Source organism: Hyperoodon ampullatus (assembly GCF_949752795.1).
Source record: "Hyperoodon ampullatus genome assembly, chromosome: 9".
Classification (NCBI taxonomy): Eukaryota; Metazoa; Chordata; class Mammalia; order Artiodactyla; family Ziphiidae; genus Hyperoodon; species Hyperoodon ampullatus.
In genome coordinates, this window is record NC_136922.1 from 36674707 (window position 1) to 37828139 (window position 1153433).

At 36.9% G+C, this 1153433-nt stretch overlaps 3 protein-coding genes across 16 annotated transcripts; 2 read left to right on the plus strand and 1 right to left on the minus strand.

The window, feature by feature from the left end:
• Positions 1-148381: 148381 nt before the first annotated feature.
• On the plus strand, positions 148382-148873 carry FERD3L (Fer3 like bHLH transcription factor; the record flags this gene model as incomplete). The annotated part of the gene is made up of 1 exon (XM_079711655.1): positions 148382-148873. One exon carries the CDS (start codon positions 148382-148384, stop codon positions 148871-148873), a length of 492 nt encoding a protein of 163 aa, XP_079567781.1.
• Positions 148874-184710: 35837 nt separating this feature from the next.
• TWIST1 (twist family bHLH transcription factor 1) lies at positions 184711-186545 on the plus strand (the record flags this gene model as incomplete). The annotated part of the gene is made up of 2 exons (XM_079711648.1): positions 184711-185361; positions 185893-186545. The coding sequence occupies one exon, from the start codon at positions 184711-184713 to the stop codon at positions 185317-185319; it is 609 nt and encodes a 202-aa protein (XP_079567774.1). The 3' UTR covers positions 185320-185361; positions 185893-186545.
• Positions 186546-285209: 98664 nt separating this feature from the next.
• On the minus strand, positions 285210-854153 carry HDAC9 (histone deacetylase 9; the record flags this gene model as incomplete). Of its 14 annotated transcripts, XM_079710903.1 has the most annotated exons (25): positions 854093-854153; positions 761408-761649; positions 756622-756772; positions 755494-755620; positions 753113-753234; positions 706271-706402; positions 700973-701088; positions 691007-691129; positions 687986-688196; positions 687336-687553; positions 670045-670308; positions 605545-605722; positions 590996-591129; positions 579752-579872; positions 574678-574727; positions 536197-536304; positions 491109-491164; positions 490777-490864; positions 484631-484750; positions 484222-484319; positions 429603-429721; positions 361259-361392; positions 336928-337012; positions 311916-312063; positions 285210-285249 (listed from the first exon to the last, which is right to left on the minus strand). In XM_079710903.1, exons 1-25 carry the CDS (start codon positions 854112-854114, stop codon positions 285210-285212), a joined length of 3207 nt encoding a protein of 1068 aa, XP_079567029.1. In that variant the 5' UTR covers positions 854115-854153. The 14 variants fall into 14 exon arrangements, with proteins under 14 accessions (XP_079567029.1, XP_079567036.1, XP_079567035.1 ...); XM_079710910.1 differs by lacking the exon at positions 706271-706402 and having other exon boundaries at positions 756622-756763; positions 854093-854150; XM_079710909.1 differs by lacking the exon at positions 854093-854153 and having other exon boundaries at positions 756622-756763; positions 761408-761644.
• Between the last annotated feature and the right edge of the window lie 299280 nt (positions 854154-1153433).

The following is a 1153433-nucleotide window of genomic DNA, read 5'->3' on the forward strand; positions in this document are numbered from 1 at the left end:
TATTACTGACATTAGTGCAGATATTTCTGACAAGTGGAAAATCTCCTTGTAATTAAATTTCTGTTATACTTTAATGCTTGTTCCTTAAAGAAAGTCCCTGTCAACAGATTTCAAGCTGTGATAATAATATTTTCTTCCTGTGTTATCAGAAGTTGTAATCTATTTTCTTTCCTAGACAGCATTCAAAATAGCAGTAAGATTTAAGAAAACTGGAAAAGATATTTTTTTCAATGTTAGGGTGAATTGTTCTTGAATGTCAACTTAAAGTTTCAATAAAATGAAGAACACTAGCAAGCCAATAATAACTTGATTTGGAAATTCAAGTCTCAGCAAATGTTACTGTCTTGAAACTGCTGACTTTGCAGAGGTAGATGGGGATGTAGGGATGGAGGTACATTAAAGGAATGGAGGGCTTCCCTGGTGGTGCAGTGGTTGAGAATCTGCCTGCAAATGCAGGGGACACGGGTTCGAGGCCTGGTCTGGAAAGATCCCACATGCCACGGAGCAACTAGGCCCGTGAGCCACAACTACCGAGCCTGCGCGTCTGGAGCCTGTGCTCCGCAACAAGAGAGGCCGCGATAGTGAGAGGCCCGCACACTGCGATGAAGAGTGGCCCCCGCTTGCCGCAACTAGAGAAAGCCCTCACACAGAAACGAAGATCAAACACAGCCAAAAATAAATAAATAAGTAAATAAACAAAAAAATTTTTTAAAAAAGGAATGGAATTTATATGTGCTTTTTAGAGCTGTAGCTTTTGTTAATTGTTATAACTTTTGAATATGATACAAACAAATCCTGATAATCTTATTAAGCTCATCTCCTTTTTTTTTGGTTTTTGACTTATTTACTTAAGCCTATCTTAGCTTAAATTTGAAATAACTAATAGATTTGGGAAAATAAAATTTCGGCTCCCCAAGATAATTACCTTTAAGCAAACTATGATACCAAATTCCTTCATAAATAAGACTAAGTTTAAGACAGACAGAAGTTAGTGTTTTAAATCTTTAAATTTGTTATTCTCATACACCTATTTTGAGCTTTTTATTACTTTCAATTGTTTTTTAAAAGGAGCCTCTCAAATAAAACCACTTTTTTAAAAAAACAAATGAAAATAACTGCCCCAGAGAAATTAAAAGACTTAATTAAGGCATTAGGCTACCTTGACATTACCCTAGAACAACTTAATTAAGGCTGTTGACTCCCATACTGTTGAGGTCTCATGCTAGAACATTTTTATTCATAGATGTTTTACAGCTATGTGAATGGAGAATCCACATTTCCCAGATGGAAATCAGATTTTTTTAAGTATTGGCAATTCTTTCTTCTACCTCTGCAAAACTTAATCGTGGCCCCTGCAGAGATAAGCTATCAACTCACTGTGGACGTCAGGAAAATGTATCTCTAGAACATTTGATGAAAAGAGGATTTATAGTTTATCACAAGCCACTTAAATGGCCAAGAGGTAGGATAGTTGAGAGACTTCTGGCTTTCATTAATAGATAAAGTTAGAAAACTTGCTCCCATTTCAAAGATGAATTGCCTATTTGTAATCCTTAAAACAAATAAAAATAACTATTAGAAAGACTCAGAGCTTCAACAGACTTCAAATGGACTTGTTTGGGTTATTAGTACTTTAGGTAACAGATACTTCCTTCAATGAAGACAGAAAATTATCATCATGGGAGGTTCCTGATAAAGGTAAAGGTGAAACAAGAATCAGCACAGTCTTTACCACAAATGTCTGACAAATTTTAATTTTGCTACAATTATTAATAATCAATTTATCAAGGAAATATTGACAGGTATCACCACTAACATTTTACTCTGCTAGTTCTCATTCTAGGCAGTTAGTGATTCTCTTTTTAAAGCAACAACTTAAATTCCCGATCTGCTAATGCCATCAGAGAAAGACCGAGTCCTTTCCTAAAAAAGACTTCAGTGTGCCCCCGACAAGTTAATTCCAATCAGAAATCCCAACTCCTAAATCATCACATTGAATGATGACCTAAGCCCAAAGACTCGTTTCTGGTACCATATACTTTCTTCCCTAGAGCTTTAAAGGAATAATTCCCAGGGCAAGGAGATCATATTCAGGAGTATTCTGCATCCCCCAGTCTTGTGAAAAATTCACTTCCTCTAAAATCCTTTCTCCCTTATCCATCCTACACACACACACACACACACACACACACGTTGGTTAGTCTTTATCAAATTTGGAAAAGATGAGGGACAACTGGTATTCAGTGAATTCCAACGGCAGAAAATTAATCTCTCCGTGGCAGAATTAACCAAGAAAGCTGCAGGCCATCAATACTACAGCTTCATGCCAGATACATGAAAATTACTTGCTTCCTGAGTGGTTTGTTTTACAAGAATGTGGAGCTCAAGGTTTTTAATTACAGTCATATCACTTACAATGTAACTTCAGGCTAGTTATTTAAGTTTTGTACCTCATTTTACTGATCAGTAAAATGGGGATAAAAATAGTTCCTACCTTTATAAAGTTATTATATGAGCAAATTGAGATTATATATATTTACTGTTTAACACAGTGCTCAGTAAATAGCATTTTCATTAGATCCCTTTTATTTTTTAAAAAAATTCTAACAATATTGAAAATATTGTATTTGGGAACACATTTACAAATCAGACCCAAGAAAAGTAAAACTATGTGGCTCTCTAAATCACGCTATTCAGAATGCATGTTCTTTATGTGGTAGACAAGCAGTCTTATAAAGAGTATAAGTTTACGGTATTAAATATGCAGTTACATATACAAATCTGTACAGAACAGTATCCAGAAATATATAATGTAACTAAAGTTAAGAGTAAGGAATAGTTTTAGGGAAAAAATTAATATATGAAAAGAAAGCCTTAAGTCTTGTAAACATTTTAGAAGTGAGCTATATATTTGGCTCTGAGTTTTCTAGCAGCCAACACAAAGGTAATGTTATTATTACATGAACCACAATGTTTACATAATAGAAACACAACAGATATTGAGGCTAGGAAAAGTGATTTAAACACTAGTGATTACTGTAACTCTAATAATGCATTGAATCCTGATGAAAAACTGTAAAACTGTCTAAGGATAGCAACAAATAATGTAAAAGGAATTTACTCAGGGATGAATGAGACAATATTTAGGAAAAGAAAAGATATTATATTATTCAATTTGATAAAGCAACTCACAGTATTTCTCAGCACTATTAACTAATATATATTTAAATCTAATACTAAAGTGGTTGTATAGTACTGTAGTATTTTGATGACTGTGTATCTTCATTTCTTATAATTAATGTCTAATATTTAACTCATATGCATTCAATCAGAAAATCGAAGCAAGGATTCTAACATTTTGTAAATCCTGGTTTTAGTCTAGGCATACCATATTATGTCATCTTCCTCAGAAAGCACTTTCTAAAATAGCAACTTCTGAGAAGTGAATGATTTAGGGATATCCTTGGGAAAAATCTACTCTTAAATTCTCTATCTCACTCTAGTTTTCAAGTTAAAAATGTGCTCTAAAATCTAGAGTTGCCTGTTGATGCATAAATGTTGAAGATGGTTACTAAAACCTTTAGGAATCCTGCTGGCTTTATACTATCAAACAATATAATGATTATAACCACATGATGACTTAGCATTAAATATATTTTAATATAATACTTTACATATAAAGAACTAAGCTAAAAAAAGCAAGTTATATATATATATATATACTGAGAGTTTCTATCATAGATAAGTTGATCAATAAAACAACCTGTAAATATCTTTCTCTGTGGCTGAGGTGGAGAAATAAAGAAGTAAAAATAAATTTTCCACATCATTTTAAATCTAAATTCACATGACCAACTGTCAATATATGTGAGTTACTTCAACTAAATTCTCTGTTACCTTAAATAGAACATAACACTGGAGATGTTTACTGAGAATTCATCTTTTCATCATGTAGCTCCTTCTTTAATGCTTGTTTAGCTTTTGACCAATCAGGATAACTTTAGGACATCTCAGAATAGAGACACTGTTCCTTGATCTTTTACTGCCCAAACGCTCCTTTTATTTACTTATTTTGAGTGAGGGGTTTGGAGAAAAGGACTAATCATTCCTAATGAATTTGGTGCTGGTGAAAAATGCCAGATGGGCAGTCACAGAGACTGAAGTTCTTTTATTCACAGACTAAAGCAGAACATTTTCCCCTGCACTTTGCTTTCAGATGCAACCTGGAGTACAAAGCTATCTTGCATTCCCAGACCTGTCCAATCTCTTCTTCATTAATCAGCATTTTCACATTTCATCAAGTATCATTTCTGATAGGCATATTCCAGATACACAGAAATCACCATTTCTCATTACTCATTTCTCAGACAGCTTTGTAAATATAGACGTTTCACATTAGCAATGTCTTTTGACAGAAGGGTTATATAGTGTTGAAGGAAAATTAACTTAGGGAAAACAAAATAATATATATGACGATCTTCTTTGTTCTTTCAGTCATCTAGTTTAGAACAGATTTATGCCAAACCAATAGATGATTTTATACATATTGAGCTGAACTGCCCACCTTAGAGCATTCCTGATTTAAAAAAAAAAAAAGAAAATTCATATTGGCTCATGATGGTGTTCCTTATTATGCCAAGAAAAATGTTCAATTAGAATGAAATAACAAGGAGATGCCACAATTAATTTTTTATAATTGTTATTTCTGCAGAATAATTAACATTTTAACTGTGTCTACAAAGTGCTGGCCCCAAAATTCTAAAAGACAGATTTTTATTTTTAAAAATGTGAAGAGGGACTTCCCTGGTGGTCCAGTGGTTAAGACTCCATGCTCCCAATGCAGGGGGCCTGGGTTCCATCCCGGTCAGGGAACTAGATCCCGCATGCTGCAATTAAGAGCCCCCATGCCGCAACTAAAGACCCCGCATGCCACAATGAAAATCCTGCACATGGCAACGAAGATCCCGCGTGCCGCAACTAAGACACGGTGCAGCTAAATAAATACATACATACATATATAAATACATAAATAAATATTTTTTTAAATGGGAAGATCCCAAAGGACTTAGGTAACTTGCCTGAGGTCACCTAGATAATCAATGAAAAGGATCACAGTAAACCCTGAGTTTGTATGAACATAAAAATCTATGCCATACTATTTCTCCATTGCCAGACCTACATCTCCAGACCAGAACTCTAGTCTCGTGTCCAACTGTCTCTGAAATATTTTCAACTTCTATCACTATGTCCAAAATTGAATTTTAATATTCACTCACTAACCAGCTCCCATTCTATTATTTGTGCCACTGTTACAAATTCTTTTTGGAGCCGCACTTAATTTTTCTATCATTTATATGTCCAGTATTCAGGTATTCAATTTTCCCTTTTTTCTTCAAAATTTCTTTTGGTTCTTAGCAATAATGAGAACTTTAAATATATATATACACTACTACAAGAAAAAATTTTAATTATATACCTCTTTGAATACCGTTAATGTCAACATACACATAACCATCAAGACTGGGAGGGCATACTTTAAAATGAAAATTACTGTATTTGAGTAGAACAGTTAAAAGTGATAGTTCTTTTTTCAAAATAACCTTTAATATGATTTCATCACAAAAATATGGAATAGAAAAAATGGTGCCACAAAAAGGTGTATTTTCTCCTTCTATTGCCAGTACCCTTATGGCACTAACTCCTCAGGCACTTGTCATTCAAGTTTGCCACATACTGTATTCCCGACCCAAGCCATCCTGCAAAACTTTATGCAATTGATCTTCTTCAAAACAAGCATTTTAAGAATAGCTCCTATCTAAAATACTCTAGCAATTTGTTCCAAGTCTAAAACACTGGAGGGAAATTAAAGACTCTCCATAACCTTAGCTTACTTTCTATTTCCAGTATCACTTCTCTAAAATGAGCACTTCACTCCTGCTAGTCATCACACATTCCTACTTCCATCCTTTATACCTAAAAAGCAGTTGCCACAGGGGCTTCCCTGGTGGCGCAGTGGTTGAGAGTCCGCCTGCCGATGCAGGGGATACGGGTTCGTGCCCCGGTCTGGGAAGATCCCACATGCCGCGGAGCGGCTGGGCCCGTGAGCCATGGCCGCTGAGCCTGCGCGTCCGGAGCCTGTGCTCTGCAACGGGAGTGGCCACAACAGTGAGAGGCCCGCGTACCGCAAAAAAAAAAAAAAAAAAAAAAAGCAGTTGCCACCTTTCCTTAAATATTACCTTTTGCTGAGCATTTAGTTAACATGCCAGTTCCTTTATAAACCCTTCTCAAGCCTTACTTTTTGCCTCCTCTGTGTCTTCGGAATAAAGTATCTACCACATATTTAAACACTTGTTTACTTAATGCTATGTTATATTAGTCCCTTTTTTTCGTTTTTGGGGTTTTTTGTACTTGTTTTCTTGAAACCGAGAAGTGGGTCTTATCACCCTTCTCTTGAGCATTCAAGAGCATAAAATGTTAATTCAGTAAGTAGAAAAGGATTAATAAATTCTGGTTGACTTACTGATTGGGATTAATGCTACCTTCTACAGCAGACATTTAAAACACAAGAAGTTGACTTTTCAAAGATTTTATGAATTTTGTCTCAATTCAAATATTACCATATTAGAAAATTTAAAAGACACTCAGGAATGAATAAACAGTGAGTTCCTAACCTTGATAAGTTAGGTTTTGGATTGGTAAACATATACAGTAATTTCCTATCCAGACAACTTCTATGGTTAAAAAGAATTATATTTATATTTTAAATTCTGCATTCTTAATAAAACAAAACCTCAGTAATTAGCTGGTGTTTGGATGGTGCTTAAACCAAACCTGAAATCCTATCATTAAATTATCCCAGAATCATACACTCTTAGAAACTTTATGTTACCATTTAAAGTAACTGTTAAAGATATTCACTGCATAATAAAGGCAAATGCTGTTCTTATATATTTAATTCTACTTAAGTTATTACAAACTACTATTACAAAATTTAAGCATTTATTGCCAAATATTGGCATGCTATAGATATATATACATTGCAAAGTTTGCAAAACTATAAGAAAAGGAAATGAGTGTGTGAAAATATAAATACATGAAAAATGAGCAAGAACAACTCTAGCTTTTCACAAATGTTACCAAAACCAACAAAACTTTATAACTTATTACCTGACTTTCTATTCTAGAGTACAAATATTTTAATGGAATAATATATAAAACAATGAAATAAATACCTAGCATTTATACAAGCAGATAGTTCAAATCTAATTTTACTGTTAATAGGTATGTACCTTGGACAAGTTCATTAACGTCACTGAATTTACAGTTTCTTCTTCATCTGAAAAAAACTGAATAATAATTTTTATTTGTAATTAAGATGAGAAATAAATGTGACAATGTATGTAAACTGGAATAGTGAATTGATGCACATGAATCATTAATCTTTTTACTGCCTTTACCTGATCAATGAGATTCTGGAATAACCAGTGACCCAGAACTGAGGTTGACTTTTAACTCCTCAGTCTTCTCTTTCATATATTTTTATACACTTCCCTGACCTTATTGTTCCACTCTGGATGCTTACCTAGGCCCCACAAGAAGCATGAATATTATTTCTCAGTGGTAAGAACACGGCCTCTGTTTCCAGGTTATCCTTCATCTGTCTAAGTCGACCTTCTTGCTTATTAGTATGGCTTCCTCGCCCACTACCTCCTTACTAGCCCCTGGGTTCTTCAGTGCTTAACTCTTCTGTTTCCTCAAACTCTATTTGTTTGTTTGTATTTGTTTTCTCAGTAGTTGTGGCTCACGGGCTGTAGAGCGCAGGCTCAGCAGTTGTGGCTCACCTGCTTAATTGCTCCGCGGCATGTGGGATCATCCCAGACCAGGGCTCAAACCCGTGTCCCCTGAATTGGTAGGCAGATTCTTAACCACTGCACCACCAGGGAAGCCCTTTTTTTTTTTTTTTTAATTTATTTTTGGCTGCGTTGGGTCTTTGTCGTTGGGTCAATACAGGATAAGGCATCTCCCTGTATCCCCACTTGGATTCCTTAGAACCAGAACCCAACTTGACCTTTATCCACAGAATACTTTATCCACACAAATACCAAGTTTTATGATCTGCACTGCAATTCACCCCTTTTTAAGTGACCAGTTCAATATAATTTAGAGCTCCTTTTCTCTCTTATCTACCATGGCATGGCTGCAGGGATTAACAGGCAAAATAAGAGTGACCAAATTCTATAGGTATCTAGGAGGTTGAATACGTTATTTATGCCTTAGAGGTACAATTGTTCTCATCTCTGTTCTACTTAGAAACTACACAGTCACTTCAGTATAAGAAATATCACTTTAACGACTAGAATAGATAAAAGAATCTAAACCATATCACAGTGAACATTAGATTCACCTAGGGACATTTTATAAAATGCTTCTGCTTGATCCTAGCCCAAATCAGTTAAATAAGAATGAGTTGGGACCCAGTGTTCTAAATAACACACGAACATGTGCATTTGCTCACTGAGGCTTTCATGCACTCTTACCGACATGGCCACCTGCCTGGCTTCCATCTGAGCAGACTAAGGTTTCAGGTCCTTGGTATCTTAACAGACTTAAAAGTTCCTGGGCAATGCCATTATATACGCCTGTTTTCTGTGCTATGAAGAAAACTTGGCAATGGCTGTGCCAGATGCTAGGACAACAGATAATGTAAAACTCTGCAAGTTTGACTTTTATTTCAAGACAAAGTGACTCAAGAAAATGCATTTTGGAAGATAAATCCATGTTTTTGTTCACTGTGATAATAAAACTTTATCTGAGAATTGCTGTGAAACTTTTGTGGGTCCCTCTGACCATTTTGAAACTTCAGTAAAGTAGAAAATGACACCGCTTATTTACCAAAGTGATAAAACATGCAGGTTTCACATGTAGTCTCTATATAGTTTTTTAAGGTGCAATTTAAGGAACTGATATCAATTCACGTTACTTGAGCTGTGTTTACATTAAGATTTAGTTTCCTTTCTTAAGTACTTTAAACATAGTAGGTTCAGTGATGCTCAGTGCATCCAGACACTCAATAAATGCTTTTTGATGATGATAATGATGAAGTTGATTTTAACATGGGTGTTCTTTCCCTTTACTTAACACTGAATGTCTTACTGAAGTTCAGACCACAGGTTGTCTTATCAAATGTTTTTCCTTAAAATTATGTAATGTGGTTGGTATGTAAGTCTTTTTCCTCTTGGCTTCATTTTCTTAATGTAATTTTTTTTTTTTTTTTTTACTAAAAAAAGACTGTATTTTCTTAAACCAAGCTGGGGTCTTCTATAAGTAAAACAGGTAATACAGAGAAACTTCACCATGCCGTTTTATGTTCTATGCCTTGTTTTTCTTTGCCTCACTCCCCTCATTTTCCTAAATAGTTGCTCTTCTAGTTGAGACAGTGTTCCCACAGGTAGTGCTATGAAGTGAGAGTTTAGGATCAGAGGTCAACAGGCTTGCTTTCATGTATGTAGCTCTAACTGTAACCCAATGCATCCCTTTCCCCTGAGCAAAGCATTTGTCTTCTCAGCATGAATTGTCTACATGCAGAGCAGGGTAGGACCCTGCAGACTGTTTGAGGATGGACTTTTGGAGAGTTAAAACTCACACTTGAGGTTTAATTGTAATACAGTTGATGAGAAAACAAATATTGAACCAAAGCTCACACCTCATTATACTTTGAAAATCTGAAAATACTAACTGTCTTAATTTCCCAAAAGTAGATCTCAAACATCTTACTTGCATGAGAGAACGAGTCATGCAAAGCCATTTGTTGCAGTGGCTTCCCTATAAAACAAAGAATAGCCAAAAACACTACACAGACCCCTTCCAATCAAAGAGTCTGAGCTTTAAAAGTTAACTTTACTGCCTGATTCTGAAGTTTTCATTTTCCTTGCCAGACAGGTTCAAAAAGAATGTCTGTTTTCATTTCATCAAGCTTAATCCATACATAACATCCTTTCCCACTATTTACTAGACTACGGCTATCAAATGAAGATATGATGTCTGTGTTTGGGTTAGTTACTTTAAATTCTAATGACCATGATGTAATCACTGTAATCAAGAAAAGCTTGTCTGTCTTTAGATTTAGGTCCTTTGCCATTGGCCTGGCACACTTTCGAGTCTTTTCATTAAGCTAACCACAATTCTGCCTAATTCGTAATTATCAGTGAGTCAGCTTTACACAGTCTTGCGGTCCCAATTAAAGCTTATTCCATTGGTTTTTGTTGTGGTGGTTGTTATTATTCTGGCAGAACAGTTTACAAATATTTGGATAAGAAAATTTTATCAGCAATACATTTTTTACTCTACTGATGTGTTTGTGGATTTGAGTGTTTTTTTTCATATTATGCATTTTTTACATTTATATCTAGAGATTCTCCTCTGCCCTAGTAAATGTTTAGAGAAACTTGGAAGTTTAGAAAGAATTAAGTTTAAAAAAAAAAGAGGAAAATTGTAAGGAGTATACATGATACATGCAGATGTAAAATGTTTCTCTTAAAATCTTAATTTCTGGGCTTCCCTGGTGGCGCAGTGGTTGAGAGTCCGCCTGCCGATGCAGGGGACACGGGTTCGTGCCCCGGTCTGGGAGGATCCCACATGCCGCGGAGCGGCTGGGCCCGTGAGCCATGGCCACTGAGCCTGTGCTCCGGAGCCTGTGCTCCGCAAGGGGAGAGGCCACAACAGTGAGAGGCCCGCCTAACCGCAAAAAAAAAAAAAAAAAAAAAAAAAAAAAAAAAAAAAAAATCTTAATTTCTTTGTGTTTTGTAAACAATAAAAGTTTTCATAAATAAAATGGAAATCATACACATTTTCCTTGTTTGAGTTAAGTTTAGCTCTTGTAAAAAAATCCCACTATGTTCCTATTCTAGGTAACAAACTTTTAAGAATTTCAGGATTATCCTTTTTAGTTGTTCACTAAAAAGTAACAAGATTCTCTTTGTCTTTTTTCCCAGGGAAATATACTTTCTAATGAGTTTGGAAATCAAGGACCATTAAATAAATAATTTTTATAAAAATTACCATTCCAATTGATAGAATTTTGCTACTAAAACTCACTTAATGCCCATTTCATCACAGTTACCCTGGGTAGCATTCAAATTTAGCTACTCTCCTGACATGTCCCTAAACCTATGAAAATCTTCTGAATCTGGATGTCCCTATGCTTAATATGCACAATGAGATAATTTTTTTCAGTCTTTCAGGTTGCAAGGTGAGTAGACCAAAGGGGGAAGGAGTGAATGATTTAGTTGCTAAGCAACAGACTGGTAAGGATCAGGGATTTTTCAGCTAAGGTCTGATAAGCTTTCAGTAGTGTCTTGGGAAAGTGATAGAGAAAGGGAGCATTCTTGAACTCCTTCTGCCTATTTTTTCCACTTCTTTTAAACTGAGAGAGATGGTCTATTCAGATATGAACATGAATAGCCTTTGCTTCCCAGTGTGTAAATATGACTGTGGAAGACTCTAAACCTTCCAGTTCCTGGTAATGCCTTTATTCCTTTGCCTCAGCAATGGCAGACGTGTAGATGGATGGTCATAATTAACCCCCAGAGGATAGCTTCCAGTAAGATTAATTAATTAACCGACATTAATTATTCATTAGGTTGGCCGAAATAAATGGATTGTCATGTATACTTTAGTACAATAATCTTTTGGTAGATGCTCTTTCATTTTCACCAATTAAAGTAATTCGTTAAGACCAATAAAAAGATATCAGTTAATTCCACTTAAATAAAACTCTCTTTATATCTTATTACATGTAATTTTAATTAAATAATAATTTAAATGCCTGCTGTGATTATGATCAATAGAAAGAACTAATTTCAGAATGACAATAGTGACTTAGTTCCAGGAATTTAAGGGAACAACAATTTTCTTAGGTGGGAATGGTGGAAAATGGAATAAAATACAACCAAATATGACATATAATAGGGTGTTTAGGCTAATAGGTATAATGCATGTCTATTTTAAAAAGTTGTTGTTGAAGCCATGCCTGTTAACCTTTAACCCTAGAGCCTTATTTAGCAGTTAACTTGCTTACCAGCAGGATATCTTTGCAATTTCTTTAACTAGGTCTAAGCATAGAGAAGTAAGTCCTGACAGTGTGACAGGAAGAAAACAATTCCTCATGTTTCCTAGAAGAACATATTCCTCATATTTCTTTTAGGAGAATTTTGATATATTGAGGAAAAAAAATCATGATTTTAACTTTAAAACGTGATAAGAAAACTATATCTGTTTTAATGTTACCAAGTTTTAAAATGCAAAAGTTTTGAAGAACTATTGACCAAAAAATTCAAAGAACCATGAAATTTACATGCATGCTTTTAATCTTTATTAACTTCTAGTAAATGTTCATTATGCATTTTTATGTGCGTATACATTCATGAAACTGCGGTGGAAATTGATGTTAATTGCTTTAGTTCTTAGATTTTGTTTTCAATTTAAATGAATAATTTTTTAAATTGAGATTTTAGTGATACCCTTGAAATTAATGGAGTTACTCTCCCATGACACAAAACTAGGATTCTAATTCTATATCCTAAAGAGATGAGATGATGTGGGCAACTCATACAGATTTCAGTGGCACCACCGGTTATACTGTTACATCATATCTCTTATAACATTCTAGTGATCTGTTATTTAATGCTCCATATATTTAACTTAATTTTTATGTGTTTATGTGTTATATGCCCAAAGATACTATATTGTCCTTATGGGACTGTATCGCAGCAGCATTCAACACAATGCCGCACATACAGTAGCATCTTAAGTAAATGTCTGTGGTCTTGGTTTGACTTAACTCTTTTACTCAGAAGGTTCAATTAGGCTAAAAAGAGACAGGGAGAGAGAGAGGGAGTGTCGGCAGCAGGGAGGGGTAGGGCTCAAACATCATGAGGAAGGGAATGGGGTAAGGCAAACACAAGTGAAGAATTAGCAGCTGTGTTTGAAGAAGAGGAGACTTATAAGGAGATAATGAAAGGTGAGGCAGAATACAGGTTCAGTGACCACTGTGGCGGAGCTTGGGTATAGGATGAAAGCACACATTTATCCTTTGGATGCATCAGTCACGAAACCAATGTGAAAGAGTTCCAGGGAGCAAAAGGTCATAAGTTAAGCTCACCTGGTGGAGACAGTAGAGCAGAGGCAAAGTGGAGCACATGGTCCATGAAACGGGCACGCCAATACTCAGCTCTAGCAATGAGTGACATTTAGGAATCCAGGCACCGTGCTGTCAGACGTTCAAATCTTTTCAATAGTAGCCACAAATCTATTATTTTCTGAAATATCCTAATTTTAATTATAACCTTTATTGACAAAAAACATTGTATAGGTCAAATAAAACATATATACAAGCTTGACATGACCCACAAACCATCAGTTTGTGACTTCTAGTACTTGCAAAGAGGAGTTATGGAAGATTTTATTATTTTGTTTTTTAAAAGCACAAGAAGTGACATTTTTACTGCTGCTTTCCTATATAGTAAAAGACGTGATATGACATCACATGACACACTTGGGAATTCAGAAGTGGTGATGCTGGCTCAATGAACAACCAGCAATTTTAGCAATTTGTACAGAGCATTGCTCAAACTATAGGTGGGTCAGTAATCCTTGAATATGCTGAGAAAATGTAGCTCCTTTATTCAGCCTATAATTAAGCTGATTCTCTTCTTAAACTCCTACCTAACAGGTGGCTGGGAGGGACGGGGAGATTAAACTCTGGCTTTATCCAGTTTAAAACTCAGTCTGATGCACACATGTAAACAGTCTCTAGGCAGTAGAGTATCCTACCTTATATGACTCCTTGGCACGGCCCCTCCCAGCCCCTATGCCAACCCTCTCCCTAAACTGACATCCATACACACACTGGCTATACCTACTTGTTCCTAGTATAATGCCCCCAATCCACCTGGCTTCTGGGCACCCTACTGGCTTCTGTTTCTGAACTCCACAGCTGACTAGCTCATTGCCCATTCTTCGGGCCAAGGGGATTTCCCCAGAACATGCGGGGCCCCCTGATCTTTGCTGACCTTCCCCTCAGCTATAAAAGGTTACATACTAAGGTCTCTGTGGGTCTCCAGCTGGCCCCTGGCTTGATGGTCCACTTCAGCCTCTGCTCTGGCTCACCCCACCCCACCCAAAAGGCTCACTGGATCTCACCTCAGCAACCAGACCCACGGGTGGCTGGGAGGCACAGGTGGACCAGCAGAACTGTCTATGTTGCACTGCCCTCTTAAGACCAAGTTGCCCCATGCTGGTGTGTCTCTTGCCCAGTGATCTCTTCAAAAAGGGGAACTGGGTGACAGCCTACTGTTCTCAGTGTCCCAGCCCAATTATACAACACAACTCCTCTTCGGTCAGCAGACAGGTGAATTAGGGGCACATATCTGACTACTTTTCTCTTCTCATTTTCCTCCATCTCCAATCCTTTCCACATTTCCCCGAGGCCAGAGGATATTTTCTTCTGCTCTCTACAAGTCATATCTGTTTCCTATCAGGAAAGTGCCTTGCTTGGACAAGCAGAAGGGACATCCTATCTACACCAAGGCCCAACTCTATGCATGGGTCCTCCAGGCTGGATCTTTGACATCTTAATGTTGAAATGGAGCAGAATACTACAGTCCTTACCACCTCCTTGCCCCCATCCTCAGCCTGACTTCTGTCTGTGGAAAAACTTTAGTCAAAGAACAGCTGAATCAGAGAAATGAGAAAATGCACAAACAAAGGAAAACAGTCCAACAAGACTAAATAATAATAGTTTAGTCCTTAAACTAAAGTCAAGGACCTTTATTTCCTCTTCAAGGGCTATAGATAATATTCTGAGCCATATCCTGTGAGCTGTCTTATAGATACTGAAACCCTCACAGGTTTCAGAAGTTAACTACATGATGACCAGACTGTAGCCATGACATAAGCTGCCACAATTCTGAAAATTAGCCTCAAAGAAATGCAAACAAAGAGACCCTGGAAGTGACGACTAACTGTACCTAAAACAATCAAGATGAAGCTGGTCAGACCACCACACAACCAATTTCAAGATGACTGTCAGAGCTGACTGTGCTGTTTCTACATGTAGCCCCCTCCCTCCGTCTATAAAAGCTCTTGCTCTCTGGTTGTCAGTGGGGGGAGTCGACCTTTGGACAGCAGTCTGTACTCCCTGCGCCCCCTCCCCAACTGGCTGCCGACATCTGAAGTAAAACAAACTTTCCTTTCCACCAACCTTGCCTCTTTAATGGCTTTTGAGCAGAGAGCAGCCGGACCCACACTTTTGGTTACAATGTGAGCTAAAGAAATCGGGACAATCTTCTTTTCCCCCCAAACTCGGCTCTCAAGCGTGTTATCTTCTTGCAAAAGTGTAGCTAAATATTGCTTAAAGTCTCTCTCTCTCTTTAGAAATCTGTCTAACTACATACCACCCTCCACCTCAAGCCCAATCTCCAGAGACAGAGAAATGCTCAAATGTAATATGCATAAAAGTCCTATATCCAGAAATACAAAAGGGAAAACCATATCAGAAATTTTAAAACATGACCTGTGTTACCTAACTTTTGTGGAGAACAACAGAAATCAAAATTAAGTGAAGCTACATTATCTTCATCCCAAATTTACTAAACCTCTTTTGCAAATCCTGTTTCTCCACTTTAATTCCAAGGCAACTTTTATTAAACACTCAAGGCTTACACATTGCAGGTCTGATATAAATATGCCATGAACTTTTTCTGATTCGAGGAACATAGATTCTGAGGCTTTTAGACATATTGAACAATTTATCTTTTCACTCTAACTAATTTCTACTCTCTGAATCTAGAAGGCCCTCAAAACACGAAATGATTTAATACAAATGATGTAATGCCATATATATATTTTAGGCTTTTCCTTGCCAAAGTTCCATTTAGAAAAAAAGGAAGAAGAAAGAAAAAGAAATTATTCTCAGAAGACACTGCACATGATGAAAGCTATTTATATCCCTCCACTCCTCCACTGCTCACAATGAAAACCTCCTCTTAAAAGCTTGTCAACAAATCTTTCAGTATGGTATAGTAAAGAATCCTTGTTTTTCATGTGTCACAGTTAATAACAATGCTTGAATTTATTGCCTCCATAAAAAACAAATATTCTTTGCTTATGTAAACAAAATCAACATTTGAACCCCAGTGTTTTTATGTTGTCTCAGAAATATACTAGCAAACCAAGATTACATGTTGAAGGATTTGAAGTTTATGTACTTCATTCAAGTCCATTCACGTATAGATATTGATTAGGTAGAGTAATTAGTGTATAATCTATACTAATTTAAAGATGTAATTTATCTTCACAGTGCTATGTAAAATCAATTTTATTTTTAAAGGAGAAAAGAAAACACAATTTCTCTCAATATTCATCCCCCCAAACTTAACAAACTGTTGTTGAAATGAAAACTGTGATGTTATGAAGAACTGTAACTACTGAATGAACATAAAAATAGAAAATAGCAATGTTTAAGACGTTTGCTGTTCTTATTTTAGAAGATGACTACACAAAGCCAGCCTAAAGAGGGGGATAAGATTTCACATTTTATTGGCGTTTAGGGAAACTTTATACCCTGTCTCTGGAAAAATCAGAAAGGGAAGTGGTTATAAGGAATCCACATAATAACGTATGGGAAAGCCAACTAGAATTTACAAGGGAGGGGACTCTGCTGGTGAATCAAAGAGCTGCCAAGTCACATGTTGCACAATTTATTAATCATGAGCTGCTCCACCAGCCAGCAGTTTTCTCCATGTTCTCCTCATTTATGACTCTATTCCCACTAAGCCACTAAATTATTTTTGGTGCAAAATATGTGTTATGAGTGAAAACACAACACAGGACAAAATGAGAAGAAAGTAAACATTTGGCAGCTTTCGAAAGCAGGTGGAATGGGTCCAGATTGTACATTGTCTACATTTTGAGACTTCGATTTTGTCCAGGGAGTATTATTTTGTTAAATGCTACACAAGTCTCAGTTTGGTCTTCAAGGAACATGGACTCAGCACCGTTTGAAGTCCAATTACTGGGGATCCACTGGCACTAAGAAATGGTATGTGCCCTTGACCCTGCTCCAGGTTCCCAGCTGTGACTCCAAGTAAAGGAAGTTTTGGTAGTCACTGACAGAAAGGAATTTTCTAAAAGAGCTCTTAAAGACTTTACTCACTTTGAAAAAGGCTAAATGTTATATATTCTACCTGTGCATGAATTTCTAATTTTAAAAAGTATATAAAGTTACCTATACAATCTTCATCTTTGAGAAAAAAATATCTTTATATATGGCCAATATTTTAAGATATTTAATCTCTTAAATGCATGAGAGTCTATAAATCTGGATAACAGAAGAGGTTTCGCTTGGGGTGTCTCACCCTGCATGTTAAGATGCTGCTGACTATGGTAATTTGGGCTAAGCTGATGGCGGTGAGGAAAATCCTAATAACTTATCTATACCTGTTCCTCTAAATGAAATGCAACGGATCAAAGAAACATCATCTTCCTTCCAAGCGATATCAAACACCTTTTGCCCCATGACAAGCCTGCATGCCACTGTGTTCTTCAGTCTTAGTGAAGAGAGCTATGGAAAGAGATGTCCATCTATCCCTACACTCACCAGAAAGAGTATTTTTTAAACATTCTGAATTATCACTGTCTGCCTAAGTAAACACAGAATATAGAGAGTTCATGCAGGCAAAGACAAATGTAGACACAAAGTAATCTATGCCCTCACTGCTGCTTGGCAATTTTCAATGCATCTCTTGCCATCACATTCCTGAGCAGTACTTACAGATGTTATTCAGACCCCTCTAGTTCCCTCTCCATGTCCCTTCATTCCCAGAAAAGAAACCTCACTTGTTAGTTTACTGCAGTGTCTGAGCCCAATCAAATATACTACCTCAAATACCTTCTAAAACCCTCCTTATCTTTATCCATCTTCTCTTTCCTCACTGCTAATTACCATGCCAACCTACCATAGCAAATGTTCCCATCTCTGGCTTAGCTTGCATCCCTTCCTCCGTCTGGAGGAGTCCTGAACCATCTTCACTTCTGTTTTACTTCATCACTATCTCTACTTCTGCTGACCAATGCCCTTTATTCACAAATGTAATCAAGCCATCTTTGTACACAACACCTCTATATACCCACTCCCTAATCTCTTGAGTTTTTAAGATTCATAGAATCTTAGACTTCAAGAACATTAGAGTTGGAAAGAAACTTGAAAATATGTGTTCTTAACTAAATCATGTTACAAGTAAAGGGAAAATCTCATGTCTTTTTTCAGTCTTTCCTCTATGCCCACAATTTTAATATATCCATTCATTCAAAGGTAATGAATGACTCAATTATTTTTTCTTAGTCTTTTATCTTTTCTGGCTTTGCTATTTTGGATAACTATTCCTTCTCAGAGAAGTTATTTCCTCCCAATCACCTACAGCCATAAACTCATTCCAACATACAGACATCTAGGAACATCCCAGATCCACACAGCCTTCCCATCAAGGGCTTAACCCAAACTCCTAGAACTATCCTTGATTCCGTCCTTCCTTTCATTTCTACTTTAAAAACAACCTGAAATTACCTACGTCTTCTCCCTTTTTTCTATTGCCCCTTTGTGGCTTTCATTTTCTCTTCGTGAATTGCTGTAATAGGCTCCAAAACAGGATCCTCAGTCATTTTTTATCCTCCCCAGTGAAATTCTGATATGGTCAGTTCACCCTTAAAACCATTCTTAAGCTTACAGCTCCAATCCCTAATGCAGTTGCCAACCAAATAAACTACAATGCCTAGCATTCAAACCACCTTGGAATCTGGTCCCAATCTTTATTTCAAGTTCATCATTCACTACTCTTCTTTGGAACCCTATATTGTAGTCAAAATGAGGGCTGGGATGCTCTCTAAATATATTCCATGCTTCCTGCCTGTATACCATGCCACACTTTGTTACGTTCATCTCTAGTTTCCTATACTTCCCTCCTTCACCAACATCTCTGTCAACTAAAAGACTCATGATCTAGCAAGGTGAACCTCAAGGAACATCTCACTCATGCAGTCCATCCTGATCAAACAGAATAGGATTTCTCTTATTCACTGTGTATTCTTGTTCAATGTCACCTAGGATATTCTGTCTCACCTTAGAGAGTCTTCAATCCTTGTATCATTCCTTCCTTGAGAGTAAAAATTTTGAGGCTCAGAAATGTTTAATTTTGATTCTTTCAGAACTCTTACCATAGTGGCTTTTTTTTAAGGTATTCAGCTATAGATTTAGGTGCTGTCTTACAGGTTCCAGAAAACTCAACATGTTTTAGACTAAACTCTCCCCCTATGCCCCACCCCAACTCAGTCCTTTCTCTATACAAAAAATTCCCTACACTGGGCTAATGGTCCAACTAGTGACTCAGTAATCTAATCCAAAAAGCTGCAAGTCTTAAATTTCTCACCTTTCAGTATAGTTCCCACAATCATTTACACTGGTAAACAAGTCTTACTGATGTTCTCTTCAAAATTCCTTATTTATCTGTCACTTCTTTCCATCAACTTGCCTCTGTCTCTCCTCCACATTTCTTACCTGGACCACTGCCATAGCCTGGAAACTATGTCTGACTTCTTTGTAACCTGTCCTCCACACTGCTACCAGAGTAATTTCTTGGCTGTGTTGGGTCTTGGTTTCTGTGCGAGGGCTTTCTCTAGTTGTGGCGAGCGGGGGCCACTCTTCATCGCGGTGTGCGGGCCTCTCACTATCACGGCCTCTTGTTGCGGAGCACAGGCTCCAGACGCGCAGGCTCAGTAGTTGTGGCTCACGGGCCTAGTTGCTCCACAGCACGTGGGATCTTCCCAGACCAGGGCTCGAACCCGTGTCCCCTGCATTAGCAGGCAGATTCTCAACCACTGCGCCACCAGGAAAGCCCTCTCCTTCTTCTTCTTTAAATCTTCCCAGACTCCCTAACCTACAGAGGCCCTAACCTACAGAGGAGTGTCCAAACTCTTTCTATGGCTTGCAAAGCCTTTCAAAATCTGGCCTCTAACTTCGTTTCCACATTCATTTTATGCCACCAGTATACATAAATCACACAAACATAGAAAAAGCTTTGAATGCCATTCCCACTTGCTTAAGTAAAGCCTGTTCATTCTTCAAGGTTCAATTCAATCCCCCTCCTAGTACATATCATAAGGCATTTGGTGTCCTTTCTCTGTCAAATTATATAGTAACTATGAGTTTTTCTATTTTCACCAAAGAATGAGAAATCCCCCCCCAAACTGAAATACTGTTAGATTTTGATTCAAATTCAGAGTCTAATGAACTACATGGAATAATATAATTGTAGAATTAAAAATACATGAATTAATTACAAGCATACAATAATTTAGCTCTGATTTATATCAAAACACATGGTACTTACAATATTCCTTTTATAAATCCAAAAACGAATAAAGCTAAATAATATACTATTTAGGCTTACATATTTAAAAGTAAAAAATAAACAAGGATACATTAAACACAAATGTAAAGATAACTATCATTTCTGGTGGGAGGACCAGGAGAGATGGGATAGAGGAGCAACACAGAAGCAGATATAACATATTGTTAACCTGCTTCTTTGGCTGCATAGTAAGTTTACCAGTAAGGCTACTGATGTTCATTTCATATTGATTAATTATGCTTTTTAAAATGTGGCCATTCATAAATCAAGAGTGTCATTAACCAAGGATTGTGATTAATCTAATTTAATGGAGTATCCAGAAACCACACTGGGCCTGATATTTATCTGGCTACTAATTAACAACAACAAAACCTGCAATTGTTATTATTTAGATCTTAGTAATCATACTTTTATAAAAAGAGACAGGCAGCTGGATCTTTCCACTATATTCTTTTTGATCTATAGCGCCATGGGGAAAAATATAAAAATATGACGAAACATACAGACCACTACAAATGTGAACAAGTAGGCAAATACCCTAATATTCAAATTTGTATGTGGAGCTTTAATTACAAAATGGATCACTTCCCTGAGGAAAAATAACTGCAGTAGAGAGAATAATCACAGAATACTCATTCTCCTTGATACACTGATAAGATACACTCATTCAGTCATCAAGCATTTATAGAGAAACAACTTTATTCCAGGGTACACCAGACACGAGGGATACAAAGATAAGTAAAACAAGGCTCCTGACAACAAAAAACATACAGAGGCCAAGGCTTCCTCCTTGTGTCACAGTTACACTTTGGAAAACTGACTTATCAGCAACTTGATAGAGTGCAATTCACAGAAATAATTTACTCCTGAATCCAGTTCAAGGGGAATTGTGGAAAATTTCAGAAATATTTCTTTATATCAATTTTTTAAATGTATTGCTTATGACACCTTAATTCCCACGAGATGAAATTTTTTTTATTCTCTAACACAGAGTTTGATCATTTTTAATCTATAGGTTAATTTCTTGGAAAATGAATACTAATTGCAATAGTAGCAAGTAGATTTTTAAAGCCTTATTATTCGGTAATTTATAAATGGGGTATTATATAATTTTATTTAAAATGGAATAATAACTTTGGTCCATTGTATAGTAATTTGGCAAATACTGTTTAATATCATGTGAATCAAACTGTAAGTACTTACTCTTTGTTTCTGTAATTTTATAGTAAATATTTATAGACCTTTTAGAGATATGCACTTTACACATCAATTAAGTGTTTATGGATCATACAGAAGAAACAAAAACAATTCAGATGACAGTGGCATAAAATATATCTACTTTTGAAGATCAGAAATGTGAAAAAGTATAAATAAAACTCATTATAGCTTTTATACAGAGCAATATTACCACTGGGTAATATGCATGTGGGACATGTTGTAAGTTGTGTCTAGTATACTGAAGATTCAGCTCAGCATTGTTTTATGGTAAGTAAAGAAATTGAAGGATACAGTGACAAAGTAGAAAGGTGAGACTAACATATATTTAAAATGCTGAGTCTTTTTACTTTCATTTTACTAGTATTCAACACATATTTCACAATTACCATATGATTCACAGGTGACATGTTTGGAGGGGGAAATCCATGCTTAACAGATGAAAAACTTCTATATATATATAATATTACAAAATCTACTTATATATAACATTACTCTTCAAAGTGGCAAGTGTAGTCAAAGTCATCTAAGTCATCAAAACTTCATAGAAGGAAAAGAAAAATAAAAAGAGGAAAGAAGGGAATGATAGTTTTGTTGTAAGGATAAGCCTATGAAATTTTAGTGATTTATCATAATGGAAAGGCAGTAAGTAAAGAGAGGAAAATGAGAGCTTTAGCAGAAAGTACTCAACATAAAACTTCAAAGAAACTTTCCATAATGTCTGTTATCCTACTTATAAAGAAAAAAGAACAGAAAATATCCATCCACTTAAATCTAAAACAAATGGTCATTTATATGGCATAGGTACCCTTCATCCAGGCAGGAGGGTCAAACCTCACAAAAGAAAGAGGATAACAATTTCCTCTTTAGGACGCAAGGAAAACTAGATTTCATGGTTACATTTTCTAATGTTAAAAATATAATATCTGGGCTTCACTATTCTAAATTCTTTGAATTCTCAGTTTTGAGAACTGAACAAGCCAAATCTATACACATCCTTATGATTTACATTTATATATTTGTTTCTATTCCCAACCATAATGTATCGTTATTTCTTAAAACAATGGGAGGTAGTAAGAAAGGACAATTGTGTTTTCCCTCAATATCTTGATGGGTTTATGACCATGAAAAGCGACCTGTGATGATTTATAAGGAGTTGAATACTATTTTTTAAGAGACACTCACTTTAAAATGTTTACTTGTTATTTATTGTTAGTATATATCTTGACTGAGGTGATGGTTACAAGAGAGTGAATATTTTTTGAAGATCATCAAATCTGTATTTTCACTTTCAGATATGGTAGAATAACATGTTTGTTCATTTGCCTTAAACACTCAATAATTCAGGTAAAATATAAGAAACATAATTTCCAGACTTGGACCAAATGTAGCATAAATTAATGATTACTGAGAAGACAAAATAAATAAGCACAGGAACGCAAATAGAGCCTGGCAGCCTCCCTAAATTGGTAATATACAATTTAAAATTTGAGGTAGCCAAGGCATCTATAATTCATAGGGCAGAGTACTGAAGAGAAGTAAGCTACATAAAGACAGAGATCTGGGGCTTCCCTGATGGCACAGTGGTTAAGAATCTGCCTGCCAGTGCAGGGGACACGGGTTCGAGCCCTGGCCCAGGAAGATCCCACATGCCGCGGAGCAACTAAGCCCGTGCGCCACAACTACTGAGCCTGAGCTCTAGAGCCCACAAGCCACAACTACTGAGCCCACGTGCCACAACTACTGAAGCTTGCGCGCCTAGAACCCATGCTCCACAACAAGAGAAGCCACGACAATGAGAAGCCCGTGCACCGCAATGAAGAGTAGCTCCTGCTCCCGCTACTGGAGAAAGTCCATGTGCAGCAACGAAGACCCGACACAGCCAATAAATATATTTTTTAAAAAAAAGATAGAGATCTGGAAATCCACAGAGCATTTCCCTTGAGTCTTCACCTGTACAGGGATCAATGATGGACACAGGGTAGCCATCCAATGTCAGGAAAAGAAGCACAAAACAAAGAGCAGCAGTAAAATCAATAGGGACACCACAGGGCCAACTATAATTTATGTTCTCATTAGCCAGAGTGGAAATACCTTCTCAACATATGGAGTAACAAGTAGAGTGCTTTAAAAGGAACAGCCTCAAAAATGGGGCCACATATATGTGTTGGCATACAGTATTTGTTTTTCTCTTTCTAACTTACTTCACTCTGTATGACAGACTCTAGGTCCTTCCACCTCACTACAAATAACTCAATTTCATTTCTTTTTATGGCTGAGTAATATTCCATTGCATATATGTGCCACAACGTCTTTATCCATTCATCTGTCGATGGACACTTGGGGTGCTTCCATGTCCTGGGTATTGTAAATAGTGCTGCAATGAACTCTGTGGTACACGTCTCTTTTTGAATTATGGTTTTCTCAGGGTAAATGCCCAGTAGTGGGATTGCTGGGTCATATGGTAGTTCTATTTTTAGTTTTTTAAGGAAACTCCATACTGTTCTCCATAGTGGGCAGGACAGGAATAAAGATGCAGATGTAGGGATGGACTTGAGGACACGGGGAGGGGGAAGGGTAAGCTGGGACGAAGTAAGAGAGTGGCATGGACATATATACACCACAAATGGAAAACAGATAGCTAGTGTGAAGCAGCTGCATAGCACAGGGAGATCAGCTCAGTGCTCTGTGACCACCTAAAGGGTGAGGTAGGGAGGGTGGGAGGAAGATGCAAGAGGGAGGGGATATAGGGATATATGTATACATATATCTGATTATAGCTGTACAGCTGATGTATACATATAGCTTTGTTATACAGCAGAAACTAACACAACATTGTAAAGCAATTATACTCCAAAAAAGATGTTAAAAGAAAATAATTAAGCATACACTTATCATATGACTCAGCCATCCCCCTACTAGATATTTTTACTCAAGAGACATGAAAATATATGTGTATTCTAAACTTGTACACAGATATTTACAGCAGTTTTATTCATAATCATTAAACACTGGAAACAACCCAGATGTCCTTCAACTGGTGAATGTATAAACTGTGGTATATTCATGCAATGGAATACAACTCAGCAATAAAAAGGAACAAACTACTGATGCACATGTTGACCTGAGTGAAAAAAGCCAAATTCAAGAAGCTACATATTATATGGACCATTAATAAGATATTTCAGAAAAGGCAAAACTATAGGACAGAAAACAGAGCAGTAGTTGCCAATGGTTAAGGGTGGGGAGAGGGTTGCCTACAATGCAGTACAAGGGAACTTTCTGGGAGGCAGAAATGTTCTATATCTTGATTGTGGTGGGGGTTACATGACTGTATGTGTTTGTCAAGACACAGACCTGTATACTTCAGTGAATGTTAATGTATATAAATTGTATGTCAATAAACCTGACTTTTATATTTAGAAAAATAAAAGGGGCCAAATTCACTATAGATTAAAGGCTGCTCTGGTCCTGCCTAACAAATCTTAAACTCAATCCTTTGGAATATCAAATTGTTTCTAAGTTCCTTGAATCCCAGAACCAAGCCCATACATATTTTTAAAAATATTAAAAAAACAAAATTAGGCTCCAATATAAAAGTATCAAAAATATAATGACTAGCATCCAATCAAAAATTTCTAAGCATTCTGATAAGCAGAAAAATATGACCAACAATAAGGAGAAAACCGGTCAATAGTGGTAGATCAAGAAATGACAGAGATGATGGAATTAGCAGATAAGGATATTAAAACAGATGTTACAAATACATTCCATATATTTAAGAAATTATAGTAGAGGAAAGCAAGAGCCTGATAAGGAAAGGTATGGACAATATAAAAATACCCAAATCAAACTTCTAGAGATAAAAATACAATGCCTCAGAAGAAAAACACACTGGATGGCATTAATAAAAGATTAAGGGCTTCCCTGGTGGCGCAGTGGTTGAGAGTCTGCCTGCCGATGAAGGGGGACACGGGTTCGTGCCCCGGTCCGGGAAGATCCCACATGCCGCGGAGCAGCTAGGCCCGTGAGCCATGGCCGCTAAGCCTGCGTGTCCAGAGCCTGTGCTCTGCAACGGGAGAGGCCACAACAGTGAGAGGCCCGCATACCACAAAAAAATAAAAAAATAAAAAAATAAAAAATAAAAGATTAAGTACTGTGCAAGAAAATGATAGTAAACTTGGAATTACAGTAGAAATACTAGAATCTATCAAGATACATTTTATCTTATTTACTTCTCTTCGTGGGGAGGAATAAATTAGGAATTTGGGATTAATAAATACATACTACTATACATAAAACAGAAAAACAACAAGGACGTACTATAGAACAGGGAACTATACTCAATATCTTGTAATAACCTATAATGGAAAAGAACCTAAAAAATAATATATATACATATACACACACACACACACACATATATATGCATGTATAATTGAATCATTTTGCTGCACAGCTGAAACACTGTAAATCAACTATACTTCAATAAAAATTAAAAAAAGAATTGAATATTATTTTAAATGTGAATTGGGCATTTTATGCATTACTATTGCACCTTATTTTGCCAAAGCATATTATGCATATCAACTCATTTGATCATCTTGACAATGCAGTGATGTGTTTTGTTATATTACAAATAAAAGCACAATGACAAAAACATTAAATAACTGACCTAAGAACCCAAACATGTCAGAGACAGAGCCTCTTCAATCCTACTGAAGGTCTTCTAACTGTTATTTTAAATCTTTTTTAAGAAATTAACTATGCTGGTTTATGGAAGCTTAAGCTTTTGGAATCAGTAGACCCAAAAGTGTATGGTCATGTGGAAGCCAGAATCTGAGCATCCCCACTTGCCACATTTTGAAAAGGCAATAAAGTGTCTCCCATTACCATCAGGGAGAATTCAGATGAATTCATTCAGACTTTCATTACTAACACAGGAGACTTGCCTTGGGAGGTCACCTCTATCTTCATCTTGTGATTCAGTGTCATGTAACATCCAGGTCAACCTCTTAGTATTTGTGTTCTCCCTCATGCTAGCATCAGATGATCACACAACTACATAAATTATGCAGACAGTACATACTGACTATGGAAAGATGAAAATCAAAATAGATCAATCATGATGCTTAGAATATACAGCTGACCTTTGAACAACATGGGGGTTAGGGGCACTGACCCTCCACACTGTTGAAAAACTGAGTATAACTTTACAATCAGTCCCAACCTTAGATCCTGTTGTCCTGTAATACTGTGGTACGTATCTAATGAAAAAAATCCATGTATTAAGTGGACTAGCCAGTTCAGACCTGTGTTGTTCAAGGATCAACTGTACCTTGAAAACTTCACCATAAGCAATGTGGTATAATGTGCAAGTATTACTTAAGCCAACTTCCAAGTGCCCACCAAGAAAGCATTTGTGAAAAGTGGTCAACCGACATGCTAATCAAGAATACCCAGTCAAACTATAAAACTCTTAGAGGAAAACAAAGGCAGAACAGTCTATAACATCAATCACAGCAAGATCTTTTTGGACCCACTTACTAGAGAAATGGAAGTAAAAACAATAAACAAATGGGACCTAATGAAACTTTAAAGCTTTTGCACAGCAAAGGAAACCATAAACAAGACAAAAAGACAACCCTCAGAATGGGAGAAAATATTTGCAAATGAAGCTACTGACAAAGGATTAATCTCCAAAATATACAAGCAGCTCATGCAGCTCAATATCAAAAAAACAAACAACCCAATCCAAAAATGGGCAGAAGACCTAAATAGACATCTCTCCAAAGAAGATATACAGATTGCCAACAAACACATGAAAGTATGCTCACCATCACTAATCATTACAGAAACGCAAATCAAAACTACAATGAGAGGGCTTCCCTGGTGTTGCAGTGGTAGTGAGTCCCCCTGCCGATGCAGGGGACACAGGTTCATGCCCCGGTCTGGGAAGATCCCACATGCCGTGGAGTGGCTAGGCCCGTGAGCCATGGCCTCTGAGTCAGTGCATCTGGAGCCTGTGCTCTGCAATGGGAGAAGCCACAACAGTGAGAGGCCCGCGTACGGAAAAAAAAAAAAAAAAAAAACCTACAATGAGGTATCACCTCACACCAGTCAGAATGGCCATCATCAAAATATCTACAAATAATAAATGCTGGAGAGGGTGTTGAGAAAAGGGAACCCTCTTGCACTGTTGGTGGGAATGTAAATTGGTACAGCTACTATGGAGAACAGTATGGAGGTTACTTAAAAAACTAAAAATGTAACTACCATACGACCCAGCAATCCCACTACTGGGCATATACCCTGAGAAAACCATAATTCAAAAAGAGTCATGCACCACAATGTTCACTGCAGCTCTATTAACAATAGCCAGGACATGGAAGCGACCTAAGTGTCCATCAACAGATGGATGGATAAAGAAGATGTGGCACATATATACAGTGGAATATTACTCAGCCATAAAAATAAATGAAATTGAGTTATTTGTAGTGAGGTGGATGGACCTAGAGTCTGTCATACAGAGTGAAGTAAGTCAGAAAGAGAAAAACAAATACTGTATTCTAACACATATATATATGGAATCTTAAAAAAACAAATGGTTCTGGGGCTTCCCTGGTGGCGCAGTGGTTGAGAGTCCGCCTGCCGATGCAGGGGACACGGGTTCGTGCCCCGGTCTGGGAGGATCCCACATGCCGCGGAGCGGCTTGGCCCATGAGCCATGGCCATTGAGCCTGCGTGTCCGGAGCCTGTGCTCCGCAACGGGAGAGGCCACAACAGTGAGAGGCCCACATACCGCAAAAAAAAAAAAAAAAAAAAAAATGGTTCTGAAGAACCTAGGGGCAGGACAGGAATAAAGACGCAGACATAGAGAATGGACTTGAGGACACGGTTGGGGGAAGGGTAAGCTGGGACGAAGTGAGAGAGTGGCATGGACATATATACACTACCAAATGTAAAACAGATAGCTAGTGGGAAGCAGCCGCATAACACAGGGAGATCAGCTCTGTGCTCTGTGACCACCTAGAGGGGTGGGATAGGGAGGGTGGGAGGGAGACGCAAGAGGGAGGGGATATGGGGACATATGTATATGTATAGCTGATTCACTTTGTTATAAAGAAGAAACTAATACACCATTGTAAAGCAATTATATTCCAATAAAGATGTTAAAAAAAAAAAAAAGAATACCCAGTCTAAATGCCTCAAAGATGCAGCATACTATCAGAATGGGCTAAACTTGAGAGGTGGCTACACAGCCTTCCTACAATTTCTGTCTCTGATCAGTAGCCACCATTTCACTAATTAGGTTACTGGATATTGAAAATGGGTTTTTTTTGTTTTGTTTGTTTGGTTTTTTGCGGTACGCGTGCCTCTCACTGTTGTGGCCTCTCCCGTTGAGGAGCACAGGCTCCGGACGCGCAGGCTCAGCAGCCATGGCTCACTGGCCCAGCCGCTCCGCGGCACGTGGGATCTTCCCAGACCGGGGCACGAACCTGTGTCCCCTGCATCGGCAGGTGTACTCTCAACCACTGCGCCACCAGGGAAGCCCTGAAAATGGGTTTTTATTGTTGAAACTAGTGACATAGCTTATTAATTTGATAAAATGAGCACTCACTGCTAAAATCAGGGGTAATCAAGGTGTGTGAAGGTAAAAAAAAAGATGTATGGATACCGTAAAATAATTTACACCTTTGAGTAGCAAAGGTGTAAATTATTTTAGGGTCCAGCAACATCAACATCACCCAGAGGCTTATCAAAAATGTAAAATCAAGAGAGTGGTATGGACATATATACACTACCAAACTTAACGTAGATAGCTAGTGGGAAGCAGCCGCATAGCACGGGGAGATCAGCTCGGTGCTTTTTGACCACCTAGCGGGGTGGGATAGGGAGGGTGGGAGGGAGGGAGACCCAAGAGGGAAGAGATATGGGAACATATGTATATGTATAACTGATTCACTTTGTTATAAAGCAGAAAATAACACACCATTGTAAAGCAATTTTACTCCAATAAAGATGTAAAAAAAAAAAAAAAAAAAAGTAAAATCTCAGGCTCCACTCCAGGCCTGCCATATCAGAATCTGCATTTTAACAAGATCTTCACGTGATTCCCATGCACTACTTTAAAAACATTCCCCACTCTTTATGATCAAGTTAAAAAGAACTCTAGCAAGGCCTGTAATTTATACCTTTAGGAATACTGTCTCAGGCTCAACTCTGTGGGTTCTGTCCAATCACAACTTTGGACTCTGTTGGCCAAAAGAATAACATAACGCTGCTCTGGAATTTTGCCTTTGCCTTAAGTAAATCTTTCATTCAAAATGCTGAACAGAGTATATAACAGGGCAAAAAGTTTTGATTATCCATCCAGGGCAGCCTTACTTTATGTCGACTGTCCCAGTGTAATTACTAATAATGCACCACTTCACTCTCAAAGGTGATAACTTATATGGTCACTCTAAGAACAGGTCATGTGAATTTTCACTTTTGTGCTTGCTTGCTTGCTAATAATAAACTTCCACATTGATAGTTTTTATAAGGATAAGAGATGGGGAACTTTTCCTTTTGGGAACCTCTAACATCTATGATGTCTCAAGGTTACCAGCTTATTCTGTCATCTTGATATTTCATCCTATCTAAAATAACTATCAAAAACGGTGAAAACAGTATTTGTGGATTAAGAGATACAGGAGAAATCAAATGACTTTCAAACTTACAGTCTGCTACCCATTACTCTTTAAGTCAGTTCCTCTACAAAATGTTTTGTAATTTAAAAAATAAGGTACGACAGAAGATACTCCAGTTCTAAACAAAGTATTGTTGATGTGGAAATAAATCAATATTAAATTTTAGAATGCCTTAAACCAAAAACTTAATCCAAAAAATCTTAATCCCCCAAAATCCAAAACACCTCGTCTTTAACCAGTCACATCTATGCAAGTATTAAATCAAACACCAGAATCATATACATTTTAGCCAATATTAAATCTTAATGTTTTGAATCCCATCACAATTTTTTACACAATGAAAGTTAAAATGAGGGAATTTTAATGCTTTCTAAGTGCCAAAAATTGAACCGTATCATCTAAACCAAAATGCATTTGTAACAACACAATTCAAGGCCATCATTCAGTTCTAAGTTACTGTTTTCTAAAAGTAAATAAAATGGTTTGGAGCTCTCATTTAAATAGCTTCTAGATCTGTGGTACAGTTTTGGCAATGATGAGTTTTCTTGGTACATCAATGTTACTACCGTAATAGTTACGGAACTGATGAACATAGCATTTGTGGTAACCAGTTTACAATTGAGAATTGAAAGATGCATTTTCAGGATCATAAATAAAGCTAAATACCCTCTTATTCAAGAGAAGGAATATCCAAACCTGACCAATTGTACAAGGATTCCAATTAACTAAGACATTTCTTACTAGTGTGCAGGCCAGTGTGTGATTACCCTACAATTATGGAAGAGGATCACTGTGGACTTACTGTCTTAGACAATACCCTTTAAATCACAGGGAGTTTCAACTATTCGTGCTTTAAACGTGGCAAATCACTTGAACAGTAAGAAATAACATATAAATTTACTTATCAGGCAAGTCCAAGAACAAAATGTTAAACTGATTGAACTATTGGATTGACTGATCACAGAAGTTTATCAAAAAGATGGTAGTTTCTGAGAGGCTAAGTAATTATATTTTTCAATTCTTTATTGTCCATATTCCTTTCTTCCTACATTTTGGTATGACTTCTGAGTTGCTTAGATGGGTTATTTTTGCAGTGTTTCATGGCCAAAAGTTTCTTTGCCTTCCCAGGAATTAAAGCACAGTTTAAGAGTTTAAAAATGCAAGTATACTCCAATAAAGATGTTAAAAAAAAGAATGACAATTTAATTCTCACCATTCCCATCATAACAGCCATATCAAATATGTTGAAGATTAAGTTGCTAGGTAGGAGTGCCTTCCAAATCCCAAATCTGTGAAGTGCAAATGCTTTTTCTTTCCATTTAGCAAAATGAAAGTAATGGACATCAACAACCTATATGTGGTATCCACAATAAATTAATACCCTGTAAAGAGCACTGAATCAGGAGTTAGGAGACATCATAGGAGTCTCATCTCTATTTAACTATTCTTGTTTTATTCTTAACCAGTGAGAGCCCAGGATCTGAATATGTTCATATCCTAATTCAGCCACTTACTGGTCATGGTGAACTTGGGCAAGTTACTCACCCTTCCCTCTCCCACAGACTGCTCATCAGTTATATGGACATAACTTGTAATAGTTTTATTTTGAATATTAGGCATGTTCATTCATTCAAAGAGATTTAAAACAGTGTCTGGCACAGAAAGTATCCCATAAATACTTCAAGTGTATTTTTACAAAGATATTAAGGCAAGTGCTTTTATAACAAGTTCTAGACTAAGTTTTCCCTTTCCCCTACATCCTCACTTGAATAGATTTGATGATTTCTAGGGTCCTTAGACTTCTAAGAATGTGTACATTCTCCAAACTTCTAAAAAATATGAATAACATGGCAGTCATCTTCAAACTTTTTATCTTAATATTGCATTGCTCAAGCAATCAAAAAGTACTCTTATCTAAACTTGTATTTTTCAAACAGGATATGTATCTATAAGGAAATACCAAGGGAATATATAAAGCCACAAAATAGCTGTCACACATCTATCTAAAAGTATAATCATAGAAAAAATTGAGGAGAAATGGAAAACCAAATGAATAATTAAACAATTTGAACAGAGTTATGAAGTAGAAAGCAGAAGTCACTACATTTTATTTTTTCAACCTCTTTTTAAAAAATTTTTATTGGAGTATAGTTGCTTTACAATGTTTTTGTTAGTTTCTGCTGTACAGTAAAGTGAATCAGCTATATATATACATACATCCCCTGCTTTTTGGATTTCCTTCCCATTTAGGTCACCACAGAGTATTTAGTAGAGTTCCCTGTGCTATACAGTAGGTTCTCATCAGTTATCTATTTTATACATAGTACTGTATATATGTCAGTCCCAGTCTCCCAATTCATCACACACACTTCACCGCTTGGTGTCCATACGTTTGTTCTCTACATCTGTGTCTCCATTTCTGCTTTGCAAATAGGTTCATCTGTACCATTTTTCTAGATTCTACATATGTGTTAATATGCTATACTTGTTTTTCTCTTTCTGGCTTAACTTCACTCTGTATGACAGACTCAAGGGTCCATCCACATCTCTGCAAGTGGCACAATTTTGTTCCTTCTTATGGCTGAGTAATATTCCACTGTGTATATATACCACATCTTCTTTATCCATGCATCTGTAGATGGACATTTAGGTTGTTTCCATGTCCTGGCTATTGCAAATAGTGCTGACACTGGGGTGCATGTGTCTTTTTGAATTATGGTTTTCTCAGGGTATATGCCCAGGAGTGGGATTGCTGGGTCATATGGTAGTTCTATTTTTATTTTTTTAAGGAACCCCCATACTGTTCTCCATAGTGGCTGTATCAGTTTACATTCCCACCAACAATGTAAGGGGTTCCCTTTTCTCCACACCCTGTCCAGCATTTATTGTTTGTAGATTTTTTGATGATGGCCATTCTGACCAGTGTGAGGTGATACCTCATTGTAGTTTTGATTTGCATTTCTCTAATAATTAGTGATGTTGAGCTTGGCCATCTGTACGTCTTCTTTGGAGAAATGTCTATTTAGGTCTTCCTCCCATTTTTTGACTGGGCTGTTTGGTTTTTTGATACTGAGCTGCATTGTATATTTTTGTTTGTATATTTTGGAGATTAACCCCTTGTCAGCTGCCTTGTTTGCAAATATTTTCTCCTATTCTGAGGGTTGTCACTACATTTTAAAGTAAAGCATGAGAGAGATACTTCTGTAGAATAATTTGAGAATCTCTGCTCAAAAAGATAAAGAAGTGTGCCTTTTTAAACATTTATATCTCTATGATTTGTGCAAATAAACTTAGACTATGGAGTCTACCACTGACATGGCTGTTGACTTGATTTCAGCAACTCTGCCACTGGAGGCTGAGAAATTCCAGCTGTCATTCTTGACAAACTGCTTCTTTTGTTGACAGGTTCTTCTTTAAGGTTGCCTTTAGATACCGAAGACATACCAATTTATTATGACCAAAGACTCAAGCACACAGGTTTCTATAAAGCCATCTGAAAGCTGCATTTATAAGCTTTATTTTTGTGAAAAAATTACTACTAAAACTATGTATTTTTATAAGTGCAGGGTGGTTCAAGGGAAAACACTGTTTTTGTCACCACACTGAAAGCAAAAGTACCTTTAAAAAAACTTGAAACAAAAAGTCATCCATCAAATTCACCTCACTTATACAGAAACCAGAGATAGTTGTCTGGCAGGGTGAAAGCCTGAACACAGATGAGCTTTTTTCATGCTATAACACATAAGAATTTTGTATAAAATATAATCATATTAAAACAAACACATGGTGGGCCTTTAAAAAAAAAAGGGAAATCCTGGTTTCCAGAATTATAGAGATAAATCAAACCTAGAGTGGTAAGCAGAAGAGAGAGCTCATGGGAGTTTCAACCCATGTGTAGGTTCAAGGGTGTGATGCTTGGGATCCTATTGCTTATATGGATACAGGAGATGAGAAACATGGCAAGCAGAGCATCTTTAATGGAGTCTGAAAATGTACTTTCTCCTTGAAAAGGAAACACAATCATTGACCCACAGCTAGGGAGGGATTCTAAAAACTAAACTAAACTAAAATAAAAAACAGGGAAATCAAAATTCCAGGAAGGAGTCGAACAATTATAAAAGAATAGCAAATAACAGGGACAAATACTAAGCCACTTCAAAAGCAAAGACTCTGGAACATGCAGAACAGTTCCACATAAATCAAAAAGAACACTAAAGTCAAGTTAATTTGTTATTTTCTACAAGGTTATTAAGATGACACAAAGCAGACAAAACTTTTCAGCATGATAAATCACTCACATGATTTTATTAACAATAAAAGCAAAAAATCCCCCTTATATATATATATATATATATATATATATACATATATATATTTACTTACTTATATTTATGTACATGCATTTGAGTCAGAGTTGGTTTCTTTTAATCACCCTTGTAAACTCAGAGCAGATATGTCTATCATTTGCCTATGTGTATTCATAAATATTTGCTGAATGAAAAAATAAATACTTGCTATAACTTTTAAAAATAAGTAAATATAAGGGGGAACTAATATACTTGACAAAAATAATGGGAAAAATAAGATTGAGGAAAGCAGAGTTAAGGCATTCTTGAGTTATTTTACAGTTCCAGAGAAGGATCAAAAGGGTAATTAGGGGCTTCCCTGGTGGCGCAGTGGTTGAGAGTCCGCCTGCCAATGCAGGGGACACGGGTTCATGCCCCGGTCCGGGAAGATCCCACATGCCGCGGAGTGGCTAGGCCCATGAGCCATGGCCGCTGAGCCTGCGCGTCCGGAGCCTGTGCTCCGCAACGGGAGAGGCCACAAGAGTGAGAGGCCCGCGTACCAAAAAAAAAAAAAAAAAAAAAAAAGGGTAAATTAAATTTAGGCTTCTTAATTCAAATACAAATGCTTAACTCCCATACCACTAGAGAGAAATTAAAGGCAGGAAGACATGACAAGAGGGGCAGGAAAATAGAGACTGCAAAATAAAATGGTTGAAACTATTCCAAATACATCAGTAATTAAAATAAGTATTAAAAAAATCAATCATACCTATTGAAATATACATAGTTTCAGCCTGGATTTCAAAAAAAAAGTAAAATACACACATATCATGTTGAATAGAGTATTCCAAAAATGAATAGGAAACACTCATAATTAAACTAGGGCAACGAAATTAAATAGAAACTATAAGAAAATGGAAAAGAGAAAACTATATTGTTACTTTGCATAGAAAATAATTTTCTGAATAAATAATGCATAGCTATCTACACAAAAGAGCAAAGTTAACCAAGAAAGGCAAAAATAGCCAAGAAAAGTTTAAAGAAGTAAAATAAGAGTGACTTGCCCTATCAAGTAGCAAATCTCATCCCTAAGAAAAGTAAAATTTAAAAGCATGGTAATAATTCATGTTTTCAACAAACAGGTCAGAACAGGGAATGCAGAAAGATACATATACATTCATAAGAACTTGTTATATCACAGAGGTAGCATTATAAATCAGCCAGGAAATGACAGGATAGAAAATAAATAACAGTGGGGAAGTTAACTAACTATAGGGAAAAAAGTTGGATCCCTACTGCATACCATCCATAAAAGTAAACTCCAGAGGATCTAAATACAAATGTAAATATGAAACATAGAACATTATTTTTAAGAAAATGTAAGAGAATACATTTATTACCTCAGTATGGGAAGTATTTAATGCCACAAAAACTAAAATTCATAAAGAAATATTTTGAAAATTATAACATCTAATATATAGTGGGCACCTTCTCCATACTGCTATACCAAAACCTTTGAAGTAGGTGTTATTGTTATCCCCACTGTACAAATGAGGCCCAGGGAGGCTAACTGAGTTGCCCAAGGTCTTAGAACTTACATGTAACCAGGACTTGATCCAAAGCCTATGTTCTTGACAATCATTTTATTTTCCTCATTCAACTCCATAAAATGAACATCTTTAGTGTGTACCACAAACTGAATCTAAACACAATCCAGAAACTGAGAAAATACTGTCAGCCCCAACCCACGTATGATTATTTTTGAAAAACACTAAAAATCAATTGAAAAAAAAACTCCTGTAAAGGTAGTAAGATAACAGCAACAGTAAACAAAGACACGAGAATTAAAGCTATAACGATATACCCATTTACATCCACTGGATTGGCAAAAATTTTAAAGTATGCAAACCTAAGCATTTGTGAAGAAGTAAAGAAACAGACACTTTTAAAATTCCATTTTCAATGTGTGACTGTGGAATAATGATTTTATCCTTCTCTGAAATAATCTATATGCCTAAATTATTTCATACTTAATTTAGTTTTTTGTTTCTGGGGTGTTTTCAACTTTTTCTTTTATACTGGAGTATAGTTGATTAACAATGTTGTGTGGGGACTTCCCTGGTGGCAAAGTGGTTGGGAATCCGCCTGTCAATGCAGGGGAAAGAGGTTCGAGCAAAAAAACAAAAACAATGTTGTGTTAGTTTCAGGTGTACAGTAAAGTGATTCAGTTATATATATACATGTATCTATTCTTTTTCAAATTCTTTTCCCATTTAGGTTGTTACATCATATTGAGCAGAGTTCCCGGTGCTATCCAGCAGATCCTTGTTGGTTACCCATTTTAAATATAGCAGTGTGTACATGTCAATCCCAAACTCGCAATTTAGTTTTAAAAGGAAAAGTCAGAAAGAAAAAGAGAAAACAGTAAGCTCCAGTAAGAGGGAATAAAATTGAAGCAACTCTTCTGAAGTAATGTGGCATGTAGTAACAGTGAAGATCCAGCTATTTACAGCCTTCAGAAATTTAGGGTATTTCTTACTCAAGGAGATGTATACAAGGATTTTTATTAGATCACTAATAATATCAAAAATTTTGTGAGTTAAAAGTCCATCAACACAAGAAAAGATTAAAAAGTTGGTTTATTACACAATGGATTATTACACAATGGAATGCTATATATATGACAGTTTAAAAAAATGCATAGGGGCCTCCCAGGTGGCTCAGTGGTTGAGAGTCCGCCTGCCGATGCAGGGGACGCGGGTTTGTGCCCCGGTCCAGGAAGATCCCACATGACGCGGAGCGGCTAGGCCCGTGAGCCATGGCCACTAAGCCTGCGCGTCCAGAGCCTGCGCTCCGCAACGGGAGAGGCCACAACAGTGAGAGGCCCACGTACCGCAAAAAAAAAAAAAAAAAAAGAATGCATAATTTGTCAACATAAGTTCATCTAGAGCATATAACGTTGAGTGAAAAGACTGCAGGAAAACAAGTACAGTATATCTGCATTAGTTTTTTGTAAAAATTAAAATACACTAAATATACTCCATATTTGTAAATACACACCTTTATGATAAAAAATATAAAAACTAAAGACACGGTTGGGAGAAAGACAAGCAACTTCAGGATGGTCATTACATCTGAGAGGATAGGGCAAGACATGGGTCCAGGACTCCTACTTTATCTCTGATGCTTCATCCTTTAAGCACAAAAGGTCTGAAGCAAATATGACCCACAATGTTAGCATTTAAGAAATGTCTAGTAGTGGAATAATGATCTTGTCATTCTCTGAAATGTCTAAACTATTTCACAATTAATTAAACTTAGTTTTCAAAAAAAAGAGGTACAGAAGGGAAAAGAGAAAATAGTAAGCGCCAATAAGAGCGCTGTATGAAATGATTTTTAAAAGTCACAAGAGGGCTCCCCTGGTGGCGCAGTGGTTGAGAGTCCGCCTGCCGATGCAGGGGACAAGGGTTCGTGCCCCGGTCCGGGAAGATCCCACATGCCGCGGAGCGGTTAGGCCCGTGAGCCATGGCTGCTGAGCCTGCGCGTCCGGAGCCTGTGCCCCGCAACGGGAGAGGCCACAACAGTGAGAGGCCCACGTACCGCACAAAAAAAGAGACCAAAAACAACAGTCACAAGAAAGAGACATTTAAACCACCTAGGAAGTTAGTAAAGGAGAATGAACAAATGGCATGTCCTTCAGGTAGTTCTCCATAAATGTAAGTTTTATTTTTCTTGAAAGGGAGCTTTTGATTAATCTTAGACATCAGGAATCCCAAAGTTTTACTTTCTGACAAATAAGTATAGATGTTGCCAGTTAAAGGGAGATTCCTAATCTTTAAAGGAGATCAAGTTGATATTCTCTCATAAAATAAAGAATAAAAGTTATATAGCCTTCCATCCTCATCAAAGATAACAGTCTCGGAAAATAATCTGAAGTTAATTTTAAGCCATGGAACAATGGAGAATAAAGTATCCAATGTTTTATCCCACAAAATATAGATACATTAATTTTAGCATATATAATTCCATAACTCCATAGAAATCAATGTTATCAAACTATCATTGTAGCCATTCTTTTAAATTAGCAATCTTAATAAAATTTCATTAAAGAAATCTGAAAGTAATAATTACTTTAAAATATTTTTTAAATATGGGAACAGAATTAGTATTTTATTCTAGAATATCTGCCTTTAAACAATTTTAAGTCCTCAGATACTCCTTCACACAAATTAACTGTAAAAATATGTTCTTAGATATAAAAAATATCTAGTGAGTCTATTAGATAGTAGCCAATTAATTTTTTAAGGATATATACTATGATGGTTTAGGTTTATGTTTTAGAAAAGCTGATCTTAAGGTATCATTAAAGTAATTTATTTTTTAAGTTACTCCAGGTTCATGTTAATAAATACTTGTTATCACTGTATATTAGGAAAAGTCCCTCTTGGCTTCTAAACAGTGGAAAAGGAAGAGAGGAGGAAAGCTTGCATTCAGTTCAACTGCAAGCTGGAGCAAGTCACTTAGGCAAAAGAGAAGTGCAACTACAACACAGACATGTTTTATCCCACTGGAAAATACTGCCTTGTTCATCAAAGGACCCTTCCAATCTATATTGCCAATCACTGCAGCAGGATGGTGCAGGTTATTTTAAGAATCACTAACCATTGTCTGTAAAGCTCAGAAAGTCTAGCTTAGTGTTTCTCAAAGTGTCCTAGGACCACGAGCACCAGAAAGATCTGGGGAGCTTGTCAAAAATGCTGATTCTTTGGCATAACACCAAATCTACTGAATAAGAATCTCTACAGACCTTGGGGGAATCTGCACTTTTAATATGCCTTTCAAATGAGTGTTATGGAAAAAAAGTCACACCAGAATTTACAAAATGATTCTAATCTGTAATCAGTATCTTTTTTTTATAGGAATTCTATGTTTTATTCTTGTAATTTTTTTTATTAGTCTTTGCTTTACAACAAAGTGAATCAGTCATACATATACATCTGTTCCCACATCCCCTCCCTCCTGCGTCTCCCTCCCTCCCACCCTCCCCATCCCACCCCTCCAGGCGGCCACAAAGCACCGAGCGGATCCCCCCGCGCCACGCGGCCACACCCCACCAACCATCCACCCCACGCCCGGCAGTGTATACACGTCCATGCCTCTCCCCCGCCCCGTCACAGCCCCCCCTCCCCATATCCCCAAGCCCACCCCCAGGAGGTCTGTGTCTCTATTCCTGTTTTACCCCTAAGTTCTTCATGACATTTTTTTTTCTTAAATTCCATATATATGTGTTAGCATACAGTATTTGTCTTTCTCTTTCTGACTTACTTCACTCTGTATGAGAGACTCTAGGTCTATCCACCTCATTACAAATAGCTCAGTTTCGTTTCTTTTTATGGTTGAGTAATATTCCATTGTATATATGTGCCACAATAAATGCTGGAGAGGGTGTGGAGAAAAGGGAACACTCTTGCACTGCTGGTGGGAATGTGAATTGGTACAGCCAATATGGAAAACAATATGGAGGTTCCTTAAAAACTAAAAATCAGTATCTTTTAAAATTCGACATTCACTACATTAATCAAAGTCTTCAAAGTAAAGTAAGACAGAGTCTGTTAGGAGGACAGAGATTTTTCCATTTAAGAAACACTTAATTTATTAAAGTACTGTTGCTTTTGTCTGAGGAATAAAGGTATTTTTCTATGTGTAAATATAAGCATATTTTAAAAAACAAAATACTTTATATTTGCAACTATGAAACCATTCCTCTAGGGTCCTATAAGATGACTATTTTGTAATCGTGAAGAGTATTTTGTATTATCACTTCTGTAATAATACAAGATAATTATTTTTACATTATGTGTCCTGACATAATTTATATATTAGCATCACAGGCTTCTAAGAGAAGAAAGAAGTTATTAAGGTCTAGGCCAGTTATCTAAATCAGATTAGTAAAAGCAAAAGAAAAATGAAAGACAAAATTGCAGATCTGGACCCCTAAATTTGACCTGTGTCTTGAAAATACACTTCCCTGGTTGAAAAGTGATTTGGAAGAAGCCTGAATGGCTCAATATAAATACCAAGAAGTAAACTCAAACTGCACACTAGGCTAAAAGAATAATGTAAGTATTAAAATTCAGTCTAGGAAAGAAAGTTATCAGAAACAGGACAGAATTTTTATCAAAATGAGCTAAAAATCATTAGCCTTTAAGATGTGAAGCTGTAGCACATGGAATTGCACATGATCAGAGTGGTATAAAAGTAACGACATTTATTTTCTAAACAAACATTTATTTTCAAAACAAACATTTATTTTCAAACAACAAAACAAACCCTGCATATGTTTTTTGAACTTACTGAAATAATTCAACGACTATTCACAATGCTATTCTTCATATTTTGCATTTAGCAAACAATGGAATTTCATTCAAAGGCAAAGTACCTTCAGATATAGGCAGAAAATAGAAACAGGAAGAGATACTTTTATTAAAAGAAAAATTTTCATGGAACATCTCCCAACCTCATTATAAGAAAAGGGGACAAACATAAAGATGGGAAATATGGAAGGAAATATGTATCCACAGAAAACAGAACAAAGAAAAGAGTAATACATCAAAGTAACGAGTAATAAAAAATTAGTAAATAGGAGGTTATAAAGACACAGCATATCTTCTTTCTATCACTTTATATTTAAGGAAGTTTCTCTGGGAAAAGCATATAGTTGTGTCTTGCTATATTATCCAATTTGGCAATCTCTGTCTTAAATGTAATACTTAGAATATTTACATTTAGTGCATTTATGGCTTTGTTTGGAATACTACTATTTGTTTTGTATTTGTCCCACCTACTCTTTGTTCTTCTTTTCCTTCTTTTCCTGTATTCTTCTGGATTAACTGAAATTTTTAGGTGTGATTCCATTTTATCATCACCATTTGTTTACTATCTAAATTATTTTTTTTATTGGTTGCTTTAATGATTACATCATGCACATTTAACTTGTCAAAGTCTTTCATTAAAAAATATAACACTTCACAACATTAAAAGAACCTTAAAACAATATACTTCATTTACTTCCTCCCATTCTTTGTGCTATTACTGCTATATATTTCACTTTTACATGTTATAATTTTTAAACTATATTATTACTAGTTTTGCTTTAAGGAGTTATATTTTAAAGACTTTTTAAAATATGTAGCCAAAATCTTTTATATTTAATGACTCATTTATCATTTCCAGTGATCCTTAGTCCTATATGATGATCCAAATTTCAATCTGTTATCATATTTTGTCTGAAGAACTGCCTTAAACATCTCGTATAGTGCAGGACTGCCGACAATGACTTCCCTCTTTTTTTATTTGACTGAGTTTTTATTTTTTCTTATTTTTTGGAAGATATTTTGCTGTATATACAATTCTAAGATAACAGAGGTTTTTTCTTCATTCAATGCCTTAAGATGTTGCTCTACTGTCTTCTCAATTGCATAGTTCATGACAAGAAGTCCGCTGTCATATTGATATATATATATATATTTAACAACTTTATTGGAGTATAATTGCTTTACAATGGTTAGTTTCTGCTTTATAACAAAGTGAATCAGCTATACATATACATATATCCCCCTATCTTTTCCCTCTTGCATTTCCCTCCCAAACCCCCTATCCCACGCCTCTAGGGAGTCACAAAGCACCGAGCTGATCTCCCTGTGCTATGCGGCTGCTTCCCACTAGCTATCTATTTGACATTTGGCAGTGTATATATGTCCATGCCGCTCTCTCACTTCGTCCCACCTTACCCTTCTCCCTCCCTGTGTCCTCAAGTCCATTCTCTATGTCTGCATCTTTATTCCTGTCCTGCCCCTAGGTTCTTCAGAACCTTTTTTTTTTTTTTTTTAGATTCCATATATATGTGTTAGCATGCGGTATTAGTTTTCTCTTTCTGACTTACTTCACTCTGTATGACAGACTCTAGGTCCATCCACCTCACTACAAATAACTCAATTTTGTTTCTTTTTATGGCTAAGTAATATTCCATTGCACGTATGTGCCACATCATCTTTATCCATTCATCTGTCAATCGACAGTTAGGTTGCCTCCATGTCCTGGCTATTGTAAACAGAGCTGCAATGAACATTGTGGTACATGACTCATTTTGAACCCTGGTTTTCTCAGGGTATATGACCAGTAGTAGGACTGCTGGGTTGTATGGTAGTTCTATTTTTAGTTTCTTAAGGAAACTCCATACTGTTCTCCATAGTGGCTGTATCAATTTACATTCCCACCAACAGTGCAAGAGGGTTCCCTTTTCTCAACACCCTCTCCAGCATTTACTGTTTGCAGATTTTTTGATGATGGCCATTCTGACTGGTGTGAGGTGATACCTCATTGTAGTTTTGATTTGCATTTCTCTAATGATTAGTGATGTTGAGCATCCTTTCATGTGTTTGTTGGCAATCTGTATATCTTCTTTGAAGAAATGTCTATTTACGTCTTCTGCCCATTTTTGGATTGGGTTGTTTGTTATTTTGATATTGAGTTGCGTGAGCTGCTTGTAAATTCTGGAGATAAATCCTTTATCCATTGATTCATTTGCAAATATTTTCTCCCATTCTGAGGGTTGCCTTTTCGTCTTATTTATGGTTTCCTTTGCTGTGCAAAAGCTTTTAAGTTTCATTAGGTCCCATTTGTTTATTTTTATTTCCATTTCTCTAGGAGGTGGGTCAAAAAGGATCTTGCTGTGATTTATGTCACAGAGTGTTCTACCTATGTTTTCCTCTAAGAGTTTTATAGTGTCTGACCTTACATTAAGTCTTTAATCCACTTTGAGTTTATGTTTGTGAATGGTGTTAGGCAGTGTTCTACTTTCATTCTTTTACATGTAGCTGTCCAGTTTTCCCAGCACCACTTACTGAGGAAGCTGTCGTTTCTCCATTGTATATTCTTGCTTCCTTTATCAAAAATAAGGTGACCATATGTGCGTGAGTTTATCTCTGGGCTTTCTATGTGTTCCATTGATCTATATTTCTGTTTTTGTACCAGTACCATACTGTCTTGATTACTGTAGCTTTGTAGTACAGTCTGAAATCAGGGAGCCTGATTCCTCCAGCTCCGTTTTTCTTTCTCAAGATTGCTTTGGCTATTCGGGGTCTTTTGTGTTTCCATACAAAAATTGTGGAATATTTTCTAGTTCTGTGAAAAATGCCATTGGTAGTTTGATAGGGATTGCATTGAATCTGTAGATTGCTTTGGGTAGTAGAGTCATTTTCACAATGTTGATTCTTCCAATCCAAGAACATGGTATATCTCTCCATCTGTTTCATTCATCTTTAATTTCTTTCATCAATGTCTTACAGTTTTCAGCATACAGGTTTTTGTCTCCTTAGGTAGATTTATTCCTAGGTATTTTATTGTTTTTGTTGCAATGGTAAATGGGAGTGTTTCCTTAACTTCTCTTTCAGATTTTTCATCATTAGTGTATAGGAATGCAAGAGATTTCTGTGCATTAATTTTGTATCCTGCTACTTTACCAAATTCATTGATTAGCTCTAGTTGTTTGCTGGTAGTATCTTTAGGATTCTCTATCTATAGTATCATGTCATCCGCAAACAGTGACAGCTTTACTTCTTCTTTTCCGATTTGGATTGCTTTTATTTCTTTTTCTTCTCTGATTGCTGTTGCTAAAAGTTCCAAAACTTTGTTGAACAACAGTGGTGAGAATGGACCACCTTGTCTTGTTCCTGATTTTAGAGGAAATGCTTTCAGTTTTTCACCATTGAGAACGATGCTGGCTGTGGGTTTGTCATATATGGCCTTTATTTTGTTGAGGGAAGTTCCCTCTCTGCCTACTTTCTGGAGTGTTTTTATCATAAATGGGTGTTGAATACTGTCGAAAACTTTTTCTGCATCTATTCAGATGATCATATGGTTTTTCTCCTTCAATTTGTTAATATGGTTTATCACACTGATTTGCATATATTGAAGAATCTTTGCATTCCTGGGATAAACCCCACTTGATCATGCTGTATGAACCTTTTAATGTGCTGTTGGATTCTGTTTGCTAGTATTTTGTTGAGGATTTTTGCATCTATGTTCATCAGAGATATTGGCCTGTAGTTTTCTTTCTTTGTGACATCTTCGTCTGGTTTTGGTATATGAGTGATGGTGGCCTTGTAGAATGAGTTTGGGAGTGTTCCTCCCTCTGCTATATTTTGGAAGGTGAGAAGGATAGGTGTTAGCACTCCTCTAAATGTTTGACAGGATTTGCCTGTGAAGCCATCTGGTCCTGGGCTTTTGTTTGTTGGAAGATTTTTAATCACAGTCTCAATTTCAGTGCTTGTGATTGGTCTGTTTATATCTTCTATTTATTCCTGGTTCAGTCTCAGAAGGTTGTGCTTTTCTAAGAATTTGTCCATTTCTTCCAACTTGTCCATTTAAATATTGGCATAAAGTTGCTTGTAGTAACCTCTCATGATCCTTTGTATTTCTGCAGTGTCAGTTGTTACTTCTCCCTTTCATATCTAATTCTATTGATTTGAGTCTTCTCCCCTTTTTTCTTGATGAGTCTGCTAATGGTTTATCAATTTTGTTTACCTTCTCAAAGAACCAGCTTTTAGTTTTATTGATCTTTGCTATCATTTCCTTCATTTCTTTTTATTTCTGATCTGATCATGATTTCTATCCTTCTGCTAACTTTGGGGGTTTTTTGCTCTTCATTCTCTAATTGCTTTAGGTGTTAGGTTAGGTTGTTTGAGATGTTTCTTGTTTCTTGAGGTAGGCTTGTATTGCTATAAACTTCCCTCTTAGAACTGCTTTTGCTGCATCCCATAGGTTTTGAGTCGTCGTGTTTTCATTGTCATTTGTTTCTAGGTAATTTTTGATTTCCTCTTTGATTTCTTCAGTGATCTCTTGGTTATTAAGTAGTGTATTGTTTAGCCTCCATGTGTTTGTATTTTTTACAGATTTCTTCCTGTAATTGATATCTACTCTCATAGGGCTGTGGTTGGAAAAGATACTTGATATGATTTCAATTTTCTTAAATTTGCCAAGGCTTGATTTGTGACCCAAGATATGATCTATCCTGCAGAATGTTCCATGAGCACTTGAGAATAAAGTGTATTCTTTTGTTTTTGGATGGAATGTCCTATAAATATCAATTAAGTCCATCTTGTTTAATGTATCATTTAAAGCTTGTGTTTCCTTATTTATTTTCATTTTGGATGATCTGTCCATTGGTGAAAGTGGGGTGTTAAAGTCCCCTACTATGATTGTGTTACTATCGATTTTCCCTTTTATGGCTGTTAGCATTTCCCTTATGTACTGAGGTGCTCCTATGTTGGGTATATAAATATTTACAATTATTATATCTTCTTCTTGGATTGATCCCTTGATCATTATGTAGTGTCCTTCTTTATCTCTTGTAATAGTCTTTATTTTAAAGTCTATTTTGTCTAATATGAGAATTGCTACTCCAGCTTTCCTTTGATTTCCATTTGCATGGAATATCTTTTTCCATCCCCTCACTTTCAGTCTGTATGTGTCCCTAGGTCTGAAGTGGGTCTCTTGCAGAAAGCATATATACAGGTCTTGTTTCTGTATCCATTCAGCCAGTCTATGTCTTTTGGTGGGAGCATTTAATTCATTTATATTTAAGGTAATTATTGATATGTATGTTCCTGTTACCATTTTCTTAATTGTTTTGGGTTTATTTTTGTAGGTCTTTTCCTTCTCTTGTGTTTCCCGCCTAGAGAAGTTCCTTTAGCATGTGTTGTAAAGCTGGTTTGGTGGTGCTGAATTCTCTTAGCTTTTGCTTGTCTGTAAAGGTTTTAATTTCTCTGTCGAATCTGAATGAGATCCTTGCTGGGTAGAGTAGTCTTAGTTGTAGGTTTTTCCCTTTCATCACTTTAAATATGTCTTGCCACTCCCTTCTTGCTTGCAGAGTTTCCGCTGAAAGATCAGCTGTTAACCTTATGGGGATTCCCTTGTATGTTATTTTTTGTTTTTCCCTTGCAGCTTTTAATATTTTTTCTTTGTTTTTAATTTTTGATAGTTTGATTAATATGTGTCTTGATGTGTTTCTCCTTGGATTTATCCTGTATGGGACTCTCTGTGCTTCCTGGACTTGATTAACTATTTCCTTTCCCATATTAGGGAATTTTTCAACTATAATCACTTCAAATATTTTCTCAGTCCCTTTCTTCTCCTCTTCTTCTGGGACTCCTATAATTCGAATGTTAGTGCATTTAATATTGTCCCAGAGGTCTCTAAGACTGTCCTAAATTCTTTTCATTTTTTTTTCTTTATTCTGCTCTGCAGTAGTTATTTCCACTATTTTATCTTCCAGTCACTTAACCATTCCTCTGCCTCAGTTATTCTGCTATTGATTCCTTCTAGAGAATTTTTAATTTCACTTATTGTGTGGTTCATCATTGTTTGTTTGCTCTTTAGTTCTTCTAGGTCCTTGTTAAAAGTTTCTTGTATTTTCTCCATTCTATTTCCAAGATTTTGGATCATCTTTACTATCATTACTCTGAATTCTTTTTTAGGTAGACTACTTATTTCCTCTTCATTTGTTTGGTGTGGTGGGTCTTTACCTTGCTCCTTCATCTGCTGTGCTTCTCTGTCATCTCATTTTGCTTAACTTACTGTGTTTGGGGTCTCCTTTTCACAGCCTGCAGGTTCGTAGTTCCCGTTGTTTTTGGTGTCTGCCCCCAGTGGCTAAGGTTGGTTCAGTGGGTTGTGTAGGCTTCCTGGTGGAGGGGACTTGTGCCTGTGTTCTGGTGGATGAGGCTGGATCTTGTCTTTCTGGTGGGCAGGACCGCCTCTGGTGGTGTGTTTTGGGCTGTCTGTGGCCTTATTATGATTTTAGGCAGGCTCTCTGCTAATGGGTGGGGTTGTGTTCCTGTCTTGCTAGTTGTTTGGTATTGTTTTCCCAGCACTGTAGCTTGCTGGTTGTTGAGTGGAGCTGGGTCTTAGAGTTGAGTTGGAAATCTCTGGGAGAGCTTTCACCATTTGACGTTACATGGAGCCAGGAGGCCTCTGGTGGACCAATGTCCTGAACTCGGCTCTCCCACCTCAGAGGCACAGGCCTGACACCCAGCTGGAGCACAAATACCCTGTCAGCCACACGGCTGTTATATCAAAGGCAACATGGGAGTGCCTCAGAGTCCGATATTTTTTCTGTAAGCTTCTTTGCCATGCCATATTTATATTTGTTTCATGTGTATAACACCTTTTTTTCTTCTGCCTATTCATAAATTTTTCTCTTTATCACTGCTTTTTAGATATGTTTATAATATGATTTGGTGTGGTTTTCTTCATATGTTTTCTTCTTGGAGTTCATTGAGCTTTTTGGATCTATGGTTTTATAGTTTTCAACAGGTTTGGAAAATTTTTGGCCATTATTTATTCCATTATCATTTATGTTCCCCTACTACTTCTTTCTGGGCCTTTAATAACACATGTATTGAAACACTTTTAATACTACCCCCCAAGTCAATTTGTACTATTTTTTTCAGGTTTTTTCTTCTTGTAATTTATTTTATGTATTTTCCATTCCTATATCTTCAATTTGAAAGGACTTTTCTGCAATGTTGAACCAGTTATTCATTAAGGCATTTGAGGGTATTTTTTTTCAAATATAGTCTTCATCTCTAGAAATTCATTTCAGTCTTTTTCATTTCTTTGCTCCTTAATGTTTATTTTTCCTTCATCTTCTTGAATGTATGGAATATATAATAGCTCTTTTTACATCCTTTTCTGCAATTTCTGTCACCTGGGTCATTTCTGGGTCTATTTCTATTGATCAGCTCTTCTAATTCTTATGGACCATATTTCCCAGTTTATTTGCATACCTATTTTTTATTGGGTTCCAGGAATTATGGATTTTATTTATTGGGAATTTGTTGTATTTCTTTAAATATTATGTGGCTTTATTTGGGGATGCAGCTAACTTCAATAGAATTCTATCTTTTGAGGCTTGCTTTTCATCTTTTTTTAGGAACAAGTACAGTAAAGCCTTTTATTGAGTATAATTTTGTTCTACCACTAAGGCAATATACTTTTGAGGATTCTACTCAATGTCCTATACATTAGATGTTTCCACTTTGGCTGGTGCCAACGTGGATTATACCTAGCCTCATGTGAGCTCCAGAAATTGCTCTACCTACTCTTTTCTGTTGGTTCATTTCTTACTTTCATATACTTTTCTTATATGTATGTACAGAGCAGTACTCACCTAGGGCCTCAAGTGGATTCCTTGCAGATATTTAGAGCTCCATGTCCGTGCTGTGCCCTCATATCCGGAATTTTGCTCTCAAATATAGGTGACTTGGTCTCCTCAAACTCTGTCTTCTCAACTTCACAAGGCCTCTGAGCATTGCTGAGGTTTCTCTTAACTACACCACCTCTTGGAAACTCCAGGCCACGAGCTGGGGCAGTTGTAGGAATCACATACTTTGTTTTCCTTCTCTCATGGATAAATGCTCTGTGTTACCTTTTGGCCATTGCCTGAAATCTGGTGTTTCACAAATATCTTGTCTGGTTTTCTAGTTGTTTAATGTGAGACAGTAAATCTGGTTTCACTATTTTTCCATCATAGTGAAAAAAGGCAGTCTACACTGTTTCTTTTTCTATGAAGGTTACTGGAAGTTTGTCAAAAGTTTAACCTTACATTTTAATTACTTTAATTCTATTTTAAATTCCTTTAATATACAATGAATTTTCAAATAAAATTTGCTAGAAAAATAAGTGTATTTTGAAGGTTGTTGTCATTGTATATTTTCATCTTGTCTTAATATGTAATCAAATTGCTACATAAAATTAGTTTTCTTTTGGAGTCAAAAGTGTTAAGTTCAATCGCATTTTTCATTTCTGATGAAAATGAAAAATTCCAAAGATATTTTCAATAATTTTCTTTTCGTAAAAAGCAAGTAGAATTGGACATCATGCAGACTTTTACAAAAGGACTCCTCCATGTAGAATTACATTTTAAAAATTCCATAACTACTGGGGACTCTTCAAAGGTTTCATATTTGTTATTTCATTAATTATAGGACTTAAATAAACATGCAATGACTCTATGTTGTGTCTCTCTGCTGTTGGTTCTTCATAAATAAGGGATAAAATAGTTTTCCATTCATCTCAGGGCTTGGGAGAAATACAAGTTGAATGCCATGAAACGCAAGCCATAGCTTCAAAGGAGATGCTTTTGTGAAAACAGGTTTATTTCCAAATAAAACTATACATCTGTTTGGGACTTCTCTGTCAATAACCAGTGAGACTAAAGAGACAGCAACAGAATTTCCAATTTCTTTCAACAGAATACAAAATCAAAGCTACTTGTGGTATCCTATTCAAAAGAGGATCATCTAATCATGCTTGCTTATTTCATTTTTTTGTTTTCATTTTGGGTTTTTTTTTTTTTAAACAAGCATGAAAGATTTTCTTTGTCCAGAAAACTGGAATGAATCCACTGAGTCATCCAAAAAAGAACTGAACTGAGGTAGACCCAAGATGATTGATCCCTGGATTTTAAATCCCCACAGCTCAATCTAGGTCAGCTAAGCCTTAATCTTTCATTTACAGAGTAAGTGCTTTTGAAACACATGTACTAAGAAAAGATTCTCTGGCAAAGAATGGCGTGTTCAGTGGTTGGGTAATATGCTATAATGACATTCTGATTGTGTGCTACACAAAACTGTTATGTCATTATGAAAACACTAAGTAACATTTGTCAAATCTAAGAGAAGCAGAAATTTCAAAGTTGCACCTATAATTAGCGTAGCGTGAATTTTAAAATACTTTCATTTTTACTACCAGAACCAGATTTTAGAAGTGGACAGAGTGTCTCTTCCAAGGTTTTGAATGAAATTACAGGGCACAAACATTTTTTTTCTTTCTCTTTAAATGAGAGAAAAGGGAACAACTTCTCAATTAGGACAGACCGTAGATATCAACTATTGACAACAGCTCCAAAACTGTTATTTATTACTCTCAGTGATTATCAAATCCCTTGATATGGGTCTTAACTAAAATTATAGTATGCTCATGGCATTTGAGTAATTGACATTTTCAATTTAAACTATTACTAAGAAATCTTAAAAACAATTCCTAAAATTCTATGTAACTAAAGTATATTTTTCTGAGTTACAAATTTGAATCATGTGGATTTAGAGGTTGGTATAGTAGAGACTTGCTGTCCACCCAAAGTATCCATAGCTCACTTCAATGTGCTAACTTCAAAGTTTTGTTTGTCTCCTTCCCCCAATGTTTTAAATAAGTCTTGGGAAGTGAATAAAACATTGTCCCTGTGGAAAATCCCAAAGAATGCCAAGAGCTAGCCTTGTTGATAGAAATGAAAAGAAAATGGAACAGTTTTAAAAAGCAACAGTTCCTCAGTCAGAAAATAAAAGTTATAGATAAATTAGAGCACATAAATCAAATGTGATGGTTGTATAAATGAGTTCACCATACATTATGTACAAAAATAAGAAAATTTAATTAAGGAAACTACTTAGGCAATTACTTCTAGTACAAGAAGTGATTATTAAATTAGATAAAATGTTAAAACTCATGGTGTGAGGTTATACATAGGCCACACATAATTCTAAATGTAAATGTAATTGAGGAAAAAGCCAGAAGCCCATATAAGCACCCTATATAATAACAGGTGCCACAGGCACTTCTATATTTCAGAGATAAAGAATTGAAGCCTGTTCAGTAAAGTCAAGATTAGCTGATGTAGAAATAAAATGTCTTTGCCACATGAATCTCTCCAGTGCTTCATCCATGAACCATCAACACCATTCAGAGTTACTGTCTAATTATGCACATTCAGGTACATTCATGGTTAATGTTTCATCATAAATGATGCAGTATGGGGTCTATTTTACTGACATTTATTATAAAAGCATTTATAAATGACTTCAGTACTTTATTTATAGAATCTTTATGCATGTGAGGAGGATCCTTATATTTTTCAGCTTTATTTTGCTACTTTTTATGGAGGCAGTTATATACTAGAGTGATACTTTCAGATTTTTATTTCCTAAGGATGATGGGATAAGTTTTGTAGAAATAGCTGTCTTATGGCACACTTTTCTTAAAGCTTAAAAGTAATTTTAAATAAAACTGGCAAATAAGATTTGAATATTTACAGCTATGACATACATCATGTATTCAAGTACTAAACTTTATATGGAGAGTAAGAAAAAATAATGTATATCAAGATTTAATTTTTATGATTAAATAAGAAACAGTTTTGAAGAAATATAGTAACAATCAAAATAAAGACAATTCCATTCAAATATGATCAGTTTTACAGAAAGTTGGGGGGAAAATGCTACCTCAGTCTAAATAACCAGGATGCATTAACACCTAGACAGCCATTCACAGTAATGTTAAATAATAGCTTGTTGATGAGCATCAGTTGTGTAACACATATAGGCCAGATGTCAACTGGCATCCACTTACATCTTAAGATCTCAACTACATTATCTGAACACTCACTCATTCCATGTCCTCTAGATGGGTAATACCTTCCCAAACCTCTGGCCTATCTGAGTAGCTGCTTCCACTAAATGAACTCAGTTTGGCATTATCGAACATTGAGTTCTCTGTCCCTGTCTACACTGCATCAACCCAGATGGGGTATTAGAACATTCTGTAATTTCTAACAAATCAAAACAAAAATGACTCATTAAAAATACCACTCATGTACTATAGATTTTCCTGAAGACAGTGAAGGAGTTGCCTCAGAGGAGGTAAAAGTTTCTACTACAACCACACAAATAACTTCAAATAGAAGATTAGACACAACTATTTTTCAGATGGCCTATTTCTCAGAAACCATCCCATCAAATGCCTCTCTTCTAAACCATGGGAGATCTTGAAATTTAGAAATGTGGAAAGCGTTCAGCAGAGTGATTCTGACGTGGGCTGTGGTTTCAATCACATAGTAAATAGAATTGCAACAGGTGGGGACTAGCCATACATTTATGTGTCTTCATGTATTCTCAAGAGTTTCTCCATGGGGTCTGTCCACATAGGCTAATTTGGACTTCCTCATAGCACAGCAGCCTCTGGGAAATAGAGCTGCTTACACAGTAGCTCAGGGTTTCTTTGTGAGTGTTTGAGGCTGTACCTTTTAGGACTAGCCTCAGAAGTCACAGAGTGTTGCTTCAGTGTAGTCACAAGTCAAGGTAGGTTCAAGGTGAAGGAATATAGACTCACTTCTCAAAATCATAGTGTAAAGCTAGAATATGGAAAGGGAGATGTCATGGCGATCTTTGGAAAATACAATCTGCCACATATGTTTATCATATTTTTACCCAATTTTTCTTAACATAAACATCAGAAAGTAATAGATATAAATGCATTAATTTCACATTTTACTACTATTATGAATACAGTTTTTTAGTCACTAATGGAATGTATAAAGATCTGTAAATCAAACACAGAAATGTATGTGTTTTACAAAATTAATAGCATCATTAACCTGTCTACCAAGTAAAATTCATACAGCTGCTGCAGCTTTAGTTAAAGACATGTCAATGCCACTGAGGGTATAGAATCTAGAAGGGGATATACTGGAAGAAGATGATGACCTGAGTTCTATTGTGAGCACTGTGTCCTAAGAAAGACATTTAAACCTTCTGGGCCTTTTGGTTTGATCCTCCATAAAATGTCTTTTTTTAATCTTATAATGTTATAACGTTTTCTTTTCCTTTGACTGCATGGTAGGTAGCATTACCTCTTTTATGGATGAGACAATAAAACTCAAACAGATAAAGTATACATCCAAAGACTAAAATCGGTGTCAAGGTTAAGAACAAAACTCAGCTGCAAGTTCACTACTCTCCACCACAAAAACTATTTTGTCAATACAACAAAATACCAACAGGTGAATGCATTATTTTACCTAGAATACAATAAGAGTGGCTACAAAACTGAATGCAAATTTCCATCTGCTTTATTGATAATCACTGATTACTACATTTCAACCATAAAGAAGATACAATCAATCCAAGGCCTATCCTGCTCACCTGACTTTGCCAGGACTGTCTGAAGAATACCAGAGGGCCCCTCTAGAAAGTTACATCTGTCTCTGGTTTACACAGCATATGCCAAACTAGACTGACACAGTCCACCCTATTGTATATTTGGCACACTCCAGTAGGTGTTCTCCCTGCACATTTAATCTGTTCCCCATCACCCTGAAAATAAATGTACATATGGTTAGAGAGTATACTAACTGCACAGTTATTATGCTAACATATTTGGATGATAATATGCCAACAGGGACCTACCTCAATTATTATTGGCATTGTTTGTTAATTTTTTTTTATGGATTTTATGTTGTGTACATTTTACCACAAAGTTTTAAAAGTTGTAAGGATTCCAAAGGATTGTCCACAAACACTGGTCTCCTGATGCTGGAAGGTACTTCCCACCAAACCCAGGGGTTTATCATCTGCAGCTTGTGAATGAGGATGTGTTTCAGAGACTATATGCAAAATCACGTATCATTTTTCTGAGAAAGCTTCCATCAGGCTGTCAGAGGGTCTGTGACCCACACGAGTTCAAGACCCATTCTGAGGGCCCCTCCCCTCTGCAGGTGTCACCTCCCCACTTTCCTCCCCTCCCTCTACCCACCCCCAGGACACTTTTCTCTTTCATTCACTCAGATTGTTTAAACATGATGCAGTGTATATTCTTAAATCTTTCTTGAACTCACTAGACAACGTTTAATTTTTTTTAAGACAAGTGAGGCTCTGAAATCAACCAAACTTCAGTGTTTTTTCTATTACCCTTTTTCTCCTGCCTGACAATATTAAACAGGTCCACCTCTGGCTCGGGATGTGGAACAGCAAATTTGCAAAAACATGTGGATGCTTAATCCTCCAAACCGTGTTCTGTGACCTTAAATAATTTCCAGCTAAATTTTCTTGCTGTTTTTTGTTTGTTTGTTTGTTTTGCAGTACGCGGGCCTCTCACTGTTGTGGCCTCTCCCGTTGCGGAGCACAGGCTCCGGACGCGCAGGCTCAGCGGCCTTGGCTCACGGGCCCAGCCGCTCCGCGGCATGTGGGATCTTCCCGGACTGGGGCATGAACCCTTAGTCCCCTGCATCAGCAGGCGGACTCTCAACCACTGCGCCACCAGGGAAGCCCCCAAACAAAAGTTTTAATGGAACTTTGTTACTCAAGCTCATACTGCTCGCCACAGGACAGGCCAATAATCAAGAGACGAGTTGCTGGGCAAAGAATAACGACTTCCTTCAGAGAGCCCCCAAACCCAGAAGATGGTGGACTCGTGCCCCCAAAGAACCATCTTGCCTGAGTCAGAATTCGGGCTCCTTTTATACTAAAAGGGGCGGGACTAAAGCCAAGCACTTCTTGGTTCCCCTCAGGCTCCGGAGGGGAGGTGTTAATTTCTCCCTCCTGCAGTCATTCACAGGTGGGCCTGCTCAGGAGGTTTCCTGGGAGCTAAACACAGGTATTTTCGCTGAATGCTCATTACCCGAGAGGCCGGGGTCCCAGAGATGGGCCGTTATGGAGAATTTAAGCTTCTAGGCAGCATCGCTTTAGTGATTAACTAGTAACAGGATACAGAGGTTCTTCCCCATTACCATAACCCACTGTCAACGTCCAGCCCACAATCTTGTGGGAAAAGGGACAAAGACTGCCCTGGCTATTTCCTACTGAACGGGGGCAATGAATATTCCTTAGAATCTTTAGTTGGTGGTAAACATTCCCCATTTTTGGAGACAGAAATTCAAGATAAAACACAAACAGCGCATACAAGTGCTAGCCTTCAGAGAAGCAAACGAACCAGTTCACAAATCGGGTAAAAGTCCAACAACTCTTTCCTCTCTCCAACAGGGCACACCTCACTCCAATATGAAACAAACTGGCTTATTCCAGAGAAAAAGCCCCAAACGGAGAGGAACCAATTTCCCGGCTGTACACACCGGAGTCACTTACCCTACCGTACGGAGGCCGTCGGCTCCCAAACGTGGATTCCTTCCTTCCACTGCCAAGCGCTGGAGCGGCCAGTGCTGCTTCAGAGAACTCTGAAGGGCAGACCCTCAGGACACGGGGTCCCGGCAGCTGCTAGGGTCTTACCCCAGAATTCCCCAACCAGGGCTGGCAGGCCACGAGCAGCAAGGCTCCTGGGTGGCTTCTTCAAAATTTGTTACCAAGTCCAAGCTTGTACTGCTCGCCACACGACAGGCTAATAAATTGAGAGGCGAGCTGCTGGGGCAAAGAAGAGTGACTTTATCTGGGAAGCCAGCAGAGCAAGATGGCGGGCTGGACGTCTTGCTGAGTCAGAATTCACGCTCCTTTTACACTAAAAGGGGAGGGCGTAAAACCAAGCACTTCCCGTCAGCCTCCGGAGGGGAGGTGTTAATTTCTCCCTCATGCAGTCACTCACAGGTGGGCCTGCTCAGGAGGTTTCCTGGGAGCTAAACACAGGTATTTTAGCTGAATGCTCATTTACCTTAATCTCTCGGAGGCAGGGGTCCGAGATGGGCCGTTTTGTGCAATTTAAGCTTATAGGCAAACATCCCTTTAGTGATTAACTTGTAAGAGAATACAAAATATTCTTCCCTATTACAACCCTATGTTATATTAAAATGTAAAGTAGTACAACTGATGTGGAAAACATGTGTGGTGATTCCTCGAAAAATTAAACAGTTACCATATGATCTAATAATTCCACTTCTGGGTATATCTACAAAAGAATTGAATGTGGGGACATGAAGAGATGTTTACAGACCCACTGAACTATACATCTAAAAATGCTTAAAATGATGGATTTTATGTTGTGTATATTTTACCACAAAGTTTTAAAAGTTGTAAGGATTCCAAAGGATTGTCCACAAACACTGGTCTCCTGATGCTGGAAGGTACTTCCCACCAAACCCATGTGGATGCTTAATCCTCCAAACCGTGTTCTGTGACCTTAAATAATTTCCAGCTAAATTTTCTTGCTGTTTTTTGTTTGTCAGTTTGTTTTGCGGTACGCGGGCCTCTCACTGTTGTGGCCTCTCCCATCGCGGAGCACAGGCTCCGGACGCACAGGCTCAGCGGCCATGGCTCACGGGCCCAGCCGCTCCACGGCATGTGGGATCTTCCCGGACTGGGGCACAAACCCAAATGTACATATGGTTAGAGAGTATACTAACTGCACAGTTATTATGCTAACATATTTGGATGATAATATGCCAACAGGGACCTACCTCAATTATTATTGGCATTGTTTATTTTTTTTAAAAAATCAAGTTGCATTAACTTGTAATGTAAAACTGTGCTCAAATTCCAAAAAGGTAACAAGGTTTGCACGCAGTTGACAATTCTTGCATACATTAACCTTCTTAAATCAAGAATTAAAAGGGAAATCCTTTGGCACATGATTTAACAATTGCATACTATTTCCTTTCTTCTCACCTAAAAAGAGAACTTTTGAGATTCATCTGTCACCTACGCACTTCACTCTAAGGGCAGAGCTATCTATTGAATACAATATCATGGCTCCTTCTTGAAATAGAAATTCAGAAGGACAATTCAATGTAATTACATAATTCTCAATTATATTGAGAATATTGTAGGAGAAAAAAAGCAGTTATCAACATTAACCACCCCAAAAGCATTAGGAAACTTGAACAGGCCATTAACCATGGGGGAGGTTACAAAAATAGTTAATTATTTTCACAAAAGACTCCAAAGACAGAGTTTTACCAGTGACCACTTTAGAACAGCAAAAATCATTTGTTCTGTTATAAAACTCTCTTGTTTTCTCAGTATATAACCATATCTTCAAATAATAAACTGGCTTTCCTTTTTTAAAGAAGGTAGTCTAAAGGATCATTACAATAATGATTACTGGAGTCAGATTGACCTGTTTTTGCATGTTAGTTCCACCATTCATGAGATATGTAACCTTGGTCAAGTAATCTGATCTCTCTAAGCTGCAGTTTCTTCTTCAGCAGCAAAATCAGAAAAACAATACCAGTGGATAATTCACACAAATTTCTAATAGCACTTGACACATGGTGTCAGTCAATATCAGTTTTTATTCTTGCTCATAAAAACACTCATTAACATAATAATTGCTTTATTGGACATTCTGACTAATACTATAAGACATAAAGTGGAAATAAAAGGTATAATTAGAAGGAAAAAGATTAAATGACTATTATTATTAACAAGTATATAATTAATGTAACTCTAATTCTAAGAAAACTGCAAATTTCTTAGAATACCATAGATTAGAAAAGTGGCCAGGTATAAGACAAAAGAATAAAAATAATAGCTTTCTTTAAGAAGTTAGAATAGTTACTATAAAAATATTTCATTCCCATATGCAACAAAATTTTCCTGGAAAAATAAACGGAAGAATGCATGTATAACAAATTTGAAAAGAAAAAGAAGAAAGGGAAATTTATCTTACCATAAAGAATTGAAACAAAAATTGTTGTAAGAACTGACAAAGAGACCAACATATCAGAAAATCTTACTCCAGAAACATGAACATTCATGCACACATATGACTTTAATACATGACAAAGCAAACATTATAAATCAATAATGAGGCACAGGGCACCAATATTTGTTGTTAGAAAAGCTATTTGGGAAATAATCAAGTTAGGCCTTTATCTCTATAATGACCACTTGCCCTACTGTTCGTCTCCCCAGCTCAAAATATTTCCCCTTCCCTGGTAACTACCCTTCCCCTGATTCTTTGATATGGAATCTGATCCACAGAGAATGGACTCCTAGAAGCCAGAGTTCATCCAACGTGACCTTGTTTCAGGGCAACATGAAGCACCGTATCCAAATTAGAAAAACAGGGTCACTTTCCTGGGAATGTGGGTTGGGAGTGACAGCCAGACTTAGTCTTTCTCTGGATGGTTAGAGGGTTCCCAATGGGACAAGGAAGTAGGGAAAACAAATGAAAAGGATGAGGAAATGCACTGAGAGCAAAGGCGAGAGAAGAAAAACAGAGACACAGAATTCCAATGGCATGCCCACCATAGTTCCCTGTCTCTCCCTGAAGCACGGCAGCAGCCTGAATGTCCCACATTTCTTACCCACATTCAGAGTAAGAAACAGCCTACCTTTTAAGAGCTCCAGAATTTTTGTGACTAGCATTCAGAAAATTCCTAAATAAAATTACTTTATCTACCAAAATAAATTTCAAAAAAAGTACATGCTAAATTTTAAAATGAGGTAAAATGCAACTATTAAAATATTCATCTTGGGAAGGTAAAGAACATCCTAAAAGTAAAATCTCTATGACAAAAAAAGAAAACTACATACTTAGCATTTCATACATATGTAGCATTAGTACCTTTCATAAACAAATAACAGAAAATATCCACAACAAATATGACACAAATATACGAAAGTTACTTGTATTTTTAATGCAAAAATGGCTCTAAAAATATGGAGAAATATGCTAACATCCCAAAGTACAGTAAAAGCAGGCAAATCACAGAACAGACAAATCTGAGAAGAAATACATAAGGTCATTAAACGTGTAAAAAATAGTCTAGAAATGTAAAGGAATTTTTCAAATTTAAAATATTGATACATAGCACCTGTCCTAATATTGGTACATAGAAATAGGTACTAAATGGTTGGCAGCACTGTCAGAAATTAATTTTGCAACACATATAAAGACCTTCGTATGTGGCCATACCTTTTTGAGCTACTGTACTAAATCAGCACTTCTGCTTACAAGTGCAGAAACCCAATTCAAAATGCTGTAATGAGAAAAGGAATGGATTGGCTCAGAGAGGTGAAAATTCCAGCTGTGTTCATGTTGGATCCCAGTGCTCTAACTTGCGCTTATGTATCTCTCTTTCTCCATATCAGGTCTGCTTTCAACTGTGATGGCTTTTTTTCCCCCTCAGGCAAGCTCTCCCTCAAGGTGCACTTTAGGTTTCTGTTCTACCAACTTTACGAGCCAGCAGAATGACTAATAAGGACCTACTGTATAGCACAGGAAACTCTACTCAATACTCTGTAATGACCTATATGGGAAAAGAATCTAAAAAAGAGTGGATATATGTACATGTATAACTGATACTTTGCTGTACAGCAGAAACTAACACAACACTGTAAATCAACTATACTCTAATAAAAATTTTAAAAAGAGGACCTCAAATTCCCAATGGCTTTTCTAAAACCTCAGGATAACACCTCATTGTATCTTACTGGCATGACTTGGGTCACACTTGCTCCTCTCTGAAGCAATCATTGTGGTCAAGGAATAGGTTCAGCTTCCTGCGATAGAAACGAGGTGTGGGGTTCATCATGCCTGAATCAGAGCTTAAATCATAGGGATGGAGTTTAGGGTAAGTAGTTAACAAGAAAAAATCCAGGTGCTATTTCCAGAGGAAGGGAAATGGATGTTGTGCACTTAAAGATAACAGATGTCCATCACACCCCTAGACCTAGTAATTTAATTTCTAGGAATCTGGTCTAAAAAAACAATTAGAAGAAAAGAAAACATTATGGTAAACATTTAAAAACTGTATTTCTCAGAGTACAAAAATGAAAACAATAGTAGGGAAATGACTAAATAAACTATAAATTTATTATCGTAACACTAGACACTGTTATGTATATATTTATATATATAAATAAAATGTGACTATGGGGGTAAACACAATAGTATGTGAAAAAGTAGGATAAACATATAAAGTATAATCCCACTTTTGTACATATTTGTATTTGCCTAGAAAAATAAACTGAAAAAAAAAAAACAGACCACAATGATAATCTAATGTGGTGGACTTTGGGGAGTTTTCTATAGGCATATGTATTAGTTTTTATCAGGTAAAAACTCTGTTTAAAAGTTACAAGAAGCAGAAATCTGGTAGATGATTATTACAGTGCTCAACACCTACTGTGCCCAGGCAGCCTGAAGTCAGGAAACACCTCCATGCTGGCCGATGCCTTTACTCCATAAACCTGAACATCACTTGAGATCTCTGAACTTTAGTATATACATCAGTAAAATGGGAATAATAATGTCTGCTCTGCACACCACACATAATTATTCTGAAAATCAAATAGCATAAGTAAAAACACAATTTAAATTATAAAGTGCTATAAAAGCTGATAGCATCTTGAAATAAAGACGCCAAAGCAATCCTGTGCACCCTTCCCCACTAGCATATTAAAGACCCAAACATGAGTAACATAATATCACACTAATGCCTCAGTTTCTTAGCTTCCTTTGGGCTTCACTTTTTAAGTTTATAAATGGAGGTAATAATACCTATTTGTTTGGTCCTACGTGAGGTAAATCTTGTTTATATGAGGTGACACTGAATACCTACGAGTGCCTGGCACATAGAAGGCACTTAACAAAGGTAGATTATCTGCTCACTTTTCTTATACCCTACCTATTCCTTCATCTGTAACATGTGCATGGTATAAATGCTCAGGGCTGAGGAGAAGCAGGTAGCTGATGTCCAAAAATCCTTCCCACTTTTAAGCTGGATTTTTCAATGAAAGCCGAACCTCTTTCACAGAGCAGGGTATTGAATTATGCAGTACAAATAGCCAAACCAGTAGCCTCACAGATTCAACAGCATCTCTACCTGGAGCCTGCTGGGCAGGTGTGAGAGCACACAGTGCTGCTCCACCTCTGTGTTCAGGGGTAGTTATTTTTACATAAAGGACCAATGTAATTTTAGAGCCTCCAACATACCTCCGCCCAGCTTCCTCCTCTAAGAAAACTCGGAAACTTAAACATACATGGATTTCCTATGGAGTCACAGTGAGGGTATAAGTATCTGCTGCACTCACCCAGTTTGCCCAATATCCAAGTTTAACTCAAAAAAAGAGCGACTCAAGGAATGATAAAGGAAACTACTTGAGAAAGGCATAGGACCTTCTAAATTTAAGAACTGTGACTTTCCCTCTTCTCTCATAAAATTCAGACTAGCCCTACAACCCTGTCCCACTCCTCACCACCTGAACTCTGCCTCCTCCCTTCTCCTGCAGCCCCCAGGGAAAAGTGTGCAGAATGCAAGTTCACCAGTGCCCACACTTCCCTTGCTCTGGCCTTGACCCTTTGGCAATTCTTCAAGACTCAAGACAAGAGCCGGTTTCTTTACCCAAATTACTAGAGCCTGCTTAAAATCTGGGGCAGCTGAGAATGCAGCCTGTCCCCACAGGGTAGGAATGTATTAACCACCCTATAAAAGTTATTTTTAAAGTTTTATTTAAGGAACAGCAGCTGGAGAATAAAGGAAAGAAAGGCAAAACACAATTCTTTTATACCCACGCTGCAATCCCCCTCATACCAATCTCCCATGACTCACTGTGGGAATTGCATCCATGTAAATGTTTTAAGTGTGACCTACAAAGCTGGAAACTGAAATACACAAATAAACAGGAAATACAAAACAACCTTGTTCAATCAGACCCTTCTAGTTGCCTTGCTTAGTTATATTAGGGAAGTTTGACAACAGACTTGGAATTCATTCATTGGATTTTTTTTTTTGGAGGGAATTACTAAAAAAAATTAAAGAGACATTAAAATACCATCACATATAATGAGCTCACTGCCATTTGGAACTTGTTTCCAATCAGCACACTGTAAATGTTAGCAATGGAAGGTTTTCCAGCAGTCCCTATCCTTTGGATGGGAGAGTAATCAGAAAAGAAATTCAGTAAACTACAAAGCCATGACATACATAAATATTAATGTAGTCTACATGTTACTAATCTCTAAGTTATAATGAAAATTAGTTCTGTGTTTCATTGTTATCTTAGTAATACCACATTTGAAATATATGATTGCTATATTTGTTCATTTGTTTTTTTTTAAAAAAAGGCACTGCTCACTTGGAATTCACCTCAATTCAACAAGATTTATTGAGAGCATCTACTGCGTGTGAAAGACAGTTATCTACCTCAAGGAGCTTATACTGTTGTATGAAGAAAACAGATATGTGCACGCAGAAAACTGACTACATGAGATGCAATGTGCTATGAGGCTGGGAAAGGAGAACACATCACATCAGTCAAGGAGTTTCAGGAACGGTCCACCAGAGATCACCTTGAGGAATGTGTAGAATTCTGACAGAACAGGAGGGAACATCATATGCATGGCAGCAAGTGGGAAAGCAGTGTGCATGTTCAGAAAACAGTCAGTAATCTCTCAGCAGCATGAGAAAGTGTGAAAAGATTTCAGAGGATAAGAAGCTCCAAACCTGGATCTATACTTTCTAGCTGTTTGACCTTTGGCAAGTTGCACAACTTCTCTAAGCCTCTCTTTCCTCCTGTTTAAAACTGAGCTACTAACAAGTGTGCAATGAGAGTATGACCATGCATGTGAAGTACCTATCATGGTGACTAGCATATAGTGAATGCTCAGTGAATGTTTAAAACAAAAGAGAAAAGAAGAGAGGGAAGGAGGAAGAGCAGAAAGAAAGGAGGGAGGGAGGGAGAGAAGAATGGAAGGAAAGAGATGGGAAGGGAGGGAGGGAAGTTGGGGGTTTTGACAGGTTTGGGCTTAAGATATATATTTTGGAGCCATTTGCATATAAGCCCAAGACATTGAGGACAAACATCACAAACTAAACAAGGCAGAGGACACAACTTCAGGGACACCAATACTTTGTGAGTGGGAAGAGGAAAAGGCATATGAGGTCACCATACAATGGAATAAAGACAGGACACGGGTTCAGATTTGGGTTCCACCAAACTCGGTGTGATTTTGAAAAAATTTCTAGAACTTCTTTAGTGGAAAAAATATCTTCCTCACAGAATTATTCTGAAAAGTAAAAGGGATGAGATATATAAAATCACATAACACCATGCCTTGTATATAGGTAACCATCAATAGCTATTAGGCCCCTCCTCACTTTCTTGCTTGTCTCCCTTAGAGAGAGGAAAAGGAGCAGTGAATGTAAAGAAGGGAAAAAAATACCTGATACAAGCACGTGACAGGAGCTATAACAGAATAGAAGAAGATAGGGAATAAGACAGAAATTCTGTGAGGGTTGTTGTTTAGAGTTATCATTCATCTTTTTTTTTTTTTTTTTTGCAGTATGCGGGCCTCTCACTGTTGTGGCCTCTCCCGTTGCAGAGCACAGGCTCCGGACGCGCAGGCTCAGCGGCCATAGCTCACGGGCCTAGCCGCTCCATGGCATGTGGGATCTTCCCGGACCAGGGCACAAACCCGCATCCCCTGCATCGGCAGGCGGACTCTCAACCACTGCGCCACCAGGGAAGCCCTCATTCATCTTTAAGATTCAGTTTCAGTAGAAGGTTTGGTGGGAAAAGCCAGATTATAAATTGAAAATATTGAACGAGTAGTGAGGTTCTGGAGCAACCATTTAGTGTGTTCCTACCTGATATCTGGGCACGAAGCAAAGAATTAAGAAAAAATAGTAATATTCATGGTGGTGTTAAAAAAAGGGACAACAGGCCCCAAGTGGAGTCACTTGTGCTAAGTCCATGTCATCAGCCCAAGGCTTAATACCTAACCTAATCACCTACAACCTCCCTCAGGAATGTAGTTTAAACCAGTCAGTCGGGATTTTTTTGGTCAGCACCAATGAGGGAATCTGCCACGTAGGTAGGCCCTTTCCATCCCCCAAAGGAAGATGTGGTAATCCTCTCTCTGCCTATAAAAGCCTTCCATTTTGTACAGTTCCTTGGAGTTCCTTTCTGTTTGCTAGATGGGATGCTGCCCACTTCATGAATCGTTTAATAAAGCCAATTAGATCTTCAAGCTTTCTCAGTTGAACTTTTATTATTCAACAGTGTTAGGGTTAAGTGAGTTTTATTTAAGTTATTTAGGTTATTTATTTTCAGGGCATGGATAACATGAAACGAAAAAGAAAACAAAAGGAAAGAAGAGATTAAGGATGAAGGCAAAAGAAAGGGCATGTCTTGGTAGAGATAAATTGAATCTAGAACCTGGGTAAACTTTAGTAAACAAAGAGATATAACTCCTTTTGAGTCAAAGGTATTTGTGGTTGGTAGAGATACCTAAATATCTTGAGAGGGAGAAGATAATGGCTGAGAGAGGTCATGCCAGAAAGCATCCACCTTCTGAGCAGGGTTCCATAAGTGATTCCTGCTAGTGGGAGTGTTGCCAATAGCTAAGGATTCCCAAGTACTAGTGAAAGCCCTGTGAAAATGGCTGATCATGTCATCTCAACAAAGCACATGGAGACAAAACAAGGGTGATGGACCAGGAGAATTTTAAGTATGTGGAATAAAGCCTTGAAAGATCCATGACTTTAACAGATAAGAACAAACCTGACTCCATATTGGATCTATTCCTTTAACTCTAACCTTTGTGCTCTGTATAGGTAGACTGGCAAGTCAATGGGTCTAGAAAGTAAAAGATCCCACAAGAATATTACTAAAAAACAAGGTTGATGAGTTCTAATCCAATGGCAGAGATCATTTCCCTCTTGATCTGTTTTATCTTGTCATATAACAAGGTGGTGATGTAGCCACAAAGATACCAGAATACACAGGCAAAACCTGGCTCCGATTTGGACATATTTCCAAGTAATATGAAGATATTCCCAGGCACCAACAGAATTCCAATATTCAAATCAGTAGGAGGTCTCTTTTCGGGCCTCTTTCAACTTTAGGGGCACCACTCTCTATATTTCTTCACACTAGTCTGACCTACTTTTCAAATTCTCCTTCCCTGGTTCTTCTACTTTCGGCTCCAATTATACTGATAACCCCTATGTCTTGTCCATATTTTCTCTTTTTATTCATTCAACACATTTATTAAGCTGCCATTATGTGACAGAAATTGGTGAAGGCACAAACATGAACAAAACATATTTAAGCGCTGTTGTCACTGACTTGACATTCTAATGGGGGAAGACTAAAAATTAACCAATAAATAAATTCATACTAAGTTAATGCAGTGGGTCAATACGTGTCCCCCACTCCGCAGAAAAAAAAAAGAAAAAAGATATGTCCAAGTCCTAATCCCCAGTATCTATGAATGTGACCTTATTTGAAAAAAAGAAAAAGCCTTTGCAGATATACTTAAGAATCTCGAGATGAGGTCATCACAGATTTTAAGAGAAGCTCTCAATCCAGTGACAGGTGTCTTTATAAAAGGGGAAGATACAGAGACACAGAAAGAAGGCCATGTAAAGAGGGAGGCAGAGATTAGAGTTATACAGCTCTAAACCAAGGAATGCCGACAGCTTGGAGGGAGGCTAGGAGAAGCTAGCCACCAAAAGCTAGGAGAGAGGCATGAAACAGATCCTCCCTCAGGGCCTCCAGAGGGAACTAATTCTGGCAATACCTTGATTTTGGACTTACGGCTTCCAGATTTGTGAAAAAATAATTTTCTGTTGCTTCTAGGCATCAAATTTGTGGTAATTTGTTATGGCAGCCTAGAAAACTAATACAGTCAAAAGATGCTGAGAAGTACTACTGGAAGAAGTTAAGAGATGTAAGGCTATGTTAAGAGATCACAAATTTAGACATGTGAGTGAGTATATGACATCTGGTCAAAGATCTGAAAGAAGTAGAAATCCATGTAGAAATCTAGGGGAAGACATTTTCAAATACAAAGAACAAGGGTACAGAACATGACTATGCATTAAAGGAGCAGCAAAGACAGTGTGGGCAAGCTAGTACAACTGAGGAAAGACAGAAGAAAATAGGTCAGGAATATAGCCTGAGGCTGCTTCATAGGGTCTCTTGTAGGTAATGTTATATACAATGAAATGTAAGTTATTGGAAGGTTATGTGCAAAGAAGTGATGTGTTATGACTTAGGTGCTGTGTTGTGAATATTCTAGTTTGAAAGGGGGGGGGCGGTAAATACAGTAGTAGGGAAAATAGTTAAAAGGCTATTACAATCACCTAATGAGAATAATGGTGCCTTTGGACAGAGTGATAGGACCAGGATAGTAGCAGTGGAGGTGATGAGAGGGGTCAATTCTAAGATGTATTTATTTTATTCAGTATTATTAAGGTGTATTTGATAAACAAAGTTGTGATATAAAGCAACGGTCCCCAACCTTTTTGGCACCAGGGACCAGTTTTGTGGAAGACAATTTTTCCACAGACAGGGCCAGGGGGGAGATGGTTCAGGCTGTAATGCGAGCGATGGGGAGTGGCAGATGAAGCTTTGCTCGCTCACCTGCCGCTCACCTCCTGCTGTGCAGCCCAGTTCCTAACAGGCCGCAGACCAGTAGTGGTCTGTGGGCCGGGGGTTGGGGACCCCTGATATAAAGTGTACAACATGATGATTTGATAAACAAATACATTCTGAAAGAATTCCTACAATCAAGTTAATTAAATCCATCACCTCACATATTCACCTATTGTTTTTTCTTTTTGGTGAGAACATTTAAGTTTTACCCTCTTAGCAAATTTCAATTATACAATACAGTGTTATCAACTATAGTCACCATGCTATATACATTAGATCCTAAGACCTATTCACCTTATAAGTGAACATTTGTATCCTTTTACCAGCCTCTCCCTATTTCCCCCAACCCCTGCCACCGCCATTCTACTCTGTTTCTAGGTCCTCAATTTTTTTTTTAGGTTCCACATATAAATGATACCATGTAGTATTTGGTCTTTCTCTGTCTGGCTTATTTCACTTAGCATAATGCCCTCCAGACTCATCTGATTGCTTTTTAAACTGTCCTCATCTCTCTTCATTTTTGATCACTCAAATTGCATATTACAAAAAGTGGCTCTTGACAGACATATATATTTGTTAGGTCGAATGTAATATTTACTAAAATCAATTCTGAGAGCATAAATTTCAATCCACAATTCTGGTGTACACAAAATGAAATTATTTTATTTCTCTATAATTTTATCATCTATTTTAAGCCCAATTCTGCTTTAAAATATAATTTTGCTCAGTTCCAGATAATCTCAGGTATTTCAAGTTCTTCCATCTCCCTTGCCACCTTCTACAAGGTTTTATATAAATATCAGAGATTTTTAAATACCTGGAGCTGGAGAAGCTTTATAGTGTAGCACACAGACAATGATGTGACAGCAACTTCGTTAGATCAATGAGTGAGCTGCCCACTGTCTACCTTCTGTTCAAAGTTGTACTGTGCCTTATCTGGTCTTTACTCTTATGCATCTATCACAAGTTCTCTTCAGGTCCTGATTTCCATCAGATACTTCTGAATCTCTCTTGGGCAAATTAAAAATATTTTCTCTTCCCATTGTGTATTAGTTTGCTAGGGCTGCCTTAATAAAGTACCACAAACTGGGAGGCTTGAACAATAGAAATTGATTGTATCAGTTCTGGAGGCTAGACGTCCAAGATCAAGTTGTCAGCAGGGTTGGTCCTTCTGAAGGCTATGAGGAAAAATCTGTTCCATGCATCTCCCCTAGCTTCTGGTGGTTTCTTGGCAATTTTTGGTGTTCTTTGGCTTGTAGACACATCACCCTGATCTCTGTCTTCCTGTTCATATGGCATTCTCCCTGTGGGTGTGTTTGTTGCCAAATTTCCTCCTCATATAAGGACAGGAGTCATATTGGATTCGGGCCCATCCTAATGACCTCATTTTAACTTGATATCTCTGTAATAACTCTATTTCCAAAGAAAGCAAATTACCCTGCTTGAGTAAGAAGCTCAGGTACTTGGCGATTAGGACTTTAACATATGAATTTGGGGAGAAGGATGCACAATTCAACTCATAATACTTTGCCATATTGTACACAGAAAATTAGGAGGTCATTTCATGACCACATACCTAGAAATCCACCCATAACCATATTTACTCTTCCACACCCACCTCATTGCTGGATGTGAGGCTTACTACAGGGCTTGGTTACTCCCTATTGTCACCCGAGCAGTTCTTGCTACTTTCAAATCCCAAAATGCTTCTGGAGTTTATATCTCCCAATAGCACTCAATCAGGAAGCAGGTCCCCTTCTCACAGACATACACTGCATCAAATCATTTTGCCCTCCAGGTAAGGAATCTTTATATACTCAGAGGAGGAAAAATTGACTCTTAACAGCAATGTCCAGCCTTTCCAGCCTGCTAGTCATAGTATAAATTAGAAACACTGATGTTTTCAGGACTAAGCACTGCCAACTTAAAAGCTTTAACTTCTAAAACTGAAAAATCTTTGTCTTCATTTTTGACATTATCATCTCTCCCTGGTGGCAATGAATAACTAGTTCAAATACAGGCAAATCCCTGGAATAAAAAGAACTACCAGGAATGAAATACACACCATTTAACATACGAAAATATCATCCAACTGCATCAACATTCCCCAAAGTGTGTTTCTCAAACACTTGATTCTCAGGGTCAATATCAGGTTATCAGAAATTGGAAAAAAAAAAAAAGGAAAAGTTTCATAGTCAAATAAATTTTGGAAATGCTGACTTAAACAAAAAAATAGATGTCTAGAAACATGGAAATGTAGATAGGAAAGGGACTTGAGGTTCAGTTTAATTCAATTTTTGATAGATGAAGAATCTAGTCCCATAGGAGAGAAATAACTTATCCACGACTGCACAGCTACTAATCTCACTCAGTATTTTTTTTTTTTGCGGTACGCGGGCCTCTCACTGTTGTGGCCTCTCCCGTTGCGGAGCACAGGCTCCGGACGCGCAGGCCCAGTGGCCACGGCTCACGGGCCCAGCCGCTCTGCGGCATGTGGGATCTTCCCAGACCGGGGCACGAACCCGTGTCCCCTGCATCGGCAGGCGGACTCTCAACCACTGCGCCACCAGGGAAGCCCTAACTCAGTATTTTGACACTCAATGAAAAGTGTTTTTCATCTTTCTGTACTAAATTACCTATTTTATACAAGGAGGGTGGGGGAGAGAGAGGAGAAGAGAGAAAAGAGGTAATAGAAAAATAATAATGTAAGTAATCCAATTTAATTACACTAACAACCTTGGGCACCTACCATGTACTGGTAATATCGTATAATAATAGCAAGGAAAAAAACATGATCATTGTCTTTAAGAAACTCAACAAGTGGATGTAGTTTAACCCTACATCCCATTTGGGTGACAACAGTAACCTCTGCACGTTAAAAGAAGGACACAGCTATGTTACAGGATAGAAAGCATTTTCCATTCTCTACACAATATCTATTATGATGAATCGCAACTCAAAACACATAAGTGTATTTAATTTATACACTCTATAATGTGAAAGGAACATAATTCTGGTCAGTGGAAATTATACTTGATTAATCTACTAATGAATTTATAAAAATTCTCAGAAAAGATGCCAATCCAAATGACATTTATAAGAAACTTCGTTCTCACTGATATGGAATTGTTTTAAAAAAGAGGAAAAAAGGTCAGAATAAATAGGCATTTCTCTAGATAAATACATAGAAATAATTTTTCAGACAACTTACAATTCCAATTTTGAGGAAACCATACACTTTCAGGGCTGGATGGCATCTTAGGCATTAACTAGTCCACCCAACTCTTTTATTGAGGATAAAAAGAAGGTGAGAGGAATTAAACTACTTACACATGTTTATAATTTTATTGAGAGCAAGAGTAAATAGTAAGTAGCAAGAGTAAATCTCCAAATCTGCAGATAAAACTGTATAGTAAAACAGAATAGCAGGAGGATGAGGAATAAACTCAAGGAAGGATTTAGTGATGCTGCAAGTAAGGCGAAGAGTAACAAACGTATTTCAATGTGATCACATTAGTGCATTTAAGACCATTAACCCAAACTATTACTGTAAAGTGTTTGATTCTAAAATACTGCTTGTGACTTGAAATAAAATCTAGAAGACATTCTAGTCTCTTCTTTACAGAAGTTAACAACACATACCATTGCAGAAGAAAAGGCCTATTAAAGCCAATCAACAAGATGGGTGAAAAACAAAAGTTTATCATTCTTACATAATCTTTTATCAACCCATATCAGACATCTTCACCTATATATTGTTTTATGCAATTCTGGGTGAAATTCAAGACAACTCAAAAAAAGATAAAAATCAACCCCAAAATTACATATGAAAAATAGAAGAAAAATCAAGAAAGGAAAAAACTGATAACAAATATCATGTAAGAGTATTTTTTCATTTGTATAATGGATTAGCATGTGTTGACCTGTTTAAATGGTGACCTGATGAAAACAAAGAAACTCTGTAACTTGATCAATGTAATTATGAGATAAATAAAAGAAAGTTCTCTGTTCAGCAACTAGCAATATATGAGGTCAATTATTATAAGGTACAATCAATATGATGATGCTCAGACTGACTCAGTAGATTGTTTAGGGGGGAGAGTTAAAACATGATATTTTATGACATGACTATTAAAAAATGTTGACACCTAAATATTTACCACTGTGTCATGGCACTTAAAGCTTTTACCACAAACATGCAGTCCATGAGTAAGACCTAGTAAAAAAAAAAAAATCTCATGCTACTTTATAAGATTTCAAAAAAATCTATCATACATAATTCAAAGGTCTAGAATACATGGATCTCTGAAAAGATAATAAAAGGACAAAATTCCAAAAACCTTGTTTTCCCTCATATGTACTAAATGAAGGGGCCATGGCCTGAAATGGCGGGGCAATCAAGACCACCACAGGATTGGTTTGAAGGCAACTTCTGCCACCATGAAAAGAGGAGGAATGACTTACCCTCTGTGCTGTGGTCTGCTTGGGCACACATCTAGATGTGGTAATAAGAGTCATTATTTCCAGGAACAACAGTCTTTAAAGTTACACCAGAGGTTCTGGTAAATTCATAGTATAGCTAGATTTGTGGACACCATTTCTTTGTAACTGACTGAAAAACAGTGAGAGATTTTAATTTTAAAAATCCGTCTCCTCAGCCAAAATGAAATGAAAATTACATTGATGATATGGAATTAGGCCACAGTCAGATGCCATTATTTTTTAACTGAATAAGAGAAAATGAATATTAAAGAGAAACGAATATAAATAAGAGATACTACTGCCACAAAATCTCACCTTTGGCTCTAAAGCCACTGGCACAGAGTCCAAGAATTTAGAACTTCATCTTTCAGTTTGAGTGCTCTAGTTTATGTCTTCAAGACTTCTATAGCTGAATTTAGTTTTACTCTCAATCTCAAATGTTATTTTAAGAACTGCTGAAATTAAAAATAGTGGAAAGCTGATGGAAACTCTCCATGGATAAAACATGTAGTTTTATTAAGCTACTTTACTCCTGGCAACTGTTTTCGTGGTACGGTGGTGGTAGCATTCTTTAAATGCCAACATTCCACTGGTGCTTAAAGTTGGCACTTTTTGCAAATAACTGAGACCTCTGAAGATTAATCCATGTGAATTTCCCACCTCATGCCTGGTAGATGCATAACATCAGGGTAAACTGAATAAAATGATAGGACTTCATAATGAATATTCAGATTTAGACGTAGATTATCCATTTTTAACAAGTTCCAGGGATGACTCTTACACACATCTGTGACTGGGACACTCTAAGATTTGGTTTCTCACAAAAGGCTATGGACATTTTCCCTTTTCTGGAAAATTTGCAAAACCTGGAACTCTACCAATCTATGCTGATCGAATTTTTGGTAGCTTGCTTGTCAGAGATTAGAGAAAAGAGATATATATTTTGGATTCTAAATAGTAATTGAAAGAACATTAAAAGGCAAAACTAATTATGTCTAAAAATCCCTGATTCATTGTCCCTTGGCATGCAGCAAATCTCAGTTATCACTAATGAGTCATCACCTATGTAATTATATTTCACTAATTATGAAGACTCTCCTTGAAGTTATTGATAATTTAAGACTTTATGAACATAAAATTTATCAAATTCATATACTGACTGGCAAATAAAAGTATCTACTTGCATGCTTGCAGGTAACAGAAGGCTTTAGCAACTTTACCTTAATTTTTGACATACCTGCCTGCACTCACAACTAACTTACACATTTTTTGTCCTTATCCTTCACGCTTCCTCTACCATCATTTTTCAGTATACTAAGCTCTAGTTTAATTATTTACTTTTGACGTGAAAAGCCACCCATCAGCGTGTCTCCCCAGAATTTAGTTGTAATTTATTTACTCTTAGAAAGAAATATTTATTCCTTACTATTTACATTTCCCTAAGGTGAGATTTCCCCCTTCTTTTTTTTTTTTTTTTTTTTTTTTGCGGTACGCGGGCCTCTCCCATTGCGGAGCACAGGCTCCGGATGCGCAGGCTCAGCGGCCATGGCTCACGGGCCCAGCTGCTCCGTGGCATGTGGGATCTTCCCGGACCAGGGCACAAACCCGTGTCCCCTGCATCGGCAGGCGGACTCTCAACCACTGCGCCACCAGGGAAGCCCTCCCCTGGACACTTCTGATTGACAAGATGTGGAACAAGAAACTGATAGTTCAGTTTACTGAAACATAGTTCAGTTTACTAACTTTTCCTCCTTTTGAGAATCTACTTGCCTGCAGTGAGTACGCACTTTGGTTTGCTCCTCCAAGCCATACATTTTACAAGAACTCCCATGTGGGAACATCTGTGACCATTTAAAGTTGTAATTTGGTGGGTAAGCATAATTCTGAGGTTCAGTACTACGTAACTTATCATTGCCACATCCTGTAATACATCATTTACCTGCATTAATCTTATACTTTGCTATCTATCCACTTGAGTGCTTTTTTTTCCCTCTAAACTGGTTTCAAACTCAGAAGGAAAAGAAGAGCAACATTTACTGTACTCCTTCAAACCCCAAACCCATTATATAAGTTAAGTAAATATATGTCTAATACGTAACATATGGCCACTCTCCTTGGATTTTCTTCATACTCCTCTTTATCAACCTTCAAAGTACACTCTGTGTTTATATTTAAGAAGAGCAACGAGGGGTCTGCAAATAGTACCCAAAGTATTCCAGAATAAAAGGAATATAACAAATTGGAAGGTTAAATGAACAACAAGATTTTTTTTTAATCTTAGTGTAGTATTATTGGTAATAATCGTTAGGAGAGAATTCCCATTCCCCAGTCCTTCTGTTTCTCTGTGAAGGACTTTCCACTAGAGTAAAATCCCTTCCTCTGTCTAGAGGATGGTGCTGTGAGGGGGAACCTGAGAATACATGGCCCAGCCTTCTGAATCCTCTCTTTGGGACATTCCTACCTCAGAGAACATATGTACTGGTGGTTCCCTGATAATAAGCAGTTTGGGGCGGTTGCCTGTGCCTTTCAAGAACTTCTTGTGCCCATACAAATAATTCGGCTTAAGGTTAAGTACAGTGACATAAAGTCCATCATTTCCACCAAACTGAGCCATATTCTCCAAAAGGTTTTGTCGGTAACTTAGGACACATTTTAACCTCGAGTTTTCTTGACTCCTGTGCCTTTCAGTTGTTTTCAAATCAATTAGGGTTGAAGGGGGTGTTATTTATTAAGTGCCCTCAGACCTCAACAATAATATACTTCCCATTTGATGAGGGACCTTATTTTTTTCATTCCTATAGCATCAGCACCTAGAATATTGCTTATTGCATACTGGACACAATAAATACTTGCTGGATTTGTTGAAAGAATTGGAAGTTTATCATTTTCATGCTTTACCTAAGGTAGTAACAGTGATATATGGCTTCAGTTTTTCAGGGAAAGACTCAGAAAATATGAGGAACTGAAATTCTGCTTTAGATATTTATATAACCCCTGCAACTTAAAGCCTTTTGAGGTTCCTTCCATCTCCAAAATCCTGTAGAACATAATGAACACCTATAAAAATGCCTGAAATAAAAATATAATGACCACACTACCACACTAAATGCTAGTGAGGATGCAGAGAAACAACATTACTCATATATTGCTGGTAAGAATGTAAAACAGTGCAACCTATCTGGAAAATGGCAGTTAAAAACAAAAAACAGGCAACTAACATACAACCCAAAATTGGACTCCTGGGCATTTATCAGAGAAAAATGAAAATTTGCATTCACACAGAAACTTACACATGAATGTACACAGATGCTTTACTCACACAGGCATGAACTGGAAACAACCCAGGAGTCCTTCAGTGAGTGAATGGTTAAAAAACTGGCAATATCCATACCATGGAATACGACTCAACAATATAAAGGAAAGAACTATTGACACAATAGACAACTTTGATGAATCTCAAGGGACTAATACTGAGTAAAAAAGGCCAGTCCCAAAAGGTTGCATAATATGTTATTCCATTTAAACATTCTTAAAATGACAAAACTGCAGAAATAAATGACAGAATATTAGTTGCCATGGATTAGAGGCAAGGTGGAGGAAGAAGGTAGATGTAGATATAAAAGAAGGATCCTTGTGGTGCTGGAACTGTTCTGTATCTTGACTGCATTGGTGGCTACATAAACCTTCATAAGTGATAAAACTGCTTACAGCTAAATATATCCACTCACACAGGAGTACATGTTAAGCTGGGAACTCTGAATAAGATCTGTGGTCTTAATATCTTGGTATAATACTGTACTATAGTTTTTTATAAGATGTTATCAATGGAAGAAATGGGGTAAGGAGTTCACAGAATTTCTGAATTATTTCTTACAACTGCATGTGGATCTGTATTTATCTCAATTAAAAACTTAATTTAAAAAGTCTAATTCTTGGGTTTCCCTGGTGGCGCAGTGGTTGAGAGTCCGCCTGCCGATGCAGGGGACACGGGTTTGTGCCCCGGTCCGGGAGGATACCACATGCCGCGGAGCGGCTGGGCCCGTGAGCCATGGCCGCTGGGCCTGCGCGTCTGGAGTCTGTGCTCCGCAATGGGAGGGGCCACGGCGGTGAGAGGCCCTCGTACCGCAAAAAAAAAAAGTCTAATTCTTGGGGAGGGGTAGTTAACAGCAACAATCAGATAATAATCATTTTTTTCCTAAAATAAGTGATCTACACTAACTTCTTTATTTTTTCTTTACATTTTTTCAAGTTTTTTTCTAATTACACAATCATGCACATACAAGTCAATAAAGAAGTGTGTAAAGACTATGTTTATAATCTCTTTCTCCCTCTCTCCCATCTCACTGTCTGTGAAGTAACAGATGTTAACACTTTTACATATATCCTTCAACACAATTTTCTATGCTCATACAAGCACGGATACACATATGTATGTATATGTAGCTTTTTATGTACAGATTATGTTATATAACACTTCATAATAGAACTATATCATATTTTAATCAATCAGTAATAGAAATTCAAGTTTTTCCCACTTTCATGTGGGTTTTGGTATCAAAAATAAGCTGTAATAAATATCGTTTTATATTTATCTTTACATCCTAGATTGTTCAGTCAATATACACACTTTATTTTGATGGATACTGTCCATATTTTGAAAAGCTAGTTACTCAACACTGAACATTACTTAAGGGGATTTACCTCTTCTACTTGAGGTCTTTATAACTATCTAAAGAATTATGAGATGACCAACTACAGACTGGTAACTGTATGTGTAATTTTTCTCCACACAGAGGAAAACAACCAGAATTTCAGCATTTTAACTAGATATTTCTTTAAAAATACTTACACTTACTTTTTATTCTTTGCAAGGTTGCACTTTTTTAAACTACTGGTTTTCTTTACATCTTATATTTCAGGCTTCAATTTTTCTTATGAAAACTTACAAATTTAATATTTTGATAAAATTTAATTTTAAATTATAAGTGCTCCAATAATGTAAGAAATTTGTACATGGTACACTATTTCCATTATTATTATGTTTTCAAATATTATTAACTTGAAATGTCAACCTAAAATATCCTTACTGATAATATCCAGCACTTGTTAAACTGCAAGAAAATTCATTGCTTCATAAATCCTTCTGGAAAATAATTATTAAACATTAACAAATAGCTGTACAAATATTCATATACTTTGAGCACCTGCACTTCTGAAAATTTTGATAAGCAAATAATCACAATGTAAAAATAAATTTTCAGAAATAATATTTAATAAGATGGGAAAATGTCAATAATATATTGCTAAATAAAACAGCAGTTTGTAGAAATAATATACTAATTAAGGGTTTTTTTGATATTAAAAAAAATGGAACACACCTTAGGTCAATTATGCAAAAAAGAAAATGCACCATGAAGACCAAAGACAGGAATTTAGCGAAACCTTGGAAATACACTAATCATGGCCTTCACGGTAATTAGGACCCTCTTCCCGCTTCTGGATTCTGCTCCTTTCTGTTGGCCTGTCTTATTCTCTTATCCTGGTGCCACCTGACTTCCTCTGCCTTCTGGTCTATATGTCAGAAAACATTTGGTTTTCCTCTATTCAATAGACTAAGAAGTATGAGGATGGAATCTGTTCATTCCAATTCCAGATCCCTTAGAGAAGGATTTTGTTGGCCCTGATTGGGCCATTTACCCACCCTAGTCCAATCAGCTGTGTGATGCTGTTGGTAGTGGAAAGGAGAGGAACAGAGAAAAGTCATGTTATATGAATACAGACGCAGGTAGTCTTGCCTCAAGATTCATGTGAATAGGAAAAATATATGTATATATTTGTATAGTTAGATGTCTAGCAATTTCATACCCGTAATACATATCGATGAAAAGATATATATAAAGCCATGTATATTAATAAGTTTACCCTATTTATGAATATATGTAAAACACATCTAAATTCTAACCAAATATTATGTGGTAATTAAAGTGATAAATGATTTTTATTTATTCTTTATTCTTCTATACATTTTTTCATTTTATCAATAAATATTAACTACTTTTATAATAAAGGCAGATATATTAAAATAAATGTGTCAGATAAAATTGAATTAAAAAATCATAGAATATTTGCAATGCTAACCTTCACTTATTGTTTCATCAGGAGATCTTCTTAAGATGTGCATGCAAATTTTAAACTAAACCAATTCAAAATATAGAAGAATTTTTGGAGAAAATATTTGCAAACAAAGTGACCAACAAGAGATTAATCTCCAAAATATACAAACAGCTCATGTAGCTCTACGTCAAAAAAATAAACAACCCGGGCCTCCCTGGTGGCGCAGTGGTTGAGAGTCCGCCTGCCGATGCAGGGGATACGGGTTCGTGCCCCGGTCTGGGAGGATCCCATATGCCGCGGAGCGGCTGGGCCCGTGAGCCATGGCTGCTGAGCCTGCGCATCCGGAGCCTGTGCTCCGCAATGGGAGAGGCCACAACAGTAAGAGGCCCGCGTACCACAAAAAAAAAAAAAATAATAAAAAAAAAAAATAAACAACCCAATTAAAAATGGGTGGAAGATCTAAATAGACATTTGTCCAAAGAAGACATACAGATGGCCAAGAGGAACATGAAAAGATGCTCAACATTGCTAATTATTAGGGAAATGCAATTCAAAACTACAGTTGAGGTATCACCTCACACCAGTCAGAATGGCCATCATCAAAAAGTCTACAAACAACAAATGCTGGAGAGGGTGTGGAGAGAAGGGAACCCTCCTACACTGTTGGTGGGAATGTAAATTGGTACAGCCACTCTGGAGAACAGTATGGAGCTGCCTTAAAAAACTGAAAATAGAACGAACATATGATCCAGCAATCCCACTCCTGGGCATATATCCAGAGAAAACCATAATTCGAAAGGATACATGCATCCCAATGTTCACTGCAGCATGATTTACGATAGCCAAGACAGAGAAGCAACCTAAATGTCCATCGACAGAGGAATGGATAAAGAAGATGTGGTACATATATACAATGGAATATTATTCCACCATAAAAAAGGAATGAAATAATGCCATTTACATGGGTGGACCTAGAGATTATCATACCAAGTGAAGTAAGTTAGACAGAGAAAGACAAATATCATATGATGTCACTGTATGTGGAATCAAAAAATAATTATACAAATGAACTTATTTACAAAACAGAAACAGACTCACAGACTTTGAAAACAAACCTATGGTTACCAAAGGGGAAACGTGGTGGGGAGGGATAAATTAGGAGGTTGGGATTAACATATACATACTACTATATATAAAACAGATAATCAATGGGGATCTACTGTATAGCACAGGGAACTCTACTCAATATTATGTAATGACCTATATGGGAAGGGAAATCTGATGGAGAATGGATATGTGTATATGTATGACTGAATCACTCTGCTGTACACCTGAAACTAACACAACACTGTATCAACTATACTCCAAAATAAAATAACAACTAAATTAAAAAATATATAGGAGAATTTTTGCAAAGTGAGTGCAAATTCAGTGAAATATTAAGTTTGGTACATATAAAGGATTGATACATATTGCAGAACTAGAATGTTAACATTCACTTTGCTACCTTGTGGTGATAAGACAGAGTTTTTTTTTGTTTTTTTTTTTTTTTTTTTTTTTTTTTGCGGTATGTGGGCCTCTCACTGTTGTGGCCTCTCCCGTTGCGGAGCACAGGCTCCGGACACGCAGGCTCAATGGCCATGGCTCATGGGCCAAGCCGCTCCGCGGCATGTGGGATCCTCCCAGACCGGGGCACGAACCCGTGTCCCCTGCATCGGCAGGCGGACTCTCAACCACTGCGCCACCAGGGAAGCCCAAGACAGAGTTTTAATACTGAGGATAATTACTAAATCATGCTGAAAACGAAACTTAGTGTATAAAGCATTTTACAGACATAAGTGCTAAATATTTTTCTAGAATTGTAATAATTATAATGTCTAGAAAATTAATGGGATAATCATTTTTAGGCTTATTTTTATCAACATTTTTTAAACAAATCATAATATTGCCTTTAAAATCATTGAAAAGGCCTTAAAAGTCAGTAAACGTAAATATAGACAATTATCTAAAAAATTTGTGCATGGCACTCTGGCTAGTTTTGTGCATTTTTAATGAATCTCCTTTAAGCTTGAACTAAATGTTCTGTGACTGAATATTAGTACATAGAATTGAGGCCAGAAGTCTGCTAAAATAAGAAGTCTGATTCCCAGAATGGGAAACTAGTCAGGCTCTTTAGCTCCAGATAATTTCAGCTGTTTAACATTACTTTAATAATCTTTATTGATTTCAAGAATATAAAACATTATTTCATATATCCATACCAACACATTGCAACAAGAAATATAAATGTAAATTTGATTTCTTGATAGATAGAATCATAATCGAATTACATGCAGTGAATTTGCCATCTTGATACTAGTTATTGTGACTTCCCTGTCGATAAAATGGAGATTCTACCTCTTGGTCATCCATGTAATTTTAACAATAAGTTGCTCCTAGAGCCTGTGATTGCATCCAGAACCTGTGCCAAGCAGGTTTGATAAGGCTCCCACTATAAAGGGATAGATTATGTTTTGCCAGGTATAACCTGCATCCCAGAGTAAAGAACTGCACAATTAAGTCTTGGAGTCAGCAGGGATCATACAAATGTTTGAACAGTTTTGAGATCATCTAAGGACTGTGATCGTCTCAGAAAAGCACTTCAGTTGTTTTGACTAAAGTAAATCCAATAAAATTTCTCCTGGGACACTTGAAGTTAATGGCAGACTCTGAAAATACAACTCCCCCAATGGAATACCATGTAGAGAATATAGAGAATTCCCCACTCCACCCTCCAGTCCCCATCACAGTGTGTACCCACTCTAGCATTCAAATATAACATCCCAAAGAAATGTGATAGAGCCTGGAGCTGGATAAAATCAGCTATGTACACTATGAAATATATGTCATGGTTCTATTTGTTATGTCTGTGCTATGTTGTTTGGTTTTCTTCAAATTAGAAACCAAAACAAATTACGAACTCTAGCTCATGGAAAGACATACTATTACCACATTCAATTGTTTTTCCAAACTCTACTGCAACCATTTTTTTATGCTATACTATGTCTCTCCCCCAGAGACTTCTTTATTTCTGTAAACTAAAGAGCTGGAGAGCAGGGATGAGATGTGTGATGGTCCTTACACCTTTACACCTCACTAGTGGAGGGACCTAGAAGTGCCAAAAGCTGTCACTTTGAGATGTGAATGACAAGAAAAGCTGGAAAGTTATAGAGGGACATGTGAAGCTAGAGGAAGGGATTACATAGATGTTGAATTCAGATTTTTATTCCCTACTCCAAAAGACAGACTGATGGAAGAGGCCCAGGAATCACTGGCCTTGAGCCCAGAGTTGAGCTTAGTTAAAGGGTCCATCAGTGACCTTGAACACAGATCTAAAATCATGTGGGCTTGGGACTGGGAAAACAAGGAAATCTCCTCACCAAGGCCTTATTTTTTTCACAAACTCCTAATAGTTTCAGTTTCTCTTCCTGTCAGCTGCAAATTTCAGGCAGATGTGATTGTTAGACAATTTCTTTCAAGGAGTCTATCAAAGAAATAACATTATTTTATATGTCAATTTTGGAAAGAGAATAAATATATGCCATTACCCAACATCAGTTTAAAAATTAAAAATAACTCAATAAGATGGAAATGCTAGAAATATAAAACCCTTCTATGAAGTTTTATGCCTGCCATGTTTAAAATTACACATTAATCCAATTTGCAGAGTTGGTAATCTGACAAAAATAAACAAAGCTCATATTTAGATATGAACTAAACTCCCCTATCTGCCAGAAAGCAACTACCATTTAAGCTGCTTTTTCATTGAAATGTGTCTATTTCAGGTCTTGTAACCACTAATGTGCTTGAATCATAAAATGAAAAAGCTTAACATTTCATGTAAGATAACCTTTCCTCAACATTCAAAATACTTTGCAATGTGATCCTCTTCTTAGTTTAAAAATTAAAATTTGGTCTACATCAAAAGCAGTATGAATAATGAAATTGCTGTTTGGTAAGCTTGGAAACAGGTCAGAATAGAAGTGGGGGAAGTGGATGGAGGGGTGCCCTAACTAGACTGCTTCAATCTTCTTTCCCCGAGTTGAGCTTCACTAGTCTTATTATAGTCCAGTGCACCAAGACCACAGAAGGCATCCTTCCCTCCCCGACTCCTGATCTTTACTTCTATCTTTTTCACCCAGATGCGGTAAAAATAACTAAAAATCACTTAGTGATTGTTTCATGCTAATGGTTATGTTAAATACTAATCAACTAATTTGATTTTCACAAAAAACTCATGAGGTAGGTGCAATATCTGGACTTTAAAGATCAGAAAACTGACAGAGCCAGGTTTCCAACAGCATTACTCACAATAGCCAAAAGGTAGAAGCAACCAGAGCCCACTGACAGATGAAATGGATAAACAAAATGTGGTATACACATACAACAGAGTATTATTCAGCTTAAAAAGGAAAGAAATTCTGACACGTGGTACAATGTATATGAGTCTTTAGAATACTCTGGAGAGTGAAATAAGCCAGTCACAAATGATAAATACTGTATGATTCCACTTATATGAGGTGCCTAAAATAGTCAAGTTCAAATAGACAGAAAGTAGAATGGTTGTCAGGAGCTGGGGAAAGGGGGAGAGGCAGAGTTGTTGTTCAGGGGTATACAGTTTTAGTTTGGCAAGATGAAAAGAGTTCTGGAGATTGGCTGCACAACAACATGAAGGCACTCAACATTATTAAACTGTACACTTAAAATGGTTATGATGGTACGTTTTGTGTGATGTTTATTTTCCCATGATTTTTTAAACATTTTTAAAAGACAAGCAAACTGAGACACAGAGAGGTCAAATATACTCAGAAGTTTTGTTTCTGCAACTGCCATACTAAAATAATTTTAATATTTTAAAACATTAATTTTTTTTTTAAAGTAAAGGAAATATGTTTGAACAAAGAATCACTCCTGCAGGATATATACCCTTCCATTCAGATACCCAAGCCATAATCTGGGTATAATGTCACACATTATTCCCTCTCCTTCTTGTCCAACATCCAGTCAGTCACTAAATCTTACCGATTCAACCAATAAAATATCCCTTATTTCTATCTCTTCCTACCTTATCACGACTGCCACTGCTTTATTCAAGGCTGTCATTACAGGGACCTTGCAATCACTTCCTGCCTTATATCCTTGTATCCAAGAAGACTGTTCATTCTGGACTGATCATTGGTGCCTAGACTAAAATCCTTCAAAACCAAACCCTTCAAAGCTTAAAGTCTTTCACATGACATACATGGTCCTGCCAAGCATTGCTTTCATCTCCTATCTCATCTCACACTATCTCTGATCCATAAGCTCCAGACATAACCACCGCTTTGGAGGTCCCTAATATGCCAGGTCACTATTAAACTCCTCTGCTCTTAAATATTTTGTCCGCTCTACCTGCAATTCCCTCCTTTCCTTCTCACTGAAAAACATTCCCATTCATCCATGAAGAATTATTTCACAAGTATCTAGTCTGGGAAGGCATTCTTGATACCCAAGGCTGCAAAGGACTCTCTCAAAATGATTTATTAGTATTTAAAGAATGTCATAATTATTAGTTTATGTATTTGTCTCTTGAAATCAGGGCCTCTCTTCACAGTGGTCAAAACATCTTTCTGTCATGACTGCCACCTTCTAGCACAGTGACTGCCTTATTGAAATATTCAGTGAATGTCTGAATGCATGAGTGAATAAGTGATGAATGAATTAGTAAATCAGTGCTTGTTAAGCATGAGTCCCAGCAATACAGCTGCCAAGAGAACCACATCTTGCTGCTTGAAGATGGGTCCCTAATCATGTAGGCTGGTCTATGCATTGCAGAGGAAAGTAGGTGAATTTGAAAAATGCTTTTATGTAATCCATCTCATTAAGGAGACTGAAGACTTGCTAAACAGCACAGAAGAATTACTTAGACAAAAAACATTAAAGAAACAGATTCTAGAAAGAGATAATTCAAAGCCAGTCTCAAGAATTAGTCAACAGAGAAAATAATAGCTTGACACAGACTGGAAAAAGACAAACACTTCTGTCCTGTACTGTTGCAGCAGCACAACACATCTGAGACTCTTTCCACAGAAGCTACACTTAGATTTTTTGCAATAGGACAAATGACACCCCATTTTCCAAGAAATGATTAAAAAATGCTGAGCCCTTGAAAACTCTGAGGACCATTATCAGTCTCAAAAAGTAGAGATGTACATTAGCAACTGACAGTTTCCTGCTGAAAAACACAAGGTCAGCATAATGAAGAACTGCTATGGCTAATCAGATATGTTTCTAGACCATGTATACGAGATATGAATAAAAGTCGATCTTTAGTTAATCAAACCTACCAACTGCTATCAATTGCTGCTGATGCCTGACCCACATAGGAAGGCTGAGCACAAAAGAAATGGGAGACGCATTTCTAATTATTTTAAAGTCCTTGTTTAAAAAACTGGAGCACTTGAGGGCATAAGTGGCATCTTCTTATCTTTCAGTTGAAGGTCATGAATTTAGACAGAAAATAATAATGAGGTTGAGAAGTAGCTTGAGTCAGATCACAGAGCAAAGAATTCTGACAGATTTGGAATATACCCAATAAGCAATTAGGACCCACTGAAGTTCTTTGCAGAGGGAAGTAAATTTACATTCTAACTCATAAGTTAGACTCATGTAAATTAAATTTATGGAATCAATTAAGTGTGACATAAATGCCTCTAGAATATACTAAAACTAAAACATTTTATAAGGCTTGAAAGACAGTACTAAATCTTAAGTGGCAATAACCCTACTAAGCTTTATCAGGCCTTGAAATCACTGGCCAAATATTCTTCAGTCCCCTATACCTAACCTCTTTATTTTTTTAATCTGAAATGTCTAAACGTACTTTTGAACAGTGTACATCAAATTACTTGTGTCTTGCAAGAGTGTGAGAATGGTGCCCACCCCCCATCTATAGAGCTACATCCAAACGTCCAGTCCATTGTTCCTGGCTTCCAGTGCCCATTGAAGCCAAGGAACCAGAGGCCCAGGATTGTGGTATTAAATTAACTGTTTGGGGGACTTCCCTGGTGGTCCAGTGGTTAAGAATCCACCTTACAATGCAGGGGACACGGGTTCAATCCCTTGTTGAGGAACTAAGATTCCACATGCCGTGGGGCAACTAAGCCCGTGTGCCACAACTAGAGAGAAGACCGTGCACCACAACGAAAAACCCTGCATGCCACAACAAAGATCCCGCATGCCTCAACTAAGACCCCATGCAGCTAAATAAATAAATAAATAAATATTTTAAAAAATAAATGAAAACATTATTAAAATAAACAAACTGTTTGAAAGCAGAAATATTACTGGCCCAACTTTCATCATAATACCTTCTCAAACATATATATAGCACTTGCTGTATGCCAGATACTATTCTAATATATATATATATATATATAAAGAGAGAGACAGAGAGAAATAGACAGACATATATTCACTTCATCTCCATTTACAGCAAACACACTCTTCATAACATCCTGTAAACTACGTACTCATTATCCACGTTTTACAGAAAAGGAAACAGAGACATTAAATAACATAGCCAACATTGCTCAAGGAGGAAATGGCAAAATTGAGATTTAATCCTAGGAAGACTGGCTCCAGAGTCCATTCTCGACCACCAAGCTTTCATACTGTTTCTATAAAGTTTTGATTGCATTTTACCCTCTTCTGTGCTTGTGTAGCACCCTATACATGCCTCTGTCGTGGTGCTTCTCAAATTATGCTAAAACAGTATTTTATTATTTATACATTAATTATTATTATATAATATTTTATACAGAGAGAAATGTTTTATTTATATATTACTATACATAGTAATACTATATTATTATTAATACATAGGAATATATTATATTATTATTACTATATCATTTATAGTAATATAATCCAAAATCCTCTGTGATCCTAGCTTGGGCAGGAAGGAAAATTATTCTATGGTAAACACAATAAATATGTGCTGATGAAAACCCACCAAACACCGTGGCTGCTCACCACTCTTGGATACCCCTGCCTGCTCAACTGGCATTTGTATTGCCTTTATGACAGCTGACTTTCACCTTCAACTTTTGAACCTTGACCCCGGAACTCCTTTCAGATCACTACCCCTAGAACAAAACCAATAACAATATAAAATCTGCCACTACAAAAACAACAATGATAATAAGAACCACAATAAAGACAGGAGTTAGTATTTATTGAGCATCAGCTAAGATTTTAGTCTTTGTTACCCTGGGCTGTCATAGTGGCTGGGCTCTATGCAATACAGAAAGAATTTTGCACTAAGACTGCTCTGCATGGACCATGCAATTGTCCAAAGAGCACTCTAAAATGGAATACCTATTCAGTAAAAAAAAAAAAAAAAAAAAAAAAAAAAAACTAATCAAGAAACATCTGAGGAAAAACTGTAGTTCTTTGCTCTGTGAGGAAACCTACATCAACAACTTTTTTTTTTAATCAAGCCACAAGTTTTTCTTCTGCATCACAGACTATCAGCTCTAGCCAGAGAATTTATTAAATCACATGCAAAATTCTACTGCTTAGAATTTTAGCTAACGTTTCAACCTACCTTAGGAATGCAATTAGAGGCTGTAACAATGAGTCACAATTTATCTCAGTACAATTTCTGGCTCTTACATAAAATTTTAAAAACTACCAGAGAATGAGAGCAAGAGCCTTCTTCTTCACAATTAATATTTACTAAGTCTCCAGGGCCGCTGGAGATTTGGCCGAAATTACCTCAGTCTTTTTCTTCAAGTCTACAATCACAGCTGCAGTTCTTTTCCCATTACTATAGCAACCACAGGAATGCAAGCATTGTGTTTCCTTCTCTGTCCAAAACATATAAAAGAGGCAAAGTAGCAACAACCACCAGGAGACAGATAAATACCCTAAAAATGGTCATAATTAAGAATTTACATTTATGGGAGTATTTTGAAAGCACATCTGACTTCAGAGGACTTAGATCATTCAACTATGACAAAATACATATTCATTCAAGTTTATTGAATCAAGATTCATTAGTTTCATTTACAGAGACTTTCCACAAAGAAATCCTAAATTTACCAGTTGTCTTTTTGTCTAAACAAATGACAGAAAAAAAAATCTCGCCCATTAAGGTTATAGAGAACTCTGCAAACTACATAAAAACAATGTCTTATTTATACCCAAAAGGGAGCTAGAAAAGGACCAAAATGTAACAATTTAATGGTTTGATCCCCAGTTTTGTTGTTTATACTTCAAAATCATAGTAATAGTAAGGACATTCCTTCATGCCGACAGTTGTATCTTTAATCTAAGTTCATTATAAAGTAACACAAGCATAGTATTTTAAAGAGAACTCAGCGGAACTTTCAAACATCTGACTCCTATTCTGTGTATCTATGGTTAGGTGACTTTAGAAGTCCTCAGCCCAATTTTGCTATAATAGAATGAATTTTAAGGTGAAAGATCTGTGGCATAAATAACAGCATTCTTCATTGTAAATACAGTGACTTAGGTCTTATACACAGACACATCTTCAAGGCTGGCTGATACATACTTATTCGTTGGGGGAAAAGTAGGAGGAAAAAGATTTGAAGTATCTTCCTCCATCATCTATTCTGGCCTCTTTTTTCAGAAGAAAGAACTGATATAGAGATAAAATGATGTTAGACAGATAGATAGGCCTCCCAGTTCTCACACAAAAAGGGTTCCTAACACTTAGTAATTTTTCTCTTTTACATTTACAAGGAAGATATGTATCTTAATAATTTTCTAAAGAAATACATATTAAATACTTGCACTAGCCCTGTCAGATTATGTAGAGCTCTTCCTGGGAAGTTGGACTCCTATGCCAATACATATAATTTGCGGAAATAAGTGCGATAATAGATGCATTTACAAAGCATAATGGAAACTCACAGGATGGGTCCTACTTTTCTTGGAGCAGCTTCACAGAGGTAGGATCATTTTCTGTTGGGTGCTAAACACACTGCACATTCACCAGATGATGGCACAATTTTAGGCACAGGGAGCAACGTAGAGGAAGTGTGCTGGAGGATGGAAGCAGAAGTGAGCACGAGGCCGTTTTGCAAAGGGTCTTGGATGCCATCACAAAGAGTCTAGACTTGATCTTGTGGGGAACAGGAGAACTAGCTTTAAGAAAGTCAATGACAATGGAAAAAGAATAACTGGGGAGATGGGCTACAGTGAGGAGAGACTAAAACAAGAAAGCTGTGCCAGGAAACTAAGGAAGAAGTTAAATAGACATGTTATGGTGAAATAGAGGAGACTGATTAGAAAGAGATTTAGAAGGGAGACTTCACATAACTTAATAACCTTGGATAAATCTAGGAGTCAGTAGAATAGACTAGCTGAAGATAATCGTAACTTTTTTATTCAGAAATAACTGATGTATAACATTTTATTAAGTTCAGGTATACAACATAATGATTAGATATTTGTACATACAAGTATACCTCAAAGATATTGCAGGCTCAATTCCCAGCTACTACACTAAAGCAAATATCACAATAAAGTGAGTCACACAAATTTTTTGGTTTTATGTTTACAAAATACTATAGTCTATTCCGTGTGTAGTAGCATTATATCCCCCAAAAGTACTTTAATTGAAAATACTTTATTGCTAAAAAAATGCTAACCATCATCCGAGCCTTCAGAGTCACACTTTTTTGCTGGTAGAGGGTCTTGTTTCAATACTGATGGCTGCTGACTGATCAGGATGGTGGTTGCTGAAGGCTGGGGTGGTTTTGGCAATTTCTTAAAATAAAACAACAATGAAGTTTGCTGCATCGATGGACTCTTCCTTTCACGAATGATTCTCTGTAGCATGCAATGCTGTTTGATAGCATTTTACTCACAGAACTTCTTTCAAAATTGGAGTCAATCCTCTCAAACCCTGCCACTGCTTTATCAACTAAGTTCATGCAATATTCTAAGTACTCTGTTGTCATTTCAACAATCTTCATAGCATGTTCACCAGGAGTAGATTCCACCTCAGGAAACCACATTTTTTACTCAGCCATAAGAAGCAATTCCTCATCTGTTAAAGTTTTATCATGAGACTGCAGGAATTCAGTCACATCTTCAGGCTCCATTTCTAATTCTAGTGCTTTTGCTATTTCTACTACATCTGCAGTTGCTTCTTCCACTGAAATTTAAACCTCTCAAAGTCATCTATGAGGGTTAGAATCAACTTCTTCCAAATTCCTATTAATGTTGATATTCAGCTCTTTCCACGAATCATGAATGTTCTCATTGGCATCTAGAATGTAAATCCTTTTCAGAAGGATTTACTTTCAATTACTTTGCCCAGATCCATCAGAGGAATTACTATGGCAGCAAAAGCCTTACGAAATGTATTTCTTTTTTTTTTTTTTTTTTTTGCGGTATGCGGGCCTCTCACCGCTGTGGCCTCTCCCGTTGCGGAGCACAGGCTCCGGACGCACAGGCTCAGTGGCCATGGCTCACGGGCCCAGCCGCTCCGCAGCATGTGGGATCTTCCCGGACCGGGGCACAAACCTGTGTCCCCTGCATCGGCAGGCGGACTCTCAACCACTGCGCCACCAGGGAAGCCCTGAAACGTATTTCTTAAACAGTAAGACTTAAAAGTCTAAACTTACTCCTTGATCCATGGGTTGCAGATTGTATGCTGTGTTAGCAGGCATGAAAACACCATTAATCTCACTGTACATCTCCATCAGAGCTCTTGGGTAACCAGGCGCACTGTCAATGAACAGTAATATTCGGAAAGAAATTTTTTTCTCTGAGCTGTAGGTGGGCTCAACATATTCAGTAAACCATTTTGTAAACAGATGTGCTGTCATCCAGGTTTTATTATTCCTTTTATAGAGCACAGGCAGAGCAGATTTAGCATAATTCTTAAGGGCCCTAGGATTTTCAGAATGGTAAATGAGAAGTGGCTTCAACTTAGTCACCAGCTGCACTAGCATCTAACAAGAGAGTCAGCCTTGTCCTTTGAAGCCAGGCATTGACTTCTCTTCTCTAGCTATGAAAGTCACAGATAGCATTTTCTTCCACTACAAAGCTGTTTCATCTACACTGAAATTCTGTTGTTTAGTGTAGCCACCTTTATTAGTTATTTGAGCTAGATCTTCTAGATAACTTGCCGCAGCTTCTGCATCAGCATTTGCTGCTTCCCCTTGCAATTTTTATATTATGGAGATGGCTTATTTCAATAAATCTCATGAACCAAACTACTAGCTTCAAACTCTTCTTCTGCAGCTTCCTCAACTCTCTCAGTCTTCACAGAATTGAAGAGAGTTAGGTCCTTGTTCTGGATTAGGCTTTGGCTTAAGAGGATGTCGTAGCTGGTTTGATCTTCTACCCAGACCACTAAAATTTTCTCTGTATCAGCAATAAGGCTGTTTCACTTTCTTATCATTTCTGTGTTCACTGGAGTAGCACTTTTAATTTCCTTCAAGAACTTTTCCTTTGCAGTCACAACTGGCTAATCGGTGCAAAAGGCCTAGCTTTTACTTTGTCTTGGCTTTCAACGGGCCTTCCTCACTAAGCTTAATCATTTCTAGCTTTTGATTTAAAGTGAGACACACGTAACTCTTCCTTCCACTTGAATGCTTAGAGGCCATTATAGGGTTATTAATTGTCCTAATTTCAATACTACTGTTTCTCAGGGAGTAGAGAGGCCCAAGGACAGGAAAAGAGATAAGGGAACAGCCAGTTGGTGAAGCTGTCAGAACACACACATTTATTGATTAACTTTGATTAAGTCTTACATGGCTGTGGTTCATGGTGCCCCAAAATGATTACAATAGAAAACAATACTTTGTTTTATTTTTATTAATTATTAATAGATTTATTATTAAATTAAATAAATAGGGCTTCCCTGGTGGCGCAGTGGTTGAGAGTCCGCCTGCCGATGCAGGGGACACGGGTTCATGCCCCAGTCCGGGAAGATCCCACATGCCGCAGAGCAGCTGGGCCCGTGAGCCATGGCCGCTGAGCCTGCGCGTCCGGAGCCTGTGCTCCGCAACAGGAGAGGCCACAACAGTGAGAGGCCCGCTTACCACAAAAAAACAAAAAAAAACAAAATAAATTAAATAAATAATTTATTTAAATAAATTTATTAATAATTTATTTAAATTAGATAAATTATTTGTTTATTAACTGATATTATTTGTTAATAATTATTATTAATTATTTGTTTTATTATTTTAATATGCAGAAAATAATAATAATGGAAATTTTTGAAATATTGTGAGAATTACAAAAAATGTGACACTAAGACACAAAGTGAGCAAATGTTGTTGGGAAAATGATGCCAATAGACTTGCTTGACACAGGGTGCCCTAAACCTTCAATTTGTAAAAAACACATTATCTTCGAAGTGCAATAAAGTGAAGCATAATAAAACAAGGTATGCCTATATTGCAAAATAATCTCCACAGTAAGTCTAGTTAACATCTGTCACCACACATAAATGTATCTTTTTTTTTTTTTGGTGAGGAGAACTTTTAAGATATATTCTCTTAGCAACTCTCACATATACAATACAGTATTATTATAGTTGCCATGTTGTTTAGCACATCCCCAGGGCTTATTTATTTATAACTGGACATTTATACCTTATGACCGTGTTCACCTATGATAACTTCCAACTGGAGAAACGTGAAGGGCAGAAACAGTGAATCATATATAAACTTCTAGATTTGTCAACAAAATTAAATGTCAGCTTCTCTGCTTTGCCATCTCCTCTACTCTCTAGGCTCTATCTTTGCCACCCAGTTTACCATTATAATAGTTAAAAACAGTTTAACACCTTCTCTAAATGACATTTTAACAGAAAGTGGAAAACATTTACCAAAGTAATCCATGTAAAAATACCATGAAAAAGAAAAGAATCGATCTCTTGGTTTCTTAAATAAATCAAGAAGTTAAAATATTTTATAGGGCTTCCCTGGTGGCGCAGTGGTTGAGAGTCCGCCTGCCGATGCAGGGGACACGGGTTCGTGCCCCGGTCCGGGAAGATCCCACATGCCGCGGAGCGGCTGGGCCCGTGAGCCATGGCTGCTGGGCCTGCGCGTCCGGAGTCTGTGCTCCGCAACGGGAGAGGCCACAACAATGAGAGGCCCACGTACCACCAAAAAAAAAAAAAAAAAAAAAAAAAATATTTTATAATTATTTTTCCTTAATGCTTTGCCCTCGATATCTCCTCAGAGAGAAGGAAAATGCTTTAAAAATGTAGCAATCCAACAAATATAGTTTTAACTATTAATAACGGCTTTTCACAGTCATATACTGTAGGGGGGAAATCTATCTCATTTTCTTTTAATAAACTTATTTTAATATCTAGCTCTTCAAGAAACAACTATAGCTTTGGAACACGTCACATAACAATGTAACACTACTACAGGAGCTTCCACTTTGCTAGCAGGATAATATAAAACTGTAATCATATTACTTCACTGCCATTAAGCATGAGAAAGAAAAGGGCGTATTAGAAAGTGTTAGTATGTATTGCATTCTATTTCTTACTTTTTTACTCAATATATGTTTTCATGATTTATTTATGTTGTTGTATGTCATTCAGTCCCTTTGCTTCTAACTGCTGCATTGTAATAATCTGCATCCATCCCATTTTTATTTATTTTTTTATTTAACAAATTTAATCAGTTATACATATACATATGTTCCCATATCCCCTCCCTTTTGCGTCTCCCTCCCGCCCTCCCTATCCCACCCCTCCAGGCGGTCACAAAGCACCGAGCTCATCTCCCTGTGCTATGCGGCTGCTTCCCACTAGCTATCTACCTTACGTTTGGTAGTGTATATATGTCCATGCCGCTCTTTCGCTTTGTCACAGCTTACCCTTCCCCCTCCCCGTATCCTCAAGTCCATTCTCTAGTAGATCTGTGCCTTTATTCCTGTCTTACCCCTATGTTCTTCATGACATTTTTTTTCTTAAATTCCATATATATGTGTCAGCATACAGTATTTGTCTTTCTCTTTCTGACTTACTTCACTCTGTATGACAGACTCTAGGTCCATCCACCTCATTACAAATAGCTCAATTTCATTTCTTTTTATGGCTGAGTAATATTCCATTGTATATATGTGCCACATCTTCTTTATCCATTCATCCGATGATGGACACTTAGGTTGTTTCCATCTCTGGGCTACTGTAAATAGGGCTGCTATGAACATTTTGGTACATGACTCTTTTTGAATTATGGTTTTCTCAGGGTATATGCCCAGTAGTGGGATTGCTGGGTCATATGGTAGTTCTATTTGTAGTTTTTTAAGGAACCTCCATACCGTTCTCCATAGTGGCTGTACCAATTCACATTCCCACCAGCAGTGCAAGAGTGTTCCCTTTTTTCCACACCCTCTCCAGCATTTATTGTTTCTAGATTTTTTGATGATGGCCATTCTGACTGGTATGAGATGATATCTCATTGTAGTTTTGATTTGCATTTCCCTAATGAGTAAAGATGTTAAGCATCCTTTCATGTGTTTGTTGGCAGTCTGTATATCTTCTGTGGAGAAATGTCTATTTAGGTCTTCTGCCCATTTTTGGATTGGGTTGTTTATTTTTTTGTTATTGAGCTGCATGAGCTGCTTATAAATTTTGGAGATTCATCCTTTGTCAGTTGCTTCATTTGCAAATATTTTCTCCCATTCTGAGGGTTGTCTTTTGGTCTTGTTTATGGTTTCCTTTGCTGTGCAAAAGCTTTTAAGATTCATTAGGTCCCATATGTTTATTTTTGTCTTTATTTCCATTACTCTAGGAGGTGGGTCAAAAAGGATCTTGCTGTGATTTATGTCATAGAGTGTTCTGCCTATGTTTTCCTCTAAGAGTTTGATAGTGTCTGGCCTTACATTTAGGTCTTTAATCCATTTTGAGCTTATTTTTGTGTATGGTGTTAGGGAGTGATCTAATCTCATACTTTTACATGTCCCTGTCCAGTTTTCCCAGCACCACTTATTGAAGAGACTGTCCTTTCTCCACTGTACATCCCTGCCTCCTTTATCAAAGATAAGGTGACCATATGTGCGTGGGTTTATCTCTGGGCTTTCTATCCTGTTCCATTGATCTATCTTTCTGTTTTTGTGCCAGTACCACACTGTCTTGATTACTGTAGCTTTGTAGTATAGTCTGAAGTCAGGGAGCCTGATTCCTCCAGCTCCATTTTTCGTTCTCAAGATTGCTTTGGCTATTCGGGGTCTTTTGTGTTTCCATACAAATTGTGAAATTTTTTATTCTAGTTCTGTGAAAAATGCCAGTGGTAGTATGATAGGGATTGCATTGAATTTGTAGATTGCTTTGGGTAGTAGAGTCATTTTCACAATGTTGATTCTTCCAATCCAAGAACATGGTACATCTCTCCATCTATTTGTATCATCTTTAATTTCTTTCATCAGTGTCTTATAATTTTCTGCATACAGGTCTTTTGTCTCCTTAGGTAGGTTTATTCCTAGATATTTTATTCTTTTTGTTGCAATGGTAAATGGGAGTGTTTCCTTGATTTCACTTTCAGATTCTTCATCATTAGTATATAGGAATGCCAGAGATTTCTGTGCATTAATTTTGTATCCTGCTACTTTACCAAATTCATTGATTAGCTCTAGTAGTTTTCTGGTAGCATCTTTAGGATTCTCTATGTATAGTATCATGTCATCTGCAAACAGTGACAGCTTTACTTCTTCTTTTCCGATTTGGATTCCTTTTATTTCCTTTTCTTCTCTGATTGCTGTGGCTAAAACTTCCAAAACTATGTTGAATAAGAGTGGTGAGAGTGGGCAACCTTGTCTTGTTCCTGATCTTAGTGGAAATGGTTTCAGTTTTTCACCATTGAGGACAATGCTGGCTGTGGGTTTGTCATATATGGCCTTTATTATGTTGAGGAAAGTTCCCTCTATGCCTACTTTCTGCAGGGTTTTTATCATAAGTGGGTGTTGAATTTTGTCGAAAGCTTTCTCTGCATCTACTGAGATGATCATATGGTTTTTCTCCTTCAATTTGTTAATATGGTGTATCACGTTGATTGATTTGCATATATTGAAGAATCCTTGCATTCCTGGAATAAACCCCACTTGATCATGGTGTATGATCCTTTTAATGTGCTGTTGGATTCTGTTTGCTAGTATTTTTTTTTTTTTTTTTTGGTTTTTTTTTTGCGGTACGAGGGCCTCTCACCGTTGTGGCCTCTCCCGCTGCGGAGCACAGGCTCCGGACGCGCAGGCTCAGCGGCCATGGCTCACGGGCCCAGCCGCTCTGCGGCATGTGGGATCTTCCCGGACCGGGGCACGAACCCGTGTCCCCTGCATCGGCAGGCGGACTCTCAACCACTGCGCCACCAGGGAAGCCCTGTTTGCTAGTATTTTGTTGAGGATTTTTGCATCTATGTTCAACAGTGATATTGGCATGTAGTTTTCTTTCTTTCATCCCATTTCTTATATAGTTTGCTTGCATTAGACACCTAGGCTTCCTTCGCCTCCCTGGTACCACAAATAATACTGTAAGAAGTAGACTTAATTTTGCTAAGTACTGTAAGATTTCTTTCCAGAATGACTGCTTTGGTCTACACTTGGACTAGCAGTGCACAAAAATTATGCCCTCCCACGTTTGCCAATAATTAATAATACTCTATTTCTATAGCAGAGGGAACTCTGCTCAATATTATGTAACAACCTAAATGGGAAAAGAATGTGAAAAAGAATAGATACATGTATACGTATACCTGAATCACTCTGCTGTACACCTGAAACTATCACAGCACTGTTAATCAACTATACTCCAGTATAAAATAAAAAGTTAAAAAAAACCCTCTTCCTTAATTTTTGCCATTCTGATTGAAGTGAATGATGATTACTGATATAATAATTTGCATCTCTTACTAGTGAGTTTGAGCATTTCTTCACACACTTGAAAGCCACTCATAGTTCCCCTTCTGTGAATTGCCCAGTCATGCTAGTTACCCATTTTGCTATTTTGCTTCCTGTTTTATATACTCATTATATAAATTAAAATCACATATGCACATAAATTTCACGTTTTACATGGATAACTAAGCATTTTAAGTATCTATGTATGTGTGTATACAAAGAACCTGCCTGAAAAATAGGCTTATAAAAGTATTTTTTTCTTTCTAATTTAACCTAACAATTGTAAAGCATTATTTATCAGAAACTCTATTTTTAAATATTCATATTGCCTGAGAATTTACCCTAAGTGAAAAATTCAACTGAAATGAGAATCTATATGTAGAATGATTGGTAGTCTCCAAAATTTCCACAATAGGAGAATAGTAAAGCAAATTCTAGCGGAAGAATATGGTAGAATATAATGTTGCCCATGAAATTATAGTTAAAAAGGTTGTATAATAATTCATTCCAGAAACATTTATTGAGTGCTTATGGAGTACCAAGGACCCCATTAGGTGCAAGGAATATAGGCATTACGTTTCAGGCTCCCCACAAAGAGCTCATCATCTAGTTAGGAAAAAAACACATGCAAACAATTATTACAGATTACTTGTGTACTGTATAGATATGCTTACGAGCAATGTGCTGTGAGAGCTCAAATAACAGGAAACCTCTGCCAGGTGAAAGGGAAGTGCTTTGAAGAGGAGTCTAATGTTAAGCTGCACGGTAAGGGATAAACATTTGACAAATATCTCAGTGGAGGAGGGAGACTGCCTTCGAGGAAGACAAGGAGAGCATACTCAAAGGCACTGAGGTGTGAAAAAGCACTGGCCATTTGGGAAATACCCCATTGTTCTTTACTACTGCACTCCTGGATATGTGTCCAAGTCTTGCTAGAGTGAGTTTGGAGGCTGGAGAGATATGCAAGAGGCATGTGATAATAGTTTTTTATGCCCTTCTTTGGAGGCCTCCAGATGCTTGATATACAACTACCAAAGGCACAGATATCAGGCACTGGCCTGGGGGTTGGGGATGTGAGGATGAACAAGACAGACAAGCCTCTGTTGAAGGGTGTGAAGTGAAGAACTGACAACCCTATCTTATGTTTTCAGTGGCTTAGTCTAGATGCAGTGTGGAATAAAGAGCAGGAATCGAGGCACATAGAGACTAGTCACCTTGCTATTACAATAACACAGACCTGAACTAAAGCAAAAAGTATTTATGGTATAGTCATGAGAAGTAAAACACAAAGATACAAAGTTATGATAATTAGCATAATTATATTTTGAAGAATACTTCACAGTATAAAAACTTTCGAGAGCTGGTCTAATGAACTCTTTTGGTAGTCTCTAAGAATAATATCACTGCCTCCATTTTATAGATGGATACTCAGTATCATGCCAAAGGAAAACAGTCAGGGAATGGAAGAAATAGGGATACTATCACGGTTCACTTGATTCGAAAGTCATTCGTTTACTCACATTTAATGATTAACTTATATGTACCAGACATCATTCTATGAGCTGGGAGTAAAAATTCCAACAAAATAAAGCCTTCTTCCTGCAAGAGTTTGCAGGCTAGGATGAGAGACCAATAAGCAAATAGCCAATTACAACGCAGTGCAACTGGTATTCTAATAAGGGCTAAGCCAGAACTGCCTGTCCACTCGTTAAGGGTACGAAGTACAATGAAGACAAAAAGTTAAACCAGAAAAAAAGTCCATTGTATGAAGGGTGGAAGGATGGAAATTTATGTGTTTTCTTAGAAGTCAGTTAATGTTATCATGGCACTTTTATAATTTAAAAGGCTAAAGGCAGATAAAGAAAAGAGAATAAGGGTCAAACACAGAGCACACATGACTTCATGGCAGCCATTTCACTTCTTTCTATTAACATAACTCTTAGAAACAACATACGTGTTAATTCACAGGCAAATGTTTGAAAGGTATGAGATAGCTAAACAGAATCTCCCCCAATTTAAAGAGCTCAAGTGTTTAATAGTCAATGCCAGCAAACAGAATGAAGAGGTGAAGCCCAGTAAAATATCAAGAACTAAGGAAACTGGATCAGATAACATTGCTTGCACTGAATGATAAACATTGACTCAAATTAGACTTAATTACCAGTGATGCTTACAGTTTTGCCAGCTGTATTATAATTCAAATCACTCCTCTACTTCTTTGCCGAAATGTGTTTGAGAATTTGTTTTGTTATATATGAGAACATCATGTAAAAAAGTACCAATTCTAGACTGAGTTAAAAATAAAAGCCACAAATTCATAATGCATGAGCAAATAAAAATGTTCAAGTAAATTAAGAAGCGTGTTTGCCTATTAAAGATAAATAGAAAGTTTGGGGTTGGGGAAGTGGAGGTAGAGGTGGTTTGGGAAGACTGTCTGGAGATCAAATCATTATTTTATCATTAACTTCACTATGTAGGTTTTGTGTTAGTATAATACATGTTGATCATAAGGCTCATCAGACAGAAGTCTGAGGGATAATGTCTTTTTGTCTTTGATGAAGCTGTGGTGGATTTTGGAAAGGGCACTGGATTTGAAGCTGGAATATTTTGATCTACCTCTTACCAGCTGTGTGTCCTTGGGCAAGACACTTAATCACTCTGAAATCCAAATTCCTCAAGAAATTTCACACAAAGTTTTTGTGATGTTTAAGTGCGATAACATGTGCTAGAATTTGCAAAATAATAAAATGCCACATAAATATCAGTTATGTATGACTCTAGGTATAATTTTAAAGGACATTATTTTTTTTTTTTTTGATCTGTATTGACATTTTATTCAGTTCTTTTTTTTTTTTTTTTATTAGTTTCTGCTTTATAACAAAGTGAATTAGTCATACATATACATCTGTTCCCACATCCCTTCCCTCATGCATCTCCCTCCCTCCCACCCTCCCCATCCCACCCCTCCAGGCGGTCACAGAGCACCGAGCTGATCTCCCTGTGCTCTGTGGCTGCTTCCCACTATCTATCTACCTTACGTTTGGTACTGTATATATGTCCATGCCTCTCTTTCCCTTTGTCACAGCTTACCCTTCCCCCTCCCCATATCCTCAAGTCCATTCTCAAGTAGGTCTGTGTCTTTATTCCCGTTTTACCCCTAGGTTCTTCATGACATTTTTTTTTTAAATTCCATATATATGTGTTAGCATACGGTATTTTAAAGGACATTATTAAACTCTAACCAAAACCAAAACAGAGTTAATGTTAAAAAAATTCTTGACTAGAAGGCTTTATCTGCTTTTATTACCTTGTCACCTCATAATATTCATTTTGAAGTTTTTTTTTTTTTAAGATGTGGCGTCATAATTGATGGGGTCCACTAGAACACAATCCAGAACTTTGGAAAACAAGGAAAAGATTAATATTTTTTCAAATACTATGGGGGAAAAAATAAAGAATACATTTTCTGAGAATCTTGACACTCAAAATCCTTATATATCAACATTCCTCTGTCCCTTCTTGGTTTGGTTTAGTAATAGTATCCTCTTCTTTAGGGAGAAGAAACAAAGGTTAAGTGACTGATACAAAGCTCAAGCTAGTAGCAATCCTCAGGTCTTCAGACTCTGAATCCAGGCCTGTGTTAGCTGTGTCACTAATAAACCTTTCAAGTTGCCACTGACTCAAATAAAACCTCCACACCATTGTTCCTTTATCTGTTGTACCTACTTGAAATATTACCTTCCTTTATAAAGCAGGTGCATATTCCTTACATTACCATTTCTGTACTTTGAGAGGTACAATACACATCTAAAAAGCCTCAATGAGAAAACTTCCTGTAAAGAAAAATGACAAAGTACTTCTAATCATCATATAGAAGAAAAAATTTAGGTGAAAGTTTTTTTTATAATTATATAGTCTTATAAATAGCAAGTGGAAGTTTTGGCAGTGGAAACACTGATTGCTTCCTTGAGATCTTCTATGACAAGCCTATGGAACTTGGAACTACATCAGTAGCTCCACTATAGCTTCAAAGAGATTAAAAAGAGCAACAGTGATAATACCTAACAATTACACAGCACTTCCTGTGTATCACAGACTGTTCTATGTACTTTATATATTAACTCATTGTCCCTACATATTCCCAAAACTATTTCCAGGGGACAAAAATGTAGCCAATATTTATCCCACTGTTACTCTTTAGGTAACAACAATAATCTTTAGGAAATTCTGAAGCAGTCTGTAATAAACAGCTTCCTGACAGAGATACTCACAAGTCCCACCCTCCTAGCAAAACCGCTGCCTGGAAAGCAAGTGAACAGTTTTAATCCCCTCTGCTGCAGCTTGATGGATTTGGTAACAAGAGGTAGGAAACATTCCAAGAAACAAAAATTTGCAAGGAATATAAGAAAAAAAATTGTCATCCAGGTAACATGCAAGTTAGAACCAAACTTTTCTCTACCTAAATTGAGGGAGGTCAACAAAGTCCCACTTACCCCAAGTGCAGGAGCCCTTTTTTTTTTTTTTTTGAAGAACTGGAGTTATTTATTTATTTATGGCTGCACTGTGTCTTCGTTGATGCGTGCAGGCTTTCTCTACTTGCGTCGAGCAGGGGCTACTCTTCGTTGCGGTGTGCGGGCTTCTCATTGCAGTGGTTTCTCTTGTTGCAGACCACAGGATCTAGGCGCACGGGCTTCAGTAGTTGTGGCACATGGGCTCAGTAGTTGTGACTCGTGGGCTCTAGAGCGCAGGCTCAGTAGTTGTGGTGCATGGGCTTAGTTGCTCCGCGGCATGTGGGATCTTCCCAGACCAGGGATCGAACCCGGGTCCCCTGCACTGGCAGGCGGATTCTTAACCACTCTGCCACCAGGGAAGTCTCAGAAGGCCTTTTGTAGCAAGTAAATTTTTGCTAAGTGTGAGCAAAATCATTCACAATGAAAAAACATCTGTTTCCCAAAAGTTACACGTAGAAATAGGAAGAGAAATAACTGGAGCCAGCAGAAATACAGGCACAACAGCTCGACGCTTCACAGATGGCATTTGAGCCAACTGCAGACATAAACAAAGCACTCTGAAATGAGGATATGGGCTGGGGCTCAAGGAAGTGATCAGTAGGATACAGGTCTGTGAGCTGTGTGGGCCAGTACAGATGGTGGAAGTGAAGACCCAAAACCGGGCTGGTGACTGGAGGAGGGTGTGGGACCATGTGTGCCACAAATATTCCAGTGAGGGAGCAGGTAGTCAACACCAGACTATTTGCTGTTTTGTTTGAATTCAATTCATCTTAAACTAGTCTTTTTGTTCAATTTATAAAATCTACTATCGAGTGTTGCCTTCATGTCTTGTTAGGGAGAAGAATTCCTCAGCCTGTTGTAACCAACCAAAATTGTGGCTGCTATCTTGAGACGCCCACATGGATGGGGCAGAGCAGGCAGCAGCCCTTTTGAAAAAATGCTTTCCTTGAATCAGCACACACCCTGCTTGTTTATATCCTGAGCACAGAGCATGAAGAGAGAGAGGGAAGGATTACTTATACTAACCCCACAACCCTTTACTGAGTAAGCAGCAGAAATTACTGCACAAAAACAAATGCACAATAGCTTGACCTAATTCTGAAGCAGTTTTCATTTTTAAAGTACTTATAAACTAAACTTGAAATAGCACCCAACCTTAACAGAATTATAACTCAATGCTTTTTTATTCCACAACACTGTGCTGAATCTAGAAATAAAAGGATAGAGGCACAGTTTCTTTTGACTGGCTAAATACTGCTGATAAGAGAGTAAAATCATTCCAAAATAGTAATGATAAGTCTTTTGTAATTATTAAAGGCTATATCAGAGCACAAAAGCCCCAGCTACTTAATCCTATTAAATATCTACTTCATAACGATAAATGCAGGTGAAGCACATTACTGTTGCTGGAAAAAATAAGATGAAATGTTAAGCTCTTTAGAGAATATAAGACAGTGGAGCCAGATTTTCATACTTACAACTCAGTGTAACTATTTCTATAGAATAACAATCTGGCTTAAGTTGTGTAATCATTTAAGAGGTCCCAAAGTCTCTGGCTCTCTTCTCACCTCTCAAATGTCAAAAACACATTTCCTGACACAGCTGAGATGCGTGCCAGCTCCCTGTCAATGAAAAGTAAGAAAGAGAACTTTGACACAATGGCCATCAACAACTCTCCTCAGACCGCCACTGTTTGGAACCTGTATCTCTCTCTGGTGATGAAACATCTTCTTGGTCCAGCACCTCTACTCTCAGTTCTACATTATTTTCAAGGAATAGTTTCTTTGTGGGACTTTTCAAGACTCCAAATAATCCATGCTATTGGTCTCCACTCTTGGCCAAACTTGGCTTTGGAACACAAAATCATTTCTTAAGATGATCAGGCACCAAAATAATCAAACCCTTAATTGTCTAGCATTCCTGTAATTCTCCAGTGACTAGAAACTTAAAAGAAAATACAAACCCAAGAAAACAATCCAATGTGTAAATGTTAAGCTTAATGGAAGTTTAGAAATACAATAAAAAATAATGGAAAAGTGTATTAGGAAAAAAATAATGTCAGAGATAAGTAGGGCTGTACCATTTTGCCTTGTCATTTTAGTTCGTGAACTCAACATTTATTTATGTATGATAACTAGCATATACGTATTCAATAAATACTTGCTGTTAGCCTTTATGATAATGCTTGGGGGGGTTGTGTATCTATAAATAAGAGTGAAAACAGAAGCAAAGAAAGGGAAAAATATATAATATTAACTTAAATAATGAGGGCAGAATAATAGTTATTCCCAGGAGATATTCCTAAAAAAAAAAAATACAGTGTCAATGGAGAACACCATTCTCTTGGAGAACACCATTCTCCAAGAGAATGCCATGGAGAACAGACTCTGCCTTCTTCTTCTCTGCTTAAGTCTGAATAAATGGGAACACTGCTTGCCATACTGAAGACACTAAAAAATATTTCTTGAATGAATGAATGAATGAATGCAATCACTCATACTATAACTTCTTTGTGGGAAACCACAACACACATGAACTAACCAAGGGCCCTGAGAAATCCTGAGGTAAAAGAAACCTACTTACTTTCTTTTTTAACCTAGGATTTTTTAAACTAAAGTTTTTAAAGGGTTTTTAAGTTTAGTCCCAGTTAGTATAGATCCCCACTCAAAAAAGGACAAAAAGCTGGTTAATTATTTTGTGTTTCTTTGCTCATGTTATACACAATATTGTTCCAAAAAATAATTCAGGAAAGCTTACAAAAACACATATTCTCCATCATGAATAGCTGTTCAGAGGTGAAGCTGAGATTAATAGTCGGAGGCATTCTAACTGCCAAGGACTCTTCTCATGCTTATAAAAAGATGTAGCATGTCCAAATCATATGCAATCTCTGAAAGTGTTACTCCATCTTTTTTTTTTTAATATCAGTTTTGAAAACCCTAATGGAACAGCATCTCACTCTATAAAAAGGAATCAGGGCTTAGACTTGGCTAGAGGTGTGAAGCCGAATTCTGGGCCTAGAAGAAGTAAACACATGAATGGGTAATAATGAAAAATGCCAATTATGAAGCCCATACAGCTTACAAAATACATCCTGTGTATTACCTCATATTGTCCTCAAAAAGTCCCCTACAAAATAGAAGAAAACTAACATTTGTTCATCTAATAAGCACCTATATTCTAGATGGAATGCTTGAACCTGTACATCCATGATATCATGTAGTCGCCCAACAATATTTAGAAGTCCATATGATATCTTTATTAAAAATATAATCATTGGAGGCCTGGAGAACAGGGTGACCATTTCTGAATATCTTCCTCACTCTTCCAAAACAATAAAATCAACAAGAATAAGAATAAACCCACACAGGACCTATGGCTTCAGCATTAGATAGACAAGACTCCAAACTCAAATTATCCATAAGTAGAAGAAAGAAAAAAACATTCCAACAGAGCTTCCACCACTTGTCTACTCTGGCAACCAGCCTGTGGATACAAAGAGCAGTGGAGGGGGAACTGAAAAGGCTCTCTGAAAGAACACAGAGTATACAGTCTAGGGGAAATACAAGCAAAACATTCCCAGAAAAAGAAAGTGAAACAATAAATGCAAAAGTGAGGTCAACAGGTCTGGACTTGGTAGTTCATAGCCCTGGCAATGGGAAAGGAGGTTGGAAAATGTGGGGGACCAGAAGTGGTGAAATTGTTATATAGTGACATTTCTGATAGTCTTTAGGTGGGAGACAAGGATGATATCGAAGGATGCCGAGTTTGAGCTTTGTTGAACTGAATGACATAATTTGTTTCATGAGACCATCATGTAGTTTCACCTCTGGCCCCAATCAGGAGAAAGAGAACATTCTGACTCCGGACTCTTTCCAATGACCAGAGGTGTTAAGCAGAGAACACTGATGCTCTGTTTAGAAAGTTAACCTATGGTGCTGAACAAACTGAGCAAAGTAAATGCTGGAGTAATCAATGACTTGGGATATTCTGCAGGATTTACTGAGGGGAGAACAAAAAAAGTTCCATAGTAATGGTATTAATCAATATTTAGAGATCTTAGAGCAATTACAGGGTCGATGAAACAAACAAACAAAAAATACAACCAGGTGTACAAGAACAGAAGATAAGCAAGGTGGGAACACACAGAAAAAGATATAAATACCTGTGAAAGACCCAAACTGAACAATTAATTCTTTTATCCATAGTTTCTCTTAGTCATACCCATTTTAACCAGTTACTGAATAAAAGGATGTGAGATCTGCAGCATTTCCTCTGTAACTTGTTATATAATAATATTTAGGTTAACTGAATAGAAATCTGTATCACTTATACTTATAATGACAAATGGTCATTCTCACCAATTAAGCATACCACCTTCATCAGTTCTGGATTAAAAAATACTTCTAAGTATTTATGTTCAGATGTCTGGGGTTGTATGAATTCTACCTAATTACTATAATCATACTTTGGAGCCCAAGGTAAGCAAAACCAGTTAATTTACACCCTTTAAAAATATACTTTAGCCACATTTATTTGTTTCCATGTGCTACATGTGACACCTTAACTTGTTAAGAATTTTAACTGAAATGGAGAGCAGCTAGTTTTGCAGAAGAACGAGTAATGATGTGAACAAATTCATTTCCCTGTATTTGTTATGTATCCAATTACAGACACCTATATGAAGTTCATGAGATAAAGATATTCCTTTGTTTTCATCCAATAAAGTTTCATGCCAGGGACTGAATGAAGGGTCTCTTTCCAGGAGACTGTTTTTGCCATTGAAAACTCTGTCTTCTTCAGGCATTTGCTGAATGATGCATTAGCAGGAGCTACAAGGATCACATTGTTTCACACCAAATAGCCTCTACACTTTGATTCATATATCACACATGTTCTGTTTCTTACATTTCTGTTTTCACACCCACTACCTAAGTGTAAAGGGATTTGAAGACAAGTACCACAGTTTTCTAACTTTCAGCTGCTTTGGTTGTATTGATGGAGGAAGTTATGGAACATGTAGAAAACAGAATCAAAATTAAGGAGATCATATTTCTGTTTTACGCCCTGTGATACAGTGAAGTTCACTAAGTAACAATTACTCAAAACGTTGATTTCAGATCACTTAGCTTCACTGAAAATCCCTTAAATTGGTGAATACAATTTTAAAAGATTATTTAGTGTAGAGAAGAGAGAGCCAGAAGTGTGAATTCATAGAATGTGAAGAAGGCTATCAATAATAATAAATCGTTGTTATATAAAAGAAATTGACATATAACTCTTCTTATCTTTTGAGAAATTCAAAAAATAAGTGAGTTTAAATGACTCCAAGAAAGTTTGTTTCTTGTAGATACTGAGATATAACAATGAGAATAATTTCATACTTTTCTCAATGGTGTTTAAAAACACATACATTCTATTAATGAGTCCTGGAATTTTCAGTAGTCATATTGCATGGCAATTCCAGGATTCTTAAAAATTAATTAAACAGATATCCTTAGGGAGTCCTGTCTGATAAATTAATTTACAAAATGTGAATTAATAGTAAGTTCCTAATCCACCAAATAATTACATTAGTGGTAGATGTTCAACTCCCTAAGGTTGTCTTCTAAAATAATAGAATAAATTTTACAATGGAAGGGACCTTACTGACCATTTAACTAAACCTTTACATTTTTTAAAATGTATTTATTATTATTTTTTTGGCTGTGTCAGTCTTCGTTGCGGCACGTGGGCTCTTTCATTGCGGCACACGGGCTTATTTGCCCCACAGCATGTGGGATCTTAGTTCCCGGACCAGGGATCGAATAGTCATCCCCTGCATTGCAAGACCAATTCTTCACCACTGGACCACCAGGGACATCCCAACCTTTACATTTTATAGAGGATGGAAGTGAGGCTAGAAAATATTACAGACTTTTTCAATACCACACAGTGGTAACAAGCAATTCTATACATCTCAGGAATCCTGCTTTCCAAGTCAATGTTTTTGCCATTATATCTCACTGTCACTTTATCTGAAACTCTGCACATTTATTATATGGACATACTTCTATTCCTCAGATCTACCTTCTAGACAACTTTCCTAACCTCCAGATTACCTGAAAAGAGACTTAAGTACCTGTTCTCCCACCACCGCACAAAGTTTCTGCATAATTTCTTAATGACCACTATGGAGCAGGTTGAGTAAAACAACAAAAGCAGTACCATGTCAAAGTTAACAAAATGAGAATGAGGAGAATCGAACAAACGAATCAAGTGCATGAAGGAAGTGATTGTTGCTGACCAGAGAGCACCATGCCTAAAATATAGGAAGCTATTTTAAATAAATTAAGAGAGAGATACAGAGGTATCCATAAAGGATAAATGTGGATTGTCAACCTCCTTTTATCCTTCTATCCTAATTCACAATTCCTCCTCAGCAACAGTTTGCCATCCACTGAATATTTATCTGCCTACCATGTATAACAGATGTTCTCTGCTCCAGAAGATTCTGTTTTCGTTTCCCCTCCTTAGAAGAAATACTCATGGAATACAGCTTAGCACTATTATCCTAATCTAATTGCATTCTATTTTTCAACTTTATCAAAAGCCTAAAGAACCTCTTAGAAGCACTGTCTAGTAGACCCTAAGACAGTTAAGGTGTCCAATGGAAAAATGTCTTGAAATCATACTTACTACAATGTAGAAAAACATTTACACACACACACACACACATCTAGCCAAGCAAAGGAGATGGAGAATAAATATAATATTATTTTGCACATAATACCACTTAACATATTTAAACATATATTAACATAAAACAAAAATTCTGGGCCTCCCTGGTGGCGCAGTGGTTGAGAGTCCGCCTGCCGATGCAGGGGATACGGGTTCGTGCCCCGGTCTGGGAGGATCCCATATGCCGTGGAGCGGCTGGGCCCGTGAGCCATGGCTGCTGAGCCTGCGCATCCGGAGCCTGTGCTCCGCAACGGGAGAGGCCACAACAGTGAGAGGCCCGCGTACCACAAAAAAAAAAAAAAAAAAAAAAAAAAAAATTCTAATTTTTCCAAGCAAGGATTTAATTAATATAGAAATTTAGTTTTCAAAAGTCACTAGCAGTATACACCAGGGATTTTGAAGGCTGGAACATATTTCCTTTAAAGAAGTAGAAAGTCTACACAGAAACCTCAGTTTGTCAAAGATCCCACTGTCACGATTCATGAAATCCTCAAAGCTTTTACTAGACTTTACAGGTACAGATACCCCTGGTGCTCTCCTCAAGTAATCACTGACCACTAAGCCACTTGAAAAAGGAGGAAGACAATCACTCTTAAAAAGTAAAAGACCTGGTTGCAAAGGGAAGGCAACTGAGAGCTCCAAAAGAAGGGAAAAGACTTGACATTAGCAAGGCTATGTCTAGAAGGCAACTCCATCAATGTGGACCTGCCTAAGATAATCTGATTCAAATGAGTTACATTGTTGGCACCCTTCTTTGGCCTCTTATATATTATTAAAACAAAATTCTGAAATTGAATTTTAATGTTGTTCAGAAAAACAGAGCACAGAGCAGTGGTCTTTGGCACCTCCCCACAAACAAACTCAGGGTCCAGACCAGCCTCTGCAGTTGCCCAACACAAGAGTCGAACCTAGACATCAGCAACTACCTACAAAGAAAGGGTCTTCAATGTTAGGTCATCTTGGGTAACACATATCTTTGGAGAGAATGAATATACCAATATCTGTATCTTCTCTTGTGAATAGTGACTGGGAAGTCTAAGCAAATCTTAAGTTGTCTAGACTCTTTAGATTTATTTATTTTAATTAAGGAGAGATTTATTGGCTTCTGAGTCATTTGTATTAATTCATATATACCTCTATATATTTATGTTTAACCAAAAAGGCACATAGGTACAAAGAAAATTCATTCCTGTCACTTGAAAAACCTAAAACCATTTGGTTAGGGCCATAAATTTACTTTATATGGGGCTCTATTCAAAATTAACATTTGATGAAGACTTATAAGGAGACATTTAGTCTGAAAGGTAACTTTGCTGTGGTCTTTCCACATTTCATATGTCACCATCATTTTTCCTTATCATAAAATTCTTGTATTGATTTGGGAAAAAATGGTCCAATTCTCATTGAAAAAAAAAAAAGCAGTCCAACCTAAAACAATGTAGAGATTCCTTATATTAGAAGCTGTGTGATTCATTAGGTCCAAGTAAATTCCAACAAATACACATACCAGCTGAATATCTGATAGACAACATTACCTAGGCTCTTTATCAAGGGGCTCCTAACTGATTTTTAAAAGGTATGTTCCCGAACCATCTCACAGGTAATCTCCTGCAAAACAGGCACAGAAAATCTTGCTAAATCCTACCTTTAAATCAAATATTTGCATATGGCACACATGTTCTTGTCAATGAATGTTTGGTTCTAAGAAACATAATCTAAATGGAATTCAGACACCTGACGACATATGCTTATGAGGAAACCTGTGTAAATTCAGAGGACTTACAGCAAAGCCTTAGAAACCACCTTAATGTAATCACTGGAATTAATATCTTTTTGCTTTAATAACATATATGAGATTTTTTAAAAATCAGACAGTGGAAGACAATTCATATACAAGATGTATTCTAATGTCCCTCAGTTGTGTGTGACAGCCAATCCTCGAGAGAGTTGACAAATGAGAAGAACTGACAGAATCAAGAAAATATGAGGTCTTGTTTCTTTCACTCTGGAATCTAGGATCTTATTTGGTTCCACATCCTCCAAAGGATGGATTTTCAAAAAAAAAAAAAAAAGAGGAATATGTATGTTGTCTCTATATCCAGGCAGAAAATTATGATGTTACCATGTGATTTAATTATGTTTGCCCTTGATTTGAAGATATCTGGAATAAACTGCATAATACTAAAAACGTATATATGCTTTTGAATTTTCTACTGTATTTTTTAATAACAAGAAACTAACATTTTTGTTTTCTTATTCACACGTGAGGAGTTAGCTACAGCTACACAGACCTCACAGTCCCTCATAGCAGCAAACAGTTGAGGCACAAGCTGCACCTTTTAGAAAGAACAAGTGCCTCCTTAATCCAAGATTTCAAAAATCTTGCTTAAAAATATGTAATTACAAATAGGACATGTTTATCCTTTCCTCTTGGTCTGTATTAGTGTGTGAACTCAACAGAGAGGAAAATGAATTTTTTAATAAAATAAAGTAATCTAGATTCTAGCAGATACATAAGAAACCGGTGGGAGGATTGTGACCTAAAGGCAAGAGGGTAACATTTTATCGTTGATGAACTCCCTGAAGCCACATCCATTTGTATATGCCTGCTTCTTCTCTACCCACCCTTATTCTATTATCATAATTTTAATACCTTTAGGGAAAGCATATGGCATAGCTCCAACCTTAGCTCAGTAGCCACCTCTCTTTTATTGGGTCTTTTAACCCCATTTTGTATCTCTATCCTGCTTTCTAATCTATTTGTGCTTTCATTCCCTACCTGCTCCCTCTTTACCAGCTTTCATTTATCTTTAAAGTGAATAAAAAGAATTACTCTAGAAAGAATGTGAAAAGTGATACTGATGTAATGTTCATCCCTATTGCAATTTTGAATGTGCCGTTATGGTTTCCTTTATTTTAGCCATTTCACACACAAAGAAATTGTAAGTAACTACATGGAAGGATGCAAGGGAAAAAATGAACCCCAAAATATGACACAGAGCAATTTACACAAGAGTTTATGCTAAAGCAAACAGAGAGTTATGTTCTCAACCCTTTAAAAAAAATAAAGAGTAATCAGATTCTGATGGAATACATATCTGAATGTGAAGTGCAAATAAAATAAACTGGGAGGATCAACACATGTTGGGAACAGTATAAAATGCAGCTTGAACTAATAAGGGTTTGGATCTATTTAGTTATGCCAAATTGAAATATATCTACAAAGTGAACTCTGGTTTCCTAAGACTATGGTTTACATGCACTGAATTTTAAGCAGATCTCACACTTTAATCACTTTAAATCATGCTTTTGTGGATTAAGGGTACTGATGCTCTTGTGCACATGCACAAAACATTGAAGTTAGGAATAATACATATACATTTAAATTTTATATCAGTTTAAACTTGTGAGGAGTGATTTTTCTGTTAATTTTTCCTGTAATTGTCTCTCTTTTTCTGTTGTTGTTAGTCTCTCTCTCTCTAAATCATGTAAACTTCAGTGCATTTTGTTTGTACAATTCATTGCCAACTTAAGGCATAGAAGCAAACCTGATTATCACACCAACAGTGTAGACTGAGGTCACCAAAATATTGTTTATAAATATGTATTATCCTAAGAGTGACTGAGTTTGCTTTTGTGCACATCACAACCTGTAACATGCTCACCTTTCTGGAGGCATGTGTTTGGGGTGGAAAGTCTTAACAGGTTATTTCCCCGAACAATCACTTATATTTTAGTTTAGTTAAGAGCACTAACATTTGTTTTACAGACCTTTTCTTTTACCAGCTCAACTTCAAGCTGAATGTTTTTCTTTTAGAAAATGCTAAATTTCCTCAGAGAGACCCAGTGGTTACATATGAGGTTGTTCCTGCAGCCAGAATGATGTGTGGTGTGATTCTCTCGCATGCCACGTCACAGCACTACACAAGCAACCAGCACTCACTGTTGTCCCTAGAAAACCACAGTACTTGGAAGAACTGCCTTCGTGGCTGTGCCAGAATGAGTTCCTGTTATTGGTTCCTGCCTCAGATATTCATTCATGAGCCATAGCTTCACTCCTTGAATATAAGCTTCCTTGTAGTGTGATGACTACAAAGAAGAAAGTAAGTGTCCCCAAATAAATGTCATCCTGAGCTTACATACAAACATTTCTCCAGTTATCAGAGCTTGTTATTCACACTGGGATAACTTCTCTTACCCCTAACATTTCACAAGCACTCGCTGAAAGGTTGATAAACTGAAAAGATGGCATCTCCTTCTCTGTGTAGTCCTTTGCCAGCCTCCCCAGAATTGCCATGCTATATTATATAATACTTCCTTAGCCAGATTCCAAGAATTCTATAGGCTGTAATTTAATCCTAGGAAAACCAGAGGATATTAAATGATCTAAACTGTCTTAGCCAGTAATCTCTGATTTGGCTGCCCTTTGAAGTTATATCTGAAACTTTTTGATGTCTTAATATTGTTTTAGAAATTAGGGGGGAGAGTTGACTTTGTAAATCATTTTAGGATTGCAAAAATGACATTATGATGATGAATGGCACAAGGCTTTAAAAAAATGTTTCTCTGAATATTAAATTAATCACAAACCAAGGCTGTCTAACATTAGCTCCTGATAACTTAGAGATCCTGTAGCATTCCAGATGCTCTATGAAACAGAAATATTGTCTTTATTATAAGCACCTTTCCACATCTGCAATTTTGTTATACAATAAAGTCTTGTTCTTTTGTTGCAAGATTGCCCTGGTTCATTTTTTTATTATTAATTTAAACCATGTGGGCAAAGGGTAATCCAGTAAGCCATAGGATTTCAGATCAGAGCTTTCATACAATCACATGTAACATCAAACATCTGGATATGTAGATGAATAGGGATAGGAGGAAAGTTAACAAGACCTAAAGCATTACCTGAATGAATAGATTTTAATTGTATATAATATTATTCACTTTGAATATAATATTTTCTTAACATACCTTCTTTAAACAATGGCCAGGTTAGAATAGAAATAAAAATTCATAACCCAATTGCATCAGTCACATGTAAATGCATAATAACCAAACAGCTTTCAGTAAAAAAGACCTTAAAGTTATTACTATAAATTGCTTGAGTAACCTACAATCGCTCTTATTATATATGTTTAACAATCCACTTAAAGAGAACATGATCTACAAGTTTTCCTGAAGCACTGTCACAATGTTGTCTGTTTAACATAAAATGTGAACCAGAAACATTTTGCCTCTAAGGCACATTACTCAATTATACACAACAATTAATATTTGCCTTCCTCTGTTTTTTGCCAGCCCCTGCACTTTTCTAACCCTACTTCCATTAAACTTCTGGGGGAAAAAAGTCATAATCGTATACAGTTGGGAAAAAAATCTGTTGGCTTGTTTCAAATTTTTACATTTTTCCAAGGTACCTAAAACTTGCAGACAATAAATAAGGGGAATGTTTAAGTATCTTGCTAATGAATGGTTCTCTCTTGAGTTTTACAAATCTGTTTAAAGCAGAAATGGTACACAGAAACTTAGGCAAAACTCATCATTCTTACTAAATATGCTAGATTAGTATTGTTTAGTACTAAAATGATATTGAGAAGAGTAAAAGATCCTATTCAATACCAAGAAGGGAGACATAATAGGTCCATCCAAAAAAAATGTTAGTTGACCCCCAAATCATATAAAGTGCCTATTGCAGTCCAAATCAATTTATTTCTAATGTGTGAGGCAGATACCAAAGCATATATTCTTAAAGGTTTGCCTGAATGGATGTTATTTGCATTCTGTAATCCAGATGCTATGTATTTTACTGCAGATGCCAGGTGTGGATATTCAAAAGTAAAAACCTAAAGATCAAAGAAACAAAGGTTGATCCTGTTGAAATATTTAGCCACAAGTCATTCACATGACTGGAGACTTTTTGTTTCATGAGGTGTTTACATCCTTTGTTGTTAAAGCTATTTATTACCTTTGAAAACAGTTCACCTTCCTTTTTGGAATACTATAGAGTGTGACATGGTCTTAATGTGTGTTAAGGGAACATCCATGTTTGAAATGGAAATCACCACCACTATTACTGCAAAAATAAATTCAATCATTTGAAAATATACGAATAGGCTGTGTTAAAATTTTACATATTCTGATAACATACACACAGTCCCAAATAGAGAAAGGAATAAAAATTAATCTCACAAAATAAAAACTTTACAAATCTATAGAGTCCCACAGAGAAATGCTGAATGTTCCCTGTAGGGTGATGACAGAATTTCTGGGAAATATACTCTTTAACATTACAAGAATTAAGTCATTTTCAGGCTTATCAAATTTATCTGCAATTGCAAACACATTTGTCACTTTTTCTTTCTGGTTTTCTTTGATCAGTAGATCACTGCAATAATAAGTTTCAAGCTTTGTCCAGTCCTTACACTGAGAAACTACTCATTATCTCCTGCTACTTGTCCTAGTTATCATAGATATAAATATTTTAGTAAAAAGAGCACACATGACCCCACTGACACATTTCATTTTCACACAATTGCCATAACATCCCATAAGCCTGAGCAACAATTTGGAGATCAAGTGTTCCTGTTGTCTAATTCTGCATACCTATCACCTCAAAAATCTAATGGCCTAAAACAGTTATTTATTTTACATTGTTCTGTGTGGGTTGACTGAGCTCAGCTGAAGTCGTTCTTGTTTGGGGTCTCTCACTGGATTACAAAGAGCATCTGAAGGCTTCTTCACCCACGTGTGTGATGCCTGTGCTAAGGTAGCTGGAACAACTAGGGGCAAACTAAACATTCACTGGGCTCTCCATGTGGTCACCTGGGCTTCTTCTAAGCATGGTTCATGAAGCGCAATTAGTCTTCTTACATGGAAGCTGGCTGCCCTCAGAATGAGCATTTCAAGAAATTATAATTGGAAACTGCCAGTTGCTTAAAAGCTAGGCTTGGAAACAGACACAAGGTCACACTGTCACATTCTATTAATCAAAGAAATCACAGAAGTGCAGAAGAGACCTTACATCTCAGTGGGAGAAAGGTCAAGTAATCCACGACCACCTTTAGTCTATAATACTAAGCTCCTGGCTGGAAATAAATCCTTAATCTCTAATTTTATTTTGAAAACAAAAATCTACTTCCCAAATTTCTAAAAAAAGTTAAAAAGCAGTGAAATTCAATATGCTTAATCATGTCCATAGTTAGAAATTATTTTCCATTAGAAATTTAAGTTTTAATTAGCCGATAACTAGAGTACATAATGTTGACCAGTGTTCCAAGTGTACTTATTTATGTTAGCCTCTAGTACGAAAATCTAATGGATGGTGTTATTTATAGATCATAAATTCAACTCAGCCCAGATGAATTGGCAAAGGTGCCCAGATTCAAGATTATAGGGGGAAAAATGGCAATTCTTTCACAGTACTTAAAATTATTTTTTAAAGTAAGAAACTATGATAGACTGCATAGCAAAAATATGCTCCTTTCAAATGACTTTATAATGATAAACAATTTTCATACACTTTCATGGGAGAATTTTTCTTTCCATAAGTATTTTTTAATGACTATTTAAACACTACTCAATATTCACACAGAATTTAGACCACACCATAATAGTTTGATTCACTTCATTAGTAAGTCTGTGGGAAAATCAGTGGCCCCTTAATTTGGGATTAAAAGGTTTCTTCCTATGGCCTTTAATTTAAATTCCCAAGGAGAAACATAGGATATGAGTCTTTAAAGATACATATATGAATGTAGGCTATCTCAAATGTAGCACTAACAGTGCTGTTTTATGCTGAATAAAATTTATGACCCAGTCCATAAGGGAAGTACATGAGGATTGTTTGTGATAAGAAATAGGAGATCTCTGAGTCTGCCACTGGGAAATAAGACAGATAAAGTGTGTAAATGCATACTATAAACTACTGTGTGGCAACAGGGAAAATACTGGATATAAAAGGAGTAACAGATCTTTTTTAAAGTGCTGAATAGAGAAAAACAAGAAACAAAATTAGATCTATATAACAGTACAATTTATGTAAACTAACAATCCACACAACAATATAGTTTTTAATAAGAATAAATACAAACAGAAGGATACACCTCAAACACACTCTACGGTTGCCCATAAGGGTGAGGATATAAGAGGGAAACTGCAGATAAAATGGAATAATTTTTAACAGACAAATAAACAGAGAAACTTTTCACAGACCAATGGCAATCATTTGTCATAAACTGGGTAGTTATGTTTGACTTGGCCCTCTTCACGAAATCTAGAGATTGATAAATACAACCAGTTATTGGTTAAATGACATACTGGACAAATAAAACTATTAGAACATCATTGTACATAAAAATTAATTATATTAGAATAATAATTTTTTTTTTTTTTTTTTTTTGCGGTACGCGGGCCTCTCACTGTTGTGGCCTCTCCCGTTGTGGAGCACAGGCTCCGGATGCGCAGGCTCAGCGGCCATGGCTCACAGCCTCAGCTGCTCCACGGCATGTGGGATCTTCCCGGACCGGGGCACGAACCCGTGTCCCCTGCATCGGCAGGCGGACTCTCAACCACTGTGCCACCAGGGAAGCCCTAGAATAATAATTTTTAGGAGGGAATCAAAAGCGCCTGCTAGCCTTCCATGATTTATTCACCTTTCCAGCTCAAGTTAATGGATTCTTTAAAACATATTTTAAATGTTGGCCTATGTCCAAACAATCACTTCAAGAGACTGATCAAAAAGTCATATTAAGTTGGAGAGGATTCTAAGAAGATGGTGGGGTAGGAAGCCCAAGAAATCTGTTTCCCTATCTAGACAATTGTGCTAGTAGATTCTGTCTGACATAACTACTCTGGCACTCCAGTCTATTGAGGGTTTGTAACTCCTAGGAGTTGGAGAGTAAATCGCAGTTAATTTTGATCAGTTTCAGCTCTTAGCACAATAACAGCTACCCAATCCAACTCCCAGCTCCACAGCAGGCAGCCATGCAGACTTTCCAGGAGCAGCTTGGGCACAATTTGCAGGACCCACAGTGGGTTAAAAGGACCTTTTCCTCCAAATGTTGGGGATCTGTGCTCTGACCACTGGTTACTACTTCTAATCAAAGAGGTGCAAAGAGGTGGGTAGTCATTTTTATAGTATCTCTGCTCATTATTGCAAGCCCCAGATCTACAAAACTCTTAGAAGAAAACATAGGGCAAGCTTCATGGCACTGGATTTGGCAATGATTTCTTGGATTTGACACCAAAGGCACAGACAACAAAAGAAAAAACAGACAAACTGGACTTCATGAAAATTTTTAAATGGTGTACATCAAAAGAAACTATCATCAGACTAAAAGGGAAATTCACAGAATAGGGTAAATTTGCAAATCACATATCTGATAATTTATTAACATCCAGAATATACAGAAAACTCCTAAAACTCAAAACATACACGCCAATTTGAAAATAGGCAAAGGAGTTGAATAGCCATTTCACTGAAGAAGATATGCAAATGGTGAATAAGCACATAAAAAGATGCTCAACATCACTAATCATTAGGGAAATACAAATCAAAACTACAATGATATACGACCTCATATATGTTAGGATGGCTACATCATAAAAAGAAAAGATAACAAGTATTGGTAAGGATGTAGGGAAATTGGAACCTTTTGTACCGTCAGTGGGAATATAAAATAATATAGCTGCTGTGGGAAACCATATGGTGGTTCCTCAAAAAAACTGAAAATTGAATTACCATTTGATCCAGCAATTCCACTTCTGCATATATACCCAAAAGAACTGAAACCAAGGTCTTGAGGAGATATCCATACACACATGTTCATAGCAGCATTGTTCGCAATAGCTTAAACGAGTATTCATTGGTGGATGAATGGATAAATAAAATGTGGTATATACATACAATGGAATATTATTCAGCCTTAAACGGGAAGGAAATTCTGACATATGCTAAAACATGAATGAACCTTGAGAACATTAAGTGAAGTGAAATAAGCCAGTCACTAAAGATAAATGCTGTACGATTCCACTTAAATGAAGTACTTAGAGTAGTCAAAATCAAAGAGACACAAAGTAAAATGGTGGTTACCACAGCCTGGGAGAGGAAGGCAATGGGGAATTATTGTTTAACGGGTACAGAGTTTCAGTTTTGCAAGATGGAAAGAGTTCTGGAGATGTTGGTGATGGTTGCACAACAATGTGAACATATTTAATACCATTGAACTGTATATTTAAAATGGTTAAGATGGTAATTTTTATGTTATGTGTTTTTTACCACAGTAAAAAAAAAATTGAGGAAAAAAAGGGAGGAAAGGTAAAGGAAGGCTCATATCAATCACAGATCTATTACAATTCTGAAATACAGCTAAATGCATATTTCCAATTCCTTGATTAAATCCAGACCAGTTGCCTAAGAGTGATTTACCATGACCACTGGCCCTGCTTTCTGACTTGAGTTTAGAGCTGAAGAACTTTCTCTGTCTGATTCATGTCTGTAGAAGGTTGAAGACCCAGAGACCTCCTTTCATTATAAAATGACTCTGTTCCTTAAATTCAAGTTAGTATAGGTTCTTTAAAAGCCTAGTGGGTTTCTTGCTTATCAAATTATAATCCATATCACATTGCATATGAATGAATGAGAGCTGAATCACCAAGTAAAGGAAAAGCTTATTTATGACATAACTAGACAGGTATGAGAATTTATGTTTTAAAATTGAAACTGCATAATACAATCACTAATAACGCTTTTATACATTTTTCTAATCACAGATTTTAATTGTTTTTGACAGCATTATGTAAATTGGCTGCAAACCTATTAAAATTTTGAAGAAAACTTTGTTGATAGTGATAAAATTCAGTTAATTTTCAATTCTGTAATACCCTTTTGAATTCATATTGATACTGAGTTAACACAACAATTAGTGAACTTACTTAACTTAGACACAGGTTTGAAACTGACATGTGTTCACATCAATTCCTCTAAAACAGATGAGTTTCACAAATGTGAATGTTAAAGGAAAATGATTGGGGTTCTCAACTAAGTTTTTTTGAAAACTTTTAAGTACATCTGGAACAATTTGGTTATATGAATTTTCTTTTTAAACTGTAAATTTTATGAAATTTAAATATGGATCAAGTTCATCCGATGAAAATTGTGTCCAAACTGAGATGTCCTGTAAGTGCAAAATATACATTTGATTTTGAATACTTAGTACTAAGATAATGTAAAAATCTCATTAATAATTTTTATATTGATTAACTGTTGAAATGGTAATATTTTGATATATCATATTCAATACATTATTAAAATTAATTTCACCTGCTTCTTTTTATATGTGGCCATGTGTCAGTTATCAACTTATTGCCTCTGAGCTCCAAATACACTCTCAGTACTTGCTCCGTGATAACGGACTGCATTCCTAAAGCATTTTGCATTTACTGTCCACATACTTTTTTTTTTTTTCTTTTTTTTTTTTTTTATTAGTTTCTGCTTTATAACAAAGTGAATCAGTCATACATATACATCTGTTCCCACATCCCCTCCCTCATGCATCTCCCTCCCTCCCACCCTCCCCATCCCACCCCTCCAGGCGGTCACAAAGCACCGAGCTGATCTCCCTGTGCTCTGCGGCTGCTTCCCACTATCTATCTACCTTACATTTGGTAGTGTATATATGTCCATGCCGCTCTTTCGCTTTGTCACAGCTTACCCTTCCCCTTCCCCATATCCTCAAGTCCATTCTCAAGTAGGTCTGTGTCTTTATTCCCGTTTTACCCCTAGGTTCTTCATGACATTTTTTTTTTTTTAAATTCCATATATATGTGTTAGCATACGGTATTTGTCTTTCTCTTTCTGACTTACTTCACTCTGTATGACAGACTCTAGGTCTATCCACCTCATTACAAATAGCTCAGTTTCGTTTCTTTTTATGGCTGAGTAATATTCCATTGTATATATGTGCCACATCTTCTTTATCCATTCATCCGATGATGGACACTTAGGTTGTTTCCAGCTCCGGGCTATTGTGAATAGAGCTGCAATGAACATTTTGGTACATGTCTCTTTTTGAATTATGGTTTTCTCAGGGTATATGCCTAGTAGTGGGATTGCTGGGTCATATGGTAGTTCTATTTTTAGTTTTTTAAGGAACCTCCATACTGTTCTCCATAGTGGCTGTACCAATTCACATTCCTACCAGCAGTGCAAGAGTGTTCCCTTTTCTCCACACCCTCTCCAGCATTTATTGTTTCTAGATTTCTTGATGATGGCCATTCTGACTGGTGTGAGATGATATCTCATTGTAGTTTTGATTTGCATTTCTCTAATGATTAATGATGTTGAGCATTCTTTCATGTGTTTGTTGGCAGTCTGTATATCTTCTTTGGAGAAATGCCTATTTAAGTCTTCTGCCCATTTTTGGATTGGGTTGTTTGTTTTTTTGCTATTGAGCTGCATGAGCTGTTTATAAATTTTGGAGATTAATCCTTTGTCAGTTGCTTCATTTGCAAATATTTTCTCCCATTCTGAGGGTTGTCTTTTGGTCTTGTTTATGGTTTCCTTTGCTGTGCAAAAGCTTTGAAGTTTCATTAGGTCCCATTTGTTTATCTTTGTTTTTAGTTCCATTTCTCTAGGAGGTGGGTCCAAAAGGATCTTGCTGTGATTTATGTCATAGAGTGTTCTACCTATGTTTTCCTCTAAGAGTTTGATAGTTTCTGGCCTTACATTTAGGTCTTTAATCCATTTTGAGCTTATTTTTGTGTATGGTGTTAGGGAATGATCTAATCTCATACTTTTACATGTCCCTGTCCAGTTTTCCCAGCACCACTTATTGAAGAGGCTGTCCTTTCTCCACTGTACATTCCTGCCTCCTTTATCAAAGATAAGTTGGCCATATGTGCGTGGGTTTATCTCTGGGCTTTCTATCCTGATCCACTGATCTATCTTTCTGTTTTTATGCCAGTACCACACTGTCTTAATTACTGTAGCTTTGTAGTATAGTCTGAAGTCAGGGAGCCTGATTCCTCCAGCTCCGTTTTTCGTTCTCAAGATTGCTTTGGCTATTCGGGGTCTTTTGTTTTTCCAAACAAATTTTGAAATTTTTTGTTCTACTTCTGTGAAAAATGCCAGTGGTAGTTTGATAGGGATTGCATTGAATCTGTAGATTGCTTTGGGTAGTAGAGTCATTTTCACAATATTGATTCTTCCAATCCAGGAGCATGGTATATCTCTCCATCTATTTGTATCATCTTTAATTTCTTTCATCAGTGTCTTATAATTTTCTGCATACAGGTCTTTTGTCTCCTTAGGTAGGTTTATTCCTAGATATTTTATTCTTTTTGTTGCAATGGTAAATGGGAGTGTTTTCTTGATTTCATTTTCAGATTTTTCATCATTAGTGTACAGGAATGCCAGAGATTTCTGTGCATTAATTTTGTATCCTGCTACTTTACCAAATTCATTGATTAGCTCTAGTAGTTTTTCGGTAGCATCTTTAGGATTCTCTATGTATAGTATCATGTCATCTGCAAACAGTGACAGCTTTACTTCTTCTTTTCCGATTTGGATTCCTTTTATTTCCTTTTCTTCTCTGATTGCTGTGGCTAAAACTTCCAAAACTATGTTGAATAAGAGTGGTGAGAGTGGGCAGCCTTGTCTTGTTCCTGATCTTAGTGGAAATGGTTTCAGTTTTTCACCATTGAGGACAATGTTGGCTGTGGGTTTGTCATATATGGCCTTTATTATGTTGAGGAAAGTTCCCTCTATGCCTACTTTCTGCAGGGTTTTTATCATAAATGGGTGTTGAATTTTGTCGAAAGCTTTCTCTGCATCTATTGAGATGATCATATGGTTTTTCTCCTTCAACTTGTTAATATGGTGTATCACATTGATTGATTTGCGTATATTGAAGAATCCTTGCATTCCTGGAATAAACCCCACTTGATCATGGTGTATGATCCTTTTAATGTGCTGTTGGATTCTGTTTGCTAGTATTTTGTTGAGGATTTTTGCATCTATGTTCATCAGTGATATTGGCCTGTAGTTTTCTTTCTTTGTGACATCCTTGCCTGGTTTTGGTATCAAGGTGATGGTGGCCTCGTAGAATGAGTTTGGGAGTGTTCCTTCCTCTGATATTGTTTGGAAGAGTTTGAGAAGGATGGGTGTTAGCTCTTCTCTAAATGTTTGATAGAATTCGCCTGTGAAGCCATCTGGTCCTGGGCTTTTGTTTGATGGAAGATTTTTAATCACAGTTTCAATTTCAGTGCTTGTGATTGGTCTATTCATATTTTCTATTTCTTCCTGAGTCAGTCTTGGTAGGTTGTGCATTTCTAAGAATTTGTCCATTTCTTCCAGGTTGTCCATTTTATTGGCATAGAGTTGCTTATAGTAATCTCTCATGATCTTTTGTATTTCTGCAGTGTCAGTTGTTACTTCTCCTTTTTCATTTCTAATTCTACTGATTTGAGTCTTCTCCCTTCTTTTCTTGATGAGTCTGGCTAATGGTTTGTCAATTTTGTTTATCTTCTCAAAGAACCAGCTTTTAGTTTGGTTGATCTTTGCTATCGTTTCCTTCATTTCTTTTTCATTTATTTCTGATCTGATCTTTATGATTTCTTTCCTTCTGCTAACTTTGGGGGTTTTTTGTTCTTCTTTCTCTAATTGCTTTAGGTGCAGGGTCAGGTTGTTTACTCGAAATGTTTCCTGTTTCTTAAGGTGGGGTTGTATTGCTATAAACTTCCCCCTTAGAACTGCTTTTGCTGCGTCCCATAGGTTTTGGGTCGTCGTGTCTCCATTGTCATTTGTTTCTAAGTATTTCTTAATTTCCTCTTTGATTTCTTCAGTGATCACTTCGTTATTGAGTAGTGTATTGTTTAGCCTCCATGTGTTTGTATTTTTTACAGATCTTTTCCTGTAATTGATGTCTAGTCTCATAGCATTGTGGTCGGAAAAGATACTTGGTACAATTTCAATTTTCTTAAATTTACCAAGGCTTGATTTGTGACCCAAGATATGATCTATCCTGGAGAATGTTCCATGAGCACTTGAGAAAAATGTGTATTCTGTTGTTTTTGGGTGGAATGTCCTATAAATATCAATTAAGTCCATCTTGTTTAATGTATCATTTAAAGCTTGTGTTTCCTTATTTATTTTCATTTTGGATGATCTGTCCATTGGTGAAAGTGGGGTGTTAAAGTCCCCTACTATGATTGTGTTACTGTCGATTTCCCCTTTTATGGCTGTTAGTATTTGCCTTATGTATTGAGGTGCTCCTACGTTGGGTGCATAAATATTTACAATTGTTATATCTTCTTCTTGGATCGATCCCTTTATCGTTATGTAGTGTCCTTCTTTGTCTCTTCTAATAGTCTTTATTTTAAAGTCTATTTTGTCTGATATAAGAATTGCTACTCCAGCTTTCTTTTGATTTCCATTTGCATGGAATATCTTTTTCCATCCCCTTACTTTCAATCTGTATGTGTCTCTAGGTCTGAAGTGGGTCTCTTGTAGACAGCATATATATGGGTCTTGTTTTTGTATCCATTCAGCCACTCTGTGTCTTTTGGTGGGAGCATTTAGTCCATTTACATTTAAGGTAATTATTGATATGTATGTTCCTATTCCCATTTCCTTAATGGCTTTGGGTTCGTTATTGTAGGTATAGTCCTTCTGTTGTGTTTCTTGCCTAGAGAAGTTCCTTTAGCATTTGTTGTAAAGCTGGTTTGGTGGTGCTGAACTCTCTCAACCTTTGCTTGTCTGTAAAGGTTTTAATTTCTCCATCAAATCTGAATGAGATCCTTGCTGGGTAGAGTAATCTTGGTTGCAGGTTTCTCTCCTTCATCACTTTAATTATGTCCTGCCACTCCCTTCTGGCTTGTAGAGTTTCTGCTGAGAGATCAGCTGTTAACCTGATGGGGATTCCCTTGTGTGTTATTTGTTGTTTTTCCCTTGCTGCTTTTAATATGATTTCTTTGTGTTTAATTTTTGACAGTTTGATTAATATGTGTCTTGGCGTATTTCTTCTTGGATTTATTCTGTATGGGACTCTCTGTGCCTCCTGGACTTGATTAACTATTTCCTTTCCCATATTAGGGAAGTTTTCAACTATAATCTCTTCAAATATTTTCTCAGTCCCTTTCTTTTTCTCTTCTTCTTCTGGAACCCCTATAATTCGAATGTTGGTGCGTTTAATGTTGTCCCAGAGGTCTCTGAGACTGTCCTCTCTTCTTTTCATTCTTTTTTCTTTATTTTTCTCTGCATCAGTTATTTCCACTATTTTATCTTCCACCTCACTTATCCGTTCTTCTGCCTCAGTTATTCTGCTATTGATCCCATCTAGAGTATTTTTCATTTCATTTATTGTGTTTTTAATCGATGCTTGATTCATCTTTAGTTCTTCTAGGTCCTTGTTAACTGTTTCTTGCATATTGTCTATTCTATTTCCAAGATTTTGGATCTGGGAAATAGAATCTTGGATCAGCTTTACTATCATTATTCTGAATTCTTTTTCAGGTAGACTGCCTATTACCTCTTCATTTGTTAGGTCTGGTAGGTTTTTATCTTGCTCCTTCACCTGCTGTGTGTTTTTCTGCTTTCTCATTTTGCTTATGTTACTGTGTTTGGGGTCTCCTTTTTGCAGGCCGCAGATTCGTAGTTCCCATTGTTTTTGGTGTCTGTCCCCCGTGGCTAAGGTTGTTTCAGTAGGTTGTGTAGGCTTCCTGGTGGGGGGGACTAATGCCTGTGTTCTGGTGGTTGAAGCTCGATCTTGTCTTTCTGGTGGACAGGTCCACGTCTGGTGGTGTGTTTTGGGGTGCCTGTGGCCTTATTATGTTTTTAGGTATCCTCTCTGCTAATGGGTGGGGTTGTGTTCCTGCCTTGCTAGTTGCTTGGCATAGGGTGACCAGCACTGTAGCTTGCTGGTCGTTGACTGAAGCTGGGTGCTGGTGTTGAGATGGAGATCCCTGGGAGATTTTCGCTGCTTGATATTATGTGGAGCTGGGAGGTCTCTTGTGGACCCGTGTCCTGAAGTTGGCTCTCCCACTTCAGAGGCACAGCACTAACTCCTGGCTGCAGCACCAAGAGCCTTTCATCCACCCGGCTCAGAATAACAGTGAGAAAAAGTAGAAAGAAATAATTAGTAGAAGAAAGAAAGAGAGATTGAAAGAAAGGAAGAAGGGAAGTAAGGAAGGAAGGAAGGAAGAAAGAAAGAAAGGAGGGAGGGAGGAAGGATGGAAAGAAAGGAAAGAAAGGAGGGAGGGAGGGAGGAATGAAAGCAAAAGGAAGAGTGAATGGAAGAAGAGAGGGAGGGAGGGAGGAAGGAAAGAAAGAAAGAAAGACAGGAGGGAGGGAGGGAGGGAGGAAGGAAAGAAAAAGAAAGTGGAAAGAAGAAGGGTGGGAGGGAGGGAGGGATGGAGGAAAGAAAAAGAAAGAAGGAAAGGAGGAGCGGAGGGAGGGAGGGAGGAAGGGAAGGGAGGAAAAAAAGAAAGAGCAGGTAAAGTAAAATAGAATAAAGTATGAAATATAGTAGCGTTATTAAAATTAAAAAGTAATTATTGAAAAAAAACACGGACCGAAAGAACCCTGGGACATATGGTGGAAGCAAAGCTATACAGAGAGAATCTTACACAGAAGATTACACATACACATTCACAAAAAGAGAGCAGGGGGAAAAATCAAAAATCTTGCTCTCCAAGTCCACCTCCTCGATTTGGGATAATTCGTTGTAAAAAGAGGAAAAGGGCGAAAAGTCTGAAATCTTGCTAAGTCCACCTCCTTAATTTGAGATAATTCGTTGTAAAAAGAGGAAAAAAAGGGGGGGGGAAGTCTTAAATCTTGTCCTCAAGGTCCACTTCCTCAATTTGGGATGATTCGCTGTCCATTCATGCACTCCACAGACGCAGGGCACATCAAATGGACCGTGGAGCTTTAATCCGCTGCCTCGGAGGCTGCACAGAGAGATTTCCCTGTCTCTGCTCTCACAGCTCCCGGGTCTCAGCCTTGGACCTGGCCCCGCCTCTGCGCGTAGGTCGCCGGAGGGCGTCCGTTCTTCGCTCAGACAGGACGGGTTTAAAGGAGCCGCTGATTCGGGGGCTCTGGCTCACTCAGGCAGAGGGGAGGGAGGGGAATGCCCTCTCCTCGCGCACCAGGCAACAAAAGGGAAAAAAGTCTCTTGCCTCTCCGGTAGCTCCAGACCCTTTCCCCGGACTCCCTCCGGGCTAGCACTAACCCCTTCAGGGTCTCTTCCTGCCGCCAGCCCCAGACCTCTCCCTGCGCTCCGACTGAAAGCCGATACCCGAGCCTCAGCTCCCAGCCCCGCCCGCCCTGGCGGCCGAGCAGACAAGTCTCTCGGGCTGGTGTGTGCCTGAGGGCACCGATCCTCTGTGCCAAAATCTCTCTGCTTTGCCCTCCACACCCCTGTTGCTGTGCTCTCCTCCGCTACTCCGAAGCTTTCCCCCTCCGCCACCTGCAGTCTCCGCCCTCGAAGGGGCTTGTAGTGTGTAGAAACCTTCCCTCCTTCACGGCTCCCTCCCACTGGTGCAGGTCCCGTCCATATCCTATTGTCTCTGTTTATTCTTTTTTTCTTTTGACCTACCCAGGTATGTGGGGAGTTTCTTGCCTTTTGGGGGGTCTGAGGTCTTCTGTCAGCGTTCAGTAGGTGTTCTGTTGGAGTTGTTCCACGTGTAGATGAATTTCTGATGTATCTGTGGGGAGGAAGGTGATCTCCGCGTCTTACTCTTCCGCCATCTTCCTCCGGCCCCCCACATACTTTTAAGTTGAGGGTGCTAGAGGAACACTGCAGGATGAAGCGGACTCCCCTTGATTCTGACTGCTGAGTTTTTGTCTTTTATCTTGCTCTTGCTGAACAGCCATCAGCAGTGTGGATGTTTGAGGACATCTGGTGACACTCTGCTCTAGATAGATATTCAGAGTGCACAGTCCCTCAGCAACCTCACAGCCCCACCCCAGACCCAGTGATCACCTTCCCTTCAGATAGAGACACTGCATGTTCCATTTCTCACACCCATAAGAGTGCCTCAACTCTTTCTGAGCACCTGCCTACCAACCGTGGCTCCGTAATACTTCCAAGGATTGTTTCTTGCTGCTCAAAGACAATGGACCACCTCTGGCCCAGGAAACCCAGGAAACTTCTTGGCCATCCAGTGAGCTGAAACCACACTTTCTCCAAGGGGGTCTGAAACTCAGCCTTGGAGTAGCACCCCCCCCCCACCGCCAAGGTTATCCTTCCTTGAGTACTCTCCCTCAGCTCTAGAGTACCTTGTAGAGTTCTCTTTATACCTTCATATTTACTCTCCTTTCTTAGCTTAACAATTCTTTATATTAAACATCCCCTGTTTAAATCACTATGTGATGTATGTCTCCCGACTGGACTCAAACTGCTAGAGGGTATAGGTATATATGTGCCTTGCGTTATGTTGATTTTATATGCTCTAGAGCATATATCTAGCAAAAACAAGGAGAGAGCAAGTAGTAAAAAAATCTTGAAAACAATAATTAAATTTTTTGAATATTTAAACAAAATTAAGAATTAAAAATCATTTCAAGCTACAGGAGACAGAGTGCTTAAATTGGAAATTCAGAATGATAGTGAAATATGATTTACCTACTGAATGGTAGTGAAATATGATTTACCTACTAAGACTCAAAGATTTTTGTTGGAAAATTCTGGAAAGTCTTACCTGATTGGTTAGAGTTTTTATTCCACTGAAAGATGGTTTACCTACCACACCTGAACTAAAGAGAAGAATAGACATAAAGAGGTAGATATGACCCCCCAAAAAATTGAGAGTAAAACTGGCAAGCTAGTCTTCATACAAAATAAATATGTTTTTAAAGGCCAGTGTGATATTGAAAATGATACCAATTAGTACAAGTAAGCAGTCATGCTCAAAATATGAATATCTGGAGGGAAAAATGGTTTATTTGTTTACTCCTTACAAACTGCTAGCCCAGGATTCAAGTAGCATAAATGAGCACAAGTGAAACCATAAGATAAAATGGTATTTTAACTTTGTAATGTGAATTCAGGTAAGTAACAAATATTCAGATATAAACAATCTCCTGCTTAGAAGTCTATTATACTCCTTAGAAAAAGGATTAATCATTATAGCCTATTAAGAATGGCCCCACCAGGGATGGGATAGGGAGGGTGGGAGGGAGACGCAAGAGGGAGGGGATATGGGGATATATGTATACATATAGCTGATTCACTTTGTCATACAGCAGAAACTAACACAACACTGTAAAGCACTTATACTCCAATAAAGATGTTAAATTAACAAAATTAAAAAAAAAAAGAATGGCCCCACCAAATTATTAAAAGTTAGAATCTCATTATTGATTGTTAAGAAGACAACACCTAATACTGCCTATATGAGCAATGTTATAATAATATTGATTTCATGTTTGATGGGAAACATATCTAATACTATTTCTGTCAAAAATACTAATTTATTTTGTTCTATGTGCCTGAAAATACAATTATTTGCATTTTTCAATATAAATAATAATCTTCCTAACATGAAGCAGATTAAAGACCATCATATTAATCATAAACAATACTCATTGAACAGAAAAGGAAGGGACTTTCACAGCAATGTAAATTTCAACTATCTCCAACTATAATTTCAGTCATGTAAGGAGCAGAATATTAAACCATCAAAAAATAATCCATGAGAAAACTGCTGATTCCATGCTTTGGGGACTGAATATAGCCTGAAAAATATGTTTCAGAAAGTTTATTTAGTATTATATAACTACTTCGGTTATGTGGTTTTCATATTTTTTAGTCTACTTACTAAAACCACTGGTCCTACACTTAATTGCTTTCCACATAGAGAGGCTTTACAAGCTTTAAAAATAATAAAATCAACATTAAATTTCATCAAAGTTTAGGATAAGAATTGCATTAGGTTATATACTGAATATAAATGTAACCAAGACATTTCTAAAAGCATGCTCGGTATGTGTGATCCACTAAAACAGTGATTTAAAATTATGATATGAAGGCCTTTTCCAGAGTTACTGAAAACAATTAAGGTCATTACAAATTGGATTCCACAACACTCTATCTGCATTAAGTGCTATATATATATATAACCTAAACAACAGGTATAATCTAAACAACAGGGTACAAAGCCATCTCACTGAATCACCAGTGGCACAAAACAAGGAGACTGAATTCAAAAACTGCCTAACCGGATCATGGACCAGAATTCTAACCTGGTAACTTTTAAGGTTTTGAGAATTCCCACATCTGTACCTCAAGAACTCAGATCTACCCTCAAGCCACTAGAAGCCACACTCTTCCAATTCCCTGGTTTGTTATTCTCACTTTTGGCTGTGCACCACAGTCTTCTAAGCAATCACACCTCTCACCAACTCAGGAAAGCTAGAAAAATACCTCAAGGAAAGTTTTGCCTATTAGGAATACTCTTTTTTTTTTTTTTTGGTAAAGCAGCTTTATTGATGTGTAACTGACATTTAATAAGCTGTACCTATTTAAATACAATTTGGTAACTTTTGACATAAGTATACATCTGTAAAAACCATCATGACGATCAAAATAATGAGTATACCCAGCACCATCAAGTTTCTAAATGTCCTTTTGTAATTCCTCCCTCCCAACTACATATTCTCATTCACTGGCAACCAGTTATTTTAGATTAGTTTGCATTTTCTAGAACTGTATATAAATGGAATCATAAAATATGTACTTGCTTTTGCTTGGTCTCCTTTAACCCAGCATAATTATTTTAAGATCCATCTATGTTGTAGCATGTATCAATAGTCCATTCTATTTTATTACTGACTAGTAGTCCATTGTTTGGATATACCACTGTTTATTCTTCTGACGATGCACATTTGGATAGTTTCAGTCTGGGGCTATTAAAGTAAAGGTGCTATGAACATTTATGTGCAATACACATATTTTCATTTCTCTTGGGTAAATACCTAAGAATGAATGGCTAGATCATATGGTAAGTGTTATGTTTAAATTTCTAAGAAGCTGCTAAATTGTTTTCCAAAGTAGACATACCATTTTACATTCCAACTAGCAGAGCATAAGAGTTCTAGCTTCTCCACATATTCACCAAAACTTAGTACTGTCAGTCTTTTTAATTTATCCATTCTGATAGGTATGTAGTACTATCTTTTGGTTTTAATTTGTATCTCCGTACTGACTAATGATGTTGAGTTTCTTTTCATGTACTTACTGTCAAGAATACCTTTTCTTTGTTAAAGAGTCCAAGAATTTGCCCAGCTTTTTATTTTTGTTTTCTTAGAACTGAGTTTTGAAAGTATTTTTAATATATTCTAAATGCATTTCCCATGTATTCAGATATGCAATTTGCAAATATTTTCTCCTAGTCTGCGGCTTCTCTTAACAGTATCTTTTGAAATAAAAGTTTTAATTTTGCTGAAGTCCAGCTTATCAATTTAGTAATTTTATGGATCATACCTTTGGAGTCATACCTAAGAAATCTTTGCATAACTCAAGATCACAAAGATTTTCTCTTACGTTTTTATACAGAAATCTTATAGTTTCAGGCTTTATGTTTAAGCCTAAGATCCATTTTGAGTAGCATTTAATTCTGTCTCAATATACATAAAATTAAACTTACTGAAGTGGTATCACTGAAGAAATGCATGGTGGTTAGTTAGGTGGCCAAAGTTACAATCACAGGTTGTATGATACAGAAAGACTTTGAGGATTGTTTTAAAATCCTATCTTTTTTTAGGAGCATTAGCTACACAATCTGTATTTACTTCCTACCTGGAGAACTGGGAAAAAACCCAGAAGGTGGTATACCACTAGGCATGCAGAGAATGTCCCATATCAGAAGGCCTGGAGAGTAGCTGTGGCCTATCCCAGGAACTTTAAAAGCCCAAGCATGTCTAGAACAAGGGAAAAGGTGAGAAATGAAACTGGATAGGTTGACAGAGATCAGATTACTGAAGACCTCATATATCATATCACAGATTTCTAATTCCAGCCTAAGAATGGAATCAGAATGAAATGCAAGGTGTTACAGTGGGTTAAGACATTCAGAGACCAGTTAGGAAATGTGAAACATTTCAGGCAGATGCATGAGATCTCAGGCAGATGCATGAGTAAGTCACAGGTGGAGGATGCGAGTTATACCATGACCAAAGGCAAATAATCAGGAATGAGAAAGTATATTCTTGACATGGTTAAGAGAGAGCATGTGAGATTTAATGGTCAGTTAGAAGACAGAGAAAGTTGGGATGGTCTTTGATGGTAATCAAAGGATTTCACATCATATGAATAACAGAATTAAATATTGAGCAAATTTAAGGTTTTGTGTGCAGAAATATCAGAGAAGTTATTTAGTTTGATAGTAACATGGTCCATGGATTAAAAGAGATGAAGATGAGTTTCAAGAACATTGGGAGATAATTGCTGATACTGAATCAAAGCAATACAAGACTGTGATAGATTTGTGAAAATGGGAATTGAAATCACAACAAAAATCTCCTTATCTGGTTTTAAAGCCTCAAAATTTATTCACAGGCACTCATTAAACTACCTAATTTCTCAATTCTGCCTTATTTATAGATGATTGTCCCTTATGAGCCTAAAATATTATTTAGCCCTCAGTATGTTTTATATATTTTAAGTACTCTTTGTATAGCATTCTGTAATATTTTCTGTATTATGCAAATAATTTCTGACTACATTTAGCATTACTTCAGCCATATAATTTTGATTAAGCTTAGCATTTTAACTATAAAAACCATATCCAGCCATTGATTTATACACCAGCCTGTTTAAGCATTTAATAGATTAATGGCAATAAAAAGATGAATAGTCAAATTTAACAAATTAACATCTTCATGGTTATCATTATTTATCAATGAAGACAGAATGATAAGACTGATGCATGTACATTTCCCCTTCCCTTTATGGAAAAGATTCTTAGGAAATTGAGCCCTGTGATGAAGAAAATATATTCTATGTGCTATAATTTCAGATTTGGTTTTGGCCACTTGATCCAAAAGTTGTATTATAGAAATTACTATCGATTTTTCCCTCTAAATTATCTAAATTGTCTAAATTATCATTTCTATTGTTTTCAAAACCAAAAGGCTAGGGACTTCCCTGGTGGTGCAGTGGTTAAGAATCCGCCTGCCAATGCAGGGGACATGGGTTCGATCCCTGGTCTGGGGAAAAGATCTCACATGCCGCGGAGCAGCTAAGCCAGGGTGCCACAACCACTAGGCCTGTGCTCTAGAGCCCATGGGCCACAACTAATGAAGCCCGCGCGACTAGAGCCCGTGCTCCGCAACAAGAGAAGCCACGCAATGAGAGGCCCACGCGCTGCAGCAAAGAGTAGCCCCTACTCACCGCAAGTAGAGAAAGCTGGTGGGCAGCAATGAAGACCCAACGCTGCCAAAATTAATTAATTAATTTTTTTTAAAGGCTACAACACATCAGTGAAATGAATACTCAGGTTCAATGAAATCATCATCACCATAGACTTAAAATTCATAAATGACAGTTCAGTAACTATAATAGATAAATATACATTTTTCAGCACACTGTGTGTGGATGCGTGTGCATGTGTGTGCATGTGCATATATGCATGTGAGATGACTGAAGCTAGAATCCATTAAGAAATGATGCGGCATACCTAAGAACCCCAGGAAGTCATTTAGGAGATCACCTGATACACAAACTTATTGAATAGAACATTGATCTGAGCACTGATTATGTCCTGGCAATATAAGAGTGATAAGAAAACACCCAACATCAGCTGCAGTAACCAGGACTTTATGCAGCAGATTTCCATCACTGACCACAATATGGATTTCCACAATATGGATAAGATGGCTGGAAAAGATTTTTCTTTTCAACTTAAGTGATACTTTAATCACTTTCTTTCAAAGCTCAGGGGGCAATCTTTGGTGAAATATGTCTAAAAACCTATTCCGTTTTTTAGCATAAAATTTATCTAACTTGACTTTAATATGATTGTATTTTTATTTTTACAAGTTATATAAAACAAAGTTTCACAGGCTAGTAGAGCAACACAAATATTCTAGTTGTGTTATTATTGATTCTAAATGCAGTTCATCTTTCTTCCTGGAAGTGTTTACTGAACTGATTCTTTGGAATGTAAGTTTGATTAAACCATATACCATAAGGTCAGAAAGAAAGGAAAATCAAAGTAAAGACTTCACTATTTAGGCAATACCGCTCTCCTAATCAATAAATTTCAACTGTAATTGCATACTAGAGTCACTTGGGGAATTCAATTTAAATGCTGATTTAGTTTTTCCATAATATTACCCCACTAGCAATAGTTTTCAATTCACAGGTGATTCTAATACACAGCCATGATTGAGAACTACTGTTAGACTTAAGCCATGAATCAAAGTTTTTAACATACACAACAATGTCCCGGATAGGTCAACCTCAGTGTATCCTCAGATATTCTGATTCCATAACTCTAGGATAAGTCCAGGAATCTACCTTTTAGCTAGCAGGTCATTCTGAGATAGGTGGTCTACAGGTCAAATGAGAATTGTTGTCCTAAGTTCAAAACCAAACTTTCTATTTTTCCAATTTCAGTTTATTAAGGTCTGTCTAGAGTACACCCCCCACCCCCCAGTACCAGAGGGGAAAAAAGACCCAGAGAGTCAGGAAGGAGAGCAAGATCAGAGGGCAGTTGACATGTGAGGGCTCCAGCACTCTCATAACTTTCATATAACCTAATGAAGAGAAATAAGAGAAGAAAATACTCAGGTGAGCAGAAGTTCCACCTGTGCAAGTTTTACCCACTAGGCCTGTGTCCAATAAAACGTCCTAGAACCTGCACCAGAAATTACTTCTCCTAGGGAATGAAGTAAGGGGAAGACTAAAGAGAGGCCCTGTGCTCTTCCCAAAAGCCAGTGTAATTACTGTTACTACAAAAAATTTCAGTTGATTTGTTCAGGACTGTAGTAGCACATTATCAACTTTAATTCTTCATAACTTTAAATAAATTAAAACCCTAAAGGTGGCATATTTTAGGTTGTAAAATGTAAAACTTCATCCCGTAATGATTACGACATTCATCAAAATCAACCCACTCTCCTTAGAGAACCTTGAAATAGAACATTCCAGGCCAATATTTTACTGAGGTAATAAAAGTAATCCACTGCTTTACTCAGGTATTAACCATAGCCACATCCTATGGGAAAAAAAGAATTGCTCCCTCTGGGTATTCATGATGAAAAGCAAAACTGATTATTTCAATGCAAGAAAATGCCTTGGTCTGGGCCGAGACATACTAAAGGAAATACCTGGTCTGAAATAGATGCCTATACGGAAAAGAGCGAAGAAGTCAACAGTACTGTATCCCACAGTAACCACGCCTTCCCTGCCCAAGGAGGGGGGCTCCCACACTCCGCGGAAGTGGACAGTCCTTCTCCACCTCCTTCCCGCAAGTGCTGCCGCCACCTCCCACGGCCCCACAGAGGCCGAGCTGCACCTCCCTCCGCGCGGCCGACGCGCACGACGTAGACCTGTGCCTGGCGCAGGACCTGCGTCCCTCGGCAGCTCCAAAGACAACACTGCCAGGTCCCAGGAGCCGGCCGGTGCTCCGGCGGCCCAGAAGACGACGCCCACGTCCGTCAGCAAGTCCCTACCACCCTGTGCGACTCAGACCCCGGCCGCCTGCCGCCCCCGGCACCGTGGACCCAACCGAAGACGTGGAGGGCTTCGTGGTCCCTCGCCGCGACCCGCTGACAACCCCCTCAAGTCCCACCCCGCGCTCCCACTGCCATCCCCACCCGGCATGTGCGCGGTTAACACCGATATGTTGCCAGTCCCACAGCCCAACCAGCAGGCCGGGCTAACAGAAGGCCTCGGCCGTACCCGGAAGTCCCAGGCCCACCTCAACCCCGGCGACGCCGCCCCCCAAAGCCACTCCGGAGACTGCGGCCAAAACCAAGGGACTCACCGGTGGGGGGTGAGTCAGCCACTCAGCGCCCTGAGCCAGCCCGGTGACGAGGGACGTCGGGCGCCCCCGTCCTGAAACTCCTCAATCCCGAGACGGCCACTCGAGGCCCATCCTGGTTAGCCTGTAGCGGGCCAGGTGGGTCGGCATCCTGCCCGGCTCCCGCCCGCACCTGCAGCGACCTGGCCTACCTGTTCCGCCGGAGCAGCGCACTCCTGGTGGACGAGGCGCTCTTCCCGTGGGTGCGTGCCTGCGCACGCACTTCTCTCATCTCGGGCCGAGACAAGCGCCGGGAAGTGGGCATGCGCAGGCGCGCGGAACGAGCTTCCGGCCCTCAAGCAGCCGCGGGGCTGTAACCTCCAGGTGACCCTTTTTAAGCTTCGTATTATAGTACCAGTTAGGTTACAGTGCATGTCCTAATGAAAGGGAGCTTATTATGAGATCTGAGGGTCAATGAATAAAACATGCAAGAAGAGGAGAGCAAAATGAGTGAGAAAAAAGGCCCAGTGTGGAACTTCAGAAGAGTCTTAAGGCACCGGAGGCCCACTCTATTCTAATACTGTATGTGTTCGGGATGTTTATTCTAAGATGAGAGAAAGCAAATTGACAATGGCGAACAACATTATGGTATTGCTTTCCATGTGGTTTACTTTATTAATAACAAGGGCAGCACTGAGCCAGCTCATACTTTCCCATAGTTTTTCGTTTCCATAGCATGCCAAGTCCAAACCTGATATCCAAACAAGGTCAGAGTCACCAGACTGTGAGCTAGTGTTAGGACAAAACAAATCTTGCAAGTCTTGTTTTACCTATAAAGTACAAATAAATTCACAGTAAATTTAATTTAATGATAAATTCAGAATAGTAAAGACAGAAACTAAAAGACCACTTGACCATTCTTCTTCTCCAGAATCTTAAAAGTATAGTATAGTATAGTATAGTATCTAATCATTTCTGCTATCTTCAATGCGTCTACCATATTGTAACTCCACCTTGTAATGAACTGAAAGAAATTTATCATGTTCTTCCTAGTGGATTCTGACTGAAGATAACCAATCTGGAGGTAATGGTCCCAAGAGCCACTTCAAAGGACCATGGAGAGGAATAACAGATCATATCCACAGAACATAATCATAAATCCAGGTAGGAGTAACAGAGACTACATTTTGAAGCCTGGAGAGATAGAGAAATAAAATGAGACTGCATACGTTTGTGGGAGAAGATGTAAGCAGACTTGAAAATAGTTCTATTGATGTGGCCACTGGTGGGTGTGGCAACTTAGTTTTAAACATCCTTTAAGTTAATGAGTGTGGGTGAGCCAATGTGGCTCTAAAGGACGGAAGCAGGACAGGCTCAAATTTGGATCTGAGAACTATGTGATATCCTGAGGAAATATAGTGAAAGAGGTCTAAGAAGAGAGTAAACAAAAGTGTGTAACAAACCACTTTGCCAAATAAGATGACAGATATGACATAATTGCCACTTGGATGGGGTGAGGGGACATGTGTTTGAAAATTAGAATTTTCTCGTGGCATAGAGCGACACTTGTGAGAATGCTCTGGAGGGTCATCATCTTTCAGGACCCACAGAGATAATGACAGTAATGCCTTCCACCAAGATAATGGTTTTCTCCATTCATGATACTAACCAGTATGGAGAGTCCATAATCCTCAAATGATAGCCATAAGCAGCCACAAAAAGGCTAAAGACAGTGGTAGGATAACCAGAAAAGCCTGCCCAAGGAAGGTTGGTGAGTCAAGAAGCAGGAAAATGGTTAGGGAGCCTTTCACTTCAAAGTTGTTAGTTCTGATACAGCCAGCATTTTTAAGCTTAAGTAAATCACTTAAATTTAGAAGAGATAATATAGGACAGAAATAAATCTAAATGATACCCTTGGTATCCTTACTTTAAGAAAGTTATTTAATGAAAATATCTAGTGAGCTCAATACACTATTCTTCATTGAAGAAAAAGGTGACAAAAAGCTTCCAAAGAAAATGCAAATAAAATTGAAGGTGTAAATTTCATAGACTCTGAAAATTGTTGAGGAAATATTAAGTTAGACTCCGTGCTAGGTGCTGATATCAGAAAGGTTGCAACATGAGTTAGTGGGAAATACTGTGACTGGATAATCAAACCCCTGGGCTCTGACCTATGTTTGATCTTGATGTGAGCAGTCACACATTTGTGATCACAACCATTTTAAGACTCATTTTGAAAATGGAATAATGAGAGAATCTTCTGCATAAGGTTGTGGTATTAAATGAAATAATGCATGCATAGCACTTCACACATAGTAAGTATTCAACAACATTTATTATTATTATTATTATTATTATTATTATTATTATTATTATGGTCTTGAAGAAGCCCACAGTCTAATGAAAAGGGAGATAATTATCATGTGTAATTCAGATTACAACTTTCAAAACCCTGTTTATTTAATGCCTACAACTTGGAAGATACTAGTCAAGGCACTGGGGATTCAGCGAAGAATCAAAAAGATAAAATCCTGTCCTCATGGAATAAGTCAGTTTGGATCCTTCAGGAGCAGATACTGAGGCCCAATTAAGAATGGAAAGGCTAATGTGTGTGTGTGTGTGTGTGTGTGTGTGTGTGTGAGGGTAGGGGGAGTGTGGTGTAATGCCTGTGAAATATTAATATAAAGAGAGAGGAAGCAGAACTGGCAAGAAAGCTTTCAGATTGTGGTAGAGATAGACACTCATGAAAGGAAAGGGGTGAGGAAGCAGAACTGAGTAGAGGGAACATTAGACTGTGATGCCGATGTGACAGTGTCTCAGTCCATAGAGTGGGGAGTTACAGTGCAACGGGAAACTGTCAGCTAACTGCACTCCTCAGAGTTGAATATGTTCTTTCCAGAAGGGAAATCTGAGCACTGCATCTCCATGGATACCACAGTTCACTCTGTGCCACATGGATTCACCTCTCCATACATATGTTGAGTGGTGGCTCCTCCAGGGTGTCAGTTGAACTCTTTTTGATCAGAAATTTGGAAGAGAGAGATTAATAGAACCAACTATAACCCCATTACTGCAGTTCTTCTTGTGGTTGCAACTGGTACTCCTTTTCTTCCTTTTCCACTCTCCATTCTAAATTCCTCCCACCCTCAGCTACCATCTCTGCTAGTCTTAGAGGCTTATCTAACGATGTAACTCAGACTCTCTTTCCAGGAGTCTGAGTCTGGTAATCTCCTCCTCACTCAAAATTAGATAAGGGATTGCTAAGAGGTACTGAAGTGGATCACCTGAGTTCCATATATTTTCCTCCTGCTCATCAGAGGACAGTGACTGCGCTTCATATCTGCTGATCCCTGAGCACTCCAAAGGTCCACATGGCACCAAAGCTTGTAATTCAGCAAGACCTTTGCTGTCTTTGAAGCTCAACAACTCTAAGAATTGAGTCCTGAATTTGGTTTCCAAATTTTTCTGCTCTCCCACTGATGGAGATAAGAACTTCTTGCCTTCACACTTCATTTTAAGTATCTGTAAGCTGATTGAAATTTTTAATATCCTTTTTTCACTACGATATCATTGCAGCTTATTAACAGCCAGTCAATTTCATTGTCCTTCGATGCATTGCATCCTTCATACTTTTCAAAAGTCTGCATCATTACACTACCCAGGGTAATCCCTTCCACTAGAATATCCTTCCTAGTCTCTACCAGTGAAACTTTTAGCAAATGGACCACCACTTGGTACAGGAACTGTGTCTCACATACCACTCAGGATGGCAAGTGATGCACTCCCCAAATTCCAACCCCACTTACCACTTGTTCAGAACACTCTTAGTAGCAACCGTCAGTTTAGATCCTCTAGAAAGGAGATACTGAGATTGAGTTTGAAGTGCAAGAGAGTGGTGGTGGTGGTGGTGGTGGTGGTGGTGGTTGGGTTTTGGGGCAGGAGGGTGGTAACTCCTGGGAAAGATAAAGCGGGAAAAACAGAATTATGCTGAGAAAAGCTTGAGACCATAATACTGATCTGACAGCTATGAAAAAAAAATAAGAGGAATGAGGACTGCACAAGAAGAACCTCAAACTATGATGTGGAGCTGACAAAAGTTCAGCAAACACAGTAGGGAGTTCTAGAGCAAATATTCTCTATTGAAGAAGTCCCCCACTGGGCAGAAATGTCCAGGCCCTAGTATGCCTTATGTGCTGAGGCTGGCCAGAAAGAGTATGGCCTCACCTTGTATGCTGCCGTGGATCCCTAAGGCATTGCTTTTGGATAATATTGGCTAATTGCAATCCCTACAGTTAAAAGAGAAATCCAAGCAGTTAATTGCCATGGTTACCACTTGGAGTTCATGTTCTAATGAGGGAAACTGAAAGTAAAACAAGTGAAAAAGTAGATATATAATGTGTCAGGTACTTTTTGTGCAATGGAGAAAGATAAAGCAAGGTGAGAAGGTTAGGGAGTGCAAGGCAGAGGACGGGGAGTACTAGTTTATACAGGGTGATCAGGGAGTGCTTCCCTGATAAGCTGGCCTTATCCAAGGACCAGAGGGAAGAGATGGGGTGAGCTATGTGGATGTCTGAGAGAAGAGCATTGCAGTCAGAGGCAACAGAAATACAAAGGCACTGAGGCAGGTAATGTGCCTGCATGTTTGAGGAGCAGCAAAGAGACCAGCATAGCTAACGCAGCATGAGGGAGGAGGGAAAATAACAAGAGAGGAGTTCTCACAGGTGTTGGGGTGAGACAATAGTGTATCATGTAAAATAGTGCCTTTTAAGACACAGTGATGACTTTTACCCTGAGAGAGGTAGAAACTTACTCAGTGTCTCCACTTGACTGTCTAATAAATACATTAAATTTAAGATATTCAAAGCTGATTTCCTGATCTTCACCCTCCCCCAGATCTGCTCTTGCTGGAGTCTTTCTCATTTCAGTTGTCACAGCACTTTCCAATTGCTCAGGCTAAAACCTTGGGATCACCCTGGACTCTCTTCTCTCCTTCATACTCCATGTACAATTCATCAGCAAATCTTGTTGAATTTTCTTCAGCATATATCCTGAATATAACCGCTGCTCATTACAGAGAACACTATTAACCTGGGCTACTGTAAGAATCTCTGGTCAGATCTCCCTGTCTCCCTCTTGTTCCCTGTAGAATTTATCCTCAACACATTATCCAAAGGGATTCTTTTAAACAGTAAGTAAATCTTCGAAAGGCTCCAACGGATACCCATTTTACTCAAAGTAGAAACCAAGGTCCTTAAATAGTAGAAGCCAAGGGTCCTTAAACCCTGCCTCATACTACCACACTGACCTCATCTCCTAATTTTCTTCCTTCCCTCAATTCTGTCTAATGGCCTCTGTGATGTTCCTCCAATATCCCAGGCATTCTTCTACCTTATCTTCTCTGAAATGTCAGTTATCTCACTTGATGTACACTTAACTAGCTCCCTAGTACCTTCAAGTATTTATTCAAATATCACCTTCCAATCAGACTTTTACATGATAACCATGTTTAAAAGAGCAACCTGTCCCCAACTTTCAGCACTCATGATCCCACTTACACTAAGCAGTTTGTTTCCATAGCACTTACCACCCTCAACACAATAAAGAATTTTTTGTGTTTCCTATCTTGTTCACTGATGTATTCCAAACCCTTAAATCAGTGCTGCAAGGATCAGGCACATCATAGGCATTCAATAAGAATTTGTTGAAAAACATTGTATATAAATTTAGTGTGCAGTTGGGACTTCCCTGGTGGTCCATTGGTTAAGAATCCACCTGCCAGTGCAGGGGACACGGGTTTGATCCCTGGCCCAGGAAGATCCCACATGCCGCAGGGCAACTAAGCCCCTAGTCCACAACTACTGAAGCCCACATACACTGGGGCCCGTGTGCCACAACTACTGAGCCTGCGTGCTGCCACTACTGAAGCCCTCATGCCTAGAGCCCCTGCTCCACAACAAGAAAAGCCACCACAATGACAAGCCCGCGCACCACAACAAAGAATAGCCCTCACTCGCTGCAATTAGAGAAAGCCCGCGTGAAGCAACAAAGACCCAGCATGGCCAAATAAATTAATAAATTAATTTAATTAATTTAGTGTGCAATAAAGTTTAGTATGCAATAGAATAACATTATAATTTATTTGTATTGATGTGATTAGTACATTCATTATATTAATATATTTAATTTCATTTTCATATTAAGTAGGAGGTCTGAATATATTACATGGAACCAACTTAAATTGCTCACTTTTTTATTTTATTTTATCTTTTTTTTTGTGGTACATGGGCCTCTCACTGTTGTGGCCTCTCCCGTTGCGGAGCACAGGCTCCGGACGCTCAGGCTCAGTGGCCATGGCTCACAGGCCCAGCCGCTCCGCGGCATGTGGGATCTTCCTGGACCAGGGCACGAACCTGTGTCCCCTGCATCGGCAGGCGGACTCCCAACCACTGCGCCACCAGGGAAGCCCTGCTCACTTTTTTAGGTTAAAAGTTGTTTGATTTTTGGCAGCTACATATGTTTCAATTTAATACTAATATTTTCCCCATATCATAAATGAATAGTATAATGGCAAAAGCTGAAAAATTACTAAATTGCAAAACTACACATATAGTATTAATCTCCAAATATACAGAGAACTTATGGACTTAAGGATGAGTGTCAAACTCCTAACATTTATTACAAAGGAAAGTTACTATTAAAAATAACATGCAGGGCTTCCCTGGTGGCACAGTGGTTGAGAGTCTGCCTGCCGATGCAGGGGACACGGGTTCGTGCCCCGGTCCGGGAAGATCCCACATGCCGCGGAGCGGCTGGGCCCGTGAGCCATGGCCGCTGAGCCTGCGCATCCGGAGCCTGTGCTCCGCAATGGGAGAGGCCACGGCAGTGAGAGGCCCGCGTACTGCAAAAAAAAATAATAATAATAATAATAATAATAACATGCAAAAATATAGTATAGGAAATGAGGAAAGAAAGGAAGTTATTTAGGGGTAGTATTTTATAACATACTGAGGGATATTTTTGCCTTCACACCTCTCTAATTTTCCACGTTTTTCAAAAAGAAGTGAAGAATTTGGAGAGCGTTCAAATGACAACTAATTTAAGAACTAATATATTCAAAAATCTGGAAAATACATTTATTCCAATGGCTAACTGAAATGGAATTATTTCCTATGAAGAGGAAAAACCTGGGGCAAAAAACTAATAACCAATTTTAAGTAGTTTTTATGTATATACTTTAAAAATAGATATAAAGTAACATATCTGTCTAATCTTTCAAATCATGGTCTAGTTTTTTAGGTGCCAGCAGAAAACACCACTATAAAAAAGAGATCTGAGATACACTGAAAATATATTTTTTTCTCACATGTTAATCTGTATTTGAGAGGTTCAGCTCTGCTTCATTGAATCATTTCAAGTCCCAGTTTCCTGTTGCTTTGCCATCCTCTAGGGCAGGAGTCAGTGAACTACAGCCTGAGAATCAAATTCTGCCTGGCACCTTTTGTAAATAAAATTCTACTGGAATTCAGCTACTGGAATTCATTTGTGTATTATCTATGGTTGTTTTCACACTGTAATGGTGGAGTTGAGTAGTTGTGACAGATCAGCAAAACCTAAAATATGTACTATCTGGCCTTCTGCAGAAAAAGTTTTCCAACCCCTGCCATAGGGTGATGTCCTTGTCTATATGGTCAATGCTAGCTCACCACCAAAGCACCCACATTCTAGGCTGTGGGAAAAAGGCAAAGGACAAAGTAGAATGCAAAGGTTTCAAGAGACCAACTTGAACTTGCATATATCACTTCTCATTTAACCCATTGGCATAATTTTAGTGGGGCTCAGCTAAAATATGTGTGGGTGGGTCTATTACTAAAAGGAAAATGGTTAAGTAGATACTGGAGAACAATGAGCAGTTTCTGCCACAAGTTATCTATGGCAAAAAGAGGGTGTATAGGTGGAAATAAGGATGGAAAGGTTAAGCCTCTTGAAACAGCTGCCCTCTTCATTGAATGAATGAATTTTGACAATGAGAAGCGATTCACAAAGTAGAAGCCTGCTCTGTCCAGGAACTTTATCTCTTCCTTACTCATTCCTAGTTAAATGTATTTCACCCAGGGCCTAGCAATACTAATATTTTAAAGAGCAGATCATCAGCAGAGCACTTGTTTTCAGTGACTAGAGATAAGTCTTTAATCTCTGCAGTGGTAACTCTAACCTGGTATGTATGCTTCCCATCCAGCCTCTTCTTGTTACTCTATAGCACCTCAGTATAATTTCAAAGACACTAGTTACAGATTCAATTGCTTCAGGAGCATTTTTACACTCCCTGACACACACATATACACACATAAACAAGATACATGCTCACCAATTTTATATTCACTTATATTTCTGAGTGCCTTATCTTAGCAAGTCTCCATATTAGGAGTCACAGGGAATGTGGAGATAGGCTCATTAACCAGAGTGAGGATCGGCAAACTAAAGTCCAAGGGCTAAATCCAGCCCACTGCCAAATATTGTAAACAAAGTTTTAGAGAACACAACCATTCTTATTCATTTGCGTATTGTCTCTGACTACTTTTATACTAGAAAGGCAAAGTTGACTAGTTCAACAGAGACTGTATGACCTATAAAAAGCCTAAATTGTTTATTATTTTTTCCATTAACAAGAAAGTTTGACAATTTCTGAACTATGGCATTCTGGGAGCCCTTGCTTTCATTTGAACTCAGGATTTTAATTAGAATGTTAATTAGAGGTGTTAATTTGAATGTTAGTAAGAATTTCTTAACTCTAAATATATTCAAATCGTAGAATTGATTTTCTTTTACATTTCTTGAATTTTTTCCTAGAGCTTCTAAAGACAGAAAAGGTGCTCATTTTATTTGGATATATTTTCATATAATGAATAAGTTTAATGTGGAAGGGATGGGCTTTCCAATAATGTTGCTGTGTTAATTGGATATCCAATTGAAAACCAAATAAATCTTGGCCACCACGTCTGTTACTCATACCATAGAAAAATCACTTCTAGGTTGATTAAAGTTCTAAATGTGAGAGGAAAAAAAACAAAGCTTTTAGAGGAAAACAAAAAAGAATGTCTCCATCACTTTGGAATAGGTTAAGATTTCTTAAACATGACATAAAGAGTACTATGAAGGAAAAAATGATAATTTGGACTATATTCAAGCTAAAAACTTCCGACCAAAATCCAGAATACTGACAACACCAAATGCTGGTGAGGATATGGAGCAAAAGGAACTTTCATTCATTGCTTTTGGGAATGCAAAATGGTATAGCCACTTAGGAAGACTGTTTAGTAGTTTCTTATAAAACTAAATGTACTTTTAGCATACAGTCCAATAGTCATGCTCCTTGTCATTTATCCAAAGAAGATGAAAACTTAGCTCCACACAAAAACCTGCACATGCATGTTTGTAGCAGCTATATTCATAATTGCCAAGACTTGGAGGCAGCCAAGATGTCCTTCAGTAGGTGAATGGATAAATAAATACCCAGACGAGGGAATATTACTCAGTGCAAAAAAGAAATGAGCTATAAAGCCTGAAAGACATGGAGAAAACAAATATATATTACTAAGTGAAAGAAGCCAATATGAAAAAGCTATATACTGTGTGATGCCAACTATATAACATTCTGGAAAAGACAAAACTATGGAGATAATAAAAAGATCAGTGATTGCTGGGGGGTAATGGGGGATAAATGGGCAGAACACAGAGAATTTCTAGGGCAGTGAAAATACTCTGTGTTATAATGTTTGATATATGTTATTATACATTTATCCAAACCCATAAAATGTATAGCATCAAAACTGAATCCTAAGATAGAAGTATGGACTTTGCTCTAAAAAATTGTCATAATAAAAATAAATAAAAATTTATTTCCATCAAAAGACAATCATTAAGAGTGAAAAAAAAAGGCCACAGAGTAGGGAGAATATATTTGTAATACATATATATGACATAGGACTCATAGCTGAATAGATATATAAATAAATAAATAATTATAAAAATTAGCAAAACAGTTCAGCAGACACTTTACTAAGGAGCCAGTACCCAATTAGCCAATAAGAAATGGTTTTCAATTTCACTTGTCATGAGGGAAATGCAAGTCAAACCCACAATGTGATACACATGCACATCTTCAGAATAGCTTGCAAATGCCAGCTGTTGAAAAGGATGTGAAGAAACTGGAATTCTAGTACATCACTGGTGACAGTATAAATTGTTACAACCATTTTGGAAAGTAATTTATCAATAACTACTAAAGCTGAACATATACATAACCTATTCTACTTTAGGTGTATACAAAAACAGGAATGCATAAATGTTCTCACCTAAGTTATGTACAAAAATAACCATAGCACTGCTATTTGTAATAGATAAAAACTGGAAACTACCCAAATGCCCATAAGCAGTAGAAGATATATTCACACAATGAAATACTATTCAGCAATGAGAATAATATACATGAATCCCATTTTAAAATGTTGAGTGAAAGACATGAAAGAGTACACATAGTTTATTTTTATGTAATGCTCAAAAATTGGTAAAATTAATCTTGGAAGTCAAGAATAATACTTTGGAGAGTGTTCTGTGACATGATATAGGTACAATGTTGTGGGAGAGGTTGAAATAGTCTCAAGCCATATACTTAATATTTACCTGTTTTTACATAATCTCTAACTTCAATGGTTCATTCTACTCCTCAATTTGGGCAGAGGTTTCATGAGTATGCTTACTTTATGAAAATTCATTAAGCTGCACATATATGACTGGTGAATTTTTAAGTATATGTATTAAACTTAAAAAAATAGTTTACCTAAAATAGAAAAATAAAAGAGATGCATATACATTCTCCTAACTCTAAAATCAGCCAAGGCCATAAACCATGCATAATTTGAAATGAATTAAGAAGAGAATGCAGGCCCCTTCTCTATGTCAGCTAAGGGAGTGTTTCTTAGACTTTTCTCCCTGCAATCATGACAAACATTTACCTTTGTTTTATTTTATCATTTTCCCAAAATTTGCTTAATGATCTGTAAGAATAAGAGAAGGGGCATGAAGAAGGGAAGGAAGGGAAGAGTTTTAATAAATTTGGGAGAGTTAGGTATTTGCTTTACTCGCTGGATACTTTTTTATCTACTTTTCTCTCCTTAACACTCTTAATCCCATGCTCCAGCCCCCTTAGCAGTTATTGCTCAGGTTATTCCTGGTCATTTGTTTTTTTCCGCTTTGATTCTGAATACAAGATAATAGTACAGCTCTTCTTCAACTTATGATGGGCCTACATCCAGATAAACCCATCATAAATTGAAAATATTAAAAGTCAAAGTGTGTTCAATACACCTAACCTACTGAACATCATAGTTTAGCCTAGCCTACCTTAAACATCCTCAGAATACTTACATTAGCCTACAGTTGAGTAAAATCATCTAACACGAAGCTCACTTTATAATTAAGTATTGGATAGCTCATGTAATTTATTGAATACTGTACTGAGAAAGTGAAAAACAGAGTGGCTGTATGAGTACAGAGTGGTTTTAAGTGTATGGGTTGTATACCCTCGCCATAGCATGGCTGACTTGCGGCTGTGGCTTGCATCCACTGCCCAGCATTGCAAGAGCCATATCATACTGTGTATCACTAGCCAGAGAAAAGATCAAAATTCAAAATTTGAAGTACAGTTCCTACTGAATGTGTATTGCTTTTGCACCATAGTAGTCAAAAAAATCATTTAAGTTGAACCACGGTAAATCAGGGACCATCTGTATACACAGAATGTTTAATGTTTAACTGGGATGGCCAACAAAGATAAAGCAGGTAATAAACTAAGCAAAACTGTCATTTTGTAATCATTTCCTGAAACATCTTGATCAAAATTTGTTGAGGGCTTATCAAACTCTTTCCAAAAGCCTCCATGTAGGTCACTGAATAATTATAAAACATCTATAGGCCTGGAACCCAAAAGAATCAAGTTTGAATTTAATGTCCTTTAATCCTCAGTTGGGTTTTTAAAAAATGTTTCTCTCTTCTTTCAAATCTAGAAATGAAAATAATAGTTCCTTCCAGTGAAATGAACTGTTTTAAACCATATAGTACTTTACAAGTTTACTGCATTTACTATTTATATTTGCTGTGGAACCAAATATCCACAAAAAACTTTTTTAAAATAATGTGGATGTTTCAAAGTAAGCAGAGAAAACAATTTCACTTATTTCTGTTCTATAATTAATTATATTTATGAACAAAAAGTAGATTCAATCATGATAACTTAGATTTTAACATTTTTCTCTGATTATGTCACCATGATTAGAACCTTGTAAGATAAACAAATTATTGTGGTACAAACAGAAATGTTTATCTTGGGATTTTATGATAAAATTGAAGAGAAAGTTTTTTTAAATAGTTGCTATATGCATGCCTATTAAACATTTTAATAAATTCTCTAATATTTTAATAGAGAATTTCAACCCAATTTCAACCCAATCCTGTGTATTGGTTCCTTTAATTTTTCTACAGTTTCTTTTGTGATGTGATTGTTGAAAAATTCATTCCCTTAGATAAAATCATAAAGAATTTTAGTCCAAGAAAAGTGTCTCTTAGAGTCTCATGATAGCTTCTGACATTTATTTTATTAAATTTTAAATTTAAATTTCTACCATATTTCCCTTCATTAAATGTCCTAATGTATGTTTGATGTAGAACTAGATTCTCACTAGGTGAGGTATTTATTCCGCTTATGTATGCATTTAAAAGGAAAAAATAAGTCATGAGAAACATTCAACAACTGCAAATCAACTATAAAATTTATCCAAACGCTTAACAATGCATTAAGTTAAACAAGAGTTAGAAAGAATGTTACTGCTTGTCAAAACAAAAATTAATCCTCCCATTTACTTTTTCCTTAGCCACTGTTGAAATTCCAATTCTTTTTTTATTTTTCAGTCTTCTCTTTGACAGAAGTTTAGTAAAAACCAAATAGGTAATCATAATCAAAGATCTCATTCTCATTACATCTTTCAGGAACATTAATTTTGATTCTTTTCTGCCTGAGTTATCACAATGCAAATTGGAGAGCGAAGAGTAAACACAAGCAAGAGAAAAGAAAAGTAATTAAAGGACAAACGAGCAAGGGGGAACCTAGACACAAATGGGTTAAAAAAAGAAGAAGAAGAAGAAGAAGAAAGCAAAAAGAAGACTACAAGATGGTATTGCTTTAATAGTATCTGGGAGTACTCACCGGAAGGCTACGAAAAAGAAAAGGAATTGTGCTTACCTGTTAGAAATAAGCGGTTTCTGGGAGCTGTCCAATGTACTAACTTAACCATCATAGTCACAACTTACCTTGTTAATAGGAATTGATGTCCTAGGTATTTCTCCCTTGAACCAAGGCATCTCTGTACTCATCTTTTTAGGCTATCTCTTTTAACACATCTTTAAAATGATTTTCTACTATGTTGTTCTGCCCCACCGTGTTTTCTTAAAAATCCCTACACAGAATAATTAAATAAATATAGCTACTGGCAAAAAAAAAAAAAGAAGGAAAAATAAACGCTTCTTTGTTAGATATATATATATATAATCTGAAATCAGTAAAATTTTATTTTCGCTATCCAAATTTTAAGTCTTTTTTATCTCAAAAAAAAGATAACCAAAATCTCTCTTAAATAAAATGCAGTATAGTTTCCGCTCTTAAATCCTGTAGGCTGGTAATGAGGAAAACAAACCAGATAGAAGTGTCAGGATTATTCTTTGTTCACGAATACTGATCAGGAATTTAAAATTTGAAAGACTTCTCAACAGAGGGTGAGCTGATCAACCAATTGGTTTATCAAAGGGTGAATCCCGGTTTTGAAAAGAGACTGAAGTTGTTTTGTTTGGGGGGGAGAGTTTGCTTTGCCTCCCATGCTGGGATTATACAGTAAAGCACACTGGGTGGAAATATTCTGAGCTTCCCTTTTTCGTTTTATTGCCATCATAACTTTTTCCCTCTAAGTAAAATCATTTACCTGGGTGGGAGATAGGGTTAGGAAAGGAAAGTCAAGTACCTCAATTGCTAGACTGATTACAGCAAAACAGATTTTAGAAGTCAGGGTTGGTAAAGCGAAAGGAGAGCTGTTTACGACCCAGTGGAAAGAGAAAGCCGGTTCCAACAGCGACTCTGGGGAATGCGCTCTCGGCCCCCCTACCGTGCTTACTTAAGCTAATGGAAGATCTTGCCTTTCAGTAGCCGCTGCACTGGGATACCAGACAAACAGCTCCCCTCGACCCCTGGCAGACAGGGCCCCTCTTCAGGACATCATTAAAAGCACATGCAGTTGTTTCACACCCACTGGCAGCCTAGGGTGGCAAGATTCAGAACTCCTACTCTGAAGCCAAGGAGAAGCCAGAGCGGTGGAAAACATCCTTGCTTTGAAAATCCAAAGCTAAATTAAAGAGCTACATGAGATAAGGAGCCTGAAGAATATTAGTTGACTGCGGGGGTGTGGAGAGACACAAAAAGCACAGCAGGTAAGGGCTGGGAGTTGTTGCCAAGAAGGAACTGTCCCAGGTGGCACAGGAAAAGGGATCGCAGAATTGGAGGCCTGTCCCTTTGAGTCTTCCATGCGTGCTCAAGCTTGTCTTCTCCCATCAGTTTCGAGAGGAGCGACGTTGTCAGAGCCTTCCCTGTCGGTGCAACTAATCCTGTTATCAGCTTGGTTATAAATATTAATGTCCCCTGGTCCTTCGGTGATGGTGACCCATCAGATTCAGGGCTATTAGGAAGCCCATCACCAGCCTCGCCCCTCCCTTCGAGAAACCGATGAGACGCAGGGCCAAGCCGACTCGATGGCAGCCTATCCCGAGAGCTGCGTGGACGCCACCGTGCTGGACTTCGTCGCAGACCTGTCCCTAGCCTCCCCGGGACACCCTCTTCTCTGCGACTTCGCAGCCGGGGTCCCCTATGGAGACCACCAGGACCTTGTGCTCCGAGAGGAAGGACCCAGGAGTCTGGCGCGTTTTGAGGACGATCCAGAAGAAGAGGAGGGTGAAGTAGAAGAGGGGGGAAACGAGGAGGAAGAGGAGCACGGGAGAGGCGCCTCCCTGCTGGGCCGCCCCAAGAGGAAAAGAGTGATCACGTACGCCCAGCGCCAAGCCGCCAACATCCGAGAGAGGAAGCGGATGTTCAACCTCAACGAGGCCTTCGACCAGCTGCGGAGGAAGGTACCCACTTTTGCTTACGAGAAGAGGCTGTCTCGGATCGAGACCCTACGCCTGGCCATCGTCTACATTTCCTTCATGACCGAGCTCTTGGAGAGCTTCGAGAAGGAAACCGGCTGAGCCAGTGTGGGATGAAAGTGTCTGCCCCCTCCTCGCCTGGGCGCGCGCGGGTTTGGGGTGTTTCAGGACCCGGCAGTGGGTGTGGCTGAAAGGCCAGGAGGGACGCTCCAAGACAGAACGTCTGGCCTTCGGGAGCTTGGTTCTGGATTATAAAATTCCCACAGCCCTCGAGAAGCATGGAAGCCGTAGAGTTAATATATACGCGATCGCTCTCAGCGGAGTGTGGGGCAGGAGCGGGCGGGGCAAGTTAGGACTGGTTAAGAAGGAGTTGGGGCAGTCGAGGCCCACGCCCCAAAGCAGCTTTTGTCAGGCGGGTGGGAAGCTAATCCTTTCCGAAAAGGCAGACTTCGGGGGCTTCTATGGAGTCCCATATCTCCCTCCTTCTTACGTGTGTGTGTGTGTGTGTGTGTGTGTGTGTGTGTGTGTGTTTTAATGTAAATATAAAAGAGGCATTCCTACTTTTCTTTTCTTTTCTTTCTCTTTTTTTTTTTTTTTTAAGCCTCAAGAATCGGTGCTCAGCCATCCCAGGCAGGCACTCCGCTCCGGACGTGCTCTTAGGGAGGCCTTGGACCAGAAACCCGCGAGGAGTGCGGTACTGGGTCTTCTGAGAGGCCAAGGGGCTCCGGATCTCTCCTCCGGTCCTCTTAGGCTTGTCGACAGGCAGAATGAAGGAGATGAGAAAGGAAGGGGAGTCGAAGGGACGGGCGACCTCTAAAAAGGAACATTATCCCCCCGCTTCCTTCCCTCCCCCTCCCTTTCCCTCCCCTTAGGCTCAGAACAGCAACCCTGTTATGGACGCTTGAACCCAGAGGTGACTGCTCCGGCCCACGAGCTGGGGGTGCACCTGGGTTTACAGGGTGTCTTGGGCGCCCCGAGCCTTACCGCCCGCGGGTGCTTTCCCCTGTCGCCTACACGGGGGAAAAGGGCTGGGTCCTCCCAGGGGCAGCGACACCTGAGTGCGCACTTTCACATTTTTAGCTGAAGGTAGGGAAAGATAGTTTTTATTCTATTCGCATCTAGGGACAGGAGAGACAAAACGTCAGAGGAGGCGATGCATTCTTCCACTTTGCCAAAATGTGTGCGATGGAGATGAGGTTGAAGTAGGACCATGCTGAGGGGCTCCCTCGAGTTTGGACGGTCTGCCATTCCACAGTTCTTCCTTCTGGGCAACCTGCTAACACCTGAACTGGGGTTCTTCAGACAGGAGTAGGTAAGTGAGGAGAGGAAGCGGAATGAATAATGCCCATCTAACTGTAAAGTCCGTAATCCTAAAAATAAATCCTGTTATTCCAACACTTTATTTTGCTCTCACTTCTCACATCCTTGCGCGGAGGCACACAGACACACACAAGTCTCCCTATCACACTTTTAGAAATATAATTCATTTTATTAAGAAGTAATATATACTCATCCCAAAAAGTTTGGAAAATAAAAGTTTAAAAAAGAAATAAAATTTAAATCACTCCTCATTACCTCACAGTTAGCATTTTTATCTATTTCCTTCTAGTCTTTTTTTATACAGAAATAAATTCAATGTGTTTAACAAATTTGGGATAGTTTTGGAATTTATCTTTTTCCACTCAGCCTTATAGAATGAGCACTTTTCCCTTGACTTTAAATATTATTCAACCGTAATTCTAATCATTGTATTTTATTGTTATATCCGTGTATCACAACCTAACTCCAATCCTTTACAAGTGGATAGCTAAGATATTTTTTAAAAAAAATAAACTATGATGCAAGAGCATTCTTATAAATGTCTTCTCTGCCTTTGATAATTTCCTGATATTAGGTAACTAGAAGTGAAATTTCTGCATCAAGTGAACATTTAAGTTTGTGGCTACAAATGGCCAGATTGCCTTCCAAGCAGATCTGCCAGTTCACACTCCCTCCCACCAGAATTAACAGCGACTTTCTTGTCTCTCATACACCTTCATTTAAAACTTTTCCTAGTTCTCCTATCTATAGGAACTGAATTAACTCTGAAATGACTACCCTCGCAAAGATGATTTCTTACTTTGAGTATCTTTTCACCAGGATTGTTTCCACCTCTACCATAAGAACATCAGGATAAACAGGTAAAAGGAAAAAAGGTAACCAACTAAACCAAACAACAACAAAACCAGGGAGTGTCTTTTTTTTTTTTTTTAATTCTCTAGCACCTTTACTAAAATAAACTGAAGTTTGGACAATGACCTCTGTATCAGTTTTATAAAATAAAATTACTCATTTTCTCCTCTTTTTCTAGACAACTTTTTGACTGCTCAGACTAGCATATGTGTATTTTTAAAGACACATTTAAAATTACTCATTTCAATGTGTCAAAGAAAAATAACTATTTCTCAACTCATGATCAAACAGTATTCTGCTCCCCAACTTCTTCTGTAGTGCAAGTGGCTTCAGTAATCCCTCATGTTTATCCAGTTATTTATTCATTCAATTAAAAAGGTGTGTTGACGTTTTACATATAGGGTGAATGGGTTCAAAATTGAAAGAGCTTATAGAAGCTCCCTTCCTTCTCCCACTTAAAGTTCTCCTGAGAATTAAACATCATTTTTTTAAATCTGAAAGTGATGAATAAGTTTTTCTAAAAAGATTCAACTTTAGGAATCATTAATATTTTGTTGAAAGAACCAGTTTTGAAAATAAGAAATTTTTAAAAACTGCGTAGACAAAGGACTTCAAAATCATCGGGTCCTGAAGAGTAAATACAACCATCCATCATCCTTAATGCTCTCCCTCATATTCTGAACCATTCTGTTATATTCTTAGTAATCTCATGATATCCTACAGTGAATACTTCTTATTCAGTATAGTAAATAATACCCAAAGAAGCTCTAAATAAAAAGGTTTTTCCCATTATTATTAGAATTATGTCCACAATTCTTAAAACTGTTACAGCTCTTAAATGCTTCATTCTTTGTCTTTTTATATGCTTAGAAGCTGCTCTAAAATGTAAAGTCTCTTAAGATTTCTTCTTAATCATTGTACTAACTGAGTAATTTGAAGCCAAATAAGGATCAGAAATACTGAGAAATGAGGACTTCCCTGGCAGTCCAGTGGTTAAAACTCCACACTCCCAGTGCAGGGGGCATGGGTTCGATCCCTGGTCGGGGAACTAAGATCCTGCATGCTGCACGGACTGGCCAAAAAAAAAAGAAAAAAAAAAAGAAATACAGAAAAAAATGGATTGACTTATTCCTTATACCAAATCATCCGGAGAGATAAAGCAAAATTATCTGCATTTCGAACATGAATCCACACACCTCGATGTCTTGACACTCAACTTTTCTAAGCAACGTGATAATTTGTTTTCCCATGTTAGATCCATAAATTCAGTGCACTCTTTAATACAAGTGATTTTAGTATTTAACACATCCTATGTTAAAATTGTCTTATTCTTTATTACCTCCTAAACCAACACTGATAGAAATATCAGCATAGTTTTTTCAATACCTTCCAACAGTTAAAAAAATCCTAAGGGTATCAATTACTTCTGGAAAATTGTAATAATTGGTTTTTGAAATCTTAAAGTAATTTGGACATTTGGAATGTAAATACCATTTTAGACATTGCTTGGAGGCGATTTATTTATACACTCTTTACTGACTGAAAACTGCCTTTTGGTCTCAAACTAAGTTCCCCATAACTATCAGGTTACTATTAGTATTCAGATATGTAAACCAAAAAAAAGATCTAAATGAAATCATATTTGAAAGATAATCAGGCTTTCCAAGGAAAGTAAAAATAATCAAAAGCCTTTGCCATCAACAGGCAGCCATTCAGGCTGATCATCTTTTACAGTTACCCAATGTGAAAACAGATTTTGGCAAAATTAGCACTGGAAACTGAACCAAATTTTATGCTATTATGCATAATTCCTGCATGAACATAAATTAAGACCCTGGGATTCGTGTTTATTATTGCATTTGTCAGCATTTCCATTATAAAAACACTATTGTGGAAGGTTTATAACAGCTTCAAAAATTTGAAATGAAACTTGATAAAGCACAGTTTAGCATAACTTTTTTTGTAATTATAAATCTTCAAAGAAAATTTCAAAGTTAATGAAGACACTTAGGTATACTTCACATGTGAGGTTCCCAAATGTAGTGCAACTTTAAAAACCAAAAGATTCTATTTAATACAAAATATAAATTAGATTATTTTTATTTTGATTTATTTTTATCAAAAATAGCTGGCAGATTAATATTGAACTTTAAGTACTAACTCTACTTATTGGGTGATATTACTTGATTAAATTATAGTTTAAATGTGTTAGAAAAGTGTTGGTATATATCTATATCTTGGCCCAAGTTCAGTCAAAGGTTCCTGAACTTTCCCAACATTTTGGGTGAAGTTAGTCCCAGTTTCTGGTCAGTGCCCTCTCTTCCTGTGAATGCCTGACTAAAAAAGGTTACAAAACAAGAGTCAGCAGTTCTGACCATTTTGTTTTGACTTTGGGGTTTCTTTGAATCCAAAGCTCAAAACCAAACCTGGCGAAGGAAGAGAAGGAAAGGAAAGAAGCAATGCAAACTGACAGGAATAAAATACCAGAAAGATGGAAAAACTTCTTCAAGTGTCGATAAACCAAAGCCTATAAATTTCCACAACTTTCTCTGTGATACCAAATTTTAGTTCTGTGCCTAAAACACATTCCGTAAGGAAGTGTAAGGAAATGCAAAGAATAGTATGAATGTATTTTTAAGCATTCTTTACAGCTAATATTTGGTAGAATTCCACTCAGTTTTGCAGAAGGCAAAGAACTTTTAATATTCAGTGAAGTCAAGAGTTTGACAAATATGCTGGGAATTATCATAATAAAATGTCATAATTATCATAATAAAATGTTTACTTAGCACATTATTGTTTTCAAAGCACCCTTCGCATACTTTCTTTCATTTGATCCTCTGAATGGATTTCAACAAGATCTAGAGTCTCTCAAGTAAATTGAGTCATCAATTTACCATTTAAAAAAATTCATTCACCTATGGAAATCAGCATGATACTGAGATTCCTATAAAGGACCAATGGTCACATGTAAGCAACACATTTCTTTGAAAGATATTGCCTTCAAGATCAAAAGCACCTTAACACACTCTGTGGATGATAAATTATACAAAAGGCTGGTACAGTCTGGCTCCCTGAAAGGCCAAATTTTACAACCTTCTATTTAAGGCTCTGTGAAGGAGATTTCCACCTGCAGCCAGCAAATGTAGATGATCTCAAAGCAGCTGTTATGGACAGCTTTTTATGATTTCCAGTCTTCAAAAAGGAGGAAAATATCTATGAGAATATGGAAATAGAGCAAACAGTTGGTGAACAATAGAAGACAACAATGTCATGTAAACATATTTGAATGAATGAATGATGAATGTGATTACACAATTATTTTACTGCAGATAATTTTGTAACTTCTTCAAAACTTCACAGGCTGTATTTGTTACTGGTCAGATCTTAAACTGATTGACTGTATTTAGTCCTAGAGTTTAGTAAAATGTTGGCTACATTTAATCCCATAGTTTAGTGAAATGTTGGAGAAGCTAGAAATGGTCTAAAGGAGAACAAGAGAATAATTGGATTATTAGGTCTGGATGAAGTAATAATATCTATAATAATTAGTAATGTCTATAATTATCTACTGTATTGCTTACTTACATGACAGCACATGTTGATAACTATTAAAGTTCTCACAATAATTTTAGGCTATAGACATTATTATTACTCTGTTAGTGATGAAAGCACTGTGGAATAAAGAAGTTAAATAACTTTCCCAAAGTTAATCAGCTAATAAATAGTGAAGCCACGATTTACACACAGTCAAGGATTTCAGAGACCAAACTCTCAGGGTCTGAGTTTATTTGTGAACGATTATATGATGGTTGTATTTAAGTAGAAATAGTGTGGTAAAAATGAGTAAATGTTCTTCATCTTTACTGATGATCAGAAATGTAGGCACGGGCATATCATGCGGAGGGATTTAGTCGCTGCAGTGGAATGGGGAAGGTGGACTACTGGTGGAATTTTTTTTTTAACCAGATATTCATTTTTAATTATTATTTATTTATTTATTTTTGTCTGTGTTGGGTCTCCATTTCTGTGCGAGGGCTTTCTCCAGTTGCGGCAAGTGGGGGCCACTCTTCATCGCGGTGCGCGGGCCTCTCACTATCGCAGCCTCTCTTGTTGTGGAGCACAGGCTCCAGACGCGTAGGCTCAGTAGTTGTGGCCCACGGGCCTAGTTGCTCCACGGCATGTGGGATCTTCCCAAACCAGGGCTCGAACCCGTGTCCCCTGCATCGGCAGGCAGATTCTTAACCACTGCGCCACCATGGAAGCCCAGGTGGAATTTTTTGAAGTCTCTGAACTAATCTTCTATGGATATTTTAAAGCCACGACTTTCCTCAGGTGGCTTCAGTGCAATCCTGCCAGAAGAGAAGAGAAAAAACTCTTTTGATGAACATAAGCACAAGCTTTGGAATGTGACAGAGGTGGGTTTGAATCACAAGTACATAGCATAATGCTGTGAAAGCCAGTACAACTTACTTAACCTTGTTGACCCTCGGTTTCTTCATCTTTAAAGTAAAGATAATAACATTCGTCTCATAGGGCTTTTATGAGAGTTGACTGAAATATGTATACAGACTAAATGGTGCAGAGTGAGCACTCAGTAAATGGTAACTACTATTAAAATACACGTCATCATCACTATAATTATTATTATATCCCTTCCAATTCTATGGCAATGAAAACTCAAAGAATAAGACATTAACTTCACCACCAATGGTAATACATGAAAGCATAAAATATATAAAGAGCAGGGCTCATTATATAATGCTTTAAAATAAGATGAAAAAAATGAAATGAATTTTTTTATCATCCCAAATTTCTTATTCCTGGAATATTTGTGTCAGCATTTAGTCCTAGTCTATGCATCCTTCTAAGTGGAGCAGTAAACCCCCAATATACCCCCAAAACTTCCAAATTTAATCTGCTACTGTAATAGAACATATACTAAAAAGGAAGTGACTTTAAATCTGAAAAAAATGAACTAAGTTCATTCAAAGGAGTTCTATTTTGTCAGCAGCCCAGACATTATATTAAATATATGCTTTCCAAATCAGTGTGGATTTATTCAAATCAGCTGATTCCTGATGGAATAGTTCTGTATCTTAATTGCAATGGTGGTTACACTAATACACATGTGATAGAATGACATAGAACTGTATAATTTCATACCAATGTCAATTTCCTGGTTTTGGTATTTTACTGTAGTTATATACGATCTAACTAATGGAGGAAACTGAGTGAAGGGTACACAGAACCTCTGTGCACCATCTTTGTAATGGCCTGTGAGTCTATAAGTACATATTTCAAAATAAAAAGTGAAAAAATGGATAATTATTTTGACATTACTTTGAACCTATAAAGCACCTTATAAATGTAAATTATCATTAATTTCAGGGAGACATTCACATACACTTGATTCACATCATGTTCTACAATTTTTCTTTAAGTATTCCATAAACTGAAACCAAGTTTGTGCATGGTACTGTGTGGGTCCTGGAATAAAAGTCAGTACTGTACCCGTAAAGGTCATAGTCAAGAACTGAGTATCTGATTCTATGTCCCTTGGTCCATGTTGACATTCTTGGCCAGATTACATTCTCAGGTATGGATTTATAGTAGTGAGGAGCTTCGCATCCTAATTGTGCTACTTACTTAGATAACTCACTTAAAATTCCTGGGCTTTAATACTTTGATTTGTAAAGTGGAAATAATTAACACAGAGTTATTAAAAGTATCATAAGAGATCATGTAAAGTGCTTAGTACAGTGCCTCATGCAAAATAAATATTTAGCCAATATTGTAATTGTTGTTTATGCCCTTTCAATGTTGAATGTGTATGCAGAGCAAAATGACAATTCAGCCTTTTAAGAAGGACTCATGAGAATACATATAAAAGCAATATTAAATAGTCCTGTCTCTCCTAAATGAATCAAAGTCTTTTAGACTTAGTCTTTTAGCCTGGCATTTTGTGCCCAATTTAAGTTGTTGCCCTAATAAAGTGTTTTTGTTTAGTTTTGTTTTAAAAACATAAAAAATTAAGGGTAAGGCTTCTGGTCCATGACATACATAATTATAATCTTTGGTCTGCCAGGAAGGTCACTGTAAATCCTACATTCCTAAAATAATCTCTGAATTTTGCATAAAAAGCTTTCATATGAAAAAGCGATAGCTCAATTGGTAAATCCTCTAGTAATTTTTTTTCTGAGCAAATTCATCTTGAAAGCTGCTGTATTTGTGAAAGTAATTGAGAAGTAGGACTGCCTCACGTACTAAGCATTTATTCATGCCTGATGATGGCTGATGTGAAATCCAAAAACCTGGGACTCACTCAGCCTAGTCAACCGGAATGAGATAGCATGGCCATGCTTTGTGTTAGGTTTTCTGAGGGACATAGGAGTCCTTGTGCACCCAGGAAGGTTAAGTGGCTGCCACCTGCAACACAGAGGAATCAGGAAGAAAAGAGAAAAGACCCCTCTTTGGAGCAGCAGAGGGGGACGTCGGGTTCCAAAATGCATCCTTGGACATTCTGTGTTACTTCTGCCATTTACAGTCTTTGAAAATTTAGCACCTGGACTTATCTTCTTTATTCACACGGGTTCCTTTTCACTCTGACACTAGTGGATTTATATAAAATCTCTGAAAAGCTTTGGCCTAGATTTACTTGCAATTTAAACATCGGTTTTTGAAAAGATAAAGTTGGCCTTAACTTGCGCATAATTTCTCAACATTTAAAAATAGGTAACTTTTTTCATATCTACTATTTTATATGAAAAATTTGCCTCCTTGCATAGAAAGTTAAAAGTATAATTATTAAATATCTTGTTCCTTTTAAATGCTTTGATTCAACTTCAAGAGTCTTATTTGAAGGGCCCTCTGAACTTTACTAAAACTTTTCTGACTTGGGAAACATACCCAGTTTCAAATATTCTCACCATGGGTTCATATTTTTGACCAGAAAAAATGTGGTGACTGTAGTTAACAAGCATTTGACAAGTAGTGGTTTTGTTAATTGTAGATCTTATTGAACATGCCACACCATTTCTTTCATCACTGTTCATTTGCCTAATCTCACTGAAGCCCATTAAAATTAGAGCAGATGAGCTCAGTTAAAATATATATATTGGGGGCCACTTTGTTTCAAGATGACACGACTACAAATTAAACTTTAGTGTACTATATTTCATCAAACTCAATCAACTACTTCTAAAGTTAACATGAAGCAGGCTGAAAAATGCCCAGAACTCAAAGCATTACACAACAAAACGCAACAAAAATCTTCCCAAATTACATCCACATGAAAATATACACCATACCTCAGGGACCTTACCCCGGACAGCCTCAAAGTTTCTACTTCTGTACCTATAACCCCCTCTCCATGTTCACATATGTACGAACATGCATACATACAAAATTACTTCCATCAGAATACCTTCACGTGTATATTAGAATGGATGGTACATAAGTAAAAATTTTTTGCTCCCAGATCAAACCTCTAAAAGGTTTTATTTTTCTTTCTTTTCCTCCATATGCTGGTAGCTTTGCTCTTTTTTTACTAACTGGCATCTCTTTCTTGAATACTTCATATGTTATAATATTAATGATTGTTTAATGTTTCCATCACTTGTCACTAAGACAGGTATTTAAGTGAGTATCAATGTCTTTGCATATATTGAAAACAAGCCCAAGAATTACTCCAGGTTTTGACTGAGCATTGGCCCCACATAAGAATATCAGGCCTGAATATAATTACCAAGACCAGCTACCAGCCAATTGTAGAAAACAAAGTGTCTGGAATTGCCATTCAGGAAACCTACTGAACATTCATTGATTAGATGAGGGTCATTGACTCAATGAGAAAAACAGAATTTTCCCTGGAAGCAGAGCTATTTCCTCTTGGAGTGATTCAAGAGTATCTGAAGTTCAGGTAATTTACCATATCAAGAAAGGAGTTAGAAAGGATTCAAGAATGCTCTCTGAACCTTGGCTCTGGTTAGGAAGATCTAAGCCATATTTTACAACATTAGGACATTTTGTGGATTCTTATGGCTTGCTTACAGAAATTTCATTGGTAGGAATTTAGCCTAAGGAAATAATCAAAATTATGTACAAAGATTAGACTACCAAATATGCATCTCAGTATTGTTTTTGATGTCAAAATATAGAAAACAGCCTAGATGTCTAAAAATGTGAGTACTTATTTTAAATTGTTGCAGTCATTGAAAGGATGATGTACAAAATAGTTTGTGCCATGGAAAGATTATTAACATAAATAAGTAAAACATTATTTTATAAAGAAAGCAATATGCAAGTCATGATTTCATTTCTGTTTCATATGGGAATGTGTGTAAATATATAAGTTGTATGTAGGTATACTTTTATCTATAAATATAAATGTTCTTTTTATACATGCTATAAAAGAACTGGTCATTTTTGCACTTGTTTGTATTTTTCCAGTTTTCTATCATCCTTTTGTAGACAGAAAACAGAAAAACAACAAAATTATTTTAAAACAAGTATGAATACATAAAACTAAAAAGCTTCTGTACAGCAAAAGAAACAATCAACAAAATGAAAAGGCAATCCATGGAATGGGAGAAAATATTTGCAAACTATCTGTCTGAAAAGGGTTAACATCCAAAATATATAAGGAACTCATACAACTCATTAGCAAAAACACAAATAATCCAATTTAAAAATGGGCAAGGGCCTCCCTGGTGGCGCAGTGGTTGAGAGTCCGCCTGCCGATGCAGGGGATACGGGTTCGTGCCCCGGTCTGGGAGGATCCCATATGCCGCGGAGCGGCTGGGCCCGTGAGCCATGGCTGCTGAGCCTGCGCATCCGGAGCCTGTGCTCCGCAACGGGAGAGGCCACAACAGTGAGAGGCCCGCATACCACAAAAAAAAAAAAAAAAAAAAAAAAAAAAAAAATGGGCAAAAGACCTGAATAGATATTTTTCCAAGAAGACACACAGATGGCCAACAGGTACATGAAAAGGTGCTTAACATCACTAATCATCAGAGAAATGCAAATCAAAACTATAATGAGTTATCACCTCCCACCTGTTAAATGGCAAGTGTTGGCAAGGATGTGGAGAAAAGGGAACCCTCATGCACTATTGGTAGAAATGTAAATTGGTGTGACCACTATGGAAGACAGTATGAAGTTTCCTCCAAAAAATCAAAATCAAACTACAATATGATCCAGTAATCCCACTTCTGGGTATATATCTGAAGGAAACGAAATCATTATCTGGAACGGATATTTGCATCCCCCATGTTCGTTGCAGCATTATTCACAATAGCCAAGACATGGAAACAAACAAATTTCCGTCAACAGATGAATGGTTGAAGAAGATGTGAATGGAATGTTATTCAGCCATAAAAAAGAAGGAAATCCTACCTTTTGCAACAAGATGGATGGACTTTGAGGGCGTCATGCTAAGTGAAATAAGTCAGACAGAGAAAGGCAAATGTATGTTCTCACTTATACGCGGAATTTTTAAAAAGCCAATCTCATAGAAATAGGATGGAATGGTGGTTGCCAGGGTTTGTGGGGTGGAGGAAATGGGGAAATGTTGGTCAAAGGGTACAAATTTCCATTTATAAGATGAGTAAGTTCTGAGGATCGAATATGTAGCATGGCGACTATAGTTTAAAATACTGTATTATATATTAGAAACGTTGCTAAGAGAGTAAATCTTAACGGTTATCACCACAAAGAATGAAAAAAGAGAAAAATAATAAAATTATCTTGAATTAAAAATAGCCACACAACAATACAATTTGTAAGTTTTACTCTTAGTTGAAGGGCAGGATGCTGTTACTTATGTAAGAACGCTTGCCTTTCTAACCTTAAAACATTTAGACTAGGTATTTTACATGCTTAGGAGTGATATTCTGTAATACTTTTCTTTAGATACTAGAGAACAAAACATTACTAGCATATTAGAGGTCCCCTCTCATGATTCCTTCCAGTATTGCCCTTCTCTTCCTACAGGAATACTCAGATCCTGATTTCAAACAACCTCAATTTGCTTCCCCATTTTTGTTTTCTTTTATATAAATGAAATCATTGGGTTTGGAGAAATGATTTTCATTTATAAGTCTTTCTTCAATAAAACAAGTATTCCCAGAGTTGCCCCAAAAGAGAAGTTGAAGTTAATTAAATACAAAGTTAAAAGTTAAAAGTACTTAGCAAATATGACTTTAATTTCATTGACACTGAAATGGGGAATTCATTTAAAATGCTGAGGTGTTCCTTTTTTTAAACAGTTGAATTCACCTGTAATTACACACACACACACACACACACACACACACAAAGAGACACATCCAACTAAAATAGCTACGGTAAACTATATTAATGATAAGACATTATTGATTAGTCAGGAATACACTTCAAATATGAAATTGCTGGCTTTTAAACAATTAGTATCATAGCTTTGCTCCTATTTAGCCCATGGGAACACAATGTGTGTACGTTTGTATGCATGAATGTGCATGTGATTGTGTGAGTAAAGGAATATGGAGATTGTGTAATATTTAATATTTACTTTATTTTTTTAAAGTGTACATTATAGGGGCTTCCCTGGTGGCGCAGTGGTTGAGAGTCCGCCTGCCGATGCAGGGGACACGGGTTCGTGCCCCGGTCCGGGAAGATCCCACATGCCGCAGAGCGGCTGGGCCCGTGAGCCATGGCCGCTGGGCCTGCGCGTCCGGAGCCAGTGCTCCGCAACGAGAGAGGCCACAACAGTGAGAGGCCCACGTACCACACACACAAAAAAAAGTGTACATTATAACCTGATAAATGTGATCCATAAAAGCTTTATATGATTATATTTGCATGTTCATACACATATTCATTTTCACATACTTTTTATCCTCATTGTTTGAAATCTCTACCATACATCTAAAGAAAAAAATTATACTTCTAACATAAATAATTTCAAAATATTTAAAACCTGCACTGCTTTTAATAACTTTTATTGTTTTTAACATGTGACATTTTATCCCCATTAGCAATAACAGATGTCTAATGCATTAAAAAGGAAAATCCCGCACGCATGTTGAAATAGAGGACTTTACTGAAAGGAAGGCATGTGCTTTGATTTATATTAGTCAAAATTTAGATACTGTACTTGGTGCTATTTCAGGAAATGAAAAGGTGAGGTAACAGTTATATACCAGTAAACCAGAGAAAAAGTCTCCATAGAAACCAAAACAGTTTTGGTGGGAGCCACTTAAGCTAAATTAATACCTAGAATATGATCGTATTAGCCCCTAGAGAGCTAATTCGAACAAAACAAAACCCTAAACGTTGATTCATGCATGTTACATAGTATTTACAATTTTTCTTTGTTCTCATTTAATTGTCAAAAATTAATCAGTCATCGAGACTGAAAATCTGGGTGAATTCTAAAGAGAAAAGACCACCCAAAACAACAGTGTTTACTTACTCTTTTCCAACTCCATTATCTTCATTACTAGTCAAAAGGAACACAAAGAGCAAATTGAAAAATAATGAGTAATCCAATTTGATTTGTTTGGCTGGTTCTTGGCCTCACCTTTCATAGGCACCTTCTTTCCTGTGGACTGTTCAGCTGAGTTATTGAATGCACTCCCAGGGCTAAGTGAGGAACCGCACACAAAGCCAGCTGAGACAGGAGTGAGTTAATTGAACAACTACTATGCACTAGCTGTTTACATAAGCTATGTCATCCAATCCTTAGAAAATACTACAATGAATATTTATATATCCACTTTACGAATAAGGAAACAATTTAGTTAAAATATCTTGTCCAAGCTTACACTTAACAGTGGAGCCAAATATTGACCCAGTTGCCTCCTTCTCTAGAGGTAACAGTGACAAATGTTGCTATAATGTAGCTCCATGCCCATGTCAATTAGTGGGAGGCTTGCATATTCTCCTTGCAAAGGCAGCCCAGCATTGTTTGGGTAGTCAGCTCAGTAAGGCACTTTTTAAAGCATAAACTGAAGGGCTCCTTTAAGAGTTTCTGTTAGTTCCTATGGTTTCAATTTATACCATCTTTAAAATAAAATAGCTGTTGCTACTGGGATGATTTCTATTTCATGCCATCTGTATATGTTCCTCTAGTGTCATTTTCTGTGTTATTATTGCTTTATGTTCATAGCGTGTGAAAGAAATAATTCCTTGCATCTGAATTGGGCTATTTTTCTAAATGCTTCAGAAATACACATGTGTGTGTGCCTGTGTGTGTGTGTGTGTGTGAGTGTGTGACATACATATATAGCTTCCTACTGCCTGATACTATAATAAAAAGGCTACCACCTCAAGACTGCATAATCTTTGGTATTTCCTTCAGGTGCTGCATTTCATTAGAGTCTCTGTTTCATAATTAATCATAATGTATTCTGTCAGCTAAAGACCCTATATATGATATTTATCATATTTATGGTGCCTGGAGTGGCAAAAAAAAGTGGGAAGGCAAGAAAAATATATGACTATTAGATAAATCTATCCTGTGTTTTGGCCAGGTCCATCCCACTAGTCAAATTGGATATAACTATCCTTGTGCTACTGGTTAGAATTGCTTTCAGGGTTTTTTCTCCTTTTATTCATTTCATTTTCCTGCTCTTTGACAAAATTAGAATTAAATTGAGATGAACTTCTAAATGTGAAACTTTAACATTAAAGCAGAGAAAAATTGTTTCTAAAGATGTTTATTTCATCATCTCAACAAAAGACAAAACACAACTTCTGGACTGAAAACTAAGGCTGGTTCTTGTCTACATGCAATACTAGTATAATAAATAATTTGCTAAAGTTATAATGTCACAGCCACGGAACCCAAAACAACGTCAAAAGCAGCATCGAGGTCAGAGATTCTGAGTCTGAGCTTCAAAAGGACAGTGTAGACAAACTCCAAGGAAACATCTTTTAAGAGGAAAGAGTACTACTCACACTAACCTTAACTATGAATCTGAGGGTAGCTGGAAACTTTTCATGGATGCTTACCATAAATTTATTACCAAACGGATCAAGTGACAAAAGTGAACACAATTCTCAGATTTATGGCATTTAATTCAGAAATAGAGGTTCTCTAGAAATAAAATTCCAACCATTGGGAGAATTTCCAAGTCAGAAGATATGATTTATAACATTTTCTTCATCAGCTTAAAGTATAATGCCATTATTATGTCTCTAATTTTGCGGATGTTCTTTAGAGTACGCTTCATTCTTTCATAAATCTAATGTTTTTCCTTCATACTCTGATTTTATATGATTTAGTTATAGTTGCTTTTTAATGCTCCTATATCATTAGTAATTGGCTTTCAATGTATTGTACTGTATTACATTTGTACTAGTTGCTCATTTATCATTCATGTTGCAAGGATAAGTGGCTTCATATAACAAAATAATAATAATAATCTAAAATCATTACAGATCTCTCCTGCTTCCCTTCTTCTCTCTTTCTTTCCCCCCACACAGTCTTTTTTTCCTTTTGTGCTGTCACTGTCTGTTGGGTTTACTGACTGTATTTTATATGCTAGCATATAAAATAAAAGTTTATTTTCTTTTTAAGATTCTTCTGTAAAAATGCATGCAAATTATATGTTTTCTACAGAAATTATAGAGAAAGAAAACATGAATATATATTTTATTACAATTTAGTGAAGTTACTGGGCTACATAAATATCTCCTTTGGGAGAAAGGGGTTGACAAAGTGATCAAGAAGGTGAACAGTTTCCTGACTCCCCTTCCCCAAGTCAAATGTTCATGGTCATTCTTATGTGTAGCCCTAAACTAAACAAGCACATAAATGGCATAGTGAGGAGAGGGTGAAAAGTAGTGATAATGTAGGCTCAGTTTACATTTAAATTGGGTTGGATCCAATTGAGTTTTCTTTCTCTGATCAGCATCCAGTTCTTGTGCTAACTTTCATTACCAATTCAACAAAAATCTATCAAATATTTATTGGATGCTTACTATGGACTTGGCTCTGTTCTCAACACAATTTTATAGTTTGGTTAAGATATCTTGCCTAATAAAGAGCTCATAGTAGAATGAGGGACATGCACTCAACCAACTCGTGCAGATATTGGATGTGGGAGCATTAGAAATAATAGCTATTGGGATGGAATGGAAGAAATATAGTTAATATATTGCAAGTTCTGTGTTATTTTGTACTTAAATGGCCCTAAGTTGAGGCTGCTGGGAAAAACAGCATTGGCAGGCTGGGTAAAATAGCTGTATACCTAGCGTGCAGACTATGACTACGTCTAGGTCTAAAGGAGGAAATTCTAAGCTCAGAGCCAGGTTGAAGCCAAGGATCATGACTGTTTGGGTCACTACTTCATAAAGGACCTAGTTATCTAACAATATCCATTCTCCCCTTCTTCCTTTAACAGTAGAACCCATGAAGACATGGCTATCCAGCTAATGACTACATTTCAGTTTCACTTGTAGTTAGTTGTGGCTATGTGACTAAGATCTAGGAATGGAATATGAGCAGAAGTCACACATAATTTCTAGATAGGTCCCTTAAAAGAGGGACATGTCTTCCCCTTGCTTTTCTTCTTTTCCACTGGCTTGAATGCAAAATGGAAGTGAGACCTGGAGTAGCCATTTGGCCCATGAAATGGAAGGTCACATTTTGAGAATAGTAAAGTAAGAAGTTAAATCTCCAATTTGGCTGAGCCACTGAACCACACCTGTAACATCTAACCAAAATTTTCATGAAACAAACTGCCTTGTTTAATCCACTATATCTTTATTATAGTGCCATATCCCATTTAATATATCTCTTCCTCCCAGGTGCGTTGGGACAGTTCCTGACACATAATAAGGTCTCATTAATATTGTGGACCACAAAGGGACAGAATGACCTCAGATTACACAAAATGTTTTTAAGCCTAAGTCCAGAGTAGATAGGCAGGGGCCAAGTTGAAATTGTTCTGAGCATGTTAGCCTGATATGAGTGCTACACACTATGCCTTCTCCGCACTCCAGTTTAAAACATACCTCAATTCCACATACTCTAGCCTCATCTCACAAGGTACAATTCCAATGTTTCAGAGGGTAAAAACAGTCTAACTATACAAAATGAAAGAGAAAGTGAAATGTGATAGAATCAAAATCAGCTGTCTACATTATGAAACACAGCTCAAAGTTATTTTCATTCTATGACAGTATAAACAGTATAAATTTGAATGCAATAAAAGTTTTCAAAAAACATAGGTCAAATATATCTAATCTAAAATCAAATTTTTAAATTATAAGAAATTTAGCATATTTTTAGTCCATCTGCTGCTGTGACTTTCTCTTTGACAATATAGGGCTAATAGTACTAACATACAAAAGCTGGTAATTATTAATTGCTATACCCTTGCCTCCAACTAGGGATAACAAAGCTTTCAAGTTAAGCAAAAGTCTTCCACTTAAGATTTTACTGGGCTCAATGGTTTTCTCAAGAAAATATCACTTCACTGGTAAACTGTATTACCACATTTTACTACCAAATTTCAGGGAGCACAACCTCAAAATCACTTCTCAATAACTTTCAATATCTCAGCTAAGACAGACAGTATTTACTGAAGTATATGTATTATTCAAGATCTCAAATATCTGTAAGAAGATTAAACCACACAATCAGAAAAACATAAGCCTTTGCAAAAAATTACTTTTAGTAATTGACTTTTGCCACCATAATATCATAAAACCTATATGAAATGACATTTTTTAAAAAAAGAACAGCTCTATGAAATTTATTGGGTTTAATGTACAGATGTTGTGAAGGATATTGTCCTTTATGATACCCAATGCTTCCTTCTCCAATGAACTTAAATGGAAGAAACTTTTTTCAGGTCACAGTACCAGGAATAGTTGGACTTCTCCTGGACTGTCTGTGTGTGTATGTGTGTGTGTGTGTGTGTGTGTGTGTGTTTCCTCATGGACCCTGTGGATCTACAATCGTTTGTGATACCTGTTTACATTGTATACTAGTCTTCTTAGAGCCAAGTGTCTAATCCTCCATTAAAAAATACATAGGACAGAAAGATAACTAGCTTCCTAGAGTCCCAGGACTCTTAAATATAAGCTATAAATCCTAAAAAAAAAAAAAATACATAGGACAGATATACATTCTTCTGCTAACTTAACTAAGTTTTACTTTATATACCCTGTGTTTTTATTCTTTTTGATTAATTTATCTTACTTATTTTTAATATATGTCTTCTTGCTGGCTTTTTAAAATTTATGTCATCTACCTCAAATATTTTTCTAGAATTAAGTGTATATTTATAAATACATAATATTTTTATATGATGTTTTCCTTTAAAATTTTTTTTGTTTAGTTTGCACTCACTCTTGTTGCCTTTTTTATAACAACTGATTAGGCTTAAATTGCTGTGTTTCCTTATATCATTGTTCACCACAGTTCTTGTGTCATTCTCAGTAAGCTAAGAATATACTTGACCTTTTGTTGTTGTTAAGAAGACAAAATGGTATTTTCTGAGTGCTTCCATCCTTGTTCTTATGTGTAAATGTGACTTTGGCTGGGTATATGAACTTCTTGGACTACAACATACTTTTGGCATGTGTTCTTATGGAGAAGATCTAAGTAGTCCAATTTTCACTCCTTTATAAGTAATCCATGTTCTCTATCTGGATGCCTATAGGATGGTTTCTGTATCTTCAATATTCAAAAATTTTCTAATAATATTAATGGGTATTAATCTGTTTTTATTCACTTTGCCTGGAATACAATTTGCCATTCCAGTCTATGAACTCTGTTAATGTGTTTTCCTACTCTGGAGAATTATTTTCTTTATGTTTTTTATTATTGATTATTGTGTCTTCTCAATTTTTCCTGGTATCTTCTTAGGAGAATGAATTATCTCTAATTTCACAAATATTATACCCTTCCCATCAATCCCTAAACCCCTTCTCTGATTTATTTTTTCTCCAACACAGTGATCACCATCTTTTTTTCCCCCTTTGGTTTTAGTCCTCATCTCTTCCTCTCACACTGTTACTCCCATAGCAATCTCCTTCAGTTACATACCTTAAAAGGCTGTCTATATGCTGATATATTCCAAATTTTATCTCCATCACAGACCTCTCTCACAAACTCCAGACTTGCATGTCCAACTGCCTACCCAACAGTTCCACTTGGATGTCTAACAAACATCTCAAATTCAACATGTCTGAAATTGAACTCTATATCCTCCCTGAAATGTGCTCCACCACGACCTTCTCCATCTCAGGGGTTGCCAACTCCCCCTTTATTTTTCTCAAATAAAAAGCCTTAGAGTCATTCTTGATTTCTTTCCTACACACCTTATATCTTATCTTTAGTGAATCCTCTTGGCTCTACCTTCAAAATATATCTAGAATATAACCGCTCATTGTCCACTTTAAATTCCACTGCCACCACCCCAGGTTAGGTCACAGTCAGCTCTCACCTAGATTACTATAGTAGTCTCCTTACTAGTCTCTCTTTCCCCAAAGAAAAGTCCATACGCCACTGACCTTGGCACATTACTGGGTCAGCACTATTCCTGCTACACAGAGATGTCGTCAAGTGAATACTTTTGAGTTCTGACACTTGTGGTGGAGTGATATCTTCATATGATAACCAGAATGGACCATTCCTTAAATGGTTGTGCCATCCTATGGGATCAAGAAAAGGACAGGGTTGACGTTTCAGCAAAGAACTCACAACCCTTCCTATTCTAATTGCCACAGCCTCAGATTGGGCACTGTCCTTAGTACTTCTCCCAACTATTTTATTACACATACCTCTGGCTCTTTGAAATTACATAGCTGTAAGGCATTCCTTCTTTTCCAGCTCGGGGTCAACTGCTTCAGCTTCTTAAAGAAAATAAAATGAGAATTTACAGATAATTTTTGCTTTATTATAGTCTTTCCCCCTCCTCACCAATATTTGTGCATGTCCCTCTGGTGCTCCTATACAAAATAAAATGTTGTCCTAACTGTTAGCTACAGAATTTGGGTGAGCAAGACCAGATATGTTTACTGAGTAATTTCAGAATCAAGTTAGTAGTAATACTTGATTGAATATTTGTGGGAGGAAACAGTCTCCAAATTAATATTTTCAACATAACTGTTTTAAATCTCTGATCTTTGAGTAATAGATATTACTCCATTTCACTGTCGTTCGAGTTTATTGACTAAAATATACATTCAGGGTAATGCTGAAGTAAATTGAGGAATATTTGACCTATGATAGTACTTGTAATTTTTCTACTTTTTTAAAAGAATAACAATCAATAAACAATTATTTATGGAGTACTCATTTTGTACATTAAGGAGCCCATCAGGAATATGAGGAGAGCTTAGTTTTTTATGGAAATTAGGCTACTTGGGAAGAAAACACTAATACAAATGAAACACACTCCGATTGAGCCACTCGACACCAAACTGTGGTACAGGTAGTCTCAATGCTATGGACTCTGGAAATGCCATCTCTGTTGGAGTTCTGAATGCACCACACCCAAACCAACTTCCTACTATTGCCTGAATACCCAGTCTGTCAGTCTTGGCGGGAGACTGTACTCCTCATGATCACCTAGGTGGAGGAGAGGGTGGGCTGAGGGAAACAGAGGGATTAATGATGGTTCCTAGATTTTTAGGCTAAACAATTAGATAAATTACTGAAATGTACCGATTTGCAGGGGCATAAGGAATAAGTTATTTGAAAGTGACGAATCAGTTTAAGATGTCTGTGAGAAGCCCACATTGTAGCGTCAAGTGGAGAATTGAATATGAGAGTCTCTAGCTCAGGCAAGATGCCACCCAATACTGAAACCGAAGGGGTCATACACCTCCTCATAGCATTTCTTGGCAGCTGGTGCATAGATGAATTATTGAACCTCCTCCAATTAGTGTCCCTGCCCTGACCTTTGAGTCTTTAGGAGTGAGACAAGAATAAAGGAACAGTTGCTCTTCAGACAGAACTGGATCATCAATTCATTTCTTCATTTACCCTTTAAACCATTCTTTTTGTACTTAGAATTGAGTGCAAATGCTTCATCTCAGTCTGCAAGGTACTGCATAACTTAGTCCTCATTTAAAATAATAATATAAAACACATATCAAGTGCCAGGCACCATTTAAAACTGTTAGGAGTGATGGCTTTATCTTATCATCACAACATCAGCCTAATGATGTACATCTCCCTTTCATGGGAAACGAAGAGGGGTAAGTAAAATATCTAAAGTATACAGGTGGTGAGAAGTTGAGCCATATTTGAGCCTAGGCTGACTGGCTCCAGAATCTGGGCCATCATTCACTACATTGTTCTCTTTGGCCACGCTATCTTGCCAGAAAAGGAAGAAGTGCTCTGGACTTATAAAACTTCTTTTAGCCCTAGTAGTCTGTGATTTTATTCAAGTGATTGAAGCCATTTCTCCAGTTCAGCAATTGTTATGTTTTAAGAATTTTATAATATTAAATTAAAGTAAAATCATCAACTAATTTAATTTAATCTAGGGAAATTACCTAGATTCCTATTTTTATTCTGCTTTCATTCTATATTACTCGATTATTTCTAATAATATGATCCTCTGCCATACCTATTAACTCACAGAAACGACAAAAACTAAAGCATACTTGTGATTTCAGCTTCCGTCATTGATGTATTTACATATAAAATCCAGTAGTCATTCTGTTTTACCAAAATTTGCCATGAAATTCTCTCTCTACCATTTAAAATGTGTTAAACAAGGTACTGTAATGTAAAATATTTTAGTGAATTTCTGTAAAATATCTGAATCACTCTAATGAAAATAATTTTCATATAAGAATCAATATAATGAAAATATAGTGAGTAAATGTTACATAAATCTAGAAGTACAGTTTATTTTTCCTAATAATTATATCAGACTGTAGCCTATTTTGGAGAAAGATCCAGTTAGAAAATAAATAGAATTAATTTGCTCTTCAGATAGTCCAAGCCTGCTGATATCTTCAGTATTAACATCTTTGTCTTTCTCTTTAGTGTATTTTTAACAATGTTTCTCCTCAGTCCAAACACTAGTCTGTGAAATTAAAATTGCCATTAAGGGTGCTTATGACGATTACTGGATAATTTGTTTTCTCAGTCACTACGTATACTTCATATTCCCTGGAAATGTTTCTACTCTTGAGCACAACTACATCTAAATAGGGCAATTATATGTAGTTAAAACAAATAGATCATGGATTATTGTTTGCTCTTAACACATATCTGATAGTGAAATAGAAGAGTTCAAGGCCCTAAGACCTTTGATAGACACATTTCAAGGTTCTAAGAACTTGACAGAAATTGAGATGATGAGTCAAGGCCATTGGGCTCTGGTTTCCTCATTATCTCATTGTGTTCCATCTATCTAGAGTTGAATCCGAAAGACAGAACTGGATAGCTTCAGCCACACTGAATAACAGCCATGGAATGCTCGGACAAGCCCATGGTGTCAGGCCAAGGCCTACACTTGGAAAAATCGCAAAGGCCCTATTACCATAACTTGCCTTTTTTCACAATTTCCCCTGCCTTTCAGTCCATCCTCTTTAATATGTCCCACTGTCCTTCTGCTACCCTGAGCCACTCCCTTCATGAGAAAAATATCATACAATATAATTCACTCGAAAGTGTTAGTGACCTAATGTGTTACCTCACTTTGGGGACTTTGCCATCTAAAAGAGGAGCCTGGAGAGGACAATGCCAGGCCCCAACTTAATGAGTAACCAGCGATCAATTTAAAGCATGACTATGGGAAGTAGAAGGTGGTGTTTGGAGGCAGCCCCTTCTGACCTCCCTGAACCACTTCACCGCCTCTTTTACTCATTTTTGGCACAACAGTTTAGGACCACAGCTGGCCACAAGTGGTTTCCAGAACTAGAAGGAAACTCATTCTCATCACGTTGGAAAATGCTTTCAGGTTCCAGATACTTAGAGTTATAAGCAGTCATAGAGAAAACTTCATCTATAAAACTGACTAGTCAGACAAGATCATTTATAAAATCCTTTCTACATGTTTCAACTTTTTCAAATTATCTATCCAATTACTTAATTTTACAGATGAGGAAACTGATGCCTCCAAATCTCCCTAAATCCAGTCATTTTCTCTCAGCTTTATATTAGCCTGTCCATATCCCCATAGATACTACAATGGTGTAAGTTCTCATAAGTAAAACAATGTTATTTATATTGTGTACATGGTAGGTTATTGCAAGGACTTCCTAAATCTAATCACATTCCCTGCACTGTCTGTCCACAGACCAAAATACACATCTAAAATATACATCTGATCATGTCCTTTCCCTGCTTAACATTCTTCAGTTTTGGTTGCGTTTAGCATAACACCCAAATTCCTTAGCACAGCACACAGTGTTACTGTGAGCTAAACTTTGTATCATTTCTGGATGCTTCCACACCCATTCTACCTCCAACCATACAAAACTCTTTACAGGTCCCTGAAAAGGCCATGCATGCTCATGCCTCCGTGTTTTGCCCATGCCCCTCCCAGTGTCTCTCTTTCCTCCTACCCTTTCTACTCTCCTGGTTCACCCGTAGTTATCCTTGAAGACTAAAGCTGAGATAAAATGCATTTCAGGAAAACTGCAATTTATGCTTGCTGCGTTACTTATGAATACCCAATTCTGCTAAACAGAGTAAGACCAACAAGGAGAATTGATAATATTAACTATCAAAATAACTAACCTGAGAGACTTCTCAGACATCACTAAAGTAAGTAGGAAGGGACAGAAAGACTATGTAAGCATGAAGCTCTTAGGGAACCCCATATTCATGAGGCACCCATATCTATGAGGTCTTAAATAGGCTCCGTTTGGTGACATCCAATATGGTCCTGTTTTATTTCTCATTAGAATGTGACATCCTTGATGTTAGAGACTAAATCTTCTAATTCAGGGCACCTAAAATAATTAGAGAATTTGATGCATTTTGGTTCATTTACAAGAGAATCAATAAATGTGTTGCAAGTAACTAGGGCCAGTTGAAACCAGAATTCAGGTCTCCTGAATGGATCATTAGGCAGAACCAGAACCTTATAATTTCTCAAGGTCTTGAGCAGTGGTGAGTGAAAATAAGACTCATCACTTACTTCTATATCTTTCCCTGAGGTATCTGAGGTGGGGAGAGCAAAGGCATTGATCCTAGATAACTACAGGGAAAAACACCCAGTTTGATATTCATCGTGGAGGTCAAATGGAAAACAAACAATGAGCTAGGAGCCTTAGCAACCACATAAGATTTCTGAAATCCAATATTTTTCATGGAATAACAGCATCAATATTCCCCCAAACATCTTCCTGCCGCCACCTTGAGATCCAGTAATCACAATATGTTACTATCTTGACTGTAATTCTAAATAACTATTAGATAAAGATCAACTTTAATTAAAAGTTTCCTGGCCCTCCACCTTGTTCCTTACATTTTGTTATGATTGGGTGAAAATGACAGGGATTTTTAAAACTATATGCCTATACAGAGCAACACCCAGCTCTACCCACCACCAGTCCCTCCCAACAGGAAGCTTGCACAAGCCTCTTAGATAGCCTCATATACCAGAGGGCAGATAGGAGAAGCAAGAAGAAGTACAATCCTGCAGCCTGTGGAACGAAAACCACATTCACAGAAAGATAGATAAAATAAAGAGGCAGAAGACTATGTACCAGATGAAGGAAGAAGATAAAACCCCAGAAAAACAACTAAATGAAGTGGAGAGAGGCAACTTTCCAGAAAAAGAATTCAGAGTAATGATAATGAAGATGATCCAGGACCTCAGAAAAAGAATGGAGGCAAAGATCGAGAAGATGCCCAAAATGTTTAACAAAGACCTAGAAGAATTAAAGAACAAACAGAGATGAACAATACAATAACTGAAATGAAAAATACACTAGAAGGAATCAATAGCAGAATAACTGAGGCAGAAGAACGGATAAGTGACCTGGAAGACAGAATAGTGGAAATCACTGCCGTGGAACAGAATAAAGAAAAAAGAATGAAAAGAAATGAAGACAGCCTAAGAGACCTCTGGGACAACATTAAACGCACCAACATTCGCATTATAGGGGTCCCAGAAGAAAAGAGAGAGAAAGGACCCAAGAAAGTATTTGAAGAGATTATAGTCGAAAACTGCCCTAACATGGGAAAGGAAATAGCCACCCAAGTCCAGGAAGCGCAGAGAGTCCCAGACAGGATAAACCCAAGGAGGAACATGCTGAGACACATAGTAATCAAACTGACAAAAAATAAGACAAAGAAAAATTATTAAAAGCAACAAGGGAAAAACAACAAATAACATACAAGGGAACTCACAAAAGGTTAACAGCTGATTTCTCAGCAGAAACTCTACAAGCCAGAAGGGAGTGGCATAACATATTTAAAGTGATGAAAGGGAAGAACCTACAACCAAGATTACTCTACCCAGCAAGGATCTCATTCAGATTCGATGGAGAAATCAAAAGCTTTACAGAAAAGCAAAAGCTAAGAGAATTCAGCACCACCAAACCAGCTCTACAACAAATGCTAAAGGAACTTCTCTAAGTGGGAAACACAAGAGAAGAAAAGGACCTACAAAAACAAACCCAAAAGAATTAAGAAAATGGTAATAGGAACATACATATCAATAATTACCTTAAACGTGAATGGATTAAATGCTCCAACCAAAAGACACAGGCTCGCTGAATGGATACAAAAACAAGACCCATCTATATGCTGTCTACAAGAGACCCACTTCAGACCTAGGGACACATACAGACTGAAAGTGAGGGGATGGAAAAAGATATTCCATGCAACTGGAAATCAAAAGAAAGGTGGAGTAGCAATACTCATATCAGATAAAATAGACTTTAAAGTAAACAATGTTACAAGATACAAGGAAGGACACTACATAGTGATGAAGGGATCCATCCAAGAAGAAGAGGTAACAATTATAAATATATATGCACCCAACATAGGAGCACCTCAATACCTAGGGCAAATGCTAACTGCTATAAAAGAGGAAATCAACAGTAATATAATAATAGTGGGGGACTTTAACACCTCACTTACACCAATGGACAGATCATCCAGACAGAAAATTAATAAGGAAAAAAAAGCTTTAAATGAAACAATAGACCAAATAGATTTAATTGATATTTATAGAACATTCCATCTGAAAACAGCAGATTACACTTTCTTCTCAAGAACACATGGAACATTCTCCAGGATAGATCACACCTCGGGTCACAAATCAAGCCTCAGTAAATTTAAGAAAACTGAAATCATATCAAGCGTCTTTTCCACCCACCACGCTATGAGATTAGAAATATATTACAGGGGGAAGAAAACGTAAAAAACACAAACACATGGAGGCTAAACAATACATTAGTAAATAACCAAGAGATCACTGAAGAAATCAAAGAGGAAATCAAAAAATACCTGGAGACAAATGACAATGAAACATGATGATCCAAAACCTATGGGATGCCGCAAAAGCAGTTCTAAGAGGGAAGTTTATAGCAATACAATCCTACCTCAAGAAACAAGAAAAATCTCAAATAAACAATCTAACTTACACCTAAAGAAACTAAAGAAAGAAGAACAAACAAAACCCAAAGTTAGTACAAGGAAAGAAATCATAAAGCTCAGAGCAGAAATAAATGAAATAGAAACAAAGAAAACAATAGCAAAGATCAATAAAACTAAAAGCTGGTTCTTTGAGAAGATAAACAAAATTGATAAACCTTTAGCCAGACTCATCCAGAAAAAGAGGGAGCGGACTCAATAAAATTAGAAATGAAAAAGGAAAAGTTACAATGAGCACCGCAGAAATACAAAGCATCCTAAGAGACTACTGCAACCAACTCTATGCCAATAAAATGGACAACCTGGAAGAAATGGACAAATTCTTAGAAAGGTATAGGCTTCCAAGACTGAACCAGGAAGAAATAGAAAATATGAACAGACCAATCACAAGTAATGAAATTGAAACTGTGATTAAAAATCTTCCAACAAACAAATGTCCAGGACCAGATGGCTTCACAGGTGAATTCTATCAAACATTTAGAGAAGAGCTAATACCCATATTTGTCAAACTCTTCCAAAAAATTGCAGAGGAAGGAACACTCCCAAACTCATTCAACGAGGCTACCATCACCCTGATACCAAAACCAGACAAAGATACTACAAAAAAGAAAATACAGATCAATGTCACTGATGAATATAGATGCAAAAATCCTCAACAAAATACTAGCATACAGAATCCAACAACACATTAAAAGGATCATACACCATGATCAAGTGGGATTTATCCCAAGGATGCAAGTATTATTCAATATATGCAAATCAATCAATATGATACACCATATTAACAAACTGAAGAAGAAAAAACATATGATCATCTCAGTAGGTGCAGAAAAAGCATCTGACAAAATTCAACACCCATCATACATGGAACCTACCTCAACATAAAGAAGGCCATATACAACAAAGCCACAGCAAACATCATTCTCAATGGTGAAAAACTGAAAGCATTTCCTCTAAGATCAGGAACAAGACAAGGATGTCCACTCTCGCCACTATTACTCAACATAGTTCTGGAAGTCCTAGCCATGGCACTCAGAGAAGAAAAAGAAATAAAAGAAATACAAATTGGAAAAGAAGAAGTAAAACTGTCACTGTTTGCAGATGACATGATACTATATATAGAGAATCCTAAAGAAAGCTACTAGAGCTAATCAATGAATTTGGTAAAGTTGCAGGATAAAAAATTAATGCACAGAAATCTTTTGCATTCCTATACACTAATAACGAAAGTTCAGAAAGAGAAATTAGGGAAAAAATCCCATTCACCGTTGCAGCAAAAAGAATAAAATACTTAGGAATAAACCTACCTAAGGAGGTAAAAGACCTGTACTCAGAAAACTGTAAGACACTGTTGAAAGAAATCGAAGATGACACAAACAGATGGAGAGATATACCATGTTCTAGGATTGGAAGAATCAATATTGTGAAAATGACTATACTACCCAAAGCAAACTACAGACTCAGTGCAATCCCTATCAAATTACCAATGGCATTTTTTACAGAACTAGAACAAAAAATCTTAAAATTTGTATGTAGACACAAAAGACCCCAAATAGCCAAAGCAATCTTGAGGGAAAAAAAGGGAGCTAGAGGAATCAGGCTCCCTGACTTCAGACTATACTACAAAGCTACAGTAATCAAGACAATATGGTACTGGCACAAAAACAGAGATATAGATCAATGGTACAGTATAGAAAGCCCAGAGATAAACCCACGCACCTATGATCAACTAATCTATGACAAAGGAGGGAAGGATATACAATGGAGAAAAGACAGTCTGTTCAATAAGTGGTGGTGGGAAAACTGGACAGCTACATGTAAAAGAATGAAATTAGAACACTCCCTAACACCATACACAAAAATAAACTCAAAATGGATTAGAGACCTTAATGTAAGACCAGACACTATAACTCTTAGAGGAAAACATAGGAAGAACACTCTTTGACATAAATCACATCAAGACCTTTTTTGATCTACCTGATAGAGAAATGGAAATAAAAACAAAAATAAACAAATGGGATCTAATGAAACTTAAAATCTTCTGCAAAGCAAAGGAAACTACAAACAAGACGAAAAGACACCCCTCACAATGGGAGAAAATATTTGCAAATGAATCAACGGACAAGGGATTAATCTCCAAAATATATAAACAGCTCATGCAGCTCAATATTAAAAAAACAAACAACCCAATCCAAAAATGGGCAGAAGACCTAAATAGACATTTCTCCAAAGAAGACATACCAATGGGCAAGAAGCACGTGAAAAGCTGCTCAACATCCCTAATTATTAGAGAAATGCAAATCAAAACTACAATGAGGTATCACCTCACACCAGTTAGAATGGGCATAATCAGAAAATCTACAAACAACAAACGCTGGAGAGGGTGTGGAGAAAAGGGAACCCTCTTGCATTGTTGGTGGGAATGTAAATTGATACAGCCACTATGGAGAACAGTATGGAAGTTCCTTAGAAAACTAAAAATAAAATTACCATATGACCCAGCAATCCCACTACTGGGCATATACCCAGAGAAAACCATAATTCAAAAAGACACATGCATCCCAATGTTCATTGCAACACTATTTACAATAGCCAGGTCATGGAAGCAACCTAAATGCCCATCGACAGACGAATGGATAAAGAAGATGAGGTATATTTATACAATGGAATATTACTCAGCCATAAAAAGGAATGAAATTGGGTCATTTGTAGAGACGTGAATGGACCTAGAGACTGTCATACAGAGTGAAGTAAGTCAGAAAGAGAAAAACAAATATGGTATACTAACACATATATGTGGAATCTAGAAAAATAGTACAGATGAACTGGTTTGCAAGGCAGAAATAGAGACACAGATGTAGAGAACAAACGTATGGACACCAAGGGGGGAAACCTGCTGGTGGGGGTGGGGGTGGGATGAATTGGGAGATTGGGATTGACATATATACACTAATATGTATAAAATAGATAACTAATAAGAACCTGCTGTATAAAGAAAAAAAAACAAAAACTAAATGCCTATACCAAGGGACAGGCAACCACTTGCAATGGTCTCTTTGAGCAGAAACTGAGGCCAATAATCCCAGTGCTTTTCTATTTCCCACCAAGTGCATTAATTTCTTTCTTTCTCTTGTCATTTAAGCCTTTTATTCCCCCTACCTTCTAAGCCTCATTCTCTCTTTTTCCATATCAGTCTTCCTCACTTGGTCCAGCTACCTCTTTCACCTCTCTCCACACTCTGCTCTTTCTCTCTTGATCTCCTTATTTTTACTGTTCCTTCTCTCTTGTTTTTTCTTCTTCTTTTTCCAGGTCTTTTGGCCCATTCCTCAGTCCCTCCAGCAGGGTCTCAGAGAATGTGATTAGAAATGTATCTGCAAAGAGACACAAATGCAAAGCAAAAGCATTGAGTTCTAACTGAAGCAGGGATTTCCCAGCCTGGTTGTCATGGCACCCCACCAGAACTAAAAAATTCTTCCAGATAAATATCAAAACATAATTTACTTTAATTTACCTTAATTTATAAAGTAATCAAATACTCTGAAAACTTTTTTTGAGAAAAAGTAGTAAGAAAGAGGAAGGTGATCTTAAATCAAACATCGTATATCATAATTCTGGGGAAGTGTTAAGAGTCAATATCTTAAAAATATACTATTTTGCCATATCTTGGAAAAATAATTTTAGTTCTTATATAATTGACAGACCATAAAACGATTTCCATGTAATTTTTCATGTAAAGACATCCCAAGTGCCCAGGCAGAAAACTCAAACTTTCAAAGGCATTTTGGAATAGCAGTATATTTTTTAAATTGTTTTTCATTGTCAAACATGGCTCTAAAATTTAAATAGTAGAATTCCAGGTCACTGAGAGTTTTGTACAGAATTTGCTAATATAAAAAGAATTTTTTCCTTTGAACAAAATGCTGTTTTGTAAAAAAAATTTGTTAATGTAAAATAAATATTTTCTGTTAAAATGGTATTTTCTTAAATGTATGCTTTTCATGTATGCTCTACAATAAAGAAAAAAGATAAAGTCTTCCAAAAAATCTAAAGCCTGAATGCCAATTCATTTTTATGTTTTTAAAAATTAATAAAAGTAACATAAATCAAATAGACATTCCCCAAACGACATTCATTCATTGTGTAGTATTTTTGCTATTTTGTTAGCTTTCCTCTTCTGTGTCTTTTTCAACAAAGTTCTCTGGGAAATTGTGTCCTCTTGTGGTCACTGGCAAAAACAACATGTTTTTGCAGGAAGAATCAATCCAAACAATGGAAATAGGATTTAAGGCTTCAGGAAAAGCCACTTGTGAAAAAAGGAAATCCCTTGAAGTGAAGAGAGATGAAAGCTGTGAGTAATCAGAAAGGGAACTTTAGCTGGAAAAACACAGAATGTAAATCATTCAACTTATATTTAAATTGCTTGATCATCAGATGATTAAAAAGAAGTGAAAAAATGATTACTATGTAGGAAAATTGTGGCCATGATAAAAAGCCTCTATGAATAACTGTGTATTTCTTACATTATTTCTCCAGTCATTCCGGTAACTCTGATATAAGTGAGAGCATATTTCAACAAGGTTAAGTGGCAGCAAAGTTGGGACACAAACTTTCTAGCATGCATACCCAATAAGGTAATAAAGGGGGTGGGGGGAGACTCTTGAAGACTTTATACTTTTCCACACTCTGATTCTTCTCTCCCTACAAGTTTGGCATATTATGTCTCCTAATCCCATCCTAATTTTTACTGCAGAATGCCAGATACTTTAAAGATTAATATTTATTTGCAAATTCGATTTGCTCATTTGAGGTGCTCTTGGCAACTCAAGTTCTTGTGCTTTATACTTTTCATTTTATTTCTGGATTGAAAGCTTCAAATTTCATAAGTTTAGATCCCTATTCTTAAAGAAATTCAAAAAGAGAAAGGTAGAATCAGTTAAATTCATGAATTAAACTGTCATTAAAAGAGAAGGAGAATGACCTCTTTAGGGCAAGGTGCACAAACATCCTTAAAGCTACCTGTGTCACTGAAAAAGAATCTGCTTTCATATAGAGTTATCCAAGTCACTCCTGCTGACAAAAATTTTATATTCCACTTTGATAAAATTCTCTCATTTAAATATCAAATTAAGCAATCCCTGTGAAGTGTTCAAAACAAGATGAAATCTAACATGTACAATCTCAACTGAGATGCACTCAAATGCAGCCTTTTCCAATCTGCGCCCCCTTCTGTGTGAATGTTCCTGTGCTTCATTCATGCAATCCAGAGAAATTATTTTGCAGAACTCTAAGCCAATAAACAGGTGGTAAGTCATCCAAAGACTGAGGAGAAACAGTAGGAACAGATTCAAGTGCTCGCCTTTTGTGCAAATCCCAACTCCAAAATGTACCAGCTTGCTAACATTCTATAGTGTATGTGTTTCTTTTCCTTCTCTAAAAGTATTTATAAATGTTGCTAGGAGAATGCCAGTGCCTATTCATACTGTAGGAATACAGATATGTACATACTTTTTGCATATGCTGAGTATGAGATTCCTAACTCTGTTATTTCTAACAGTATTCTTTTTTTCATATTTTAACACAGCACACATTCCTCAGGAAGGACTGTGAACATGCCAAGTTTGCAGTTTGAAAACAAAGCTCGTTTTGAATTATCCAAGTGCAAAAGAAAGCTGTTTTGTTTTCAGTTAATTTTTTAGGGCATTTATTTTAGAAGTAGATGAAATGATTTAATTCCAATGAATCCAGTATTCCCAAAGAAGGTAGTCTTCCACTGACGTCCTTTAAGTCAGGCTGAGGTCAGCCCCAAAGGAAAATTCCTAAGACCCCTTTTAAAGAGCCTGAAATTAGGATTTTAGAACTAAGTAAGCTTTCATATGTTAAACCAGATATTGTGGAAGGTGCCATTATCATTGCATATACAAAATATCAAGAATTATACTTGGCTCTTCAGCACATTAAAAAGAGAGTTTGCCTTTATTCTTGCCCCAGCAAGTGTGGATAAGAAATTTGTTACATAAAATGTTAGGTAGAATACAGATGGGACAATCAGGCCAGGAAATGTTGAAGTTTGCAAAGTAGGGAGCCTCAAGCCTCAGATGTTTTGAGACGTAATTCATTTGGCAAGCTACAACCTTCTGCTTCAATACTGACTTTTAAATACTCAAAACCCCTCATCCTCATTTTCCACTCCTTCGAAGAGTACAAGAGACATTTTTTTCCCTCAGAACTAAAGTCATTCATTGTGACTCCATCAAGAAGATTCCGTGCCCGGGGTAGTTCTGCTTAGTTCATTTAAAACCCTGTTTTAAGCATTCTTGCATCCATAGCATCGCCTCACTCCTGGGGATCCCTGTATTCAGTGACCGGGAGCTCTTTATCCCCTAGAAGTTGAGTGCCCAGAGAAGGGCTGGGCTCACTTTAAACAGAACTAGTCTTAGAGATTGATGACTTTGCAAGTCGGGCTAACTAATGGCTGCTGCGCTGTTGTGGACTCGGTTTCTCCTCCAGCGTCTCCGTCCCGATTTCCATCCTCGAACCCCCGCCCCCAACTCCAATTCCCCTTGGGCAGGTAAGGTTTCCTTTACACTTTGCCCACACTTTCCTGTCTTGCTTACCCATAGCCACAAAGGAAAGAGTCCAATTATTTGATCTCTTTATTTTTGAGTATTCAGCTGAAGGGAAAAAAAACAAAACAAAATAAAGATTTGAGATTGATCTTTAAAAAAAAAAAACCCACAGACATAGGTAAAAGGATGACATTTTTCAAGAATCCTGCAGCGACGTGCAAATAAGAATTGTGGAATACTCTGCGATTCAGATTTACAAAAGATAAAAAGATGATTTCTGCCTATTCTCTAACTGCTTCCAAGAGATCAAATCCTATAGGCAGAAGATGCAATCACAGGAGTGAATTATCAGAGGGCGCTTTAAGAAGTGAATTATCAGAGGGCGCTTTAAGAAGACCTGACTGTAAAAGATTAAGTGGAGGTCAAGTAGAATCTGATTTTCAGACAGGCATTCATTTTAAAATATGGCAGCGACTCAAAAAGCAGGCAAGTTGGCACGCTGTGGTCATTGTCTATGAATATTTGTAAGAATAGTGATAGACAAACCCTGCAGGTCGCCCCTTCCATGAAAGCTTAGCCTTGTTCGCCCCCCGCGGAAGGGATTCTGCTTGCTGTCACTTCCCCTGGAAGACTGAGCCCTTCAACCGGCCCCAGGCGCTCCAGACCCCGGGGTTTCCGGGACCGGGACCGAAGCTGCGAGCCTCAGTGGGGCACAGCCACGTGGCCTGCCCGCGCCTCGCCTGAGCTCCCGCCTCCTCCTCTGGACACCGTGGGCCTCGACCCACGGTCGGGCCCAGAAAGGGAAGGTTAGCTAAGTTAATTCCCGGCTTAGAGTCCAAACCGTGGAGAGCGTGAGCGGACCTCGGCCTGAGCAGGGTACCCGAGCACAGGGCACGCAACTTCCGCACCCCCAAATTTGCCCCGAAAACTAACTACTGTGTTTGACCTCTGGTTTGCTTTGCAACTTAAAGAATGAACATGAAACGGTTATTCTCTGCCAACTCGTTCCAAAAAGGGGGGGGGGGGAAGTCTAGCATTGCAAAGATGGGGTTCTCGTCCACGGCAGCGTCCCTTCCTTTCCAGCTCGCCAACTTTTCTTGCTTCCGACTTGACAGAATCTGCATTAACACCCTCTTCGGGGCTCTTCATTGTGACTTATTAGATAGAAACGCTTAAAATGTCAGTGTCCAAACGATTGGAATGCGTTTGGGGCGCGCGGAACAGGCTCACTGGACCTCCTAGGAGTGGGGAGTGGGGTGGGGAAGGGGACTCTCGCAACCATCAGCCCCGTGTGTCCAGGCAATGTTGAGCCCCCGTCTCACTCTCTCAGAGCCGACCTTTAAAGGTCACAATGCAGGGCCTTATCTGGGAGTGGGATGGGGATGAAACGGCCACAGGGACTCCACCTTGGGCTAGCAGCACAGGCAATCAGGGCCGCGGCGAAGACCCCGCGTTGCCCCACTCCGGCCCTGCTGCCTTCTCCAAGGACAGGACTGCCTTCCGCGGGAGAATGAACGTCTGCCTCTTTCTAGCACCTTCGGAAGTGTAGTCCTTTGGGTGTTGGGAAACGTCAGATCGAGACACTGTGGAGGGAACAGAAAGGCCCAGATGCTTCTCGAGGAAGGGTGAGAGAATAGGCCGGGGCGCAGTTCTGCAGTCCCCTGCGCGGCCACGTCTTCAGAAACGCCCACGACCTCAGGACCAGCCACGGTGGTTTGGCCCTTGGGACTCGAGGGGCCCGTCTACCTGACCATCGGGTGGGCTCCGCCGTTGCCGGTATTCTTGCCAGTCCCCCCCGCCCCAGCAGTCCCAAATCGCGCCACGGACCTAGAGGGTACTGAGGCGAGATGAGACTTCACCCACTGCGTAGAAGCTGTTGCCGCCGCTGCTGTCACAGCCACTCCGGGAGGGGCCGACAAGGCGGCGGGAATGGTACCCTCCGGCCGCTTCCCCGGGCTGCGCTCGGGTGCGGGGGCGCGGCCCGCTTGCTCCGGCGCGGAAGGAAATTGCCCCGCGCCCGCGGGAAGAGGGTAGCGGGGAGGGAAGGGGGAGGGCAGCAAGGAGGCGGGCAGAGGGGCCGGCCGCCTGGGCCAGGTCGTTTTTGAATGGTTTGGGAGGACGAATTGTTAGACCCCGAGGAACGGGGGTGGGGACGGAGAAGGGGGGCTGGAAAGCGGAAACTTTCCTATAAAACTTCGAAAAGTCCCTCCTCCCCACGTCAGGCCAATGACACTGCTGCCCCCAAACTTTCCGCCTGCACGGAGGTATAAGAGCCTCCAAGTCTGCAGCTTTCGGCCAACTCCCAGACACCTCGCGGGCTCGCCGGCACCGGCGGCGTTTCCAGGAGGCCGAGCCGGGTGTGCGTGCGGCCGTTGGGCGCCTTCTTTTTGGACCTCGGGGCCATCCACACCGTCCCCTCCCCCTCCCGCCTCCCTCCCCGCCTCCCCCGCGCGCCCTCCCCGCGGAGATCCTCCCTGTCCCTCCTCCCGCTCCCTCCTCCGCGGTCCGCACCGCCCGGGCCGGCGCCGCGCGCGAGGGAAGCTGGCGGGCTGAGGCGCCAGGCTCTCCTCCTCTTCCCCGGGCCGCTCTTCTGCCCCGGGCCTGCGAGGCCGCGCGTTGCCGCCCAAGAGATGATGCAGGACGTGTCCAGCTCGCCAGTCTCGCCGGCCGACGACAGCCTGAGCAACAGCGAGGAGGAGCCGGACCGGCAGCAGCCGCCGAGCGGCAAGCGCGGGGGGCGCAAGCGGCGCAGCAGCCGGCGCAGCGCTGGGGGCGGCGCGGGGCCCGGTGGGGCCGCGGGCGGGGGCGTCGGAGGCGGCGAGGAGCCTGGCAGCCCAGCCCAAGGCAAGCGCGGCAAGAAGTCTGCGGGCTGCGGCGGCGGCGGCGGCGGCGCCGGCGGCGGCGGCAGCAGCAGCGGCGGCGGGAGTCCGCAATCTTACGAGGAGCTGCAGACGCAGCGGGTCATGGCTAATGTGCGGGAGCGCCAGCGCACTCAGTCGCTGAACGAGGCGTTCGCCGCGCTGCGGAAGATCATCCCCACGCTGCCTTCGGACAAGCTGAGCAAGATCCAGACCCTCAAGTTGGCGGCCAGGTATATCGACTTCCTCTACCAGGTCCTACAGAGCGACGAGCTGGACTCCAAGATGGCAAGCTGCAGCTATGTGGCCCACGAGCGGCTCAGTTACGCCTTCTCGGTCTGGAGGATGGAGGGGGCCTGGTCCATGTCCGCGTCCCACTAGCAGGCGGAGCTCCCCACCCCCTCGGCAGGGCCGGAGACCTAGGTAAGGACCCGGCGCCTCTGCGCCCCTTCGCCGCTCAGGTGGCAGACCGACTGACGGCCGGGCCGCGGATCCCTGTCCGCCTCGCCTTCCTCCCCGTCTCCTACTCCCCTCTCAGCCTTCCCACCCAACCTGGCACCGCCACCCCATCTCCCGAGCGTCCCTGGAAGGCAGCTTAGTCCCCGCTAGGGAGAGAGGGATGCGCCCTTGTGAGGGGTGTGCGTGTGCGTGAGTGCGCGTGACAGACAGGAGGGAAGACTGAGAAAGAGTCGAGGGTCATGGATAAGGACAGTCTTGCCAGCGCCTCCCTTTCTTTTGGCTTTAAATTTTCGTTCTCCTTAAAACAAATGTTTCCAAATTCCACCTCCTCCTCCATTCCGCCCACCCACTTCCTCTTGCCCTTGGGCTGAAATCCTTCCAGGTTGTTCAGCGTAATTTCTCCGTGGTGGTGATAAGAACAGTGCTCACTAGTCTTAGAAAACAGCCACAGGGACCTAAACAATAACCAACTTTCCCCCCTCTGGGTTTTTGCAGATGTCATTGCTTCCAGAGAAGGAGAAAATGGACAGTCTAGAGACTCTGGAGCTGGATAATTAAAAATAAATATATATGCCAAAGGTTTTCTTGGAAATTAGAAGAGCAGAATCCAAATTCAAAGAAACAGGGCGTGGGGCGCACTTTTAAAAGAGAAAGCGAGACAGGCCCGTGGACAGTGATTCCCGGACGGGCAGCGGCACCATCCTCACACCTCTACATTCTGATAGAAGTCTGAACAGTTTGTTTGTGTTCCTTTTTTTTTTTTTTTGACGAAGAATGTTTTTATTTTTATTTTTTCATGCATGCATTCTCAAGAGGTCGTGCCAATCAGCCACTGAAAGGAAAGGCATCATTATGGACTTTCTCCATTTTAAAATGGTAACAATCAGAGGAATTTTAAGAACACCTTTAGAAATAAAAATACTGGGATCAAACTGACTTGCAAAATCACAGTCAGTTAATTCCTTTTTTCATTCTTCCTCTGAGGGAAAAAAAAAACTTAAAATACAAAAACAACATTCTATTTATTTATTGATGACCCATGGTAAAATGCAAATAGATCCGGTGTCTAAATGCATTCATATTTTTATGATTGTTTTGTAAATATCTTTGTATATTATTTTTCTGCAATAAATAAATATGGTTGAAAATTGTCAGAACCTTAAAGTTTGGTCTATATTTTTAAAGGATTAAGTTGGAGGTAAAAACCTGCTTGTTTAACTCTGGAGACACCCAGGAGGGTGAGGGAGCACTAATATAAACAAAGCAGTGAAAAACTCAAAACTAGTTACTGACAGGTACAGGCATGTTATTTAGAAAGACAGCTTTATCATTATTCCTGTTGGGTGTTCAGTGGACTTAGCATCTCCCCTTCATCTCTTATCAGGTCCCCAGACAGCAAAAACTTAAGAGTTATTCACTTCTCTTCCTTATATTTTGAGAAGGCAGCTGTAAAACAGTTAAATGCAAATAAGCACTACGAATTCAGCACTATTTTCTCTTTGTTTTTGTCATGATTTCTACTCTTTATGAGGATTTTTAAATAATAGGTTTATTTCAGTGAAGGGATGCATAAAGTGTTATCAAAATTACCTATCTATACACATAAATGAATACAAATGTATAGAAAATAAAGTTTAATTTGGCATGACAGAATTCCATTTATAAAGTGATTCGCTTAACTCTTCTTTCATGAATGAGAATGACATTTAATGTCAAGTTTGCTGAGAAGACAAGCCAAAGTTAAGAATATTTTCCCATGTTGATGTTGTCCATTTGGGAAGCATGCTCCTTCTTTATATGTAAAGTACATGCAGCTATGCAGGAGAACACAATAAAGAACCTGAACTTTCAGTATCTTCGGTAACTATTGGAACAGTTACAATTTTAAATGCTATAGCTATTCATTTTCTAGTCAGTTCATTAGCAAATATATTTTATCGAAAATTACACAGAATTTTTCCCTGGTTACTTACATGTATACAAAATCTGATTTAGTTAAGTAAAGTAATAACAGGGACAAATGTTGCTTGATTTTTAATTTCATTCTGCTCATTTCTGGGCCAAAAAAAATACTGGCTTTTACAATGAATAACATTAGAAATAGTGACCTTGTATCCCTAAGTTCTTAAGTTTTGAATCCAGTTTATTGCCTTCAAGTATAATTAGGGATGCTTTCAAACTGGCAAATAATTTTGCTGCCTAATTCAAATAATGACTGTGGCAAATAAGTGTATGAATCCAAACAGATAGTGTTTGCTCAGCTCAGGTTGAGGTTATTATATTGCCTGAAGGTTTTTTTCCCCCTCTCCACACATCATAGAATGCTGACATAACAATATTGTAAATTTATTATTGTGAGTATTTTAGACCATGTTTTACAATTAGGAGCCTGTAGAATTTACTTATATTAAAAGATTAGTGAAAGCTTAGGGAAATAATTTTTTAGATTTTGATAGTCCTCTACAAAATAACAAGACGGAAACTGATTATTTGTGGAGTGTGTGTGTGTGTGTGTGTGTGTGTGTGTGTGTGTGTAGAGCAGAAATGTAAAGAGGGTGCCCTAGAAGGATGAGGGAGATCATCAAGATGGTAATTCTCTCTTTTGTGTGTGTCATTGAACCACCTCCATTTTCTAAGTTGTTCATGGAGGGATCTTGTTACTAGCTTGGCCTGACTATTTGATATTTCAGATTTCTTGATGTACATCAGAATGGAGCTGACCATCCTTGCTGAGAAGGTAATTTCTATCTTAACCTCTGATGATGTAGACACTAGAAGTTTCAAAAAAGGTAGCCTTCCATTTGCCTTTTTTTTTTCTTTGTGTGTGTGTGCATGTGTGTGTGTGTGTGTTGTTCTCTCCACTTTTCACATAAGAGAAAAGACTTGGAAGAAAATCAAATGCCACATTTATGTTGAGTAATACTAAATACTAAACTGAAGGTAATATTTTCCCCGAGATTTTCAGATAAATAAATGAATGAAAGAAAGGTGGTGAATAGTTTTACTTTGAATGAGAAGGATTCATGGTGGAAAATATTAACTATTAGAATACAATTTTCAGCTTGCTAGACTATATCTGTATTCCCAACCTTCCCCACCCCATACACACCACAGTGCCGATTCTTTTTTAGACTAGAAATGAAACACCTGTGTTTCTATCAATATTTCCTATTTTCATTTTATTTCATGTTATTTTTACTACCTATTCTTATTTAAAGGACATTTAGGATGAACTACCTCTGTTTCAGAAGTGAGGATTTAATACGATTTCTGGACCCGGGAGTCTTTACCGTTTAGCCAGAGTGTATTCACTGAAGGGAAAGTATTGTATTAAATTGTCTTGGGTGAATTCTAAACAATTGAATGTTTCCTTTACTGTGCACATAATTTTTTAATCTTGCTTTTAATTTTGTTGGATTGACAGCCTTCAGTCATAAGAAAGCAGTAAATTTTTGTTCCCGTTACACATATTTCCCCTCTTTGTGCACACACTTGGTAACAAGCACATGCACAGATGATAATTCATGCACAGTTGCAGGTACCCTCCCCAAAGTGGAACATATTAATAAAATAACGTCAAAGAGCAGAAACTCACACAACGTGTGTACTTTTCCCCCACACTCAGCAACCGACACAAGCTTCTTGCTCCTTCGGTCCTCAGGCTCATATTCATAATGGAGCTTTTTAAGGGACATTTGGCCTCTTGCAAAAAAGTAGAGCATTTTGCACATTCCACGGTTTGGCAGACTCAGAGCTGGTTATTTTCTCTAGACCGGTATCAAGTTCTTCTCAGGCATATGATTTCACTTGAAGTCCTGCCCAGGAATCCTTCAAAGTGAGCGTTTGTCCCGCTCTCATGATGTCAGGCGGTTTTCCCTGCATCTGTAATTTGAAGAAAAACAAACCAACCTGCGGGGAACAAACGCCACGGAAACCCAAACAGAACTCCGTGGGGAGCGGGAGTCTCACCTGCGGCGAGCGCGGGAGGGGGCGCGGGCCCGGACTCCCCTGCGTGGGTGGCGGGCGGCCGCACGGTGGGCAGAGTGACCGTGTCCGTGGCCTCCTGGGACAGCGCGGACGGCCCCAGCCCCGGGCCCAGCGTCAGGCCGCTGCGCGGAGGAGGCAACTCCAACTGTCAGCGGTAGCAAGGGCAGCAGCAGCAAGAGAGTCAGGCAAAGGCCCAACCTCATATTTCCAGAGACAGGACCGCATTAGCGACAAACAGGGGTCGGGAGAGGGATCCACGCGGGCCACTTTTCCAGAATTTTCTACCGGCGTGTCGTAAAGCGTGTCCCACCCCCAGCACCGGCGACTGTGGAAGGGAAGTGTACCGGCAAAGTGGAAGGAGAAATAGGTTTCCTCATAATTTCTGAAAGCGGATCACCCCACTATTTGCCAGGCACCTCGAAAATGCAAACAGGATTATGAATGATCCTTACTTACTGAAAAGCAAAAGATAGACCTAGTAAACAGGGCATGGGATACATTTTTCCATTCACTTTTGTCCCAAGGCCCCAGGATGTGAGCCCACTTAATATTCTTAGCAAATCAAAGCACGTGTCCTTTGAAGAAGGTGTGTAATTGGAGTTTAAGGCATGTATGGAATTCCCAGATGTCCATAAAGTAAGAAGGAGCATGTGGCAGGTCACTGGAAGCTGGGGCAGGTTAAAATCACTGGCACAAAATTCCGCCTTTTATATTCTCTTTTATAAGGGCCAGGGAGATAAGCCTTGGGGAAAGGATGGGACGGGATCATAATGAATATCCAGCTTCTCGTATCAGAGTCACAGTAACCATGGTAAAAAGCACATGGTCAGAAAACCTCAAAGAAAACACTCAATTATAGCCGGGATTTCGTGGGCGCCCTGCAATGAGATCGTTTGGGGTTTGCTGCAGCGAGGGCCTCCAACTGCCTGCCGTCTTTCTTGTTTACGTGGACTATTTTCTTTTCCTTTTGTTTTTTTTTCCCCTCTCAAGTTTGTGGATGTGTCTTCGTACTTATGCGTGCGATTTAGGCTGAAGCCAGAGGAACAAAATTCCAGATTAGGAAATGAAAAAGCAATTCTAAAAACATTCATCCTAGAAGGCAGCCTTCTTGGGGGAGGGGAGATTGCGAGCAAGTGAAATTAGGTTTCTGTAAAAAACATGCCGTTTAAACATCTACCAGAGAGAGCGAAAAGACAATCATCAAAATCAGCTGTTCCCTATTACTCATTCCACTGAGGTATATATGGATGTGTATGAGACGGTCGAATCTAAGCGCGAGTTTGCCTGCTGCTTATTAGGCAGGTTTCTTTTGTTTGTTTGTTTGTTTTGTTTTGTTTGTTTTTGGTCTAAAGCCAGAATCGAAGGAAATAGGAGTTTTCTCCTTGGGTTCAAGATGGTGCCCTCTCTCACCTGCACAGTGGAACCAGAGGCGGGAGACGCAAGGATCGGGGGTCTGCGGAAGAGACTGGCCCTGGCAAAGGTTGGCGCTGGGAAGCGGGCGATGTGGGACCATCTGGGGATGGGGGTCCCAGCGAAAGGGGCTGGAACAAAGCGTGCCACAGACCCCACCAGTGAGGCAGGCGGGGAGGGGGGGAAAGGGACGCGCCTGGGGTGACGTGAGTGCAACAAGTGAAAAGTTAAGCAGGTACCTGAAGGAAGTTTATCTTGCCCAGATGTTAGGGCTTTTATGAAATGTCACGTGAAGAGAACAGATGTACAACTTGCAAATGGGGACACGCCTGTAAATACAAGGGAGGCAAATGCTTGGAGGGAAAATCCAGGCATAAATCATCAACCTCCCTCTCTAGATATCTATTTTCTCCTTTAAATATTTGCTTCCGGAAAGGGAAGACACATCCTAAGTGCGTCTTCCAGAAGTCACGATTCAATCTTCTGGGCAGCACTTCCCCCATCCCTCCCCCGCCCCCCGTCCTCTAGGTGTCTTGGGTGTGGATGGTTTGGATGGAGGGCAAATTTCTTTCCTGCTCGTGTTTTCTTTCTTCACATTCCCCATCCCCCACGTTACTCTCTTGGCTTCTCAAAGACGTTTGATCCTGAGAAACATATCGGATCTCGGTTTGGAAAAGCTGAAACTAATCAATTGCCTTTTTGAAGGGGTAGAGAGTGATAAGAAGAGCGAAGGAATGCCAGGCCTGACAGACCCTAAACCTCCAAGATGCTTGGATGGGCTGAAAGATGAGCGGGTGATCCCTCCCTCCTGGGGCGGGATCCAGAGCTCTGGGGATCCCTGCTGCCGACAGGGTAGGGATTTCACCAAGTTAAATTATTGGTTTGGTTGAAAGGATTTTTTTTTTAATGACTTGTACAGATAGGGTTTTTTTTTTTTTTACCCTACATGCAAGAAGGAAGTTCAGTTTATAAACAAAATTAAAATGAATTAGCAGTTGCCCAGTGGTGGAACAGTCTAATTCCTTTCTCTGTATTTAAGAGAGATGTTCATAGATATTATTGTGAATATTACCATGTGGCACAGGCTTGGGTCTCTGCCCACGTTAAGGTTTTAAATATTTGTCGACAATAACTTTAAGGTTGTACATTAAATGAACTGTGCTGTGGCTCTTCATTTAAATGCAACACTATTCCTAAGTCTTTGTTAAATTGACATTGCACCTGGCTTACAGTTATTATATAGCCACCCATTCAGCTTTCTTCTTTAAACAAAATTTAAAAGTTGGAGTATTTTTCCACAATATTAAATCTAAATTTACTGTCAGAATTTCTCTTATTCCTTTTTGGATTTCCAAAGGTGTGGTCAGAATTGAAATAGATTCAAAGTGATCACATTAGCTTTAAGGGTTGACAGTTTTTAAAACGCACAAGACCAGATAAACAGACATATCTTTTCTCTCTATAGCATTTAATCTAAATACCCATCTAGTCATCCCTGGAGGAACTTAACCTTGACTTACCACCTTTGGGTGCATAACATATCTGGTGATAGCCCCCAAAGTGCCCCGGACAAAGATCTCAGATCCTGACCCTCTGGATTTGCCCAGCCTAGATGAATGTTGGGTTGGACCCCAACTTGCTGACTCTGCTATGTAAAGCTTTCCTCTGAGGCTTCCAGAACTCCATTTCTAAACATAGTACTGGACAAAACAGTCCACATTTCTTTTCCTCTTTTGTTGCTGAAACTTTACACCAATCAAAGAATTGTTACTATTGTTGAAAGCCAACATGCAGCAAACATAGACCTTCTCAGTCCTGCAAGCTTAGCAATGACAATGAATCCTTCAGAGAGGTCTGCTGATGCACCCCTAAATCAGTGTTGCATTCCTGGGGCAGAACCCTACCTTCCAGAGCAGCATTCTTTACAATGTTCTTAAAGCCCTTTTTCACATCATGGAAGAAGGAAATTTCAGTTAGCCTCTTGCTAAGGTTGCCTCTGGCCTCATGCCTCCCTGAGTCCTCTTGCTACCCACCCCATCAACACACACCTTTTAAAACGTCTAACTTTGTAACGTATAAAAGAGACTTGGAGCAGAGAATCCTTCTTCCTCTTCCTTTTCTCCAGGCCCCGACTGAGTGAAACTTAAAACACATCTCACAGATCAGTTTTCCTTCTCTGAAGGCAAGTCCACGACCCGGATTTTCAAATGGCCCAGGCTGGAGTCTGCAATATTTAATCCAGTCAGCTATTAAATGTCCTCCGGCTAAATCAAGAGTATAAGGATCCTTACCGGGATAATGATACCAAGAGCAGTTTGGTGAAGGAAAGGGGGGCTGGGTGGGGGCAGAAGACTCCAGGGATCCTTTGATTTGGAAAATCCTGTTTTTAGAACTCCTGTCAGAGTAATAACAAAGAAACATGAAAGAACAACTCTTTGTTCCAGGATATGGTTTTAATGAAATACTACTAACACACACACACACACACACACACACACACACACAAACACACACACACACACACACACACCTACTACTAATAACCGCTTCTGAGACTCCGCTTTTCCTTTACCTATTAGGAAGCAGGAGGCTCTGTAACGTGATACCCTCTCCCCCTTCTCCCGCTGCCTCCTTTCCTCCCCAATTAAGCCGAAGTGGTTGCTCTGGTGAGTCCCGGCCCCCGCAGATAACCGTGGACTGCTGCCCTCTGCATCCCGACTCTGGTCCCTTCTCTTAGCAAAGCCAGGCCCCCGGGGACTTAACTACGAGGGCTTCGCCTTCTCCCTTCTGAAAGCGGGCCGCCGCACTTTGGGAGCAAGTTCTCCTGGTCCCTGGCTGGAAGCCTTGTTAGGACCCCCAACACTTGTGGCACCAAGGGGACGGCGTGCCCCAAATCTGCCTGCCTTGGCTCCCAGCTGACCCTGCCCGGAGTTTTTTTGTTGATTTAAAACACCCGGAGGGACTGCAACTAATAGAGCAAATGGGGCTGGGGGTAGGGGAGGGGAGCGAAGAGGCAGGGGGTGAGGAATCGCCAGGGAAAAAGAAGCAGCATTTGGGAAGTGGGGGGGGGCAAACTTTTAGGCAGCTGGGACGAGGCATTTTAGCAGCCGCGTCTGTCGTAAGTAGTGGACAGATAAAACCGAGCCTGATCAAAGTGTTTCGTTCGTAAATCACGCGTAAGAAATGGATTGTGAGGAGTGAAAGACACGTGTCGAATAATCTCAACCCCGGTGTCCGCTCGCAGCCCGCGGGGTTCATGACGCCCCCTCTCGCAGAATCCGCGCGCCCAGAGCGTCTCCCACCAGGGAATGTATGTGGGGGGAGGCCTCTCCTGCCTGGTCCTCCCCACCCCCATCTCCACCCCACCCCCTAGCTTCCGCCGTAGACGCCGGGCCCGGCCATCCGTGCTCCATCCAGACTTGAGGTTTCAGTACAATCGGTAGATTTTGGATTGACTAAGGAATTCGTGGGAAAAAGCTGGGGTCTTTTCATTTCCGAGGAGAGAAAATTGCTCTCTCCGAATCGAAGACATCTCCCTTCCAGGTCCCCTCTTTGTGTTCTCGTCCCTCTGACGATCCCTCTTGCGAGATCTCGGAAATTTGCAAAGTGTTAGGTGCGAATGTAACGCAACCCAGGGAGTTCAGCGAGAGCAGAAATTGCCTGGGCGGGTGTTTTCTGTTCGGAGTTTTGTTACGTTTCGAACAACTAGGTTTGCAGCGCTAGAGTTGTTATGTAGCGAATGGTTGCTGTCCTCTAAACGAGCACCAAGCGGATTTTTTTTTTCCGCCTCCCACGTCCCAAACCCCGGACTCTCCCGCACCTGCTCCTGCTGATTGAAAAAACAAGCGAAAGTGAATGTCCAGTCCCGCGTGCAGAACGCTCCCGCCAGCTGTTCCGAGTACTCCAGAAACGCGTATTGGGCGAGTTTAGAAGCGCTGTGGTTGGCTGTCTCCAAGAAAGCAGTTGACAATGTTAAGAAAAGATCGGTTTGTGAATTTCGTGTGGGGGATTTACAGCGGCAATGTCCCTTACCCCTTTTTGTTTCCCCGGTTTTAGCATCCTCCAGATAAGCAGGATTTTGATTATAATAGGTGTTTATGGTTCCAGGAATTTCACTTTGATCTGGGATTTTGGGGGTGGAGTGTCTAAGGGGTCTCTAGACGCTTGTCTGATTTGAATGCTTTTCAGGATGATTTATGGCGAAAGGCTCCTTTCTGACACTTCCAGATGCCAGAGCTCTTACCTTCCAGGCAGGGGTGAGGGAAACCTGCCTTCAAGAGCCGCGCGGACCGGGAGCCAGCGCGCCTACCGCGCCCGCCTGCCGGCCACGCTAAACTGACAGTGTGCACCAGCCTTCTTCTGGAGCAGCTGATAACCTTTCCCCGCCTTCCAACTAAGGAGGAGGGAGGGCCCTTCTTTTTATGATGACAAAGCTACGGAGGGAAACCAAGTCACCCGCCTGTAAAGTTAGTTTCTTGCAGTTAACTATTTTATGCAATTAACCACCTGCTCCCGCCCCGTTGGTGGTTTGGTGTTAATACGATTTGACCCCAAATGTGAAGCGGGGCGGGAATAAGCCCTCCGTTGGGACCCCTGGTGGTTTCACCCTCCGGCCTCAGCCTCTGGCCGCGGCCGCGAGAATCGCTGTTCTGGTTCCCGCGGGGCGGAGGCCCGGGCGGCGCTCAGAAGCTGCCGGGGCGTCAGGGGGTAGGAGGCGATGTCTTCTCGAAAGCTCCCTGCCGTCTCTGGACGGCGAAGCGAGGCCAGGAAAAATAACCCTCCCGACTCAATTACTGTGAGCTCCACCAGGAAGCTGAAAAGCTGAAATGTGCGCCGCTGCAGGGGGGCAGGTCAGACAGGGCGGACGCTAGCGCGATTTTAGGGGACCCCCTAAGGCCGGCAGAACTGAGAACGCGCTAAAGACATTTGTCAACCTGAAGCTAAAGGTGGGCCCGACCCACAGTAGCCTCCAGCGGACGCTTTTCCCAGAGGAAACGAGAGAGGTTTTCCAGCCATTTCTTCTTTCGAAGTGTAACAGATTGGGGATTGCGGAGGAGAAGCTTTGTTTTCTTTCTTCTTTCCCAAGGTGAAGGCAAATTACGGAAGGAATTAGCCGCGCAGGCTTGAAGACCAGCGGTGAGGAGGGTCGAGGCCAGGGCACCGCTAGCAAATGTCTGCTTACAGAGGAAGTTTTGGGCCTGAGTGATAGTCTGGTTATTTGCTTAGAATCCCACAAGGCTGGGAATCTGTATATTTGGGGAACAGTGTCTGACCATTTCAGTGTTTTTTTGATGAACTTTTACCCCCCTTCCTCCCATGTCCCTTCGACGTTAGTAACTTGAAGGTCAGAGGTTTGTTTTCCCAAAGGAAAAGAAGGCTGATTTCCTGGGTGAAAGAGAATGGGTTAACTTGAGAGCCTTTTAAAAAACCTTATTTCCCAGTGCATAAGCTTTCTTCGTTCTTCATTACCGTTACCAAACAAGGAACCAGATCAGTTTATTGGCTTATGTAGAACCGATCCTGATTTGATAAGCTTAATCATATGACAGAAGGTATACTGATTATCCCCTCCTCTCTCTCAAAGGGCAGCTTGAGAGTTTTGGAAAGTCACTGCTTTTTCCTTGAGTTCCCATCACCACATCAAAAGACTCAGGTCACCTCTTGTCTTTTCTGTATGTATATATTCAAGAGCATAAAAATATTAAATAAAAAACTTTCCCAACTTCAATCTTATCAAATGGTTAACAGCTGAAGGATATTCATCTTTAGGAGGCAGGCCAAAATGTCAATAAAATTTTAATTATTTCTGAAACATATGGGAGCAGTTACAAGACCCAAAATGCGATACTAAGTATTGATATTGAGAGGAAACCAAACAATAATATATTTTCATATTTGCTGGTCAGGACCTTATACCCCCCCCCCAAAAAAGCTTCACAAGCCACAGAAATTTTTATTTTTTCTGACCAGGTTTCTAAAACTAGCATGAAAGACAGGTTGGTGGTCAAAGGGGTCATGTGCATTCTGTGTAAGGAGAAATTAGTGTTGAACTCCTGTGTGTTTGGCATTTATTTTCTGTAGAAGACTGCCATGTCTACCATAGCAAATGTTATTTCATTGGGGGGAGGAGGGAAGGTGTACACTGGTGTGGCCATTTTAAATTTTTAATAGCTAACACAAATTGCCTTCTGAGATGTTTCATCCAAATATTCTTTCAACCTATAATTCTGCCGTGTTGAGAGATGGCCCTTTACACTGGAAGGTGACATAGGTGGTGTCGGCTCTGTGGTGACATAGGTTGGTTCTGTAGTTGGCTGTGATGAGCAAGACCCACGTGAGACTTGGAATAATCTCTTTTTCCACTTATGAGCTGCAGCTTCTTTTCCACTTATAGCTTACATAGGACTTTTGAGTTCTAAGAAAGGACAGCAAACTTTAACTGCTGAATTGCAGGTTAACCTGCTGGTTGGCTACTGCTTTTAGACCAATCCTTCGATAAATCCTGATATTGGTACTTGTTTTGACTTCATTGTCATTATTTCCAGTTTTCCCTGTGGTTCATTTCACAGTGCCTTCAAGAGTTGCTTTGGGTACCTGGTTATCTGCTTCCCTAGACAACAGGTTCCCAGGGTCAATTTTAGCCTGATGGTGATTTGCATATCTTCCTTGATTGGTTACCGGTGGGCTCTCGACCATGGCTATGAAGTCTCCATTTCTCTCAAGGTTTAGATTCATTTAATTCAACCGTTTAATTTATGGCAAAGGACTCTGAAGTCCAGAGTGTTTAAGATATTTGTCCAAGACTAATTGGGTCTAGTCCAGTGCTTTTTTTCTCTACTTGGGGGCGTGATTTTAAGATTTTAAGCAGGTTAGTAAACTCCAGAATTGGCCTGTGTACTAGAACTACCCATTACTTCCAGCTGAGCAACTATCCTCCAAGGCTCACTATCTTTCTCTTTTACTACAAAGTCTTGCATAAACAAAGTAGACAAGACCACGACTGATAAATGAGGCTGGACACTACTCTGCATAGACATAACACCTGGTAAATTGTAAAGGCCAGGATCCTATTTAGCTGTTTTATCTTTTCCTTTCCTAAGAATGAAAATGAGTATGACTTTATCTATACTAAAAATTCCAATAGTAGTATTATGAATATGTGTACCTTTCAGAGTACTTTTTATTTTATTTTGATTTTTACAATTACTGATACAAAGCCTTGTTTGTGGAAAAATGCCCCAAGACCATTATTTTTGCCTTTTATAAGGATAATTACCACTAAGAATACTCTTATGAATTCAAGACTGTTGGAAAAAGAAAGATAATTTAACTAGCATGTGCAGAAACTGTTTGTTGGGTAGAAAAACCAGGAGTACAGTTTGCCCCATGGAGTGATTATGGAATGAGGCAAAACCAAAGGAGAGTGATCATAAGTGGGTTTTCCTACTCTGTACAAATGTTCCCAGAGGCCTTTTGAATCTGCGATCTGCAATGCTATTCTCATGTCTGACATGCTTTCCTGGTGGGCTTTGTTTTCCTGAGTTACTGATGCAAAGAACAACTTGAAATCAGATTATAGGTAGCACAATTCAGAAAAATAACAACCTAGGTAAAGAGTGTGTGAACTTATTCGAATATATGACCACAAGTGACTCTCACTTACTCCTAGAACATATCTACCCAGTTGTCTGATTTTACAGCTAGAGTTAAACATCGGTAGATCTGCAGAAGCAATTTTGAAATGTTCACTCTTTCCCAAGCACTTTTCCCCAAGTGACAGGCTGTGTGGGTGGCCACCATGATACTGCCTTAAACAGATGCATGATTATTCAGTCAACAAACATTTCTTGAAGTTCTCTCTAATGTCTGAAGCTTATGTGGAAGTGACTGTGTCATGCCTATCATAAACAAACAAAGGCGCCTCTAATCACAGAAGGCTGGTCTCACCTGTGGCTATTTGCTGCATGTGCAGAGGCCCTTACAGTAGTTACTTCACCCCCAGTTTTGTTTGCTATTCTGAAGCAGTGCAGAAAATTAGGACTTCTCCTAAGTGTGGAAGAATAGGAGTGGAGAGGCAAACATGGTCCCTCTCCATCTAGCATTCTAAAATTGGAAACTTGACAAAGAGAGTAGAGTGAGTCCAAGAACACTTTTTTTTTTTTGCCTTTGCTATTTTTATTTCTTTTCAATGCCCATTCATCAATCTGTAGCAAAATCCTATAGATTAATAGTTGCTTATTAGACTTTATACTTTTTGTAGACAGGTGCCTATCCAGCTCACTATTATAATCCCAGCACCTTGCTTAGCACCTGTCACATGGCATTTTTGTTGATTTGAACTAACATCACCATTATACTAATAGGGAAACTGAGGGAGAGAAGCAGAACCCACATGTAAAAGAACCAAAAAAATGACAGTATAACAGTCCCATACTCTTATAGCGGAGGAATTCATATACTTGTCTCTCAGGTTTATGTTTAGAATGAAAACCCAAGTAAGCACATAATAAGACATTTATTAAAACACTGGTATTCAGACATTTATTTCAACTCAATTTTTTGTTTTAGAGTGTCTTTTGTTTTAGAGTGTCTTTCTGTTTGGAGCCCATAGCTGCCATTGTCCTATGTGATTTCTTTGTGTGAATAAGTAAAGGGAAGCTTTTATTTTTTTCCCCTGCGGCATATGGCTTGCCTGTAAAAGCAGTCAGAGTAGGGCTGATTTCAGGCCCCATTTCCCCATGGACAAGTGCCTTTGTTCAATGAACATCCCTCACAACCATATGTAGCAGTCTTGGCACCCCAAAAGCAATCATTGTCAAATTTAATAAGGAATCTGCCTAGCTTATTATCAGTGCATTTTCATGTGTCTGAAATTGATTCCACTTGATTTCTATGAAAGATCCAAACTCAGACTCTCCACATGTGCTTCTTAACCAAACTGGGGCAGTCTACCCAGAAGGGTATCTTCTCCTACTCCAGCCAATTGGGGTTCCAGTTTCCTATATTCCTGTGCCATAAACAGCTCTACATTGCCCTGTCACCTCCTAAAACAGCATAATCACTGATAACTAAACAATACATGTCAACCAGTATCTACTGAAAAACTGAAACTCCAAGTTACTTACTTATTGCATGTATGCACACATATTCCAAACCCAAGAGTGGCAGTTTAGAGATTGAAGTATAATTCATTGTGAATTGAAAAGAGGCATTTGAAAAATATTTAAAATTTCGTATGATTAGTATGAATGGAGAAAGCTGCTTCTCCACCCCCATTTTTCTCCTGCCTTCCCCCCTTCACTCCAGGGATGCGGTGAATTTGTGTAATTTAAGGCAGGTGGTCCACATAGTAGGCTGACCACAGAGGATGAGAGAGTGTGCATTTGATACCCTGACTGCTGCTCTTTAATAGACTTTAAATATACTTTGACTATTATTTGGCTTTTGGCTATTACATTTATTTTCACTTTCTTTCAAAGGCTTCTCTCTTTCATTTCGTCATTTTCCACATACTGAAATGTAACCCAGGTCCAATGGCACCAAATAGAGGATTTATCTATATTGTCATCAAACTAAATGCGAAGGAAATATCAAAGGGGAGCAAAGGGCACCGCTATATTTTGGCTTTTGAACACTGACAGAAAAACGCATGCATTTTTCTTTGCCTAGGTAATAACAATACTTTATTTTTATATAAAGCCTTTCATCTGAGAATCTCAAAGGCCTTCAAGATGTCATTTGGGTCTGGCATTCTTCAATTGGCTGCCCTTTGTCTCTTTCAGTAAGGAAACTTTCCTGTTGGATGTAGTTTCATAACTGAGCTTGCACTTGGGTATGCACATTCAGAGGTCCAAGGGCATTGAGTGTTTCTTAAATAGATCAAACAAATGGCCAGTTATGACATTCTCAAAACAACCCTGAGAGGAAGATGGGTGGCAAAGGTGATTATCTAATTTGCAGGTGGAGCAGTTGTGACACCGCAGGTTAAGTGACCTACCTGAGGGCACACAGTGGAGTCTTTGTTACTGCTGGAAATAGTCATAACATCTACCAGACCATTAGCATGGCTGTCTTTGTTTGACATCCCACCTATCTGCTTCTTCTCCTTTCAGAATGAACACCTCTAAGAAATGGCACCCTTGTGGATATTAGACAAGATTCCAGTGCAAGGGAGGAGAGTAGAGTAGCAACTTTGGAAATGTTGAACATGAAGAAGTGTGTGGGTCTTACTTCTCCAGAAAAATCACACAACTTCTAGTCAAATTAGTGAGTCAAAAAAAAAAAAAAAAAAAGGAATATCCCTCGCACATAGAAAGTGGAAGCGTGATCTTTAAGTTCCATTCCTTTTAAATAAGAGAGCATGTGTTGATCTCAGCCAGGAAGCATAGGTATGATGTTTTATGTATTATATATAAATATATATGAATGAATATATATATTCTTTAAGCCATGTGCACATTTTAAAACTTAAAAGCATTTTTCATTTATATCTTATTTATGACTATCTTTTTTCTTTCCTGGAATTTTGTTTTGCCTCATTGTCTCCAAACATAGTCATTTGCTTCAGCATCATAGTTATTAGTCTGAAGAGCCCTGAAGTCTGGATTATTCCTCTTTGGCCTCACTATGTGATTTACTGTTAATTCAGTGTTTGACAGTTCCGACTGTGATATTCTACTTAACATTAATGTTTTAATATCCTCTTGGGACACCATATCATAATTTACTTTTAGTTTAAAAACTCATTGTCATGTTTGGAGCAGGGATCCCAACTCTGCTTTTGCAAGTAAAGTAACTTCTGTATTTTATTCCATTAAGAAGAGCTAATAGAAGGAATATGTAAGTATTTTGATAGAGAGGACTTCATAATAAATGAGACTGTAGTTTTCATCTGAGAATAATTATACATCTGAAACAAAATTATTTGTCAAAAAATTATTTGTTTTGTTTTTCTTTTCTTTATTTACTATTCAATTTCAGTTTCTAAAGTGAAACCTATCTTTCATAAAGGTTTATCACAAAGAGAGCAACATTCTAGAACAATTCTGATATCATATATCCTAAAGCTGTCATTGGTCCATCTTACTGGTAGCCATATATATATATATGTAAATTATGGGTGTGTGTCTTCCTATTTTTCTAGGTTTAGAAATTCTCAGATCCAAAATATGTAATTTAGACAGTTTGGAAAAAGCTGTTCTGTATATAACATTGGGTTTACCATATCAGGGGTAAAAATCTCTAAGTGATATGCCCATTTTCTTTATCTGTACATACCATCTAGGTTCTCAGCTTAGTTTTGATCTGGTCCAGAAGAAATATGCAGAAAAAAGCAGGAGCAATGATGGAAAAAGGTAAAAAACTTGATTATGTTACTTTGCCTGAGTTTGAGAGTCTAGAATCTGAACTGCATTTTGTCATTATTGGTCTCTCTCTCCCACAAAATCTCTATTGCTTAGTGCTCTCTCTATGAATGAGGCCAAATTTGAGAAAGAAGGTGAAGGTTTAGCAATATGAAACAAGGAAAGGTGCTCAAAAAATCTTGCTGTTTTATCATGTAATCTAAGCATGCTTTTTTCTCTCCTCTTTCTTGTATAGAATAATGAAACCCCTAATGCTGTTCTTTTCGTTCACTTATGTATCTTTGTTTTGAACTTATAACATCCTCTTGCATTATTAATTTTGCCCCAAATAAAAGTTACATTTGTTAAGTTAGTTTAGAATGTAAATGAAAAAAAGAGCAAGTCTAATCTAAGCTCCGCCACTTATTAGCTGTGCTGTTTGCCAATTAACTGAATCTATCTGAGCATACAGTTCTCTAAAATTGGGGAGCATGGTAAATTATATCACAAGCATTATCATTCTGTCATTCTATGATCTAATATCTCTAACAATGCTTCAATAAATACAGTTTTAAATTACCATTGTTAATTAGCTTGTCAAGAAATTTTCTCCATCAGTTGCCAAACTTTAAATCTATAAGATCAATTAAAATATATTTTCTAAAAGTATCACTTAAAAATTGTGAAGTGGAAGCATTATTTTAAAAGCCAGAAACTCCTTCTGAACTTCAAATTATTATAATTAAAAACAAAAATAATAATGAGGTCTGGGAGCAAGTACAAAAGCAGTGATAAATCAGTAACATCTCATTGCTTTAAAAACTCATTTGCTACTAGTTTTACTTTCTTGTTAAAAAAACTATTTGTTATAAATCCCTTAAATTGAAGATTGAGTCTATCTTAAATCATAAGATATCTTTACTAGTCAATATTAGTCATGTTCAGCAGCTCATGGCTATGTTATATGCCTATGAGAGACAATGAGTTTGTGTGTTTACCTAACAATTAGCATGCTTATTATTGGTAATGAAAATGATAGACATAGGAATGTATATTAGCTTCAAGCCTTCTTTAACATAGTAGTTCACAATTCTTTATCAAAATTTCCTTTTTCACGTATGACATCAAAGTAAGAGTTTAAAACTTGAAACTTTTCTTAGGATTCGTGCTCTGAAGTATTTCTGTTTCTTGTTTTGTTTTGTGGTCACTAACCACAGAGAAATTTGTCTTTTTTACGTACACTGGAAATAATTTACTGCTTTTAGAAATATTAAACCACAAAAAACCCCAATGTTAAAGAGACATTATGAGTCTGCTGAAGCCCTGAAAGAGCCAGGAAATTGAGAGTTAATGTGGAAGCTCTGATATGGCTCTATGTCCAAGGGACTCTAGGACCTCTGAAGAATGACAGGTAGTGCCTAGTCCACATACATGTAAGAATTTTAAAAAGAAAGTATTGACAGGACTCCCCTGGTGGTGCAGTGGTTAAGACTCTGCACTCCCAATGCAGGGGGCCTGGGTTCGATCCCTGGTCAAGGAACTAGATCCCACATGCATGCCGCAACTAAGACCTGGCACAGCCAAAAAAAAAAAAAAAAAAAAGATAATAAATAAATATTTAAAAAAATAATAAAATAAGAAAGTATTGGCAAGATGGTATGGTAGAGGGTACACATGGTTAATACAATTCTCAGACACTAATCCCATTTCCTTAATATGAAATAAGTCTTTGTAAACATCAATTCTTATCTAACCTTAATACGTAGACAAAAGTCACAAATTCTAAAATGGCAATGTACATTCTGATCTGTAGTGTAGATGTATTCAACCATATGAACTTGACAAAAATGATATTCTCTAATGAGATTTTAGAAGTAATATTCACTTGCACAATCTTTGCTTATAATGCATGGGGGAAGCAATACTTTCAAGTCCTTCTATCTTACTGATCTCACTTCAGAGGCCAGAGATTCAGGCTATTCACACAGATTAGGTCTCAGGAAAAAAGTCTCCTTTATGTACATAACACAGAAGGCAAAAGTTCAATGGTTGTAGTGACATATTTTTATAGTTTTTTTCAAACATTATGTTACATATAATCATCTAAAAACTGAAATTCATAAATCAGTCAAGAGAGCAATTTTTTATTGATGAAAACATTTCATCTGGTTTGTTATTCTATTGTATTAAATTGCATAACATGTTTCCTCAAATGCCTGTTTGCATTTTAAAATTTAATTATCATTTAGTTCAGAAAACATATTTTGAATTTTTAGTAATATCAGTATCAAGAATATCAATATCAATAACTTATTAAATACACAATTTATTATCACGATTAAGCTTAATTTACAGCAAAATATCTTATTGGATTAAGTACAATGCTTTAAGTTTTTAAAAACTACAAATATAGAAAGACTGACAGTTCTTGAATTATAGGTATACCCTTGATGGCATTATCTAAGTGCATCATCATATAATGGTAATAGTGCACTTTTAAAAGTATTTCTGTTGAGTTAGAGCTTTGTCAAAAGAATTAAACAATGATAATTGATTAATATATTGCTTCTTATACAGGCATATTATTTGCCTTCTTTGTAAATGAAAAAGAAAGATGGTGAAAACCAACTGTTATCAGTTCTTTAAAGTAAGCCCATTTGGAATCAAAAAAATAAAGATGAATTTACATAAATTAGAAATCATAGATTACTTCCAATTTTACTTAAAAAAATACTTTTTGATATAAATATTACCTCCCCCAATACAATTTTTATTTTAGAGATCTGTGCTAAAAGCAAACTGACTGTAAGAATGAGACATAATCAATGATATATTTAAGAAATACTGATTTCTTAGTAAACAATTCAATTCATTGAAAACTGCTAATTTGCCTCCCTATACTAGTGATTTCAGAAAATACTGGTAAAATAGCAAATATTTAGTGAGAAATATTTAACAGCCTACTAAACTAGGAATTAAATTATTTTTATACTTTGGGAAGAATTGTTGCATCCTAAAAATACTTTCTATGTTGATTAAATCTTTATATATTAGTTTAGATCTAAAATCTTATTTTCTCTATTTGAATATGGAAATATTTAAAACACATTATTGAATTAAGATTATACAATAAAATATTTCCAGATTCAGGAGCATAATTATAATTTTTCATATTACATATTCCAAATCATAGATTTGATTGGGTTGCAGTTCATGTGTAAATAAATGAAATTATTCAACCTGCTTTTTAACATAATTTCCCTCATAACACAGGAAGCACATCACTAGGGAGAAAAAAGAGTACATGAACAAAAGTTGTCATAATGCACTTCTAAAAATTAAACTTTGTAGGCTTAAAAAAATCACAGCTTTGCAAATAAGAGGCATTTTGCTTTTCTAGGTTTAAAGGAGGACATTTGACACATTTACATGGCAAACTTAGTCCATGTTTGGAAATGCTTTGTAGTGGCCAAAAGCTGTGCATTTCCTTCTGTTGACCTGATTTTTTTTTCTTCCAATAAAGTTAATTAATAGAAGATGCATCAAACAGGATTATTGCAGATGTGCACATACTGCAATGCTAATTGCTCTTATTTTTTACAATCCAGTCCTGCACATGCTTTAATTTATATTTGCCTGACTTAGCTTTTTAGTGAATTAGCGGCACTCTGCCACACACTGAATAGTAATGTGCTTGCATCACTCGATTATCTCAGATGCATTATTGTCTAGAATCCATGCTCCTAATTTCCTTACCACCCACACCCATCTCTTTCCTCTGTTTGGAAGGCTGATTTGTGTTAAGAAGGGACCACCAAGCTATTAACTCTAGGACATAACTAGCATTGTTCATAGAGAGTGGGTCTTATGATCATGTCACATTTTAACTCTTCCACCAGCATTATCCTTGCTTCCCCAATGCTTTCAAGAGGCAATAACTCGAAACGCCTCGCATGGAAATGATAAACTGCCTGTTGTGCCTTTTCTTTGAAGGAGTTCTCCTGCAGAGTATCATATTTAAATAAATTGCCATTGAGTTTAGCAAGCAGCACAATCATGCCCATTGAGGTGGAGTCTTTTGATCATATTTTGTAATGCAATCAAGGATCACATGAGGATTCTGGAACAGGCCAGCCTTGCTGTGTGCTAAATAGGCAACAGGAGAAAGAAAACATTAATTGCCCTGAATCCCCCTCACATAACAAAGCACACCTGTGTCCCAGATACTACAGACCACCCCCCCCAAGGCAATGGTTTTACATCTACAACCACAGTAACTCTTTTCACTTGATTGATCAGTAATTTCAATCAAACTACCAGATTAAAAAATATTGCTGATATATTCACATTGTCTAAAAAGGTCAAATGTATGCACATAAGCACAGCTCTTATGTACTTTTACATGGTTGAATGCACTAGATGGGGAACAGTATACCTGGGTTCTAGGTGCACCTATTTGTTTATTGAGTCAGTTGACATCTCTGCCATTAGTCTACCCCTCTCTCACACCCTCTTAGAAGTCAGCAAGACCTGGACAATAACTGCCTACTTACTGAAACAGTTGTCTTGAGGATGATATGAGTGAGTGGTTAAGAAGTTAGATATATAAAGCACTTTACAAATGTACTACTCTGATAACTATGTATATGTGTGGCACAGACTGTATATGATTAGTGTTCCATTCTCATTACCTCTTTGCAAACATTTTGACAGTATTAATCTTTTTGGCAAAAAGGATTTGCAGGTCTTTCATCTACCAAAAATATGAGGTCACTGGCAGGGAACTGCTAACTGACAGATGAATTGGAGGAAACTTGGGGATACTGTTGAACTTCAGTCAGTGGATTTATTTATTTATTTGTTTTTATTGGAGTATAGTTGCTTTACAATGTTGTGTTAGTTTCTGCTGTACAACAAAGTGAATCAGTTTTTACGTATACATATATCCCCTCTTTTTTTAGATTTCCTTCCCATTTAGGTCACTGCAGAGCATTGAGTAGAGTTCCCTGTGCTCAACAGTAGGTTCTCATTAGTTATCTATTTTATACATAGTAGTGTATATATGTCAATCCCAATCTCCGAATTCGTCCCACCCCCTCTTCCTCCCTTGGTAACCATAAGTTTGTTCTCTACAGTCAATGGATTTAAAAAGAGGCAGCACATGTGGAAGTGGGGGCTTGTAAGGAATTTCCTGCTCTGCTGGTCCGGCATTCTCAACTTTCTGTTAAACTCTGAGGTATCCATGAAAAAGTACTAGCCGATACCATCCCAAATCATCACCTGCAGACAGATATTGTTTAGTATCCTGTTACGCTTGTTGCCTGTTTGGTTTGTTTGTTTTTGTGGATAGTGCAGGAGAGAGAAATGAAAATTAAGGAATAATTACTGGACAAAGTTTTTTTTCAATCTCCACTAGGATAGTTTTGCTGTTCAGATTTATCTCTTCCTCTGCAAAATAGAATGTAATTTTTATATTGCATTCCAGTAAGACCTCGAAAATCAAAATGAAATGTCTTTTTTTTCTGAATGATTTTCCTCTTTTATAAAGAAGAAATGTAGAGGCCTAGTCCTAGTCTAATACCTTACCTTTCTGACAAATGGGGAAAAAAAAAAGCAAGGGAGTTGGAGTAGGAAAGCACATCTTTGGCCCTAGAGGGTGAAGACTGAGGCTTTTCATAAATTTTAAACAACACTTATAGTTCTGTGTCTTTATTATGAGCTGAAGTCAGATAACCTGAAAAGTAAATGAGTAGGCAAATGAGCTAAATGGCTTTCATATTACTTTGAAACTTGTATTAGTTAGCTAGGGCTTCCATAACAGGGACCACAGACTGAGATTAAACAACAGAAATTTATTTTCTCACAATTTTGGAGGCTAAAAGTACAAGATTCACTTGGGGTAGAGTTGGTTTCTTTTGAGGACTCTCTCCTCACCTTATAGATGGCCATCCTCTCCCTGTGTCTTCACATGGTCTCTCTTCTGTGTATTTCTATGTATTTCACTTATATTTGAGGTATAATTGACATATTAGTTTCAGGTACACAACATCATGCTTCGATGTTTGTATACATTGCAAAATGATCACCACGCCATTTCTTGTTAACATCCTTCACCTTACATAGTTATGTTTTTTTGTGTGTGTGATGAGAACTTTTAAGATCTATTTGCAGCAACTTTCAAATATGCCATACAGTTTTATTAACAATAATCACCATACTGTACATTTATCTCATTGACATTTATTTTGTAACTGGAAGTTTACACCTTTTGACCCCCTTCACCCATTTCTCCCACCCTCCATCCCATGTCGGGCAACGACCAGTCTGTTCTCTGTATCTATGAGCTTGTCTTTTTTTTTTTTTTTTTTTAAGATTCCACATATAAGTGGAATATATATTTTCTTTCTCTGTCTGACTTATTTCACTTAGCATAATGGCTTTGGGGTCCATCCCTGTTGTTGCAAATGGCAAAATTTCATTCCTTTTTTATGGCTGAGTAATTTTCTAATATCTATCTATCTACCTTCCTATCAATCTATATCTATATCTATATATACCACATTTCCTTTATCCATTTATCCATTGATGGACACTTAGGTCATTGCTACTCTTCACTTCTTATAAGGACACTAGTTGTATTGGATTAAGCTTCACCCTAGTGACTTCATTTAATTTTACCTCTTTAAAAACGCTGTCTCCAAATTAGAGTCACATTCTGAGGTACTGGAGGTTAGGACTTCAGCATATGAATTTTGGGATGACACAACTCAGCCCATCACAGAGCCCTTTTTTTCCCCTAAAGTCTATTGAAAAATTCTGCGTCAAATACCTTGAAGAAGAAATCTCTTCCCTTAACTCCAGCTGGCATTGCAGAAAAGTTAAAATGTATTCAATTTACAATCCTGACAATTACAGATGGGATTCCTAGGGGATATCTTGACAAGACTTTTGGATTAAACAAACTAAGCAAACACTGAAGTAAAATCAGAAGTGGACACCAAAGATGATAAAATGTAAATAACCTAAAAAACATTTTTTTTCATTGTATAAGGGGAGAGTTACTTCAAACATCTGTTCTTTCTTAGATCAAGCCACACAAATAATCCACAACCTCATCTATAACTTTGCCTTATATTTCCCTCTAGCCTTTGTTTCTTGCCTCTCCAACCTGCTAGCTCTGACCCTCTCATCCCTATCCATTCCCCATATGTAAATTTTTTTTTTTTTTTTTTTTTTTTTTTTGCGGTATGTGGGCCTCCCACTGCCGTGGCCTCTCCCGTTGCGGAGCACAGGCTCCGGACACGCAGGCCCAACGGCCATGGCCCACGGGCCAAGCCGCTCCGCGGCATGCGGGATCGTTCCTCCCAGACCGGGGCACGAACCCGTGTCCCCTGCACCGGCAGGCGGACTCCCAACCACTGCGCCACCAGGGAAGCCCCTGTAAATTTTTTTTTTTTTTTTTTTTTTTTGCGGTACGCGGGCCTCTCACTGTTGTGGCCTCTTCCATTGCAGAGCACAGGCTCCGGACGTGCAGGCTCAGCGGCCATGGCTCACAGACCCAGCCGCTCCGCAGCATGTGGGATCCTCCCGGACCGGGGCACGAACCCGCGTCCCCTGCCTTGGCAGGCGGACTCTCAGCCACCGCGCCACCAGGGAAGCTCCCCCATATGTAAATTTTATGGGGGTAGAGCATTGTCTGTTTTGGTCACCTGTGTAATCCTAATGTTAGCCATAGAATGAAAGCTAAGTAAATATTTCATGAATAAGTGGCAAGGTTGTTGTTAGACATTAGAGGCTAGAAATTTAGAGCTCTAAGTTACTCTCTATTTCATCATGTATTCTGTATACTGTAGGAGCAACAAAAAATATCTGGGTCTCTCATAAGTCCATTGTTTAGCTAAAGCAGTTCATGATAAAAAAACTTAAAACTGGTAGCAGCCTCAGTCACATCAAAGATCATCTTGACTAGCAGACATACCTGTGAGCCAATCAGTTCATCAGATAAATGATCAGTTGTTAATATAAGTTAGAGCATATACTAGGCATATATACATTAATTCTTAAAGTAACTCGCAGTGTGATGTATATAATCCACATTTTACAAATAAGGTAATGTAGTTCAGAGAGATTGAGTAAACTTACCCAGGGTTTCACAGCCATTAACTGACCGAGCCAGGATTTCAATTTAAGTTGGACAGGTTCAAAGCTCCATGACCTCACCTCCACCCAACTTTGTCTCTAGTCTAAATGGCGTTCTATTGGGGTTGGGGACACATGGCTAATTATAACCAAATTATATTTTTAAATATCTTGCTTTTTTGAAAAGGATAAAAAATTTGTCAAAATTCTACTTTCCTTCTCAGTAAAGTCAAACAAAATATTGGCTTGTTGTTGTAAATACAGCATTTGTAATTAAAAGCTGGGTGGTATTTTCTGAAAAGAAAGAGAAATCATCCACCTTTTCTCAACTGATTTTCGCAAAACTTGACTTCAGCTAACCTTATTAATCAGAACAATGAAGAAAAAATTCACAAGGTGCATGAGTCAGCCCATTTCAGATTCTCAGTGTTAGCATATGGCCTCAAAGCCCAAACGCAGTATTTTCACAGGGTGTATCTTTGACTATTTATTACAGGGGAGGTAGGAGAAGAGGAAAACAGTCTGTTTTGTTATCCATCCAAAATCGCAGTTAAGTGTCCTTACCCCCAAAGGCAACTTGGCAGTTTGGGACTTGGTACCCACATTATGAAAGCTGCATTGTTCTCAAGTCTCTAGAAGGGTTTTTAAATATTTTAAATGTTCCTGTTTCTTCATGTCCCCTTCCCATTCTCTAGAGGAATTGTTTAAATCATATGATTGACCTCATTTTGGGCAGCGATTCTGCTATGACGGTTCTTCAGCAGGAAGACTTGTTTTCTTTTAATTTTATATAGGACCTGTTAATCATTTTAATGTAATTTCTATCAATCTGCAATTTCAGTCTCATCTGTTTTTTTTAAATGCTTTATAAACTAAATATTGTGTATATGACTGGAAGCCGTTCTTCTCAGCCAAAAGCATAATAAGATCTAAAAGTAAATCAAATAAATTTTTTGCTCTCCATATTTAATTTTAGTGACTGGATTTTATTTAATTATTTTTATTTATTTATTTGTTTATTTGTTTATTTATTTATTTATGGCTGCGTTGGGTCTCCGTTGCTGCCCTTGGGCTTTCTCTAGTTGCCGCGAGCAGGGACTACTCTTTGTTGTGGTGCGCGGTCTTCTCATTGCGGTGGCTTCTCTTGTTGCGGAGCGCGGGCTCAAGGCGCGCAGGCTTCAGTAGTTGCAGCACGGGAACTCAGTAGTTGTGGCTCATGGGCTCTAGAGCGCAGGCTCAGTAGTTGTGGCACACTGGCTTAGTTGCTCCACGGCATGTGGGATCTTCTCGGACCAGGGATTGAACCCATGTCGCCTACATTGGCAGGCAGATTCTTAACCACTGTGCCACCAGGGAACTCCCTGACTGGATTTTAATATGGGGTAGAACAAACATATATTCAGGGTTACATGTATGTAATATTGTATAGAGGAGGCTTTCAGTAAGTGGTTGCTGATTTGAACTACTCTGTGGCCATCCATATGTCTTGTTCACTTGCCCCAGATCCCCCTTTCACTGTCACATACTGGTGAGACCCTTAGCCTCCAAAGTCTGTTCCTTCGATTCAGATCTCCCTTGTGGCTGCTCAGCAAGATGATGTTTTACAAGGCACTCAGTCTCGACATTCAGTTTGTTAAGTGGGCAATAATGGTATGTGTCTGAGGAGGTATTCAAATTAAGTAGGAATATCCATGTAAAGGACTTAAACCAGTGTCTGTCCCATCAAACTGCCTAATCACTATCCCATCTTGTTATTATTGTGGTTATTATTATCATCACAGAAGACATGAAAAAAAATACTCTTAGCTTTTGAGGAAAGGAAGAAAAGCCCTATCTTTGAACTTTTCTTCTCTCAGTTCTACACATGTTTGAAGCTGAGACTCTCTCGGCTTTCTAATGACAACATGGATGCAGCACAGTTAACAGTACAAACTTGCTACCCCAAGTCTGAATTCACTATTAGCCTTTCCCACACTTTAAATCCTTTCCCAGCCACACTCACAGATTCAAAAGTGTAAGTGTGTATGTGTGTAGTGAGGGTAGGAGGTTGGACCTCCACTCCTAAATAATACTAGGTTACTGGGATGAATGGTTCTCCCCTGTACCTCTTCCCTTTCCCTTGGTAAATCTGATTCACTTGCAGTCCCTCAGGAGCAGGTGAGGTAAGGATGGCTAATCCTCAGCAATGAGAAGGCTTGTAAAACTGTTTCTGACTTAATAATTAACAGGAAGGTTTCTTTCTGTTGGGTCAGAGGGGGAACTAGGCAAGGTCACCTATCTGACATCTAGGACCAAGCATTATCCTACAAATCTTTTATGTGATTCCTTATTTTCAAATATTTAAAACAAAACAAAAAACAAAAACCACCTTACTGACTACTTAAGATTTTAGGGCTAACAAAATAAAGCCCCTATTTTCTTGGTTACTGACCACACAGTCACTAACAAGTTAGTTTCTAGTTTGATTTAGAAATGAAACTCCTTGGCAAGTTTTTGCAAAGAGTTTTGAAATTGTTGGCATTGGGTATAGACATAGGGGAACAGAAAAATAGGAGGATATGAAACATATCTTGTATACCACTCTTTGCAAGCTGTACTACTTCTTTTGACAATACTCCTGCCTCTTATACACATTCAAACACAATCAACAGGAAAAACCTAGTAAACTTTTCAGGTTGAGGGCAACTAGTACATCATTTTATGTCTTGAGGATAATACCATGCTTGCTACTCCAAGAAATGTTTGGAGGAGTGTGGAACGCTGGGGGATCTGAGGCCACTGGTGGCTCCTAAATACCCCTGAGTCAGTGTCTCTGCTTCACTTCATTTCTACAATTAAACATGAGATTTATAACATCACATTTTTTCTCTTCCCCACTGAGCACCAAAATCACTGTCTCTTCTCCATAGTGCATTTTATTTTTATTACTCTCCCACAGACATAACTCATATAAAGGGGCCAGCAGAGAGTCACTGAGTGAGACTAAGCTAACAGAAGCACACACTATGACTGTCCCTCTTGCCTCTTCTAGAAAGTACCCATGTGGCATCCCTTCTCACCCCCCACCACTGCCCCAGCTACAGGAAAGAGAACTAGTGCAAAGCATGTTTTGGGTGCTATGTATTACTTTACATATGGCTCAAAACTCCAGGCATTTGAACTTGCTATCTTACTCATCAGTGTCACATGTAATCTTGCTTCATCATTCAAACCAAAGGAAATAACATGTTCCGCATTTTTACCAAATGTAGGACTCCCTTGCAATTCCTGAGATCTGAGTTTGGAACTGGAAGTGAACCTTTCCAGAACTAAGTTAAAACTAATGTCGTCAAGCACAACATCATGGTTCAGAGGGAAAAAAGAAAAGCATCCAACCAAGGTTCACCAAATTAAAAGCTCATCAGTCCCCTTAGACATCAAATGCCTCCTTAGAAACCATGTTGATGAATTACATGTAAATGAGTCAGAACAGAGATATTATTAACTCAAGACTTCAAGGGGAAAAATATTTGGCCATAGATTCTTTCAAATTTTCTAACTATTGTTCAGTTCTACAACTGGTATGTTGAAAAGTAGAATTTTTTTTACAGCTTTATTGAGCTATAGTTCACATACCATACAGTTCACCATTTAAAGTGCATACATCAAAGATTTTTAGTATATTCATAAATATATGCAAGGACTACAACAGTCAATTTTAGAATATTTTCATCATTTCAAAAATAAACCATCTATTATTTAACTACCATCTCCCTATACCCCTATATTCCCCAGCCCTAAGCAACTACCAATCTACTTTGTCTTTATTGATTTGCCTATTCTGGACATTTCATGTAAATGGAATAATGACATATGTAGTTTTCTGTGGCTGGCTTCTTTCATTTAACATAATGTTTTTGGGGTTCATCAATGTCATCAGTGTTCATCAATGTAGCACATAACAGTATTTCACTCTTTTTATAGTCAAATGATATCCCATTGTATGGAAATGCCAGCTTGTGTTTATCAACTTATCACTGATGGAAATCTGGCTTTTTTCCACGTTTTAGCTATTATAAGTGACGCTGCTATAGAGATTCATGTACAAGTCTTAGTTTGTAAATATATATGTCTGTGTGTGTGTGTGTGTGTGTGTGTGTTCACTTCTCTTGGGCAAATTGCTAGGAGTGGGATTGCTGAGTCATATAAAAACTCTGTTTAATCATTTGAAGAACTGCATTTGTTTTCCAAAGTGGCCTCATCATTTTACATTCCCATCTGCAGTGCATGAGGGTTCCAATTTTTCCACATTCTTGCCAATACTTTTTATAATTATGACTTTATGATTCTAGCCATTCTAGTGGGTATGAAGTGGAATCTCATGTGGTCTTGATTTGCATATCCCTGATGGCTAATGATAAGCATCTTTTCATGTGCTTACTGGCCATTGTAGTATATCTTCTTTGGAGAGCTGTGTATTCAGATCCTTTGCCCATTTTAAAATTAGGTGATTTGTCTTTCTGTTATTGAGTTGTATGAGTTCTTTGTATGTTGTAGATACAAGTCCCTTACCACGTATATGATTTGCAGATATTTTCTTCCATTCTGTGGGATATCTTTTCCTTTCTTGATACTGTCCTCGAGGCACAAGAATTTTGAATTTTGATGAAGTCCAATTTATCTCTTTTTTTTCTTTTGTTGCTCAAGTTTTTACTGTCATATATAAGAAGTCATTGCCAAATTCCAGGTCATGAAGATTTATTCCTGTGTTTTCTTCTAAGAGTTTTATATTTTTAGCTTTTACATGTAGGTCTTTGATCTATTTTGAGTTAATTTTTATATATGTTATGAGTTAAGGGCCCAACTTCATTCTTTTACCTGTGGCTATCAAGTTGTCCTAGTACCGTCTGTCAAAACAACTATTATTTCCCCTCTGAATGATCTTAGAACCCTTGCTGAAAATCAGTTGACCGTAGACACATAGGTTTATTTCTGGACTCTCAGTTCTATTCATTTGATCTGTATGTCTATCCTATGACAGCACCACACTGCCTTGATTAATGTTACTTTGTACTAAGTTTTGAAATTGAGAGATGTGAATCCTCCTACTTTGATCTTTTTTTCAAGATTGTTTTACCTATTCTGAATCCCTTGAATTTCCATATGAATTTTAGAATCAGCTTGTCAATTTCTGCAAAGAAGTTAGCTGGGATTCTATTTATTTATTTATTTGGCTGCGTTGGGTCTTCGTTGCTGTGCGTGGGCTTTCTCTAGTTGTGGCGAGAGGGGGCTACTCTTTGTTGTGGTGCGCGGGCTTCTCGCTGAGGTGTCTTCTCTCTCGCGGAGCACGGGCTCTAGGTGTGCAGGCTCAGTAGTTGTGGCACACGGGCTTAGCTGTTCTGCGGCATCTTCCCGGACCAGGGATCAAACCTGTGTCCCCTGAACTGGCAGGCGGATTCTTAACCACTGCACCACCAGGGAAGTCCCTGGGATTCTGATAGAGAGGGCATAGAATCTATGTATCAATTCAGGGAGTATTGCCACGTTAACTATTAAGTCTTCCAATACCTGAATGTGGACCTCCCCCCTCCCCATTTATGTAGATATTTTAAATTTCTTTCAACAGTGTTTTGTAGTTTTCAGAATAAGTTTTGGACTTTTGTTAAATTTATTCCTAACTGTTTTATTATTTTTGATGCTACTGTAAATTGAATTTTCCTTCATTCCACTTTCAGATTGTTCATTGCAAGTGTATGGAAACACTACTGATTTTTGTGTATTGATCCTGCAGTTTTGCTGAACTCATGTATTAGTTGTATTAGTTTTTTGTCTGTATGTTTATTGTTCTAAATTCCTTAGAATTTTCTACAGACAAGAGCTGGATGCCTTTTATTTCCTCATAGTACATAGTTTTCCTGGAGCCTCTGCTATAGTTTTAAATAGAAGTGGTGAGAGTCGACATCTTTGTCTTGTCCCTGATCTTAGGGGGGAAAGCATCCTGTCTTTCAGCATTAAACATTCTGTTAGCCATGGATTTTTTTTGTAGATGCCCTTTATCAGGTTCACAATATTCCCTCCTGTTCCTCCTTTGTTGAGTGTTTTTATCATGAAAAGGTGTTGGATTTTGTCAGATGCTTTTTCTGAGCCTATTGAGACGATAATGTGGTTTTTGTTTTTTATTCTGTTGACATGGTATATTACATTAATTGATTTTCACATACTAAACCAACCTTGTATTTCTGGGATAAATCCCATATTGCCATGGTGTATAATTGTTTTACATGTTGCTAGATGACTAGTATTTTGTTGATGAGTTTATGTCCAAATTCATAAGAGATATTGGTGTACAGTTTTCTTCTGATTGTCTGGTTTTGGTATCAGGATAAAAATAGCCTCACAGACTGAGTTGGGAAGTGTTCTCTCTATTTTTTGGAAGAGTTTGTGAAAATTAATACTAATTCTCCTTTAAATGTTTGGTAGAATTCAGCAGTGAAGACATCTGAGCCTGGACTTTTCATTGTGGGTAAGTTTTTTTTTTTTTTTCTTCAGTACGCGGGCCTCTCACTGTTGTGGCCTCTCCCGTTGCGTAGCACAGGCTCTGGACACGCAAGCCCAGCGGCCATGGCTCACGGGCCCAGACGCTCCGTGGCATGTGGGATCCTCCTGGACCGGGGCACGAAGCCGTGTCCCCTGCATCGGCAGGCGGACTCTCAACCACTGCGCCACCAGGGAAGACCCATGTGGGTAAGTTTTTGATTACTAATTAAATCTCTTCTTTTTGTTCTATTCAGATTGTGTATTCTGGAGTCAATTTTGGTAGTCTGTGTTTCTTTTAGGAATTTGTCCATTTCATCTATGTTATCTAATATATTTGCATACACCTGTTCATAGTATTCCTTTATAATTATTTTTTTCTTTCTGTAAATTTAGTAGGGATGTCCCTTCTGTCATTTCTGATTTTATAAATTTGACCCCTCAACATTTTTCTTGGTCAATATGGCTAAAGGTTTGTCAATCTTGTTGATCTTTTCAAAGAACTGGCTTTTGATTTCATTGATTATTTCTCCTCTATCTCATTAATTTCCACTGTAATCTTTATTACTTCCTTTCTTCTTCTTACTTTACGTTTAGTTCACTCTTCTTTATCCAGCGTTTTAAAGTGGGAGTTTAGATTGTTAATTTCTTATCTTCCTTCTTTTTTAATACAAGAATTTACAGATATAAATTTCCCTATAGGTACTGCTTTAGATTCAGCCCATAAGTTTTGATATGTGTGTCTTCATTTGCATTCATCTCAGTGTTTTTTAATTTCCCTTTTGATTTTTTCTTTGACCCATTGGTTAATTAAGAGTGTGCTATTTAATTTTCACATATTTTTGAGTTTTCTAAATTTCTCTCTATAATTGACCTCTGTTTTCTTCCACTGTGGTCAGAACACACATACATATTATTTCTATCTTGTCAAATTTATTGAGGTATGTTCTGTGACCTAACATATAACATATAGTCTATCCTGAAGAATATTTCATATGAACTTGAAAAGAAGGAATATTCTGCTGTTTTTGGGTGGAAGGTTTTATAGATTTCTGTTAGGTCTACAGTGGTCCCTCTGTATCCTCAGGGGACTGGTTCCAGAACCCCCTGAGGATATTGAAATCCGAGGATGCTCAAGTCCCATATATAAAATGGCATCATATTTGCATATAACCTATGCATATCCTCCTGTATACTTTAAATCATCTCTAGATTACTTATAATACCTAATACAACGCGAACATTATGTAAATAGTTGTAATTACAATGTAAATACTATGTAATAAGTTGCCAGTGCATGACAAATCTAAGTTTTACATTTTGGAACTTTATGGAATTAAAAAAAATATTTTCGATCCACAGTTGGTCTAATCCACGATGCAAAACCCAAGGATATGTAGGTCCAATGGTGATTGGGTTATAGTTTTGCTCAAGTCTTTTATTTCCTTGTTCTGCCTAGTTGTTCTATCCATTATTGAAAATGGGGTATTGAAGTCTCTATTATTGTTGAGTTTTCTATTTCTCCCTTCATTTCTGTCAAGTCTTATGTATTTTGCTACAATCTCACTAGGTGCATATATGTTTATAATTATTTCACCTTCCTGGTGATTTTGCCCTCTTGTGATTAAAAATTTTCTCTCATTATCTCTAGTAACATTTTTTGTCTTAATGTATATTTTGCTTGATATTCTAGCCACTCCGGTTCTCTTGTGGTTGCTGTTGGATGATATATCCTTTTCCATTCTTTTACTTTCAATTTATTTGTATCTTTGAACCTAATGTGTGTATCCTGTAGACACTGTGTATTTGGGTTGGGAATTTTTAACAATCTAGTCTGACAATTTCTGCCTTTTGGTTGAGTTGCTTAATCCATTCATATGTAATGTTATAAATGTAGTTGGATTTATATCTGCTGATTTACTTTTTGTTTCTGTTATATCTCTTTTCTCTTTTGTTGTACTATTCTTCCTTCACTGCTTTGTTTTACATTGAATATTTTCTAATGTAACATTTTAATTACTTTAAATTTCTTTCCATTATAGTTTTAATAATTATTTTCTGAGTGGTTGCTTAAGGCTTACTTTATACATCTTAACTCCTCAAAATCAGACTTATACTAACTTAATTTTGGTGAGATATTGAAACATTACTCCTATAGAGCTCTAGTCTCTTTCCCCTTTTTGTGATATTATCATTATAGATATTACATGTATAAATGTTACAAACTGAACAATATATTGTTATAAGTACTACTTTATATAATTTTATGACTCTAAAGAAGCCGCAAGAAGGCTAAGAATGTGATGCTGTGATAATAAGGGTTTTAAAGCCTCTTTAGAGATGACTCTGTCTTACTTTGATGATGAACTGATTTTCAGGGTGCCATTTTATCCTTTGAGTAGCACTACTATGGTTGCCTCAATGTTGTTACCATGTAATTGCTTCATATCTCATATTGTGTGGCTTCCAATAGCAAAGACTTAGATGCCAAGAAGGACTTAAGCTATTTAAAAGCATCCTCATAATGATGGGTTCAGATCCCTAGTGAACCTAATCATGAAGATTAACTCAGTCACTCAACCAGTTAATTTTTGTGGATAAAAAAATATAATAGAAATTGAAATGTTAGAAGAAGCCTTGGATTTTTATTTATTTTTTACTTTGGATGGAAGGGAATATCATGCAAAGTATGAAATCTACCTTGTGCCTTTATGAAGTAGTGTAAGAAGGTAACTGCATGTTCTGTTTTCTGATTTTACATTTTTCCCACTTAATTACCTATACAATTTATGACACTTTCCAAATATTATTGTCTTGATCTTTCCTAATCTTGAGGGGTTATATCTTGTTTATCTTGGTTCCCCCAGAACCTAATAATCACTAGCACATAGTAGATGCTCTGAAATTGTGTTGAATATTATAAATATTTTAGATATTGATCTTAAAGATGTGGATCTGTTTCCCCTTAACAAGTTTTGTGCACTCCCTAATTTAATGTCAAGGATGGTCTTATTTGAGAAAGTGCAAATACAATGCTTTTATTTCACAGCTTCTAGTAATCTCACTCATATGATGATTATAATCATAAAGAAGCCAATTGTGCCTCCACAAAATTGATTCTGTTTATATTTGGTGTCTACATAAGCATATGGAACTGTCTGCTCAGGTATGAGTTTAGGATACATGATTTAATCAGTACGTAGCATGTGTTTTGAAGACACAGGAGCATAAAGGAATATTTTACATTATAGATATCACAAAATTTTGCTTTTTATATTTCTGATGCTTAATGAAATGATCTTGTTCCATAGTCAGTTTTTTTGGAAGGAGAATGAAAATCGACATTTAGATGCTTCTTCTAGATATGTTTATTAACATATTTAACTCAACAAGCAGAAGGGACTAGTAGTTTAGGTATTTTTATGTCCATTTTACAGGTGAGGAAAAGGAAGTTCAACAAACTTAAATCAAGTGGTCAAAGTCACCTAGCTAGGCAGTAGTAAAATTGGGATTTACACCACTCTGTTACACTGTAGTTGACAGAAAATAGGAAATTCGGGGACTTTAGCTTTTACCATGAAAAAGTAATCAGGCCCAGTTGTGCTTTACTTCTAGAATATAAACAACTACAAAACTGGACAAAATATATGAAACCGTAATGTTCAGACGTTGGAGAGCAGACAGTACAGGACTGTGATCTTTAAGAGTAGGGAAACAAAATGAACCTTAGACTGTACCGTGTTTCTACCTGAAGAAATTTTCTGGAAGGGAGGAGGAACCCAGGGAAAGTCTTGCTGGGTAGAGGAAAAAGTTCCGAGTTCTAGGACACTGAGGCAACTGAAAGTACAAAATACCAGAGAGGAGGCGGCTAAATAGAAAAGGAGCATAAGAGTCTGCATTGGGGTGTCTGGAGTCTGTGACTGATTACTAAACCATGCATGTATATGATGAAACTTCATGAGGTCAGACTCAAAACTACTGGGAGCTCTAAGCTGAGCAGTTCCTAGAACTCACATGGGAATGGGAGATATTTGAGTTCCAACTAGCCAGAGACCTTGTTGAACACCTGGGACATTACTAAGTATTAAAATACACTGACTTAATAGTAAAACTAAGCTAGATGCAGAGTAAAGGATACTCTAGACCTGCCCTAATATAACTTAAGACTAAGCTTTGAGATAATCAAGCTGATCTACAAATAATTTAACTCCCAAACAAAACGAAGTTCAATACTCTTTAAAGGAAGGCAACAAAATTCAGTCAACAACATAATATTTACAATGGGAGGAGATAGTAGAAGCATAAGGCTGTAAAGCTTTTACTTTTTACATGATATGGTATAATATCATTTGATGGTAGATTGAAATATGTTAAAGATGCATGTTGTAAACTCTTGAGCGACCATTAAAAAAATCAAAACAAAACAAAAAACTTGGCACCAAATTTAAGCAAAAAAACAAAACAAAACAAAACCCTAAACAAAAAATGAAAATAAAAGAAGTATAGCTATTGAGCCAAATGTACAGATTATTTTGAAAACTATAAGATATCACTTAATTTAAAACTAGGTAAGGAAAGAGAAAAAAGTGAATAAATGAAAGATAGGAAAAATAGAAAAGATGGTAGACTTAAAATCATATTAGAAAGCACATTAATTGGAAACAGTCTAACCATTCCAATCAGCTTTTGCTTGTCTGTAAAGCTTTTGATCTCTCCATCAAATCTGAACAAGAGCCTTGCTGGGTAGAGGATTCTTGGTTGTAGGCTTTTCCCTTTCATCACTTTAAATATCTTGCCACTCCCTTCCGGCCTGCAGAGTTTCTGCTGAAAAAAATCAGCTGATAGCCTTATGGGAGTTACCTTGTATGTTACTTGTGGCTTTCTCTTTGCTGCTTTTAATTTCTCTCCTTATCTTTAATTTTTGTCATTTTAATTACAGTGTGTCTTGGTGCATTCCTCTTTGGGTTCATCCTGTATGGGACTCTCTGTGCTTCCTGGACTTGGGTGACTGTTTCCTTTCTCAGGTTAGGGAATTTTTCAGCTATTATGTTTTCAAATATGTTCTCAGCCCCTTTTTCTCTCCCAGTCCCTCTGGGACTCCTATAATGGGAATATTACTGTGCTTGATGCTGTCCCAGAAGTCTCTTAAACTGTCCTCATTTCTTTTCATTCTTTTTTCTATTCAGCAGCAGTGATTTCCACTACTCTATCTTCTAGCTCACTGATCCGTTCCTCTGTATCATTTAGTGAACTGTTGATTCCTTCTAGTATATTTTTCATTTCAGTTATTGCATTCTGCATCTCTGGTTGTTCTTTGTATTTTTAGCTCTTTGTTAAAAAATTTATAACTTTTTGCTCTGTGCATCTGTTTTTCTCCTGAGTTCTTTCATCATCTTTATGATCATTACTCTGAACTCCTTCTCGGGTAGATTGCCTATCTCCACTTCACTTAGTTCTTCTGGGGTTTTGTCTTGTTCCTTCATCTGAAACATGTTCCTTTGCCTCATTCTGTCTAAGTTGCTGTGTATATTTTTACGAATGTGGTAGGTTAGTTACATTTCTCGACCTTGGAGACGTGGCCTCTGTAGGAGATGTCCTATGAGTACCTGTAGTGTGCTCACCCAAGCAACATGCTTTAGGGGTTCCCCCTAAGAGGGCTGCATGGGTCCTTCTGTTGTAGCAGGCTGAGTATGTGGGTGGTCTGGTAGGCTTGGTTGGCCCCAAGCCCAGTTGGTTGTCAGGCCTTGCCTTGTACAGATGCTGCTGGTGCTGGTTAGCAGGCCCTGGTCATGAGGTGGCTGATGCAGAACCCCAGGGGGCCCCAGGGCTAGTGCTGGCTCACTGGTGGGCGGAGTCAGGGTCCAGAAGACACTGGGGCTTTTAGCCCCGCACTGGTGGGTGAAGCCAGGTTTTGGGGTTAGAGCTGGATTACTGGCAGGCAGAGCTGGGCCCTGGCTGCCAGGCCCAGGGATCCCAGAGCTGGTGTCAGATCACTAGCTGGAGGGGATGGGGGGGCAGTTCCTGACACATTTGGGTATGGGGTCCGGGGTATCCTGAAGCTTGTGTTGGCCTGCTAGTGGGCAGGGCTGGGGCCCAGCTGGTCTCAGGGTAGGGTCTGGCCGGCTGGTGTGCAGGCTGGGTTCTCAGCGGGCATGATTGTGGTTTTCTTGGGTCTGGTGTCTGCCCTCTGGTGGATGGAGGCTGGTCTAGAGGCTAGTGCAGCCTTCCTGGAGGGCAGGGCTGTTGTCTGCCCACTGGTGGGTGGAGCTAGTTGGGCCTGTGGTGGGCAGGGCCCTGTGAAGAGGTAGCTATGAGCTCAGGAAGACCTTAGGCAGCCTGCCTTCTGATGGGTGGGGCTCTGTTCCCACCCCGTTAGTTGGCCTCAGGTGTCCCAGCACCAGTGCCTGCAGGCTGTTGGGCGGGGCCAGGTCTCGGTCCAATGAGCGAGAGGGAGGGTCCGCTGGTGCAGCCAGCACGGCTTCCCACTTCCACACGCGTGTAGAACAAGCTCCCAAATATGGCTGCTCCCAGCGTCTGCGTCCTCAGCCGCCCACCACAGCCTCTCTGGGAGGCTCTCCAACACCAGCAGGTAGGTCTGTCCTAGGTTCCTATCAAATTACTGCTTTTTGCCTTGGGTCCCGGTGCGCGTGAGATTTTGTGTGAGGAAGTCTCTCTTGCCCACAGACTTGTGGGGCTCCTGAAATTAAGCCCCGCCAGACTTCAAAGCCAAATGCTCTGAGGGCTCGTCTTCCCGGTGCAGGACGGCCGGCTGGGGAGCCTGACGTGGGGCTCAGAATTCTCACTCCTGTGGGAGAACCAATGCACTATGATTATTCTCCAGTTTGTGATTTGCCCACCTGAGGGTGTGGGAGTTAAATATATCACGAGTTTGCCTCTCCTGGCTGTCTCGTTGTGGTTTCTCCTCTGTGTTTTTAGTGGTGGAAGATCTTTTCTGGTAGGTTTCAGTCTTTTTCATAGATGGTTGTTCTGCAGAAAGTTGTGATTTTGGTGAGCTCATGAGAGGAAGTGAGCTCAGGTTCTTTTTACTCCACCATCTTGGGCAATCTCCTAACCATTCCAATTACAAGGCAGAGATTATAAGAATGAATTAAGTGCATAAACCCAACTATATTGCAGTCTATAAGAGATGTCTTATAATATGTGAAAATAAAATATATGTATTATTGTAGGTACTATACATTGGATGTTAAAAGTAAACGGATGGAAAAAGAATGCAAACACTAAGAACTGTAGTGATTATATATATCTAACAAAGTAGATTTAATGCCAAGTAATATCAGGGATAAAGAGGGGCTAAAAGAAAAAAAGAGGGGCTAAAGAAAAACGGTCTAAAATCCATGATCCAAGCATTCACCTAAAGAAGACAAGAAAAAGAAGAGCAAATTAACTCCAAATTAAGCAGAAGCAGCTAGGGAAGAACAGGTGTCAACAATATGGAGAAGATCAGTGAACCAAAAAGCATGGTGTTTTTGATTTCTAGTATTTTCTTTTATTCTTTCTTAAATGTTCTGTTTGATAATTCAAAATCCATGTCATATCTGATTTGGGTTCTGATGCTTGCTTTGTCGCTTCAGGTTACGGATTTTTAGCCTTTTAGCATGCCCTGTGATTTTTTTATTGTTGAAACCTGGGTATAACATATCCAGTAATAGGAACTAAGGTAAATAGGCCTTTAGTGTGAGGTTTTATGTTAACATTAAACAATAAACACATCCCAACTAGGGGTTGGCCTTTTTTTCTTTTCTTCCCTGTTGACTTTGGGCGTCCTGAAGTATTCCTCCTTAGAGAGGCTGTCTTGCAGCTTGTTCAGCTGTAATCTACTATTATACTGGAGCCCTGTTTTATGGTGGCAAGGTGTAGATGGGGGGAAAGTGTTCTATAATTGTTTGATTAAATCCATCTGTTAGTGGGCCTGTGACCATAAGCTTTGACCTTCACAAGTGTTTCTTAGCTGCTCCCCTCTTCCTTAGGTTAGACAAGAAGTCTAGAGGGGGCTGGAGTGGGAGAAATGCCTTTTCCTCAGGTGAGATCTGGCTCTGCTAAAGTCTTTCCCCCTGGAGAGTATGGACAGCAAATCTTATGGAGAACACTGAGAGGATATTTCACAATGATTATCTTTCACCTTCCCTGCCAGAGCCACAAAGGGATCTTTCTCTGCTCTTCATGAGGACTGAGTGGGGTTCCTGGAGGTAAGCCCATAAAAGTGTGAGAGACCCTCCCTGCCAAGACTGTAGCCCCCAAAGGTTTCTCACTCTCACACTAGTCCTCATTCAGCCTCCAACAATTCATTAAAATTGTCAGTCAGTGTTACCACTAGTTTATGGCTCCACCTGCTTCTGCTTCAGGTAAGTAGATCTTAGCTGTAATGTTCTGGGTTCATCTGATTCTCATCGGATTCAGTATGGTGATTTGCTCTTAGAACTCGTTTCTCTAATAGGTCCAAGAAAACTTATTGATTTTTGATTTGATTAGTTTATTTTTTCCTGGTTTAATGATGGGAGTGATGACTTTCAAATTCATTACATTTTGGACATGAAACCAAATCCATCCATTGAGTTTTTTTTTTTTTTTTTTACTTTGGTTATTGTCATTTTTATTTCTAAAATTTCCATTTGCTTCTTTATATATTCTGCTTCTTTTGAGACTTTCTGTATTTCATTTATTTCAAGTGTGTTTGTAATTGCTCATGAAATATTTTAATGGCGGCTGCTTGAAAATTCCTGTCAGATAATTCCAATATTTGTGTCATCTGGTGTTGGCATCTGTTGAATTGTCTTTGCTCGTTCAGTTTGAGATATTCCTGATTCTTTGCATGACTCGAGTTTTGATTGAAATCTGGACAGTTTGGGTACTGTGGTACAAGACACTGTTCCATTTTGTTTAAATCTGGCGTTTTAGCAAGGTTTCTCTGATACCATTCCATTGAGTGATGAAGGTGCCACATCATTACTGCCAGATGGCAGTGGGAGTCCAGATTCTTCACTTGGCTTCCACTGACCCAAATGATAGGGGTAGGTGCATGCCCAGTAGGCCTCCACTTACACCACTCTGGCCATTCCCTGGGTCCTGATGTCACTAGTTGGTGTGCCTTCTCTCCACCTTCTTATGTTTGTTTTATATATAACACCCAGAGTTTTAAATTGTACTTGGTGTGAGGAAAAGTGCATTTATTACATATTCCTGAAAACAAATGTCTCTAAGTTTTTTATGAGGCCAGTAATATCTTAATACCAGGAACACACAAAGGTATTTTAGGAAAAGATATTTTAGGAAATATTCCTTCTGAACATAGATGGAAAAAGCTTTTAAAAAAATCCTAATCAATTAAGGAAATTGATTCCAGCAATATATAGAAAGTACAATATATACCATGACAGAGGGATGCACAGTTGGTTTACCATTTGAAAAATTAATCAATGTAACTCACTATATTACATATATAACTACAAAAGAAAAAAGATCATCTCAAAATATGCAAAAATAAAAATCCTGGAAAAAATCCTTGAAATCCTTGAAAATCCTTGAAAAAATTCAACACCATTGAAGGTAAAAAGAAAAACTTCAGCAAACTAGAAATGGTCAGGAGCTTCCTCATTCTAATAAAGGGCATCTATTACAAAGTTATAGCTAATATCATACTTGCTGTTCAGTGACTGAATACTATCCCCCTTAAGATCAGGAACTAGAGAAGGATTTCTGTTCTCACCAAGTCTGTTCAGTATTATACTGGATATCTTAAATATTTACACAAAGCAAGAGAAAGAAATAAAAGACATACCAATTAGAATAAAGAAACACCACCAAGAAAATTAAAAAGCAAGTCACAGACTGAGAGAGAACATTCACTTTATGTATATCTTACAAACCACTTATATTTAGCATATGTTAAAAACTTACACAAATCAATAATAATAAGAAAAATCAACCTGAAAAAATGGACAAAAGACGTTAAATAAATACTTCAAGAAAGAGTTACCAGTGATAAACAAGTACATGAAAAGATGCTGAACTTCACAAGTTATCAAGGAAATGCAAATTAAAACCCCAATAAGACACCCTATTTACTCACTAGAATGGCTAAATTTAAAAAGACTGACAGTACAAAGTGCTGGTAAAAATGTGGAGCAACTGCAAGTCTCAAATACTGTAATTGAGAATACAACTGATATAATTACTTTAGGAAATAGTTTGGTAGTTTCTTTCAGAGTTCATTGTTCTCCTGCTATATGACTCATCAATTTTATTCCTAGTTTTTTTTTTCCCCTGAGAGAATGTAAAAGCATATATAAACCCAAAGTTTTAAATGTAAATTTTTATAGCAGCTTTATTCAAAATACTACCCACACACCCACAAAGAAACAACTTATTTTGGGCATTCCCATCAACAAGGTGGATCTCTCATACAAAATTGGGTTCAGTTGTTGAGACTGCTGATACCACACACACAAAGAAGTTAGAAAAGGTTTATTATTCACATAATGAGGCTTTTTGGGGCACATGAGGCAGGTGCTCCCTGAAAATGATATGTAAACACAGGAAAAATGTTTAGCCTTGCAAATTATAATAGCATTTGATATATATATAATATATATAGAGAGATAAAACTTAGAAAAAGAGTATGGCTCAAAGTGCTTGGATTTAAATCCTGATGATCACTTTCTAGTTAGATTAAATTGGGCACATTACTTTATCTCTCTGTACCTCTTTTTCTATTTCAGCAAATGGGTCAAATAACAATCAGTGCCTCAAGAGTTATTGTGAGAACTAAGTGTATGAATATACTACAATACTTAGAACAGTTCCTGGGAAGAAATAAGCCATTGTTAAATATTAGCTTTATTTTTTTCTTTTTTTACAAGAATGTAGGGAGTTACTTTCATGCACAGTTTCTAGAAATATGAATTATTGCATTCTTTTTGAGACCACTACATATAAAATGCCTTTAAAGTATGCATAAATTTGGTCAACAGTTCCATCTCTGGGAATGCATATGCAAAATTAATTAGGTGTATGTGCAATGAATTCCCTCCAAGAATATATAATCACATCATTGTTTATACAGAAAGAAAAAAATGAAATAACACAAATACCCAAATTTCCAATTATAAGGAATTAAATTATGGGACAATCATATATTATTTCCTTAAATTTCCATGACAACATGTAACAACGTGCAACAAAGCACACTTTAAACAGAATTCTGAAAAAAGGGGGTTGGCAAAAGGATGGCATTAAAATATACCATAAAGCTACAATTATTAAAGCAGTGTGATTTCAGGGAAAAAAATAGCTAAGTAGAATGGAAAATTATAACAAACATACGTTTATCTACTCATATTGGTCTTGATATATATATGGACATAAGAGTTTAATATAAAAAGGTAAAATTAAAAACCAATGATGGGGCTTCCCTGGTGGCGCAGTGGTTGGGAGTCCGCCTGCCGATGCAGGGGACGCGGGTTCGTGCCCTGGTCCGGGAAGATCCCACATGCTGCGGAGCAGTTGGGCCCGTGAGCCATGGCCGCTGAGCCCGTGTGTCCGGAGCCTGTGCTCCGCAACGGGAGAGGCCACAACAGTGAGAGGTCCGTGTACTGAAAAAAAAAAAAACAAAAACAAAAAAAACCAATGATGGATTTATTACTAATCATATAATATCAGAAAAAATGAATAGATATTTGAAAAAAAATAGTTCTTTACCTCATACCATAGCTGAAAATTTTTTTCAAGGATTAAGGAAAGAATTAAATGATAAAAAGAAAAGGAATATGAATATCTGATCTCTACAGACTTTCTTAACTCAAATGAATGGAAGTAATTACAAAAGAAAATATCAACAAACACAAGTATTTGTGTTTGATATTCAGAAATCAAAAGTAATGCATGTCTGATATACAGAAATGCATGTCTGATATACAGAAATCAAAAGTAAAATTAGGAAACAATTTGGGAAATACCTTTAGCAAATATGACATAAGCTTGAGGGTCTTACTGTGTGTAAATTTTTGCCTTAAAAATGATTCTTTTATAACTCTTCAAGCTGTCTTTATAACACTTTATTCTTTCTTAAACATTTGTATATTTAAAAAAATAAAATTGTTTATTTTATGTATTTATTTTTGGCTGCGTTGGGTCTTTGTTGCTGTGTGCAGGCTTTTTCTACTTGCGGAGCATGGGTTCTAGGCGTGTAGGCTTCAGTAGTTGTGGCTCGCGGGCTCTAGAGTGCAGGCTCAGTAGTCGTAGCACACGGGCTTAGTTGCTCTACGGCATGTGGGATCTTCCCAGACCAGGGATCTATCACGTGCCCCCTGCATTGACAGGCGGATTCTTAACCACTGTACCACCAGGGAAGTCCCAAACATTTGTAGATTTTGTAACTTTATAAGAACAAATAAATTAATGAACAATTAATAACAAGATTTAGCCTTAGAAACAAGGTGATTTGGGAGAGGTGAAGAAAATCTAAACATATTCTTGACTTGAATAGCAGAACTTCTAAGTAGAGAATCACACATATAGATTGTTCTAAGTTTCTTACTCTGTGTATATAAGTATTTTTAAATTGAGATCAATTGAAAGGAAAAGGGAATCAAGGTCATAAGCAATGAATTGTTGATAAAATAAATACAACTGATAGTGAAAAAAATTCAACCCCACTTGTAATCAAGGGAATGTAAATTTTAAAAAGTTCCAACTCTCATGTCTTAGATTAGCAAAGCTATCCTGATTGTTAAACAGTACTGAAGGGCATGTCAGCGATCTTCACTCTTTCCCTTTTGGGCCAGTAATGATAGTTACGAGACTTTTTTCAGAAAATGTGAATAAGAATTTACACATAACAGTATTTGGTATATAATTAATTATAATATCAAGAATAGAATTATCTTTAATATTCTGTAGTAGAAAATGTTAACATCCAGTCATATGTTGAAATGTTATGTAACAATTAAATTATTTTTTGAAAGAATTTTTAATGACATTGAAAGTGGTTATAATAAGTGAAAAAAGCAGGATGCAAAATTTTTATTATATGTAATCTTAACTATGAATTTTTAAAGTATTCATACAAAAAAGGCTAAAAAATATGGGTATGATTATGGATATTTTTTTGATAATTTGTTTTTTCCAGCTATATTACTTTGCATTGCAGTAAAAGTCATTTTTATAGCAATGCAAAATATGCTCTATATAAAATTATTTTCTATGACCATCAAATTTTGAGTTAGTATTTTATAAAAATATTTTAGATTTGTATAAATTGTTCTGTTTGAGGCTTATAAAAGGATGAATTTCATGAATATATTAAACACCTGGTTAGTTGAAGAATTCCAGTAATTTTTCATGCTACTTTAAAAATTTTTGGTTTGTATTTAGATGTACTTAACATTAAAAAACAAATTCCTGTTTGTCTCTTTTCTCCTACACTAAAGAAAACAAAGTCCTACAAAGTGGAGGAGACAGGAAACTCTGGAATTATCTTCTCAAGATGACAGAATTTGTTGTTTAAAAAAAAATTTTTTTTTAATAAAACATTTTATTGGGTGGATACTGTTTAAATGCTAACACCTTACCAACTGTCAATTTTTGACACTGTTTCTTGTCTTTTTTTATTTGTTTGTTTTATCATTGTACAGTCAGTTTGGATAGCACTTTCTGTTTAGTTTTTCTGTCATAACATGGATTTGCAGCATATTGGGAGTGTTTCCTAAAATGCCCTTAACATGAGTGATTTTAAATAATATTAAATTTTCTAGTTGCTGAAAACATTTAGAACAACTGATAAGAAGGACTTAAAGCATTAGTCTCATAACATCATCTTTAGTTATTATTATAAAAGAAACACAAATTAAAACTAAAAATAATGGTGGGTCCTCTTTCCTTTGAGCCACTCCCATGTCAAAGGCCCATAAATATTATCATCCATATATAAAACATTTAAAAAGCTAATTATCAATTTGCATACCTTTTCATATTCACTAGGGTGGGTACTTAAATCACTCTATGGGATACCTATTACATTCCTCAATATTTTTCTCTACCTAGGTTTCTTCCCCCATTTTATGCTTAATTGGATTTTAGTTCCATGTTCCATGTATTTACCCAAACAGGACAAATACTACCATAATCCTCTTCCTACGGAACAGGGCAGTTTCCAGTGAAAGAGTCAAAGATGCAAAACTAGAAATTAGTAAACAAGAAATCTAGACCAGTAATAATGTATTTATTTAGCATTTATCACTTGCTTGTCACTGTTAACTGATTTATATGCATTCATTTATTTAATCTCAAATCAATTCCATGAAATAGAAAGTTGAAGAAACTGATGACCCACAGAGGTTATGAAATCGGTACAAAGTCATGTGGCCAGTAAATGGAATATCTGAGCCTGGAGTCTGACTCTGCTTGGCCTCAGAGCCCAAACTCTTAATCACTAAACTAAATATGTTAAGAGATTGGAAAGTAAGCTAAAAGTCTAGAAACTGCCCAGTGCTTTGATCTTCTTTTTGTCAGAGGTTGGACTTATCACAGACAGAATCACTTGTTCATTTGATAAGTATACTAGTATCACATTCCAACTGGTAAACAGGATCCCTATAGTGAGGTCTTAGAACACACCCAGTTCCCATGCAGAAGAGGAAGTATTCATCATGTAGAAAACTCCTGAAATTAGCCTGTCTCACTGGCTGTTGAATAGTGTAATTAAGTGGTATCTATCACAAATAACATGTGCAGCAAAATCATATTAAGGACATGTGGACGTGTACAGGTTATATCAGTCAGTGTGGTTGGTGGAATGAGATGGTAGAAAGATAATGGGCTGTGGAGTACAAATCACAGTTGTTCTTTAAAACTCACATTGTTTGACAAGGTACTCTCAACAATCCTTAGTTTTTCATTGTATCGATAACATGGCCTCATAATGCCTGTTGGAGGAGTTATTATGAGGAATAGTGACACTAGTTTGAAAGCACTCATCTGACACAATAAATTTTGGCTAGTATTATTGTGTATACTATGAGTAATAGGTATAATTTACAGAATGAATATGGCCTTTGTTCTGTGCGGAGTTCTAGCATTAAGAAAAGATGTTATGCATTATATGAGGCAAAGATGCACAAATGCAAATGCAGATCTAAGCATAAAATGGGAAGCTATGTATCTTGCAATTAAAGGACAGTTTTCTCAGTATGGAAGGGTGTGCTGATAATGTGTATGTGAAAAATGACAGCATTGATTTCATCACTCATTCAACAAATAGTCATCCAGAGCCTAGTCTATTCTACGTGGTAGAGATACATTCAGTCTCTTTACACATAGGACCTACACGTCAGAGTGTCTGAAGAAAAGTAATGTGGGCATATACCCCAATCAGGCCATTTGTAGTTGGCTTGTTCCCATTGCAAAGTGGCAGGCGAGTCCTGCTTGAGAAAATTGAAAACCTTACTTGAGGTCTTAAAAACAGTAAAGTAAAATGTGATATTCACAAATAAGAAAATGTTTAAAATTTATACTTAATTTACTAAACCCTGACTTTTTTGAAAATGAGATAATCATTAAAAAATAGACAATTGTGGATTATTTCTGATTGAAAATCTTAACATCTAAACATTGCTGTATTATGCACTCCAGTAGTTGATGCTATTCTAGTTGTTATAATAGATAATCTGCTCAATTTTAGTGATTTAACATAGTAGTAATTTTTATTTTGCACATATAAAGTTCAATATAAGTGTTTATGTGGGTTATTTAAGGAATCTAGGCTCTTTGCCTAACTACATCAACTACATGGCTTCCAAAGTCACTGGATAATGGAGGGAACATGGGAGATTTATGTCTGCAGCCCTGGAAATGATGGACCTTTTCTCCAACCACGATGCAGTGGTTAGAAGTCACTGCGAGGGAGACTATAGTCTAGGTCAGTGGTATTCGATTTGTGGTCCATGTACTGGCTGCCCATCTATAAACTATTTGTTACTGATCTTTGATAAGATCAGAAACGTGTTCTGGATGTGAATTAACTATTTATGTCACTAAAGACACTGCTGAGTACAGTTACAACTTTCTTGGTGAAGTTTGTTGATTTACCTTCTGGTACAAGCTTTTAGTAGTGGACCAGCACTTTGAGTAGCACTGGCTTAGCTGTGTGCTCAGGAGAAAGAGGAAACAGATTTGATGACCAATTAGCCAGTCTTTGCTACATCCAACAGGATAGTTCAGATAGATACACATGTGGGAGTGATAACTGAGTCTGGGTTTTAAGTATCTTTAAGGTCTTTTAATATTAAAATATATTACTTAAATGAAAAATTATTTGCAAGAGATTAGTTTTTATAATGTTCTTTGAAAATATGAAAGCATGGGCAAATTAAGAATGATTTAAGATAAACAATAAGTTAACTGTACTTGTCCTTACTGTAAATTTTCAGAAACAAATCTTACTGTAATTTTAACATGTAGCAGTTATGATACACACATTCATATAACTTTTGTTAACTGAGATAACTCAGCTAATTCAAATGTAAAGAAGTGTGAATTTTGACACAAAAAGATGCTACAAAAAGCATTACAGATTTGGAATGAGGAGTTTTGCATTCCAGACTTTGTTGTGTAGCTAACCAACTGTGTGTTATCAGATAAGGAGTGAGCATCATTGGGAAAAGCATCATTGACTAGATCAGGAGTGTAAAATCGATTTAAATTCTTGTGCTAGTCCAACACAGCTGTCTGGGAGTTGTGTGTTGAGAAGAATTCTGAAGCAGAATATAGGCCCATTGGTTAAGAGTACTGTGATCAATAAGACTACTGTGATCACTGGATAAGTACTAAGGGTGAAGGATGAGAAAATAGCTATATTTGAAGTAAATATTTGCTGATATCTTAGCTATGTAATTTATCAGATTCTTCATATTTCTAAAATAAGGATCCTGTTGAAGATTTTAGATATAACTATCATAAAGTATAACAAAGGGAGGATATGTGATAGGGTATGGATAATTAAACACCAAAAACAAGAAAAAGGAAAACATTTAGAGAGTGACTTCATTTGTTTGAAGAGAACTTTCAAAAAATAATTATGTCCATATTTAATGTTAGCACAGGGCACATTACAAATTTAAATGTCTTTTGGATTAGTCACCATTTTGAATTATCCACACCCTGTTTCTTTCTTTTATTGTGTAGAATCAAGTGTTTTCTGGATTGCATGTTGTACCATTATTGTGACTTATTAATTGGGGCATGGAAGTGGACTAGCATTATAATACTTGAGAGAGTACTGCCACATCATAAACATGGGTGTATGCAATACATTTAAGGGGAAAAAAAAGTGACTTACACTATATAGGAAAAAGCAAAAGTGGCTGCAGATGGAATTAATGAAATAAGATTTAGGCTGCCCATGTAGATGATGTTTGACATTCCTCTCTAAAATATCTCGTATGGAAAACCCGGTCTCTTCTGATTAATATAGCTTTGACATACCCAGTGAATTCAAATCTAGATTGCAGAACATTTACATTGCTCAAAGCTATTTGGATGATTTAGGATGAAATGAATCTCTTGGTCTCTTTGGGATAATATTTTAAGGTGTAGTTTTTCTTTATATTCACACAAACTGCAGATTCAAGAGTGAGAAAACCTGGATTTTAGTCTAACTCTGCTATGATGTAGAAAAGTTATTTCACCGCTCAAGATTTTGGTTTCTTCATTTGTTAAAAAAAAAAAAAGTTAAGCAGCTGCTCTTTGATATTCATGCTATCCTATGTTTTAATCACAGAACACCAAGGACTTCTTGGTTTGTGATTTATAGGTAGAAATTTTGAGAATCACATGAAGGCAGAGCTTAATGGTAATGTTATAGGGGTTTTTGGGTATCAATAATTCTTTTACAATACACTCAGATATTAAGCCAGAAATCTCAGAGCCATCCTTTATATTCCTTCAAATGGAATTTATTTCCTCCTTTGAGTTCACGCCACTCCTAGCTTCAGTTTTATTATCAGGGTTTATTGAGGCTTCACCTGGAACAATAAGACCTCTTATTTCCTTTCCTTCAGGCCTCCCTCCTCTTTTCTACCTCCCACTATTAGTGCTTGCTCTTACTCTATCTCATCAATGCATAATATAATTGCTTGGCTTTTCTCCCTGAAACAACACAAAAGTAGCAAGTTCATCTTCAGCCCCCTCTGCCTCTGAAACATTGGGATCAAAAATAACTCTGACAGAGTTTTAACAACCAGAGAGACAACTATCTCATGAATGGTCCACGTTGACTTCTATCCTTTCTTCTTTTTTATGGTCTTTCTTGGATAGTCAGAATCTCTCTTGAAAACTAGAGTTCTCAAACTCTTAGTCTCAGGAACCCTTTACAATCTTAGAAATTATTGAACTCCCCAAAGAGTTTTTACTTATCTGGGTTATATGTATTAATGTTTACTTTATTAGATAGGAAAACTTAGAACATAGTTTCCTAAAGAATAACTGTATTTTCTAAGAGTAAGAAACGTAGTGAAAAAAGTGACATGGTATGACAAGTTTTGCAAATCTCTTGATATCTGATTTAAGAAAAGACAGCTAAAGTCTGCTTCTACATTCAGTTTGTTGCAATGTGTTGTTTTGATCGGCATATGTGGTAAAAATCTGGCTTCACAAAGAAATGTAGTTGGGCAAAGGAGGAGTATTTTACTAGCCTTTTTAGATAATTGGCAACATTCTTCTTTGGTACTATACCAAAACTGAACAATAGTCATATCTTAAAGATTAGTTTCAGTGTGGAATTTGAAACCACATCAATGTACTTTTCCTTCTCTGTTACTGTACATTAAAATCTATTAGTCTATCTTGTACTTTGAATAGATCTTTTACCAATGTATGATTTTTTAACATTATGCATTGATCATTTGAAAAATATTGGTTCAAGTTATGCAGAACTTCCAAATGTTGACACATTTCATTATACAAAATAAAAAACTCACATTCATTAATATCACCAATCTCATCCAGAAAGTCTGAAGTATTGGAAAGCTGTCAAACTCAGAGTGGTTAGTGCAAGTTTTCTAGAATTCAGAATTTTTATTTGAAAGATTGAATTTTACCATTGGCAAAAAACATTTTCAATTGCTTTGGAGTGACAAGGCCATTTTGGTAAATTTTGGGGAAAATGTCTGCTAAATATCCATGGCCGATGAGCCAGTTTGTCTGGCAGTCGTTCTTTCAAGTAAAAAAATGGCACCAACTCGCCCTTCCTATTTCCTCTTTTGCCCAGGACACTCATCAGCAAGAGTGTTCTTACACCCATTATCTCACACAGAGGTTGGCACAAAAGGAATGTTGAGTATATGGTTTTTAATAAATACTGCATAATGTTGTGATAGCATTGATATACCAGATCAAGTTAGTCAGTTGTCCTTTTGCCTAATGCTAAAGTATCCAATTCAGAAAGTAACCTACCCTCTATTTTAATGTACCTAAATGGATATAGGTGCTTCTGTTTTGTATACATATTATTGTTTTTAGGCAACATTTATTTAAGGGAGTTAAATTACTCAGAAAAATGTATTTCCTGTAAGAACCTGTATTTGCTCAAGTTCTAAATATATCTCAAGTTTGCTAAGAGATGAAAGCTTAATTATCCCAACCACTAAAAACAAAGGTAATTACGTGATACAATATAGCTGTGAAATATCATGACAACAGCAATCATATTACAGTATACAAATATATCAAATTAACATATTGTCCACCTCAAATTTACACAATGTTATATGCCAAATATAGTCAATAAAAGAATAAATCCAGGAAAGACCAAGAGGAAACTAATTAAAAATTCTAGTGCCTTCTATTTAAATGTTTTCTAATTTTGGATAAAGAGATTTAACATTGTAATATGACTTTAATGATAATTTGTACTATATTAAAAACTATCATTATAAAAATAAATAAATAAGCCTCAAGCATGACCCTGACATAGATATTTATGTTCAGCGTTACAGAAGTTTGCTTCCTAATATTTAAGTCCCATAACTCTAGCAAAATCTTAGGGTTTATTTCATATTTTTTTAATCAGAAAAGAAAAATCAGAAGAAATGATCACTTGGATAATGAGAAACTAAACTAGTCCATTACTTATGAGTTGGGATAATGGATAAATATAACAATTGGAGCCAATTTTTGTCCTTTCTTTGATTTAATTTACAGAAAACTACACTGACTTAGTTTCAAAAAATTTGTAGATGTATAATTGCTATTATTGGCTTTATTCTAGATATGTCTGTACAGGTAAAGCAAAATGTAGAACTAAGCACTTAACAAGGGAATTTTATCGATGCAGACAGGCAAACTGAGTTTTGTTTTCCTAAACAGAAGATTTGGAGGTCCAACTTGGAAAATTGCCTCCACTCTTTTTACTTAATTCTGATAAATGGACAAATCATGAATGTCTAATAACAGCTATTTCTTTGGGATAACAGAGTGTGGAGTGGTGTGTGTGTGTGTGTGTGTGTGTGTGTAATTTCTCTGGAAGCCAACATAAAGACCTCCATTAGCATGGAAGATTTGTAGGTACAACCTAGTGTATTATTTCTTGTGTTCAGAAAGCTAGGCTGGGAGAAAGATTGCTGGCCTCAGTAAAACCTAAAAATACATTCCAGGTTAGGATTGTGCCTTCAGATCTTAGGTAAATAATATTTTTTACTCTACCCCATCTTTCTTAGAAAATACACTTTTAGTGGCGGCAGCACTATAATTCTCAACCTAATTGTCATATTCTTCCATTTTCACTTTAACCGACCAGAACTGAGTTGAATGTGAGAAAATGTGAACTGTGTCTACAAATAAATGAATCATTAAATAGACTTTGAACTGACGAGAGTGCAGGAATAGCATACAACTTGTTATTCTTCTTTATTCATCATGGGTGTTCAAAAATTATGGATCCTAGATAATACCATATTAACCTTTGTTAAAACCCTAAGAACCCATATGTACAAGGAAGAATCAAATAGATTGAGGCTTGCAGTTCACTAGGACTTTTCTTTTTTTAGTGTGTGTGTGCTATGTAGTCTCAAGCCAGTTAAGTTCTTTGAGCTTCAGATTCTCCTTTTTTTTTTTTTTTTTTCGGTACGCGGGCCTCTCACTGTTGTGGCCTCTCCCGTTGCGGAGCGCAGGCTCCGGACGCGCAGGCTCAGCGGCCATGCCTCACAGGCCCAGCCTCTCCGTGGCATGTGGGATCTTCCCGGACCAGGGCACGAACCCGCGTCCCCTGCATCGGCAGGCGGACTCTCAACCACTGCGCCACCAGGGAAGCCCAGAGATTCTCCATTTTAAAAACATGAGTAATAATATCTTGTGAATATCAAAGGAGATATTATATGTTTAAATACTTAATATGGCCCCTGACACAGCATAGATATTTGGTCATTTTCATCTTTTTCTCTTATATTTTCCAAGATAATATTCCAAGTAAAAAATGTCTTAATTAAATTGATTGTCCCCTATTCACTGGCATTTCAGAATAGCAGTGGCGCTAAAATACTAGTACCTCAATATCACAGGAATTGAGTTTAGAAAAGTAAAAATAAAATTCCTGAGCTGATAGGAAATTTATCTTTTTAATGGGAAAGCAAAATCCTTCAATGGTTTGGTTACTTTCAGATGTAGCAGAATCACTCTCCTAATTAAATGGCAGTTACTGCCATTATACATCATTATGTTTAAATGGAGTATCTGGAAGATGTCTCAATTAGACAGTCCTCCCAATTAAGTGTCCTATAGGTTAATAGGAATTACTTCCTCTCCCTCGGATAGGGTGGTTTGGGAAAAATACCTAAGGCCCAGTCTTTAAGAGGTCAAAATTACGTTTCTTAGTTAACACTCCCTAAAGTGGAACTGGGAGAATTTGCCATGACTGTCGTTTTTGTCAGTCTGGCTGCAAATCAGTCAAGACAACTACATTCTGAGTTACAGTATGATATACACTTTGAGGTAAAATAATGCATAGAGAAAGATCAACAATACTCTTTAAAAGAGCCAAAATCTGTCAGTTGTTAGAATATTCACCATGTTATTATTATTTTTCAGGTTTGGTACAATTTAAAAAATAATTTGTGGTTTTAAAAAATTAGACAAGGTAGAGCACAGAGAACAAATGCTGAGGCTATGAATTCTAGAGACAAGAAAGAACACTTTACAGAAGAATGGTGAGCTCACAAAAAATCACACTATGTGCAGCAGAAAGTATTTTGCCCTGTGGCATCTAGACACTGGAAAATATAATTTGGCCATGGCATAGAAGATACTGAACACTCCTTGACTGCTACTGTGCCACTAACTTCTGCACATACTGGTGACTCTTAAGTCACAGGAATCCTGGGATTTGGTTTACAAAATTTATAGATTACACATGTCTAAGCTAAACATTTTTGATGAATCTAACACTTGGTATTTCCACTTATCCTATCTCAAGCTATTTATAGTCTGGGAAGAAGTCACAGAAGGCAAACACGTCTTGCTTTTCAGGGCACACACACACAACAAGAAAATATAAAGGGAGAACATTTCCCAGGAACATTTATTAATGTAATCTTGCCATAGTCTAGAAATCATATGATATTTGCATCTTTGAAATATCAACACACAGCAAGGAGTGGAAAATAGTGCAGAAATTTTAAAAAATTTTCATTTATTAGATACTCATAAAACTAGGTTTTACATTATTAAAAGGAACGTACTCAAATTACATGTGACAGTGGCATTCTTTTTTTTTTTTTGTGGTATGCGGGCCTCTCACTGTTGTGGCCTCTCCCGTTGCGGAGCACAGGCTCTGGATGCGCAGGCTCAGCAGCCATGGCTCACGGGCCCAGCCGCTCCGCGGCATATGGGATCCTCCCAGACCGGGGCACGAACCCGTATCCCCTGCATCGGCAGGCGGACTCTCAACCACTGCGCCACCAGGGAGGCCCGACAGTGGCATTCTTAACAATCCTCCTTACTTACCTCTCACAAGCTCAGTCTACTCCTTGGCCTTGTTTATATGCATCCTTAGAATGCTTGTGATAAAACTTCATGTATTTTATGTAATTTTCTTCTCTCAAAAAGCAGGTGTCATTTTTCAGAGTTAAGGAATGTGGGAAAGTCTTTGTTTCCTCATTTGGCAATTTAACCTTTTCTAATTGACTATGTGATGGTGATTCTTTATTTGGCAATTTAACCTTTTCTAATTGACTAGGTGATGGTGATCCTTTATTGGCATTTACTTTCTTTGGCAGAATATACACATGTGTACACTTGATAAGGAGAACCTAAATCATGAATAACACTGCAAAATTTGTCAGTAAGATAGGACCAATTTCCAGGAAATTGGGGATTTCAGTCTCTAGATCAGGGTGAATCTTGGCAATCAAGGTGAATCATTGTAGTGGAAGCTTCAGGGATATTAAAAATTGAACCAAAACTTATGTGCCCATCTTCTTAGACTGACATTCTAAAAAGCATGCCCAAGGGCACCTTTCATAGAGCCTAACATGATGTCAGGAATAAAGATGGAGTGCTGTGGTGGACAAGGACATGTGGGCCCAGACATCATTTCATGAGAGGACATATAACCTGTCTGTCAGCAGGCAAACTTCCACTGTCAGCCCCTTCGGGGTTTTCCTCAGCTACAGAGGATTGTCTGGGCCCTAGTCGCACTTTGCCAGAGGCAACCCACATCTAGTGACTGGTCACAGTGTGACATAAAAGCTTTACCATTTCAGCTCGGTGCTGGATAACTCTGAAGGGCTCTTCTAATTCCAGACCTTGTTATGGGGTTGGCTGAGGCTTTGTAGGAGCTGCATGCCCAGTCTGACTTCCCCTCTGGCCCTTGCTGCTTCCTTCCTCTCCCTTCCACTGGTATTAATTCCCAAAAACTTCATCTCAGCCTGTGCTCTCAGAGAACTTAACCTGCAGTAAGCACAATACAAATTTGTTGCATTTCTGGGTTTCCATATCTCTGTTTGCTCCTTTGTTTGTTTGTTTTGTGTCTAATGGCTTCTGTTAGATAATATCTTAATTCTCAGGGACTGTTTTGCCTGAAGATATCTGTCCTTCCCTTTGAATCGTGTAGCAAATCCTGTGTTCTAAGGCCAGACATTCTTTGGTTCTACAGAGTTATTATCAAAACTGCATGCAGTAGGATCTGTATGTATTTGCACTGATAAAAAAGTTATCCACAGAGTTACTTAACTCACTTTTTAAAGAGAGGGACTTAACTGGACTTTAAGGGGTAAATTTTTATGTACCAAAGAGAGCCAAAAATTAATGAGTTAAGCGTTTGGCTAGATAACCCAAGGAAATCACAGAAAACTCCCAAAGAAAGTATAAATAATTAAATAAGAGCAGAAATTAATGAAATAGAACAAAGGTCGGCAAACTGTAACCTGTAGGCCAGTTCGCTGTTTTTGTAAATAAAGTTTTATTGGAACACAGTAACATCAGTTCATTTAGTATTGACCATGCTGCTTTCACGCCACAATGTCAGGGTTGAGTAGCTGTTAGAGAGGCCATATGGTCTCCATAACACACAGTTGAAAATATTTACTATACAGCCATTACAGAAATAGAAAACAACTCTGATTCAGGGAAATAAAAAACATAAAAGTTTAATCTCATAAAAGACTCATAAATGGACAGACTTTTGAAGAGACTAAGAAAATGAAAGAAGGCATAAATAATCATTATTAAAATAATAAAAGGGATGTAAATATCATATAGTAAGAGAAAATTATGAAGAAATGTATATCATTACATTTGAAAACTTAACAGCAGTGGTCAAATTCCTAGGAAGGTGTAACTAACTAAAAGTAATACTAAAATATATATGAATGGTCTTGATAACCATATAAAAGAAACTAAATTAGTAGTTAAATGTCTTCCCAAATAGAAAACATTAGGTCTAAATGGTTTTCACAGGCAAGTTCTTACAACACTCAAGAAACAAAAAAGCTGAGATTACTCCAGAGAAGAGAGAAATAGAAAACACTCCCTATTCATCATAAGTGGCTTAAATAACTATATTTTCAAATGTAGATAAGGGTACAAGAAAGGAAATAATAGGTAAATCTCACTTAGATAAATGCAAAAATGTGATAAAATACAAGTCAAAAAACTGTTGAGTCATGTGTATAAAAATAATTCATGAAGTAGGATTTATCATTAGAAAATCAATTACAGGTCTTCATACTAACACATGAAAAGAGAAAGTCATGGGGTCATCTCAGTAGATGAATGTGATGGTTAATTTTACATGTTAACTGGGCCATGGGGTGTTCAGATATTTGGTCAAACATTATTCTGGGTATTTCTGTATGGGTATTTTTGGATTAACCAAAATTAACATTAACATTTAAATTGGTAAACTGAATAAAGCAGATTGCCCTTCATAATTTCAGTGGGCTTCATCTAATCTGTTGAAGGCCTGAATAAAACAAAAGGCTGGCCTTACCCTGAATAAGAGAGAATTCTCTGCCTGATCACCTTCAAACTGAGACATAGACTTTTCCTGGTTCTACAGCAGTCTGTCAACCTTCAGACTCAGACTTGAAGTGGGGCATTGACTGCAGATTTTAGACTTGCCAGCCCCCATAAGTGAGTGAGCCAATTCTTATTTCCAACTAATTTAGTTTCCTCTCAATTATAATCCAAATTTCAACAAAATTTTTGTAGAACTTGACAAGTAGATACTAAAATTTACATGAAAAAACAAATGGCCAAGAAATGCTAAGATAAAACTGAAGGACAAATTGGTACAACTTGCTTCCTAAGATACTGAAAGTTATCATAATGTTATAGTAATTAAGATAGTGTGATATTTGTGCAGGGCTAGAAAGAGACCAATGGAGCAGATATATAGCCAACAGGAGAGATGTACAAAAATGTTCATAACAATATTTTTCACACTAGCAAAATCTGGCAACAGTGCAAGGGTCCATCAATTCAGTAATGGATGAATGGATACAGCAGTCAAAATAAATGAACTACTCAAACATAAAACAATGTATATGAAACTCAGCAATATGATAATGAAAAAGCTTCAAAATAGTATACATTTTATCCTTTTTATAAATTAAAGAGAACTAAAATAAAATAAGATATACTTTCAAAGGAATCCTTACATAGGCACTAAATCTATAAAAAAGTAATGCATGGGAAGGATGATAAACCTAAAATTCAAGAGGATATTTATTTTTGGGGAGAAGAGCCAAAAGAATGGAATGGTAGGCAAGCAATATTGTTAGATCAGGTAATTTTCGAGGTCCTAACTTTTGTTTTGGGTGCTGAATTTTAGGTGGGGGCTTATGGGTGATAAATACAAATATATAAATAGCTATATAAATAAAAGCAGACCATGCAGTGCTAAAAGTTTGTTATGAACTAAGGATTATGATTAGTTCAATTTTGTGTGCCCCCAAACATAAAAAAAATGAAAATAAAATTCTGATTTAATAGTGGAATTCCTAATAAAAGATTTCAGATTCTTTTTGGAACTAAACGCAAATCAAGTTAAAATTGCTAAAATAGATGCTATTTCTTGATCATTGTTATAGTAAGTGGGTATTATCTCCAACTAAACATAATTTAATTAGAATATCCTATTCGTTTAAATCCTAGATGCCACATACTTTGGGTGAGCAAAAAAGTCATTCTGAAAAAAATACACCTCAATAAGAAAAGATATTGAATCCGTATTTGATACATTTTCTTCACATAGATTCTAGGACACTACCCTCCCTTAATTTTTGTCCACTTTGTTACTCCTTTTCATTTTCCCTTTATGATCCCTTCTGTTCTCTCCAACCTGAGAGAACTCAAAGGCAAGCAGTAAAAACAGAACTTCTGATCTTTCCCCTGGAGTTTCCTCCACCCTCGGCCTTCTCCATCTAATTCAGGGGCAACGCCATCTTTCTAGTTCTCAGCTCCCAAACTTTGGAGTCATCCTTGACTCTTCTCTTTCTCCAGCACCATACGTGCAATCCATTAGTAAAGTCCGTTAGTTCTACTTTCAAAAGATAACATCACCATCTGGATCAATGGCTTAGCTGCCAAACTGGTCTCCCTCCTTCCAAGTTGTTCTCCTAAAATCTATTCTTAATAAAGCAGCCAAACTGATCCTTTGAAAATGTGATGATGTCACTCTTCTACTCAGCACTCTGCAGTGGATTCTCTTTTCGCACAGGGTGAAAATCAAAGTCCTTGGAAAGCTTACAAGGCCCTACAGAATCTGACCTCTCTCCCTTGTTACTTCTTTCCTGTGCTCCATCATACAGACCTACTTGATGTTCCTCAAGTCCTCTAGATTCTGCCTTGCTCTAGCTGCTCTCCCGGATGCAAGCTTGGCTCCTTCCCCAGATGTAAGCGAGCACCTTCAACTTCTTCAAGTCTTTGCTCAAATTTTCTTCTAGAGCCAGCTTTTACCAGTTCATAAGTGTGAATAATTAAATATGAAGGAATTTTACAAACCAGTTTCAAACCTTTGGTAGCTTGAAATTGACCATAGTGGGAGTATTTACACCATGGAAATAAGCCCTCCCTTGATCACCCTATTTAAAATTGCAGTTTTCATATTCTTCTTTGTTAACTCCTGATTCTCCTTGTCCTACTGTACTTTTTCTTTTCCCCATAGTACAGGCCACATAAGATCTTACTGTTTAATGTATATGTATACACACAGACATATGTGTATGTACACCCACTGAAATAATTACATCTATCTAGCTACAAATGGTAAAATGATAAACATATCAAGTTCATGCTCTTTCTTTGTGTTGACACTATGGTGTCTTCTTCAAAGTCAGAAAAACAAATGACATTTTGGCAATATTAAGCATTATATTTGTATATTTTATTTTGGTAAATTATAGTTTATATAAACTAGAAGTTTTACACAAAAATATGTCAAACCAAATGGGAAGAAATTCTTTTAAAAAGACAAATCTCTGTAAATGTACCTTACCCTTGTTTCCAGGCACTTTGAAATTCAATTAAATACCTAACATGCCTTTCAAGAATTTTGAACATGTTTCTCAGAAATTGTTTTATTTTTTAACTTTTCTAAATATAGAGAAGCTCCCCAAATTCTTCTTTATTTGGCTTATTACAATGTCTGTGGGGAAATATTACAGATTAATAAAGTAAACCCTGGTGTGGGAAGGGATTCATGCAAATCAGATTGCGTATCAGAAATAAAACTGAAAATGTTTTGTCATGAAGATACTAAAGTGGTGAACCCTCCCATAAATCTAACATTAAAAAATTTATAATCAGTAAGGGACCTGTCTTCAGTAAGTCTCATGCTTACAGAATTCTACCATTCTAAGTTATTTTTCAGATTACTCATAGTCATTTCTGCCAACATTAATATGGACTCTTTTCAAAATTCTAGGTATGTATTGTTCTAAACTGTATCATAAAATCTTAAAGCAACCTGCTAGCCTAAAGTCTATGATATTTCATGACTTAAACGAATAACCCAGTGTTGCTAAACGTCATTTCTGCAGCCTCTCTTTCCTCTGAATCCAAAGGCACAGAGTCTAGCTCAGGATGAGAAAGAGCTTGCTGGTACCCAGGGTTAGGATCAGCAAAAGTTTGGGGTCTTGTGATTTTTAGTTTGATAAATATATCAACAAAGATTGCCTTCCAGTTACATGTTGTAAGGGTCATGTTTTTTTTTTTTTTTTTTTGCGGCACGCGGGCCTCTCACCGCTGTGGCCTCTCCCATTGCGGGGCACAGGCTCCGGACACGCAGGCTCAGTGGCCATGGCGGCATGTGGGATCTTCCCGGACCGGGGCACGAACCCGTGTCTCCTGCATCGGCAAACAGACTCCCAACCACTGCGCCACCAGGGAAGCCCGCAAGGGTCATGTTTTGAGACCTTTTATCAGTTCGCAATATATTCTGCTCCAGATAAATGAAAATCTACCTATGACAGCTTAAAAAATTATGGGTGTTTTTTTTCCCTTCTTATAACATGAATGTCAATGTTAAGCTGCTTAAGGCTGATGCAGACACTCAATGATAATTATCAGGAATCTAGGTCTTTCTGCATCCTTTGTGCATTGCTGTGCTTAGCATGTTGTCTTCATTCTCATGTTTGTCATTTCTTGGTCACAACACAACCTACATACCAACAAGCATGTCCACAGTCCAGGCAAGAAGAAAGGAAAAGGAGCAAAGATCTATGCCAGCCATGTCTGTTCCTTTTTTACTGAGAAAGAAAAAGCCTTTCTAGAAGCTCAGTGCAGTAGACTTCCTCTTATATCTTATTGGCTAGAAGGAAGTCACATGACTACTTCCAGACTAATAATTGACCAAAGAAAATCAGATAACTACAATGGTTTCAGGCAATGGAGATTTACTCCCTGAGCTATGGTAAGAATCAAAATCTCTGAGGTCAAGGCACCACAGGCACCATCTGAACAATCTAAGAGCTCTGTCAGTAGGGAAAGGTTATTGACTCTTGTGTAGACAATGGACAGATGCTTTCATATCTACAGTGTGCCTCATTCCTCTTCAAATTAAATCATTAGTATTAGTAAATAGCACATAAAGCCAAAGTATAAAGTAGAGCAGTAGTTGGTTGAGAGCATGTTTTGGCCTCCACCTTCATTTGCAACCTAGGTTTTAGGTATGAAGTGTTCTAAATGACATTCAGACTTATTAATAACTTGATTTGTAAGTATACTTCAGTTCCATAGTATAAATGAAGTATAATACTGAAGACTTTGGTTTAGATTCTAGATTCTGGTATTTACTAGCTGTGGGACTCTTCGAGGTATGTTAACTAAACCTCAGTGTTCTCATTTGTAAAACAGGAATATTATCATTTGTCTTGGGGACCTATGCCATAGTGTGGTTGTAAGGGTTAAATACTTGCTTAACACAGAGCATGGCATTTTGTAAGCTCACTATAAATGTTTGCAGTTGAGATTGCTCAGTTATTACTATTCCGATGTCCATGATTTATTGAATGATTAAAGTGACCTCAACTTACTATTCACAGAGTAGTATAAAAGGTGGGAGGAGGGGGAAGAAGCAATAATATGTCCAGTTCAGAAATTCTAACCTCATTTTAGTTAGTAACTAAACTTATTTATGCTTACCTATCATGTAACTACAAAATTTAGGATTAAATAAACACTTCTTCCCAACAAATTGGGGACCTCATAGGAATCAGCGCTGTTCGAGGAGTTTTTGGAAGACTAGAGAGAAGTGGGATTTTCTTGGATACTCCATAAAGGCAATTACAAAGTAACTGCATTTTAAAATTTAATGTAGGGGCTTCCCTGGTGGTGCAGTGGTTAAGAATCCGCCTGCCAATGCAGGGGACACGGGTTCAAGCCCTGGTCTGGGAAGATCCCAGATGCCGTGGAGCATCTAGGCCCGTGTGCCACAACTGCTGAGCCTGCGCTCTCGAGCCTGTGAGCCACAACTACTGAGCACACGTGCTGCAGCTACTGAAGCCCACGTGCCTAGAGCCCATGCTCCGCAACAAGAGAAGCCACTGCCATGAGAAGCCCGTGCGCTGCAACGAAGAGTAGCCCCCACTCACCGCAACTAGAGAAAGCCGGCATGCAGCAATGAAGACCCAATGCAGCCAAAAATAAACTAATAAAATTTAATGTAAAACCAAACTTCTATAAATAAATAATTCTGAGCTATTGTCTATAAAGACAGATTTTTTAAAATTGAAGTATAGTTGATTTGCAATATTGTGTTAGTTTTAGGTATACAGCAGAGTGGTTCAGTTATACATATATATATATATATTGTTTTCTGCTTCTTTTCCATTATAGGTTATTATAAGATATTGAATATAGTTCCCTGTGCTATACAGCAAATCCTTGTTACTTATCTATTTTATATAAAGTGGTGTATAACTGTTAATCCCATACTCCTAATTTATCCCTACCCCCTCTCTTTCTTCTTTGGTAACCATAAGTTTGTTTTCTATGTCTGTGAGTCTGTTTCTGTTTTGTAAATAAGTTCATTTGTATTATTTTTTAGATTCCACATATAAGAGATATCATATAATATTTGTCTTTGTCTGGCTTACTTGACTCAATATGATAATCTCTAGGTCCATCCATGTTGCTACAAACGGCAATATTTCATTCTTTTTTATGACCAAGTAGTATTCCATTCTGTATATATATACCACATCTTCTTTATTTATTAATCTGTTGATGGACACTTAGGTCACCTTCATGTCTTGGCTATTATAAATAATGCTTCTGTGAAAATTGGGGTGCATGTATCTTTTCAAATTAGAGTTTTAATCTTTTCTGGATATATGCCCAGGAGTGGGATTGCTGGGTCATATGGTAACTCTATTTTTAGTTTTTTAAGGAACCTCCATACTGTTTTCCATAGTGGCTGCACCAAGACAGATTCCATTTTTTTTTTTTTTTTTTGCGGTACGTGGGCCTCTCACTGTTGTGGCCTCTCCTGTTGCGGAGCACAGGCTCCGGATGCGCAGACTCAGCGACCATGGCTCATGGGCCTAACTGCTCCGCGGCATGTGGGATCTTCCCAGACCAGGGACCAAACCCGTGTCCCCTGCATCGGCAGGTGGACTCTCAACCACTGCGCCACCAGGGAAGCCCCAGATTCCATTTTTAATGATATTTTAAAGGCAGTCCTGTTAAACGTAGAGCAGACCCCACCCTTGGCCCATTAAAATAAGTCACCTGATAGCTTCATTTCTAAATTTAACACTGCAGAAATTAGGACTGTTCATCCTTCATAAAATCAAATCACATAAACTGACAGGTATAAGATAAAAAGAAAAATAAAATTCTTCAAAGAGCAAAAAGACATATGAAGCACAGAGATTCAGAGAGACTTGTAGTGATTTAAAGTGAGTGACCTGGGGTGGTACAAGCATACTCATGGCTCTGTCAGTTTCTCTTAGCCTGATTTTATGTTAAAATAACCCTCCCAACTAAACATGCCATGCCACAGGGATTTCACTCCATACCACTGAAAGGTCATTAAGTGGAGAGCCTAGGACAACCAAGAGACCATTCATCCAATAAACTTTTTCCAACATCTATTATATATAAGACACTACGCAAATGTTGTGGAGGGTAACTTTTACTTTTGGTCTTTTTTTTTAAAGTTAGTGCTGTAAACTTCTAAGTTATTACCTTCTATTTTTGATGCTAAGATGTAAAATCTGTTATAGTTTTATACAAACTTTCCAAGGGATTAAAACAGGAAAACATTTGAAGCCACAGAACATTCCAAAGCGTGGAAGACAGCTTGCTGGGATTTTCTCTAGAACTTGAAAAATCTAATTACTACATTGGGTAAAGATATGTAGGAATATGACAAGGCCTCGCTACGTCCATTACTTAGACAAAATTTCATATAAAATTTGTTCATTTCATTGTTTTCCCTAAGGTTCATATAACTTCTATGTCCCCAGTCTGAAAATCTTTCAACTTGTCTCCATCATTCTGGATGAGAGTTCTCCAGTTCAGAATCCAGTTCTTTGTATAGTTTTACTAGTGTTTATTATGTCAAGAAAATTTATTACCACTTTACTTTCTGTGATATTGTCCTTCTTCCAACTTGGCCTCTCTAAACCCACAGCTTACGAATCTTTTTGGGGTAAAGAGTGCCAACAATTTGGGCTTATTCTAGTCAAAAGTTGGTCTTATAAACCCTTCCATATCCAATGGTTATTGCCTTCCCCACACAGCACCCTGAGTAACCAACTAATTCTGGCCACCCATGCCTGTCTACCATCCTGCTTTCTTACCTTCTTATTCTACATCGTACCACAATATCAATTTTTTTTTTTCCTGATCAGTATTAACAACCAAGACCTCAAAAAAAAAAAAAAAAACTTGGGCTTCCCTGGTGGCGCAATGGTTGAGAGTCCGCCTGCTAACGCAGGGGACATGGGTTCATGCCCCGGTCCGGGAAGATCCCACATGCCGTGGAGCAGCTGGGCCCGTGAGCCATGGCCACCAAGCCTGCGCATCCGGAGCCTGTGCTCTGCAACGGGAGAGGCCACAACGGTGAGAGGCCCATGTACCGCAAAAAAAAAAAAAAAAAAAAATCTGTCTTTTATGCTAATACCCAAGAGCTCTGAGAACCTGAAGGTCTAATGGGGACATATTGGAGAAGGCTTCCCATAGCAGTATAGGCTTTTTCCTCTGAGGTAACACAAAGGATATTTACAGTGGTTGTATAGAGACCTTGTCTCTGCCTTTGTCATCTAACCTGGGGAATAATTCCATATTAGGAAGTACTTAAACCCTATTAAGTAGTACATAATTTGATGAGTTCTTATTGACATATTCATGAACTATAGCTTATTTTTTGTTTTCCATATATGTGGTTTTATATAATTTGTTTTCATTTTCCTTTTATTGATTGGCCATAGCTTAAACATGAATTATCTATGTTCTGGATGCTTAAGAAGACATTCAGTTTTGCAATGGCAGTAGGATAAGTGGTACCCTGTGGCCAAAAGTTATAATCCCACCTCGAAAACCTCTAAAAGAACAGCAAAGTCAGCATTCAAGAAGGATGTGAATTATTTAGCTGTTTCCTACTCATATTCTAATTATTTTCAGATACTGTTTTTTGCATTGACATGCATTTAATAAAGGTGTTTTATAACATCGATTCTCACAACTAGGGCTAGACTGACATTGTGGGTGTCCTAGACTAATTTTTTAAAATTATTTATTTTTGGCTGTGTTGGGTCTTTGTTGCTGCACACGGGCTTTCTCTAGTTGCGGCAAGCGGAGGCTGCTCTTCGATGTGGTGTGCGGACTTCTCATTGTGGTGGCTTCTCTTGTTGCGGAGTACGGGCTCTAGGCACGTGGGCTTCAGTAGTTGTGGTGCATGGGCTCAGTAGTTGTGGCTCATGGGCTCTAGAGCACAGGCTCAGTTGTTGTGGTGCACAGGCTTAGTTGCTCCGCGGCATGTGGGAACTTCCCCGACCAGGACTCGAACCCATGTCCCCTGCATTGGCAGGCGGATTCTTAACCACTGCGTCACCAGGGAAGCCCTAGACTAACTGTTGAGGGCTACTTAAAAATGATTTAAAATATTTCAATATTTTATTCAATTTAATATTTTATGATTTGCTTAATTTTGTATCTTATTTTTAATACTTTTATTTAAATATTTTAAAACATTTCTTTATTAGAGTTAGAGGTAAACAAATTTTCTATTAATACATTTTATCATCGTAATTAGACATTTATTACTTGGACAGAATATGACATATCATTTCAAATTATTTGGGATTATTTTTGTTCCACAAATTTTCCATTACTCATTATCATACAGCATCAGTCACTCATCATACTCACTAAAGATAGAGAGAATGTTTAAATTTTCTTTCCCACTATCTGCTCTACTTCCAGCTTCCACACAGGCAAGGTATTTCTGATTTTTTTCTTCTTTGCTTTTCTTTTATGATTTTCTGAACTAAATTTATTCTTTGGAGACAAATTAAATGGTTTCCATTTTTAAATGAAAATATAAATCACCTGTCCCTGGTAACCTGCCCTGAGGCTGCCAACTGCTGGAAATTGTGGCTTTGTTGGTCCTGGGAATTAAGCCCTATAGTATCACCGCATAACCTACACATGTCTGTGGCAAAAATGCTCAATAGAGACAGGCTAGTGAGGGTGATGAGTGTATGTTATTTCCACTCTGGGATGCTATCTGTTTCAGGGAAATCAGGGCCAATTGACCTCTTGCCAGTTATGTTAGAAGTCCCATGTGGAAATCTGCATTAGCTGGCATCATATTACTATTTTTTTCCAGTGATATTTTAGTACATTTTATAGTTGGCTTCCAAGGCAGCTGCCCAGTCAGACTACCCCTTGATATGATTTGGCTCACAACAATCATAGTTATTGAATTAACATTCCGGACAGTGCTTCCTTCTAAATGCAGGAAAACCCCACTGTATCAACTGCCAAGGAGAGAAGGTCTTTGTAGAGAAATCCCCAGATAATATGCAGTGGTGTTGTATCTATCATATATTAATCTGCACAGGCTTCACAACTTCTTAGAGCCTTGGAAAGTAAGACTGCTTCTTTTCAGTGTAGTTGGCTTCAAATGAAATCATTCAATAGACCATAGACATTTTTTCTTTTTTTTCTCTGTGATTAGATGGATATAAGGAAATTTTTTTCTACTAAAAATTCTTGATTCAGTACAGATGAACAGGAAGGAAAGAGATTCCATTTTTTACTAGAAGAAAAATGATTAATCATAGCAAAGGGTACTATGTAGCTCATTTCAAAGATTTTTCTACAGTGATGGTATAAAGCAGAAGTTTATTCTTAGTTCTTTCAGTTTTCTAAAACTGCTGCTCTCCTGTTGCTTTTGCTTCAGATATTTTTAGGTATTTCTACCTTCTAAGTTCTACTTGCACACACTACCCTATAGATAAATGAGTTTAAATTTAATACATGGCTTTCTGTAAGGGTATTTGTACTGTTCCTTATGAAGTTAATAACTTTCCTCAGGTTAAATACATGTCTGCTATATGATTGGGAAGGTGATAATTTGGGGCAGAGGGCTGAATGGCTCCGATGATATAATTTAGGAATTGCTTTGGCACAGAGTCCTATGTAATAGTCTATCAGACTTGCCGAGTAGATTCTCACAATAGCCTCTAATGTAGAAATTGGGTCCAGAGAAATAATGAAGCAAAACAAAAAAATTTTAAATATGGTGATATATTTGAGAATAGAAAACAAATCTTTTAGTCCTTCCTACCAGATATGCAAATGACTTTGAAAAGGATTTTTGTGTGGGTCCTAGACTATGGATAGAGATGCTTTCAGCTAGGAATGCCTGGGACACTACCTCTGGCCACTGTTACTTGTAGCAGGCCCCCACAGACATTTCTCCTAATGTGTGGCTGAAGGGGCCCTTGTCTTCTTACTATGATCGAAGGATGTACTTAAGCAAAAACCATCAGGGAGGTTTGAGGAACAAGATTTATTACTCACAGGTCCTGGAGGGTACACAGCATGCCAGAGGGCACACAGCAAAGTTGTGAGTAGAGTACACAGACCTGGGGCTCTGCCTTTATTAGGGTCTGAGGTTGGGGTGTCTGGGGTTTTACGAGTTCATTCTTTATTGGCTAATTTAAAGCATAAGAGCAGGAATTAGGGTGCAGGAAGGGAGAAGCAGGGTCACTCAAGTAGTCTAGGTGACGCAGGGTTTTCTGAAAGAGGGAACTTTATGGGTGGGGTGGCCTAATTCTTTATCTGGTTGTTTTGTTTGTAGCTGTGTCATACAGCTGGCAATAAGTTTATTCAAGACAGATATCTTTTGAAATGGATGCCTCAGCAATCAAAAGCTCAATGTCAGGCACTTTTTACAACCAAAAAGTTTAATGTCAGGTATTTACTCTACAAGGATATTTGTTGTATTAATTCTCATGCATTATTTATAAAGGCCTTTGTAATGTTTATATATATTGTTTGCAAAATAACAGTGCAATAAACAATAATATTAAAAGTATCTTGTGAATATTGGAAATAAAATATTTGCACTATCACCTTCAGAATGTTTAGTCCAGCATCTTACACTTATTTGGACGTTACATTCACTTGGGAGAGTGAAGTCAGAAGTTAACGGAGTGTTATATCAATGAGCTGCTGCCAGCATTCTTTCCAATCTGCCCACCTACAGTTTCTCATTCACCTTGAGTACTCTAACTCTGAACATTTTCCAAAAGTTTTAGGAAAAATTGAGAATTTTTAAAAATTGTGGTAAAATATAGACAATATAAAATTTACCACTTTAACAATTAAGTGTACAGTTCTGTGGCATTAACTATATTCAGATTGTTATGCAACCATCACTACTGTCCATCTGCAAGTGAAACTGTACCCATTAAACGATAACTTCCCACTCCCTCCAGCCCCTGGCAATTACCATTCTACTTTCTGTCTCTAAGAATTTGATTGCTCTAGGAACCTCATACACATGGGATCATGCATTTGTCTTTTTGTGACTGGCTTATTTCACTTAGCATAATGTCTACAAATTTCATCCATATTGTAGCATGTGTCAAAATTTCATTTATTGTTTTTTTAATAAATTTATTTATTTATTTATATTTTTGGCTGCGTTGGGTCTTTGTTGCTGCGTGCGGGCTTTCTCTAGTTGCAGTGAACAGGGGCTACTTTTTGTTGTGGTGCACAGGCTTCTCATTGTGGCGGCTTCTCTTGTTGTGGAACTTGGGCTCTAGGTGTGCAAGCTTCAGTAGTTGTGGCACGTGGGCTCAGTAGTTATGGCACGTGGGCTCAGTAGTTGTGGCTCTTGGGCTCTAGAGCGCAGGCTCAGTAGTTGTGGCACCCAGGCTTAGTTGCTTCACAGCAGCTAAGGGCTAGGGCTTAGGGCTAGCGACTAGGGCTTGAACCCGTGTCCCCTGCGTTGGCAGGTGGATTCTTAATGACTGCGCCACCAGGGAAGTCCTAAAATTTCATTTATTTTAAAGGCTGAATTATAGTCTATTGTATGTCTACACAACATTTTGCTTATCCATTCATCTGTCAGTGGGTTTCTTCCACCTTTTGGCTATTATGAATAATGCTGCTATGAACATGGGTGTACCAGTATCTCTTCAAGACCCTGCTTTCATCATGAAGAACCTAGGGGCAAGACAGGAATAAAGACGCCGACCTACTAGAGAATGGACTTGAGGACACGGGTAGGGGGAAGCATAAGCTGAGAAAAAGTGAGAGAGTGGCATGGATATATATACACTACCAAATGTAAAATAGATAGCTAGTGGGAAGCAGCCACATAACACAGGGAGATCAGCTCGGTGCTTTGTGACCACCTAGACGGGTGGGATAGGGAGGATGGGAGGGAGGGAGATGCATGAGGGAAGAGATATGGGGATATATGTATATGTATAACTGATTCACTTTGTTATAAAGCAGAAACTAACACACTATTGTAAAGCAATTATACTCCAATAAAGATGTTAAAAAAAAAAAAGACCCTGCTTTCAGTCCTTTTGGGTATATATCCAGAAGTGGAATTATTGGATCATACGGTAATTGTATTTTTAATTCTTTGAGGAATCATCATACTCTTTTCCACAGTGGCTGCACCATTTTATATTCCCACCAGCAATGCACAAGAGTTCCAGTTTTTTCTCATCCTTGCCAGCACTTGTTATTTTCTGTTTTGTTTTGTTTTGTTTTTAATAATAGCCATACTAATGGGTATGAAGTGGTCTCTCATTGTAGTTTTGATTTGCATTTCTCTGATGACTAGTGATGTTGAACATCTTTCCATGTGCTTATTGGCCATTTGTATATCTTTGGAGAAATATCTATTCAGGCCTTTTGCCCATTACTAAATTAGTTTCTTTTGGGGACTTCCCTGGCAGTCCAGTGGTTAAAACTCCATGCTTCCAATGCAGGGGGCGCAGGTTTGATCCCTGGTTGGGGAACTTAGATCCTACATGCTGCGCAGCATGGCCAAAAAAAAAAAAAAAAAAGGAAAAAAAAAGAGGTACTTTTGTTATTGAGTTGTAGGATTCTTTATATATTCTGAGTATCAGTTCCATTTCAGATATATGATTTGCAAATATTTTCTCTCATTCCATTATTTGCGTTTTCACTCTGTTGGTAGTGCCCTTCAATGCACAAAAGTTTTTAATTTTGATGAAATCTAACTTACCTATTTTTTCTTTTGTTGACTGTGCTTTAAGTACCATGTCCAAGACATCATTGACAAATTCAGTGTCATGGAGTTTTTTCCCGTGTGTTTTCTTGTAAGACTTTTGTAGTTTTAGCTCTTAAGTTTAGGTCTTTATCCATTTTTAGTTCATTTTCACATATGGTGTAAATTAAGGGTACAACTTCAATTTTTTAATTTTTATTTTCTGCATGTGGATATCCAATTTTCCTAACACGATTTGTTGGAAAAATTGTCCTTTCCCCATTGAATGGTTTCATACCCTTGTAGAAAATCACTCATCCAAATATGTGAGGATTTATTTCTGGGCTGTCTATTCTTTTCCATTGGTCTCTATGTCTGTACTATGCCTGTACCACACTGTTTTGGTTACCTTAGCTTTGCAGTAAGTTTTGAAATCAGGAAGTGTGAGACCTCTAACTGTTTTCTTTTTTAAGGTTATTTTTGGCTAGTCAGGATCCCTTGAAATTGCATAAGAATTTTAGAATGGCTTTTTCTTTTCTGGAAAAACAAAAAAAATCACTGGGATTTAGATAGAAATTGCATTGAATCTGTAAATTGCTTTGGGTATTATTGACTTCTTAACAATATTAAGTTTTCCAATCCACTGGGTGTTTTTCCTTTTCTGTGTGTGTTCATTACTTTCTTTCAGAAAGTGCAGTTTTCAGTGTACAAGGCTTTCATTTCCTTGGTTAAGTTTATTTCTATTTATTTTTTTCTTTTTGATGCTCCCGTAAGTGAAATTGTTTTAATTTCCTCTTGCATTATTCACTGTTACTATACAGAACACAACTAATCTTTGTGTATTAATTTGTATCCTGCAGCTGTGCTGAATTCATTCAATTAGGTCTAACAGATTTTGTGGAATCTTTAGTTTTCTGCATATAAGAAAGATCATGTCATCAGTAACCAGAGATAATTTTATGTCTTCCTTTCCAATTTGGATCTCTTTTGTTTCTTTCTTTTGCCTAATCACTCTGGCTAGGTCTTTCAGTACTATGTTGAATCGAAGTGATGAAAGTGGACAGCCTTTTTCCTGATTTTAGAGTAAAAGCTTTCTGACTTTAACCATTGAGTACTGTGATTATTCCTTTTATGTGTCAACTTGACTGGGCCATGGGATGCCCAAACATTGGGTCAGTCATTCTGTGTGTGTTTGTGGGGGTGTTTCTGGACGAGATTACACACAAGTCAGTAGACTGAGGAAAGCAGATTGCCTTCTCTAATGTTGGTGGATATCATCAAATCAGCTGAAGGTGTGAAGAGAACAAAAAGGCTGACCCACCCATGAGCAAGGGACATTTCTTCTGCCTGAGTGCCTTCAAGTGGGGATATAAGTTTTTTTCCCACCATCAGACTTGAGCTGAAACACTGGCCTTTTCTGGGTCTTGAGCCTACCACCCTTCAGGCTGGAACTACACTATCATCTCTCCTAGAACTCCAGCTTACCAACTACAGACCTTGAGGCTTGTCATCTTCCATAATCATGTCAATCGATAATAATAATAATAATAACAATAACAATAATACACAAATGTATGTACATATATCTCCAATTGGGTCTGTTTTCTCTGGAGAACCCTGAATAATGCAAGTATGATGTTGGCTGTGGATTTTCATATATGGCCTTATTATGTTGAGGTATTTTCCTTCTATTCCTAGTTTGTTAAATTTTTGTCATAAGGGTATTGGATTTTGTAAACTGCTTTTTCTGTATTAATGGAGATCATGTAGGTTTTTTCTGTTATTGTGTTAATGTCATACATTACATTGATTCATTTTTGTATGTTGATCCATCCTTGTTTTCTAGGAATAAATCCTGTTTGGTCATGGTGTATAACCCTTTTAATGTTCTGTTGAATTCTGTTTGCTAATATTTTGCTGAAATTTTTTACACCAGTATTCAGAGAGGATTTTTGTCTATAATTTTCTTTCCTTTTAGTGTCTTTGGTTTTGATAGTAGGTTAATGCTGGTCTCATAGAATGAGTTAGGAAGTGCTCCCACCCCTTCAGTTTTTCAGAAGACATGGAGAAGGGTTCTTTAAATATTTGGTTGAATTCATCAGTGTAGCCATTTGTTCTTGGGTAGAAAACCTTTTTGTTAAAAGGTCTTTGATTATTTACTCTCCTTACTAATTATAGGCCTGTTCAGATTTTCTGTTTCTTCATGATTCAGTCTTGGTACCATTTATGTGTTTTTAAAAGCTCATCCATTACATCCAGGTTATCCAATTTGTTGGAGTACAGTTGTTCACAGTATTATAATCCTTTTTATTTCTATAAAATTTGTAGTAATAGCCCCTCTTTTCATTTCTGATTCTAGTTATTTTGGTCTTCTCTCTTTTTTTCCTTAGTCAGTCTCTCTAAAGGTTCATTAATTTCGTTGACCTTTTCAGAGAACCAACTCTTGGTTATGTTGATTTTCTCTATTTCTTTTCTACTCCCTGTTTTATTTATCTCTCCTCTAATCTTCATTATTTCCTTCCTTCTGGTAGCTTTGGATTTAATGTTCTTTTATTTTTTGTTTCTCAAGATGTAGTTAGATTATTGATTTTAATGAAAGTATTTAAGCTATACATTTCCCTCTTGGCACTGCTTTCACTGTATCCTGTAGTTTTCATATGTTTTGTTGCTTTATATATTTAGGTGCTCTGATGTTCCATGCATGTATATTTATAACTGCTATAACTTCCAGGTGAATTGATCATTTTATCATTATATAGTGTCCTTCTTTGTCTTGTGACAGTTTTTGACTTAAAATGTATTTTGTGTGATGTAGGTATAGCCATCTCTGTTCTCTTTAGGTTGCTGTTTGCATGAGATATCTTCCTCTATCATTGCACTTTCAACCTACGAGTGTCCTCAGATCTAAAATATGTCTCATATAGATAGCTCGTAGTTGGATCCTGTTTTTTTTTAAACCCATTTTATCAATCTACATCTTTTGATTGGGGAGTTTAATCCATTTACATTTAAAGTAATTACTAATAGGGCAGCACTTTCTTTTGCCATTTCATTTGTTTTCTGTATGTTTTAAAGCTTTTTGTCACTTAATCTATTATTGACTTTATATGGTTGATTTTTTTTAATGACACCTTTTGATTCCTTTCTTACCTCCTTTTATGTATACTCTATAGATATTTTCCTTGTGATTACGATGGGGTTTTCATATAATATCCTAAAATAATGACTATCTGTCATAAATTGTTGGCAACTGAACTTCAAATGCATACAAAACTCTGTTTATAGAAACCCCCAGTTATGTTATTGATGTCACAAATTACATCTATATATTTTGTGTACCCATTAATATAGATTTATCATTTTTATGCATTTTTCTTTTAAATCCTGCAGGAAACAAAAAGTAGAGTTACAAATCAAATTATAAATACTATTTTTTAATATTTGTACATTTATTTACCTTTACTGGAGAACTTCTTATTTTCATATGATTTCAAGTTACTAATTTCTTTTCATTTCAACTTGAACAACTCCTTAGCATTTCTTGTAGGTTTAGTGGTAATGAGCTCCTTCAAATTTTCTTCACCTGGGAATGTCTTAGTTTCTCCCTCATTTTTGAAGGATAGTTTTGCCAGACTCTTGGTTGAAAGTTTTTTTTTTTTCTTTTAGCAATTAACATATATCATTCCACTGCCCTCTGGGTCTATTTGAGTTTATTCTGCTTGGAGTTTATTCTGCTTTTTGGATTAGTGTATTTATGTCTTTCCTCAATTTTGGGATGTTTTCAGCCTTTCTTTCCGGCTTTCTTTCTTTCTTTCAAAATTGAACTATAATTTACAATGCTGTGTTAGTTTCTGGTGTACAGCAAAGTGATTCAGTTATACATATATATATACATATTCTTTTTTATATTTTTTCCATTATAGTTTATTATAGGATAGTGAATATACTTCTCTATGCTATACAGTAGGACCTTGTTGTTCATTTTATATATAGAAGTTTGTATCTGCTGATCCCAAGCTCCTTATTTATCCCTCCCCCACCCCCTTTCCCCTTTGGTAACCATACATTTGTTTTCAATGTCTGTAAGTCTGTTACTCTTTCGTAAATAAGTTCATTTGTGTCAGATTTTAGATTCCACATAAAGTGATGTCATATGATAGTCATTATTTCTTCAAATAATCTCTCTGTCCTTTTCTCTCTCTCTTTCCCTTCTGGTACTCCCATAATGCATATATGGGTCCAGTTGATAATGTTCTATAAGTCCTTTAGGCTCTGTTCACTTTTTTTCATTCTTTTTTCTTTTTGTTTCTCAGAACTGATAATTTCAAATGACCTGTTTTCAAGTTTCCTGTTTCTTTTTCTCCCTCTCTGAGTCTGCTGTTGAATCCCTCTAGTGAATTTTTCAATTCATTTTTTTTGTATTTTTTCAGCTCCAGAATTTCTTTTTGAATCTTTTATAATTTCTTTCTCTTTATTGATATTCTCATTTTGTTCTAATATCATTTTCCTAATTTCTTTTAGTTCTTTGTTCATGTTTTCGTTTAGCTCTTTGGGCATATTTAAGACATTGTTTTAAAGTCTTTGTGTAGTAACCCTGATGCATGTGTTTCTTCAGAGACTGTTTCTGGAGATTTATTTTGTACCTTTACATTAGCCATGTTTTCCTCTATGTGCCTTGTAACCATTTAAAAAATTTGGGCATTTGAAAAAATTGCAGTCTCTCTCAGTCTTTGTAGACTGATGTGGAAGACCTTTACTAATTAGAGAACTCCTCACTCTTGAGATTAGCCTGTAGTGAAGGCTTAAGGTCTTCTCAAATCTTTTCTGGACATCTGTTCTGTCTGGGCCTGGGTATATGCTTTTCTCCCTGCCACCCACCACCCTTTATTTCCTGGTTGATTTATTTATTTTATTTTATTTTATTTTTTACAAGTTACAATCTAGTTTTTTATTTTACTTATTTATTTAAACATTTTTTATTTTATATTGGAGCATAGTTGATTAACAATGTTGTTAGTTTCAGGTGTATAGCAAAGTGATTGTTATACATGTATCTATTCTTTTTCAAATTCTTTTCCCATTTAGGTTATTACAGAATATTGAGCAGAGTTTGCTGTGGTATACAGTAGGTCCTTGTTTGTTATCTATTTTATCTATTTTAAATATAGCAGGGTATACATGTCAATCTCAAACTCCCAATCTATCCCCCCCCAACCTTTCCCCCTGGTGCCCATAAGTTTGTAGTCTAAGTCTGTGAGTCTGTTTCTGTTTTGTAAATAAGTTCATGTGTTCATTTTTTTTCAGATTGTGCATATAAGTGATATCATATGATATTTGTCTTTCTCTGTCTGACTTACTTCACTTAGTATGATAATCTCCAGGTCCATCCCTGTTGCTGCAAATGGCATGATTTCATTCATTTTAATGGCTGAATAATATTCCATTGGATATATGTACCACATCTTCTTTATCCATTCATCTGCCAATGGACATTTAGGTTCCTTCCATGTCTTGGCTACTGTAAATAGCACTGCAGTCAACATTGGGGTGATGTATCCTTTTGAACCATGTTTTTCTGTGGATATATTACAAAGAGTGGGATTGCTGGATCTATTTATAGTAGCTCTATTTTTAATTTCTTAAAGAACCTTCATACCGTTCTCTAGAGTGGCTGCACCAGTTTACAATCCCACCAATAATACAGCAGGATTCCTTTTTCTCCACACACTCTCCAGCATTTGTTTGTACATTCTTTTTATGATGGCCATTCTGACCTGTGTGAGGTGATATCTCATTGTAGTTTTGATTTGCATTTTTCTAATAATTATTGACTGAGCATTTTTCATGGGCCTCTTGGCCATCTGTATGTGTTCTTTGGAGAAATGTCTATTTATGTCTTCTGCCCATTTTTTGATTGGGTTTTTTTTTTTTGATATTGAGTGCATGGGCTGTTTGTAAATTTTGGAGACTAATCCCTTGTTGGTCACATTGTTTGCAAGTATTTTCTCCCATTCTGAGAGGTATCTTCGTTTTGTTTGTGGTTACCTTTGCTGTGCAAAACCTGTTAAGATTAATTAGGTCCCATTTGTTTATTTTTTCTTTTTATTTCCATTACTCTAGGAGACAACTCAGAAAAGATAATTGATGCCATTTATGTCAAAGAGTGTTCTGCCTATGTTTTCCTCTAAGAGTTTTATAGTATCCTGTCTTCCGTTTAGATCTTTAATCCATTTTGAGTTTATTTTTGTGTATGGTGTTAAAGAATGTTCTAATTTCATTTTTTTACATGTAGCTGTCCAGTTTTCCCAGCATCACTTATTGAAGAGACTGTCTTTCCTCCATTGTATATTCTTGCCTTCTTTGTTGTAGATTAATTGACCATAGATGCATGGGTTTATTTCTGAGCTTTCTATCCTGTTCCATTCATCTGTATTTCTGTTTTTGTGCCAGAACCATAGTGTTTTTATTTGTTTGTTTGTGTTTTTTGGTTTTTATTCCATGTCTAAAAGAGTGTTTATTTTCTCTTCATTTTTTTTTTTTTTTTTGCGGTACGCGGGCCTCTCACTGTTGTGGCCTCTCCCGTTGCAGAGTACAGGCTCCGACGCGCAGGCTCAGCGGCCATGGCTCACAGGCCTAGCCGCTCTGAGGCATGTGGGATCTTCCCAGACTGGGGCATGAACCCGTGTCCCCTGCATTGGCAGGCGGACTCTCAACCACTGCACCACCAGGGAAGCCCTCTCTTCATTTAAAAAAAAAATTTTTCTTGGAGTATAGTTGATTTACAGTGTTGTGTTAGTTTCAGATGTACAGCAAAGAGAATCAGTTATATATATACACATATATCCACTCGTTTTTAGATTCTTTTCCCATATAGGCCATTACAGAGTATAGAGTTCCCTGTGCTATACAGTAGGTCCTTATTAGTTATCTTTTTTTTTTTTTTTTTTGCGGTACACAGGCCTGTCACTGTTGTGGCCTCTCCCACTGTGGAGCACAGGTTCCAGATGCTCAGGCTCAGCAGCCATGGCTCATGGGCCTAGCTGCTCCACGGCATGTGGGACCTTCCCAGACTGGGGCACGAACCTGTGTCCCCTGTGTCGGCAGGTGGACTCTCAACCACTGCGCCACCAGGGAAGCCCTAGTTATCTATTTTATATATAGTCGTGTGTATATGTCAATCCCAATCTCCCAGTTTATCGCTTCCTGCCCCACCCCCTACCCACCTGGTAATCATAAGTTTGTTTTCTACATTTGTAACCCTGTTTCTGTTTTGTAGGCAAGTTCATTCTTTCCCTTATTTAGATTCTACATATAAGCGATATCATATGATATTTGTCTTTCTCTGACTTAACTTTACTCAGTATGACCATCTCTAGGTCCATCCATGTTGCTGCAAATGGCATTATTTCATTCTTTTTTATGGCTGAGTAATATTCCATTGTATATATGTACCATATCTGCTTTATCCATTCCTGTGTTGATGGGCATTTAGTTTGCTTCCATGTCCTGGCTATTGTAAATAGTGCTGCAATAAACACTGGGGTGCATGTATCTTTTCGAATTATAGTTTTCTTCAGATATATGCCCAGGAGTGGGATTGCTGGATCATATGGTAGCTCTATTTTTAGTTTTTTAAGGAACCTCCATACTGTTCTCCAGAGTGACTGTACCAATTTACATTCCCACCAACAGTGTAGGAGGGTTTCCTTTCTCCACACCATTTCCAGCATTTATTGTTTGTAGATTTTTTTGGTGATGGCCATTCTGACTGTGAGGTGATACCTTACTGTAGTTTTGATTTGCATTTCTCTAGTAATTAGTGATGTTCAGTATCTTTTCATGTGCTTTTTAGCCATCTGTATGTCTCCTTTGGAGAAATGTCTGTTTAGATCTTCCACCCATTTTTTGATTTGATTGTTTTTTTTTTGATATTGAGCTGCATGAGCTCTTTTTATATTTTGGAGACTAATCCCTTGTCATTTGCTTCGTTTGCAAATATTTTCTCCCATTCTGAGGGTTGTCTTTTCATCTTGTTTATGGTTTCCTTGTGAAAAGCCTTTAAGCTTAATTAGGTCCCACTGTTTTATTTTTGTTTTTATTTTCGTTACTCTAGGAGGTGGGTTGAAAAAGATCTTGCTGCAATTTATATCAAAGAGTGTTCTGCCTATGTTTTCCTCTAAGAGTTTTATAGTATCCTGTCTTACATTTAGATCTTTAATCCATTTTGAGTTTATTTTTGTGTATGGTGTCAGGGAGTGTTCTAATTTCATTCTTTTACATGTAGCTGTCCAGTTTTCCCAGCACCACTTATTGAAGAGACTGTCTTTTCTCCATTATATATTCTTGCCTCCTTTGTCATGGATTAGATGACCATAGGTGCATGGATTTATCTCTGGGCTTTCTATCCTGTACCATTGATCTATATTTCTGTTTTTGTGCGAGTGCCATATTGTTTTGATGTCTGTAGCTTTGTATTATAGTCTGAAGTCAGGGAACCTGATTCCTCCAATCTTTCTTTCTCAAGATGGCTTTGGCTCTTCGGGGTCTTTTGTGTTTCCATACAAATTTTACAAATTTTTTGTACTAATTCTGTGAAAAATGCCATTGGTAATTTGATAGGGATTGCACTGAATCTGTAGATTGCTTTGGGTAGTATAGTCATTTTCACAATATTGATTCTTCCAATCCAAGAACATGGTATATCTCTCTATGTATTTATGTCATCTTTCTTTTCTTTCATCAGTATCTTATAGTTTCCTGAGTACAGGTCTTTTGCCTCCTTAGGTAGGTTTATTCCTAGGTATTATTTTTTTGATGCAATGGTAAATGGGATCGTTTCCTTGATTTCTCTTTCTGATCTTTTCTTCTTAGTGTATAGGAATGCAAGAGATTTCTGTACATTAATTTTGCAGCCTGCAAGTTTACGAAATTCATTGATGAGCTCTAGTAGTTTTCTTGTAGCATCTTCACGATCTTCTATGTATAGTATCATGTCATCTACAAACAGTGACAGTTTTACTTCTTTTTCAATTTGGATTCCTTTTATTTCTATTTTCTTCTCTGATTGCTGTGGCTAGGACTTCTGAAACTATGTTGAATAATAGTGGTGAGAGTGGACATCCTTGTGTTGTTCCTGATCTTAGAGGAAATGCTTTCAGTTTTTCACCATTGAGATGTTTGCTGTGGTTTTGTCATATATGGCCTTTATTATGTTGAGGTAGGTTCCCTCCATGCCCACTTTCTGGAGAGTTTTTATCATAAATGGATTTTGAATTTTGTCAAAAACCTTTTCTGCATTGATTAAGAGGATAATATGATTTTTGTCTGTTATTTCATTAATGTGGTGTATCACACTGATTGATTTGCAGATATTGAAGAATCCTTGCATCCTTGGGATAAATCCCACTTGATCATGGTGTATGATCTTTTTAACATACTGTTGGATTCGTACTGCTAGTATTATGTTGAGGATTTTTGTGTCTATGTTCATCAGTGATATTGTCTGAATTTGATATCAGGGTGATGGTGGCCTCGTAAAATGACTTTGGGAGTATTCCTTTCTCTGCAATTTTTTGGAATAGTTTCAGAAGAATAGGTGTTAACTCCTCTGTAAATGTTTGATAGAATTCACTTGTGAAGCCATCAGGTCCTGGACTTTTGTTTGTTGGGTGTTTTTTTCATTGTTGTTGTTTTTGTTTTTGGCCATGTGGCATAGCATGCAGGATCGTGGTTCCCCGACCAGGGATTGAACTCCTTCCCCCCTGCAGTGAAAGTGCAGAGTCTTAACCACTGGACTGCCAGGAAAATCCCTGTTGGGAGTTTTTAAATCACAGTTTCAATTTCAGTACTTGTGATGGGTCTGTTCATATTTTCTGTTACTTTTTGGTTCAGTCTTGGAAGATTGTACCTTTCCAAGAATTTGTCCATTTCTTCTAGGTTTTCCATTTTATTGGCCTATAGTTTCTTGTAGTAGTCTGTTATGAGCCTTTGTAATTTTGTGGTGCACGTTGTAACTTCTCCTTTTTCATTTCTAATTTTATTGATTTGAGCTGTCTCCCCTTTTTTCCTGATCAGTGTGGCTAAAATTTTATCAATTTTGTTTACTTTTTCAAAGAACCAGTTTTTAGTTTCATTAATCTTTTTTATTTTTTTATTTGTTTCTATTTCATTTATTTCTGCCCTGATCTTTATGATTTATTTCCTTCTGCTAACTTTGGGTTTTGTTTGTTCTTTCTCTAGTTGCTTTAGGTATTAGATTAGGTTGTTTGAGATTTTTCTTGTTTCCTGAGGTAAGATTGTATTGCTATAAACTTCCCTCTCTTAGAACTGCTTTTGCTGTGTCCCATAGGTTTCGGATCGTTGTGCTTTTGTTTTCATTTGTCTTTAGGTAGTTTTTGATTTGCTCTTTAATTTCTTTAGTGATCCATTGGTTGTTTAGTAGGATATTGTTTAGCCTGCATGTATTTGTGTATTTTACATTTTTTTCTTGTAATTTATTTCTAATGTTATAGCATTGTGGTCGGGAAAGTTGCTTGATATGATTGCAATTTTCTTAAATTTACTGAGGGTTGCTTTGTGGCCCAGCATGTGATTGATCCTGGAGAATGTTACCTGTGCACTTGAGAAGAATGTGTATTCTGTTCCTTTTGGATGGAATGCTCTATAAATATCAATTAAGTCTATCTGGTCTAATGTGTCATTTAAGGCCTATATTTCCTTATTGATCTTCTGTCTGGATGATCTGTCCACTGATGAAATTGGGGTGTCAACTCATTATTGACCAGGGGATTTTTGCAGAAACTAATGCCTGTGGCCTGCGATTTTTATTTTGGCTGGCCAAAAAATTAATTCTGTTATTTCACTAACACACTGTGGGTTATTACATTCAATATTCACACCTGACACACCTGTAAAGTCTAATTTTTGTGAAATGTTGTCTTCAATCCACTCTTCTGTAGAAGCAAAGGAGCATTCTCCAGCACCATGAGTTTCATTTTCACTTTCCATATCAGAATCAATCACTAAAGTTTTTTGTCTTTTTATTGGTCTAATATTCACATCATCTGAATCAGCACTATATTCTGAAGAACTATCATCTTCTGAGACACTAGTATGTATGTTGCTTGGACAATCAGAGCAAGTATCTGCATAAAATTCACCAAAAAATTCTTTTTTACTCAAAATTTTGCAATGCATCGTTTTTGAAAATTTTACATTTATAATATACACAGGCTTGGAACAAAAACGTAATGGAGCAAAATGTGAATGATAATGACTATCATAAGTTGTATAATGAACCCTTCATCAATTTTAAGCTCTAAGAACTTCACAGTGATGTTAATTGTATCGCACTCTAAAAATGTATTGATAAGTCTCTGGCCAATAACATTTGGGTAACAAAAGATTTATTAATACGTCTCTGGTCAATAATGTGTTAAAGTTCCCAGCTACTGTTGTGGTACTGTCTGTTTCTCCTTTTATGGCTATTAGTATTTGCCTTATATATTGGGATGCTTCTATGTTGGGTGCATATATATTTATAATTGTTATATATTCTTCTTGGATTGATCCCTTGATCATTATGTAGTGTCTTTCTTTGTCTCTTGTAACAGTCTTTATTTTAAAGTCTATTTCATCTGATATGAATATTGCTACTCCAGCTTACTTTTGATTTTCATTTGCATGGAATACCTTTTTCTGTCTCCTCACTTTCAGTCTGTGTGTGTTCCTTGGTCTGAAGTGAATCTCTTTTAGACAGCATATACATGGGTTTGTTTTTTTTCATATCCATTCAGGCAGTCTGTATCTTTTGGTTGGAACATTTAATCTGTTTACATTTAAGGTAATTATCAATTTGTATGTTCTTATTGACATTTTATTTTTTTTAAGATTTTTTTGATGTGGACAATCTTTAACATCATTACTGAATTTGTTACAATATTGCTTCTGTTTATGTTTTGATTTTTTGGCTACGAGACATGTGGGATCCCAGCTCCCTGACCAGGGATCAAACCTGTACCCCCTGCATTGGAAGGCAAAATCTTAACCACTGGACCACCAGGGAAGTCCCCCTATTGTCATTTTCTTAATTGTTTTGGATTTGTTTTTGTAGGTCTCTTTTTCTTCCATTCCTCTTTTGTTCTCTTGTGATTTGATGACTAAAGGAACATCTATGAAAGAAAATTTTGTTTAGTGTTGTGTTTGGATTCCTTTTACTTTTTTGTATGTGTATCTATTGTAGATTTTCAGTTTGTGGTTACCATGAGGTTTTGATATAACAGTCTATATATAAACAAGATTGTCTAAGTTGCTGGTCTTTTAATTTCAAATGCATTTCCAATATCCTGCATTGTCCTCTTCTCACAGTTGCTGGCTTGGATATCATATTTGTGTGCAGATGATTTCCCACCTTTATTTTATGTTTGCCTTTACTGGTGAGCTTTTCCATTCATAATTTTCTTATTTCTAGTAGTGGCCTTTTCTTTTCTGCTTAGAGATGTTCCTTTAGCATTTGTTACAAAGCTGGTCTGGTGGAACTTAATTCTTTTTTTTTTTTTTTTAGTTGTTTCTTTTTTAGTTTTTTTTTTTTTTTTTTTTTTTAGTTTCTGCTTTATAACAAAGTGAATCAGTCATACGTATACATCTGTTCCCACATCCCCTCCCTCATGCATCTCCCTCCCTCCCACCCTCCCCATCCCACCCCTCCAGGCGGTCACAAAGCACCGAGCTGATCTCCCTGTGCTCTGCGGCTGCTTCCCACTATCTATCTACCTTACGTTTGGTAGTGTATATATGTCCATGCCTCTCTTTCCCTTTGTCACAGCTTACCCTTCCCCTTCCCCATATCCTCAAGTCCATTCTCAAGTAGGTCTGTGTCTTTATTCCCGTTTTACCCCTAGGTTCTTCATGACATTTTTTTTTTTTTTTAAATTCCATATATATGTGTTAGCATACGGTATTTGTCTTTCTCTTTCTGACTTACTTCACTCTGTATGACAGACTCTAGGTCTATCCACCTCATTACAAATAGCTCAGAGAACTTAATTCTTTTATCATCTGCTTGTCTGTAAAACTTTTGATCTCTCTGTAAAATCTGAATGAGAGCTTTGATGGGTAGAGTATTCTTGGTTGTAGTTTTTTCCCTTTCATCATTTTAAATATGTCGTGCCACTCCCTTCTGGCCTATAGAGTTTCTGCTGGGAAATCAGCTGATAACCTTATGGGAGTTCCCTTGTATGTTATTTGTTGCTTTTCTCTTGTTGTTTTTAATATTTTTCCTTTGTCTTTAATTTTTGTCAGTTTGATTACTGTGTTTCGGTGTGTTCCTCCTTGGGTTTATCCTGCCTGGGAGACTCTGTGCTTCCTGGACTTGGGTGACTGTTTCCTTTCCCATATTAGGGAAGTTTTCAGCTATTATCTCTTCAAATATTTTCTGAGGCCCTTCCTCTCTCTCTTCGCCCCCTAGGACCCCTGTAATGTGAATATTGGTGAGTTTAATGTTGTCTGAGAGGTCTCTTAGACTGTCTTCATTTACTTTCATTCTTTTTTTCTTTATTCTGTTCCAGGGCAATAATTTCCACCCTTCTGTCTTTTAACTCACTTATCCATTCTTCTGCCTCAGTTACTCTGCTATTGATTCCTTCTAGTATATTTTTCATTTCAGTTATTGTATTGTTCATCTCTCTTTGTTCTTTAGTTCTTCTCAGTCTTTGTTAAACATCTTTTGTATCTTCTCAATCTGTGCCTCCATTCTTTTTCTGAGATCTTTGATCATCTTTACTGTCATTACTCTGAATTATTTTTCTGGTAGATTGCTTATCTCCACTTCACTTAGTTGTTCTTCTGGGGGTTTATCTTGTTCCTTCATCTGGGATGTATTCCCCTGCTGTCTCATTTTGTCTAACTTTCTGTGATTGCAGTTTCTGTTCTGCAGGCTGCAGGATTTTAATTTTTCTTGCTTCTGCTCTCTGCTCCCTGGTGGATGAGGCTGTCTAAGAGGCTGTGCAGGCTTTCTGGTGGGATGGTCTGGTTCCTGCCCCCTGGTGGATGGAGCTGGGTCTTGTCCCTCTGGTGGGCAGAGCTGTGCTCAGGAAGACATTAAGCAGCCTGTGTGTTGATAGGTGGGGATGTGGTTCCACCCTGTTGGTTATTTAGCCTGAGGCACCCATCACTGGAGCCTACAGGCTGTTAGGTGGGGCTAGGTCTTGGGGAGGAAACTGTGGCCTCCAAGAGGGCTTATACCAATGAGTACTCACCAGAACTGCCGCTGCCAGTGTCTTTGTCCCTGCAGTGAGCCACAGCTGCCCCCTGCCGCCACAGGAGACCCTCCAATTCTAGCAGGTAGGTCTGACCTAGTCTCTTATGAGGTCACTGCTTTTTCCCCCTGGATCCTGGTGTGCACAGGACCTTGTTTGTACCTTCCAAGAGCTGAGTTTCTGTTTCCCCCTGTCCTGTGGAATTCTTGCAATCAAACCCCACTGGCCTTCAAAGCCATATGCTCTGCAGGCTCCTCCTTCCATTGCCATACCCCCAGGCTGGGAAGCCTAAGGTGGGGCTCATGACTTTCACTCCTGTGGGTGAACTTCTGTGGTATAATTATTTTCAAGTTTGTGGGTCGCCCAACCGAAGGGTATGGGATTAGATTTTATCATCATTGAGCCCATTTTACCATCTTCTTGTGGCTTCTTCTCTGTCTTTGGATGTAGGGTATCTTTCTTGATAGATTCCAGAGTTATTTTTGTCAGTCGTTGTCCTAGAGTTCTCTTAGACTGTCTTCCTTTTCATTCTCTTTTCTTTACTCTTTTCCAGCAGTTAGTTGTGTTTTTGTAGGAGGGTGTGAGCTCACATCCTTCTACTCCATCTTGATGGCCAGTCACCCATGGTTGTTTTTAAATAGCTTAGTTTCCCAGTCACACATCAATTTCTTCTTGGGGCCTTAGATATTCTATTGTATTCCTCTACCCATGATCAATCTCTTGTCTGTAGGTATCCACAAGTCTGCAGTCCACCTGCCGTTTTTACACACCATGGTGCCCACCACTGACTTCTGTGGCTTCCAGTCTGATGTCCAAGCTATGCCACCATTTCCTGACTAAGGTTCAAGTCAGGCAAGATAGATTCCAGTTCCTTGGGAATCCCACAGACAGGCCTGAACTTTGCAAGCAAATTTCACTCTGTTCTTTCCAGCCCGAGAGAGGGAACTGGGAATTGGGCCATGCCATGGACTGAATGTTTATTCCTTCCCACCCAGTTCAAATGTTGAAACCCTAACCCCCTACTGTGATGGTATTAGGAGGTAGGGCCCTTGGAAGGTAATTAGGTTTAGATGATGTCATATTGTGAGTGCCCACAACACGAATAGTGCCGTTATAAGAAGAGGAAGAGACACGAGAGCTTCCTCTATCCACCATGTGAGGATACAGCAGCCATCTTCAAGTCAGGAAGAGGGCCCTCACCAAAGTCCAACCATGCTGACAATCTGATATCAGAGTTCCCAGCCTCCAAAATTATGAGAAATAAATGTCTGTTTTTTGAGTCAACCAGTCCATGGTATATTTTTTTTAATTACTATTTATTTTATTTATTTATTTTTGGCTGTGTTGGGTCTTCGTTGCTACACACGGGCTTTCTCCAGTTTGTGGCAAGTGGGGGCTACTCTTTGTTGTGGTGTGCGTGCTTCTTACTGCGGTGGCTTCTCTTGTTGTGTGGAGCATGGGCTCTAGGCGTGCAGGCTTCAATAGTTGTGGCACGAGGGCTCAGTAGTTGTGGCTCGTGGGTTCTAGAGTGCAGGCTCAGTAGTTGTGTTGCTAGGGCTTAGTTGCTCTGTGGCATGTGGGATCTTCCCGGAGCAGGGATCGAACCCATGTCCCCTGCATTGGCAGGCGGATTCTTAACCACTGCACCACCAGGGAAGTCCCCATGGTATTTTTTTTTTATGGATGCTTGAGCAAACAAAGACAGCCCACTTCCTTCTGTCCTTGCTCCAAGGATGTAGAGGGGATGGGGCAAAGGTGAGTAAAAGCCCTGGGAAATTTCGTATCATCTTGCTTGAATGTGGCTTTTTCTTGATTGGGCATTTTCTTGGCTGCTGTAGATTTTTAGCTAGTTTCCAAAGCTCCTATGAAGTTATCTTAATCAGTGTATGGTTGTTTATTTGATAATTCTGTAGGGAAATGAGCGCCTGGAGCTTCCTAGTTTACCATCTTGCTGACATCAACCGTCCTTCTCATAATTTAGAATGTTTATTTTGGAAAGTAAGGGATAACATATAGTGAATCCAAGTATGATACATTAAAGTGAGTATATTGGTTTACCTGGGTGTTTTGAAAGTTGATATATTTAATGAATATTTAATGAATATTTTAATATCATAATTTTATAAAAATGCTAAATTTCTAGTAATTCACGTATTTGATTCCATAGTTCACTATGTTCACTGTCAAATATCCTGAAGTGTACATGATAAACAGCCAACTTTCATGCCTAAGTATATATACTATACATATATACAGAGACAATCCTGAGCAGTTACAAAATATGGTTTTGTAACAAGCACAGTGTTTTTTCATATATAACATGCATTATTTCCTTGTGCGTGAAATGCAAATTTGCAAATTGCATCCAGGAACTCATCAAATCTGCTAGATGAATTATGTAATTCAATTTGGCAAAATTTTTGCTCACAGCACAAATAGTTTTCTTTGGTTTTCTTGGATTCTGTTCTAAGAAGGAGGTAGCTGGAAAAAAGTGAAAAATTACAGGATATGATTCATAAAAATCCCACATCTTTTTTGTGTGCTTGTACATTCTTTTTTGAGGGAAAATGTTTTTGTCCCACAGCAATGATTCCTCTTCCTTCTCAGTAAGTACTTTTTAGTTGGACAGATACCCATGGACGGTATATCCAAGGTATTCAAAGAATGGTAGCCAAAATGAGAGGAAGATGCATGTCATTTAGCATCTAGAAGAACATGTAGCATACTCATTAAATCCCTTTTTCACCAGAAAGGAATGTGAAGCCTGAACTTTAACATGGCCACAGTATGTACTAGAGAGCAAAGAAATGAAACCTCAGCTATGCATGCTCCTGCCAAGCATTAGCCCAAATCTTTCACTCTCTGACATGTGATGGGTATCTGTTTCCCTGTCATGTTTTGAGAGAAAAGAAAATATTGCCCATGTAACCCTATCCTTATTTCTAAGGTTCAGGCAAGTGGTACTCACTACTATTTCTTCCTCTTTTCACTTGCAGCCAACAGTGAGATTAAGCATACACACCAAAGAAAGGACTACCAGCACTGCATTGTCAGAGGCAGTTTAATAATTAAGAGTAGTCACATCTCTGCTGATGGCCTATGTGCTTCTAACTTTCTTTCTGTCTTGAAGCAGCTGGCAAACCCTTTCATCATTTTAGTTTGTGAAAAACTCTTATGGTAGTAGCTACTCATTGCCCAGAGTGAGGAGTTCTCTTAAGCAATGGAATGACCAGCAGTTTCAGAAACTAAAGTATAAATTTCATGCATATAAATAATTCACACAGTATCAGAGCTAATGGGGACCACACAGATTAGATATCTGATGCTCTCATTTCATAGAAAGAGCCTGAGACCACTTCTAATGCTGTCAGTGTGAAGGACCAGTTAAGCTGCAAGACTTCTGTCATAAAGATCAAGAAATGCTAAATGAAATTTTCTTTTAAATGTATGGATAAGTTCACCAAAACTAAGAAAACCTCCAAGTACCAGGATGAGGAAGGCACAGACAATAAGAGTGGCAGGTGGGAGAGCTAATGCTGCCATTGGCTTGGGATGGGGTTGTGGGGAGTTGCCAGTACAAGTAACCCAAAGGCTTATGTTTTAATACCTATATAGAGATAGGAGTTGAGTATTTGGAACTTCCTGAGGTAGAGAATTGGAACTGTGAAACCTATCCTGTACACACATGTTCACAATTAACCTAGGATCCTTGAAAGGCTGCCCCCTAAGTGGTAGGGTAGACTTAAAAAAAAAAAAAAGCCCACTGACAACAGAATGACAAGAAGGAAGCTGGTAGTTTTTTGTGGATACTTGGGAGGAAAGAAAGTTCCTGCTGAGAAGTGGTAAGCCTGCACCTAGATTTATTATTTATATTCTTGTTAGTCATATGGTCAAAGAACCCATAAGTAGAAAAATAAGCAGAAAAATTGTCCTAAGTGGTAAAAATGCCTGGGATCCCTGCCAGAAGAAAATATAATAATGCTGAAGAGGGATATGTCCTTAATTCAGATAATATGGAATTCCCACAGGTAAAAGCCTACTGAAGATGAATTCACAACAAAATTTTTTCAGAAGAGTAAATAAACTAATATGAGCAATGTCTAAGTACTTGAGGCCATAGAGAACTCTGATAGATACTATAAACTAAATGTGTAGAAGATGATTGAAACGTAAAACAGGAAGTATAAGTAATAAGAAAATAAGACACCAGAATAGTGGAATATTGAAAAAGAAGTGCATACATCTTTTAAAAATGAATAATGCAGTCTTTGAAAGTTAAAATTCATAGTATAGAAATGCATAAAATTAGGCCTGAAAAGATTTGAGGAAATTATGCAGAGGGAAGTATAAGAAGACAATGCAATGGAAAATGTAAAAGGCAAGTTTATGGAGAAAAAGTACAGAGTGAGGCCTATCAATATATGTCTAATAAGAGTTGTATTAAATACTAGAGAAGAAGGGAATAGAAGATAGGGGGAGCTATTACCAATCATAAATAACCTAGGATACCCGGAATAGAGGAAAGAATTTCATTTTCAGATTTAGAAAACTCATTAAGTCCGTTGCAGGATAAACACAAAGATCATACCTGCTCACAGAGAAGATCTTAAAAGATCTAGACAGAAAAAATAGATTACTTTCAAAGGAATGATAATTAGGCAATTGCAGACATCTTGATAGTGAAAGTAGAGTTAGGAGTACAGTAAAATGATGCTATCACAGTGCAACCTACAATTCTATACCCAGCCAACATATCATTTAAGAGTAAGGCCCCAAAAAATACATTTTAGACAGGGAAAATGGAAGCTGATCATCATTCCAAGCCTGAAAGAAGAAAGAAAATGGGTGCAAGCAAAATTGTTGTGCAAAGAAGTTGGCAAACATGATGAAACAATAATTACTGACTTACTACTATTGTTGTTGTAAATGGAAAAATATTAATCACTGATATATAACTATTGTTTTAAATAAATTTAAGGTTTCAAACAAGGTGAAAGTAAATACTAGACAATAATGAGACATAAGATAAAACAGGGTATATAGGAATCAATGTAATTTAAGGCTCTTGTATTCTGAAAAGGGAAAGTAGAGATGTATGACTAAGGTAATTGACTTTAAGTCAAGTCAATAATATGAGTAATCACTAAAATAATAGAAACATCATGTATAACTTTCCTAAAAGAACAGAAGTAGAATGTTTAACTTTGAAAGCATTAAAGGATGAAAAAATGAAGGAATTAAGACCATGAGAAATTTACCCATTGTCACAAGCTAGTTCTTTGTAGAAGTGGGTCTGGAAGCCAAAAGTGTGTATTTCCAGTTCTGCATTATCTTCTTTGGGAATACTCTGGAAATACATCAACCAAATTTGAATTTTTGTAGAGTAAATAAGATTTATGTATTTGCCTGCTTTTAAAGGTTTGTTTCTTAAAGCTCTAAACACTTGACTCAACTTGCTCTCAACAGAGAGGACAATGATTTTGTAACACAGATTATAGTATAGGGCTCCATATACTTTCCCATTCACTTTCCATTGAGCTTAAAAGGAGTAGTGACAAGAAGGAACTATTTCATAGCATCTAACAGTCCTTTCATAAATATTCAGCAACTGCAAATCTGTGTTTATGGCTGTGTGGGATTGCTGGGTTGAACCTAATAGTCTCTTGCAAGAGATGGACATATATGTAACCATAGAAAGAAGTTAGAATGCATTTAGTTAAGTATGGGCCGAATTTTAAACTGGGGAAATTATAACTTCAAAATGGCGGAATAGTTTTAATGGCACAGAGACTCCTTATAAATACATTCTGTCTGATGAGGGTGTTATAGTCTATCAGGGTTTGGGTTCTGATGAAAGAACTGAAAGTACTGCTTATTAAGGTTAGTGCTTTGAAAAGTAAAAGAGGTTGAAAATTACGTTTCATTAAAGGGCAAATGAAATAAACCAGAAGTGGTTATTGAAGAACTTGATTATCTGGGGATTGATGTACCAAAAATTATAATTAACTGATTAAAAAAAAAAAGAAATACTGAGAGAAATGCAAATGACTGCAATTTAGAAAGCAATTTCTAAGGGGATTTTTAGGGTGTCTACAAATCTAATCTCCTATCTTTCTAATTCTCAACATTAGATACTTTTAATTGAATGTTGACATTAAGGATGGTAGACATTAGGGATGAAAGGGACATTAACAAACACCCTAAATTGTATCTACTCTCTTAATAGATCTTTGCCCAAATCTTCCTGTGAATATGATACATAATTTAGACAACAAATATTTCTTGAATGTATTCTATGTCTGCCTCTATGTTATAATTCTATGGAGAAAAAAAACAGGTCACAACTTTTTTTAAAGCCTTAGTATCGTACTATTCTAAACTCAAATCTCTGATTAAATTTCTTTTGCAGTTATAGAAGGGGGAGCTTTAATGAATTTTTCATTTCTTTTATATAGTTATACTACCCATTTTCTTGCTATTCTCCATGCTATTACAAGAATAATACTGAATATATGTGACGTAGTAGGCATTCAGTGAATGTTGACTACATTGGATAAAATATTTTGGGTAGCAGTAAAGTAGATGGGCTTTTTTTTTCCTGGTATTTAAGCCTCAATTTCCTCATCTATTAATTTACTCACCTCACAAGAGTATTTTGAGATTTAAATGGGAACACAGGGTAAGTGTTTAATAAATATTAATTTTTTTAGAATAAATAAAACAACTAAAACAAATGTTAAGCAAAGAGAAAAATTAAAAATAATGTACTAAAAGTATACATTTTTAAAAGAAACAACCACATTTAACATGGACATTAAAGTCTTCACATCCAATTAAGAATAAATAATCATAAATATATAATTTATTATTAAAATTATTTTTACAGACTTCCCTTGTGGTGCAGTGGCTAAAAATCCGCCTGCCAATGCAGGGGACATGGGTTCGAGCCCTGGTCCGGGAAGATCCCACATGCCGTGAAGCAACTAAGCCCGTGTGCCACAACTACTGAGCCTACACTCTAGAGCCCGCGAGCCACAACTACTGAAGCCCATGCGCCTAGAACCTGTGCTCTGCAACAAGAGAAGCCACCGCAATGAGAAGCCCGTGCACCGCAACAAAGAGTAGCCCCCGCTCGCCACAACTAGAGAAAGCCCATGTGCAACAACGACCCAATGCAGCCAAAAATAAATAACTAAATAAATTTATAAAAAAATTATTTTTACTACATCATTAAATTGATTTACTTTATCACATTTTAAGTCTTAAAATCATTTTTGGGAAAAATTCTTTTGAGGGAAAAGCAAAATATATATGTGGGACTATGTAAAAATTTAAATGTACTGTATAAGCTTTCAATACAGAATTAATAGTGGCTTTTATTTTTATTTTTGGCTGTGTTGGGTCTTCATTGCTGTGCACAGGCTTTCTCTAGTTGCGGCGAGCGGGGGCTGCTCTTCGTTGTGGTGTGTGGGCTTCTCATTGCGGTGGCATCTCTTGTTGTGGAGCACGGGCTCTAAGCACGCAGGCTTCAGTAATTGCAGCATGCAGGCTCAGTAGTTGTGGCATGCAGGCCCTAAAGTGTGCAGGCTTCTGAAATTGCGGTGCATGGGCTCTAGGGTGCATGGGCTTCAGTAGTTGTGGCACGTGGGCTCTAGAGCTCAGGCTCAGTAGTTGTGGCACGTGGGCTTAGTTGCCCTGGGGCATGTGGGATCTTCCCAGACCAGGGATTGAACCCGTGTCCCCTGCATTGGCAGGCGGATTCTTAACCACTGCACCACCAGGGAAGTCCCATATAGTGGCTTTTCTAGATACACTAAGAACTTTAAATTTTACTTAATCTAAGGTAAATGCAATCTTTCTTCTATTTATCTCCAGTTTTTAAAAGATTTTAAAAAGGGAATTCATTCATCTCTTTCCCTGAATCTTGTTTCCTGTTCTTATGACATTTGAAAGAAGAGCAATCAGTTTTTTCCAAAGTACTTATTAGGATATGTGGGGAATTATCCATTTGTGGTCAACTGGGAGAATCACAGCAATTGATATTGATGTTAATATTACAAAGCTGAGAAGTAATTATAATATTTGGAAGTATTTTGACCTAACTCTAAAATTGTTAGGTAGAGGAAGAAATTCTTTAGACTTCTATTTTTGTTTACAAATCACTTAAAAAAACCTACAACATTCATTCTTATTTTTGCTTATACTCCACTTTTGCAATTGCTATCATTTCACCACTAAAACTTAAAAGAAACAAAGAACCATGAAGTAACATTTGCCATTTGACAAATCTGATTAAACCAAAGGTGTTTACCATTGAAACCGACTCTGCTCACCCACTCCATCTCAAGTTTACTTTCTGTTAGACAAAATATTACTGTCTTTTCCCAGAAGGAACCCAAACCATTGTCCATTGGAAACAGTTATGTTTTAGACTGTTAAACATTGCAGGGGGTTATAAAATACAAAAATAAGTATTGGTCATTGGAATAGATTTCAAAAGTGTTTGGAATATGTATTCCAAAGACATCTTAGAGTTCTTGGCTAGATTAAAGAAAGATGTTGAAATAGGGAGAAAAAAAAAGTGTTTTGTAACTTGTACTTAGTGTACAAACCTAGCCACAATTACCAGATCCATTAAAAATGATAATTTAATAAAATCATGAGGTTAGCAGAGAATGAGCACACAGTTTATTCTGAAGGTTAGTCATAGTTTTAAAAAGAATGCTTTTAGTATGCCATCTTTGACATGCCATGTTTGCCATTTGCAGAGAGGAAAGACTGTAGAGCTAAATAGACACAGATAGGGATTTAATCCTCTTACTGTCTGTAACAATGGGCAAGTAAAGGAGTTAGCCTCTTCCTTGCTCCATGCTGTCATCTGTAAATGGGAATAATAATACATGATGTAGAAGTCATGTGATGGATAATATAATTTTGGTACAGTGCTCAGTAGAGTAACAGGCACATAGTTGGTGCTTAATCAGTGTTAGGTCTTATTATTATTTATCCTGACCAGAAACTTACATTCAAAAAGCAACTTGTTGTTTTTTTGTTTTTTTGTCTTGGCCACAACATGTGGCATGCAGCACTTTCCTGACCAGGGATCGAACCCGCACCCCCTGCAGTGTAAGTGCAGAGTCTTAACCACTGGACCACCAGGAAGTCCAAAAAAGCAACTGTTTTACTTTTTCTTCTTTTGTGAATTCTCACATCACCATAAAGGGAGTTTACTTGCAAGTAACCTTTTAATTTTTTGAAAGTGGAACAGTGTCACAGTAATTTATAATTAGTAATATTTATTCAACAAATTTTGTCAAATAACTAGTATTCAGAGTCTAATGGTAGGCACCAAAGAGGTAGAAAAATAAGAACACTTTTATTTCAAATAGCTTTTATTCACACTAGGACTAGAGGAAAGTCTAATTCAGTAGAAAACACAAGACAAAAGGAGATCTTTCACACTCTTAAGGAGAATCATGACATTAACAACATCAGCAATAATTTGGAACACGCCACTGAATTTTCCATTCAGTATTTTCAAATACAAAAAAAGGAATCAGAAGGTGAACAGTCCATGAGCATGTTCAACAATGGTATTGTTATTAGGTATTAATCCTTTATTAGATAATTATTTTTCACATCTGGGAAAACATCACTGGCAGCACAATTTTAAGAAGTTTGGCAACACGTATTTTTCTCAGCAGCTCTGGATGATAGATTTTGGTGAATGCTAGCCAAAAAAATTAAGGGCAAAACCACTGGTGCACAGAGGACAACAAACTGATCTTATTACAGAAACAGATATCAGACCACAATATAAAAAACATTTTAATTTTACACTAAGACAGAAACTCCAGATTATTGGCATACACATCAACAAAGCCAGGTCTAGAGTGTTTAATCACAAGAGTGATAAATATTGGTTTTCTGCCTGCTCTGCCCACCTTACTTAAAAATATCAGTATATTTGCTTTCAAATGATACAGACTGCCAAGGCTATAATCTACAAAATGATCACTCACTTTTAACAACATGCCTGTTATACCCAGTCACCACTGAAAGGACAGTTTCATAGAACCCAGCTCTGCTTACCCAGAAAGAGTTTAAGAATCTTACAATTTAGAAAGAGCATATGCAGATTTTTTACCTAAAAACAAATCTTTGCATACATAAGGAAGTGACATTCCTCCTCAGATTTTAGAATTCTTAATTCTTATGTTTTAAAAAATTGTTCCATTTCTACTCAATTTTAAGTTAGTAAAAGCAATAGCCAGATATTGTTGCAAGATCTCTATCAAATGTCATAAAATGCCAACTCCAAGAAAGGGCACCACAATGAAGCCTAAAGGGCATGGCCACAATGTCCCACAACACATTTGACCCTCCTTATTTTATTTGATGTTGCAACATTTGGCTCTAATGTACCTAAGGCCCAAACAGAAAAATAAAAGCACTTCAATTTTCCTTGAATAGTGTGGAAATATCTTACTTCCAAATTATATTGAATTTAAAATTTCTCTTTTGTCATTTTTTTTATGGTTAGAATTTATGCTTGTGGGTTTGACTCATAAAACATCATCCAGAGGGCAAGAAAAGTCTATATATAATCTTCTATGTGATAACTAGCACAAGACAATTAAGTAGTACCAAGAACGGAGGAAAACTATATTTTAGACAAAAAAAAAATCTGTATTAATGAAACAAATGCCAGGTCTAAAACTGTAGACCAAAACGCATTAACCTGATTTATCTTTTAAGATAAGAATAGCAAAAAGTCAAGTGGTTCTTGAAAGAAAGAGATAAAAAAGAAGATAAAAAGTATCTACTAGAGTGTTTATATAAAATTGTACAAAGAAAGCATACCTAGTGATGTCTCAGAAAAATAAGCTGCCAAGGTTGCTTCAACTTAGGAAACATAAAGTAGAGATTTAAGAAAGTATTCTGATAGTTTAGATACGGCAATTTTGTATTGGCAGTTGGATAAGGGAAGGAGAGAGGGGTGGAAAGGAAATTATTGGTTAGAAAGATTGGCACTGTACGGTGAATTCACCACATATTTACTAAGTGTTCCAGTTTGAGAATTAAGATGGTTTGAGAAATTGTTTCAACCCTGTTACAACCCTATTACCCTATCATTGAGGTCAAGTCGAAGCAGCCCCAGATCAAGAGTCTAAGGTTCAATTGTCTGACCCAACTATTTCCAGGATATTAATAACTGACTCAGGTGTTGGCATAAACTAGTACATAAAACCTGCCAGGTGTATCATACAAAAAACAACAAACTGCAGTTGATTTGGAGAAATCAAGTTCTACAGCCCTGTGTGAGTATACCATGTTCATCTAAAAAATTTATACTCTGGTCACATGACAGTCATGCCATGCTTCATGAAGCATTGATGGAGTAAAAGCAAGTTGGTAGGAGGCAAGGGCTATGATTTTCAATGTAAATATGACCAGGAAAGAAGCCACACATAGGCACTTACATACTTTAGTGAGGGTGTTGATGAAGATGATGTAATACTTACGATACTTCATTAAAAAGGCAGTGAATAGTACAAAATACTGCTGGAGACCAAAATATACTTGTGTCCTTTGTGAACACAAGACACATTTGATGATGGCCATGACCATGCTGATGATCAGTTTTGAAGACAACAATAAAATGCCTTCATTTCTTTTGGAGGTGAAAATGCCCTCTTTATGGAATGGTTGAACAGGTGTGTTGTTTCCTACATCTTCTTTTCTTTTTTTTTTCTTCTCTCAGTAAGTCAAGTGATTTCATTCCTGAAGCAGGAAAAGAATGTTAAGATAGATGCTGCTAGAAGTGACAATGTCCAACTCTTGACAGAGTGATTATTTCAAGCTCAGAATGAATCACTTTTAAGACAGAAAACTTTGGCTTGTTTGTTTTTGTGGTTATTAGGCATTTAATACTTCCACTCAGACAAACTGAGAGTAAACTTTCTAAAGATCAACAGTAAAAAATATTTAAATAAATTGTCTTAAACATAAATGCTAGGATAAAAAATAAGTATAAAAGTGCTGATTGGAGAGAAATTTTCTCCCAGGAGAACTTCCACTGATCATTTTATTTTACTTCCATATGGAATCTGTAAAGAAACCTAGTAAATCCACAAAGCTTTGAGAATGACCTTTGGAAATAGGACAGTACTGAATTGTTGGGCAAGACCAGCCCTATAGTTTCTGAAATGTTCCTGTGAGGAGATGTTGTCCTGCTTTTAAATCTACCATGTTGCCAGTGAGAGGTGTGGGAGAATTTTGCAAAGGGTTATAGTCAAAACTGAAGGCAAGATTTCAGTTCCTACAATTGATAATGGAAATGCGATTTACAATAGTTTTTCATAAATATCTGTTTTCTCCAAAAGCTGACTTCTATCTCCACTATTGATGTTGTAAATTTGTTAAAATATTAAAAAATGTTTCATCTCAAAGTGTTCTCATTTACTAAGCAATGATTAAATAACCTCTATTACCATTTGAGGTCCATTTTACTTATTATTTAATAAAACTGTCTGGTTTTCAATTTAATATAGAACCCCAGATTGTACTATATAATTGAGAAAATTTTCTTACGTTTTCTTTTTGGACTTATTATCAAGTCTTATTAAAGTCCTGGCATTGTTTAGTAATAGATTTCTCAAAAACCTTTATTTTTATTCATCATATGAGTTATAAGATCGTGAGAAAGCCTATGTGATTATCCTTCAAAGCATGGATCAGAAAGAGATATATTATTGGTAATGCTTAAAGAGGAGTTTTTCGAACAGACTCTTACTGGGAACTATTGTGAGCAATAAAAATTAAATGTGTAAGTGAAGAAAACTATACCAAGTGAAACTACCCTTTTAAAAAGTACTGTTCTATTTCAAAAGAAGTGTTGATATTCTCCAAAAGCCTCCATTCTGTCCCTGAGGGCTACATTACATCTTGTAACGATATAATCAAAAAGCGCTGGCATTCTGTTCTTACAACTACATTCAGCTGTGATTAATCCTCTCCATAGTTTATCTGTCTCTCTATGTATCCTCAAGACTCTAACTGCAACCAATTGGGTACCATATCACTTGGAAGGATGTGTGATTAACTCATTAATGTGTCATATTTTAAATCTAAATAACCTTGGAGATGTCCTACTGATTTGGCTTTATCAGATTGATGGCTATGCCTAAGTATGTGGTAAAATAACTGCAGGAAACTTCAGTAAATTAGTATGTTTGCATTATACTGTTTCATTTTCTTATTCAAAATCTAAAAACTATCTGGGAGGACTGAGAGGAATAATAGAGATTTGTAATTATGAAGTTGATTTTAAAAAGTCACAATTATGTTTCCACTTACCGTATGTTATAGCTTTCCTTTTTAAAGGGTGGGGGTTGTCTTCTTTTTTTAAGCCTTTGGTTTCTTTAAGTAAAATCTCCTCAAGTAATTACAGCAAAAACAGCAAGAGCTAGCAAATATGATTGGCATGAATTTCTCTAAAAATATCATGGAAAAAATTCATTACTATTGTGAATCTAGATTGACCTTACCCTTATGCAATGAAAGTAATTTTTAACTAATACTGAGTTACATTCCATTTCAGATTTCCTATTTCAAAGGGTGTCTCAAATTTCTAAGATGTTAAACCAAGTATTGAGCCATTTTTGTATATGTAATAAAAGTCTTTAAAATTAAAATGGTAATCCTAAAAAAACCAAATGCATGAAAAATATGGTCTGACTGTATAACAAAAGGGAGTTATATAATTCTACTTGAGTGAAATCTTTCATCTTTGATTTACAGGTTGGAGTCCTCTTTAACTAAAACCATATTGTCCCATATCTTTCATATCATGGCCTTCCCTAAAACCTTGTTTTAATTAAGGTTTCTTTCAGATTTTTGAATAAAAGCATGACAATCTTCACTTATGGCTTTAATATATCCTTTGAGTTAGGAAAATATATAAAAAGAAACATCAACTCTTTTGAAAGTGTTGTCAGATATTAAATACTGCGAGGTATTCTACATCAGTGTCTTTAGGTGTGTGAGTTATACAGTGAAATAGAATTTGGGGAGGTAGGGGGATAACCTACTTATATTTAGTAAGTTGCTTTTAATCTCAGAAATAAATGTCCTATATTTTTAGCCTTTAACACTAAGGCAACATGTGTAAAGGTTAAGTTCGTGTTGTTTTTTTCACATGAAGGCACAACTTCAAGGATAACTCAATTCAAGGTGACTTCAAATAAGCAATGCCTTCATTAACACATTTCAAAGATCTAGAAAATTCAGTAACATTGCTTAAGTCCTCAACGGTTTTACAGCTAAAAAGAACACATCAGACCAAGCAGCTGTGTTAACCTGGGAAGCAAGAAAATAAACTGAGTCCTCAAAGCTCCTGAGTAATTGGGGAGATTATGGGTAATCCTCGTCTTTTTTTATAGGAAGGAAGGATGAAAGGCAAAAAGAAAGGAAGTGATGGAAAGCAGAAAAATAAAAGTGAGAGAATAAGTTCTTGATAGATTTGGAACAAATTAAGATGGCCTTTGAGAAGTTATGCACTTTTCAAAGACACTGAAAATCCTCCGTGGAACATATGCTCAGAGCTACTGTCACCAGAGCAAGGGATGTATGAGGGAGGAAGGAGACTTCATCCTAAATCAACTGCAAATCTCCTGTGTGTGAGAACACAGAGAGGGATGTTAGGGAAACAGGGTAATTTTTCTCAAAAAATGTGATATAAAATATTGCACCATTACATAAAATGTGTGAGGTTGCTTTGGCATTGGACTTTGAGATACAGTGTGGTTTATTCCACTGAAAAAAGCCTCATCCTGGTTCCTCCATCTTGGACTCTTCCTAGCAAGAGTTGAACCATATGTTAAAACAAAGGCCAAAAACAAACAAAACAAAACAAAAAAAAACCCCGTGATCTGTCGGGAATTGCTGTCCTTTCATAGCTGAGAGCAAATCCTGTAAACAATTTAAGACTGTTTGACGAAAAAGTTCCCAATAAAAAACTGATCAGAATGTCAGGAATGAGATTTCTCAGGTTTTGCCCAAAATTTTGTTGGCTGTCATACCATCTGTAATTAACAGTATCTAACGCTGTACTGGATGTTTCTAGTTCATACTTTGGGCCTGGGAGTGGGTCACCCAGTATATTAAAAGCACTCTGGAAGCAGTTTCTTCCAATCGTGGTTTACTGTAACTTTAGAATCATAGCGGTTACTTTTAAGGAATCTTTAATGCCCTTTCAAGTCCATCCAAAGAACAAGTGAAGCTGCTGTTCAGAATTTTGTGCCCAGTGTTTATGTTCCATGGAATCTGTGCCACCCAGGCAGCAGACAAGACATGTCTGAGGGTGCTGGGGTGGCGGGGGGATATGCAATGATGTCACACACAGGAAATATCGGGGGTGGGGAAGGCTGGGGAGGACTTGGCGCTTCACAAGGCTGGCTCCTCTTCCATAGGCTCGCCAGCAGTTCTGTAAAAATAAACAGGCAATCAGAATACAGCATAAGAGTACACAATGACATTGTAGATTTTCATGCATAATCAAAGCTGATTTTTCAGCTCTCTCTGATGTTTATTTGTGTTATTCCGTTATCCATAAATAGAGTTTCTTTCCTAGGAAGTATAAACAAATGTCAAGTGGAAAAACATTTTCGATCCAAGCAATCATTGGAAATGTTCCTGTTTATATTAAAACATGTCAGAATATTTTATAACTCTAGATTCCAAAATGTACATGTTTTGTGTCTAGTACAGTCCAATAATTTATTGAAAAAATTAACTATGATATTTTATTTTAGGAGCAATTACAGTGATTTCCTATGGAACCAGTTTGCTAACGAGAGCAAAGGACCCAGCTAGCTTCTGGAGGAGACTCACCAGGGCTCTGGTTTTTTTGCTTCTGTTCTTTCATAACTGGATTGGCTGCCTGCCGGAGGCATTTCAAATCAAATTCTGAATCTGATTAGCAAATCACTGCTACAGACCCAACGTTTTTACAAGAAACGCACTATGGTAGTGTGTAAATAGTTTTTATTCGGCGTCATCTGAGGGGTGTTCTGCTCTGGCAAAACCAAAACTAATTGCTTGAAAATTTATACTTGAGATTTAGCCTTAATTTAGTAACACTCTGAGGGTGTTTTAAGGCAAACTTTTAGAATGATTTTTAATTTAGTCAAAAGGACAAATTGTAGCAGGAATCCAAATGCATGAGGTAGCTGGATTGCTGAGGGAAGAACGCTGGGGTTTGAGATGCCGGGAGAATTGAGTATGAGTCTGGGCTCTGCGACTTGCTAATGTTGCAACTGCGAATGTTGTAACTATACTTCTGTGAAGCTGCGGTTTCATGTTTAAAACCCGTGAGGAAAAAAGATGTTCCTTACAGAATTAGTGAAGGTTAAAAAAAATAAAGGAGATAAAACGGACTTCTAAACAATACACACTATGAGGCAGTAGTTATTTAACTCTGGATTTGTCCCCTCATCATCTAACATATGTATAAAACTGTGTTGAATGGTACACAGATACAGAGTTAGGCCTGTGCTACCATAAGGAAATGCAATATTGGGAAGATAGTTCTCTCTGGGTGGTGGAATAATAGGTAGGTGGTTTAAATTTTCTTTTTCATACTGTTTTTGTACTTGCCAGTATTCTATAATGAATTACTTTTCTATTAGAACAGATTGCTATATTTAGAACACTTCTGAATGAAGAAAAATGAACAATTCAGCCATGTTATTTTATAGATATATAAAGAAAAAACCAAGATTTCTATGTATCTACAAATAAGGTAGTTGCCATTTTAATTTAGCTTTTATTTATTTTTGGGGGGGGCGGGTTTCCCTGGTGGCACAGTGGTTGAGAGTCCGCCTGCTGATTCAGGGGACACGGGTTCGTGCCCCGGTCCGGGAGGATCCCACATGCTGCGGAGCGGCTGGGCCCGTGAGCCATGGCCGCTGAGCCTGCGCGTCTGGAGCCTGTGCTCCGCAATGGGAGAGGCCACAACAGTGAGAGGCCCGCGTACCGCAAAAAAAAAAAAAAAAAAAAAAAAAAATTTAGCATTTGTATAATAAATTTAAAACACTGAAAGATTTTATCCATGGAATAGTAATAAAAAAGATTTTAATGCATCCTCTAAAGAATGAGAAATATTAGGTATTCATTATTTAACATTACTAAAAGGAGAGAGTTCCAAATGAGTCCATGTGGAATACTTAAAAAAAAAAAATTCTTAGGAAGTTATGGCCTGTCCAACAGTATACTGGATAAGGAGGTTGTGAGAAAGTGTTTACAGCTGCTATATAAGATAAAAGCTATTTAAATGAGTCATACTCTATTAAAATCTTTCCAAACTAAAATTATCAGCATTCCCACAAGAAAAATTTTAAATTAAGGAAAACATGTAAGTAACTAAACTGATTTATACGTAAACATGCAAACTTATTTACATTTGAGAATACGTGGATTATACAGGTATAGAATCCTCAAACTAGATACTCCAATGGAGACTGAATTCTCCTATTTACTTTTTCCAAACTTTATTGAGATACAATCGGCATATAACATTGTATAGGTTTAAGGCAATGTGATGATATGATACACATATATATTGTGAAATGTTTACCACAATAATATATCCTTCACCTCCCATAACTACCATTTTTGTTGTTATGATGAGAACATTTAAGATTTACTCTCATAGCAAATTTTGAGTATACAATACAGTATTGTTAGCTGTAGTCATCATGCTGTATATCAGATCCCCAGAACTTATTCATCCTATAACTGGAAGCTTGTACCTTTTGACCAACATCGTTCCATCTCCTCTATCTCCCAGCCCCTGTTAACCATCAATCTACTGTTTCTATGAGTTCAACAATTTTTTTTCCAGTTTTATTGTAAATAATTGACAAACCTCACTGTATCAGTTTAAGGTGTACAGCATGATAGTATGACTTACATATATTGTGAAATGATTACAATAGGTTTAGTTAACATCCGTCATCTCATATAGAGAGTTCAATGTTTTTAGATTTCACAGATAAGTAAGATCATATAGTATTTATCTTTCTCTGTTTTAGCATAATGCTCTCAAATCTCACCCACGTTGAACCTTCTTTTTTATGGCTGAATAATGTTCTGTTGTATGTATATACCACATTTTCTTTGTCGATTCATCTATCACTGGACACTTAGGTTGTTTCCTTGTCTTGGCTATTGTAAATGGTGCTGCAATGAACATGAGAGTGCAGATACCTCTTCAAGATAGTGATTTTGTTTCCTTTGGATATATACCCAGAAGTGGGATTACTGGATCACATGGTAGTTCTACTTTTACTTTCTTGAGGAACCTCCATACTGTTTTCCATAGCAGCTGCATCAATTTACATTCCCATCAACAGTGCAAATAGATCACTTTCTCCATATCCTCACTAATTTGTTATCTCTTTTTGATGCAAGCTGTTTTAGCACATGAAGTGATATCTCCGTGTGGTTTTGCTTTGCATTTCCCTGATAATTAGTGATGTTGAGAACCTTCCCATGTACCTGTTGGCTATTTGTATGTCTTCTTTAGAAAAATATCTATTCTGGTCCTTTTCCTATTTTTAAATTGAGTTAATTTATTCACTTATTTATTGCTATCGAATTGTATGAGCTCCATATATATTTTGGATATTAACCCCTTATCAGATATATGGTTTGCAAATATTTTCTTGTATTTCATAGGTTGCCTTTTCACTTTGTTGATTCCTTGGCTGTGCAAAAGTTTTTAGTTTGATGTCATTGCACTTGCTTATATTTTTTAGTAAAGTTATTTATTATTTTTTTTAATTTTTGGCCGCGTTGGGTCTTCGTTGCTGCACGCGGGCCTTCTCCAGTTGCGGCGAGCAGGGGCTACTCTCTGCTGCAGTGCACGGGCCTCGTGGTGGCCTCCCCTGTTGCGGAGAGTGGGCTCCAGGCACGCGGGCCTCAGCAGCTGTGGCTCACAGGCTCCAGAACGCAGGCTCAGCAGTTGTGGCGCACGGGCCCGGTTGCTCTGCGGCATGTGGGATCGCCCCGGACCAGGGCTCGAACCTGTGTCCCCTGCATTGGCAGGCGGATTCTTAACCACTGTGCCACCAGGGAAGCCCCTGCACTTGCTTATTTTTGCTTTTGTTGCTTTTTCTTTTGTTGTCATATCCAAAAAATTAATTGTAAAGACCAAAGTCAAGGAGCTTTTTTTCTTTGTTTTCTTCTAAGAGTTGTATAGTTTCAATTCTTACATTTAAGTTTTTAATACATTTTCAGTTAATTTTTGTGAGTGGTATAAGGTAGGGGTCCAGTTTCTTTCTTTTGCATATGAATAAATGTCCAGTTTTCCCAAAAACCATTTATCAAAGAGATTACTGTTAGCCCATGGAGTATTCTTGACTCCCTTGTCAAATATTACTTGACAATATATGTGAGGGGTTATTTCTGGGCTCTCAATTCTGTTCCATTGGTCTATGTGTCTGTTTTTATGCCAATGCCATACTCTTGATTACTACAGCTTTGTAATATTTGAACTCAGGATGTGTGAAGCCTCCAGCTTTGTTCTTGCTCAAGATTGCTATGGCTATTCAGGGTCTTTGGTAATCCCACTGAATTTTAGGATTTTTTTTCTATTTCTGTGAAAAATGCCATTGGAATTCTGAGAGGGATTGCATTGAATATATCAGTGACTTTGAATAGTGTGGATGTTTTAACAATATTAACTCTTTTGATACATGAACGTGGAATATCTTTCCATTTATTTGTGTCTTCTTCAATTTGTTTCATCAGATCTTACTGTTTTTGGTATATAGATCTTAGTTTTTATCCTGAAAGTTTACTGAATTCACTTATTATTACTAACCATTTTTTTTTTTTTTGGTGGAGTCTAGGATTTTTTACATACAAGTACAGGATCATGTTAAGAAACCCTTGTCTTGTTTCTGATCTTAGAGGGAAATCTTTCAGCTTTTTACTGTTGAGTATGAATGATGTTAGCTGTGGGTTTGTCATATATGGCTTCTATTATGTTGAAGTATGTTCCTTCTATACCCAATTTGGTTGAGAGTTTTTGTTATGAAAGAATGTTGAATTTTGTCTGCTGCTTTTTATGCATCTATTGAAAAGACAATGATTTTTATCTTTTATTTCATTAATGTGGTGTATCACATGCATTGATTTGCATATGTTGAACCACCCTTGCTCCCAGGGATAAATCCCACTTGCTCATGTTGTATGATCCTTCTAATGTGCTGTTGAAATTGGTTTGCTAGTATTTTGCTGAGGATTATTGTATCTATGTTCATCAGGGATATTGGCCTATAGTTTTCTTTCAGTATCCTTACCTACCTTTGGTATCAGGGTAGTGGCTGCATAAAATGAATTTAGGAGTGATAGATTCCCTAAATCAGTAAATCAGATATTCAGATACAAATGACGAATCCCTGGTCAGGGAACTAAGATCCCACATACTGCGGGACAACTAAGCCCATGCGCCGCAAGCACCGCAACTACTGAGCCTTCACGCCACACCTAGAGAGCCCGTGTGCCACAAACTTCAGAGCCCAAGCGCTCTGGAACCCACGTGCCACAACTAGAGAGAAGCCCATGTGCTACAACTAGAGAAAAGCCCGCACATCTCAATGAAGAGCCCACATGCCACAACTAAGACCTGACGCAGCCAAAAAAAAAAAGAAACAGATGACCAGAAAGGGGGATTGTCACCTACCCCAGGTCCCATGGTGAGTCTGGGAGGTGGGACCTTGTGAAAGGCAGCTGTGACAGGTAATGTCTGTCAGACACCAGTTTTTGGGTGGGGAGGGAGGGCAGGCTTTCAATTTTTTGGATGAGTTTGAGAACTGGTGTTAATTCTTCTTTAAATGTTTGGAAGAATTCACCAGTAAAACCATCTGGGATTGGGCTTTTCTTTTTGGAGAGGTTTTGGTTTACTGATCCAATCTCCTTACTCATTATTGGTATGTTCAGATTTTCTATTTTTTTCATGATTTAGTCTTGGTAGGTTGTATGCTTCTAGGAACTTACTCATTTCTTATAGGTTGTCCAATTTGTTGGCATGTAATTGTTCATAGTAGTCTCTTGTGATGGTTTGTATTTGTGTGGTATCAGCTATAATGTCTCCTCTTTCATTTATAATTTTATTTATTTGAGTCCTCTTTTTTTCTTGGTAAGTCTAAAGGTTTGTCAATTTTTAAAATCTTAAAAAAAAACAACTTAGTTTTGCTGATCTTTTCTATTGCTTTTCTATTATCTATTTCATTTATTTCTGATCTGATTTTTGTTATCCTAACTTTGGGGTTAGTTTGTTGTTCATTTTCTAGTTCCTTAAGCTGTAAAGTTAGGTTGTTTATTTGAGGGTTTTTTTTTAATGTATGTATTTATTGCTGTAAATTTGCCTCAGCACTGCTTTTGCTGCATCCCATAAGTTTTGTTATGCTGTGTGTCCATTTTTGTTTGTTTCAAGATAACTTTTGATTTTCTTTGATTTCCTCTTTGATCCATTAGTTATATAGGAATGTGTTGTTTAATTTCCACACATTTGTGAATTTTCCAATTTTCCTTCTCTTACGGATTTCTAGTTTCACACCACTGTGGTCATAAAAGATACTTAGTATGATTTCACTCTTAAAATTTGCTAAGACTTGTCTGTGACCTAACATATGACCTATCCTAGAGAATGTTCTATGTGCACTTGAGAGGAATAGGTATTTTCCTGCTGTTGCATGGAATGTTCTGTATATGTCTGTTAGGTCCATTTGATATAAAGTATAGATCCAGTCCAATGTTTCCTTATTGATTTTCTGCCTGGATAATCTATCCATTGTAGAAAGTGTGGTATTGAAGTTCCCACTATTATTGTACTATTGTCTATATTATTCCCTTCAGATCTGTTAGTATTTGCTTAATGTATTTAGATGCTCGGATGTTGGGTGTATATGTATTTAAAATTATCGTATCCTCTTAATGAATTGATCCCTTCATCACCATATAATGACCTTCTTTGTTTCTTGTTACAGTTTAGACTTAAAGTCTATTTTTTTTCCAGATATAAGTATAGCTACTCCTGCTCTATTTTGTTTTCTATTTGCATGGAATATCCGTTTCCATACCTTCACTTTGAGCCATTTACATTTAAAATAATTATTGATAGTTAGCAACTTACTATTGCCATTTTGTTAATTGTTGTCTTGCTGTTTTGTACTTACTTTGTTCATTTCTTCCTCTCTTAATGTCTTCCTTTTAAATTGATGACTTTCCATAGTGGTATGCTTTAATTCCCTTCTCTTTATCTTTACCTATCTACCATAGGTTCTTTTTTTTAAAAAAATAAATTTATTTATTTATTTTTGGCTGCACTGGGTCTTTGTTGCTGCGCGGGGGCTTTCTCCAGTTGCAGCGAGTGGGGGCTACTCTCTGTTGCGGGTGCACGGGCTTCTCATCACAGTGGCTTCTCTTGTTGCAGAGCATAGGCTCTAGGCTCACGGGCTTCAGCAGTTGTAGCACGTGGGCTCAGTAGTTGTGGCTCGTGGGCTCTAGAGCCCAGGCTCAGTAGTTGTGGTGCACAGGCTTAGTTGCTCTGCAGCATGTGGGATCTTCCCGGACCAGGGCTTGAACCCGTGTCCCCTGCATTGGCAGGTGGATTCTTAACCACTGCGCCACCAGGGAAGCCCTACCATAGGTTTTTGCTTTGTGGTTACCCCGAGGCTTACTTGAAACATCTAATAGATATAACAGTCTAATTTTAAGCTGACAACAACTTAGCTTTAATTGCATACAAAACTCTACCCTTTTACTCCTCCTGTCTATAGTATTTTTTTTTAACATCTATATTGGAGTATAATTGCTTTACAATGGTGTGTTATAGTTTGTTTTTTTAAATTTTTATTTATTTTTGGCTGTGTTGGGACTTCGTTTCTGTGCGTGGGCTTTCTCTAGTTGCGGCAAGCGGGGGCCACTCTTAATTGCGGTGCACAGGCCTCTCACTGTCGCGGCCTCTCTTGTTGCGGAGCACAAGCTCCAGACATGCAGGCTCAGTAGTTGTGGCTCACGGGCCTAGTTGCTCTGCGGCATGTGGGATCTTTCCAGACCAGGGCTCGAACCTGTGTCCCCTGCATTGGTAGGCAGATTCTCAACCACTGCGCCACCAGGGAAGCCCTATAGTTTGTTTCTGATATCATTTTTTAAAATATTGTGTATCCAAGAGCAAATTACTGTAGCTATAGCTATTTAAAATACTTTTGTCCTTTAACCTTTATCCTAAAGTGTTTAACACATCACTATATTATAGTATTAGAGTATTCTGAATCTGACTATATACTTACCTTTACCAGTGTGTTGTACATTTTCATATGTTTTCATGTTAGTAGTTATCGTACTTTCTTTTCAGCTTGAAGGACTCCTTTCAGCACTTCTTGTAAGGAAAGTCTTGTGGTGATGAACTACTTCAACTTTTTTTTTTGTTGTTTGGGAAAGTCTTTTTAATCTCACCTTAATTTCTAAAGGAAAACTTTGCCAGGTAAAGTAGTCGGTTGGCAGTTTTTTCCTTTCAGCACTTTGAATATATCATCCTACTCTCTCCTGGCCTGCAAGGTTTCTGCTGAGAAATCCACTAATAGGCTTATGAAGGTTCACTTGTATGAGAGAAAAATTTTCTCTTGTTGCTTTTAAAATTCTCTTTGTCTCTGATTTTTGAGTTTTATTATGAGCCTTGGAGAAGATCATTCTGGATTGAACTTTGGAGCTAACCTATTAGCTTTATGAACTTGTATGTTCACATCTGTCCTCAGGTTTGGGAAGTTCTCAGCCCTGATTTCTTTAAATAAGCTTTCTTTTCCTTTTTTCCTCTCTTCCCCTCTTGGGACTCTAATAATTCATAGGTTGTTTGTCTTAATGGTGTCTCATAAGTCCCACAGGCTTTCTACATCCCCTTTCTTGTTTTTTTTTTTTTGTTTGTTTGTTTTTGTTTTTCATTTTGCTCCTCTGACTGGATAATTTCAAATCATCTCTTTTCAAGTTCATTGACTCTTCTGCTTGGTTCGGTCTGATGTTTAACTCTATTGAATTCTTTAATTTAGTTATTGTATTCTACAGATCCAAACTTTCTGTTTTGGTACTTGTTTGTTTTCTATCTCTTTCTTGAACTTCTCATTTTGTTCTGGTATTACTTTCCTGATTTTTGTTAAATTGTTTGTTGGTGTTCTCTTGTAATTCAACTCTCTGAGCATCTTTAGAAAAATTATTTCTAATCCTTTTTCAGGCGATTCATATATCTCCATTTCTTTGGGGTCAGTTAGTAGAAGTTTACTGTGATCCTTTGGTGGTGTTATGTTTCCCTGCCTCTTCGTGATCCCTGTGGCTCTGGGTCTGGGGCAGGGGGGCATGATATCTTGTTGGCTCAGGCCTTTCAGGTCCACAACAATGACAACTATGTGGCCCTTGGTGAGTACTATGGTGGGGGGTGGGTCTGGACTAAGGGTTTTGGGGGTCTTGGGGTCTTCAGCATCTTCTTCAGATACAGCAGCTAGGGACCAGGGCAGGTGCTGTAGTGGCTGGAACCAGTGGTTCACACACTTGACTGCAGGGCCAGCTTCAGGTGCCTGTGTAGTGTCAGGGGCCAGTTTCAGACACACATGCAAGGGCCAGGGCCACCCACAGGTACAGTATCAGCTGTGGGGGCACTGGCTCTGGGCATGCACTCCTGTGATTGCAGGGTCTTTCCATGGGTCCATGGTAATGGAGTCTGGTGTTGGAACTCAGGCTGGCAGGGTGCAAGCACATAGCTGGAGGAGCTAACTGACATTAAGCCCAGCATTGCAGGCCAGTGACAGGAGTCAGGGCCAGATGTGGGCCCATAGCAGTTTTGGAGGCCTTGGCTGTAGGGGTGCACTGCCATGGAGGAAGGGTCTCACCACAGATGTGAGCATGGTAGTAGAGGTTTGTGATGTGAGTTGGGCCAAGGGGGGTGCAGGCACACAGCTGGAGGAGCTAGCTGAAGTTGAGGTTCAGGCTGGTAATGGGAGAAAGGACTGAATCCTGGCCCACAGGCATTTGTGGGGGCCTTGGCTGTCAGCATGGACTTCCATGATTGCAGCTCTTGCCACAGGAGGGCACAGAGCAGTGGAGGGTGGTGATGGGAGTCAGGCTGGCAGCGTTGAGGTACATAGCTTGGTTTAGGTGGGCATCTTGCACTTGTGCAGCCACAGAGGCTGGGGCTGATCACCAGTATGGGTCCCAAGCTGTGTGTGTGTGGCAGGCAGGGAATGAGGAGGGACTCAGACAGTTGGTGACCATGAACGTGAAAACCAGTGAGGTACAAACTTCAATGGTGAAATCTGCAGGGGGTCAAACGTGGCTGTACTGGCCACTGGTTTCTTCAGTGGTGAAAGCTGCTGGGGTCCTTGAAGAGCAGGTCACTGGAACTATGGTTGCCCCCATGCCCTTCTTCCCTGTTCCTAGCCATCTCTATACATCTCAGCTTTGCTGCTCTCTGGGTGAGGTGAAACTGAAGTGGGTCTTTTCCTGCAGTGTCCCAAAAGGCTGGGGAAGCTGGTTGTTTACCACTGTTTTCCCTTTCCCAGTGAGGGAAACTCCTTCTACCTGGGGAGTTCCCTCTTGGTGCTGAGCAGTGCCAACTTGGAGGATGGGATGACATAGGCAAAATGAAGCTGTTCTTCCTTTTTTGTCCAGTTAGTCTCAGGTTTTTTGTTCCAGTGTGTTGCTGGTGTTTCTAAGGTGGACATCTGAGCTCTCCCAGGGCTGTTTCTGTTCATGGATAGCTGTGTAATTATTGATCTTTGTGTGGGGACAGAGGCTCAGTTCTCCTGTTCTACCGTCTTGGTGATGATACTCCCCTCCATCTGAATTTTCCTACTTCCAACCTAAAGCCACAGCAAGATGATCTTTCCCCCACATCCAGGACTCAATTGTGGCTGGAATTTCAGAGACAGTGGTAAGTGTCTGTGCATTCTCCAGACATCCAGCATAGGCTTTAAGGAGGTAAGCAAAGTGTCTTCAGCACAAACCATTCACTGCAAGAATGGAACGTCTTCTCTTCAAATATGGGGACTTTCAGGTACAATATAAAGCTTTCCATCAGATGCTTCTCTTTGCTTTCCTCCCCTCAAAGTCATTTCATATTAACCACTTCTTTGGAAAATAGTTAATTAACTGCTGCCACATTCTAATGAAACAAATACACATAACCAGCCAAATCTCTCAGTGTCTTGCAACACAGAAGTTTTATTACTAGTATAGAAAATTGGAAAATATCCTGGATTATTTCAAGGTAGATTTCATAAGGTAGATGTATTTAGGTCCCAGCTCTGCCATTTTCTAAAATTTAACTTTGAGCAAGGCATCGTCCCTAGATTCTCAGTTTTCTCTTTAGAACTGAAATAATAATCCCTGACCTGCTCTCTGGGTGTTCTCATATCCATAGCTCTCAGTGGATTTAGTATTATCTTTACTTAATCCCTGTCCCTAGGTAACTGTTAAATGTCTACATATATTTTTAAGTTAATTTAAGAAGTCATCTTCATGAAACATTTAGAAAGCGAACTGGTCAGGGATGACCCTTTAATGGCTGTTTTTGGTGACAGAGTGAGAAGCAGTACTCTTGAAATGTGGGGGGCTCCCCACTTCAATCATTTATAGACAGATTCCAAGGTTATCTTGATTAACAAAAACACAGTTGTGGAAAGGGCTGGGTGAAGGGGAGAGATAATCTTCAATATTTGGATTTAATTCCTTTTGCAATTAGGTGAGGTAGAGACATAGGAAGGTCAGGAATAAGTGTAAAATAAAACATTCAAAGATAAATTTTAGTACAATAGTTCAGCTGATTGAAAGACACAAACTTCTACTATAGCAAGTAGAAGTGAACACAGATGGTCCTTTATTGATGAAGGGCAAAGATTTCATACATTAAGGGAAGGATCAGTTAGGTCCAGCAGTCATAGTAGTTCAGATAATTTGCAAAAATAAAAAGCAGAAAGAAAGAATTTGAGATAAGATATAGCATAAAATTATATTCTTGTATTTTCCCTTAAAGGGGTATTTCATTTCCTATGATTTTTAAAGCAGTATTTGTTAATTTATATTAATAATGTTATTTTTAAAGACACATTTCCTCTTGGTTTATTGATTTAATTTACTCCCTATACCTTCCTCTTCCTTCTCCAAGGCAAGCAATCTAATTCCTCTTTTGTTTTGTTTTTTTCAGTTAAAACATTTTAATTTTTACTACTGATTATTTTCTAGTTTCATAGGTTCACAGACAGAGGGGAATTTTTTTTGAATTTTATTTTTTGTATACAGCAGGTTCTTATTAGTTATCCATTTTATACATATTAGGGTATATATGTCAATCCCAATCTCCCAATTCATCCCACCACCACCTCACACCCCCACCACTTCCCACCCTGGTGTCCATACGTTTGTCCTCTACATCTGTGTCTCAATTTCTGGTCTGCAAACCAGTTCATCTGTACCATTTTTCTAGGTTACACATATATACATTAATACATGATATTTGTTTTTCACTTTCTTACTCACTCTGTATGACACTCTCTCAATTCATCCACACCTCTACAAATGACCCAATTTCATTCCTTTTTATGGCTGAGTAATATTCCACTGTATATATGTACCACGTCTTCTTTATCCATTCATCTGTCGATGGGTATTTAGGTTGCTTCCATGACCTGGCTATTGTAAATAGTGCTGCAATGAATATTGGGGTGCATGTGTCTTTTTAAATTATGGTTTTCTCTGGATATATGCCCAGGACTGGGATTGCTGGGTCATATGGTAATTCTATTTTTAATTTTTTAAGGAACCTCCATACTGTTCTCCATAGTGGCTGTATCAATTTACATTCCCACCAACAGTGCAAGAGGGTTCCCTTTTCTCCACACCCTCTCCAGCATTTGTTGTTATTAGATTTTCTGATGGTGCCCATTCTAACTGGTGTGAGGTGATACCTCATTGTAGTTTTGATTTACATTTCTCTATTAGTGATGTTGAGCAGCTTTTCATGTGCTTCTTGGCCATCTGTATGTCTTCTTTGGAGAAATGTCTATTTAGGTCCTCTGCCTATTTTTGGATTGGCTTGTTTGTTTTTTTAATATTGAGCTACATGGTCTATTTATATATTTTGGAGATTAATCCTTTGTCCGTTGATTTGTTTGCAAATATTTTGTCCCATTGTGAGGGTTGTCTTTTTGTTTTGTTTGTAGTTTCCTTTGCTTTGCAAAAGCTTTTAAGTTTCATTAGGTCCCATTTGTTTATTTTTGTGTTTATTTCCATTATTCTAGGATGTGGATCAAAAAAGATCTTGCTGGGATTTATGTCAAAGAGTGTTCTTCCTATGTTTTCCTCTAAGAGTTTTATAGTGTTCGGTCTTACATTTAGGTCTCTAATCCATTTTGAGTTTATTTTTCTGTATGGTGTTGGGGAGTGTTCTAATTTCATTCTTTTACACATAGCTGTCCAGTTTTCCCAGCACCACTTATTGAAGAGCCTGTCTTTTCTCCATTGTATATCCTTGCCTCCTTTTTCATAGATTAATTGACCATAGGTGTGTGGGTTTATCTGTGGGCTTTCTATCCTGTTCCATTGATCTATATTTCTGTTTTTGTGCCAGTACCATATTGTCTTGATTACTGTAGCTTTGTAGTATAGTCTGAAGTCAGGGAGCCTGATTCCTCCAGGTCCGTTGTTTTCCCTCAAGACTGCTTTGGCTATTCGGGGTCTTTTGTGTCTCCATACAAGTTTTAAGATTTTTTTGTTCTAGTTCTGTAAAAAATGCCATTGGTAATTTGATAGGGGTTGCATTGAATCTGTAGATTGCTTTGGGTAGTATAGTCGTTTTCACAATATTGATTCTTCCAATCTAAGAATATGGTATATCTCTCCATCTGTTCATATCATCTTTAATTTCTTTCATCAGTGTATTACAGTTTTCTGCATACAGGTCTTTTGTCTCCCTAGGTTGGTTTATTCCTAGGTATTTTATTCTTTTTGTTGCGGTGGCAAATGGGAGTGTTTCCTTAATTTCTCTTTTAGATTTTTCATCATTAGTGTATAGGAATGCAAGAGATTTCTGTGCATTAATTTTGTATCCTGCAACTTTACCAAATTCATTGATTGGTTCTAGTAGTTTTCTGCTGTCATCTTTAGTATTCTCTATATATAGTATCATGTCATCTGCAAACAGTGACAATTTTGCTTCTTCTTTTCCAGTTTGTATTCCTTTTATTTCTTTTTCTTCTCTGACTGCCGTGGCTAGGACTTCCAAAACTATGTTGAATAATAGTGGTGAGAGTGGACATCCTTGTCTTGTTCCTGATCTTACAGGAAATGCTTTGTTTTTCACCATTGAGAATGATGTTTGCTGTGGTTTTGTTGTATATGGTCTTTATTATGTTGAGGTAGGTTCCCTCTATGCCCACTTTCTGGAGAGTTTTTATCATAAGTGGGTGTTGAATTTTGTCAACAGCTTTTTCTGCATCTATTGAGATGATCATATGGTTTTTCTCCTTCAATTTGTTAATATGGTGTATCACATTGATTGATTTGCATATATTGAATAATCCTTGCATCCCTGGGATAAATCCCACTTGATCATGGTGTATGATCCTTTTAATGTGTTGTTGGATTCTGTTCGCTAGTATTTTGTTGAGGGTTTTTGCGTCTATATTCATCAGTGATACTGGTCTGTAATTTTCTTTTTTTGTAGTATATTTGTCTGGTTTTGGTATCAGGGTGATGGTGGCCTCATAGAATGAGTTTGGGAGTATTTCTTCCTCCACAATTTTTTGGAAGAGTTTGAGAAGGATAGGTGTTAGCTCGTCTCTAAATGTTTGATAGAATTCACCTGTGAAGCCATCTGGTCCTAGACTTTTGTTTGTTGGAAGATTTTTACTCAGTTTCAGTTTCATTACTTGTGATTGGTCTGTTCATATTTTCTATTTCCTCCTGGTTCAATCTTGGAAGGTTATACCTTTCTAAGAATTTGTCCATTTCTTCCAGGTTGTCCATTTTATTGGCATAGAGTTGGTTGCAGTAGTCTCTTAGGATGCTTTGTATTTCTGTGGTGTCTGTTGTAACTTCTTTTTCATTTCTAATTTCATTGATTTGAGTCCTCTCCCTCTTTTTCTTTATGAGTCTGGCTAATGGTTTATCAATTCTGTTTATCTTCTCAAAGAAACAGCTTTTAGTTTTAATGATCTTTGCCATTGTTTTCTTTGTTTCTATTTCATGTATTTCTACTCTGATCTTTATGATTTCTTTCCTTCCGCTAACATTGGGTTTTGTCTGTTCTTCTTTCTCTAGTTCCTTTAGGTGTAAGGTTAGATTGTTTATTTGAGATTTTTCTTGTTTCTTGAGGTAGGCTTGTATTGCTGTAAACTTCCCACTTAGAACTGCTTTTGCTGCATCCCATAGGTTTTGGACTGTTGTGTTTTTATTGTTATTTGGCTCTAGGTATTTTTTGATTTCCTCTTTGAATTCCTCAGTGATCTCTTGGTTATTTAGTAACGTATTGTTTAGCCTCCATATGTTTGTGTTTTTTACAGGTTTTTTCCTGTAACTGATTTCTAATCTCATAGTGTTTTGGTCAGAAAAGATGCTTGATATGATTTCAATTTTCTTAAATTTACTGAGGCTTGATTTGTGACCCAAGATGTGATCTATCCCGGAGAATGTTCTGTGCGCACTTGAGAAGAAAGTGTAATCTGCTGTTTTTGGATGGAATGTCCTATAAATGTCAATTAAATCTAGCTGACCTATTGTGTCATTTAAAGCTTGTGTTTCCTTACTAATTTTCTGTTTGGATGATCTGTCCATTGGTGTAAGTGAGGTGTTAAAATCCCCCACTATTATTGTGTTACTGTCGATTTCCTCTTTTATCGCTGTTAGCAGTTGCCTTATGGATTTAGGTGCTTCTATGTTGGGTGCATATATATTTATAATTGTTATATCTTCTTCTTGGATTGATCCCTTGATCATTATATAGTGTCCTTCCTGTCTTTTGTAACATTCTTTATTTTAAAATCTATTTTATCCGATATGAGTATTGCTACTCCAGCTTTCTTTTCATTTCCATTTGCCTGGAATATCTTTTTCTATTCCCTCACTTTGTTTGTATGTGTCCCTAGGTCTGAAGTGGGTCTCTTGTAGACAGCATATATATGGGTCTTGTTTTTGTATCCATTCAGCGAGCCTGTGTCTTTTGATTGGAGCATTTAATCCATTCATGTTTAAGGTAATTATTGATATGTTTGTTTGTATGACCATTTTCTTAATTGTTTTGGGTTTGTTTGTGTAGGTCGTTTTCTTCTCTTGTGTTTCCCACTTAGAGAAGTTCCTTTAGCATTTGTTGTAGAGCTGGTTTGGTGGTTCTCAATTCTCTTAGCTTTTGCTTGTCTGTAAAGCTTTTGATTTCTCCATTGAATCTGAATGAGCTCCTTGCCGGGTAGAGTAATCTCGGTTGTAGGTTCTTCCCTTTCATCACTTTAAATATGTCATGCCACTCCCTTCTGGCTTGTAGAGTTTCTGCTGAGAAATCAGCTGTTAACCTTATGGGATTTCCCTTTTATGTTATTGTTTTTCCCTTGCTGCTTTCAGTAATTTTTCCTTGCCTTTGATTTTTGTCAATTTGATTACTGTGTGTCTCAGTGTGTTTCTCCTTGGGTTTATCCTGTATGGGAATCTCTGTGCTTTCTGGACTTGGGTGGCTATTTCCTTTCCCATGTTAGGGAAGTTTTCCAATATAATCTCTTCAAATATTTTCTCAGGTCCTTTCTCTCTCTCTTCTCCTTCTGTGATCTCTATAATGCGAATGTTGTTGCATTTAATGTGGTCCCAGAGGTCTCTTAGCCTTTCTTCATTTCTTTTCATTCTTTTTTCTTTATTCTGTTCCACAGCAGTGAATTCCACCATTCTGTCTTCCAGGTCACTTATCCGTTCTTCTGCCTCAGTTATTCTGCTGTTGATTCCTTGTAGTGTATTTTTCATTTCAGTTATTGTATTCATTTGTTTGTTTGTTCTTTAATTCTTCTAGGTCTTCATTAAACATATCTTGCATCTTTTCGATCTTTGCCTCCATTATTTTTCCAAGGTCCTGGATCATCTTCACTATCATTATTCTGAATTTTTTTTCTGGAAGGTTGCCTATCTCCACTTCATTTAGTTGTTTTTCTGGGGTTTTATCTTGTTCCTTCATCTGGTACATAGCCCTCTGCCTTTTTATCTTGTCTAACTGTGAATGTGGTTTTTGTTCCACAGGCTGCAGGACTGTAGTTCTTCTCCTGTCTGCCCTCTGGTGGATGAGACTATTTAAGAGGGTTGTGCAAGTTTCCTGATGGGAGGGACTGGTGGTGGGTAGAGCTGGCTGTTGCTCTGGTGGGCAGAGCTCAGTAAAACTTTAATCTGCTTGTCTGCTGATGGGTGGAGCTGGGTTCCTTCCCTGTTGGTTGGTTGCCCTGAGGTGACCTAACAGTGGAGCCTACCCGGGCTCCTTGGTGGGGCTTATGGTGGACTATGGGAGGGCTCATGCCAAGGAGTACTTCCCAGAACTTCTGCTGCCAGTGTTCTTTTCCTCACGGTGAGAGACAGCCACCCCCGGCCTCTGCAGGAGACCTTCCAACTCTAGCAGGTACGTCTGGTTCAGTCTCCTATGAGGTCACTGCTCCTTCCCCTGGGTCCTGATGCACACACTACTTTGTGCCCTCCAAGAGTGTAGTCTCAGTTTCCCCCAGTCCCATTGAAGTGTTGCAGTCAAATCCCACTAGTCTTCAAGGTCTGATTCTCTAGGAATTCCTCCTCCTGTTGCTGGACCCCTAGGTTGGAAAGCCTAACACGTGGGGCTCAGAACCTTCACTCCAGTGGGTGGACTTCTGTGGTACAAGTGATCTCCAGTTTGTGAGTCACCCACCCACCAGTTATGGATTTGATTTTATTGTGATTGCACCCCTCCTACTGTCTCATTGTGGCTTCTCTGTCTTTGGATGTGGGGTATCTTTTTTGGTGAGTTCCAGTGTATTCCTGTTGATGATTGTTCAGCAGTTAGTTGTGATTCCTGTGCTCTCACAAGAGGGAGGCGACAGAGAGCTAATTCCTGTTATGTACGTTATCTGTTCATAGGGTGTTCTGTAAAGCTATATGTTATTGTTTTATGAGCGTATATTTTATCTTTATACACACATGTATCATTTCTGTTGCTTACTTCTCTCACCCAGTAGTGTAGTTAGTTATTACATAAACATCACTGTAAGCAGTTATGTTTATCTAGTCTGTAGTGGCCAAGTGCTACATGTCATCTCCTCCATGGTGTACCTTCACTACATTTTAACTATTTGTTCTTCCAATAATGCACACTGGGTTTGACTCCTCCTCTCTACCCACCACAAAGAAGAAGCTTAGTGAACTTCTTAGTACATGTCTTCTAATTACCCTAGATGAGAATGTCTTCAATATACATTCCTGGGAATAAGATTACCAGGTTATGTTTTGTGTATACTAAAAATGGTAGTAAAGTGCTTTTCAGAATGCTGCCATAGTTTACTTTCCCACAGTTATGAGAGCTCCAGGGCCCCACATCTCCACCAATGCTGGCATTCCCCGGATTACTGAAGTTTTCATTGATTGAAGAAATAATTACTTAGTGTCTATGATGCACCCTGGCTGTGTTCTAGGTACTGGAAGTATAGGGAGATGTAATACAGTATAACAGATGGACCTGATCTAATTTTGGGATTGAGGGTCAGTGAAAATTGTCCAAGAAGAGGAAGTGATATTTGATATGAGATCTACAAGGTAAGTTGGAAGACAATGGGAATGCCAGTGAAGGGTCAGTGAGAAGAGAAGGAAGACAAGCTAAGTATTCCAAACAGAAGGAAGGGAGGTTATGTTCCGAGAAGACCTGATATGGACATAATTTTGGAGAAAATTTGAAAGCACAATGGACTATCACTACATACCCACTAGAAAGGCTAAAACTATAAGGACCAATTATACAAAGTGCAGGTGAGGATACAAAACAATTGGAACTGTCATTCATTGATGGTGGGAATGAAAAATGGTATGGCCATTTTGGAAAGCAGTTTGGAAATTTTTTTTTTATAAAGTAAGACATATGACTTTCCTATAATTTGGCAACTCCACTCCTCGGTGTACATTAAAGAAAACTGAGTGCTTGTGTTCACAAAGTAAAAACGTGTATAAAAGAGTTAGGTTCCTCCAAAAATTAAAAATAGAATTACCATATGATCCAGAAATTCCACTTCTGGGTATATATGCAAAATAACTCAAAATAGGATCTTGAAGAGATAATTTCACATTTATAGTCATTGAAGCATCAATAGCCAAGAGGTGGAGGCAACCTAAATGTCCATTGTCAGATGAATGGATAAAGAAAATGCGGTATACACATACAATGAAATATTAGCCATAAAAAAGGTAGAAATTTTGTCATATGCTACAACAGGGATAAGCCTTTAGAAAAAACGTTATGCCAAGTGAAGTAAGCCAGTCACAAAAAGGCAAATACTGCATGATTCCACTTATTTGATGTATCTAAAGTAGTCAGATTCTTAGAAAGTAGAATGGTGGTTGCCAGGAGCTGGGGGAAGGGGGAAGTGGAAGTTGTTTAATAGCGTTTCAGTTTTGCAAGACAAAGAAGTCCTAGAAATATGTTGCACGACAATGGGCATATAGTTAACACTGCTGTACTGTACACTTAAAAATGGTTCAGATGGTAAATGTTATGTGTTTTTTCCACAATAACAAAACTTCATAGCAGCTTTATTCGCAATAGCCCTTAATGGCAGAAGATCTGAATAGATAGACATTTTTCTAAAGAAGACATATAGATGACCAAAAGGTACATGGAAAGATGCTCAACATCACTAATCATTAGGGAAATGCAAGTCAGAACTATGTACCTATGGTCAATTAATCTACAACAAAGGAGGCAAGACTATATAATTGAGGAAAGACAGTCTCTTCAATAAATGGTGCTGGGAAAAGTGTAAAAAAATGAAATTAGAACATTCTTTAACACCATACACAAAAATAAACTGATTAAATGGATTAAAGACCTAAATGTAAGGCCAGACACTATAAAACTCTTACAGGAAAACACAGGCAGAACACTCTGACATAAATTGCAGCAAGATCTTTTTGATCCACCTACTAGAGTAATGGAAATGAAAACAAAAATAAACAAATGGGACCTAATGAAACTCAAAATCTTTTGCACAGCAAAGGAAACCATAAACAAAATGAAAAGACGACCCAAAGAATGGGAGAAAATATTTTCAAACAATGTGACTGACAAGGGATTAGTCTCCAAAATTTACAAACAGCTCATGAGGCTCAATATCAAAAAAAACCCAAACAACCCAATCAAAAAATGGGCAGAAGACCTAAATAGACACTTCTCCAAAGAATACATACAGATGGCCAAGAGGCCCATGAAAAGATGCTCAACATCACAAATTATTAGAGAAATACAAATCAAAACTACAATAAAATATCACCTCACACCAGTCAGAATGGCAATTATCAAAAAGTCTACAAGGAATAAATGCTGGAGAGGGTGTGGAGAAAAGGGAACCTTCCTACACTGCTGGTGGAAATGTAAATTGGTGCAGCCACTAGGGAGAACAGTATGGAGGTTCCTTAAGAAACTAAAAATAGAGCTACCATGTGATCCAGCAATCCCACTCCTGGGGATGTATCTGGAGAAAACCATACTTCGAAAAGATACATGCACCCCAGTGTTCACTGCAGCACTATTTACAATAGCCAAGACATGGAAACAACCTAATGTCCGTCAACAGAAGAATGTATAAAGCAGATGTGGTACATATATACAATGAAATGTTACTCAGCCATAAAAAAGAATGAAATAGCGCCATTTGCAGTAACATGGATGGACCTGGAGATTATCATAGTAAGTGAAGTAAGTCAGACAGAAAGACAAATATCATATATCACTTATAGCAGAATCTAAAAAATGATACAAATGAACTAATTTACAATACAGAAACAGACTCACATACTTCAGGAACGAACTTATGGTTACTGGGGGGAAGCAGGGGCGGAGGGAGGGATAGACTGGGAATGACATGTACACACTGCTATATTTAAAATAAATAACCAACAAGGGCCTACTGTGTAGCACAGGGAACTCTACTCAATATTCTGTAATCACCTAAATGGGAAAAGAGCTTGAAAAGCAATAGATACATGTATATGTATAACTGAATCACTCTGCTGTGCATCTAAAACTAACACAATATTGTTAATCAACTATACTCCAATATAAAATAAAAATTAAAACAGATCGTTTGCTCAAGCTATTTTTTGTATCTTGGATGCCTTTGTTCTTATTTACTAGTTGAAATCCTCCATTTTTCTACCCTGGCTCAGTGATTTGTTCCCCAGTTCTTGGCCTGTGTTAGGTCTTCTTTTATTCTGGAGCTCGGTCTATCAAATGACCTATCATTTACAATAGTTGGTCGTTCATGTCTGATCCTGTGGTAGGAAGAATGATAGCCCCCAAAGATGTCCATGTCCTAATTCCTGGAAGTTTTGAATGTTACATTGTGTAGCCAAACTGACTTTGTATTTATGATTAAGGTTAAGGACCTTGAGATAGAGAAATGATCCTGGTGAGTCCAATCTAATCATATGAGTCCTTACAAGCAGAGAAACTTTCCTGGTTTTAAGCCAGTTTTCCCAGCTTTTTTCTTTCAGTCAGAGAGAGATGTGATGACTGAAGAAAGGTCAGAGAGATGTAAAGTTGCTGGCTTTGAAGACAGAGGAAGTGGGTCATCAACCAAGGAATGCAGGCAGCCTCTAGAAACTGGGAAAGGCAAGGAAACAGTTTCTTCCCTAGAGCCTCCAGGAAGGAAAAGATCTTGCCAACCTCTATATTTTAGCCCAGAGACTTGTCACCCTTCTGACCTTTTTGTCATTTTGAGCCATGAAGTAATTTTTTGGTTAAGATAGCAATAGAAAACTAATACAATCTCAAAGTACGTGGATATTTTGGAGACTCCACGGAAGCTTTGTGACCTTGACTCCCAACACTTTGTCTGGCACATAAAAACTAAACAGAAAATGTTTAAAGAATAAATGAACCGGATTTTCTCCCTCCTCATTCTTCAAGTCACAGAATAATCCTGTAATCTGTCAGCATCACTCCCATAGCCCCTCCACCTCACCCAAGACAATTCCTTTCTCCATTTAGACACTTCGCTTTCCCTTCCCACCTTTATCATGTCTCCTCAGTCAGTCGATCTTTATGATATGAGTACTATGGATTCTGGTTAGCCAACATATCTGAAAATGGACACTGTCAATTAGTACTATGGAAGAAAAAATGTAAAATACACATTTTGAAAACTCTTGTGAAAGATAAAAACACTGATTCCCTCAGAAAAATAGTACATAGAGACGAGGAGACAAAGAAGTTTCAGGTATCATTACAAATTGTTCTGTTAACATTTTAACAATGTCTTGTTGTCTGTCTTGGACTCATTCATTCAATGAGTATTTGTTTATTACCTACAATGTATTAGGCATTGTGAAAGTTCTTTAAGTCAGCTAACCACGGCTTAGTTAACTGAATCAATTTATTGCTTTGCTTAGCGATTATTTATCAATCTCTTATTTTTAATGACTATAGTATTGATTTAACCTATGAACAGTTAAACATATAGATGCTCAGGTACAGCCTCTCTATTTCTAATATTATAGATCCCTGGATGATGAACAATGTATTAATGGAGGGAAAGAACAGAGCAAACTGAGGAAGTGGGAAAAAGATAGAAAAAAAATAACAAAAGCCAACCTTAATATTGAGTACTTACCCTGTGTCAAGTGTTGTGTTAAGTTCTTAAGATGTATTGTCTCATTTCCTCCTCAAAACCCTCTGAAATTTTCCCTTCATTTTAAAGACAAAGAAAGTAATGCCCAGAGAGGTAAGTAACTTGCCACTGATCAACAGTTATTAAGATGGAGATGGGATCTGAACCTCGGCAAGCTGATTCCAGAGTCACAACCTACTCTTCCTCTGTAGTGGTAAGAAGACAGGACTGAAAGATGAGGATGATGGGAAGCTAAAGTTACCGTGCATCTCATTTTACTTATGCTTCTAGTCCATTGTGTTTCTTTTTTCAAATTAAACACTTGTTTGTAAACAGTTTAGAAGGGAACCCTGAAATACATCGGGCACTGGTTTTAATCCCTAACATACTAAGAGTTCACACATGCCCCAAGACCACATGTTAGGCACTGAACACAGGGATAAAATGATGGTCCCAGGAGGAAGAGGAAAAGAAGATAAAGGATCTCCTTTCTTTTACCAGGAGCTTCCAAATCTCAGTCCACTTTTCAACTAAGGTATTGTTGACACTGGATGAAAATTAAGAATAAAATTTATATTGGAATGTTTGCCTGTTTAGATAAACAGGTGCTCACAATAACGGTATCAGAGAGAAAAATCAGAGACCTGAATAATCATTGCAATATTTAGTTTCCAGAAGCCTTGGAGAGACAATCCTAAAGCATGGAAAACAAAGCTGTATTTCTGTTAGACACGAATGTGTATTTAAGACTGGTCTATATTTCTATATAAATCTTCAGACACAGGAAAATGGGGTTATCAATGTCCTTGGCACTACTGATAGACCATTCAAAGTTAAGGCAGATGATACTTGGGATTTTCTAGCTTATTACACTTTTAAAAAATATTCATGAATGAGACAGTTATTCAAAAAACAAAATAGCCAATGGGAATATACTGTACAGCACAGGGAACTCTACCTGATGCACTGTGGTAACCTAAATGGGAGGGCAGTTCAAAAGGGAGGGGATAGCTACATGTGTATGGCTGATTCATTTTGTTGTGCAGTGGAGGCTAACACAACATTGTAAAGCAACCACACTCCAATAAAAATTAATTAAAATATAGCCAGATTCAGAATCATATATTTTTCTCATGCTTTTGTGTCATATAATGACTGAAACCATCTCATTCATGAGAAAAGTTGACAAAAGTTGAAGATGAAATGATTCAGAAATGACCAGATCCTCTTGTATTAAAGAAAATCTAATGTGACTCACACTGTAATCAATAAACTGACATTTGAAAACCTAACTTTCAGTTTTTGTTTTGATTAAAAAATGAGAGAGTCAGAAATTCTAGAGTGTAAATATGCTCCCAGTAACTTAAGAGTCGATCATTCTGAAGTCTTGATTGCCAGAGAAAACTTTTTCTTGATTTTCAGCAGAGCCCGAACTGGTATCCAAGAATAAACCTCAATATTGAACTGACCTTTTCAAAGTAGAAGCATTTGAAATAGATATCTGAACAATGCAAACTATAATCTTTTAAAGGTATAGTCTCCTGACAATCAAGAAAGAAACTAAGATCACAGTTCTGTCTTCTAAACAATATGCTATATGTGACTAGTCCTATCTAATTTTTTTTGAACATATAACTTGATCCCACTTAGTTTTCTGCCCTTTGTTTTTGTTTCATTTTTTTTACTGACCCACCAGTCATTTTGTTCCTGCTCAAGTCCTCTGCCACCTGAAAATTATGTTTTGAAAACTGTACTTCAGTCAATCATCCCCAAAATGAATCCCGAGCCTTTTTCTAATAATTTATTCTTCATGGTCCATCAGTGAGTTATAAAAATGAAATGACTGTTTGCACTGTGTTGTCATCTCCCTCACACCCCTCCCCCCAAAAATGAACAAAAAATACTTACAATGGTTCTTAGCCAGGAGCATTTTATCCCTTATTCACTAGTGGTAAATGAGTCAGATATGAGTTGGCCAGGAAAAGAGCTGCTTTACCCAAAATCTTAGTACAAAATGAGTCATCTCACTCCAAACACCAATATATTCTCCAAAATAACTGGCAAGAATTTCCTATAAAAAGAATCTTGCCTTCACCCTTTTCCATCCATTTAGTTCTCTGATTTTTCTAATTTTTCAATTTCCTGTGTATTTATAACACTGCATTCATAACAAAGGCCTAAGAACATTTCTACCTCTTTACCTCATTGTGAAAGCCATCTTTCCTATACTGAGTAGGGGGACAATTCTGATAGCATTCCCCTGAAAAGAATAAATGCTCTGTGGCTTTTAAGGGTTCTCCCTGTCTGACTCTCTGTGATGAAATTCATGCATGGTTCAATAGAAATGCAAAAGCCAGTTCTAGAAGAATTTTTCTTTTCCTCTGCTGAAAAAGTGAGTTCAAAGCCACAGAAAATATTTCAAGCAAAACCATTTTCCTTCCCATAAGAAAAATCAATCAAAATAGATACAATCTGTCTAAAACTGATAAAGAAACATGAATCCAGGCCACAAGCTTCAACTCTGTTTCCCTGTACATCAAAACATTCCCATTCCTATTCTTTCTCTGCCGTCAAATGAAGCTTAAAGATCACTGTGAACTGAAGTCAGGGTCAAGTCCCTATAGATTATCAGGAGTCAAGCACACTATGTACCTGAGGATAAACAAGCATGCTTATAGAGCCAACTCCTGCCAAAGTGCTGAGATTTTTATGTTATGTGGGGCTCACAACAGGACTTATTATTCTTTATTATTCTAAGCCCTACAATTTAATGGGGAAAATTACTTACAATTCATTTCACTCGGGCTGGAATTTAGCTTCATTTCTCTATACTAAATAATTCTAAAGAATAGCTACGCTCCTTTTATATCCAACACTAACAGATGTTAGTTTCCTTAGTTTTACAGCCCTCATATGACAGACAACTAACTGTATTTGGCCTTGGGAACAACTGCAACACCTTTGGATTATGAACTTGGTTTGGTTCTTAGCTGGGAACAGCAGGGGGTTAGTTCATATTATCAAAGATGTAAAATAAGTTTACCCTTATGCTCCAGATGCCCATATGAAGATGTCTTTTAATACAATATTGTACAACTTTTTTTTTCCTACTGGTAATCTTCTTTTTAAGTGGTTATAGTAAGAAAAAACAATTGCATAAAAATGAAATCTCTTATTCAATGTATCTCCTGCTCTTGACCAAAGCAAGATGTTAAATCCATTAAACTCTGAATACCCAGTAAAAGCAAGAAAAACGAAAACTGTTCAAATTTGTGCATTCTTGGGAAAATTGCCAACCTATGTACTAGTAGCAGGATCTGTGTAATTAATGGTGATGTTATTGACAGAGGGAGTTCGATTTCATTCTCAGAAGCAATTTAAAAGTGCAAGCTGGCAGAGCTTTAGCGAAAGCTCACCTATTCATTTTTAAATTGAAGAAATGTGACTTTGAAGTCATCCACAGAGAGCACCAATGTTACTGTCTGCACATTTGGGGTGGTTTTGGTCATAGTAAACTTAAAAGAAATCCTGTATGTAGCACTGTCTGTTGAACACCAAAATGTACAAACTGACAAACATTTCTTAAAAGGAGAAGAAGCAAACTCAATCTTAGGTTATCTTTATGTTTGTTTGTTTTTTTCCTGAAAGCGATTCATATGAAGACTAATTAAAATCAACTCCTTCTTATCATAAAGTAAAATAAAATCAGACCCAGGTCCACACATTCCTTTATACACACTCCTATCTCCTTGGAAGGTAACTTTCATCTTTATCCAGTAGTTGTACCTCACGGACAGTCATATAAGGCTACCCAACTGACAAGCCATACCTCCAGCTTCTGCTCTCCTTTTCCCCCTTTGTTATATCAGTAACTTCGAAATGATGAGAGAAAGAAAAAGAACATCTTGAAAACTAGAGATAACTAAGGAAAGAAGTTAAGCCCATAAGAAGCTTTCTCCATAATGATCTGTACTAAATTATCCAGCGAGGACCATCTATCTCATCACTCTATTTCTCTGTGAACTGTAAGAACATGCTCCACCTCTGTGTTTCTCATGAAGAATGAAACACATGAATTCCTGACAGCCGACAGCATGTGCTGTGGCATCTGTGGCTTAGGAGAAGTGGAAGTGGAGGAGACTGGAGAAGGAGAGCCTAGAGAGAGGCTCACAAACGCTAATGATGAGCCTGGATGTTACTGACCCTGATGATTCCCCCCATGTTGCATTCATACCTGTTGTCTTCTCGAGCAAAGGGCTGTTCCACATCCACCGTCAGGGAGGCCAGGGCAGAAACGGTCTCCGTCTCCTCTTGCAACTGCGCCCCAGCCAGAGCGCAGCCCCTCGGCACACTCACCGTCCTTACCGACTTCCAGTACTTGCCTAAAAAACACAAAGACCCATGCATCATATGTTATAGGAATTTTAGTTCAACAGTGTTAATCAGAAACTTGTATAGGTCCAACTCAGAGTAGTTGTTAGGTTAAAATTCACAATGTTATACACAGTTGTAATTTAATTTCTTAACTGTTATGATTAAGTGTTTTTCTCAATCTGGAATGCCAAGTTGTGAAGTGTTCATATTCCCAAGCCTGAGTCTCTCCCTTGCTCAGAAGTTAATAAAGTGAGGAATAATCCACAGTCTAATGAACTCACTATCAGACTGACAGCTGTCTCTGCAACCAGGTAAGCAAACTCTGGGCATCATGCCCTCTGGGTAATCCTCAAGAGACTGGGAGGTAGAAGTCTTATGGAGAAACTGAATGAACCAGTAATGTTAAAAATTGCTACTTGAGCCATTAACTTTTTTTTTTTTAAATGAGGTTGGAATATTAAAGGAAAAGAAAAGCCCAGAAATGCCAGCATGAATCGAATGGCAGCTTTGCCAGAACAATCAGGTTTGTTGGTCCTGGATGTTCTTTCTTTCTCAACCCCAGGGTGTGTACTAGAACAATAATTGATTTAAAACTTTAATATATGCATTGGCTGATGTTGGAGCCCTTCCATAAGTTATACGGATCCAATTATACGGATGTTTCTTTTTTTGAGGCAGGGAAGGAGAATGAGAGGAAAATAGGAGGTAATTTCATGAGAACATGCCAGTGGGATAAATAAGGAAGAGCAGAGTCAACAGCCTTTTTGCAGCCCCTAAGCTATTTTTTTGTGAAGCGTTGAATAGCCCCATATCAAAGCAGGAGAGTCTCCCTAGGTGCTGACATGACTCACCAGGTAAGCAGTATCTCAGCAGCCTGACCAGTTAAGAGGGAAGCTGGCAGGCAAAGTAGCTTACTTCCACCCCACCCCACCCCAAAATTAAAATAAAATAAAGTTATGCTAGAGTAGAAAAGACAAATGGGTGAATACTGGATTGGGGAGTAAGATAACTCAGTTCTAGACCCAGCTCTGCCACTAACCATCCTATGCTGGCAGGGCTCTTTGGCACTTTATTTCTGCTTCTCAAAAACAGTGGGATGGCCTCAAATTCCTTCCAGCTATAACTAACATTTCGTGATTGGCCTCTCCTTATCTTACTGCTTCACAAAGGAATGGATGTCATGTCATGTTAGGGGAGGAGACCCAGTCTCCCATCCACTCACCGTGTCAACAGAACCTTCTGGCATAGTTGTCTATTACTACTACTTTACTTGCTGTGATCACCTAGTCTGACCAAAGTCAGAATCATAAAGCTCTTAATTTGGACCAAATGATACCAGTTCTAACTGAATGAACCCACAAAATAACATTTTTTGAAAGCCAAGGCTGTGCCAGATGTTGAGGACACAAAGATGCTTCCCTGACACCAAGAAATTCATGGTCTAGTTGAGAAAGCCCTTTTAGTTAACAAACAATGACAATTCTGTATGGAAAAGGCCCATGTGATCCTAAGAGGAAATAAGAAGAACATATACTTTTGATGCCAAGAAGGCAAGAGAACACTTGCCAGCAAAAATAACACCTGACCAAGTATTTGAAAGACCATCAGAAGTTAGTCAAGCTGAAACAGAGGAAGATGGTGGTGATGAGGTATCCCTAGAAGAGGAAATAATGCACACAAATGTGCAGATACTCAAGTCTCTGTTGTTCACTGGGGTACAAAGTCCACTGCTAGGCACAAGTGGAATGTAGGCAGTATGGAATGTAATGCAAGAGACTGCTATGGTGTAGGCATGGGCTAATTAACACACAATCTTGAATAACATGCCAGTGATCTTGGCCTTCAACCTGTGGGTGATGAGGGGTCATTTTAAACAGAAGAGGCAGAGAATCAGATTTAAATTAAATTCTTCAAGGATCCTTCTGGAGAGATCATGGATGATGGATTAGCAGGTGGTGGCAGGAAAAGCAATTTCACCTCCTGGCAAAAATCCAGGCAGGAAATGATGTCTAAACTAAAAGTAAGTGACAGAATAGAAATGAAGAGATGGACTAAAGAGAGGTTTAGGAGGTGAGCAATGGAAATGCGTCTTGTCTTATCCTTTAATGGCCCCCTACCTCTCTCAACTTTGAAAGATAAATCTGGATTGACAGTTCCATTCCAAACCCTAATTTCTCTATATCACAATGTCATTATCATCTTACCCAAGTTGGAAATGTCATATTCTATCTGTAAGTGCCTTCAGATGTAATGAGTTTCACAAAGTATTGTTATTAATTGTTATTTTAGCACATGCTATTCACAAAGCAGGTGATTCTAGAAGTCATCATTTCCTTTTTCTCTAGAGTGACTAATATCAGGCCTCTGACAAATAAACAACAGGTGGTTTTGTGGGTTAAATTATGTTACAAATTACAGGAAAGAGAAACTTGTGTTACTGAGCTCCCAATATGTGCCAAGGACTGTGCTAGGTATTTTTACATTTATAATTTTATTTACTCCTCATGACAACTATGTAGGCAGTGTTAGGTAATTTTTCTCTAAGGTCACATGGCTAAAAAGCAGAGGAGCTGAAATCCTCACCCAGGACTGCTTGACTCCCAAAATGTTTCTTCCTCTGTAATTGTCTGTCCTCCTTTATTTAGTCCCTCTCTACCACCTCCCACTACCCCTAAAAATACAAAAACAGACTCAATATAGGAAAATCGCAACTTAAAAGAATTATGCACATGGCAAAACAATTATATATATATATATATATATATATATATTTTCTTCCCTTTACCAAAGAAATCGTCTTTGGTAACAACAAATTACCTTTGCTCCTTAGATATGTGACTCAGCTGATCTACCTTTTACTGACTTTATGGCATGGGTTTATTGCATAGTGAGACAACCATGTTGAGACTAGTTGTTTCTACTCTTCACTTCTCATTACCTTCATTTCTCATAGTCTATTGCAAGTACCTCATTGCTTCACTGATGAAGCTATCATGAAACTGGAGACGAGTGCTCATTGAAGAGTATCCCTTTTTAAAGTGATGTGTTTCTCACCACCTAGCTAAAGGCACCATTAGGCACAGTGCTCTTTGAACCTGTGGAGCCTACCCCAAGTTTCTGAAGCCTGTAGGGTTGTCCATCACAGACTTGTATCGCTAGAGGTCCTATAGCCCACATGGATCGCTTTCTTTAAACCAGGTACCTAACTGAGAAGAGAATCAGAGGCCCGTTTCACACAATTACAGCCAAGAGTTGCCCAGAGTCACCAGAATATCTTTTGACCAAGCTACCCGTGCAAAATTTTTCTCTTGAGTATTTTGGGCTCTAAAGGGAGACTGAGAGTCAAGATTTATAAATTGGGACCCCATACTAGTCCCAGAGAAATCATTTGGATCACTCTGGAGCACAGTGTCCACATTTATAAAATGATAGTGGTGGGATTGATGATAAGGAAAGGTCTCTTCCTGCTCTAATTCTCAATGATTGTGATTCTTCTGATGTCGTATATCGCTCTTGGATATTAGAATAAATTTGTTATGGCAGAAAATCTTAGTTTTCTGTGAGCCTGTGAACCCTTGAAGAGGTCAGCGGACAACTTACTTTTAGATAATATGGCACATCTAGAATACCAAGAGCTTCAATTTTCAAGAATTGTACTTCTTCCTCAAGAACACAGAGGAACACAGAGGAACACAATCAGGACAGAAGGACAATCATTATTAAGAACCATTCAGCAGATGACTGACAATGATTCTTCAAAGTTTAGCCTTTATGCATGTGAGTAGTGAGATGGATTTTAAATAGCTGAGACCTTTTCAATAAAATCTAATGTGTATAAAATATCCTGCTAAGTTAAAGTTAAATGTCAGAAGTTGGCTTTTATCCAAATATATGAGGTTCTTCACTCAGAAATAACCCAAAACTTTAAATTCAACATGGCTTTTAGCAAAGCCTATAAAAACAAGGGAAATATTCTACATTAATAATGCATTTATAGGCCACTATCTCTATTTGTAAAGAATAATAATTAAAATGGAAGTAGGTATAGCAAGACTGTGCAATATGCAGCCAATTCAAACCCTACAATTTATGGGTTACATTTTCATGTGATGGGTATTTTTTTCCCCCCTACAGAAACATTTGTGCAAGAAAAATCCTATCTGTTGGCATGAGAATAATAGCCCCATTAGCAAGTTAGACAAATGAAGTAAGGTGTACTGCCAGAGTTTTCAGGAGCTGCTATTCATAAAGTAGAATACTAGTAACCAGCCACCACTGTGTTGCTCTCCTAAGGCAATAACACTGGCAGAAGAGAGGGGTTTTCCATTAAAACTGTACACACACACTCCCTCTTTGATCATATCCTCTATCTTTATTCATTTTTCCCATTGCATAAATCTTCCCACTTCTCAGCACTTTTGGGGGGGAATTATTTGGCTTTCATAGTTCTGCATTTGTGTTTTATCTTGTAGAAGCAAAGAATGAATCTAAAATAAAGGTAAAAACTAGATAACGGAATGCAGACAGTCAAGAGTTAGAAGTGGGGGGGACACAGATGGAGTGTCGCTGGGTCAGATAGGAGCCATGAGAGGACATGTTGCAGGTACTGTGTAATCAGACTTCAGCATAAACCAGGTTTTTCTTGATAATGATCAATTTGGAAAAAGAGGTACTTGTTGACACATGAAAGTCTGTGTTAGAAATAACCTATCCACCAAACGTTTTCCCAACCAAAGCCCTTTGAGACTCTGAAAACTTCCTGACCCCACAACCTCCCCCTTCCATCATCATTGGGAGCCTTGGAGTCACTTCTCAAATTTGTTCTTGCCGCTTGAATGATGTCCTCTTTTGTCATTAGGTACCATGTTCCCATAGGAAAAGAAGCTGGTGCTGACCGAAACTTCTTCCTATCCCTTCAACCTTAGAGATTATTAACACCTGTGGGACGTACAAGGGGCCTAGGTTCATGGATTCTCCAGATCTCAGAGCTTGTTAGCTCTTTTTAAAGAGAAATTCTTTTCTGCATTCTTCCTGGCTATTCTCATGCAATCTATCACCCACATTGCTGTAAGAGTCCTTCTAAAACACAGGTCTGGTAATTTTGCTCCCATTTCAGGATACTAAATCCTCAGAGAAGAGTAAATGCTCCCACTGGCAGCCCAGGAGTTCTACAATGTGGTCTCTGTCTTTCAGGTTCATTAAGATATATTTCTGGAGCTTCCCTGGTGGCACAGTGGTTAAGAATCCGCCTGCCAATGCAGGGGACACGGGTTCGAGCCCTGGCCCCAGAAGATCCCACATGCCGTGGAGCAACTAAGCCCGTGTGCCCCAACTACTGAGCCTGTGCCGTAGAGCCTGCGAGCCACAACTACTGAGCCTGCGAGCCACAACTACTGACGCCCGCACGCCTAGAGCCTGTGCTCCGCAACAAGAAAAGCCACCACAATGAGAAGCCCACACACTGCAACAAAGAGTAGCCCCTGCTCGCTGCAACTAGAGAAAGCCCACGTGCAGCAATGAAGACCCAACGCAGCCAAAACTAAATAAATAAACAAACAAATAAATAAATAAATATATTAAAAAAGAATGTATTTCTTAGCTAAATGGAGAACTTTCTTGGGATCCTAAGCACTGTATATATGCAAAAATAAAGATATATTGGAAACTGGTGTATAAATAGAGTGATCAGGTATATTTTTCATTCATGTTGGGGCAATTTTGAGGCTAAAATGGGGCTAAAAATAAAAATTATATGTTATAGAACTATTTACTTAGTCGACAAATTATATCAGTGGGCCTATAAAATAGTACTATTCAAAAAATGTCACACCTAATTATTAGTTATTCATTCTGAAATATAGAAATAGCACAATTCATGTATGCCAAAGCATAGTAACCAACTTTCAAAATATTATCTAAATATTAGAAAATGACAAACAGTATTATGATTTTTGGTAAACGTTCACATGTTAATCAGTTTTGTGGTCATATATCTCACTGACAGAGTATCACTGGTATTTTTTGTTTCAACATGGTCTGAATATTTTAGACTGTTTCATAAAATTGCCTGAAATCTTATTCAAAGCAGAATTTTAGAGTTAATAAATTTTAAATTGTGGCATCTTTAATTTGCTCTTCTTGAGAGACTATAATATTTTTGGTTGACAAATACTGTCTCTACAAGTGCAGTGCTATCTGGTAAGCTCAGAGCAATATCCGCTAAATGTGAAGTATTTTCACTTCCAATTTTCAAAATATTGAAATGAGTATTTCATACCAAATATTTTCATGACTACTGTCTTGTTCCTCCTTTCAGAGTACCCTTGGCAAATATTTTATGTAAGCTGAACTTATCAAAAAAGTTTTCTCCGTTTATAACTTCAAATTTTATTTACCAAATTTAGATGCTGCAAAATCATACGACTTCTTAAATTTCATTATATTCCAAAACAGAATATAAATTTATCCAGCTAAGAACAGTTTTATCAATGATTCTATCAACAAATATATATCTTTGAAAGCCTAGTTACAGATTTTCAAAATCAAATCTTGTACATGGTTTGAGTTCTTATCCTTCAGTTTGTTCATTTATTCCTTTGCTTTTGTAGGGATCAATTTAAATGTTTTCCTTTTTGCAAATACTATTTCCTGTAATTGCAATCCTTTAAAAGTTCCAAAGGTTATATTTTTGCTTCATTTCATGACTATTTTTTTAACAGCTTCATTGAGGTATAGTGTATACGGTTAATAAAATTTACCAACTTTAAGGGCAGGTTATGATAACCACTACAACAATCAAAATATGTAATACTTTCTTCAACCCAAAAAGTTACTTTTGGCCCTTTGGAGTTAATTTCTTACCCTCCTTCTTAGCCCCTGACAACCACTAAAATTCTGACACAGTACAACTTTTGCCTTTTCTAGAATTTCATAGAAATGGAACCATATACTATGTAGTCTTTAATATCTTTCACTTAACATAATACTTTTGAGATTCAAAACATTTCTTTATTGGAATTCCCTGGTGGTCCCGTGGTTAGGACTCCACACTTCCACTGCAGGGGGCACAGGTTTGATCCCTGGTCAGGGAACTAAGATCCTGTGCTGTGCGGCCAAAACAATAAATTTCTTATCATTTTTTTATCTTATCACCTCTATCTTTGTTTCTTTGAATGTAATATGCTTTTTCTTTTGTCTGGTTTCTCTGATGTTCCTCAGTGTGAGTTTATTCATATTTATTCTGCTGGTGAATGGATTTCTTGGATCTGTGGATCTGTAGTTTTCAGCAAATTTATGAAACATTTTCCCATTATTTCTTCAAATATTCCCCCCTTTTGTGAGACTCCATTTATACGTATGTTGAACTGACTGATGTTGTCCAATATATAACTAATATACTTTTTTAAAGTATTTTTCTCTCTATTCTTCACTTTGGATAGTTTCTGTTCTTCAGCTTCACTGTTTTTGTTTTTTTTCTTTTGTCTTCTGTAGTTTATAATCTGCCATTAATCCTTTTAGGTTGCAGAATTTTTTAATATCAAATATTTTATTTCTATCTCTAAAACTTCCATTTACATGTTCTGTTTTTCATTTTTTTCTGCAGTATGTTTGCACTTTCCTGTTTACATTGGAAGTAACATTCTCATCTGTTAATTTCAGCATACCTTGCATTACTGAGTCAGTTTCTGTTAACTGACTTGTCTTATGGTTCTAGGTCATAGTTTCCTACTTCCTTGTATGCCTGGTAATTTTCATTTGGATGCTTGACATTGTTAATTTGAACATTTTTGGTTGTTGAATTTTGCTGTGTTCTTTTAAAGCATTGGACTTTGGGCATGCAGTTAAATTGCTTGCAATCAGTATGAACTTTTTGAGGATGCTTGTATTCTTTGTTAGACTAACTTCAGAGCAAGCTTTAGTATAAAGTTAATTTAGCCCTATAACTAAGATGAAACCATTTCAATATCTCTACATGATGCCTTGTATATTACAAGGTCTTTCCACTCTGGCTAGTGGGAATGCAAACTATTCCCAGTTCTGTTTGAACTCCTTGAATCGTTTAACCTACTGTTTTCCACTGGTTAGTTCCCTAGCCTTGTGGAGTTTCACCTCATGTATGGAAAGGTAAGTAAGACAGTGGTTTAAGGAAACTCTTGTACAGATACCCAGAACTCTTTCTTTGTGCAGCAACTTTATTCCAAGTATTCTGCCTCACAAATTCTAGTCACTTCAATCCCCCCAAACTCTGATCACTTCATTTTCTACTCAGAAAAACCACTACCCTCTTTGAATTCTCTCTCCCTATGCTGCAGCCTGGAACTTGCCTCTTATCAATAAGCTCCAGCAATTGTAGGAATCATTTTGTTTCTCTTTCCTTGTTTGTTTGCTGCTAGGATCACAGGCCTTCAATGCCTGCTGTCCAGTGTCCAAAAACAGAGTTCCACACTCCTATATTGTTGGTGGGAATGTAAACTGGTGCAGCCACTATGGAAAACAGTATGAAGGTTCCTCAAAAAACCAGAGTTGCCATATGATCCAGCAATCCCACTCCTGGGCATACATCCCAACAAAGCTATAATTAAAAAAGAAATATGCACCCCTGTGTTCATAGCAGCACTATTCACAATAGCCAAGACATGAAAACAACCTAAATGTCCATCAACAGATGAATGGATAAAGAAGATGTGGTACATCTATATAATGGAATACTAATCAACCATAAAAAAGAATGAAATAATGCCATTTGCAGCAACATGGATGGACCTAGAGATTATTATGCTAACTGAAGTTAAGTCAGAAAGAGAAAGACAAATCCCATATGATATCACTTATATGTGGAATCTAAAATATGACACAAATGAACTTATCTATGAAACAGAAACAGACTCATAAGAAGAGACTTATGGTTGCCAAGGGTGGTGGGGGGAGGAATGGATTGGGAGTTTGGGATTAGCAGATGCAAGCTATTATACATAGGATGGATAAACTACAAGGTCCTACTCTATAGCACAGGGAACTATATTCAATAGCCTGTGATAAACCACAATAGAAAGGAATATGAAAAATAATGTCTATATGTATATAACTGAATCACTTCGCTGTAGAGCAGAAATTAACACATTGTAAATCAACTATACATCAATAAAGTAAATGTTTAAAAGTTTCATATGTGTGCTTTTCCTAGTTTACTTTTATTTCTGATCAACAGGCAATTCTTATAGTAGTTATTCCTTCATATGTGAGTTCAGAGGGCCATTTATTGAATATTTTGATTAGTGAATTCTAACTGATTAGAAAGATGTAATCAAAGTTCAGAAAACTCACTTACAAAATAGTTCAATATTATTGCAGAATAGTCATTTCAAACATTTCTAAAGTATGGTTGATAATGGGCAGCAAAGAGAGAAATTTTGTACTGCCCTGCTGAACGTGTTTCTTTGTCATCAATATCAGTTGTATTTTAAGAACTTTGTATTTCATTTAATTGTATTTTACCCCGTGTTTATAAAAAATGATTTAAAATTTTGAGAGCAACACCATAAACTTTCATTGATAGAATATCAAGCTTACTGGGTTTTGTTTTTAGGGATTTAAAAATACATTTTTATTAAACTTATAATTATATTTTATTATTTATAAAAAGTTAAGGAATTTGGTACTATGTAATCAATGCCAAATGCATTTCTGTTCTTTAAGATTAAGCTGTGCTCCAGCAAAATTTAAATTTTCATATGAATATGAAATCAAAAGATTGTATTGTCAGTGTTAGATTTTCACTGTAATTTATAACAGCATTCATAGTAATGCCCTAAGTTTTATTTTTGGCAGATTTATTTCCAAAAACTTTAATTCCATGAATTGAATGAAAAATATCAAACCATTATTTGAATTAACTGATTTTTCTGTTTGTAGCATTCTAAGGACACTGCATCTTTAACCAAGACATTCTTCTAGTGGAGTCAACAAATAACAACTATTACCTCACTTTGGAGCTGGAAAAAAAAAAAAAAACGCTTGAAATTGAAAACTCATTAAAAAATTAAAATGAAAACTAAATGCATAGTCATTTTATCTAAATAAAAATCCATGCTTCATAAGTAATACCTAAATGCACCTTCTGCAACTGCACTTGTTAAATTGTCCCCGTGGCCTTAGTTTTTATTTTTGTTTTGTTTTTAATAATGACTACATTTTGAAGTAGATACTACTACTGATTCAACATCATTGTGTCTTCAGTGTTCTTGTCACTCATGATATCACTATATCCCCATGACGAAAGATCAATACTGATAAACATTTTGTGCAAAGTTACATGTTCATTATCAGCTTTCTTGGGAAACAATTGAGCACTAAATTCTGCTCCCTCTCTGTTTCTTGAACGCATTTTATCCATTCCTAACCTCTGATTCCCCATGTTCCTCCCAACCCCACCTTCTGACAGCTTGGTGGCTTCATGCATGTCACAGGCTGTGGCTACAGCATGCCTGTTTAGTGCATCAGGTGGCAGAAATGTTGAATATTTCTCTCTCCATCTCCCAGGCCAGAAATTTAGGTGTCCTTTACAATTGGTTTTTTGGTTGATGTCTGGTATTTTAATATCCCATCCAGATACCACTTGTTTCAGATTTTTCCTTTTTCAGAATCCAAATTGGTCCCACACCCTTTTTTTTTTAACAAGTATAATTGCTTTACAATGGTGTGTTAGTTTCTGCTTTATAACAAAGTGAATCAGTTATACATATACATATGTTCCCATATCTCTTCCCTCTTGTGTCTCCCTCCCTCCCACCCTCCCTATCCCACCCCTCTAGGTGGTCACAAACCACAGAGCTGATCTCCCTGTGCTATGCGGCTGCTTCCCACTAGCTATTTTACGTTTGGTAGTGTATATATGTCCATGCCACTCTCTCACTTTGTCACAGCTTACCCTTCCCACTCCCCATATCCTCAAGTCCACATATATTATGGAATCTAAGAAAAAACAAAACCAAGAAAGGTCATGAAGAACTTAGGGTTAAGACGGGAATAAAGACACAGACCCACACCCTTTTTTTGTAAATACAGTTTCATTGAAAACAGCCATGTTCATTACACACTGGCTATGGCCGCTTCCTTGCTACAATGGAAGAGTTAGGCAGCTGAAACACAAAGCCTCATATAATTACTGTCTAGTATTGTACAGAAAAAAATTTGCTGACCTCTGGTTCAAAGCAAGGAGGTAGAGAGACGAATATGCCTTATTTTGTAAAAGATCACTCTGGCATCATGTTAGAGAAACAAAAATGGAGAAACCAAAATTGGATGTCGGAGACCACTTTGTAGGATATAGAAATGGTACAATAGAAAGATGATGGAAACCTGATTTGGGACAGTGGCCATGGGAAGAGAAATAATTGGTTGGATAAATGAAATGTTTAAGGAGTACAACAAACAGGAAGGGGTAATGGATTGGATGTAGACAGAAATGGAAAGAACAACAAGAAGGATAACTCCTAGATTCCTCTCCAGCAAAACTGGAAGGATAGTGGTGCCGTTTACTTGGACCAATAAACCTGGAAGAGGTTGAGGTTTGGAGCAAAAATAATGACTGGCTTTGGGCATGTTGACTAGACGTGCCTTTGCAACATCTAGGGGAAGATGCTGAGCTAGAAGTTTAGGAAACATCTGGAACTCAGGTCTGTGGTCTGAGCTGAAGATAGAAATTTTGGAGTTATTCATGTAGAGGTGACTATGAAGCTATGGTCTGGGACGAAAACAACGATAAGTAAAATGATAAGAAATATTTATTAATTGCCTATGAAAATGTGCTCTATATGTAATTTCATATAATTTCAAAACCACCTTGTAAGATAATCTCATTTTCTTTATTTTACAGTTGATAAAATTGAAGTAAAGAGGGTTGAAATAACTTATCCATATAATATACTTAAGAAAAGAATATGTAGGGTGAGAAGCATTTACGTAGAGGATGATGGGCCCACTAAACAGAGATACTTGCATTTAATGCTGCAGCTAGAAGAGTTAAGAGGGGTTCTAACTTCATTTGTTTGGTTGGCTAAAACATGGACCAAAAGGTGGCCCACAGGAAGTGATTTAGAAACGTCAGACCTACCTTGGTTTAATGAAGAGGAAGGGATTCAAAGACTCTGGGAGATTGGAATGTTAGACTGTATTTGCCTGAAGCCAAGTCAAAAGGACATAGGAGCCATCCTGAAAGAGCTCTGAATAATCAGAGCTTGAACAATTTCAACAACAAAATAAATAATGATAGTATTGGATTATAACCTATAGAATAGATATACATGAGTCCATACTGATATAAATATTATAATGAATAAGTTAGTAAATGGAAGAGAAAGGACAGTTCCTCCTTACATATAACTTCCAAGTAAGAAATGTAGACAGAGTAAAGAAAATAGAAAATAGGCATTGGAACACCAGAGTAATAATTTTTGCAGGCAAGATCTACTGATGGCTGCTAAAATTAATGGGCAAAAATTTGAGGAGAAACAGTATATTTGCATAATCTCAAAGTATCTTCCCAACATATTTATTAATTCCAAAGGGAAATATTCTAACTTTATACTGAAGATCACCTTAATCAAGTGATCCAGGCTAGGGCTAACCTTACCAATAATAAAACATATTGACATTATGTGCTGCAGATCTGATGCACTAAGAATGATACTGAATCACTGCTGTGGTAATCCTGCCAAAAATGCATATCCTCAATCTAATTATGAGGGAACATTAGAGAAACCCAAGCTGAGAAACATTTTTCAAAATAACTGACCAGTACTCTTCAAAAGTGTCAAGGTCATAAAAGGCACAGAAAGACTGAAGAACTGTTGTAGTTGAGAGGAGACTGAGACATGACAACTAAATGCAATGTGTTGATTATAGACTGAATTCTGGAACAGAATAAGGAAATTAGTGAAAAAACTGGTAGAATCCAATGAAAGTCTATAGTTAACAGTACTGTATGACTATTAATTTCTTAGTTCCTGTAATTGTGCTATGGTTTTGCAAGATGTCAACTTAAGGGAAGCCAGAGGAAGGTTATATGAGAATTCTATAGTGTATTGTATTTGCAAGTTTTCTCTAAACTTAAAATTATTTCAAAATAAAGTTTAATAAAATCACTTTTTAAATCTGGCAGTAGAAATGCCACTGGTGACCACAGTGAGATTGCAACCAGAATAGAGTGGTTCCAATAGGGATTTCTAGCTGTGAAAACGGAGATAACTAGATAGAAACCTTTTTCAGGAATTTGTTCCTGGAGGGTTTGAGAGAAATAGGATAGTAAACTGGGGAAGGAGTGAGGTTGTTGGAGTTTGTTTTTTAAGATGAGAGATTTTAGGTTGTTTAATTGTTGATGAGAATGAACAATTCAAAGAAAGCAGTTTGGTAGCTGCAATTTACTCTAAGAAAAGTTTATTGCTGAGATTGCCAGCAAAGGTGAGACAGATGGAGGTTTGAGGACAGTGAAATTTGAAAAAGTAGTTTGAGAGAGACAGTGAAAATTGACCTGAGAAACACAGCAGGATTATAATGGGCCCACTTGAGTTTGGTGTTCATAAATTTACAGGAAATCAAATTGCTATGATTCATGACAATCTCAAGCGGACCTGTTTATTTACGTCCAGTGTTAGAGAAAGTTCCTTGTAGACTATATTCAGGGTTGAGATTTCATTAGATTGGTAAAGTAAAAGGGCAAGATTTTTAAGGCAGATTAAAGGTAGAAGGGCAAATGGATTTAAGTGTTACTGTTTTTAAGCTGGACATAGAAGTGAAGAAAGGAAAGGGATAATGAATTAGAAAAAATGACAAATTAAAATAAATGAAATAAAATACAAAGTCTTAGGTGTGTGGGTCAACAATTCTATATGCATCTGATGTATCCTTCTCTGGCAGAGATATGCCTGCTAGTACTGGTTTATAATTCATTTTTTTCGGGTCTGCTAAGACAGTAACAGATGGTCATCTGCTCTCCAGGTTCCTATTATTTCCTTTTGCATTCTTCATCCCTATGAGTGTCTGTCTTAAAAACAAAACAACAAAAAAAGATCCTCTTAATTTTTAGTGGAGTTTTATGGAGGAGTGAAAGTAAAATGAATATTTTAAATCTATTATCATTACTTGAAATTATGCCCCTCCACCATTTTAACCCCACAAATAAGGTTAATTATTCTCTGTTTCTCTTTTCTGCTGACTTTCCCTAGTCGCTTGTGTCCTCGTGCATTTTATTTTATTCATTTATTTAAATATGTATGTATTTATTTACTTGAGCTCATATTTTGTTGAATGTGATCTCTGCATATACTAGGGTCTAAATTAGGGATACTTCCCCCAGAAAGGAATTGTATTTGCTTCCTCCAGAATTGAGAAGGAAGACAAAACCTCTTTAGTATCTATCAAATTCATATCCCTAACTTTGATGCAGACTTTAGGCTTTTTTGTGCAGTTATAGCACTGATGTCATCATTTGCCCCAGGGATACTCTCCCATTTTGTGTTACTTATTGATTACTGCTCACTCCCTATTAAATTTCAGCTTATGTTTTCTTTTTCCCTCATATTCCCTTATGTTCTAGGAAGCCCACTAATGGATTAAAATAGTCTGTTTTAACGTATGCAGAAGCTATTTAGGAGAGGTCTATTCTAGTGTCTATCCTGGGATACTTGGGAACAGGAAGTCTGGTGGAACTCTGTTCTTATCTGTGAAATGAAGTGGGAACAGGAAGGTCATATGCTTTAACAGAAGGAAAGTGGGCTTTGAAAGCACAGCCAGACCAGGGTTCAAATGTTGGTTTTAGTGCTATTAGTTGACAGACTTCCAACGAGTGATCTAAACTTGTTAAGCCTCAATTTATTAATGAACAAGATGAGGAAACTAATTATGCATTGCAGAATTATGTGAGGACTAGAGATTATATATACATATATACTTTATATATACATACGCATATATATAATCTATGTTTGTGCATGTGTGTGTATAATGTATATATAAATACCTAACAAATGATCTTCCCCAAACTTGACCTTTGAGCACACCGTAATGGTATTGCATGTGTGAAGTGCATCTGGGTGCTAACAGCTGAGTATAATCAGAAAGCATTTCTGTCCTTAAAGAGTTTTCAGTCCTAGAAAGATGCATGGTTTTATTTAGACTCTTGGTTTGATTAGTTCTGCCTTAGTAGAAACATGAGTGAAAGAAAACTCATAATTACAGATGTAGTTGGAATTAAAAAAAAATTCCAGACAAGTTAAGTCTCTAAGCAGATGGCAGGTTTTCCTTTTAATTCTGGTATATTCTAGTATTAGTGCTCCACCAAACAATAATCAGAGTCTCAACATTTCAAGAGAATGGTTAATTAGAAGTTCAAAATCAACTTTCAAAAAGCCATGTGTACAAGGTTGACCGGGCTCTGATACAAGCAAGGGTTGGCGGGGTTAATAGTGGGAAAATGTCTAACGCTGCTTTTCTTCAATGAAGGTCGGCCTGGCCCAGGGCTGCAACGTCAAGGCCTCTGTCTAAAGCCAAAAAATCTATGACAAATAGCAGCTCACACCTGACAACAGTCAGGGTTTTAAACTCAGCAGGGCAGGGATTTGAAATTCTGCCAATCCTTGCATTTTTTTGTGATTAGATGTATTTTGCAAGTTTACAAGGGACTCCAGAGTGGATTCATAGCTCCATGACTCCCTGCAATTTGGCACTGCCCTTCTAGAAGTGACTGTGGCTAAACCTCAATTAACCAGAATGTCCAAAACTCCAAATCTTCAGTTTAACTGATTTCCCCCCTAAACCTGTCACTTTTGGATGAAATAGAAAAAAATGCATACAAAAAATTGCAAAAGGAATGAATTTCTTTGTGAGCTAGAATAACATAATGGCAAACACCACAGACTCCGGAGCTAGAATGCCTGGTTTATGAGCTTGCTTTTGTCCGTTTAGTAATTATGTGTCCTTGCAAAGTATTTAACCTAGATGTGCCTCAGTGTACTTGATTGTAAAAGGGGAATGAAAATGGTACCAACGTCATAGGGTTGTTAAGTAGATTAAATGATTTAACCTATATTAATAAGAGTGCTTAGAACAGTGCCTGGCACACTGAAAACACTCAGTAATTGTTATTTTATTATTTGCTAACAGCTTACAGGGTTTGCATTGTGTAAATAATTTCATCCAATATGCCTCCATAACTTTACTGTGGAGAAAATTTATATTTAAGATTGGGTTCCCCAAATTTTAAGCCTTTCAATCAGCAGTTTCTTTTTCTTAGGTCTAATATTCATCTTTCCTTGCAAACCTTTTCTTCCTCTACTGTTCCCCATCACAGGAGGTGACATCACTACCTACTCTGTTGTCCAAGCCTGAAACTTAGAAACCATTAATCCTCTCCATGCCTATTAATTACATACCAAGCCAACTCTACTTCTGAATTAAACTGCTCACATTTGACAGTAAGTTCTGCTAAATCTCCTGTCCTTACTGCAGGCATAGTGATCTTCTGAAATGCAGGTTTGATCATGTTCCTTCCCTGCTTGAAATAAATCATTAAATCCTTATGAGTTACAAGCCCATTTTCAACATCGTGCATATCTCTTGTTCTTCTCCCCTGGGTCTCAAGAGGATGGAGATGGAGGAGAGAGGGAAAGACAGAGAGATAAGGAGAAAAGGTAGAAAATCAAAACAAGAAGGGACAAAAAGAGAGAAGAAAAACTGAGTGTGGGTTAGCATTTGGGTGTGGAGTCAAGAAGCTAGAGAGTTAGTGAAATGATTTATGCAGTGCTTGTTGCCATCTGGGGAAACAACCCTTTAATCTATGTGCATAGCCCCATGAGATCAAAATCTTGGACAGTTTCCTCACAACAAGAGATGTACACAAATTCCTTTCAGATTAGAAACAATCTGATTTTCTCCTGGATCGTCTGATGTAAATGCCCTTTCTCTTTGGGAAGGGGGTATGTAGAGGGTATTAAAGTAATGGAAGGAGATGGCTGAGAATGATATTTCACATAAAAGAAGAAAATGACTGCCATCTTTAGAGCAAGTTTTATCTTACTTTAATAGCTTTTCTTCATTAATTACTATCCAGATCTCTTAATCACCAAGAGAACTGGATAGCACCTTCTCTGATTATCCACTCTAATACAACATCAACAGTGTCTGTATTTTATTTTTACCAGCAGTATCTCCATTGGAAATAGAGTGGAAATGAAATCAACAAAATTAACATTCCTTTGTTTGTTTCCAACATCAGTTGTTACTTCTAAGGGTAGTTTCTGGAACAGAGGATGTATAGTAATAATAAGAGAAGCAGGGCCTCCCTGGTGGCGCAGTGGTTGAGAGTCCGCCTGCCGATGCAGGGGATACGGGTTCGTGCCCCGGTCTGGGGGGATCCCATATGCCGCGGAGCGGCTGGGCCCGTGAGCCATGGCTGCTGAGCCTGCGCGTCCGGAGCCTGTGCTCCGCAACGGGAGAGGCCACAACAGTGAGAGGCCCGCGTACCACAAAAAAAAAAAAAAAAAAAAAAAAAAGAGAAGCAGATTAAGGAAGAGGGGGAGAAGGAAAAGAATAACAACAAAAAGGAAGAGGAAGAGGAAGTCATTCACTCAATAACACATATAAAAACATAAGTTAAGCAGAATTCTGACAAGGAGTTGGTGTCAACTATACTTGCCTCGGATCTCCCAGAGAAAATTTGATTTCATTTTTTTTTTTCTCTAGAATGGGTGAAAGGTGTGTTCTGCCCATTGTTGCTGCCTGAACCATGTGCATAACTGTCTGCCTCATAGTCAATTACATAGTTACATGATATATTCTCCTGCAATGAGATAATCATATCCCTTTTCATATTGGTCTCAAAAGTTGGATAAATTCAGAAGACCATAAATGCAATTCTCATTGCCCTAAATAATAATGTGTGTCCTGTGTGTGGGCGAGTTTTAAAAAATACAGATAAATTTAGCCATAGTGACAAATTTTATATGCAGGAGGCATGGATGTTGTTCCTCCATTGATATACAACAAGTCTGACAAAAACATATGGTGACATTGCAATTACTGTCTCTTCCTCATTCTGGCCTATGTCACCAGTTTTCTGTGGTTGGCATAATAAGGAATTCTAAGAAGACCTCAATCTACTGAAGGGAAGAATTCCTAGAGTGGGAAAAAGATGAAAGTAGGGGTAAAGGGAAAAATTGCCTGCTGTTCTTTTATGACTCTGCTTCTGATCTGCCATCTTGTTGCCACAGTGGCACCACCTTAGAAAATCAGTGTGGTGATATGTCATGTCATTCCTCTGGAAATTCCTTACGAAAGTTAAGTGGCTAGCTCATCGTCACATGGCTGGTGAGGATTATACTGAAATTCGTATCATTTTAAAACACTCCACACTAGTGTTTTTCAACTTATCAGCTGCAAACCACTGGAGGGTTGCAGCAAAATTTTAAAAGAATCCTCAAATCCTTGTGTACACATATATTTTCTTGATCCACAATTCAAAAGATACTATGATTATCGTTATTATCATGCAGGAGGTCTACAAAATTGGTTGACACTTAAAAGGAGTACTCTTCTTACTAAAAAATTTAAATAAATAAAAGGAAACCATGACTATATACTTGTGGTTTTCATATTTTGAGGTTTCATAGATCAATATCAACATCATTCATTATATGTTTTTCAAACTTAAAATTATAGTCTTTCAAACTAAATAAATTTAGTTTTGTGGAAAACTCACTTCATGGTTCTTCCCTTCAAAATCAGTGAAAATGTTATCACGGGCCAGGACTAGTGTAAAACATGACATTTGGGAATCTTGCTTCTCACCATACTATGTAGAAAAAGGTAAGAGTTCAACGGACTGTGAGTTGTTAGGACGGGTTTCAGGAAAGCCTATATACATATGAAGGTCCTTTATCCTACTCTGGGCTGACTTTTACCTGGCATTGCTTGTTGGTGATTACATCTGGCCAGTCAACTCTTAGAACTGCCATCTCCAAGCTTAGCGATGGAAATGGTAGCTCACAAGCAGTTCATGTTCTTTCTAACTTAGAAATGATTCATCATTGTGGGTTGTGAAAGAGAGTGAAGAAATGGGCTCTCATATAGATTTTGCCTGCACTTCTTAATCTCTTGTTCTGTATGAGCTAACCAAGGAGTACAACCTTAGTTAAAAAGTCAATCTAGGCTAAGGAAAAAAGAGTGTGGCAAATACTGACATACTGGCTGATTCATTCATTCAACAAACATTTGCAGAGCACCTACAACGTTCCAGAACTGTGCAGAGGACACAGCGATTAAAACCAGTGAACATCAGCAAAAACAATCTCTGCCATGAAAGCACCCAGGAAATGTACCTAATCTAGAATAGGGATTTATGGGGATTCATAGATGGCTTCCCAAAAGAGATAAGATCTGAGCTAAGTCTTGAAAACTTAATAGGGATGAGGCAGAAGACTTTGTTAGCAGAGTGAACAGCGTGTGCAAACATGAAGCTTCTTGTCCATACCTCCCTTTTGTTATTTCAGAGATGGTTGATCTTTGTATACACCCACCATCTGAAGATGAAACCAGACCCTGACCTGTCGGTGGGGGGGATGGTCTTTACCTGTCAGGAGAAGTAGGTGCCCTGCTGTTGTCTTGTAAGGCCTTTTCTTCTCAGCTAAATAAGTAATATAAACAAGAACAGGAAAACAGGGATGATCCTGCTGCAAAATACTCACATACATGTGGCCAGGCAAAGGGCCAATGCTAATCACAGCCTCCAGCACCTGCATACCCTCAGCTGTGGGGCTCAGTTCTCAAAGAAATTCACATAAGGCCTGTCAGCACCTTGCTGTCTGCCTTGGGACAAGGATAGCTAGGAACCTGCCTGAATGTTTCCCACATGCTACAAGGCCTGTTTTTCAACATTTACATACTTTTCTGATACAGTAGTCCCAAACCCTGGCACAAAAGAATCCTTCCGAACCTGGGCTGGGGGGTGAGCTGAAATTCGAACACCTCCTTAAGTTGAAAGGAGGCACCTGGTTGACACTCAGAGACATGTGAAGAGAAGGTTCCTCTGTTAAACAAAGGCGACCTTCAAGGCAGGCTTCATAAACAGGCAACCTGTGCAGTTGCAAAGGACCCCATGTTCAGAAGGGCTCTCAGGCTTGGTTCAATGCTCGGCTGGCATCTTCTTGAACTTATTAATAATTTTTAACAAGGAAGCACTGGGATCCACAAAGTTTTAGTGAGTCCTGACTGCCTTCCCCGCCAAAGGCAAAATGGGGAGCCTAATCAAGGGCCTGGAGTTCTACACGAGCATGTGAAATGGAAGTGTGTTATAAAACAGAGAAAAATAAGATTGAGAGTACAATTTTATAGTTTTTAAGGAAATATAGCATTGTTTGTTAAGTCAGGTACCCACAATTTTGATTTTCCAAGCCATCATGAAGTTTGTTACTCTGAAATACCACTTTCTTTTATTGCTTTACAGACTTTATAAAACCCCTTTCTGTTTCTTTAACCTGGAAGAGTAGCCCCAACTAAAAATAGAATCACCATATGACTCAGCAATCCCACTACTGGGCATATACCCTGAGAAAACCATAATTCAAAAACAGTCATGTACCACAATGTTCACTGCAGCTCTATTTACAATAGCCAGGACATGGAAGCAACCTAAATATCCACTGACAGATGCATGGATAAAGAAGATGTGGCACATATATACAATGGAATAATACTCAGCCATAAAAAGAAACAAAAGTGAGTTATTTGTAGTGAGGTGGATGGACCTGGAGTCTGTCATACAGCATGAAGTAAGTCAGAAAGAGAAAAACAAATTCCTTATGCTAACACATATATATATATGGAGTATATACAAAACAAAAAAATGGTTCTTAAGACGCTAGGGGCAGGACAGGAATAAAGACGCAGACGTAGAGAATGGACTTGAGTACACGGGGAGGGGGAAGGGTAAGCTGGGATGAAGTGAGAGAGTGGCACTGACATATATACACTACCAAATGTAAAATCGATAGCTAGTGGGAAGCAGCCACTTAGCAAACAGGGAGATCAGCTCCGTGTTTTGTGACCACCTAGAGGGGTGGGATAAGGAGGGTGGGAGGGAGGAGATATGGGGATATATGTATATATGTATGGCTGATTCACTTTGTTATGAAGCAGAAACTAACACATCATTGTAGAGCAATTATACTCCAATAAAGATGTTAAAAAAAAAAAGAGTAGCCCCAAAGACACACAATTCAGAAAAACACATAAAAATGTACCACACAGTGGTCAAAGCCACAGTACTGAAGCAGTTTCTCTGTACAAATTTTCACTCTATGTCCCAACTGGTGAGAGATCACTGTTATCTTGTGTTTATCTTTCCTTTTACAACCTCAACCCACCATTCAGTTCCTTCTCAACCACAACTTGAGTTCTCCTTGTGTTGATGCTACCCTCAGTCTTTTTTGGTAAATATTTTTTTGCATCACCAGCACCTTGATTTTCATCAGGACTGGCTTCATAATTAGCAAGGCTCAGTGCAAAATGAAATGTGGGCTCCCTGTCACAAAATACAAATTAGTGAGAATTTTAAGGCAGCAAGAGTAAGAGCATTAAACCATGTGTAGGGCCCTTCTAAGTGTGGGGCCTGTGTGACTACACTGGTTGAAAGCCCACAAAGCCAGCCCTGCTTCTCCCCGGCCAGAATTGGGTCACGTACCGGCTCCTTAACTAATCACTGGTAAGTGGGTTGACAAGTTTAGCCTTGGACTAAGAACAGCTCCTTCGGAGCTGGGCCTAAGTTCATCTTCCCCTGATCTGTACTGCATCTGGTGGCAAGGATTCGTGTGTGAAACCAGGCTTCTTTTAAGTAGACATGAGGTACACATAGTCACTGAGTAGCCAACAACAGTACCCACTATACCATATACTGTATCCATGACTCAGAAGGAGGCATTCTTCTTCAGAAGCTCTCTTTGATGCAAGTTTTGGTTCCCTAGGGCCTTGAAGAGTTATTCGAATCAATCCTGCTCAAATCTTCCAACTCTCAATTTCCAGGTTTCCATGCACTTCAAACCTCGTCCCTGGTACCAACCCTGCCTGCAGGTACAAGTGGGGGTGAGAAGACACGGTTCCATCCTCTTGATGATTATCATATAATTAAGGAACCATGACCGAAAGACCATAAAACATACAAAAACTCAAATAATGGAAAAATTTTAAATAAAAATACCACTTAAAATCTACATGTTAGTGCGGAGACTTTACAGAAGTACTGGATTAATAAGCTCTGGGTGGAATCTTCAATATGAGTTTAGGAGGAAATAGATTTTTAAAAAAATTTATTTATTTTATCTTTGGCTGCATTGGGTCTTCGCTGCTGCACGCAGGCTTTCTCTAGTTGCGGCGAGCGGGGGCTACTCTTTGTTGTGGTGTGCGGGCTTCTCATTGTGGTGGCTTCTCTTGGTGCAAGCATAGGCTCTAGGTGCGAGGGCTTCAGTAGTTGTGGCACACAGGCTTCAATAGTTGTGGTGCGCAGGCTCTAGAGTACAGGCTCAGTAGTTGTGGCACACGGGCTTAGTTGCTTCATGGCATGTGGGATCTTCCCAGACCAGGGCTCGAACCCATGTCCCCTGCCTTGGCAGGTGGATTGTTAACCACTGCACCACCAGAAATAGATTTTTAAATGGGGGAAATGGTCAGTGTTGGGTGTTTGAAATGCACTTTGGAGCAAAAGACAGAGATTCACAATCCACAGGGGCAGAATTCTTATACAGCAAACTTTGATAGTTCAGTGAATCTTTTTCAAGAGTCAAACAGGTTTGTTTGGCTAAAGTAGACTGTACAAGTCACTCAAAAATGTCAGTGGTGAAAGGAAAACCATCATGCAGTGGAAAGTCATTACTGGCAAGTTAGATCCAATGCAACAGACAACAGCATGGTTTCTAAAGACATATATAAACCATGAATTTTTACACCTATGTGAAAATTGAGTCTTTTGCTTCTGTTATTTCCTTCAAAGCATTCACTCTTTCTTCATCTGGCCAAAATCCTGTTCAAACTGAGACAAGCTGGGACCTGGGACCCTTTGCTGCACTGCTGTAATGCTTGCACCTGGACACACCTCTCTTCAAGCAACAAAATACAAAGAAACTATACGGAACTAAAAATAACTGCGTGCATGCCCAGTTGGGGCAATTCTGGACAAAAGATACAAAGGGACCAAAAAACCCAAGAGCCACTTTTGAAGAGCCTGCAGCAAAAGCAGGGGGTCAGCAGCAAAAGCAGAGTACTGCGCATGCCCCCTGCACACAACACCACCTAAGGGGTGGGCAAAACACCTAAGCCACCCCTCTGGCCCGACCCCTGGACACACCCCTACCCTCAATCTCATATAAAGAGCAAGCTTATCCCCCCTCCTCAGCGAGCAAGCAAACAAAGGAATCTGTTGTTTGTTCTTGCTCCCGGCTGCTGCAGCAGGGGCCCCAATAAAGCCTAGCCTGAATTCCTTGTCTGGCCTCTGATCAATTTCTATTGATTAAGGAGGCCAAGAACCCTGGTCGGTAACAAGACCTTAAGACCAAGGTCAGGCCCTATCACCGCCAAGGAGCCTTCCTCATACCTTCCGTGAACCTTCCTCACTTTGCAGTACTTCTCCTTCTGGCTGCAAGGGATTTAAGAAAATGACTGTTTCTTGTCCATGATCTCAGTGCATGTTATGACTTCTAATGAAATGATCTATTTTAGTGCCTCTCACTCACTGGACTGTAAACTCCCTAATGCTAGAAACTGCCTTATTCCTCTTCTGTGCCTTGCCTTGATAAGTGCTCAAGTTATCATGTATCAACATGTAATAAGTATTTAAGAATGCTTATTGAAAGTAATGGGATCATAATATACATAGGAACAATAATTTTAATAGTCTGTGTGTATAATGGAAAAACAATACTCAGAAAAAAAAAGAATCGTATGTGTAAAAAGTAGATTTTTTTATGCTGCTGGTGACCTTAATGAAGTATTAGATTAGATTGCATAAGCACCAGATGAACGGATAACATAGAACCCCAGTCACAACCGTATCTCCAAATTACTACTGAGCAAGCAAAGACAAGGACTCAGAGAGAGATGGAAGGTGGCTTCTCCAGCGGTGTTAAAAAATGCTTCTACAAAAGAGTAGCAAAGCTAAGGGTTTTCTGATCCTCCTTCACACTTAATTTTGCCATTTGGTTTTCCCATTCATGCTGGCTTTCATGTCAATTTGTGCTTGCTTTCAGTATGTCTGTCTGTGTGTGTGTGCGCGCACACTCATGCATGTTATCATCTAAAAAAGAATATTCCTGAGAAAGTAACAGTGATGTGAAAGGAACTGGGATAGTAAAAAAGTCTCTGACTTTTCCTTTTTGTTCAGTTGGACTTTCTAGTAGGCTTTCTCATGAACTTTTTCCTCTATTGACAAACTTAAAACGAGTAAATGACTGGTGAATTCCAACATCACTAGGAGATAACTTACCTCAGTTAAGACTGGACAATATAATCACAATTTCTATGTTAATTTCATAGCTCTGAGTAGATACTTAGTGGCAGTAATGGAAAAAAATCCAAACACTTTTGGAAAATATGAGAAAAACAAGGTTCTAAATCTAGAGTCTCTGAATTTCGTTATCAGTGTGAGATAAGATTGCCACACTAACAGCAAGGCAACAAGACATTTAGGTATGAATACATAATATGTGGAAATTATAATTACTTTAAATATATTCCTTATATTTGAGAAGTTCAACTATATTTTTCATGTGCTCTAATTCTCAATGTAAGCTTAATTAGTACCTTATTAGAAATATTAAAAAAATTTAAAGACATACTTTGAATTTCAATGATCTTCTGTAAAGATGTAACAGCATTCATATTCGGAGTTTGTTGGAGAATATCTTCTGCAAGTGGCTCCAGCTGCAAGAATGGTAAATAATCATATGAGCAGAACATTATGACTTTATAGTAAGTTTCACAGAAGCAAACCAAATTGAAACAACCTAAAAAAAAAGCCTGCTCCAAGAACTACTTAAGATTTTGCTGATACCAGTTCCAAAAGTGTAGCCAGTTTTATTTTCTGTTTTGCAGCAATGTAATTGAATTCCAAGGGGATTTTCTACTGGTCACAAAATTAATCTATGAAGTCCCTGAAGCAGGTGCATGTCTGTGTATTATTCATTAAAAATCCGAGTTATTTGTGTAATTTTTGTGGATTCCTGACAAACCAAATTCCATCATGTCTGTATATGCAGCTGGGCCCTGCAAACGAAACCTCAGGGAAGCTGAAGTAGACAGAAGGTGGGAAGTCTATTATCCATACTTTTGTGGTGTTTTTACACCTAACTACGTTACACTTTTGGACACTTCACAGCAGAACGCCACGAGACATAGCTGCTCTTATTCAACTGCTATTGAATAAGTAGTAGAGAAAATGCTCAAATAAAACCAAAAGTAAAATAACTGTACATTTTCATTTAACTTCCACTGTATTCACATCTATGCAGATAGCCATGTGGAAGCACAGGACAAATTCCTGTCTTGCAAATCTATCCTGATCTTCTGGAATTACACTGATTTTTCATGGGGAAGCTCAGCAAACATTGTTTTGCAAGAAATGAAGAAGAGCTTTAAATAATTTATGGAGTGTTCTGGCAGAACTAAATCTGATGATGCATCCCTGGGAATACCTTGGTGATGTGGCTTGGTGTGGAGCAGGACAAACTGCATAGCAGAGCACTTGCAAACAAAATAGCTGTCCAGCTATTGTGACCCAGAAAGCAAGGAAAGTAATAGTAAAAAGGGATTAACAACAACAAAAAAGTTTTCTTAGAAAATTTAAAGTTAGTAGTCTCAAATAGGCCAAACTATTACATGGCAAGAATGGGAAACGATGTCACTAGACACTGTGCCAAAACATGAACCCATCTATGTCTCTTCATCTGTAGAAAAAAAGTAAAAAACTCAGGGATTCCAAGTTTCCACAGCATGTGTGAGTGAATCTTCCCCCCAGGGTCTCTCTGAATTGATTATTCTATACTTTAATCATGGAATCTAAAACAATAGCACCTTTCTTCCAGATGCCATAGGATAACAGACTAGCTCAGGGATATTTATACATGGGTAAATTCACTAAATACAACTTTCCAGAGTGTTTTTCTTAGCTGCCAAAGAAAAACATTCAAAACATCAAAAGGTTTACTTGCAGTACAGTTTGGCGAGAGGAAAAAAAAAAACCCCACAGTGTCAGTGAAAGGTTCTGCAATCTTAAACTCTTAAAATTTGTTAAAAATCATTTTTTAAAAATCTGGTATTTCAGACAGTATCTTCAAAAATATGTTATCCTAGTAACACCCTCTTAACTCAGAGGAATTGCTGAATCATAAACGGAAGGTTACTTGGAAAACTCTTATTCAAGAATTAGACAGAGCTGAGCTACCTTGCTCATAAATAATCTTTCCTTTCACTTCTCTCTCAGGGCTTAGAGAAAAATTTTAATAGAAATCAGGTAGACTTTATTAATAAAATGTTCTGAAATATCACTCTATGTTCGAACACTTAAGAATAAAAGCACAACGTAGTATGAGCATATTTAGTTCTTAAGCTTTCCTGCGACTTCAGGGTAAAATGCTGACAAACGGAAAGGTGCTAGCTACTGGAAAGAAAGCTACAGGCAGATCATTAATGTAAAAACCTCACTTCTGGAACGCTCTCACATTAGGTCTGTGGGCTATTTTTAGGACCTGGGTTATGTAGAAAGTAAACTTGATGCAGGGTGTTGAGAGTAAAAATACAAACAACCCTAAACCTCCAATTTGGAATTGTCAGTTAGATACGATAAAGTTGTGTCTACTTATGAAAGCAACCTAGAGAATTAAGGCAATTACATTGATAATTTAAGCCTCCCAAACCATTTCCCTGCATATTTTAGGTGAATGTCATTTGGAGGATTTAACCTTCAGTAAATTACCCCAATTTGTTTCATTTTGAGTGTATACACACAGACAGAGCTGAATTCAGAAAGTTCTCAATGTAGGTTCTTTATTTTTTCTCTAGTAGCTCTGCTGAGAAGGTAATGGGTAATACTCACAGTTGGCAAGAAGGCAAGCAGCATTTAGAGTCTGTTTTCATAATATTAAAACCTTGTATAGAGGGACCACAGAATTGAGTTGTCTTTTCTAAACGAGTTTGTTGATTTAATAATTCACAGTTATAAGCACTAAAAACATCTGACTGAGCATCTATTTAATAAATATTTATGAGTAATGGTCATTATTAATAAAATCTAATAACTAACTGTAATAAAATAATATTAAACAAATAGTCATATTTTATAATTTTGGAGCAAAAAATAAGAATATACAGTAAAGCTGTGTTATATATCTAGTTTGGCCGATAAGATGTAGCAAAAACACTGGCAATGAGGCTAATCAATGTTAGTAAGAGTTATTAAAAGATAAATAAGGAAGTAATTTATGCAAACCAGAGAACTTCTGCATGCAAAAGTTATACTAAGATCAAACAGATGCAGATGTAGGAAATATCACACACCCATCACACTGTCTTTGTTGCACAATTCCATCAAGTAATAACAGAGTTATAAGATACACTAGATGATTTTAACACAACTTCTTGACATTTGAAGCTCTCATCTAGGTTTCCTATATCTAAAGCTTAAATGCAATCATTACTTACCGCAATTCTTTATATAAATTTTCAGACTCAGTATAGGGATATTTATTTTTCTACATCTTTTACAGAAAGTTGCAATACTCTATTGATACAATTCAGATGTTTGTTAAATTGCACATACCATGTAATTGCTAAGTACTACAGCTATTTTAAAACACCATAAAAGTTGGGGCCATTATCATGTTGTGAATAAATAATTTTCAGATTCTTTAGAATCAGATCATTTAAATCATCAAAAATCACTTTAGTTGGCTAAGATGCACTTATGGAAAAAGGCAAGAAGGGTATCCTTGGAGAAGCTCGAGTAGAAGTTTTAAAACTCACTTTGTACTTATGAGACATGAAAATCATCTCTATTATTTTCATGATTCAGAAAAGAACAGAAAAAAAAAAGCTAAACAGATTTTGCAAAATATAACAGATACAAGAGGACAGATGCACACATCAACCAAGCAAAGGATCTACTAAGTACTCTTAGCTTTTATATTGTTTCCCAAATATGCCAAGTATTTTCATACTCTTATACCTTTATTTATTCTCTGAATTTTATTTTCCCTATCCTTCTTTGAATTGGTGAAACCTTACTAAATCATTCAAGGACTAACACAAACACTGCCTGCTCTGAAATCTTTTCTAAAATCCTCTGATAGAGCAAACTGCTTCCACTCTTTGTCTCCTTTCCACAAAAATTCTCGTTTACTCTACACATTATATAGTAGTCAGCCATGTGTGTCATTCTCTATTTTGTTGTGAGCAATTTAAAGGCAAAGATAGAGCCTGGTATATAATAGGCATTAAAAAAATGTTGAATGAATGGAGGAATGATTAATTGAAAGAAAACATGGGGAGATAGGCTTTATTTGGCTCTCCATAGCTAACAGACCTACATGGAATATGTTCTTTCACTTGGTTGTCTGCCATAATCAGGGCATGTTTTTAGACTAAAAGAATAGGGAAAACAACAGAGATAATTCATTTTAAAATCAAAATAATTGATTTTTAATTGATGGTTTAATTGATTTTTAAATTAACCATCCATTTTGTGAAACTAATTTATTAATTCCAATGATGTATAAATGTAATTTTGTATAGACTTTATACAATCATATCTTCTGTGAATAATGAGAGATTTATTTATTCCACCCCAATCTTTATATTTTTAAATTTCTTTTTCTTACCCTATTGCACTGTCTAGGACCACCAGTGTAATGTTAAAATGAAGCACTAAGAGTGAATATCTTTGTCATGTTTTTTATTTCAAAGAAAAATTCTCATGTTTCACTTTTAAATCTGATGCATACTATAAGATGTTTGTAGATATCCTTTATCAAGCTAGTAAATTATTCCCAGTTTATCAAAAGTAGTTCATAATTGAGTGTCTAATTTATCAACAAATTTTTAAACATCTATTGAAATGGTTATATTTCTTCTTCATTCTCTTAACGTGGTGAATTATAACAACTTATTTTGTAATGTTAATATCCTACATTCTTGGCCTAAACACAATTATATTATGGGTTTTTAAGATAATGATGAACTGCTAATATTTTGTTTAGGGTTTTAACTGCTATGCTTATGAGCAGGATTTTCCTGTAATATTCTTTTCTTATAATGTTCTTTTGAGCTTGGGTATCAATAGTATACTAGCCTCAAAAATCAGTTATGAAGTGTTCTCTTCCCATCTTCCCCTTTACTCTAAAACAGTATAAATTATTAGCAGAATTCACTGCTGAAGCTATATGGGCCTGGTGTTTTCTGTTGGTATATCTGGTATTGAAGATTCAATTTTGTTAATTATGGTAGCATTCAAATTTTCTGTCTTTTTGATTCAGTTTATTTTTACAAGAATTTTTCCATTTCAAATAAAATTTCAATTTTCTTTTACACGAAGCTTTTTTTTTAATATTCTCTTGTAATCATTTTAATACATTAAGATCTGTGGTAAAGTCCTTTTTGTTCATTCAGAGTGCTGGTAATGTATGACTTTTCTTTCAATCAGTCTTTCTAGAGTGCTATCAATTTTGTTAATTATTTCAAAGAACTAAAATTTGACATTTTAATTCTTATACATTGTATGCTTATTTTTATTTCATTGTTTCTTTATATTTAAGTGACTCACTTCATGTTTAATTTGTTGCTTTGATCTCCTAATTTCTTGAGTCGTGTGTTCCTATCTGTAATTTTAAACTTTCTTCTATTCTAGTATATACATTTAAAGCTTTACATGTGTTTCTAAATTCAGCTTATACATATTACACTTTTGATATTTCATATTTTCATAATTATTCAGCTCAAAATACAAAATTTACTGTGATTTCTTTGACACATAAGAGATTGTATTTTGAAATCTCCAAATATATGAGATTTTCCAATTATCTTTTTATTTCAAATTATACAACCACTTTTTTAAAGTTTTGTTTTATACTTCATCTTTTTATTTTACATCACTGGTACTTTGTTTTATTTTTTAATTTAACTTTACTGTAGTAAGAACACTGAACATGAGATCTAACTACTTAAACAGATTTTGTAAGTGTACAGTACACTATTAATGACTATAGGTACAATGTTATAGAGCAGTTCTCTAGAGCTTATTCATCTTGCTTGATTGAAACACTATGTCCATTGATTAGTAAGTCCCCAATTCTCCCTCTCCTCATCTGCTGACAACCACCCTCCACTCTTTGATTCTATGAATTTGATTATTTTATATAGCTTGTATAAGTGGAATCATACAGTATTTGTCTTTCTGCAACTGGATTATTTCACTTAGCATAATGTCTTCAAGGTTTACCCAAGTTGTTGCATATTGCAGAATTTCCTTCCTTTTAAAGACTGAATACTATTCCATTGTATGTATATACCATTTTCTTAACCATTCATCTGTCAATGAACATTTAGCTGGTGTCCACATCTTGGCTATGGTGAATAGGGCTGCAGTATTCATAGTGCTATTATCTCTTTGAGATCCTGATTTTGATTCTTTTGGATAAATACCCAAAAGTGGGACTGCTGGATCACATGGTAGTTCTATATTTAATTTTTTGAGAGCCCTCTATACTGTTTTCCATAGCAGTTGCACCATTTTGTATCTCCACCAACAGAATGCAAGCATTCTAATTTCTCCATGTCCTTGCCAACACTTGTTGTCTTTGGGTTTTTTTTTTTTTTAAATAATCGTCATCCTGATTCTGACAGATGTGAAGTGATATCTCATTGTGGTTTTGATTTACATTTCCCTGATGATTAGTGATGCTAAGCATTTCTCATATACCTGTTGGCCATTTGTATGTCTTCTTTGGAGAAATGTCTATTTAAGTCCTTAGCCCATTTTAAAATCAGGTTTACTATATTTTACTACTGAGCTGTTAAGAATTCCTTATATATTTTGGAGATGAACACCTTGTCAGATATATGGTTTGGGCATATTATCTCCCATTCCATAGATTGCCTTTTCACTCTGTTGAATGTCTTGTTGTTCAGAAGCTTATCAGTTTGATGTCGTCCCACTAGTTTATTCTGTTTTGTTACCAATGCTTTTGGTGTCATATCCATGAAATCAATGCCAAGATCAAAGTCATAAAAGTTTACCCTTATTTTTTTTTAAGGATTTTTATAGTTTGAGGTCTTACGTTAAAGTATTTAACTCCTTACCCATTTATTTTTGTGCGTGGTATAAGGGTCCAGTTTCATTCTTTTACAAGTGGATATCTAGTTTTCCTGATACTATTTGTTCAAGACATTATCCCTTCTCTATTTTGTATTCTTAGCACTCTTTTGAAGATCAGTTGACCATATATGTGTGTATTTATTTCTGTGCTTTCTATTCTGTTCCCTTGGTCTATATGTCTGTTTTTATGGCAGTACCCTACTGTTTTGATTACTGTAGCTCTGTAATATATTTTGAAATCAGGACATATGATGCTTCCAATTTTGTTCTTCTTTCTCAATATTGCTTTTTTATTTGCGGTCCTTTGTAGTTCCATATGAATTTTAGAATTTTTTTTCTATTTCTGTAAAAAATGCTACAGTATTGGGATTTTGATAGGAATTGTAATTGAATCTCTTGATTATTTTGGGTAGTAAAGGCATTTTTACAATATTAAGTCTTCCAATCCATGAACATGGGATATCTTTCCATTTGTTATATAATATAGATTATAGTTTAGTTTCACTATGATGAGAGATACTCTGTTTGAAATCCATTAGCTGAAATTTACTGCAACTTGCTTTATACCCCCAAATATGGTCTATTTTTGAAAACGTTACATGTGTCCTTGAAAAGAATGATATTCTGCAGTTACTGGGTAAAGCCTATTACTTATTTCAATTAGGGCAGGTTTATTAAGGTGTTTAAGTCTTATACATCCCCCCCTTTTTTTACTGTCTTCTTTCTCTATCAGCTGCTGAAAGAGGTATCTTAAAGTCTGTCACTATGATTGTGGTATTAACTATTTTTTCCATTTGTTTCATTCAACTTTTGCTTGATATGTTTTGAAGCAGTGTTATTAAAACACAATTTTAAGTTGTTTTATCCTACCAGTTAATAGAATATTTTATCTCTATGAAGCATCTCTAACTCTAGTTATTTTTTTGTCTTAACATCCACTTAAGTGATACTGATAGAGCCATGTAAGCTTTCATTCAGTAAGTTAATGTAGTTTAATTTTTTCTTCATTAAAAAGTTTTTTAAATTAATTAATTAATTATTTATTTATTTATTTTATCTTTGGTTGCATTGGGTCATCGTTGCTGTGCATGGGCTTTCTCTAGTTGCAGCAAGCGGGGGCTACTCTTCATTGTGGTGCGCGGGCTTCTCACTGCAGGGGCTTCTCTTGTTGTGGAGCATCGGCTCTAGGCACGTGGGCTTCAGTAGTTGTGGCTCACAGGCTTCAGTAGTTGTGGCGCATGGGCTTAGCTGCTCCGTGGCATGTGGTATCCTCCCAGGGCATGTGGGATCCTCCCGGACCAGGGATCGAACTTGTGTCCCCTGAATTGGCAGGTGGATTCTTAAGCACTGTGCCACCACGGAAGTCCCTTTACATTTTTTATATTCAAACTTTATCACTATATAACAGAAAGTGTCCCTTTAAACAGCACTTTTTATTACTATGTGATAATCTTTGCTTTTATTGGTGAACTAAATCCATTTATATGTGTCTTGTGAAATTGCACAAGGTGATTCTAAAATTGTATATGAAAACACAAAGGGGACAAATGTAACCAAGACTGTCTTGAAGAAAAACAAACCGGGAGATTTGTTTTACTAGATATCAAGATTGCTTATAACACTATGTAAGTGAAGACAATCTGATAATGTCTCAAGGATAGATAATGAGACCTGCAGAAAAGACTAGAGTCTCCATGTATATATGGATAAAGATACCACTGCTGAGCCATAAGGAATGAATGGCCTTTCAATAAATGGTACTTGATCAACTATATATCCACATTAAAAAAAACTTGACTTCTACATTATGCCATATACATATGCAATTCCTGAAGAACTGCACATCTGAATGTTCAAGTCAAAAATCTTTAAGAATAGAATAGAGAGAATACTTTCATGATTTTGGGTATACAGAAAGAATATTTAAACAGAATACAAAAAGAACTAATCCCAAAGGAAATGATTGATAAATTATACTACATTGAAAATTATTTTTATTTACCAAAGGACACGATTAAGAGGGTAAAAAGACAGACAAGGTATTTCAACATATGAAACCAACAAGAGAATCTATAAAGAACTGCTCAGGGCTTCCCTGGTGGCGCAGTGGTTAAGAATCCATTTGCCAATGCAGGGGACAAGGGTTCAAGCCCTGGTCTGGGAAGATCCCACATGCCGCAGAGCAACTAAGCCCGTGCGCCACAACTACTGAGCCTGCACTCTGGAGCCCGTGAGCCACAACTACTGAGCCCACGTGCCACAACTACTGAAGCTCGTGTGCCTACAGCACATGCTCTGCAACAAGAGAAGCCACTGCAATAAGAAGACCGGGCACTGCAACGAAGAGTAGCCCCTACACTCCGCAACTAAAGAAAGACCGTGCAGCTATGAAGACCCAGCACAGCCAAAAATAAATAAATAAATAAAATAAATTTATTTTAAAAAAAGAACTGCTCAAGCAAGTAAGAAAATGTCCATCTGAAAGTAAACAAAAACTTGAATAGGTGCTTCAAAAATGGTATGTACAAATAATAAATAGATGAAGAGCTGTTTTAGTTAATTAGTATTCTGGAAGAGCAAAGCCATGATGATATACTACTACACACACAACAAAAATGTCTAAAATTTTAAAAGACTGCTAATACCAAGTTTTGGAAGGACATAGAATAATGGAAATAGTCATATGCTGCTGATAAGAGTATGAATTGTGACAACCCCTATGGAAAGCAGTTTGGTATTATCTACAAAGATTAAATGCATGCATACCCCATGACCCAGCAATACTACTTTTAGATATATACTCAACAGAAATGTGTGTACAAATGTACCAAAAAACATTTATAAAATGTCTATCACAGTACTGTTCACAACAGCCCCCAAACTAGAAAAATACCCTCTACTCATTAAAAGTAGAATAGATAAATAAACCATGACATTGTCCTGGAAAGTCTTTTTATGGAATCTAATACTATATAATGATGAAAAGGAATAAATTATAGCTTATTGCACAAGTATGGATAAATCTCACAATGTTGAGCAAAAGAAGTTATATATATATAATCATATATATGTGTGTATATATATATATATATATACATATATATGATTTCATGTATACAAAGCTCAAAAACAGGTAAACTAAAATCTTATGTTAGAAACCAGAAAATAGGTTACTTTCAGAAAAGAGAAAGGAAGTGCTGATTGGGAAAGTGTGTATGTGATCTACTGAGGTGCGGACATTATTCTGTTTATTGACCTGGTTGATAGTTATATATGTGCTCTGTTTGTGATATTTCATTGCATTGTACATTCATGTCTAATGCAGTGTTCTGTATGAATATTGTATCTTATCATTAAAAGCAGTTTAAAAAGAGAATATGTTTTATGACATAAGGGAATAAGGAAACTAAGTCTGGTTCTTGAGTCCATGATTTTTCTACTATATTATGGTGCATCTAAGAAAAAAAGTGAGATTATAGGTTTTGCAGCAAGAACAAGTTACATTCTTAGATACAGACCACAAATTCACTGAATAAAGGGAACTGAAAGTCCCCTATAATATGCAAAGCAACTCAGAAAAAAAATGCAGAAAAGGTTCAGTTCTCGGGATCAAAGATCTTGTGGAACATTGGAAGAATATGATGATCAAGACCAAGAGGATAAGGGAAGCAGAGTGCCGTGAAGACCTGGCTCTCCACGCTGATGAACTATTCTGGATTCCCTAGTGAGGAGGGATTGGTGGTTAAAACTCAGTTCTCATTGAAATAATTATCTTAGAGATGCCTGCAATTAGTTGTATATGTTTAATTTGATTGCTTAAGTAAACCTGGATATAATTTTATCCATATTGTGATTCATGAGTCATTCTCAAAATAACCCCTTTTACTCATTTGGAGTCATTAAAATTCTTGACCAAATAGACGGGAAACAAAAGTAAATCAGAATAGATTCTACTGATAATCAAGTTATTATACTGACACACTATTGCGATTGTTCAGACTGAGTCTGCCTGCAACCTACCTTCATATAGACAATGGTGATATCACACAGCAATAAAGATACATCTCTGGCCAAGAGAAGTGATATAAACCTAGCAAGTCTTATGAGACTAACAGGAGGACCAAGAGGCAAAGGGTACAGTCATGGCCATTCAGCTCACAGGAGATACTGAAGGAATTCCCTTAATAAAATATGAGGGACAGTGGGGCTAGACTCTGAGATTATTACATGGTTATTATTCTATTAGTTGAGATTTATCCAAACCTACCCCAGCTTAGATAAATGTAGGTTATACAATATATTGGCCAATGAATGGAAGGAGGAAGACTATGAGGAAGTGCCTCTATCCACTATCATATCCAAATAGCATACCACAGTTTCCATGATACTTAACTATGGAAAGTTTGGACATACTGGCATATTTAAGCATCTGTGGCAATAACTAGCTAAATAATTAAAAATGAACTTAAAAAGAGGAGGCATAGTGGTCTATTAGAAAGAGGATAATGAATACAATTAGTTGGATAATTCACACTATCAATATTTTGTTTAAACATTGAGGTAAGAGTGTAAATATGCAATATAATGAGAAAATATTCCAAATCACACAGTTGAGTTAGGAAAATACTATATATATTAAAAGGAGCATGTTAAACTGAAGTTTCAATAACATTTAAGAGATGTGCGGTCAGTGCTTTATGTGTAGTTTCCTAATGTAATGTCCATAGTCTAGATATCAATTGTTATAAAAAAGGCTTAATTCATCCTATAAGCAAATAAGTCGCTGTTTTACAAATAAGTTTAAATCTGATAATTATACTTTGTAACTCCTCATGTTTCACTGTCTTTTATTCTTGTTTGTCTTACTCTCATTTGCTTTTTTGTTTTCTCTATTTCAATCTGCTGATATGCATGTTTTAAACTGTTTTTCCTTAATTTTTTTGTTACGTAAAGAGATTTTTACTATACTGTGTTTGAAATATTGACTTTTCTGCTAAGACCTGTTTCATATCATGCAGGAGTGGTACAGTGGTAAATGTTTAACAGCTGACTGTCAAAAAAAATAGTTGTAATTTGTAGCATTTGCTGATTTCCATGGTGTAAATACTCCCACCATAGCCTATTTCAAGCTAACAATGTTATATCACTGAACTCAGATTTGAGCAGAGATACACACACTTAGCACTCACAAGCCATTAAGAGACAGCTCTAACATATCACTAATAGGCTATTATTTTTTTGTTGATAATCTGGGGGAAATTGTTCCTAACAATTATTTCCTTAATAAACTTTTGTTTTCTTGCATGAGATTGCCTTATTCAAAACGCATACACTATTTTGTTGTTATTTTACCACAAAGGATGGGACTCATTTGTTCAAGTCTTCCATATTGTCCACAGGAATTCTAATTCCTTACAGTATTCCATTCCACTAATCCAATCTCATTATTCACTTTTATTCCACTCAAAGTATCCTCTCCTCTGCCACAAACAAACAAGCCCCAAAAAGAGTCATCCACAATTCCAAGAAGTCTTAATGTCTTTATCTATGTATCTCCATTACAAGAGAGAAATTCTTTGCTTTGATTTCAGCTTGTCAAATTATCATTTTTATTCAAGATCAAAGTTAAAAGTTACTTGCTCTATTAAAATATTCCTCCATCCTTATAGTTAAAAATAATGGGTCCTACATTACACTCCCAAAGTACTTTGTTTATATTTCTTTTACTTTTACTTGTATCAGAACTTACGGGTATAAAATTGATGTCCAATAAAAGACTACTGAATGAACAGACAGACAAATGAATATCATAACATGTTTACTTCACCACTGAAAAGAAATGCTTTCTCTCTTTTATTGGTAACCAGAACCCTATGAAGTGTCCAGGTTCCCAGACCACATTCCTTTTAACACCTTCTAAAAACCCTAGGGCCTCCCTGGTGGCGCAGTGGTTGAGAGTCCGCCTGCCGATGCAGGGGATACGGGTTCGTGCCCCGGTCTGGGAGGATCCCATATGCCGCGGAGCGGCTGGGCCCGTGAGCCATGGCTGCTGAGCCTGCACATCCGGAGCCTGTGCTCCGCAACGGGAGAGGCCACAACAGTGAGAGGCCCGCGTACCACAAAAAAAAAAAAAAAAAAAAAAAAAAAAAAAAAAAAAAAAAAAAAAACCCTAAAGACAATCAGTACAGATCTGCATGATGGAGTTTTGAGTTATCCAGATAACTTCTAGTTTATTTGGCATTTGCTAAAACAGATAAACAGAAAACTCCACAATCACTTTGGCTCTGCTTCTCATAAGCTTTTAAGAAATGCAAATTCATAGGCTATATCTATCAATACAACAGAGAATATCTTCAAATAATATTTTCCAAAACATTTTAACTCTTTAGATTATCCATACACTTTTTCAGAGTGCGGATAGGTTTCAAAGTCTAAGAAAAGACCATGAAAAACATTATTCTGGATTATCACACATTTTCCCTGTAGTCACTTCTCCCTTTCTCAACTCATGACTTGCAACTATTTAGGAGCTTGTAAGCTTTCCCAGATTCACACCAATTCCCCGATGGAGTCAGCCATACATCATCTAAAGGATGAAAAAGATGGTAAAATGGCTCATCCATTCAAAATCTAATACAAACAAACCCCTGATGAGCAACTCAGACAACAACATCTCAACAGTTCACCTCAGCGGTGGTTGTCAACACTTAAGTCAATTCAAGAGATTTTTCAGCACCTTTAGAGCAAAAAGTCATCTTGGAAAGATTATAAACATACACAATCACTAAGTGTAGCCACTGTTGCTGAAATCAAGTCAAATAAAAGCAGCTGAACCTAATCAACAGGAGATAGCAGTTATTACAAAAAGAGGAGAAATGAGAGAGAGGAAGGCAAGTAGTGAAAGAAAGAGAGAGAAAGGAGGGAAGGAAGAAAGGCCTAGAAGCCAAACCTTAATAAGAGTGAGGGAGATCAAGAAAAGACATGCTATAGATTCAAATGTTAAGTGCAGAACCTTCAGTACCAGAGGCTGTAGCATCATCTCAACAGCTTCCATGTCTGTGGCAATTTTTTTCTCTAACAAGCTTAAAACAGTCATTTATTCTGTTTTGACAGGTGGTCTTTTAATGGCCATGTTCTCAACTCACTACTCAAGGCTCTTAGTGCTATATGTACTCTCCTTTCTTTTACCTATCTTAAGTTTTTCAATGTTTTTATTTTAAATTCCATAGGAATGCCAACTGCTTAAGCTTTTCTCACCTCCTAAGAAAATTTCTTTCAGAGGAAGCAACCCAGGGTGCTGCTAATTGGCTTTGCATAACAGTAGGCAAATGTGGCCTTAAAGCAACTGTGACATTGTTTGCCAGCAAACACAAATGCAGATTACCAAAATCAGTGTCTCTGAGAACCTCACAGATGTTTCTATTACTATAACTAACAAACGATGTGACTATTCACATAGGTATCTTTGATGCTAGTCCAAGCAACCTGATTCTTCACATTTAGATAGTCACTTTAATTTCTTACAGTCCTCAAGCTGGAGTTTCTAGTGCTTCATTAAAGAAGTTCAAAAATATTCATCATACAGTGATTGGACTGATAAATCTAAGTCCTGAACTTTGCCAACAAAAAGGAAAAAAATGGACTTCTGGTATGTCTTCAAAATCAGTTGCCTCAAGGCATTTCCTGTATCATGCTCAAATTAGTTTTAATCCAATAGTATATTATTTTGACTGACCTTGTGCATATTTCTTAAAAGAATAGTTAAGAGATGTTTTGCTAACTAGATCACTCTCATGATAAAAAAAATATTTAAAAAGAAGAAATGCCTATTTTGGGTGTAACACTCAGATAACTTAATTTTTTTTAAAAAAACCAAGTTTGTGGTACCCATCTATGTATCTACATTGAGATGCAGAGCCAAGAGTTCCTGCTGATTTTACAATCCCTTTGGGTTATGTAATACATATTATTCTGCTGATAATAAGCCATATGAAGCAGCATTTTGCTGTATTGACATGGCCTGGCCAAGAACAACAAGGAAAAGAAATAGCATTCAAAAAACTGGCAAAATGTTTATGAACTCTAAATCCTCTGCACATGAATAAATACATCTGACAAAGTGCAGAGTCTCTCAAAAAAGCCCTTCTTGACCTTCCTAATTTGAGTTCAATTGCATGTTCAGTGTTGAGAAGCGAGTGTATGTTCTGCCAATGTTTTAAGCTCAAGCTTTACTACATTTTGTTATTTGTAAAAGTGAAATCCCAGATAATAAGTTATAATTGCCCTATTAATCACTTGAAAAGGGAGTTTGGAGGGAAAATGGGATTTGAAATTGCAATAATTGGTATCCTGAAAGACATCCTTTTTTATTTTCTTACCTAGAGCCTACCACATACTACTATGAAAACGACATGTATGCACTTTTTTTCAATGGTGAGGTACAAGCACTATGCCTTATGTATTAGTTTTTCTAAGGGAATGAAACTTAAAACTTCAGTGTAGTGATGCTGTTAGTCATGATGACCTTTGAACTGGAAAAAAATAGAGAAACCCAGGCCATGGATTATAAATTATATTGTCAATGAAAGAGAGAAGAACTTTTTGTTTCATAAGTTGTTTCAAGTATTACATTTTCATTTCCTTTTTTCAAATGAATTATAATGTACAACACATAGGTATTTTTCTTCCATTTTTCATTTAAAAAATCATTCTTTCTCTTTGCTTCGTTTCTCTGTGTATTGATAGACCTGACACACCAAAATTTACCTTTCAAAGTTCAATATACCAAATCCATCTGTTACCCTTAAAGTATTTTGTGAAAAATCTATATTTTTGCTTATATCCCTAAGATATCTCAATTAAAAAAGAAAGACATAGATTACTTAAATCTCTCTTGTTTAGTTCATAATGAACAAATTTTAGATCGTGCTTGTGTAATTGAAGACAGCCAATGAAAAGGAACAGGTAGTATTTAGGGTATTATAATAACTAAATCAAATTTACTATAAGATATCCAGATAATTGAAGTTGATTAAATAGTCAATGTAGCCAAAAAAAATCATTTAGTTTATCACTTACTGGAATTTTTAGCATTTATACACACACGTGGGCATGTTTAAGATTGGCCAATGGTACTTTTATCCCTTCCTCTATTTCAAGCCTGGTCTTTCTAAAAACATAGAGAAAAGGCAAAGGTCTCAAACTTTAAATTAGGTGACATCCCTCTAATGTCAGTAACTGTTCTATGAAAACAGTGTCTTTGATCTCTAGATATAGCTGATATAATAAAATGATCAAAGACATCCTAGTCAAATGAGCATACAAGGGAAGGAAGGTACAAAACACATCCATTTTGCTTTTTTAGTAAATTCAGATAAATTAAGAAAAACATGTAACTCCATACAACTGACTTGCATCTGTTCTGAAATACAATCATCTTTTAAAGAAAAAGACCACAGGACAAATTATTCCATCTTCATTGGAAATCCTCCCTTGGAAGAAGGGAGTGGGCCAAGTGCAGAGATTACAAGAGCACAGAGATAGAATGTCATTTGAATGAATGTGTTCAAATAGAGCCAGTGAAATCCATAATTTCTTTTCACATAGTTGGAAAAGTGGCTGGCTTTTGCAACTGGGTAACATTTCTTTCTGGGCAGGTCAATCATCCATGGAGCCACAATCCACACCATACTGTGATTTTCTGCACATCTGGTGTAAGTCTTTGCATGCAAATATTAAAACCAGTCTACTTCCTTAAAATGTTTCTATATTTAAAATGAAATAAGTAATTTGAGAATATAGGTGAATATGCAAAATACATTATCTGGTAGGCAAATAGAACAGCCCAACATTAACTGATAAGGTAGAAGTAGTATTCATTTTTTGCACTCCCTTATTTCAATGGAAAACAAAAAAACCCAAAAAATAAAACCTCAACATTCTGTTTGATGTTATTTGTTCATAGGAATCTCAGAAATATTCTAATATTTAGAAAATCTTAAGACACCATGACCTATGTGTGATATGAATTAGCAGTCCACTAATAACATTAATCACCAGATAGTTACATCCTTTGAGTTACTGTGCTAATATTACACAACAGAGTAAAGACTTGAGCAGTGCTCAAGTCTTCTGTCTCATATTTTCCTTCAAATTAAAAATGTACATATTTACTTAAATAAACATAGCACAATAATCATATTGAAGCATCATAGGTTTGTAAGATAATGACAATAAAACTTATGTGTTCAGTGTGCAGAAGAAAATATACTTTTTCCCCTTCATAAATACTGTAGGTGAAAACATGAGTTACTTTTAAAGAACAGTATGAATTATAGATTTTTAAAATGATTTTGTATATGTTTATTTTATAAGCAAAGTAATACTTTGAGTTTGTGAAAAAAGGCAAAATATATAAAGTAGCTGTAACATTCTGTACATTCACTATAAAAGTAAATGAATTGATATGATAATATTAATGAATGCATATGAACTTTGAAATATTTGTGAATTGCTATTAATTTGTCCAAAAGCTTTCCATGGTCTGGAAGTGAACCTAATGGTAATTTGATCTGAAGTCTTCTCCAGAGTAGTCAGAAAAATATGTTGCAATTTAGTTATGTGATGTGAAAGAAAAAAGAATGACCTTTGGCAATGTAAATTCAAGTTCAGGTCTTGGATCTATTGCATTCTGGCTGCATGACTTTGAATGGATTTCTCAAACCTCTTTGAGTCTCACTATCACCATCTGTAACATGGAAATAGTATGTATCTCTCAGCCTAAAGAATTTATAAATGGTGGCCGAAAAAAAGAGTTTATAAATATTTTTAAGACTCCAGACCAAGATGGTGACACAGGAGGCTCTTGAATTTTCTTCCTCCCATGGATGCACTGAATGTATAGCTACAAACAGAGCAATTTCCTTGAAAGAAACTAGCTGAGTGACTACTACACATTGAGCAAATGAGAAAATACCCATATCAAAATGGGTGGGAAATTCTTAGATACACTTTTGCCATGAACACTCATTCCCCAGCTTCTCCCTGAGGAGTGAAGGGTTTGGACTATACATCTAGCACCCCAACTTTTAGGCTCCCACTAGAAGAATGGGCTCCCAAAACACTTAGCTCTGAAAGCCAACAGGGCTTGGTTTCTTGAGTCCCATAGGACCAGAGCAAACAAAAAAGCAGTTCTTAAGTATGTGAGCACTTACTATCAATACTATAGCTATCCTCCCAAGGATCAGTGCAGAGGGAGCAGGCAAGCATGCTCATCTCCCAGTCTTTCTCTGCAAGGGATTTGACTACATACTTTACAAGCTGCTGCCTGAGGGGTCTGGCTTCTAATTAGTTCACATCAAGATGCTGACTGTGATTCTCCCCAGAGCATTCAATAGCTGGTGGGCACTTCTCCTGCCTTCTTCTTCTGCTTCCCTCCAACAATAAAACCAGGTCACCAAGTGTCTCCATGGAAGGAGCTTGTTCACATATCTAGCACCACAAGTTTTATGGTTGCGACCTGAAGGATGGGACCCCAAATCACCTAGCTCTGATAGCTAATAGAGCATGTGTTTATTAGTCCCATAGGATTGTAGCAAACAAAGAAGTAAGTTTTAAATGGGCACAGGAGTACCCCTCATGTCAACACACGTGAGCTCAGTGTAGAAGGAAAGGCAAAAATTCCCATCTCACAGTTTCTCTTTGGGAGGGGTTTGACTGCATACTTTCCACCCAGCTTCTAATCAGCCTACTTCTAGGTGCTGACTGTGATTCTTGCCTTATGGACACTTATAGGTCTGGGCACACCCTCAACTACTGGGAGCCACTAACAACGAAGACTGTGGCTTGGACAATCACAAAGGTTTGAGAGGTAACCAGGAGCTTGGGCTGGGCTGATAGACAAAGTTCATCTCCTAATGAGATTAGCCTATCAAGACTGGGAGAGGTGGGTGTTTTTATAATGTGCAGAAACCAACAAAGAAAGTCAAGGAAAGTGAAGAAACAGGGGAATATATTCCAAACAAAAGAAGATAAATCTCCAGAAACTAATCTTAGTGAAATGGAGATAAGTGATTTACCCCACAGAGTATTCAAAATAACAGTCCTAAATATGGTCACCAAGGTCAGGGAGCAATGCACGAACAAAGTGAGAATTTCAACAAAGAGAAAGAAAATATTTAAAAATACCAAGCAGAAATCACAGAACTGAAGAATACAATAAATGAACTGAAAAATTCAATAAAGGAGTTTAACAGCAGACCAGATCAAGTAAAAGAAAAGATCAGGGAACTCAGACAAGGTAGTGAAACTCATCAAATCAAAGCAGCAAAAGAAAAAAGAATGAAAAACAATGAAGATAGCTTAAATGACTTAATGAACACCATTAAGCAGACCACCATACACATTTTAGGTTTCCCAGAAGGAGAAGAGAGAGAAAGGGCCAGAAAGTGTATTTGAAGAAATAGTGGCTAAAAACTATCCTAACCTGGGGAAACAGACATCCAGATCCAAGAAGCCCAAAGAATACCAAATAAGATGGATCTAAAGAGACACACACCAAGGTATATTATAATTAAATTGTCAAAGACAAAGAGAGAATCTCAAAAGCAGCAAGAGAAAATAGGGGAATCTCATTAAGATTATGAGTGGATTTTTCAACAGAAAACTTGCAGACCATAAGCAAATGGGATAATATATTCAAAGTGTAGTAAGAAAAAACTGCCAACCAAGAATACTTCACCCAGCAAAGCTGTCCTTAAGAATTCAAGGAGAGATAAAGTTTTGAAGACAAACAAAAGCTAAAGGGTTCATCACCAGTAGATTTGCCTTATAAGATATGTTAAAGGGAGTTCTTCAAGCTGAACTAAAGGATGCTAACTAGTAACATGAGAACATAAAAGTATATTAAACTCACTGGTAAAGTATATATATATATCTATATATACATACACACATACATGTATGTATATACATACATGTATATATACATACATACATATATATATATTTTTATACTTAAATTCAGAATACTCATATTGTAATGGTGGTGGGTAAATCACTTATAACTCTAGTGTAAAGGTTAAAAGACTGAAGTATTAAAAATAATCCATAACTACAATAATTTTTAATGATTACACAATATAAAAAATGTATATTTTGACATCAAAAGGATAAATTGTGGGAGGAAAGTATAAAAATGTAGCACTTTTCTAAGCATTAAAAATTAAAATGTTATTGGCTTAAAATATTATACACTATTAAAACTATAGGAGTTATATGTAAGCCTAACGGTAACCACAAAGCAAAAACCTATAGTAGATATGCAACAGATAAAGAGAAGGGAATCAAAACATACCACTACACAAAATCATCAACTCACAAATGGAAGACAGCAAGAGAGGAAAAACAGAACTACGAAACAGCCAGGAAACAAAAAGATGGCAACAGTAAGCCCATATATATCAATAACTTCTTTAAATTTAATGGACTAAATTCTCCAGTCAAAAGATATAGAGTTGCTGAATGATTAAAAAAACAAGGCTGAACTACATGCTATCTACAAGAGAATCACTTCAGGTTTAAGGACACACAGGCTGAAAGTGAAGGGATGGAATATGCCATGCCAATGGAAACAAAAAGCAGGGCAGGTATACTTATATCAAAAAAAATAAACTTTAACCCCCAAACCGTAATATAAGACAAAGAAGATCATTATAAAATGATAAAGGGGTCAATTCACCAAGAGGATATAACACAACGGATAGCTTAGATAGAAAATCAATAACTAAACACTGGACTTAAACTACATTAGATGGCATAGACCTAACAGACATATACAGATCATTCCATCCAACAGCAGCAGAATATACATTCTTCTTAAGCACACATGGAACATTCTCCTGGAGAGATAATACAGTAGGCCACAAAACCAGTCTTAGCAAATTTTAAAAGACTGAAATCATCCCAATTATTTTTTCTGACCACAATAGCATGAAACTAGAAATCAATTACAAGAAAACACTGGAAAATTCACAAATAGATAGTAATTTAACAACATGCTACTGAACAATCAATATGTCAATGAAGAAATCAAAAGAAATAAAATAAATCTTGAGACAAATGAAAATGGAAACACAAAATACCAAAACGTATGGCATGCAGCAAAAGCCATTCTAAGAAGAGTTTATAGTGATAAATGCTTACATTAAGAAAAAAGAAAGATCTCAACTAAACAACCTAACTTTAAACCTCAAGAAACTAAAAAGTGAAGAATAAACTAAGGCCAAATTAGTAGAAAGAAGGAAACAACAAAGATCGGAGTGGAAATAAATAAAATAGAGATTAAAAAGACAACAGAAAAAATCAATAAAACTAAGCTTGTTTTATGAAAAGATAAACAAAATTGATAAACTTTTACCTAGACTAAGAACAAAAGAGAAAGGCCTCAATTAATAATGCATGAGGAGACATTACAATTCATAACAGAAATACAAGGGAACATAAGAAACTACTATGAACAATTATATGCCAACAAATTAAATAACTTAGAAGAAATGGATAAACTTCTAGAAACAAAAAACGCATCAAGATTGAATAACGAAGAAATAGAAAATCTGAACAAACAAATTACTAGTAAGGAGATTGAATTAATAATCAAAAACCTCCCAACCAAGGAAAGTCCAGAATCAGATGGCTTCACTGGTGAATTCCATCAAAAATTAAAGAAGAAGTAATACCAATCTTTCTCAAACTCATCCAAAAAATTGAAGAGGAGGTAAGATGCCCAAACTCATTTTTGGAGGTCAGCATTTCCTTGATACCAAAGCCAGTAAAGAACACTACAAGGAGAGAAATTACAGGCCAATATCCCTGATGAACAGAGATCAAATATCCTCAACAAAATACTAGCAAACTGAATTCAACAGTACATTAAAAGGATCATATGCCATGATTAAGTGGGGTTTATTCCTGGGATGCAAGCGTAGTTCATCATCTGTAAATAAATAAATGCAATAAGCTACATCAACAAAATGAAGGATAAAGATTATATATAATCATCTTAATAGATGCAGACAAAGCATTTGACAAAATTCAACATCCTTTCATGAAAAAAACTCTCAATAAATTTGGTATAGAAGGAAGGTACCTCAACATAATAAGTCCCGTATATGAGAAACTCACAGCTAACATCATACTCAATGTTGAAAAGCTGAAAACTTTTCCTCTAAGATTAGAAACAAGATAAGGATACCCACTCCTGTCACTGTTATTCAATATAGTACTGTAAGTAAATAGTATCTAAAGCAATCAGGCAAGAAAAAGAAATAAAAGGCATTCAAATCAGAAAACAAGAAGTAAAACTGTTACTATTACAGATGACATGATACATGTAGAAAACCCTAAAGATGCCACCAAAAAGCTGTTAAAACTAAATGAATTCAGCAAAGTTGCAGGATAAAAAAATCAACACAGAAAAATCAGTTGTGATTCTGTACACTAAAAATTAACTATCTGAAAAAGAAATAAAGAAAACAAAATCTCATTTACAATGGCACCAAAAACAAACTACTCAGGAATAAATTTATCCAAGGAAATGAGAGATCTATACACAAAAATCTTTAAGACACTGATAAAGGAAATTGAAGACATAAATAAATGTAAAGATATCCTAGGTTCATGGAACAGGAAGGTTAATGTAATTAAAATGTCCATAATACCCAAGGTGAGCTATAAATTCAATGCAATACTTACCAAAAGGCATTTTTCACAGCAATAGAAAAAAAATCCTAAAACTCATATGAAACCATAGAGGAACCGCAAATAGCCAATGCAATCTTGAGAAGGAAGAATAATGCTGGAGTTATCACATTTCTTGATTTCAAACTATATTAAAATTAATCAACACAGTATGATATTGTCATTAAAAACAGACATATAGATTAATAGAACAGAAGAGAGATCCCAGAAATAAAGCCATTAATTAATCTTCAGGAAAGGAACCAGGAATATACAATGGGGAAAGAATAGTCTCTTCAATAAATGTTGTTGGTAAAACTGGATAGCCATATGCAAAAAATGAAACTGGATCCCTATCTTATACACAAAAATCAATTCAAAATTGATTAAAGATGTAAATGTAAGACTTGAAATCATAAAACTCTTAGAAGAAAACATAGGGGGTAAGCTCCTTGACATCGCTGTTGGCAATGGTTATTTGGATTTGAGAACAAAAGAAAAGACAACAAAAGCAAAAATAAACAAGTGGGACTGCCTCAAACTAAAAATCTTCTGCACAGCAATGGTAATCACAATAAAATGAAAAGGCAACCCATGGAATGGGAAAAAGTATTTACCACATATCCAATAAGTAGTTAGTATCCAAAATATACAAGGAATTCATACAACTCAATAGCAAAACAAACAAACAAACAAAACCAAATACCACAATTCAAAATGGGCAAAGGACCTGGATATGTGTTTTTCCAAAGAAGACATACAAATGGCCAATATGTACACGAAAAGGTATTCAACATCATTAATGACCAGGAAAATGCAAATCAAACCATAATGAGACACTTCCTCACATATTGGTAGGATATGTATCATCAAAAAGGGAAGAGATAAATGCTGGTAAGGATGTTGGGAAAAGGGAACCCTTGTGCATTCTTGGTAGTACAGTCACTATGGAAAACAGTAGGAGGTCCCTCAAGAAATTAAAAATAGAACTACCATATGACCCAGGGATCTCACTTCTGGGTAAATATCCAAAGGAAATGAAATCACTATTTGGACATCATTGGACACATTGGAAACAATGTAGGTGTCCATCCACAGATGAATGGATAAAGAAAATGTAATACACACACATCCACATACACAGACACAATGGAATATTTTGCAATCTTAAAAAAAAGAATGAAATTCTGACTTTTGTGACAACATGGATGAACATGGAAGGTATTATGCCAAGTGAAATAAGCCAGACAGAGAAAAAAAAACTACATGGTATCACTTATGTAGAACCAAAAACAAACAAACAAAATAGTTGAACTCATAGAAACAGAGGGTAGAATGATGGTTGCCAGGAGCTGAGTGGTGGGGGAAATAAGGAGAGGTTGGTAAAAGTTTTTAAACTTTCACTTATAAGATGAATAAGGCTTGAGGATGTAATGTATAACATGGTGAATATAACTGATAATACTGTCTTGTATAATTAAATTTTCTAAGAGAGTAGAACTTAAGTATTTTCATCAAAAAAAAATGTAACTGTGAGGTGATGAATGTGTTAAATGAACTCAATGGAGGGAATCATTTTACAATGTATATGCATATCAAATCATAACTGTATATGTTAGATATATGTATTATAATTTTATTTGCCAATTATACCTTAATAAAGCTGAAAAAATATTTTTCAAAAGCTTTTTCCCCCCGAACTGACATAATCCTACAGAAAATATTAAGAGAACTTTTCTTTGAGTTATTTCTTTTTCAATGTTTCATTGCTCATTAGCCGGATCAATATACAAACCATTTCCTCCCAAGGGTTATCTTTACTTATTTATTGAGGTCTGCCAATAACCTGATCGAGGGGAGTACTATATGGATTCCATAACTGGGCAAAAGTTATAGCATATACCATGAGAACATGTAAACTTTTCTTATCTAAGGCTTGCCTTCTTCCTTAAAATTGTAAGAGCTCCATTGTGTTTTCTGAGTTCATGTCATTTTAAAAAAGACAAAAAATATGCATGCATACATTCCTGGTCCTTTACCCCTACTCTTTTGTACTTTTAGTTTTTTACCTCATTTCCTAGAAGGGCATTAACACAGGCTTCTGATGCATCGCAGATGGCTGTGAGATCATGTCCTCCTTCTAGAGCCAACACCACATGTCCATCAGCCAGTGTCATCAATTGCTTCGTCAAATGACCAAAGCCTAACATAATGCAAACAGAACATTTCAAAGTATAAATTAAAAGTTAACTGACCACTAGAATCTAATATTGATTGAGCACTTACTCTGCATATGTCCTTTCTCGGCACTTCCCATGTGCTAACTTGTTTAATACTCACAATAATTTGATAAATTAGGTCCTATTAGTATCTCTATTTAACAAATGAGGGCACCAAAACCCAAGATCTCACAGCTAAGAAGTATCACAACTAAGATTTGCAACAGTCATTTTGGTTCTTCACCAGTGCACATTACTGCCTTTCACAACACATTCTATGTGTACCTGGATGAAAAACTTGAATAGTGTTTGTTTGACAATAAGGTAAACAATTCCGTTTGCTTAATATTTCTTTCCTGTTTCCATCATCTGCCTTCATTATAAAAGGAGGTTTTCTATATGACAGCTCAAAGTACTTAACTATCACATTAGATTTTACAGACATTCTTTTACTATGACATAGTTGCTAAATGCAAAAAATAATATCTATTTATGTTATAAAGTATAATATGACAAACACCTGGTCACTCACCTTCCAATTTAAGGAAAATACTTTTGAAGCCCCCTGTATGCTTCTCTCTAATAACATAATTCCTCCTCATTATGGGAAATCAGGATCCTGAGTTTATGTTTATAACTCCTTTGCTTTCCATTGTTAATTTGCTTATTTTGGAACTTTATAAAAATGGTTTTATACTTTTGCACCTTGCTCTTTTCACACATTTTGTTAGCTCATCTCTGTTGACACATGTAGCTACAGTTCTATGCTGTCTAGTAGGCCATTTAACGAGTACAGAAGAATTTATTTACCCATTCTCCTGTTGACAAATATATAGGTTTTGTGTTATTACAAAAATTGCCCCTATGGGACTTCCCTCGAGGCCCAGTGGTTAGGACTCTGCACTTTCACTGCCGTGGGCCCGGGGTTCCATCCCTGGTCAGGGGAACTAAGATCCCACAAGCCATGTAGTGCGGCCAAAAAAAAAAAAAAAATGCCCCATGAACATTCTTATACTAGTCTTCTGGTGTACATGTGCAAGAGCGGAGTGAAATTGTCATGACTTAAAACCTGCTAAATAATACCAGATCATTTCCAAAGGACTACTGTCAATCCCCACTCTGAGAAGCAGTACATATTAGAATCCCAGTTTAGTCACATCCTTGCCACCATTTGGTATGATTTGCCAACTGGGTGGATGAATGATAGCATCTTACTGTGGTTTCATTCAGTATAAGGAGGAACCTTTCTATTTCTACTCCAAATTAGAGTTTTCATTATAAACAGATGTTGAATTTAATTATTTTACTATACCAAATGAGACGGTTTTTCTCCTATAATTTCATAGTGTTGTGAGTTACATTAATATTTCAAATATTTAGCCATCATTGAATTTATGAAATAAAATAAGTTTGGTTGTGATATATTATCTTTTTTATACAAAGCTGGATTTGTTTGACTAATGCTTTGTTTAGAATTTTTTTTCACCTATGTTTATGAAAGGGGTTAATCTATAAATTTCCATTCTTTTATTGAGCATGTTGAACATGTTGAATTTTATTATGGTCAGACCCTCTTTTTCTATTATTTGACCCTAGAATGTTGGGTAGAAATCTTCTGTAAAACCATTTGACTCTTGTGTTTTCTTTGAGGAAGATTTTTATCTATTGAGAATTTCTTTAGGGATTAGAGGACTATTTGTGTTTTCAATATCTTCCTAAGTTATATTTTTCTAGAAATTTCTATCTTTTGTATTCAAACTTATTCAGTAAAGTTATTTATTACCTTTATTATCATATGATGGAACTCCAATTAGATGTAGTCATTGTTACTGTATCCTCAACATCTCTGAAGTTTTCTTTCATATTTTCTTTCTGTCCTGCATTATGTGTACTTTTATTTCATATCTATCTTCCAGACTTTCTCTCTCCAGATGTATCTAATCTGCTATTTATACTTCTACAGATATTTTCATTTCAGTGATTACATTGTTCAATTCCAGATGTTCTATTTGGTTATATTTCATAACTTCCTAATCATTTTTATATTTTCTTACTTTTGGTTTATGTTTTTATTTCTTTCTTTTATTTCTTTAGGCATAATTATTTTTTTTTGTATCTGCTACTTGAAGTCTTTGTGGCTTAGTTTTACTATTTTTTGTTTCTGATGATTCAGCCTCATGAGGTCTTAATTCTCCTTTGTTTTTTGAATTTTTTTGAGCTCATATTAATCAGAACTTTATATGTGAGAAAGCTTGGAAGCCTGAGTTGAATGTGATATTTATCTTTGAAACCTGAGTTGAGTGTGATTTTGTTTGCTTCTGCTGGATGGCTGAAACATTACCAACCAAGATCAATTTTAAATTCTTAGACTCAAGGGCTGTTTTTTTTTAATGCACAGATAATGTAAATATAGACCCCAAAATGATTACAAATTGACATAGAAAAAAAGTTTTTTTTTCCCTTTCCATTCCCTTTAAAATTCCCTCTACTGATAGCCATAGCTAAGATCAATTTGTTGTTTTCTTCAGCTGTATTCCCTTTTCTCCTATTTATCCTTTTCTTTAGAGTTGGCCCTTTGACATTCCCTTTTCTATTCTAGTCTCCAATCAAAACCCTTCCCTTCATAGACCCAAAGCTTTGACTCCCCTTTCTAGTATGCAGTAGTCTATTAATGTTCAAGCTTTCGCCAACTGAACACTTTGGGATAGCCCAGGGTGGCCAACAGCTATAGTATTTGCTCACTTTTCTTCATCTTTTTGGAAGTCATCCATAAATTTAAAAGAGTAGTCTTGATATTTTCATGTAGGAGTATTTCAGGATATGCAGTCACTCATATTGCCAAATGTAAATGTCTCTCAATATTTAAAAAATTTTAACATTTCATAAACCTGCTCAATTTCAGCCACTACTGAAAAAAAAAAGGATAAATGAAAATACATAAAACCATGTGTTCGGGCTTCCCTGGTGGCGCAGTGGTTGAGAATCTGCCTGCCAATGCTGGGGACACGGGTTCGAGCCCTGGTCTGGGAAAATCCCACATGCCGCGGAGCAACTAGGCCCGTGAGCCACAACTACTGAGCCTGTGCGTCTGGAGCCTGTGCTCTGCAACAAGAGAGGCCGCGACAGTGAGAGGCCCGCGCACCACGATGAAGAGTGGCCCCCGCTCGCCACAACTAGAGAAAGCCCTTGCACAGAAACGAAGATCCAACACAGCCAAAAATAAATACATAAACTAATTAATTAATTATTTTTACAAAACCAACCATGTGTTCAATATGGCATTTCATTTTTTAAATAGGCTTTAAGAACATGCAGGACATAAACATTTAATTTTTAAAACAATTATATTTTTAAAGCAGTTAACAGATGTGTTGCTACAGCATAACACATCTGGACTGGGCTCCCAGATCCTCAGATGCTCAGCGGCCCACAAGTTCCTGAATCGACTTGTTGAAAACAAGTGGCCAAGATTGCGGAGTAGGAAGACCCTGAGCTCACCTTCTCCCATGGGCACACAGAAATTACAACTATTTACAGAGCACCTATTGAGGAGAAAGACTAGAAGGATATCAGAAAAGATCTACAACTAAAGATATAAAGAAGGAACCACAATGAGATGGGTAGGAAGGGCAAAGATGTAGTATAGTCAAGAGCCATATTCCTAGGTGGGCACCCACAGACAGGAGGATAATTACAATTACAGAGGTTCTCCCCAAGGAGCGAGGGGTCCAAGCCCCATTGAGCTCTCCAGCCTGGGGGTCCTGCACTGGGAAGCCAAGATCCCAGAAAGTTCAGCTCTGAAGGACAGTGGGGCTTACTTTGGGGAGAGCCAGAGGGCTGTGGGAAATAGACTCCATTCTTTTTAATTAATTAATTAATTTATTAATTTATTTATTTTAGGCTGCATTGGGTCTTCATTGCTGCGCGTGGGCTTTCTCTAGTTGTGGCGAGTGGGGGCTACTCTTTGTTGCAGTGCATGGGCTTCTCACTGTGGTGGCTTCTTTTGTGGAGCATGGGCTCTAGGCACACAGGCTTCAGTAGTTGTGGCTCACGGGCTTAGTTGCTCCTCGGCATGTGGGATCTTCCCGGACCAGGGCTCGAACCCATGTCCCCTGCATTGGCAGGCAGATTCTTATCCACTGAGCCACCAGGGAAGTCCCTAGACTCCACTCTTAAAGGCACACACAAAATCTTACACTCTCCAGGACCCAGGGCAGAAACAGTAATTTGAAAGGAGCCTGAGTCAGACACACCTGCTGATCCTGGAGTAATAAAAGGGAGAAACCTACAAACAAGAATACTTTACCCAGCAAGGCTTTCATTCAGATTTGATGGAGAGATCAAAAGTTTTATAGACACGAAGCTAAAAGAGTTCAGCACCACCAAACCAGCTTTACAAGAAATGTTAAAAGGACTTCTCTAAGTGAAAAAGAAAGGGCCATAACTAGAAATATGAAAATTATGAAAAGAAAAGTTTCATTGGTAAAGGCAAATATATAGAAAAGGTAGTAAATTAGCCACGTATAAAGCTAGTAGGAAAGTTTAAAGACCAAAGAAGTAAAATCATCTATATCCACAATAAGTACTTAAGGGATGCACAAAACAAAAAGATGTAAAATATTATGTCAAAAACAGTAAACATGGAAAGGGGAGTTAAAATTTAGGGTTGTTAAAATGTGTTTGGACTTAAGAGAGCAGCAACTTAAAATAATCATATTTATATTTAGATTGCTATATATAAACCTCATGGTAACCACAAACCAAAAATCTACAATAGATACGCACACAAAAAAGAGAAAGGAATTCAAACATAATTCTAAAGATAGTCTTTTGGCTTTAAAAGACACATGCGACCCAATGCACTCAACAGATTTATAGAGAAAAAGATATCAGGCTTGTGGTTATCAGAGGTGGGGTTTAGGGGGAGGGGGAATTGCATGAAGGCAGTCAAAAGGTACATATTTCCAGTTATAAGATAAATAAGTACTATGGATGTAATGTACAGCATGATAAATCTAATTAACACTGCTGTGTGTCATATATGAAAATTGTTAAGAGAGTAAATCCTAAAAGTTCTCATTGCAAGGAAAATATTTTTTTCTATCTCTTTAATTTTATATCTACATATATGGGATGATGGATGTTCACTAAACTTACTGTGATAATCATTTCATGATTTATATAAGTCAATTTATTATGCTATACACTTAAACTTATACAATACTTGTATATCAATTATATCTCAAAAAAACTGGAAGGAAAAAACCCAAAACATTAACAAAATTAATAGACTTTTTAAGAGCAGTTTTGGGTTTATCGAAAATTTAAGCAGAAAGCACAGAGAGTTCCAATATACTACCCTACCCCCTTGCTGACCCCTATTAATAATATCTTGCATTAGTGTAGTACATTTGTTACAGTTGATGAACCAGTATTGATACATTATTGTTAACAACAGTCTATGACCAGGATTTACTCTTTGTGTTGTATAGTTCTATGGGCTTTGCCAAACACATAAAGTCATGTATCCACCATTATAGCATCATACAGATTAGTTTCAAGGTCCTAAAATTCCCTGTGCTCCACCTATTCATCCCTCCTCTCTGCCCCCCAATCGCTAGAAACCAATGATCTTTTTTGTCTCTGTAGTTTTGTTACACATTTTTTCAGTGTTTACATTAATTCAAATTTTTAGCTTCTTGTATTAACCATTCTAAGTACAAGACTATTTCATTCTCCCTCATTTATATAATACTTATAATATTTATAATACTTCTATATCCATGAAAACTTGAAAGAATTATCACAAATGTGGAAATGCATGGTCTGCAAGCCTACCTAGGCTGCTCTCAAGCCTGACTTTGTTCTTCTCTTAGGTACTGTGGGTTTTTGTTTGAAAAGAAAGTAAATTTTCAAGATAAGGTTGGTAGAAGTAATGCAAGTCCATAAAATTGTCAAGCAGTGAGACCCTAAAACCACACTAAGTTGCTTCCATTTTAGAACAATGAAATAGTATCATCTTAATCCCTGGAATGCATTGAGATATCCACTCAATAAACCAGAGCTGTCCAGAATTTCAGCTCTGGTCTAGCATTTGAGGTTAACTACGAACAAGGTGAGTTCATTTCCCCATTACCTTGCAGCACTTCAATGTTGATTCTATCCACTTAGCTACTATTTTGATGGAAGTCAAAATATTCACTTTATAATTACCCTATGTTTCTAAATACTTGGCAAAAACTATTCTAAAAAAGATTTAAAAATTAGGTGAAAACTGTTTTTAAGCATTATTGTGTTTTTCACTTCTATGGACCTCATGATGATACCAATAAGATCTTTTCCACAGGCCATTTAGGAATGAGGCTGAACACATTAAGCTCCACCTTCTTACCTGACTGCTATAAAAAGAACGGTAAGCTTACAGAAAATGTGTAATGCAGAGTTCTGATCCTAATGCTTAGGAACGTTCTTGGCCTAAGTCAGGGTTAATGGCACATAGTAAGTAATTCCATTCTAGAAGATAAATGAGCAAGAAATACTCATAATATTCATAGACAGATATTTCTGCTAATCATATTGTTAAATATTCTGAACAGCTTTTCCTGTAACCTAAACCATGGCTACAGTGATAACTTAAAAAGAGATAATAATAAATCAAGCCTGTATGCCACATCTTTCATAATGAAGGTTCCTAGCAATTGAGAATTCAATTATCTAAAGTTACTACTGAGCGGATCAAATCACATGGATTAAAAAAAAGGAGGTGGGGGGAGGGATAAAGTCTCAAATCTGATTTAAGTTCACTCTTTCCTTTGGGAATAAAAAAAAAAGTCCCGTAAAATACCAAATTTAGATGGGATAGTAAAAAGTGGAAGGAAAGAATGGAATGAAGCTAATCTTTGATCTCTATCCAAATTCCTCTTTCTTTTACCTACAGGGTTTATTTCCATTCACATGTTACCCATGTGATCTCTGGAGCCACAGATTGAGGCAGCTGAACTCTGAGTTATCCTTGCACAAAACATTCAAGTGAAGTAAAGAAATAAAATTTCTACGAGGCCTAAGCTCTCTCTTCCCATCAAAGTAAGAAATTTAAGAACAACGTTTTACTTCTATTAACCTGAGTTCTACTGTGTCCATTACTGCTGTACATATATAGAGGGATTAGAAAAGCTAAGTGTGGCTACCAATGTCAAGGTATCATTTTTCTGGACATGAGAAAAAGAAGATTCAGTGGTGTGTGCGTGCGTGCGTGCGTGTATGTGTGTTCATTTGAGAGGTTTTGTAACATAATTTTAATGGGCATAATTACAAGTTTCATTTAATAGTTTTTACTTCCAGCTTCACAAAAGCACAAAAGCTCATCCTACTTGTCACAACAAACTGAACCTGTACAGCTGAAAAATTATAGCAGAGAGCATAGCGCCAGCAAGGTTTTCCTCAAGGAGGTTCGAGTGTCTGCAGTGTGAGGGCTGATGGGAAAGAAGCGATCAAGTGAGAAAGTAAGTCTGCATAACACAGTGCATGTTGAGTTCAAGCAATTACAGATATGAAATGGGGTGGAACTGGGTTCTTAAGGTCCACATATACCTTTTGTTTCTGAATTTTTTTTAGAGGGTGGGGTACTTAGGGAGGAGCCTCGTTGCCTGGGGCAGCAAGATGGGCAGGATCAGGTTAGTGACTGGAAATGATACATATTCAGTGAAAATCAGCCTCAGAAGTTGTCCCTACCATGTGCATTGGCTGTGACAGAATACTCTAAGAAATATTTTTCAAAGTGAAAGTTGGCACCTTAAGCTCTTCTGAGAAAATCTTCTAGAATGAGGCATTAACAAAATACTGCCACTACTACTTACTGTACTACTGCTACTGCCACTACACTAAAGAATACTATATATAACCTGGTTGTTTCAAAAAGCATTAAGTTAATTTAATTAAATCAGCATTATTATAAGCATAAGAAGGAAGGTACACTGTAACAAATCTTTTTTTTTTTTTTTTTTTTTTTGATGACCAAACATACTGAACTGGTAACTACCAAGACTGAGACACCACTGAGGAAGAGAATTGCAAGGGCATCTTTAGCTAGAAATCCTCTGATTCACTGGAAGCAAACTTAATTTTGTTGCTTCTGAAAAGAATATTAAATAAGCAGTAAATATGGTAGTGCTTCAAATGACCAATTTCACTGTGATTTCCCAAAATTCTATGAGGGTTCATTTCTGCTAAAGAAGTCATATCGTGTCAGCATTTTTATTAAGTTTGGAGAAATTGTTTGAAATGAAAAGTTGCTCTAGGAAGCCTCAAAGATTAAACTTTGGATATATATTTCATAACTAAGCCATAGGACACAAAAGGATTCACCCTTCCAAATGTCATGTCTCATATGCTTCTCCCTAATGTTTCCCAAATAGTTCCCAGAATATTGGTAGTGCAAGGAAACAACCCTAACTTTACTTTAATTTCCATCTGAAAACAACTATTTTCAAAACAAAAATTAACACATGTTTATTGTGGAAAATGTGGAAATAGAAAATAGAAAAAAAAGGGCAAATAAAATTATGTAATATATAACAAATGTGATATATGTTGTTATACATTATATATTTTTAAATAAATATTAATAAAATAATTATAATTTATATAGTTATAAATCCAGTCCTACCGACCAGAAATAGCCAGTCCCACTTTTGTGGTATTTCATTCTTATAGTTTTTGTGTATTTTGAAAATAAAACAGGATCATATTGTAATTTTTAAACTTACATTTACAAATACAAATATAGTAGAAAACATGTTTCATATACTCTGCAATATCATTTTAAATGTATTAATATACCAACTAATTCCCTGTTTTTAGATATTAAATTATTACTAGTTTTCAGCTTTATATATAAGGTTGCAAATAATATCCTCCTGTATGGTTGAAGCACTTATCTGATTCTAGTGTTATTACGTATTATTATAGGATGAAAAGAGGCTTGCTTTTTTTTACTGCTAACTTTTCTTTTTTACCAGAGTATGAGATAGAACATAAATAGTAAAGCACATGATGGCAAGACGGGAATGAAGTTCCTAAACTTTATAAACTTCATTCATGTGCATTCAGCAACGCCTGTTGTGGATAACTGAAACATTCTTATAGAAGCTTAGAGAAATGAGATACTCTTAGAAAGTCTGTTTTTATTATGAAATTGAAAATATGTAGTGTATCAGAACTCTCTAGGGAGGCCAACACTGAGGGACTTCTGCTGTAGGTTGAAGAGGGACTTCTCTCCAACTTAGAGTGTAGTTAACCATTGCTATTTTGCCATCCTATAAAAATCACACCCTAGAATCAGTAGCCAACCCCCAAGAAAGGTAGGTACTTGGGTCATGATTCACTTGATTAATAAAGAAATAGTGACACAAAATGACTGATTAGAAATCATTTCACTTCTACTTGTAAATCTCCTAACTTTTCTGATATCAGTCTCCCATTCACTACAGTGCTTCTTCACTATTATTTCCTATGTCTGCCTAGGAAAGCTTCAAGTAAACAAAGCAAGAATGATAGAGGCAATCCCCCACCCCATGGTGCCATTTAGCAGAGGTAGTGGAGTGAGAGTCAGCAGCAATGACAGTCTCTTTAGAAATAATGACACCTAATACGTTACTGATTTATGTAATTTTTGTAACTCTTTCTGATATGGTAAAAAAGTCTCAATAACAGTTTTACTCATTTTTTAACAGGTTAGTTTCATTTGGTCCTAAAATATTTGTGAAGACTTCATTGCAAATTCAATATAGTAGGGATCAATGGAGTCAGACACTTTTGTCCTGTTTTCATTTGCAATTTAATTTTGCACATCCACTGGCAAAATTTCCGTAATTATGTCCAGGAAAGATCAACTGAAGAATGAACATACGGTAAAGTGTAATTACAAAAATTGTAGTCATTTTCCTCTCTAAACCCCTTAGTCATTAAGTTACCATGTTGTTCTTTAGGAAAATGCAGTCAAACTCAAGTTGAGAGAGAAGTTTGGGTAGCATGTGGCTGGCTCATGTATTGTGAGGCTCCCTAGCAGGACTTCAAAGCAGAAGCTGATTGTTGCATATGGGAAGAATGGTCTCCACAGAAATACCTTTTTAAGAATTATGATGCTGTAATTCATATGGTAGGCACTTGTGATTCGTTCCTGATGATGTTGGGATCATTTAACTCACAAAACCATTGTCGCTACCATAAAATCCTTTCATCTGTAGCCAAAAAAGGTTTATTTCATGCAAATGAAAATTTTTCATTAAAGCATCACCTTAATAATGGGAAAGGTATATATTTTCTGGTCATGTTTAAAATGTAAATTTATGAACATATTTTGAAGATTCATTTCACATTAAGATCTTTATTTATTTGATGTTCTAGGACTCTTTTCAAGTTCATTGAAACTGGAAATCAATTTTAGAAGAACTAAGGAGATTATTATCATTAAATCTTTCAGTTGGCTTATTCCAAGCAGCCCTATAAATACTGCATATGTTTTAAAGAAGCCACTTTCAAGTACAGTAAAAATCCTTTTACTGTTCCAGTCAGTGATGCTCCAGGAAGTAATTTTATATTCTCAGCACCTTTTGAAAACAAATGAATAGTTGGTTTGTATCCTAAACAAAATCTGAGACAAGAGAATACTTCAATGCCAGTATTTTGGAAAAATGAAATTAAAAAATATTTATCCTCAGGAATTCCTGGGAATAAAATGGCAAGAAAGTTTGACTGGCATTTTGACCATCCATCCATCCATCCGTCTGTCCATCCATGATCCATCTATCTAGAAATCAACAGTTTATTTACTAAATGCCTACTATGTGCCACAGTTTTATATATAAATCTTATACTTCAAATACATGAACCTCAGTTTTCTCATCTGTAAATACAACTACGGATTATTTATTCTACCTCACAGATTTGAAATAAGTATCTAATCATAAAAAGCCACCTCAATATATATATAAATACAGTACATTGAACAGAACCTGGCACATAGCAGGTATTCAGTTTTTATATTTTTGAATACAAGAGTTTAACCGTAGAACTTAAGATCTAGAAATGAATTTTAAGATTAAATACTCCAATCCTTTCGTTTTAAGGTTGAGGAAACTAAGACTCAAAGGTCAATTATCAAGGCAAATAGTTAACTACAGAGTTGGGGTGAGAACCCAAACCATTTCCCACTATTCAGCCAACCCAATAGATATTAAGACTGCCCATTTTTTTTAGACATGATTTCCAGTTCAAAAGGAACTTTAAAAAGAGTTCCTAGACACCAAATGGCTTTTACAAATCATTGCTTTGGTGTGTTAAGTGTAAATGATCCAGAAACATGTGAATTAAATTTCCCTTAAAATACACAAATATAAAACCAGTGAGGAGATAAAAATCCCTAGAAAATGCTTTTGGATATCATAGGACCATTCCTTCCCACCCCTCAACAAAATTGTTTTTGCCAAACCCCAACTGCAATTTGATTTGCCAATCACTAGCTTTTACTGCTGTTTTCAATAATGCATTAAACACATGGGATCTATTCTCTCATCGATGCTCATGCAAAACTGGCCAAGTGGGATGGAACAAGAGCAGGACAGACTCATGCTAAGCAATGATGATCCCATTACAGTACTTTGCACTACTCAAATTCAACCAGTATTTACTGAGTACACACTCTAACAATAACTAGGGAAATACGTGGATGAATAAGATATAGTTCCTGCTTCCAGAGAAATTACATATAAGGGGCACATACACGGATAAATAAAATTTGACATAGAGAAAGATAATTGTTATAAAATAAACACATTTTTATAAAGCTTAATAGATGGAAGACATACATCTGTTTAGAAGAAACTCAGAAGATAATAGAGGACATATTCAAACATTTGCAGTGTTATGCATTTGTATATCTTTGCCTCAGCTTCCCACTTCTGATACAGGAACAGTCATGTTGGTTAGTTTCAGTAAAATATATGTAAAATGCACCCACCCAGCACTTCACACATAGGCAATATCAATAACTATTACTTCCTCACCAGCCCATCAGCCCTCTTCGTGATTCAAAAGCTCTCTTAGGTAAACAGGCAAAGTATTCTAAATGGTATCATTTTTTCATTCATTTGGTTTTTCTACTAGTAAACTTAGTTGTAGAATTACTCCGTTATGCTCACATAGGACCACATATATTACAGTTCCAGACAGCAAAATGGGGAATGGAAAAATAAGTTTGGAGAACAGGAACCCATATTTCCAGATAATCCTACTCTTTAAAATTTTTTCTAAAAAATAGGGCTTCCCTGGTGGCGCAGTGGTTGAGAGTCCACCTGCCGATGCAGGGGACACGGGTTCGTGCCCCGGTCCGGGAAGATCCCACATGCCGCTGAGCGGCTGGGCCCGTGAGCCATGGCCGCTGAGCCTGCGCGTCTGGAGCCTGTGCTCCGCAGTGGGAGAGGCCACAACAGTGAGAGGCCCGCGTACTACAAAAAAAAAATAATAATAATAAATAAAAATAAAATTTTTTCTAAAAAATAAATTGCCAGAATTAATACGTTCAAATCTAGCACCTAGCTTGGTACATAGTAGATGCTCAGTACATGCTACTGAAAGAATGAATGAATATGGAATGAATGTATTCTATTTAAGTTTACTTAATTCCATTTCAATTAGATAGTATGGTAGGCAGAAATCTCAGAATGACCCCCAATAACTTTTGCTCTTGTATAATACAGTCTCCTCTGAGTGTGGATGAAATCTGTGCATATAATGTATACTCCTGTGGTATGGCAAAAAGGTGTTTCAGTTGACTTTGAGTAACTCAAAGGGAAGATTTCAGGCACTGTCGGAGGGAACTGGAGGGGGTTGGCTAAGATAATCTAATTGCATGAGCCCTTCAATTTTTTTTTTTAATTAAAAAAAATGTCTTTTGGGGCTTCCCTGGTGGCGCAGTGGTGGAGAGTCCGCCTGCCGATGCAGGGCACACGGGTTCATGCCCCGGTCCGGAAAGATCCCACATGCCGCGGGGTGGCTGGGCCCGTGAGCCATGGCTGCTGAGCCTGCGCGTCCGGAGCCTGTGCTCCGCAATGGGAGAGGCCACAACAGTGAGAGGCCCACGTACCGCCAAAAAAAAAAAAAAAAAAAAAAAAAGTTTTTTGGCCATGCCACGCAGCATGCAGGATCCTAGTTCCCAGATCAGGGATCAAACCCACATCCCCTCCAGTGGAAGCGCAGAGTCTCAACCACTGGACCACCAGGGAAGTCCTGCATGAGCCCTTTAAAAGCAGAGTTTTTCTCTAGTTGGTATTATAAGAAAAGTTAGGGAGATTTGAAGCATGAGAAGGACTTGATGCACCACTGATGGTTTGAAAATGTAAGGGACCATGTGAGGAGGAATGTTGGTAGCTTCTAGCCAACAAGGAAATGGGGACCTCAGTTCTACAACTGCAAGGGACTAAATAAACTCAGAAGAGGATTGTTCCTTACAACCTCTAGCATAAGGAGCCAGCCTGGCTGATATTTTGATATCAACCGTGTAAGACCAGAAGCAGAGAACCCAGTTCTTGTGATCTAACAGAACCGTGAGGAAATAAATGGATGGTGGGGCTTCCCTGGTGGAGCAGTAGTTAAGAATCCACCTGCCAATGCAGAAGACACCGGTTCGAGCCCTGGCCTGGGAAGATACCACATGCCGCGGAGCAACTAAGTCCATGAGCCACAACTACTGAGCCTGCACTCTAGAGCCCACGAGACACAACTACTGAAACCTGTGTACCCAGAGCCTAAGATCCGCAACAAGACAAGCTACCGCAATGAGAAGCTCATGCATCACAACAAAGAGTAGCCCCCGCTCACTGCAACTAGAGAAAGCCTGCGGGCAGCAACAAAGACCCAACACAGCCAAATAAATAAATAAATAAATAAAAATTTAAAAAAGGATGGTGTTTTGAGTTAATAAATTTTCACATATCCCTGAATATGCTATAGGCGTAAGATAAATCGATAGCGGAATAACAGTTCATGAGGTAAAATTGAAAGTGTAAGGAAAGCTGGAATAGTAATGGTAACTACAACAATGAACAATTCTAAAATATTTATCCTGTGCCAGGTCCTGGGGTTCATACAGATGTTTCACTCAGTCCTCACACCAACATTATGAGGTAGCTACAGACAGTATCCAACTTTCTAGAGGGGCAAACAAAGAGAAGTTGAGTAACTTTCCCAAGGTCACACAACTAGAATATAGTAATGTCAGGACTCAGGCTCTAGACTCTGAGGCCTTAACCACTGACCCTACTGCCTGTTTAAAATAAGTGAGAAGAGCCCCAAATAATTTTTTTAAAAACCCACACACATAAAGCATGTTTACTTTTCACTTAGAATAACATGAAGTAACCAATGCATGTCACCATGTGCCCAAAGGGTTCATCTGTCCTCGCTATTCTCCACCCATTTCCCCCATTAAGTGCCAACTGCCAGTATGCTGAGGACTAAGACATATACCTTGACAATGCCTGAACAAAGTGTCTGCTGGATCTGGAAGAAGTGGGTTGTTAGAAGAAAATAAGGTTATGATGAATTTTCAGTCATGATGAGATACTTCAAATAGAGTCAGTGCTGCTAACTTCTCTGTTATGCTGAACCAAAGCCAAAATCTGTGGGTCACTTTGTTTAAAAGAACAGGAGAATCCCAGTCCTGGATGAACCCAGGTTTATGTAAATTAGGTGACCTTTTCCAGGCAGAGAGATTTCAAGAACTGTGAACTCTTCTGAAGAACCAAGGGCTCTGTATGATCACTGGCCATGTCAAATTGGACACTGCAAGCCTTTTCTAACTAATGCATCTTGTGCTCAAGGAACTATGGGAGGGCTTATACAACTGAAAGAGTGTACAAGTTAGGAGAAGACCCTGGGCCTGGAGATGGGCAAGCATCCCAGAAGAAAACTCTAGGCTCACTTTCAGAGAGCAGTGACCTCCATACACCAGCCACCCAACCACTTGTCGTTGGCTTCTCACATTTTTCAGGATTAAATTCAAAGCCTTCAAGACATGGTCTCTCTCTCCAGCCCCATCTTCTGTCATGTCCCCACATTTACTCTTCCCTTGACGTAACTAGTTACACAATTTGATGAACACAGCAACCAAACAATGCCCACAGTTCTGAGCTTCCACTGATGAAATGTCCTGTCACATCCAGCTAACTCCTACTCACCTGTTAAATTTAGTGTAAGCAACATCCTGAGCCCCCTGGGCAATGCAGAATTGTTCCTATGTGCCCCCTTCACACTGATTTCTCTCTATAGTCCTTAATTTGTGAGTTCACCCTACGAGGTTATAAACTTCTAGACAACAGGGACCACATCTTGCCTGGCTTTGTATATCCATTGCCTAGTACAGTGCTTGGCATTCTCAGTATGTTAATTAAATGACTGATGTATAAATAGTAGAGAGACCTGAAGCTGACTTTATAGACTTGGGTGAATGTGTGTTAATAGCTAAAGTGTATGTGGAACTTATTGCAGGGTAGGCTCTTTACAACTTATTTAATGTTCAACACAGCTAACACACACACACACACACACACACACACACACACACACACACACACACACACACACACACAGGTATGAAAGAGGTATTACCATTATTCTCAATTTAGAGATGGGAAGTAAACACAGACAGGTTAAAGCACATTGTCCAAGGTAAAACAGCTCTGGAGTCCACACTCTTAAATTACAATACCCAACTTTCTGGATTCAGGGCCCATGGTGATACTGGAGAGCAATTTTTGAAGAAAAGTAAAGAAAAGCAAAGCCCTGAAAAATGTCATGCTCTTACACCTACTACAGAATAACTATTTTCCTTTCTTAATGTTTTAAAAAAAATACTGTGGCCAGTACACGTAAAAAATCTTTCTCAAAGATTGGCTGGGGGAGAAGCCAGGGAAAAAGTTTAGGTCCAAAGAAATACAACAAGCCACAAAGAAAACTCAAGTCCCTGTCACAGACTGTTTTCTTACACAGTTCTATGAAACTTGTAAAGAATTTCATTAATTTAGTTTTACAGAGTGAAAGTAGAATACAGGAACTGTGCTGGCCAATGAGGATATAGTTTTGAGCGTAACAAAGACAGTCCCTTTCCTTACATCACTTAGAAACTAATGTTAGTGAGAGCTACCATCACCAGGTACCATGCTATGTGTTTGAAACATTATCTCATTTAATCATCACAACTGCCCAAGTGGGAGAATGAGTTAAAAAGAAATTAACTTGCCCAAGCAACACAGATAATGGCAAAGCTGTAATAAGGAAGTGGCTTGTTGATTCCAGCACGCGTCCTTCAAACCTCTCAGCTGTGTTTGAATCCACATACTGAAGTACTAGTTCAATGTATTAATGCTACAGTCACGGCACCAACTGTGCCTGAATAACACTCCTCAAATGTTAATGACTGTTACCCATTCTTCTTAATCAAGCTTTAACTTACATTCATAAAAACTGATTTTCAGGAAAAAAAAATCTACTTTGATTTTCTGATATTATCACTTCGAAAAGAAATATATTACTTGCCCCCCCGCTAAAACCCCTAATTTCTTTTCGAATTAACCCTTGGAACTAAGCTTGCTTTTCAACGTTGGTATAGCATTAATTCATGACGGCACTCCCCAAATCCAGCTCAGATAATGATGGTCATGGCAATTCTTGTAGTGACCACTGCCAAAAAGTTTATCTACTATATTTGTCCTTGTGGTTACTTCATGACTAATTGCTTTTTTAAAAAAAATAAATTTATTTATTTGTTTATTGGCTGTGTTGGGCCTTCCTTGCTGCGCGCAGGCTTTTCTCTAGCTGTGGCGAGCGGGGGCTTCATTGCGGTGCGTGGGCTTCTCATTGAGGTGCGTGGGCTTCTCATTGAGGTGGCTTCTTTTGTTGCAGAGCACGGACTCTAGGCACACAGGCTTCAGTAGTTGCAGTACACAGGCTCAGTAGTTGTGGTGCACGGGCTTAGTTGCTCCATGGCATGGGGGATCTTCCCAGACCAGGGCTTAAACCCATGTCTCAATGGACATAAGTCTCATTGCCAAAAACATTTCCTTGGAATTCCATTTCCCAAATGACCCGGGTTTTTAATTTCAAGACAAAAATACCTGATTTTAAAAGAAAAGTTTCTACCCTCAGGGCAAAACTGATGATTTCTTATTTTTCTTGCCATAAAAGGAGGTTCAGGAAGCCTCTGAATTATAGGTTTCAAGCAACCATTTAATTTAGATTAAATTAGACAGCAATTGTATGTTAAATAAATATGAAATGGCTCTGAATGTGTTTGTCAAAGATTAAGCATTCTGTAATACTTGGCTTCTATTACACATTTGTTATTGCTGATTTTTAAAATAAATCACCCTTTAATTGAAATATTTAAAGAACATTTACAAAGGAAAGTATAGTATTTAGCAAAACCCATGAGAATCTAGTAAGACCAGTAAGGTAGCTCTTTTAAAAAAAAGTAGCCTATTCTCCAACATTGTGGTAGAAAATCTGTAGTGCAATTGTGGCCAGAATCCTATACAATCTTTACAAATGCCATGATTCAACTTGCCAACGTGCCAACATGAAACCAAAAAGTGTTTATTTTAAATATTTATTATCAAAGTAGTTTTGGTCTGTTATAGGCTCTTCCCACCTGCTATTTAAAAAAAAATCATTAACTGAATTACAGGTAGATGAAAATAGAAACTTCCTCACATATCCATCAGTATATGAGTATAACTATCATTTTGGGGTGGGGGGGAGGAATGAAATATTCCAGAGTACACTGCATCGTGATTTTTATCCTGTACTATTTTCCTGCTTTCCCGAGCTGGAGATGTGGAACATGAAAAAGGAGTCTTCCCTAGATCATGCTAGAGGTCTTGCATCTTAAGGCACAACGAGGCCCAATATCCAAGATACTCTAAAATGTGGCAAAAACAGAGCATTTCAGGGAGCGTGGTGGCTTTTTAGGTCAAATACTTCAAGGCACTTAAGAGATCTGAAAGATGACAAGAGTGTAGCATTGAATGTTGACAGAGTGAACTAAGCAGAGGCCAGTGTCAGAATGGGTAGATCAAAGATAAAGAAGAGTTTTCAGGACTTTGGGGACTAGCTGGGAGTCCAGCTAGTCCAAAGTCTGGACTATGTATCAGAATAAATGAAGGAGCATAATCTGCTGGTAATTCCAGAATCATTAGAACTGGGAGGTCATGGATGTCTTTCAATAAGAGTCTGTAATGAGGGACTTCCCTGGTGGTCCAGTGGTAAAGAATCTGCCTCACAATGCAGGGGATGCGGGTTCGATCTCTGGTTGGGGAACTAAGATCCCACGTGCCGCGGGGCGACTAAGCCCGCACGCCATAACTACTGTGCTCATCCACCTCAACTAGAGAGCCTGTGTTCCTCAAACTGCAGAGCCCACAGGTCCTGGAGCTTGCACACCGCAACTAGAGAGAAAAAACCCACACGCCACAACTAGAGAGAAACCCGAGTGTGTCACAATGAAGAGCCTGTGCACCGCATCAAAGACCTCGCAAGCTGCAACCAAGACCCGATGCAGCCAAAAATAAATAAAATAAATAATAAATTAAAAAAAAAGAGTCTGTAATGAAATTAGGCAACCGATTTTCAAACTAAAGACCATTACAGATACACTAGGCTGGGAGTCAAGCTGGAATACACTTCAGATATGCACCTGTCTAGTCTATTGCTCCTCCCTTAAAGCGTCAGTATAGATTTACCAAAAATAGTTAAAATTGCAGAATCTGGATATTAACAGACTGATCCATAACTGAAAAATGTGGGAATTTTATTAAGGTATGACCACTGGCATTCTTCTTATCCCAATGAAAAGCGTCATAGCTTCAAGAAAAAAAAGAACTGAGTGACCAAAATTACCTAACTAATACCAGATGACAAAAGAAATTTAAAATGACTGTTAAAGGAATGTGCCTTTTATCATAACTATTATGTCTCAAAGGAGTTGTGTAACTCATCATAAAAACTTTCAACCTCAAATTCATTAAGGAAAAATGACTTCTCTTGAGAGATACCCAGATGTTCTCTGCCAGCTCCTTAAATCCACCCAAGACATCTGTTGAGTCTTACTGCCTAAGGAATGTTAGTTTCTAGAAAAGATTATCTAGTCTATCTTGTGAAACATCAGTGACAGAGCCAGTGTGGCACTACTGATTCTGAGTTTGGGTAACATTAATCAACAGTAAAAACGAATGTTATCGGGGCTTCCCTGGTGGTGCAGTGGATAAGAATCTGCCTGCCACCGCAGGGGATACATGTTCGATCCCTGGTCCAGGAAGATCCCACATGCCGCAGAGCAACTAAGCCCGTGAGCCACAATTACTGAGCCTGCGAGCCACAACTACTGAAGCCCATGTGCCTAGAGCCCGTGCTCTGCAACAAGAGAAGCCACTGCAATGAGAAGCCCACATACCCCAACAAAGAGTAGCCCCCGCTTCCCGCAACTAGAGAAAAGCCCACGTGCAGCAACAAAGACCCAACACAGCCAAAAAAAAAAAAAAAAAAAGAACATTACCAACTAAATTCGAGTTCTGCTGGATAAAGCTAATTCTCATCTCTAGGTTTTAATTTCTCTATGGGTCAATTAAAGGGGTTGGATTAAGTATTTCTTAAAGTGAGGTTAACCTCTGGCTAATCTGAATCATGTAGGTGTTTATTAAAATGCAGATTCCTGAGACTCATTCCTGAACAAGTTAAAATCCAAATCTCTGGGGTGAGACCCAGACTCTGCATTTAAATTTATTTATTTATTTATTTTTGACTGTGTTGCGTCTTCGTTGCTGTGTGTGGGCTTTCTCTAGTTGCAGCGAGCGGGGGCTACTCTTCATTGCGGTGAGTGGGCTTTTCATTGCAGTGTCTTCTCTTGTGGAGCAGGGGCTCTAGGCACGTGGGCTTCAGTAGTTGTGGCACTCGGGCTCAGCAGTTGTGGCTCGCGGGCTCTACAGTGCAGGCTCAGTAGCTGTGGCACACGGGCTTAGTTGCCCCGTGGCATGTGGGATCCTCCCGGACCAGGGATTGAGCCCATGTCCCCTGCACTGGCAGGAGGATTCTTAACCACTGCACCACCAGGGAAGTCCCCCAGACTCTGCATTTAAAATAAGGCCCTCGAATTACGTTTCAGGGCCATGTGACTACAAGATCATGAAGGGTCCTTCCAGCTCTGCCATTTGGGTTGATCCTTTGATATCTGTAGTAGTCAACAATATAAGCATACCAAGAAACAAGCAAAATAGATCCAGTTTTATTTTGCTTGTCAACAAGACAGACATCGAAATAAAGATAATAGACTTCATTGTTACTCCAGGTTTGGGCTGTCATGAGATGGTATACAAAGTAGAATTTCAACCTGGTATTTTCACCCTTTCCCTGCCCTGTGTTGTATCCCAGTCTCCCTTTTAAGTGCAATTCTCCTCTTCCTTCTGGTCTCCATGAAATATACTTTTAAGAAGGGTTCTTACATGGTGAATTTATGTCAGTGGGTTATCTTTATCAGGAAAGTTTAGGCATGAGAGCCTCATCTCAATAATTAAATGTTAACTTTTACAAAATTCATAAAAAAGTGACCCATTATAATAAGAGTTATATAACTTGTTAATTCTGGAATGATAAAAGCCTTTTTCCTCTATTAGGAAGCCTTCTCAAGTGAAACTGTGTCCTGGCTCTCCCCCAAAATATAGTCTTAAAGGAAATTATTAACTCACATTTAAGACCAAACCTTGTCACCATCATTTTGGTTACTCTTACGATAAATTATAAAGTGTGAAATGCCAACATGAAGAAGACATTCCACTAATGATAAATAAATAGTTTAGGTTATAATGATAATAGGCAGCTCTTTGGAAACAATAATTTGCAAAACAACACATTAGTGCCCTTTTGATTTCATATTTCTAAAGATAATGAAATTTTCCTTAAGCACACTGAATTTTCTGTTGATTAGGCCTTTAAGTTAATCATGACTATTTATTACCTCAAGTATTTATTGAGGAAAGTTTTCTATGTTGTACTTGTCTCTTTATTACCTACTACTTCAAAGTGCAAGGCTTGATTTGAATAGAGGATCTGAGACATGCAATACTATTAAACAAAAAGACTTGGCCTGTGTTCAACCAACCAGACAACTACATTTGAGGAGCCATGATTCTTAATGGAAAACAATTTTTCAGGCCCATAAATTAAGTTAAGTTAAAACTAAGTTTATTAACAAGAGAACTCTGGTGAATCCCAACTGCCATCATTGAGCATAAAAGGAAAAGCAGGTTCTTAGGATATTTCATTATTTCAATTGGTTGATTCAGTCAAATAATTGGATCTAGTGAAGTTTTGTTTCTGGTTGAAACAACTGAGGTTGCAGCATTTGTAGGACTATATGGTCATCAAACTGACTGTGTGTGAATATATCACCCAAGGATATACTAAGTTTTTAGTGAGGAGAGACAGACAATAAACAAGGAAAGGTAATAAAAGCATGGTTATTTTGGTGGCTTAATGTAGAGTCAATTTTTAATGATCACCCGAAGAAGGCCTGGAATTCTTACATCTATTCTTAGCATAAATAAGTGGGGAAAATTGTAAATCATTTATATAAATATCTCATTTAATTACATTAGTCCACAGAATGTGTCTTTTTTTTTTTGTTTTTTTTTGTGGTACACGGGCCTCTCACTGTTGTGGCCTCTCCCGTTGCAGAGCACAGGCTCCGGACACGCAGGCTCAGTGGCCATGGCTCACGGGCCCAGCCGCTCCACGGCATGTGGGATCTTCCCAGACCGGGGCACAAACCCGTGTCCCCTGCATCGGCAGGCGGACTCTCAACCACTGTGCCACCAGGGAAGCCCTACAGAATGTCTCTTGAACGATACTGACTTTCTGTATCAACATTTTTTCTCCCCTGCTTTATGAAACATTCTTCTCAACTGGCCTTACGCCATGATACTCTCAGGTTTCCCTCCTTCCTTTCCTGTTCCGAGTCTAGCTGCTGGCTCCTCTACCGCCTTCCTCCTGAGAAGTGTGGGTACTCCCAGAGTTCTGCCCTCAGTACTCCACTCCTCCTCTGCAAACGCTGTCTAATCAGTGAATCCTTTCACTGCTACATCCTTTACATCCATAATCACTAAGTCAAAGACTGAAATCTCCATCTCTCCTTACCCTCCTTTTCTAGATTTAATTCTCATTCACAAATTGCCCAGTAGGGCATTTCTTTATACATCCACACTTGACTCTAACTGACCATGTCTAAATATTATCCATGATCCATCTTCTACAGCTTCTCCTCCTAAAATCCCCTTAACATCTGCCAATGACAATGCTCAAACTACCTGGTTTGGTAATCCAGGCCCCAATATGCCATATTGTTAAACTGACGATCCTAAAGATGCTTTCTTTCTGGAGATTGCTTTGGGTAAGAGCCACCAGTGACATCTCAGGCATGTTCTTTAATTTTCCTGGGTCTCTATTTCTTCTTCTGTGAATTCGGAGTAAATAACACTTGAGATTATGGTGAATACATGGAAGACTGCACATTTCTGCTTAAGCACAATGTGAGGACACAGCAAAGTGCAACAAATGGTTGCCGGAGAGAGCAAATGTGATGTGTTTACTTATGTCTTTCTTTCCATCTGCTTTCCCTTCTCCTCTTATTTATATTTAATTCATCATCCAAGAGCCAGCTCTGCTGCCCCCTGTCACTACTCTTAGAGAAATTTCCCTGATCACTATATATTTTCCCTGCAGAATTCACTTAACCAGGTACTGTCTTTTCTTGCATGTCTTTTTTATTTTCAATTTAATTGTGAAATTCTGAAAGAGTTGTTCAACACCCCAATTTTTGACATGTCATCCAAACCAAAACAGTAGTATTTACTGAATAAATTAAAAGCCAGTGTTCCTCATTCTCATGTCCAAAGGGACATTTAGATTGAGCAGTGCCTATGCTTGGATCTGAGTTCTCAGTCCTGACTGACTGCAAACATTGTGACAGTCAAGCCAGGGAGATCAGTGCTTTGGCATTCTCTGTACTTTTTCCCAAGGAATGTAGGAAGATTTCATATTTGTGAACTTTGAAAGCATTTCAGCTCACCTTTACTGACTCTTTTCTTTCCACCACGTGTGCTTGCAGAACTTGAAATGTAATGTGAATACTGAAGTGGATCGTCTCCTTCCTCTGGAGATGTAACTTAACATGAACAAAATGTGGACTCTACCCGAGCAATGCTCAGGAAAGCCTCTCAGGTCCGGAAATAAACATTCTGGGATACTCTGCAGGCCAGATGTGCAGACTGTGAGATGGCATGTGAGAGTTGAGAGAAAGAACCCAAGCGCATTAAATCTAGCATATTCCCAGGGTGGCTTGCTTTTCTTTGCAAAGATGTGGCAGGGAAGCCCTTTGCTCCTGGCTGCTGTTTGCCCACATTTCCTGGCTGTTTGCTAATATCTATTAAAAGGTAGGTTTAAGAATAATGGTTCTGATAGGGAGGTAGGAAGCACCACCTAAACCTAAAATGTTTATGTGCCCCTTTCTCTCTAAAGCCCAAGAGCCACCTCATTAGACATATGATATAGAATTCACCAAAATTCGACAGCAGTTTACTGTGTTATCTTGAGCAAATCATGTTGCCACACTGAGATGCAGCTTCGTCACTTTCTCATTTGTAAAGGAACTAAAACCTAGTTCCTTTACATCTATGATTCTTCCCGAGTAAAAGATTCATCTTTACCCCCATGCAGCAGAGCTCTCCAGGTCAAACTCTAATTACTCTCTTCGGAACTCCAAGAAATGGCTGCCAAATCTCTGGCTGCTGACTGACGTTTCATATCCACGCTAGTGCACTTTCAAACACAAACCATCCTGAGCCTGTCTTTGTTCTTTGGGATGTCTGTTTCCGTCATCCCAAGAAAATGTAAGAACAGTCAAACACAGGTGTTTGGGCATGGCCTAACAACTACGGTTCTTTGTCTTTTTTTTTTTTTTTTTTGAGGAGGGAATCTGTTTTAACGTATAGAAAAAGTCACAAAGGCTGATCCCAAAGTCTTGACATCCCCTCTGGTTGTCTGAAAATTCCCTCTGAAGTCCATGAGAATGCTGCACTCCATGGACCCAGGCCCGTAATTGACAAATGAGGAAATATCTGAGGGGACAGAATTTTAAAGTTAGCAAAGGAAAAAAAAAACTCTTAATACAGAAAAGGTGATTTTGTTGTTGTTGTTGTTGGAAAAAATGGGAGTTTAAACAGCACATTTATTTCCTTTTAATTTCTGGGCTGTCAGACATCAGCTCTGAAGCCCTGATTCAGAACACATGCAGAGTCCCTTTGAAGTTCTGGCTGCTTTTTTTTTTTTTTAACAATGGCAGAAAGATATAAAGAAATTAAACTGCAACATAATCATGAAACAGAACTTCGGGACTCCTGATTTACAAATTGTCATTCTTTCATTTTTTTAGGGCTCTGTTTTCAAAGCTTCATTGTAGCACATAGTTTTTTGTAATTTTTTTCCCTTTAAGCTCGATCTTCAGTTATTCTTTTCTCCTCCAAGATGAAGCTTTCTACTTTTATTTTAATCAACTAAAAAATAGTTTATTGTGGTTTTCTGAAGACAAGAAAGGAACTGGAAAATCCAGGGTAATACATTAACGGAAACTTTTTGATAAAAGCCATAGCAATATAGGGTTTAGCTCTTAAAGTACCCAATTCTCTTGGCAGAAAGACAAAATTGTACCTTAAATTTTCAGGCAGTCTAGAGAAAATGTCTACTTCGTTTTCATGCTCTAATTGCAAAAGATCATTACTAAAGGTTTCAAGGACTCTTAATAAAAACTGCATTTCAAATTTTGTCTGGTAGATGCCAAATTTGAAAACAAACAAACACACACACACACACTCACATACACATACACACACACCACACACAAACTGATTTAATGTTGTCATTCAGAGGTCATACATATTTACTTGAACAAGGTGCACATGAATTGTGTAATCCAACAGCCCCTTTAAAATCTACATGCAAATATGAATAGACTAAAAGATTCTTAGTCCCCCCAGTCATTTTCCTCCTTCTATATTTTTTCTGTAAATCTTGTATTGGTTTTATCATATAAAGTATTGTAATATTTATACCCTTTCTTAATACTGCTATACTTTATTCTACCTCTTTCCATTGTTAGAGTGAAGTTTCCCCTGCAGGGTTTCTTCTCTGCTATATTTTTAATGGTCAAAATTTCAAAAACGATGATTTCATCCAAAGTACTGACCTTCAGTGACTACTCATCATTTTTTATGTCAGGTTCCAACTCCATAGAGCAAAGTAATGTGGGAAGTTGGAAGAACTATCCCCATCACTAGTCAGCTTATACTCACTTCTGAGAACCGGTGGCTAAATTTTCAGAGACTCTGCAAGCACAGCCATTATTAAATATTATATAAACTTACAATTTAAAACTTATATTAAAAACAAAGGTATTAAATACTCAAAACTCATCATTTCCTAATTTTTCAGCACAGTTGCTACTGTATATGCGCCTAGGGTTATTTGTATCTATTGTATTCCTCTGGTGGAAATACTATGTAACGGTTTGCCACTGCATATCTCTTCTCAACTTGTTAGTGACTTCACTTTAGCTGAAATTGGCCACGTGGGAGTATTACACCACAGGCCTGTTTGTTTGTCTGTTTTAGAGAGCTACCTTTCAAACATTTACCTGCACCACTAATTGACCTCTGTACCTAAATTATTCAAAATACCTAATTTACGACTTACAGTGATCACTTTATATTTTATCTTGGGTTAATTCAAGTAAGAATTGGAAGCTGGAATTTATTTTTGTCAGTCTTCCTTTTGGGGGGAGCACTGAAGGGGAGAATGAGAATACGGGTAATTATTTCTACTATTTCCACTTGCCTACAGACTGAAACTCCTCAAACCTCCTTAACTGCATGCTATTTTTCAATCCCTTCACTGTTATTCAACATACTGACTTTCCTTTTACGTTCCCAGCTTCCAGGGTTTTAACTTCTTTTCTGCCTAGAATAAAACTGCATTTTCACATCTACTGAACCACCTCTCAAGGCTTTAATGAAAATTTACATACTCTGTGATGTCAGTAGTAATTAGGAAGGTTGGTATAAGATTCTTCTTATTTTCTGGCACAGGATCAGGCACACGTGGTCCAAATGAAACAGAAAGAAAACTGTTCGTAATTTCTTTTTTTTAAAGGAGAGGGGAGTAAAGTGTCTATTGCTATGTCATTACCTTAGAATCCTGGACTGTTACGTGTCTGGAAGGGGGGTACCAAGTATGTCAAGTAGCCTAATCCCTTAAGTATTAAATAATCATCAGATGGGCTGCCAAACTTCCTCTCATTCTACTTTGACAGCAGCCTCCATCTACAAATGAAAAACATTTCTCTGTCAAGTAGTTTAAATTCTATTATTCTGATATGAATGACTGTCTTGAATACAAACAGATTTTAGACAGAAAATTAAGATCTCTTTCTCCAGAAGGGATGTGGAAGAGATTTGGATAAGAACTGGAGAAAGTCTGATCATGGAAATTAGCCATGTGTTGAAAAGACTGCATTATTTATATACACTTACATAGCCTTTGGTCTAGTTCTCAAGAATGCTAGATTCCCCTCAATGCCCAAAAGAGGAATAGAAAATTTCTAAGCGGAGAAAATTTCATTGGTATGTGCTACAACTAAATAGAACTTTTTCACTGAAAATTCCTCTTTAGGTAGTTTTCTCATATTTAAGACTAGTATTATTTGTAGTACAGGGATGAGAACATCAGTATAAACACACCGCCTAAGCTCTTGTGTAACATCATTTTTAGAGAGCATGAGCACGTCCTTAGTGAAACTGAAATTCCTAAATCTCAGGCCTACCTAGGTTCAGCACAAATCTGTCTTATCCCAAATTCTAGCAAGGAGATTATTCTAATTTTTATTAGAATCATTACAATTAATGACACATACAAGTTTTTTATAATTAAAAATTAGACCAATATTTCTCAGCCTCCACACTACTGATATTTTGGATCAGATAATACTTTGTTGTAGGGAACTGTCCTGTGCCTTACAGGATCTTTAGCAACATCCCTGGGCTCTCCCCACTAGATGCTAGTAGCACCATCTAGTTGTATCAGCTGCAATGTTTCCAGACACTGCCAAACATCCTCTGGAGTACAAAATCACCTCTGGTTGAGAATCATTGAATTAGACTGATTTCCAGTGAAAATGTTAACTTGACACATAACACACTTTTAGAGGTTTCTTACCTACTGATGAAGAAGAAAACCTCATCATAACAATAATACTTTCGCCCACTTTTAAGATACTTTCGTAGTTTTTAAAAAGCTTTAAAACAGGGCTTCCCTGGTGGCGCAGTGGTTGAGAGTCCGCCTGCTGATGCAGGGGACACGGGTTCATGCCCCGGTCCGGGAAGATCCCACATGCCACGGAGCGGCTAGGCCCGTGAGCCATGGCCGCTGAGCCTGCGCGTCCGGAGCCTGTGCTCCGCAACGGGAGGGGCCGCGGCGGCGAGAGGCCCACGTACCGCAAAAAAAAAAAAAAAAAAGCTTTAAAACATTATCTCATTTAATTATCATAACCTAACCATGTGGGGTTTTATGACAATTTTCATAGATGAGAAAACTGAAAACAGAAAAAGAAATACCTTCCCAAAGATCACTCAGCTATTGTGCTAGATCCAAATATATTCTAACGTTCATATCTATATAGTCAATGAAAAATTACCAAGCACTGACTATATAAAAACAGTGTAACTGGTGTGGCTCTTAGCTTTTATATTATGCTTACTTCTAGAATATTAATCTTTTTAAAAAATATACATACGTTTGTGAAGTACCAATAATTCCATGCAACATTTAAAAATGGGCTCCATATGAGGATATTTGTCTTCCATATGTTAAGAGACAGTGTAAGACAGTATGTCTTTTCCTTTAGAATAAAATAAACTATCATGGAAAATATTGTAAAAATATCTAAAATATATTAGATATATATACCACATATAAAAAGTAAAATATACTGTGACTATGGCATACATTATAGGTACAAATTTGATCAGAACCAATTCTATGGAAGTCACCTTTAACCTTCATTTTCAAGGTTATTCTGTATCTGGATGATGCTGAAAATGACCTTAAATACTTATACCTATTCTCAGGATATCACTATTCTACCAATAGTTACTACACTACCAAGAGTAAAGTAAACTCTAAATGCCTCATATACCATGCATGTTGCCCTTTGGTGCATTTTGTTTTCTTTCCAGGATTATCTGGTTTCACATCATTGGGTTGCATGACAGAGGATCACTGGTCTACTCTTCTCCAAGGAATAAACTAGCTATGGCTCCAAAGATCTATGGCCTTTCTCTTAACGATGGACCACAATGACATCATTGCTGGATTCTACTTTGCTCCTCGAGGTTGCAGTATGACCCACCTGTAATCAAATTTGGCTGTCAAATAATATGACACCACAACATCTGTGGGGAATTCTTACACTAGCAGCATGACTCAACTGGGAATAACATGAGTGATGTACTCTTGATATGCATCATAGCATCTTATGATGTGTCACTCTTTAAAAATCTTCTTAGACAAAACTTCATCACTTGCAAATTAACTAATATTAAATTCCTATTATTCCTCACCTAGTGAGAAACGTTTTTAATAGACAGTTAATCTGTGAATTGTCTATTTTACCTGGGAAACATTTAACAAATCAGAGTGTTCTAGTGATGTGTGGGAGAACCTCCTTGCTTCTCTACCTTTTCCATCTGCTGAATAGAACTACATCCTGCAGGATGGATTCTACACCCTTGGGATCATTTGGTTTTTTTATTGGAGCTTGTTTTCATAGCATCTGCCTGCAGTTTCTAAGTCTTTGGATGCACATGGAGTTGGTTTCTTCTTTCCTGTGAGGATGATCCTGATGTGAAGATGAAAGAGAGATCTTTCTTTCATCCCACATTCTCTCATTCCCCAGGTTTATACCTAAACTGTCCCATCTCTAGGGCAAGAGTTCTGGTATTCACCGATCCAAATGAGAGCTTTCCAGAGCTTAAAACCTTTAAGACATCCGTGAAACTATAAATATCCCACTATCCTCACCAGCACAAACCTAGATACTTCATAATCTTGGGGAGAGAAATGGGCTTTCCAAATTCTATGGAAAGGAGCTTTGAATACATCTTATCTATCTTTTAAGAGTCAAGGTATTCTTGGTGTACATTTACCTACTCTAAGATGCTGTATTAGATTCCCAAGTGCTTGCAGGCCAATAAAGATACATAAGGCAAGGTCATGGACTACAACAAGAAAAGATAAGGGGATGAACAAGAGAAGAGATGCCAACAGTATCATGAGCAGTTAACAAGAGCAAGTTCTTCCAGCTGGGAAATAAGGAAGCTCTTCAAGGAGGTGAGGACATTTCTGCTGAAGCTCAAGGATCAGATGATTTGGCCAAAGTGGGAGGAAGGGCAGAGAATCCACGGAGCACATTACAGAGAAAGGAAAGGCTGAGGATTTGAGGTTGTTCTGCTAAACAAAAAGGAGAACTTTATGTAGAAGAGGGCAAACATCACTGTAAGGCAAGTCTATGACAACCCATGGAGTCTCTGGAATGTCATTTCTTCATAAAACCTGTCCTATTCCTGACCATCTTGACTTGAAGTGATCTTCTGAAAGCCTAGAGCACTTATTTTTGTTGCTCACTTATCACACAAAAACCATAAATTCATAGAATTTTAGCACTGGAATAAATCCAAATATATATGATAAAGCAAGAGTTGGTAAGGTTTAGTTATCCTGTCTACTATTAGTTTAAATTTTCTTGCAGATGTATATGGGAAAACAATCTATTAAGATGTTAATTAGTGCCTTTTCTTCCTTTTGGGAAAATGACAGTATTTTCTTTCCAGCACCAGCCCCCCATCTCCCACCCCTGCCCCATACACACACATACACGCAGCCCACTGCTGTTCACAGAGAAATCCCAGGCCTTTGGGTTCTGAGTGCTAGGTTCTTTGGTTTTCAGAGGCTATTGATGGCTTTTATGGTTCAGAGGAAATGAGAAGCTGCCAGATACCAGAAGACAATCTCTGCCAGATTTTTGTTTAGAAGTCTAGCCTTACAAGATGATGTAATATAGACCATCACGAGAGGGAGGGAATTAGGGATTGGAGCCTGAGTTGACAGGAGAGAAACTGGCCCAATTCCAGGCGTGGTTTCTTAGACATGAAAGGGAGAATCCTAAACCTAAGGTAGCCATCGTGTCACTCTGTCATGTCGCCTGATTTTATTTTTCATTTAGCACTTAATGCTACTAATACTATCCACGTTTAACTTTTTGTTTGCTAATTGACTCCCACACCCTCACCACTCCCAGGAAGTAAGTTCCATGAGGACAGTGAATTTATCTTTCTCATTCTCACCACTGCATCCTCCGGAAGCAGATGGCACCTCAAAGGGTGTGAGAACAGAGTTTAAAACAAAGGGACGGGGCTTCCCTGGTGGCGCAGTGGTTGAGAGTCTGCCTGCCGATGCAGGGGACGCGGGTTCGTGCCCCGGTCTGGGAAGATCCCACATGCAGCGGAGCGGCTGGGCCCGTGAGCCATGGCCGCTGAGCCTGCGCGTCCGGAGCCTGTGCTCCGCAACGGGAGAGGCCACAACAGTGAGAGGCCCGCGTACCGCAAAAAGAAAAACAAAAAAAAACAAAAAAAAAACAAAGGGACGTTTTACTGAGGCTAGAGTGATACTTGCACGAGTGGGAAGCCATTGCAACGTTTAGGCCTGGGGGGCAAGGAGACGGAGTGAGACAATCTGGAGCTGTGGGGAAAAGGCCCCCCTGAGAGAAGCTGTGATCTGAGGCAGAAGAACGTTGCGCTTGCCCAAGGCCAGGTGGGTAGGAGGAGCTGTCAGGGAATAGACACTCCAGTCTCTCTCTCCTCTTGCCGTCTGAGCTCCTGCCAGTACCGGCATGGGCTCCATGCATCTAGCATCAAGGGGCCCTGAGGCTGAGGACTGTAAAGGTTGATCTCCGTGGGCACAGAGCAGGTTGGAGAGGTGAAGTAGGGAGCAAACAGAGAATAACGCACGCATTTAAAATTCCCTAAATGAGGGACTTCCCTGGTGGTGCAGTGGTTAAGAATCTGCCTGCCAGTGCAGGGGACACGGGTTCGAGCCCTGGTCTGGGAAGATCCCACATGCCGCGGAGCAACTAAGCCCGTGCACCACGACTACTGAGCCTGTGCTTTACAGCCTGTGAGCCACAACTACTGAGCCCACATGCCACAACTACTGAAGCCCGTGGGCCTAGAGCCCGTGCTCCACAACAAGAGAAGCCAACGCAATGAGAAGCCCACGCACCACAACAAAGAATAGCCCCCTCTCGCCACAACTAGAGAAAGCCCGCGTGCAGCAACAAAGACCCAACACAGACAAAAATAAGCAAATTAATTAATTAAAAAAATAAAATAAAATTCCCTAAATGAAAGACTAGGTTCTTGAAATGATAGGGAATTTTACCTTCCCATGACAGTTTTTTCTGGAAGTGGCAGGAGTGCTGATGGGGCAGCATACGCATATTGACAGCAACAGAACACTCCAAGAGCTTGTGAAATTAGGAGCCAAAGGAAAACAAAAAACATCCCTGTGCCCTAGCTTGGCACAGAGTGAGTGAAAATACATGCCTTCAAATGGATCACATCAGCCTGGACAGTGGACAACAGCAACCGTGATGGACTGAAGGCTACAGCCCCCTGTGAAACTCTTTAACTACAGAAGCCCCCTTTACCCTCTCACTCAGGTCTCAGCATGACTTTGGGGATGGTTAGAGGGATCCCCATTGACCTTTGTTGAGGATCTAGCAAATGGGAAACTCAAAGCCAGATCAAATTTGATTTAGAACAATAAATCAGCACAATATTTTATGAATCCAAGGGTGTACAGCAAATTCATCCCTGCTATATACTGCTTATTCTTCCAAATAGACATTAATCTCCATGAGGATATTATGGGCTGAACTGTGTCCCCCATCAAATTCATATGTTGAAGTCCCAATCCCAGTACCTCAAAATGTAACCATTTTTGGAGATAACATCCTTAAAAGGTGATTAAGTTGAAATGATGCCATTAGGTGGGGACTTAATAATATGAATGGTGTCCTTATAAGAAAGAGAAACATCTGCAAGCCAAGGAGAGAGGCTCGTTCTCCTTTTGTAATATATTGGGAGTGTGAAGAACAGTGTGTCTTTCATAATTATCTTCTACTTACATGGTAGGCACATATGAAGTAGAAAACAAACCTGACCATTTCAGTCAAGTTCTACTTCTTACTAAATTAGAAAATAACTTTCATCTATTTTAAAAAATAGGGAAAATAATATTTTTTATTCAAGGAATTTTTTTTTGTTTTAATTGGTAGGATTCTTTTCTTCATCTTCTTTTTTACTGAAGTATAGTTGATTTACAAATTATTCAAGGTATTTTAAAGCTTGTACGTGTTCCAATTGTTGGGTGTTTTTGGAAAGACAGGAATCATGCTTATTGTAATTATGAGTATTTCAGTCTCGGACATTCAGCAGAATCTCTGTTCCCAGTCGTAGCCAGCACTATACTGATTCTAGATCCTTTGCCAGTTGTGTAAAGGTCATGTGGAGGTGAGCAGAATATGAGGTATCTGGCTCCAATTCCACTTGAAACATTAAAGTGACTCCAGATTGATAAAATAGAGAGAGGAACAGCGTGCTGGACTACAAAGACTGCAAAACCAGAGTGAGTCAACTGGTACATTCTTGACTAATGGTGACTGACAATGAAAGGGAGAAGAGACCTTAGGAAGGAATAAAAGCTTCATTTTAGTTTAAGGTGTAGGTAAGACGTACGAGAGTATTTCGTAGAAAGATGACTGAAGACATGAGAGTGAACGGCTGGCAAGGACAAGAAAACAATGTTTCCTGCAAGGATATGAAAAATCACCCTTTTCATGGTCAAATACTGGCACTCAGTGAGATAAGGATAAAAAAGGAAATTAAGAAAGTTAAAAACAGAAACTCTATGCCTATCTTCAGAAAGTGGAAGAGAGGAAATTCTACTGGAGGTCTGTTTGTAAGACTGGCAAGAGGAAGACCATGGAGTAAAGAAGTTAAGAAAAATGAAAATGGATTAAAGCTCGAGAGGAGCATTATCGATTCAGTAATTCTGGTCTAACTTACCATTGCTTAGGGGCCCTATGCAAGTGTTTTACACGAACTATGAGTATAGTGTTATTTGTGTTTAGTAAAGAGGAAACTGAAGTTTAGAGAGGTTAACAACTAGCCTAAAGTCATGTAGCTTAGACAAAGCTGAGTCAGGACACAAATCCAGGTTTGCCTAGTTTCACAGACCTTGCTGTAATTAACCGCCAGGCTGAAAGTCCATTAATTCTCAGAGTGTTCCCTTTCTCCTACTGTGATCAATAAACTTATTCTCTGGCCTAAACATGTAAATTGTTTGCAAATAGCTCATGCAAGCAAACTGCCGAGTATATTTGCTCCTTTCCCCCTGAATAACTCTGTATCACGCTTTATTATGTCAGACTGACCTTTCCTACAAGCAGGGGTTATCTGTGCACAACTTGTTTTGTTCATCCCTTGCACAATACCATAGGTAAATAAGTGCCCTCACTGTAGATGATTATTCTCGCTAGAGAACACTCCAAGGAACGAGATCAGTGAGACTCCTGAATTTAGAACGCTAACACATTTAGGGTAGAGAAGTGCTTCACTGACAGTGTGAAATTTCTTTCTCCCAACCTTTCCTATTCCTCGGGTACTAAAATCAAGTGTTCTTCTTTTGTTATGTGCTAATTTGATTACTCAGCAAAATTATTACATTCTAGGAAATCCAACAAGATGTCTAACTGAGGTAAGTATATTTTTATTTATTTCGGCGATGTAATTTATTCAATAAATATCTTCCCCTGCCCTTGTTTCAGCTGCTCACAGGCAATTCTATTAGGAATGAAATATTATTAGAGGGGGTTCTCAAAAAGTGCTTTATCTTCATTATATTGAAAATTCTATTCCAAACGAATCTTTGGGGAAATCTTTTTTACTGACATACTTTCTTTCATAGTTTTGTTTCAAACATGAGGAGCTTTTCCTGCCAAAGCCTCATTTTTCTCCTTCTTTTTGGCTAAAAGCTGTTTTCTGGAGACTGTTCCTCTCCCCCATCCCTTGGTGGCTCTCCCCATGATGACTCTCCGCAAGACACATTAGAGCGCTTTGCCCTAATCCATATTTTACTAAATAGCCCCAGGAGTGAGAAGGACCTCCACGAGGATTTGATTAAACAAATTCTTAAAGCTAATAAAACATTTTCAAGTTGTAAGAGAAAGCAGCATAGTGCACATGCCCAAGGAAAGCAGATGTCTCACTTTTCAGTCATCCTTAAGGAACATGGTTTGGGATGGAGTATATTCTCTTTGAGATCAGTTCCAGAGGCTTCAGCCTCAAGGGGCAGTCTCTCATGAAGGTAGCTTTATTGAACAGTGCAACACAGTTGTGACTTAAGCTATTTCTATACTTTTCAGAGCAATTTTATGTTTTTATTGAAAAGGTAGAAGAAAATAAATAGGTAAGAGCAGGCAAAGCTTCTGATTAAGCTGAGTCTGACGTAAAATCATATGACTTACCCCTGGGAGAAATGGAAAAGAAAGCTACTTGTTAAATACAATAGATCAGAAATGTATACATGCAGGTCTGAGGATGAAAAAGATTAGATTAAGCATATTAGACTGATACATGGAGCCTATTTTTATAATTAAATAAGCTTGGTTATGAAAACAATCCTATTGAATGTTCAGGAAATGGTTAAAATGAACCAAGTTGGCTGAAACATAGGTAATGGTCATATTTATATATGCTAAAATACCTACATTATCCAGTGGGGAGAAGTCTAGCAACTAAGTGGTTAATTTGGTCCCTATCCATAGTCACAGAGATTCATTTATTTAAGGGGAAAGGAAAATCCTGTATAGGCATAGGATTCTCCCAGCTGACTGATAATAACAAACAGGCTCACTAGAAACAAATGGTTCTAAAATCTCCACTATATTATGTGTTCAATAGACATAGTTTAAATATCAAGTCTAGCTTTTCTTTTTCCTAATGTCAGCAATGCAGACAAATAACAGGCCTTTAGAGAAGAATTTTTAAACTTTGAGATATTTTAATTCTGCCCCAGCAGAGAAACAAAGAACCACAGAAAAAAATATATTATTCACATGCACACACACATACACATATGTAATAATGAGCGTCTGATCTGTTGCAGTATGGGAGCCCTGGGAATAAAACATCTTGTTGAGAATCACTGTAGTATTTTATTAGACAATCATGATTAATGTCACAGAATTTAAGCAATCTTTGAAAAGAAGTCAAAATGTGCCACAAAAATTCACTTGATTGTGCCAGTGGGAATATTTCCTAACATCGTCCCAAACTTCAAAAATAGTATAAAGCATGCAAATGGAGAAAGGGGCAGGGTCCATCCATTTCTTCCCAAGTACATTTAATTTATTTAACAGAAAAATGTTGGGAAAACTGTGGCTCTCATTAGCATGAGAAAAGAGCATCCAGTGGTATCTATACACTGGGCTGTTTGCATTTTGTTCTTCCCAGGGCAAGGGAGGTATTTGAATTTCTTATTGCTTTATGTCACCAGTCTGTAACCCAGACTGTAACTTTAAGATGTTATCTCCTGGCTGCTCAGATAAACAGCCCATTATGTTTTTATGGTGGGCAGTTCCGAATCCTCAGGGGATTAGAAGATATTGGCTGGAGTTTGTGGTTCCCTGCTAGATTATCAAGGGGTCCATGGGATCTTGTTCAGACTATATCTTTAAGCAAACACCTCTCTCGTAATGGTGTCTCACGCTGCCTTCTTGGCCATGGACTTCAAAAGCTGATTGCAGGGAGGGCCAAGAAGGCAATAACCCCTAATATAACAGAACCAGCCTAGAAGGGACAGACAGGGCAAAGGTAAGGCGTCTCGGAGGTTGGCATTTGTGTGTTTAGCCACATGGGGTGAATAGGGGCCATCTGTTCTTGAATCAGCTAACTCATCGTTTTCACACCATCCTAGGATCAAGTACATTTCATGGCTACAGCTGTCACCAATAAGAGCTTTCCCAATCCTAATGATACATATTTTACATAGTTTATTTACCTTAATGCTCTAAATAATGATAGTATGTATAGACGTAAGAGAGAGAGAGAGATAGTGTGTGTGTGTGTGTGTGTGTGTGTGTGTGTGTTGGGGGATTTGAGTTGTTCTTTGTAGATTTAAAAGTAAGACTATCACAATTAAAACAAAACTCAAGTATGTATTCATAAAACTCATACAGCCTTTTGGCAAGGGAAACACCCTGGAACGCTGTGCTGCTGGAATTCTTTGCTTTCTTTTGAGTGTATTGTGTGAATTTTTTTTTTTTTTTTAATTAGAGAAACTCCCTGTTTGAGATCTATATGCAAAGAAATCCCTCCTCTGTCATCTTTCAAGTAGTTATGTATGCTATGAACATTTCAAAGAATGCTTCATTTCAGAAAACACATGAAACAGTCTCAATTTTAGAGATCTGGAAATAAGAAACAAACTTGAATTTTTTGTTAATATTTCAAACTCAATAAAAAATTGTTTATTACATGGGTGTGTAGCTTATTAAGTATTAAATGTTATTAATGTGGATATGTGTCTTTATCCACACAACTTGGTAGGTGACAAATTACATTGAATAATTCAAGGCTTATACAATGATTTTAAATATTTTTAACCCATTGTATTCATATTCATTATTTTGTAAGTTAAGTTAGCCACCGCATCTTCTAAAGTATATATTAAAATGCTACCAATTTTAAGTTTGGACCAAAACAATTAAAATTTGTATCTTCTGGGGCCTATAAAATTTTAAAACTATGATTTATTTAATCAATACAAGGTCAGTTGAAATTTGCTACTAGTAGATGACAGTCTCCCTTTATTAATATCTTTAACACAACTAGCCTATGCTGTCAGATTCTTCATGAATCTCAGTAAAGATAACAAAAAAGAAGAAATCAAGTTCATATTCAGGTATAGAAGAGTGAGTTACTTTCAGGATAAGTGATGCCAGTGGTAACACCAGGACTTTGAGTGAACTCAATCATACTGGTTGCTGTTTACCAGAGTTCAGTTCAAATCTAAACACAACAAAGAAAGTGCCCTCTATTGATAGGACAATGAATTAGAATTTTGATTCTGAGAAAGAACAGTCTAGATAGCTCATCCAAAAGTTATGTTTTCAATCAGTGAAACCATAGCAAATACATCCTAAGATTAAAACATGATTTCTCATTAATAACAGTTTGCTTGGTGGAGATTCCAAAACCTAAGTCCATACTTTGGAAACTTTCCCCATGCAATAACTTTCTAACTCAGCAATCTTTATACTTTTTGGTAGCATAATCTTAACAGAATTTTAAAATCTCTATACTCTCTTACATATTTTAAGAGCATGTCTAATATTTTTAAGAGCTAGTAATTTTTAAAGGATGTATTTTCAACATATTGTATAAGCAGTTTAAAAATATTTCTTCAAAATATTAGACCTCTTGATCCAGCTTATTCAATTTTTGGAAAATGTCCACCATACAATAGAACTGGCAATACCAGTCCTATTTGTCACACCAATTAACTAAATCAGAGTCACTTTTTTTTTTCCAGGAAAAAGTATTATTCCATTTTTCAATTCAAATATTGTATAAGTGAATTCCAACACAGGTAGAATGATGACGGATGGACGAATGGATGAATAGATAAGATAGGTAGGTACATACATACATATGTACATACATACACATATATATAGAGTCACAGAGTCTTTTTGTGAGTTTGTAACCTAAATAAGATACTGTTTCCCTCAATATTGCTTACCAAAACTCACTTTGTTTTGTGATCACAAAGAAAAATCCCTCAGAGATAATGCATTTTCTTAATCATTCTTGTTCACATACTCCAAACATTATCTATATGAGGCCACTCATTATTTTCATGAAAATATTAGAATTTTTTTCATTTATGTGAAATTTCCTTAGCTGTCTGCCATTTGGCCAAGTACCACTCAACATTTCATGCCATACTTAAGTTACCTTGTCAGCAAGATCTTTCTTTCCTCAAACAGGTAAACTGATCTACTACTTCATCTGTTTTCCCACAGGTTATTGTAAATATTTATTTTACATCTATATTACCATAGTTGTATACATATCTCTCTTAATATCATTACTTTTTGTATTTAAAGACTTACTAAATGGTTTTAAACGAAACAAAAGAATCAACAAATGATTCAATAATTAAGAAATAGTTCCCTGGTGGCACAGTGGATAAGACTCTGTGCTCCCAATGCAGAGGGCCCAGGTTTGATCCCTGGTCAGGGAACTAGATCCCACATGCATGCCACAAGTAAGAGTTCACATGCCACAACTAAGGAGCTGGTGAGCCGCAACTAAGGAGCCTGCCTGCTGTAACTGAGAAGCCCGCCTGCCGCAACTAAGGAGCCGGTGAGCCACAACTAAGGAGCCCGCCTGCCACAACTAAGACCCGGTACAACCAAATAAATAAATAAAATATATTTTTTTAAAAAGTAGTAGCTCCACCAAGAAATGTCTGAAACAGTGCTTCATAAGGACAGTAGTCACGTCTAAGTTCATGCTCCAGAAGAGGTGATTTCTCTAAATGCATAAAATATGCTTTGCTAATTTCTACACATACAAAAATTTACATGGTATTATCATTCTTCTTTATTCCTAAAGAGATTAATTCAGAGGAGACATTTCGAGAATGACAGTAAAAAGCAGCAATCTAGGAAGACCATACGTGGACATGGTCTTTTAATATTTAGCTTTAGGTCCATGCCATTGTTCACTGGTGGCAAAGACTTATTAGCTGGAATGGGGGGGACAATGTTTTGTTAAAAAAAAATTTTTTAAAGGATATTTGAGTGGGGAAAAATGACATTTGTCTTATCATTTCTAAAATTTAATTATATCGATTTAACATATGTAACAAATTGCAAATACAATTTTATATGGAAAATAATTCAAAAAATATTATACGGAGAATTATAGCCCATTATTCATTCTTTTTGGTTGCTCAATCAAGCAGCTTAACCAGACCTTCTCCAGTAGAACATGGTCAAATTGCATGTGACCTACAACTTTGATCATTTGATATTCTGCAAGTGAAGGTAGCAGAAGGTAGCAGAAGCCCTCACATAGCATCCTTTAAACAATTTGTGGAAAACTGTAACACTGGATTTTAGGAGTCATGTGATATTATCTATTCTCTTATAGATATATCCTAAGAAAACAAACAGAAAATGTGTAAAGTCCCAGAGTTTTGATAAACCATGAATTCTCCCAAGTCTGAACACTGTTTAGGTTTCAGAAATTACTCAATAAGTGATCAGTTAAGAAATATTATTAATTTCTCTCCAAATGGCAGCCAAGTTTCAATAGACATCTAACATATAACAGGACTTATATTTTCATATTTATTTATCACCCTCTGTTATAAATATGTAGAAAAATATCACTAAAGTCATTTCTGAAAAATTCAGTCAGACCAGATTTTGTTCAGCCAGCATTTTTTTCCATGATTTAAATTTTAAAAATAGGAAATGTTAATGAAAACAAGCTTTGAGACATTCAATGAAGTCACAGGTCATGATTTTATACTAGAAAAAAATGAGCATCTGAATTTTGTGCATTGAATGAACATATGTTGCTAAATCTTTTAGAATGTCACTGAATGTAGAGGTAGTTTAAATCACTTTATTTTTCTTTGTTCATGTTTATGGTCTCAGGAACTGAGAATGAATTTCTTCATTGGACACATTAGAGCTTAATTCACCTACCTTCATTGTTTCTCAATAGACATCCTGTGTACCAAAAATTTCAATAATAGAATTTGCACTTTGAATGTACTGGGTCAGAACTGGTAACTCTGAAGCAATGTTCTTTCTTCTCTAACAAGCCACAGGTCCTCAGGAGTGGTATGTGACCTGTTTTCACCATCACTAACAAAAAGTCATTTTACACAAAAGGAAAAACCTTTATAACTAAAAATAAAATCTTGTGACGCATTGTGAAAATTATTTGGTCTGACATTGGGTTTTATTATGCTTTGTGTTATTCGTGAGGAACAAAGAAGATCATGCTCAAGATTGAAAAAGAAAACACTTAAGGAGGTCTGGGCAGTTTTAACAGCATGAGTGAAATACAACACCAAACAGGATGTCTCTATTCCCTTTGAACTTGAGGCATCCCATGGACCCTAAGCTACTGAATTCTCTGGTTAGTTATGTGGTGCCAGACATTCAGTGGCACTTAATGAAGATAAGTTTCTACCTCGTACTTTTCAAGGTAATGGTGGATGAATCCTGCCTGACCAAATTGAGTGTTTTATCAAAGTCTTTGTGAAGTTGGAGAAAATGTACACATTTTTCTTAGGTCTTAAAGCAATTGTCCACTTTCTATTTTTTTCACTGACTGCCAACAAATCTTCAAATCAATAGGCAGAAATATGTCCACATTTATGTCTCAAGAATAAATGTATTTGCTTGTTCATTTATTTTATTGATTTTAAGATTTTTTTTAATGCGGACCATTTTTTTAAAGTCTTTATTGAATTTGTTACAATATTTCTTCTGTTTTCTGCCCACAAGGCATGTGTGATCTCAGCTCCCCAAACAGGGATTGAACCCACACCCACTGCATTGGAAAGTGAAGTCTTTAACCACTGGACCACCAGGAAAGTCCCTGTTCATTTATTTTAAAATGTAAATAAGACTCTAATGGAAAATAAAATTTAAATTTAAGCATCAACTGATTGTATCTCATTATATTTTCCTTCTTTTATAAATAACACTTAGAACTTCCTACATATTAGGAAAAGTGTCTTCTTGATTTTTCCCTTTTGCATTAATGAAACAGGTACCTGGTTCTTTTTTGAAGTTTCCCTGATTACACAAATAGATCCATAGTTTCTTTATAGTTGTACAGTCAAGGAGTACAGAATCCACACTAGGACACTGCCATTCCTCTCTTTTAGAAATTTACTCATAAAGAAAGTAGCTAAGAATAATTAAATTATGCTTATTATTACTTGGCTTGTATTTGAAGTTTCTGTTCTGAAAACTCTTGGAAATTGAGTGGAACAAGAAGCTTATTCTGATCAAATGCAAACCCCAACATTGCACTGTCTTGCTTCACAACAGAACAGGCCATAGATCCATCTGATGCTACCTAAGGGGAACATGCCACCCTATTATTTTTGATTTTTAAATGTAAGCATCAACTGACTACATCTTATCAAAATTTTCTTCTTTCATAAAGAGATTAACATTCTAATTTAGACAAAGTGTGCATTGAACTAATAAAAATTTAAAGTAACTCTCTACGTGAACTGATCTTTAGAACAGGATTTAGTGAAATCACTCAGGATCATGCCTGGATCCTCTTATTCAGCAATTATTAGAACCCTTCCATAATATCAGTTCTAAGCACTCTCGTCTCTTACCATCACTGCCTATCTTTTCAGTTTACTCCTATACTACAGCAACTGCAATAATTCTGAGATCGGCAATTCATTGATCCTATCTATTTTTCATTCGTCTTATACTCATTTCCCTCCTTTAACTGGTTTAGAATTCATAGTACATAAGATAGTCACTGCCTTGCCTCTTTCACTCTAATTCAGCCTTTGTTAAACTCTATTGCTCAACAGGGCCGCTGAAAATGACACAGCTATGCTGAACTGTCTCACTTTGAAGCAATGCCCATGAAAATTATGTGGGCCCTCAAAGTTGCTCTATGTCACCTTCTGCTAGTAGATGCCTTTTTAGTCTCCTAGCTACTTATGTCATTATCTTCTCTTCAGTTTTCAAACCTCCAAAATTTCCTCCCTGCTCTCTTTCTCACTGATGACCTTGGTTCCTATTTCACGGAGGAAGAAGTCAATCAGAAGCACACTTCATCAATCTCCTACCATTACATTCAAGCACCTGCCAACATCTGGACCCATGTGCTCTGCTTTTCCTACTGTTACCATGGACAAGCTGTCCATGTATCTAAGATCTCATTCCCTTCTTAAATTCAAGGAAATTTCCCCAGAAATTAATTCTTTCCTCTCTCTATGACAGTATCAATTTTTCACCTTGTACTAGATCATCCCCAGCATCACATAAATATACTGTTATTTTACTAATATTATGTTTTTAAATGCTCGTTTATTTCCTCTCTCCACCTACTGCTCCATTATTCTGATCCCCTTTAGAGCAAAATTCCTCAAAAGATGAGGAATCTATACATGCAGTCTTCAATCTCTCCTCCAATTCTTTCCAATGAGGATTTAACTCATCAAACCCCTTGGTGACAAGGTCAGCAGTGTCCTCCCTGTTACTGAGTTTAGTGACCAGTTCTCATCTTACTTGCCCCATCAACAACACTTCACAGGGCTGATAATGCTTTCCTCTTTGAACCGCTTGCTTCAGTTGGGTTCCAGGACACTAGCTAGTGAAAATCAACCAATCCTCACCTGGCTCCTCCTAACGACTCTGATGTTATAATGCTGGAGCATTCTAGGTCTCAGTCTTTAGATATCTTCTCTACCTACCTATACTGGCCCCCGAGGTGATCTCATCTGGGCTCATGGCTTTAAATACCATCTACATGCTGATAACAACTACATTTATATCTTTAGCTTTGACTTCTACCCTGAACTCACAGCACATACATACAACTGCCTTGTAGACAGCTCCACTCAGATGTCTAGGAGACTCTTACAAGTCTGTGTGCAGAGCTGAACACCTGATCATCAGCTCTAACCTGCTTCCATGACCTTTCCCATTTCACTTACCATCAATTCCTTTCTATCTGGTGTCCACACCCAAGACCTTGGAGCTATGCTTCCTCCCCTACCCTCACCCCCTCTGTTAGTCCAGAGCCAGTCTGTCAGCAAGTCCCGTTCACTTACCTTTACAATAAATCAGAGCATAACCACTCTTCATCACTTCTACCTTCCTCTCCCTTGATCACTCTACCTCAGTCCCCCTTGCTTCTTCGCTCTTTGAGCACTCCAGTGAACCTCTGCCTCCGGGCCTTTTCCCTGTCTATTCGCAGGACTAGAATGCTCTCACAGCTTGCTTCCTCATTACCTTTGGGTTTTCATGCAAACATCATTTATGAGCGAGGCCATCTCTGACCATCCTTTTTAAAATCGCAAGTCTCACTTCTCCCAGCATAACTGGATCCTTCCCCTACCTTAATTCTGTTAATAGTATATCAACTCCTAATGTACTGTATGTTTACTTATTTATTTGGTTTAGTCTTTAGTAAATGCTCTATGAAAGAACTTTCCACGATGATGCAAATGTTCTATATCAGTGCTGTCCAGTGTGGCAGCAGCCAGCTATGTGTGGCTACTGAGCACTTAAAATATATAGTTTAATTAATTTAAATAAAAATGATCACATGTGGCCACTGGGTACCCTTTTAGACAGCACAGCTTGGATATATAAGCTGCATGAGCTCAGGGAGTTCTGATTTTTTTAGACTGATGTAACCCCAGGACATAGTCAATGCCCAACATATATCTGTTGAATGAACTAAGCAATTTTTCCATTCTGGTTTCATTTTCCTGATTAAACAATGATGCAGGCCGTGGTATTTGGTTGATGGAGGGAGCACAGGTTACATGGTTTAGCTCCCACTCACCCTGCAGCCCTTTGTGCAAATCCTAAACTGTGCAACAACAGGTGGTCATCCTGAATGACTTGGTTTTGCAGATAAACACCAGTTGTTTAGAGTCTGTAGCTTTCCCTCTCCTTTCTGACACAGCTATCACCAATAATGTGAAAAGAAGGGCAAGGACACAGTGAGAGAGCCCTAAATATGCCTGTCTCTGTCTACTGTCACTGCCTTGATGAAAAAGATACTTAGGGTTCCTTTTTTCCCTTCAATGTTTTTACCTACTTGAAACCCTATGTAGGTTCTAAACTCTCTCAGGTGAGAGAGAGTCTCAACTCTGAGTTGGAAAATGGCCAAATATGAGAAGAACTAAGTAATGGGCTGGGAGAAAAAAAATAAAAGATCAGACATAAATTTAATCTTCTTAAACTCAATAGCAATTATCCTTAGAATGTAACTTTCATCTCTCTACCAAGAAGGAAGCTCCATCAATCTTACGTGTGGAAAATTTAACATCATTATATGTCTGGGACAAAATCAAATACACTTTCCCTAGCCCTCTGAATTTGTTTCTGCGCAATAAAACTCCTTTTCCCACCTTGTATTGCTCCTTTACTTATCTTTTACTAAAGCATCATGAGAGAATAGATACACAGGGACCCAGGTTTACCTCTTTCTGTCCTAGCAGGGAAGGGCCCAAATCCTTCATGTTGGAGAGTTTTATGCTTTCAACACCCAAAATCACTTTCCAGGAGAGAAAGGAAAAGAATAGGAAAATAAGAGGGGGCGTGGGGGGGGAGGGAGAGGGGGAGACGGGAGGAGAGGGGGAGACGGGGGAGAGGGGAGACGGGAGGAGAGGGGAGACGGGAGGAGGGGGGAGACGGGAGGAGAGGGGAGACGGGAGGAGAGGGGGAGACGGGAGGAGAGGGGGAGACGGGAGGAGAGGGGAGACGGGAGGAGAGGGGGAGACGGGAGGAGAGGGGAGACGGGAGGAGAGGGGAGACGGGAGGAGAGGGGAGACGGGAGGAGAGGGGAGACGGGAGGAGAGGGGGAGACGGGAGGAGAGGGGAGACGGGAGGAGAGGGGGAGACGGGAGGAGAGGGGAGACGGGAGGAGAGGGGGAGACGGGAGGAGAGGGGGAGACGGGAGGAGAGGGGGAGACGGGAGGAGAGGGGAGACGGGAGGAGAGGGGAGACGGGAGGAGAGGGGAGACGGGAGGAGAGGGGAGACGGGAGGAGAGGGGAGACGGGAGGAGAGGGGAGACGGGAGGAGAGGGGAGACGGGAGGAGAGGGGAGACGGGAGGAGAGGGGAGACGGGAGGAGAGGGGGAGACAGGGGGAGAGAGAGGGATGGAGCCAAAGGGGTGAACTTAATAAACTTGGATCCCTACAGTGATGCAAGTCCTAAGCATGTCCTGGCCCTGCCTCTCCTTGTTTTCAAGGTCAACTTCTGATATAAACATATATAGAAAAATACATTTGACCAGCTCTGAAGCTAGACCACCTGTGAATCCCAACTGTAGCTCTTTTACAAATCTGGCATTTCTTATCTTTTTTATGCTTTAGTGTTCTCATCTATAAAATGGGGATCGCAGCAATATTGCTTATCTTGCAGTGTTGTTATAAAGATTAAAAGAGTAAATGTGGGCTTCCCTGGTGTCGCAGTGGTTGAGAGTCCGCCTGCCGATGCAGGGGACACGGGTTTGTGCCCCGGTCCGGGAAGATCCCACATGCCATGGAGCGGCTGGGCCCGTAAGCCATGGCCGCTGAGCCTGCGCGTCCGGAGCCTGTGCTCCGCAACGGGAGAGGCCACAACAGTGAGAGGCCCGCATACCGCAAAAAAAAAAAAAAAAAAGTAAATGTAATGTGCTTACTATAGACTGAAAGTGCTTATTAAATGCTTGCAGCTCTTGTTATTCTAGATAGAGAACTTTAAAGAATTCTATTGGTTGGTCCAAATACTTCATTTTACAGGTGAGGACTGGAAACATCAATTCTTTAAACAGATACTTAGTGTCTGAATAAGGATGAGAACATCGGTCACCTAACTTCCTAGTTAGTGTACTTTCCAATATACCACTGTAATATTCACTGTGTCCCCTTATTCCTTTCCCTCTTTTTCTTGATTGTTGCATGGAAGTAAAAGGAGTCATCAGACTCCTTAGGAAAATCGGAGGTGGAAATGGTGGCTTTGGTTGAAAGCAAAAAGTTACTTAACATTGCTCTCTTCACATTTTTCCTTCTCTGATGTGGGAGTCATCAAAATCAAAGCAGACCAGTGGGAAGTTCTCTGCCTCCTAACCCCAGAGAGAACAGATCCATTCACAGATCTGCCAGGTTGCTACAGCACCAATGCCTCTGTTCTATGTGGAAGGTGGCTCTAGGGCTGCCTCTAGATGGATAGATGAGGCGGGCCCACTGGAAAGAGTGAGCAGATGGACTCTTGAACAACCTTGGGCTATTCTTTGGCCAGGCACTTATCAGTTATTAAGGCTGGTACTCAACGATTTACAGAACCTGCAGTGGTGTCTTCTCCTAATTGCTGAGATCCCATTTTGCACCCTAGTGCCAAACAGTCCCCCTGAGACTACTGAGTAAAACAACAGGAACAGTCCCAATAACCAGCACAGTGCTTAATAAAATGCAGCTCTTAAAGTAGATGACCTTCTAGGAACCGACCCAAGTAGCCTGACACTCCTCTGTGTTCTTTAGGCCCTTCATGAGCCTCTCAGTTACTGAAATTAGCTACATTTAATAAACGTTTCCCTCTGCTGGCTACTTGGAAAATAAAGTGATTTTAGGAACTCTTATGTGTGCCTTATTTAGGTGATTACGCTAAAACAGGAAGGAAATATTGTGCATAAGGACAGTGCTGTGGGGAAAAGTCTTTGAAAGAAATAAAAACATCTGAGGAAACTGTTTATATCCAGAAAACTGCAAATAAATGAACAGAGCTGGCAACACATTTTGAATTTGAGATAAGTGATTGTAAATGAGATGACTGGATTTTATACAGTGCTCAAATATGTGCTATGAAACCCAGATCAGACAGACTTGCTAAAATACCTACACTGCTACAGTTAAGTAATGGCTGGCCAAATAAATTAAATCTTGAGTGCACTGCTAAATTAAGTCCGGTCTCTCTAGGCTTACCTTTGTCTTTTCATCTCGACCTCTATCTATGCTTTTATCTTTCTATTTTGTCTTACTTTAAAATATATATCATAGTATTATCAAAGATAAATTTCCGTAGTATTGTTCAAAAATAAATATTTTCTCTTATACTGTAGTAAATTTCCTTACTTTATGAAGAAAACCTGCTTCTGAAAAGATAATCAGTCACAATGGATGTGGTATAAACACAATCATCACTAGAAAAGTACCCTCCGTTTTTTTTTATTAAAAAATTTTTTTTTAATTTAATTTTATTTATCTTTTTATACAGCAGGTTCTTTTCTTTTTAACATCTTTATTGGAGTATAATTGCTTTACAATGGTGTGTTAGTTTCTGCTTTATAACAAAGTGAATCAGTTATACATATGTTCCCATATCTCTTCCCTCTTGCATCTCCCTCCCTCCCACCCTCCCTATCCGATCCCTCTAGGTGGTCACAAAGCACAGAGCTGATCTGCCTGTGCTATGCAACTGCTTCCCACTAGCTATCTATTTTACGTTTGGTAGTGTATATATGTCCATGCCACTCTCTCACTTTGTCACAGCTTATTACCCTTCCCACTCCCATATCCTCAAGTCCATTCTCTAGTAAGTCTGTGTCTTTATTCCTGACTTACCCATAGGTTCTTCATGACCATTTTTTGTTTTTGTTTTTGTTTTCTTAGATTCCATATATATGTGTTAGCATACGGTATTTGTTTTTCTCTTTCTGACTTACTTCACTCTGTATGACAGACTCTAGGTCCATCCACCTCACTACAAATAACTCAATTTCATTTCTTTTTATGGCTGAGTAATATTCCATTGTATATATGTGCCACATCTTCTTTATCCATTCATCCGATGATGGACACTTAGGTTGCTTCCATCTCCTGGCTATTGTAAATAGAGCTTCAATGAACATTTTGGTACATGTCTCTTTTTGAATTATGGTTTTTTCACGGTATATGCCCAGTAGTGGGATTGCTGGGTCGTATGGTAGTTTTATTTGTAGTTTTTTAAGGAACCTCCATACGGTTCTCCATAGTGGCTGTATCAATTTACATTCCCACCAGCAGGGCAAGAGTGTTCCCTTTTCTCCACACCCTCTCCAGCATTTATTGTTTCTAGATTTTTTGATGATGGACATTCTGACCAATGTGAGATATCTCATTGTAGTTTTGATTTGCATTTCTCTAATAATTAATGATGTTGAGCATTCTTTCATGTGTTTGTTGGCAATCTGTATATCTTCTTTGGAAAAATGTCAATTTAGGTCTTCTGCCCATTTTTGGATTGGGTTGTTTGTTTTTTTGTTATTGAGTTGCATGAGCTGCTTGTAATTTTGGAGATTAATCCCTTTTCAGTTGCTTTATTTGCAAATACTTTCTCCCATTCTGAGGGTTGTCTTTTGGTCTTGTTTATGGTTTCCTTTGCTATGCAAAAGCTTGTAAGGTTCATTAGGTCCCATTTGTTTATTTTTGTTTTTATTTCCATTTCTCTAGGAGGTGGATCAAAAAGGATCTTGCTGTGATTGATGTCATGGAGTGTTCTGCCTATGTTTTCCTCTAAGAGTTTGATAGTGTCTGGCCTTACATTTAGGTATTTAATCCATTTTGAGCTTATTTTTGTGTATGGTGTTAGGGAGTGTTCTAATCTCATACTTTTACATGTACCTGTCCAGTTTTCCCAGCACCACTTATTGAAGAGGCTGTCTTTTCTCCACTGTATATTCTTGCCTCCTTTATCAAAGATAAGGTGACCATATGTCCGTGGGTTTATCTCTGGGCTTTCTATCCTGTTCCATTGATCTATGTTTCTGTTTTTGTACCAGTATCATACTGTCTTGATTAGTGTAGCTTTGTAGTGTAGTCTGAAGTCAGGGAGCCTGATTCCTCCAGCTCCAGTTTTTGTTCTCAAGATTGCTTTGGTTATTCGGGGTCTTTTGTGTTTCCATACAAATTGTGAAATTTTTTTGTTCTAATTCTGTGAAAATGCCAGTGGTAGTTTGATAGGGATTGCACTGAATATGTAGATTGCGTTGGGTAGTAGAGTCATTTTCACAATGTTGATTCTTCCAATCCAAGAACATGGTATATCTCTCCAACTATTTGTATCATCTTTAATTTCCTTCATCAGTGTCTTATAATTTTCTGCATACAGGTCTTTTGTCTCCTTAGGTAGGTTTATTCCTAGATATTTTATTCTTTTTGATGCAGTGTTAAATGGGAGCGTTTTCTTAATTTCACTTTCAGATTTTTCATCAATAGTGTATAGGAATGCCAGAGATTTCTGTGCATTAATTTTGTATCCTTCTACTTTATCAAATTCATTGATTAGCTCTAGTAGTTTTCTGGTGGCATCTTTGGGATTCTCTATGTATAGTATCATGTCATCTGCAAACAGTGACAGCTTTACTTCTTCTTTTCCGATTTGGATTCCTTTTATTTCTTTTTCTTTTCTAATTGCTGTGGCTAAAACTTCCAAAACTCTGTTGAATAAGAGTTGTGAGAGTGGACATCCTTGTCTTGCTCCTGATCTTAGTAAATGGTTTCAGTTTTTCACCACTGAGGACGATGTTGGCTGTGGGTTTGTCATATATGGCCTTTATTATATTGAGGAAAGTTCCCTCTATGCCTACTTTCTGCAGGGTTTTTATCATAAATGGGTGTTGAATTTTGTCGAAAGTTTTCTCTGCATCTACTGAGATGATCATATGGTTTTTCTCCTTCAATTTGTTAGTATGATGTATCACGTTGATTGACTTGCGTACATTGAAGAATCCTTGCATTCCTGGAATAAACCCCACTTGATCATGGTGTATGATCCTTTTAATGTATTGCTAGATTCTCTTTGCTCTTATTTTGTTGAGGATTTTTGCATCTATATTCATCAGTGATATTGGTCTCTAATTTTCTTTTTTTGTAGTATCTTTGTCTGGTTTTGGTATCAGGGTGATGGTGGCCTCGTAGAATGAGTTTGGGAGTGTTCCTCCCTCTGCTGTATTTTGGAAGAGTTTGAGAAGGATGAGTGTTAACTCTTCTCTAAATGTTTGATAGAATTCACCTGTGAAGCCATCTGGTCCTGGACTTTTGTTTGTTGGAAGATTTTTCATCACAGTTTCAATTTCAGTGCTTGTGATTGGTCTGTTCATATTTTCTGTTTCATTCTGGTTCAGTCTTGGAAGGTTAGATCTTTCTAAGAATTTATCCATTTCTTCCAGGTTGTCCATTTTATTGGCATAGAGTTGCTTGTAGTAGTCTCTTAGGATGCTTTGTATTTCTGTGGTGTCTGTTGTAACTTCTCCTTTTTCATTTCTAATTTTACTGATTTGAGTCCTCTCCCTCTTTTTCTTGATGAGTCTGGCTAATGATTTATCAATTTTGTTTATCTTCTCAAAGAACCAGCTTTTAGTTTTATTGATCTTTGCTATTGTTTTCTTTGTTTCTGTTGCATTTATTTCTGCTCTGATCTTTATGATTTCTTTCCTCTGGTAACTTTGGGTTTTGTTTCTTTTTCTTTCTCTATTTCCTTTAGCTGTAAGGTTAGATTGTTTATTTGAGATTCTTCTTGCTTCTTCAGGTAGGATCGTATTGCTATAAACTTCCCTCTTAGAACTACTTTTGCTGCATCCCATAGGTTTTGGATTGTCGTGTTTTCATTGTCATTTGTCTCTAGGTATTTTTTGATTTTCTCTTTGATTTCTTCAGTGAACCTCTTGGTTATTTAGTAACATATTGTTTAGCCTCCATGTGTTTGTGTTTTTTACGTTTTTTTCCCCGTAATTCATTTCTAATCTCACAACATGGTAGTCAGAAAAGATGCTTGATATGCTTTCAATTTTCTTAAATTACTGAGGCTTGATTTGTGACCCAAGATGTGATCTATCCTGGAGAATGCTCTGTGCACACTTGAGAAGAAAGTGTAATCTGCTGGTTTTGGCTGGAATGTCCTATAAATATGAATTAAATCTATCTGGTCTATTGGGTCATTTAAAGCTTGTGTTTCCTTATTAATTTTCTGTTTGGATGATCTGTGCATTTGTGTAAGTGAGGTGCTAAAGTCCCCCACTATTATTGTGTTACTGTCAATTTCCTCTTCTATACTGGTTAGCAGTTGCCTTAGATAATGAGGTGCTCCTATGTTGGGTGCATATATATTTATAATTGTTATATCTTCTTCTTGGATTGATTCCTTAATCATTATGTATTGTCCTTCTTGTCTCTTGTAACATTCTTTATTTTAAAGTCTATTTTATCTGATATGAGTATTGCTACTCCAGCTTTCTTTTGATTTCCAGTTGCATGGAATATCTTTTTCCATCCTCTCACTTTCAGTCTGGATGTGTCCCTAGGTCTGAAGTGGGTCTCTTGTAGACAGCGTATATATGGGTCTTGTTTTTGTATCCATTCAGCATGCCTGTGTCTTCTGGTTGGAGCAGTTAATCCATTCACGTTTAAGGTAATTATCGATATGTATGTTCCTATTACCATTTTCTTAATTCTTTTGGGTTTGTTTTTGTAGGTCCTTTTCTTCTCTTGTGTTTCCCACTTAGAAAAGTTCCTTTAGCATTTGTTGTAGAGCTGGTTTGGTGGTGCTGAATTCTCTTAGCTTTTGCTTGTCGGTAAAGCTTTTGATTTCTCCTTCGAATCTGAATGAGATCCTGGCTGGGTAGAGTAATCTTGCTTGTAAGTTCTTCCCTTTCATCACTTTAAATATGTCATGCCATTCCCTTCTGGCTTGTAGAGTTTCTGCTGAGAAATCAGCTGTTAATCTTATGGGAGTTCCCTTGTATGTTATTTGTCGTTTTTCCCTTGCTGCTTTCTATAATTTTTCTTTGTCTTTAATTTTTGCCAATTTGATTACTATGTGTCTCAGTGTGTTTCTCCTTGGATTTTTCCTGTATGGGACTCTTTGTGCTTCCTGGACTTGGGTGGCTATTTCCTTTCCCATATTAGGGAAGTTTTCAACTATAATCCCTTCAAATATTTTCTCTGGTCCTTTCTCTCTCTCTTCTCCTTCTGGGACCCCTATAATGCGAGTGTTGGTGTGTTTAATGTTTTTCCAGAGATCTCTTAGGCTCTCTTCATTTCTTTTCATTCTTTTTTCTTTATTCTGTTCCACAGCAGTGAATTCCACCATTCTGTCTTCCAGGTCCCTTATCCGTTCTTCTGCCTCAGTTATTCGGCTATTGATTCCTTCTAGTGCATTTTTCATTTCAGTTATTGTATTTTTCATCTCTGTTTGTTTGTTCTTTAATTCTTCTAGGTCTTTGTTAAACAGTTCTTGCATCTTCTCGATCTTTTCCTCCATTGTTTTTCCGAAGTCCTGGATCATCTTCACTATCATTATTCTGAATTCTTTTTCTGGAAGGTTGCCTATCTCCACTTCATTTAGTTATTTTTCTGGGGTTTTATCTTGTTCCTTCATCTGGTACATAGCCCTCTGCCTTTTCATCTTGTCTATCTTTCTGTGAATGTGGTTTTTGTTCCATAGGCTGCAGGACTGTAGTTCTTCTTGCTTCTGCTGTCTGCCCTCTGGTGAATGAGGCTATCTAAGAGGCTTGTGCAAGTTTCCTGATGGGAAGAACTGGTGGTGGGTAGAGCTGGCTGTTGCTCTGGTGGGCAGAGCTCAGTAAAACTTTAACCCGCTTGTCTGCTGATGGGTGGGGCTGTGTTCCCTCCCTGTTGGTTTTTGGCCTGAGGCGACCCAACACTGGAGCCTACCCGGGCTCTTTAGTGGGGCTAATGGTGGACTCTGGGAGCACTCACGCCAAGGAGTACTTCCCAGAACTTCTGCTGCCAGTGCTCTTATCCTCACAGTGAGCCACGCCCACCGCTGCCCCACCCCCTGCAGGAGACCCTCCAACACTAGCAGGTAGGTCTGATTCAGTCTCCTATGGGGTCACAGCTCCTTCCCCTGGGTCCTGATGCACACACTACTTTGTGTGCCCTCCAAGAGTGGAGTCTCTGTTTCCCCCAGTCCTGTAGAAGTCCTGCAATCAAGTTCCGCTAGCCTTCAAAGTCTGATTCTCTAGGAATTCCTCCTCCCATTGCCAGACCCCCAGGTTTGGAAGCCTGACGTCGGGCTCAGAACCTTCACCCCAGTGGGTGGACTTCTGTGGTATAAGTGTTCGCCAGTCTGTGAGTCACCCACCCAGCAGTTATGGGATTTGATTTTATTGTGATTGCGCCACTTCTACCATCTCATTGTGGCTTCTCCTTTGTCTTTCGATGTGGGGTATCTTTTTTGCTGAGTTCCAGCATCTTCCTGTTGATGACTGTTCAGCAGTTAGTTGTGATTCTGGTGCTTTCACAAGAGGGAGTGAGAGCACATCCTTCTACTCCACCACCTTTAACCAATCTCCAGTTTTTTTATTTTTGGCTGCGTTGGGTCTTCATTGCTGTGCGTGGGCTTTCTCTAGTTGGGGCCAGTGGGGGCTACTGTTCCTTGCTGTGCGCAGGCTTCTCATTGTGGTGGCTTCTCTTGTTGCAGAGAACGGGCTGTAGGCATGCGGACTTAAGTAGTTGCTGCACGCGGGCTCTAGATTGCAGGCTCAATAGTTGTGGTGCACTGGCTTAGTTACTCCGTGGCATGTGGTATCTTCCTGGACCAGGGCTCGAACCGTGTCCCCTGCATTGGCAGGTGGATTCTTAACCACTGTGCCACCAGGGAAGTCCCTTCCCTCAGTTTTATTCCTTGTTTTTATCTTAAGCAACATGAAGAGTCTTTTTTTTTTTGCACATAAAAATCTTTTAGGTGTTTATGGAAATTCTTACTAAATGAAGAAGTTTGCTGTTTGTCCCAGGTATCACTGGCCTGTACTACCTATATGAGCTTGTCTAGCTAGACTGACTCCTTGTTATGTAGGTGTCTAGGAGATTTGTTCCACCAACAGATGTGATCCCCCAAAATCTACAGACTCATGCATTTTGTTAACAATTGCTAATTATTGCTTTTTTCAAATGTAAATTAGTTTGAAGTATTTAAAAGCCATATAGTTATATTTTGTTATCAAGACACAGATCCAGAATTGTTCAATTCCAACAAGCGTAGTTTTCTATGAATGTATTAAACTTGTAATCCAAAGCACTTTCAAGGCACATGAAAATTTTAACAGTATATAATTCTGGCTAAGATTTGTTGAGGGCCTACTAAATGTTAGTTTTTAGGGTGAAAATGGGCTGTTTTTATTTAATCTTCACAAACCTATGAAATAGTCCCATTTGCAGAAGAGAAAATTGAGTGTCACTAAGGTAAAATAAGTTATCCAACGTCACACAATTAGAAAAGTGTCACAACCAAGTGTCGATCCTAGAGAGGTACACTTCAGAGCCTGCTTTTTTGAACCACTATCTCATACTGCCTGCTAGTCTGGTTATTGTTTCTTTTCTTTCTTTTTTTTAATAGCAACAAACATGGTTCAACTTGGATGCTTATGAAAATATCTTGAATATACACCCATTTACCATACTTTTCAAGTAAAAGAAAAAAAATAGATTGACTTTGCAGAATTAAAATACATTTTTAAATGATGTCATTTGATTTTTTTAAGAGAAAAAGCATCCAATAAATGAAAGTCAATAAATATCTTTTGAGTCTGGACAGTGAGTGAGGAGATGTTTTAGGCCTGGGGATAAAGAGCCTCAAATTGCATACTTTTGGCAAATAGCAATTAGGGCAAGCAGTAGAGGATGATGGGGGGGCACGGGGGGGAGCCATGTGGTTAGGGAAGAACTCTCTGAGAGGATAATATCTGAGCTGAGAAAACAGCCAGGGAACACTGAAGGAGAGAGGGTTGCAGACAAAAGGAATATGCTATACACAGACCTGACAGGAGTCTGGCCAGTTTGAGAGGTGGAAAGATTTGCAAGTCTGGAGCATAATGAACAAAGGGGAGGACCAAGGAGAATAGGGTCACACAGAGAGAGGAAAGAGGTCATGTATGGTAGGAAGTGAAAATTATATTGTAGTTGCAGGAAAATAATATTAAGCATAGGGATGACCTGCAATAGATGGTCAATGATTTGGTAAAATAATTTCTGAAGCAGACAGCTCCTCCAGTTACAGACACATTCTATCAAGGCAGAGAAAAGAGGAAAACAGTAGGGAATGAAGACCTTACCTATACATTTGTATCGTTATATATGACTCCACCTAAATCATTCCTGAATAAAGGCTGAACATTAGAGAAATATGCAGTAGTTGAAGCAGAGATTTACAAACTGATGTTCCTAACCCTAGGCATTTCTCTTTCGCTTCCAACGTGAAAATAAACATCAAATTATTTTATGCAGGTGACTCATTTAGATTGAAAAATTCTACACATTAAAAATCTGAAGAAATGATAGGAAGAGATAAATAAGAGCTTACAATCTGGTTAGATCCATACAATTTCTTATGGAACAAGCTGGTACTAAGATTTAGAGGTAGGTTGGGGAGGGGATGAAGAAACTTCTTTAAAATAAGTATGGCATTTTAAAAACAACTTGGAAGAAAAGTCTCTATCTCTATCTCATCATCTATCTATCATCATCATCTCTATCTCATCACATTTCATATTGTTTGATTGAAAATACATCAAATTCTGGGGGCTTCCCTGGTGGCGAAGTGGTTAAGAATCCACCTGCCAATGCAGGACACACGCATTTGAGCCCTGGTCTGGGAAGATCCCACATGCCGTGGAGCAACTAAGCCCGTGCGCCACAACTACTGAGCCTGTGCTCTAGAGCTCATGAGCCACAACTACGGAGCCCGCGTGCTACAACTACTGAAGCCTGCATGCCACAACTACTGAAGCCCGCACACCTAGAGCCCGTGTTCCGCAACAAAAGAAGACACCGCAACGAGAAGCCCATGCACTGCAAGGAAGAGGAGCCCCCACTTGCCGCAAGTAGAGATAGCATGCACACAGCAACAAAGACCGAACGCAGCCAAAAATAAATAAATAAAATAAATAAATATATTTAAAAAATAAAGAAAAGAAAATATATCAACTTCTGAGATCAGGAGAAATCTTCTTTCTTTTTTTTTTTTAACCACTTCTTTTTTATTGAAATATAGTTGACATACAACGTTATGTTAATTTCAGGTGTACTACATAATGATTTGACATTTGCATACATTACAAAATGACCAGGATAAATCTAGTAACCATCCGTCCCCATACAAAGTTATTACAATATAATTAATCATATTTCTTATGATTACATGAGAATCATAAGATTCTTGCATTCTGTGTATTACGTCCCCATGACTTATTTATTATAGAACTGGAGGCTTGTACCTCTTAATCCCCTTCACTATTTCACCCACATTCCCATCCCTGCCCTTCTGGCAACCACCTCTTTGTTCTCTGTATCTATGACTCTGTTTTCATTTTGTTTTGTTTGTTTGTTTTGTTTTTTAGATTCCATATATAAGTGAGATCATATAGTATTTGTCTTTCTCTATCTGACTTCTTTCACTTAGCATAACACTCTCTAGGTCCGTCTATATTGTCGCAAATGGAAAAATTATTGATACTTTTTCTATGACTAAAGTATTTCATTATACATATACCCCACATCTTCTTTATCCACTCGTCTATCATCGAATGCTTGGGCTGCTTCCATATCTTTGCTATTGTAAATAATGCTGCAATGAACATTGAGTGCATATATCTTTTCAAATTAATTTTTTTGTTTTTTTTCAGGCAAATACAATACATATAAGTGATATCGCTAGGTCACATGGCAGTTCTATTGTTAATTTTTTGAGGAACCTCCACACTGTTTTCCATAGTGGCTGCACCAGTTGACAATCCCACCAACAATGTTTGAAAGTTCCCTTTTCTCCACATCCTCACCAACACTTGTTATTTGTTTAGGAGAAAGCTGATTTCTAAAGTACTCTTTCTACCAAGGGACCTGGTAGAGTTCATTGTACTCTACTGAGTAACAATTATGTTATTTAGGTGAAGAGATAAGGGGAAGTCCACGGAAGTGACTGAGGGAAATACTGGGCAGAGGAGGCTCATTAACTGTAATGCTCCGGAATCATGAGAATTTGTGTTAAGACAGTTGCCACAATTCCTGGTGACTTATCTGTGGCCATGAGCCCCAGTGTCACCTGGGACAAGTCTGGAGGTTCTGTTGAAAAAGATTCAGGGAGAAAACAGATATGTGGGACTCCAGCCATCTCCCTATAAAAAGCAACAATAGCTACCTATTTCAGATATTTTAAAATATCTTTAAATATTTAAATATGTTAAACATTTTAAAATAACTAAATATTTAGAATATATTTTCATCTAAGAATGCAAAGTTGTTTTGCCTTAGAATTCTGAACCCAGCTTACTTGTATGAAAACAATATCCCCAAATTTAATGGGTACAATATCACTGATATCTTCTCATATTTACAGTATCGTATATTACAAAGCATCTTTTCAAGTTCATTACCTCATTTGATTCTCATAATAGCCCCATGCTTAGCCAAAACAAATATAATTTGTACTATTTCTGTTTGAGAGACAAGAATATTAAGTCACAGAAAAGTGAGTTGGTTGCCAATGAGACTCAAAATACAGATCAACTAATTCCAAGTCCTGTGTCCTTTCTTTATATAACTAGCCCCGTGGTTCTCAAAGTGTGATCCCTAGACCAGGAGTATCAGCACTCACCTGGGAACTTGTTAGAAAATGCATATTGCAGGTCCTACTCCAGACATAATGAATCAGAAATTTTAACAGTGGGGCCCAGCACACCTAACAAGTCCCCCAGGTGACGCTGATGCCTGTGAGTTCGGAAACCGTGGTACTAGATGGTAGTGATTCTCCAGCCCATGAGAGCAGTGTGAGGAAAACTTCCTGTAAGAGGAAAGTACACATTCATTCCCCATAATTTCCATGATAACTTCATCAGCCTCATATGTGCTGGTAGATGATTATCAGTCATGTAGCTGTGGCCCAGACCCTTATACTACTGTCTCCGACCTATGACATTACTTAATAAATCGTTTGACTACCTGACTCTTCATTGTATTGATTTCATTTGATAAAATGAGTTGGAAACCAGTTTTACTTAGTGTGATCATCACGATAAAGGGTCAGAGCCCATGGTCATATAGATTTCAGGCCAAGGAAAAACAAATTTTTGTCTGAATTAAAAGCAAACCCATTAAGAGAATCCACTATCTGAAATTTCTCCTTGATAATACTTTTGGTTGTTTTATATTATATTATTATTTTAATTTTTACTTTCTCAAGACTCTATTCAATCATTGTAAGTCTGTAAAGCAAATATAAAATGCAAATCTAAGCTATAATTTTAGTATGGCCTTTGGCTGGGATTTTTAAAACAACATCTCAAAAAGTAAAATACTACATATTTCATTTAATCTAAGGTGTCATCAATTACAGCACAAAATAATTGTGACTGTGTTTTTACAAACCACTATGTAAATTAAAAAAAAAAAAATTGCCCATCCAACAATTAAATGCCATCAAATGTAAGAGGTAGTCCGATTCAGACATGTTAAAGTATGAAAAAGTATCAATGAAATATAGCATGTATTTTACTGTACAGTTGCAGCTGTCATCCTCCTTCAGGATGTATGTATTTATTTTCAAAAGCAATGTTGACCTGGCCCCAGTTATGGTACAGTTACAGTAATTTTGCTCTTCAAAGTTAAGCAGTAGTCATCGTAGCCTAAGGATTGTTTCATGACATCAGTAACTAAGCACTGCAGATGGAAAATATTCTTCTATAATTTGGTATCTGAGCTGTCATGTGGTATAAGGAAACAGGCAATTGAGTGAGAAAATGAAGGCAGGGTAACAGTAAAACATGGAGCACTCACTGAATAAATCTTTTCGTTGTCATTTAAAAATAAAATCATTCCCAAATCTAAGATTTGTAATTTTTTACATGCTGACATTTTCCCTTCTTAATTAACTATGCTGCTTCTTTATACTGACTGTTAGTTACATATAAGGAAGCCATGTTGCATAAGACATTTCTGAATATAAATGTCGTGTAAATCCACTTCCCCCTGTCTTTGCAGGGGGCAATGTACTTGCTTAAGAGCACAACAAAGAGATGTACTGGTATGCAGAAATTTTGAGCCAAAGACAAAATGAGTCCCTAACTAGATCTTGCACAGAAAGCTTCATGAAAAACAGTGCACACAGTCTGCAAAATGGTTAAGTTCCCATATGTTAAAAGAGCTCTGGTTACTTTTTTGACTTGGAGAATTTTATTTAAATAAGAACATTTTTGTTGTGAAAATTTCCTTTTATTTTTTCTGTATTTTCTCAATTTGGAATAAGCTTCTACAGTAATTAAAAACTCTACTTACTTATCTGGGATATTTTTAATAACCCATTGAGCCAAGTGGAAAATATGCTGAGCTGGAAGTTAAAAGACATGAGATCAAGTTGTGGTTTTGTTATTCCTCAGCTCTGTGAGCAAGTCACTTAATTTTTCTGTCACTTTTTTTTAAATTTGGAAGTTACGTGACTGTTAAATCCATGATTGCAGGGTACAAAAAAAAAGAGTGCTTCATATATATTATCTCATTTAATCATAAAAATGAAATGAGAAAATGCAGGGAAGTACTGTGTACAGTGCCTAGCACAGAGTAAACACTCAACGATTTCCAGTAGGTATTATTACTGTACCATCAATAAAAACAACACTGCCAGAATGAAATTAATGTTCCCTTTCCAGGTAAGAAAACAATCTTCAAGATGTTGAAATGACATTCCTGTGGTCTAAGGGCCCAGGCCAGGATTATGACTTGTCTACTGGATGACCAGCCTGTGCTTTCAACCTCAGAGCCATGGTGCCCTCCATAGTCATTCAAAGCATAGCCATTCAGATGGGCTTTGAATAGCCCATCTTTTCGATTTAAATTTAATTCCCAAAGTACTGCATAAAAACACCTTAAAATTATGATATTTTATCTATCACATGATTTCTAGCACATTCTTTTTTCCTTAAAGTTTGGATGAGACTTGAAGAATTTTAGTACCCAATAGCCTCTCTGCCAATTTTAACTTGAAAGGAAGGGGTGTATATACAAAGTGTAAAATGGTAAAGAGAAGAGGAAAGAGCAGATTTGTGGGTGTATGTGGTTGTGAGACAAGGGACATGGACTGCAGTTTGAGGAATAGTTATGGAAGGTAGAAGGCATTCTTTCCTTCTTCAGCTGCCTCCCTCCATGTTTGTAAGTGCTTCATACTGAAAAAGAGACAGAAGCCCAAACTGACTAGAAAAGTCAGGTAAGGTAACACCCAGGCAACAGGAGACTTGTGAAGGGATGTTCACTTCCACACTATTCACAATAGTGAGAACCTGGAAACAACGTAAAGGTCCATTGATAGGAGGATAGATAATGTACACTATGGTGTCTGTCCATAATGGCCCAGTACAGAGAAATTAAAAGGATATATAAACATTCATGAGCATATGTCAAAACAAAGATATTAAAAGTGAAAAAAAGCAACTTCCTTAAACTATATGTACAGAATAACATAAATACTTACCTTTCGCTATATATGGTAAATTAAAAACCATACTCACTAAAATAATACTGTAGAGTGTGTGTTTGCATGCAAGTGTGTGTGTGTGTGTGTGTGTGTGTGTGTATGTACTGGAAAGTACACAAATTATGACAGTGGCTATGAGGGGAATGGGAATAAGACTTAGAGACTGTGATTCGGTGATTAAAGGGAAGTCCTCACTCATCTGCAATTTTTATTTATTTTATAAACAAAAGATTTGGAGTAAACATAATAAAAATATTTAGCTGCTGCCAATTCTGAATAGTGGAAGTAATAAAGTTGTTATATAATTCTCTGTATTATACATCTTTTATATCACCCCAAATAAAAAAAATTTAGAATGGATGCATGATTTTAGAAAAAATTTCTGATTTCCCAAATTACACTAGTTTATTCTCTCTAAAATGATGACATAGCAATGTGCAAATCCTTGATATGATGTTTATAATGTCCGTGTGACTCCCAGTTATGAGACATGAAGATTAGCTTGCCCTGCAACACATATCTGAAGTTTGTTTTACAGATAAGAAATCTTTGGAAAAACTGAGCACTCATTTTTTTATTGTCTACTTCAAAGTTCAGTGATATATAACAAAATAATTATGCCAGGCATAATGGGAGAAGCAAATCAGCAAGTAGAAAGAGATAAACTATTCTCAGCTTCAAGGTAAAGATCGTGGGTATGTGTGTGCATGTGTATTTGAAGTGAAGCCTATGGATCCCTTCTCAGAATGTTTTAAAATGTGCACAATAAAGTACACAGAAAACAAAATAAACTACTATAGAAAGGAGCTACCAAAATATGGAGGAAAGCCATGGTGTAATACATCTAATTCTATATTACTGCATCAAAGAACTAATTGAGCAGCCGGTCTGACATATATCATCACTTCAAAGTAATGGTGAGAATAACTGATCATTGGAAATATCTACACAACAGTAAAGTGATATGAAAATAGCTGCCATTTCTATTGGTGACAAGGCTACCTATTTTACTGATAAAGCTATGGTTTGTTGCCTATATTTATAATGGGAGAAAATACATTCCTAAATTCATACAGCTAATAAGGGGCAGGATTAGTAAAAATAATGTAGTTTTTTCCCATCCAAGTTCATGAGCCCCATGAATTCTATCCATGGATTCCCAGGAGGCCTGCAGACTCAAATTTAAGAACGTCTGAGACAGAAATATGCCCACCATCCATTCTTCTACCTCTACTTCCAAACTATTGCTTAAATTTACGGCAGTTGGAAAATTAGATAATCAAGTATGCTAGTTATATATGTAAAGAATTAAGCAGAATCTCAGTAAGGGCAAGAAGGCATATCTATACATTTATAAGTGGACCTTCTGCATCAATTTTTGCATTTCAGAAGTTCTTCTGTTTGTTTTTTGATTCTTAACTGTGTTTCAGATAGTTCAGTTGCTAAAAATGCACCACTGGATAATTTCTTCTGCATCAGCATATTAATAATGTCAAGATCCAAGCACACCTCAATATACCAAGACAAACTGCACAGTTTTTAGGCAGGCAGTGCCTGAGTTATCCTCACTACAAAATAATGATGTCTCATTTCTTTAAAAAGCATTGTAATTTATTCCAATTGCCCCCAGACTAATTACAATGCGAGAATGCATGTGGATATGAAAATGTGTGACAAAGGTACTTCTCCTAACCTGACTTTTAACTGAATGGACATATACTTTTTTTTTTTTTTTTTTTTGCGGTACGCGGGCCTCTCACTGCCGTGGCCTCTCCCGTTGCGGAGCACAGGTTCCGGACGTGCAGGCTCAGCGGCCATGGCTCACCGGCCCAGCCGCTCCGCGGCATGTGGGATCCTCCCTGACCGGGGCACGAACCCGTCTCCCCTGCATCGGCAGGTGGACTCCCAACCACTGCGCCACCAGGGAAGCCCCTGGACATATACTTTTTATTCACCTAGAATCCTGAATAGCTTCCTAGGACCATTCTGACCATTTTGTTCAAATAAGAGTATAAAATTCTTCTTACATTTGCATTGTGTATTTTGTGTCCAAATACATCATCTAAAATCTCAGACTTCTGTTGAATGTTTAGAATTGTTGAAATGATATCCACAATAAAATTCAAAACTATTACCTCACAATGCTTAATCATTTATTCCTTATGTTGTAGGTATAATTATTATTTCCCTACTCTCCTACTTTTTTTTTGTCTTATTAAGAAACTTGATTACAAAATTAATTAGGAACAAAGTTGAGATTTAAACATAGATCTTCTGACCCCCCCCCCAAACGAGCTCTTCTGCACTCTCCCATATTTTTTCACACTTATTTCAGGTATATTATTTAAAGGAGTCACTCTCCCCATCCTGTTTTTCTGAGGAGAGATGAAATGAGTTTTCTCACCATCTAGATTCTAGCAGTTGTTAATACTCAGTGCTTCTGCCCAAGGCCCATTATTAAGGAAATCATTACTTCCCATTTAATATTTACATTACTTTCAAAAATATTTCTATTAAAGGAAATACTGAATAAGTGACCATTGTCAGAAACACAGGTTTATGTTCATTAAAATATTATAGGAGTTATAAATATGTAGTCTAAGACCTGGAAATAAGTAGCAGTGATAGAGGGATAGCAATACCAAAACCAAAAATAATCATGAACTCCCAATTCAAGTAGCATCAAATATACTGGAAAAAAGGGTCTGACTTAGCTAAGAAATCATGGGTTCATTTTACCTTTACTCATTAAAAAAAAATAATAAAGTTACTTAGACTATGTGCCAGGTGCTGGTCCAGCGTCTGAGGACACAGCACAGAAGTATATAACAGAGGTTAATCTGATGGTAGATGGATGGGAGGATACTTTGAACAATCAACCAGCATGATATTCCCCCAATTTCCACCCTAATATAAAAGAACAGAAGCAGTTCAAGTTTAAGGTTGATCTTTCATGAAGTGACATTTGGTAGGTGTCTTCCAGACACTTCTTTTCTCCACACCTGTTTGATGTGGCCTGAAATTCTATTATGAGAAGACAAAGCATTGTTGCCACAATTGCAGAAAAATAATAAAAGATTCAACTGCCAAACAGAACTAACACACTAGCTGGAATGTACTCATTTAAAAAAGTATCATCAGGTAATAAAACACACAGTGAATATGATCAAGTCCTTTACAGGTTTTGATAATGGGGAGAAAATTAGAGACCTCGGACAGCCATGGACATTTTAAGGTAAAAGTAGAATCATTAGTGAGGGAAGAACAAGTAAAAATGAAAATCTACTTATAGTTCTGGCTCAGTCTGCCTTCAACTCTATGGACAAATAAAATGTGTAGGCAGAGGACACTGTGAACCAGACCCTCCTGAATACGCACGAGAGAAGCACAAACATCCATCATTAGCAGATGAAGTAGATTAGAATAGCCTCATATGTTTAACGAACTTGTTTCCTGGCACTTATTTGTTGACTGGCTTAGCACTCAACTTCTTAGAGACTTATTTCTGGAGAATTAACCAATGAAGGAATTTTTGTCCTTCCCTAAGATTAACTCACAGCTAAGTACCAATTCATTTAGACAGGTATCTGCCCCACAATAGTGTATCTCCCTGACAGACATTCCACAAGGGAAAAAGGAATGAGAGGATCACTAAAAAGGCTGAAACATTCTATCAAGGAGAAGATGGTAATTCAAAACTCTAAGACATGTTATTTGATTTTTTCCCCGACTATTATCTATTCTTTGTTTGTCAAAATAACACTTGTGTATTGGTTGAGGGAAGTGGTTTCTATCTCAAGGACTATAAAACTACTCTCTGTTTATAAAAAGAGCATGTGTTTTTTTTTTTTTTTTAATCACACATGGCTATCATCTCACAGTGATTTTTGCATTATTCCAAAGAAAGGAAAGTTCTTACACGATAAAAGCAATTTGCACATAGGAGTTCACTACCTGAAGCCATGGAAAACAGAAAATATACAGATGTACTGAAAAGAAAGAAAAAATATGTTTTGTTGTAAAATGAATTTGAACTAAAGAAACTTTTTTTTTTTTTTTTGCGGTACACGGGCCTCTCACTGTTGTGGCCTCTCCCGTTGCGGAGCACAGGCTCCGGACGCGCAGGCTCAGCGGCCATGGCTCACGTGCCCAGCCGCTCCGCGGCATGTGGGATCCTCCCGGACCGGGGCACGAACCCGCGTCCCCTGCATCGACAGGCGGACCCTCAACCACTGTGCCACCAGGGAAGCCCAAGAAACTTTTTTTTTAATGGTGATAACACTGTTAAGCCAGGGGGTGCTGCAATATGGTGAATCAATTTTACTCAGTTTTACTGTTTGAAGATGGCACTTAGTTGTTATGCCAAACTTCTTAAACTGTAACCTGAAGACAATAAGATCCAAACAAGAGTATTTAAAAAGATAAGCTGATAACTTTAAGGTAAAGTTTGATGTAAGGTTTAGGGTAGGACACAAAGATACTCATTCCATTCAGCTTGGGCCTTAATCCTGGTGGTTAATTGAAAGAACAGCATAGATTTCAAACAATTAATTCAGCTAATTTATTTAAAACTTCAGCACAAACAAATCTGAATATTTGTATTCTACTCTCACAGCAAAGAATGTTCAATATGTGAAGAGATGAGAGGAGAAAAGAGGAAGAAAAATACTACTAGCCAAGAATCAACTGTAATTTTAAATTACCTCTATATGTGAGCTGAGACTTTTGTCAAAGTATCAACCAATACTTAAAAAAAAAAATCAGGGAATTAATTAGATATTTAAAAACAAAAACACTTTTATTTTGACTTATCTTTTCCTTTCAGGATTATCAAACAAAAGTTTTTTTAGAGGATTTATTCAATGTGCTAAGACAAAATTTTGGCATCTCTGACAAGACAGTATCCTCCAAACTACTCTCTAAAATCCTTAAACATTCTACTTCGGGCAAGGGTGGGTTTTGCAGGAATGGGAAAGACATGTGTTTCTTTAATTTCTACCTGCTTTTTACTTTAGGTTTTAGCCCATTTCTAGCCTCATTTTGGGACTCCCCTCAAATGGAGAATGACTTCTGGCATGGGACAGTGAAGGACAAATATTAATTGTCTGTCCAGACCAAAGCAATATAAATGCATTTGACAGGTGGTTAGAAAGGAAAAAAGGAGACCCAGGTGTGCACTATTTGGGGAATAACTATACAGTGGTCCAGTAATCCTAACCTCTACCCAGTTAGGATGGCAGCATCTGTAGAAAATATAGCTGGCAAACTGAGACCTGCATGAGATGATCTATACAAAAAGTTGCTCATACATGATGTCCTGCTGTTTTTCATTTAAGTAGCATGGGACTATTCGGTGTCTGTCACAGACTGCTTGTGGTTCAGGGTCTTGGGCACCAAAATGGCCTCTGTAGTGCGCACACAAGTTCTCTATTCTCATGCATTTTATGAAACGTGTTTCTTTGTGGAAAACATCCAGTTAAAGCTTATGCAATTTCATCTAACTACAAATTCAGGATAAGCACTTGGGTTTTAACCCCAAGTATTTCAGATGGTAAAATAAATTCATTTTCTCATTTATGAAATACGTGAACTGTTTTAGATAGCCTTTACCACAGCCTCTTTGGTTTCTAAGATTGCCTCTCCTCATTGTGTATCTTTTCCTTATTAAACAGTATATACTCAACAAAGGGTCAATTTTTAAAATTTGTATCTGTGTTTTTCTTAGGAAACAAGTCAGCTAGTAAGGAAGCAATGTTCTGTTGAATAGAAAAGACAAAGAAGAGAAGAAATAGATGAGGGGTGGTGGGGGGACTGGAGAAATTATAGATAAACTTATCCTGGGATAGAAAACAACGAAGAGCATCCCGCCAAATGATAAAGGAAACACAACATAAAGAAGGTCTTGGTGCGCTGTATTAAAGCTAACAAGAGGTAGAAACTTCCAAGATGACATTTGAGATTTGAATTTGAATTTGACTTGGCAAAACATGAACAAATAAACAAGCAAACAAAAAGATTAGTTCCTTCCAGCTAGTTCAGACTTGTTACAACTTTTCCCCTTGGCAGGGAGAAAGACCCAAATATAGACATTCCTCCCTCTGAGGGAGATTCTTGGATTTAATGGCAAAGGACACCTTTTCTAGATTTCCATCTTTGCACCATGTGTTTTCTATTGTTTGGGTTTTTCTCAATTTAGGGTACAAGCATTTTTTTCCCCTTTATTTAGACTAAACTATTCACCAGTCTTGACCCAAATGAGGTTTATCTGCAGTGAAAAGACTGACTTCCATGTGAGGGAGATTCCACAAAGAAAAAGGTTAATAAAGATATGTGATGTGAACAAACACCTGTCTATTCAATTTTACCAAAATTGTGAATTATGCTTTGTTTGTGTTTGTAGAGCTGCCTCTTTCAATATATTTTCAATAGACAATAAGGCACCAAGAATGCTGAGTAAATAACAGATGTTAAAAATAGCTACTACCTAACAATGTTACTGGAAGAATTAAAGTGCAGAAAACTCTGTCACATGTAAAGCCAATTTAAAACAAAGGCTGGCATAATACTGGTTCTTTGGTTCTTTTCAAATTAATAAAACACATTTGCTCCAAACACATCTCTCTCACTTAAAACTATTTGGGTTGTTTTCAGTTTGTTTCTTTTCAACCCCCACTAAAATACACAATAGTGGATACTATTCTTGGTGTAATTTTGCTTTTTTCCTTCATCTTTTTAAAAAAATATATATCCAGAGTGCCAGCATACATCTGCAATGTGTGGACTATACACATGCCTTGTTTTCATACTTGGAGAGCACGGAAATTCTTCTTAAAGAAAGACTCTTTATACCAGATTCCATTAGGTCATGTTATTCAAATACAATATGACACAAAATTCATTTGTTCATTTGGTGTCTAGCTGCTAAGGGATACAGCCAAAAAGTTAACCTTTGCAGAACAACAGAATACCAGTAGAGATCCTGATCACTGCCCATAGGCATGTACAGAACCTCTGAGCAAGGGGAACTACACTTTTGTATTAAAACCTAGAAGAGCATAGCATTATTGGGAAACAGCTATTTCTACGCCATATACAATGAAATAAATTCAGTGACTTCCATTCTACTTGCAAAAGCCCAGTAGCTTTTCTAGACCTCTCAAGTCATGTAACATATTTTAAACAGAAGCCCTATCACTTCTGCCTTTATTTTTATTTTTTTTTTTTGCGGTAGGCGGGCCTCTCACTGTTGTGGCCTCTCCCCTTGCAGAGCACAGGCTCCGGAGCACAGGCTCAGTGGCCATGGCTCACGGGCCTAGTCGCTCTGCGGCATGTGGGATCTTCCCAGACCGGGGCACGAACCCGTGTCCCCTGCATCGGCAGGCGGACTCTCAACCACTGCGCCACCAGGGAAGCCCCACTTCTGCCTTTAAATAGCAAAACACAACTTCTGAAAAACCAAAGGTTCTGAAATGTCCCGTCAAGCCCACCAAAGGCAATGACTTAACTTTGTTTTTCTTAAAGGCCAATTTCTACAGAGGAATGAATCTGACAAAGCAGTAAACACCATCTAAAATCATTTTTGAAAGTCTCACCTAAGTTACTATTCACATGTAAAAAATGCTATTACTTACATTTTGCTGTCACTTTGTAGCCCCCCAGAGGAGGGGCGTGGCCTTCTAATGCATCAAATCCAGCAGAAACCAGGACCATGTCTGGATCAAACTCTTTGGCCACAGGCTTCACTACAGTCCTGCACGGTAAAAAGGCAACCAGTTACCCATGGGAATGGCAAATCCTTTAAAAATTGTGCAGTGAAAATGACTTGGTACAACCTCAAGAACATCCCAAGAATAAAGAAAAGGGGAAAAGAAAACACTGTTTGAATGGACCAAAAATTTATCATTTTCTTAATACTGAATCACTGTTATTTTAGCATCCCAATTCAGTCTTTTTTTCTCCAAATTAAAAAAAAATGCTTTGCAGGTACATTCTAAAGCCCATCATATTACATGAACATCTGTGGCTGTTTTATCCCACTGCCTATAAAAAACTGCTTCTTCCAAGGGAGTGACTAATGTTTTACAGAGGAAAGTCAAAGCTTTAGTGAAAACCCGGCTTGCTCCAGTTAGTGAGAACTTGGTGTAAATTTGAACAATAAATTTCTTTTGGGAAAAAGTTGCTTTTCCAACTTTTTTTAAGAAACATTTTAAAATGTTTGTCGTGGTAGGGGGTGACTCTTGCAAAGGAAAAACACGAAATTCCTTTAATAGAATCCAGATTATAATGTTAAGTGAGTCCAAGGTCAGAGACACCAGGAATGTGGCAGTCTCATCCCTGACAGCAGCCCCTGCTGGTCCCACTCAGACACTTCAGCACTTACCTCCTCAGCCTTCTCAGCCTTCCCTAACCCCTTCCTCCTCAGAGCTGGATTTGAGAGAGAATGACTAGTGGATGCTAGTGGGCTTTATAAAACCAAATGTTTTTTTGGTGCAGGCTTCAAGACCAGTGTGCCATCATTTAAATACAAAATTTCAAAGACTAATGAAATGGGAATAGTTCACACTACCGTGAATTTAAAAATTAGTAAGTTCTCTTTTGTGTGTTTGGGAGAAACAACTAGACCAAATATTAAAATAGCTATCCTTGAATGATGACATAATTAAGTTCTTCTAACTTTTGAATATTTGCAAATTTCCCAGATTTTTTACAATGACCACATATTAATTTTATACTTAAATCTTTTTGTATGTAAACAAGAAGTTGTTCACATTATAAAATAAAAAAATACTTATTTGAAACTTACCTAGAGATAAAAATGAATTAAATATCTTTCATAACTGTACTATTGTCATAAAAGTATAAAAGTTCAATCCTTCAAAATCATAAATGTACATGTAAGTGACTTCCACGGTAGCCTTGCCAACATTTAGAAAGCTACTTATACCTGAATTGGCCCATCTGTGAAAGTGAAAATTTAATTTTGTTTACCATGTACCACTTCATTATTTTACTCTTCAGTAAAATTAAGAATCTCTAATACAGCTACATTATCAGGAGAGATATTCAATACTTTTCCTTCCTAATAATACCAATAATTTTTTACAAAAGTGTCACATGTTATGAAGTCACTTCTTTTATATGTGTGAAATAGCCATGTTATGTATGTTGCTGGAATATTAGATATTGGAATAAATTGTCTCAAAGAATCAAGAGTGTTTTACCAAGGTACTCCATCTATTTAGCTTGATTAATCCTATGTACAATCTTAGAGAACAAACACTACTCTTAGGAAAATATGGAGGTAGATGATTAAGCAATGCTGTCCCTTCAGTCATATGCATTACAGTAACCATGCATTATAGTTTTCCATCTCCTTTCCCTCTCTTTGGAAGATTTCTTCCCCTACTCTTCTTTCTCCCCAGTCAATCTATACTTGTAAGATTAATTGAAGGATAAACATCCTTCAAGGCACAGCTCACTTACTACCTTCTCCATAAAGGCTTCTCTCTACATATGGATATAAAATATATATGTATATATTTTTGGAAGACAAAGATAGAACAGGAGACAAGGTCTGCCAACATAATTTTAGAATATGGGAAACTTACAGATGATCTATGGAGGGGAAAGCCGAAGCATAAGTGTAAATCTACAGAGAGGAAGCCACAAAAAGCAAGCTGACTTTTCTCTGTCTTCCTGGAGGAACAAACTGGCCAAAGAGAAAATAACTAGAGAGACTGACATTTCTGAGTCACTCAGATCAACAGTCAGGTTTTTTCCTCTATTTTCCTATAGTGAATTCACCAGTCAAAAAGGCCCCCTCAGTTATACAGAGCTCTCAGTTATCTTTTCAATGCCCCTTTCTCAAATATGATGGACTGTGTGAAGAAAGTTTCTAGCATGAAAGACAAGTAACATGCAAACAAATGAATAAATGAAAGGGAACTCTGCAAACAGGAGAAAATGCAGGGAAGAGACTATAATTACAGAAATTTGGATTATCCTCAAAGACATAAGATAGTACATCTATGAAATGAAAAGAGGGTGTTGTTAAGAAAAAGAAGAAACAGCAAACAAAATGTGTAATAGACTGTTTAGAAGATAAAGTTGACAAATTCTGTCAGAAAGTACAACACAAAACGGAGATGTGAAAAATAGGCAAGAAACTTGAAGGACCCATTTAGTAAATTATGTTATGAAGGAAAGTCTAAGGAAAATATTTTAAAAATTATAATCTCATATACATCCAAGCTGCAAAACTGAGCAGATAATAGAGTTTCAGATATTTAAAATATCAAACAAAAAGATATTATCTCCCACAAACATTATCAAAGGAAGGTATTGGATGCCTCCGTCAAAATGAAGGCATAAACTAAAAAAGAGAATGAGACACAAACCATTCCCTCCAACAAAACATTTTTATAAATGTCCATTTTTGCCAAAATTAAAAAAAAAAAGATCTAACCTTAGAACAAAACAGAAATTTGGTCTGCAATTGGAAATTTGGTATGGACTGGAGTAGGTTTTCATTCCAATGCAACTATTTTGTTAATAAAGACCTTACCCACTTACAGAGGAAATATGTTTATCTGGAGATATGCCACGTATCTCCAAATATACAGAATCCACTAGTTTCTGTCTGAAGTAAATACCACATTTGTTATGTATGTTATTCCTGAATATACAAACATGGATTTTACAATTTCACACAGGCTTTCAAAATGCTCTGTTTCACAAGACTAATCCTATACACTTGAATTCACTCCAAAAAATAAAGAAAAATGGAAAATTTGAAAAAAAATACATCACTTGATAAACTCCTTCCATTTAAAAATATACATGCTTAGAATTGTGTCCGAGTAGTAGCTGTTTGTTGAATGAGTTAGTGATGCACGATTATAAAAGTTGTGTAACGCTGTGCTACAATAGATTCTGGGTATTGAAGAACTCTATAATAACAGGTGCTTATTGGTGGTGATATTGATAAGGTTCATTCAGGCATTTTAACAAGTATGGATTCAGTGTCTACCATGTTGCAAATACTGTTTGGATTAAAGATGTGCTAAATTTTGAACTGAAACTTATTTATTTTCCCATTGTTAGTATTAAACTCTTTAATACTCAGTTCTCTGATAAACTGATGAGACTAAGACTCCACAGATCTCCTTATTGTGGCAAATATTTTAGCAATGTACAAGGAAGTGTCTGTACTCTTCTTTTTATGTTAGTCTAGATTGATTTTTATTCAAAAGATCTATCATGTTTGAAAGACTGAAAACATATTGGGAGTACTGACTGGGGAAAATAATATAATTTTTCTTAAATAGAAAAAATCCTCAAAGGCATTTATTTAAAATTTTATCTGAATTATTGGATTCTCTGGTAAAAGACAGCAAACAAAGCATATGTGTTAGTCCCTCATTATTTCCCAATATCCCACTGAAAGAAAATTATAAAAATATACATATGAACTCATGGTTTTAAATATATATCAGGTAAACAGACTCAGAAAAACCTTTAGATATGTGTGTATGTATGGGTTACTATGTATTTCCTAAAAGCAATGACAGTGCAGTAGCAAACAGCACAGTTAGCATCAATCTTCAGAAAAAGGATCCAGGGGAGGAGCTTCATGATGGCAGAAGAGTAAGACATGGAGATCTCCTTCCTCCAAACAAATACATCAGAAATACATCTACATGTGGAACAACTCCTACAGAAAACCAACTGAAGGCTGGCAGAAGACCTCAGACCTCCCAGAAGTCTGAGCTGTGTGGACAACAGGTTCTTTGTGCTCCAGCCAGGTGTCAGGGCTGTGCCTCTGAGGTGGGAGAGCCAAGTTCAGGACACTGGTCCTCCAGAGACCTCCCAGATCCATATAATATCAAACGGTAAAAATCTCCCAGAGATCTCCATCTCAACGCCATGACTCAGCTCCACACAACGACCAGCAAGCGATAGTGCTGGACACCCTATGCCAAACAACTAGCAAGACAGGAACAGAACCCCATCCATTAGCAGAGAGGCTGCCTAAAATCATAATAAGGTCACAGACACCCCAAAACAAACCACCAGACATGGGCCTGCCCAACACAAAGACAAGATCCAGCCTCATGTGCCAGAACAAAGACACTAGTACCCTCCACCAGGAAGCCTACAAAACCCACTAAACCAACCTTAGCCACTGGGGACAGACACAAAAAAAAGGAAACTACAAACCTGCAGCCTGCAAAAAGGAGACCCCAAACACAGTAAGTTAAGCAAAATGAGAAGACAAAGAAACAGAAAACAGATGAAGAAGCAAGGTAAAAACACACCAGAACTAACAAATAAACAGGAAATAGGCAGTCTACCTGAAAAAGAATTCAGAATAATGATAGTAAAGATGATCCAAAATCTTGGAAATAGAATGGAGAAAATACAAGAAACATTTAACAAAGACCTACAAGAACTAAAGAGCAAACAAACAATGATGAACAACACAATAAATGAAACTAAAAATTCTCTAGAAGGGATCAATAGCAGAATAACTGAGGCAGAAAAACGGATAAGTGACCTGGAAGATAAAATAGTAGAAATAACTACTGCAGAGCAGAATAAAGAAAAAAGAATGAAAAGAATTGAGGACAGTCTCAGAGACCTCTGGGACAACATTAAACACACCAACATTCAAATTATAGGGGTCCCAGAAGAAGAAGAGAAAAAGAAAGGGACTCAGAAAATGTTTGAAGAGATTATAGTTGAAAACTTCCCTAATATTGGAAAGGAAATAGTTAATCAAGTCCAGGAAGCACAGAGAGTCCCATATAGGATAAATCCAAGGAGAAACACACCAAGACAAATATTAATCAAACTATCAAAAAGTAAATAAAAAGAAAAAATATTAAAGGCAGCAAGGGAAAAAGAACAAATAACATACAAGGGAATCTCCATAAGGTTAACAGCTGATCTTTCAGCAGAAACTCTGCAAGCAAGAAGGGAGTAGCAGGACAGATTTCAAGTGATGAAAGAGAAAAACCGACAACTAAGATTACTCTACCCAGCAAGGATCTCATTCAGATTTGATGGAGAAATTGAAACCTTTACAGACAAGCGAAAGCTAAGAGAATTCAGCACAACCAAACCAGCTTTACAACAAATGCTAAAGGAACTTCTCTAGGCAGGAAACACAAGAGAGGAAAACACCTACAATAACAAACCCAAAACAATTAAGAAAATGGTAATAGGAACATACATATCGATAATTACCTTAAATGTGAATGGATTAAATGCTCCAACCAAAAGACATAGACTGGCTGAATGGATACAAAAACAACACCCGTATGTATATATGCTGTCTACAAAAGACCCACTTCAGACTTAGGGACAAATACAGACTGAAAGTGAAGGGATGGAAGAAGATATTCCATGCAAATGGAAATCAAAAGAAAGCTGGAGTAGCAATTCTCATATCAGACAAAATAGACTTTAAAATAAAGACTATTAGAAGAGACAAAGAAGGACACTACATAATGATCAAGGGATCAGCCCAAGAAGAAGATATAAAAATTGTAAATATTTATGCACACAATGTAGGAGCACCTCAAAATATAAGGCAAATACTAACAGCCATAAAAGGGGAAATCGACAGTAACACAATCGTAGTAGGGGACTTTAACACCCCACTTTCACCAATGGACAGATCATCCAAAAGGAAAATAAATAAGGAAACACAAGCTTTAAATGGTACATTAAACAAGATGAACTTAATTGATATTTATAAGACATTCCATCCAAAAACAACAGAATACACACATTCTTCTCAAGTGCTCATGGAACATTCTCCAGGATAGATCATATCTTGGGTCACAAATCAAGCCTTGGTAAATTAAAGAAAATTGAAATTGTATCAAGTATCTTTTCTGACCACAACACTATGAGACTAGATATCAATTACAGGAAAAAATGTGTAAAAAATACAAACACATGGAGGCTAAACAATACATTACTTAATAACCAAGAGATCACTGAAGAAATCAAAAAGGAAATCAAAAAATACCTAGAAACAAATGACAATGAAAACAAGATGACCCAAAACTTATGGGATGCAGTAAAAGCAGTTCTAAGAGGGAAGTGTATAGCAATACAATCCTACCTTAAGAAACAAGTAACATCTCAAATAAACAACCTAACCTTACATCTAAAGCAATTAGAGAAAGAAGAACAAAAAACCCCTGAAGTTAGCAGAAGGAAAGAAATCATAAAGATCAGATCAGAAATAAATGAAAAAGAAATGAAGGAAACAATAGCAAAGATCAATAAAACTAAAAGTTGGTTCTTTGAGAAGATAAACAAAATTGATAAACCATTAACCAGACTCATCAAGAAAAAGAGGGAGAGGACTCAGAGCAATAGAAGTAGAAATGAAAACGGAAAAGTAACAAGTGACACTGCAGAAATACAAAGGATCATGAGAGATTACTACAAGCAACTATATTGCAAAAAAATGGACAACCTGGAAAAAACGGACAAATTCTTAGAAATGCACAACCTTCCAAGACTGAAGGAAGAAATACAATATATAAACAGACAAATCACAAGCACTGAAATTGAGACTGTGATTTAAAATCTTCCAGCAAACAAAAGCCCAGGACCAGATGGCTTCACAGGCGAATTCTATCAATCATTTAGAGAAGAGTTAACACCTAATTTTCTCAAACTCTTCCAAAATATAGCAGAGGGAGGAACACTCCCAAACTCATTCTACAAGGCCACCATCACCCTGATACCAAATCCAGACAAAGATGTCACAGAGAAAGAAAACTACAGGCCAATATCACTGATGAACATAGATGCAAAAATCCTCAACAAAATACTAGCAAACAGATTCCAACAGCACATTAAAAGGATCATACAACATGATCAAATGGGGTTTATCCCAGGAATACAAGGATTCTTCAATATACGCAAATCAATCAATGTGATATGCCATATTAACAAATTGAAGTAGAAAAACCATAAGATCATCTCAATAGATGCAGAGAAGGCTTTTGACAAAATTCAACACCCACTTATGATAAAAACCCTGCAGAAAGTAGGCACAGACGGAACTTTCCTCAACATAATAAAGGCCGTATATGACAAACCCACAGCCAACATCATCCTCAACGGTGAAAAACTGAAACCATTTCCACTATGATCAGGAACAAGACAAGGTTGCCCACTCTCACCAGTATTATTCAACATAGTTTTGGAAGGTTTAGCCACAGCAATCAGAGAAGAAAAAGAAATAAATGGAATCCAAATCAGAAAAGAAATAAAGCTGTCACTGTTTGCAGATGACATGATACTATACATAGAGAATCCTGAAGATGCCACCAGAAAACTACTAGAGATAATCAATGAACCTGGTAAAGCAGCAGGATACAAAATTAATTCACAGAAATCTCTTGCATTCCTATACACTAATGATGAAAAATCTGAAAGTGAAATTAAGAAAATATTCCCATTTACCACTGCAACAAAACGAATAAAATACCTAGGAATCAACCTACCTAAGGAGAAAAAAGACCTGTATGCAGAAAACTATTAAGACACTGATGAAAGAAATTAAAGATGATACAAACAGATGGAGAGATATACCATGTTCTTGGACTGGAAGAATCAACATTATGAAAATGACTATACTACCCAAAGCAATCTACAGATTCAATGCAATCCTTGATAGGGCCTTCTTCACAGAACTAGAACAAAAATCTTCAAAATTTGTATGGAAACACAAAAGACCCCAAATAGCTAAAGCAGTCTTGAGAAAGAAAAACGGAGTTGGAGGAATCAGGTTCCTGGTCTTCAGACTATACTACAAAGCTACAGTAATCAAGACAGTATGGTACTGGCACAGAAACAGAAATATAGATCAAACAGAAATATAGATCAATAGAAAGCCAGAGATAAACCCACGTACATATGGTCACCTTATCTTTGATAAAGGAGGCAAGAATATACAATGGAGAAAAGACAGATTCTTCAATAAGTGGTGCTGGGAAAGCTGGACAGCTACATGTAAAAGAATGAAATTAGAACATTCCCTAACACCATACACAAAAATAAACTCAAAATGGATTAAAGACCTAAATGTAAGGTCAGACACTGTCAAACTCTTAGAGGAAAACATAGGCAGAACACTCTATGACATAAATCATAGCAAGATCCTTTTTGATCCACCTCCTAGAGAAATGGAAATAAAAACAAAAATAAACAAATGGGACCTAATGAAACTTCAAAGCTTTTGCACAGCAAAGGAAACCATAAACAAGATGAAAAGACAATGCTCAGAATGGGAGAAAATATTTGCAAATGAAGCAACTGACAAAGGATTAATCTCCAAAATTTACAAGCAGCTCATGCAGCTCAATACCAAAAAAACAAACAACCCAATCCAAAAATGGGCAGAAGACCTAAATAGACATTTCTCCAAAGGTATACAGATTGCCAACAAACACATGAAAGAATGCTCAATATCACTAATCATTAGAGAAATGGAAATCAAAATTACAATGCGATATCATCTCACACCAGTCCGAGGGCCCATCATCAAAAAATCTAGAAACAATAAATGCTGGAGAGGGTGTGGAGAAAAGGGAACCCTCATACACTGTTGGTGGGAATGTAAATTGATACAGCCACTATGGAGAACGGTATGGAGGTTCCTTAAAAAACTACAAATAGAACTACCATATGAATGAGCAATCCCACTACTGGGCATATACCTTGAGAAAACCATAATTGAAAAGGAGTCATGTACCACAATGTTCATTGCAGCTCTATTTACAATAGCCAGGAGATGGAACCAACTTAAGTGTCCATCGACAGATGAATGGATATAGAAGATGTGGCAGATATACAGAATGGAATATTACTCTGCCATAAAAAGAAACGAAATTGAGTTATTTGTAGTGAGGTGGATGGACCTTGAGTTTGTCATACAGAGTGAAGTAAGTCAGAGAGAGAAAAACAAATACCATATGCTAACACATATATATGGAATCCAAAAAAAAAGGTCATGAAGAACCTAGGGGTAAGATGAGAATAAAGATGCAGACCTACTAGAGAATGGACTTGAGGACACGCGGAGTGGGACAGATAAGCTGGGACAAAGTGAGAGAGTGCTAGTGTATATATGGACATATATACACTACCAAATGTAAAATAGATAGCTAGTGGGAAGCAGTCACATAGCACAGGGAGATCAGCTCAGTGCTTTGTGACCTGCTAGAAAGGTGGGGTATGGAGGGTGGGAGGGAGGGAGATGCAAGAGGGAAGAGATATGGGGATATATGTATATGTATAACTGAATCACTTTGTTATACAGCAGAAACTAACACACCACTGTAAAGCAATTATACTCCAATAAAAATGTTAAAAACAACAACAAAAAAGGATCCAGGGATCCCTGGAGAAGTGGTTGATTCCAGGCCTGTGTCAGGGAAAATACAAGGTATTTCTGGAATATCTTCTGGTGACAGAAAACAATGAAAGGCTCAGAGAGATAGGGGCATGTCAGTAGGGCATATAAGGCAAGGTGAAAGAGCTCCCAATGGCCAAAGCTGTGACAATCTGAGGAACAAAATAAACAATGATAGTACTGGATTATAAGCCATAGAGTCAAGTAAGTATCCAGAAATCCTTATAGAGATTAAAAAATAATAGAATAAATACAGAAAAGAAGAAATAGCTCTGTCTAAGGAAAACTTTCAACTATTAAGTATAGAAGAAATGAGGGAAATAGAAAATAATCACTTGACCAAGATATTGTAATAAAGTGATCAAGGTTTACATCTCCAGTGATAAGACATATTAACATCACTACTCCCTGAGATAGGCAGATCAGTTCTATAGTATTCTGGCTAAAAACATACAACCTCAAATCTAATAATGAGAAAATATCAAACAAACCCAAATTTGGGATATTTACAAAATAAACTGACCAGTACACTTTAAAAGTCATGGTCAGGAAAGACTAAGGACTTGCTACAGGTTGTAGGAGACTAAGGAGACATGACATCTAAGTGCAATGTGAGGCTCTGGATTGGATACTGGAACAGAAAAAGGACAATCATGGGAAAACTTTGGTTCCACATAAAATCTGTAGCTTAGCTAACAGTATTATACAAATATTAATTTCTTAATTTTGATAATTGTGCTGTGGTTATGTAAGTATTAACATTAGGGGAAGCTGGGTGTAGGGCATACAGGAACTCTGTGCTATTCTTATAACTTTTCTGTAAGTCCAATAGTATTTTAAAATAAAATGCTACCAAGTATCAGAATCCAAAAAAGTGAATAGATGTATAACAAAAAGTGAGGATGTGAGAGTTGTCAACAAACAGATATTTTAAGTAAATTTCCAGAAAAGGGAAATTCCAGAAAAGGTGCATATTAAAAGAATGAAACAAAAAGAAGCCTACCACAGAAGAGACGGGAGACATTCTACCCAATGGAACCCCACTGAAGAAACAGGTATGGTGAAGGAAAAAGAGGCAGGACTGAAAACAAGAAATTTTAAAATGTTAGCTGGTTTAGAAGACCAGGACTATAGCTCAACACCTTAATTACGTTTCCTCTATGCCAGCAACCCAGGGAAAACATTCAGATGATTCTTCCTTAAGAAAAGGATGTGTCTGGAGAAAGCCAAGCCCTCTAATGTGGATACTGTCCCCCACGTACAGTCATTTAAGAAGATACAGAAACCATGAGCCATCTTCTGGAATGCTAACCCTAAGTGGGATTTGGCGGTTCATACACTCTAACCCACAGTGGCTGACACAGAGCTCCCAGTTGACCCATTTACACAACCACAGGGAAAACTGATACCAGTTACTACTTTCATAAATATCAATGGCAAATTAGGAATATCCCAGCATATATAAGGAGACACAATATTATGAAGAAAAACAAGTTTAAAATAAACATAAACAACTCTGGACAAAACAGAGATAGTTCAGGAACAGAAATAATAATCTCAAAGAGATTCAAGAAAACATTTTATCTAAAATGCAGATATGTTGTTATGAAAAAGAACAATTAAAGAACAAGGGAAGCACTTAAAGATAAAACTGCAATTGCATAAATTAGTAAGGTATCTGAAAAAGTAAAAATTAAAGTAGTCCCTTATAAAAGGAAGCAGATAAAATATATAATGATAAGTGGGAAAACAGACATAAATGATCAATATAGAAGTCCTGTATTTGAATAATAGGGTCCGTGAGAATGCTGAGAAAGAGAGAGGAGAAAATTTTCAACTAGTAGCAGGAGATAATTTTAGGAACTGAAGAATGACTCAAGTCTCCAGATTTGATAAGTCTAACCACTGCCAAGCTCTACGTATAACAACATATACACACTTAGACATATTCTCATGAAACTTCAAATCCCCAGAGATCCTTAAAAAAAAAAGTTATCCTCAAAAAGAGATGAAGAATGAGATTGGCATTAAACTCCTAATCAGCAACACTGAATGTCCTTACATTCTGAGGGAAAATTATTATTATTATTATTATTTTTGTGGTAAGCGGGCCTCTCACTGTTGTGGCCTCTCCCGTTGCGGAGCACAGGCTCCAGACATGCAGGCTCAGCGGCCATGGCTCATGGGCCCAGCCGCTCCACGGCATGTGGGATCTTCCCGGACCGGGGCACGAACCCGTGTCCCCTGCATCGGCAGGTGGACTCTCAACCACTGCGCCACCAGGGAAGCCCGGGAAAAGTATTTTTAATCTTTAATTCTACTTCCAGCCATTAAATACTAGGATTAAAGTATGTTAAACATACTTTAAGACATGTAAGGACTCAGAAGTTTAATTTCAACGTACTCTTTCTGAATAATTCACTTGAGAATGTACTTCTACATAGCAAGGAAGTAAATCAAAGAAATAGACAGGCATAGGACCAAAGCAGTATATATATCATAGGAGAATGATAAAGAGGGCCCACTCAGGACTTGTGCATGTATTTCTTTGCTAGAAAACAAATGACTGCACAATCACAACTAGCTGCTGGACAATCATCGACAGGAAGACACTGGAACTCACCAAAAAAGATACCTCACATCCAAAGACAAAGAAGCCACAATGAGACGGTAGGAGGGGTGCAATCACAGTAAAATCAAATCCCGTAACTGGTGGGTGGGTGACTCACAGGCTAGCAACACTTATACCACAGAAGTCCACCCACTGGGGTGAAGGTTCTGAGCCGCACGTCAGGCTTCCCAACCTGGGGGTCTGGCAACAGGAGGAGGAATTCCTAGAGAATCAGACTTTGAAGCCTAGTGGGAATTGATTGCAGGATCACAACAGGACTGGGGGAAACAGAGACTCCACTCTTGGAGGGCACACACTAAGTAGTGTGTGCACTGGGACCCAGGGGAAGGAGCAGTGACGCCAGGGGAGACTGAACAAGACCTACCTGCTAGTGTTGGAGGGTCTCCTGCAGAGGCGGGGAGTGGCTCTGTCTAACCATGGGTACAAGGACATGGGCAGCAGAAGTTCTGGGAAGTACTCCTTGGCGAGAGCCCTCCCAGGGTCCATCATTAGACCCACTAAAGAGCCCAGGGAGGCTCCAGTGTTGGGTTGCCTCAGGCCAAACAATCAACAGGGAGGGAACCCAGCCCCACCCATCAACAGTGAGGTGGATTAAAGTTTTACTGACCTCTGCCCAGCAGAGCAACAGCCAGCTCTACCCACCACCAGTCCCTCCCATCAAGCCTCTTAGATAGCCTCATCCACCAGAGGGCAGACAGCAGAAGCAAGAAGAACTATAATCCTGCAGGCTGTGGAACAAAAACCACATTCACAGAATAAAAGACAAGATGAAAAGGCAGAGGGCTATATACCAGATGAAGGAACAAGATAAAACCCCAGAAAAACAACTAAATGAAGTGGAGATAGGCAACCTTCCAGAAAAATAATTCAGAATAATGACAGTGAAGATGATCCAGGACCTCAGAAAAAGAATGGAGGCAAAGATCGAGAAGATGCAAGAACTGTTTAACAAAGACCTAGAAGAATTAAAGAACAAAGAAACAGAGATGAACAATACAATAACTGAAATGAAAACTACACTAGAAGGAATCAACAGCAGAATAACTGAGGCAGAAGAACAGATAAGTGACCTGAAAGACAGAATGGTGGAATTCACTGCTGTGGAACAGAATAAAGAAAAAAAGAATGAAAAGAAATGAAGACACCCTAAGAGACCTCTGGGACAACATTAAACGCAACAACATTTGCATTATATGGGTCCCAGAAGGAGAAGAGAGAGAGAAAGGACCAGAGAAAATATTTGAAGAGATTATAGTCCCTAACATGGGAAAGGAAATAGCCAGTCAAGTACAGGAGGCACAGCAAGTCCCATACAGGATAAACCCAAGGAGAAACACGCTGAGACACAGAATAATCAAATTGGCAAAAATTAAAGACAAAGAAAAATTATTGAAAGCAGCAAGGGAAAAACGACAAATAACATACAAGGGAACTCCCATAAGGTTAACAGCTGATTTCTCAGCAGAAACTCTACAAGCCAGAAGGGAGTGGCATGATAGACTTAAAGTGAAGAAAGGGAAGAACCTACAACCAAGATTACTCTACCAGGCAAGGATCTCATTCAGATTCAATGGAGAAATCAAAAGCTTTACAGACAAGCAAAAGCTAAGAGAATTGAGAACCACCAAACCAGCTCTACAACGAATGCTAAAGGAACTTCTCTAAGTGGGAAACACAAGAGAAGAAAAGGACCAACAAAAACAAACCCAAAAGAATTAAGAAAATGGTCATAGGAACATACATATCAATAATTACCTTAAACGTGAATGGATTAAGTGCTCCAACCAAAAGACACAGGCTTGCTGAATGGATAAAAAAACAAGACCCATATATATGCTGTCTACAAGAGACCAACCTCAGACCTAGGCACATATTCAGACTGAAAGTGAGGGGATGGAAAAAGATATTCCATGCAACTGGAAATCAAAAGAAAGCTGGAGTAGCTATACTCATATCAGAGAGAATAGACTTTAAAATAAAGAACGTTACAAAAGACAAGGAAGGACGCTACATAATGATCAAGGGATCAATCCATGAAGAAGATGTAACAATTATAAATATATATGCACCATAGGAGCACCTCAATACATAAAGCAACTGCTAACAGCCCTAAAAGAGGAAATCAACAGTAATACAATAATGGTGTGGGACTTTAACACCTCACTTACACCAATGGACAGATCATCCAAAACAAAAATAAATAAGGAAACACAAGCTTTAAATGACATTATAGACCAGATAGATTTAATTGATATTTATAGGACATTTCATCCAAAAACAGGAGATTACACTTTCTTCTCAAGTGTGCACGGAACATTCTCCAGGATAGATCACATCTTGGGTCACAAATCAAGCCTCACTAAATTTGAGAAAATTGAAATCATATGAAGCATCTTTTCTGACCACAACGCTATGAGTTTAGAAATGAATTACAGGGAAAAAACATAAAAAACACAAACACATGGAGGCTAAACAATATGTTACTAAATAACCAAGAGGTCACTGAAGAAATCAAAGAGGAAATCAAAAAATACCTAGAGACAAATGACAATGAAAACACGACAATCCAAAACCTATGGGATGCAGCAAAAGCAGTTCTAAGAGGGAGTTTAAAGCTATACAAGCCTACCTCAAGAAACAAAAAAATCTCAAGTAAATAATCTCACCTTAAACCTAAAGGAACTAGCAAAAGAACAAACAAACCCAAGGTTAGCAGAAGGAAAGAAATCATAAAGATCAGCGCAGAAATAAAAGAAATAGAAACAAAGAAAACGACAGCAAAGATCAATAAAACTAAAAGCTGTTTCTTTGAGAAGATAAACAAAATTGATAAACCATTAGCCAGACTCATCAAGAAAAAGAGGGAGAGGATTGAAATCAATAAAATTAGAAATGAAAAAGGAGAAGTTACAACAGACACCGCAGAAATACAAATCATCCTAGGAGACTACTACAAGCAACTCTATGCCAATAAAACGGACAACCTGGAAGAAATGGACAAATTCTTAGAAAGGTATAACATGACTGAGCCAGGAAAAAACAGAAAATATGAACAGACCAATCACAAGTAATGATATTGAAACTGTGATTAAAAATCTTCCAACAACAAAAGTCCAGGACCAGATGGCTTCACAGGTGTATTCTATGAAACATTTAGAGAAGAGCTAACACCCATCCTTCTCAAAGTCTTCCAAAAGATTGCAGAGGAAGGAACACTCCCAAACTCATTCTATGAGGCCACCATCATACTGATGCCAAAACCAGACAAAGACACTACAAAAAAGGAAATTAAAGATCAATATCACTGATGAATATAAATGTAAAAATCCTCAACAAAATACTACCAAACAGAATCCAACAACATATTAAAAGGATCATGCACCATGATCAAGTGGGATTTATCCCAGGGATGCAAGGATTCTTCAATATACACAAATCAATCAATGTGATACACCATAGTAACAAATTGAAGAATAAAAACCATATGATCATCTCAATAGACGCAGAAAAAGCTTTTGACAAAATTCAACACCCATTTATGATAAAAACTCTCCAGAAAGTGGGCAGAGAGGGACCCTACCTCAACATAATAAAGGCTGCATACGACAAACCCAGAGCAAACATCATACTCAATGGTGAAAAACTGAAAGCATTTCCTCTAAGATCAGGAATGAGACAAGGATGTCTACTCTCACCACTATTATTCAACATAGTTTTGGAAGTCCTAGCCACGGCAATCACAGAAGAAAAAGAAATAAAAGGAATACAAATTGGAAAAGAAGAAGTAAAACTGTCACTGTTTGCAGATGACATGATACTATACATAGAGAATCTTGAAAATGCCACCAGAAAACTACTAGAGCTAGTCAATGGATTTGGTAATGTTGCAGGACACAAAATTAATGCACAGAAATCTCTTGCATTCCTATACACTAATGATGAAAAATCTGAAAGAGAAATTATGGAAACACTCCCATTTACCGCTGCAACAAAAAGAATAAAATACCTAGGAATAAACCTACCTAGGGAGACAAAAAGACCTGTATGCAGAAAACTATAAGACACTGATGAAACAAATAAAGATGATACCAACAGATGGAGAGATATACTATGTTCTTGGATTGGAAGAATCAATATTGTGAAAATGAGTATACTACCCAAAGCAATCTACAGATTCAATGCAATCCCTATCAAACTACCAATGGTATTTTTTACGGAACTAGAACAAATCATCTTAAAATTTGTATGGAGACACAAAAGATCCCAAATAGCCAAAGTAGTCTTGAGGGAAAAAAACAAGAGCTGGAGGAATCAGACTCCCTGACTTCAGACTATACTACAAAGCTACAGTAATCAAGACAATATGGTACTGGCACAAAAACAGAAATATAGATCAGTGGAACAAGATAGAAAGCCCAGAGATAAACCCATGCACATATGGTCAACTAATCTATGACAAAGGATGCAAGGATATACAATAGCAAAAAGACAGTCTCTTCAATAAGTGGTGCTGGGAAAACATGTAAAAGAATGAAATTAGAACACTCCCTAACATCATACACAAAAATAAACACAAAATGGATTCGAGACCTAAATGTAAGACTGGACACTATAAAACCCTTAGAGGAAAACATGAAGAACACTCTTTGACATAAATCACAGCAAGATCTTTTGTGATCCACCTCCTAGAATAATGGAAATAAAAACAAAAATAAACAAATGGGACCTAATGAAACTTCAAAGCTTTTGCACAGCAAAGTAAACCATAAACAAGATGAAAAGACAACCCTCAGAATGGGAGAAAATATTTGCAAACGAATCAACGGGCAAAGGATTAATCTCCTAAATATATAAACAGCTCATGCAGCTCAATATTAAAGAAACAAACAACTCAATCCACAAATGGGCAGAAGACCTAAATAGACATTTCTCCAAAGAAGACATACAGATAGCCAAGAAGCACATGAAAAGCTGCTCAACATCACTAATTATTAGAGAAATGCAAATCAAAAGTACAATGAGGTATCAACTCACACCAGTTAGAATGGGCATCATCAGAAAATCTACAAACAACAAATGCTGGAGAGGGTGCGGAGAAAAGGGAACCCTGTTGCACTGTTGGTGGGAATGTAAATTGATACAGCCACTATGGAGAACAGTATGGAGGGTCCTTAAAAAACTAAAAATAGAATTACCATATGACCCAGCAATCCCACTACTGAGCATATACCCAGAGAAAACCATAATTCAAAAATACACATGCATCCCAATGTTCAGTGCACCACTATTTACAATAGCCAGGTCATGGAAGCAACATAAATGCTCATCGACAGACTAACAGATAAAGAAGTTTGGTACATATATACAATGGAATATTACTTGGCCATAAAAAGGAATGAAATTGAGTCATTTGTTGAGACATGGATGGATCTAGAGACTGTCATACAGAGTGAAATAAGTCAGAAAGAGAAAAACAAATATCATATATTAACGCATGTATGTTGAACCTAGAAAATAGTACAGATGAACCGGTTTGCAGGGCAGAAGTTGAGGCACAGATGTAGAGAAGAAACGTATGGACACCAAGGGAGGAAAACCATGGTGTGGTGGGGATGCTGGTGTGATGAATTGGGCGATTGGGATTGACATGTATACACCTATGTGTATAAAACTGATGACTAATAAGAAGCTGCAGTATAAAAAAACAAACAAAAAAACCCCTAATACTAAACTTTGTTTGGGTTATTTGTATGGAAATATGTTAATATAAATGTTTCAGACATTACATGAAATTTCTAAAAATCTTGTATGTTCTGGTATAATGTTATGTCATAATTTTAGTTATTACTTTAAAATGTATATCTCAGAAATAACTAAATTTCCTTTTCAATTGCATTATTATGAACTTTCATCAAATCTTTAACCATGGTCATTTGTAAGTCTTTTGTCATTTACTGAAAGTTCTGGGTGAACTGTGATGCTTTTGCAAATATGCTCCTATAACAGGGTTTCATCTTCAAGGAATTCAAGGAAAAGACTCTGACAAGTTCAGGTTTCTGGTAACTGACTATACTGTTGAACTGAATGAATAAGCATTTTCAGAACTCTAATGGAAAACTGATGAAATCATAAAAGTGCTAGCAAAAGATCAAGATGAAAAAAAATTAATTACATGGGACTGAGTGAACTGATGAGGATGATTATAATTTTTGTGACTTTCTGTTTGAATTAAAAAAAAAATCCCACAAGGACTCAGAGGCAAAAAATATACAAATCAATTTTCACTGCACAGTAAAGGAGCTGTTACCGTGGAGGATTCCTGGACTGAATGTCAGTATTATGACACAGTATGAGTGTGTTTCGTGTTTGGTAATTGCAATCGTTGTTGCTTTTGTTGTGGTCATCCATTTACAATGCTTGGCGTCAGTCTATCCCCTGTAAAAATAAAATACAGTGTGTGTGTGTGAAAAAAAAAAAAGAGGGAGGAGATATGAAGATATATGTATATGTATAGCTGATTCACTTTGTTATAAAGCAGAAACTAACACACCATGGTAAAGCAATTATACTCTAATAAAAATGTTTAAGAAAAAAAAGAAAACAAATGACTGAAGCAATAATAATGGCATCTATGCTTTTTCATTTTCACCTGACCACTGGAGATTGTCATGCTCTCCTTGGAGGCAACCTTCCTTCTCTGTCACTGCATGTTCTCTCCCCAGGTAAGACTCATGCTAGAGAGAGTACATTGAGCTTATAAAAATAAATGGAGATAAGAATACTACTACTCCTACTACTACTACTACTACTAATAATAATAATAATAAAGGGAGACACAGATCATGTGATCAGACACTAAACACAGTAAGGAGAAAAGAATCCCATTCTGGATTTCTTTCCATGAAATGTGATTTGAATTCAAAACCTCCTCAGCTAGAATCAGATCTCTGGATTTATTTCATCTCTAGTCAATGGCCAAAGAACTGGTAGCACTGACGCTGAGTCATGTGCTGTGCCTAAGCAGAACTCCACTAGTGATTTCCCATGATTCACCTTGGTGTGTGCTGAGTCAGCAGTATGCTATGCTACCCAATCCTTCGGCATGCTCTGTGCAGGGGAGCATGCTTTGCTCTGGCTTTAAGGAAAACAAAAAGCTCGGTTCCACAGCCTTCAACTCAAAATTTAAAGCATTTCAAAGCATTTTACCTTATAGAGTTACTCAACAATATTTTTATATTCATTCAGATGTCATTTATTGAGCCCCTATTATGTGAGAGGCCCTGGGTTTGTACCCAGATTCAAATATATGAATAAGTTGAAGCTCTGCTCTCAAGGAGTTCATAACTTAGGAGGAAATGCAGAGGGGAAACATGTCTTTGCAGTATAGCACGCTACAAATTCAGGCACAAACAATGTACCAAGAGACATAAGGGAGTGGGTAGCCAATAGGGAGGAACGCAGCATGAAGAAAGTTCACCCAAAGAAGGGACATGAAAAGTGAATTTGGACACCAGTGTAAGAGGTTGCCAGGAAGAAAAATTAGGGAGGACAGTTCAGGCAGATGGATTAGCAAGCACAAAGGCACGGACATCTGAAAGGACATGGAGGCTTGTGAAAATAGTGTGATATTTCTGGAGCATGTGGTGTATATAAGGTAGAGATAGCAGAGGAGTGTGTATCCCAGATCCCAGGCCCTACATGTCTGAAACAGAACCAGAAAAGCCTGATGTTGAGGAAACCAGGGGCTGAGGGAGGGTGGTGTCCAGTGTTTCCAGAACTGGAGTAGACCACAGTATAAAAGTATGACAAAGGTCATCCCATTCACTTTCCTCACTCAACAAATCTTAACCAACCACCTGCAATGTGCCAGGCACTGTTGCAAGGCTAGGGTTAAGAGCAAACAAAGTCTCTGCTCTCTTGCCTTCAAGGAGTTTGCATACTACTGGAGAAGAAAGTGTACAGATAACAGATAAGCAAGTGTGTAGTAAGAATTTAGACGGAAAATAACATAGACAAAGTCATGGGAGGTGGTGCACATTTAGATGTGGGTATACAGAGAAGGATGCTCTCAGGTGGGGACAGTGAACAGAGCACTGCACTGTATGAAGTGAGGAAGAAGGGCAAGCGAATCCCGGGGGAAGAGTACTGCCCTGTGGGAATAGTGAGTGCACAGGACCTGAAGTGGGAGGGTCTTCAGTGTCTTCAAGTCAGCATAAGGAGGTCACTGGGACTGACGCAAAGTGAATAAAAGGAAAGATGGTTGGAAGTGAGGCCAGAAAAGTGGCATAAAGCTAGTTCGTGTAGGGCCTTATAGGCCATTTTAAGGACTTTGGATTTCGTTTTGAATGAGAAGGGAAACTGGAAAGTTTTTTTTTTTTTTTTTTGTTTTTTGTTTTTTTTGTTTTTTGCGGTACGCGGGCTTCTCACTGCTGTGGCCTCTCCCGTTGCGGAGCACAGGCTCCGGACGCGCAGGCTCAGCGGCCATGGCTCACGGGCCCAGCCGCTCCGCGGCATGTGGGATCTTCCCAGACCGCGGCACGAACCCGCGTTCCCTGCATCGGCAGGCGGACTCGCAACCACTGCGCCACCAGGGAAGCCCAAAACTGGAAAGTTTTGAGCAGGACAGTGACATGATCCGATTTATATTATTTCTGTCCTCATCAATTAAGCAAAGTATTTAAAAGTGTCCTTTAGAATGATGAGGTCTTTTTGACCTCTGAGATGGCAGATTCTGATCCCCTGTATAATTTATAATGGCACATTATAATCATGCAAATATGAATTATAGGTGAAAATCCAAGCCTACATTTTTCTTTATAGTTTAATTGTAGGTCATTGCTTAAAAGCATCAGATTATAAAATTAAAAATTTTCAAATGCTACAAAGACTTCTTTTAGATTTTTCTTACAAAATTAAAATGCACATTATAGCATGCATGCTTTTTCATCCATCTGTACATGTTTGTGTACAAAGTGCAGGAGAAGGATCCCCCAAGGAAAACGCCTCATGACAGTTCACGCTTAGAGAAGCGGTGAAGGCAGCACATCAAAGACAAGCTGCTAAAAAGATCTCGGGCAGTGGTTGTGGATGCTGGGCTTCAGGATGGCCCCCAGCACCTCACTCACCACTGGACCAGTGCCCTTCTGGGAAGGCACCAAAGGAAGGGATTATCATGGGCATTTGTGGAAGAGGGTCAGTGCTGGGAGCTCTAAACACACCAAGTATAACTGGTGTTCTCCACCAGCACCAACCAGAGTAAGCCCTGCTCTTCTTCCTTAACCTTCACCCTCCATCTCCTCACACAGTCAACACACACACACACACACAAAGAGACACACACACACACAAACACACACACACACTTTGTTCCTTTCTCTCTTGCACCATCTTCCTTTTTCTTTATTGATTCGGTTTTCCATCTTTGGCAGCTCCCTTTCTCTCTTTCAGACCCATGTCCAACCCATCAGGACATCCTGTTGTCTACACTTTCAAACTATTCAGAAACTTACCACACTTGAACACCTCCATTATCATTACCCTGGTCTAGGTCTACATTTCTTACCTGGATTACAGCTACCGCCTCCTAAGAAGTACCCTATTACCTCTTTTTACCATCCACGTCCCCCAACCCACTGTCTGTTCTTTCAACACAGCAGCCACGTTGACATAATTAGGTCCTCATCATATTTCTCAGGGTAAAAGTTTTTTGTTTTTTTTTTTTTGCGGTACGCGGGCCTCTCACTGTTGTGGCCTCTCCCATTGCGGAGCACAGGTTCCGGACGCGCAGGCTCAGCGGCCATGGCTCACGGGCCCAGATGCTCCATGGCATGTGGGATCTTCCAGGACCAGGGCACGAACCCGTGTCCCCTACATCGGCAGGCGGACTCCCAACCACTGCGCCACCAGGGAAGCCCCAGGGTAAAAGTATTTTTAAATGACCTACGCCTCTGCACAAGGAGGCTGACTAGCATCTCTCTGAGCCCATCTCTTACCACTCTCTGCCAGAAATGTATTCACAAATATGCTAGACGCATTCCAGCCATCGGGGTTAACAATAGCTCTTCCCTCTACCTGGAGTGCTCTTTCCTCAGATGACTAACTCCCCCACCTCAATCAAATCTTTGCTCATGTATAATTTTCTCATTAAGACATTCCCCAGCTCTGTCACTCCTAACTCTTTTATTCTGTTTTTTTTCCCCCATAACACTTATTATCTTCTAAAGTGATATATGAGTTACTTATTATGTTTACTGTTTATTTTATTGTCTAATTCTCTCTACTAGACGCACGCTCCCCAAGGGAAGAAACTGTTTGCCTCTTTGTTCACAGATGTACTCCAGGGACATAGCAGAGTGCCTACATGTGTTAGATATTCAGTAAATAGGTGTTAAATGAAATGTCCAATGATAGTTCCTGTGATTTTTTTGTGCTTTCAGCTCAGGTTTTCTTGGTCTCTCATTCTTCCTGAAGTTTCTGTACATTTCACAAATAGATATTGAAATGAGGTTTCTCCAAAAGACTTCAAAGAAGGGGACCAAACTCTGCAATGTTTTCTACTGCCTGCCATCTTGAAATTGAATTCTTTGGCTTCAACTGTAGTGCATAGAAAGACTCCAACTCAAGACATCCAGTTTCTGTTCTTGGCACTGCTCTTAACTGTATGACCTTAGTAAACTTTCTTCAACTATTATTTTCCTCAACTGTAAAATGACAGGGGTGGGGGGAGGGGTGGGCAGGGAGAGGAGATTCACTTAAATAGTCTCTAAAGTCAAATGCAGCTCTCACATGATTTGTTATGTCTCAGAGGTATCACATCAAAGTGATGCTTTTTACCCTTCTTAATCTCTTTCTCTTGCATTTGATAAGAAAAACCACTGCCTGGGTTGGGGGAGCGGGGGTGAGGTATTTGGGTGAAGGTGGTCCAAAGGTATAAACTTCCAGTTATAAGATAAATAAGTTCTGAGGATATAATGTACAGCATGGTGTCTATATTGTATTGAATATTTGATAGCTGCTAAGAGAATAGATCTCAAAGGTTCACATCACAAGGGGGAAAAATTGTAACTATGTGAGGTGATGGATGTGAACTAATCTTATTGTGGTTATCATTTTGCAATTTATATATATATCAAAACATTATGCTATACACCTTAAATTTATACAATGTTACATGTCAATTGTATCTCAATAAAACTGAAAGAAAAGAAAAACCATTTTCTCAAGCTCAACATCCTTTCTGATCAAAATCTTTGCTACATATCAACCTATCTGCCCTTATCTTTTCAGGTCAACTCTGAGGTGTGTCTTTCCTTTGATGACTCTGGACTCTACAGTCGAGAGCAAACTACTTCACAGCAAGAATAAAGTATTTATGAGCTAAATTCCTAGAGCAGAATTTTTAAAATTTTGTAAAAGTAGTACTTTTAAAGAGATTAGAGTTCTAAATATGCCATCTAATGAGTTTATATTATTATTTTGCTACATTAAGATGTTAATTACAGTATGCTGTGTTTTTGAAAGACTGAATCCTTGATGAGAACAAGGCAACTATTTAAAAACAGCACATTTCAAAAGTTAGCGTAATAGGTCTAAATCTTATTATATTACTTCATTTAAATGTGTGTGTGTATATCATAATACCACACAATACATCCTAACTAGGAAAATATAAGTATATATATTCTAACTAAATATATATGTGCATGTATATATACACATATATGGATATAATATCTAATTATATATATATATATTCCTAGTTCATAAAGTTAATTCTTTTAATTACAGTTTTAAATGTGACATTTAGTAAGTTTATATTGCTTTAGTACATTAAAATGTCAATGTTAATTTTAGAATTCTGTTAAAAAAAAGAGTATTTTAAGGGACTAAGGGACTTTCCTTGCTTAAGATGTGTCATAGAACCAGTAATAGTTCTGACTAATTCAGAGATATTACTCAATGTTTCTCTGAGCTGAGAGTTCGGAGAAAAATCCTTCTCAATGGTAGCTCTTCCTGGTTTGGGACATTGTCAGTAAGTGTCATGTTATTACATTTATACCATTATATTTAGTATTTATCTGAATGTGGAGAGTTGCTAGCTTCCCAGGCAAAATGCTATACTCAAGTATAGCAAGCTGGGAAAAATTATAAGATTGCTAGTCTATCAAAATGGATAAAGTGAATCTTATCTAATTACCATATAAAAACACAGTGGTAATAGAATTAACAGATTTGCTTTTGTTGAACTCTATATTGAAATTTGGTTTAGAAAAATTAACAAACCAGAATTAGGAGACATAATTAGTTTGGAGTTTTTAGATGTCATTTAAGAGTTAATATTTAAATTTTATTAAAATGAACATTCTTTTGCTTTGAAATATAGAAAGAAATGTATATATGTTTATATGTGTCCCTTTCTAGTCATTATTTTATGAAAGTATATAAATACCATGTATTTTAATATGCCAAAATGTGGCTATAATTTTGCAAGAGTGATTTTCAAGAAATATTTTATTATGATGCCAAATGTGGGTCTAGTAACTTACAGATGGTCTTATGTCTTTAGTTTTATAAGTATTGCTAAATCAGTTCTTCCTAATTTGTAAAAGCTAGGGCTGGAAAGGAACAGTTGCTGTGCCACTATCCAATTAACAAAGTACCCACTCACAGGTAACCAATGCTGAGCCCAAATAGAAAGAACTAGGATCTTCCCTAGGGTAATGTACTGCAATAACTGATTCCTTCATGAATCCCTTCAAAACTGTCTGTGGCTATCCAAGTAGAATGTGGTTTTTCCTTATGGTTAAGTGGGCACCTACAAAGATGCTAATTCCACAGCAGACTTTATGCTCTCTCTCACATCTGCCTACCTTATTACTCCTTTACTCTCTCCCCTCCTTTCTTCCTCTCCTCCCTTCTTTCCTCTCTTCCTTCTTTCTTTTCTTTCCTTTCTTTCCTTTTTCTAATCTGTCTTTTTTAGACCGATTTATTCTTAAAAGACATGAAAATAATTTTAAAAGAATTTGGAAAAACTTATTGGAACACAAATTTTTCACCTTTGTTCCTTAGGTAAAGACCAACTGAATAACTGAGGAAGGAAGTCCATTCAGAGAGAACACAGTCCACATACGCAGGCAAGAGAGGCAGAACAAGCCCCTGCAACATGTATCTTTCCAAACCTTTGTTTATTTTCATTTCTATAGCAACCTGGTGGTTGTAAAATATTGCCATAATGAAAATAGAACACAAATGACAGTAAAATGTTCTTATAACTCAAATAGCAGAGAATTGTTTAGAGAATTCGGAAATGCTGATTTTTTTTTTTAAATGGGCTCATAGCAGGAAAAATGTCTACCTAAGTCAATAGTAAATTTCCCCTCCAGAGGGACAATGAGATGCTCGTGACACGTGCACTTTGGAAACTTAATTATGTGCCCATTTATTGCTATTACTTTCTTTAACCAAAAAAATCCCTAAAGAGATTTTACTACCATCAAATCAGTCATAGGGATTTCTCTGCTTTCAGTGGGTGCAATGTGGAGCTTAGTATACATACTGCATTTCCCGTCACCCTATGAGCACAGAATACTCTTTTTTGTAAAGTTTTAAATGAGCCTCTCTTTGGTCTTTGCACAAGTGATTGCATTCCGTAAAATATTATTACATAAAGCCAAAGCACCCTGACTAGACATTAAACTCAGTATTCTAATAAAATCCAATTAAGAACACACACACACACACACACACCCACACACACACCACACGCACTTTGAAGAGAATTTTAGCCCTTACATTTCTTCTCAAAAGAAGAGAAAACAGGGCTTCCCTGGTGGCGCAGTGGTTGAGAGTCCGCCTGCCGATGCAGAGGACACGGGTTCGTGCCCTGGTCCGGGAAGATCCCACGTGCCGCGGAGCGGCTGGGCCTGTGAGTCATGGCCGCTGAGCCTGTGCGTCTGGAGCCTGTGCGTCTGGAGCCTGTGCTCCGCAACGGGAGAGGCCACAACAGTGAGAGGCCCGAGTACCGAAAAAAAAAAAAAAAGAGCTTTGTAGGCAGAAAAAGAAAGAAAAAGAAAGGTCAAACTTTACTGTAAGTAAATGTTCTGTGGTTTGTAGAATTCACAAAACAAATTACAGCATGACATACTTTTCAAGGAACTGTTTGTGTCTTCGGAAAAAGTGTGTGTTATTTTTGGTGAACTCTACCTTTTGATGTGGCCTTTCTGAGGGAAGCAGCATCGTCAAGATTTTTTCTTTTAATTGCGTAACAATACGAGATGAACAAGACAAAAGGCAAGTTCATTTAGTAATTTAAATCCCTGAGGCACAGCCAGAAAGAGACTGAGAAGGAAGGAAGGACCTGGGAGCTGAATGGAGCTCTGAAGTGCAAGTCATCTCCTCAGTTAGAAGACCAGTCCAAGATCAAGGAGTTCTAATTTTATTCATATCTAAAATGACAGGAAGGTAGGATTTACCCCAAAGATAAAGAAATAGCTCATTTATGTTGCAGGCAAGCTAACTTTTTTTTTTGTTTTTTTCTGTGTTTTTTTGTTTTTTTGTTTGCGGTACGCTGGCCTCTCACTGTTGTGGCCTCTCCCGTTGCGGAGCACAGGCTCCGGACGCGCAGGCCCAGCGGCCATGGCTCACGGGCCCAGCCGCTCCGCGGCATGTGGGATCCTCCCGGACCGGGGCATGAACCCATGTCCCCTGCATCGGCAGGCAGACTCTCAACCACTGCGCCACCAGGGAAGCCCCTAGGCAAGCTAACTCTTTACTTCTAGCAACAACAATAAAATTATCAGCCATTTTGACAATGTACCATATGCCAGGCATGGAGTTAGTTTATACATTATCTAATGCTATAATGCCTACAACATATCTGAAATTATGTATTTTGATTCCTCATTTTATAGATAGTGGAAGCTCAATGAAGTTAAAAAAGTTTTATCCAAGGTGACTGAGCAGGTAACAGCATGAATTGGGGTTCAAACCAAGATCTGTCTGATTCCAAAGACCATATTCTCAGGAACTTGACAATTTCACTTCTTTTAACTTCATTATTGGATGAAAAATTAATGTTTCTAAATGCCATGATTCTATGAGGAGATAAAGGCATATCATGTGTATCAAACTAATCACTTCAATGTTTCTGTGAATTAGAAGTAAAGCAGGTAGGCCACGCCCCATTTTACAGGAGTCGATAGAACCAAGGCTGGCTGTGAACATTCAATCAGCAGCAACTTATTTCCAGGCACATCCAACCATAGTGTTCATTCCATCAATAAGTATGGACTTTCCATGGTGGTCTGAGAGATTAATTGACATTTACTGTTTTATTAGTTATGACAAAAGTATAACATACCACTGATGAGTTAAACTATGGATTGTCCTTTGAGTTAGTAGAAAACAATCTGTAAGTACACTCAAAAATTCCATATAAGAAGTGAAAAAATATCTGATCATCCACTTTTCCAAATAACCAGACATCTGGCTCCGTATACACAAATAGCTAGTTATCTGACTGATTATTTTAATTTTTTTAAAAAAACTGGTTGTTATGGTGGCTCATGGATGCTACTATAGTGATAAAGAGACATACTAAAGGAGCTGCTGAATACCTGGCAGAACCCCAGATTCCAATGGATAAAAAGCTTGAAGACTGGGCTTCCCTGGTGGCGCAGTGGTTGAGAGTCCGCCTGCCGATGCAGGGGACACAGGTTCGTGCCCCGGTCCGGGAAGATCCCACATGCCGCGGAGCGGCTGGGCTCGTGAGCCATGGCCGCTGAGCCTGCGCGTCTGGAGCCTGTGCTCCACAGCGGGAGAGGCCACAACAGTGAGAGGCCCGCGTACCACAAAAAAAAAAAAAAAAAAAAGCTTGAAAACTAATCTTCTTTTGTGCATGTATATTTGTCTTACAACCAAATAATCCTCTACAGTCATCTGTACAGCAATTCTGCACCCTCATATCAAAAAGGATTTAATTTACTTTTAAAAATCTTCCCAAGTAGCAGATATCTAAAAATATTTCAAACTGGTTTTACATTTCACATTCCCATTTGAAAACAAAGCTGAAGCTAACTCTGACAAGGTCGTCTATTCATCAGTTTGTTCATTTGTTTATTCATTCATTTATCTGGCCAAGCATGCATTGAGGATCTACACTGAATCTCTTTGCATAGGGCTGTATTCCATACTATTAAGACAGGTTCTTATACTTAAGAAGCTCACATGGCACGTGTGAAACAGATCTGTAAACAAATTTCCCCCAGTTCAAAGTGATAAGTTCTTTTATACAGATATAGATTTTTTTCTCCCATTCAAAATGATATGTACTATAAAAAACATAGCTATGTATGTAGATTAAAAAAAGGAAGTTATTAATTGTCCCTTGGGAATAGAGGAACGGCTTTATAGATAAAATAATATGAGATGGGTGCTTAAACAGTGGCTCAGTAGATTTCAAAATCCTCAAAAAACAACCAACAGCAAAAAACACATTTCACTTTATAAACCAATACACACACACAGCTAAAACATAAGTTTCACAAAATAATACTTACACTCTTATGTTTTCTACTATATTCCATTCCATTCCCAGAATGCCAGCCTTGACCCACTAAATTGACTTTATAACCTTTTAATGAGCTGCAACTCACAGTATAAAAAATACAAGTTCAAAGGAAGAAAAGCAGTTATCCATTTGAAGAAAACATATCCAAAGGGAACAGCATGTGTAAGTCATGGAATTACAGAAGCCATGACGTAGAGAAAATGGTAAAAATTTCAGTGGAGTTCAATCATGACTGGCATGGGGGTGAAGAGTTGAAAACTGGATTGGAAGAATCAAAGAGAGAAAGGAAAAGATAAGGCTGAAAGGTAGGAGAAGAATGTAGGACCAGACCGTGAATAATCAGACTGTTATTTACTTTTAAGGAATATAGGCTTTATGGTGTGACAACAGTGATAGAGCAGAGATCATTAAAGTGGGAAACAGCATGCTACCCTTGCTTTAGGGAAAGATAGTCATGGCAAGAAAAGACCAGACTGCAATCAGACAGGTGGCAGAGAAAATAATAAACGTCTTAGCCAAGGTAGTGGCAGTGGGGATGGATAGCAAGGAGCAATTTTAAGAGTTATTACTAAGAAGGAAAAAAACCAAAAAAAATAACTGGCATTACAGCACACAGTCCTAGTAAAACTGGAACAAAATATATAGGATAGTTAAGATGAAATACAAAATAAAATTGTTCTCATTTGAAAAATTTAAAGCAACCATTCATAAGAATTTATGTATTCAATGAAATATTCTTAAAAATGCAAACAGTTCTTTAAAACTACTATTCAGAATTGACATGGAATGAATTCATATGAATGGCCATTAAATATTTGAAAAAATATCCACCTTATTAGTAATCAGAGAAATGTAAATTAACAAAAAATATGCCATTTCCTGCTTATCAGTTGGTAAAGTAGTTTTTAAAAACACGAATATTTTATATTGGTAAAGGTGAGTTGAAATTGGGACTTGCATGTGTTACTGATGGGGTTATAAATTTTTAAGATGTCTTCTGGAAAGCAATTGGGCAGTCTGTATCAAGAAACAAAAAAATTATCATATCTGTTAACTCATAATTCAACTTCTACAATTTTTTCTTTAAGGAAAGAGTCAGATTTAATGAAGACAAACAAGTCTGATCGATATTTAAAATAATGAGAAATTGAAAATGGGCTAAATGTCCATCATTAGGGAAGTGATTAAATAATATTACGTAGCTCTTAGAAATTACGTTGTGATTTGACCTAAATAATAGAAGGGTTTATTCATAATCTGAATTTAATTATGTTTTAAAGAATAATTAATGACATGTGGAAAATGCTTGTAGTGCTGATGTTAAAATCCAGGCGTCAAAATACATGTGAAAGATAATGAAAATACACAAAATTATTAGAGATTACACCTGTACTCTGGGATTCCAAGAAATATTTTTATTTTATTCTTTACACTTTCCTTTATTTTCCACATTTTCTGTAATGAACAAGTATTACTTTTATAATCAGATAGTATAAAAGATTTGTCAGTATTATTAGTAATTAAAAATTACAATCACTTTACACATTTACTAATAAGCAGAGATTTTTTATTATATTTTCTCTTTCATTAAATGGGGATGAAAAAATACTACTTCCCAGAGTTTGGGAGATTAAATGTGATCATGTAAGAGAAAATGCTATTTTAAAAGTCCTATACATTTCTATAAAAACATTATATACATATTTTTCTACTATTACATCTTTTAGCTGAGACATTAGATTAGCATGACTAAGATGGCTTCTGAACAACAAAGATTTCTCCAACGGGCATTTGCAACCAGAATCAAAGTCAAAATTCTAGAAATCTTACAAGGATTCCAATTTAATTTCCTCAAAAGGAACATAATTTAAATGAAGGTTTAATATTTACTCAAAATATAATTATATTGTTAATTAAATGCCAGAATTTTTTTTTTTTTTTTTTTTTTTTTTTGCGGTACATGGGCCTCTCACTGTTGTGGCCTCTCCCGTTGCGGAGCACAGGCTCTGGATGCGCAGGCTCAGCGGCCATGGCTCACAGGCCCAGCCACTCCGCGGCATGTGGGATCTTCCCGGACCGGGGCACAAACCCGTGTCCCCTGCATCGGCAGGCGGACTCTCAACCACTGCACCACCAGGGAAGCCCCTGGAATTTTTATATTGTCATATTCATCCTAAAATCATTACACTATCTTTTGTGAAAAGGATTATGGGTGATGATCCTTTTGTATCTCCATTTTCCAACTTTTCTCTAACATAATTATATTCTCGGTACCAGCCCAAATTATGAATATAAGCCCTTCTATTATTTGGGTCAAATTCCTAGACATACAGGAACTTGAAACAAAACGTTGGGCACTCTACCTTTTGGGGAGCAGAAGGAAGAAGTCAGATAAGAAAAAACAAAAGAGAAAAAGCCTTTAAAATTATAGGAAGAGATCCAGGAGACCACAGCGTTATAAAAAGCAGGAGGGATACAAATTTCAAGACAGGTATTATCAAGTTACCGTGAGCTTGAGAAAGATGATAATAGGCAAAAAAAAAGTCATTGGTACTTTGCATTTGATAAACAGGTACTATCCTAAAGAATAGTTTTCATATAGAATGGAAGCAATTTGAATGAATGATGACGATATCTAAATAACTAGACATAGGGAGCTATTTTCAAAACAAACACACTTTGGCCTAAAACAATTCTACAACGACATTCACTTATAGCCCATGATACATGTATATTATGTATATATCGGTGTGCATCCTCATGGATTCTAAAGAAGCCCTAGAAGCCCATTATAAGGTATGGCTGGAGCAGGGAGAAAATGTCCTGGAGAAGAGAAATCTCTGGTAACAGCCCCTTTCAGGCAGTCTTTTCTGAGGCTTCTGACCCTCGCAGTGTATTTTTCACCTAATTTCTGGAAGATTTACACTTTATGTGACTGAGAATTGTGATACCCTAATGTGATGTGTAATTCTTAGAATATATTATACTGCATAATATAATATCCAGGTATAGCTTTTAAAAATGTATTTGTGGTGATTTCCATTAAAAGTTGGAGATTAAGTCTTTAATCAATTAGCATATTCTTTCTTGAAGGAAAAAAAAAAAAAAACTCTTTAGAATCTTTTCCAAGAACAAAACATCCTGAAAGATAGGAAAAGAACAGAAAATCTGTATTTTGCTAGTGTCCTGATAAAAATAAACCATAATTCTTACACAGAGGCAAAGCACTTAGTTGATTAGATCCTTAAATGTATGTTGATATTTACTATTAAAGATTAGAAGCAATATAAAAGCAGAGTACAAGACTTAATCTAAATTCTTCTCTAGGTATTTATTGTAATTACAGTGTGGCCTTAACACTTTAGAAAGCCTATTTCAAAATAGTAATAAGAATAGCAAATGGCACTTAGTTTGTGTCAGGCCCTATTCTGAGTGCCTCACTTATATAAATTCATCTATTCCACACAGAATCCTGGAAAGTATTTCTATTAATTTTTTCATTTTGCAGATGTGAAAAATTGAGGCACAGATGGCTTAACTAACTTGCCCAAGGTCGCACAGGCAGTAAGTAGAGGAGCTGAGGTTTGAAACCAGGCCGTCTGGTTCCTAAGCTCAGGATCTCAATAATTTAGGTAATTAGGTAACCTGTTCTACAATACTGTGGCAAACTAGAAAATGGTTCCCCAAATAGAAATAGTTTGAACCCAAATTGACGTTACACTTGATTATACTGTTCACATTAACCAGAAAAATGTTAATGGAAAACAATCGATTAAATTGCTGTGGTATCTCCAAAGGAAAAGGCACATGAAATTCTTTGTTTCCTATAGTTTATATAACAAACTAACAAACTGAAATTAAGGGAAGATGCTAATGCTTTGTAGAAAACAGACTTTTTCTTACCCGCGCAGAGTTCAGGAGAAAAAAGAAAAATAGAGGTTTGTATCTACATAGTTTCTAAAATCAATCACATTGACACCCTTTGGAAGCCGTTTCTGTGTAGTGGCCGGGAGTGGTGAGAAGACTGCCACCTGGTCAACTCTGACTGCTCATCATAATGTCCAAAATAGCAAAATGCATTCTGATTTTTAAGGTTTATTTAGGGAAAGGATTCTGATTTTTAGGGTTAGTTTATGGGTTAGATTCAAAATCTAACCAGTTACTCAGTTTCTTGGGGGCTACAAGTCTTTTGCCTGAACCTATGATGCAATAGCTCTCAAGACCAAAATGTTATAAGAGCACCTTCTGTTTAAAACATGCATTTTAAGAGAACAGCAGGATTCAGCTCCCCTAACCAACAGCCCTTACTACAAAGATACAACAGATGTTGGTCTGTGTGCAAAGCAAACATCAGCCTTGCTAATGTGGTCTGTGCTGAATTCTTGGTAATTAGACATTTATCCCAGCGCAGAGTCAAGGTCATTAGAGTGAAAGGCTGTAATGCTTACAATTATTTTGCCCCTCATGTTTCTCTGCATGAAGTCAGGGACGGCAGTGCACAGGAGTGAAAGAAGAAATGTTTCCATTACTGCAAAGGTCTCTTGGTACTACAGAGGCTGGGAAACAGAGACTGAGTCAGTAGTAGAATCAGCTACCGGTTGGTTAGACAGCTTGACCTGAATCTGGCCACCCTTTCCCCATTTTCTCCCCTCCCCCATGCCTTCTGACCTATACAAGGGAAACATTAACCGACAGAATGGCAAGCAAAAAAGCAAGGGGCTAGCAACCACAGCCTAATTAAATTTAACATATTAAGAAGTGGTGAAACCACAGGCAGCTGAAAAGGAGCGCTCAAGTTCAGCACAGCCACCATTTCTAAACACAGTGGGTGCAGTGAACTATCAACAGTATCCGCAGAGGGCAAGCAGGAAAGGAGTGCTCACGGCGAAGTCTTAAAGCACAACGGTCTCTTCAAATGATAGGAGTAAGGAGACTAGGGCTACTGACAATGGCTGGATTAAAAAACATATATATTGCAACTTTTTTCTCTACATAGAGAACATGTACGATTATGTCAGAGTCACAGAAGATAGCCACTAATCAATTAGTCAAGCTTTCAAACTCCCTTCTTTACAAAAACAATGCTGGGGAACGACAGATCTTTTGGGGATGCACATTTAGAAAAATGTGCTGTATGTAATCTAGTTTAAAGAGCCCTGGGCTTGAAGTCAGGCAGCTGTGTTTGAAACCAGGCTCTGCCATTCACTGGTTGTGTGATGGAGGCATGTACTTTTACTTCTCTAGTTTCAGACTCTGCCTTCGGAGAGAAGAGTGTGGTGGGATTAAAGGATCCCTTCTAGCTAATTCCACCCATCTCTGAAATCTGACATCAATCACTTTAGCAACCAACTGCATCTGTTTTCCCATCATGTTATAAAAGCATTATTTTAAATGTTGATGATATTCAAAATATTTAACAATCACAACATAAGACTTGACTAATTTGTACAGACACTGACCACATTGCCTTCTTTGGAGGGTTTAGATGCACTGACAAAATATACAGACCATAAAAGCTATGATGTCAATGACCATGATAACTGTCAATGACCAATTTTTATAAAATGTAGCAGTAGCAACTGAAAATAATGGTATTTAATATTTTTGCTTTTTCTTTGCTGTAGTGGGTCCTTACTCTCGCTCATTTTTAAAAATTACCCCTGATTTAACTATTTGCTCCCCTATTATGCTTTTTACATCTTCCTCCATTAATTTGCTTTTATTTTAGCATTTCATTCTTAAGTGTTTGTACTCTGTTCTCACTTCCTTTTGTCTCTTTCCTTTTATTGGTCTTCGCTTAGCCATTTCTATCCTTTCTTTACTCACCTACTGATGTCCTTTTCTGTCTAAATGATAATGTTCTTGAAGTGTCATAGACCTATATTCTACGCTATAAGATACAGTAACAGTCTCAGGACACATTAAATGACCATCACCAACATCATTACAATCACCATCACTACCACAAGTCCCACAAGAATATCATTCACTTAACACCTATATCCAAGACATCAAAAATGAAAATATAATATTTCAGTTGCTAATGGATGGCAGTGTAATGACACATCAACCAGCAGATAGAACTAGGCATTTCCCAGAAATGTGTTGTAAAAGTTCCTTTTCATTTTATTTTCTGGTCCTTCATATTGGTAGGTAGCTGCTACCTTACATGCTTACCAAACAGCCAGAGATAAATCACATTAGGCACATTTCTGGTACATATCTGGTGAAATCTGCCCACATCAATGGGCAAAAAGATATTTAAAAATAAAAATATTATTCAGTTTTACTCCCTTAATCTTTACTTCAAAAAGTCTTTCAAAAATAGATTACTGTTTACTCATACTAGTGGATTAAAACTATGTCAATATGCTCCTAGCGAGTAAACTTTTTCCTTGGCTAATTCCATTTTTTCTAAATGTCACAATCAGCTGGATAAATTACAATTCAAGCAGCAGTTAAGATAACCAGACATGTGAATTATTCTTTAATGTTTTTTCAGTTCCATAACTTCTGAGAAAAATTCCAATCAACTGATTTTTTAAAAAAATCTATTCATTTGACTAATTTGATTTCCATGGAATTAATTACTTAATAGTGTTATACAGGAATAGGTAAATATACGCTATTGAAATCTAAGAGCTGAAAAGAGTCTTTCTGCTGCTTTATAAGTTCTATTAAAATGACTAGTTCTGGGCTTCCCTGCTTGCGCAGTGGTTAAGAATCTGCCTGCCAATGCAGGGGACACAGGTTCGAGCCCTGGTTCCGGGAAGATCCCACATGTCCCGGAGCAACTAAGCCTGTGCACCACAACTACTGAGCCTGTGCTCTAGAGCCCATGAGCCACAACTACTGAGCCCACATGCCACAATTACTGAAGCCCAAGCGCCTAGAGCCCATGCTCCGCAACAAAAGAAGCCACAGCAGTGAGAAGCCCACACACCCCCAACGAAGGGTGGCCCCTGCTCGCCACAACTAGAGGAAGCCTGTGTGCAGCAATGAAGACCCAATGCAGCCAAAAATAAATGATAATAAATAAAATAAATTTAAAAAGTCTTAAAAATGACTAGTTCTATATTAGTAATAACAAACACTAGAAACTAAACTCTTAAATTGTAACATTTCCAAAGAGATCCTTTAAAGGTAAATATGACACTACTTAATTTCCAAACAGGCAGTTAAGGAGGCTTAGTATCAGATTTATAAAGATGCTCTGAATATATTTTGTGAATCATGATTTGGGGACTAAATTTGCATAATCCACACAAAAGAATATACAAAATTACAGAATAAATTACCTTAAACCTGATGCTCATTGTCTGATCTTAATGGCTGTTTAGAATTTTCAGAATCAGTAAGGAACCCCCAAACTCATTTTTTTTTTCTAATGGATTTAACCCTACCCAGGGTCACCTACAAATTTATTCTGGAGTTTATTGAAGTCTTCCATTTGTTTTAATAAATATAATTATACAACAGTCCTGGACATATTTATTTAATATTTTAAAAAGGAGACTAGGATGTCAAGGGTATTTTCTCTGTTTCATTTCATTAACATAAATCACTCTGGTTAAGATGAAACTCCCTACACATGCACTGCATTAAAGCAACTCTATCCCTTCGGAGGAAAGTCGGAGTCAGGCCAGCTCAGGGACTTGCCTCAGTCCCGGTTTTGAACACGTTCACAAACAGGTGCAGACCCTTCACACCAAAACCAGTAGAAAAGTGTGTGCTCCCCATGCAAACACTGATTGCTCGCCCCACCTGCACTTTGATTTGTTTTGTTTGAATTGACTATATTTCCCCTTGATGAATCCCATTTATTTAGAAAAAAAGTCTGCCTTAACGTACACTGGAAAGAGAGAAAAAAATCCTTTACTTTGATCTCCTTGGCATGTGCCCTAGGATGAAAAAGATATCCCAGATATTGAATTTTTATGTCAAGACCATCCTCTGTCAGTGCAGTTTCTCTAAGAAATTCTCTACCTTTGTAGAGTTTCTCTGCTTCCCATCCCTAGCTAGAGTAGCCACTAAATTTATCTGAGGCTCATTACATGATATGTTGTACATTCTTTCATTCTAAATAATGGCAATACAAGGCATTAGGGTTAAATAAACCAAGGCATATTTACCATCAAACTAAGAAGATTAATTTTCAGAGTCCCTCTTTCACATGAACCCTTTCCAAGGCCTTGTACCTATTTAAATTTTTTTTCCTTGGTATTCTTTCTCTGAAAGAGAGTACTCATAATCATAGAAGATTGAATGAGACCCATAAACTGAGGTCTGACTCTGAGTAGAAATGATAGCATGCCTGTGTTGTGTGAAATCATCCTTCCCTGGACACCTGCAGAAACGGGGGATACTTATAAGGCTTGGAGTAGCATCTCTTTCCCTTATCTGTGTTCTCCTACTGCATGGTCAATATTTTATCCTTTATTGATTCTCTGTCTCACAGTAACTTTCACTCCCAACTAGGACTGTATACTTCTCCAAGGAAAATGCTGGATACTTCTGCATTTTCCTCCGACAGCAACTAGCCCAGAGTTGAGCCCACAGTAGGTCAGTTACTTGTAAGGCAGCTTTATGCACATCCATACCTATGACAGATACCTCAAGCCCCAAAGTCTGAATTAAGAAACTGATCAGTCTGTCAGAACACAGTTGTGCCATTTTTGCACCCCTCAGCAGCCATGTCAGGAGAGTTGTATCTGGGAATAAGTTTCCAATAAACCTCAGTTTCTATGGTATTTTCCCCACAGGCATATACCTGCCTGCCAGAAGGGAAGAAGGCATTGCTGAGTGGCTGGTATATTTCTAAAGATACATATATTTCTAAAATAAGTATATTTCTAAATCCATTCATGTTTGTCTTGGGAATACACTTAGGTTCCCATTTTGAATGAATGGTGAGCGAACATCCAAGCTTTTGTTCTAGCCCTGACACTAGCTTCCTGTGTGATCTTCATAAGTACCTTGTCCAATTCATAAGGATGTCTGAGGACAAAACATTACAATAGATGCAGGGCTTTTGAGCTTTGGGAAGAAAGATACTCCTTTAACATTGGGCCCAGGAAATATCTATTGACAATTCATGGAGGAAAGCATTCTGTAGGTTTATTCTAGGGAAAAATTCTTCCCTCAACTGTCATTTTGGGAAGAGAAGTGTCATACTTCTGCCTCTCCCAGAACAAGAAGTACAAGATTCTGTGTTACATGGAACACTGCACATTCCAGCCACACCATAGTTTCCCAAACACATCCCATACTTGGCATATTGGAATCAGGGTCAATTCAGCCAAGGAAAGCTGCATTCTTTTGTTATTCAAGAAAATCATTTTCTCCTTTTTTTGAATCTATTAAATGTCACAAAGGTTTGTGTGTCATAGTGTTATTAATGACTTCTGAATGTTTTGATATAAGTAATTTTTTGGTTTATTCTTGTGTTTTTATTCAGGTGTTTTTCTTTCACTTATATAATTCAACCTACATGGTGATCCTAAAGACAATGGTTGAGTACTTAAACATCCAGTAAAACAAAAGAGCATTTTAAGCAAACAACTAAGGACTTTGCTGATTTATTGCTCTGATAGCCATAATTATCTTTTGAATAAATATGTGATAACCATAGCTGTGGTTTGATAAAGTTCAGGACATATGTACATCTAGAAATATTATCTTTGGAAACAAAATGACATTACCACACCATGATACCCCAGGATCCACTCCCAAAGCCACTTTCTTTTTTAACCAGGAAAAGTAATATAGTTTAACTCTTACTGTCTTATTTCAGGGTGTGCTTTCTTATCATGAAAGGTACTTACTTAATTGAAACTCTTCTCTTATTGACATAAAGACAAACTAATTTATCCTCTTCTCCCTCAGCAAAATGTAGTCATGAATAACAAATGAGGCTTTAATATTTCTTAAGTCCATAAATGGATTTACCCATAAAACCAATTATATGTTCACACTGCAATTGGTTGCTAATTTTAAGAGTTAAAAAAAAACAAATCCATGTTTTTAATGTGTCATATCTGATCTAATAAGTTTGGGAGATATGTGCACATATTTAAACTGAAACAAAATACACACAATGACTGTAAAATATCACCAATTTGCTATAATTCTGAATGGCAGTAACGTTACCCTAAGAAAATTCACTGGATGATTTAATAGTGATATCAAAGGAAACTGATCCTCTTTTCCCTTTTCCCTCTTGTTGCTTCTCTGTTTCTCATTCCTTCTTTCTTTGTCTTTATGACCATGTGTTATCTAAGAACCATCTAGATGCAACCAGTGAGAAATGGAGAAGACAGTCTGTAGAATATGGCTCACCCAAGTGCTCAGTTTATCTGATAATGAAATATTATATATTGCACTTATTTATATTAGATTGATTGCTGGAATCTAAAGGGTAGATATATTTTACTTACTTTTATATTACCATGTTTATTTAATTAATAATGAACTGTCTAAAGTGCCAACTAACTTTGCTCCCTGTATATCAGAATTTCCCAAACTATGTTCTATGGAATGCTAGTTTCTGTGGTATCTGCAGTTCTTTTGGGGGAAAGAAACTGGGGAAATGGAGAGTTCCATGTTCAAGTAATTTGAGGAAATAATGTGTTAAATAATCTAAGATTTCCTTACTACTGGAATTCTAAAACTCTTTCATATGCTTTTACAAATTATCAAGAGGAGATTTTTCACCAAAGGATATTTCTTATTGGTGAGAAATGCATATTATTATCCCCTGTATCTCGTGTTTAGCAGAACATAGTGTGGAAGATACTTCTACTGGTATCTCAAATTTAGAGCTATTATTGAACTGTCTTGCTCTCCCAGATCTTTGTGTTGCCTGTCTTACTCTACTTAGGCCACCATAACAAAATACCATAGACTGAGTGGTTGAAACAATAGAAACTTATTTTCTCACAATTCTGGAGCCTGAAAGTCTTAGGTGAAGGTGCCATTCTGGTTGCATCCTGTAGAGGGCTCTCCTTCTGGCTTGCAGATGGCCACCATCTCGCCATGTGCTCACAGGGCCTTTCCTTGGTACATGCATTCAGGGAGAGAGAGAGAGAAAGCTCTCTGGTGTCTCTTAATAAAGACACTAATCTCGTCAGACCAGGGCCCTGCCCTCATGACCTCATTTAACCCTAATTACGTCCCAAAGGGCCAATCTCTAAATACCATCACATTGGGGGTTAGAGCATCAACATATGAATTTGGGGGGGACAAAAGCATTCAGTCAATAACCGTGCCTAATAAAAAAATATATTTTGAATTAGCTGAGTACTCTAAGACTTTTTTTTCTTTTGATCTAAGCTGACATCATGTTCATCACTGACAAAAAAATCTGTCAAGGCCTCCTTAATTTCTCTTAGGAGGTTAGGAAGTGGACGCTCAGTCTTGTTTTCTCAATACTGCTTTCCCTGGGTTCTCCATATGCTTACTTAGGCCCAGACACATCATCCTTGTGGAAAGCTAATGCCCAGTCCAGCCTGTGCATAAGAATACTCAGATAGGAGTACTGGATGAATGGTCCCCAGGATCGTGCGTGAGATCAGAACACACTAATGTCAAATTAACATAAATAAGGCAAAAATAGTTGTTTTTATTTCAAAAAGAGCTAAGTCAGATGGTATCACTCAATGACTTTCCTACCCAAGACGTGATAAGTAGGGCAGGAAATAGGCCTGAACTCCACGTCCCTTGGCTTTCATAGCATGACCAGATCTCCTTGTCCGAGAGGGCTAAGGCTTGAATAATTATTAATTCGCTAAGATGCATAATCCATCTTTACCAAATGGACCAAAAGCAACAGAGCAGCAGCAAGCTTGCAGAGGACAGAATGCTTGGTGACACTGCAGCCAACCCCTAAGAGGGAGACTTCCTCATTTCTGCTTCTTGGCTTTGAACTGGATTGAGAGCACTTTTGTATAACCCCTTTGTGAAAGACTCTAGAAGCTGGGATTTAATTTTGTAGAGTCTCCTGAGGGGTCTTTATTCCTCAGGGTGTCAGGACAACTCTCACACCACAGGAGGGTTCCTCACTTATTTCCACTTCAAAGGAGCATTAATAATAATCCTCCTTATTACAGAATCCAGCCAGACCTTTCTGGTGTGATGATTAATTGGGAGGTGTTACTTTTTTTTTTTTTCCTCCAATATATCAGGTGCAATCATTTCAGCCCCTAAAAATAAATGTTCTCTCTGCAGAAAAACAGGAACAAACAAAAATGTTTTGAAAAGTAATCACTTGTTTAAAAAATGGAAATTGGGCTTCTGTGTTGTAAGGAATGTATGGGCATAACGGTGAAATCCAACACTGGTAAATGATCTGACTACCTCAAAGTGAAGTTTTTGCCTTCCTACAGTGGCCTTTAACCCTGCCCTTTCCTCCAATCTGAGAAGAGCTGATGTTGATGGAACATATAATGGCCCCTTTCCTGTGTAGTAAAGTCAGCAATAAAGCTTAGTAATTAAGGGTACCAGGGAGGCCCAGCCCAGCAGGCTAGTGGTGTGGCGAACACTTTTAGAACTTCAAACAATATCAAAGTCACTAAGAAGCGGGCCTAGCTCCGTTCTGGTTTGAATTAAGCCTCACTTCCACACGCACTTTTCAAATCCAAGCTCAAACAAGAAAGCCAAGGCCTTCTGGATTTCATTAGAGCCAATTATCTTATCTGTTTCATCTCAGACCTGACCCTAAGGCTGGCAAACAGCTATTCAGTGCATTTGTGTGGTTGTTTGAGAAAGCCTCCAGTCAGCCAATGGCCCGAGGACCTGCTAATTAAAACACCGTTGCCCCCTGCCTCTAGTGATTAAATATTTTCAAGCTTTTGTAAATAATTTTTCCATTCTTTGCCCCAAGCCTCAAAGGTCCAATACATGCAGTAATTTATTTAGTTTGTCAGAGAAGACTGTTGGAAATAGGGTCATAATGGAACCTTTGGAGACTTTTATATGTCTTGGTACTTCTGAAAGTGACAGTTTATAAACCAGCCAAATGTGTATACTGTTCTGATGTAATTATGGCCTAATGGCCTTTCTCCTTTTGAAGTGATATAGTGTATAACAGGCTTACATTTTGTCAATAATCATATTTCCTCAAATGTCAACATGATATCTAGCATTGGAATTTAATGAGATCATTTAAGCCCTAGAAATTGTATCAAGGTACATCGCCTTCAAGCTTCTTGCCTGAGGGTGGGTCACAGTCAGGAAGACTAGCTTGGGAAGAAGACTAATCGAATTCCTGCTTGCTCTTTGTGGCAAGGACCTGCTAGAGAACACTGAATTCTTTCCAGAGCCAACTTCTGAGAAATCAGTGAGTGATATGGTGATGCCACTTCAGAGAAGAAAATATTCAGGGAGAACATTTAGAATTAAAATCATTAGATTAATAACTTTTTCCAGACCTAATTTATATTCAGAGTGATCTGAGAACTTCAGAATGATACTTATCTTACAACCGGATTGTGGGGAGGGGGAGGACATTAAGAACTTTCTTTGTAGCTGCGACGTACACTACAGCATACATGGGTTTGCTGAACACCCCAGGAAGCCCACCACAGCCCTCCTAACACATGGACTTCCCTGCCCCACAAGCTCCTCGGGCATGACCTGGCCATGCGCACCAAGGTGCATGTAACGCCAGACTAGCTCCTCCTGGACCAAGACACAGACAGAGCAGTGGGTGAGCACACACAGCAGACAAACACCTCTCTTCCCTACTGCCCTGGGCACAGCCATTCAAACTCACAGCTCTTCTGGCCAGTGCAGTCATGTTTTATGGGAGGAAAATAAAAATCCGGGGTTCTGTTTGTTGTTCTCACTGCTCTTTTTGAAGTATTACAAGAAAAAATGTTGGCAGGCTCTTTAGCTGCATCTAGTGTTCACTAACACACCTATGAAAAAGAGCTATGGGACGGAGCAGCTCTGCTTCTGCTGTTCTTAAAATGACACTTTGGTCTTATCCTAAAGAATAGGCTTTTAATAAAAACATCCACCAAAGGCAAACAATTAAACAATATATAAAGCACCAGGGGGCAACCTCGTGGTTCAGTTACAGTCTGGAGCCATTCCCAAGGAGAATATGTGGGTATTTTACAAGGAACAATACACTTTTCCAAAGGTATTATAAAACAACAACATTTTAAAGTGGGCCTTCAAACTTGGTACAGGATTTCATGCTCAGCTCTGACAATGGGATGATCTTTTTACATTCTAATTTCTTCAAAAGCATGTTTAGAGAACTGTGTCAAACATTATGTCTATATATCTATATAGAGATATCATTGCTTTTTTAGAAGACACAAAATAGTAATTTGTTTACTTTCAAAAATTGACACTAGTAAACTAACAAGTGAGTGATCCTTCTTTCATAATTATTATTTTTCATTTGGATCCTGTATTTGATTTGTATCAATTGTCATATCCTCAAATAACTAAACTAAGGGCAATATATTAAGCTTCTGACAGACTTCAGTCTTCCGAGTAATTTAGAATTTAATCAGATAACTAAACTGAATCAATAAAATATGACACACCCCAGATTTTATTATTTCTGTCCCTGCCTTTTTCACCTGCTGAGTCACTTGGAAAAATTATGTTTATTGCAGAAAACGGCATCACTAAATAATTTCTGCAAATATATTTTCAATTTAGAAGTCCTGCAATATGAAAGGGAAGTGATAGTATCAGAAACTTATACAAGGGAGAGGACTTGGGTACACAAAGCAAAGTGAGAGGCCCAGTGCGGCAACTTTAACATTTAAGAGACTTTTTCTGAAACTGAAAGCACAGAAGATCAAGCTTTCTTTGGGCTATAAAACTTTTAAATTATAAATCTGTGCCAGCTCCATTCTATTTTTTTTTTTTTTTTTTTTTTTTTGCGGTACGCGGGCCTCTCACCGCCGCGGCCCCTCCCATTGTGGAGCACAGGCTCCGGACGCGCAGGCTCAGCGGCCATGGCTCACGGGCCCAGCAGCTCCGCAGCATGTGGGATCTTTCTGGACCGGGGCACGAACCCGTGTCCCCTGCATCGGCAGGCGGACTCTCAACCACTGCGCCACCAGGGAAACCCCAGCTCCATTCTTAATCTGGAGTGTAAACAAACTCCCCTTCACACCTTAGCTTTCACTATTGAGTAAAAATGCTCATTTGTTTCTGAAATTCAGTCCATTTCAGTAACTCCAATATTGCTTTAATTTCAAGAAGTTATGAAACAACAAAAAATATACATCCTAGGTGAACCAATATTTTGTTTTCAACTACAACAATATATATCTTTAATACATAAGATAATATGTAGAGGCTATTTTTTGACGGCCATTTCTGCAATTATTTTGGGATGCAAAATATGCCCAAGTTGAGATGCAGATGGATTTAAAATTCTGCTGAGATTGAAAGGTGACTCACTCATCTATCTCCCCCTTCTCCCACCCACCTTTTTTTTCTTTTGGATAAAATGTCTTATTTTCTCTCCAGAGGCTCAGACTGTGTATTCTGAAAACTTTTTTTTGGGCTGCCCTGCATGGCTTGTGGGATCTTAGTTCCCCAACTAGGAATCAAACCCAAGCCCCCTGCAGTGGAAGCATGGAGTCCTAACCACTGGACTGCCAGGGAATTCCCCCTCCCACCCACTTTTTAAATAGCAAAATATGAATTATAATGGCAAGAATGTTACTTTGCTGAGCCTTTCCCATTAGGAGTTCCGCAGTCTGTAAGCCTGCTGATTTCCCTATGGCTTCACAACAACAGGGCTGCTCTTTGGAGTAGAAGATGTTTAGACAACAAATACCCAGAACTGGGGCGCCCATAAGAAAGATGGACAGATTTATAAGAGTTACAAGGACAAGTCCTCACCCTTCTATAAAAGTGCCAGAGGAGTTTAAATGTCTATATAAATGGGAACAAATGTTGACAAGTTTCATCTACATAACATCAAATCATTGGGATGAAATATGGGAAACTGAATCTATCATTCAGATATCTGAATGTCATGCAAAGACCTGGACTACTATCTGAAAGTCCTGCCTACCAGAAAATGGTGTAAGCTTCAGCCCTGAACCTCAGAAGTAATATCTGAACAGACTTCCTATTGAACACAAGTTTCCCAAAGTGGACACTTTTACTTGGAGAAGTTAATAAGTAAATTTCTATTAGTAAACATTATATTTATCTAGTTCAGAAAAAAGATTACAAATTTACATTTATGGAATATTAAAACAAAGTTCTATCTCTTTTTTCACATTATTTGTCATCTCAAAGTTAGTTATAGTAAACTTTAGGTGTGAAATCATGGAAATAGAGGGGAACTATTCAGTTTCAAGAAAACACATGAAGAACAAAAGGCATTGAAATTTGGTTAATAAATAGTGGTTTAATGAAATACAGGATAAGTGACTTTTATTTGGCTTTATCTTACCAGTAAATGAAGCATAATCTTAAAATATTCACTAAAACTGTGAAAAAAGTGTGACTCCATAGTTTATTAATTATATTTATCTTCCATTCTGGCTATGTCATATCATAATTAACTGCACACCAATTCCATTATTACTAGATGAGATGATTTAAGTTGATGAATTGATCTGAGCTGCTTGACAGTCCAAAAGATCTGCTATTTCTGGCCTAAAAAGCTTCACAATAATATTTCGTAGAAAGCTTTCATTTCCTGATATCTCTGAGTATTACACATATGTTGGGAGGATTTTGTGCAAGGCAAGGGTTTTGTAATCCACTGTTCCATCTTGAAAATAAAAACAAATCGTTTCTAGTCACGCAAACTGCTTTCTTTCTTACAGAGAAGCGCTAAGGAAAAGTTAATAGAACATAGCTACTCTTTTAATTAGTCCTTATTATTTGGAAAACTGTATAATTGCTACACAAATTCCTGGAAATTTCTGGCTTTAAAACTGTTCTAAGTCAGAAGGGAAAAATGTTGTCTTAAAATTTTTACAGTTGATCTGACCTTTTAAAATAATAATAAAAACTATGCCTTGCATTTGAACTATTTTAAATAGTTCTTCACAGAAGATAATATAATTCACATTTCAAAACTTCAAGCACTTCAAGATACTTCCTGGACTTTTTACCTGAGTTCTATACTGTCTAATAATATCATATCTCTTTGATGCTCAGCTCAAAAATGAAGTTTGCAAGTTTCCCAAGGAAGACAGGTGTGCATAAGATCAATTTACTCCCAGGGTCAAAGAGCAAAATTCTAAGGGTATCTAGAGACACACACCTATAGAAATTGTAATTTTTTGATGAAAATTGGTACAATATGTTGCACAGATGAAAGAGAAAAAATTATTCTTAAACTATACTTATTGCTGAAACTAAAGAGCAGATAGAGCTGACAGCTTTCTAAAATTTATTCCTATGGAGCTTTTTCTTCTGACCTATTCTGATAAAACTTCTTGAAACATCTCTACATGCTGAATATAAAGAACAGAATCTGGACAATGAATAAAATTGTAGATCACTTCAGCAGTAATTTCATATGTATTGCTCTTCATTGAAATAAAATATCAATAGATGAAAATCATTACTGCTTTGTTCCCAAGATTGATTGACAAGTTTGGATTTGAAGCCCACATCTTCTTTATTAGCCAAGTCTTTCAGAAAGAGAAAATGTGGGCTTGATTTGTGAGCTATGATAAATGGTCTGAGAAAGATGGTAGTAGGGCCAATTTGATATGTACAGTATTTCATATTGGCAAATTGCTTCAAGAAATTCCACCCTCTTTCCCAAAATGTCTTCAACATCCTTGGGAAGATACATACTATCATGAGCATAATATATTTGGTTGTCATTAACAATTGAAAATCCATTTCAAGACTGGGAAGCATCAACCACAGTTCTTATAGACAAAACAAGACCCCAAATCATTTTGCAGTATTGAGTATGATTTTTAGATGACAACAAATCATTCTTTATTTCAAAATTGGATCTAAGCATTCATTTATCAGTCTATGTTCTATTAAAATTTAATTTGGGTTTTCTCAAGTTCAATCACATACCCATTCCAAAAAAATTTAAATGTGTACATAATGAAAAAAATTATTTTAACAAAAAAGGAAAAAATATATTTTCCATTGTAAACAGTCTCGTTATCAAAAGGAAGAAAAATTATAGGGGTGTTATTTGATAGGCTTAGTGTGCCGCATGAGGAAAGGCACAAAGAGAAGTGGCTTGGAATTATTATATGATACAAGGGTAGTGAGAATCAGGGAGTGATTTTCAATTTTAAAATAGTATTACCAATTTAGATGTCGAAGATAAATGCTGGATAGACTAAAATGCACTGGCAAAGAATTTCTCACTTTATTATTGTTTTGTTACCCCTACTCTTGACAGAGCAACTATAGTTTATAGCTTAGGGCCAAAGGACTACTGTCTCTACACTCACACTTTTTGCCACCCAGTCCCTGATCACCGTTAACCAGCTATGTGACATCAGGTAACCAACCTACTGAACTCAAGGGGGGCTTGGTATCCTCATCTGGAAACTGGGAGCACTTAATTCAACAACTTGTAAAGATGAAAAGAAATGAGCAACTAGCAAGTCCTCAATGAATTTCTATATTACTATGATATTATCACTATATTATGTTATTATTTTTATAATAGTTTTACTTTACATTATCTTACCATGAAATTTCACTAAAATATGATAAAAATAAGAATAACCATAAAAATATATACTTAGTTGTCATTACCAATGAGAGAATATAAATATTTACTATGATCCCATCTCATTTCTCAGACAGAATTAAGCAACCTCTAAATTTCAGTCTCTGCATATGACAAGACTATTTAGAAGTCAGTGCTCTAAAATTAGTTATAACAACAATGATATGTTTGATAAAACAAGAGAAAATAAAATATTGTACTTATTTATGTTCACTGCCCAAAATTACCTACTATCATTCCATGGTAAATTCAACCACTCTTAGAAAACTCCAAGCTAACCACTACTGACTAGTTGTCTGAGGAATAGCTGCTCTATGAATATGACAATTAAGGGCTCTATTCTCTGCTTTCAAGTTAAATGCATATGTTTCTATTTTTGCCGCAAACAGGAGAAATCATAGGAAGTTCTATTTTAAAGATGCTGTATCTACAATAGAATTGACAGTGTGACAGATGAACTGAGAATAGATGTTATCTAGTCAAGTTTCCAGTCACAGTTTTGTATCAATGGATTTTAAATTTGCTTATATCATTAAAGCAAACAGGTATAAACCAAAGACAACGGAAAGAGATATAGGCTGTTTGGGCTCTTTGTATATGTCCAACTGATTCAGCTGCTTTGACTTCGTAACAAATATGCTAATTTTTAAACATTCTATTGGTTATATGGTCAAAGTATTTTAGCAAAGGCTACATTTGCAAGCACAAAAACATTTTGATTAAAGAGATACTTCATAAATCAATGAAAAGAAAAAACAACTAGTTTACAATAGAAATAACAACACATATTTTGACTAGATATTTATTTTCTAGATTAGATAACTCGCTCAAATCCTCTTTTTCAGTTGGCATACTGGCAACCTTGGTGAAACAGAATCATTCTGTTTAGGAGTTTTCCCCCAGAGGTGAACATGCCCGAAGACCTGATATTTACAGACCCTTTGTATTTGGAAATCCTTACCATTAACAAATATTAATTATGGTAGCTACAGACTATAAACACGTTGGCCTGGAGAGCAGTAATTTTAAAAAAATCACAACTTGTTTGCATCTAAGGAACCCAGATCAACACCTCTAAGCCACTCTCTTAGCTTGTTTTCAGTGTATGCCAAATGAGTCATTTATTATTTCATCCATACCTTCCAAATGTAAAGGGCTTATACCTGGTTTTTGAAATTAAAAATCCACAGAGATCGTCATTCATTCACTCATTCATTCATTCATTTATCTATCCAATTAGATATGCATAATTTGAAGGACTACTAATATTTTATTTCTACATTGGAAATTGCTACTCTTTTTTTTAAACACGTGATGTTTTCCTCATTAGATTCAATTAGAAGCATGAGATACATATTATCTTGCCCACTATGAACAAACTACTAATACTGTTAAAATTACCATACTACCCAAGGTAATCTATAGATTCAGTACAATTCCTATCAAAATACCAATGGCATTTTTCACAGAACTAGAAAAAATAATCTCAAAATTTGTATGGAAACCCAAAAGAGGCTGAACAGCCTAAAAAAATTGGAGAAAGAAGAACAGAGCTTGAGGAATCACTCTCCTTGACTTCAGACTATTATAAAAGCTACAGCAATCAAAAAACAGACACATAGATAAATGGAACAGAATAGAGAGCCCAGAAATAAACTCAAACACTTACGGTCAATTAACCTATGACAAAGGAAGCAAGAATATACAATGGAGAAAAGACAGTCTCTTCAATAAGTGGTGCTGGGAAAACTGGACAGCTACATATAAAAGAACGAGATTAGAACATTCTCTAATATCATATACAAAAATAAACTCAAAATGGATTAAAGACCTAAATGTAAGACCATAAAACTCCTAGAGGAAAACATAGGCAGAATACGCTTTCACAGAAATCATAGCAATATATTTTTTTTGGATCTGTCTCCTAAAGCAAAGGAAATAAAAGCAAAAGGGACCTAATTAAACTTAAAAACTTTTGCAAAGCAAAGGAAACCATTGACAAAATGAAAAGACAACTAACTGAATGGGAAGAAAATATTTGCAAATGATATGACCAATAAGGAGTTAATATCCAACATATATAAATAGTTCATACAACTCAACATCAGAAAACCAAATAACCTGATTAAAAAATGGACAGAAGAACTGAATAGACATTTTTCCAAAGAGGACATGCAGATGGCCAACAAACACATGCAAAGATGATCAACATCGCTAATCATCAGAGAAATACAAATGAAAACCACAATGAGATATCACCTCACACCGGTCAGAATGGCTATCATCAGAAAGAACACAAATAACAAATGTTGGCAAGGATGTGGAGAAAAGGGGACTCGCACACACTGTTGGTGGGAATGTAAATTAGTGCACCCAATGTGGAAAACAGCATGAAGGTTTCTCAAAAAATTAAAAATACAACTACCATATGACCCAGCAATTTCACTCTTGGGTACACATCCAAAAAAAACCAAAAACACTAATTTGAAAAGATATAGGCACCCCAATGTTCACAGCAGCATTATTTACAGCTGCCAAGATACAGAAGCAATCTAAGGGTCCATCAACAGACGAATGGATAAAGAAGATGTAGGGTGTGTGTGTGTGTGTGTGTGTGTGTGTGTGTGTACAATGGAATACTACTGAGCCATAGAAAAGAGTAAAGTTTTGTCATTTGCAGCAACATGGATGGACTTGGAGGGCATTATGCTAGGTGAAATAAGACAGACAGAGAAAGGCAAATATTGTATGATATCACTTATATGAAAAAGCTAAAAAAATACAACAAGCTAGTGAATATAACAAAAAAGAAGCAGACTCACAGATACAGAGAACAAACTAGTACTTACCAGTGGAGAGAGGGAAGGGGGGCAATTTAGAGGTAGGGGATTAAGAGGTACAGACTATTATGTACAAAATAAGCTACAATGATATATTGTATAACATAGGGAATATAGTCAACCTTTTATAATAACTATAAATAGAGTATAACCTTTAAAAATTGTGAATCACTATACTGTACACCTGTAACATATAATATTGCACAAAAAATAAACTCTCTTATATAAATAACCACTTTAACATCTATAGAACTCTTAAAGAATTCATCTTTAGAAAAAATGTGTCCAGCGCTCATCTAGGGATTATGGATAAGACAGAACCATTGGAACAATATTTTGAAGTGACTGGAACAGAAGCTGCTAAGCAGGCATTTAGCAAATTTGTTGAATGAAGAGAAGACATTTGAAATTGTTATAAGCAAATGAATGGGTGTTCAGAGTTCTTTGTGAAGCATGCTCCTTGAGGGACCAAGAGATAGGATTCATGCAGGTCCCTCAGGGGTTTCCAATGCTTCTACTGTAGTATATTACTCCCCCTTTCTTCTCTGATTTATTTATTTATTAATTGATTCATTCAGCCAGTATTACTTAATAGCTCTTCTCTGCCATGCTGTGTACTAGGCATTTGTGATTTAGGTTTGGGGTAGAAGGCCTTATGTTTCAGTATAAGTTCACTATGCTTTATCACACCTTAGTCTTTTAAGTCATGAACAGTAGAAAAGTGTAGCAGTGTGGTGGTACAGAGAGAGCATAGATTTTAGAGCCACATCATGGCCCTTCCATATAGTAGTTCTGTGGCTTATACAAACCACTTAAGAAATAGCCATGATGTCTATAAAATTTATAATCTAGAACCTGGCATGTAAGACCTTAATACAAATACCCATAATTATTTAATAAAATGATAACCTTAGAAATATATTTTAGGTGAACATAGAAGATATTTTAAATTATTTGAAGATTTTAAAAACTCTCGAGAAAAATCTGAATCATAACCTTCAATTATTTCAGAGATGAATGATAACTACAAGGAAGAAACAACTAATTATCTGAACTAATTTAGATATTCTATTATAGTTTTTAAACTATCTTTAAAACTTATAGCAAACATGAAAATGTTTGGTTTGCTTGCAATTTTCTTTTTGCCACAGAAAAAAAACACATAATAGAGACCACAAAGGCAATATATATGCAAATTTAAAATTAGCAGCCATCTTATATCCTATTATAAATGGAGTTTCAGAAAGGCTTTCCTCACAAAGATACTTATCATAGTCCAGAAACAATTAAAAATTAAGAAAAAAGGAAAGGTACCATTTACTTTTCTCCCAACCTCTGTATTCCACACCCACGCACAGATGCCAGAAAGAGCTTTAGTTTCAATACTTAGAAAAAGGATTATATTAAGAAGGATATGCTTATAATACTACATTAAAAATTATTTGGGAGTCTATCACACTAGAACCCAAAATTAGAAAGAAATTTATATATTTAGATGGGCATTCTTTGCCTGCAGAAGACTTTATGAAGTATGATCTGTATACCTGCCACGCAATCCCACCCTCATGCTCTTGAGCCCACAGAGCAAGATCATTTTATGGCGCCATGCTTTTCACAGTCTATTCTCTCTGCCTAGTATGAATCCCCCTACTCCAATTCTTTTACCCCTTGAAAACTCCCACTCATCTTTGAAAGCACAGGTTGAACAATACTTGATGAAGCCTTTCCCGAAACCCTTCAGGAAGAATTCATCATTTTATCCTCTCTATGTCTAAGGACATCTGTTCACTAGAACAATAAGTATCACTTCTATTATGTTCCCTGAGAGCAAACTGGCTCTAAATTCCAAGTGCTCGCCATTGTTCCTGGCATATACTAGGTGTTCAGTGAATATTTTTTGAATGAAGGACTTACTTTCTTGATTCCTCCTTAAAAAGTTTACAAGTATTTCTAGTTATACACATTGAGCAGCAAGCAGACATGGTACAGTATAGTTAAAAACTGACAGAATTATTATACTTTAAATCTGGTTCTTAAATAATCATGAACATTAAAAGTCACAATTTTACATTTCTGCAGCCTAGCTAAATAATTCTGCTTCTCCTCTAATTAAGCCTGGATATGGCGACCACACTGGGAAGTTTAAAAAAGTTTTCTAAAATAAAGTGTCCACATTCCAGGCAAAGAGAAGGTGCCATTCTTGGGGACATTCAAACACTTTCAGGCGCACTTGATTCACTTAACCATTTCAGTAAAAAATCAATAGTGTACACTTAATATCTGTTTTCACATTATTTAATGTAATTGTTGTGTTCAAAGGGGTTCTTTTAAAAAAATCTCATCTACCATTAACTTTGTCATGAGAGAACAAACACATACAAAGTATTAATTATCCTTCCCTGCTGTGAATGCATAATGCATTCTTATGTAAAGCTACAGTACCACAAATAGTATTATGATAATAAAAAACTAGTAATTCTATGTTGCAGACCAATGACTATGATCACATACTATAGTAAAGTTGAGAACTTAATGTGTATATCATGTAAGTTACTAGGTCAACTTGGTAAACAGACAAATTCATATGTGAGATAATATAAAAATCTATTATCCCATTAGAGTTCCTTTAAAACATTAATAATGTTTTGTTAAGTTGCAAAAAGAATTCATAATATTGAAACCCCTATAGTTTCTTAATATAATTGTTGACTTTTACTGCTAATTAACACAAGATATCTTCATAGACAACCCAAGTCAAAATAAATAAACTTATTTCACCTATTTTTTCTATAAATAGTAAAGATACATGTACTATTTATAGAACATGTACATTTTTTTCAAAGTACAAATCTGAAATATGAGTAGAATTTTCCTCAAATATCAAGACAATATATTTATTTTAATGTATATTCTTAAAAATAGCAATTTTCTATCATTTTTCCTGGGCCTGTTTTCAAATGAGAAATGACTCTCAAAGGAGAAATTGAAGTATGAATGATACACAGGACAACAGAAACCCATCAAAACTTTACTGATTAAAAAATTTTCTTATCTATTTCAGATGTGTTGTCAACAGGATTTTTCCCCTGGGAATTTATAATTCGTAAATTAGCCAAAGAAAAGAATGCTTCAAAAATTTCTTATCATGCAGTTGTTTGCTTTTGCTTCAAATAAACAAAACATCCAAAATTCATGCAGTACCAATAGGTTAAAATCTTCTAAAATCTTGCAAGTGAGGCACATACTGACATAATCTGCTATTTCCCTTCAAACAGAGACCTTTCCAAACACTGAACAAAATTTTAATTCCAGAGAATAAATGCCTTAAAAAACTATATCCAAAGCAAAAACTTTTAATTTATTGTATTTCTTGTTTCAACTAATTTTTAAAGCTCTTTAGAAAAAAAGTAGCAATGTGTATATATTAATATACACTTTAATTACTGCCTACATTTTCTAAAGAAACTGGAAACAACCAATTAATCAGTTGGTGTTTTAATGTGAGAGGGAAAATACACATATTATGATAGGGAAAAGCCATTTACTTAACCATAAAATGAGACTGCCTAGGCCAATGTTCCTTGGAACTAAGAATGCCAAGTGGTGCTATGTGTAAAGATATGTGCAAAAAATCCTTTAGTCCAGTGGAGTTTGCGAAATGTCTGTTCAAAAAAGCTAAATAGGTAGTGAAGGAATTCCCAGAGCGGTTAATATGCTAATGTCCATTCTAAATCACATCATATGTCATAACAAGCAGAATTTTCCAGACTACTTAATAATAAAGTCTTTTTTTCCCTTTTTTTTTTTGCAGAAAGAGGAGAACATTCCTGGCCATTGACTACAACTAGGTCTTGATGTACCTGTTTTTTGGTACACATACTCCTTAAGTGGCTTTGTAGCAATATTCAGGTCCCTCAAACCAAACATTTTTTGGAGCTTTAATAGAATGACTCCTTTAGCTACTTTACCTTAGTTAGAAATTTACATTTCTCTTTTACATTTGGTGTTGTTTCATTTGTTTTCTAATTTTCCACTTTCAGAGAAAGAAGTACCAACCTGAACGCTTCAAGGTACTCAGTATCTCCCATGGGGGGATCAAGGCCACCTGTCCAGGCAATATTTATATTGTATCCTTCTCCAAGGCCTGTTCCAACCTAGGAAGAGAAAAACCACACCACAGTGGGTAGAGAAGAGCACAGGGAAGAAGCAAGAAGACAGGAAAACAAACACATGTGAGCTCTTGAAATAAACATCAAACAACATGTCAAATCAGCCCAACTTTGCTTGACAACCAGTGCTCTGGGTTATGCACTTGTTCTGCACTGGTTCTTGGTCCCGTGGGACAATTCAGTAATCTCGTGTAATTTAAAACACCAGCAAAGGACAAGAAAATTAGGGGTAATCATGCAATGCAATTACCTGAAAGATACAAATAAAAGTGGGGCTCTAAAGAAATAAACCGAACCTCATTTGGGGCTCCACTGCCAGGGAAAAAGTTCCCTTCATCATAGCGATGGAGTGAAATATACAGGATGCTGGGGTCAGCATAAAAGGCCTGCTGTGTACCATTTCCATGGTGAACATCCTACAGGGGGAAAAAAAAAACCAGATGACAAATACAGTCGTGTCTCACTCTGTGTGGAGACAACTTTTCTAATTTCTAGTTCCCTGTCTTTCTACCCCACCCTCCTTCTCATTTGCTGTCTTGTATGTCCCTCTTTCTTTCTCCTGTTCAGCTTGCTTCCACACCACCCCCTTTACTTCCTGAACTTTCAGGCAAATTACCCTTTAATGCACTCATTTTTTAAACTGGCTTCTAAAAATCAGGAAACCACAGCAAACATGCCCTGGAGACTCCAGATGAGCAGTCATTGAGAAAGCCCAGTCCTTTGGTACAATTAGATATTTATACACCGGCCCTTTGTACTCTTTGCTTCAGTGATGGAATCTCACATCCTGTTTTATGGAGGAATTTTATGACTTATTAACTGCCAACAGTTCATAACCCCTTAGGCTTAATTAACTAGCCTCATTGGCCTCTGAAGAAAGACTAATGTTTAAACTACAAACTAGTATTTTGCAGAAGGATCTATGGCTTACAGAGCATTTTCGCAATTCTTGACGGAACACTAAACATACGTGTATGCATTGATTTGCCAAGTCCCACCATTAAGGTCAAAGGCTTTGCAACCAGCTGAGTAAATTGGCTTTCTTGAAGCGTTCAATTCAGTTAGCAGTCCCTCAGCAGTTAGAATGACTTCAAAAGAGATGCCAGATGCAAAAAGGACTTCATACTTAATTTTGGTAAAATCGTGAAGGCAAGAGTCGAAGACACAGGAGCGTGAGCTCATTAGCTATTAAATCATTTGGGCCAAAGCAGAAAGATGGCATGGGCCTTTATGCAATCTTGTCCAATCTGCCTAATTTTAATATTGTATTATGGCTCTCTTCCCAGCCTCCTTCTTCCTATTTTTTCTTTCTGCACACCACTCCCCCTTCCCACAGGAAAAATAAAGGGCCTGTTTCATTAAAATGAAAGAAAAAAAATTCTTAGGACATTTGTATTTGATAATGATTCAAGACTTAATAGTTCTTTTTTTCTAATTGTTTTATGATATAAATATGCTGGAAATGATAAAAGATATAGGAAAAATAAAACCAATAGCATTTTTAAAAACGTCCTTAATAAAAGACCCCAACTGTCAAGAGTCTCAGTTAATATGGTTCCTAATAGCTTCTGAACAAGATAAAATAAATGACTCATAAAAGTGAATATAACCTGTCTGTCATACAGAGTGAAGTAAGTCAGAAAGAGAAAGCCAAATACCGTATGCTAACACATATATATGGAATTTAAGAAAAAAAAAGTCATGAAGAACCTAGGGGTAAAACAGGAATAAAGACACAGACCTACTTGAGAATGGACTTGAGGATATGGGGAGGGGGAAGGGTAAGCTGTGACAAAGCGAGAGAGAGGCGTGGACATATATACACTACCAAACATAAGGGTAGATAGATAGTGGGAAGCAGCCGCATAGCACAGGGAGATGAGCTCGGTGCTTTGTGACCGCCTGGAGGGGTGGGATAGGGAGGGTGGGAGGGAGGGAGACGCAAGAGGGAAGGGATATGGGAACAGATGTATACGTATGACTGATTCACTTTGTTATAAAGCAGAAACTAATAAAAAAATTAAAAAAATACAAAAAGTGAATAACCTATATATTTGTATTTAATATAGTATTACTGCTACATGTGTAACATTTATAGTTTCAGGTTCTGTTATAAAAAAGTATTGGTCACTTGTAACTACTTATTTACACTGTACTTTATATCAGTAAGAATCACACTATTTTCAACAATGATTCCTACAATTTTTGAGTCAGGTACCATATTAAATATCTTGCATAGATTATTTAACATTTATATGAGGTATATGATATTATCACTGATTTAAAAGGTAAGTAGACTGAGACTTGGAGAGCTTCAGTTATTTTTCAAGACAGGGTCTTGAATCCACTTCTCACTCCAAAGGCCAAACTCATAACCATTATGCTGTTAACTTACACTTACATTCGTATCTCTTTGATCTTCTTAGCAAATCTATGAAGTGAGACTGGTGGTCATTATTGTTCCTTATTGAGGTTTATATAACTTGTCTCCACTTCAACCTCCAGCCCAGAACTCCCTCACTAGACACCACCCAAACCTCCTTTTGGTGGGTTCTAAAAGCAGTGAGCTTGCTATCCACAGTGTAGACATACACTTATCTTCCCCCCTTTTATATAGTACACATATCCAAAATCAGTTAAGGAATCATAAAATATTTGGAAAGAAAGGCATCTTTCCAGAAACTTGTCCTGACTAAAGGCATACACACACATCAGGAAAAAAAATAGCTTACTGAAAAATATATATATTAATTCCTGGATTTCTGAACGTTCAAAGGAAAGGAAGGAGGAAATAGCAAAACTTGTCCTTTATGAGAACAAAAATGATACCATTTAACCCACAATGTCTTGAATTTGCTACTGGATACCTAGAGAATGGACAAACAAAATATTTTGAAAAATAATAGTGATAGAATATTTGCATTGCTACTACAGGATAGAATTTTTAGTCAGCGTTGTAAGAAAAATTTTGCTCTGGGCCTAGATACATCCACAGTTTGAAAACCAGAAAAATATTGCCTTGATGTTGTAAAGGTTTATCTAAGAAGGTCAAATAAAAGATAATTTGTCTTAGATATAAAATAATGTGTTCTTCAAAAATGTGTTGGGTGCTTATTGTTGCACAAATTTCAGAATAAGAAATATACTCTTGCCCACAGCACAATAAGGTTTCAACAGACATTATTCATTAAAATTCACAAACCCATTCTAAAATACTTGGATAATTCTTGATTCCATATTTATATTCACAAAGCATTTAGAGATAAAGGTAAGTCCAAATGTGCCTTTTGTTTGGGGCAACAACTTATAATCTTGAGAGTATTTTGCCAGTTTCTCTGAAAATATAAATACAAAATACTTCCTGGTCAGATATGATCTGAGGATTTTTTCTCCATAGCAACAAATATATACTAGATCAATATAAGACAATTATTGGTGATTATGAGGACTTACTATAGTAAGGAAATGAACCAAATCATGAACAGCCTCAAAATAGATCTTGTATCTAAGATTTGCTGGGAAATACTGAAAAATCATTTCGCTATTTTACTGATTAAAGATATACTGTGAAAATTTATTCTATACAAGGATTTAGAGCCAACATGTTTTCACTACAATGTTAAAATAGCTCTGAATAAATTATATATTCTATCAACTAATGTTATCACTTATAATTATTTAGTACGGGCACTTGCGACAATCCTTTGGTCAAGTCTGGTGCTTGACCAAAAATGGAACTGCCTAAGATCTATGGACATTTGAAGTGTCTTTTTTTTTTTTTAATGAAAATAGCCTAAAACATATTATTTTCGACTGAAAGTCACATTACATAAAAGCTACCTAAGTCATTCAGGTAAATCCTACTTCTAGGACAGGTTCACGCCCTGAACACAATGGCCAGTCTCTTGCAAGCTGAAAAGCAAGTGCACCTGCTCTCTCTCCTCACCAATCTGCATATCTTTGGAATCTTCCCCAGAAGGAGAACTGGAATGAATAAGCTCCACAGATCAACTAGAATCATTCCTGCCTAAAATACTCAACGCCTCTGATATTTGGCTGTGGCTTCAAATAGGGGGTGAATTAGAGCTCTGTTATTAGGCATCTAAAAAATGTGGAATCTAGCTGCTGAAACAATGGAGTAGCTCTGCCTTCTGTTGGCCTAGGAATTGATGGAGCTGGTTCATACCATTTAGCTAAAGTTAGTGACTTTGTATATGCAGGAATGAAGTTCTTCTGCCACTGAAGAACCTTCACTTTTCCTCTGCTAACTTGCAGAACAGACCTGTCAGCCAGGGAGAACGGATGTCTCAGCGCCACGTGGCACTTTAAAACTTCCTTCTCGGCAGCTGGAAGAAACAGGGGAATTTCCTCAAAGTATCCCTGCAGCTGCAGAATTTGGAAGACTTGAAAGTAAGAATATGCGGGCTGGTGGTGATCTCAGAGGCAACCCTTTGGACAGAACTTCATATGTTTAGAGACTATAAAACAAAAACTTCTCTTTTACTATAGCCTGTTGGGAAATCAGTATCCTTTACGTGGGATAATGGAGCAAATTCATAATCAAAGGCCAGTAAGCTTACAGGACACTCCTTATAGCTACCAAGCAACTTAATTTATAAATCATATCAAATTACATCCAACAAACTTTTATTCTTATATTCATGTACAAAAACAAAACCTTACACACAAATCCTCTGAGGTACAAAATATTCATCTATCACAAGCCAGGCATTTTAGCCTTCAAGTCTCTTGTACAATTCATTGCTTTAGAGTTTGGATGTCACAAATGTGCTTTCAAAGAGCCTCTTAACAGTTATTATCTTCATAGTAGAGGAGATTCCTCAGAAAGTAATACTAAAAAATTCTTAAGGATAGGGTGACAGTTTAACAATCTCCTTCCTGAATAATTGTGACAAATTTAGAAAGCATAGAAAAATTTTCCCACAATCCTTGGTCTTCGTCTGCTATCCTTTCTTCAAGTTTTTCACTTATCTTTCGAGCAAAACTTAAGAGTTCTAGAAACATATTAAATATTTTTTAAATTTACCATCTTATAAATCATGCAAGCCAATGATTATTATTTAAAACATCATTTTGTATATACATGGGAAAATAGGTACTGATGTCCTCATTTTTGTAAAATTTTAAGACCTTGCTGCTGTAGTATATCTAGGCCTTCAACACATTTCTTTAATGTTGAACTATGACCTATACTGAAACTTAAGCATGTTTGGAAAATACATGGGAAATTGGGTTTCAATACTCTCAGCACCAAAGAACTTGCAGAAAGGCTACACTACAGGATGTGGAAAATAACCATTCCTACCAAACAGTACAAATGGTTATCAGTCTTTCATTCCTTTTATCTTCATTTTAACTTGACTAAGTATTTCTTCACATGGCTTGGTTTGTGCTCTCTCAACCCTTTGGTGTGCCTGCTTAACTGAATCAGAGGGCGGGACAGGGAGACCACGACTTCCCAATAAGATTTAATTATGAGTGCAGATACGAACAAGATTTAGACTATTAAGCCTTGCACTTCAAAAAAAACTTTTAACATATTTTGCCTTTAAATCTTTTATCACCTGCAAAAATTAATTAAGTGCAGATGTAGCAGGTTAGCTTTGGATGCCAGGGTTCATTTCCTGTCTATGCTTTGTCAGACAACCTATTACACCTCCTCGTGAACTGGAGGCAAACTGAAAACGGGGCTCATAAATCACCAGTCAGCTCTCTTTCGCCCTTTCCTGGGTTGGTCCTTTTGTATGGGGCAGATCTCCAGCTCATTATTCACAAATATACTATAGACAACCTGCCAAGTGTCATCTGCATTTAAACAAACCATTTGTTAAACAAATTATAACTCCATTGTGTAAGAATGCATCATGTTAAAATGCAAGACTAATCTAATGCCTCTGACTTTTAATCACTCAGGGTTCCTGCCGGGAGTCATCCCAAACTGGCATACATGATCTGAGATCTTTTCAGAAAAAATGACATGCTGACTTGTTTTAATAATACCACTGTTGCACAACAAGCAACATGATTGCTAACCAGGGGAAGTGGCCAATTGGTTACCAAAGCAACAGCATTCTTTCCAGCACATCTGACTATTTAAAGTCTATATTCTGCAGGGAAAAGTAAATTCAGGTTCTGTTGGGTTATTTTAACTGTGGAAGTATCAATTCATTTAAGCATCATAAAAGTTGCCCTGATCTTCGCCTTCTTCTCATTAAATTGCAGTTAACACCATGAAAGTGAAACGTGAATGTTTATGGTTTCAGAACTGCAATCCTGAATTTAATGAGTTTCCACATTCAAAGGAAACACACCCTTCAGTTGTTTGCAAGTGCGAAAAGCAAGGCAACCTAACACAGAAATACAAATTCACTCCCTTTTATCTAGAGTCACTGAAAATGCAGCTCTGGCCAGGAATACATACCAGATCTACAATCAATATCTTGCTTATATTTAGTTGGTCTCTCAAGTATTTGGCGGTAATTGCAACTGAATTAAAAAAGCAGAACCCCCTGCGGAATAGAGAAGAACAGAGAAATAAGAAAGCAAATCAGCCAGGAAAACCATTATAAATAATGTTCAGAGCATTTTTTAAAATGCTATATGATCTCTGAAGCCATAAATCTGCTTCTGGGAGTACCTCGCAAGATTTCTCAGTCCATCTGCTAACAATTAGAGGCTTCAGAGACATGCACAGGGCAGGTGACCGCCAGGAACCGTGGCGCTTGGAGATGGGCAACAGTCCCTGGTACTTACATGGCTGTGGATTCTTCAGCGTGATGGCCTGGGGGCCTCACAACAGCAAACCCATTCTGTAAGAACAAGACAGATTTTCATTGATCAGATAGGAGAGGATTGCTTGGATCTCCATGTACTACAGAGCATCAGGCACACACAAAAAGACTGAAATCTGTAAGAGGCTTCAGAGCTTGTTTTCTTGCCCCCATTACCGTTTCACAAAATGAACAGAAACAATACATATGATCACATTTTCTCAGATCATGTCTCAAAAAGAAGGCTCCCACAGAGCCAGGGGAAGAACGGGGATTTGGGAGTTGTACCTAGCTGGCAAATGTGTACATCAGCTGTTATACTAGCATGATTCATTTTCAAGAACAACTTCTTATTTTATGACACCAGCATCCTAGAGAGGGAGAACAAATTCACTCTTGGTGCAGGTTTGGGTCAAAGTTCGGAAAGACCACGGAGGATCCAAAGTGAAAATTCTTTAGCTGGATTTCCTCAATGATTATTTCCACTCCAACGTCAGCAAAATGATAAATTTACACTCACACACTCACATACACACAAAAGAAACCCCAGAAAGGTGAAAAAGAGAACAATGGAAAGCCCATATTTCTTCCAGTCTATAAATTTAGCTTGGATGACTGCCAAGACTTGCAACTTTATTGGATTCCCTAAGTCAATTTCTAGCCCACGTTCTGGAATTTTATAAAGAATTCCAGGGCTGAGTAGCAATCAGATCTATCCATGATCAAGGAATGCCTTAACCTCCAGATTAGTTGGAATGCATCACGGAAAGCTGAAGTAACTCCAGCATGAAGGCAGGGAACTATAAATCCTTGCAAAGCCAGCATGCTCAGAAAAGCTGGGTTGCTTGATGTGAAAAAAGAAATCATTTATCAGATGGCTCACACCACCTTTCACTTAACTATGATACAAGTAACATGCTCATGACAGAATGTTTCTTTAATATACAATCCTAAAACTTTTGAAATAATTTTAATATACCCCAGGGATATTTTTTCCCAGATCTTACTACAAGCATAAAGATAGTCTCAAGAAAAATAACCTATTCCCAACGGCTGTAAATATACATAAATTTTTTTAGAACATAATGGTAATTAACACATGAGTTAATTTGCTATATATTTTCATGGGCATATACATAATGATAATCCCAGAAGCAAATTAGAAGTCAGTAACACAATACCAATTACAAATCTAGAAATAATGATAAACATATTCCCTATTCTTGTTCTTAAGCAAGTTACTATCTCTGTGGCTATAAAAGATTAATATAAAAGAAACTATTAATGAACAACACAAGACAGTAGAGAGTGCAATTTTAAGACTGGAGTGAAACTCTAGAGTGCTACATGACTTCTGAGAATGAAGAATTCTGTAAAGATTAGATATGTGCGATATGTTTTACTGCGAAAACAGTAGTTAGGGTGAAAATAACAACCAATATAATACAAGGCAAGATAATTAGCATGTAACAAAATTTTACGATTAGATTAACAATACTAATGATCTTTTATAATTCAATTAAAAATACTATGCTTTGTGTGTTAAAGGGCATGACTAGACAATACAAGGAAGAAAACATCCAGTAATCAATAACTATAAGAAAAAATATTCACCTTAATTAGTAATCAAATACAAGCAGATGAAAATCCCAATGGGAAGCCATTTTTCCACTTAGGAAATTAAAACTTTAAAAAATACTCCATGCTGACAATGGAGGGGTGCCTATATACTGATAAATGATGTCTGCAGGAGGATAATTTATTATAGTCTTTCTGGAAAATAATCTACCTCTATACATTTAGAGCCTTTATAAAACATTTACCCTTTGAACTAGTTAACTACTTAAAGGATTTCTGCTCTAAAGGTGTTATTAATTGTATAGACAAGTATTTATGTAAAAGATAATGTTTTATTTACAATAGGAAAAATGGGAATTATCTAAGTTGGTTAATATTAGGAGAATGGTTAAATGAAATATGGTACATCTATACCACAGAATATTAGAGAGCCATTAAAATTTTGTTATAAATATTTAGTGGAACTGTAAAGACTTAGCAATTTACAAGTACTAGTGTTGAAAATAATACATACAGCATGATATATCTGAGTGATAGTATTATGTGGATTATATTTAATTTATAATTTCAAGTATTTTCCAAATGGTTTTACAACAAACGTCAATTATTTCAGAGTGAAAAAATACTATAAAACAAAGAGAAAGTTGAGAGGTAAATTTTAAAGGGTCTTACAAGAAGAGTTGTGTTCATAAAGGTGAAAAAGGACTTAAATAGTATTCTGGGCAGGGGGAAAAGCATAAACATGGCTCAGAGAAAAAGGATTTTAGAAAGTATTATGTACAGAAAATGAACCTGAATAGAGTTCATGTTAAGGAAAAAAAATGGAAGTGAAATCGCACAGGTAACTAGCTAGATTATAGAAGACAAAAAGCCAAATAGAATTTAATTCCATCTTCTTTTCTCTTATGGCCAAATTCCTTGAACAAAAGGTCTGCCTTTCACTTTACAGTTTTCTTCAGTTACCTCTACCATTTTGCTTAACTACTTGATTTTAGATCGAAAATTATCTTCTTGACAATAATAAATATTTTCTTAGTTATCATGATCCACCCAAACTTTCCAATGTGTTCTCAGGAATGGCAAACTCCCCTACATTTTCCAAGTCTTCTCTGAGGGGTCCCTGCCTTTCCTTAGTTGAAACCTGGCAAGGCTGCTTCTCCCATAATATGCTCAGGTGGTTGCTATTTCCTCTCTCACATCTCACCAACCTGCCTGCAGCAGAAGATGGAGCTTGTGTTCTCCTTTCTCATGGCTGCTTTGAGACTATGAAGCCCACTGCACCAACCCTCCACAACACTTTCTTGTAAAAAAGGATTAGATCACCCAGAAAGAGAGAAGATAGAACACAATTAAGATGACTGAGTCCTGGGGTAGTCCAGCTCTCTTTCCCTCCTGTTGCACTAGAGGAGTTGTTAGTCCTCTTAGAATCTATCACCTGCGGTTAGGATACCATCCCCTCCTACTTTTCCACTATCATTTATGTTTTCCTCACTAACATATTAAATTCATATTAAAATTCCCAATTATATACATTCCATCAAGATTTAAATAGGCTCAAGTTCCTGCCATCTTGAAAATAAAATTATATATATGTTAACTAAGACAATACAAATATACACACCCACACTATATACATACATACATATATATATATATATATATATATATATATATATATATATATCCATCCTTACTTTGATTGACCCTTCTAACCGCCACATGTCTTTTCTTCCCCTTTAAAAATCTTGAAAACGTGGGCTTCCCTGGTGGCGCGGTGGTTGAGAGTCCACCTGCCAATGCAGGGGACGTGGGTTCGTGCCCCGGTCCGGGAAGATCCCATATGCCGCGGAGCGGCTGGGCCCGTGAGCCATGGCCGCTGAGCCTGCGCGTCAGAAGCCCGTGCTCCGCAATGGGAGAGGCCACAACAGTGAGAGGCCCACGTAAAAAAAAAAAAAAAAAAAAAAAAAAAACTTGAAAACGTGGTCTAACGTGCTTTCTCTTTTTGCCTTTTCCTCATCTCTGCCTCAGTCACCTATCTCTAACTTATCTTCCACCTCCATTAGTCCATTAGTCCATTAATGAAGCTTTTACTAAGGTCACCAATAGGCTCCATGTCATTAAATCTAATGAGATTTTTATGCTCTCAGGCTACTTGGTCTCATTAGCTTTCAACACTACCGGCTACACCTTCCTTTTTAAAAGATTCTCTTCCCTTGGCTTCTGTGACTTCATACTCTCCTGGTTTCTTTATCTCTCTTTCAACTTCCTAATCAGTCTCCCTTAAGGCTCATACTCCTCAATCTGCTCATTAAATACTGAAGTTACTCAAGGCCCAGTCTTAGGCTTCTCCTCTCCTCTTTCTATACTTACTTCATAGGCAATGGCACAACTGTCACAGAATTCAATTACCACCCATCATCAGATACTTCTCAGATTTTTATTTCCAGGATGAACCCTGCTCTGAGCACCAGAATACCAGCCCACTTCCTTGGTATCTTCGCTGGGATATCCCAAGGTCACTTCAAATTCAGAATATCCAAGATCAAACTCCTGATCTTCTTGCAGCCTTCCCTAACTTACCAATGATACCATGATTCAACCAGTAGCTCAAGTCAGGGACCAGTGAGTTATCCTTAATGGCTCCCTCTCCCTATTGTTCTTCTATCTCATTTTAATTCATGACCAATTCCTGTTGATTTTGCTTTTAAATATCACTCAAATCTATGTATTTATATCTATATCCATTCTTTGAATATTTTGCCTTTGGAATTTCTGCCTTTGTCTCCATCACTCAGTTAATTTCTTAGCAATTTCAATAACCACACAGAATATCTATTCAGTATCTTGATTTCTTAGTTCTCTGACTCTTTGCCTTCCATAAATCTGTCTTCTATTTACAGCCATACTCCTAGACCTTGCCATTACCAATAAATAACGACATCTCCTCCAAAATCTCAATGTCAAATATCCTACTCTCCTACTCTTCTATTTTCCAGTTGAGGCTTCAGCAGCACTGGGACTGCCAATCCTTTGACGTTACTTAACTTAAAAAAAAAAATTTTTTTTTGATGTGGACCATTTTTAAAGTCTTTATTGAATTTGTTACAAGATTGCTTCTGTTTTCTGTTTTGGTTTTCTGGCCACGAGGCATGTGGGATCTTAGCTCCCTGACCAGGGATTGAACCCGCACCTCCTGCATTGGAAGGTGAAGTCTTAAGCACTGGACTGCCAGGGAAGTCCTGACCTTACTTAACTTTTGATGTACATCATTCAATCCCCAACACTATGTTCCCTTCCCTCCTTATCTGACTTAGACTTCAGAGTCCATTATTATATTTACTTCCTTGCATATATTTTTAGACAACTTGTCCTTCTCTCCCTCCAACATACTCCCCTGGTGTGTTGGTCTGCTAGGCTCCCAAAATAAAATGCCACAGGCTGGGTGCCTTAAACAACATAAGTTTATTTCTCTTAGTTCTAGGGGCTGGAAGTTGAGATTAAGGTTTGGCAGGGTTCGGTTTCTGTTGAGAGCTTTCTTCCTGGCTTGCAGATCCATCTCCTTTGTCCCTGGAGTCCTCACTCAAGGTCATTCACTGAGTGCATGTATACAAGCACAGAGAGAACTATGGTGTCTCTTCCACTTCTTATAAGAACACCAACCCTATTGCATTAAGGTCCCACACTCATGAAATCATGCAACCTTTATCATTCCCTCACAGACCCTTTCTCTAAATTTGGTCACACGGGGAGTTAGGGCTTCAACATATAAATCTTGGGGGACACAGATATTCATTCCACAACATACTTTTAGTCACTTTGTCCTTTTCTTCCTTCAACATACTCCCCTGGTAAAACTGTAACTCTGATTAAACACAACTTGCATCTGCTCTGTTCCTGCACCTAAGCATATATAAAACCCACACGCCTGGTCTTCCTTTAAATTCATGATTAGAAACCTCAGTAGGCTCTTCATGATGCCTAGCAATCATACTATATTCCTTAGTCGATTAACTCTCCGAGCCTTTCGTATGGTATTTCTACCCTCTTCTCCTTCAAATCTCCACTAACCCCTACTCACCCTTTACCCTTTGTGATGACTTTGCTTCTTATTTCACTTATAAAATGGAAGCAAGTAGAATAAAATTTCCTCATGCTTCCATAATAAACTCTACCCATTTACTAGTCCCCAATAAGATCTAAGGGCAATTAATTTCCCTGTGCTGCTTCTCTTACCTATTCAAGGACATAGTACCTATAGTTTCCCCTTCTCTCTACAATATCATTAAGTATTTCATCTGTTAATTATTGCCACCACAATAAAAAACATTTACTTTTCCTCTTAATATATACAAAAACAAAATGACAAATAAGAGTATTATATTATAATGCTATAATGTAATACATAACACAAAAACAATATAATGCAAATAATAATATGATAAATAATAAACTCCAATATTTGATATTCATTTAATCCAAAAATATCTGAGGGCAGATAATATTATTATTCCTATATCACAACTGAGGAAACGAAGGCACAGAAAGATTAAAGAACTTGCTTTAGATTCATGTCTAGCAAGTGACAGCTGGGATTCCATCTCACACACTCTGACACCTAAGCACAAGCATTTAAGACCAACCACATTGCACAAATGATCTAGCCTCTGCCCACCTTTTTTTTTTTTTTTTTGCATTTTAAAAATTTATTTATTTTTTAACATCTTTATTGGAGTATAATTGCGTTACAATGTTGTGTTAGTTTCTGCTGTACAACAAAGTGAATCAGCTATATGTATACACATATCCCCATATCGCCTCCCTCTTATGTCTCCACCAACCCTCCCTATTGAACCTCTCTAGGTGGTCACAAAGCACCGAGCTGATCTCCCTGTGCTATGCAGCTGCTTCCCACTAGCTATCTGTTTTACATTTGGTAGTGTATATATGTCAATGCTACTCTTTCACTTCTTCCCAGTTTACACCGCCCCCTCCCCGTGTCCTCAAGTCCATTCTCTACATCTGTGTCTTTACTTCTGTCCTGCCCTTAGGTTCATCAGAAGCAGTTTTTTTTTTTTTTTTTTTTTTAGATTCCATACATAAGAGTTAGCATACGGTATTTGTTTTTCTCTTTCTGACTTACATCACTCTGTATGACACACTCGAGGTCCATCAACCTCACTACAAATAACTCAATTCCGTTTCCTTTTATGGCTGAGTAACATTCCACTGTATATATGTGCCACATCTTCTTTATCCATTCATGTGTCCATGGACACCTAGGTTGCTTCCATGTCCTGGCTATTGTAAATAGGGCTGCAAAGAACATTGTGGTACATGACTATTTTGAATTATGGTTTTCTCAGGGTATATACCCATCAGTGGGATTGCTGAGTCATATGGTAGGTCTATTTTTAGGTTTTTAAGGAACCTCCACACTGTTCTTCATAGTGACTGTATCAATTTACATTCCCACCAACAGTGCAAGAGGGTTCCCTTTTCTCCAACCCACTCCAGCATTTATTGCTTGTAGATTTTTTTGATGATGGTCATTCTGACCAGTGTGAGGTGGTACCTCATTGTACTCTTGATTTGTATTTCTCTAATGATTAGTGATGTTGAGCATCCTTTCATGTGTTTCTTGGCAATCTGTATATTTTCTTTCAAGAAAGGTCAATTTAGATCTTCTGCCCATTTTTTGATTTGGTTGTTTTTTTGATATTGAGCTGCATGAACTGTTTATATACTTTGCAGATTAATCATTTGTCAGTTGCTTCATTTGCAAATCTTTTCTCCCATTCTGAAGGTTGTCTTTTTGTCTTGTTTATGGTTTCCTTTGCTGTGCAAAAGCTTTGAAGTTTCATTAGGTCCCATTTGTTTATTTTTGTTTTTATTTCCATTTCTCTAGGAGGTAGGTCAAAAAGGATCTTGCTGTGATTTATGTCAAACAGTGTTCTGCCTATGTTTTCCTCTAAGAGTTTTAGAGTGGCCTTACATTTAGGTCTTTATACATTTTGAGTTTATTTTTGTGTATGGTGTTCTAATTTCATCCTTTTACATGAACCTGTCCAGTTTTCCCGGCACCACTTATTGAAGAGGCTGTCTTTTCTCTGTTGTACATTCTTGTCTCCTTTAACAAAGATAAGGTGATCACAGGTGCGTTGGTTTATCTCTGGGCTTTCCATCCTATCCCATTGATCTATATTTCTGTTTTTGTGCCAGTACCATACTGTCTTGATTACTGTAGTTTTGTAGTACAGTCTGAAATCAGAGAGCTTGTTTCCTCCAGCTCTGTTTTTCTTTCTCAAGATTGCTTTGGCTATTCGGGGTCTTTTGTGTTTCCATACAAAAATTGTGGAATTTTTTCTAGTTCTGTGGAAAATGCCATTGGTAGTTTGATAGGGATTGCATTGAATCTGTAGATTGCTTTGGGTAATATAGTCATTTTCACAATGTAGATTCTTCCAATCCAAGAACATGGTAAATCTCTCCATCTGTTTGTATCATGTTTAATTTCTGTCATCAGTGCCTTACAGTTTTCTGCATATACGTCTTCTGTCTCCTTAGACAGGTTTATTCCTAGGTATTCTTTTTGTTGCAATGGTAAATGGGACTGTTTCCTTCTCTTTCAGATTTTTCATCATTAGTGTACAGGAATGAAAGAAATTTCTGTGTATTTATTTTCTATCCTGCTACTCTACCAAATTCATTTGTTAGCTCTGGTAGTGTTCTGGTAGCATGTTTAAGATTCTCTATGTATAGTATCATGTCATCTGCAAACAGAGACAGCTTTACTTCTTCTTTTCCGATTTGAATTCCTTTTATCTCTTTTTCTTCTCTTTTTGCTGTGGCTAAAACTTTCAAAACTATGTTGAATAACAGCAGTGAGAATGGGTAACCTTGTCGTGTTCCTGATCTTAGTGGAAATGGTTTAAGTTTTTCACCACTGAGAATGATGTTGGCTGTGGGTTTATCATACTTGGCCTTTATTATGTTGAGGTAAATTCCCTCTATGCCTACTTTCTAAATGGTTTTTATCATAAATTGGTGTTGAATTTTGTCATAAGCTTTTTCTGCATCTATTGAGATGATCATATGGTTTTACCCCTCAGTTTGTTAATATGGTGTATCACATTGTTTGATTTGCATATATTGAAGAATCCTTGCATTCCTGGGATAAACCCCCCATGACCATGGTGTATGATCCTTTTAATGTGCTGTTGGACTTTCTTTGCTAGTATTTTGTTGAGGATTTTGCATCTATGCTCATCAGTGATATTTGTCTATAGTTTTCTTTTTTTGTGAAATCTTTGTCTGGTTTTGGTATCAGGGTGATGGTGGACTCATAGAATGAGTTTGGGAGTGTTCCTCCCTCTGCTATATTTTGGAAGAGTTTGAGAAGGATATGTGTTAGCTCTTCTCTAAATGTTTGATAGAATTCGCCTGTGAAGCCATCTGGACCTGGGCTTTTGTTTGTTGGAAGATTTTTAATCACAGTCTCAATTTCAGTGCTTGTGATTGGTGTGTTTATATTTTCTATTTCTTCCTGGTTCAGTCTCGGAAGGTTGTGCTTTTCTAACAATTGGTCCATTTCTTCTTGGTTGTCCATTTTATTGGCATAGAGTTGCTTGTAGTAATTCCACATGATTCTTTTTATTTCTGCAGGGTCAATTTTTACTTCTCCTTTTTCATTTTTAATTCTATTGATTTGAATCTTCCACCTTATTTTCTTGATGAGACTGGCTAATGGTTTATCAATCTTGTTTATCTTCTCAAAGAACCAGCTTTTAGTATTATTGATCTTTGCTATTGTTTCCTTCATTTGTTTTTCATTTATTTCTGATCTGATCATTATGATTTCTTTCCTTCTGCTAACTTTGGGTTTTTTTGTTCTTCTTTCTCTAATTGCTTTAGTTGTAAGGTTAGGTTGTTTATTCGAGATGTTTCCTGTTTCTTAAGGTAGGCTTGTATTGCTATAAACTTCCCTCTTAGAACTGCTTTTGCTGCACCCCATAGGTTTTGGGTCATCGTGTTTTCATTGTCATTTGTTTCTAGGTATTTTTTGATTTCCTCCTTGATTTCTTCAGTGATCTCTTGGTTAATTAGTAGGGTATTGTTTAGCCTCCATGTGTTTGTATTTTTTACAGATTTTTTCCCTCTAATTGATATCTAGTCTCATAGTGTTGTGGTCAGAAAAGATATCTGATATGATTTCAATTTTCTTAAATTGACCAAGGCTTGCTTTGTGACCCAGGATATGATCTACCCTGGAGAATGTTCCATGAGCACTTGAGAAGAGAGTGTATTCTGTTGTTTTTGGATGGAATATCCTACAAATATCAATTAAGTCCAACTTGTTTAATGTATCATTTGAAGCCTGTGTTTCCTTATTTATTTTCATTCTGGATGATTTGTCCATTAGTGAAAGTGAGGTTTCCCCTACTATGATTGTGTTACTGTTAATTTTCCCTTTTATGGCTGTTAGCATTTGCCTTATGTATTGAGGTGCTCCTATGCTGGATGCATAAATATTTACAATTGTTATTTCTTCTTCTTAGATTGATCCATTGATCATTGGGTAGTATCCTTCTTTGTCTCTTGTAATAATCTTTATTTTAAAGTCTATTTTGTCTGATATGAGAATTGCTATCCAGCTTTCTTTTGATTTCATTTGCATGGAATATCTTTTTCCATCCCCTCACTTTAAGTCTGTTTATCTGTCTCTAGGTCTGAAGTGGGTCTCTTGTAGACAGCATATATATGGGTCTTGTTTTTGTATCTATTCAGCCAGTCTATGTCTTTTGGTTGGAGCATTTAATCCATTTAAATGTAAGGAAATTATCAATATGTGTGTTCCTATTACCATTTTCTTAATTGTCTTGGGTTTGTTTTTGTAGGTCTTTTCCTTCTCTTGTGTTTCCTGCCTAGAGAACCTCCTTTAGCATTTGTTGTAAAGCTGGTTTGGTGGTGCTGAATTCCCTTAACTTTTGCTTGTCTGTAATGGTTTTAATTACTTGGTTGAATCTGAATGAGATCCTTGCTGGGTAGAGTAATGTTGGCTGTAGGGTTTTCCCTTTCATCACTTTAATTATGTCCTGCTACTCCCTTCTGGCTTGCAGAGTTTCTGCTGAAAGATCAGCTGCTAACCTTATGGGGATTCCCTTGTATGTTATTTGTTGCTTTTCCCTTGCTGCTTTTAATATTTTTTCTTTGAATTTAATTTTTGATAGTTTGATTAATATGTGTCTTGGAGTATTTCTCCTTGGAATTATCCTGTATGGGACTCTCTGCCCTTCCTGGACTTGATTGACTATTTCCTTTCCCATGTTAGGGAAGTTTTCAACTATAATCTCTTCAAATATTTTCTCAGACCCTTCTTTTTTTCTCTTCTTCTTCTAGAACTCCTATAATTCAAATGTTGGTGTGTTTAATGTGGTCCCAGAGGTCTCTGAGACTGTCCTCAATTCTTTTCATTCTTTTTTCTTTATTCTTCTCTGTGGTAATTATTTCCACTATTTTATCTTCCAGGTCACTTATCCGTTCTTCTGCATCAGTTATTCTGCTATTGATTTGTTCTAGAAAATTTTTAATTTCATTTATTTTGTGGTTCATCATTGTTTGCTCTTTAGTTCTTCTAGGTCCTTGTTAAACGTTTCTTGTATTTGCTCCATTCTATTTTAAAGATTTTGGATCATGTTTACTATGATTACTTTGAATTCTTTTTTCAGGTAGACTGCCTATTTCCTCTTCATTTTTTTGGTATGGTTGGTTTTTACCTTGTTCCTTCATATGCTGCATATTTCTCTGTCTTCCCATTTTGCTTAACTTATTGTGTTTGGGGTCTCCTTTTCATAGACTGCAGGTTCATACTTCCTGTTGTTTTTGTTGTCTGCCCCCAGTGGGTAAGGGTGGTTCAGTGGTTTGTGTAGGCTTCTTGGTGGAGTGGACTGGTGCCTGTGTTCTGGTGGGTGGGGCTGGATCTTGTCTTTCTGGTGGGCAGGGCTGCATCCAGTGGTGTGTTTTGGGATGTCTGTGACCTTATTATGATTTCAGGCAGCCTCTCTGCTAACAGGTGGGGTTGTGTTCCTGTCCTGCTAGTTGTTTGGCATGGGGTGTCCAGCACTGGAGCTTGCTGGCCTTTGGGTGGAGCTGGGTCTTAGTCTTGAGACGGAGATCTCTGGGAGAGCTCTCACCAGTTGATATTACATGGGGCCGGGAGGTCTCTGGTGAGTCAACTGTTCTGAACTTGGCTCTCCTACCTCAGAGGCTCAAGCCTGACACTCGGCCGGAGCACCAAGACCTTGTCAGCCACATGGCACAGAAAAAAAGGGAGAAAAAAAAAAAGAAAGAAAAAAATAATAAAGTAAAATATAATAAAGTTATTAAAATAAAAAATACAGTATTAAAAAATAAAAAGTAAAAAAAATAACAATAAAGAAAGAAAGAAGAGAGCAATGAAACCAAAAATCAAATCCACCAGTGATAACAAGTGGTAAAAAATATACAAAAAAAAGAAAAAAAATGGACAGACAGAACGCTAGGAAAAATGGCAAAAGCAAAGCTATACAGACAGAATCACACAAAGAAGCATACACATACACACTCACAAAAAGAGATAAAGGAAAAATATATATATATTTTTTTAAAAAATGACGAGAGCAACGAAATCAATAAACAAATCTACCAATGATAATAATCCCTAAATACTAAACGAAGATAAACATAAAACAGAACATAAATTAGATGAAGAAAGCAAACCCTAAGTCTACAGTTGCTCCCAAAGTCCACCACTTCAATTTTGGGAGGATTCATTGTCTATTCAGGTATTCCGCAGATACAGGGTACATCAAGTTGATTGTGGAGATTTAATCCGCTGCTCCTGTGGCTGCTGGGAGAGATTTCCCTTTCTCTTCTTTGTTCGCACAGCTCCTGGGGTTCAGCTTTGGCTTTGGCCCCACTTCTGCATGTAGTTTGCCCTCAGGCTTCTGTTCCCGCCCAGAGAGGACGAGGTTAAAGCAGAGGCTGATTAGGGGGCTCTGGCTCAGTCATGCCAGGGGAGAGGTAGGGTTACGGCAGTTATAATTAGAATACAGGGCAAGCCTGCAGTGGCAGAGGCCGGCGTGACGTTGCACCAGCCTGAGGCACTGTGTTTTCTCCCGGGGAAGTTGTCCCTGGATCATGGGACCCAGCCAGTGGCGGGCTGTACAGGCTCCCGGGGTGGGGGGGAGGTGTGGATAGTGATCTGTGCTTGCACAAAGGCTTCTTGATGCCTGCACCAGCAACGTTAGCACTTCATGCTCATCTGTGGTGTCTGAGCTGATAGCCATGGCTCGTGCTGGTCTCTGGAGCTCGTTTAGGCGGTGCTCTGCCTTCTGTGGGTAGACAGGGGAGGAATCCCCTCTCCTCACGCACCCCGAAACAATGGTCTCTTGACTCTTACGCAGGTCCAGACTTTTTCCTGGACTCCGTCCCGGCTAGCGGTGGCACACTAGCCCTCTTCAGGCTGTCTTCATGCAGCCAACCCCAGTCCTCTCCCTGGGATCTGAACTCCAAAGCCTGAGCCTCAGCTCCCACCCCCCAACCCGCCCTGGCAAGTGAACAGACAGGCTCTCAGGCTGGTGAGTGCTGGTTGGCACCAATCCTCTGTGCAGGAATCTCTCCACTTTGCCCTCTGCACCCCTATTGCTGCACTCTCCTCCATGGCTCTGAAGCTCCCCCGCCCGCCAACCCCCGTCTCTGCCAATGAAGGGGCTTCTAGTGTGTGGAAACTTTTCCTCCTTCACAGCTCCCTCCCAGAGGTGCAAGTCCTATCCCTATTCTTTTTTCTGTTTTTTCTTCTGCCTTACCCATGTATGTGGGGATTTTCTTGACTTTTGGAAAATCTGAGATCTTCTGCCAGCGTTCAGTAGGTGTTCTGTAGGAGTTGTTCCACATGTAGATGTATTTTTAATGTATTTGTGGGGAGGAAGGTGACCTCCATGTCTTACTCCTCCACCATCTTGAAGGTACTCCTCTCTGCCACCTCTTCAACTTCATCTTATACCACCATCCACTTTGGTTTCTCTACTCCAGCTACACTGATCTTCAGATTCTTCCAGCATGCCTTGTTTCCTCTAGCCATAAGCCCTTGCACATGCTCCTAGTTCTGTGTGGAATGTCTTCCACTTACCTACCCTCTCTTTTATCTGGATAATGCCTCCTGATCTGCACACTTCAACTCCAACATCACTGCCCCAGGAAAACCATCTCCGAACCTCCATAGGTCACCAACAGTTTCCTGTATAAAGTGCTCTTAGAGATCTGCCAACCCTTGTTTGTGAGAACTCATCTTAGTTTGTAACAATACAGTCATTAGTATGATTATCCGATTTATTATTTTTGATTAATGGGATTTATACAGTCAGTATCCACACCCCTACTCCCCATAGTGGGGTCAGCACTTTATGACTTGGCTCACCTTTTTACCTTCTAGACTTACATAGTGCCTGTAGACTTACACAGTGACTACTGGTCAATAAAGAAAGATAAAACAATTTGTGAATACATATTACCCTAGTTTTTATCCCTCGGGTCCTTTGTTCTCACCTCAGCAACAAGTACTTCCTTATCTCAAGGTTCCAGCTTTTGCATCCCAGCTTTCTATGGGAGGCTGCCTATTAGACTACATAACATCTTCTTAGAAGCACATAAAATATTTTGTTCCTTACACTTAATGGAGTCTTTGATTTGATGAACTATTGTGGAAAGTGCTTTAAAATGACTTTTTTATTCTTATGGAAATATTTGATTTTCACACTGGATTCTGAGTCTCTTGACAAGGAGTTTTAAAAATATTTTTCTATACTATTTCCATTTGTTTTGCCTTATTGTCTGGCACAGATATTTGTTCTACATGATACCGCCTGACTGAGGGTTTTCCGTAGCTCAAGAACATATATCTTCAGGAAGAAACAGCAACTATGAATATACCAATCACAAGTACTGAAATTGAAATTGTGATTAAAAAACTTCCAACACACAAAAGTCCAGGACCAGATGGCTTCACAGGTGAATTCTATTAAACATTTAGAGAAGAGCTAACACCTATCCTTCTGAAATTCTTCCGAAAAATTGCAGAGGAAGGAATGCTCCCAAGCTCATTCTATGAGGCCACCATCACCTGCATACCAAAACCATACAAAGATACCACACACACAAAAATACAGGCCAGTATCACTGATGAACACAGATGCAAAATTCCTCAACAAAATACTAGCACACAGAATCCAACAACACATTAAAAGGATCATACACCATGATCAAGTGGGATTTATCCCAGGGATGCAAGGATTCCTCCATACATGCATATCAATCAATATGATATACCACATTAACAAACTGAAGAATAAAAACCATATGATCATCTCAACAGATGTAGAAAAAGCTTTGGACAAAATTTAACACCCATTTATGACAAAAACCCTCCAGAAAGTGGGCATAGAGGGAATCTAGTACATAACAAAGGTCATAACAAAGGTCATATATGACAAAAAGTCACAGCTAACATCATTCTCAACAGTGAAAAACTGAAAGCACTTCCTCTGGGATCAGCTACAAGACAAGGATGTCCATTCTCACCACTATTATTCAACATAGTTTTGGAAGTTCTAGTCATGGCAATCAGAGAAAGAAAAGAAATAAAAAGAATCCAAATTGGAAAAGAAGTAAAACTGTCACTGTTTGCAGATGACACGATACTATACATAGAAAATCCTAAAGATGTTACCAGAAAACTACTAAGAGCTCATCAATGAATTTGGTAAAGTTGCAGGATACAAAATTAATACACAGAAATCTCTTGTATTCCTATACACTAATGATGAGAAATTAAGGAAACACTCCCATTTACCATGATATCAAAAAGAATAAAATGCCTAGGAATAAACCTACCTAAGGAGGCAAAATACCTGTATTCAGAAAAGTATAAGATGCTGATGAAAGAAATCAAAGAGGACACAAACAGATGGAGAGATACACCATAATCTTAGATTGAAAGAATCAGTATTGTCAAATGACTATTCTACCCAAAGCAATCTATAGATTCAATGCAATCCCAACCAAATTACCAATGGCAGTTTTCACAGAATTAGAACAAATATTCTACAATTTGTATGAAACACAAAAGACCCCAAATAGCCAAAGCAATCTTAAGAAAAATGGAGCTGGAGGAATCAGGCTTCCTGACTGCAGATTATACTACAAAGCTACAGTCATCAAAACAGTATGGTACTGGCACAAAAACAGAAATATAGATCAATGGAACAGGATAAAATGTACAAAGATAAACCCACGCACCTATGGTCAACTAATTTATGACAAAAGAGGCAAGAATATAATGGAGAAAAGACAGTCTCTTCAATAAGTGGTGCTGGGAAAACTGGACAGCTACATGTAAACAAATAAAATTAGAACACTCTCTAATAGTATATACAGAAATAAACTCAAAATGGATTAAAGGCCTAAGTGTAAGACCAGATACTATAAAACTCTTAAGAGGAGAACATAAGCAGAACACTCACATAAATCACAGCAAGATCTTTTTTGACCCACACCCTAGAGGAATAAAAATAAAAACAACAACAGACAAATGGGACCTAATGAAACTTAAAAGCTTTTGCACAGCAAAGGAAACCATAAAGAAAACGAAAAGACAACCCTCAGAATCAGAGAAAATATTTGCAAATGAAGTGACCGACAAGGGATTAATCTCCAAAACATACAAACAGCTTATGTAGCTCAATATCAAAAAAACCCAAACAACCCAATCAAAAAATGACCGGAAGATCTAAATAGATATTTCTCCAAAGAAGACATACAGATGGTCAAAAAGCACATTAACAGATGCTCAATACTGATAATTATTAGAGAAATGCAAATCAAAACTACAATGAGGTATCACCTCACACCAGTCAGAATGGCCATCTTCAAAAAATCTGCAAACAATAAATGCTGGATAAGATGTGGAGAAAAGGGAACTCTCCTACACTGTTTGGTGGGAATGTAAATTGGCACAACCATTATGGAGAACAGTATAGAGGTTCCTTAAAAAAGTAAATATAGGGGCTTCCCTGGTGGCACAGTGGTTGAGAGTCCGCCTGCCGATGCAGGGAACATGGGTTCGTGCCCCAGTCTGGGAAGATCCCACATGCCGCAGAGAGGCTAGGCCCGTGAGCCATGGCCGCTGGGCCTGCGCGTCCGGAGCCTGCATATCCGGAGCCTGTGCTCCACAAAGGGAGAGGCCACAACAGTGAGAGGCCCACATACCACAAAAAAACAAAACAAAAAGTAAATATAGGACTACAACATGATCCAGCAATCCCACTCTTGGGTATATATCTGGAGAAAAACATAATTTGAAAAAATACATGCACCCCAATGTTCATTGCAGCATTATTTACAATAGCCAGGACATGGAGACACCCTAAATGTCCAGTAACAGATGAAAGGATAAAGAAGATGTGGTACATATATATATATAATGGAATATTACACAGCCATAAAAACTAACAAAATAATGCCATTTGAAGCAACATGGATGGACCTAGAGATTAACATACTGAGTGAAGTAAGTCAGACAAAGACAGATACTATATATCACTCATATGTGGAATCTAATTTTAAAAATGACACTAATGGGGCTTCCCTGGTGGCGCAGTGGTTGAGAGTCTGCCTGCCGATGCAGGGGACACGGGTTTGTGCCCCAGTCTGGGAAGATCCCACATGCCGCGGAGCGGCTGGGCCTGTGAGCCATGGCCACTGAGCCTGCGCGTCCAGAGCCTGTGCCCCACAATGGGAGAGGCCACAACAGTGAGAGGCCCGCGTACCGCACAAAAAAAAAAAAAAAAAAAAGATACTAATGAACTTATTTATAAGACAGAAATGAAGTCACAAATGTAGAAAACAAAACGGTTACCAGGGTGGAAAGGGGGAGGGATAAACTGGGGAATTGGGATTGATATATACACACTGCTATATATAAAATAGATAACCAATAAAGACCTACTGTATAGCACAAGGAACTCTACTCAATACTCTGTAATGACCTATACAGGAAAAGAATGTAAAAAAATCAAAGTGGATATATGTATATGTATAACTGATTCGCTTTGTTGTACACCTGAAACTAATGCAACATTGTAAATCAACTATATTCCAATAGTTGATTTTTTTATATTCCAATAAAATAAAGAACATATAACTTCAGTGAATATTTTTCAGTATTTTCAATGAGCCTTTTAAATAATAGACTGTATTTTCCAAGACCTCAATAATCTATAAGTATAACTTATAGATTATAACAATATAATATATATAATATAACAATAATCACAAACTATAACTATGAGAAAATCTGTACATAATAAAGAATTCAGGGGCTCGGTTTATTATTTTCTCATCTAATGCTAATAATATAGATAGCCATTTTCATGTTTTGAAGAAATATTCTGTTTTCTCAAAATTTGGAGTGTGTATGATGTTCTTAATCTCTTTTATTTTGTGAGCATCTCAGAGTATAGTAGTAAAACCTACAAATGCCGTATTATTCCATACAATTGTGAATATTTTTCTTTACTCAATGAAAAAATTATTTGCCCTATATTTTACTCAAAATTATGCAGACCAAGCAGTTAATCTAAGAAAAAGCATGCCAAAGCACTTTTCTGTGGATTTTAACAATTTAATGGTGATGTAATTTTTATCTTAAGAATCTAATTTTTAAAATGTCTTTTCAAGTTTTACATTCTCTTCAGTCATGAACACGAATAATCATAGAGCTTTGGCAGTGTTTGAACATCACTAACACTAACAATTAACATTTCAAATACTGAGCGTGCTCACATCCCTATTTTGTTGTTGTTTAGATGAGTGTTGCCGATGCTTCTCTTTCGTTAAAGAAGAATGTGTTCTCTGGTGTTATCCTATGGGGATATGCAGGAGACTATTTGCTCACCATAGATAGACATGTGACATCCAGGAAAGGGAATCAATGACACTGTCTATATGTAAAATGGATCTGAATGAGATGGAAAGGAATCCAATCATTTAAAACTAGTCTATTTTCGTAACAGATGTAATCTGTACTTTCTGTTCAAATTTCTTAAAATGTCAAACTTATTTGTGTATTCCTTATATGCATAGTGAATATGCAGGCAGGTAAAGGGCAGGCAGTAAGCAAATCACTGGAACCGTTTTAAAGGTTCTTTTTTTTTTTTTCTACTCAGCGTGACCAAAGTTCAAATTCCTCTACATAGCACAGTTCATTCCCATGGAACTGATGGGAACTGAAAATTTGCGAAATACAAAATAATCTGATCATTTTACTTGTTGTATTTATTAAGATGGCCTCATGGACAGCAGAAATATATTTTTTCATTTCTCTGACAACCCCATGGCCTAGCAGATATTCAATGGATAGTAAGAACCATTACTAATTCCAACCTATATAGAGTAATTTAGGTTTCAGAAATCATGGAAAATGAAGGCCTAATCACCACTGATAAGAATGAAGTAGAAAGTTAATAACTTGTTGTATAGCAGAATTAGCCAATCCAAAAGAGAAAAGCAAAGATTATTTATACACTTCCAAAGATATTAAGCTATGAACCAGAGCTTAAACTAATACTACCTGTAATACCCAGTAGTCCTGTTAGCCACTTACTAGTTTTGACTTATATTCTTTATAAAAGGATGACTGCAAAGCAGAGTACAGAATGTCTATGTGATATTCATAAACTGACAAGAGATGAGATGATTGTGTTTCTTTGTTAGAAGTAGTTGATCAAATATTGTATTTTTACTTAGTATTTTGAATGTAACTCTATTTTGGGAACAAAATCAAAGAAACCTGTCCTGCTGAGAAAAATGTTTCATGTATAATATAACTGCCTACTATCCAAAGATTAATTGAGCATGTCAGACCAGTTGATTGCGATTCTATTTTTTAAATTTCTCTTTAAGTGCATTACTAATTTGGAGCTCAGTAATTACCTCCCAATGCCTAAGTATTACCACCAAAGTATTTCTAAATGTACTAAAGTATCAATCCTCAGTGAAATAATATGTATCAAAACCAAGCAGAGCATGGAAAAACTCTGTGATGGTTGAATTATTACTTCCAATACATTTGCTGAATTGGAAATTCATATGCAATGATTTATGTGCTTGAAATATTTCACTGGAAACCAAAATCCCAGCTATCCCAGATTTGTACTGATGCATTATCAATTTTGAAACTGACTTTAAGAAATATTTCTTTACCTATATGTAGGCTGATTTTTTTAAGAATAGTTGGAGATAGTTTTGAATATCAAAGTAGATTAAAATAACTATAATTATCAAATATATCAGAGCATAAGCTATTTGGCTCTAGTAAAATGAAGAGCTAAAAGCAGCTAGAATCTGCAATTTACATGACAATACTTGGATAGCATAATTTATCTCCTAACAAATCAATCTGCTTGAAAGTACCCTTTCTAACTTCTCAATAAATGTGTCTGCCAAGTGTTCAAGTCTTTTACCTGATGACAGATCAAATGAGTAATGAAAATAAGCATGCATTAGCTGGTTTCACACATTTAATAAAATTATGTATAGTAAGAAACTTCTGGTTCTTTATATTAAGCTGCACAAAGATCACAAAATCACAAACATGGTAAAGACATAATGCTTTTAAAAGATTTAATTGGATAGACGATCCTAAGTTCTCCTATTATACTAAAACTTTGTTACTAAAGAATAGTAACTTTGTTACTTATTGTTACTAAAGAATCATTACTTGAAGTATTTGTGTTGTCTGTTTTATGTGTTTGGGGTTTTCAGTTGTTTTGTTTTGTTTGTTGTTGTTCTTTTGTTTTGGCAGAGGGAGGTGGCTAATGCTGTCTGTTGTAACAGGGATTTAAAACATAAATAATACTGCTCATCTTGCTATAGTAAGCACTATATTCCTCATCCCCCACCCCCTGCCCCCTGTTAGGTAGAGTTGAATAAGGCAAAAGCATCCATCAGAATTCCCTAGCACCCTGTGGGTCACCTATGATGGTTCATTTGAATTTGCCTCAACTCTGCTTCCTCATCCAAAATGGTGCTGGTTACACTCAACATTGTTGTATGAGAGTCCATTTCTTTAGGCTAAAGAAACTGAAAATTGTTCAGTGGAAATTGTTCACAGTGTCTTTGTTGATATCACTGAATGTTAAAATTTTAGGTGAAGGTCATACATGAAAGTTGAATTAATACTACCTTCCCTGCCTATCACTCTCTGGTAATGGATATGGGGATTTAGAAGATCAGAAACCAACTCAAGAGCAGAGAAAGGAAAAACAGATAATCACTCTCCTGCCTTGCTTCCCCCACTTCTGTTTACCTTGTAGGAACTTATGCAACAATTGGCTCAGAGTCCACTTTTGAGGAGCAGCTCAGGGACAGCAATGTTGCTAATGAGCTGTTAAATAACCTGCAATCTTGAGCTGACTGACAGGGATATGATACAGTTCATCATTTGTTTAACATGCATTATACCAGGTCCCATTCAAAGTTGCTACTGAATAGCAACTGTGAATCTTTGGTGTATTCTGAGGTCTTTTTCTTCAGCTACACTAATTATCTGCAATGAAATAGTTCCACATGATTTATAGTATGGCAACAATAGTGTGAAAGTAGAATATTTCCCCTTCCCAGCTTTAAGTTCTTGGAATAAAATCTTATTTAGAAGTAAAAAAAATTATGTCTATTAAATGTCATAAATAGTTGGTTTGCCACACTCTGTCTTTATCAGAAAGAGAGAGGGGATCGAATTATATCATCCTAGAGACGTATTACTAACAAATGCTACACTTTATCCACTTCTGCTTAATTTCACAAGTCTCTAATAAGTACTGTATAATACTTTATTATTAATTCTCTACATAAAAATTAGAAATCTAGTGCTGTGGTTCTTTTTGAAAAGAAGGAATTTAACAGGAATATGAGGATAAAACACTATATTGCAAAATGCCTGAACTCTCAGTTAATGGGTACCTCCTAATAATAACTGAACCAACTCTAAAATTTGACATTCAGATTAGTAAATCATTTTGGGTTGCCTTTAACTACAGTTCACCGGGATGCATATTTTTGGAATACACTATTATAGTCCTTAAAACTAGTCAACTTCAGCCTCAAAAAAGACTTTCTAAAAAGACAGTTTGCTTTAGAATCAATGTTATTATAGTCTACAGCATCTGAGGGAAGGAAGTTTGACAAAGAAAGTTTGTCTCTTACATACTAGAATCTGGGAGGTTAAAGGAGGTAGGGAGATTTGCCAAGAAAACAATAAGGGACATATGGGAATACCATTTTGTTTCTTTGAGTGAACTCAAGGGAGCCAGGAAAACAGGAGCTTAGCATTGGCAGTTTAACTGAATGGTAGACCCCAAAGCATACGCACAGCTGCCAGCCCTGTTCCTTGAAGGAAGGAGCTTGATGACAGCACTGGAAAACAGTTCTGAGGAAGCCTGGCATCTGTGGCCCATAATGCCTACAGCCTTGAGCCTGGCAAAGATGTGGCTATAGACAGGAATAAATACATTCATGAAAAACCAGTCTCCTGGTGGGAAGAAGACAGGGCATTTGATGGTGCTTATATTACACATAATTTAAGTTGAGCCCTGTATGAAGATAATAACAGTGGATCCACTATGAAGAAGTTTTTGTTGGGGAGTGGGAATCATCAGAATGTGGGTCTTGGTAAGGCAATAATAACCTATGAAAAGCAATTTGTTTAGTTTATCAATCAGTGGTTTCAGTTCATACAAGACCCAACAATTCAATTCCCTGAACTTTTTGAAACATGCCTGGTTTTTGTACCACAGTGACCAAAAACAAAAACAAAAACAAAAAACAGGTATTTTTTTCATCATGTAAATAGAACCTCAGTATGAAAAATTTCTGAAAAAAACAGAATTAGGGCAAAAGAACTTTTGTTTTTGTTTTTAAGAACTGGGAAAAAAAAATTTAAGACATGATCACAGCCTTCTAAGAAGATAATAGCACAAAATAATATTATGACATTATAATAATAGTAATTAAAACAGTATGATATTATAATAATAGTAACATAATAGTAATGACCAAGACCTGAGCACAGATAACACTGGAGGACAAAGACTGTATCAACAAATGCCCCATGATAATACCACTTTTATCATTATACTCACATCTTACTACAGCAGATTTGCATTCAATCAACAGTGGATCTAATATTCCTGGTGTCTTTTGGTGTATACATACATTTATTCAATTATATATATGAAGTTTCAAAAATTTTATAGTAGCAATGTACATTTAATAACTATTATTAAAATGTCTAGGTTCTTTACATAGATGATTTTTAACTTTGGCCATATTATTCTTCCTCTAACTGTAAAGTTTCTTCTTGTATTAAATTCTAATTCTCCATGGCCATACACTATAACAAGAATAGTTACCAACAAGTAAATTGGTCAATTCAGTCAAAACTACACAACTGAATCAAAATTTCAAGCAAAGAAATTAAATTATATAGCATTATGTACTAAGAACACCAACTCAATTGACCAGACTTTTCATTTTATAAGTTCATATGTGTGTGTGTGTGTGTGTATTTGTGTGTGTATGAAATTTACTGCCATATAAAATTACAAAGGTGTAAAAGACTTATGTTCACCAAGTATGTATGATACGTGTGATTTGAACACTGGTATCAAAAAGCCAAACAATGTCTTTTGCAGAGATTGAAACAAAAAAGGAAAACATCTGCATTATACATAAACCAGCAGGTATCAAATTTAATATTATTAAAGATAAAAAACAAACATAAATTAGTTGGAAGATTTTTTTCCCTTACATATTATTTGTTCTATACTTTAAATATTGAGGTGAATATACAGCAGTAAAAGACCTTGCAAGCAAATGCTAAATGTGAGACTGGAATTTACTTCAGGAAGCTTTCTTTCCCATCTAAGTTATTTTTAAAATATCATCAGGACTTTGACTAAAATTACAAAGTTAGTGTCAGGGATAGAGAAGAGCTCAGCACGGTTTAGAGGGGAGAGAGATGTAGATAGAGTCTGAAGGAATATGTAGCAATTTTTAGTCAGTATGAGCTAAACCACATACAAGTAATGAAATCTGGACAGTCCAAAACCAAGAACCAGATGGAAAGACTGGAAATAGGCAGATTCAATTACTATGGGGCAGGCAATTAAAACTGCAAACTAGAAATTGAAATATTATCCATCAAAAAAGCAGATAGGCAGAATAAGAGCCTAGAAAGAAGCAAATTGTGCAGTGGGAACACTACAGGTAGGCCAACTAGGCAACAAGTCTTGGTTCCTGAGCAAAGAATATGAGTAATAGGTAGGCTCACATTTTACTTAATCTAAGAGCTTTTAACTATTTCTATGTTTGTCATTATTCAGAGGTATAAATGAGTCCAAAGTTGGCTAATTTAAGACCTTTCAGAAAAAGTTGGAGCACTTGTTGCAATAGGAGGTGAGAAGGTCAAGAACAAGGCAGTTTTCCACAAAGTAAACGTTTAACTGCCAAGGTTTCTCCCTTTCTGTGATGTTTAGAAAGCCATTTTCAGTGGATGTACAGAGAGTACATATCAGTAACATATTTGTCCTTTCCTTCATTAATGTTGAAAAACCAAATGGAGAAATAAGTCAATATGATCCCATCCAAATCATCTGCATTTGTCCCTTATGAGTGTGAGAGAGAAAATTTGCAACAGGAGAGAATTTCAACATCCTCTCAAAAATATATTTGTTTTGGGCTTCCCTGGTGGTGCAGTGGTTGAGAGTCCACCAGCCAATGCAAGGGACACGGGTTCGTGCCCTGGTCTGAGAGGATCCCACATGCCGCAGAGTGGCTGGGACCGTGAGCCATGGCCGCTGAGCCTGCACGTCCGGAGTCTGTGCTCCGCAACGGGAGAGGCCACAACAGTGAGAGGACCGCATACTGCAAAAAAAAAAAAAAAAAAAAAATATATATATATATATATATATATATATATATATATATATATTTGTTTTGGGGGTCCACATCTGATTAGAAGGAAAAAGGATGTGTAAAACTCCAGTCCTGAAAAAGTAAAAATAAATCAGTGAATAGACCAAAAAAAAAAATGATTTTCTTTACCACTGAAGAGCTTTGAACACAAATAAATTTTTAAAAGAATTAAACCCCAGAGAAACGAGCCCTGTGTAGCCTCTACTGGATTTTAAACACAATGCCTAGCATATAATCAAATATCACAAGACATACAAAGAAGCAAACTAACAAGACTTATAATCAAGTAAAAAAATAAGGTAATAGAAACATACTCACAAGCGACTCATAAATTAGAATTTCTAAAAAAAGATTTTAAAATAATTATGTTAGATATATTAAAGAATCTATGGGAAAAGATGATGAAGAGAGATATAATGGTAAAGAAGAGAATTTCAAAAGAGATCTAGAAGCTGTGAAAAAGAATTAAATGGGAAATGAAGAAGTATTTGAATGGGATTAGTGGCAGCTTAGACACAACAGAAGACAAGGACAATGAACTTAAAAATAGGTCAAGAGAAATTATCCAAATAGACATACAGAGAAGGAAAAAAGACTGAAGAAAATGAACAGACCCTCAATATCCAGTGGGACGGTGTGAACTGATCAAGTAAACATATAATAGGACTCTAAGAAACAGAGGATATAGAGAATGTGGTAGAATACAATATTTTAAGAAATACTAACTAAAAGTTCTCCAAATTTTATCAAAAACAGCTAACACAGGAAGCTCAGTGAACTCCATCCAGGATAAAAACAGAGAAATCTATATGTAATCACAAAACTACTAAAAAACAAAGGTAAATAAAAGTCTTGAAGACAGAGAGAAAAAAAGATGCATTACATCATTAAATTATAGAGGTCAATGATAAGAATGACAACAGATTTCTCATTATCAAGAAGGAGAAAAAATACCAGAAGGATATCTTTAAAGTGTGACATAACTGTCAACACAGAATTTTATATCAAATAATATTATCATTCCAAGATTAAAGGAAAAGAAAAACATTTTCTTATAAACCAAAGATGAGTGAATCAGTTCCCAGTAGAACTGCAATACAAGGAATGTTGAAGGAAATTCTTCAGCCTGAAAGGAAATGATACCAGATGGAAGCCTGGATCTGCCCAAATGAATACAGAACACCAGAAATATTAAATATGTGGGCAAATATAAAAGGCATTTTATAAGTTATCTTTATATCATATATGTATACCATATTCTCTTTCTCTCCCTTTCTCTCCCTCTCTCTCTCTCTCACACACACACACACACACACATAAACACACACAAACACTTTAAATTTGTTTAAAAACTGTCAACTATTAAAGCAAAAATAATGATAATTTACTGTGGAGATACCTAATATGTGTAAAAGTAAAATATATGATAAAATAATGCAGAGGTAAGGGGAAGATAAAGAGAACTACACTGTTATGAGTCTCAATAAATATAAAATGATTCAAGTCATACAAAGTATATTTTCTGGCTCCAGTAGAATTAAATCACACATCAATTAGAGAAAGATATCTGGAAAAGTCCCCAAAGAGTCATTCACTAAGAAACACACTTCCAAATAATTCATATGTCAAAGAAGTAGTCAAATGGGAAATTAGAAGATATTTTGAACATAATGAAAATGAAAACACAACATGCCAAAATGTATAGTATGCAGCTGAAGTAGTATTTAAAAAGAAATTTAAAATAGTTAATAATACTGTTCTGAATACTGGAAACTTGCTTAGAAAGTACATTTCAAGTGTTCTCACCATTAAAAAAAAAAAACCCAAAATCAATGTTAATTAGCTTAACTGTATGGACTGTAGTAATCATTTCACTGTGTATATGTATATCAAATCATCATGTAGTATACCTTAAATATATACAATTTTTATTAAAGTAATAACAAAGGAATTTCTAGCACGAAATGCCTATATTGGGAAAAAAGGAAAAGTCTCAAGTCTGTGAACTCAGCTTCCACCTTAAAAAACTAGAAAAAGAAAAGCAAATGAAACCCCATGTAAGCAGAAAAAAGGAAATAATAAAGGTCAAATCAGTGAAATAGAAAATAAGGAATATGAATGAAACCAAAGGCTGGCTCTTTGAGAAACTCAATAAAATTGATAAACTTCTAGCCACGCTGATCAGAAATAAGACACAAATTTCCACTCTCAGGAATGAAAGTGATGACAAAACTACAGATTCTATAGATAAAATAGTAATTACTTCGGAGAACAGTTTATCATTTTCTTATAAAGCTACACGTACACTTACCCTATAACAATTATTTCTGTCCTAGGCATTTAACAATGAGAAATAAAAACATACGCCTAAAAAGAGACTTTGAAAAATATCTGCATTGCAGTTTTATTCATAATAGTCCAAAACTGGAATGAATTAACAAATTGCATAATATTCATAAAACAGAATACTGCTTATTAATCATCAGAGAAATGCAAATTAAAACTACAATGAGATATCACCTCACACCTGTCAGAATGGCTATCATCAAAAACACCACAAATAAGAAATGTTGGCGAGGATGTGAAGAAAAGGGAACCCTTGCCTCCTACACTATTGATGGAAACATAAACTGGTGCAACCTCTATGGAAAACGGTATGGAAGTTTCTCAAAAACCTAAAAATAGAACTACCATATGATCCAGCAACTTCACTCCTGGGTATATATCTGAAAAAATGAAAACACTAATTTGAAAAAGTATATGCACCCCAATGTTCATATGTTCATAGCAGCATTATTTACAATTGCCAAGATATGGAAGCAACCTTAGTGTCCAGCAACAGATGAATGGATAAAGAAAATGTGGAATACACACACACACACACACACACACACACATATACACACAATGGAATATTACTCAGCCATAAAAACTGAAATTATGCCATTTGCAGCAACATACATGGACTTGGAGGGTATTAGGCTAAGTGAAATAAGTCATACAGAGAAAGACAAATACCGCATGTTTTCACTGTATGTTTAGATTTCACTTGTATGGGAAATCTAAAAAATACAACAAACTAGTGAATATAACAAAAAGAAGCAGACTCACAGAAAGAGAGGACAAATTAGCAGTTACCAGTGGGGAGAGGGAAGGAGAGAGGGACAAGACAGGAGCAGGGGATTAAGAGGTACAAACTACTATGTACAAAATAAATAAGCTACAAGGATATATAGTACAACACAGGGAATATAGCCAATATTTTATAATAACTATAAATGGAATATAACCTTTAAAAATTGTGACTCACTATGTTGTACACCTCAAACTTATATAATATTGTACATCAACTATACCTCAATAAAAAAATTAATTTACAATTTGGCAGATTAACTTTTAATGAGGTAAGTCAGCAATTACCAAATTGGGAGTTAATAGCTCCTACCATTTAAAATTATCACTAGTTTATTTAAGAGTGTAGAAACTTTAATTTTTAAACTAAGGGGAAATTATATTGTTTGTATCTTAAAGAAAATAAAGAAAATTTAAATAAAAATAGATTGCTAAGCAATAAAAGTTAATAAGCTAAATGATGCATGCAATAGAATGGATGTATCTCAAAAACATTATATTAAGTGAAAGAAGCCACAAAGAAATTTCTACATACTATATACTGCCATGGATATAAAGTTCCATAACAGGAAAAATTAGGTGACTATCAGAAAAATCAGATCAGTGTTTGCCTGAGCGGGAAAATGACCAAAGGGCATGAGCAAACTTTCTGGGGTGATTTAAATATCAGATAATTTGTGGTGGTAGTCAGGTATAGACATTTGTCAAACGACCTCATACGCTTGAAAATCTGTACACTCAATTCAATGTACACTATACATTGATTAAAAAATAAATTATATTATCTATTTTTGAAGAATCTCAAGTGATTACTAAATAGCTTACAGCCATATACAGTGAGAACATTAAAGAAGGAATCTACTTTGAATTCTGAGTAACTGTTTGTGGAAGACATAAGTCACCCAAAAATGTCTACCTCCTAATTCCCAGAATCTGCGAATATTACCTTCAATGACAAAAGATATGACTGCAGATACGATTACCATGACAGACTTTGAGATGGAAAAGGTATCAGGATTATATAGATGGTCCCATTCAAATTATATGCATTCTTAAAGGGTTAGAGAGAGTTGCAATGATAGAAAAAGTTCACAAAAATGACAGCGTGAGAAGGGTTCTAGGCCCTCTTGCTGGCTTTGACACATAGGGGCTATGTGCAAAGAATGGAGAGAGGCCTGTAGAAGCTGACAGCAGCCCCCAGCTGATAGCTAGTCAGCAAGTGGGGACCACACGGTCTCCACAACCAGATGGAAATGAATTCAGCCAAAACCTGATTAAGCTGGAGAAGTGCACAGGCCTCACTGGGCTAAAATCAAGGTGTTAGCAGGGCTGCAGTGAGACCTGTAGAGTTCTTCTGACCTCTAGGACTGAAAATAATAAATTAGTGTTGTCTTAAGCCAATAAATTTGTGGTAGTGTGTTACAGCAGCAATAGAAAACTAATACACCCATATATTAGGGTTAAATTAGGAATGGTATAGAAAGGAAATGGCATTATTTCTCTCCCAGCACTAACCTTTCTTTAGTTTTTATCTGATATACTCCAAAGCTTTTCAGATCACTTTCAGCTATAGGAACACTCTCATCTTTAGATATTAAAACGTCCAGTTCAGTCTAAACTCTTTAATGTTAAACTCTTTAATGTCACACCTAATTGAGAGTGTTTCCCCACTGACCTGCTGACCCACAGAATCAGGGACCAGCAGTGGGTGAAAATCTATGTGTGCTGGGGGAGGAGGCCATACAGTTTATATTTTTTCCTTTCTTGCTCTACTACCTTCATGCTGTGCTTATGGATCTTCCAGCTGTGGAGAGTGGGGAGAATAAAAAGGATGAAGACTTTGGATTAGCAGTGCAATTTGGAGATCTCTATGGATTCTTGAAATGCCCTCTGTCATGGCAGATCCAATGCTGTCCCTCTTCCAATGGGAGCACTCACAAGTTCTTCAGAGACACTGTCAGCGACCTCCAGTCTGCAAAGTTCACTAATGTGGGCAATGCACTCATTGGTTGACCTTACAAGCCCTCATCAGCTTTTTCAAACATCTCCAGTCATATTCTCCCGAGGGCCTTTTGTCTTGAAAGGTAGACCTCTTTGGTGAGATACTTCCGAGATGATTCAGATCTGGCTTCCATCCAAAGTGTCCACTGGTCCACAAGGAAAATAAGTCCTTAAAGTCCTTGCCCTACCAACAGTGTGCGTTTCACTACAGCTGCTCAACCCCTCTCTTCAACCTACCCACATGGCAGTTTCAGCCAGCTCTCTACTTTGCCCTCTCTAGGTGACAAGCTTGGACATTCTTCTATCTTTATACAGCTCCCAAACTCCTGATACATATATCAGTCCCCCTAGTGAACTCTTTCATGCCCCACCCTGGTAGTAGTCTAGAATGGTCCTGCAAATTTCTGTAACTCACCATGTATCAAGCTAAGGACTGAAAAGCCACTCCTCCCATTTTCAGACATAAGCAATTTCCTTGGACTCCTACACCATTTGGCTTATGTTGGGGAAAGCAAAGAAGGGAACAGAGCAAAATAGCCAAAATACTTAAATTCCTTTTAAAGAATCTTCCATCAATCACATCTCTCTTATCTAGTCTTCTGGTATATAAACTGGATTAGGTAAGATAACTGCAGGCCTATTTGACTCTCTTTTAATGAATCCATTGAAGAGGTGTCTATCATACATAATTAACATCGATTGTCCTCAGCTTGGGACCTTGGTCAAAATTGGGGTCAACAAATATTCCATTTCATACCTTATTTGATGTACAATTTTAGGTTAGAAAATAGTATAAAATTTTAAGGAAGGCCAAATTCATGGCAAAATGTATTTGAAATGGCAATTCAGTTTCTTTATCTATAATCAGAAGTTTAAAAATGTAATCGCTATCCTTATTCTCTAAGCTAGAAATACACTCTTAGTTTTTAATAGTACCTACATATGCATATATACGTATGCTAAATAATAGTGTGTGTGTGTGTGTGTGTGTGTGTGCGTGCACATGCATGCAACCCATTATCTGGCTCTTGACTATCTCTCTAACATCATCTCTTGCTAGCCCCTCTGCAGATAACTCCAGACACACAGGCCTCCTTGCAGTTCCTTAAACATGTCAAGACTTATTTAGTCCACTCTACAAGAGAGATTCTGTATTTGCTTTATCCCTTGTCTGGACTACTCTTTCCCACTTCTCTATATGATTCTTCCCTTACTTCATTTACCTCAAATCTCTCCTTAACAATCTTTAAGGCCTTCTTGACAACAAAAACTAACAGAGGTAGCCCTCTCCCTCAGTCTCACTCTAATTCTTTTTCATGCTTTGTTCTTTCTCCATAGTACTAATTTTCACCTGAAAATATGCTCTACATATATTTGTTTTATAAATGAATAATTAATGACTGAAATTAGCAAGGTTACTTTTACTCTGATGCAGGTGACTTATCACAGTGTATCCTTACAGGGATAATATAAGGATTTATATGTATAAATGTAAGGATAATGTAAGGATTTATATGTAATGTATCCAAAAGTTACATTAAACTTTAGTTTTGTTAATATATATTTTAAACAATTTTGAATCAGTAAAATTCACTATTAGACACATGGAAAGAAAAATACAAATATCAAAGTCGAAAGAAGACATTAGGAGCAATCAGAGAGAAAAGACAGTATATCTATAAGAAATAATAATTAGATTGGTAACTGTTATTTTACACATTAAAACTGGAAGCCAGAAAAGCATGGAGGATCTTCAAAGTGCTGAGAGAAACTGTCAACTCTGTGTACTTAACAGAACTATCTTTCAAGAATGGGGGCAAAAAGATATCATAGATAAACAGAAACTGAAAAACTGTCACTAAAGAAACTTCTAAAAATGTGCTGGAAGAAAGAAAACAAGAAATGGAAGTTTCAGATACAAAGATAAATGTTGAATAAGGAAAATTGTAAATATGTGGGAAAGTAAAATGAAACACTGATGATATAAACAGTTTAATAATGTCTCACTGCTGATACTACTTTTACAAAAGAGATAAAGCTAAAGTACTATACCATAATAGCATAAAATTAGGACAGGATAATTGCCTTTAAAACATTTAAAGTTCCTGTGTTGTTAGTGAAGAGAATAAAGTAATTAAGTTTAAGATTTCTTAAATAGGTTAAATTTTTAAATAATTACTAAATAATACAAATAATTTGTGTGAGCTTTAAAAATTAGAGGTAACACAGAATGAGATATTTCAATGGAAAAGAAAGCAAGGGGTGAGTGAAAGAAAGGGTGCACACAATGGTAGGACAAAGAAAAAACAAATTGTGATAGAAATACATTTATGTATACTATTGACCATAATAAATGGAAATAAATTCAACTCCTCAGTTAAAATATACAGTCAGATTAGAAAGCAAAATCCAGCCTTAAACTATTTATGAGAGATAGACCTAGTGTATAGCAAAGACAAACTCTGCAAGTAAAGGGATGGTAAGTAATGAACTAGGCAAACACTAGGAAAGAAAAAAACCTAAAAATGCTATATTAATATCATACAAATATAACTGAGGACAAAAGGCTTTACTTGAGATAAGGCGTAAATATTAATAAAAGGTTTAAGAAGGATATAATGATCTTATTTTGTCCATATCTAATAACAGAGGTTCATTATAAGGTGACATTTTATACCTACAAGGTTGGCAAACATTTTATTTTAAAATATTTATTATTTATTTCAAATTTATAAATACATAAAATATATGTTTAAAATATTTTTATTTTTTGAAGTATATTTGATTCACAATACTATATTAGTTTCAAAGTGTACAACATAGTGATTCAAGACTTTATAGATTACACTCCATTTAAAGTTATCATAGAGGTGGAGTCAAGATGGCGGCATGGGAAGATGTGGAGTTTGTGTCTTCCCACAGCTAGGGCACCTGCCGGACACTGGTGGGGGACCTCAACGCCCAAGGAGACGGGAGGAACCCCAGAGTGACCGGGTAGGATGTTGGGGGGAGTGAGGGGGTAGAGAAGTGGAGACTGGACACAACTGGCGTCCCTGAGGGGTGGCTGGGAGAGGGGAGGGGTTCCCACACCTCGAGGGAACCTGTGGAGGTTTTGCAGGATCAGGAGGCGGTGCACCTAGTATTTCCCCAGTCCAGTCGCCCCGGGAAGCCTGCTGGGCTCCCGGGCCTGGTCCTCCGATCTCCAGGGCCCGCTCTGGCCTCATGGGTCCTAGGGGCATGGGAGGTAGGAGGGAGGAAGAGGAGGAGAGGCAGATGGTTGCGGGGGACCCTCCAGGACCGGAAGATCAGGAGAGGCGTGGCGGGCGTTTCCCCTACCCACTCGGCCCCGGTAAGCTTGCTGGGCTCCCGGGCCAGAACCCCAGCCCTCCAAGGCCCCCTCTGGGCCACAATGATACTAGGGGCATAAGAGGGAGGCGGGGGGAGAAGAGGAGAGGCAGACAGTGGCGGGGGGGGGACCCTCCAGAACCGAGGGAACAGGGGAAGTGCCCTGGGCATTTCCCCTGCCTACTCGACCCTGGGAAGCCTGTTGGGCTTGAGGGTCTGGTCCCCTGCCTTCCGGGGCCCCCTCCAGCCACAGGGGTCCTAAGGGCATAGGAGGGAGGGTGGGGAAGAAGAAGAGAGGCCAATGGGAGGGACCCTCCCAGATCAGAGGATGCAGGGCCGGGGGAATGTGCCTAGAATTTCCCCTGACCACTTTGGCTGAGGGAGCCTGCTAGGATCCAGGACCTGGTCCTCCACCCTCCAAAGCCAGAGGCACTCCTGAGCCCCTCCTGCTGTGTTGAGCCTAAGCCCCATGCCCCCCCTCCCCCAACCCAGGGATTTTTCCGGCCCTGTGGGTCCTAAACATAGGCCCTGCCCACAGCCAAAACCCAGCCCCTGACTAAACCCCACCCCCCACAGCCAAGGCCTTTTCTAGCTTTTCTTTTTTTATTCTTTTCTCTTTTATGCTATTGTGGTTCTGTTTTACCTTCTGGTTGTTGTTTCATCTATATTTTAATCTTTTCTACCATATCTGTTAGTTTTCTACTCTTATTTTATTTTTTACTCTTTGTTATTGTTCTGCTCCTTTTTTATTTTCTGCCGCCCTGCACAGCTTGCAGGATCTTGGTTCACAAGCTGGGGGTCCAACCTGATCTCCTGCTGTAGGAGGTCCGAGTCGCAACTACTGGACTAACAGAGAACCACAGACCCCAGGGAATATGCGTCAGAGTGAGGTCTCCTGGAGGTCCTCATCTTAGCACCAAGACCCAGCAAAAGCAGTTCTAAGAGGGAATTTTATAGCAATTGAAGCTCACCTCAAGAAACAAGAAAAATCTCAAGTAAACAATCTAACCTTACATGTAAAGAAACTAGAGAAAGAAGAACAAAGAAAACCTAAACTCTGTAGAAAGAAAGAAATCATAAAGATCAGAGCAGAAATGAAATAGAAATGAAGAAAATAGCAAAGATCAATAAAACTAAAAGTTGGTTCTTTGAGAAGATAAACAAAATTGATAAAACTTTAGCCAGACTCATCCAAAAAGAAAAAATGGCAGAGGGAGATGATGCAAATCAATAAAATTAGAAATGAAAAAGGAGAAATCACAACTGACACTGCAGAAATACAAAGGATTAAAAGAGACTACTACAAACAAGTATATGCCAATAAAATAGACAACCATGAAGAAATAAACAAATTCTTGGTAAGGTACAATTTTCCAAGACTGAACCAGGAAGAATTAGAAAATAAAGCAGACTTATCATAAGTAATGAAATTGAAACTGTAATTTAAAATCTTCCAACAAAAGAAGCCCTGGGCCAGATAGCATCACAGGCGAATTCTATCAAACATTTAGAGAAGAGCTAACACCTATCCTTCTCAAACTCTTCCAAAAAACTGCAGAAGGAGGAACACTCCCAAATTTGTTCTATGAGGCCACCATCACTCTGATACCAAAATCTGACAAAGATATCACAAGAAATGAAAATTATAGACCAATATCACTGATGAACATAGGTGCAAAAATCCTGAACAAATTACTAGCAAACAGAATCCAACAACATATTAAAAGGATCATACATCATGATCAAGTAGGATTTATCCTATGAATGCAAGGATTCTTCAATATATGCAAATCAATCAACATGATAAACAACACTAACAAACTGAAGAATAAAAACCATATGATCATCTCAATAGATGCAGAGAAAGCTTTTGACAAAATTCAACACCCATTTATGATAAAAACTCTCCAGAAAATGGGCACAGAGGGAACCTAGCTCAACATAATAAAGGCCATATATGACAAACCCACAGCAAACATCCTTCTCAATGGTGAAAAACTGAAAGCATTTCCTCAAAGATCAGGAACAAGACAAAGATGTCCACTCTTGCTACTCCTATTCAACAAAGTTTGGAAGTCCTAGCCACAACAGTCAGAGAAGAAAAAGAAATAAAAAGAATCCAAATTGGAAAAGAAGAAGTAAAACTGTCACTGTTTGCAGATGACATGATACTATACATTAAAAATCCTGAATATGCCACCACAAAACTACTAGAGCTCATCAATGAATTTGGTACAGTAGCAGGATACAAAATTAATGCACAGAAATCTCTTGCATTTCTATACACTAACAAAAAAAATCAGAAGGAGAAATTAAGGAAACAATCCCATTTACCATCGCAACAAAAAGAAAAAAAATACCTAGGAATAAACCTGCCTAAGGAGGCAAAAAACTTGTACTCATAAAACTATAAAACTGATGAAAGAAATCAAAGATGACATAAGCAGATGGAAAAATATACCATGTTATTGGATTGGAAGAATCAATATTGTGAAAATAACTATAGTACTCAAAGCAATCTACAGATTCAGTGCAATCCCTATCTAACTACCAATGGCATTCTTCACAAAATTAGAACACAAAATTTTACAATTTGCATGGAAACACAAAAGACCCCGGATAGCCAAATCAGTCTTGAGAAAGAAAAACGGAGCTGGAGTAATCAGGCTCCCAGACTTCAGACTATATACTACAAAGCTACAGTAATCAAGACAGTATGGTACTGGCACAAAAACAGAAATATAGATCAATGGTACAGGTTAGAAAGCCCAGAGATAAACCCACACACATATGGTCATGTAATTTATGACAAAGGAGGCAAGAACTTACAATGGAGAAAAGACAGCCTTTTCAATAAGTGGTGCTGGGAAAACTGGACAGCTACACGTAAAAGAATGAAATTAGAACACTCCCTAACACCATACACAAAAATAAACTCAATGGATAAAAGACCTAAATGTAAGACCAGACACCATAAAACTCTTAAGAGGAAAACACAGGAAAAACACTCTTTGACATAAATCACAGCAAGTTCTTTTTTGACCCACCGCCAACAGTAATGAAAATAAAAACAGAAATAAACAAAGGGGACTTAATTAAACGTAAAAGCTTTTGCACAGCAAAGGAAACCATAAACAAGACGAAAAGACAACCCTCAAAAGGAGAGAAAATATTTGCAAATGAAGCAATGGAGAAAGAATTAATCTCCAAAATATATAAACAGCTCATGGAGCTCAATATCAAAAAAACAAACAACCCAATTAAAAAATGGGCAGAAGACCTAAACAGACATTTCACCAAAGAAGACATACAGATGGCCAAGAGGCACATGAAAAGATGCTCAATAGTACTAATTATTAAAGAAATGCAAATCAAAACTACAATGAGGTATCACCTCACACCAGTCAAATGGCCATCATCAAAAAAGCTACAAACAATAAATGCTGGAGAGGGTGTGGAGAAAAGAGAACCCTTTTGCACTGTTGGTTGGAATGTAAATTGATACAGTCACTATGGAGAACAGTATGGAGGTCCCTTAAAAATCTAAAAATAGAAGTACCATATGACCCAGCAATCTCACTACTGGGCATACACCCTGAGAAAACCATAATTCAAAAGGACATATGTACCCAAATGTTCACTGCAGCACTATTTACAATAGCCAGGACATGGAAACAACCTAAATGTCCAATGACAAATGAATGGATAATGAAGATGTGGTACATATATACAATGGAATATTACTCAGCCATGAAAAGGAACAAGTGTGGTGTGAACACAGCCCTGAGTATGCACACAGCCCTATCAGACACATGGCCTTCTAGATTCTTAGGAGTCTGATAGGGACTGCCATAGCACTTATGCACATCTCATTCCCCAGTTGTTTCTGGAAGCTTTTGGTTAGTTTGTTGTTTTCTCTACTGTTGTCCACCACTTCAGGCAGCCATAAGTTAATTAATTACCTTTAATTTTTTTCAACAAGTGCTTCTGAGGAAAGGCTTTTCACTCTAAATCCAGACAAATAAAGACAACTTTGTAACTGGGGACTTGTACTGAAGGACCAGACAGGCCAAATAATGAAAATTTTCTGGGAATGAGGCTTTGAAGAAGCTTCAGCCCCATTCTGCCCTGTCTGGAGACTGCTAACTTATTGGTTTTCATTGGGAATAAGACTATTGGGGAACTGGAAAGGGTTAAATGAGAAAGGGTGAATTAAAACACCACAAAGTTCACTGTTCTCATGAAGATTTAGCCAGTTTTCTTTTGAATACATGCTTCCTGAGATGTTACAAGCTTTTGGTTAATTTCCTGGGTTTTTAAAATAATTAATTCTAATTCTGCGAAAAATGCCATTGGTAATATGATAGGGATTTGCACTGAATCTGTGGATTGCTTTGGGTAGTATAGCCATTTTCACATATTGATTTTTCCTATCCAAGAACATGGCAAATCTCTCCATCTGTTTGTGTTGTCTTTGATTTCTTTCATCAGTATCTTTAGTTTTCTGAGTACAGGTCATTTTCCTCTCTAGGTAGGTTTATTCCTAGGTAGTTTATTCTTTTTGTTGCAATGGCAAATGGAACTGTTTCCTTAATTTCTCTTTCTGATTTTTCATTGTTAGTGTATAGGAATGCAAGAGATTGTATCCTGCAACTTTACCAAATTCACTGATGAGCTCTACTAGTTTTGTGGTGGCATCTTTACGATTTTCTATGTACAGTATCATGCCATCTACAAACAGTGACAGTTTTACTTCTTCTTTTCCAATTTGGATTCCTTTTATTTCTTTTTCTTCTCTGCCATGACTAGGACTTCCAAAACTGTGCTGAATAACAGTGGTGAGAGTGGACATCCTTGTCTTATTCCTGATCTTAGAGGAAATGCTTTCAGTTTTTCACCATTGAGAATGATGCTTGCTACAGGTTTGTCACATATGGCCTTTATTATGTTGAGGTAGGTTCCCTCTATGCCCACTTTCTGGAGAGTTTTTGTCATAAATGGGTGTTGAGTATTGTCAAAAGCTTTTTCTGCATCTATTGAGATGATCATATGGGGGTTTTTTTTTTTGTTTTTTTTGTTTGTTTGCTTTTGCAGTACGCGGGCCTCTCACTGTTGTGGCCTCTCCTGTTGCGGAACACAGGCTCTGGACGCACAGGCTCAGTGGCCATGGCTCATGGGCCCAGCCGCTCTGCGGCATGTGGGATCTTCCCGGACCGGGGCACGAACCCATGTCCCCTGCATCGGCAGGCGGACTCTCAACCACTGTGCCACCAGGGAAGCCCGATCATATGGTTTTTTATTCTTCAATTTGTTAGTGTGGTGTGTCTCGCCGATTGATTTGCGTATATTGAAGAGTACTTGCGTCCCTGGGATAAATCCCACTTGATAATGATGTATGATCCTTTTAATATGTTGTTGGATTCTGTTTGCTAGTACTTTGTTGAGGATTTTTGTGTCTATGTTCATCAGTGATATTCGTCTGTAATTTTCTTTTTTTCCTATCAAATTACCAATGGCATTTTTCACAGAATTAGAACAAAAAATTTTTACAATTTGTATGGAAACACAAAAGACTCTGAATAGCCAAAGCAATCTTAAGAAAGAAAAATGGAGCTGGAGGAATCAGGCTCCCTGACTTCAGGCTATACTGCAAAGCTACAGTCAAGACACTATAGTTGATGGCACAAAAGAAGAAATATAGATCAATGGAACAGGATAGAAAGCCCAGAGATAAATCCACACACCTATGGTAACCTAATCTATGACAAATGAGGCAAGAATATAGAATGGAGAAAAGACAATCTCTTCAATAAGTGGTGCTGGGAAAACTGGAGAGCTACATGTAAAATAATGAAATTAGAACACTCCCTAACACCATACACAAAAATAAACTCAAAATGGATTAAAGACCTAAATGTAAGGCTAGACACTATAAAGCTCCTAGAGGAAAACATAGGCAGAACACCCTTTGATGTAAATCACAGCAAGATCTTTTTTGACCCACTGCCTAGAGTAATGAAAATAAAAACAAAAATAAATGGGACCTAATGAAACTTAAAAGCTTTTGCACAGCAAAGGGAACCATAAACAAGATGATAAGACAACGCTCAGAATGGGAGAAAATAGTTGCAAATGAAGCAACTGACAAGGGATTAATCTCCAAAATATACAAACAGCTCATGCAGCTCAGTATTAAAAAAAACAAACAACCCAATTAAAAAATGGGCAGAAGACCTAAATAGACATTTCTCCAAAGAAGACATACAGATGGCCAACAAACACATGAAAAGATGCTCAACATCACTAATTATTAGAGAAATACAAATCAAAAGTACAATGAGATATCACCTCACACCAGTCAGAATGGCCATCCCCCCAAAATCTACAAACAATAAATGCTGGAGAGGCTGTGGAGAAAAGGGAACCCTCCAACACTGTTGGTGGGAATGTAAATTGGTACAGCCACTATGGAGAACAGTATGGAGGTTCCTTAAAAAACTAAAAATAGGGCTTCCCTGGTGGCGCAGTGCTTGAGAGTCCGCCTGCCGGTGCAGGGGACACGGGTTCGTGCCCCGGTCTGGGAGGATCCCACGTGCCGCGGAGCGGCTGGGCCCGTGGGCCATGGCCGCGGGGCCTGCGCGTCTGGAGCCCGTGTTCCGCAGCAGGAGAGGCCACAACAGTGAGAGGCCCGCATACCGCAAAAAAAAAAAAAAAAAAAAAAACTAAAAATAGAACTACCATATGACCCAACAATCCCACTCCTGGGCATATACCCAGAGAAAACAATAATTCAAAAAATACATGCACCCCAATGTTCACTGCAGCAATATTTACAATAGCCAGGATATGGAAGCAACCTAAATATCCATCAACAGAGGAATGGATAAAGAAGATGTGGTACATATATACAATGGAATATTACTCAGCCATAAAAAGGAACGAAATTGGGTCATGTGTAGAGACGTGGATGGACCCAGAGGCTGTCATACAGAGTGAATTAAGTCAGAATAACAAATACCATATATTAATGCATATATGTGGAATCTGGAAAAATGGTATAGATGAACTTATCTGCAAAGCAGAAATAGAGACACAGACATAGAGAACAAACATATGGATACCAAGGGGGGGAAGGGAGGTGGGAGGGATTGGGAGATTGGGATTGACATATATACACTACTATGTATAAAACAGATAACTACTGATGAGAACAGATTGTATAGCACAGGGAACTCTACTCAGTGCTCTGTGTTGACCTAAATGGGAAGGAAATCCAAGGAAGAGGGGATACACATATATGTGTGGCCGATTCACTTTGCTGTACAGCAGAAACTTACACAACATTGTAAAGCAACTATACTCCAACAAAAGATTTTTAAAAATTAATTCTGATAAATTTTGCCAGTTTCGTCACTGACTTCATGGAGTGAAGAATTTTCAGAGGTTTAAACTGTTATTTTTGCTGATGTCATTGTGGCAAAATGACTTCGGAATTCTACCTTGCATTACTCTCTGAAATTTGTTATGTTTCTATCCTAGGAGCTTACCATTTTACTCTTAGTTATGTCATAGTTCAAGAGTGTTCACAGCAGCACTGATCAAAAGAGCAAAAACCTGGAAACAACCATACTGTCCAACAGAAGAATGAATAAACAAATTATGATGTACAAGGAAAATGAATAAATCACAGCTATGTAAATAGGATAAATCCTCATAACATGATTTTAAGTTGAGGGAGAGAAATCTGAGGAATAACACATTCAATAAGATTCTATTTTTTATAAAGATCTATAACATATGGTTAACACTATTAAAGGGAAAGGAATAATTTAAAAAATACAACAGATTAATAATTACTCCTGGGTCAAAAGATAGGAATGAGATAACTACTGAAAGAACTTTAATACTGTTAGCACAGTACTATTTCTTTAGTTGGATGAAGGGCTCACATCCAACCATATTATTATGATTTGTAAGTTATTAATGTAACTCTTTATTTTTTTGTATGTATTAAATGTTTTAGAGTAATAAAAAGGGAAGAATCTAGACTATTTAAAAAAGATAGCTTTAACCCCTTTTTTCTTACATATTTGTGCTACCTCTACAAGAAATTCCTTATAAAGTGTTGAAAGAGAAGAGAGGATTGTGACACTTACAGGCTTTGCCATTTATTAAACTGTGTGCAGGATCTTAAAAAGTTACTTGATGTCTCTGAGCTGGTATCCTATTGGTGGTACTTACTTTTGGTGGACATTGTGAGAATAATGACAAATTACATGTACACTGTCCAACCTATAGTAGATACTTAATGAATGGCAGGTATTATTAGCAACATGATGTCACAATATCCATTCAAACAGTAAAGTAATCCATACATTTTTCAGATAATCAGATGGGAATTTTCTTGACAAAAATTTCCAGACAACTAAAGCGATTTTTACTTTTTTATGAAATACAGCATTGCCAAAATAGCATCAAAGGGCATTCTTACAGTAAAACTAGATAACTGTTGAATCATTTTTTTCCCAGATATATTGAAGCATAACTGAAATAAAAATTATATACTTTAAGGTGTACAACATATGTGACACCATTTTTTGAATGAAATATTGAATATTTATAACTTGAAAAATGCTCATCTTTTAAAGATATTTCTATTTCTAGACATACTTCCTTAAATGACCTTTAGAACAATAAAACCATTTTGAGATAACTATTCTTCCAATTATAGTTTCCAATACAACAAACATGTCAGCATTTCTAGAATAGTTATGTTCCCTAGTTCTAGATTCTGAGAAATAGCCAACTTGGGTATTTGTAGGTTTGAGAAATTTCCACTTGCATGGGTTTTTTAAAATATCTTATTAAAAACCTGGAAAACTTGAAAGTCCCCATAATTTCCACTGAACTCCACTGAGCATGTCCGTGCTGTGCAAAAAAATACACCCACTTACTGCTGTAGTTTGCTGCACAGGCTCAGTTTAAGCATCAACATGAGACCCACTCCCTGTGCCTGGATTATACCTCTAATTCCTTTAGCCCATTAGTATCTGCAGGTGAAGAAAGGACAGAACCTGTCAAATGTTAGAGGAACAATCATGATCAAGCTCAGTATCAAGGAAAAACTCCAGGTAATGAAATTTGCCTTTGGCATTTTCCTTGTTTGGGCGCCCTTCTTATCTCCTAGGTCCCCATCCCCTACGAGTTTGGTCACCTCCCTCCAGCTATCTCGAACCTCTCAGTTCAGCACCCCATACAGGCCCACCATATTTGAAATAAAGCTCTTAATTCTTCTCTAATTTCCAAGCAAAATGAGTGCAGACTCACAAAATGCAGTCTTTCAATATGTCAAAGTTGTTTCAAGTTATAGATTTACTGGGAGAAAGAGGCAGAACATGTGAGAATGTAGATGTGAGAATGTAGATGCAGAAAATGATAAACAAAACACTGAAGTTTTCTTTGTTCACATCTCTTATCAGAGGATAACTTACCAGTGTCCTCAAATAAGCTTCCCTATTTTCTTCCTAGATCTGAATGAAGTGACTCCACAGCCAAGAGTGTTAATGCTCCTGGCCAGAAGGTGTACCTGCCCAGTCATACTGGAGTCTGGAACAGGTAGACACTGAGTAACATTTTTGGTTAGCTAGAGGTCCTTGAACATGGCTATCTACCACAATTCTTGGCTATCTACAGTGGCATTCCCATAGGCCTCATCAAATTATTAGCAACAAAATGATTCAGTCTCTTGGTCTGTCAGCACTAGTCCGTTTGTTATGGTCCTACCTGTCTTGGACTTTTACTTTGGGCTAACAATCAGAAAGATAAACCAGCTACACTGCCTGGAATATTCAGCAAAGGAAGGTGAAATCAGTTGTGGAATATCTACTATTTGGTATGTCATGGTGTATATAACTGATAACCAGATCCACTTCTCATTTGCAAATAGCTCAGAATGTCAAAACCAGGTACAACCTTCAACATTATCAATTCTACCCTACTGATTTTGTGGAATGAGATACTGAGGCCCAGAGATAATAAGTGATCTCCCACAAGTGACACAGCATTTAAGTGGCAGAGCCTGAATCAATGTTTCTTGATTTTTATGCTGGCTCCTTTTCCCTATTCTTCTCTTTTTAAATCATACTTGCTGATTTCTCAACCAAGGGGAGGAAAAGCATTTGTATGAATCCTTGATCTTAACATAAACAGCCAATGCTAGTTAGTACAGCTGGTAGTCAGCATGTCCATACTATATATTGTTGACACTCTGTTTGTAATTGGCTATTTTAAATGACTACCTCCTAAAAAATATAATTAGGTTTTTGTTCAACACTCTTTACACATACATTTGGCAATTTTGTACTCTGTGAGGTTAATAGCAATGATGATTTTGAGTGTAATATGTGGGCATTCTACTTGAGAAGGTCTCAGAATTACTGATTAAACTTCAACAAAATCAAAACAATTAGAAACTGTGAAATGCTAACAATCATTTTTGGTTTTTATTAAGTGGGTCTGTGCCAGTATAATCTTTTAAAAATTATAATATTGTGGCCTGGCTGTTGTCTGTCATTTGAATTCTTTTGAAAATAAGACTCTCAAATACTTCTTTTAAAATGTCAATTGATTCTAGTGCTACAAGTGACATATTCAAACAGGAAGAATTATTCCTCAAGTGCTACTGGGAGACAGACAAAACCTCTCCATAAGGCTGATTCCTTTCTTCTTTCCAATAGCTCGTTATCAAAGGTAAAGACTGAGTATTAAGCACCACATTAATGGCCTAAGAAATTTCCTGAGATGAGCAATTAATATACTAATGCTGATCATGTCAACTTAACATGAGACGCATATATACATATATATATATATATATTTTTAATATAGCCCACCTTATCATAATGCTATTTCTGTAGGTTTCGACTTAAAGAGTTAGAGCAAAGACTTCTGGGGCAGACAATGCGTTGTAAAGTGCACATTCCTACCCTGCATTTTTAATCACAAGTGAAATAGTCAGGTGTAACTGAATAAAAATTCATTAGGCATAAAGAAAAATAATACTAATTAGATTTTATTTTAGATGAACTCACAGTGCCTATATTGTTGGTTACAATATATTTCCCCTAAGCCCCATAATTGCTAAAAATACCAAATCAATCACTGCCCAGATTTCATTATGAAGTGTGTGAACCAGTGCATTAAAAAGCTATGTTAGCACCAACAAAGTTTATTGGGGCAACTGCATTCAAGATGCACATGGTATACCTTTAAATAGCACTGTTAAAATACCAAATAAAATGTCAACGTCTGTCAGGTCTCTGGCTTTTATAAATTGTTTAGACTGGGAAACGTTGGGGTTTGGACATTGTTCTTTTCACATGATGTAGAAAAGAAGAGACCGTAAAAAGAAAAGAACAATAAAGCGTAGTTCATTTCTGAAGTTCTTTCATGGAAAAACATACTCTGGATCATTACCCTTCTAGTCAACAATTTCCTTCTTCCTCCCAATCCTTCCCATCTGATATTTACCTTTCTCCCCACCCCCACCCCCTTCTCTCTGGGTGGTATTCTGAGCTTATACACAGTACTCAGTAATCATATGTTTTATGTCGCTTCAAAAGAGAATCCCAGGAGGGCATGACTGGTATGTATATACTGGGTATTTTTAACCTGGACCATAGCTTTACTCACCATTTCTATGCTCTTAAAAATACAACAGAGTGCCGTAACCGCAGAGTTTCCCCAAGGAGAGGAAGGCCCTGGGAGCACGATCAGCTACTACCTACCTACACACTAGTTATTATCACACCTTAGTGGCCATCTCTTTGCCCTCTTCCCTCCGCCCTTTTCCTTTTATTACCACACCACACTCCCCACAATTCCCAAACAACAACATCTCTGTTTCAGCGTCTTCTCTGGATTTCCCACACTTAATGCAATCCAGACCTCACCTTCAGCTCTCCTGAGGCCACTTTGGAAGCCAGCTCGATGACACAGCCAACAGCCATGCGTGCAGCACCGGACGAGTGCAGCTCATTCCAAATGGTGTCACTGTCCACCTGAGCAAACAGTGAGCAGAGCCCGCAGAAAAGAGAGGGAGAGAAAGAGAAGGAGAAGGAGTAGATGAAAGAGGGAGGGGGGGAGGAAGGGAGTTCAGGAGAGGGGAGAGAGAGAGAAAGCAAATTTGTGAGGAAGGGCTGGCACAGTAACAGTCTATGTACAATAACATTAGTCTTCCGTCCTGGCCAGCTGAATAGGCCTTCTGCACACGGCTTTGCTTATACTTTTTCTCTACACTGACTTCTCCAATGGAAACACATTCCTGCCATGCCTCACTGCCATTCCCTGTTTAGATTTCTCATTACAAACAGCATTACATAGGCCAGATCTGGCGTAGCTACAGGCTTGCTAGAAACCAGGCCCCAGTAGTAGATAGAGTAAAAGCTAAGAGCACTTAGCTATACATAAAAATCGGATTTGCAAGTGCTAGAGGGGGAAAATTCAAATACCTTTCTGGCTGCAGGTTTACGTGGAGCCAAAAACAATTATTAGGCAGGTAGCAGTAGCAGTCAGTGAGTGGGAAGGAGCAACCGCAGTTCAGGTTCTCCAACTAAATGGAGGGAGTGTGTGGTCCTCACACTTAGAATATTCTCAATACTCAACTGCAAGGAGAGATTTGACTTTCAAAGTAGAAGCTTAACATTTAGTACAGTTTGGCAGCTAGTCTTAGAGCAAACTAGTATTATTAAAATTAGATAGGCCATTAAAATATATGGTTGCTCCTATACTAGAGAACATTATTATCCAAACAAAGCATGAACCAATATTTTGGATTTACCTTTATAAAATGCTGTTTACTCTTTTTTGTGCACTCATTAAGAGAACATTTACAACAAGGACAAGAAAAGTGCAGTAGTAGTGGTTTATAATTGTCATATATGTTACATATTTTTAATGTATAAATATGTCATAATATAAAAAAATAACAGTATCAAGCTGTAGAAGTCTTATTTTAGGACACAGTTGGAGCACTGGGAAATGCAATAAAAAAATTTGTGACTGTGCAAATATCAAGACTTCTCAAATGGCTCAAAGAAGGGAACTCTGACACAAAATACAGAATTTTTTTAAAAAGAAGAACTAAAGTGAAGAGGCCTAATGACAGGGAACAAACACAATAAATAATAACTCATTCACAATGCACTAAGCAGTTTCCTAAGCATTTTCACATGCTTTTTCTCATGAGAGCCTTAACAACTTAAATTCTGTTAAGAACAATGAGTAAATACATAATAAATGAGAACACTAAATAAATAAATAGAATATTAAGATTCTCCCAACAACAGCAAAGTGTTAAAGAGAGAAGATTCTGTAATTAAACTGCCCAGGTGAAATTATGACTTCACCACTAAAAGGTGAATGACAATGGGCAATCAATTAAGTAACAACTCTGTGCTTTGACTCTCTTACCAATGAAATAGCAGCTTTTTAAAGTGCCATCTGCATATGAGGTTGGGGAGGATTAAATGAGTACGTGATATGCAACTGTTAGCTACTACTATTTCAGCTATTACACTCATTTTTGTAATGCCTAACACATAGTTGAGGCCTAATAAGTGGTTATTGAATGAACATATTGTGGCTTAGAGAGGCTACCCAGCAGGTCTGAGGACCCTCACACAGAGCTCTGACCCTGACAACACATGCCTTTCTACCATACTACTGAAATAACACTTACTTTCTAAGAACATTCAGCCCATGTCATAGTCAACACCATCATGGTCAACACTATCAACTAAAAAGCAAAGGAATCATCAAATGAACCCTAGAACCTAATCATTTGCCCTCTAAATTGAAACTTTTATTTTTTTTACTAAACCACTGTAAGTAAGTAGTTATTTGAGCTTCATGAGGATACAGCCTTCAGGAAAATGGTTGTTCAAGCTAAAAAATAAAAACCAACATTTACATTGTGTTGGATACTTTTAAACCAATTTTCAACCATTACATAGCTACAGGTACCGTAGAAAGTCCTCATTCTTCAGATTTAAAATTATTGGGGGGGGGCAAGCAAACATAAAACAAATCAATAAACCCCAAAAGAAAACTAGAAGCTGGTTCTTTGAGAAGAAAAACAAAATTGATAAACCATTAGACAGACTCATCAAGAAAAGGAGGGAGAGGGCTTCCCTGGTGGCGCAGTGGTTGAGAGTCTGCCTGCCGATGCAGGGGACACGGGTTCGTGCCCCGGTCCGGGAAGATCCCACATGCCACGGAGCGGCTGGGCCCGTGAGCCATGGCCGCTGAGCCTGCCCATCCGGAGCCTGTGCTCCGCAATGGGAGAGGCCACAACAGTGAGAGGCCCGCGTACAGCAAAAAAAAAAAAAAAAAAAGAAAAAAAAAAAAAAAAAGAAAAGGAGGGAGAGAACTCAAATCAATAAAATTAGAAATGAAAACGGAGAAGTTACAACTGACATCACAGAAATACAAAGCATCATAAGACACTACTACAAACAACTATACACCAATAAAATGGACAACCTAGAAGAAATGCACAAATTCTTAGAAAGGTACAACCTTCCAAGACTGAACCAGGAAGAAATAGACAATATGAAAAGACCAATCACGAGTACTGAAATTGAAACTATGATTTTAAAACTTCCAACAAACAGAAGTCCAGGACCAGCTGACTTCACAGGAGAATTCTATCAAACATTTAGAGAAGAGTTAACACCTATCCTCCTGACACTCTTCCAAAAAAACTGCAGGGGAAAGAACACTGCCAACCTCATTCTATGAGGCCACCATCACCCGGATATCAAAACCATACAAAGATATCACACAAAAAAACTACAGGCCAATATCTCTGATGAAGAAAGACGTAAAAATCCTCAACAAATTACTAGCAAACAGAATCCAACAACACATTAAAAGGATAATAAACCATGATCAAGTGGGATTTATTGCAGGGATGCAAGGATTCTTCCATATATGCAAATCAATCAATGTGATACACCACATTAACAAACTGAAGAATAAAAACAATATGGTCATCTCAACAGATGCAAAAAAAGCTTTTGACAAAATTCAACACCCATTTATGATAAAAACTCTCCAGAAAGTGGGATTAGAGGGAACCTACCTCAACATAATAAAGGCCATATATGACAAACCCACAGCAAATAACATTCTCAACAGTGAAAAACTGAAAGCATTTCCTCTAAGACCAGGAATGAGACAAGGATGTCCACCCTCACCACTATTATTCAACATAGATTTGGAAGTCCTAGCTATGGCACAGAGAAGGAGAAATAAAAGGAATTCAAATTGGAAAAGAAGAAGTAAAACTGTCACTGTTTGCAAATGACATGATACTATACATAGAAAATCCTAAAGATGTTACCAGAAAACTACTTGAGCTCATCAATGAATTTGGTAAAGCTGCAGGATACAAAACTAATACACAAAAATCTCTTGCATTCCTACACACTGACAATGAAAGATCAGAAAGAGAAAACAAGGAAACAATCTCAGTTACCATTACATCAAAGAGAATAAAATACCTAGGAATAAACCTATCTAAGGAGAAAGAAGATCTGTACTCAGTAAACTATAAGACACTGATGAAAGAAATAAAGATGACACAGACAGATGGAAAGATATACCATATTCTTGGATTAGAAGAATCAATATTGTCAAAATGACTAAACTACTCAAAGCAATCTACAGATTCAATGTAATCCCTATCAAATTACCAATGGCATTTTCCCCAGAATTGGAAGAAAAAATTTTACAATGTGTATGGAAACACAAAAGACCCTGAAAGGCTAAAGCAATCTTGAGAAAGAAAAATGGAGCTGGAGGCATCAGGCTCCCTGACTTCAGGCTATACTACAAAGCTATGGTCATCAAAACAGTTTGGTACTGGCACAAAACAGAAATACAGAAGAGTGGAACAGGATAGAAAGCCCAGAGATAAACCCACACACCTATGGTCACCTAATCTATGACAAAGGAGGCAAGAATATACAATAGAGAAAAGACAATCTCTTCAGTAAGTGGTGCTGGGAAAACTGGACAGTGACATGTAAAAGAATGAAATGAGAACACTCCCTAACACCATATACAAAAATAAACTAAAAATGGATTAATAACCTAAATGTAAGGCCAGACACTATAATACTCTTAAAGGAAAACATAGGCAGAACAGTGTTTCACGTAAATTTCAGCAAGATCTTTTTTGATCCACCCCCAGAAGTAATGAAAATAAAAATAAACAAATGGGATCTAAAAACTTAAAAACTTTTGCACAGCAAAGTAAACCATAAACAAAACAAAAAGATAGCCCTCAGAATGGAAGAAAATATTTGCAAATAAAGTGATGGACAAGGGATTAATCTCCAAAATATACAAGCAGCTCATGCAGCTCAATATCAAAAAAAAAAAAAACCCAATCAAAAAATGGGTGTAAGATCTAAATAGACATTTCTCCAAAGAAGACAGATGGCCAAGAGGCACATAAAATGATGCTCAACATCACTAATTATTGGAGAAATGCAAATCAAAACTACAGTGAGGTATCACCTCACACCGATCAGAAAAAGAAATAAAAGGAATCTAAATTGGAGAAAAAGAAGTAAAGCTGTCACTGTTTGCAGATGACATGATACTATACATAGAGAATCCTAAAGATGCTACCAGAAAACTACTAGAGTTAATCAATGAATTTGGTAAACTAGAAGGAAACAAAATTCATGCACAGAAATCTCTTGCATTCCTATACACAAATGATGAAAAATCTGAAAGAGAACTTAAGGAAACACTCCCATTTACCACTGCAACAAAAAGAATTAAATACCTAGGAATAAACCTACCTAAGGAGACAAAAGACGTGTATGCAGAAAATTAAAAGACACTGATGAAAGAAATTAAGAATGATACAAACAGATGGAGAGATATACCATGTTCTTGGATTGGAAGAATCAACATTGTGAAAATGACTCTACTATCCAAAGCAATCTACAGATTCAATGCAATCCCTATCAAACTACCAATGGCATTTTTCACAGAACTACAACAAAAAACTTCACAATTTGTATGGAAACACAAAAGACCCCGAATAGCCAAAGCAATCTTGAGAAAGGAAAACAGAGCTAGAGGAATCAGGCTCCCGGACTTCAGACTATACTACAAAGCTACAATAATCAAGATAGTATGGTACTGGCACAAAAAGAGAAATATAGATCAATGGAACAGGACTGAAATAAACCCAGAGATAAACCCACGCAAATATGGTCACCTTATCTTTGATAAAGGAGGCAAGAATATACCTTGGAGAAAAGACAGCCTCTTCAATAAGTGGTGCTGGGAAAACTGGACAGGTACATGTAAAAGAATGAATTAGGACACTCCCTAACACCATACACAAAAAAACCCCTCAAAATGAATTAAAGACCTAAATGTAAGGCCAGACGCCATAAAACTCTTAGAGGAAAACACAGGCAGAACACTTAGCAAGAAGATCCTTTTTGACCCACTGCTAGAGAAATTGAAATGAAAACAAAAATAAACAAATGGGACCTAATGAAACTTAAAAGCTTTTGCACAGCAAAGGAAAACATAAAGAAGATGAAAAAAACCCCTCAGAATGGGAGAAAATATTTGCAAATGAAGCAACTGGCAAGGGATTAATCTCCAAAATTAACAAGGCAGCTCATGCAGCTGAGTATCAAAAAAAACAAACAACCCAATCCAAAAATGGGCAGAAGAACGAAACAGACATTTCTCCAAAGAAGATATACTGATTGCCAACAAACACATGAAAGGATGCTCAACATCACTGATCATTAGAGAAATGCAAATCAAAACTACAAGGAGGTATCACCTCACACCAGTCAGAATGGCCATCATCGGAAATCTAGAAACAATAAATGCTGGAGAGGGTGTGGAGAAAAGGGAACCCTCTTGCACTGTTGGTGGGAATGTAAATTGATACAGCCACTATGGAGAACAGTATGGAGGTTCCTTAAAAAACTAAAAATAGAACTACCATACGACCCAGCAATCTCACTACTGGGCATATACCCTGAGAAAACCATAATTGAAAAAGAGTCACGTACCACAATGTTCACTGCAGCTCTATTTACAATAGCCAGGACATGGTAGCAACCTAAGTGTCCATAAACATATGAATGGATAAAGAAGATGTGGCACATATATACAATGGAATATTACTCAGCCATAAAAAGAAATGAAATTGAGTTATCTGTGGTGAGGTGGATGGACCTAGAGTCTGTCATACAGAGTGAAGTAAGTCAGAAAGAGAAAAACAAATACCGTATGCTAACACATATATATGGAATCTAACAAAAAAGAAAATGGTTCTGAAGAACCTAGGGGCAGGACAGAAATAAAGACGAAGACGTAGAGAATGGACTTGAGGACATGGGGAGGGGGAAGGGTAAGGTGGGAAGAAGTGAGAGAGTGGCATGGACATATATACACTACCAAATGTAAAACAGATAGCTAGTGGGAAGAAGCCGCATAGCACAGGGAGATTAGCTCAGTGCTTTGTGATGACCTAGAGGGGTGGGACGGGGAGGGTGGGAGGGAGGCTCAAGAGGGAGGGGATATATGTATACATATAGCTGATTCACTTTGTTGTACAGAAGAAACTAACACAACATTGTAAAGCAATTATAATACAATAAAGATGTAAAAAATAATAATAATAAGGATATGGTTATTAATTAGTGCCAGGCACACAGATGCTCAATGGATGCTTGAAGTTCTGACCACATCCAAAATTTAGGCTTATCCCTAAACAGGTTCTATTTAGGAATCTATGGGATTTATCATTCATTTATTTGCTTGTATTTAAACATAAAAAACATTTCTCTAAATACTACTTTAACCTATATTTTATGTACATTTAACTTATAACTAAGTAGTAATAGTGGTAAGTTTTGTAGATATAATCTATTCATAAATGAGTAATTGTATTTAATTCTGAATGTATGAACAAGGTTGTCTTAGCTTGAGCTGCCACAACAAAATACATACACTGGGTGGCTTAAACAACAGAAATTTATTTCTTACAGTTCTAGAGGCTAGAAATCCAACATAAAGGTGCCAGCCAATCTAATGTCTGGTTTATTTCTCTTCCCAGCTTGCAGATGGTTGCCTTCTCACTATGTCCTGACATGGCCTTTCTTCAGTGAGTACACATGGAGAGAGACTGATCTCTCTCTTCTTCTTCTTAGGATGCCACCAACCCTACTGAATTAGAAACCCACCCTTACGACCTCATTTAACCTTAATTGCCTCCTAAAAGCCCTATCAAATTCAATCACGTAACAGTTAGGGCTTCAACATATTCATTTTGGGGGAACACAATTCAGCCTATAGCAAGGTTACACCCCCAAAGCTTGTTTATAAGTCAATTTATAAGCATATTTCCCTACGACATTGTGTTCCAAGTCGTGTTTCAGGGACATCAGCCGCCAAAATCAGCTACCAAAACCTATCCACATGTATTTGGCATATTATAGTTTAATAAGAGTTCCAATGGTAAAAAAGGATGCATGACTCATGAACTCTCCCTACATAATCCCTGCCATTAGAAGTGATGTCCAAATCCACTTCTTGCCATTCTCAATGGCAAAAAGTTATTTCTTCTCCCCCTATGTCCCTCTTGTTGGTTGGAGAGATTGCCAAAAACCTTTCCCTATGTTTGTGATACTGTCAAGAAGATCTCCTTCATATGAGAGCTGATTTCAACTGTGCAAGGCTTCCTGACAGTAGGAAAAAACTCTAGTTAAGAAAGGATGGTTGACTCCATCAAATGATGGTGGTTCCTGGCATGGAATGGGATATTGAGTGGCTGGACAGGAAAGGAAAAGAACAAGAAAAACTCACCTCAGGTGGATATACATAAACAGGATTAAGGAGCTGCACTGGCAATACAATAATGGTGGAAGTAGAGACCAGAAGGGGTTAGAACTGTAAGAAGACAGGTGCTCTAGCATTTGGAAGTTGAAGGTAGAGCTATTAGAAAAGTGGCATAGATTTGGATCTCGACACGTAAAATAATGTAAATTATAATAGATTAGGCCAGGAAAAGGGAAAGAAATGGCAGTGGAGCAGAAAGCAATCCTGCTGACCACACTAGCTGGTTACTAAGATCTTGCTAAAGTTCTTAAGGGATGTAAGGCAAATTTTTAAAACCAGAACTATTATAATCTGAAAAAAATCAATGTGTTTTATCTTTGTTTTTTCCATGCACCACATTTACTTCCCCTTGGTCTGCCCACCAATTCATTCTTCTGCCTGAAGTGTGTGTGTGTGCATGTACAAATTCACCTCCACACACACAGACACATACACACACACATACATGTGCATTATTTTTTTTAATTTAATTTTTTTTATACAGAAGGTTCTTAGTAACTCTTTTATACATATTACATGTGCATTATTATGGGGCAGTGGTACATGAGATCAAAGGGAGATTAGTATTGATATAAAAGGAATATAAAGAAATTGACATTAAAAACAAAGATTTTTCATAAATACGCATAAAAATCCAGATTTTGTCATAAAAGATTTTTTTTCCAAACTCCTTTACATATTAAAAACTATGCTTGGTGCTCTCGGATTATAATCCTATGTTAGTGATAGCATCAGGACAATGCTATCACTGCTTCTCTGAATGACAGTTCAGAGAAGAGAGTCTTTCTACCTATGACACCCAGGCAGAGGGCTTGCTGACCTAGGCTATAGATAGGATATGATGACAGGAAGAAAAAGCTGGACGCCATCCTTTATGGTGATGAGATATTGGAGAAAGGCAAACTGAAGAGTTGTGACAGAAGCAGGGGAGGTAAAGAATGATAAGTGAGCACATCTCAGAGAGAGGAAAATGTGTTAGGTAAATTGACAAGATAATAAGTAAATCTTTGGTGTCATTTACACTTAGGACTTTTGCAGTCCGTGTCTATACCAAAGTGTGGGCACCACATTAAAAAGGCTAGGGAGTAGTGTGAAAAGTAAGTGGAAGTTTAGACTGAAGCATTCCTAAGATGCTCTTGGGTCCTGTGTGGTAGCAATGGAAGCCTCAAGTTCCCAGTCTTCCAAGTGTATGCTATGGGAGAGCCCCTGAAATGGAGTAACTATGGCTGGAGTCAAATGAAGTCTACAGCAGAAGCTCAGGAAGATCCCAGCACAGGGAGAGCTGAGGTGAGGCTGTTGGAGCCTGCAAACCCCATCAAGCTCCATTTCACAGTGAAATCAGAAACCAGGAGAAATTCAGCTGCTGACCTCAGTTTTAAATGCTGGGAAATCAGCAACAATCAGGTATATTAATGAGGTTGCCATGGAAACCTGAATATCCAGAGGACAGTGAGTATCCAAGGACCCCATCAGGTCTCTCTCTTTCCCTCAGACACCCAAATGCCATCTTGAGAGAGGAAGCTGACAGACAGAGCAATTACCTAAAGAGACTGCGTCTAATAATAAGTTGATCATGAAGAGACAGAATTTTAAAACTGAAAGGAGGCTATTCAAACTCAAAGAGACTGATATATTATTAATTGTAGAGAAGATCACCATAATTAGGAGAACAAAGAAAGAGCCTATTGGGCTTCCCTGGTGGCGCAGTGGTTGAGAGTCTGCCTGCCGATGCAGGGGACACGGGTTCATGCCCCGGTCCGGGAAGATCCCACATGCCGCAGAGCGGCTGGGCCCGTGAGCCATGGCCGCTGAGCCTGCGCGTCCAGAGCCTGTGCTCTGCAATGGGAGAGGCCACAACAGTGAGAGGCCCACGTACCGAAGGAAAAAAAAAAAAAGAAAGAGCCTATTTATCACATATATGAGTAAGCACGGATCATTCTGTGTCCCATTTTCAAGGTCAGGAATGTACTCTGTTGGATGACAGGGAAAAGAGTCTAGCCAGGATCCTGGGCAGAATTCTCCAAGGATATGCTGCATACATGGCTGGTGGTGTATAACAGTATTTCAGAATTAACGTAGCAATATGCAACTTATTGCCCCCCTCAGAATTCACCTGGAATGTGCACCAAGCTTTTCCTTAAGTACTATTCTAAAAAACAATATGCTTTCAACTTTCAAATATTTCTGACAATGTAACTAGTGTACAAAACACGAAGGCAGGGCTTCCCTGGTGGCGCAGTGGTTGAGAGTCCGCCTGCCGATGCAGGGGACACGGGTTCGTGCCCCGGTCTGGGAAGATCCCACATGCCGCGGAGCGGCTGGGCCCGTGAGCCATGGCCACTGAGCCTGTGCTCCGGAGCCTGTGCTCCGCAAGGGGAGAGGCCACAACAGTGAGAGGCCCGCCTAACCGCAAAAAAAAAAAAAAAAAAAAAAAAAAACACGAAGGCAGCTTTAGTAGTCTGCCGAGTAACTGTCCACAGAGGTCTTATTTTACTGCCAGAATTAAAATCTTTCAATCTGGAAACAGTTCCCCAAAAGTTCAAATCGCTTTATAAATATGTAGGAGGGTCTGGACCTAACATGTGTCCAAAACTGAGGTTCAGAAACATTAGTTGAAGGTGTCCCACAAAAAGTCTTACTGTGTGAGAAACTGAGCAAATGTGGTGAGATAAGGTGGTAATATGCTTTAGGGTAGAGAATCATACAAGCTTGGCCCATAAGGAAGATTAGTTAAAAGAGGAAGAGACACAATTCTGAAGACAGTACAGAATCCAGCACTGAGATCCTCCTGCCTCTTACTCCCAGCCACTCACATCTATTTAGCAGGGTAGAAAAGGGTAAAGTGATAGAGAAAGCTGTAAGGAAAAACTGAAATAGGCAATACATTTTAAATTCTGTAAAAAAAAAAAATGAGATTGGGGCTTCCCTGGTGGCGCAGTGGTTGGGAGCCCGCCTGCCAATGCAGGGGACATGGGTTCGTGCCCCAGTCCGGGAAGATCCCACATGCCACAGAGCGGCTGGGCCCATGAGCCATGGCCGCTGGGCCTGCGCGTCCGGAGCCTGCGCTCTGCAACGGGAGAGGCCACAGCAGTGAGAGGCCCGCATACCGCGAAAAAAAAAAAAAAATGAGATTGAAGTAAAACACTTCGGTATCACCTTGGAAAATTATAATGTTAAAAGAAGGTAATATACACATTCTCCACTTCATTATGGACCTCAGAAAATCCAGAGCAACTAGCAGTGTGAAAACCTTGGAATAATCAGCAGAGGCCAACAGACCTCACTGATTAAAAAAAAAAGAAAGAAAAGAAAAGAACAGGATATGGGGGGAAAATCAGCAATTCAGAAGTAGACAGCAATTATTCATATTAGCCATTTCTGAAGCTCCTAAAAGAATTAGGAAGGTGCTCTCTCTAAGGAGACACATAGGAAGTGTAGTAGGAGGGAGAGTAAGGGCCAAAAAAGCACTAGTTACACACCTCTTTATAAAAATGTAGCCACTAGATAACACTATACACATCTGAAAGAAGAACATCATGTTGTAACCTCTCTCAGTAGTAGTGAAAAAGGATGAGGGGTGATAAGAAGGACTGCTGACTCAAACATGACTTACAGAAGAGGAATGGTAGATATGTGATCTCATTCACTTGAAGTCAAAGCAGAACGCAATTCAGGAAATATACAGAGAAAGCAATAGAAAACTAATATGGACATTTCACGTTTTCAGTTTTATTATTCTTATTTATTCCCTTACTCTATAAAGTTCTGGTCTTTATTATTTATAAATAATAATGACAACAATAATAAGAGTTGTCATCTCATAGAGTACTTATTAAGATCTAGCCACTGTGCAAAGAGCGCTTTGCCTGTATTAACTCATACAATCCTCACAACAACTACTGACATAGATGCTACTATTAAGCAGTTTTGTATATGAAATTCAAAGAGGTTATTCAGCTAGTAATTAGTGGAGCAGAAATGAGAAGCCAGAAAAAAAGAGGATAAGCTCTTAACTCATATTGATTTTTATGCTAGTCAAATCAAAATCTAAAAACTAAATAAATAATACGTTTAAAAAAAACAAATATATTTGTAGAGTTAAAGATTTTCCTAATGAAATAAATCAGCTAAGACCTACATGAATGTTTTATCTTTAAAGGTATTGAACTTCTGTCATGTAAAGTTGCTAAAATATTCAAGAAATTTAAATACCCCAAGTTGTATCTGGAATAGCTGGGCTTTTCCTGAGTGTTGTGATTTGCTTGCCATTTTTCTGAAGCAGTGTCCCAATGGGGATGGTTTTGCCCCCCATGGGCCATTTGGTGGTTTCTGGAGACATTTTTGGTTGTCAAAAATGAGGGGGCAGGTGTGCTTCTGGCGTCTGTTGGGTAGAAATTAGGAATTCTGCTAAACATCTTACAGTGCAACAGGACAGTACAACAAAGAATTATCTGGCCAAAATGTCAATAATGCCAAAGTTGGAAAATCCTGCCCTAGAAACATTGAGAACCTTATAAACAACAGTGCTGTTTTCTTCACACTGGCTTCTAGAAATCTCAAAGCCAGATCTGTGGTCCCTCTTTCGTAAAAGCAGTAGATACCACAGTGCACACTTAATATGCTAACCTCATTCCTGGTTCATGGTATTTTCACCTTTGAATGATTACCATACCTACTTTAAAACACACACACACACACACACACACACACACACACACACACACAGAGTTCATGTTTGTTTTAAAAGCTGCTTCAAATCTTTTATGAAATATGGCAGGAATAAAAGGAAAAGAAAGGAAGGGAAGAAGGAAGGAAGGAGGGAGGGGGGGAGGAAGGGAAGGAAGAAAGAAGGACAAGCAAAATGAGAAAGCAGAGACAAAGCCCAGAGACAACAGAGAAGGATAGGTGAGAGAGGGAACAGGGAGGTAAACACTTCATATTCTCACTGTTACTTTCTAAAGTTGTGCTTTGTCTCTTGCTTTTTTATTTGGAATACAACCAAGAATAATTTTTATCAATGTTATCCTTTTCCTGAATTTACCCAAATAATTCTGTCCACCGAATAGAATCAACACTAATATAAACTTATTTTTAAGGACTGTTCTGCTCTTTTCAGTTTCTTAAGTTTCACAAATGTTAGTGACAGAGCCAGTAAAAACTTTTCACGGTTCTCCCCATTCTTTTGCTCCAAGTTCAACTTATCTTTCCTTAATATATCAAAGAAAGCGACTGCAATTTCTTTAAAGGTTTCAAAAAGTAAATAAGTATATAGTATCAGTGGCAAAATAAAACATCAAGGGAAATGTGATTATTGGCATCTATACCAAAAATAAGAATGGAAGGGAGGGAAGAAGGAAGGAGGAAGGAAGGAAGGAAGGAAGGGAAAGAAAGGGACAATTTCTACTTGTTAAAAGCCAGATCCTTGATGAATGGTTGTTCATAAGGATGCTGGGTTTGTCCCTGCACATATGGCAGGATGGGAGTACACAGATAGCCTGAGGCCTTTGAGAGACCATGATTCATTTTGTTGAGTACACATATGGAAGTGCTGTTTCCGAGTATATCCACCCTTCCAAACGTTCACTTCCTTTGGAATAGATTCTGAGCTTCTGAGAACTAGGTATAACATTTCAAAAACCACTGTTTTCACAGTTTCTTTATGTCAGTATTAATTAGAAACATGAATTAAAATGACCAAAAATCCACGGTCAGGATTTTCCAAGAAATGAAGATGTTTCCTGAGTGCCCTGCCTTATTCAGAAGTCTCTGTACTTCTGCAAACCTTTTGGATAAGCACCTAATGGCTTTCAGGTTTTTCCTTTTCTTTTTTTTTTTTTTTATTGTTTGCTCTGAGAATGGCCATATAAAAATGGACATAAAAATAAAAGTGACACATGGTTCACCAAATAATCAGAGTCCCAAGTAAGTGAATTATCCACAGATAGGTCTGTCACTGGATAATATATACTGTCATGTAATTTATGATTTTAAAAATAGCAATAACAGCAGCAATTTTTTTCCCTAAAATACTTCCTCAGATCTGCAGCATGTATAATTTAAATATTAACTAGGGTATAAAGAATTTTCTTGGTGTTAAAGGGATTGATAACCAATATATAGATAAGTCGAGTCCATAAACAAGGACAAGTACCAAAAACGATCCTGGAGAAACTTGCATATAGAAGTGATGCAGAGTAGGACTAAAGCAGTAGCTATATATTCTAATGACTCCCAGGGCCAGACTAGTAATGTAGACATAACATAATATAAGGTAAATGGGGAAAGGGTGGGAGGGTCAGGTACAATTTTTCAATCTTAAATATTGACAAGAATTCACTTTAAAAAAATTCACAGCCAGGCCAAAAGAAACCTATTAGTGTGCTGAATTTGGCTACTGGGCTGCCAGTGCATAACTCCTGCTGTCCAGGGTGACTTACGTTTTACACAGTTTGAAATTTCTAAGGCAGAAAAAGCAAAAATGTATCTCCAAGGAACTAGCTGGGTTATTTCTTGTGCACAAAGATCATGGCCTAACTCAAGGAGATTTCTTAGGGTGGGGCAGTTGGAGAGTATACTACACCTGGTGTGTTTATAAAGGACTCTCGCCTCTGCCTGAGAAAAAGACTAGAGTAAGGATGCTCAGGTTAACACTTGAGGTAAATGTTCAAAATATTCACAGCACTACAGAAGAGTTTTATTGCACTATTAAATTTTGTTATTTGAGCAATGTTTCATGGTGAAAGTTATCTATAATTCAGCAAAGATTTTAAATTAATTTCAAGCATATTAATTGCAGCAATACCTACATGCATTTGTAAATGTAGCCCCATATTTTTGACACATAATATTTATTCAGTCCATGGACAATGTTGGGTGTGTATATGAATTCACAGGCTTCTTGTAATAAATAACTCATGGCCCTTCAGCAGTTTATGAACACAAGTTAAGAACAACTGGTTTAAATTTAATCTACTGTTTAGAATAAAGAAAGCTACAAAAAATGATACACCCAACCTAAAATCAATAAAAAGAAAAATGCTGATAAATATTAATTTGGGAGGTATTTGGGAGCTGAGGTCACAAGACAATCAAGTAACCTCAAATGTCTAACTCAGGTATAACTGGATGCTTGGAAGGAGGAAAGAGAGAGAAAATGAGACAGAAGAAATACTGAAGGGATAGTGACTGAGAATTTCTCAACAATAATGAAACCACAGATCCAAAAAATTCAAAGCATAACTAGAAAAAAAAAACACCAGGAAATCAATTACACAAACAAAAAAACCCATACTTAGACACATCACAAACTGTTAAAAACTCAACAAAAAAATCTTAAAGGCAGCCAGAGAAAATAAACACATTATATAAAATTCAACAAAGATAGGAATTATAACAGATTTCTTAGCAGAAAGTATTTAAGATAGAAGACAATGGAATGACATCAAAGATTTCAAACAAAAAATGTCAACCCAGAATTATATACTAGCAAAAATATCTTTTAAAAATATCTTTAAAAGATAAAATAAACCTTTTTCATAAAGATAACAGCTGAGGTACTGTACTGCCATCAGACCTCAGTTACAAAAAATGGTAAAGGAAATCACTTAGGAAAAACAGTATAACACCAGATGGAAACTTAGAATAACACATTATCACGAAGAAATAAGGAGTGCCGAAAGTGATAATAATGAAGGCACATATAAGGGACTTTTCTTTTATTTTCTTTCCCTTGAAAAAGATAATCGACTATCCCAAGCAAAAATAATAAAAATTTCTTGTGGAGTTCATGGCACGTGTAAAAGTCAAATGTATGACAACAAAGGCACATTGAATAGGAGGAGAGGGTTGCAAATAAACTGCTGTTAAGATTCTTCATAATACATGAAGTAGTGTGATATTACTTGAAAGCACACTGTGATAAGTGTTAATAAGTGTAAATGCTACTAAAAAAATAAAGAGGTACAACTACTAAGCCAATAGTGGAAATAAAATGAAACAATTAAAAATATTCAATCCCAAGGAAGGCAGGAAAAGAGAGAAAAAGGAAAGAACAAACCATAACAAAAAACCCAAAAAAACAAAAAACAAAAACCAAGATGGAACAAATATAAAACAACTAACAAGACGGCAGATTTAAATTCAACCATATCAAGAACGACTGGTCTAGAATACTGCTACTCAAAGTATGGCGCGGGGAACCACAGTGGTCCACAGACTATTCCCAGTCTGCAAGATAAACACAAGCAAGCATCTAGAAACTTTTGTAGCAATCCATTTGGAATAATTTTATACTTGTTGAATCTAATAAAAAATAACTGAATTTTTTATTTTGCATATTTTTGTATCTCAATTTTAGTAATTCTATTCTAATGCATTTTATAAAAACAGTACTCTATGACAGGTAGGAAATAAAGCATAAGCAAACAAAAATCTTTCTTCACCATATAATTTGAGAAGTATTGATTTCATAGAGAAAGGAATTTCCTGCCAAATTGTACAAAGTAAGAGCTCTATTTGGGAAAGAGAGGAAGAAAGAAAAGCTGAAGCCAGAGGTAAAACTAGGAATGTGTTAGAAGTTTTATTAATAAATTAGCCCTATCAAGATAAGTTGTCCCAAGAGAGAATGATTACCAACAACTGTCTGAGCATTACACTAGTAGTTTGTACCTACAGGTTTCCATAACCGAAGGATTTGGAGAAACTGTCAGAATTTATAATAAGCTTTTTTTTTTTCTAACGTCTTTATTGAAGTATAATTCCTTTACAATGGTGTGTTACTTTCTGCTTTATGACAAAGTGAATCAGTTATACATATACATATATCCCCATATCTCCTCCCTCTTGAGTCTCCCTCCCACCCTCCCTATCCCACCCCTCTAGGTGGTCACAAAGCACCGAGCTGATCTCCTTGTGCTATGCAGCTGCATCCCACTAGCTATCTATTTTACATTTGGTAGTGTATATATGTCCATGCCACTCTCTCACTTAGTCCCAGCTTATCCTTTCCCCTCCCCGTGTCCTCAAGTCCATTCTCTACATCTGTGTCTTTATTTCTGTCCTACCCCTAGGATCTTCATAACCCCCTTTTTTTTTAGATTCCATATTTATGTGTTAGCATATGATGTTTGTTTTTCTCCTTCTGACTTACTTCACTTTGTATGACAGTCTCTAGGTCCATCCACCTCGCTACAAATAACTCAATTTCGTTTCTTTTTATGGTTGAGTAATATTCCATTGTATATATGTGCCACATCTTCTTTATCCATTCATCTGTTGATGGACCCTTAGGTTGCTTCCATGTCCTGGTTATTGTACATAGAGCTGCAATAAACATTGTGGTGCATGTGTATTTTGATTTATGGTTTTCTCAGGGTATATGCTAGTGGTGGGATTGCTGGGTCGTATGGTAGTTCTCTTTTTAGTTTTTTAAGGAACCTCCATACTGTTCTCCATAGTGGCTGTATCAATTTACATTCCCAACAACAGCGCAAGAGTGTTCCCTTTTCTCCACACCCTCTCCAGCATTTATCATTTGTAGATTTCCGACAATGGCCATTCCGACTGCTGTGAGGTGATACCTCATTGTAGTTTTGATTTCCATTTCTCTAATGATTAGTGATGTTGAGCATTCTTTCATGTGTTTGTTGGCAATTGGTGCATATTCTTTGGAGAAATGTCTATTTAGGTCTTCTGCCCATTTTTGGATTGTGTTGTTTGGTTTTTTGGGTATTCAGCTGCATGAGCTGCTTGTAAATTTTGGAGATTAATCCCTTGTCAGTTGCTTCATTTGCAAATATTTTCTCCCATTCTGAGAGTTGTCTTTTCGACTTCTTTATGTTTTCCTTTGCTGTGCAAAAGCTTTGAAGTTTCATTAGTTCCCATTTGTTTATTTTTGTTTTTATTTCCATTTCTCTAGGAGGTGGGTCAAAAAGGATCTTGCTGTGATTTATGTCATAGAGTGTTCTGCCTATGTTTTCCTCTAAGGGTTTGATAGTTTCTGGCCTTACATTTAGGTCTGTAATCCATTTTGAGTTTATTACTGTGCATGGTGTTAGGGAGTATTCTAATTTCATTCTTTTAGATGTAGCTGTCCAGTTTTCCCAGCACCACTTATTGAAGAGGCTGTCTTTTCTCCATTGTATATTCTTGCCTCCTTTAGCAAAGATAAGGTGACCATAGGTGCGTGGGTTTATCACTGGGCTTTCTATCTGGTTCCATTGATCTATATTTCTGTTTTTGTGCCAGTACCATACTGTCTTGATTACTGTAGCTCTGTAGTATAGTCTGAAGTCCAGGAGCCTGATTCCTCCAGTTCTGTTTTCCTTTCTCAAGATTGTTTTGGCTATTAGGGGTCTTTAGTGTTTCCATACAAATTGTGAAACTTTTTGTTCTAGTTCTGTGAAAAATGCCATTGGTAGTTTGATAGGGAATGCATTGAATCTGTAGATTGCTTTGGGTACTAGAGTCATTTTCACAATGTTGATTCTTCCAATCCAAGAACATGGTATATCTCTCCATCTGTTTGTATCATCCTTAATTTCTTTCATCAGTGTCTTATAGTTTTCTTCATACAGGTCTGTTTTCTCCTTAGATAGGTTTATTCCTAGATATTTTATTCTTTTGGTTGCAATGGTAAATGGGAGTGTTTCCTTAATTTCTCTTTCAGATTTTTCATCATTAGTGTATAGGAATGCAAGAGATTTCTGTGCATTAATTTTGTATCCTGCTACTTTACCAAATTCATTGATTAGCTCTAGTAGTTTTCTGGTAGCATCTTTAGGATTCTCTATGTATAATATCATGTCATCTGCATATAGTGACAGCTTTACTTCTTCTTTTCTGATTTGGATTCCTTTTTTTTCTTTTTCTTCTCTGATTACTGTGGTTAACACTTCCATAACTATGTTGAATAATAGTGGTGAGAGTGGACATCCTTGTCTTGTTCCTGATCTTAGACGAAATGGTTACAGTTTTTCACCATTGAGAATGATGTTGGTTGTGGGTTTGTCATATACGGCCTTTATTACGTTGAGGTAAGTTCTCTCTGTGTCTATTTTCTAGAGTGTTTTTATCATAAATGGGTGATGAATTCTGTCAAAAGCTTTTTCTGTATCTATGGAGATAATCATATAGTTTTTCCCCTTCAATTTATTAATATGGTTTATCACATTGATTTGCGTATACTGAAGAATCCTTGCATTGCTGGGAGAAACCCCACTTGAACATGGTGTATGATCCTTCTAATGTGCTATTGGATTCTCCTTGCTAGTATTTCCTTAAGGACTTTTGCATCTATGTTCATCAGTGATAGTGGCCTGTAGTTTTCTTTCTTTATGATATCTTTGTCTGGTTTTGGGTTCAGGGTGATGGTGGCCTCATAGAATGAGTTTGGGTGTGTTCCTCCCTCTGCTATATTTTGGAAGAGTTTGAGAAAGGTAAGTGTTACCTCTTCTCTAAATGTTTGAGAGAATTCACCTGTGAAGCCATCTGGTCCTGGGCTTTTGTCTGTTGGAAGATTTTTAATCACAGTCTCAATTTCAGTGCTTGTGATTGGTCTGTTTATATTTTCTATTTCTTCCTGGTTCAGTCTTAGAAGGTTGTGTTTTTCTAAGAATTTGTCCATTTCTTCCAGGTTGTCCATTTTATTGGCATAGAGTTGCTTGTAGTAATCTCTCATGATCCTTTGTATTTCTGCAGTGTCAGTTGTTACTTCTCCTTTTTCATTTCTAATTCTGTTGATTTGAGTCTTCTCCCTCTTTTTCTTGATGAGTCTGGCTAATGGTTTATCAATTTTGTTTATCTTCTCAAAGAACCAGCTTTTAGTTTTATTGATCTTTGCTACTGTTTCCTTCATTTTTTTTTTCATTTATTTCTGACCTGATCTTTATGAGTTCTTTCCTTCTGCTAACTTTGGGGTGTTTTTTTCCTTCTTTTTCTTATTGCTTTAACTGTAAGGTTAGGTTGTTTATTTGAGATGTTTGTTTCTTGAGGTAGGATTGTATTGCTATACACTTCACTCTTAGAACTGCTTTTGCTGCATCCCATAGGTTTTGGGTCATTGTGTTCATTGTCGTTTGCTTCTAGGTATTTTTTGATTTCCTCTTTGATTTCTTCAGTGATCCTTTGGTTATTTAGTAGTATATTGTTTAGCCTCTATGTGTTTGTATGTTTTACACATCTTTTCCTGTAATCGATATCTAGTCTCCTAGCATTGTGGTTGGAAAAGATACTTGATACGATTTCAATCTTCTTAAATTTACTGAGGCTTGATTTGTGCCCCAAGATATGATCTATCCTGGAGAATGTTCCATGAGCACTTGAGAAGAAAGTGTATACTGTTGTTTTTGGATGTAATGTCCTATAAACATCAATTAAATCCATCTTGTTTAATGTATCATTTAAAGCTTGTATTTCCTTATTTATTTTCATTTTGGATGATCTGCCCATTGGTGAAAGTGGGGTGTTAAAGTCCCCTAATATGATTGTGTTACTGTCGATTTCACCTTTTATGGCTGTTAGCATTTGTCTTATGTACTGAGTTGCTCCTGTGTTGGGTGCATAAATATTTACAATTGCTATATCTTCTTCTTGGATTGATCCCTTGATCATTATGTAGTGTCCTTATTTCTTGTAATAGTCTTTATTTTAAAGTCTACTTTGTCTGATATGAGAATTTCTACTCCAGCTTTCTTGTGATTTCCATTTGAATGGAATATATTTTTCCTTCCCCTCACTTTCTGTCTTTATGTGTCCCTAGGTCTGAGGTGGGTCTCTTGTAGACAGCATATATATGGGTCTTGTTCTTGTATCCATTCAGCCAGTCTATGTCTTTTGGTTGGAGTATTTAATCCATTTACATTTAAGGTAGTTATTGACATGTATGTTCCTATTACCATTTTCTTGTTTTGGTTTTATTGTAGGCCTTTTACTTCTCTGATGTTTCCTGCCTAGAGAAGTTCCTTTAGCCTTTGTTGTAAAGCTGCTTTGGTGGTGCTGAATTCTCTTAGCTTTAGCTTGTCTGTAAAGGTTTAATTTCTCCATTGAATCTGAATGAGATCCTTGCTGGGTAGAGTAATCTTGCTTGTAGGTTTTTCCCTTTCATCACTTTAAATATGTCCTGCCACTCCCTTCTGGCTTGCAGAGTTTCTGCTGAAAGATCAGCTGTTAACCTCATGGGGATTCCCTTGTATGTTATTTGTTGCTTTTCCCTTGCTGCTTTTAATATTTTTTCTTTGTATTTAACTTTTGATAGTTTGATTAATATGTGTCTTGACATGTTTCTCCTTGGATTTATCCTTTATGGAACTCTCTGTGCTTCCTCATTTGATTGACTATTTCCTTTCCCATATTAGGGAAGTTTTCAGCTACAATCTCTTCAAATATTTTCTCAGTCCCTTTCTTTTTCTCTTCTTTTTCTGGTTCCCCTATGATTTGAATGTTGGTGCATTTAATGTTGTCGCAAGGTCTCTGAGACTGTCCTCAATTCTTTTCATTCTTTTTTCTTTATTCTGCTCTGCGGTAGTTGTTTCCACTATTTTGTCTTCCAGGTCACTTATCCGTTCTTCTGCCTCAGTTATTCTCCTATTGATTCCTTCTAGAGAATTTTTAATTTCATTTATTGTGCTGTTCATTATTGTTTGTTTGCTCTTTAGTTCTTCTGGGTCCTTATTAAATGTTTCTTGTATTTTCTCCATTCTGTTTCCAAGATCCTGGATCATCTTTACTATCATTATTCTGAATTCTTTTTCAGGTAGACTCCCTATCTCCTCTTCATTTGTTTGGTCTGGTGTGTTTTTACCTTGCTCCGTTATCTGCTGTGTGTTTCTCTGTCTTCTCATTTTGCTTAACTTACTGTGTTTGGGGTCTCCTTTTCACAGGTTGCAGGTTCGTAGTTACCACTGTTTTTGGTGTCTGCCCCCAGTGGCTAAGGTTGGTTCAGTGGGCTGTGTAGGCTTCCTGGTGGAGGGGACTGGTGTTCTGGTGGATGAGGCTGGTTCTTGTCTCTGGTGGGCAGGACTGCCTCTGGTGGTGTGTTTTGGGGTGTCTGTGACCTTATTATGATTTTAGGCAGCCTGTCTGCTAATGGGTGGGCTTATGTTCCTGTCTTGCTAGTTGTTTGACATAGGGGGTCCAGCACTGTATAGCTTGCTGGTCGTTCAGTGGAGCTGGGTCTTAGCGTTTAGATGGACATCTCTGGGAGAGTTTTTGCTGTTTGATGTTAGGTTGAGCCGGGAGGTCTCTGGTGGACCAACGTCCTGAACTCGGCTCTCCCACCTCTGAGGCTCAGGGCTGACATGTGGCCGGAGCACCAAGATGCTGTCAGCCACATGGCTCAGGAGAAAAGCGGGAAAAAAGAAAGAAAAAAAGAAAAATAAAATAAAATAAAACAAATTTATAAAATAAAAAATAGAAATTTTTAAAAATTTAAAAAATTAAAAAGTAATTAAAAAAGACAAAATTAAAGGAAGAAGAGAGCAACAAAATCAAAAAAGAAATCCATCAATGATAGCAAGTGCTAAAACTATACTAAAAAACAAAAACAGAAAAAAAAAACCCAAAACAGACAGACAGAACCCTAGGACCGATGGTAAAACAAAGGTATACAGACACCATCACAGAAAGAAGCATACACATACACACTCACAAAAAGAGAAAAAGTAAAAAAATATATATATATTTTGGGAAGTCTGAAGTCTCCTGCCAGCGTTCAGTAGGTGTTCTGTAGCAATTGTTCCACATGTAGATGTATTTTTAATGTATTTGTGGGGAGGAAGGTGATCTCCACGTCTTACTCCTCCGCCATCTTGAGAGTCTCCCCAACAATGCACGTATAATTATAGCTTACTGAACCATCTTACCTGTTGTGTACTTCTGCCCTCAATGTCATTATGATATTGCTCATTTTTAAGGGAAATCTGCACCAGATCACATGGCCGACCAATTGGAGAACAGCATCTGAAACTGGGGCGTGGTACTGACCCTTCTAATTCACGCTGAGCACAAGGAGAGTGGAGACGGGAGAGGATGGATGGTCTGCTTCCAGTCTGTTCCCAGACTGTCCCATGGACTGACTTCCCGGGGCTCCCTCCTTGGGGGGCACTGTAGGGACCCACACTCAGAAGACGCGGTTAGCTGTGGCATTAAAACCTGGCAGCCCAGAGATAATATTTCTTTCTTTTTTCCGCACCACGATCATTAGTCCATGCCCACAGCATGCTGGCTTAACAGAAACTAAGGCAGATGTCACAGAAACAAAACCACAGAATCTGTGGAGCCAGAAAGGCCTGAGAGGGCAACAGTCTTCTAATAAGCTTTTTAACAGAGTTTCCGAGGAACCAATCTTCAGACAATGTCTCCTCTACCTTATCCCATTCTTTTGGGTGGTAGCTTTTGCTTAGGCCACCATCAATGTTTAGTACAATAACACCTTATTTATTTTTGTTGACCTAAGAGTTAGAGACCTTGAAAACTACCATTTCCACTTAAAAGCTGTTCAAACTTGGACAAGTTCATTAACCATTCCAAGCCTTAAGAAAAATGGAGATAATATCACTTTCCACCTTTATTAGCATTAAATTAGCCAATGCATGTAAAGTGCTTACCACAGTACAACACAATGGTGAAAGTATAGTACAGTAAGCTCTGAGTAAATGCTAATAACTAATAAAAAAAAATTCCAGAGTTTTGTTCCAAAATTACTTTCTATTCTGCAGTACACCAAAAACAAAAATCATATGTGATAATGCTGGAAGTCAGAAACTACCTCCAATCACAAAGCTACATTTTTTTTTAGCTACATATGGATCTAGTTCAACTAGAGTTTCCTGAATGAATGTGGGCCTTTTCCAAGAACATCCAGCATAGCTCAATCATTGGCACCCGAAACAAAGCTCAGGCTCTGAAAAGCTGCACATGATAGAAATTAAGCTACCTGTACTGAAAGTATTTAAAAGGGAAAGAGAATGACTTAGAAGAAAAGGAATTTAGGCACAGTCTCCTTTATATAATCTAAATGCAGCTTGTTGATTCCTTTCGGAAATATTCCCAGAGTTAAATGTAACACTATTGTGCCCATTAACAGAACAAGTTTCATATGCACTGTGCATGGTTAATGTGGTACACGACTGCTCCTTGGATTCCTTGAATATTTCCCCTTGAAAGTTGGGAATCAAAACTCCTTGGCTACTACTAAGCAGTTTAGTAAGCTCTTGCTGCTATGCTATGCTGCTTCTAGGGCCACAGGGCATTTCTGAATAATTGAGTTTAAACTTTAAATAATGATCAGATGCCCCTAGAAACCTCCTGACAGACACCAGACTCAACAAAGAAACTGAGGTTTTTCATCATCGTACTTATTCTGTACCATTTTAGGCATGTTGTATAAAAGTTTAACTGTAAAAGAAATTCAATATCTTTTCAACTTTTGCATTGCATCAGGTAAAGTGTAATTTTTAAATGAATCATCTATTGTGGACCAGACATTTCTGCATACAGCATCTTAGTAACTTAGAAATTAGCAAATATTTTAAAGTCACTGAAATTATTTTAGCGTGGTTTGATTTCTAAGATATTTTAGCGTTAATATATCTACATAGCTTAGTCCATTTTAAACTCCACATTATATATAATGGAATCTGCAAGCCAAATTTCTTATTTGTCTGTTTTGGGAATAGAATAACTACCTTTTAGCTACTTAAGAGATATTTGAAAAGTTCAATATTTTTCTATCATCAAGCCTCCACTCTTACAGCTAGAACTGAAGATTCCAGTAGATATTTTCTTTCTGGGAATACTGATAGTGGGGGTGGGAGTAGGAAAGATCCGAGAGAGAAAAACTGAATTTATTAGTAGATTCAGTGCAAGAGGAAGTAAAATCAAATTTATTACCCAAAGAAAGGAAAAAGGAAATATCTTTGGTCAGCATCTAAAGAAAGAGATATGGGGCAGTAAGGATACCTAGTAAGTGTTGGACACTGTGTTAAACATTTTACAAACATAACTCAATTTATTCCCCATGATAGCTTAAAAAATATATTATAGTCACTTTTACAAAAGAGGAAACTGAGTTTAGGAGGTTAAGTAACTTGACTAAAGTTACACAGTTGATAAGGCACAGAGCTGGGATTTCAATCAAAGTCAGCCCTAGACAAGGATATTGTTAGGGATTGAATTGTATCCCCCCCACCCCACCCCCAATTCAAATGTTGAAGCTCAATGTGACTATATTTGTAGACAGGGCCTTTACAAAGGTAATTTATGTTAAATGAGGTCACCAGGGTAGGTTCCTAATCCAATAGGACTGGTGTCTTTATAAGAAGAGCAAGAGACACCAGGGATGTGTACACACGGAGAAAAGGCAGCCACCTGCAAGCCAAGGAGAGAGGCCTCAGGAGAAACCAATCCTTCCAGCACCTTGAACTTAGAGTTCTAGTTTCCAGAACTGTGATAAAATAAATTTCTATTGCTTGAGCCACCCAGTCTGTGGTTTTTTTTTTTTTTTTTTTTTTGCGGTACACGGGCCTCTCACCGCTGTGGCCTCTCCCGTTGCGGAGCACAGGCTCCGGACGCGCAGGCTCAGCGGCCATGGCTCACAGGCCCAGCCGCTCCACGGCATGTGGGATCTTCCCGGACCGGGGCACGAACCCGCATCCCCTGCATCGGCAGGCGGACTCTCAACCACTGCGCCACCAGGGAAGCCCTGTGGTATTTTTTTATGGCAGCTCCAGTGGACTGACACAGATATGAACTTTAAAAGATATTCTTTAGAAAACCATAATTCAAAAAGAGTCATATACCACAATGTTCATTGCAGCTCTATTTACAATAGCCAGGACATGGAAGCAACCTAAGTGTCCATCGACAGAAGAATGGATAAAGATGTGGCACATATATACAATGGAATATTACTCAGCCATAAAAATAAACGAAATTGAGTTATTTGTAGTGAGGTGGATGGACCTCGAGTCTGTCATACAGAGTGAAGTAAGTCAAAAAGAGAAAAACAAATACCGTATGCTAGCACACATATATGGAATCTAAAAAAAAAAAAAAGTCATGAAGAACCTAGGGGCAAGACGGAAATAAAGATGCAGACTTACTAGAGAATGGACTTGAGGACACGGGGAGGGGGAAGGGTAAGCTGGGACAAAGTGAGAGAGTGGTAGTGTATATATGGACATATATACACTACCAAAGGTAAAATAGATAGCTAGTGGGAAGCAGTCGCATAGCACAGGGAGATCAGCTCAGTGCTTTGTGACCACCTAGAGGGGTGGGATAGGGAGGGTGGGAGGGAGACACAAGAGGGAGGAGATATGGGGATAAATGTATATACATAGCTGATTCACTTTGTTATACAGCAGAAACTAACACACCATTGTAAAGCAATTATACTCCAATAAAATTGTTTTTAAAAAAAGATATTCTTTACTGTTTGTTCTGTAGATCTCTTCTTAACGATATACCATGAAAGCTAGTGTTAAGCACCGTGAGTGCAGGGCTACGGGTGTCTATATCTTCAGGGTCTGACACATAATAGATGCTTAATAAATTTTTGTAAAGGGAATAAATTAATGAATGAAAACAAATTCATTCCATAGTGATGTATTTCTTGACAGTGTTCTACTGTGGCTAAATAAAGATGAAATGTGACATAAAAATCCCTCTTCCATTTAGGTCTTGTATTACATACACAACTGGGTGAAGAACCATTCTTTTTTCCTCAGTCAGTGTCACACCTAGACCTGAAGCTTTCATTTGCCAGAATCAGGTGCCTCCTTTCCCTGGCTTGGCATCCAGCATCACCTGGAGCTCCCCCTAGCACCCTGGACCTCTGCTGTCATGGTTCACCCCTGCCCCTCATAGAAACTTCCTTGCCCTGTGACTATTTGCCCAAAGGAGACAGACTGCTTATCTAAGTCTTAGTCAACCAGATCCCCAAGCATGTCACATTTGTCCCCAAGGAGAAAGATAAAGCACATTTCATTAATCACCTCTACTTAGAAGAAGTAAAGAAACTGAAGAACAGAAAAATTAAATGATTTGTCCATTCACGGTCATATAGGATCTTGTCACTCAAACTGTGGTCCATGGATCAGCAGCATTGACATCATGTGGGTGTTTGTTAAAAATGCAGAACCTCAGGCCCCATCCAGTACTGTTGAATCCGATTCTACACTTCACAGTCAGAGAAACACTTTTCAAGTTGTGACAGTGTGGAGATGTGAATCCAAATATTCCAATTCCTAAATCAAGGTTCTTTGCCCATGTGCTTCATCATAGGGGCTTCTAAAAACAATGGCCTCCCCCTCCTTATTAGTCTCCTAACAGTGCCAGGATTCTAATGGTAGAACATCAGTTGGGTAGGTGCATCCTATGAGACCCCAGGGTTTCAGAGCTTTGAAGCTTTTAAATCACACCCTTGAGACAGCAGCCTATTTATTCTCTGCAAAAGGAGAAAAAATTAGGGCCACCTGTCAAAGTGGGGAAGTGGCCATTCTATAGACACAGCTGTCATTGATAACCTACATCATTACATTTGATCTTCACAATAACACAATGAGAGAGGCTTCATTATCCCTATTATACAGATAAAGAAACTGAGACTCACATGAATGAAATAATTATTAACAGAGACTTTTCATCGCTGGTTTCTCTGACTCTAGGGCTGGGCAGAAGGACATATCCCCTAAAATCATAAAACCTCTCAGGGATAGTTCTGCAGTCATCTAGGTAGCAACACTTCAGAACCTCTTGAGAGGCCACTATAACTCTGGGTTATCATCACTTTTCTCCTCTGTAGTATAATGATGAGAGACCTACTTCTGGGCTGAGGAGCCATGGCATTCTTTATTGGATTCTTCTTCATTTGGCTCTGCAGCCTGAAACAATGGGTGTTCTCCCATCTCCCATGTGATACAACATGCCAGCTCTTCGAATATATGTATTCATTTCATGTTAGATGTTCTGCTGAAACCCTGAGACCTTTGAAATGGAGCTGGGATGGATTTATGATGACAATGGGTGGGTGAAACCACATGCTTTCTCTCTTTTGTTCAACACTGCGAGGAACACATGAATGACAGCCCATTCCCTTGGGATCACTTGTAGGTTAGAATGCCCACACCTTAGCTTCTTTAGTCATGGTGAGATGAAAAAGAAACAGAGCAACTACAGGGAGGACCTTCAGATTCCAAGGAAAACCATGGATATGATGAATGAACACTGTGACCAACACTCCATATGGAAAGAAGGCGTGAACTATTAATGCAGCAGCTGGAGGAGACAAGGGGCAGGCCATGTACGTTAATGCTCTACTACAAACCCCCTCCCAGTATGATCGACTGCTTTCTGGCAGCTCTACTGACCTTACATGTGCAATTTTTAGTCACTCTTCATCTTCAGAAAAATATCCCTTTGCTATTTGCGTGCCAATAACAAGAATAAATGAAGTAACATGTTTGTTGTGGCAAAGTGCTACATTTTGAGACTCAGGATCTTTAGTTAAGATACTGGTGGACTAAAGGATTTGACAAATAATATATGGATTCCTGTGGGTTATGTGGTCAGTGAAGGAACGTGAGAGTTCCCATTGTTGCTATTCACAATTTCAGTGACCTGCTGATCAGTCCTACCAAGACTGAGTTAGAGCTACAGCCAAGTAATATCATGTCAGTATTTTCCTACTGCTTCTTTATTTAATCTGATGCACATACTGTGTAAAGGGTATTTCATAATAAGCTGATCTTCTTATTCACTAAACAATGCATGTTAGAGCCCCATTCCTATCAAAAGCAACTTAATAAAATTAACTGACTCAATCGGTGTGTGAAATGAGATTCTCTCTAACCCACTCCACAGTGGTTTCCTCCAAGGCCAGAGATTCTTCAGGGGTCCAGTTAGAGTTGAAATGCTGTATACAGCTACATAATTTTTTACCTCAAATTAATGATGTCTGAGTTCATGGATTTAATACTTTATAGGAATTTCAATTAAAAAGAGAATGTTCTTGGCAAAAGAAACAATTTTGCTTTTCTTACGGTTAGGGTTATTCTCATTTGGGAAAGGAGTGCTGACAATCATGTGAGGTTGAAATTATGGTGAGTTGTGTGTACACAGAACTGTGGTTAAGAGCTTGGGAATCAGGAGACTTCTATTATACTTCACCACCTACTAACTATGAGACTTGAACAAGTTACTCTCCTCTCTGAGCCTCAGTTTCCTTTTCTGTAGACTACAAAGCCTCAGTTACACAGTTAGTAGTAAGTCTCCTAGGATTGAATGAGTACACTTCGGTATGGTATAGAATCACTTTGAGAAGTCTTTAAAGATTGTTATAAAGGATAACAATGTATCCACAGTACATATTAGTTACAGACCATATAAATCATATTGTTTAGAATATGATAAAAGCATAAATAAACCAAATGGTTTTGGATGCATATCATTCTCAAATGTATTAGCCCTTCAATAGTCTTATTAGCCTCAATAAAAACAATGAATCAGTGTATATGCTTCATTGCTAAGGTGCATCATTGCTCTGTATTTCAAGTCCTTTATTTTACTTATTATTTTATATTTAAAAATAAAACACAACCCAGTGATAATGATGCTGCTGGCCTAGGCGTTGGGAGCTATGGATTCTACTTGGGGGTTTGGAATAATTAAGTCCTAGGAACTCTGCTGTGAACTGTCTACTATGGCTCAAGCATTCAGTAAACTAATTTATTTTAGTTTTGGATTTTGTAAGAAAAACTGTGTGTATTGTTTGAGAATCGTAGTAGTTATACTTTATTAAACTTTCTGCCAAAATACTTGGCACAGACAAACCCAGTAATGATATATCAATACTATGTATTAGATATTAGTTACAGGATGAGTATCTGGACCCAAAACTATCCAGGGTAGAAATGTGACAAAGGGAAAATATAAGTGTAGTTTTCTCACATCAAAATGAAAGTCTGAGGTGAGCCTGGATTTATCTGCATTTCAGGCTGCACAGCACAGAAGCTGTCCCAAAGATTCCTTTTTCCTAGGTAGTCTCATTTCCTTTGTCAACTCTAAATTTTTGTTGGACCTAAGGTTTTATGTTTTCTTGACAATCAGAAGTGACAATCAGCGATGTATATTCAAATTTATTCTAGAATGTTTTAATTTCTGAATTTTTGTTTCATAGAAGCACAGATTCCCTGAGTTAGATAGAAGCCTGAAGTTCATCAAATCCATTTACCTTCAGCAACTGCAGGCTCTAAGGTGCAATTTTTCTCGTCTGAATGTTTATAATCAAGAACCATAGGCCAGTAAAGAAAAGGAACAGAGAAAAATGACAGAAAAAGGAATTCCAGAAATTAATATGTTTTCTTCTTCTCTACTACTGACACTACTTTGGTTGACATAGTTGCGTATGTCATTTTTTTACAGGTGTTGTAGCCCCGAGTGTAAAAAACACATGTGTAAAGCTTTGATGATAGCATTTCTAAGCTATCTCATTTTGACAACAGAAGAATTTTAATAGTTTTGTTATATTCATTTGTACTTTAAATAAGAAAATGAAAATGAAATTTCAAAATGCATGCTGTTGCCGGGACTTCCGTGGTAGTGCAGTGAATAAGAATCCTCCTGCCAATGCAGGGGACACGGATTCGATCCCTGCTGCGGGAAGATCACACATGCCGCGGAGCAATTAAGCCCGTGCACCACAACTACTGAGCCTGCGCTCTAGAGCCCACATGCCACGATTACTGAGCCCGCATGCCGCAAATACTGAGGCCCGCGTGCCTAGAACCCGTGCTCCGCAACAAGAGAAGCCACCGCAATGAGAAGCCCAAGCACTGCAACGAAGAGTAGCCCCCACTCTTCACAACTAGAGAAAGCCCGCGCGCAGCAACGAAGACCCAACGCAGCCAAAAAAATAAAAATTAAATTAAATCTTAAAAAAAAAGAAAAATTAAAAAAAAAACCCCAAACCCCCAAAATGCATCCTGTTGTGTTTAGCCATAATGTCAAAGCAATCGAAAGAATTTAATCACTGATGGCATGCTACAGTTAAGTGAATTAAGGAGGAAGTTAAGGTTTTCATTTCTAATTTTCCTCTTCCCTGCAATGGACATCATGCATTTAAAGATTCTATAAAATTTTACAGTTCGCAGTAAACACAGAGTAATGTATGTATGTCTATCTCTGTGGGGAATGTTGTCTATTTCCCTGCAACTATCATTGAGTATACACAATTAGCATAATTTATGCAATACTGGAAACTTCCTTTGTTACTTAGAAAGAATTTCCTGGCTTGCATAATATTTTGTACTATATTTTCCAAGTCTGGGGCAACATGATCTTTTTGTGGAATCCACAGCATGAAACAAAATTCTCAAAACAATTTCATTAAGGCCGCTTATCTGTTTTACTTTTTCCAGGTGCCCTGGGGTGTTCCTGCTAGTATCATTTGCGTCAAGTTTAAAACTAATGAAAATCCAAATACAATTAGAAAGGGAGATGAGGAAAAGAGAGATTGCAAATCAGGGTGGATCCTCTTATTGTGCTGGAGGGAAGAGGACTGTGATGCATCTTTGATAGCAGCAGTGGAGGAAATGAAACACTGATTGCAAGCCAGGTCTGAGCTGACCATTAATATGAGAGAAATCAACATTATCCTGATTACTGCACGTGAGAAACAGATGCCATTCCCTCCTCTTTCTGCAGATGTAACAAAAAGCATTGTGTTTGCTTGGGATAACTGGGTGAGAATAACACATGATGCATATACTTAAGATAAGAGTAAGGGGTTCCTGAATCATTATCAAAACTTCAGGAATATCCAAATTTTGGCATAAGCATTAGGGTTTGGTTCTGTTTTTATCTGAGGAAAAAAATTTCCTACTAATCGACAACTGCTTGGTGCATTTGTCAAAAATACGGTGTGTTATGAGAGCCTAAACAGTTAATGCCTGGATGCCTCCCTGCTACTCCACAGTCATAACCCACCCCGAACATACACATACACACACACGCACACACACGTTCATTCCTAATTGTTCTTGAATATTCAGCTTACAACTGCTGGAGTTAACCTCCACACCCCTCTTCTTTCTTTTCTGTTCTGGAAGCTCCCTCCTCTGTGCTCCCACAGCACAACAATTATCCAGATCAGCCCACTGAAAAGGCTATGAGCAATAGGAAAAGTAGTCTTGTCTCATTAGTCTTTGCATTCCTGCTCCTTGTCTAATCACTGGCAAGGAGCCTTATCTTATTTTTTCCGGCCCTTCACCCCTCTTATGACGGCACATGTTATGCCTTCTAAAATACTGATTTTTTTTGTTTCAAAGAAGACCACTGTAAACAGCAGAAAAATGTATTAACCAAAACTTTCTGTTATGTTGAATTTAACCATATGTCCATAGATTTGGTCATAAAATAAATCATTCCTTGATATTATAATACAATAGAGAAAGCTGTCTTTGAAAGGCTTGCCACTGGAACTTTTTAAATTGTCATTGGGGGAATGAATGTGGAGGACCAATGTGGTATATAATAAATGGGGAAATAATATGAAGTTATAAATGTAGTAAAAGAATAGAATTTGCTTCTGAAAATATGTGTGTGTGTGTATATATATGTATCATATTTATATATATATGTACATTTCATATATCAGAGGGGAGAGCTTACATTTTTAATTTGACGAAATTCAAGAAAATTTGACACATTTCATCCAAACCTGCCTCCTCTATGGGGAGTATAGTTAGTATATAACTAAAATGTCTCCTGAAAACCTCTGAGCAATTGAAATGAGCCTCAAATTACCTCCACACAATCACCTAATCCTTCTCCCTATTTCCCCCTCCCAAAAAATCACAAAAAATGACATCCATAAGCCTCACAGGGTGCCAGATCTAGGTGTAATCAAAGAGAATATGGACAGAGTAAAAGTCTGTAATAAGAAGCCAGTGTCATGCTCACGGACTGACTGGGCTGCTGCTGGAGAAGGTGCCTTGATTCAACCTCCCAGAGCCTCATTTCTGGCACATCTTTGACCAGTTAGGCAGGCCCAGATTCTGCCCATGCTCTGCAATTCCTCATTCCTCCCAGGGAATTGTTCTGCCTCTTCCACAGCTCCTCCTCCTCCAATCAAGGGTCTGACACTGCCCATTGACCACGTTTATTTTTCTGCCTTTTGGCACTAGGAGCTTGTCTGTTGAAGGATAAAAGTGGAATTCTCTGCTGTCTGCACGGCTTTCCCCAGGGAACAGAGCATGAAACCCAAACTTATATATAAAATCATATCCTGTTTGCAAACATCATATTCCCTTTGCTTCTCACTAATCTGGTCCTGTAAACCCCAGCACAGCTTGAGAGCCCATTCCTCATCTAAACAAATGCCATAAGCCCCTTTATACTTTTACAACCATGTCAAAAAATAATATTGCCTGCCAATAGTGATGTGATTGGAGTTGCCTCCTCCGAGCCATAAAAGAAGTGCAGAGTCTGTTATCAATTTCTCTAAGTGTATCAGGGGAATTATGGGTCGATTCAGTTCCAAGTTATAAATGACAACTCAAAAGCCGCAGAAGCGTTTGAAGCTGGGAGCTGATGACGACATTATCATAAAAGCCTGCTCGTCCTTGCTTTTGTGGGTTTTTTTGTGGCCTATCAAGTGAAGAGGGAAAAATAAGGCTGAGAAATGACTTCAAGATTTCTTCACACAGCAGCAGGTCAGATGGCCAGGAAAATGATCACTATTTTTAGTGATATACCCTGAGGAGTGAGAACTAAAGTGGTTCGGCACTGGCTTTTGTTTCCAGAGTCCCTTAATTATCTGTTTCACTATATGACTACCAAGGCCCAGGATTTGGTAAAATGCTCTTTTCAGTTGGTGTATTTTCTTGCAGTGCAATCACACAGTAATCAGAAATGAGTCATGTCATAGTAACGACACAAAATGAGAACCAAACACAAAGGAATTTGGAAACCTTGAGACTGTTGTCCAAAATGCAATTCTGGAGAGCACACTTTAAAGCAACTTATTACCATTCACCCATTGAGCTGCTTGACCAAATTATCACCTGCAATTTTACAGGAAAATCTAATAAGAGGCAGAGATTTTTTAAATTTCATAATGTCCCAGGCAGACCCCTCAAAAGCCAATTAATCCATCAGCATTCAGTAGGTATAAATTAAACCCATCTGGTAGGAAGGTATATATTCTAGGCAACTGGGGTTTATCCCAACAACTGGGGAGCATTAAGTGTTTTGGCATTTAAACCAATGGGTTCATCTTAGACAATATGAACCGGAAGAAATGCCTTAAGACAAAAGCGATTTTAGTGGTTTCCAAGCTTGCTGGTGTGCCCCCATGTTGCCAAGCTGGGCCACTCCATGTTCATACTGGCTATCTTTTGTATACTTAGTATGTCTTGGACTGTCCTGGAGGTAAAATTTTAGATGGATACAAATCCACAGGACCCAGAGTTTCTCTTAGGACTTATATCAAAACTAAAGATCTTAGGAGTCAAGATGGTTCCTGAATGTCTAAGAACACAATCCGATTCCTAAAAAAAAAACCCAAAACACTGAATCAAGCTAGTTCTCTAGAGCATCAACAAGCGTAGGTATACACAACACATACACACTCACCTAGACCTACATAAACACCACCAGGAGACCTATAGGCCAATTTGAAAAACAGAGGTGCCTCTCTCCAGAGCTTTCCAGCAGTGATGGAGTCAAACTAATCCAGTCTTACTCTTCCTGCTTCTGCTTGTGCAAGGTAGATTTATCCACCACCTTTGCTGCCACCATATTGATTAGGTGTTATTCTATGACACCCACTGTGCCAGAAGCAGCAGTCACTATTCATCCCTTGGGTACTTCTAAGAGTTTACTAGAGCAGTTCTTGCTAAAGAATAAGAAGTTTAGTTGGTATGTGTTTAGCACAGTTGAGTACATGTATTTTATGTTCAAGGCATAGTGAGTCACAGGCACAGCAGAGGTCAGACTTGGGAAGTGGGTCCTAATAAACTGTCCTCATTTCAACTCTGGATCATGAATTAAATGTACTTGTAAGTGAGTGGGAGTTTGATGATCACCACTCTTTTCACAGCTTTGATTTCCTCCCCATTACCATACCCACTAAGTAGTCATTAACTTTGCTTCATTCTTTGCCTCATTTGTAGGTAATGAGCCATTCTCTAAAAATGGCCACTTGGGATGTCAGAAAATAAGTGCAAAAACCAATGAAACCCATTTTAAAAGTCAGTAAATTCTCTGCTTTCTAGAATGGCTCTGTAAGCTCCTGGCTTCACTGGAGGTTTGCAAAAATGAGCACGGATTAATGTGGGATGGTGACTGTCCTGTCCTAGGAGTCAAAAAGCAAAAGTTCACTGGTGAGCTGCCATCAAGGGGACCACACTACATTAGCCACACAGATGCACTGCTAGGCTCCAGGGGCTGCGGTTGGTCTGCTGAAGATGAGAGCGTTGGAAGGACCTAAAATGCTCTTTTGGAACTCCTCCACATGGACGTGCACACCAACCTCATACCTTCAGCCTTTCAGCCTTTACTAAGTAACTTCAGCAAAATAACCTCACTTCTCTGAGCCTTCAGGTTCTCATCGGCAAAATGGTGTTAATAATTACGACTATGTTATAATGTTATTACAAACCTCAGGTGCATGTTGGTAAACTGTAAAGTCCAAATGGATATTGGTTGTAGTTGCCATTTTTATTTCTAGAAGGCAGAGTCACAGGTGAAGGAATAGAAAGATTATCCTTGCAAAATCTAGCATCACTAAAATGACAGAATTAGCTGAAAATGTATGGGATTTCCCTGTATAAAATTTAGTTATAGCAAAATATCACCTAAAACGTACTCAGGACTAGTTGTGTTCTTTCCTTCAATATCTAAGAAACTTAACTGACTTAAATTCCTTAGTCCTTGGAAACCTGATCTAGAATTACTTTGTCCTAACATGATTTAGCACTCAGTTCTACAGGATGATGGCTTCTTACTGGTAAGGGTTAACTTTAAATAGATTGCAGGTTATAGGGTATGTTCTAATCATCCACAAAAATGTAGACATTTTTCTTCATACGTTGTTGGATTTGAACAAATTTGTCCTTGAAATATGGTATAAATATCCTGGGTCAAAAAGGCTTTGTTAATTATTGAAGACAAAAATGGCCTCAGGAGGTTCACAAACAAAATGTCCCACAATGCAAAGTGCTTTGTGAAGTTTATGCCATTTTCACCAGGAATATAATGCATATGCATACTCAGTATGACTCTACTGAAAACTGAATTCTGCTATGAAACTACGTTATGAACCCTCTCATATTACCTTTTCTCTAGCAATACAAAAGTCTAGCAAAGTGGCTTCACACAGGAACCTATAGTTAGCAGGGCACCATATTTGGATTACTTTGGTATTTTTGCCATCTTGAAATTCTTAATAATTTCTGAACAAAGGGATCTCTATTTTCATTTGGCATTGAGCCCTACAAATTATGTAGCCATAATAACCTGAAGTCCAGCATAACTTCTACTGAGAAACAGCCTTAAACACAACTGACCAGATAAATCAAAGGATATATTTTTGGAAGTTTATGTTATTTAAAAGCAGTAAACAGAAACAATCCCATTTACCATCACATCAAAAAGAATAAAATACCTAGGAATAAACTTACCTAAGGAAGCAAGTACAGGTTTTCTGTACTCAGAAAACAATAAGATGCTGATGAAAGAAACTGGAGATGACACAAACTGATGGAGAGATATACCATGTTCTTGGATTGGAAGAATCAATATTGTGAAAATGACTATACTGCCCAAAGCAATCTACAGGTTAAATGTAATCCCTATCAAATTACCAATGGCATTTTTCACAGAATTAGAACAAAAAACTTTACAATTTGTATGGAAACACAAAAGACCATGAATAGCCAAAGCAATCTTGAGAAAGAAAAACAGAGCTGGAGGAATCAGGCTGCCTGACTTTGGATTATACTACAAAGCTACAGTCATCAAACAGTATGGTACTGGCACAAAAAGAAATACAGGTCAATGGAACAGGATAGAAAGTCCAGAGATAAACCCATGCACCTGTAGTTACCTAATCTATGACAAAGGAGGCAAGAATATACAATGGAGAAAAGAGTCTCTTCAATAAGTGATGCTGGGAAAACTGGACAGCTACATGTAAACGAATGAAATTAGAACACTCCCTAATACTATACACAGCAGTAAACTCAAAGTGGATTAAAGACCTAAATGTAAGACCAGATACTATAAAACTCTTAGAGGAAAACAGGCAGAACAGTCTTTCACATAAATTGCAGCAAGACCTTTTTGGATCCACCTCCTAGAATAATGAAAATACAAACAAAAATAAACAAATGGGACCTAACTAAGCTTAAAAGCTTTTGCACAGCAAAGGAAACCATAAACAAAACAAAAAGACAAATGACAGAATGGGAGAAAATATTTGCAAACGAAGCAACCAACAAGGGATTCATCTCCAAAATATACAAACAGCTCATGCAGCTCAATACCAAAAAAACAAACAACCCAATGGAAAAACTGGCAGAATATCTAAATAGACATTTCTTCAAAGAAGGCATACAGATGTTCAAAAAGCACTCAAAACTACAATGAGGTATCACCTCACACCAGTCAGAATGGCCATCAACAAAAAATCTACAAACAATAAATGCTGGAGAGGGTGTGGAGAAAAGGGAACCCTCCTACTCTGTTGGTGGGAATGTAAATCGGTACAACCATTATGGAGAACAGTATGGTGGTTCCTTAAAAAACTAAACATATGACTACCATATGATCCAGCAATCCCATCCCTGGGCATATATCTGGAGAACACCATAATTCGAAAAGATACATGCACCCCAATGTTCACTGCAGTGTTATTTACAATAGCCAGGACATGGAGGCACCCTAAATGCCCATTGACAGACGAATGGATAAAGAAGGTGTGGTACATATATACAATGGAATATTACTCAGCCATAAAAAAGAACGAAATAATGCCATTTGCAGCAACATGGATGGACCCAGAGATTGTCATACTGAGTGAAGTAAGTCAGACAGAGAAAGACAAATACCATATGATATCGCTTGTATGTACAATCTAAAAAAAATGGTACAAATGAACTTATTTACAGAACAGAGTCACAGGTGTAGAAAACAAAGTTACGGTTACCAGGTGGAAAAGGGGGCGGGGATAATTTGAGTGACTGGGATTGACATATACACACTACTATATATAAAATAGATAACTAATAAGGACCTACTGTATAGCACAGGGAACTCTACTCAGTACTCTGTAATGACCTATATGGGAAAAGAATCTAAAAAAGAGTGGATATATGTATAACTGATTTACTTTACTGTACACATGAAACTAACACAACATTATAAATCAACTATACTCCAATAAAAAATTTTTTTTAAAAAGCAGTAAACAAACTCATACTTACCCCAAGTCCACCACAAGGTAATGAAGAAAAAAACTTTTGAGAAGAGTCACCTACACAGTAAGAAGACATGAAAAAATATATAAATTGGAATATAATTATAGTTTTAACATTTTGGTGTTTATTAACACATAATATGTCACATGGTATTTATCATTTGACTCAGAAGGAAACTGATCAAATTTTAGATAGTTAAAAACTCAAAGCAAATTAATGCATATATTATTACACGTAGAGTCTTTTACCCCACATGAACAAACACATACCTATGAAAGTTGAGTCTCAAGATTTTTTTCAACTGCCCTACAGGATGTTTATCACAATACCTTTTTTGTTTATAACTTATCATAAATAACTCAGCTGTTCATTATGTGTATCCTTCCAGTGTAATGTTTTGAGTTTATGAAATACACTGTCATTTTTTACATGCTCCAAATATTAAAGCATTTATTCAAGTATACAGACTTATCTTTAAGTTCTACTTCAGATATAGCTAAGACCAAGTATACTATAAACCTCTCTAACATTCACAATTTTTTAAATAAATAAGTCACAAATCACTATAAAAAGGGTAACCTTTGGGGGATCTATATAATATACATATAAATGTATCTTTAAAGTAAATGCCAAAATCTTACTTGTGACTATCTTTTGGAATTGAGATTTTATGAAAGTTTTAATCATTTTTGTTTACCTGCACTTTGATTTTCTACGTTATCTACTACATGTATAGAGAAAACAAAAAATTACTACTCCTAAACCTCCAAGACTAAAATCTGTCTTGCAAAGTAATTAAAGGAAAGGCAGTGGGCATTTCTATATCATAGTTAAACAGCTCTGAAGTGACTCATATGGGTCACTCAGGAAATTAGTGGTAGAACCAGGTACAAACCTCCATTTCACTTATCCTAATTCATTTGTTCTATTGATGATCAATGAAATAAATAATGAAAATTGAAAACAGGTTTGTGATGGAATTCACATCATGTCAGTAAAAGTCTAAATAGATTTTACTGTCACAGAAGAAAGTTTATTTTGAAAACAATAAATTGTATGAGTTCAGTTTTCAAATACAATTGCTAACAGATGGAAAATGATAAAGAAAAATGTAAGTGCAAATGAAAAAATAAGATATCTCGTTATATATAAGGAGCCTCATAGAAAAAAGATGAAAAGTCAACAACAAAAAAAAACAAATCATGAAAAAATATTAAAACTGGAATACTGACATCAGTAAAAGATACATAAAAAATTTTATGGATAGCTTGGGGAGGGGTAAAAAGTTTTCTTAAGTTGTTCCTCATAACAAAGATATTTCGGTATCACTGAATATTTTGCAAGGATGTATTCATATGTCATATGTGAAATTAAAATATATAATAATGTATATTTTAATGTCTGAACTCTTCATTCCATAGTCAGTGAAAAAGGTTAAAGATAATATTACAGTGTACTGAAGTAATTTTTAAAGTAATTTTAAAAATTCTTAAACTCTAAGCGAATACAGAAAATAAATGATTTAATACTTGAGGAGAATCTAGTTTAGTACTGTTTAAAATAATATTAGGGCTTCCCTGGTGGCGCAGTGGTTGAGCGTCCGCCTGCCGATTCAGAGGACACGGGTTCGTTCCCCGGTTCGGGAGGATCCCGCGTGCCGCGGAGCGGCTGGGCTCGTGAGCCGTGGCCGCTGAGCCTGCGCGTCCGGAGCCTGTGCTCCGCAACGGGAGAGACCACAGTAGTGAGAGGCCCGCGTACCGCAAAAAAAAAATAATAATAATAATAATATTAAACAACCAAATTAATCAATAATTTAAATTTAGTAGTATGCAAAAAATGTTTATTTCACTGAATTGACTCAATTTATTTTTTAATAATGTTATACTGCCTCACTCATGGACTGAGCTCTGGCTAGCCACAAGATAACGAAAACTGGTAGTAAGAATGACAGGAATATTAATGCTAAGGAAAAACCTCTCACCAGAAATGACTAAAGAGAATGTTTGAAAAGTGTCACCTTACAGGGTCTAGAGTATTTAAAGAGATAAATGCTGCCCATTTTCAAATCTAATTATTTTATAAGCTATAGATGTCCTTCAACATACGAAGACTGATGGGTCCGGTCATAATGAACTTTTGTTTAAATCCTTCCTCCTAACTTCAGAACATAACTATCAAAAGTAGTAGTATCAATTAAATTCAAAGAATTCATAGAATTGAATAAATTTCAATTTACTGTGTGTGTGCATTGACAACCCCTCCCTCACCATCTGTGTTGGGAGGGATCAGAGGAAGAAGAGGATGTGTGGGAGAAAAAGAAAGGGATAGAGAGAAAATATCTTGATGGCTATGAATTTCTACACATTCATACATGGCAGCTTCAACCTGGTCTTTTAGATACAAAAAACAAGCCACAAGAATTCAAATTTCACAAAGAACAAAAAATTATGAAAAGTTAAACTTTTAAAAGAATGGGATTTTTAACTGAGACCCTGAATTGAGGAAAATCGGCCAAGTTTCTAGATTCATGAGAGAAACTGATACAGTTCAGAAGCATCATCAAAATGGAATTTAGTGCTCAATATCAAGACCTAGCAATGCAACATCCTTGGTTACCTTTACTCCTGTAGCTTGCACTCAAGGGTGACATCGTTGCACTGATCCCTGAGAGGTGCCTATGGAACTCCACATGTGTATCTAAAGTTAACTCTAAAATCATCAATTGTATGAATTTTATCTCACATTATATATTCAGAAATAATGAGATACATGGCCATTTGGATTAAAATTGTAAAAATTAAATAATTGGTACTTGGTGTTTTCATTGCATACAGATTTGAAAAGGACCTCTGTCCAAGTTCTAAATTATGTATTAGAATTCATTTCTAAATCATCAAATCTTTAAATGATATGTGTGTTTTGAGAAAATCAGTTTTTCTCAAAAGTGTCAAATTTCATTTTTAAAAAAGTGGTATTGCCATGTTTCATAAGTAAAACAGTTCAAATTTGCCGGAGTTTAAATTTCATTTCTTTTACAAATATGTCCTCTCTCTTAAAATGTGGAATAACGGTCGTCTTGGAACATCTAAACATCTATGTGTAAATTTATCCTTACTAAATCCCAAGTACCTAGTCCTATGCTCAGGTTGAATAATAGTTTGAGACCTAGTTTAAAAATATAGAAGAGAAAAGAAATAGGGAAGGTTTTCTACTTGTTTTCTCTTAACTAAATTAACTATAATCAAAATGGACATAGCTTCCCATCTTTAAAATGCATCAGTATTTCGACCACAGAAGACCATGAAAGTTATTGTTTGGTTTACTTCATCATTTTGGTAAACTGGGTGGGATTATTAATTCATGTTAAAATAAGGACATATTTTGACAGTATCCACAGCAAAAGAAGTACTTTATGTAAAGATCTACATGTGCAGAAATGGATTCCTTCAACAGAAAGAAGAAAAAAAAACACAGCTTATATATGTTTAGATTGACTCACTGTCCTTTATGTTACTATATAACTTTCTTTTTTTAAAGAAATTGAAATATTTATTTTATTTATTTATTTTATTATTTTTTAAATAAATTTATTTTATTTATTTATTGGCTGAATTGGGGCTTTGTTGCTGCGTGCGTGCTTTCTCTAGTTGCGGTGAGCGGGGGCTACTTTTCATTGCAGTGTGTGGGCTTCTCAGTGTGGTGGCTTGTCGTTGCAGAGCACAGGCTCAGTAATTGTGGCGCACGGGCTTAGTTGCTCCGTGGCATGTGGGATCTTCCGACCAGGGCTTGAACCCATGTCCCGTGCATTGGCAAGCGGATTCTTAACCACTGCGCCACCAGGGAAGTCCATATATAACTTTAATTCTACTATACAAATTGATTTTCATCATCAAATTTTCATAATATGCTTTCTAAAAATTGAGTAATTTTTCTGTGTTCCCCTTTCTGTCAATTTCTCCCTAACTTGCATGCATGTACATGCACACACACACTCAACCATATACCTTTACTTCATAAATTTAGGGATGCCTGTCACTTGTTTTAAAAGGGCAGATTTTTAGCATTATAATTGGTAACTGTTAATTTCCCCTTATAATTGCTTTCCAAGATACCTGCCTACTACATGTCATACACTTGCTTTTGAATTGTTTAGGACAAGTTAACATAAAATCATTTTGAAATAATACTGAATTGCGTGAAAGAGTCCAATAATTTGGAACTGACGCAATAGGTTTATTTGAAAGAAAGGGACAAGAAAAAGTCCTCAAATGCCTTTTTAGTTAAAAAACTTAAAACATGATCTTTTTGTCATACATTGCCATGTCATGTATTGTTATTCCATTGTAAAAGATTACGTATAAACGTAATTAATAGATTGTTTCAGTTAAAATAAGGTTTTGTCATGAACTTTCTTCAAAATCTGTTGTTTCTATCACTCATACAAAGTCTATATAAAGCTGTGAAACATAAATTTGATTTTAAACTCTGATAATAAAGTTTTGCAAAATCATAACTTAAAGATTATGTTTATTAGTTTTCTACTTCTGTCAACTACTATTTAATTCCATAATTAAAACATGCATTAAATAGACTGCATTAAGATTTAAAATGCAATCTTACTATAAAATACAGTGTTCTAGGTGTAGCAGTAACGAGTTTTCACTTAAAGTAAGTTGTATTATACCCTCTGTTAAGGTCATAGAAAAAAGAACTGAAAGACACAAAATAAATGTGAAAGGTGAAGATAAATTTGCATAAAGAACGTAAAAACTATTTTTTTAGTTTAAAAATGTAAGCAAGAAAACTCCACAGTGCATTTATTCCTGTCAGCTAAAACAGTGAACAAATGCTATTCAAATAAAAGTAAACATCATGAAACTTGCAGTGTCATTTTTTCTAATGGAGGATTTTCTTCATCTACATTGGCTTCTATTGTAAATGACTCATTCCACAGAGCAGTGCTGTTGGAAAAGCTGATTTTTTGTCTCACTGCTTGCCAAGTATTTTGAACTGACAGCAGCACTGACTAATGATAGTGCTGGAATGTGCTGTTCTCAGTAGAATAGAGGCCCATACAGACCTAGTAGTGTCCTGGGGTCCAGCTTCTGTCCATCCAGGGGGTTGGTGCCATACAACAGTGAGTGATGTTCAGAATGAACAAGCTGTATTTCCTCCAGGCTGGCTTTTCGACCTTGAATTCGCTGAAAGAAAACAGCAGAAACCTACAGTACTTCACTGACAACATTTAGGAGAAAATAAGACCCCAAGTCACATTTAAGATGATTAATAATGGTCGGAGTTTCATCATGTAGGAGTGTGACACGGATTTGCATTAACAAGGTACCATAATAATATTTGAAAAATAAGTGTATGCAAGGTTCAGATCCAATGGATTGCTTATGCCTAAGTGGGCAATTGACATTAAGCATATTCTTCTTTGGCATAAAAAAAATCTATAAAAAAAATTGGGATTGACACATATACACTATTAATACTATGTATAAAATAGATAACTAATGAGAACATACTGTGCAGCACAGGGAACTCTACTTAATGCACTGTGGTGACCTGAATGGGAAGGAAGTCCAAAAGGGACGGGATATATGTATATATATGGCTGATTCATTTTGCTGAACAGTAGAAACTAACACATTGTAAAGCAACTATACTCCAGTAAAAATTAATTTATTAAAAAAAAGAAGATAACGTACACCTTATAGTATTACTGTGAGAAACAAATGAAATAAAATAATTATGTAAAGCATCAAACAAAAAAGGTAATAATAATTAATTAAAATTTAATAATAATTAATAGTTAACTCCTTTGTAAAAGTACCAATTTAAAAACAAACAGGAGCTATTGCTTAGCTAACAAGTAAATTCAACCCTTACTTTACACTCACCCAAAGAACTTGCTGAAACAAATGCCTTATTGTTTCTTAAAGGACATAAGTAAATACCAACACATTTTAATGTATTTGATTATTACCCATATGCTGATCACTTCATGTGTGTGCACCTCACAGCAGTGATCATCTAGAACAATGTCACTCAAAATATGTAACATTGGGATCAGTAAAAGTTCAGGAAGTGTTTATGAATGGTCTGTGATGAGGTCTGCATAAAGCTTGAGAATAAATATTTAGAAACGTTTATAGTAATCTGACAGAGTATTTTTATGTCTGTTGAATCAAATATAATCTTGTATGTCTTCAGTTTTTATTCCACTATTGCAGTATCTCATTTTTAATGTATTTTATAGAAGCAGTAGTCTGTGACAGAATGGAAATTAAACAAAAACAATAACTGCTGTTTAATCAGAGACAGTTTGAGACAATCTATAGACTCAGTCAATATTTTTACACCCATGCTAGGCAGAAACTTTCACTTCAGCTAACAAAGAATGGTCCTTCAACATAGACAAAACAGTACATAAATTAAATCTCAATCAGTCAATGGACCAAGTGTTCTTCCTGGTCACATTTCTCAGCTGGCACATCTTTGAGACCAATAAACGTGCTGGTGTATGAAGTTAATTAGCCTTATTTTAAAAATTGCTGTGCTTTCCTAAAATTACCCAAACCGTATTAATATTTTACTTAAAATATCTATCACAACAAGACAATTGTAAGGTAATATATTAGCAGAGAACTACAGTAAAATTCAGAGAGAATCTGTTCAGGGAATCCTGTCCTTTCATGCTCCTGACCATGAATTACCAGTTGATGTGGAAACATAAGGTGACAACGACACCTCTCAGGACCAAGACAATTCCATGCTCAATCTCCCTAGTTTAAGGTGATGTGGCTGCTGCTGTGTGGTTCCCTGAGGGGGCAGGTAGGGAGAACCTCGATACACTGACACTTCCTAGAGCTTTACTGGGTAGAGGTGCTTGTTACTGAAAATAAATCATCATGTCACAGTGTGAAAGGAATGGTGAGGGACCCAAGGGGTAAGAAGAAGGTAACAGGAGTGATGTAAAACAGAAACTTCTTGACACTGTGCCATTATGTGCTGAATAAACAAATGCTTATGGAATTTCTTTGTGATGGCACTGAAGTTCCCTGTGTTTGACACCCCATTTACATTTCCAGAAAAATAAAAATACGCTTTAGAGAAATTATTCCCAGGTAGGTGTTGAATGTTAAAATTAAACCAGGTAGGTAATGCTGAAGACTAGGGCAAATTTATGATGGCCATCTGGTCAGCCATTGCTCTGATCAATAAACAAACACGTTATTGACCTAGATGGCTTGCTGGTAAACATTAAATTTGGAGACATTTATGGAAGACCAGAACAACCAAAGAAACAGAATGACAAGTAATGAGAAAGAGAAAGTTCTAAGTCACTATTAAAGGGAAACATTTTAACTGGGAGATTTCAGCTGGTGGAAAATCCCCCAAGATAAGTAGTAGTAACTCCATGGTCTGAGTCATCTAATGTTGGAATGAGCAGCACACTGGAAACCAGACTGTGGCAACCGGTCCTAGTCTGGCAGAATAGTGAACACCGTGAAATAACAGGGCTTCCAGCTCTCACTTCTATGAGTCTATGAAATCCATAGCCACTAACATCTTATACGCTGATACAGTGAAACATCTTTATCTTAAACAATGCCAGCTCTGTAACTATCAGACCCATGTTTGGACTACTATCATAAAGCTCCATCATTTTTTCCCTTTCTCCTTTTCTATAAAGATATTTTTCAGCTCTACATTGAATTTTTGCCTCTGGTGTAACATTAAATACCATTAGTAATAAATATATCTTTATGTTTTCACAAACTAGTCATATATATTTACATAGCATACATTCCATGCTTGTCCTAACTCCTTTCTCATTCTCCCACAATCCCACTAGTATTCAGGCTGAATGTTCAATCACACATTTGAAAAATAATCTGCTAACAAGATTCAATTATTGACAGTAGCTCAAGAACTGATAAATCTTAAGAGAACACCTGCTGAATCTCAGTCATTCCCTTGTGTAATATCAGTTAACTAACAGTAAGGATAGAGCATCTGGCCCAGCCTATTTAGCTTTCACTTATTCTAAGAGTATTACTTTTTAGTATACCCAAGTCCTCCCCCTCACTACTAAAATGTAACAAAGTATTCAAGTATTTCCTTTGATTTCTTGGCCCCCCCACACACACACTTCTTTTTGATTCCCAGGAAGTATTTTACAATGACTCTTTTTATTATTATAGAATATGTTTCTTTAAAAAATATTTACGCTAAATATAAGCAATAATTCTGGACAATCACTTTCTGCATTTAAGGCTGCTGGAGAACAAGACCCACAAACAGGGTGTACATGTTTCTACAGAAAGAGGGCAGTGAAAACCAGTTCAATATGAAAAAAATGTTTCTACCTGGAGAAAGGACTTGGAGAAAGCATGCTCTGAGATTTATACCTCCCCAAGAGGCACTGCTGTGGGAACTCGGTGGATGTCTAAGCTAAAACTTCTGAAACAGCACCAGCTCTCCTTCTTTCTTATCACGGAGGATCTCCAGTAGTTCGTTTTGCCTCAGATGTCTTAAATTTGTCACGTTCTACTTTTCCTCTCAAATTGAGGTCTCCAACAGTTTTCATTTTCTGGTATCATCGTCAGTAATTTATTAAGTTATGCGTTTATGCTTAAATATAGATAGTTCCGTTTAATCCCTTCCCATATTTTCTATTTCCTGTGTACCCTTTATTCTTTCAATTTTCTCTCATGATGCGCTTTTGAGCCAAAGGTCAAGAGCACAATGAGTCACAAAATAGGATAAAGTGCTCTGATAACTGTAATTTACGGAGATACTGATTTCCGTTCTCAGAGATATTTAGCCTGCAGGATGCCTAGCTAAAGTCATCTATGAGTCTGACCAAAAGAATTTTTGAGAATTCTGAGTATATTTGGACACTCAATGCATATAAAGGATGGCATGGGTCTCCACCTGTGCATTTCTCACTTGAGATCCAAATATAGGTCTTAAGTAACTTGCCAATATAAGTCTAAGAAAGAAAGCTTATAGCTCTTCTTTCAATTTCGTAGTAAAGAAACGCTGCCATGTAGGAGGTATTCATTATTCTATTTCCATTCTCTGTGACTTGCACTCAAGTAGTTTCTTCCTTGAAAGCAGGAAAGGAACTCATGTGCCCTGAGAGCCTACACTGTGCTAAGCACCCGAGGAATATGATCTTATTTATTAGATCAGAGCCCCAAACAGTATACATTCACGTTTGAAGTTTGACTAAAGTTGTTCAAAATGACCATATCATTGAGTATCACAACACACCGTGGTTTTTTCCTAAAGAAGTAGTCTTTCTGAATTAAAGCCTGTTAATGCAACCTGATTATAGAAGGAATGTTCTGAACATGATCTACAAAGTCATACTGTGACAGGATAAAATGCAGCCTACCCACACACAGAGCACACACACGGTATAGATTCATATTTTTTTCTGCCAAGGAGCAGGGAAAAAAGGAAATAGTTCTATTCCTTCCCCTCCTCTGTTCAAAGCCTGGATTGAGGCCAGTGTCCTAATCAGTTCTCATTGGCCCTGGAGGAATCAGAACCTTTTGTAAAATATAATAAAGGGCATAAAATCATGATAAAATGCATGAAAAAGCAGTGCCTTTGGTTAGGGAACTAGAAATAATTTAGCAGAACAGATGGATTGCATTGGTTTGGTATTATTGAGGACATGAAAGGGCTTATTTTGTGGCAGTTCCAAACTAAGAGAAAATGTCCAACTTAAATTTGACAAGTCAAAGTACCTGCCTCTGCTGGGGGAGACCCCATTTTCTTTAATCATTTTCAAAGTGGTGACATATTAGGCAAGAATTTCCACTGAAATATCTCATTTTCTGAAAATATTTCATCCAGTGTCCCTAAATATAGGGATACGTTTTTATTTTTTTCTACAAAGATCTGCAGGGCTGCAGACTTACAGAGTTAAAGTAAAGAATCATAAATGACTTATGACTGTCAAAGTTACCCTCTGTTACAAATCCCATTCTTAATATTTAACAAATCAGTTCACACCTATTCATTATTGTCGATACTCTTTCCTCTCTTAAACAAACACAAAAAATCCAGTCTCATTGCTCATGCCCAAGCTTACCAACTGGAGTTTTCAAATGCTACAACCAACTGCTTCTTTAAATGTTACAAAGAAGATAGTTTTTATCCCCTCCTCGCACTGCATTCTCTCCTTCCATAGATCCCTCATCATCTAATAACCTGTTCTCCTCAGAGGCTTTCTTATAAGGAAAGGGGAATGAAAGAAGGAAGGCGGCTACTAAGCCGGCAGGCAGTCTAACAAGCTCTTGGTCCTTTCTGTCAGTCATATGAAAAGAAAGTGAATTGCAAGTCAGGAGCCCTGAGTTCTGGGTTCTGACTGTCACATGTCCTTAACGTGCCCATAGCCTGCTATGAGGTAACTTTCTGGAGCTTTGTTTCTTCATCTATAAACATAAGGAGATTTAACCAAATTACTTTTAGCCCTAGAATGGTAAGTGAAAATGGTAAGCCCTAAAATGGCTATGAGAAATTACCTTATACACAACACTCAATAAAATATCCTTTATTTTGATTTACAGATTTGCCTTGGGCAAGCAAATATCATAATTGAAATGATAAATTACCATGGTTGAAGCAAGAGAGGAGACCTCACTATGAAGGTTTTCAAAAAGATGCTAGGTTTTCCTTGAAGCCCATTTTTAAAAAATGCTTAATTATATTTGAAAAATAAGAGTAGTTTTTAGAACTCATTTTCCTATCCCATGACAACTTCAAAATAAAGAACAATTTTCCCAATTTAAAAAAAATTTTGTGCGTGAAGCTTCTGAGTTAGTACCACCTTTGTTTCTCAGGTAAATGTTTACTTTTGTCACTTTCCCATCTCCAAATACTTGACTCCATTCACCTGTTTGTCTCTACCTCATTAAGCTTATGTTAAGAAATTGAGTTTCTGTTGATTTTTAACATTGGTGAACCTTGGAATCAGCTGCAGAAGTTTAAAAGGTATTAATGCCTGGGTCACACCTTCAGAGATCCTGGTTAACTTTGTCTGGTTACAACCTAGGCATCTAGAAACTGAGAACCACCCAGTGGATTTTAATGGGCAACCTAGGTCAAGAACCACATCTTAGAGGGAGCTGTCCATTCTTCCTGCTCATAAGTGAATTCAAGATACTGACCCCTGTACTAACCAACATTTGGGACTATGGAATAGTTAAAATAAATGGCTGGCAGAGAGAAGGTTGGAGAGTAAAAGAAAAAAAAGTTTATCTGATCTTCAAAATGACAAGTGCCATCTACTTGCATGTAATACTGCTTGATTCAGTCATTACAATTTATTTAAAAATATTTCAGGGCATAGAATAATTTCAAAAGTACTTCAGAAAACAGCAAGTCCATTCAATAACAAATGTCTGGGTGGTAAAAAGCGTATGTACCATGTTTTTTTTTTTTCCAGTTTTATGTCCACTCATTTCAAACCATTATGCTCATCAGAAAGTAAGAAAAAAATGTTATGCCTTAGTGTACTGGCTCAATTTTCACAATTTTTATGCAACTGAATCTCCTGTGTTGTAATTATTTTTTTAAACATTGTAATGAACATTTTACTGATTTGGGTTGAAGCATTTTTTATAATCATCATGTATGAAACAAATTTGTCAAAATAAATATTTTGTTACTTTTAGCACAACAACTTTCAGACAGTTCAAGTCCATATAACTAGTCATTTTTTGCTAATAAGCTTTAATGCTGCTGTTTAAAAAAAAAATCCTGTATCACTTTCCAAATGGACTTAGAAGGGCAGCCTGTCTTACTTCCTTTTATTGGTTGTTTTCTACATTAACTTTTTTTTTCAGAAATCAAAATCAAAGCAAAAAATTCCAGATCATCTTAATTCTGATTATGGGCTGCACAGGTATTTTTCATGTTATTTATCTGCTAGGGTCCACTCTACTGGGTTATACAAATTTCTCTCAGAATAATGAGACCTTGGTTTACTCATCACATCTAGATCATTTGTACTTCTTTCTATAACTGCCATATCCTTTAGAGACAATTCACCAGATTCCCTGTTTGAGTTTCTTATTGCTTTGTGGTTAGATTCTAAGACACAAGCACACACACAGAAGTTTTTTGCAAACTAAACAAAACAGTAAGCTGTTATGTGCTGCCATCTAGTTAGATTAGTCCATAAAACAAATGTTTAATTGAATTTCCATTAACTTGTAATATTTAGTACTTTGTAACCTTCAAGTCAGAAAACTTGCACACTTCAAAACTAAGTTTCTCAAAAGAGTATTATATTTCTTTATTTAGATTTACAAAAGGTATTTTAAAAATCACTTGTGTGTGCGGGAAAGTGTGCTGGAGACCCTATCCCTGAGCTCCCTGGCATCTTAAGATTTTACACTAAACCTGCTCTCCACTTTTTTCATTGGAATGGCTGAGAAGTCCCAGAAGGGGCAACAGTAGCTTGGTTCTGTGTCCCAGAATTGTTTGTAATTACTTTGTGTTGGCACTTGAATAAAGGAGTTAAACATTTTAGCACAGTATGTTGCTTACGGTTTTTACTTATGAATTAAGCGAAACAAAGTTATTCAATATTAGTCACAAAGAGGCAATGCAAATTCCATATAATGTGTAATCCAACAAAAGCATTATAAAATGTTATTATTCTCAAAACAAATGTGAGAGCAAGCAAATGTCTGTGGGGGGCGTGGTGGGCCTGAGAGTCATGAGCACTTCTGGAAAAACAACTGCAAGTGCATTTCTAACAGATGATGGGTCAACCTCTGCAATTTTTTAAGCACAGAAGAGCACATCTTTTTCTTCAGTGGCACACACACTTCAGAAACCTGGCTACCTAATCCAAGAGCTTATTCCCAAAGAGGACACCAAATGACCCCTCCAGACCCATTTCTTATGGTGACAAGAAAGCTGCTGGTTTTGCTTTTTACTCCCAACAGAATCACTAAACTCAGTGTGAATGATTCAATAGGGGAAACAACTAAATGGTATTGGCATGAGGGACAATTAACTACTTCAATTTTTTTTTAAAACAGTGCCACGTCATGCCAAGAGAAGTTAACCCATGTAACCACTGGAATCTAATATAATAAGGACTAATGTTTTCTCTGGCTGCCAATCAGGACTGTAAGCACAGCCAATTTACACTATACCTTACAAACTAAAAGCAGTATGTTTACTAAAACATCCTAAAAATTGTGTCTACTCTTAACCAAAGAAAGTGTTATGCTCCAAATTAACTTCTTAGGCATCTAATTTCATATGATATTAGAGCTGAAAGGTCCTAGCAAATATCCTGCTTAGCACCCTCATCTTACAGATGGGAAAACCAAAGATCACTAAGGTTAAATGATCTGACAAAAGTACACAGATAATTAATGGCAGGACTAAGGTCAACTCTAACACTGAACAATAACCTTTGAAGGAATCCATTTTGATTAATTTTCTACATTGATAAATGAATTGAAACGATACATAAGTTTGATTTGTGGATTAGACTATTGTTTAAAAACAAAGAAGCCCTTTTAACGTTTTAAAATTGCCATCTTTTCTATCATAATCATTGTTTAATTGCAACATTGACTACTCCATTGGCTGAGGAAAGCACTTTTTTCTCTGTACGCCACCAGAATTGAGACTCCTTACCTCCTGTCCCAGTGAAATACTATGGCATGTTTTGGATTAGGTCAGCATAAGTCATAGATGTTTTGATAACACAGGAGCAAATAAATAATATGGGCAACAATTCCATCACTTAGGAAAGCAAACACCTGCTGAACTGTTCTTAAACTATGTTAGGAAAAAGAGTGTTCTGTCTGCATTTTTAAAGTTTTGGATCAGACTTTTGTGCTTGGTCTTCATTAAGAGCCAATCTGCCAATCTGGGCTTTCAAGTGCATTATTTGTTAATTGTGTGACTGTTTGCTAGAGAGACTCGTATTTGCTGACTGGACTGGAATAGACTCACTCATTCTCACTCAACTGTGGGGTGCCCACCGTTCTTCTAACATTTCATCCTGGGTCTGATGTCACATCAGCAGTGCTGTTGTATAAACTGAATTTCATGGTTTCAAATAATACAAGACTAAAATAATGTGATGTGCCAGGAACTGAAAAAGAAGACTGATCACAAAGGGATAATAGACTTCTAAATTTTAAGACCAGTGTGAACCATATTACACTCCATTTACTTCTGCACTTTGCTCCTTTCATAAACAGTGTTCCTTCAGGTAACAGATTTAAGGGATATCACAAACTAACAATGCATTTCAGGCTGTGATCAGGCACTGCTAATTTGGAGCAGTTGGGGCAGGGCTTCAGGATATAACAAAGACTTGAAAGTGAAAAAAAGGTAAACAGCAATGCCTCAGCTTGCAAAAGTAAAGAGAGATAGCCAAGCTAAGAAACATCTATAGTAGATGCAAAGGTGAGACAGGAACACTCTCAAGAATAAATATCCATTAAGGTTAGTCTACCACAAGTAAGTCTCCTTGATGGTTTACTTTACCGGCTCCATATAGGATTGTGCAGACAATAGAGAGGTTTGGCTTCCAAACTGCGTTATCAAAAACATGAAAACCTTGAAGATAACTCTAAAATTTACCAAAGAATATAAAAGCCTTCTGCCGTATAATATGGATGCTACTGGCAAAATATGAATAATAGACTTTCACTCAGGAAAGAACCAGAGAAATAAATCTAGCTGAAATTCCTTCACTTTGGGGTTTCTAGGTAAAGGATACATTTAATCAAAAGCAGAACTCTACATATGAAAAACATTTGATAATTCTATTATCAACACATAATAAAACTTGTGAAACTAAGTCTGTAAACACTGCTCTGACATATTCATTCACAATCCCAACGGATGAATGACCCATCGACATTATCTATATTTTGATGTAAAGAAAATAACCATTTAATTCCCCTGTAAGATGAGATACATAGTTCATCTTCAAAAGAGAAAATAAATAAAGAAAATAATTTATCCTTAGAAATGAACACAATGAATGAATGAGTCTGCATCTTCGAAAGTCAGTTATTTCCAGTACTTTGCAGAGAAGAAAGATCAGACTGAATTAACTCCTGCTATCAAATAGAGGCAAGTGCACTTGACTCTAAGAAATAGTCTGTCTGCTTTGGCACCTCTATTTCAACTGAAATATTTTACAGGTTCACTTTAAAGTAAATTGGCTTTGAATAGAATTTAGTTGACTACATTTTCGATTGTCAAAATCAGTTAACTCAAAAGTAGTCACAAAAGATTGTCTTTATTTTATCCAAGTACAGTGAATTTAGTATGGTTTCAATGTATTAGTTTCCTTCTGACATTACTATGGTCAAAATATCAATATTATCCATTTACTTTTTTCCCAAACTGGTAAGAACTAGTTAGATTCCCTTCATTGCCCTATAAAGAAGGATAACAGGACCAAATATGTTCCGCAACATGTTAAATTATCAGTCTATAAGAATAGGGACCATGTTTGGCTTGTGAAATTCCATAATTCTAGTCCCTAGAACACATCTGGAACAGAATATAGACCCAAGATCAATAAATGTTAAGGTAATGTAAGAAAACACATGGGAGATATTTTTCTTTTAAAAAAGTTTTAGACTCAAATATAGACTGTTACTGGATCTTAAGCAACTTTGGACATTTACAGTAACTAAATCAAACAACTGCTGGTTGTTATATATTTTGCAGATTTGACAATGGGAGTCTTTTTGACCTGATAACATTTTTACTTTTAACTTTTGAAAGCCTAAAGAAACTAATTTTTCTAAATAAAAAAATGAGACTCACCAAGAATCTACAGAAATGAATCTAAACATCAGTAAAAAGAAGTGACTTTTCTTGGTAAGAAGACAGTTCATCTTTTTAAACTATTCATTTCCATGAGGCAAAATTGGCATATGTCAGTTCAGAGTATCGCTTATAACAAGAAATAACAACTACTGATCACTTAACAGTTTGCAAAGAGTTTCTCAGAAAACTAACTCAATAAATGATACCTAGAATACTACCGTGTGTACAGAAAAACGCTGCAGTAACAGCACATACATCAGGCAGCTGCTCAGTCCATCAACACAAACTGAGTACCCACTGTGTGCCCAGCCCAGTGTCAGGTTCTAAGTTCTATGCTACTAATGTCTATGATGGTTCATCAATCATGGTGTTTGTACTACAGAGTTAACATTTTTCTACACCTACCCAATTGAATACTGGCCTCTTTACATGATTTATTTAAGTAAGTAAAAGAGTGTGGCCAATTCAGGATTACCTCACATTTATTTAGCAACCCAGTTTCTTGCAGCCGTGACCAGATGCTCTGTATGCGTCCAGCGTGCTCAGGGTGGGTGGTGGAATTGCCACAAATGCACTGGTGTTTCAGCATCAGAGGATCATAGGCAATTCCTTCAGGACAAAGAAAACACAGCACAAGATGAGTAATGATACAAAGGAATGATACAAGTTACATGACAATATGATTACTCCAAAAAAGGCATTCTTTTTCAAATAAATTTACAAATGGAGAAATAATACATATCTACAAATTCCCAGGAAGCACATAGAGCTATTTAGTTCTATGGATCTGGATATATATGCAAAGAAGTCAACTCATGGATTAATCAGTACTCAGACCCTAGCTTACTTAGTAGTAAAGTAATAAAGATGGTGATACTTAATAAACTTCAGGTTTAAAAAAACACTGTAATTTTACCAGTATCTTAAATCATTATGAAGCATTTTTAGACAGATAATTCAATTCAGTAGAGGTTTCAATTTTATCAGTGAAGCCATAAAATGAACTGACTCTTTAAATTGTGAATTTATTTCAAGAGTAATTCTAGCCTTACTTTAGGTCATGTTACAACTGTAATAAACTGGAAGAGTTTCCAACTGCTTGCCTATTCTGCTTATCAATTTCTTCAAAGTTATGCAGAAAGAGCTTCTTCTTATTTTATAATAAAATAAAATCTATAATTTAGATTGTGGAACACTGAAGTGTTTCTTTTAAAAAATGAGTAAGTCAGCTGCAATACCTTTAGTAGAGATCACATAGATACTTAACAAACTCTGCTTTTAAATTATCATGAGTTAACACATTGCATATTTCAGTTAGACCCTTTGATGGGGAAGATTTTATAAACATTTGATGAAATGAACTATGAGGGATATATAAAGTAGGGCTCTTTAAAGCAACAAATTAGATAATAATTACTATAAAAACGTTTCCACCCTTAACCCGATTCCTTGGGGGGGAAACATGTTATTTACAAAATTGCCTGACATAAGAAATTATTTAACCAATCAAATATTCCAATATATTACCATCAAAATACATTCTCTGGGGGCATGGAGTGAGAGCAGAAGAATCCATTATAAGAAATTTCTAAATGTCTATTCAAGAACAGATACTATACAAGCAATTAGTGTTATAAAGTAGGTTCAATTAATGCACTTTATTCTCCCTTACATTACTGTGTTAGAGGAATGTTACTCAAGAGGGGAAAATACTTGTCCCTGACTGTATTAAAATCATGCAGCAGAATGACATGTGTTATTTGGAACCATGTGGCAAAAATTATGTCTAGGAAAAAATATCACTTTGCTGGCCCAAATAACATCCACTATTTTCTATTAATTGAAATATAGCTGATATACAATATTATGTTAGTTTAAGGTGTACTGCATAGTGATTTGACATTTGCATACATTACAAAATGATCACCACAATAAGTCTAGTAACCATCTGTCCCCATACAAAGTAATTACAATATTTTTGACCATATCCTTTAGGCTGTGTATTACACCCCTGTGGCTTATTTATAACTGGAGGCTTGTACCTCTTAATCCCCTTCACCTATTTGGCCCAACTCTCCAACCCCCTTCCCTCTGGCAACTACACATTTGAGGCTGTTTTCATTTTGTTTTGTTTCTTAGATTCCAGATCTAAACATACAGATTTTAGATTATAGGGTATCTGTCTTTCTCTGTCTGACGTGTTTCACTTGGCATGATACTCTCTGGATGCGTAACATCGACACAATGGCTTCAAACTCCCTCCTTGCGCCCCTAACTCTCACATTTTCATCTTCAGCACTGATCTCCCTTCGGAGCGGTACACTTGCACACTTGTCCAAATGGCCCCTCCAAAATCTGCATTTGTTTTCATAAAGTGAGACTATCAGAGATTTGAGCTCATAATCTTAAACTTCACACACTGTTCCTCATTTCAGTAAAGGATATCATAATCCACCATTGCTCATATAAGAAATCTTACAGTCCTCTTGACACTCCCTCTCCAATGAACCAACAAGTATTGTCTATCTTCCCTGGTAGATACATACTGAATCACTCTCTTAACTCCAATGCCAAAACCACACAAAATCCAAGGTACTATTATCTTTAATCTGAACTCCTGAGATAGCCTTGTAACTGGCTATCTGACTTTCGCTCTATTCTATTTGCCACTTAACAGTAGCCACCTTTGCTTAAACCCTTTGGTGACTTCAAAGATGAGGTTAAAATTTCTCAAGGCTGCATACATAGGCCCTTCCCCACCTCTCCAGCTTCATCTCATACTCTTCCCTCACTTGATCTCTATTTCTCCCACAAAGGTTTACCTTCCACTCCTCAAAAGACTCAAAATCATACCAGCCTTAGGATCGTCATACATGCTATCCCATCTATGCCAAAAATTCTTCCTTCTTGCCCCCATAACTCTAGGCTTCATTTGGCTTATACCTATTCATTCTCCAAAATTGTTTTAATGTCACTTCCTCAATAAAGCATTCCCTGGGATCTCTAAATTAGATCTCCCACTATATGCTCTACTAGTTCTTCTAGGTCTTCCTCGGAACATTTAGCACAATTCTGTAATTGTTGTATAATATTGTTAATTGTATATTTTCTTTACTAACCGGCAAGATCTATGAAAACACAGACTAGAGTTGTATTGTTTACCTCTGAACTTTTCGTGTCTGTAAACCATGCTTGGAATATAGTAGATCCTCAAAAGTACTTTTAATAAATGAATGAAAAACATAAATCAATGAATTGATGCAAGAACTAAGTCAGATATCTCCATTATAAAGACCTCCTTGAACAACCTAGTTGGTGGACCTCATTGGACTACTGAAGTTTTTATAGTCTTATTTCTTTAATGTTCTACCTTTTATGTGCCTTATCTTCCAACTGGCAAGTGCCTCTAATACAGGCATTTATTTTACTCATTATATTTCTACATGGCATTTTGCATAAAAAAGAGATGAATAAATATTTTTAAATAAAGTCAAAAGGGAGACAAGGGAAGGCAGGAAAAAAAAGGAAGCAGGCATAAAAAGAAACATTAAAAATACAATGATAGGGACTTCCCTGGTTGCGCAGTGGTTAAGAATCCGCCTGCCAATGCAGGGGACATGGGTTCAAACCCTGGTCCAGGAAGATCCCACATGCCGTGGAGCAACTAAGCCTGTGAGCCACAACTACTGAGCCTGCGCTCTAAAGCCCATGAGCCACAACTACTGAAGCCCGTGTGCCACAAATACTGAAGTCCGCACACCTAGAGCCCGTGCTCCGCAACAAGAGAAGCCACCACAATGAGAAGACCGCCGCACACTGCAACGAAGAGTAGCCCCCGCTCGCCACAACTAGAGAAAGCCCGCGCAAGGCAACAAAGACCCAATGCAGCCATAAATAAATAAATAAATAAATAAATAAACAAATAAATAAATTTGTTTAAAAAAATACAATGATATATAAGACATGTCTCCACAGTTCAGATATATCAAGTATTTATTTATGAGTTGCTACTACATAACAGGAACTGTTTAACATATTTTCAACCACAGTTTTGCACTGCATGAAGGATATATTAATGATTAACATGGAAACATAAAATACAGTATTTCCCCCATTTTGAAAACATATTCTTTAAGAGTAGAGATTCTAATCATTAAGTTGCTTATTTTTTTTCATTATTTCACCTCTTGACATATCTAACTTCACCTCCATAGTAATCATTCCTCTTTTAACAAAATTTCCTCCATAAGCCACTGCCAAAAAAAAATTATTAAACAGGTTATGGTAGCTGAAATTTATTGCCAGTATCTGGAGATTACAATACAAAGTCCAGGAACTCTTGGAAAGACATTTGAATTTAAGAGAAAATAAATAAAGTCTGGAACTCCAAACCTCCACTTACTCATCTTAATGACCTAGCAATGAGGTGTTAACAGGTAGACTGCAAGGTGAGACTTAACCTCAACCTTCATCTCCATTCTTTTCCTCTCTCTTTTTTCCTTTTTTTTTTTTTTTTTTTTTTCCAGTAACAAAAACTTATAGGGTGAGAAACAAGCCTGCTCTTCTCTTTGGGATTCATATGGAATGCTACTTTTCTTTGACCCTTTCTGCCCCACTGGTTACCACTTACAACATAAGCCAATGGATCAATCTCTCTCAATCTATGGGACAAGAGTTAAAATTAGGTTTTGAGAAAACACACAAAGGAGTCTTAACATAAAGCCTTTACCTTAATTTTAAACTCTAGTAGTTTATTTTCTACCAAAAAAATCTCTTAAAATTTTTTGATATGTTTTTTTAGATAAGCTTGGACTTTGTGCTTTCTCTGGCTTTCAGTTTTATTAAATGAGGAAGCACAAAATGCAGCATCTTTCCCTTTCCTTAATCACTGCGTGTAGTTAAGTCATTATTTAGCCATAGAAGCCATTCATATCTTCAGGTTTATGCCCAATCTTATATGATTGTGAGGCTGAGTTCTATTTGGAAAGTTGAGTCTAAATCTTTAGACCTAAAACTCCTGATCCTGATCACAAGTTCTTAACATTCAGCTTCATATTGCTTTTCTGGTTAATGCCTGAGGTTTCACAGCTTCCTAAGGATTTGCTCAACAACACATATTAAACACTTTTCAGGGCCAAAGAACTGAACTAAGCACAACACAAATATATATAACATAATATCTTTCCTAAAAGATGCAGGTTCAGTAAACAGTCATTGAATGCTCACAATGATCCAGGTACCAGCAACTTCATTTTATTACATTTAACTTATGATCTAGCAGTAAAGGTGAAGTACTTACGAATATACTTTTATGACATGTTTTTTTAAGACTCCGTATGGTAAGGAAGAAACAAAAATATGGGGCGGGGAGGTCAAAGACGACCTTTTAAAAATAAAAAACCAAATCTTTAAAAAATGGCCTGAAATTGGTAGAATTACTAAAATGGATACAAGGAGCTATTTTGAAGTAAGGGTCATTTCTAATAACCTCTAAATCGTACCCACAGCAGCTGTTATACTTTCTAACCATAATTCTAATCTATCCATAAGGTTTATCTTGCCTAATTTTTTTCTATTTCTACTATACTCTTTACATTCTAATACCTGAATTATTTGTTATAATATCTTTTAACAGGAACACCTAAATCAAAGTACCAGATAGTACAAAATTTTTTTAACATCTTTATTGGAGTATAATTGCTTTACAATGGTGTGTTAGTTTCTGCTTTATAACAAAGTGAATCAGCTATACATATTCATATATCCCCATTTCTCCTCCCTCTTGCGTCTCCCTCCCACCCTCCCTATCCCATCCCCCTAGGTGGTCACAAAGCACTGAGCTGATCTCCCTGTGCTATGTGGCTACTTTCCACTAGCTATCTATTTTACATTTGGTAGTGTATATATGTCCATATCACTCTCTCACTGCAGCCCAGCTTACCCTTCCCCTTTCCTGTGTCCTCAGGTCCATTCTCTACATCTGCGTCTTTATTCCTGTCCTGCCCCTAGGTTCTTCATAACCTTTTTTTTTTTGATTCCATATATATGTGTTAGCATATGGTATTTGTTTCTCTCTGACTTACTTCACTTCATATGACAGACTCTTCTACCTCACTACAAATAACTCAATTGTTTCTTTTTATGGCTGAGTAATATTCCATTCTATATATGTGCCACATCTTCTTTATCCATTCATCTGTCGATGGACACTTAGGTTGCTTCCATGTCCTGGCTATTGTAAATAGAGCTGCAATGAACATTGTGGTACATGACTCTTTTTCAATTATGGTTTTCTCAGGGTATATGCCCAGTAGTGGGATTGCTGGGTTGTATGGTAGTTCTATTTTTGGTTTAAGGAACCTCCATACTGTTCTCCATAGTGGCTGTATCAATTTACATTCCCACCAACAGTGCAAGAGGGTTCCCTTTTCTCCACACCCTCTCCAGCATTTATCGTTTGTAGATTTCTGATGATGGCCATTCTGACTGGTGTGAGGTGATACCTCATTGTAGTTTTGATTTGCATTTCTCTAATGATCAGTGATGCTGAGCATCCTTTCATGTGTCTGTTGGCGATCTGTATATCTTCTTTGGAGAAATGTCTATTTAGGTCTTCTGCCCATTTTTGGATTGGGTGGTTTGTTTTTTTGATGTTGAGCTGCATGAGCTGTTTGTAAACTTTGGAGATTGATCCTTTGTCTGCTGATTCATTTGCAAATATTTTCTCCCATTCTGAGGGTTGTCTTTTCATCTTGCTTATGGTTTCCTTTGCTGTGCAAAAGCTTTTAAGTTTCATTAGGTCCCATTTGTTTATTTTTGTTTTTATTTCCATTTGTCTAGGAGGTGGGTCAAAAAGGATCTTGCTATGATTTATGTCATAGAGTGTTCTGTCTATGTTTTCCTCCAAGAGTTTTATAGTGTCTGGCCTTACATTTAGGTCTTTAATCCATTTTGAGTTTATTTTTGTGCATGGTGTTGGGGAGTGTTCTAATTTCATTCTTTTACATGTAGCTGTCCAGTTTCCCACCACCACTTATTGAAGAGGCTGTCTTTTCTCCATTGTATATTCTTGCCTCCTTTATCAAAAATAAGGTGACCATATGTGTGTGGGTTTATCTCTGGGCTTTCTATCCTGTACCATTGACCTATATTTCTGTTTTTGTGCCAGTACCATACTGTCTTGATTACTGTAGCTCTGTAGTATAGTCTGAAGTCCAGGAGCCTGATTCCTCCAGCTCCATTTTTCTTTCTCAAGATTGCTTTGGCTATTCGGGGTCTTTTGTGTTTCCATACAGATTGTGAAATTTTTTGTTCTAGTTCTGTGAAAAATGCCAGTGGTAGTTTGATAGGGATTGCACTGAATCTGTAGATTGTTTTGGGTAGTAGAGTCATTTTCACAATGTTGATTCTTCCAATTCAAGAACATGGTGTATCTCTCCAGCAGTTTGTATCATCTTTAATTTGTTTCATCAGTGTCTTATAGTTTTCTGCATACAGGTCTTTTGTCTCCTTAGGTAGGTTTATTCCTAGGTATTTTATTCTTTTTGTTGCAGTGGTAAATAGGAGTGTTTCCTTAATTTCTCTTTCAGATTTTTCATCATTAGTGTATAAGAATGCAAGAGATTTCTGTGCATTAATTTTGTATACTGCTACTTTACTAAATTTATTGATTAGCTCTAGTAGTTTTCTGGTAGCATATTCAGGATCCTCTATGTATAGTATCATGTCATCTGCAAACAGCACCAGCTTTACTTCTTCTTTTCCAAATTGTATTCCTTTTATTTATTTTTCTTCTCTGACTGTTGTGGCTATAACTTCCAAAACTATGTTGAATAACAGTGGTGAGAGTGGACAACCTTGTCTTGTTCCTGATCTTAGAGGAAATGGTTTCAGTTTTTCACCACTGAGAACGATGTTGACTGTGGGCTTGTCATATATGGCCTTTATTATGTTGAGTTAAGTTCCCTCCAGATAGTACAATTTTTAGTTATGTGTGAAACTTGATTTGTCTAGCAGGCAAATGAAGTATCCAAAAATAATTGTTTCAAACTTGCTAAATTGTGCCTCTGAGTACATAAGGAGCATTTTCTAAGACTCAGATTTGTTTGTTTATGTAAATCATCATATCAGCAGCTAAAAAGGAAGTGGGTGGAAGAAATTCCATCCTAGGGCTTCCAACTAACACTATATGAAAGTCTGTTAGAACCTGGGAATTAGATTAAGTGTTGCCATTCAACTAGATAACCGAGAAGGAGATTCAACCAGTATGTAAGTTGGCAAAAAGTGAAGTCAAACACAATTCACTACGTATTTACTGGCAAATATCTGGAAAGATCACTCTACATTCAAGCTTTCAAGAACGAGTGAGCACAACAAAGGAAAACCATAAACTGAACGAAAAGATAAACCATAGAATGGGATAAAATATTGGCAAATGAAGTGACCAACAAGGGATTAATGTCCAAAATATACAAACAGCTCATGGGGCTCAATATCAAAAAAACAAACAACCAAATCGAAAAATGAGTGGAAGGTCTAAACAGACATTTCTCCAGAGAAGACACAGCAGATGGCCAAAAAGCACATGAAAAGATGCTCAGCATCACTAATTATTAGAGAAATGCAAATCAAAACTACAATGAGGTATCTATCTATCTCACACCTGTCAGAACTGCGATCATCAAAAGGTCTACAAATAATAAATGCTGGAGAGGGTGTGGAGAAAAGGGAACTCTCCTGCACTACTGGTGGGAATGTAAATTGGTGCAGCCCCTATAGAAAACAGTATGGAGGTTCCTCAAACAACTAAAAATAGAGTTACCATACAATCCAGCAATCCCACTCCTGGGCATATATCTGGATAAAACTTTAATTCCAAAAGATATATGCACCCCAATGTTCATAGCAGCACTATTTACAACAGCGAAGACATGGCAGCAACCTAAACGTCCATCAACAGGTGAATGGAGAAAGAAGATGTAGTGTATATATGCACAATGGAATATTACTCAGCCATAAAAAAGAATGAAATGCCATTTGCAGCAACATGGATAGACCTAGAGATTATCATACTAACTGAAGTAAGTCAAAGACAAATATCTTATGATATCACTTATATGTGGAATCTAAAAAATGATATAAATGAACTTATTTACAAAACAGAAACAGACTCACAGACATAGAAAACAAACTTATGATTACCAAAAGGGAAATGTGGGGGGAGGGATAAATTAGGAGTTTGGGATTAGTAGATACAAACTACTATATATAAAATAGATAAACAACAAGGTCCTACTTTATAGCACAGAAAACTACATTCAATATCTTATAATAAACTATAATGAAATGAAAGTTGGAAAATATATATCTGAATCATTTTGCTCTACAGCAGAAATTAACACCAAATTGTAAATCAACTATACTTCAAAAAAAATTTTTTTTAAAGATTGAGTGAGCAGAAGAAAATAAAAAACAAAAAACTGGGCCTATGAGAATACGCTACAGAAACTGTAAAGGAAACATCATTCCTACTACTTAGCTCAGTGAATTTGATTTACTATAGGAACAAAAATTAGATTTTAGAAACTTTTTGAGATCCTCAAATGTCAAAAGACACTGATCCTATAAAATAGGAGTCAACAGCTAAAAGGAGAAATCAAGCTAAATTAACGAGTAAAAAGAAAGATGAATAAGGTAAATGAGGATGGCAAGAAAACTAAATGCATAGTGGCAAAATTAAAATCTACACTGGAGGGCGTCCCTGGTGGCGCAGTGGTTAAGAGTCCGCCTTGCTGATGCAGGGGACATGGGTTCGTGCCCCGGTCCGGGAAGATCCCACATGCCACAGAGCGGTTGGGCCCATGAGCCATGGCCGCTGAGCCTGTGCTCTGCAATGGGAGAGGCCACAACAGTGAGAGGCCCACGTACCGAAAAAAAAAAATATATATATATATACATATACATATATGTATAACTTATATTAATATATACTTTTAAAATATATGCTATAACTTATGTTAATAAATGTTATAATATATATGTGACCAAGTCCATTTAATCTCCTAAATAAAAAAGATAGCTATTTTATCATTTTCAGTGAGAATTAAGAGAAACAAATTTTGGAGGAATTTTTCAGGAGAAATTTCAAGCACATATATTTGAGGACAGTAACTTCAAAACTGATTTTCTACCCAAATGAAATTAATCTCTCCATTCTGATACAGGTGGTAACATTAGTTACTCTGAGAGGTCTTAAAACACACACATAAACACATGCACATACAAATATACATACACACACACGATTACACACGCACACATATACATATTTACAGATATCCACGTGCGCACAGACATGAACACAAACACACATATAACTTTTTTTTACTCTGTTAAAGAGAGGCACATAGGAAGAGGAAAAAAGACTGGAATAAATAAATGTATATTTTACTTATGGTTACCTCTGAGTGATAGAATAATAGGTGATTCTCCTTTACAGTCTTTCAAATTTACCAAATTACTTTCAATGAACATTTTTTTGAATTAAAAAAATATAAGTGTTACTCCCAAATTTCACTTAACACACCAATAATCTTTTTTGTGTGTAGCTGCATGTAATTCATGTCTATTTACTCTCATTTCATTCGGATATTCATTTGTTTATTATACAGTAAGTACATACACTGAGTACCCTCCTTGGGCTAGCCATATACCTATGTGCTAGGGTTAGAGAGAAGAGAAAACACAATCTCTTCCCGCACAGAGAGCCCATCTGAACATAATCCCCAAAATAAATAATTACAATCTTTCAGGGAAAAATCCAGTTTGTTATGAGGGACCATAATTGATTTAATTTGGACTTAGCTGACCGAACAAGGCTTCATGAAGGAAATAACACGTAAACTAAAACCTGAAGGATTAATGGGAGTTTGCCTGACTTGGGAAAATATCTTTAATTAAAAAACAAAAAGCAAAAACCAAAAAAACAGGAAAAAAGGCCAGTTTTGCTATTCTCACACTGAAATATTCAAATGTATTTCACTTTCTGTCATGATGTGCCACCCACTAAACATCAATTTAAAAATTCTTTTAACTAAACTATTTGTAATGGCTTTCATAAACATTGGTTTAGTTTGAGCACTATAATTCTACTTCACATTAGACACTGACTTAAAAAGATAATGTTACAAAGATAATGTTACAAAGAAAGAATTTACTCACAGAATATATAAAGGAACCTAGTGTTGGGAGAAAGAAGACCTTAAATGGTACTGGGTGATGGGGAAGATAAAGCCAATCAAATTTATTTGCCATTAAATTCTTGTGTCAATGAATCCCATTTGGTATAAACTTAGCACAATTATTACATCATCTACTCTCAATGGTCTGTTGTGAGCCATGAACAAGCCTCATCCCTGTTAGGAACAGCTGAGTAGAAAGGAAGACTATGGCAGAGAAAATGACATACATTGCCCTTTCCTTAGTCATCAGAACTCATACAAACACCATGCCTTGGCTTCACATAGAATGAAAAAAGCACCTCTTAAATTCAACTTGATATAATAGTTGAATATTATTACTCATATTCCAATATAACAGAATTCATTTGAATATGTGGCAACCTGGCTCTACAATACGCATTCTTCATTAGCACTACAGCAGGTGTGTCATCTTCTTGTCCATCCAGAAATATCCTCAACCAGGCTCTCTGTAGGGCCACCAGGGAGTGGCTGCATCTTAGTCTGCTTCTTGGTCCATTCAAGTTCTCACAGGAAATGGACTAGAGACATCATCTTTCAACAACTGACTGAGTTCAGACCACATTTTTCCCTTGGACCACTGCTTTGTTCTTTACAAAAAGGGGATGGTGTGGCTACTCTAGTTGACTGTTGAGGATCATATGGAAGGTAAAGGTTTGAATGTTGTGCCTTGAAAATTATGTGACTGAGTAACTTTTTAGTTGTTTCAAAAGGTATAGCTCTTAGAGAATGAAATTAAGCAAATCGCCTACACTTACAACTTGTTTTCTCTTCCTTACTTTTTAGTGGAACAACCACTGAGTATTGAAGATTTATGACTTTCTTTTGGGAAAAAAAAGCTAAATATTCTCAAATAACATGTGACTTCAAAGTGACTTAAATGTCACTTGATTTTTCTTGATGTATCTACACCAGATATTAAAAAGCCAAAAGAAAGGCATTTAATGCTTAAAAAATTTGTCGTCAAACATACCACAAATGAAAGCCTTAAGAGTTCTCCTCTAAAATAAATATTGTTAGAAATACTAAAATGAATTTTTAGATCATGTGGATTGTAAGAGTATGTAGCTTACAGGGGAAATTTAAGTTTGGATTAAAGCCAGAATAATATGTGGAGGAGCAGAGTGAAGACAGTGCATTTCATTTCCTTTGGATTTGGAAAAGCACTAAATGAAAGTCACCAACCAAATATATATTTTTAGTCCCAATGACAGTGGAGGGGCTATTAACAGATACATAAATTATATACTTTGCATGTTTTTTTAAAAATATGTAATATTTTTACTTTAAGAATTTAAGTGTTAGGATGCAACATTCTTAAGGTAAATAAGACAATAAGAAGGTTCTTCTCTACTGAAGTATGTAACTTTGAAATCACTTAGTCGTTCTTTACAGAACAATAATTACAAAGTAACTTTCCATTTTCAATGTTTTCAAATTTGAACTAGTAAATTCCTAAGTGTTTACAATTTATATGTACATATATCATGTACATATACTACAAATTAGTATTTGTTCATTCAACTAAAATTTATTGAATACCTACTAAGTATAAAATCCTGTATTTTTTAAAATATAAGTTTATATAATCTCTCATTTAGGCAAGAAATGTGCCTCATCACGTACATTAAAAATGAAAATAGGGCTTCCCTGGTGGCGCAGTGGTTGAGAGTCCGTCCACCTGCTGATGCAGGGGACGCGGGTTCGTGCCCCGGTCCGGGAAGATCCCACATGCCGTGGAGCGTCTGGGCCTGTGAGCCATGGCCGCTGAGCCTGCGCATCCAGAGCCTGTGCTCCGCAATGGGAGAGGCCACAACAGTGAGAGGCCCGCGTACCGCAAAAATAAAAAAAGAAAATACACTCAAGCTGATTTCCCTATTTGTGTTTGGAATATAAACTCTGATAAATACTAGGATGTTGACATTATGAGAAAGAAACTAATCATGTGAAATGACCCAGTCTTCAGTCTGAAGGATTAGGTTATGTTTATGTCATGCTTATGTTATTTGGTTTGCAGTCCACCCTTTCACCTGATTCTTTTAAGGCCTACAAACCCTGTTCAACATGTTTTCTCAAACTAGTAGGATCATTCTAATATTCAGAGATCTTGCTTCATTCATATGGAGGGAACATATAAAAAGCAGAGGAAACCACAGCATGTCAGGAAAGGGTCACCCCTCTTAACTAAGAAAAGAAACTATCAGTAGGATTACAATAGTAGACAGCAGCGCACATGGAAACAGCACCACAAAACTTTATAATCAAGCTCACTTTTAAACTAAGGAAATGATTTTGAGTGAATGTAACCTGCATTACAATAGGGTGTCTGTGTCTCTGAAAGCTTATGGCTGAATAAAAAACACTTTCAGTAAAAAGAATTGAGAAGTATCTAATTCTTAAAGGCTGCTGCTCTCACTACCTACAAAAAGTATTTCTCTACATCACGTATCTGGCTTTGAGCAAAAATTCTCAGAAGACCAGGGATAGAACCAGGCCTGACTGATCCAAGCGGCTTCCGCTGACAGTGGGCTGCAGTCCTGAGTCGTCTGGGATACCAGGACAGGTCTGCTTTGCTCCAAGTTATAGAGGGATCAGAGGCAGTGGCTAATGTGGTGAAGGAAATATATCCAAATATAACGACTGCAGCTCCTAGTATGGAGTGTTGGCTTGTGCTGTAACACATTATAAAAAGTAGCTCCTATGCATACTTATTAAGATGTCTGTCAAAGTTAAATAACTTGGCCATTTCATTTATTGATTTTTAAATAAAAGATGATATCAAGGCTTGGGAACGTGATTTCAGAAAAAGTATTTTAACTTTTCCAAGCACAAAGGGTTGCTTGAGGTCACAGAAGCCACAAAAACAAACTCTGAATCCTAAAAACTGCTTCAAAAATAAATCAGATAACCTGTGAGAGACTTTGGGGGAAGGTACATCTGAACTCTCCCCTTGCTGCATCCAAGTTATGAGCCCTTAGGGCTAGAATATCTTTCATTTGATGAGCCACAGTTTGAGTGCATGGAATAAGAACAGGGGCCAGCAGACTTAAGGGAATATTTATCCACATGGATATTTATGGTACAGCTCCTTTGTGAGAGAATAGCACCCTTTTTTTGTGTGTGTTCCGGACTTGACCTTCCTTTGGCCTTGGAATTATCTGGTTTGTTTTCCTCTGTAGCCAGGTTCTGAAATACCAAACACAGCTGTAGGCAAACGAAGAGGGTAGTCAAATAGCCCACCCATTGGTGCCATAATAAATGGAAATGGAACTCATGTATGTAGAATTAAACAAGGTTTGCCTTGGCACCACTGTCTCCTATGAGTCATTTGTATGTAAAGTCAGAAGAAAACAGGGACACCAACAAAACAGCAAGAAAGACAAACTGGAAGAAGGGCACTCTTTAGACTCAAATGAAGCCAGCATCATAAATTTCCTAGTGGCCAGGACTACTAGAAGGAAGAGATTGAGGAACACTGCTAAAGAATGTTGTAGGGATTTTTGTTTCCAAAAGGGACCCATGCACCTGTTGATGTGTTTTCCAGGCCCTTGAATGGTAACAATTTATGAGGCTATTAATACTAAGCCCAAGATTTATCAGATGTGCTGTTTGTCTTGTGGCCTATATAATCTCATAAAATTCGGGTTGCACTGGGTTAAAATGGAGTGTTCTGCTCTTGGAGTTATTCAGAGCATTTAAATTGCTTAATCCTACAAGAACGGTGTATTTAGCCTGCCTATTAGGGAGAGTCTTTAGGGATTCTCACCAGTTGCAGAGCCAGGCAGGAGGTGGCAGTCCATTGCTGGGTGAGGTAAAATGCAGGCAGCAGGGGAGGAATGAGTCCTGGAGACAAGACGATGCTTCTCTAATCCGTCCATGCCATCCGCGGCCAGCTGAGCTGGGCGCACCGAGAGCGCACGTGCGTGCTGTGGCTCCAGGAAGGGCTGTTGCCAAGAGAAGAGCACAGTAGAAAGAAACATGAGACAAGCACTAAGGGAGACACTGAGAGCGACATGGCAACCAATTAAGTTCATCAGGTCAGAGACATAATAAACGGTGTGAAGGAAAAAAAATAAAGGGAGAAACAAAACACGATCTAGTCAATAAATCCATTCAACAGATGTTTTCACACTGACGGCCAGGGCCTGTCTGCCTGGCTAAGGAGGAGGTGATGGCAGGAGGCCTGTCAGTTTGAACTGATTGAAAGAAACAGACCTTTAACCTCAAGAGGAACATTGACTTAGACTCATTTCCTACCTTGATACCAACGTTTTGAATACAGCCCCAGAATTATTACAACGCAAAGTGGGAGAACAATTCAACTGCTTTCAAACCGCCAACGAAGCTCAATTCTGAAAACCCTATCTTGAATTTGTTTCAGTAATATTGTCAATGAAATTTATGAGAGCCTAAAAATTGCCAATTAAATGACTATATTTGACAACTTTCAGTCTTCATATAATGGTACAGAATAAGGAAGTTTTCATAGGTTGCATGGTGTAATCTCAATACTATGAAAAGTTTTAGTTTCTTTATAAAGTATTAAATACAATCTCAGTGATTTAACAACATTATCAATCTTCATACTTCTCAAGTTATGAAATCAAAGAGCCAGAATTTGGAAGCTCCTGAAAGATTCACTTGGTCTATTCCTCTGTCTCCAAAAAAGACAATCTCTAAAATAGAGAGAGGCAGTTAATTTAATTATCAGTGTTACACACTGAATATTTCCTCCCTTCAACATCACGGGATTCATAACCTTTGTGTTGATTTTTATGTTTGTTTCCTTTTCCATGTTCCCAACAAACGTGAAAAGTAGCTGAACAGTGATACAAAGGATGATCATCACATTCCATGGATAAGGAAACTAATACTCCAAAAGGTTAACAAAGCCTTTTAAATACAAGCCTAATTGCTATAATTCTTAAAATGTACATGGTCTTCTGCTTTGGTCTACCTGCCAGGCATGTACTGTTTTAAGACTGAATGCAAACATCACCTCTCCTTAGTAAGGCCCTGCCTTAACCTTCTTGTCAGGGTGGTGCTCCTCTAGCACAAGGCTTGGTACATCCTTAGTGTACAAATTATTTACTTAGTGAGAATGCTAACAAATCTACATACAACACAACTGTATTCAATGCATATTACATGGTTTTATGTCAGTATGACTTTCTCTGTATGAGTTAATGCTGTATATAAAAATGAGTAATGATTATGAATATGTATTTAGTTATAGACCATAGACAGAGATTCCCCAATTTAGAAAAAAGTTAAGAATCCTTTAAAATTAACTTTAAAATAAGTTATAACTAATGTATGTGTATATGGTGTTACTTCAGTTTTGTTCTACAGAATAACTGAACCATCTATCAACTGGAAGGCATTTGTCACATCATTGAGCTCTGGGCATTTGCTTTGATGATAGAATGACTTGGCCAGGATGTAGATCTAGTTCTAATAGTTTTAACACATCTACAGGAGTCTAAATCTCTTGTTTTCTTGAGCATCTCAATGTTCAATTCCCTAAGGTACAGCAGTAGGATTGACATGGTTCCTCCTCTCATGAAACTTATATAGGGAATGTAAATGTGTAATTATGACTTTGGGAGTTTTCTATGGAGAAAATGAGCTCTTCTGCATATGATCTAAAATGCCTGGGTAAATATATACCTGGATGTTTGTAATATCTATCCCTTCTGTCTCTTTCTATTATAATCCAACCTAATGCAAAGGCCCTTGATTGATCACCCTACCTCTAAAATCAACCCATCCAATTCTTTCCTGCAAGAATTCTCTTCCTAAAGCTCTCCTGTAAGTAAAAAGCTGGTAGAAAGTCTGTGAAGGTAAAGCAAAGTTTGAAGAACCTCGCCAGCCTGTCATCTGGAATCTCCCTAAGTGAGGCCATCTTGAATTTCAGTGTTAGATCTTCTATTGCTTTTTCAGATTCCAGCTCAAATCCTATCTACTGTATAACAAATACCATCTCCAGGGCTGCATTCATGGGCTCTTTCCTGTATAAAAAATATTAAAAATTAAATTTTATGCTAATATTGGCATACACTGGAATCATTATTATAATATTCATTTTTTCTGATTAAAAATTAACATTTAAGACATTTTTGGGGCCCCTTAGAGTATCATGGGTTCTGGGCACAGTGTCTACTGTGTCTAACAGATATGTTGGCTCTGATCATTCGTGCTTCCAATCTATCTTTTCTGTATCACCCCCTCTAGGTGTGTCCATGAAGCTTCACATTCAGCAACCATTCACTACCTCTAAAGTCCTCTTCAAATTTTACATGGAACCTTTTCAAGCCCATATATTACATGCACTTTCCCTCTCCACTACATTCCCATCACATTTTGTTTTTCTCTCTCCATTTCCCTGCCACCATCTTTTATATTTTAGAGTTTCTGCATGCAGTAACTACTTATTGAGGTCACACTCTGAGCCAGACACTTTGCAGGTGTGTTGAGCCTTTTTTATGTTTATTGTCTAGTGAGGAGACAGATACTAAATATTTCTAAGTATAATGTAATTATAATGAGTGCTATATGGGGAAAATGCAGAGTATCATGAAAAACTGTCAAGAAGAACCTAATTTAGAGGTTGAGGGAACTTTAAGAAAGTGACATTTAACTTGAGCTGTAAAAGATAAATTCCATTAGCCAGATGCAAAGTGGGGAGAAGGCTCTAGATAGGTTGTGTGTGTGTGTGTGTGTGTGTGTGTTTGTGTGTGTGGTGTGTGTGAAATCATCTTTCCATGTATAATATTGAAAGCTCTTTGAACCAGGGACTGGATCTATATCATCTGTGAACTTATATTGTGCTGCATTTTGTATTTCTTATGCTTTCTCGAAGTTAAATATTTATTTGCGCATTAAGAATATGTAACATGGGACTTGCAGTAGTTAAGAACCCGCCTGCCAATGCAGGGGACACAGGTTCAATCCCTGGTCCGGGAAGACCCCACATGTCATGGAGCAACAAAGCCCGTGTGCCACAACTACTGAGCCTGCTCTCTAGAACCCGTGAGCCACAATTACTGAGCCCATGTGCCACAACTACTGAAGCCCACGTGCCTAGAGCCCGTGCTCTACAACAAAAGAAACCACTGCAATGAGAAGCCTGTGCACTGCAACGAAGAGTAGCCCCCGCTCACTGCAACTAGAGAAGGCCCACACGCAGCAACAAAGGGCCAATGCAACCAAGATAGATTAATTAATTAATTAATTTTTTAAAAAAGCATATGTAACAGATATTTGAGAGTTAAAGGCCATGGTTTTTTCAAATAACATGACCATGTTTTAGATGACTGGGGTTTCTACATGTTTTCCCTCTTAATGAATAACTCAATACTGTAAGAGCTCCATGTTAATACCACCGCCACCTTCTTTCTTTCTTTGCTAATAAAGCATATTTATTGCTTTACTTGGACTTCACAGGAACCTTTGAGATAATGGAATTACAGTTTGCTACCTCATAACCAAGATACAAATGTTACACCTCAACACAGACCTTTACAAACAGGCAAGCAAATTCTACTTATTCAATTCTACTTATCTAATCTCCTTATCCATACTATTAGGAATATGGCAATATAGGTAAGAGACAAACAACTACTTGTTCAATAGTAGTTATTTATTCATCACATGTAAGTATCCTTCCAATATCTACTGTGCATGCAGATAGAAAATACTGATAGATGCCATGCTGGGTTGTATAGATAGGAAAGTGAGTTAAGCATCGCTCCTGATCTTATAGGTTGACACCCAAATTAAAGCACTTTGTCCATAAATAGTAAGTTCCATAAAGATATGAGCTTTGCCTACTGAATCATATATTCCCATGCAGTGTTTCACACATATAGTAGATGTTAACAAATATATGTTGAATAAATACATGAATAGAAAGGAGATACATGGCCATCTTTAAGATCTCACTACGAGGATAAAACAAGAAAGCAGCTTATAAGCAATCATTATATAAAGAACCAAGGAATGGCTAATGAAAATATAAGAAAATAGAGAACAGACAAAACAACTATCAAAGTACAATACTCTGAAGTTATTTAGTGATGGAGCCAAGAGCTGAGGGAAACGAGTGATTTGAGAATTATTTTTTTCCTTTGTGCTTTTATGTGGTTTCCAAACTTTCTGCATATCACAATTAAGAAAAATGGCAAATGTTACTTAAAATAAATAGTTGAACCTTTCAAACACTTCACTGGGACAGATTCATAATTATTGGTTCTAAGAGCAGACATGGATCAAATATTTTTGAACCTTCTACCGAAAAAGGACTATAAAAGAGAGAAAAGTTTATTCACTTTCAAAAGAGTTGACTACAATTATATGCCTTTACAAATGAAGTATAGCTTTTAATGTATAGGGCAAATCTTGACAATCTAGTAAGGCACTGATTATTATGGTACATATTAGTGACGAAAGTATCACAAAACAGTAGGCCACTTTTATTTCAGATGGATATTACTCCTCAGCAATAAAAAGCTTCCTTCATGAGGCTGAAAATTGAGATAGTATTTTTATAGCTAAAAAAAGTGTTTCATTAAACATTTTTTTCTATTAGCAATTTTAACGAGAGAGAATTTTGTTCGTGGTTATTTCCCATACTTCGAAGTAAGGACAAAAATGCATGTTTCTCTCTTGCATCATCAGAAAAATAAAATGTCTAACAGTTCAGAACCTACTGCTGCTAAAAATTGCATGCATACCCAAATTAACCTGTCATCTATTGAGTGCCTTTGGAAAATGTGTCATGCCCAATAAATGAATAATAAACATGCCCTCATCCCCCAAAAGCATTCTTATTTAAAATACTTTTTAAATACATGTAGTATTTTGAGCCTGTTTCTTATGCATACATGGCCTTTCTTTTTTCAGGTGATTTAACTAGGGACTTGGTTTTGATTGTTTACTTTGCCAGATTGTTATTCAGGGACATTCTGTCAGGCTACTGAGATGTGTACGACAACCTTTTCTATATGAAATGGCCTAAGGCCACTACACCTGAACATCATCTGTCTCCTCCTACTGATAAAAGTTGCAAAGTACTTTCAGTGAAGAGTTATTATGCCCCTACTTTATAAATTCTTCAATGATACCTAGCAGGACATCAATGTCATTGGGGCCTGGGCCTTCCTAAGCTGTGGGGCATAGGCACTGCCATCTATTTGGAAAGTGGGTCTCTATATATAGGTCTCTGTATGGCAGGCACAATGTTCTTGCTGTTAAATATTTGGGAGTGGCTTGCTAATGGAGATTATGAAATGATAAAGCCCCTGGGTTGAGGAGACTTCAAGGTTCTATTTTTTTGTGATAGCAGTGATTTTTTATTTTGCTTCTGTTTGGTTTTATGTTGTTTTCTTGTTGCCACTGCTCAGGGACCTATTTTATGGCTTCTGGGTTTTCACTTTGTTCTGAATGGTTACCTTTGCTTCCAGACATATTACTCATTGTGTGCTATAATCAATATCATCATGCAATTTCAGCAAAAGCAAATACAGAAATCATAAATTATAGCGTTTAATCTTTGAAATAATCAAAATTATTTGGATTAGTTTAATAAAAGATATGACCTAAAAATAAAGGAAAAAGGATCATGGGAAAATAATTAGAAAAAATATTAAAATTCTGTTTCTAAAGCCATTTCTTTAAAGAATATGTTCCTCCTTGTTTGGCATTATGAGAAAATTGAATTTTCTTTTTGGTTTGCAGTGCTTTGAATTTAAGAAGTTTTGCTTTTACAGAAAATTAGAATCATAAATATCCCTAGGGGTTATCTTATAAGATGCCAAGGGCTACAGGGAATTTACACGTTCTAAAGTGTTTGTATTATTCAGTATGGGTGTAGAAATAGTGGTTAACTTTACTTTTTAAAGCTAAACATGCATATTAATAATTTAAAAGTAGCTATTAAATAAATAGAAATAACATATATAACTTTAAAGTAAACAAACATTTTTAGAAGGAGACAAAACAAAGAAGCCATCAGTCTAAAAATAAATGGAGAAAAAAATGAAGCACTGAAAAAGCTGTACAAACATAATTCACAAAATAAGATGCTACAAATTCCTAAATATCACTAAACACAGTTGATGTCAATGTACTCAATTTGCCAGTTAAAAGATGAAGACAGTCAAATTGAATTTCAAAAATACAAAGGCTATATTCTTTGGCAGACCAAGATTAAATTAAAAGGTTCCATGATATAAGAAAATACTAACAACACAACAACAAAAAGATGTAAAAGCCTTGTGCAGCCCTGTTAAAACCAGATGAAATAGACTTTATGGGGAAAATATTAGAGACCATAATAAAGGTATATATAAAATAATACGGAAGTTCAATTAACCAAAAAAAAATTCTAAAACTAATAACAGGGACTCAAAATGTAAATTGGCAAAACTATAAAGAAAAATCAACATCATGGAAGGAGATTATAACAAACGTATAACAAAATGAGTGAGGTTACAAAAGATTTGAATTAACACAATTCCTTGGTGATATATTGAAACTTGCAGCCAAACATATTCTTTCAAGCACACATGTAACAATTGCAAAATTGACCAATACAATAAAGGAGGTGTCAACAAACTTTAAAGAATTAATATTGAAAATGGAATATTATTCAGCCTTAAAAAGGAAGGAAATTCTGACATATGCTACAACATGGATAAACCTTGACGACACCATGCTAAGTGAAATATGCCAGTTACAAAGGACAAATACTGTGTGACTCCACTTATATAATACACCTAGAGTAACTAAATTCATATAGACAGAAAGTAGGATGGTGGTTACCAGGGGCTGGCAAAAAGGGGAAATGGAGAGTTATTGTTCAATGGCTACAGAGTTTCAATTTGGGAAGAGGAAAAATGTTCTGGAGATGGTTCGTGGTGATGGTTGCACAACAGTGAATATACTTGATTGCCACTGAACTGTACACTTAAAAATAGTTAAACAGTAAATTTTCTGTTACATATATTTTACTGAAAAAAAGAGAAATTAATATTATTCAAATCATATATGAGGACCACATTATAGTCAGAGATGTAAACTAGGTAGATGAAAAGATACACTATATTCTGTGATAGAATCACTATCATAAAGATAACAGTTCTTCCCAAAAGAATCTATAATTTCTGGAATGTTTCAGCTGATTCTAAATTTTGCATAGGAGAGCAAAGGCAGAGAATACCCAAGTGAATTGTGAAAATAAAGAATAAGTTGGGGAGATATGACCAACCAGATATCTATACATACTAAAAACTAAATTATTTCAGACATATTAGCACAATAGATTAATGGAAGAGAACAGAGAGCCTAGAAGCAGACCCATGAGTATACGGAAACTTGTGATCTATAACAGAGATGATCTACACAGTAGCAGGTAAACAAAGAATAGTCAATAAACGATGTTGGGAACACTGGTTATCCGTAAGGAAACAACGAATTTAGATACCTACCTAACACTACATGCAAAAAACAACTGAAAGTGGATGAAAAACTTAAATGTAAATGCACAATTTTTAAAGTTTTATGGAAGTAGATGGAGAATATCATTCTAAACTTGAGGAAGGAAAGAAATTCAAATACTTCTGTTTATCATAAGCCAGAAAAACACAAGCCAGAAACTGGGTAGAAATATTTGCAAAACATAGAATAAGGCAACGTTTAATGTCTACGTTACCTATATAACTCCTAAAAATAAACAGGAACAGAAAATGGACAGAAAGTATGAACAGGAAATTCCCGGATTAAATAATAAAATATGTCAATAAATCAACAAATACATGAATAGAAAACCCTCACTAGTAATCAGAAAAATGCAAATTAAAACCAACATGAGATATCAATTTATACTCACGAGATTGACCAAAAATTTAAAAGTCTCATGATACCAAGCATTACAGAAAACATAGAGCAAGAGAAACTCATAGACTGCTTGTAGGAGAATAAATCATTATAACTACCTTAAAGAACAATGGACTAATATTTAGTAACAGTGAAGATGGACAGTAAACCTACAGCATAAATGGTGAATGAGTGAAAAAAGCAAGCAAAAAACGTATATGAAGTCAATTATTTAAGTTTAAAAATATGCAATATACATTGTTTTAATTAACAATTAATATACATTGTTTAAGTATATATGAATATAATAAAAATATAAAGAAATGCACAGGAAAAATAAAAAGCAAATTCAGAAAAGAAGGAATGGGAGGAGGATGAAATAGGAAAGAGATACATAGTAAACTTTATATATATATTACGTTTTATCTCTCAAGCTGGATGTTATGGATGTTCATTATATAATCTTTATTATTTTTTCTGTATATTAATACATTTAAAATAAGTGTAAAATGTTTAATAAATTGGCACATATAAAACACCAATATTATTATAACATAAAATTGGTTTTATTGAAAAGACTAAGTTTTTGTAGAGAGGGAACAAAGAGTCACTGGAAAATACAAAAAAGAAAAAATAAGAGAAAAAAGAAATAAAGAAAAAGTAAAAGTAGGTGAGAAAAAATAAGTATGAAAAATTATTTTTTAGTAAGTTTAAGTATGCTAATTTACTTTTAGGTCATATATTCATAAGATATCAATTAATTTGTACTATATTGCACTGATTGATAAATGAGTACAATAAAATGTACAATTAAGTATATTCTGTCTTTAGAATTTCAACATATTATCATGAAATTCATCTCAATGAGAAAACAATGATACTTAAAGGACTGAGAAATTAGTGCAGAAAAATGTCAACTGGAAACTTGAAATGATGATTTGGAACAGAAGAAAAAACAAATTTAAGTGTGCAAACTTTAAGAAACTAAAGAAACAAAGACACTTAAAAGCAATCATTTCTAAGTACTGATAATATGACTGATTTATTGTTATTTTCTTAATATTTTGGCTGACAAGTATTTTCCAAATTGCCTAATAAACAGCATTTTTAACTCTATTTTTAAAGTTATTTTCAAATGTTACACTTTATTGTGATATCAATATCTTAAGTGGTTAAATATGCTAAGGGGATTAGCATGGATATTAATTTGGACTTGGAAAAAGAGAGACTACTAGATACCTGCGAACAGAAATCTGACTGCATTTTCATACTCTCAGTCCTAAACCTAGAGCCCAGAACACAAGGGCTCACTAAATGTTGAGAATGTATATATTATAACATAGAAATATAACTGCTTCTAGTCTAAGATTAGGGGAAAAATCTGACTCTCTAATGTATTTGACTGAGCTGATAAATCTACCTAATTTTTATCAATGTAATTTAAATTTCTTGTTTTCTTCTTCACATTGTGTCAGAAAACACTTTGGTAAACCCAAACCCATCAGCAACTCTAGGTCACTAAGATTTTCTCTAGTATTTTGTTTTTAACTCACCAGTGTATTGGAATAATCATTTTATCCAATTAGAAGCACAGTTAGAACAGAGTGACTGAGATGAAGTTTCAGAGAAAGTCTACTCTCCTGGAGATGTTCCTGGGTGTGTACAAGTAATTCAATATTACCTTGGGGCCTGAAGTAGGGGTGGGCCACTGGTTGATGACATTTGGCTAAAAACTGGTATAGTGCCGAACAGAACCCAAGTATGGTACCTGAGAGCAGTGGTCTCCGAAGTTGGGAGTACACATGCATCCAGTGAGTGCAGAAGAAAATAGCAGAGGTGCTACTCATATTTAATTTTTAAATAAAAACACAAGAAAGCAAATTAACTATATTAATATTTGATATATGGATAGACAGTAGCATTTACATCCAGTCCCTGCATCAAGGGTCATACAGCACAAACTCTCTGAGATATCCTAAGTTAGGGAGGAGAGTACAATTTCAAACCTTAATACACAGCTACAGTAATCAAAACAGTGTGCATAAGGATAGACATATAGAATTGGAATTGAACTGAAAACCCAGAAATAAACCCTTCCATTTATGGTCAACTGATTTTCACCAAGGGTGCCAAGACAATTCAAAAGCGAAAGAACAGTCTTTCAACAAATGGAGCTGGGACAACTGCATACACACAGGCAAATGAAATTGAACCACTTCCTCACACCAAACACAAAACTTAACTTCAAATGGATCACAGAATAAATACAAGAGCTAAAACTATAAAATTATTAGAAGAAATATAGAAGTAAATCTTCTTAGATATAAGGCCCAAAACCAACAGTGCCCCCCCAAAATACAGATATAATCAGAAGTAAAAACTTTTATGCTTCAAAAGACACCATTGAGGGCCTCCCTGGTGGCGCAGTGGTTGAGAGTCCGCCTGCCGATGCAGGGGACACGGGTTCGTGCCCCGGTCCGGGAGGATCCCACATGCCGCGGAGCGGCTGGGCCCGTGAGCCATGGCCGCTGAGCCTGTGCGTCCGGAGCCTGTGTTCCGCAACGGGAGAGGCCACAACAGTGAGAGGCCCGCGTACCGCAAAAAAAAAAAAAAAAAAAAAAAAAAAAAAAAAAAAGGTAGCTAATAACAAGTGTTGGTGAGGATGTGGAGGAATTGGAACTGTCATACACTGTTGGAGGGAAGATAAAATGATGCAGCCGATTTGAAAAACAGTTCTGCAGTTCCTTGAAAAGCTAAACTTAGAGCTACCATATGACCCAGCAATTTCAGTGATATGTATATAACTAAGAGAAATGAAAATATCTCACAAAAACTCATACATGAATGTTCATATCAGCACTATTCATAATAGACCAAAGTAGAAACAACCCAAATATCCATCAACTGATGAATGGATAAATAAAATATGGTATATCTATGCAATGGAATGCTATCCAGCCATAAAAACTTTGTTTTGTTTTTTCCTCATTTGCAAAACCACAAACCATAGTTGCTATTTTCAGGGGAAAACTTAGGTATTAAACTGCAAGCTCATAAAATACAAATACCTAAAAAAGTATAAATATCCTCCTAGAATACATTTTATTGCATTAACTCTTAATATCTTCAGACCTTAAAAAAGACAAGCCTATGTATTATGCCAGGGTCGGAGATCAAACAAGGGCAAAAAGTGGCCGGCAGCTCCCCACAGGGGACACCCCAAAGCCAACGGCAGGCCGCCCTCCTCCTGGGGCTCCACTGGGGAGAACTGGTCTGCTGGTGTTTCAATGTGTCCTATAGAAAAGCATGTTATAAAATGTTGAGGCCAAACATTTATCATACAACAGGCCTTACAAAGAGGAGGACTTAAGTCCTAGGTTCTGAAGAACTTGGTTAATCAGGTTTGGGGGGATGGAAAAGAGAAAGGGGCACAGGCAGAAGTCTCCAGAAGCATTTGAAACTAGACGGGTCACAACCTCTGACCTACCTGCAGGCCGCCAGGGTGATCAGTGTGCACAGCTCCCCTGGGAAGCCAGAGGTCAAGAAGCAAAGAGCCACTCATCTGGGCCAGGTCCCCCAGACTCTTGACAGTCCCCACGACCCGGTGAGCCGTCTGTTCTCGAAGCAGGCATACACAAGTTTTTCTAGGAATCCAGAAGCCAGGCCCCTGCCCCGACTTCCATCCCAGGCCAGACAGAGGCATATCGACAGGGCTACCAGCTCCCCCGGGAGCCTGTGGGTGGGAGAGACGTGGGCAAACTTCTGCCTCCCTTTCCATGATGTAACAGATCATTCCAAAACGGCGCAACACTTGCAGGCATTTCTAAAACGTGCAAACACTCTGTAGTCTATGGACCCCGGGAAAGAAGGATGCAAAGGTCTCTTGCCAGGAAAATACACAACTGAGAAGCCTTGACGGTGATTCCAGGCCTGGGTCCCGGTGGAGGAGCCTGGTTCTGAAGGAGCCCCAGAGCAAAGGCCGGGTAGTAGTGAAGGCGGAGGCCGCCTCTCTGAGGAGCGGCTCACAGAGGCCGGGCGAAACCTGGAAGCCTGACCGCGGACCCACCTGGGAGCCTGACCGCGGACCAGGCCTCAGTCCCCGGAGCCACGGTGCTGCGGCTACTGCCTACCAGGGAGGCCCACGCTGCATGACGGACTGCAAGAACGTCGCCTTTCATGAACTTCGGTGATTCGGAAGCTTCAGGCCCGGGCTGCATTTGGAAAAACCGAGGGAGGGCCCTCAAACGACGCCCACCGCCAAGCAGGCCTCCTGTGCAAGGGCGCATGCGGCCTCGGGCGGCTGGTCCCGTGACTCAGCACCAATTTGAGAGGCAGAAAAGGACTCACACCTGGATCTCCAGGTAAATCGTCAAACGCAGGTCTCTTCTCACGGCCAAACTTCCTGAGAAGGTGGTTCGCTGCATCTTGGGAAAAGATAAAAGACTTCTTCGGCTGTTAGCCCTGTGCTTCTTACCTCCTTCTTGCAAAAATCCTGCCTTTCTCGCTGGGCTCACTGTGGTGCCGAGTCTTGCAGCTCTTTAGAGGGCACGCAGAGGAACTCGGCCTGGTCTCCACTCCCCCAGTTGCAGAACGAGCTGATGCTGCCCAGGTGTTCTAACTTCCCGTCCTCATACGTGGTGGGCGCCACCTGCGTGAGCGCCTCTTCAACTGAAGCCGGCGGTACGCCTGCTTCACCCGCACCTGGGATGGTCCGCTGTCCCATTCTCTCCGTCCTTTACAAGTGTCACTAGTGAGGTGATGTGGTAAAATTCTGCTTCCTCCTACACTCCTTCCTCCGCGAGGTCTTTGTTAATGACCAGCTTCCGGAGTCTCAGAGAGTTTTCAGCACGGGCCCCAAAGAGGTGCGCTCGCTGTGGGCTAAATAGGCACCGGTTGCATCCTTGTCGGTGTCACAGCCTAGCACGAACGGTACAGGAAGGATTTCAGGTTCCGACTGTGCATCTGGTCGGTGGTGAGGAAGTAGGCGCCGCCTACGTTGGACGCGACGCGAGACGCTGTGGCGGGGGCGGGGCGGGAAGCCGGGCGCTGCTGCGACTGCGCATCTTCCCCCCACCAGCGCCCCCAGGAGGCCTCTGGAGACCCGGAGTGATTCTCCGTCAGGATCCCAGCAAGCCCCGCCAGAGCGCTACAGAGTACACGTTGGTGGGTGGAGGGGAGGAGGCAAAGGGGGTCAAAAGGTACAAACTTACAGTTATAAAATAAATAAGTCCTGGGAATATAATTAAGATACAGCATGGGGCCTACAGTTAATTATTATCAAGAAAGAAAAAGTAAGTAATGAAGCACTGGTGCATGCTACAGCATGGATGCACTCTTGAAAACATTATGCTAAATGAAAGGAGACAGTCACAGAAGACCATGTGTTGTACAATTCTATTTACGTAAATGTCCAGAATAGACAAATTTATGGAGACAGTAGATTGATTACTGGTTCCCTAGAGTTGAGGCGGGGGCATTGGGGAATTATTGATAATGGGCACAGAATTTCTTTTGGGGGTGGTGAAACTGTTCTAAAATTGACTGTGTTGATGGTTGCACAACTGTGTGAATATACTAAAAGCCACTGAACTGTACACTGGAATGAGTCAACCATATGGTCTGTGAATTACATCTCAACAAAAAAGTTGTTAAAAATAACGCTATTGGGCTTCCCTGGTGAGCCATGGCCGCTGAGCCTGCGCGTCCGGAGCCTGTGCTCCGCAACGGAAGACGCCACAACAGTGAGAGGCCCGCGTACCGGAAAAACAAAACAAAACAAAAAAAACACTATTTTCATCATAGTATAAAAGGTTACCTCATAAGATAACATTTATTTACAGATCATATTTATTTAATTTTTATCACACCTTTCTTTATTTCTGTTTTTGTGCACGCTTTGTAATATATATAATATACTGGTGTAGTGGTTCACTTATATAATTTGTGAAAATGTATTTTATATTTATTTGTATATCTATATAATGATTATGTGTATAAGTACATGCTAAAATATTTTTTATTGCTTGTGATAAAAAAAATTTAGGCCTATGCATAAGAGTTGAAAGGTGGAGGGCTCCTTTTTTGTTAAGTAAAAATTTGATAAGATAGAGGTTGCCTTTAACAAACATGTAAGACTTTTATTATGCCCCCTCTCCCCTAGCAATGGGCAGTATTTCTGAATTCTAGTATGCAAGAGTGGCACACAATCCAGGAGAAGGTGGATTAATAGCTGGATTAATAGTGAGGTTACTGCTCACTATTTCTCTATGAACCTTCCTTCCAGTGCCAAGTGGTGGCCCCTTGTAGCAGAGGTCAGGCTCAAGGTAGCTGACTTATTGCTCCCATGTGCTCACTGGTTACTTCCAGTGAGGTCAGGTCAGTCCCACTCCCTTCTTCTTAGGTTCTTCTCATTCCAAACAAGAGTCTTTGTCTAGCATATTTTTTCATGCCAGCAAACAATTATACAAAAAAGCACAAAGGAAGGGTACAATTTTTGTATATTAAATAATATCCTCATTTTCAAATCATGAGGAATCAATAAACAATAATATGACTCACAAGGCAGTGCTGTGGGTATCCAAATACTACAAAGCTTTCAGCTAAAGCATCAGCAGCAGAACCAGGGAACTGATTTCAGGTGTAACCAGTGTTTATATATATGCACAGTGGGAATGTGTGTGGTGTGTAGTTAACCTGTGATTCTGGATTGAGGCTTAAAGGTTTATTCTAATACTGCTATTGACCTGCTGTGAAGCTGAACCTATTGTTCCTCAGCTGGGTAGAATGTTGGTAAAACTTACTACCTATGTACAGAGTATATAAATTGCTTCAGATTCACTTACAGATATCCTCAGATATGAGTTCCAGGAGAAAATAAATTACTAATTCAGTTGCACTATATCTGCATTTATATATGCATTATATCTATTTTCACAGATATAAATGCACTATATATGCATTTATATCTGTGAAAGGCTGGTTGCTTTAGAAATGTTTAAGACCCAGCCACTTTAGTACAATCTTGGAAAATGACCATTTTAAACCAATGGGGATTTTACTCCACTACAGAAAACAAAAGAAACCACATTTGAATTTTGAAATTAAATAAGTAACAAGTCCATAATGAGTAATTTATTTCACAATAAAAAGTAAAGAAAACAAGTTACATTTTTGTTCTTTTGTTTGCTTTTCAGCTTCTACATTTTTTCAATTGCCTCTAGGAAAAAAAATGTTCAAGAGAGTGGGTTGAAATTATTTTAATTACATAACAGCCCAGAGGAAGATGAAATTGTGCAATGGCCTAGACTAGTATCATCTGTCTGGTTGGTAGCCAGTGAACAGTACAGCATGAACAATAGAGCTCTGGTCTAGAAATAATAGCCTGAAGATAAAGAAAAGGGAGGAAGAGGTTTCTTTTGACCATGATGAATCTCTTGAGCATTTCCTTTCTTCTTCCCCTTTGATTATTAGAGTCCAGATATAAAACAGCTCATAAGGAGAGAGATGACAAGCAATATAAATCACTGCTACTTAAGACACGTGAAATAGATGGATTTATGTTGGATAGGTGTTCTCAGTCTAAGATCTCTGGAAGAATTCTAGTGGAAATAAACCCCTGAAATTGTGTGCAAAATTGTATGAGTATGTGCATGTGTGAATTTTCTGGAGACACAGTCATAGCTTTCATCAGAAAGGTCCTTAATTTTTTAAAACAATGTTGTGAATCACAGCTCTAAGAAAAAAAATGCAGTAAGTGCCAAAATAATATCCCACTAACTACAACTTCTGGGTGTCTCTATTAATAAGCCAGTTTTAACAATATGTTGTGAATGGATTTTTTGGAAACCCTTGGATTCAAACATATCACTAGTTTGGTCAAGTCAGTAGGATCAGAACTCTTGCAGAATCAGGCTTTAAAGTTTTATACCCTCATCTCTCAGCCTGAGAAAGTATCTTATTGAACTCAACATTAAGAGAATCACCATATTTCACCACTCATCTCCAGATCCAATTGCTTGTGTGCAAATTACCAAAAATGTCAAATTCCAGAATATGTGTAACGTTATGTCCATTTCACTCTTTCTCCCAAAGCATGCATGGGTCAAAGGCAAGGTATTCCAAGTCTCAAGTCAACTGAACTAGAGCCAATTACTGGTAGCTCCCTGCTAAAATATTTGGCTAACAAAAAGAGAAGGAGAAAGAATACTGTTTAACCTGTATTCCTTCTGGTATTTTACCACATGCATCCTCTTAAAGCAGAAACTTTTCTGTTTAAAATAGACAAGTGTTTAAGGAAGCACACAGCTCAACCTGTAGCATGTAAAAAAGCATCTTAAATAGAATAAACACTTGCCACTGTAGGTTTAGAGCTGAAAATTGCTGTTTCCTCCACAACTAGACCTTTAACAATAATCCTAGGGTAAATTTGCTAAGATGAATAAAACATAGCACACCTCCAAATTTGGTGTTTAATTTTTGAATGGAATGCCTTTATAAATATTTGCTCAAACCTAAAAATAAATATCACAAAAAAGGCACTGGAATTTAAAACAACTCTGTAATCATTTCTTGACTTTGGTGGAATTTAATTAATTTGTACATTCATTCACTGTACTAAGAGTCTACTAGATGTTAGGCACTGTGTCAGATACTAGAAGAAACAATGGTGAACAAGACAGATAACAGTCACTCCCCTGTGGAGTTTACAGTCTAGTGAGGGAGACAAATAGTTATCAAAGTTCTGCACAAAGAGATATAAAGGAGCAACCAAGGGAAGGCCTGAGAAAGGGTGGTATAGAGTCCTAATTTAAGAGAGTCAAGAAAGGCTTCTCCAAGGAAGGGATATTTGAGCCAAAGGATGAAGGATGAGAAGGATTTAAGTTGACAAAGAGAGGAAGAAGAATGTTCCATGTGGAGGGAACAGCATGTTCAGAGTGGCCCTGACGGTAGGGTACCTGGTAAGTACCATGGAACAGGTGCAGGTCAGCGTGGCTATTCATAATGAGAGGAGGCCGCTGAGGCTGAAGGAGGCATTCTATCTAAAGAGGCTGAATGTTAATCCTAAGAGCAATGGCAAGTCAATGAATAGTTTTAAGCTCCCAAGGATTTGGGCCTGGGGATTGGGCATTTAGTGGAGCTGGTTGATAAGAACAGCTTTGTATTTTGGAATGATCATTCCAGCAGAATAATAACCTGTATTTTATTTAGGGTAGATGACTTAATTTTCGAGCACCTTCTTTAGCAAACTAAAGTTCATTAAAAGAGCATGGGATTCAGAGTAAATGTACAAATTTCATAATGGTGCCTCACGTATATTGAACACTACGTAATGTTAGCTGTAGTTATAATGCTTTGGTCAGTTTCACCAGAGCATATCCACAATATCAGACATCATTTGGAATTAATCCCTTAACCTTTTAATGTGAAACTAATAAGTAGGGCAATGTTTGTTAATAACATTCTAATGGTATATAAGAAGGCCTTCCGGTTTGCAGCTTGAGATAACAAATGAGTACTTAAGCAGGTACAATCATCTTATTGCCTGTTGTAAGAATTTTTTGTTTATATCAGAAATGACTATTTTCATACAATTTAAAAGCAAAATGATAATACTTCTCAATTCCAAAATGTTTTCCCAGTTTTCTGTTTACTCTAGATCTTCAATGATTCTATATTCCCTGAGATTGTCCCATTTGTTACACTTAACTCATTTAAAATGTTAATTGATCAGCATTTATCCATTACTACTTCTATGAATATAGACCAATAGATTTCTTTTTAAAATTCAAAAGGGCATACAGCTATAAGTATCAGCAAAAAAACCTTAAAATGCCTACAAAGAACAAATGGATAATATAATATTAGACAATGCTTAACAATTTAGTTTAAAATCTTGTCTGGTAATTTGGCTTTAGTATAATGGAATCAGTTCTAAATAGAATGAACAGAGACAAAGTACATTCACTAATATAAATTCCTGGCTTACATGAATAAACTCTTCAATTTAAAAGTTATTTTATCTCTCTGAAAACTTTAAATAATGTTATGATTATTCACATTTATGCACATATTATACATTCAGAATATTAAAAATTGCTATTGAAAAATTATATTTGTAATACAAACCTGAAAATATGCAATAAATATGAATGACATATTAAAAGTAGTTATATTCAATTATCACCAAAGTTATTATATTTGATTTATGTCAATGAACCTGCAATACCCAGTGTTTACCAGTGTTACTTTTCATCTGCTCGATTCTTTACTTTTTGGCTTGATTCTTCAGCCAAAAAGTAAATAATAATAATATTTGTTCACAAGGCTGAAAGAGTTCTTATCACTATTAGATGGTAAATTTGTTACTATACCCAAGAGAGATTTAAAATCATGCTTTTGGTAAACAGTAGTTATTTCTAAATTGACAAAAAAAGAGGCATTATTGTAAATTTGCAGAATTGGTAAATATGGCATTCTACAATAGCTCCATGGACTGCTATTAGCCTGTCCTACCATGATTCCACCTGCCATAGTCCAGTCCTTCTCTAGAACATGGGGTTTGAAGTAAGGTTGTTGGAGGAGGTTGCAACAGATGAGGGAGGAGAAGAAAACTGAAAGTGTCTGGTTAATGCAAAACCTTGTTAACCATTTTTAGGAATTTTAACTTCATTCTGAAGACAATGAGCGCTCATTGGTACGTTTTAATCAGTGGAAGAGCATGATTATATTTGCATGTAAGGAGGACTTAGGGGATTCAAAGACTGGCCGTTGGCAGAGCTGATGAGCCATGACCAGTGGGTCAGTGGGTAAACCACATAGCCTTCACCTGCCCATTGTCCCCTGTATCCAATGGACCTTTGCACTGGTTGATATGAATTTGCTTTGTGTTTGTTTGGTGAAGGAAGAAGGAGGAATTCTGGTGAGATCTGAGAGAAGAGATGGGAAAAGATGAGGAATAGAGAGAAGCAAACCAGTCTGCTCTTTGGCCCTCGTGAGTGGTTATTTGAGCTCCAGGAGGCCAGGCTTTCAGGTAGAGATTGAATGAGCTGTTTCCCTGTGAGATTTAGGTCACAAATGCTGTTCTTTTGTGCCTCCTGCGGCAAAATGGGGCATAGAATTTGGAAGAGGCCACTGTCCTCATTTCTGGCTGAAGATAAAATGGAGGGGCTAAAGGCAATGAAGAGCCATTTTGCACTCTGAGGACTGTAAGGCTTTGAGGACCTGGGAGGCAGCAACCAAAGTGTGGGTGGTGGGTGTAGACATGGCAGATCATGGCAGGTGTTGGTGGTTCTCAAATGAGCAAAGACTCATTCCTGAACACATGCGAGACTCCCTCAAGGAAAACCCAGAAGTACCTGAGAGGCAGTGAGTCAGGCTCTTTTTCCAGAATGATGGTGCTAGGGACTATCATGATAGCAGAAGGTGGGTACTTGATGCTAATGTGACCTAATTTGTAACCACTGGCCAGACACATGGGTCACAGATGAACCCAAGGAGTCAGACTACCAGAGATAGGCGTAATCTTTTTGAACGTGGTCAGAGCCAGGATTGCAACAGTGGGTCGAAGAAAGGAAAATGGACCCATGAAATATTTAGAAGACAGAATCCACAAAATTTGATGAATTGGGAAGATGATTACGTTGGGGAGATGGGGAGCAATGATGAAGAGCATGGGCTCTGAAATCAGACTGTTTTGGGTTTATCACTCACCAGATGTACAATGTTAGGTAAATTACTTAACTTTTTGAAACCTCAATTGTCCCATTTTTTCAACTTGTAAATTTTGAATAATAATAGTATCTTTTGTGCCTCCTGCGGCAAAATGGGGCATAGAATTTGGAAGAGGCCACTGTCCTCATTTCTGGCTGAAGATAAAATGGAGGGGCTAAAGGCAATGAAGAGCCATTTTGCACTCTGAGGACTGTAAGGCTTTGAGGACCTGGGAGGCAGCAAAAATCTTAGAGATTTTTGTCACAGTTAAATGAGATGATCCACTAAAAATATTTAACACAGTGCTTGGCACATTCTGGGTACTCAGAACATATTAACAATTATTACTATACCTGCAGAGAGTAATCGAATTACAAGTAAATAAAATTGTTAACATTAGAAAGTCCAATTTATATACCAATTTGAAGTGTATGTTATTTACAAGCATTAGTTTTAAACTCATATGTATTTATGTGAACAAATAAACACATGTACATACATATGTATAACTGGCTAACTTTACCACTGAATAGTTAAGCAATAAAATGTGCTACATGGACTTTTCTCTCTATTCTGTGTGCTCTGTGTTGCTAATTAAACTCAGTGGTTTTGTTAGAGGCATGCCTTATAATTTTTCACTTTTCTTAGCTCATCAAAGAGCATTTGACGTTCTTTCAACTCCTAGGTAGGAAGCTAGTCATCTATTAGATGGACAGATGTATTTAGACGCTATCTCTAATATGCTGACTACTGATAGGCTAATATTCTGAATACTTAAAATCTTTTAGGCTTTGATTATACATGAAGTGTTTCCTCCCAGAATATGTATGTGTATATATATATGCGTGCATGCACATGCATGTTTATATGTGTGTGTTTGTATACATTTGTGCCTGTGCCTGTGTGTATAGGCATGTGAAAATAGCAGTTTGGAAGTGAGATTATAAACTTGCATTCAAGATTTCAAATAATCACATAGATATAAAAGTAATATAAGAGGAAACATTAACAAATTGTGATCACAAATATTCAAAATCCTTTCTCCCTGATATATCTCAGGAGACATAACTGTGTCTAGGAGGGCCCTGGCAGCACCCCAACATAAGTCTCGGGATGTGGTAGGGAACAGAATCACAGGACAAGGAAGGTGTCCTATTATTTGTACAATAATCTTTTAAACTCCCCCATTTGCTTCTAAACCTGTGAGGGAGAGGAGTCCATCTGTTTCGTTCTCTGTTAGATTCTCCAATCACATATTGTAGTGCTCAAGAAATATACAATGAATTAAAATATAGTATTTGGAAATTTCTAAAACTGAGGTATATTTTAAACTTTTGATCTAGTTCTTTAAAGAAAACCTGTGAAATCGATCTAATTTAACCCATTTTACCAATGAGATAATTGTTTTCTAATGTGAACGTGACTTGTTCAAGATATAGAGCAATTAAGTGTATGGAACTGAAACAAGATCCAGTGTTCTTTTTGCTTGGTGTGCAGTCTGTTTTAACATCTATGCTATTTTCTTAATAATATTTCAAATTACATGCATACGTGTGTGTGTGTGTGTCTGTGTGTAAAGAGATCGACAGAGGGAGAGAGAGAGACAGAGAGGGAGGGAGACAGTATTTTAATCTACATGAAATTTTTGTTTGATTGTATAAGCATTTCTGCATTTTGCATATGACCAGAAGTTGTGTTTTCACTGTCCGGTGAGCATCCTAGCAGGGAGAGTCCATGGAGACACCAGCTGACCTCCACTCTCACCTCCAGGTAGTAATCCTTCATCCCTAGAATCTTACCTCCCAATACCCCATTCTTAGCCCAACCTCCCATTATTCAAATTCTCTCCCTCCCTGTCTCCCCCTCCTTCCGTTTGTAGGCTTCATTGCGACCTCCATTCCCTTCAGCTCTCTTCTGGCTTGATTTCTTTCTCTTTATTTCCAGCATAAATCCCATTGTTTATCATGCCAAGCACTCAAAATCATGGTGTTTCTGCAGGGCCTCCCCCTAAATCTACAACCTTCTGATCAGTCTCACTATTTACTTTCTTAATTTTTAGATTAATGTTACAGAGTGCTGCTAGAGAAAGCCACATGGTTACAAAAGTAGGTGCCCTGCGTTCCAAACTCAGTCTTCAGCCTCAGCTGGTCTTTCAAGTTAGCTGGACAATCTGTCTGTGTGTCCCAAGTCCCCTGCCTCCCTCTTTCCCCTGAGCAGCCCTTCCAAATCCCCATCATTCTCCATAAACCCTTGACCCCACTCAGCAAATGACCTCACCTTCTACTTCACAAAGGAAATAGAGGCCAACAGACAGCAACTCCCTCAACTTCCTGCCCCCTCCTCTACATTCCTATCAGCACCCACATCCATCCTTACCTCTCTTCCTCATTTTTCAGTTGAAGTGATGTCTCTCCTCTTAGCCAAGACTAATCCCACCACCTGTGATCTGGATTCCATCCCCTCCCACTCCCTCAGGGACGTGCTCCATCAATCATCCATGCTCCTGTATCTACAACCTCTCAAGGTGCATGGGCTCTCTCCTCTCCCCTCAACAGACAAAAATGCTCTCATTGCTTCCAACTCAAACACAGACACACACACACACACACACACACACACACACACACACACACTCCTTAACCCTCCCTGTATTCTCTTCAAGTTACTGCAAAACTTTTTCTTTCTCAGCCAAGCTTCTTAAAACATGTCTTCCCTCTGATTTTAAAGGTAATACACACTCATTTTATAATATTCGGAGAATAAAGGTTTTCAAAGAAAATAAAGAAAATTACCCATAATATACACCACCCAGGGATGACAACTAATATTGATAGTTGTCAATATATTGCTAATATTGTGGTTTTGTTTCTTTTGTTTTATTTTTCACTGCCCATAAAAAAAATGGGCATCATGCTGCACAAAGGTTCACATCTTGGTTTTTTTTTTCACTTTTGTGACCATTTTTCCATAGTCTTAAATACTCACAAACATGTCTGTTAGTGGTTGTATATTATTGCATTATATTTGTAACCATTTAAATGCCTTCTTTATTAGACTGTTAGATTGTTTTCAATTTTTCTTTTCTATAAATAATCATAAACATGCTTCCTGAAGACAAATCCATACTTCTTCTCTCCTCCCATTCACGTCTCTGCCTAAGACAATCTATCTTCTACCTCCTTCCCTTGAGATTTCTCTCATTAAAGTTAACAATGACTCTTTACCAATGTTAAAGAGACTTTTCTGGTTTATCTCACTCAGCCTCTCTGAGGTACTTGACATTGTTAGCAATGATTCCCTTCTCGAAACCATCTTCTCTCTGGCTTCTATTTCCCTTGGAAAGAAACCATCTTCCTGCTTTCCACCCTTCTAGTTCCTCACCATCATCCCCTTTGCACGTTATTCTTCCTGGTCTTGCCTGTGAAAGTTTGCTTCCCTGGAGCTCCATCCCTACCTCTTGGCTCTATCTGTATACTTTCTTCCTGGGGGTAACCAATGCCTCATCCTTCATTCTCATATGCTGCTGGTTTCAAACCTGCACATCCAACCTTTGCTTATCTCCTCTAGGGAGACTTTTCTCCCTCTCAGTCATGCACTTTGAATTATTTCCCTTTTCTAAGCTCTTATGGCACCCCATACCTAACTGTATCATGGCATGTATCGCTTTCTTTTTTTTTTTTTTTTTTTTTTTTTTGCAGTACACGGGCCTCTCACTGCTGTGACCTCTCCCGCTGTGGAGCACAGGCTCCGGACGTTCAGGCCCAGCGGCCATGGCTCACGGGCCCAGCCGCCCCGCGGCATGTGGGATCCTCCCGGACCAGGGCACGAACCCGTGTCCCCTGCATCGGCAGGCAGACTCCCAACCACTGCGCCACCAGGGAAGCCCTCGCTTTTAATTTAAACTGTTGGTGACTTGCCCTCCTCTTTTCTGGGTTTCTCAACCTCAGCACTATTGACATTTGGGGCCAGATAATTCTTTGTTGTGGGCCTCTGTCCTGTGTATTGCAGGATGTTTGGCAGCATCCTTGACCTCTACCAGCTAGATGTCAGTAGCAACCTCCCAGCTGTTGTGAGAATGCAAAATGTCTGAAGACATTGTCAAGGTACCCTGGATACAAAATCCCCCCCAGGTTGAGAACCATTGTGCTAGACTGTGAGTTTTGCAAGTGTAGGACCTGTATATTCATCACTTTTTGCCATCACCCAGCCCAGTGTCCAGCATATAAATGATTCAATTTTTATTCACCCACCAAGCAGATATCATATTATTAACAAGTTTCCTTAATCCATGGTGGACATTAAAAATTGGCAATGTCCTTAACCTTAAGGAGCTTACAATTTTGGAGGAAAGAAATGAGTCTAACATGCAGTCAGCATGCATATGGAAACTTAACTATACAAATGCAATGGTTAGGTTTTCTGCAGCAATTTGGAAATTTATTACAGTTCAGGGAGAGGAAAGCAAAAAAGGAAAACTTTCAGGAGAGCTAGATCTTTTACTATATGTGAACAAAAGACCTGGTTGGCACGGACGCAAGAGGGATAGGATGTTTTCCAATAATATGGGAAAGACTGGCGAAAGGTTTCAAACAGATGGATTAGGGTCTAGGTCTTCAAGGACACAAGACTGCCCAGACATCAATGAGATTATTCCTTTCAACTACAGGATTAATTTAGCTACTAAGTGTCGGTTCATGTTTTGCTCCAGTGAAATACATTATAATGCCTAGCGGTATAAAATGCTTTAAATTAATTCAATTCAATTAATAAGCATGGATATATAAGTTCAGTTAATCGTTGGAATACAAGATGCAGACCTATTTAGATAAGCAGATGTGAGCAAATGAGAGGAATCATACTCCACACACTCCAGTTGTTCTCAATGGGGGAGTGAATTTTGCAACCCAAAGAACATTTAACAATGCGTAGAAATAGTTTTGGTCGTCCCAGCTGGTGAGGCGATAGGGAAGAGGTGCTACTGGCAACTAGTAGGTAGAAGTGAGAGATGCTGCTAAATACTATAATGTGCAGGAGAGCCAACAAAGAATTACTGGGCTGACATTTTGGAATGTCAGTAGTGCCTAGGTTGGGAAACCCTGTTCTACCCTATGCTTATGGATCCACGACACCAATTAGCATGTTAAAGGACCTGGACTCCTGTAGTTAAATAAATAAATAGTTAAATAAATAGATACGTAGGTAGGTAGATAGATAGATAGATAGATAGATAGATAGTAAATATTGATTTAATGTCTTTAAGCACAGGATCTCACCAGGTTATTCTATCATGAAACCTGACAATATATTAGATATATTGGGTAAAATATATTGAGTAAAATAAAAATACATCATTTAAAATAATTTTACCTGCTTTTTGTTTTTTAATGTGACTACTAGAAAATATAAAATCACATATGTGGCTTCCATTGCATTTCTATTGGATAGCACAGATCTGCCCATTTCTTCATAGTAATTAAAAAGTATTCCAGTAAGAACCTGCTGTATAAAAAAAATAAGTAAAATTCTAAAAATCAAAAAAAAAAGTATTCCATTGTCTATAAAATGTTGAAAGCCTTTTAACCAATGGAAATTGATCTTTTGCTCCTCAGATCCCTCTATGTTAATTTATTATACTGTAGTTTAGTAATTAACTGCTAGTCATAGGTAGGCTATATAGACTGTTAAAAAATTATTATCTAATCTGTGTATATGAAAGAGAATACCACTCCTACTGCTGAGATATATAAAGCCAGATTTAGAGTGTTTCATCAGCTATTGAAATCACTGATGTGTTTAGATTTCAGGCAAACTCTTGACTTTCTACTTGTTCCAAATTCTATTTTTGTCTTACTTTTGAAGTACCTAAAAGGAATAGAAAATCATGGTTGAAGCAGAGGAGAATGTCATTTGTGAATATCCAATTGTCACCCAAGGATGTGGCTGTCATTGAGAATGTGTCAACCATTCAAGGAGAATCTGGACCTACAAATGCAGTTAAGTAGTGAGAATCCCTTCTTAAAATTTTGGACGAAAACATGGATTTCAATAAGGCTTTATGTAGTACATGGAAAAATGCTAACTCTTTAAAGTCACAAAAGGTAAGGAGACCCCACAATATTCCTAGTATTTTTAAACAAGGAAAGTCCCAAATCTTCCAAAGTCAACAAGTCATGGAGGAAGAAGAGTATGAGCAAAAGTAGGGGCAGCTTAAGAGCTTTGTCCTTGTGCTCCTAAGACTCCCTTTTTCCCATGTGTGGCAAGTTAGATCTTGCTAAGGCTCTGCTTGCAGGTAGGCCAGGAAGAGTTCGCAGGTGCCACTGGGTCCTAATGACAGCATGGACACTCATGGGCTCTCGAGAGGATGTAACGGATGCTACATGCATGGAAGCAGGGTATGCTTCTTGTTTTAAAGGGCTGTTTTTGATATTGTTTCTCTCTGGCTGCCCTCCTGCCCCAGCCCGGGAGTGGCAGGGTTGCCACATTAGTCAAGGCAGGACAAGGTCAGGGTGTGGCCGGGGTATATGTAAAGGAAGTGGCTAAAATTAGTAATGGACTGAATGTGTGCCTGTGTTGTAGAGAAAGGGGAAACAGTGGAGGAGCAACTCCAGATCACCTCTGGATTTTTCTGTCTGGAGGAAGAAGTAGAAATATAACTGCCAGAGGGGAGGGAGAGGTCTGGGGGGTTGACGTCACAGTCTTCCCACCTTTTGTGTTCAGACCTGTCTGCTAATCTCATTGCAATGTTTTCTCTCCAACGCTTACACTCTGGAATCCTTTGTAAATATGCTATAGTATTTTATGCCTTAGCTCATTAAGTCTTGAAAAATTGGATGATAGTAAAAAGATGGAATTGCGAACATACCAGTGTGTGTGTGCCTCTGTGTAGAAAAGTGGGCAAGAACTTCAGACAAAGCAATGCCAACATAGATTTGTTCTACCATGTCTTTATCTTCTTAAAGATCTCTTATTAGTTTGCACAGTTGGACATCTAACAATGGCCTTTTACCCTCATTGTAACTTTTGATGTATTTTATTTAATTTCAAAATTAATTATTTGTGCACCCTGATATATGAATATCTATTACAATGTGATGAAAACAGGAAGTCAGGGATATAATTACATTACAGCTTACAAAATATCAAAATACCTTACAAATATCACAATTTGTTGGTGTCCTCTGAGCTTCTGTTCAGAAACAAAACATCTAAAGTGTTGTTTTATAGTGAATGAACATTAGAAAATCATAATTGTGGTTGTTTAACGAAGAAAAAATATATAATATAGTCAGAGTATCTGGTTTTCTTTCATTCAATTTAGAGGGTTTTAAGGAAAAAATAGAATGAAAAGGGTTTTGAAGAAGAGGTCATTGAAACAGATGTTATCTACCATAAAATAATATTTTCTTGAATTCTTAAAGCATTCGTGATTCAAATGGATTAAGTGTAGGATTCAGACAGTATGTATATACTTCAAAATATGTAATTGTCATTCAAATGGAATAAGTGCAGTATTCAAATGGGAGGTAAGGATTTCAAAAGATGTAACTTTACTCTTGTAGCAGGCAGTGCCTATCTTACAAATGGATGTTTACAGTTAGGCAACAGCTTACTAAATGTTAGGACAAAACCACAGTTTTTGTTGCAAAGAGTAAAATATGGGCAGAGATTTTTGATAAATGTCAGAGTGAAATGTTAATTCTAATTGTTCCATCGAGTTGTCCTTGATTTGTGACAGGTTTGTTACTATGCAGATTTCCGAGCTGCCACCGCCCATGTGGGGATTTCACCTTGTGAAGTAACCCAGATACACACTCTTCTCCATCTCACCTCTTTATTCCTAATTAGCTTGTCCCTGGGTTCTCTCAGGGTAGCATTATGGTTGTCCTGAAGTGTTTTTGATTCCGACGCACTGACAAATTAAGCCAGCTAATGTTTAGCGAAAACACAAATTTAAGCCACAGAAACGGTAAGGCCTTATAGGCGGCATCCCAGACTGTCGCCGGCTCTCATCCTGTTCACCCCGTCCACTTTCTGGAGGTGCTGCAAGCACCGCTGTATCCATAAACTCCCTTAAGGCTTTTGCTGATGTGTTTTAAGTTCTCGTTATAGCCCCAGAGTGCCTTTTCCTTGAAGTAATAATAGCACTAGGGGCAGGCAGAGCAAGCTGGTTATCAGTATGCAACAAAATTTAGCAGTCTCTGAAAAAGCAGACACAGGAAAATTGGAAGGAGGAGGAAACAGCCATGGAAAGATGGGTCTGGCACTGGCGCCAACAGCCCATCCCTTGACTCAGGCCAGGAACGTTCAGACTAACCCACAGTCACCCTCCCGGTCTCCTTCTTTGCTCCCCAAAAGCCTGATGTGCAACTTATCAGGAAGTTTTCAACTGCTTTCAGTAGACGAAGTCAATAAATAGTAAAAAGAAAGAGTGGAAAAAGGAGGAGGAAAGGCAACTAACACTGAAAATTTCTACAAACCCTTCGAGTTGCCGCCTATTTAACTCCACATCAGCCCTGTGGAAACACAGAAAATTAGAGGATTTTGCTCAAGGTTACAACAGTAATTAACAGAGCCAGAATTTTAACCCAAGTCTGTCTCCAGTACACATGCTCCTCCTCTCCATATGGGTGTAGGGAAGTCGTATTGACAGGATATCACGGATCTGTGGGAATCTAGAATGTCTCCAGACATCTAATGGATGTTCCCTATCAATTTCATATATGAACTTGGCATGTTATCGAGAGGTGCCTTTATCTACAAATTACCCAGGGTTCTGTCTTCCCAGGATGAGAAGACTATTTGTAATTGACTCTAATAAGGGAAAAATGACAACTTTGAAACAGCATAGCATTTTCTGTTAGGAAAAACATATATATATATACACATATTTAAGAGCTGCTAATAAAATCATTTATCCTTAAGAAACTGCCTTCATCTAAAACTACACGTAATCAGTGGAGTTTCATAGCAGTAGTGTACCGTAAATTGTATTTTTTTAAACACATGGCATAACAGGATAATTTCTGTTTATTTAAGAGATTTTAAAATGTCTTTCTGCTATGCCAGATCACAGTTGTGTTAAAACACATGCATTCATTATTCTCCTAAGAAGCTCAAATGACTAGAATGATAGGGCAAAGCTGGGAGAAAGTCTAATTCTCTCACAGTGTTGGGATTTTTGTTTTGTTTTGTTTTTGCTTGAAGAGAAAAAAAAACACTATGCCATGTTTCTTTTCAAAAACAAGTTTCTATATATTCAGGTGTATTGACTCTCATGTGAATTTTGCAGAAACATAAATGAAACAATTATTAAAAACTTAAAATTAGGTCTTGTATTTGTCTAATTGAAACGGATTTCAGAAATTAAGGAGACGGTGCTGGTATAACGTTGCAGTAAGGGCCCCAGTGAATCACCCTTTCTATATACATGCCGTGAAATAGCCCCCTCCCATGGTGACTCTGAGCTTGGCCATGCGACGCGCTATGACCAATGAGACAATACAAAGCAAGTGTGATAGAAGCACACACTTGTAAAGTGCTTGCCCCCTGGGGCATGCCGCTTCTGGGTGCTGAGAACCCTTGTGCCACACTGTATGAGCAGGCCAGGGCTAGCCCCCCAGAAGCTAAGAGACCATGAGGAGAGAGACCCTAGCATTCCCAGCCATGGCTGTTTTCCCAGAGGGACAGTGAGGGAGGCCATCCAAGACCACTCCATCCTAGCCGAGCTGGCTTAGAACAGAAGAACCAACAGCTGATCAGCAGATTTATGAGAAATAATACGTGTTAACTGTTTTAAGGCACTGTGTTTTAAGCTAGTTACAGAGCAAAATGTAACCAACTCAATACTGTTCCGCCAAAAATGTAAATATAAATCCAGCTAAGGCTTAGAGTGTTTGAAAACTGTTCCTACCTCACAGAGCTAAGAGACGACCTCACTCATCATCTTGATAAATACATTAACTATCTCAGTTAATTTCAGGAAACTAAATTCTAGAAAGACAACCCCACAGTCACCAATCTTTATGCCAAAGGCTACAGGGGATGCGGAGAGGTTTCAGAGAGTGTCAAGTTAAGATAGTAAGGACAAGGCAGTTCATTCATAAGACTCCGTGTGTTTCACATAAATTCAAAGACTTCAAAAATACTCTCTCTCTCTCTGTTTCTCTCTCTCTCCTGTCTGTCATCTGTCTCTCTCTCTCTAACATACACACATGGCTGAGCAAGTAAAGGAAACATCCAAATTCCCTAATTGCTCTAAGACCTCAAAACGTTCAGAATTGGTACTTCTTCATAAAGGAGACACTTTTTCTTCTTCTTGTAGCTTCCAATGCCAGGACAAGCTTGCCTGTTACTCTATCACCATCATCTGTGAGACTTATTTTTTTAAATAGGTATTCTGGCTATTCCAGAAAAACATGGTTTTAAAGAATATTTAGTAACATGAAACAATGCTAAATAAAGTGGATACAGAAAAAAACCCACTTTATAAGATTGTACATTTAATATGAATTCAATTTTGTAAGGATTCTATGTATTTTATATATAAAATAAGAAAAAATAAAGACTTTAAAGAAAACACAACCAAATAGTAAAGGACTTCATGGAATTATAGGAGTTTTTTTTCTAGTTTTAATCCTCAGTAATATTAATATATATAAAATATAAAATAAATTAGCATAAACTGGAAATCAATGGGAGACTATCTATAAAATGATATTCTAAGAACCATTTAGGGAAACAAATCAAGAAACTTAGATAAAATTATAGATCGTGGACATTCCCAGGGGTGAGCAGATGTTCATTACATTAGTAAAAGCATATACAGATTTTGTATAAATAAATAGACTGATAGATGAAATTGCATGCCATACAAGTACTTCTAAATTTGTAATCATGTTCTTCTACACACTGATTGTTTTAAATACACATTTCTTACTTGTGTTAAGAATCCCTCATTGGTGACTTCCCTGGCAGTCCAGTAGTTAAGACTCTGTGCTTGCAATGCCGGGGGCACGGGTTTGATCTCTGGTTGGGGAACTAAGACCCCACATGCCACATGATGCAGCCAAAATTTTTTTTTAATTTAAAAAATAAATAAGAAGCTCTCATTAAAAAAGAAAAAAAAACTAACAACAAAAATCCCTCATCGGAAACATATCAAATCGCTTCACAGCCCTTACTAGTATTCTATATTATTTCTGTCCCCCCTCACTGCATTTCTCTCTCTTTTAAGATTCTCATGCACAGAGAAGGTAAGAAATTATTTGAGAACAACTCAATTATTGGAACGTTCGGAAATGTTATCCGTTTCCCAGACTTCAGTGTAAGCCGGTAGTCTAGAAATACATTCATGAAGTCCCCCACTGCCGACTACACAGAAGACTTAAAACATAATGGTGTTGAGGAATTCAGTTTTAAAATAAGGCATGAATCAGAAGCCCTGCATCGCAATGGTTGGCCCACTTGACAGAGTTACAGGACAGAACCTGCAGATTTGCGATTCCTCAGTTACTGCAGTACCACGCGTTTGTGTGTGCTTTTTAGACCTTGTAGGGTAATATATCCTGAAGATGAATTCATGTGCACCATCAAAAAGGAATCTTCCCCAAAGGTGCAAATGGGGAATTTACTTTTTTCCCAACAGATAGGATGACTTTATGAAACTTGTTGCTAATCCTTTCAGCCTTCCTACGTGACAGAGTGGACCCTTCCTTGCTGAAATATTTTGCAAATGAAATGCAACTTGGATTTTTAACAGCTAATGTGATACAAGAAGAGTGAATATTGTAACACAAACCCAGAGAAATCAGAGTTGCCTCCTCCCTGAATATCCACCTATTACTGACCACTGTGACCTTTCTGGGAAAAGTCACTTCCATTGGACAGGGCAGTGGCCGCAAGGCAGCAAAACACCACTCGGAGTAATTCTTTACAGATGCTAGGAACCGGAAGTTTCAAGGGGAAAAATGAAAGCCATTCACTCTTCCAATGACATAGGCCTTTGATACCACGAAGCCGTTTGGGCTGAGAGCTGCAAGGTCAGGAAGGCACGTAAAGATTGGTGATTAGAGAAATACTATATCGGCAAAGTGTGGCAAGCTATTAAAAGAAACTATAGCTTTTATGATTGTGTCGCTGAAGCTCCCCAGGGCTATTTGTATTAGATATTGAGTTAAGCATAACTTATTTAGTCCCAGCATTCCAGAAAACATTTTGATGTCAGCTACTGCAGGAAAGTAAACACAAAGTGAAGGAGGAAACAGAACTGATCTCGAACAGATAAAAATGGCGTAATTTAATTTTCTGAACCCGGGCATTTTAGAGCATTAAGAATGAGGAATTTTAGAAGGTCCTTTCAACTTGCAAAATAAAGTTTATTTAGGCATTCACTGGAGAGGAAGAGGGGGAGAATAGGGCTTACATTATCAACTTGCTGAGCATATATTAACTTCTGATCAAAACATACTTTTGATGTATTTAGTGAAGTGTTCCCAGGGCTGTAATCTGTATTTATGATAATGGATGAGTTTCTCTCCCGCTTCAATGATTTAATAATCACATAATTTTTGTTTGTGCATCTTTTCCTAGTGGCTCTCATTTTAGCATTATTCATGATATCACTGGTTCACGAGGTGTTTAGGGTTCACCAGACATTTCCACGACTATCATTAAAATTCTTTTTTTTAAGACAAGGCTTTAACACTGGCCACACTCGCCATGTGCTATCCAATCATAAAATGGAAATGTTGGCAGTGATGAGCATACCAAAAAAAAAAAATCTGTTTACTTGCATTTTGAACCAGAGAAAGGAATGCTTGAACTCTGAACCTTGGCTCATGCTAAGATCCCTGAGAGGAATTTCCTCACAGGTCCTATGAAGACTGAGCAAAACTGGTGACTCAGGGGATAGATAATAGACATCTGAACACATTAGGAACATCAGCATCTAAAAGATTACCCACTTTAAACAGTCTTACTGTAGGTGGCATTGCAGTTGAAAGGAGTTGGAAGGGGACGATATTTTTACCAAAAACTTTAGATGTGACTCAAAGAAAGATTTCCCATTTTTGCAAAACAATGAGGTAATGAGACAGAGAAAGAGAGAGAAAGAGAAACATGAAAAAATGTTAACAGTGCTTGCCTCTGGGTAGTGGGATTATAGGTGATTTTTCACCAGTTTATACTTGTCTGTTTTTGCCAATTTTTCTGCAAAGATTATGTGCTCCTTCTGAATAAAAAATAAAAGAGGAGGAAAATACACAAACGAGCAGGAAGGCACATAGGCCTTTTGAATGTAAAAGGCATGCCAATGATCCCATCTCTTATAGGCTAGGCCTTGTCATGATGAACAACTGCCTTGACATACTTGACAAAATCTCAGAGAAGCTGCTCCAGGACTTACTGGCTGCTGAAGAGAAACTGCCAGACCATTTCGAGAAGAATATTATTCCAAGTTCAGTATTTGGGATTTGAATGAAAGCATACCTCAGGCAGTCTTTTACTCTTAGTCCAACTATAAGACCTTGCATTTGTGTCTTCACTAGCAAAAGAACTCTCCTGATTTCTGTTATTTCTCCTCACAAAGTTGTTTTTGTTTGTTTGTGGGAAGAATGATAACTCCGTCAATATTTTGTAGTCATATCTCTTGCCCAAGGCTCATGATGTTCAGTGAGCATGTGAGATTGTTACTGCTCCTGTCCGTTTAGTTTGATCACTGCCCATGCCAAATGGTTGTTAAATATTGTGAATACCACCTGGAATTGTACAGCCTTGTAATTCCTCATTCAGGTAGTAATAAGAATAACCTTGGGTTAATCATCATAGTGGTTATATAGCTATAAGATAACCACATAATATATACTATGTTCTAGTCTACTATGTAATAATTACAACATATAATTATAATATAGTTATATAAATATGCAACTATAATACAGTTTTATATTTTGTGGTGCTTTAAGATAATTTAATTATAATTTCACAGCCAATCTATTTCAGTGATTAGTTTGAAATAAAAGTCAGTTTGGGCTTCCCTGGTGGCACAGTGGTTGAGACTCTGCCTGCTGATGCAGGGGACATGGGTTCGTGCCCCGGTCCAGGAGGATCCCACATGCCGTGGAGCGGCTGGGCCCGTGAGCCATGGCCGCTGAGCCTGCGCGTCCGGAGCCTGTGCTCCGCAACGGGAGAGGCCACGACAGTGAGAGGCCCGCGTACCGCAAGAAAAAAAAAAAAAAAAAGTCTGTTTGGTTGAAAGAAGTTATCATTTTGGAATACTGTGTAAACATATCCAGGGAATGATCACTACCTGGTTGAAAAGACAAAAAAGATATTAAAAGCAAAAGCATTCTATCACATTTTAACTATATATTTCTTAAAGCAGTATAGTGTTGGTAGAAAAGATATTAAAGATTCTAACTTTCAAAAATAAAGTAACAGTTTGAGCGCATTCAGCAAAATAGCTGTCTGTGAAATATTCAGAGGAAAATTTTACCACCTAGGTACAATATATGTGAAATACTAGCAAGAAAATAAATACAAATGCAAGAGAAAACTGAGACATTATTCTTTAGATAAGTGATTTTTCTCAAGAAAAGGAACAATTCTTAAGGTTGTGCTTTTCTTTTTTCTTTCTTTCCTTTTTTTTTTTTTTTTTTGTTGTTGTTGTTGTTAAAGTTCGGGTGAGGATAAGCTTCTGTTACACAGTCATAAACCACCCATTCATTCCAAATTCAGAATACTAAAGAACATGGACCTGACATCAAGGTAAAAATAAATCTTGTATCTCTAATGTTGGCAACATTTTGAAAACACCAGAGAGATTATTGAGCAAACTCTATTCATTCTTTCACCATTGCTCTCAAAGTCCCATTCTGGTTATTGAAAGTGTCACTAGGCTGTGTAACAGGCTCTTTCTGTGTATCTCGAGGGAAACATACACTCAAAATCAATCTGCTGAAACATCGAATAAACATGGACTGAGTCAGGTAAACACAATCCTCATCTATTGTCAACAGTTTTATGTTGATGTTATTTGGTAAATGGCATGGCAGAAAAGATAGGGAAACACAAAGCTCCCCCATGCTTCCAATATTTCCCCCGTGTACATTATCTCACGTTCCTTCCCCAAAGAGTCCCTGTACAGACATAACATGATTCATTTCTAATTAGGGTGGTAGCCCAAGGTACATCTGCGGGTGTAATTGCTAATGGCGCAATCATTTTTGCCCTCTCACCCTAAGAATGCCTGTTCAAGTGCAAAACTCAATTTCCTCCAGTCACCTTGGTTCAAGAGACCCAGTCCCAAGTCACTAAAGTGCGTGACTTCGTTTGTTTAGAATAAATACTTATGCCTCACTTATGTCCTTGCTAATTCCATACAGCAATCTTCAAACTAAATACGATTTGACTTTCTTAGATAAAACATCAAGAAAGCTTTGGGTTTAAAAAATAAATAAAAACAAAAGCTCACCCCCATGCCTACGTAAATTACTGAAAACAAGGAGTAGAACGGAGAAAATATTGAACACATTTTATTAATACTTTTAAATAGCAAAGAAACTCTTCCAAGGATATGGTCTCTTTGAAGATAAAGTTCCATTTGCATAAACTGGATGGGCCTCTTTAATGCAGTTTTCATTATCTTGACTCCAAAGTGACTGATGTCAAGATCAAGGGAGTCATCAGGGCAGATACACTCCAGGACACCAGGGAGAAATAAATCAGCCCATCATCTCCACCCAGGAGAGTACCTCTCCACCAAGGGGATTTTCCAATCTCCTTTCTGAAGCAGGAGGCCAAGTTCCATTATTGTGAGGACTGACCCTCATCCCTTAGAAGTCTCTCATTCCTTACGTTAATTGGGGTCCCCTGCATCGGTTATCTAATAGGCTAATGAAGTTTGGAGATAAACCAGTTCTTGACCACTTCTTGCCCTCTGAACACTCCCGGGACACTAACCCCATCCAGCCTTTTATCTCATTATGTTAAAGAGAGAAAATTAAGTCTGAAGAAAATGAGATAACAGCCCCTTGGGTGTTAGGTGAAGTGGCTTGGGTCTTCTTGTGAGGAGAAGAAATCATCACATTCATTAGATTCTATGTGACAATTAACTCTTTGCCTACCTCAGCCATTTTCTTCCATCTACAGTTGCATTTTGGCCAGAGAGGGTCTGTCCCTTGGCCTTTTCTTTACTCAACCTCGGTTATCCAATTTATTGCATGATGCCTCAGGTCTCCCCAGTCATCATAGGTGCGGGTGAATTTAAAATACCATCATTGGGTCTTTATTTCACAAGTTTGACTTAGTGCTGTTTTCACTTGCAAAGTACAAATGTGAAAACTATAATTTATTATGGTACTAGCAATTCAAGATGTTTTGCTTGGATCCTGCGTCCACAATCGGTTACCAACATTCCAGCCTGTTTTGCTTTAGTTGGCTACTAGTTTACTACCCCCCATTTCATTCTCTAAATCTGTGTTTAAAAACAATTTAACAACACTTTGATTCTTTTTGGAAATGCAGTTATGTGGTGTGTAACATGGCATTTTAAGGCAGATGACAAGATGCAAATGACTCATTTAATGATTCTTTAATTTTATACATACTGTTTTATTCGAGTAGTTATCAGAGGCTGGGTCACTTCAGGAGTATGTGAAGAGGTTATTTCAAGTACAGACATTGGAGTGGCCTTGAAATCCCAGCCTCCTTGAAGTTGTGAAACATGTAGCTAGAAGAATCAGCCTTCCTGCTCTATGAGCAGCCCCTACTGGACAACGGATTGATGTGTGCTGCTGCTAGGCTACAATCATCTATTCTTTCTCCTTTTTTTCTTCTCTCTCCTTCCAATGGGGGTGAGGGGGTGGTACTTTTTACTTTTCTCTTTAAAAGTAAATTATGTCACTTGCTTTTCTAATATTGAATATTTGGTTGAGACAAGTACACCACATAATCCTATAAAGACATACTGACCTTCTTGATATGAATGGTATTATATTTACTCAATGATTCAATTAAAAGTCTTAATTTAATCTATTCTCTCATTCAAGGGTATTTTCTGTACACAATAATCAAAGAATGCTGTTGGTTTAAGTGTACCTTAGAATTCTAATAACATTAGGAAAATGTTGCAATAGAGTAAATAGAAAAATAGAAATAAAGATGTCTTTGTTTGATTTGGTTGTCTCTCCTTCTAACCAATAGGTCTCAGACATGACGCTTATCACAATTTATTGTTTCCTATGGGTCCCAAGACTTTAATAATATCTAAGTTGATCTAGTTTTCATTCTCAGTTACCATTTAAAAATAAATTACTTTATATGTTTTGTATATTTTGCCACAATAACAAATTAAAAAGCCAAACAAATTAGCAGACAAGATATCACATTGAAAATGTGTTTATCACCAGCTAGTGAATATGGTTATTTTCTTTCATTGCAAACATCTAACTATAAAGTACGATTTTTTTTCTCCAAAAAATGGTAGGACAAAAACAATTCATTATTTACTAGTACCCAAATGATGTACCTCCTTTTTCAAGATAAAAGTATAAATAGGTACTTTTATAAATTGCTTGCAAAAGATACCAGACTGTTAGCTCTGGATGCTTTAAGTGCCCTTTTTATACAGAAAATCAGCAAACAACCAAACTTAGCCATACCATGCTGAGAAAGTATTATATACTAACCAGATCTCCATTTGTTTTTTTTTGTGGCCCACAAAGTCTCTTTAAAGAGAGATTAACGAGGAATGCCAAATGTGGTCTAAGATAAATGGACTTAGACCCAAATCTTTTTTCCCACATGCCACAAGAAAGTTAAGAGAGGTGGTTTGTTGTAGGTTACATTTCATTTCAATTACAGGTTACCTAAAGACTGGGATGGGAGGAGCTAATGTTCTAGGTCAGTGTTTCAAAAAGTATGTTCAGTGGAACAGTAACTTTGAAAAATGTCATGGTCATATTTTTCAATGTCAGATTAAACAACCTGAATAAATTGCTTTGTTGCAGGACTTATCAGAGCCATTAATTTCCTAAAGTATATTGGGTGTCTCCAAAAAGCTTACATCAAATGCAGAGTTTCCAAAATTCTCTCTGGACTGATGTTTCAAAAAACACAGTTTGGAAAATTATCTCTGAAGTCATCCAGCCTTTCTACATCCGTGTGCTCTTAAGGAAAGTGATAGTTCATTCATTTCCAACCTGGACTTACCACACGGAGCACCAGTGTGGTAAGTCAGTGTGGTAAGTTGAGGTAAGTGTGGTAACCTGAGTTCATTCTGTGAATGAGCCTGAAATATGCTGTCTCATCTAAAGCTCACATCGACCTCAGGAGGATAGATGTTATCAACTCCATCTCATAGAGGAGGAACTTGAGATTGAGAGTTTAAGATTTCTGAGGACAAGGGAGTGACGGAGCCAGGATTCATACAGAAGGTGTGCTCACTGCAAAGGCCTCCCTCCTTCCCTTAAACTGTGTTGCAAAAAACTGTTCTTTTTTGGTGAAACTCTTTAGTGGCATCTCCGGTGTGCCTAGGTCATGTAAAGTCATTGGGATCGAGATGGTTTACCCTGCATTTGCAATCTTAATGGTCTGACCTTTTACCACTGCAGACTATGCTAATTTGAATTCTCTCTAGCATGGACAAATCAGTACAATCAATGATAATTTTACTTATAACTCTACCCATTCTCAAGGACTGCCATTTATAACACACAGAGTAAGATGGGGAATGCATACATGTTAAGATACTAATCAAAGGTAAATCTGGAAACAACCAAAAGAAATTTATGTTAAACAGTGGTTGGAAATCAGCATTCATGTCAGAGGTGGTCGGTGTTTTCCTCCTGTTCACCTATAAGCCAAATACTACCAAGCGAGAAACCACCAAGCAACTCCTTCCATCTCAAAGTAACAACATATTAATATCCCATGGAAAAATCAACATATAATTTAGTTTCTGTTCACTTCAGTCCCTCTACTCTGGTACTAAAATGGATATAAAATCAAAAAGAGCAATGCAAAGTGACTAACCCCTCAGAAAAGTTTTGGGAAAACGTATTCAAACTTCTGGATCATCTTCTCAGCATTAACTGGGACATGTTAAATTCTTACATTGCAGATTTTTTTTTATATTAGGATACAAAAGAGAACCCTCACATGCAGAAAGTTGAGTTTGAGTCCACAAATTGATCTGAACAGTTTGCCATTTCTCAAAACCTATCTCAGTCACTTTTTCTCCACCACTTATTATGTAGGTCCCATTCACAGGTAAGAAAAGACTTTCTACACATGTATTATAAATTAAATAAAATTAGCATTTTTTTCCCTCAGGATTCTCCAAGATAGGAAAATTTCACATGAATCATTCAGAAATAAATATGGATTAAACAAATATCTTTTAATATCAGTAATTTTAAAAACATTTCCCCTATAACTCCTTAGTGGAAAACTATAATCACACAGTACCAGATAATGGGGAAATATGCCTTTTTCATGAGTGAGAACAGGCAAATTTCCAAAAGGACATTAATCAACTTAATTATCAAAGCTGATATATCTTTTAATAGGAAAAAAAGGCACAATGCTGAAATATGCTAGCTATTTACACTATGTCTTGTTTGCAAAATTATTTACATTACCCTATCTTTGTTCAACTTTAAAGATCAGTTTTTCAGGGTGGTGGGGTGGTGGTGGGATGAATTAGGAGATTGGGATTGACATATATACACTAATATGTATAAAATAGCTAGCTAATAAAAATAAATAAATTAAAAAAGATCAGTTTCTCTCCAAATAATTACAATTGTCTTTTCTCTAGGAAGAAATTAATGCATAATCTATATTATAGAAACTTTTTTTTTGCATGAGTGGTACTTTAGCAATTTGACTTTGGTGAAAACAGAAAGAGAGCTTCTCACTTTCTGAACAGCAGCAAAAATCCAAAACGATCTGTAAGTGAGGAAGAGAACATGGACATAGCCTTCAAAACAAAAATAAAATATCCCAATAGTCCTATCATACAATCTATGAACAGTTGTGGGCTACGATTTGCAAATACTTGAGTTTCATAACATTGCAAATTGCAGCCAATGCATCTTGGCATATTATTGCCAGTAATGTCTCCGTACTACATATATTCAAAAGCTAAAATGCACTTCAGTTCACATCTAGCCTTCCTGAATATGAAATATGAATAAAATCTTCCTCCTTTACCATCAGATAAGGGGGCTCTTGCAGAAAGAGATGACAAACAGGCAGCAATGTGCTGGAAATGAACTCGCAGGGCTGTTTATCAAGCGGTGCCTCATTCCAGTCATTGCCTCTATGCCTTTCTCAAGGATGTTCAGGCCATATGATGAAATACTACTGTTTGATGTCAATAAATCTTGATTTAAGGTGATAAAATTAACCATGGAAGAATGCCTTAAACACATCATGATGGAATTCTTATTCTCCTTTACACAATATATCCAAGATGTGATTCCTTTTCTTAATAACATTTGGACAATTTGGATTATTCCCTCTCCCTAGAGATAGAGCTGGCAAGTACCTTAAAAATGCTTATTTGAAGTCAGCCATAGCCACAGAAAAACATACCACTAACCAAACCAATGATATCCTGTTTAAATCAAAGGAAACTAGACTGCTCATGATCCTAATGGCCATAAACAAAACACTGACCATAAATCCATCATGCTAAGCACTAGTCTTTATTGCTACCATGGTTGCACACAATTGGCTAGAACCAACATTTCTGTAAACCCATAAACCAACAAAAGCTTTACCCTTAGTGTGAAAATCTCTCCAAGAATATCAAGCACTGTCCTTTGATTAGAGCATTTTCAGTGCATTTCTAAAATGCTCTGATGGGATCCTTTGGTATAACTATTTTTCTTCCTCTCTGAATTTGAATCATTCCACTCTGACCATTTAGATTTTCTGCAGCAATTACCATTGACCCCTGTGAAACTGCTTCTCAGCCATACCCTATCAGAAAAGCCTAATTGAAAATTCAAAATGTTCGGATTTTGAAAATTGTAATGGAGGCCATAGTACTTGGCATCTCTCTGCTGCCTCCCATGTCTTAATTTAGCTTATTATTTATTCCACAGTGAAAGAGGAAAATATATTTATTGGGAACTTGTTACAATGTTTAGAAAAGAAAATTCCCCAAATCCAAATTAAGGATTCCTTCCTAGAGGTTCAGGCAGGCTCTAGCAACAAATGTTTATGTATTAATTGTGTTTATGTTTATGACAAGTTATTTTTCAATGTAAAATATGGTTTGTGAACCCTATTTTTAATTTAGCTGCTCCTACATATTAGTTTTAAACTATGTGAGAGAATGCAGGTTTAGAAGCAATAAAATGAAATCAATTTTGAAGTAGACTGTAATTGAGACTTCCATTAAGTTAGACTACCTTTCCCTTACTTTTTCTAAGTCAGTGATATTTTAATTTATTTCAATAGAAAATGGTCTGTGCCAGGTAGCTAACAACAGTCCAAGAGTCTCATGGAAAGATATTTACTTGTCTTAACTTTTCTTTGCAACTGTTAAGGTCCTTGTCATTTTGACTTCCTTTCAGCTAGTGACCTCTGCCCTGCTCCAATTTAAAGATAAACGAAAAGACATTTCCCCTGGATGTGTGCTTCTTCTAGTTTTTTGGTGGAAGCAGTTGGATCTAGTTGTCTAACCAATTACCTCCTATTTGAAAGCACTTGCAGGGTGTGTAATTGTGTATTGGAAGAAGGAAATTTACAAAGAGGTAAATATAAAAAAATGATGTGCCATCTCTAAGAAGTGAGCCCAGAATTCAATATCAAAATAAGAAAAGGAAAACTATGAGATAATATCAGCAATATATATAGGCATGTGCTAATATTTCTAAAACAATTGATTTAAATATGTGACTGGAATTGGAGTTAAGCTAATCATCTTTTGTACACGTACTTATTATTCATAAAATCTGTCTATAAATACACTAGAAATGGAGCCTTTATTATTTAGGTTTCAGGAAAGCATTTCCTGTGTCACTGGTAGTTTTATACAACAGCATTTTCCCTCCATTTTTCTTGCTCTCTGAGAATATTATACTTCTTGGTATTGCTTTTGAAATCCTATTGTTTATTCCCCTTTTTGATAACAAACTTAAGGGAATTAATAATAGAATAATATCAAAGTGATGAATGGAAAAAGAATTACTCTATATAGTATATACACATATATACACATAATGTGTGTATGTGTAGATGTATATATACATAACCTCACACATATTATTACTTTTATTCAATTTTCAAGTTATATAGGCTGTTTGTGGGGTTTCCGTGTTTTTAGTTAGCTTAAAGAGAAATCTGATAGCCACCTCATTCCTTCACACATTACACTATGGAAAAACTCTATAAAGTACAGAGTAGCTAGCCAGACTTTATAGTAGATAATGGGGAAAATTTATTGGGTAAAGACTAAAACGATCTTTATTACAAGAGACCACACCTCAACATGCAATGGAGGAAAATGTCTCCCTTGTGAGAAAACATAATAAAATATGTCCATCTAACTAGCTGTGAAACCCTGAAGAAATACACAGCTTCCCCACTCCCTCCCTTTCTGAATTCCTTTTTATTTTGAGTCAGGCTATCTTAGGCCATTAATTAACCTTTGGGCCCTTGAGGTCAGCTCTTTGGATCTGTTCTCCATATCCTGAAAAGTTTTATTTCTCAGTGAATATTAAAGATACGTGAATACTGACTAGGTTGCCAAAATAATGATTTATTACATCTGCTAAAATGCCTGGAGTTGTAAAAAGGAAAGAATACAAAATTCACTAAAGTAATTTTGAGTAGCACAGGTGTTATTTACCCCAATATAGAAATTTCTCATCAATGGGAGTTCTATGATAGGATCAATTATAACTTAAAGATATTGTCATAATTAAATCTTACATCTTTGAATATCTGTTGTTTCAAGAATCTTAAACTAGTCTGTGGTTTTGCATGCACATATATATAAAGGGAACCAGCATGTCGGGGACGTGAGTGGAAGGTTTATGTAAATTATATTTACTTAAAGCAATTGAGCTAAGACTACTTACTAGCTCATACACTGAACAGCTTACTGCCTGTGCTGGAAAGTGTGTTGACCTAGGAAATGCATACACATACAAATAACATCGACAAAGCTAAATTAAGACTTTTGATGGCATTGGAAAGCATAAATGTTCATTAACTATTTATATTAAATCAGAGGGCATTTGGAAAATTCAATCTCTAACAGTTACGTTATAAACAGATGAACTCCCAGAGTACTACTATACCTGTACCTATCATACATACCCAACTTCTTTTATCTGATAATATTTGTATATGTGATGTATCTGCTTCCTACCAGATTATAAACTTATTGGAGCCAGGCAGGATGGTACACAACACTTTAAACAATGTCCTACACATTATGGATGCATGATAAGGAATTAACAAACAAAGAAATGAAGATTTAAACTAGCTTAGTTAACATTGTTTCATGAGTATTTTTACATGCAAAAGAGAGAGGATTCCAACCTTTCCTTTAAACCTAGTGCTTCATAATCATGAACAGGAGAGAGGGAAAGGTTTTGTTTAAATGTTGGTAGACAGAGTTAAGATTGCAAAATCCCTTGGGCAGGTTAAGGATATTTGAACCAATTGCAAAGAAGTTATGCCAAGTTAAGTACTTAAATTTTTGTTTTTTATATATATTGAGGCAAAGGGAATAAATGTATATTGTAAATCAAAAACATATTTAGTAAATAAAGTAAATCTCACATTGAGTATGAAAAGTAAGCATTAAAGAGTTGAGGATCCCAAAAATGACATTTTGCAGTGTCTTCTAAGCCATGACCACTAAGTTTTATGCACTTGAGTTAAATAGAAGAATTAAATGATCATAAGGAATATATTTAGTACGAAGAAAAAAAGCAGGGCTACAACTGTGAAGACACTCATACAATGACATCCTGACTCTAATTAGCTTTCATTTTTCACCTTTGACTTTTCTTTCTACGAGTGCTAGCACATTCTCATCAAAATAATTGGGAGGAGTTAGAAAGACTTGGTGAAAAATTTAACATAGTAGGAAATGGCTTTCTGATACGCAGATGAAGGAATTATGAGTTGAATTTATTCCATGGTCTGTGAGTCAGATCTTAGTCTATGTTACATTATCACAAATTGGCTGTGAGGCTCCAAACCATCTCTCAACCTCTCTGGATTTGGACTGAGGTTGAAATCTGAGCTCTATCATTTTCTAGATGTATGACTTTAGGCAACTGTTTCACTGATGAAGCCTACATTTCTTCATTTGTAAATAAGAGATGGTGATTAAATGATACATGTAAACTGCTGGGCCAGGTGACAGGCATTTAATTAATTCTCAAACATACTACCTTTATTGTTGCTATTTTCATTATCTAACATCTTTGCCAATAATAATATTTTGTTATTCTGTACTATTTTTATATTGTTTTCTATAAAACTTTAAATACAGGCACACACTATTTTTGCATATATTTTATGACTAATTTAGTTGGGTTATTTTCACTCACGAGGAATATCAAAAACTCTGTCAGTATAGAATGTGTTTCTCCCATCTTCTCCCCTTTAGGTGAAAATCTATTTGTCAATTCTGTCTCAAAAATAGTAAATCAGGGCTTCCCTGGTGGCGCAGTGGTTGAGAGTCCGCCTGCCGATGCAGGGGACATGGGTTCGTGCCCCGGTCCAGGAAGATCCCACATGCCGCAGAGCAGCTGGGCCCGTGAGCCATGGCCGCTGAGCCTGCGCGTCCGGAGCCTGTGCTCCGCAACAGGAGAGGCCACAACAGTGAGAGGCCCGCGTACCGCAAAAAAAAAAAAAAAAAAAAGTAAATCAGTATTCACTTGACCTTTTTTATTATATTTAAACATTCAACAGTCTTTAAAAAAAAAAAGAAAAAGAACTTTGAAGGAAATCATATGAAAATAAAAGAAAAAAGAAAAGAGAAATTTTAAAAATAAAATGGACATTCAACATGGTCTATCTGCCTAATAGCTGTCAATAAAAGTGTAAATATTTTTTATCTTTATATGTCAGGCTGGGTTACATATATACACATACATATAAAGACACACATATATATACACATACATATGTTAATATGTATCCATATATGTATTTATGTGTCAGATTACTTTATATGCCAACTGTCCTTTGAGGTAGGAAATAAGATTCCCAAGATCAATGAAGAATAACCAATCCATATCAGCTTTTAGGACCTTGATCTTATGTTTAAAATTAAGAAAGGCATTATTTAAAAATTGGATAACTTACTCAAAGAAAAAACACAATTATTAGTACATAGCTCAAAAGATGCCTTTAAATCACCTAAAAAGTATCAGTTGCTGTGTTAATCAAGGTACTTTCAGTAACTCATTATAGCTTTGATGAAAGTTCTTAGTTGGCAATAAAATTGATCACAATTGCTTTTCTGATCTACATGAGTGAGTTATTGCTACTCTCATTTTAGAGTAAATAAAACTTAAAAAAATATTTAAAAGTTCCACAATCACAGGCAATAAATGTAAAAAATACTCATACTGGACTATATCAAACTTAAAAACTTCTAGGCAGCAAAGGAAATAATCAACAGAATGTAAAGGCAATCTATGGCAGAAAATATTTGCAAATCATATATCCAACAAGGCATTAACATCTAAAATATATGAAGAACTCCTACAACTCAACAACAATAAAACAACCTGATTAAAAAATTGACAAAGAACTTGAATAGACATATCTCCAAAGAAATATACAAATGGCCAAGAAGCACATGAAAAGATGCTCAACATTTCTATCACCAGGGTAATGCAAATCAAAGCCACATGAGACACCACCTCATACCCAACAAAACAGCCACTATCAAAACAAACAAACAAACATAAAGTAACAAATGCTGACAAGGATGTGGAGAAATTGGAACCCTGTGCACTATAAGTAGAAATGTAAAATGTTGCATCCCCTGTGGAAAACAATATGAACTTTCCTCAAAAAAAAAAAAAAAAAAGAGTAATCATGATGTGATCCAGCAATACCACTTCTTGGTAGATATCCCAAAGAACTAGAAATAGGATCTCAAAGAGACAATTGCACACTCATGTTCACTGCAGCATTTTTCACAATAGCCGAGAGGTGGAAGCACCCTAAATGGCCACAAATGAATGAATGCATAAAGAAAAAAAAAATGCAATGGAATATTACTAAACTCTAAAAAAGATGGAAATTCTGTCACATGCTACAGTATGGATGAACCTTGAGGATATTATGCTAAGTAAAATAAGCTAGTCACAAAAGATAAATACTGTGTGATACCGTATATGCGGCACCTGAAATAGTCAAACTCATAGAAACAAAGTAGAGTGTGGTTGTCAGGGGCTAGCGGGTAGGGGAAGCTGGAGAGTTCTTCAATGTGTATAGAGTTTCAATTTTGAAGAATAAAAAACTCTAGAGAGCTGTTGTACAACAATATGCATATCATTAACACTACTGTACTGTACACTTAAAAATGGTTAAGAGGTTAAATTTTATGTTTTTTTTTACCACAATAAAAAAGTTCCATAAATGGAAGCATATTTACATATGCTTATACTTAATTACACTTAGAAAACTCAACCCCCATATCTTGGCTCAAATTTTGATAACTATACCTTATAACAAATAGAGTTGAAATATAACAATTAAAAATGTGATTTCTTACTGTATGTTAACACATATATATGGAATCTAAAAAAAAAAAAAAGGTTCTGATGAACCTAGCGGCAGGACAGGAATAAAGACAGAAAAAATATCTATTTGAAATCTCATAATTACTTTCACCGTGGTTATTCAGGGTTTTTTTGCAAAAAATACCAGAATTTTACAAGGGTTACATTTTCTAGATGAAACCAAGTTGTACCAGGTTGTGCCTATATTCAAGAATCTTTGTTTAAGTTAATAACAAATACTCTTTCCTTAGAAAATCTTAAAAATATCTCTATTTCTGAGTTGACTGTCACCTCATTGCTAATTTCATTTCAAACCTCAATCATGTTATAGTCTATAACATTTTCAACAAAACATCAATACTGAAAAACAGAGCTTTATGAAAAATGACTCTATTTCTGCCATAAGTTTATTTTCTGTAGAGAATATGAGTGTTTCTTGATACTAAAAATATATTCATTCTTAAAAAGTTACCAGCAATGTGGATTCTCTTGAATGGATACTACTTCATTCTAAAATCAATGTGTGGTGGTGTGCGTGCGTGCCCTCAGAAAAATCACACTCTTAACATAGATTTAAAAGAAAATTAAGTGAAAAATTAGTCATACATAAAGAACGATAGAATACAATAATGAATCTGAAAATAGATACAATATTGAATATTTAAGTACAATTACATTGAAGAACTGATCATGAAAAGCATTAGAAGATAAAAAGCACAGCTTTCACTTTGTTGTTGAAGTTTTCTTGCCCTTAAACAAAACTCAAAATCTATGTAGCTCATAATATGGGACCCATATTAACTATGAGGCCATTATAACTGTCTGTATTGTAAATGTAAATTATGTTGTAAGAATCATGTTGGTTAAGAGGATTTACCTATTGAGGTTTTAATTCCCTTTTTCTTTACCACTTTTTTTAAATTAAAAAATGATCAAAGGTAAAGATTTTATTTGCAAATTCTATCAAAGTGAAATCTGCAATAAACTTTCTCAAAAATTCCTCATCTACTCAAATGTAATAGATCTATTAGCTTTAGAACAAAGATATTTCCTTAGAGACTGACTGTCATGTATTCAGTATACGTCCTAAGCATTGCTCCAAAGGCCAAGCAATGTCAGAGGGTAGGTAGGGGCTATACCTTGACACCTAGGATAGTAGTACACCCTGACTAAATGCTCAGTGTAATTGAACTGACTCTTTCAGTGCATTATTAAGCATGTAAATCCTCTTGAAGTTCTGAACTGTGCATGTATCTAAATTAATTAATAATCTCAAATCTGGGACACCTAATTTTAAAATGTGGATATTCAGATATGTTTATTACCTTGGACAAGTCACTTTGTCTCATGGAAGTTGCTGTTAATTCAGCTGGGAATTTAGGCAAAATTCCTCATTGCAAATCAGTTGCAGAATGTAATTTTTATTCTTCTCTTTTCAAATATTCTTCACTAATTTTAAAGCTTGAAAAATATTAGGAATAGTGACTTAAATATAATTAAAGATAATTGTTAAAGTTTGAACGCATCAATTAAAGAAATTAAAAATATCTTTGACCTTGAAAGAAAGACTAAAATATTGGGAACAAGTCTTGAAGTAATTGAATGTTTTAACCACTGTCCTTTCTGTGAAGCCAAAACTAAACTAAAATATTCTCGTTCAAAATATCAAATGAAATATTTTCTTCTTCAACAACAAATTCACAATGAAAGATTTAGAGATTTTGCAAGATGAAAAAAATCACATTAAATATATTCATGAACAAAAAAAGGGAAAAAACGCTTGATTTAAAATTTGTCAGCCAAGTTAGGGTTAAAATAATTCAATAATAATTGTCTTGAGTTTCTACTAACAAGGTAGTAACAAACTAACTAAAAATTTCTGATTAGAAAATGATAACATTCTCAACCCAATATTAAACCATGGAGAGCAGCAGCTCTTCTTCGTATCCTCAATATTTTTTTTCACCTTCCCAAGGCCAAAATGTCATCATTTTTTTTTTAAAGAAAATCAAAGCCAAATGGTAAAAATGCAAAGATTTGGTTAAACAAACAGTCAGAATTTCAGTGGTTTTATCTGCAGCATGCGGAGCAACCAAACAAAGCCAAGATATTGTCCATCTCTTTGACAGACAAAGAGCCTCAGAGGTCCAGAGTGACATGCCCGAAGGCTGGCACGTGATTTGGCTAATTAAATTAAATAGCAGGAAACAGCTTTTCCATATGCCATGGCCTGGCCACACACAAACTGTAACAGTAAATCTTTTATACTAGTCAAGGAAAATGTAACCATTAAAAAATATACAGTATCAACACACCATCCAAGAATCAGAAGTTGCATATCCACATAAACTCCCTGGGCCTGGACTTTAACGCCAAATGCCTAAGAACTTCCTAATTCACTTTAGGAGCTATCGAAAAGCCCGTGGTAATTAAAAAGGATGAAAAAGAAACCCCCTTAAGGTTTACCAACATTTTTACTTTAGCCAATATTCTGATTGCTTTAAGGACACATTTCTATACAAAATTAAATCAAAACCTCAATACTTCTGAATCAGAGTTAAAATTAAATCTCTTGCTCATTTTCCACCAATTTTATATCCTCCCTCCCCATTACACAACTGAAATTAGGAGATCTATTGAAAAAGGAATAGAGCCTTTGGAGTCTCTTCAGTAAACTCTTCTTCCATGCTTCCCACAATTTCTCACCCAATACCATAATTTTCTCTAAGTTTGCCATTGAGTTCTAGGCTTTTGTTCAAGACAATGATCTAATAAGATTATAGTATAATCTTTAACTATAAAAACACACTCAATTTATTGGGATTCAATATTATGCAGAAAAAAAAGAAGGGGGGGTCAGTTGGGGAAAGGGAGGCAAGGAGGGAGGGAGTGAGGGAGGGTGAAAGGGGTGGAACTAACTCTTTAAACTGAGGTTTGAAAGGTTTTTGAAACTCAGTTGGTATTATTATTTTTTAGTTGGTTTATTCTATGTAATTGTAGGATGCCAAAACTCATCTAATATACATGGGTTAGCAATGCCCATTCAAACTATGTTTGTGTATATACGCCAGAAATCGATAAGAAATTAACAATTGTTCCCTTATGTATGCCTTCAAAATTAAGAATTGAGTGTAAAGATAGCTAAAATTCAAGAAATTCAAAGCCTCAGAGAAAATAGTCAAGCCACATAGAAGAACTGACTTGACAGAAGCCAGTTAGTGACCAGCTTCTAAAGTGAAGCCAAGGCCTAAGAGTGAGCTAAAGCAGCTCTTTCCCCCTCCCCAAGATAGTTGTATTTATCTCTTCATACCTTTACTGAGTCCCATTCTCCCTTTTCCATCCTCATCCCTGCCCCAGGGCCCTAGGCTAAGATTGATAACTCCCTAGGGTCATTCATCCCTGTAAACATCTAGGACTGTTCACTAGAGGCCCAGAGTTCACCAATTAGTGAGAGAGAAAAACCAGGATTAGAGTCAAGGCTACTATAGACCTGCTCCAACAAAACTTAAAAACAAGTCTTGAAAAGGTTTAAGTGATCAATATTGTTTAAAGAAAGACAAATTTAAATTATCTGACGTCTAATGAAAATTTACTACACAGTAAATGGAGTAGGATGACAAGAACAATATTCAAGAGAAAAATTAAGTAGTAGTAGCAGACACAGAAATGGCAGAGAAAAGAATGAGCAGAAACAGACTTTAAAACAAATACATATAAATATGCTCAAGGATTTAAAAGAAAACATAAATATAATGAGGAGGTAAATGGAAAGTATATACAAGAAACAAATGAAACTTCTAGATCTGAAGAACGCAATGTCTTAAATGAACAATTTACTGGGTGTGACTAAAAGAAGTTTATTTACCAGGAGGAAAAGATGAGTACAGCAACAGAAACTAAACAAACAAATACAGAGAGAGTAAAGAATAAGAAAAAAATGTACCGAGACTTAGAGACCTGTGAGACAGTGTCAAGCAGTTATCCTGGGTGTAACTGGAGTCCCAAAAGAAAGTGAGTGAAAATAATATTATAAAAAATAATGCCTGATATTTTCCAAAATTAAAAAATAATGCAAATCCACAGATACAAGCTCAGTGAACAATAGCAGGATACAAACAAAGAAAACAGCATTGAGGCAAATTATAATCAAGTTGTGGAAAACCAGTGATAACAAGAAAATCTTAAAAACAAGCAGAAGAAAAATACACTATCTGATTTCAAGACTTGCTATAAAGCAACATTAATCCAGATTCTGTGATCTTGGTGTAGAGTTAGACATATAGATATATATAGTGGAATAAAGGAAAGAGTTCAGAAGTTTGCTCACATATATATGTTCAGTTGATTTCTAAAAAAGGCATGAGAATAATTCAAAGGAACATGATAATCCTTACAAAAACTGGTGTGGAAAACTTTGGTTACCTATGTAATATAATGAATCTCAACCTTTCTTTAGTTCATACACAAAGTTGTATGGCTCTTTGCCCTACATGTAAAAACTAAACTAGAAAGAGAAAATATAAAAGCAAATCTTTCTCGGATAGGACATAAAGCACTAACCATAGAAGAAAAAATTGACAGAATGGGACATACCAAAGTTAAAACACTCTACTCTTCAAAATAAAAGACAAGCTATAGGTTTAGGTAAAAATATTTGCAACATATACATCTATAAATGGATTGTATCCTGAATATATGTTACTCCCATACCCAATAACAAAAAGACAGATGCTCCAAGCAAAAATCATGCAACATAGCTGAATTGACAGTTTACCAAAGAAGCTCTGCAAATGGCCAATAAACACATGAAAAGATGGTCAACATCATTAGACATCAGGAAAACACAAATTAAAACCACAGTGAGAATACACTACACATCCACTAGAACATATAAAGTTAAAAAAAAAATATCTGACAATATCAAGTGTTGGCAACAGGAACTCTCATACATAGCTGATGACACTGTAAAATACCCCATCAAAAAATTCTTTGGCAGTTTTTTATAAAGTTAAACATATACTTAACATACAAATCAGTTATTCTACTCCTAGGTATTTACCCAAAAGAAATAAAGCAACTGTTTACCAAACCTTGAATATAATATTCATAGCAGCTTTATTTATAATTGTCTATACCTGGAAATAACTAAATTCCTGTCAATGAATGAACAAATCGTGTCATGTCCAAACAATGGAACACTACTCAGCAATTTAAAAAAGACCGTATTACTGATACACACATGCATGGATGTCAGAAGCATTTTCTGACTGAAAAAAAAAATTGAAAATATCACAGACCATTTTTATATAATTCATTTACATGAAATTCTAGAAAAATCAAAATTAATGCACAGTGACAGAGAACAGATGAAGGATTGCTTGGCTGAGTGGAGAGTGGGGGTGGAGGGTTAAGTAAAAAGGAGCAAGAGAGAACTCTTTAGTGTGCTATAAATATTCTATACCTAGATCGTGGTGTACACATTTGTCAAAATTCATCAAATGTACATATATAAGTAGATTTTTGTATGTAAATTATACTTCAAAAAAAGTAGATTAAAAAACCAATATGGTTTAGGCAGTTAAAGTGACCAAAGTAAAATCTCATTTCAAAAATTTAATCCAAATTATGATGGAAAAAAATCCAGACCTTTAGAAATGGAACATTTTTTAAACCTCCAGGAAAGCCTCTTTCTGGGGGGGGGGAAAAAGAACCCCAGCTTTTTAAATCTGCTTCCCTATCTAAAAGAGTATTATATTGATCTATGACAAAGGAGGCAAGGATATACAATGGAGAAAAGACAGTCTCTTCAATAAGTGGTGCTGGGAAAACTGGACAGCTACATGTGAAAGAATGAAATTAGAACACTCCTTAACACCATACACAAAAATAAACTCAAAATGGATTAGAGACCTAAATGTAAGACTGGACACTATAAAACTCTTAAAGGAAAATGTAGGAAGAACACTCTTTGACATAAATCCCAGCAAGATCTTTTTGGATCCACCTCCTAGAGTAATGGAAATAAAAACAAAAATAAACAAATGGGACCTAATGAAACTTAAAAGCTTTTGCACAACATAGGAAACTCTAAACAAGATGAAAAGACAACCCTCAGAATGGGAGAAAATATTTGCAAACAAATAAATGGAAAAAGGATTAATCTCAAAAATATATAAACAGTTCATGCAGCTCAATATTAAAAAAACAAACAACCCAATCCAAAAATGGGCAGAAGACCTAAACAGACATTTCTCCAAAGGAGACATACAGATGGCCAAGAAGCACATGAAAAGCTGCTCAACATCACTAATTATTAGAGAAATGCAAATCAAAACTACAATGAGGTATCACCTCACACCAGTTAGAATGGGCATCATCAGAGAATCTACAAAAAACAAATGCTGGAGAGGGTGTGGAGAAAAGGGAACCCTCTTGCACTGTTGGTGGGAATGTAAATTGATACAGCCACTATGGAGAACAGTATGGAGGTTCCTTAGAAAACTAAAAATAGAATTACCATATGACCCAGCAATCCCACTACTGGGCATATACCCAGAGAAAACCATAATTCAAAAAGACACATGCACCCCAATGTTCATTGCAGCACTATTTACAATAGCCAGGTCATGGAAGCAACCTAAATGCCCATCGATAGACGAATAGATAAAGAAGATGTGGTATATATATATATACAATGGAATATTACTCAGCCATAAAAAGGAACGAAATTGGGTCATTTGTAGAGACGTGGATGGATCGAGAGACTGGCATACACAGTGAAGTAAGTCAGAAAAAGAAAAACAAATATCGTACATTAATGCATAAATGTGGAACCTAGAAAAATGGTACAGATGAACTGGTTTGCAGGGCAGAAATTGAGACACAGATGTAGAGAACAAACATATGGACACCAAGGGGGGAAAGTGGCGGGGGGTGGTGGTGGTGGTGGGATGAATTGGGAGATTGGGATTGACATGTATACACTGATATGTATAAAATAGATAACTAATAAGAACCTGCTGTATAAAAAATAAATAAAATAGAATTCAAAAATTAAAGAAAAAAGAGTATTATATTGAAGTACAACTAACCACCGTACATAAAGCTGTAAGATACATAAAAATACTTAAAATGTGTATGAGGTAAAGAAAATAAAAAATAAAGGAATCAAGTTGGATATTTTCACGAGTTTGTCAGGCCATTCAAGCAATAAAATAAAAATCAAATCATTTAAAATATGCACCAGAAAACTAAATGTTACATTTACTTGAATTCATAAAGTATAAATAAAGAAATAAAGGGATTTACTAGCACCACCATCATGACCAAAACATATCTAAGCTACTAAAAATATAGTGTTAAGTCATCTTTATCATGTTAAATGAAAGTAATAGAGAGAACTAATGACTATTCAAAGTTAGCATGCAATTCACTTAAGATCAAGAAATCATTGCAGGATTTCTTGTTCCAAGATGGAATGAATTTAGCATTCAGCAAACTGGAGACAATAGAAACCCCCTCTTGCCCCCTCCCACACCAAAGGAAAATGTTATCAGAGCATTTTGTTAAAAAGCAAAGACACAGAAATTTCACTACTCTTGTTTATTTCATGCTGCCTCGAAAAAGACACAGCCCAGTGAAAATGTGAGAAGAGAATCTGTCCTGTAGGCTACTGGCAAGGCAGACTTTCAGAGTTTTGTTTCCTGGTGCTGATAATGGGGTGGGAATTAACGGTAGAGGAGAGCTGGGCATAGACAACTTATCCGAAGACCCTCCCTTGATCAATACATTTTCTTAATACACTCTTTGGCACGAAGATCATGTCGATCATTTATATCTAGAGTTGATTTAAATTTGATGAATCCTTCGTTGAAATCTGAAGAAAAAAATCTGGGGTTCTTTTTATGGGAGATAAAAGGAGATAGATTGAAAGGGGATGAGAGGAAGAAGAGAAGTCATGTACTCACAGGGTCTCCCAAAGAACAATCCAACCTGGGTATTGCCCGACGAGTCATGAAAGGGTTGCAGTTCAATCACTTAAATTCTGGACTGTTTACTTGCAGTCCTTGGGACAGGGAAGGGCAATCCAAGCAGCCTCCTGCAGGGACCTACGCTATATATTTATTGCCATTTTCTGAGTGTGCTGGGACATGCAAAAGGTGGGGAAGTATTGTTCTCTGGTTTTTTATATACTGAAGAGAAAGTTATGCATTACTAAAAAGTGAAACTGAGTGTGAGGTAGGTTCCAGCCAAGGAGAATAAAGTAACTAAAGTTCCAAGAAGTTCTTAGTAATGTTATTAATAGTGATATTACTAGCTTTTGCTAATTTTTACTCTGCTTCAATTTTGCTAGCACACATTGGTATTTACACAGACTAACCCATTTAAACCTCGTAACATCCTAATAAATATTACAATTGTTAATCACGTTTAACAAACCAGTAAACTGAGGCTTGGCAAAATTAAATAATTTGGAGGTGGAGTTGCTGGTAGATGAAGTTAGAGTTGGAACTCCTTCCGTCAGTCTATAGAATCAGCATTGTCACCACTAGGCAGTTACACCTATAATGCAATTTCACACATGGATCTCGAAGACAATGAGAAATGCCACTGTTCAAGTTTTTTGTATACATAGTCAAAACAACACAATTTTCAGGTTCAGAAATAGTTTTCCTTAATTAAATATGCATAAAGATGAGGTTGATTTACTAAGATTAGTACGAATCATTTTGTTTTCTTTCCAAGCTCCAACTTTCAAAAATTATATAGATTACATGGATATAGAAAAAATAATGCAGGTATACCTCATTTTATTGTGCTTCACTTTGCTCACTTCAAAGATACTGTATTTTTTACAGATTGAAGGTTTGTGGCAACTGTGCCTCAAGCAAGTCTACTGGCGTCATTTTTTTTTGACAGCTTTATTTTTAAGTTAAGGTATGCACATTTTTTTGACATAATGCTATTGCACACTTAATAGACTATAGTGTAAACATAACTTTTACATGCACTGGGAAACCAAAAAATTCATGTGACTCACTTTATTGTGATACTTGCTTTATAGCAGTGGTCTGGAATTGAAGCCACAATATCTCTCATATGCCTGGATTATAAAGAGCCCATGAAAATTGAGATACTGTATTTTTATCTAAAAATGTGTGTCAGATATTATAATAGAATAATTATTGATATAGAATACAAATTATGAAAAATCAACTAGTAAGTTTTGTGTAATATCAAATAATAAGTTCATCAAGAAAAAGATTTCCACCATTTACCCTTAGCTGAAAATGAAAATTAAACAGTAACGATTATTACTAGAGCCACCTTAAAGAAAATGTTACTAATGGAGACATTCAGCACAAGAAATAGTCCAACAAGTAAAAAATGAGTCTACATTTCACATTAGAAAACAAAAGTGAACCTGTAATCATAATAGGGAAGAAAATGTCCTTTAGCCATTAAGGAATCTGAATAAGAGAAATGTAAAACAAAAATCATTCAAATGGCATTTAATTGAGAACTTCATAGGTTCCTTGTGTGGTTCCAGGAACCCTGATATTTTCCCTAGCTTCAAAAGGCAAAAGGTAATAATGAAAGAAAAAACTACATGGTAAATTGTATGGAACTGATTCTAAGTTGATTGAATAATTCAGGCGGGTTAGAGAAATCAGAGATGGCATAAAGGAGAAAGCAAAGAAAGGTTTGAAAAAGGAAGTTAAGCGCTTTCCAGATAGTGAAAAAAGCTTGATGAAACTCATGCAATTGGAATCCCAAGTTGGAAATTTGCTTTGCATGCAAAGTGATTAAGTTAGATTGGGAGGGATAAGTGCCTGGTCAGAATATAAAGGTCGAATCATGAGGACTGAAGTTCCATGATAACATTTAGATAAAGATATTAGGAAGATATTACTGTATGTTCTGCCATAGAGAATGGGAAAGTGGTATTGGAATTTCACAGTAAGTTAACTGAATTAGCGTAAAGAGGACACTGATGTGGAAGGAAGCTCTTGCAATGATAAAAAAAAAAATTGTTTTAGTATTAATTATGTTAGTGACTAGGGAAAGCAGAGCCAAAGAGAGAGTGAAGAGATATGATGGCTGGAAATCAGAAATAGGAATACCAACTGCTTATAAGAGATAAAGAGGAGATGATCAAAAGTGACTTCATGATAATCCATCCCAGAGACTAAATGGTAGTTCCAAAGACAGAAATGGAAGAGTGAGAAAAAACAGCACATTTTACAGAGGATGAACTTTTACTAACTTTGAGATGAGAGTGGAGCAATCAGTGTACTGTCTTTAAGACTGACAGTATTAATAAAGCACGTGATAGACTTTGAGTTGTCTTTAAGGTAAAAAAAGAAAGAGATCTTTAAACCTTTAAACCATTAACATGCCATAGATCTCTTCTAACACAACATTTTATACCTTTATGTTAGACTAAATTATAGCAATAGAAAGATACTGGCAAGAGCAAATACTCATTTGTTCAGATTTTATAGCCTACCTATTTCCGAAATGATGTAGTGAGATCTGTCTATTAACATGAGAGGAAGATGATCTAAAAGCAGTGTTGTACAACATTAATGTAATGTGAGCCCCAAATGTAAGCTACATATACAATCTTAAATTTTCTAATAGCCACATTAAAGAGGTAAAAGAAAGCAAGTAAGATTAATTTTAATAATGTTATATAACATAATATATTTAAAATATACTATCTTTTAATATGTAATGAATATATGTCATCATTACTTAAGTATTAATATATTTCTATACTATGTCTTTGAAATCTGGTGTTTATTTTACACTAAAGCATATCTCAATTCATACCAGTCACATTTTAAATTCTCACTAGCTAAATGTGGCTATCAGTTTGAAAGTACAAATACACAGTTCTTTGCAGAAATTCTGTCAACAGAGGAACAAAGATCAAAGACTTGAACATAATAACTTCAACATACAATTTAAGTGCAAGGTAGACATAAGTAAAAATGAGTAACCAGGGCAGAATTTTAAAGCCACATAAATGAAGAAAAATAACTTTGATTTTAGCTTTTAAAGATCACCAGAAAAAAAAAAAAGCATTTCTTAACGGAAAAATAAACTTAGCATTTTCCTCAGTTTATATTAGCTATATTAAACATCAAGATTGTAGCATTTAATTGAGAAGAAAAAAAAAAGAAGCACCATCAAAAGCTAGAAGGCAACAAGAGACAACACCAGGAATGATGGAAAAGGAAGACCAAAATCAAATAGGAATGAGGAAAATGAAGATGATGGATGAGCAAGTGGAGTTCATTAATCAGTAAGTTCTTATCTCTTTAAAAATAACACAAAAGCATGGAAGAATATTTTAAAATGTACATAACTCAAAACAGATCAAAGACCTAAAAGTAAGTTATAAAATTATAAAATACTTGGAAGGAAACATAGGTGCAAATCTCTGTGACATTGGATTAAGCAACATATTCATAACAAAAGAAAAAATAGATGAATAGACTTCAACAAAGTTAAAAATGTTTGTGCATCAAAGGACACTATCAAGAAGATGAAAAGACAACCCACGGAATGGGAGAAGATACTTGCAACTCATATAGCTGATAATGGTTTAGTATCCAGAATATATTTAAAATCTCTTACAACTCAACAGTAAAAAAGACAAACAAGCCAATTAAAAAATGGGCAAGAGACCTGAATAGACAGTCCTCTAAAGAAGATAAGCAAATGTCAGCAAATATCCAATAAATAAATGAAAAAAATGTTCAACATCATTAGTCATTAGCGAAACAGAAATCAAAACAACAGTGATCATTTCACATCCACTAGGATGGCAACAATTTAAGAAAAAAAAAGAAAACAACAAGTGTTAGAGAAGATGTGGAGAAACTGGAACGCCTCATAGATTGCTGGTGGCAATATAAAATAGTTCAGCCACCGTGGAAAACAATTTAGCAGTTCCTCAAAACTTAAACAGAGTTACCAGATAACCCAGCAATTTCACTCCTAGCTATATACCCCAAAACACTGAAAACATGTTAAAATAAAAATCTGTACACGAATTTGCAGAGCAGCATTACTCATAATACACAAAAAGTGAAAACCACCCAAATGTCCATCAACTGATGAACGATAAACAAAACATAGTATATTCATACAACAGAATATTATCCAGTCATAAGAAGTACTAATACACGCTGTAATGTGGAGGAACCTGAAAATATTATGCAAAGTCAAAGAAGCCAGACACAGACACATAAAAGGCCACATAATGTATGATTTCATTTATATGAAAATGTCCACAAAAGGAAAATCCATAGGAATATAAAGTAGATTAGTGGTTGCCAGGGGTTGGAGGAGTGGGGGATGAAGAGTGTCCACTTAACTGGTACAGAATTTCTTTGAGTTGATGAAAATGTTGTGGAATTAGGAAGTAGTGATGGCTGCGCATCATCGTGAATATACTAAAAACCACTGAATTGTACACTTTAAAATGGATAAAATGGTGCATTTTATGTTATATGAGTTTTATCTCAATAAAAAACACAAAAAGAAAAAACAACATATCACAGTAGCTCAGAAATTCTGAGGAAAAATAATTTGCCACGTCTTGGCAAACTCCATAATAGACTAGGAAATTATTCTATTAGAAGAGAGAAGCAAAACGGACAAACACTATCAAAGAAGTAATAGCAGTAAATACAGTAACCTATAGTTATACTACAACTATACTTGACCTATAATTAACATGCAGGTGAAATAGAACAATATACAAGAAATACAAGACAGTCTTATGAAAACAATGAATCAAAGAATCCAAGAATCTTAGGTAAAAGCTATTAAAAATCAAGACATATTTTAAGAAGTGGTTTAGGGCCCTTGGCCATCTCCAGAGCACTGTTTCTGAATCAGACTCTCCCAAAGGGCTTGAAAAATGTAGATTCCTGGGCTTCTAGTCAGTACAACAGGATCAGAACCTCTGCAGGGTGTGGTCAGGAATCTCAATTGTCAACATCTTCCCTCAAGACAATTTTTATGCACCTTTCAATAGGAAAACCACTTAGAAGGTCTAGAACTCAAGACGAACATCCTTTTTTTTTTTTTTTTTTTTTTACAATACTATACACAGACTATTTTATGTCAAAGTGACTATCAAGTGCATCCTTGATACGTCAAAAAAGTTTTTAAAGGCAGTGTCCTGACTGCTTAGAAATTGAAGTCTCCTCCCTTTTGCTGGGGAATGAACGTAAGGAGTGGCAAGGGAAAGCTGTGAGCTGATTGAAATCTTGTCTCTTTCACTCTCCCAAAAAGTTAATTCCAAGTGCAGTCACTGTTTCACCCCATCTCAGGACTAGCTCTGGTCAGAAGAAAAGAGACTCACAAATTTTCATGATTCTAAACAGTTGAACATAATGTACAAGAGTTAGATTGCTCATCTGTGAATTAGAATAAAAAAAGAGTCCTGAACTCCTAACTCACAGCAATGACTGAAAGAGAAAATGGATTCAAAACAGTTTGGAAATGCTGATGGGCAAAGAGAGAGAGAACGAGAGAGAGAGGGAGCGAGACTTGGACGTGTAAGAAGAACTGTTGCACAAATACAGCTCAGTGGTAGAGGCTGAGAACAAGGGCTGGTGTGGGAATGTCTGGGTTCAAACTGGAGCTAGACTGTCACTAACTGGGTGACCTTGACCTGATTTGACTTCTCTGGGCCCCAGCGCCCTCATCTCTACAATGGGACAATAATATCTACCCTGTAAGGTTGTTGTGAGGACTAATGCTTTAAAAGATGTAAAGTGCTTATAATAATACCTAGTACATTGTATATCTGCAATAGTTAAAAGTCTTTTTGTAAATCAGGATGGTCCCCCAAAGTTGCATTGTCTAAACCCTACAGTTTATAAGCCTTAAAGAAGTTACTTTAAATGAGAATAGAGACCTTTTAAAACCTAGATAGATTAGTTCTGTAAAGTCATATTCCCAATATCCTGCTTCATTTGCCGGAGTTCTTTGATTGCCTGCACACAACCACCCATTACTTTCCCTTTAAAATCCAGTTGGAGGAATGATCAATAATAAAGGGAATGGTAATCTACCTCTCAAACTCCTTCTCCAGTATCCCTAAGTCCCTGATTATAAATGCTTATAATTTGTACACCTGGATTATTTATCATTGTTCACCCATAATTATACAGCCACAATTGTATATTTACATTAGTGGAAAAAAATCACAAATTAAAAAAAATGCTGTTGTCCTCCTATATATCCATTGAGTACCGGGCTTCAAGAAAATGTTTAGTGTCTGAATTCCTTTTTAAAATACTTTAGAAAAAAAGAAGTATGAAACAACATAAAAATTTCTTAAAAACTGTCTTTCTTAGAACTATGAAAAGCAGCAGTCTCCATTTCAGCAGCCACCTTCACCAGGGAGAAGGCAGCTCTTGACTATCAGAAGAGGAAATCTAATGGTTATTCATTGCAGGTCCTGGCAAAAACTATTTTTCTGAAGAAGTTTCTAATATTGATGCAGTTATCAGTCCCTGTACATCTTGGAAATCAGATACACAGTATAAAATCATTATCTAATTGATTCTTCCAACTCTTTTTTGAGGATCTCTAGTACCAAGTTAATTTTGTAATTTTACCATCCAAAGGCAATTTTCAGGAAATTATGACTAGCATCAATGGTATTTCCACAATTCTGACCAAATTATCTACTTTACAGCATTATGGAATGATAATCCATTTCATAATACTCATAATATTAGCTCCAGAATTAGAGTAGCTTTACCTCATGTGACACTATTGAAGTTTAAAGAGAATCAAAGAATATAAAACAAATATTTTTAACCTATTGAACCAAATACACAGTAACACATTATGAAGTACTGACTAGTAAGTTTTGCTTGCAACTGACAAGAAAAGGAAAAGGAACCCTTGGATGTATATGGTCCGGTTCCCTTCACTTGAGTCAGGCTCCTTGGTCTTCACACTACTATTATAATTGTTTCCATATAAGGGGAAGTCATTTAATTACTCTTTTCTCTTTAAATTTATGTACTGTCACTTTATACTTGTAGGTCAGGTCCTTACTGTAATAGATATAACTATTATGATACACAGAAAATTATTCATTTTTATATTTTATTGAGTGCTTGATATGTTCAAGGGATTATATTAACCTTTTTAAAAATAATTTTTTAAGTTGATCAAAGTTAGGAACTGATATCTATTTATATAAAATTTTATATTTAGAAGTTGACATCAAAGATGATAACATACGAAAAAGGCCACGCAGGGAAAATAAAACTGCAACAAATTTTACATGTGTTTGCTATGTGATAATGGCTGATGTAAACAGGTTAAAGTCACTATTGCTGAATTTATTATTTTTAATGGCATTAGAAGTAACTGCTTGCAAGATCTTTATTTTCTTGTTTCAACAAAGAATGGCAATATATTTTGGTATATGAGACCTAGTGCATGAGCTTCAAATTCGATTAAATATATCAAGTTTACACAAAGCCATATGTATGAAAGGGGATCTTTTAAAAAAAACTTTATTTGAGAAAGGAAGAGACTTATAACAGAAGGCAAGAAGAGAAACATACAAACAATATATTTACAACACAAAACAAGAGATCACCTTCAAGGGTGTAAATTATAATAAATACAGTAGATTTTAAAAGAGACATTTATCAATTAGCTCTAAGATTATTTAAGTCCAGCTTTCCTTTTCACTGGTTCCAGGTAGTTTCTTGATTAAATTCAAAGACTATCAAATTCAAACAATTAACGTCCACCAACTGTACTGATGAAGCTCTCTCAAATGACATTATAAAAAATAGGTTTTTTTTGTTTGTGATTACATATCTTTGCAGTAATATTATACAAAAGCCTGCTCAGCCACATGTTCCTCCCCAAATAAAATGTATTTTAAAAGATGCACTATCCCTTTTTTATGAGACTGAAAAAAGACTTTAAAGAAAATGTATATTTATGAGATGGGAAAAATAAACAATTTTATCTTAGGAATGTCATATTTTTAATGCAAAACAACTGACAAAAAGTCATTTTAACCTGAAGGAATATACTAACCAAAATATGTTGGTAGTAGGAAGTGTTGCCTATTACAGCTATTTGTCAAAATTATCAGGACTTGCATTATATGGAAATGTTTTAAACTTTCTAACTTCTAGTTATGTTAATTTAATTTGAATGGAGACTTTTTAAAAAAGGATAATGTATCTTTAGCAGTAACCTTTTTTAAGAAATATTTTAAAATGTCACAGCAAAATGTAAACAACACGTGCCAGTAACATACAGTTGTACAAGGTCTACATTTGGCAAAACTGCTATATCTCCTTTGAAACAGGATACTACACCTTAAAATGCCTCGGATTTAGAAATATAAATATTTTAATAGAAAAAAACCTCACAAAGATTCTAGGTCAATTTGGATTATCCATATTAAAGGGGTCTTAATACAACGAATCTTTAACTAGCTTAACAAAAGTAAACCTATAAAACAAGGTAAACATATCAAAAGGGAGTATGAAGGAAATGTTCCAGTGAAAAGCTTCCTTAACAATTTCCCTACTTGTGGTGTTATTTTCTTAGACAATAAATCAATTCATAGAGTGCCCTTTAAAAACAGAGAGAGTAAAACACTATCCTCCGTTTTTTTTTCTTTCCCTACATTCCTCAGTACATGAATCACTTGGACTTCCTGTTTCCACAAGGCATTTCCTGTTCAGCCTCATAGAATCAGTTTTCTGTAGAACAGCAGGAACCTGACAAAGAACTGACTTAAATAAACAGTCTACTGTTGCCTTCAAAGTTGTTTGCATTTCATAACATCAAAGGACATAGTCCTTCTGAAGGTGCATTATGTACAAGTAGATTCTTTTGTTAAACCTAACTTTCCTAATTTTTATTTGCCAAAATAGTATGGTATATGCCATGTCATTATGGAATTATATTAAAGAGATCCTAGTGACAATGATTATCAAACATGATACACCTTCTTCTTTTAAACATGATTTTGACTTCATATCAGATAATAATCACACCATTACTATGTTTTCCACAACTGTAGATACAATACAGTATCTGATTGGACCATAATGCTGCACATTACTTCTTGCCAACATTTGCATCTGCTTCATTTGATCTTTTTCAATAAACAATGTCATCAAATAACACAGGATAAAAATGAAATGAGCAGTACTAGGTGAGACATAATGTAATATTTAAAATAGTGCTGTGCTGTACTTTGCATCTATATATTTAAAACCACCTCTATTCCTAAAATTTTCAGTTGCAATCTATACAATAACCTAGGACTACTGGCATAGTAACCAGAACATTTCACTTAACAAAAAAGAGAGAGGAAGAAAGGGCTGACTACCTTTAACAGGGTTCAAGACTGTAGTATGATACATTATGTACAACAATGTGAAAATTGAATTCTGCATATCAAAAAAATCAAGAACTAATAGAATGTTTCATTGATCAGACTGGGAAACTATATCCAGCAGTCACTGATCTCAACAGATAAACTAAAAACAACAGTGATTTCGTTTTCCTTAGAAGTAATTGGTGGGGCAGGCTTTGGGATGAATTAAAACCCTATTACTTGGATACTGATGTAGTATAATTTTAGTGTAACAGGTATTTCCTTACCGGTAGAGTTTCAATGAAACCTTGATATCTATATAGAGATCAGTATATAGAAAGATCTATATATAGATATATCTGCATTAGAATCCTTAAACACTAAAGTCAAATCATTCAGAGATATAATCGGATAGGAAATTATATCCATTTACCAAAACCTGCAATGCATTTCATATTCAGATAATGACTTTAATTACAAATCCTGGAGCTAAATCTTTGCCTATTACCTGTTGCATAAAAGCAGCCTGCTCCCCAGATTCCATTTCCTGGATCTGAGCATCTTCATCACTGTCCACTGGTTCCTCCTTGACCTTCACAGCCCCAACTTGTCCCAATGTGTCATCCACACAAGCACTGCTGTCACTCCTAGTGCTGTTGCCACTAGAGGGCGCTCTGTCTTCCTGCATCGCCTGGTCCCCCTGAAGCTCTTCCTCCGCTTCCTCGAGGTGACTGCCTGGTTGCTTCAGTTGTTCAATAGATTTCGAAAGCAGCTAGAAGAGAGTGTTCAGGGGTTCAAAATTCAATAGTTCTTGGTGGTAACAGAGCAGCAATATACACTTTGATTTCTTAATACTCTACTTCAGTATACTCTGATGTCTAATCTCTGAACATTCGTTTCAGAATGAATTTGTATGCAACAAACTTCCTCAGTAGTACTAAATCTGAAGCAGTCCCATCAATTCCATATTGCATTGGTGTCCTAGACAGGGAGTGAAGTCTTTAGGTGGTTTTTAAAGATACATCACTCTTTTGGAAAAAAGTAAAAAACTTTTTCTATGGAAACCATGAAACATTCACAGTCTCATTTTCCAACAAATGGCAACCACTGTAAAAGACAGAAGCACAAATGCTAAGAGTTCTTCTTGCCTATTAATTTTCCTATACCTAAATGGTCAAATGATAAAAGACCTTCATATATACTTCTAAAACATGGATATACTGATTTTGAAATCCTGAACTTTAAAAAGATGTGGAATTAAAAAAAAATTGACAGCACTAAAAATGTTTTATAAACATATCCAATTGTAAATTAAATAACAGGAAAGAAACAAGGAATTCTTTTTAATTTGAAAATTGTTATTTAGACCTTTTATTTTATAAATTAAATCATACTTAATCTTCAGAAGTGTATGAATTACAATTTTAAAAAATTGACAACACACCTAACTTAAACAACAGCAAAATGCCATAGTATAAAAGCTCAGTATATGGGGAAAAATTCTCAAGATGATTCCATCTCGTGTAGGCTTTTTGTTTTATTTGACAAGGACCCTATTGACTGATCATCTGCAGATCTTGAACTGTGTTTTCAAGAGTGGTTAGAATTTTCTGCTGAGTCAGTGCCCATGTAAGCAACACACCAATTATTATAATGAGCAGCATGGTTAGAATACCACCACAAAAATCATGAATACAGATTTTTCTATGAAAAATTCAAATTTACCTCCCACTCACACCTAACTATGTTTTTAAAACTAAACACATACTGTAGAGTTAGAATACATAAGAACTCAAACTTTGCAGGGTGTCTTAACCTCTTAGATGTTCCTTCAATCCTCACAACCTCAAATGGCCCTGCATATGCTGACAAAGCCTTTCAATTTCACTGTAGTAGAATTATCCTGGGAGTTTTCATTCATTTGCTCAACAAATATTTACTGAGTGCCAACTATGTTCAAGACACCCTGCTAGGCACTGGGAAAACAGCCACTGCCCTGCCCTCATGGAGCTTATAGTTTAGAGTGTTAGAAAGGCACCAAATAGATACATAAATCTGTTCTTCTTTTCAAGTGTGGTAAATGAAAAAAAAAGAAACACAGGGTGTTAAAAGAAAACACACTAGTTGGTGTTGGAGGGGAAGTGTGGACTATTAAGGAAGGTTTCACTGAGGAAGGGCTATGTTTAGGCTGAGACATGAAAGATGAAGCATGGACAGGAGTCATTTTGTGTGTGTCAGGAGTGGAAATCAGGGGAGGGAGCACTTCTGGCAGAAGGCACAGTGTGTGGACTGAAAGAGGAGTCCCATGCATTTGAGCCATTGAAAGCCCAGTGGAGTTTGAGCACAGGAAGACAGGGAGAGAAAGCTGGAAGACGATTTTGGAGAGGGTAACACAGTTTACAATATATTTGGGTTGTGAATAAGCTTCTAGAGAAATAAGATATAACTTAGGATAAACCATATATAAGACCTAAACATCACTAATCCTAATCTAGACATGTTCAAGCGAAGAGAATACATACCAATCAAAACTCATATCAAAATGAAGAAGGTAAACTTAAATATTAATTTCCTTCATGCCTACAATCTAACGTCTATTCCTGGACAGTATAAGGAGAACATTCATCCCACCATGCTTTAAATGTTTTTAAGTACTTTTTAGGAAACTATCTGCAGGACTTTTGTACCAATCATGAACACTTATCAGCTCTTCTTGTCTTAAATACATAATAACTTGAACACTGCTGAGATTTTGGAGGAAAGAGACAATGTAATATTCCTGGACTCTGACTACACAATTGTAAAATTCCATTTAATTGGCTAGGGAAAAAAACATCTAACACCACAGAAAACAAGCAGGGTTTTAATTGAAAAGCTCCAGTTTTAGCTGGGACACCAGGGATAAGAACATTGGGTGACAAACACCCACTCATTTTTCAGAGACACAGAGAGAGAGAGACAGAGAAAGAGAGAGAGAAAGAAAGAGAGAGAGACAGAGAGCTCATCAGCCAGGCCTGTAACTTTGACCTCCATCACTCACCTAGGATGACATACAAGAGCAGGTTAGAGAATTCTGTGGGGAGAAGAGATTTACTTAGAAAAAGTACTAGTCAGGTGAAGGAGGCTGCAAGAGCCCCTCAGAGAGACTATCTGCCAGAAGACTGCTGCAATTCATCTTACGGATGGATGTACTGAGTTGTAGAAAGTCCCCCTCTTGCTACCAAAGCTTTGCTGGAAAGGTTCACGGGAGCTAGCTCATCAGAGCTGATGGGCCAAGGATACTGGTGGGTCAAAGAGACGCCTCCACAAGGTGGTCAAACGATCCTGCCCATAAGAGCCTCTGTGAGGGCAAAAGAAAAAAAAAAAAAAAAAAACTCTATGGGATGTGTGGCCACAGGACAGGAAATAAAGGCCATTCATGAAAGGTCAGCCAGAGAGCACATGACCAGTGTCCAGGAAATGCCACGTCAAAAGTTCCTGCTTCCTGTGGGTGACTCTGCATCTTATCCAGCTTCTGGATGTTTGACTACAGGGAGTATTTAATAACCAAGAGGAAGTTACAGATGCCACCCGCTAAGCAAAAAGACTTTCCTGTTGCTATTTCTCTCCTCAGCTTCAGTTCCAGCATGGCCTCTCACTGCCTTGACCTCCTAACCTCCAATGGTCTTGTCCTCCACCCTACCTCAGCTCCCAATGACCTGGTCTTCGCTGGTAACTGTACACTCTCCTAAACCTTAATTTCAAACATCATTTCTTTCTTCTGGCTCACCCTCAGAGTATTCTGGCCCCAATCATTCCTCACCTCTGGAGCGTCTTCCAAGCTACTGAGCCTACCACATCCTCACTGCCCATCACCGCCACCGCCCTCGTTCCCCGACTTCCTTCCTTGCTGGACTAGGTTCCATTCTCCATCAATAAAAATCACTCGCTTATTATCTTCAACTCCTCTGCCTTTTTCAATATGGATTTTACTGTATAAGTAAGACTTCTAACCTTGGTTAATACTAAATCCCTGCCAAACCCAAGCAGCTGAATAAGCTAGGAAACAAATAAACAAATTACAGTCATGCTGAGTGTTTTTCTTCAAATTTGTGATCATAACCCTCAAATGGACCCTCAGTCCTGCCTGGAAATCCTAGTACATTTCTCTAGTTAATTTTCTCCCACTCTTTCAATGACTATTTCAAATTACTTCCTCTCTCCTCAAACCTCTAATATCCAGACCTCTTCCTCACTCCTGCTACCTTTGCTTCTTATTTCGGTGAGCAAATAGAAGCATCACAGAGAAACTCAACATTCTTCTACCAAGCTGTCCCACTCACTCTTCCTCCTGTTACAGTGAAAGAAAGGTCTGCAGCCCTATCTTAGTCAACCCCTCAGCTTAATGCCCTGGGTCCTATCCATTCCTGCAGGTATCCACTCTGTCCTCCAGCACTCATTTCCCTTCTCTGCTGCAGTCCTTCCACTTGGACACCTTTAGTCTTATCATCCATTTTAAATGAAACCTCCCTTGACCACCACCCCCCCAAACCCATTATGTACCTTCCTTCACAGTAAAACTTCTTGAGTTATTTCTCTTCATTGTCTTCATTTCTCTTGTCCCATTCTCTTTAGAATTCTCTCCAACTAGGCTTTCATCCACACTATTTGACTGAAATCTCTCTCGTTAAAGTCAGTAAAGACTGTGTAAATACCAAATCCAGTGGCACTTGAAATAGGATATTAACAGGTGCAGTCAGGATGAAGCATTTTAGAAAAGAAAACATGACAAAATCATAGCATCTTTTTTTGTGTGTGTGTGTGTGTGTGTGTGTGTGTGGTACCGGGCCTCTCACTGTTGTGGCCTCTCCTGTTACGGAGCACAGGCTCCGGACGTGCAGGCTCAGCGGCCGTGGCTCACGGGCCTAACCGCTCCGCGGCATGTGGGATCTTCCCGGACCGGGGCATGAACCCGTGTCCCCTGCATCAGCAGGCGGACTCTCAACCACTGCACCACCAGGGAAGCCCCAATCATAGCATCTTTGAAAGTAAGAGATTGATATTACTAACAGTGGTGCAGCCAAACCAGACAAGATGTATGTGAATTTACTGAAATATAATTTCCTACAGATAGCAAATACGTCAAAGAAAATCTTTAATACTGACAAAATGCTGAGTGGTTACAGAATAAATCATATGCACATTTTTAACAGAAAACCTTTAACAGAAAATCCGATCTGTTAATGTATTTCTGAGGTCAACGGAGTGCCCAGAAATCATATCATTTAGTCCATGAATCACATTTGGTATTTACCACCGCACTGACATAGCGACATACATGAAAGTGTGTATAACAATTTCCAGTGTACAACACAGAAACAATACTGTTTGTTCCGGTGCCTCTGGCTTCATCTACACTTCTGCTGGACTAAAGGAAACACGAGGGAGAAAAGTGCCAGAATGGATAATGCTGTGATAACTGGACAAGAAGGCCAGATGGCAAAATGATCTCTTCCAAGGGCAGAATTCCTTACGGGTTTGTAAAAGAAATGCTTCTTGACACAAAACAGTGACTTATGAGTGGAGATCATATAGATATAAAATGTTGGAATTGGAAATTTTCTAATAACATTCTTCAAATCCTTATTTTACAGAGAGGAATTTCATGCCCAAGTAAAAGCCGAGTCATCTCCAGAGAAGAGAAGACACCTAGAACTTTTTATACCCTTCCGCTGCATTCTCCTCTCAAACGGCTATATTCCAATGACAACTGAATTCATATAAACAATTCCAATGTCTCCCCTGAGCTCCAAACTTGCATATTCAGCTGCTTACCATACGTCATCACTTAGATCTAAAATATCCAATAGGCATCAGAAACTTTAAGTAGCTCAAAGATAACCTTTATTCCCATTGCACCCAAATGGATTGATCATCTAATTTTTCTCATCTGAGTAAACAGCATTACCCAGTTGCACGAGTCTAAAACCTAGGATTTATCCTTGTTTCTCTCTCACTTGTCTTCATAAATATCTGAAAACTTAGCAACAAAGCTTTGACACGTTTTTTCCCCCAGGTTATGAGGCGAATGCCAGTATCCACGTGAATAATAACTACTACTTTTTCACCATTTATGGAATAAAACATGCTCTTTGTGAAGTTTCAAAAAATACAAAATCTCCTGGAGACCATTTTGCAAAATATAAATGCACAGAGGGAGTTAACCTACACTTATTTTTTTTTAGATATTTGACTCAAGCTGTTTTTATTTAAACAGTCAAATTTGCCAGAGTGGAAAAATCAGCAATAAACATCAAGAAAATCTGCAAACAAAAGTCACAGAAAACCGGCCTGCCAGGTTTGACTTATTTCAGATTTTTAAAGTGAAAAGTTACTTGCTGTTATTTGTAAGTTTCTGACTATTTACTAGGAAATCCAGTGTTTGGACTATGTTGTGTTCTATGGGTTTTTGAACTACAAATGTGACCATTACAAAGAAGGTATGAGCAAACCCTTTTCTAATTTGTACTGTTGCTGAGTGGCCCCAGCTGCAGGGAGGAGCTGTCTGCTTACTCTCAGTGGGGTGGCAGGGTCTCTCTTTGGTTGAACATCTGGAGGTGATCCCCCAGCAAAGCTGAGCTGTTGCCTTGCTGGCTAGAAAACACAAGAAGAAACATCTGTGTGACAGATAAATGTGTAAGCCTGCGTGAGTCTCGGCTGAGGCCCCATCTGTAAAACACACTGTGTGTCATTCGTCTGACACCAGGTGAGTTACTTTGGTGGGGAACCCAGCTGAGATAAAGAAGATGATGGCTGAGCAGCTTCTTCTCCTCCTTTTATCTGTGCTTTTCCTCATCTGTCAGCATGTCTCTGTATTCTCCATGCTACTGCACAGCAATTGTACCAAACACTAAGAATGCTGCAGGCGGTCCATCACCATTCTGGGTTTATAACACACACACTATACACACTTACACTGGAGAGTTTATAGACCAGATAGCATGATAATTTATCCAAACTGCTCACAGCTTCAAGTATTTTAACTCGACTCTTGAATTCTTATCAATCCCTGCTAGGGTCATAACTATAGCAAGTCCACAATTTCAACGTTTGGACTTTGTTATATTATATGATGTTCAACATAATTTCCATGTTGAACATCATATAATCTATTGGCAAATGGTGTAAAATTCATTAAATAATATTTAAAGGCTGTGCTGCTAAGCTTTACACATTGACCTGTTTAAGTCCATCTCTGTGTAAGTTACATTGTTTGATAAAATTCTAGAAACCAACATAAGCATAGTGCTTTTGAGTAAAATATCTTTAAATTTTATATTTTGAACTTTAGCCACAGAAATCCTTCATGTCCCCACAAATATCTTTAGATATGGAATATCAAACTAAGAACAGGAGTATATAAGGAGTAAATCTGTTTCTGATAGACATCTGATTTTCTGAAATTGCCAACAAACCATTCAGCACAAGTGTTTGAATTAAACCATGCAAAATGACCTTCAACCCTATTCATCACTTTCTTATTTTGCCTCAGATTTTAAGACAGATTTTACTTGGGGAATGGTAATAGCATAAGTTTTTTTTTTTTCTTTTAAATAAATGTGAAATACTTCTTTTGGAAAATAAAACCCTTCCCTTAAGCTCCAAGGAAACTAGATTTAAAAATAATGATAAAATTCTGCCTCAATTCACAAATAGATTAGGTATGTACCAACTGTTCTCAAAAACAACCAGAGCTTGGAGGGCTTTCAAATCAAGAGGTCTACTTAGAGAAGAACTCCGACTCAAGCCAAAATACTACATGTCATTTTGCTTCTGTGCATTTTAGGGAAATAACCAGCAGAACCAAAGTTAAATAACAAGAGAGAAAGATTCTCTAAGTATTGGTCCATTATTCACATAAGTTAAAAGTCTAAACTGAAAAACACCCTTTCTTGCCAATATTGAAGAGATATAAAATTAATCTAGGGATCAAATGAATTCTTAATAAAAATGCGTTTATTTTTATAATGCTAAATGACTATCCAAAACAATGCCAGCAATTAAAATATCCTTTCTTTGGCTCTCAAAACATCCTAATATTCCAATAACTCAATTATGTGTTCACTTCCAGAAAGGAGACTGAAAATTTCCTCCTCCCGGCTCTTTAGAGAAAGTTACCCACTCTTTCATTCATTCAACAAATTTTTACTGAGCACTTGCTATATGCCAGGATCTGGGAAGAGAGCAGTCAATCAGGCAAGATTCTGTCTCTCAGAGGGAAATAAAAAATAAGTAACTGAAGAGTAGAACTAAATGTGATAGGGAATAATGGGGGAAGGAGTGGGTGTCTGTGCCCAATTTGGATGGGCAAGGAAGGCCACTCTGAAGAGCTGAGGTTTGAGCTGAGAGAGACTCCAATACCAAGGTCGAATCACAAGAACACCTGGAGGTCGAACATTCCACACAGAACTGTGACTCACAGTTCATTCCAGGAGATGGAAGGAGACTCCTCACAGACTGGAGAGAAGGCCAAGGTGGTGGGAGCTCAGCGAGTAAGGGTAGGGAGTCGGAGATAAGGTCAGTGAGGGGGCAAGAGCCTGTGGGCCATGAAAAGATACTTGGATTTTATCCAACAAACAATAAGGAGCAACTGGGGAGTTTTTAGGAAGCCCTTGACATGATTTGATTTGCATTTGTAAATGATCTCTCTGGCTGCTACAGGAGATTGGATTTAGGTGGGGAAAAGTGGAAACAGGAAGACTGGCCTTTCAGAACATAAAATCCTCAGCAAGAGAGTGTAACAAGAACTATTAGGGGCTTTTCTTAACTAGAACACAAATGAGCTGTTTTTCCTTCTTTTAGAGCACCGTGTAATTTTATGTCCTTTTATATTACATAATAGGATTTTTCCCTGATAATCTCCTTCCTGATCTTCAGTTGACAGTACATTTTCTTTTAAAGTTTTCTTTTTTCCTTCTTTAAGGGTAATGAATAGAGGCAGAGTGAGGTAAGGCATGCTTATGTTCTTTGCTAACTCTTGGTGATTTCGGACTGCATCTCAGAATAGACAAGATCTCAAAGCCAGGGAGCTCCTGATCACTTGACTCATAAACATCTCCCTTTCTCCCCTCAATCCCTTGCTTGGGTAAACTGGATAGCAGTGCAAGCGCTACTTAAAAAAGACAACCAAGAGTAAACCCCAGACAATAATTGCCACATGGAAAAGTGGGCCCAGTGTAGCCAGACTTTTCAATTTTTCAGGCAATGCCAGAAATCCAGATTTGTATTTAAAATGATTGACCAAAAACTTGAATGCTTTTTAAGACACCAGGCAGGCCAAAGACATCAGTTCAATGGAATGGATCCAGTCCATAGACTATCAGCTTGTGACCTCGGCAAAGAATCCCTTATGTCTCTTCTTGCTTGAACATTTTATGGTTTAAGTCATTTAGGGCTGATGTCTGCATGCTCTTAAAATACACCATCCTTCATACTTGTGATTCGTTTTATGTTCCCTACATGGTCAAAAATTCAAGTACTTTGCCAGGGGTTGGAGGTAGGAGTATGGATTGACTACAAAAGAGCAACACAGGGGAATTTTGGAAGTTGAGGGAATTGTTCTATATCTTGATTGCAGTAATTATGACAATATACATTTGTCAAAACTCATTCAACTGTGCAGCAAAAGGAATAAATTTTACAGTGTGTGAATTATACCTCAATAAAAAATTCAATAACTAACCATAATATTGTTCCAAAGAGAAAACAAGGTCAGCTTCATGATGAATACAAAGATGCAAGGAAGAGCTGGAACAAAATTTAGTGGTTTGGTTTACAACAAAGTAGCTTGACGCAATATTGAGGCAAGTGAAAAATGTGTGTCTTAGAAATATTCTACACTTCCAGAAAGCCATTTGCATTAACATAACTGGGAAGATATAACTCTTAGTGCTATATAAGAACATAAATACTGTGTTAAATGGAAGGATTTCTTACTATGTTTACAAAGCACTTTCAGTACATCCTCTCATGTAATTCTCACTATAAACCTCTAAAGTGTGCAGATTAGAGCATTAGTGGACAAAGAGGTTTGACACTCTGGCCAAAATCGCAAAACAAATAAATAAGTGTGCAGGGCATCAGAAACTTCTCTTGGAAAGGCTACCCAGCATTCTAGATTTTGAACTATGCATTCTGTAGAACTATCTTTGATTAAAATTATCTATTTGCAGGTCTATGAGCCATTCAAGGGGAAAAACATGCCTTCTCTGTTTTCACTTCCAGGATGCAGCAGAATAGTTGCTAATAAATCTTTGTGGAGCACCAATTATTCCATGCCAGGAAATTATTTTTTAGAAGTGAGTTTTTATTGCTGGCTGATACAACTAAGTTGATAGCAAGAGAGTAATGGTATATTTAGGACATGGGAGCAGAGCCCTGGATGCAATTCTGCCCGAAGGAATGGGAATACTCCAGACTGTATGACATTTCAGGGTCACTATAATCCCTCAGTCTTCATAAATATTTAGAGAAAGAGCAGAAAGATACAGAGGAAAGAAAAACCCTAAAATCAGGAACTTATAAGCAACCAAAATCTGTAACAAAGAGACTGCTACACATCGGTGGTTTTCATGTCCACAAATCATTTAGTTATATTAAAAATTCCTTAGTAAGACTTAATTATTTCATTCTGTCAAATGAAACTATTTGTCAAGGTTGGGGAACAACCAAATTATTTAGCTTCCCTCTCCTTTTGAACTCCTGGAATCAACATCAGTCAAACCACTCACATGGCCTAATTCCCCAGATACTTTTCTTTCCCCTATTTTCTTACCTCATAGTCATGTCCAACTATTGTTTTTCTCATTCAATAAAAGCGTCTCTGACTAGATTAACAGTGCAGAGTGAAAGGGAAAGGTCGAGGTCCTTCCCTTGGTCTTCAAGTTATGAAAGCAGCCCTGGGAACGTTTATGAATGTTACACATTAATCCACTGAAATGGTCATTTAGTTTCTTTTCCAAACATAGGATTTCATCACATCTAATAATAAAGCAACAAGCCATTTTCTGTATATTATAAACCATCAACTTGTAATTATATAGTGAAATGCTTCTATATGAATTCTCTATGATGATGTAAGCCGGTATTGCAGCATAAGTAGTTTTTTTTTTTTTTTTTTGAAGCCCAATACATACCTACAAGGATCTATTTACATTGGGCTAATCATGTCGAAATAGCATCTATTTAAGGGTAAAGTCAAAGTTTCTTTTATAAACCTCTATAGATAGATAAATAATCTAGGAGGCTTTTTACTGTTATAAAATTAAGACTGCCTTTCAATGCCTGCTGAAGTTTTTGGACATACTATCCATCTAATGGGCAAAATGTAATCCTAAATTGGTGATTAAAGACTCTGCATGGAAACAAGCTGTCAAATGGATAGAGAGAAATTAAACCTGACAACAGTAATGCCTACTTTCCTAAATGAAAGCCCAGTTCAAGTTTCTGCTCATCCATTTTTCAAAACTTAAAACAAGGCATTTTCCAAATCACCCATAGATGAGATGCCAACATTTGCATTTCAGTTGAACTTGATGAAGTCAGTTGACTTTCAGCTTCAGGCTTGCTCAGAACTCCTGTGAGAAGATGTTTGCCCAGTCTAAAAAATATGGCAATGTTACAACACAGAAGAAAGGAATGAAGTGTGGCCTGGCTGTAGTTGGCTCTGAACTGCATTCACACTGCATTGCTGGAAAGTCAACAGGATTTCTGAAAGTCCCACCACTGGGTCCATATAAAAAGACATCCAAATGAGTAACTGGATGGAGGGCAATGAGTGGAGAACTGGGAAGCAAGGTCAGGAAATGGGATTTCTCCTTCCTGGCAAATCCAAACAAATACCTAAAAAATAAGATAACCCTCCTTTTTTTTGTTTGTTTGCCTTATTTTTTATTGTAAGTTTCCTACTTTTTGGCAAAAATAAAATTAGGAAAATCTTGTCTCCTGCTTAGTGATAAAAGCAACATTGAAATCATAAGCCTAAGTTTACGTTAAGGACAGGCTTTTGTGTCATACAACCTATGTCGGAATCCCAGCTCTGTCAACTACTAACCTAGCCACCTCAGTCAGCTTACTTAAGCCCTTTTAAATTAACTTTCTTGATAGTAAAAAAAAAAAAAAAAGTGTGCTTATAGTTTGAGGAGATGATACACATGAGAATGCTAGCATGGTGTCCCAGCTCATAGAAGATCCTACACATAAAAGAGAGCTGGCATCATTTAAATGATCCTATCCCTAAGGTCCCTATGGGAAAGGTTCTGGAAAGATGCATGTTGTATAAAAGATGGGGAGGAAAAGATACACTAGGAGAAATAGGTGTAGCAAAAAAGCAGAAATTGGTACCTGGTCCTTATCTAATTATCCTTAAAATATTAATCTTCTTACAAGTAAGGCATGGATAGAAAAATACCCTTATTAAAATAAACTAATATGAAGTGTGACTTCAAAATATGTAAACTCTTGGGATTGTAGCTGTCTGTATAATTGTTGTTCAAATTAATTTCCTTGGGAAAATATACACTTTGCTTAATAGTGCACAAAACAGTTATATTTTAGTGCTGCCTTCAGGGATACTTTATAAGGAAAAATACACACACACACACACACACACACACACACACACACACACAACCAAGCTATGTTTGTATGTGACCGCAGGCATGAAAGAATATTCTCCCCTGAGTTGCTCTGGATGGATTGCTGGGGACAAGGAGTGGGTATGAATCATGAGGGGTTATGGAGAAAATGTAACATTTATGTTAGAAAATTGTGTTAAGAAAAGGAATACAATAGATACTACTCAAATAAAGGGTCAAATTCTCTTCTAAAACTGATGAAAGCTCCCCATTAGCTCCAGCATTTGAACTTAACTATATTCATGGCTTGCTTGTCAGACATAAAATCTACCTGTTTTAATAAGGGCAATGTAGGACATCTGCCCACCCTCCCCTTTACTGCTCTTGTCTTAGATATATTTTTATTATGATAAAATAGCACTCATGTCAAAATGCCTAAGTATCATAGTAATAAATATATAATAAATACTTATATCTAGAGTGAACCTTGACACATATAAGATATCATCTCATGATTTATGTGGGTTTTTTTTAAGTGTTGGCTGATATCCAGTCATAGGAATGCATAAGGTATTTATCACAGAGTATTTTACAAAGAAAGAAAGAGAGGGAGAGAGGGAGGGAGAGAAACAGAGAAAGAGGCAGGGAAGGAAAGAGAGAGAGACAGAGAAAAAGAGAAAGAGAGAGAGAGAGAGAGAGAGACAGAAGGGAGAGGAAAAGATGTAAAAAGGACAAGATAATCCTGAGAAGAACTAAACAAGTCTCAAATCTTGTTTCCTCAAAGAAAACAATTTCCTTCCTCATGTCCTCTATCCTAATACTTAAAACATTGTATTGCATTACTGTTTACTGGAATATTTCAGTCCCCTGCTCCCCAAATGGTAAGCTCCATGAGGATAATGAATGTTGTTTTCTTAGTGCCTAAAATAGTGTCTGGTACGAAGTAAGAATTCAGTAATGATTTGCTAAATGGATACTTGCATAGATTATTTCATTCAAATAAGTATTGAATGAAGAAATAATTTTCTTAAAATTTCTTCTCATATGGATTTGATGGAATGAATATGAAAAATATAGGTATTAGAAAAGTTATTAAAATTCTAGTTAAAACAGAAACAATCAGTCATCAACTAATGCTATTCTATTAATACTATAACTGAGAAATAATTCAAAGAATAATGTTGTCATTTGGAAGGGGGCAGAGATCTATGTCAAATTATCTCACAACAAAAATGCCTGAATATACTATGGAAAATTTCTGTATATCATTCAGAGAGTGATGTGACTAGAGATCTACCCTTCTAGTAATTAGGCAGTGGTCAGAATACTCCTTCAAAAATCATAAAAACGTCCAAGTAACTGTGGTATTTTGTTTTCATCATAGTTTTCACCAGAAAATCTGTGTCAATATTTAAACTTGAAAAGGGTTCAGAAGAAAATTATCAATACCCTCTTATATTTTTGTTTGTTATTTTGTATTTACAAGGAAAATTCTGTTTTAGGAACATTTTTTTTTCTAATAAAAAAATCAAAAGATACTGGCAAAAGCAACAGTTTTCTTTTGAAATCCTCGTATTAAAAAACTCTTATTTTTTTTGAAACATGAAGGTACTATATATTAGTAATATAAATTGTTTAAATGCATTTCTGAATTTTTAAAATGTCTCAAAAAAAAAAAAAAAAAAAACCAAAGAACAAATGTTGTAAGCCATGATTTTCTTATGGTTAAGCTTCTCAAAACTCTTTCAGTGAAAACAGAATATACAAACTGATAAGCAGAGATAAATCATTCTGACATTTTTCATTCATTTTTCAAGCTTGCCCCATTATTTACTGGTAGATACAGCAATACAAATGCTACATAAACCCATTCCTGGGGTATTTCTGCTAAGCTATTAAGCACTTACAACATAATTACATGAGGCTTAACATCTTACCACACACAAATTTCCCATGTAAATGTCATTAAAGTATCAGGTAACAGGTAGGTAAATTGTTTAGTATGATTAATAACATTTACATTGTATAGTTATAACAAGCATGAATGACTGCTTTCATAAATGCAGTCAAATAATAGCAAGATATGAGAAAGTCTTTAGAATTTAATAAGTCAATCATGTATAAACTGTTCTGAAAACTGTTCTTTGCTTCTAATTCTTCTAAAGATTATTAGCAATTCAAATAAATCATTAAAAATTTCATACCAGGAAGGCCAATCATATTTAATATGATGTAAGTTTAGAGATAAACCTACTTATTTTTTCTTTCTTCTCACTCCTTTTTTCCTCAAAATTCCTAAATTCCTCAAAAAGGAACCATAAAGAAAAGCTGAGGGAATAAAAGGAAAAGACATTTTAAAATGTGTCATCTGCACACCTATGTCTTCATGTGTGCCTATATTTCCTGCTGGAATAAGTATCTCAAGAGTAAGGACCATGCTTTTATGATGCCAACTATTTGGCTCCAATTTGAATGGATTCAGTAAAGTTTCTTCCATGATAATAGGAAAAAAATGACATATATTAAAGTTTCTGTGGTTATTTCTCATTAATGGTTATTCTAAATGGTTAGAGTACACATAAATATATTATTATATAGAAACTTGTTATCTTTTGGCATCTAAGTTTGGCCTCCTCCTAATGTGAACTAAATGTTTTCATTACCTCATGGGGGAGGGTGAACAGTAGCAATTCATTTATTAATGGTTCTATTGTGAATACCATGGAACAGGATGGAGTTCAAGATTTATTTAATAAGATTCTTCTCTATTTCCTTAGACAATTGAGGGCAAGTGAAATATTTTCAAATCTGGAGAATACCCAGTGTGCATATGCCATCTTGATTAAACATATGGAATATATACATGGAGAAAAGCCAAGTAGAGACCTGCTTGAGTAATCTAAACACCCAAGTTGAGAGAGGTTAATATATAAAGATCAGCTTTGTACTTTGAAGTTTTCTGGGCTTCATTTTGCCTAATTAAGACAAGATTTAATAATCAAACCACTGTACAAACATGTACCTAAAAGTATAGGTTTGTTTCTAATTTTGGGAAGAATTCTTAACAGATTCCAAGGAATCAGCTCCACATGGGAGAAGGTCTCTGATAAGATTTGCTTTTCTCATTGCTAAAATGCAAATGCCTGCTTTCCATCTTAGTTTCTTCCATGTGACTGAGGTTAGCATCTGCCTGTCAAAATCTCGACTGTGATAACTAATATACAAAGATTCTGATATTGGGCCTCCCTGGTGGCGCAGTGGTTGAGAGTCCGCCTGCCGATGCAGGGGATACGGGTTCGTGCCCCGGTCTGGGAGGATCCCATATGCCGTGGAGCAGCTGGGCCCGTGAGCCATGGCTGCTGAGCCTGCGCATCCGGAGCCTGTGCTCCGCAACGGGAGAGGCCACAACAGTGAGAGGCCCGCGTACCACAAAAAAAAAAAAAAAGATTCTGATATTAACAAACCATCTGAGTGTGAAGCAGTGGCAACTCTAGGTCATAAAAAATGTATTCCAAAGTATTCTTAAAGGTATTCATAGAAATCATCTGTAGATGATGATTTGAAAGGGATCAATTTACCTAATTTATCTATAATAGAATATGCACATCCACATATTTCTAGGAAATAGAACCGAGTAGCAGAAAGTAAACTTACAATCCAATACTACTTTTCTACATGAACTTAATTCCAGATCAAAATATTGTGAGGTGAAAAGTAGAATTCCCAGTCTTTCCTCTCACACTGGACAATGTTTCAAGAATACCTGGTAGTTTTAAGTAGTGCTAAGATACCACAAAACAAACAAACCAACATAACTCCACCATAAGATAGTAAACATGCAGAATAACATTCAAGACAAGGAGTATTATACGCCATTATACAAGAAGGAAGTTGGTTCTCCTCTGACAAGACTGATTTTACCCAAAACAATTTGATAAATTTAGAGAAATGCTGTAGCAATAAAACAGGCATTAATGTGATGACATAGAAAGAGCCTGAAATATAGTGAAATATAATCTGCAGTACAGCAAACGATAACAGGAGAGGCAGCTGGCACAGCCAACCACCCTGAACCCCGATATACGCACATACACGTCATTGAATGCTGCAAAGGGTTGGGCTGGGAGAATTTGTGTTCAGTATTGGGGTCTTCAGCCCATGCGCCCTCCATGGCTCTGCCTTGTTAAGATGGAGGCCAAAGAGGAGAGAAAATCTCTAATCCCACCTGCAATAAGGTGAGCACATGATAAAGACCCCCTTCTCTTGCTATTAGAAAGATGATTAGATCTTCTCCCATGAGATTTTGTTTTGTTTATATCACAATACAATAAAGCATTTAAATACTATTTCAATTTTTAGCTATCCACTTATCAGTCAACAGGAAATTGTTTCTCAATATAATATCTCTACAAGATATCTGGAGGTGATATAGTAACAAAGGATAAGAGAAAGAATTTTGAAATTCAGGACCTTTCATTCACCAGAAATGAGAGGATGCTACTTTGTGAGGCTACCACAGCAGAGAGTAGTGGCAAAACTGTACAGACCAGTTTTGCTTACAAGTTCACTGAAAATGCTTTGCTGGCCCACCTGATACCATTATTTTAGAATGACTGTGGTTGCCTCAGCAGGAGGGCTCCTGAGGATGTGCTGTGATTCAGGCATTTGCTGTCCATTTCAGCCACAATAAGGTTGCCAGAAAGAAACTACCACAAGTTTCTGAGAAACTGCTTCAACACTGACTGGAATAAAGTAGGGCATATTAAAAAATAAATATAACATGCATACATAGAAGTTGCTGAGAAATACCTAACTGGCCGACCTTGGCATAGCTGCTAGCACCTGTGCAAACTTCAACTCTGCCTCACACCTTTACTACAATAACAAAAAATGGGGCTCTGCACACATGTGCCTGTATGTGCTTCTGTATTAAGACAGGTACCCAATCATAAAAGACTTTCTAATCTAGGACCTCAATTTTGCTACAAATGTCCTACGCATGTAGTGAGGGAGAAAACAGTGATAATGTGATGGTGTCCTTGAACCCTGACAGCAGGGCCAGGAGGGCAGTCTCCGTTTGGCTGTGATGGATACCAACATTCTCTCTTGTATGCACACATCAGTGAAGAAAACCCCAATTTCCACACCAGTGGTTATGGCATGTTGACGTGGCTTGGGGACTTACCTTGTTCATGTGGATCTGCTGCTGGTATTGCTTCTGCTTCTCCAAGAATTGCTGGTGTTGCTGCTGAATGACCAGCTGAGCCAATGTGCTCTGAGGCAAAGGTGCAGACTGGGTTCGATTCAAGGGTCTGTGACGGGGTAATTTGTGGGTACCTCTAATGCCAGGTGAAATTCTCTCTTTTGTTGCCAAGGGAGATTGAGGATGTAAGGGAACTCCACCTGAAAAAAAAATATATGTACATGTATATATGTACACACACACAGACACATACACAATTTAAGAAAGAAGCTACAGAAAATAGCTATGGGATAAGTTTTACGAAAAGTAGTATACTACCGGGCAAATATCAGAAGGCTAGGTTGGGTGGGGTGAAGGCAAAAGTGCCAAAGCATTGGGCAGATATGCATCTGATCAATGACTCACCAATAGTCCACTCTGGTATGTATGAAGGTTAAATAAGGTGAGTTTTTTTTTCATGGATCTAGAGGAATAAATAAAGACAACAGTCTTTCCACAGTAGTAGGTATCAGGGAGACCTATGTATGACACTGTGAATCTTTACTAGGTCTTGAGTTAAAGAGACAGTACACTGAATTGCTGATAAAATGAAAGCCCTAAAATAACCTGCAAATGCTGCCATTATGAATTACCAGCCACAAGAAGCTTTTGCTGTCGCATTTGTTCTTTCAATAATAAATGCTGCAGGAGAGCTTGGTGGCTGCTGTTGGGCTTTCCCTCCAAAGTGACATGGGGATGGCTTGAAGATGCCGGGATGCTGCCCCCATACTGCCCAGGCAGAGGAACGCCTTGCCTGAGTGTCTGGGTCTCACACTTCTGTTTTTCTTTGAGTGAATTTGAAGCCTGTGTCAAGAAATAATACAGATGTTAATCCGCTTTCATCCATATGGGTCATTAGGTCTGTAAATCATTAGATTAGTTTCTTATTCCATAATTCCCACACCCCCTAACTCCCGACCAAAAAGCCCTACCTTACCCAATGGCTGAGTAGGGAAAATGGATAACACCATGTCTTGTGAACTAAGTGAACTAACAAAGGAGAAACAAAAATAAAGCTGAAGCACTGGAGACAATTTAGTATTGGGTATCATTATACTGAACCCAAAATAAAACTTTTTTTAACATTAAAAATCATGCTAATTTCAGGCTTAATAACTGGGAAAGTTATTTCTAAAATACTTTAATATACTGCTGTAGTAAAAGGTATATTAGAAAAGTAAAATTTATTCAAATCGCTGAGCTAATGGCTGTACGATAGGGATTAAGAAGCTAGAGATAAAATGATCCGTAATTTTGGAGTTTCAAGCAGAAGGAACAATTTACCCTTTCTCTATACGTCCTCTAATACGTTCACAGAGCTGTGGGTTTCCAGTATTTAATTTTTAAAATAAAATTCTTGAGATAAGTCAATGAAAGGTTATATAAAATATGCAGGAATTTGATTTAAACATGTATTTTATATTAATTCATAACAGATTCCCAAATCTTTAAATATTGAAAATGACACTCCAGATACTTTTGTTTAATAAAATAAACTACAAGTGAAATTAGATATCAAATAAAAATGCTATTAAGAACTTGAAATATATGATAACACAGTAATAAGGCAATAATATTTATATCATCAACAGTAATAATGAATTCTCCTATTCAAAGAACTTAATGAATGGTGGTCATTTTGGTATTACAAAAGCAGAGGTCTAATACCTCAAAATTATGTGGCATGTTTCTTTTCAAAACTCATGTTTCATCTTTCAAAATTGCTGTGTACCAGGGAAGCAAAGCAATTTTCAGTGACGGAGAAATTGAAGGACAAAGAGGTAAATGGTTTGTCTTAGTCACACAGTGAGTCAATGCAATGTTTAATCTAGAACTGATTCCTTCTCCTGGCCTCTTTTCCTTAAAATTTACCACTACTCAGTGGGGAACTAGAATATTAGAGATCCCTTTGCCAAAGCAATGCTAAGCTTGAAAAATTAATTGTGATGGCCTCATCCACACCAAAATGGAAGCAAAGAAAAATGAAACTTCAATCCAAACCACACTGGTTTATTCATCCAAAGGTACCAAATTGTATTACCATTGAAACATTAAATGGTCTGGTTTTTAGTACTTGGTCCTTTGGGAAAAAATTCTCGCCGACCACATTAAAAGTGGTGTATGTTTGTGTTAGCTGGTAGGAGTGACTTAGAACATGCAAAAAAAAGAGTAGGAAGAAAAAAAAGCCTATTCACGTGTCATAAGTTTTTGTGTTAGTATTTGCTTATCATCAGAAGAGATAGGAAAAAATAGGAACAGAAGAAAATAATTTTTAATAAGTGAAGATTTGAAAATATCATCCATAAATATGTATGTTTTATTTCATCCCTAATTTCTTTCTTCTTTTCACTAGAGCCAACTGTTTACAAATGTTTCATGTGGAATTTCAGGGGCATAGCTGAATTCAGTGTTTTTAAGCCTGTCTTCTTTAATCTCCAAATACAAAACAACATCCAAATTTTGCTTTCTCCTCACTGGTATAAGATTACTATATCACATAAGATAACATTCTACTCTATTAAAAATACCAAATACAATAAGGTACCTCTTAGATTGGTTTTATAATATGTATTGAACACAATCATAAAATTTATCATTAAAAAATGTCACCTGTAGGTGTGCTTGTGCATAAACTAGTAGCATACCATAGATAGGGTTCATATTTTGAAAATAAATTAGTCACAAAATGGTCAACTCTTTATGACTTCTTAATGTTAGCATACTTTAAAAGATGTAAATTTGACAAGATGGACTCAGTGGAAGACCTGCATCTAAAAATTGGCAAAATTGGTGCCAAGGGTTGGAACAAATTTCTCTTTAAACCAAATGTATCATATGACCTTTGCATAAGTACAATTTAATTTACTAACTTTTCACAGATAAATTAGTCTAGGTAAAGTTTACAAATCTTTTACAATGACTGAAATTTATATTATTTTAGGGAATATGCATAAAATAATTATTGCTGTCTTCTGTTAGTAGGACAATTACCTCCAAAAGATCCTATTTCAGTTGTCAGGACTTTTAAAGTAATTGATTCACTTTGAATCTCCAGGCAAGAGTTTAATATTGTTCTTAGAGAGGTTTTCCAGATATGTATGCTTCAGTACCTCAGAGTCAGTAACCTAAATTCTCAAAATAAAGTCATTCACAAAATAAATTCTTTAAACATATGCTGCTGTGCTTCAGACGCTGCACCTCTCAGCAATGGCCTGAGTTGAGGTTCAGGTCTGCTACTTGCTGGGTCTGTGATCTTGGGCTTTTATGCATTCCAAGTCTCAGCTGCTTCTTCTGTAAAAATGTGTCCTGTAATCTCTGTTTCACAGGATGGTTGGGTGGAGCTACCAAAATAATATACCTGGAGAGTGCTATCTTTTTTAAAAGCTATAAAGCATTATATAAATGTTAGTTATTATTTTTATATATTATGATATGAACCAGCATGATTCTTTAATGTGAGATTAAACTGAACATCTTTGAACAACTCAGCAAACAGTGAAGGAGAAGTAGACTACCAAGTTTCCCTGAAGTTTAAATATACAAGAAAAGAACGAGAATTCCCCTATGAAAATATCCCTTGGGCTGGTTTAGGCTGTTGCAGGGTAATAACTTACATTCAGCTGGGCTGGCACTGCTGGAAGTCCCAGGGTAATGTTGGGCAAAGAGGGAGAGGTATAAAGACTGAGCAGGTTCATGGAATCTTCGTGAATTAGAATGCGTTGCTGTGAAACCATTTTCTGGTTTAAAAAAAAAAAAAAAAGGTGAAAGGGAACTCTCAAAATATTACACAATATCACATATTTTACTGTAACGTTCTCATTTCAGAAAACAGATTTTACATTATCATAATCTGTCAAAACATTTAAGTATCTTAATTAAGAACTTATAAGTATTTTATGACTTCTGTATCCAAAAATGTTATATGTAATAAATTAAAATTTTCTTCGTCAGTTGTAACTGTAAAATCTGAAGAGCGAGCTTCTATGTTCATTTGGAAAAAATTCATTTTTAAAATTCTACCTTTATGGAATATAATCAGTGTGTTTGTCATCAATTGGCAAAGTACAACAATTAAGTTGACTAATTCTTATGAGTACAGATTTTTGTATTAATGCGTGATGAATATGTATGTAATGTTGCTATAATCATTATCCTCATATGGATTAAACATCATTTTGCTGATGGGAAAACTCACACAAGAAAATCTTAAATATCACCATACAGGACTTCTATAACAACTAATTATATCTTTTTTTAAATATAAAATTTGTGAAAAGACAACTCTGTATGGTGTTTTTTAAATCATACATATTCAGAAACTAAAGTAAATGTTAAAATGTTGTGAGTTCCCTGGGCCACAACAGTCTTCACTTACACTGAAATACCCTGAGAATTTTGGCATCAGAGTCCTTTTTACAACAAATAACCTTTTTTTTAATCCAATACTAAGAGTCATGTTTTCCCACATGTGGCCTAATATAGTTGCTTGAATTACATTTTCTGTTTAACTCTTGCTTCCCTCCCAGAACTCTTATACAATAAGAGTTACAAAGGTCTTATTAGACTAAGGAACTCTGGCCTGATATGGTCCCCAAGGGAACAACATCCCTGAAAAAGAATACTCCATGTAACAGTATGACACAGTGACTGCTTTCTTCCCAAACAAAAAGCATATGGGACTCCAATAATAGACCACCTCCAAGAGGGATATTGCACACACGGGCTTTGACTAAAGTAAATATAATAACTTGTCAAGTATGTTTGGGGGAGCGGTAGATTTTCCCCTGGACAAACCTGGGATATCAATTAACTGGGGAAAATATCATGTGCTAATACAATGCAACCTCAGAATGTCACTGAAGAGTGATGCGCCACCAAAACACAGGATGTTATTCCAAAACATCACCTCAATCATACGTTTGTTTGGAGATGAGTCGTAGCCTTAACATAATAAGAGCAGAAAGCTAAAGGTGGACTTTTCTCATTGCAACTTGGAATTCCAAACCAACTCAGAGTTTGTTTTTTCTCAGAAGAACAAGTCAGATATTTGTACATGGAAAGCAAGAAGTATATTGAAATTTTTAACATTACATTGAGTTTATATGAAACCCTTTACAAAATTAAAGTTGTCAAAAACCCATGAAGATTGTTGGAAAAGATTTTATCATCAGAATGTATGAGAGTGCAATTTTATTTAAGGAGTATCAACAACAGCTGCATATTTGCTCTAATTTAAAAAGACGAGTTATTTTGCTTATACTGATATGTTTTTACCATGATTTTTAAATATAGAATATATACCTGAACAAGAACAAAAGAACATATGAGGAAGTAAAAATGTTTTAACTAGCTTATTGGCAGCAAGCAGCCATTTATAATAAAAGGATATTTCATCTGCTTATCTGTATTTATGGAAGAGAAATAAATGTGGAAAAATAATTACTTTAAATCATGTACAATACTCATTCAAGGTTGTATCTGCTTCCCACAGCACGGAGACTTGACAGGCACTGTGGGAATGACACCAAAAGTTACCCCAACCCCACAAAAGAGGTTATCTTTGTTTTCCAGTCAGAACTTGGGCGATATCCTCCTACCTCATCGTAGGAAGCAAACCTATACTAAAGTGAAAAAAAGGTTTCTTCTCAGGTGTAATAATTGCAGTAGCACACTGGCTGCTCACAGGGGCTTTGACAAAAGTGAAGGGACTTGGGAATGTTCTTACTATGGGACTTCAGGCCCCTGTAGCTTCATAGCAAAATTGAGTGGTGCCATTTCCTAGGATAGCACCGACCGCGTGCCAAGCCCTATGCCAGGGAGTTTTGGGACATTAACCTAATTCCTAGTTCCTAATTCCAGGCATTCTCCAGCAATCTTATGCTCTTGTTATGGATGAAGGAACTGAGAGATTTCCCTAATTCTGGTTCCCAGTGGGATCAGCAATCAAACTTTTAAACCGATCAAGGCTGGATGATTTGTTGTCAGGTACTGCTGCAGAAGCTACACACCACTCTGCAGCCATTACTGAAGGATAAGGGAACCATAAAAAAGTATGAAGAAGGAGGAAGCTTGAGAGAAAAACAGGAAGCACAATCAGGCCCTGGGGCTTATGGAAAAGAATAAAAGTGTACAACTGGGAGCCAGCTAGCCTGGCGTGAGAAGAAAGCAAAAGCCCTGGTGACTTTATAGACATGAGGATCTTCAAGTCATGGACATAATTCCTGAGGAAGTAAGGAAAGTCCAAAGTCCCCCAAGTTGGGGGGTATAGTTGGTTCTTCCCACAGAGGCTAACTGGTATATATCATATCACGGAAGCTTCAGAGACTTGGACATAATTTATTTCCTTCAATTTACAGATAAGGAAATAAGCACAGCATTTACATAAACTTCCAATGGATAAAATCACAAATGACTTAGCTGAAATAATGTTTTTCTCAAATTATCTTCTTTAAATATAACTTTCCTCAATTTGACTTCTTTTTTTTTAATTTATTTGGTTGCATTGGGTCTTAGTTGTGGCAGGTGGGCTCCTTAGTTGTGGCCCGCTGGCTCTTTAGTTGTGGCATGCATGTAGGGTCTAGTTCCTGGACCAGGGATCGAACCCAGGCCCCCTGCATTGGGAGCGTGGAGTCTTAACCACTGGGCCAGTAGGGAAGTCCCCTCAATTTGACTTCTTGATAGAAGCAGGCTATCTGTTCCAGGTTAATGTTTCTTAATAAGAAACCGGAGCTGTATGGTACACTGCTAAAAGGGTGCAGACACACTTGAAAAGTCAGATGAACGGATGGTGAGAGGGACCATTGCACTGAGACAGTGAAGGATCCTGACCAGCATTCTTGCAAGGCTGGAAGGTTACCCCACCTTAGCACTGTGGTGAGCTTACAAGTATTTCCAGGCAAGGCCAGGATTTTTCCAGGAAGCTGTTCTGAAACCGATGCAGCCCTTAAATCAGTGCTGTGCTAAGATGCCAATGTTTCATACCTTAGAACATGCGGAAGATGGTTTTAATCTAAAAATTTCTCAGAACCAGAAATGATTGCTGCAGTCAGATAAAATGGAAATATTAAATGTACAATGGCTTTTGCTTAACATTCACAAAACAATTAATTAATTACAATTAAGTTAGATTAATTGGGTGGGAGGGGTACAAAGATGTCCTAGGCCACATAAGTTCACATGCTACTCGAGTGCACAGAAAAGTAGAGAACTAGCTCTAATGACCCGTCATAATTACTATAATTAGAGTATGGTCAAAACACTTCAATGGCACAGAGCAGGTTGTCGATTTTAAACTAGGCTTTGATGGGTAACTAGCATTTCACCAGAAAGAGCATGATGTTGGGAAGAGGGATATGACTGAGCTAGGTGTTGGGGCAGGGAGGCCTATCCATAATTTAATAATGACCTTCAAATTTTAATTACTTTTCTCACCATCATGGTAATTGAAACCCTAAATTATGGATAATATTTGAAATTCAGGTGAATAAAATACACATAAACTGAAAATTACATATCTCAATAGAGCTATTTCTTTAGCCATTGACATCAAGAAGACCTTAGTTTCAATCAAAAGATTCAAATTCTCTTACGAAATGGACACTGGCAAAAATTACAAAAATGGACAATGTTAAATGTCACAGGGATTTAGGAAAGTAAAATCATCACACATTACTGGTGAGACTGTGGACTGGTATGGCAATTCTGGTGAATATTTCAGCACTGCACACCATGACCCAGAGGTTCTCCTGCTGCTCAAGAAATTCTCATTTAGCTACAGAGTGATGAGTGTGGATATACACTAAAGCATTTTCTGGTGGTGGGTGAGAACTGGAGGTCACTGGGGAATCCAACTGGAGAACAGGTAGGTAAAATGGAGGAGTACCCGCCATGGATTATTACAGTGATTAAAAGCAATTAGGTATATGCATCCATTATGATGGGACTAGCTCTAAAAAGAGCTAGTCTTATTTTTATCACATGCTTAGTGATAACAATAAGAAATGGAATGAGATTGATAACACCATGCCATTTATATCCCCTAAAATTCATGAGCACAAAGCAAAAAATACATGTATGATGTAAGAACCCATGCAAACAAAAATACAGGAGAAAATGACTGCATATAGGGGCAAGGAAAATGCATGTGGGGATAGAAGATACTGAGGAAGGAAGGAAGGAAGGTGGGGGAGGGAAGAAGGGAGGGAGAATTCCTTTCTTGCTCTTAAGAAGACAAAGAAGTCAACAGATGACCCTTGACAGAATACTAACTATGTAATCACCCACTTTCTAAGAGGCTCATAGAAAAAGTGAATGTAGAATTTTCAAGTTACTGCATGCTCAAAATTATCTACAATATTCATGAGCATTAGAAACATTAGAAAAAGAATATCAGTACCTAAAGGTTTTGGTGAGCAGCAGTCTGGACTGGTGTAAAGGAGAGTGGTCTAAGCATCTTACACTTGAGCTCTACCACTCACTGGCTTATGACTCTGGGTAGCTGCCTACCTTCCCTGGACATCAGACCCTTCAGCCTAAGACTGGAGCACCTCTGACTAGATCTATCAGGAAATATCTGTTCTATTAGAGCAGCATCTAGGAAGACATGCTTGTAAGCCTCAATGTGTTTTGGCTTTAAAAGGTTCCAAATTCCCAAATCTAGATTATCTAAATAAAAAGAAGAACCACATTAAAAACAAACAAGTAAACAAAGAAAAAAAAATCTCTTAATCATTTAATGTTTGCCTACGGCTTTCATGGTATTTTTCAGTATAGTATTTATTTTCCATTCTCCTTTCAGACAGCTGATAGAAAATTAAAATCTCCATGTGATGAATAAATTTTTTTAGGCAGTAAAAATCTCTAAGCTTTCATTTTTACTGGACACCCAAGAATGTATTACTAAAATGGTTTGGAGGAAAAAAAAATTATTTGACAGGGCTTCCTTTGCATTTAAAAGTCACTGATGTTTTGTTAAAGGTCTTGGTTTACATTATTGACTCATGTTATTCCTAGTAAATGATTCTTGTGTCACAACAACCTCCTTTCCCCTGGGGGTGGGGTGGGGGGAGGAGGGTCTTATTTGCAGCTATCTAAAACCATAGCTCTACACTCACTCAGAAGGGAGCATAACATTTACAGCAAACGTCACAACAACTATTATGAAACAACAGGCAGATGAGTCATGTGAGATTGGGGCAAAACAAGTGACATTTCAGATGATTTTAGAGTACTTAACCTTATTATTAGAATCCATTTTTAAAATCGTTTGTATCTGCTGGAAAAAAATATTTAAAAAATAGCATAGCAGAGCCAGCCACTAATGTTCAACTAGAAATAAACCAGCGGCTTGGCTACTGTTAAAATAGCTATCAAATAAATCTACCAAATCTAAAATAATGGTGTTGATATTCATGGAAACATATTTGAACCCACAGGCCCACAGTATTAACAATAAAGTAACTAGATAGGTAAAGACATCTCTGACTGGAGTTGGAAATAGAAACTCCTGAGGTTTCAGCTCCCCAACCAAGTTTACAAATGAGTAAAGCAAGTAGCTCCAGTGATCCGAGTTCGGGACTGAGCATATGTAAGAAATTGAAGAAATGGAACAGAAGTGGCCAGAGCAGATGGAGGCTCACTCTCATGTGAGATTTGCTGGCTTGATGACAAACATACTAATGAGTTTTCCCTACTAGAAGTCAGTATTGATACCAAAAACAAAAAATGAACTTGTTCTGCACTTCACAATTTACCGCCTGCCTTCCAAACACTGATTCCCCACCACAAAGCTGCTGGGGTAGTTATTACCACCTTTCACTAGATAAAGAATCTGAGGTTCAGGGCAAGTTCAGCAACTTAACCAATGATGACAAAGTAGTTGGTTTTGCAGCCAGGTTCCTTGGGAGCCTTCTGAATGGAAGACCCATACATCTGAATGCAACGTGCGGTTTCCTTAGCCTGGACTTACAAGTAAATTCTCCTCTTACTTCTGTCTTAACCTTTATTTAAATTATGCAGAACACATGAATTATGAGAGAGGAAATTTTCTTTTTACCTAAGCCACAAGATCAGCCTGAAATACAGCCTTACTTTCCTATTTCCTAAGCAGCAAAAAGGGAGTAGAATCCCATTCGTTTACATGGGATCTGAAAGAATTAGGTGACATGCTTTTCTACTTCCAGGTCACAGAATAGAGAGTTGATTCAAATGTACACTGTTACACTATTTTAAGCAAAGATGGTAGAATAAGCCTATTTTATAAAGGGTAAAGTATGCAACTAATTTGATTTTTGAAAGTGTAATGATGTAAATTTTTCATACCCCCAAATATTTCTGTTGATATGACATCACATGCTATTATTAATCTTAGATGTCTGTAAACATCATACTAAATTCAAAATGATTAATACAAAATTGGCTGAAAAACATTGTTTTTTCCTCTTTTCTCTAGTTTAGGTGGAAATATTTGGTGTTACAAGACGAGGATATTAATTTGCTGACAGTTCCAGTCTGAATTCTGCTGTCTCCTCACCTCTCCAGTATGAATTATGCCACAGACCTCTGTAAATGCAATGCAGCAGAAAACCACATGTTAGCCATCAGGGTTGAATTTTTTGTTCTGGGCCACGGAGAGGCTACCCATCAGTGCATAAAGGTCTGCCCACCTGGCCTTTTGGATCATAGTTCAGGCACACAATTAATTCATTATGAGGTAAGTCACTGCTTGCTTTTGAACTAGTCTTTCCAGCTTTGGAGGTGAACATCCTGTCACTGACCTGAAGAAATACCTCTACTCTTTCAAACTCCATTCAATCACATTTCCTTCTGTTTTTTTTTTTTTTTTTAACTGGTGGGGGTGGAAGGAAAGAATATGTCAACAATTAGCTGAAAAGCTGGGGCATATAAACAGATATTTGTGTTTAGGTATCAGTAAAAGGTTTTAGGAATATAAAACAGATTAAAATAGTAAAAGCAAATTCCTTTAATTTACATTCTCCACTGTATCTATTTTGAAATTTAATGATAGGGTCACACAATCTGGGACACTCAATTTAATTTAACAGGTTTTAAAAAGCTTGAAGTAAAAACAAAATCTCACCTTTTCCCATTTATATCCAGTCTCATGAATATGTATTTCTTGGTTGTTTCTTAATGTTGTACTAAGTGCTATATGCATATGTTTGTATTTATAATGAAGGGTTATATGTATCTTCATCTTTAGTAACAAACCATGTCCCCCACTGCCTTCCTCCCCCTTGAGAGGTAACCACCATGCTAAATTCTGTGTTCATCACTCCCTCACTTTTTTAAAATATACTTTTATTACATACGTTTTTCCGATCAAAATACTGTACTGCCTGTTTCTGAACTTAACAAAATACTATCAAGCTGTAAGTGGTCTTCCGCACTTTTTGTACTAACAATGTTTTTCTAAGAATCATAAATGCTGTTGAACGAATGTGGTTTAGTGTGTTTTCATTTTCCAAGGATACAGAATTCATCCAGAACCTATTTAGAACCCAGATCTTTTAGTGTTTCTGCAATTGAAACGCATTCTTCAAACTGAGAGGAAATGGAAATCTAAAGTTTTTTAGAAATATTTGTGACCAAGTTGTTCTTTTTCTGGAAATTGATTAAAGGGTTGCAGAAAACTGACTGATATTGAGATATAACTGCACTAACAGAAATACAATACCTGTAACCAATAGTCCAAGAATCCCACTTACATCTATGGCCACAAATACATGTGAAATATTTATTCCACCTGGTATCATGTTTTAGAAAGAAAAATGAAGATGAGAAAGGGACAATAGGATGGTAAGAAACAAGAAATAGATGGAGGACAGGAGAAAATATAGAGGCCTGAATTGTATTCTTCACATAGCTGAAAGATGGTCATAAGCAAAAGAGCATCTATCTATTCTGCTCATTTTCCTTGGAAAATTGAGGGAAAAATTTGAAATCTAAAATGAATGTGTATTCCTCTAGAAAGAATTTACTTTTGCTTTTTCCAGATACCTAGGGAACTAAAAATCTGGGGCATTTTAAATTAAATTAACAGTTTGAGGCTATGAAAATTCAGACTACAACTAGCTTCTGGTTACAACTTCAGGAAAGACTCTGCCCCTGCTCTGGTCTACATCAAGACACCTCTGTAGGTGGGGATGAGGGACTCACCAATGTAGCACAGATATGTGTCTTTGGGTTTGAATGGTTTCCTGTTAGATTATCCTCTTTGGTCAGTACTGGGCTTTGCCTTCTCTCTCCCTTCAGAGTTATGTGAGGTTCTGAAAACCAAAACTCAAGACTCAAGTATACAAATGTCCTCAGAGAAGAAGTGACTTCACTGGCTCCAGTCCTTTCCTTATCAGGGACAACCTTCCCTTATATTTTGGCCAGATAATTTATAACTTATAAATAATTTATTATACGTGTATGTGTGAATGTATGAAGCTACGGACACAGATGTTGGCATAATGTACAGAAGACATTTCTATCAGTCAAGCTAACCATCCAAAATCAAGTAGGTTGCCCCAGGAGACAGTGAAGCGAGTTCCCTTTGAATAAAGAGTGCTCTGGTGGCAGTCTGATAACCACATATCAAGAGAGCTACACAGATGGTTCAGGAATCAGAGATTTGATCAGTCCCTTTCAACCCCAAAGGATCATGACTCTATAAAACACAATGAAAGAAGCATGTCACAGTTATATATGAGAAGTTACTACACCAGCTTCCCCTGCATAGAGCAATGCATGGTAAGGAGGCATTATAATGACAGAAAAGAAATATGGAGAATTTCAGTTGACTGATGTTGACTCCAAAACAGCTGATTCCACAGGAGTGGCTGTTGCCTTTGCTTAGCCTACTACAGAAACTACATAGACAAATTCTTGCTGACTCATAAATTTACTTTCCTCTATTGTTGTATCACTGGTTTCAAGAAATCATGTGCCAAAAAACCAATGTTATTAAAGTTGACAGCATACAGCCAGAAAAAAAATCATGTGTTATTTCAGACCAGTTTCCTTTAATCTTTCATTTTTCAAGGACAGAGTTCATGTATCATTTATCTTCATATCCCCACTGCCAGGCAAAATGACTGGCACATAGTAGGTCCTCAATACGTGTTTGCTTAGCGGAGCTCTGTGTTCCTCAACTATGATACTTCAACAATTTTCTCATTACTCTTCAGGTCAATTGGATAAAACACTTAACTTGTTTTGGGCAACTGTTCTTCTGAGAGGTTTGCATGATGTTGTTTTACTTACTGGTGGGTCTATTCCCATCAGGATAACCAAGAACCATGCAGAAGGATTTTTGAGTTGCACAACTGCTGGGCAGTATATACTCAGCATCACTAAGAGTGGTTTCTTTGAGGACTATACTTCAGTATTTTCAAACCATGACTGTCATCCAAGCTTTGTAAATCAGATTGAGTTTACTCAATTCCACACATTATAAACCTATCAGAAAAATAACTAAGAACGGGTGGCTTTAAACTTCAATTCAGAAATATCACTGCATTTTAGGGGGCTAATCAAGGATTAACTTTTAAAAGAACCAAAATAATGAGTCTTACCTCAGCCTGAGGAGTAGGGGGCAAAACCGAAGTCTCATTTTCAGTAACATTACCAGTTGGCCCATTGTTTGGCGAACTGGGACCAGACCCTGGAGAACTGCTACTGACTGAGGATTCTGAAAAACATTGTGAAGTACGAATACACTAATGAAAAACATACAAAGATGAACTGCAGTTATACTCTAAGTAATATACAGAAGCGAACATTGTTTTTCTGCCCCTATGTGAACGACTAAATAAAAAGAACTGTGAAAAATTTTGGAACATTTCTGAATTTCCATACCACGTTTCTTCCTTTGTTTTCACTGCTAAAAATACAACATAGTATTCATTAATTTTAGAGAAGTAGAGATATCCAGTTAGAGAGGATTGTAGAAGCTTTCGATTAGGGGGAAAAGAAATGAATGTAATCTTCTCTTACTTGCTCCTGTGCTACCGTAAAAAATAAGAGTAATAGAGATAATGGACTTGCATAATTCATAAAAACATGCCATCAACAAATGAGGCCTGGTGTCATTCCTGTTGTGTGTGGAAAAATTGCTTATAAGCTATGTTATAAATGGCTCTTTATTTAATTTACTAAGGCTGTACCTTATTACAGCACATCTTAGTCAAAGTTGTATGAAGAAAATACAATAGAAGATAAAATCTCAATATTGTATTGATGGCCTTGTACAACATTGGCTAACCTTAACTCTACCCAACTTGTTTCCAGAAGATGAGAAGTTACCTAAATTTAATATGTTCAATTTTAAACATCAATATAACAAGAAACTCATTTTAGCAAGAGTTGGATAACAATATAGATCATCTCTGTCATCTTCAGATATAAAATTTACACACATTTCAAGTTACAAAGGAAGTAATGCTCTTACTAAAATATCTAATTAATGAAATAGAAACTTTCAGTTCCTAGAAATATAGCTAAGAGAGGCCATCTTATCAAGCCTTGGCAAATTATCTGTTGAGCTCTAATCAATCCCCTATCACCTTCCATAGTTCATTCATTTGAACATTTTTCTAGGTGCCTCATCCTATACCTTGTCTACTCAGCTCTGCACAGATGATCTTGGCCTCACACTTCTCAGAGACTGACAACTTCTGACATGATTTCTATCAGTGACTTTTCTTTCTACCTCATGATTTTGTTATCCACACTCTCCTTGCCTGTGTCAAAGTGAAAGCATTTCTCTTCTGCTTCCCGCTCCAATGCGGGCACAATCACCCTCACCCATGACCCAGTCCCCTTAACACTTGCTTTAGAATTCTGCTCCAGCAATTATTTTGAATCTTCAGGTCCTCCTTTTCCACTGGAATTGTCCCTCTAGTCTGAAAGCATGCTAATAACTTGTGAGAAGTAGTGTGCATGTTCTTCGAGACCAGGCAATCTAGCTTGCTCATTGTGGACTGCAATTGTTCTCTTGAACACCCCAAAATTTGAAGGCCTTTGACAAAACGGTTCTCATTCTCCTCATCCTTTCTAGAAGAAGATTCTCCACTTCCATATTTGTTTTTCCATCTCTCTGGCTTTTCCTCCTTCGACCAATTCCTAAATGTAGATATTCACCGAAGTTTGTAGCCTTATCCTATTTCTCTTTCCCTTGTCAAAATCACTCAAAATTATGACATCATACTATCATTTTTAGGCAGAATACTCCCATAAAACTTTTATTTCTTGTCTTTCCTTCTCATAATTTCTAGCCTGAATCCCTTTGGAATACTGGACATTTTTCATCTCTTTTTATATGTGTATCAAACTCAGTGTATTTCAATATTAAATGTGCTCTGCTTACCTCTGTTTATCATTATCCTTACAGTCATTCTCATTCCCTTCCCTACTCCAAATCTAATCAATTACTAGATTATTTCATTTTGTTCTTTACATCATTTCTCATCTATTTCTGACTACAATGATTTCAGCTTTATCCCTCAGCCCTCATTATTCTCTCATGGACTATAGCAAAAGTCTCCTGTATTTCTAAGTTGCTACAGCAGTCAGTCTCTCCAAACTTTCCTTAAACTGTTGCCAGATGGATCATAGCAAGACAACTTTCACTACGTTCCTCTGCTCCAAAATGGAGCCTAACATTATTTCCTATTATTGCCCTTTCTGAACTCTGCACTCAGTCAAATTTAAATCGCCTACTCTCCGTATGTGCCGCTTTCCCATTTCATGCTTTGTTATCCTCCTTTTCCTCCACCTACTTCATTTAAGGTCCAATCCCACCTCTATGCTCAAAGCCTGGCTCACATACCATCTGTCACCCGTGAATGGAAGCTCCCAATTTTCAGGCTATAGTTGCTTGCCCTTCCTTGGAACCCCTATTACTTTCAACTTTCTATTATAAATATTTCTCTACTCAGAAGTGCAGTACCAATGGAAAGAATGTGAGACTGGTGACAGAATTCTGATCCTGCCACCTACCGACTGTGGGATTTCATCAAGTCAATGATATCATAAAATTCTTAAATACATACTGCTCACTACCTTCCAGTCTATATATCTTGCTTACATTTGATTAGTCTACTTTTATATTGGCCTATTTCTTGTTTACTTTTCTTTTAACAAAGAAGATGTACATTAAAAAAAATACTTCAAGAGTTTCCTTCCCCTGGACTCCTAACTCTTGTCTTTCCTGTATGACTACACACTGACTTCTCATTAAAGTCCCATTTCTGTATTCTGTCTTTAAAAGAACAAAAATAAAAATGAAAACTATTTTTAAACATTCTGTCTTGTCAATTTAAAATTATGTTATTTATATTATTCTATGTGATACTTAGATAGAAGTATTTCCTTATGTAGAAATCACTATGATAGCCACTAGAATTCAAGACAACAAATCCTACAACAGGATTCTACAGCTTCACGCTGGATAGGGTCTGGGAGGGGAGGTAGCAACTGACTTTCTGGGAACACTGACAAAAATCTCTGAGAAGAAATAATATCACAGCTGGGGCTTGAATAAGAGCAACTCATGAAATGGGGTCAGTGGAGAAGGGAAGAGTGGAGGAGAAGATGTTGCAGGCACAGGGATGTTAGAATTTTAAATTAACATGGCTTTGGGGGTGGGGAGGGGCAGAAAACTCTTGGCTTTGAAAAAGAGGAAGATGATAAGTGGTTCCCATGTCAATTACTGGGAAGAGAGAGGTGGCATGGGTTTGGAAAAAGCAAACACTTGAACCTATGAGACAGGGAAGAGAGAGGTAGAGGTGAAAAAAGAAAAGCAGTGGTAATTCAACTGCTATGATGCTATGGTGGTCTCTGACTCGATAGCAAAAATAATTAGTATTAAGATCCAAACAGAGCTCATCCTAATTACATGAAAGCTGGCAAAGAAAGGGGAAGGAGTACAGGTAAAGAAAGCTGTGTGTCCAGTAGTTCAGATCCTCCAAAGATATTTAGAATAACTGCAACACAGCAGTTAAAAATATCTACCAAAGCATCCATGAGTCCTAGCTTATTGATCAGAAATGTGTGTCTAATAAATGTACAAGTCTCTTCAAATTCATGTTTTTTTCCTCAGTTGAAAAGGGGAGTTATTATATCACAAAATTAGAAAGAGAAAATTATGATATTTCACAAGTAAAGAAATCTTAGTAGAACTCTAGCAAATCATAACCCTTACAAATGAGAATTAATTGTTACTCAGATAAGCATCGAGCTAAATTCCACTGAAATTTGGTAAGGACGAGTAAGTGACCATGGGAAAAAAGTTATGATCAAGAAAATGATTAATAGGAAAATAGAAAAGAAATTGGGATAAATAAATATGACCTTAAACAATAAGATTCTAAAAAAAACAACAAAAAAAGCAATACATATGTTTTTCCATTTTCAAGTTTTTCTGTTATGAGAGAACCTACTCTCTCCCTTTAGAAAAATCACCTATATTTCGTTACATTAGACAATTGATATGTTCATTATTGTTTACATTCATTAAAACAGATTCACTCCCCAAATCCCCAACCCCACCAAGGACCTCTATTATGAAAACTTACTTAAGACTTTTACTCACTAAAATACATATAAGTTTCTTGGCATAAAAAGTCTATAACTCTAAATTTAGAATTCAATTGGTCAAAATTAGTGATTATATTTGATACTGAAAATAAACTTTAGTAAAGTAATTGTTTATTTAATATTTCTTATCCCTCAAGAAAAAATTTTCCCACCAATACTTTCCCTCAGATAAACATATTAATCTGTCAGGACTGAAGAGAAGACTAAACATTTTTTTGCCCTAGTAGCCTGTCAAAGCACTGTGTCATTAGTATTCTGTAATTTTCCACCTCTGCCTCTACTTCTGCAATCTTCTCCATACTGTCTCCCTAAACTAGACACTATCATGACCAAAGAAGATATAGAAAACAAATAATTTGTTAAAACTTGCTAAGAATAAGATCTGATATTGAAGAAATAATACCAACTGACTATATTGGTATAAGCATAATTTTCCTTGGGGATGGAGACAAATGGTTGTAGATTACCATTTTTTTATTGATGCAACTAAAGGAAATGACCAGATACAATGTATAGCTCTAAGTAGGTACTCGATAAACAGTAGTTAGTATTGTTATTCTGGCTAGCCTTTTTGGTTCTGGTATCCCTATGTCTTCTCCAATTTCATACCAGGTACAAATGGGACTAGCAGGCTTTGTAAGACATCAGGTTGAATTTCCTAACCTGTTCACCCCACTACTAACCAGGCAGCTAAAAAAATAAGAACTCTTCCATTTGAGACTAGTGAAAATGACAGTTTTTTTCCCTTCATAAAAGGCAATATATCCCCCTCCTGCCATAAGTCCCAGTTCACTAGTAAACACATAAAGTCATTTATGAGTTCTGTAAATTTGTTGAAAAGTCAAGGTTTTGCTGTTCCACGTAGTTTAATTTTCCCAGATGTATTTTGTACATTCATGTCTGAGTATGGGGGAAGTGTTCTTCTTGGACCTCCCTCTGCTCATTTCTGATCAAATTTCATTAAAAGTTATATTCTCCTGGCTGGCATTCCCAAAATGGACTGCTTGTTTCTGAAAAGATTAAGGTGAGCTTTGGCATTCCCTAGTTATGCCTATTGACACACAGTTCTGTTTTTCATTCATTTCCTGTTTAACACGGTGAATACATGGCAAGGTTTACTGAACTACTTGTGAGTTTTCAATATAATTTCCTTTCAAGAAATGTTTCTCCTCAAAATAACTTTTAATATACAACAGGTATATTTTTCTAAACTTTTTTTTGTTCATTCCTACTAGCAGCATTTTTTAGTGTATATCTGCCCAGTCCTCAATTACCTGTCACCTCAAACATTCGCTTCTTGAATGAAGTGACAACATTTCCATCCTTCCGCCTGAGTAAGGGGCTGCTTCTCCTCTCTGCCACTTTCTGTTTTAACCTGGACCGCACCTTCAAGTTGGGCTCAGAGGCTGGGGATTGAGACAAAGAAAATAGATAAAAATTAAAAAATGGAGAGCCAATCGCTCCTGTGTATAAAAAACGGCTCACCCTTTTCATAGTCCCTTCTCATCTCAAAGTAAAACCCCAAGCATGTAAATAAGGCATTGACTATAAATTAATTAAACAGACAAATGTCATAATTATTTTTATGAAATATGTGAAATGTTCTTCGACTTCTCTAAATGTAAAGTGAAAAAGGAGAAAAAATATGTTTCGACTTATTTTACGTAGCAGAATTGGGATTGTTAACAGGAAGTTAAATGACTGAGTATGTCTGGGTCAGAGTAAGATTTATTACACTTCATTGTCAGTCCTTTCAATTCTCTCAAGGGTGAAACTCAATAACCACAAAAACAGTACCTTAATGTGATTTTAGAGACTCTAGGCTGACTTCTGGTAATAAGAAGACACCTCTGCAGCATAAAATTTATGTCTGATTCTGACTCCTGAAATATTTCATTGTCAGTAGTTTCGAACCTGAAATCCTGGGAAAATATACTCGGTATAATAACACAAAACCAAGTAGAATCACTATGAATAAATCTTTGTATACAGTGAGTACACAATCAATTAGAAAGGAAGGGTGGCCAAGTCTTATTACTAAAGTTCTGAGTTAGGTTATATGTTCCAAAATACAAATGCACATTATTCATACATATGTTACTATTTCTTTGGTTGAACTATCCTAAATAGCGATGCTCTAAAATTAGTCATTATTTATTAGGTTTTTAAGTGATTATACTTTGGAAGAATGAAAACATTGGATTGCGTCTGTAGTAGAAATCGGTGATTATGATGGTGCTGGTGGAGATGATAATGATGATGATGATTAGGGAAACAATGTTTCTGATGACAACTAACATTCACATAGTGATTATTACGTTCCACTAATGTCCTAAAAGCTTTGTCAATAATAACTTCTTCAATCATAAAAATCCATATGGGATAGATTTTACTTACACCTTGAATATATCAATGAAGAAACCAAAACCCAGACAGGGAAAGTAACTTGCCAAGGTCACAAAGGTAAAAAGGGATGAAGCCAGGATCTGTACCCAGGTAACCTAGCTCAACTCCAATCTTCTAAATACTGAAAATACTGCTCTTCCACTCTTCTTTATGTATGAACAGTATAACAATTATACAACTGCTTTTCCAAAGCATTACTAATCATCTACATCAGATACAATGTTATAATGTAGCTATAATTCTGGATCAGATAAAATGATTTCTTTGAAGGAATTTTATAATTCTGCCAAACTACAGAGAGTATCAAAAGTAGAACTTACAATCTTTTATTACTCATTTATTTATTTTTTGTTTTTGACTTCAAAATCCTACTTTACTTTCCTCTTTGTTCTTCTCTTTTTCCCTTTTCTTTAGCTCTACCTTGGACTGAGAACCCTAGATTTTCTTGGAACTGGCTAGGTAAAATAAAAAAGTTAATTTTTTTTGTGTTTTACACCTGATTTTATCCTGAAAATACTGAAAAAGTAAAAATAAAGGGGCAGTGCTAAAAATATTGTAAAAGTAGAAAATGGGCAGGAGAGGTGGGCAGAGATCAGGACTGAGTACAAGAAGCTCAGTGACTAGAGACCTGAAATGTCTTACTTCCTGGGCCTCCCACCTTGAGGCAAAGAAGGGAAACAGTCTGGGGGAAGGATTAAGGCTCTTGCCAGACCTTCCAGGAGTCCAGAGCTTCCTTCAACTCACTTTATCTTAGTAGAGAAGGCTGAGTCTGAATTACTAGCATCCAACCTACCCATGAATAAGGGGAAAAAATGGAACTGTATTAATTTACTTAGAATCCACCCCACCCCCGCCCGTTGGTATATATTTATTTTTAAATGCCTTTAAAACGCCAATTTTGTCTCTGAAAAGCTGCAGGTTAATAAATATATTCCATCTAAAACCCAGAAAGGAAAAAATGTGCAATCCCTATGTGCTAACTAGATTGGTATCTGCTGTCACCTTGCTTATAACCCTAGGACAAAAATCACAGTCTCAGACTTTAATCTAGACATGACTTTATGATGAAGCCTAACAGATTCAACACTACAGACTGGCTCTCCAGAGGAAGTACACCAACTGATTCATCACTTCAAAGATGGAGGAGAAAAGGCACTGTGTTTTCAGCGGGAATATGTGCAGTTGGGACCACACTTCCCATCTATGCGATTTTCAGCGAGACTTTAGTACTATCTGAGCCTGACTCCTCGTTTGTGAAACATGAAACTCTAATACCTTCCTTACTTCACAGAACTGTGGCCACTGGATTAGATACCTGAGAGTAACTGCAAAGATCTGGGTGAACGCAAAAGGGAAGAAAAGGTTTACCCAATTTTTATTATTGCTGCTACTGCTGGTGGCGGGGGTGTTACACTAGGGATGGCAGAGCCAGGACTGGGACCTGGATCCCCTGATTCACAGTCCAGTCCTCCTGCTCCTAACACATTGCACCAGCTGGGCCCGAGTTTCTGCAATCAAGATGAAAATGTGCCAACAGCTTGGAAACTCGGCATATGCCATTTAAACATTCTACATGAAACCTAGAATTCCATAAGCTTTTCAGAAAAGACTTTACAGGCGGGCAGATAGCTTTTGTTCCTGCACGTCTATGAGAATGGGCTGGATACACAGCTCTTAAATATCTTTCAATGACAACATAAAAAAAAGTGAACATTAGAATAGGAATGAAAACTGGGTCCTGGTTTTGCATCTTTCAGCTACTATCAGTCCCCTCATTCATGCAAATAAGGAATGAAGATACCTTTGTAGTGCATGGAGTGAAATAGATGTGCTTTAAATGCCTGCTTCCCACATTAGGTATTTGGCTTTGGATGAATTCTTTTATATCTCTAAATCTCGGTTTCTTGTGTTAAAATGGAGATAGGTTTGTTTTTGTTTTGTTTTTCCCTCCATATGCTCCAACAGATTCCATTTTCCTTCTTTCTCTGAGTTCATGGGACCGAATCCTGGGACTGCATCACTCCAGTCCTTTGCTGGTTGGATTTCATCTGGACTCAACCTATTGGTAGGACTGGCTAGTGATCAAAGAATTAAGGAGTTAGAGACCAGGTATCCTATGCTCTCTCTGCTACAGTGCTGCATCACCAGGTGTAGCTTTGTCTCTTCCTGATGTCATCTCCCTCTTGAGGGCTCTGCTCCACAGCTTCAGCTTTCCCAGCACTCCAGCAACATTATTTCCTCTCCTTGCTTCTTTAGCTCTGGCTTCTCACTGTTGCTATTTTCTGGGTGCCTCAACATCCCTAAGCAGTTGTAAGCAGTCCCTTCATAAATGTCTATGACCCATATTGTGTAGGTTCTGTTTCCTGCCAAGACTCTGATTAACACAGTCCTTCATATTTTACAAGGTTATTGTAGACTCAAACAAAATAATGCTTAGTAGAAGATAAACCAGTGGTTCTCAACCAGCAAAGATTTTGACACCAAGGGACATGTGGCTATGTCTGGAGATATTCTGATTGTCAGTATGGGGAGTTGCTGCTGGAATGTAGTGGGCAGAGGCCAGGGACGCTGCTAAACATCCTACAATGTACAGGATAGGCCCCCACAGCAAAGAATTATCTGGACCCAAACATCAGTATCATCAAGTGTGAAAAACCTTGGGGTAAGCAATCAGTAAATGCAAGTTGTTAATAACTGTACTACACTGGGATGATCAAAGGAGATAATAATATCTGTTGGAGATTCTCAAAGAGGATGTAAAAGAGTATGGGAAGAAAAGAAATATTATCAGAAATCAGGGAGTGCTATAAGTGGCTTAAAATATTAAATATTTCAATACACTTTATACTTAGAAGTTTATTTTAAAACATTCAAAGCAAAGCTAGTCAACTTCTACTGGTTATGAAGATATGCAGAAAGATTCTCAAATTGGGGTAGGATAATATTTGAGGCACTGTGATATCTTTATCAACTGAGGACACACCTTTGTAAAAACTAAGAATCACATATTCTATAAAGTGCAACATAAATTTATTTTCTCAAAATATACAATATACAACTTTTCTAAGTAAAGGTCCAAATCCATTGGTTTTAGCAAAAGCTTCTGCCTGCATTTCAATTCTGATTTTGAGTCACCAGAGATATTAGTATCTAAGTGGTGAAGGCAAAGGTTGGAATGATAGATAACCATCATTTAGTCCTTGCAATGCTTTATAAACTCACTCCTAACATTTCAGAAGCCCACACACCAAAGCTCAGCGTGATATATACCCAAGCAGTAGAATTAATGACCTATTGAGCTGACTCAGTTTGCAGTTAAGAGTTAATTCCATGTTTAATGCTCTGGTCTCCCCAAAGGCTGAAGATTTCCATTCCAGTGACTTACTAATGGGAGGAAAATCCTCAAGAGCCCACAAAGAGACCACTAACTGGGGAGACATTCTGCTTGTATTTGAATGTATTTCATGCCTAGCTGCACTAATTGCATTTCTATTTTTACCCCACACCCATCACTCTCTACATCTCAATTAATCACAAAAACAGAAGGCAAGCTTTTAGTGCATGTGTGCCCAACTGAATGCATTTGTTTGCTGAGATGAAAACACTGCATGAAAAATTGATTATAATTATTTAAATGAAAACAATGGCAAAGAGGAGAGAACTAAAACCTTTTTCTCTTTTCACTTAAAAAAAAGTGAAAGAAGGAAACAGAAAACATGTGAAGAATGCCTTATGAGTTAAATATATTTGAATCTTTCTTCTCATACTGATCTCCATGGTGCAGAATGAACCTAGGTGTCAGTGGGTATGAAAACAATGGGAAAGAAATAGAAAAGTTAGGTAGGAGAAGCACAAGTTAAAAAATTAGGATTCTAAGGCACAGTAAGTGACAAGGCCCAGACTTGTCATTTCACTAAGAGATTGGTGTGCTGAGCATGTATTTGAGTGTGGAGGTGTCATTTTTGCACATGTACACACATACAAACATGGAAACTATCTTTTGCAGGAGCAAATGGGTCTCTGACACAAACAGACTAGACTCAGCTTTCAATGCTAACTTTTTCATGTACTAACACCCAGCAAACCTGGGTGAGTTTTTTGATCTCCATGAATCATTTTGTCATCTAGAGTAGATGATATATATGGATACATCACGGTGGAAGATTAAAGGGGTAGAATGAAGTTCCTAGCTCAACTGGCCATCACAAAAAATTTGTTCAATAGAGAGATGTTGAATAAACGAACGTTTAATTGTGTCCACATATAAGAATATGAAACTTATATTAAAATAAAACAAAATGAATAAAATTAAAACGTAAGCAGAGGGACAGAAGGCTAAAAGTGGTTTACTCCTTTTGCTTCGGGCAATAGTATCTATAACAACAAAAATAATGATGGTCCTTTTCTGATCTCTCACTTAGTGTATTTAAAATACTTTATGGTTAATAACTGACTTTCCATACTTTCCGCACTTTCTTTACTTGCCTGTTTATAATTTCTACTCTATTTACTCTATGTCTTAAATACATCACCTTTTACTAAGAATGATTACCTACTTTGTGCATTTTGTTTCTGTTCATTTTTAATCTTAACTTATGAATATTCTTTACATCAGTAATTTAGACGAAAATTCAATAACTACGTATCATGGTATAAAGAAGTTCTTCATTCTCATTGGATATGATCATAAGGAGAAAAGAAAGATGTTTCCATTGAGTAATGATTAATGATATTATTAATTAAGATCATTAATGATCTATCAAGATTAAGTACTAGATTAATAAATGTATCTTAATATTAATGAATATTTAAGATACTCAACAATTCCATCTCCACGTTTAGCACTACAATCATAGGTGAAGGTCAAGCTTCCATAGCCAGTGTCAGATCCCTTCTCTGGCATTGTCTATTCTTCTCTACTGGACTAGATATCTATCAGTTTATCAACCTAGCCTCCCTCTCTCCTGGATTTCTCCTGCTATTTCCCCCACACAGGGATACCTTGGAGCTGCCATATTCTGACACTTTGTCACTTAGAACCAAGCACGTATAACCTATGACCCATTCACTCTATTTTGAATGTACTTTCTGAATATTATGTTTCCTGGAGTAGTTCCTACCCAAGTCACTTTTACACTAACACTGTAGTATTATTCCCTGTCATGTGTGAACTGTTCAATCAAATGATCATTACAATTATGAAAAGACACTTTGGGAACACAAGTAAATTCTCTTATCTAGTTGATCTAAAGATATAGTGAGGGAGACCTTCAAGATGGCGGAGGAGTAAGACGTGGAGATCACCTTCCTCCCCACAAATACATCAGAAATACATCTACACGTGTAACAACTCCTACAGAACACCCACTGAACGCTGGCAGAAGACCTCAGATTTCCCAAAAGGCAAGAAACTCCCCACATACCTGGGTAGGGCAAAAGAAAAAAGAAAAAACACACACAAAAGAATAGGGACGGGACCTGTACCTCTGGGAGGGAGCCGTGAAGGAGGAAAGGTTTCCACACACTAGGAAACCCCTTCGCGGGCGGAGACTGCGGGTGGCAGAGGGGGCGGGGAAGCTTCGGAGCCACGGAGGAGAGCGCAGCAACAAGGGTGCGGAGGGCAAAGCGGAGAGATTCCAGCACAGAGGATCGGTGCCGACCGGCACTCACCAGCCCGAGAGGCTTGTCTGCTCACCTGCCGGGGAGGGCGGGGCTGGGAGCTGAAGCTCGGGCTTAGGTCGGAGCGCAGGGAGAGGACTGGGGTTGGCTGCGTGAACACAGCCTGAAGGGGTTAGTGCGCCACAGCTAGCCGGGAGGGAGTCCGGGAAAATGTCTAGACCTGCCTAACAGGCAAGAGACCATTGTTTCGGGGTGCGCAACGAGAGGGGATTCAGAGCACCACCTTAAACGAGCTCCAGAGACAGGCACAAGCCGCGGCTATCAGCGCGGACCCCAGAGACGGGTCTGAGACACTAAGGCTGCTGCTGCCGCCACCAAGAAGCCTGTGTGCAAGCACAGGTCACTCTCCACACCCTGCTTCCGGGGAGCCTGTGCAGCCCGCCACTGCCAGGGTCCCGGGATCCAGGGACAACTTCCCCAGGAGAGCGCACGGCGCGCCTCAGGCTGGTGCAACGTCACGCCGGCCTCTGCCGCCGCAGGCTCGCCCTGCATCGTGCCCCTCCATCCCCCCGGCCTGAGTGAAACAGAGCCCCCGAATCAGCTGCTCCTTTAACCCCGTCCGGTCTGAGAGAAAAACAGATGCCCTCAGGCGACCTACACGCAGAGGCAGGGCCAAATCCAAAGCTGAGCCCCGGGAGCTGTGCGAACAAAGAAAAGAAAGGGAAATCTCTCCCAGCAGCCTCAGGAGCAGCGGATTAAATCTCCACCATCAACTTGATGTACCCTGCATCTGTGGAATACCTGAATAGACAACGAATCACCTCAAATTGAGGAGGTGGACTTTGGGAAAAAAGATATATATATATTTTTTCCTTTTTCTCTTTTTGTGAGTGTGTATGTGTATGCTTCTGTGTGTGACTTTGTCTGTATAGCTTTGCTTTTGCCATTTGTCCTAGGATTCTGTCTGTCCGTTTTTTTTGTTTTTTTTTTTTTTACTATAGTTTTTAGCACTTGTTATAATTGGTGGATTTGGTTTTTGGTTTGGTTGATCCATTCTTTTTTTAATTACTTTTTAATTATCTTTATTTTTAATATTTTTTTATTTTAATAACTTTATTTTATTTTATTTTTTAAAATTTGTTTGTTTCTTTCTTTCTCCCTTTTCTTCTGAGCCGTGTGGCTGACAGGGTCTTGGTGCTCTGGCCGGGTGTCAGGCCTATGCCTCTGATGTGGGAGAGTGGAGTTCAGTACATTGGTCCACCAGAGACCTCTCGGCTCCATGTAACATCAAACGGAGAAAGCGCTCCGAGAGATCTCCATCGCAAAGCTAAGACTCAGCTCCACTCAACAACCAGCAAGCTCCAGTGCTGGACACCCTAGGCCAAACAACTAGCAAGACAGGAACACAACCCCACATCTTAGCAGAGAGGACTAAAATCATAGGAAGATCACACAACCCCAAAACACACCACCGGACGGGAACCTGCCCACCAGAAAGACAAGATCCAGCATCATCCACCAGAAAACAGGCACTACTCCCCTCCACCAGGAAGCCTACACGACCCACTGAACCAACTGTAGCCACTGGGGGCAGACACCAAAAACAACAGGGACTGCAAACCTGCATCCCGCGAAAAGGAGACCCCAAACACAGTAAGTTAAGCAAAATGAGAAGACAGAGAAACACACAGCAGATGAAGAAGCAAGGTAAAAACACACCAGACCAAACAAATGAAGAGGAAATAGGCAGTCTACCTGAAAAACAATTCAGAGTAATGATAGTAAAGAAGATCCAAAATCTTGGAAATAGAATGGAGAAAACACAAGAAAAGTTTAACAAGGACCTAGAAGAACTAAAGAGCAAACAAACCGTGATGAACAACACAATAAATGAAATGAAAAATTCTCTAGAAGGAATCAATAGCAGAATAACTGAGGCAGAAGAATGGACAAATGACCTGGAAGATAAAATAGTGGAAATAACTACTGCAGCGCAGAATAAAGAAAAAAGAATGAAAAGAATTGAGGACAGTCTCAGAGACCTCTGGGACAACATTAAACACACCAACATTCGAATTATAGGGGTCCCAGAAGAAGAAGAGAAAAAGAAAGGGACTGAGAAGATATTTGAAGAGATTATAGTTGAAAACTTCCCTAATATCGGAAAGGAAATAGTCAATTAAGTCCAGGAAGTGCAGAGTGTCACATACAGGATAAATCAAAGGAGAAACACCCCAAGACACATATTAATCAAATTAACAAAAATTAAATACAAAGAAAAAATATTAAAAGCAGCAAGGGAAGAACAACAAATAACATACAAAGGAATCCCCATAAGGTTAACAGTTGATCTTTCAGCAGAAACCTTGCAAGCCAGAAGGGAGTGGCAGGACATATTTAAAGTGATGAAAGGGAAGAACCTACAACCAAGTTTACTCTAACCAGAAAGGATCTCATTCGGATTCAACCGAGTTATTAAAACCTTTACAGACAAGCAAAAGCTAAAAGAATTCAGCACCACCAAACCAGCTTTACAACAAATCCTAAAGGAACTTCTCTAGGCAGGAAACACAAGAGAAGGAAAAGACCCACAATAACAAACCCAAAACAATTAAGAAAATGGTAATAGGAACATACATATTGATAATTACCTTAAATATAAATTGATTAAATGCTCGACCCAAAAGACACCAACTGGCTAAATAGATACAAAAACAAGACCTATATATATTCTGTCTACAAGAGACCCATTTCAGACCTAGGGACACATCCAGACTGAAAGTGAGGGGATGGAAAAAGATATTCCATGCAAGTGGAAATCAGAAGAAAGCTGGAGTAGCAATTCTCATATCAGACAAAATAGACTTTAAAATAAAGACTATTACAAGAGACAAAGAAGGACACTACATAATGATCAAGGGATCAATCCAATTAGAAGATATAACAATTGTAAATATTTATGAACCCAACATAGGAGCACCTCAATATGTAAGGCAAATGCTAACAGACATAAAATGGGCAATCGACAGTAACACAATCATAGTAGGGGACTTACCCCACTTTCACCAATGGACAGATCATCCAAAATGAAAATAAATAAGGAAACACAAGCTTTAAATGATACATTAAACAATATGTACTTAATTGATATTTATAAGACCTTCCATCCAAAACCAACAGAATACACTTTCTTCTCAAGTGCTCATGGAACATTCTCCAGGATAGATCATATCTTGGGTCACAAATCAAGCCTTGGTAAATTTAAGAAAATTGAAATTGTATCAAGTATCTTTTCTGACCCAGTGCTATGAGACTAGATATCAATTACAGGAAAAAAAATGTGTAAAAAATACAAACACATGGAGGCTAAACAATACACTACTAAATAACCAAGATATCACTTTAAAAAACAAAAAATACCTAGAAACAAATGACAATGAAAACACGACGACCCAAAACCTATGGGATGCAGCAAAAGCAGTTCTAAGAGGGAAGTTTAGAGTAATAAAATCCTACCTCAGGAAACAAGAAACATCTCAAATAAACAACCTAACCTTACACCTAAAACAATTAGAGAAAGAAGAACAAAAAAACCCCAAAGTTAGCAGAAGGAAAGAAATCATAAAGATCAGATCAGAAATAAATGAAAAAGAAATGAAGGAAACAATAGCAAAGATCAATAAAACTAAAAGCTGGTTCTTTGAGAAGACAAACAAATTAATAAACCATTAGCCAGACTCATGAAGAAAAAAAGGGAGAAGACTCAAATCCACAGAGTTAGAAATGAAAAAGGAGAAGTAACAACTGACACTGCAGAAATGCAAAGGATCATGAGAGATTACTACAAGCAACTTTTTGCCAATAAAATGGACAACCTGGAAGAAATGGACAAATTCTTAGAAAAGCACAACCTTCCAAGACTCAACCAGGAAGAAATAGAAAATAAAAACAGACCAGTCACAAGCACTGAAATTGAGACTGTGATTAAAAATCTTCCAACAAACAAAAGCCCAGGACCAGATGGCTTCACAGGCAAATTCTATCAAACACTTACAGAAGAGCTAACAACTATCCTTCTCAAACTCTTCCAAAATATAGAAGAGGGAAGAACACTCCCAAACTCATTCTACGAGGCCACCATCACCCTGATACCAAAGCCAGACAAAGATGTCACAAAGAAAGAAAATTACAGGCCAATATCACTGATGAACATAGATGCAAAAATCCTCAACAAAATCCTAGCAAACAGAATCCAACAGCACATTAAAAGGATCATACACCATGATCAAGTGGGATTTATCCCAGGAATGCAAGGCTTCTTCAATATATGCAAATGAATCAATGTGATACACCATATTAACAAACTGAAGGATAAAAACCATATGAGCATCTCAATAGATGCAGAGAAAGCTTTCGACAAAATTCAACACCCATTTATGATAAAAACTGTCCAGAAAGTAGGCATAGAGGGAAGTTACCTCAACATAATAAAGGGCCATATATGACAAACCCACAGCCAACATCATCCTCAATGGTGAAAAACTGAAACCATTTCCACTAAGATCAGGAACAAGACAAGGCTGCCCACTCTCACCACTGTTATTGAACATAGTTGTAGACATTTTAGCCACAGCAATCAGAGAAGAAAAAGAAATAAAAGGAATTCAAATCGGAAAAGAAGAAGTAAAGCTGACACTGTTTGCAGATGACATGATACTATACATAGAGAATCCTAAAGACGCTACAAGAAAACTACTAAATCTAATCAATGAATCTGGTAAAGTAGCAGGATACAAAATTAATGCACAGAAATCTTGCATTCCTATACACTAATGATGAAAAATCTGAAAGAGAAATTAAGGAAACACTCCCATTTACCATTGCAAGAAAAAGAATAAAATACCTAGGAATAAACCTACCTAAGGAGACAAAAGATCTGTATGCAGAAAGCTACAAGACACTGATGAAAGAAATTAAAGATGATACAAACAGATGGAGAGATATACCATGTTCTTGGATTGGAAGAATCAACATTGTGAAAATGACTATACTACCCAAAGCAATCTACAGATTCAATGCAATCCCTATCAAACTACCAATGGCATTTTTCACATCTCTAGAATAAAAAAGTTCACCATTTGTATGGAAACACAAAAGACCCCGAATAGCCAAAGCAATCTTGAGAAAGAAAAATGGACCTTCAGGAATCAGGCTCCCTGAATTCAGACTATACTACAAAGATACAGAAATCAAGACAGTATGGTACTGGCACAAAAAAAGAAATATAGATCAACGTAACAGGATAGAAAGCTCAGAGATAAACCCATGCACATATGGTCACCTTATCTTTGATAAAGGAGGCAAGAATATACAGTGGAGAAAAGACAGCCTCTTCAATAAGTGGTGCTGGGAAAACTGGACAACTACATGTAAAAGAATGAAATTAGAACACTCCCTAACACCATACACAAAAGTAAACTAAAAATGGATTAAAGACCTAAATGTAAGGCCAGACACTGTAAAACTCTTAGAGGAATATATAGGCAGAACACTCTATGACATAAATCACAGCAAGATCCTTTTTAACTCACCTCGTAGAGAAATGGAAATAAAAACAAAAATAAACAAATGGGACCTAATGAAACTTAAAAGCTTTTGCACAACAAAGGAAACCATAAACAAGAGAAAAAGAAAGACAACCCTCAGAATGGGAGAAAAGATTTAGAAATGAAGCAACTGACAAACGATTAATCTCCAAAATGTACAAGCAGCTCATGCAGCTCAATATCAAAAAAACAACCCAATCCAAAAATGGGCAGAAAACCTAAATAGACATTTCTCCAAAGAAGATATACAGATTGCCAACAAACACATGAAAGGAAGCTCAACATCACTAATCATTAGAGAAATGCAAATCAAAACTACGATGAGGTATCACCTCACACCAGTCAGAACGGCCATCATCAAAAAATCTACAAACAATAAATGCTGGAGAGGGTGTGGAGAAAAGGGAACCCTCTTGCACTGTTGGTGGGAATGTAAGTTGATACAGCCACTAAGGAGAACAGTATGGAGGTTCCTTAAGAAACTAAAAATAGAACTACCATATGACCCAGCAATCCTACTATTGGGCATATACCCTGAGAAAACCATAATTCAAAAAGAGTCATGTACCACAATGTTCACTGCAGGTCTATTTACGATAGCCAGGACATGGAAGCAACCTAAGTGTCCACTGACTGATGAATAGATAAAGAAGATGTGGCACATATATACAATGGAATATTACTCAGCCATAAAAAGAAATGAAATTGAGTAATTTGTAGTGAGGTGGATGGACCTAGAGTCTGTCATACAGAGTGAAGTAAGTCAGAAAGAGAAAAATAAATACCATATGCTAACACATATATATGGAATCTAAAAATAAAGTTCTGAAGAACCTAGGGGCAGGACAGGAATAAAGACGCAGACATAGAGAATGGACTTGAGGACATGGGGAGGGGGAAGGGTAAGCTGAGACGAAGTGAGAGAGTGCATGGACTTTTATATACTACCAAACGTAGAAGAGCAAGCTAGTGGGAAGCAGCCTCATGGCACAGGGAGATCAGCTCAGTGCTTTGTGACCACCTAGAGAGGTGGGATAGGGAGGGTGGGAGGGAGACACAAGAGGGAGGAGAAATGGGGATATATGAATATGTATAGCTGATTAACTTTGTTATAAAGCAGAAACTAACACACCATTGTAAAGCAGTTATACTCCAATAAAGATGTTAAAAAATAATAAAAATAAAGATGTAGCTTACTCTAATTTAAAAATCTCATAACTAGACAAAGGCCATGTATTTTCAAATTAGCATTCAGAAAAATATAGTAAATCTAATACAGCTTATGCTTTTTTGGGGGCTTGGATAATATGAATCTTCAATGTTATGAGTCAGATTTTATACATTTTGATATTGAGAAGCAAAATGTCTAGTCTAACTCTTTCTAATTACAATCATTTAATGATATGCAATTCATATAAAACAGCTTTTTTAGAAACCATTTATTGTGAAATTTTAGCTTCTAATAGCTAGCCACATTTATGGTAATATATAAATGCAATTTCCTGGACAAATTATAATACTCTTCTTTTAGTTTCAGAAATATTAATGTAGAAAACCATCCATCTTCTTATTTAGAACATGCTAATTAGGTCTATTTGTTCAAAGAGAATTATTCTTCTTCAAAAAGCACATTGGTAAATGTTACTCAATTTATAGTGTGATCTTCTGAAAAGTGTTTTGTAATTACATTTATTGCTTTCTTCTGATTATGTGAATCATGCATGTTTGAAATTTTTGGAAACAGGACAAACTGAGTATATACCCTACTCATGTATCCTTTACGTTTTATTTATAAAAGTATTTGAAAATAAGAATCACATTACATTTATAATAATATCCTGTTTGTTCACTTAATAAGGTACTATGTAATTATCCCAGTAATTATCTATTCCTTGAAATGATTACATTTATTCTGTTTTTCATTTAAAAATCTATCATGAATCTTTTCCCAAGCAATTACATATTCTTTTAAAAATGCATTATGTGGATATGCCATATATTATTCAGCCACATTTACATGTGAATATGCAATATTTTATTTAAGCATTTGAAAACATTTGGGCATTTAGGTGATCTACAATGCTTTGCTTTCAAAGCACAGTAGCACACATTACTGTGAATCTACATGTCCATTTGTATTTCCTTCCATCAATGTAAACAGAAATTTAATTCATATGAAAACAACAATGACAACAACTTTCTTGTGAAAAAAAAAAAATCAGTGGGTATAAAGGGCAGAGAGTATTACGGAGTCCTAGGAAGTAGCTCAGAGCAGTATGGGAAAACAAAATGGAGGTCCTGGTTAACAGAAGCTTGGTCTAGAATGGAAGGGTTGCTAGCTCTGGGTTGGCATTCTCCCTTAGCATCTGTGGATGCTTCATCTTGTGAGCCAGAGCAGGCACCTCTAAAGCTCAAAAGCCTACGACAGGGCACTGAGTTTCCTCAGCCCAACAGCAGGACTCTATGCTGAATCCTGCTTCCTTTTCCTCAGTGTTTCTCCACAGTGCCTGGTACTCAGCTGGCTTAGTCAGCACTCAGAAAACGTCTACTGAGTGAATGAATACACAAATTGCTACTCAATGCTGGGTTTTTGGTTTTGTTTTTAATACTAGGACAGAAGAATAAATAACTATTTAAAAAAATTTTATGACATTTAAAGTACAAATTGCCATTTTTAACAGATAAGATACTTTAATCAAACAATGTGATTCTGGACAGAAACAAATAATAGTAAGTGATAATAAGCAAATAATAATAATGAGATATATTTCATCACTTTTTATAATTTAAATGAAACTTTCTATTCAGTTGGTTCCATTGTTTAATTAAGTTTAAGAGCTATTAAATAATACTGAGAACCAAAGTTGCAAGTTCCATGAGGAGTCGGAACATGTCTAGTTATGTTTCCACTGTTTATTCGGCACGTATACAGTACCTACCACATAGATAAAACCCATTAGTTATTTACTGAATGAATGAATCAATGAATGGGAAAAGGGGTGTGTTAACTGCTGAGGCAACTGTCTCAGAGATAGACCAGAGAGCCTTTTTCTCCTAGGCATTCCTGGTCTAGCAAGACCAAATGACACACTGTCATCAATGCCATGTGATAGGTGTAAGCAGAGCTTTGGGGCTGGGAGGCAGAGATTCATTTACCTTTAGGGGAAATCCTGGGGACAGAGAGATCCTGACAGGCAGAAGTGGGAGGGAAGTGCAGTTCTAGGCAGAGGAAACAACCCTGTCCAGGGGAAGATGCTGGCAAATTTAAGGGATGGGTATTAAATATTCTAGCAGGGTGGGGAAAGGGTACTAAGTGGAAGACAAAGCTTCAAAAATAAATGTCAGGGCTTGCCTGGTGGCGCAGTGGTTGAGAATCCGCCTGCCAATGCAGGGGACACAGAGTCAAGCCCTGGTCCGGGAATATCTCATGTGCCGCACAGCAACTAAGCCCGTGTGCCACAACTACTGAGCCTGCGCTCTAGAGCCCATGAGCCACAACTACTGAAGCCCATATGCCACATCTACTGAAGCCCTTGTGCCTAGAGCCCGTGCTCCACAACAAGAGAAGCCACTGCAATGAGAAGCCCACACACTGCAACGAAGAGTAGCCCCCGCTTGCCGCAACTAGAGAAAGCCTGCGCACAGCAACAAAGACCCAATGCAGCCAAAAATAAATTAAAAATAAACTTAAAAAAAATTAAATGCCAAGCAAAATTTAGCTAAATTATGTAATACTAACAGAGGCTACTCAATCTGTAACTTCAGACTCCCTCTCTCTGCTGGCTTTCTTCTCAGCATGTAGACATGCTCAGATTTTTCCCATTCAAATAAAAATAAGCCTTCCTGAGATACAGATATTATTAGCTACTGTCTGCATTTATACTTTAATTCACAGTCAAGTTTTTTTTTTTTTAAGTAGCTTTACACTTGCCACCACTGCTTCCTAACCTCAAACCACTGCAATATGTCTCTAACCCTCACTGTTTCACTGAAATTACCATACCTAGCACTCGGAATAGTAAATCCAACAATTACTCCTGTGTCTACTCTCAGGACTGAACAACTACATAGACTTATGGTGGGTCTCAATAAACAGCTGTTGAATGAAAAAAATGAATGCTCGCATATAGCCAAGCATGAAAGGAAACTTACAGTAAAAGATCAGGTTTCAAATGTTGCTGAGAAGAGAACTAGCTGAACTTCAACTTCTTTAATTTCTAAGAATTTCTTGATGCTGAACTTTATGGCAAGAGGTCTTATAGATCAGGTGTGGAATGCAGACGGAATTTCATTTTTCTGGCAAGCATCAAAAATACCAGGTTTTGGAGTCAAGGAAATCCACATCCTATACAGTCTAGAATACCTTCAAAGTTAATTCCTTTATACACTTTAATTTTTTCAAATATAAAATATTTTACTTACCTAAGCAAAAATAAATTTTGAAAATAGAGCAAAATTTTGAATTATGACTTCAATAAAACAAACTTGATTAGGAGCACGTTTCAGTCTTCTTCAAAACAGTTTCTAAAATAATGGGTTTTAACCTAGAGCCTGAGGGTTTATAATAAAGTCTTATTTCTGAACAAGTATTTCACAGTTTAAATAATGTAGTACTCTGGGGGGAGTCTGTATTTGTAGATATATTCATATCTTTTTTTCTAAAAGTCCTCTTGAGTTCTAAAATTTCATACTGAAAAATAGAATTGAAAATTAATTACATTATTAATCTTCTTTAAGTAATGAACTAATCTGGTCTATGTACACATACACAAAAATTACACTGTGCACTCTATAGTTTTATTCACCTCCTCTACTAGATGTATCTTTTATATACTCTTTTGAATAGAAATGTCATGAAAAGTAGTTTTATTTGTGGATGTAAAACTTGTAACATACTTTCTACCCACACACTTTATAAGAGCTACATGTATACACATAGGCGTGAACTGCTTTCATGGCAGGGCAAGGACCATCTTAGCAGGTAAGATCTGCACTGGGGCGGCCCTGTTATTTTATAGGGGTACATGCTGAAACAGCACACAATTTTTTCCCAGAAAACAACCTTATAGTCGGGATGGTATGGTCCAGAAAACTAACACCTATCTCCTAATAACTCCCTGAGTATACCATAAACCTAAGGTTTATTGTATGCATTTGTGCTCTCAGCATGAACTTACCTGGTTATATTCATAAGAGTCTGGAGTTGTTTTCCAGTCTTGACTGTGCCACTAACTGTGTGATTTGGGTAAAGCATTATTTAATGTCGCTGTGCCTCAGTATTTATGCCTGCAAATATGGACAATATCATCCATTCTCCTGACCTTAAAGAGTTCAGGAATATTCATTAAAATGAAAAATAGTAAACAGAGTAAATCACAGTCTACTTTTAAATGCCATACAACTTACTTTCTTCAATTGTATGACTTTTAATTGTTTTGTCTCTGATGTTTATCTGAAAATTTTCAGTTCATTCCCGTAAAAATATAACATCATTCTCTAACCTGTTATTTTGTTTACTTTCTTCTGACTTGCCTAGTGATAGCCATCCAAAAGCAGTCAATCTCTTCACTACAAAATATTACTGCAAATTAAGTTCTTAAAAATTATTTCATGAAGAATCTTCCCATATTTTTAAATACCTAAAGAGATGTATATTAGCTCCTATCTTATTCTATATATTTATTTATTGCTATAAGAGAAGTTTATTCAGTGTGTAATATGAGCTCTCTGAAGATGCTGGGGATACAATACAAAACAAGCTATAGATATTAACCTTAAGAAACTTCTCAGCTAAGTAGAGAATTTTAAATTTAATATAGACATATATGCACAGAGAATTGTCCAGGTATATTTGGGCATATATACTGGCATAAAGAATGTAGTGAGTATTTAGGGTAGCCAGGTGGGTGATGGGAAGGCACCAAGTAAAGCTTAACAAAGGGAAGCATGTATCAGCTGAGCACTGATAGATGAGTATGAATTACTCAAGCATACATTTTAGCAAGGACCTTGTGGAAAACCAGGTATAAATGGCTTGTGTGAGTATGCAACAGAAATACTTATTCATGGAACTGCAAACTGTTAGGTACTGTTAGGACAAAGGAGAATGAGGTGATGGAGGGGGGAAGGTGAGGAGGGAGGGTGAGAGAAGAGAGTTTGTGCTTGCCATGGAAGTACTTTAGCCTTGTACATAATAGAAGAGGTATTAATTGACATGAAAGTAGGAGGATAGGAAGACTAGATTTAAATTTTAAAAAGACAGAGGGTTGACTGGACAAGGCTATGCTGAAATCAGAGAATGGTCAATACTTGGAATGGGGATATGACTAAATGGGTACTGAACTACAACAGAAGACATGATGAGAAAGAGGGAGTCTAAGAGCAAGTAATGACGGAAGCTTGTATCTGATGAGATGAAGGGGAACCAGTAGCTCAGTGTGACTGCCAGGTTTCTGGATTAGGTCATATGTAGAAGTGGTTCTATTAGTCTCTTTAGGGAATCACATTGTTCAGTTTAGTTTTTACTGGCTTTCTGGTCAGTCTAGTCATGTACATATATTTTAATGCTTAATTACTGCTGCTTAGAACTGTTATCAGCTTCAATATAATTTCAAGTCTTTAGGTGCAACCACTAGTCTTTTGGGCCCTTCAGAACCCACTGAGATACATCTAGTTGCCATGGCTCAACATCACTGACTTCTGGTCAATGGGAGTTTGTCCTCCACCCAGCTCAAATGCCAACTTGCTTCCTGCTCTTCTTTTCCTGTTTCAAAACTTTCCAAATCATTTGGGAAGGTCTTGTTATTGTTTATTTTCTTTTGCAAGTTTGACTTTGTAAACTTCATGGTTCTGGAATGTTCTTGGTAATTCACTTCTGCCTTGATGGAATTCACAGCTTTATTATCTTTATCATAAATTTTCTTTATAATACATATTTATAAGGAAACACTATTATCTACTTGAGAATGATGTAAAAGGTAATAGTTTGCCTTTGGATTTATTAAGGTCACCCAGAGACCTTCTCTAGACAGACCTTCAGTTAAATACCTTCTATTTAGCCAATTTTCTCTGGGTGATTGTCTGGATAAATAAACCTCAAACAAACTTCAAATAAAAAGGTAAAGAGGGAATTCCCTGGTGGTCCAGTGGTTAGGACTCCACACATTCACTGCCAAGGGTGTGGGTTCAATATCTGGTTGGGGAGCTAAGATCCCACAAGCCGTACAGCGCGGCACCCCCCCCCCCAAAAAAAAAGGTAAAGAGGTAGTAAATCAAAGTATGCTTTAGCAAATATCATCCTATAAAATTCTTAAGTAGTTGTGGTAGGCAGAATAATACTTCCAGGACAAAGATGTCTATATCCCACTCCCCAGAACTTGTGACTGTCACTTTACATGGTAAAAAAGATATTAAGGTTGCAAATGGATTTAAGATTGCTAATTGGCTGATTGAAAGATGAGGCGATTATCCTGGACGATGCAGGCGGGCTCAATATAATCACAAGGGTCCTTTGAACATATGGAAGAAAGAGGCAGAATAGTGAGTATGCAATGCAAAAAAGACTCACCTAGTCATTTCTGGCTTTGAAGATGGAAGGGGGGTACAAGCCAGAGAGTGTGGATGGCCCTCAGAAGCTGACAAAAGTGGGTAGACTTGCTCCTAGGGCTTTCAGAAAGGAACACAGCCCTGCTAACACCTCAATTTTAGCCAAGTGAGACTCATTTTGGATTTCTGATCTCCAGTATAGTAAGATAATAAATATGGGTTGTTTTAAGTAACTAAGTTTGTGCTAATTTAGTACAGGAGCCATAAGAAGTCAATAGAGCAGTCTAATAAATTCCTAAGTTGGCACTGCTTTGGAAGTCTGAATATCCTGAAATACTGGTTCTGACTAGATCAGATTTCACTGTGCTATATTTTTTTGTGTTGTTTTTAGGTAAGGAAGTAGGATATTAAAGAAAACTATGAATGACAAATGCCCATCGCTTAGTAAAAATACCAAGACAATAATTTCCTTAAAATTAATATTTAACACTTGATCAGATATAACTTTTTATAAAAAGTAAAGCTTTTATTAATATATTTACTTATTTGAAAAAATATCCAAAAAAGAAAAAAATACAAAAATGTAGTTTTCTCTTTTAAATTTTTCTGTTAACGTTCCATAAGTGTGTAAATTAAGGATCATTTATTTTAACCCCCAAATGCTGAGTACTTTGTACATTCTAAATAGCGTCAAAAGCAAGCAATTTCCAAAACTCACTGAAGTGGGAACATTTTACTTTTTTTTAAAAAAAACAGATTCCATTTGAGATATTAAGTTATTAAGCCAAATAACAACTGTATGATAAGGTCCATTTCTAAGAACAATTTCCCCTTTTGGTGCAATGCAACTAAAATGAGTGAATAAAAACAGTTTAGACCTCTAATTAGTCACTTTCAAAATGTAATTAATTAAAATATTTTTACCTTTACATATGATCTTTATGGTATGAGATACAATTCTACTCTCCTACAACTTAATCAGCTAAATATAAAATGTAACCTTCCATCTGGTAAATCAATTTAACAGACATAATTGTGCCCTACCATAACTCAGTAAGACACTGAGGAAAACCACTGAAATGCTATTTCCTTTTCTTTAGAAGAGAATTATGTACAAATTCAGCATGCTTTGCATTTCTAAAAGTTAAAGTCAACAGGGAGGTATCACTCTCCTTTACATGAGTTTCCCATGAGAAAATCAACAGCAAAGTATAAAGCTTGTGCTGTTATTCATGAAACACTCCTTAATACTAACTTGGCTTTAACCAGAACGTATTATTTGGCAGCTAAAACCTTTAATTAGAGTTTGCTTTTGAGCAGATTTTCACTGAATTTATGTTACATGAGGGCTCGAAGAACAGCATTGTTTTTCTAACCAGTTGATTCGAATTCAGGTGGTTTAAATGTTGTACTTAAGCTATGGGTAGAAAAAAGGAGAATGTTGCTCTGATTCTCATTTTATTGGCTTAAATTATGACTCAACATTTCTGAACAAGTATTGACAGCAGCTGGACAAGAAAGAGAATGAGATGCTCCTTTTAATGAAAATTTCCTGAGCACCTGCTCTGTGCAAGGTTGTATACTAGGTATTAAGAAGGGTGGGAAATTTATCCAAAAAGATGAGTCCTACTGTAAAAAAGAGAAAGAGCTGGTAGAGGAAAAGGTCTTAACCTGGTGATGGATTGGACAAGAGAGAGAAGATGATGGAGCCAAAGTGGAATCCAATGGTCTAACCTGAATGATTCAGGGAGGTGTATTAGCAGAACTAAGGAAATCAGGAAGAGGAGCAAGCCTTGAGGTAGAAGATAGGAGGGTCAACATTTAAACCTGGTAGGTTAAACCAACTGCAGGACATCTTGGAAGTGTCAGCCTGGAATCTATGAAAGGGTTGAGAATTAGAGATGTGGATTTAGATCACAAATGAAAGAACTTAAAGGAAAAATGTGAAGATGGTCCTGATCAGTCTGCTCACTGTAGGAATGAGAAAGCTGGGTTAAGCCCTACCATCAGAGATACCTACTGATTAGAATGAACAGAAACTAGAATTAAAGAAGAGGGTGATGATAATTAAAACATGGGAAAATTAAAACATGCATCTTTCATGACTACATCCTTTACATTTGCATCCTATGAAACCTAGGATTTCTAGAGTCGTTGTCTCTTCTCCCATGTTTCATGGGCTGCAGATGTAAAGGATATAGTCATGAAAATAGAGACGGGACTCAGATGAATGGAAGTACAGCACATAAAGTTAAAATCTGAAGGATTAAGAGTTGGTCAATGGGGTCAAAAGCAGCAAAAGATAAAAAGGAAACCTGAGAAAAATCCATTGACTTGGGGATTCGCAAATTACTGGTGTTCTTTAATACTGATACAGAAGAGAAGAAGAGCTGAATCAGATGATACACACATTTCTATAACACCATAACCTAGCAGAATAACTAATATAGAATAGATGCTCAGTAAATGTTATACTGATCTCATTCATATAGGTGATGATGAAATAAGCTCAAATTTTGACAACAAAAGAAGGTTAGAACAAACTAGAAGAATTTAAAATATTCTTCCTTTTTAATTCTTTTTTTTAGGAGAAGGATTGATTTTGAGTGTTGGAACATCATAGAAGAAGCTTGTTAATCAGAAGACTTAGAAGATGTTTGCATTAGGGGGGTATTTGAGCAAAGTCGCTTAGCTCCTGGAAAGCAACCATGGTCTCTTAATCAGAGTGAGCACAGTTTTTGTCCCAGGTTAAGTGCTAAATACAAATTTGCTCTCATTTCTCCCTTCTCCCGTCTCATTAAGCAAAATTGAAAGGGGAAACTTTGAAAATTACCTCTTTCTTTGGAACAGATTAAATTAGAAGATTGCTATTGAAACTGAGAAGAATGACAAAACTTAAGAACTGATCTTCCCAGTATTTTTCATCCTTTGCAATCTCCATTCTGTGACGTAGCAAAGCAGACTACATTCAGTGTCAGAGGAAGATGACTCCCTGACCATTCATCTCGATCACTAAACACCTATTCAACCCTTACTCATCTTTAATTTCCTTCTAACTTTATTATTATTATTATTTTTAGTTTTCCCCAATATTTTCTATTTTTTACTTTTTTTTACTTTGTTTTTTGTACAGCAGGTTCTTATTAGTCATCCATTTTATACCCATCAGTGTATACATGTCAATCCCAATCTCCCAATTCATCACACCACCATCCCCACCCCACCACGGTTTTCCCCACTTGGTGTCCATTCGTTTGTTCTCTACATCTGTGTCTCAATTTCTGCCCTGCAAACTGGTTCATCTGTACCATTTTTCTAGGTTCCACATTTATGCATTAATATACGATATTTGTTTTTCTCTTTCTCACTTACTTCACTCTGTATGCCAGTCTCTCGATCCATCCACGTCTCTACAAATGACCCAATTTCATTCTTTTTATGGCTGAGTAATATTCCATTGTATATATGTACCACATCTTCTTTATCCATTCGTCTGTCGATGGGCATTTAGGTTGCTTCCATGACCTGGCTATTGTAAATAGTGCTGCAATGAACACTGGGGTGCATGTGTCTTTTTTTTTTTTTTTTTTTTTGTGGTACGCGGGCCTCTCACTGTTGTGGCCTCTCCCGTTGCGGAGCACAGGCTCCGGACGCGCAGGCTCAGCGGCCATGGCTCACGGGCCCAGCCGCTCCGCAGCATGTGGGATCTTCCCGGACCGGGGCACGAACCTGTGTCCCCTGCATCGGCAGGCGGACTCTCAACCACTGTGCCACCAGGGAAGCCCCATGTGTCTTTTTGAATTATGTTTTTCTCAGGGTACAGGCCCAGTAGTGGGATTGCTGGGTCATATGGTAATTCTATTTTTAGTTTTTTAAGGACCCTCCATACTGTTCTCCATAGTGGCTGTATTAATTTACATTCCCACCAACAGTGCAAGAGGGTTCCCTTTTCTCCACAACGTCTCCAGCATTTGTCTTTTGTAGATTTTCTGATGATGCCCATTCTGATTGATGTGAGGTGATACCTCACTGTAGTTTGGATTTGCATTTCTCCAATAATTAGTGATGTTGAGCAGCTTTTCATGTGCTTTTTGGCCATCTGTATATCTTCTTTGGAGAAATGTCTATTTAGGTTCTGCCCATTTTTGGATTGGGTTGTTTGTTTTTTTAATATTCAGCTGCATGAACTGTTTATATATTTTGGAGATTAATCGTTTGTCAGTTGCTTCATTTCTAAATCTTTTCTCCCATTCTGAGGGTTGTCTTTCTTTTTCTCTTGTTTATGGTTTCCTTTGTTGTGCAAAAGCTTTTAAGTTTCATTAGGTCCCATTTGTTTATTTTTGTTTTTATTTCCATTACTCTAGGAGGTGGATCAAAAAAGATCTTGCTGGGATTTATGTCAAAGAGTGTTCTTCCTATGTTTTCCTCTAAGAGATTTATAGTATCCGGTCTTACATTTAGGTCTCTAATCCATTTTGAGTTTATTTTTGTGTATGGTGTTAGGGAGTGTTCTAACTTCATTCTTTTACATGTAGCTGTCCAGTTTTCCCAGCACCACTTATTGAAGAGACTGTCTTTTCTCCATTGTATATCTTTGCCTCCTTTGTCATAGATTAGTTGACCATAGGTGTGGGGGTTTATCACTGGGTTTTCTATCCTATTCCATTGACCTTTACTTCTTTTTTTGTGCCAGAACCATATTGTCTTGATTACTGTAGCTTTGTAGTATAGTCCGAAGTCTGGGAGTCTTATTCCTCAAGCTACATTTTTTCCCTCAAGAATGCTTTGGCTATTCAGGGTCTTTTGTGTCCCCATACAAATTTTAAGATTTTTAATTTTAGTTCTGTAAAAAATGCCATTGGTAATTTGATAGGGATTGCACTGAATCTGTAGATTGCTTTGGGTAGTATAGTCATTTTCACAATACTGATTCTACCAATTCGAGAACGTGGTATATCTCTCCATCTGTTGGTATCTTTTTTTTTTTTTTTTTTTGCGGTACGCGGGCCTCTCACTGTTGTGGCCTCTCCCGTTGCGGAGCACAGGCTCCGGACGTGCAGGCTCAGCGGCCATGGCTCACGGGCCGAGCCACTCCACGGCATGTGGGATCTTCCTGGACCAGGGCATGAAGCCATGTCCCCTGCATCGGCCAGCGGATTCTTAAGCACTGCGCCACCAGGGAAGCCCTGTTCGTATCATTTTTAATTTCTTTCATCAGTGTCTTATAGTTTTCTGCATACAGGTCTTTTGTCTCCCTAGGTAGGTTTATTCCTAGGTATTTTATTCTTTTTGTTGCAATGGTAAATGGGAGTGTTTCCTTAATTTCTCTTTCAGATTTTTCATCATTAGTGTATAGGAATGCAAGAGATTTCTGTGCATTAATTTTGTATCCTGCAACTTCACCAACTTCATTGATTAGCTCTAGTAGTTTTCTGGTGGAATCTTTATGATTCTCTATGTTTAGTATCATGTCATCTGCAAACAGTGACAATTTTGCTTCTTCTTTTCCAATTTGTATTACTTTTATTTCTTCTTATTCTCTGATTGCTATGGCTAGGACTTCCAAAACTATGTTGAATAATAGTGGTGAGAGTGGACATCCTTGTCTTGTTCCTGATCTTAGAGGAAATGCTTTCAGTTTTTCACCATTGAGAATGATGTTTGCTGTGGGTTTGTCGTATATGGCCTTTATTATGTTGAGGTAAGTTCCCTCTGTGCCTACTTTCTGGAGAGTTTTTATCATAAATGGGTGTTGAATTTTGTCAAAACCTTTTTCTGCATCTATTGAGATGATCATATGGTTTTTCCTCTTCAGTTTATTAATATGGTGTATCACACTGATTGATTTGCATATATTGAAGAATCCTTGAATCCCTGGAATAAATCCCACTTGATCATGGTGTATGATCCTTTTAATGTGTTGTTGGATTCTGTTTGCTAGTATTTTGTTGAGGATTTTTGCATCAATATTCATCGGTGATATTGGTCTGTATTTTTTTTTTTGTAGTATCTTTGTCTCGTTTTGGTATCAGGGTGATGGTGGCCTCATAGAATGAGTTTGAGAGTGTTCCTTCCTCTGCAATTTTCTGGAAGAGTTTAAGAAGGATGGGTATTAGCTCTTCTCTAAATGAAGCCATCTGGTGCTCGACTTTTGTTTGTTGGAAGATTTTTAATCACAGTTTCAATTTCATTACTTGTGATTGGTATGTTCATGTTTTCTATTTCCTCCCGGTTCAGTCTTGGAAGGTTATACCTTTCTAAGAATTTGTCCATTTCTTCCAGGTTGTCCATTTTATTGGAATAGAGTTGCTTGTAGTAGTCTCTTAGGATGCTTTGTATTTCTGCGGTGTGTGTTGTAACTTCTCCTTTTTCATTTTTAATTTTATTGATTTGAGTCCTCTCCCTCTTTTTCTTGATGAGTCTGGCTAATGGTTTATCAATTTTTTTTTATCTTCTCAAAGAACCAGCTTTTAGTTTTATTGATCTTTGCTATTGTTTTCTTTGCTTCTATTTCATTTATTTCTGCTGTGATTTTTATAATTTCTTTCCTTCTGCTAATTTTGGGTTTTGTTTGTTCTTCTTTCTCTAGTTCCTTTAGGTGTAAGGTTAGATTGTTTATTTGAGATTTTTCTTGCATCTTGAGGTAGGCTTGTATAGCTATAAACTTCCCTCTTAGAACTGCCTTTACTGCATCCCATAGGTTGTGGATCATCGTGTTTTCATTGTCATTTGTTTCTAGGTATTTTTTAAATTTCCTCTTTGATTTCTTCAGTTAACTCTTGGTTATTTAGTAAAGTACTGTTTAGCCTCCATGTGTTTGTGTTTTTTACGTCTTTTTCCCTGTAACTGATTTCTAATCTCATAGCTATGTGGTCAGAAAAGATGCTTGATATGATTTCAATTTTCTTAAATTTATTGAGGCTTGATTTGTGACCCAAGATGTGATCTATCCTGGAGAATGTTCTGTGCACACTTGAGAAGAAAGTGTAATCTGCTATTTTTGGATGGAATGTCTTACAAATATTGATTAAACTTATCTGGTCTATTGTGTCTTTTAAAGCTTGTGTTTCCTTATTAATTTTCTGTTTGAAAGATCTGTCAATTGGTGTAAGTGAGGTGTTAAAGTCCCCCACTATTATTGTGTTACTGTCAATTTCCTCTTTTATAGCTGTTAGCAGTTGCCTTATGTATTGAGGTGCTCCTATGTTGGGTGCATATATACTTATAATTGTTATATCTTCTTCTTGGATTGATCCCTTGATCATTATGTAGTGTCCTGCCTTGTCTCTTGTAACATTCCTTATTTTAAAGTCTATTTTATCTGATATGAGTATTGCTACTCCAGCTTTCTTTGGATTTCCATTTGCATGGAATATTTTTTCCATCCCCTCATTTTCAGTCTGGATGTGTCCCTAGGTCTGAAGTGGGTCTCTTGTAGATAGCATATATATGAGTCTTGCCTTTGTATCCATTCAGCGAGCCTGTGTCTTTTGGTTGGAGCATTTAATCCATTCACGTTTAAGGTGATTATTGATATGTATGTTCCTATGACCATTTTCTTAATTGTTTTGTTTTTGTTTTTGTAGGTCCTTTTCTCTCTTGTGTTTCCCACTTTGAGAAGTTCCTTTAGCATTTGTTGTAGAGCTGGTTTGGTGGTGCTTAATTCTCTTAGCTTTTGCTTGTTTGTAAAGCTTTTGATCTCTCCATCAAATCTGAATGAGATGTTTGCTGGGTAGAGTAATCTTGGTTGTACGTTCTTCCCTTTCATCACTTTAAGTATATCATGCCACTCCCTTCTGGCTGGTAGAGTTTGTGCTGAGAAATCAGCTGTTAACCTTATGGGAGTTCCCTTGTATGTTATTTGTCGTTTTCCCCTTGCTGCTTTCAATAATTTTTCTCTGTCTTTAATGTTTGCCAATTTGATTACTATGTCTCTCGTTGTGTTTCTCCTTGGGTTTATCCTGTATGGGACTCTCTGTGCTTCCTGGACTTGGGTGGCTACTTCTTTTCCCATGTTAGGGAAGTTTTCAACTATAATCTCTTTATATCTTGGGTCCTTTCTCTTCCTCTTCTCCTTCTGTGACCCCTCTAATGCAAATGCTGTTGCCTTTAATGTTGTCCCAGAGGTCTCTTAGGATGTCTTCATTTCTTTTCATTCTTTTTTCTTTATTCTGTTCCGCAGCAGTGAATCCCACCATTCTGTCTTCCGGGTCTCTTATCCATTCTGCTGTCTCTCTTATTCTGCTACTGATTCCTTCTAGTGTATTTTTTGTTTCAGTTATTGTATTGTTCATCTCTGTTTGTTTGTTCTTTCATTCTCCTAGATCTTTGTTAAACATTTTTTGCATCGTCTTGATCTTTGCCTCCATTCTTTTGCTGAGGTCCTGGATCATCTTCACTATCATCATTCTGAATTCTTTTTCTGGAAGGTTGCCTATCTCCAGTTCATTTAGTTGTTTTTCTGGGGTTTTGTCTTGTTCCTTCATCTGGTATGTAGCCCTCTGCCTTTTCATCTTGTCTATCTTTTGGTGAATGTGGTTTTTGTTCCACAGGCTGCAGGACTGTAGTTCTTCTTGCTTCTGCTGTCTGCCCTCTGGTGGATGAAGCTATCTAAGAGGCCTGTGCCCTAACTTTAAATTAAGCATATAAACCTTTTAGACTATATATTTTAATATAATTTCTACCAACAAGTTTCAAAAATATTTCCTTCTAATCAACCTAAAGTTTCAACCTTTAACATACTGCAATTTTTTAAAATTCAAAAGTTCACTGTAACCATAAACTTCCTGAATTTTTTGTCTTTTACATTTTCCTTAAGAGCGAAGAGACCTCAATAGTCATGGTCCTCCCTCATGTGGCAGCATCTTCATTCCTTTCTCTGACGGAATATTTTCCTGTGTTCTCAGGTCATTCATCTCTAGGATTAACCCAATACCGCCTCTGGATTATATGATTTACTTACTTATTTCTAAACAAATGAAAGTTATTTCCAATACCTTTCCTTGAAATAACCAAAATTTCATTGCTCTTCTTACCTTCTGTACCAGAGCTCTTCATCATTGAATTCTCCACCTCCTTACCTTCTTTCCTACCCTGCAGCTTTCCCTGAGGCTTTTCCATGCTCTATTCTCTAAACGTTCATATTCATATCCTCCCTCCTTTCCTCTCGGCTTCTTCTCTGCTTCTCTCTCTCTCTCTCTATCTCACACACATACCTTTTCTCTTCTAAAGAGGTCAAAAATTCCCAAACTTTACTAAGTTTTCTACATAATTGATCCAGGAAAACTCCAATTTTCAGTCAGTGATCTTTAATTCTATTTTGTATGTTTTATTCCCACCTTTCATCAGTATAATAAAAAAATCCATTCAACTTTCCTATCAAGCCAGAAGGAATTACCTTCTGCAACACCTTTACCTTTACACTGATTGTTTTTATCATCCTTTCCATCTCTAGTGAAATCTACAGTGCTATGCTAATACCTACACTTTTTGGTGTTGGGAAGATTGGAATTAGAATTCTACCTTTTTTGTTTACTAGCCATGTGAACTTGCATACATTTAGAAGTTCTGTGAATGTTAATTTTTATAAAAGCTAATTAGCTACCCTCTCTGTTTTCCATTCTCTCTTTTTATTCAGATTGGCACACAATAACCAATACATATCTCTCTCAAGCTTTTATTGTTTCAAGTTAATCTCATACATACAAACGTATTGCACTGACTTCTTTGCTCCTCTTCTTTCATTAGGCTTCAAGACAAAGTGAATTCCTGCAAACTGGGTCTTGCGTGGGCTTCCATGATCTGGCACTACACTATCTAGCAAAAGTTTCTCTCCTTCCTGTATAAAATAGGTCCTCCACCTTAAGATGCTCACTCCTCAGCACTCTGCCTTTTTTGTTTTTCCCTAACTCTCCACCTAACCATTATTGAGGTAATATTGTGAACCCTTTCTCTCCACTAAGACTTCCCTATCTGTTTCTAAAACTCTCAAGAACTTTAAAAACTTTAAACATGTTATGATCTTAATCATATAATATTCTATATCCATAATGAAATCTTTTGGGGGAATAAAATTGGTAATGATTAAAAAAAACAAATAAATACATAAACAGACATGTCTTCCATTTGTATTTATTCTATGTGTTTTCAAAAATAGACTACTTATCTTGAAGGCAGAAATTAGTTTAATGTGTCACCTGAATCAAAAAAAGCATCATACTGAGGTATAAAAGCAACGGAGAAAACATTTCTGGAGTTTTTTAAGTATAAATTTTATATGTTTACAAATTATAAAATCTGTGAATTCCACAATTAGGAACATTTCTCTATTAACATTTGTCCACTCAAGAAATGTCATATATGCCCATTATTTCAGATTTTTTCCCTGTTTCTGCTAAAACTGCAATGGCAATCTTGTAACTTATTTATGTTATGCCAACGTTAAAGGAATTTTAAGATGCTCTCAATAAATGGTATACATTAAACAGGCAATTAAAAAAATAATGTCACTCAGGATAGCTTAGGGTCCAAGGATATAGACATTTTCATTCACTGTAGTTAGGGGTGGGAGGTTAAACAAATCTTATTTAGTAGATTTGAGGCAGGAGACAGACGGGCCCTCAGGGCAAATGGTTTGAGTTCATTCCTGTGGACCGATATTCCAAGATGGGAATTACAGGACAATTGAGAGAGGAGGCTGGGCCCTGCCCACATAGAAGATAAGAGACCACATATTCCTCATTCTCGAAGTCAGGAGATCTTCCCGACTACACATGTGCAGAAAGTCTCCTTGGAGGTCAAAACGGGAGTGATACCAAGTGGCCAAACCTACCTAGGCCTCTTTGGCAGAATCCATCTTGGCTAAGAGATGCGTACACACATGGAAAAATCCTGAGATACACCAGATATGGACTCTGAACCAGGCAAATCAAAATGATTGGTCAAAGGAAACCCAGAAGAAATGCCCCATAAAAGTGACTCAAATTGCCACAAAGGCATGACTCTCTCTCTCTGAGCCTGCCATGTATCTATCCATATGTACTGTACTCTTTTCTCCTAATAAATACTTTACTTGTTTCACTACTTTCTGTCTTTGTGGGAATTCTTTTTCTGCAAAGCCACAGGGCCAGAGCCTTGTCACTGACCACTGGTCTAGTGGCTAGGATTCGGTGCTCTCACTGCTGCGACCTGACCTCAGTCACTGGCTGGGAACTGAAACCCTGCTTCAAGTCACTGCAGGCTGAGGCCACCTGAGATCAGATAGAGTTTGAATCAGAAAATATACTGTTAGAAATCTATCCTGTAGAGATAATAATCAATTTGCCCAAAGAAGAACTTGTATAATGTTAATTGCAAAATTATTTCCAATAGTACTGGAAATACTTTAAATGTCCAACATGAGAGAACTGTAAATAAATCTACTTCAACTGAACAAGTCGAATAGCTTAGTTTCTGACAGAGCAAAAGGAAAAGTACAAAGAATTATATAGTTGCAGTAAGTATATTTCTTCAAGAAACACAAACATGATCCTAGTAATAAATCCAAAGGAAAGTTATTTTATATATATATGTAACGGTAATGGAAAATATAATAGATATGTCTTCAAGAAACATTTTAAAAGCTGGAAAAATATTCTTCATATCTTTTTTCTTATAACTATATTATAAATGAATAACATGACAAGTTTAAAAAGTAAAATTGCTTCTATGTGGAATATTCAAATTCATATAAATTAATGTCTATTAGTTCATCTGTATCCACAAGCTTATCTATTCCCCTAAAGAAATCTAGCAGATACCATTTTGTATAGTGACTGCAAAGTATCATACTTTGGTACTAACTTTATATTTTCAGTTTCTCAGAATTCTGTCATTGATCAATAAATTAGCTCTTGTATTTGTGGCAAAAACATTTGGAAGATCCAACTTAAAATGATATTTAACTTCTGGAATAGTTTATCTTTTAAAAATGTTTAAATATTTAGATGCAGAAAGAACACATCAATTTATGGTTTTAAATAATTTGCTTTTAATGAAAAATGCCTTAGTAGTTGAAATTATGAAGAATAATCAAAACATATTATTTCTAAAATATTTGGAATGTTATTCATCATTGGACTGAAGTTAAATTATAAATGGTACAGTCTAAATTGTTATAATTCACTACATTAAGATGAATCAACGTGGTGTTTTAACTTTAGCAAAACTGCCTTTTTCAATGATACTAGATACCACTTATTTATGTACAAAACACAGGGGCTGAAAGACCAGGTTCTGAAATAAAACTTCCTTTCTTTGAGCTGGCACTATACTTCCTGCTCATATAAATAAAACGAGAACTGAGGAAAATTACTAACCTCTCTGTGATTGTTCCCTTGCCTATAAAACTGGTGAGAAATAATAAGATGTATTTCAAGAGTTATTGTATGGAAACCAGTATGATATATAGATAAGATACTTAAAATGGTATCTAGCACATGAAACCAATATTACTATTACTACCATATAATTTTAACTTTTTTTAAAATTAAGCAATTATTTTTTTTATATTTTTATTGGAGTTAAATTTAACTATTACAATAATATATTATAGAAGGGAAGTGTTTATGCAGGGCATAGGTAGCAAGGGCATTTTAAGGGAGATGAACTGTAAAAAGTTTCAGCATTGGGCTTCAGGGCAGGGAAGGTAAAGGATTTGGAAAAAACTTCCTATAAATTTCAGTGTTTAAAATGACTTTTGAAGAACAGGTAGTTATCCCAGATCTGAAGAGTACACTGAGGCATTTGTGAAAATCCACACATAATTTTGAAGAAGGGAGTTAATAGGATCAGAGCCGCCCTTTAGAAGGATGAATGCTGGTTAGAGGTTCATTCTCAGTCCAGGCCATCTGAGAGCTGCTGTATACTCCATCAAAACTTCCAGGGTGGGCAAGTAAGGCAGGCTTCCCACCTACTCTCCTCGGTATAATTTCTCTGTCTCTGAGAGAGACTGACTCAGGGCTGGTACATGACCCAAGCTATTCAGGTGAGTTAGTCCTGGGAATTATCAGAATTACAATAGCAAGACATGGACACAACCTAAATGTCCATCGACAGATGAATGGATAAAGAAGACGTGTGTGTGTGTCTGTGTGTATGTATACATATATGTATATGTGTATACACACACACACACACACAGTAGAATACTAGTCAGCCATTAGAAAAGAATGAGATAACGCCAATTGCAACAACGTGGAGGGACCTAAAGATAATCATACTAAGTCAGAAAGAGAAAGGCAAATACCATATATTATTTATATGTGGAATCTAAAATATGACACAAATGAACTTATCCATGAAACAGAAACAGATTCACAGACATAAGAGCAGACTTGTGGTTGCCAAGGGGGAAGTGGGGTGGAGAAGGGATGGATTGGGAGTTTGGGATTAGCAGATGCAAACTATTATATATAGAATGATAAACAATAAGGTCCTACTGTACTGCACAGAGAACCATATTCGATATCCTGTGATAAACCATAATGGAAAAGAATATGAAAAAGAAGGTATATATATGTATTACTGAATCACTTTGCTGTACAGTAGAAATTAACACAACATTGTAAATCAACTACACTTCAATAACAATTTTTTTTTAAAAAAAGGAATTACTTGGGAGGAAAGTGCTTGTTTTTCCTGTTCTTTCTAAGCAGGGAAGAGGTAAGCCTAGGGTTGTACTGGGTTTTTCTTGTCACCATTAGGAGAGAGCATTACTGTATGTAAAGTCAAGCAGAAGCAGGATAGGAACTCATATGTCTAATAACAACATGTGAAAACACTGAACTAACATCATCTAAGCACCTAGACACTAAGAAAATTCAGTTAAGTGAATCCTCCAAATCCTCTCTTATTTTTTAAACTAAGCTTTTTTTGTACTAGTTTCTTGCTTCTTAAAAACTGAGTCCTGAAAATACAGTTCTGCTCAGACATTATATCTTTTTTGCATGATATGATTTAGAATGCTTCTAAGTCTATGTCCAAACTTCTAGGGAAGAGTTTGCTGTGACTGGGATGTCTGCCTTGGGCATTGAAGGGATTTTGTAGGGACACTCAGGCCATATGTGTGCCTGCCTTGGTCTATACCTGTAGTGTCCTATATGATAGTCACTAGCTAGCTACATGTGAATATTTACATTTAAATTTAAAATTTATCAATGAAAATTTATCTCCTCAGCCACACTAGCCACATTTTGTGTTCAATTTCAAGTGGCTACATTTGCCTAGTGGCTACTGGACAGTGCAGACAGAGAACTTTTTCCATTATTACAGAATAATCTATTTAGCAGGACTAGTCTATTCTATTTTCAAAAAACCACATATAGGGACTTCCCTGGTGGCGCAGTGGTTAAGAATCTGCCTGCCAATGCAGGGGACATGGGTTCAAGCCCTGGTCCAGGAAGATCCCACATGCCGTGGGGCAACTAAGCCCGTGTGCCACAACTACTGAGCCTGCGCACTAGAGCCTGCCACAACTACTGAAGCCCATGTGCCACAACTACTGAAGCCCTCATGCCTAGAGCTCACGCTCTGCAACAAGAGAAGCCACCGCAATGAGAAGCCTGCGCACCGCAACGAAGAGTAGCCCCCGCTCGCCACAGCTAGAGAAAGCCCGCATGCAGCAACAAAGACCCAATAGAGCCAAAAATAAAACAAACAAAAAAACACATATGTACAGTTGTAGCAGGCTAATAAATTCTCTCTGAGAATTTCTTTTGTGTTACCTACTTCAAAATGTGATAATAAAATTAATACAGATAATTTCAATTAAATACACTGAAAGCTTAAAACTAAAAAAACTAATATATCAATGTCTTCTCTTACCTACATTCTTCAGGTGGTTTGGATCTTTGCTTTCACTCAAGAATGTTTATAATGTGGAAATATGAAACAGTAGTTTCTTAAGAAGTAAGGTGGTTCAAAAGCTAAATTAAACTAATTGTCAATCAACATGCCTCTCACTATGAGGAGTGTGAGCTCCTTAATGGCAAAAATCCTGTTACTCAGATTAATTTCTTTAATACCCCCCAATAGGCCCAGCACAAAGTGTGGTTTGTCAGATAAGGAATGAAGATGTGACAAACACTCTCTTCAAGGACATTTTTACCATCCAATTGGGAAGAACAAGATAAAAACAAGAGGATGAAATATGATACATAATAATTGACATATGATTGCCAGCTTTTATAGCAAAAATTACAGCAAAAAGTGACTACAGATAAGGAAACTGTCAGAATGAAAGTTTTATGAAAAATGACTTTTGAATTTATCTTGTATATGGATATGTAGGTAAAGAATGGAGGGATCAGTATAAACATTAAAATAAATATAAGCTCAAAAGCAAAGAGTTTTATAAAAGAAGAAATTGGTAGACAGAAATAGAGATAACTCTGGGCAAATTAAGGTCACGTGATGAAAAATCTAGCATGCAAGGGTAAAACTGTTATTATGTGCTACCTTAAATACTAAGAAGGTTTTTGAGCAAACAGATAATGGTTTCTAGCAGATTTCTTTACCATAAAGGATACTTGCATTTCAAAGTAGCTCACCGGGGGGCTGAAAATTTAAAGAAAATATAACCACCAATATTTTATCATTTATTTTTTCATCTTTTAATTTATTTCATTAGATGTATCTAGAGATATAAGTGCATATATTTGCAGAGAATATTTTCCCAGTGTTTCAAGTTATATAACTGTGAATATTACAAATTAGGAGTCATTTTTCAATCATTCTCATGATTATACAACAGATGGCTAAATGCTTTTGAAGCCTTAATTATTATTTTTTGCCAATTTCTCATTCCAATCTTATCTAAAATGTCCTGCCTGTTTCTAATTGACCATTTTATGGGGAGTGAAAAATATGTCATTAGACTTTGTTACAGTTAATTATAATGAATTTGAGATACAATTCTGCAAAAGCACCATCATTTATTTCTTATTTATATGTTCTTCAAATCATTAACGTTTTCTTATCTTACTCTTCATGAAACATGGTGATATAGTTCCTTTTTAGACTTATACACAATCTTAGGAATCATTTGGTCCAAATCTGTCATTTAACTGAGAAATCTGATGATCCAAAATCATAAATATGTTCAAGGTCATATATTAGTGGCATAAGACTACAACTCTAGACTCCTTTTGCCATTCCAATTATTTTACAATTATACTATGTGGCTACTACTAATGCCACATCATTCTTCTCGGTAACTCGCACTGGCAATATGTACAGAGACTCTGCTATGTCAGACACTGTGCTGAGCAGGTTCATGAAGTATCTTTATTGCTTATGATAATCCAGCAAGCCAAATATTTTCCATTCTTGACACTTTAAAAATCGAGGCTCAAAGAAGTCCTGTAACTTGCCCGCAGTCATAAAGCTCTAACTGGTAGCACCATGCTGGAATTCTCAGCCACATCTAACTCCAAACCATACGATTATTTTCCAAGCTTTGTTTTTCTAGGCTCTATTAGCTTTTTCACACTAGTTTCCGCCGTAAGCAAATAATTTTAGTTAGATGTTCAAAGTTCTTACAAGGTTGATTATCAAACAGTTCTCAACTGACACTTGCTCATAGCTCTAACTAGTCACCATACATACCACATATACAATCTGTGAGACCAGCTTCTCTTTCATCGAACTGTGAAACTTAAACCATTTGTCCCTTGTTTCTAACATAACCACACATCTAACTCTTGAATCAAAAATTCTTAGGAACATTAATTTCTATTATGCTTTAAAGTGAAAAATCACGTTATAAATTTGTATTCTTTTTCTATCACAAGGATTCTTACTACTCTACACCATTTAATTCTACTACAGTAATTTATCAATTGTAACAGGCACAATTACCTTGTGTACCACTAAGGAAAAAAATGCAAAAGTAAAAAACAGTGCTAGTTAAACTATAAAATATTATCCATTAGATCCATTCAGATATGTTTGTTTAAAAAATGAGCAAGTAAGTCAAAGCATTCTGCTGTACACCTTAAACTAATACAGTGCTGTATGTGAGGTACATTTTAATAAAACTGGAGAAAATGTGTATCAATGAAATAATGTAGTTGAAAATGGCTAACTTTCCATAATCTAAATAATTAAACCTATCAAAAAGCCTTCTTTTAAAAAGTAATTTTTCTATGTAAAAAATTAAATCTTATTTTAAAAAGGAGTTGATTTTTCTAAATTTTGGAGGGCCAAAAAGTGGTTACCTCATCAAACCTCTAGGTGTTTGATATGAAGAGAAAAGTAAGAAAAACACAGGGAAAAAAGTCCTTATAATTCCCAAATCTTGCTTACACAGTAGTTTATACTCTGTTCCAACCCAATATTTCATCAAACTTATTCTCAAAGTAGCAAAAATCAATGCAGTGTTTGATTCCTATTAAGGAGAAGAGAAAGAGGACATATAGAAGAGGGCACAGAATAAAATACCATAGACTGAATCATTAGGCAAAGACTTTAACACAAAGTATTGCCTTCCTTCCAAAATGTGATTTAAAATTATTTTAGTCTATCCTCTCTCTGTCATAGTATTTTTAGCACATGGGTTTGTTAGTCATGATCACACTGAGCAGAAGGAGAGTCAATCGTTGATGACTTATAATCTTATAAAAATCGATTATAATTAATTGGTAAGAATTATATTGCTTAAATATGAATCTGTCACTTCAAAAAGTTGTAAAGTTGTGTTTTTAAAATTTTTTGAAAGTATTTTACCAGTTTAAAAGTCAATGGCTGACCTTTGGTATCAATTCCAACACGTAAAAAGCTTGGAAATCTTCACTGCCATCCTCACCACAAGAAGAAAGCTGAGCAAATTAAAAACCAAAGCGATTTTCTTAGATTCATCAGAGAATTGAGGTCTCAGAGCAAACCGCCACTCCAAAATCTGGAGAGACAGAAAAATACTGAAAATCACAGCTGAGATCAACTTACTGAGAACAGAAGCCACTGAAGCCAGTAACTGGTAGGAACACTTAGATGTTAATTTTTTTTTTTTTTTTTTTTTGCGGTATGCGGGCCTCTCACTGCTGTGGCCTCTCACGTTGTGGAGCACAGGCTCTGGACGTGCAGGCTCAGCGGCCATGGCTCACGGGCCCAGCCACTCTGCAGCATGTGGGATCTTCCCAGACCGGAGCACGAACCCGTGTCCCCTGCATTGGCAGGCGGACTCTCAACCACTGCGCCACCAGGAAAGCCCCTAGATGTTAATTTTGATGAGTTGCTGGAGCCTGAGTGTGGACTAGGTTGAGAGTTAAAAATTCCAGAGGCCCAGTCTCACGGGGGGGACTGTACATATTCATAGGTTTGACTTACAAGAACCCAACCAGGTTCTCTTAGTGAAGATCAGTGAAGAATTCCCTCCTGTATAAGTGATGGTAGGGAGTAAAGGTGTAGGAAGAGAGAAAAGCAGTCATTCTGAAATACACCAGGAGAAAAGTACAATTTTCAAATATACCTAAAGCATTCTACATAACAAAACCTGCCTTCCAAAGGAAAATATTTTACCAGAACTTTATTTGACCTGGAGGGTAGGGCAATTAGCCAACCGCAGCCTCTCCTACCTTTCCTATCTCACTTATTAAGGGAAAGATTGAAAAAAAGAAGCTAAGAAACAGCTCTGGAGGTCACAGACCACAAACTCAGGTTCCACTAAAAAAAACCCTGAGATTTAATTATAAGATTATAGAACACTGTCCCTCCCCAATGTCTTACCACCATTTTAACAGGGTTCCAGTATAATAACAGTGGATTGCAAATGCGAAAGCTGCAAGACACTACTTATGAAGAAGTTCTTAGGGAAACCCCAAAACAGGGGAAGAAAAAAACAAAAACAAAACAAACAAACAGTAACCAAGGAAACTAGAGGGAACTAAAGCCTCTGGCACCTACCTCTATGCAAATGTTAAACACAGCCCAGTTCCAGCCACATTAACATAAAATCTCACACCACAAGCTTAATCCATCAATCTCTGTTTTCTAATATACCATGTCCAGCTTTCAACAAAAAGTGGGAAAGCATGCTAAAAAGCAAGAGAAAACAATCTGAAGAGACAAAGTAAGCGTCAGACTAGATTCAGTTACGACAAAGATTTCAGAATTGTCAGACAGAGAACTTAAAATAACTATGAGTAAAATGTTAAGGGCTCTATGGAAAAAGTTGACAACATGCAAGAACACATGAGTTACTGTAAGCAGAGAGGTGGAAACACTAAGAAAGTACCAAAAGGAAATGCCTGAAATCAAAAGCACAGGATGAAGAATGTCTTTGATGAGCTCATTAATAGACTGGACAAGACTGAGGAAAGAACCAGTGACCTTGAAAACCTGTCAACAGAAACTCCTGAAGCTGAAGGGCAAAGAATAAAAGAATGACACAAAGAACAAAATGCCCCCCAATCTGGGACAGTTACAAAAGATGTTAATGCTTGCGTAATGGGAAACTCAGAATAACAAGGAAGAATGAAGCAGAAGACTATTTGAATAATGGCTGGGATCCACAGATACAGGAATCTCAGGGAACATGAAACAGGATAAATACCAAAACTGGACACCTGGGCACATCATATTCAAACAGCAGAAAACCAAAGACAAAGAATATCTTAAAAGAAACCAGAAGATATGAGAAAGCATCTTGCCTATAGAGTAACAATGATACAAACTGAAGCAAATTTCTTGTCAGAAACCATGCAAGCAAGAAGCCAGTGAAGTGTTTAAAGTGTTGCAAGAAATAACACCAGCAACCTAGAATTCTGTATTCAGTGCAATTATCTGTTAAACATGAAGGAGAAATAAAAACTCTCAAACAAAAACTAAGGAAATTTGTTGCCAGTAGACCTGCCTTGCAAGTAATATTAAAAAAAGTTCTTGGGCTTCCCTGGTGGCGCAGTGGGTGAGAGTCCGCCTGCCGATGCAGGGGACACGGGTTCGTGCCCCGGTCCGGGAGGATCCCACATGCCGCGGAGCGGCTGGGCCCGTGAGCCATGGCCGCTGAGCCTGTGCGTCCGGAGCCTGTGCTCCGCAACGGGAGAGGCCACAGCGGTGAGAGGCCCGCGTACCACAAAAAAAAAAAAAAAAAAAAAAAAAAAAAAGTTCTTTAGCAAGAAAAAAAAGGATATAAATCAGAAACTCAGAGCTGTATAAAGGAAGAAATAAATGAAGGTAAAATGAAATTTTTCTTATTTTTAATTGACTAATTGACTATTCGAAATAAGAATATCACTATGGGAAAGTGAAGTTAATGACAGCAAAATTATAAAAGATGGAAGAGAGGAATTGGGAATACTCTGTTATAAAGTACCTATACCCATTAAGCAGTATAGTGTGATTTGAAAGTGGGTATAGATTTGCTACAGATGTGCACTTCAAACTCTAAGGAAACCACCACAGAAATTTTTTTAAAAGAGGTACAGGGCTTCCCTGGTGGCGCAGTGTTTGAGAGTCTGCCTGCCGATGCAGGGGACACGGGTTTGTGCCCCGGTCTTGGAAGATCCCACATGCTGTGGAGCGGCTGGGCCCGTGATCCATGGCCGCTGAGCCTGCGCGTCCAGAGCCTGTGCTCCGCAACGGGAGGGGCCACAACAGTGAGAGGCCCGCGTACCGCAAAACAAACAAACAAACAACTGGTATGCTAAGACAGTAGAGAACATGGAATCATATCCAATGCTCAGTTAAAACCAGAGAAGGCAGAAAAAGAAGGGAAGATTAAAAAAAAAAAAAAGAGTAAGTACAATGATGAGAAAACAGTTACAAACATGGTAGACATTGATCTAACTATATCCATTACCACTTTAAATGTGACGGGTCTAATACACTAATTAAAAGAGACTGTCAAAGTGGGTTAAGAAAAAAAAGATACAACTATATGTTGTCTATGAGAAAACCATTTAAAATATAAAGACACAGATTAAAAGTAAAGGGATGAAGAAAGATATACCATGCTAACACTGGGAAATTACAAATTAAAACCATTATGAGAAACCATTATATACCTAGTAGAATGGTTAAAATCCAGAACACTAAACTGAAAATACCAAGTGCTGGTGAGAATGTGGAGCAACAGGAACTCTGATCCACTGCTGGTGGGCATTTAAAATAGTACAGCTACTTTGGAAGAGAGTTTGGCAGTGTCTTACAAAACTGAACACAGTCTCACCATAAAATCCAGCTATTGCACTCCTAGGCTTTTACCTAATTGAGCTGAAAACCTACATCCACACAAAAACCTACATGTGAATGTTTAGGGCCACTTTATTCATAATTGTCAAAACCTGGAAGGAACCAAGATACCTTTCAATAGGTAAACGGTTACATAAGCTGTGGCCTCTCCCATATAATGCAATATTATTCAGTGCTAAAAAGAGCTTTCAAGCCACAGAAAGACATGGAGGGATCTTAAAAGCATAGTGCCAAGTGAAAGAATCTAGTCTGAAAAGGCTACATACTATATGATTCCAAATATATGACATTCTGCAGAAGGCAAAACCAGAGAGACAGTAAAAATATAAGTGGTTACCAGGGGTTGATGGAAGGAGGGATGAACAGATGGAGCACAGAGGATTTTTAGGGCAATGAAACTATTCTGCATTATATTGTAATGGTGGGTACATGGTATGACATATACATTTGTCAAAATCAATAGAATGTTACAACACAAAGAGTAAACCTTAATGTAAATTATGGGTTACATTCATAATAATGTATTGATAGTCATTCATTAATTGTACCAAATGTACCACACTAATGCAAGATGTTAACAAGAGCAGAGACTACAGGAGAGAGGGAAGAGTAATACGGGAACCGTCTATACTATGGGTCAGTTTTTCTGGAAATCTAAAACTGTTCTAAAAATTAAAGTCTATTGATTTTAAAATGAAGTCAATGGCAGAAATTAAAACTCTGTTTGGCTCTAGTGAGGACGGAGCATTAATAAGAGCTCCTCCTATGGTGAAGGAAAGAAACAAATCTGCTGCTACTTTTTGACACCATACTATGCTCCCAAATGCCAGCAAATATGCAAAATTAACAAAGCCCTTTATTCCCATCTTGAGATTAGCATCGCAAGCAGCAGATAGCTTAAACTGAAAATGTTTATCACTTGCTCCTCAGTTTTCTCTTTTTATCAATAAGGTGGCAGAATACCAGTCCTTGAAAAGACTTTCCACAACAATAAGCAATTTAGTTTTCACTGATGAAAATAAATGAAACTCAATTTCTTATCAACTAGAAACGCAAAGTTAAGATTTACTAAGCCCTTCCTAAGTCCTAGTTATGATCCTAAGCGCATGGCATGCATTACTTAACTGAATCCTCAAATAACTGTATGAACCAAGTACAAAACTTATTCCCATTTTACAGATGAGAGAATCACAACCTAAAGAGGTTAAGTAAATTTCCCAAGATTGAGGATCCAGATTTCAAGCTGGTAGGTAGATTCAAAGCCTGTGTTACTGTGCCACATTGCTTCTCAATTCTGGGAAAACTAGTGTAAGACTTATCACAAAGATTACATTTCAATAATTTTAAGCAAGAAGAGCCACTACAATGGAACTAAGATCGAGTACTAAGATACATAAAAATACTCCAGTTTTGGTCAATCTGGAATAAGATTCTGAGTGAATACTTTTATAAACGTAAGTGCTATCTTAGTGCTAGCTGTGCAGAAATGTGTGTGCATATCCATGTGTACACATGCATGTGTGACTGTGTATTATGAGAAAGACACAGAGCTAGAGAGAGAGAGAGACAGACAGACAGAGAGAGAGAGAGAGCAAGAGAGCAAGAGAGATTTTAAAACCTTGTTTAAAAACCTCCTTGTACTAATTCTGGATTATAGTAACTTGAAAAGGTCACCAAGGTATCACAACATAACTTCTAACTGCTATACTGAGGGAGATGTATAAAGTTATATATCTCATCTCTGCCTTCCTTCCAATTACTCAGTGTGGAAAATGACGTTGGCCTTCTAAAACCTTAACTTATGTTTGGACCCCTTCCATCTTTGAGTCCTATTCTAGGGCTGCTGACCATTAAAATGAATATTTCAGTGGGGCGGGAACAGTCCTATTAGCCCAAGCCAAGCTGTAGCTTTACATGGCTTGTGCTCTTTAAGAGGTAAATCTAGCCAGCCAGCTCACTTTGTTCAGAAGTATTAAATGGAAAGACTGTAACACTCAAAGAAAGGCAAAGTTCACTGGGTAAGACCCCAATAATACAATGGAGCATAAAACCTCTAGAATGTTTTACCATAATATTTTATAAAACATATGCACACACTCATTGTAACAGAATCAAATGGTTTTGGAGGTCAGTTCAAAGTCACCACATACGCAGCATCTTTCTGAGAAATATGTACTATTTCAAAAGTACCCGGACCCAGAAACTTCCTTTCCCTATTTTATAGTTTATTATCAGTCCCGCAGAGCATTATATTAGAGAAAAAAAAATCACCTACTACAGTATATAATTTGCAGCCAAAACCTAAAGTTCAGTAAAATAATCCAAATGTCAGAAACAACAAATTCTTGTGTTATGGAACAAAAGCAATCACAGAGGGTAATTCTAAAAGGAAGTGCTATTTTAAGTGTGGGCAATAAATATAAAAATTTAAAAAATTATTTTATTCTTAACTTCAGAGCCAATTATGAAAGCCTCTGACGTTCAATCATTGTTATGAAAGGAGCAAAAGACTCTCAATTCTTACATTTAAAAGAAAAGTGAATTCGGAATGGGCCTGATTAGAGCTAACTATTCATATTATTCTGAGGTTTCCAAAGAGCCCAAATGCTATGAGCAACTATGATTCTCCTTAGGGGAAGGAAGTAAAGGTCCACTTTGCATGACAAAGGTCAGATTTCTGCAGGCAAATGAGACTTCTATGGTTGACTGTTCCTAGGTTGTCACTGTCTGAGTCCTAAGAGGTCAAGAGAGGTTCCAAATTCTGCTCACTGCTTAGGGAACACCCCTGGGGCCACTTTAATCATTTTAAGGTCATTAGAACTTTTCTTACTTTGGTTCCAGCTTTACTCCCGTAAATCTTGCTAATGCATATTGGCAATTCAGTACTGACATAGGTTAAAAAGAAATTGAAAGTATTTAGTATTATATGCAGATCAAAAGATAGAATCCACTTAAAACCTTCTTTCAAATCTAAGATTGAATTCAATGAAATTCAAGTAGACCTCAGAGAGTGATAATCAGGGCCCAATAGAAAAGCTACACTCTATTACGGCTGTACTGGTATTTATACTATACGATCAATGCCGCTCCTCTAGATTTCATTTAATATGATAAAGCTTTACTTGAAAATTATCTTATACAGTCTCCCTAATCATCACATAAGTTTACCTATGATAGTATTTTATTGTTTACTTTTTTGTAATAACTATTGAGTCACTAAAATACAACAAATGCTGAAGTAAAAATTATTTGACTATATTTCAATGCTCTGCTATTTAGTGCAAATATACACCTAAACTTTCTCAAAGTGCACTGGAAACATACCAAATGGATTATATTTATAAAAGTTGGAAGAGTTTCATCTATTTGTAATTAATGAGGGGTATCTCTATTTAGATGTGTAGAAAACATCTGTATTTAATTACATCATACTTTTCTTAGACAATAGGAATTGAATTAAGGAATATTTTGAAACCCCTATAGAGATTTAAAAGTATTAATGGCTGTTCAAGAACTTTATTGGTACAATGATTGAAAATGTTTGGTTTTACAGATCAGCAGCCTGACACTTCATAAATATCAGATATTTGATATAAAGGGAAGAAACTTAACGTAATGGGCAAATACAGAAAATATACCACTAGAAAAGACAAGGGCTGTACCTTTTCACTATTATTACATATCACATAAAGAGATACAGAAGATGAGTTTCATATTAGTACAGATTTGAATTAAATTTTGTAAGGTATATAATAAGCAGGATTTCTCTTTGTATTGTGTTGTGGACTGAGAAATTCTACAAGAATAAATTAACAGCTTGCTATTCATTCTTCAGAGGAAAAATCCTAAGCCGTTCTCAGGGAAACAGTGGGACACAAATGTATGGGTTTTTAGTACTTGTCCTTAAGTATTGAAAAAGATCATATTTGCTTTCTGGATGCTTACTGGTTCCAAATGCCACTACTTTTCAAACTCAGTGTCACTTCTGCAGTCAGTTTTCAATCTCCCAGTGGTAAGAATATATTCAAAGGCTATGTGCACAGCAGGGTAGAAGTCTTTCTCCCTAAATGTAACTATATCACTCATCAGTAACCTCCTGCCATAAGGGGACTTGTGTTTTCTTTCCTTTTAGTGACTCCTTAGGCTCTTGAATGCCAGTCACTGCCCTAAGACCTGGGGCAATATTCACATAATCTCTGTCAATAGTTCCTACACATGCCATTGGTGCAAGTAAATGTCAAGGCTGCAGATCAAAGTCCCCACATTCTAAAATCCATGTCCTTTATGGATCAATTTTCATAAACTATATGCCATGTTTTAGAAATATGTGGAGGCTCACTCTTTGCTTTGTTCCTTTTATCCCAGAGAAGTTTATTTACATGAAAGGCAATCTGATTTGTAGATAAGAGTGTGAAATTCTCATGCAATACATAAAACTCACTCTTTCCTTTGCATAGCCTTCCACTGAAGTATTTTACTATATCTGATATCTTATAGTAGAAATGTGAACATCTTTCGGCTATTAAAATAAAAAAGCACAAATTGCTTTACAATACTTGGCCATCCTTCCTCAGTACCTGGTACAATACGGGCTAGATGATAGAATAAATTCTTACTCATGATTGATTTTATTTTTAAATCTTCATTATGCTAGAAGTAAATTATAAGACAGAAAATAGCTTCAGCACGTGTTTTTACAATCTATATCTATTTTAATTATTCAAAATTGCTTGGGAAAATGAATATAATTATTGGAAATAATTTTCACTCTGTAGATTTTATATACAAATTACACAGATCTATAGTTCTTCAAGTAGATCTCAGTAAAATACAATGGACCAAACTCTCTGCTCTGAATATCTTTTCACATCAATTGTGGTTATAAAAATTTTTTTAAAATTTACAACTTCCTCTAAAGAACTAGATTTAGAAAATCTCCAAAGATTTAGAACATAATGTATACAACTGCTATTTATGCTTCTACCTAGCTAACATTTAAATATATTTATTATAGAGGTAAGAGCATGTAACACACTAAATATGCACATACCAGAGGGCTAAAAAGGAATATGGGAAAACAAACACAGACTGTAAAGCCATAGAGCTGCTTACTAAATTCCAAATTTATTACAGATTCATTGTCCCAGTTCCCCTAAGCAAATTTTAGTACAATTACATGAGATTATTAGCTACAAAGCTTCACTATGAGTTCTCCTATAATCTCTAGGCAAGTCACTTACTCAGGAGCTAGGCTTGGCCTTATCTGTTTTAGTAAACAATTAAAATTTAAGGTTTTTAAAAGTGGGAGGAAAAGATTATTTCCATTTTTGTAGTAAATGGCTGAGGCTCAACAGAAAATCAGAGAAATGGAGGAAATTACAGAGGTCCTCATTAACAGAGAAGATTTAAATTTTCTGAGAAATCAAATTTCTATTTTCTTTAATTCTTCTCTTTATTGCTAATAAGAAAATAATTTGTCTAAAACCCAAATGTGACTAACCTTTAAATTAAAAAAGCTACTTTGATAATATACTGAATGAACTGATATAGAAATAGGAGAGTGTGTGCGCGCGTCTGCTTATGCTGAGGGCAGAGGTGGAGAGAGGCTGACAGCTATGATTCAAATCCTTTGACGCTCCCCTAGAGGTATGGCAAAATAAAGCTGCAGGAAGGTCATGGAAGAGTAAGTGGAGTCTTCTTGTGGAACTGACTTACCAGTTTTTCGAAGAGGGAAATCATCCTTTGCATCTTGCGCTCCTGGTAATGTGTATTTGTAGGATGGAGACGTTCCACTCAGGGGTGGAGAGCTTTGATCCAATGACGTGTGGTGGGCAGCCCTACAAAAGAAAAAGAGGGTTCACCATTTCCCCTTGAGTTTTTACTGCACATTGGTCAGCAATAATCGGTTGCACATGCTGTAACACGTGTCTCAGCTGTGTTTATGTTCTTTCTTTTTTAGTGTGTACAAACCACAGCCTCATGTAACCAAGTTCAATTTAGCAGTATGTTATGGAATGATGCAGGATGCCCAAGAATGCCCACTGTGTGTTTGGTCACACAGTCACATAGAAAAGTTTGCTTCACTAAAGGAGAGAATTTACCCAGAGCCTGAGATTTGACATCTGAGATTATTGTGTATGTTTTCTTAAGAGCCATATTAGTGGAAAAGTCATCATCCGAATCCTTTTTAGTCAACAATGTAGAACAACCAAGGTAAAAGTAAACATACAGAAGGACTTCATTTAAAAAAAACTGCTAGGTAGTACATGAGAGTACATGAGGGTGCCTTTATACTGGAGAGACAGTACTGTGCGAATAGCCTCAGGTCTCCAAACTTCTATAGCAGTTTCAAGGTAAAGACTGGAGACACATCCTTCTTCAATATGAACCTGACCTTTTAAAATCTTCTGTCTTTCCTACATTAATACAGTAAAAGAGATGCAATTGTGCTACTGGAGAATAGCTTAGGACTGAACATAGATTACCCAGTGGATATAAACATCTATAATCATTCTATATGGAGAAAACATAGATAGGGCGTAATACCACCACCATGATGATTCTACCAATATTATTTATTTGAATCAACATTCTCAAGAATTACCTGGTGTAAAGATATTTTATCTAGCCATAACTGGCAAAAAGTATTAAGTTCAGATTTCATAAATTAATGACTTATGGCTGTCCAGGAGTTGGACCCTACTGAAGTTCAGTTCAGTACAAAAAAAAGGATTCCTAAGTAACATTTGAGAGCCATGTCGAATATACCCAAGGGAACAGCTAAAGAATTTTCAGCTGACAAGTTGTTTGCATGTAGTTGTTTCCACTTAAGAAAAAAAAAAAGATATTATCTTTTCTTAAAACAGGTTTTAACTTAGAAGTAACATGAGTTAGTTATAAATTATGTATGTAATTTTAGGTAATAAAACAGAATTTCTTTTTCAATACTTTTTGATGTTGATTGAACACGTGAAAATTTTCTTCAGGGACTGGTTTCTCAAGTCAATTGACATGCATGGTAGAAATTACGTAAACCATTAAAAAATATTTATATAGCATTCTAGAATCTGCCTCATCTTTTTTCCTGGATGCAGAGAAGGGAAGATACTTATAAGATAGAATTATAAGAACAATAACTCTTTTAATAGAACTCCTGGCATGCTTGAAATGTCAATGTAACAGAGTATCAAATAATGAGGTTTTTACTCCCTTATCCTTATGATGTGAATAAAAAATATGTAAGTGTAAAGTCCTAAACATATTTTTTAAATATGAGAGAGATGAAACTATGATCTATTAGTCTGTTATCCAAATATGCTTTGCCTATCAGTTCTTCTCCTGATTTTTAAAAAATATCACCTCCTTCATACTTTACAGAAGGAAGAATTGTGTGTTGCACAGTATCTCTTTACTAGACTTGGAGAAAGATGGTTGCATAAAAAACTGTAATACTGCAGTATGTTACGTTGTCAGCGTGTGTGTTAAAAGCCAATCTACTCTCATTTTACAGGGTGAGAAGAAATGAGATGAGGTGGGCACGGGTAAACTAGTCACTGAAGACTTAGATATATCAGTTACTTTTCTTTCTTTTTTAATTAAGTCAGAAATCTTCTGGACTTTTAAAAATAATTCAGATCTCCACCTTATTTCAAGCCAAGTAAAATAAAATTTCAACGAGCCAAATCTTCAGAAATTATTGTAAAGATATCAGATGCACCATCTGAGAATAGAAAAATGCAAAATATGAATTAATTTCTATGCCCCACCCTACATTTGTCAGTTATTCATTTGGCAAAGAACATGTATAATACTTTCTAGCCCTCAAGATGATACTTGCTAACATTTATTTAAGAGCTGGTCTCTGTTATATACTTTACCACATTGTTTCACAGGACCTTCCCAGAAACCCTAGAGGGCAGGTACTATTATCATCCTCTTTCTACAGAATAAAAACCTGAGCCTTGGAGAATTTGAGGAGCTTGCCCACGGCTTTATAGCTGAGAATTGGCAGGCCAGGGATTTGTGCCCAGGTTGGCTGAATTGAGAACTTGTGATCTTTACCCCTGGGAATGAAAAAAGCCAAACACTGAACATACGTGTACCAGAGCTTGGGATGGCGGCTCACGGAATGATTTTTTCCATTAGTTGGAGTGTCTTTTGTTGCTGATTTACTCAACAGGAATTCTTGAAGCTTCTGCTTTACTTCTGTACTTGCCACTGCCCCTGAAACACACACATACAGAAACAGATGGTGATTTGCGGTTCTGTCCTTTCAAGCCTCTGGAATATTTAGCAAAAATTAAGAAGTAACACCACTCGTCACAGCATATGAAGTTTTCCTATTAAAAGAAGAAACCAGAGTCTAAATAGGCTTTAGAAAATGACATGGTAATATTTTGTAACTACTGCTTCAACTGCCAATTTTCAAAAGACCTTCGATGATTTCTTTAATTGCTTTTGCAGAAAGGGGATTCCCAGAATTAATACTAATTTTTTCCTAAGCTTTAAAAAATACTGCTGAGGAACAGAACACTGCTTTTTAAAAGTCAAGAATCTTGGGGGACCATATAAGTGATTAAGCGAATTAAAATGAGATCTTCTGAATTGCTAGTTTGAAAAACTTTTTAAAAAAGCACTTTTGAGCATTAAACAAATAAATATTGCTGACAATTCCAGTTTAAGTCATCACATTTTAAACCTTGCTACGACCTGATTTTGAACTGACCTCATACAGGGGAATTATTTGGATCTGTCTCCCTCTTGTGGATAGTTGCTTCTTTAAAAAAAAAAAAAAAGTTCTACCTTAAATCTTCTCAAAGTTTGGGTACTTGAAAACTAAATGAGACAAGGCTTGGCTTATTAAAGAGCAATTATTACTTGAGCAGGAGGAAGGTATGGTGGAGTAATGTGGAAGTAAGCTTATTATTAAACACAATGGCATAGCTATATTGCCTTAGTATAACATTATTTTTAAGGCTCAAAACAACAGAAATTAGCATCTTTGCCAAACAATGCTATGTTTACTTCTGGAGATGCTTGTAGACTGAATGCAGAGAGCTGATACGTGAATGTCAAAGCCTTACATTTGGGTCCATAATGTATTCTTTTACTTAAACGCAGACAATTTTGACAAGTTTAATTCCACTCTTTATCAGGCTCCTTTCTGAATGACCATCAGCTAAATATGAGGGAAGAGATCCGTCTTTTACCCTGGTGCCTCTTACTTTCTCGTCCTCTATCTTTGCCTCTGAGAGGAGGAAGCTGCTGTTCTCTGCGATGCCTCTCTACTTCCTGTTCTTGCCTCTGCTGCTCCAGTTTCTGCTCCTTTTCTAGCAGTTCTTGTTGCTGTTTTATGGCTAGAAGTTCCTGTTGCAACTTGCGAGAAGAGAAAGACATGAGAGTGTGCAATTTCTTTAGACTTCATAGTCATCAATGACCAAAATCGAAATGTTATGAGCTTTTGGAAATTATTTGTATTTACTTTACATTTTACCCATTTTTTGGTATATTATTGAAATCTAAAGACAAGCAACTAATGCCATAAATGGTCTTAAGGTCATTAACAAGAAAGTTTTTAGGTAGTTTCAACAGCTACGCCGTCCTATCACAATATTACCAAATTCATTCAGATCTTCAGTTCCTTGAGTAACTTTCCTTTGTGCATCTGAAATACATGATATAGGCAAAGAAAGGCAGGAACTTCCCAGAAGTCTGTTTTACCAATTCCCTTGCAATATAAACAATTGAAATCTTCACTTCTTATCCTGAGAAATTGTGTGAACATAATCAAACTGAATAGAATAGTGAGATATGAGTTAACTTTGGGGAAATCTGAAATAAAATGAAGGCTAAAAATTTCAAAACCTTCCAAGAAGGTTTTCAAAAGATGAATGTAATCTGTATATCCATAACAAGCTCTTCTCTCAAAATAGCAAAGTCTAATTAGTTCACTCAGCACACAAACCCTTCAGATTAGAGACTGGTCAAGAAGAAATCACTTCCATCAGACTACACTTTGATGCACTGTTGTTTAGCTGTCTGAATCCCTTGAATTCACTTCCAAATAAGGTACATCATGAATATAAAGCATTCTTAATAACCATTTTGAGGGCTTCCCTGGTGGCACAGTGGTTGAGAATCTGCCTGCCAATGCAGGGGACACGGGTTTGAGCCCTGGTCTGGGAAGATCCCACATGCCGTGGAGCAACTAGGCCCATGAGCCACAACTACTGAGCCTGAGTGTCTGGAGCTTGTGCTCCGCAACAAGAGAGGCTGCGACAGTGAGAGGCCCGCGCATCCCGATGAAGAGTGGCCCCCGCTCGCCGCAACTAGAGAAAGCCCATGCACAGAAACGAAGACCCAACACAGCCAAAAATAAATTAAAAAAAAAACATTTTGAGATGTCAATTTTCTCTCAGACCGAGAAATAGACATGGAATAATCGTAAATGTGCCCACTGAGGAATAACTCAAAACTGAGTTCTACTAGGCTCTGACATGACTAGATATGAGATCTAGACAACACTAAGCCACTCAGAGCACTGCTTCCTCATATATAAGACAGAGGAATAATCTCTGCCATGCATCATGTTCATAATGCATATGAAATTTAACTTGTAAGTTTGAACAATACTAATTTTGCTTATTATTACTATTTTAAACTCTAAATACTAATGAAGTTAGTGTAATTTGCTGTTTATATGAGATAGGTGCCTAAAATTCTGAAATTTACACTGCACAGTAACAGAACAAAAATAAAAAGTTACATGGAATGGCATCAGAGTCACTGTGGAGCAACAGGAAGCCAACTCTGCATGTCAAGCATGATAGCTTTACTCTTCCCAGAAGGACATGGCTAGAAGCATTTCTGGTTACTTTTCAAATTACAATCTTTGACATTTTGGATTTGATCCACCAGTCTCTTAATAAGTGTTTTTAGATACTCCATTCTAACCAAAAATTTCATAATTCTGCTTAAACTTTGCCTTAAATGTTAATTCTATATAGATATTGGGGTTGATCAAGTTGATTTATTGCTTCACCCAAAGCCCCAATGGAATTGAATATTAATCTCTCTTAGGAATTAGAAAAGCACAAGATTTAATTTCCACAGCTACTATTCATTATCAAAGATTGCAGGAATGAGGTTAAAAAAAAAAAAAGGAACAAAACATCACTCCTCCAGTTTCATGTTCCAGTCCAAGGCAGAGGCAGAATGAAGTAGTAGCTTTGGAGGTAGATGAGGCAAGATTACAAATCCTGGAGCACCCACTTACTGAATGTGTAGCCTTGGGCAAGTTACAGTGTCTCTGCCTGAGATTACTAGCTGGAAAAATGGGATAACAGCATCTAACTCAACAGATGATTATAGAAGCCAAAGATTCAAAACACTAATATACGTAAAGCATCATGCTGTGTCTTCCTCATAAAAGTAAAATCTATATGAATGTTAAAAGCATCAACTTTTAGTCCTATGCATAAAAAATATAAAACAATAAAATTTAAAAAATTTTAAAGCAAAGAAACTTCCTAAACTTAAAGGGAAATTTTAAGTATGACTTTAGTTTCTGAAAAAGCAACTTATTACTTTAGAAAATAATTCCAAACACTAAGTTTTCCTTAGCTACCGCAGAATCATTTTTCTCCCTCCCCTTTTCCAATATTTTCTAGGTGTCAGTAAACCTGCTATATACTACCTTGTTTGGGGTAAAGTAACAATTACCTACTTGCTACTATTAACTTTTGAGTAAAATCAAACAATTAATTACTTAAAAAAATTTTATGTTGATCTTTACAACTACAAAAGGCATCAAACATAAATGAAAAGAATTATCTAAAGCTGTAACTTATCAGTATCGCCCTATATTCAGGGCAACACGACTTGCATACCACAGCAAAATGAAACAAACCTTCAAGTATGGGGAAGAATATAAATTTTACTCATTCATCATTGCCATTTTAACATGCCTAGAATGAATGAAGCAGGAAATCTGGACATTATTGTTACTATTATTGTTTCAAAGGTCAAACTGAAATAAAATGTTCCAGAATCACTCAAAAATAAGTCTATAAACTAAATGAAGGTTTCCTTTACTGCAAAATACAACCAGGATTCCATATGAGACTTAAAACAAAATCCTCACTCTTATTTTTAAGGTATCTTATGGGTCAATATATTGTAAGCGTCTTTTAGTAAAGTTCACTAGTTAAAGGAAAAAAATACCACATTTTATATCAGGTATCAAAGAGCCTTTTTCTGAAAATAAGTTAAAATAGGTCTTCCAGGCTAAGGAAATATAAAACAAGGAATATAAGAAAGAAAAAGCATTTTTACCCTCTCAGACACTGTAATATCAATGTGGTAAAATTGTATAATATTAACATAGATTAGTTATCTATATTAACTCCACATAAATGTGCTTGCATTTTATTTGCAAGTGAGTAAAAGATCAATTTCTGCAGGGCAGAAATTGAGACACAGATGTAGAGAACAAACGTATGGACACCAAGGGGGGAAAGTGGCGGGGGGTGGTGGTGGCGGTGTGATGAATTGGGAGATAGGGATTGACATGTATACACTGATGTGTATAAAATGGGGATGACTAAGAAGAACCTGCTGTATAAAAAAATAAATTAAAAAAATGCAAAAGGAAAAAAAAATCAAGTGTCTATAATACAATATAATAAAAATGAAATAATATAACATACTTTATTATATTAATAAGTTAACATAAGTTATTTTTGAAGGAGTTGGACATAAAAGTAGACTTTTTTATTACAAATATTTGCTACTTTATATTACTGTCATAATAAATTCAAATTAAACATCTACTAAGTCAGACCAAAATAGCTTTGTTTTAATTATTTTTGACAAGAAGTTGAAAGACATTTTACAAATAAAGCTGAAGTAATATTTATCTCTGAGGATACAAGAGAATAAACAGATACACAGACACTGCTAATAAAATACTCCATCATACATAATTGTGGGATATGGACATATTTCTCCTAGAATAATTTAAACAACTTGGGTCTCAAATTGTCAACTACTCCCAAAACTGTTTCAATAAATTCTTATCTACAGTCTATTAGGCTTATATAAAAACACTGAAAATATATGTATCAGTTTCTTTATATAAAATTTTGTTGAGCTTTTCATTATGTTATTATTTTGAATGTATACATTATGAGGTCTTTTCCATAAGGAAGATTAGGGCATACTCAGAACATCTACTTATAGAGCACTCAGAATATCTACTTATAGGCCAAAGACAAAAATAAAAAAAGGCTCTCTCTTCACATAAAGGGATTAATTTATCCTCTCTGGTAAATAGTATATGCAGATTCTTTTTTTAAAATTAATTTTTGTTGGAGTATAGTTGCTTTACAATGTCGTGTTAGTTTCTACTGTACAGCAAAACGAATCAGCTATATGTATACATACATACATATATATATGGGTCTTTTTTGGATTTCCTTCCCATTTAGGTCACCACAGTGCATTAGGTAGAGTTCCCTGTGCTATATAGTATGTTCTCATTAGTTACCTATTTATACATAGTAACAGTAGTGTATATGTGTCAACCCCAATCTCCCAATTCCCCCCTCTCCCCCTCCCTTTCCCCCTTGGTATCCATAGATTTGCTATTAGAAATATAAAATGGGTCTTTCCAGGCTCGTGTTTCTTCTTGGTGGAGAGTAGATGGGGCAAATGGATAAAAGCATGTAGAAGAGAATCTTAAAAAGGGTGGGAAGTTACTATTCCTTACTATTGATGCTGTAAACTAACAGAAAAAAAGAGTGGTAGAGGCTCCTCTCCAAGAAGCAAAGCAGGTTTTTGCCAGGATTCCTTTTACTTACCCAGGTTTTTCACTAGTACAATCAAAGTTTCCTCCCAGCCATGCATCTGTATCTTTTCATAGTGAAATATCCCTCCACTGCTCCCTCTTATGCCCATGCTATGGTGCAGGCTCCCTGAGTCAATGGTCAGAGACAAAGAAACGTTTGCTACCTTGATGTGCTCCTGAAGCTGAGCCTGGTGCTGCCGTGTCAAGTTCTCATGCTGTTTCTGAAACTCTGCGATCAAGAGCTGCTTCTGGATTTGCTGCTGTTGCTGGATGAGGAGTAACTCCTGCTGCAGTTGCTTCTCACGGACTACAGGGTCCACCACGGGCATCATCATCCTGAGGTCTGTCCTTAGGTCTAAAGGCGAGATGGGCTCCAGGCCCACAGGAACCTCTGACTTTACATCAACTGGAGAGACAGAAAAAAAGGATGGATGATAGAGGATAGAAAATTAGCACACTGATTTGGAAACAAATGAAAAGTGAAAGACACTATACCCCATTAGACAAATTTTACATCAACAAATCTAGTCTTTTTTTTCACAAGGATAGTAAAAGGTATTCTGTATATCAGGTTTGATAAAATGAACCACAGGCTAATTTTCAGCCAGCAATTTGTACTCTGCTGTGAAATCTTCCACATTTCCCTTTTTCAAAGAGATGACTCCAAAGATTCACGGATATCAAAGTTGTTCATAAAACTTATTCTACTGGACCACTTACCGAATTCAAGTCAACTTAGGACAAAAAACTGCAACTCTATCGGGGAAAAGATGTCACGTTGTATTAGAGAACTTCTAACACAACTAAATTTGTACACCTGCAAACATTTTTGTTTGTAATCAGAGTCAGAAAATATATTCTAAGATATATTCCTTATGAAGTAAACCTTTTAAAATAATGTATTTGTAGGGCTACTGGACCTACCAAAGAAAAAGTAAAAATATGCATGCTAAAATGTGGGAAATGGTGAGTAGAAAGAAAATACAGACCCAGGGTAGACAGAAGTCACCTAATTTTCAATTTCAAATCATTGTAAAAATTTCAAAACTATTGGAACCAAAAAAAAAAGCTTCTATAAATCGACTTTGATATTCAGGCTGCCAATTTTCAACTTCTGCTCTAAATCTAAATGCCTAGGACTTCCCTGGTGGTCCAGTGGTAAAGAATCCGCCTTACAATGCAGGGGTCGCAGGTTCGATCCTTGGTCACGGAACTAAGATCCCACATGCTGTGGGGCAACCCGCGCGCCACAGCTACTGAGCTCGTGTGCCTCAACTAGAGCCCGTGTGCTGCAAACTACAGAGCCCATGCACCCTGGAGCCTGGGCGCCACAACTAGAGAAGAGAAAACCCACACGCCACAACTAGAGAGAAGCCCACGCACCACAACGAAGAACTCACGTGCCGCAACGAAAGATCCCGCATGCCTCAACAAAGATCCCGCATGCCACAACTAAGACCCGATGCAGCCAAAAATAAATAAATAAAATAAATAAATAATAAATAAAATCTTTTAAAAAAATCTAAATGCCTGTTCCCATAACTTTTAAAAGGATGTGTCACCCTCAGGGTAACTGTGTTATCCTGAGTGTGTTATTTAAGTTCTCTAGGTCTCAGTTCCCTCATATGCAAAATGAGATAATTACCATTAACAATAACAACACAGAGTTGTTAAAAGGGTTAAATGTGATAATCCATTCAAAGACTGACAACATATATAGCACATCTCTCAATAAATGTTTTTTCTAAAAAATTATGTAAAAACAGAAATTTCCTGTGTATTAAAATAAATCATCAACACTGTGGGGCTAACCAAACAAAAATATGGAGCCAGTATGAAAATAAAATTGTTTATGATTTCTATTAAATATTAGAAAGTAGAAACACTAAAACATCTAGAAAAATTATAAAACAAGAAAACAAAGAAATATAGCCAAACAACTAAAAAAAATCCACCTTCACTAGTAAAGATATGCAAAATTTTAAATAAAAATAAGGCATTTTCTAATGATTAAATATCATATATATGATTCACATATATGCATATGTGTATGTACAACATCCCCTTGTATAGGGTAAACATATGACCAAGTAGACAATTATATGTTGCAAGTGGCACTGCCAGTTGGTTTAAAACTTCTGAAAAAGTGATACGTGATATCACAATTTGGTAACATCTGTCAAGAGGCATTAAGTATTTCTACCATTTGATTCAGGTTTGCCAACTCTTGGAATATATCTTAAGGAGATAATACTAACAGGAAGAAACAGTTCAATGTCATACTGTTTACTGAAGTATTATCATTTTAATTGAAATCACCAACTACAAGGAAATGTCTAGTAAAATATGTCACATCCATTTCATGGAAAAATATGCAATCATTAAAAATAATGTTTATGGGAACATGAAAAATGTTGTTGTAACATTAAGTGAAAGAAAAATAATAAAAATGACATAAACCCTATGATGACTCTTTAAAAATAAGTTAATTTAGTCAATGTACATTTACCGAGAACCTTAAATTCCCAAGGTGATTCTAGATGTTTGGGTTCGGTAGTAAAACAAAAAGACAAAAAAATTCTAGCCCTCACAGAGCATATACTCTACTGGAGATTTAATGGTATTAGTCTCTGAATTCTACCAGCAAAGACTGGTGAGATAGAGAACAAAAGAAAGTTGTATTTTGGGTGGAAATATCAATAATTTTCCCCCTTCTACTTTTCCATATTTTTACAAATTGTATCTAATGCTGTGACTCCTACTCTGAGTAACTTAAATTTGAAGAGCCCAGGCTGGAAACTACAAAGTTAATATTCCATGCAAATTTAAGAGATATTTTCAGGAAGTCAATCAAGCTTAACATAAATTCTGTCTATAGAAGTTAAGGCTTCAAACACTAAATGAAACGTTAATGTCTTGCTTATCATCTGAATTGTGTGTACACACAGGTATGTGTGTGTGTCAGCTTGTAGGGGTGGAGTGGGGGAACTGGTATCAATCTTGGTTGTTGACACCGGTGATTTTTCAATGTATAGATCAGAAGAGCTTGCACTGATAGTGCTGTATATGTCAGTTTAATGAAAATGCGAAAACAATTTATTAATAAACCATAGTTTGGGGGACGTCTTCTAAAATATGATATTTACAAAAGGAAAAATAATAATTGTAACAAGTTTGGAACTGATGAAGATGGCCTGTAAGATCTCTTGGTCAGAAGGTCCAATGTAGAACTTTCAATTAAGGCTCTGGAGTAACATGAGATTTTGAGCGTTAATTTATAGAGTTGGCGTTATTCCAACCAAAAGCAATGGCTGTTAAGCATATATTTCACTTTTACATTAAAAAGGCCAAACTAAAGCCTTAGTTTTTACATGGACATCTCAATAAACAAATTTAACCCTATAAAGGCAAAATGTAAGATTTCAAGAGATCCTGGGGTCTCTTGTTGCTGGCATTCTTATTATCCATAAACTATAACCGTCAACCCCCCGCCCAAAAAAAGAACAAAACCCAAAAGAGATAAGGAAAAAAGAGCCCCAGAACTCTCCAAAACAGCTAGTGTAAGCCTCAAAGGGTAATTTGACTTCTTAACCTGCTATCCCAACAGAAATGATTGTGTCTAACTGCTTGCCTTTGTTCAGAGACTAATCACTAAATTGTGAAAAATCACCCTCAACTTACAAAAACTGCTCTTGATTATAAATAATTGCCCAAGACTGAGAGAAAGAGGCAGGCAAGATCCCAGTCTTTCATCCAATTTATTCAGCAGCAATCCACATTCCATTTGTCTAGACTAAATATAGCAGCATTTACACAAGAAATCAATAGTGCTTGCAGAGAGGAGAGCGAAGGCATGAATATTTCATCAAACTCAGAGAGAAATGGCAATCAGCAAACTGACGGTTCTGTGTAGGTCATCTCTGGCCTGCTGGATTAGTTCCTGTTACTTGGACAATAGCTCATCTCTGGTTAATCATAATCATATCACAGCCATTCTTTCTATTTTTAAAATTAATTGCATTGTGGGTGACAAAGGCTCATCGTATTCCAAAAAGAATGATGGGTTTTTCTTCCATCTTCTGTGACAGGCTAATAAGCCTCCCCAGGAGCAATAATAGTAACACAATACCAGGGCTGAGTTTCAACAAGTTACAGTCACTTACACATCACAGAATGTGAAAGAAAGGGCATTGTCCACAGCTGCTGTATTATCATAATTAGAAATAATCAACTAACAAGGAAAAATTAACAACCAATTTTAACAGTGGGGAAATGGAATCATCACTGTTCACAACATTTCTTGTCTAGGAACATGCAAATTACTTAGAACAGGTGGCCAGTGATACATAAGTTAGAAGGAAGTTGATGATAACAGTAGCATTAGCATTACTTATAAACAAATCCTGTTTTCTTAACAGATCTCATAACTTTATTTAGACTCACCCTATTTGTCTGAGATTTCAAATACATGTGACATATATATGTATATGTTTATTGTTATTCTAATAGCAAATACCCAGTCAGAACATTTCCACATATATTTAGTCTTATTATCACTTTACAGAGTTTTGCTCGTTATTTCCTCAGTGTCTTTTCTTACTAACTCTTTGATAGTTATTCCCTCCTCTACTTAGGACTTAACAACTCATGCAATTTTTTAGAAATAGTTTTTACTTTAAGAAACATGGAAACAAAAAAGCTCCCATTTCAAAATAAAAATCTCAGCTCATATAGATGCTTATGATAATTACATTTATTTCAGCAACATATACACCTGTTCAGCTGTAACTAAATTTCTTTGATAAATACATTTTTTTAAATACCAAAACCATTAAAGAGTTCAATCAAAGTACTAAGGATACCCTAAGTAGTCACGGCATGTTTCTTTTTCTTTTTTTTTTTTTTTTGCGGTTGTGGCCTCTCCCGTTGCAGAGCACAGGCTCCGGACGCGCAGGCTCAGCGGCCATGGCTCAGGGGGCCCAGCCGCTCCGCGGCACGTGGGATCTTCCCGGACCGGGGCACCAACCCGCGTCCCCTGCATGGGCAGGCGGACTCTCAACCACTGCGCCACCAGGGAAGCCCCACGGCATGTTTCTTAATTTTTCACTTTAGATGCTATTATTTACAGCACATGTATGTAGGGAGAATTGTTGTATGTTCAAAAACAGGAATCTTTGGTTGCTTCTTTATCAGCTGGGTTACAAACAAGAAGCCATCCATTTTAAGAATGTTTTCAGTGAATAACTTGCAAACCTCATGGATGGAAAAATTCTAAGAATGCAAATTTTGACCATTTACAACTATCACAACAACGGTGAAGACTGTTCACGCTGTTCCTCTGAATGAGATCCCGAAGCAGTGCAGTGTAAAGCACAGGCTTTCACACACAGAAAAAAGGCACAGGCACAATCTCGCCACCAATGTGTATGTGTCAATTCAGTTACAAGTTGAAACTTGAAAAAATGTGACAAAAAATGGAACCATGTTTAACTATCTCAGTTAATATGCACAATTACAGCAGCTATAGTAATATTCAGGATACAGCATCACCAGTGCTGCCCACAGCCAGTTTATATGGAAAATAAGTTCTTACACCAAGAAATGGTTGACCACAACCACTGGCAGGTGGATGTATGAATAACGATTTCCAGATCTGGGAGAAACAAATGTTGCTCTGATCATCTGCTCAGCTTCTTTTGTTCCTCCTTTCCTGCACAGAAATCTTTGGGCCTGCAGACTCTGCCCATGGGAAAAGGCTGCCTGTTGTGCTGTTTTGTGCTTTAACATCATCCTGTCAAATATGTGGGCCTGTCATTAGTTCAGGGCTCAGAAAAGAATGTGGATATGGAGGACAGTATGGAGGAGTTTTTTTTCCTTAAAAACCTGAAAATAGAACTACCATGTGACCCAGCAATCCCACTACTGGGCATATACCCAGAGAAAGCCATAATTCAAAAAGATACCTGCACCCCAATGTTCACTGCAGCACTATTTACAATAGCCAGGACACCGAAGCAACCTAAGTGTCCATCAACAGAGGAATGGATAAAGAAGATGTGGTATATATATACAATGGAATATATTACTCAGCCATAAAAAGGAACGAAATTGGGTCATTTGTAGAGATGTGGATGGACCTAAAGGCTGTCATACAGAGTGAAGTTAAGTCAAAAAGAGAAAAACAAATATCGTATATTAACACATGTATGTGGAATCTATAAAGATGGTATAGATGATCTTATCTGCACAACAGAAATAGAGACACACACGTAGAGAACAAACATATGGACACCAATGGGGAGAAAGGGGTGGTGGTGGGATGAACTGGGAGAAAGCGATTGACATATATATATATACTGTTGATACTATGTATAAAATAGATAACTAATGAGAACCTATTGTATAGCTCAGGGAACTCTACTCAGTGCTCCGTGGTGACTTAAATGGGAAGGAAATCCAAAAAGAGGGGATATATGTATACGTATAGCTGATTCACTTTGCTGTACAACAGAAACTAACACAAAATTATAAAGCAACTATACTCCAATAAAAATTAATTACAAAAAAAAGAATGTGGAATATCTGTCTCGGATACATGTAATCCAGACTTTCTCAAAGTATAGCCTTTAATAATAGTTTAAGTACATGGGAAAGTCTGAAGGAATTTATATGAAACTTCATCAGGAATAGACATCTTTCACTAATCTTTTCCTACTTGTTTCTTTTTTGCAGCCTTTGCCAGGAGAGGCTGGTTCTATTAACATATGTGGACATGTATCCTAATGATACCCTGTCATCTATGAAACTCTGCTCAATACCAAGATGTTCACTTATGCTGGTTTGACAGGTAGTGTCAGAGAGATTATTACCTGCTCTGTAGAGTACGTACTGCCTTGTCCTGTCATTTCTGTACTTTCTGGCCAAACCGAAATCAATATGGAATAAAAACAGTGACACCCACTACCAATTAGCAAGTTATCTGGTTTACTGTGTCTTAAACTGTTCATATGCACATACGCAATTCTACTGATCATCTTGGTCAGCTAATGCTAGTACAGTTTTCACTGTGAGCCTTCTTGAACAGAAACTGGAGAGGTCTTGGAGAATGGATGGAAGAAGATCCATAAGTATCACTTACAGTCTTTGTACTATTGATACAACTTTATGTGTGGGATGTCAATCCCACCATGAAGAATCTTAAAGTTTGCTCTGGTACAGCAACAGGGAATACCTAGCTTTTGTGATTCTAGATTCACTGCCACTTCCTCATCATTGGTTATGTTGATCACCAGAAAGAGTTCTTCGGGTAGAATCCATGGGCTTCAGGAAAGAAATAGAACTTAAATGTTTTTCTTCCTTCAACTCCATGAAATTGATTTACATTCATTTAAACCACCTTGATATTTCCTTTTCTGAAATCCTGCTACCACCTCTCACCCCCTTTCTTTTAACACTGATGTGGAACAAAAGAAGTCCAATTTTGTAATTTTGTTCACACTTTTATCCATTATATCTTATTATATCACAGCATAAAGCTAACTGAGGGCTGGCCCATGCCTGATGGCTGTTTGTATTTTGTTCCTCTAGCTCTTTGCCTCAATAACTACATTGCAGCATAAATTCTTAAGTATAATATAATTAATACTATCTAAAGAAAGTATTAGACTGTTTAGGGCTGTGTATATCTAAAATAACATTGAAATCACTGTTTTTAAAGTATCATAGGTTGACATATCGCTTTTCATTTACACCTTTATTCAGCAAATATTTGTAAAGCCATATTAATTGCCAAAACAGCTTTTAGTCAACAAGAGAAGGAACTGCCTTCAAGGAACTCATGTGTTGATGCACATCAAGCCATAAACTGATGTAGAAAACATCAAGGGCAATGATGTTGGTGTTCTAGAATCCCACCTGGGCCCTCTTCTATTTTCCCTCCAGGACTCTCAATGGTGATACTTTCCATTCCCAGGACTTTATTTGCTTCCGCTATGGTCACAATTCTGTCTCCAGCCTAAACATCTATTCTAAACTTGCCACCCATATGTATAACTAGTACTGGTACTCTTCATTTACCTGTCCTACTCTGCTCTTTCTCCAGTGCCTCTGGTCTCAGTTTGTGCAGCCAGAGGAGAACATGAAAGTGATATTTGACTCCTCTTTCCCTTTATTATCCATACCCAATCAACATAAACAATCTACTCTTAAGTATTTTTTGAATTCATCAAGCTCTCTCCACTACCACTGCCTATTTTACTAAAGCAGCCCTCTGTCACTTTCCTGGGTAACACCCATCAGTGGAACCCCAATCTTTAACATGATGGCCTATCCTTCTATGATGTGCTTTCTGCCCGTGTTTTCAGCTTCAACACCCCCTATTCTCCTCCCTTCATTTGAGTCACACTGATCTTCTTTCAGTCCGTAAACACACCATGCTCTCCGAAATCTCAGAGATTTCTTATATACATTGTCTCTTTCTAAATTCCAATCCCATCCCATTTTTCTATACTGATTCTTACTTATCCTTCATAGCTTAGCTAAAAATGATTTGATGTAGGATGTCTTTCTGTATCTTATTGTATTTTCTCATTAAATTTTTCAATTCACTTTCATAATATTTGTTTAATTGACTCCCTTCACCATTATTCTAAGTTCCTTGAGAAGAGGGACCACATTTTCAGTGCCTGGCACAGCATAAAATCATAGTAATGCCTCAGTGCATACCTGAAATGAATGAAGGAATAAATGAATGAGTGATAGTGATGAATCATATGGTAATAAAATTAGAAATACATATGTACATATCCAATTAAAATCCTAAAACAATTATTTATTAGTTCTTTTTGACTGTCTGAATCCAGGTAAACATTGACTGTTTATTGATAAGTAAATGAGTTTCTGGCAAAAGTGATTAAGTATTTGAAAAAAGCAATCCCCCAAATTTTTCCACCTAAGATGTCATTTCACATTTCCTAGACCCCAAGTTATCTCTTAAAACTCAGTGTGCTGACAGGTGACAACCACCAAAGTGCAGTAAGGGAGCACTGAGTAAAATAAAACTTACCCATCATGCTGTTTGCCTCAGTAGAGATCACCAAGAATAAGCCACAATCCTGAGTTATCTAAACAGTAAGGCCTAATTCATGAATGATTACCCCGTGTAATATGAGAAAATTAGAACAGAACCGATAAACTATAAGCTAAGATTTTTTTTCCAATCTCCAATTTGAAAAGTGAAGAATTACTAAATGTTAATAGAAAAGAATAAAACGTCTTAAGGTTATTTAATATTTTCTCTAAAATATCCAATAACTGATTAAAAAAAAATATTGAAGTGCCTTTTATTGAAGGCTCTTCACTGAAACGTGTAGAATCATTGCAGACTTGGAAGGCATATTTTTTTCTGAAAAAGTAAATTACTCAATTTAAATGTGGCTAACATCAAAAATTGGAAATGCAAAAACAAGCAATACAACCTCAGTTTGATGACAATGTTGCCCAAATTTCACTTTAGTAATACAAATAAATATTCTTAGCTTATTTTCCACTGTTAATATTTATATCATAATGAAATAAAGAATAAATTAATCAAACTTGAAAAAATAATTTCTAAAACAAGAATTACTTAAATTGATTAGTCCAGAAATACAATTCTCCCTGATAGTGATTCTGTTCAAGTTACACATGTTTACAGTTTCTTTAAGGTGCACTAATACATGGCATAAATGAAAAGAAAATAAATGCAAGAAGCACTCTGAGCTTTTATTTACTATTCTCTTATTCCCAGGGGTCTGAACAGGAAACAAAAATAACCACAAATGACTAAAATATCAGTAGGTCTTGAAATATCAACATTTAAGCTAAAGAAAGCTAACTTTTTAATCAAACCCTTACTATTTTGATTTACTTAATTCAAATTCCCTCTCTGCAAATATGCTTTTGAATTAAGCAGTCATAACAAACCAAAACACCAACATGAACTGCCAACTCACTTGTAATACCCACTTAGTTCTAAAGTATCGCAGTGTTTGCTAGTTCTTTACTATTTGAGAACCAAGTAGAAGCTTCATTGAGCTTCCTGCAGTATGGGAACAAAATCAAACCAATTTACGTGACTTCAAGGTAATAGGAGCTAAGAACCTAATCCATATCATTTTGTAATTTGAGACAAAAATTTAAGCAGATATAATGATACCTGTAAATGAAACATTCAGTAGATGAGAAATGTTAGTGCTGTGAAGTAGGGAATACAGGTATTGATCTAAAAAGTGTCATTTATTCAGCCATCTATACCACTCATCATCTGGAATGTACAGCAAACTGACTTCTGTAAGAACTAAGACGAAGGTGGGACAAACTGTCTCCTCCATATTTTTCTCTACAACTTATATATTTTTCTAGGTTACAGACAAGTACTAAATTTTTACTATTTGCAAATAGCTAACACCACTTCCTTCTCATTAAGAAAACTTAATATGTGAGGCAGGGGATTCCCCTCTGACTCCAGAACTTAGTTCATCACCTGACATGTAATATAAGTTTAATAAATATTGGTTGAATAAATGATTCTCTCAGCAGATACCCCACTCTAATAACACTTTTTTTGAACAAATTACATTTGTTTATTTGGCAAATAGACTTTTTTCAAAGAATATGTTCCCACTCCTCTATCAGGAACCCTTGTGTGCCGAAGTATGTAACTGTACTCTGTTTTGAGAGAAAAGAAGAGTTTTTATTGGTTTTGTGTACTGCCAGCAAGAAACAATTGCCTTTAACCTAAAAAATATTCCAATATTTTCTGAAAGCTTCAATGCTTAGTATATTTAAGACAAGAGCATATATTAAAAGTTGCAGGAAGGTATGAAAGAAAAAGAGCAGAAATGCCATGCATGAGGCTTCTCTCATTTTCCTCTTCGATTTAAACCATGTCTTTTCCTTTTCTACTCTCTAATCTTCAGTCTTACATAATGGGACTAGGACTTCAACCTTTTTTCCACCCTCCCCTTCTCCAGATCTCAGTTGTTTTCTAAGTTCTGAGGAAATCTTTATTACAAAACAAAAGGCTTATAGTCCCACTAAAACATTCTAATATAGGATTGCACTCACTTTTAAAAAGCAAAAACATTTCTTTAAACAGCTGGATACTTTCTTCAAATAAAAACTTATGAATAGTCCCAACGTATAAAACCAGCACGAGTGCAACTGTTAAGTAGGAGCCAATGTCCCACCCACTCACTTCCTCCTTGGCCTGTTCCCCTGGGAATCCAGACTCCACGGAATTCAACTGAAAAACACTGTTCTAACAGCATTATTTCTTTATTTGCTAAATTCAAATCAGAGGCAAATTACATTAGTCCTCTTTCAAAGAAAAATGCATTACTGTTTCATGGAATTATAAGAATTTGGAATGTATGATTTGGAAATAATAAAGTTTCACTTTGTACATACAATTTGGGGGTGAAAGTTAATGTTAAAAGATAAAAATTCGGGACTTCCCTGGTGGTGCAGTGATTAAGAATCTGCCTGCCAATGCAGGGGACACGGGTTCGAGCCCTGGTCCGGGAGGATCCCACAGGCCGCGGAGCAACTAGGCCCGTGAGCCACAACTACTGAGCCTGTGCTCTAGAGCGCACGAGCCACAACTACTGAGCCTGCGCCTGGAGTCCATGCTCTGCAACAAGAGAAGCCACCGCAATGAGAAGCCCGCGTACCGCAGTGAAGAGTAGCCCCCTCTCGCCGCAACTAGAGAAAGCCCAGGCGCAGCAACAAAGACCCAACGCAGCCAAAAAAGAAAAAAATCATCCAAAATTGCATAATTTCAAACCTAGCCAGATAAATGCATTGGCACCCGTGTTTATGTTATTGCCACATGGTGGCACCACTCTTGTTCGTAAGTAGAAATACCCACTATCCTTTGTCAGAAGTGCTTCGGATATGAGTTTTAAAATAATTATGCAAGCTTGGAATTATGCAAAGTTTTCAGGCCTTGAGCATTTTAATGAAATGTGACTTCCCTATGCTGATTCCAAATTTAGCTTTCTAAACTTGGGTAAGAACAAAGACTAATACCATATTGTTGGTTGGTCTGGAGAGTTGTTTTGCTTTAATTTAAATTATGGAGCCAACACCAATATAGCACTTACTATGTGCCACACACCGTTCTGAATGCTTTAAAAGAAATGTTAACTCATTTATCCTTCTTCACAACACTATAAGGTTGTGCTATCTGGTAACCCACGGGGTAGACACAATTATGAGCCTCATTTCACCAATGAGGAAAATGTAGGCCACAGAGGAAATTGGCCAAGGTCACACGGCTACTTAGTGGTGCAACAGGAATTAGAACATACACCAACCAGCTGCAGAGTCTATGGTCTTGGCCACTCCACTATTATTCTTCTTGACTTCTGCAAAACAGGTATCCAATTTAATTTCTACACAGTTCACCTTGAAGTTTGCCTTGATGTAAATGAGAATGAAAAGTTTTTTGTTAAAATAATATTACATATTTTTTAGAGGTAAAAGGAAAGCATTTGCTTGTAACGGCCAATATATACCATAGAGAAATGTGTAATGGAACACATTTCTGCATATTTTAACACATTGGTGAATTTTCAGGTGTTTCAATGCTCTCTTTAGAAACAATTCTGTATTTAGGAATTGCAAATTTAGTATTTCACCCTTTTCTTTTAGCTACAGAAATTTCTGTTGAGTCTATACAATTTTTAAAAATTCATCTTACTCTCTAATCTGAAATCCACTAACTCACAGGTAAAGACAACCTAATAATGAAGTTATTATTAGTACTTGATTAACTAAATCACATTGGATTGTTTCAGAAAGAGATACTGAATCATATTAACTGTAAACTGTTAATGAGACTTGAATGTATTGTTCATAAATTTTTAGATTACTTTTTTAATTGAAGAAAGAAAGCAGTAACAAAAAAGAAGAGGCAGCTGTTTTTTGACAGTATGAGAAAAGATTTGACAGGATAGACTGTGGTGGTTTATCTTTTTCTTATTTCAGGGTTTTTTTTGGTTCATGATTCCTTGTGCATTATAAAAGATGATCACTAGCCATTAAGGCACAACTTGTTAGGTAAGTGAAAGGGTCTACCTAAAAGAAGAGCCTAAAATTGTCAGAAGAATCTAATTTTTTAAAATATATAAAGAGAAATCAATGTGACAGTATATGTGCCTTAAAGATATTCATAATTTGGCATAAGAAAATGTAATAATTTTTCTTTTCTGTTTAATTAGACTGTGATTAAAATTTCTATTGCTGGTAGAACTCATAGTATCTGTTTATAGAAATAGGCTGTATTCAGAGAACTGTCAGCATTACAGAATGCTTCTCAATATTTTAAGCACAGCTTTGAGATAATCAGTCTACAATTTGAAGTGGTATATACAATTTGTACAAACAAAAGTATAAGAAATAATTTAAAGCATTAAAAATGAACATAACTGTGTAGAGCCGGGGTAAGCAAACTATGGCTCACGGGCCAATTCCAGCCTGCCTCCTGTTTTTTTACTGCCTGCTACATATGAATGCTTTTCATATTCTTAAACGGTGAAAAAGTAAAGAGAAAAACCTTTCGTGACATGTGAAAATTACGTGAAATTCAAATTTCAGTGCTCACAAATAAAGTTTTATTGGAACACAGTCACACCCATTCACTTATTTATTGTCTATGGCTGCTTTTACACCACAAAAGCAGAGTTGAGTGTGACAGAGGCAGTACAGGCTGCGAAGCCTAAAATAGTTACTATCTGCCCTGAATGAAAAAGTCTGCCAAACCTTGTGGCAGAGAATCTACATCTACTTTTTATTCTCATACAGTGACACCTCCCATTGACAATCCAATGCCTAAGCTACCTCTCTACTCTCTACCCTACTGGTATAATGTAGAAGGATAAAAATTACCATAGTTTATTTCATCTAAAATAAAACATAATTAGGAAGCAGATTACGCTGACAAGGAAAATTCCATGTAAAAGTAGCTCTAAGTATTTTTATTGGACTAATATATTAGTTTTAGGCTTTGTTGCTTGCTCTTCGCATTAAGCAGTTAACTAGAAAACAAAAATATAAGTAAGAACGATGACATTTTAAAGTGAGGAATGTATGCTGAGCACTAGCTACAATTTTTGCATGGAGTTTTTTCATTTAATATAGCAATCATTATTCCCATTTTACAGGTGATGATAATGAGCAATAGACAGGCTAGAGTGAAAACTTCCAAGGTCACATACACAACATTTTTTTAAGTGCTACTTTTTTATCTTGCTTACTTAAAATCATGGTAAATGACACTACATGAAAGTCACTGTATCGTACTCCATATTAAAGATTCAGGTGGCTTCTCCTTCTAACTTATCTCTTTTCTATGAGGCAAAGATAACAGACTCTGCATGTTAGAAGCTAGATCTAGAACAAATATTTGTTCAATTGAAATTTCTTTTACTAAAAAGAAAATGACACAGACTGCTCCCATCTGTGTAGCAGTTGATATATGATTCCTCATACTACACACACACACACACACACACACACACGGCCAGTACATCTTACAGAAATCAACATGTGAACATTTGAATGAGTTTAGGAAAGGAATGCTTAGAAATTACAGGATATTGTGTTTATTTGATGTTAAAATTTTTGTTAATAATGTGTGGGTTGATTTAGTTTGTACTGAATATTTTAAAACCTTGAGGTTTTAAAGAAACAGCACATGCACCTCAAAGCTACAATAATACCTACTACAAGGTTGGCTATTATATCCTAGTGATAGATCTGCAGCCAAACCACTAAAGAAATGTGGTGCCTCAAACAAAATAGACCTACTAGTTAGGCATTGTAAGAAAAAAAAACTTATGGACAAAAATAGTTACCCAAATGTCCTTCCAGATATTAATGTAATTTTAAATTAATGTAACCCAAGATTATAGGAAATATATTGCTAATCACAGAGTTTACCACAGCCATTCTGAATCCAATGGTTTCATTTTATTTTCCACAGAATTCGTAATATAACTTAGATCAGATGAGTTGAGATTCAACAACTTGAGAACTCATTTATTACACAGAATTTTAAGTTCTAGTTTTTTTTTAATGCTTCAACTCAGCAGTTTGGTATCTATAATCCTTCAAATTAAAAAAAAAGTAAATATTACCTTGGTTAAACAAAAAGAAACAAAAGAGAACAAAAACACATGAAAATTTTCTTTATCCTAAGAGAAAAGCCACTTTTATAGTAGTTATTCAGGGTTCCTTTCCCTGTTGGGGTAGAGGGAGAGATAAGGAGACAGAATCCCATGTGATTCCTTAGGTCAGTGAGGAAATTCAACCTGCCACGTTAGGCATGCTTCTCTAAGATTTATGTAGGTCATTCAGTTGGGTTTATTCCTCTCACGGTAAATTTGGCAGGATGCAGGATTTAGTCAAAGTCAAGGTTCAGAAATTTCTGGGCATGTCTGGAGAGCAGGTGGGGCTGGCACAACAGATGTCCATTTGCATAAATGACTAAGGCATCTCCTAAGAAAAACTCATCTTCAGCAAAGAGGAAGCCAGGCCTGACACACGTGACCTGATAACCAAGCCTCAGGGCCTGAGTGATTCTGATTCTCAACACAAGGTGCATCCCTCCTCTGTCTACTCTCACCTCCAGGTCCCAGGGTGCAAACCTAGATCCCACCCTCTATGCTGCTCTGAAAATGCTTTCACCAAACTCATCAGTAACATCAAATTGTTAAAACCAAGGCTTGGTGTTACTTGATTCTCACAATCATGGGACACAGTTGTTTTAGAGAATAGATAAATGAATCGATCTATCAGTCCATCTTCTTTCAATCACTGGCTAATACCCAAGATCTTGCCAAAGGAGAGAAGCAGAACATGGCAGAAAGAAAACTGAGTCCTTGGTTCTAATCTTCATCACTCTACTTCTATGGGCCTTGGGTTCTTCATGTATAAGACAAATAAAAACTAAGAGGCTGAAGTAATGATCTCAAGGCTTGTTTTAGGGCCAAGGCTATTCTTTATTCTTTCCCAACCTTCAAATATATAGAATATATATTAGTCTCTATTAGAAAGTCTGTCTCATGAGATAGGCAATTCCTGTTGCCTTCATTGACTTTTTGGGTAAATCAACAACCAGAAGGGCAGGGTCTGACCATAGAGAAAGCAAGGGGTCCTAGGAGGAAAGAGAGGGATGCCTACCAAATAGAAGAAAATGACAGAGAATGGAAAGCAGGAACTCCTTTAGAAAAGCTTTATCTAATTAAAAATTATCCTAGGGCATGCTTTGCCTGAGATATAAAACTCAATTATGGTCAAAATTATTCTATTCCCTGATTGTGGTGTATGGAAACTTCTCAAACCTTCCATTATAGACAGCAAAACACACTTTCCATTTTTTATTTCAAAGAACATATTTATTTTCCTACAAGAATTGTTTCTCAGTGAGGTATAGTGAACACAGTATTTACATTTTGTTTTATTAATTACTTATGAAAATAAGAATAAACATTTTCCTCAAAAGTGCTACTACAGAGCAATACAGTACTCAATTTGACAAAAATCAGAAATATTCTGATCCCATGAAATGTAATCGATAGTCAAAGGTACCCACATTGCTTAATAAGGTAACAGAAAATTGCCAGTAATTAGGAAGAAGAAAACCAACTAAAGTTGAAAAGTAAAACTGAAAAAAAAAAATTACCCACAATTTAAATATCTTAGAATTCCTTTTTTTGGTTAATGTATAAAAATAACATTACCTGCAAAGGTTTATACAAGTAAAATTACCATCACACATCAATACTTATTTTAATTATTTCAGTGCATTTAGATATGAACTAAGTTTTGGGTTTCTTTTTTTTCTTTTTCCCTAAAAGAATCGTCCTTTTTTTTTTCCTCTACAGAAGTACCCTAACTGTCCAAAGCATTTGGTCCTGTTCAATAGCTAAAGAACTCTTTTTTTTCTCCTCTCTCTAATTTGGCTTCAAGTCAATGCTGTTTTTCTCATTCCAACTGTTTTGGACATATGCTGGCCCAACTAACAATGGTAAACACAGCAAGCTGTCTCTGATATGGTGCTGATTAAGTCATCTTGTGAGCAAGCAGAGTTTGGATGTTAAGATGCTAAGAAAAAAACTACTTTCAGAAATTCTCCTCCCTTTGAAAAATATTTGGATTTTCAATTTTAAATTATATGATAAACAAACCATGGGATACTTTGAAAATACATTCACTCAATGCTGGCCTAGGCATTTAAGAAAAATAGAAAACGAAAACATGGTTCTTATATTCATGGATTTTACAGTTTAAAAGTATAAGGGAAAGCATAGGGAAGAATGGAGCCCAAACATGGGCTTAAAAATAACTTTCTAAAGAATGGCACTTGCATGTCTTGCAAGAAAAAAGGTATAAAATTGAAATCATGAATACTTTGAATTGCATTTTTATATGCTATTAGTAAAATATTAGTACAAAACTAGTACCTTAAACCAAAAGATTTAGGAATAGAGATCCAATGAATACCATAAGCATGTGGTACAAAATAATTGGAAGGAATACAAATATTGTAGAGTACATAATTGTTATTCAGAATGAAAAATTATTTTTAAATATTGGCTCAGATTCTGTTTTTGTACATGTGAATCGAGCACTTATTTTTTACTTAGCTTAGATAGCTAAGTGCCAGCTTCCTCTCATTATGCAAACAGATAAAACCAAATTGTTAAATAAAGCCAGAAATACAATTCTTCTCTTAAAATACATATATATTTGGAACCCTAAGAGGAAAAAGCAACTCAAAAACGGGACCATCTCAAACTTAAGAAAACTGTAATACTTTATTTATCACCAAAGCTCTCACCAGGTTAATACTATCCATTATTTGACAGATGTGAAAGCAAGACAGATTAATTTATAATCATGGACAATTTTTTTTTCAGTTTTACTCTTAAAATTTAACTCAGTTTTCTTACCTCTAAACAATGCAGGCCCCAAAAATAGAAGGGTGAGGAGTAATAACTAGTTGTTGTTATCAAAAGATTTACAATCTAAGCAGGGTGGGTATCTGAGGGAAGAAATGGTGAGAAAACATACAAAAGATATAGAATATGATAAAGTCTACACTTAATGATCTGAATAGATAATTAGGGATGTTGATGGGTGCAAATTTTTGAGAGTTTTCTCTATGAAATGTATTGTGCTAAGCACCTTAAATACATTATGAAATCACAGAAATAGTAACAATTTTTTCTATAGGGGTCATAAGAAATGCTCCTGAGTACAATGTATTAAGAGGATGGTAGATGGAGAAATAACTAAAAAGCTAACAGCAACAACAAAAGCAGACAAGAAGATAACCATTGAATAGCTAAGGTACCGAACACAGAATAGAAAGGGATGAATTTAAGGGATGTCTTCAAGGTACAGTCAGCAAGACTGGAAGACCAACTGAATGAAATAACTAGGAATTCTTTAAAAAAAAATCACTGATATATTTAGATTATGGTAGCATTGTTACAGCAACACTGAACATTTTTGTTAATTTTAAAATTATAGGGCAAAAGAACATATAATTTTATTTTCTTTAAAAAGGCAAAATCTTTCGATGGCAAAAGTGGGGAGCACATAAATGGCAATAAACTATTTTGTAGTCATCAATATGTTTTCTAACTGTACAAAACCATATTATAATATATTTAGAAATTCTGGGAAACTTTTGATCAGTAAATACAATCAAACTAAGTAAAAGGTCAATAAAAATGACCTACACATGAAGAAGGAATAAAATTCTTAGGCAGAAATTAAACAAAATAACTGCAACACTTGTACACTGAAATTATAAATCATTTTGGAAAGAAATTAAATGAGATGTAAATAAATGGAAATACATCCCATGTTCATAGATCAGATGACTTAATATTACTAAGATAGCAATACCCCCCAAATTTATCCGCAGATTCAATACAATCCCTGTCAAATTCCTACTTTTGCTTTGTTTATTTGCAGAAATTGACAAGCTGATCTTAAAATTCATATGAAAATGGAAGGGACTCACAATAGCCAAAACACTCTTTTTTTTTTTTTTTTTTTTTTTTTGCGGTATGTGGGCCTCTCACTGTTGTGGCCTCTCCCGTTGCGGAGCACAGGCTCCGGACGCGCAGGCCCAACGGCCATGGCTCACGGGCCCAGCCGCTCCGCGGCATGTGGGATCCTCCCAGACCGGGGCACGAACCCATGTCCCCTGCATCGGCAGGCGGACTCTCAACCACTGCGCCACCAGGGAAGCCCCAAAACACTCTTGAAAAGAAAAAACAATATGGAGGACACACTTCCTGGTTTTAGAACTTACTACAGAACTATAATAATCAAGACACTGGCATAGAACATGTGTATATATCAATGAAATAGAACTAAGTGTCTAAAAACAAAGCTTTACACTTATGGTCAATTGTTTTGTGACAAGAGTGTTAAGACAGTTCATGGAAAAAGAACAGTATTTTCAACAAATTGTGCTAGGACAACTAGATATCGAGATGCAAAAATAATGAAGTTGGGACACAGACATAGAGAATGGACCTGAGGACACAGCAGGGTAAGGGGAAGCTGGGACAAAGTGAGAGAGTGGCATGGACATATATACACTACCAAATGTAAAATGGATGGCTAGTGGGAAGCTGCTGCGCAGCCCAGGGAGATCAGCTTGGTGCTTTGTGATCACCTAGCGGGGTGGGATACGGAGGGTGGGAGGGAGATGCAAGAGGGAGGAGATATGGGGATATAGGTATACGTACAGCTGATGCACTTTTTTATACAGCAGCAACTAACACAACGTTGTAAAGCAATTATACTCCAATACAATTTTAAAAAAATGAAGTTGGAACCCTACCTTCCACCACACACAAAAAATTAACTCAAAATTGATCACAGACGTAAGTATACGGCTAAAACTATAAAACTCTTAGGAGAAAAAACAGGAGTAAATCTTTGTGGCCTTGGATCCTGGCAATGGTTTCTTAAATAACAAAATCAAAAGCACAAGCAAAGGAAAAAAAAAAAGATAGATTTACATTAAAATTAAAACATTTGTGCTGAAAATGATAACATCTATACAAAGAATGGGGGAAGATATTCACAAATTATAAATCTGATAAGGATCTAGTATCCAGAATAAATAAATTTGTAAGAGTTAAACTGAACAACAAAAATACAAACAACCCGATTAAAAAATGGGCAAAGAACTTGAAAAGATATTTCTTAAAAGAAGATATACAAATGACCAATAAGCACTTGAAAAGATTCTCAGCAACATTAGTCTTCAGGGCAATGCAAATCAAAACCACAATGAGACACCACTTCACACCCACTAGAATGGCTGTAATAAAATAGACAGATTATACCAAGTATTGACAAGCACTTATGACCCAGCTATTCCACTCCCAGGTATATACAACAAGAGAAATGAAAAACACATCCAACAGAAAAACCTGTACAGAAATGTTCACGGCAATATTATTCATAATAACCAAAAGACAGAACAACCCAAATGTCGATCAGTGGATGAACTGATAAATAAAATGTGGCATATCCATACAAGAGAGTATTTATTCAGTAATACTAAATAGTAAAAATAAGTGAAGTACTGATACATGCCAACATGGATAAACCTTAACAACACTATGCTGAACAAAGTAAGCTAGCCACATAAGACTAGATATTGTGTGATTCCATTTATACCACATGTCCAAAATAGGCAAATTTACAGAGACAAAAAATAGATTAATGATTGTTTATGGCTGGGAGAGGGAAAGTGGGAATGAGAAATGATTGCTAGTGGGTATGAGTTTTTTTAGGGTAGACAAAAGTATTCAAAATTAGATTGTGGTGAGGGTTACATAACCCTGTGAATATACTTAAAAACACTGAATTATACATGTTAAATGAGTGAATTTTTATGATATATCTCAATTATGCTGTTAAAATAATTGAATAAAAAATTTTAAATATACTGAGATCTAGAAATAACAAAAAGTTAATATATAGAACAAAATATTTCTTCATTTCAGAACTATAAAAGACAATCACTTGGGAACTGTTATATTTCCAGAAATATAACATACAGAAATTTTAAAGTATGCAAAGTGAAAGTTGCCAATGCCTTATTAATATTTTCCCTTAAGCTATTAAGATTATATTTTTAATTCAATACATACTATCACCAGCTTCTTTGGAGCAGAATGTGTGAAAACACAGACTTAAAATGCCACCACAGTATTGACTCCATCCTTTTAATCAAGGAATCAGACCTTTCACGTGATCGAGAAAAATGATTCATTTTCTTGTTCCTTTCCCCCCCTGACACTTTAGGTTTTCTGGGGCTAACTGATACAGCATGAAGGAACATATGTGGTCTGCTTCAAGCCTCCAATTTCTTAACGGAAAAGCCACTTTCTTTCTAATACCTGAACGGGAGGATAAATCAAGGTTAAGGTCCAAGCAAAACTCCTAAATGTATACTCAGACGTTCATGACCTTCCCCCTTGCCCCCATCTTCTCCTTAACAAGCCTTTTCTTCCCACCCCCTTGATATTTCCTCTGTGACACTAGGTGAGCTAAGTCCCATGGTCCCCACAATACTCATGTCATCAATGTAAATATTTCACCTTTGTCCATTTCCCCACTAGCAAAACAGAACAGGCCCTCAGCAAGGTTGCTTTATTTGTGCATCCACTCATTCCACAAATACATTCTGTTTATTAAGTGGCAATCACTGCACCGAGTGACAAAACACTGAACAAAGCACTAAGGTGGGGAGAAAAATAAACAGTATTCAATTACACTACAGTGAGGAAGCATGATATCAGAGATACACACAGGGCACCGTGGGCATGCTTTACACAACAAAGTTTTGGAGCTGGGTATATGCAGGAAACTTCAAGTAATCATTGTCACAGAGGCACACAAAGGATGTGGATGGCAGAGTGTTGAGTGTTGAGAGGAGGAAGTGGAAGCTAATATTACATGACAAAGAGTTTGAGACTCAAAAAATTAATATTTATTGAGTGAATACTCTGTTAGAGAAACTGTACTACTGCCTTTAAATCTATTTTGCTCAGTTAATTCTCCACAACTTGGTAAGGTCTTTAGTATTATGATTTCCATTTTACAGACGGAATACCAAGATTTAGCACAGTTATGTTCCATACTCAACATTTCTCAGCTGAGAGGTAACATGGAAAGCTAAGTCAAATCAGTCTGAGCACAATTAGGACATTATTTTCTATAAATTATCCCCATGACCTTTAAGATTTCTGCAAATGTTAGGCAAATTAATTTTTAAGTAACTAATAAATAAAATATTTGCCTCTTGGTAAGGCAGAGTGATTGGGATATTCAAGCACAAGGAAAATGCACTTGTCATTATATATTCTTCTACGTATTTCAGATGTCATATCATGTTATGTATTATCTATTCAAGTAAATGAATAATCAATCAAAACAAATACAGGACAGTACAATTTGGATCACCTCTGCTAGCCTCTGGTGTCTAAGCTTATATTTAAGTAGGGCAGCTAGCATTACTGGCTCCGACAAGCACGTACGAAACAAACAGACTTTAGACTGAGATATTTGATTGAAAAAGTATCTCACAGACTACATTAAAGTTTTTCAAAAGTTATATTCCCAAAGCTGTTACTAAATAGTTGTCTCTACTTTGGCTGAGACCCCAGGAAAATGAGTATCAACTACTCCCACATTCTAGATCACCCATGCAGTAAGGCAAAGGTATAAACAAAACCAGTGTGGGAACCCATGGCTCCTCAACACTCAAAGGTATAAAAGAGCTGCAGTAAAACTAGCCAAGACATTGGAGAAAAGAGATGGAGAGTTTCTTGAGGAAGAGTGTCGACGTATGTATTCCCCAGCCCACTCCCTCCTCCTTAGTGATGTAGGGCTTGCCTGTCCCTCCCCTTAAGATTAATGAGAAGGGCTTGAAAGAACACACTTGGAGAACTTGATATGCTTCCTGAAATTTTGGAGACAGGGTGGACTGGTTTCTGACTCAAGTCTGAGAAATCTAAAGAATAAGAAGGTAACTGAGTCCACTTGGAGAAAGAAGGCACACCTGATGAGCAGGTCTAAGGTGTATATTGTGTAGAGCAGATTTAGGCCAGGAGAGAAAGAGGATGACAAGACTGGCCTGGGATTGTCTTACAATCTGCCTGTGAGGGACACCTAACTGATCGAGGACACTTCAGCAAGAATACTCCAGAGGTGTACAGGCTGGTACCCAAAGAATGAAGGAGCATGTAATTGGCCAATTGTGGGGTGTTTCACTTAGTTCAGGGAACTGGGTGAGTGAACCCTAATAAGCACCTGTAAGGGAAACAGGCAACTTTAATCATCTGTCCTAAGCAGGGATGTCAGTTCACAGGAGAATCCAACACAGAAGACCATTCCTGCGTCCTTACCTCTCCTCCTGGCTCCCATATCAAGCTGACAGAAGAGGAATAAAAGCAAAAAGCTGAAGAAAACAGGGAAGGTGACCATGCCTTTCGTTTCTATTTCAGGCTTATCGATGCAGCTAATCTAAGCTGAGTTGAGAAACTTTTACTTTGAATAAAGTTTGATTGTTACCATACATTGATAATTATTAAACTGAAACAATCTAAGGCTAAAGTGTGTTGAGTACCTTTAATTATCTGATAATGAACAGAAAAGTCATGGGGCCTATAGTTCATTCCCAGTGTTGGGTCAGACATCTCCTCCAGTTCTAGTTTGAATGGGCAGAGCGGAAAGAAATTTAAGTTGGTTTTCTGTTGGTACCCTACAAATCCCAAGTGTTTAATGTAAAAGTTACAATAGTTGTGAGGAAAAAAAATTAGCCCATATGATCTTGGCATTATTAGAACCAAGTATTAGTGTGTTAGGTAAGGCACAAACCTCAGTTTCCACATCTGTAGAGTATGGTGTATAAATTCAGGGGATTAGTCCTGAAATAGTCTTGAAATGAGCCCTGATATATAGCTGTTAGGTGACCTTGGCAAAACAAAGTTTCAGGATATCATTCTTGGCACCTTTTACCCCACTATCTCTCCAGTTCCTTCACTTACCATAGCCTGTGAAAGAAACACCAATAACTGGAAATACACTATACTTAGGAATAAATTGTTATGTTTGTTTATTTTTAGTAGTAGGAAAATGAGTGTGTTTTCTGAGGATCCTGAAAATGAAATACATAAAACATGAGAAGAATAACCATTAATGACTGGGTCAGAAAAGATGACTGATTACATGAAATTCTACATGGCAAAGATTATATCCAGTAATTTTGGTTTATTATGAAAAGAAATGCTTTCAGTATCTGGGGGCCAAAGTTGAACAAACATGAGAATATTCTTTAAACAGCTTTTTAAAATGTCTAAAGTATTTGTGCTTGTTTATTCCAGGTCTCATATATTGTTAAAAACTTTTTCATGCTAGATCCTTTCAAGTTCAGCAGATGGTAGGCACACTTGTAAAAATAAAAATAATTGCAAATAAATGCCGAAATTTAATTATTTATTGAGCTCATAACATGCCAAAAGCCAAATATAAATTTATAATTTGTACATAAATAAATAAATAAAATTTTGTCTTTGTTTTAAATTATAAAATTAATAGTATATTCATGGCATAATATGTCAACAGTACAAGAAATATAGTAGAAGGTCCAAATCCCTCTTTCTCACTCCTTACCTCCCACTACCACTCCTAGAAGAAATCCCTATTAACAGTTTCTTGTCTATGCTTCATGAGGTCTATCTTTCATGAAATGTTAAGTTTCTGTCTCTACATATTAGGGACAAAACACATAACCATTGCTGAAATAAAGACCAAGCATAATAATTAGATTTTTATTTTCACTTGTAATAGAGAAAATTTAGAAAGAGATGACTTTAAAATATACCAGGAGTATTTAGGTTAGATATTAAAAAGACTCATCATCTAGCCATTGCTTTAAAGTTGTCAAAGCCCCAGGATAAAACACTGAAAGTGTTTGCAGAATCTCCTTTGACCTACATCTGCTTTTTAAATTTTAAGTCAATATCACACGGAGAATAGATCTAGAATGTTGAACTAACAAGGACTCCAAAATAGCTTCTTCTAGGTTTAAAAATAACCATAATCATACTATTCCTAAAGTATCTGGGAAATGAGCACAGAATATTCTCTCAACTTAAAACTCAAATGTTAATGAGATCCATTAAAAATTCCTCCTGAATCTACTGGATTCCATAATTTTCTACTATTCCTAGATAGGTTTTTCTCATTAAAAGATATTCAGAAGCCCTCTGAATAAATAGTAATATTAGTAGATTTCTGAATTTACCATATGGGAAGTAAATAAAGGTGGTTAAACCAACAAGAAATCAAATGGTACTTATTAGATGTATTTAATTACTCCAAAGAATGATCTATCACTTCACCCTTAAAACCATTCTAAATGAGGTAGAATCCATTTAGTTTTCTGCTGAATTATGTAGCATTACCAACAATTTAACAGACACATGAAAATCTGTAGAGCAACACTGAGAAACAGAAGTTTTCTTGAGTTAAATATTAAGATAAGTGACAGTAAATTTAAAAATATTCAATTTACTTCCAGAGGAACGTTTTTCCATATGTGGCATTTGGCTGCTGACTTCAACACTGGAATGAGACAGAAACCAGGGAACCTAATTAAAGAGCTAGGAGAACATCTGGAAATTCAGTAAATATTACTCACATATAGTAAAGGTGTTTTGGACTTTTGATCACATACAGTATTGCTGTCCTAAGAAAATTTAACCTTTCAATTCTGGGGCAAAAGGTAAGACAATTCAATTTTATGTCTCCTCTTAACATTTCTTATTTCTGAATACCCAGTACTAAAATCCATGTTCTATGAGCAATTGCTGAATGAATGAGTGAATGAATGATTTAATGAAAAGTAGTATTAAGGAACCTGCCTTTATGCTGAATTTATACAAATCTTTGTAACCATTTTGCCTATAAAAAGTTTGTAGATTCTTACCCTATCCTTACAAAACACATAATATAATTCCCTCCTATATATAGTTTTAGTATGAAATGTTATTTTTATTTAAATACAGTCATGATTTGCAACTAAAACTTTTTTGAACTTCTTAAGACAATATCCTAAAACTTTTGAAACACATACTAGAGCTCTTCTAATAGAATTTTTGATTATATATATTTTTTCTCCAAATAAAAATATTATATATTATAAAAAATTAAAAATACAAGAAAAGAAAACTCCATTTTACCATCTAGAAACAATAACTGTGAGATCTACTTTTGTAGTATGTACATAATGAGACCAAAATGCATAAAAACTTTTTCACCTTGCTCTTTTCACTGTATATTATGATAGAAAGATTTTTATCATGTTGCTAAAGCTTCTCATAAATCCTGTCTTTAAATATAATGAAATAATCGAGAATGTAGAGCTATAATAATTAATTTAACCATTGTGAAGCTATTGTACTATTATTTGTTTTCAGTTCCTTGTTTTTTAAAAAATATCCTTTTATTATTATACCTGTGTAATGGGTATTGTAGAAAATTTCGAAACACACAAAAAAATCAGAAAACATAAACATCAATTTCTAACACCCAGAGGTTACTGTGGTTAAGATCTTAATATATCCTATTGAATCTTTTATGTATATACGTATCTGTATGCATTTGTGTATGTAGATGTATATTATAATGAGATAATGTATGCATATTATTTTATAGCTATATTATTTTTATGGATTAACAATCTCCATCTTACTTTTTCAGAATAATTTCATCTCATCTAAAAACCAGATCATATTCACACATAATTCCCCCAAATTGTCCACTAGAATTGTTTTTTTGAAAATTAGCAAAGTCCCATTTTTATTACCCAGACTTCTTAAAGACTTCCCAATTTTTTGCTATTAGTAACAGTGCTGAAATGGAGACTTTTGTGCATAAGGTTTTTTCTATAATTAGAATTGTTTCCTTAGGAGAGGTTCCCAGAAATGGAATTAATAAATCAAATGCCATGAACTTGTAAATCTCTTGATACCTACTGCCAAATGACTTTCCGAAAGCACTGCACCAAATTACATTTCCAACAGCAAGGCATGAAAATTTTCTTAAAATGAGCATAGTTAAACATTAAGGAGACTCTGAAACACAATTTAAATTTGATGTCAAGAAACAATGAAACTACCCAACTTTATGTGCTTCCATCATTTACCTGTCAAGTTCAAGTCAGCTCATTAAACATGTACTCACCACAGAATTTAAATCGGTAGGAAGGATGTATACCATAGTTCCTGCCCACAATAAGCATACAAGCTATTGAGCCACCAGAACTGACTGATCCATGAGAGATGATGTCAACATAATGACAAAGACAATGGTAGAGATATGCTTAAGGATTTGTAAGAATAAAGGTAGGAATCACCCAACCCCATATCTGAGAAAAGAGAAAGTTACCAAAGGCTTCTAGGAAGCTATAACAATGCAGTTTATCTTGATGATTAAGTAGGAATTTGCCAGGAGAATAAAAACTAAGGACCAAAAAAAGAGGATAGTCATAGCAGAAGGATCATCATGGGCTTCGAGAGTAATCTGTAATATAACTTGGTATAAATAGGTGCAGCCTTTTTCCCTGTTTTTTCTAAACTTTTATGGTATGTATCATTCCTTTAACATAGTTTCAACAACAGAGTTCTATAATCACGGTCTATCCAAATAGGGTATACTTCAGCGCCTCCAACTGTTCTCAGGAGGAAGAGGTGTAGTTAACAGCTTCTTTAGGGGGCATTTGATAAATATACGAATATATTTTTCGCTGTCACCATAAATAATGGTACCACTGACATTCACTTGTCAGGGTCCAGGGAGGCTTAACTTGTGAGGAACACTCCCACAAAAGAAAGAATTGTTCCACCTAAAATGCCAGGAGTGCTCCACCCTCCCTTCTTAAGACATGCTGAGTCAGACAGGAAGTTCCTTGAGGACAAAAATGGTATTTTACATGTTACCTTCATCACACCTAGAACACATGGATGCTAGATATGTAATAAATGTAAATACCTTTTGACAGATTAACATGAAAAGTAGTAAGATTTCAAAAACAATTAAAAGGTTCAAAGCACTTCACTGTCTCATTATTTACTACTTATCATGCATCACCATGAGGGGCACTACCAGAAAATGATGAGGCTGTAAGCTGCCAGCCTGTGCAATAAAATCAATGACAGCCACCTAACTGTTTACATCGGCAGAGAAAGCAAATCAGTATAATTCCCTCTATCATGTGCCACAGGTAGAAAATTCCTAGAGACATTCAAGATCTGCGAAAACTTATTTTTAACTAATTGTGGCTCTAATCCTCTACCAATGGTCACCTGGAATTGAAGCATAATCTTCTGAAGCTTAAGACTTAACACATTATGGAAAGTGCAGAATAAAACGATTCGTTCACACAAGTACAGTTTGTTCTTAATTGTTTCACTGGACTTTTTGAAGTCTGCAGCATGTATGACCTTTAAAAATTTCTTCTTAAAACAAAATTGCCTTGATTTATCTTTTACTGAATCTTTACACACCGTTAAAACACAATCATTTAGCCTTTAAGACAACCGTACTGTTCTTGGGAAAAAAACACCCTAAAACATAGGGTTCTTAAGATTTTTATTTCACAATAAAACAGGCCACAGGCAAATAAACACAGTTCTGAGTTAAAAGTGGCAGGAGCATTAGGTTTCAGAATTATCGTAAAACAGGAAGGTTGTGAGGGTATAACATAGGATGAAAGCAGCCTCAACCCTGGAGCCTTCCTGCTGACTTGGGCCATGCCAAAATATACAAGGGCTTATACACAACACAAATACACACAAAGGGACACACATACATACAATACTCAAAAAAATAACTTATTTGGTAGAGCTATTATCTTTCCAAAAGTCCAGTTCAAAAGTAGAAAATAATAAAATAAAAGGTTCAAACAGTTAATTCAACCATGTCTGAAAATAATATGCTGCCAGTAGACTTGGATTAGAAATGTTTTTCAAGCATGTGCATATTAGCAGTTTCTATTAAGGTAATGCCATCTGGGAGAATAATCTTTTCTCCTTGATGATAATTCTACAAGCACACATACACACACTTAAATGCCTGGAAATGGTTGTACCTCCAGCTTTAGTGTCGAATTTCTCTCTGAACAATTGCTTCAAGACTACACCTCAGACAAAAATTATATAGCTTGCATCGGTAAATATGGTTCAAAATATACACTGTGGTAAAGAAAATATACATTGTGGTAGAGAGTGCCATACCTACAGTTATGCCACATTCCAATAAAAGGAGTGGGAGAATACACCAAACGGAGGTAGCACTTAAACTGCTCACCAGAAAAATAAAGAAAACCGGGTCATTATTTTCCCTTCCCTGAAAAAAAGCAGCAGCTTCTGCTTAGTTTGGAACAGTCACTGCAAAAAGGGAAGCTTGTGTTTATTCAGCTCTGTTCTTCTCAGCAGTCCAGTTCATTAGGTTTGTAGGTTTTAAAAAATTTTAACTTTGTTACAGTAATTTGTGGGGAGCGTAAAGCCTACTCATGAGGTGGCAACTCAGAAGCCTGAACTGCAGAATACAAGCCAAAGGCAACATAAATATACACAAAATGCATGCAAATTAATTGTAAAATATTCTGCAGGCTCAAAAAAATTTTTTTTTAAGCCTGAGAATCTAGCTGTTTTCTTAGATAGCAAAATTGCATTACTAATAATTTCTATTTTCACCTATCATCCTTCATGTACTTGGTATATAAATACTTGATATCCTTGATAAAATATATGGAAAATGCAATAAGAATGTAAACTTCCATATATTAGTCACTGCTTGAAATAAATTCCCGTATAATTTTAAATCACAGTTATTACAAAGAATTATTTGATAATTCCAAGTCAAATGCCTAACCTTTTAACATGTAGAGGCACAAAAGAAAATGAAACACAAAAAAACTGTTATTTATAAAAGATGCTAACAATAACAAAAATGACCATAATAAAGAAAAGAAGCTTAATTTCTTTTTCCTCAAATAATTACACAAAGAGTACATTTCAATTTAGCCTCCTAAAATAAGTGTAATGGGCTTCTTATCAAGACATCACACCATCATTTACTGTAAATATCGGGTCAAATAAACACAGAATCACTATAGAGAAACTACTAACACCAAACCCAGTTCTTAAAGCAATTTAAATTAATGTTGATTCTGTGTTTGAAACTTGAGCAATAAAAGAATAAGAATTTAGCATGATAAATTTTCACAACCATCTTGTTTCCCAGGATAAAAATAGAATTTTTAAAAAGTAGGGGTACAGCCAAACTGAATCACATCCTGCCCATTTACACTGATGGTAACAGATATACGTTAGTATTTGGAAACCTTTTGATACACATACTTCAATTGGCCTAGAGGACACTGTACCCTCAGGTTTCCTCCTATTGGACTGGCTGCTTCTTCTTGGTCCCATTTACTGTTTCCTTTTCTCCCCCCGACCTCTTAATTCTGGAGTTTCCCAGGGTTTAGTCCTTGATTCTTTTCTCAATCTATGGCAACCCCTTGGTAAACTCATCTAGTCTCATCATAAATATCACTTTGTGTTGGAAACTCTAAATTACATATTTCCGTCTGGACCTCACTCCTGAACTCTAGGCTCATATACCCACCTGCTGACAAGCAATGTCTTCTTGTATCAATATGTTTAAAATATACTTCAGAGTTACCATATTTAAAAGTGAACTCCTGATATTCCCCTCAGACCACCCCGTTTCTATTGTTCTCCACATTTGTTGACAACTCTATCCTTCCAGGTGAAAGAAGGAGAGAGTTCCTTCTTTCCATTCTCTCATGCTCTCTACATCACATTAATCAGGAAATTCTATTGGCTCTATCTTCAAAATACCCTTATTTTTTGTGAGGGGGTGGGTGTCAATAATATGACCACTTCCGTAACTCCACTGCTAACAGTAGGGTGTAAGCCAGTGTCTTTCTCAGTGAGATTACCATGGTCCTAAACTATTCAGATCACGTGATCCTCTGCTGAAAACCCTACACTGGCTGGCCATTTTGTTCAGAGTAAAAGCCATGACTCACACAAGCCCTGTGTGATCAGATCTTACTTTTCCTCTCTGACTCCGCCTCCAATTTATCTCATCACCCTGACTCTGCTCCAGCCACAACAGCTTCCCTGCTGTTCCTTAAACATACCAGACACCTCCTATCCTACATCCCAGAAAACTCTTCCCTCAGTTCAATTTATGGCTAAATCCTTTACCTCTCACACAATTTCTCATAACTTATCCTGTTTGGAAATTTTAACCTTCCCTCCCTCCCGACCCTATACCTCCCATCGGCTTAGCTTTTTCTTTTTCTCCATAGCACCTACTAACTTATAACATATTACAAAGTTTATTTATGTATTATGTGTATTTTATTTCTGACTCCCCTTCTTGGGATATAAGCTTTAGGAGAGCATTTTTTTGTTTGCTCTGTTCACTGCTACATGCCAGGCCACCTAGAATAATACCTGGCACATACCAGATGCTTAATAAACATTTATAGAATAGAATGAATGGAACAGAATAGGCTGGGAAATCAGAGAATGGAATGGATCAGAATAGGGTGGTATGGCAACTATCTATTCTGTTTTGCTATCTACTCCAGTTAATATCACTGACTCTGCTTTTGTTTCTAATCTGTGAAGAAACAAATGAAACAAAGAAAATACAGCTGAGTACCCAAAGAACAATGAGATACCTCTGAAATGGTCTAGAGTTTTCAAAGGAGCCATATATCCAAATTATAATCACAATAAAATTAATTAACTAATGGTAAAAAATGTTGCCTTTCTAAAAGCAAAGGCACTAGTCAGAAGGCCAGAACCAGTGAGGGCATATTCCTGAATGAGAAAAGGAAGAACTCTCAAAATCCTACACAGAAACAGACAAACAATTTTGGCCAGAATAAGTGAAATAACTACACTCCCCATTTACTTCAAAGTAACCCTTTTCCAACAAACAATAGTGTGTGTGCAAAGAATGGCTTTAAAAAAAAACTTTTTATTTTGAAATAATTTTAGAGTCAAAGAGAATTGCAAAAATACTAGAGAGGATTCCTGTGCACCTTTCACCCCGTTTTCCCCAGTGATTATATCTTACATAGTTACCTCAAAAGCAGGAAATTAACCCTGATATAATGTTATATAAATGGAATCATACAGTGTGTTGTTTTGACCTTTCAGGATTGCTTTTTATACTCAGCATAATGCCCTTAAGATAAATCCAAGATGTTGCCTGTATCAGTAGTTCATTCTTTTTCATTGCAGTGTAGTATTCCATGGTATGGACATACCACACAGTTTATTTAATCACTCACCTGTCAAGGGACATTGTCAATGGCTACCCTTTTGAGCACTTACAAATAAAGCTGTCATGATCAATTGTGTACAGTTTTTATTGTGTAAACATGAGTTTTAATGTCTCTAGGATAAATTCCCAGAAGGCCAATTGCTGTGTCATACAGTAAGTGTATTTTCATAATTTTTAGGAAAATGTCAAACTGGTTTTTAGAGTGGCAGTATCATTTACATTCCCATCAGCAATATCTGAGTGATCCAATTTCCCTGTATCCTTGTCAGCATTTGGCATTGTCACTATTTTTAAGTTTAGCTGTCCTAATAAGTGTATATTGGTATTTCATTGTGGTTTTAATTTCATTTTGCTAATGGTTAATGATGTTTAGCATCTTTTCATGTGCCTATTTACTCTTTGTGTATTCTCCTCAGTGAAACGCTTCTTCATGTCTTTTGCCTGTTTTCTAATTGAACTCTTTTTTTTTTTTTACTGTTGAGTTTTGAGAATTATTTATACATTCTATCTAGAATCCTTTGTCATACATGTAGTTGCAAAAGTGTTGTTTTTTTAATATAGTGAGCGTTTTGTACACATTCTCATATTATACACATTTATTAATAAACACAAGGTCTCATTACACAACAGGTAACAACTATACTGAAATGACTAATAAAAATCCCTCTTTTTTGTTGTTTTTGCCTTTAGTCTGTCATCCACTTATTTTATCTCTTAAACCTTTCTCTGCTTCATCAGAAAAACATTTAAGTAAAAACAATTTTAAATAAAAAGTATACATAAATGTACATCCTACTTTCATTCATGCACATTTATTCTGTAGATGCATGTAGTACCTATTATTATAAAATTATATCCACCTACCCCCAACACACACACACACACACACACACACACACACACACACACACACACACACACACACACACACACACACACACCATTCTGGCTTTTAGATCCAAGGAACAAAAAAGCTTCAGGGGCAAATCGTCTCCTTTTGTCACTTGGTAGAACATGGACCAATGGATTCTCTGTTAATATATTTATAAGGTTCAACAGTAGTTTCTATTTTACTGAAAATCAAAGTTACTTTCTCACTGTGACAAATACCTCACATTCTTTTTCACAATTGAAAAGCTTTTTATTTACATGAATCCTTTGTCACAAAATTAAAACCCATCTATTTTAGCAAGTTAAACATGTGTTTGTGAATAAGGTTCCAGTCTCTGTGTTTTTCCTAAATTTCTTTTGAATGTTAGGTCTTCTGATCCTTCAATCACACTGCTCACTATCAGCAATTGCAGAAACATCATCATCATCATTGTATTAGTTAGGGACCACTCAGGGAAACAGAACCCATGCGAGGTAATTCAATAGAGTAACATGGCAGAATTACTTGAAAAATGTTGGAAGAGACAAAAGAGAAAACAGAGGAAGGTGAGGTAACCCAGAGATTTAACAAGTGCTACTGCCTCAAAGGATCAAAGTGACAAAGAGAAGGCATGTTATGCTAGAGCCCAGAAGCTGGGTTTGGCATAAGGGAACCAGAAACCCAGGCGGCCACCAAGGTGCCACCCTTAGTGGGGACAAGGCCAGAGCTGTGAGATTAGATCTGGGACCATGGAGAAAATGCAGCCATTTGGATAGATATGGAGCCATGGAGGGAAGAGCTTCTTGGAGAGAGAGAAGGGGTCAAGGTGGGAGCTCTTGCATCTGTCCTTCTCCACCCAGTACTGCCACCCAGTACTGTCCATCTCCGCCCAGTACTTCCCACTGGTTGAACCTAAGAAGGAAACAGGTGGCAAAGGAGCCTGGGAAATGATGTTTGCCAGCATCAGCCCAAAGAAAAACAGCAGAGCAGGGGAAGGGCAGTGGAATTGTCACCAGGGCTAACACATGGTAAACTCTTCTGAGGAAGTTAAGTAAGCCAGATTTCAGTCAGGCTGCATTTTAGCAACTCTGTAAAAAGATCTGGTAGAAGTTAGACCTACTATATAAACTTAGCTTTACTGATGATTTTGGAATATTATTATCCATGGGGTCTATGATTCTTACAGACTAGCTATAACAACTGAGCAAGACCAAGGAACAGAGAAATAGGCAGAAGTTTCACTGTGAACGCTCTCAGGTGGGGAAAACTGGAATGAGTCCCTGGTGACACAGCCATCCTCCAGCTCTGCTCCTGCTGGAGGACCTTCTGTGGATGTGTCTACATTTTCTAATGCACTACTGTTTCACTCCGTTAAGGGGAAACATACCATCAACCACCACCAAATATCAAGAAAATTAAAATCTTGTCTATTCTAAAATGGTAACATGTTCTATTGGCTTCATCGTAGATTAAGTCAAACAAAAGAAAGGAGAAGGAAGGTGCCAGGATGGGTCAGGTTGAAGGACAGAGAGAAGCTACAGTCTATTCAGTATCTCCTCTGGGGTCAGGCTATGGGCTGGTACTTGCCATTGGCTAACTTGTTTAATCCTTACAACAACTTTGAGAGGTAAGAATTTTTGTTCCAAGTTTACAGATGGCAAAACTATGAAACAAAGAGGCTGAGCATCTTCAGATGTCCCTCAGTGAGTGTGGGATGAAGAGGACTGTTGATACTCCTTTCTAAAAGCCAACTTCTTTCTGCTACACCAAGGATGTTTCTGTAATTTTATAGTCTTTAATCTTTTTCTTATACTAAAAAGATTCTTTTTTACTTCAAACAAAATAAAATTACTAAGTCTAAGGAGAACATCTCTTCCAGCATCTATGTAATCACTAGGCAAGGGCATGTAGTGCTTGGCAAAAAGGGACAGGAAGAAAAGCAGCCAAAAATTTAGGAGATATTCAAATTGTTCCCTCTTACATATTCTTACAGAATAAGATCACAGTTGTGTCAATATGCATAATGAAAGTGAGAATAGAAATCTGTAGTGATAAGAAAAAAAAATTCAATGTAATCTGAGGAAGTAAACTTACAAGTACTAAAATCAAGAAATTATAATCTAGAGATTCACAGGCCAAAGAGTAAGTAAGCCAAGTGTTTTTTCCCTCTATGTTTTTGACTAAATATAAAAATAGGGATATTTAGTATATCTATATCTTAGCATACAGTGAACCAGTAGGTAGAATTTCACTAGTTACCATATCCTTACCTTGACATTACAGTGCACACGTGCCCCCTTTATTCATTTATTCCATGCCCGCCAATCTATATTTATTAAATTTCCTACAACCTCCACTGGATGTCCACTTGGCATCTCACACAACACACTTGAACCATGACTGTGCTACGTGGGGGGGATATAAAGTACTAATATAGGTATCTATTCCCAAGGAACTTTCAATCTAGCACAGCAGTTCCCAACTTTCTCCTTCGTGGTGCTCTTAGCATCTCAGTAATTTTTTTTAAACTACACTCCTAAGCCAAAAGAAATACCTATTGATTGAGTTTACTGAGTTGCCAGCTCCAAACAACTTAATAACTATTTATGCCCTAACAACCTAACACATTTTGGGCTCTGCACAACTTCTCAAACCTTAGATTAGATTCTGTACTCCCTTCAGCTGGTAGTGCACGTGGTGTTTGGCAGATGTCTTTGTGTGTTTATTCAAAATTGGAAATGTTGATTGACTCACTTATTCCTTCCATCAAACCCGTGAATTTCAAACAGGGGTAATTTTGCACTCTAAGGGACATTTGGCAATGTCTGGACACATTTTTGATTGTCACAACTGAGAGCAGTGTATCCTACTGTCTTCTATTGGGTGCATCACTGCTAAACATTCTGCAATGTACAGAGCAACCCCTAGAACAAGAAATCTCCAGCTCCAAAGGTCTGCAGGGCCAAAGTTGAGAACCTCTGCACTAAACCTACAGTTCCCAAACTTACAGTTTCCCATGTGGACCCACAGGGTGCTATGGTAGATTTCAAATTTTGAATAGCAGAACAGGGGAATGCATGAATGAATGAACAGGTCTGCATGCTGTGCCACACGAGTACAGAGGGAAAAAAACACGTAAGTCTGAATGGGGTGGTGGCTTAGAGAAAGCTTCCTACAGCAGCTGATGCTTTACGTCAGTCTTGAGGAGAAGACAAAAGGAGAAAGTGAAGAAGAGCTCTCCAAGTTAGGAAAATGGGTTGGCGGGTCAAAGCTCAGCAGGGTGAATGAAGCAGCAAGGTTTGTTCGGGAAACTGTAAGCAGGCCAGCAGAGCTGGGGTACTGGGCAGCAGTCCTCAGTCCTTTCATGTCTCCACTCATGCAAATTCACTGTTCATACGTCCAAGAGAATCTTCCCTGTGGTTCTCAAATACAGATAATGCCCCTCTATTTATCGTGTATCAGGATTTCATAATGCGTGGGTGTTGGGAAACTGGGAAGGAAACCTAGGGAGAATAAACGGCTAGATAAGTAGGCAGAGGGGTTGCCAAAAAAGTAACTTTAAAAGGTAAGTGTTTAATGTATGCATGCTACTGCACACCTAAAGATTTTTTAATGTCTATCTTGAAAGCGAGGGAGGCATTCTGAACCAGGAATTGCCCTACAGCATTTGTCCAGTTTTATAAATATTATTTGAAAATGTGATACCTACTTAATACATGACACGATGAGTTATTTCGTCATTCTCCTATTATTGAGTTTTTAGAGTTGCTTCTAATTTTTGCCATCATAAATAACAGAGTAATCAACATACTTCTTTATTAATTTTTGAGCACATTACTCCCTCAGGGTAAATTTCTAGAACTAGATTTACTGTTAAAGCCTATAAATATTTTAAAGCTCTAATATGTGTTGCCAGGTGATCCTCCAGAAAGAATATAGCCGCACATTCTCCCAACAGTTTACAGGTGTCTTTCTGCTATACAATTACCGATAGAGTATTTTTTAAAGCTTTCCAACTTTAATAGATTTAAATAGTACATCAGGATGCCTCTTAAAATTTTTCTGGATTATTAATGATGTTGAACATTATTTCATCTATTTATTGTCACTTCAGTATCTCCCTTTTGAAATTGTCTGCACACATCCTTTGGAAAGAAGAATCAAGAGTTTCCTGTATGGTACAAATATTGCTAACATTTAACACTGTTCATTTATTACTGCAAACACTTATTAACTTAAGCATACTATGTGTCAGGAAGTGTTCTAAATGTTTTACATGTATTGATATTAATTCATTTAATCATCACAACAGTCATATGAAGGGGGTTTTATGACTATATTTACAGGTGGAGAAAGTAAGGTGTAGAGAAATTAGTACCTTGATCAAGTTAACACAGTTGTATTAAAGGAGAGAGCTAAGATTTGCCTCACATATTTTTTTTTTTTTTTGCGGTACGCAGGCCTCTCACTGTTGTGGCCTCTCCTGTTGCGGAGCACAGGCTCTGGACGCGCAGGCTCGGCAGCCATGGCTCACGGGCCTAGCCGCTCTTGGCATGTGGGATCTTCCCGGACCGGGGCACGAACCCGTGTCCCCTGCATCGGCAGGCGGACTCTCAACCACTGCGCCACCAGGGAAGCCCATCACATATGCTATTAATTCCTCTGGAGGAGAAGATCTGAGGGAGAAAATGTGTTGAATTTGTATGTGTTTACTTTCATAAGCCTCTAGAATATTTAAGTTGCTGGTTCTCAACTGGGGATGATATTGTTCCCTAGGAGACATCTGGCCATTTCTGGAGACATTTTTGATGATCACAATTGAGGAGGTAGGGGTGATACTTGCATCTAATGGACAGAGGCCCAGAATACTGTTAAACATCCTGCAATGTAGAGGACAGCCCACCCACAACAAAAACTGGCCAACCCAAAATGTCAGTAGTACTGAGGCTGGGAACCTCCATCTAAATGGATATATTTAATATGGAGTCTGGAACTCAGAAAAGTGGTCTAGGTCAGAGAGAAAGATTTGGCATAAACAATATAGAGGCACACCATAAAACGGTTATATTTTCATGGATCATTGTGAACGTATGCTGTTATCTACATCTCTGTTCACTGGTAGCTTGCATCAAAATTGTTATTAAGCTTTCAGAATTAAATAGACTAGAAAAATTGAACATTTAGCCACATATAATTCATTTATAGAGCACCCTTGTTTTGCAGTAATTGTACAGAGAAATTAGAATTCCTGTTTTTGTTCCAACAAAAATAATGCAAAACAAAATCCCATATAATTAATTGTTATGTTTGTCACCAAAATGCTTGCAAGCAAATGGGTCATTGCTGAGTAACACAAAATGGAATTATTTCAGACAAATTAGGCAATTCCAACAATAAGAAACACAAAATTAAGGAAATAATGTATTAGAACTACAAGCACATCGTGAGCAAACTAAGAGACAATTAAGCCACACTTAAAACCATTAGCTAATGAGCCACCTCGTAAAAGGACTATTGCCATATCTATGGACGTGTCTATGGACAAGGCAAGGCACGCTTAGTGGTTCAAAGAGTTTCTTCAGGAACTTAATCAGGAACTTAACTGCTACTTTTGCTATTTGGAATCTTGGCTGGCACGCCTGGCTGCCAAGGTCATGTTCTGCTGGCAGGAAGCAAAGTAACAGGCCCTCATCCATGCACGTTAGCAACGAGCAGGGTGCCAAACGGAGGGCATGGCAAAGGCTATTTGCTTCCAGAAAAAAAAAAGTGTGTTCTAAGTAGTTGTATTTTAAAGTAGTTTTTTTCACAAAAATCAGGGTTTCTTGGATAGCTGAAACATTTCATGCTTATTTCCAGCTTAAAAAAAAAAAAGAAACAAACCATGACTATCAACGCCATGTATTTTAGTGGGGTGGGGTGTATGCTCTGGCATGAGGCACCTGGATTCAAACCCTGGTTCTACTACTTACCAGCTGTACGATCTTAGGCATGTTATTTCATTGTCTGACAACTCAGTTTCTTTCTCTCTAAATTGAGGGAAATAATAGTACCTATCTCCTAGGGTTCCTGTAAGGATCATGTTGTTAATACATGTAAAGTCTTTATAAGAGTTTTACTATACTAAATGCTCATTAATATTGGTTATTTTAATACAATTTTTGTCTTAGTCTGCCTGGACTGCTGTAACAAAATACCACAGGCTGGGTGACTTAAACAACAAACATTTATTTCTTATAGTTATGAAGGATGAGAAGTCCAAGATCAAGGTCCCAGTGTCTGGTGACAGCTCTCTCCCTGGTTTGCAGACAGCTGCTTTCTTGTTTTACTCTTACGTGGTGGAGAGAAAAAGAGCAGGATCCCTGCTCTCCTTTTACAAGGGCACTAATCCTTTCATGAGGACCTACACTCATGACCTCTTCTAAACCTAATTACCTCACAAGGCCCCACCTTCTAATAAGATTACCTTGCGGGTTTTTAGGCCTTCAACATATAAATTTAGGGAGACAAAAATATGTACTATAAATTTTTGAAACAAAAAAATATTATGGTGTTTAAATGTTCCTTTCCTAAATATAATAGTCTGAAACCACAGACAAGGAATCTCTTTTCAAAGTTCTATGTACCTCCTTCGTCAAAATTCCCTATTCATCTAAGGATGTTGACATCTCCTCTAAACTTAGGTCATGATAATTCACTTTGTTTAATATAGTACATTATCTTGAAATATTTTGTAAATATTTATGCCATTTAACTCCTCGTAAGCATATGCCCTGATTCCTCACAAGAATTTTTTTATAATATATATTGGCCTATCTTGGAATAAGGACCTGTTTTAATACCTAGAACATGTCCAGTTCTTGTGTACCTCCAAGCCTCAGCACAGTGTCCAACACATCACTGAGATTCAATGAATATTTGTTAAATGAAAGAACAAAAATATTTAATAAGGTTTTGTCACTTTGATGATGCTCATGTTATATAATAAGAAACAAGGCTCTAACTTTATAATCTATAATTTTTTTCTTGTACTCTATAGTATATCCTTCCCATTCAATTTTCTTTCTTTCTTTCTTTCTGTTTTATTTTTTAAATTGACATGTGGTAAAATTGACTCCTTTGGTATGTAGGTCTAAGAATTTTAGCACATGTATAGATTAATATAACTATAGGAGATTGGGATTGACATATACACACTACTATGTATAAGACAGATAACTAATAAGAACCTGCTGTATAAAAAATAAATAAATGAAATTGAAGCTTCTAATAAATGTTTAAAAAAAAAAGAACCTACTGTATAGCACAGGGAACTATACTCAATACTCTGTAATGGCCTATATGGGAAAAGAATCTAAAAATGACTGGATATATGTATAACTGATTCACTTTGCTGTACAGCAGAAACTAACACAACATAGTAAATCAACTATACTCCAATAAAAAATTAATTAAAAAATCTTAAATGCATATTTCTAAATGAAAAAAAAAACTATAATCACAATCAGGATACAAAATAGGTGCATTACCCCAAAAAACTCTCTTATGCTCCACTTACACCAACCACTGGCAACCACTGATCTGTCCTCTGTCACTGAAGTTTTACTTTTTAATGTTAAAAAAATTTTTTTTAACTTTTTATTTTGGAATAATTTCAGATGTGCAGAAAAGTTGTCAAGATAATACACTGAGTTCCCATATATGCTTCTCCCAGCTTCCCCTAATGTTAACATCTTACATAACCATAGGATGTTTGTCAAAACTAAGAAATTAATATTGCTACAATACTATGAACTAAACTACAGATTTTATTTGGATTTCATCAGTTTCCCATTAACATCCTTTTAACTGTTCAAGATCCAGTCCAGGTCCCAAGTTACATTTAGTGGCTGGGTCTACTTAATCTCTCTGATGTGTGCCATTGTCCAGTCTTCCCTGGTTTTTCATGATCTTCATGCTTTTTAAAGATTACTGCTCAACTATTTTGTAGACTGTTCCTCAAATTGAGTTTGTCTGATTTTTTATTTTTTTTTTGCATTATTAGAATGAGGATATGAATTTTGGGGAAGAACATGAAGAGGTGAAATACCCTTTTCATCACATCCACCTAAGTATAGGAGACCCTCATACTTATCACTAGTGAGGTCCACCTTGATCACTTGGGTAAGGAGGTTTCTGCCTGGTTTCTCCACTGTAACATTACTCTTTTCCACTTTCTGTACTCCATTCACTGAGACAGCCATTGAGTCACTAATTTAACATTCGTATTATGACTAACTATTGCAAACCTAATTTATCCACAACCCTATCATGCGAAAGGTGCTTTCCATTTCACCACATACACCAGACAAGTACTATCATCCTGATTTTATATGAGAATTGAGGCTTGCTGGAATTAAATAGTGCTTAATTAGTAAGAGGTGGAAGTAAAATTCAAGTCCATGAATATCTGATTCTGAAACACGTGCTCTGACCTTACCAGACTGTCCTTTCATCTACCCCAAAATAAGTGTCAACAAAAGTGAAGCAATTTATTCCTTTCACTAAGTATGCAAGTCTTATATTTTACCTTTCCAACTCAACATACCAACATACTTGAACTAGCGTGTTTATTTCATAAGGCTGTGGCTGAGCTATGTGGTGATTAGCAAACTGATAGGACCTGTCATCCATGGGGATACCAGACAACAAAGATAAAACATCACCAAACCTGGGAGAGGATGACTATGGGGAAAGAGAGATCCCATGGGAGAATGAAAGTGAATGGAAGACCAGAAGAGAAATTCAGAGGGTGAATGCCAGAGAAGTACAGAAAATAATAGCAGAGAACTGTCAGGGGAAAAGATATTATAGTTCTTTTCTCTCCGTACGATCAAGGCTATAGGGGAATGAGTGGCCTGATAGCTTGCAGAGCACAGCACAGAGCAGAGATCATTCCAGGCACTGAAAGCACAGCCTTAGAGTTACAGAGGGACTTGAGGTGCCACCCGCCCATCAGCTGAGGCCTTAAGAAAGATGACAGTCCACCTCTTCAACCTGTGGCTGAAACTGAAATGCTCAATTTCAGGATTTGGGCATTTTCAAGACTTGTAAAGTCTGTGGACACTGAATGGTTAAACACTCAGATATTAGCCATGTCTCCCAAACCCTTAACTTTTCCCCCGTACGACTTTTAGGTCAGATTGGATTGGACTTGTATTCCCCTCTACACGCAAAGTCCAATGATGTTCCCTCCTATTTAAGGGAATTCCCAGGGCCATCTGGCTTTAACTTCCTGTCGCCACTAAATTATTGTTTTCTGCTGCATTTTTCACTTTCATCCATGCCCTGGCATTGATCCTGTTGTTAACATAAATTTTTAAAAAACCATTTATCCTTTTGATCCCTATAAAAACAAACCCACTCACTCGTGGACTTTTTGTGGGCATCTGATTTTCTTGTAGAGTTGGGGATAAAGAGTGAAGAAAAACCCTGTGAAATATGAATATGCAACAAGTCTATTTTTAGTTCATTGGCTTCGCTCTCCCATTACTTCTCTATCCCTTCTCTGCCTTTTTCTCTCCTTTTCATTCATTTACATTCCTCTAGAAATAACAACAACAAATAAATATCCTCCATTCTCCTGGCAGAGAGAACTGGCTCTCTCCTCTACTTGTCCCAAAAGTCTACTCCTCAATCTCTTCCACCCTTTTTCAGTTAGAAGATGAGATATCAGGAAAAAGAAGCACAGAGGATAACTTATTCAGGTTACACTTAAAATGTCTGCCCTACAATTATTCATGTTAATTTCTGTAGTTGAGCGAAAGTATGTTTTGTCCCATATTTCAGATAATCCCAGGAGGATTAGGAGAATGTAGAAACATGTTGGCAATAATGATACTTTAGGAAACTAACTTCCAGGAGAAGCTGAGGAAGAGTGCACGCAGATATACTCACAGTGTTTCATGTCAGCATTTATTTCATAATAGGTGTACGACTTTAAAAAAACTTTTTTTTGAAGCTTCTGTAGCGAGTAGCAACTATATGATTAACTTCATTAATACCTTCACTAGCATATTTCCATGAATTTTTGGAGGCTTAGGTAGGCTTTTTACTGAGCACTATTAAGTTAACGATCCCCAATTATTAAAATACTTTAACATTCACACGTTTATTTTGTTTTTTGTTTTTTGCGGTACGCAGGCCTCTCACTGTTGTGGTCTCTCCCGTTGCAGAGCACAGGCTCTGGACGCGCAGGCTCAGCAGCCATGGCTCACGGGCCCAGCCGCTCCGCGACATGTGGGATCTTCCTGGACCGGGGCACGAACCTGTGTCCCCTTCATCGGCAGGCGGACTCTCAACCACTGCGCCACCAGGGAAGCCCCACACATGTTTTAATTAGCACAATAACATCTTGGATATCTAGAATTCTAATCAAATGAATCATTCAGGATGATTTAAATTTCTGTATAGATAAAAGTCAAACACTGGACCTGAAATAGATTAGCTATTTTAAATGGGAAATCTTTCTTAAATATACACATAATTCTCATGTTCTTAAACAAAACATATTGAATATAACTGATTACTTCCTCAGTGACTGTGCATCATCTGAAAATTAGATATTTTATTTTTCGTACATATCACACTGTCTTACTGAAGAATATATCATTGTTCCCCAACTCTAAAAGGTTCTTACTCAGTTTGGGTTCTCCTAACCTAAGTCAAAAATTGTAGTGCAGGGCTTCCCTGGTGACGCAGTGGTTGAGAGTCTGCCTGCTGATGCAGGGGACGCGGGTTCGTGCCCCGGTCCGGGAAGATCCCACATGTCGCGGAGCGACTGGGCCCGTGAGCCATGGCTGCTGAGCCTGCGCGTCCGGAGCCTGTGCTCCGCAACGGGAGAGGCCACAGCAGTGAGAGGCCCGTGTACCGCAAAAAAAAAAAAAAAAAAAAAAAAAAAAAAAAATTGTAGTGCAAGTAGTTTATTTGGGAGATGATTCTACAAAACGCCAGTAGGAGAGAAGGGAAATGAGACAATAAAGGCGGGCAGCAAAGAAATAAGTAAATCACCACGGTGGACAAATGGAGCTTCATCTCTCTGGGGGCCTCTGGTTGCCAGTGCACAACACATTCTTTAGACTTACTCAACCAAGGGGCAAGGAAGCTAAGATATTTACACATCAACTCTTGTCAGTCATTGGTTGTGAGCTAGTTCCTGGTGGCATTAATTCCCTGGCACTTCTGACCTGTCATGCACCTGTAATAGGCATGTGATGTAGGCTCAAGCTACCAGAGAAAGAATTTAGGCAGAGAGAGATCTATGCTGGTGAGAGCCCCACCAGCAAACATAAAATGGTAGAGCCCTGGTAGATTTGGGCGGGGCACCAAGAGCTTCAATTACAAGCTCCTAATAAGAATTTGAGTTCCTCTGTTTATCAGTTCTAGTTCTCCTGTCCCTTTGTGGTTGAGCATTTCATAGATCATTTCTTGCCTTCTGCCTTCTGGAATGCTTTCCTCTCATTTTCTTGTATTTTGTTTTCTAACTTCTGTGTATTTGGAATGTACATTTCAAAAGCTATTATAACGGGTTATGAAATAGAAGTAAATGCTTTTTTGCTTAAGGCCCTTATAGGCTATCCCCAGAGGAACATTTGCAGACTCAAATGCAAACTTGTGCCGTTTCAAAGCCATTTCTGATACTTTCTTTGTTCTGGCATTTGTTACCAATAAAATGAGATTGCTGGAGAGCTGAGTTCTGGGTGGATGAGCTTTTATAAAGAAATGAATGTATGGAGATATGAATGCATCATTGATAGATATCACAGATGTCCACCACAAACTTTAATCTTAGGACATCCTCCTTAAAATTATAGATGTTGATAAGGTCCATGGCTGTAACAGGCTTCTTCAGTAATCGATTTTAGAAGATTTATTAGAAACGTTCCAGTATTATTATCTTAAAATACCTCGTGCTTCAAATAATCATAGGAAGAAGAACATCAACTATAATATCAATAATGTTAATTTTGGGTGATTTAAAACTGCGTGACTTCTGAATAAAAGTGACAGATTGACCAAATACATTTATTTCTGTTCCTTTCAGAAATGCCATAAAATGACAGTGGAAGAATTAAAATTCTTTAAACCTATAGTGGAAAAGAAAATGGCAGAGATAACAAAAATGAGCAGGAGAGTTCAATGAAATGTGGAAAGGGGAAAGTGAATTGAAAGGTGATTGATTAAGAGCTCTGCTGAATAGTGCCAGCACCACTGAAGGAACCGCCGGAGGGAGCAGCCGGCAGCCCCAGGCCAGAGAATTCCCAGAGGCTCAGAGCTCGCAGGCATGGGCAGCAAGGAAGCTGAGTGGTCACGTGCAGGGTCAAATGCAGAGGGACTGGTTTCAGGTCTGATTACAGAGCACTTAAACTGCCATGTCCTCTCTCTCTCACAGCCAAGAGACTTCTCCTCTCCATGCCTCTTTCCACCCTCCACATGCACCAGGCCCATTACCGCTACAAGACTAGAGAGTTATTCTCCGGATGAACTGAACTGGGCTGGGGCCCCACAGCCCTAACAGAAAACAGAGGACACAGGTAGAGCTGAAAAGCTGCAGACCGAGTGAGTGCAAGTCTGCCTAGTCTACTTGCCAATCTACTCCCTGAGCTCTGGGAGCCAGGCATATTCCCCTGAAACAGAAGCCTGGAAGAGTCTTTCCTGGGGACACTGAACAACTCAGGAGAAGAAAACTAAAGATACCTGCATGCCAGTATTTCCCCCTAACTACATGTACACAGACACATGCACACCCAATCAAAGGACTGCTAACCACTCAGGCCTCCTGTACAGAAAGCCCTCTAGTCCAAAAATGCCTGCATTATACAAATGCTCACTCATAGATATGAAAGTTCCCAATGTGCAGGAGAGAGCAAAACAAATGTGAAGTTGGGCGCTGGGGGAGCCAGAGGAAGGGGTGGGAAGCACAAAGTACAGGTAGAAAAATAAACATTTGATTGATTATAATATCTTCTATCTAATAGAGGAAGTTACTTCATGCATTAAAATTAGAACAGGACACTTGGAAAAAGGATGATTCTCAAAAAAAAAAAAAAAAAAAAAAGAGAGAGAGAACTCTGAAGAAAATGAGCCTCCAAACTGAAAGGGCCCACAGAATTACCCAGCAAAATGAATAAAATAAGACTAAGGCTAATGCTTAAAATTTATACACTAAGAATTTTCTATGTGAAATTTTAGAACAGAGATAAGGAGAAGACTGTAAAAAGCTTCCAGAGAGGGTAGGGGAAGCCACATATAAAGGAAATAGAATCAACTTGGGATCAGAATTCACAATGATTTTCGACTAGTATTCTATGCCCAGCCACACAAATCTATCACTTATAAAGAGAGAAAAATGACATTTTCAGACAAGTAAGAATTCAATAAATATAAGATACCTTAAGGTGTTCTTCCAAAAATAAAACAATGGGGAAACCAATAAAGAAGCCATAAGGATCCAAGAAAGAGGGGATCACTGAAACAAACAGCCAAAGAAAAGACCCAGGATAGGTGCAACGCCTAGAGAACAAACAGTTCGCAATAGTGACAAAAGGTAGGAAACTCTAGGAAGAGACAGAGTGGAAATGTTGCAGGTATGGCAAATATCTTTTATAAGCACATAGCAGAGGTATTCATGCACAGAAAATCTGACAAATAGGGGATAAATTTACAATGAACTCCATGGAAAAGGCGCAACTGAAAAAGAAAACAGGCACAGCTGGCTCAGCAATAAGCAACATTTTACTAGTCGTTTAAACACTAGTTGATTTTACTTAACACTTTGATACAGCTGCTGGGGAGGGTGGAGAAGAAATGTGCGTGTGTGCGCACGTGTGTGTGCATATGTGCATGGACATGTGGCGTGCGGACACTCGTGGGTGTATATATAAATGGGTATTGGAAGGAACTTCCTCATATCCCTGGGCAAGGAAACAATAATACATAATGCTTAAAATGTATACCCTAAGAATTTTCTATGTGAGCACATTATGTAGAAATTTTAAGGTAGACGACCAGAAGAAGGAACAACTGCTGAAGGTAATTACCCCTGTAAACTGGAGAAAGAAACTGAAGAGAGGCAGAGGAGAGGACAGTTATTTTCATTATAAGAGTTTTTTTTACTTTTTAAACTAAATATATGCCTTATTTTGATTTTTAAAAACTATATAGAATTAATATATTACATTCTAATAATCGTACTCAATTCATGGAGAACTTGAAATTCAAGTTGGTGTTAAGGCCTGGACAGCTCTCACTATGGTTAACATCAGAGCTGAGAGAGAGGAGGGATAAAATGAATGTTTATGATATTCCATGAAAGCTGTATTATTTAACTTAAAAGTACAAATTAATTTTGAGAATCGGTATATTTTAAATAATTAAACCATTTCTCTTCCCATCCCTATACTCTGAACTCACCAAAAATTTTAATCTAGCTTTAGAAATATATACTTAGGAGAACTCATGATATCATTGTAGACAACAGAATTTCTGATATAGTAGCTGAAATGTGATCATTCAGTATGGAAATACTTTAATTCTTCAAATACAAAAACACAATAGCAAATAAAGTGCTTTGGACCAAAAAAGAATCTATTTTACAATATTTTCTTTCAGAATCACCAACATTTTGACAAAACAGAGTTCATTCTTTATCACGAATCAACTTTTGGAACATTTCCCTTACTTGTTTGTATTGAAGTTGAGTTCAATATAATTCAGAGAGCAGACTGGCAGTTTCCGGGAGGTTAAATGTATTGAGTTGTGCTTACACAAGCACATAAAGACAGAATTACATGTGCAGAGTTGATGCATCAGAAGAAAAGTAGGAAGGAAAGAGAGGATTTAATTTTTCTCCTCCCCATTTTCTTACTTACACGAAATGAATCAGTTTGGCTACTAAAGACTGTCAAAAAGCAACATATAGCCCATGCATTAACTTTAGGGGTGTTTGCTTTTTTTTCAATCATAGAAAAAAAGGTGACTTTCTTTTAAGTTTATAAAGTTTTTTTTAAGAGTCCATTTCTTATTTGGTTCTCAATTACATGCACATCAGAGGAAAGAATTTGAAGAAATTAAGATAAATCATTTAACAATTTCCTCTAGTTTATGTCAAGTGGTTTAAATTCTTTTCTTATCTAAAATAGTAATTTGAGTGAAACCACATTCCTTAAGAAAGCACATTTATATGGTGTTTACAGTTTGCTAGTCTACCACACTGTAGTTTTCCTTACATTCCAAATCATTCAAATCTGCTTATAACCTCAGCCAACTGAAGACCTGAGAAGAACCTATTGTTCCTGGGTTTACGAAGCATCAGTAAAAAATTAAAATAGTAATAATAAGCAGAAGAAGTAAGAACATCGATACAACTATATTATGAAGTGGGGTAGGGAAGAGGAAAATTAGTGAGTTATTCTCATGACCATCAATAAGTCAACAGACACGTTTAAAGTAAATAAATCAAGTACATTATTTAAGAATATAGAGGTCATGCAAAGCATAAAAGTCAGAAATTGCTAAAATTGACCAATATAGACTAGGAGTAAGGTGAAACTGGACAGAGAACAGTTTCTTTTTATTATAAGCCTTTCAATACTGATTGATTTGATTTCTTAAAACTATATATATACATCTACATATATCAATACATACATATACATCTTTAAACTCTCAATATTTATGCAAGTATTATGTACATACATTTTATTTTATATACACACACACAAAAATGCCCATTATATATATAAAATTAAGCACCCAATACCTTTACAAACATGAAATACATCTTCAGAAGTTTGTGACATTAGGGAAAATCCCTCAGAAAGCTGGGTGGACCCAGGTGGTAAGTTTATGATGCATGACCAATAGCCTATTTCTGAACTTTGAATAAAATAAAAAGTTAACGAGTGTAAAATAAGAAACTTCACACCCTTTCAGAGACTTCTCAACAAGAGTTTCTTTTTTTTTTTCCTAGATTTTACATTAGTTGAAAAAAATCCCTGAAAAAAATCTCACTAAATGTACAAATCATTTGTTGGAGCCATACAAGCAGTAGAAGTGGCTTTCGGTAAGGTTATCATTTTTCGTTCAACACTACTAGTATGTAAAATGTTATTTATGTTCTGAAGCAGTCATGGCACTGGCTAACCTTACATGAACCAGTCTCCCTCAATTCCAGGAGCAGCTTCCATAGGATGTTAACAATGTTGTTTTCAGGAAGAATATATACTATTATATAATTGGACCATTCTGAAAGCACTAAGTGTGTATTTTTTAAAAAGTAATTAGAAGTTAGATTAAAATTTATGGATAAGTAATGTGACGAATGGAGCAAAATGCTGAATTTATAGTTCATTTTAAAAGGATGGATGTCATGGCAAATCATGTACCACATCAGATCAATGGAAACCAGGTAAGGATTTTAAAAACTGGTCAATCCAACTAGTATAAGTCTCTTTCCTCAAAAATATATGAATGCACAAAAAAAAAAAAAAAAAAAAAAAAAAAAAAAAAAAAAAAAAAAAAAAAAAAAAATATATGAATGGACTTTCTTCCAAGCTCTAAAAACAACTAAAGAAATAACTGAGAAAAAATAGGCCTATTTATGAAATAAATACATGATGGGTATGAGCAAAAATACACAAAATGCACAATCATCAGTTCTTTTTCTGTTAAGTTAAAGGCATCAGTGGAAGATTCTCAAATTCCTTTAACAAATCCTAGGGACTGGTCCACTAAGTTTCTCAATCTGCTTTGGTTTCTATGTTGGAAATCTAGAGGAGCATTCACGTGTTAACCACTGATTCCTCCAAACTAAGTGTCTGATGGAAACTAAACTCAGACTCAACTAAAGTAGTATCTCTGTCCTCATTCTGATCTGGACCATCCCTCCCCTTCTTTACTTTCTGATTTCCTACCACCTTCTGATATGCTTTTATGTCCTACATCAACTGAAGGCCTTCAGAGGGTGATGAAGGTAAAAAAAGAGGAGGAGGTGAGAGGTATCTCTCCCTGCAGGGTTACCTCAAAGACATTTCAACACCACTCAAACTTTTTTTTCCTCTCTGGTTATTTCCTGCCTCCTATTATTAATTTTCTTCTTGGCTACAGACATTTTTCAGTCATTGTTATTTTGTTTAGCTGTTTAAAGCCCTCTTATATTGAGTCATATAAGGAAAAAGGCTTTACAGCCAGACAAATGTTTGGGATTCAAGAGATTCAGAGAATGGAAGGACAAAAGACATCAAATAAGAAAATAGAAAAGTCATACAAGTACCCTAGTAAAACTCTGATGACTGAAATAGCTATTTTACCACAGGTTTTTTACTGATGTGGTTCCTTTGGCAATATCTATCATTCCAAACATACATGCTCTAGACTGGGCAGGAAATTGTTGAAGTTGAAGGGAAGAGCAGAGGAGATGGAAAAATATCATCTTCTAATGCTTCATATGCTGAAAGATGATAAGCTATATTCCATATCAAACTCCCAGTAAACTGATTCCTATCTTCTGTGTATCTATCACTACCATAAAATTTACTGTTATTATTAATATTAGTGCAAAATTACTTATATATTGGAAACATTGTACCACTTTTAAAGGTGACTTCCTAGAATGAAACTCCTACCAAAGAAACTCCTAGTATATGAGTTCATTAAGTCATTTTTAATGCTCAGTTGGAGACTATTACAAAGCAAGTAAAGGGCCAAAGAAGAATAAGCATTAATCTTACAGATCGTGTCTCAGAATTTTCAGTAAAAAAACAGAATGTCCATATGGTCTGAAGAACCAGAGGAGAATTTATTCCATTTCCTCCATTAGGGTTATGAATATATTGGTTTACCTTAATTATTTTTGTTTCTACTTATATATAAGATGCTTCACTAATATGCTACAAAACACTTCTACTATGCTACACTGGTATTTATCATTTTTACTTATCGGCTCCAAAAATCTACTTTCTGAAAAAAAATTTTGACTTAAAATTATTTTAGAGAATAAGTCATGAAAACTATAATCTGTATAGAAGGCAGTTTCCATGAACTATTATTGGAATACCATTTTTAGTCAAAATTATTTTTTATTATCATCTATATAGAGACATATATAAGATAAATATCCCAGTAAGTTCAGAACTCAAAAAATAATATATTACATTTTTTACCATTTAAATTTTACATAAATATATCAATACAAAAAATCATACATTGGCTCCCTAAAGATTTTTATTTTAATTTGGTGGAACATTTTCTGTAAAAATCATTTACCAAAAATAATTACCAAATTCTGTGTAAAATATCAGACTTTTTAAATGCTAATTACAATTCTCAGAATGACTTTTGTATTGTGAAACTTAATTTAGAGAAAACCAAACTACAGATTTTTTTCAGTATTATCACAAACCTAACAACTTCCTTATTGAGCCACAATACTACTTTCAGTGACTTTCAAATCTAATTTTGTGACATTACCCAGAGATTCCCCCAAATTTTCTCAATGCTTAAAGTTTTTTCAAAAATGTTAATTTACTTAATTAGACATGGTCTATAAAGCAGAAGGAGAGGGAAGAAAAACGGGAAGAACAAAAATGACAAAATTTAGATAATTCAGCTTTAACTAAAATTATGCAAAAGACATGCAAGTCTCCAACAAATTTTTCTGAAAAATTAATGTAAGCTATAGCTTCAAAGAGTAAAAGATGAGAACCACTACCACGCTCTAATTCTTTCTCTTAATGTTCCTCCATTATTTTAATTGTAGTCCTAGAAACAGAATCAGACTCAGAATCAAAAGCAAATGATCTCTAACTATCAAATCCATGTGATTTTCTATGTATAACCTCAAGAATTCTTCTGCCCCCATTCTTCTAAAAGTTCATCTTTTTCTCCACTAAATTATTGTATATTACTATTGCTGACTTTTACTGTTATAATCTCTAAAATGTAGAATGTTGCTCTACATTCTGGCTTACCTTTTTTCAAACGAAATTTCACTGAATTTCTTATTGACTAGATAGAACATTTCTGTTTTTCTTTTTTTTTTTTGCGGTACACGAGCCTCTCACCGTTGTGGCCTCTCCCGTTGCGGAGCACAGGCTCGGGACGCACAGGCTCAGCGGCCATGGCTCACGGGCCCAGCCGCTCTGCGGCATGTGGGATCCTCCCGGACCGAGGCACGAACCCACATCCCCTGAATCGGCAGGCGGACTCTCAACCACTGTGCCACCAGGGAAATCCAAGATAGAACCTTTTTTAAAGCTCCACCTAAGAGCTCTTTGCCTTTGAGTTAGTTACTATACCCCATGTTCCTGACTGACCCCCTGTATCTTTTTCTCTCAGGCTGTACTTCAGGATACTGTTAAGATCTAGTTGAGTTTTTTTCTGTTTAAGTTATGTAGGCTATCCTAAGCCACAGATCCTTTGTACTACAAATAGAACTGATGCAGTTAATTGAAGGCTTCCTGCTGCTGTATGTAGTCAGCTACTGAGGGTAGTTTGATATTTCAGTCAGTTCTTATAACATGGAGCCAAAGGCAACTTTAATTTATCTGACACCTTTAAGAGATTAGCTTTGATAATGTTTGGTGCCACATTGACAAGAATTGGCTTTTCCCCACCTTTTACACGTATTGTATTACAACTACATGAGTCTAGGTCTTCAGATGTAGATACAGAATAGTAATAAAGACAGTGTCAGTTGAAATTTCTATGACAAAATTTTCCACTGCTCATAAAACACCATCTTTTTAATATTTCAGTACCTTTACCTAATGGCCATTGAACTCTAGTAGTTTACTTTGCAGTGTTCACAACATGCTTCTTTTCAGCGTTAGGAGTGGTCAGTGGGAGGAATTATGCATCAGTCCAGGAGAAAGATGATTCAGGACACAATAATTCTCAAATAGTAACTTTAAAAGATTGCTATATAATTCCAATGAAATTTTATGTAAAATCATATAATAATGATCCATTATATACTTTGTGAACCTTTCCCGTGAAGATTGCAGCTTCCTGAGGGAAGTGATTCTTCACGTGCCCCTTAAATAGTGCCTAAAACAGTGAGTTTCATCTGGCACAGAACAATTTTGAATGATATGCAAAGAGACAAAATGGAGCAACCACAGAACATTATGTCTTAGGTGGCAAGGCAGAATGGATTGCAGGAGAGGCAGGCCTGGCAGTTAGGACTGAGGTGAACCAGAAATCATATGCAGAAAGTCAAAGACACCTGCAGAGAAACAGTCCAGGAGCTATACGTTCTCAAAGTGACATGGAACCAAGACCAAAGAATCCAAACTTTAGAGAATAGGCAGTAAGCATCCAACTCTGCTCTCCAAGGCCAGACTCAGTTTACAGGAAACAAATAGTCCTATATTCAAAGAGTGATCCTATTTTCATCACACCATTAATATATTCTGCAAAACAATTCAGTGTTCACAAAAACATGAACTAAGCAAAATGGCTAAGAAGGAACATTATTTAATATCCATAAGAATTATTTTACCAAAGACTGCAAATGAATTAAAGGATTACAGTTTTTGGGACAGAATTAGATTTATTTTCTAAATAATCAAACTCAGTAATTTAAAGATATATCTTCTGTGATCACCAAAGTGATTACAAAATTTCAAGTAGGGAAAGGACCAAAGAAACAAAGGCTTTGGTATTTTTGTCACTTTAAAATATCTGCCCCAATGACATTTTTTTAATCAGTGGTTTTTAAGGCCCCAATATTATTTGCTATAGTGTTACATCTGGTCTCCGTCCAAGTCATTACATGTCCTTTCAAGCTGTCAACACCTTTTTTATGAGCTTAAATTTATCAAATAATTAGTAATTTTTCTCCTATAAGAACAATTGAGGAAGCATACTATGGCATGCAAACCTACGACGCTTTACTGATTCAGGCTGATTTATTAAGCTTTTCTAGTTTGTAATGAATGACACATTAAAAACGTACATGTGTCACTATCATTAAATCTCAAAATGATTTTGGAGTCTCCTAAGATTTCTTGGGTAGTGTATTAAAATTTCTTGGGTAGTGTATTACATAATATTTAGAAAAGCAACCTTCTGTCTGTATACATACTTTTCTATCTTTATTTCATATATATTTAAACCTCTATTTTATCACAATCTCCTTTTACTCAAAATCTTTTACTAGAACTCTTCATGCATACTTTAAGCCAGGGGTTGAGGTGGTAATATTCTATTAAGCAGTGGTATAATTCATGTCTATTCACTCCAATTCACTCTCTAAATCTCTCCCTCTGCCTCTCAATCACAAGAGAGACACACAGAGAGAATACACATGCCTACTCTCTTCCTCCTCCCCCAAGCTTAAATTTTATCTTCAACTGCATTAATACTTAAAAAAAAATTTTATCCTATTAGTTTGAGGCCGAAATATCTTGAAACCACAAAACATAATAACCTGTTTTCCTGAATCCAACCTGTGTACAAGTTGTGTACTTGCCTTAACTTGGACAAACTACTAATAATAGTAGAGAGTGAGCCCCACTCAACTACAGCTCTGATAGCAGGCCTCATCACAAAGTAGATGGATGGCTGAAGCAATTTCACTTCCCTTCAATGAGAAAAGCAATAGTCTGCATCTGAAATTTACAACTGACTAGTAATTCTGAGTTAAAAATCCCTGCAATTCTTAAAGACTACAGTTAATTTTCTTCAAGCATAAAAAAACTGTTAACTTTCAGTCCTCAAAGAAATACAGCAGTTAATTATATATGTATTAGCTTTCTCATATTCACTATACATGTAAATATATGTATACATGTAGATATAAGTGTGCATGCCAAAACCCGATTTCCACACAGCTTTCATATTTGACTACTCTGAGATGCTGAACCCAGCCAGATGCTGCAGTTTCCACAGCGCTTCTTTCCCCTCTATGATTTCACTGCTTAAGGTTTTTCTGCTCTCATTCTTCCCCAACCCTCATTCAGTGAAAATCGGTCAATTTTTCCCACCAGCCTCCACTGTACATCTGTCAGTCCAGATGGGTTGCAAGACAAGCAATGGGAAGAAACATACACACACACACACACACACACACACACACACACACATACACACACACACACACGTAGATTTCAAGTTCCATGGGGGCAAGCATACATACAAGTCTGTTTTGTTCCCTTGTCTACCTTAGGCACCGAGACAATGTCTGGCACATAAAAAGCACTCAAAAAACGCTTGTCAAATAAATGAATAATGGCTCCACATCTACCCAGTCACGAATGTTAGAAATCTAAGAGTCATTCTAGATTTGTTCTTCTACCTTTTGCATCAATTCCCAATTTCTCGATATCTGTTCCTTCCAGTTCCCTTTTATTATTCATTCACTATTTCTGCCCAGACACTTATAGTTAATAGTTAACAGGCTGAATGAAATTTACACAACCCATTTTAAGGGGTGTCCTACACTTTACACTGTAGCCAAAGTTACATTTCCAGGAAGAATTTCTTATTGTGCAGCTCTACTGCTTAAAATCTTTTAGAGGTTCACAGTCACCATCTTTGCATGGAATTAAAGGTCCTTAATCATCTTTTTCCTGCCTGTTTTACAGCTTCATCTCCTACCACAGCAACAGTATAGATCAAGGCCTCCAGCCATCCTCAAACACACAGAACTTCCCTTCAGTGATCTTCTTTGTAAGGTTTTCCAGGTCTTCTCAATCTTGCATATTCTAGTTTGGGCACCTATTGCATTCTGTTTACTTTGCCTTTTTTCTCCATTCTAGACAGTGTGCTCCAGAAGCAAGACATTGCATCATTCACTTAAAAAATTCAGTGGGCATCCATAAGTGCTTCTTTTTTTCTTACGGTTTTGTTAAGAAATAATTGACATACATCACTGTATAAGTTTAAGGTGTACAGCATGATGGTTTGAACTATACATATTGTGAAATGATTACCACAATAGGTTTAGTTAACATCCATCATCTCATAGAGATACATTAAAAGAAAAAGAAAGAAGAAAAAAATTCTCCTTGTAATTAGAACTCTTAGGATCTACTCTCTTATCAACTTTCCTATATACCATACGTCAGTGTTAACTACAGTCATCATGTTGTACATTACATCCCTAGTATTTATCTTATAACTGGAAGTTTGTACCTTTTAACCACCTTCCTCCAGTTCCCTGCCTCCTGCAACCCCATAAATACTTCTTAATTTAAGTTGCGCAGCCTCTATGAGCTTAGTTTCCTCACTTTTTTTTTTTTACCACCAACTAAAAGGATCCTAGGGAGAAACAAAAGAAATACCATACATTTAAAGTTCAAAGCGCTTAACTGATATTCATGGAATGTTATTATTACTTTTTAAGATACATCCTTGTCCTCATTCCAACTGCTTCACCAGAAGGTCTAAATAAAAATTAGATGGGGCAAGAAATGACAGACATATGTTGTTTGTTTGTATATCACCTGATTCTCCTTTCAATATTAGCAAATGAAGTTTATGATTCATCTGAGTGAAAGCTAAGATACTATGGCCTGTCCTGTTGTAGGCCTGGGAAGAATCTGACTAAGGTGATCAATCCTCAGGATCAAGAGAAGAAATGAAAATGTGGCCAGACGGCTGGGAATGAGCTCTGAGTGCATTGTTAGAAGGTTCTGGATCCTCAGAATTTCTCAGCCTGGAGCTTTACCCCTGAAGTTTTTCACCTTCCTACCATTTCTTTGTTAAAATTTCCATCTTTGTATTTAAAGATGGACTTACTTATCAGACTTTTTATGATTTAAAATCTTTAAGTGTGTGGCTGTTACTTCTGAATGGCCCTAAGTGTTTCTTTGTGCTTGGAGGAGCCAACTTAGCCATTCACAGAGAGGCAGTCTCTCTATAAACGAACAGATTTCCACACGTGGGCTGTAATATATGCATAACACATTTCTCTTGGTGTTAATTTTGGTCTAACATCCTCCTGATGGTCTTGATTACCTTGGAGACTTACATCCTGTCTTCTGTATGTATGTAGTTGTTAGTCACTTCTACTAAGTTGTCGCACCACCATTTCTCAAGAATGATAACAGAAGACACAATATTTCAATAACTGATTTTTCCTTTAACAAATGTTTATTCAACCTCCTGTTTCAAGGCACTTTGCTAAGGCTTAGCTGAATCTGAATCTCATGTAAAATGGAAAAATTCTGTGACGGTCCAACTAACTTTGTAGTAAAAATAACAGGAACCATTTCAAGATATTAATCAGAAGTTTTATTAATCTTATGTTTTTCTTTTAATTTATAAGTAAAAAGAAAATATCTTAATATAGCTTTCTTTAACTTGTTTTATTGTCCTTTTCCTTAAAATTGGAAATCCTAGAATACTGTTTATGGTCATTCATATTATTGATATGGCTACAACTCAAACACTATGTGAATCGAAAGCAATGGGCATACAAATATACATGGTGAGGCAGTGTGGCGATAAATGCCATTGGGGATAGCATATTAAGAGTGAAAAGTAATAGTGATAATTGTTTGAAAAACTGCAGTTGTTAAAGGCTTTATCCACTTTGCTTATTTTATTCATGGTGTGCTAATCAAATAGATGGAGGACTGGGCACTGAATCCATGTAAAAAATCTCATGTTGTGACAAATCTCAAGGCATCTGGTTAAGTCAGATATCTCCCTTTGTGAATTAAAATGAAACAAGAAGTGTTTTGCTCCTAAAATCTGTGCCCTAGTAGATAGGCTCCAACACAGAATCAAACATCCCATCTAACTTTTCCAATGCCATGTTTCCAAAAGGAAATTACATTAAATTCCTCCATTCAAAATGCAAAAAGCAAGACATCCAAGAATGAGATTTCTAGCAGAATGTAACTTTAAATATATGGGTTTTTTTTTCCATTACTGGAGATATCAAACATTTTAAAAGCCTGTTCTTTCATACTTGGATTCCAGATCATTATTTTTTTGGCCAAAAAGAAAGGTTTTCTGCATTCCTAAAATAATTAGGCAAGATTTCAAATCAAATTATCCAATTTCAAAGCTCTATTTTTCTCTCTAAAATGCCTGTTAGAGAAGGACTGCTGATGACTAAGCTTTGTGTCATTCTCATGGCTTTATTAGGAGAATGTTCTAAGTCCTTCACTTTCTATGTAATCAGAACTATAATTTCTTCAGGTTATTTTAAGACCCAGCTATGGCTAAAGCAGGAAACTCAATTTTATTCTGAGCTCTAGACATGTCAACACAGCAGAGCAGGGCTCCAGCTATCCGGGCTATCTTCTTTAATAAACTGCCTAGTGCTTGGTATCCAACCAAGCTGTACTCCACATTCTGGGTATCAAGTAACTCTTTCCAAGACATTGAGGGTAGTTGGACCGTTATTTTGGAAAATGTGTGTTGACATATTATCACTATACAAATGAAGATCTTATTTGTCCAAAGAGTACTACTTATGCTTCCTAGCATCAATTTGAAAACCATATTCAACAGAAGGGCAGTTGAGAAAAAAAGCAGAACAGAAAGCACTAACTACATATGTCTACTTAGTTCATCACACTCCCTTAGAATTTTATAACAACCAATTCTATTTAAGCAGGCTGGTTGCTTCTAATTATGCTAAAATCTTTTCTGTGCTGGAAAGTGATATTAATAATGAGTGACATTTCTGCAAGTAACAGGTAACCCACTTCTATAATTGTGAGCTCTATCTAAAGTAAAGAAGGGAGAATAAGATAGTATAATAAACTGTAAGTAAAAATCTGTAAGAGGTGGTTCTTCAGAATGAAAATTAAAACATAGCATCATTACTTTAGTATTTTGATGTACATCAAAAAGTCTCTCATAGGTATGTATAAATCTATTACTGAGGTAATTTTATTAATACTTTCAATTTTAAGTTAACATACTGACATAAAAATAATTTCTTACTTTAAATTTATATATCATGGATTTTAAAAATTTCTCTTTAACTGGTAATTTTTATTCAGATTAAAATACTCTTATTACTTTTCTATGCTCCTACAACAACAAAGATTAGTTGAGCTTACAATCCTATATGTATATGGTTATACATTTTGAAGTTTTTCCCACTCAACAATAGTCCTTTCTTCCAATTCTTCCATTCTTAATATATTCAGACATTACTTATTAATTTTAACGACATCTAACATTTCAGAGTATGGATTAAGGCAACTGATTTTTGTATTATGCAATACTTAACCCACTTTCAATATTTCATTACTTTAAATAACACTGCACATAAATACCCTAGTACACATATTCTTGTGCATTTGGACAAGTATTTCAGTACAGCATTTAAAGTGGAATTATTGGATTGCAGAGTATGTACATTTTTTACGTTGACAGTACTGCAATTTATGTACCTCCAAAATTTCACCAGTATGCTCTTCCACTAATATGAGGATGCCCTTTTCCTCTAAACCCTAATTAATAGATATTATGAGTCTTTTTATTTTTACTAGTATAATGAAAACAAAAGTGGCACCTCATTGATGTATTAATCAAGACTTAGACTGATCATCTACTCATTTATTTATTGGCCATTTTTTATTCTTTTTCTGTGACTGTGTTCTTCACACATTTGACCATCTTTCTGCTGAGTTATTGATATTTTTAAGTTTATTTATAGTTTGTATTGGTACCTTATAGTTTAACCTCTTGAGTTTTAGATACATGGTAACTCTTTTCCATCTGTCTGTCATTTAGTGAAACATAGTGGCATCATTTGTCATATAAGTTGTTTCTGACTTAATGCCAAGTCAAACATCACTCTTTTTTTTTTTAACTCTCTATAGATAGGATTACACTGGAAGAGATATTTCCTAGAATGAGTTGTGATAATCTCACTCATAAGCTCATTAATATAGATAGAAATATTTTCCCCAACGCATAATATCTAAACTATAGTTTCTGCTAGCACCTTTTTCATTTTGGTCTATGAAGTAGGACCTCAAAACTAAGCTTGAGATTCATCCTACACAAAGTGTTTCTCAGTCACTTAACAGAGCCCACAAATGTGTATAAAACTAACAAACCAGGCACTGGGCTTCTGGCCGTAAAGGTTCATCTTCCATCAGGTGGCAAGTGACACATTCCTCAACCTCATATACCTATCTCAATTCATATGGGAATAGCATTCTGGATGGCTGAAAGGTTTCTCTCAAAGTATTGGGTTGGCCAAAAGGTTCATTCATTTTTTTCCCATAAGATGACTCTAGTAGCACTTAGTTGTCTTTAGCTTCATTCTAAACATTTTTGTTAGATTGTATGTGACAGCTGTCATATCAGTGTGCATTTAAAAAAAAGACATCAAAATTGGTGATTTTTTTTGTAGTCACCTTAATATTGAAGATGGAAGAAAAAAAGCAACATTTTCAGCATGTTATGCTTTATTATTTCAAGAAAGGTAAAAATGCAACTGAAATGCAAAAAAAGATTTGTGCAGTGTATGGAGAAGGTGCTGTGACTGATCAAAGTGGTTTGCAAAGTTTTGTTCTGGAGATTTCTTGCTGGATGATGCTCCAGGTCAGGTAGACCAGTTGAAGTTGATAGCAATCAAGACATTAATTGAGAAAAATCAATGTTATACCACTCAGAAGACAGCTGACATACTCAAGATACCCAAATCAAGCACTGAAAGTCATTTGTACCAGCGTGCTTATGTTCATCACTTTGATGTTTGGGTTCCACATAAGTTAAGCGAAAAAAAGCTTCTTGATCGTATTTCCACATGTGAATCCCTACTTAAACATAACAAAAACGTTCCATTTTTAAAGCAAATTGTGACAGGCGATGACAAATGGATACTGTACAATAATGTGGAATGGAAGAGATCGTGGGGCAAGCGAAATGAACTACCACCAACCACGCCAAAGGCTGGTCTTCATCCAAAGAGGGTGATGTTGTGTATATGGTGGGATTGGAAGGGAGTCCTCTATTATGAGCTCCTTCCGGAAAACCAAACGATTAATTTCCACAAGTACTGCTCCCAACTAGACCAACTGAAAGCAGCACTAGACAAAAAGCATCCAGAATTAGTCAATAGAAAACGCATCATCTTCCATCAGGATAACGCAAGACCGCATGTTTCTTTGATGACAAGGCAAAAACTGTTACAGCTTGGCTGGCAGGTTCTGATTCATCTGCCGTATTCACCAGACACTGCACCTTCAGATTTCCATTTATTTAGGTCTTTACAAAATTCTCTTAATGGAAAAAATTGCAATTCCTTGGAAGACTGTAAAAGACACCTGGGGCTTCCCTGGTGGTGCAGTGGTTGAGAGTCTGCCTGCCAATGCAGGGGACACAGGTTCGTGCCCCAGTCCAGGAGGATCCCACATGCTGCGGAGCAGCTGGGCCTGTGAGCCATGGCAGCTGAGCCTGTGCATCCGGAGTTTGTGCTCCGCAAGGGTAGAGGCCACAGCAGTGAGAGGCCGCGTACTGAAAAAAAAAAAAAAAGACACCTGGAAACAGTTCTTTGCTCAAAAAGATAAAAAGTTTGGGGAAGATGGAAGTATGAAGTTGCCTGAAAAATGGCAGAAGGTAGTGGAACAAAAGGGTGAATACGTTGTTCAATGAAGTTCTTGGTGAAAATGAAAAATGTGTCTTTTATTTTTACTTAAAACCTGAAGACACTTTTTGGCCAACCCAATAGTTTTTAAAATTCCAGTTTACAGTTTTACTCTCTTCAAAATAGATCAGATATATTCCTGCTTTTAAAAATGCCCACAGTTTGGAAGACACAGGGTCATCTTTGAGCCCATTGGTTACAGCACTGTGACACAGTGGTTCCATTAGGACTTATTAGGCACAATGGTTGGCCTTCATGGAATGAGGCTTAGTTCTACCTCTTCTTTCTCAATATTTGGGTTGGGGGTGGGTTCTTCTTGCTTGCTATTGTGCCTTGTGGCTGTGGGTAAGCCCCCTAGCTCTAGGACCCTACCCTGCCTTTTAATCTGTGTCTTCTGATCTCGGGTTTGAGAATCCAAAAAGCCAAATTTGTTATCACCCCTTCTAAAAATGATTACTTACATTTACTGGGGTAACAAATTTCTTTGAGAATTACACAAGAATGGACAGTCTCCCAAGAAAAATGCACATGTACACAAATGTATTAGTGTTTGTACAATTTCACAGGATTCAGGGACTGCCTAAAGCCCATTTATGGAACCTTGGGCTCTCCAGGTCCTTTTTCGATTCACCTCAAATCCCTGATTTTGGTTCAGATAGAAAAGTTCCCAAATAAGTGAGTCATTTATAAAAGTCAGTGTGGTTAGAGATGATAGATTCCAATAAAATGAGAGATTATGTGAAATCATAAGGAATAATGCCTTTTTAAATGCTCAATTAAGACATACAAAATATGTGAATATTTGTCTATGGTTAAATTTTCTCATGTTATTTCAAAAGGGAAAACGATGGAAAATATATGTATACCATAATGGAAAATGTACTGTATAACACTGTAAATGTGAGCATGTGAGTATAAGAACTGAGAAAAGAAAATGAAGAGAATCATTTGTATTTTTAAAACAAAAAAATTGCATTTCAGCCAGAAGAGCTGTCATTCCAACGTCTACTTCAGAAGTATAGTCAGGAGTTCCTTAGCATGTGAAAGAAGATTCTTGTCCTCACTGCCCTGCTTCTTGTCAAATCAGCTTTAAAAACCCACTTTCCACCCTGCTGTCATAATCCTTGCAGGAAACAGATGGGTAAGAATGGAAGAAGAGAGGAATAAAGGCCTTTTCTTTAATTAATCCTGGTTTCACTTGTACTCCTCAACCTGCAAGGTCTTGTCCCTAGAGGTTGACAATTGATCAAATTAGCAGTAAGATAAGCCTGGTTGACAACAAGAGAACACCAAAGGCAGAACACAATGTCTAATGGATAATAGCTAATTCTTTAGAATAAATGTATAGAAGAACAATAAGAGCAGTTGTGCTAGACTCTGCGAGTGGGAGAGAGGAGGCATGGATGGTAGGAAATCACTCAAAGCAGTCACTGAATCTACAGAGCTGGCCCTTTCATTCATTTCCAAAGTTCTGGGTTCTTACCAAGTGCAAGTGATTGTGCTTTTACATGAACCTCTAAGTAGAGAGTAGCAAGGAAATAAAACATCCTCAGAACTCATTTTCATAATGCGTTCTTTGAGTTTTTATCATGCACAGAAACAAAGGCAGGTAGCTCATTTTCCAATCTCTAAAATACTGTATTGGGGCCTCCAAATGGACAGTGGGAGTTGTTGTTAGCCTTTAGATCTAAAGGCTAAGGTGTGAGGCTGGGGCTTGAGCTAGAGATTTGTGAGTTATCAGCATAGAGGTGATAGCTGAAACTGAGTAGAAGGAAGAGATCACTCCAGAAGAATGTATATGACAATAATCATTTTTTAAAAACTTACTGTGGAAGGCATAATTGTAAGATGGTTCACATGACATTCCCTACCTGGTGTTATTCCCATGATTATGTTAGGTTACCAGTAGATGTAATTAAGGTTAGTAATCAGTTGACTTTAAGATGGACTACCCAAGTGGGCCTAAACTAATCATATTGGAATTTTTATAAGAAGAGAGTTTTCTCCTGCTGGTAGAAGAATAAATCAGAGAGATTTGATACTTAAGAGGGATTCAACAAGAGGGAATTTCTTCATTGCTAAGGTAGAGGGGGCCACATGGAAGCACCTGAGAGTAGCCTCTAGTAGGTGAGAATGAACCCAACTGACAGCCAACAAAAAGCCAGGGGTCTCAGTCCTACAACCACAAGGAACTCAATCCTTCCAACAACCTGAACGAGCAAGAAGAGGGTCTTGAACTCCGGATGATAATGCAGCCCCAGGCAACATGCAGATTTCAGCCTTGGGTGCTCTGAGGATGCAGCTAACCTGTGCTTAGACTCCTGACCTATAGAAACTGAGAGGTAGTAAATTGATGTTGTGGAAGGAAGGAAGGAAGGAGAAAGGGAGGGAAGAAGGGAAGGGAGAAAGAGAGAGAAAGAAAGAGAGAGAGAGAGAAGGAAGAGAGGGAGAGAGGGAGGGAGGAAGGGAGGGAAGGAAGGAAGGAAGGAAGGAAGGAAGGAAAGAAGGAAGACAGGGACGGAGGAAGGGTGAGCAGAAGGAAGATAGTCAGAAAGCAGTGAAATGAAGCAGTCATGAAGGCAAAGCCTATCAATGCTCATAAGCACTTGGTGCTCTTCACATCATAACCTTTCCAAATATGTTTGTCTTTAAACATTAGAAAGTGAATTTTTGCATGTGTGAAGTCATCAATTTTGAGCCAAGAAATTAGGAATCAGACTGTATATTCATGTTTATTTAAAGAGAAATCAAAATTATAGAGAACGCTGGCTGATATTTTTTCAGAGAAAGAAGGCTGAAATCTGATGTTGGTCTTTTAAAATAATCTTTCTATGTAATTTTTTACTATTATGCCAGAAGATGTTTCATTTTTCAGCTATGCCAGATCAGATGCTCAATTTACTATTCTAGAATTTCAACTTGACACACAAAGCACTCTCTAGGGCTCTTTTCTGAAGGGGTAGAGGAAGGTTGAGTTGGGCTTCTGTTAGTGTTTTCAGGTAAGTAGGTTACTGAGTAGGACTGTGAGGTAATATTCTCTTTTCTGGAAAGATACTACTCTAATAACTTCAGCTACCCAGAACATACTAAAGACTCAAGCATTTGGCCTCTTATGGGCCAAACTACATTTTCTATGGATATGAACTTAACTGAATATATTTCACACAAAAGAAATCCTTCCAAAGGATCTTTTAACCCTTGCTTTAGAAGCTAACGTAACAAGCATGATCATCTGATTTTTTATTCACTAACTATATTATAAATAATAAATTTGGATAACATAATGTGGCCCACTAGAAGGAGGCCTGCAGGAGGACAAAGATTTTAAATCACAGCTGCAAATGCCACTTTTCTCTGAAAGAAACAGCCCCCCAAAACCTTATGTGTTATTGAAGGATCTCTACATTTGAAGTATAACATAGTTAATATTCATAAAAATAATAATGTATCCTTAATAAAAAGATCATGGAAAAGGAAGAGAAGCTCTTCCTTATTTCATTTAAATTAAAGATTGACTCTTAAAATACATTCTTTGCATATCTTTATGCTTAGATAATGCAGTATAATGGGCTGAGAAACATATTCAATACAAAATTCAAAGGTTTGTGTGCAGTTTAAATATCAGCTGCTGTAAATGGATAATTTTCAGTTCATTCATTCATTTACTCATTCCACAAACATTCATTGAGTAATTTTTATTTGTGAAGCATTCTTCTAAGTCTTAGGTTTTCTTACTTGAATTTCCATGTCAGTTAATTCAGGGATTCTATTTTTATCTTATAGATATTTTCTTCAAATGTTAATGAATGTGTTCAGGGATGGAACCAATTTTGTTCTCCAAAATTATAATGAATTTTTATCTCATCCACAAAATAGAAGACTGATTAGCATCATTCTATTAACCGGCTACAAATTTTGGTCTAGAATATCATAGCCTGCAGGGTCCAACATATCTAGAATGTTACCTCACACACCAGGTGCTAATACTTAGTCCTAGATTCCAAATAATACATCTAACACTGTGGCTTTAGAAATCTTTGCAAACTGGCTTTCACCAACTACACAAGTAGCTAAATAAATTTTCATTCTCAGAGTACTGAATATTTGTGAATGACTGATGTGTTTTTGGCAAAGAAGTGAATACTTCAGTGAGGAACACTATATTCAGCAATGAGATACACTTAACATATGAAAAAAAAATTCCATGCATTACATTTCAAAAGATTGGAATGAGAAAGAAAGAAAAAATACTGTTGTTATCTTGAGTGCAACATGTAGCTTTGGCATCATTTAAATATCACCCAGAGTAGGTGTAAAACTCAATAAAATATGACTTTAGAACCAATAACCAATGTAATCTCTCTCTCTTTTTAAAGTCTACCCACTATGAACTATAAACTGGGGTTAGAAAAAATTATGAGTAAAACAATTCCTAAGGACTCTGTAGCACTTAGTCCAAAATACTGTTTTTTACTAAGAAAATTATTTTGATTTAAATGAATGTGCAAAAAAGACAGCTGGAAATGATTCCTTATCTTTTTAGCAGCTGATGTGCAGCAATAATAGGTAATAATTATTGAGGTATTTACCAAGCTTTCTGCTTATTTATAATAATTTTTGTGATGGTGTTATTTAAACTGAAGTTTGTACTCTATTTATTAATCCAAAATAAGATCTATTTTTAAAAAGTGAAATGCAATTATAAGTGAGATCTAGAAAATTCAAATGTAGTCACTGGGTGGATATAGAAAGAAAAAAATGAAGACTGATGATAAAACCTTACATTTCTAACAGTAAAATGATAATCTTCATTACTAAAAGAGAAATAATAACTGGTTCTAAGCTACAAAGAGTTTAGTACAGAGTCATATTTTTCCTTCTCTTCTATTTCTATTAGAAGAATGCCATGACTCTCGCTACAGGAAAATAAAAAAATTATTTAAATGCTTTAAACTATCAAATTAAGCTAGATAAATCATAACAATTAATGAATAATTCTTTGTAAACAGGTCTTTGTAAACAGGACCACAACGCTTTTGTGAAAAGGTAAGACGTTCAAAACCTGTCAGACGCAGCACAAGATTCAGAATAAAGTTAAAATAAGCTAGAACAGAATGAGTTTCTAAGCCTAAATATCAAGTATTATAAACTGACAGTATCAGACCAACACATTACTGTGGCAATTTGCCTGCTGAATCAAAATTACTTTTGGTATACAAGAAAGACATAGTCTGTGGTCTGATCTGTTTCACGGAATTAAAAAGGCAAATCTCTGACATTTTTAGAACTAGTGGAGACCCTAACAGTAATCTAGGCAACCCCCTCATGGTTTATATATGCCAAGAGCAGTCAACTAAATAACCTACCTTCACACAAAGAATGGCAGATCCTGAGCTAAAACACCCAGAAAGTATATGCTCCTGAGACCAGACACTGGTGTTTCTTCATCAGTTTTACTATTCCTGAAATCTTTTAGTACCTTTACTAGGTTCATAAAAATATGAATCAACAGGGCTTCCCTGGTGGCGCAGTGGTTGAGAGTCCGCCTGCCGATGCAGGGAACGCAGGTTCATGCCCCGGTCCGGGAAGATTCCACGTGCCGCGGAGCGTCTAGGCCCGTGAGCCATAGCCGCTGAGCCTGCGCGTCCAGAGCCTGTGCTCCGCAACAGGAGAGGCCACAACAGTGAGAGGCCCGCGTACCGCAAAAAAAAAAAAAAAAAAAAAAAAAAAAAATATATATATATATATATATATATATATATATGAATGAACAGATAGACCAGTCTTCCCGATTTCATATCTACTATGTCATGCAATACTTAAATTGTTCCTGCATGCACTGGCACTAGAATTAGATTCAGTATGTTTCTAGTATGCATGGAAAAATAAAAAGATAAAGAACCTTCTGTTCCTTCAGCATGCAAATGGTGCTTTCTGAAGACAAACTATCAGATATTGGTGTAGGACACTGAAGCACTTACGGAATTCTGAATTAAGAATATGAAAAATAGGTCATTTTATGGCTATTGCAACAGACAGTTTGGATGCACTATTCAAGTGGCCCCTGCCTAACCATTCATCCTTCCTCTCTGTTTTGTTGAAAATGCAGTGGCTATGCTAGCCTTCATTCTGAAAAGAGCCAAATATATATTTTAAACTTGGGCCCTTTGCACTGGTTTCCTTCTGCCTGGAATGCCTTTTCTTAGATCTTTGTATGGTTGGGCTCTTCTAGTTATTCATGCCTCACCTTAAAAGTCACTTCCCTGGGGAGAGTTATGGTTACCAAGACGGTGTCATAAGTCATTCCTGACTCCTCTCCCAGTCAGAAGGAAAAAAACTTAACATCTATTCCAGAAGACAGCACCAAGAGAATTCTAGAGCACAGGAGTGAGGCTGAAACACCCTCTGCACCTCAGAGACCAAGACAGACTGCATGAGAAGATAAGAGAAGCAGCTACACGTTGACCGCATTGCCCCTCCCACAGGCTAGCAAAGCACCACGCAGAGAAATCTCCCCTGAGCCTCCTGAGCCTCCAGTGGGAAAAGAGAATGCAGGGAGGACAAGGAGCCTCCCTTAACATTGTGAGTCACTTTGTGGGAGCCCCTACTCTGATCTCACACCATGACAACTGCAGGGAAATCTATGAGGCTCAATCACTGGGAATCTCAATGTGATGGAGAATGGGGGAGGGGCTTGCACCAACCAGCACAGGAGTCTTGAAAGACTGAGTTTGTCCCTGCAGTGCCAAAGTGTTAATCTCAACCAGCAGCTCTGCTCATCTGCAGAACCAAGTCAGTGGTGCCATCTGACCAGGTATTTGGTGGGGTACAGATCTGCCTCATTCAGGCCCTTAAACAAAGAGACGTGCAGGCCCTAGAGCTTGGTTTGCCAACTTCCAGGCAAGGTGCTGAGTCACAGCTCCATCCACTGTGACGAGTGCCTTCCAGCTCCATCTGACCATAAGGGCTGGTAACAACTTTTGGAAGCTCCAGTGGCACTCCAGCTGAGAGGCAGGCAAGCAGAGCTGATCTCCCCCATGGCAAAGGCAGTAGTAGGCATGAAGGGTTCCTGTGTGCTAAGCACAGGCAGGGGGATTAATTCATACAAAGGTTCCATCCCAACTGGAGAAACCATTTGGGAAACTGAAAGTAGCCTGCAGTGTCCCCTCCCACACACACGGAGGCAAGGGGGCTGAGACATAGCCCCCCCCCTGCTGTGGAGTCAGTCTTCTGGCCCCATCTGACCAGAAGAGCTGGTGAAAACACTTGAAAGCTGTGCAGTTCACTGGCACTCAAACCAAGAGGAAGGTGGACAGAAGTGATAGTTTGCACAGCAAAGCCAGTGGACCTGTTCCACTAGGGTACTTGGGGTGAAGGTCATCTTGAGTTAAGACAACAAACAGCTTTACAGGTTTTAGAGCTGCTTCTTCCACTGCACCCTGGCAGGAAATCTAATTCACAGCCCCACTCATTGCTGAATACAGTCTTCAGCCTGTCCAAAAAAAAGCACATGGGAAACTTCCTAGCCCATTCAATAGCCTTACATACAGTGTAGCCCATTCAATAGCCTTACATACAGTGGCACTTGAACAGAGAGCATCACCTGTGGCAGAGCAAAACTAGTGGTCTCACCTGAACAGGGAATTCAGTATATACTCAGGCATGATACAGGCCCCAAAGCTGTACAGCCCCTGGACCCTGGCCTGCTGCCCTGCCAGGGCAGGAAAGCTAATTCATAGTCCCATCTCCTACTGAATATAGAACCCAACCTCAAACATCTAGCAAGCCTGATGAGAACCCATGCCACCTTGGAGCCCATCCTACAGACTCACTTGGGTAGGAAACCAAGTCAGCAGTCCTATCCAACTGTTCTTAGCCCCCATCCCCAACCTCAGAGCTGAAACAGTTGCCTTGCCCCAAAATAGACCATAATAGCGGGACCCACTTGCCCAAAGACACTACCAGCAGACACACCCAGAATCCAAACTGAGCTGACTGGTGAAAAACTGACTGCCAAAGCAAACTTGTTAAGTCTGGGGGATGAGCCCTATTACTCAAATGTGCAAATCCCAACATAAGGAATCAAGGATTATAAAAACTCAGGTAAATATGACACCACCAAAGGAAACTAAGACATCTCCAATAACTGAATCTAAAGAAATGGAGATCTATGAACTGTCAGACAATGAAATCAAAATCATTCTCTTAAGGAAGTTTTGTGAACTGTAGGAAAGCACAGATAGACAACTAAATGAAATTATGAAAATAATGCATGAACAAAATGAGCAGTTTGATTAAAACAACAAAACCCCCAGAAATCCTAGAGTTGAAAAATACAATCACTGAAGAATTCAATCATTTCAAAAGTAGACTTGACCATTTAGAAGAATCAGTGTCCTGAAAAATAGGACTGGAAATTACCCAGTCAGAAAAGCAAAAAGAAAAAAAATGAAAAAGAATGAAGAAAGCCTACGGGAATTTTGCAACACAATGAAAAGAAACAATATTCACATTATGGGAATTCCAGAAGAAGAGAAAGAGAAAGTGACAGAAAATATATTTAAACTAATAATGGCTGAAAATTCCTGAACCTGGGGAGAGAAATGGACATCCAGATCCATGAATTCCAAAGGATCCCAAATAGATCAAACCTGAATAGGGCTATACCGAGACACATTATAACTAAATTTGTGAAAGTTTAAGACAAAGAATTTTTAAAGCAGCAGAGAAAAGAGAGAAGTTACATACAAGAAAACCCCTGTAAGACTATCATAAGATCTCTCAACAGTCTTTTCATGCCAGGAGGGAATGGAATGACATATTAAAAATACTGAAAGAAAATAACTCTCAACCAGGAATTCTATACCCAGCAAAGGTGTCCTTCAGAAATGAATAAGGGATAAAGACTTTCTTGAACACACAAAAGCTGAGGGAGTACACTGCCACCAGACCTTGCTTATAAGAAATGCTTAAGGGAGTTCTTTGAGAAGAAGTAAAAGAATGCTAATTAACATGATACAAAAAAAAAAAGGTAGGGTAAATTTTACTGGTAATGGTAAATATAGAGTCATAGTTAAATTCTGCAATGTGGTAAAAATGGTGCATAACTCACAACTCTAGTTTAAAAGTTTAAAAAAGAATGTTACAAAAATAACCATAAACAATAATCTGTCTTCAGACAATTAAAAAAATGTAAATTGTAAGAGAAATAACCTAAAATGTGAGGGAGAGAAGAAGTAAAATATATGAATTCTATTAAAGTTAAGTTGTTGTAAGTTTAAAATTAGTTGTTATAAGTTTAAGATGTTTAATGTAAGCCTCATGGTAACCACAAGGGAAAATACTGTAGTAACTACACAAAAGAACAGGATAAAAAATCTAAAGCACACTGATACCAAAAGACATCAAAACACAAAAAAAGACAGAAGGATAAGAAACAAGGAACAATAGATCTACAAAACAACCAGAAAACAGTAGTCTTTACCCATCAATAATAAAACGGAAACAGTAGTCTTTACCCATCAATAATTACTTTAAATGTAAACAGATTACATTCTTCAATCAAAAGACAGAGAGTGGCTGAATGGATAAAAACACAAGATCCAACAATATACTGCCTACAAGAGATTCAATTTAGCTTTGAAAGCACACATAGACTGAGTGTGAAGAGATGCAAAAAGACATTTCGATCAAATGGTAACCAAAAAAAACTCAGAGGCAGCTATACTCATATCAGGCAAAATAGACTTCAAACTACAAATGATAAAAAGAGAAAAAGAAGGTCATTATATAATGATAAAGGAGTCAATACATCAAGAAGACAAACCGATTGTAAATATTTATTTGCCCAACATCTGAGCACCTAAAAATATAAAGCAAAAACTAACAGAGCTAAAAGGAGAAATAAACAACAAGACAATAATAGTTGGAGACTTTAATACTCCACTCTAAACAATGGAAAGATCATTCAGACAGAGAATCAGTAAGCAAACAGTGGATTTGAACAGCATTATAGATCAAATGAACCTAACAGACACATGCAGCACAGTCTATCCAAGAAAAGCAGAATACACATACTTCTTAAGTGCACATGGAACATTTTCTAGGATAGATCATATGTTAGCCCACAAAACAAGTCTTAGCAAATTCAGGAAGACTGAAATCACAACAAATATCTTCTCTGAGCACAACAGCATCAAACTAGAAATAATAAAAGGAGGATACCTGGAAAATTCATGAACACATGGAAATTAAACAACACTGCTGAAAAACCACTGGATCAAAGAAAAAATTGAAGAGTACACTAAAAAGTTTCTAAAGACACATGAAAATGGAAACACAACATATCAGAACTTATGGGATGCAGCAAAAGCACTTCTACAAGGGAAGGGCATAGCATTAAAGCCTACATTAAGAAGCAAGAAAGATCCCAAATAAATAACCTAACTACATGCCTTAAGGAACTAGAAAAAAAGAATAAACTGAGCCCAATGTTAACAGAAGAAAGGAAATAATAAACATCGGAGCAGACATAAATGAAACAGAGAACAGAAAAACAATAGAAAAGATTAACCAAACTAAGAGTTGGTTCTTTGAAAAGTTAAACTAAATTGCAAACCCTTGGCTGGACTAAGCAAGGAAAAAAAAGAAAAGACCTAAATCAATAATATTATAAATGAAAAAGAAAACATTACAATTGATATCACAGAACTTCAAAGAAGAATAAGAGCCTACAATGAACAACGATATGCAAACAAACTCTACAACCTAGAAGAAATGGAAATAGTTTTAGAAACACACGACTCATCAAGACCAAATCAGGAAGAAATAGAAAATCTGACTAATTTAAATAGACTAATTCTAGTAAGGAGATTTAATCAGTAACAAAAAATCTCCTAACAAAGAAAAGTACAGGACCAAATGGCTTCACTGGCTAATTTCACCAAACATTTAAAGAAGAATTAAAACCAATCCTTCTCAAACTCTTCCAAAAAAAATCAGAGGATTTTTTGGGAGGGAACATTTCAAAACTCATTTTGAGAGGCCAGCATTATCCTGATACCAAAACCAGAAAAGTACACTACCAAAAATGAAAACTATAGGCTCATATTCCTGATGAATATAGATGCAGACATTCTCAATAAAATACTAGCAAACTGAATTCAACAGCACATTAAGAGGATCATTCACCATGATTAAATGGGTTCTATCCATGGGATGCAGGAATAGGGCAACATATGCAATGTTGATGAATCACATTGATTGAACAGAGGAAGAATCATGATCATCTCAACAGATGCAAAAATCATTCAACAAAATCCAACATCCATTTGGATGATAAAAGCACTTAACAAATCAGGCACAGAAGGAACATATCCCAACATAATAAAGGCCATATATGACTAATCTATGGGTAACATCATAATCAAGTGATGAAAGGTTGAACGTTTTCCCTCTAAGATCAGGAACAAGGAAAGGGTGCCCACTCTTGTAGCTTCTATTCAACAATACTGGAAGTCCTACTAAAACACTCAGGCAAGAAAAAGAAATAAAAGGTATAAGAATTGAAAAGAAAGAAGTAAAATTTATCTCTATTTGCAGATGAAATGATTTTATGTATAGGAAATCTTAAACTCAACAACAACAAAAAAACTGTTAGATCACTGAATTCAGTAAAGTTGAAGGATACACAATAAATGTACAAAAATCACTATCATTTCTATACATTAACAAAAAATTTTTGTTAAAGAATATAAAGAAATTGATCCATTTATAATAGCATCAAAGAGAATAAAATACTTAGGAATAAATTTAACTAAGTAGGTAAAAGATGATTGTGCTGAAACTACAAGACATTGATGAAATAAACTGTAAAAGACACAAATTAATGGAAAGGTATCCCATATTTATGGATTGAAATTAATATTTTTAAAATGTGAATACTACTGAAAGCCATCTACAGATTCAATGCAATCTTTATCAAGATTCCAATGGCATTATTTTTACAGAAGTAGAAAAAAGTCAAAATTTATGTGGAAGCACAAAAGACCCTAAATAGCCAAGGAAATCCTGAGAAAGAACAAAGCAGGAGGTATCACACTTCTTGATTTCAAGCTATAATCTAAGACTACTAATAGCATGGTACTGGCATTAACAAAAAAGACAAGCCAATGCAACAGAGTCAACTAATATTTGACAAGAGAGCAAAGAATACTTGATGAAGAAAAGTCTCTCCATGGTGCTGGGATAATTGGATATTCACATGTAAAAGAATGAAACTATACCCATATCTTATACCTTTCACAAAATTAACTTGAAAGGGATTAAAGACTTAAATGTAAGACCTGAATCCATGAAACTCCTAGAAGAAAACATAGGAACAAAGTTCCTTGACATGGGTTTTGGTAATAATTTTTTTGGATATGACACCTAAAGCATAAGCAACAAAATAAAAAATAAACAAGTTGGACTACATCAAACTAAAAAGCGTCTGCACAATGAAAGAAACCATCATCAAAGTGAAAAGACAACCTGTGACAGAAGAAAAGCTATTAGCAAACTATATATCTGATAAGGGGTTAATATCCAAAAATATAAAGAACTCAAACAGGGCTTCCCTGGTGGCGCAGTGGTTGAGAGTCCACCTGCCGATGCAGGGGACACAGGTTCATGCCCCGGTCCAGGAAGATCCCACATGCCGCGGAGCGGCTGGGCCCGTGAGCCATGGCCGCTGAGCCTGTGCGTCCGGAGCCTGTGCTCCACAATGGGAGAGGCCACAAGAGTGAGAGGCCCGCATACCGCAAAAAAAAAAAAAAAAAAAGAACTCAAACAACTCAACAGCAAAAAAACAAATAACAATTAAAAATGGGCAAGGGACATAAACAGACATTCCTCCAAAAGAGATATATGAAAGCACAAAAGGTACACGAAAAGACATCCAACAACACCAGTCATTAGGAACTGCAAATTAAAACCACCATAGAACATCACCTCACACTTGTTAGCATGGTTATTATCAAAAAGACAAGCAATAACAAATGCCAGCAAGGATATGGAGAAAAGCAAACCTTCCTGCACTGTTGTTGGTGGGATTGTAAATTGTGGAATACAGTGCAGAAGATCCTGAAAAAATTAAAAATAGAACAACCACATGTCCAGCAATTCCACTTCTGGGAATACACTCAAAGATAACAAAAACACTACCTCAAAAATATATCTGCACCCTCATGTTCAGAACAGCATTATTTATGATGGCCAAGACATGGAAACAACCTAAGTGTCCACAGACAATGAATGGACAAAAAAGTTGCACATACATACATTGGGGTGGCGAAAAAGTTCATTTGGGTTTTTCTGTAAGATGTTACAGAAAAACCCGAACAAACTTTTTGGCCAACCCAATTCAATGGAATATTATTCAGCCATAAGAAATGAGGAAATCCTACCATTTGCAACAACATAGATGGACCTTGAAGGCATTATGCTAAGTGAATAAGTCAGACAGAGAAAGACAAATAATGTATGATCTCACTTTTATATGTGAAATTTTTAAAAACTCATAGAAAAAGAGATCAGACCTGTGGTTACCAGAGATGGTGGTGGCATGGGTGGGGGAGAGTGTTCTGGAGGAAGAGGGGGAATTGCAGGAAGGTGGTCAAAAGGTACAAACTTCAGTTATAAGTAAGTACTAGGGATGTGATGTACAATGTGATGGCTTCAGCTATCACTGCTGTGTGACACACAGGAAAGTTGTTAAGAGTAAATCGTTAAGAGTTCTCATCACAAGGAGAAAAAATTGTTTTCCTTTATTCTTTCCTTTTTTCTTTTTTTGTATCTATATGAGAAGGTGAATGTTAGCTGAACCTATTGTGGTAATCATGTCACAATAGATATAAATCAAACCATCCTGCTATATGCCTTAAACTTATACAGTGATGTATGTCAATTATTTCTCAGGAAAAAAATCACTTCCTCATGGGTCTTCTTAGGCACTACTCAGCAGCTGCTGTATGATGAGGCCTCAGGACAGTGCTGCTATCTACCTTTTTTACTTGACTGAATTATCATCCCTCTATTTCACTCAATGGTACTCTTAAATCTGAATTTTTTAATTTAATTTAATCTTAAATTATCTTTTGAAACTTGGGGAGCTATATAAATAAACACTGAGTACTTCTCTCACCTAATTTAGTTAAATTAACTAAAACTCTTCCCATATCTTCATAAAATTACTTCTCATCTCTCCATAAAATGCAAGACCTTACACACATTACACAATACATTGGCTTTACAGAAGTTTAAGTTGTAACCTGTCCAACAGGACAGGATAACAATGGTATTATAAAAATAGAATACTGAATATAACATCATTTGACTGTAATTTTACAAGTTAAATATATTAATTGTTCCCAAAACATTTAATTAATAGTCTGTCCTCTGACATTGATCTGTGATGCAAACTCTGCCTGCCATACACCAAGATATTAAAAATAATTCTGTATTCTTGTCCTTTGATCTATGCAACTGTGTCCCTGGCCAAACCAAACAATCATAATTAATACAACTTTGTATGACTTGGTAGCTACCCTTCTTCTCCTAATCTGTTGTTTTACAAAATTGCCACACTTACTCTTACATTAGCATTTTAGAATTTAGTATGCCATGTTCTCTGACAGACCCTGTTAGGATATTATCTGAATTTGTACTAACATACAAAAAACAGAAGAAATTGACATCAGGCTATCTGAAGCACGGAACTGAATGGCTGCTGGAAATGGAAAAGAAGTGAGAATTACAGACTATATGATAACACATAGGTTACTTACTATATAATCATATTAAGTACATTTGACTTTTGAATTATGAATGGTCTATATTTTTTTAAGTTAGCTGTTTTAAAAACAAAGAGATTTATAGATGAATTTTGGAATAACTAATTTTTTTTTTTTTCCTGCGGTACGCAGGCCTCTCACTCTTGTGGCCTCTCCCATTGCGGAGCACAGGCTCCGGACGTGCAGGCTCAGCAGCCATGGCTCACGGACCTAGCCGCTCCACGGCATGTGGGGTCTTCCCGGACCGGGGCACGAACCTGTGTCCCCTGCATCAGCAGGCAGACTCTCAACCACTGCGCCACCAGGGAAGCCCTGGAATAACTAATTTTTAAAAGTAGACTTCCTATTTATGGTCACGGAATAACTCAATTTTTTTCTAGTTTTCTTATATGCCCTCAATAATTTTATCAATTTCTCCATAAAAATTTCAGTTGGTATTTATAAATGATATCATTTTTATTACATTTTGTGCTTGGTTATTTCTGGCATAAAACAATCTTTTCAATTTTTTATGTTGTATTGAACTTGTACTGAGCAATCTAAACTGAGCTCTTTATCAGTTCAATTAGTTTCTTTCCCTTTAAAAATCTTATATCTCTTGTTGAATGTTTATGTTTTAGAACATCGACTAGGACCTCCAAAGACAAAGTTCTTGACATAAAAGAGAACGTGTTTTAATTTTACCATTAAATATAAGGTTTCAGATAGGGTTTTGATTTATAACACTTTTTTCTTCTATTCTTAGTTTAATAAAGTTTCTATTCTACAAAGGTACTGCATTTTATCAAATGTTTTTCTGCATCTAATGAAATGATCATATTGGTTTTTCCTTTAGTCTCTTAGCAGGTGACATTCATTGATAGACTTTTTCCCTTTAAGCATTCTGGTGAAATTATTTCTCCATAAAAGAAAATCCAAATGGCTAATAACATATGAGAACCATTCAGCTCCACCAGTAATCAGTGAAATTCACATAAAAAAGTAATGTTGTCCCATTTTTCATCTCTCAATTTGGTAAAAATATCTAAAATCTGATAATATTCAGTGATGGCAGGGATGTGGGAAAAATGGTTCTCACATATATGATTGGTGAAGCATAAAAATAATCTCTACCCCATTTTGGTTCAGTGCCCAAGGAACATGACTGGGCAGTAGATAATGAAATAGAAAGATGTTCTCTTCCTTTGTCTACAAAGCAATTTAATATATTTTCCAGTCATCTAAAAATGAACTCATAAGGTTTTCTAAAGTTATAACCATATTCAGGTTTAGCACTATCTGCTGAAAAAAATTTTTTTTTCAAGAATCATTAATCTTTCCAGGATAATGATGTGGAGGTAATTTCCATTTAATTATTGGGATAATGAGTAGTGAGAGTTGACGCTTGATTAAAATCTGAAGGAAGTGATTTTAAACTAGGGGCATTGCTTTTATTATGTTTAATCATCAGTTGCCTGAGATTGTTTATACTGTTTTCCTTCTTACAATATACAAGTTAGGTTAAGTTGATAACAAGGTAATTTTTTTTTTTTAACATTTTTTGTTCATCTTCAGAAAAGAAAACAAATGAGTGTTTTCAATTTACTGTGTTTATAGCTTTAAAATTATATTCCTTTGGAATTTTGCTTGAACTAATCCTTATTTCTTGGTAATGGTTAATATAAGAATGAGAAACTTCTGAATCCAAGATCAACCAACCTTGATTTGTTCCATCTCAAAATGATTATTACAGCACTTAGAAACTTAACTTGGATTCCTAATGATGAGAAAATACAATTGGCAGCATTTGCAAAGTCACTGAAAGAACATGGGCATGCATTCATTCCCTGTGCTCTACTAAGCTGAGTTCAATGGCTAGGTTGCAAAATTTTATTTTATTATCCAACTCCTTTTTTGGCTCATACTTATATTTTTAACCAACTCAATTAATTTTCTGAGCCTTAATGCCTTTAATTTATCCTAACGTGCTGAGTTCAAGCCTAAACCAGGGCAAAAGGACTACCACAAAAAATTATGTGTCTTTTCCCCACATATGTTATATCTATTCTTTTCATCATTCCTCTCCCACTAAGACATAAATATATTTATTTCATTCTTCTCCTTGAATAGCTCTGTATACAGATTGATTCATTCCGTCCATCTGTTTTTCCTTAGTATCTCACTCTGTGAATTCCCTGTTCTGACATTTTACTTCAGATAATTTTTTAAATTACTGATACCTTTGGCATTCAAAATTTGATCAGTGAAGTGTTTATCAAAAAAAAAAAATCTTCTTTCATTGCCCCCTTCTCAAAGAACATAGCCAATTAAATACTGACTGAAGAAATGAAGATGAGTTCTAAATAGCAATGCAAGGTGCAGAACTGTTTCAAATTGATACTGTTGTTAACCCAAAAATCCATTCATTTTTGTCCTTTATCTAAGAAAACTGTCTTTACATAAAAAATATCACAAAGAGAAAAATAGGATTAAATGTGAAATGGTGTTTGAATAATATAAAAGTACACCTGTAATCATCTGCACAACCAAATTTACTCTTCTCCTTGGATAAAAAAGAGTGCATTTACATTCAGGCAGTCTCAAATTAGCTATTTCACACAACATTTTGAATGCAGACACATATCTTATGAAATTTCTATTGGTATTATTCATTGAAAAATCAACTCAAGTAAGAATATTCCAAAATTCCCTTTGTTAAGAATAACTGAAACATTTAAAGGTTCATATACATATTGTCGAAGCACTGGGGATCATTCTTGACTTACATTCTATAATGAATAACTTAAATTTTTGAGTCAAAGTTTCTAACATCCTCAAAAGTCTGTATTTTTCAAATTTACAAATAACTGAGGACTTATTTTCTACATAAAAGGAAACATTTCAAAAAATTAAAAACAGACTGTGTACAATACCACTGTACTATTTAATCATTCATTCATTCATTTAAAAATAGTCTCAGGGATCAATTATGTGCTAGGCACTGCAGGGAATAAAAATAGAAGTAAAACATGATCCTTTTCCTCTTGGAGCATATAACTAATTGGGGGGGATGGAGACACACGTACATAAATAACCACAGTATAAGACAGAAAATGGGCATGTTCTACGGGAGTAATAAAGGATTATTGGGGATGGAGAGGAGAGAGAAGACAGAGAGGAGAGAAGAGAGATTAATATTATGACTGGGGAAGTATTGCAGGGGATTGGGGAAAATTTAGAGACATAGAAACATTTGAACTGGGCTTTGCAAGAGTTTGAATTTCTCCAGTGAATACTAGGTGGAATAAAGCAGAAGGGTATTTCAGAAAAAGGAAATAGCTGATTAAATATATAAACAATAATAACAGATAAACAAGAAATCTAGCTTAAAAATATAGCTGTCAAGTACTCAATAAATATTGATTGAATAAGACAATCCTTGGAGGAAAAAAAGAAGGTAGCTATTAACTATTTTTCACAGCTACACTGTGAATCCAACAAAGCATGTTGGCCAGGAGTCTGGCTCAGTCCCAGTCTTCTTGAGGCTAGAGAAAAATTGTAGCTGACACCCTTCCCCTGGCTCTCTCACCTACCCGCTAATAAAGGTTTCCCCATCCCTTCCACAAGGCATGTCAGTGGAGTTTAAAATAGCCTCAGAACACTTCCTGCTCTATTCTAATTGTGCTTTCATTCCATTTGACTTAGACCAATTGGAATGTTGAGGGAAAACCCCATGAGGCATCAAGCATGTGAGATAATGTGTCAGTCCCTCAAAAATGTTTGTGCATTCTACTATGTGTAACCATCATTGTTCCCTATCCATGAGAGAGCAGAACATGTGGGGAAAACAACTCCTAGCACACTGCTGTTCCTTCTTTTTTAAAAATAGGTCTATCACCTCCATGAAGTACTTTCTTGCTCAACTATTGCAACAATTTGTCACAAATCTATTCACTAGCCAACACAAGGAAGATTATGTATTCCAAATATTTTGTTTGTAAGTTACAGTTCTACAGCCACCTAACAAGGTTGCTATTTGACCCATGATTTCCCTGAATTAAGTACCTGGCATACTGTAGGTGTTCAATAAATACTGTAACTTATACTGTATTTTATACCCCTTAAAAATGTGCAATATTGTGTTCATGAGAAAATGTTCTCAGACTTGTTTTCTTCCCTATGAGGACATACTGTTCCCCTTCTTTTTGGCCCCCAGGGAAGAGGAATTATTCACTAAACTACTAGGATGGTTCATACTGCTTGGGTAAGAAGTTTCAGCACAGTTGAGGTAAGAGTTTGAATAGGGGCGAAGATGAATCTTTAGGAAGGAGCAAAGGTAAGGAGTTCTACAAGGCCCTTAATTTCCAGTCAACAGCATTAATCCTAAGAAGAGCTCAGCTGATTCCACAGTTCTCTTTGGAAACTAGAGAGAATCATAGCCAACAGCCTTTCCCTGGGGCTTTCTCATTGATATGCTGATAAAAGTTCCCCCATTCTTCACATAAAGCAAGTGGAAGCTACAATAGCTCCATAATATTTTCTGTTCTTTTCTAACTGTGTTTTCATTCTATTTGACTTAGCCCAAATGCAATGTTGATGGAAAATCTACTTTCATTGGGAAGATGTTCTTCATATCTTAGCATCCTCAAAAGGCTTTACTTGACTACCATAGCCAATACCACCCCTGTTACCAGTCACTTTCTATCCCATTTTTCTATTTTGTTTTCCCTTAGTACTTATTACTATCTGAAGTAGCCTTATCCATCCGTCATTCAATTGAACAGTCTACCATGTGTCTCCTTGTCCTGTTTCATAGGTAGAGCCTCCATTCCTAGAACAGTACCTGGCTCATGGATGACTCTCAAATATTTTTGAGTGAAAAGACGGACAGATGAATGACTATTTTGCCTCAGCTTCCAAAGCTTCAAACAATTACATCACCCTCCCCAAACCTTCAACCTGCTAATTAAGAGTGGTTGGGATGCAACTGGTTCCTATAATTGCTTCTACTTCCACCCGTCTGAATTTATTTACATCTTGGCTTCTTTGAGAATACACCTGAATTGTTGTGTGTTTCCTGTTTTTGTCCATCATTTTGCAAATTCTTAATGATCAGTGGATTCCTTATATTGAGCACAAGCACAAAAATATTTATATTTTAAAAAGATAATATATTTTTCAGTAAGTAATTGGTAACAAAATTATGAATATTCCTACAGAGCTCTAAATTATTCATTCTAAAGCATTTTGACAAAGGTGTAATATGAAACATACCACTTTAACATTTTCATCATCTAATGATGAGTTAATAATCAGGAAACACGAAATGTAAATTTAACAGATTAAAATCACAATTCTAAGTTTAAAGCAAAATATCAATTACTAAGTTCTGAATTAAGTGCACAGTTTAAGTAAGATAAGAGAATAGTTCTCAAATGTGAAACTGTACATTTTACTGTACATGAAATCTGTTGGGCTCATCAAGAGTTAGGTATACGAAAACAACTAACAGAGGCTTTATCAACTTTTTAAAAAATATATTAAGATTTTATTTCATCTATTTAAAATCAGTAACATACATGAATGCATAATAATTATAATCTTTTATAGCTTTATTTTATATATTGCCACAATAAAGCCAGAAGCACAGATGATATATTTTACAGGCATTGTAATGTATTATTAAAAGTCATTTAGGATGTATATTCACCTATTTTTCCACACCTTACAGCCAACCTGTATATTCACTGTACTTAAAACATTCAATTGTCTTTCATAAACCATCTCTTAAACCCAATCTTCATGGGATTTTAAAAATAATCTATATCTACTAGAGGAATTTAATAGAATTTAGACTTATTAGATTTAAAATTTTCTAATATTTTTCCTAATAACAGAGTCATTCTTGCAAAGTAAAAAAAGAAAAAAAAAAGGTTGTGCGTGTGTGCGTATGGGTGTATAAAATGCCATTTTCACTGGAAGGGTCAACAGCAAGGAGCCCTGTTTATGAGCCATATTAACACCAAACAGAGAGCTTAGCAATGTCTGTTTCTAAAAATAAACCCTGAGTGTCTCATGTTGTCATCATCAACCAGAGTCTTCTGTGCTCTGTGACAGAAAGCATCAAGGCTGCCTCTCTGCCTTTCCATAAGCATTATACATCACTATCCGAAGGCCTCCCCTTTCTGTCAGAGTGGCAGTGATAAAAAGAATTCTGCAATCACCCTAAGCACACATTTAAACATTATTGCCCCTTAAGCAGACAGTTATCATGTTGTTTTGGCAGCAGGAAGGAATCTGTGGTTTCACTTGAATGTTATTCTTCTTTATTTAAACTACTAGAAATAACCCAAAAATGACAGAATGCTCTTTCTATAAATAATCATTCCAGTGTAGAGTTATATTAGGAGGTAACTCAGATGGCATGATAACGCCTAACAAGCTAATCTTAGACCTGCGATGCCATAAGATAGAAATACGGAGCTAAGAATAACTGACCCAAAGGAGTCAGCCTGCTAAAGAGAGCCACAGACATGTGGGCATTTGCAGATTTTAATGCCTTTAATGATCTTCTGAAAGCTTCTTTCCCCTAGGAAGGCAATAAATTATGTTGGTCATTAACATGACAATCAATAATGCTTTTACAATGTATTGATTCATAAAGATGGCTTGAGATTCTCAGAGCAAATAGAATTATAAAAATCAGTTGATGGAAACCAAAGAGTTGGGTCTTGAATAACTGGATTAGCATCTAATTGGTGAATTTTATGCATAAGCCACCTATAGAACATACAATATTCATCCAAAGAAATAAAATTTAACTCAAGATAAAGAAAAATGTAATATCAAATTGGACACTTCCAATTTTCACCCAAAATGTCCAAATTGGACCCAAATTGGACCAATATATATTCAAAATAGGCAGAATCTAAATTTTGTTAGATCATTCTTTAGCTCAAAAGTTTGACATTGCATGTTGAAAGCAGGACTTGAGTGGAGACGCAAACTTTATTAACCTCTCCTTTCCCCCATTTCTAGGTAAAGACCAGGGTGGGTATAATTCAAATACTTTGGTTGAAAGAAACTGAGCCCCACGGTGCTAACATTTGAAAAAAAAACTTTCTCCAGCTAGAATACATTAATAATCGTGTTCTTTTGAAGAGCTATAAACCTTACCTTTATGCTTTGTGAGATGTTACTGTGAGCAATGGCAAACTGCATGGGGAATATTGGTTCTGCCCACAGTGTCTGCTCATTACTCCATGTATTATCAATCTCATGGAATTCTGGAGGTTGCCTTAAGTTGGTCTCAGCTCGGAATCTTGTTAACTTACTCCAATTTAATTTTCAAGCTCTGGAACTGTGAAGTAAGGCTGTTCCAGAAAGCTTTCCAACAGATTTGCTTATGTGGGCTGTAAACATCCCAGGACTAAGAAGTGTACCTAGATGTTTGTCTATAAGTACAGTTGACTCCACATTTTTAGCACCAAACAGATGTGAAAAACATTATCCTATGCTAAATATTTTTCTCTTTGAGAAAAAATGGCAGGGACATGGTAAACAAGCACAAGTTCATACCTGACCTTGCCAGCTCCTAGCCATGATGACCATCAGTAAGTTCACTGAAACTATGTCCTTATGTGCACAATATGCTACAACTATTGTATACCTCTTCAAGCTGTGGAGAGTATTAAATGATAAAACAATGCCTGGTACAGAAAAAGCTTTGAAACATTAGCTCATTATATCAATAATAAGAATGACAATATTTTTTTTAAAAAAGGTGAGAATATATACGTCCAATCACTGACCTCCTAAACTGAGACTAAACAACTGGATCAGAGTGGAATATGGCAGAAAAACCATAAAAATGTTAACTAATACTGATAATTGTTATTTCTAATCTAAAATGAGTAGTTCCTGATATAAAATCACAGACTCAAAATACATACTTGAATTCTATTTGTAAGCAGATTCAAAAAACATCACCACAAATAAAACTTAAAATCGAGTTCAATTCACCAAGAGCTTTTTTAGTTCACCCTATGTGGGGTTCCCTGAAAACTTTCTGGGTAAACATGTTTCTACTAAAGCAAGAACTCCCAGGCCACAATGTAATTTAATGGAAATTCAGTGAAATTTTCCCAGGTTTCTTTTTTTGCTTGCTTTTAATTTCAAATTTTGAAAAAACGACATGACATTCTCATATTTTAACCGAGTTTGGAAATGTCGTGCCTTAGCCACCCACCAAAACTTACCTCGAATAATTGAAAATGACATCCACATGGCTACAATTGTGTCAATACTGCATATAAATTACGAATTGAACATCTCAAACACAAGTGGTAGACCATGAGGGGAAGAAGCAAAAAAGTGAAGTTCTGGGGTATTTCCAACCTTATCAACATGCAAAGAGTTTAATCATAAGTAAATGACTAGTTACACTCTGTGGTTTGGTAAATTTCCTTCTTCCTTAAATGTAGTTTTCATTGGATTTAATTATTGGGTATTTTTAAAACACCATATATAAAAGGCCCATCACTATGGAAAATTTAACATGGAAATAATGAATAGAACTGATATTTTTATAAAACATAAGAATGACTTAGTTTTGTATTCATGAAGCACCTAAACAAAATGTTCTCTGATAACACTTAAAAGTATACGTCGTTTAGTATTGTAAAAACACTTGTTTAAATTAAATTTGTTTTGTGCAACTGACTTAGTGGAAGAAGAATGGAACTAGTGGGAACAAGGTATTTTCTTGTCATTTCATATCCCAACTGTCAATCTCCCAAGATTACAAAAGGGAAAACTGTCCGTTGTAAGGGCATTTCGCCTCCCAAGCTAATAACCACTAGAACCTCAACTTCCTTTGAAGAATGGGACAGACCATGGCACTGACACACTGTTTTGAAGCACATGCCAAAATATCTTTGAATTTCATCTAAAGAAGGCTTGTTTTAAAAGTCATTTTCATGGGCTTTTATTCCAATTAAATTGTTTTCAAAGTATTCCAATTCAGGAAAAAAAAATGTTATAATGTAGTTACCATTCCAGATTGTTAAAATTGTTCATTACTCTGAAAATGTAATAACTGTAACAACATACTGGCAAAGAAATTGCATTCTGAATATTTTAAAGAAAACCCTCCTTAATATACCAAAAAGTTTATATGAGATAAATTTCTGTTAATGTTTTCTGTATCCCTCAAAGCCAACAAGAAATGAATATTTTACTCAAATTTCTAATAAATGCTTTTTTCCTCCTTTCTAAAAAAATGACTTGCAACCTAGAGGCATCCAGTCTTCTTCCACAATTAATTTCTATTCAATACTATTAAAAATTTTTATTGGTGTTTAAATGGATGCATATCTTCATGAAAATGAAGTAACACAATTCAATTGAAAGAGAAATTACATAGCCCACTTCCTTCACTTATTTGTATCTTGAGAAATTACAAACTAAAGAAAATTACAAAGAAGAAAATTCCAACCACCAACAAACACTGTAGCAAATACTGTGGTGCCTAGCCAACATCTATTCTGCTCACCCTTTCTTCTTCCTTATAGAAACTAGATTATTAGCTGTAGCCTCCACCCTCCCTGGCTCAGTCATGGTCCTAAGGAGCTATCGTAGGAGTCTCATTCTTCTTTTCAATGACTTGCTAATATATGGGCAGGTGATGCTCTTTTGGTCAATGAGTTATGAAGGAAAACCTGCTAGAGAAATTTTGGGTAAAAATCTTCCTTCCTTGAGAAAACATCCAAGAAAGCAAAGTTTTCTCATCTATGTCTCTGGAATTTACCGTGCATGTAGACAATGTCTGGAACTGCTACAATCAATTTGAGACTATTGGAGGAAACAGACTTAGGACGATACAAACTCTCAGGCCAGCAGAGAAGAACAGTTTGAAGAACCTGTTGATATTACTGACCTCCCTGGTGCTGCCTGAGTACCATGCTATTTCACTAAATGATAAATTCCCTTGTCATTGTTACTTTGAATACAATTTTCTATTACTTGCGATGGGAGACAACCTAGCTTATATACCTACTACTTACAGTTAATCACTGTTAGTATTTTGGCATAGTAGCTTCAGGTGTGGGTGTGTAAGAAACACTGTAGAAAATATATGCATATTATAAAAATTCATACACAAGGCAAAAACTCATGACAATGGAAACCAAAGCTCCCCTTCGACCACCTCCACACACAGTTTTTCCTGATTTCCTTCTATTTATATATGAATTATTCTGGGAGATTGATAAATAAAATATACTCATAAAATGAGATCATATCACCAAAGTTATTTTTATTTAAAAAACATTAAATTTAAATGAATTTAATAATGAAAAACTGTAACTGAAGGGACTATAAACATACTAAATGCTTCCTTCCTATATGAGGTACTATTTCCAAAAAGATATCTCTAAGATTAAATGAAGACACTACTAAAAAGAAATCAGTATTTAGATCTTTTTTTTAACCACGTGTTTCTATTTTAAGCAGCAGGGAGTCTGTCCCTGCTCAGAAAGGAGAAGATATTAGCACTTTCACACATCCTTGCATTTCACCTCTCCCCAGTGCCTCATATGGATGAGAGCTTTATGAATATTTTTTCATTGCCCTACTTCATAAAATTTGCTTTCTCTCCTACAAACACAATCTCATAGTTGTTTAAAAAGGATTCAATTTTTGCCCCATTAACCTTACTATGCTTTCTCTACTTCCGACTGAATTTCATTTTTTGCTTTTGATTCAAGCTCATTTTTTCATCGAGTGGGTTCCCCTGTCAAGCAGTCTAGGTCATGTTTGAGAATGTCGAACTTGCCTACCTATTTTCTCTATACTTTAATAACATCTGCCCTGGGTGGAACACAGTGTTGTACTTCTTTTTCAGCTTCAGAGATTTTTCTCCATTATCTTCTGGCACTGAGTGCTGGATAAGTTTGATAAGCCTTCTAGAGTTTCACACATTCCCTTCCTCCCCCCTCTCCCTTACTGTAGATCTTTGCCTTACCTGCCTGAACCCCTGAGGAATTATTTATCATTTGAAATTCAATAGCCCAGTTAGGCTATGTCTCTGTGATGAGCACTTGCAGCAAATTTTCCTAAAAGACGGGAGTTCTTTCAATCTGCAGATTTCTTTTTTTTTCCTTTTCACTGAAATAATCTTTCTTCATTTTTACAAAGTGATCTTCTATTTCAACGTTTTGGAATATCAACTTCAAGGACATAAATAATCTTTTTGTTACATTGTCTTTGTCTTTCTTACTATTGACTTCTCTCCAATTGCTTTAATCCATTTTCCTTTTTCATCCCTCTGTCTCCAGCCTTTCCTCTTTGTTGGTAAAGATTGTCACTGGTGCCTATTGTTTCCCGCTATTTCTAATGAGTATTTCTCTTCTATAATCATCATGTTTTCATTCTAAATTTGTTTCCCTAGACCTAAAATATCCTTTTCATCCCATTCTACTGTTTTATCAATATCATCTCATCTCTGAGCTCTTATTTTATGGAATTAATTTTCCTATTAAGGTGCTCTATTTGTGGGGAGCAATTATTACACAGTTCCATGGATTCAGTGAAGTTGATTTTTTTTTTCTTGGTGGGATCTATAAGATTAGCTGGGGAAGGGTATTTCATTGCAAAGAGCTATGGGTCATTTTTCCAATTTAGAGCGTCGCTCTGAAGTCTTCATTTCTCCAGAGACGCAGCGTTTGTTCACCTTCCTCCATTTCACCAGTTTCTCTTCCAGAATCCTTTCTACTATTCCTCAGTTACAAGAAAAAACAGCACTGCCACCAAAAGCTGAGGATATCCACTCAGTTTGCTTCTCTCCAGATACGGGAACGTTAGTGAGAATTTTCAGGAAGTTGTCCTCTTGTCAGTAAAATTCTAAGGAGGAACAGGATTCAGGCCCTGTTACGTCTCTCTGTTCTGATCAAAGATCCCTGTTTCCCTTTTTCCCTTGACTACCAGTTTCTGAGTTATGTTGCATTAGGCCATATAATTTTCTTCGCTCAGTCAGTGCTGAGTATTATGTATGGGGTTGGGGGTGGGTTGCTGGCTTATACTATTTTAGGGTCAGTTCATCATCTATCTGTGGTGAGACATTATGTTGTACATTTACAAATTTCTCATCTCCAAAATCAAAACTCACCACTTTAAATTCAGAATTTGGGCTTATTATATTCTTGTGAGGGGTTTTATTGAATTTTCTTACTTAAAGCACATAGCAACAATTATGCCACCTGTGTCACCCACAGGAAAAGAAAATACTCATTCTTGTCCCCATCCTCAATGGGCCTACTTATATCTAGCTTTTTGATTGCTACGTATCAAATATTTCAATTGATAACAGCCTTGTAAGTGAAGATAACCTGAGTTAGAGAACAGCAAAAATAGTAATTATGGGGAATACCAGAAGTGATTCTTGACATGACAGGAGCATTTCACAGACTTACATTTTCATAATTAGATTCTGCTTTCCAAGTAGACATAAATGACTACTGAATCTAAAATGTTCCTTTTCCCTCGACAATACACACCACGGAGATAAAAGGATTCTGAAAGGGTGAAGAAACATTTTCCTTAAAAGAAATTCAGATTTTAGATTTAAATGTTTTTCTTTTGTACCCCAAAATAAGAAAGCATAGTGAAAACACGACTTTTCCTTATTGTAAACGTATTTTACACTGATGCTGTACAAACTCTAGGAAATTCTTTCATAATAATCATTCCAATATTGTCTGGAAAGCTCTCCTGTCCAACGCATTAAGCAACATGCCTGGCAACAGAACACCCCGAATTCTGCCAGCTACTGCTGAGTGACCTGAGTCAATGTTTGCACATGCTTCAGCTTCTGCCAGTTATCACTTATATTGGCCCACACAAGCCACAAAAGTGGAGACTGACCTGGCAAAATGTGTCACTCGTACCAAATTTCGAGATTCAATATTATAAAGCTTTTTATTAAAAAGATATTAACAGACTACATTGTAGAACCTAATTCTACTTTAGATGTCTAGCCTGGCTGGGTCAGTATTAGGAAAAAAGTGGAACCATATAAAACACTTGCAATTTAATAGTATATAAAGAGTTCTGAAGAAAAAAGTCATCTAGCTTAATGCATAGTATCCAACACAACTAGAAAAACAAATGGGAACTCTAAGGCAATGACTAACAACAAAACAAAGCTTTTTAAACAATTAATCTCAAGAAATCTGCTGTTGTGGTCTCACTGTTCAATTACATATTCTGCAGCTTCTTTGCCTTCGACTATTAAAAAGACATTTCACAGAAAATACACACGTACCCATGCTACTCTGATTTAAAGTCACCATTTGCCCAAGGAAAGAATTTAATTCTTATCAGCGCAGGGAAACAAGACAAAACAAAAAGCTGATTTATAAGATAGTTAAAGAAAATTTATCAAAACTAAAAGTTATTCCCCCATGTGACATGAAATCTAGCTCATCTGGCTCATTCAGCAAGCTAGACCTTGGTATTGAAGAGCCAGAAACCCAGGTTCATTCATTAAAAATAGCAATAATAACAGTGAGTGCACATGTTAATGACATGTTACCTTTGAACTTCACAGAAATGCCAAGAGGTAAGCAGGAAGACATCATTATTCTTCAGTTTACAGGTGAGTAAACCAGTTTCACAACTGGTTAGCAGCAGAGCTCTAGCTAGAACACAGAGCTTTCCACTCCTCGAGCAGTGCTCCCTCCACCCAGCACTGCTACAATATACCTTTTTCTCTTTCAGATCCAAAGACTCCATCCATTTCTAAGCCTATCAATCACATCCCTGCCACTGGTCCAAAAGCGAGTTGAACAAGATTTGTAGCTAAATGTGGACAAACACCCCTAATTTAGCAATTAACTTAAAGGGCAAACCCTATTGATATGGGTCACCAGCATCACCATCACCTCCCCCTTCCCCTGTATCAGTGATACCCAAAGTTTGCTGCATATTAGAATTGCTCAGGATTTTTAAAATCCCAATGTCCAGGATGTTTCTAATACCGTTTAAATCAGAAACTCTAAGGGTGGACCCAGACATCGGTATTTTGCAAAATACTCCTGGTGACAGCACCTTTGAGAGCCACTGTCTCGAAAGTATACAATAAAAACTAGGGGAATTAAATTTAAGGGCAAATAATAATATATTAAACAAAATCAAATGTTACAGGACATGGTGGGAAGAATGCAAATGTTTTTATGTTTCAAATTTTAAAAATAAATGGAACTTGGAGTTTTTCCTTATTTATATCAGACAGATTTGGGAGTTGATGTCAATTGACATCACTTTTCGTTTAATAGCTGGTGCTTAAATGTTGCTTCCTGTAAAACTGACAATAGCACAGACAGTCTCAAGCGCTTCCCTGCTTGAAAATACTGTTGCTTAGTATAAAAATCATTAAATGTCAGGAAAATTACAATCTCAACTGAAATTGGAGTAAATTTATGTATGATTATCAAAGACGCTGAGAAACAGTGAAGCTTGCAAACACCTGTAGCAAGGTTCAATGCCAGCAGACAGTATCTGCTTGAAAGGCACAGCTTTGTTTCTACCACGTGAAAGAAATAGTAAACTTGTAACACAGAGGTAAGGACTAAAAGGATAAAGTGTAGTACTGAAAAGACATCTAAAATAGTAATTTTAATAGAGTTGGTGGATATTTAAAAAATAAAATGCTAAATGACCAGTTCCATCAGAGACATGACGGCTGACCCCTCCGCAAGCTTTTGTCAACTTTACAGCCTCAAAGATAATAAACCATAATGAAATTCTGGTACGTTTGCTTTTGATAAGCAGGCACTACTAATTAATGTAAGTCCTGTTACTTAAGTGTAAACACACCAAATTACACAAAATTGATATTTTATTCTGATTCATTGAAAAATTGGGGTCAACAGAAGGACCTTAAAATCGTCCTAAGTAACCAAGGTTTAAGAAAACTTGCTTCAAACATAGATCCAGAGATGAGAAGGTGTTCAGTACTAAAACAGACATTATGCCTACCTGTGGAATATTTCTTTCCATTCTATCTCTACCAAGTAGACGCTGCTTTATGCCGCATTCTTATCATGGAAATCTAGGTGGTGATCTATAATTACGATTAAGTGCACATGGGAACACAGAAGATGTGAGGGAGAACTTTTAAGCCAATTTAGATGGAAGCACTCAAAAGAGAAACAAAAAGTCCCCCAAGCTTTAGGAACTAGCTGTAGGGAATAAATATGAAAAGCAACAATTACAAGTATGTGCCATCGCCTGGACAGTCTGCTCTTTTAACAAACAAAAATTGATAAAGTTGACAAGCTTCATCTTCCATCAGCACAGCTCCTTGAAGGCACAAGCACATACACGGGGAAACTAAAAATCGGAATCTGTTACTGTTATTCTTTAAAACGTTGCACCTGCATATAACACCTTTATATGTGTGTTATGCCCTCGCATCTGCCTGACAATGCTAGACTCCCCAAATGTTTTGAAGAAAATTAAAATAACCATCTGCTAATAATAATTTTATTTCATCCTTAAGCAGTTTCATTTTGGGCTTAGGAGAAAAAACCACATTAAAACTACCTTCACAACTCCTGTAGCAAACACATTTCAGAAGGTAGGTCTATAAATAGATGTGCTTCTGTAGGCACACTGTAAATATAAAATCACCCGGCTAGAGGAGACTGCAATGTAAGCTGCAGCCCCAATATGAACTTACCTGATTATTTTAAAGTCCCAATAGAACACTCTTACAATCAGTACAGATCTCCTTTTTCTAGTGGCACAGTCAGGCAAAACACCCCCAAGTACATTTTACTTATCTCAGTCCCATCCTTCATCAGAAGCTTAGAGATTTCATTCAGAAGCAGTCTGTCCCTGAGCAGACTGAATATTCACAGAAACAGTAATGGAAGGGATCTAAAACCCTCCAGATGCCAAGAAAATAGCAACATCAACACCAAAAAGCAGCAAACCCTTAACAGAGGTGCTTTCCGGAGCTTCATTTCCCAAGTCAGCCCCTTTTCACACGTAAAAGATCTCAGTTATGATAAAAGGGTCTTACCTGAGCTGATCATACTGTGCATTCTCTGCTGAGCCAAGAGCTGCTCTCGTCCAGCCACCCCATCTGAAGAAAAACACGAGTCAGTCTCGTAAATTGTCTGCAGCATATTCCAATCACTCTTACTTCAGCTACTGAAAGATTCATCGCTGCTCAGTATACGGGCCCCAGGAGTTACCCTGGCTGGTCCTCCCTCCACCCCGAGGAAAAGAAGCGGAGTATCAGCTTCAACAATGGTTTCCTCTCTGTTAACACACACTTTTCAAAAGACCTGGACACTTTCCCCACGTTACCAACCTGTGTACAAAGCAGAAAGAACCGAGTGGATGCTAAGGCTCTCTGGAGTTTAGGCTACACCGGAAACTAAAAGCAGGTGGGAACTAGGAATGTGCTTCAGGGTTATTGCTTTGTCAAAATAAGTAGAAAAATATTAACTCTACCCACGAGAAAAAGAAACCAATTAAACCTGGCTTTTAGTTCCTCACGCTGCTAGAGTTTCGTTGTGAGAACCGTTAGTCCTGCAAGTGGCTTCAGCTGGTGCCCTTCTCCTATCTGTTTGTGTGTGTCTCTTCCCCCTCTCTGGTCTCTCTCAGCTCAAGTTGGCTAAAGCTAGTGATAATGCATTTGCATATGAATCAACAACAGCATGGCCCACAGGCACAGAAATAGAACAATGGTCGGCCTGAGCCAAAAATAGGTCAAGCATGGCCGAGTGATTGGAGCCTGCATTAATGCATTTAAAAATACCCCAGCAAACCCAGCTGTCCAGCCTCTATCTTTCAAACCATAATTCTCTATTGCAGGGCCTTAAAAGCAATTAACTCTTTCCTCCCTCCAAGCTTGCTTTTACACACTGTTTCCATACTGACGATTCGCTTCCAAAGAAAGGAAGGGGAAAAAAAAATTAAGAATCATAGTTCTAAGAGGGCAAATGCACATACATTTCATTTCATTTTATTTTTGTAGTATGTGTTTTTGGAAGAGAGAGGAGAGAAGTGCAGAGCTCTGTATTGGTTCTAAAATAATACTGGAAGCTTTTGCTCATAATGTGGTTTCTGCCTCACCCACGCTCAGCAATCCTGGTGTTCTATTTTTGTTGCCTGTTTCTCTGGCTACACTGCAGTTGGCTGTAGCACTAGAAGCTTTTCTGCCTTCTAGTTTTAAGACTGACAGGAGATTTAGTAGAGGTAGTTTCAGAAAACAAGCACACCCCAGAATAAAATGTTTCTGAAGGACTAGCTTGATTTTTTACTTGCTATTTTTGTAAGGCAATTATCCTGTTTCACAAATCTTAATGTAATCTTACTACCACCTATCAATTTTATTGCATTCAGTTTCTATTATATCTAAAATATATATATATGCACACAGCTTAGACCTAAAAACGTTCCCTCTATTTCAGCCTCTCGGGCTAAATTCAATTCACCTGCAAAAGTGAAAGAAAATGTTGGTACTTCATTATGGATGGTGCAGAATTACAGATTATATGTACCTGTGGATCAATAAATAAATATGGTCAGTCCCCAACTATGAATGTTCTGCATTCATTTCTACATTGATTGCCTGAAACACAGACCTCACTTTTCTATAGAAATAGCATTTATAATGGTTGATAGATTCCCAGACCAACACACATTGTGGAATTCACCTGTAAATGAGCTATACAGTATTTAGTACTAAAAATTCTATGGTCTCTGGTGTACAGTTAACAGCATTTCTATCTGAGACATAAATTCGGCATCACAAATTGGGTTGCTATCATCTAGCCACTCCCAAGAGCAAACCCCAAAATGAAAAATCCACTGGTCATGGGAGCTCTTCCCCTCTTTCTAAACTAGATCAGCAAGAAAAAATAAAACTCCTAAAGCATTAGTAGCAACAGAAAAGCAAGGGGAAACAGCAGAGCATTTCAAGGTTCCCGGGATGACCAGGTGAAGGAGGGATCTTGATCAAGCAGAGTGTGGGGCAGAAGAAACAGAACATGGAGACAGACTTTTGGTGAAAAGGAGGAAGCATGTTAAGTCATTAGGCAGATAACTCACTGCTGAAGAAAATGGCACTGAATTTTCCTACTTTCATAGATTAACTCCTACTTACTGCGCAATTATATTTGAACAGATAAATTATAAGAATTTTTATAAAAAAGTTATTCCAAATTACATTTGACTTAAGCTAAACATGAAAATCTTATGTTCCTGTCAATGGGAAAAACTGTTTAATTCCACTTGCTTTTGCAAGTAAAGTTTCACTCAATTAAGAAACTGGTGTATAAAATTCCAGGGATGGAAATACTGTGGATCTGGCAATTTATCTCAGAGATTATGTAAGCAACCACAGCATTTTAGACCTGGGAGGAAATTTAGAGATTGTCTGTAATGATGTCCAAACTCTCTGTCCCCCAGGATGCCAAGGTACCTGGGAGCTGACTCAGTGTTCTCCAGAAGACATTCTTCCCTGAACCAGGGCAGCCTCATTTTCATCTATTTACATTTGGGTGCGTAAGATTTGTTTTGAATAATGACTTCTTATATTAAGAAAAGAAAATATGGTGTATGGTGACAGATGGTAACTAGACTTATCATCGCTATCATTTCGTAATGTATAGAAATATCCAATCATTATGTTGTGCACCAGGAACTAACAGTGTTGTAGGTCAATCATACTTCCAAGACAAACTCATAAAGAAAAAAAGAGATCAGATTTGTGATAACCAGAGGTGAGGGGTAGGGGGATGGGAATTGGATGAAGGTGGTTAAAAAGTATAAAGTTCCAGTTATAAGATAAATAAGTACTAGGAATGTAATGTACAACATAATAGTTATATTATTATTATATAAAACATAATTACTATATGATTAATGTAATTAACACTGCTATGTGTTATATGAAAGTTGTTAACAGAGTATATCCCAAGAGTTCTCATCACAAGAAAAAAATTTTTTTTCTTTTCAATTTATCTTGTACCTATATTAGATGATATATTAGATGAATGCTCACTAAACTTATTGTGGTAGTCATTGATGATGTACGTAAGTCAAATCATTATGCCCTACATCTTAAACATACAGTGCTGTATGTCAACTATATCTCAGTAAAGCTGAGAAAGGAAAGGAAGGAAAAAAATAACTGAAATCCACTCATCTAGTACAAATGATCTCCCTATTTTACACATGAAGAAAGTAAAGAGACTTTTTAGAGGGTTATGAAAGATGCAAAAGCACTCATTAATGGAGTTATGACTGAAGAGACTTGCTTAGTTTCTAACAGGTACTCTAGCCAAGTAGGTCTAGCATTCATGTTCTCCAGTCCACCATCTTGTCCCTTACAATGCAAATAATTATCTGAGATATTGAGAATAAATTTTAATATTATCTACTTATGAAAAATAGAATCACTCTTAATTGTCTCAGAGTGGTTTTAAACAGAATATGTAAAACTAGTGATAAACATAAGAGGAGCAGCAAAAATCCTAGTACAGATCTTCCTTGACTTAAGATGGGGTTGCTTCCCGATAAACCTCTAAATGAAAAACATCATTAAGTCAAAATGCATTTAATATACCTAACATCATAGCTACCAAACATCATAGCTACCTACCAAACATCATAGCTAATCCTAGCCTACTGTAAACATGCTCAGAACACTTAAAGAAGCCTACAGGAGGACTAAAGCATCTAACACAAAGCATATTTTATAATAAAGTATTGAATATCTCATGTAATTGAATGCTGTGCTGAAAGTGAAAGACAGAATGGTTTTAAGTGTATCAGTTATCTACCCAGTGATCACTGTGGCGGACTAGGATATGTGGCTCACTACTGCTGCCCAGCATCTTCATAGAATATCGAAATTTCAACTGTGGTTTCTCCTGAATGCATATTGTTTTCACACCATAGTAAAGTTGAAAAATCGTAAATGGAACTGAAACTCTGTGTAATGATTAGCCAAATCCATTTCACCTGCCTGGACTAATCAAGGTGTTTTAAGATTTGCATGTCCTCCAAGAGCAGGTGGTCTACACAATAAGATGTTTGCCTGAGTAGTTTTCCAGGAACTTGGAGTCAGCTGCATGTGGTTTGAGCTGAGGTGGTTAAGACTGGGTAAGACCACGGACTCTTCAAATGGGCATGCCAAGGGCCTGTGAGGTGACCTTTTGAACTTGCAGAGACCTGTAGCTTTGTTATACCAGCACCTAAAGACAATTCCCGCACCTTTTTCCAATCACCTTTTCCATGCTCCCCACGCTCCTGAGGCTCCCCATGCCTCCCATGCCTCAGACCACCCTGCTCCTTTATTCTTTATCCCATCAATACCCCTAGCCCTTAGCCTTTGAGATTTGTTTTCCTGTCTCCTCGCGGGGCTGCCTTTCGAATAAGCCCTCTCTTTGCTGCAAATCTCCAGTGTTTCAGCGTTCTGGCTTGCTGTGAGTTGGGCAGGATGAACTCGGTTCGGTAACAGAACCATTGACATTGGGGACCATCTGCATTGACGTAATATACATCTCTTGTCGTTTTACATTTAAATTATGCCCTCAATTTACAAAAAAATAGTCTCAAAGCTTTTATAATAATAAAAAATAAAATAAAATAAAACTCAAAAGAGTTAGTAATTCTCCATTCTCAGAGGTACCAGGAGAGGGCAATCCACGTAGAACAGTATAAATAATGGGTCTTCTTCATTTTGACCAAGTTATTTAATTTGAGGTTTATTCATATTTCATCCCTGTATTCTTTCAGCATTTTTTGCCATTAGCAGTCTTGTCTTTCAACTCTTGATAATGAAAACTTAGAGTGAAAAGACATTGGACGCTTAGAAAATAGACACCACTTGTTTCTGGGAGGAAAAGATAGAATTATTAAAACCTACCACCAAGTATATTGATTATGTCTATTATCCAAGAACTTAAATATTAAGAATGTTGAGGTAATGCTTCTCATATCATCTCAACAATGTTGGTAAAGAAATGTGACTAAGTTTCTTTCTAGGTTTTTTTGTTTGTTTGTTTGTTTGTTTTTTGCGGTACGTGGGCCCCTCACTGCTGTGGCCTCTCCCGTTGTGGCGCACAGGCTCCGGACGCGCAGGCTCAGCAGCCATGGCTCATGGGCCCAGCTGCTCTGCGGCATGTGGGATTTTTCCGGACCGGGGCACGAACCTGCATCCCCTGCATCGGCAGGCAGACTCTCAACCACTGCGCCACCAGGGAAGTCCCTTTCTAGGTATTTATAAAACCAATTTTACTGACTAGGAAAAAAGATAATAAATTTTATATTATAAGAACAGTAAGAAGCTAATACAAATGTCAGCCCAGAATAGCTAGGCAGTTTTTGAAATTGTAATATAATAAATTTTAATTCAATTTAATAAACATTTTGGAAATTGATCTAATTATATTTTACATTTATTTAAATAATAAGTCAAAAAGAATAGAGCAAAAAAACAGGTTCCCAATTTAATAAAAAATGTGAATGGGCATCGAATCCTAATGCAACATGTCATTCAAGAATAATTATAATAATTCCAATTCTTTTTATGGGTATATAGGCAAAACAAAAAAAATTAAACGTAAATTCAATTTTAATTAAAAATTTAAATTATAGATTAAAAAAATCTACATGTCATCAAAATATTTCCACAAATAACCTGACTGAAGACTCCACTGGAAAAAAGCCAAGGAGGTAGTATAACCTAATTTATTCTACCACAATAACACATCCTCTGTTCATCTGTAATCAAGCGCAGACTTTTCATGCAGTACCAAATCTTATGGTTCTAGAATCCAGGTGCAGTAAGATTTAAAACTTGTTTGCCTGAAGTACTGAATTGTGCTTTACAAGAAAGCTACAAATTACTCACCAAGAGCTGTAAGTCCTCCGCTCACTCTTTCACACTCATGTTGCTGTTGCTCCCATCCTCACATTTCTCAAAGTATTGTCACATCAGTAAAGTTATACATACTTGCCTGCAGGCAACTGACTTGATTCCTAGACCCCCGAGGAACAGGAAGGAGAGGGAAAGTATAATGTACTAATTTTTACTCTGAACTAAGTAGGTTATTTTTCTGAATTTTCTGTCTCTTATTAAATAGTGGACACTAAATTTACGAGTGATTCCTCTGTACTATAACAAGCTAATTGGTTACCAAATGATCTTCAGATAAGGAAATCTTGCCTGGACCCAAAGGGTCTGCGAAAACACATCAGCAGTGAAATTCCAGGAGACTGTCCCATAAGAAAACAAAACAACTTCAACAAACCTCTAGAACTGTTGGCCTTGCTTTGATTGAAAATCATTTGTTCTCTAACTCTTCCCTTCAAATTGGATGTGCTGATCCATGATTTATTCTATCTTTAGCAGATTAAGAGCATCAGTATCATCAGGGAACTTGTTAGAAATGCAATTTATTGGGCGAGAACTACTAAATGAAAATCTCTGGTGGGAATCTGAATTTTACAAGCCCTCTCAGTGATTCTGATGAACAGTAAAGTTTGAGAACCAGTAGATAAGACCATCCTTTCCAAAGCAATGATTAGAGTGGCTAAAGGTATAAATAAATTATCTATTTTGGGTCCAATTTCAAATTAAACATAATTATTACAGGATACTTTTTCAAAATGAAAATAATTAAACTTGCTAATAGACTGAAGAAGACCACTTAATATTCAAGGTATGAAAAGACCATTTTCTCTTTTTACCAGCATCTACTTTGAAATACTGGTTTGTATTTCAAATTGTATAAGCTTGGCTAACCTATGCTATGTTTACCAAACTGTATGTACAAGGTATTTATAAGACCATAAACTTAGTAGAAATCTTAGTTTCAAGACAAAAACACTATTTTTGGCTATAGGGCTATGAAAATAAAAATTCTGGGAGAATTCCAATTAAGTAAAATTAGCATTCTAATCTTTGCTATTTGGTATGCCTCATATTTTTAATTTTATATTATACTACAAACTGTGTTTCATTATTATGAAGCTGTACCTTTAATATTTATCATCTTGGAAATAAATGGAATTCTGATCATCTAAAATTAATAGTCATAGTTAGCATTTGGATGGATACTACATTTCAGAGCTGTGATAAGACTAATTTCCATATGCTAATAAAAGTATAGCAGACATCAGAAAATAAAACCAGAAATGTCATTTCTTGCCACAAAGATCAAGTGGTATTTACCATACCAAACTATTACCTATCACCAACTTAAATCAAGAGAATGTTGGGATGCTTGCTTCCAAAAATAGCAACAACATTTTCTTTTAATGTTGCAACTAAATTCTGACTTCATAATTCGATCTAGTTGGGTGCCAACTACCAAATTTTAGAAATAGCAAGCACCCAAAATATACTGTACTTATTTTTTGACTGATCAAAACTGTTTATAGCAATGGCATATAATTAAGGTACAAACATTTGCAATTGGCTGTATCACTAAGTTCATCAGACATCCCATGGTTATGGAATATTTCCTATTTCAGGACCCTTAAATCAGTGCCAAGAACAAAGAACCATGGCCTCCAAGGCCATTCAGGTTCTGACCACAACGTGACTTAGTAACTTGATCCTTTACTTTCTTTTTCAAAATTCACGAACATACAATTTCTTGGTATTACCCACACAAATCCTTCATTCTTCCATGCCTTTGCACATGCTGTTCTTGTAATCCAGAATGCTTTTCCACTCTTTCCCATCTGGGAAACTCCTTTCCATTTCTTTTTTTTTTTTAAATGACCACGGTTAAAGATTTGATGAAAGTTCATAATAATGTAATTGACAAGGAAATTTAGTTATTTCTGAGATATACACTTTAAAGTAATAACTAGAATTATGACTTATAACATTATACCAGAACATATAAGATTTTTAGAAATTTCATGAAATGTCTGAAACATTTATATTAATGTATTTCCATACAAATAACCCAAAGAAAGTTTAGTATTAGTTGTTTTGTTTGTTTGTTTATACTGCAGGTTCTTATTAGGCATCATTTTTATACACATCAGTGTATACATGTCAATCCCAATCGCCCAAGTCAGCACACCACCATCCCCACCCCACAGTGGTTTTCCCCCTTGGTGTCCATACGTGTGTTCTCTACATCTGTGTCTCAACTTCGGCCCTGCAAACCAGTTCATCTGTACCATTTTTCTAGGTTCCACATACATGTGTTAATATATGATATTTGTTTTTCTCTTTCTGACTTATTTCACTCTGAATGACAGTCTCTAGATCCATCCATGTCTCAACAAATGACTCAATTTCATTCCTTGTTATGGCCGAGTAATATTCCATTATATATACGTACCAAAACTTCTTTATCTGTTCGTCTGTCGATGGGCATTTAGGTTGCTTCCATGACCTGGCTATTGTAAATACTGCTGCAATGAACATTGGGGTGCATGTGTCTTTTTGAATTATAGTTTTCTCTGGATATACGCCCAGTAGTGGGATTGCTGGATCATATGGTAATTCTATTTTCAGTTTTTTAAGGAACCTCCATACTGTTCTCCATAGTGGCTGAATCAATTTACAGTTGCACCAACAGTACAAGAGGGTATCCTTTTCTCTGCACCCTCTCCAGCATTTGTTGTTTGTAGATTTTCTGATGATGCCCATTCTAACTGGTGTGAGGTGATACCTCATTGTAGCTTTGATTTGCATTTCTCTAATAATTAGTGATGTTGAGCAGCTTTTCATGTGCTTCTTGGCCATCTGTATGTCTTCTTTGGAGAAATGTCTATTTAGGTCTTCTGCCCATTTTTCGACTGGCTTCTTTGTTTCTTTAATATTGAGCTGCATGAGCTGTTTATATATTTGGAGATTAATTCTTTGTCCATTGATTGATTTGCAAATATTTTCTCCCATTTTGAGGGTTGTCTTTTCGTCTTGTTTATGATTTCATTTGCTGTGCAAAAGCTTTGAAGTTTCATTAGGTCACAATTGTTTATTTTTGTTTTTATTTCCATTACTCTAGGAGGTGGATCTAAAAAGATCTTGTTGGGATTTATGTCAAAGAGTGTTCTTCCTATGTTTTCCTCTAAGAGTTTTATAGTGTCTGGTCTTACATTTAGGTCTCGAATACATTTTGAGTTTATTTTTGTATATGGTGTTAGGGAGTGTTCTAGTTTCATTCTTTTACATGTAGCTGTCCAGTTTTCCCAGCACCACTTATTGAAGAGACTGTCTTTTCTCCATTGTATATCTTTGCCTCCTTTGTCATAGATTAGTTGACCATAGGTGTGTGGCTTTATCTCTGCAATTTCTATCTTGTTCCATTGATCTATGTTTCTGTTTTTGTGCCAGTACCACATTGTCTTGTTTACTGTTGCTTTGTAGTATAATCTGAAGTATGGGAGTCTGATTCCTCCAGCTCCGTTTTTTCCCCACAAGACGGCTTTGGCTCTTCAGGGTCTTTTTTGCCTCCATACAAATTGTAAGATGATTTGTTCTAGTTCCATAAAAAATGCCATTGGTAATTTGATAGGGATTGCATTGAATCTGTAGATTGCTTTGGGTAATATAGTCATTTTCACAATGTTGATTCTTCCAATCCAAGAACATGGTATATCTCTCCATCTGTTGGTATCATCTTTAATTTCTTTCATCAGTGTCTTATAGTTTTCTGCATACAGGTCTTTTGTCCCCCTTGGTAGGTTTATTCCTAGGTATTTTATTCTTTTTGTTGCAGTGGTAAATGTGAGCGTTTCCATAATTTCTCTTTCAGATTATTCATCATTAGTGTATAGGAATGCAAGAGATTTCTGTGCATTAATTTTGTATCCTGCAACTTTACTAAATTCATTGATTAGCTCTAGTAGTTTTCTGGTGGCATTTTTAGGATTCTCTATGTATAGTATCATGTCATCTGCAAACAGTGACAGTTTAACTTCTTCTTTTCCAACTTGTATTCCTTTTATTTCTTCTTGTTCTCTGATTGCCGTGGCTAGGACTTCCAAAACTATGTTGAATAATAGTGGTGAGAGTGGGCATACTTGTCTCGTTCCTGATATTAGAGGAAATGCTTTCAGTTTTTCCACCATTGAGAATGATGTTTGCTGTGGGTTTGTCGTATATGGCCTTTATTATGTTGAGGTAGGTTCCCTCTATGCCCACTTTCTGGAGAGTTTTTATCATAAATGGGTGTTGAATTTTGTCAAAACCTTTTTCTGCATCTATTGAGATGATCATATGGTTTTTATTCTTCAATTTGTTAATATGGTGTATCACATTGATTGATTTGCATATATTGAAGAATCCTTATATTGAAGAATCCTTGCATCCCTGGGATAAATCCCACTTGATCGTGGTGTATGATCCTTTTAATGTGTTGTTGGATTCTGTTCGCTAGTATTTTTTTTTTTTTTTTTTTTGCAGTATGCAGGCCTCTCACTGTCGTGGCCTTTCCGGTTGTGGAGCACAGGCTCCAGATGCGCAGGCTCAGTGGCCATGGCTCACGGGCCCAGCCGCTCCGTGGCATGTGGGATCTTCCCAGACCGGGGCACGAACCCGCGTCCCCTGCATCGGCAGGTGGACTCTCAACCACTGCACCACCACGGAAGCCCCCTGTTTGCTAGTATTTTGTTGAGGATTTTTGCATCTATATTCATCAAATATATTTTCCTGTAGTTATGTTTAGTAGTGTCTTTGCCTGGTTTTGGTATCAGCGTAATGGTGGGCTCATAGAATGAGTTTTGGAGTGTTTTATCCTCTTCAATTTTTTGGAATAGTTGGAGAAGGATAGGTATTAGATCTTCTTTATATGTTTGGTAGAATTCCCCCGTGAAGCTGTTCAGACCTGGAGTTTTGTTTGCTTGGAGTATTTTTAATTACAAATTCAATTTCACTACCAGTGATTGGTCTATTCAAACTCTCTATTTCTTCCAGATTCCTTGATTGGTCTCCTCAACTACTATGACAGACCGTTTTCTATCCCTTTATTTTTACTCTTTGAATCCTTTTAAGTATGGCTTTAATAGACACCATATTTCTGAATTGTTTTCCCACTCATCCCATAAAATCTCATATTTGCTAAGTTCATGGAAGGGAGATAGTGGCCCTTGCTGGTTCACCATCTTCTCAAGAGCAAAAAAGTAGTAGATCCATTCCATCCTTCAGAACTCTGCCCAAAGCTTATCTCCTTAGAAAAGCCTTCCCTGACTTGAGCTGCCATGAACGAGAGGATCTAACTCTGTCCTTACTTCTACCATAACATAAGTCATTGGATATTTTAACATTGGTTACATGTCTGTTCCCCACACTAGACCTCAGAAAGTCAAGAATAGAGGTCTGTCATTCATCTACATGCCTAAGCCACTGCCCAACCTAATGATAAGCACTCTATGTGTGTTGGTTAAATGGATATATGTGAAATGAAATTTCAGAAATTTTAGCAATTTTTCCTATGCTCTTAAGGCTCTCCTTGGCTCTAATGGCCAGCCTGGATCCTGTTGCAATTATTCTACAGGACACAGTGAAATGACTCTTCTAAAAACATCAAAGCGGGACTTCCCTGGTGGTCCAGTGGTAAAGAATCTGCCTTACAGTGCAGGGGATGCGGGTTCGATCCCTGGTCAGGGAACTAAGATCCCACATTCTGCGGGGCAACTAAGCCCACATGCCACAACTACTGAGCTCATGCACCTCAACTAGAGAGCCTGTGTGCCGCAAACTACAGAGCCCACGCACTCTGGAACCCATACACCACAGCTACAGAGCCCACGTGCCCTGGAATCTGCACACCACGACTAGAGAGAAACCTGCAAAGAAGCCGTGCGCCACAATGAAAGATCCTGCATGCCTCAGTGAAGATCCTGCATGCCGCAACTAAGACCCGACGCAGCCAAAAATAAATAAAATAAACAAATAAATAATAAAAGCATCAAAGCTCTAGTCAAAAGAAGTTCCACTTTATATTCTCATTGACTTGAAGGGTTCCTTTTCAGTTTTAAAGAGATCCTACATGGTCTAAATCTTCTTAAGGAGGGGCTTTATGTTCACATATTTTCTAAATGAAAGAGAGATATATTCTGTAAACTGGACACTTAGGCTTCAGATATTAATTTATATTTGATTCATGAGGACCATGGAATCTCTTTTACATGAAGGGCAACTACATAACATTCTAAATCATGTGACTTATTAAACGGAGAAGAAGCTCTGGATTCAGACAGAATTTGACTTGAATTCTAGTTCTGTCACTTATTAGGCAGTCATGAGCTGTATAGCTTGTATAAGTTACTTAACATTTCTGAGTCACAATTCCATCATCTTAAAAATGGGAGTATTAACATCTGCCTTGCAATTTTGCTTTAATATTTAGAAATAGTGAACATAAAATTCCTACCATTATGACAAGAACATAATAGGTGCCCGGTACACTGTACTTATTATTATTGCACATTATTAATATTGCACACTATTATTATATAAATAAAGAAGTGAATAATTGAGGGCCTACTTAGATTTCTATATTCTGAACTAAGATAATTCCTATTTCTCAAGATCAGCTGTAACATTGTAAAACAGAATATAAACATCATTAGTTTCTGCTGTTTCCTAAAGGAAAAAAAATGAGTATATATAAGCTAGATAAGAAAAATTAGAATGGAATTTCTCATTAACTCTCTAGACTAAACAAACCATGTGTATTCAAAAACTCACTGATTCCTAACTGCAAAATAAGAAATGGAAATAATGAACAAGAGGGTGATTGGTATATGCCAGGCTATTTTCTATGTTTACTTTGTAAGGTCAAATCAGATACTTTAATATAAGGAACAGAGATTAATAACAAAACTCAAATGGAACACAGACCCTTCACTGGGTACACTGAATTACATCTGTGCTTGTCATTTAATCGAAACCTAGAAATATCTTCAATCCACAATGCATTCCTCCCAGCTAATGGTTTTGTTCCAGATGGCAGTAACTGTGTATTTTAAAATCAATAAGCTAATATTAGTAACTTCATCTGAAGCTATAAGAACCTGTTTTTGGTAATGAAGTGGGAATGGTTGTCTTCTTATTTTGGCTATATCTGAAGGAAATTTTCAAAAGTACTTCTGATAAGCAGAAGGGACCATTTGGAAGCCAAACTGAATTATTTTGAAGTCAATATCTTACTTGGATTAAAATTTACTACTTTTTGATTATGTGAATTATTAATAATTAAGTACTGACTTGATGGAGCCCAAACCTAGTTAAAGGAAACTAAAGTCTAGGAGCAATTAATGTTCTGAGAACAAAATGATAGGGAATTCTCCAACATAAGTTAGTGTTTCCCCTTTATAAGCTAGGAGAAAACATTAGTAGGAAATGTCATTTAAAACCCTCAGGCATTTCATTTAAAATATGTACATCACTCAAAACAGGATCAACCACAGGAGACTGGTTCAAGATGGCGGAGTACAAGGACATGCTCTCACTCCCTCTTGTGAGAGTAACGGAATCACAAATAACTGCTGAACAATCATTGACAGGAAGACACTGGAAATCACCAAAAAGATACCCCACAACCAAAGGCAAAGGAGAAGCCACAATGAGATGGTAGGAGGGGTGCAGTCACAATAAAATCAAATCCCATAACTGCTGGGTGCGTGACTTACAAACTGAAGAACACTAATACCACAGAAGTCCCCCCACTGGAGTGAAGGTTCTGAGCCCCATGTCAGGCCTCCCAACCTGGGGGTCTGGCAACAGGAGGAGGAATTCCTAGAGAATCAGACCTTGAATGCTAGCGGAATTTGATTGCAGGACTTCTACAGGACTGGAGGAAACAGAGACTCCACTCTTGGAGGGCACACACAAAGTAGTGTGTGCAACAGGACTCAGGGGAAGGAGCAGTGACCCCATAGGAGACTGAACTAGACCTATCTGCTAGTCTTGGAGGGTCTCCTGTAGAGGGGGGATGGCTGTGTCTCACCGTGAGGACAAGGACACTGACAACAGAAGTTCTGGGAAGTACTCCTTGGGGTGAGCCCTCCCAGAGTCTGTCAATAGCCCCACCAAAGAGCCTGGGTGGGATCCAGTGTTGGGTTGCCTCAGGCAAAACAACCAACAGGGAGGGAACCCAGCCACACCTATCAGCAGAGGAGCGGGTTAAAGTTTTCCTGAGCTCTGCCCACCAGAGCAACAGCCAGCTCTACCCACCACCAGTCCCTCCCATCAGGAAACTTGCACAAGCCTTTGAGATAGCCTCATCCACCAGAGGGCAGACAACAGAAGCAAGAAGAACTACAATCCTGCAGCGTATGGAACAAAAACCACATTCACAGAAAGATAGATAATATGAAAAGGCAGAAAGCTATGTACCAGATGAAGGAACAAGATAAAACCCCAGAAAAACAACTAAATGAAGTGGAGATAGGCAACCTTCCAGAAAAAGAATTCAGAATAATGATAGTGAAGATGATCCAGGACCTCTGAAAAAGAATGGAGGCAAAGATCGAGAAGATGCAAGAAATGTTTAACAAAGACCTAGAAGAATTAAAGAACAAACAAGCAGAGACGAATAATACAATAACTGAAATGAAAAATACACTGGAAAGAATCAATAGCAGAATAACTGAGGCAGAAGAACAGATAAGTGACCTGGAAGACAGAGTGGTGGAATTCACTGCTGTGGAACAGAGTAAAGAAAAAGAATGAAAAGAAATGAAGACAGCATAAGAGACCTCGGGGACAACATTAAACGCAATAACATTCTCATTATAGGGCTCCCAGAAGGAGAAGAGAGAAAGGACCTGGGAAAATATCTGAAGAGATTATATTGGAAAACTTCCCTAACATGGGAAAGGAAATAGCCACCCAAGTCCAGGAAGCGCAGAGAGTCCCACACAGGATAAACCAAGGAGAAACACGCTGAGACACATAGTAATCAAACTGGCAAAAGTTAAAACAAAGAAAAATTACTGAAAGCAGCAAGGGAAAAACAACAAATAACATACAGGGGAACTCCCATAAGGTTAACAGCTGATTTCTCAGCAGAAACTCTACAAGCCAGAAGGGAGTGGCATGACATATTTAAAGTGATGAAAGGGAAGAACCTACAACCAAGATTACTCTACCCAGCAAGGATCTCATTCAGATTTGATGGAGAAATCAAAAGCTTTAGAGAGAAGCAAAAGCTAAGAGAATTCAGCACCACCAAACCAGCTCTACAACAAATGCTAAAGGAACTTCCCTAAGTTGGAAACACAAGAGAAGAAAAAGAACTACAAAAACAATCCCAAAACAATTAAGAAAATGGTCATAGGAACATACATATCTATAATTACCTTAAACATGAATGGATTAAATGCTCCACTCAAAAGACACAGGCTTGCTGAATGGATACAAAAACAAGACCCATATATATGCTGTCTACAAGAGACCCACTTCAGAACTAGGGACACATACAGACTGAAAGTGAGGGGATGGAAAAAGATATTCCATGCAAATGGAAATCAAAAGAAAGCTGGAGTAGCAATACTCGTATCAGATAAAATGGATTTTAAAATAAAGAATGTTACAAGAGAGAAGGAAGGACACTACGTAATGATCAAGGGATCAATCCAAGAAGAAGATATATGCACCCAACATAGGAGCACCTCAATACATAAGGCAACTGCTAACAGCTATAAGAGAGGAAACTGACAGTAACACAATAATACTGGGGGACTTTAACACCTCACTTACACCAATGGGCAGATAATCCAAACAGAAAATTAATAAGGAAACACAAGCTTTAAATGACACAACAGACCAAATAGATTTAATTGATATTTATAGGACATTCCATCCAAAAACAGCAGATTACAGTTTCTTCTGAAGTGCACAAGGAACATTCTCCAGGATAGATCACATCTTGGGTCACAATCAAGCCTCAGTAAATTTAAGAAATTGAATCATATCAAGCATCTTTTCTGACCACAATGCTATGAGATTAGAAATCATTTAGAGGGAAAAAAACCCATAAAAAACACAAACACATGGAGGTTAAACAGTACGTTACTAAATAACCAGGAGATCACTGAAGAAATCAAAGAGGAAATAAAAAAACACCTAGAGACAAATGACAATGAAAACACGATGACCTAAAACCTATGGGATGCAGCAAAAGCAGTTCTAAGAGGGAAGCAATACAATCTTACCTCAAGAAACAGAAAACATCTCAAATAAACAATCTAACCTCACACCTAAGGAACGAGAGAAAGAAGAACAAACAAAACCCAAAGTTAGTAGAAGGAAAGAAATCATAAAGATAAGAGCAGAAATAAATGAAATAGAAACAAAGAAAACAATAGCAAAGATCAATAAAACTAAAAGCTGTTTCCTTGAGAAGATAAACAAAATTGATAAACCATTAACCAGACTCATCAAGAAAAAGAGGGAGAGGACTCAAATCAATAAAATTAGAAATGAAAATGGAGAAGTTACAACAGACACCGCAAAAATACAAAGCATCCTAAGAGACTACTACAAGCAACTCTATGCCAATAAAATGGACAACCCGGAAAAAATGGACAAATTCTTAGAAAGGTATAACCTTCCAGGACTGAACCAGGAACAAATAGAAAACATGAACAGACCAATCACAAGTAATGAAATTGAAACTGTGATTAAAAATCTTCCAACAAACTGAAGTCCAGGGCCAGGTGGTTTCACAGGTGAATTCTATCAAACATTTAGAGAAGAGCTAACACCCATCTTTCTCAAACTCTTCCAAAAAAAGCAGAGGAAGGAACACTCCCAAACTCATTCTATGAGGCCACCATCACCCTGATACCAAAACCAGACAAAGATGTCACAAAGAAAGAAAATTACAGACCAATAGCACCGATGAAAATAGATGCAAAAATCCTCAACAAAATACTAGCAAACAGAATCCAACAATACATTAAAAGGATCATACACCACGATCAAGTGGGATTTATCTCAGGGATGCAAGGCTTCTTCAATATACACAAATCAATGTGATACACCATATTAACAAATTGAAGAAGAAAAAACATATGATTATCTCACTAGATGCAGAAAAAGCTTTTGACAAAATTCAACACCAATTTATGATAAAACTCTCCAGAAAGTAGGCATAGAGGGAACCTACCTCAACATAATAAAGGTCATATACGACAAACCCACAGCAAACATCATTCTCAATGGCAAAAAACTGAAAGCATTTCCTCTAAGATTAGGAACAAGACAAGGATGTCCACTCTCACCACTATTATTCAACATAGTTTTGGAAGTCCTAGCCATAGCAATCAGAGAACAAGAAGAAATAAAAGGAATACAAGTTGGAAAAGAAGAAGTAAAACTCACTGTTTGCAGATGACATGATACTATACATAGAGAATCCTAATGATGCCACCAGAAAACTACTAGAGCTAATCAATGAATTTAGTAAAGTTGCAGGATACAAAATTAATGCACAGAAATCTCTTGCATTCCTATACACTAATGATGAAAAATCTGAAAGAGAAATTAAGGGAACACTCCCATTTACCATTGCAACAAAACGAATAATATACCTAGGAATAAACGTACCTAGGGAGCCAAAAGACCTGTATGCAGAAAACTATAAGACACTGATGAAAGAAATTAAAGATGATACCAACAGATGGAGAGATATACCATGTTTTTGGATTGGAAGAATCAACTTTGTGAAAATGACTATATTACCCAAAGCAATCTACAGATTCAAAGCAATCCCTATCAAACTACCAATGGCATTTTTTACAGTACCAGAACAAAAACCTTAAAATTTGTATGAAGACACAGAAGACCCCGAATAGCCAAAGCAGTCTTGAGGGAAAAAAATGGAGCTGGAGGAATCAGACTCCCATACTTCAGACTATACTACAAAGCTAAAGTAATCAAGACAATATGGTACTGGCACAAAAACAGAAATATAGATCAATGGAACAGGATAGAAAGCCCAGAGATAAAGCCATGCACCTATGGTCAACTAATCTATGACAAAGGAGGCAAAGATATACAATGGAGAAAAGAGAGTCTCTTCAATAAGTGGTGCTGGGAAAACTGGACAGCTACATGTGAAAGAATGAAATTAGAATACTCCCTAACACCATATACAAAAATAAACTCAAAATGTATTCGAGACCTAAATGTAAGACCAGACACTATAAAACTCTTAGAGGAAAGCATAGGAAGAACACTCTTTGACATAAATCCCAGCAAGATCTTTTTAAATCCACCTCCTAGAGTAATGGAAATAAGAACAAAAATAAAGAAATGGGACCTAATGAAGCTTAAAAGTTTTTGCACAGCAAAGGAAACTATAAACAAGATGAAAAGACAACCCTCAAAATGGGAGAAAATATTTGCAAACGAATCAATGGATGAAGGATTAATCTCCAAAATATATAAACAGCACATGCAGCTCAATATTAAAAGAACAAACAAGCCAATCCAAAAATGGGCAGAAGACCTAAATAGACATTTCTCCAAAGAAGACATACAGATGGCCAAGAAGCACATGAAAAGCTGCTTAACATCACTAATTGTTAGAGAAATGCAAATCAATACTACAATGAGGTATCACCTCACACCAGTTTAGAATGGGCATCATCAGAAAATCTACAAACAGCAAATGCTGGAGAGGGTGTGGAGAAAAGGGAACCCTCTTGCACTGTTGGTGGGAATGTAAATTGATACAGCCACTATGGAGAACAGTATGGAGGTTCCTTAAAAAACTAAAAATAGAATTACCATATGATCCAGCAATCCCACTACTGTGCATATACCCAGAGAAAACCATAATTCAGAAAGACACATGCACCCCAGTGTTCATTGCAGCACTATTTATAATAGCCAGGACATGGAAGCAACCTAAATGCCCATCGACAGACGAATGGATAAAGAAGATGTGGTATATATATATACAATGGAATATTACTCAGCCATAAAAGGGAAGAAAATTGGGTCATTTGTAGAGACGTGGATGTATCTAGAGACTGTTATACAGAGTGAACTAAGTCAGAAAGAGAAAAACGAATATCGTACAGTAACGCATATATGTGGAACCTAGAAAAATGGTACAGATGAACCGGTTTGCAGGCCAGAAATTGAAACACAGATGTAGAGAACAAACGTATGGACACCAAGGGGGGAAAGTGACCATGGGGGTGGTGGTGTGAAGATTGGGTGATTGGGAATGACATATATACACCAATATGTATAAAATGGATAACTAATAAGAACCTGCTGTATATAAAAATAAATAAAATTAAATTAAAAAAGAAAAAAAAATTTTAAAAACCAACAAATAAACAGGATCAACCATATGTAGAGCATTACATTAAAAAAAAAGAAAAAAAACCCACCTTAAACCAATATAAGGGATGAGAAATGAGAACCCATAGTTAATCTCAACAGCTATGGTAACATGGCTACCTTTGCATCTTATGGTATGACACCTATAGTCATATTTTTTAATATCCAGTCTAGGGTAAACCTTAAGTAGTCTTTTTGCTATTTTCAAATGAATCATGGATTATCATGACATCTCAAGAATGTTTAACTAGCACAATTATTAAATAGTGGATTATATTGGCTTTCAGACATCCAAATGTATATGATCAAATCAGCTGATAAGAAACAGCAAGATTAAGATGATACTCAAAACTTTGAATCTGTGCCCTTGAGTATAATGTATAGGCATTCATGATATATCTTCTTTTCTAATAATAAAATCTATTAACTTTGAATTTTTAAGAGATAGCAATGTAGCATCAGTCTTAGAAAATTTGATGGAAAAGACAGAAAGAAGTTCATTTGTAAAAATTTTAAATTTTATTTCTAGAAAAATAAAATCTCCCAGACGTTGCTATGTATATCCAAGAGCAATTTTGATTTTCCAGGATAAAGCTTCTTAACATGGGGGTAAATTGAATATGACACATTAGGTAACATGGACACTCTTACTTCCAAGCACACTCTTCCCAGGATTTTCCTAGGATCACGACAACGATGATGTCTATTGACACATTTCATAAGTCAGAACACATCCACTTTCAAATATATCTTTTTAACATTCATCTTCCTGTGTTTTTTAAACCTGCCACATATTTCATTAGGTTCTTCAAAACCACTGTGTCCCAACAGTGATTATATCAATGCTTTTTTTAAATTTAATTTATTTTTTATATAGCAGGTTCTTATTAGTTATCTATTTTATACATATTAGTGTATATATGTCAATCCCAATCTCTCAGTTCATCACACCACCACCATCCCCCCAGCCACTTTCCCCCTTGGTGTCCATACGTTTGTTCTCTACATCTGTGTCTCTATTTCTGCCCTGTAAACCAGTTTATATCAGTGCTTCTTAAAATGTCCTTTCTAGTTGCATAGAATGATCTCTCCCTCACTTCAGGAATCTTAGCCTGCTCTTTGGGACATTCATTCACACACCACCCTTTGATGCCTTTGTTTTCTCACATAGAAATCAGAAGTCAGTTTTTTTCTTGCCTCAAACCTAAGCACATATTTCTCACCCATTAGCATCAATACTCTTTCCCCCTTCTTTCATCTTTCTTTGTAGCATATATCAAACACATAATTCAGTGTCTTTTTCTTTGGATAATTTTCTTTTTTTTTTTTTTTTTTTGCGGTACGCAGGCCTCTCACTGTTGTGGCCTCTCCCGTTGCGGAGCACAGGCTCCAGACACGCAGGCCCAGCGGCCATGGCTCACGGGCCCAGCCGCTCCGCGGCATGTGGGATCTTCCCAGACCAGGGCACGAACCCGTGTCCCCTGCATCAGCAGGCGGACTCTCAACCACTGCGCCACCAGGGAAGCCCAGGATAATTTTCTTAATGGGAAAACTGCATCAGTAGCAAAAGTAACACTTCTGATCAATACCTTAAAAAATATATTAGCCTTTGTTCTGTTTTTAATTTTAAGAGTTTCCTACATTTATACAATAAATATTGTTTCCTTTGACAAATATTCGTTCTGTCAAAGGCTTCTCGGAAGTAGGGCCTTAGGTGTTCAAGCGAACGGAGCATGACCAGAAGTGAGAACAGGGAAAGTTCATGAGGTGCAGAGCCAAGCAGACCTGGGTGTCAATGTTCCCTCCGGAACATTTTGATCTTGTGGCCCAGGAATGGAAATCATGTCCTTTGAATCCTAAAACTATGTCCTTAAAAATGTGTCATGTAGCCCCAGGAAAAAAATTAAGGTAAAATAAATAAATAGGGGTTCAACATGAATTATGAAGGGGTACTATTCCTTCATAATTATGGAGGAAAAGTATTCCTTCATAATTCATGTTTTTAATCCCCTAATACTATTTTTTTGTCCTTCTGTCACATTAACTTCTAATATTTGAAAAGTAGAATAGCATCTTAAGTATTTAGTGCTGGAAGATAGCTGAGATCAAGATACAAATACATACGATATCCATAGAGAGGGGAAATAGTTAAAAATATATCCCCGAAATGTGACAGCCAGGGAGACCCTTTAACAGTGTGGTAGGGCATGCTGGCATTCATTACAAAAGATCAGGGGCCATGGTTTTGCCCCTGTTTTCAATTCAGACTCTTTCTCTTCTTGCCAGAGAGAACAGAATCTGATTTTTTTCGTTGCCCCAACTTTACAAAGAAAATGCAGAGCACAGTCAGAACTAGACAGGCTCCTGGCTGCGTGACCATGCCTCAGGAATACTCAACTTGCAATCAGGCATTTGATGAACATATTGGAGGAAAACAAAACCCTTTTAGAAATGCTAGTGGTGGAGAGTTGGCAATTAAAGTGACCCACAGGCAATTACAGACACAGAGACTAATCATTTTTCTGCAAATAAAAGCAAGGGTCTTAAACGTGGGGAAGGAACAACCAGACAAAAATCATCAGGCCATAATGTGGCCCACCCAGCCGAGAAACACCAGCCTTCAGACTGTGCAAGACAAGAAATCTAACCTGGATTTGGCTTCACATGGTAAAGGTGAGATAGGAACTGAAGATTCCTATAGGAATCATCATTTGTCCCATATAATTTTCCTTCCTTTATGTAGTAAAATAAATCGCTGTGCAGTTTATCAATTCACATTCAAGGATTTTATGATTTTTCTAAAGCCCTGAATTAAAAAGAGATTTTCTAGGTTTTGTAATGGATGCTGGGGATAAAATCTGACTACTGGAGACAAAAACTCTGGTACTGTAAGTAAACAGAATCAAGTACAAACCTTAGATATAAAACTGTCCCATAGAGTTCAGTAGTTCACAGCCGTGTTTGGTTAAGGATATGCATTTGATTAACCCAAGAGTAATATCCAAGTAAATTAAGCCTTGTATTTATAAGTTTTGAACAACAGGCCCATAACAATGCATGCATCAGCTATAACACAATAATTGAATTCCAGAGAAAATTCATATTCTGTTAAATAGGCACCCTTGATAACAAGTTTATGAGATGATACGGTTATCAGGAAATTGTTCAAAGCCTATGTTATTTTGTAAATACACCACTAACTTCATCATCATCATTGTCATCATGTAATACTATTATTGATATTTTCATTATTAATTGGGGAAATAAGTTGGACCCTCTCACCCTATCCCCCTGAAAACACCAAAACCACAGCTCAGCTTGGCCAGAAGCTGCTACAATGTGGACAAGTGCACAAAACAATAGACGGGGATGTGCGTGGAGGGGTGGTGGGAGCTGAACCAGCACTGAGGGAAGCAGAACACCTGGGGAAGAGCCTCCTGCCACGAGCTGCCAGCTGAATGAAGCTTGGCAAGTGCATCTGCGGTGAGGGACGCAGGCACTAGTTTTCATTTTCTTAAACAGAGTCACGATGGCTCCTGTTGGCAACGTAGCCCCCAATCAATAGCTTTTTCCTTTCCTTTTCTTACTGCAAGTTATTATTCTATTTCTACTCTTCCAGTTCCCTATGCCTGGAAAGAAAATCTCATATGAACCAACATCCACTTTATATTCTTATTATCCCCTATTTACCAATCAAATTTGATTTAATTTTTGTTACAGGAACATGAGTTGTAGCAGAACAGACTGAGCATCTTAAAACTCCCTTTATTTTCTCCCCTTCAGTCCACTGCTCTGATGGGGGTGCCATCCCCAGCCCACCACAACCACCTGTGAGAGACTCCTCCAGATCTAGCCCCAGGGTACCTCTTTCCTTCCTACTCACCCACCCTTCCTAGAAATTGTCTAGCAAATCAGGAACTCCATGGTCACAGGACAGGGGAAGGTACTGATCCCTCCTCAGGATCAGGCTGTCTGGCTTTAGAAATATTTCATCACAATGTCTCTGATTAAACTTCAATTTCAACACCTTGTTATGCATTAGAGGCAGGTTGGCGCAGGGAGAAAAGCAAAGACACAGATTCAACCCTGACTACAGGGAATTTTGACTTTGTGACCTGGGGCAAATTGTCCTCGGTTTTACTGACACATTGGCTATTACCATAGGTCTCTAACAGGAGTGTTGCTGTGATGACACATGAAACGTCTAACACAAATGCTGGCACGTAATAGTTAATTAATGAATAGTAACTAATTACTTATTATGTCTTAAACCCTTACTCAAAATCAATTTACTTTCAGACAAAATGCTAACAAGTGGTTGACAAGAGATCAAAAGAAAAAAAGAAAACAACAGAAAGAGGAAAAGGGTGCTGCTAGAAACAGATAATTTCCAATTTAAAAAAAGTCAGAGGTGAATTCATAAAATAAAGGATAAGAAATACCTTTATAAATATAATGAAGATTTATAATAATAAATTAGAAGATTTAAAACTTCTCTAAGCCTTGCAACTCAGTATAACTGAGTGTTGTCACATACAGGCCTACTTACCCAACTCAAGATTGTGTAATATAATAATCCATTAGCATATTATATAACATTAAAATATTAATAATAATGTTAATAAGTACCCTTAGTGATGGTTAAATTAGATAAAGTGCCCTTCACTTAAAAGTTGTAGATGAAAGACAAGAAATAAAAAAATTAATAGTGAGAGTATGTTCAAGGAGAGAAAAAAATAAATAGAATAGTAATATCAATTTTAACTCAACAAGCTAATTCTAAAATTTATATGAAATAGCAAAGCTCCAAGGAGAGTCATGAAAATTTTGAAGGAGATCAAAATGAGAACATGTGCCTTACCACTCTTCAAGACTTATCTGTTAAGTTATGATAAAGAGACTATATTATTGCTTCATAAACAAATAGGTAAGATAATAGACCAACAAAAATTAGGCCTGCATATACATAAAAACTTTACACGTGTCAGTGCGAGCACCATAGATAAGTGGAGATCCTCAATAACTGGTGCTTAGATAACTTGTTCTCTACGTTAAACTATTAGATCCCTTGAAATTAGAACCCTGTGAAATTAAACTATACACACACACTCACAAAATCAACTCCAAGTAGATTAACAATCTATACACAAAGAGCAAACTTTAAAAGTTTTAGAAGAAAAAAAATATAAAAGAGTATTGTTCACATCCTCAGATTAGGAATACATTTGTTCCAAAAAGACCCAGAAAATCACAAATCATAAAAGATTCATAAATATGACACAAGAATACAATTGTTATGCAGACACACTATTAAAAAAGAAAAAAATTATGACACATTGGGAGAAAACATTGACTGTGCATTTAATCAACCAATGATTAGTATTTAGAATATAATGACAATATTTACAAATCAGTTAGAAAACACAAAACCCAATAATAAAGTAGGGAAAACATAAAAAGATGCATTCACTGAAAAGGAAACTCTGATGTCCAATCTAAGTATGAAATATGTTCAAGGTTACTAATAATCAGAAAATAAATTAATCCACAATGAGATACAATTATAAATCTGGCAGATAGGTAAAAAATTGAGTATAATAATACCAAGTATTGGTAAGAATACTGAGTAATAAGAACTTTTACACATCGACAGCAAAAGTTTACATTTGTTACAAACACTAATGAAGGCTAGATTTTCTGAAGAAAGTTCCATTCGAAGTGGCAAAACTTTGTATTTTCTAAGGCAACTAAATATTCTGGGTAAAATCCTAAATTGACTCTTATCTAAGCTTACCTTTCTCTTTTCTCTTTTGCTTAATTTAAACTAAATATGTTCTTTTCAAGATTTTCTTATTGTAATTCTGTCAACAATGAGAAATTACTATGGCACCTGAAATAAAAGTTGATTCCCAAATTAAATAATGTAACATAAAAGGAAAGAGCTAATGTGCAGCCCATCATCTTGAGAATGCAGCACAGAATTAGTAAATGCATAAATTGCACTTAAAAGTACAATTTCTTTGCCAAAGATGATTACTACTTTAAGGAAAGCTTCATGTCTGTCGATAGCCTTCAGGCAATTAAAGTATTGACTGATCTTTGTCTCTAGTGTCAAAAGCAAGAATTATTAAATGCAGGTACAGCCATGATAGGCAAACACATTTTAACTTAATAAAATAAAAACAACTGGCACTACTATTTTAAATATCTGAATAAATATACCACTGGCAGAAAGGGCAGAAGGTAGCAACATGCTGTGAAAGATTATTAATAGATCAAAGAAAATTTATAATTATTCTAAAGTGCCTTGATTTTCATGAATGTCTGAGATAAACACAATTTGAAAATAATGGCAAATAGTAAGAATCAATATAACATTAAATTCTGGAAATCTCACCTCTGTAATCTGTCGAGTGATAAGCTCCTCACCAGTTTTCAGAGATTCATGACTGCTAGGAAGTGTAACCGGAAAGGAATTTTGAGACCATCTAAAAGCTCTTAAATTATAAAAATGTATTTTACTAGTAAAGAAGTATTTTCTCCGTAGGTACACAGTTTGATCTTAATAACTACCCCATCTCAACTATATTTTGTAAATATAGTCTTCTGGTTCCTGAAATAAATATGTATGTATGTGTTTGTTTGCTTGTTAATATGTATGGAGAACTAATTACCTCCTCTGCCAGCCTTAATTTAGAAATTTTGACATTGAATATCAGGCTTCCCTGGACAGCTTTTAGCCATCTATTGTCCATTGTTACACTGTCAGTTCATGGGGGCCAAGTTAGCTCTGGGAGGCTAGTATTCTCTCTTATATTCAAGTTCTTAGTGAGCTAACTCAAACATGATAATATATAATATACTCTTCAGGTTAGTATCAGTTGACTGTAATATAATTAATTACTTTAATCTACTGAATGAAAGATCCATTAGAAGGGATGTTATCTTTGGAGTCAGAGAAAACATAGAACACAGAGGTGAACATTGTCTGGGCCCACCTAAGCTCAGCTCTGGGGCGGGGTGTTCAGTCCCAGAGACTGGTAAATTCTTATAATTAGGAATAGGAAGTCCTATTTTTCTTAGCAGCAGAATGTTTTCCTAGGAATTATTAGGTGACTACTTTGAAAAGTGATTTGGCATGGAAGATGAACTCTCCAGGTGGCAAACTTAAACAGCAAAACTCTGAAAACAAAAGGAGGATTTAGCTAACTGCAGGCTTTGCTTTTCTGGGTGGGAATACAAAACTGGAGCCAGAGCTTAATTGCTTAGGACAATACAATATATTCCAGGGGCTGTGTGGATAGAGAATGGGAAAAAAAAAAAAGACATAAAAGAAGAGATAATGTTACTGGCTGCTAATATTAGAGGGGAATATTAGGGAAAGAAAGATATTTAATAAGGATTTTTAAATGAAGTTTTATTGTGTGGTATTCATTAGGCTCTTCTTTCACACTCTGTAGCATTCTGAAATACTCATGAATGCTTTAAAGTGTAAGAAGTTAAATTTGCCTTTTTGGGGAATGCAGGGAAGTTTGGAAACAGTTATATTGAGTTTGGGGCCAGATCCGAGGCTCTCTGTGGTGGTCTTGCCACATCTGGGCTCCACAGAGGCAGATCCATCTCATCATCTTAGCTTCATGCTATTAAACATTCAAACCATATAACTAAAAGGCATGGGTTTCAGTCAAAATTCTTCCATCATCCTTCTAATTATAATCCGGTTTCCCAGAATTTGCTGGTCAGAGGTCATGAGGGTACTGTTCCCTGGTGTAATACTTTATATTGGGATTATTTATTTGACATTCTGGTTGAATCCATTTGTCTTTGTGGGGATTGCTGATGTGAATCTGCTAGGGTAATGCTACCCTATGGGGATACCCTCAGACACTTGTAGTTGATAGTGCTACCATGGCAAACAATCTTTGATCATTGTTTTCTAAAAACATTACCCCTGCAGAGTGACATAATTGAAATATACCTGCTTCTAGTTAAATAAAATAGCATTCAAAATCAAAAGTTTAAGTTTGGGACTATAATAGAGAGAATTCTTGATTTCAAAGAATTGGCCTATCACCCATAATGGGGACCAAATAATCAATGAGAGTTTGCCTTATAAATACATAGTTGGGTTTCAAGAGACGAGACCCGAACTGTGCTATAGAAAACACACACATAACAGGGCTCCATTGCATATCATTGTACCGGAACATTCCTAAGTAGGATATTTTCATTTTAAGATTACATAGAGCTACATGTAGAGTAAATAATGCTGAAATCACAATGGGATGCTCTGAAATATTAGTGATCTTAGTGAATTTTGCTGATATTTTGCTGTTTATGACTGACATTCACAGAAGCTAGAGCCTAACACAGTCATTCCAGAAGAAAATTTCCCTGCAACGAACAAAGCCCTTTTGTGCTTCTGGTAAAACATGACTCCACTAAGGCAATTAGCTGTTTTAAAAATAAACTAATTCATTTTGGAGATCTGATGTATAATTATGCAGCTGCATGGACTGGGGAGGCATGGTGACTGGCTAGAGTGTTAGTAAGATTAGAAAAAAAATGAATCTCCATGCTGACAGCTAAGGCATTGATTTAATGTCCAATTGCCACCTTTGCCTTGTGTGGAGCTACAAAATGAAGCTCTTTATAAAATAATCCAAAAAATTTCTTATAATGATAGTAGGATATCTCCAGAGACAGAGGGGATGGTAACTAAAAATATTTATCCAGAGCCTTGCTTCTGAGAAGCATGGTACCTTCTGTAAAATTAATTCTTACATCTCCATTAAAAATATGACTCAGAGGGCTTCCCTGGTGGCGCAGTGGTTGAGAGTCCGCCTGCCGATGCAGGGGACACGGGTTCGTGCCCCGGTCTGGGAAGATCCCACATGCTGCGGAGCGGCTGGGCCCGTGAGCCATGGCTGCTGAGCCTGCGCGTCCGGAGCCTGTGCTCCGCAACGAGAGAGGCCACAACAGTGAGAGGCCCGCGTACCGCAAAAAAAAAAAAAAAAAGACTCAGAGAATTTAACTCACTCATTCCAAATACAGAGCTGTTCCACACTAGTTTCAGAAGCAGAACATTTGGTGACATGACACTCTGTGTGGGTTCAAGGGTACTTCCAGACGAGGAAAGGGATCTTGGTCCATTTTCAGAGATTTGTTACTAAGGCAGCAGCTTCCTTGGGTGGGAAGATGAAGGCCTGGCTATTAACCAAAGCAGGATCCTTCCAAGCTTGGCTAGGCAAAGGGCTCTAACTGATCCTGACACTGTCCCTGGCTTTGCTAGCAGCCTGAGCTTCCATAAACCTGCAGGGTAAATTCACAGCATATGATGAACATTATTTAAAAATTCTGTTAACACTTATTTAATTGCCTTTCAATTACATTATATACTTCCTACTAAGTGAAGACAGCAATATTTGCACACTGTGTCTTTATGGATTTCTCTTTCTTGTGATCATTTCTTCTTTCTTTCCTCTTTTTCCTCCTTCTCGCTCTCCTTAGTTCCTTCTTTCCTTGCTTTTCTCTCCCCACCTCCCCTCTTCTCTCCATCCCTCCTCTCTCCTTTCTCCCTCCCTCCTTTCCCCCAGTAGCAATTCTCATTCACTTTTCTTCCTTTGGGTATTCCAGATTCTTGTTATGCATCATTTCAAATCTCATTGTTTTTGTGTCTCTGACTTTCAGGTTTCTAGTGTTGCCTTTATTAAGAAGTAGTTCTCTAATATCCTGAAACTAGAAAATAGGAATTTCAGCTCAAAATAAACATATAAAATAATCATTACCTATTTCAAACTTGCTTTTAAATTATTTGAGAATGTAACAGCTTATTAAAATTTGGTAATAAATCTGCCTACCTCCCCCAAAAGAAAAAACTGTAGGTCAAAAATAATAAAATGTATACAAATAGAGGAATATATTAAAATCCTATTGTTAAAAAATTTTACTTCCTCTGCATCATTTTGATGCATTCTAAAAATTAGATGCAAACGTTTGTTTCTTTAAATTTCATTTCCATAGGTCTCTGATTTCATCAGCTTAGCAGAGCCTTCTCGAGAGATTATTGTGGCTGGGGATCTCCCAGGGAAAAACAGATGCTGCAGGGGCTGCTACAGGTGGATACCTGAGATGGGAAAGCTCAACCCTGACTGCGCTGAAGATTGCTGACATTTTGTTTAACATCTTATCTAGATCATTTAAAACTTATAGAAAAGGTACAAGAATAATACAAAGAACTTCATACTCCTTATATGCTATGCAGATTCACCAATTTTTAACATTGTGCCTCATTTTATTGCTGTTTTTTTCATTTAATTTAGCTTACTTAGAATATTTCCATACATGTATACACAAAAAAGTTGTGAGATATAGCCAAGCCTCATATCAGTATTGGGAAAAAAGACAGAAATAGTCTTCTCAGGACAAATAATTGGGATGCCATCAGAAGGTCTAAAATAATGCAGGATAAGAAGCTGAGAAGCACTTGGGCCTGGCAAGTTAAGATCTAGTTGTTTTATTTCTGCATTTTAAGTGATGTGTATGGAACACCATAAACTCATACACGAGCCTTATTATTTACTCTACATTATTTACTGTGCAGCTAATACAGCATAAGGTCCCCCTTAGACTCTTTCCAAACAGGCCAAAGAGTTTGATTTCTGAAGTATTTTAAACCCATTTGAAGCTATTTAAAATAATTTCACCAACAGGTTGATCCATCAGCATGAAGCTCTAAGGAAAACATTATAACAAGGCTCTAGTCAGTGAGAAGTAAACGAATTATGCATTGAAATAGCTTTGAATAATTAAGTATGCTGCCCAAGAATAGCTATTGGGGGAGGAAAATCAAGGTTACTAAAGAAAACTCAACATATCTTTTGGCCTTACCTTTAGCTCAAAATTTTCCAACATAACTCCCCCTTATAAGGTCAGAGGTCATTTTAGTGGCTTAAGCCATGGCTAGGCTTGTGCAACACTTTTCAAAGGTACAGTTGCTGGTCTGTGTGTGCACTCACACGTGCACCTGTACATGAGTGGAAAAAATATTGTCCCATAGAGACCTGTGAGGCTGCTGTGTAATAGGTACCGTCAACTGAGCAGAAAATAGAAATGTTTGGATCTTATGAAAGGATGCACCAAAAATAAGTGCTCTTAGTTAGTCAGAGGTATGCCTTGTGCATACCTACCACATTTTACTTCTTCCCAGCCTGGTAAAATTCTCTGGTGAGCTCAGCAAACACAGAGCTGGCACAAATGATGAGAAGGGTGACCCAAGAGCATAGGTATAAAAGTTGCTGCAGATGCCCAACATCTTTCTTTGAATGGATGTTTGTTTCTGGGACCAGAGATTCAGTCAGTCCAGTGATCTCAGCTCCCCACAATCTAAAAGGTGCTGGTTGCTTAACTTTGCTCTCCCTGGCTTTGATACATTCCATATGCACATGGATTGTTTTGCATCAGAGATTATTTGGAAATTTCAAATTGGCCTTAATTTGTTCTTTTGATCAATGAGCACTTACTATATACCAGGCACTGTTGTAAACACCTGAGATAGACCAGAGATGAAATTCACGCTTTCAGGGGGCTTATATTCTATTGGGGGGAAGCAAACAATGAATATGTTCACAAAGAAGTGGGATTCCAGATAGTGATCACTGAAACATTGAAATAAAAGAGTGTAATGGGATATAGAGTGACTTAGGAGGCAGGGACCATTCAGAAAGGGTGGTGGAGAGGACATCTCTCCCTAAAGTAGGTGACGAACTGAGATCGGAAAAATATTAATGAGCCAGCCTTGTAAATATGTGGGAAAGGCACATTCCAGGCAGACAGAATAGACCTCCGTGTGTCTGCAACAGAAAGCAGCCCAGTGGAACTACAGCACAGAAAGGAGTGGGGAGGGGTAAAGAAGATGCTTTTGGAGGGGAGAGCAGTCAGAACCTGTCAATCCTTGCAGATTACAACAACAGAATAGAGAGAGGTTGAGAGGTTGGGTATGGGGCAGACAGGGCTATAAGTGGGAAAGAAGTTTGTTCTAAGAGCCCTCATGCTGTAGAGCAGTCCAGTACCATGATGGGGCAGTGCCTGTCTGGGTGGCCGCTAATCAGGGACAGAACCTGAGATGAATAGATTGGAGGGAGTGGTCTGAATATTATCTGTGCCATTTCTTACCAAGGAATTTGATTTGAGACCTGCCAGTAACAGTCTTTTCTTGTAAGTAAGCAGGGATAGATACTATAAATAAATATAATCTAAAAGCAAAAACAGGACTGAAAATCAAAATTTCCAGCCACAGGCAGCTAAAGTAGGGCTCCAAATTAAATCTTCAGGTCTAGAGGAAATCCACAGCAATTACAGAAGAACACCGTCCACAGCAGAGCAGCAGAATAGAGAGAATATTGGCAGGGACCTCTCACAGGTCTGCAGCCTGGTTTGTGTTAGTAGCAGAATTTAACAGGCTTTAGAAAACCAGAGTCCAAATAGTCATTTACAGGTTTTTCTAAAAAGGCACCAAAATTAGCCTGTCTAAGCTAGCTGAGTCTTCCTAGCAACTCTTTATCCCACTCCCACATCCTTTTGGTAATAGTCTTTGATTTTCTCTCCACAGAGGTGATTACTTAATGGTATCCCTGATCCAGTGGCTGAGTAATTAAACTAAATAACAGGTACCTGACCTTAGCTGGGTCAATCCCGATCTCTCTCCAGGAATTTAAAACTGGCTTAGAGCACAGCGTGTGCAAAGACCCAGAGGTGGGAAAAAGCTGGGAGCTGAATTATGTTGGGTGGCATTCTAGAGAGAAGGTCCACAGACCCCTGTTGCTGAGATCTCACCGAACTCATTTTCCTAATAGATACCTTTTCGGTTAAGTTGGCCATATTGATTTCTATTGATCACAGCCAAAAGATCTTTAATATACTTATCACTGCTTATAAGTGTCATCCTGCTTTGGAATCATGAATGTTGGAAAAACACTATATTGGAGGGCAAGATTCATAAACCCCAGATTACTCAAAAGAGATGGAATATTGGATAAGAACTAGAACTATGGTGTAAAAAGAAGGAAAGGTATGGCTAGAACTCGACTGCCTGGATATCAAATACAGGGACAGTCAAATCACTTGGATGTAGGGCATCATTGTGTGCTGAGAGTGAAGCAAAAGGAAAGTGCATTCAGTTCAATCTGCAAATATATATTTACCAACACCTCCCTCACACACACCAGGCACCGACCCTACAGCAGGAAATGGGAGGAAAGATCTTTGTTCTCTTAGAGTTTCCATTTTTAGGCTTTAACTCAACAGAAATTTTCCCTTCATATTTTCTCTGTCAATTATTTAAAATAGAGGTTCCACCTGATAAACATATGCTCCACAAACTTCAAAGTAGTCAAGCTAAACAGAAGTCCCTCAGGGATACTGCAGAGATACATTGCTGTCTCAGGTATCCCAGGAAGTAAAGGAGATGAAAGTTCTCAAACTTAAGTGTAAATAGTAAACAATAATAATATTGGCAACTGGGTAAAGGTGCATGTTCCAAGGGCTTATCTCTCTGGAATCTGATTCAGGGAGGTATGAGAACTAGGTCTTTGCATTTTTGACAAATGCCATTAAGTCAGGGGATTGGCAAACTGTAGCACATCTACACCTCTGCCAGTTTTTCTAAGTAAAGTATTATTGAAACACAGCTACACTCATTCATTTACATATTCTCTATGGTTGTTTTCCTGCTAAAAAGCAGAGCTGAATAGTTGTGACAGAAACTGTACAGATCACAAAGCCTGAAATATGCCCTATCTGGCCCTTTATAGATAAAGTTTGTCAACCCCTGTCTTTCTTTTTTTTAAAAGATTTATCTATCTATTTATTTATTTAATTTATTTTTGGCTGCATCGGGTCTTCTTTGCGGCACACAGGTTTCTCTCTAGTTGTGGCATGCAGGTTTTCTCTTCTCTAGTGGAGGCGCGCGGGCTCAGTAGTTGTGTTGTGTGGGCTTAGGTGCCCTGCGGCATGTGGGATCTTAGCTCCCTGACCAGGGATTTAACCCACATCCCCTGCATTGTAAGGCGGATTCTTTACCACTGGACCACCAGGGAAGTCCCCTGTCAACCTCTGTCTTAAGAGACTCTCATGCGGGCTATCTAATGTCTGTTGTGAAAGTGTCTTCTACCTCTGCATTTTAATGATTTTTCAAAAAAAAAAAAAATCAATTTAAATGTAATACTAAGAAACAGAAAATCCATAATTAGCTAAGCACAGTGAAAGTAAATTCAAGGAAACATAAAGATATCCTTGCAAATTTTAGAAACTTAAATGACTCTTTGTTTTGTTTTTTTATTTCTCAAATTAAAATAAATATATACTTGTTTTAGACATCACAGAACACATAAAATCACTACTAATTAGCAAGACAGGAAATCAGCTCTATTAAGTTTCTGACATATCTCCTTGCAGTCCTCTTTGTAAGTGGTTTATTAAATACAAGAAGACACATTATCTAGGTGACATGACTTCATTCTCAAAGTTAATCTTACCTACAGCTCATTAGTTTTAAAATAAACAATATGAGTGATACACCTATAAGAGCTGAGTTCTCCCCATTAAACTCAGCCACACACAGGAAGGAATTGTACCATACTTTTATTTTCACAGCAAACAGGATCCTACCTGGTACTTAGTAGGGACTTGTACAGTGTTGGTAGAATGAATGATAAAGAAAGCTACTAGACACTTATGTCCTTGCACTAGGTCCTATTTGTGGGAACTTTGTGAATTGCTCTCATTCATGAAATACAATGTGGTACCACTAGGTTGTTACTATTGAACACCTACACAATTTCTCTTGCTCTTTTAAGCCCACTGTTGGATGTGTCACTGTTTAAAATGTGCTTTTTTCCTTGTTAATGTGAGTTTTGCAAGGTCAACCCACAGTTTCCCAAAATAACACTGTATCTGGTGTTTCCCAGAAATAGCATATACAAATATGACATTTAAAACTGCTCTTTGATTTATGAGATCTGTACTTGATGGTGAATAATAGAAGTTCCCAAATTTGAACATGAAAATGTACTGCTCTTTCCTGACGGGGAAGTAGCAGAACATTGTAAATAAGCTAAGACTATTCCTCTGTCAACACATAGCCAACTATGGATATATATATTGCTCCAGAAAGAAATATCTTCTCAGCTTCTTCTCAAAGTCACCAACCAATGAAGTGACCAATTTTGTCACACCGGCCAATTAAGTAAAACTAAAAGTTACCAAACCATCTATAGAAGAACACTGAGGCTACCACAATTATACTTGGGTGTGAATCAATATAGAGTAGGTGACTATAAACCTTGAAGGAATGGCAGGATGACTAAGAAGTACAAATAAAAATCTGAAATGAGACATACCCAAGAAAACAATGATCTTATCCTTCTAAACGTGTCTGGTCTGACAATACAGAGATTTACTTGTTTTTAAAATTTTTGTATCATCTAACTTTCCCCTATACAGTAGCCTGGAAGCTCAGAGGAATTGAAAAATAACCGAGCACTTAGAAAATGAAGATAACTCAGGAAACATTGAACACTAGATAAGTTTAATGGTTTTCTTTTCATTTTTATGGGTTCCATTCATTCATCAGTCATGAACTGAGTTTGTGAGAAATAAATACTGATTTCTACTAGCGCCAGGCTCTTTGCTAACCTTTTCGGATAAAGTGGACATCATACCTATCCTCACAGAGTTTATATTCTAACCAGGAAAAGAGATATTTAAAAATTTACACCTCCCAATGACTAAAGCTATAACAATTTGAGCAAGAAAATAAGTAAGGTAGTATTGGGTTGTAACACAAAGAATAAAATAGGAATAAAAAAGAAGATAGCTAAATATTCAAACATACTGCAAAAGGATTTCTGGTAAACAGAAAAAAATGGAAAATTTAAATAAAATGGGCAAATTACTAGAAAAGCAAAACATAGAAAACTGACACATGAATAACTAAGAAAATCTCAATAGTCATATAACTACTAAAAAAACTGAACCCACAATTTAAAATCTTCCCACAGAGAAAATTCCAGGCTTCACCAATTAACTGTACCAAAGTATTAAGGAAGAAATAACACTAAACTCCTCTAGAAATAGAAAATTCTGAAAACACTGATCAACTTATAATGCAGATATATCCTGACACTAAATCTAACAAGAGGATTTCAAGACAGGAAATTATAAACTAGCCTCATTCATGAACATAATAGCAAAAATCCTATAAAAATATATGAACTGAAATCCAGACATAAATAAAGAGACTTGAGCATCAGATTTTGGTATCTGATGGGGGTCCTGGAACCAACTCCATGGATACTGAGGGACAACTGTATGTTTTTTCCTATACTAGTGGGAGGGTGGGGAATACAGGCAGGGCGTATATGCCAGACAAAGGGATGATTTATCTCCTGAGTGGGACAGATAGGATCAGGGAGGGATTTCATCACGCTACTCAGAAGGGCTTGCAATTTAAGACTTATAAATTGTTTACTTCTGTAATTTTCCATTTAATATTTTTGGACTGGGGTTGGCTACAGGTAACTGAAACTGTGGAAAGTAAAACGGTAGATAAGGAGAGACTACTGCATCAGGGTAATATCATGCAGTTACATAAAGAATGGATAAGAAGGAAGTCTAGACACAAGAAAGATGATATCAGAGATTAAATTCGGGGGGGGGATGATTGTGTAAATGGAATTTCTATAACATCATTACTTCAAAGGTTAAGATAGATTTCTATATGACAGATTTATAATTTCCAGCCCATTCTTTTTTAGATGTTAAGAATAGAAGTCTCAAACTCTGAGGTTTCTGATTCAATACCAGGAGAGAGACAGTATTAAATGATAATAAGAGGTACTTAGTAAAGCATGACCACTTGCTAATACAGTGACCATGAGCACATTACTCAATTTCTCCAGGCCTCAGTTTTCTCGCTCCAATATAACACTTGGGAGGAATAAATGAGATAATCTATGTAAGATGTTTAGCACAATGCCTGGCACATAATAAGCATGCCTATTGTGAGCCATTATCATCATCATCATATAAAACTGACTAAAGTCATATTAGTTTAAACATATAGTATCATAAATAATACTTTTTAATCAAATAACCCAATGTATTCAAAATTTATTACTTTGTTTGTTATACAAAACAAAAAAGGTCCCATGCATCCTAACCACAGTTGAGTAAACCCTTTACCCAGCCATATGCACTTTATAAACAACAAATGGGTAAGGAGAGACAGTTATTTCCCCTAAAAGGCTGCTCTTGCTAAAATTGCTTAAATTCCACTTAATCCTACGGTTAGACAGTATTGATAAGCTTCCCAAATAAAGCAAAACAAATCACAGAAGTTTCGAGTTTGGCTTGATTGAAGAACAAAAATCAAACAAGGAAATATATTTCTTCCAAAAGTTTATGAAAAAAAATCTTTTAACAGTAATGCAGTAAAAGTGATCTTAAAATAATTGGGAGAGCTCTTCAGATGCTGCCCTGGAGATACAAGTAGGCAATGTAACTGTTAACAAAGTGACAATTTCATTACAAATTTGCCAATAAACATAAGATGATAGTAAAAGCAGTTGCTTTGCCTAGTACCAATTTAAGTGTTATTTTTATATAATAAAAAATAGGAATCCTATTATCAGATAGCAGATAGCATAATACTGCTGCTAACAAAACCATGTGCAAATGTTATATTACTAGGTTACAATTCTGTAAACATGTTAGGAAATATCAAATTTAAAACTTTTTGAGTTCTTTTGTCTTTCTAAAAAATTATAAGCAAAATATTTTTAATTCCTTCAATTTTAGAAGAAACAACTTTCATTCAAAGTCCTCCTTTTATCACTTAAACTTATCTAAAATTACCAATATCCACTTCAGCACTGACTGCATAACAAATTTTTATTTTTAAATTGCCTGAATTTTATAACTTCATAATAGGATCAATCTGTGTCCAAAAAAATGTTAATTTACATTCTATAAATCAATTTGGTATTAGTTTCCAGCATTTAATCAAATACTTAGGACTCCAAATTTATTCTGACTGCAAAATCCATGTATGTCTGAGAGAAGTATGTACATGTATGTACGTAGACTCACACACACACACACACACGAGACTTTTTGCTAGACTTTATCTGACTTTTGTTATTCTTTTCCACAGTTAATAGGGTTCCCCACAGATAGAGTGCCACTAATTAGATTTTCTCTTTCTGGCTTTTTCACTCTTCTTTAGAAACCATTGTTTATTTTCCAGAGTCTATTAAACATTTTGAGTTGCAAATGTTAGTCACAGTAGAGCATTAGGTTGTTTTTATAATTTTTCTGCTGAATCTCCCTTACAGGAAAATAGTAGTCTTTCTCTCTAAATATTTTCTATTAGGATTCAGGAAAATCTACTCTTGATACCATAGAATAAAGTTGAAAACTATAAAATATAGAAACCTATGAATTTTGCCCTCCAAATGTGGTTGTTATATACCATAATTCCACAAAATTTTATGTAATTCAAGAAATAATTGTTTATTTTGCCCTGGAACCAAGCCTGGACACTGTCCAAAGCTTTGTTTCCTTTTTATCGTTCCTTAAAAGTTAAACTACAAGCACAAGTGCAAGTAATACTCTAAAGTATCATCCGTATGGTGATGGACTAGATTTATACATTGTACTCATGAACAACTGAGATTATCAGAAGCAAACATACTGTTGACCTTCTCAATCATTTTAAGTTAACTTCATCCATAAGCACTGTGCAAACTGAAGATCTGAAATATTTTGATACAGGAATATCTATGAGGTTTGAAGATTCTAGAGGTTAGAAGGCTGCATTTCTCAAATATGAGGACTTGATATGCTATAAGAAAACTAAAAGGCAATTTCCTTTCACTTTAATAAGGAAGTTATATGATGTGGCCCAAGGGGGCACACCATCCTCAGAGAACTTTATTAGGCTTCAGCACAATCCCCCAAATCTACACTTGCAAATGTTAATTTGTAATTTGAACACCATGAAAATTAAATCATCACCCTAGGCAGACTGATTCACTGGCAAGGGAGCAAAAATTGGAGGCCAAGGGCCATTTTCCATGGTTACCATTAGTCAATTATAGTCAGTAAAGAAGCTTATCTTACCTGTTTAAAAAATTGCCTCTCCAGAAAACAGCCCCCACAAAAAAACAGGGAAAATATTTGAGCTCAAACATTTGAGCATGTATATTGCCAAAAAGCAATTTTATTTATTTGTTCATCTTTTTCTTAGAAATTTATTTTATCTCACTCTTACTATTTTACTATAACTTTTTGTTTTCCTACCCAATTCCTACCCCTCTACAGTATCTTTTTAAAATCATCTTAGCAGTTTTACCTCTGTCTGACTTATTTGTTTAAATTTAGTAGGAAGTAACAGATTTCAAGCACTTGGGACTAAGGGGAAGAAGGAATCTAAGGGCCTGATGTAAGAGGTAAATAAAGAAAGAGAAAGAGTAAAGAGAGGTGAAAAGACCCTTAAATACACCTAACCAACCTGAGAGTTTTGCCCAGCTAGTAACCCTGCTTCTCAGATTCATGCCAGCTTCCAACAACAACCCCTTGGCAGAACTGGGTCAGGCATGTCTTGGCCAAAGTTGGTACTGACCACAGCTTTGACCAATAGCCTGGGAAAGAAAATCACCCATTAATGCTCAGTTCAACTCCCAACCAACCAATGAAACAGGGTGAGGTCTGCATCTACCAGGGAAGAAATTACAACAGAGAGAAGAGAACCCATAGGAGGTGTTTTTTTAAAAAAATGTTAAATTTACATAGAACACCATTTTAATGATTGATCAAAAGTGCTGTCAAACTGATTCACTATGCTTGAAATCCCAGATTTTCAGGTGATAAGAACTTCTAAGTTGATTTTTCTTGCCACTGAACAGGTCTTACTCTGACAGATAGGAGCTAGATCCTGGAATAATATGTTACTTCTTACTTGAATTTATGGAACAGGTTACTGGTGAAGCCTGGAATTTTCTTTGTGGGAAGACTTTAAATTATGGGGTAGGACAGTCAGGTTTAATAAGGAAACACCCTCCATGGGAGAGGCAGCCCAGAGACAATATCCTTAGTTCTTTCTTTGTTACTGCTTCAGGTAGAGGTCAAGAGCTTAACATAATTCGAAGTCTTGGCCAACTAAACAACCAACACTTATTTTTATGTCAAGATATTCTTTTGCTACCTTTAGAAGACTGCAATACGACACCAAAATTCAGTCAATAGCATTGGTTATGAACTTTGAGTTAAATCCAGTCTTTTCGAATTGCTATCTAATCCTTAAAAGGACAGTAAATCTCACTTGCTGCAGAAACAAACCTCAAGAGTATTAAGAATATTAGCAGGTTACTTAGTACTGGTTTTAGCACAAAGTGATCTGAATTCTCTATTTATTGGTATAGCTTGGAGATAACATAATTAGAGGTCTTTTCATAGTTTCCTAGTAACCATTTTCTTTTAGAAACATTAGCCATATATTTCACATATGCTCATCTAAGTTACCAAGCCTAAAAGAGCTTCCCTCTTATTCGTTAGAGATGACTCTGCCTAGTTAAGGTTTTCACTTCAGTATATTCTTTTGATCATTTTCTCCTGAAAATAATGGTCAAATGTCCACATTTTAATTGCCAGCAAACTGGCACTGCTTCTTTTGATAACATAACACTTCCTTGGGGCAAAATGCCAAGGAGTTGTCAGTGCAACTGCACCTACTCTTTGAAGGTGAGGCAGCAAATGTCACAACAAAACAAATGTGATTCATCTGTAACATTTTTATAAAACCCAACCCCATTTGAGGCATACGTGCCCATACCCAACCTCAAAGTGAGAGAGAGAAAGAACACATGCACTTATTCCTCAGTGTCAGTATTTGCATTTGCATTTGTGTATACACGTGTCCTGTTCAGCTAGACATGTAGGATCTCTTCCAATATCAGAGATCTAGCTCCTATATGGCAGAATAAGACCCATTCAGGGGCAAAGAAAAAACAATTTAAAAATTCTTATCAACTGAAAATTTGTGAGTTCAAACACTGTGAAGCCAGTTTAGTAATACTCTTGACCAATCAACAAAATGGTGCTCTTTGTAAACTTAATAATTTTTAGAATTCACTAATGTCTTAACAAAGATGTCAAATTCAGTTGGTATAAAAGAAAGTCATTTAGAGCAGATTTTTATCTCATATAGTTATGAGACTATTAAGGTCCATATGCAAAAGTCAACCAATTGGTAAATATGATGGGTCACCTACCCAGAGGCAGGCAGTAACTATTCAGAAAGAAACAATTAAAAGCCAAAGAAAAGTGAGATTATTCTTTTTAAAACCATACATCACAATTAATTTGAAAAGTTAAGTTAAAAATTCAAAAGCGGGCTTCCCTGGTGGTGCAGTGGTTGAGAGTCCGCCTGCTGATGCAGGGGACACGGGTTTGTGCCCCGGTCCGGTAAGATCCCACATGCCGCGGAGTGGCTGGGCCCGTGAGCCATGGCCGCTGAGCCTGCGCATCCGGAGCCTGTGCTCCGCAACGGGAGAGGCCACAACAGTGAGAGGCCCGCGTACCGCAAAAAAAAAAAAAAAAAAAAATCAAAAGCAAATACCTTCCTACTGTCTCATAAATTTTATTCCTTAACTCATACATTCTCTGAGAAGCCTTTTCCCTTTCATTTAATGACAGTTCTTTCTATTTTACCCTAAATTACAAGAGTAAGGTGGTAGAAAATGATGGGATGAACATTAAATAATTCACTCAAAACACTGTAGAAAAAATGAAAGCAGAACTGCATACACATTTTCCAAGATCTGAAAGAACTATTTTTTTCTTGCTCATTAGAAAAGGGTTGAGGAATGGACATGTGAGCTAATCAGAACCTCTGAGACTCAGGAGCGTCTGCAAGGAATCCTGGGAAAGGGATTCTTATTTTTCCTACTAGTTTAGGATCTCAGAAAGTGTAGGCACTTGAGTTGTACTGCATCCTTACTATAACATAAAACTTGAGTGTGAAGCCAACACCACAGGTAGCAAAACTGAGCATGGAAACAACCATTTTGTGACCCCTGAATATAGCTATATGTGAAGCAATTTCCACGTCCAGGGCTTTTGGTCAGGTGAGCCAATAAATATCCTTTTAACCTTAGCCAGTTTGAGTTGGACACTTTTTGTCTGTTCGTTTTTTCTTTTTTTAAAATTGAACCAAAATTGACTTACAATATTATATTAGTTTCAGGACTTACAATATTATATTAGTTTCAGGTATACAGCATAGTACTCGGTATTTTACATATTACAAAATGGTCACCATGGTAAGTCTAGTTTCCATCTGTCACCAAAGTTATTACAGTATTATTGACTATATTCCATATACTGTACATTACATCCCTGTGACTTATTTTATAGCTGGAAGTTTGTACTTCAGTCTCCCCTACGTATTTCACTCATCCACCCTTCTCCCTCCCCTCAGGCAACCACCAGTTTGTTTTCTGTATCTCTGAGTCTGTCTTTGTTTTTGTTTTCTAGATTCCACATACAAATGAAATCATGTGGTATTTGTCCTTCTCCTTCTGACTTATTTCACTTAGTATAATACCCTTTAGGTCCATCCATGCTGTCACAAATGGCAAGATTTCATTCTTTTTTATGGCTGAATAAGATTCCATTATATATTATATATATATGTGTATATATATATATATATATATATGTACACACACACATATATACCACATCTTCTTTATCCATTCATTTATAGATAGACACTTAGGTTGCTTCCATGTCTTGGCTATTGTAAATAATGCTGCAATGAACATAGGAGTGCAAATATGTTTTCAATTATTTTTTTCTGTTTTCTTCAGAAACAGAAAGAAGTAGAATTTCTGGATTGTATGGTAGTTCTATTTTTAAATTTTTAAAGTATCTCCACACTGTTTTCCATAATGGCTGCATCAATTTACATTCCTACCAACAGTGTGCGAGGGTTCCCTCTTCTCCACACCCTCACCAACACTTCTTATTTGTGGTCTTTTTGATGATAGCCATTCTGACAAGTGTGAGATGATGTCTCATTGTGGCTCTGATTTGCCTTTCCCTGATGATGAATGACGTTTTCATATGTCTGTTGGCCATCTATATGTCTTTTCTGGAAAAATGCCTATTCAGGTCCTCTGCCCATTTTTAAATTTTGTTGTTTTGTTGTTGTTGTTGTTGAGTTGTATATTTTGGATATTAGCCCTTATCAGATATAACATTTGCAGATATGTTCTCCCATTTAGTAGGCTGCTTTTTCATTTTCTTGATAGCTTCCTCTGCTGTGTGAAAGCTTCTTAGTTTGATGTAGTCCCACTTGTTTATTTTTGCTTTTGTTTCCCTTGCCTGAGGAGACAGATCCAAAAAAATATTACTAAGACTGATGTCAAAAAGCATACTGCTTATGTTTTCTTCTAGAAGTTTTATGGATGGTTTCAGGTCTTACATTTAAGTCTTTAATCTATTTTGAATTTATTTTTGCATATGGTATGAGAAAGTAGTCTAGTTTGATTCTTTTGCAAGTAGCTGTCTTGTTTTCCCAACACCATTTATTGAAGAAACTGTCTTTTCCCCATTGCATATTCTTGCCTCCTTTATCATAGATTGACTGTACAAGCTTTATTTCTGTTCCATTGATCTATGTGTCTGTATTTGTGCCAGCACTATAGTGTTTTGATGACTTAGCTTTGTAGCATAATTTGAAATCAGGGTTCTTAATACCTCCAGATTGTTCTTCTTTCTCAAGATTGTTTTGGCTACTCAGGGTCTTTTGTGTTTCCATACAAATTTTAGAATTATTCGTTCTAGTCCTATAAAAAATGCCGTTGGTATTTTGATAGGGATTGCACTGAATCTGTAGATTGCCTTGGGTTATATGGTCATTTTAACAATATTAATTCTAATCCATGAGCACAGCATGTCATTGGACATTTTTAAACTTGCAATCAAAGAGACCTTAAATGGCACATTGCTTTATATTCAATTTAGAATCTGAAAAACAATTTTGGCTGATCTCGCAGATTACTGATCATCTCATTTAAAGTAAGTAAAGTAGCTGTTATTCCCATTTTTATAGACACAGAAAAAGAGAGGGCATGAAGAAAATCATAAGCTAAGCAGAGTGGCCAAACCTTAAATTTAGTGTAGTGTCATTCATAATCTTATTTTGTAATATCTTCTACCAACTCCATTGCAGATTCATGAATCTTATTAATGAAAGTGGTGAATATATATAGCTCAAAAGCTAAATGTAGAGTGATAATGCAAGTTGGTTAATTTATGTTATAGAATGAATTGTCTTCACAAAACTTACTCTAGTTCAACTATGCTTATTTCACAACAGATGTCAACATAGAGATGAAATCTGGGGACTATATTTATGTAATATGTTATTAAATTTCTATCCTAAGGAAGTTTGGGATATAGAAACACACAAATATTTCATTAGTAAGTTAACTCTCCCTAGCAGGTTAAACAATATGCTTCTGCTTCTTTTAGGAATAATTTCCTTGCTTCTTTATTTTATCTTTTGATTTCATGTTTTCTGGTTATAGCCGATGTTTTCAAAGTTCATACTAATTGATGATGAAGGAAAATTTTAAAACAGAAAGGAAAATACTTTCTAAAGATGCTTTACAGCTCTCAGTAATCTAATTTGTGGGGAATGGAGAGTGGAGCACCACAGAGTGCTTTGCAATAATTTATGGTGGAGATTCATCTCCTAAGTTTAGAAACACAATTTGTGACCCAACTGTGCTGTGAACCTATTAGTGTAATTAGGCGGCTGGCTACATCCCCAACCTGGCCCTTTCTTCTCGCACTCTCTTCTGGGTCTACATAGATTCTGTGCTCAGATCCATCCCTTGGAAAATAAGTACATGAAAACATTTATTTATAATATTTTTTATTCTGATTGTTGCCAAAGCACAGAGCTGGCTGGAAGATCCTCATTGTCAGAATTTTTCCTTCTGAGTTTAGAGAAGTAGAGACAAACACCAATCCAAAATTCTTTGGTTTGTTTTCATTTCGTTTACTTGCTTTAATAGACCAGGAATTTTTGATTGTGCAATGAAATCAATGACCTGGCTAAAATTTCATATTTAATGGGAAAAAGGACTCAGGATATCACAGTTATAAGTATTTCTAGTTCAAGTTTTACAGGAGTCATTGAGTTAGACTTAATATTTTAAAAAATATTTTAAATATCAACTTGAACTTGAAAAAGCAGGAGTTATTTTGTTTTTATTTTCTTTACATGACTCTACTTGAATTACAGAATATTAAGTTTCTTACAATAGAGTTCTCATCTTTTTCCTATACTCACTTCCATATCCCTGACTCCATTTTATTATCCAAATATTGGGCTTTGAATGAAGCAAACAGACACTCAGATTTAGAAGAAGAAATAGAAAGACAAAAACTTCAGACAACAGAAGGCCGTGAATTATGTATAACCTGTGTACTCAAGGACAACTAATTAGCAATCAGTTAAGAAGAAAGTAAATTCTGATGCCATCCTCCTCCATTTTTAGGTTAAAGAAACCTTTTATTTTGACTATTTGTTGTCAGCAAGAACCAAGATCCACAACGAAAATTAATTTGTTCTGTTCTACCTCATACAGTTAAAGAAAAATGATTTTATTTAACCCAGTAATGAGATCAACAGAATTGTTAAATAAAACTTGTATAATTAGTTAATTATCAAATGGCACTTTTTTAGGATAAATGCTGAAAATAACATCTGCATAATAAGGTGGAAGACAATTTTGTTTAATTAGAAAATTAAGCAAGTTTCCTGTTATCCACAGGTTCTCAATAGAGTAATTAGTAAAGTGTATATTTTTAACTGTTTTCAAGAATGTATTATGTTGGACTTAATGTAACATAAAGAAAGAATTTTAAAGTAAAAGTCCAAATGCTTGGGTCTGACTTCCAACTCTACTGGCTTTGTGAACTTGAGTAACTAATTTAAACTTTCTAAGGCACAGTTGCCTAAAATGGAAAGTGGAGGCAATACTCGACCTATTTATATTACCAAGTATCTGAAAATAGAACACTTTGCAAATTGTAAAGCATTAGGCAAACATAAAATACTGCTATTATAAAAAGTTTCCAAAGCTTTAATCTAAAAATTATAGTGACCCACCTAAATTAGGAGGTTAATTACATTGCCCAAGAAGAACTGCAATTCATCAAATTATTAATTCAAAGGCTTTTTTTTGGCTCAAAAAATTTTAAAAACCTCTGATTTTGTAAATCTCTGGTATTTTCATATCTGTTATATTCATAAGTATTAATACACATAATACTTTTTGTTGTACACTTTATTTTTTTTAACATCTTTATTGGAGTATAATTGCTTTACAATGCTGTGTTAGTTTCTGCTGTATAACAAAGTGAATCAGCTATACGTATACATATATCCCCATATCTCCTCCCTCTTGCGTCTCCCTCCCATCCTCCCTATCCCACCCCTCTAGGTGGTCACAAAGCACCGAGCTGATCTCCCTGTGCTATGCGGCTGTTTCCCACTAGCTATCTATTTGACATGTGGTTGTGTATATATGTCCATGCCACTCTCTCACTTCGTCCCAGCTTACCCTTCCCCCTCCCCGTGTCCTCAAGTCCATTCTCTATATCTGCATCTTTATTCCTGTCCTGCCCTAGGTTCTTCACAACCATTTTTTTTTCAAGATTCCATACAGAAACACATAATACTTTTGTGCAACATCTCTTTCAGTTCCACACAGACCTTAACATCTAGGGATATGCATCTACCATAAGGACTGCTGGACTGGGGCAGATTCAGTGAAACCACCATACTGATTCCAAGTTCAAAATTCCCTCCAGTGGCCCAGCTCCCCCCCTTAACCCAGGTTTCTGACCCAGACTTCTTCCTTTGGATGAATTCTTTCCTGGGGCCACAAAGTCCTTCCTAAAATTTGCCTTATGTTCTCTAAGCCACTCCGTATCACACAGTTGACCAAATACACCAACAGGTGTGAATGGCACACATTTTTTCCCAAGAAGTATAGCTATATCCAGATAAATCAGTGGTTACAAATAATGTGAAAATGTGTAATGTGTTCTGTCTGGGAACTCCACATGTGGATGTGTACACTCTTTACTCCGGTCAGCTGGGATTCCCCATTATTTATGCATGTCTACCTACCTGTCTGTCTATATGTGTATACACCCAAACATACACATATACATATACAAGTATGCATAGCTCACATGTTAACATATATGCACAGGGAAACACATATTTAACCTCGACTGCTTTCTTTCTCCTTCTTGATACCTTCCCCTTTATTGTGTATGTCTCGCTGCACTGCATGCAAAGGGATATGTAATCAAAACCCTCCTTTCCTTCTCATTGAGACACTGACCCATTGGACTACAATCTCTGGAGCTTTACTTCTTCTCAAAAATATAAAGAAAAGAAGTATAGAATAAAAAGTTCTGTATTAAATAATAGTATTAGTTATGTTGTAAATATGAAGAAACAATGAAAGTACAGTTCAGTGTTGGACCTCCATGTTCAGTAAAACAGAAAAAAAAAAACACTCTTGAAATAAGAAAGCACTTACTTCTTAAAGTCTTAAGTTCATTCACACATGGCTAAGTGAAGAATGACAATAATGATGGAACCATAGCTTACTCTTACAAAATACTTGGGTCATACAAGGAAGGTTACTAAAAGTATCTACCTTGTAACTAGTACTATGCAAGGGTGATGGAGAGTAAAAATAAAGTGTACAAGCTCTGTTAAACATTCTTCTGCCACTGAGATAAAGCTATTTTTGAGACAACTTATCTACCATTTGCCAAAAGCAAAGGCTCCCAGCAATATTAACGGTGCTGATCTTCTATCTCTAAAACAAAGGCAAAGTTGAAGAATAAATATCAAAGCACTGGAGTTGAATCAGGAATCATAGATGTGGATGTCATAACTACAATCAGGCACCGTCATACTCCAATTAGCCTCAGTTAGTGAATATTTCACAATATTTTTGTTGATTTTGCTTGCTCACATATCCTAGGCAATCAGAGTTGGAAGGACTTCCAAAAACATTAATTCATTCCACAGACATTTTTGAAAAGCTTAATATTTGTTAGGCACTGGAGTGTCAGTCTGATTCCCCGTACTTTTCCAATAAGTGGCCACTAGCCTCAGCTTGAACATCTCCAATAAAGGGACCACACTCTTCCGAGATACCTGTTTCATTTGTTAACATCTTTGTTAAAAAGTATTTCTTCAACTGGAAATAATTTGTTTCCCAAAATAAGGAAATGGTAAATACATTTTGGTACTTTCAGTCAATGAAATATTTAATATCATGGAAAATGGCAATAGCAGAATGACAGGTGAAACTTATATGTAAAAAGTATGATATTTGATATATTGGCAGAATAAATTAGAGATTTTAATTATCTGAGATACCAGAGGTGATTAGTGAACACAAATTTCACAATAAGATGGGGAGGAGGAAGGGGGAAGGACCTTCTCTCAAAAGTAAACAAATACACAAATAAGTTGATTTTAATATATGGTCATTAAAATTTAGTTATAACTCTGAGCACCTTTTTTTTTAACATCTTTATTGCAGTACAATTGCTTTACAGTGTTGTATTAGTTTCTGCTTTGAAACAAAGTGAATCAGCTATACATATACATATATCCCTATATCCCTTCCCTCTTGTGTCTCTCTCCCACCTTCCCTATCCCACCCCTGTAGGTAGTCACAAAGCACCGAGCTGATCTCCCTGTGCTATGTGGCTGCTTCCCACTAGCTATCTATCTTACATTTGGTAGTGTATATATGTCCATGCCACTCTCTCACTTCATCTCAGCTTACCCTTCCCCCTCCCCATGTCCTCAAGTCCATTCTCTACGTCTGCATCTTTACTCCTGTCCTGCCCCTAGGTTCTTTAGAACCTTTTTTTTTTTTTTTTTTTTTTTAGATTCCATATATATCTGTTAGGATATGGTATTTGTTTTTCTCTTTCTGACTTACTTCACTCTAGGTCCATCCACCTCACTACAAATAGTTCAATTTCGTTTCTTTTTATGTCTGAGTAATATTCCATTGTATATATGTGAGCACCTTCTTATAACGAACAATAAGTGACTAAATGTTGTGATTTTTCTGGAGGGGATGTGATGAAGCTTTTTAAATATAAACTCTCTTATTCTAATGCTACATACATACAGAAAAGTGAATAAACCATACCTGTAGATCTCAGTGAATTAACACAAAGCAAACACACTCAAGAAACCAGCCAGATCAAGAAATAAAACAGTTTGAAAACCACAGTAGCCCTCCTCATGGCCCTCTCTGTCGCTAACCCTCTCTAAGTAACTACTAGCTGGACTTTTAACACCGTAGATCGGGTTTGCCTGGTTTTTAACACTGTAAAAATTAAATCATATACTAGGCACTTTTGTGTTTTGCTTCTTTTTTCAACATTATATTTGTAAGGTTCATCAAATATTATTGTATGTGATAATAGCTCATGCATTTTCATTGCTGCATGATGTTTCACTACATGAATATATCACAATTTATCCATTCTAATTTTGAGGAGCATTGATTTGTTTCTGCTTGTTGGCTATTAGTAATATAATGTGTATAAATATACTGTACACGTATTTTTGGTAAACACATCTTGGTGTACACAATTCTACTGGGTATGTAGCTAAAGGTGTAATGCTGGGTCATAAGGTATGCATATGTTCAGATTTAGTATAAACTGTTTTGAGCTCAACTGTATCAGAAGAAATGGTGAGTTCCATAACAAAGTTTTCAGTTTTGCCAAAATACTCTAGGGCTCTATCAACTTCCCCTAGAGTTTTCTTACTCCTCTTACAAGCAAATTATTCTCCCTGCCCCTCACTTTTCTTTTTAAGCATCTACCATGCCACAAATATTGCAGGTGTCCTCTTATTGGACTATCAACAGGTTAAGTTCAACCAGAATTTCAGAAGCTTTGCTGTTCAAACTGTTTTCCAACATCATTCTCGCGAGTTAAGAAAATCCTTAATCTTTTCCAAAAACCATAATTTGACTTTGCACCTATTTGCATTATATTTTTGAAAACAGTCCTTTCTAACTTGTATACAAAAATCAGCAGAACACTGACTAAGAAGGAAACTGACTGAATGGGTGAGTTTTAAAAAAAAGTGATGCTAAGTAGGAATTTTTGAGTGGAAATAAATGTTACAAGTATTCAATTTGCTGAGAAACAATATCTTCCTTTTCTTCCCTATGCAACTAATAACTGTTAGAAGTCTAATAATGACCACTTAATTTGAATACTGTACACAAATAAAATCTTGAAAGAAAATATAACAAACTATTTCTTAGTGGTGGGATCAAAAATAATACTGTTTTATTTTAGTACTTTCTTGCATTTTGTACAATAAATACATATTATTTATATAAGCAGAAAATATCCATACGGATTAGACTAAAAGTGAAATTTGCTCCTCTTTCAACATCTACTCATTGGTCTTTTTTTCTGCTTTATGCATCTACACAGAATAAATTTAGCTTATTTTCCACACGAGAGCTCTTGAAATAGTTTATAACAGTTATGGTTGTTTCTTCTTCATAGGATCAATACCTCCAGATCTTTCTACAGTTCTTTCTATGACATAGTTTCAGGACCCTCTGTAATGTAACTACTCTCCTTTGGACATACTCTAGTTGTGTTTTTCCAGTTATATATTGTAATAGAAATATGTACATAATAGAAGCCAATGGAGACTTTTAAACAACCAAACTTACGGATTTCCTAAAATGTGTGGTAGTTTTTTTAGTTGTATATGGTTATTAACAATAAAATTCCTGCTACAATATTCAGTCTGGATAATAAAATATAGTCTGTAAGCACTGAAAATATAAACGTTTCTCCTATTTATGAAAATAATTTGAACTTTATAATTTAAATTTGCAAGACTAATAAAGTCATTACTTTGATGTTTGCTTTAATGTATTTCAAATCCTATGCTACACATGAATAAAAGGAGTGGTGGGCATAGCTGCATTTGTTTTTCTCCCAAATGGACTAATAACACAAATGGTTCTACAATGATTAAATTCAATACATCTTATTCTCTTCTGTTTTATAAGCAGCATAAGCTTATCAGTATTTATTTTTACCTCCAAAACAAAAAATCTAGTTAAAAAAATAGGGTAATATTATAGACCATGATTTTGGCAAGGGATAGAAATGTTTCTGTGAAATATAATAATATTAAAATAAACAGCACGATGAAGTATTTCTTCACGTAAGGTTATTTCAGGTGTCAATGTATTTTATCACAAATCATTTTAAACTCTCTCCTCTTTTTATTTTCATACCACTGACTCATATCTAGATTTGGATTTTCAAAAGGTCAACAATGCCGTAGATACACTAAGGTCAATAAAGATTTTCATTATTTTAAATACATCAGTAATCCTACACTATTTTTAGGGTTGCAAGAAAGAATCTATCAACATGGGAATTCAACATTTATCCAAACATTTGGGAATTTTTTTTTTAATGTAAAGCTCACGTGCTCATAAGCATTCACTGATTAATATTCACTGGGGCAATTTTTTGCGTGTAATAGAGAAAAACTGGAGACAGACTAAAACCCAACATTAGGAAAAAATTTAATCACATAGATAACATGCAATTGTTAAAATAAACTGAGAGTATTTACAGCTTTCAACATATAAGGTTGCCCTTGATATTTCACTGAGTTAAAAAAAAAAGCATCTTGCAGGAAAATACACATATCACACACACACACAAACACACACAAGCACAATTGTATATTTGTAAATGAATAGCAAAAAATTTGAAAGAACCATATTATTAACTTCCTCAAGGAAGTAGAAGTACAGACAGAAAGAGAGCTTTAATTTAGTTTTGTTTTTACTCATAACATGATTTTTTGTAATACACATCTATTATTTTTGTAATTTAAATGCCCCAAATATTAAAATATAGTTTACATGAAGAGCAGGCTTAGAGTAAAGGAGAAGATTTGACTCCAAAATGTATCCCTAACCTTTTTCTTTTTTCAAGTCTTGTCAAATCTGTGCTAAACACATTCTTTTTTAATCTCTTTATTAAACCCACCCCCAACCTTGGCATGTGAAGGAATAGTGACCAATGCTGATGAATGGCTGGCTTTAGAGAAGTGATGTTATACACACCAACCTAGAAAGCCATGAATAAAATCTGAATATGACAATAAACTATTTTTGGCCATCTTCTGAATTCCAAATTAGATACAGTGCTCTAACTTTAGTGGAAGCTCTGTGTATGTGTCTGAGTGTGGGAGCCAATAAAGGGTAGTGTTTGTCCCACTGAATTTAAATGTCTCTGCATATTATCCTCTTGGCTGGCCCAATGACAGACCCTTGCCAGACCTACTCTCTTTAAGTAGAGAGCTACACATTTTAAATAGAGCTTACTTGTACCAGGGAATGGTTCTCTTTCCTTGCGCTCAAATTTTGTTCTTTAAGGAGCAAATGAGCCTTTATGCCATCAGTAGCTCATGCACAAACCCAAGATGTGTATGACTTGTAAGCAGGTTTTTGTTCAAAAGGTTAAATAAAAGTCTTCTTTTTATTCTCTCTTTTTATTTCCAGCACCTAATGAAAAGGTCAAATCACTTTGTCAGGATATTTCCACATATTGCTGTCAACTATCTTTTTTACCCATTTAACTATCCATGCATAAAAGGAGTATTTGATTCAGGCAGGCTGAAGTTTCAAAACAATGCCTTCATTTCTAACTCTCTGTAAACAGCTCTGCCTCCAGGCATTTGGGAAGAGATAGGCCTGGTTATAACACACACACAAAAACAATTGCTGGCACTGATGAACAGTACTGAGTTTAAATTTTCGTTAGAAAAAGGCTCAGAAAGCTCTGTGAACATCAACTCATATTATCACAGGTACCTCTTTTTTTAATAATGTTAATATGCAATGTTAACACAATTATAGGGGTCACCCAGCATTATATATTTTAGCATTAATTATACCCATAACAACATAGGGAACTCATTTAGTGAGCAGAAAATGTCAAATATGTAAAGTCGATTAACACCACCATATAGAACATAATGTAAATATATAAACAAATTACACAACTCATTCAAAATAGCTTGCAGTGAAAACAATGGAGTAATCACCAAAAAAAGTTAAAGTAACTCAATATAATTGGATTTATATTACTACTTAAAGCAAGTTGTGACTTGAACTAATAGAGCTAATTTTACCTTCCATGATTAGTGAAAGCTGATTATAGTTAAGTATGTAATCCATTGCCATGATATGATTATTGTCTTAAGAAAATGCATAATTCATTTTTCTGCAGCTGTGAATTCTTATACAGTTGATATGGAGAATGCAACTGCCTGCTTTTCTGTAATGCAAATACAGCTTTTCCCAGCTGTCTGAAAGTGGAGAGTTCCTATGAAACCTTTAGTAAGATGTAATGGCGTAAAGCAAAAAAACAATCACCTTAGAACACATCTTGCTAACTGATGGACAAATTAAGTGGAGATCAAGCACAGACACTCACAGACACAGTTCAAAGCGATAACGGATTGAGGCTGAGACACTTGAGTGTGGTTCCCTGGGAAGGAGCTTGGTGGCGCCACTCTCACTGCTCCTGCACTACTGAGACTCACTGCAAAACAAATGCTGAATGCTGTTTGTTTTTAGCTTTTCGCCTTTTTTCACAAATGTGAAAATCCTCTTCAAATTTCTTTTGGTTAGTGAAAACAGGTATGTAAGTTTTTTGTAATAACGAAGTGGAATAAAGCGAACTTTGGAAAAGTGGTGTATTGTATTGGTAATGGGGGGGCATATCCTTCTTAGGTCATAGAATGATTAAGCTCTTGCACAATTTGAGAAACTCACATTTAACTAACATTTTCAGTCCTGAATCTTACATTGGTTGTATATTCTAGGGAAATTTAATCATTAAATGAAGGAGATGAGAAAGATAATATGTTCTATTCTCAGTACCTACAAATTAAATGGATGAAAGTCTTATTATGACAAAAATGATAAACAGTACTTGATTCTAATGAACAACAGGAGGGGTTAGTAAAACCCCACTTTCTGAACAATGACAACAGAATTGTGGTATCATTCACAGCTTATATTTTGGTACCAAACATTTATCTTAAAATCACAGTTGGCACTATTTTATTTATTCACTAGTGCTTCCTTTGGGCATGGCATAGAGTGAAGAACTATTAACATGTAAGGAAAAAAAGAAGTTCCAACAAAGTCAAATAACCAGACTCTACTGTATCTAGGAAACCATCATCTCATCCCATATGCTTAAAAATAATAAATATATTTGGAAATAGCTATTTAAATACTAAAATAAGTATGGGATATACAGTGCTTGGAGGATAAACATATAGTGATCTAGTTTCCCCTTTTATTTACAAGATATGCTATTTAGTATGTAGAAAATATATACTGAGATGTCTATTCAGAGACTTATTTCTTTATTGATGTTGATAGTAAATCACTATCTTCATTAGTAACTGCCATAGCCAGAATGAAGCTTTTCTCCTCCTGCTAGCTAGCTAGATAGATACATACATACAAACATACATACATACATTTGCATATATATGTGTGTGTGGGTATATACGTGTGTGCATAAATATGTATATATATATGGATTGTAACATCTGTGTGTGTGTACAAATTCACACTGGATTCTATTGTAATACAAAGCATTTTTAAGTTCCTACATTCTATTTTATAAACCAAGGGTGGTGTTCTGCTAGTTGACACAAGAGTTAAACATTTGGTCTTAATATATATATCTATATCTATCTATCTACACATATATCTTGAGAGCTTCGCTAATATTCACTTCCAGGGCTAATATTATTATTATTAAAGCATAACATGTTTTTTTTAGAATGGACCACAACTAACACCTGAAAAGCCAAAACTTAAAAAAAAATGCATCCTCAATGTATCACTAGTGCTTACTTCCTGTTTATTTAACTCTATTTCCTTCTGTGAGGTATATGTGTGTGCTCCCTATAATATAACAGTTTCCAACCTGGTTTTATGAGAGAAATGAGACTATTTACCCATTAGTCTTTTTCAGTTAAATTTTCTGTTAGAGAAAATAGTTACATTAAATTACTAAATAATTTTCCCTAATGTCATAGTACACAAAATTAATGCTGAAATATAACATCTGATCCCTGTGGAAATTATAATCAAAAGCAATGAGAGGAGTTTCCTTCAGAAAAATGTCAAGTCAATAAACCACTTTAAGTGAAGTTGGGCTTTATCATCCCTGGCTAGTCAGTGATTACTGAGATTCTACCTCAATTCTATGGATGTGAGTTTGTATCAGGGCAGGGACTATTGTGAATTCTTTATCTGTGGTACCCTGGCAAATCGGGGTTCCCATTGAGTTGTACTGGTTCAGGAGAATAATTCAGATATTAGGAGTCAATCAGCCATCAGCCTGGGTGCCTGGGGCATACACTGTAGCTGAATCCTCAAATATGCCCCCTTGAGAATCATATCAGCCCCACATCAAAGTCACCTTCCCTGGTTTGAAGCTGTACATTTGTGTCTGGGCTGGGATTGAATGAGCCTCTGGGGATGTGGACAAACCAGATGCTAATTAACCAGGCACTGTCTTGACTACCCAACCATTGAAAACCCTAGAGAGAAGGAAAAAATATAGATTTCCCATGGTGCTACAGCATAAAAAAATATAAATAGATATTTCAAAGTAGTAGTATGATGTAAACTTCCACTCAAAAGGATAAAACCTATTATAGACATAGTTTAGTTTTATTACTCTGAGAATTGCAGTATTTCAGATAATGCAGGCTTTTACAAACCCACTGAAAATCCAAGGTATTTAACTGACTGTGGACACCCCCTAATGAAGATAAAGATGAATACAGGAATATATTAGAGGAAGTAGGGGTGGGAGGGCAGAGAGGAGGATGTACCACAATCACTTGTGTGTAAGTTTCAGCTTTGCAGGAAAGTGAGTCTAGCAATTGGGGAGGGGTGTGTGTGTGTTTGGGGGTGTATTTGGCCTTTTCTATTGTTTCATATTTCTTATTTCCAAGCATCAATGTGAATCTTAATCTGCATGAAGTAATGTATCTTGTAAGAAAAATGAGTGTGACAGAGTGAAAAAAAATAGTTCTTCCCACCCAATCACAACAACTAATACAGGGGTGGAAAATGCTAAATGTTGATAGGAAAGAAATCCTGTGTATAATATCAATGTACATAAGGATAGTCATTGGTCATCTATTACCTTGAATTTGCTCTCACTTTGAAGAGTCCCTGCATTGGGAAACGAAAATTTGTGTGAAAACTAACTTCCCCTGGGTAACTCTGCTGCCCTTTCAAACTTACAAATGCCTCTCTGGATAAAAGAGGAGGGCTCTTATATAGTTTGTTTTCTTTTGTTTTAGATTTCTAAAATGTAAGTCTCCTGAGAGGCTCACCTCAAAACAGGTGAATACTGAAAAATGTCTTTGGAATGTAAGACAATTTGCAACCTATATTATGCATGTGTGAAAGTAAAAGCTGAAATAAATCACAACGCATTATTTCCAAGGAAGTGTCATACTACTACGTTAAAAAATAGATTTTATATGTGCATATATGTGTGCATTTGTGTACTTTTAAATCCTTCTAAATATGTTTATTTAAGAATTTAACATTTTGCACACAAGTGTTAAATTATATTAAAAAAACTCACAAAAGATAAGAGTAAATTCAAAATGGAGAGAAAGAAAAATGACAAATGTCCAAGTAAAATATTACAGTAAGAGCTGACAGATGATATGGGTGAAGTGATCTAACAGTTTAAAAAGAAAACTGGCCAAATGTCTACACAGCACTGGATATGAAAGAGCTTATGATATTTTCATGTGCAATAGAATGACATGGTCTTAGACACACAATCGTTAGACCTAGAAAGGACTTTGATTCACTATCTGGGTTACTCCTTCAGTTTTTACTTTGATTCATTATCTGGGTTACTCCTTCAATTTTTATTAACATTTGATATTACTCTATCCATTCTATATATGAAGAACAAGGTCCAGAGAAGTTCATCGCGTTGCCAAAGTCTCCAAGAGCAAAGAGAGGTTAAGTTGGAACTAGAAGCCAGATCTTTCTCCTAAGGCATTGCCTATAACATTAACTCTTATTATGGAATTGGCTTCCAAAACATTAATAAGGAAGCCCAAAGGTCAAGCAGCTTTCATAAAAGATGGTACTTACATATACGAGTATCAGGGCTCATAAAAGATACATATGAGGCTGTAGTAAGAAAAAGGATCAAGTAGATTCTAGCTTTACATATTTTATTTCTGTTTATTATGGAAAATGTAGTTGTTATGGCTTTTGAGAATCATCAGCATCAGAGAGAAAAAGAGTGAGAGAGAGAAAATAAAGTTTTATAAATAATACTTCCCTTACAACATGTTGTGTGCACTCTGTTACTTTCGATCCTGTGTTTAAAAATGATGGTCTCAACCCACTAAATTGATTTCTCAAACTATAATACTAATAGGTCTCCTCATCAGTGAGAAGTCAATAGTAATGAAGGCCAGGACCTCTCAGGTTGTTGGACCAAGAAATGCCCAGGGTTTCTTAGAGGACTGAAGAGGAAACAGTGGTAGTGGGCATATTAGCATCTTCACTGCAGAGGCTCTTAGGAAACTGATGGAGTAGAAATGAACTGGGCAAAAGCTCTTGAGTCTTTATATAAGTGAGAGACTATAATAAGATTGACAGTCAGGGTTTAATTTGTTGCCTTGATTTAACCGATTTTAAACATTTCAAAGTTTAACATTACTGTTAGGAAGTCAAATTACAATTTTCTTCCAGTATTTATATAAGACTATCAATATTTTTAGAATTTAAGAGAATGAGAGAAGAGATGAAGAAAGAGGCAGAATGGAGGAAACAGAGCGCACAGAGTTACAGAGAAAGTGAGACAGAAAGAGAATGAAAAAGACAGAGAGATTGACTGAAAACTCCTATATGTGGCAACTTTCCCATTTTAATTCTCTGGGATTACCAGAAGAGAAATTTTAGCATTATTCAAAACCAACAGATCCAATTAGTAGTGAACTATGCAGTATAAATTAAGTGCTTGTCAAGTGGGGGCTATTCAGGTTCATCCAAAATTACATGATGCACATTCTACATAAGTCCAGATAGTAAAGATGAAGTCATACCATGACATGCATACACTTTATATCTACTATTTGGTAACTGCAGTGTTCAAAAATAAATTTACATTCAGTAATTCCCTTTGACCTTAATAGCATATAGGCAGGGATATAGGCAGGGATAACATAGAACTTCTTTGGTTTTTAAAATATTATTAAAAGTTTAGCCCTGTAAAGTTAAAGCAGTTTAGAAGTTTAGGGAATAAAAAGAGAAATTACCCCCCCTCCCAAGATTAACAACTGTTAAGTTTGCTGTGTATGCTTCCAGATGCCCCTTTCAACTAAGTATTTATGTGCATACACACACACTAGATAAATAGATAGATTGATAGATAGATAGACAAGTAATAGACATAGCATATAATTTCTGTTCACTTCTGCAATGTCTTGGACATTTCCATGTCTAGATACACATCTCTATCACATCCTAATTTACAGATATGTCATAATTTAACCCTTCTCCAATCACTTTCTGATTGTAAATAAAAAGTCTATGTGCATGAGTTTGCACAAATGTATAAATATGTAGATGTATAAGTAGAGTCTAAAAAGTCCAATTGCTTGCAAAGTATTATATTTAAATTTTTAAATGACAAATTGGCCTGCAAAATGTTTCCAATAATATATCAGAGTGCCTAGTTCCCCATACCATTACCAACACTGTGTAATACCAATCTTTTAAAAAGCTTTACCAATGCTCAGGGTGAAGAAAGGTATCTCGTAGTAATGTTTTCTTCTTAAGTGTATGTCATATGGCCATTTGCATATCTCCTTCTATGAATTTTGTTTGCATAACCACTGTCCATGTTTGCATTGAGTTTGTCTAGTGATCTGTAGGAACAATTTATATGTTATTTATAGATTTATGGTATATATTTACCCAGCATCTAACATATATGTTACATATATTCTCTGTCAGTCTACAACATGTCAAATTTGTAATCTTTTTCTATATGGCTTTTGAAGTATATATTTTGATGGTAGGAATTAAAAAAAAAAACAGATTACAGATGAGCACAGAGGAACTCAAGGGTTTAAGTGATTTGTCCATGGTCACATGGGTATACACTGGTGACTCAGAGGGTCTGACTTCAGTTGGCTGGAGTTCCTTTGGTTGGAGCTCAAACGAACTACAGTAACAAAAAAGCTGTATGATATTTTTGGCTGGCTTTATCTTAGTGTTCTCGAATATATTATACATATATAAACATGCACACATACCCACATACCACACACACACATACCCATATAACTCTTTTAAAATTCTTCTTTTACCCTCATACATAAAAGACTACTTTCCACAGACCATTTTAGCTTCACATGAAGTGACATTGAGCCTAAAATCAACTTTAATTAAAATCAGCTCAAAAAATCTGATACTGAATTGCCAGTGCTAGGAAGAGATTTACAGAGTTTTAACTAGTAAATAAAACCTCCAGCCCTATTGGAAGAGAGCCTTAGAAATCCCTCTTGCTCACATTAGCCTGATCCTATAGAGAATCATCAGTTAATAATATGTATGTAAGTGGTATTAGTATAGTTAGATTTATTCATCAGTAAATGATATGTACAAGAGTTTGGATTTCAGGACCATCAATCCTATTATTTGCATCATATCAAATCTATTCCTTATGCATCTACTTCTTGCCTCAATAAATAAACAATGCTAAACCACCATCTACATTTCATTATCTGGCTACTGCTAACACATGGATGATTTGGAACTATAAATTGTATATAAAAATAAAGCCTCATTTAGCAATGCAAATTTTTATGAAAACATAATATGTTGAACTTACAATTTACAAGGTACAACCATTTGTAGCAGATGTTAAATGTTTTATACCCCTTTCCTTGCAAAGAAGTTAAATGAAATATTTATTGTATATGTGAAACATCAAACAGTCGCTCATGATAGTTCCACAACTTAAAATTAAGACAGATGGATTTCTAAAGATCAGTCTATCTTGAAATCAGTATGAAAATGAAACAACTACGTATGAATTTTTAAATGAAAAATGAATGGAATTGAGGAATCTTTTCCCATTTACTGTACCATCATTCACAAGAGTTTCTGATAGATTTACACCAACTTCCAACAACTACAGACTTTTTCCATTAAGATCACTACCTAAACATTTGAGATAGGTGACCAAAAAATAATATTTGCACAGTTTCATTTAGAGTAGAAATCTCCTAAAAAATATCATTTCAATCAAATTGTGACTGAACAATAATAACAGACTTCAGCAGTAATAGATTTTTAAAAATTTACTTTTTCTCATATATCACTTCAATATATTCAAAGAAAATATGTAATAGCCATCAAAATAAGTATTGTATATTTATTAGTAGTAGTACTTCTAGTATAGCACAAATATTATTTATTTAAATCTTGTTGACATGATTGTGCAGAAACCTTCCTTCTAGATGTTTCAAGCACAAAAAATGAACATTCACATTTCCAACATAATCCTCAGAGTTCACTATGTGGAAAGTAGCATTATTCCCAATTCTAGGTGAAGATGCAAACAGAAGTAAATCAGAAAGCCCCAAATCTGAGAGGCTGGGGATAGCTTGTATCACCAGGCTTGTGATGAGCAATCTACGCCAATTTTCACAAAAGTTTTTCCATTCATTAATTTAGGATTTACTGGTTGTCTACCACGTGCAAGACCCCTTACTAGGCACTGGAAATTCCCCCCCCAGATAAGTTAAAGTATATGCCCTCATGGGAGTTCATAATCTATCAGAAGAAACAGATAAGTATAATGGTTACAAAACAACATGCTCAACAGAGGAATGGAAGAGGGAGCTGGCAGTGGGAGCAGAGAGCAAGAAGGTGCTTCCCCAGAGCAGAGACTCTGTCATGATGGCCGCTGTAACACCACTACCCAGCCCAGAGGTGGAGTCTAGTGGGTGATCAATAAGCATTTGTTAAGTGGCTAGATGGACAGATGAATGGAAGCTTGACACTCCCTTGGAGAAAGAAAGCAACAATTGATAGATATGGATTTTGAAAGACATAATTAGATTTGTCAGACAAATAGGGCTAAACAGTTGGGCTTAGGCCCAAAGGCCTGGATGCATGTTTTATTCAGAACCCCTCAAATAGCACTTGTCCAGCAAGAATGTGAGCAGAAATGCACAGGAGATAAGACTGAAGAGGTAAAAAGGACACACTAAGGAATTCTGATTTTATGATGAAGGCAGTGGAGATGGAATTCAGCACAGTGTTCTTTCTATACCTACCAAGTTCTCAATAAACCTTTGTTGAATAAACTGAATAAATGATTTTCTCACAATAGATAAAGAAATTAATGCTGAAATATGGAGAAATCGATATGTAATTCACAGTCACTCACCATTAAATGTATCATACAGTATTGAAACCAGTATATAATTCCTTCATTCATCAATACAGCAGGCAGTGATTTAACATTTACTTTTTAAGACATCATAGGGGTAGAAGAGAATAATAATAATGCTAGCAGCAATGATTATACATCAGCAAGGATTCACTGCATGTATTTAGCCTTCTGTTTTCAAAACCCATTCACAGTTAGTATCTCATATGGTCATTCCTTGATTTGGAGTTCACAGTGTTACTGGGGATATAATGCATAGGTATCAAAAATACTCACAAAATTAAAGCATAACAGCTTTTGATTAGGTATCAAAATGAGTGTCACGGACTTGGAAGAAATAAATGGCAAAGTTGCATAGCCATGGTATGACCATATTATGGGAGTCATTTCCCCAATTCTCCTGGCTTTATCAGGCTGGGACCCTTAAAAATATGAGAGGAGACAGGACTTCCCTGGTGGCACAGTGGTTAAGACTCTGCGATCCCAATGCAGGGGGCGCGGGTTGGATCCCTGGACCAGGAACTAGATCCCACATGCATGCCACAACTAAGAGTTCACATGCCACAAGTAAGGAGCCAGTGAGCCACAACTAAGGAGCCCCCCTGCTGCAACTAAGACCCAACACAACCAAATAAATATTTTTTAAAAAACGTCCGGGTAAGATGGCGGAAGAGTAAGACGCGGAGAACACCTTCCTCCCCACGGATACACCAGAAATACAGCTACACGTGGAACAACTCCTACAGAACACCTACTGAACGCTGGCAGAAGACCCCAGACCTCCCAAACGGCAAGAAACTCCCCACATACTTGGGTAGGGCAAAGCGGAGAGATTCCCGCACAGAGGATCGGTGCCGAGCGGCACTCACCAGCCCGAGAGGCTTGTCTGCTCGCCCGCCAGGGCGGGCAGCGCTGAAAGCTGAAGGCTCGGGCTTCGGTCAGAGCGCAGGGAGAGGACTGGGGCTGGCGGCGAGAACTCAGCCTGAAGGGGGCTAATGTGCCACAGCTAGCCGGGAGTGAGTCCGGGAAAACTCTGGAGCTGCCGAAGAGGCAAGAGACTTTTTCTAACCTCTTGGTTTCCTGGTGCGCGAGGAGAGGGGATTAAGAGCGCTGCTTAAAGGGGCTCCATAGACGGGCGCGAGTCGTGGCTGAAAGCGCGGAGCCCAGTGACGGGCGTGGGACGCTGGGGCTGCTGCTGCCGCCGCCAAGAAGCCTGTGTGCAAGCGCAGGTCACTGTCCGCACCGCCCTTCCGGGAGCCTGTGCAGCCCGCCACTGCCGGGGTCCCGGGATCCAGGGGCGGCTTCCCTGGGAGAACGCACGGCACGCCTCGGGCTGGTGCAACGTCACGCCAACCTCTGAGGCTGCAGGTTCGCCCCGCACTCCGTGCCCCTCGCTCCCGCCCGGCCTGAGTGAGCCAGAGTCCCCGAAGAGGCTGCTCCTTTAACCCTGTCCTGTCTGAGCGAAGAACAGACGCCCTCCGGCGACCTACACGCAGAGGCGGGGCCAAATCTAAAGCTGAGACCCAGGAGCTGTGAGAACAAAGAAGAGAAAGGGAAACCTCTCCCAGCAGCCTCAGAAGCAGCGGATTAAAGCTCCACAATCAACTTGATGTACCCTGCATCTGTGGAATACATGAATAGACAACAAATCATCCCAAATTGAGGAGCCAGGAGTCAGTGCTGTGCCTCTGAGGTGGGAGAGCCAACTTCAGGACACTGGTCCACAAGAGACCTCCCAGCTCCACATAATATCAAACGGCGAAAATCTTCCAGAGATCTCCATCTCAACACCAGCACCCAGCTTCACTCAACGACCAGCAAGCTACAGTGCTGGACACCCTATGCCAAACAACTAGCAAGACAGGAACACAACTCCACCCATTAGCAGAGAGGCTGCCTAAAATCATAATAAGTCGACAGACAACCCAAAACACACCACCAGACGTGGACCTGCCCACCAGAAAGACAAGATCCAGCCTCATCCACCAGAACACAGGCACTAGTCCCCTCCACCAGGAAGCCTACACAACCCACTAAACCAACCTTAGCCACTGGGGACAGACACCAAAAACAACGGGAACTACGAACCTGCAGCCTGCAAAAAGGAGACCCCAAACACAGTAACATAAGCAAAATGAGAAGACAGAAAAACACACAGCAGGAGAAGGAGCAAGAGAAAAATCCACCAGACCTAACAAATGAAGAGGTAATAGGCAGTCTACCTGAAAAAGAATTCAGAATAATGATGGTAAAGATGATCCAAGATTCTATTTCCAAGATCCAAAACCTTGGAAATAGAATAGACAAAATGCAAGAAACAGTTAACAAGGACATAGAAGAACTAAAGATGAATCAAGCATCGATTAAAAACACAATAAATGAAATGAAAAATACTCTAGATGGGATCAATAGCAGAATAACTGAGGCAGAAGAACGGATAAGTGAGGTGGAAGATAAAATAGTGGAAATAACTGCTGCAGAGCAAAATAAAGAAAAAAGAATGAAAAGAACAGAGGACAGTCTCAGAGACCTCTGGGACAACATTAAACGCACCAACATTCGAATTATAGGGGTTCCAGAAGAAGAAGAGAAAAAGAAAGGGACTGAGAAAATATTTGAAGAGATTATAGTTGAAAACTTCCCTAATATGGGAAAGGAAATAGTTAATCAAGTCCAGGAGGCACAGAGAGTCCCATACAGAATAAATCCAAGGAGAAATACGCCAAGACACATATGAATCAAACTGTCAAAAATTAAACACAAAGAAATCATATTAAAAGCAGCAAGGCAAAAACAACAAATAACACACAAGGGAATCCCCATCAGGATAACAGCTGATCTCTCAGCAGAAACTCTACAAGCCAGAAGGGAGTGGCAGGACATAATTAAAGTGATGAAGGAGAAAAACCTGCAACCAAGATTACTCTACCCAGCAAGGATCTCATTCAGATTTGATGGAGAAATTAAAACCTTTACAGACAAGCAAAAGCTGAGAGAGTTCAGCACCACCAAACCAGCTTTACAACAAATGCTAAAGGAACTTCTCTAGGCAAGAAACACAACAGAAGGAAAAGACCTATAATAACGAACCCAAAACAACTAAGAAAATGGGAATAGGAACATACATATCAATAATTACCTTAAATGTAAATGGACTAAATGCTCCCACCAAAAGACACATATTGGCTGAATGGATACAAAAACAAGACCCATATATATGCTGTCTACAAGAGACCCACTTCAGACCTAGAGACACATACAGACTGAAAGTAAGGGGATGGAAAAAGATATTCCATGCAAATGGAAACCAAAAGAAAGCTGGAGTAGCAATTCTCATATCAGACAAAATAGACTTTAAAATAAAGACTACTAGAAGAGACAAAGGAGGACACTACATAATGATCAAGGGATCGATCCAAGAAGAAGATATAACAATTGTAAATATTTATGCACCAAACATAGGTGCACCTCAATACATAAGGCAAATACTAACAGCCATAAAAGGGGAAATCGACAGTAACACAATCATAGTAGGGGACTTTAACACCCCACTTTCACCAATGGACAGATCATCCAAAATGAAAATAAATAAGGAAACACAAGCTTTAAATGATACATTAAACAAGATGGACTTAATTGATATTTATAGGACATTCCATTCAAAAACAACAGAATACACATTTTTCTCAAGTGCTCATGGAACATTCTCCAGGATAGATCATATCTTGGGTCACAAATCAAGCCTTGGTAAATTTAAGAAAATTGAAATTGTATCAAGTATCTTTTCCGACCACAATGCTATGAGACTAGATATCAATTACAGGAAAAGAGCTGTAAAAAATACAAACACATGGAGGCTAAACAATACACTACTTAATAACGAAGTGATCACTGAAGAAATCAAAGAGGAAATTAAAAAATACCTAGAAACAAATGACAATGGAGACACGACGACCCAAAACCTATGGGATGCAGCAAAAGCAGTTCTAAGAGGGAAGTTTATAGCAATACAATCCCACCTTAAGAAACAGGAAACATCTCGAATAAACAACCTAACCTTGCACCTAAAGCAATTAGAGAAAGAAGAACAAAAACATCCCAAAGTTAGCAGAAGGAAAGAAATCATAAAAATCAGATCAGAAATAAATGAAAAAGAAATGAAGGAAACGATAGCAAAGATCAATAAAACTAAAAGCTGGTTCTTTGAGAAGATAAACAAAATTGATAAACCATTAGCCAGACTCATCAAGAAAAAAAGGGAGAAGACTCAAATCAATAGAATTAGAAATGAAAAAGGAGAAGTAACAACTGACACTGCAGAAATACAAAAGATCATGAGAGATTACTATAAGCAACTCTATGCCAATAAAATGGACAACCTGGAAGAAATGGACAAATTCTTAGAAATGCACAACCTGCCAAGACTGAATCAGGAAGAAATAGAAAATATGAACAGACCAATCACAAGCACTGAAATTGAAACTGTGATAAAAAATCTTCCAACAAACAGAAGCCCAGGACCAGATGGCTTCACAGGCGAATTCTATCAAGCATTTAGAGAAGAGCTAACACCTATCCTTCTCAAACTCTTCCAAAATATAGCAGAGGGAGGAACACTCCCAAACTCATTCTACGAGGCCACCATCACCTTCATACCAAAACCAGACAAGGATGTCACAAAGAAAGAAAACTACAGGCCAATATCACTGATGAACATAGATGCAAAAATCCTCAACAAAATACTAGCAAACAGAATCCAACAGCACATTAAAAGGATCATACAGCATGATCAAGTGGGGTTTATTCCAGGAATGCAATATTCTTCAATATACGCAACTCAATCAACGTGATACACCATATTAACAAATTGAAGGAGAAAAACCAGATGATCATCTCAATAGATGCAGAGAAAGCTTTCGACAAAATTCAACACCCATTTATGATAAAAACCCTGCAGAAAGTAGGCATAGAGGGAACTTTCCTCAACATAATAAAGGCCATATATGACAAACCCACAGCCAGCATCGCCCTCAATGGTGAAAAACTGAAACCATTTCCACTAAGATCAGGAACAAGACAAGGTTGCCCACTCTCACCACTCTTATTCAACATAGTTTTGGAAGTTTCAGCCACAGCAATCAGAGAAGAAAAGGAATTAAAACGAATCCAAATTGGAAAAGAAGAAGTAAAGCTGTCACTGTTTGCAGATGACATGATACTATACATAGAGAATCCTAAAGATGCTACCAGAAAACTACTAGAGCTAATCAATGAATTTGGTAAAGTTGCAGGATACAAAATTAATGCACAGAAATCTCTGGCATTCCTATACACTAATGATGAAAAATCTGAAAGTGAAATCAAGGAAACACTCCCATTTACCATTGCAAGAAAAAGAATAAAATATCTAGGAATAAACCTACCTAAGGAGACAAAAGACCTGTATGCAGAAAATTATAAGACACTGATGAAAGAAATTAAAGATGATACAAATAGATGGAGAGATGTACCATGTTCTTGGATTGGAAGAATCAACATTGTGAAAATGACTCTACTACCCAAAGCAATCTACAGATTCAATGCAATCCCTATCAAACTACCACTGGCATTTTTCACAGAACTAGAACAAAAAATTTCACAATTTGTATGGAAACACAAAAGACCCCGAATAACCAAAGCAATCTTGAGAACAAAAAATGGAGCTGGAGGAATCAGGCTCCCTGACTTCAGACTATACTACAAAGCTACAGTAATCAAGACAGTATGGTACTGGCACAAAAACAGAAAGATAGATCAATGGAACAGGATAGAAAGCCCAGAGATAAACCCACGGACATATGGTCACCTTATCTTTGATAAAGGAGGCAGGAATGTACAGTGGAGAAAGGACAGTCTCTTCAATAAGTGGTGCTGGGAAAACTGGGTAGGGACATGTAAAAGTATGAGATTAGATCACTCCCTAACACCATACACAAAAATAAGCTCAAAATGGATTAAAGACCTAACTGTAAGGCCAGACACTATCAAACTCTTAGAGGAAAACATAGGCAGAACACTCTATGACATAAATCACAGCAAGATCCTTTTTGACCCACCTCCTAGAGAAATGGAAATAAAGACAAAAATAAACAAATGGGACCTAATGAAACGTAAAATTTTTTGCACAGCAAAGGAAACCATAAACAAGACCAAAAGACAACTCTCAGAATGGGAGAAAATATTTGCAAATGAAGCAACTGACAAAGGATTAATCTCCAAAATTTATAAGCAGCTCATGCAGCTCAATAACAAAAAAACAAACAACCCAATCCAAAAATGGGCAGAAGAACTAAATAGACATTTCTCCACAGAAGATATACAGATTGCCAACAAACACATGAAAGGATGCTCAACATCTTTACTCATTAGAGAAATGCAAATCAAAACTACAATGAGATATCATCTCACACCAGTCAGAATGGCCATCATCAAAAAAATCTAGAAACAATAAATGCTGGAGAGGGTGTGGAGAAAAGGGAACACTCTTGCACTGCTGGTGGGAATGTGAATTGGTACAGCCACTATGAAGAACGGTATGGAGGTTCCTTAAAAAACTACAAATAGAACTACCATATGACCCAGCAATCCCACTACTGGGCATATACCCTGAGAAAACCATAATTCAAAAAGAGACATGTACCAAAATGTTCATAGCAGCCCTATTTACAATAGCCCGGAGATGGAAACAACCTAAGTGTCCATCATCGGATGAATGGATAAAGAAGATGTGGCACATATATACAATGGAATATTACTCAGCCATAAAAAGAAATGAAATTGAGCTATTTGTAATGAGGTGGATGGACCTAGAGTCTGTCATACAGAGTGAAGTAAGTCATAAAGAGAAAGACAAATACTGTATGCTGACACATATATATGGAATTTAAGAAAAAAAAATGTCATGAAGAACATAGGGGTAAGACAGGAATAAAGACACAGACCTACTAGAGAATGGACTTGAGGATATGGGGAGGGGGAAGGGTAAGCTGTGACAAAGGGAAAGAGAGGCATGGACATATATACACTACCAAACGTAAGGTAGATAGCTAGTGGGAAGCAGCCGCATAGCACAGGGAGATGAGCTCGGTGCTTTGTGACCGCCTGGAGGGGTGGGATAGGGAGGGCGGGAGGGAGACCAAAAGGGAGGGGATATGGGAACATATGTATATGTATAACTGATTAAATTTGTTATAAAAAATAAATAAAAGAAAGGGTCCATATAATTTTAAAAATAAATAAATAAAAAATAAAAATAAAAATAAAAATAGGAGAGGAGAAATGCAAGGAATCTCTCCTACTTTTGTAACCTCAGAGAAGTAAAAACGTCAAAGGCTTTTGAAATTTAATATATTATTTTACATGATTACTATATCTAACCATTAATTTCTTTCCATCCTCTTACAGGTTCCTTAAGGTTTTATTTTGTTGCGTTTTGTATCCACAGTGCTTCATGAATATAGAAGCAGTTTCTAGAACAGTGTGTGCATCCTAACACTGATACAGTGGGTTGTGGGACAGGATGAAATGGGGTGGGATGTGATAAGAAGGGATGGAAGGGAAGGAAGAGAAGGAAGTGGGAGGAGATGGGAGGGACAGAAAAAGAGAGGAGAGAAAAGGAGAGGCAAGGCATGGCATGACTTGGGGAGGCTAGGCTAAGCTAGAACAGAATAGAAAATATCAGAGTCCATTACATATGGTGAGGGTATTATATTAATGAAACTTATGCTGCAATTATAGGTATGTGTGCAAATAAACAGAATTTAAAATTAGTTTATTATTGTATGTTGTGGTCACAACTTTGAGAAACACTAGTTTAGGAGAAGAAGCTTTAAATTCAGACTCAGACAACTTCCAGCTTTTGCATTCTTGGCTCTTGGACTTTGACAAACTAACTGCTCAGAAGCCTCAGTTTCCTAATGTGAAATAAGGATGATATTCTTTACATTTTAGAACTGTTATAACTTTTAAAATTTAAATGAACTAATGTGTGAAATGCCTATAAGAGTTCCTAACACCCCAGAAGCAGTCATAAATTATCGGTATTATTTTACATAGTAATCTCTTGGGAAATTTTACTTGAATGCAACTGAAATGAGTTCTTCAAATATTTTAATTAACTGCTGAAAATATAATTTAAAGAAGAATCTAGTGTATTTAGAAGAGTCTATATTTGATGTCAGCTCTCAGACTCAATGGGAAATGCATCTATCAACAAATAGCATAGGAATTCCATGATTTGGTTCAGAGAAATTTTGAATTTTTGCCTCTCCAAGTTTAAACTATATGCCTTGCATTCATTCTTGAATTTCTTGCAACAATATGGGGAAATTATATCAAAGACATGTAATCTATATTCCTCTTTGTTTTTATTACAAACATTACAGTGTAAAGAAAGTTTAAAACACACACAAACTCAAACTTCCACTGGCCATCTGTAATTGAGAACATGAAAAGAAGTATCAACATCCAATGAAAAGTAACTTTTTGGGACTTCCCTGGTGGAGCAGTGGTTAAGAATCTGCCTGCCAATGCAGGGGACGCAGGTTCGAGCCCTGGTCCGGGAAGATCCCACATGCCGGGAGCAACTAAGTCCGTGCACCACAACTACTGAGCCTGTGCTCTAGAGCCCACGAGCCCCAACTATTGAGCCCGTATGCCACAACTACTAAAGCCCGTGCGCCGAGAGCCTGTGCTCCACAACAAGAGAAGCCACCACAATGAGAAGGCCGCGCACCGCAACGAAGAGTAGCTCCCGCTCGCTGCAACTAGAGAAAACTCATGTGCAGCAACAAAGACCCAACACAGCCAAAAATAAATAAATAAATTTAATTAAAAAAAAAAACATTAAAAAAAGAGAAAAGTAACTTTTCTACAGGCGTGGAAGGATGGGTAATGCATTTGTAACTAAAGAGAAACGAAATACCATGTTCTTGAGCCATGAGCACTGGCTGAATTAAAGAAGGTGGTGGTGGGAGGCATAAGACGAAGAAAAGAAAATGAGGAGAAAGTAGACTAATTCTTATCAATTATTCATTTTTTCATGGCAGATATTTTTCTAGGTATAGGGGATACAGCAGTTCCAAAACAAAGTCTCTGCCTCTGTGAAGTTTATGTTCTACTCAGGGGTGACAGACTATAAACAACCAAATAAATACATACCCTGCTGGTTGGTGATGAGCACAAGCACTGTGGAGAAACCAGGGTATGGGGAAAAGGAGTATGGGGTGGGGTAGGGTGTGGTAGGGGTAGCATTGCTATTTTATACAGGGCAGTCAGCAAAAGTCTCTCTAAGAAGGTGACAACTGAGCACAGCTCTGAAGATGTATGCAGAGAGCCACACAGATATCTGGGATATAAGGTCTATCTATCTGACCAGCAGGAGTAGCACGTACAAAGGCATCAAAGTGGGTTGTGCTTGGCGTGTTGGCAGTATGGCAAGGAAGCCCGTGTGGTAGGAAACAGTGGCAGGAGATGAATTAGAATGAGGGGAGGCACAGATTCTTATAGGCTCTGGGATACATGTTTGCTTTTTACTCTGAGAAAGATGAGAAGCTACTAGAGAGCTCTGAGCAGAGGACAGACATGGTATGACTTCTGAAAGTGCACTTGGGCTGCCAGATTTAGAATAAACCAGGGCAAGGTGGGAGGCCACAGAATTTAGAATAGAAGCAAAGAGATCAATTAGAGTATTGCAGTAATGCAAGAGACATGGTAGAGACCAGGATCAGGATCAGGATTATAGAGGTGGAGCTAATAGGATTCAATGACAGATTGGCTGTGGAATGGGAAAACTGTCCCAGTTAAGGTAGATACAGGAAAGTGAAATTCTAAAATGAATAAAAGAATGAATGAGTAAATTATTAAGTAGAGAAGGGAGGCAGGAAGACAGGAAGAAGGAAGATTTAGCATGCAAATATTTACATTGAGAGAGCTCAGAATAAATCCTATCCCTGATAATGACTAAGTATTCACCGGCAGCTGTGGCTGGGCGGCTAGGCAAGGTACTGCCTTGGAAAAGATGAGACTCTAGGCATGAACAAGCACCTATGTTTCTTTAAGGGCTTGACTTAACTACAACAGGAATTTACAAATAGAACAGAGCCTTCAATTTGAAATAATCAGTCAGTTACTAGAGGGAGAGCATATTAGGATGTTGTAGTGCCTGCAACAATTGGTTGTTACTCTCCAGCCGGCAAATACCAGCCAGGTAATGGAGATAATTGTACTAAGGATCAGAGTTGAGCTCCTACAGAGAAGCAAGTGCATACATTGCCAATATTTCATCATTCAGAGCTACTTTTCTTCTTTTCCTAATATGAAAGCTATGAAAGGAAAAAAAAAAAGGCCCCTGAAAGTGCTATTGTTAAGACCAAAAACTAATTAGTCATTGCTTCCCAAAGTGTTATGTGAAATGTCTCCAGAAATAATGGTCTGCTTTCTCAGATTTTATAGGTTTGCTGAGTCTAGCGTTCTCTGGAATTTCCTGTTTCCCTTGCTAGGGAGGATTGAGTAAACTTTACAAGTCATCTTGAATAACACAAGCCCTTCAATAAAGGCAATCATTTGTGGATTCATAAAGTATACAACTAGACTTGAAATAAGGATGAGAATGGTAAATAAAAGTAATTCCAAGATTGTGTATATGAGTGTGAATAAACTGTATGATTATTATAGGCCTGTGGTAGTCATTTTATACTCTTTGAAGATGCTGGATGAAAAATTCACATTTCCTTTCAGGGTGTTCAAATGTCAAATAAATTATGGTCTAAATATGGTAACCCAATGCCCCAGTGCTTGTAAATAATTTGGGCCAATTCAATTTTAAATTCTATAGATATCCCTGGATAAAAGCTGCTGCTTGATATTAAGTACCATTGTCACTGAACTTTAGTAAAATGTTCAGATTCTATGCTTCTCACTAAGATTAAAAAAACTGTACTAGAATTTGTGTAAATGCTGCCACTGATGTGGAAACTCACTTGGCAAACTACAACTTAGAGAGAAAGAATGACAAATGACTTTGGCACAGCAGCTGTCTTCAGAGGGTCCCATGAACAAAAGATAATAAATATAAACCACTGACAGTTCTTTTCTAAAACTCTCGATGTATGCCAATCAATTCCCTGAAATCACCCTTCCTGATTTAGTCACATGTGGCTCTTAATTATGCCTGACTTATTCAGAAGAAATATTATACATGTTTTAATACCTAAAATAAAATGCAAAAAATGAATCTGCGTGTCAGCAATTGTGTATCCACATATCACCATGCTAATTATATGGGGTCTATTCCCCACTGAGAGCCAGCAACTATTCAGTCATGTCCAAAGTGCAAAAGTATTTCTCTTTTGTTGTCTCTTCCCAAAGTTGAAAAATATATGCTGGCCTGGTAGAAGGCAAGTTGATGTGAATTCATTACGAGGGGATATAATTACTAATGTACAAAAAGGACCCATTATAAGACATATGATGATTCAACCTATATGCAGAGATCACAAGGACAGTGTTAAAGAGACTTGCAGTAGATTCTAGAAAGACAACCTTGGATGGAGCTTGCCAGGGAGAAACTTCCTCTTAATATATTCTATAAATTTAATGTATAATGAGTATTTAAATGTTCAGTCTCCAGAATCATAACCCACATAGCACTTTATTCTTCCTGCCAAAGCACTGATAATTTAGTATTAACTGGAAAAGGTAGAGCCTCCTCTGGAGCCATGTGTAAGACTTAGTTAAATGTTAAAATATGCCAAAGAGGTCATCCACTTTGATATTTTCAAAATCTAAAATTCAATTTAGTTGACAAGCTTTATCAGGAAAATCAGAAAGCAGCTCTCTCTCTAACATGTGTCACCTGCCCACTCAGCTGTGAATGGAGAAATGTGTCACGCCACCTTCAACTCAGCATTTTTCTTTCATGATGAGATGAGAACTTGCTGGATAATCTTAGCTCCTATCCAATTTCAAAATAGAGTGCTTGTGGTACATCTCAGATGCAAACTGTCATTTTACAACTATTTCTATATTTGCTTGAACAAAATTTTCTGCAAAAATAATTTTGTCGATAATAATTTTGCTTGTTTCTGAAATTTTTTAATCTACCTGGACACAATCCTGCAAGCTGTCTACAAATTCCTGTCCAATAAATTTAACTAAAAGCAAAAAGGTTCAACTTCCTGAAGGTTGTCTTATGACAAGAAATGAGAGGGTTTACTATCCATAGAGACTAAAATTCATAATAATATTTTCAGTAAGTCTTTCTTAAGTAAACCACAGATAACTTTGTCACATAACATATGAGTAATCTGAATACAGAATAAAACATTCTTAATTGGAAAATCACAAAATATTTTACTATCATTGCTATCATTTCATTTAACTATTAAAGCCTAATGGGGGGGAATACAACATTAGATTTTTTGATGACCTCTTTGTAAAACTCATATAATCATACAACATCTGTAAAGGCAAAATGAAATAATGCTAAATGCTTTCCTCTTCTGAGGAATGTTGTCATTATAAAAGAAAAAGAAAAACAACTCTGAAAAATGAAACCTCCCATATAAGCACTATATATCAGTAAGCATAAAAAACTAAAACCTCTAGAATTTATATCAAACTTTACATTTTTCCTATTCATTTTGTCCTCCAAATATTTAAAGCAAAACATAAACAGACTCACAGATATAGAAACAACTAATTACCAGTGGGGAGAGGGTAGGGGGAGCGACAGGATAGGAGTATGGGATTAAGAGATATAAACTATTCTATATAAAATAGATAAGAAACAAGGATATATTGTATAGCACAGGAAATTATAGAAATTATTTTGTAATAATTTTTAATGGAGTATAATCTATAAAAATACTGAATCACTATGTTGTACACCTTAAGCTAATATTGTAAATCAACTATACTTCAATAAAAAATAAATTTATAAAAGAGAAAAAAGAAAACAAATATTTAAAGAAAAACTATTATTACTTGTGCCTTGTAAAATGAAACTAGAAAAACCAAATCCAAAATGGAGGAAAGCTCTATTTCTCCAAAAGAATCAAAAAAATTTTTTACATAGGAAATTTAATTACTACATTGAAGGAAAGTAGGGAAAGGGAAAGTCTACTATACCCCAGCATAGTGTCCCAGTAACTGTAATATATGAAAATGAAAATAGTGGTTAATTAAGTCTGTTCTTTAAAGCAACTGCTTTAAGCATCTTATACTATTTCATGAATAAAGCCTTCTCCTAATGGGACATCTAGTACCTAGAAAGTAAACTCTCTCAATACTGTCAGAGAAGAAATAAATTCAGATTACTGATTTTCTAAAATTCTTTACATAGATAGATAAATATAAATACATAGGTAGAATATATAAATATATATGATAGAGTATATATAAATATATAGTGTGTATATATAGTATATATATATATATATATATATATATAGAGAGAGAGAGAGAGAGAGAGAGAAATATATAGAATAGAAATTTTCTATGGTACAAATGAAGCACAGCAACTTACCCAAAAAAGAAAAAAAAAATCAAGACTACTTGTTGAAATTTTCACTCGGCAAAACCATACAAAGCTGTTAAAAGTTTTAAATATTCATAAAAATGATCAATGTCTTTTTTGAAATAAAAAGATACCAGTTCGGAATAAACTGTAGTGTTCTGGGTAATTGGATCGTAAAAAACAAAAACAAGTATTAATAAAAACCACTAGTTTAAACCTGTTATAATTTTAGTAAAGTGTATCTCAGTTACCCAAATAGCAGTCTGCTATAAAGTAACTTTTGATAGAAAACTGATGTATTCGTAGCTATTAGCTCAGTAGAAATCTTTCCACATTACACTTTGGGGTCATATACAGTACTATTAGATTGAAAGTTTTAAGACCTAGCCCCTCCTTCCTCAAACTCAGGACTGTAGAGAAGCAGTGAAATTATTAACATAAACTCCAGATAGGAAATGAGTCTAGAGAGGGGAAAGAATAACCTTCAACTTAATCCATTCTGAGGTTAGTGGCAGTTTTTTGTTTTTGTTTTTGTTTTTTTTTTTTAGCTAATGACAGGTTGGGCTGTGGACTGCTGCTACTTCTTTCTCCAAGTCCAAACCCCACGGTGATTCCTTCCTTTCCCATGACCTCTTGCCAGACTTTTGCTGTCCTTCCCCACAGGCTTGGTTTCCCCCTCCTTTGAAGATTCTGTTTTATAAAATCAATGCCTCATTCTTGCCTATTAGAATGCTCTTTGGAGACCACCACTAGAAGTCAATTGACGGAAACTGGGTAAAGTGGAGTCGATTCAGATTTTCCTCATGTGTATAATAAGTATTTGTTTATAATCTATTCACAATTTGCATATGCATTCTCCAACCAGGCTATCTTACCTGCCAATATTAAATCTCTTGTTGTGATTACTTGGCTGACTGTTAGTTGTCAATGGCTTCTCCTTAATATCCTTTCTTCCCAACAATCACTCTTCATATTTCCTTTACTAAAATGGCATAGGATTGAAAAAAGCGGCAAAACAGGGAAAAACAGAGGAGAATGGGAAGAGTTTTCAGATTCTTTTCTCACCATTTTATTGTCCATTAGAAGACCGACACTGGGGAAGAAAAAGTCTTTAGTGTACTTGGAGGGAGAATATACCAGAACTAAAGCATGCACTTCCAAATGTGCAAATGTGTCCTCTTTCTATCATCTGGGAAAATAAGTGGAGTAAAAGTAGATTGATAAGATCTACATTTAGATACACTGAGAAAATACAAGAATATGTTGTGACTCCTAAAAATAGATTACAAAGAAGAATGACATTATGCCAGCCACAGAAAAACAGGGTCAAGGCATTAAAGATAATACCCAAACCAGGACCCACCACCACCATGATCCCTTCTGGGGTTGGTCCAGGATTCAGCCTCCACAAACAATAACAACCAGACTTTCAAGATTTAGTGCCGTCCTTACAAGAGACTGTTTTCACTCAGGGCCCTCATTAATCTTTTGCATTCACTCTGAGTTTAATCACGTGGCAAGCTAAGGTTAAGGGTCTGTTCTTGGGGAGCTAACTGCTTACTTGTGAGGTAAACTCACTCATCCATGACACTGAGCTACCAAGAGGGCAGTGAAAGAAATAATTTAGGAAATTATGTCCTGGGAGTTTCATGTTATGAATGTGTGAATCTGTCTCCCAGCTTCCAAGTTACCTCATTTGGGAAAAAGTTCCCTTTATCTTTCCAGATAGAAAAAGCATTGCATTTTTTTCTTTGTTTGTGTTTTTAAGAGACATTACATTTGCCAATTTTAATGAAAGTTTGGAGATCAAAGATTTGGGGGGAATTGTTTTGAAATCTACGTGTTTCTTATGTAGCTACTTTTAAATTAAATCATTTTGTAAAATTATTCTAAATGTGGAATAATTTCCTGAAAACACTACAGGATCAATTAGCTAAAGCAGTATTTTTCCAGTCCCCTAATAATATAGTTTTTATTAAGAATACGCAAATTTGAAGGGGGAGAGGGAAGGGACAGAGTGCAGAAGGGACATCTGAACAGTAAAAGTGAAAGCAAACCAGAGTAAGAAGTCAAGGTAGCCACTAGCCACATGTGGCTACTGATCAAATTGAGAAGTGCTGTAAGTGTAAAACACACACCAGAGTTTGAAAACTTAGTATGAAAAATGATGTAGAAATCTCATTAATAATTTTATATTGATTAACCACTTAATATTTTGGACATTATCACAATAGTTTCTACATTGACTATATGTTGAAATCATATTTTAAATAGTAGGTTAAATAAAATATATTACAGATTAAAAACAAAAAAAAGAAGTCAAGGTGACATGATGTGTGTCTCACCATGTCCACAGTATAGCTATATCCTTATACTAGCTGTTACATCTGGCTGGGATGCTCCTCCATCAAATCTTTGCACAGCAGTCTGTTTCTCATTCAGGCACTACCTTAAATGCCACCTCCTTGGAGGGGCCATCCTTGATTGCCTGATTGAAAGCAGGCTTCTGGGCACACTTGATTTCTTCACTTTGTTGTAATTTCTCCTGAGCAACATTCCTACCTGATATTTTCTTGTTCATTTTATTCCCCTCCACTCTACCCCTCAATTAAAACATGAGCTTTACAAGAGCAGTACTCATCTTTCTTTTTCACCACTGAGTCCCCATGATCCACAAAAATGTCTGGCAGAGATTAGACATATTATAAAAATTTGTGAAGTCAAAGAATAAACAAATAAATGAATGAGTACTCCAAAGAGTTTACTTATCCTGCAGCATAAATTTTACAAGTTATCATGAAACTATATGAAAAAGCTATATGAAGAAGAAACTGAAGTATCACTGATACAAGGCTGTAGATGAAACCATAAATAAAGCAGGAACTCTGTTCATTGTGGATTATTATGCCATGACCTAAACTTCAAATCCAGAGTGATTTACTATGATTTTACTATTACAGATGATATAGCACAGTATAAACTTCAATACTGTTAGCTCCAGCAATCACAAAAGGTAACACGAGAAAAGTCAGTGATTTCTGCAAACAAAATAACAACAGGAAGTACACCTATTCCTGGGCCTGAATTCAGGCTTCATGTCAACAGTCTAGAAAGATAAATAAATCATCCTGGGTAATCAGATAGTATGCTTGTCCCAAGTGCAGGGAAACTACATTTAGGAAGAGAATGTTTGTTCCTGCCTGGCCTTCTAAACGACTCCAGCAATTTATCTAATCTCAGTGGTTTATGGGTTTTGTGTATCTCATTGAGGTTCGCTTCTCTGTCCTAAACATTTCTGTAGAACAGCAGACCTTTTCGTTTTTACAGAATGGGGGCTGTTCTCACAGTGCCTCTTTGTGCCTGTGGCTGGAATCTGCAGGTGCAGGTCTCCAAGATTCATGGGCAGCCATCATTGGAAAGCTGCACCCTTCCCCAAGTGCAGGAAACAGGCTGCAGAAACTTTTCACAGTAATGGTGAACACTCGTAATTCTTAATGAAACTACCCAGTGACATATCCTTGCAGCTATTTTCACAAAGAAACCAGAATGCGTTTATAAAAATGGAAATATTTTTAAGAGATCTTAGTGAAAGTAAAGATTTATTTTTAAAAAAACCCACAACAACAGGGTTTCCCTGGTGGCGCAGTGGTTGAGAATCTGCCTGCTAATGCAGGGGACAGGGGGTCGAGCCCTGGTCTGGGAGGATCTCACATGCCGCGGAGCAACTAGACCCGTGAGCCACAACTACTGAGCCTGCGCATCTGGACCCTGTGATCTGCAACAAGAGAGGCCGTGATAGTGAGAGGCCCGCGCACCGCGATGGAAGAGTGGCTCCCGCTTGCCAGAACTAGAGAAAGCCCTTGCACAGAAACGAAGACCCAACACAGCAAAAATAAATAAATAAATAAACTCCTACCCCCAACATCTTCTTAAAACAAAAAACAAAAAAAACCAGGTCGTGGTCATGCTTCTTTTGGAATGTCTGTTTTCTTTGCTTTTCAAGCCTTTTCAGGATATATGTATATGTATTGCTGAGTCACTTTGCTGTGTACCTGAAACTATCACAACATTGTTAATCGGCTATACTCCAATATAAAATTAAAAGTTAAAAAAAATTAAAAAGTAAATGAAAGGTTTATTTCATCAACAGTGTATAATTTATCATTAGCAACATTCTCCTCTTTAAATAAAAAGCTCTGTATAATAACAGAAGCAATAAATAGTGCATAGAATAGAGTCATTTGCTCCTCTTTGGAGATTCTGAATAGTGTCTGGAGAGGAACATATTGCCACAATTTGGAAAACACTGAAACTCATCTCCTCACTTGAAGGCAGTGGGGCACTCCCTTTTCCCAACACAGAGCTGGAGTCTTATCTAGAGCTTTACCTTAGCTGTGACATCTTGAGCAATTACTTACCTTCCTTAAGACTTAATTTCTTTATTTGTAAAATAAGAATAATGATGGTCACCTCACAAAGTTGTTTATTATTATTATCATCATTGAAATAGTATTATCATTACTGTTATCATTGAGAAGATATTTTTCTCACCGGCTGTGATGATTAATTTTATGTGTTAACTTGACGGGGCTAAGGGTTGCTCAGATAACTGGTAAAGCATTATTTCTGGGTGTGCCTACGAGGATGTTTCTGGAAGAAAGTAGCATTTGAATCAGTATACTGAATAAATAAATACTAGTGGGCATTATCCAATCTGTTGAGAGCCCAAGTACAGCAAAAAGGCAGAGAACAGGTGAATTTGTCCTTTTTAGCTTTAGCTAGGGCATCCATTTTCTGCCTTCAGACATCCTGGTTCTCAGACCTTTAGACCCAGGCTCATCCTACAAAATAGGATATATATAGGATATATATGGATATAGATATATGTATATATCTCTCTATATATATTTGTATGTATCCTATTTGTTCTCTTTTTCCAGAGAATTCTAACATACTGGCCATATGTTGATGTCAGAGAGGGAAGAAACCAAGTCAGTTCCTGGTTTCTTGTCATATAATAAAGAGAAACAATACTGGGAAACAATGAAAATCAATCATAAGTCTCTAAATACTGCTTATAAGTACTGAGGAAAGAATTGAGTTGCATAGCCATTATGGAGTAAAGAAAAACAAGGAAATATAAAGATGACCCAGGTTGGCCATTCAAATATGTCCCCTTGTCCACAAAGATTCTGTGAGCTGTACATAGCAAACCATACTATCTTCAAGTAAAAGGACGCTCAAAAAGAGAAACTTTACCAGCTTTCCTGAATAAAGTTTTATGGTAATCACTATTTGTATAAAAATGAGTAGAGCTAAAGTATTTGCACGTAGCCAAACAGGTATTTCCAGACTATTGGAGTACCCAGAGCAGTAAAATGAAAATTTTATGGGGAGTGAACACAGGATGGCCCACTCGTACTTTTGCCAAGTAATTACTTTAAAAACAAAACAAAATACCTTACCATCCATCTGCTATCATAATAAATTCAATAAAGCATGAAACTTTATCACAAAAAAGGTAGGAAGGACATAGTCAAAAATAGTCTTTGAAATGGAATAAATTTAGTTTTATGAAAAACTCTCTACATTTTTCTTATTCTTCTATGGTCTGGTAAAAACATCCTTAAAGATAAGTACTCACCCATGAATATGACTTCGGGAACCACCTACATCATTTTTTAGATTGCCCACAATCACTTTATTTCATTAATTTATTGAAGAAAACTTTAGATGTTCATGTGTCTGTTGTTTTTTGGTTTGCATGTTTCTATAATTTTTTAATGAACAACTTTTTATTTTCTGAAAAAAATTAATATATATACTTATCCTACAGTCAAAATACTAGGATTTATTCTCCTTAGTTTTACGTTCTGAGGCTGAAACTTTGGTATCCAGTCCCAAAGTTTTCCTACTTCAGCTCTGCACCAAGTGTCAAAGAACTTCAACTTAGATGAATTAACAGGAACTGAATTTATCTTTTTGCCTGGAACAACTAAAACCCTGAAACAAACAAAATCAAAAACTGAAACAATGTTTTTCAAGATCCTGAGCTCAAGGCAACAAAGGATAGTAATCCTAAGAGATGGAAAACAAGTGAGGCGAGACCTATAACTGTCCAAGTTTGTTGCCATGAAAGAGTTTCTAGGCAACAGCACAGAGAGGGAAAGCCCAGGAGGAGCCCGATGGACTACCAGACTTGAGAAGACAGATCAGAGATTCCATGGAGAATAAAGCAACTAGACTTTTCAGGACAGAGTACCGGAGGGAGGAGGGCTACACAGAGATGGAACTCTGAAAATCAACAAAGGGTTTCCATTAAGTATTCAACAGAGTTCCAATCACTACACATGTGTGAAGAAACTGATTGAGTCAAGGAAAGAACACTTGAAAACCTAGAGGTAACAGTGACTAGCACACACAGGCTAGGAATAGTGCCTGATCCCATCATCCAGGCCAAAAAACCTCATAATATAAAGAGCACTGGGAGGAGTACCCAAAATGATGTTGTGTCAGTATTGTGAAATAATTAGTCCAAAACTAAACACTGATCCATCTCTACCAAAAAAACCTTAAAAGTAATACTTGAAAGGATAAAACTGTTTACAAGTAACAGTTTATTGTATCCCAGAACAAAGCAAGATTTATAGAAATACAAAAATATTCAGCATCCAACAAGTTAAAATTCACAATGACTGGCTTCCAATAAAAAATTTATAAGCAATCAAAAAAGCAGAAAAGTATGACCTATAGTGAGGAGAAAACCCAATCAGTTGGAACTGACCGAAGCACTGAAACAGATGTTAAAATTGGCAGACAAGTGTTTAAGACAGTCGCTAAAACTGTAATCTACATGTTAAAAAAATTAAGTGGAAATATGGAAGATATAATAAAGACAAAAATTGAACATCTAGAGGTGAAAATTACAAAGTGTGAGATGAAAAATACACTGGATGGAATAAATGGCAGAGTAGACAGTGCAGAAGAAAAGATTAGTAAACTTGAAGGCACAGCAATTGCAATTATCCAAAAGGAAACACAGAGAGAAAAGAAATAAAATAATAATAATAATAATAAATCAATTAGCTATGGGGCAACTTAAAGCAGTCTAATACAATACATGTGTAATTGGAATCCCCAAAGGAAATGGGAAGGGGACAGAAAAATATGTGAAGGAAATTATCAAAATCTGATGAAATCTGTAAGCCCATAGATCCAAGAAGCTCACTGAACTCCACGTGTAAGAAACATGAAGAAAACTACACCTAAATACATCATAATCAAATTACTCAAAATCAATTATAAAGAGAAAATATTTTATAAGTCCAGAGGAAAAGACACACAACATACAGAGTAACTAAGATAAGAATGAAAGCAGACAGCTCACTGGAAACAATATGAACAAGAAGATAGTGGAACAACTTGTTTAAATTTGGAAAAAGAAGATACAAAAGTGACATCACTATAGATTCCATAACTATTACAAAGACAATAAGGCAATATTTTGAACAACCTTTTTCAAATAAATTGGACACCTTAAAGGAAATTCCTTGAAACACTAACAAAATTCACTCAAAAAGAAATGAGTAACCTATGTCTATTACAGAAAGTGAATATTTAGTTTAAAACATTCCCACAAAGGAAACTCCAGGCCTAAAGGGCTTCACTTGTGAATGCTATCAAACATTTAAAGAAAATATAATATCAATTCTACATAACTCCTCCACAAAATTAAAGAGGAGGTAATACTTTCCAACTCCTTCTATGAGGCCAGCATTACTTTGATACTAAAACTTAACAAGCACGTTACAAGAAAAGTATAGATTAATATCCCTTATGAATTTAATGGTAAACATTCTAAATAAAATTTTAGCAAATTGAATTAAAGAATATATAAAAAGAATAATATATCATGATCAAGTAGGGTTTATACTAAAAATGCAAGGATGGTTTAATATTTGAAAATCTATCAATATAATTCCCCTATTGACAAACTAAATAAAAACCCACCAATAACACATTAAAGAGACAAAAATATTTTGATACTGAGAATCATATATATATATATATATATATATATATACACACTTTGAGTTACTTCAGAATCAAAACATTTAAATGATCTTTGAAGGGAACACATTTGCAAAACTTTAAGTAGATATAGCTGCTAAAATGATCTAGCATGATAAGTCTCTGGACACTGCTTTCACATCTCTCACTGCAAAAAAAGAAGGAAAGAAAAGAAGAAGGAGGAGGAGGAGGAGGAATCAAAACAAGCAAAACCTGGAATCAGCATTCTTTTAGCAGATTAAATTTTCCCTCTCATCATTATAAGAATGAAACAAACCTAAAAGACAAATATGTTAGCGAGTGTAGCTCTGTACACCTGAAGTGCCTCAGTAGTCATTTTATCTAACTGTCAGCAGCTAAATGCCTCACTTTGATTGCTATTGGGCCAAAGTATAAGGGTCTTGCAGATTGGGGAGTGGTCCCTAAAGGATATTCAGGGGCGGCTGAAGGAAAATGAGGTACAATTGAGAGGCTCCTTGCAGCAGCTTCTTTACTTATTAGCCAGTGTGAAAATATTTCAATATTTTAACAACTGGTACAATTGTGCCCGTGTGAACTGGCTGAAATTAGCTCTATGGAATTCTAGTTTAGACAGGAAAACTCATACACAGTAAGCAATTGGGAAAACACCACAATCTATCAGCATCATCTTCTGATCTAAGCAATAACTCCATTAGAAAGTCAAGAAAAGCAGTACCAGGAGACAGGAGATCAGAGTTCTTGCCCTAGCTTGGACCAATTAACAGCTGTGTAAACTCTGTCAAGCTACTTAATGCCTCTAAGCATCAGTTTTCTCATCTGTAAAATTAGAGGAAAGAGATGGGAAAACAAAGAGAAGGATGGGAAACTACAAAGCAAGGAGAAAAGAAAGGCACACAGGTCATAGGATGAAGAGGCAAGGTAGAAAGGCATGAAAAACATAGAATTAGGATCAAATATAAAGGATTCAAATAAGATTATTCTCTAAAATGATGATGGAGCAAGCAAGAAGCTTAGATAAAAAGCATTAATATCAACTATCCTCTACATCTCCATTAAAAATAAATTCAACCAGGATGGTCTCCAGAAATAACAAATAGCCTTTCTTCTTTATTTGTTATATTTTTTTCTTGATTTCTTCTAAGAAATGTTTGTATCCACTGTAATAATGTTTTTCAGTATATAAAAGTAAATGTTGATATTGTTAATATACTGCCCAAATAACTTGTTTACTCATTACAGACTATTTAACTAAGAAAAAAAACATGCAAAAATCTGTGATATCTCAGAGATCATTTCTTTACTTACAATTCATTCCTTACACATATATAAAAGATATTTTAGGTAGCTTATACAATCAATTCTAGGTAGTTTATACAAACCATTTTTGGCCAAGACAAAAAAATGGAGAGTAAGGATGCAGAAGACATATCTCCCACTATTTGACAAGAAAAAACTACAAAAGTTACTTTTCTTTCCTTTTTTTTTTTTTAGTTCCTTTAATAGAACAAATCCCCCCATCCTGAATTTAAGAATTTATCCTGCGAATATTACAAAAGGGACACCATGTAATGTAACGGTCAATATCCTTGCTACATCTTTACGAAAGTACAATGAAATTAAATTTCTTTCTTTAACAAGTTAAGGAAATATGAAAGCTCTGCTTAACTTAAATATTTTTCAAGTTTTCACTTCAATACATTTAAAAAATAAAAGCAAATAACCATGTTTCTAAAATGCCTAAGTATTTTAATATCTTAGCAGCATTCTAGTTATGATAACTCATTAATTTACTCCTAATTTCTTCCCTCTGGCCTTCTAATTTCCTTTGAGCTGAAATTTCTCATGTGTGATCTTAGTCTGAAGTGAGTTTATTAGCACTGTCACTTAAATCTCATCACAAGTGGCTTATACAATATTGAAGATAAAGTGCAGAATATTAAAGTATGCTTAGCTTAATAGTAAGACACAGCATCTACTATAGAGTTAATGATTATTAACCAATAACCCAAATGCTAAATATCTGGAGTTTTATGCAGCATAAACACCAGCCTCGGTTCTACAGAAACATGAGATGTTATTTTACTCATTTAAAGTCTAAGCGTCCAGAAGAGTGATTCCCCAGCCTTTTCATTATACCCTTTATTATTATCTACCCCTCTATGTATACATTTATTTTGAAGATTTTGCTTAGCAAGCAAATTTTGTAGAGTAAGAACTAATACAGTTTTATGTGTTTTATAAATAAAGACACATGTAACAGCCTATCAGAGCTTCTACCATTTATGAGAGAGGTTATCATACTTTGTTAATGTAACAATAAAGAGTAAAAAAGCTCAACTGGTTAAGTCCTGTGTAGCCCTAACTGGAGTAAAATAACTAATGTTAGGACTTTTTAAACATTAATAAGCACACAAAAAATCTTAAGTTGGTGGACACTTAGGGATCCAGAGATGAACTCCAGGTGGCAATCATTAGTTCCAGGAATTCTGCTCTTTTTTCCTATAGTTTTTAAATTAAACCTAGAGAACTAGTAGTATATTGTACTTATCATATACTTTTTCCTCAAGTTAGTTTGATATGCTTATACTTCCTCCTGCTCTACTTTCCTTTTGTGATATCATTGCATGAAATATCAAGTCATAATGGAAACTGGGTATTATTATTTTGCATGTCCTTCAAATAATGGTGATAAAATTAATAGTTAAGTTGATAGTTAAACCTAATAAATGCTTTCAGATAGATACAGTAGCAGATATATATTACTGATTCATAAGTTTTACAATTTGCTTCTTAAGCTAAATCATATTTGTCATTAGTTAATCTGACGATGGCCATATTTTAAAACCTTGAAGTGACATTTGTTATTGACATAGTTTAAATTGTTTCATATTATGCTAGTTTCTAAAGGTTTTCAAATCAATACTTTTTTAGGGACTCCCCTGGTGGTCCAGTGGCTAAGACTCTGTGCTCCCAATGCAGGGGGCCCAGGTTTGATCCCTGGTCAGGGAACTAGATCCCACATGCCGCAACTAAAAAGGTCCCGCATGCCGCAACTGAGACCCGGCACAGCCAAATAAATAAATAGATATTTTTAAAAATCAATACTCTTTTAAATACAGATAAAAATTATCCATATCATTCTATTATTTTAACTTTTTTCAAGTTTTCACTAGATGAAGAGTCTTCATTTGTCAGACTGCCATTTCTTCTAATTTGTATATAATTTTAAATCTCACAGTTGAACAATGAAAACACAGGATATGTGTCCCTATCACATGTGGCATATATTTTTTATTTTGCATAACATTAGCTTTGTTTTCTGCCACATAGTAAAGAGCTCAGGCTTTGAAGCAAGTCAGCCATGAGAATGAGTCTCTTCGGGATGCAATGCCCAGCAGGCTACTTCACTCAACTGAACTTCAGGGTCCTCATCCAACAGGACAAGCATTTCTCCATCACAGGTTTCCTATAAGACTAAGTGGTGAAAATAATCCATTATAAGGCACACAGCACAAAGCCTGCCAAAAAAGCTGCAAGCAATCACCACCACTATCCTTTAGAGCCCCGGGTAAGTCATCTTTCGGTGAAAACCGTGCCTCAGCCTCCTCCTCTGACTGGTATACTCCATCTGTATTTCTTTTATATTTATTACAGTTTTCTCATTGAGTTATTTTTTTGTTTTTTAGTTTTCCTGGCTAGGAAATAAAGAATATATAATGTAAGATGAGACATATCCCTATCAGCTATTTTTAAATAAATTTTTCTCCCAGACAGGCATCCAGTGAAAAACATACATATATTGAAAGTAGGTCCCCAGTAACTTTTGTGGACTGACATGGATCTTTGCCAAAGGTGAGGTATCCACCACCATTCTGTGGATACACCAAATACCCTGAGCTGGAACTCTTGGCTTATTAGCTTATCAGCACTTCCCAAACGTTGACAGACAAGCCTCTGCTGCAAACTGCTTCTGGCTGAGCAGCTTAGCACCTTTTCTCTTGGCAAGAGATGGATTTCCAAAACTAGGCTTTGATTCGCAAATACTTCCTTGACTAAATTCTAATTCTCTGAAGCTGACTTTTTTTACATCTTTCCCACAAAAGGGAGTTTGCTTCCCATACCTCTCACCAAAAAGAGGGCACTTTTTGTAAAGCTTATATTTACCATTGTTCTAAGACTATCAACTTGATAAGAATATAATTTGGACTATTTTTTCATTTAAAAAATTTTTAGATAGAAGTTTTGAAATGCAACCCTGTTCTCATCCTCTTGCATTTCATCAGGTGGAAAGAACCTGTAATTCTTCCTTCCTGAAGCAAAATATCCTTAAACAAAAAATAAAAGTAAGTAAAAGTGAAGGGAACAAGTATTTAAAAGAGTTATATTCCTTTCAATTTTAGTGTGTCCTCTATTGTCACACATTTGAAAATGAGGTTTTAAAAACTAATTTAAAGAAAGCCATAAAGTTGATGCTCAAGTCCTTATAAAAATATATTATCTTAACAGTGTTACGTGTGTGTATGTGTGTATATGTGTGTGACTGTGTGTATGTTTAACTGCCATGCTCAGCAAGCATTCTTTGTCAAAACAAACTACAAAGCTTTGGCACACAGAGTTTTGGAAACAGGGTTCTTATGACTGATATCAGAACTAAAAGCGCCAACAGGAGTGTCCATCCAGCACAAGTTTCTTTCTTCATTAACACTTCCCAATGCCCTACTGCAGTCCTGGTCCTCAGCGTCTCCACAGCGTGTCGCCCTGTCTTACATCTCCATCCCCTGCCCCTGCCCAATCCTACCATCCTTGCCTGTTTTCCTTTCTCAGCAACACATACAAATGGATGCAGCACGTTCAAACTAAAACATTATATTGATATATTCACCAACAGAATGAAAAAACTCAATGATAATCTAATGTTCCAAAAGAGTTATTTTTAGATGATGATTTAACCCTAGAGAAACAAACAGAATCCACCCTTGGCCACAATGGGTAAAGAGAAATGTGGAATTAAAAATGAAAAATAAAACAAATATCTTCTGTTGTTCATTTTTCTACCCTTTTCTTAACTAAAATTAATTCATTTCACTATTTCCCCATGCTAAAACAAGCTATAACCTTAATTACAAAGAGCTACTTCTAAGTTTGGGGGGGAAATGCTTAACTTAGCAAATATTTGAGGGCTTTCCCCCTAAAACCACATGTAAAACATAAGACAGTATAGCTTTCAAAAACTACAATCACATTACTTTTTCCAAAATTTAGTTTATTGTGTGGAATCATGTCGCTCACCACAGTTACTGATGAAAAGGTGGAGTCAAAAAAGGAAGTATGCTAACATTTAAATATAACACAAGTGTAATTAGGCAAACACTGTCTTCTGAGGAGAAAAATCAAAGCATGAGATTTACAGCACTTCATGTAGTAGAATCAACTTCAGAAACAAGGGCAGTTTCCAAGGGTTGAGAGGTGAATGCAGAGGGTGTCACTAAGCTTTTAGTTAGTCTCAAAGAGGTACCATTGTGGCTAATTATTTTCTTCTATGCTTCTGTCTATAAGCATTACACTTTTCACTTTTCTATGAAAAAAGACCCATAGAGTTAATGAGAACCATAAAGATTCCTTAATCAGCTTATATTGTGAAAGAGTATTAAAGTCTCCACTTTCACAACAGGCACATGAAATACACACTTTTATGATATATTACTAGCACAGGAACTTACATCTCTCTCCCCTTGAACCACCTGCAAATTTTAATAGTCATGTATTGCCAGGGTACCAGAAACTCATAAAAGTTTAACCTGCTAATTAACAAGGAGGTAAAGTTCCAGCCCTGTACCATAATTCGTTTGCTTCCAAGGTTTAGTCAGCAAAACCTAGAAAATATTCCCTTGGATTTTTTTTCCAAGGCAACTATATTCCAAGCCCGAATCCTTACCCAGGTCATCAAGAAGTAAAAGCACACAAATATATATATCAAAAATCATTTCCTTACAGAGGGCAAAAAGTTAGTGAAAATGTGCAGGTCTAAAAACAGATCTGATTATCTCCAAAAAGCCGCTATCCGAAGGATAGTACTTGGATTAGGTCACTCTTGTTTCAAACTCCATCTGTACCTTTCCTAGAGTTACTGCACTAAAGGTCTGTGCCTTGTTTCATTCTCTTTACCTAGGGGCTGCATTAGAAATTGTTATATATGTGTTAGGACTGTTTGTTCTTACATAAATATCCAAACCATGGTCTCAAATGTGGTGCCCACAAAATACAGAAATCTAAAGAAAGCACTGCAAGAAAGAAACAGCCTCCCAATTTTTGCCCGTAACAATGGGGATGGCTACTAACGACATTCCAGTAAGATGACTTCAGGCTATGTAAGTTTTGTAAAAGGCCCATTAGTGTCAGGGCCCTTGGTTTCAGTCCCAGCCCAGCCAGTCATACCAGGAATTACTACCGTATTAAGAAATTAGTTATTTTTCTGAACTTACAATACCAGGCAGAGCCATTTTCTTTTTTTGGTGTTTTATTTATATGAACTAGCCTCATAAGAGGGTAATTAAAAGATTTATGCCAGAAAACTAGTAGAGGTATTATATGATACCTGATTTTTCTATGGCTGAGAGAATATCTGCTTATGTGAAAGCCAACAGACAGACACTAGTTAAGAAGTAGTTCTTTCATTTACTCTTATTTTATTGAGTGCCTTCTGTAACTCAAGAACTAGGTACTGTAGGTACAGTGATAAAAAAGACAACACAACCTGGCTCTCGTGTATCTGATAATCTAGTGAGGACAAACCAGTAGTCTAGTTTTCAATATCTGCTGATTTTAAGAGAATTCACTTCTTTCTAGCATTAAATTCACACACCCCCCCCCCCACACACACACACAAATAATAACTCATTATATATAATTAGATTATATATATAATACATTATACATATATATAATCTCATTTAATCCTCCCAATAATTTCATGATGCAAATACTAGGTAAGTGTGAAGTTAAGTAACTTGACCATCGATACATAATTGAATATGGTAGAATTCAAACCCACTTCTGTTAAACTCCAAAGCATTTGTTCTTGTGACTTCACTATCTCTGTCTGAAAAATAATCTAGGATCTAATCTTAGAGGATCTCAATCTACCCAAATAAAGAAATTTTCTGCAGAATTTATTTATCTAGACAAAAGGAAACACAATCAGATTTCCTTTAACAACTGAGGATAGCATTATCCTTTTCCTTAACCATCTCTAGAGCACTGTCCCAGGTGAAATCTGAAAAGTACTTTTGCCAGTTTTACTATTGTTCTGTGGAATTGATGCATCCCCAATATTCTTACATTTAACTCATGAATGCTTCATAGAGTTTCAAGAATTTGAACCCCATGTAATTTACTAAATGCCTAGACACACTGTGCTAGGACTGTGTGAGCGATGGTTTTTTCAAAATTTTTTGGGGGGTCAGAGTATTACTCCCTGAACTGACCAATCACAGAAGGCTGGGCACTGCCTTTGAATCTCCTGTTCCTGTTTGTTAGTCACATATTTTGGGGTTCTTTTTTGCCTAAATATATGTCACCCTTTTAGATTTGTTACAGTAGCTGAAGACCTCAGAATGGAATCAATAGAAAAGCAAAAATTTAACATACAATGTTATTTGTCCCTAGTAAACAAAGGATACCTACTGCAGGGGATATTCAAAGTATACTTTCCTTCTGCAGAGAAGAAATGATTCTTGGGTCACAAAAAGAGATGATCAAGTAAAACTCAGAGTTTATTCTAGAAATAGAGCAAAGAACCCAATATATAAGTCAATAAAATCTGAAAATTAGGAAAGCTGTGTCTTCTCCAACAGATTTAGATGGAAGTGAGATCTAAAATAAAAGAAACAAGAATCAGATCTTGGACTTTGGGAGATTTAGACAGAAATATTGGGCTGGCCAAAAAGTTCATTTGGGTTTTTTGGTAAGATGTTATGGACAAACCCGAATGAACCTTTTGGCCAACCCAGTATATACAGTGATCAGAGATTTCAATAAGAGACTATCTAAGCTGTGTCCTACATTTATTGATGTACCTTTAATTGTTTACAGGCATATAGTTTATATAGTTGCATGATTATTTTTAAGGCATGTAACCAAGCTGTTTCTTTTGATTCATCTAAGAAGATTTATGTAGTATTCCTGGGAGCCTATTCTGGTGAATAATTTGAAACCATTAATATTTATGTATTTGCAGACAGTCATTCTTGATGTATTATTTCTAACAGCCAAAGAAAGAGATTGAGATATAATGAGGGAGAGGGAGAGAAAATCATATCCACATACCGTGCCTCGCCCTTATTATTTTCTGATCAAGCTCCATTCCCTTTGTTTTCTGTATCAGCCTTTCCATTTCCCTAACGTACCACATTCCTACAGTCCTCAACCTTCAAAAAAATTTTCCTCTGCCTGAAAGGTGTCTCCGTTCTTCATTTAACCAACACTTACTCATTCTTCAGGTTTCAGCTCGAACGCTACTTCTTCAAAAAACCTTACCTGACCTCCTTAGGGTGGATCAAGTCTCTGTTAAGTACCCTCATAGCAAGCTCTTCTTTTCCTTCACAACATTTATGGGATGTCTTAATTACATAGTTTCTTCTATAATTATTTGATGTGTTGCTCATGAAAGCAAGAACTCTAAAGGTAAGAACCACTGGTGCATCAGTTCAGAGCCTGGGACACAGTAGGTACTCAATAAATGTTTATGAGTGAAGCCAATTCATATACAGTTCATTTACCTATTCACTTATTCATTTATTTATATGTATTTACTCAATTCATTTTGCCATTCACTTTTAACAACTATATAGAGAGCAATTACTTGATGAGACACCATGCTAAACTCTGGGGTTAAAAGCAAATATATAGCAGACCCTGCCTTCACAGTACTCACAATCTAGATGAAAGATACAGGAAAATAATGAGTGTAATAAGGTACTTAAGCTTTATGATAGAAACATGGGAACACGTGGAAAGAAATACTTAAAAAATAGTTGTCTGTTCTTCTTCCCACAAATAAATTATTACTGATCAAATCATAAGACCTAATATGCCATTCTACAGTAATGACGATTTAACTAACCATAAGAGTAAATGAATTTCGTTATTGTATCTTGCATATGTTTCTATTTGAAATTAAATGGCAAATTAGCAATATCTTACCATGTAAGGATATACCTCACTGGATTTACATACCTAACTGGGAAACTTAAGTCTGTATGCACACACAGTCAATATAATTCCCTACTCCAAATTTGTAAATAAAGAAATTTTGTATCCAACTCTCAAAACATGCAATCAGATGTACAATAAGAAATGAAATGTAAATATATTTCCCTAAGCCACTAATTTGCTATCAAGCAAGGACTTTAAGGACCAAGCCGACTCTGACTCATAGCTGTGCAATTCTATGATTGCGTTTGCTTAAGCCACAAGCCAGCATTTTATATAATCACTGTGTTTAGAACATCAGATTTGCCGTGGATTTTATTTTAGACTAGCTATGCCACACCAAATTTTCTCTGTGAAGGTTAACATAATCTATATGGTGCTTTACTGAGTTTGTTCTTGAAAGAGATGCCTAACCAATGAAGAAGGGCAGAAAAACAACTTTCCATTCAACTTTTTTAGGTGCTGTTATACCTACAAATTCATTCCAACCATCAGCAATCACAAATATGAACCAGTCCCCCCATCTCCAGATCCATTATCAACCTTGCTGCAAGAGTGAGTTCTCTAAACCAACAATCTTATCATGCCTCTCACATGTCTGAAACCTTCTGATGGTTCTCCAACACATTCAGAATAAAATTCAAGTTCCTTGGCTAGGCAAACAAAAGCCTGCATGAACTGGCCCCTGTCTTCCACTCAGGCTCACCCACTACCTCACCCAATCTTGCATTTTATACTCTGCTGATTCTGAAAAGTTCATGGCTGCCTTTACACACTATAATGTCTCATGCCTTTGTGCCTTTGCCCATGCTCTTTCCTCAGCCCAGAACTTGCTCCTGTCCTGACTGGTATTCCTATTTAACCTTTAAGATTTACTTCAAGAGTTCTCTCCTGTAGGAGGCATTTTCTGAGCTTACTACCCAAGTTAGGTGACTTAGTTTCTTAGGACAATTTGAGATGCCTATCTTGTTATACTTATTATAATACATTATATTGATATGATCTGCTTACCTGTCATACTTCTGGCTAGACTACAAGATCCTTGAGAACTGAAGAACAGGAAAGCATGTCATTTTTCTGTATCTTCCAACCCACATCAGCCATGGTGTTTCATACAAGATTGGCGTTTAATAAATATTAGTCATTTCCTTTCTTAAAAAGATACTTAGGAATTTACAAAAGAGATTGGCAGGTGAGGAATTAGACAACTATATAGTCATAAATTGGGAAATAAATATGAGAAGTGCCACAAAGGAGTGTATGGATAAAGGCTGATAGGAGTTGAAAGAAGAAACTGATTGAGAAAACCAAGGAAGCCTTCCTACACAAAAGTTCTCTTGAATTGGGCCTCTCAGAATGGGTAAAATCTTGATAGGATGCAAAATGGAAAGAGGGTCAGAGGAAACACCTGTATAAATAAATCCCAGAAGCAGGTAATGACAGACTGTGAACTATGAGCAGTAACTCTGGCCAAGAGAAGTACAGGGAGCTGGATGGCGTGGAACAAAAATGAAAAGGAGGATAGGATAGGGTTAGAGCAATGGGGTTCTTTGAAGGCTCATGCATTTAATGAGTTTAGTTTCTAAGATGCAAGTAAGGGGGCTTCCCTGGTGGCGCAGTGGTTGGGAGTCTGCCTGCCGATGCAGGGGACACGGGTTCGTGCCCCGGTCCAGGAAGATCCCACATGCCGCGGAGCGGCTGGGCCCGTGAGCCATGGCCGCTGAGCCTGCGCTTCTGGAGCCTGTGCTCCGCAACGGGAGAGGCCACAAGAGTGAGAGGCCCGCGTACCGCAAAAAAATTAAAAAAAAATAAGATGCAAGTAAGGCAAAACCATTGCAGACTGTTGAGCATGGTTGTGACAAGAGGACAGAGCATTGTTCATTGCCTTTGTAATACTTGCTGAGGCATTAGAGCTATTTCCTGTCACCATCACAACCACGTCAGCTCTATCACTTTAAATATGCCTTAACAAGAGACACTAAGTATTATTATGCAAAGCACAAAGATCCCAGGTTAGAGAAGGTCCAGAAGAGCTGGGTCTTTTACAGAACAAGGCCACCCAAACCCCCAGCAATTTGCTCCCACCTCTTCTCCCCAGCTACATCTCCAATTGAGGTAAACAGCTGTAGAATCCTTCAAAGCAACTATGCAAAGGTGAAAAGGCAGGCCCAGTAGATGCATAAAGATGAGGGAGGAGCTGTCCTTTCTTTGAGTACAAATCCCTTTCAGGGATTCATCCCTGGAAGAGACCATCAGGTCATTTTGTTTTAGCCTGTAAAATCATAACTGTGTCATACTTTAAATAAATGCACAATTTTCATAAAAATTCCAATCCCAAGTAGTTTTCAAAGAGCAAATATTTGACATGCCACAACCAAAAGGACTAAAAGTAACTAAAGCTGGGCAAAATATAGGAAGACTTATTTCCCCCAGAACAGCCACAAACAGCCTAAAAATGATTAAGTTTAGATTTAAGCATTTCCCATCATTTTCATACCACAACTAAGGTTTCTCAGCCTAGCTTACGCAAATTGGACTGCTGTGTTTATTTAACATCTGATCGTTTAAACTAAACACTCATGCCCCACTCCATTAGGGAAAGAAAACCTAAGGGCAAAGTTATTTTTGCAAAATGCAGACTTGATTTACGTGACACAATCTCCAGTTCTTGAAGGAGTTGATCAATGAAGGCTACTCTTCCTTTTCCAGGCCTAATTATTTCCATCACATTTCTAAGTTCTCCTTCCTCTGCCTCACCTATCCAGCAGAGCCCTAATTCATCTCCATCCTGCTCTACTTGACTCACATTATTCCATGTATAAATTGATTCAGGGTTCTTGATTCTTCTATTTCTCACTGTCAGCATCCTTCCTCATTGCAGAAACTGTCCACTAAACTCATCCACTAACTTTCAAGTTCCCATTCACACCTCTTGGACAACCTCTCAGTGAATGTCCACATGTCTATTTCACAGAGAAACTAAGAGGTCATCTGATGGGAGGGAACACTGCCAACCTCGGGCTCCCACAACAATACACTTGTCTGACTCCACACCCATCCTTACCACTTGTCTCCCATATCAGTAGAAGGATGTGTCCTTCTCCCTGCCAATCACTATCCCAATCAATTCTATAGCTATTAGACAGCAGTCTAATAAATTCAGAAATTTATGTTTCTAACATGATGATCAAAAGTCCTTCTCGGGCTTCCCTGGTGGTGCAGTGGTTGAGAGTCTGCCTGTCGATGCAGGGGACATGGGTTCGTGCCCCAGTCTGGGAAGATCCCACGTGCCACGGAGCGGCTAGGCCCGTGAGCCATGGCCACTGAGCCTGCGCATCTGGAGCCTGTGCTCCACAACGGGAGAGGCCACAACAGTGAGAGGCCCGCGTACCGCAAAAAAAAAAAAAAAAAAAAAAAAGTCCTTCTCACAATTGTACACCACATGTCTATACTTTTTTATTGTAAAATTGAATTTTAGAATGGGAAATAAGTTCTTTACATTCCACCAAAGACCTTATAATTGTTTTTGCTTTTTCACCTTCATCCAAGACATGGCTCCACAGTAGCATGTTACTTCTTCTATCGAATACTGTCATTTCCCAATATCCACAGTAGCCATCGAAATAAAAATAATCCAAGAAAGACTCACCTACAACCTCTCCAAATCCCTGCAGTTTCTGATTCTTCCTTTGGGCTCTGAGGGGAATAAGCCAGTGTAAGGATGCCCTGGGTGCTTTTACACAAGGATGGTAAAAAAAGGGGATCCATTATCCCCTAAGCAACATTGCTGCTGCTCATTCTTATGATTCCCCAGCCTGAAGAAGTAGAGAAAGAAATGTGACTTCAAACTTACTGGGATCAGAGCTGCCTGCTATACAGGTGCCTGGGTGTGTTACGCAGCCCTGCTCCCAGCTTCTTTCCTGGAAAGTGGCCTGTAAATATCCTGGAGAGACAGAAGGGGTATGAAGTATCTTGCTGTCATACTTCACAAGACACACAGCAAACACTCTGCTGAACCTAAAGGGAAGAAGCCTGATTTTTGTTGATTAAAATGTCCTCATGATGCTCCTCTGAGAAAATGTGATGCTTGGGGAAAAGGAGCCTTGTGGATGAGAGAGATGAATGACAACCACTTTCTGGGTTGCTATGATATGCGTTGCCTCACTCACGTTTACTACTATGAAGTTCCCTTGTCAACAAACAAGTGAAAGCTGAGTTTTATTGTGTCTCAAACAATGAGTGCCATTTGTGTCAGATCTTAAAATCTATATTTAGCTGAAATTTTCCATACACTTTAGTTTTTCCTTCTGTACTCTTTATATCTCAGAATTTTTTTGTGGTTGTAGTAGAAATCTGGAAGAGAAAAGTGTCGTTTCCCCCCCTTTCTGTGACGCTGGGAATAACTCTCACCCTTGTAAATTTAGTACAGAAGCATGGGTTTTTTGGTTTCCCCATATTGTTTTACTCAGTACCACCTGATAAAAGGCTTATAGAAATTAGCTTTCCCACACACCACTGACCTGGGGAGCTATTTTTCAGCTTCATGAACAAGTCCAAAGGAGAGGAAATTATTTTTTATTAACCAGGTACTAAAAACTAAAGCCTTTTTGCTTGCTTCTTTCCACTGAGACCAGTAGGCAAAGGAAAAGAAATCCAACTGCAATAACTTTGCCCATAGACAGCTTTATTAAAATCTATAAGGTGAAAATTTTTAATAGAATCAAATAATCATAAAATATGTTAGGTATTTATGGTAAATACAACCATTATTATACACCTTCCTCCTGTGACACCACCCTTGGGAGAAAAGGATTTTGTGTGTTTCAAAAAGTGTGCTATTGTAAGGTGCACTTGGGCTCCTGTATTTAAGGTCAAGTTGCATTTTCCATTATAAACCCGTTTCCAGGGGTTCATTACTTTGTCATAAAAATCTGCTTGAGGCTGAAATATGGCATATAGAGTCTTAGCTCAGCAGCACATTCTTCTTAAAAATGTATCAGAATTGGCTAAACTCAGTGCAGTCACACTTAAATGATAAAATTATGGCTGAAATATATCCTAAAGAATCCAGTGGGCTAACAGAGCTCAACCAGTGAGTTGAGCAAAGGATCACACCCTCAATCTTATGTCTTTCCACTTGTCAACTCTAAGGATCTATAAAGTCCACCACAGTGCTTCTAAGCAAGGAAGCTGGCAAATATTTTAAGCTGTTAAAAGACAAAAGAAAAAAAAACAAGAAAAATAAACCCAACTCTAAGGCAGTGTTTTACTTTCTGAGGTTTAAAGTAGGAGTTTTCCAAGAACAAAATCTTGTTTTGTTTCATCAAAGTTTACATTGGAAATACTTTCTTCTCTACAGGGAAAATTAGAAGACAATTGAAAATGCAAAAAATACTGAATCAATCAAAAACCTGATGAGTTCCTTATTAAATAATGCTCATCTGTGATATGCCTTTTTTGAATAGTGTTCTGAATAGTTTTTGCTTACTTTAAAATACTGTTAGTTGAAGGGCGTGGTTCTTTGAATCAGTTGTGGAAAACAGTAATAAATTGAAGCCACAAGGGATATCTTCTAGGATTACGGCTCAGAAATACAAATTTACTTTGGAGTAAACTTGGAATTTAACATTTTGTATTGTAACCTTAGACAATCACTTAATCTCAGTAGGCTTCAGATTCCTTACCTGTAAGATGATGGAGTGGGATTCATTATTATTGAAACCCCTTCCAGTTTCCTCATCCTAGGATGAAAAATTTTACACTATACCTGGTTTGGAGGCTTGCTATTTTGTGACTTTGTGAAAATTACAACTCAGGAAGCTCCCTCTCTGGCCCTCCTGATTGATTTAGTACTACATATGGAGTCAATAATAATTGGGCACATGGAATTTTTTGTCATTTCTTTTCTGATGTAAACCTCATGACAACTAACTTTTGTTATCAAGTAATAAAGGGGGGAATGTCAGAGAGAATGTATGTCCATAAAGCAGAATGTTTAAAAATCACTTATATTTTAATTTTTCCATATATTTCATGAATTTTTAAAAGGGTATTGCATTTCTTAATGATGTCTGGCTTAGGTTAACATTAAAAGAATCTCGCATTCTCAAAGACATTGATTAACATAGAGAGGAGGGGAACCTGGATGTATTCTCAGGAGGTGATGGTATTTAAATTTTCCTAAAACACTAAATAAAATGAATGATCCACCTGCCCAAAATCCACCTAGGGAATCATCTCTATGGTGATCATACTTAGTGAGAAGCTTTATTGATTTCAGACTGCCACTTTGAGATTCTGTGACATGTTTTCCTTTCTGTAATAAACAAGTATTTGCTTGCCTCTCAGTGCACTCTGAGTTGAAAATACACTGGTGTTTTCACCAACTTCTTAATCAGCTTAGTGCTAATCTTTCAGTATCATTTTTCCTTTCTTGAGAAATGAAAACTATATGAACAATAACATACAATGACTACCCCTTCTGCCCTTATTCTCTTTCACACACCTTCAACAATTTATACCTGAATGCTTCTATCTCCATTCATATCCATTATCTCCCTTAATTACCTACTTTCCTGCATCCCAAATCTATTCCCTCTGTTCCCTTCTTGTTTCTGCCCAAAGATAGGAAACAAAAATGCTTTTTTTCCCAACATAACACTGACTTCTCTCCTTAGAAAAGGGAGGGGGGAGGCAATGAGGGAGGGCAGGCATTACATCATAAGATTAAAAAAAAGAAACCAAAGGAATTTGTTTTAGGAGAAGATGACAACCATCAGCCCAAGTTAATTCTACCATCAAAGTAAGCAAAAATGAATCAGGAGAGCTTGTATTTCCAAGGAGAACATGGTAACTGAAGTACTTTTCCCAGGTAAAATTCCAGTATTTAGCTGTCTTTACTGTATTGGCTGAGCACAATTATCACCATTAATCAGACACCTGGAACTTTTAAGCCTGGTCTCCATAAAGGAGTGTGAAAGTTAAGGGCATCATCTCTGAATAGTGCCAGTCAGGGGTAAAAATTAACACCTTGACCTCCATCCTTTAAAACAACTTACAGGGACAGAATCAAGTTCAACTAAAAAGGCAAGGGAAGCCTCAAAGGATAAATAAAGTTACAGAGGAGAATGTATGGGGAGGGTATGAGAGAGGGAAATATCAAATCCTCTTTGATTCTAAGCTGTTCGGGATATTAAGCTGTTCGGGATATGTGCACATCCCGTGTCTCATGCAATGGCATGAGCTCATCTATACTATTCCTGTTCCCTCTATAACAGCACCCTGCTAGGACCTGCCTAGTCCTTACCATTTCTGCAATCATCTTATACATAATTTTAACCTATTTATTGTTAGTCTCCCTCATGAGAATGTAAGTTCTATATGAGCAGGACTTTGTGGTTTAATTTGTATGTACTCCCAGTGCACAGTATAGTGCCTGGCACACAGTGTCCCTCAAGAAACATTTGTGTTAGGAAGGGAGGGTGGGGAATGAGAGGGAGATTTGGGGAAATGACAATTTGACAGTCATTGTCAGGAAAATCTACTTAGCTAGTAATAGTACTAAAAGATTGCCTTTTCCCTACATTCTTCCTAACATAATATAAAGTATAATTCAAAACATTGTAATTCATCATGTGAGAAAACATAATCTAAGGTAGAATCAACTACTAGGCCAAAATATAAATTTTCAAAAGAAGGTCTCTCCCAAGGTTTTCTCACTAAAAAAATTTTTATTAAATATTATGGTGTCAACACAAAATTCTACAATTCTAGAATTGTGAAGCAAATTAGAAGATTCAGTCTTCTCTGAAATATTATAATGGCCTTGGGGAAGCAGTGGTTGAAAGATACATGTTTAAAAAGTCTGATATGTAGGGCTTCCCTGGTGGCGCAGTGGTTGAGAGTCCCCCTGCCGATGCAGGGGACACGGGTTCATGCCCCGGTCCGGGAAGATCCCACATGCCGCCGAGCGGCTGGGCCCGTGAGCCGTGGCCACTGAGCCTGCGCGTCCGGAGCCTGTGCTCCGCAACGGGAGAGGCCACAACAGTGAGAGGCCCGCGTACCACAAAACAAACAAACAAACAAACAAAAGTCTGATATGTGTTGGCAATGTCAAGTTTCCAACACATAGAATACTCCTCTTATGTAATCATAAGTAATATTGAAGAAATCCAATCTCAGAGAACCACACCTGAGAATGTTCTAACAAAGAATGCTCTCCTTCCCAAAAGAGTGCAGAGATATTTACAACAATTCCCTTTTGGAAGGCTTAGGTTGCTAAAAATGTAAATGTGAAAATGTCTGGTATAATTAATTTCTTCTGCAATTCCACAACCTACATACACATGATACACCCAATACACATGTACATCATCTTCCAATATGGAAAATGTACAAAATGAGTCTCAGTCCAAATAATTAATGATACTGCTTTATACTTATGTAGCATTTCATACATTATCTCATTTAATCTTTAAAATAACTTTGTAAGGTTGATAAAATTACCCCTATTTTAAGGTTAAATTACTTGCCCGGTCACACAGCTAGTGGTAGGACCTTGATTCAAAGCCTGAACTTACTTCAACTATCACGTTTGTCCAGTTTATTGTAACTGCCTCTATACCCCACAGTATTTTAACTAAAATAATCCTCTCTTGATAGGATGTCAAACATAGTGCAATTATCCATTTAAATCCACATTGTAAAATTACTATCATTTTTACAGAAATTTTTCTTGTAAATCATGTCAACTATCACGTTAATCAGAATATTACTAAATTTCCCAGTATTTGTATATTTAACTCAGGGATGGTTTTTTTATTTTGTTAAATTATGGTAAATAAAAATTTAAAAACTAAAATACATAAATATTTAAAAATACATAAATAACTAAGTTACTGATGGATTTTTAAAGTGTCCTTCGATGTAAGAAGCAACACACTCATACATTTAACAGTTCTGCTAAACCTTTACTTTGCAGTCTCATAAGTAGTAGTCCTATTACAATTTGGCATGCATGAAATCTGCAGAGTGTAGCTCTGAAACAATGAATTTCCACAGAGAAGGAATTTAGTATATTGGTAAACTTTGATCCTTGGATCTGCTTCAGAATAAGCTGTGGAATTTTCCACACATAGATACAGACAGATACACACACACATGCATGTGCACACACATCCGGGCCCCATCCCCTTGAACTACTAAATTGGAATTTCCAAAGCCCAGCCCCAATATACATATTTTTAAGAACTTCACAGGGGATTCTGATTAAGAATCAAGATTGAGAACCAGTGCTATGAAGTATAACATTAATTTCCTCCAACAATTTTTCAAAATAATATTTATGGCATTACAGAAAAATGATGCTGAGCAGTATCTTTAAGGATTTCAGCCTTTGCTGCCTCTCAGCATTTCACAATCACACCACTCCCAATATGCACAACTTTCCCAGCCTTCATTTTAACTTGTTAAAATCAACAAGACACCTACAGAATTTTAGTAATAAAATTAAGACAGCCCCCACCTCTCAGCGTCCCCTTCACAAACAAGGTATGATTGGAAAGGATAGCCTCTTCCTAAATATTTAAGGCCCCTTGTAGAAAAGCTAAGTGGAGATTATTTAAAGACTTAAGTACACAGAAACCTGACACACTCATTTTTAATGGGGAGGTAGACTGTTGTTTATTTAGCTTTTGAAATCTATCCTAAATTTGGCTTTATGGAACCAAAAAAGTCTAGCTTTAAATTAACAGACTGCCTTCTACTGTCCAAGGGATAATTTGAACTTCACTGAGACATGTCTATGAATGGAAGTAAAAATAACTCACATTAAGTGCTAAGCACTTCCCCACATGCATTTCACTTCCCACAAGGCCCATTGTTCCACGCATTGCTTTTAAGCAGCCTGTAGGAAATTTTCACTGAAACAATTTCCCATAACCGAGGAAAGCAAGGCCAAAATGATTTCACTTAAAAAAAAAAAAAAAAAAACAGAAAAAAACTTTGCAAGCTTTCAGCATCTAGGGTATTAAGAGCAGCTCTGTCAGAGTAGCAGGAATGGGAAATGGAAGGCTCACACAATACTCAAATATTCGGCCGCTTTAATTTTAGCTTACTCTCCTCCTGCCCTTCTAAACAAAAATCTACCCCAGATGAAGTGTTCTGCTTCCCATTCCCACCCCACTTCATCCATTCTTTTAAAAGCTTAGTTTTAAACTTAGAAATATTTCAAATATCCAGAAAGGTAACAAAAATAATATAAGAAGCATTCCTGATTTAAAAGAGGTTAGTATCTTTGCCTATTTTCTTCAAATCTCTGTTATCCACCCTTCTCCTTTACTATCCAGGTCGAATCTATCTTATGGAAACGTCCCTAATCATTTCACGCCAGAATGATCTCTTCTCCAAAACTCTTTTTTCTCCTAATTCTAACTTTCACCAATTCTACATTTAATCTTTCATCCAGGATAGGTCTTATGAACTTTACTAGTTTAATTCACTCTCTACCTTGCCTGAATTAATTTCTTTACTGCTTGCTGATTCACAGGTTTTCTCTTTCATCTTGAATCAATTTATGTTTTTCTTTTTAAAAAATCAATTTTATCTGTTCTTAAAATTATTGACACATAGCTTTTCTTATGTCCCTATGATTTTAATATCCTTACCAAAGTATTATTATGCCCATCCCCTTTCCTAATGCCATTTACATGTATCTCCACACATTTTAAAAAATAAATCTTGGCAGAATTTTGTCTATTTTACTACTCTTTTCAATTATTTTTTGTCAGTCATGTCTAAACCTACATTCAGCACTTACCGTCTTTCATGCCTTTTGAGCCTTCTACTGGACCGTTTACCCTGAATGTCACAGTCCAGCAAACAAAGAGGGTCAGCAGGAAAGTATATTCAACTGTTTCCCTTGGCCCTCCTCTGGCTTTTTTTGAGGTTAAACTACATGCAGTTGAGCCCTCCTATGTGAAAAGTGAAATGCCATGTCCTCTAACAAAATAAAAAGCATGAAATGTAGGTCCCTAACTTCAAAGCCTTTGCTGATAATAGGGCAGAATATTAAAAATGCCAATAATAAAATGATGCAGATGTGTGACACACAGAAGTTAAGCTCTTACAGTTCTGAGAAAAATCACATTACTTGGACAACAGTGGTCAGGGAAAGTGACAACATGAGACTAGGATTTAAATTAATAATATAAAAATTACAATAATAGCAACAGTTTTCATTTACCAAACACCTATATGTGCCAGTTACTGAGATTAGTGCTACCTACACAGAACACATATTCTGTGTGTGTGTAAGTGTGTGTATATATAACGGAGGATTCACAGCAAACTTGTAGGTCGTGAAAATAATCCCAGTTTGCAGGGAATCTACAGTCAAGGTAGACTGAGAAACTCGCTCAGGAGACACTACTTGTAAATTGTGGTGCTGGGATGAGAACATACATCTGACAACCGCTCTCTTTTCACTCTATCTTGCTTACCTCATTCAAGAAGGTGTCAGCTAAATTATGAGGATGAGAAAGTCATTTACTGTAAGGGAAAATACATAAGTGAAGGTAAAAGTATGGGAAAGGAAAAGTTACATGGAGGAAATAGTGACTAATAATAAATAACAGGCAACATTTACGAACGGCTTAGTTCATGCTGGGCTTCATGCTTAGCTCTGAGCATTAACTTGGATAAATTCACGTAATCCAGAAAACAACCTGATGAGGTACTATTCCCCTCATTTTACAAAGTGGAGACATTTTGGGAAAGTTCTCAATGCCATCAAATGTAGTTCACTAGTGTGTCTTCTGGGGATGCTAATTTGCTTGTAGTATCGATAGTGATGTGTGAATAAAAGGATTTGATGCTCAATCAGTGAGGAGGATGCAGGGTTAAATCCAGGTAAACAGGTTGCTTTGTGGCAGGGCTTTTCAGAACCTTTAAAATATACTATCATGCAATCTTATATTACTAAGAAAAAGACAGTGCGCAATGTTTTCTAACTTCTTTGACCAATAAATAGTTATTTTTACAGAGTGGCTGGTGACACTTAGAGTCTCCTAAGTGACTTCTCCATGGTCATGCAGCTGATTGCCATGAACTTGAAGCCACAATTGAAGATCTCTGGCTGCTAGGCCATGCCTTGTCTAGGCACAGATAGTGAAAAATCTTGTAAGGTATCCTATGGAAAATGTACAGTAATTTCAGCTTTTATGAGCAGGAAAAAGCAGGGTACAGAATATACTGAAGTGGAGACACATTAACTGCCATTACAAAACTACTGCTGGAATTCAGAAATGACATGCCAAGTCGCCTAGACTAGGAGGAGGCAGAAAGAAAAAGCAAGAAGCAAGAATAAAATCAAACATTCAAGAACAGAAGTAAGTAAACCTTCAGAGTTGCTATGAACTGGTAGTTCCGTGAGAGACAGAACCTGCTGACCTGCTAGGATCATAGGCAAAATTCTGCAGAAACCTAAGACCTCCTCTCCAGTTCTGTCAGCTTATTCCAGGTAGTAGTCAGCTGCCGAGAGCCACACAAACATCATCTCATCATTATTTAAGAATTACTTTTAAATATAGCTATATTCTTTCCCCACAAAAGCCAGGAAAGTCATGATCAAACCTTTGAACAAATTTTTCATTCTCATGCTTGCCTCATGCCCCACTGCCTTCCTCCTCAATCATTCGTGTGTGTGTGTGTGTGTGTGTTGTCTTTCTTTCTCCAGGGGCAAGCACAATTGAGACCTAAAAATACCTTATATTTTCAAAACAACTATACTAATTGATGTGTGTAGAGAACATGTTAGTCATATTCACAAAATGCCAAAATAAATAAAACATTACATCCTCAGGAAGTCACACACTCTTTAAAGCATATAAACATAGAGACTAACTTTTATTAACCACCCTTTCCTTTGCTAGATTAAAAAAATCAGAATAGTTATATCTTCCAGAATATCACATGATAGTAATCATTACTTCACAGTTTCTTTTTTGCCTTTTGGTCCTTTATCATCTAGTCACTAAGTCCAACTGCCATTCCAGTAGTCGTATTCTTTTTTCTTACGCATATCCTTGACACACTTAAATTCTTTCCCAGAATCTTGTGGCAGAGACTACCAGCTAATTACTAAAAGCTTCTCTCCTCCTACTATACACATCCCAGCCTCCCTTGCAGTTACATGAAACAACAATATTTTCTCCAATGGAACGTAAGCAGAAGTGACCTGTGCTACTCCAAATCTAGCCTCTACAGAATGACCATGAGTGATGCTCCATATGCTCTCTCCCAGTGCTTCGGTAACACTGGAAGCTATGTGTGAAAGATTTCAAAACTACCATCACTATGGGTCCATAGGAGAGGAAAGATGTTGTACTGATTTAATCTCCTATAACCCAAAGATTCTGATGTCAATGAGAAATAAAATCTTATTGAAATAATCCACTGACATTTTCGGGTCTCTCTGTTATCACACCCAGCCTAGCTTCACGAAGAAATTAATTGACCACTGGAAATGGAATGGGACCATAACAAAGGCCCAAAACTTTAATATTGGCTTAGTGGTCAGAATCAAATAGCAAGAAAACAGATATAACAACTGGAAAGCTGGTGGTTCATGCTACCAAAAAAACATTTAGTAAGACTGAAGCCCACAGTTTCTCAAAAGGCAATGCAACTGCCTAGTGAACTTGAAGCTCTAGAGAAAGAAGCTGCAAAAGGCCATCGGCGTCTATTATTTGTTCCTTGATGCTTAGTGCAAGGTATGACAAGGAAGAGATGAGCTCAGACAACACTTAACTACTTTGGAGACAGAAATGAAAAGGAGTAGAGAGTTCAGAAATTTAGGACTATACAGGATTGAAAAATAAGACTGCTTCTGATCCCCAAATACCAAAAATAAATATAACTGTACAAGGCTTTAAACAAAAAAATCAATTAAAAGTTCCCAATTAAACAAAAATACTTAATCCTGTAATGAAAATAAGACTGTAGCTAGTGCTACCCCTGCCACTTTCCCCAGCCTTTGTTTCAGGTGGATTCATGATGGCCACCATTGAATTAAGAAAGATGCATAGAGGACCTTCAGGATGGCAGAGGAGTAAGACGTGGAGATCACCTTCCTCCCCATAAATACATCAGAAATACATCTACATGGGGAACAACTCCTAGAGAACACCTCCTGAATACTGACAGAAGACCTCAGACTTCCCAAAAGGCAAGAAACTCCCCACGTACCTGGGTAGGGCAAAAAAAAAAGAAAAAACACAGACAAAAGAATAGGGATGGGGCCTGTACCTCTGGGAGGGAGCTGTGAAGGAGGAAAAGTTTCCACACACTAGGAAGCCCCTTCACTGGTGGAAACAGGAGGTGGGTGGGAGGAAAACTTCAGAGCCACGGAGGAGAGCGCAGCAACAGCGGTGCAGAGGGCAAAGCAGAGAGATTCCCGCACAGAGGATCAGTGCCGACCAGCACACACCAGCCTGAGAGGCTTGTCTGCTCACCTGCCGGGGTGGGTGGGGGCAGGGACCTGAGGCTCGGGCTTCGGAGGTTGGATCCCAAGGAGAGGACTGCGGTTGGCTGCGTGAACACAGCCTGAAGGGGACTACTGTGCCACAGCTAGCCGGGAGGGAGTCCAGGAAAAAGTCTGGAACTGCCTAAGAGCCAAGAGACCATTGTTTCCGGGCGTGTGAGGAGAAGAGATTCAGAAGACTGCCTAAACGAGCTTCAGAGATGGGTACAAGCTGAGGCTATCAGCGTGGACACCAGAGATGGGCATGAAACGCTAAGCCTGCTGCTGCAGCCACCAAGAATCCCGTGTGCATTCCATAATGGAAGCGGTGGACTTTGGGAGCAACTGTAGACTTGGAGTTTGCTGTATGTGACTGACTACTTTCTGATTTTTATGTTTATCTTAGCATACTTTTTAGCTCTTGTTATCATTGGGGGATTTGTTTATTGCTTTGGTTGCTCTCTTTTTTGTTGTTACTTTAAAATTTTTTTATTTTAATAATCTTTTTTATTTTAATAACTTAATTTTTTTTACTTCCCTCCTCCTACCTCCCTCCTTTGCTTCCTTCTCTTTCTCTTTCTTTCTTTCATTCTTTCTTTCTGTCTTTCTTTTTCCCTCTTTCTTTCTTTCCTCCCTTCCTTCGATGCTTCCTTCCTTCCTTCCTTCCTTCCTTCCTTCCTTCCTTCTTTCTTTCTCCCTTTCCTTCTGAGCAATGTGGCTGACAGGGTCTTGGTGCTCCAGCTGGCTGTCAGGTCTGTGCGTCTGAGGGGGGAGAGCCAAATTCAGGACATTGGACCACCAGAGACCTCCTAGCCTCACGTAAAATCAATCGGCGAGAGCTCTCCCAGAGATCCCTGTCTCAACTATAAGACTCACCTCCACCCAATGGCCAGCAAGCTCCAGTGCTGGACACCCTATGCCAAACAACTAGCAAGACAGGAACACAACCCCACCCATTAGCAGAGAGGCTGCCTAAAATCATAATAAGGAAACACATACCCTAAAACACACCACCGGACTTGATCCTGCCCACCAGAAGGACAAGATCCAGCCTCATCCATCAGAATACAGGCACCAGTCCCCTCCACCAGGAAGCCTACACAACCCACTGAACCAACCTTACCCACTGAGGACAGACACCTAAAAACAACAGGAACTACGAACCTGCAGCCTGTGAAAATGAGACCCCAAACACAGCAAGTTAAGCAAAATGAGAAGACAGAGAAATATGCAGCAGATGAAGGAGCAAAATAAAAACCCACCAGACCAAACAAATGAAGAGGAAATAGGCAGTCTACCTGAAAAACAATTCAGAGTAATGATAGTAAAGATGATCCAAAATCTTGGAAATACAATGGAGCAAATATAAGAAACGTCTAACAAGGACCTAGAAGAACTAAAGAGCAAACAAACAATGATGAACAACACAATAAATGAAATTAAAAATTCTCTAGAAGGAATTAATAGCAGAATAACTGAGGCAGAAGAATGGATAAGTGACCTGGAAGATAAAATAGTGGAAATAACTACTGCAGAGCAGAATAAAGAGAAAAGAATGCAAAGAATGGAGGACAATCTCAGAGACCTCTGGGACATTAACACACCAACATTCGAATTATATGGGTCCCAGAAGAAGAAGAGAAAAAGAAAGGGGCTGAGAAAATATCTGAAGAGATTATAGTTGAAAACTTCCCTAATATGGGAAAGGAAATAGTCAATCAAATCCAGGAAGCACGGAGAGTCCCATACAGGATAACTACAAGGAGAAACATGCCAAAACACATATTAATCAAATTAACAAAAATTAAATACCAAGAGAAAATATTAAAAGCAGCAAGGGAAGAGCAACAAACAACATACAAGGGGACCCCCTAAGGTTAACAGCTGATCTTTCAGCAGAAACTCTGCAAGCCAGAAGGGAATGGCAAGACATGTTTAAAGTGATGGAAGGGAAAATCCTACAACCAAGATGATGCTACCCAGCAAGGATCTCATTCAGATTAGACGGAGAAATTAAAATCTTACAGACAAGCAAAAGCTAAGAGAATTCAGCACCACCAAACCATCTTTACAACAAATGCTAAAGGAACTTCTCTAGGCATGAAACACAAGGAAAAGACCTACAATAACAAACCCAAAACAATTAAGAAAATGGTAATAGGAACATACATATCAATAACTACCTTAAATGTAAATAGATTAAATGCTCCAACCAAAAGACATAGACTGGCTGAATGGATACAAAAACAAGATCCGTATATATGCTGTCTACAAGAGACCCACTTCAGACCTAGGGACACACCCAGACTGAAAGTGAGGGGATGGAAAAAGATATTCCATGCAAATGGAAATCAAAAGAACGCTGGAGTAGCAATTCTCATATCAGACAAAATAGACTTTAAAATAAAGACTATTACAAGAGACAAAGAAGGACACTACATAATGATCAAGGGATAAATCCAAGAAGAAGATATAACAATTGTAAATATTTATGCACCCAACATAGGAGCACCTCAACACATACGTCAAATGCTAACAGCCATAAAATGGGAAATCGACAGTAACACTATCATAGTAGGGGACTTTAATACCCCACTTTCACCAATGGACAGATCACCCAAAATGAAAATAAATAAGGAAACACAAGCTTTAAATGACACATTAAACAAGATGGACTTAATTGATATTTATAGGACATTCCATCCAAAAATGGCAGATTACACTTTCTTCTCAAGTGTGCAAGGAACATTCTCCAGGATAGATCATATCTTGGGTCACAAATCAAGCCCAGGTAAATTTAAGAAAATTGAAATCATATCAAGTATCTTTTCTGACCACGATGCTATGTAACTAGATATCATTTACAGGAAAAAAACTGTAAAAAATACAAATACATGGAGGCTAAACAATACACTCCTAAATAACCAAGAGATCACTGAAGAAATCAAAGAGGAAATAAAAAAATACCTAGAAACAAATGATAATGAAAACACGAAGACCCAAAACCTAAAAAGCAAAAGCAGTTCTAAGAAGGAAGTTTATAGGAATACAATCCTACCTCAAGAAACAAGTAACATCTCAAATAAACAACCTAACCTTACAACTAAAGGAATTAAAGAAAGAAGAACAAAAATCCCCAAAGTTAGCAGAAGGAAAGAAATCATAAAGATCAGATCATAAATAAATGAAAAAGAAATGAAGGAAACAATAGCAAAGATCAATAAAACTAAAAGCTGTTTCTAAGAGAAGATAAACAAAATTAATAAAGCATTAGCCAGACTCATCAAGAAAAAAAGGGAGAAGACTCAAATCAACAGAATTAGAAGAAAAAAGGAGAAGTAATAACTAACGCTGGAGAAATACAAAGGATCATGAGAGATTACTACAAGCAACTATATGCCAATAAAATGGACAACCTGGAGGAAATGGACAAATTCTTAGAAAAGCACAACCTTCTGAGACTGAACCAGGAGGCAATAGAAAATATAAACAGACCAATCACAAGTAATGAAATTGAAACTGTGATTAAAAATCTTCCAACAAACTAAAGTCCAGCACCAGATGGCTTCAAAGGTGAATTCTATCAAACATTTAGAGAAGAGCTAACATCCATACTTCTCAAACTCTTCCAAAAAATTGCACAGGAAGGAACACTCCCAAACTCATTCTACGAGGCCACCATCACCCTGATACCAAAACCAGACAAAGATACTACACAAAAGAAAATTACAGACCAATATCACTGATGAATATAGATGTAAAAATCCTCAACAAAATACTAGCAAACAGACTCCAACAGCACATTAAAAGGATCATACACCATAATCAAGTGGGGTTTATCCTAGGAATGCAAGGATTCTTCAATATACACAAAGCAATCAACGTGATACACCATATTAACAAACTGAAGGATAAAAAACATATGATAATTTAAATAGAAGCAGAAAAAGCTTTCAACAAAATTCAACAACCATTTATGACAAAAACCCTCCAGAAAGTAGGCATAGAGGGAACTTACGTCAACATAATAAAGGCCATATATGACAAACCCACAGCCAACATCATTCTCAACAGTGAAAAGCTGAAACCATTTCCACTAAGATCAGTGCCCACCCTCACCACTAATGTTCAACATAGTTTTGGATGTTTTAGCCACAGCAATCCGAGAAGAAAAATAAATAAAAGGAATCCAAATCAGAAAAGAAGTAAAACTGTCACTGTTTGCAGATTACATGATACTATACATACAGAATCCTAAAGATGCTCCCAGAAAAATACTAGGATTAATCAATGAATTTGGTAAAGTAGCAGGATACAAAATAATGCACAGAAATCTCTTGCATTCCTATACACAAATGATGAAAAATCTGATAGAGAAATTAAGGAAACACTCCCATTTATCATTGAAACAAAAGAATAAAATACCCAGGAACAAACCTACCCAAGGAGACAAAAGACCTGTATGCAGAAAACTATAAGATGCTCATGAAAGAAATTAAAGATGATACAAACAGATGGAGAGATATACCATGTTCTTGGAATGGAAGAATCAACATTGTGAAAATGACTATACTACCCAAAGCAATCTACAGATTCAGTGCAATCCCTATCAAACTACCAATGGCATTTTTCACAGAGTTAGAACAAAAAAATTTCACAATTTGTATGGAAACACAAAAGACCCCGAATAGCCAAAGCACTCTTGAGAAAGAAAAACTGAGCTGGAGGAATCAGGTTCCCTGACTTCAGACTATACTAAAAAACTACAGTAATCCAGACAGTATGGTACTGGCACAAAAACAGAAATATACCTCAGTGGAACAGGAAGAAAGCCCAAAGATAAACCCATGCACATATGGTCACCTTATCTTTGATAAAGGAGGCAAGAATATACAATGGAGGAAAGACAGCCTCCTCAATAATGGTGCTGGGAAAACTGGACAGCTACATGTAAAAGAATGAAATTAGAACACTCCTTAATACCACACACAAAAATAAACTCAAAATGGATTACACACCTAAATATAAGGCCAGACACTATAAAATTCTTAGAGGAAAACATAGGCAGAACACTCTATGACATAAATCACAGCAAGATCCTTTTTTTTGACCCACCTCCTAGAGAAATGGAAATAAAAACAAAAATAAACAAATGGGACCTAATGAAACTACTTTTGCACAGCAAAGGAAACCATAAACAAGATGAAAAGACAACCCTCAGAATGGGAGAAAATATTTGCAAATGAAGAAACTGACAGAGGATTAATCGCCAAAATATACAAGCAGCTGATGCAGCTCAATATCAAAAGAACATACAACCCTTGGGCTTCCCTGGTGGTGCAGTGGTTGAGAGTCCGCCTGCCGATGCAGGGGACATGGGCTCGTGCCCCGGTCCGGGAAGATCCCACATGCTGAGGAGCAGCTGGGCCCGTGAGCCATGGCCGCTGAGCCTGCGTGTCCGGAGCCTGTGCTCTGCAATGGGAGAGGCCACAACAGTGAGAGGCCCATGTATCGCAAAAAAAAAAAAAAAACAAAAAAAAACATACAACCCAATCCAAAAATGGGCAGAAGACCTAAAAGGACATTTATCCAAAGAAGATATACAGATTGCCAACAAACACATGAAAGGATGCTCAACATCACTAATCATTAGAGAAATGCAAATCAAAACTACAATGCGGTATCACCTCACACCGGTCAGAATGGTCATCATCAAAAAATCTACAAACAATAAATGCTGGAGAAGATGTGGGAAAAAGGGAACCCTCTTGCACTGTTAGTGGGAATTTAAGTTTATACAGTCACTATAGAGAACAGTATGGAGGTTCCTTAAAAAACTAAAAATAGAACTACCATATGACCCAGCAATCCCACTACTGGGCATATACCCTGAGAAAACCATAATTCAAAAAGTCATGTACCACAATGTTCATTGCAGCACTATTTACAATAGCCAGGACCTGGAAGCAACCTAAGTGTCCATCAACAGATGAATGGATAAAGAAGATGTGGTACATATATACAACGGAATATTACTCAGCCATAAAAAGGAATGAAATTGGGTCATTTGTAGAGACGTGGATGGATCTAGAGCCTGTCATACAGAGTGAAGTAAGAGAAAGAGAAAAACAGAAAGAGAAAAACAAATACTGTATGCTAAGACATATATATGGAATCTAAAAAAAAAAAATGGTTCTGAAGAACCTAGGGGCAGGACAGGAATAAAGATGCATACGTAGAGAATGGACTTGAGGACACGGGGAGGGGGAAGGGTAAGCTGGGACGAAGTGAGAGAGTGGCATGGACATATATATACTATCAAGTGTGAAATAGATAGCTAGTGGGAAGCAGCCACGTAGCACAGGGAGATCAGCTCGGTGCTTTGTGACCTCCTAGAGGGGTGGGATAGGGAGGGTGGGAGGGAGATGCAAGAGGGAGGGGATATGGGGATATATGTATATGTATAGCTGATTCACTTTGTTATACAGCAGAAACTAATACAACAATGTAAAGCAATTGTACTCCAATAAAGATGTTTTTTTTAAAAAAAACAAACATTTGTTACTGGTTTGCAATGAGAAGGGGATAGCACCTAAGAGCAAGAGACAGAAACACTGATAAAAATTTGACACAGTCCTTTTATATCTGTTGAATCTAACCCAAAAAATCAAGGCTTGGAAAAAAAAAAGACGCATAGAAGATAGAAGGAAAGATAAAAAGCAGAGTTCACTGTGTTTAAAAAAACGTTGAGAGTGGCCATGGAACTGACTGGAAGCAATATCTCAGAAGCCGATTAAATTTCTGAGAGAACTGTTAAAGAAACTAGGAGCCTCTAGTAAAAGAAGTAGCTATCTGAATTTCTACAAGGCACTCTGACGATAGTCATCAAAAACTTTTCTTCCTTCATTTCTCTTCTATCCTCGGAAGCTGTGTGAAAAAATACTGGGACTCCAAACTTACGTTAATGGGAAGTGGGCTGGGAAAGCTACGTAGCCCTGACACTGGGCACCTTCCTCTTTGCCCACTGCAGATGTTTTCGTGGAGGCTCATGAACAGGCAGAACTTTCCAGAGGATTGTAGCAGAAGCCATTGAGAATATAAATAAAATACGCTGGGGACAATTTGAGAAGTATCATTTGATTACCTTAGCCACATAGACAAACACACCAGGGTGTTTTTGGGTCAGAATATTTATATTGTTTTCATAAAACAATCCCACATGGTTAAGTTGGTTAAGTGAAACAGATTCTTCTCTCCTGGATAAGATGAACTCCCACACCTCCTATGTATAATTTAAAATATTCTTACTAGAATTTAAAACTAAAATTTCAGTAACCAGAGAAATAATTCAGAAATCACTAAGTTACTTCAATCTAGTGAATGGAAAGATTTTTTTTTCTTTTTCCCCAGTAACGTAATTTTAAAAGCAAAAAAATATTGTTTTTTTTTCAAATAATGAGTTGATATAATTTGTTATATTACTCACATACACACAATCCCTATAACAAAGCATATAACCACATCATACTATTGGGATTAGTATCAAAAATGCCAAGACAGGAGACGCTTTTATCAATAATTTATCCTATACACCAACTACCATTATTATCATTTCATCATTTTCTTTTGCCACTGATAGGAAAGGTTTTTAAAAATTCACACTGCCTTAGTTATTTCTAAAATTCTAAAGAGAAGCAATGTTCCTACACCACTGATTTGGCTAGAAGTACTAATTTCAGTTGGAATTTCTCTCTGTTCAGCCTACCTCCTTCCTCATTTTCTATGAGTAGTCAAAATAGCAGAGTATCACTTTTGGAGTGACATGGCATTTCAGGAAAAGCCCACACGACAACTGTTTAAAATATTTTTTGCAAGCTTCTGACTGAGAAATACAACACAGACAATTTGGAGAAGGATTTAATTATACTCAGATTCTATAATAGCAGGAGAGAATAAGATGTGGGAATTAAAAAAAAAATGGACAAGATTATGAATCCAGCATTTAATTGAGCACCTTCTACGTGCAAGACTTCTCATTGGGAACCAGCTGGGAATATAAACATGAATAGAGCAAGACTAGTTATCAACAGAAATGATGTGACAGGGCAGGCTTCCCCCTTGACCCATCCCATGCTGAAATATAGAAAAGGTTAAGGTTACAAAAAGGGAGCTTTTTAAAGCCAAGGTAGAGACAGACACTCTTTTGAGCAAGAGATACTCTTCCTCTTTAGGTCTCCTTTTATCCTCAGAAGCTGAAGGTCACCACTCCTTATCTATCAGCAGAGACAAATCTGAGACTAACAATCTCCCTAAAAGGCCAGACACAAGAAGGGTACAAAGACCTAAAAAAATTGATGGCTGCTGGGTTGAGGGAAGGGAGGAAAATGGAGAGAGAGCTAAAGGGAGAGGACCCGGGAGGGATGTCTCTGCCAAAAGCAAAGAATGGATTTGGCCACGTGGTGTGTCTCAAGAGACTAAGACTAAATTCCACGAGAAGAACTCAGTAAAAGAGCTGAAAAGGCTAAAGAAGGAAGTCTAGAATCTTCTTCACCCTGGGGACTGAATAGGAGTGGGAACAGATTGCTTGAAGCTGAAGAGAATGAACACTCTCCTTTCCAGCTGGGAATTCATTAGAAAAGGGCACTTCTATTATCCTAATGAGGCTCCATAAAGAGGACTGGGGAAGCACTTCAAATACCGCAATGGCAATATTAAGTGGGATATTCTCGTAGATGTTTAATTCCCCTCCTCTGGTAGGTGGGGCCATGTGCAGGGCAGGTTCAAGGTGAGAGTTACCTGGGTCTCAAGTTATGGTTTGGTCCCAAGGTCCTTCTGGCCTCAAAAGGCATAAATGACATGCACAGGGCCAAAGACGTCCTGGAGAGACCACTTCTAAATAAGAATTACAAAATGAGATCTCCAATGAAAATAAGACCTCATTTAAAGATGTAAAACTGGAGTGAATGGAAAATACAAACCAAATGAGGTAAGGAAGGAGGAATTATCTTATGAAATGAAAAAGAGAAAGAAGTGGGAGAACTGGAGATACTCAATGGAGGGGCCCAGGGTGTACAGCATGGGGCTGTCACAGGCTTAGCTGGGCCAGAAAGAGAACTTACAAAGAGTCTGAACCTGGCATATGGTATCAGAGGTACAAATAAGCCATGAATGGGAATTCAGAACTGGGAATGACAGGAAGCTTCATGATGAGTTAAGCCAGGCCAGTAAGGCAGGTAAGATCTCACCAGAGAGAGATGGAGGAAGAAGATACACCAGGAAATCAAAATCATAATGACCAAAGGAAACAGAAAATGAGTACATCTTATCAGCTGAAGATTGAATAGTACAATTTTGCTGGAACAAAGGGCACATTAAACAATAAAAGTGGTTTGAAAGGTAGCCTTAGGCTACATGAATTGTGACCTTTTTTTGACAAGCAGTGGGGAAGTTGTTAAAAATTTGGAAGGAAAGAAAGAGCTTAGCAAAAGGCTCTGTAATGTCAATAATGGCTGCAATGTTATAAACTGTACTTAAAAATAAAAGGATCAGAAGCTTCAGTGCATTGGGTTTGTTTGTGCAGGTTGGGAGGCTGTAAAATACAGTGGTCACAATCATGCTATTTAGAAATATTTTCTAAAGCCAATTTAGAAGAAAACTGCCATCAGCAAATAGTTCCAGAAAAACAATATCCTAAATATAACTATGATCCTTTTTTAAAGCAATTTGAAATTTGTAATATCTAGTTAGATGTTTTCAAATAATGTTCCCCCGTGAACAGAAGAACAGAAAAGGCCCTAAACTCAGGCCAGAGAACAATAAAACATATCAATCATGAAATACACAAAATTATTTCCAAAATATATGCAAATTTACCTTAGTAGACTAACATAGCCTAGACTCAAACTGTAAACTGGCTACATTCACTAGCATACTATAACATAAATATATTCACTTCTTTATTCTCCAAAAAGAAAATGATGGGATTTGAGAAGTATTCATGCTGAGAGAAGAAAGATTTACTGAAGATACACCCATCTAGTAAAATTAACTATATATAATACCTCTGCATTTGACAGTGCTTATTGTTACCTGGAGCTGTAATGCATGCATTTGGTTCCATCACTTTGCCGCTTTTTGCAGCAAGGTGACTATAACATAGAATTAAAGGCTCCAGAATGTCTGTAGTAAGGAAATAAACTTTATCTTTTTCAATACTAACACTCTTGCAACCACAAGAACTCAAATACAAGATTTACAAGTTCATGAGCCAGAAAAAGAAGAATCGAAGGATCATCTTCAAGCATAGACTCATATTTGCAAATGGTAGATAAGAACAGAAAGAGCTCACTTTTTACCGAACTGTGATATTTTGTTTCCAAAAGCCTAACACCATCTATAGGAGACAAGCATCTACCTTACACCCCCTTGAAGGTCTAAATGGAGGTATGTGGAAGAAATTAGGAAAAGGCACTGAAAGTAGGATAAAGTAAGTCCCTTTCTGCTGTTGAAAGATCAGGCCTGAATTTCAGTTTAACCATTTTTTCCTTCTATCTAATTTTGACACCAAGCAGAACAGAGATCCATAACTGATGCTGGGTAATGGCTTATGAGATCAGATAAACATTTGCTTCAGACCACAACTCTGCTTCTTCCTACCTGAGTTATCTTGGGGCATTTATTTAATCTCACTGAACCTCAGGTCCCTGAAGTTTAAAAGTGGAATATTACTACATACTTCAAGAGGTTGTTAAGGGAATTCAGAAATGATGTATGTAAAAATTACTGAATATTAGATTTCTTAAAATATGAATTTCCTACATTTCCCTTCACAAATTTGATACATACTCCTTTTTAGGATAACATATTTATTGTAGAAATTTTAAAAAAATTATCCATAATTTCGCTACCTTAAATGAATGGCTGAAAATATTTTTGTATGTTTCAATCTAATCTCTTCAGCATGTATGTGTTTGAGTATATATACATATTTTCAAACAATATTTTACAAAATATGGTAAAACATTCCAAGTATGTTTTGTAAATAGTACATATAAGACTTACAGAAATGAAACATTTTGGAGTACTTTCATCTCTCCATCCGTTCTTTTATTGATTTCTTCCTTCGCTTTCATGCTAAAGAGACCTACATTACTTTGATGTTAGATAAATATCTATGTTATCGTCAAGCTCTTTCCTGCTTTCTTTTTTACATTCAATCCTTTGATCCATCTGGAATTTATTTTTATAATGTGAAGTAAAGGCCTAAATATTCTTTCCAAAGACAGCCAGTTTTTCCAGAATCATTTCCGAAATAATCCTTCCTTTGTTTACTAATTTAAATGCCACTTTCATCACATACTTGAACAAGAACAAGGTGCCAATATGTTTTAACTCATGTACCAACTTTGATAGCCTAACAGTGCCTGCCTGGAGTATTCTGAGACCATGTCCAGGCCCAGCAGGGAAGGGCGCCCAGGTAACTTATAATGGAATGATTGCCATGGGGAGGAAGATAGGAGAAGATGGTAACTATGCCACAAATGTGTCATCCTTGCACTAGTTAACATCTCAAGATGGTCTGGTTTCTGCCTTTTCCAGCTCAATTCCCTTGCAGCTTTTTGATATATTTTAACATCTTGTAGCCCAGGTGCCCTTTTATATTCCTTCTTAATCAAATTATTTATGGCTGGTCTTTAATGTTCATTATTCCAGATGATTGTCATATTCTCTTTAAAAGTGTACTAAAGAATTTTTTTAGGATTATAGTAGCAGTAAATTTATTTTAAAAAATGAAGATTATCTTTACAACAATGAGCCCTTCTAGCCAGAAACATAAGTTGTTCCATTTATTTAGTCAAGCATTCTCGTAATTAAAAAAAGTGTGTATTCATACATGATATACATATACATACACATTCATATCTAGATTTTTTCATTATATGTCCAGTACTTTTTTGTTAAGTTAGTTCCTATATATTTTATATTATTTGTTGCGATCATGAATGGAGACATTTTTTCATTACATTTTTTATATGATTATTTAAAACTATCACTTTTACACATGTTACATCCTTCTAACTTACTATTCCCTAATGTTATTTCTAATAATTTTCTGCTGACACATTTTGACTTTCTAGGTAGGCAATGACATCATAGCTGAAATCATTAAATCTCTATCTGGAATCTTCTCACGTGTTTCCTTCTTTACTGCCATCTTCCACTTACCCACTTTAAACTACACACTCCATGGAAGGGGACCTTTCCCGTCCTGTGCATGACTTGCTCTCCAGTGCCTAGAACGGTGCTTGCCACATAGCAGAGGTTCAATAAATATTTGCTGAATGACTGTTGTTTGAAATAAAATAATCTTCCAAAAATAACAGCAATGTCCTCTTCATATTTCTAAGAGTTATATCTCAAAATTTTGAATCCTGACTTAATACAGAGACTAGAACCTCATGAATACCATGGTGGAGGTGGCTATTTTTTCTTGTTCTTTACCAAGAATGTCAATGGTATTTCTCTATTACATACGACTGATGCTTAAATATTGGCTTGGGAATAACCTGTTACTGTTAAGAAAGCATCTTTCTGTAACTAACTAACGAATTTGTTTCTTGTTTTTTGTTTTTGGTTTTTTAAATAGAGATTTAACATGGACTCCATTTTGGAGATTTCCTAAAAGATCACCATGTAGGTTTTCTCTTTTCATTTACCAAGGTGATTTACTGTTTCAATGAAAACAATTTGGGAGGGAGGGGTTTCCAGACCATCTTGAGATGTTAATATTGATTCTACCCAGAAAAACATCACCCACACACAAATTTGTATTTAACCTTAGAGATCCACAAGTTTGTATAAAATTTGTATAAAAACAAGTTTAATGTCTTTTAATGAAAAGGCATTAAATATTTTCATAAACTATCCAAGAGTCCATATACCAGAGTCAAAAAACCATGAAACAGGGGACTTCCCTGGCAGTCCCCTGTTTAAGGCTCCACATTCCCAATGCAGGGGGCACTAGTTCGATCCCTGGTCGGGGAACTAAGATCCCATATTCCACGTGGCCAAAAAGAAGAAAAAAGAAAAAAAAAAGAAAAGAAAAAAAAAGAGAAGAAAAAAACCCCCCATGAAACAAGCAACCTAAAAGCATGTAAAACATTAAAATATTTTCTAATATTAAATATACTGCCAAAAATCCTCAAATAAGACACATAGTATCAGGATGTATTTTTCCTAAAATGTACTCTTCAACTTATTTGTCTTCTGTATTTGTCTCTAATCAACATTTATTTTGAAAATGATTTCCTTCATATTTTTTCCATAGCATTATTCATCTAAATTTTAGTATTTAGTGTATAGTTTACTTTGTCTTTCTTACCTTTTAAGAATAAGTCTGAAATGTGCCTATTAATTGTAGTTTTATCCCATCCCAACATTTTGATACATGATCTCATCATTGCCACTATTTTTTTTTGGCCATGCTGTGTGGCTTGTGGAATCCTAGTTCCCTGACCAGGACCAGGGATCGAACCCAGGCTCTCGGCAGTGAGAGCGCAGAGTCCTAACCACTGAACTGCCAGGGAATTCCCAACACTATTTTCTTTTTCTTTTTTTTTTTTTTTTTGCAGTACGCGGGCCTCTCACTGCTGTGGCCTCTCCCGTTGCGGAGCACAGGCTCTGGATGCACAGGCTCAGCGGCCATGGCTCACGGGCCCAGCTGCTCCGCGGCATATGGGATCCTCCCAGACCGGGGCACGAACCCGTATCCCCTGCATCAGCAGGCGGACTCTCAACCACTGCGCCACCAGGGAGGCCCCCAACACTATTTTCTTAATTGTCAGTAGTTACAGTTTTGATTTCCATTTTGATCCAAAAATTTAGAAAAGAAGTTTTCTTTTCATGTCTCCATGATTTTTTATTTAAACCTTCATTTTAATTTCTACTTTATTGCTTTGTGTTAAGATAATGTAAACTGTGCTCTTTCTAGTTTGAAATATTTATTCAACCACATTAATTACATCCTCCAAGCTTTTCCTAAACCATTTGTCAAAGACCCAGAATAATTGTGCTTCCAACACAATTAATCTACTTTTTCAAAAGTTTTACTTTATAAATATGAAGAGACAGCTTTCTAGAACTCCAGAGAGCTGGAAGTAAAGATATTTGGGGGGGGGACCCCAGGATACTAGGTGTTCTTTCCCCCCAGATGAGGATGCAGTTTTGTAAATAACACACTTGTTTAAAGAACAAAAGCCCCTTTAAGAGAAGCTTATAGAGTGTCAGTGTGTGTTCTTCTGGAATGGTGACGGAAGCCGGTGTGCAAACGGATTCCAACATAGCAAGAATTCAGCCTCCCTTTGGTCTCTGTGAGGACTGTATCTATGCCAGGAGAGTCAAGGGCAACTGCGTTGGGGGCAAAGGAAAAACCAGGCACAAATTTGCTGCATCCTTCCTCTCTGTTCGGCCAACTATATTCTGCTTAAGCATGAACCCTTGGCAAACTTACAACTAACGTTTGGGTCTCTTCCTAGCTTTTCTGAATCACTGAACTGCAGCAATGCAACTTAATCAATGCAATTTAATTTGCTGCTCTTTGTATTTTTAGTATATAAAGTGTCACAGTTGTGTTTTCACTGTGGATGTTTCTTTAAATTATATAAAATAAGTCCATTTATTTCTCATTTAATGTCTTTTTGACTTACATTCTATGAGTTATTATATCATTTTCCCTATTTGCACTTAGCTTATATATTTTCACCTATTATTTGATTTTCAACTTACTGTGTCATTTTGTTTTAGACCTTTTGGAAACAGGCTATTTTTAAGCCTAATCTGAGAGATCCCCTTTGTCTTTTAAAGCGGAAATCTGATGCATTTGTATTAATTGGCATAATTATATGTCTCATTTTACCTAGGGATCAAACACTTTATTTTAGGAACTCAACTGGTTTGAGAGCAATACTAAAATGAGTTACGTCATTCATTCTACTCCAGGTAGGGAAAAGCATGAAGGACATCAATTCTACTTTTTGGTGACTTTCTTGGATAAGAGTTAGTCACAAGATACAAATCCAAGGGTGTCCAGGCAGTTCAAACTAATCCTCTCCATTCCCCAGAGTCTATATGGAATGGAGATCCCTTAGATCTGTTCAAAAAAACCACAGGTGAGAGTCAGGAAACAGAGACACTGAAATTATTTACCAATAATGCACTGTGAGTCCCAAAGAAACAACTACACAATGAAAAAATACAGTCCTCCCACTAAAATAGAAAAATAAATGTTAAAAAAAAATCTGTAACCTTGTGACAGATTCTGAAACTAAAGACAGAAAAGAGTTGCATACTTAAGGTTAATCTTAAAATTTAAAAACTGATTGTGAAGTTAGATTTGTGTGTGTGTCTGAGTTCAACAAAACATAATTGGTGGGGTACCCAATTTCTTACCTAATTCAGTTCAATTTCTGATATAGAGCAGAAAGCCATTTAGAGCTAGGATACTGCCATATGTTCAAGGATCCATGAAAAAATGATTTCCCTAAGAAGATGTTCAAAAGATAAACAGGTTTCTTGTTGTAAGACAGAACAGTTATTTCTCTAGTATATATGAATTTGGGACCTCTTTGCTACATTGCAAATTTAAATGTTTGCTCTACTGAAAGAAATACTAAGAACCAAACAGCAACTACTAACAGAAGATAATATAGTTACAATTTCAATCTATACTTATCTAAGAATCAATATAAACTGATCAATGACATACTAAACACAACGTAGCTCTTATATTCATTCCCTTAAGGGCATCTTCTATTATTCAGAGACCCAAATTTCTGAGTGGTGATTTTCAAAAAAGTATTACTAAAAAGAGAAGTCATTTGTGAGTTATAAAATTATAAATTTCAATAACTGTACGTCAAGTAAAAACATAGATCCCTATGTGTAGTAAGAATAATGATTTTTAGATATAAATCTTTCAAAAAGCAAGCTTTGGTTTCACTTTGGCATTTGAAAAAAACTAATGTGACCTTAGCTCAAATAACCAATTACAGCTTTAGATAAAATTGAATTAAGAGAAGGCTTTCCATATTTAGTTCTACTAAAAACAATACAGATGTCATTTAATAAAAACAAGATCTCTTTGCTATCTGCTTTATCACTTCAATTGCTCAGACATATTGAAGTGAAGACATTTTGTTTTGTTTTCATATGAGCTCTGCTTTTATAAAATTTATGTTTACTCCAAAATAGAGACTATACATTTACAAAAACATATTTATATGTATATAAACACATGTGCATAAATAAATATATATCTATGTTAGATATGGATGTATATAAAATTCACTTTATTCTGGTAAACATCCACAGGGAAAAAATTAGATTACTAAAATTCAACTACTTATGGTTAGGCTCCTTTCCTCCCTAATTCTTCTTCTTCTTTTTTTTTTTTTTTAATAAATTTATTTATTTTTGGCAGCATTGGGTCTTCGTTGCTGTGCATGGGCTTTCCCCAGTTGCGGTGGGCGGGGGCCACTCCTCACTGGGTGCACGGGCCTCTCACTGAGGTGGACTCTCTTGTTGCCGAGCACAGGCTCTAGGTGCGTAGGCTCAGTAGTTGTGGTGCACAGGCCCAGCTGCTCTGCGGCATGTGGAATCTTCCCGGACCAGGGCTCGAACCCGTGTCCCCTGCATTGGCAGGCAGACTCTTAACCACTGCACCACCAGGGAAGCCCCCTAATTATTCTTAATATGAATATAATCCATTCTTAGCTATTTTTATCTGGCATTATTATAAAAGCACTATATTATAATATGATCAACAATGAAATAAAATATATATTTTCTAAACATAAATGAATACATAATATAAATACAAAATATGTATACACAAATATATATCTATCTGCACACTAAATGATTTACTCTCTCAGAAATTCAGCTGTGGCATTTTTTAAACTAAAAAGAACATTTATATTTGCTTTGACATTCATACAGTTGAAACTCCTTTGACCTGTCACCTGATAGTTACCTTAATAATCTCTTTTATATTTTCCTAAACCTGCACTAAATCATCCAGTCATATTTGCTAGTCCCTAGGTGATACCAGTAAGGGCTCAGTAGACAAAGAGTGGCACCTAATTTAGCTATTATGTCCCTCTGTTTTTTCAAGTCTCTAGATTTACTAGTTTTGTTCCAGCTACTGAGGAATCTGAGAACTTCTTTAGGTTTTCTGGAATTAAAGTTACGTATTTTTCAACGTGTAAAATTGAACCACTTTCATGTTCCCTTGTCTATTTAAAGGACCAAGTTTCTACTTTAAATCTAGAGCACAATAGGAGAAATAATAAAAAACAAAATCCTTCTCGTTATTTGAATAACTGTAGATTTTAAAATGCTTAACGTATTGACATCTTTAACAATGAATCATTAATTATTACTATCCTTGGAGGATGAAACATAAAGACTGATCAGAATAGCTGTTCAATATATATCCACAGCCTGCCTGATTTACTAAAAGAATAAAATACACCTGAAATCTGGAGGCTGATATTTAAATTTCAAATCATACTAAACACCTTTACCACATTCACTCTGATAAGAGGATTTAAGACTTGAAATTGTTATCTTTACTATACTTAAGCTTTGACTAAAACAATTATCATGCATATTTGTGGACATTGAGTATATTTTCCATTCTTAAAGGAAAAAAATAGAAGAAATTTTCCTAATAAGGAATTAATGTAATTAATAAATATTACTGACAAGTAAAACAGCTGCAGCATTTTGTAGGTAAAACTACTGCTCATTTTAAAGGAAACCTCCAGAAAATCAAGATACCAATTTTTTAAAGAGGGAAAGCATTATTGATGGATTAGAGTGCCTGTAAAGTAGGAGTTCTAGGCTAGAGATGACCAAAGCGTTGGCCCATAAGAAATTTCCAGGCTATTGATTGGATCTTAGCCTCAGCAACTCTGATAGCTCTTTCTTAATTCAAGCAAAAGGAAGGGAACATTACATTAGCATTATGGTTAATAGCTAGAAGCTAATGTCAGTGTGGTGCCAGAATTAGTTAATGATTTCCAGGATCCCGCAGCAACAGAAATATACAATAATTTGTTCAATAATTTAATGGTAAAAATGGAAATATGTGTCAATTTAGGGTGCCAGAGTGTGCAATATGGCAAATATAATGAATCAAAGCATTCTGCATGTGAAACATGAGGGAAAATATTCATTTATTCTATGGAATAATTATGGCATAAAAGCAAGTTTAGTTTTATTTTTTATAATACTTATGTCTCAGATACAGAATTATTATGAATGTACACATTTCACATATTTAGAAGAGAAACTATGATTCTACTTATAGACTAAATTTATTTTGATAAAGTTTGTAACTGAGCAGAGTACCTCTTCCTTCACAGTGTCTTTTGGCTCAAGCAACATCCATGTCATGTTCTCTAATCATTGCCCTTCATGTTGACCTCTCATGTCTCTCACTCCCTCGAGGGCCTTACTTCTTAGGCCACCTCCTCCTTAGGCTCGTTCCCAATCCTGGCTTAATCTTCACACACAGCAGCTCTGTCCCAGAAGAGTCACCAAGATCTCTTGGCCTCTTTTTAAAAATTACCCAGCTAACTAAACAATAATTCTTCATAACAGTAATTGAAACATTTGTATGATCTTGCCTATTCTTCATAAAAAATAACCTGTGTTACACAGGAATTTGCATAAAACATTGCTTTTATATATTTTTTAAAGATATTATGCTATTTCATCTTCAAAATATGACATCAGGATTAGCATTAGAGGACAGATACTAATGCCTTCTCTATATATTGAAGGAATGGATACAAAGTTGTGAAGTGACATGACTAGGGTCATGTAGCTGGGTAGAACCAAGCAGGATTCAGTCCTGGATTCAGATGCCCGTCTCAGAGCTTTAAGGGGCAGGGCCACCACCAGCCCATGCTAGTGTGAATGCAGTTCCACACAGGGTTTGAGGCTGATTAAAAAGAGGGCAGGCTGGATTTCAGCATCCACTCAACCCTTAGCCAGGTGCCAATGTGCAGGGTCCCATCTGTACCACCTATGTGGTGGTTCAACTAAGGGGAAAGGAAAAGGACAATTTATTAAAAGCCTGATATATACCAAGTCCATTATATAAATTATCTACTTGATTCTCACAAACGACCTTACATAGTAGGTGTTATCCCACACATTTTATAGAGGAGGAAAATAAACTTCTATGCGGTTAAGTGATCCTGTTCAAGGCCACACAGCTAATAAATCATGGAAAAGTAAAACTCATAACCAGGTAAGCCTGACTGCTTAACTTTGATGCCCATCCTCTTTCCTTGGAACACTGCTGCCTCCTATTACATACGCCACAGGGGTGAGAAATATATATATATATAGTGATTTAGTGTATAATATACATGCAATATATAGATAGACAGAGGTAGACAGAGAGACAGAGACATAGTTTAGTGAATAAACATTCATTCAGACTAAAAGAAACATATCTAACAGAGAACTAATCACATTCTAACTCCATTTTATGATTTAAATAATGCATATATTCTAAAAATTTTTACAGCACCAATAATTTAATATCTGCCATTATTAGATGTACTCAGCTCAAATACCTAATTATAGAGTGCTTTTCATATTTCTAAAAATATCAAGTATCAACTACAAAAAAGTAATTCAAAGGCTCACAAGTGTTAAGTCTAGTATTTCTCTTTAATAGTTAGCATGTCTTAAATGCCAGAGAAAATACGTAAGTTTTTTTCCAAAACAAATGAATTTTCAAGGCAGAGCTGAAAAATGTCAATGATCTGTAAAGAAGGGTTACCTCAAGAGTTCAGGTTTTGGTGTGTTCCTTTCAAAGCTCCATCAGTTTCACCTGGATTTCAAGGGAAGTAGCATTGCAAATGTGGCACTTACACCTCATTTCCTGCATGGAATCTCTAAGCTACTATGAAATCCCATTAAAGTAGAAAAATGTCTTCAAATAAAAGAAAGTGCATCAGAATTTCTGAATTACTTGGACACAAAATTCAACAGAATAGTTGTTAATATCAGCATTATGACCCTCCAAATATATAAATTCATGTATCATAATAACCTCATAAGGTAGACACTGTTATTATTCCTGTTTTAGAGTTGAGAATAATAAACTGAGAAAGAGAGACACTTAAATGATCCTTTTATCCTTCTCATATTAGAAAAAATTTACTATAGGTTCTCATTAAAGTTTTCTGAAACAAGATGGACTTTGCATAAATGATAACTTTAAATAAGTAAACAAACACACCCACCTTTTCTCACTATACTATAAAAGTAACATGTTCAGTAGAGCTCAACTACAACTGCAGATAAAAAACTCAAGACTTTTGGCTCCAATTTATTTATGTTTTGAACCAAAGTAAACAAATGACTATTCAGATATAAAATTTCTAGTTTGTTAAAATACACAGCTTTGGACAGAATAATTAGTTATATGGCTACCTGTACAAGATGCCTTACCCTTCTTATAGTCCATAATATCTAGCCACTATCGTAGCATTGCCAACATAATCACCAGAGCCATCCAACAAAACCAAGTCGGCCAGAAGCTATTCAGCTGCTCAAGAAAGATTTTTCTATTACTGGTAAGTCACAGGCTAGACTAGGTCTGGTCTGAGTCCAGGTTGTGTCATCTTTAAAATTTTGCAGGAAATAATTACAGCTCTGTCCCTCTTACCCTTCTATAAAAACGTTTTCAACCATTCAAGAATGACCCTAAGAGTGTCTTTAGGACCTATAGGAAGGGGTGCCTGTACTGATCAAAGCCTTTAAAGGATCAAAACTTTTATTTAACTCCTGAATTGATCTTGAGCTAAGTCTAAACCCAGACCTGGCAAGCAGATCACTCTTGCCTAATAAGCTCTCTGCTGTCGGTTCAGCCACTGCTCTGTCATGCCTGTCCTGGGTCTCCGGATTGAAAAGCCCTCTGAAGATCAGCAGGGCAAGCTACTGCTCTGTGCGGCTCACTGGTGTCCATGTAATTCATTCTTGCTGGACAGTCTGATATTCCCACAGCTGCAACCACTGTGTTGAATCTTCCTAGCCCAGTGGTTCTCAAATCCGTCTGCATATTGGAATCACCAGGAAAGCTTTCAGAAATACTACTGCTGGGCCTCACCAAAGACCAAACCTGAATTTGTTAGGCATGTGTTACTTTGGGCTGGCTGAGTTCATTCAGATTACATGAATGCCTCATCTGCAGTGAAAACTGATTCAAGGAGATAATCAGTGTCATTGGAGGGTCCCATTCAATTTCATTTCAAAAGGTTCCAAAAGTTGGCATAAGATCTGCTCCTACTTCAAGAATCTCATAACAACAGCACCAGTATTTCAGTGTCCAAATTAAGCAAAGACATATGACGGCTGTCAAAAGATCTCTGAATTGTTTTTGCCCATCAAAAGGTAAGTTAGTCTGGGAAATGGAAACAATACATATTTTCTTGACCATAGCATCATGTCAGTGGAAACTGATTCAGAGTTTTTAAACCAATTGAGACACAATAAGGAGGAAAAAACAACTTTCATTCCATAATTATTAAAAAGATATGAGAGAGAGAAGTTATGAGATTTCCGGGTAAGATGGCGGAAGAGTAAGACACGGAGATCACCTTCCTCCCCACGGATACACCAGAAATACAGCTACACGTGGAACAACTCCTACAGAACACCTACTGAACGCTGGCAGAAGACCCCAGACCTCCCAAAAGGCAAGAAACTCCCCACATACCTGGGTAGGGCAAAGCGGAGAGATTCCCGCACAGAGGATCGGTGCCCAGCAGCACTCACCAGCCCGAGAGGCTTGTCTGCTCGCCCGCCGGGGCGGGCGGCGCTGGAAGCTGAGGCTCGGGCTTCGGTCAGAGCGCAGGGAGAGGACTGTGGTTGGCGGCGAGAACTCAGCCTGAAGGGGGCTATGTGCCACAGCTAGCCGGGAGGGAGTCCGGGAAAACTCTGGAGCTGCCGAAGAGGCAAGAGACTTTTTCTTCCCTCTTGGTTTCCTGGTGCGCGAGGAGAGGGGATTAAGAGCGCTGCTTAAAGGGGCTCCACAGACGGGCGCGAGTCGCGGCTGAAAGCGCAGAGCCCAGAGACGGGCGTGGGACGCTGGGGCTGCTGCTGCCGCCGCCAAGAAGCCTGTGTGCGAGCGCAGGTCACTGTCTACACCGCCTTTCCAGGAGCCTGTGCAGCCCACCACTGCGGGGGTCCCGGGATCCAGGGGCGGCTTCCCTGGGAGAACGCACGGCGCGCCTCGGGCTGGTGCAACGTCACGCCGGCCTCTGCCGCTGCAGGCTCGCCCCGCACTCCGTGCCCCTCGCTCCCGCCCGGCCTGAGTGAGCCAGAGTCCCTGAAGAGGCTGCTCCTTTAACCCTGTCCTGTCTGAGCGAAGAACAGACGCCCTCCGGCCACCTACGCGCAGAGGCGGGGCCAAATCCAAAGCTGAGACCCAGGAGCTGTGAGAACAAAGAAGAGAAAGGGAAACCTCTCCCAGCAGCCTCAGAAGCAGCGGATTAAAGCTCCACAATCAACTTGATGTACCCTGCATCTGTGGAATACATGAATAGACAACAAATCATCCCAAATTGAGGAGCCAGGAGTCAGTGCTGTGCCTCTGAGGTGGGAGAGCCAACTTCAGGACACTGGTCCACAAGAGACCTCCCAGCTCCACATAATATCAAACGGCGAAAATCTTCCAGAGATCTCCATCTCAACACCAGCACCCAGCTTCACTCAACGACCAGCAAGCTACAGTGCTGGACACCCTATGCCAAACAACTAGCAAGACAGGAACACAACTCCACCCATTAGCAGAGAGGCTGCCTAAAATCATAATAAGTCGACAGACAACCCAAAACACACCACCAGACGTGGACCTGCCCACCAGAAAGACAAGATCCAGCCTCATCCACCAGAACACAGGCACTAGTCCCCTCCACCAGGAAGCCTACACAACCCACTAAACCAACCTTAGCCACTGGGGACAGACACCAAAAACAACGGGAACTACGAACCTGCAGCCTGCAAAAAGGAGACCCCAAACACAGTAACATAAGCAAAATGAGAAGACAGAAAAACACACAGCAGGAGAAGGAGCAAGAGAAAAATCCACCAGACCTAACAAATGAAGAGGTAATAGGCAGTCTACCTGAAAAAGAATTCAGAATAATGATGGTAAAGATGATCCAAGATTCTATTTCCAAGATCCAAAACCTTGGAAATAGAATAGACAAAATGCAAGAAACAGTTAACAAGGACATAGAAGAACTAAAGATGAATCAAGCATCGATTAAAAACACAATAAATGAAATGAAAAATACTCTAGATGGGATCAATAGCAGAATAACTGAGGCAGAAGAACGGATAAGTGAGGTGGAAGATAAAATAGTGGAAATAACTGCTGCAGAGCAAAATAAAGAAAAAAGAATGAAAAGAACAGAGGACAGTCTCAGAGACCTCTGGGACAACATTAAACGCACCAACATTCGAATTATAGGGGTTCCAGAAGAAGAAGAGAAAAAGAAAGGGACTGAGAAAATATTTGAAGAGATTATAGTTGAAAACTTCCCTAATATGGGAAAGGAAATAGTTAATCAAGTCCAGGAGGCACAGAGAGTCCCATACAGAATAAATCCAAGGAGAAATACGCCAAGACACATATGAATCAAACTGTCAAAAATTAAACACAAAGAAATCATATTAAAAGCAGCAAGGCAAAAACAACAAATAACACACAAGGGAATCCCCATCAGGATAACAGCTGATCTCTCAGCAGAAACTCTACAAGCCAGAAGGGAGTGGCAGGACATAATTAAAGTGATGAAGGAGAAAAACCTGCAACCAAGATTACTCTACCCAGCAAGGATCTCATTCAGATTTGATGGAGAAATTAAAACCTTTACAGACAAGCAAAAGCTGAGAGAGTTCAGCACCACCAAACCAGCTTTACAACAAATGCTAAAGGAACTTCTCTAGGCAAGAAACACAACAGAAGGAAAAGACCTATAATAACGAACCCAAAACAACTAAGAAAATGGGAATAGGAACATACATATCGATAATTACCTTAAATGTAAATGGACTAAATGCTCCCACCAAAAGACACAGATTGGCTGAATGGATACAAAAACAAGACCCATATATATGCTGTCTACAAGAGACCCACTTCAGACCTAGAGACACATACAGACTGAAAGTAAGGGGATGGAAAAAGATATTCCATGCAAATGGAAACCAAAAGAAAGCTGGAGTAGCAATTCTCATATCAGACAAAATAGACTTTAAAATAAAGACTACTAGAAGAGACAAAGGAGGACACTACATAATGATCAAGGGATCGATCCAAGAAGAAGATATAACAATTGTAAATATTTATGCACCAAACATAGGAGCACCTCAATACATAAGGCAAATACTAACAGCCATAAAAGGGGAAATTGACAGTAACACAATCATAGTAGGGGACTTTAACACCCCACTTTCACCAATGGACAGATCATCCAAAATGAAAATAAATAAGGAAACACAAGCTTTAAATGATACATTAAACAAGATGGACTTAATTGATATTTATAGGACATTCCATTCAAAAACAACAGAATACACATTTTTCTCAAGTGCTCATGGAACATTCTCCAGGATAGATCATATCTTGGGTCACAAATCAAGCCTTGGTAAATTTAAGAAAATTGAAATTGTATCAAGTATCTTTTCCGACCACAATGCTATGAGACTAGATATCAATTACAGGAAAAGAGCTGTAAAAAATACAAACACATGGAGGCTAAACAATACACTACTTAATAACGAAGTGATCACTGAAGAAATCAAAGAGGAAATTAAAAAATACCTAGAAACAAATGACAATGGAGACACGACGACCCAAAACCTATGGGATGCAGCAAAAGCAGTTCTAAGAGGGAAGTTTATAGCAATACAATCCCACCTTAAGAAACAGGAAACATCTCGAATAAACAACCTAACCTTGCACCTAAAGCAATTAGAGAAAGAAGAACAAAAACATCCCAAAGTTAGCAGAAGGAAAGAAATCATAAAAATCAGATCAGAAATAAATGAAAAAGAAATGAAGGAAACGATAGCAAAGATCAATAAAACTAAAAGCTGGTTCTTTGAGAAGATAAACAAAATTGATAAACCATTAGCCAGACTCATCAAGAAAAAAAGGGAGAAGACTCAAATCAATAGAATTAGAAATGAAAAAGGAGAAGTAACAACTGACACTGCAGAAATACAAAAGATCATGAGAGATTACTATAAGCAACTCTATGCCAATAAAATGGACAACCTGGAAGAAATGGACAAATTCTTAGAAATGCACAACCTGCCAAGACTGAATCAGGAAGAAATAGAAAATATGAACAGACCAATCACAAGCACTGAAATTGAAACTGTGATAAAAAATCTTCCAACAAACAAAAGCCCAGGACCAGATGGCTTCACAGGCGAATTCTATCAAGCATTTAGAGAAGAGCTAACACCTATCCTTCTCAAACTCTTCCAAAATATAGCAGAGGGAGGAACACGCCCAAACTCATTCTACGAGGCCACCATCACCTTGATACCAAAACCAGACAAGGATGTCACAAAGAAAGAAAACTACAGTCCAATATCACTGATGAACATTGATGCAAAAATCCTCAAAAAAATACTAGCAAACAGAATCCAACAGCACATTAAAAGGATCATACAGCATGATCAAGTGGGGTTTATTCCAGGAATGCAAGGATTCTTCAATATACACAAATCAATCAACGTGATACACCATATTAACAAATTGAAGGAGAAAAACCAGATGATCATCTCAATAGATGCAGAGAAAGCTTTCGACAAAATTCAACACCCATTTATGATAAAAACCCTGCAGAAAGTAGGCATAGAGGGAACTTTCCTCAACATAATAAAGGCCATATATGACAAACCCACAGCCAGCATCGCCCTCAATGGTGAAAAACTGAAACCATTTCCACTAAGATCAGGAACAAGACAAGGTTGCCCACTCTCACCACTCTTATTCAATATAGTTTTGGAAGTTTTAGCCACAGCAATCAGAGAAGAAAAGGAAATAAAAGGAATCCAAATTGGAAAAGAAGAAGTAAAGCTGTCACTGTTTGCAGATGACATGATACTATACATAGAGAATCCTAAAGATGCTACCAGAAAACTACTAGAGCTAATCAATGAATTTGGTAAAGTAGCAGGATAGAAAATTAATGCACAGAAATCTCTGGCATTCCTATATACTAATGATGAAAAATCTGAAAGTGAAATCAAGGAAACACTCCCATTTACCATTGCAAGAAAAAGAATAAAATATCTAGGAATAAACCTACCTAAGGAGACAAAAGACCTGTATGCAGAAAACTATAAGACGCTGATGAGAGAAATTAAAGATGATACATACAGATGGAGAGATATACCATGTTCTTCGATTGGAAGAATCAACATTGTGAAAATGACTCTACTACCCAAAGCAATCTACAGATTCAATGCAATCCCTATCAAACTACCACTGGCATTTTTCACAGAACTAGAACAAAAAATTTCACAATTTGTATGGAAACACAAAAGACCCCGAATAGCCAAAGCAATCTTGAGAACGAAAAATGGAGCTGGAGGAATCAGGCTCCCTGACTTCAGACTATACTACAAAGCTACAGTAATCAAGACAGTATGGTACTGGCACAAAAACAGAAAGATCAATGGAACAGGATAGAAAGCCCAGAGATAAACCCATGGACATATGGACACCTTATCTTTGATAAAGGAGGCAGGAATGTACAGTGGAGAAAGGACAGTCTCTTCAATAAGTGGTGCTGGGAAAACTGGGTAGGGACATGTAAAAGTATGAGATTAGATCACTCCCTAACACCATACACAAAAATAAGCTCAAAATGGATTAAAGACCTAAATGTAAGGCCAGACACTATCAAACTCTTAGAGGAAAACATAGGCAGAACACTCTATGACATAAATCACAGCAAGATCCTTTTTGACCCACCTCCTAGAGAAATGGAAATAAAGACAAAAACACATGGGACCTAATGAAACATAAAAGCTTTTGCACAGCAAAGGAAACCATAAACAAGACCAAAAGACAACTCTCAGAATGGGAGAAAATATTTGCAAATGAAGCAACTGACAAAGGATGAATCTCCAAAATTTATAAGCAGCTCATGCAGCTCAATAACAAAAAAACAACCCAATCCAAAAATGGGCAGAAGACCTAAATAGACATTTCTCCACAGAAGATAAACAGACTGCCAACAAACACATGAAAGGATGCTCAACATCTTTACTCATTAGAGAAATGCAAATCAAAACTACAATGAGGGCTTCCCTGGTGGCGCAGTGGTTGAGAGTCCGCCTGCCGATGCAGGGGACACGGGTTCATGCCCCGGTCTGGGAAGATCCCACATGCCGCGGAGCGGCTGGGCCCATGAGCCATGGCCATTGAGCCTGCGCGTCCGGAGCCTGTGCTCCGCAACGGGAGAGGCCACAACAGTGAGAGGCCCATGTAACGCAAAAAAAAAAAAAAAAAAAAAAAAAAAAAAACTACAATGAGATATCACCTCACACCAGTCAGAATGGCCATCATCAAAAAATCTAGAAACAATAAATGCTGGAGAGGGTGTGGAAAAAAGGGAACACTCTTGCACTGCTGGTGGGAATGTGAATTGGTACAGCCACTATGGAGAACGGTATGGAGGTTCCTTAAAAAACTACAAATAGAACTACCATATGACCCAGCAATCCCACTACTGGGCATATACCCTGAGAAAACCATAATTCAAAAAGAGACATGTACCAAAATGTTCATAGCAGCCCTATTTACAATAGCCCGGAGATGGAAACAACCTAAGTGTCCATCATCGGATGAATGGGTAAAGAAGATGTGGCACATATATACAATGGAATATTACTCAGCCATAAAAGAAATGAAATTGAGCTATTTGTAATGAGGTGGATGGACCTAGAGTCTGTCATACAGAGTGAAGTAAGTCAGAAAGAGAAAGACAAATACTGTATGCTGACACATATATATGGAATTTAAGAAAAAAAATGTCATGAAGAACATAGGGGTAAGACAGGAATAAAGACACAGACCTACTAGAGAATGGACTTGAGGATATGGGGAGGGGGAAGGGTAAGCTGTGACAAAGTGAAAGAGCGGCATGGACATATATACACTACCAAACGTAAGGTAGATAGCTAGTGGGAAGCAGCCGCATAGCACAGGGAGATCAGCTCGGTGCTTTGTGACTGCCTGGAGGGGTGGGATAGGGAGGGTGGGAGGGAGACGCAAAAGGGAGGGGATATGGGAACATATGTATATGTATAACTGATTAAATTTGTTATAAAGCAAAAAAAAATAAAAAATAAAAAAGATATGAGAGAAGAGAGAAAGGATCACTGTGAAAGGATACAGCAATTAACAATTCACCCATTTATTCTGCTTTTGTGCCTGTATAGTATTTTCAACATAATTAGTTCCTAATTTTGTTTGTTTGTGATTCTGTTGTAGAATTCCTAGTGTGTCCTAACATTTATATTATAATAGACATAATAGATACTAAGATAGTATCTATTTATCTTACTATCTTATACTAGAATACAGTATAAATAGTATACTGTATACTTAAATAGTATCTTACTATCTTATACTAGATTCTAGTATCTTACTATCTTACCTTATACTGGAATACAGAAGTCAATGAGATAAAATACACACTCAAAAAGACAATTCATCCCAAGCATTCAGTTAACTCCTTTCATCAGAATTTTAGAAAAAAATTTCATTAAAAAATTTATTAATCTTCCTTCTTAACATTAAGTTTAACAGTTAATAAAGGTGCTAGATGCATTCTACAGAATAAGCAAATAAAACAAAATCTTCTGCACCTAAACATCTACATTAAAGTTGTTTTTGAAGGTAAAAAATGTATACCTACGTATTGTTAAACTGAAATCCAAAACTCGATTATTGCTGCAGAGCAACTGGCAAGGTTTGTTTAGCAAATTTCATGCCAAGTTTCTGAAGTATGCACCCTACCCCTTTCCACACATAATTCAATATAAACACTTTTCTTCTGACAGACATCTTGAAAGATCAAAGTGCAGAACAAAGGCAAAGAGTGACATGAAGCGCGAGTTCTGGACCTTTGAGATGAATGGATGGATTAGCCAGAAAATTCACGATGACACCTCGGACCTGCAGAAGTGGTTCTGTTTATGTGATTACAGTTTCAATGCTTAGGAGACCCAAAGCTCTAAACAGCAATTTTCCTCTATGCCCCTACAGGAAACCCTGCAATATTTCAACAAGCTCATCCATCAATGCCAATCAGTGCAATTCACCTGACATCTCATTATAGGTTTTAAGCAACTGGCTGTCATCTAGAAGAGGACAAATAGTTCATTACACCAACCATTATGGACCAAATAGAACCCGTATGCAAAATGCATCACATAAAATCCAGTATATTGCTAGCAAGGGCTAGATAAAAGTTAAATTAAAAAACTGACTATAGTGGAATATGCTTCTTATAGAGCAGAATGATCCAATTGCCTCACACTTATGATTTACAGACTTATAAGAAGCAGTGTTGAGCTTGCTAAACAAAAAAATATGGTTTTATGCATATCTACGTGAAATAGAGAATTAGATTAGCAGTGAAGTTTTAACTACATAGACTTCTCTGATCTAGGGGTAGGAAAAAAAGGAGACTGTTTGGGTTCACGAGCTGGAGTTCAATATTTTCAGCAATTTCCAGCCACCCTCTAAATTAATGTTTTCAGCAGCATCATATACCATCATGCTGATTTCAGAATATGGAAACACATCAAAATCCTGGCCCGTGTTACTCCTTTCACTGCTAGCTTGAAAGGATATGCAATTAATTATATTGCAGATTTATGGGATTCTAACTAGAACCACACTGACTGGCTTGCTAGTGAGTACAGGAAGAAGGTAACCCACTTGGGGCTTGAAGAACCTACAGGACTACATGCACAATGGTTTGCAGGAATAAATTACTGTCTTGATAGTTTGTGCTCCAGTCTATTAAAATTCACACTTTTTTTTCCATTTCAGTATCATTATCTCTGCGGACAAGTTATATTGTAGATACAAAAAAAAAAAGGGAACTGAAAAAGCAAGTATTGATCTTAAAAAAAAAAAAAAAAAACCTCTTCTTGAATATGCTTTGAACCTACAAAAAAAATTATTGCATTGGCAGGTGGTGGGAAAGTTGACCTTATAATTCCTTCTACCCTAGAATGATTTAAAGATTCTCTATAAACCTTGTTTTCCCCTCAGAGCAATAGTTACACTAATGCAAACAATCCCATTTTGGGATAATGGAGGGACAGACTCAGTGAGAGGCACACTTCCTCAATCATTCCTCTGAGTCTCTCCTTGACTGACCATGAAACACTTTTCAAGACCTGCTCTGCAGCATTCTAAAAAAATTTTTTAGAATAACATACTAGCTATCTTGAGTTAATCGGTCTAGTGTATAACTTCCTTTAGTGCAAAGCCCACAGCATTTAGGGGATATTTATTCCACTCATAATTAGAAATTCCACTGAAGGAGTCATTATAGTTGTAAAGACTGGATATGAAGCTTGAGATAAAGTATTCTCAAGATTTCAAGGTAAGGATGCAAACTCAAAGATATTTTAAAAAGAAAAAAAAAGGAAAGGAAAGAGAAAAGGGAAAGGAAAAAAAAGAGAGGCTAGATCTGTAATCTAACCCTCTTGGTTAATTTTCAGATAACATGATAAGCATATCATTACAATAGTCTAAATACTCCTACAGAATATAATGTCATAGGTTGTTAATTATTTTTCCTGAATTTGTGCTCACTAAAAGGGAATTTTTTAAAGTGCAAAAAAAAAATAGTTTAGGTAAGCATCTCAATATTCTACTGTTCCATGAGACAGAACAGACTCTTAAAATAGTTCACTAACAGGATTTCACTTCTTTTTTAATTCAGAAAAGTAGAGGACACGTAGCATGATCTAGTCAATTTTTTTTATAGTCTGAGATATGGGAAATATTGGAGTACTTTTCACTTTGAACACATAAAGGATGCTAAAGTAGGACAAAGGAAAACAATTAAGAAAACCCTAAATATCACATATATAAGTAGTGTGAAAGCACTTAGCCAGGTGATAGATTTTCAGGGGTGAAAAATGGGTCTAGTAGATTTTTAAACTCATAGCAGATGGAAAAAAAGATAATTGATAATCACTGTGTCTAGGTATTTATAAGGATTTGTGTCAGCAATATATTCAAGCATAAGGCTGTGCCTGCAGAGTGAATTCAACAATTGGAAGCCCGGTTCCTGCTTACAGGAACCACAGAGAGGCACATCTCTCCTTGGCATGGGCACTGGATATGTGAAGGCTTCCATGTTCAGTTTTCTTGCCTTGAATACAAGTCTGAAACCTGGATATGTTCTTTCTTCCTCAACAGAACTCAAGTGTATCATCATGAAGTTCAGACAGTGAAAAGAGTGAATCCTTATAACCAAAAAACAAAGGGGAAAGAAGAGAACAGGCGTGGGATTAAACTGAAGGCCACTTTTTCCCTAAAATTAATTAAAACTTATTTTTCAGAAAATAAAACACATTTTAACAAAACAGTATGTTTTGCTTTATAAACAAAGAGTGTATGTTCTCATCAATGAAACCAAATGGAGTTCAGAAACAGAACCATGTGATTGATGTGAGACAAATCTGATATATGGCAATGGTAGCACTGCAGATCCCTAATTAGTCTGGGACACTCATTTAACCTATGCAACACAAAAAAGAAATGGGATCGCTACCTCATACCAAACAAAAAATTCCCAGGTGGATTTAAAGGTAAAATATAATAGGTAACTTAAATTTTAGAGTAAAATACAGGAAGATATCTTTATGACCTTTCAAATCGAAGAATGTTTAAACAAGACATAAAAGACTATTAACCATTAAATAAAAAATAATAAGTTTGAATTCATTAAAATTAAAAACTTCTGTTTACCAAAGGAAATGATAAAGGGAAAGACAACCTACAACCTGGGAAGAGATATTGGCAGCATAAAAGTGACACAGGATTAATATCAGACTGTTCTAATGACTTCAATAAGTCACTGAGAGATGGAAACAACCCAAAAGAAATGTAGACAAAAGAGGCATTTTTCACGAAAAGAAACGCTATGTTATATAAACACATCCAAAGATGCTCAATCCCATACTAATCAGGGAAGTATAAATTAAAATCACATTAACAACCTCCAGACAACAAAAATTAAGAAATCTGAATATATAAGTTTTGGGGGAAAGTATGAAGCAACAGGAACTCTCAGTCACTGATGAGTGTATAAACTGGTTCCAACCATTTTTGAAAATGATTTGGAATCATCTGATAAAATTTGATGTACCCATTAATTTTGTATCCTGCTACTTTACCAAATTCATTGGTTAGCTCTAGTAGTTTTCTGGTAGCATCTTTAGGATTCTCTATGTATAGTAACATGCCATCTGCAAACAGTGACAGCTTTACTTCTTTTCTGATTTGGATTACTTTTATTTCTTTTTCTTCTCTGATTGCTGTGGCTAAAAATTCCAAAACTATGTTGAATAACAGTGGTGAGAGTAGGCAACCTTGTCTTGTTCCTGATCTTCGAAGAAATGGTTTCAGTTTTTCACCATTGAGAATGATGTTGGCTGTGGGTTTGTCATATACAGCCTTTATTATGTTGACATAAGTTCCTTCTATGCCTACTTTCTGGAGGGTTTTTATCATAAATGTGTGTTGAATTTTGTTGAAAGCTTTTTCTGCATCTATTGAGATGATCATATGGTTTTTCTCCTTCAATTTGTTAATATGGTGTATCACATTGATTGATTTGCATATATTGAAGAATCCTTGCATTACTGGGATAAACCCCACTTGATCATGGTGTATGATCCTTTTAATGTGCTGTTGGATTCTGTTTGCTAGTATTTTGTTGAGGATTTTTGCATCTATGTACATCAGTGATATTGGCCTGTAGTTTCCTTTTTTTGTGACACCTTTGTCTGGTTTTGGTATCAGGGTGATGCTGGTCTAGTAGAATGAGTTTGGGCGTGTTCCTCCCTCTGCTATATTTTGGAAGAGTTTAAGAAGGACAGGTGTTAGCTCTTCTCTAAATGGTTGATAGAATTCGCCTGTGAAGCCATCTGGTCCTGGGCTTTTGTTTGTTGGAAGATTTTTAATCACAGTCTCAATTTCAGTGCTTGTGATTGGTCTGTTTATATTTTCTATTTCTTCCTGGTTCAGTCTTGGAAGGTTGTGCTTTTCTAAGAATTTGCCCAGCTCTAATTACAATAGCCAGGACATGGAAGCAACCTAAGTGTCCCTCGACAGATGAATGGATAAAGAAGATGGGGCACATATATACAATGGAATATTGCTCAGCCATAAAAAGAAATGAAATTGAGCTATTTGTAGTGAGGTGGATGGACCTAGAGTCTGTCATACAGAGTGAAGTAAGTCAGAAAGAGAAAAACAAATACCATATACTAACACATATATATGGAATCTAAAAAAAAAAAAAAAAAGGTTCTGAAGAACCTAGGGGCAGGACAGGAATAAAGATGCAGACGTAGAGAATGGACTTGAGGACACCGGGGTCAGGGAAGGGTAAGCTGGGATGAAGTGAGAGAGGCATGGACATATACACACTACCAAACGTAAAATAGATAGCTAGTGGGAAGCAGCCACATAGCACAGGGAGATCAGCTCGGTGGTTTGTGACCACCTAGAGGGGTGGGATAGGGAGGGTGAGAGTGAGACAGCAGAGGGAGGAGATATGGGGATATATGTATATGTACAGCTGATTCTCTTTGTTATAAAGCAGAAACTAACACACCATTGTAAAGCAATTATACTCCAATAAAGACATTAAAAAAAATTTGATGTACCCATCTATGACTCAGCAATTCCACTTCTAGGTACATCCTAAGAAAAAGCTACATGTGTACCAGGAAACATGCATTGGCAGCATGTTCAGAAAGTACTGACTATAATTGCAAATACCTAAAACAACATAAGTGCCTATTAAGAGGAAAACAGATAAGCAAATGTGGTGTAATAAAATATTGAAGTACAGTAAAAATTTAATAAATTCCAGCTATAACTAATAACCTTAGAATGAGTTTTAAAACATAATATACAGTGAAAGTTACAGAAGACTGCATTCATTTTCATGCTATGCTTACAAAGCTCCAAAACAAACAAAAGTAAAGATTGTTTTGGCGTATATGCAGATATAGCACCTTTTTATTAAAAAAAATGGGAATGAGAAATTAGAATGATGGGTAGTGGTTAACATGGAATTGGATTGGTATAAAACCCAAGAGTAGTGCATGTATTGATAATGTTCTTAAGTGTAGTGGTGGTATTCATTTTATTATAAATTACACATTGTATATTCACAAAGTATGGATAAAACCTTACACTAAAAACTTAAAAACATAACTACAATTTCTAACATTAGATTTTATACATACAAAAGAAAGAATGAAAAATGTCTGCATACCTGCTCTGTTTGGTTTGAATATGGTCTTTACTAATTTTTATGTCATTCAAACTTCGAGATGAGAAATCTTATTTAAAAAAAAACCTGGTAGTCTTCTCTCAAAACATGGTAAGAACTGGTGACCCTGGGCCCACGTTCTCGCATGGTGTGAAAGCAGTGGAGCTATAAGTAAAAACTGCCCCATCTAGTCCCAGCGTCCCTATCCAGCTTGATTTGCTCCTTTGTTATCACCCTGGCCCTTCTAAGTATCTGAGTTTGCAGTCCCTTAGAATGCACTAGAATTAACAATGGCTCTCTCAGAACGATGCAATTAAATATGGTTTTATTTTTTTTTTGCTTATCTGTGCTTATTTGTCTGCAGTGATATCTATTACTTATGAAAAAGAAACACAAGCCTTATTTCGATGGATATTCCAAGAGAAAAATGAAGAAATCTTATACAGATGGGAAGAGAATGTGAAACAAGTTATCTAGAAAAGTAGTCAATTCTACATGTTAAGAATTGCATGTTAACAAAACTAGCCAAGTTTATGACATTTTAATAAACATCTTTAATCCAAAACATTTTCTATAGTTTTTTTCTTATTAAACTAAGCAAAGTAAACAAAATATAGACGATATGACTATTTAACTAAAAGCATCACCTGTACATAAAAATAAGAGAGTCATTTCATTGGAATTTCAAACTGAGAATGGAATATGAGCTAGGTGAATAGCTATGAGCATTTCTTTTGGAAACCAAGTTATAACTTTGCAATTGCAAAGATGGAAAGCTGCCTTGTAGCAAGGGCCTAACAGCCCTGCCAAAAATGTCATCATCTGTCAGTATCATATGTTCTTAAATTTTCTTGAAGAATAAAAAGAAAAAGGTAGTTGTGGAATTTATGCATACTACCCTTTAGCTCTCAGCCCTGCTCCTTTGGAGTGTACGCATGTGAAAGTTCATCAGCCAAGGAGGTCCTTAGCCAAGTGTAACTGAAAGATCCGATCCCATGGAAGAGCAAGTACAAATCTTGATTGGCACTGTAGCAAGTTATTTGGGGGCACAGATCTTCCACTGGAGCAAATTCTAGATTTTACATCCAAGCCAGCTGCCATGCTCTAGAAACCTTTATTCTCAAGGTCCAAGGCTAAGTCAGCCATTATTTTCTTCTCAACACTTATAAGATACTGACCCCGTGTTCTGTGATGGAACTTCTACTTCTAAGAGGCACTTGGTAAAGAATTTATTAGTTTCTGAAGGAGCCTTGCTCACAACTATTCTGCAAAGCAATGTCACCCATGAATGATTTTCCTCCAGTTTATCTCCATATAACACATGAAGCAATGAAAGTTAAGGAGATTAAGAATTAAATTACAGTAGTGGAGAATGATCATGGGAATACCAGTCTACCACTTTATTATTCAATCCTAATTCATGATTCTTGGTTCTCTTGGATGCTCACAGAAAATCAGAAGAAACAGAGGAGAAACTGACAGAAAAAACAAACAACTGAAAATACAAAAGGGGAAAAAGAACTAACATGAGATAATGCATCAGGCATTATATTACATTTATTTGACTTCTCTTGAACTCTATTTGGAAATTAATATTATTATTCCCATGTTAAAGTTGAGGAAACTGAGTTTTTCATTTTAGCAATAGGTTAACTATAATTTACCAATGACACAGCTAATAAGTAGTTGATCTGGTGTTCAAATTCCATAGTATGTGTTTTTCCCATTAGGCCACAATTTCTTGAGTGTGGAATTGTGCAAATTCAGGGTTTATTTGTCTCTGCATGAAATATGGAACTCATAGTCAGGCATTTCAAAAATAAACTCATTATTGCTTTATTCCTTTGACTGCATTTCCTATTCCTAGGCTAAGTGTTATTGGAGAAAGATCAAATAATACTGCACAAATGATTTACCATAAATTAGTGTTAGAGTTATTCCTTCATTTCTACCTAATAATTTTCATACAATGCCAGGAGATCCTCTATACCAGGATTGGCATATGTGTGGAGCATACACTGCTACTTCTCCCTGATTATGAATGCCAGGAACCACTCATCAAGCACAGCTCTCTTAACTCTTTATACTATATCGGCTTTAGAATCCTTCTCAAGAGGATATTCCATGTAGCCACTACCAATCGATCAGAGCAAGCACTGAATCTAAAATTTATGTAACACTCTAGTTCTATCTCACTTACCACAATGGTTCCAAACCCATCGATTGTATTCCTGCCATACTTGCCCTTAGCAAATAGCCTTGAATCCTTGAAGACATCTAATTAGAACACATATGTCTTTCCTCTTTTTTTTTTTTTTGCGGTACGCGGGCCCCTCACTGTTGTGGCCTCTCCTGTTGCGGAGCACAGGCTCCAGACGCACAGGCTCAGCGGCCATGGCTCACGGGCCCAGACGCTCCATGGCATGTGAGATCTTCCCAGACCGGGGCAAGAACCTGTGTCCCCTGCATCGGCAGGCGGACTCCCAACCACTGCGCCACCAGGGAAGCCCTGTCTTTCCTCTTTTTGACCTCAAACTCTTTCCACTGTTGCAAATGCCTAAGAAGAGGCACTTTTCTCAAATTTGCCAGTCATCAATGTTTTTCCTCCTTGTCGCATCTCTTAGTTGTCTTTGCCTTCATTCATTCATTCCTTTTCAAATCTTTTGCCCACTACGTGATACTCTAACTCCATGTGTAAACACTGCTCAACCTTTTCTTGCTCATAAAAATAGACAAATTTGCCCTCAACTCTGTTGCATTTTAAAAGTTTCATTTAACTTTTTTCCAACCCTGATTAATTTCTAATCTCCTTGAAAGAATTATCAATAACTCTCTCTTTTATTGCTACCTATTCTTTCTTTCCTCTTTTCCACTTAAGGTCTAGCAGACAAATTCAATGGTTTGTTTAGTCTAAATCCCACTCAATCCCAATCTGCTTCTTTTCAAGTGCATTCCCTCCGGAATCTTGTTAAAGTGCAGAGTTAGAGTCCTTGGGCCTTGCTGGGGCCTGCAATTCTGAATTTCTAGCAAGTTTCCAGGCAAAGTCAATGTTGCTGGTCCATGGACCACACTCTGAGTGGCAAGGCTATATACAACTCTCTCATTTTTGAATAATTCTATTTTTTACTTCCAAGACACACACCAGGCTGGTTCTCCCCACTTTCTAATTGCCCTTTTTCTGCCTCCTTACTGACTTCTTTTATTTTTCCTTGTGCCTAATTTTTTAAAATTTCTAATATTAATACAAATAGTAATATTATTTTGAGCATTTATTATGTGCCAGTCACTATGCTACAAACTTTATGAATTATCTTAATTAATCCTCAGAAGAATCCATGAGAAATTTTTTCATTTAAAGACGGTAAATTGAAGTCGCATCACGAACACTGTACAGCCAGCTTGGAGCAGGAATTCAGCTCCAAGCAATTTAACTTGAAAGCCTGGGATCTTTACTTTGGCAATCCTGCCTCATGCCAGTGTTGTTCAAGAGGCCATGAGCAAGCCAGTGATGCCAACTTGCATCTTGAAAATAAGTGACTGAAGGTGCCAAAAGAGGGATTATATACTCTTGCAGGAAATCTGATAGAACAACATGAGAGGGGGAATGGATTGCTATTGCAAAGAAATCTGATATAGCCCATCCATTCAGAATTAAATTTCTGAACCTGAAGAATCTTTATGAGAAGTAGGACTCAACAAAATATTCATGATAAGGTATTTCACCAGCAAAATAAACTCTCAGGAAGTTCATATCTTTACAATGCAAATCTTTGAACTAACTGACACAATGTGATGTCCTTTATATAAAAATGCAAAAGCAAGACTCTCAGAATTGTGATCAACCACATACAAAGAAGAGGAGACACCTGGTGATGTGGCCTTTGTCTGTATTTATGCCTTCCTCAAGGCTCAGTCTACTGGCCTTCTCTAATTAATCCTTACAACACTGCACTTCTGAGGGGCAAATTAGAAGCAGAAAACATCTCCATTTTGTAAATAGAAAGCAGATGCAGTGACTTAGTGGTACTTAGTGAATCAATAACAGAACTTCAAAATCAAGCCTTACTTAGATTCCACTGATTTATCTACATAGCATAGCACCAAATGTAAACTTTAAAACACAAAAACAAAAAACGATGCTTCCTTTCTTAAGAAATTGAACAACCAGGAGTCTCCAAAAATTCTTTTTTTTTTCCACTAGTGTAAACCAAAACCTGAAAAATTGGAAAAAAATGTATCAGTTCTTTCTCTAGGATTAACATGTTTCTTCTAAAACACAAAATTACTAGACAGAAGTCTTGCCCATTAATCCTCACAATTAGCTTTAGAAGTATCTGAGATCAGATACCAGGAAGTTACAAAAGATATATGTACCTCATTTGACATTAAGAAAAAGTAGCTAAGGAAATTATATGAAAATCCACTGTGCCTAAAATAAAAGCCATGGATTAAAGACTTTATGAAAAACCACCTTATTAAATCCTATCCTTCCTTAAGAAAGATAAAGAGAATTAGTATAATTAATAGTTGTAATTACTTTCATAATGTACTTTTCTTAACATAAACATTCTTTAAATCAATCCAAAATGCAAAAATGCTTATTAGTGAGCTTACTATTTTAATACATTTCATCAACACATGTCAGAAATTGGCACCTTTGCGTACTTTAATCAATCTACGATAAAATTTTTTCCCCATAAATTTAACACTTTTGGTAATTGTCAGGCATAGATTTTTACTAAAAGAAAGATATAAACTAAACATAACAATGCAGATTTTTCTGACATTTAAAAACATAAGCCAGAACTCTCACTATTCAGGATTGCTCTACATTTGAATATGAGACTCACAAATAATTTTTGCTAAGAGATAAATGCAGCATGAGAAATGGTACGTGAAATTTAAAATCATCAGCATGATAAGTTGATATATGATCTGAAAAAGCATTGTGAACAAAAAAAATTTCACCATTCATGGGTCACTTTTTAATCATTTTTTAAAAGAAATATCACTGCTTTTAAACTTAATACTTGTACTCATAGTAATTCCAAGCTATATATCAGTATATACATATAGGTGTGTGTGTGTGTATATATATATACACTCACATACTGCTTTTTCATGCCTCTATGAATGATAAATATTCAAATTCCTCAACGTTTAGAATCTATACCATGATTTTGATGACTAGGCCACATTCTACCTAAGTTACTAAGATTTATGTTTTTAAAAACCAAGCAAAAATTAAATTCACAGAAAGAATATTAAAAGCAGCAAGGGAAAAGTAACAAATAACATACAGAGGAATCCCCATAAGGTTAGCTGATTTTTCAGCAGAAACTCTGCAGGCCAGAAGGGAGTGGCAGGATATATTTACAGTGATGGAAGGGAAAAACCTACAACCAAGATTACTCTACCCAGCAAGGATCTCACTCAGATTTGATGGAGAAATCAAAAGCTTTTCAGACAAGCAAAAGCTAATAGAATTCAGCACCACCAAACCAGCTTTACACCAAATGCTAAAGAACCTTCTCTAGGTGGGAAACACAAGAGAATGAAAAGACCCACAAAAAACAAACCCAAAATAATTAAGAAAATGGTAATAGGAACATACATATCGATAATAACCTTGAATGTAAATGGATTAAATGCCACAACCAAAAGACACAGACTAGCTGAATAGATACAAAAACAAGACCCATTATATGCTGTCTACAAGAGACCCACTTCAGACCTAGGGACACATACAGACTGAAGGTGAAGGATGGAAAAAGATATTCCATGCAAATTGAAATCAAAAGAAAGCTTGAGTAGCAATTCTCCTGTCAGACAAAATAGACTTTAAAATAAAGAATGTTACAAGAGATAAGGAAGGACACTATATAATGATCAGGGATCAATCCAAGAAGAAGATATAACAATTATAAATATTTATGTACCCAACATAGGAACACCCCAATATATAAGGCAAATGCTAACAGCTGTAATAATACCTCACTTACACCAATGGACAGATCATCCAGACAGAAAATTAATAAGGAAACACAAGCTTCAAATGACACAACAGACCAGATAGATTTAATTGATATTTATAAGACATTCCACCCGAAAGTGGCAGAATACACTTTCTTCTCAAGTGCACACAGAATGTTCTTCAGGATAGATCATATCTTGGGTCACAAATCAAGTCTCAGAATATTTAAGAAAACTGAAAACGTATCAAGTATCTTTTCTGACCACAATGCTATGAGATTAGAAATCAATTACAGGAAAACAACTGTAAAAAACACAAACACATAGAGGCTAAACAATACGTTAATAAATAACCAAGAGATCACTGAAGAAATCAAAGAGGAAATAAAAAAATGCATAGAAAAAAATGACAACAAAAACATGACAACCCAAAACCTATGGGACACAGCAAAAGCAGTTCTAAGAGGGAAGTTTAGAGCAATTCAATCTCACCACAAGAAACAAGAAAAATCTCAAATAAACAATCTAAACTTACACCTAAAGCAACTAGAGAAATGAGAACAAAAAACCCCCAAAGTTAGTAGAAGGAAAGAAATCATAAAGATCAGAGCAGAAATAAATGAAATAGAAATGAAGAAAACAGTACCAAAGATCAATAAAACTAAAGATGGTTCTTTGAGAAGACAAACAAAATTGATAAACCTTTAGCCAGACTTATCAAGAAAAAAAGGGAGAGGACTCAAATCAATAAAATTAGAAGTGAAAAAGGAGAAGTAACAACTGACACCACAGAAATACAAAGGATCATAAGAGACTACTACAAGACAACCATATACCAATAAAATGAACAACCTGGAAGAAATGGACAAATTCTTGGAAAGGTACAACTTTCCAAGACTGAACCAGGAAGAATTAGAAAATAGAAACACACCAAGCACAAGTGACAAAATGGCAACTGTGATTAAAAAATTTCCAACAAATGAAAGTTCGGGACCAGATGGCTTCACAGGTGAATTCTATCAAACATTTAAAGAAGAGTTAACACATACTTCTCAAACTCTTCCAAAAAATTACAGAGGGAGGAACACTCCCAAACTTGTCCTATGAGGCCACTGTCACCCTGATACCAAAACCAGACAGAGATATCACACAAAAAGAAAATTGCAGACCAATATCACTGATGAACATAGATGCAAGAATCCTCAACAAAATACTAGCAAACAGAATCCAACAACACATTACAAGGATCATACACCATGATCAAGTGGGGTTTATCCTAGGGATGCAAGAATTCTTCAATATATGCAAAACAATCAATGTGATAGGCCATATTAACAAATTAAAGAATAAAAACCATATGATCATCTCAACAGATGTAGAAAAAGCTTTTGACAAAATTCAACACACATTTATGATAAAAATTCTCCAGAAAGTGGGCACAGAGGGAACCTACCTCAACATAATAAAGGCCATAAATGACAACCCACAGCAAACATTATTTTCAATGGTGAAAAACTGAAAGCAGTTCCTCTAAGATCAGGAACAAGACAAGGATGTCCACTCTCGCCACTGTTATTCAACATAGGTTTGGAAGTCCTAGCCACGACAATCAGAGAAGAAAAAGAAATAAAAGGAATATAGATGGGAAAAGAAGAAGTAAAACTGTCACTGTTTGCCAATGGCATGATACTATACATAGAAAATCTTAAAAGATGCCACTAGAAAACTACTAGAACTAATCAATGAATTTGGTAAGGTTGCAGGATACAAAATTAATGCACAGAAATCTCTGGCATTTCTATACACCAAAACGAAAAATCAGAAGGAGAAATTAGGAAACACTCCCATTTACCATCACAACAAAAAGGATAAAATACCTAGGAATAAACCTACCTAAGGAGGCAAAAGACCTGTATGAAGAAAACTATAAAACACTGATGAAAGAAATAAAAGATGACACAAACAGATGGAGAGATATACCATGTTCTTGGATTGGAAGAATCAACATTGTGATAATGATTATACTACCCAAAGCAATCTACAGAGTCAATGCAATCTCTATCAAATTACCAATGGCATTTTTCAAAGAATTAGAACAAAAACATTTACAATTTGTATGGAAACACAAAAGACCCCGAATAGCCAAAGCACTCTTGAGAAAGGAAAACAGAGCTGGAGAAATCAGGCTCCCCCACTTCAGACTATACTACAAAGTTACAGAAATCAAGACAGTATGGTACTGGCACAAAAACAGAAACATAGATCAATGGTACAGGACAGAAAGCCCAGAGATAAACCCACACACCTATTGTCACCTAATCTATGACAAAGGAGGCAAGAAAATACAATGGAGAAAAGCCAGTCTCTTCAATAAGTGGTGCTGGAAAAACTGGACATCTACATGTAAAAGAATGAAATTAGAACACTCCCTAACACCATACACAAAAATAAACTCAAAATGGATTAAAGAACTAAACGTAAGACCGGACACTATAAAACTCTTAGAAGAAAACATAAAAAGAACACTCTTTGACATAAATCACAGCAAGACCTTTTATGATCCACCTCCTAGGGGAAGGAAAATGAAAACAAAAATAAACAAATGGGACCTAATGAAACTACTTTTGCATAGCAAAGGAATCATAAACAAGATGAAAAGACAACCCTCAGAATGGGAGAAAATATTTGCAAATGAAGCAATTAACAAAGGATTAATCTCCAAAATATACAAACAGCTCATGGAGCTCAATATCAGAAAAGCAAACAACACAATCAAAAAATGGGCAAAAGACCTAAATAGACATTTCACCAAAGAAGACATACAGATGGCCTAGAGGCACTTGAAAAGATGCTCAACATCACTAATTATTCACTAATTATTAGAGAAATGCAAATCAAAACTACAGTGAGGTATCACCTCATACTGGTCAGAATGGCCATCAAGAAAAAATTTACAAACAATAAATGCTGGAAGGGGTGTTGAGAAAAGGGAATCCTCTTGCACCGTTGGTGGGAATGTAAATTGATACAGCCACTATGGAGAACACTATGGAGGTTCCTTAGAAAACTAAAAATAGAACTATCATATGATCCAGCAATACCACTACTGGGCTTATACCCTGAGAAAACCATAATTCAAAAAGATACATGTACCCCAATGTTCACTGCAGCACTGTTTACAATAGCCAGGACATGGAAACAACCTAAATGTCCGCTGACAGATGAATGGATAAAGAAGATGTGGTACATCTATGCAATGGAATATTACTCAGCCATAAAAAGGAACGAAACTGAGTTATTTGTAATGAGGTAGATGGACCTAGAGTCTATCATACAGAGTGAAGTAAGTCAGAAGGAGAAAAACAATTACCATATATTAACGTATATATGTGGAACCTAGAAAACTGGTACAGGTGATCCTATTTGCAGGACATGAATAGAGACGCAGACATAGAGAACAGATGTGTGGACATGCGGGGGAAGGGGAGGGTGGGATGAATTGGGAGATTAGGTTTGACATAAATACACTACCATGTGTAAAATAGATAGCTAGTGGGTACCTGCTGTATAGCACAGGGAGCTCAGGTCGGTGCTCTGTGATGACGTAGTTAGGTGGGATGGGGTGAGGGAAGGGAGGTCCAAGAGGGAGGGGATATAGGTATACATATAGCTGAGTCACTTCATTGTACAGCAGAAACTAACACAACATTGTAAAGCAATTATACTCCAGTAAAAAAAAAAAAACAACTCAAGGTTCTTCTACATACATAGTATAAACACTCATCACTTGCCTCTAACACAGATATATAGGGAAACTAGGGTTGAACACATAAACATCACAGATTTCTATTCTGTGACAACAGAATCTAATTTCTGCAATTCTGTAGTAAAATTTGGAAAGGAGTACTGAACATCATAAATACTGAAAGTCCACATGGCCAAGTATTAAAGGTTAGCTCATTTGCAGCCTAACAGCTCATTCTATTCTCACAGAAACAATTCATAATCAGTGAGGAGAGCTACGACTCCTAAGAGAATTGGGGAATTTGCTGGTGCTCCATTTGCTCCCCACAAAGCGACACCTCAGGAGCAGCACAAAGCACTAAGTTAGTTCAAGACGGTGGCCCATGCTGAGTCAGCACTTGTCCTTGAACCAAGAAATTCCAGAAGGGTGGGGAGCTGGAAAGGAGAGCAAGGAAGAAATAAGGAGGACTTGGAGGAAAAGAGCATATCATGTACTGACAATGAATCTCCCAAGTGTATCAGTAATAAATTGGCTTTCTGCCAAAATGTCTCTCTCTCTCTCTCTCCCTCTCTCTCTCTCTCTCTCTGCAATAAAGGAAACAGTACATTAAAGTGTTTCATAGACTATGGACAATTTGGAAAATTACACATTTGCAGCAGTATTGCTCTATGAATTAAAGTCCAGGTCTTTTCCTTAAGCAGAAGTAGTATTAACTATATATTCAACAGAAATCTAACCCTCAGTAAAATTTTATGCCTATTGAGGCAGTTAAAGTGTTTCCAAAATAGAGAAATGAATGTTTCTTTTGGTTTCCCTGGTGTAATATAACTGAATGTAATTATTTACCAAGTGTACAAAATGAGAATGTTTAAATTGAAATTTAATTTAAAGGTTTAAGTTCTTCTTGGGGGGAAAAATGCTACACAAACAAGAAATCAACATGCAATAGACTAGATGTTTCAAAGGGGTAGAAAGCACTGGTCTGGGTAAGTTCAGGAGAGAGACAGGGCTGGAGTAAAGGTGATCAGCCATTGTCTACTTGCACCTGCCTATGCACTGAGATTTTTTTCAACTAGCACTTATAATTTTAGTAAGTTAGTATTTTAGGAGGAGAAAACCCAGTTTCTCTCCTTGCTTCTCTTGACCAGAGAAAAGAATAAATCCCTCCAGCTTTCAGAAACCTTAGTATATTCTATAAATTATGCTATTGTTAATAGTTAGAAGGTACAGAGATAAAGAATCAGGTAGAGGGAAAAAACAACTTTGCTAACTAAAACTTTCTTACAATTCTCTGAAGAGAAGAAACATCATTTTACTCCTAGTAACTAGGTTATCTGGGAATAAACCTAATGAACTGAGCAACTGCTTGAAACTGTGACACGTTACAAAACTGACATCAGACAAATATAATTCTTCTGCCACTTTTCAGGTGTGAGAGTCAATCCGTCCATCAATCAATCAAGAATTATGTACAAAGAAATGGCTAGACACTGTGGGAGTAACTAAGCAAGTAGAAAGTAATCATCTGGGCCCTTGGAAAGTATATGCTTTTATTGGTAAAGCAAGACAAATAACTGAAAAATGTAGTGTGAAATAACTTTGAAATGAGTGGGACCAAGAGTGCTGTACTAACTAAAGAAAAGGACAAAATTATTGTTTGAGAGAAGAACATGGAAATCTTCAGGAAGGAGATGAGATTAAAGTGGACTTTGGAAGAAGTGCAGAATGTAATACACTGAAGTGACTAGGAGAAGGGCATTGGAGAGAGGACAGAGAGGGGGAAATGGCGATTCTGAAACTTTTCCTTTTTCCACAGCAAAAGGGGAGGCTCTAGAAACTTTTGGCTAACACAACGTTTTAGGAATTGTAGGGGAAATGATTAAAGCAGGGATAACAATCAAGAGGTTAATAGTAACATAATAGTTTAATAGTCCAGTCATGATGTTCATACATGTTTCTAGATAGAGCAGGGAAATAAATAAGGAGAAGATGCTAAAAACTGTTACCAATGAAGACTGGGACCGAACGACTGATGAAATATGAAAGCAGAGAGAAAGAACTTAAAACTTTTACTATGGGAAATGAGGAGAATAATGACACAAAGGAAGTCCACTTGGTGAGAGAGGTGATGAGTTTGTTCAGAAATGTTTAAAAGTTATTGAAAATGTAGAAATATATTCAGGGTAGGAGGCCAGGACTGGAGATAAGAGTAGTCTCCCCATCTAAATTGGAATTACAGTTGAGTCCAAGAAAGTAGAAGAATGTTCTTAGAAAAATCTAGAAAAAGAAGAGCAGAGGGACAAAGTATGTAAAAAGTTGATAGAAGAGGGAGGATCTGAGGACTGAGGAAAGTGACAGGATAGCACAGTGCTGCTACAGCAGGAGGAGGGAGTGCTGGACAGCAGGACCCTCAACTGGAGAGGAAAATGAGACTGAGAAAATGCTCTTGGGTTTCCGAGTAAACCACCAAATCTACCTTGGTAGATCACTAAAAACAGAAAGCAGGTAGTGGGGGTTATGGCTACATGGAGGGTCATCGTACTATTGTCTATTTGTGATTTTGTAAAGTTCTTTCTTAAGTTTTAGAAAATGTGAATAAGAGTCAAGGAAATGAAAGTGAAAGGAAGAAGAGAAGTAGAATGATAGTTCAGGAATAACAGTAAATATCTCTTCTTCCATCTCCCCTCACCACCCCAATATAAGGAAGAAGTATAGCTACAGTGTAATCTTTAAGGTGCAAGCTTTGGTGCCATTGTGGGTTCACATATTAGCCCTGCCACCTGTTAGCCGATGTTCTGGGGCAAATCACGTGATCTTGAATACTATGAGACAGGTCCTTTGCATATATCAGTTCATTTAATCTTCACATTCTTATAACATGGAGGATCCGTGAGAGTTATGTGTCTGAAGTTATAGATAGTAAGTGGTGAAGCCAAGAAGCAAACCTAGCTCTGTCAATCCTAGAGCCTGTGTTCGTAACTCTAAATGATCCAGAGAGGTAACAACTGAGAGTAGAATGTATTACACGGTACTCTTTGTTGGGTTCCTGAGCATCAGTACCATACCCAAGACGAGAGTGCCTTCTGGATCTTTGCGTCTACAGCTCTTATTAACATGCACTCAATCGACAGCTGTCCCAAAGTGGAAGTCACATGCCTGCAAGAGCCAGGTAGGTAACACATGAGTATAGGGGGCTGAAGAGCTCACCCCAACTGTGAGATAGTGTTTGAGAAGTAGTCACTGCTCAGTACCAGTCAATGCAGCCATGTGGAGAAGTGGGTCCATATTTACAGATCTTTAATTTTTTTGATTTTTGTTTTGTTAATTGAAGTATAGTTGATTTACAATGTTGTGTTAGTTTCTGGTGTATAGCAAAGTGATTCCGTTATACATATGTATATACATTCTTTTTCAGATTCTTTCCCATTATGGTTTATTACATGATATTGAACACAGTTCTCTGTGCTATACAGTACGACCTTGGTGTTTATCTATCATATATAGTGGTTTATATACAGATCTTTAATTTTTCAAAAGAGTATGGAAATGAGGATTTTTACTCTGACAACGAATTCAAAGTATTCTAAAACTAGTATGTAGAGTAAACAAAATATGCATGTCCTCAGGGCTGGGTCACAACCTCGGCAGGACCAGGCAAAGGTCCACTTTTACTCTAGTGGTCATTAAGAGAGCAATACTATTCATAACTCCTGCAGTTTCTGGCAAAGGGAAAAGATGCCCAGAAAATGGCATGTCCAAGGATGGTGCCTAAAACAGTAAATCGAAAAAAAAACAGTAAATCGTATGTTCCCTAAGAAATAACCTGTAGCACCTGGTGACACATTTTGGGTTGTATTCAGCTCAACAAATAGCCTTGAGTGACTAACTGATGCCACTGGGATACTACCAACATACAGTGCTTCAAATGTGCCAGATACTGTTCTAAGTGCTTTTCATTTAACAACTCTTTTAGTCATCCCAAGGACTGTATGAGATAGGTGAATTTATTATTCCCATTGTACAGAGGAGAAAACTGAGACACAGACAGGTTAAATAACTTGCTCAAGATCACAAAGTAAGCTTCAGAGGCAGGATTTGGACCTAAGTATTCCACCTCCAGAATCTGAGCCCTTCAGCTCTGTTAGCACTATATTGCTGATTTTGAATAGGGGGAGGTGGGGGGTGATGATGCTGGATGATGCTGGATGGAGTTTGTCCTTTGGTCCTCAGGAGGGGTGCTGCAATGGAGATATGTGATACTTTTATTTTTAGCATTACATGTCACATTAACCACCTCAGCAGAAAGTAATCTTGTGTGGTAAGTATAAAATATCACATATGTTGTTTCCCATATCATTTCTTTAAAATAAATAAATAAATTAATTAATTTATTTATTTATTTATTTATTTACATACATATGTATGTATGTATGTATGTATGTATGTATGTATGTCTGAGTTGGGTCTTTGTTGCTGCGCGCAGGCGCTCTCTAGCTGGGGCGAGTGGGGCCCACTCTTCGTAGCAGCGTACAGGCCTCTCATTGTGGTGGCTTCTCCCGTGGCGAAACATGGGCTCTAGGCGTGTGGGCTCAGTAGTTGTGGCTCACGGGCTCTAGAGCACAGCCTCGGTAGTTGTGGTGCACGGGCTTAGTTGCTCCACGGCATGTGGGATCCTCCCGGACCAGGGCTCAAACCCGTGTCCTCTGTATTGGCAGGCAGATTCTTAACCACTGCGTCACCAGGGAAGACCTCCCATATCATTTCTGTTCATGTCAAGACCACCAAAATATACTTATACAACAGCTAAGCAGTATTCACAAAGGTACTTTAGGCATTTATGAATATAAGTATATACATATTTGTAGGTGCACATGCATAAAGTCTTGGACTTTTTAGTTTTATTCACAGGGTTGGCTTTTTTTGACATTTTAAATCTCAGCAATCTATTAGTGTATTTGATTAAAAGAGAAGTTCCTAACAAAATAATATTAAGGGGCATGTAAACATACTTACCAAGTTCTTAGTGTTCTCATCTGTTCCCATATTTCATCAGCAATTTTTAAAAATTCTAGCCCTCAGAGAGAAAACACTCATTTGAGGATATTGGATTGCCTCAGCTTTTTACAATCAATGTCATTTTGCATGAAACTAGAATACGAGATATTAATGTTTCCAAGAGTACTTTTAAATATCCCACTAATCGTTACTCTCTCAATGTAGCCACGCTTAACAAGCTGAAAACTATACCTTTAAAGAAACAAAAAAGAGCTTTCTCCTCTACTTCCAACATGCAAGTGAAAGTCAGTTACAAAATCATTTGTGTCTAGATTTCTGCAACCACCTACTAACTTCTCCCACATTCACTTGAGCCCGTCTCCAATCCTTTCTCCATAGAGTAGCCAGAATGAGCCTTTCAAAAGCTCAGTCAGATGATGATGCCACTGGTTTTTCCTTTCGCCCTTTAAAAACCATCACTGCACCTAGAAACAAATCCAGGCTCTTCACAGAGACCTTTCTGACCTGGCCCATCACCCCTCCAGCTGCATCTCAGCCCCCTTCCTCATTCACAGTGAGATACCTAGACACCTGTTCAGCCCCTAGAACAAGCCGATCTCTTTCCTGACTCAGGGCCTCTCATCCTCTGATCCCCTTCCTGAAGAGCTCGTCCCCCAATCCTTTATGTGGCTGGGGCTGCCTAGCCTCCGCTCCTCAGAAACAGCTTTCCTGACTACTTAGCCTGAAGTTGATCCCAAGAGTTATTCTCACTGTTACTTTTCCTTCTCAGAACTGATTTCAAGCCATAATGACGCATTTACTTTTTGTTTGTATGTAGTTTTGTCTGCCTTTTCCACTGGCTATAATTCCACGAGGGCAGGAACTATGCTTGTGCTTTCTCCATTGTATAGGTGGAACTTAACAGAAGGCCTAGCACACAATTAGCATGCAATCAAAGTTTACTGAGAGAAATGAAGACAGGAGGAGGGAAAGGAGAAAAGGAGGAATGGAAGAAGAAAAAATTAACTGCTAGTTTCACTCAAATCTAATGTTTTATCATGGGACTGTGAGGTTTATTCAGACAATGTGAATGTCTGTTCAGACAATTCTCAAGTTTCTTTCTTTCTTTCTTTCTTTCTTTGTTTATTCTTTTTCACATATAAACTGGGTTGGATATGTAGGAAGAATTTCAGAACCAAAGTAAAGTTAAGACACAGTGAGGGGAGCCTAAAATTGTTTCAGATCCCTACACCAAAATCAATGCTTATAAATCCTGTGTGTTGACGGGATCCTACAATGGTGTAACTTTGTAGGTATTTTTTAAATTAAATTACCATAGGAAAAATGCCATCAAGTGGCAAAAGAGGAGCTTAGTCATTTCGTAAAATGACCTGAAGTTTATAACTCAATGCTAACTGATTTACCCTTTCAATCATTATTTGTTGATTTCTACTGTACATAGTTAAATGAAAAGAACAGGGGAAAAAGCCCAGAATGCTTATGTCTCACAATACAAAAAATTCTTACAGATTTTTAAGCCCCGCATTCCTAACCATTCATACATTGATGAGAATACCGGCATTGCTTTTGCCTTGCTTTTGTCATAGCTCATTCTTCTAATGTAACCTTATAAATTTATAAGGTTCAGGGATTTGTATCACAATTTCCTGGATCTTCCCACTCCCCCTATGTGCAAATACTGAGTTTGTTCTTTGTTGTCGTTACCTAAAAACCAAGCCTTACAATGGAAAAATGTTGTGAAAGTCTCAAGTGAAATGTCTCCTACGTGCCCCTGTAGATTGGGCCAAAAGATATTTCTAGGGCATAAATACTGAGAGGTGGAAAGGACAGCTGACAAGGAGGAGGGAATGACTCATTCCAGCAAGCCGCTGAATGAAGACCCTCAACTGTCCAGGTCCTTAGGATAAACTCCTGAAATCAGAAGGTTCATCTAAAGCAATCTGGCTCTCCTACTGCTTGCAAGTTACTACTGTTTGCTTGAGGAAGTTAAGACTTCTGAGAAGACATTGTTCTTTCAAATAAAAACACATGTGCTGCCCTCTAGAGGCTACAAGGGAAATGATTCAACTTGAAAATACCAAAATGGAAAAAGTTGAAAGGAAAGAAGGCAGAAGGCACTGATGTTTATCTTTACTGGTTTTTGACCTAATGTATTACATTTAGTGTCAGACTTTAAATTGAGAAGTAAATTAATATTATACGGAGGAAGTTCTGAATCCGATGCAAATAATAGTTCTCTCCGGAAACAATTCTGGATCTTCTTTCTTTTTTTCTTGATTTCTACCTGCATTTTTAAAGGATTTTATCAAGGTTACATACAATAAATTTACCCATTTTAAGAGGACAATTCAGTGATTCTTTTTTAGTAATTTTAAACCAGGTTGTACAACTATCAGCATAATCCAGTTTCAGAACATTTCCATCATCCCCAATAATATCCCTCCTGCCAATTTACAGCTAATACCCATTCTCCGCCCAGCTCTTGGAAACCACTAACCAACTTTGTATCTCTATGGATTTGCCTCTTTTTTCATTTTTGAAATATGAAAGTCTTGAATTAAATACTCCATAACATAACTATCAAGACAAGTCTTCCTTTTTGTAACGCTTCTCCTTCAAACCCTCCTGCTTTGATCAGTGTCATGAAAAGGGGGTTAAATCCCTTACCAAAACAAACTTTTGAGAAGTAAATATGCACTTTTAAATGTCTCCCACAGTGTATATTTAACCTTCCACAGTTTTGAGAGTGATGCTAAATCTGTCTCTAATATCTATGGGAAAATTGACCATGGATATACTTTTAACACATGAGTCAACAGTCCATTTCAAAACAAGGTTTCACATCCCAAGGTTTTATAAAGGATTAATAGTTTTTAGATTTGCCTTCATTGGGTGTGAGCAATCAATTTTCAATTGACTATACAAAAATCCTAAATTATTCCCTAAGTATTCTTTGCTAATGAGGTTTTAAAAAAAATCTCCATTTTGAGTCTGTCAAGACATTTTAATCCTAGTGGTGCAACACAGACCCCATGCTGAAAATAAAGATTCTCTCAAGAACTCAGATTCTCTGGAGATTAGGTCCTGGAGCTCCAGTCTGTCCTTTGGAGCAGGCATGCTGCTATCAAATTTATCAGATTGCACTGGGAAAAGCACTTAAGTTTCTGAACCTCAGTTTCCTCACCCATACAATGGTGATAATAAGAGTTTATTTCAGATGTAAAAGTTCTGAGATGTGTGCCTGGAACATAGTTCACAGTGACTGCAATCAGTATTATCTGAAAGTTATTTTACCAAGGATAATTATCATCACTTCTATTTAAGAGTAAAGAAAGCACTTGTGATTGGTAATATTATGACTGGCAATAGGCAGACTGAGGATTTTTAACCATTAATTTATAATTACTTATATCATATGCTTTGTGGATCTTCAAGGTCAAGCTGTGGTTTCAGTTCATTTCCAAGCCTAAGGACCAAACCAGGAGAAATTCAAAGGCTGATCTCAAAGAAGGTAACAATTCATTTTGGGGCCTATGTGCCAAGAACGTGCTTACCTCCTCTAACACTTCTTGTATTCTCTGTTTTTTATTGCCTTCCTAAGAGCTTTTTTCCTTCACCTCATCCAAATGCTAAGTTGCCTATTTCACAAAGGTCAGATTATGGGATCATAGCAAGGCGGAAGTAGAATAAACTAAGGTCTGGATAAGTAAAATAAAATAAATCAAACCAAACAAGAAAACAAAGATGGGTATTAATAGTTTGATTTTTAGGTTCCTTTTTTTCTAAGCAATTTATACTTTAAGGCATTAAGTTAGGAACAGTACGTATCTTTGTGAATCAAGACCAGTGGAGAATCAAACCACTATAATTAATATAACAACGCCTGCTGACTCACCTCCACTAAACACAGTTTCTAAAAGCCCAAATCTGCACATTAATTGCGATTAATGCTTCTCTCCTCTTTTAAGCACCGTGGAGTAGAGTTGTATAAACAGCAAAGTGTTTTAATTTAAACAAAATATAAAAAACTAGTTCTTTCTAGGTGGTAAAGCTCGGTCTGCATATTTTCATTATTGCATAATGGTTACCTTTAGCCCATAAACTGCAAGGTCACAGTAAGGTCACAATGAAGTGGCAAATGCAATAACTGAGAAGAAAAATAACTAGAGACCATATTTAAGATGATTTTTTTCCCTAGCTAAGTAAATGAGCATTCTTTTAGTGTCACTCATTCAGTAGTGCTGATTTAAAATAGCATTTCTATTTAAATCATTCACCTATACTCTGTATTATAATAAAATTTCTAAAAAATTTCTTTTTAGTGCTTCCCCCCACCCTTAAAACACACAATCCAGAATTTGCTGCGGCCCAAATGGTGAGATTTAACTTAAACGTTAAAGCCATCATTGGCTTAGAATGTGCATATACTAACAGTCAAAATAAAATAATATGAAACTGGTCACTGTTCTGAATGTGAATACATTAAAATAAACAAAGAGGAACAAAATAAAAAGAATAAGTCCAGGCTCTTTGTGTTTCTAAAACGCTTATCCCTTACACTGGGTGATGGTAAACTAATACTAGGTATTAGTAATTTTAAAAGTTTTGTACCTGCTACTTCACATAAAATGCAAAAGTGTAAAGTCTGCTTAGGCAGGAAACAGCTTGAGACCTTTCTATCCAAATGTGTTGGTCAGTGTGATAACTGTGTTTTCATTTATATGCTGTTGATACCCAAGATACAGAAAATAATGTCATCAATTTCCTTCAATTACCTCATAAAGGATTCATTTGCACTCAGGGAATAAAAAGGTTGTGACAGTAGCTTCAGGATCACTCAGCAGCAAGAATCGACATTAATAACTATCCTCAGAGGCACAGAGGGAGGGAAAAAAGTCATTTACGTAACATTCTTTAATTCTTTGTGGTATCACAAGACTGTGTCATGATTTAGGGTTGAAAAGCACATTTGTTGTGCTCACGAGGAAAGTCATAATCTACATATTTTTTGTGACACTTGAAGTTATGAGATCTTAGGCAACCTTTAAATGCAGTATCCCCCTGCTGAAAGCTCTCAAATCGCCTTCAGAGGAAAAAGAAAATCCTGATATTACTTTACTCCTGAGACTTCAAATAGCCCAGGCTTTATTGTATAAAGACATTTCTTTATACAATAGTTAGACAGTGCTGAAGAAAATAACTTTTGTATGCTTATATTGTAACATAGGGTCACGTATAGCTAATTAAGCATTCTTCCTTTAGTTTGATTACATAAAGAGTTGGTTTTGTAATTTAATAGCACGTGAAGGTCAGTATAGTTATGAGAGAAACCTTAGATGCTGTGACAAATCCAATAACTACCAGGGTATTTTGTTCATAAAAGTAAAGCATTTCTCAAAATATTTTGCTGATTTGTTAAGGTACTGGGAGATATTTTGATGCCTGTGGGGCTGACCTTCTCCAGGACACTATATAGTGTCAACAGATTTGACAACTAAGCAGTGTCATCTGTCTTGGCTGTCAACAGATTTCCACAGAAGGTCAGATTTGTATTTCTGAGTAAGGAAGAGACCAAAAAAGGATAATTAAGTTGAGGTTCACAGGTATTTGAACCAAGCAGAAAAAAAGACAAATATCAGTTGGCCCCTTATTTATACACCCAGCTTTACCAGTTTTGTGTAAACAATGCTGAAACACTTTTCATATGGGATTTTAAAGTCCTTTTTCAGGTAACGTCCCCTCCCGCAATCTAACAGGCTAACCATCTTAGCAGAAAAGACTTTACTTTCACGTTTATGTCTCCTTTGCGTGTTTAAAAGAGAGAGTGATTCGGGTCTTACAAGGCCAGGAATCTTTGAAATGAACTTCAGGAAAAGTTTTAAACTACCTGAAGCTCCTGAAACAAATATAAGACTGCACTGCCCTCCAGAGGTAACTCTTTGGCAAATACTTTTAATCAGTTAATGTGAGGACCAAATGCTGAGGTAATCCGCATTATAATTTTACTCCTGTCGTCTCAAATATTTTTAAAAATATAAATCTAAAAATCAACTTACTGTTTTCTCCTAAGAAGAATATTACATTTTCTTGGCGCTTCCATCTTACCTCATTTCCTTTTGTCCTGTTCAAAAGTAATATTTGCCTCAGCTTTTGCTAAATGTTAAATATTAATTTTGTTGTTATTGTTTAGCAGAGCCTATTTATTCAAGTATATATTTTCAGAGAAATCAGATTAAATAGGTAGCCTAAGGAAACCTTAACAAAACTGAGAAGCCTCAGAGATGACAAAGGAACACTTGAATATTTTACAGTCTAATTATATTGTCATCACTTAACTAAGACTTGAAGGGTACTCACAGCTATTGTGAGAAAAACATAAATTTATTCTGAACTCTTTTCTTCTTGAGCTTTTGTTCTCCAAAGGTATGTAAACTATTTCTGCCCCACATGCCACCTCAAATAAGGAACAATTTTGTGGATTGTCACTTTCCCTTTATTCCCTATCAATTCAAAATTTTCAAGATTTAAGACAAAGCTAATAACTTCATAATAAAATTGTGATAACCAGTACGAATGACTCAAAACACATTAATGAAAAGTATCAAATCACAAGTATCTAGTTGGGAAATTTAAACTTTACTTCTCCACATAACAAATTTATGTAGGGCCTTGAAAATATTAACTTTTTTAGTTATCATAACACCTAAGAGATCAGTATTATTATTACCATCTAACTTTTACAGATAAGACACAGAAAAGTTAACTAACTGCTCAAGATCATGAGCTGGGATGTGATGGAGCTGAGATTCAAGCTCAAGTACTTTGCCTCCAGAGTCCTGATTCTTAATTTCTTGAATTTAACTTAATTTAAATGGTAACTTACATATATACATTTTCCCTCACATCATAAAAAGCATTAATAAGATTTAAAATAAAGGTAATACTTTTTAGGTTTTTAAAAATCTAAGGCACATAGAAAGCTTTAAAAATATTAAAACCCTAGTAGATGGAAATACTGGAAGGTAGAACAAAATTATAAATCATTTTTTTGTGATGACTTGCAAATATTTACTAAGTCATTAATCTTAGGGGGAAGGTAAGAAATGAAGAAAATATTGAAACATTATGGAAAAAATAACTATCTTCTCACAGTAAAAATAAATTATATAAGTAAATCAGCCATTGACTTATCACTCAATATCAAAGATACATTTTATCCTATAAATATCAAGCAACTGCTTACTATTTTTCAAAATAAGTAACTGTGATTATTTTCTGCATTATAACGAGAAAGAAATGTAGAAAACACATTATTTATAAGCAAATACTAAACTCATTTTTTAAAAAAGTGAGTGTTAATATGAGACTTTAGACTCAATCACATAGCCAGCATCACAAACCGACAGTCATTTAATGCAGACAGGGATCATAAAATATACTTCAGATTGCACTTAAAAAGTGTTCTTGTACCAAGCACGAGCTGGCCAGCTAGCTACCCAGCAGCTGGGTTCAGAAACTTAAAGGCCTCTGGGAAAGCAGCTTGGTAACAACAAAGCAAATGTGGTCAATGCCCAGTGTCTTTATGGGGATTAGACCAGGGTCACGGCTTCGCTGCGGCACCTGCACAGCTATAACATAAGCTTATATCCTACATAAATCATAACCCCTATGTTTTGAAAGCAAATAATAAAAGAGTTGTTCCATGTCTCTTGACCTTTATTTCTGGGAAACTTGGATTTTTCCCTTACAGCTATGGTATGCACTAACCATCCCCAGTGGGACAGACTTAGAAACCCCTGTCACCAAACACATGTATAAATTTACACCTTCTCATTTCCAAAGTGATTTGCATCTTAAGTATCACTAAATTATTATTTTTTAAAGTAGCTTAAAGTGAGGAGAAAAGGGAGAGTGAGAAGGAAAGAAAAACAAAAAGATACCTGAAAGAAGAAATTAAAATACCAGTATCGATGAAGACACATAACTGACCAGGTAGGGGTAAAGGGAAGCCAGATGGATGTTGCCACTGACAGTTGCTAAACATTGCTTTGCACAGATGCCAATGAACCTGGTGCACAGTTAGCTCCTGAGTTCTCTTTTTTGTTTGTTTCATGGAATTCAAATACTCAAAACTACTGCCTCCCCAAAATAAATTATTTTTCAAAAATTAGCATTAACACTACATGAGATATCAATGAAATGATGTTGTTAGAACTAGAGAAAAGACAAGGTCGCTAATTACCCTTAAATCACTAAGTTACATGTACAATAATTCTGGACACCTATACATCCAGTTTGTCATAGGGCAAAAAGTAATGACAGTAAAAAACACCCTAGAAAGCTATTAAATTAGTGTTACCACACATATATGATAATGCTACTAATAATAATGAATAATGACCCAAGCTAGCACATAGGAACTTTCCCTCAGCACGTAGAGTACCTCCTAATACTGGATAATGCTTAATCCTCACATAAACTCTAATGCTCTAGCTTCTAAAGGAAAGAGTAAGGAAAATGTACTGAGTATTAATACTGAAGAGCGACTAAGTTAGAGTAGGAAGTCTTATAAGAAAACTCTTTCATTCCAGATATTCTATCTAGAAAAATATATTTTATTTTCTTCATAGTGATATTCCTGTTGGTACAAAAAGTGAATTCCAACGATGTATTTTTTGGTCAGGAACTCTGTTATGAAAAGTAAAGCTAATACAGATGATGTTAGGATAATTACCAAGACATCATCTATGAAGCTGTAATGCTGTGAAAATTATAAAATTACTAATATAATGAATATCAAATACATCCTCTAATTCAATGTTCAATATTCAGATATTTCCCTGCTATATGCTAGGCACTGGGGATGCAGCAGTGAACATAAAGCCACTGTTCTTGAGGACTTACACTGAGGAGAAATACAAAATAAATTTTAAAGTGCATAGCACATATTAGCTATTGATTCCTGCTGCAGAGCAAAAATCAGCCAGCAAGGAGAAGGGGCAATAGCTGTGTGTATATGTCAGCAGAAGCTCTCTTATGTAAGGTGATCTGGGAAGGCATCTTTGGTGAGATTAGGCAGAGCTGTGCGGTCTATCTAGGGGAAGTTAGCTCCAGACAAAGGAAGTGCAGAGGTTCTTGAACACATAAGGCGTATCGTTTAGTGCTTTGTGGGCCCCCGTAAGAACTCTGAATTTCATTCTGAGTGAAAAGAAAGCCAACGAGAAGCCAATGTGAGAACAGTATGCTCCGATCTTGGGGAAAAGTAATTGTACTCAACTTACAGAAATAGTTTATATGGCTTAGTAGCCAGAACTTGAGCTTGAAGACAGATGTATCTGGATTAAAATAATTTCTCTTTTTCAATGTCATAGCTATAAGATTCTGTCTTAATTACTGCATTTCTCAGCCTCCATTTAAATGGTCATAATACCTATATTGCTGTACTATTGTGAAGATTAAACTACACATCTAGAAAAATTACACATCTAGTAAAGTGTGCTCAAACCCAGTCCATAGTAAGCGCTCAATGAATGTTTCTTAAATGAATATATGAATCTTTACTACGAATCTCAGGTCTAAATTCCTGATATTGCTGCTACAATTCATTAAACCAGGTAAAAGTTTCCCAAATTCTCCTGATTATAAGAATCATCTGGGGTGCTTGTGTTTCTTCCTATGTCCCACTGCAGAACCCAGAATCTTCTGTGGAACAGCCAAGAAATAGATATTTTAAACAAGCAATCCAGAGGATTCGTATGACTAAGGAATTTTGAGAATCACTGGATAGTTACTGTACCACGCTCCATTCAATTCCATTACTGCTACCTCGACTTTCTTTTAGAAAGGGGGAGAGAGGGATAAATTGGGAGATTAGGATTGACATATACCCACTACTATATATAAAATAGATTACTAATAAGGACCTATTGTAGAGCACAGGGAACTCTACTCAATACTCTGCAAGACCTATGTGGGAAAAGAATCTAAAAAAGAGCAGATATATGTAAATATATGTATAACTTATCTACTTTGCTGTATACCTGAAACTAACAACATTGTAAATCAATTATATTCCAATAAAAATTTTTAAAAATTAAAAAAAATAATAAAAAGGGGAAGTAAGAATACATGTCCCTTTCAACTCTATACCCATTTCAAAACCCAATACTTATCTTCCTACTTCGTAAAGTTACAGGGGTCTGATATACAGATTTTAAAAATGTTGTGATGTATCAACTATGTCAAAGATCCCTTTGTTGATTTTAACTGAATAGCAATAAAACAATGTACATGGGATTTCTTTTTAGTTTTGTTTTCCCTTTATGAGCTACAAATCCAAGCAAATGTCTAAGAAACTATTTTCTAATACTGGAAGTTTTTATATAGAGTTCATTATAAACAGCATCCCCTCCTAACCCCCTGCAGGGGGTTGTGATCAAGGTCTCACAATATTTAGAAACTTTTCTTCATGTTTTATTTCTTGGTAACATAATTAAGAGTGTTGCTGATGAAGTGCTTATTTTCCTTTCCACTTTCTGGTAAGAGTGGGAAAAACAGACGTCATTTGGAAAGTTTTTAATATGTTTTAAAAATACACATTGCTGGACTTCCCTGGTGGCGCAGCGGTTGAGAGTCCGCCTGCCGCTGCAGGGGACACGGGTCCGTGCCCAGGTCCGGGAAGATCCCACATGCTGTGGAGCATCTGGGCCCGTGAGCCATGGCCGCTGGGCCTGCGTGTCCAGAGCCTGTGCTCCGCAACGGGAGAGGCCACAACAGTGAGAGGCCCACGAACCACAAAAAAAAAAAAAAAAAAAGAAACATTGCTGTATATTTGGCAACTGCTGAGTGGTACGTATTTTGCAGTGCTGGTAACCAGGAGTGGATGGCATTATATTAAAATGGTGAATTAGTACTTTTTTCCTACAAAGTTTTGTGTTCTAAAAAGAAGTGCTATAAAATATTCATTCGGCATGATGCAGAGAACAAACAAGAGAAGTTTTTTAAACTCTCAATCCATTGTATGATGTAAAAAAATTGACTGGTAGGTACCATATTATCTTTGTGTGCCACCAGACCCTCCTATGAATGCCACACCCATGAATTAGGAAAAACTTTAGACATAGGAAACAAAGTAAAGTGGCTATTTTACTTTGACTGGCTATTTAATTCTCTTTGGAGCAAGAAAAATGATCTGAACTGTCATCCTCTGGCTCCCAAGCAACTAGTGGGATATGCCTATCTTCTCCTGCTTTGAGATTTCAGTGACTATTAATGATAGAGTCATTAATCAAACATATGGATGTCTATTATAAATGTACAAGATAAAAGTATCTTCCAATCCTATTGACCATTACCTATCAAAAGCAGCAACATCCTACATATTTCAAGATGGGAAGAAGATTCTGAGAGTATTTTTCCTAAAAAAATATGATTTCCTGGTCAGATGATTTTTTTTTCTTTTAATAACAACAAAAGAATGATGTGAAAAGTGCAGCTCTTCTCTTCAACCTAAAAGAAATATCTCTCAGGAAATATTCATATTCATCTTTTAGTCCAACAAAAATAAAAGGAAAAAAAAGTAAGTTGTGTAATGGAGGTTGAGGCATCCAACAAAAGCAAAACTACAGAGGCTACAATAGCATGTAACAATGTTTGAGATTTAGATTATCCAAATTCTCTCATAAAGAAATAGTCATAAAGATATAATGACAGTGGGTGGTACTTGTTTCAAAGCATTGTCAAAGTAAATGTACTTTGAAATCATCTAGCTCCATTTACTCATATCAAGCTATCTATTTCAAAGGTTTTATGAATCTTTTAAAGTGCAAACAGTTTTCTTTTTTGCAGCACAATTACTGCTATCTTAAAAGGAAGAAATTTTATTCATTATGAACAAAAACATAACCTTTCTTTAGCAAAAGACTTTTAATTAAATCAATTACATCTTGCAATCGGAAATTCAGAATGTCTTTTCTATATTTTCTAAATTAGCATCAATGTACTCTAGTCTCTCTAGGAAATTTTTAAGAAAAAACGGTGCCTAAAAACTTTAAAATCTACCGTTAAACTTCTGTGGTTGCTGCTGTGTTTGGAACATAAATATAACTATACATAAGACATGAAAAGAAACAGGAACAACTTAACTAGATTCCTTGGAAAGGATTCAAAACTAATGCATGCCAGGGGCCAGCAGGGGGAGTAAAATCCCCAAAATATAGGTAAAATAAAAGAAATATGCTGAATGAAGGTAGAGACAGCACCAACCTGGAAAGAATCAGTCACCCAATCAAATAAGAATAATAAATAGGCTCTTTAGCGCCTTAGCCTAGAGATAAAATAAAGTTGAATTACACCTCAACTATGTATTATGGGGAGCAAAATAAGCTAATCGGAATTTCTTCATTAGTCTACTAATACTCAAACAATTGTCTTTTTTTTCATCTTCTGTTGACTAATAAAGATAATAATCTACTAGAGGACAGTCAGGTACTTTTTCTATTATGACAATTTTAGAGCAGTTTTAGGTTCACCTATCATACACTTTTATTAAACAAGAATTTATTAAATGAACAATTTATTGAATTCCACTGTGTGATTAGCTAGGAGCATCATAATTCCTATTGTCAATGATCTTTTAATCAGACATTTTTCTAGCACATGAGTGAAAATGATGCTTAACATGATCTATATGAATTAACAACTCCTGAAGCACAGAGGAGGGAGAAATTTCTAAAACCTATGAAGAAATAAGCCAGGAGAAAATTTTCAGCAATAGGTTAAAATATATTCCGTTGTTCATAATGTTTCATTGGAAGTCATTTTATCCATAGGGACACAACATTATCTAGAAGAAAGGAAACCCTGGCCTTTGGAAACAATAACCCTTTCAGGTTACAGAATTACCAGTGCATCTGATTAAAATACTACCTGTCAAACCTCTCAGGAGCACCTACTACCATCTGACAGGTGTTTGCTGGCTGGTTATTTCACTCACTAAGGTGGTGAAGGACTATAAACTCCATCCTCTCTTATTCCCATTAAGATGTGAGGGCATGTGGTTTTAGGAGAGATGCCAGATCATCCAAACTCCGATTACACAAACTCTCTGTGGAATGACCTCACTGATTATCCTTTAATAAAAGACTTTGTTCATCAAACACCATAGCTCCTTATGGATTTTACTTATCAACCCTCAGAAGTTGGTGAAAGAATTTTTTAAGTTAAAAAGAGAAAGAGTTTTGCTAGAAAATCGTCAACTGTGCAGTTAACACTGAATTTGATAAACAGTACATTCCCAGTAACAGCCACCAAAATTCCAAGTTAAATCTGTGCCCTTGGAATATTGCCAAAATGCCACAGCATATTTGCACTTTGAACAAATTGCACATTTTTAACTCCTATTTTTTTCTGCCAAAACAAAAGCTCAAAATATGCAGATTCTGTCTTCCTTGAAAACTTTACAATGGTAATTTTGGATGCAAAGAAAAATGCTTTTAAGACCAACAGAATGATAGATTAATTTGACTTGTTATTTTAGTACCTAAAACTACCTGAACTATTTCTGGAGGTCACATGTGCACATAGATATCCTGAAATTGTCACTACCATCATCTGGCTTGAAACTAGACAACTTTACTAGAATTCTTTCTTTGCTACTTGGTCAATATCCATAATCTCTCAGCCTCAATTTCATTATCTGTCAGATAGGAGGAGTTGGAAGGAGTTAATGATATAATAAATGTAAAGTACGTAACCTAGCTGCTAATAGTAGCTAATCAATAAATGATGTCCCTACTCTGATATCCAATTAGACATTTGCACCTATGGGTTCAAGACACTAATCATGGACTTGTAAAAGGAAAACAGTTTTTTAAAAGGTATTTCTAGCTTTCACTTATAATCTGAAACACCCTTATTTTGGACAGTGTCTTAATAAGAGAACTCTGTAAGAAACTGAATACTTTCTGTCAAGTATACCATTCCCTCCCCCTCAAACAATTACTCATTAAGACCTTGCTAAAGGACCTTCCTACTGAATTGCCCACTACAAAAGAAATTCTAGTAAAAGTAGATATAATTTGATTAGGACCCAATAGAGGTGAGTTTCCCCAAACTATTTTGAGATTATATTAGACTATTACTTTAGTGATAAATATTATCTGTTCCTACTTTTTGATAAAAGAACACCATGATTCCTTTTGGTGGAAATAAATACACGTATAAAGGTGAATTTACTAAAATGGAAATAATTCTTTTGAGGAAATGCAGATTAGTATAGATTAAATCTATGCTAAAATCATCTTTATTTTACTGAATCCAAGAAAAGTGGAGAAAACAAAAGAGTCTTCTAGCTAGGACCAAAACAGAAATTTATATTTTGTGTTTTATATTTTGCTGTCTTTTAAACTATATTCTATTTAAAAACAAAAACATCAAAGTATGAATTTGATTTTTTGTTTTAATTTTGATATAAGGAATACCTCCTTCTCCTCGTGGTCCACATTCTGCGGACACATCTGAGCTGCACACACCATACACATAGGCAACTTTTTCTGTAGATAATCTGAATGCTACAATGATTTGAACTGTGCCTAAAACTATTTCCATTAAATTATGTCTAATATATTATAACTGTTTATTAATAATTTATATATCATAAATTCCCTTGGAGGTTTTTTGTTGTTGTTGTTGTTGTTTTTGCTGTACACGGGCCTCTCACTGCTGTGGCCTCTCCCGTCGCGGAGCACAGGCTCCGGACGCACAGGCTCAGCGGCCATGGCTCACGGGCCCAGCTGCTCCGTGGCACGTGGGATCCCCCCGGACCGGGGCACGAACCCGTGTCCCCTGCACCGGCAGGCGGACTCCCAACCACTGCGCCACCAGGGAAGCCCTCCCTTGGAGGTTTTTAATAGCAAGTTACTAATTCCCTCTCTTGCCAAAAGTTCATGAGACATTAAGTATTTACTATTAAATATCTTCTATATTTCACCTTTGGGAATGCTGAAACGTTTCCCAATGAGGTAAGCATAAAAAAACCTGATGAGTAAGATTCCATAGAGATACATTAAAAATCCCATGACACTGAGTTTGTTTTGGTTAAAGAGCCCAGCTTTAATTGAGAAAGATAGGATTAAATGTACATCTTTACAGGAGGAGATTTTATGCAGGTAGGGTACAGAGATGATCCAAATCACAAATAAATGACTTGGTGAATTGTTACTGAGAATCTTTTGTCTGCATTGAGACTTTCACTCTCATAAGAATATTCTGAGCACCATATTAAGGGTTCTTGACAACATTTCTCCCAAGAAACTTTACCCAACTGATTATATTAACAGTCCCCACCTGTCTTTCAAGACAGGATTCTTCTCTCTCATTCAGTAGATTCATTTAACCCTTGCTTGTGTATAATATAAATATTAAGCTTGTTTAACACAAATCGAAAATGAATCAAATTAAGTGGACATGCATTTGAAATTGAGAGATTGTTTCATGTGATTTGTAACAAAAATAATGATAACAATAAAATAAGTAAGTTATTGGGGGCTTTCCATGTATTTATCAAATGTTTTACAATGCTCTCTCATTTAAATCTCTCAACAAGCCTGAAAGTAGGCAAAACTATAATTCTAATTTTATGGATTAGGAAAGTGAGGCATATAGAAGTTAAGAAAATAGGCTTCTTAATAAAAAGGAGGAAAATAAGTGACATAAAAATACTATGCATCAGAAACTTCCATTTCCTGTCAAGATGCAGTAATGGACTAGATTTACTCTCTCACCTAAAACAACCAAAAGTAGACAAAACATTTGGAGCAATTGTTTTAAGACACTGGACATCAGGCAACAAAGTATAGTGATTCCTGAGAGATGTGAAATATACAAGGTAAGCCTAAAAATTACTCTCGTTTATTGACTTGAAAGATTTGCTAGTGATGGTACAGCGAGTGAAAACCCAGGAATAACTCAGCCAGCTCACATATTTGAAGAGAAAAAGCTGAAAGTCTGGGAACACCAAAGTATTCACAGGAGAGGGTACTAGAGAGAAGAAGGCAGCATGAAGTGATAAATAGAACTCCAGAGCTATATACAGAAGGAGTGATCGGCAGAGTACTCATCAGTGTATGTATAAGGAAACCACAACATTAGAGGTAATAGTGTGCAACGGTCACAAAGGGCTGGAAATAGTGCTTATTTCCACCAACCAGAGTGGTATATTTCATGAATCATTGGAGACATTGGATACAGAAAATGGAAGGGGCTTCTCACAATAGTGAGAAATACTAAGGCCTAGAGAGCATTACTCCAGTCATGCCTAACTGGAACCAAAAGAATAAAACTGCTTTCAATAACTTAACTGTGTCCTTGAATAAAGCTCAAGAATATTTATAGAAAGACAAAGAATATTCATCACTCAAGAAGGTAAAATTTACAATGTTTGGCACATAATAAAAATTACCAGGCATGCAAAGGACGAAAATATGACCCCAGCTAAGGAGAAAAATCAATCAATCAAAACAGATCCAAAACTGATAGACTCTACAGTTAACAAAGAAAGAAAAGTAAAACAGTTATGAAACTGTATCCCATATGTTCAAAAAGTTAAGTAGTGACATTAAAGATATTATTTTTAAAAACCAAATGAAAGTTTTAGAGATAGAAACTACAATGTTTCAGATGAAAAATACATTGGGATAAGACTAACAGCCCATTAGACATTTCAGAAAAAGAGATTAGTGGACTTGAAGAAACAGCAGCAGAAACTATGGAAATAAACACAGAGAGAAAAAAGAATTTTAAAAAAAAGCAGAGCACTGTCAACATATAGGACCATTTCAAGTGGCCTAAAATACATATATTTGAAGCCTCAAAAGGGTGGGGAATATTTGAAGAAATAATGGCTCCAAAATTTACAAATTTAATGGAAAGAATATGCTCTGAGATCCAACAAGCTCAACAGAACAGAAATAAGGTAGGGGGGGATATTAAAAGCAGCCCAAGGGGTGGGAGTGGGGGAAGACAAACTTTAAGTATAGAGAAACACAGATAAAGAATGATAGCGTATTTTATGTCAGAAACAGATAGTGGAGTAATATCTTTAAAGTACTGATAGAAAAAAATTTCAATATGGAATGCTATACCCAGCCAAAATATATTTCAATAATGAAAGTGAAACAAAGATTTCTTTAGACATAGAGAAGCCAGAAGAATTCATCACCAGCAGATCTGTACTTCAAGAAATGTTAAAAAATCTCCTTCAAACACATGGAAAATAATATCACATGGAAAAATCTGATGAATCTACACAAAGAAATGAAAAGCACCTGAAATAACTCTGTGGGAAAACAGAAATTTTTCTTATTATGTAAATCTCTTTTAAAAACTTTCTAATGTTTAAACAAAACTCATCACAATACAGTGTAGGGTTTATCAATCAATAATGTAAAAAAATAAATCTATGACAATAACAATCAATGGTTAGGAAGGGGAAATTGCAAGTATACTTTTGGTAACCTTCTCACACTATACACATGAAGCAGTATAGTATCACTTGAAGACAGTCTATGACAAATTAAAGATGTATCTATAAACCCTAACATAACAACTAAATAAAACAAAAAGTTGTAGATGGTAGGCTAATAAAATGAGATAAAATGGAATCATTTTGTAAAAATCAATTAATCAAAAAGAAGGTACAAAAGGAAAAAAGGAGACAAAGAACAGATAGGAAAAGTAGGAAATAAATAGCAAGGTGATAGATTTAACCTAAACATATCAACAGCCACGCTAAACGTAAAAGGTCCAGTACTCCAATTAAAAGGCAGAGATAGCCAGATTTGATACCAAAGCACGATTCAACTCTATGCTGCCTTCAATATACTCACTATAAATATAATGACACAAATGGTTTAAAGTAAAAGAATTGAAAACTACATACCCTGCTAACACTAATAGAAAGAGACCTTGAGAAAAAAGTAGATTCCAGAGCAAAGAATATTATTAAACAAAAAGATCACCATTTCATAATGATAAAAGGATCATTTTATCAATATGATATACCAATCCTAAATATTTATATACCTAATAAAAGAGCTTTCAAATATATGAACCAAAAAGTAATAAAATTACAAGGAGAAATACATAAATACACAGTTGTAGGAGATTGTAATATTCTTCCTTCAATAATTGGTAGAAAAAGTAGATAGAAAACCAGTAAGGATATACAACAATTGACAGAAAAAGCAGACAGGAAATCAGTAAGTTGAATAGCATTATTAACAAACTTGATCTTGTTAACATTTATAGGAAACAACAGCAGAATGCACATTTTAAAGTGCACATGGGACATTTATCTAGGAATGTGGTACCATATTCTGTGTTATAAAACAAGTCTCAGTAATTTTAAAAGGATTCAGTTCATACAAGTTAGGTCTTCTGACCCAATTGTAATAAATTAGAAGTCACTAACTGGAAAATATCTAGGAAAATCCTCAAGTATTTCAAAAACAACATATTTCTAAATGGTCCATGGGTAAAAGAACAAATCAAAAGGGAAATTAGAAAGTATTTTATGATACAAAATCAAAGACAACAAAAGCAAAAATAAACAAGTGGGACTACATCAAACTAATCTAAAAAGCTTCTGGTCAGCAAAGGAAATCATCAAAAAAAAAAAAAAAAGAAAAGGCAACCTATCAAACAGAAGAAAATATTTGCAAAACACATATCTGATAAAGGGTTAATATCCAAAATATATATGGAGCTCATACAACTCAATAGCAAAACAAACAAACAAAAACTACTTAATTAAAAAATTGGCAAATAACCTGAATAGACATTTTTCCAAAGAAGACATGCAAATGGCCAACAGGTACATAAAAAGGTGCTCAGCATCACTAATGATCAGGGAAATTCAAATCCAAACTACAATGAGGCATCGCCTCACATCTGTTAGGGTAGTTATCAAAAAGACAAGAGAGAACACATTCTGTAAAAAATATTTAGAAAAGGCATGTCTTGTACACTGTTGGTGGGAATATAAACTGGTATAGCCACTATGAAAAACAGTATGTAGGCTCTTCAAATAATTAAAAATAGAACTACCATAGGATCCAGCAATCTCATTTCTGGGTATATATCCAAGAAACCATTATCTTGAAGAGATATCTGTGCTCCATGTTCATTGCAGCATTATTTACAGTAGTCAAGGTATGGAAACAACCTGTCTGCCAACTGGTGAATGGATCACTAATATGCGATGTGTGTGTGTGTGTGTGCAAGTGTATGTGTGTGTGTATGGAATATTATTCAGCACTAAGAAAAAGAAAATCCTGTCATTTGTGACAATATGGATGAACTTGAACCTGAAGGGCATGATGCTAAGTGAAATAAGCCAGACATAGAAAGGCAAATAATGCATGGTATCACTTATATGTGGAATCTATTTTAAGAAGTTGGACTCATAGAAACAGAGAGTAGAAAAGTAGTCACCAAGAGCTGGGGGATTGGGGGGGGGGAATAGGAAGAGGTTGGTAATAGGGTACAAACTATAAGATGAATAAGGTCTGAGGATCTAATGTATAACATGGTGACCACAGTTGGTAACACTGTATAGTTGAAATTTGCCTAGAGAATAGAACTTAACATACACACACACACACACACACACACACAGAGTAAATGTGTGAGGTGATAGATGTTTTAATTACTTTGATGGGGGAATTCCTTTCATAATGTATACATATCAGAGCATGACATTATACACGTTTTTAAAAAAGACACTATTCTAAACTGAATGAAAATAAAAACAATGTCAAAATCTGTGAGACGTAACTAAAGCAGTATTTAAGGGAAATTTTACAGTACTAAATAAATGTACTAGAAAAGAAGGAAGGTCTCAAATCAATTATCTCAGCTTCCACCTTAAGAACTAGAAATAGGGGAGCAAATGAAACCCAAAACAAATACAAGAAAGGCAATAATGAAGATCAGAGTGGAAATCAATGAAATACAAAACAGAAAGATAATCAGAAAACTAAATAGTTATTTAAGAAAATCTATAATACTGGTAAAGTTCTAGTCAAACTGATCATGAAAAACAGAGAATAGATAATAATTACTAATATCAGGAATCAAATTTGTGACATCACTACAATTTTACAGATATTCCAAGGATTATAAGAGAATATTACCAAACACTTTCTGCCTATACATGTGAAAATTTAGATTAAATGGACAAATTCCTTGAAAAATACAAATTAACAAATTCAAGAAGAAATGGGTAGTATGAATAGTACTATACCTATTAAATAATTTGCATTTGTAATAAAAAAATCTCCCCACAAAGGAAGCTCCAGGCCAGATGGAGTTCACTATTGAATTCTACCAAATATTTAAGGAGAAAAATAATGCAAACTCTTTCAGAAAATTGAAGGCAAGTGACTCCTTCCCAATGCATTATATGAGACCAACATTACCCTGATACTAAAATCTGATATTACAAGAAAAAAAGCTATAAACCAATGTTCCTCAAACAGAACCCATCAATGTATAAAAGGTATTATATACCTCAACCAAGTGGAGTTTATCCCAGTAATGATAGATTGGTTTACCATCAGAAAATCAATTATGAAAGACAACATATTAACAAAAAAATGACAAAAAATACATGATTGTCTCATAGAAGCAGAAAAACACTAAATAAATTCTTCATGAGCTACATGGAAACAAGTGCAAGTTTTAGTTGTATCTAATAGTAAACGTTATTCATTCAGTAATATCATCAAATATTCATTAATACCTACTAGGTACCTGAGCCTAATTCTTGGCTCAGAAAACAACAGGAAAAAATAGATGAAAACCTTCTCTCATGTCTTTGCTGCTTATATCTTTTTTTAAACAATTTTATTGGAGTATAACTGCTTTAAAATGGTGTGTTAGTTTCTGCTTTATAACAAAGTGAATCAGCTGTATGTATACACGTATCCCCATGTCCCCTCCCTCTTGAGTCTCCCTCCCACACTCCCTATCCGACCCCTCTAGGTGGTGACAAAGCACTGAGCTGATCTCCCTGTGCTATGTAGCTGCTTCCCACTACCTATCTATTTTACATCTGGTAGTGTGTATATGTCCATGCCACTCTCTCACTTCGAACCAGCTTACCCTCCCCGATCCCCGTGTCCTCAAGTCCATTCTCTATGTCTGCATCTTTATTCTTGTCCAGCCCCTGGGTTCTTCATGACCTTTTTTTTTTTTTTTTTAGATTCCATATATATGTGTTAGCATACAGTATTTGCTTTTCTCTTCCTGACTTACTTCACTCTGTATGACAGTCTCTAGGTCCATCCACCTCACTACAAATAACTCAATTTCGTTTCTTTTTATGGCTGAGTAATAGTCCATTGTATATATGTGCCACATCTTCTTTATCTATTCATCTGTCGACACACACTTAGGTTGCTTCCATTTCCTGGCTATTGTTAATAGAGCTGCAATGAACATTGTGGTACATGACTCTTTTTGAATTATGGTTTTCTCAGGGTATATGCCCAGTACTGGGATTGCTGAGTCATATGGTAGTTCTATTTTTAGTTTTTTAAGGAACCTCCATACTGTTCTCCATAGTGGCTGTATCAATTTACATTCCCACCAACAGAGCAAGAGGGTTCCCTTTTCTCCACACACACTCCAGCATTTATCGTTTGTAGATTTTTTGATGATGGCCATTCTAACCGGTGTGAGGTGATACCTCATTGTAGTTTTGATTTGCATTTCTCTAATGATGTTGAGAATCCTTTCATGTGCCTGTTGGCAATCTGTATATCTTCTTTGGAGAAATGTCTATTTAGGTCAACTGACCAAGTTTGATTGGGTTGTTTGTTTTTTTGATATTGACCTGCATGAGCAGCTTGTAAATTCTGGAGATTAATCCTTTGTCCGTTACTTCATTTGCAAGTATTTTCTCCCATTCTGAGGGTTATCTTTTCGTCTTGTTTATGGTTTCCTTTGCTATGCCAAAGGTTTTAAGTTTCATTAGGTCCCACTTGTCTCTTTTTGTTTTTATTTCCATTTCTCTAGGAGGTGGGTCAAAACGTATCTTGCTGTGATTTAGGTCAAAAGTGTTCTTCCTATGTTTTGTTCTAAGACTTTAATAGTGTCCAGTCTTACGTTTAGTTCTTAAACCCATTTTGAGTTTATTTTTGCGTATGGTGTTAGGGAGTGCTCTAATTCCATAATTTTACATGTAGCTGTCCAGTTTTACCACCACCACTTATTGAAGAGCCTGTCTTTTCTCCATTGTACATTCTTGCCTCCTTTATTAAAACTAAGGTGACCATATCTGCATGGGTTTATCTCTGGGATTTCTATCCTGTTCCATTGATCTATATTTCTCTTTTTGTGCCAGTACCATACTGTCTTCATTATTGTAGCTTTGCAGTATAGTCTAAAGTCAGGGAGCCTGATTCCTCCAGCTCTGTTTTTCTTTCTCAAGATTGCTGTGTCTATTCGGGCCTTTTGTGTTTCCAGACAAATTGTGAAACTTTTTGTTCTACTTCTCTGAAAAATGCCATTGGTAGTTTGACAGGGATTACACTGAATGTGTAGATTTCTTTGGGTAGTATAGTCATTTTCACAATGTTGATTCTTCCAATCGAAGAACAGGGTATATCTCTCCATCTGTTTGTATCATCTTTAATTTCTTTCATCAGTGTCTTATAGTTTTCTGCATACAGGTCTTTTGTCTCCTTAGGTAGGTTGATTCCTAGGTATATTATTCTTTTTGTTGCAATGGTAAATGGGAGTGTTTCCTTAATTTCACTTTCAGATTTTTCATCATTAAGGTATAGGAATGCAAGAGATTTCTGTGCATTAATTTTGTACCCTGCTACTTCACCAACTTCATTCATTAGTCCTAATAGTTTTCTGGGAGCATCTTTAGGATTCTCTATGTATAGTATCATGTAATCTGAAAACAGTGACAGCTTTACTTCTTTTCCAATTTGGATTCCTTTTATTTCTTTTTCTTCTCTGATTGCTGTGGCTAAAACTTCCAAAACTATGTTGAATAATAGTGGTGAGAATGGACAACCTTGTCTTGCTCCTGATCTTAGAAGAAATGGTATCAGTTTTTCACCATTGAGAATGATGTTGCCTGTGGGTTTGTCATATATGGCCTTTGTTATGTTGAGGTAAGTTCCCTCTTTGCCTACTTTCTGGAAGATTTTTATCATAAATGGGTGTTGAATATTGTCAAAAGCTTTTTCTGCACTTATTGAGATGATCATATGTTTTTCTCCTTCAATTTGTTAATATGGTATATCACATTGCTTGATTTGCATATATTGAAGAATCCTTGCATTCCTGGGATAAACCCCACTTAATCATGGTGTACGATCCATTTAATGTGCTCTTGGATTCTGTTTGCTAGCATTTTGTTGAGGATTTTGCATCTACGTTCATCAGTGATATTGGCCTGCAGTTTTCTTTCTTTATGACATCTTTGTCTGGTTTTGGTATCAGGGTGATGGTGGCCTCATAGAATGAGTTTGGGAGTGTTCCTCCCTCTGCTATATTTTGGAAGAGTTTGAGAAGGATATGTGTTACCTCTTCTCTAAATGTTTGATAGAATTAGCATGGGAAGCCATCTGGACCTGGGCTTTTGTTTGTTGGAAGATTTTTAATCACAGTCTCAATTTTAGTGCTTCTGATTGGTCTGTTTATATTTTCTATTTCTTCCTGGTTGAGTCTCGGAAGGTTGTCCTTTCCTAAGACTTTGTCCATTTCTTCCAGGTTGTCCATTTATTGGTATATCGTTGCTTGTAGTAATTTCTCATGATCCTTTGTATTTCTGCAGTACAGTTGTTACTTCTCCTTTTTCATTTCTAATTCTAATGATGTGAGTCTTCTCCCTTTTTTTCTTGATGAGTCTGGCTAATGGTTTATTAATTTTGTTTATCTTTCCAAAGAACCAGCCTTTAGTTTTAGCGATCTTTGCTATTGTTTCCTTCATTTCTTTTTCATTTATTTCTGATCTGATCTTTATGATCCTTCCTTCTTCTAATTTTGGGGTTTTTTTGTTCTTAATCTACCTGATTTAGGTGTAAGGTTAGGACATTTATTTGAGATGTTTCTTGTTTCTTGAGGTAGGATTGTATTGCTATAAACTTCCTCTTAAAACTGCTTTTGTTGCATCCCATAGATTTTGGGTCATTGTTTTTCACGGTCATTTGTTTCTAGGAATTTTTTTATTTCTGCTTTGATTTCTAAGTAATCTCTTGGTTATTTAGTATTGTTTAGCCACCCTGTATTTGTATTATTTACAGATTTTTTCCTGTAATTGATAGCTAGCCTCATGGCATTGTGGTCGGAAAATATACTTGATACAATTTCAATTTTCTTAAATTTACCAAGGCTTGATTGTGACCGAAGATATGATCTATCCTGGAGAATGTTCCATGAGCACTTGAGAAGAAAGTGTTTTCTGTTGTTTTTGAATGGAATGGCCTATAAATATCAATTAAGTTCATCTTATTTAATGTATCATTTAAAGCTTGTGTTTCCTTATTTATTTTCATTTTGGATGATTTGTCCATTAGTGAAAGTGGGGTGTTAAAGTCCCCTACTATCAGTGTGTTACTGTTGATTTCCCTTTTATGGCTGTTAGCATTTGCCTTATGTATTGAGGTGCTCCTATGCTGGGTCCATATATATTTATAATTGTTATATCTTCTTCTTGGATTGATCCCTTGATCATTATGTAGTGTCCTTCTTTGTCTCTTGTAATAGTCTTTATTTTAAAGTCTATTTTGTCTGGTATGAGAATTGCTACTCCAGCTTTCTTTTGATTTCCATTTGCATGGAATATCTTTTTCCATCCCCTCACTTTCAGTCTGTATGTGTCCCTCAGTCTGAAGTCCGTCTCTTGTAGACAGCATATATACAGGTCTTGTTTTTTGTATCCATTCAGCGAGTCTATGTCTTTTGGTTGGAGCATTTAATCCATTTACATTTAAGGTAATTATCAATACGTATGCTCCTATTACCATTTTCTTAATTGTTTTGTTTTTGTTTTTGTAGGTCTTTTCCTTATCTTGTGTTTCCTATGTACAGAAGTTCCTTTAGCATTTGTTGGTTTGGTGGTGTTGAATTCTGTTAGCTTTTGCTTGTCTGTAAAGGTTTTAATTTCTCCGTCGAATCTGAATGAGATCCTTGCTGGGTAGAATAATCTTGGTTGTAGGTTTTTCCCTTTCATCACTTTAAATATGTCCTGCCCCTCCCTTCTGGCTTGTAGAGTTTCTGCTGAAAGATCAGCTGCTAACCTTAGGGGGATTTCCTTGTATGTTATTTGTTGTTTTTCCTTTACTGCTTTTAAATTTTTTCTTTGTATTTAATTTTTGATAGTTTGATTAATATGGCATGTTTCTCCTTGGATTTATCCTGTATGGGACTGTCTGCATTTCCTGGACTTGATTGACTATTTCCTTTCCCGTATTAGCGAAGTTTTAAACTGTAATCTCTTTAACTATTTTCTCAGTCCCTTTCTTTTTCTTTTTTTCTTCTGGGACCCCTATAATTCAAATGTTGGTGTGCTTAATGTTGTCCCAGAGGTCTCTGAGACTGCCCTCATTTCTTTTCATTCTTTTTTCTTTATTCTGCTCTGCAGTAGTTATTTCCACTATTTTATCTTCCAGGTCACTTATCCGTTTTTCTGCCTCAGTTATTCTGTTACTGATTCCTTCTAGAGAATTTTAAATTTCATTTATTATGTCATTCACCATTGTTTGTTTGCTCTTTAGTTCTTCTAGGTCCTTGTTAAACGTTTTTTGTATTTTCTCCATTCTACTTCCAAGATTTTGGATCCTCTTTACTATCATTACTCTGAATTGTTTTTCAGGTAAACTGCCTTTTTCCTTTTCATTTGTTTGGTCTGGTGGGTTTTTACCTTGCTCCTTCACCTGCTGTGTGTTTCTCTGCCTTCTCATTTCGCTTAACTTACTGTGTTTGGGGCCTCCTTTTCACAGGCTGCAGGTTCATATTTCCCGTTGTTTTTGGTGTCTGCCTCCAGTGGTTAAGGCTGGTTCAGTGGGTTGTGTAGGCTTCCTGGTGGAGGGAACTGGTGCCTGTGTTCTGGTGGATGAGGCTGGATCTTGTCTTTCTGGTGGGCAGGACTGTGTCCGGTGGTGTGCTTTGGGGTGTCTGTGACCTTATTATGATTTTAGGCAGCTTCTCTGCTAACGGGTGGGGTTGTGTTCCTATCTTGCTAGTTGTTTGGCATAGGGTATCCAGCACTGTAGCCTGCTGGTCGTTGAGTGGGCTGGGTCTTAGCACTGAGATGGTGATCTGTGAAAGAGCTTTCGCTGTTTAATATTACGTGGAGTCGGGAGATCTGTGGTGGACCAATGTCCTGAATTCGGCTCTCCCCCCTCAGAGGCACAGGCCTGACACCCAGCCGGAGCCAAGGACCCTGTCAGCCACACGGCTCAGAAGAAAAGGGAGAAAAAAAGAAAGAATGAAAGAAAAATGAATAAATAAAATAAAATAAAATTAAGCTATAAAATAAAATTTTTTTAATTATTAAAAATAAAAAAATTAAAGAGTAATTAAAAAAAAGAAAGAAGAAAAGAAGAAAGCAAACATACCAAAGAACAAGTCCACCAGAACACAGGCACCAGTGAGTGTCTGTGAGTGCTGGTCGGCACCGATCCTCTGTGCGGGGATCTCTCCGCTTTGCCCTCCACACCCCTGTTGCTGTGCTCTCCTCCGTGGTTCCGAAGTTCGTCCCCTCCACCACACGCAGTCTCCGCCTGTGAAGGGGCTTCCTAGTGTGTGGAAACCTTTCCTCCTTCACAGCTCCCTCCCACTGGTGCAGGTCCCGTCCCTATTCTTTGTCTCTGTTTTTTTTTTTTTCTTTTGCCCTATCCAGGTATGTGGGAGTTTCTTGCCTTTTGGGAAGTCTGAGGTCTTCTGTCAGTGTCAGTAGGTGTTCTGTAGGAGTTGTTCCACATGTAGATGTATTTCTGATGTATTTGTGGGGAGGAAGGTGCTCTCCGCATCCTACTCCTCCGCCACCTTGAAGGTCTCCCCTGTTGCTTATATCTTTATTGTCATTGTCACTGCAATGTTATTGTCATTACTTTTACATTGTCGGGTTATCTTTCTTTGAACAGCAATGGCACTCTACCACCCATTTTGACTTGCCACATAGTAAGCTGCATATCCAATTGATTATGTAGAGCTTACCTTGTCTCAGTACAGACCTGTGCACATTGTATTTTTAATTTCTTAAACCTGAACTACCTTAAACACAATAATTTTCTATTTTCCTTCTTATGTAGCAGAATAAAGGCACTTAACTCTAGTGTAGTTCTAGATAACAAAACAATAATGAAAAATCATAATCCCTTATACTTGCAAAATGCTTTACACTTTTCCAAGCATTTCACATTGATTTTACCATGGTCTGATTTGGAAAACTCTGTGAGCTCACTAGAGAGGGTAATAGTATCTTCATTCTATAAATTAGAAAACTGAGATCCAGAGAAGTTAAGTGATTTATCCATCACTTATAGCTATATAATTTCTACACAAACATAGATGGTATTTTTCCATCTCCTTTAAGTTTCAGAAAGAGATGATTTCATAAATATACACCATCTTTCTTGAATGTAGTTGCACATGCCCAATTATTTCCTAAATAGTCTCCTTCAAATACACCCAATAATGAAACACTTCTAATATGGTTACTAAGCTTTCTGCCCAGTAGTAATAAAGTCCATCATAGAATGTACACACTTCTAAAGTCTTACACTGCTACATGATCAGACCATGTAAAGAGTGAGCAAGTACCCATGTGAGTAAAACTCTAGATCAGAGAACTGAGAATTCACAGTATTATTAGAATCCAAAATATAAATAATACTCATTGCACTTCCACAAAATTATTCCATTAAAATAAATTCCCTTTACTAAAGGAATTTTTAAAGTTTTATTTAGGAGTGCTTCAAAAAATAAGCTGCTCCATATCATCTTAGCTAGAAAAATATTCATCTTAATTTATTTACCAGAGACTTACTCAAAGTGCTAAAAAGTGTTCTGGATATTCTTTTACCCAATTTCAGTAAAACTGCCTCTGCACAGCTGACAGGAACAAATGAAGAAAGTTTTTCCTCTGCTATAAATAAAATACAGAAGTATGAGAAGGAGAGGGGCATTTGAATTTGGTTGATTTGCTCTTCCTCTTTTAAAAGTCACTGAATTACATGTGAAAATAATTCATCATAGTAAGTTGTTCATTAATTTCTCCAAATGGTTGCATATCTCTGGAAAACAACCTTACTCTGCCACTATTTCTGAAATAAATTATATATATATATATATATTACAAGTAATATCATTGGAGAAAACTAACAAAAGCATTAAGAGATTATGTTTCCAGGCTCATGCAGAGCTCATTTTACTTTAATTATACAGTTCTTTAATTTGGTAATTATAAAATATTCTCTTACTAATTAGTTTTAGTTACAAACTTAGGCATGTAAATTTCATACAGCTACCACTCTTTCTGACACACTGTCAGAATGTCACAGTTTTTAAATAATGACAGTACGTGGTATGGCACCACTATTTTTTAAAGAAATACATCCACAAGAACTTAATGTTCCATTGGCTTCCTCAAAAGAAAATAGATGAGGAATAAATAGTGGAATCGTTTGCCAGCTTATGAAACATGAAATTACCATGGTAAAATTTCAGATTTCACTCATCATCAGTCTTACCATCTACATCCATACCATTCTCAACTTGGAGAGAGACTTTCTACAAATCTTTAGCATGAGATTAACCTAGCAATAATAATTAAATCTCTCCCAAATGGCTAGGATTGCAACCAAATTTCTACCAGTGTAATTCCTTAAAATACAGCGAGAAGAATTTTACATATATTCATAGTGAATATTACCTATGTTGAAATGAAGATATTATTATTTACTATATATAGGATGATATGTTAACAAGCTTCTGTTTACAGAATTCATCTCATAGTGCCTTGTCTGCTGGTATATAGTTATATACAGGGACTGCATTCACATCAATGTTTGAATATTAAAACATGAGAAGTAAAAAGAGAGGATAAGATACAACAAATGAATAATCAGAGCTAGGCAACACCTCAAGGGGGAGATAAAATGAGATCAAAATGTTTATTATAAAAATAATAATATTTTATCCTGATACCACATGCACTATGTACTATTATTATCTCAGTTTTACAGGTGAGGAAACTGAGGCACAAGCAGTTAAAACACTATCCAAGGTCCAGTAGTTAGCAAGTAGTTGGGTGAAAATGCCATCCCAGGCACTCTGACTAGAGAAGGTGAATTCCCAACTTTCCTAAAAAAACTTGAAACTGTTTTGAGCTACATATTTTTTAAAATTATATAATTTATATCATTTGTATGACATCATGAACAATAAAATAAACAAGTGAAAAAATTGCAAACCCAAAACGTTTGTGTGGTTGAACAGCTTTTTGAATTATACTAATTCACGACTGACCAACACTTGCCCCTTACATTTGGATTAGCTTCCCAAACATAAAAAATTCCCTCCCCCGTCATTGCGTCTGCCATGATCCCTTCCCCACTCATCACTTCTGCTGATAGATAGGAATGTGGTGAATTGGAATCATTCTATATACAGCATGGCTTGTAGTCCTGCCCTATTCTCTTGACCTCCTTCTAGGAGAAGGATGTTCTAAGCATTCATAGAAAGATAAACAGCTCAGCATTTATCCCCACCCCTTACCTGAGAATGTCTACTTTCCCCATTAATCTCTTCCATAATGTTTTTCCTACATTTTTGAAATTAGAAATGTCTAATTCTTACCCTTTTCTTCTCCCAGTCTCCAGTAATATCTTAGATGCTAAGGCAATCAAAAACAGCCATTCTGAGGGCTTCCCTGGTGGCGCAGTGGTTGAGAGTCCGCCTGCCGATGCAGGGGACACGGGTTCATGCCCTGGTCTGGGAAGATCCCACATGCTGTGGAGCGGCTGGGCCTGTGCGCCATGGCCGCTGAGCCTGCGCATCCAGAGCCTGTGCTCCGCAACGGGAGAGGCCACAACAGTGAGAGGCCCACGTACCACACACAAAAAAAAAAAAACAGCCATTCTCCATTGGACTAGGGTTTTCAGCAAATCCATCTATATCAAGACTATCTTGCACCTGATCTACTCTTAGAACACATCCTTGAACAATCCAGGACTCAGAAGATGGGAATCTCTCAGTCTCAGTACTCCCAGCTGAAGAAGCCACAAGACTGGAACCTAGGATTGTTGGTGGCATAAAGACTATGTAGTACTAAGAAGTGGAAAGATCTGAAAAGAGTCAAAGAAAGAAAGAAAAAGAAAAAAGGATCTATGGTAGGACAAAAATAGCATCCTTTTCTTGTTTAATGAATGAATTTCTTATCTCTCTGAGACTACTATTAAATTGTTTTAATTTTCTTCTGTTCCCTGTATTAAATATATTTTTGAGGTTTTTTTTCTTTCCTGTTTGTGAGGTTTTCTTTCTTTCTTTAAAGTTCAAAGTTCTTTTGAAAGATCAGACCTTCTGGCCAGCATGTGGAAAGTAGGTGGACAATTCTCACACTTAGTATATAGAGTTTCAATTAATCCCCTATTTATCAATGCCTTTCCTCTCCCCAGCTTTCCATAACCCTGGTGTCCCAAAGTCTCAAGACTCTATGGATTAATTTCTTCAAATAATCAACTTCCCCAAACCCTGCTGGGCAAGTAGATGGGTAGTTTCCTGACTACGTAGGATGGTGAGGCCAAGAAGAGAGAGGAGTGAACTGGTGACCTGCTACTTAAATATTAACTTTCAACCAACCATTATATTCACCCTTTTGCCTTATCTCCCACTTATAATCCTTGATCCTTTAGGGGAACAAAATATCTTTCTTCTTAATGTCACCCTCCCTGTAGACACTGAGTTTGGGTTTCCTCCATGGTTCTAAGTTAGTCACCACTCCTCTACTATCCTCCTATCTTCCAAAATTTGTTGGCCTCCCTTCTCCACAATTACTCCTCTCCTATTCTCTCCCTTCTGTGGGTTTATACTTTTAGATTTTTATTGCTACTTTAATCGGGTTTCTGGAAATAATGGAGACAGATGTTTTCATTTATACACTGGAAAAAAAACCTATTCAGTATTTTGAAAAAGTAACTATCACCAATAATCTTTAGTATGTCATCAAATATAGAAATACCCTGATTTTGGCAAGAATGCCTCTGGCATTTCCCTCTATGATGCTGTCTGATTTAGATACATTTTCTTACATCATGAAGGTTATTTTATTTCTAGTTTATTAATATTTTCACCTAGGAATAGGTATTGACTTTTTTTCATGCTTTTTACTCATCTCTAGTGAGATTTTTTTCTTTTGATATATTTCTGTAATTAATTATTGTTGAATTCCTGACACGAAGCCATCCTGGTTGAGGTGAATTATTCTTTTAAGATATTGTTAAATTTAATTTGCCATACTTTACTTAGACTTTTGGCCTATATATTTATTCAAAATTCAAAAGGGATTGGTCTACAGATATATATTTTTGTGATAATTTCTGTTAGGTTTTAGATTCAGAATTATGTGACCTTCAGATTTTTAATTGGAATACTTTCTATCAATTTCTATTCACACAAAGAAGAATTTACTTTTTAAAAAATTTGAAAAACTTACTGGTAAAAACACTTTGAAGAGTAACTCTTAAATAAGGTTTTAAAAAATGTCTTCCACTTCAGATATTACCCATTTTTACTCCAAAATTATAAGTGGCCATCCACTGAATTTTTCTTGCTATCAAGTGTCACAGAGAATTAGCTTATAATTTCTATTTTTATTAAAATTTATATTTTATTTCAACCTCTTCATTCATTTAAAAAATAACCGCGGTTCGTATTTTCCCTTAGTTTTATTTCCAAAGTTTTTAAAGTATTATTTTTAAGAACCAGCTCTTGTATATATGAACTCAACCTTTCACTGTTTTTTCAAATTTTGTTTTTTATCTCATCCAATTTCCCTTTATATTTCATGTTAAGTTTCATATTTTTTAAAAGTTCCTAAAATATTTATTTTTTATAGTTTAAAGTGAAATTATTTAGCACTATATATTTGCCTGTGAGTACAGTTTTCCTGTATTTCAGGAGGGTTTTTTTCCCCTGAATAGTGTTATTATTTTCTAAATGACTCACGATTGCAGTTTGAATTGCATCTGACCCAATAGGTTTTAACTGCGTATTTCTTCCAAGTAATTGTTTATTTTTGTGTTATAGCTTGTTAATAATTTTTGGTTTTATGACACTGCGATCAGAGAAAACTGTGGTAGTATCTTTTGGCACATAACTTAATACCTAACAATATAAGCAACTAAATTTGACATCATAAACAGACTTCTCACTCTACAGTAAACATTTTGTGTCAGGATCTTTGTGTAAGTTTATCTCCTCACATTGGATGTTCTGTTAAAGGGTCCTCCACTTCTGAAATAAAGAGCAGGTCTCTACTTTCTCAGTGTTACAAGTTACACGTTGATTTCTCTGCCCATAACAAAATTATTAGCTCACGGTCTACTGTACATGAAAAGGGATAACTTCCTTTAGCTTTGACATAAAAAGCAGCCAAAATGAGAAGTGTTATTTTTCAACTACTTAAATAACCATCATCTTAACTTTTTAAAAAGTATTTTACAGATGCATTAATTGAAATCTACATATGTTCAATGATTTGCATACCGTCTCACTCCCTGGACAGGGTAGCCGGGGCAGAAATTTTTTTTTGGATTCTGCCGCCATAGTCCCCTTCCAACATTCTCCCAGGTTTAATTGGCTCAGTTATGGAATGTATTCACTAATTTTAAGTATTTTTCATTAATTTGCTTAGAAAAATTATATGCCAGAAGAAAAGCAACAATCAAGTTTAAGTGACAAGGGAGGGGATTTTTAGAAAAATCATACATACACACACAGCTATAAATTACAGACTTCTGAAAAAATGGAACATTGTCTTTTAGCTGGGAAGAGGAAGTCTCTCAGGGGAACTCTGGTCACTCAGGCCATGTTATAATATTTACTGGTCAGCTTTGTTTCCACAAGAATACTGTGGTTGTTAGTTTGAAAATGTTTAAGTAAGGGAATAATCAGGAAAATTATTTAGTATCTATATAAAGTCCTTACTCCTCTCCCAGAAAGAATTTTAGTGAGAACTTTAAAGAAAATAAATGGCACCATTTTTAAATAAGCTTAAACTTTTGAATGCATGGAAAATGTGGTCACGAAAGGTATACTGAGGCTGACAGAACTCTGTTATGTGTGTTCCAGTCCTGGCTCTCTGACCTTAGTTAGCATCTAACTCTAGAGGTTTCTCTAGACCCCCCTTTCCTGAGACACTTTGCAATGACGGTCCCCACCACACTGCTGAACTCAATTTTTGTGAGCCTACTAAATTTGCAAATGATATTGTTCTTTATTTCAGGTGATATTTATTAAGAGTTAAGTGCCAGACAACAGAGCTAGGTAGTGGAATATGGTATGATAAAGGGTAGTTATGGTGCCATCTCCAATGAACTTGTACTAAGTCAACCACTATGTCTTCACCTTGAATAGGATGATTAACTTATAATCATTATTCTAATGGGTTTTTCTTGTGCACACAACAGCCATTTTGTACTTCTTTGGGAGTTACTTAAAGGTGATAAAAACAAAAAGGAGAAAAAGTTAAATATTTCCTTTACATCCTACAAGCCATAGTACAGGTCCAAAAGGTTACATTTTACCACACACCTAACAAAAGGTATAGTCCTCAGCTCCACTTCTGTCTGTGATTATTAGAGCAATTTTAAATTTTAATTGAAAATGTGTATTTCCTAAAAATAAGTTAACTGAACATGTTGCCTTTTCTTTTTATTAAAAATAAAAAACTTTCCATTATGACAAAAGTATCAGCGATTAATAACAAAAGTAAAAGATAATTAAGCAGGGATATTTAAAATAAATGGGATTCAAAATGTATCACATGCTTGATTATTTGACTAAAATTAAACAACTAATCTGAATATGACTGATAGGCATGATGCTGAAGGAACAATTAAAGCAAAGCAACTTTGATAACTTCAATCAGGTTAGGTCTCTTTTTATTTTCCATTTGCCTTTTGTTATTTATACCTGCAATGTGAAACTTTATGGTCATTTTCTCATTTCTGTTTATGGTTGTGGTAATAGGGAAATCAATTGTTAATTGGTCAGCTTAAGCTGTACTCATTTACTTATTATGTCCATATCTCTCCCTCCTTGATCTTAAATTTCCCTATGATTCTCCTCAGAGTGATTTGCCCTGTGTTAGTAAAACAGGATGCCACAGTGCTAAACTTACTCTTCTGCATTTATTTCAGATTATTCTTCCTACATGCTCCAATTTGCATAACTTTATTGTTTTGTGGATTCTAAGCTTGTGAATTTATTACTAAGTCACCTGCCAGTGTTACTGTATTTAAGGAACTGTCAGCAGTTTCTATTTTGGGGTTCTAAGTTGGCTACAAAAATTCATTCAGGGCTGAATTTTGGCACATGTTATATAGGGTAACAAACCAAAAGTGAATTATTTTCAGAAAGTGGGGAGAGGGTGGAGAGGAAATAGCTTTTTGGTTGGCTTTTCTTGAGGTACAGAAAAATAAAATAGAAAATGGAAGTTTGATGGTTTCAGAAGAATTTTGAAAGATTAATTCTCTTGGGTTTTTCTGAAGCGGGTATCTTTTTCAACCCATTAGTCTACACTGCCAACTCATGCCTTAAGGGATTATGGCAAAATACTAAAATTATCGGTTCTATTTACATGTCAGATATCTTGTATATGCATTAATTTCAATAATTGGACAGTGGTTTTAGGAGAAAAAAATCATCCATTTAATGAAGATTAAACTAGGATCAACAATAAGTTTCAGGTCCCTGAAAAATGACTAAGAATCTGAAGTATGACTTTCAAGAGTTCAAATGTAGTTTCTCTCTACCTACCTCCGCAAAACACACATACTCACTATCATCATAAAGAGCTTCACTAAACTGGGATGACTTAGGGATACTCTGAGTTTCATTTAGTTTTTTTTTTTTTTTTTTTTTTTTTTTTTTTTTTTTTTTTTGCGGTACGCGGGCCTCTCACTGTTGTGGCCTCTCCCTTTGCGGAGCACAGGCTCCGGGCACGCAGGCTCAGCGTCCATGGCTCACGGGCCCAGCCGTTCCGCGGCATGTGGGATCTTCCCTGACCGGGGCACGAACCTACGTCCCCTGCATCGGCAGGCGGACTCTCAACCACTGCGCCACCAGGGAAGCCCTGAGTTTCATTTAGTTTTGAAGCTATGTCTCTAGAAAGAAACTTCATGATCTAAATCTTTATTTGGAAAGTAAAAAAAAAAAAAAAAAAAAAAAAAGCATAAGCATATCCAGAACTTTTGCAAAATAATAAAATCAGAAAACTTTTCTTTTCTCAAAGCATCAAGGCATGGAAGGTATCATGCCCTTCCCATTAGACGCATGTACACACACACACACACACACACACACACACACGCACACACCCCTTAGAATGAAGTGATAAACTATACCCAAAGTAGCTCAGAAGTAAAATATGTACTATTCCTAAAGTAAAAATAATAAGAATCTTATAGGTAGCTAAATGGTAGTATCAATTTATTAAACTTGATGTGCTTTTTGGGGCCAGGTACTAGGTCTTAGGTTAGTCAGCTTATATAAAATACTGAGGCAGGGAGGAAAGTGTAATGTGAAATTGAGAAAAGTAAGGGAATTCTTCTAAAGAAGTAATCTGCATGCAAGTGCTGTTTATGGGAAGCATAATCTGGTCCAAAATCTTGAGCAATCTGGTTCCTCTGGCAGGTGCATCTCTATGGTAGAATTGGAGGCATCAGAATGTCAGAGACCAATATCAAACACTGAATCATGCAATTCATTCCATTCCTTCTTAGGGCCTTACTACCAAGCAGCCTTCTGGTTATAAGTTGATTTTCCCTGTAGAGTAACTTTCAGTGAGACAGTGCTGAGTAGGTTCACATGTGCATTCTAAATCATACGTAGCAAAGACCCACTGTTTGTAAATCAATATATTTGCATTTTGGTTTATACCTTAACATCTTGTGAGTTTGGTTAATGCAAGACTGTCCCTGCATGAGTGCTCTAGTCCAAATCTACTAACCAAATAAGTGTCTAGATCTCCACTGCTAAGGTCCATATCCTAGAATCTGTGAGACCAGCCATGACACATAACAGGCACTTAATAAATGAACCAGTAAAGGCAGTGAGACACATTGTGAAAGCCCTGGAGGGTAGCCAACCTCTCCTAGTAGCATGCGTAAATTACTATGTGGTTTTCTCTCCAATTTCAACAGGAACAAAAGGTCAAAATGAAAAATAGTCATGGTTTAAGTTTTTACAATTTCATTTTAATGAACTCCAGAAAAAAGCAAAAGGGCTTCTAAACCATACCCTATTTCCACTCTGATGTTTTTCAGTCGTAATTACTGCTTAAATAAATAGTCCTTAAACCATGTTAGATTTTTTTCCTATTTCTTTGACATCCTATTGCTGAAAGGCACCTTAGAATTCTTCTAACACAACCTCCTCTTTTACAAAGCAGCAAAAAATTATTTCATCTAATCCTGTAACAATTAAAAAAAGGAAATAAGTACCAAAGTAGATTAAAATAACCAGTAAGTTATTCCACACTAATTAAAATCAGGATGTTTAGTTAGCTTGATGTTAGCTAGGAAACAAAAAATTATTTGAGAGAAACTCATATGTATTTTTTAACATGTAGCCAACTTTTGTTGATTCAGGCTTTTCAACTTTACCTTCAATTTTCTGGTTATTAATAGTTTTGATTAGCCTTTTCACATTTAGGTGATGATAATAAAAACAGCAATTTCCTCAGAAATATGTTTTTCCTTTAGCTTTTGTTTTTTAAGCATAAAAATGTGTACCCCAAGAGTGAGGTGTTGCCCATTCGATGTTTTGTTATTATTTTAATTAGTGTAACATCCTAAGTTTTGGCTTTTAGTATTAGATTGAACCGTATGCAACTGCCATCTCTGTAAGTCAAAAATGGTCAAATATCAGACATTTCATATGGCTCAAACTAATATTTACTGAAAAAACATAGCTTTCACTGCAGATTATCTATATGATTAGCATAATATTTTTACCAATTATATCTAGGGTCTCATACACAAATCAAAAATAGTAAAATTTAATTATCAGATTAAATTTAATTTATAGCAAATAACTCTGTTGTCCTAAGAAATAAGTGTATTTTCCTAAAAACAACTATTTGTAATCATATAAGAGCTTCATGTACTAATCAAAAATGAAAGAGATGTTTCTTTACTAAAGCCAGTCTAATAAATAAAAGTCAAATGTAAAATGAGTTAAAATAAACATTATATTGTGACATATCTATATTAACAGGTCATCAACACATGGGAAATATGGGGAAGAAAAGTCCCTCAACTTTTAATTGTTTTTATAGATGTCCTGAGGTATCCAAAATCATAAGAATGTGGTGAAATGATGAAAAATAGGACATTGAAGGGAAAGATCTGTTTACCTGAATATCTTGCATGACTTAAGCATTCAATTAACTACCTAACCTCAGCTCTCCTCTAGATTCCAACTGTGAAGACCTCAGCATTCCACAAAAGATCCATATTCGACAAAAGTTTAGAAAGAAATGCCTTGCCAAGATGAACTTCAATCAAAAAACGTGGTCTACACTTATACAACTTTTAACTAGCCCTTCTAACAGAGTTTTTAAAAATCTAAACAATTTAATAAAAGTGCTGAAAAATCCAAAATATATATTCATTTTGGCGGTGACACATGGACCACATGCATTATGAACATGCTCCTCTTCCTAATTAGACCCTTTGTTCCATGTACCAAAAACATACCAGCATGTTTTATTGCTTGATACAAAGTCAGAAATATATAAGAGGTGAAGAGGAATTGAGAATCTGTAATTCCTAAGGAGAAAGTGAAGCATCCACTGAATATGCATAAAATAGCCAAGAAAATAATATACTTTTCAATATCTGTTATCAAGCTTCCCTTAACCAAATAATTTGTAAAAAAAAAAAATTCTAAGAATGTTGTTATCTCTAAGACAAATATATTATTTCAGGAAATTTGATTCAAATATACATTATTTGAAGAATGTAAGTGGGAAATTTCAATTTGAAATAAGTTCTGGAAAGTAAAACCATTACCAGACAAAAATGAAATTTGAAATAAGACAACAACAGGTCTTTACGTTTACTAATAACAAAAATAATATTAAATAAAATTAACCATGAACATTTTCACTTCCACTATATCAGAAGTCCATTGATCTAACGTGTCACCTGAAAATTACTTTCACTATTTACAACATCTCTGTATTGAGAACAAAACCCAGCTGAATTGATTCACTTTCATCAAACACCATTAATTACAGTTGACCATTGAACATCACAAGTTTGAGCTGCATGAGTCCACTCATACTCAGATTTTTTCCAATAGTAGGTAAAATAGTACTACATGATCCATGCTTGGTGGAATCCACGGATACAGAACTCTAGATACGGAGGAGGCACCTATACAAAGGGCCAACTGTAAATTATGCACAGATTTTCCACTGCAGGGAGGGTCAGTGCCTCTAAACTATCCCGCATTGTTCAAGGGTCAACTGTTAGCCAGTGACAAAAAGTTAAACAGTTATTTCAAATTATTATTTCTGCTTTATATTATACTAGGCCATGTGGTTTCACCACAAATTGAAGTGAAATATTCCCAGACTTTAAAATTTTATACGCTCACTTAAAGAAGCAAAACATATGTGCTGTAAATTCAATAAAACATAATGATATAGTTAATATTACTGAAATAGCCTTCAAATTCAAAGATATCTGCTTCTGCATAAACTCAATTTCCATTTCATCAGGGGAAGGGGCTGAATCATTCCAAGTGATGGAAATTATTTTTTCTGTCTTAACTTAGCCTGTGTCTCCTTTAGGTTTTTTTTGGAGGTGACAAGAGTAGGATAATCACTGCAGTTTTTCTTAAATCCCACACATAACACATCTATGCCTCAGATATACTAAACGATGCCCATCTCCTTCTATATTTTGATAATCACTCTAATTCATTCTGCTAATACTTTCAATAATAAGTACATTGTAGTGATTATACAGAGTTTAATCACATTCTTTCACTAAATTTCTTTATTTCTGACTGTTCTGGTAACTTGCAATGGTAAACTTGATGAGATGAAATCAGTACTATCAAAAGGAGAATAATTAATAAATCTATGTTTTGTTCTTCATGTCAACAGGGGAAATTATAGGCCAGTTTTGCTGTTTTATCTATTGCTCTTGAATTCAAAAAGTAGGGTTTTATTTTCAAAAGCACCGAGCATCAAAAATTAAGGTAACTGTACTATTTCCATTCACCTGCTTTGTCTTAACCTTGATCTCTCTCTGGGGAATCTATTTCAGCTCTGAGACTTAACATTAGAGGGTCATTTTTATTACCTTTTGGCATTTTTGTTCCTTTCGTCTCAGGCAATGACTCAACTTGTAGGTCAAATGTCCTAACAAGCATAAACAAACGTAGCTTTCTACTTACATATATGTTAAGCTTTCCAGTTTATAGCATTTGGAGGATGGCAGAAAAGGAAAAGGGCTCATTGTAACTTTAAGAACTTTCAGGCTTTATCAGTAAGAAAAGGAACTTTATACTATTTTCAATTTGAGCTGCAACAATCTGTGGTATTTTAGCATTTGGCGTGGATGCCTCATGTCACTTATCACATTATACCCTGCATTATAATTATTTCTGTAAATACTAAAGTTGTTTTAGGGACCTCTAAGCTCCATAAGGGCAAGAGCTATTTCTTATTCATCTTTTTATGCTTTACAAAAATGCTCCTCAAATTTGAGGTGCACACAGATCACCTGGGGTTCTTACTAGCATGCAGACTCTGTTCAGTTGTTCTGGGATGAGGCCTGAAGTCTTGCAGTTGTAACCAGTTGCAAGCTTATGCTGACCCTGCTATTCTGAAAACCACCCTGTGAGTAGCAAGGATATACAGCCCCCTACACAACCATGAACCACCTAAAGGTTAGCTTTGGTAGGAAGTTAACATTACTGAGCACCAACAATGTACCAAATACAGTTGGTAATTCTCATCCTTATGAGGTGGGTATCTCCATTTTATAGACATAGAAATTGAGTACTAAGAGGTGAAGTAATTTGCCTAACTAATTGAACACAGTTTTGCCTGATTCAAAGACCTCAGGTTTTTATCACATCAACACATTTTCTCTTAGCATCTCAGAGCCATAATAAAGGAGATTGTCCTGGGCACACTTTCTCCCCTTCTCTCTCAGGGAAAATCTTCCATCCTTCTAGGCCCAGCGGGATGCCACTTCTTTGACATCCTTCCACTGTGTGTAATTTTCTGGCTTCCTCTGGGCCTCCCCATATATTTGTTCATCTTATAAGTGTAGCACTTGCCTCAGGGTGGGGTACTCTGGTCTTCCCTGTCAGGTGTCAAAAGCTTGAGAGTTGAAACATGGTCTTACTCATTGCTGGTACCCAAAAACTTGGAGCATGAGAGCTTTTGTAAGATACAAGGCCCAGGCACCACTCCCAGGGATTCAAATTTGTCTGGTCTGGGTTACAGCCTAGGTATCAGCATTTTGGTAGTTCTTGCAATATTTCCAACGTTTTCATTATTATTATATTTGTTACGGTGACCTGTGATCAATGATCTATGATGTTACTACTGTAATTGTTTTGGGTCACCATGAACCACACTCACATAAGACATCAAATTCAATAAAGGTTCTGTTTGTTTTGACTGTTTCACTGTTTGTCTGTTCCCCTGTCTTTCTCCCTCTCCCCTGGCCTCCCTACTCCCTGACACAAAACAATTTTGAAATTAGGCCAATTTATTATGGCTTCTAAGTGTTCAAGCAAAAGGAAGAGTCACACATCTCTCCATTTAAGTCAAAAGCTAAAAATGATTAAGCTTAGTGAGGAAGGTACATCAAAAGCCGAGACAGGCCAAAAGCTAGGCCTCATGAAAAGCTTAGCCAAGTCGTGAATGTAAAGGAGAAGTTCTTGAAGGAAATTAAAAGTGCTGCTCCAGTGAACACACAAATGATAAGAAATCAAAACAGCCTTATTGCTGACATGGAGAAAGTTATAGTGGTCTGGAGAGAAAATCAAACAAGACACAACATTCCCGTATCCAAAGCCTAATCCAGAGCAAGGCCCTAACTCTTCAATTCTGTGAAGGCTGACAGAGGTGAGGAAGCTGTAGAAAAAATGCCCAAAGGTAGCAGGAGTTGGTTTATAAGATTTAAGGAAAGAAACCATCTCCATAACATAAAAGTGCAAGGTGAAACAGCAAGTGTTGATATAGAAGCTACAGCAAGTTACAAGAAGATCTAGCTAAGATAATTAATAAAGGTAGTTACGCTAAACAACAGATTTTCAGCGTAGACAAAACAGCCTTATATTGGAAGAAGATGCCATCTAGGACTTTCATAGCTAGAGAGGAGAAGTCAACGTCTGGCTTCAAAGCTTCAAAGGATAGGGTGACTCTCTCTTATTAGGGGCTAATGCAGCTGGTGACTTTAAGTTGAAGTCAATGCTCATTTACCATTCTAAAAATCCTAGGGCCCTTAAGAATTATGCTAAATCTAATCTGCCTGTGCTCTATAAAAGGAAAAACAAAGCTTGGATGACAGCACATCTGTTTACAACATAGTTTACTGAATATTTTAAGCCCACAGTTGAGATCTACTGCTCAGTAAAAAAGAATCCTTTAAAAATATGACTGCTGGGCTTCCCTGGTGGCGCAGTGGTTGAGAGTCCGCCTGCCGATGCAGGGGACACGGGTTCGTGCCCCGGTCCGGGAAGATCCCACATGCCGCGGAGTGGCTGGGCCCGTGAGCCATGGCCGCTGAGCCTGCACGTCCGGAGCCTGTGCTCCGCAACGGGAGAGGCCACAACAGTGAGAGGCCTGCATACCGCAAAAAAAAAAAAAAAAAAAAAAAAAAATGACTGCTCACTGACAATGCATCTGATCACCCAAGTGCTCTGATGAAAATGTACAATGAGATTAATGTTCTCTTCATGCTTACTAACAAAACATCCATTCTGCAGCCCATGGATCAAAGAGTAATTTTGACTTTCAAGTCATTATTTAAGACATACATTTCATAAGGCTATAGCTGCCACAGACAGTGAGTGATTCCTCTGATGAATCTGGACAAAGTAAATTGAAAACATTCTGGAAATGATTCACCATTCTAGATGTCATTAAGAACATTTGTGATTCCTGGGAAGAGGTCAAAATATCAATATTAACAGGAGTTTGGAAGAAGTTGATTCCAACCCTCCTGGATGACTTTGAGGGGTTCAAGACTTCAGTGGAGGAACAACTGCAGATGTTGTGGAAATAGCAAGAAAACTAGAATTAGAAGTGGAGCCTGAAGATGTGCCTGAATTGCTGCAATCTCATGATAAAACTTTCACAGATGAAGAGTTGCTTCTGGTGGATGAGCAAGGAAAGTAGTTTCTTAAAATGGAATCTATCCCTGGTGAAGATGCCATGAAGATTGTTGAAATGATAACAAAGAACTTAGAAAATTACATAAACTTAGTTGATAAAGCAGCAGCAGTACTGGAGAGGGCTGACTCCAAGTTTGAAAGAAATTTTACTGTAGATAGATGTTACCTAACAGCATTGCATGCTACAGAGAAATTATTCATGAATGGAACAGTCCATCGATTCAGCAAACTCCACTGTTGTCTTATTTTAAGAAACTGCCACAGTCTCCCCACCCTTCAGCAGCCACCACCCTGATCAGTCAGCAGCCATCAACAGGGAGGCAAGACCCTCCACCAGCAAAAAGATTACAGTTCACTAAAGGCTCAGATAGTTTTTAGCAACACAGTATTTTTTACTTAAGGTATGTACATTGTTTATTAGACATAACGCTACTACACTCTTAATAGACTACAGTATAATGTAAACATAACTTTTATATGCATTGGGAAACAAAAAAATTTGTGTGACTCATTTTCTTGCCATATTTGCTTTATAGTGGTGATCTGGAACTGAACCAACAATATCTCTGAGGTACGCCTGTATCCATACCTGTCTGTTTTCTTCTCCTTGTGCTCCTAACTAGAAAAGCAGCTTTGCCCCTGTGGAATCAGCAATCAGCAGATTCCACACCAGCACACTGTCAAGGTAAAAACAAACAAAAACCACTCTGCCTCTGTTTAAAGAATTAAACCTTTTCAATATGAAAATATAATCTCTTATTAAGTCGGAGATAAGACGTGCTGTGTATACAAAGTGATATGCTCACATTAAGTACGCCCTGAAAATTATTTTCCTTGACAACCAAACATGTCTCTAACCACACTCCTGGAAGGAAACTGGACTCTGTGGTATGTAATGTGGTAATCCACAAAAATTAGCTACTCTGTGATAATTTATGTTCATGAAAATTACACTCCATACCCCCTCCTCAATATCCAAAAACACTTTTTCCTATACCCAAAACCTGTGATTATGATAAACAAGCTAAGTAATCCAAATTATAATGCTTATATATTCAAATCCTGAAGAACTGGAATACAAAAAAATAATTTTTTTTGATTATTCAACTTTACAGGAGAACAGTTTAATGCTGCTAAATCTACACAAAAGAAGGGATGATTTTCTGTTAGTTTTACTTATAGATGAGTTTTTTTTTTTTTACATGCCATTGTTAGAAGATGTTTCAAATAAAAGAGAAAGGACCTTGGGAGGCTTAGTGATGTGGAAGATGTACATTTCTTCCACTAGAAATCTCAAAGGAATTCTCACCTAAAAGAAGAGTGAAATAAATTTAACTAGTTTGAAATGTTAAGTATCCCTTTGAAATTGAGGGTAATACATAATGGAACGTAGAAATACTTCCATTTTTGCCCTACTTTTGATATAAATTCTAAATGAAATATTCAAAGCTGCAAAAAAATTACAGCTCTCCAATTTAAAAAAAATGGATACCAACATTTATATGGTTCTATTGTAATCAGGGTGCATCTCACCTGAGGCTCACCACACAATTTGATTGGAACTTGGCTTAGTTCAGGAAGGAGAAGTTAATAAGGCAATTATTCATGTGCTACCTAAAATCAGACAGGAATGTGAACCTTGAAAAAAGCCACAGTATATAAAGTTACTCTCAGAAGGACTCTCCGTTCTAGAACTCACCAATACCTTGCCATTTTAAGAGTGCTCTCTGAACCAAATCAAGCAACCACTTTCCATTTAATTTCCTTAACCCTGTAATTCCACAATCACACACACACATAGTCTTTAAAAGCTTACAAAGTGATTCTGTGGTTAAACTGGAATTCTCTTTAGCAACATTAAGGCAAACCACCTATTTCATATGGCCTGTTATTGAGTTTATCATCAGTTTTGAGCTCTTCTTGTTGTATCTCACATAGTGCATGGAATATGATAAATGTTGAAAACAGATGTGAAACACGTAAGGAGATGAATGAGGTAGATGGACTGATGATGAATGGATAAGATGGGAAGATCATGAAGGTTGTGAAGGCCTGGATTTAACCTGGGAAAAAAGAAAATAATATGAAAGGGAAGAAACGTAAAAAAATAGTTGTAGATACTAAGAACTATTTCCATCTGGTTCACAATGTAGACTCGTCAGATCTGACTGTGACAGTAGGAAAATCACTAAGAAATCTGTAGAACTTGTTATTTATATATATATATATATATATATATATATATATATATATATATATGCCTTGAAGTGTGGATAGTAGAATCTATTACAGTTGACCCCTGAACAACATGGGTTTGAACTGAATGGGTCCACTTATACATGGATTTTTTTCCAGTAAATATATCCTATAGTACTACACGATCCTAGCCTGGTTGAATCCTAGGATGTGGAACCGCAGATATAAAGCACCTACTGTAAATTTACAGGTGGATTTTCAGCTGTGCCCCTCACCCCCACATTGTTCAAGGGTCAACTGTAGTTTAAACCATACGAAACTGCCTGACCTACAAAAATGGCCATTGCATATGGTTCAACCTAAGATAAATATTTTTATACTCAATGCTAATTACCTATCCTCTCTCCTCTTCCCAACCATGACTTAGATAAATATGCCAGGAATTGGGAAATTGGGAAGTTCCTCTAAAGAGGTTATGGGACTGCTTGAGATCACACTGCTAGCTACAGGCAGAGCAGGGACCAACAATCAGGGTTTACCTCCAGCCCAGTGCTCCTTCCACACACCATTTTGACAGTGAGAAGGTCCAAAGAGAGAAACAAAGTGAAATGGAGAGCAAATGTCACACTTATCTGCCACTCAGAATTTCACTGAGGGACAAAATTACAGCTATCAAAATAGAGCACCCTTCCTCCTCATGCACCAGAGAACAATGAGGGAATAAAAATGAGTCAGCAGAAGGAATGACAGTCCCCTTAATTTCCATGACTTAGTGGAAAAGTCATTTTTTAGAGTAAATTCCAAGTTTGCCAAATTCAAGAGTCCTCTGTTGGTGATTAGTCAAAGTGACTGACAATAAGGGATGCTTTAAAGAGTTACGGTCCTGCCATGACACATCTTTCAGGTTTGGATAGGAGAACCAGTGCAAAGAATTTTATATTCTCAGCCATTATTGCTGTCCGGAAAAATTTCACATTCTCAGCCATTATTGCTGTCCTGAAAAATAAGAGTTCATAACATTCACAATACAGCTCCTCTTTTACCTGGGAGTTAAAGACAGATTTCCAAGTTCCATGGAAGTGTCACTAGCAGATTTAATAAGAGATGAACCATGGAGCATATGGAGGAGAGAAGATAAAGTATATAGTCAAGTATCTGATCAACCCAAACTACTCACAGAAGCACATAATATGGGCTGGGGGTGGGGTGGGGGTGGGGGTGTGTTCAAAGCTGATTTGAAAGATCTTCACAGATCTCTCTCTCTTTTTTCTTTTTAAATAGATCTTTATTGGAGTATAATTGCTTCACAATACTGTGTTAGTTTCTGTTGCAAAACAAAGTGCATCAGTCATATGCATACACATGTCCCCATATCCCCTCCCTCTGGAGCCTCCTCCCATCCTCCCTATCCCACCCCTCTAGGTCATTGCAAAGCACCGAGCTTATCTCCCTGTGCTACGCCACTACTTCCCACCAGCCAACTATTTCACATTCGCTAGTGTATATCTGTCGATGCTACTCTCACTTCGCCCCAGCTTCGCCTTCCTCCACTTGTCCTTGAGTCCATTTTCTATGTCTACCTCTTTATTCCTGCCCTGCAACTAGGTTCATCAATACCTTTTTTTTTTTTTAGATTCCATATATATGTGTTAGCATATGGTATTTGTTTTTCTCTTTCTGACTTAACTTCACTCCGTATGACAGACTCTAGGTCCATCCACCTCACTACAAATAACTCAATTTCGTTTCTTTTTATGGCTGAGTAATATTCCGTTGTATATATGTGCCACATCTTCTTCATCCATTCATCTGTCGATGGGCATTTAGGTTGGTTCCATGTCCTGGCTATTGTAAATAGTGTTGCAATGAGCTTTATGGTACATGACTCTTTTTGAATTATGGTTTTCTCAGGGTATATGCCCAGCAGTGGGATTGCTGGGTCATATGGTAGTTCTATTTTTAGTTTTTTAAGGAACCTCCATACTCTTTTCCATAGTGGTTGTATCAACTTACATTCCCACCAACAGTGCAGGAGGGTTGCCTTTTCACCACACCCTCTCCAGCGTTTATTGTTTCTAGATTTTTTGATAATGGCAATTCTGACAGGCATGAGGTGATACCTCATTGTAGTTTTGCTTTGCATTTCTCTAATAATTAGTGATGTTGAGCATCTTTTCATGTGCCTAATGGCCATCTGTATGTCTTCCTGGGTGAAATGTCTATATAGGTCTTCTGGGCACTTTTTAACAAGATTGTTCTTTTGATATTGAGCTTCATGAGATGTTTGTATATTTTGGAGATTAATCCTTTGTCAATTGGTTCCTTTGCAAGTATTTTCTCCCATTTTGAGCACTGTCTTTTCGTCTTGTTTATGGTTTCCTTTGCTGTGCAAAAGCTTTTAAGTTTAAGTCCCATTTGTTTATTTTTGTTTTTATTTCCATTAATCTAGGAGATGAGTCAAAGAAGATCTTGCTGTGGTTTATGTCAAAGAACGTTTTTCCTATGTTTTCCTCTAAGAGTTTTATAGCGGCTGGTCTTACAGTTAGGTCTTTAATCCATTTTGAGTTTATTTTTGTATATGGTGTTAGGAAGTGTTCAAATTTCATTCTTTTACATGTTGCTGTCCAGTTTTCCCAGCACCACTTATTGAAGAGGCTGTCTTTTCTCCATTGTATGTTCTTGCCTCCTTTGTTGTAAATTAGGTGCCCATATGTGCATGGGTTTATCTCTGGGCATTCTATCTTGTACCATTGATCTATATTTCTGTTTTTGTGCCAGTACCATACTCTTTTGATTACTGTAGCTTTGTGGTATAGTTGAAATCAGGGAGCCTGATTCCTCCAGCTCCGTTTTTCGTTCTCAAGATTGCTTTGGCTATTCGGGGTCTTTTGTGTTTCCATACAAATTGAAAACTTTTTTGTTCTAATTCTGTGAAGAATGCCAATGATAGTTTGATAGGGATTGCATTGAATCTGTAGATTGCTTTGGGTAGTATAGTCATTTTCACAACATTGATTCTTCCAATCCAAGAACATGGTATATTTCTTCATCTGTTTATGTCATCTAGGTTTCTTTCATCGGTGTTTTATAGTTTTCTGAGTACAAGTCTTTCATCTCCTTAGGCAGGTTTATTCCTAGGTATTTTTTTTGTTGTTGTTGCAATGGTAAATGGGAGTGTTTCCTTAATTTCTCTTTCTGATTTTTTGTTGTTGGTGTATAGGAATGCCAGAGATTTCCGTGCATTACTTTTTTTTTTAAATAAATTTATTTATTTTTGCTGTGTTGGGTCTTCATTTCTGTGAGAGGGCTTTCTCCAGTTGCAGCGAGTGGGGGCCACTCTTCATCACGATGCGCGGGCCTCTCACTGTCACGGCCTCTCTTGTTGCCGAGCACAGGCTCCAGACGCGCAGGCTCAGTAACTGTGGCTCATGGGCCCAGTTGCTCTGCGGCATGTGGGATCTTCCCAGACCAGGGCTTGAACCCATGTCCCCTGCATCGGCAGGCAGATTCTCAACCACTGCGCCACCAGGGAAGCCCCGTGCCATTACTTTTGAATCCTGCAACCTAAGCAAATTCATTGATAAGTTCTAGTAGTTTTCTGGTGGCATCTTTAGGACCTTCTATGTATAGTATCATGTCATCAGCAAACAGTGACAGCTTTACTTCTTCTTTTCCAATTTGTATTCCTTTTATTTCTTTTTCTTCTCTGATTGCTGTGGCAAGGACTTCCAAAACTATGTTGAATAAGAGTAGCGAGAGTGGACATCCTTGTCTTGTTCCTAATCTTAGTGGAAATGCTTTCAGTTTTTCACCATTGAGTATGATGCTTGCTCTGGGTCTGTCATATACGGCCTTTATTATGTTGAGGTAGGTTCCCTCTGTGCCCATTTTCTGGAGAGTTTTTATCATAAATGGGTGTTCAATTTTGTCAAAACCTTTTTCTGCATCTATTGAGATGATCATATGGTTTTTATTCCTTAATTTGTTAATGTGGTGTATCACATTGATTGATTTGCGTATACTGAAGAAACCTTGCATCCCTGGGGTAAATCCCACTTGATCATGGTGTATGATACTTTTAATGTGCTATTGGATTCTGTGTGCTAGTATTTTGTTCAGAATTTTTGCATCTATGTTCATCAGTGATATTGGTCTATAATTTTCTTTTTTTGTGATATCTTTTTCTGGTTTTAGTATCAGGGTGATGATGGCTTTGTAGATTGAATTTGGGAATGTTTCTCCTTCTGCAATTTTTTGGAAGAGTTTGAGAAGGACTGGTGTTAGCCCTTCTCTAAATGTTTGATAGAATTCGCCTGTGAAGCCATCTGGTCCTGGACTTTTGTTTGTTGGAAGATTTTTAATTATGGTTTCAATTTCATTACTTGAGATAGGTCTGTTTATACTTCTTAATTCTTCCAGGTTCAGTCTCGGAAAATTGTACCTTTCCAAGAATTTGTCCATTTCCTCATGGTTGTCCATTATACCGGCATATAGTTGTTTGTAGTAGTCTCTTATAATCCTTTGTATTTCTGCTGTGTCAGCTGTGATTTCTCCTTTTTCATTTCTAACTTTATTGATTTGCATCCTCTCCCTTTTTTCTTCATGAGTGCTGCTAAGGGTGTATCAATTTTGTTTATCTTCTCAAAGAACCAGCTTTTAGTTTTATTGATCTTTGCTATTGTTTTCTTCATTTATATTTCATTTATTTCTGCTCTCATCTTTATGACTTCTTTCCTTCTACTGATCTCAGGTTTTCTTTGTTCTTCTTTCTCTAGTTGTTTTAAGTGTAGGGCTAGATTGCTTATTTGAGATTTTTCTTGTTTCTTGAGGTAGGATTGTATTGCTATAAACTTCCCTCTTAGAACTGCTTTTGCTGCATCCCATAGGTTTTGGGTTATCATGTTTATGTTGTCATTTGTTTCTATGTACTTTTTATTTCTTCTTTGATTTCTTCAGTGCTCTCTTGGTTATTTAGTAGTGCACTGTTTAGCCTCAATATATTTGTGTTTTTCACAGTTTTTTTTTTCCTGTAATTGGTTTCCAATCTCATAACACTGTGGTCAGAATGATGCTTGATACAATTTCAATTTTCTTAAATTTTCTGAGGCTTGATTTGTGACCCAAGATGTGATCTATCCTTGAGAATGTTCCATGTGCACTTGAGAAGAAAGTGTATTCTGCAACTTTTGGGTGGAATGTTCTATAAATATCAATTAGATCTATCTGATCTATTGTGTCATTTAGAGCTTGTGTTTCCTTATTTATTTTCTGTTTGGATGACCTGTCCATTGGTGTAAGTGGGGTGCTAAAGTCTCCTACTATTATTGTGTTACTGTTGATTTATGCTTCCATGGTTGTTAGCATTTGCCTTATGTATTGAGGTGCTCCTATGTTGGGTGCATAAACATTTGTAATTGTTATATCTTCTTCTTGGATTGATCCCTTGACCATTATGTAGTATCCTTCTTTGTCTCATACAATAGTCTTTATTTTAAAGTCTATTTCGTCTGATATGAGAATTGTTACTCCAGCTTTCTTTTGATTTCCATTTGCATGGAATATCTTTTTCCATCCCATCACTTTCAGTCTGTATGTGTCCCTACGTCTGAAGTGGGTCTCTTGTAGACAGGATATTTATGGATCTTGCTTTTGTATCCATTCAGCCAGTCTATGTCTTTTGGTTGGGGCATTTAATCCATTTACATTTAAGGTAATTACTGATATGTATGTTCCTATTACCATTTTCTTAATTGTTTTGGGTTTGTTATTGTAGGTCTTTCCCTTCTCTTGAGTTTTGTGCCTAGAGAAGTTCCTTTAGCATTTGTTGTAAAGCTGGTTTGGTGGTGCTGAATTCCCTTAGCTTCTGCTTGTCTAAAAAGCTTTTTTTTTGTGTGTGTGTGGTACATGGGCCTTTTTTTTGTGGCCTCTCCTGTTGTGGAGCACAGGCTCCGGACACACAGCTCCAGTGGCCATGGCTCATAGGCCCAGCCACTCCGTGGCATGTGGGATCTTCCCGTACTGGGGCACGAACCCGTGTCCCCTTCATCGGCAGGTGGACTCTCAACCACTGCGCCACCAGGGAAGCTCTGAAAAGCTTTTGACTTCTCCATCGAATCTGAATGAGACCCTCGATGGGTAGAGTAATCTTGGTTGTAGGTTTATCTCTTTCAGCACTTTAAGTATATCCTGCTACTCCCTTCTGGCCTGCAGAGTTTCCACTGAAAAATCAGCTGATAACCTTATGGGGATTTCTTTGTATGTTATTTTTTGTTTTACCCTTGATGCTTTTAATATTTTTTCTTTGAATTTAATTTTGTTAGTTTGATTAATATGTGTCTTGGTGTGTTTTTCCTAGGGTTTATCCTGTATGAGAACTCTCTGTGTCTTGGACTTGGGTGACAATTTCCTTTCCCATGTTAGGGAAGTTTTCAACTATAATCTCTTCAAATATTTTCTCAGACCCTTTCTTTTTCTCTTCTTCTTCTGGGACCAGTGTAATTCGAATGTTGGTGTTTAGTGTTGTCCCAGAGGTCTCTGAGATTGTCTTCCATTCTTTTCATTCTTTTTTCCTTATTCTGATCCTCGGCAGTTATTTCCACCATTTTGTCTTCCAGCTCACATATTCGTTCTTCTGACTCAGTTATTCTGTTATTCATTCCTTCTAGTGTATTTTTCATTTCAGTTATTCTGTTTTTCATCTCTGTTTGTTTGTTCTTTAGTTCTTCTGGATCTTTGTTAAACATTTATTGAATTTTCTCAATCTGTGCCTCCATTCTATTTCCAAGATTCTGGATTATCTTTACTATCATTACTCTGAATTCTTTTTCAGGTAGATTGCCTATTTCCTCTTCATTTATTTGGTCTTGTAGGTTTTTACCTTGCTCCTTCATCTGTGACATATTTTTTTGTTGTCTCACTTTTTCTTTTTTTTAATGAGTGGTATTATATTCCTGACTTACTGGTTGTTTGGCTTGAGACTTCCAACACTGGGGTTTGTAGGCTATTGGGTAGAGCTGGGTCTTGGTGCTGAGATGAGGAACTCCATGAGACCTCACTCTGATGAATATTCCCTGGGGTCTGAGGTTCCCTGTTAGTCCAGTGGTTTGGACTCAGAGCTCCCACCACAAGAGCTTTGGCCTGACCCCTGGCTCGTGAACCAAGATCCCACAAGCTGCCAGTTCACTTTGGGGTTCCTCCAAACTCCTTGGGCATCAGAGTCCCCCACCAGCGGCCGACTGGTGCCCTAGTTGCAGGGAGACACTAACTCTGCATCTTCCCACACCACCATCTTGACTGCACCCTTCACAGTTCTTTTAATAGACTCAAACTTGCTAATTAAACATAATAGGCTGTTACTGTAAGTATCCTTGATGATCAGTGGGCACCTCAGTGTGGTTGAATGTCCTCAAGACTTTTCTCCCCCAGCTTTGCTGATGAGCCTGTTAAAAGCTGATGAAAAGCCAGGCTGCCTGTGGTGAGCAGCAGGTGCTGAAATAACTTCGGCTGTAGAACGAGAGAAAATCTTTTGTTCCCACCACCATGAGTTGTTAAGGTTATAAAATTTGGAGCTGAAAATCAGTCAACAACAACAAAAACCTGCTGCAATAACTAAAATAGATTCTATATGTGAAAAAGAAAATTACTTTTCTCACTCAGTTTGTGTTCCAAGATAAAAAACACAAAATACTGGGTGAATGTTGCAACTTTCTGCTGTTAATGGCAATGCTAAATGGCAACGTTATTATTTTAAATAATTGCAAAGATTTTTAAAAGCCTTCAATAATTGTTTCAATAATTTTTAACCCTAGCTCTAGATTGCAAATACATCTTTACCTTTTTTTTCAAAGTTGGATGACTAAAAACTTTTCTGAGGAACACAACAGAAGTGCCTCTTAAATTTAGTCTTTTCTATGTTTTTGCCAGGGGTAAACTGCAAGTACTATATTGGTGACTTGTAAAAGTCAAATAAAGAAATTCAATTTAGCACAGTGTTTACAATGGTGATTTCTCATTCCATAATATTGGGAACCCATAAAAATTTAAGCTGTGCAAATATAGCACATTTGTTAGATTTATTTTTAAATTTATGGACATCAACAAATAGCATAATTTGCAAATATTTTATTTGATCTGATTTTTTAAAATCTTCCTGGCAATTTGCTTAAAACATTCACAAATTTCCATTTTATTGGTTGCTACATGAGCTTTTATTTGTAAATACACTGTGTCTACTTTTAAACTGCTTCTTTGGCTTTAGAGTTTATGTTTAAATGCACAAACATAAAAACGAAATAAGTAAATGTTATTTTAAGATCTGAGAGGCAATTCTGAAAGTTTCACTGAACCCCAAACTAATCTTCACCAGCAACAGAAACTCTTGTTAGTAAAAAATAATGAAGAGAAAGTATCAAAAAAAAACCCATAAAATATTTTTGTTTCAACCATCAAGTGTTTTTAAGGTTATTAGCTTAGAACTGTAAAGCACCCAACAATCACGACAACCACTACAAACATTTAATGTTCGTCTATTATGAGCACATGTCATACTTGAACAACGGAATCTCTCCCTCTTCTCCCTGAATGAGAAGGTGTAGGAAGGGCCTGAGATTCTGCATTTCCAGCATCTTCCTGGTGTGATGCGGTTGCTTCTGATCCAAAGGCCAGACTTTGAGTTTCAAAAGTCCATTACTGGGGGGACCTTCAAGATGGCGGAGGACTAAGACATGGAGATCACCTTCCTCCCCACAAATACATCAAAAATACATCTACATGTGGAACAACTCCTATAGAACACCTACTGAACACTGGCAGAGGACCTCAGACTTCCCAAAAGCTTTGCTTTTACCATTTGTCCTAGGGTTCTGTCTGTCCGTTTTTTTTCTTTGTTTTTACTATAGTTTTTAGTGCTTGTTATCATTGGTGGATTGGTTTTTTGGTTTGGTTGCTCTCTTCTTTCCTTCTTTTTTGTTTTTGCTTTTTTTAAATTATTTTTTATTTTTTATTTTTAATAATAATTTTTTTACTGTAATAACTTTATTTTCTCATCATTCCTTCCTTCCCACTCGCTTCCTTCCTTCCTTCCTTCCTTTCTTCCTTTTCTTATGAGCCATGTGGCTGACAGGGTCTTGGTGCACCAGCCGGGTTTCAGGCCTGACCATCTCAGGTGGGAGAGACAAGATCAGGACATTGGTCCACCAGAGCCCTCCCAGCCCACCGTAAAATCAAATGTTGAAAGCTCTCCCAGAGATCCCCATCTCAACTCTATGACCCAGCTCCACTCAATGACCAGCAAGCTACAGTGCTGGACAACCTAGGCCAAACAACTAGCAAGACAGGAACACAACCCCACCCATGGCACAGAGGCTGCCTAAAATCATAACAAGGGGCTTCCCTGGTGGCACAGTGGTTGAGAGTCCGCCTGCCGATGCAGGGGACACGGGTTCGTGCCCCGGTCAGGGAAAATCCCACATGCCGCAGAGCGGCTGGGCCCGTGAGCCATGGCCGTTGGGCCTGCGCATCCGGAGCCTGTGCTCCGCAACGGGAGGAGCCACAACAGTGAGAGGCCCACATACCACCAAAAAAAAAAAAAAAAAAAAATCATAACAAGGTCACAGACACCCCAAAACACACCACCGGACTCAGTCCTGGCCACCAGAACGACAAGATCCAGCCTCATCCACCAGAACACAGGCACTAGTTCCCTCCACCAGGAAGCCTAAACAACCGACTGAAGCAACCTCAGCCACTGGGGGCAGACACCAAAAACAACGGGAACTATGAAACTGCAGCCTGTGAAAAGGAGACCCCAAACACAGCAAGTTAAGCAAAATGAGAAGACAGAGAAATACACAGCAGATGAAGGAGCAAGGTAAAAACCCACCAGACCAAACAAATGAAGAGGAAATAAGCAGTCTACCTGAAAAAGAATTCAGAATAACGATAGTAAAGATGACTCAAATATTGGAAATAGAATGGAGAAATACAAGAAACATTTAACAAGGACCTAGAAGAACCAGAGAACAAACAAATAATGATGAACAACACAATAAATGAAATTTAAAATTCTCTAAAAGGAATCAATAGCAGAATAACTGAGGCAGGAGAATGGGTAAGTGACTTTGAAGGTAAAATAGTGGAAATAACTACCACAGAGCAGAATAAAGAACAAAGAATGAAAAGAATTGAGGACACTCTCAGACACCTCTGGGACAACATTACACGCAACAACATTCGAATTATAGGGGTCCCAGAAGAAGAAGAGAAAAAGAAAGGGATGAGAAAATATTTGAAGAGATTATAGTTTAAAACCTTGCTAATATGGGAAAGGAAATAGTCAATCAAGTCCAGGAAGTGCAGAGAGTCCCATATAGAATAAATACAAGGAGAAACATGGCAAGACACATGTTAATCAAACTATCAAAAACTAAATTCAAAGAAAAAATGTTAAAAGTAGCAAGTGAAAAGCAACAAATAATATACAAGGGAATCCCCATAAGGTTAACAGCTGATCTTTCAGCAGAAACTCTACAAGCCAGAAGGGAGGGGCAGGACAAATTTAAAGTGATGAAAGAGATAAAACTACAACCAAGATTACTCTACCCAGCAAGGATCTCATTCAGATTCGACAGAGAATTTAAAACCTTGGCAGAAAAGCAAAAGCTAAGGGAATTCAGCACCACCAAACCAGCTGTACAACAAATGCCAAAGGAACACAGAGAGAAGGAAAAGACCTACAAAAACAAACCCAAAACAACTAAGAAAATGGTAATAGGAACATACATATCAATAACTACCTTAAATGTAAATGGATTAAATGCTCCAACCAAAAGACATAGACTGGGTGAATGGATACCAAAATAAGACCCATAAATATCCTGTCTACAAGAAACCCACTTCAGACGTAGGGAAACACACAGACTGAAAGTAAGGGGATAGAAAAAGATATTCCAGGCAAATGGAAATCAAAAGAAAGCTGGAGTAGCAATTCTCATATCAGACAAAATAGACTTTAAAATAAAGACTACTACAAGAGACAAAGAAGGACACTACATAATGATCAAGGGATCAATCCAAGAAGAAGATATAACAATTGTAAATATTTATGCACCCAACATAGGAGCACCTCAATACATAAGGCAAATGTTAACAGCCCTAAGGGGAAATCGACAGTAACACAATCATAGTAGGGTACTTTAACACCCCACTTTCACCAATGGACAGATCATCCAAAATGAAAATAAATAAGGAAACACAAGCTTTAAATGATACATTAAACAATATGGACTTAGTTGATATTTACAGGACCTTCCATCCAAAAACAACGGAATACACGTTCTTCTCAAGTGCGCATGGAACATTCTCCAGGATATGTCATATCACGGGTCACAAATCAAGCCTTGGTAAATTAAGAAAAATTGAAATCGTATCAAGTATCTCTTCCGACCACAGCTCTACGAAACTAGATATCAATTACAGGAAAAAATCTGTAAATAATAGAAACACATGGAGGCTAAACAATACACTATCTAAATAACCAAGAGATTACTGAGGAAATCAAAAAATCCCTAGAAACAAATGACCATGAAAAACAATGACCCAAAATCTATGATATGCAACAAAAGCAGTTTAAGAGGAAGTTTATAGCAAAACAATCCTACCTCAAGAAACAAGAAACATCTCAAATAAACAACTTAACCTTACACTTAAAGCAATTAGAGAAAGAAGAACAAAAAAACCCCAAAATTAGCAGAAGGAAAGAAATCATAAAGATCAGATCAGAAATAAATGAAAGAGAAATGAAGGAAACTATAGCAAAATCAATAAAACTAAAAGCTGGTTCTTGTTGACAAGATAAACAAAATTGATAGAACGTTAGCCAGACTCATCAAGAAAAAAGGGAGAAGACTCAAATCAATAGAATTAGAAATGAACAAGAAGTAACAACTGACACTGCAGAAATACAAAGGATCTTAAGAGATTACTACAAGCAACTATATGCCAATAAAATGGACAACCTGGAAGAAATGGACAAATTCTTAGAAAAGCACAACCTTCCAAAACTCAACCAGGAATAAATAGAAAATATAAACAGACCAATCACAAACACTGAAATTGAAACTGTGATTAAAAATCTTCCAACAAACAAAGGCCCAGGACCAGATGGCTTCACAGGTGAAATCTATCAAACATTTAGAGAACAGCTAACACCTATCCTTCTCAAACTCTTCCAAAGTAGAGCAGAGGGAGGAACACTCCCCAACTCATTCTACAAAGCCACCATCCCAACACCCTGATACCAAAACCAGACAAAGATGTCACAAAAAAGGAAAACTACAGGCCAATATCACTGATGAACATAGATGCAAAAATCCTCAACAAAATACTAGCAAACAGAATCCAACAGCACATTAAAAGGATCATACATCATGAGCAAGTGAGGTTTATCCCAAGAATGCAAGGATTCTTCAATATACTCAAATCAATCAATGTGATACACCATATTAACAAATTGAAGGATAAAAACCTTATGATCATCTCAACAGATGCAGAAAAAGGTTTTGACAAAATTGAACACCCATTTTTGATAAAAAACGCTCCAGAAAGTGCACATAGAGGGAACTTCCCTCAACATAATAAAGGCCATATATGACAAACCCACAGCCAACATCATTCTCAATGGTTAAAAACTGAAAACATTTCCACTAAGATCAGGAACAAGATATCGTTGCCCACTCTCACCACTATTACTCAACATAGTTTGGAAGTTTTAGCCACAGCAATCAGAAAAGAAAAAGAAATAAAAGGAATCCAAATTGGATAAAAAGCAGTAAAGTTGTTACTGTTTGCAGATGACATGATACTATACATAGGGAATCCTAAATATGCTACCAGAAAACTATTAGGACTAATCAATGAAGTTGGTAAAGTAGCAGAATACCAAATTAATGCACAGAAATCTCTTGCATTCCTATACCTTAATGATGAAAAATCTGAAAGAGAAATTAAGGAAACACTCCCATTTACCACTGCAACAAAAAGAATAAAATACCTAGGAATCAACCTACCTAAGGAGACAAAAGACCTGTATGCAGAAAACTATAAGACACTGATGAAACAAATTAAAGATGATACAAACAGATGGAGAGATATACCATGTTCTTGGATTGGAAGAATCAACATTGTGAAAATGACTATACTACTCAAAGCAATCTACAGATTCAATGCAATCCCTATCAAACTACCAATGGCATTTTACACAGAACTAGAACAAAAAATTTCACAATTTGTATGGAAACACTAAAGACCCCAAATAGCCAAAGCAATCTTGAGAAAGAAAAATGGAGCTGTAAGAATCAGGCTCCCAGACTTCAGACTATATAACAAAGCTACAGCAATCCGGACAGTATGGTACTGGCACAAAAACAGAAATATTGATCAATGGAACACATAGAAAGCCCAGAGATGAACCCATGCACATATGGTCACCTTATCTTTGACAAAGGAGGCAAGAATATACAATGGAGAAAAGACAGCCTCTTCAATTAGTGGTGCTGGAAAAATGGACAACTACATGTTAAAGAATGAAATTAGAACACTCCCTAACACCATACACAAAAGTAAACTCAAAATGGATTAAAAACCTAAATGTAAGGTCAGACACTATCAAACTCTTAGAGGAAAATATAGGCAGAACACTCTATGACATAAATCACAGCAAGATCCTTTTTGACTCACCTCCTAGAGAAATGGAAATAAAAACAAAAATAAACAAACGGGCCCTAATGAAACTTTAAAGCTTTTGCACAGCAAAGGAAAACATAAACAAGATGCAAAGACAACCCTCAGAATGGGAGAAAATATTTGCAAATGAAGCAACTGACAAAGTATTAATCTTCAAAATATACAAGCAGCGTATGCAGCTCAATATCAAAAAAACAAACAACCCAATCCAAAAATGCACAGAAGACCTAAATAGACATTTCTCCAGAGAAGATATACAGATTGCCAAGCAACACATTAAAGGATGCTTAACATCACTAATCATTAGAGAAATGCAAATCAAAACTACAATGAGTATCACCTCACACTGGTCAGAATGGCCATCATCAAAAAATCTACAAACATTAAATGCTGGAGAGGGTGTTGAGAAAAGGGAACCCTCTTGCGCTGTTGGTGGGAATGTAAATTGATACAGCCACTATGGAGAACAATATGGAGGTTCCTTATAGAAGTAAAAATAGAACTATCATACGACCCAGCAACCCCAGTACTGGGCATATACCCTGAGAAAACCATAATTCAAAAAGAGTCATGTGCCACAATATTCATTGCAGTTCTATTTACAATAGCCAGGACATGGAATCAACCTAAATGTCCACTGACAGATGAATGGATAAAGTAGACGTAGTACATATATACAATGGAATATTACTCAGCCATAAAAAGAAATGAAATTGAGTTATTTGTAGTGAGGTGGATGGACCTAGAGTCTGTCATACAGAGTGAAGTAAGTCAGAGAGAGAAAAACAAATACCATATGCTAACACATATATATGGAATGTAAAAAAAAAATGGTCTGAAGAACCTAGGGGCAGGACAGGAATAAAGACAGAGATGTAGAGAATGGACTTGAGGACACGGGGAGGGGGAAGGGTAAGCTGGGATGAAGTGAGAGAGTGGCATGGATATATATACACTACCACATGTAAAACAGATAGCTAGTGGGAAGCAGCTGCATAGCACATGTAGATCAGCTCAGTGCTTTGTGTCCACCTAGAGCGGTGGGATAGGGAGGGTGGGAGGGAGACACAAAAGGGGGAGATATGGGGATAATATGTAAAGTATAGCTGATTTCACTTGGCTATAAAGCAGAAACTAACACACCATTGTAAAGCAATTATACTTCAATAAAGATGTTTAAAAAAAAGTCTACTACCTACTAAGCACTATGTTAGGCATATGTTTTTACATTTAACCTTCTTAACCACCCTGTGATACAGGTAGTATTATTTCCAACTATCACACGAGGAGATTGAGTAAAAAAGAGACTTCGAACAACCAGTAGGTGACAGAAGCAAAATATGAACCGAGGTCTCTTTGAAGTCAAAGCCCCTGGTCTATAATACCAATATTTCACTGCCTTCTTTCTCAAGAAAAGAATTTCTAATTATTATTAGTTAATGCTATCTACAAACAACCTTCTAATTCAGAATGAATTTTTTCAAATCAATGGTAGAGCAGTTTAAAAGTCCACATGCTTAGGCTCCATGGCAATATACTTCTTTTTCAATAAATGTGGTGAGAATTGAGAAGTCTAAATCTCTTTGCATCTCCACAGGTGACTCTTGGAATCGCTGAAGTTATTCATTATTCTGTCTGAATAAGAAAACTCACTGCAATAAATGCCATCTACATTCCAGTTGTTACTAAAAATGGCAAGTATAAGGTGTGGATATAGATCAAGTATTTTGGCTTGGGGGAAAACACTTCACCTTTAGAAAAGGTTAGATGTTTATTTAGCATTTTATATCAGATGACAAAGTATAATCTTTCAATTAATCCCTAGACCTGCACTACAGTCCTTTCAAATTCTCCCTTATTTCATGAAAGGCTCTGATCCAAAAGATGCTGGCACATCAGTGCTGTATGTAGACAACCATTCCATTCTAAAAACTCCCAAGGAGGCCAGGACATTGGAATGAAGCTGGCTAGGATACGGTTCTTTTCCTAGTTTCATGCTATTTTGAAGGCAGGCACATTCCGTCAGAAAACACATGATTTGTGACAGCCCCTGCTGATGACCATTATCATATTTTCTAGAATTAAATAGGACAGCAGTCTTCTCTCTCCATTTCCACTTTTACAGGCAAATTTTTCAGTAGAACCAATCATTTTAAAGGACTTTTACACTAAGCCATTTGTGCAAGGTGGAACAATAACATTTATGAAGAAATCTCAGCAACACAAAAGTATAGTTTAATGGAAAGAAATGAAACACAGAGTGGGGCCTTACACCATAGATTTTCCCTAAAGTAGAAAGTTCTTAGCTAACACATCATTGTTAATCAACTATACTCCAATATAAAATAAAAATTAAAAACTAAAGTTCTGCCAGACTTCACAATTCCCCAGGCTGCCGGAAGCTTTTCATCTGTCTCATCATTACTTTTAGGCAGTGGTTGATTCAGTAGTTATCAGAGAAAACAGACTCAGCAGCAGGGTTGCATGTCATTAGTGATAAACTGTAACCAGCTAGCAAACACATGCTTGGAAAAGATACATGTAAGTCAGAGATTCTACTATTTTGTCAATGTTAGATATTCATATACAGTCTTTCTTTTTGTGTCTTCAAAAGTCTGCTTTAAAACTCAACTTTACCAGACAGAAATCAAGCATATGTAATGTTAGCAGTTCCTGATTCAAAGTATATAAAGAGCAATGCTCTTGAGAGAAGATAATAAACCTATTTTTTTAGAATAATCATAAATTCATGGTAAATTATTGCTGTACTCAAAAAAAATCTAGCTGTCAGAAGGGAATACATGACACAAAGGCCTCCAATCACATCTTTGATTCACTCTTACACACACAGAAATATTTTAACATGGGTAAATTTTAAAGGGACTCTTATTCCAAAGAGGACTCCATATTGATTTTGGGGGTACAATGCAGCACAATACCAGTCCACAATGCATTACCTCCCAATGAGAATATTCCAAATGTCATAATTCTCAATATATATGTATTTTATGTACATATTTTAGCAGGTAACCCCAAACTGAGCTCAAAGTTATCAATGAAAATATTCTGTTAGTATGACACACCTAAGAGTACTTATTAATAGAAACATCTCTGCATATTTTGTAGAGAAAATATTCAAAGTGTGGCCCCTGGAGAGCTTGTTAGAAATGCAAAATTTCAGGCCTCACCTCAGACCTACTGAATCAGTGTCTGCGTTTTAACAAGATCCCCAGGTGACTCATGGGCACCTCAAAGCTTGAGAAACACTGGTGTAGCAGTTATCCAGCTAGGCATTTTATATTAGCTAGATATTATTCTTTTTATCATTACCATTTTATGGATGAAGAAACAAGACTCAGTAATAACTTTCCAAAGGTCACATAAATAGGAAGGGACGGAAGCAAACCCAGGGCAACCAGATACAAAAGCCCAACTTGTTTCTCTGCTGTGCTCTCTTCAAGGTAAAATATCTTCACACAGAGCCTACAGATAGATGTTGGATAGTATGCAAAGTTTAGTGCACCTTTCTCAGGAGAAGGCTCAGAGTTTTCAACTGACCTTCAAAGGAGTCTATATCCCCCAAAAGTTTAATACTCTTCTTGAAATTCTTGTAAATAGGCATAGAAGCAAACAAACAACTGAAAGGCAAACTGCAAAAATTTATTTTCTTAACATTAATCCTTTAGTCCTGGAAATTTGAAGAGAACCACTACAAATGATAAAGTCATATCCCAAGCAGCAATTTTCATTTTTACATTTCCTCTGAAAAATCTGTGGTCATGCAATTTTTTCCCCTGCTGATTTAAGGATGCTTAAGAACTTAAATAAAAGGAGAAACGAGAATGAAGGACGCTTTGTGCTGAAACTTTAAGCCTAACTGAAATTCAGCTCATCACTACGGGTTTTAAAAAGCATGGTAGTCAAAAGCATAGCTTTTAGAATTCATCCATTATTTGAGTTGCAATTTTAGCTCTACCTCATGTTGTATATGTAATCTTGAGAAAGTCAGGTGGTTTTCTATACCTTAGTTTCCAAACGCAAAATGAAGATAAGAATAGTACTGATCCCTATGCTTGCTGTTTTATTACGTGAGACAACCTTGACAGTGGGCCCTAGTGAAGTGCCTGGCAATGTAGTGGGCACTCACTAAATGCAGTCAGTTATTATTAAAAGTGCTATATCTTATCAATGATTATTATATTATTAAGAGACTTACCAGAATTTTTCTAGGGTCCATGAAAGCTGTTCATGAGGTTTTCTAACCTTTGTAAATAAAAGGTTGGGCATTTAAGGAGTGAGCACTGGCCTAAAAGCAAAGAGAAGGAAGGGGAGGGGGATCCTAGACTCCTTTCAGTTACAATTTTAGGGTGAATCAGTAGCTCTCAAAGTCTGTTCTCCAGACCAACAGCTTCACCTTGACTGGGTACTTCTTAGAAATCCAATTCTCTGGTCCCTCCTCAAACCTACTAAACCAGAACTCTGGAGGCAGGACCAGTAATCTGGGTTATTTTGCAAGTCCTTCAGCTGACTCTGATGCATGCTGAAGTTGGAGATTCACTGGTACAGATGAAAAGGAGCACTGGGCAAGGACCATCGCTGAAAGCAAATATACCTCCATGCAGCCTCTAAACGTCCCTGTTTAGTGTGTGGACACCCAAGGCTGTGATTAAATCTCTTGTGATCTGTGACACATGTAATCATAAAGATCTTCCCAGGAAGAGACAAGATGGAGGAGGCAGAGGAAATGCACATTTGCATAAATACACATCTCTCAACTTCCTAAAGTTAGGGGATTATCCTCCTAGAACTCCCCCCACCTCACCAAAGGGGATTAATTTAATCACTAAATTATGCAGTGCTGTGAACACTGGCATCAAAATCACATATCATCATTTTCTACAGAAATAAATTTCAAGCATCTGATCCTAGCTTAAGGCCTCTATTTTACTAGGGCAAACTGAACACCTATTTAAGCTTAAAGCAGAGGGGTATTAACTAATAAGAAGCAAAATGAGAGACAGTATAAAGCATGGAGGTGAAGTGTTGATTGTTAACTCCTGCTGCCTGTTTCCTAACCCAGCTCCCTCAGTTACCAGCTCTGTGACCTTGAGCAACTAATGAATCATCGTTTGCCCCAGCTCCTTTATCTACGCCAAGGGGATAATAATAGGAGTACCCATCTCATAAGATGTCGAAGATTAAAGGAATTCATACATGTAGAACACATAAAACAGTGCCCGATAGCTGGTAAATGCTCAGTAAATGTTCATTTTAAGAAGGTACATGAAACAGAACAAAAATGTTGGTTTCTTCTATCTTTGTTAGTCTTATAAAAAGGAATCCATTTCCTTTAACACAGGGGTTTAGACAAATACCTTATGTTTGATATTCTGCGTGACAACTACAATAAGACCACAACCTTTATATGGTTATTGTTACTTAATCATTTCATGTACTTTTGCCAGGTTTTTTTCAACCAGATTTCTGAGAACCATTGAGGACAAAGGCCTTTCTTATGTTTCCTTGAATCCTCCACTGTGCCTTCCTCATAATAGCTGCCTAACCCATATTTATCTGTGATGATACGACATGAACAGTAAAAATATGAATTACAAAATGCAGGTGTCACAATTCATTTATTTTTAAAAAGAAAGCCACAAAATTAGAAATATATTCATGTAACTTAAATATTACTAAACTTATTTTAAATTTATTGCTAAAAAGGCATCTACCCATCAAGTAATTTCTATAGTATCAACCGTAACAACTCAACTCAGTTGTTTCATGGATCTAGAGTCAAATCACCTTCTTTAAACATTGTAAACAACCTACTTCTCAATGACATAAAAACCCGTTGATGGCATTGAACATAAAGACTGATGAAGGTTATACCATCTAGCCCTTCTAAAACTCCTTTAGATTGTTTTACTCATGCTCCAACAGAGATAAAAAGCAAGTTATTACTTGAAATAAAACCTCAGCTTCAATTTATTGCCACATTTCCAGGCATCCCTTATCAAACATAACTATAAATAGTATCCTCAAACTGCAAGTCCATTCTAATTTATGATTCATTTCCCTACTATTCCTGTCTCTCTGTCCTGGAATGCTTCAGCCTGAAAGAAGCACCATATCATCATTTACAAGTTTGGTTTAGAAACAGTGACTGCAGATCCACGGCAAATGGGACATTGTTTCCTTGGCTGGGCTGTGATGTGGAGATAGGGCAGGCATATTACTGTCTCCAGAATACAATGGCTTCCTTGCCCACATTCCCTTCCCCTCTGTCTCATCTGCTAACAGCACAGCTACGAGTTTCTATAGTACCTGTCACCAGGGAACTGTCCAACATAATTTGGCAAAGGAGTTACTTCACCCTGTGAGAAAAGAGGATAGAAAGATACTAAAAAGAATAATCTCTTGCTTGGATGCTAGCCATCTAATTAAATTCAGAAGGGTATTGATTCTGATTAACTTTACTTTTGTATACAACCAAACTATAGGTTTAAATTAACCAATATAGGTCCCTGGAACATCTCCAAAAATGTATCAAATATCTCTAAATCAAACTTTGCATGTGAAGGTGATTGCAGTCCAATCTGGATTGTTGATTATTTTCTATTTTAACATGAAATTCCTAGCACAAAAAAGATAAACTGAGGCAGTGTATTAAGAATAGCGGAGGCCATATGATTTAGCAAACAAAGAAAGCAGAAACTTTCTAATGCTCATTAAGGGTATGTTATTATTCCAGAGATTTATAAAATATTCAGGAGTAACATTTTAAATTGTTGGCCATGTGTAATAATTTTTCACCTAACGCATAACACATTATAAAATCATTTGCGTATATTAAAATCCAAATATTCCAAAGTTCACACGTGGTGACAAGGATATCAAATCTTGAATCACAAGCTTGGCTAACCAATATCTGATTAGTGTGTTCTACATCTTTACTAAATGCTGAGCAAGAGGAAATGAACTAAGTATTTGGATCTGAGCCTTAATAATTTTCAGTGTCAGGTCATAAATCTCCTGACAGGAAAATATTAAGTTCTGAAATCACTTCTTAAAGAATTTGCAGCATTGTTTTCTTCACAGTATGTGCTACATAGCACCAATTTTGTTATCTGTGTTAGTGTGAATATAATCGAGTCAGAAAAATGTAGGATGGACCAAATCACTCATCCATACATTTCTACTAACTTTCCATTTTATTGCCTCGCTGGCCTATTTCTCATATAATTATCACTAATATTGAATATTCTTTGTCTGAAACTGGCTAAAACATTCTTAAAATACACGGACGACAGAAAACTCAGAGAGTGAAGACACGTTTTCTTTGCAAACTTGAGCAGTTCACGGAACTGTCTTCAAAGAGTAGGACAAAGCAATAGGTAATCATGCATTTAAGAAAATACATATCTTCCACATAATTTTCCAAATGTCCATGAATAATAAGAAAATAAATCTGAAAAAGTTTCAGTGGTTGTGAAGAATAAAGCAGATAGAACTTTCAGTGCACAAACATTTTGTCCTTTTAGAAATAAACACACAACCTCCCTAATCAACCCTAAACTGTTAGCAAATTGTGTGCCTTGAACCCTTTCACAGGGACCACTTTATCTTCCAAGAAAAAATTGTCCAGGGCAAGATACTAAGATTTCTTACCACTATTACTGTTTAGAAGCTAAAAATAGATAGTGAAGAAAACTGAGATCAAGCAACTTCCTGACACAAACCTGACCTTATTCAACAGTCTGAAATTTATCAGTCCCTGTTGAAGATGCAGAGGGCTGTGAATCTTCTTCTAGGAATAAAAGACCACAAAGAGGACTCTGAGCCCTAAGGGCAATTTGCATGTAAAATAATGAGGCTTGCAAAAGCTTAGAAATTACCTAATGTCTGTTCATAGGAAACCTGTTAAATTTTAGAAAATCCATTCAAGGAAATACTATGCAGCTGTGAAAAAGGAGAAGGCAGGGCGGCACTTCTACACATGGAACAAACTCTGAGAAGTACTATAAGGGGAATAAAAGCAAGGCACAGAAAATGTGTTAAAATATGTTTGCATTTAATGCACACACACACACACACACACACACACACACACACACAGCACAAGATTCTGAAGGACCCATACAAGAAACAGGTAGCACTGACTGATTCAGGAGAGAGAAGAGGAACAACCAAGGAAAAAGGGGGAGAGACACAGACTTTTCACTCTATGGCTTTTCTATCTTTGCATTTTGTACCTGGATATCTAATACATATTTTAAAATCATATCTAGTAACACTAGGGAAAGAATAATGTCTGTGTCCAAGAATATTCAGCGAAGTTAGCAGTCTTTCACATTTAACTATATGCCCTAGGAGGAGTCAGGACAAAAAGCCTGACAACTATGCAAATAATTTCCATTTCATCTTCTCTTCACTCCCCAGGAAACTCCACATACCAAAGACTGTTTTAACTTTGAGTAAACATTTTTTCTACCAACTGTTTCTTGAATTATTTAAATTTCCCGAGGTAGCACAAAGAAGGTGGTTTGGTGGCAATAGCCACTTCCCTTCCATATTAATCTCCATCAGCCTCTTTACAAAAGCTTCCCCAGACAAGCACATATTCTAAGTTTTAAAAAGGTGTCTTCAGGAGAGGGAGGGTGGGAGGCAGATGCAAGAGGGAGGAGATATGGGGATATATGTATATGTATAGCTGATTCACTTTTATATAACTCATCAGTGTAAAGCAATTGTACTCCAATAAAGATGTTAAAAAAAAAGTGTCTTCAATGGAAAGGCGGCTCCAAAGCCACTCCCTAGCCAATGTTTACCCTTCCGCTCTAAGCCCATCTACTTTGGTACAGCCTTCCTTGATTGTACCACAATCTAAAGGTTCTTAGTAGGCAAGACAGACGTAGTGTTATGAGTAAGGGCTTTGAAGACAGACTGCCCAAGTTTGAACTCTGGATTTGCTACTTAGTAAATCTGGGTAATTTACATAAACTCTGGGTCTATCTCCTCATACGTAAAATAGGGATTAATAATACTACCTAATCTGATAGCACAGTTTTTCATTCTGCAGGTTGCAACCCATTAGTGTGAGTAATAAAATCAATTTGCTGGGTCACAACTGGCATTTCTTTAATTGAACAAGACAGAATAAAATAAAATAGAATAGAAAAAAATGAGTTTTAAACATACTAAAAGTTTATCATGAATTTTTCCATTCATATACAATATACACATAGAGGGATCACATACTACTAAGTCTCAATTTCTCACCGGGGGTCATGTTCAAAAGTTTAAAAGCCTCCGTTATAAGTTGACTATGAGGGAAAAAATGTATTAATAAATACCAAGTATTTAGTACACTGCCTAGCACTTAGTAAGCACTCTGTTACCTTCTGTGATCTTTGTTGTAATAATGATAACCTATTTTGTCATCATCATCATTATCATCTGAGAACTCAGAAAAGTAAACAGTAAAATCATAATATAATTGATGGTAGCAAAAAATTACATAGAAACATAGATCTTGTTAAAGTTTAATTAATAATATTAAAATATTTATAGAAATAATTGTAAGCAATAATTTGGAAAATGTTTAAAAACAGAAAATAGACAGAAATAATATAGTAAGTTTATATAACATGGCTTCAAGTAAGAGAGATACTGAATTTAGGGGCCCTCAGCAATCTAGTAAATAATAAGTGTGTGTGTGTGTGTATGTGTGTGTGTGTGTGTGAGAGAGAGAGAGAGAAGGAGATTTATACAGGTTCATGATGACCTGGAGAAAATATCAGATTTTCTTGCCTTTGATTCTATGTTTCAAAGGAACAATCCGTTATTAATTCTACATCTCACCTGCAGCACTCTGCAGAAGGTAGGGGAGTGAATCAGTTTTACCAATCACTGGACAAGTATATCCCCAACTCTAAATGTTAACTTGTGCACAGTAAGAATAAACTAGAGGAGTTAAACATGAGTATTGTATAATTTTTATTTTTATGCTCCTCATTGTAATTTGAAAAATAAAACTGGCATTCTGATTTGCACATATGTTCCTTAGAAGTCTGGTGAGCATGAAGCTATTGCTGAGACACACAGCAATTCTTTCTTTACTAGCCAAACCCAGTTTCAAGACCACATGGATAGAATAATATGAGCACAGTAAAGAGATATTATCACCCTGAGAAGTCTTTCTGGGCCACCAAATACTGGCCTCCAAAGAAAGATGTATCCCAGTGGTTTTCAAGACATCGTTTAGTGGCAGAACCCATCTAAAACCTTGTGATAGAAAACCAAGACTCTGAGGTGACACAGGTCAGGAGCTGGAAGGAGCCTGGAAAACTTCCCTCATCATTTCCCACCAATTCCTTCTCTTTCCACATCGCAGACGTTGAAGAAGCTCCGTGGGATCATTTGAAGACCTAAAATAGCTCCTCTATTCTATCTCTGTAGTTCTCAAATTATAGTGTGCATCAGAACCATCAGGAAGGCTTGATAGAACCCAGATGGCTGGACTCCACCATTGTCTGATTCCAAAGGCCTGGTGTGAAGCCTAACGATCTGCATTTCTTCCAAGTTTTCCAGGTGATGCTGATGCTACTGGTCCAGCAACTACATTTTGAGAACCACTGCCTTATCATATCTCTTTAACATATTTGCTTAAAATAATGAAAATATCACTTGTATTTTATTCCTTTGCAACTGATTTGAGAAATTTAAATATTTTTATTACCTTAGCATTCTAAAAATTCAAGATATAAAAGTAATTGGATTTGAGGATTTTTTTCAACCAGTTTTTAAATCCTAGTGATTCAGCATCATTAATTAAGAGCACACTCTCCAGAGCATGAGAAAGCTCTAATAGAGTGCTATAGCAACAAACCTTCCTAAAAGTTCTTTAGGTGCTGTTTGCTTACAGAACAATAAATGTTCCCTGTTTGGAAATAATCCCCAAATGTTCCCTCTTGTTTTAACTGCCTGAATTCTTAATATACGTGGTACACATATTGTAATCTATGACTGAATGGAGCCCTTTCTTTTCTCAGGGAGAATGGAAGGATGTTATTTTCGGGAACATTAAGGCTACCTTTACCATTTTTTTTTTCTAACTGGCAAAATACTGCAATAAAGTATTGCTCAACTCAGACTGAAACAATTTTCCCATCTGTCAAAATATTTTAAATAGTATCAGGCTGGTATCACTTTGTCAAAACATTTCATCAGAAACAGTATCTAAATTTAAACAAGCAGTTCCTCGAACTATGCAAGTAAGGTGAATAAACTGTCACTGACACAATATATTTTTTGGAAAATCCACAAATTCTCATTAGAAAGATCTTGAAGGAAATGGGTGTTTAAACCAAGGATAAATGTCCAGTGGGTAGAAAAAAATGTATACTGCCTAAAGGACTGAACATTTCATTGTCCTAGAAATGACACACTTCAATTCTTCCCAAACAGTATAAAACAAGCCCAGCCTTACAGTCTTACAAATAACTCTGGTCAGTCTCAGTAAACTTAAAATTGTGCAATAAAATACAGGCAATGTGATTGATGTAGAGACATCAACAAGCATAAACAAGAGCATGGGATTTGGAGTTGATGCTAATTCTCCCCTCGTCAGACATGTGACTTTGGACAGGTTTCCTGAGGTTTCTGGACCTCAGTTTCTACATCTGCACACAGAGGTAAAACCTGCCTTATGAAGTGGCCTTAAGATACGGCCAAGAAGGTATTTGATGGGCTCTGTTTTCTTGTCTTCATGTTCATCCATAAAAACTCACATTAATCCCCAGAATTTGAGTTTAAATTGGGGACCAGTATGAATAAGAGGGAAAATAATGGCTAGCAACTTTTCATATCAACAATATACATAACGTATTCTGGCTTTAGATGGTCTCTACTTTTTGTTATGAATCTAGCACAAGAAAAAGATTAACAGAACATCTCTCCAGGTCAGACCTAACACGTTTTCCTCACAAAGTAGTATATCTTCAATCATCTACAGAGGCTACCAAAACTTTTAAATCTTCAGAATGTTTAAAATCCACTATCAAGTACTAAATGCAAATCAAATGTCACTTTAGGGGGAAGTAGGTTGTATTCACAGCCAACAATAAGGCTGTGAACTTTCCACAGGTTAAATAATTACAGATCAGAGCTCAAGTTTATTTTTTTCCTTACAGGAAAAGTTTTCGTTTCTTGTATGTGTTCAAACAAACCCACATGACTATGAAGAAAAAAGGGCTAAAACAGTGAATTTTTTCCTCTTTAATGTTTACGATATTCTATGTAGGCTTGGTTTTGCAAATTTCACATTCTAAGTAATCTAGTTGACCAGAACCAAGTTCATTAGAAGTCCTTAACAACCAAAACTGGTTTACAACACTGTTAAAATGTTAAGCTGGTCAGGAATGTAAACATAAACTAAGACAACGCACTGAATTTTTATTTAAATTGAAGAAGTTGTCTATGCATACATAAATAATTTGTTCATTACTCTTCAGAATCATAGGATAACTTTTAACAAAGAATCTAACTTGTTTGTAACATTTTCATATATACGTACTTTGCTAGTTTCTGAAATATTTCTCTTCTGCTTTTTGTAGGACTTCAAGTATTTTCATTACCTAGAAAGTGTATCTGGTGAGATGGAGAATCACAGATGCATAGCTTTCTTTTCACACAATGATCTTTGGTGTTCAAGATCATTGTGGGAAAAGATATATATTTTTTTATATATCTTTTATATATCAATAAACAATGATATATATTGCTCTTATGTATGTGATTACTGTTTTTAAAATATCACTATGATTTTGATTGCTATGATTTTATAATATTAGAAAATATTTTTAGAATCTAAGGACGGTTAAGCACTTAATTTGAGAAGATGATGTAATATAACAAGAAGGACTTTGGCTTTCTTTTATTTTTTTATTTATTTATTTTTTTTATTAGTTTCTGCTTTATAACAAAGTGAATCAGTCATACATATACATCTGTTCCCACATCCCTTCCCTCATGCATCTCCCTCCCTCCCACCCTCCCCATCCCACCCCTCCAGGCAGTCACAAAGCACCCAGCTGATCTCCCTGTGCTCTGCGGCTGCTTCCCACTATCTATCTACCTTACGTTTGGTAGTGTATATATGTCCATGCCTCTCTTTCGCTTTGTCACAGCTTACCCTTCCCCCTCCCCATATCCTCAAGTCCATTCTCAAGTAGGTCTGTGTCTTTATTTCTGTCTTACCCCTATGTTCTTCATGACTTAGCTTTCTTTTAATGGCCCTAAATAATAACCTTCATTCCACAAAAGTCAACGTTCAAGACAATTCTCACAATAAGAGACTTTTCTAATACGTATCAGGCAGATGCTTCACCTATGTGCATTTTTTATACTCCCGGATTGATCACTGTAAATGCCCATGCTTTTGAGGCATCAATTACTTGCCCACAGACACAAAATTCACAAATGGTGGAACCTGGATTTGAACCCAGGCAGTACGGTTTCAAAGCAAAACTCCTCCACCCCAAAAAGGATAGAACTATCTCTCTCAAAGAGTATACAATCCAGCTGGGGAGCCAAGACATAAGCACACAAATAAATTGAATAATAAAGGTGAGAAATAACAATTCAAGTTAATAAACAGAAGACATGTCACAATGTGAACTGTGCAGTAGGGATAAGTAGTGAGGCCACTGCTGGCTCATATGGCCATGACAGATGGTTATGAAAGAGGACTGCTGAAATGGATAAGGAGAAGGGGAAGAATATTAGTAAGTGGGAGGTGTTTCCCATGTCCATAATAACAGGAGGAAGGTGAGTAAACAATCTGATTGGAGTGAAGAATTTATACTGAAAAATGTGGGTGAAGCAGATGAAAAGATTGTGGAAGTCTTGAATTTAAGTCTAGAGTTAAGACTTAATCGTACCAGCATTGGTATCCATCCAAGGATTGTGAGCAGGAAAGTGCCATGATTAAAGGCATATGGGAGAAGTATTCAGCAGTAGCAATGATTAGAACAGTATATGAGGAGCCACCAAAGCTGTGTGTGGAAGGATTGATCTGCTGGTCAATTTCAAACTACTCCCACATTACTCAGTGTTAGGTTAACTTGTCTTACTATCATCTTTTATTTCTTTACAAATGCTGCTACCTCAGAACCACATAAACACAGTTTGGGAACATGTCTAAAGCTACTTCACTCAGATTTGCTTCTGAAAACGTGCTGTAGCAGATGCTGTTGATGGTCCCTCCATACCTATTTGCCTTTACCGTTACAGTATACACTGGCTAGACTTTGATTTCCAACTGCCTGCACCTGTATTTCTTTTCCAGCGGCCAGAAGCGCTGGGGACATAACACTCCCACATTCACCCGAAGTTCTGATCGGCAGCCCTCAAACAATGACTAGGGTCATGAGTTGGCATATAAATACCTCTGCTCCTTTACCCCTGGGTGGAATATCTCTGGCGAGCATGTACACTGTTGTACGCTGTTTCCCTCAGTTCCCCAAGTAGAATTAAGCCTTAGTTATTCAGGGTAGCAACTTACTTGATATCATATTACCTTGCTTTCCATTCCCTTGCTCATTTCCCTTATTAAGAATTTCCTGGAATCTCCTCCTTAATAAAGGACTTAAACTTGATTCCTTGCCTCAGGGCCTGCTTAGGGTTGGGATGAACCCAAACTAAAACACATCCTGGTCTTTCAGCCCACTCACCTTGACTCAAGTTACTTTCCTTGCTCTAATAGTCTCTCAAGACCCAGAAAATACCTCCCTCCACCCCTACTCCAAGCCTCCCTGATCAGCCCTGCCCATTGTGCCAGCTCCCTTTCCTGAACTTCTAAGCAATTATTGTCATTGCCTTTTTTTTTTTTTTTTTTTTGCGGTTCGCGGGCCTCTCACTGTTGTGGCCTCTCCCGTTGCGGAGCCCAGGCTCCGGACGCGCAGGCTCAGCGGCCATGGCTCACGGGCCTAGCCGGTCCGCGGCATGTGGGATCTTCCTGGACCGGGGCACACGAACCCGCGTCCCCTGCATCGGCAGGCGGACTCTCAACCACTGCGCCTCCAGGGAAGTCCTGTCATTGCCTTTTATTTGTTCTACATCACATGGTGTGTTATGTGTATATGTATGTCTTATCCTCTCATTGAGTAGACCTCCACCTAAAGATCAGAAACTTTGCTTCTCTGCACCCTCCACGGGGTAAAGCAGAGCTTTATGTCATTCAAATGACTGTTGATAACTACTTCTCTCTGTTGGCTTACAGATCAGAAAACCTACTGATAAAAGGGGAGTCACACTTTCTCTAGCTTAGAGTTTAGATATGGTTCTCTGGAAATATATGGCTTGGAAGACTAAGAGCACTTTTGTCAACATATGGTTAAAGCCGGCTCAAAACCATTTGAGGTTCCAGCCACCAGGATAGAGAAAGAGCATGGAGAGTGACAAACCCAAGTCTTAAAGCACAGATCCAGAAGTGACACACATCACTCATATTCTGTTCATAAGAACTTAGTCACATGGCCATACCTACCTCAAATGGGGAATGAGAATTGTAGTGCCTAGTTGGTCAGTCATGTGCTCAACTACAATTTTATTTCCATGGAACAAGGGGGAAAGAATTTTGAAAAAACAAAAAGGATTTAGAAAGCTAACATTTTCTGCAATAGACTCCAACACCTATGCTTTTCAACGAAAAGAATCTAAGGTCTCACTCCACAGCTACCCTTTGCCATCTCTGAAAACTTAAGAGTTTATTATGCTAGTTACTTGACTATGTTACAGTGGGGATAAATTTACCACACACTTAATTACATTAACTCATGTTCTGCCCTTTCTATGAAAAATTATCAACCTCTTAGTGGCTAATTTTTGCCACTGCATCCAGTGAAATCATATGCCTTTAGGAAAAGCCATGAAAAGACCAACTGACAAAATCACACTTAATACTGTATTATGTGGGAAATTAGGACCCCCACCGCCAAAAAAAGTTACTGAACTGAAGTCTTTGACTATTGTTAGCTAGTAAATTGAGATACAGAACTCTGAAAACAGAAAAGCATGGAACTAATATTTCTTCAACACCTACTGTTCTAAGTGCCTTAATTAATTCAAACAAAGAATTACTGAGTACTTATCAATGCCCCAAACACTGTACTAGAGACTAGACACTGTCTATGCCTCCCAGAAGGTTAGTTTCTAGTTTTACATAATTATTTCATTTTACCTTTACTATCATCTTATAGAGTGGACAATGTAGATGAGGGAACTGATACTCATAAAGTCAATTTACCTATGTCTTCTGGAACGTTAGGCTCCAGCTTTACATAAAGTATTTCATTTTACCTTCACTACTACCTTACAAAGTAGACATTATAGATGAGGAAACTGAGACTCAGAAAGGTAAACTCAATTTGCAAATGTCACTGAGCTAGTCAATGATATTGTTTGTGTTAAAACCCAGATCATCTTGGCTTCAAGACCAATGCCCTTTCCATGATGTCTCAACCCCCAGCTCCAATCACACCACACATTAGCAATGACTTAACCAAAAAAAAAAAAAAAATCACATACTTGATATCATCATCTGGATTTTTTCTCATGTGCTGACTGAAATGATGCATAAAAATTACATATGCCAAGTGAGTCCCCATCGGAACCATTATTAGTGAACTGTGCACATGGGCATACGTCACAAGTGGCAATTAAGTGCATAAAATCATCAACACTGATTGCTGACCCAAGAGTGTAAACAAACAAGGAGACTGGGGAGTATTATTAATCACATGCACATTGTCTACTTAATTGCAACTTGAGCTCTTAAAGTTAGAAGAGAAATTTCCACTTAAGGAAACTGCCAACTGATGGTGACACCTGTTCTTAATATCTGAGTACTGTAGATTTCAGAGACCTACACATATGACTTCAGAGTCATCAAAACATTAAAGTGAATCACTTAATCAAATGCACATGCATAAAAATACTAAAGTAGAAGATTTATACAAAATCCATCTTCTTAAGTACTGAACTCTGTGGCAGTTGAGAGGGAATAGGAAAACATACATGTGCTAAGACCTTATCACCTGAGAACACCTAAATAACAAGGTAGACTTTTCCTATTGCATCATTCTCTCACCCTCATTATTGAACAAGAGTACCTGGTAGAGAAATGTGAGAAGGGGATGGCACTCCTCACTTGCGAGCAGATAATTTTGATTTCTTTATTTTGTATTTCATGAGTTACAAATAAAAGCAATATGGTGATGCATTCTATACACATTTATTGTTGTATATTTATACACACGTATATATAAATTCATATATTCAAATGCAGCAGGAGTCAAAGTTTTGGTCTCTTTCTACATTTAAATGCTTAGATAGTAATATGAAAGAAAGTATTAAGCTATTTACTATCTCAGTGGGATACTAAATGAAAACTGATGTCTCTGGAATAAAATAGAGGATTAAAGCAATTCATGCGAAAAAAAAATCTAATGTGTCTGGATTGTTTTTTCCTATAATTATATTTAGTGTAAATTCAAAATAAAGACAATTTCATGTTCTATCATAAAACGTAATTTCAACTACCACACTTAAATTAACTTGTTCCATTTGAGTATACAGACATTGTATCTATCCACTTAGACAACAGCTCATGATAGTATGACCTTAAAACATTCTGATACCTTATGTTGAGAAGCTGGCAAGTTCCAACTGAACATTTAACTTGAGGTGATATTTCTTTAAGCAATTTTACAGAAAATGAGTATGATGTGGTCTTCAGATGCATATGCAATAAAGTTTATTTTTTAAAAACTGATTGCAGGGAAAGTGTTTTTACCTAAAGGACAAAAATGTTTGCATTTCTTAACTTCAGTTTTAAAAACCAAATTAAATTATTTAACTGTACTGAATTCTTTCTTGACAGTATTTTTCTCAGCATGGTTCATGAAGAACTGTGCAAGCAATTCTTTATTATTATTACCTAGAATCCATGATTTCAGAGTTTTCAACTGCTGTTTCATAACCATTAGTAAAATGATTGTGTTTCTCCTAAAAGTAATTTTTTGTTAATTACATATATGAAATCATGTTTGTCTTCCAAAATATGAAGGAATTTTTTTTTTCCTGGCAAGTATAGCCAAGATAAGGCTTTGCCTAACTTTAACCTACATGTTTACTTGGAATACTTTGTGTTGTATATAGTTCAAGAACTTTAAAATATGTATTTATTAAAATATTTACTTAAGATGATATTTGCAAACTAAAAAACTGAATCAGTTTGTTCTTGTGGATGTCTTAATTTTATTTTGGAAAAAAATCCTCCATATATAATTAATATATTGCTTTATAATCTGATTTATTCTACTTAGCACAGAAAAATATTTTATATACTATTAAATATATTTTTGTAGTGGCTTACCCAAGCTGCTTTTAAATCATCCTTCAGTTCATTGTGTTTCTTCATTAAGGTATACGTAAGTCAAAGCAAACCTGACATTTACAGAAGGACACTTTCCACTTGTTAAAATCAGATCCTATTTTTGACATTCCTTGGAAAAGTCAGTATAGCATCTAGAGAGAGACAGCAGTAGAAGGAAGAAGACTCAAATTTTAGGGTGGTGATATCTGAGTTCCTGGGAAAGTTGCTTAATATCTCTCAGGACCTGAAGTATTTTATCTGTAAAAGTTTACATAATAAAGACTACTTTACTTGTCAAGAGAGTCTCTTGAGAAGCCTTCAAAATTTAACACCTATGACTAAAACATGCAGCTCACTGGAATCCAGCAGGGAAAAGTGTTTGCTAAGGTGAAGGTGAACTGGTATTACTTCCTCTCCATTACAAAGCCCCACATGACTGATCCTGGAGATTTTCCTTTACTACCAGATCAATCGTACTTTTCAACCAAGTAAGAGTTTCTTCCAGCTTTCTCTAGCTGGCACCAACCCATTTTTCGAATTGTGTCAGGCCATGCATTTTATTCAGTGACAATCTTTCTTTCTCTAATCTCTCAACATGAACAAATACTTTTTTTTCTGACTGTAAAAAATCAAATTATGTCACCTCATTTCAAGGAAAAGATCTGCAATGACAGCCAGACCAAAACACCATTTGTATGCAAAGAGAGTTAAACTACTTGGAAAAGTACCCTTACCAGTAGAGTGTGGTATCATTAAACACAGAACTAAATTTGAAGCAGAAGTAGTAGAAAAAAATATATCTTGAAATTCGATAGGGTCCATTACGCTTCTTGATGAGATTACTTGCCTCTCCAATACATTACCCAAGGCGTTTACAAAACTGAGGGAATACATTACATTGGAATTATCAGAACTTTTCTAAGTAGGTTAAATTTTGAGCAAAAAACGCTTTAAATTTTATGCAGTGTTACCAAAAAAAAAAATCTTAGGAGCTGTACATCCAAGGTGCTAATCACTTTTTAAAATAAATTAAAAAAAAAAACTCTCACTCTTGCATAAACATTAAATGTACCACTTTAAAATGCAGAGTCACATACCTGAGGGTGTTCTTTCACTGTCATCTTAATTCAGTTTTTAATAATAAAGTGGTTTTAATTATTTAAATATCTTTATTCTTTTGGAAACTTAAGAAATGTTAGGCTCCAAAAAAGTTTAAAAATCTAACTCTTATCATTTTGAACCGAACAGATTCAGTTCTAACTGTAAATATAAAATACTATTTCTCCTATCTATGGGTTTTCACTCATGGTGTTTTTGCAAAACCACAAAATTCTGGTATAATATTTTAAATAAAATTTTAGTTTTCTTATAGATAAATCTAAAATAGCAGGTTTACTATTTGTTTGTATAACTTTTTTTTGTGTGTGTGGTACACGGGCCTCTCACTGCTGTGGCCTCTCCCGTTGCGGAGCACAGGCTCCGGATGCGCAGGCCCAGCAGCCATGGCTCACAGGCCCAGCCACTCCGCGGCATGTGGGATCCTCCCGGACCGGGGCACAAACCCGTGTCCCCTGCATCGGCAGGCGGACTCTCAACCACTGCGCCACCAGGGAAGCCCTGTATAACTTTTCATATGGGAATAGTTAAAACACCCAGCAGCTGTAGCATATGCCTAAGCCTGTCCTATGTGGGAACATAATAAACATAAAAATTGACTTAATAACCTAGTTCATTAATTCAAGTGTAAGTTGAATAAAAGAAAGTTAACCACTTTCAAAGTAAAAATTTCTTCTGAGAAGCATGTCAGGTAAGAAAGATGTAAAAATTTAGGTCTTTCTTAAATTTCTATCATTATGTTGATATAGGTTAGATAAATATGGACCAAAAAGGTACTTGTACAAATAAATAATACTAATATAGACCTGATTTGTATTTTCCCGATAGTTAGCAAGAGTGAGCATCTTTTCACATACCTGCTAGCCATTTGTATGTCTTCTTTAGAGAAATATCTATTTAAGTCCTTTGCCCATTTTAATCAGGTTACTTGGCTTTTTTGCTATTGAGTTGTAGGAGGTCCTTATATTTTTTGGATATTAACTCCTTATCAGAGCTTGCAAATATTTTCTCCCATTCCATAAGCTGCCTTTTTACTCTGTTGATGGTTTTCTTTGCTGTTTAGTTTGATGTAGTCCCATTTGCCTATTTTTGCTTTTGTTGCCTGTGCTTTTGGTGTCATATCCAACAAATCATTGCCAAGGCCGATAATATGAAGCTTTCCCCCTATATTATTTCTTTAGAGCTTTATAGTTTTAGGTATTATGCCTAAGTCTTTAGTCCATTTTGAGTTGATTTTTGTGTATGGTGTAAGATAATGTTCTAATTTCATAGACATAAGCATTTTAAAAACTCTAATTTCATACCTTGTTTATATATATGTACATATACATATAGTAAAACTTTAATATGAATTAAAGAAACAATAAACAAAAATTCAGAATCGTGTTTACCTTTGGGCGAGTGAAGGGGATGAGGAGTCACACAGGAAGCTTCACTGGTAATGGTCATATTCAACTTCCTAAATTGGTTATGTGTCCCTAGTAGTTTGTTATATATATATATACTTCCACACAATTTTACATATATGAACTATTTTATAATAAACTAAAAGCAAAAATGTTTATTTCTAAAGAAAGGGATGGGACCTTTTAGGGTTTTTAAAAATGGATATAATAACTTTCAAGATTATTTTTTAACATTAAGACTTCCTTAATATACACTTTAGCATTGGAACTAACTCTACTTAAAGGTTCCAGCTCTGATGTAAAATTCTAACATCCATTGGGTGGAGCACTGTCTTCTACTTCTAACCACACAGACAAATTCTGTTAAAAATTAATTCTGCAGAGGCAGTTCATACAAATGTACTTTACTTTTATTGATTCACTTCTTTCTACCAAGTCTCAGGATAAAAATTAAATTCAAAGATTACTTACTATACAAACTTACTGGTAGACCATGAAAAACACAGTAAGAGATCCCTACTCTTTTGCAGAAAAACTCAAGTCAAGAACTATGATTGCCAACACCTCATGGTAGGCACTGAGCAGGTCTGCATCATAGTCAATGTCAGGTTTCTCAACCTCAGCACTATTGACATTTTGGACCAAATGATTCTTTGTTTTGTGAGGATGCCCTGTGTATTGTAGGATATTTAGCAGCGTCCCTGGTCTCTTCCCACTAAAAGCTAGTAGCATATTTGGCCCCAAATGTGACATTCAAAAATGTCTCCAGACTTTGCCAAATATCCCCAGAAGATAAAACTGTCCACAGTTGAGAACCACCTGATTATGTGAATGGTACCCCCTAGAGGTGCCCTCCACAACAGTACCTAGCCGCCCTGACATTGAAAATATAAATATGAAGAAAGTGCTGAGTTCAAGCAATTTACACTTTGGGGGAAATAAATTTAGACTGGCATATATACTTTATTATTATTCCCTGAATACTGTACAGTTACATGAAAATAAAATAAGGAAACATAAATATATTGCCACTTAGGGAAATAACATGACTCTTAAATAGAATTAATCTTATGTATTTATTGAATTAGTCAATAGTAAAATTGATTAGTCAGTATGTCAAAATGTAATAACATCTTAAAGAAATTAAATGTTCTGTCTACTTATTGTATGCCAATGAGCTTCACATTACCAAATCCCATGATGTTTTTTGATAATTTATTAGCTCTTTAATTAGCACTGGATATGGGTAACCATTCAATTCTCCTGAATATTCTGTGCTTTCTGGTTTTCGCTTCTCTGGCTACTACTTATTCATTCCTTTACTGTTTACTTCTCCTCTACATGTCTTCTAAATTTCGGAGTTTTCCATGGTTGAGCCCTCAGCTTTTCTCACTTCACACCATCTCCCTAGGTGATCACATCTATTTCTATGGCTTCACATACCATCTACATGCCACTTGACATATTCCCTTGACTCTTTCAAAAGCACTTCAATTGAGATGTCCAAGACTACTCTTCTTCCAGTTTGCCCCATCTTCATATATGATAACTCCCTTGACCCAGCTGCTCATGCCAGAATCATAATTGCCATTTTCCTCACTCTTAGTTTCACATCCAATTCCTTACCAAATCCTATTGATTATACTGGATCCCTCATCTCTGTCCACTGGCACTACTTATTCCAGGCTACTATCATCTCTAGACTAGGCTACTCTAAGGGTCTTCTAACCTGTTTTCATGTGTCTTAATCTTGCTTCTTGAGAATGTGTTCTCCACTCTGTAACTAATTTTAAAATAATATTCAGATCATGCAACTTCCTGCATAAACCTTCAATCACTTCTGATTGCACTTAGAATAATATGCAACCTCCCTACCGTGATGTACTAGGCCCTGAACAATCTGGACTCCTTACACCTCCAAGCAACTTTCCCCCTTTTACATGTTTCAACCACACTGGCCTTTACTCTCTCTCAGAGCAGCCAAACTCTTTACCATTTTGCCACATGTAGCTCCCCTGTGATTAGAAGGATGTTTCTATGTCATTCAGACTCATCTTAAAGTAAACCGCTTTTAAGAGAGAATCTCCCTGAACCCCCAAATTATATATGACATGTTATATAAATATTTAACATGTATCATATCATATGATTCATACAACACTCCTAGGAGCTCGGTATCATTTTGCAGGTAAAGAAATCAAGGCTTAGTAAGGTTAGTAAGATACCCAAAATCACAGAGTAACAGGATTTGAACCGTGGCTCTCTTCTCTCTTATCCACACACGCACAGCCTTCCTAGCATAGTGGTCCAAGGAAGATAGAAAATATTTTATGAACTATAGCTTCACTCACTTCATACAACTTTGTTTCGCCTACTGGTATGTAAGCTTTCTGAGGGTAAGAGCTGTGATTATTGATCTCTGAAACTGCAGGGCAGGTGACACTAAAAAATTGTGACTAAATGGCTGAAAGAACAAAAAAGAGAGAACTCATCTCAAGGAAAAACAATGCTTTAGTTATTTAAGACTTTTAATAAAACTTTTAATCCCCAAACAGCAGTAACATAAAAGCAGGACAAATGTTAAATATTAGGACAGAAATGGAGGATTTGGGAGCATGAGGCACTGGTATTGTCATCCAGTGGGGATGACCAAGCCCATCAGAAATCACATTAGTGCATACAGACTTAGGGGACCCTGACAAGCTAAATGGTACTTCTGAACCTGTTTCTAACCATAGATGGACACGGAAATTTCCAACCCAGAATCCTACTTTCCTCATTGTGAATCATGTGTTCTTATGAGATAAAGATATTAGAGGAAAAAAAAACACACACACAGTTAATGGAATAATTCTGGAAACAGTGGTTTGCAGTCACCAGTACTAAACTGCGTCTTTGCTTTCTTCAAGGTTTAAGAATCCAAGGATGCTTTATAACAATGATCCTTCCCACTTCACTCCCTCCCCCACCGGCAGCCTCAATTCCATTTATTCCCCCACTTCTCTGCAAAAAGATAGCAGGATTTCAAATCTCTTCCAATGTTTCTATAAGGAAAGCTTGGCCGATTCTATCAAGATGACAAAAGTACTGCAGTCAATGAAGGAAAGATAAACGTAAAGATGAAAGATTGCTGAATGTATCCAATTGCTGATAAGAGAAGTCAGTCATTTTATATCTGATGTCTTCATTTTTAGCTGGAAATTCCAGACAGTGTCCCTTTCAGTGAAGGAAATTTTCTTTAAACACCATTACTCCACTGAAAGGAAAAAAAAAATTCTCCCAAGTTGTGAAATTAACCTCTCCCTTCATTCACACATTTGGTTCTATTTTTACAGTTGTACCAGTAATCTAAAAGAAAAAGCACTGAAAGTTAATTCCAGGTTTCTAAAATGTCTGACTGTGCATGTCCCAGTTCTCTGCAGCATCTCCCAAAAGATTTGGCCAATTTTTATTTCTGCAGCACATCAGTGTTTATCATTTGTTTTACAACAGCACTGAATGTTCTAGAAAATTGACTTAGATTAATTTCACCCATCATTTACAAAAACTCAAGAGAGACAAATGTCGACCTTATAAACAAAATCCACCACTGAGGTATGGTTAATTTACTAAAAGAGCATTTCTTTTTTTACCCTCTCAGTTCAATATTTACTTCATTACAGTGGTAATTCCACCCCCACCTCCACTAGCCTCTGTATTTGTTAAGATTTCTGACAAATTTCCAGCTTATAATTAGGCATTATGAAAATTCACTGTGGGAAAAAATTTTGTCTATTGCTAGACAAAAGCTTTTCCATTCAACTTGCTTTAAAGGATTATTGATGACTTTCACCTTCAGGAAGGCTACGAGCAAAATCGTGGATGCATTTTGATTGCACACGTATGAGTAAACTGATTCTTATGGACAAATGCTCTAAGAAGTGGTTAAGTCAGACAGAACTGGAATGAAATCCTGGTTGTCTCTTATTAGCTGGGTAATCAAAGTAAATTGCTTAATCTCTCCGTGCCTCAGTTCCCTTATCTATATTATATATGTTATCTATGAAAACATCACCCAGTGCAGTACCAAGCACATAGTAAATGCTCAGTAAATAGCAGCCATTGGAGGCTTCGCTGGTGGCACAGTGGTTAAGAATCCACCTGCCAATGCAGGGGACACGGGTTTGAGCCCTGGTCTGGGAAGATCCCACATGTCGCGGAGCAACTAAGCCTGTGTGCCACAACTACTGAGCCTGCGCACTAGAGCCCGCGAGCCGCAACTACTGAAGCCCGCATGCCCAGGGCCCATGCTCCGCAACAAGAGAAGCCATCGCAATGAGAAGCCTGCGCGTCGCAACGAAGAGTAGCCCCTACTCACTGCAACTAGAGAAAGGCTGCACTCAGCAACAAAGACCCAATGCAGCCAAAAATAAATAAAAGCAGCCATTAGTATCTGTATTAATATTATGGAGAAGGAACAGAGTAGGGAAGGTCCTCACTTCCCATTTGTTGCCATCTTTAGAATTTCTCCATCTTCATTACTAATGAAAACAGTATCTGGGCAGCTTGTGGCCTTGGAAGGTGGAGTCAAGCATGGAGAACTCTGTCTCTGAGAGGAAAGGACATGAGCTCAGATGTGAGGCAGCCTCCCAGGCTCAGGAGGGCTGCCTAAACCGAACTACAGCACACCCCCTTTCAGGGATTAGAGAAGCCCATGACTCTTCCCTCAGATCGACTACTCCTTGCTCTGTGAGCTTAGACAAATTTCTACTCCCTCATCTTCAAAGTGAGAGGATGGACAAGACCAGCTTTGACATTCTTTTCAGACAGAACTAATTCAGAGTTGGTGGGGAAGAGTTTTCTGGACGCAGAAGCTAGAAAGACATCTCAGTGGAGATTTTTCTTAGCCTCACATCATCAAATAACCAGGAGAAAAACAATGGTCAGAAGACAACCAAGTATACTCAAGCATGCATTTCCTTCCTATTTGAATGAATCTCATTCCTACTATCCCTCTAATAATTTCAGCAAACAGCTGTGGGACTAACCTACACTGAGCACTCTCCACTCTCAGCAAGTTGCAAAGTCTTTAGAGGCACTGTCTCATTGTTTTCTAACCTGAAAAGATCAGTTCTACTATTATCTTCATTTGTCAGGTGAGGAAACCAACTGGGGCATTAAGAACATTGTGAAACTTCCACAAGGACACTGAATTGCAATGGAACCAAAATTTGAACCCCAAACAGTCTAGCTCCAGAGTCCATGATCTGAACTACTATCCTCTACTCCCAATCCCACTGGTAAAGCAGCCACTGGAAAATTGGTTTTGCTTTCTCTGACTCATAATTGAATTTTCTATAAAAATATTTCTCTAAAACTTACATTACTGAACTGGTATAAGCCTTCAGGAGATTCTCGGCCTCTTTCATTTAATGTTCACAATGGCACATTTCAAATATTGCAATTCAGCTAGACTAAAGTGCCACAGAGGTGTGGATGAAACAGCATGGGTGCTGACTTCATAACTCTTGAAGCTGTGTGATAGGTGCATTGGGTATCTATATACTGTTCACTCTACTTTTGTTTTCACTTGAGATTTACCAAAATAAAAAGTTAAAAGCAATAAACGTTTCAACCACAGAGAACATAACCTAAGATCTTAGGCTGTTACAAGATCCAGAAGGACATTTGAGCTCAGTAAGTCAATGCCTCTGCTGACAATTCCAAAGTCTGGATTTCAAGAACTGAGGGTGCAGGAACTTACTTGTCAAAAATTTTATGAATACAAGAATCCTCCCCTCAGAATATTTTAGTCTTGTCTATCTGGAACAATACAGACATTCCTGGAGGTGAATCTTTTGCTCACTCGAATGTCTGTTGTTGTTAGAGCTACGGCTGCTGATTGGAAAACCTTTTGCTTCCCTCCTCCTAACAGGTTTATCTTTCCACAGCAATTACTAAAGACTATTTGTGTAATCAAACATTAAAACTTCCACCCCAATATCCTTTTCACCATTCTCTTAAAAGATTAAAAGAAAGAAACTTACCCATTCTGTTGTGCATTTCCTCTTTGCCAAAGTGTGCTGTGGTTTCGAAAACTAGCCCAGTCCTTCTGAACTTTTCTGTATCCGTTATAATATTAAAGAACCACAAGGAAGGGAAGTGGTTAGTCAACTTACTAATTTTATCAGTCCCTCCCACTGGTTAAATAGTACCTGATGCTACAGACACAAAATCAGTTTTCCAGCTCACTTCCCTGCTACAGCACGACTTCATAAAAACAGCATAACTTGAGGGGAAAGACAGTGATGATATCTAGTTCATAGACATGAGACAGTTAATGAATGAACATTTTATGAGTATTAATAAGAAACCTAACAGATGACAGAAACCAGTGATTCAACAATGAAGAGGAGGAGAAGAGAGAATGTATGTCAGCTCCATACTCTATGCAAACTCCATCAGTTGGGTGGGAAAGGGAGTGATTTTTAATGCAATCAGAGGACTTGTGGGAAGTAGCTGGTGTTTCATTTGTTGATAAATTATTCTGTCTGGAATGGAGCCAGTTTACCGGATATAGATACTTCCACAATGTGAGGCCCTGGCCCGGATGATTCTCTTCCTCTGGAGTTTAGCAATTAAAACACATGACAAAGTGGTAGATTATGTGCCTCTGGATGAGGGAAAATTTAATGTCCTCTGAGGAAGCTATAAACAGTTTTCTAGGTGAAAATATCTGCAATAAATGAGAAGAAAATGCAGGACGTAAGACACGTTTTAATGAAATAAAATACTTTTTATCTGTTGATCCAACTCCAAAAGATTGCAACGTACAAAATGCTGTCACCCAAGAACCATCAGCAGCCCTATCTGGCTCCCACTAGCTTCGGGCAAGCAGATTTTGAGCACTGCAGGGCTTCCCATTTTTCAAGAGAAAATAAATAACTGGATTTTTATGTGAAATCTCCTTTTTCAAAAGACTGGCAAACACCCTTCAGATTACATTAAATTTGTCTGCAGGCTGACATGATCTCTGCCTTAGGTATTAGCTGCTCAATAAAAAACACTATAATGACATTTACAAAATATATATTATCAAAGATATGATATTCAGTATAACATGCAGGTGACCAAGACTTTGGTCTCATCTTGTAAAAACACTCATAGATAAATGATATAGAATAGACTCTGGAGTAGCTGCCAATATGTTAACAGGAATTCTCCATGAATATGGGTTTTTTTCCTATTTTACTCTTCAGTATTCTCTAATTTTCCCAAAATGAACTAAGGTTTTACAGTAAGAAACAAGGGCTAGAGAGTTTTTAATTTTTAAAAAGATCAGAGGAAAGTAACTATGAAAACTCTTTGAAGATATTCAGAAAGGACCACAGTTGAAATGCATAAACAAATGAGGTATCTCTCAAATACTCAATTCTGCTCCATCTCGAGCACTGGCTAAAGATCAGATGTAAAAATTAAGCTGTCTGCAAATCAGAAGAGGGATGTACCCAAGTAATAGGATTCATTACCTTGTGTTCCAGATATATAGGTCATTATTTTATCTCCTTTATTAGATAGCCAGAGCTCACACAGGCAGGATTTAAGACTGAATGAATAACACAGAAAGCACTTAAATAATTGTGTGTAGATCTAGGGCTTTAAAAGAGGTAAAAAATAAATTTCCCTATGAGCTAAATAATAATTTAATCTTTAAAATGGTCTTTAATAATTTAATTAGCTTTTCCCTATTTAAAAAATTAATATTAGAAGCTGAGTCATGTTTGAATTCAATAAAATTATTTTATTAATTTCCTCTAAGGCTTAAGAAATACCTTATAAGACCTCTCTTCTTTATAAGCCAGTCTTATCCTTCAGTCTGCTGAAGACTTGGATCACATTTTATTCCTTTAAAAATTTATTTTCCCCCAAATTAGACTTATTTAATTAGAAATGTTTCAAAGCTGATCCTCCTGGGCATCAAGATTGACATCCTGGAAAAATAAGCTAACGTCTTTTTAAAAATCATACCTAATAAGACTATTTAAAGCATGCTCTATACACCCTAAGAATTCTGCAATTACTAATGATTTTTCGCAAATTATAAAAATGTATCAGTGACTGCATAGAAACTAACTGTTAGAATCATAGTAATTGGTGTGGAAGTGATGATATAATTTTGGAGATGTTACCTCATTTTTTGTTAGGGAGCACAGTCCTGCTGGTGCTTACTGTGAAAGCAAATTCACCCTTTCTCCAGTCTCAAGCTCTATGTTTACTGAAGCTTCAGTCCTTAAACATGTTTTCAAGTTTATTCATTTCAATTCTGCAAGATCAGAAGACTATACAGTTTGTGAAGTAAATCTTTCCTTTCAGTTGTATCTCTCAATTTCGATGACAAAAGCAGATGTCTGCAGGTTCAAAAGTTGCTAGTTCAACACTTTTGGGGAACCCAGGGTAAACACAACAAAATTACCAATTGCCCAGCATAAAAGGAGATATGAAAAGCTATCTCATAAGCCTAGTATCATGCAACACATCTTTCTGAGGGAAGCATCCCAAATGTAGTCTCTTTTAAATGCTTTAAGCATTTGATTAAACTTGCTGCTAAAGTGATTACTTTTAGCCAAGATTTTGCTTATTGACATATATTCAAATAATCTTTATAATTGCCATAAGAATACAACATATCTAATACTTGCTAAAAAGAAAGGGAAACCATCCTCGGGTCTGTGTGTTTTACCTATCAATTGATGCTAATGCATGATGATGACAGCATATGATGTGAAAAGGACTCTCATATACTACTGATGACAGTGTAAATTGGTATACCTTTCCTGGATAAAAAAACTGTCACAGTATATCAAGAATCTTTTTAAAAGTCACACTCTTTGAGAGTGACTGTATTTCTAGGAATCATTTCTGAAGAAAAAAAATTAAAGATGTGGATTTATGTAAGTGAATGTCTATCACACTTACTTTAAAATTTGAACAACTGCCAACCGTCTATATCCTGAATATAAGGGGAATAATAAAGGAAATCATAGTATAATTATAGGTTGGATTATGATACAACTTCTATAAATCATGACATTAAAAATATTTAATGACACTAAAAACATTCATAATACAATGTTAAGTAAGGAAAAAAGATACAAAAACATGTATGTATTATTATTCATATCTTGGAACACAAACACACACACCACTCACACCTTCAGACTTCACATGTAAAATGTATCCACATATTAGGTAGAAAACAGAATTTTTTTAAAAGCCCAAAATGTGAAGAAGGATTATCTCTGAATGGTATGATTATAGATAAATTTTATATTCTTCTTTTTACCTTTTTTTAAAAGCAATTTTTTCTACTTTGAACGCCAGGGCAAAAAATAAATAAATAAATCTGAAGACATCAAAAATATTTGTACTTTTCATGAGTGCTAGAATCTTATGTATCACAGTGCCCTTTAATTGATCTTTTGGACCAATTTTATTTCATTGTTACTTTAGCTTTGTGGATTTTTATTTTCTCCCTTGATAAAGTGAAGGCCGCCTGACAACCCAGAATATTTAGGCTGAAATCAGCCTCATGTTAATGAAGAAAAGATTGTCAGCTGGTCATCTGTTTAGTTACTCCACAAGATATTCAATTACTCTTAAAATTAGCAGACTGCTAAAATTCACATCCAATTCATCACAAAACTAATATGCAAAATTTTACCTGGGACAACAGCAACACTGAGTACTAGATTTAAACCAAGTGAAGGAGAAAGTAATTTATCTTTATCTAGTCTCCATAATACCAGATGCTTGAAATTTTTAGCTCATTTAATTATCACAACAATCCTGAGGGTTCAGTTTTCTTACATTTATTTTACAGATGAAGAGACTAATTTACCCAAAGACTAAGTAAATTGACTAAGTCTTCATATTTGTTAAATGGAGGACCAGAATTGACTACAGATAATTCCGTAGTGCCAATGTCCAGCTCTATAGAGAGAGGTTTCTTTTGGAATCCAGACAGTTCACCTACTGTGGTAGTCTTAAAATTACAGACAACTTAAAAGAACAAAATCCTTGAGGATCATGAAATTAAGGAGGTTAAAAATGGGAAATAAACATGCTTTACTCCTCTACAGTGACTATAGTGAAAGATTAAATAAGAGCTAATAAATAATTGGAAAAACTATGCAATTGAATATATAACGGTGGCTATCTTTTCCAAACCAGGAGTCAGGACACAAGATCTAAACATATGAAATAGGAGTAATATGTGTGTGTGTGTGTGTGTGTGTGTGTGTGTGTGTGTGTGTGTGTAAATTGGCATCTTAACATATTATTTCTAAATACTAAATAAAATTCAAAATTATTTTTGACTTTAAAGCGGGAAAGTTTTAACTGTTCTACAAATAACAATTTGATCACAAAATCAAATAATACAAAAAGTATATGAGGACAAAAGTAAGAATTGCCTCATAATCCTACACTGCAAAAATATTTAATAGCTAAGTGGCAGCTTCCCAGAATTCTTTCTATTCGTGTTCATAAGATCATAGTAGCACTTAAGAAAACAAAGGTTGGGTAAATTGGCCAAGCTGTATAGTGAGTGATATGAGGCAGAGTTTGAACAGATATCTGTCTAACTCCCACAGTAATGGTTTTCTGCCTCCTCATTTTACCTGGGATGGTGGAGGGGTAGGTGGAATACTCCACAAACGTGGGAATTGAGAGATTTGTTTGGATTTGTTTTTATTACTTTTCCAAAATTCAAAGTATTATATGGCTGATCCTGCCATTTACTACTGTTTCCCTTTGAATAAATCATTTAATCCCCCAGGTTGAATGTTCCCATCAATAAATAATGGTGATAACCTCCAAAAGTTCTGAAAAAAGTCTGACTCAGTGACTAAATGGAATTATATCTTAGTACTTAAAAATCTCTGTTTTAGAGCAATACAACATACTTCACATAAAAATTTAGTGCTATCCTTTGGAACTGTAAATAAAGAATTAAGATATCATTTAGGTGATGTGTACTGACAATCCATTCTGCAAAGAAGAAAGATAATCATTTCACCAAATAACAGTCAGCTGTTATACTTTCTGATACACAAACTTGGTATTCCACCCAGTTTAAAAATAAATCTCTAACTCACCTTTGATTTACTCTCTCACTCTCCTTACTATGCCCTACCATGAAATGTCTCCCTATGCTGGGTGGAAATGTATTTTGAGCATTTGGACACCAAGGATCAGAAAAAGGTCAAAGGGTTTCACATGTTCTTTATTCCTTTCTAAAAGTAGTGCCTAAAAATTATCCAGAATTTCCAACAATTCTTTCAGCTCTAATTCCAAGGGTGAGAAAATTTGATCATTTAAACAGTCCTGGTGCTGTTCACAAGGAGACTGGGCTACACTAAGTGAAGACATGCCCTCAACCAGGCAACAAAGAAGAGGGAGTGCCCAGGCCGATTTATAGACCCACTGTGCAATGCAGTTACAACATCCTTTTGCCTTGTGGGATATAAAGGGATAAGTTTCTCATCAAGTCACATACAATCCAAGTGAATTGAATTCTTCAAGAAGTTTTCACCGTGATAATCCCTTTCCCTCAGTGCAAATATGTGACTTCCCTTTTTGGAAGTGGTCCTGGGACCTTGCAATGTCTTGTTTAAGAAAAATAATCATGATGTATCACTCTCATCTATTCCCATAAGAAGTGAAATATTTTCATTTCTCAACACTAGGGAGCCTTGGCCACCATTTCGGGATTTTCCTGAGAAATATCCATAACATACTATGACTCACTAACTATATTGTCTTAGGAATCTTATGAAACACTCTGGCTTTTATTTTCTCATTTATAAAATGGGGCTTATAATGTCTATTTCATAGAATTGCTGTGAATATTCAATAAGATCAATTACATAAAAGGCCTTCAGGCCATGACTAGCACATTGTAAATGGCCAAAAATTGAAACCTACAATTACTATAACTAGTCAAAAACAATATTTAAATAGTTTTCTCCTCCCCATTCTGAGAGGGATATTATAATGCCTCTTCACTGTGTGTGTATGTGTGTGTTCTTTCAATATTTTTAAGGTGGCTATAGGCTCATGTTGGCCCTTTTTCTAGAAGCTTTACTACAGAGTTTTTAAAAGCCTTTTAGGATTCATAATCCTATTGAATCAGGAATAAAACATGTACTTAGATTCAGGGAAACAATTGTTCAACAGTAGCCCCTTCAATTTTTAATTACGCCTTCTTCCCCCTCCAAGTTCACTGTTATTCTCTGATTTTTTTAATCTTGAAAGCCAGTCAGGGTACATTATTTATATTATATTCAATAGGGAGAAAAAGAAGAAAAGGAATTTTATTCAGGACACTAACTCTAACCTTGAAATGTTATTTTCTGAACATTTGTTCTGCTCACTGAGCAAATTTTAGTCTTCAAGTCAGATGTCTAAATACAGTGCTTGAGCTCTGCTTAAAGGCTAAAAATATAGACTTCTGCACAAGGTGATGGTTACAAAGGAAGGTGTTTAGAATATAGTTCAATAGAAGCTAAGGTAATTGAACATTAGCTATACAGTTCAGCCAGAAGAATTTCTCATCTCCACTGAAGCTTTGGAGTCAAATCTTAGCCTATTATCCTTTGAAATACATTTTACTTGAAAAGAGAGTCAATTCAGTAAGTGGTTTCCTGAAATCCTTCACCAGGTGCTCAGTTTTCATCATTTGAAGACTGGAAGTCATGGAAGCCTTTGTCAGCCTCTCTCTCAAATAGAGTACCAATAAAAGCATGCTCCACAAAGCGTAAGTCTGAACAAGAAGAATGGCCACAAAACCCATGCAATATTTTCCTCATCTTAAGAAAAATCTATTAATAGAAGTCAGTGAATAGTTATGATGCTTTCTAATAACACAAAACGCACGGCCACCATTTAAAAAGTTCATTATCCTTCATAAAACATATATCATTGCCTGATCCTGTTTCAGACTCACAGACAAAGCTCTGTTCCATCTAGAACCTCAAATTTGGTCTTCCTCAGGCATATCTTCCTGAAAGTAAAGTATCAAGAAGGTCCAGATGGGAATGGCAAAATAAAACAAAGGCCTAAAATGGATAATCCTGACTCTGTTTTCAAGTGACATGTGAAGTCCACTTAATTTTTAAAATGTTATTCCTTTTGAAAAACTGGAAAAGATAAAATTGGATGAAGAAAGGGAGATTAGAGTACATAACAAAATTTTTGATCTGCTATGAGCAAATACTGCATGAATGAATGATTGAATGGAAAGAGTCATAACAGTATTAGAAAATCCCAATAGGTTATTTTATTATCCAAATCCCTTCTTTAAATATTTATTATACGTAATTTTCATGAGGCTAGTCTGTCTTTTTCAATACTTTATCTCCAGTGCCTAGAAACATATCTGACAGAGGTAGTTCCTTAACAAATATTTGCTGAATGGATGAATACATTTTCATTTTATTTTTATTTCCCTTCTAACCTTTCAATCATTTTTTTGTTTTGTTTTGTTTTGTTTTGTTTTTGTTTTGCGGTACGCAGGCCTCTCACTGTTGTGGCCTCTCCCGTTGTGGAGCACAGGCTCCGGACGCACAGGCTCAGCGGCCATGGCTCACGGGCCCAGCCGCTCCGCGGCATGTGGGATCTTCCCGGACCGGGGCATGAACCCGTGTCCCCTGCATCGGCAGGCGGACTCTCACTCACTGCGCCACCAGGGAAGCCCCCTTTCAATCATTTTTAAGGCTGATTCACAATTATTCTCCTGAACCTCTAAGGATTCCCCTTTCAACACTCAGAATTCCCCTTTCAACACTAGGCGGAAGAGATAAGTGAAAAATGAAGTCATAATTCCTTAATAAAAGTTTCATGCAAGAAATAATATTTGACCAATTTACACATAGTACATGAATTAAGCCTTTGAGAAAACTAGTTTCTAGGCAACAACTGTCCTTATTAAATGGGTGAAATGTGAACATACACACATACTGGATATACATTTGGCATCAACCTCATGATGAAGTAACTGGGTAGAAAAGATCAGAGCATGAAAATTTCTCTCATCATTTCATTTATAATTATAACAATCAAAATTGTCTACACGCCTACTTTTTATTAAGAACAAGGGTAAAATTGGTGGTGTGAAAGCCAGGCAGGCAGGCAGCAAGGCAAAGTAACTAACAAAGGAGAACAAAATTTTTAAGTCCAAAGAAGGTCTCTATCTAGACTATGCTGGGTCAAATACGTTTAGGAAAAAGTATGTTATGTTTTTACGTTGACAATTTCTCTCTTTTTTGTTGTTGTTGCAGTTTAGTTGTGCTTTATTGAATGGTGAGTTAAATTTGATACATGCCTGAGATTGGAGTTCAATATTTTTCTAATTTATTTCTAAAATGACAAAGTTTATTTTAAAACTCCCAAAATTCCACATCCATGTCTTTGAGTTCCAGATTTGGACTTTCAGAATAGAATATCTACTTCCATAGCAGAGGCAGCTCTTGTTACAGTGGTTAAACGTTCAATAGAAAAAAAAATCAGTTTTCTTTCTTGAATTACCAAACACCTCTTTCATACCTTTCAAAGTGACCTTTTAAAATAGAATGTGAAATGCACAAAAGATTATGTCTCTCTCCATAAGCACATATTCACAATGCCCAAGGAAAACTCCTGATGTTCTAAAGTCAATTTTAAAAAATGCTAAAGAAATAACTGCATCATATAGAATTTAAGTACTTCTCTTTTACCATATTACATAAAGGGCATATCTAAATTTAGACATATGTAGATAAACATTCCAATCCTTGAAAAACCCTAGACCACAGAGGTTCTAGGGAAAGGTCTGTATTATATTAAACATGAGACTCCATTTCCTTGTTTTGAATTATTGGTGTTGCTGTGGCAACAGCACAATAGAGAACTTTGTTGCATTCTCAGCAGAGCTATTTATATTATTTAACCTCTTCCCTGGGAGTTCTTCCTCTACCAAGTTCTTCCATTATTTTAATAAAGCAGTCCATTCAAAGTTTTTTTAAAAAAATGTTGCTAAATGTGAACAAACAAAACTTAGCTTTGAACTGTTAGGGCAAACATTCTGGACATAAAACTAACAACTTGAAGTGTTTTAAGCAACTGAATACCCATTTCACAGATCACAGAATTCTGAAATAAAAGGATAATTTCCTGAAACTGAAAGAAATGGTGTATGATTTCTAAATGCTCTGAAAATTTACCAAAATATCCAGAAATGGGAAATGGCTGGTTAAGTGATCATTAGAATCCTTCAAAGGAGAACTTTTCAAAGAAAAGTTCAAGATGATGTTCCTTCCTGATTGTAGGATGAAGCAAGTGCAGTGACATAGACCTGGAAAAGGACTAAAGTCAACTAGTTCCATGAATTTACACATCACAAAATTTTCTTTACTAAACTCCCCTCTGGAATGGTTAAATTAACCAAGCAAGAAGATGAATTAATCAATTTGATTTAAATTGTTAACATGTTGAACTATATAAAAAGTTTCCTTTTAATTAGTAAATTGGCTAACCATTTAGTTGAACCAAAGGTAAGATGTTTTAATAAAACATTCTTTTGAATTAAGTAACTGAAATGAATTCCCATATTTGGAAATGACCAAGACAGTCGAAAGGAGTTCTTAGGAAAGGAGAAAATGAAGTAGGAAGATTAACCACCAGTGAGTCTGTTCAAATGACTGAGAAATGTTTGGGGGTGAGCGGTGGTGTAAGACAAGATATTAGAACCAGGCAGAAATGATCAAAATGGAAGAAAAGAACTATAAATCTTATGTACTAATGAAAATTCCGCTTCTCCAGTTTCATCTGTCATCTTCTCCCAACACCCACTACTCCACGTACATGGCACTTCTCATTTTTCTTTCAACTGGCCAAGACCTTTCACTCTTCTGCTCCTCTGCACTTGATGCTCCACCTATCAACCACTTCTCCCATCCTTTTTTGTTAGCAAGCTCATACTCACTTTTTTGGATCAGCTGTCTTTGGCCCCTGCCTACTGTCTCCCACTCAAGCAGAGCTTGCTGCTGTTTCTTCAACGCCACATGCCATCATTCCTACTTCTGCCTGAGTGCTCACATCTTGCCATTATGAAGTGTTTTATCTAGTTCTCACACTAAACTGGGCCTCCTCTAGGGCAGAATCTATAGAAAATGCATTCATTCATCTTTGTACCTCCATTTATTTTAGAACTGTGCTATAATTACTGAATAACTAGGAATAATGGTATCAAAATGAATTGAAAATGAGTAATAAAAAACTACATGTTTTAAAAAATTACAACATGTTTCAAAATGTAGGTTTGCTCATACAACTGAATGCAAGAAGAAAGTTAGAGTATGAAGAAAAGTGGAAAGGATACAGAAAGAAAAATTTAGATGAAAAAGACAAAGAAGCCACTTTTGTTACTATGACTACAAGCAAACTTATTTAGTAAATATTCTCCTATTAGAATTCATCTTGAAGTGAGTATTATAAAGCCTAAACTAATAAGCATTATTTCTAGTTTTATATTTGGCTTATTAAAAAAGTAAGGTGATAAGCTGTCATTTCAACTATTCATTATTTCATTATAAAATGTAACACCACCCACTTTCTATGGAAGAAAAAAATAATATATTCTCTCTTATTAAAACCTATGCCCTCTAGATGTGCTTTGTCAAGCTGAGAAATGGCATGTCAGTAGACATAATATGCTGCATAGACAAATGTGCCTATTCAAAATGCATGTACAGTGATCAATTACAACTCAGAACAGTCCTGAAAACTCAAGTGCCACACTTAAAAAACAATTACAGAAAGATATGTTAAAATAATATGAAGAAGTGGATATAGGCTGAATGCATCACCCAAGAAATTCAAAAGAGTATTTGCAGAATGAGAGGATTTTGTGCTTTGCTAAGGGTCCATGTAGAAATTTAAAATGTATTGTTATAAATGCTGGAGAGGGTGTGGAGAAAAGGGAACCCTCTTGCGCTGTTGGTGGGAATGTAAATTGATACAGCCACTATGGAGAACAGTATGGAGGTTCCTCCAAAAACTAAAAATAGAACTACCATACGACCCAGCAATCCCACTACTGGGCACATACCCTGAGAAAACCATAGTTCAAAAAGAGTCGTACCACAATGTTCATTGCAGCTCTATTTACAATAGCCAGGACGTGGAAGCAACCTAAGTGTCCGTCAACAGATGAATGGATAAAGAAGATGTGGCACATACATACAATGGAATATTACTCAGCCATAAAAGGAAACGAAATTGAGTTATTTGTAGTGAGGTGGATGGACCTAGAGTCTGTCATACAGAGTGAAGTAAGTCAGAAAGAGAAAAACAAATACCGTATGCTAACACATATATATGGAATCTAGAAAAAAAGTTTATGAAGAACCTAGGGGCAGGACGGGAATAAAGAGGCAGATGTAGAGAATGGACTTGAGGACATGCGGAGGGGGAAGGGGAAGCTGGGACAAAGTGAGAGAGTGGCATGGACATATATACACTACCGAATGTAAAATCGATAGCTAGTGGGAAGCAGCCACATAGCACAGGGAGATTAGCTCAGTGCTTTGTGACCACCTGGAGGGGTGGGATAGGGAGGGTGGGAGACACAAGAGGGAAGAGATATGGGGATATATGTATATGTATAGCTGATTCACTTTGTTATACAGCAGAAACTAACACACCATTGTAAAGCAATTATACTCCAATAAAGATGTTTAAAAAATTAAATAAATAAATAAAATAAAACATATTGTTAGAGGAATTATGTGCCAAGGTTCATACTTGCTATTGGGTGAGCTCCCCCTTGCCTTACCCTACTTTGCTCTGAGCTATCCATTCAATATACACACCTTACCTATCATTAATTCCATTTCTAGTTTCATAAAGCATTTAGTATTTATTACTCTTAAGCATGTCTTTGATTTTATTTCATATGTATGTAACCCTAAACAATACAGAGCAGTCTAAACATATTTTTGAGACTCATCTGTGATTATGAATACATATATGCATGTATATAATATGCCTAGTTCATTCATTATTAAAGCCACATAATATTCCATTGCATGAAAATACCTTATTTATCCAATTTCCTATTGATGGATATTTAGTTTGATTCCAGTTTTTCAGTATTATAAACAATGATGAAATAAACACTCCTGTACATGTATCTTTGTGTACAAAATGAAAGTGTATCTCTGTGGGATTATACTTCCCACTGGAATTGCTGGGCCCTTATGAAATACACAACTTGAATACGTATGTACGAATAAATGACTCTCTTAAGTGGTACTAACTTATACTCTCCAGTATTGTGAAATTTTATACTGCTCCATATCCTCACCAACACTTGGTGTTGGTGAACTTTTTATTTGTCTGTCTGATGGGTGTATGAAATTGAACAGTATTTAGTTTTAATTTGCATTTCCCTGATCTGTATTTTGGCTTTTAGTGGCCATTTGAACTTCACTTTATCAGAACTGAATAGAATTGAATTCTTATTTGTCTTGTTTTCCAGTGGGTTTTTGTCATTTTTTTTTGTTATCCTGAATGCTAGCCCTTTGTCATATTTATGTGACACACATCTTTCCCTGGTCTTTGGTTAATTTCTTTTCTCTTTCATTGTACAAATTTTAAATTTAATATTTATAATTATTGCTCATAATTATCAACCTCTTCCTTTGAGATTAGTGTGTTTTTTTAATTTTGTTTAGAAAATTCTCTCATTCTCTACATCATAAAGATATTCTCCAATTTGCATTTCAAATGTAAATCCTTAATTAATCTGGAATTGCTTTTGTGCTTTTATGAGGTAGGAATACAATTTCAACTTTTTGTTCCAGTGCCATTTATTAAATAACTCATCCCTTTGATGATCAATGATGTCACCTCTGTCATATATCTAGTTTCCATGTATAAATTGGTGCTTTCTGGGCTATCCAGTCTTGTCCAATTGGCCTTGTACATTTGGTCCAACGTACAATATTATGATTTCATAAGATGTCTAGGTATGTTATAATGCCATTCTTCCTACTTTGTCCTTTTTATTCAACATTATTTTTTCTCTCCTTAGCCCTTTACTCTTCCACATAAATTTGAGAATTAGCTTGTCGAATTCCATTAAAACTTCCATTAGGGTCTTGATTAGAATTTGATTGAATCCATAGCTCATTTTGGGGAGAATTAACAACTTAACAACACTGAGTATTCTAATCCATGAGAACAGTATCTCTTTCCATTTACTTAAATCTTCTCAAATGACTTTCATTAAAGATCATTTTCGTACATGAAGATATTTTGTACATTTTATTACATTTATTCCTACGTTCCTTTTATTTCTGTGGCTAGCATTAGAATTATCTTCAATTGTATTTTCTGATTATGGAAATACATCTTCTTGATACCTGTATCCATATCTCATTATATATTTAGTGCTCCTTATATGTGTATGGATTATGAATAAATGAATGGCAAACTAACCCCCTTCTCTATAAAATGTTGTGACATTTAAGTGAGAAGTAAAATTCTATAATAATGGTGAACTATAAACATACTATTGGGTATAATTTTGTTTTAACTTCAATTGATCCAAGATTAACATATGAAAAAAATTCAGCCAAGAATTACCCAAAATTTTAGAGATGATTTCAAAACAAACTGTCTAAGAGGGGAAGAAAATGTTGCAGAAGGCTGCCTTTCAGACAATACGAAGAAGAGAAAGCTAAAACCAAGGGAGAAAAAATTCAAACATTTTAAAAATCTGACCATAATAAAGGGTCTAGTATTATTTATCAGAGAAAAAAAATTACTCTTACTCCTTGAAGGTGTTTTAGTATAACACACAGAGACACACAATATATGTATATGTGTATATATGTATGTGTGTATATATGTATGTATGTATGTATTTTAATCTTAACTATGTCCCTGTCAAGAAAGAATTAATACGTTTAGATGGTTAAAATATAATCAGGAGACTCAAAGATGTGTTACTTTCCAGATGAGGAAAAGCATTCATCCAACACTGTTAAGATTTTAAAATAATGTTTCTTTTAACAGAGAATTTTTGATCTGGACGTGAAAACTACAATTCTTAGTATAGCTAGAATTCATCTTACAAAAAAATAATAAATAAACATTTGGAATATTACTATTCTATAACAATATATTGTGCAACTAAAATTTACACGTTTCCGAAGTTCCATATAATCCAAATCAAAACTCTTGGTAGTAAAAGAAAAACTGAGCATTTGATGCCCTCTCATTGTTGAGCAAATGTTGTACTACTCTACATTATTTGGGAATTGCCTCTGATGCATCTTACTCTTTCCTCTTAAAGAGGCTGGAATTATGATTTCTTCATTCAGGCATGCACTGATTCATCAAACACTTATTAAATTTTACCTATGTGCTGGGCACTTTCTTAGATGCTAAAGTGGTGAATGGAATGTTCCTGATTTCTACTTTCACAGAAGCTTACAGGCTCCTGGAGAAGACAGACATTAAAAATGATACGCATCACCCTGTATTAAAGTGCTATGACAAGGGACACACGGGGTGCTATGAGCACAGTTAGGGTTCCAAGAGAGAATCTTGAGGAAGTGCTGTTCAAACTAAGGCTTGAAGTAAGCTTAAGAATTAGAGAGAAAAAAGTGTTCAGGCTGAGAGAAAGGCATGGGGTGCACGAAATGTGAGATCACAGCACCTCTAGGATCCAAACTTAGTCTACACAGTTGGGTAGAGGAAAGCAAGAGGGAAACTAGTGCCAAATGTTTGATTTTTGACTTCTTATTCAAACATATGGCAGCCTGAAATACATGAACTTTCAGGTTCAACATGATGAGGAGTCAGAACTGGGAACTCCGAATGTTCTAAGCTGTGGATCTTTCTAAGAAATATGCAAATACCTAAAAGGTCCTTCGACAAGAGAGCTTGGATTAATTCACAAATAGCTCCAGTACAATCTCACTTAAATGTACACATCTATACATACAGTATACGTGCAGCTAGACTGCCACATAAATGAATCTCTCTAATAACTGAGAATGTGTAATTCTTTTAAAAGTCACACATTGTATACTTGCAGCGTCTACATTTCCTCCCCTAATTATAGTTTCTACAAGAATATTCTACTGTAAAATACTGACAGGAATAATGGTAAGAGATGATCAATATCACACAGGGATGTTTGCAATTCAGACAAGCTATGTAGAAATTGTTTCTTCTACATTTTAAGGAACTTCTATACAACAGTTACGAAATACACTGGGTATTTTTTCCCAGTTATGTTTAGTATGCCAAATCAATTTTAATGCTACATGTGTTCTTGCCAAATAACAATGTTACAACAAAAATCAAATAATATAATTATAGGAAAATTTGGGTAACAATTTCAGAAATAGTAAGTAGAGCTTGCAATTCATTCTTAGCTTTTCATTAAAAAATGAAGAAAATGGGGCCTCCCTGGTGGCGCAGTGGTTGAGAGTCCGCCTGCCGATGCAGGGGATACGGGTTCGTGCCCCGGTCTGGGAGGATCCCATATGCCGCGGAGCGGCTGGGCCCGTGAGCCATGGCTGCTGAGCCTGCGCATCCGGAGCCTGTGCTCCGCAACGGGAGAGGCCACAACAGTGAGAGGCCCGCGTACCACAAAAAAAAAAAAAAAAAAAAAAAAAAAAAAAAAATGAAGAAAATGCCATTTCAAATGACTACATAAAATCCACTCAGACTTAGCTGGTTTTCTATTCCTTTCATTTGGATTTTCTAAAGACCAAAGAAAAAGAAGGCATCTTGTCAATAATGACTCAGAAGGTGTACAGAAAATCTAATCATAATGCCAGAAGCAACCAAGACTAATAATTTAGCATTTATCCTCCTGTTGTTTTTTCACCTAAAAATAAGATAGATATATATAGATATATAGATAGATATATATACAAAAATCATTCTTTAACTTTGTAACCTACTTTTTACAAAAATAATATTATTTAAAAGGTTTGCTAGTAACCTATTTTATGAATGTGTAATATTCCACAGCAGAAATGCACTATATTAACTTGGCCATTTTCTACATTAGTAGGCATTCAGATATTTTTCTGATTTTTTCTTTTTGCTCTTTATAAATAATGCAGCACTGAGCCTTTTTATTCTATGCTATTCTACTAATAATGTGGGAAATCAATGGCAGAGGAGGTGATAGTAAAATAAGTTACCTTTCTTCTCTAAGTTATCTTTTTTTAAATTTATGCAAACCTTTACTGAGGTCCAACTCTATGCCAGGCACCTTGATAAGTACTGAGGATACAGAGATGAGTAAGAACCAATATCACTTGCCAGGAGCCCTCTATCTAGCACAGTCATTCTCAACTGGGATGACTTTGCTCCACAGGGGACATCTGGCAATGCTTGGAGACAGTTTTGGTTGTCACAACATGTGGGGAGGGCACTATTGGCATTTAGTTGGTAGATGGCGGACATGCTGCTAAACATCCTGCAGTGCACAGGATAGGCCCCCACAGCAAGGAATTATCCAATCCAAAAGGTCAATAAAAAAGGTGCTGAGGTTGAGAAACCCTGACCTACTCTTTCCTGTAGTCTGCCCACCTCTATCAAACTCAAGATACCTTCTCAACTCCAACAGTAATATTTAATAAGTTATAAAAATCAATGAGTACACCAAAAAAACCTCCAAAAAACTACATATTTAGGTTAACAGAATGGCTCAGTTCCCGTACTCACACTTCAAACACAATGACTCCATATACTGATCAATGAACTCTGGAGACTGGCAAGTGTGAGGATTTCACGTCTGGAGCATACGCTTCAGGCTCTATTCAGTATAACTTCTTCCACTCTCTTCTAAACCTTTAGACTTTAGGATTTTCTCAGGCAAGGAAATGAAAACAAGGTATTTTTAACTACCTGCTCAATTGCTTGGAAAATTACCTCTTATAACATTTAAACACCCACTTCTCATTTTTTCCAAAGCCCTAGAGTAGCCAAGTGATATTAATCGCTGGAATTCCTTGATTAGGAAATGTGATTTTTCAAAGTAGTTAGGACAATCTGTTTTGTTTTCAAGCTGTTTACTTTGGGATAGATACAGCTATAGATACAGATGCCCATCTTCAAGACAAATAATCATGAATTTGCTGCAAACCCTGCAGCAGCACCTTCTCAAATTCTACAAGACTCAATTTTGATAGACCTACGTGAGCTTTCAAAGGGCAGCAAACTCATTACAGCAATGAAAATGTAAGTAATTATAAGTTTTCCAACTACAAATGCAATATTTAATAGGCAAAAGATCCTGATTTTGTATAATGCTGTATATAAAGAGATTGTACAATTCTTTTAGTCTTCTATTTGTTCAAATAGCACAGCTGGTGGCAGTAAAAGCTACTCAATTGTCTTCTCACTGTCCAAACTTGGAATAAACGGTCCAGCTCTAGAAAAGAAGTTGTTCTTTTGTCTGATAAATTCCTTTCAAGTGGTTGTCAATTTAAGGAAGAAGTCAAAGCAGCCCATCAGTAAATACCTCATCACATAAAACATCAAATGCCAACCACCCCATCCCCCCATCACTGAAAACACTGGTTGGGAAAATAAGGGCAAAATGGCTCACTGCTTTTAATTAGTGTAATGAATACCATTAACTCAAACTGCAAACTCCCTATTCACCAGAAGTGAATTATTTAGTTCCAATATCTTTCCAATGGTTTCTTTTTCTCTTTAAACTTTAATTAAAATCAACTACATTTAAAAATTGAAGAGCCTAAACCTAACAAAGATTTTCAGCAACAAAAAAATTTTTTTAACTTTAGTTCTGACAACCTCTCTGACATGTGAAAATTCTTCAACTCAGTTGGAAACACAATTCTTATAACTCAAACATCCATAAAGGAAGATACAAAATTCAAGCTATGCAACAAACTTTTGTGGAGAAAATTCAATGCGCTGAGTACTACAGGTACATGACAAATAACATATAGTCATCAAAGAAAGTATCAGCTCAAGCAATTTATACATCAATTATATGTTTGTTAATGAAACATGGAAATTGATAACAAGTTCTTAAAAAATAACTCTAAAGTACAAAACATAATTGATATTTTGTAAGAATATTTTAAAAGATTTTCTACTGTTCTCTTTGATTTCTAAATAGTCTAATAGGTTTAGTGTTTTTATTAGCTCTTTTAAATATCCAAGTTCTCATGAAAATATTAATTGATCAAGAAATATACGTTTTAAATTACTGCAGTAGCCGTGAGTAGCACCAACATCAATTAAGACTGACTGTGTTCATTCATGGTGCTCAGCATTCTATCAAGTTCTAAGAGAAGAATAGTAAAATTGGAAATACACTATAAGACTGTCTTCATAGGTTTTTTTTTGAGGTTTTCATAGTATTTATGTATCCACCTAATACTTATTGTCTACCATGTACACAGCTATGTAAAGACAGAACCAGAAGCACAAAATATTTCCAGTTGAGGAAACAAATGACAAAAGAGCTTTTAATAGGAATATGGTGGAGATCATGAGGGAAACAAGCCCCCAGACTAAAGAAATATGCATAGACTCTCTTTCTGACCCAACTAAAACTTCTGGGTGTTTATCAGCCATACCACAATAGTTTTGTCAAAAAACAAAACTATTTGTAAATGGATACAATATTCCTCTTGGATGATTATTTAGATTTTTTTAAAAAATAATGTCTCATCTCCAAACTTAAAATTCTTTGAAAGAAAATAGCATGGACAGATAGCTCATAAAATATTGCTTCCAGAAACATTTTTGTGCATATTGTGATTTATGCTTTGGTCTCCTGTTTCAACAATCACAGAGATTATTAATTGAAAGTAAAATACCATTCAACTCAAACACCCAATATTGATTTCTCCTTGTTCTGAAGAAAGAGTAAGTTTTCTCTGAATAATTCTGCAGGATGCATTTTTTCACCACCTGACACAGACTGAAATTAAATCAAACTCACTATTTATAAAAGTGAATCAGCTATGTATACGTATAGCTGATTCACTTTGCTATAAAGCAGAAACTAACACACCATTGTAAAGCAATTATATTCCAATAAAGATGTTAAAAAAAAAAGTTCTTGCTGTTCTTCAATAAGCATCAAGACTCAAACACATGTGCTTGGAACTTAATGATGCATTATAATGGACATGCATAGACACTACTGTGCGCAATGTTTGAATATCTCTAGAGTAACTAGTTTTCCCTTAATGGCACTAAAGTATACAGCAAAAAGTAAATGTAAAAGATGTGGCCTAACACCATTTAGATGAAGTCAACATTTTTTAAGGACACATAACCAAAAACAATTTTTAAATCATACTTAGCTAAATTTGTAAATTCACTTACATCAACAGCTTTCTCTTACAACTTAAAATTTTGTCTAATTAAAGCCAAGATTTGAAGCAAAGGCTTTGAGATGTCAGTGAAAGAGTAAATTACTCTTCCCCATAAGAACTAAGTCATATATCAGGCATACATGGGTAAGACTGTCTTAAAATAAATCATCTTTTCTAAAATAGAAGTAGGTTAATCCTTCAAAATGAATTGCCGGCCTCTACATTCATGCCCCTCTTACATGAGTATATGTACAGTCATTTTTAGCAAGCTAAAATCTCTCATACCTAATTTTACCATGGCTGTAAACAAAGTACTTTGCTAGTACAATAACACAATACATTTTTTAAAAACCCTGATATGTCTACAGCTTCTTTAAAATTAATTCATTAATATTTGTATATATAGTTTATCCCTTTTTGTTCTTCTTTGACCCACTGGTTATTTAGGAATGTGTTGTTTAATTCCCACCTATTTGTGAAGTTACCAAATTTCTTTCTTTTTTTGATTTCTAATTTTATTCTTTTGTGGTTGGAGAATATACCTTGCATTTCAATCTTTTAAAATTTGTTGAAACTTGTTTTATGGCCTAGCATATATTGTCTACCCTAGAGAATGGTCCTTGTCCACTTGAGAAGAAAGTATACCCTGCTGCTCTTGGGTGGAATGTTTTATGGATGTTTGTGCTATTAAAATCTGCTATTTTCTTGTAGATCATCTGTCTAATTCCTCTATCTATTATTAAAAATGGAATGGCAATGTCTCCATCTACTATTGTTGAATTTTCTATTTCTCACTTTACTTCTGTCAGTTTTTGCTTCACATATCTGGAGGCTCATTATTTGGAACATAAATGTTTATAATCGCTATGTCTTCTTCATGGATTGACCGTTTTTTCATTATGAGAAGTCCTTTTTTGTTTCTAGGAACAATTTTTGTTTTAAAGTCTAGTGTGCCTGATATTAGTATCACTACTTCAGCTCTCTTTTGGTTATTGTTTGCATGGTATATCTTTTTCCGTCCTTTTACTTTCAACCAATTTGTCTTTGTATCTAACTTATATTTCTTATATACAGGATATAGATAGATGATGATTTCTTATCCATTCTGCCAACATCTCCCTTTTGATTAGATTATTGAATCCATTTACACTGAATAAATTACTGATAAGATTTATGTCTACCATTTTGTTATTTGTTTTCTATGTCATGTCTCTTTTATTCTTCTCTGCTTCCATTACTGGCTTCTTTTATGTTAGATAGATATTTTATAGTGTACCATTTTAATTCCATTGTTGTTTCTTTTAATATATTTTTTGTTTCCTTAATCTCTGGGGATTAAAATTATCTTATTTTACAATCTAATTCAGACTAATACTAACTTAATTTCAACAGCATATGAAACTTCTGCTACTATATAGCTTTGTTCCTTCCCCTCTTTTTTGTGTTAACATTGTCATAGAAATTATTTCTTTATAGACAATAAGCCCATTAACTTGATTTTATAGTCTATGCAGTTGTCTTTCAAATCAGGAGAAAAAAGGGGTTATAAACAAAAATAAATGTATACTGTCTTTTATATTTACTTATATAGTTACCTTTATTAGTGTTCTTTATTACATTAGGCAGATTTGAATTGTGGTCTAGCATTCTTTCATTTCAGCCTGAAGGAATTTTTTTTTAGTATGTCTTATAGGGCAGGTCTACTAGTGACAAGTTTTCCCAGTTTTTGTTTATCTTGGAATATCTTAATTTCTCCTTCATTTTTGAAGGACAGTTTTGCTGGATATAAAATTTTTGGCTGGGCTTCCCTGGTGGCGCAGTGGTTGAGAGTCCGCCTGCCGATGCAGGGGACGTGGGTTTGCGCCCCCCGTCTGGGAGGATCCCACATGCCGCGGAGCAGCTAGGCCCGTGAGCCATGGCCGCTGAGCCTGAGCATCCGGAGCCTGTGCCCCGCAATGGGAGAGGCCACAGCAGTGAGAGGCCCGCATACCGGAAAAAAAAAAATTTTTTTTTTGGCTAATTTGTCTTTCAGTACTTTGAATATGTAACCCACTGCCTTCTGGTTTCCATGGTTTCTGAAGTGAAATCAGTTGTCAATTTTATTGAGGATTCCTTGATTTGATGAGTCACTTACCTTTTGCTGCTTACAAGATTCTGTTTTTTGCTTCATTAGTTTGATTATGAGGTGTCTAAGTGTGGTTCTCTTCAAGTATGTACTATGTGGTTTTTTTGAGCTTCTTGGATGTGTACATTAATGTTTATTATCAAATCTGGGGGAGTTTTCAGCCATTATTTCTTAAAATATTCTTTCTGCTCCTTTCTTTCTCTCCTGTCCTTTTAGGACTTACATCATGCACGTTTGTACAGTTGATGGGGTTCCACAGCTCTCGGAGGCTCTGTTCATTTTTCCTCATTCTTTTACTTCTCTGTTCCTCAGAATGAGTAATCTCAATTGACATATCTTCAAGTACACTATTTTTTCTTTCTGCCAGCTCAAATGTGATGTTAAGCTCCTTTAGTAAATTCTTCATTTCTGTTATTATACTTTTCAACTCCAGAATTTCTACTTTTTAATAATGTCTAGCTGTTTATTGATATTCTCTATTTGGTGACAAATAGTTGTCATACTTTAATTCCTTAAACATGATTTCCATTATTTTTTAAACATATTTATAAATATATGATTTAATTTCTTTGTCTAGCAACTCCAATGTCTGGGCTACCTCAAGGTCAGTTTTTACTGACTTTTTTCCCTGTGTATGGGCCATACTTTTTTCTTTTTTTTTTTTTTTACACATCTTATACTTCTTTTGCTGAAAACTAGACATGTTAAATAATAGAATGTGGTAACTCTGGAAATCAGATTTCTCTCTCACCCCCAGGGTTTGTTGTTTTGGTTGTTTGTTGTTGCTACTGCTGCTGCTCCTTCTGCTGTTGTTTGCTTAGTGACTTTTCTGAATTCTCTGAAGTTTGCATTTTGTCATGTGTGGCCACTGAAGTCACTACTCAGTTAGATTTGTGATCACCTAATGATTAGAAAATGATTTATTTAAATAACTTGAACCAATATGTCTCCCAGCCTTAACCAAGGGGCTCTGTGTGCATTTTGGGGCATGGATTCCCTGCTTTGGCAGACAGTTTACAACTCTGCCTTAGCCTTCACTTCCTGCTTGTACAGAAGCTCAAGGTCAGGCAGATGTGAGAGATTAAGTCCATCTCAGGCCTTTCCTGAACATGTGTACAGCTCTACACATTCTCCTAAAGTAGGCCCTGACAAAAGTTCCATTTTTATATAAAGCAAGACACTGAAGTATACACAATATGAATTCTTATTAAATGACACAGAACTCAATTTACTGTGGATCTGTCCTTTTTCGAGTAGCTAATATTTTTCTGGCTGGCTCTGAATGAATCATGGTCCTATGCTCATCAGAACAAATTTCTCTCTGCATATTTTATAGATGATTTAAAAAACACAGAACCCAGTCCAAGCACTAAAAGTCAGAATGTTACAAAGTTTGCATATTTCAACAAAACCTTGAAGGTGACAGTGTCCAGAAAATGCCAAAATGCCTCTTTCTTCAAATTAAAATTCTAAAGCTCCCAAGATCAGCATCTCCTCCTGTAGCCTGCTCCCCCACCATAAGTTTTGTGGTTTTCACACATGCTTAGCACACACAGCTTATTTAGAAAAGGTGTTATATTACCAAAGTCTTTGACTTCACAGGCTTGTTCAGTGACCTTCCTTTGAAATGATAACTTAATCTTTCCAGTGCTGCTTTCTTATTCAGAGACCATCTTAAGAGTGCTCTCCATGAGGATGAGAAAGAGCACAGAGGTACACCAAACACACCCAATTCTTTTGCTAAAAGTCATCAGAGACTCTGTACTAGGATATTTCTGGGATGTTTCAGTCATCGTTCCATTTTGTCCCCAGATATAGCTAGGTAAGAAGGGGTCAGCCAAATAAGAAAATTATTATGTTTGGAGATTGACATATCAAAATCAATTCACACATTTCAGAACCTCCACTTGACTAAATTCCTATAAAATGAGAGTCTGGGGCTTCCCTGGTGGCGCAGTGGTTGTGAGTCCGCCTGCCGATGCACGGGACACAGGTTTGTGCCCCTGTCCAGGAAGATCCCATATGCTGCGGAGCGGCTGGGCCTGTGAGCCATGGCCGCTGGGCCTGCACGTCCGGAGCCTGTGCTCCGCAATGGGAGAGGCCACAACAGTGAGAGGCCTGTGTACCTCAAAAAGAAAAATAAATAAAAATAAAAAATAAATTAAAAAAATAAAATGAGAGTCTGCTTTTAAGACGAGTCATTGGATTTCATGTTATGCTGATGGAAATTAATATGTGGTATTTTTCATATGAAAGCTTTTAGTTAATAAATAATATCTGGCTTAAAATTAGCTGACTGGTGATCAAAGTTGGATACAATAGGTCTCTAAATTTTATTAAACCTCAACAGGTTTACCTTTCTGAAATAAAATTAATTTTATTTTTTAATTAAAATTTTTAATTTTCTGAAATAAGTAAATTGACTCATCAAATGATACATAGTTTTAGCAAGAGATCATTACAATACTACTCTATTTTTAACTCTTTGGAAAGGAAAAAAGTTTCATAAGTGAGAAAATCTACTAATGAAATGTAAAGTGCAAATTTATAAACAAAAGAGCCAAGATAGGGAAAAGTTAAGGGCTTCAGGTTAACAACTATTCAGTTATGTTAAACTTAGTACATGTTTAATTAGACTATTAAATATGCATTTTAATGTACCACAGGTGAAATGCAGAGGGGTTAATGTTTTCTATGAGAATTTAACTTTTCCACTTCCTCACTCTCCCATGTTTAAAAATGCAACCTTTGAGTTGGGTTAATATAGCCCTTTGCAGTTAATTGCTTTGTCTTAGTTTTATTTTAAGAAGAAAAGAATATAGCAACTGACAATATTTAGTATTATTTACTATTATAACTGACAGTATTTAGTATTATTCATGTCAGTCCTTGTTGGTTTTAAAAATAATACTTCAGTAAAGGGAATACACTAGAGGATTTATATCTTTCCTAGTGCCAACCTGCTTGCCTAGAGATCATTTCGGGGTTTTTGTCAGATTGTATTAATAAGCAGCAAATCACTATGTTAAAGTGAATCAAAAGAAATAATCGCTTAGTTTGTATTATTTTATTTTTAGAATAAGTAGCCACAGTGCACACATGAAATCCTTAGTGTCCCCACTCATTTACTTCAGCAAGAAGAACAAAAAAACTAAGGGAGTACACCTTTGACTTCACTGCCTTCACTCCACAAAACTTCTAAACACCAGCAGAAAAAGAACAAAGTTCCCTCCCTGGTGTTTATGAAAAGAGTATGCCCTAGGAAACCGATCTTAACCCCATGCTTGCATTCTCATGCTTGTTTTCTTTATAGGCCAGCAATCTTTTTGTTTGTGCTCTCTATTGCATCTTAGATACCGAGGGTATACCTTATTTTATCGGGGGAATGAAGATGAGAATCCTACCCATTAGTCCTATGGAGTTACAGCCTGATAGTTCCGGGACTTATGTGATTATCCTGTGAGAGACTGACCCAGTGGGCTGGACTGTGATGCCTACATTGTGATCCTTTAGAATCTATTCCTAAATAAGTAGGAGAGAATGTCAGTGCCAGATTCAGAGAACTGGAGTAGGGTTCCCATTAGCATACATTTTGTTAGGTCAGAAACAGCTATAAAGTTTTCCAACATGTCCACTTATGTTTTAGAGCCATAAAGTGCCCATCCTAAGGCTGATTCAGTTTATTTAATGGACTGACTCTTACCTTCTCTGTACACAGATGTTGATCTAGCTCTGGATGACGATGATTTCCCAAGCATAAGCCTAGCCAAAGTCAATTTCTAGGAAGACAGGACTATAATGTCCCAAATCAGCCTATTTTGTATACTTATGCTCTTTGAGAATAAATGGACTGGTCATTTGTTACCTCCTAGTCACTCTTTTACTCCTACCCTTGTACAGTAAGCAGAGCTTTAAAAGCAAATCTAAATCCCAGCTCCACCACTTACTAGCTCCATGACTTTGCATAAATTGTTAATTCCTTATAAACCTCAGTTTTCTTATCTCCAAAGAAGACAAAATAAGAATTTCTCCTCAGATTGTTGTACTGACCAATTGAGATATAATGTTTTTAAAGCTCTAACATATAAACGCTACTATATATAAGATAGATAACCAAGAAGGACCCTACTGTCGAGCACAGGGAACTCTACTCAACATTCTGTGATAACCTATATGAGAAAAGAATATAAAAAAGAATAAATATATGTATATGTATAACTGAATCACTTAGCTGTACACCTGAAACTAACACAACACTGTAAATCAACTATACTCCAATAAAATTAAAATTTTAAAGAAAAAGCTTTAAAAATAGTACCTGAGAAAGAATAAGCACCCAATAAATGCTAGCCTTCTCAACAGCAGTACTGTAAATACTCAAAAACACTGTCAAAGAACACCTTCTATTAGCAAGGCTTTGACCAGGTTTAAAAGGCAGCTATTGGGAACTGATTAGAGGCATAGGTTGCTAGAATAGATTTGACTAGCAATTATTGTAGTGATCATCATTCACTGTTCATTCAAATATTTACTAAGTGCCTCCTGAGTACTAACAAGATTCTACACAGGAAAGAAAAATATGACAAATTCTCTGAAAGGCTTACATTACTGCAGGAATATAAGACAAATACACACATCAGTATAACATGGGGGAAATTATAGCCAATGTCAACTGAAATATAAAGTGCTTAGAGGTGGGGAGCTCATATCTGGTAAAAAGGATTATGGAACTATGAAATATTTCTAAAGAAGGTAAGATTTTAAAACTTATGAATATATTCCTTTGATTCCACTTGCCTGGTAAAATTGGGCTCCAAAGAAGATTTCAAGGGTAAATATTAAATTCTTTTATTTAATCAATATATATTGAGGACATACTATCTGCTAAATACTTCAATCCACTAAATCTCACACAGCACTCAGGGATAAAAATAGCTTGTCTTCCAATATCAATAAAATCTATGTTTATTTCAGGGAAAAAAACCCTGCAATCATGACACTCTCTTTATTTTGGCAAAATTTTAATTCCTACTTGAGGAAAACTGCATGATTCACTTCAGTTTACATTAACTAAAAACAGCACTTGCTCTTAAAGATGTGAATCAAAATTATTACATTGTGTGAATAGTGAACTTGAATGTAGAAGCCTACTGATTTATGACTATTTTCTCACTTTTAAAATGGGTTTCCCTTCTTTTTTTCTTTTCTTTAAGAAGCTGTATTTTAAAAGTGTAAACTGCATTTAAGATCACACAGAGCTTGAGTTCAATTGTTAGCTAAGACAAATTATTTCTCTGAGCCAAGTTTCCTCATCTGTAAAAATTTGTAGAATAGGAATAACTATCACAGCACCTTGTTTGTACCTTGTGATTCTTATTTCATTAGGTCAACTTGTTTACAACTAAGTCTCCCTGCTAGATTGCTTCTTAGAAACAGTTACCATGTCTTGTTCATCTTTACAACTCTAAAGTACCTAAACATAGTGCTTCACACATATTAGGCAATAACTAATTATCTAAATGTCTAAAACCTTTCCCCCTACTTGGATGGTGTAAAAAAATCAGATCTACCCTTAACCAGTAAAATAATATATTTTTATTCCATGAATTTTGTCAGGGAGGCAATCTCCAAATCCACTGCTATATAAGGTCTAACTAAAACTTATTTAAGAGAATATTTTTTAATTTTTTTACTTCTTAGGTTTCGACAAAAATTGTATATATTTAAGGTGTACAACATGATGGGTTGATATACATATACACTGTAAAATAATTATGACAATCAAATTAATTAACATATCTATCACCTCCCATAGTTACCATTTTATATGTGTGTGAGTGTTGAGAACACCTGAGATCTACTCTCTTAGCAAATTTCAAGTATACACTACATTATTACTAACTATGCTTACCATGGTGTACATTAGATCTCCAGAATTTATTCATCTTATAGCTGAAAGTTTGTGCCCTTTGATCCACAAAAGATTATCTAAACATCCAGTAAGTCACCTGAGATACCTGAAATCAGTATTCCTCAATAACCCCCTGAAGATTCTCAGTAGATCTGAGATGTCTGAAAGTCTGCATATCTAACAAGCCCCCAGGTGATGCTGAAGCTGCTGGTCAGCAAATCACACTCTTATTGCCCTGGCTCAAAATTACCCCCCGTCTGTGCCTGGTGTTCATTCTTTGGACTCGATAGAAGTGTTTTCCCACACACTATTTAAGGCATTAAACAATTAGCCAAAATCATTATAAAAGCATACTTTTAAAAGTCTTAAGACAACCTTTGTCCTATTTACTTGTAAGGATGTTTAAGAGGACATTCAGTATTTATTACTTCTGTGGAGCTTCTCCTGGAGGACCAGTCACAAACTATGGTCTTTCCCCTTTTCTGTGGCTGCTAGAAAACTCAGAGACAGCTATGTGGGCTCTTTATTTATAGAAAATGGGTAGTACCTTAACACCTGGATTTTATGTATAACCTCATCTTAAATAATTCATCCATCTTTTTCTTTCCCTATTTTTTACTGGCCCTTATTTCCCTAAATTTTGGCTTTTGTATTGTTATTTTTTATATATTTTAAACAGACTTAAAATCCTGTTCAAAATGAGAGAGGAATGGAAGTAGAAGGGGAAAAAAAGGACATATTTTAAGAGGCAGAAAACACATGCATCACAGTTCTTAAACATTCTGCTATTGTCTATTATAAAAACTATAAATCAGCTAACTAAAATTTTTATTAGCTGACTTAAAATTACTTTTAAGAAAATCAGGGTCCCAAAAGTCATCACTATCATTCCCATTACTGATGGCAATGGATTATCTTAGAGCGATAAGACAGAATGCTGGTTGGAAAGGTAGAAGTGGCTCGTCACTGGCTGCCTGATTTACTTGAAACTATCTGATGATATACCGTCAATCTCATCACTCAGTCTGGGGGTTAAGAGCCCTTGCAATTCTCCCACCTGTCTTCTCTGAAATCTAATCACAACTCTGAACTCCTAAAGAATATATTTTCTATACTATTCTTTTGCTATCTCCCAAATGCTATGCAGTGTTGTTATTTTAACATCATATTTTTATATTTTTGTGTGTGCCTCACTTCACCTAGCACCCTACTTTCCATGCAGTCAGAATCAATATTACTTTCTGCTTATTAAGTAACATTACTGTTTCTATATAGGAACCTTACAATAGGTGGCACTGCATAAGAATCTCGGACACTCAACACAGTAGTAAGAAATAAAAATCCAAAAATCTGGGGCAAAAAAAATAGCCCTTCAAGTTATTAAGAGAAAAAAAGCCTTCTATTTGCTAAGATGACAAGGTTTCTGAAGAGTCAAGTATAATTTTGAAGTCACCTAGGGAATTAAGAGTTTTTAAATAATGCTTTCAAAGCTCCCTTAATCACTTCACATCATTGTAGAAACTCATCAATGTCTCATCAAAGCTGTCCATAAAGCTGCCTGGCTTTTAAAGCTATCTAGGGTATGGCCACAACCTGTTTCCAAGCTGAATGATTTCCCCAAATTCTTTTATGTGTCTAATTCTCCAGCCAAATCAATCATTTTACTCATTGCCAATGGCTCCTCTATCATCCCCTTGACTTGCTCATGCCATATTCCCTGCCTGAAGTACTACTCATGCCTGTCACACAGCTAAATCTTATCCATCCTCCAAGAACCAATGAAAACGTTCCTTCCTCCAGACATTGTCTTTCCCTGTTCTCCAACCTGAAAGGAATCTCACTCTGCCACATTTATACCACTTATAATCTGTCTCCTGACTCCTTAAAAAAAAAATACTGCCTTTGACTACATTTTTTTTTCTGTATATAATATCTGCAAACCCTGAAGAGACTTACAGCTACTTTTTGTTAATATCCTGAAAAACACTTACCTTAATCCCTACAACTTAGTCTTCAAATGTCTATTGAATGAACCCATCAACGAACTCCTGGTAGACACGCATCAGCAGGTCATCATAAAGCAAAGAGAGGACTGTCTATTTGTTTGATTTATGAAACAAGCCTCTTTTTTTTTTTTTTTTTTTGCGGTACGCGGGCCTCTCACTGCTGTGGCCTCTCCCGTTGTGGAGCACAGGCTCCGGACGCGCAGGCTCAGCGGCCATGGCTCACGGGCCCAGCCGCTCCGCGGCATGTGGGATCCTCCCAGACCGGGGCACGAACCCGTGTCCCCTGCATCGGCAGGCGGACTCTCAACCACTGCGCCACCAGGGAAGCCCGAAACAAGCCTCTTTTAATCACAGCTATCATTTATGTGTATGTGTGTGTGTGTGTGTGTGTGTGTGTAAGCCTACATTCATAACTTTTCAAAATCCATGTTAAATATATAAATTGTTTCATCTGTGTATTCCAGTTTTGATTATTCATGGCACAGTTTCCTTCACAGAGGTTGGTAAGAGCTACTCATAAAATGCAACTCTACATAATAGTACTTGCCTTGGTACTACTGCAGTTAATAAAGCACTTCAAAATTCATATCAAAGTACAGAGTGCTCTGAACTACAGGATTCAAATTATTTTAGATGTGTGATTAAATATGCTATAAAATTATTCTTCAGAACACTTATTTTATTTGTTGAAGAACATATTTTCTTCCTCAAAATAACAAGCTATTTTTGAACTATTACTCAGCCACATACTTCCTAAAAGCAGCAACGGTTACCTCAGATAAACCTAGATTTTACAATATTTGAAAGACTTTCCTCTGCTACTCTATGCCAACTGAAAATTCATGAGTCACAGGTGAATGACAGGAGCAGTCTTGGAGGTAATTTTTCCTTAATGCAAGTAGCCTGAAATAAAACTTGTTTAACAATTAATATTTTATAAACCCCCTCATATACATGATTTTGTTTGCTTCAAAGCAAGGATGAAAACAAATGTCAGTATCATCTCCATTTTTCAGAGGATGCAATCAAGTCAGATTGCAATTAAGTGAATGGCCCAGGATGCATGTCCAGTTAGCGATACCCATATATCTACCTCTTTACAGTATCACACTTAGTTTAAGAGTTGAGGCACTGAATTCGTCACCTTTCATTTCCATTTGAACTATCTTTGGATAGTCATTTCTTTAAATGTAGCCGCTTCCAAATTGGCCAATTAACTTGATATGTCTTCCTTCTTGTTACGTTTTTGGTCACTCCTCTTTTATACGATACACTGACTTCATGTTAAGTTGGAAAATTCTGAAGTATTTCAACTGATCAGAAAGTTTTGTTTTGTTTTTTAATTAATTAATTAATTAGTTTTTGACAGTAGGTCCTTGTTGGTTATTGGTTATCACTTTCAAACACAGCAGTGTGTACAGAAAGTTTTAAATCAGTGCAGCATGTTTAAACACTATGGCCGAGACCATGCTATGTTTCCAAACCCTGTTTCCTTTTCTTCCAGGGCATAGCACTAGGTTACATATCCCAGGCTCCCCTAAGTTTGGTGGAACCATGCGCTTAAATTATGGCCAGGAAAGGTAGTTAAAAGTGATGGCTAGCACTTCCACGTCTGGACTAAAAAGGTATTCCCTTCAATGCAATGCTCCACATTCTCCTCTCTTGTTTACAGGCCAGATGCAGATGATCCACTGGGGACTCCAAGGCCCCTTCCTTGACACCAAAGCCACTCAGTGGAAGAAGCCAGATTTCCTAAATGACTGAGGACAGTAAAGGCTCCCGATAACTGCCCCACTACCACCAACACTAACTTGAATTGGATGATGACATGGTGAGAAATAATCCTTTATTGTATTAAACCATCAAGATTTGGGACTTCTTAGCTATACCTACCTACCCTAATTTAAACATGAATAATTTAATTTCTCTTTTAATAAATATTTTATAAACCAAGCATGTGATTTCTGGTACAAATTCCCCAGATATTATTACCTTTCATAATAAGTTAAGTGCTTTTATGAGTGTGTTTTGGTATTAAGCAGGCTTGAGACAAATAAGTTCAAAGTGTTAAGTAGTGGATTATACAGCACCTTCAAAACATGGCAATAGTAAATTATTCTTAATTTTGGTATTTTTAAAGTCATTCCTGACTATGTTTCATGAACCTTAGGATATATACATATGAATAAATGTCCTATACATAGGATAGAGTAGGTTCATTTCATAGGACATACAGTTAAACTGCTCTTGGATCATTATATTGAGTCTAATATTTAGATGTATGCTGTTCACGTTTTAATGACACAGCAAATACTATCTGTCACCCATGAAGAGAAGGTTGACATCATCCTCAGCTTTCAGATAGCTGATCTATGACTCTCCAAACCACTTTTGGACTCAGCGACTACACTGCCTGAAGCCACCCCTCTGGATTTGAGGATCACTGCAACTGGTTGTAGTTACACATTTCTCTTGTTGATGACTTCATATGTTTCACAATTTGGGGGGATCCAACTTCTTTATTGAAACATTAACTTCATGAAGGCAGAGACTATTTTTTACTTATTTTATACTGCTCTGTGCTGGTAAATACTGAGTGTTTGGCAAGACCAGCTCACTGGCATATAAAACAATTTGTAGATATTTTCCTATATGACTGTGATAGAAATGAAAATCTAGAGGAATATAAAAATGCAATGAATCATTTTTGGAAAGTGTACTCTCAAGAGACATAAATATATACAATGTACATAATTTATTTTAACTCATACCTCAACTATAACAAAATATGTTTCTGATGCTAACTTCATAGTAGTTTGCAGAATTGGTAAATATCTAAACCTGCAAGGCACAAACACATAAATACAAAGTCATTCACCTGTTATCACTCAAATTGTTAAAGCACATACATTAAATGGAAATTTCATGAATGAAGGTGACAGCACTGACTTGACACAATATTAAAAGCTGTCCATCATTTTTTTTACTTGCAAGTAAAGTCCTATCAGAAAAGGTTCGAAGTATCAATTGCTAATATAGCTTCCATTTGTTTATACTAGTATCACAAAAATTTGTTCTTAGAACCTTCTGCCCTCTACCTGCCCCAAATTCTGCCCTAGAGCTTAATATGTAAAGGCTTTGATATCTGGGTGGTAATTCATTCACTAAAAGATATTTATTGAGCACTGACTATATGCCAGGCCCTCAGCTAAGTGCTAAAGGTACAGAGTAGTCTACTGATCTTGCCTTCCAGTTGGAGACAAATTATCAAGGAAGGTGCATATTAAGCTCATAATTAGCAGTGAGGAAAGTGAGATGATGGAAATGCAAGTGTTAACCACAAATAGCAACTGAAGGTTTCAAGTACATAAAAGCTGAGAGGTTGCTGAGTGAGAATCATCCTCTTTGCCTTTTGCTGAGGATTCAGACTGTACTGGAAGAACATGCAAAGTGTGTTTTTAGTCACCCAGGAAATGTATTCTCTTTTACTAAGAAACTAGTTGGGAGCAAATAATTACTTCCTTCTAGATGCTGCCTCTAAACTCAGTGCTGTTTTCTCTTATGATCCTTCTTATTTATCTTACACAGGTCCATCCCAACTTCAATAATATGATAATTCAGAGAGATAAAAGCATTTTCACAACTTTACAGAAGTATCATATCTAAACACTGAATGAATTTTCCTCCCTATTTCAACAGTCCATCGCTGCTCCCATTTTTAAAATCTTATTGGCAATTCCACCTAAATAATGTGTGCTTCTACGTTCCCACTAGATTATTACCTCCTTCAGAGCTGGAAAAACATTAGTTTTCTTTGGATTTCTTCAGCTCCTAGGGCAAAATTTTGCCTAAAATTAGCAGGCATATTTATAATGGATTAAATCCTTATTTTAAAAATATTTACATCTCATCTGCACAGGGGGTATAACCTATTTTTTAAAAGGAAGATTACATGTATTAAAAAGAAATCATAAAGACACTAGTACCTAATTACCTACTTAACTGGTGTTTCCTCTCAGAAAAATAGAAAGATTATTCATCAATAAGGAAGAGTTAATTTAGGTGTGGGAGGGTAGATGGTTTAAGTAGCTGCAAACACTGACAGGTTTGCCCACTTCAAGGAACTTTAAGAAATAACCCCTCACCTGTAAAACTACCCACTTAAAAAACAGATAATTTAGAAAGACTTTATGAAAATGTTGTTTTCTATTTAAAATCTATTAAATTTTTGCCTGTTTTAAAAATATATCCTGAAATAGGGAAATATAAAGAACATGAAATATTAAAAATAAATTAAGATTTTTCTTCTGAGTTTTATGAAAACAGATGTAATAGCTTTTTCCCCAACTGTAATCACTAAGATTCCAGCTGCAATAAGTTTGAATCTTAGATTAAAACTAGAAATGTAAGTGATATCGGGTAGCATGGCAGTTTATTTGACTAAATTACAATGCAAAAAATGTCTTATTTCTATTTTCAATTGCTGCAGAATTACTGCCTTTAGATAGTTGTTTGAATAATCCAAATGATGCTGAATATATGTTGACTGAATGAATAAATAATTACTGAATGAATAAATCTAGCTCTCATCTTTGCATCACAACACTGAATACAATGCTCGGCACATAACTACTTGTACCCAATAAATGTTCAATAAAATGGACTCTCCCTCCCACAGCCTGGTGAGAAGACTTTTGCAGAACCATTTCTCTAAGACTTCTCTTGAATCTCATATTTTGGCCTCCTCCATCTCACCTAGTGGATTAAAGAAATTGACCTTCATTTGGAAATATTCAGGTTAGAAAACAATTATCAAATGAAAGAGTACAGTAGCATTCCTCAATCCAGTAAAATCCTCAGTTCCCAAGCACCCATTAAATTATCCGTTAGCATTTATAAATACTCATTGGGCACTTAAGTGGGTAAATGAACAAGCTTGGCATGAAACAATGCGCCAGAGGATACTGTGGAAGGTTGAACTGCAAACAGTTCAACCAAGTTGCATGTCAAAATAGCAAGTCCAGTGAATGTAAGGGTTCCCTCCCCTTTATTGTATAGCTACTTTTCAGAAAACTAAAAATTTTTAACTTCATAAGAGGAAGAAACTAGTTAAAACAGCACGAGTTTTTGTAGTACTAGTGTTGATGGTTATCCAGGGTTCATCTGCTTTTCAGTTACTAAAACATATAAGAAAAGTTAAATTATTTTAACCTCAGCAACTTTAGAACCCTATTTATGATTTTTAAAAATTAGAAACATCAAATAGCAAATTCAATTAATAAATTTGCAATTGCTTTCTTAATCTACCATATTTTAAAAATTTAGTTATCCCAGACAAAACTTTATTAACTAAGTTATAAATAAATTAAGCATTGTAAAGGCCTTAAAATAAGCATTGCATATAATTTCCTTTTTCCCCAAGGGGCTTGGAGGAAAGACTATTCAGTTTTTCTCCATGACTTTTACATTTTCCAAATTTTCTTATTTTTTCTGGAAATATTTACAAACTACCTATAAGAAGTACATGAACAAAATCTTTACTGGATAGTTTTTTTAAAGGATTTTATTCTGTAAAACACTAGGTAATTCAGAAAAAGATTGGTGATTCAGAAAGAGAATCTTTCTCTTCCCTCAGATCTGTTTCTTACCCCTCACTAGCTGCTCATAAACTTATGTTTCTTTTTAAATGATAGGGATTGTCCTGAGGATCTGTGAGGAAGAAAATGAAACGATACTTTGCAAAGAAAAGTATCACTCCCATGAATTAACTATATAATTATGTTATATATAAAATAAGAGATGATGATTTCTTGTAAAAGTGAGGAGCTGAAAAAGGGGGTACACCTCCATTTCCTTCAGCCCTTTTCCAAGAAAATCCTCCAAATATTTGTCTCTATTCACTATTCCAGTTCCTCTTTTCCCATTTTCCCTTAAACCCATTCCAATCTGACTTACAAGCTACTCACACAACCGAAACGGCCTCACAAACTGCTAGATCCAATAGTCAGTCAATTCAACAGCATTTCATTCAGTTAACGACTCTCTACTTGGTTCACTTTCTTCACTTGGCTTCCACAACACTACATACCCATGATTTTCCTCCTATCTTGGTTCCTCCTTTCTGGTTCCTTCTGTATCCCTCATCATTTAAGGAGGATGCACCCCAGTGCTCAGCAATTGGTTTCTTCTCATTATCTGTTCACATTCAGTTCCCCGGTGACTTCTTCCACTCTCATGGCATTAAATACCATGTCTGTGCTAATGACTCCCCAGTTTTTATCTCCACTGCAGGCCACTTTCCAGAACTCCAGACACACGCATCTAACCATCTATTTGACTTTTTCATTTGGATGAACAGACATCTCAGACTCACTCCGCCATAACTGTTTCCCTGATACCCCCCACCCCTGAAACCTGCTCCAGCTGGAGCTTCCCCATCTCAGTTGATAGCAACTTCATCCTTCTAATCACAAAGGTCAGACTCACTGGAGCAATCCTTAATGTCACTCTTCTATCACACCCCAAATCCAGTTCATCAGCAAGTCCTATTGGCGTTAGCTTCAGAATATTTCTAATATTCTGAATCCCCTCCTAATCCCCTCCAACCTTGCCAGAGCCATTATCTTCTCTCACCCTTTAGTCAATCTTCTTCCTTCCAACCTTGCCACACACACACACTCCCCTCAATCTACTCTCCCGTGGAGCTTTTTTACCCCTCAGTCTATAATTCTGGAATGGTTCTCTCTTTTATTCAGAGTAAAAAATCATATACTTAAAATGGCTGAAAGGGGATTCAGCTCTTCATTACTTAACTGACTTTCTCCCCTCCTAAGCTCCCTTCCACTTACTATGCTCCAGCCCACGTTAGCTTCTCGGTCTTCTTCAAAATGCCAACATGCACATCAACAGACGCAGAAAGCAGATTAGTGGTTGTCAGAGACTGGTCGGAGGGGAGGATGGGGGTGACTGCTTAATGCGTATTGAGTCTCCTTCTGGGGTGATGAAAACATTCTTGAACTACATAGTTCAAGGATGGTTGCACACTGTGAATGTACAATGCCACTGAATTATAAACTTAAAATGGTGAATTTTATGATATATTCATTTTGCCACAATTTTTAAAAATACCAAACACACTTCCAACCTTTGCTCTAGTTGTTTTTCCTCTGCCCAGAGAGTGTTCTTGCTCCAAATATCCACTCAACTAACTACCTTCCGCCTATACGTGATTGTTCAATACCGCGTGCTCAATGAGGCCAACTCTGACCACCCTATTTAATACAGCAAACTGCTCTTTACTCTGTTATCTCCCTCACCCCACTCAAACCTTTTATTTTTTTCCCACAACACCTAGTCTCTAACACACTTGATAACTTTTCAATACATGTACTGGTTATCGTCCCCTTTTCTCAAACAAAAGCTCAATGAGGGCAGGGGTCCTTGTCTGTTGTGTTCAGTGATACATTCCAAGTGCCCAGATAGTGCCTGGTACACATAAGTACTCTGTAAATATTTTTTTGCATCTTCACATCTCCCAGAAGGTAACCATAAAAGCAACCTCAGTATCCTTGAAATTGGTTATTTTGAATTAGTCTGAAAAGATGGTCCAGATGGGTGGTTGCCCCCAAGACAAATTCCAATTGGGCCTCTGCATTGTAAGGCAAAAGCTACTGAGCTAGAGTTTTGTGTGAAAATGGAGGGGCAGATAAGGCTCAGTGTTAGAAGTGGCCTCGTCCCTTGGGGAGGTCTAATAGTTTCCAGGTACTTAGAAAAGATAGGGATTGCAGTTCTACAGGGTGTAAGATGCATGAGCCCATCTGATACTATGGCTTCTGAGGTGACAGTACCACAGGAGGATGCCTGCTGGCAGCCTATGAGGGGGAAATAATTTGTACTAAACACTAAAGTTTTGGGAGCTAAAGCAACATTTTCCCAGCTGTCCCAGAGTGAAGCCAGCTGCCAGTGGAGCCACCCAAATTGAACTGAAACCACATGCCTAAGTGAAGAGCCCAGGAGGAATGACCAACATGGACTGAGGATTGAATCCCATCCCTCCTCTAGAACCAAACAAGCCTTAACATGCTTATATACATGTAGGAAGCAGGAGGAATCAAGACAGAGTGAGATTTTTTTTCTGGTCTATCTTGGCTACAAGAGAAAAACTGACTTTTGTATAAAATAGATAACTAATGAAAACCTACTGTACAGTACAGGGAACTCTGCTCAGTGCTCTATGGTGACCTAAACGGGAAGGAAATCCAAAAGAGAGGGGATATATGTATACGTATAGCTGATTCACTTCACTGCACAGCAAAAACTAACACAACATTATAAAGCAACTATACCCCAATAAAAAATAAAAATTAAAAAAAGAGAGAAAAACTGAAGATTAAGCTCTTTCAACATCTTATTAAGCAGTACTGATCTGTAAGCTCATAGAACCCAAGGATAACATCCCACTTGTCTATAACTGCTGTTGTAACTAATGTAGCCCCTTCCATATAGCAACTGCCAAGCCACGAATGAACAATGACTTAAAATAAGATGAATGGGAATCTGTTTGCATTTTGCAGTAGTTTAATACTTCTCTAGAAGAATAACGCTTCAATTCAGCTGCCAATATGTATGGTAGTGAGGTTTTGTTTTTGTTTTTATTTTGGTTCCTGGAAATTTTGTCTTCTATTACTAGAACTCTAGTTTTCATTGCATAAAAGGAATCCCACCTCCACCCCCTTAGCCCCCCACTCTCCTGCACAATTTGCTTTTCTTTTACTGTTGCTCAGCTGTTCACTTGATCATATTTGGGAAGTTACTCATTTTATTTTAAAACTTACTTTTAAGACCTTGCTTCAAAAAAGAAAAAGCCTTACTGTCATGCTGGGTTATTCAGCAAGAATCTATTGCCCTCCATGGGATAAACTCAGCCTTCACCCCCATAGCTTAGCTGCTTTGGGAGCTGGATTTACTGCCTCATAAAACAGTACAACAGTACTATTATCACATAATCATTATCATTACCTCACTTTCAGCCATACAGATTCTTCTAATTCTGAACGTCTCGCCTCTCTAGTCTTGCTATATCTATCCTCTCCTGCTGTGAAACTGGCGTGTTCCATTTTCACGGAAGCTTAATGTAATCACAAACGGAAAAATAAAATATATTTTTTAACCAAGCTGCATTTTATTGATACCATTGTGTTATATAGGAAGTTAAAATAGCTCCATATTTCATTCAAGTAAACAAAACAAATATGTGGGTAGCAGTGAGGGTTGATCTTACCCTAGCTCTATGTTTTCTTCCCCAATCTCATCTTTCTGGCTTTTGTCATATTATTTAGGACAGATTCAATATGACACTCCCAAGTGGGGACCCCTCAGTCAGCAACAGAATTGTCCCCAGCCTGAGTGGAGTTTGGAAGAGGCACTGCCATTCTACTGAGATTTACTCAGAGGCTAGAAGTCATCACTGTTTAATTATGCCTTCTCCAGGCCCACGTAAAGTCACAATTGATATCCAAAGTGAATTCCTTCCTTGATCACTTTGGCAAAAAATGGGCCATTCTAACTTTATGAAAATGATATAATCCATGCCCTCCAAAGTTTAAAAGAAGTAGGCGTTAGACTCTTAGTCCTCACAACCAAAGAAAAGAAAGTTAAGAAAATTTTATAGCCCCATCAATCAAATAAAATAATCAGAGTTCACATTTATTTATGTCCATATAACTTTTTTTATATGCTTTCCACTTAGTGTTTGTTTTTAACACAAATAATACAGAAAATTCAAAAATAAAAATAAACATTTAAAGGATGAATTAATGAAATAGTGGGGAAAAAAAAGAAAACTATAATCACCAAAATTCCAACTATTCTCAAACAGTCACAGTTAATATTTTGGTATCTAACCTTCTACATCTTTTCATACTTAAACAAAATATTTATTTTCCAAAAAATTGAATCACCCAACATGTATTTTTGTGTGCTCCTTTACTCCACTTAACAATAAAGCATGAAGGTCTTTTCTGTCAATAAATATGAAACAGACAAATTTATGTTTTCTAATGAGACTCATATTCTAAAGGTACATAACAGACCAAGAGAATCATAGGAACTGTGCTATATAGACTTTGCAGCCAACAGAAACATCTAAGGAAAATGTGAGAAAAGAATCTGAAGTGAGAATATAGGGAAAAAGTAGAAGGCAAAAAAGAAAAATATAAAAAGTTATTATTAGCACACAAATTAAGAAAATTTTACTCTGATGTTACTCTGAAACACAGATTAAAGAGAAAATAATTATAAGGGAGGCACTTTTTCAGTAGGGGAAAATGCAGTATAGAATGGGAAATCATCAGACAACGCAAGTCCAGCACAACAAAAGATAAGACCCAAATCACAACTGAAATCTAAGAGTATAACTTAGCCACTTCTGCTTAAGGCTTTCATCAATATTCAAGTGGGAAGAATCATGAGGAATACCATGGTAGTTTTAATTGTATAGTATTTGCAGGTACAAACCTACAAATAACTTGACGTTTTTAAAATAATTTACTCTAAAGTGCTTGCATTTAGATCCCAAATAGTATTTTCTATTACCTTTATAAATTTGCAAGTTAAAAGATCTCTTCTGACATTGTCAAGGAGATGAGAATGACCACATGCATAAGGAACACTGGAATTTGCTGTCTTGGATGAAGTCCAAATTATCCAGAGAAAACATGCAGCACATGTCATAGAAAAGGCAAGCCGTATAAGGAAGGATTACATCCATTTAAATATGTTGCCTCTTACATATCATGCAATATTCCTTTAAATGTTATTTGTCTTTATTTACCTTGGAACTTTTACCCTGTATTATGATAAAAGTAGATTAAAATTCTGGGAACTATTAACTGTTCCCAAAAGGCACTCCCATTCTCCTGTGGCAACTTAATATATTTGAAGCTGAGCCCGTTTTGATTAAACTATAAGAAGACTCTGCCAGGTCTCTGCTAAAATTTATCACTCTACTTCTCTTTCCTATCATCTGAAATGTTTTTGAAGAAAATCAAAGGTACATCTAAAATAGAACTTTATTTTTAACTTCTTTTACCACTTGAAAAGAACAGGGTCGTCAATGACGCTGATCTATGGGTGAAGGAAAGAAACCAAGGTGGTCAGGAAGGCAGCTCAAAGTTTTCACAAAGTCCTTGGTCAGCTTTTATGTACATCAAAATGAAACCTATGGCCCCTGGTGACTGAAAGCCTTCATCCACTCACAGCCTCTCTCGAACCTCCCCTTCACGCTGTGTGGTTGCAGGGCCTCTTCCTTTCCAAGACAGAATTCATATTCCTCCTTTGTGAGAGTAAGGCCTGTTCAAAGCAATCCACATAAAATGGGGTTCCTTCTACTTCTCATGGCAGTTTAAACTATTTTAAAACGATGTGTCCTTCTGTCTGCACATGATCCTAATTTTTCTCCAGCCTGCTGGGGATATTCTGTCACCTTTTATTTGGGGCTTTGTCTTTCAGGAAAAAAAAAAAAAAAAAAAAGCCAAATTTGACACTTGAAAGTACTGTGGTAAACTAGGCAATTTCCAACTGTGAGTGACAAACCAGTGAAAAATCTTTAAGATACACTTAAAATACCCATTAGTAGGAGAAGGACTGTACCCACGGTTAAAAATTAACAGGGAAAACAACTTGTAAGCATTACCATTACAAAGCTGAATGCCTAAGGCAATATTCCTGACCACCACAAAAGCTGGTGATTTGCTTCTGGAGTCTGTTCCATACCTCCCTAATAGGCCTGGAAGTTACAGACAATTAATTATTAGATTATGTAACTCCCACTGCTTGAAGTTAGCAGAACATTCTATGGTTTTACTGCAAGTGAGCTGCTTCTCAGTGAGGGTTGCAATTTCATCAGCTCACTCATCTGTGTCTTTGTGCTACTTAATCCAGGCTTCCCAGTGTTTTTCTCTAATTGGCTCAGCCTTCTTCTGCCCTCAGTCAGCCTGATTTTATTCATGGGTTCCCAGTGAAGATGACTGAATCTGAAAATTATGGTGCCAAGGTCTTACAGCAGTGTTAGATAGAGGTATTCATCTAAAATCTCTACAATCAGAGGGTCTTTCTGTGATTAATGAAGGCACATTTCTGCAAGCTTCTGAAGTCTACCCTGTGCTAATGAAAAACTGGAAGAAACACTCACTACACCAGAGTTATGTAGCTATGATCAGCAGCGTTCATATCTGGCTCTGTGGAAAGCAGACTGGCCAAGGAACCACAAGATCTGCCTTGGGTGCAGTTTATTTCACCATATGTCTTAGCAGGCAATGCCATCACTCTCAGCGTCAGTTTACTCACCTGTAAATCGGGGATAAAACCACCTATCTCAACAGGTTTTGGTCAGAGATAAATGAAATAATAAATGGTCAAATGCTTTGCCAATTATGAATGCTATAGAAATTAAGGGACTAAACTATTATTGGTATTCTCAAAGCCTAATTTCCTTATCATTGTGGCAGTAAATAGCTCTTGAGAACTTGATGATGTTTTTATTATTAAAAAGTTAATTTAAAAGACCTTCATTAGTATGCGCAAACAAGTTCACTATTCTAATTGCTTCACTAAAATTCCTACTCCTGATTCTGGGAGACCTTCAAGATGGCGGAGGAGTAAGACGTGGAGATCACCTTCCTCCCCACAAATACATCAGAAATACATCTACATGTGGAACAACACCTACTGAACGCTGGCAGAAGAACTCAGACCACCCAAAAGGCAAGAAACTCCCCACGTACCTAGGTAGGGTAAAAGAAAAAAGAAAAAACAGAGACAAAAGAATAGGGACAGGACCTGCAACTATGGGAAGGAGCTGTGAAGGAAGAAAAGTTTCCACACACCAGGAAGCCCATTCACTGGTGGAGACGGAGGATGGCGGGGCGGTGGGGGCAGCTTCGGAGCCACAGAGGAGAGTGCAGCAACAGGGGTGCAGAAGGCAAAGTGCAGAGGTTTCCGCACAAAGGATCAGCGCCGACCAGCACTCACCAGCCTGAGAGGCTTGTCTGCTCACCTGCCGGGGTAGGTGAGGGCTGGGAGCTGAGGCTTGGGCTTCCAAGGTCAGATCCCAGGGAGAGGACTGGGGTTGGCTGTGTGAACACAGCCTGAAGGGGGTTAGTGCACCACAGCTGGCAGGGAGGGAGTCTGGGAAAAAGTCTGGACCTGCCCAAGAGGCAAGCGACCACTGTTTCGGGGTGCGCAAGGAGAGAGGATTAAGAGCGCCGCCTAAATGAGCTCCAGAGATGGGCGCGAGCCTCAGCTATCAGCGCGAACACCAGAGATGGGCATGAAACGCTAAGGCTGCTTCTGCAGCCACCAAGAAGTCTGTGTGCAAGCACAGGTCACTATCCACACCTCCACTGCAGCCCGCCACTGCCAGGGTCCCGTGATCCAGGGACAACTTCCCTGGGAGAACACATGGCATGCCTCAGGCTGGTGCAACGTCAAGTCGGCTGCTGCCGTGACAGGCTCACCCCGCATTCTGTACCCTTCCCTCCCCCCGGCCTGAGTGAGCCAGAGCCCCCAAATCAGCTGCTCCTTTAACCCCGTCCTGGCTGAATAAAGAACAGATGCCCTCAGGCGACCTACAAACAGAGGCGGGGCCAAATCCAAAGCTGAACCCCAGGAGCTGTGCAAACAAAGAAGAGAAAAGGAAATTTCTCCCAGCAGTGGATTATATCTCCACAACCAACTTGATGTACCCTGAATCTCTGGAATACCTGAATAGACAACAAATCATCCCAAAATTGAGGCGATAAACTTTGGGAGCAACTGTAGACTTGGGGTTTGCTTTCTGCATCTAATTTCTTTCTGGTTTTATGTTTATCTTAGTTTAGTATCTACAGTTTATTATCAATGGGAGATTTCTTTATTGATTTGGTTGCTCTTCCTTTTTTAAAAATATATATATAGATACATACTTTTTTTTCCTTTTTCTCTTTTTGTGAGTGTGTATGTATATGCTTCTTTGTATGATTTTGTCTGTACAGTTTTGCTTTTACCATTTGTCCTAGGGTTCTGTCTGTCTGTTTCCTTTTTTTTTTTTTTTGGTATAGTTTTTAGCTCTTGTTTTCATTGGTGGATTTGTTTTTTGGTTTGGTTGCTCTCTTTCTTCTTTTCTTTTTTTTTAAATGACTTTTCAATTTTTAATAATTTTTTTATTTTTTATTTTAATAACTTTTTTATTTTATTTATTTATTTATTTTCTTTCTTTCTTCTTATTTTCTCCCTTTTCTTCTGAGCTGTGTGGCTGACAGGGTCTTGGTTCTTTGGCCAGGTATCAGGCCTGTGCCTCTGAGGTGAGAAAGCCGAGTTCAGGACATTGGTCCACCACAGACCTCCTGGCTCCACGTTAATATCAAATGGTGAAAGCTCTCCCAGAGATCTCTATCTCAATGCTAAGACCCAGCTTCACTCAACGACCAGCAATCTACAGTGCTGGACATCCTATGCCAAACAACTACCAAGACAGGAACACAACCCCACCCATCATCAGAGAGGCTGCCTAAAATCATAATAAGGTCATAGGCACCCCAAAACACACCACCGGACGTGGTCCTGCCAACCAGAAAGACAAGATCCAGCCTCATCCACCAGAACACAGGCACCAATCCTCTCCACCAGGAACCCTACAAAACGCACTAAACCAACCTTAGCCACTGGGGGCAGACAGCAAAAACAAGGGTAACTATGAACCTGCAGCCTGTGAAAATGAGGCCCCAAACACAGTAAGTTAAGCAAAATGAGAAGACAGAGAAACACACAGCAGATGAAGGAGCAAGGTAAACACCCACTAGACCAAATAAATGAAGAGGAAATGGGCAGTCTACCAGAAAAAGAATTCAGAGTAATGACAGTAAAGATGATCCGAAATCTTGGAAATAGAATGGAGAAAATTTAAGAAACATTTAACAAGAACCTAGAAGAACTAAAGAGCAAACAAACAATGATGAGCAACACAATTAATGAAATTTAAAATTCTTTAGAAAGAATCAATAACAGAATAACTGAGTCAGAAGAACGAAGATAAAATATCTTATCTTCCAGAAGACCTGGAAGGTAAAAGAGTGGAAATAACTACCATAGAGCAGAATAAAGCAAAAAGAATGAAAAGAATTGAGGACAGTCTCAGAGACCTCTGGGACGACATTAAATGTACCAATATTCGAATTGTAGGGGTCCCAGAAGAAGAGAAAAAGAAAGGGACTGAGAAAATATTTGAAGACATTATAGTCAAAAACTTCACTAATATGGGAAAAGAAATAGTCAATCAAGTCAAGGAAGCCCAGAGATGGCCATACAGGATAAATCCAAGGACAAACATGCCAAGACACATATTAATCAAACTATCAAAAATTAAATACATAGAAACAATATTAAAAGCAGCAAGGGAAAAGCAACAAATGACATACAAGGGAATCCCCATAAGGTTAACAGCTGATTTTTCAGCAGAAACTCTGCAAGCCAGAAGAGACTGGCAGGACACATTTAAAGTGATGAAAGGGAAAAAGCTACAACCTAGATTACTCTCCCCAGCAAGGATCTCATTCAGATTCAGTGAAGAAATTAAAAACCTTTACAGACAAGCAAAAGCTAAGAGAATTCAGCACCACCAAACCAGCTTTACAACAAATGCTAAATGAACTTCTCTAGGCAGGAAACACAAGAGAAGGAAAAGACCTACAATAACAAACCCAAAACAGTTAAGAAAATGGGAATAGGAACATACATATCGATAACTACCTTAAATGTAAATGGATTAAATGCTCCCACCAAAAGACACAGACTGGCTGAATGGATACAAAATCAAGACCCACATATATGCTGTCTACAAGAGACCCACTTCAGACCTAGGGACACATACAGACTGAAAGTAAGGGGATGGAAAAAGATATTCCATGAAAATGGAAACCAAAAGAAAGCTGGAGTAGCAATTCTCATATCAGACAAAATAGACTTTAAAATAAAGACTATTACAAGAGACAAAGAAGGAAACTACATAATGATCAAGGGGTCAATCCAAGAAGATATAACAATTGTAAATACTTATGCACCCAACATAGGAGCACCTCAATACATAAGGCAAACACTAACAGTCATAAAACGGGAAATCGACAGTAACACAGTTATAGTAGGGGACTTAACACCCCACTTTCACCAATGGACAAATCATCCAAAATGAAAATAAATAGGGATACACAAGCTTTAAATGATACATTAAACAAGATGGACTTAATTGATATTTATAGGACATTCCATCCAAAAACAACAGAATACACTTTCTTCTCAAGTGCTCATGGGACATTCTCCAGGATAGATCATATCTTGGGTCACAAATCAAGCCTTGGTAAATTTAAGAAGATTGAAATCGTATCAAGTATCTTTTCTGACCACAACGCTATGAGATTAGATAGAAATTACAGGAAAAAATCTTTAAAAAATACAAACACATGGAAGCTAAAAAATACACTACTAAATAACCAAGAGATCACTGAAGAAATCAAAGAGGAAATCAAAAAATTCCTAGAAACAAATGACAATGAACACACGATGACCCAAAACCTATGGGATGCAGCAAAAGCAGTTCTAAGAAGGAATTTTATAGCAATACAACCCTATCTTAAGAGACAAGAAACATCTCAAATAAACAACCTAACCTTACACTTAAGGCAATTAGAGAAAGAACAAGAAAACCCAAAAATTAGCAGAAGGAAAGAAATCATAAAAATCAGATCAGAAATAAATGAAAAAGAAATGAAGGAAACAATAGCAAAGATGAATAAAATTAAAAGCTGGTTCTTTGAGAGGATAAACAAAATTGATAAACCATTAGCCCGACTCATCAAGAAAAAGAGGGAGAAGACTCAAATCAATATAGAATTAGTAATGAAAAAGGAGAAGTAACAGCTGACACCACAGAAATACAAAGGATCATGAGAGATTACTACAAGCAACTCTATGACAATAAAATGAACAACCTGGAAGAAATGGACAAATTATTTGAAAAGCACCACCTTCCAAGACTCAACTAGGAAGAAACAGAAAATATAAACAGACCAATCACAAGCACTGAAATTGAAACTGTGATTAAAAATCTTCCAACAAACAAAAGCCCAGAACTAGATGGCTTCCCATGCTAATTTTATCAAACATTTGGGGAAGAGCTAACACCTATACTTCTCAAACTCTTCCAAAATATAGCAGAGGGAGGAACACTCCCAAACTCATTCTATGAGGCCACCATCACCCTGATACCAAAACCAAAGGTGTCACAAAGAAAGAAAACGACAAGCCAATATCACTGATGAACATAGATGCAAAAATCCTCAACAAAATACTAGCAAACAGAATCCAACAGCACATTAAAAGGATCATACACCATGATCAAGTGGGGTTTATCCCAGGAATGCAAGGATTCTTCAATATATGCAAATCAATCAATGTGATACACCATATTAACAAATTGAAGGAGAAAAACCATATGATCTTCTCAACAGATGCAGAAAAAGCTTTTGACAATATTCAACACCCATATATGATAAAAACCCTCTAGAAAGTAGGCAAAGAGGGAACTTACCTCACCATAATAAAGGTCATATATACAAACCCACAGCCAACATCTTTCTCAATGGTGCAAAACTGAAACCATTTCCCCTAAGATGAGGAACAAGACAAGGTTGTCCACTCTCACCACTATTATTCAGCATAATTTTAGAAGTTTTAGCCACAGCAATCAGAGAAGAAAAAGAAATAAAAGGAATCCAAATCAGAAAAGAAGTAAAGCTGTCACTGTTTGCAGATGACATGATACTATACATAGAGAATCCTAAAGATGCTAGCAGAAAACTACTAGAGCTAATCAGAAATCTCTTGCATTCCTATACAATAATGATGAAGAATCTGAAAGAGAAATTACGGAAACACTCCCATTTACCACTACGACAAAAGGAATAAAATACCTAGGAATCAACCTACCTAAGGAGACAAAAGTCCTGTATGCAGAAAACTATAAGACGCTGATGAAAGAAATTAAAGATGATACATACAGATGGAGAGATACACCATGTTCTTGGATTGGAAGAATCAACATTGTGAAAATGACTATACTACCCAAAGCAATCTACAGGTTCAGTACAATCCCTATCAAACTACCAATGGCATTTTTCACAGAACTAGAACAAAAAATTTCACAATTTGTATGGAAACACAAAAGACCCCAAATAGCCAAAGCAATCTTGAGAAAGAAAAACAGAGCTGGAGGAATCAGGCCCCCGGACTTCAGACTATACAACAAAGCTACAGTAATCCAGACAGTATGGCAGTATGGTACTGGTACAAAACAGAAATATAGATCAATGGAACAGGATAGAAAGCCCAGAGATAAATCCACACACATATGGTCACCTTATCTTTGATAAAGGAGGCAAGAATATACAATGGAGAAAAGACAGCCTTTTCAATAAGCGGTGCTGGGAAAACTGGACAACTACATGTAAAGGAATGAAATTAGAACATTCCCTAACACCATACACAAAAATAAACTCAAAATGAATTAAAGACCTAAATTTAAGACCGGACACTATAAAAATCTTAAAGGAAAACATAGGCAGAACACTCTATGACATAAATCACTGCAAGATCCTTTTTGACCCACCTCCTAGAGAAATGGAAATAAATACAAAAATAAACAAATGGGACCTAATGAAACTTAGAAGCTTTTGCACAGCAAAGGAAACCATAAACAAGACGAAAAGACAACCCTCAGAATGGGAGGAAATATTTGCAAATGAAGCAACTGACAAAGGATTAGTCTCCAAATTTACAAGCAGCTCATGCAGCTCAATATCAAAAAAATAAACAACCCAATCCAAAAATGGGCAGAAGTCCTAAATAGACATTTCTCCAAAGAATATACACAGATTGCCAACACACACATTAAAGGAAGCTCAACATCACTAATCATTAGAGAAATGCAAATCAAAACTACAATGAGGTTTCATATCACATCATTCAGAATGGCCATCATCAAAAAATCTACAAACATAAATGCTGGAGAGGGTGGTGGAGAAAAGGGAACCCTCTTGCACTGTTGGTGGGAATGTAAATTGATAAAGCCACTATGGAGAACTATATGGAGGTTACTTTAAAAACTAGAACTACCATATGACCCAACAATCCCAGTACTGGGCATATACCCTGAGAAAACCATAATTCAAAAAGAGTCACATACCACAATGTTCATTGCAGCTCTGTTTACAATAGCCAGGATATGGCAGCAACCTAAGTGTCCACCGATAGATGAATGGATAAAGAAGATGTGGCACATATATACAATGGAATATTACTCAGCTATAAAAAGAAGTGAAATTGAGTTATTTGTAGTGAGGTGGATAGACCTAGAGTCTGTCATACAGAGTGAAGTAAGTCAGAAAGAGAAAAACAAATACCGTATGCTAACACATATATATGGAATCTAAAAAAAAAAAAAAAGGTTATGAAGAACCTAGGGGCAAGACAGGAATAAAGATGCAGACGTAGAGAATGGGCTTGAGGACATGGGGAGGGGAAAGGGTAAGCTGGGATGAAGCGACAGAGGGGCATGGACTTATATATACTACCAAATGTAAAATAGATAGCTAGTCGGAAGCAGCCGCATAGCACAGGGAGATCAGCCTAGTGCTTTGTGGCCACCTAGAGGGGTGGGATAGGGAGGGTGGGAGAGAGACGCAAGAGGGAGGAGATATGGGGATATATGTATAGCTGATTCACTTTGTTATAAAGCAGAAACTAAGACACCATTTTAAAGAAATTATACTCCAGTAAAGATGTTAAAAGGAAAAAAAATTTTCTGCTCCTAAAATAACATGGATGGGGGACTTTCTTGGTGGTCCAATGGTTAAGAATCCAAGCTTCCACTGCAGGGGGGCACGGGTTCGATCACTGGTTGGGGAAATAATATCCCAAATGCCACACAGTGCGGCCAGAAAATAAAATAAAATAATATGGAAGGAACAACAATAAAACCCTGAATAGATGTTAATTACATAGCATCAAAATATATTGAGGAATAAACAAAAGGTTTACGGCCATTGACATGACTCATCTCAGCTGCCTGCTCTTGATACTATGATACCTCCAAGGCTTCAACCATTACCTTTGTTAGATGAACACAAAGGGGCATATGCAGCCCACTCTTCCCTGAGGCCTTAACCCCAAACCTCGAACTGCTTGGAATAATCTGAGTTCCTGACAGTTACCAATACAAAAACTGAGTTCAATTCAATTGTCTAAATTTAGACTTGCCTCTTTTGTTCAATCAATGGCATCATCAATGTCTCAAACACCCAGGTTAGTACTTCATGCATTCTTTATCCAAAATATATTTCCATAATTATTTTCTTTTATTCTGACCATTAACTCCCTATTGTGCCTTTATCATCTCGGTCCTGACATAACAGATCTGTTTCCTTATATGCCTCTTCACCTCAGAACCCCTGTATTCTACTCCACAAATGGCAGGATTAATTTTCTTAAAATCCCACTTTCAGGTATCACCCAAACAATCAATACCCCAGTGCCAGGCCAAGCTTTTAAATTCCAGTCTTAGTGATTTTCCTTAACTGAAGTCACTCAACAGCAAGAAGATGTTTCCAAGCTTTAATACATTGCAGTTAGTAACCTAGCTGTGTCAGTAATATATGACTAGATATCTTCAAAACAGTAAGAGATATTTCACATGGCGCTAAAAGTAACTACTACTCATGCCCTGTACAAATATTAGTTACGAGTTCAAGAAGTAAGTGACTGTTTCACAGGGAGCCTCAATAGCCAGTTGCCCTGTAGTTCCCCAAGAGCAGCAAAACCTGGTATCACCAGCCTGTCAGAGACATGGGATCAACCTGCACCAGGGAAAAAAGCAAAGGAAATGCCCAGTCGTGGTCTTAAGAGGGTTAAGATTAGGGTGACCAACTGTCCCAGTTTGGCCAGGACTAGGAGGTTCCAGGGACATGGGACTTTCCATTTCAAAACTGAGAAAATCTCACGCACTCTGGGATGAGTTGGTCACTCTAGTTAAGACCGTGGTGAGATGCCACGCTGAAGGAGAAGCACAAAGCACAATCAGGTCAGGGAAGTCAAAGCCAGGGGGCTGGGGGCAGAGTCACAGTGCAAAGGCCAAGGAAAAGTGACATGGATCATATTTTGCCATGGCTTACTATTTCATATGCTTTACCTCCCCACCCCACAGCTGTATATAATGAGTCTTAATTCAGTATGAACTGCAATCTGACACTATATGATGTACCAAGGTCTGTATGTTCACTTCAACTGTTTGGTTCATTCCAGCACAAAATTCCAAGCGCATCCAAAGTGTAGGTAGAAAACTCGATTTTAAAAGCCAGAAACCCAGGTGTGTATGCAGTTTAATTTAATTTCCCTTAAACTAAACTTAATTTCTATCTTAAATCCCCAATTCCAGCTAAGAGCAGATAACTTAACTGAGTAACTTCAAGTAAATGAAATCATATTAGTGATTACTCAGTTATCTCTGATTTAAACTCTATCAGCTTGGAATGAGACAACCAGGTCTTCTTTTCTTTAAGATCCTCCAACCTCTCTAGGGTTCCTGGGTCTGGGGAGGGGGATAGACCTAGGGCTCCTGTCAAATTTCAGCAAGCATGAGAATCACCAGGAGGGCTTGTTGATTACAGATCACTGACATCAGCCCCAGTTTCAGATTCAGTAGGTCTGTGGTGGGATGCCCAAGAATTTGCATTGCTTACAAGTTTCCTGGTGATGCTGATGCTGCTGGTCTCAGGCACCACACTTTGAGAGCTACTGGCATATGTTTAGAGTTCTTCTAGGTGACTTTAGTGCCTCATTAGTTTTCTTCCACTCTCTGAATAGTTTTCCTTGAGCTTTTGATCTTTCTTTGTGGCTAGAAAACAATTGTTAGTGAGGGTAGAATGAATGCTTTACCTGTCTATTCTTGGGACACTTTGGGTTGTAGAAGTATCTCAACTAATATCTCAGAATTATCCTTTTGTTACATCCATAGTATCATTCTGTCAGCATTTACATGTAGCCACCCTTGGATTGCATCCTGTAGCTTAAGTAGTAGACGCGCAGAGTACAGGAAAATGATTTGAGCAGTACTCCAAAACTTCTAAATCAGGCTTTGCATTTTAATAGCCATGTAACCTTGGAAAAGTCTTTACATTTACCAGCTCTCAGTTTTCTCAACTATAGAATAAAGCTGATATTATCTTCCCTTCCATGGCAATCTCACAGAATATTTGCAGGACTCAAAGGTAATGTTTGAGAACATGCTTGGAAAATAATTAATGGTTATATTTAAGGTAAGATATCTGTTATCGTGTACATAACTTCCCATCAGCCTATACAGTTACCTTTATAAACACTGGATCGTCATCCCTCGGTATCCGTACGGGATTGGTACCAGGACCCTCTTCCCCATACCAAAATCTGCAGATGCTCAAGTCCCTTATATAAAATGTTTTAGTCCACCCTCTGTGTCCATGGGCTCCACATCTGTGCATTCAACCAACCACGGATAGACATTCTTGTTTCCAACTCCATGTTTGGACTTGCGTGCAGTTGGGTTGTTTACTTTCAGAGAGCTAGTTCTTAAACATTTACCTGCATATCATTGTTTATAGGACATACTGGGCCTTTGATAGGTATCTTTCCAGTGTTAGTTTTTGATAAAGTGATAAAAATATACTTTCTTTTCTCCTTTATACCACACAAAAATTTTATAATCTAAACAAAACATATTAAAATATATACAAATATGGTGTGTTACCAAATTCTCTCCTTTACCTGAAATTTTCAACCTAAAGTGGGATAAGAATCATCTAGGGCACTTGTTTAAAATGCAGATTTCAGGGCCCTACCCCTAAGAATCTGAACAAGAGTCTGAGGAAGGATCCTGAAGGGGTATTTTTTTTCCAAGCTCTAGGGGCATCCCAAACAGGTGGTCTTAAGATGACATGTAGAGCTGTTGATGAAACATAAGCCCCACATTCTGGCTTTTAAATCCTCTACCACCTGGTCACAAAATCCCTTCTCCCCATCTCCAACTGCTCCCCAGTGTATGCCTATCCTGAATTGAGAAGATACCATCACTCTCCTGCAACAGAATCCTTGCAATTTTGTTGGACCTATTTGCCAAGTTCCCCACAATATGGCTTGAGAGCCCACCACTGTGGACCCTGTGTTGAGAAGATAAAATAGATTTCATAGTCTTTTATATTAGCAAACTTCGTAACTGTTTCAAGGGCACATGCTGGCAATGAGTCAGGACCAATTGAAATCTTGTAAAAAAATGGCAAGAAAAGGGGATCAAGAGAGAAGGATGAAGGTCTGTGTATGCATTCCCCCACAGACTACAGAACAATGCTGAGCATTTTTGTCAAAGCAATTTTACTTTAGTCACAGAAGTCTTACTATATGAAAATAACTTGTTTTATAAATTAGCTGTCAAATCCTTGGAGAAGCCAACCATGAACAATTGGTTGTTGGTTATATTTCCATTATTGTCACTATTTAATCCACAGTTTAGTGATTAATGATTTTCTAAGAAAACTTGTTTGAGGTATAAAGAATGAAATCTGCTACCAGAGTAAGACCCAACAAGATTCATTTGTCTCAGTGTCTCATCAGCAGTGAAACTACCATCGCATAATTAATGGTACAAGAGATGAAACAGGACTCCTATTCTATCATGTCTCCTCTATTTAAGTCTTTAAGGATGAAAAATAATGAGTAAAGGTGTAAAACAAATTGCTTGATATGCCAAGAAGCAAAATAATCCCATTAAAATAATTAGAATTTCATCTCGAATTATTAGGCACTGCTGTTTCACTGGAGAAAACTCCCAGTCTGGGGTGATCCCCTGATATATGTGGCCATAATTTATGATACTGCCATTAGAAAGGCTTGAAAGGATGTACTTTCTGAAGCTTGATAAGCCTCTATGCATGCTTCTACTAGAATTAAAAGGCTGATTTGGGGCAACAATCTCAAAACTTTTTTTTTTTTTTTTTTTTTGCAGTACGCGGGCCTCTCACTGTTGTGGCCTCTCCTGTTGCGGAGCACAGGCTCTGGACGCGCAGGCTCAGCAGCCATGGCTCACGGGCCCAGCCACTCCACGGCATGTGGGATCTCTCTGGACCAGGGCACGAACCCGTGTCCCCTGCATCGGCAGGTGGACTCTTAACCACTGCGCCACCAGGGAAGCCCTCTCAAAACTTTTATACTTATTGACCAAAAGTCCTTGTTTCTTTAGTTTAATTAAGTCTCCTACATATCTGAAAGAATACAGAACTCAAAACTGAATATATATTATGAGCCTATGCTCATAGATTCATAGAAATTATGTTTACAAACATACAAGACTGGAAAAGGCAACCGAAAATTATGATAATAGTTTATTTGTTCAGGAATAGGAGATTGGGCATTAAATTTTCCACTGCACAATGAAAACAAATTAAGAATGCTGACAAGAATTCAACTTGGCTCTACAGCATATATCTGTGTCCCTGAACAGTTCAGATAAAACATTATTTTAATCCAATCTGATTTCATGTTATAAACTTTTTTTGAGCACCAACTATGAGAAAGGCATTTTGCTAACATCATGAGGAATAGAGAGCTGAGGATTCATTTGAATCCATGACATCAGGGAACTTGAAATCTAGTGGGGAATAAACACATGAATAGAAATAACTGTGACAGAAAAGTAAAATATGAAGTTCCCTGGAAAACACTTGGGATGAAGTAATTAGCTCCAAATAGGGGAATGGGCAAAGATTTTACAGAAAAGATAGCAAAAGAGAGAAGCCCATGATTTTCCCAAGATATGGAGCCTTGCAACAATGGTTGAAAGGTGCATCTCGGAAAGTATTGAGGACTGCAGTAACAAAGGGAGAAAAATCGAGGACAGGCTTTAATCATACCATGTACTAATTGTACTGCAACCCTGGGGTTTTTTGGTTGCATATCTTCTAGCACCATGCTGGGCACACAGCAAACACTTCACATATTTTGTGGAGAGGCAGTCAAGCCCAATAGTGTCAAGGAGGAAGAATACTCCAGCTAGTACAGCCATGCAAGCGTAAGATTCTACCTAGACAATAACTAGTGTTTTAAATGTGAAAGTGCAGGCTAAGTCTCATTTTATATGTGCTTAAATGTCATGTCTCATAATTATGATGAGCAAGCAGCACAAATCACAAATGTGCTCATTATTTTATCTTCAATGGAAATTAACTTGTTCTCATTTTGCTATAACAAAAATGTTATCTAATTTATCAGTGTGTATTTTTCCGTGTGTTCATATATGATTTTACATGTTTTTATCCGTTTTAACAAGGAAATACAAATATACTTTCTTTGATACCTAAAGGATAAGAAAAACTCAGAGAATATTACTCTCAAATCAAATAGTACTTCAATTAACATATACGAGTAATATTTCTTTTTTATTTTATTTTATGTTTTTTGGCTGTACCACATGGCTAGTGGGATCCTAGTTCCCCGACCAGGGATTGAACCCAGGCCCTCAGCAGTGGAGTCCTAACCACTGGACCTTCAGGGAATTCTATACAAGTAATATTTCGATTAACAAATGCCCCTAGAAGATGGTACCTAAATTGAAGTCAAAGTGGTGAAAAACACTGTATCTATTTCATTTTGCATCCACTTCTCCCATTCCCTGGTCTCCAACTCATATAAAGGTTCTGGCTCTTCACACACCACAATCTTATCAAAAAGTGAAGAATCACTACTCTTACCATTCTACTTTAACCAGTACTCATTCATGCTGAAATTAACTCAAAATTTTTTTATTTTTAGAGCTAATTGGAAATAATTTTTTTTCCAATAAGAAAAGGCATTTTCTCACTTTAAAGGACTTAGATTCTCTACTATGTCTACTTAGCTGGTTCTTAGGTTGTCCTAAACACCAGCTCGTAAGGTGCCCCTTCTTGCAGGGGGCACAGCCCCATGTGAGGGGATACAGCTTGGTCATCATAAAGTGGGGAGGAATTCAGATGCCACTTGCCTATCACCCAGCAGATCTGTGCAGTGAAAAACCTTGCACAACTGAACATAGCAACCCTGCTTGAGGGACAATCCAGTTTAATTCTTGTGGGATGACTTAGGGAGGGAGGTCCAAAGCACAGTCTCCATAACTGGTTCCTTGCTCTTCTGGGATCCTGGCTGAGGCTGCAGGAAACTTTAGGGAATAGAAGAGCATATGTTATGTCTGAAGGGAACCTGTATCACCCCAGCAAAGGGCTGTCTGCCAGCAGATCCCTTCCCTCTAAGCATGTCCCCAATGGATTTGCCTTGCCCAAGAATAAACCAAGCCCCAGCCTTTACCTCCTTTAACCTTAACTGCTTAAGCTTTTGCTTAAGACTAAGAAATTTTTATTGCTATTTAAAATTGCTGATGTGTACTCTTACTTATATGAAATGCATTCTCTGCTTCCCAGATTATTTCTGCCTGAGATTGTGAAGTCTCTAACAAATAATTATGTTGTTGGAAAACATTAATTTCATTAATAGAGCTATTACTGCACCCAGTAGATAATGTTGATGATGACAGGCTTTTTAAATCAACTTTTGAAACCACTTTTAAGAGTGTTGCTCATTTATGCTTTTAACCTACTTCCAAGAGAGGATTTGAGGTGGCTTCCAACACAAAAGACCAAAACCTATTAACACTGCATACAAAACCAAAGTCAAATAATAAAGAAGAAATGACATCAGAAAATCGAAACTGAGGAACCCCATTTGAGCACAACACTGAACTCTGTCATTCAAAGGAAACTTACAGGTCATTTAGGGTGACAAACGTTATTCTGGTACTGCGATCAAAGAGGAGTTTATCACATGAACCTTTCTGTATAATTGACCAGGCAACATAGTGAGTAAGGTCTTTAACAGCAGCTTTCACAAATCACACAAAGGCACCTTGCTCGGTCAGCTTCATGGGTGTGTGATCCATGCAGCTGCACAGCACAGCACCTCAAGCTTAAAAGAGCCCCACACTTGGTTTAACATTCTGCCGTTGTTGTCTTGAAATTCTTAATTATTTTTTAGTAAGGGTTCCCACATCTTCATTTTGCACTGGGCATGGCAAACTACATGGCCAGTCCTGTCACCTTTCATACAACTAGGTGTTATATCAGCCCTTAAATTTGTTGTTTTAGGATGTTTCTCCTTTGGTAATATAAATTACAGTATTTGCAGAATTTATCCTACATTTTTCTGAATATAAAAAATAATTCACCACGGATATATAACATCCCCCTACCAAACCTGCCAATCTTAAATCCTGTAAATGCTAAACACAAGCAATAGCATTCTTTTATTTTAGGAAAAGAAGAGAAGCCATTATTTTTTCTCCTTTCATGTATGTTAAGCTCAAGACACCTTTCATCAGAAATAAGATATTTATTATGATGTTTTAGATATAGTTAGATGTCTTAGCTATAAAATCTGTAAATAGACTTCTGGTTTAAAATCAGTTACCCAGTTAGATGGAGTACAACTTCATCAAATGGAAGAATTTGATCTCTGAATTATGCCTTCCATGTTTATTCCCTTGAACTGATTGTCTTAAGAAATAAATTTTTAAATGTTTTCAAAGAGAAGTAAAATATGGCCATTTTGTACCTTACTCCTCCTTCAGATGTGTTATAGTTACTCCTTCATACCAGAGAGATGAACTCCTAGCCTGTTCTTTATAAATTTTTGTGCATAGTTGAACGACATCTTTCCCATATGTAACACATCAAGTAAAACAGAACTCATCAGCTGCTGTCCATATGATTGATGAAAACTGTTTCTGCATGTAATAGCACTAGAGGCCTCTGTTAGCACATCAAGTACAACACCAGAGCTGCTGTTGGAACTTGCTTGAAGGTACCATGATCCCAGCAACACTCCATTCTAGTTTAAACAACTACAATCTTCCAAACACAGTGCTAGGCATGAGAGATATATCACTGGGCAAGACATCTCAGCCTGCCTGTAGCTTAGAATCTCACGGGCAACACAGACAAACAAGTGTACAATTACTACACAGTGTATATGTGACATAGTGGAATTACAAAGGAAGGAATCAGGGAAGGTTTCCCTAAGAATGTGACATTAAAAGTTATTTTAAAATATTTAGCTTTATTATCAGTTCAGAATTTAACTTAATAAGTGAAGTTTTATTGCCAATTCAGAATAGAACTTAATATGTATGAGGTTAGAGGTGGATTTACTGTGAATTAATGACGATTAAGTTCAGGGCCCTTTACTTGCACAGGCACCTTCCAAGACTTTTTCACTAATTTTTTATTTGTAATTCTGTATTTTTTTCTTAAAGAGGGCCCCCAAACTATGTAAGATCCACAATCTACAAAACCTGGGTCCTCCTCTGCATGGGTCATACTGACTTTTGACCTCCCCATGGAGTCCCTTTCAGAATGACAGGCTCACACAGCTGTATGCTGTAGGCTAACGGTAGTTCC